This window comes from Ambystoma mexicanum, chromosome 1q, assembly GCF_040938575.1.
Source record: "Ambystoma mexicanum isolate Mex_15411 chromosome 1q, UKY_AmexF1_1, whole genome shotgun sequence".
NCBI classification, from domain to species: Eukaryota; Metazoa; Chordata; class Amphibia; order Caudata; family Ambystomatidae; genus Ambystoma; species Ambystoma mexicanum.
Window position 1 is genome coordinate 1527719124 of NC_090922.1, and position 1153433 is coordinate 1528872556.

At 48.2% G+C, this 1153433-nt stretch overlaps 3 protein-coding genes across 5 annotated transcripts; 2 read left to right on the forward strand and 1 right to left on the reverse strand.

The window, feature by feature from the left end:
• Positions 1–169711: 169711 nt before the first annotated feature.
• On the reverse strand, positions 169712–708203 carry TIE1 (tyrosine kinase with immunoglobulin like and EGF like domains 1). Its single transcript, XM_069642443.1, has 23 exons — positions 707705–708203; positions 554815–555105; positions 485371–485481; positions 460828–460983; positions 451450–451581; positions 443890–444027; positions 406781–406909; positions 406109–406254; positions 396148–396292; positions 380583–380741; positions 330020–330157; positions 323991–324278; positions 288403–288693; positions 276074–276267; positions 254541–254751; positions 243018–243128; positions 239539–239729; positions 232168–232281; positions 231393–231463; positions 210308–210348; positions 191828–191924; positions 191493–191592; positions 169712–175432 (listed from the first exon to the last, which is right to left on the reverse strand). The coding sequence occupies exons 1-23, from the start codon at positions 707757–707759 to the stop codon at positions 175361–175363; spliced, it is 3381 nt and encodes a 1126-aa protein (XP_069498544.1). The 5' UTR covers positions 707760–708203; the 3' UTR covers positions 169712–175360.
• On the forward strand, positions 390108–393484 carry LOC138523098 (glutamic acid-rich protein-like). Its single transcript, XM_069635413.1, has 6 exons — positions 390108–390206; positions 390288–390485; positions 391241–391720; positions 391869–392141; positions 392323–392614; positions 393312–393484. Exons 1-6 carry the CDS (start codon positions 390108–390110, stop codon positions 393482–393484), a joined length of 1515 nt encoding a protein of 504 aa, XP_069491514.1.
• A 163645-nt stretch (positions 708204–871848) lies between the features above and the next one.
• C1QH1orf210 (chromosome 1q C1orf210 homolog) lies at positions 871849–1092389 on the forward strand. Of its 3 annotated transcripts, none has more exons than XM_069642444.1 (4): positions 871849–871992; positions 939033–939143; positions 986386–986514; positions 1088461–1092389. In XM_069642444.1, exons 3-4 carry the CDS (start codon positions 986475–986477, stop codon positions 1088817–1088819), a joined length of 399 nt encoding a protein of 132 aa, XP_069498545.1. In that variant the 5' UTR covers positions 871849–871992; positions 939033–939143; positions 986386–986474; the 3' UTR covers positions 1088820–1092389. The 3 variants fall into 3 exon arrangements, with proteins under 3 accessions (XP_069498545.1, XP_069498547.1, XP_069498546.1); XM_069642446.1 differs by having other exon boundaries at positions 1088464–1092389; XM_069642445.1 differs by lacking the exon at positions 939033–939143 and having other exon boundaries at positions 871894–871992.
• Positions 1092390–1153433: the final 61044 nt, after the last annotated feature.

The window sequence follows — 1153433 nt, forward strand, 5'->3', positions numbered from 1 at the left end:
TCAAGAAACCAGTAGTGACCCACAGGAACGGAGACCTATCAATAGAAGTAGAGAAAACGAGAAATCACCACAACAAACCAGGCATTCCAGAGGAGAAGTAATGCTTCAAAAGACTGCAGCTAAAATACAGGAATCAAGATCGCCGAGAGGACCGTGGGACTGGTTTACATCTACCTGGTCAAAGAAATCCCAAAAATAGCAACAAATAGGGCGGAGCCTCGAGACATCGACATCGGCTTCATCCGTAGAGGAACGGCCCGATAAAAACCATTACAAGGTAGGCTCATGGAACACCAGAGGGCATAACCATTTAACAGTACCTGGGGATGTAAATTTGGGCATATTTGATATAGTATGCCTTCAAGAGACGTGGCTACTTGAGAAACCGACGTTGGACGGATTCTGCTTAGAAACCTCGGCAGCAATTAGAGGTCCTTTAGGAAGACCATCGTCTGGTTTGCTCACAGCCATTAAAAACGGCCTAGGACTGGAACCTCCGAAGAAATGGAGAGAAGCATACGAAATGCTGGTGACCCTTTCCACATGGTCTCCCCCCATGGGAAAGGGTAATGGCACCATAAGAAATACCCTAGCAATTATAAATTGCTATTGGAACCGTCAGCGGACGACAACAAAGGCTTTCTGTGCAATAATGAGCGCAACTATTGATCAGTTGTATGAAGATTTCGACGATATCGAGATCATTGTATGTGGCGATTTAAACGCCAATTGCAATGAAGAAACAGAGAAAACAGGGACAACTGCAACACAAGAACGGGGAAGAGCCTGGATGAAAGTAATAAGCTCCAGAAATTTACAAAACATAGCGACACTCTTCCCAAATCAACTGAATATCCCGACCTGGGAAAGGGGAGTGTCAAAAGCAACCCTAGACTACATCTTCGTATCATCCGGATTGGCAGCAAACACAGTGAGCTTTAAAGTGCTGAAAACAAATAACAGTGACCATAACTTACTCACTTGTAAGTGGAATGGTCGGAGACCAACGAAATTGGTATACAAAGCCACACTCGAAACAAATGTGCAACAAACTCGCCTATGCATAACGGAGGCAAATATCCAACAAATAAAATTAGCCTGGGATGAAAAAGTAACAGCAAATCAACAAGCAAAAATAACTGAGAAACCGGACTATTTACCACTTCTTGTACCATACCAGAAACCAATAGTCGCCAGAAAGAAGGCTGTATCACAGTCCGCCCATGCATACAATAAAGAATTGGTAGAACAAAGGAAACTAGGGCGGCGACTAAAAAGAAAGGCAAAAAAAACAAATCGGGCACAAGACTGGTCAAACTGGAAATTGGAAGTAAAAAGATATACTTCCTGGAGAAAACAAGCAAAAGCGACACAATACCAGTTGGACGCAGAAGAAATGATGAAAAAACTGATTACCAACAAATCTAGCGACTTCTGGTCCTTAATTAAAAAAAGCAACGTATCATATAATCTAATACCAACTAATGCCGTATCAGAAGCAAAATGGATGGAGTACATTTCGAAGGAATTTGAGGAACCCCAGAACTCGACAAAAGCCCTGAAACCGGCAATAAACACGTCTTGGGTGTCGATAGCTAATGTGGCAGACATTGAAAAAAAATAAGAAGTCTGAAAACATCCAGAGCACCCGGCCCAGACGGATTGACAAACAACATCCTAAAAGAATTCCCAAAAGACTGGGCAAAAGTGATTGGAAAGATTTTCGAGATCTGTGAACAATCCCATCAAATTCCAGAGACCTGGTTAAAAGCGGTCATCGTCCCGATCTATAAATAAGGTATTCGGGAGGACCCCGCTAATTATAGACCGATTGCTTTATTAGACATTTTAGGAAAGATCTTTTCCTCCCTCATCCTGGACCATCTGAGGATATGGGAAAGGTCAGCAAAATCCAAAGACATACTACAAACAGGCTTCCAGAAAAACGGAATGATAGCAATCAACATCTTGATAATAAACATTTTCAAAGCAAAAATCAAAGAAGGAGCACCAAAAATATATCTGGCCTTTGTGGACATGTCAAAAGCTTTCGACAAAGTGGACAGAAATATGCTATGGGAAAAATTGAATGGGTGGGGATGCCCAAGATCATTGCTGGATCCACTAATTGCCCTGCACTCAAATACAACGATAAGAGTGAAATTAAACCAACAGGGAATTCTCTCAGAGGAAATTCAAGTAAAAAGAGGCGTAAAACAGGGTTGTCCGCTTGCGCCTGCACTCTTCATCGCCTTCCTGGGAGATTTGCAATACTCGGAAAATGAGATCAGAACGTTCCCTCCGAAATTAGGGAAAACAACTATTCCCCGTCTCCTATATGCGGATGACGTGATTCTCATCGACCAGACCAAAGTGGGTTTACAACGAAAATTAACAAACCTGAAAAAATACACAGATGAAAACCTCCTGGAGATAAATAAAAACAAAACAAAAATCATGACCATTGAGAAACATCGAAAGAATCCAACAACAACGGAGTCATGGTATCTGGATGACATAAAAATTGAAAAAGTAAAAAACATCAGATATTTAGGGTTTGAATTAGACAACACTACAACTGACAAAGCTATGCAAATAGTACTCTGGGACAAAGTGAAGAGTCTGATAGCGCAAATGAGAACAATAGACAAGAAATTTGGCAAATTCACTCTAACTCCGGCAATTAACTTTTATAAAATGAAAGTAGTGCCCTCGCTGACAAGCGGAATGGAAGCCTCTCTTTGTATTCCGGAGAACATATGGAATAAAATAGAAGGTATGGTTTGGAGATCTGTTTTGGGATTGCCCAAATCAACTGCAATTGCGGCCATTAAAAGGGAACTTGGGCTAACTTCTCTGGCCTCGATAGTAGACGTCAGCGCAATGAGGTTATTTAGAAAAATCATTCTGGCAGACTCCCTCCCTATCTATGCTGTAGTCAAAGAGGAAATGGTAAACGGAAAGTGCATGGTATTCAAAAAGTGGGCTGAAACCAGAAAAGAAAGATTGTCGCAAATAATGTGCACGGAAACAGACTTAAAGGAAGATCCCGATAAAATCAAGCGGAAACTGCAGGAAATGGACTGGATTAGAACCATAGAGGTAGCAGCAGATAACAAATTGTTACAACATCTTCCGCCCACGTTCAATAAATTAAAGGTACCTATAAAATATGTCAGTAAATTCCCAGAAAAGGAAAAAAGACACCTGTTCATGAAAGCGAGACTAAATATACTTCATACAAAACAAACACTCGCCACCCGAGGTATGGTGGAAAATCAAGTATGTAGGTTATGCAAAAACGTGGACACTGTGGAAACGATCAGGCACCTAGTTTTAATCTGTCCATACACCAAACAGGACAGAATTACTTATCTATCGCCGCTGATCACAAATCCCTGGATGTTCGAAGAGGATAACATATGGAACAGACTAATCTCAGGTGAAGCTACGCGGTGGACCATGGCCATGGCAAACCTAATTGGATTGGCTTTCAAACAGATAAACGAAATTCTCCCCATTGAAGCCGCTGCATCATTACCAGCCTAAGGAGCTCCTGGACAATTGTATTTGAAACGTATCTACTGTTTGCAAAAGATGTACTTTGATCTGTAGAAAGCCAATTTTTCGGGGAATCTCGGAGGGTTAAATGTATAGACCTTTTTTTGATAAAATTACAGGTTTTGGCCTGAAATATAAATCAAATAAATAAATTAAAAAAAAATTAAAAAAAAAAATATTGGCCGATAAAACTTAAGTTGGAATCTTTTTTGATCTTCAGTCATCAAATGAGTGCCCTGTAGCATGAATATATCAGGCGTTCTTGAAACATCTCTCTCCATGTACTTGTTCCTCTAATCAGGGAAATGTGCCACTCTAATATTTCATGAAAAGATCATAACCACGGTCCATGTGTACTTTTCATATTCAGATGCCAAAGGGCGACCCTGAACCAAGGAAACCGAAAGATAAGAAACAGCTGCAAACATGTGCTGACATGATGTGTGATCCAGCAACCAATCTTAGCCCAGGATGGTAGGAGCCAAACCCGCAGGGTGAAAAACTAACCCCACGTTCCTTTCTAAAGAAACACCTACCACACATAGCGCCAGACATGTCACTGAAGACATGGACTCCACCAAGCCAGTTAGCCCGCAACATTGAATAGATCCCAAAGTCAAAATGAATAGCAGCGAGCGGTCCAATAGGCCACGCCCTACCGCGTCTGGCCAATCATAGCACTGGATCACACAGACACCCCTTTAGGGCCTCATGATGAGACTAGAAGTCGCAGAATGCCACGATGCCTTGTCGTTCCCTGTTGGTACTGTTTACCACCTCCAGTGCTTCGATTTCATACCTGGTTTAGGGTTAAACTACAAACCAGCATTCAAGTTGAGGATTTTGCAACCTTCCTCTAGTAAAGTGAAGGCATGGGTTAGTTATTGCAACTGAAATTCCAGACCGTATGTAGCCAATTGCATCCGATTTGTCAGGTCACCAGTTCTATATTGGTGAAAAGCATCACCTTTTTGCCAAAGTGGTCAATGCGAGAACTTCCTGAAGTTGATTTTTTTGAATAATGGAAGCAGAGTGTGGCCTGTTGCCCTGCACGTTTTTAAATACACTGTTTCACGGGAAGTCAAGGCAGACTAACCACAATGCCTCACGGTGATGGCTCAAAGCTTACCAGCTGCCCCGGCCGCCATGCTCTGTAGGCGCGTTCAACTCCTGTTTCCTTTGGTGCAAAGGGGGCTAAGATTTTTGTGAAGCGAGATTGCACCCACATACTAATATTATAATCTTCAATACCTAATGTATTTATTTATTTTTATTCCGATGCTATCGCTCCAGGAGTCGTTCTCCAAAACCTCACATTTAACCTGCATTGTGTGCGCCATCTTGTGTGGTCAACAGCTCCTTAATTTCTTTTTCCTCAGTGTCTACCCTTTCACCCAAAGTAACAATACCAGTCCTGAATTCTGTGGTATTTTTTAATGATTTCCTTCTTGAACACTTTAAAGTGGTATTGCAGGGTATGTGGGCGCTTTTTCTGAAAGGAATTCAAACATGGCATCAGGTGAGCCTTAGTCAATATTGGCGCTCTGCGTTGGCCACCGTTGGCCTCCTGGGTGGCCATACTCACCAGTGGGGAAGGTTGGGCCAATTCTCTATCCCCCGCGTTCTCGTTGGTTGGGAGCCTTTGCGCATCTCTTCATTCTTGCAATAAGCTATTAACATAGCCATAGCCTTATAGTGCCTCGTGTAAGGTTCCTGGGGAGAAGTATCTATTCAAAACATTATATGCTTTTCTATTGGAGGTGTGCTTAAACCAGCTTTTCTCACCCTTTTAATCATACGTTTTCATTTGTGATCGACCCTCTCTTTGTGGTCGGCAATGAAGACAAGACTCTTCACCATCAACTGCCAGATTTTGAGCGTTTCGGCGCAGCCCCTTCTCACTGACTTGCTCCTGTAACAGTCTCCAAACTGGAACATCACCAGCAGAAACAGCGGGCATCCCTTGATCGCAGTACGCAGCCTCTGCCACTCAAGGCCACACCTGACAGTACATGGCTCTACCTTGGGATCAGGAGCGGTTGCTGCCTGGCACCGGTCGATGGATGAGGATCAGCGGAGCCTTCATATGCTCCTTTCTAGTTGCGCAATGCCGGCGGCCATGTTGGAGGAACTGGGAGCGTTGCTCCGTAATAGCCACAAAGGTGCTGCACCTCATGATTCGACACTGACAACAGGTCAGTGGATGGTTCTGCAAGACAGGCAGTGCTGGGGATCAGTAGGGACCCTCTGTAAAATGGGGAGACAGGACCCCCGCATCGGAGACTCTAGAGCGCGCCTCTGTTTCAGACCATCGTTGGCCACATCCCCCAAACGTTGCATGAAACTATACGTTCTTTTTGCAGATTTATTTCTCTGGTTTGCTGTAGGGCATTTTGGGCCTGCTCATAAACTGTATTTCTCCTTTCTCTAAATTGCCACCCAGTCCCACTTGCGAAGCCTAGAAGGTCTTTTTATAGAAACACAGGCCGATTTCACGATCACATTCTCCATCGAATCACCACCAACACTCCGATTCTGTTTTAAAACATTGGTAACACATGTGTTTTTGGGAAGGCTGAGGCTACAGCAGGAAGTTTGATCTGATTCTTGCCCAATCCATCATGGCGCTCCTCATTTCACCAGCTAAATGGCCTACTCACTAACAGGAGGCATCTGTGCTCTAATGAACCCTAAAAAAACGGTAAACCTACTAAGATACAGCTGCTCTCGCTACAGTTTGTGACAACGGTCTTTTCATGACACAATCTGCCTTTTCCACCAACCTACATAGTGGCTAAACTCCACACCTCTGGAGGCTCTCGCACCTCATGCACTAAAACCATAAAAGGGTTGGTGTCTAAGCTGGCGCACAAAGAAAAGACTTGCAAGCGGTCCCGCTGCCACGTGGCGACCATCAGGAGCTCAATCCGGGCACAGACACGAAATGCCCATACCAACCTCCAGGTCGCAAATCACTAAAAGCGTCGTTCTTGCAACAATAACCCCTAGACGAATAAAAATGCAACCTCGTCCACAAATAGCACTGTGCTACTGTATACCGTGCCAGGCTCAATGCCGGCCAGTGACTATTTACAATAGGGGCACCTAGACTCTTGCCTAGGGCCGCAGATGGCCGCTGGAGCAGCATTTTATAGCAGTTTATTTCAATTAACTCAATGGGCCTCATTAGGAGTTTGCTGGTACGGAAACTAGGGTGTTGGTAAGTTCACCAGCACCCTTGTTTCTGGATCGGCACCCTCTGAGTCTGCCTGCCGGAGCAGGCAGACCCATCACGGTAGCACCGACACCATTAGGAACGGTGCCAGTGCTTCCGTGTCCTCACTCCCATATAGTTCCTTTGGAGTAAAGCACTCTATATATTTAATAAATACAAATACAAATAAATACAAATGGTCCCATGGGACACCATGGGAATGGGGACTTACAATTTACCAGCACCTGACTTCCCGGGCTGCCGGACTCATAATCAGCCGGTGGTGCCAGTAAAATATCACGGGTCTGGCAGCAGCCCGCCGTTAGCACCAGCAGGGTTACTGCCGGACTCGTAATGAGGACCAATGGCCTATTTTAAATGAAAGCTAATTTTGTTTGGCACAGTCCTGGTGACTACTATGTGGGAGGGATTTCGAGCTGGTAGTAGTCATGGGAACCTGCCAGCTAAAGTCTTTGGTGGCAAAACCACTATGTATATGCTTGATATTTTAAAAAGATTTATAATTAGGGTGACTTTTGTTTAATTAAAAAAAGGAAAAGTGTTCCAAACCCATTGTGCATTACATATTCAGGGACTCTGTCATCCAGCTCTTACAGTCATATATTACGGATATAAAGCTGTTTAGTCACTCACATATTCCCAAAATGCTGCTTAATATACAAACCAGCTAGAACCTCATTGGTTTTATTGGTGTCACTGCTCATTATCAATGGAGCTCTTTCTACACTCGCATAACTGTGTTAAGCAATCACTTTTATGTTCAAATACACAGAACATACAACCATTACAAAAAGGAAGATTTTACTTCCCGAAAAGTAAACGCTAAAAATGATGCATTATTTTGCAAAATTAAACGCATGCCAATCCTTAAGTCAAGCACAGGGTTTCCACAGGTAGGCACCAAAATGATTTTCAGAAGCAATTCATTTCTCTCCCCGGCCCCACCTTTCGGAGGTCTGCAGTGGCACAAAAGATGCACGCATGAAATAGATCATAGAGAAGTTAAAATGGCGAAGAGTAAATCTGAATGCGCCACAGCACCAAGAAGAGTGTGGAATGATACCCAAAGCCATACAAGGGAGAGAGAGTACAAGATCTGTGTGCCAAAGGCGCACACTGTTTCACAGCTGTAAAGTGGTGTCCCGTCAAGAGATCTGTTCTGCCAGTTTTACAGCATCTGCCCAGTGCTAAGCAGGCAAATGGCATCCCTGCTGGGCTTATCATGCGTCTTTGATGACATCCAGCTGCGCGCACAGTACTACCAGGAGAACAAGTGCAAACTATGCCTCACAGTGCAGAGCAGTTACATGTACATACATACACATTTTTACGTTAAGGGCATTTGGTTAAAAGATGCCACGTTTTGTGCTAACCATAGAGAAATGTATGCAAGCATTTATATAAATATCATGAAAAACAAGTCATCGTTAAATTCCATTATGCCAAAGAGTAATCACAGTAAGGAGGATAAAATAATTGCAAATTTAAAAATAGGCAGTCATCCAAGTATCATTAAAATAAAACAGGTAAAGTGGCGAGTGCTGGTCAATATCATTAAGTGCTAGGTTCCAATAGCTCCTTTGCAATTTTCGTTGTGCAGTAAACGGCTGAGTAATAAGCAGAGACCCAGCTCCATAAATGTATGAGTAACCTTTCCATGAACGACATTTTAAACACCGGGTAGGACTTTTACTGTGAAACAGTACCTCAAACGACAGCAGAAATCTATATCTATAACTCACAAATATCAAAACCTTCTCATGTGTTGTATAGTCCAACTAACTCCCAATAATGAATGAATATGCTGTGGCGTCCCGCCCCAGAATGTTCAAGTTCTCTCTTATTCATTACTCGACCATGAGAATGCTTAGCCAAAGGTGACAAGAACCATTGCCAAATCGCTTTACTCCACTGATTGGTTTGTGCCCAGGCAGAGTTTACATATTTCACTTGTTATGTTGCGTTCTTTGAATGGCGTCCAGTCTAAGCGATTGGAGGTACATGGGCTGCAGCAGGTGGTAACTACCCCCTGCTAACAACAGAGCAGTAATCATGAGAAGGATGGGTTAATCCAATCAGCAACATAAGAGAGTCTAATGACAAAACAAGGTGTGTCATTGTGATGAAAATTGTCTCGTCCTGATGAAGTTCATCAAAAACAAGAGCCATATGATAATCAGCTCTTAGAGGACCGAAACACAATAGTGTCAATGCACTATAAACGTATTGTCGGGGGGAAATTCTCCCGGGGTCGGCTGGGCCGTCCGCGGACCTCTGGGCAGGAATGCCCCAACTCCTCCCGTATATCCCAAAAAATGAGTATGAGACACACGCAAGAAGCAAGGTGATTCTGCTGTTTATTAAACAAAACGGCAGGGATGGGTCAAGGATCGTACGCGTCCGTCCTGACACTCTCTTCTTAATCGTGGGGCTCGCAGGCCCTTTTTACCTTAGTATGACGCGCTACTTGCGTCACCTGGGAAAGTTAGAAAAAAAACCTATCGCCACTCAGGATGGTTCCTCGAGTGGTAGGGTTAGTATAGCATACGTATAGAGAGCGTTGTTAGTGGTGGAAGGTCAGTCAGGTGGTATACTTGGGTTGTCCCTTCAATTTGATACATGAAAATTGTTACATGAAGACCCCTGAGGATTGGCTAATGTTAATGGCGTCAGTGATAAGAGCCCCATGTTTTGATTGGTCCATTCGCGAGCCCCCCAGTCTGGGACCATCGCTGTTCCCAACTCGCGGTGCACCTGTCATTTGCAACAATGTATCACTATGGGTATGTGCAGACAATGTGAGGATTTATTCATATGCTGGAAGGCAGGCTACTCCCACCGCCGCAGATGTCCATTGAGTCGCTTAATTGTATCTGCCTGTGTCTTGAAACGTGGGATCCAGTGCCTCCCTCCTCCTGGGCCTGGCACCCTGTCAGGTTCGGCTTGGTCACGTGAGGCGAGACCGTGGTTGAGGCAGAATTCTGCACAATTAATATTGCTTTTTCCACTGTGTGCCTGGCTTAATTTGCAGGTGTGACCTTGGCGTCGGCTTGCGGCATGCACGTTTGCAACATTGTGCCCTTGACTGTCTGCTCTCGCCGGGCTCATTCTGCAGGGTCAGCAACTGTACTTTTGCTCATTCAATGTTCATGGAAGCTTTTGCTTGCGGCCTACTTGGGCCTGGTGCATAGGTGGAAACGTTTGATACACAGCGCTTTAGGTTACGGTATCATATTGCTTTATCCCCAGTATCAGGTCTTCGTTATATTTCTCATTGCAATGCAAGGGTTTAGGAGAAGCATGAGCAAGCATTTTAGATGAGTTTGTTGTGCGTCTTGCATTTCTGCATTTTGAAAAGCCTATGTGAAAAATAATAAAGATGCGCGTCAGTGGGTGTGTCCATCACCTACGTCATAGCACTGAATATGTTCTTCGTGTGGATTGGTGTGGGAGTGTCCAGTGTGCATGCTTGCACGGGTGTGCTGACCGTTGGCTAGGTCGTCATGGCATCTCTAACGATGTGTTCATTTACTGCTGCATGGTTCAGTCGAGTTCATCCATGCCGCAGATGTCGGCATGGGCAGGGCAGGCTGGTGGGCAGGCTGGTGGGCACATCCGTATGTTCCTGTACCAGGGTATTTGGTCGTCTGGTAGATGGGCAAACTCCTCTCGTGGCGGGTGCCTGGGCCGTGATCCTCTAGGCCAGGGGTGCGAGGGGATTGGTGGGAGCCTTTTGTTCCATTCTCCCACTTCAGTCCCCCCTCTGGTCGACTTGTCGACCACAAACATATCCTTTTCCTTATCTCCTCTCACTCTCCATATTTTAGTTACTCCTCCCAAATGTCCATAGTGGTTGACATGGTCTTCAAATGACCAATACATATATACACAGGTTCCTCCAGGTGTGCAGTATACCCATTTCCCTATGTAGCTCCTTGGGTTCCTTGGGTTTTCGAGTTTCACAGATGGTGGGTCCAGGTAGTTGGTGATGATCTGGTTGCGCAATTTCTCTCTTTCTTTTATTATTGTGCCTGTGTGTTGGCCATCATCTGCCGGCATCAGGGGGTGCATGCCAACCATTTCGATCATTTTGTCTGTGGTGCGTGCCTTCCGGGCCTTCCAAAATCTTATTATGATCAGTGCAGCTCCAGCCAAAATAATGCATCCAACTATAATCTTCAGTCCGTCCGACAGCCAAGATGGCATCCATGACCATAATAGTGAAAACCAGCTGTCATCCTTTTTCACACCTTTACTTTCATCCATCATTTTGGAGTGCATCCGGGCCAATTGTGATACTGCTTCTATCAGTGTACCATTGTCAGCATCGTTAGCAGGAATGAATGTGCAGCATGATTGTCCTATATTTGCGCAAACTCCTCCTTCCATTGCTGTGAGGAGGTCCAGTACATATCTGTTCTGTAGTGCTACCATCCTCACTGCTCGCAGTTCCTCTTTTATTGCGTTGAATCCATTTTCTGTGGAATTAATTGTCATCATTAGTTCCCATCTAGTTATCTGGAGCCATTTTGCGTTTGCGTAAGCCTGTAGTCCCGGATGTGTTATTGAGGAGAAGAACATTGCTGCTCTGCTGAATAGTCTGTGTTCTGGTGGGATTGAAGTGAGTGCTGTTTCCGATCTTCCCCATAGGTAATTTCCTGTCAGAGGTTCTCCTTGTCTTTGCTTTCTATTCAGGATAGTGTTGTTGCTGTTGTTTCGGTTCTCTGGCCCCTTCTGAGGTTGTACAGATCTCTTCTTCCTCTTGTTTCCTTCATCCATTTTAGGGAAGTTCGCCACGTTCACATGTTTCTGGGGCACCACTAGTGATGGTACATTAACGTGTACCATTGTGCATATACCATTCCACAAAGGGGGCAGTGTGTGGTATGACTTGTCTCCGCAGGCCCAGTAATGGTCCATTAATACTGCTGTTCCTGCTACCCCCTCAGGTAACTCTGTCACGCTTGCACAGTTGGTGTTGTATCCCACGTCCACTTCTCCTTTATGTTGGTAGCATACCTTAGGTGCAGACAGCGGCAGTATTGTTATTGGGTCTTCATCCTTCTCTATCCACGTTAGCATGGGTACGTACTTGACCCAAGTCATCCAACATCTGTTGTTGTGTTCAGCAATAGTTGTAGTATCCTCTCTCGTTACCATGTTGCTGCCAAACACTCCTATCTCCCATTTGTTTTCCAGGTACACCTTCCCTGTTATTATTATCAGTGGTCTTTCCCAACATCCTTGTTTACCAGGAACTTCAGTGGCCTACCAATCACATGGTAGGTATTGTAGTGTAATATCTACAAAAAGAAGTTTAAGGTATTTTCTAAAAAAAGGGAAGAAAGTGCCACCACTTACATGGGTATCCTGTCTCACAGATAAGTTTTTAGGCAAAATTAGATATAAATTTTATTAGTCATACAAAATTCATTTTAAAAATATAAAATTCATCATAAAAAATGATCATATCACATAGAACAAATAATCAATTCTAAAACCACACAAGTAATTCAGCTTCAATCGGTTCTAGTCTCAAATTTGATCTTTTGGTCAACCCGTATGACCCAATCACACTGAGTCCCCTCGCCTCGAAATAAACTTTTGGCTAATTCAGTTCTTAGTTTCTCAAAAACCCAACTTGTACAAGTTTCTGTCCCATTATCACAACAATGTAGGACATTCTTCAGGGGTGTGTAGTGTCTTGTGTAGATCTTATTCAAGATGAAACCACATTTCCAAAATTCTATCTTCTTTTAGAAGTCGGTATACCCTGTTAATATAAAGGAGGCACTATATTACTCTCTCTTATCACAATGTTAGTCCATTGATTATGCTAACTTTTTAACCCTTATCCCCATAAGGGTGAAGAAAATGTTATTAATAACATACCTTCCTGACTCGAGGCTTCTCTATCCCGGAGTCTTCTTTCAACCTCAATTGGTTAAATTAAGGCAAATATCCAATTAATTAAGGACTTCATGCCTGTGTTCCTGTATCTTCTGTCCTAGTACACAATATACACACGTATTAGACTCTTATTACCCATAACTATGAGCTCAAAAGCCCTTGTTTTCCTCATGGAGGCATCTTACCATATAGTTCTAGACTTATGCCATCCAGGTTTACTCCATCAATACTGTATCCTTTCACTTGGTTCTGAAAACTTCATCTACCCTTCAGGCTATATATACCTGAAAGACATCAAAACGAAAACGAAAACACAAGAAACCTCAGTGGACTGTCCACGTGTTAAAATCTCCTACACATCTTGTTTGAGTAAGCAAAAAACATTACTTACTCATGACTCCCACTGGGGCTGGATGTCTTCAATATTGTCCTGCTGGCCCTATCCAGTGTGCTATCTACAGCACTCTAAATGCTCTTTCCCTTAATAGGAAAAATGCAGGCTTGGTAGTATTCAAATATCCTGCTCTTAACTTCGACCCAGCTTGTTCAAAAAACGAGCAACGAACAACTCAGGAGAAAATCTAGGTCCCATGTTTGTTCTCGCGGGCAACGCGATGACGTCATCACGCCCCACGTGGATCGGAAAACGCGTGTCGCGCAATGGTGACGTCACTACGTCCCGTGATATACATGCGCGAACCCATAGCTGGGAATTGAAGTCCCGGGTCGCCCACTAATCCGCCATACTGCTGCAGAATGCTAGTCTGGCCACCCAGATGCCCTTATGACTGTAATTTCATCCTGAAAAAGACCTCACAATAAATGTGAAACACAAAACCATTTCAATTCAAAACACATTGAATCGTTTCGAATCATTGCAGTAGAATCCTCCATACATTCTGAAAAACAGTCGGTATTATACATGTATTGCATACCCTCTGTAACAATTTCTTATATGTCATTAAGTACAATATGTGCACATATTCGGCGATCAACATGATCTCTTAGTTACATCAATCCAAATTCAAAGTGCCCAATGGAAAAAAAAAAAGGAAAACCGAGTCAGAGGTAGCTGCCTAGGTATTATGCCACTCCACGCCTTCATTCAGACCGTGGAGATGGCTTCTGGATAAAAAAATACGTTTTTGTTCCAACTGTAATAACTTTCTATTGATCAATAACTGTGACTCCCCTTTGACTTGTTTCAGAATCACCCATTCAAATTCATTACTAGTATGTTTCTTTTCAATAAAATGTTTTACCATTGGCGCTTGTTCAACTCTATTCCTAATGCAGCTCCTATGCTCGATCATCCTTGTTTTACATTTTCTGTTTGTCTTTCCTATGTACATAAGTTGACATGGGCATTTGATCAAATAAAAGACATTACTTGTTTCACAATTTGTGTGTTCTGTCATTTGCCATATTTTACCCAAACCTAAGTCAACTGATGTAGTTTTCCTCGTTTGCTGACACATATTACTGTTGCCACAGGGATAATGGCCCTGGACTGGTGAAAGGCCCCACAAATTCGTCTGTTGACCTATTCTCTTCTTAGTCTTAACATCATTCCTCATGACTAGCTCACGTACAGTAGTGCTCTTTTTGAAAGCTATAATTGGACTTCCCATTTCCTTAGTCATAATTTTCTTCCAATTCCTCTGAATGATACTCTTGATTTTATATGAAAGATTACTAAATGTATTCACAAATACTAGCGGGGTCTCTCTGGTATCTCTATCTCTACGTATTTGTTGGTCCAAGAGGGCTTCTCGGTTATTATTGAAAGCTCTCTTAGCCGCCTTCTTGACCAAAGAAGAGGGATATCCTCTGTCTACCAATTTGTCAATAAGCACATTTGCCTCATCTTCATACGAAGCATTAGTGCTACTGTTCTTCTTCAACCGAAAAAATTGCCCAAAGGGTAAATTGTTCTTCACATGGTGCGCGTGGTGGCTGTTGTAATGCAATAGTGCATTCCTATCCGTTTCCTTAGTAAAAGGTTTTGCCAGTAACACTCCTTGTTCATGATAGATACAGATGTCTAAATAATGTATTTGTCCATTGTTAATGTTGCTGGTGAATTTGAGATATCTATTCTGTAGATTCAGCCATAGTACGAAATTTCTAGACTCCTCTTCGTTCCCCTTCCAGATGACGAAAACGTCATCTATATAACGGAGCCAACATAATATGTTCTCTTGGAAAGGATTTCGGTCAGTGTACACCACCGTTTCTTCGAACATGTTTACATACAAGTTGGCCAAATTGGGTGCCATTGCCGCCACAATGGCCGTTCCTTCAATTTGTTTATAGAACTGGCCCATAAACTGAAAAAAATTGTTCGTGAGGGCCATTTCCGTACACCATTTTATAAAGGAATTCGAAACTGGAGCGTGATCTTGTCTGTTCAGCAAAGTCTCTTCCACTACCTCTAATGTTGCCAATTGTGGTATATTCGTGTATAAGGCTTGTATGTCTAAGCACATTAACAAATTCGTCCTTGGGTCAAAAGTGTTGCCCTCAATTCTATTGATGGCATCTGTTGTGTCCTTGACATAACTTTTCATACTAGGAATGAACGGTCTTAAGTAAAAATCCACAAATTTCGAGATCGGCTCTAAAAGGGAATTGACTCCCGAGACGATTGGTCTACCCGGGGGTTTCTCCAAATTTTTGTGAATTTTTGGGAGGATATAAAATATGGGAATTCTCCCATTCTCTCTGATTAAATACTCCCCCTCCTGTTTGCTAATCATCTCCTGTTCCACCGCTTTAGTGACTTTCTCTTTTATTTTCTTAATAAGATCATTGCTAGGGTCTCTATCTAGCTTTTTGTAATGGTCTGTATTGGAGAGGAGGTTTAAACACTCCTCAATGTAATCACTCTTGTTCATTACCACTATAGCACCACCTTTGTCGGCCTGGCGTATAACTATTTGCTCATTTGTCCCCAAGTTTTTTAGAGTAAGTTGTTCAGTTTTACTCAAATTGGAATGATGTGGTATCCCCTGTGATTCTAGGATGTCAATTTCCTCCAGAACCTTTCTCTCAAAGACCTTGGACTCCGGAGTATGCGAATTATGAGGAGCACAAAAAGTGGATGGGTTCCTCAAGCCACTACAATTTCCACCATTCTCGTGAGGGGTGTCTTTAAAAAACTCCCTCAGATGGACTTTGCGCATAAACTGATTAAATTCAGTCCTAAATTCAAAAGGATTGTGATATTTAGAAATCACAAAGTTTAGTCCTTTGTTAAGGACCTCTTCTTCTTTTTTGGACAGAATTACATTTGAGAGATTTACTACCAACCCCTGTTGCTGCGTGTTTGCATCCGCTCTGGTGCCCATTGTCTTTGATTTTCGCCCCTTCCTAAAAAAGACTGTCGTTGGTTGTCCCCTCTACGACTATTACCTCTAGAGCCTCTACCCCGACTCGGTCGGGTACCATTACTGTTATTAGGAGGATCATTATATTCGTCGTGCTCAGAGGCCCCATCACTAGAGCTATATGAGGTATTACGGAAACGTACTCTCCGATTCTGCCTCGGATTAGGTCTTGTTTCTCCAAATTTGTAATCTTTATTTGTATAACCAAAAGCTTTCTCATGGGTAAAGTTTTGTATATCTTTCTTCATCCTCTTGATGTGTTCAGATATAGTTTCAGTTTTAAATTCCTGCATCTCTTTTAGGTGTTTGTCTAAGCCTTTCTTAAATGCTTCTACATCAAACTTTTTCTTTATTGCTTCCTCTAGATCTTTTAGGTCTATATCAATCTTTTTTGCTGTTTCTTGTGCAGTCTCTATCCCGGCCGCACTTATTGGCAATATAGCTCCACTTTAATTTAAATTCCGGATTGTCTAGAAATAGACGAGGTTCATTTTTAACCATAAGCCCCTGGGGCAAAGCTAAATTTTTCACATATTCTATCATGATTATTGCATGTAATTCAGTGCGTATCAGTCTCTTTCTCATCTGCACGAGTTCGTCCCATTGGTCATCTTTGCCAAGGGTATCAAGATCTTTGTTGAGACCTATTACAGGCAAAGATTCCATGAGCTTTCGTACATAATCATCATTATAGGCTAGATATTTTTCTGAAGTCATTGTTAAGCTACTCATAAAATCCTCACAGTATATATATATGCTAAGACAGAATAGAACATGCTACTGACCACATTAACCACCGAGACCCTAATAGTCTCCAAAATACTCTATTCTCAAGACAGTGGAAAACCACAGTTGGGGATTGGTAAACCTCTTACTCTGTGGAGTGAAGTCTAATATCTACAAAAAGAAGTTTAAGGTATTTTCTAAAAAAAGGGAAGAAAGTGCCACCACTTACATGGGTATCCTGTCTTACAGATAAGTTTTTAGGCAAAATTAGATACTAGAACCGATTGAAGCTGAATTACTTGTGTGGTTTTAGAATTGATTGTTTGTTCTATGTGATATGATCATTTTTTATGATGAATTTTTTATTTTTAAAATTAATTTTGTATGACTAATAAAATTTATATCTAATTTTGCCTACAAACTTATCTGTGAGACAGGATACCCATGTAAGTGGTGGCACTTTCTTCCCTTTTTTTAGAAAATACCTTAAACTTCTTTTTGTAGATATTAGACTTCACTCCACGGAGTAAGAGGTTTACCAATCCCCAACTGTGGTTTTCCCCTGTCTTGAGAATAAGGTATTGTAGTGTTACTTTCTTTGTTTCTCCTTTGTCAGGGCCACTTGTCATGTATCTGAATGCTTCAGCATGCAAACTGGTCTTGTGGTAACTCAAATAAATCTTGAGGAAGTTATTTTCGTATGGATATGTGTCTCGCGTTTTCCATACCAGGTGCACCGTGTTCCCTTGAAATCTCCCTTTCGTTTGGAACAGTGCCAAGTATACTATACATCGTGCTGTCTTTTCATCTATTTCCGTGGCAACAAAAGTTCGAGAAGCGCTCATGGCGTATGGGATCAATGAGCAGACGTAGCAGCTGTCTTCTGTTGTCTGCTTGCCTATTTGGGTCATGTGTTGGTACCACATGTTGTTCGAGACGTGTGCTGAATCTTGTATGTAGTTGTCAATACCTTTATTACCTGAGTATGTGCTGCGTTTAACTCTATTTCCCTTGTGTGGAATTTTGCTAGTACCACCTGACGTAACACCTGTTGCAGCCGTGGGTGGGGGTATATTAGGTTTGGGTACAGCCAAAATATTGATAGCATAACTGTTCTGCCATACAGAGGCAGCCAAGAACCCGGTGATCATCAAAATCCCAATCATCTTTATTACAGAGGCTAGTCTCACCGGCATTTTTCTCTTACCTTGCTGCAGTCCGGCAGCTAATTCTTGCGACTTTAAATTTGCCCGCCTGGAAATTCTCAATATGCTTGTTATTAGTGTTAGTTGTTGTTTTCAAGCTCTCCCTATCAAGTAGTCGTTCAGTGCCCAGGCGAAGAGCTGTTCCCATGCCAATCTAAGTGATCTATCTCTTAGGACAGGCAAGTATGGGTGAAGGTGGGGCATTGATTGTTCTATGGCCAAGAGAAATGCTGTGTAGTAGACACGTACCCTCCTTCTTTTCAGGTACTTTGGCCTTTTTATGTGATAGACAAATTGGTGTGATAGCTCTTCAGGGTGTTATGGTCTGAGGGTAGCATCTACTCCTGGGCAGTGAACCTTGTTAGTTATCTGTTTTCTTAGCAGTACAATAATACGCGGTACCTGCATGTGCGAGAGAAAAAAAAAGAGAGCCTTGAAGTGTTTACATGTGTATATGTGCAAGATAATGTCCTTCAGTCGGGTGATTACTGCAGTGGGTAGGACGTCGATAGGCAGAGGGTTTAGAGCTCAACTGGCGGAAGTCTCTTTACTCTTTGATCGTGTGACCATGGGGTGGGCGGTATGGGAATTACCCTTCTCTATTTCAGTAGTTGTCTCTGGGGAATCTGGGGGGTGGTAGGGTAGGGAGACACTTAGGTCGTTGGCTGTGGTAGAAGTCTCTTCCTCCGTGGGTGACGCTGTTGCTGTTCTTCCAATGGCCCTGTCGGTTACGCTGGGGCGGGTCTGGAGTTTGCAGATCTTTACGTCGTGTAGGTGATTCAAGGCACGTTTGTCCTGTAACTTTACTGCTCTCGTGGATACTTCCTCTACCAGGTGAGGGCCAGTGAAGCGTGGGCTGTTCCACTTTCTGTTGAAATTGCGGAGTAGTACGTGGTCACCTTTAGCAATTTTGCACAGTTTTCCCTTTTCCAATTCTTTATCCGCGTCTTCTTGTTGATCACTCTTAGACCCGCCCCGCGTGCGCTCGAGCTGTTGAGACACAAACACTACACTAGTAATCAAGGAAGACACATATTGGTACATTTCATCACCAAGAACAGTTGCTGTATTTTCATAATCTGTGAATGCTCTTGATGTTGGCGTTAGAGGAAGGCGCATTTGATGTCCGGTCACCACCTCGTGAGGGGTGAGGTGGTGATCGGAGCCTGGTCTATTCCTTAGCTCAAATAGGGCTAGCGGAAGGCAATACAACCAACTCTTCTTTGTTGTTTGCTGTATCTTTGCAATTGCCTCCTTCAGTAGGCCATTCAGGCGTTCGCATATACCGTTGGCCTGCGGGTGATATGCACATGCAAATTTATGCTTGATGTTCAGTAAGGATGTGATGTGCTTTAGCGAAATGCGGGCCATTATCTGACTGCAGTACCTCGCACACTCCTCACCTGGGGAAAACCTCCCTCACTAGAAATTTAGCTGCTCTGAATGCATCTGGGTGTGAGCAGGGTCCTGCCTCAATCCACCTGGAGAATGGGCATACTACTACAATCATATACCTATTTCCTTGACATACGTTGATCATATCAACATAGTCAATATGGATGTGCAGGAAGGGTCCCTCTGGCCGGGGTATAGTACCTTTTATCACCTTCAGCGTGTGACCGGCCATGAACTGTTGACATGTGAGACAGTTGCTAATATAATTTGTCACGTGGGAATTTAACTCGGGACAGAACCAATCTTCCCTAATTCGTGCTGCAATAACTTCCTTGCCTGTGTGGGCTGGATGGTGTAGTTGGCTCAGGGCGGTGTTCAATAGTGCCAATGGCATTACCATCTTTCCAGTGTTACCCTGGCGCCATAGTGCATCAGTTGGTGACATTGTACATCCTCTTTTTACCCATATTTCTTTTTCTGCCATTGGTGCAGCCGCTTGTAGCTCCATTATCTGTGTGGCTGGGAGATGGATGTACCCTTCTCTTATCAACATCTCCTTAGCTATTCCCCTCCCTCTCCCTCTCTCTGACTCTGGGGGGTTCCATATCTCACCAAAATATGCAGCATAATTTGCATGTGCGTCTGCTGCTGCATTCCCTTTTGAGACATGATCTTCTCCATTAGTGTGTGCGGTACATTTGACCAAAGCTAATTCTTGGGGGTCATTTATTACTTCAATTAGTTCAGCTAACAAGAGAGCATGTTGCACTGGGGTGCTGTCAGCTCTCCTAAACCCTCTTCTCCTCCATTTGGACAAACATGAGTGGACAGTAGACGTGACATATGCGCTGTCAGAATATATAGTCACTCGTTTGTCAAAGCTTTCCTTCAACGCCAAGATCAGTGCAACCAATTCAGCTGCTTGAGCAGAGTAATGCTGTGGTAATTGTACGCATTTCATCGCCACACACACCGGTTCCTCTGTCATTTTTAGCACTGCTGCCCCAGTTCTCCTTATCCCATCACTTTGGTCTATTGTTGATGACCCATCAATGAACAAGAGCTCACCTCCATCTAGTGCGTTCTCTTCAACTTTTCTAGTACATGAGTACATTTCGGTAGTCTGCCTACAATCGTGTGCATAGTCTCCTTCCTCAATTACTTCTGCTATAAACCTTGCAGGGTTAACCGTGCTGCATCTAACAATTGATAGTTCTGGTCTAGATAAGATGATCTCATAACCTGACGCCCTCTGCGTGGTTAGTGTGGACTTAGGCTTGTTCAATATTGCAAATAGTTCATGTTCCACAAATAGTGTGGTTGGGCCCCCCATTGTGATTATTGATGCTTTCTCTACCACAAAGGCAGCTGCGGCGAGACCTTGTTCGCAAGGGAAATGTCCTAACATCACAGGATCCAAGTGACCACTGTAAAACGCTACTGGTTTGTAGCCCATGCTTGTTTTTTGAGCCAACCCTGCTTTCATTACTGCTGAGTCGCAATGTGAAAATATAAAGAATTGTCGTTCATAATCTGGGGTGGCCAGTACCGGAGCAGTTGATATTGCATCTTTCAGTTCATCAAAGGCCTCTTTCATTTCCATTGTCCACCCCAACTTTTTCTCCCCTTTGTTAGCTTCTTTTAACGCCTCAAGTAGGGGTCCTATGTATGAGCTGTAATCAAATACCCATGCTCTACAGTAGTTGCACAGTCCCAGGAACTGCTGCAGTTCCCTCACTGTTTGGGGCAGCGGCGTTTTTGAAATGGCCTGTGCTCTCTGTGGTGCAATCTTTCTTCCATGTTGGGATATGAGCTGACCAATGTAAAGTACCTGTTCCTGACAGTACTGTAACTTTTCCTTGTCTACCCTGTAACCCTTTTCAGCCAGTATTGTCAGCATCTTCAATGAGTCCTCTCTGCATCTTCTTTCGTTTGTGCTGCAAATTATTATGTCATCAACATACTGCAACACTGTGCTTTCCACTTTGATGTTACCCAAGTCCATCTGTATTACTCTGTTGAATATTGAGGGTGACTCGCAGTACCCTTGTGGCAATCTGGTGTGTTTCCACTTTGTGTTTCTGTACGTGAGGCTTGTCAGATCTTGTGAGTCTGGGTGCAGGGGTATTGAGAAGAAGGCATTTTTGAGGTCTATCACTGTAAGTCGTGATGCCTCTGCTGGAATGCCGCACAATATTGTGGCCGGGTTTGCTGCTATGGGGTATTCTGCTTCCACTATGTTGTTCAAGGGGCTGAGGTCCTCTATGAAGCGCCAAGACCCTCCTTTAGCTTTGCGCACTCGGTATACAGCTGTGTTACATGGTGATTCTGATGGTACCAATATGCCATTATTTATAAGGGCCGTTATTGTTTCATATATGCCCTTGTCTGCCTCTTTTGATAGTGGGTACTGTTTCACTCTGGGGAGTATTGCACCTTTTTTCAATTTTATTCTTACTCCCCCTATACTTTTTATGCACCCCACGTCATAGGGACTAGTAGTCCATAATGATGTTGGTACCTTTGCCATATCCTCCTCAAAGAAGGGAACTGGGGTGGATGTGGGTGTTTCAAGTGCCATTGCAATTTTCTGTGCCACTTGTTTGCACGTCACTCTTAGCCATGTTTCTACACTCATCATAAACACCATTTCACCTTCTTCCTTTTCTTCTGAGAAGAGCTCCTCATCTGACAGTGAGTGAGTCTACATCCCTCTGCTAGTGCTATCACTGCCCTCCATGCTCTTCCTTCTCTGTCTTGGGCATGTACTGCAATGTAATCAGCAGTTGCTATAATGCTCTCTATGTTCACTGAAATCACCTTTCCTTCTGGTTCATTGGCTGGTGTTTCTGGTCTAAACAAATAGGCTGCTGGCCTCCTCCAGATCTTTCCTTCTATTCCTGGCATCCATGCAAATGCCATGTCTGTCCCGTACTGGAACAGTTCACCATCTACTGGCTCAGCCCTAATCACTGTCTGTCCACAGTATGCTTGCATAATTTGTCGTGCAGTGAGCATGTTAATTCCTGGAGTGGAGCAAACTATGCCGTCCTCCGTAAAGGAGATCGTCATATTCAACCTACTCATTATGTCTCTCCCCAGTATATTTACTGGTGAGTCCCTAGAATACAAAAGCGGCACTGACATGTCATAATCTCCTATTGATAAGGGAACGTTATCAGTAAAGGGAATCAACCCCCTAGCCCCAGAGAATCCTTGGGTGTTCATGGCTTCACCTGACATCTTAAATTTACCTTCCCTTATGCAAGACCGGGTCGCCCCGGTGTCAACAAGGAATGATCATTTTTTGTCACCTGTCGTTACCTCTATGCGTGGTTCCTCCGCACTATTAGGTGTTACCGACAGGATGGGACACACCAAGGCCGTCTGTGGGCTATCCTATTGAGGGTATAATGATTGACCACTTCCTGTGTAAGGGTTGTGTCCCAGGCCCGTCACCCTTCCCAGTTGTGTTTGCTGTAGTTGTGTATTGGTAGAGGTTATGTTATGGTCTTGGATTTGGGCAGGTTGCTGTACTTGCTGTACTTGGGGTTGTTGTGTTATCGCTACCTGTTGTTGTGGCAGTGAATATGTCTGTGGCTGTTGTTGTGTTACTAGTTGTTGCTGCCCATTTCCCTGTTGCAATGTCTGCTGTTGCTGGATGCCCTGCTGTTCCTGTGTGGGCCCTTGTTGTCCCTGTTCACTCCATGATGGTGTGCCTGGTCTCACTCTACACGTGCGTGACATGTGCCCTACTAATCCACAAATCCAACACACCGGTGGTTCCCTGTTCTGCCATGGAAAGCTTCCTGGGTTGTCCTGGTATACTGGTTGCCCGGTGGGGTAGAAATTTCTAAGTCCTCCCCCCTGCTGTTGTGTGTTATATCCGTATCCTCTCCCCCTCATCATTCCTCCCCTTCCCCTATTGTAATTATAATACCCAGCTCCTGGCGTTGAGTATCCTCCTCCCATGTTGGTCGTGTATGGTTGGAGTGGCGGCAGCTGTTGTGTTACAGTCTGTGATGATTGTATTTGGGAGGGATCTTGTGCAGCCACTACTTGTGTGGGGCTTTGAGTCATTGTTGCAGGTGTAGTTATTAGTGCACCTTCCATCGTGTATTTAGTAAGTTTTTTCTGTACTAATTTAGCCTCTTCCGTTTTTCTATCCTCTTCCTTTTGTTTCATTTTTTCTTGCCATGTCCTACAATGATGCACTATTGTCAGTTGTATTTCTGGCCATGCTTTTGCTTCCATCCCCACTACTTTCTTCAGTTGCTTCTGAACTGCTTCTGGGAGCCCTTGTACTAGTATATGATAGAATATTGCTGGTGTCTTGTCCCATTGTTCTCTAGTTTCCATGCGCCACTTCTCTTGAATTTCCTGGATATAATCAACAGGATCTTCGTTCTCACGCATCTTGCGTGAGGTAATTGCTTCTATGTCTGATGTGTCTGGGTACTGTACCCTCAGTGCCTGCCATAATGCATGTCTGCAGTTTGCGAATGGTGCCCCATCGTGTGATGTGTTTGTTATTGTGACCCTGGGGAAGCCTGCTCTCTTCCAGATGTCATCTGCTGCATCCCCTAATATTGATATTAGAAGGCCCTTTACATCCCCCACTGCCAATTTCTGTCCTGCAGTGTGTTTTTCCATTTCATATATCCATTTTCCCGCACCTCCACTTAATGATGGGAGCCTGCACTTTATATTTTCTTTGTCTGCATGCTTCCAGGGGACGTATTGTGGTCTAACCCCTCCCCTCTCCAGAAGTGGCATTAGGTTGTGTCCTGGTTGGACCTTTGGGTCCCACACAATCGAATACGTACACCCCTCCTCTTCTTCCCTGTCTTCTACATCGTCAATGGGGTCCATATTTCCCCTGCTCGTAACTGTTTCTCCTCCATCTCTTCCCTTTCTTTTATCATTTCCTTTATTTAATGTGGGCGTGTGTATTCGTTCTCCCTGCCTGCGTCCAGGGAGGTCTCTAAGCCTGCCTGCATAGGGTGTCAGTTCGTGGGGGAAGGGTGCGTGTTTAGGTGGGCATGTTGCACGTAATGAGCGTGAGGTAGTGGAGCATGTGGGACGGGATGGTGACGGTGTGGCTGCACGTGTCTGCCTTTCCGCTATTCCTTGCTCTTCCTCCTCACTTCCCTCCAGTTCTTCCTTTCTCCTGCAGATCCATGGTGATTCTCCATTTGTCCGGGTTATGTATAATTTATCTAGGCTTTCCCTTTCACTGTCTCTCCCTTCCTTCTCTATCCCTTCTCCTTCCTCACTGCAAACGTCCTCCATTAATGGCAACCCCCAGTCTGTCTTTTTCCCTCTAATCGTTACTGATTTTAAGTCTATTAGATCCGTTCCTCCCTTGTCTTCTTTGCCAATTGCTCGCCTTTGTGCTGATGTTGTTGCTACTTCTGTGTCTCTGTAAACATACTTCCTTACTTCACACCCCCCTCTCCTTTCTTCTCTTTCCCCTTCATTTTTCTCCGCTATTTCTCTACCAATTTCCTCTCTGTTCTTTTTCAATTCCTCCATTACTTCAATACTCATCTTTTCCATTATCCTTTCTTCTTCTTTCTTCCTTTCCATCTCGCTCTTTCCCGCTCTAATATACCCTCTATCATCCTCCCTTCTTTGTATTTCCTTGTCGTTTCTGATAGTAATCTCCTTCTCCATATTTCTATTTCCTTTTCTTTCTCTTCTTCTTCCCTTTTCTTGTCACGCAGTGCTGCTCTGGATACCCTTTCTGCTACTGCCTTCACCCTTTCTGCTTCTCTCTTTTTCTCCTCAGTTCGTTCCCTCATTTTGTCCAACTCATTCTTGCTTTCTTTCCTTTCCCGTGCTATCTCTCTTTCCTCTCTCTCGAGCTGCTTGATCAGTGTATTCTGCTCATCCCTTAATTCTGCTAATCGTTCTTCCAAAATCTCTTCCTTCTGTCGTAACAGCTCTTCCCCCTTTCTTTTCCTCTCTTCCCCTTTCCTTTCACTCTTCCTGGTGTTGTCCTCGTCCATTTTCCTTACTACCTCCTCCTCTTCTTCTGTTAATGAACCTCGTAATTTTAATAATACCTGCGCAGCTACCCACTCATCCTGTCCTATTCCTGCGATCTGCTCTTCACCAATCCCCCCTTCCCCTGCGGGCATTTTTGTGCGAGCTGATCCCGTCGTGCTACTCTGCTCCCTTCCTGTGTGGCTACCTGTGGCTGTATATGGTGGCGGGCTGTATGCCGGGTTCGAGTACCCCTCAGCCGCCCTTAATTGAACCATGTCTCGTAGTTCTGTTAAAGGATACAACCCCCCTTCCTCCTTTTTCACTACCTTCGCTAGGGGTATATCGTCGCTCTGTTCCTTTTTTATTTCCTTTTTGTTTATGTTGTTACTCTTCTCTCCTCCTTCTTCTCCGTTCCCCGTGTTCTGTGTGCTTTCACTCTCTTTTTCCCCATTCTCTCCTTCCTCCTTAATCTTCTCTTCTTCCGTTGTCTCCCCCATAATAAACATTCCGTTTGGTCCTGGTCGGGACCCTTGGAACATCCTCCATAAGTTAAACACCTCCATGTGGTGCATCAACTTCTTCCCCTTGTATGTGTTATGCAGATGGTTTAATAGTGAATGTTGGGTATATGGATCGAAACTGCCATTAGGCGGCCATGGTGTCGTCATTTTGTTGTCCGTCCTCCGTGTCCATTCTATGCTATACTTGATCAGTTTCTCCCTATGGGGTGACAGTGTTTTACATATGTGTTGTAGCGGGGTAGTGAGGGTGTTCCCCCACCCTCCCGATCCTGCCCTGTATGACATAGTAGCGCTTCACTTGTTATCCTTCCCTTATTTGGTAGCGGTTATCTTACTAACAGTTTACACTATACAGCCTTAGATCTTTACCTGGCCCCGTAAGTTTGGGGACTTGCGATAGTCCGCTAAGGAAAATTAGTAAAATATAGCATTTGCATTGTATATTCTTTTCTTTCTTTTCTTCCTTTACCGAACACCTTTACGGCCCCCTGCGGCCGAAGCCACATAGCCCCCTGCGGCTGCATGCCCCTTGTGACGTTCTTACACATCCGTCCCACTTTCTCTTACTCCTCCTCCTCCCCTTTCTTCACTTGCCGTGGCCGGCGTTCTCCGTGCACAGCCACGTCCCCCTTTTCACCTTCCCCCCGATCAACTCGTTACCGTTTACCTCCGTTTCCACTCCCTTACCATAATTCTCTTCCCCACCACTCTCAGAAAGAAAGATGCCTTGTGTTCGAGATTATCCTATGAAAGCCCTACTGGTGACGTCACCGATCTCTTCAAACTACCGGTAAGTTCTTCATATGTTTTTAAAAGTTCAAAATACGCTTGCAATCTACCCCCGTTAGCCCCACAGCTGTCTTCCTGTCATGCCTGGAACAAGGTAATCAACAATATAATCGGACTGTGCACACTGCGTCGCCTCGCGTGTGATACGCCCCTCGACAGGAGGGCTTAACCAGCCAATTATCTTCCGTATTAGGCAACCAGCTAGCTACCGCCTACAGGGAAACGTCATCTATCTATCGAGTTTCCTGCTCGATCAATAGGGATCCTCATCTACTCATTGATCAATAATTACCAAATTGTAGGAAACCGCACACACACACACACCCTTACACGTGGATGCGACTTAGGCCAATCAGTGTCTACGAGCGGCCGCACGTGATGTTTTCGTGCTCCGCCCCCTCCTCTTCCGTAACGTAGTGGACTGCTCTCGCACTTGTCCAGCTACCATTCACTTTACCGTCAATACTAATTTATCAAACCTTCGCCGCGCACCTGTGTAACACCTCCCGCCTCCCGTATTCAGTTCCTCCCCCCTCCCTCACAATTTCACATTGCTTGTTGTGCGTGGCATACTCGCCAAGTTCTCTTGATGCAGGGCCGCTCGACTGCGTGCACCCCTCCAAGCGGCTTGCCACCTCCCCTCGTCTGGACCACGTCTGGACACTCGCCAACCGTGGGCGGGATACTTCTCAACCGGCTCCCGAAGGCCAATATCCGGATTGCGCTGTCCAGTCTTCTCGCAGTTCCGCGATGGTCCTGTAGTCCTCAAAAGGGGGCAGCGGCAGAGGGGGCCGCGCCGCCGGACCTCCTCGCAACGGGAGTACTCGGAAAAATAAAATAAAAAGCAGACCTCAAACAGATCTCAGTAGTGCCTCCAACTTGTCGGGGGGAAATTCTCCCGGGGTCGGCTGGGCTGTCCGCGGACCTCCAGGCAGGGAGGCCCCAACTCCTCCCGTATATCCCAAAAAATGAGTATGAGACACACGCAAGAAGCAAGGTGATTCTGCTGTTTATTAAACAAAACGGCAGGGATGGATCAAGGATCGTACGCGTCCGTCCTGACACTCTCTTCTTAATCGTGGGGCTCGCAGGCCCTTTTTACCTTAGTATGACGCGCTACTTGCGTCACCTGGGAAAGTTAGCAAAAAACCTATCGCCACTCAGGATTGGTTCCTCGAGTGGTAGGGTTAGTATAGCATACGTATAGAGAGCGTTGTTGGTGGTGGAGGGTCAGTCAGGTGGTATACTTGGGTTGTCCCTTCAATTTGATACATGAAAATTGTTACATGAAGACCCCTGAGGATTGGCTAATGTTAATGGCGTCAGTGATAAGAGCCCCATGTTCTGATTGGTCCATTCGCGAGCCCCCCAGTCTGGGACCATCGCTGTTCCCAGCTCGCGGTGCACCTGTCATTTGCAACAATGGCCCTCATTCTGACTCAGGCGTTAAGGGGTTTACGGCGCCTTAAACGGCGCCGACCCTTAATGCCTGATTACAAGGTTCCCTTTGCGGGATGGCTTTTAACGGCTGCTTTTTTGCAGCCGTTAAAATCCATGCCGCAAAGGAAACTTGGCGATAATTACGGCACCGTAATTTACGGTGCCGTAATTATCGCCTTTCCCCATTCCCATTATGCCCTATGGGGCGAAAATGGGAATGGGGAAGGGTAAAATGGGAAATGGGGATTTACCGCCCCACTCACCTTGGAATGGGGCGGTAAATCCGCCAACCACCATGGCGTAAACATAGTTTACGCCATGGTGGTAAGGGTACGACCCAGACGGTAACTTACCGCCTGGGTCGTAATGAGGGCCAATGTATCACTATGGGTATGTGCAGACAATGTGAGGATTTATTCATATGCTGGAAGGCAGGCTACTCCCACCGCCGCAGATGTCCATTGAGTCGCTTAATTGTATCTGCCTGTGTCTTGATACGTGGGATCCAGGCGCCTCCCTCCTCCTGGGCCTGGCACCCTGTCAGGTTCGGCTTGGTCACGTGAGGCGAGACCGTGGTTGAGGCAGAATTCTGCACAATTAATATTGCATTTTCCACTGTGTGCCTGGCTTAATTTGCAGGTGTGACCTTGGCGTCGGCTTGCGGCATGCGAGTTTGCAACATTGTGCCCTTGACTGTCTGTTCTCGCCGGGCTCATTCTGCAGGGTCAGCAATTGTACTCTTGCTCATTCAATGTTCATGGAGGCTCTTGCTTGCGGCCTACTTGGGCCTGGTGCATTGGTGGGGACATTTGAGGCACGGCGCTTTAGGTTATGGTATCATATTGCTTTATCCCCAGTATCATGTCTTCGTTATATTTCTCATTGTAATGCATGGGTTTAGGAGAAGCGTGAGCAAGCATTTTAGATGGGTTCATTGTGCGTCTTGCGTTTCTGCATTTTGAAAAGCCTATGTGAAAAATAATAAAGATGCGCGTCAGTGGGTGTGTCCGTCACCTACGTCATAGCACTGAATATGTTCTTCGTGTGGATTGGTGTGGGAGTGTCCAGTGTGCATGCTTGCACGGGTGTGCTGACCGTTGGCTAGGTCGTCATGGCATATCTAACAATGTGTTCATTTACTGCTGCATGGTTCAGTCGAGTTCATCCATGCCGCAGGTGTCGGCATGGGCCGGGCAGGCTGGTGGGCAGGCTGGTGGGCACATCCGTATGTTCCTGTACCAGGGTATTTGGTCGTCTGGTAGATGGGCAAACTCCTCTCGTGGCGGGTGCCTGGGCCGTGATCCTCTAGGCCAGGGGTGCGAGGGGATTGGTGGGAGCCTTTTGTTCCATTCTCCCACTTCAGTATGGTATGTGAACACTGACAGAATCTTGGATTAAGAGATTAAGCCACATTGAGGCTTGCGGCCAGGTTGTGAAAAACGCCAGGTGATGTTATATTGCTCTACCCGAGGGATTGAGATTAATTTGGTTGCTTTTAAGAGGGTCTATTATTATGACTTTTCATGACATTGTTGAATAAATGTTTTTTTAAGAAACCAAACAGTTGAGATGTGAAAGTGACAATGAACATTTTGGAATTGAATTTTAGTCCCGATATTGACCGCACTTTGGGCAACGATAAGTTAATTTGAGAAATATCAGGGTTTTGACACTTTCTTGTTTATTGTCTACGGTTTCTGTGAAGTCAGGTCAGGAGTGCAGGCCCCACACTTTTTCAACCATGAATCCTGTCCGCTCCAGGAGCCTTTTCAAGAAATGGAAAGTCTGTGGGAAGAGGACTGTGTCTTCTTCAAAACAGGACTAGCGACTGAAGTATGCCTGTGAAATGCGTGTATATCCTGGCAGAGGTAGTTACTAGGTGGGAATACCGGAGATGTGACTAATTCTGCTCCAGCCCTCTAGGGCTTCCAGGTGTGTCTGCCTGCCAGGAACTCCTACCATTTCCACATACGCCTGACCCCTCTTGCTTCAGCTGCACCTGCCTGCCAGGAACTCTCCCCATTCCCTCCCTCTTGTTTCAGCTGAACCTGCTGTAAGAGTGCAGAAGGAGGAGACTGACACACAGGTGGCATGGCATTAGCTATAGACTTATAATAGGTGTAGGGGTGCAGAAGGAGGAGGCTGACACACAGGTGCCATGCAGAAGGAGGAGACTGACAGACAGGTGGCATGGCATTGGCTATACAATTATATTAGGTGTAAGGGTGCAGAAGGAGGAGACTGACACACAGGTGGCATGGCATTAGCTATAGACTTATATTAGGTGTAGCTGTGCAGAAGGAGGAGACTGACACACAGGTGGCGTGGTGAATGGTATAGACTTTTATTAGTCAAGAAAATAAATAGAACATTGAACACTGTCCATCTCTAAGAGGGGTTTCCCTGCCTCAACTAAAGTTCTAATGGGTCTGTCAGGATGTGTTTGAAAACTAAAGATTCCACCATCATGTATCAACACTCTAATTCTTCTACCCCTTACACGTATCACTGAACTGGAGGAATGTGTTAAAGTTCTTGATCCAGGTGAATGACTCCCTCCTCATGGACTGAGTGGCACAGTTCTGGTTGAAAGTTCTCCACCAGGGGAATGACTCCCTTCCCCTGGTTTTAATGCTTCACAAACAAACATCAGGGTAGCAGATCCTTTAACACTGTGTCAGAAGGTTCACTCGTTCCGTATCCCGGGGGAATGAATCCCATGGATAACTGGCTTGCTTGCTGGCTCCTTCCTGGCTCCATTACCTTGGGAATGATGCCCTTCCCCTGGCTTTAATGCCTCACAAACAACAGGATAGCAGATCCTTTCACACTGTGTCAGAAAGTTCACTGGTTCCGTATACCAGGGCGAATGACTCTCTTCCCTTGAATAACTGACTTCCTGTTGGCTCCTTTCTGGCTCCATTACCAGGAGAATGACTCCCTCTTTCCCCTGGTTCTAATGCTTCACAAACAAACAACAGGGTAGCAGATCCTTCAACACTGTGTCAGAAGGTTCACTGGTTCAGTATCCCAGGGGGAATGACTCTCGTCCCCTGAATTACTGGCTTGCTTGCTGGTGCCTTTCTGGCTCCATTACCAGGAGAATGAGTCCCTTCTCCTGGCTTTTATGCTTCACAAACAACAGGGTAGCAGATCCTTTAACACTGTGTCAGAAAGTTCACTGGTTTCGTATCCCAGGGGGATTGATTCTCATCCCATGGATAACTGACTTGCTTGCTGGCTCCTTTCTGGCTCCATTACCAGGAGAATGAGTCTCTTCTCCTGGCTTTCTCTGACATTACTCTCATAGTTCACAGCACCAGGAGCAGTGGTCGAAGTGTGAATAAAGTAGTAGTGGAATTATGTTCCCTGCTGGCCTACCCCAGCTGCCCATAACCCCATCGCCACGCCGCCTCCGACGCGCAATACTAACCCCCAAAAACGTGCACCTGCTGTTTAAGGGCATGCTCAGTGCAATGCATTGAAGTGCAAGTTTAAACTTTTTCCTACACTTTTATTTTAAAACAAAACCCTTCCGGAAAAATGTCTTTTTAAAATAAAACTATAAGAATGGTAAAATGTAATTTTAAAAAGTAGAGGAGCACTGCTCCCAACTGCTCCCGCCCACTTTGACTACTGGCCAGCAGGCATGGCCTTCCCCAGGCTTTCTTTCACATTTCACAACATAAAGGGGGAATGTCTCCTTTCCCCAGCCATTCTCAGGCTTTCACAGTTCACAATACAGGGACGTCATTTTTGCCAAAGATACCAAGGGTATCGGAACTCACACCACATGACCCTTGACCTCTGATAACATCACAGGAAGTGATGTCATTTGACCCCACCCCCAAGTGACATTGCGAGAAGTGTTAGCACACAACCTTTCACCGCTTGACAAAACAAGTCGCAACATATAGCATTGTTCGTCAGTACACTATGAAAAATATGCTTACGATATCACTCTAATATCATATACATTTCATACGGGAATGGATCACCATATGTAGTGTTAAGATCAGTGTGTATAGGCCCATATTACCAAATTACTGTGAATGTAAGCAGACGTCCAACACAACAACTTGTACTATTGTACATCACTTGGGCTAAACTGTAAACAGACAGACCATCTCGAAGAGGCCTAAATCCCTAAGCTCAGACATCTAGTGCACACCAAGTGTCTGGTCACAGACTGGAAACAGCAACTGGCCAACACAAGTCCAACCAGAAGACAATCAGAGGCTCTACCACTTCATGCTTTTATACTTGGACAATACGTGCAGGGATTTCCTTGTCAATAGTGCACTTTGAAACATTGCACAGCAACACACTCCAGCCAGTCAGCCAGAGCCTAAATAGGCCCACCCATTTTCACCACGAGCACCCCACTATCCTCTGTGAGTCGCTAAGGGCCCTCCGTCACCAGCTTTCTATATCTGGCACCCACTCCCGCCCTCCCACACCTTACAACTCCAATGCTTTGCTCCAACACCTTCATGTTTACACAATGTCACCCTCCAGCAACGTACGTCTCCAGCATTCTCCAACACCATCAACCTCAAGCAAACTAGTAACCTAAGTCTCCAGTACCCTCCTTCAACACCCCAACAGTGTGAGTCTCAAGTATCCTCCTGAAACATCTGCTCTTGGCACGGACAGGTCTATTGGTAGAAGCTGCTGCCTCAGGCAGCTTCCTAATGACATCGCTGTCACAATACCAGGGGGAATGTCTCCCTTCCTCTGGTCTCTTTCAGGCTTTCACAGTTCACAATACTAGTGGGAATGTCTCCCCTCCCCTGGCCTCTCTCAGGTAGTCACAGTTCACAATACCAGGGGGAATGCTTCCCTTCCCCTGGCCTCTCTCAGGCTTTCACAGTTCACAATACCAGGGGGAATGTCTTCCCTCCCCTTGCCTCTCTCAGGTTTTCACAGTTCACAGTACCCGGGGGAATGTCTCCCTTCCCCTGGCCTCTCTCAGGCTTTCACAGTTCACAATACCAGGGGGAATGTCTCCCTTCCCTTTGCCTCACTTAGGCTTTCACAGTTCACAATACCAGAGGGAATGTCTCCCTTCCCATGGCCTCTCTCAGGCTTTCACAGTTCACAATACCAGGGGGAATGTGTCCCCTCCCCTGGCCTCTCTCAGGCTTTCACAGTTCACAATGCCAGGGGGAATGATCCCCTTCCCCTGGCCTCTCTCAGGCTTTCACAGTTCACAATACCAGGGGGAATGACTCCACTTCCCTGGTCTCTCTCAGGCTTTCACAGTTCACAATACTAGGGGGAATTACTCCCCTTCCCTGGCCTCTCAGGCTTTCACAGTTCACAATACCAGTACCAGGGGGCTACGTCCTTTCCACTGACCTCTCTCAGGCTTTCACAGTTCACAATACCAGGGCGATATCTCCCTTTACATGGCCTCTTCCAGGCTTTCACAGTTCACAATATCAGGGGGGTGTCTCCCTTCGCCTGTGCTCTCTCTCAAATTTTCACAGTTACCAGCGTGAATGTCTCCCTTCACCTGCTCTCTCCGGCTTTCACAGTTCACAATTCGCAGTTCACAGTTCCAAATAAGCCTGCTTATTTGACTGTTTTTTGGCCCTTCCAAGATGGCTGCCGTGATTTCCTTTCTTGTGTAGGCAGGCTGTGTTAAACCTCCTCTCCCTATGCTGCACTCCCATTGGTTGCTGAGTGTTTTCTTCCATCTAATCAGGGACCGGCAGGCTTTAGTCAGCCCTCTCAGCAAGGCACACTGGCTGGAACTGGTTTCTTTCATCTGCTTCGAGTGAGGTCCTGTTTCCACCCTTCTGGCCATCTGTTGTTTTCCTGCACATGTGGAGTTTGTGCCTGGTTAGGGTGACCTGATTTCCAAAATTAAAAATTGGGACGACCAACAAAATAAAAGAGGGACTAACCCATCGCAGCCCACCAATTACCCTCCCTCCCCAACACGCTCCCACAACCACCACCCAATCATATTTCCAGCACTTCGCCTATCTAAAAACTATATATAATCTCATTTGTGCAGTTTTGTCTGTGAATCTTGACATGTTAATTCAAAACAATTGTTTACTTTAATTGATATGACATGGCTTCCTGTAAACTCATTTCCAAGTCTGTCTCTGTGGCACAGTCAGTAAGTGTTGTGACTGGTACCTGAAAGGTTGGGGGCTCGAGCCAATCCTCCAACTTCACAATTGAGAAAAATGTGAACAAAAATTACAATTTTAATGTCTGTAGCCACCCAACCCTGCAAACCCTGGACGAGGTTTCTAAAATGAAAAAACTCCTGGGACCCCGGGATGGAGGGTGATTTCCCAGACTGTCCTGCGAAAACCCCGATGTTTGGGCCCTCGATGGCTGGCTGCTAACCATTCCATTAGGTAGGTGCACTGTCTGTGCATTACTGCACCTCCAGGGGAATTATTGAACCTAAAAAATTGAAATTGGAAAAAAAAGAGAAGAAAAAGAAAAAAATGAAATTTGCATAAAATTGTTGGAAAGGACTGTTTTATTTGGCATTCTAATCATGCTGCCATTTTTTGAGCTTTTTGATACCTGGAGCTGGCTTGCTATTTTGAAAACTCAAGATTTTCCCTCTATTGCCTGCTTATTTGACTGGTTTTTTTGGCCTTTCCAAGATGGCCGCCATGGTTTTCTTTGTTGTGTAGGCAGGCTCTGCTGAACCACATATCCCTGTGCCGCACTACCATTGGTTGCTGAGTGTTTTCTTCCATCCGATCAGGGACCGGCAGCCTTCAGCCGGCACTCTCAGCAAAGGCCCACTTCTAAGGCCCATGTCTGCTCCCTGTCTGCTTCCGTAATGCTAATTGGGGTCCTTCCTGCACGTTTACCACAATTATGCTGCCACCTCACTCCTCTAAGAAATCCAGACTGCCTTGACTTTGCCTCCTCCAGAACTCTGGGTTAGTTCCCTCCTTACGGACTCATTCCTACCGCCTTTGACTATCACTGTTCTTTCTGCTTGTTACTCCCATGTTGTCATCCTGATGCGCAGTGCTTCCTAAAACCCTTGCTAACATCTGATTCCAAGATTGAAAAGTAAAATCCTGCTGTTTTTGCTTTGTGCTAAAAAGTCAAATCCTGCTGTTTTTGCTTTGTGTTAAAAAGTCAAAAGTTGGTCTGATCTCTCGTGGCTCAGTTGTATCTGCTTGTCAGGAACTCTCCCCAGTTCCCCGTAGGTCTCATCTCTCATGGCTCAGTTGTACCTGCTTGTCAGGAATTCTCCCCATTTCCCCGTAGGTCTGATCTCTCATGGCTCAGCTGTACCTGCTTGTCAGGAATTCTCCCCATTTGCCCGTAGTTTTGATCTCTCATGGCTCAGCTGCATCTGCTTGTCAGGAACTCTCCCCATTTCCCAGTAGGTCTGATCTCTCCTGGCTCAGCTGTCCCTGTTTGTCAGGAAGTCTCCCCATTTCCACAGAGGTCTGATCTCTCGTGCTTCAGCTGTACCTGCTTGTCAGGAACTTTCCCCATTTTACTGTAGGTCGGATCTCTCGTGGCTTAGCTGCGCCTGTTTATCAGGAACTCTCCCCATTTCCCCATAGGTCTGATCTCTCGTGGCTCAGTTGTACCTGCTTGTCAGGAACTCTCCCCATTTCCCCAGAGGTCTGATCTCTCATGGCTCAGCTGTACATGCTTGTCGGGATCTATCCCCATTTTTCCATAGGTCTCATATCTCGTGGCTCAGTTATACCTGCTTATCAGGAACTCTCCCCATTTCCCTGTAGGTGTGATCTCTCGTGGCTCAGCTGTACCTGCTTTTCAGGAACTCTCCCCATTTCTCCAGGGGTCTGATCTCTCATGGCTCAGCTGTACCTGCTTGTCAGGATCGCTCCCCATTTCCCCGTAGGTCTGATCTCTCTTGGCTCAGCTGTACCTGCTGGTCAGGAACTCTCACCATTTACCCGTAGGTCTGATCTCTCATGGCTCAGCTGTACCTGCTTTTCAGGAACTCTCCCCGTTTCCCCAGAGGTCTGATCTCCCGTGTCTCAGCTGTACCTGCTTGTCAGGAACTCTTCCTATTTCCCCGTAGGTCTGATTTCTCGTGGCTCAGCTGTACCTGCTTGTCTTGAACTCTCCCTATTCCTCAGAGGTCAGATATCCCGTGTCTCAGCTGTCCCAGCTTGTCAGGAAACTCTCCCTATTTCCCCAGAAGTCTGATCTCTCGTGGCTCAGCTGTACCTGCTTGTCAGGAACTCGCCCCATGTCCTCATAGATCTGATATCTCGTGACTCAGCTGTACCTGCTTGTCAGGAACTCTCCCCATGTCCTCATAGGTCTGATCTCTCGTAACTCAGCTGTACCTGCTTGTCAGGAACTCTCCCCATTTGCCCGTAGGTCTGATATCACGTGACTCAGCTGTACCTGCTTATCAGGATCTCTCCCCATTTCCCAGTAGGTCTGATCCTTCGTGGCTCAGCTGTGCCTGCTTGTCAGGCACTCTCCCCATTTCCCCATATGTCTGATCTCTCATGGCTCAGCTGTGCCTGCTTGTCAGGAACTCTCCCCATTTCCCCGTAGGTCTGATCTCTCGTGGCTCAGCTGTACCTGCTTGTCAGAAACCCTCCTCATTTCCCCATAGGTCTGATCTCTCGTGGCTCAGCTATACCTGCTTGTCAGGAACTTTCCCCATTTTCCTGTCGGTCTGATCTCTTGTGGCTCAGCTGTACCTGCTTGTCAGCAACTATCTTCATTTCCCCATAGGTCTGATCTCTCGTGGCTCAGCTGTACCTGCTTGTCAGGAACGCTCCCCATTGCCTCGAAGTTCTGATCTCTCGTGGCTCAGCTGTACCTGCTTGTCAGGAACTCTTCCCATTTCCCCGAAGTTCTGATCTCTAGTGGCTCAGCTGTACCTGCTTGTCAGGAACTCTACCCATGTCCCCAGAGGTCTGATCTCTGGTGCCTCAGCTGTACCTGCTTGTCAGGAACTCTCCCTATTTCCCCTAGGTTTGATCTCTCGTGGCTCAGCTGTACCTGCTTGTCAGGAACTTTACCCATGTCCCCAGAAGTCTGATCTCCCGTTTCTCAGCTGTACCTGCTTGTCAGGAATTCTCCCTATTTCCCCTATGTCTGATCTCTGGTGCCTCAGCTGTACCTGCTTGTCAGGAACTCTCCACGATTCCCAGAGGTCTGATCTCCCGTGTCTCAGCTGTACCTGCTTGTTAGGAACTCTCCCTATTTCCCCTAGGTTTGATCTCTCGTGGCTCAGCTGTACCTGCTTGTCAGGAACTTTACCCATGTCCCCAGAAGTCTGATCTCCCGTTTCTCAGCTGTACCTGCTTGTCAGGAATTCTCCCTATTTCCCCTATGTCTGATCTCTGGTGCCTCAGCTGTACCTGCTTGTCAGGAACTCTCCACGATTCCCAGAGGTCTGATCTCCCGTGTCTCAGCTGTACCTGCTTGTTAGGAACTCTCCCTATTTCCCCTAGGTTTGATCTCTCGTGGCTCAGCTGTACCTGCTTGTCAGGAACTCTACCCATGTCCCCAGATGTCTGATCTCCCGTGTCTCAGCTGTACCTGCTTGTCAGGAACTCTCCCTATTTCCCCTAGGTCTGATCTCTCGTGGCTCAGATGTACCTGCTTGTCAGGAGCTTTCCCCATTTCCCCGTAGGACTTATCTCTCGTGGCTCAGCTGAGCTGTACCTGCTTGTCAGGAACTCTCCCCATTCCCCGTAGGTTTGATCTCTGGTGCCTCAGCTGCACCTGCTTGTCAGGAGCTCTCCCGATACCCCAGAGGTCTGATCTCTGGTGCCTCAGCTGTACCTGCTTGTCAGGAACTCTACCCATGTCCCCAGAGGTCTGATCTCTGGTGCCTCAGCTGTACCTGCTTGTCAGGAACTCTCCCCGATTCCACAGAGGTCTGATCTCCCGTGTCTCAGCTGTACCTGCTTGTCAGGAACTCTCCCTATTTCCCCTAGGTTTGATCTCTCGTGGCTCAGCTGTACCTGCTTGTCAGGAACTTTACCCATGTCCCCAGAAGTCTGATCTCCCGTTTCTCAGCTGTACCTGCTTGTCAGGAATTCTCCCTATTTCCCCTATGTCTGATCCCTGGTGCCTCAGCTGTACCTGCTTGTCAGGAACTCTCCACGATTCCCAGAGGTCTGATCTCCCGTGTCTCAGCTGTACCTGCTTGTCAGGAACTCTACCCATGTCCCCAGATGTCTGATCTCCCGTGTCTCAGCTGTACCTGCTTGTCAGGAACTCTCCCTATTTCCCCTAGGTCTGATCTCTCGTGGCTCAGATGTACCTGCTTGTCAGGAGCTTTCCCCATTTCCCCGTAGGACTTATCTCTCGTGGCTCAGCTGAGCTGTACCTGCTTGTCAGGAACTCTCCCCATTCCCCGTAGGTCTGATCTCTGGTGCCTCAGCTGTACCTGCTTGTCAGGAGCTCTCCCGATACCCCAGAGGTCTGGACTCCCGTGTCTCAGCTGTACCTGCTTGTGAGGAACTCTCACTATTTCGCCGTAGGTTTGATCTCTCGTGGCTCAGCTGTACCTGCTTTTCAGGAACTCTCCCCATTCCCCATAGGTCTGATCTCTCGTGGCTCAGCTGTACCTGCTTGTCAGGAGCTCTCCCCATTTCCCGTAGGACTTATCTCTCGTGGTTCAGCTGTACCTGCTTGTTAGGAACTCTCCCCATTCCCCGTAGGTCTGATCTCTGGTGCCTCAGCTGTACCTGCTTGTCAGGAACTCTCCCCGATTCCCCAGAGGTCTGATCTCCCCTGTCTCAGCTGTACCTGCTTGTCAGGAATGCTCCCTTTTGCCACGAAGTTCTGATCTCTAGCGGCTCAGCTGTACCTGCTTGTCAGGAACTCTCCCCATTTCCCCGTAGGTCGGATCTCTCATGGCTCAGCTGTACCTGCTTGTCAGGAACTCTCCCTATTTCCCCTAGGTCTGATTTCTCGTGGCTGAGCTGTACCTGCTTGTCAGGAACTCTCCCTATTTCCACTGAGGTCAGATCTCCCGTTTCTCAGCTGTCCCCGCTTGTCAGGAAACTCTCCCTATTTCCCCTAGGTCTGATCTCTGTGGCTCAGATGTACCTGCTTGTCAGGAGCTCTCCCCATTTCCCCGTAGGACTTATCTCTCATGGTTCAGCTGAGCTGTACCTGCTTGTCAGGAACTATCCCCATTCCCCGTAGGTCTGATCTCTGGTGCCTCAGCTGTACCTGCTTGTCAGCAGCTCTCCCCGATACCCCAGAGGTCTGATCTCCCGTGTCTCAGCTGTACCTGCTTGTCAGGAACTCTCCCTATTTCGCCATAGGTTTGATCTCTCGTGGCTCAGCTGTACCTGCTTGTCAGGAACTCTCCCCATTTCCCCATAGGTCTGATGTCTCGTGGCTCGGCTGTACCTGCTTGTCAGGAACTCTCCCTATTTCCCCTGAGGTCAGATCTCCCGTTCCTAAGCTGTCCCCGCTTGTCAGAAAACTCTCCCTATTTCCCCTAGGACTGATCTCTCGTGGCTCAGCTATACCTGCTTGTCAGTAATGCTCCCCATTTCCCCGAAGTTCTGATCTCTCGTGGCTCAGCCGTACCTCCTTGGCAAGGAACTCTCCCTATTTCCCCTAGGTCTGATCTCTCGTGGCTCAAATGTACCTGCTTGTCAGGAGCTCTCCCCATTTCCCAGTAGGACTTATCTCTCGTGGCTCAGCTGTACCTGCTTGTCAGGAACTTTACCCATGTCCCCAGAAGTCTGATCTCCCGTTTCTCAGCTGTACCTGCTTGTCAGGAATTCTCCCTATTTCCCCTATGTCTGATCTCTGGTGCCTCAGCTGTACCTGCTTGTCAGGAACTCTCCACGATTCCCAGAGGTCTGATCTCCCGTGTCTCAGCTGTACCTGCTTGTCAGGAACTCTACCCATGTCCCCAGATGTCTGATCTCCCGTGTCTCAGCTGTACCTGCTTGTCAGGAACTCTCCCTATTTCCCCTAGGTCTGATCTCTCGTGGCTCAGATGTACCTGCTTGTCAGGAGCTTTCCCCATTTCCCCGTAGGACTTATCTCTCGTGGCTCAGCTGAGCTGTACCTGCTTGTCAGGAACTCTCCCCATTCCCCGTAGGTCTGATGTCTGGTGCCTCAGCTGTACCTGCTTGTCAGGAGCTCTCCCGATACCCCAGAGGTCTGGACTCCCGTGTCTCAGCTGTACCTGCTTGTGAGGAACTCTCACTATTTCGCCGTAGGTTTGATCTCTCGTGGCTCAGCTGTACCTGCTTGTCAGGAACTCTCCCCATTCCCCATAGGTCTGATCTCTCGTGGCTCAGCTGTACCTGCTTGTCAGGAGCTCTCCCCATTTCCCGTAGGACTTATCTCTCGTGGTTCAGCTGTACCTGCTTGTTAGGAACTCTCCCCATTCCCCGTAGGTCTGATCTCTGGTGCCTCAGCTGTACCTGCTTGTCAGGAACTCTCCCCGATTCCCCAGAGGTCTGATCTCCCCTGTCTCAGCAGTACCTGCTTGTCAGGAATGCTCCCTTTTGCCACGAAGTTCTGATCTCTAGCTGCTCAGCTGTACCTGCTTGTCAGGAACTCTCCCCATTTCCCCGTAGGTCGGATCTCTCATGGCTCAGCTGTACCTGCTTGTCAGGAACTCTCCCTATTTCCCCTAGGTCTGATTTCTCGTGGCTGAGCTGTACCTGCTTGTCAGGAACTCTCCCTATTTCCACTGAGGTCAGATCTCCCGTTTCTCAGCTGTCCCCGCTTGTCAGGAAACTCTCCCTATTTCCCCTAGGTCTGATCTCTGTGGCTCAGATGTACCTGCTTGTCAGGAGCTCTCCCCATTTCCCCGTAGGACTTATCTCTCATGGTTCAGCTGAGCTGTACCTGCTTGTCAGGAACTATCCCCATTCCCCGTAGGTCTGATCTCTGGTGCCTCAGCTGTACCTGCTTGTCAGCAGCTCTCCCCGATACCCCAGAGGTCTGATCTCCCGTGTCTCAGCTGTACCTGCTTGTCAGGAACTCTCCCTATTTCGCCATAGGTTTGATCTCTCGTGGCTCAGCTGTACCTGCTTGTCAGGAACTCTCCCCATTTCCCCATAGGTCTGATGTCTCGTGGCTCGGCTGTACCTGCTTGTCAGGAACTCTCCCTATTTCCCCTGAGGTCAGATCTCCCGTTCCTAAGCTGTCCCCGCTTGTCAGAAAACTCTCCCTATTTCCCCTAGGACTGATCTCTCGTGGCTCAGCTATACCTGCTTGTCAGGAATGCTCCCCATTTCCCCGAAGTTCTGATCTCTCGTGGCTCAGCCGTACCTCCTTGGCAAGGAACTCTCCCTATTTCCCCTAGGTCTGATCTCTCGTGGCTCAAATGTACCTGCTTGTCAGGAGCTCTCCCCATTTCCCAGTAGGACTTATCTCTCGTGGCTCAGCTGTACCTGCTTGTCAGGAACTCTACCCATGTCCCCAGAGGTCTGATCTCCCGTGTCTCAGCTGTACCTGCTTGTCAGGAACTCTCCCCATTCCCCGTAGGTCTGATCTCTGGTGCCTCAGCTGTAGCTGCTTGTCAGTAACTCTCCACGATTCCCAGAGGTCTGATCTCCCGTGTCTCAGCTGTACCTGCTTGTCAGGAACTCTCCCTATTTCCCCTAGGTTTGATCTCTCGTGGCTCAGCTGTACCTGCTTGTCAGGAACTCTACCCATGTCCCCAGAGGTCTGATCTCCCGTGTCTCAGCTGTACCTGCTTGTCAGGAACTCTCCCTATTTCCCCAGGTCTGATCTCTCGTGGCTCAGATGTACCTGCTTGTCAGGAGCTTTGCCCATTTCCCCGTAGGACTTATCTCTCGTGGCTCAGCTGAGCTGTACCTGCTTGTCAGGAACTCTCCCCATTCCCCGTAGGTCTGATCTCTGGTACCCCAGCTGTACCTGCTTGTCAGGAGCTCTCCCACTACCCCAGAGGTCTGGACTCCCGTGTCTCAGCTGTACCTGCTTGTGAGGAACTCTCCCTATTTCGCCGTAGGTTTGATCTCTCGTGGCTCAGCTGTACCTGCTTGTCAGGAACTCTCCCCATTCCCCATAGGTCTGATCTCTGGTGCCTCAGCTGTACCTGCTTGTCAGGAACTCTCCCCGATTCCCCAGAGGTCTGATCTCCCCTGTCGCAGCTGTACCTGCTTGTCAGGAACTCTCCCTATTTCCCCTAGGTTTGATCTCTCGTGGCTCAGCTGTACCTGCTTGTCAGGAACTCTCCTCATTTCCCATAGGTCTGATTTCTCGTGGCTCAGCTGTACCTGCTTGTCAGGAATGCTCCCCATTGCCACGAACTTCTGATCTCTCGCGGCTCAGCTGTACCTGCTCATCAGGAACTCTCCCCATTTCCCGTAGGTCTGATCTCTCCTGGCTCAGCTGTACCTGCTTGTCAGGAACTCTCCCCATTTCCCCGTAGGTCTGATCTCTCGTGGTTCAGCTGCGCCTGCTTGTCAGGAACTCTCCCCATTTCCCTGTAGGTCTGATCTCTTGTGGCTCAGCTGCACCTGCTTGTCAGGAACTCTCCACATTTCCCCGTAGGTCTGATCTCTCGTGGCTCAGCTACGCCTGCTTGTCAGGAACTCTCCCCATTTCCCTGTAGGTCGGATCTCTCGTGGCTCAGCTATACCTGCTTGTCAGGAACTCTACCCATGTCCCCAGAGGTCTGATCTCCCGTGTCTCAGCTAAACCTGATTGTCAAGAACTCTCCCTATTTCCCCTAGGTCTGATCTCTCGTGGCTCATATGTACCTACTTGTCAGGAGCTCTCCCCATTTCCCCGTAGGACTTATCTCTCATGGCTCAGCTGAGCTGTACCTGCTTGTCAGGAACTCTCCCCATTCCCCGTAGGTCTGATCTCTGGTGCCTCAGCTGTACCTGCTTGTCAGGAGCTCTCCCGATACCCCAGAGGTCTGGACTCCCATGTCTCAGCTGTACCTGCTTGTGAGGAACTCTCCCTATTTCGCCGTAGGTTTGATCTCTCGTGGCTCAGCTGTACCTGCTTGTCAGGAACTCTCCCCTTTCCCCGTAGGTCTGATCTCTCGTGGCTCAGCTGTACCTGCTTGTCAGGAACTTTCCCCATTTTCCTGTAGGTCTGATCTCTCGTGCCTCAGCTGTACCTGCTTGTCAGGAACTCTCCCCATTTCCCCGTAGGTCTGATCTCTCATGGCTCAGCTGTGCCTGCTTGTCAGGAACTCTCCCCATTTCCCCGTAGGTCTGATCTCTCGTGGCTCAGCTGTACCTGCTTGTCAGGAACTCTCCCTATTTCCCCTAGGTCTGATCTCTGGTGCCTCAGCTGTAGCTGCTTGTCAGTAACTCTCCACGATTCCCAGAGGTCTGATTTCCCGTGTATCAGCTGTACCTGCTTGTCAGGAACTCTCCCTATTTCCCCTAGGTTTGATCTCTCGTGGCTCAGCTGTACCTGCTTGTCAGGAACTCTACCCATGTCCCCAGAGGTCTGATCTCCCGTGTCTCAGCTGTACCTGCTTGTCAGGAACTCTCCCTATTTCCCCTAGGTCTGATCTCTCGTCGCTCAGATGTACCTGCTTGTCAGGAACTCTCCCCATTCCCCGTAGGTCTGATCTCTGGTGCCTCAGCTGTACCTACTTGTCAGGAGCTCTCCCGATACCCCAGAGGTCTGGACTCCCATGTCTCAGCTGTACCTGCTTGTGAGGAACTCTCCCTATTTCGCCGTAGGTTTGATCTCTCGTGGCTCAGCTGTACCTGCTTGTCAGGAACTCTCCCCATTCCCCATAGGTCTGATCTCTCGTGGCTCAGCTGTACCTGCTTGTCAGGAACTGTCCCCATTCCCAGTAGGTCTGATCTCTGGTGCCTCAGCTGTACCTGCTTGTCAGGAGCTCTCCCCATTCCCCCGTAGGACTTATCTCTCATGGCCCAGCTGAGCTGTACCTGCTTGTCAGGAACTATCCCCATTCCTGGTAGGTGTGATCTCTGGTGCCTCAGCTGTACCTGCTTGTCAGCAGCTCTCCCCGATACCCCAGAGGTCTGATCTCCCGTGTCTCAGCTGTACCTGCTTGTCAGGAACTCTCCCTATTTCGCAGTAGGTTTGATCTCTCGTGGCTCAGCTGTACCTGCTTGTCAGGAACTCTCCCCATTTCCCCGTAGGTCTGATCTCTCGTGGCTCAGCCGCGCCTGCTTGTCAGGAACTCTCCCCATTTCCCTGTAGATCTGATCTCTCGTGGCTCAGCTGTACCTGCTTGTCAGGAACTCTCCCTATTTCCCCTGAGGTCAGATCTCCCGTTCCTAAGCTGTCCCCGCTTGTCAGGAAACTCTCCCTATTTCCCCTAGGACTGATCTCTCGTGGCTCAGCTATACCTGCTTGTCAGGAATGCTCCCCATTTCCCCGAAGTTCTGATCTCTCGTGGCTCAGCCGTACCTCCTTGTCAGGAACTCTCCCTATTTCCCCTAGGTCTGCTCTCTCGTGGCTCAAATGTACCTGCTTGTCAGGAGCTCTCCCCATTTCCCCATAGGACTTATCTCTCATGGCTCAGCTGAGCTGTACCTGCTTGTCAGGAACTATCCCCATTCCCCGTAGGTCTGATCTCTGGTGCCTCAGCTGTACCTGCTTGTCAGGAGCTCTCCCCGATACCCCAGAGGTCTGATCTCCCGTGTCTCAGCTGTACCTGCTAGTGAGGAACTCTCCCTATTTTGCCGTAGGTTTGATCTCTCGTGGCTCAGCTGTACCTGCTTGTCAGGAACTCTCCCCATTCCCCATAGGTCTGATCTCTCGTTGCACAGCTGTACCTGCTTGTCAGGAGCTCTCCCCATTTCCCCGTAGGACTTATCTCTCGTGGCTCAGCTGTACCTGTTTGTCAGGAACTCTCCCCATTCCCCGTAGGTCTGATCTCTGGTGCCTCAGCTGTAGCTGCTTGTCAGTAACTCTCCACGATTCCCAGAGGTCTGATCTCCCGTGTCTCAGCTGTACCTGCTTGTCAGGAACTTTCCCTATTTCCCCTAGGTTTGATCTCTCGTGGCTCAGCTGTGCATGCTTGTCAGGAACTCTACCCATGTCCCCAGAGGTCTGATCTCCCGTGTCTCAGCTGTACCTGCTTGTCAGGAACTCTCCCTATTTCCCCTAGGTCTGATCTCTCGTGGCTCAGATGTACCTGCTTGTCAGGAGCTTTCCCCATTTCCCCGTAGGACTTATCTCTCGTGGCTCAGCTGAGCTGTACCTGCTTGTCAGGAACTCTCCCCATTCCCCGTAGGTCTGATCTCTGGTGCCTCAGTTGTACCTGCTTGTCAGGAGCTCTCCCGATACGCCAGAGGTCTGGACTCCCGTGTCTCAGCTGTACCTGCTTGTGAGGAACTCTCCCTATTTCGCCGTAGGTTTGATCTCTCGTGGCTCAGCTGTACCTGCTTGTCAGGAGCTCTCCCCATTTCCCAGTAGGACTTATCTCTCCTGGCTCAGCTGTACCTGCTTGTCAGGAGCTCTCCCCATTTCACCGTAGGACTTATCTCTCGTGGCTCAGCTGTACCTGCTTGTCAGGAACTCTCCCCATTCCCCGTAGGTCTGATCTCTGGTGCCTCAGCTGTACCTGCTTGTCAGGAACTCTCCCCGATTCCCCAGAGGTCTGATCTCCCCTGTCTCAGCTGAACCTGCTTGTCAGGAACTCTCCCTATTTCGCCGTAGGTTTGATCTCTCGTGGCTCAGCTGTACCTGCTTGTCAGGAACTCTCCTCATTTCCCCATAGGTCTGATTTCTCGTGGCTCAGCTGTACCTGCTTGTCAGGAATGCTCCCCATTGCCACGAAGTTCTGATCTCTCGCGGCTCAGCTGTACCTCCTCATCAGGAACTCTCCCCATTTCCCTGTAGGTCTGATCTCTCGTGTCTAAGCTGTACTGCTTGTCAGGAACTCTCCCCATTTCCACGTAGGTCTGATCTCTCGTGGTTCAGCTGCGCCTGCTTGTCAGGAACTCTCCCCATTTCCCTGTAGGTCTGATCTCTCGTGGCTCAGCTGTACCTGCTTGTCAGGAACTCTCCCCATTTCCCCTAGGTCTGATCTCTCGTGGCTCAGATGTACCTGCTTGTCAGGAGCTCTCCCCATTTCCCCGTAGGACTTATCTCTCATGGCTCAGCTGAGCTGTACCTGCTTGTCAGGAACTATCCCCATTCCCCGAAGGTCTGATCTCTGGTGCCTCAGCTGTACCTGCTTGTCAGCAGCTCTCCCCGATACCCCAGAGGTCTGATCTCCCGTGTCTCAGCTGTACCTGCTTGTCAGGAACTCTCCCTATTTCGCCGTAGGTTTGACCTCTCATGGCTCAGCTGTACCTGCTTGTCAGGAACTCTCCCCATTCCCCGTAGGTCTGATCTCTCGTGGCTCAGCTGTACCTGCTTGTCAGGAACTTTCCCCATTTTCCTGTAGGTCTGATCTCTCGCGCCTCACCTGTACCTGCTTGTCAGGAACTCTCCCCATTTCCCCGTAGGTCTGATCTCTCGTGGCTCAGCTGTCCCTGTTTGTCAGGAACTCTCCCCATTTCCCCGTAGGTCTGATCTCTCGTGGCTCAGCTGTACCTGCTTCTCAGAAACTCCCCATTTCCCCGTAGGTCTGATCTCTCGTGGCTCAGCTGTGCCTGCTTGTCAGGAACTCTCCCCATTTCCCCGTAGGTCTGATCTCTCGTGGTTCAGCTGCGCCTGCTTGTCAGGAACTCTCCCCATTTCCCCGTAGGTCTGATCTCTCGTGGCTCAGCTGCACCTGCTTGTCAGGAACTCTCCCCATTTCCCCGTAGGTCTGATCTCTCGTGGTTCAGCTATACCCGCTTGTCAGGAACTCTCCCCATTTCCCCGTGGGACGTATCTCTCATGGCTCAGCTGAGCTGTACCTGCTTGTCAGGAACTCTCCCCATTTCCCCGTAGGTCTGATCCCTCGTGGCTCAGCTGCACCTGCTTGTCAGGAACTCTCCCCATTTCCCCGTAGGTCTGATCTCTCGTGGTTCAGCTGTACCCGCTTGTCAGGAACTCTCCCCATTTCCCCGTAGGTCTGATCTCTCGTGGCTCAGCTGCGCCTGCTTGTCAGGAACTCTCCCCATTTCCCTGTAGTTAGGATCGCTCGTGGCTCAGTTGTACCTGCTTGTCAGGAACTCTCCCTATTTCCCCTAGGTCTGATTTCTCGTGGCTCAGCTGTACCTGCTTGTCAGGAACTCTCCATGATTCCCATGAGGTCAGATCTCCCGTTTCTCAGCTGTCCCAGCTTGTCAGGAAACTCTCCCTATTTCCCCTAGGTCTGATCTCTCATGGCTCAGCTATACCTGCTTGTCAGGAACTCTACCCATGTCCCCAGAGGTCTGATCTCTCGTGGCTCAGATGTACCTGCATGTCAGGAGCTCTCCCCATTTCCCCATGGGACGTATCTCTCATGGCTCAGCTGAGCTGTACCTGCTTGTCAGGAACTCTCCCCATTTCCCCGTAGGTCTGATCTCTCGTGGCTCAGCTGTCCCTGCTTCTCAGAAACTCTCCCCATTTCCCGTAGGTCTGATCTCTCGTGGCTCAGCTGTGCCTGCTTGTCAGGAACTCTCCCCATTTCCCCGTAGGTCTGATCTCTCGTGGTTCAGCTGCGCCTGCTTGTCAGGAACTCTCCCCATTTCCCCGTAGGTCTGATCCCTCGTGGCTCAGCTGCACCTGCTTGTCAGGAACTCTCCCCATTTCCCCGTAGGTCTGATCTCTCGTGGTTCAGCTGTACCCGCTTGTCAGGAACTCTCCCTATTTCCCCTAGGTCTGATTTCTCATGGCTCAGCTGTACCTGCTTGTCAGGAACTCTCCACGATTCCCATGAGGTCAGATCTCCCGTTTCTCAGCTGTCCCAGCTTGTCAGGAAACTCTCCCTATTTCCCCAAGGTCTGATCTCTCATGGCTCAGCTATACCTGCTTGTCAGGAACTCTACCCATGTCCCCAGAGGTCTGATCTCTCGTGGCTCAGATGTACCTGCTTGTCAGGAACTCTCCCCATTTCCCCGTAGGTCTGATCTCTCGTGGTTCAGCTGTACCCGCTTGTTAGGAACTCTCCCCATTTCCCCGTAGGTCTGATCTCTCGTGGCTCAGCTGCGCCTGCTTGTCAGGAACTCTCCCCATTTCCCTGTAGGTAGGATCGCTCGTGGCTCAGTTGTACCTGCTTGTCAGGAACTCTCCCTATTTCCCCTAGGTCTGATTTCTCATGGCTCAGCTGTACCTGCTTGTCAGGAACTCTCCACGATTCCCATGAGGTCAGATCTCTCGTTTCTCAGCTGTCCCCGCTTGTCAGGAAACTCTCCCTATTTCCCCTAGGACTGATCTCTCGTGGCTCAGCTATACCTGCTTGTAAGGAATGCTTCCCATTTCCCCGAAGTTCTGATCTCTTGTGGCTCAGCCGTACCTCCTTGTCAGGAACTCTCCCTATTTCCCCTAGGTCTGATCTCTCGTGGCTCAAATGTACCTGCTTGTCAGGAGCTCTCCCCATTTCCCTGTAGGACTTATCTCTCGTGGCTCAGCTGAGCTGTACCTGCTTGTCAGGAACTTTACCCATTCCCCGTAGGTCTGTCCTCTGTTGCCTCAGCTGTACCTGCTTGTCAGGAGCTCTCCCCGATACCCCAGAGGTCTGATCTCCCGTGTCTCAGCTGTACCTGCTAGTGAGGAACTCTCCCTATTTCGCCGTAGGTTTGATCTCTCGTGACTCAGCTGTACCTGCTTGTCAGGAACTATCCCCATTCCCCGTAGGTCTGATCTCTCGTGGCTCAGTTGTACCTGCTTGTCAGGAACTCTCCCTATTTCCCCTAGGTCTGATCTCTCGTGGCTCAGCTGTACCTGCTTGTCAGGAAACTCTTCCTATTTCCCCTAGGACTGATCTCTCGTGGCTCAGCTATACCTGCTTGTAAGGAATGCTCCCCATTTCCCCGAAGTTCTGATCTCTCGTGGCTCAGCCGTACCTCCTTGTCAGGAACTCTCCCTATTTCCCCTAGGTCTGATCTCTCGTGGCTCAAATGTACCTGCTTGTCAGGAGCTCTCCCCATTTCCCTGTAGGACTTATCTCTCGTGGCTCAGCTGAGCTGTACCTGCTTGTCAGGAACGCTCCCCATTGCCCCGAAGTTCTGATCTCTCGTGGCTCAGCTGTACCTGCTTGTCAGGAACTCTCCCCATTTCCCCGTAGGTCTGATCTCTCGTGGTTCAGCTGTGCCTGCTTGTCAGGAACTCTCCCCATTTCCCCGTAGGTCTGATCTCTCATGGCTCAACTATACTTACTTGTCAGGAACGCTCCACATTTCCCCGAAGTTCTGATCTCTCATGGCTCAGCTGTACCTGCTTGTCAGGAACTCTACCCATGTCCCCAGAGGTCTGATCTCCCGTGCCCCAACTGAACCTGCTTGTCAGGAACTCTCCCCGATTCCCCAGAGGTCTGATCTCCCGTGTCCCAGCTGTACATGCTTGTCAGGAACTCTCCCCATTTCCTTGTAGGTCTGATCTCTCGTGTCTCAGCTGTACCTGCTTGTCAGGAACTCTCCCCATTTCCCTGTAGGTCTGTTCTCTCGTGGCTCAGCTGTACCTGCTTGTCAGGAACTCTCCCCATTTCCCCGTAGGTCTGATCTCTCGTGGCTCAACTACGCCTGCTTGTCAGGAACTCTCCCTATTTCCCATAGGTCTGATTTCTCGTGGTTCAGCTGTACCTGCTTGTCGGGAACTCTCCCTATTTCCCCTGAGGTCAGATCTCCCGTTTCTCAGCTGTCCCCGCTTGTCAGGAAACTCTCCCTATTTCCCCTAGGTCTGATCTCTCGTGGCTCAGCTATACCTGCTTGTCAGGAACTCTACCCATGCCCCCAGAGGTCTGATCTCCCGTGTCTCAGCTAAACCTGCATGTCAGGAACTCTCCCTATTTCCCCTAGGTCTGATCTCTCGTGGCTCAGATGTACCTGCTTGTCAGGAGCTCTCCCCATTTCCCCGTAGGACTTATCTCTCATGGCTCAGCTGAGCTGTACCTGCTTGTCAGGAACTATCCCCATTCCCCGTAGGTCTGATCTCTGGTGCCTCAGCTGTACCTGCTTGTCAGCAGCTCTCCCCGATACCCCAGAGGTCTGATCTCCCGTGTCTCAGCTGTACCTGCTTGTCAGGAACTCTCCCTATTTCGCTGTAGGTTTGATCTCTCGTGGCTCAGCTGTACCTGCTTGTCAGGAACTCTCCCCATTCCCCATAGGTCTGATCTCTCGTGGCTCAGCTGTGCCTGCTTCTCAGAAACTCTCCCCATTTCCCCGTAGGTCTGATCTCTCGTGGTTCAGCTGCGCCTGCTTGTCAGGAACTCTCCCCATTTCCCCGTAGGTCTGATCTCTCGTGGCTCAGCTGCACCTGCTTGTCAGGAACTCTCCCCATTTCCCCGTAGGTCTGATCTCTCGTGGTTCAGCTGTACCCGCTTGTCAGGAACTCTCCCCATTTCCCCGTAGGTCTGATCTCTCCTGGCTCAGCTGCGCCTGCTTGTCAGGAACTCTCCCCATTTCCCTGTAGGTAGGATCTCTCGTGGCTCAGTTGTACCTGCTTGTCAGGAACTCTCCCTATTTCCCCCAGGTCTGATTTCTCGTGGCTCAACTGTACCTGCTTGTCAGGAACTCTCCATGATTCACATGAGGTCAGATCTCCCGTTTCTCAGCTGTCCCAGCTTGTCAGGAAACTCTACCTATTTCCCCTAGGTCTGATCTCTCATGTCTCAGCTATACCTGCATGTCAGGAACTCTCCCTATTTCGCCGTAGGTTTGATCTCTCGTGGCTCAGCTGTACCTGCTTGTCAGGAACTGTCCCCATTCCCCCTAGGTCTGATCTCTGGTGCCTCAGCTGTACCTGCTTGTCAGCAGCTCTCCCCGATACCCCAGAGGTCTGATCTCCCGTGTCTCAGCTGTTCCTGCTTGTCAGGAACTCTCCCTATTTCGCCGTAGGTTTGATCTCTCGTGGCTCAGCTGTACCTGCTTGTCAGGAACTGTCCCCATTCCCCGTAGGTCTGATCTCTCGTGGCTCAGTTGTACCTGCTTGCGAGGAACTCTCCCTATTTCCCCTAGGTCTGATTTCTCGTGGCTCAGCTGTTCCTGCTTGTCAGGAACTCTCCCCGATTCCCCAGAGGTCTGATCTCCCGTTTCTCAGCTGTACCTGCTTGTCAGGAACTCTCCCTATTTCCCCTAGGTTTGATCTCTCGTGGCTCAGCTGTACCTGCTTGTCAGTATCTCTCCACGATTCTCAGAGGTCTGATTTCCCGTGTCTCAGCTGTACCTGCTTGTCAGGAACTCTCCCTATTTCCCCTAGGTTTGATCTCTCGTGGCTCAGCTGTACCTGCTTGTCAGGAACTCTACCCATGTCCCCAGAGGTCTGATCTCCCGTGTCTCAGCTGTACCTGCTTGTCAGGAACTCTCCCTATTTCCCCTAGGTCTGATCTCTCGTGGCTCAGATGTACCTGCTTGTCAGGAGCTTTCCCCATTTCCCCGTAGGACTTATCTCTCGTGGCTCAGCTGAGCTGTACCTGCTTGTCAGGAACTCTCCTCATTCCCCGTAGGTCTGATCTCTGGTGCCTCAGCTGTACCTGCTTGTCAGGAGCTCTCCCGATACCCCAGAGGTCTGGACTCCCATGTCTCAGCTGTACCTGCTTGTGAGGAACTCTCCCTATTTCGCCGTAGGTTTGATCTCTCGTGGCTCAGCTGTACCTGCTTGTCAGGAACCCTCCCCATTCCCCATAGGTCTGATCTCTCGTGGCTCAGCTGTACCTGCTTGTCAGGAGCTCTCCCCATTTCCCGTAGGACTTATCTCTCGTGGCTCAGCTGTACCTGCTTGTCAGGAACTCTCCCCATTCCCCGTAGGTCTGATCTCTGGTGCCTCAGCTGTACCTGCTTGTCAGGAGCTCTCCCCATTTCCGCGTAGGACTTATCTCTCGTGGCTCAGCTGTACCTGCTTGTCAGCAGCTCTCCCCGATACCCCAGAGGTCTGATCTCCCGTGTCTCAGCTGTACCTGCTTGTCAGGAACTCTCCCTATTTCGCCGTAGGTTTGATCTCTCGTGGCTCAGCTGTACCTGCTTGTCAGGAACGCTCCCCATTTCACCGTAGGTCTGATCTCTCGTGGCTCAGCTGCGCCGGCTTATCAGGAACTCTCCCCATTTCCCTGTAGATCTGATCTCTCGTGGCTCAGCTGTACCTGCTTGTCAGGAACTCTCCCCATTTCCCCGTAGGTCTGATCTCTCGTGGTTCAGCTGCGCCTGCTTGTCAGGAACTCTCCCCATTTCCCTGTAGGTCTGATCTCTCGTGGCTCAGCTGTACCTGCTTGTCAGGAACTCTCCCCATTTCCCCGTAGGTCTGATCTCTCGTGGCTCAGCTACGCCTGCTTGTCAGGAACTCTCCCTATTTCCCCTAGGTCTGATTTCTCGTGGTTCAGCTGTACCTGCTTGTCGGGAACTCTCCCTATTTCCCCTGAGGTCAGATCTCCCGTTTCTCAGCTGTCCCCGCTTGTCAGGAAACTCTCCCTATTTCCCCTAGGTCTGATCTCTCGTGGCTCAGCTATACCTGCTTGTCAGGAACTCTACCCATGCCCCCAGAGGTCTGATCTCCCATCTCTCAGCTAAACCTGCATGTCAGGAACTCTCCCTATTTCCCCTAGGTCTGCTCTCTCGTGGCTCAGATGTACCTGCTTGTCAGGAGCTCTCCCCATTTCCCCGTAGGACTTATCTCTCATGGCTCAGCTGAGCTGTACCTACTTGTCAGGAACTATCCCCATTCCCCGTAGGTCTGATCTCTGGTGCCTCAGCTGTACCTGCTTGTCAGGAACTCTCCCCATTCCCCATAGGTCTGATCTCTCGTTTCTCAGCTGTACCTGCTTGTCAGGAACTCTCCCTATTTCGCCGTAGGTTTGATCTCTCGTGGCTCAGCTGTACCTGCTTGTCAGGAACTCTCCCCATTTCACCGTAGGTCTGATCTCTCGTGGCTCAGCTGCGCCGGCTTGTCAGGAACTCTCCCCATTTCCCTGTAGATCTGATCTCTCGTGGCTCAGCTGTACCTGCTTGTCAGGAACTCTCCCTATTCCCCCTAGGTCTGATTTCTCGTGTCTCAGCTGTACCTGCTTGTCAGGAACTCTCCCCATTTCCCCGTAGGTCTGATCTCTCGTGGTTCAGCTGCGCCTGCTTGTCAGGAACTCTCCCCATTTCCCTGTAGGTCTGATCTCTCGTGGCTCAGCTGTACCTGCTTGTCAGGAACTCTCCCCATTTCCCCGTAGGTCTGATCTCTCGTGGCTCAGCTACGCCTGCTTGTCAGGAACTCTCCCTATTTCCCCTAGGTCTGATTTCTCGTGGTTCAGCTGTACCTGCTTGTCGGGAACTCTCCCTATTTCCCCTGAGGTCAGATCTCCCGTTTCTCAGCTGTCCCCGCTTGTCAGGAAACTCTCCCTATTTCCCCTAGGTCTGATCTCTCGTGGCTCAGCTATACCTGCTTGTCAGGAACTCTACCCATGCCCCCAGAGGTCTGATCTCCCGTGTCTCAGCTAAACCTGCATGTCAGGAACTCTCCCTATTTCCCCTAAATCTGCTCTCTCGTGGCTCAGATGTACCTGCTTGTCAGGAGCTCTCCCCATTTCCCCGTAGGACTTATCTCTCATGGCTCAGCTGAGCTGTACCTGCTTGTCAGGAACTATCCCCATTCCCCGTAGGTCTGATCTCTGGTGCCTCAGCTGTACCTGCTTGTCAGGAACTCTCCCCATTCCCCATAGGTCTGATCTCTCGTTTCTCAGCTGTACCTGCTTGTCAGGAACTCTCCCTATTTCGCCGTAGGTTTGATCTCTCGTGGCTCAGCTGTACCTGCTTGTCAGGAACTCTCCCCATTTCACCGTAGGTCTGATCTCTCGTGGCTCAGCTGCGCCGGCTTGTCAGGAACTCTCCCCATTTCCCTGTAGATCTGATCTCTCGTGGCTCAGCTGTACCTGCTTGTCAGGAACTCTCCCTATTCCCCCTAGGTCTGATTTCTCGTGTCTCAGCTGTACCTGCTTGTCAGGAACTCTCCCCATTTCCCCGTAGGTCTGATCTCTCGTGGTTCAGCTGCGCCTGCTTGTCAGGAACTCTCCCCATTTCCCTGTAGGTCTGATCTCTCGTGGCTCAGATGTACCTGCTTGTCAGGAACTCTCCCCATTTCCCCGTAGGTCTGATCTCTCGTGGCTCAGCTACGCCTGCTTGTCAGGAACTCTCCCTATTTCCCCTAGGTCTGATTTCTCGTGGTTCAGCTGTACCTGCTTGTCGGGAACTCTCCCTATTTCCCCTGAGGTCAGATATCCCGTTTCTCAGCTGTCCCCGCTTGTCAGGAAACTCTCCCTATTTCCCCTAGGTCTGATCTCTCGTGGCTCAGCTATACCTGCTTGTCAGGAACTCTACCCATGCCCCCAGAGGTCTGATCTCCCGTGTCTCAGCTAAACCTGCATGTCAGGAACTCTCCCTATTTCCCCTAAGTCTGCTCTCTCGTGGCTCAGATGTACCTGCTTGTCAGGAGCTCTCCCCATTTCCCCGTAGGACTTATCTCTCATGGCTCAGCTGACCTGTATCTGCTTGTCAGGAACTATCCCCATTCCCCGTAGGTCTGATCTCTGGTGCCTCAGCTGTACCTGCTTGTCAGGAACTCTCCCCATTCCCCATAGGTCTGATCTCTCGTGGCACAGCTGTACCTGCTTGTCAGGAGCTCTCCCCATTTCCCAGTAGGACTTATCTCTCGTGGCTCAGCTGTACCTGTTTGTCAGGAACTCTCCCCATTCCCCGTAGGTCTGATCTCTCGTGGTTCAGCTGCGCCTGCTTGTCAGGAACTCTCCCTATTTCCCCTAGGTCTGATTTCTCGTGGTTCAGCTGTACCTGCTTGTCGGGAACTCTCCCTATTTCCCCTGAGGTCAGATCTCCCGTTTCTCAGCTGTCCCCGCTTGTCAGGAAACTCTCCCTATTTCCCCTAGGTCTGATCTCTCGTGGCTCAGCTATACCTGCTTGTCAGGAACTCTACCCATGCCCCCAGAGGTCTGATCTCCCGTGTCTCAGCTAAACCTGCATGTCAGGAACTCTCCCTATTTCCCCTAAGTCTGCTCTCTCGTGGCTCAGATGCACCTGCTTGTCAGGAGCTCTCCCCATTTCCCCGTAGGACTTATCTCTCATGGCTCAGCTGAGCTGTACCTGCTTGTCAGGAACTATCCCCATTCCCCATAGGTCTGATCTCTCGTTTCTCAGCTGTACCTGCTTGTCAGGAACTCTCCCTATTTCGCCGTAGGTTTGATCTCTCGTGGCTCAGCTGTACCTGCTTGCCAGGAACTCTCCCCATTTCACCGTAGGTCTGATCTCTCGTGGCTCAGCTGCGCCGGCTTGTCAGGAACTCTCCCCATTTCCCTGTAGATCTGATCTCTCGTGGCTCAGCTGTACCTGCTTGTCAGGAACTCTCCCTATTCCCCCTAGGTCTGATTTCTCGTGTCTCAGCTGTACCTGCTTGTCAGGAACTCTCCCCATTTCCCCGTAGGTCTGATCTCTCGTGGTTCAGCTGCGCCTGCTTGTCAGGAACTCTCCCCATTTCCCTGTAGGTCTGATCTCTCGTGGCTCAGCTGTACCTGCTTGTCAGGAACTCTCCCCATTTCCCCGTAGGTCTGATCTCTCGTGGCTCAGCTACGCCTGCTTGTCAGGAACTCTCCCTATTTCCCCTAGGTCTGATTTCTCGTGGTTCAGCTGTACCTGCTTGTCGGGAACTCTCCCTATTTCCCCTGAGGTCAGATCTCCCGTTTCTCAGCTGTCCCCGCTTGTCAGGAAACTCTCCCTATTTCCCCTAGGTCTGATCTCTCGTGGCTCAGCTATACCTGCTTGTCAGGAACTCTACCCATGCCCCCAGAGGTCTGATCTCCCGTGTCTCAGCTAAACCTGCATGTCAGGAACTCTCCCTATTTCCCCTAAGTCTGCTCTCTCGTGGCTCAGATGTACCTGCTTGTCAGGAGCTCTCCCCATTTCCCCGTAGGACTTATCTCTCATGGCTCAGCTGACCTGTATCTGCTTGTCAGGAACTATCCCCATTCCCCGTAGGTCTGATCTCTGGTGCCTCAGCTGTACCTGCTTGTCAGGAACTCTCCCCATTCCCCATAGGTCTGATCTCTCGTGGCACAGCTGTACCTGCTTGTCAGGAGCTCTCCCCATTTCCCAGTAGGACTTATCTCTCGTGGCTCAGCTGTACCTGTTTGTCAGGAACTCTCCCCATTCCCCGTAGGTCTGATCTCTCGTGGTTCAGCTGCGCCTGCTTGTCAGGAACTCTCCCCATTTCCCTGTAGGTCTGATCTCTGGTGCCTCAGCTGTAGCTGCTTGTCAGTATCTCTCCACGATTCCCAGAGGTCTGATCTCCCGTTTCTCAGCTGTACATGCTTGTCAGGAACTCTCCCTATTTCCCCTAGGTTTGATCTCTCGTGGCCAGGGGCGTCGCTAGGGGGGGGCTAAGGGGGCTATAGCCCCTGATCTTTTGGTTGTAGCCCCGGATAGAATCTCAGGAGCTACAGCCAAAAGACTAGCTAGCCCCCAGTCCCAACAGTTCCGACATCAGCGTAGCCACGGGTCTTTTCCAGACCTAGCAACTCCCCTGCTCGTGGCTCAGCTGTGCCTGCTTGTCAGGAACTCTACCCATGTCCCCAGAGGTCTGATCTCCCGTGTCTCAGCTGTACCTGCTTGTCAGGAACTCTCCCTATTTCCCCTAGGTCTGATCTCTCGTGGCTCAGATGTACCTGCTTGTCAGGAGCTTTCCCCATTTCCCCGTAGGACTTATCTCTCGTGGCTCAGCTGAGCAGTACCTGCTTGTCAGGAACTCTCCCCATTCCCCGTAGGTCTGATCTCTGGTGCCTCAGCTGTACCTGCTTGTCAGGAGCTCTCCCGATACCCCAGAGGTCTGGAATCCCGTGTCTCAGCTGTACCTGCTTGTGAGGAACTCTCCCTATTTCTCTCGTGGCTCAGCTGTACCTGCTTGTCAGGAACTCTCCCCATTCCCCATAGGTCTGATCTCTCGTGGCTCAGCTGTACCTGCTTGTCAGGAGCTCTCCCCATTTCCCCGTAGGATTTATCTCTCGTGGCTCAGCTGTACCTGCTTGTCAGGAACTCTCCGCATTCCTAGTAGGTCTGATCTCTGGTGCCTCAGCTGTACCTGCTTGTCACGAACTCTCCCCGATTCCCCAGAGGTCTGATCTCCCCTTTCTCAGCTGTACCTGCTTGTCAGGAACTCTCCCTATTACCCCTAGGTTTGATCTCTCGTGGCTCAACTGTACCTGCTTGTCAGGAACCCTCCTCATTTCCCCATAGGTCTGATTTCTCGTGGCTCAGCTGTACCTGCTTGTCAGGAATGCTCCCCATTGCCACGAAGTTCTGATCTCTCGCGGCTCAGCTGTACCTGCTCATCAGGAACTCTCCCCATTTCCCCGTAGGTCTGATCTCTCGTGGCTCAGCTGTACCTGCTTGTCAGGAACTCTCCCCATTTCCCTGTAGGTCTGATCTCTCGTGGCTCAGCTGTACCTGCTTGTCAGGAACTCTCCCCATTTCCCTGTAGGTCGGATCTCTCGTGGCTCAGTTGTACCTGCTTGTCAGGAACTCTCACTATTTCCCCTAGGTCTGATTTCTCGTGGCTCAGCTGTACCTGCTTGTCAGGAACTCTCCCTATTTCCCCTGAGGTCAGATCTCCCGTTTCTCAGCTGTCCCCGCTTGTCAGGAAACTCTCCCTATTTCCCCTAGGTCTGATCTCTCGTGGCTCAGCTATACCTGCTTGTCAGGAACTCTACCCATGTCCCCAGAGGTCTGATCTCCCGTGTCTCAGCTAAACCTGATTTTCAGGAACTCTCCCTATTTCCCCTAGGTCTGATCTCTCGTGGCTCAGATGTACCTGCTTGTCAGGAGCTCTCCCCATTTCCCCTTAGGACTTATCTCTCATGGCTCAGCTGAGCTGTACCTGCTTGTCAGGAGCTTTCCCCATTTTCCTGTAGGTCTGATCTCTCGTGCCTCAGCTGTACCTGCTTGTCAGGAACTCTCCCCGATTCCCCAGAGGTATGATCTCCCGTGTCTCAGCTGTACCCGCTTGTCAGGAACTCTCCCTATTTCCCCGTAGGTCTGATCTCTCGTGGCTCAGCTGTACCTGCTTGTCAGGAACTCTCCCCATTCTCCGTAGGTCTGATCTCTGGTGCCTCAGCTGTACCTGTTTGTCAGGAACTCTCCCCGATTCCCCAGAGGTCTGATCTCCCGTGTCATAGCTGTACCTGCTTGTCAGGAACTCTCCCTATTTCACTCTAGGTTTGATCTCTCGTGGCTCAGCTGTACCTGCTTGTCAGGAACTCTCCGCATTTCCTCACAGGCCTGTTCTCTCGTGGCACAGCTGTACCCGCTTGTCAGGAACTCTCCCTATTTCCCCGTAGGTCTGATCTCTCGTGGCTCACCTGTACCTGCTTGTCAGGAACTCTCCCCATTCTCCGTAGGTCTGATCTCTGGTGCCTCAGCTGTACCTGCTTGTCAGGAACTGTCCCCGATTCCCCAGAGGTCTGATCTCTCGTGTCATAGCTGTACCTGCTTGTCAGGAACTCTCCCTATTTCACCGTAGGTTTGATCTCCCGTCGCTCAGCTGTACCTGCTTGTAAGGAACTCTCCCCATTTCCCCGTAGGACTGATCTTTCGTGGTTCAGCTGTACCCGCTTGTCAGGAACTCTCCCCAATACCCCAGAGGTCTGATCTCCCGTGTCTCAGCTGTTCCTGCTTGGCAGGAACTCTCCCTATTTCCCCTAGGTCTGATCTCTCGTGGCTCAGTTGTACCTGCTTGTCAGGAACTCTCCCTATTTCCCCTAGGTCTGATCTCTCGTGGCTCAGCTGTACCTGCTTGTCAGGAACTCTCCCTATTTCCCCTAGGACTGATCTCTCGCGGCTCAGCTATACCTGCTTGTAAGGAATGCTCCCCATTTCCCCGAAGTTCTGATCTCTCGTGGCTCAGCCGTACCTCCTTGTCATGAACTCTCCCTATTTCCCCTAGGTCTGATCTCTCGTGGCTTAAATGTACCTGCTTGTCAGGAGCTCTCCCCATTTCCCTGTAGGACTTATCTCTCGTGGCTCAGCTGAGCTGTACCTGCTTGTCAGGAACTTTACCCAATCCCTGTAGGTCTGTTCTCTGTTGCCTCAGCTGTACCTGCTTGTCAGGAACTCTCCCCGATACCCCAGAGGTCTGATCTCCCGTGTCTCAGCTGTACCTGCTAGTGAGGAACTCTCCCTATTTCGACGTAGGTTTGATCTCTCGTGGCTCAGCTGTACCTGCTTGTCAGGAACTCTCCCGATTCCCCGTAGGTCTGATCTCTGATGCCTCAGCTCTACCTGTTTGTCAGGAACTCTCCCCGATTCCCCAGAGGTCTGATCTCCCGTGTCTCAGCTGTACCCGCTTGTCAGGAACTCTCCCTTTTTCCCCTAGGTCTGATCTCTCGTGGCTCAGATATACCTGTTTGTCAGGAGCTCTCCCCATTTCCCCGTAGGTCTGATCTCTCATGGTTCAGCTGTGCCTGCTTGTCAGGAACGCTCCCCATTTCCCCATAGGTGTGATCTCTCGTGGCTCAGCTGTACCTGCTTGTGAGGGCCTCTCCCCATTTCCCAGTAGGTCTAATCTCACGTGGCTCAGCTGAACCTGCTTGTCAGGAATGCTCCTCATTTCCCCGAAGTTCTGATCTCTCGTGGCTCAGCTGTACCTGCTTGTCAGGAACTCTCCCTATTTCCCTGTAGGTCTGATCTCTCGTGGCTCAGCTGTGCCTGCTTGTCAGGAACTCTCCCCATTTCACCGTAGGTCTGATCTCTCGTGGCTCAGCTGTACCTGCTTGTCAGAAACTCTCCTCATTTCCCCATATGTCTGATCTCTCGAGGCTCAGCTGTACCTGCTTGTCAGGAACTTTCCCCATTTTCCTGTAGGTCTGATCTCGCCCCATTCCCCTTAGGCCTGATCTCTCGTGGCTCAGCTGTACCTGCTTGTCAGGAGCTCTCCCCATTTCCCCGTAGGACTTATCTCTCATGGCTCAGCTGTACCTGCTTGTCAGGAACTCTCCCCATTCACCGTGGGTCTGATCTCTGGTGCCTCAGCTGTACCTGCTTGTCAGGAACTATCCCCGATTCCCCAGAGGTATGATCTCCCGTGTCTCAGCTGTACTCGCTTGTCAGGAACTCTCCCTATTTCCCCGTAGGTCTGATCTCTCGTGGCTCAGCTATACCTGCTTGTCAGGAACTCTCCCCATTCTCCGTAGGTCTGATCTCTGGTGCCTCAGCTGTACCTGCTTGTCAGGAACTCACCCTGATTCCCCTGAGGTCTGATCTCCCGTGTCATAGCTGTACCTGCTTGTCAGGAACTCTCCCTATTTCACCGTAGGTTTGATCTCTCACCGCTCAGCTGTACCTGCTTGTCAGGAACTCTCCCCATTCCCCGTAGGTCTGATCTCTGGTGCTTCAGCTGTACCTGCTTGTAAGGAACTCTCCCCATTCCCCGTAGGTCTGATCTCTGGTGCCTCAGCTGTACCTGCTTGTCTGGAACTCTCCCCATTCCCCGTAGGTCTGATCTCTGGTGCTTCAGCTGTACCTGCTTGTAAGGAACTCTCCCCATTTCCTCATAGGCCTGTTCTCTCGTGGCACAGCTGTACCTGCTTGTCAGGAACTCTCCCCATTTCCCCGTAGGTCTGATCTTTCGTGGTTCAGCTGTACCCGCTTGTCAGGAACTCTCCCCATTTCCCCGTAGGTCTGATCTCTCGTGGCTCAGCTGCGCCTGCTTGTCAGGAACTCTCCCCATTTCCCTGTAGGTCAGATCTCTCGTGGCTCAGCTGTACCTGCTTTTCAGGAACTCTCCCTATTTCCCCTAGGTCTGGTTTCTCATGGCTGAGCTGTCCCCGCTTGTCAGGAAACTCTCCCTATTTCCCCTAGGTCTGATCTCTCGTGGCTCAGATGTACCTGCTTGTCAAGAAGTCTCCCCATTTCCCCGAAGTTCTGATCTCTCGTGGCTCAGACATACCTGCTTGTCAGGAACTCTCCCTATTTCCCCTAGGTCTGATCTCTCGTGGCTCAGATGTACCTGCTTGTCAGGAGCTCTCCCCATTTCCCCGTAGGACTCATCTCTCGTGGCTCAGCTGAGCTGTACCTGCTTGTCAGGAACTTTCCCCATTCCCCGTAGGTCTGTTCTCTGTTGCCTCAGCTGCACCTGCTTCTCAGGAGCTCCCCCCGATACCCCAGAGGTCTGATCTCCCGGGTCTCAGCTGTACCTGCTAGTGAGGAACTCTCCCTATTTCGCCGTAGGTTTGATCTCTCGTGGCTCAGCTATACCTGCTTGTCAGGAACTCTCCCCATTCCCCGTAGGTCTGATCTCTCGTGGCTCAGCTGTACCTGCTGGTCAGGAGCTCTCCCCATTTCCTCGTAGAACTTATCTCTTGTGGCTCAGCTGTACCTGCTTGTCAGGAACTCTCCCTATTTCGCCGTAGGTTTGATCTCTCGTGGCTCAGCTGTACCTGCTTGTCAGTAACTCTCCACGATTCCCAGAGGTCTGATCTCCCGTGTCTCAGCTGTACCTGCTTGTCAGGAACTCTCCCTATTTCCCCTAGGTTTGATCTCTCGTGGCTCAGCTGTACCTGCTTGTCAGGAACTCTACCCATGTCCCCAGAGGTCTGATCTCCCGTGTCTCAGTTGTATCTGCTTGTCAGGAACTCTCCCTATTTCCCCTAGGTCTGATCTCTCGTGGCTCAGATGTGCCTGCTTGTCAGGAGCTTTCCCCATTTCCCCGTAGGTCTGATCTCTCATGGCTCAGCTGCGCCTGCTTGTCAGGAACTCTCCCGATACTCCAGAGGTCTGGACTCCCGTGTCTCAGCTGTACCTGCTTGTCAGGAACTCTCCCCTTTCCCCGTAGGTCTGATCTCTCGTGGCTCAGCTGTACCTGCTTGTCAGGAGCTCTCCCCATTTCCCCGTAGGACTTATCTCTCGTGGCTCAGCTGTACCTGCTTGTCAGGAACTCTCCCCATTCCCCGTAGGTCTGATCTCTGGTGCCTCAGCTGTACCTGCTTGTCAGGAACTCTCCCCGATTCCCCAGCGGTCTGATATCCCGTGTCTCAGCTGTACCTACTTGTCAGGAACTCTCCCTATTTCCCCTAGTTTTGATCGCTCGTGGCTCAGCTGTACCTGGTTGTCAGGAACTCTTCCCATTCCCCGTAGGTCTGATCTCTCTCTGGTGCCTCAGCTGTACCTGCTTGTCAGGAACTCTCCCCGATTCCCCAGAGGTCTGACCTTCCGTGTCTCAGCTGCACCTGCTTGTCAGGAACTCTCCCTATTTCGCCGTAGGTTTGATCTCCTGTGTCTCAGCTGTACCTGCTTGTCAGGAACTCTCCCCATTCCCCGTAGGTCTGATCTCTGGTGCCTCAGCTGTACCTGCTTGTCAGGAACTCTCCCCGATTCCCCAGAGGTCTGATCTCCCGTGTCTCAGCTGTACCTGCTTGTCAGGAACTCTCCCTATTTCACCGTAGGTTTGATCTCTCGTGGCTCAGCTGTACCTGCTTGTCAGGAACTCTCCCCATTCCCCGTAGGTCTGATCTCTGGTGCCTCAGCTGTACCTGCTTGTCAGGAACTCTCCCCGATTCCCCAGCGGTCTGATATCCCGTGTCTCAGCTGTACCTGCTTGTCAGGAACTCTCCCTATTTCCCCTAGGTATGATCTCTCGTGGCTCAGCTGTACCTGCTTGTCAGGAACTCTTCCCATTCCCCGTAGGTCTGATATCTGGTGCCTCAGCTGTACCTGCTTGTCAGGAACTCTCCCCGATTCCCCAGAGGTCTGACCTTCCGTGTCTCAGCTGTACCTGCTTGTCAGGAACTCTCCCTATTTCGCCGTAGGTTTGATCTCCTGTGTCTCAGCTGTACCTTCTTGTTAGGATCTCTCCCCCTTTCCCCGTAGGTCTGATCTCTGGTGCCTCAGCTGTACCTGCTTGTCAGGAACTCTCCCTGATTCCCCAGAGGTCTGACCTTCCGTGTCTCAGCTGTACCTGCTTGTCAGGAACTCTCCCTATTTCGCCGTAGGTTTGATCTCCTGTGTCTCAGCTGTACCTGCTTGTTAGGACCTCTCCCCTTTCCCTGTAGGTCTGATCTCTGGTGCCTCAGCTGTACCTGCTTGTCAGGAACTCTCCCCGATTCCCCAGAGGTCTGATCTCCCGTGTCTCATCTGTACCTGCTTGTTAGGAACTCTCCCCATTTCCCCATAGGTGTGATCTCTGGTACCTCAGCTGTACCTGCTTGTCAGGAACTCTCCCCATTCCCTCTAGGCCTGATCCCACTTGTACACTCATGCGCCTTGAAACACTTGTGTACAGGCGCGTTATAAATGCCATATCATATCATAGCATACATCGGAGATGAGAAAGAGTTATCAAGCCTTGCACACAATTCAATGAAAGACATGGCAGCTGGCCAAGCTGATCCTCCCACTGCGTAAGTGACTTAAAAGCCACAAGCAGAAGGCTGTTCATGGCTACAAAAAATATTCTGCAGTCAAAGCAAGAATATGGAAGATTAAGAACTCGTGCCAAGCCTGTGTCAGCAGTACTGAGTACACCGCTATCATCAAACAGGACGAGATATAGATAGGACGCTAACACGCCGAAGTACTCCCCCCACCGACCCCCCCCCCGTCCCGCCCCGCCTCCGAGTTGATGAAGGGTGATTAGCACCAGCAGAGACAAAACATTTATTGACAAAATGGATGGACCTCACTGAAGGATCTGCTACCATAGGTCATTAGAACTTAAGGACCTCTGACGCGGGGCACTATGCTGTCCCCGGAACATTCACAATGTCTCTAATGGCTCCGGCCCCTCCAGTGTCATGCCGCCATGCTGCTTCTGGATGGAGTGGGTTAAGAGTAGTGGCCAGCGACCCAGTGAGGTGTAAAACCAGCACCATTGTTCTGGATTCAGCACATGTTCATGTTAATGTTATGGGGTCTTGTACTGGGGTCTTGTACCGCGCACCGTTGCCACTTTCGTGGTCTCTTGGCTCTCGAGTGGATCTACAATGGAAGTAGGGTTGCAGGGGGTTTTGTTAGTGGGATTGAGAGGGAGAAGAGTTTTCGGTTGGTAGCTGTGATGTGGTGTTGATGTATGATTGGTGTGATTGTGCACAATTTGCTTTCCTGTTGGGTTGGGTGTTGCGAAGTAGGTGCGGTTTGTGTTGTGATGGAGGTATGGTAGCGTTCCGTTCAGAGTTTCTTTTATTTATTTATTTCATCTTTTCATTTGTAAAGCACACAAACAGCCTGGGGGTGTTTGCAGAATGGTGTGTTTCTTAGTACGGTTACTTAGAAGCAACACATTTCCGACTGTAAGGAACTCATGGTACCAACAGTAAGGACAAACACAAGTGATCAAGATTCAAGGGAGTTTAATTTAAACAGTATGCAGGTTAGAAAAACACCTAATCTATACCCAAAGCTATGATGGGTACAAGCTACGACCATCAAATGAAAAATAAGGCAGTTCTAGTGGCGTCTTCTCAAATTAAAAAGGTCTATATTAAAAAAAATAATATTGCCAGTCCTTACACTAAAAACAAAATGAGTCTGGGAAAGTGTTCATAGGAAAGAAAAATGTTTTCACAAATAATAAGTCAGGATGAAGTAACCAGGGGTATCCCTTCCCCACAGTTTGTGCATGGGACAAGGTGGGCCTCCTGAGTACAGCACAGTCTCGAGCTTTCCCAGCATGAGGCGTTTCCGTTATCAGCTCTCAGGATCGCTGATAGTCAAGTCTCTTTTCCCTTAAAAGTCTCCTGCCTTTGAGATCCTGATGGATTCCAAAATAAAAAAAAGTAAAGTTCCTTTTTGTTTGCACTTCAGGTGATGGCTTTTTACTCCTGGATCTCCCCACTTCCGGGGTCAGATCGTACCAAGTTCTTAGCGATATCAGTACCTTTGGTAGTGCTTCCGGGGCTCTGATATGTTCAGAATAGCAAAGTTCAAAATGTCTCCCTTATGGCCCTTAGGATGAAGGTTCTTCAGCCTTGGGTCCCCCTCTTCCTGACACAGACCCCCCCTGTTTCTCAGCCTCCTTCCGTCGGGTTCACTTTGGCTTCTCAATACAACTTTAGGGTGATGGTTCTTCACCCCTATGTCCCCCTCTTCTGGGTGCAGACCCCTCTCGATTCTCAGCCTCCCTCCGGCGGGTTCACTCTGGCTATTCACAAAAACTTTTCACCTGTTGACTTTCACAAGTCTTAATGTCTTTTTAAACAACACTCAATGGACAGCCCTCTATCGGGTTCATTCTTGTCTTTCTAATGTTCTTTAGGGCATCATGCATCACCCCTCCTAGTCAGCATCCCTCCGTCGGGTTCACTCTTGCCAACTATGCCAAGTTCTTTCAACTTTTCACTTTAGCAGGATTCGCTCCCCTTTGCTTTTCAATTGTTTGTTCGTCAAATACTTTCGACTGTACAGAGGATTTTGCTGGACTCCTGTATCACCACTTTGACCTTCTGTTTTTCGCTTTCCTAATGCCTTCTGGTATCGGTAGTTTCAACAACCGCAGGGTTAACCAGAGTCTCTCAGAGTAAACACCCACGTGGTGCCGGAACCCTCTGCAGCTGTTTTTTCCCCTAATATCAATAGTTCTTTGAACTTCCCTTAAGTTGCTACTTCGCAGCTTTCATTCAACACAGTTCGTTTTTTATCGGCTCTCCCCTCAATCATCAGCTGTGATGAACGGCTTGGGCTTTCTTGTATCTGGTGTCAAGGACAATACCACGGTAGCAGGCGCCTCTCTCTGTCCTGCTTTTCAGCGTAGGCATGCTCCATGTACTGTTGGCATCTGCTGCAACACATGTTGGCTATCGTTCATGGTCTTACGATTCCTTCCACTGAGGTTTCGCAGGCCTGGGACGGAAAGGGCATGGTAGCTTCTTTCCTTGTCACCCTCTTGGTTCTTGCTGCCTTTCTCCTCCTCTTGAACTGCCGTGCTTGGATAGCTGTGTCGTCTTGCGATCTGCCCTGCTCTTACTGTGCTCTTGTGCTCCACCTTTTATCCCTGTGGGGAAAGGAAGGGCCATCAGGTGTGTGTGGTTCTGGTCAACTGCCTGACTTTGCCTGACTCTTGCATTGGGACATGTCAGGTGAACGGCTTAGGTGTTAGTCCATTGTCTGTGATGTGCGAAAGTGTCTGTGTCGGAAAATGGGGGGCAGTGTTTTTGAATATCCTACGTGGCATGATGGGGAAAATGTGTTGAAAGAAGGGGATACCGTGACTCACCCGTCAGTGCCCCACTTCCACTCCCTGAGGACCCCCCATCCACGTGATCCTCCGTCACTGGTCTACCCCCAGGAGCTGGATCCAATAGTGATGGCCATGTCCTACCACCTGGATGACAGACCCCCGGAGACTAGTCAGGGAGACACCTTCAGGTTTCTCACACTACCCTCAACAATCCAGTAAAAATGCAAGAGTTCAAACAGATTCAAGGCTTGCATTGTCTCAGAGCTCCCCCAATACTGTGCTCTGTAGGTAGGTGAGTTACTGTGCACCCCTCAATCTTGCCACGTACGGACAGTCCACGCAACTCTGACAAGGCAAAGTGGGGCCTGCCTACACCAGTACCCGGTTTGGCTGGAAGTCAGATATGTCCACCCCCTACAATAATTAGACCTTGATAGGGTTAATGACCTTTATAGCAAGTAGACCCCTGTTCCTAGCGTGCATATTTGAGAGGCCCCCTAGTTTGAACTTACATAGTGTACGGGTGCGCCCTGATTCTGTGAGTATAATTGATATGGGGCATTGCCCCTAACATAAGAGCATGCATAACATTTCCTGGTTCTGTGCGTAGTCCCTTATTTGGTAGGGTCACGTCTCTGTGTCTGCCGGCCCGAGTGTGGTCGCATTTCTGGCGGGTGTATCCTACTGGTTTTACATGGTATTGCTGTTTGGGTTGTGTTGATAAAATGTGGTTCCTCCGCTTGGTCTTGGTCCATGTTGGGTTTGTGACTGGGTTTGCCTCTGGTTTTGTGAGGTTCCTTTTTGTGTCTCTTGCTTACTTTGTGTTGCGTGTATGTCATGCACGTGTTGTCTTCAGCTTTGGAGTTGAAGAGCCATGTTTTAAGAGTTTTGTGAAATTTAGGTGGCCCTCTGTCGTATGTATTTCCTTCTGGAGGGAGCGCCAGAGTTTTACAGCTATGCACTAGACGGCTGATCCTCCAAGTTATTGTTTCAGGTATTGCTTAGGTATGAGGTGGATGTTGTTTCTGGATCTAAGTGTTCTTGCTTGTTTGTAGATGGTGATTTTCTTCTGCATTAATTTCGCTCCTTGGCCGTTGATTGCTCTGTGTGTTATGCACATTGTTTTGAAGGTCATTCGTTTTTTGACTGGGAGCCAATGTTGCATTCATAGCACTGATGTGATGTGGTCCCTACCGGAGAATTTGAGGAGAAGTCTGGCAGCTGCATTCGGTATCTGTTGTAGTTTCCTCAGCAAGTATTCACGCATTCTGAGGCATATAATGCTGGCGTAGTCTATTCTTGACATGATGCGGGAGATTAAGGCAAGTGTTTTGTGCTTGAAGGTAATGAAGGGTACAGATGGAAGAACCATTTCTTGATTATCACGTTGATTTGTGGTTCTAACGTTATCTCGCGCAGGTCTGTTATAAATTTGTCAATGGATCCTTCCGGCTTCTGTTTACACTGGTTAAGCACGTAACGTTCATAGTCACTGTTGGGCTCAATGACAAGTCTTCTGTTGAGGGCAATGATCAGGGCAGCAAAGTCAGTCTTCTCTTCAGGGGGTATTGTTTTCACAATGGTCTTGATTTCACTACCTACTCGGTTGATGAACATGTCGCTTAGTGTGGGGGATTTGTCTTCACTGGCCGCTTTAACGAAACAATTGAAGTCATCTACCCACTCAATCCACTGCAGCCCTTTGTCACTCTGAGGCATGAACGTGAATGGGAGTGGTTTCTTCAGCAAGGCTACTTTGGATGCAGGTGGTGTGGTGGGGGCTTGAGCAGGGCAGCTTGGGCTGCTCATTTCGGCTGTGACGCAGGTGTTGGCTCAGTAAATGGTGTTGGTGCTGCTCGACGAGTCACAGGGATTGCGCAGTACCTCTGTTTCTGGCTGCCTTGTAGTGTTACTGTGTCTGGCTGTGTGGGGTCGTCTCTCTCCCTGCAGGATGCAGGCAGGTACACTCTAGGTTGTGGCTATGTGTCCCTTTTGAGTCCTGGGTTCAGCTGTGAGGCAGTGACTGCTGCATGATCGTTCTTTAGAGCTGGCCTCGTCTGGCCGTGCCACAGAGGGCCTGCTGCAGGAACCGGTCTGTCGTTGTGTGCTGTTGCCTTGGAGCTGATGTTTGTTCCTCGCCGAGAGAAAGTTGCAGGGGGAATGCGTCTGTGTGGCAGGACGTTATTTGATTTTGTTTTGTTTGTTTTTTTCTTTTTCTGGTGCAGCGCGGGATCGCCTTGCCTGCCTCCGGCTGCCCTTGGCTGGGCTGGAACACTTTGTTGCTGCAGATTGATGGGGCGGGATCGCTCTGGAGCTGTGGCGGGCAGGATTGCCCTGGAGGTGCTTCGGGCGGGATTGCCGGACTGACATAGAGTTTTAGGGAGTAGGATGACCCTGAGGAGGAGCAATGTTGTAACGTGGGCAGGCTCGTCGTATGGAGGAGCGGGCCCGGTGGGATCACCGGCCCAGGGGACGAGCGGATGCCGGTGCGCGAGCAGGATGCTCGTCGCCAGTTGTTGCTCTAGTGCACAGAATGGAGGCGACACCGGTTATGCTGGATAGCCTTCACTTTATTCCTCCTCCCTTTACATGCACTCCGAAACCGAAACCCCTTTTGGAAAACCGCAGCTCCTCCCTTTCCTCCCGCTTCCCGCCTAGGGCCTCCGCTGTGTCTTAAAGGCACAGAGTACCGTAACAGATACCTGTTACCCCACAGGGCCTGTGTGTCAGAGCACGTGTCTGTAGTGACGTGACTGTCCAGGGCCCGTGTGGAGGAGTCCATCAATAGGAAACATGTCAGATGCCTGATACCCCCCAGGCCCTGCGCATGAGGGCACGCATCTGCTGCAACAGGGCTGTTCTGTACACTTCGCAGCCTCTTCAGGGGTTCGCGAAGCCTCCAACCGTATACAGATTATGGCAGTGAGCGAGACTCTACTGGCTATCTCTGTATATGGGTGAGGGCATTCGTTCTTTCTTGTCCCTGCGCCTTTCTAGAACTCATCTTTTAAGGTAAACAGTGAGATATACATGGACAGAATATTAATGTCAATTAGTCATTTTTAGATTTTTGCACCATGACAGCATTTGTGGAGGTACATTATGCGTGACCGTTTTGAATAGAGAACGCCTGTTTTTTCTGTTAAAGGAGGCGACTGAGGGTCATGAGGCCTTAAACCCCATTTTAATTTTGACTGTTGTCGGTTTTCTACCCAACCTCGTTAATGATCAGTTTGTCATTGTATTAAGTAGACGATGGTGGTTTGCTTCACCTGAAGTGCTTGGATAGTCCAGGGTAGGCAGGGATCTAAGGAGTTGGGACTTTACACCGTTGACAGTGTGACTGGGCCTTCTTCCTTGGGTTTTAAGCAGGCCATTAAGTAACGCTTAGCAGGAGGAGCAGACAGAGTTGAGTGAGCCTCCTAAGCCAGTTGGGGGTCCCCCTTATTCTGATACTTATGTTGCTAGCATTATCACATATGACATATTTGCTTCTTTTTTGTATAAACACTACATACTCCAAGCAACTTCCCTATGTACTTGTTGGTTGTGCCCTTCAGTCCAGTAAAAACTTCAGATCTGCTGTCCAAGCCTTGGTCCTCTTCCACCTGGATGGTGGTAATGACCTTCGGGAAGGCCTTCTAGTGAACAACCTGGCACCCCTGAGATGTGTCCTGCATGCTGCAGCAAAACTCAACAGAGGACTCCGCAAATTCACCCACATCACCCAACCCTCATTTAACCCGCTGCAAACATGTTTGACCTTCAAATCCTGCTGCATCATCCTCAGGACTGTCGGTGTCAATTCCCCAAGCTACCTCACTGGCAAGCTCTGCATTTGCGGAGACCTCCGATCCACAATAAGCAAAGACATGGGCAGACCCGAACTCCGCCTGTGCAGGGAGAAAAGAACCAGAATGGAGGCCTTCTGGGTCTATGCCCCAAGACTCTGGAACCAGTCCCCACCAGACATACCCCCTCCACCAACCACTTAAAGGAATGGCTCCTCACTAAACCCTAAGTCCACACATCCTCCACCCCCAATCTAACCAGAACTGGGTGCTTGTCTCACCTGATTTTCCCCCTGCTGGTTGCTTGTACAATCCTTGCTGCCAAATTACCCTCCATCCCCATCCCCTGCTTTTAGTTCCCTTCTACCTTGTATATCTGCTTTCCTCACTGTGTTCTTCCCCCTGTGACTTGTGAAGCTCTCCTTTGTTTCATGAGGCTAGGTCTGTGCTCAAAAATGCCATAATAGGAATAATAATAATAATACTCCAAGGAGGAAGGAATATCTTTTACCTTGTGGGTAACTCAATGGCTTAAGTAGGACCCTGGATGTATAGTAAGGCGGCGGGGAGGGGCTTGAAAATAAACCAGTCGGATGTTCCCCCTCACTCTGATATCAATGTTGCTGCTGTAATTGCTGTTTAAAATATGTGTGCATTTTTTGGCGTGTCTTATGAATTTGATGTTTTTAAGAATATAACACAAGCATGTGGTGGTCTTATGTTCCCTGAAGGGAGAATTTTATTTTTCAGTAATTGTATGAGGCGAAAATTGCAGAGGGTAGTTGCTGTTCCAGTCGGCGGGTGTTGGTTATTGTTTTATTGCATTGTAATGTATTGTTTTTGTGGGTGTGACAATAGATGGGGGTTGACTTAGAGGTTCTTCAGAAAGCACAATATGTTCAGGCGGTGTTGAGTAGTGGAAAGTAGAGCGTCCAAGGTTCACAGAGAGGGTCAAGCACCTATGATTATATGTCTGAATTGTAGATGGGTTGATAAAATGGCCTGCTGGAAGACTTTTTGAGGAACCCAGTGGGCGCAGAACATGTCCTGTCGCCTCTGAACCTGAATCTAGCAGAAGAAGAATTCTGGTAAGAAGAAGACATAGCGAGAGGTTTCATTGGCCAGATAGTGAGGAGAAGGACCGTGAAGGTATCTGAGGGCTGTACCCAGGATTTACATTGAGGACTGGAAGCCAATGATAAATCCGGCAAAGGTTGGAGACCTTACTCGACCTAGAGAGTTTAACGGCGAGTCGAATAGCTGGATTCTTGTCTGTATGCAAATCATGGATTTGATATGCGGGAAGGCGCACCAATTAGTCCAGTTTTGAATTGATGAGGGTTCCAACTACCGCTGCATGTTCATTTAAATCAATATGCGGTCAAACCCTTTTTAGAAGGAACGGTCTAAGTCTCACAAAGGTGAGAGTTTAATCCCAAATGAGCTTGCCAGAAAACACCAAGATTCTTAACTTGCTGGACATAAGACAAAGGTAACTCAAGCAGGGATGGACATCCCATAAGATTCAAAGGAACTTCAGGGACAGTTATTTTGCCGAGAAGCATTATTTCTGTTTTAGAAGTTTTTAGTTTAAGTCTGTTTTGAACCATCCAATCCTGGACCTCAGTTTATCACAGCACTCAGATAAATCTGTAATTCTAAAATAGACCTGAGTGTCATCCGCACAGAAATGGTAGCAGTGCTGACATTCCTTGGACGTGTCCGTAAGAGGCTGAATATACATATTGAACACCAGAGGAGATGAGTGTGAACCCTGAGGTACCCCACAAGGAACATGCCAGCACATGAACACAAAGAACCCTTTGAGATCTATCAGATAGAAAGCACTTCAACCATGCCAAGGAGTTATTTGACAGGCTGACCAAGGACTCAAGACCAATTAAAAGAACGACCATGTGCATTTGAATACAGTTGTGCTTATGTAACCCCCCCTAAAAGGAACAAAATATAAAGACATTTTAAAAAGGATCCTTGGTGTATGCAACCACATGGAAAGGAAAAGAAAAACAATCAGAGTAAAGGACCCCCGCACATGGCCGCGTGGGAAATCCTTTACTCTAATTAGGAAAACAACGGTTGCTCTCGGCACAAGCAGAGTGCCCGTGATAATGGTTTCAACCCAGCGCCTGGTGACCATTGCAGACCCGGTCATAAACGGTGGCACTCCCCTGAAAGGCAGGGGAGCACTGTAGTCACTGCTGCCTCTGCACTACCTCCTATCAATGCTAGTATTCTTGGCTGATTACTTTAGGCGCTTACCACTGGAGAAGTGCCCAATCTCAAAGGCGCCACCGGGTGTTAGGGAGAATTCTCATTTATGGCTAATTTCCCTCACCTAGTGAGTCCCCCAGCAGCTTTGCTGGATTCCTGGAGTTATTTCTTTCCACTTGGTAAGAGTGTGAGCCTTTCCCCCACTCTTACCCATGTTTTGCCATGTGTATTTCATCTGTTTCTGTGATTATGGACTCTGGAGTACACCACTTCAGTAGCCCCCTTCTTTTGTGTGTCACACAGCACCTTCAGTGCCATGGCACAGGGTTGTCTTTTAGACTTCCCACCGACTCCATTTTCTGAGGCTGACTACTGTCCCCCAGAAAAAGGGTAAAGTTGCCATTAACTTTACCTAGACATTTAACCACAGATCCAGTACACCCCATCTTCCATGGAGTACTGGAAAGGGTTAATCCTTAGCCCTTTTTATCTGTACCTCCTAGAGACATGTTTTGCTATTTAACATTTAGACTTGGCTGGCGGCAGTGGTATCTACCCTAACTTTTCTACCGCGATTATACTATATAGACGTAGTATTATTTTAGACTATTATATTAGCCTCGAACATAAACCCGCTTGACCAAATGTTCTTTCTTTTGGCTCCGGTCGGGTTTATTCGCCATTTCTTTTTGTTAAAGTCCTTCTTGTGTTTTACTTTGCGTGGCAAACCAGGTTTGCCTTCTTTGTTCACCGTCTTTTGGTGGGCTTCTGCGAAGAAGCCCTCCTCTGGGTGCCTGGGTGTCTAGGTGGGCTGAATGTGAGGGAGGGGTGTAGTCAGCCCCTGCACAGGGTATCCTAGGAAACCCAAGTCGCACTTTGCGATGATTGGCTGAGGTGATTGTTCGGGCTGGACAACCCCCCTGCTGCGTGATTGACAGCCAGGCTGTGTGAATGGGGGATTTTCGCATAAAAGGCAGGTCTCTTGGGCTAGAAGTCAGAGTCGCCACTGGCACTACAAGGAACAGAAAAGAAGCGGAGAAGACTTTGGCTGCTGCAACTACCCCATCCCGGGGAAGCCCTCCTGCAGTCCTGAGATATCTACCCTTCGACGACCAGAGAAGATCCAGTCCGGAGTCTTCTTCCCTTGAGCTTGGTGGGGATAACCAGCTCATCTTCCACAGCCAGAGGATCCTCTTCATGGTCGAAACCGCTGCACACTGCTGTAATGGTCCGGATAGCCATCTGTCTGAAGAGCCTCTCCTGCTTTTAAGGAGTGCACCTTTTATTCACCGTCTCTGCTGCTGGCTTCATCCCTGTGTAGTGCATACCCCTCCAGACGTCCTCCTTCTTGCCGAAGTTCCAGGAACTGTGGGTCTGCAGGAAACCAACAGGAACAACTGCCGCAGCACCAGCTTCTTCATTGAATAAGGTACTGTGTTCTGCTTGAGGAACTAGGGTGAATCCCTTTTCTCCTCTTCCAAGGCTTGCCCTTGTCATCCCTCCTTCTTATAACTTTTGCTTCCTCTATTGACAATATCCAAGTACTCCTGGCTACGTTGAATCTTGAACTATCCGGACTGTGTGATCCTCGACAACAGGAACCTGGTTCCACTTGACACTGGCTCCGGCCTATTGACTCTTGAATTTCTGTCAACGAGTGTTCTCTGATTCTGTCTGCCTTGACAAAAATATTGCCTATGATTTTTACCCCCAACTCTCTCTGGTTAACTCAGATACTAAGTGTGTTTTTGCCCCGGTAACTTTCTTGCCGCGGATACGCGTATCTTTAGTAAGACTGAACTGTCATTACTGTCAAAACGTTATCGCATATGTATTCCCGGTAACTTTGTTTGTTTCACAACATCGGTCCGTTAAAACATAGGGTACTTACCTTGAGTTAGAGTGTACCAAGTGAATTGGTTGGTTGTAGTATATTTTACATGTGATTTAGCATTTATAGAAGTGTTCTGTTTTACAGATGGTTTAAAAATAAATGTACTTATATTTTTTTACCTGAAACCTTGAGTCAGTGTTTGCTTGAGTCACAGTAATTGTGGTCCCTTTGTGTAATCTCTGCTACTGCTCATGTACTCTTGAGATAAGCCTGGCTGCTCCGCTACTGCTACCACTTTAACAGAGTACCAAAGGCTTGTACCAAAGGTAAAACCCGTATTACCACTTGTAGTCTTAATTGTGCGTAGTGGTCCCTAAGGGCACTGCACAGGATTCTGCCTAACACCGGGCAACATATCAATAAAATCAGGGCCAGCCCGCTGCCAGGTGGTCTCCATGGGCTGCTACTGTTAGACACGGCCTGGGTTGAGTGATGTCTGTGGAGCCCCCCAACTGGTGCATTCATCGCCGTTCTGCACCTTCCAGGCGCAGCCCGGCCAGAACAATTAAAGGCACTCTCCCAGGTTACAGGTGATTGCTGGGCTGCAACCAGCGAAAGCCGCCCGCCCCGCCACAAAATACTTTGAGGACCCCACCCACGCTGCTGCTGCTGTCTGCCTGCCTGAGACCATCCTGCCCACCACAGATATCAGAAAGAAGAAAGAGCATCAAGAATCGAAGCAGCAGCAAGGGTCATGAGACAGCCCTGGGCAAGCTGTCTCACAAGTAAGGTTTCTATGCATAGTTTTTACAGTGCACTTTTCCCGGGACATTTTGTATATTGATGGATTGATTGTGTTTTTTTTTATTATGTGCTTATACACAACTGTTTCAAAGAGAACCATTCATGGGAGAAGAATTCATAAGGAAGACAAGACAAACAATCTTACTATGCGTGGTACCATGGGTGTAATTTTAGGGGTGAACAGGGGTGTTTGTCCCCCCCAACTTTCATGGTAGAGCATTTTGTCCCCATTCATTTTGCTGGGGCACCTTTTCTTCAGATGTCATGTCCCCCCCAACTTTTTCAGCAAAGTTACTCCACTGCGTGGTTCATTCAGTCGTGCAGGTGCACAGAACAGGATGTGTGTGGGGGGGGGGGGGGGCAATGGGGACCAAATATGCCCAGTCCCGTAAAAGAAAATTGGTTAAGTGCAGAGAGATACCACTCTCATGGGTCGTAACCTAACTGCAGTAGTGCTGCGGCAAGGGCAAGGCCTGTGGGCAACTGCAGGAGACTGGCGAGGAAGCTTGGGACCTGTGAGGCTCTGAAGGTGCACCAGGCAGCCAGTCGGCGAAACTGAGCAGAGGAAGAGGAGAGAGAGCGATAAAAAGCAGAAAGAGGTGGTTAGCAGGGCATGGGGAGAGGGACGGAGGAGTTTTCGGAACTTAAGGAGAGCTGGCTCAAGACAGAGCGAGGCAGGGAGGCTGGTCCAGAGGGAGGCACCTGCAGTGGATATAGATCTCTCCCCAAGACTCTGCTTGGAGAAGCGGCTCACCCGCAGAGATTTGGAGGAAGACGAGCGAAGGGCTCGGGAAGGAGAGTATTTAGGAAACGAGCGTTGCAGATAGAGCGGGCCCAGGCCCCAGAAAGCCTTGTGGACAGTGTAAATGGTCTTGACCTTAATCCTTGCAGCCACAGGGAGCTAGTGAAGGGATTTCAGCGCTGGAGAGATGCAGTCCCGGGCTTAAGGCCAAGGATAAAACTTGCGATTCTGTTCTGGATGAGCTAAAGAGGATAGAGGGTAGAAGAAGGAAGGTTGAGAAAGAGGCTTTTGGAACAGTCCAGCCTAGAGAGGACCAGGGCTCTGAAGACAGCGAGCCTCTGGGGGAAAGTGAGAAAAGGTAGAATGCCTCTGAGAAGGTGCAGTAGGTAGTGGGACTTTTTAGAGGTATCCACGATGTGAGACGAGAACGAGAGAGTGGAGTCGAAGATGACCCCCACATGGGGGCCAATGGAAGCCGGCCAGAGAGAAAGAGGGAAGGCGGGTGCAGGGGTCCCAATGAAGACATCCTCTGTCTTACTGGCATTGAGGCAGAAGTCGTTTGCAGCACAGTCAGGTATGAGTCAGGAAGAGGAAGAGCTGAGGGTAGCCTGAAGGAGAGCTGTGTGTCATTCATGTAACACTGAAAGTTGGAGGTGAAAGCTATCATACGGCCAGGGGGGGCATGGAGCCATTGAAAAGCTAGGGGGATAGGTGAGATCCCTGGGTGACACTGCATGTAGAGAGAGTGATAGGGGACAGAAAGGACCCCAATTGCACCTGGGATGGGCAGTCAGAGAGAAAGGAGTTAAGCTGTGCCAGGGCCTGGCTATTGATGCCTAAGGTAGAACAGAGACGTTGGGTGTTGTGGTTTACCATTTGAAGGCAGAGGAGAGGTCGAGTAAAATGAGGACAGAGGGAGAGTTAGAGTCAAGATTTGAGAGCAGGTCTTCACGGGTGTTCAGAAGAGCAGTTTCCGTGCCTCTGGATGCTCTAAAGCCAGACTGGTGGTCATGGAAGAAACAAGCAGAATCTGTGTGGAGGGTAAGCTGAGAAATAGCCAACTTCTTTAGAAGTTTTCCCAGGAAAGGAGTGGTAGAGATCGGACGATAATTTGCCGGAATGGAAAGATCACCAGAAGGTTTTTGAGAAGAGGGTGCACAAGTGAGTGCTTAAGATCAGTGGGGAAAACTCCAGTGGCGAAGGAGAGGTTACAGAGGTCGGCCAAGGCTGGGGTGAGAGAGTCAATGTTGTCCTTGATGGTTTTGGAGGGACAGGGGAGGAGGCTTTAATAGACCGGTCTTGTCTAGTGACCTCCTCAGGTGTGACAGGGGAGACAGAAGGGAGAAGAAGGGGAGGGGTGGAGGTGGCCAAGGGGGGTACAAGAGACTTTGGTGCATGAGGTGGTGAGGCAGAGAGAGAGAGGATAGGATGTCCTGTGTTTTTGAGGTGAAGTGTGCAGCCAGGGCAGAGCAAAGGGCCGTGGTTGGTGCAATGGTGGAGGAGGCTGCAGCAGGATTGGCTAGTTCCTTCCAGACTTTGAAAAGTTTGTCTTTGTTATTGGATTGCGTGGAGATGTGGTCTCGAATAAAGACTCATATATTTTTTAAGACTTTATTTTTAACAAACATTTTATATATTTTTATAAGGACTCTGTTTATAGTTTTGAAATGCTTGTTAGTTACGCAGCTAATTAAGTTTATATATTATAAATAGTGTCTCGTGCTACCCTGTATTTATCCAAAATGTTTAAATCGCTACCGGTGTCCCGGCAGAAAAGCAAAAGCAATCAAAAGAACAACTAAAGAACCGTACACTAGCATCTTGTCGTCCGCCTTTCCTTTTGTGCGTCAAGTTATTATAACCAAGTGTTTCTTCCTTCGGGGTTTTGGGGAACCCTTTCCGGACCTTTGCCTTTCTATCCAACATCAAATTCCAAACGAGGAGCACCCGGTTGATCTTGAGCTCAGATAAGTGGGTGTTGGACACAGGTAGGAGGCGGGCTAAGTGTTGAAGGAAGTGGTCTAAACCTTATTTTGTGCCTCATATACATGCCTCCCAATTAGTGAGTGGTACCATCACCCCGCTACATGGAAATTACATAATATATATATATCAACACCAGGGCCTCATCACGAGTTTGGTGGTAACGCCGGCGGTATTACCGCCAGGGCTATTAGCCCTACCGCCAAAACCCCCAGGCCTATTAGCGCCAGATCACAGGTTTGGCGGAATGGTATGTCCCTATTCCCCATTGGGCCCATTCGGGAATTTCCCATTCCCCATTGGCCCAATGGGGAATGTTCGGTGCTATTACTACCGGCGGTATTAGCGTTGGTAATAGTGCCGAAAATCAGCAAAATCGTGGTGGATTTGATTCCAGCTCAGAGCCTGGGGTAAATCCGCTATGCCTGTGATTTCCCAGACCCTTAAATGCGGCAGTAATAGCGTTACCACCGCATTTAAGGGTTACCGCCAAACTCGTGATGTGGATTTGACCTACAAAGGGGAGCGATCAAATGATGGCAAAACGTTTGGGTTGGGTGTGGGTGATAGAAGGAAGGGCCTGCATCACAGCTAACCTAAATCACCCTAGCAAGGTCCAGGATCTTCTGTGGAGCGCAGCGCTTAGACGCCAGTCCATTTCTGACATGTTCGCACTAGGCTTTTTTATACCCCACGAGCGAACATGTTAAGGAGGCAGGAATAGTAATATATTTAACAAACAACATTAAGTCTTTGAACCGTGAAATCATAAACTATATTCTAGGAGGATGTGGCGGCAATATTTTGGGTCCACGCCTGGACTTTTCCACCAGCAATAGTTTTGACCCGCTTGATGCGCTGGAAGCGGTTGATTGTCAACCCAATGAACATCGGACAGGATTCAAAATGCTTTAGGAGTAAATGGCCAAGGAAGGAGTCATAACAGAATGAAAATGCTTGCATGGAACATAGCGGGCCTAAATATGACATTGTCACTAAATGATGGGTGGGAGCGTACACTCTTATTTCAGGAATGGAGCTAAAAACATTTGCAAACTTCTGTACTTTTTGCAGACTTGGCTGTGAGGAAAAAAAAGAAAAAAAAGGAGCCACTCGGCGATGGTCCTTGGGTGGCTGGCACAGCGGGAGGGGATTGTGTTCCAGCCGCCTGATTGCCTGAGCGCCCTTCCCCTGGTGCGAGTTTCGATTCTCAGATTTTTTTCAGGACCGTAAATCTAAACTCCAACCACCAGAAGTCTCCCAGCAACAATTCGTTGGCGAGATTGAAAGAGCCATGTTCACCAATTGGGACATTTTAAACGTCATTATGCTAGACGCCTCACTTTGAGAATACTTATCCAGCAGCGCCCTCTTTTGGGGAAAGCGAGAAGTCCCTGACCTTAGACACATGGCATGTTGCAGCTGTGGCTGTGTTTGCTCCACAGGGGACATCAATCAATTAGCTGCATAGTAAAGGGGGCTTCCCCCGGCAGGCTACTCACCCCAACACCTTCCGCCCCTCCCTACCCCCCCCTGTGATTCTGCTAATTGCTCTTTGCTTATTTTACTGGTCGTTACCCCCACAGGTGACCCACTCGGACGGCAGGAACGTCATTTCACCAAATTGCCAGGGGTAGCGGAAGTGACATCACACGACCCTTGACCCCCCCTGATGACATGATAGGAAGTGATGGCATTAGACCCCACCCCAAAATGATATCACAGGAAGTGATGGAACACGACCTTTCACCCTTTGACCATTCAGGAAGTGGCATCACATAGCATTGTTCACTACGAAAAATATGGTTACGATCGCCATATGTATCCTTAAGATCTGTGTGTATAGGCCCATATTACCACATTACTGTGATTGCAAGCAGACGTCCATGACCAAATGATAATGATGTGTTATTATATAGCACTGACGCTTAAGCGCTTTACATAGAAGAAATATACACCCAATATCACCCAACCTGTGTTGGTACTCATTTATCGACCTCAGAAGGATGAAAGGCTGAGTTGAGGCGTTTAAGAACAGACTAAATCAGAGACTCACCCCCTGAAGTGTGCCTGAAATAAACCTTTAATGAGTCTAGCAATTATTTTATAGAATTCCAGAGAGACATATTTTTTGACATTCCTATTCTTTCTTATTTAGGTTCAGTGCTGAAAGTGTTAGACTTGGGGCTCTCATGTTCTTATTTTTCTTCTTTTTTTAAGGGGCCTGAACAAGAAAGCCAGCCACTCCCGAATTAAAGAGCCACATGGTGCTAGCCACAGCCGGAGCTTGCATTGCACAAAACCCCCCCCAAAAAAAAAAAAAAAAAAAAAAAATTTTTTTTTTTTTGGAGGTCGCAAGGGAGACCTCAGGTGGCCCCCAAATGACATCCTTGTCGGACGGGCCTCTCCGAGACCTCTCGCCCCTCTCTTGTACATACGTTATATACGTTATACTCCCCTCAGATGAACAAACGAGCCCCTCGTGGTCTCTGCCCTGCCTTATGTGGCCAGATCGCCTGGTGGCCATATTTACACCCCACACACTGCCGCCATCATGTAAGCAGAACGCTTCATAACATGTCTCCCATCACCATGCTGTTTGCTCATTGCCCATACCTTTGCATATCAAGTGTAAAGGCGTACTTTCAGCAGGTCTCCTCCGGATCTCTTTACTCCTACCCGTCATCCCCATCCTTTCACTTCTGGCTCCCTCCTCCAGGATAAACTCTCCATCAAGAGTTCTCCCCGGGCCTCTCCATTCCTCTTCTCCACACACACATGTACTGGGGAGACCCCCGGCCGGCCTATAGAGTCAGGGTTTGCTCCGAAGTACTTTAAGATGAGATAGCTGCACCTTGAGATGGATGGGGGTGCAGATGTATTACTCCAACACCAATCAATAAGGACAACTCAATGGTTTGGCAAAGGGGAGTCCGTTTAATGACAAGTGCAAAAAACAGGGAGTCATGGAAATCTGCAGTGATGCAATAGCCCGTCTCGCTTCAACTCCCCCAAACTTCATACAAGTTGTAACATGTATACTCAAAACTCATCATAATTGACGTTTAACACTCAAAAGTTAACATGCAATTCTATTGGTTAGGAAAAGGTAACTTTGCTATAGGTACTATATCTGTATATGGTAACGGAGTGAGAGGATTGGATAAACAGTATCAGGTGGGCATCCAAGCCCTTCCTTCTAACATTACTCTAGCAGACGTCACTATGATTACGAAGTCCCATTGGTTCTACTATCTATTGGACCCTAGATTATTTGTTCCATTGTGATTGGTTTGGCTTCAACTCCATGCATAAATCTCCACTTTACTTAGCAGCATGCAGAATGGTCAGCCAGGTGCAGGGTGCCCCAAGATTCACCCGGCCTTCCCTCAAACCATCATTACTTTAGTGGCTATGTGTCAATTAGTTGGCTGTGGTCGGCCTCAAAACTGTGTCTTCTTGTCAAGAAAAGTTATGATATCTCTATCTGTGCGTCTGCCAAGCATAGGTAACCCGTGCCTCTTCTGACTTGTATGGTCATATGCTACTACACTGTGAATTTGCCTCGTTTCTCGCAATTTGTGTATTTGATTTTCGTTTCCCCCACCACCTGCCTTCGCCTTCTTATCTCGATCCTTCAGAGGCAGGATATTCTGTTCTTAGCTTCAATTAAGAGTAACTACTGTTCATAGCTTCTATTGATATGACCTTGGCTTCCCCGGCACAAGCTGCCTCTGCCGAGTTTCGATTCAGCCTTCTTTCCTCGTGTTGCTAGAATATGAAACTTCTTGCTTTTGGCACATAGTAACCTGGGTTCGTTCTGCTTTTCATGCAAAGTGGACTAGCACTTATATAACATGCTTCATTTTTTGAAGTAGATTGTGTACAATGGCACTTGCCACTCTATTCTTCTACTTAGCATAGCAAGCTGCACTGTTTTCTTAGCTTTATTGCGGTTACAAGCATATGTACAGGCATTAGCTGGTTGAATATCTTCATCCTGCTTACAGTTTAAGCTCCCTTGTCTTTCATCAACGTTCTCTTCTTTCAGTTTCACAATATCTTTATTCATGGCATTTCATCTCATTGTGTCATCCTTGGGTCGTCATATCTTCTATGGGTGTGTTAGTCCAGGCCCTCGTGACGTCACCATCCGTCTTCCATTAAGGACTTTTTCGTTTCTTCCTGGACAGTACTTAAGCAATCTTCATTTCGTTTCATTTGCTGGTAGGGTTTTCTCAATGGGTACCTTACTGTCCATGGTTGTCTAGTTATTGGTACTTCAATAGGTATTGTCCTTCTGATAGGCACTGGGAAGAACCCTACTGCGGCTCTCTGCTGGTTTATTTGCTCATCATACATCACATATTTTGGTGTAAATGTTCCTGGTACTTTAAAATGGACGACTGGAGTGCAGGCTTCATTTGGGACCTCCTCTACACTCCCCCCTCTGGGCGATTCATCAACCACTTTCACTTCCTCCTTTGGATTTATCTCACTTGGTTCCTCTGTATTCATCTTCACTTCATCTTCTGGGTTAATTCCTTCTTCATCTTCTAGGTTTGTACATGATGGTTTGAAGAAGTGTCTCTTTGGAGTCCATATTTTTATCACTGCTCTCAGGCTTCCTGCTGTCCTTAGATGTTCGTCTTTGTTCCATGTCATCAGCTGACATTGTCCATTTGGGCTGCAGTAAATCCATTTTCCTTCATAATGTCTGCGTTTTCTGGGATAAAGAAACTTTGTATCTTCTGGTGCGTGCCTGCTAGCCTTCACAAAGTCTCTTATTTCTTCATCAGTTAGGTCTCTGGGCTTCCATCCTAGTTTGACATCAATCATGATCTTCATCCCTATGGCTTTCTTCGCAGTTTTCTGGCACTGGGAGATTATTATCTTGATAACACAAAATCCTAGTAATAACATCACTAGCAGGGCTCCCAAGAACTTGAATGCATCTGCCATCCATTGTGAAACCCATGAAAACAGTGATCCAAACCAGCTGTCATCATCAACTTCATCGGTTTCATTGATCATCTGGTTCTGCAAATTTGTCAGCATACTTATGGCTTTTGTTAAAGTTCAATTTTCCTCTTCGTGAGAAGGTATAAACATGCAACATGATTCTCCTGTTTTTGCACAAACTCCTCCATCCATAGCTGTGATCATGTCAAGGACATATCTGTTCTGGAGAGTCCTCAGTTGGATGGCTCTTAACTCTTCCTTGATTGCATTGAATCCTTTTATTGTTGTGTTGATGGTTTGCAGTAACTCTCATCTGGTTATCTGCAACCATTTAGTATTTACTCCAACTTGGATTTGTGGCATGAAAATTGTTGTGAACACTGATGGGGTGAGGCTGAACAGCCTGTGTTCATATGGGATAGCATGAAATGCTTCTTCTGATTTAGCAAAGAAGTAATTCTCTCTCTTCATTTGGGTTATCAGTTCCACAGATCTCTTCTTCCTCAGGTGAGCATCTGCTTTCGGGAAACTGTCAATATTCAGGTCACTTTTCGGGATCACTAATGCTGGAACGTGAACGTTCACTATTGTGAAAATACCTCCCCAGTTTTTCGGCAGTTTGATGTATGCTTTGGGTCCACATGCCCAATAATGATCCATGATCACTGCAGTCCCATGAGTCATTCCTGGAGCCTCAAAAATGTATCCGCAGTTTTGATTCTCCCCATTTTTCTTGTGCCATTGTTCCTGAAGCACAATTTCAGACTTTCTAGTGGTACTATCTGCAAGGGTCCTCTTCTGTCTTCGACCCATGTTAGTAATTTTGTAAGTTTAGGCCATAGTGGTTTGCACAGTATTTGTGAGTTTTCAATTGCCTCCTTGCAGGCTCCGAGGACCATCCATGCTCTGCAGATCACTACTCTTTTTTTCCCAACCGTCTGGTGAAAGCACTGTCCCCCAAATCTGCATTTGGCCTCTGTTTTTCCAATTCTGAGCCTCTTCTGGAGTTTTTCCTTGGATATTTAGTCTCGGGTTCATTCCCATCTTATTCCTGCTCCTTTTACTCCAGGCTTCTCGTACCTGCTCACATGATTCCTAGTATGAGCTCTATTCCGTGTCTTGATGTCTTCGACATAATCATCTTCATCGGGATGGGCTATTTCAGTTGCCCATTAATGAGGCATCAGTTCCCATGAACTGGCCTCTGGTCTTGCACATTGCTACGTGTGAGAGACAGTGTGCTGTCGGGACATCGATTTCTACAGCCACAAAGATCTTGGACTTCCCCATGTTGTACGGTAGGTGTGCGCAAACGAAGCATTCCCCTTTGGATTTTCGTCTTCCAACTTCCTTCATGTGCTGGTACCAAATTTTGTTACATAGGTGTGCTGTGCTATCCAGGTAATCGTTCAGTTCATTGTCATCTTCATGCATGCTTCTCTTGATTCTTAAGGTCTTCATGTAGTTTGCTATAACTAGATCCCTGAATGCATCTGTGTGGCTTTTTCGTGCTGGAGTATTCTCAGGTATCCCGGTCCATGGTGCAGGTCTCCTCATCTGTGCCATTTGAGTGGACGAGAGCCTGGCAGCTCTTTCCTTTTCTTCATACATTTTTTCTCTGCTGCATGCAAATTCCCTTGCCAACCAGCCTGACACTGATCCGGAATATGGCTGTACTGTGGAACTGGTACTTGTCCCTTGTGTTGGAACATATATGCTGGGTAATGCAGTCTCTGCGGTTTTGTTTTTCAGTTCCTCATGCAGTTTCCTCGCTCTGGCTATGTGCGGGAATAGTAAGTCTACTAACATGTGCGTCCTTGCAGAGATTTTTCTGAGTTGGCCCTTGTTTTTTCAAGAGTTTCTGATATGACTGCTTCTGCTGGCTTTTCTCTTAACTCTTCTTGTTTTCTCATGTCAGTTTCTGTGAAGTTTCTTATGGCAGGCAGTCTCATCTTCTCTGCTGCTTTTGCTTGTGGTTCTGCGGTCAATGATACTAGGTCTGTTTCATGTGCATTCAGTGTTTGCATGCGTGTAGTTGTCAGGGATGTTACTCCTTTCATCTCTTACTGACCCTGTCTCTGGCTTTTCTCTTCATTCGTTACCACAAGTGTGTGTGCATCATTGCTAATTACATCCATTTCAAGTTCATTCACTCCACCATTAGATCTACTAGGGACTGGAATAACTATATACAGTCTGGGTGCTCTTGTGGGTTTCATGCGTTCATCATTAGGTGGGTCCACTGAAATTGGACCCCTTCGTGCAACAATAAAGAATGCAGTTCTGACAGTAAAATAATGATAAATACGATACATAGGTAAATGATAGTTTTGTATGTTAGGCGGCAGCATTTTCTTACAGAGAAGCGGGGGGTAGGACCAGGTTGCTGCTCTGGACCCCCATCTTTATCATTCACAAAAAGTCAATGTTATTATTCCCTTAACCAATATCGTCTTTAGAAGTGTCTGGTGCTTCAAAAATGTTCCCCCTCTTGCGAGTGACAATTGTCTCTTATTTCAGGATACAGTTCTTTTGCTAGACTATGGGAAAAATCAAATTAAGTAATACTTCAGTGAATACCTTTACTGTGCATGTTCAAAGTAGGTAAGCTCCCAGTCCACACCTCAAATCTGCTTCAGTCCTGAGGACATGTTGGACACTGATCAGTATGAAGAAATAGGAAGGAACAATAGCAACAGGCATAACAAGTGAAGTTCTTAACACTGCTTCCTCGATCTGTCCCTTGGCAGAAGGTTTCACTGTCTCCTCAGGAGGCTTCGATGGAGATTGGAGAGTTCAATTTGTGCTACAATACCATGTAGGAGCATGCTTAGCTGGGTATACTTCACTGGATCTCCGAGAAATGTGAGCACGTCAACATTGAATGGTCTTCCCTCTAGCTCTTGAAAGTCCTCAATTAGGTGAAAGAAGACATGGTACACCAATCTGCTGTCTTCTGGTGAGAGGGACATCTGTCCTGTCTTTTCTGAGGTTCAGGATCATATGTTTTTTCCTTGATGTAAACAATGTCTGCACTGTCCATTTGTGAGGAGTGCTACCAAAATGACGATCTTATTCCAAAGATGGCTTAAATGGTCAGTGTTTGCTGTGCCTCGAAGAAACATAAGTGTGTCTGTCGTTCTTCCAATAAGAGTTTGACAGTCTTCGATTATGCGAAAGAACAGTGTGTTGACAAGCTCATTTATTTCCGCCTGTGTTGGGAACATTTGATTCTTTCTCACTGTACTCAGGGAGTAGGATAAATTGTTCGGTAATGACAGTAAGCAGTTGTCTTATTATTTTTTCGTTTTCAGGATCTTGGAGAAAGTCTGTGACACTTGTGAGCCTTCCTACCAATGACGGGTATGATCTTAGCAATAGGTTGAAATATGTGAACACGTCCTTTGTGATGTCTCTACTGTGGGGCACCATGAGTGATTCCAAATAGGGTCTTGGTGTGGAAAGAATCTGGGTACTGTGTTTCCTTCCAATTTATGTGCCCTCGATCTAAATTTGACATATCATTTCTAATCAAAACTTCAGCGTGCCTCAGTCCAAAGTTCAAAGTCAACAGACTATGTTGTGGCTTACACGTGCAATTTTCCTCTTCATCCTGCAACTAGGATGCACAGAGTGTCTGTTTTTATGTCCTTATCCCCTTTTTTGCTTAGAGGAATGTCCAAAATGAAGCCACAACATTTTGCACAAAAGTTATTTGTCTTTGTCTAGCTGGTCATGCGTCCTTCTTCCTCGCCATGGATCTCGTCTGCACGTGCTGTGGTTCTTCCCCATTGCTCGTTGATTCCTCTTGTTGGGGTGCAGGCAGGGGGCCTTCTCCGATGTAGGGTTTTATATCACTGCGGAAAAAAAATCTCTCCTGCCCTGTAGCTTCACAGCGGACGGAGTGCAGTCCTCTATGATAAAAGGACCGTCTAATCTTGGCTCGTCCCACCTTTTCCTTGTATGGTTTCTCACAAGGACGGCATCTCCAGGGAAGACGAGTGGAACATGTAGACCTTGAACTGAGTCTGATGTAGTGTCTCCTTCTGTGTTCTGTGCTGCGCTGCACCCTTTTCGTCATCGCTGCAGGCAGTCTGAAATTACAGTAAGGAAAGATGTCATACAGTAAGGCAAGATGTCATACAGTTCAGATAGTTTTGCATTTCAGACCCTAAAACCTCTCCTGTTGACTGGGCATCACATCTAGCTCTATCTCGGGGTGTTAGGGGAGTTCTCATTCTTCTTCCTGTGGCATAAGATGATGGTTGGAACCAGGTTGGTTCCAAAGAGCATACAGTGCCAATGGAAGGCAGTGCAGTATTCCCTTCTTTAGAGTAAGCTTCAACTTGGGTATCATTTCCTTTAACAAGCTGTTGAGCTTCTCACAGATCCCATTACCTTGTGGATGATACGCCAACAAGAACTTGTGCTTTATACCAAGCAGCAAGCATATATGCTCAAATATCGAATTAACAAAGTGAGGGCCATTATCTAATCTCACGAATTTGCGCACCCCCCACCTGGGGAGCACTTCCCTCACTAAAAATGTGGCCGCACAGGTAGAGTTTGGGTGTGTACATGGACTTGCCTCTATCCATCTAGAGAATGGACACAACACAACAATTAAGTATCTGTGCACGTTACATACTTTAATCATGTCGATGTAATCAACGTGCAAGTTCTGAAAAGGCACATTTGGCCAGGGGATGACTCATCTAACTACTTTTAGTGTGTGCCGAGCTGTGAATTGCTGGCAGATTATTCAGTTCACCATGAAAAATGCAACATGCTCTGCTAAATTCGGTATGAACCAGTCTTCCGCGAGCGTTGCTGCTAGATTCTCCTTTGTCATATGGACTGGGTAATGTAGTTGTTCCAGCGCTATTTGTAATAGGGCTACATGCATTACTGTTTTACAAGTGCTGTCTTCTCACCACAAGCTGTCAGAGGGGTTTAAAGAACACCCTTGACATTTCCACAGGTTTTTCCCTTCCTGCGGTGCCTCCCCTTGGAGTTCCATTAACTGTGTTTGCCCCAAATTGCTATATCCCTCAGGTGCGGTTCGTGTAAGCATCATTAGTTAATTGGAATGGATAGCTTCCACTGCCATAACCGTCTCACTTTTTGATGCCATAAGCTTGGCTTCCTTGTCTGCTGCTTGATTTCCGCATGAAATAAAATCTGTCTTCCTTGGTGTGGGCTGCGCATTTCACGACCGCTATGCCCACTGGGAGCTGTAGTGCCTTAATCAGCCTGTCCAATAAGGCTGCGTACTGCACAGGCGTGCCGTCTGCTCGGAGGTAACCCCTCCTTTTCCAGCGCGCTAAGCCTGCATGCACTATTGACGTCACATAGGCGAAGTCACTGTACACCGTTACTTCCTGGTCTGTGTGATTCTCAATCACGAGTATCAACGCCAATAATTCTGCAGCCTGTGTTGAATAATGAGATGTTATTTGTGCACTAAGAAGCACTCGAAACTCTCCATTCACTATGTGCTTCATCACAGCAAAGCCTGTGTTTCTTTGCCCATCACTTTGGTCGATTCTAGAAGATCCGTCAATAAAGACGATCTCTCCTCCTGCAAAGGCATTTTCTTTTACCATGGGAATTTCATCATAGAATTCTTCATAATTTGTACAGTCCTGTATGGGCTCTCCCTCAGTGACTGGCTCTGCGATGAACATAGCTGGGTTTACTATCTTACATCGAACTATTTTTATCGAGGGATTCGATATGATCACTTCATAAGCAGAAGCTCTCTGAGATGTCAATGTGCCTTTTGGTTTCTCTAGAATAGCAAATAATGAGTGTTCAACGTACAATGTCATGGAGTATCCCATCACAATGGTTGTACCCTTCTCCATGGCGAACTCCGCGGCAGCTAAACGTTGTTCTCATGGGAAGTGGCCTCTCATTACTGGGTCCAGATTCCCACTGTAATAAGCTAGGGGCTTGTACCCCAATGAGGTTCTTTGAGCGAGCAATGCCATCATGACGCTGTCATTTGTGTGCAAAATCAAGTAAAATTCCTCTGCATAATTGGGAATCCCTAGAACTGGAGCTGTGCAAATAGCTCTTTTGAGTTCGGCAAACCCTTTCTCCATGGCCTCAGACCATTCTATCATTTCTTTCGTCACTTGGGCCTTCTTTAGGGCCTGAAGTAAAGGCTTAGTGTAAGAGCTGTAGTCGAAAACCCATGCCCTGACATAGTTGCATAGGCCTAAAAAGCTCTGCATTTGCTTTATCACGTGTGGCTTAGCCGTGTTCAGTATAGCATCAGCCCTTTCTGGTGTCACTCTCTTTCCTTCATGTGAGATCAGCTGGCATATGTACAGCACTTCCTGTTGACAATATTGTAACTTTTCCTTGTCAATCTTATATCCTTTCTCAGCCAGTATAGTCAATAGCTGAACAGAATTGTGCCTGCATTGCTCTTCTGTGGTGCTGCAAATTAGGATGTCATCTACATATTGTAAGATGACACTTTCTAGTGCAATATTGCTCAAGTCAATCTGCAGGACTTTGTTTAAAATAGAAGGAGACTCACAGTACCCCTGTGGCAGCCTCGTGCTTTTCAGACGCATCTGTCTGAACATGAATGATATCAGATCTTGTGAGTCACGGTGCAACGGGATTGAGAAAAAAGCATTTTTCAAGTCAATCACCGTGAAATATTTTGCCTCAACAGGTATATTACATAGAATTGCAGCCGGGTTAGAGACTAAAGGGAACTCGGCGTCAACAATATAATTTATTGGGCATAAATCCTGAATTAAACGCCAATACCCTCCCTTTGATTTTTTGACAGGATACACTGACGTATTACATGGTGACTCGGACATCACTAAAATGCCCTGGTCCATCATGGCGGAAATTGTCTTGAAAATCCCGTCATCTGCCTCTCTGGACATGGGATATTGTCAGGCTCTTGGTAAAATTGCTCCTGATTTCAGTTTAATCCTTACTTCTCCAACCCCTTCAAGAGACCCACGTCATAGGGTCCGGTAGTCCACACTGAGGCAGGCACCTTAGCTATATCTTCTTCAAAATATTCAGGACCTTTTAGTGCCAACATCATTCTATGTGTTACTTCTCTTTTAATTATCTTTACCAGAAAGGTGAGACTTACTTCTGCCATTGCCTCTCCCATTTCTGCTTGTTCTTCAAACAGATTGTCATCGGTGACATCAGTCACTCGGTATCCTTCTTCGATAGCGATTATCGCGCACCATTGTCTGCCCTCGTTATCGTAACCGTCAACCAAAACCACTTTCCCTCGCACTGCAGCTGTGTGTATCATCAAGGGAAATACGTGTCCCTTCTCCTCATGCATCGGTATTCTTGCTCTGAATAGGAGCTCATCAGGGGCTCTCAGGGTTATGTCTGTGGCCTGGCAATCCCGCTATATGCACACGCATGCCATATGCAAACATTTCTGTCTCTAATGGTTTGGCCCTCATGGCTATGTGTCCTGAGTATGCTCTAATCATTTCACATACATTTGAGTGGTGCATTCCTAGAATGGAGCATACTATGCCCTCCTCCGTAAACAAAATGGTCATGTTCAACTTTGTCATTAAATCTCAACCCAAAATGTTTACTGGGGTCTGACGTGAATATAATAAAAGTACATTCATTTCGCACTCTCCTATGGCGACTGGGTGTGCGTTTGTAAAGGGAACTCGACTGTGAGCTCCTGTAACACTCTGAGTATCTATGGCCTCGCCGGACAAGGAAAACTTGCCTTCACGTATGCACAAGCGTGTTACACCCGTGTCCACTAGGAAGGAATATTCTTTACCCCCTATAACGACATCCACCGTAGATTCCCTGTGAGGATCTGGTGTCACTGATAGGATAGAGCACATCAGGGTTCTCAGTGAGATGTCCTAGTTCATATACAAGTTTGGCCCACTGTGCACTTGTGGATTTTCCCCATTCCCATTGTTACTTCCCCTTCCAGGGTTTGGTGTCTGCCCTGTGCTCATTGCTTGTGACACTTGCAACGGTGCCTGTTGGGTTTGTCTTTGTGGAAAATTGATCATGCTCTGAGGTTGCACTCCTCGTTGTGCTCCTGGTGCTTGTTGTTGCACCGTGTGATTCTGTGCACCACCCTGCTGTAACACTGCAGGTGGATTTGCCATGCCTGCTCCCATTCCTTGGCCGCTCTGCATCATGCCTTGGTTTCTGCATGTGTGCGCCAAATGCCCTGTCATTCCACACAGCCAACATACTGGTGGTGGTTGGATCATTTGCCCATTTGACATATCTTGGTTACCATTTTGCATGTTTTGAAAGCCTCCTTGATTATTTTGGAAACCTCCCTGATTGCTCTGCCATCCTCTTCCCCTAAATCCCCTTCCCATGGGTAAAACCCTACGTTACCCTGATTATTTTGCTGTGGACTAGCCACCTGCTGCATGCTTGATTCAACTGTGCTAGTTATCATGGCTCCCTCAAGAGCATATTTTGACAATTTCCTTTGCACCAATTTTGCTTCCTCACCCTTTCGAGTTGCTTCCTTTCTGCGATTCTTTTCCGGCAGCAGTCTACAATAATGTGCGATAGTCAACTGTATTTCAGCCCAAGGTTTAGCCTCAACTCCTACCAATTTATTGAGTTGTTTCTGCACCGGTTCTGGCAACCCTTGGCACAATATATGGTAAAAGACAGTTATTGGTTTAGTCCACGATTCATGAGTCTCGAGTACCGGGTTGCCTCCTGTCATTTTTTGTAACTCATGTATCCACTTTCCGGCTCCCGATGTCAGCATTGGAATGTTGTTTTTCAAGTTTTCTCGATTCATGTGTGGCATTGGAATATATTGTGGTCTTACTCCCCCCTTCTCTAGTAGCGGAAATTGGAATGCGTAGCCCTCTTCTCTTCACTCATGTTCTCCTGTCCATTGCAAGTGTAATATTCCCGCATTGCTGTCTACCTGACAATGCCCTTAGTCTGTCCACATAGGGCAGCAAAGACACCCCCCTTGTGACCGTGAGATACTTCTTCATATCGGTCACGCTGCGTGGCGGACTCTGATGCTCTTGGTGCAGACTCACTAGCATCTGACCATCTTATTTCCCTTTCCCTCGGGAGTCTTTTCTCTCTCTGTCTCTCCCCCTCGTTTTCCTCATGCTCCACCCTTTCCGGGTCAGGCATTGTTTGACCCCAATTCACACAACTTCTTGTGTCTTCATTGTTCCTACTGGTTTCTAATCTATCCAGGGATAGTTCCCTATTGCCACTACTTCGGGTGACATCCTCAGTGTCATACAACTGAGTGCTTTCCAAGCGCTCATCGTCCCCCTCTCCTTGGGGTATTTGTTCTAGCCCCATTTCATCATATATTCTATCGATCGTTTCTCTGATGCTTCTGGTGTCGAAGTCATCATCAATATTTGTCCTGGATGTGCCTGGTACTGAATAGTATGCAGGAAAGAATTCTTCAATGTCTTCCCAATCTACAACTGGAGCGGGTTTTTTAACCTCTCTCCCCAGATATTCAAGATCGCGTGCTCTTTGTCTTCGCTTACGTTCTATATCGTCATCAAATTCTTTGCGCTTCCTCGCCTCTTCTCTGACTCAATCTTCTTCCTTTCCTCATTGCTTTGTCTCCTTATCCTTCTTTCATGTACCCTCTGCTCTTCTTCTAACCTTTGTTGTTTCTGTCTATCTTGGTCATTGGCTGGTCTTGGGGTGCGATAGAGCTATTTTTCTTGCTCTTCATGATATAGCTGTTCTCGCCTTTGCCTGTCTTTCCTTCTTATCTTTTCATCTCTTAACTCCTTCTCTTTCCCCTTTCTCTGTGTCTCATCTAACCTATCCTTTTGTTTCGAGTCATCAATGCCTTTGCCATCAAGTTTCAATAAGATTTGTCCTCCCATCCATTCATCCTTTGCAAATGCTATCTCATCAGTTCTACCTTTGCTTCCCTTCCATCGCTTCCCTTCCCTTTCCTTATCGAGAGACGCACTTGTATGTGCCTGATCTCTTCTTTCGTCATCACGTCTCTCCTTGTCCCTTGGGACTATGGAAGTAATATTTTTGTTCTTATCTCTCCCTTGATTCTCGTCACTACTATATGTAGGTGACTCATACGTGAGGTTGCTGTACCCTGTGGCTGCTTTAAGTTCTCTTAGTGGGTACAATCCCTCGTTCTTACTTTCTTCAACTCTCATTTCGGGTGGGGCAGGTGGTGCGGTAGGTGTCACACCCCCCTCTGTGCATACATTAAGTATCCAATCTGTTGGTGGCTCTTCCTCCTTTACCTGTTCATACATTTTCCACAACTCGAGAACAGCAAGGCGTTTTTCTAACTTCTTGCCTGTATAGGTGGCATGCAAATATGTCGTCATATGCTGTAAGATGGCTTTGGATAAAGACCCATTTTGTGGCCATGGCATAAACATCTTGTGGGCGGTACCTTTAACCCACTGAGTACTATATTTTTTTAGCTTGGGTGCGTGTTTTAGCAATTGCTTGCATAAGTGTGCCAATGGAGTTATATCTTCCATATCTGTTCCTTTTCCTCTCATATAACACTGTCGATGTTTTCATGTGGTTTAAACAACCTTTCCTCTTATATAACACTTGTCAATGTTTTCGTGTGGTTTAAACAACTTCTGACAATATGAGCGAGCACCAAACACAGCAAGCTCCAATCCAAATTTTCACAACATTTTATATATTCTAATCCGTTCAAAACCCAACAATTTGTGTGCGATTTTATCTCAGCTATTAAAATCGCAATTTTTTTTAAACAGTTCTCTTAAAAAATGTTCAATACATATGACTTCACAACAAAGAAACATGTAAGAAAGACGCTTGACAGACTAGACAGACACCGGCTAGATACAAATATCTCTGCCTCTAATCATTACCCATTCATGGAGTGTAAACGTACCCCTTTCATGACGTCTTTAAACGTTGTGGTAGCCTGTGGATTCCCCATTATGTGGGACTTTGGGTACACATTTCTTCTAGCCGCTATATTAAAGCGTAGGAATAAGGCGAATCCTCTCACTTCTCGGGCGTCTCCCCCAGTAACCTCCCCCTTCTCGGGTGTCCTCCCTGGTGACCTTTATTGATTTTATTATTCTCGAGTCATTATCCCCTTATATATATACAGTCTTCTCCACTACTGACTATTTTGGTTTTTCCCTCCTCCCTCTGTTACCTTTTCCCTTTACTTGTTCTAAAGCATGCACTCTTTGCCAAAGCATTACATGTTTTGCTTCACTCACCGTTCGCATGGTTCGTCTTCGGACCCTCGGGATCACTGCCTATGTTACTGCCTTCTTCAGCTCATCATCATTGACATTTTGACACTCAAAAGTTAACATGCAATTCTATTGGTTAGGAAAAGGTAACTTTACTATAGGTACTATTTCTGTATATGGTAACGGAGTGAGAGGATTGGATAAACACTATCAGATGGGCGTCTGAGCCCTTCCTTCTAACATTACTCTAGTATACGTCACTATGTGTACGACGTCCCATTGGTTCTACTATATATAGGACCCTAAATTATTTGTTCCAATGTGATTGGTTTGGCTTCAACTTCATACATAAATCTCCACTTTACTTAGCAGCATGCAGAATGGTCAGCCAGGTGCAGGGTGCCCCAAGATTCACCTGGCCTTCCTTCAATCCATCATTACTTTAGTGGCTATATGTCAATTAGTTGGCTGTGGTCAGCCTTGAAACTGTGTCTTATTGTCAGGAAACGTTATGATATCTCTGTCTGGGCGGCTGGCAAGTATAGGTGTGAACCCGTGCATCTTCTTGCTTGAATGGTCACTTGCCTCATTGTGAATTTGCCTCATTTCTCGCAAATTGTGGATTTGATTTTCGTTTCACCCGCCACCTGCCTTCGCTTTCTTATCTCGATCCTTCAGGGGCAGGATATTCTGTTCTTAGCCTCAATTAAAAGTAACTACTGTTCATAGCTTCTATTGATATGACCTTGGCTTCCCCGGCACAAGCTGCCTCTGCCGAGTTTTGATTCAACCTTCTTTCCTCGTGTTGCTAGAATATGAAACTTCTTGCTTTTGGCATATAGTAACCTGGGTTGGTTCTGCTTTTCATGCAAAGTGGACTAGCACTTATATAACATGCTTCGTTTTTTGAAGTAGATTGTGTACAATGGCGCTTGCCACTCTATTCTTCTACTTAGCATAGAAAGCTGCACTGTTTTCTTAGCTTTATTGCGGTTACAAGCATATGTACAGGCATTAGCTGGTTCAATATCTTCATCCTGCTTACAGTTTAAGCTCCCTTGTCTTTCATCAACATTCTCTTCTTTCAGTTTCAGGATATCTTTATTCATGGCATTTCATCTCTTTGTGTCATCCTTGGGTCGTCATATCTTCTATTGGTGCGTTAGTCCAGACCCTCGTGACATCACCATTCGTCTTCCATTGAGGACTTTTTGGTTTCTTCCTGGACAGTACTTAAGCAATCTTCATTTGCTGGTAGGGTTTTCTCAATGGGTACCTTACTGTCCATGGTTGTCTGGTTATTGGTACTTCAATAGGTATTGTCCTTCTGATAGGCACTGGGCAGAACCCTACTGCGGCACTCTGCTGGTTTATTTGCTCAACATACGTCACATATTTCGGAGTGAATGTTTCTGGTACTTCAACATGGGTGACTGGAGTGCAGGCTTTATTTGGGACCTCCTCTACACAGAGATATGTACTCACCGCCACTCCTTTTGATACTAATGCTGGCTGCAGTTCCCACCCTGGACTCATCCAATATAGGGACCCTCACATTGGACTCATGAGGTCGCCTATGGCCGAACCGTTCATGTCCCTCTAGTCCTGCTTTAGATGAAACACTGATCCAGCTGTCACCCGCTACATCTTTGCATCTTTGCTCCACCTCCTCCCCAGAAACTTTAGCATGGCCCGCACAATGCCACCGCCACCCCCTCCATCCTCACCAGACCTTGTGCATGTCCCTCAAGTGAAATTTGCTCTATTCAGAGAAGAGCCAGTGCCCTCCCCAGACATCGTAGCAATCAGTTGGATCTATGCCCTCTCTTAAAAGGAACTCTCTTGTTAAACTCTATTCTTCCCCTGGAAATGTTGCTTGCTCCAATGGCGGCCTGTCTAGCACTGAGCTAGCTGGGACTGAATCTTCTGCTGGGGTCAGAGTCTCCTCAGCCCAGGCTTCCTTCTCAAGGCCAGGCCTATGGGCAATCATACATATGAAACTCACGGCTCCCTTTAGGAACATGTGCCTACCTCCTTGCTGAAACATGGCACAAGGAGAGCTTCCTGCAAATGAAGCATGAAGCCGTCCCCTGGACAGTATAAGACACAGGTTAGAAGGATCAGGCACACAGCAACCAGTGCAGGATCCTCCCTGACATCGCGGCCACCACCTCTTTCTCAGTTTCATTTCCCCTCAGTTACAGGTTTCCAAGATCAGCAGCAAAACCAGAGAGAGTTTACCTGGCGTCATCTCTGGTAACCTTGCCTCTCACTTGAACCCCTGCATCCTCAGAGACTTAATATACACAGCAAAAATAACCACATAATAAATCATTAGAAACCTTAAACCCAAATTGGAAAACCTCTATCTCCACCAGATGGCCACAGAAGCCGCACCGACAGCTTGGGCGTGGAACTAGGAGAAGGCACCAGGAAGAGGGACTGGATAAGAGCATACCGGTCCTAGGATGAAGGAACTAGAACCTGGCCTAGCTGCTCGGCTGATTAATTCGGACTAGGACAAGGACTAAGAAAAGACATTAGGAAAGGACATAATGACAATAAACTAGAAGGAGGCACTATTTTAAGGGGGAAATATGAGGAGTTAGCATGAGGGACTGGACTAGGATGACATAATAGCACTAGGAAATGGCACTAGGATGAGGGAATAATACTGGCACTAAAACAAGATACTAGGAGGGACTAGGATAAGGGACTAGGATGATATTATAGCACTAGGAAATGGCCCTAGGATGAAGGAATAATACTGGGACTGAAAAAAAGATACTAGGAGGGACTACCATAAGGGACTAGGATGAAATTATAGCACTAGGAAATGGCCCTAAAATGAGGGAATAATATTGTGACTAACAAAATATACTAGGAGGGACTAGCATGAGGGACTAGGAAGACATACTGGCACTAAGAAATGACACTAGCACGAGGGAATAATATTGGGACTAAAACAAGATACTAGGAGGGACTAGCATAAGGGACTAGGATGAAATAATAGCACTAGGAAATGGCCCTAGGACGAGGGAATAATACTGGGACTAAAACAAGATACTAGGAGGGACTAGCATAAGGGAGTAGGATGAAATAATAGCACTAGGAAATGGCCCTAGTGTGAAAACAAAGAAATGGATATGAGGCCGGGAAGCCCAAAGGAAACACACCAACACAGGTTACAAAGAACATACAAAGTGCTTTATTCAAAAGCTACCACAGTTACTAAAAAGTCAATTGACAAACGGATAGCTATTCGGCTCTCAGAGTAACAGACAAACTTCAACGAGAGTTTACTGCGTTAGTGTGAGAGACCGTGCATTGGGATACTCGTGTTTTTATACTCTTTATCCTGCTCTGGCCAACCCCCTCGCGGGTTAACCATTCTTAGGACCAAGTCTAGGGTTCCTTGCCAGGTCAATCCCATAATGTATGCATTTTGATCAGTTTCGCTGATACAGTTGTTCATTTACACATAGGTCAGGGATAGGACAGGGTCTCAGTTTGTGACCCCAACAAGTGGCCTGCAGGCATATTATTTATTCATGTGTGCGGAGGTCACAACGGCCAGAATCCCACTCGAAATGTCATTCGGCCTCCATTTTTGGTGTTCAGGGTGACTTCCACATTACAAGAGAACCTAAAATGGCGGCTAAATCCAAGATGGCGACTTACACAGTATATTAAGGTCAAGACTTTGTTGCGGAATCTTTTTACACAATGTTTTAGACAACTTGGCGTAGGCCAACACACACTCAAACAATGCAATAGGAGGTATAATATTATTTCGATTCCGACAGACCCTCCTTTTGGCCTATGCCAAGTGCTAACATCATTCCTAATACTTTTGAAAATATCTCCATGTGTTATCATCCATAGATTCCGAATCATTGTCTGTAATGTCTATAGCCATTAGGTCGTTCATTAAAACCTCTTGTAACATGAATTCTTTAGGTGCTGTATCCGGGGCATATATTTTATGCCCTATTGCGCTCACTGCTTGGGCACAACATCCCCCTAGCATTCCACATATACTCGGGAGGCATTGAAAACAGCAACAAAGGAATAGCAGGATCCCTAAAATAACCAGAATAACGGAAAGCACCTTCCAACCCCAAGATCGTAAAGAATCCCAGAACCAAGTGCTAAGATTCCAGTCTCCTACAGGGATATGTACTTCAGAACTGAAAGTATGCAAGTTCTGTATTGCTTTAAAAATTGTTGGCGAGGAGTCTGGTACGAAAACACAGCAAGCGGACCCCACTAATTTGCATACTCCACCTCGTTCTGCCAAAATGACATCTAATGCCATCCGATTTTGGAGTGCTACCAATCTTATTGCTTTTTGCTCTAAGGTCATATTGTAGAGTATGTCCGTGGTCCGGTTGATCGTTCTCTCCAGTACCCTTGCTAATCCCCTAATGTTCTCTGAATTTGTTATTTGTCCCCAAAAGGGCACAACTGATTTCGCTATGTCTCCCAATACTTGCCCAGGGGTATCTCCGTTCTTGTCTCGCCGTGGGCGAGCCTTAGAAACCTCCAATGTACTAACTACAAATACCCCGGGTAAAAATATTCCTAAATAACAGGTTCCCTGCCAATCCTTGGGTAACCAGGGAAATGCTAAACTACCACAATCAAAATAAACAGGCCCCCTACATACAGAGGCCTGTTTTCCCCAGTCAAATTTACAATGTTTTTGTCATGATCTCTGCTTCCAAAAGGTCAGGGTTTTCCCAACTCCCTTGGAAGCAGATCCATAACCCAGGTTCCGAGTGCCAACCAGTCCCAATTGGGACCTTTTGGACCCAGTCCTGGCGCCAGTGGCACCAGGCTCATAAATATGCCCAGTCCCAGCGCTGGAAGCGCCGGGCTCATAATGCTTGGGTGGACTTACCTGCAGCAGACCATGCTGCTTACTTGCCTGCCAGTTGAGTCTCTGATCCTCTTCTGTTTGGAACTACTTTTCCTGTTGGGTGGGGCAGGAGCCACTCCCTAGATTCAGAACACTGGAACTCTTCTGGAAAGCAGGAACTCTTTTCTTACCTAGGCGTGGCTGTGGAAGGAGACACCTAAGCACTACAGGAGGCTATTTAAACCACACCCGATGGATGAATCTTGCTTTGCGTTATTCTGCATCCTCAGCAGCAGAACGCTCATCGTGTCTTCTGCATCTGATCCTGGGCCTAAGGACAAAGGCTTACCTACTCTTCGTGCGCTCCGGAAGTCTTCACACTGCATTCCGGCATCTGAAAGACAAAAGCTTACCAACTCTTCGCACGCTCCGGAGGCCTTCGGCGCTGCATCCCGCATCTGAAAGGCAAAACAAGGTGCGTTTAAAGACATTGGGGAACTTTAATACTCACGTGCCATTACCCCTTTCCACATCTAACCCAGTGGGTATTCCGGCACCCTGCAGCCGCCCCGAACTTGTACCTGCAAAATAAAAAGACAGTTAGAGCGCATCGTGAAGCAGGCAACAAGCGCTTACTTACGTGCTTCCAGGCGCTTCTATTCATCACACGGGCTCCATCTTCAACTCACTTCAGCCCGCCATCCGCCATCGCCGGAACCCTGCAAAACAAGAGACATCATTACTAAAGACTTTAAAGACATTAGAATTACTCGAAACTTACCGTTCGTGCAGTAAACGACGGACAGCAGTCCTCTGAAGTCAAGAGGCCTGCTCCCCTTATCCAGTGAAGAAACTGGTTACAGCACCCTGCCTCGAGGCAGATGGAGAGCACGGCGTTCACTTACCTAAGGTGAGAGCGTTAACCTTAGGGGTTCTACAGGAGAAGAGAAAGGGAAGAAGAGAGAGACATTCAATAACCCAGTTCATTAATCCCACATTGTCTATCTGCAGACATCTTACCCTTCAAGCCAGACATACAGTGCACAGAGGTCCAGCCCAAAGAGCCAGCCGTGTGTTACACATCACCTTTGAAGATACGGTATACGCCCAGTCAAGACCGGCGCCTCTACGGGAATCAGGTGAGCGTTACAGTTTTTACAACCTTCAAAATCTCCCATTGGCCTAGTGCCATTTCTCTGTACACAGAAGGGAATCGAGTCAGGACTATGATTTATAGAATAAGAAGGAAGTACAGCGTCCTTATTGCCTATCGGAGCCATTTTAAAGGAAATCAGAGTTTGAAAAGGAAGAGATAGTTTATCAGACGGCCTAATAGAAGCGACGTTAGGTTTACTTCTATTTGCGAAAAGCGAGCATCCCAGGGGAGTCAATTCACGTTTCTCGAAATCATTCAGATTAGTTCCATCAAAGTTCCCTGAGATGCTATCATTCCATCGGCCAAAGAATAGTGCTCTAAGAGAGGCATAGCAAGCAGTCGTTAAAGGTAGAGGATGTATACACCATCCCAGTCCCTTGTTCCCATGTTGCGGTAAATGAGTACAAATCCAACAATTACTCTTATTAAAAATGGCATGAGTAGCATTCATTACTATCATCAGAGTGTTATTATGATACTTTTGTCTATGTTGGGAGTCTCTAGGGGACAGAGTATGAAGGTGTACAGAGGGAGCCAAAACAGTTGGTACAATCTCGGTCGGTAGTAAAGGTTTCAGAGGATAGATTTCTTCAAAATACCAAAGTCCTACAGCAGCAGTTGCAAAAATAACAATTATCATTATCAACACACAGCAGTACGTTTTCGGGGCCCAGGCACATTGTTCATTGTCCAATTTGGTCACCCCCTTATTCACAAGTCCAATGCGGGGGGCAGCAGCGTAGGTGGCAGGCATCGTAGTTCCTCAATCGACGACCCCAATGTTCGTTGCTGGCGACGCCACGGTGGCGCGATTTCCTAGTCTTTCCCACCCCTAGCCAGCAGAATCCCTTTTGTTCAACAGAACTTTCTCATAAAAAGAGAATTTCCAATCACTTCCTTTTTCCAGATGCACGAAAAACTTGTGCCGTAGTTCTATTTCCTTCGTCGAAGGTTGTACCTGGTGGTACCCAAAATTGTCTGGTCCGGAAATAAGGTGTCGTCACTTCCTGAGGGAAGCGACGTATCGGAGGCGACGGAAGTCGCAGAGCTTGAAACAGTGTTTTCCGGAAGTGATTTTTCAAGAGGGTGCAGAGACGAAATGGACTGTTCCCCAAGCTCCTCAGGCTCAGAGAAATTCTCCGACACACTCACAGCGCTGTTTGCTACTCCAAGATCAGAGACTGTAGCATCAGCGAGGGGTTCTGCTTCTTCCGTAACGTGCGGCGTCGGGTGAGGAAGTTTCTTGACGTGCGTCGTGTGAATCCAGTTCTTCTTTCCAGCCACCCGCACTGCTGTCCTGGTGACCAATAACACCTGGTGGGGTCCCCGCCAGCGAGGCGCGAGACAGGAAGACCTCTCGTAGGCCTTAACTAGGACCCAACTTCCAGGCTGTATATCATGTCCTGGGACCGTGAACCGTACAGGTAAAGCCGAGTGTACCTGGTGATAAATGAAATACAGGTTTTTAGTTAACTGGTTACAGTAGTCTACAAGCAATACATTTTCCACCTCTCTCAGGGCTTTAGGTTTTGGGAGACCCCAAATGTTAGCAGGTCTCCCCATCACTACCTCAAATGGAGAAAGCCCAGTCTTAGTCTGTGGTGTGGTACGCATAGCTAATAACACGATAGGTAAGGCATCTGGCCATTTTAGTTTGGTATCAGCACATGTTTTTGCAAGCTTATTCTTTAAAATACCGTTGTGTCTTTCCACCAACCCAGCACTTTGAGGATGTCTAGCTGAGTGAAATCGTTTCTCAATACATAGGGCTGTGCATATCTGCAAAATTACTGCTGCAATAAAGTGGGGACCATTATCCGACCAAATTATCCTCGGGAGCCCAAATCGAGGAAAGAATTCTTTTACCATAATCTTTGCAGTGGTCATGGCGGTAGCATCTTTGACGGGGAAAGCCTCGACCCATTTACTGAAGGCACAAATAATTACAAGAACATATTTTAGATTATTACATCGTTCCATCTCAATAAAATCAAAGTGAATGACCTCGAAGGGAACAGAAGGGGGCCCAAAGCTTCCCCTTGGAGTCACTGTCCCCTTACCCACATTGTGCTGTAAGCAGATCATACAGTTCTGGACGTGCCTCTTTGCAGTCTCCAGAATCTTGTCATTTACCGAAACCTGTTCTAGCATTTTCGTGATCTGCTGGGCACACACATGCGTAGGACCGTGTGCCATCGTAACCATTGCCAATACATATGAATCAGGGAGCAACCATTTCCCTTTGGATGTATCCACCCAACACCCTTCATCATCCAGTTTCCCCATTCCTTCAGCCCACCTTTTAGATTCTTCTATTGTGGCATCAGTTTGAATATCTCGCACAGACCCAATACCTTCATCATTATGTAAGCATCTCTCATTTCCCTCGAGGCATACATGTCCGTTCTAAGGTCTGTGGCCGTTTGTCTGGCTATCAAGTCCGCAAAAGCGTTCCCTTTGCCCACATCATCTATGACCTTGCGATGTGCTGCACATTTCATGATCGCTAACTGTTTAGGGAGTGAGAGTGCCGAGAGTAATTGCACTATCAAGGGGCCATGCTGGATCTTGGTCCCATGTGAGGTCAGGAACCCTCTTTCCGACCAGAGCCTTCCAAAGTTGTGATCCACCCCAAATGCGTACTGACTATCAGTATATATATTTACTCTACGCCCTTGGGAAAGTTCACAAGCTCGGGTCAACGCTATAATCTCTGCGGCCTGCGCAGAGTTATGCAAAATTCTCTTAGTTTCGACAACTTTGCTCAATGTAGTAACTGCATAAGTAGCTGTAGATGTACCATCCGAAAGTTTGAAGCAGGAGCCATCGCAAAACAGCTCCCCTTCTGCCTTCTCCAAAGGAGTATCTATGAGATCTATCCTGCCCTTCATTTCTTGTTCAGTGGTATACAGGCAGTCATGTAATTCTTCGTCACCGCAAACAGTGTTTTACGGGAGAGGTAAGAGTTCAGCCGGATTAAGAACACAACACCTCTTAATTTGGATGTGAGGGGCAAACAGAATTAGTTCATACCTTGTTAACCGCGCAGAGGTGAGGTATTGCGTTTGGGTTTTGTTCAATAGAATATCAACAGAGTGAGGTACCATCAAAATCAAATCATGGCCTAGGACCATCCCCTCACTCTGTTTTACAGACGCGGCAGCAGCAGCGACAGCGCGCAAACATCTTGGCAAAGCGCATGCGACAGGATCAAGGGCGGAGGAGTAGTAGACGCACGGCCTATTCTTCCCTCCGTGTTCCTGTGTTAACACAGCCAAAGCACATCCATCACATTCATGCACAAAGAACACAAAGGCCTTGTCATAATTTGGAGTACCCAGAACCTGTGCAGAACATAGCGCGGTTTTGAGAAGCTCAAATGATCGTTGATGTTCCGATTCCTATGGCTGTGGCAGAGAAATGCCCTTCTTCGTCAGAGCCAACATCGGTTTTATCACTAGCGAGAAGTTCGGGATCCACAACCTACAGTAAGAAGCCATACCTATTAGGGCTCTGACTTCCTTCTGTGTATTTGGAATAGACATGCCAGAAATGTGTTTTATTCTTTCAGGTGTCAATCTTCTCCCCTCCTTTGACAGGAGGTAGCCTAAATAGGCAACCTCCTGACAACAATATTGAAATTTTTTAAGTGAAGCTTTGTGACCATTTTTAGCTAAATGAACAAGCAACAGTACAGTGCCTTCTTTACAAGCACTCTCAGAATCTGCAGCCAAAAGCAAATCATCAACATATTGGAGCAGCGTACAAGTAGGTGGCAATTCAAGGGTGTCGAGCTGCTCTTTCAAAGCTCTACTATAAATGCTGGGACTTTCAGTATACCCTTGAGGTGCCCTTGTAAATGTAAATGAGCGTCCCCCCAAGGTGAACGCAAACAGATATCTACTTTCCTCATGTATAGGAATGCTAAAGAAAGTGTTTTTTAAATCCACAATGCTGAAGTGCGTAGCCGTAGCAGGGATCATTGTTAATATCGTTGTCACATCGGGCACAATTGGAAATTGTGGGGCGACCACTCTGTTAATAGCACGAAGATCAATTATGAACCGGTATGGAATTGCATTGTCACCTTTCTTATATACAGGCAAGATCGGACTGTTACACAAACTACCTGTAATCTCCTCGATCACCCCACGATGCACAAAATCGGAGACAATGCATTTCAAAGCACGTTCGCCCTCAGCTGATATTTTATACTGCGCAATGTGTGGCAGTTTCACTCCATGTTTCAGAACTATTTTAACGGGCTCAATCTGTAACACCCCGACATCATTGTCGTCTACCGCCCATAAACATTCCGGGACAATGCTAAACTCAGGAGGTAAAGGTCGAATCAAGAACTGAGAATTAGGAAGTTGCTGTGGTGAAACCGTCAGCCATACTCCATCAGAAGAACAATGAATTACTGCGTTCAATTTCTTTAACAAATTCAACCCCAGCAAAATCTCTCCACAGTTTGAAGTGAGAAGAAAAGGGCAATGGTCCGTAAAGGGACCCAAAGAAACAGATACCGGTGCAGAAATAGGACAGGCAAGTGGTATACCAGAAAACCCTACGGAAACATTTGTTTGCCCTGACAGTGGGATGTTTGGAACCCGAGAATGGTCAATGGAGCACTTCTGTGCTCCAGTGTCAATCAAAAACTGGTGTTTCCCATTCCCTACTAATAGTTCAACGTAGGGGCCTTTCTGATTAACGGGAATAGGTGAAGGTTCCAAACCCTGCTTCGGGCAATCCTAATGAAATAGAGTATTGTCGAAAGGAAGCTCTTCAGAAAGGTAGGCAGCAGAAGGGTGATCAAATATGGTCCTCGAGTCCACACTCGAGGTCTGATTTTCCCGTGAAAAAGGTTGCTGAGGATCTTGTAAAAGCTGACCTCTATCAGGGCCCCCTGCTCCAGGGCGGCCCCTAGGTCGTCTACCCATACCCCCAAACGCACTGTTTTACCTCTGGCGAAGGACAGGGCACTGTGCTCGCCAATGACCTTCCTGGTGGCAATAAGCACATTGATTAATATTCACAGGACCCAAAGAAGCATTTCCTTTTGGGACATACTGACCTCTAGTCTGTGTCGTGCCTCCTCTGGGGTTTCTAACAATTTGCTGTAATAATACTTTGGTTTTCAAATCTCCTTTCCTCTTTTCAATTTTTTCCTTCTCATTGTTAACACGGTTCTCATAATACTGAGCCATGTTCAAAACCTCAGATTGAGATTTTGCCTGCAAAGCGCTCTCAGAGGACATAATCTGTGACTGGATGTCAGGCAACAGTCCACGTACAAATTTGTCCACGAACAACCTTTTCCCTGACTCTGTACCTAAATCCTGTCCACTGAAGTCAGAAAATACCTGCTCGAATCTATTAAAAAATTCGGTGGCGCCTTCAATTTTTCCTTGGACACAGGCCGTAAGCTTGTCCCAAATAATTCTTTTCTCTGGAATTATAGTTTTCAGTTTTGCGACAATTCTATCAGGCAAAGTAAGTATTACCTGAGGTGGTTTCTCACCAGCTGGTCTTTCCCCATCAATTCTAATCATATTAGCCCACGTATCTCCCAACCCCGGCACATCGTCTATTGTCCGAACCTGTTTCCACACATCTACGGGTAGGAGTACAGGAAATAACAAGTTAATGTCACTCAAGGTGAACACAGAAGACTGCAAGATGGACTCTATTTCTTTGTAAAACCCCGTCGGGTTTTTCCTGATATTGGGAACTGATTGTCTAATTGTGTTCACTTCCTGTCATGAAAACGGGATGTGAACGAATTGCGATACATAATGTGCAGGGATATCCACAGCGGGGGCACCAGTCCCAACGTTGGCGGGGATCTCAACTTTTGGGACAAAGGTCGGAGAAACCTCTCTCATAGGCAACTGAGATATAGGTACCTCCGGCCGCTTACTAAGCAACAGGGCCAGGTCGAGCGCTAAGGCAGCTGTAGAAGTATCGGGCGAAAAAGCCCTTTTACAAATCCCCAATAATTCTATGGGGCAACTAACCCTCTTTCTTACACATTCTTCTTGCAGGTGCTGTACCATCACCTGAATTACCTTTCTTTGCATTTCTACAGTATACTGACTATACGTGTCATAAACTTCATATGGCGGAATCGATGAATCCGAGATCCATCGAACTGCATCTTTAGTACAAATTCGTACTTCCTCAGGTGCCGATCTACGACACGGAAGGAACCGCTTCTGTACATATATTCTCTCGTCTTCGTCATCCTCATCTCGTGACCTTTCAAAGTCTTTCCTAAACTCAAACAATTTTTCAACATGCCCATATACTTTCTGTTCTGTGTCCCTTGAAAGTGCCAAAGCATTCAGATCTCTCACCCCTTGTGGAAGATCCGAATTTTGTAATCTACCCCGCATTACACACAAATGAGTCCCCAAACCTTCGATAAAAACATTTTTCGCGGGAAAACTATTCAAATTATATAATGTGGAAAAAACATTAACTTGATCACCTTTCTCTATGCAATGCTTAGCCCATGCAAACAATTCCTGTTTCTTATCTGCAGAAACAGTACTACGAATGACAATCTTTGATACTGCAGCTGGTTCGACTTCAGTCAATACGGGGCCACTCGGGAGCGGAGGTGTAGGCAAATTTAATAAAGGTGCAACTATCGGTGTAGAAGGAAGGGGCAATGCGATAGGTGGAGGAACAACAACTATGGGACTAGGAACAATAGGTTGTACAGGGGGAATAACAACAGGAGCGACAGCAGGAATGGGCAGAACGCCCAAAATAGGAGCATACGGAGGTGGCGCTGAGGCATCAGGCCTGCGTTCGTTTAATAACTTCTTGATAAATTCCTCAGAAACATGGAAATCTTTAGTGGGGTACATTTTCTGGATCCCGAGTGAAAAAGCTCTATCCATATTTTTGACTGATTCTGAACGCTTTTCTTTATCATATAATAATGCTTTTTCGGCGTTTGTTTTATGACGACGTGCAAGTTTATCCCTACTTTTAAGCTGCTGTAATGCTTCTTTTTTCCAATTCTGTAAAACATGAAAGGCTGCTGGTCTAGCCTTCTTCTTTAACAAGATCGATTCTAAGTATTCAATACGGGGGATCTCAAAACTACCGTTGATTGGCCACTGAAATTCGGAGGCATGTCTGGTCTGTCTGTGCCAAATATCATTAAATACTATACTTCCAATGCCATACTTACAGTACATAGTACATGCCGGCGACCCCTCCTGTGGTGCCGGGCGGCTAAATTCCAAGGATTGTCGATCGCTGCGGAACAGAGCCCTAAAGCAGCTAGACAATTTCCCAGGCATTTCACGAAAAATTGGTGTTACCTGGTCAATAATTGTGTCTGCAGATACAATACGCCAAATTCAAATTGTCAGGGTTAAATTAAGAGCCGGGTCACGACTACACCTGACCAAACCTAAGGAGGACCGTACGGTTTATCAAAGAACTTACCTAACAAATTTTACCTTGTGTTTGGTGGTTTCGGCAAATCTGCCCGCCTCAAAAATTGGACCCTCGTCAAGATGCCGTGTCAGATCACACGACTATCGTCCAAGGATCGGATCGTGCAGCGCTGCCGAGGTATCGCGTCTCGATCGGTCGGGCCTGCAGAATCACACCGTCTGATCCCGGTTCGATAGTCTGCGTCAACCTTCAATGATACGGCATCAATCTTGAGGGTCCCTATTCGGGCGCCAACTGTGAAAACAAAGAAATTGATATGAGGCCAGGAAGCCCAAAGGAAACACACTAACACAGGTTACAAAGAACATACAAAGTGCTTTATTCAAAAGCTACAACAGTTACCAAAAAGTCAATTGACAAACGGATAGCTATTCGGCTCTCAGAGTAACAGAACGAACTTCAACGAGAGTTCACTGCGTTAGTGTGAGAGACCGTACATTGGGATACTCGTGTTTTTATACTCTTTATCCTGCTCTGGCCAACCCCCTCGCGGGTTAACCATTCTTAGTACCAAGTCTAGGGTTCCTTGCCAGGTCAATCCCATAATGTATGCATTTTGATCAGTTTCGCTGATACAGTTGTTCATTTACACATAGGTCAGGGATAGGACAAGGTGTCAGTTCGTGACCCCAACAAGTGGCCTGCAGGCATATTATTTATTCATGTGTGCGGAGGTCACAACGGCCAGAATCTCACTCAGAATGTCATTCGGCCTCCATTTTTGGTGTTCAGGGTGACTTCCACATTACAAGAGAACCTAAAATGGCGGCTAAATCCAAGATGGCGATTTACACAGTATATTAAAGTCAGGACTTTGTCGCGGAATCTATTTACACAATGTTTTAGACAACTTGGCGTAGGCCAACACACACTCAAACAATGCAATAGGAGGTATAATATTATTTCGATTCCGACACTAGGATGAGGGAATAATATTGGGACTAAAGCAAGATACTAGGAGGGACTAGCATGAGGGACTAGGATGACATAATAGCACTAGGAAATGGCCCTAGGATGAGGCAATAATATTGGGACTAAAACAAGATACTAGGAAGGACTAGCATGAGGGACTAGGATGAAATAATAGCACTAGGAAATGGAATTAGGATGAGGGAATAATACTGGGACTAAAACAAGATACTAGGAGAGACTAGCATGAGGGACTAGGATGAAATAATAACACTAGGAAATGGCCCTAGGACGAAGGAATTATACTTGACTAAAACAAGATGCAAGGAGGGACTAGCATGAGGGACTAGGATGAAATAATAGCACTAGGAAATGGCCCTGGGATGAGGGAATAATCCTGGGACTAAAACAAGATACTGGGAGGGACAAGCATAAGGGACTAGGATGACATCACAGCACTATAGAAATGGTAATAGGATGAGGGAATAATACTGGGACTAAAACAAGATAGTAGGAGGGATTAGTATGAGGGACTAGGATGAAATAATAGCACTAGGAAATGGCCTTTGGATGAAGGAATAATACTGGATGTAAACAAGTTACTAGGAGGGACTATCCCAAGGGACTAGGATAAAATAATAGCACTAGGAAATGGCCCTATGACGAGGGAATAATACTGGGACTAAAACAAGATACTAAGAGGGACTAGCATGAAGGACTGGGATGAAATAATAGCACTAGGAAATGGCACTAGGATGAGGGAATAATACTGGGACTAAAACAAGATACTAGGAGAGACTAGCATGAGGGACTAGGATGAAATAATAACACTAGGAAATGGCCCTAGGATGAGTAAATACTATTGGGACTAAAACAAGATACTAGGAGGGTCTAGCATAAGGGACTAGGATGAAATAATAGCACTAGGAAATGGCCCTAGGACGACAGAATAATATTGGGACTAAAGCAAGATACTAGGAGGGACTAGTTTAAGGAACTAGGATGAAATAATAGCACTAGGAAATGGCACTAGGAGGAGGGAATAATATTGGACTAAAACAAGATACTAGGAGGGAATAGCATGAGGGACTAGGATGACATAATAGCACTAGGAAATGGCCCTAGTAAGAGGGAATAATATTGGGACTAAAGCAAGATACTAGGAGGGACTAGCAAAAGGGACTAGGATGAACAAATAGCACTAGGAAATGGCCCTAGGAGGAGGGAATAATATTGGGACTAAAGCAAGATACTAGGAGGGTCTAGCAAAAGGAACTAGGATGAAATAATAGCACTAGGAAATGTCACTAGGATGAATGTATTATACTGGGACTATAACAAGATGCTACGAGGGACTAGCATGAGGGACTAGGATGAAATAATAGCAGGAGAAAATGGCCCTAGGATGAAGGAATAATCCTGGGACTAAAATAAGATACTAGGAGGGACAAGCATAAGGGACTAGGATGACATAATAGCACTAGGAAATGGTACTAGGACGAGTGAATAATACTGGGACTAAAACAAGATAGTAGGAGGGACTAGCATGAGGGACTACGATGAAATAATAGCACTAGGAAATGACTTTAGGACGAGGGAAAAATACTGGGATTAAAACAAGATGCTAGGAGGGACTAGCATGAGGGACTAGGATGACATAATAGCACTAGGAAATGGCCCTAGGACGAGGGAATAATATTGGTACTATGTCAAGATACTAGGAGGGACTAGCATAAGGGACTACAATGGAATAATAGCACTGAGAAATGGCCCTAGGATGAGGGAATAATATTGGGACTAAAGCAAGATACTAGGAGGGACTAGCATGAGGGACTAGGATGACATAATAGCACTAGGAAATGGCCATAGGTTGAGGCAATAATATTTGCACTAAAACAAGATACTAGACGGGACTAGCATAAATGACTAGGATAAAATTATAGCACTAGGAAATGGCCCTAGGATGAGGGAATAATATTCGGACTAAAACAAGATACTAGGAAGGACTAGCATGAGGGACTAGGATGAAATAATAGCACTAGGAAATGGAATTAGGATGAGGGAATAATACTGGGACTAAAACAAGATACTAGGAGAGACTAGCATGAGGGACTAGGATGAAATAATAGCACTAGGAAATGGCCCTAGGACGAAGGAATTATAATGGACTAAAACAAGATGCTAGGAGGGACTAGCATGAGGGACTAGGATGAAATAATAGCACTAGGAAATGGCCCTAGGATGAGGGAATAATCCTGGGACTAAAACAAGATACTGGAAGGGACAAGCATAAGGGACTAGGATGACATCATAACACTATAGAAATGGTACTGGGATGAGGGAATAATACTGGGACTAAAACAAGATAGTAGGAGGGACTAGTATGAGGGACTAGCATGAAATAATAGCACTAGCAAATGTCCTTTGGATGAAGGAATAATACTGGATGTAAACAAGTTACTAGGAGGGACTATCTAACGGGACTAGGATAAAATAATAGCACTAGGAAATGGCCCTACGACGAGGGAATAATACTGGGACTAAAACAAGATACTAAGAGGGACTAGCATGAAGGACTGGGATGAAATAATAGCACTAGAAAATGGCACTAGGATGAGGGAATAATACTGGGACTAAAACAAGATACTAGGAGAGACGAGCATGAGGGACTAGGATGAAATAATAACACTAGGAAATGGCCCTAGGACGACAGAATAATATTGGGACTAAAGCAAGATACTAGGAGGGACTAGTTTAAGGCACTAGGATGAAATAATAGCACTAGGAAATGGCACTAGGAGGAGGGAATAATATTGGGACTAAAACAAGATACTAGGAGGGACTAGCATGAGGGACTAGGATGACATAATAGCACTAGGAAATGGCCCTAGTAAGAGGGAATAATATTGGGACTAAAGCAAGATACTAGGAGGGACTAGCAAAATGGAATAGGATGAAATAATAGCTCTAGGAAATGGCCCTAGGAGGAGGGAATAATATTGGGACTAAAGCAAGATACTAGGAGGGTCTAGCAAAAGTAACTAGGATGAAATAATAGCACTAGGAAATGGCCCTAGGATGAAGGTATTATACTGGGACTAAAACAAGATGCTAGGAGCGTCTAGCATGAGGGACTAGGATGAAATAATAGCAGTAGAAAATGGCCCTAGGACGAAGGAATAATCCTGGGTTTAAAATAAGATACTAGGAGGGACAAGCATAAGGGACTAGGATGACATAATAGCACTAGGAAATGGTACTAGGACGAGTGAATAATACTGGGACTAAAACAAGACAGTAGGAGGGACTAGCAGGAGGGACTACGATGAAATAATAGCACTAGGAAATGACTTTAGGATGAGGGAAAAATACTGGGATTAAAACAAGATGCTAGGAGGGACTAGCATGAGGGACTAGGATGACATAATAGCACTAGGAAATGGCCCTAGGACGAGGGAATACTATTGGGACTAAATCAAGATACTAGGAGGGACTAGCATAAGGGACTACAATGGAATAATAGCACTGAGAAATGGCCCTAGGACAAGGGAATACTATTGGGATTAAATCAAGATACTAGGAGGGAGTAGCATAAGGGACTAGGATGAAATAAAAGCACTATGAAATGGCCTTAGGACGAGGGAATAATATTGGGACTAAAACATTATACTAGGAAGGACTATCATAAGGGACTAGGATGAAATAATAGCACTAGGAAATTGCCCTAGGATGAAGGAATATTATTAGGACTAAAACAAGATTCTAGCAGGTCTAGCATGAGGGACTAGCATGACATAACAGAACTAGGAAATGATCCCTAGGACGAGGGAATAATATTGGGACTAAAACAAGATACTAGGAGAGACTAGCATAAGAGACTAGAAATACATAATAGCACTAAGAAATGGCCCTAGGACGAGGGAATAATATTGGGATTGAATCAAGATACTAGGAGGGACTAGCATAAGGGACTGGGATGGAATAATAGCACTAGGAAATGGGCCTAGGACGAGGGAATAATATTGAGACTAAAACAAGCCACTAGGAGGGACTAGTATGAGGGACTATGATAAAATAATAGCACTAGGAAATGGAATTAGGATGAGGGAATAATACTGGGACTAAAACAAGATACTAGGAGAGACTAACATGAGGGACTAGGATGACATAATAGCACTAGGAAATGGCCCTAGGATGAGGGAATAATCCTGGGACTAAAACAAGATACTAGGATGGACTAGCATAAGGGACTAGGATGAAGTAATAGCACTAGGAAATGGCCCTAGGACGAAGGAATTATACTGGACTAAAACAAGATGCTAGGGGGGACTAGCATGAGGGACTAGGATGAAATAATAGCACTAGGAAATGGCCCTAGAATGAGGGAATAATCCTGGGACTAAAACAAGATACTGGGAGGGACAAGCATAAGGGACTAGGATGACATCATAGCACTATAGAAATGGTACTAGGATGAGGGAATAATACTGGGACTAAAACATGATACTAGGAGAGACTAGCATGAGGGACTAGGATGACATAATAGCACTAGGAAATGGCCCTAGGATGAGGGAATAATCCTGGGACTAAAACAACATACTAGGAGAGATTAGCATGTGGGACTAGGATGACATAATAGCACTAGGAAATGGCCCTAGGATGAGGGAATAATCCTGGGACTAAAACAAGATGCTAGGAGGGACTAGCATGAGAGACTAGGATGAAATAATAGCACTAGGAAATGGCCCTAGGATGAGGGAATAATCCTGGGGCTAAAACAAGATACTGGGAGGGACAAGCATAAGGGACTAGGGTGACATCATAGCACTATAGAAATGGTACTAGGATAAGGGAATAATACTGGGACTAAAACAAGATAGTAGGAGGGACTAGCATGAGGGACTAGGATGAAATAATAACACTAGGAAATGGCCTTTGAATGAAGGAATAATACTGGATGTAAACAAGTTACTAGGAGGGACTATCTAAAGGGACTAGGATAAAATAATAGCACTAGGAAATGGCTCTACGATGAGGGAATAATACTGTACTAAAACAAGATACTAAGAGGGACTAGCATGAGGGACTAGGATGAAATAATAACACTAGGAAATGGCCCTAGGATGAGTAAATACTATTGGGACTAAAACAAGATACTAGGAGGGTCTAGCATAAGGGACTAGGATGAAATAATAGCACTAGGAAATGGCCCTAGGATGACAGAATAATATTGGGACTAAAGCAAGATACTAGGAGGGACTAGTTTAAGGCACTAGGATGAAATAATAGCACTAGGAAATGGCACTAGGAGGAGGGAATAATATTGGACTAAAACAAGATACTAGGAGGGACTAGCATGAGGGACTAGGATGACATAATAGCACTAGGAAATGGCCCTAGTAAGAGGGAATAATATTGGGACTAAAGCAAGATACTAGGAGGGACTAGCAAAAGGGACTAGGATGAACAAATAGCACTAGGAAATGGCCCTAGGAGGAGGGAATAATATTGGGACTAAAGCAAGATACTAGGAGGGTCTAGCAAAAGGAACTAGGATGAAATAATAGCACTAGGAAATGTCACTAGGATGAATGTATTATACTGGGACTATAACAAGATGCTACGAGGGACTAGCATGAGGGACTAGGATGAAATAATAGCAGGAGAAAATGGCCCTAGGATGAAGGAATAATCCTGGGACTAAAATAAGATACTAGGAGGGACAAGCATAAGGGACTAGGATGACATAATAGCACTAGGAAATGGTACTAGGACGAGTGAATAATACTGGGACTAAAACAAGATAGTAGGAGGGACTAGCATGAGGGACTACGATGAAATAATAGCACTAGGAAATGACTTTAGGACGAGGGAAAAATACTGGGATTAAAACAAGATGCTAGGAGGGACTAGCATGAGGGATTAGGATGACATAATAGCACTAGGAAATGGCCCTAGGACGAGGGAATAATATTGGTACTATGTCAAGATACTAGGAGGGACTAGCATAAGGGACTACAATGGAATAATAGCACTGAGAAATGGCCCTAGGATGAGGGAATAATATTGGGACTAAAGCAAGATACTAGGAGGGACTAGCATGAGGGACTAGGATGACATAATATCACTAGGAAATGGCCATAGGTTGAGGCAATAATATTTGCACTAAAACAAGATACTAGGAAGGACTAGCATGAGGGACTAGGATGAAATAATAGCACTAGGAAATGGAATTAGGATGAGGGAATAATACTGGGACTAAAACAAGATACTAGGAGAGACTAGCATGAGGGACTAGGATGAAATAATAGCACTAGGAAATGGCCCTAGGACGAAGGAATTATACTGGACTAAAACAAGATGCTAGGAGGGACTAGCATGAGGGACTAGGATGAAATAATAGCACTAGGAAATGGCCCTAGGATGAGGGAATAATCCTGGGACTAAAACAAGATACTGGAAGGGACAAGCATAAGGGACTAGGATGACATCATAACACTATAGAAATGGTACTGGGATGAGGGAATAATACTGGGACTAAAACAAGATAGTAGGAGGGACTAGTATGAGGGACTAGGATGAAATAATAGCACTAGCAAATGGCCTTTGGATGAAGGAATAATACTGGATGTAAACAAGTTACTAGGAGGGACTATCTAACGGGACTAGGATAAAATAATAGCACTAGGAAATGGCCCTACGACGAGGGAATAATACTGGGACTAAAACAAGATACTAAGAGGGACTAGCATGAAGGACTGGGATGAAATAATAGCACTAGAAAATGGCACTAGGATGAGGGAATAATACTGGGACTAAAACAAGATACTAGGAGAGACGAGCATGAGGGACTAGGATGAAATAATAACACTAGGAAATGGCCCTAGGACGACAGAATAATATTGGGACTAAAGCAAGATACTAGGAGGGACTAGTTTAAGGCACTAGGATGAAATAATAGCACTAGGAAATGGCACTAGGAGGAGGGAATAATATTGGGACTAAAACAAGATACTAGGAGGGACTAGCATGAGGGACTAGGATGACATAATAGCACTAGGAAATGGCCCTAGTAAGAGGGAATAATATTGGGACTAAAGCAAGATACTAGGAGGGACTAGCAAAATGGACTAGGATGAAATAATAGCTCTAGGAAATGGCCCTAGGAGGAGGGAATAATATTGGGACTAAAGCAAGATACTAGGAGGGTCTAGCAAAAGGAACTAGGATGAAATAATAGCACTAGGAAATGGCCCTAGGATGAAGGTATTATACTGGGACTAAAACAAGATGCTAGGAGCGTCTAGCATGAGGGACTAGGATGAAATAATAGCAGTAGAAAATGGCCCTAGGACGAAGGAATAATCCTGGGTTTAAAATAAGATACTAGGAGGGACAAGCATAAGGGACTAGGATGACATAATAGCACTAGGAAATGGTACTAGGACGAGTGAATAATACTGGGACTAAAACAAGACAGTAGGAGGGACTAGCAGGAGGGACTACGATGAAATAATAGCACTAGGAAATGACTTTAGGATGAGGGAAACATACTGGGATTAAAACAAGATGCTAGGAGGGACTAGCATGAGGGACTAGGATGACATAATAGCACTAGGAAATGGCCCTAGGACGAGGGAATACTATTGGGACTAAATCAAGATACTAGGAGGGACTAGCATAAGGGACTACAATGGAATAATAGCACTGAGAAATGGCCCTAGGACAAGGGAATACTATTGGGATTAAATCAAGATACTAGGAGGGAGTAGCATAAGGGACTAGGATGAAATAAAAGCACTATGAAATGGCCTTAGGACGAGTGAATAATATTGGGACTAAAACATTATACTAGGAAGGACTATCATAAGGGACTAGGATGAAATAATAGCACTAGGAAATTGCCCTAGGATGAAGGAATATTATTAGGACTAAAACAAGATTCTAGCAGGTCTAGCATGAGGGACTAGCATGACATAACAGAACTAGGAAATGGCCCTAGGACGAGGGAATAATATTGGGACTAAAACAAGATACTAGGAGAGACTAGCATAAGAGACTAGAAATACATAATAGCACTAAGAAATGGCCCTAGGACGAGGGAATAATATTGGGATTGAATCAAGATACTAGGAGGGACTAGCATAAGGGACTGGGATGGAATAATAGCACTAGGAAATGGGCCTAGGACGAGGGAATAATATTGAGACTAAAACAAGCCACTAGGAGGGACTAGTATGAGGGACTATGATAAAATAATAGCACTAGGAAATGGAATTAGGATGAGGGAATAATACTGGGACTAAAACAAGATACTAGGAGAGACTAACATGAGGGACTAGGATGAAGTAATAGCACTAGGAAATGGCCCTAGGACGAAGGAATTATACTGGACTAAAACAAGATGCTAGGAGGGACTAGCATGAGGGACTAGGATGAAATAATAGCACTAGGAAATGGCCCTAGGATGAGGGAATAATCCTGGGACTAAAACAAGATACTGGAAGGGACAAGCATAAGGGACTAGGATGACATCATAACACTATAGAAATGGTACTGGGATGAGGGAATAATACTGGGACTAAAACAAGATAGTAGGAGGGACTAGTATGAGGGACTAGGATGAAATAATAGCACTAGCAAATGGCCTTTGGATGAAGGAATAATACTGGATGTAAACAAGTTACTAGGAGGGACTATCTAACGGGACTAAGATAAAATAATAGCACTAGGAAATGGCCCTACGACGAGGGAATAATACTGGGACTAAAACAAGATACTAAGAGGGACTAGCATGAAGGACTGGGATGAAATAATAGCACTAGAAAATGGCACTAGGATGAGGGAATAATACTGGGACTAAAACAAGATACTAGGAGAGACGAGCATGAGGGACTAGGATGAAATAATAACACTAGGAAATGGCCCTAGGACGACAGAATAATATTGGGACTAAAGCAAGATACTAGGAGGGACTAGTTTAAGGCACTAGGATGAAATAATAGCACTAGGAAATGGCACTAGGAGGAGGGAATAATATTGGGACTAAAACAAGATACTAGGAGGGACTAGCATGAGGGACTAGGATGACATAATAGCACTAGGAAATGGCCCTAGTAAGAGGGAATAATATTGGGACTAAAGCAAGATACTAGGAGGGACTAGCAAAATGGACTAGGATGAAATAATAGCTCTAGGAAATGGCCCTAGGAGGAGGGAATAATATTGGGACTAAAGCAAGATACTAGGAGGGTCTAGCAAAAGGAACTAGGATGAAATAATAGCACTAGGAAATGGCCCTAGGATGAAGGTATTATACTGGGACTAAAACAAGATGCTAGGAGCGTCTAGCATGAGGGACTAGGATGAAATAATAGCAGTAGAAAATGGCCCTAGGACGAAGGAATAATCCTGGGTTTAAAATAGAATACTAGGAGGGACAAGCATAAGGGACTAGGATGACATAATAGCACTAGGAAATGGTACTAGGACGAGTGAATAATACTGGGACTAAAACAAGACAGTAGGAGGGACTAGCAGGAGGGACTACGATGAAATAATAGCACTAGGAAATGACTTTAGGATGAGGGAAAATACTGGGATTAAAACAAGATGCTAGGAGGGACTAGCATGAGGGACTAGGATGACATAATAGCACTAGGAAATGGCCCTAGGACGAGGGAATACTATTGGGACTAAATCAAGATACTAGGAGGGACTAGCATAAGGGACTACAATGGAATAATAGCACTGAGAAATGGCCCTAGGACAAGGGAATACTATTGGGATTAAATCAAGATACTAGGAGGGAGTAGCATAAGGGACTAGGATGAAATAAAAGCACTATGAAATGGCCTTAGGACGAGGGAATAATATTGGGACTAAAACATTATACTAGGAAGGACTATCATAAGGGACTAGGATGAAATAATAGCACTAGGAAATTGCCCTAGGATGAAGGAATATTATTAGGACTAAAACAAGATTCTAGCAGGTCTAGCATGAGGGACTAGCATGACATAACAGAACTAGGAAATGGCCCTAGGACGAGGGAATAATATTGGGACTAAAACAAGATACTAGGAGAGACTAGCATAAGAGACTAGAAATACATAATAGCACTAAGAAATGGCCCTAGGACGAGGGAATAATATTGGGATTGAATCAAGATACTAGGAGGGACTAGCATAAGGGACTGGGATGGAATAATAGCACTAGGAAATGGGCCTAGGACGAGGGAATAATATTGAGACTAAAACAAGCCACTAGGAGGGACTAGTATGAGGGACTATGATAAAATAATAGCACTAGGAAATGGAATTAGGATGAGGGAATAATACTGGGACTAAAACAAGATACTAGGAGAGACTAACATGAGGGACTAGGATGACATAATAGCACTAGGAAATGGCCCTAGGATGAGGGAATAATCCTGGGACTAAAACAAGATACTAGGATGGACTAGCATAAGGGACTAGGATGAAGTAATAGCACTAGGAAATGGCCCTTGGACGAAGGAATTATACTGGACTAAAACAAGATGCTAGGAGGGACTAGCATGAGGGACTAGGATGAAATAATAGCACTAGGAAATGGCCCTAGAATGAGGGAATAATCCTGGGACTAAAACAAGATACTGGGAGGGACAAGCATAAGGGACTAGGATGACATCATAGCACTATAGAAATGGTACTAGGATGAGGGAATAATACTGGGACTAAAACATGATACTAGGAGAGACTAGCATGAGGGACTAGGATAACATAATAGCACTAGGAAATGGCCCTAGGATGAGGGAATAATCCTGGGACTAAAACAACATACTAGGAGAGATTAGCATGAGGGACTAGGATGACATAATAGCACTAGGAAATGGCCCTAGGATGAGGGAATAATCCTGGGACTAAAACAAGATACTTGGATGGACTAGCATAAGGGACTAGGATGAAATAATAGCACTAGGAAATGGCTCTAGGATGAAGGAATTATACTGGACTAAAACAAGATGCTAGGAGGGACTAGCATGAGAGACTAGGATGAAATAATAGCACTAGGAAATGGCCCTAGGATGAGGGAATAATCCTGGGACTAAAACAAGATACTGGGAGGGACAAGCATAAGGGACTAGGGTGACATCATAGCACTATAGAAATGGTACTAGGATAAGGGAATAATACTGGGACTAAAACAAGATAGTAGGAGGGACTAGCATGAGGGACTAGGATGAAATAATAGCACTAGGAAATGGCCTTTGAATGAAGGAATAATACTGGATGTAAACAAGTTACTAGGAGGGACTATCTAAAGGGACTAGGATAAAATAATAGCACTAGGAAATGGCTCTACGATGAGGGAATAATACTGTACTAAAACAAGATACTAAGAGGGACTAGCATGAGGGACTAGGATGAAATAATAACACTAGGAAATGGCCCTAGGATGAGTAAATACTATTGGGACTAAAACAAGATACTAGGAGGGTCTAGCATAAGGGACTAGGATGAAATAATAGCACTAGGAAATGGCCCTAGGACGACAGAATAATATTGGGACTAAAGCAAGATACTAGGAGGGACTAGTTTAAGGCACTAGGATGAAATAATAGCACTAGGAAATGGCACTAGGAGGAAGGAATAATATTGGACTAAAACAAGATACTAGGAGGGACTAGCATGAGGGACTAGGATGACATAATAGCACTAGGAAATGGCCCTAGAAATAGGGAATAATATTGGGACTAAAGCAAGATACTAGGAGGGACTAGCAAAAGGGACTAGGATGAACAAATAGCACTAGGAAATGGCCCTAGGAGGAGGGAATAATATTGGGACTAAAGCAAGATACTAGGAGGGTCTAGCAAAAGGAACTAGGATGAAATAATAGCACTAGGAAATGTCACTAGGATGAATGTATTATACTGGGACTATAACAAGATGCTACGAGGGACTAGCATGAGGGACTAGGATGAAATAATAGCAGGAGAAAATGGCCCTAGGATGAAGGAATAATCCTGGGACTAAAATAAGATACTAGGAGGGACAAGCATAAGGGACTAGGATGACATAATAGCACTAGGAAATGGTACTAGGACGAGTGAATAATACTGGGACTAAAACAAGATAGTAGGAGGGATTAGCATGAGGGACTACGATGAAATAATAGCACTAGGAAATGACTTTAGGACGAGGGAAAAATACTGGGATTAAAACAAGATGCTAGGAGGGACTAGCATGAGGGACTAGGATGACATAATAGCACTAGGAAATGGCCCTAGGACGAGGGAATAATATTGGTACTATGTCAAGATACTAGGAGGGACTAGCATAAGGGACTACAATGGAATAATAGCACTGAGAAATGGCCCTAGGATGAGGGAATAATATTGGGACTAAAGCAAGATACTAGGAGGGACTAGCATGAGGGACTAGGATGACATAATAGCACTAGGAAATGGCCATAGGTTGAGGCAATAATATTTGCACTAAAACAAGATACTAGGCGGGACTAGCATAAATGACTAGGATAAAATTATAGCACTAGGAAATGGCCCTAGGATGAGGGAATAATATTCGGACTAAAACAAGATACTAGGAAGGACTAGCATGAGGGACTAGGATGAAATAATAGCACTAGGAAATGGAATTAGGATGAGGGAATAATACTGGGACTAAAACAAGATACTAGGAGAGACTAGCATGAGGGACTAGGATGAAATAATAGCACTAGGAAATGGCCCTAGGACGAAGGAATTATACTGGACTAAAACAAGATGCTAGGAGGGACTAGCATGAGGGACTAGGATGAAATAATAGCACTAGGAAATGGCCCTAGGATGAGGGAATAATCCTGGGACTAAAACAAGATACTGGAAGGGACAAGTATAAGGGACTAGGATGACATCATAACACTATAGAAATGGTACTGGGATGAGGGAATAATACTGGGACTAAAACAAGATAGTAGGAGGGACTAGTATGAGGGACTAGGATGAAATAATAGCACTAGCAAATGGCCTTTGGATGAAGGAATAATACTGGATGTAAACAAGTTACTAGGAGGGACTATCTAACGGGACTAGGATAAAATAATAGCACTAGGAAATGGCCCTACGACGAGGGAATAATACTGGGACTAAAACAAGATACTAAGAGGGACTAGCATGAAGGACTGGGATGAAATAATAGCACTAGAAAATGGCACTAGGATGAGGGACTAATACTGGGACTAAAACAAGATACTAGGAGAGACGAGCATGAGGGACTAGGATGAAATAATAACACTAGGAAATGGCCCTAGGACGACAGAATAATATTGGGACTAAAGCAAGATACTAGGAGGGACTAGTTTAAGGCACTAGGATGAAATAATAGCAGTAGGAAATGGCACTAGGAGGAGGGAATAATATTGGGACTAAAACAAGATACTAGGAGGGACTAGCATGAGGGACTAGGATAACATAATAGCACTAGGAAATGGCCCTAGTAAGAGGGAATAATATTGGGACTAAAGCAAGATACTAGTAGGGACTAGCAAAATGGACTAGGATGAAATAATAGCTCTAGGAAATGGCCCTAGGAGGAGGGAATAATATTGGGACTAAAGCAAGATACTAGGAGGGTCTAGCAAAAGGAACTAGGATGAAATAATAGCACTAGGAAATGGCCCTAGGATGAAGGTATTATACTGGGACTAAAACAAGATGCTAGGAGCGTCTAGCATGAGGGACTAGGATGAAATAATAGCAGTAGAAAATGGCCCTAGGACGAAGGAATAATCCTGGGTTTAAAATAAGATACTAGGAGGGACAAGCATAAGGGACTAGGATGACATAATAGCACTAGGAAATGGTACTAGGACGAGTGAATAATACTGGGACTAAAACAAGACAGTAGGAGGGACTAGCAGGAGGGACTACGATGAAATAATAGCACTAGGAAATGACTTTAGGATGAGGGAAAAATACTGGGATTAAAACAAGATGCTAGGAGGGACTAGCATAAGGGACTAGGATGACATAATAGCACTAGGAAATGGCCCTAGGACGAGGGAATACTATTGGGACTAAATCAAGATACTAGGAGGGACTAGCATAAGGGACTACAATGGAATAATAGCACTGAGAAATGGCCCTAGGACAAGGGAATACTATTGGGATTAAATCAAGATACTAGGAGGGAGTAGCATAAGGGACTAGGATGAAATAAAAGCACTATGAAATGGCCTTAGGACGAGGGAATAATATTGGGACTAAAACATTATACTAGGAAGGACTATCATAAGGGACTAGGATGAAATAATAGCACTAGGAAATTGCCCTAGGATGAAGGAATATTATTAGGACTAAAACAAGATTCTAGCAGGTCTAGCATGAGGGACTAGCATGACATAACAGAACTAGGAAATGGCCCTAGGACGAGGGAATAATATTGGGACTAAAACAAGATACTAGGAGAGACTAGCATAAGAGACTAGAAATACATAATAGCACTAAGAAATGGCCCTAGGACGAGGGAATAATATTGGGATTGAATCAAGATACTAGGAGGGACTAGCATAAGGGACTGGGATGGAATAATAGCACTAGGAAATGGGCCTAGGACGAGGGAATAATATTGAGACTAAAACAAGCCACTAGGAGGGACTAGTATGAGGGACTATGATAAAATAATAGCACTAGGAAATGGAATTAGGATGAGGGAATAATACTGGGACTAAAACAAGATACTAGGAGAGACTACCATGAGGGACTAGGATGACATAATAGCACTAGGAAATGGCCCTAGGATGAGGGAATAATCCTGGGACTAAAACAAGATACTAGGATGGACTAGCATAAGGGACTAGGATGAAGTAATAGCACTAGGAAATGGCCATAGGATGAAGGAATTATACTGGACTAAAACAAGATGCTAGGAGGGACTAGCATGAGGGACTAGGATGAAATAATAGCACTAGGAAATGGCCCTAGAATGAGGGAATAATCCTGGGACTAAAACAAGATACTGGGAGGGACAAGCATAAGGGACTAGGATGACATCATAGCACTATAGAAATGGTACTAGGATGAGGGAATAATACTGGGACTAAAACATGATACTAGGAGAGACTAGCATGAGGGACTAGGATGACATAATAGCACTAGGAAATGGCCCTAGGATGAGGGAATAATCCTGGGACTAAAACAACATACTAGGAGAGATTAGCATGAGGGACTAGGATGACATAATAGCACTAGGAAATGGCCCTAGGATGAGGGAATAATCCTGGGACTAAAACAAGATACTTGGATGGACTAGCATAAGGGACTAGGATGAAATAATAGCACTAGGAAATGGCTCTAGGATGAAGGAATTATACTGGACTAAAACAAGATGCTAGGAGGGACTAGCATGAGAGACTAGGATGAAATAATAGCACTAGGAAATGGCCCTAGGATGAGGGAATAATCCTGGGACTAAAACAAGATACTGGGAGGGACAAGCATAAGGGACTAGGGTGACATCATAGCACTATAGAAATGGTACTAGGATAAGGGAATAATACTGGGACTAAAACAAGATAGTAGGAGGGACTAGCATGAGGGACTAGGATGAAATAATAGCACTAGGAAATGGCCTTTGAATGAAGGAATAATACTGGATGTAAACAAGTTACTAGGAGGGACTATCTAACGGGACTAGGATAAAATAATAGCACTAGGAAATGGCTCTACGATGAGGGAATAATACTGTACTAAAACAAGATACTAAGAGGGACTAGCATGAAGGACTGGGATGAAATAATAGGACTAGGAAATGGCACTAGGATGAGGGAATAATACTGTGACTAAAACAAGATACTAGGAGAGACTAGCATGAGGGACTAGGATGAAATAATAACACTAGGAAAAGGCCCTAGGATGAGTAAATACTATTGGGACTAAAACAAGATACTAGGAGGGACTAGCATAGGGGAATAGGATGAAATAATAGCACTAGGAAATGGCCCTAGGACAACGGAATAATATTGGGACTAAAGCAAGATACTAGGAGGGACTAGCAAAAGGGACTAGGATGAAATAATAGCACTAGGAAATGGCACTAGGAGGAGGGAATAATATTGGGACTAAAACAAGATACTAGGAGGGACTAGCATGAGGGACTAAGATGACATAATAGCACTAGGAAATGGCCCTAGTAAGAGGGAATAATATTGGGACTAAAGCAAGATACTAGGAGGGACTAGCAAAAGGGACTAGGATGAAATATTAGCACTAGGAAATGGCCCTTGGAGAAGGGAATAATATTGGGACTAAAGCAAGATACTAGGAGGGTCTAGCAAAAGGAACTAGGTTGAAATAATAGCACTAAGAAATGGTACTAGGACGAGTGAATAATACTGGGACTAAAACAAGATAGTGGGAGGGACTAGCATGAGGGACTACAATGAAATAATAGCACTAGGAAATTACTTTAGGATGAGGGAAAAATACTGGGACTAAAACAAGATGCTAGGAGGGACTAGCATGAGGGAATAGGATGAAATAATAGCACTATGAAATGGCCCTAGGACGAGGGATTAATACTGGGACTAAAACAAAATAGTAGGAGAAAATAGCATGAGGTACTCGAATGAAATAATAGCACTAGGAAATGGCACTAGGGCGAGAGAATAATACTGGGACTAAAACAAGATACTAGGAGGGACTAGCATAAGGGACTAGGATGACATAATAGCACTAAGAATTGGCCCTACTACGGAATAATATTGGGACTAAAACAAGATACTAGGAGGGACTAGCATAAGGGACTAGGATGACAAAATAGCGCTAAGAAATGGCCCTAGGACGAGTGAATAATACTGGGACTAAAACAAGATACTAGAAGAGACTAGCAAGAGGGACTAGGAAAAAATAATAGCACTAGAAAATGGCCCTAGGACGTGGGAATAATATTGGGACTAAAACAAGATAATAGGAGGGACTAGCATAAGGGACTAGGATGACATAATTACTCTAGGAAACTGCCCTAGGATGAGGGAATAATATTGGGACTAAAACAAGATACTAGAAGAGACTAGCAAGAGGGACTAGGATGACATAATAGCATTTGGAAATGGCCCTAGGATGAGGGAATAATATTGGGACTAAAACAAGTTACTGGGAGAGACTAGCATGAGGGAATAGGATGACATAATAGCACTAGGAAATGGCCCTAGGATGAGGGAATACTATTGGGACTGAAACAAGATACTAGGAGGGACTAGCATAAGGGACTAGGATGACATAATAGCAGTAGGAAATGGCCCTAGGACGAGGGAATAATATTGGGACTAAAGCAAGATACTAGGAGGGACTAGCATGAGGGACTAGGATGGAATAATAGCACTATGAAATTGCCCTAGGATGAGGGAATAATATTAGGACTAAAACAAGATACTAGGAGGGACTAGCATGAGGGGCTAGGATATAATAATAGCACTAGGAAATGGCCCTAAAATGAGGGCATAATACTGGGACTAAAACAAGATACCAGGAGGGACAAGCATTAGGGACTAGGATTATATAATAGCACTAGGAAATGGCACTAGGATGAGGGAATAATATTGGGACTAAGACAAGATATTAGGAGGGACTAGCATAAGGGACTAGGATGAAATAGTAGCACTAGGAAATGGCCCTAAAATGAAGGAATTATACTGGACTAAAACAAGATGCTAGGAGGGACTAGCATGAGGGACTAGGATGAAATATTAGCACTAGGAAATGGTCCTAGGACAAGGGAATAATACTGGGACTAAAACAAGATAGTAGGAGTGACTAGCATGAGGGACTAGGATGAAATAATAGCACTAGGAAATGGCACTAGGGCAAGGGAATAATACTGGGACTAAAACAAGATACTAGGAGGGACTAGCATAAGGGACTATGATGACATAATAGCACTAGGAATTGGCACTACGACGAGGAAATAATATTGGGACTAAAACAAGATACTAGGAGGGACTAGCATGAGGGACTAGGATGACAAAATAGCACTAGGAAATGGCCGTAGGATGGGGGAATAATACTGGGACTAAAACAAGATACTAGAAGAGACTAGCATGAGGGACTAGGAAGACAAAATAGCACTAGTAAATGGCCCTAGGACGAGGGAATAATATTGGGCCTAAAACAAGATACTACGAGGGACTAGACAAACTGACTAGGGTGACATAATAGCACTAGGAAACTGCCCTAAGATGAGGTAATAATATTGGGACTAAAACAAGATACTAGGAGAGACTAGCATGATGGACTAGGATGACATAATAGCACTAGGAAATGGCCCTAGGATGAGGGAATAATATTGTGACAAAAACAAGTTACTAGGAGAGACTAGCATGAGGGACTAGGATGACATAATAGCACTAGGAAATGGCCCTAGAATGAGGGAATAATATTGGGACTAAAACAAGATACTAGGAGTGATTAGCATAAGGGACTAGGATGAAATAATAGCAGTAGGAAATGGGCCTAGGATGAGGGAATAATATTGGGACTAAAACAAGATACTAGGAGGGACTAGCATGAGGGAGGGCCAAGGATTAGGATAAGAGACTAGGAGACACTAGAGTCAGGAATTAGGATGAGTAATAGGTAGGTACGGGGACTAGGAGGAGGCACTTGGACTAGGATGATTGACTGGGAAAGATTACTATGACAAGACATGAGGTAGGAAGTCCACGAAAACGGTGTGACGCATTGCATATGTTGTGGAGTCATCGGCATAATGATGATGTCACAGAGCAGGCAGAGGAGACGCCACGGGCATGTAAACAATGTAGTGTATAGCGGAACGTCTCAAGGATGTAAAAAGCATAGTTTGTGTTAGGATAGTATAGAAGAATGATTTTCCTTACTAAAAGCCATATCACAGGCTTCAATGAAAGTAGTGAGTAGACATGTCTAATTCACTTCATACAGTTTATAGTGATAGCATCGAATGCAAAAGCATCGAAAAAAAGACATTTTTTTTCATTTTTGTTCATTTTCTTATGGGGGCCTCCTCAACCCCTGTTTTATTACCCCTTAAAAACCATTATAATAAAAATAAAACCTTTACCTTTAAAAAATGCATTTTTTCGCGTTTGCATTCAATGATTTTGCATTCAATGCTGTGTATTCGAGGGAATCACTGGATACTCTTTATACGTATATTTAAGAAGTTGTTATCTGACAGCCTGGCTTTTACTCCATAAATTAAACTCCCTATATGTTTACCGCGTGTGGTTGTATATTAATCACTTAATGAGGGTCCACTCACCTGTCAGCGCCACCGTGGACGAGCTGGTAGGAAACCAAATTACTCACCTCTTTATGATGACACACATTAAAATGATTTACCATGATATTAATAGCCTTAATCTTTTACTGAAAATAAAACAATACAGGCATACCTGGGAATCACACAGCCAGATATAGCTGGGATCAAACAGCCAGATATATCAAGGATCACACAGCCAGATACACCTGGGATCAGACACCCCAAAATAGCTGGGATTACACAGCCTGATATAGCTGGGATCACACAGCCAGATAGAGCTGGAATCACACAAACAAATATAGCTGGGATCACACAGTCAGATATAGCTACGATAACACCACCAGATAAACCTGATATCACACAGCCAAATACAGCTAGGATCACACAGTCAGATATAACTGGGATCACACCGCCAGGTATAGCTGGATCACAGCACCAGATATACCTGGGATCACACAAATAAATATAGCTAGGACCACACAGTCATATATAGCTAGGATAACACCACCAGATACACCTGGGATCACACTGCCAGATACAGCTGAGATCATACCACCCGATACAGCTGGGATCACACTGCCAGAAACAGCTGGGATCACACAGCCAGATATACCTGGCATCACACAGCCAGATACACCTGAGATCACACAGCCAGATACACCTGGGATCACACAGCCAGATACATCTGCGATCCCACAGACATACATTGCTGGGATCACACAGCCAGATATACTTGGGACCACACTGCCTAATATACCTGGGATCACACAGCCAGATACAGCTGGGATCACACAGCCAGGTACACCTGGGATCACACAACCAGATACACCTGGGATCACACAGCCAGATACAGCTGCAATCCCACAGACATATATAGCTGGGATCACACAGCCAAATATAGCTGGGATCACACAGCCAAATATAGCTGGGATCACACAGCCAGATATACCTGGGATCACACAGCCAGATACAACCGGGATCACACAACCAGATACACCTGGAATCACACAGCCAGATACAGCTGCAATCCCACAGACATATATAGCTGGGATCTGTTATGATTCATTGACACCTTGAATACCAGCTGTTATGAAACATCTTTGCTTTATTCTTTAAGTCAGATAGCCGACGACCCCCGGGAGGGCCTCAACCACCGTCCACAGTCTTATCCTCTCTCACTCTCCTCTTCCTTGGAACTTGGAACCCAGATGGACGATCCACGTTCCAAGTACATACAAACCATAACTCTGACACCTTGTATTGCAATATGTAACATTGACATCCTAACACCTCCTTCCTTTCTAACGATTGACAAGAAGAAAGAAAAAAAAAAAAAAAAAAAAACTGAACCTCACATGTGTGAACCAATCTTATACTTTAACTAAGAAAAAAAAAATTCTTGACAAGTAGTATATTTAAATTGCTGGTGAGTGGCCGGTAACTCAAAATGAGTCCACTCCAACCTCTTTTCCTTTTTTTTTAAATTTAGAATTTGTCCCAAACTTGCTAATGCCAGAGACCTTGTAAGTAAATATGTTACTCTCTTCCTTTGGAACACTTGATGATTGCTACTCTCTCCTTGTTCCAAATACTTCCACCTCTGACCAATACCGATGAGCCTAAATCCTTTACCACTTGTTTGGGCTCAGAATACAAAGATGTTCCCTTGCGTACTTTGATGGGCAGCTTAATTTTGATCCAATCACCTTCATTAATCTTAAATTCTTTACAACAGTTTTTTAGATCATACCTTACCTTGGATTTGACTCCTGCCTTAAACATTCTACTCCTCACTCTTCCCACATCCACTTCAACCATCCTGGATTTACCCATCCATCCAGGACATAGATGGGAATTGGGTTTCCTACCTCTCAACATCTCAAATGGCGTTAATCCTGTGACACTATGAGGTGTTATTCTATACTGGAATGTCCTTTCCATTGCTGTCCTGAACCAATCCCCACCAGTTGCTACTGCAATTCTTATGGCTTCCATCAACGTCCTATTGAAACGTTCAACACATCCATTACTTTGGGGATGATAGAGAGAAGTGTTTATCTGTTCAATACCATTCTTATCTAAAAATTCTCTAAATTCCTTAGATGTTAATTGAGATCCATTATCTGACAAACATCTCCTAGGAAAACCTTCTCTCCAAAACAATTGTTCTAGGAATCTAGTGACACTGCTGCTAGAAATGTCTCTAAGTAAACAAATCTCTGGCCATTTGGACAATAGATCTATGACCACCAATAAATAACTGTCTCGGGTCCCTCCTATATTAAATGGTCCTAATAAATCTATTGCAATCTCATCCCATGGTACTCTCGGTGTTTCCCTAATAACCATGGGTACTTTTTGTATTTTTAAACCTTTGTTACCCTCCAGACACTCGGTGCACTCCTTGACCTGTTCTTCAATCTCTTTATCAATACCAGGCCACCAGAACTCAGCTCTTATTATACCTTTGGTCCTAGCTATACCTAAATGTCCTTCATGGGCTAGTTCTATTACTTGTCTCCTCATTCCCTGAGGAACTATCATCTGATGCCCTCTATATAGATACTTGTCATTGTAGCATAAGTCTCCTTTAACTCTGGCAAATCCACCCATATCACCTTTGTATTTCTTTACTCCATTTTCTCTCACCAATGTTAGTATTTTCTGGTATATTGGATCTTCACTACACGCTTTATCCCACTGCTGTCCTTAGACAATGAAACAATAAGGCCTCTTTCCTTTCATTAGAATAATTGGGACCAAATACTGCTAATGCGTATTTATGGAAGCCTTCCTTCCAATCTGTCCATCGTACCCTAGGTTCCCCAGGTGAAGTCAAGAAAAATACAGGAGCTGGAACATTTGCCATTGTGTGCTGTTGTACTTGTACTTGCTATGCTGTGGCGTGGTTTCAAATTTCCCTCAAACAAACATGTATATAATTGCGTTATGTAACTCACCAGCCAACTTGTATAGTGTGGTGTAATCCGTTTGTTCCTTCAAGACCATTGAATCGTACGTTCGTCTAGTGTTGTTCGGGCCGCTACTCCGCCTTAATCACCTTGCCGACGTTGAATCGTACGCTCATCTAGTGTTGTTCGGGCCGCTACTCCGCCTTAATCACCTCGCCGACGTTGAATCGTACGCTCGTCTAGTGTTGTTCGGGCCGCTACTCCGCCTTAATCACCTCGCCGAGCTTCAGTTCGCACTGTCCGTGTTTGTTTACTTTATCACTGGTCCACTTATCTGTTTCCTTCCTTTGCGTGGGGACGTCTGTTGCGGCGTCCGTTACGCCGTAGGGTCCTTTTCTTAGTTGTTTCCGTTGCGTCGCTTGAACATGTAGTCCGAACGTTGTCAATGCGTGTGACAGAGTGGCGTTGGCTTGCGCATGCCGGTATTTTAAAAGTAAGCAACTTTGCACAATGTCACATTGCGTGTTTGAAAAATTATCGACGGTACCTGTGTTCAGCTAGTTGTTTCCTTATCTAGTACGCCAGGAAAGCATATCACGGCGTGATCGATTGTTTCCTCTTTTCCCGATTCGTAGACGTAATATCTTTAGTTCATGTTGTGCCGGGGGTCGTCTCTGAAAATCCCATATCCTCGTCGCCAGTTGTTATGATTCATTGACACCTTGAATACCAGCTGTTATGAAACATCTTTGCTTTATTCTTTAAGTCAGATAGCCGACGACCCCCGGGAGGGCCTCAACCACCGTCCACAGTCTTATCCTCTCTCACTCTCCTCTTCCTTGGAACTTGGAACCCAGATGGATGATCCACGTTCCAAGTACATACAAACCATAACTCTGACACCTTGTATTGCAATATGTAACATTGACATCCTAACAGGATCACACTGCCAAATACAGCTAGGATCACACAGTCAGATATAACTGGGATCACACCGCCAGGTATAGCTGGGATCACACAGCCAGATACACCTGGGATCACACAGCCAGACACAGCTGGGATCACACAGCCAGACACAGCTGGGATCACACAGCCAGACACAGCTGGGATCACACAGCCAGACACAGCTGGGATCACACAGCCAGACACAGCTGGGATCACACAGCCAGACACAGCTGGGATCACACAGCCAGATACACCTGGGATCACACAGCCAGACACAGCTGGGATCACACAGCCAGACACAGCTGGGATCACACAACCAGATACACCTGGGATCACACAGCCAGATACAGCTGGGATCACACAGCCAGATACATCTGCGATCCCACAGACATATATTGCTGGGATCACACAGCCAGATATACTTGGGACCACACTGCCTAATATACCTGGGATCACACAGCCAGATACAGCTGGGATCACACAGCCAGGTACACCTGGGATCACACAACCAGATACACCTGGGATCACACAGCCAGATACAGCTGCAATCCCACAGACATATATAGCTGGGATCACACAGCCAGATCAAACAGCCAAATATAGCTGGGATCACACAGCCAAATATAGCTGGGATCACACAGCCAGATATACCTGGGATCACACAGCCAGATACAACTGGGATCACTCAATCAGACACAGCTGGGATCACACCACAAGATATATCTATGATCTATTCTCAAGTCTGGAAGAGGCCCTCAGAAAGCTCATCTATTTAGCCCCAGGTGAATGTGAAATCACTGTGTGCAGCGTGGTGCCCGTGTGCATTTGATTCCTAAGGACCTGCCTGCTTCTAAGATGGGGGCGCATCACAGCGCCAAAACGAGGCTGGCTTACTCCGTTGCTAGGAGACCAGAAGCTTTTTCCTCGCTCCACATCCGCCGGCAGGCGGAAACGCCGGCACAGCAGAAGGCCAGCAAAAGGCCCCGTTTGCTCCTGTTCGCCACAGGGCGCTAGGAACGATCTCACCATACTCACTCAATACTGCATCCTGTACTGCTGAATGCCGCACCTGTTCAGCATCTGCGAGTAAGTCACCATTAAGAGTACTCCACCCACATCACTGTTTCCTCTGATCGTTGTTATAATAGCTCAGTGATTCAGTTCTGCTGCAGGCGGCACGCCTTAGTACTGTATAACACTCTGCTACAGTCAATGATTATTTGAATGTCATTTCAGTGTTGCCATAACCTGTTCCATCGCAAACCGTATTAGTAACCCAGTATAGCAGCTTGAAGCACAACTATTCACTTATAGGGCCCTAGACAATATGTTTTATACACCAATTGCCTTCCCTACTAGCCAAAGCACCTAGATTGTCGCACGGCACATTGCAAGTTGTCTATTTTCCTTTCTCCATGCGCTCCGATATCTACCACTTGGTATAGATATGGATATTTGTACCCTGACATCTACTGCTAGTTAACAATCTGTCTACATCTGCTAGTTAACTTGATCCTAAAGTATCTTTCTCCTGGAATACATACCCTATTGACTTACAGTGCCAAACACCATCACTAGGTCACAATTATGCGTGATTGGCTATCCCTCATCATGTTCCCTTTCACCATCATTGCAAACTATATACCTTGCACAGGGAACCATTATGTGAACTATAAATATGGCCTCACTAAAGTAGCTTGTTATCGCCACATCCCCATTGTAAAGACTGGTAGGGGGTGTCTGTACTTCCACTCTCTACATGGTAGAGGAGAGGCACAGAGGACCCCAGCCAAGATTCTCTATTATTGGTAACATAGTCGAGCAATCAAGGCCTAGCATCTCAGGAGGTGATGCAGGCTGGTTCTTAAGTACAGTGTAGTCCCCGAACCCCCACAAAGGAATGTCCACACACTGTATTACTGAAAACACAGTCTTTATATAATTAATAGTCAAAGGTATGTACATGATCACAATAACGCACTTTGTGCTCGGAAGTCAATAATGATAAATATATACAATTCTAAAGTGGTACCACCAATGTTATCAAATCTCATTAAAGTGCATCAACTGTACGGTGAAAATGTCACACAGATCAATAACGAGGAAACCAGCAATAGAGATAGGCAGGAACGTAAGATGGTTGAAACTATAGGCAGAATGCTGACCCCTACCAATAGGCACAGTTCTGTGTGGAGATCCCCCCACCTGGGCAACCTGTAAATAAAGATATATAGCACAAGCGCAGTCCATGTAATGTTCAATAGTCTTATTTCCTCCTACTAAGGTTTTACCCCCCCAATGTACTTGGTGGAGTAGAGTTCTCCGAAGATGCGTCGACCGATCCTTCTTGAGTGACTCCCTTTAAAGCAGGAGCCACGGATCGTCGAGAGGCATCGAGAGACTCGGCATTCGGTGTCAGGGAATCGACGGCCCTTCTTGAGTGCCCTCCCTTTAAGGCAGGAGTCACGGGTCGTCGAACGTCCGACGATGAACAGGTTGAACTTCGGCAGTGAAGTGGCAGCTTCGTTCCTAGCGGTGCATCCTGACAGAGCGTTGGTGTCCTGCAAGGAAGAGGCGTGCGGGGCACCTCGGTGACGATAGTTCTGGACCGCAAAGAGATGATGAAGAACTGTGGCCCAGCAAGAGCGTCGAGTCATCGGCGTCTCTGTGGTCTTTAGGTGGCAGGAAACCCACCGGCGGATGCTCCTCGGTGCATCGACGGTCGGGCCTTCTCCAGCGGAATAAAGCGGGCGACGATGCAGACGAGAGCGTCCGATGATCAAATGAAGTTCTTAGGCAAACGGGAGCACGGCAGCTCTGGTCGGCGACGGCGGTCATCGACAGTGGCGGACAACAGTCCGAGTGCTTCTCTTTGAGATTCTGCAGCAGTCCCCGTCTCGGGTCGGCAGCCTGTCGAAGGTCTGTTTACCAGGGAGCTTTGGCAAAGATCAGTTGGTGCACGATGGTCCCTCATAGCTCGGGAAGAGGGCGCCTTACCAGGTCCTCTCTGGGTCAGTCCTTGGAGACACAGCAGCTTTCAGATTGTGAAGGAGAGCAACAGCAATTCTTCTCCTCCAGCAGGACTTCAAGGTCAAGCTTCAGTTACTTCAGTTACTCGTCGTAGTGGACTTCAGCTTCTGAACACGATTCCTAGCAGTGAGAGGTCTCCAGATATACTGTTGATCTCCCATTCATTCCGCTGGGTCACACTCAGGCATCCAATCATGACTAAGGGCATTCATGCAGGCAGGTAGCCAATCAGGCACACAAGGTATTCAGGCCATTCACTTCTCTCCAGACACTCACAACAAGTTATGTGTATTGGGACAAGTACCGAGCCATTCAACACTCCAAGCTGCATTCATACCGGTTTCGGGCAGGGCTGTCTCAGTCATTGTGTCAACCACCAGATACTAGACATCCACAACACAGAATGCATATTCGTCACACACTCTATTCACCCAGGTCCGACCCACAGGAGGTACCCACAACATACATAACCGGGAAGGCTCCAGCTAGTCTGGCCGGGCCTTCACAACAACACCATATATGGCACTTCCATCCAACAGCCAGTTAGGGGGAAGGGACAGAGTCAGGGCTTCCCAGGACTTTGGGAAAACAAGGTAATGGGTAATAGAAAGTAAGAGGCCACAGGGGCTATTTTGTTTTCCATCCGGAACCAACTGATCCCAAGGTCAGGGCCGGGGTATCCCAAAATGGAGAATACTCCGCGCACCTGTCAAATTCAGCATGGAGCTGCCACCAGCCCATACCCTGCTCTGTGGGCCACCCACAGGTGCCCAACAACATACACTATGGGCACAGTGTTGCACCCCCACCCATGGGTGCCATCAGGGTATCCCACGGGTCCGTTCACCAAACCAAAAGAGAGAGAGCTGCACCGCCAGGAGTCCCACATGGACTCCTGCGCGGAAAACATGACAGAACACACGATAAAAAGCAGTAAAGGACAAGGATACGGAGACCCTGTCCCTCGGATGAATTTCCAGAATCACACCAATCCCTTGCCCTACCCCCTTCCTGCCCATGCAAACACCCTTCCCTCATCACACTAATGGCGAAAATACCAGAAGCGCCATCTCTCGGGGACTCTGCCAAATAAATCCTCTCGCACACCTCCAACAAGAATGCCCACAGATTCATGTCTCTGCAGTGCAAACCCCTTCCACTATTCCCATTCTGGGGATTACTAGAAATAATCGCCTAAGATCGCGTACTAGGTACCATGATCAGAGTCATTCACCTAACGTCAACACACTCAGCAAATTATCGCCTATGGTAATCACTTGCCCTAGAAAAATTATTACCAATGACCCACCATGCCCAGCTACAGCAGTTACTGTTACACCACCTACTCCCAGACAGAAACCTCTCTCGAACTATGATGGTGCTCTCATTAATGCACGGTCCCTAGGAGCACATGCCATTGAAATACACAACCTCATTATTGATCTTTATTTAGACTTCTTGGTAATCACAGAATCTTGGCTCTGCCAAGCCTCTGGACCATTACTATCTCTAGCAATCCCTCCAGACTACACCATACTTAGGACAGACAGATCCCACTCACATGGCGGCGGTGTAGCCATCATATCCAAAAAAAGACCTCAATTTCAGACACTGTCCTATCAAAGACATCACAGGCTACAAATTACTACTAGTCAAATTCGCCCCCAATGACAAAACTAACATTAACATTATAGCAACCTACAGAGCCCCTAACTCGAATTGCAGCCCAGAAATATTATTACTAACCCCAATGATTAAACCAAAAACCAAATGTATCCTCTTAGGAGACTTCAACTTAGGATTTATGGACCCTCTAGACACCAAAGCAGAAACGCTACACTCCGCATTAAAGGATATGAACTTTATGCAACTAGTGGATGCCCCGACTCACACCAAACGAAGAACTCTGGATTGGATCTTAACCTTGAACACTAACATAACCATAGATTCCATTTCTCTCCTTATCTGGACAAACCATCATAATATTAAATTTACAATTAATGCCAATGAACCCCCCCCCCGCCCACCACAATCGCTACTACTCATTCCTATGAAACTATGAACCGGCGTAAGCTTACACCGGAGAACCTTATGCCACTGCTTAATGAAGCCTTTAAGACTACATCAATTACCAGTGAAAATCCTTGCCACTTGGCTGTCACCTACCATAACTGCCTCACCTCCATGGTGAATGCAATAGCCCCCCTTACCACCAAAACCAAAAGAACAGAAAAACGATTGTGCTCTTGGTTTAATGATGACATAGCGACTCTCAGAAGAACCAAACGTGCATTAGAACATGCACACAGAAAACACCCTACCATAGAATCTGGAAATGCCTTCCAACTGGCTAACCCTACCTACAAAAAAGCCATTGTCGCACAGAAAGCTAATGCCTGCAGTACCCGAATCAGCAACGCTGCCTCTGATTCCAAAGAACTCTTTTCCATCTTGAGAGAATTGGAAAATACTGTACCCATCATAAATGCAACTGACTCCAGTAAAGAATGGTGCACCACCATTCAAGATGCACTGACCGCTAAGATCTCTCTTCTGCAAAACAAAATTACTACCAAAAGACAACTATTATCGGATAAACATCTACCCACCAACCATAATCCAACCGCTAAAACCAATTCCAATACCAAATTCCACTTCTCTCCTGTCTCCCAAGAGTCAGTGTTTAATACTATAACCAAACTCAAAGCATCTAATTGCAAAGGAGACTCTGTCCCAGCGCATGTAGTCAAGTCATGTGCCCTATCCCTCACACCTATCATAACCAATTTTGTTAACGCCTCATTTAAAATGAATATGGTACCGGCCAGTATCAAAGAAGCATGGATTACACCATTGTTAAAAAAAAAAAACATCCTTGAACCTATGGTACCCACTAACTACCGACCAATAACAAGGGTACCATTCTTGCTCAAAATTATAGATAAAATAGCCTATAAGCAAGTCCAAGCTCATCTAGAAGACAACCAACTTCTTGGAACTAGACAATCAGGCTTTAGACCAAACCACAGCACGGAAACAGCGCTCTTAGATTTAAAAATCCATATGGATACCATTAGAGACACAGGCAAACTTTGTATTCACCTGCTCTTGGACCCGCCTGCAGCGTTTGATCTTGTAGACCACGGCAAACTCTGTTCAACCTTATAAAAAGACTTACATTTTTCCTCTGATGCCACTATGTGGATTAAATCTTTCCTGGCAGAACAAACTCCTAGAGTCGCCATAGGTAAAGAAGCAGCAGACCCTATCCCAGTCCCCATCGAGTACCTCAAGGGTCATGCCTCTCGCCTACACTCTATAATGCTTATACTAAGCTCCTCTTTGCAGCTCTAGACGATATGGGTGTCTATACAAACTTTGCTGATGACACTCAGATCCTTATACCACTTTCAGGGAACTACTCTCAAGACACCTTAACCATCAACAATATCTATGCCATAATTCAGAACTGGATGGCATGAAACATCCTGTGCCTCAACGGTGACAAGACAGAGATTCTCCTTGTGGGCTCCCAATCTATATTAGGCACACTCCACCCAGACTACTCCGCCATCAACATCTATGGCACAATGATCCCTGTCTCTAAGCAGGTAAAAACATTAGGAGTGTACCTGGATGCCAACCTTACAATGACTAAACACACCAACACACTATCCTCATCATCCTCCTACACAGCCAAACAAATCCCTAAGCCGCCAATTCCTGACCCCAACTAACTGCATTACCTTGGCCAGAGCGTTAATATTATCCAAACTAGAGTACTGTAATGTACTGTTACTCGACCTCGACCACTAATCTTAACAAACTTCAACTAATCGAAAACAAAGCTTTAAGGGCTGCCCTAAGATTGAACAAATCTGATCATATCTCTAAAACTAGAAGAGATGCTCACTGGCTTCCCATCAAGGCCAGAATCCTCTTCAAGACTCCGTGTATCACATTCAAATGCCACCACAACAAAGCTCCCACTTATCTGAACAACTCCATTGCCAAAAAAAAATCGGTCGGAACCCTAAAATCAAATAACCAACTCCTACTAACTAGGGCTGCCCCGCTTCAAGAACACCAGAGCAGGAGAGAGCAGATTCCAATACCTAGCGCCGAAACATTGGAACATCATCCCGCTTAGTATCAAAAAAGAAGAAACACTCTCTGGTTTTAAAAAACTGTTCAAAACCTGGTTATTTAACCAGTATTGATAGATTAGATATAACCTGTTTCTCTGTACAGTGTGATTAATCTGTGATTAGTAATCTCTCCTCATGAATGCAATTGTACATATCTTATTTTAAAAAGTTGTCTGTAACCTCGCCGTGATACCTCAGGGTCCTGGGGGTGTAATACATGTAATAATTAATAAATAAATAACTGGGATAAGAGCCAGATATTGCTGGGATCACACAGCCAGATATAGCTGGTATCACACTGCCAGATGTAGCTGGCATCACATAGCCAGATGTACCTGGCATCACACAGACAGATATACCTGGCATCACAAAGCCAGATATACCTGGGATCACACAGCCACATATACCTCAGATCACATAGCCAAATATAGCTGGGATCACAAAGCCTGATACAACTGGGATCACATATCACATTGCTAGATATAGCTGGGATCACACACCGGATATAGCTAGGATCACACCGCCAGATACAGCTGGGATCACACAGCCAGCTATATCTGGCATCACACGACCAAATACACCTGGGATCACACAGCCAGATACACCTGGGATCACACAGCTAGATACATCTGGGATGACACAGCCAGATACAGCTGGCATCAAACATCCAGATACAGCTGGGATCACACAGCCAGATATACCTGGGATCACACAGCCAGATACACCTGGGATCACACAACCAGATATACCTGGGATCACACAGCCAGATACACCTGGGATCACACAACCAGATACAGGTGGGATCACACCACCAGATACACCTGGGATCAGACTGCCAGATACAGCTGGGATCACACAGCCAGATACAGGTGGGATCACACCGCCAGATACACCTGGGATCACACTGCCAGATACAGCTGGGACCACACAGCCAGATATACCTGGGGCCACACAGCCAATATATCAGGGATTATACAGCCAGATACATTTGGGATTACACAGTCAGATACATCTGGGATCACACAGCCCGATGATCTGGGATCAGACAGACAGATATATCTGGGATCACACAGCCAGATATACTTGGGGTCACACAGCCAATATATCTGGGATTATACAGCCAGATACATCTGGGATTACACAGTCAGATATATCTGGGATCACACAGCCAGATATAGCTGGGATCACACAGCCAGAAATGCCTGAGATCACTGTGACGAGTAAACTTTCAGGGCACAGTGGTCCAGGGATGAATATCAGTTTCTAAACCATCAATCAGCCCTACACCTCTAGTACACCAGAAGGGATCCGAACAGATTGGAATACAAGTTAATTATAAGACCTACTTGTCCAATTTTTGGTAATGTGGACAGACCGGCAGGCCTATCTCTGCAAGGTCGTGGATCGTTCGTTAGTTGCAACAAAGCGAAAAAACAATATTGCCCAATGATAAAAGGGACTGTCCAGTCAAGGTTGTATACAAATTTCTACTTTATCATTACAACAGACAATTCTAGCACACTATAATTACAACCCACATTGTAAAGGAGCACATAAGATAGTCTTACTGTTCAAGATTATTTGGTTTCACCACCAAAGAGGCAAAGGGTCGTAACTGTCTCTAGGGGCCTTTGGAGTAGGACCAGGGGGGCAGAACCACAATGTACATGGTGCTGAAGAAGTTATTGGTGCTCGACAGCATCGAGGTGATTCCAGGGCGCTTTGCAGCCTGTGAGACAGAGTTGGTGGTGGGAGACAGCTGCGGGTACCAGGCGTCAAGCAGTTTGGCAAGCGAGGCTGGACGGATGTCTGCAGGCTGTCTGGCGTGGCAGCTCGGGGCCAAGAATCACTGTCTCTGTGCTGGTTCGCGGATCTGGAATGCTGGTTGAGGCGTCTCGGATGGCTCTCGTGACTGCGGCGTGACAACAGTCAGCGGTGTAGCTTGATGTGGTTCGAGGACACGACTGTATCGAAATTGTCCTAAAAATGATGGACACTGGATGATGCTTGTGTGACACTCCTCCTAGCTTCTTCGCAGGGCTTGTGTCCTTTCAAGGCAGACAGCCCAAGTCTCAGGAGAGTGTTAGCAGGCAACAGCCTTGTCCTTTGTCCAGAGACACTCTGGCACTTCCCCCCTATGAAGCTTGCTGGCAGAACCTAGCAAGGCACGCAGTGTGCTGGCTGGGTACTGGTTCTGAGCGGCTGGACGGGTCCTCTGAGTCTGGTACCTCCCTCTCTTCCCTGGGAGATGTTTAGGGGAGGGTTCTTGCTTCCCTCTTGGAACTCCTGGCCTTCCTTCACTTGCAGAAGATGTAAGGTAGACTGTACCTTCAGATTGGCTCCAAATGAGTCCTTCTTCTTACTCCTTGTGAAGTCTTCAGATGATCTGATCAGTGAGGGCCTCATCCCTCTTTTAAAGCCAAACTGGACCCAGTGATTGTTGTAGGCCAAGCCCAACTTAAGTCTCCACCAACAATCTTCAGTGATGCTTCAGGTCAGAACCAGGGCGCTTGGCAACAGATAGGCGAAGGATAACAACATACACTTCTAAGTCACACCCATCTTCCTGTCTGCTGTACATCAGTGTCTCCCTAAATAACTGAGCCATGTGTGGCGCTTGATCACAACATGGGCCTCCTTTGAAGTAGGGGGTTGCAGGCAGACTTTCATCTCCTACAATTCACATACTTCCCTGCTCTGAAAGGAGTTGTTCCAGACAGGACATTCACTGCCCTTTCATACCAAGGAGGGGAGTTAGCACCAAGTTGACACATTGCATTAGAAAGAGGTGCTGGCGTCTGCTCTCCATTGTCACTTCCTGCACCCAGGCCTCCCTGAGGCCTGCTAATTAACATTCTTCGGTATTCGTTGCCACCAGCAAGGTTTGACAATGGAGATGCAAATCCATGGGGCGTTGAAATTCTACTCAGGCTGCCCATGGCCAGAGGCGTTTGATGTACCCACGGCTGTCAGGTGTAAGCTACACATGACAGGGGAGGGTGGTGCTGCTAAGCTGTGCCTTCCCAGAGTACATGACTATTTTTCTGCTGTGCAGTGAGCGTGGAAAATATGTGCAGGAATGGCCCCACATATTTTCAGAGGTTATTCTCCCATTATTCATTCTTTTAATTAAAAACAAAAGCCCAGCTGAGCACACTCTTCCCAGGTGGATGGTCGAATCCCTCACATGCTCCCCAGCCTCAACATGTGAACCATCACCCTACTTAGGGCAAAGTTCATCAACAAGGTGGAAGTACCGACTGAGGCCATCTGCATTTCCATGCTGGGAGCCTGGCTTGTGCTGGATGTCCATATCAAATCCCTGTAGGGATATGGCCCACCGCAAAAGCTTAGGGCTCTCCTCTTGCATGGCTATTAACCATCGCAGAGGCCGGTGGTCCGTCTGGATCATATCGTGAAACCCAAAGATGCAGGGTTGCAGCTTCTTTACAGCCCACATGACCGCATATGCCTCTTTTTCTATGACAGCCCAGTTCCTTTCCCCTATTGTCAACCACCTGCTAATGTAGGTGACAGGTTGCTCTACCACTTCAGTGTTCAGCTGTGCTGACACTGTTTCAATCCCAAAATCACAGGCGTCTGTCTGGATAATGAATTTCTGACCATAGTCTGGCCCTTTCAGAACTGGGGCCCTGCACAATCCATCCTTTAAATCCGGAAACGAGGTTTGACAATCAGGGGTCCAAGTTAGCTTCTTTGGCATCTTTTTGGAAGTTACATCCTTCAGGGGCCTGGCAATGGTCCCATACCTTGTGATGAACGACCGGTAGTACCCAGTGAGACCTAGAAAGGCTCTCACCTGCGTCTTGTGTGGAGGGGATGTCCCAATCCTTCACAGCCTGTACCGTTGCTTCGAGAGGTTGTTTCTTACCTCCACTGACCAGGTGGCCTATGTAAGTCACAGTGTCCTGTGCTATCTGGCCCTTCGTGGCCTTGATAGTCAGGCCTACATTCTGCAGCGCCTGGATCACTTGTTTCAGGTGGGATACATAATCCTGCTGGGTGTGGCTGAACACAGCAATGTCGTCTAGGTAGGCGACACTGATGTTTTACAGTCTGGACAAAACCTGGTTAACCATCCTCTGAAAAGTGGCAGGGTCATTGTTCAATCATTAGGACATCACAGTGGACTGATAATGTCCTTCCTGGGTTAAGAATGCCAACTACTCTTTCGATCCATCTGTAAAGCAGACCTGTCAATACCCCGCAGTGAGGTCAAAAGTACTCATGTACTTGGCAGCGCCGAGCTTGTCAATGAGCCCATCTGCCCGAGGAATGGGGTGAGCATCTGTCTTCGTGAAAGAATTGAGCCCCCTGTAGTCCACAAAAAAGCGAACCTCAGTCTTCCCACTGCAGGTCTTTTTAGGGACCAGTACCACTAGGCTAGCCCAGGGGCTATGAGATGGCTCTATCACTCCTAGGGACAACATCTTGGCAACTTCCTTCTTGACGGTGTCGGACATCCAGTGAATTCTACTCTTCAACAGCTTACTCTCGGGAGTCATGGAAAACACACCGGAAAACTGTCCCAGTAAATGGCGACAGTCTGTCAGTTGCTGTTCTGACAGGTCTACTTCAAGGGTGACACCTTCAACTGACCCATCTGTGGCTTCAGTGAGCAGGAGGTCTGGGAGGGTATCGGTCTCCTCCTCAGTCTCTCCATCAGTCACTAACGCCATGACCAAGTCATCCCGGCTATAATGGGGTTTTAGCCGGTTGACGTGAAAGACCCTGCACATCTGTTTAGGTTCTTTTACATCAATGAGATAATTCACCTCACTGACCTTTTCCAGCACACAGTAAGGCAAAGCCCACTTGCCCTGAAGGACACTGTGTTTGACAGGCTCCATAATCCACACCCACTGGCCTGGAGAATAGACTGTCACTGTGGCCTTTTGGTCATGCCAGTGCTTCATCAGCTCCTGAACGGCCTTTTGATTCTTTGTTGACTGTTCCATGTACTTTGCGATTTTAGATCGTAGGCCAAGTACATAGTCCACCACATCTTGTGACTGGGATGAGGGTTTGCTTTCCCATCCCTCCTTCACTAGACTGAGGGGACCTCGTACAGGGTATCCAAACAGATGCTCAAAGAGGCTAAACGTTACTCTGTTCTGTGGCACCTCCCTGTAGGCGAACAGAAGGCATGGCAGGAGAATATCCCATTTACTCCTCAGGTGCTCTTCGAAGCCACCTATCATGCCTTTCAGGGTCTTGTTGAACCGCTCAACAAGCCCATTGATTTGTGGATGAAGGAGGTAGAGAACCGGTAGGTGACTCTACACTCTTTCCACATAGTCTTCATAGATGCTGAAATTAAGTTTGATCCACTGTCAGAAACAACTTCCTTGGGGTATCTAACATGGGAGAATGTCCCAAACAGAGCCTTCACAACCACGGGGGCTTTGATGCTCCTCAGAGGGACAGCCTCAGGGTATCTTGTGGCGTGGTCTACCACCAGAAAGATATATGGGTTTCCTGAGCTGGTTTGAGGATCCAAAGGACCCACAATATCCATGCCTATTCCCTCGAAAGGCACCCAACCACGGGTAGTGGAATTAAAGGGGCCTTGTGTGGCACGCCTGACTTGCCAGAAGCTTGGCAATTTCGGGCAGGACCGGGCAAATTCCTTACCTTTTATGCCAAACTGCGGCCAGTAAAAGTGCGCAGACAACAGGTCCGATGTCTTAGTCACTCCTAAGTGACCTGCTAAAGGAATTTGGTGAGCCAACTCCAAAAGGAACTTTCTGTGGCATTGGGGAACCACCAACCTTTTGGTGTCCTCGCTGTCAGAATCCTTTAGCTCATTGTATAGGAGTCCATCCTCGCAGTACACTTTGAACAGTCCAGGGGTCTCGCCCTTAGCCTGCTCCTCCGCCATACGTCTCCTTTAACAGGCAAGCACACTTTGCTGTAACATCAGCAGATTACTGACATGGACTGGTGGCCTTCACTGTCTCTTTTGAACAGAACTCAGAGAAAAGCAGAGCCGGCACTCCATTCCTCTGTCTCCAGCAGTTTGCTGCATCGCTGTGTCTAGTCCTCAATTACAAGAAAGGCATGTTACCACTTACACCAAGTAGTTTAGTTAAATGCCACTGTCCCTGCATCCCCGGAGATGATACTGTGTGCCTAACAAAGATGGAACAGTCTGTAGTGGTCAAAGCCATATAATGTCTGTGTGTAAAGCAGACAAACAGTAAATGCTTGTTTTTAAATGACATGTATTAATGTGAAATGTAATTGGTTGTAATTGTTGTAAATTAATTTTGTAAAGATGCGTTTGCATCAAAAACAAAATAAAAAATTACAAAAAAAAAAAAAAAAAGCAGACAAACAGTTAGCTTGTTGCTTATACAATTGCACACCGTTCCACCAATCTGCAAAAAAAGTTTGCATAGTTACCTGCTAGGACCCTTGGACATTACTGGTTGAGATTTTGGCCCCCTGCCCCTTTCACTGGATTTCAGCCCCTTCACACATGAGACGGTTGCCTGAAATCCACAAAACATCAATGTGGACCGGACAAATCCCTGTTTCAAGGCCCTAGAACACACTGTTTCGAAGATATTTGCACTGCAACGTACTGCACTGCGCCAGAGTGAGGCGACGGGTGGTGAGAGTGCACAGGAGATCCCAGTATGCTGCAGCACGCCAACTCTCGCCACCCCTCCACGTCTGCTCTGGGGTATGTCAGCCAGCCACACATGCCCATTCTCAGTGCAGTTCACTTCAGAGTGGAAAGCACATGAAGCGATAAGCGACTCAGAACAGCGACCTACAGGATCAGTGTTATCATGTCTGTCTACAGAACCCGTGCGGAGTACCGGTACTTTTTGCTAGTTATATAAACAATGGATGTGTCCGGAAAGCCTCCTGAATGATTCTTCACCCCGCATTACATCCGTTTCCGAGAGAGCAGCTTTGCTAACAGATGAACCTCAAACATGAAAAATGCAACCTATTATTCACGTAGAAAGCACGCCCCCTGTGTGATGAAGGTGTGATGGACTGGCCCAGTCGCTTGACTTGGAACCTTCAAGCATGTCTTTCTATATATAAACACGGTTGTGTTATTTTATTAACTTCATCCTAAACTACACCATGCTTTCTAAAAGATCAGCCTTTGTGTCGTGTGCACTCACTGTGGAGGGGGGGGCAGGGGCTGTAGTCATTATTACGTGTATTTGTGTTTCTGTTGGTGTTGCTTTACCCTCAGTGAAGGAATGGGGTGTGTAGCAAGTGCATGCAGTGACGGCTTTAACGTTTAGGAAATCCCCAAGTTCCTGTAGCCTCGCTACCAAACGTGTCGTGCTATATCTTCGGATACACTTTATCTGTTTAGCCAACAGCTCCTTTTTTTCCTAAAACGTAGTTCTGGCAATAGGGCATGGTAAACTACAAGTCCCAGAAAGCAAAGCACAGCTGGCTAAATGCTCAAGACTGTCCGCAGATTATGACACTACATGTGGCTGTTTGGAAGGAAACACGGCAGCAGAGTTTTTGTTGAACATGGAAACGTGTGTATTATTCTAATATTTTATGCAAAGGCGAGCCAAGGGTATGCTGCGATTTCCCAAAGATCACACGGTGCGAACCAAGCCAGGCGCAACACAGCTCTTTTAGCCTTTGTGCTAACTCAGGGCTTTTAATCATCCCTCTCCTTCAGGGACTTTCAGACCGTGGGATCCGCCCTCCTTCGGGGAGGGGGTTTCAGGATCCAGCCTACAGCGGATTGTTTTGGCCCTGTTGCTGAGAGCACAGCCCCCTAACACGAGCCTCGAGGCAATGCTTTTTGTGAGTGGGAGATGTCCCCTTTTAGTAAATAAATACGGCAAGCAGGAAAGATAGCTGAACAAGTGCTATCCACTGCACTTTTTTTACATAATCTAAAAGTAGTTGTGCCGGTCAGTGTTAGGGAGAATTCTCATCTATGGCTAATTTCCCTCACCTAGTGAGTCCCCCAGCAGCTTTGCTGGACTTCTGGAGTTTATTTCTTTCCACTTGGTAAGAGTGAGAGCTTTTTCCCCACTCTTACCTGTGTTTTGCTATGTGTTTCTACTTGTTTTTGTTGATTGTGGACTCTGAAGTACACCACTTCAGTAGCCCCCTTCTTTGTGTGTGTCACACAGCACCTTTAGTGCCGTGGCACAGGGTTGTCTTTGAGACTTCCCTCGACTCCGTTTCTGAGGTGACTACCGTCCCCAGAAAAGGGTAAAGTTACCATTATCTTTACTTAGTCAATCTACCACAGACACAGTGCACCCCATCTTCCATGGAGTACTGGAAAGGGTTAATTTGTATCCCTTTTTATCTGTACCTCCTATAGCATTGTTTTGCTCTTTTAACATTTAGACTTGGCTGGTGGCAGTGGTATCTACCCTAACTTTTCTATCGCGATTAGATTAGATAAACGTGGTACTGTTCTTGGCTATTAGCCTCGAACATAAACCCGCTTGACCAAATCGTCTTTCTTTTGGCTCCGGTTGGGTTTATTTGCCATTTCTTTTTGTTAAAGTCCTTCTTGTGTCTTACTTTGCGCGGCAAACTAGGTTTGCCTTCTTTGTTCACTGTCTTTTGGCAGGCTTCTGCTCAGAAGCCCTCCTCAAGGCGCCTGGGTGTCTAGGTGGGCTGAATGTGAGGGAGGGGTGTAGTCACCCCCTGCACAGGGTATCCTAGGAAACCCAAGTCACCCTTTGTCATGATTGGCCAGGGTAGTTGTCCGGGCTGGACAACCCCCCTGCTGGATGATTGACAGCCACGAATGTGAATGGGGGTTTTTCGCATAAAAGGCAGGTCTCTTGGGCTAGAAGTCAGAGAGTCGCCACTGGAACTACAAGGAACCGAAGACAAGAGGAGAGAATGGCGGCTGCTGCAACTACCCCGTCCCGGTGAAGCCCTGCTGCATTTTATTTTATTTATTTTGGTGGTTTATTTGTATTGCGCCGAACTGCTCGCAAGCATCAGGGCGCACACGTGAAGACACGGACGATAGAAAACAAAAACAGTAGACGGAACAATTCAGTGCAAAGAGGGATTAAGGCAGCAGTAGACGGAGAATCTTATCTAGGATTACTTAAAGAGCATGGTTTTAAGTTTTTTGCGGAATGAGTATAGATTAGTTTCCAGTCTGAGACATGTTGGTAGTTTGTTCTAGAAAGCTGCCGCACGGGTGGGGAAGGCTCTTCCTAGACCTAGTTCTTTTTTGAATTTAGGAGTTGTTATCAAACCCTTGGCTTCAGATCTTAATGTTCTGGTTTGGTTGTAGGGTGTAAGTTTGGTCTTAAGGTAGGCAGGTGCTTTTCCATAAAGGCATTTATGGGTTAGGCACAAGAACTTGAATTGTACGCGGTCTTCCATTTCCAACCAATGTAGGTCGCGTCTAGCTTCACTAATATGATCTCTCCTTGATTTTTGTTTGATAACTCTTATCACCTGATTTTGAATCAGTTGGTACTTTTGTAAGCTTTGCTTGCTGGCGCCAGCAAGGAATGCGTTACCATAGTCCAAACGCGATAAAATGGTGGCTCTGGCAATAGTGGTGCAATTCTTTTAATTGAGAAGGGGTCTGATTGCTTTGAGGAGTCTAATGTAGTAGTTGCAGTTTTTGCTGACATACATAGCTTGAGCATCTGTGTTAAGTGTAGCTTCCAGTGTCATGCCAAGTGTTTTAACCTTACCAACTACTCCAATGCAAGATTCCTTGATTTGAAATGCCTTGTAGTCAGATGTCAGTTTAGCGCGCGCCTGGGTGAATCCAAATACCATTAACTCAGTCTTGTTGCTGTTAAGGCACATCCAATTATTGTTCATCCACTTTTGATATTCTTGTAGAGGGTGTTCAGTGTAATACTGTCCTTAACATAATCACCGCTCAATTCCATAACTAGCTGGGTGTCGTCAGCGTAGTTAGTAAAAAACACTTGAAGTTGTTCTAGTAATTCACACAGGAGACGTATGTAGATATTAAAGAGCAGAGGTGACAGGCTCGCTGCTTTGTTTGTGGGTTGTCTGGCCATGTGAAAGGAGATCCCAAGTGTAAGGGTAAACCTTCAGGGATCAACTCTGTCCCCTTAGCCTTCTCCCAGGTGGATGAAGTAACTATGACCAGTGGAAACTTTCAGCTACTAGCTGATGAGCCCATGAGAGTCTCAGCTAGTGTTTCTTTAGTGTCCTTGGGAACAACAGAACTTGGATATCTATAACTCAATCCCAGATAATTACTAATAAACATAATTTGGCACTTATATAGCGCTACGAACCCTCAGGTATCTGAGCACTGCTTATTATTACCCACGGTGTGTGGTGCTCATTTATTGACCTTGGAAAGATTAAAGGCTGAGTTTGGCCTCGCTGGGATTCGAACCTGCGTTAGCAGGCTCTGCACAGATGTCAAAGCGAGCGATGTGCCACTTGACCGGCACAGCGGCACTAAAGAGTATTATAAAGATAGTGTTCTTGTGAATGGTCAGGAGACCCCTGCCATCAGAGACACTGGAGCCAGCATAACTGTGGTTGATGAATGTTTTTTCAAAGTGGAGGATGTTGCTAAGGCACCCAAACACTTAACCAAGTTAGCTGGAGGCCCTGTGCAAATGGTTCCCCAGTTACCAGCTCGCATCCAGTGTAATGACATGACTGTCAGAATACCTGCAGGTGTGCAAAATAACGTACCTGGGAGGGTCCTGTTGGGTAATGAACTTAAAACTCTTGGAGTTGTGTCCAGCACCCCCAGGCCCCTCAGCAGAAGGAAGCAAGAGCTCACAAGGTCAGCAAGGGAGAGTACCTTAAGAGGCTATCCTGGGGACATGATAGAGGAAGCTATCACCCCAAGTCCACAGGACTTACTTACTGACATTGCAGGACAAGAAAAGACAAAGGGGAAACCCAAGTCTGCCAGCAAGAAAACAGCAAGCACTCCTGTGCCGAGAAGGACATCTCCGAGACTGTCCAAAGTCACACCTGTGACTCTCACACCAACTGAGGCTGAGTGTGAGGTTCAACCCTGTATGGTCAAACTAGACACTGAGGAATCAGATCTAGAAGAGGATCTTACCTTGGTAGAAGATCTTGACCTTGTTGACCATCCTGAGCTGCAGTCTTTACTGGCAGAAGGTGGACCCAACAGATAAGATTTCAGTAAGGGACAAAGAGAGTGTCCTACCTTGGAAGGTCTTCAGCAACAGGCAGCTTCTCAGCTCACTGGGACTGAGCCTGGGAAGTATAGGTTGCAGTGGGAAGATGGCCTCTTCTACAGTGAACCAACTGAGTCAACCCCTGGAGACTACAAAAGACTTGTAGTACCTCTAGTGAACCGACTCCAGTTTCTGCAGTTAGCCCATGAGGTACCTTTGGCAGGTCACTTAAGTTTTAAGAAGACCAAAGAAAGGCTATCTCTGCACTTCTACTGGCCTAAGATGGGTACAGAAGTAGACAAATTCTGCAGAAGCTGCCACACTTGGCAAACCTCTGGCAACAGTGGATCCAAGAATGTGGCACCCTAAGTGCCTCTCCCAGTGGTGGGAGTCCCTTTTGAGAGGGTTGGGATTGACATTGTTGTTCCTCTTGACCCTCCCACAACTTCAGGCAACAGGTTTATCCTAGTTGTAGTGGACCATGCCACTAGATTTCCTAAAGCCATTCCTATGAGGACTGTTACGGCTCCGGCTGTGGCTAAGGCCCTACTTGGTATTTCTACCAGAGTAGGTTTTCCTAAGGAGGTGATATCTGACAGGGGATCACATTTTATGTCCCACTACATGCAAACCATGTGGAAAACCTGTGGAGTCACCTACAAATTCTCAACTGCCTACCACCCCAAACCAATGGACTAGTAGAGAGATTTAACAGAACTATGAAGCGCATAATAGGTGCTTTAGAAGAACCCCTTAGAAGAAAGTGGAACCTTCTACTGCCATGCCTTCTCTTTGCATATAGAGAAGTCCCTCAGGAGGAGTAGGATTCAGTCCATTCGAACTTCTCTATGGCCATCCAGTCAGAGGTCCATTGGCCCTGATTAAGGAGGGGTTGGAGAGTCCTCCTTCCCCCAAGCCAGTCAGAGTGACTGACTATGTAATAGGTCTCCGGAGGAGAATGTCACACATGATGGCAAAAGCAAGTGATAACTTGAAGGCTAGTCAAGCTCTGGTCAAACATTGGCATGACCAGAAGGCTAACATGGTTGAGTTTACTCAAGACGAGCTTGTTCTTGTTATGGTCCCCACGAGGCAGAGTACCTTGCAGGAGAAATGGATAGTGCCCTTCAAGGTTGTGGGTAAACTTGGAGAGGTGAACTATCTGGTGGACTTAGGCAATCCTAAGGAGGCTCCCAGAGTCTTTCACACCAACCGTTTAAAGGCTTACGTCTCTAGACCTGACATAGGAGCTTTGCTTCTAGCTTCAGCTCAGGAGGAGGAGGAGAGTGAACCTCTGCCTGACCTCCTCAGAGGCTTACCTTTAGATGACCAAGTGGAAGGAGTTAATCTCTCTTCCAGTCTCACATCTGACCAGCAGGATGAGTGCAAGTTACTGTTAAATCAGTTTGCCTCCCGGTTCTCACTTTCACCAGGCTTGACCCCTTGGGGCCAGCATGACATACACACTGGTAACTGTTTGCCTGTCAAAATGTCAAAAGCAGGGTGTACAGATTGTCAGACAATGTCAGATCCCACATAAGGATGAGGTCAACAAGATGCTTGAACTCGGGGTAATAGAACCCTCTGCTAACCCATGGTCTAGCCCAGTTGTGCTTGTACCAAAGGCAGGATCCAAGGAGTTGAGATTCTGTGTGGACTATAGAGCTCTAAATGCAGTCACCACGACTGATGCCCATCCTTTGCCTAGGACAGATGAGCTGGTGGACAAACTTGGTGCAGCCAAGTACCTCAGCACATTTGACTTAACGTCAGGCTATTGGCAAATAGCCCTGACAGACCATGCCAAGGAGAAAGCTGCATTCTCCACCCCAGGATGGTCAATCAAGTTCTGAATGGGATGGAGGACTTCTGCATGGCATACTTGGATGGCATTGCAGTGTTCAGCCCTACATGGAAAGAACATGTTGAACACCTAAATTATGTATTGCAGGCTCTTGAACAGGCCCATCTGACCATAAAGGCAAGCAAATGTCAAATTGGTCAGAGTTCAGTGGTCTACCTTGGACATGAAGTAGGAGGAGGTGAAATAAGGCCATTGCCTAGCAAAGTACAAGCTGTACAAAACTGGGCCACCCCTTCTACTCAAACCCAGGTGAGAGCCTTCCTAGGTCTCACTGGGTATTATAGGAACTTCACAGAGAACTATGAGACCATAGCTTCTCCCTTGAATGTCCTCTCCTCTCCCAAATTTCCAAAAAAGGTCAGTTGGAATGAGGAGTGCAATCGAGCCTTTGAAGGTCTAAAGAAAGCCCTTTGTCAAGCTCCAGTCCTAAGAGCTCCTGACTATCACCAACCCTTCATTGTACCAACTGATGCTTCTAATGTAGGTATAGGTGCAGTCCTTAGTCAACTGGATGAGAAAGGTAGGGGACACCCCATTTGTTTCATCAGCAGGAATTTAAAGGATCCTGAGACAAGGTGGGCAACAATAGAAAGCAAATGCTTTGTTATTGTATGGGCACTGAAGAGGTTTAGACCATACTTGTATGGATGTACCTTCACTATTCAGACTGACCACCAACCCTTCAGATGGCTGATCCAAATTTAAGGGGGAACTCCCAAAATCACTCAAATGGTCAATATGCTTGCAAGGATTTGATTTTTCCATTGAGCACAGAGCAGGAAGTCACCACTAAAATGGTGATGGTCTCTCTAGGATGTTTGTAACCGACTAGAGGTATGAGGTCCATCCAGGAGTGGATTAAATTCTCCTGTCCCTTAGTCTCGGGCGGGGGGGGGTGAGGTTTAGTGAGAATTCTCATATATGGCTAATTTCCCTCACCTATTGAGTCCCCCAGCAGCTTTGCTGGACTTCTGGAGTTTATTTTTTTCCACTTGGTAAGAGAGCTTTTTCCCCACTCTTACCTATGGTTTGCTATGTGTTTCTACTTGTTTTTGTGATTATGGTCTCTGAAGTACACCACTTCAGTAGCCCCCTTCTTTTTGTGTGTCACACAGCACCTTCAGTGCCGTGACACAGGGTTGTCTTTGAGACTTCCCTTGACTCCATTTCTGAGGCGACTATCGTCCCCCAGAAAAGGGTAATGTTACCATTAACTTTACTTAGTTAATCTACCACAGATCCAATCCACCCCATCTTCCATGGAGTACTGGAAAGGGTTAATTCGTATCCCTTTTTATCTGTACCTCCTAGAGCATTGTTATTCTCTTTTAACATTTAGACTTGGCTGATGGCAGTGGTATCTACCCTAACTTTACTACTGCAATTATATTAGATAAACGTGGTACTGTTCTTGGCTATTATATTAGCCTCAAACATAAACCCGCTTGACCAAATCGCCTTTCTTTTGGCTCCAGTTTGGTTTATTTGCCATTTCTTTTTGTTGAAGTCCTTCTTGTGTCTTACTTTGTGCGGCAAACTAGGTTCGCCTTCTTTTTTCACTGTCTTTTGGCGGGCTTCTGCTCAGAAGCCCTCCTCAAGGCGCCTGGGTGTCTAGGTGGGCTGAATGTGAGGGAGGGGTGTAGTCACCCCCTGCACAGTGTATCCTAGGAAACCCAAGTCGCCCTTTGTCATGATTGGCCAGGGTAGTTGTCCGGTCTGGACAACCCCCCTGCTGGATGATTGACAGCCACGAATGTGAATGGGGGTTTTTCGCATAAAAGGCAGGTCTCTTGGGCGAGAAGTCAGAGAGTCGCCACTGGAACAACAAGTAACCGAAGACAAGAGGAGAATGACGGCTGCTGCAACTACCCCATCCCGGTGAACCCCAGTCTCTGAGTGTTTCTTGATTCTGCCTGCCTAACCAAACTATTGCCTGTGATTTTTGCCTCTAACTCCCTCAGGGTATCTCAGAAGTGTTTTTGCCCTGGTAGCATTTCATGTCACGATAGGCGTTTATTTTGTAGACCGAACTGGCAAAAAGAGATCGCAATCGTATTTGCAGTAACGTGTTTTGTTCGTAACACTGGTTCATTCAACACAGGGTACTTACCTTGAGACTTACTGTACAAAGTGAATTGGTTAGTTGTAGTATATTTAACGTGTGGTTTTTATTTGAGTTTAATAGAAGTGTTGTGTTTATAACGAATGGTTTAAAAATAAATGTACTTATATTTTTCTACCTGAAACCTGGAGTCAGTGTTTGTTTGAGTCACAGTAATTGTGGTCCCTTTGTGTAATCTCTGCTACTGCTCATATACTCTTGAAATAAGCCTGTGCTCTGCCACTGCTACCACTCTGACATAGTAGTACAGGCTTGTACCAAAGGTAAAAACTTGTATTGCCACCTGTGGTCTTAATTGTGTGTAGTGGTCACTAAGGGCACTGCACAGGATTCTGCCTAACAGTCAGTAAGTGTGAAAAAAAAGATGCCAGTTCTTCTTTGCAAAACTACCGGGATTTTAAAGTGGGGACCTCTGTAGTCCCATCAGTATTCGTGTGGGACAGTGTGCTACTGGTACATCCAACCCAAGTTTACTAAGTGCACGCGCCTGTGTGAATGTTTCTGCAGTGTACTGCATGTGTGGGTACTGAACTTTTCAGTAGCAGTGTGAGCTGCTGGCCTGTACATTCAAGGCCTGCCCATTATTGGCCCACATTGTTGCTGCCAGTATGAATATATTTTATTACTGTGGCATGACATTTTTGTCTGGCTTTTAAGGGCAAAGCTAACAGGATTATGTTGTTATTTGGGGATACTGGCATATATTGGCAAAGCCAGCATGGACATGTTTTCCAATAGTATCATTACTGGCATTATGGTCAGAGCAAACATGAGTATGTTCTCATGCATGAATACAGGCATTTACTGGTGCAGCCAGCATGGACCTCTCTGGGCACAGTCAGCATGGACATATTTTCAAGTAGTATCATTAATGACATTATTGGCAGGGCAAACATGAGTATGTTCTCATGTGTGAATACAGGCATATACTGGTGCAGGCAGCATGGTCCTCTCTGGGCACAGTCAGCATGGACATATTTTCAAGTAGTATCATTAATGACATTATTGGCAGGGCAAACATGAGTATGTTCTCATTTGTGAATACAGGCATATACTGGTGCGGGCAGCATGGACCTGTCTGGGCACAGTCAGCATGGACATATTTTTATACTGGGAGAATATTGCATTATAGTGGCAAAGGCATCTTGAAAATGCTCTTTAGCATTGTTGAGAACTTGGCATCTAATGCATTTGTTCAGGCCTGAAAAAACAATTGTAAACCATATTGTTTTTTACCAAAATGTTCAGAAAGAGTGCTGTAAAATGCATGATTTTACCCATTATTTAAACATCTTCTCAGAGGAGATCCCCCACCACAGGTGCCCGTTGGTTGATTCGGTCTCCCTTGCTATGCTCAGTTGCTCCCCCATATCAATGAAAATGTTTACGTCCACCCACGGCTGGCAACAACCTTTCTTTCCACGAAAATATACAGTTCCACTAATTCCCTTCTCCCCCACTTTGACCACTGCTCAGAACCCTCCCAGCTCCATACAACTTCCACACCCACCAATATGCAGATAACGCGCAGCTTTACTACAAGCTATCCTCCACTCAGGACATCCACACGCTCAAGATCGGCCTCACATTGATTCTTATTGGATGGCTCAACTCCTCCAGGTCTGAATTCCTACTGCTGACCAACAGCACCGAACAACACCCTGACACACAGATCTAGCTCTACGCTATGACCCTCAAGGGCTTCACACCTAAGTAGACCTCCTGGGCCAATTCCCTAGGATTCTACATCGACAGACAGTTCTCCTTCAAGGAGCACAAAGCAAGGACGACACAAATAGCTTGGGACCAACTTTCCTTTCTGCAGAAAAATGAAGCCCTTCATCCCAGAAAACACCTTCATATCCGCTGTCCAAGCCTTGGTCCTCTCCGACCGGGATGCCGGCAACACACTTCTGGAAGGCCTTGCGGCAAACACCCTAATGCCTCTGAGATGTGTCCTACGTGCTGCAGCATGACTTATCATCATCTCGGCCCTCCGAACTGCACTGGCCCTTATTGCAAGCACATGTAATCTTCAAATCCTGCGGAATCATCTGCAAGGCTGTCACCCTCAAGCCCCCAAGATAGATTGCTAAGAAGCTCAGCATCTCCAGAGGGCTATGATCTATCAGAAGCCAGGACATGTGCAGACTTGCACTCCGCTGTTGCAAGAAGGAAAGAACCAGAAGATAGACCTTCTCTTTCTACACCCCAAGACTCTGGAACATTTTCCCTGTCAATCCCAGACTCGGCTCCTTGCTTCTACATTTCAAGAAAGAGCTCAAGTCCCTCTTGTTCAAGGAATGGCTCCTCAAGAGCTAGTTCCACACGCCTTTCACTCACCACCTAACCTGAGACTGGGTGATCTGCACCCCTGGTTCCTCCCCTGGTTGTTTGCAGATCCTGTGCTGCCTAATTGCACTCCAGCCCAATGCCCTGTTAGCTCCCAAATGCCTTTTATCTCTGCTTTCATCACTGTGGACGTCCCTCAATGACTTCCTGAAGCTAGGTCTGGAGTCAATATATACCCTTTAAATAATAGTAAAATAGCACCTCTGCATACTCCAAACAAACACACTCACCTGGGAAAAAGCCCATCATCTGTTGAATATACACCCAGACCTGAATATGCAGAACACCTCACTCAGAATCCAAAACTGACCTCACTGCTTCCTGTAGCCATGTGGAGACTACAAGAAGTGTTCCGTGGTCGCAGCATGGGTATAGGACCAGGTGGAAAAGCAAGGTAAGTTAAAACAATAATTGTGAGTGCGTGAGTGTTGTGTGAATGGTTGTGCCTGGGAGAATGTTTGTATGACTCTGCTCCAGGCCCAATCAGTGCCCCGGATATGTCAACAAATACAGCTGGAGATGAGCTCCCATGAGGCACGTGCAATCCGAGCATTGGTCAAAGTCACACCCTTTCAAGTTAATCTCCTGCACTATGGAGGGCACCACTGCACTATGGAGGGCTACACTGCACTATGGAGGGCATCCCTGCACTAAGGAGGACAGCACTGCACTATGGAGGGCAACACTGCACTATGGAGGGCAACACTGCACTATGGAGGGCAACACTGCACTAAGGAGGACATCCCTGCACTAAGGAGGACATCACTGCACTATGGAGGGCACGACTGCACTATGGAGGGCAACACTGCACTATGGAGGACATCCCTGCACTAAGGAGGACAGCACTGCACTATGGATGGCACCACTGCACTATGGAGGGCGACACTGCACTATGGAAGACACCACTGCACTATGGAGGGCGACACTGCACTATGGAGGACATCCCTGCACTAAGGAGGACAGCACTGCACTAAGGACAGCACTGCACTATGGAGGGCAACACTGCACTATGGAGGACATCCCTGCACTAAGGAGGACATCCCTGCACTAAGGAGGACAGCACTGCACTAAGGAGGACAGCACTGCACTATGGAGGGCACCAATGCACTATGGAGGACATCCCTGCTCTATGGATGGCACCACTGCAATATGGAGGACATCCCTGCACTAAGGAGGACAGCACCGCTCTATGGAGGGCACCACTGCACTATGGAGGGCGACACTGCACTAAGGAGGGCACCACTACACTATGGAGGGCACCACTGCACTATGGAGGGCAACACTGCACTATGGAGGACATCCCTGCACTAAGGAGGACATCCCTGCACTAAGGAGGACAGCGCTGCACTAAGGAGGACAGCACTGCACTATGGAGGGCACCACTGCACTATGGAGGGCAACACTGCACTATGGAGGACATCCCTGCACTAAGGAGGACAGCACTGCACTAAGGAGGACAGCACTGCACTATGGAAGACACCACTGCACTATGGAGGGTGACACTGCACTATGGAAGACATCCCTGCACTAAGGAGGACAGTAGTGCACTATGGAGGGCACCACTGCACTATGGATGGCACCACTGCACTATGGAGGGCGACACTGCACTATGGAAAACACCACTGCACTATGGAGGGTGACACTGCACTATGGAGGACATCCCTGCACTAAGGAGGACAGCACTGAACTATGGAGGGCACCACTGCACTATGGAGGACATCCCTGCTCTATGGATGGCACCACTGAAATATGGAGGACATCCCTGCACTAAGGAGGACAGCACTGCTCTATGGAGGGCACCACTGCACTATGGAGGGCGACACGGCACTATGGAGGACATCCCTGCACTAAGAAGGACAGCACTGCACTATGGAGGGCACCACTGCACTATGGAGGGCGACACTGCACTATGGAGGACATCCCTGCACTAAGGAGAACAGCACTGCATTATGGAGGGCACCACTGCACTATGGAGGACATCCCTGCACTAAGGAGGACAACACTGCACTATGGAGGGCACCACTGCACTATGGAGGGCGATACTGCACCATGGAGGGCAACACTGCACCATGGAGGGTAATACTGTACTATGGAGGACATAACTGCACTATGGAGGCTGACACTGTAATGTGGAGGGCGACACTGCACTGTGGAGGGCAACACTGCACTATGGAGGACATCCCTGCACTATGGAGGACATCCCTGCACTAAGGAGGACAGCACTGCACTAAGGAGGACAGCACTGCACTATAGAGGGCACCACTGCACTATGGAGGGCACCACTGCACTATGGAGGGTGACACTGCACTATGGAGGACATCCCTGCACTAAGGAGGACAGCACTGCACTATGGAGGGCACCACTGCACTATGGAGGGTGACACTGCACTATGGAGGGCAACACTGCACTATGGAGGACATCCCTGCACTAAGGAGGACATCCCTGCACTAAGGAGGACAGCACTGCACTAAGGAGGACAGCACTGCACTATGGACGGCAACACTGCACTATGGAGGACATCCCTGCACTAAGGAGGACAGCACTGCACTAAGGAGGACAGCACTGCACTATGGAAGACACCACTGCACTATGGAGGGCGACACTGCACTATGGAGGACATCCCTGCACTAAGGAGGACAGTACTGCACTATGGAGGGCACCACTGCACTATGGATGGCACCACTGCACTATGGAGGGCGACACTGCACTATGGAAGACACCACTGCACTATGGAGGGTGACACTGCACTATGGAGGACATCCCTGCACTAAGGAGGACAGCACTGCACTAAGGAGGACAGCACTGAACTATGGAGGGCACCACTGCACTATGGAGGACATCCCTGCTCTATGGATGGCACCACTGAAATATGGAGGACATCCCTGCACTAAGGAGGACAGCACTGCTCTATGGAGGGCACCACTGCACTATGGAGGGCGACACTGCACTATGGAGGACATCCCTGCACTAAGGAGGACAGCACTGCACTATGGAGGGCACCACTGCACTATGGAGGGCGACACTGCACTATGGAGGACATCCCTGCACTAATGAGAACAGCACTGCATTATGGAGGGCAACACTGCACTATGGAGGACATCCCTGCACTATGGAGGCCGACACTGTAATGTGGAGGGCAATACTGCACCATGGAGGCCAACACTGCACCATGGAGGGCAACACTGCACCATGGAGGGTAATACTGTACTATGGAGGACATAACTGCACTATGGAGGCTGACACTGTAACGTGGAGGGCGACACTGCACTGTGGAGGGCAACACTGCACTATGGAGGACATCCCTGCACTATGGAGGACATCCCTGCACTAAGGAGGACAGCACTGCACTAAGGAGGACAGCACTGCATTATAGAGGGCACCACTGCACTATGGAGGGCGACACAGCACTAAGGAGGACAGCACTGCACTATGGAGGACACCACTGCACTATGGAGGGCACCACTGCACTATGGAGGGGGACACTGCACTATGGAGGGTGACACTGCACTAAGGAGGACATCCCTGCACTAAGGAGGACAGCACTGCACTATGGAGGGCACCACTGCACTATGGAGGGTGACACTGCACTATGGAGGACATCCCTGCACTAAGGAGGACAGCACTGCACTATGGAGGGCACCACTGCACTATGGAGGGTGACACTGCACTATGGAGGAAATCCCTGCACTAAGGAGGGCACCACTGCACTATGGAGGGAACCACTGCACTATGGAGGGCACCACTGCACTATGGAGGACATCCCTGCACCATGGAGGGCAACACCGCACCATGGAGGATAACACTGCACCCTGGAGGACAACACTGCACTATGGAGGACAACACTGTAACATAGAGGGCAACACTGTAACATGGAGGGCAACACTTTACCATGGAGGGCAACACTGTACCATGGAGGGCAACACAGCACTATGGAGCGCAACACTGCAACATGGAGGGCAATACTGCACCATGGAGGGCAATACTGCACCATGGAGGCCAACACTGCACCATGGAAGGTAATACTGTACTATGGAGGACATAACTGCACTATGGAGGCCGACACTGTAATGTGGAGGGCGACACTGCACTATGGAGGGCAACACTGCACTACGGAGGACATCCCTGCACTATGGAGGAGATCACTGAACTATGGAGGGCAACACTGTAACATGGAGGGCAACACTGTAACATGGAGGGTGACACTGCACTATGGAGGACATAACTGCACTATGGAGGCCGACACTGTAACATGGAGGGCAACACTAACATGGAGAATGACACTGCACTATTGAGGGTAACACTGTAACATGGAGGGTGACACTGCACTATGGAAGGCACCATTGTAACATGGAGAGCGACACTGCCCTATGGAAGGCAACACTGTAACATGGAGGGCGGTACTGCACGATGGAGGTCACAACTGCACTATGGAGGACATCACTGCACTATGGAGGGCATTACTGCACTATGGAGGCCGACACTGTAACCTGGAGGGCAACACTAACATGGAGAGTGACACTGCACTATGGAGGGCAACACTGTAACATGGAGGTCAACACTGTACTATGAAGAGCAACACTGCAACCAATGAGGATAACACAGTGCTATGGAGGGCAACACTGCATCATGGAGGGAAACACTGTACTATGGAGGGCAACACTGTACCATGGAGGGCAACACAGCACTATGGAGGGCAACACTGCAACATGGAGGGCAATACTGTACCATGGAGGCCAACACTGCCCCATGGAGGGCAACACTGTACCATGGAGGGCAACGCTGTACTATGGAGGGCAACGCTGCACCATGGAGGGCAAGACTGTAACATGTAAGGTAACACTATACTATGGCGAGCAACACTGCACCATGGAGGGCAACATAGCACCATGGAGGGCAACACTGCACCCTGGAGAGCAATACTGCACCCTGGAGGGCAACACAGCATTATGGAGGACAACACAGCACCAAGGAGGGCAACACGGCACCCTGGAGGGCAACACATCACTATGGGGGGCAACACTGTAACATGGAGGGCAACACTGTACCATGGAGGGCAACACAGCACTATGGAGCGTAACACTGCAACATGGAGGGCAATACTGCACCATGGAGGCCAACACTGCACCATGGAGGGCAACACTGCACCATGGAGGGTAACACTGTACTATGGAGGGCAACACTACACCATGGAGGGCAAGACTGTAACATGTAGGGTAACACTGTACTATGGAGAGCAACACTGCACCATGGAGGGCAACACAGCACCATGGAGGGCAACACAGCACCATGGAGGGCAACACTGCACTATGGAGGGCAACACTGTAACATGGAGGGCAACACTGTACCATGGAGGGTAACACTGTAACATGGGGGGCAAGACTGTAACATCAAGCATAACACTGCACTATGGAGGGCAACACTGCACTATGGAATCCTTTTGTTGTTAGTGGGGGCTCCTCTCCTGCACTCTTTTCCAGAGTAGCGGGGAGTCTTTACATGCACTGCCACCTCCCAAAAGCTCAAAACAAGCAACGCATGTCCTCATCGGGGTGTGCATGGAAGGCTTGCGTGTTTGGGCATAGCAAGCTTTGATGTGACTACTAACCTCGACCCACAGTGACCCTTGTATGCTGACCGCCTAACAGTGAGGGCATGCACAGTACTAAACTCGACCCACAATTACCCCCCACCCTTGTTGACCTAGTGAAAGTGCAAAGGGCCTGGGTTTGGTAGAATTGCACCGGAACCATTATAATTAGAACCAGTCGTTGAATACTTGCTTTCATATGGATTGTTATGGTATTTGAAAGTAACTATAGCACTTTAAATGCTATGAAAGGTACATAGTAATGACTCACCAGTTCAACATAAACCACAGCAACCAACATATATGAGCATAAAATCATTATAACCAAGAAGCGGAGTGTGAGCAGAGGATGAGCAGTCGTCTGTGGACTGCAGTCTTTCTACCGTGTTGCCAGTGGGAAGTACCTTTAACCAGCAGTCTCACCGCGGAGCGGTGAGCGGAGCGTGAGCAGAGGGTGAGCAGTCGTCTGCAGTCTGCTGCAGGAGCAGTAGGAGCAAATGGAACCTACCGGCACGACTGAGGCCCAGCCACTGCAGTCTGTGAACTCATCAGACACGCCGTCAGAGGCTTCTTTGCGAATACCGCGGAGTACCACAAAAATTCTCGACAGTAAGAAAACCAAACCAGCACCTTGTTCGAAAAAATCGAAGGAGGTAAGGCTACCCCCTAAGACAATCATTGACACAGCCTCGATCAATATGAACACTATGAGTGCTGCGTACCCGCTGAGTGCTAAGACCATCTCCATGCACAGAACGGAACAGAATATTGTGGATTCTCCCACTGTCGTGAATCAGTCATCCACTGGCTCCTTAACCTCTTCAAACACATCGGTGAATACTTCCACTAATGTTTTAGACAATTCTGGGCCAGCAAACGTAACAATGACCATTTGTGAGACAGAGCCCGCCGCTACCATGCTTCCTACCTTACCTGTATCTCTGGTGCCATGGATTTGCGGTTTGGCGATCTCCAATGCGCCCGCGCACCTAATTGGGCCCCACCTGGTCTCCTGGTCCTCTCGCTCCTCTTCACCTTGCAGCCCGTCCCCCGTACGGCAGTTTCTGCCTTCCCCTCTCGTAAATGAGACGAGGGGTGCCTTGGTTTCGGCCGTCGGAGGTAGGCCGGCCCAGGCTCCCGTGCTGACGGTCTCGGGCGGTGGATCTGGGGTCTGCTTCACCAGGAATGAGTCTGCCTTGACAGAGGCTGGGGCTCCAATGATCAGCGAGCGGCACCCCACTTTGATTCGGGCGCTTGTGATGCCGTCTCCAACGAGCACCCCCAGGGTGCAGGACTTCCTCACTCAGTCAATACTGAACACCGATTGGATGTTGCCTGAACTGGGGGGCCCCATGGAGGTCTTTCCAAAGGCCACAACTTCTACATTAACTTCAACGGCAGTTTTGATGGCAGCCCAATTTCATGCAGCGCTAGAATCATCAAGTAACAGTAACAATCACTCGGTCCACCTGGTTCTAACATCTAGATTTCGGGACAACGATCCCGCACAGGAGAATGCCGAAATAGCAGTTTCAGCACCCTGTTCATCCCTTAAGAGCCCCCTCCTGCAACCCTGAATCTGCAGCGCTCATGCGCCTACGGCTAATTTGACAGACTCCACCATTCTTCATTCAGAGCAAGGCTCTGTGTTTCAGTTGGAAACCCACGATTCCCAAGAGGTTATTAAGCATAACAATAAAAGGAAAAAAAAACAACAACTAATGTAAAACAAAAATCACTTAGATTAAAGAAAGCAGGGAAGCCAACTCTACCGGCGCCACATCTCTCCAGTGCACTTAAAGACTTTATAAACAAGCAGTACAAAAGAAAGCTGGATTAGACTAAAGAACTGTCAGATGCAGAAATCCTGGAGGCTATTCAGGACCTCCCACCTGACAGCAAAGCAAGGAAACTAACATCAGGGATCCTAAACCAGGCTCAGATTCAATCAGCTATCCAAAATCAACTAATAGGATCAAAAGAGGCGTCTATTGCGCCAAGAATCGATGCGGTACCCAAAGGTTTCTCAGCAAACTCAAATAACGAGGTGTCCTCGGGTAAAGAATCCAACAAAGAGTTGGAATCACCGGGAGGGATTCTCAATTTGGACGACCCTAATTTAACTGGTACTCAAAACAAACCAACATTGGAGTAAAGTACCTCTGAATCAAGCAAGTCGTCCAGCACTAAAAAACCCAGTCCAACACACGGAAAACAAACTCCTTCCACGCCCATACGTGGCCCTGAAACTAAAGCTTCCTCACCATTGATTCAACCTGTGAAATGGCCTTCTCCTGATCGCCTGAACATTGACGATGGCCAGACTCAAACAGACGATCACTCAGAAATACCATATTCACTGATCCAGCACACTCCACGACCTCGATCCCCTCCAAAAAACCGAAGATTTAGTGAAATAACAACTTTAGGAAACAAGGAGTCGCCTACTAAAAAAATAGATCTCCCAGCAATCATGTCAGCAATTACAATAGCTCTATCACCATTTGGGAAGCTGTATGAAGCCATCAATGACTCGTTGAAAGAAAGCACTGTCCTTACTGCAATGATGCATAGCAAATTGATCTTTGTTGAAGGTTACATTACAGCATTGGACCAAAGAAGTAAAGATCAGAGAGAGCTGTGGGACTCAAAGCTGAGCCTACTAGAAGACCTACTACATCGTCTCAAACCAGCTATGCCAGTTACTCTGGAAAAAGAAACTCAGACCGAAGTTCCATCAAACCCTCCCGAACTGGCTCCTGTTTTCAAAAGACAAACGGAAAGGCTCCCACAACCCGCTTTAGCATCTGCCAAACACCAGAGAGCAGCGGAAAATCAACAAAAAACAACACCAAGCTCTTAAAGTAAACCATTGTTGAAAATTACAACAATCAGTCAATCGGACTCCAATGGCTTACAAACAGTGTCGGCCCTTGACCCCTTGATGTCTGCGAGAACCAAACAAAAAGATTAATCAAAAGAAAAACCGACATCGTCTCAGCAAAAACAAAGTCTCAATAATTCAGTTATCTGCATTTCCACTTCTCCCAAGACTACAGAAGAATTCATAGCTCAAAGTTCTCTGATGGACTTAACCCAACGCTTGGATTCAACAGAGGCAAGAGCATTGCAACCAGAAATTTCAAATAAACCACCTGTTCAAACACTGACCCGGTCAACCTGCGTCTCAGTTGGGGAAAGCACTCTCTCTGCTACAACGACTCAAATGGAGCATAAAGTCACCAAACCAATATCTGACTCGGCAAAACATAACCAACAAAAAGTATCACCAGCTTCATCTAATCGAACTAATCGAAGACTTAGTCCACGAGACACCCAATGGATGACCAAGCAAAATCACAAGTCCTGTCTATACGATCGACTCGTCTCTTTAAAATTGAACAAAAAACTTCTAACGACCACTATATGATTCTAAACAGAAACACGGTTCTTAGAACACTAAAAAGGGTGAAAACTTTACAGAATTTAAAATCAGACGACTTCACCTTGATCGAACCGTATCACAGAAAGAATCAAGCGAAGGCCTATCTTCACATTAAAAAACGAGCACTTGATGAAATACCGCAAGAAATATATGCAGAGTTAGCCCATTTGGGATTTAACATCTACGAGATCCCATCTACTAACTCAAAAGAATCGCCAAGAGATAATTACAGAAAATCACCCAAAAAAATTACAGATTCAATTCACAAACAGAAGACCTTTACAGACCAGCGAGCAGGGGAAGAAGCCCATTATCAACAACCAACAACAGCTCGAGAACCAACGGATCAACATCAGATGGACATTTTACAACTGTCCGCCCAAGGCACACCAGAAGGAGTGACGAGAGAACAGTGCCTAGAGAAGACCTCAGAAAAAAATATGAACATGAACGGCGGAATCAATCCTACTCAACAACTTCCTGTATCCGCAACCAAGATTAGGGAGTATCTCCGCTAAATGAAAGGACCTCAAAAAAAATCCTGGAGCAGATCCCTATCGGCCCCGACAAATCAACCAAGAAAGACAAATGGAATTGGTTCTGTAGCGTCTTAACTCCAGGGCTCAAAAGATAGCAACCATCAGGGGGTGTTAAGTCGATGTCACTCACACCTCAACCAACCCAGCAAACAGCCTTGAAAGAAACCTTAAGTATATAGTCATTGAACACTAGAGGTCATGTTCATCTTACCAAGCCTGACAGTCACGACCTGGGCTCCTACGACATCATATGCCTCCAGGAAACGTGCCTGCGGGAAAAACGGCCCTAGATGGTTACTGCATTGAAATATCTCCAGCCTTCAACAGGCCTTTGGGATGTCCTTCCTCGGGCTTACTGATAGCCACCCGCATAGGATCCGGTATATCCATCACAAAGGTCATAACCCGTAGTTATGAAATTCTGGCCGTATTGACCACGTGGAATTCTCCAACCCAAACGGCCAAGTTTTCATTATCTGACTCGGTAGAAATTAAAAACGTCTACTGGAATCCGCAAAAGATTTCTACAGTGAACAGTGAAGCGACAAAGTGGCCAACACAATCGATGAGATTGCAATCAAATACAAATCTTCTAATATTTTGATCTGCGGGGACCTTAATGCGAATTGCATTACGCCCAACACGCTCAAAACAAAGCAACCTATTAACTCATCTGCAATAACTAGGGGAGCTCCATCATGAAATCTAGAAATCTTTTTATCTCTGCCACTACCACAGATCCAGACACCTTGATACCGACCTGGGAGCGTGACAGGTCATCAGCTACTCTCGACTACATCTTTGCTTCCGAACCTGTGTTTTTCAACATAGTGTCAATTGAAGTAATCAGAACGAAGCACAGCGGCCACAATCTACTGAATCTCATATGCAGAGGTAAAGGGAGCCAATTGCAATTCCACAAACCACTTATTGAGACAAACTCACAACAAACTCGTCTACGTATGATTGCTTCTGACGTTCGTAAGCTCACAGACCAATTCATCAACTTAATGTCTGAACCCGCATCGCAAGAAGGAATGGCCAGATCGAGCTATATTCCCCTTCTTCTTGCCTTCAAAAAACCTAGGAAGAACTTCAACAACCATAACCATGATTACAACACGGCCCTGGTCATCAAACTCAGAACTGAAAAGAGAGGCAGTAACCTTGAATATACCCATACTTTGGGAAAACCTCATGGCTGAAACAAGAAATTACAAGCAATGGCTGAGAAATTCGAGATGTCTCTTATACCAGTGGGACACAAAGATGTTGAAGGTTCTGTCCAACAAAAAAATTCCGTGATTTCTGGTCGCTTATCAACAAACCGAACAAGCTTCTAAACTCGCACATGATCAACCCAGTGTCGGAAGAAAAATAGGCCGCTCACTTCCTGAAGTTGTTTGAATCAGTAAAAGGCAACAATAACGAAATCAGTCGACCAGAGGACACAGTCTGGGTGGACCAGACAGAGATCGTCGAGATTAAAACTACAATCCTGAAATTGAAGTCGTCAAGAGCACCCGGGCCAGACGGACTCGCTAATTGCGATTTAAAACAACATCCGGATGACTGGTCAAATCTTATCAGCTCAATTTTTAAAGTCTGCAGAGAAAGAAAAACAGTCCCTGACTCTTGGACGAAAGCGGTGATCGTCCCGATCTTCAAAAAGGGAGCCAGAGAAGATCCCTTGAACTATCGGCCAATAGCCCTTCTTGATGTCATCAGAAAGGTTTTTGCTACAATTCTTCTGACACATTTCCGTAAATGGGCCTTCACCTCACTGTGCTTCGATCCCTTGCAAACAGGATTTCAGAAAAATGCTAGCACTAGTGCCAACATAATGTTCCTGAACCTACTTAAGGAAAGAGTCCTGACAGGAGCACCACAGATTTTTCTAGCATTTGTCGACCTGTCCCAAGCTTTCGACAGAGTGGACAGACTGAAACTGTGGTCCAAACTTAGGACTATGCATTGTCCAGAAGGCATTTTGGAACCCATAATTAACCTGCATTCAAACACCAGTATAAAAGTCTGCCTAAACAACCAAGGACTAATTTCGAATCCTATACCTACATTCCGTGGAGTGAAGCAAGGCTGCCCTCTGGCACCAGCCTTGTTCATATCTTTTCTCTGAGATTTCAAAGACAGCCAAATCAAGATCAGGTCAGTTCCATCAACTGGGTAGCACCAAGAAAGCCCGTAACATGCAAGACTCACTGTGGTCTAAGGCCAAGAACTTAGCCGCTCAATTGAGAGCAGTCGATCAGAAATACAGCAAATATTCACTCCAACCGGCGATCAGCCCCTCGTTGACATATGGTATGGATGCCACACACTCAATCCCTCCTCTACTTTGGCAAAACTTGAAGGTTTCATCTGGAGATCAGTGCGGGGCTTACCAAATTCCACAGCTGTAGCACCGATAAGACGGGTACTCAGTCTTGTCTCCCTGAAAGCAGTGGTGGACCACAGTACTTTACAGTTATATAGGAAAGTCATTCATCCTGAGATCCTGGAAATCTATCGCATGATAGCAGAAGAGATTGATAAAGGCAACAATCACTCTATGAATGAGTGGGCCACGGCCCAAAACCTAAAACTTCAGGAAATTGCTTGCACTGAAGAAGAACTAAAGAACAATCCGGTCAGGATATAAACAAAATTGGAGTGTTTGGATTGGATTACCACTATGGAAAAAGCAACATCTAAGAAACTACTAGCCCATCTCCCTATGACTATCAACAAACTGAAAGAACCAATGGCATCCTGCAAAAGATACCCAAGTAAATTACTGATGAGAACTTTTTTGAAAGCACATCTCAATGTCCTACCGACGCAGGAAATCCTAGCGATAAGATCCGGATCCAAGTTAAAAGCCTGTAGACTCTGTAAAAATCCCAAAGAGATTAAACCTATTAGACATCTGCTGATGCTTTGCCCAGCTCTGCACCAAGCCAGGGTAGCCTTTTTTAGTCCCCTGATGGTAAACTCATTCGCTGGCAACGAAGCAACTTGGTGGAATCGCCTTATTACAGGCGATAAGACTCGATGGCATACAGCGTCTGCCAAACTTTTGAATTTGGCAATGGAAAGGACAAATCTGAGCACTGCCGTCTGAACCTGGCCTATCTAAACACTGGCCGACTACAGACTGTCGTCAGCTTTGTGATGTCTTCGCGTGTCTTTTGGATTGGAATTGCTCTTGTAAAAATCTTTATGATTGTATACAAGTAAATAAAATTATAACCAAGAAGGCATCTTCACCGTATTTACATGTTATAGGGCACTGCCATCATTTCCACCATAGTCTATATCAAGAAAAACAGTTATAATACAGCTGTTCTCAGTGGCAATACTGGAGCATATTGGCACAGCAAGCATGACAATGAGTTCTTATACTGGCACTACTAGCACTATTGAGCACAGCAAACTTTAGTGTGCTCTTCCAGTTGCAATACTGGCACTTGTTGGCACAGCCAGCATGAAAATGTGTTCTTACAGTAGCAATATAGGCATTATTGGGCACAGCCAAACTGAGGGTATTATTACTGTGGCAATACTGGCATATATTGTGTGCAACTGCATCCTGAAAATGCACTGTACAATGATTCTGTGTTCTGCATCCTGGACCTGGCATCTATTACCAAAGAAAACTGATTTTAAATAGTGTGGCTTCTTACCCAATTGTTTCACAAAAACCGTGCTGTAATATGGACCATTTTAATTGATTCTTTCTCGACTCCCTAACTATGCTCAATCGCTTATGCCCAATACTGAGAATTATATACACTTCTCCAGTGAAAATATTCCCCAACCACCACTGGTAGCCGAGAGTAATCCTTACGATGAGCACTGGGCTGTTTGAGTAGAGGCAAAGGTCAGCAGGAAGAAGCAGTCACTCCCTTCAGACAATTATGAGTAAGGGGCAGAGCAGACAACCTAAAGCACCTAGTGACCTCCCCCTTGACAATGATGATTCCTGGAAGTGAAAGTGAACGAGCATCCAGACCACCAAGGGCTTTCCAAATCAACATCTGTTTATTCATTCAAATACAAACCCTTGCCAGAAGACACAATGCTACATTTATCTGGATAAATAAAACGTTCTCATGGCAGTGTTTAGCTGTAAAAGAAAAATAGACCTGGAATCGGAAGTGCTGTTTACTGTTAGTTGGAGAACTTTAGAGCCACCCTCTTCACCAGCTAGTCGGCTACTCAACAATAAAGCGGCATCGGCTGAGCCATGTAAACAGGGCACAGGTGAACAGGGCACAGGACACAGATAAACAGGACACAGGTGAACAGGGTACATGTGAACAAGGAGCAGGGCACAGATGAACAGGGCACAGGGCACAGGCTACAGATGAACAGGACACATGGTACAGATGAACAGGGCACAGGCTACAGATGAGCAGGGCGCAGAGTACATGTGAACAGGGCACAGGGTACAGGTGAACAGGGCACAGATGAACAGGGCACAGGGCACAAGCTACAGATGAACAGGGCACAGGGTACAGTGGAACAGAGCACAGGGCACAGGCTACAGATGAACAGGGCACATGGCACAGATAAACAGGGCACAGGCTGCAGATGAACAGGGCACAGGCTAGAGATGAACAGGGCACATGGTAGAGATGAATAGGTCCCAGGCTACAGATGAACAGGTCCCAGGCTACAGATGAACAGGTAACAGGCTACAGATGAACAGGGCACGTGGTACAGATGAACAGGGCACATGGTACAGATGAACAGGGCACAGGCTGCAGATGAACAGGGCACAGGCTACAAATGAACAGGACACATGGTGGAGATGAATAGGTCCCAGGCTACAGATGAATAGGTCCCAGGCTAAGGGAACAGGCTACAGATGAACAGGGCACATGGTACAGATGAACAGGACACAGGCTACAGATGAACAGGGCATATGGTACAGATGAACAGGGCACATGGTACAGATGAATAGGTCCCAGGCTACAGATGGACAGGGCACAGGTTACAGATGAACAGGGCACAGGCTGCAGATGAACAGGGCACATGCAACAGATGAACAAGGCACATGGTAGAGATGAACAGGACACAGGCTACAGATGAACAGGGCATATGGTACAGATGAACAGGGCACATGGTACATATGAATAGGTCCCAGGCTACAGATGGACAGGGCACAAGCTACAGATGAACAGGGCGCAGGCTGCTGATGAACAGGGCACATGGAACAGATGAACAGGGCACAAGGTAGAGATGAACAGGACACATGCTACAGATGATCAGGGAACAGGCTACAGATGAAGAGTGCACAGGCTACAGATAAACAGGGCACATGGTACAGATGAACAGGGCACAGGCTACAGATAAACAGTGCACAGGCTACAGATGAACAGGGCACAGGCTGCACCTGAACAGGGCACATGCTTCATATGAACAGGGCACATGGTACAGATGAACAGGGCACAGGCTGTAGATGAACAGGGCACAGGCTACAGATGAACAGGGCACAGGCTGCACCTGAACAGGGCACAGGCTACAGACGAACAGGGCACATGGTACAGATGAACAGGGCACAGGCTGCAGATGAACAGGGCACAGACTACAGATGAACAGGGCACAGGATACAGATGAACAGGGCACAGACTACAGATGAACAGGGCACAGGATACAGATGAACAGGGCACAGACTACAGATGAACAGGGCACAGGCTACAGACGAACAGGGCACAGACTACAGATGAACAGGGCACAGGCTACAGATGAACAGGGCACATGGTACAGATGTACATCACCGCAGCCCATACTGGCTGATGGTAGAGATGATACTTTGGCATATGAATGGGAAAGAGCAAATGAGATGGCTTGTATTAAAGCCCTTGCCAACTAATTTGCAAGTGACAGCGTGTGACTGTAAACTGAGAAAGGATTGGTCTAGTGCCCTCTGCTGGTGAGCATTTACCAATGCATGCTTTCTTTCCCTTTTTGATTAAGGATTTTGGAAGATTTCGAAACACTAGCTAATCGTTCCCCAGGTTGGTTATTTTGGAAGATCGCCTGCTCCTGCCCCACCAGCATTTCTGAAGCAGCAACCACTCAGGACATTACCCAACTGCAATCAAGTTCAGGCCCCTAGAGTAGGGGTCCAGATCAGGAAAGGGACAGCACTTGACATGCATGAGATAAGATCTTCTGCTCCCCCGGGTTCTTGCATCCCTATGTCCACTCACTAGAGATGGGGTCTGGAAAAGTAGAGGGGACTAAGACAAGTAGAGTGAAAGACTGAAAGTACAAATATCCCGAGGGAACCTGAACCTCCATGCATGTATTAACACCATTCTCATCTCACCTGCACTTGATGATCAATCGCCATATACACAAACCCACAAAGCAGTAGAATAAACAGTTTTACATCATGTGTCTATAACATAGAATGCACACAGCAACCCTCCGGTCTAGCCACTTCTGGTCTGCCACCTACGGTCTAGCCACCTCCTGTCTAGCCACCACACAGGAGCTAAGGTCCATCTCATCTCCTAATGCTTGATCAGAAGGAACGCATTTACAAGTCACACTACACAAACACTCTGTAGGATACATACACACAAAGGATAGTATTGTCCTGGAGAGTCTCTCAGTTTATCATCAGTGTAACAGCGGGATCAATGCACACACTGCCTGTAACCTTGACCGCTATTCTGGCAGGTGGAGCCCAAAGCATCTTAGGTTACATTGCTTAGCATTTTTATAGCACATCTCTACGTTGCTTAGCATTTATATAGCACATCTCTGACAGTTGTATGACTTTGTGCCGCTGACTACTTACAATAAAAAGGAAGCCTGTGGCAGAATAGGGAGTCTCAGAGGGGGCTACTTCAGCAGGTGAGTGTTGCACATGCCCTCTGCAATGTTTACAAGAGAGAGCCCGGCCTCTTCCCATCATGCACAGCAAGTAATCACCAGTCACCACTAGTCTGTTTGGGAAGCAATGCAGCTGAATTAAGAGGCATATCCTTGCTCGGGTAACCAGTTTAACATGTCCAATCCCTTTAGGCTTGGCCACTCACAGCTCATTGGAGTTCTATACTGAAAGACGCATCACCTCCAGTGCAGTCCAATTTACAAGGAAGGGGGGCCACTGCAGAGCAAGGCTGTGAAGACTGCAGATCCTCAGAGGTGTAGTAAAACATTCTTAGCACTTGCCTCCTGGAATGACTGGCACATCTTGGGTGATGAAAATATTAACTAACCATAATATATAGTTCTAATGTCATCCCCAAAAAAGATGTCAACAATATTATCTACAGCAATAATCTCAACATTTACCTACAATCTACAGACCATGATATAGACACGAACACAGGGGACCACTCCCACCCTCAAGCACTAGCGCCCACAAATCACTGATCAGGCTAAATTAACCCTGTCCTAGAATGTCTTCTGCAGCGATTGCTGTGTCTTTTGCATGTTTATTTTATGGCATTTAGACAATGGCAAGATTATTGCTTCAGATATTTCTAGCGGTTTCGGCAGAATATGTTGTGGTTGTCTCAATTAAGCCAGATAATATGATCCATATCGCCTTGAACGGTTGATGAATAATCACGTGTTGAAGGACTGGTCGAGTCTAAACCTTGATTTCTGGAAGGAATGTGCGGTACTTGTGTTTTCAAGGTATGATACCTGCTTATGTACTGGAAGAAATGGAAGATCCTCCTGTGAGGGAAGAGTTGATGAATCCTTGGGTACTGGAAGAAATGGAAGATCCTCCAGTGACAGAAGAGTTGATGAATCCTTTTCTACTGGACGAAATGGAAGATCCTCCTGTGAGGGAAGAGTTGATGAATTATTGTCCACTGGAAGAAATGGAACATCCTCCTGTGACAGAAGAGTTGATGAATCCGTGGGTACTGGAAGAATTGATTGCTCTCTTTTCAATAGAGAAATAAAGTGACTCTTAGAGATTTGAAAGATTGAGTTCTCTACATATGTTGAGTTGGTTGATTCATTGATACACAGTAAATTCATTGAAAGATCCTTGTGTGATGAGAGCATGTGATGAGTTCAATAGATATGCCTTCATGTGAGAGAACAACGTTACTCTTTTGTGATAGAAGAAAGGAAGGATCCCCATGTGAGAGAATACTCAATGACTCCTTTTACACCGTAGACTTGCGGATCCTTGTGTGAAGAACAATCGCTGTTTCCTTATGTCATGGAAGGATTGATGGATCCTCCTGTGAAAGATAAAGCACTGACTCCTTGCCTTACAAAAGAGTTGATGAATCCTCATCTGAAAGAACAATTTGTGGATCCTATTGTGTTAGAAGAATCAATGGCTTTTCGTGGCTTTTCGTGTTACGGAAGAATGATTTGATTGCCATGCTCTGAAAGAATCAACGGACCTTCATGTGATAGAAGGATCAGTGACTGCTCGTGCAACCAACAAATTGATCGATTCTCATGTTCCCATGTTGTAGAAACAAGAAAGAAGACACTTTGACGCCTGTTGTGCCTCAAGGATTGTAATGATGGATGTTTGTGTGATGAATAATTCATGGCTGGTTCGGAGATATAGAAGGCAACATACTCCTTGTGTTTTTTAAGGACTGATGTTTACACCCGTGCTACAGTAATTGATGGATTCTTCTCTGCTTAAAGGTTTGAGACGTCTTGATTGTTGTTTTGGTGATGGGGTATTTGATGGATATGGAAGGACTGATCATTGCTATTGTGAACGAATGCTTGATATCTTTTCTTAGGCATCAATGCTTGTTAGATGTTCTGTTGGCGAGAGTCTCGATGGATGGTTTTGCAACTAGCTGCATGCTACGTCTTGTTTGAGGATGAATGATAAATACCTGTTCTTGCGATAGAGCGCCTGATATAGGCTCTTTGGATGGAGTTTATAAAGATTTCAGGAACATCAGTGTTTTGCAGGCATTGGTGTAGGCTGTTGCGATGGATTCTTTGACCGCTACTTGGGTGGTGGAAAGAATGTTGCACCTGCAGCAAAATGCTCGGAGGATCTATTTGCACAAGTGACGTCTATGTTGCCGTGTGCTTGATTTTCATATATTGATGGCACTCCTTTTACACCGTAGACTTGCGGATCCTTGTGTGAAGAACAATCGCTGTTTCCTTATGTCATGGAAGGATTGATGGATCCTCCTGTGAAAGATAAAGCACTGACTCCTTGCCTTACAAAAGAGTTGATAAATCCTCATCTGAAAGAACAATTTGTGGATCCTATTGTGTTAGAAGAATCAATGGCTGCATAAACTGCTTTTCATGGGGTTGAATAATGTACAGGTAATCTCTTGGAATTGCTGAAGTGTTGGCAGATGTTTCTGATTTGGGGAGAACTGAAGACACGCTTGTGCTGCACCACTGGTGGGAGAGAAAGACCCGCTATCTCTGCAAAGTTCCAGGGATTTCATACGTTGAGCTCTGTGCAGCGGTGGAATCCCACTGAGCACATTTTCTAGGAGTTCTTCTCCTTTTCCTGAGTGGCGGCCCACACTGACTTGACACCATAGACAAAGAGCAAAAATGTGGATCCCTGTTCCACTATAATTACAAATAAATTCAGGGATATTGTCGCATAGCGAAGTTCTATATAGAAGAGGTTTGTTGCCCTCACTTCGAAGATGTGGAGTTCACTGCATCTTGGTTCACACTCAGGCTTCCTCAGCCGTGGCATCAATTCCTGCATAGGTAAAGTTCTCAAACAGAGCCATATTCACATAAGCCTGAAAACAACGAGAAAACAATTGTGAGAACCATACCAGAGGTTCTTGTGTTGCCTAGCACAAGAAGATTGCTCAATAGCAATAATTCTCTCAGGATCAAGGTAAAAAGGTCTTTCAATAGTTGATAAACAAGAGTCATTGCACAGAAAACGGTACTTATTTTCAGGCCTGGTTTAGCCAGGGTACATTCGTACATTACTTGTTACGTCTTAAATTAAGTTTGGCAATGTAATGTGTAGACAAACAGTTGTAAAGTGGTAAGTGTAAGCATAAGTGGAACAGTTGGAGATGTCTAGGCATTGATGTAATGTCTTTCAGTGGTTTGACCAGGGGGATTGCTCAAGCAAAATTTCTTTGGCTTGGTAGCAAGACAATGCAAAGCAACACAGGTTCGAACCTTGTTCCCGCGCTTAGAGACTGTTCTCCAGCATTAAGCACGTTATAAAGATTAATAATTTATTAGACTACTTCAAGTGTTTGCATATAACAGGACAAGGTAAATTGTAAGTGTACAAAAGAACAAGGTTAAGTGTGGACAACAGTACACTATGATTACGTGCATGAGTAGAGTTGAACAATTCTAAGTGTAGTAGTAAAGCTGACAACGTTAAGTTTAGGGATAGAAGTGAAGTTGAGAATGTGTGACAGATTGCCATCTGTTGAGGGTGTAGAAGTCCTAGCTTTTTTGATTTTTATCAAACTAATAAAATATTCTGGGTAATTCCAAAATATTCTGCTAATCAGCTGTCCCTTTCATAAACTCCATGCCAAAAACATAGTGTACATCTGTGCCCTGCTGGTTCAGTATCCTGATCTCCAGCGCCTGCTCTCCAGTGGCACATGGCAGGTTCATCAGACACAGGTGCTGCTCACTGGAGAACTGATCTGACAGCCAAGTCATGGAAAGCTACAGGGGTTACATTTAGGATATGCTCCAAAAAATACATATCTATGAGTGTTGCTATCCTGGTGGCACATTAAACTTTAACTATAAGCCATAACTGAGTTTGAGGCTTTCTCACTACATCTCTCATAACTGTACAAGCCACATTCATTTGATATCACACATGTGTTAGCCCTGTGACCCCAGCTCAGCTGTGGAAGGGTTATGTGTATTAACCCCCCCCCCCCCCCCAGCCAGACTTTTTCTGGTGCTTCCAGCCAGCAGTATTGTAGCACTGCGGTTTACCTCTCTTTGATCCTTTGTGAGGGCAGGTAACACCCTATCCAGTCAGACAGCCACTCCACAGGAAGCTGTCCTGCAAACAGGAATAATCAAACAGCACACCTGGGTGCGGTTGACCTTATTGAAAAGGGGAGGGTGGGAGTTAGTATTGGAAAAGGAAGCACATACTAGCTGAAGGAAGGTTCCACCATCTTGTTTTCTCTCTTTATCCTTTCTGCCCCCTACCTCTTTTAACATAGAGCACTGTGGCTGTGATGTCAGAAGGCAAAGGCCACCTGTTCCAGGAACAGGAAGCACTCTTAAGCAAGGCTTGCTTTCTTCCAATCACCTGTAGTCCTTTGCCTTTAAAAGGTGGCATCTGCCACTTTCAGAAAAACGCTAGCACTAGTGCCAACATAATGTTCCTGAACCTACTTAAGGAAAGAGTCCTGACAGGAGCACCACAGATTCACTCTAGAGCAAACACTTAAAGAAGAATTCATTGGACCTCTGTTGGTAGGTTGATTTTGCAAATCCATCTGCCGGAGGTGAAGACTGAGTGTCCAAGGATGAGGCAAGCTCTGCTGCATTACCATCTCCAGGACGCGTTGGGGGTTATATGCTGCTGGTGCAAGACCTACATCTCTGACAGCTACCCTGCTGCCCAGGGCCTCACTTCTTGAAAGACCCCTGGGAGGGTGTGCCAGAATCTCCCGTGGTGGGATCCTAAGAACAAGGACAACTCGTAACCTTGGATTCTGGCTTTGGGCTCACAGCAACCTGATAGTCAGGACAGCCAGAACACTGTCTTTTCACTGTTAAACTGCTGCAGCCATGATTCAAGTCATTTGACCCTGTTCGAACCAACAGGACCATCTATCTAGCTTTGGCACTTGACTGATCTTTGAGCCTCATTTCTGCACTCTTGAACTATATGACACTGTACAGTTTGCACAAATATGTATTGTACTGAATTATGAACATGTGTGTGCTATATTTATTTAAAATGAAATGTTCATATATGGTTATGCAGAAATGTACTTTACAGTGATTTTTTAACTTCACACCCTGCTTTCTCTATCTTTCTCTACAGCCCTTCTGCCTTTACCAGTCCACGCTAACCTCAAGCGCTTCACAATGCATTGTTGGGGGCTGCACAGCTGTGGGTGGGGAAGGAGCTGGAAATAAAGAATGGGGTACACAAGACAGATTTTAAGTAGCAGGATGCTGCACTATTTCAATATGATAGTGTACAACTGGCACGTGAATGGGGATAATAGTGCAAAATGTACACTTGTAGGAGTTGTGATTCTGCAAAGTCAGAATATGAGTGCAGTGAGATACTGTACAATCTGAATATCGGCTAGGGTTTGATAATGAACAACCTGCACCTGGCAGGGGGTTCACACTGTACAATATGCACCTGGCTGGGGTTTCACATTGTACAAACAGCACCAGACTGGGGTTTCACACTGAACAAGCTGAAAATGGCTGGGGTTTCACATTGTACAACCTGTACCTGGCTGGGGTTTTACAATATCCAAACGGCACCTAGCTGGGGCGTCACACCGTACAACCGGCACCAGGCTGGGATACACTGTACAACCTGAAAATGGCTGGGGTTTCACACTGTACAATATACACCTGGATGGGGTTTTACACTGTACAATCTCGCAAATGGCTGGGGTTTGACATTGACAACCCCAGCCATTGAGGTAGTCTGCCTACCTCCTGCATTATCCAAACCTGCTGCGCACATATTCTGATCTGCTCCACATGTATGCTACATCGCTCTTCAGGTGCAATGCCTGTTTGACGTGCCACACTTTTGAATGGTGCCTTGTGTACTCTGCACTGCTTCTTACTTGATGTAAGTGTAGTGTACTTGCATAACCTAACCTGCTGTGCCTCACTACTGATTGGTGCCCCATGTATGTTGCATTGCTCTTTGCCTGATATGCCCACATTTGCTGCAAGCCTGGTATCTGCTTTGCCTTTTGTACCTCTGCTATGAATGTTCCCACTCATTCACTCAGTACTGCCTAGACTGCCGCATTGCTACAACTGCACCCTGTGACCTTTTTGAGACCCTTTTGGTCGCCTACCATGGAACCCTGTGACCTATCCGAGACCCTTTTGGTCGCCTACCATTGCACCCTGTGACCTATCCTAGACCCTTTTGGTCACCTACCATTGCACCCAGTGACCTTTCCGAGACCCCTTGGTAGCTTGCCTCTGCATCCTGTTACCTATTTAAGACCCTTGGGTTGCCTGCCTTGCATGTTGCTAACTACTCTAAGTCATGCATTTTAGTTCATATTGTGATTCTTGAATATCATGATCCATATCACTAGATGAACCCCTGGCTATAACTAGCCACCCGCAATCTATATTGCGACACCCTAGCCAGACATCCTAGCGAAGTAAGGGAAGTAACTTGAACCATTTAACTACTCTAACTACCATGTGTAGAAACCTGACCTCCCTGACCCTCCTAACTACAATCATGGCCTTTGCTACCTACAGCACTACCCCCCCCACAGACAGAAACCTGAGACTTAGGGCAAGACTACCTTGCATTTATGAACCCAAAAGAAATAGCGCAAACAATACTGTTAGATCCCCAACTATACAGATGCACTTGGATAAGCAAACTCAAGCCACAAAACGCTCAACTCCGACCCCGAATCCTACTCACTTTCATAAAAAGAAACACCCGAGTCGAAACAAGCACAGAGATAAATCTGCAAGCTATCCTATTCCTAAGAATACTTTATCACTTACTGGATCCCTTATCAACGCCAGATCCATGGTAGCCCATGCAACTGAATTTGCTGACATACTAAACAACAGCAGCATCGACCTCCTTGCCGTAACAGAAACTTGGCTCCAGGAGGCAGAAGGACCCTCCCTGATGCTAGCCGTACCTGACAATTACCAGATCCACAGAGTAGATAGACCCAATGCTAAAGGCGGTGGGCTAGCCATCATCGCTAAAACTACTTTGCCTATCAGACTCACCACCTCACCTCCCTGTGCTTCCTGCAAAGTACTCTCAGCAAAATTGCAACTCTCTAATAACCGCACGCTAACTATTCACTTGATCTATAGGCCCCCAGGTCCCTTGGAAACCTTCGAAGATGACCTTACCACCCTCATAGCTAACAATACCCAAAACCACTCGCAAACGCTGTTGCTGGGCGACTTTAACATTGGCTTCAATGAGCCAGATAATAAAAATGCCCTCTCTATAACAGCTATCCTAAATGACCATGGCCTTACCCAAAAAGTCCTCACCCCCACACATGTTAAAGGTAGAACCCTTGACTGGGTATCTGAACTTAACTGCAACATAGTCATTACTGACATCATCCCTCAACCATGGACCGACCACTAGTATCTAATAAATTTCACTGCCACACTTGACCTCCTCAGCCCTAAAATTATCAAAATGATACCACCACTCCCCAGCAGAAGTAAAAAAGACATTACTACAGAAAAACTCACCCCCCTCCTCCTGCCTACTATCAATGGCCTGGGGAACAATACTGACCCAGACACCCTAGTAGACACCTTTAATAAAGCTATGTCTCATGCACTAGATACTATTGCACCTCCCAAACTACGCAAAGCTAAACAAGACGCCCACCTTAATGCTTGGTTCACACCCCAACTTAAGGACCTTAGAAAGCAGAAACGAAAACTCCAAACTAGCTGGCGCAATTTGCCTACTGACGACAACAAAGTTAACTTAACCCAATTCACCAAATATTACAAGACAGAAATTATCAATACAAAAAAAAATGTATTCAATGACAGAATTACTAATGCCAAACCTAATACCAAGGAACTTTTTGCCATCCTCCGGGAAATGGAATCCCCCATCCAACCAACTGACACGGTCCCCAAGGACAAGATATGGTGCACTAACATACAGAACGCCCTATCGAATAAAATGTCCACCCTCCAGCTTAAAATAACTAATAAAAAGGACGCCCTCTCTCCTACTGTTCAACAAGCACCTCTAGTGACTGAACCTAATACTATCCCCCCTTATAGCTTCAAACCTATCTCCATCATCGACACTGAAAAGGTTATCCTCTCACTGAAGCCTTGCAACTGTAAGGGCGACAGTTGCCCAGCTCAAATAATAAAGGACGCAGCCAGAGATTTAGCCCCGTTTATCTCGAAGCTCATTAACTCCTTTTTCAAATCCAACACAGTGCCAGCTAACCTAAAAGACTCCTGGGTCCTAGCCGTTCTTAAGAACCAAACCCTTGATCCATCCATCTCAACTAATTATAGGCCTATCACCACTGTACCTTTCCTACTAAAAATCATCAATAGAGTAGCCTATCTCCAAATTCAAGATTACTTAGAAGCTAACCATCTACTAGGCTCGCGCCAATCGGGCTTCCGCCCTCTCCATGGCACTGAAACAGCCTTGATAGATCTTAAAACTAAAATTGAGGAATTCAAGGATAGTGGGAAAACAGCGCTGCTACTCCTACTGGACTTGTAAGCAGCTTTTGATTTGGTGGATCATGCAGTTTTATGCAACCACCTCAAGCTCGCTGCCAATTTCACAGGGGAAGCTATAGCATGGGTCCAATCCTTTCTAGCCAACTGGACCATGAGAGTCTTTTCCACCTCTACCTGTGCCGATCCCATCCAAATTACATGTGGAGTCCCACAGGGCTCCTGTGTCTCACCCACTATGTACAGCATTTTCACCAAGCCATTGTTCGATAAGTTGGACAGACAGGGTGTCATCTACACAAATTATGCAGATGACACCCAGATCCTCATACCCCTTTCGGGCAACTATGAAGTGGACCTGGCTTTTGTGAATAAAATATAAATCCTCATTCAGGCATGGATGGCCACCCATGGCCTCTGCCTGAACGACGATAAAACTGAAATCCTGCTCCTCGGATCAGACCATAACCTAACCAAACTCACCCCGGATTATGCCTCATTTAACATCGACAATAATACTATTAAGGTTATGCGAGAGGTTAAAACTCTAGGTTTTTACCTCGACTCAGCTCTCACCCTTAAAAAGCAAGTGAACTCCCTCGCCTCTACAACCACTTACATGTGTAAACTCATCCGTGCTGCCAGACCATTCCTGTCCAGTGCCAGCTGCCTCACCTTGGCCAATGCCCTTGTCATGTCCAGACTGGACTATTGCAACGCCCTATACTCAGGTGCAAATAAGTCGGTCATTGACAAACTCCAGAGATTACAAAATAATGCCCTAAGAGCAGCTTTGAATATCCCACGTAGAGAGCATATTTCCAAACACCGGACTGAGGCCCACTGGCTAAAGATAAATAACAGAATCCTCCTTAAAACTATTTCTCTCACATCCAAATGCCTGAACAATCAAGCACCCCCCTACCTAGCTGAAAGAATCAACTGGAGACCCTCAAACCGACTGACAAGATCTGACAACACCTTTTTACTTGAAGTCCCGAGATTCAAACTTACCAAAGCGGGTGGATCTATCTTCCCTGTTAGAGCTGCACAATCATGGAACATACTCCCACCGGACCTCAGACGCCCATTAACCTACACTAGATTTAGATGTAACGCTCTCAAATGGCTGCACAACAATGTTATGTAACGATATTCACCTTTATCTAGCTGATCATGTTATACATATGTTAAGACGGTATTCTTCTACGCTTACCCATCTTGATCCTATATGTACTGTATCACTTGTATCATTTGTTGTATGTTACCTCTGTTTTGTAATAGCCTGTGTCAGGCACTGTAACTAAGTTTCGAGTCTACTTGTATTGTTGCGCCCAACTGCCCAAGGGCTTGGAGCGCATTATCAAATAAACAAACAAACAAACAAACAAACCTGTACCAGGCTGGGGTTTAACACTGTACAACGGGTGCCTGGCTGGGGTTTTACACTGTACAAAGGCAACTGACTGGGGTTTCACATTGTACAAAATGCACCAGGCAGAAAATCTGGCTGTGGTTTGAGAATGTGCTACCTGCACCTGGCTGGGGTTTGGCACTGTGCAGTCTTCATCTGGCTGTGGTTTGATAATGTGCTACCTGCACCTGGCTGGGGCTTGGCACTGTGCAGTCTTCATCTGGCTGTGATTTGATAATGTGCTACCTGCACCTTGCTGGTTTGCTTGCAAGTCTTCAGAGGATCTTGACAAGGAGTCTAAGGATAAACAGGGGGACATAAAATGTTCAGAACCAAGAAACAAGGATCCTGCTGCCCAGTTGATGTAGGGGTTACGCTTCCAGGGCATGCCTAGAACCATTGGGTAATGGGCAGATCTTATGATGTCGAATTTGGTTCTCTCTTGATGGTGGTTTATAGAAAGCAGGATCTCTTTAGTTTGAAGGGTTGTGGGTCCTGAAGAGAGATGTCTTCTATCAATTGCCTCTACAGGTTGCATGATCTCTCGAGTTTCATATGGAATATTATGAGTAGTGACCCAATCATGATCTATGAATATCCCCAAGGCCCCGCAATCCACTAATGCCAAAATGGGGTAAGATTCTTTCTTGGAAGGCGATAGAAAGGCCTGCAGAATAACAAGGTTGTTTTGTCCAGGAGAGTTCAAGGATGGAATAGATGTGGAGCAGACATCTCTCTCCCGAAACTGTGCTCCATCTAGGATCGGGAGCTGGCATTTCCCGAATGCCGTGGAGGAGCAATAGGACACTCTCTTAGGAGATGTTTATCAGAGGCACAATACATGCACAGACCGGTGTGAATCCGTCGCATCCTTTCTTGCGGGGTTATGGGTCTGTGGAAGGCCCCAAGTTGCATGGGTTCTGGGTCCGTGGTCGGAGAAGCTGAGGGCTCCGGTCTAGATGGATGGTCTGTAGTGGCCTTTTGGAAGGTTGACTTAAATTTCTTCTTCTCCGCCTTTCTTTCCTGGATACGAAAGTCAATTTGCAAAGAACGATCCATGGGAGCCTGGAAGGAACTTGGACGAGCTACCCTGGCTAGCTCGTCCTTTATCTCTTCATTCAGACCTCTTAGAAAGAGGGTGAAGCTGGCCTCTGGAGACCAGTCTGCTTCCTTGACGAGTTGTGTAAAGCGGGTCACATAGGTAAGCATATCCTGGGTTCCTTGTTGAAATTCGAGTAAACGTTCTTGAGCACTGTAAACCTGCTCTGGGCGATCAAACATGGCCTTTAGCGCGTCCACAAAGTCATTATAATCATCCAGGAGGGCGTCGCTCAAATTAACTAGGGGAGTTGCCCAGGTCAAGGCATTATCAGTGAGGTGTGAGATCATAAACCCCGCCTTTGCTCTGGGAGTGGAGAAGTAGTAGGGCTTAAAGGTGAAGTGCACTAAACATGAATCGAGAAAGGCACGAAGGGTCTTCGAAGAACCATCATATTTATCCACTACTCCTCCCAATAACACGCTTTCCTTGGTTGCAGTGTGACATGACAAGACCAGCTGTTTCAACGCAGCATTCTCAGCCTCAAGATTTTTGACTTCTGTTGTTAACTCCTGCATGCCTCGCATGAGGTCTTGAACTGCGGCCTCCATTTCTGTAACTTTATCAATTTGTTGGCGTCTCAATCTGTCACAAGTCTCTCCCCTTCTCACCTGTCTGTATTGTTTATTTGTGATCTTCGGAGGTATCTTCTTTCGTACAGTTCGGGATTTATATATGCTACCTGCACCTGACTGGGGTTTGCTAATGGGCAGTACTCATCTGGCTGTGGTTTCATAATGGGCTACCTGCACCTGGATGGGGTTTGGCAATGTGCAGTCCTCATATGGCAGCCATTTGATAATGTGGTACCTGCACCTGGCTGCAGTTTGGTAGTGTGCTGTCCTCATCTGGCTGTGGTTTGATAATGTGCTATCTGCACCTGGTTAGGGTTTGGTACTTTGCAGTCATCTGGATGAGGTTTGATAATGTACAACCTCCACCTGGTTGGGGTTTGGAAGTGTGCAGTCTTCATCTGGCTGTGGTTTGATAATGTCTTATCTGCACCTGACTGGGGTTTGCTAGTGTGCAGTCTTCATCTGGCTGTGGTTTCATAATGTGCTACCTGCACCTGGCTGGGGTTTGGAAGTGTGCAGTCCTCATCTGGCGGACATTTGATAATGTGCTACCTGCACCTAGCTGGGGTTTGGTAGTGTGCAGTCCTCATCTGGCTGTGGTTTCATAATGTGCTACCTGCACCTGGCTGGGGTTTGCTAGTGTGCAGTCTTCATCTGGCTGTGGTTTGATAATGTGTTATCTGCACCTGGCTGGGGTTTGCTAGTCTGCAATCTTCATTTGGCTGTGGTTTCATAATGTGCTACCTGCACCTGGCTGGGGTTTGCTAGTGTGCAGTCTTCATCTGGCTGTTGTTTCATAATGTGCTACCTGCACCTGGTTAGGATTTGGTACTTTGCAGTCATCTGGATGAGGTTTGATAATGTACAACCTACACCTGGTTGGGGTTTGGAGGTGTGCAGTCTTCATCTGGCTGTGGTTTGATAATGTGTTATCTGCACCTGGCTGGGGTTTGGAAGTGTGCAGTCCTCATCAGGCGGACATTTGATAATGTGCTACCTGCACCTGTCTGGGGTTTGGTAGTGTGCAGTCCTCATCTGGCTGTGGTTTGATAATGTGCTACCTGCACCTGGCTGGGGTTTGGAAGTGTGCAGTCTTCATCTGGCTGTGGTTTGTTAATGTGCTAACTGCACCTTTCTGGGGCTGGGTAGTGTGCAGTCTTCATCTGGCTGTGGTTTGATAAGTACTACCTGCACCTGGCTGGGCTTTGATACTGTACCCTACATGTGGAGTGCAGGGCTTTGATACTGTACCCTACATGTGGAGTGCTGGCGGTTTAGTACTACCTGCACCTGGCTGGGCTTTGATACTGTACCCTACATGTGGTGTGCTGGCGGTTTAGTACTACCTGCACCTGGCTGGGCTTTGGTACTGTACCCTACATGTGGAGTGCTGGCGGTTTAGTACTACCTGCACCTGGCTGGGCTTTGGTACTGTACCCTACATGTGGAGTGCTGGCGGTTTAGTACTACCTGCACCTGGCTGGGCTTTGGTACTGTACCCTACATGTGGAGTGCTGGCGGTTTAGTACTACCTGCACCTGGCTGGGCTTTGATACTGTACCCTACATGTGGAGTGCTGGCGGTTTAGTACTACCTGCACCTGGCTGGGCTTTGATACTGTACCCTACATGTGGAGTGCTGGCGGTTTAGTACTACCTGCACCTGGCTGGGCTTTGGTACTGTACCCTACATGTGGAGTGCTGGCGGTTTAGTGCTACCTGCACCCGGCTGGGCTTTGGTACTGCACCCTACATGTGGAGTGCTGGTGGTTTAGTGCTACCTGCACCCGGCTGGGCTTTGATAATGTACCCTACATGTGGAGTGCTGGCGGTTTAGTGCTACCTACACCCGGCTGGGCTTTGATACTGTACCCTACATGTGGAGTGCTGGCGGTTTAGTGCTACCTGCACCCGGCTGGGCTTTGGTACTGCACCCTACATGTGGAGTGCTGGTGGTTTAGTGCTACCTGCACCCGGCTGGGCTTTGATACTGCACCCTACATGTGGAGTGCTGGTGGTTTAGTGCTACCTGCACCCGGCTGGGCTTTGATACTGCGCCCTACATGTGGAGTGCTGGTGGTTTAGTGCTACCTGCACCCGGCTGGGCTTTGATACTGCGCCCTACATGTGGAGTGCTGGTGGTTTAGTGCTACCTGCACCCGGCTGGGCTTTGATACTGCGCCCTACATGTGGAGTGCTGGTGGTTTAGTGCTACCTGCACCCGGCTGGGCTTTGGTACTGCGCCCTACATGTGGAGTGCTGGTGGTTTAGTGCTACCTGCACCCGGCTGGGCTTTGGTACTGCGCCCTACATGTGGAGTGCTGGTGGTTTAGTGCTACCTGCACCCGGCCGGGCTTTGGTACTGCGCCCTACATGTGGAGTGCTGGTGGTTTAGTGCTACCTGCACCCGGCCGGGCTTTGGTACTGCGCCCTACATGTGGAGTGCTGGTGGTTTAGTGCTACCTGCACCCGGCCGGGCTTTGGTACTGCGCCCTACATGTGGAGTGCTGGTGGTTTAGTGCTACCTGCACCTGGCCGGGCTTTGGTACTGCGCCCTACATGTGGAGTGCTGGTGGTTTAGTGCTACCTGCACCTGGCCGGGCTTTGGTACTGCGCCCTACATGTGGAGTGCTGGTGGTTTAGTGCTACCTGCACCTGGCCGGGCTTTGGTACTGCGCCCTACATGTGGAGTGCTGGTGGTTTAGTGCTACCTGCACCTGGCCGGGCTTTGATACTGCGCCCTACATGTGGAGTGCTGGTGGTTTAGTGCTACCTGCACCTGGCCGGGCTTTGGTACTGCGCCCTACATGTGGAGTGCTGGTGGTTTAGTGCTACCTGCACCTGGCCGGGCTTTGATACTGCGCCCTACATGTGGAGTGCTGGTGGTTTAGTGCTACCTGCACCTGGCCGGGCTTTGGTACTGCGCCCTACATGTGGAGTGCTGGTGGTTTAGTGCTACCTGCACCTGGCTGGGCTTTGATACTGCGCCCTACATGTGGAGTGCTGGTGGTTTAGTGCTACCTGCACCTGGCTGGGCTTTGGTACTGCGCCCTACATGTGGAGTGCTGGTGGTTTAGTGCTACCTGCACCTGGCTGGGCTTTGGTACTGCGCCCTACATGTGGAGTGCTGGTGGTTTAGTGCTACCTGCACCTGGCTGGGCTTTGGTACTGCGCCCTACATGTGGAGTGCTGGTGGTTTAGTGCTACCTGCACCTGGCTGGGCTTTGGTACTGCACCCTACATGTGGAGTGCTGGTGGTTTAGTGCTACCTGCACCTGGCTGGGCTTTGGTACTGCACCCTACATGTGGAGTGCTGGTGGTTTAGTGCTACCTGCACCTGGCTGGGCTTTGGTACTGCACCCTACATGTGGAGTGCTGGTGGTTTTGTGCTACCTGCACCTGGCTGGGCTTTGGTACTGCACCCTACATGTGGAGTGCTGGTGGTTTTGTGCTACCTGCACCTGGCTGGGCTTTGGTACTGCACCCTACATGTGGAGTGCTGGTGGTTTAGTGCTACCTGCACCTGGCTGGGCTTTGGTACTGCACCCTACATGTGGAGTGCTGGTGGTTTAGTGCTACCTGCACCTGGCTGGGCTTTGGTACTGCACCCTACATGTGGAGTGCTGGTGGTTTAGTGCTACCTGCACCTGGCTGGGCTTTGGTACTGCACCCTACATGTGGAGTGCTGGTGGTTTAGAGCTACCTGCACCTGGCTGGGCTTTGGTACTGCACCCTACATGTGGAGTGCTGGTGGTTTAGTGCTACCTGCACCTGGCTGGGCTTTGGTACTGCACCCTACATGTGGAGTGCTGGTGGTTTAGTGCTACCTGCACCTGGCTGGGCTTTGGTACTGTACCCTACATGTGGAGTGCTGGTGGTTTAGTGCTACCTGCACCTGGCTGGGCTTTGGTACTGCACCCTACATGTGGAGTGCTGGTGGTTTAGTGCTACCTGCACCTGGCTGGGCTTTGGTACTGCACCTTACATGTGGAGTGCGGCTTTGGTACTGCACCCTACATGTGGAGTGCTGGTGGTTTAGTGCTACCTGCACCGGGCTGGGCTTTGGTACTGCACCCTACATGTGGAGTGCTGGTGGTTTAGTGCTACCTGCACCGGGCTGGGCTTTGGTACTGCACCCTACATGTGGAGTGCTGGTGGTTTAGTGCTACCTGCACCTGGCTGGGCTTTGGTACTGCACCCTACATGTGGAGTGCTGGTGGTTTAGTGCTACCTGCACCTGGCTGGGCTTTGGTACTGCACCCTACATGTGGAGTGCTGGTGGTTTAGTACTACCTGCACCTGGCTGGGCTTTGGTACTGCACCCTACATGTGGAGTGCTGGTGGTTTAGTACTACCTGCACCTGGCTGGGCTTTGGTACTGCACCCTACATCTGGAGTGCTGGTGGTTTAGTACTACCTGCACCTGGCTGGGCTTTGGTACTGCACCCTACATCTGGAGTGCTGGTGGTACTGTACGCTACACGTGGAGTGCTGGTGGTTTAGTACTACCTGCACCTGGCTGGGCTCTGGTACTGTACCCTACATGTGGAGTGGTTTAGTGTGGTTTAGTGCTACCTGCACCTGGCTGGGCTTTGATACTGTACCCTACATGTGGAGTGCTGGTGGTTAAGTACTACCTGCACCTGGCTGGGCTTTGGTACTGTACCCTACATGTGGAGTGCTGGTGGTTTAGTGCTACCTGCACCTGGCTGGGCTTTGGTACTGTACCCTATATGTGGAGTGCTGGTGGTTTAGTGCTACCTGCACCTGGCTGGGCTTTGATACTGTACCCTACATGTGGAGTGCTGGTGGTTTAGTGCTACCTGCACCTGGCTGGGCTTTGATACTGTACCCTACATGTGGAGTGCTGGTGGTTTAGTGCTACCTGCACCTGGCTGGGCTTTGATACTGTACCCTACATGTGGAGTGCTGGTGGTTTAGTGCTACCTGCACCTGGCTGGGCTTTGGTACTGTACGCTACACGTGGAGTGCTGTGGTTTAGTACTACCTGCACCTGGCTGGGCTCTGGTACTGTACCCTACATGTGGAGTGGTTTAGTGTGGTTTAGTGCTACCTGCACCTGGCTGGGCTTTGATACTTTACCCTACATGTGGAGTGCTGGTGGTTAAGTACTACCTGCACCTGGCTGGGCTTTGGTACTGTACCCTACATGTGGAGTGCTGGTGGTTTAGTGCTACCTGCACCTGGCTGGGCTTTGATACTGTACCCTACATGTGGAGTGCTGGTGGTTTAGTGCTACCTGCACCTGGCTGGGCTTTGATACTGTACCCTACATGTGGAGTGCTGGTGGTTTAGTGCTACCTGCACCTGGCTGGGCTTTGGTACTGTACCCTACATGTGGAGTGCTGGTGGTTTAGTGCTACCTGCACCTGGCTGGGCTTTGATACTGTACCCTACATGTGGAGTGCTGGTGGTTTAGTGCTACCTGCACCTGGCTGGGCTTTGATACTGTACCCTACATGTGGAGTGCTGGTGGTTTAGTGCTACCTGCACCTGGCTGGGCTTTGGTACTGTACCCTACATGTGGAGTGCTGGTGGTTTAGTGCTACCTGCACCTGGCTGGGCTTTGATACTGTACCCTACATGTGGAGTGCTGGTGGGTTAGTGCTACCTGCACCTGGCTGGGCTTTGGTACTGTACCCTACATGTGGAGTGCTGGTGGTTTAGTGCTACCTGCACCTGGCTGGGCTTTGATACTGTACCCTACATGTGGAGTGCTGGTGGTTTAGTGCTACCTGCACCTGGCTGGGCTTTGATACTGTACCCTACATGTGGAGTGCTGGTGGTTTAGTGCTACCTGCACCTGGCTGGGCTTTGATACTGTACCCTACATGTGGAGTGCTGGTGGTTTAGTGCTACCTGCACCTGGCTGGGCTTTGGTACTGTACCCTACATGTGGAGTGCTGGTGGTTTAGTGCTACCTGCACCTGGCTGGGCTTTGGTACTGTACCCTACATGTGGAGTGCTGGTGGTTTAGTGCTACCTGCACCTGGCTGGGCTTTGATACTGTACCCTACATGTGGAGTGCTGGTGGTTTAGTGCTACCTGCACCTGGCTGGGCTTTGGTACTGCATCCTACATGTGGAGTGTTGGTGGTTTAGTACTACCTGCACCTGGCTGGGCTTTGGTACTGCACCCTACATGTGGAGTGCTGGTGGTTTAGTACTACCTGCACCTGGCTGGGCTTTGGTACTGCACCCTACATGTGGAGTGCTGGTGGTTAAGTACTACCTGCACCTGGCTGGGCTTTGGTACTGCACCCTACATGTGGAGTTCTGGTGGTTTAGTACTACCTACACCTGGCTGGGCTTTGGTACTGTACCCTACATGTGGAGTGCTGGTGGTTCAGTACGTCCTGCACCTGGCTGGGCTTTGGTACTGTACCCTACATGTGGAGTGCTGGTGGTTCAGTACTACCTGCACCTGGCTAGGCTTTGATACTGTACCCTACATGTGGAGTGCTGGTGGTTCAGTACTACCTGCACCTGGCTGGGCTTTGGTACTGTACCCTACATGTGGAGTGCTGGTGGTTCAGTGGTACCTGCACCTGGCTGGGCTTTGGTACTGTACCCTACATGTGGAGTGCTGGTGGTTCAGTGCTACCTGCACCTGACTGGGCTTTGGTACTGTACCCTACATGTGGAGTGCTGGTGGTTCAGTACTACCTGCACCTGGCTGGGCTTTGGTACTGTACCCTACATGTGGAGTGCTGGTGGTTTAGTACTACCTGCACCTGGCTGGGCTTTGATACTGTACCCTACATGTGGAGTGCTGGTGGTTCAGTACTACCTGCACCTGGCTGGGCTTTGGTACTGTACCCTACATGTGGTGCTGGTGGTTTAGTGCTACCTGCAGAGGAATTGGCTTTTCCAAGGGATCCTAATTTACCTCTTATATTGTTTTTCAATCCTAATTAGCATATACAAACCTGGTGAACTACCTTGACCCTTTGAGAAAATGACCATTCTGACCAGACGAGGGGAGCTGTTCACAGGACACCTCGAACTTTAGTAGCTCTTCCCCTCACAGGGTTTTTGCCCCTATGGGGGGTTTTCCCTGGAGGTCTCACCGCCGGCTGAATCTTTATTTCCGGTCGGCGGAGGGGCTTTTAGGTATTTCCCCATTATAATCCTGTTCAGAAAAGAGCTGATCAGAAGAAGATTCAGGTGGGTGAATTCTATTCAGTGTTTGAGCCTTGTCAAGACGATTGTATTACTAATTATTACAGTGTTTGATGAACTGTTTTCTCATCACCCAGGTGTGATGGGAGACATGAACCTTTGCACATGGTTTTGTAGGACACCATACCTTACGAGCCTCCAACATTCGGACCAGCTGCACGGAAATCTGTGCAAATGGGGGACGTTCATAGGGCCTGTCTCGCCAGCATTGTCTCATCATGTCGTATCTGGAGTAAACACATAAATGACATATTTGTGACACTAAGTTTACCAACATTACCTACCAACATTATAAGACAAGAAGCACTCATGGTACACAACAGTGTACAAGTCCTGTACTAATGCTAGTGGGTCAGTTGGCAGAATGCGACAAAAAAGCTGTATGTGCCTGCTATAAGAACCAGTTTAAAAGTAACAGGGTAGCCGTGCAGACGTGCAAAGAGAACAGTCATTTGCACTTACACCTCATCGTCGCAGTTGAGTGGTTTATCCATCCTGTATCCCTGTGGGAGTTTCTCGTATAGCTCTGCACAGGTCATGCCGCAGTACGGGGTCCCACCTATGAGAGAAGAGTGAAAGATTCATATAGAGGAGAGCAAAGGAGGAATTTCTTACATACTTATAATATGGATATATGGGCTTAGAATAAGAATATATGAGCTGACATAAGAAATCAATGATAACTTTTCTCAAGACCTGAAGAAGGTTGCATTTTCTCAGAATTGACTGAAACCTTTCAATAGCTTTTGGATAATGTGACTTGTGGTGCCTTCATGTCCACTCCCTGCTGTAGGAGTTAGATTTAGTAGACCTTTGGCAACATCCCCATATAATATTTGCTAGTTCTAATCGCATACTTACACGTAGGCCTGACCTTGCACTGAGAGAGAGGGCAAACATAGCATGTCTTGGGTCTAACCTTTTGACTGAGTACTGGTCTTCCAAGGTGGATTGTAGCTATGAAAAGTATTTAGACCAATCAACACCTAGGTTTCTTCAGCTCTATATATCGAATTTCAGCTAGGCACTCTACCACTGTACAATAGGCTATTTGTATGGTGCAAGAGCAGTTTGGATCGTTGCCCTGTATGTCAGCTCCAGAGCGAGAACCCAACACATTGTTTTTGTTTCATGCCCTCTTTACAATGAATTTAGGGCACGCTTTCTCGTGCCTCTTTTGCAGACGATCACCGTAAGGATGGTTTGGCCCTATGCTAATCTACATCCCGCCTGTTGATTATTTTTGCAGTGTCTTCCTATTTACACAAGACCTGGTCCCTAAGAGCAAGGACTCTTCGGGTCTTCGCTCTAAGTACAGAGGACAATGTTGTTCCTAGTCTCTTGTAGGCAGTCGTTGTGACTGTTGGGTTACTGGAGCCTATCTAGTGTCACACATGGGAACCGCTATTCCATATTGTCTCCCAGCCTCCCTTTGGGATGTTTTTAAAATGTACTTTTTCATGAGTGGTTACTGGAATTATGCCTTCTTTAAAAGCTGGACAGATAGTAATATTGACATGCCATGTTGTACAGCTATAATGATTTCTTTTGTCTTTTCAGTGCTTTTTAATTCATGAGTTGGTTGTCCTCATGCATTTATGTGTAATGGCACGTGTGTACGATTATTTCAATCCTGGTATACATGAGGTGTTATATCCTAATTGAGTTTTATTCATTTTTTATGTATCTACTTTTATGGCGGCAGCCGAAATAACTTTTTTAATGACTGACTGATAATGTGACTTGTATAACTGTCAAGGAATTAGAATACAATTTATAATAGGTTAGTTGTTTTTTCCTATTTATTTATTTGTAAAGCAATCTTTAATAAATAGTTTTCATTTTGAAAACTATTGATTTGTTCCAATGTGTTTAAAGATAATCAGCATTGATCAAGAGATCAGGCTCTGCACTCTGAACTTCTTTATAACCTTTTTAATTAAACAACATTCAACTATTTAATAGAGAATTAAAAAAGGAGAATCAAATAGGATAGCTATGTGTCAAACTGAAAACAAAAATGGTGCTGGGTAGATCTCAATTTAATTTAATCTCCTGTTTGTGGCTTTGGTAAGAGAATTAGCGTGGACACATATGTCGATATCATCATTGGTTCTGATCCTTGAGTTAGTGTCCCGCATGAGGAGCATCCATGGGTGGGGGTAAATCAGGTTTCTATAAGTGCGCACTTTCTGCTTTGACATATGCATCAACAATATATTGTTGAAAATGTTTTGCACTCTAGTGTGGTACATTGAATGTACTGTATTGATAGTGTTTGTTAATACAATTGCAGTTCATTAGCTTGTGCTCATCATGCTGCTTTCAAGATGTTTAATGTGCAAAAGCCACATTGTTTCTCTTTAGGGAAATAATATAGGGTAAACAATAGAGCCTGACGCCTTCGACATAGTCCACCACGAAACACTCATCAAAAGACTCAAAGATATAGGAATCAGCAACACAGCGTTACTTTGGCTAAAATCATTCAAGACAGAAAGAACGGAAACAACTTGGATAACCCCCTACAACTCTCCCCTCCCGCAAATAACTTGCAGAGTCCCACAAGGCTCCTCCCTCTCATCCGTGCTATGCAACATCTACATGACCCTCTCATCCAAAGACACAGCCTCACCTGTTACAATTGCACTGGCAACACACAAATCATCTACAAATTCAACACTAGCGAAGAACGAAACCCAACCCTTGACAACTGCCTCACAGAAATAAACCATTGGAAGAATACCACTAGCCTTAAACTCAACTCGGACGAACCAAAAATCGTGATTACCCCCAATGACCCACCGACCAATCAGCACATTCCATGGCACACTGAATTGTGAAACCAACCAGAGCCATCCCAGTGCTCAAACATCTCTGAATATTAGTGTGCAATGTCTTAACCCTCGTACTGCAAGTCAACACAGTAGTAAATAAATGCTTCTTCCATCTACAGACAATCAAACGTATACTTCCCTTTTTCACCTTCCCACATAGAAGAGACACCGTAATTTTTTTGCCATGTCAAGAACAGACTACGCCAACAGCATCTATCTCAAACTGCCAGAGTACCTTTTAAAAAAACTACAACGAATGCAGAACGCATCAGCAAGAATCCTCTTCAGACTCACTAAAAGAGAATACATCACACCAGCACTGAGAACCCTACATCGGCTCCCAGTTCAAAAATGCATTTTCTTCACAACACTCTGCATAACACACAGGGCAATCCATGGCCAAGCAGCAGAATTCATAGAGGAAAGATATTCATCTACAAACCAAACTGAACACTAAGGTCCGGCAACGACTTTCACCTGGAGCCAAAACAGTACTCAGAGCGGCTATTTGGGGGAACAGCAGTCTCCTGCATAGTGGCAAGACTTTGGATCTCTCTCAAAAGAAATACGGATAACAGAAGATCACCTAAATTTCTGGAAATTGTTAAACACATGGCTCTTTCACTCAAAGAGCTAAATAGGAAACTTCATTAAGGGAAACTTGCAGCACAACTCAAAAGAAACACCAAAAACAACTGAAACCTGCTGAACCGAAACATGGCCACCCAAAGAAATAAAGCAGTGTACATCAAAACAGCACAGAATAATAATAACTCAACGGATCGACATAACTTCGCACAAGAGGTCTCATGCAATTCCCCGCACTACACTCGCTAATATTCTGCGTACTCACCCTCAAACACTGAACAAATCACACTCATGGCTCTGCTGAAGAGAAAAAAACTAATACCACCACAAACTCAACAACACCCAACAGTAAACAAAACCAATCACACACAAATCACCCCATACACACTCATGCACCAAACACCACTTACTGGATCACATTCAGGGAAACGATGAGTAATGGTTCAAAGTTTTTCCGAAGTGCTTTTTGAAACAATGTTTTAACACACATGAACACTTTTGGGGTGGTCCACCTTATTTCAGTGTGGAGGTTGATTCTTGCTCTAGTGCCGATTAGTGGATGACCTCAAAGAACAATATTCACAGAAAGTTACTCATATTATATGGGGGCTTCTGTCCTTAGGCATGGGGTGTATGGGGCTCCTGCCCATTTCTAGGGTGACTGTTTTGTTTCAGAGGAACTTGGGGCCACATTTCAAAGACGAACTGTTTTATCTTCTCTTAATGACCTTCATAGGAAGTGTGTCGTCCCCGAGTTACAAATCACTCGTTGATGGTTCAGGAAACAAACAGATTGTTCTTAAAAAGTGGTTAAAAACAAGGAACTTCATCCATAGTACAGTGTTTTTATGGTCTAGTTCACGGGGTATCCCTGGTTGGTTTCTGGGATATCCATGGTTAAAAGGTGGTCGACCGGTTTCGATGATATTTATCATCTTCTTCAGGACCATAATTTTCTTATGTCTCGAGGAGATCAAGGGCAGGTGAGGGGCACGCGGTCCGTTGGCCCATTCACCTAAGAGAAACAAAAACCAGAGTGGGTTTTGGGTCTTGAGGTCATTATAATTTCTTTTTCATCATCTAAATAAAGGAGTGCTTAAGTTATTTAGAACAAATTAATAGACATTAGGATTTTCTGAACAGTCTGATCATTCTGGCTATTTTGGACTCTTTTTTTGACACTTTTTTGACATTAATTGTTGGTGGTTACCTTCCAAAAACTCCGGCGTGTGCAAGATGTTGGCCAGGTTTTTTGGCTGTGGTGGTACGTCTCTCGAGTCCTGCAAGGTAACATGGGGCATATGTCAGAGATCCCTTACTGTCCTGTTTTCAAAAAATACCAATACCACAGGGGTAAGTTCATTGGGCTCTAGTTTTTAGCGTTATCTTTAAGGGATGGCATGAATCGTGTGCTCGCGCTCGCTTGGGGAGATGCACCGATTTTTCAAACATGGGAGCCGTGGCAACCCATTGTTTGCATTTGTGCGCGGGCCGTATGCATTTGGAGCGTCTCTTTTGAGTTAATGGGCGCCCTGTGTAGATCCCGATCATGTACGCGGCCATCAAGATGGCAGATCGAAGCACACGATCGAGAGTGCTTATTGTCACTTAGGGAGCTACGTGCCCTTTTGGGATGGCGTAAATCATCGTAGTGCTAGCAGTCACTTGGGGAGCTGCACTGATTTCAAACATGGGAGCCATGGCAACCCATTGCTTGCATTTGTGCGCGGGCCGTATGCATTGGGAGTGTCTCTTTGAGTTGACGCGTGAGAAATCGCATGGGCTCCACTCACCGTGTGTTTTCTCGAGCGGCCGCTTTTATCTGGCCTTGGGTCGCCGCAGTTCTGTTTAGACAACAGTTGCCCGGCAACGGGGACACATATAAGCAGTCCGTTGTTGATGTTGTTGGACATCATTGCCGTCGGCCATTTTGAAGTGGCCTGGGGCTAGGGGTTTTCTCATGAGATAGTGTTAAGTACCATAGGATTTACCAAGGATGCAGCATCACTCTGTCCCTAGATTTTACAGTACAAATACAGGTTGGTATTCCAAAACATCAAGTCAATCATCGTATCTCATACACATGTATCCGCCCACTTTTTCCGTCAATGGTGCTGTGTTTGAAGGCGAACTACATGTTTTGGTGTTTCTAATTGAGATATAATTTCAGGACTGTGAGTCTAGATATGATTCTGGTACATGATCTGATTGTTTTATATTTATAAGGGCACCAACACCGGTTGACTGCGGAAAGTTGGTTCCACATGTGCAGGAGATACATTGTTGTCAGGCTGTGGTACAAGCAGTGCTTCTTGGCAAACACATTATATTCATCTCATTAAGGCCAAATTGTTCCACTGGTTTTCTTCTTTCAATCCAGTTTTTACTTTGTCAAGTCTAAAAATCCAAAGTTGTTCTCGTCTGAGAATTATTTGGCCAAAATCCCCACCTCTTCTTGGTGGAGTTAGTTTTTCAAGAATGGTCCACGTGAAATCATCCTGTGTGTGTCCTTTTTCAACAAAGTGATTCACAAGAGGGGCTGTTAGTTTTTTAGTACGAATGCAGGATTTGTGTTAAATCAGTCTTTTTTTCACTTCCCTTGTGGTCATGCCCACATATCGAAGGGTACATGGGCATGTAATAAGATAGACTACCCTTTTTGATTTGCAGTTGTTGAAGCTTCTTTGTTGCCATGGTGTATGCCATCCAATCTCAATGGACTTGCTGCTTGATGTTTGTGCACACATTGAGCATCCTCCACAGGGTGTATGTCCCATCAGCTTGTTTGCTCCCCAAATTGTGTTCTCTGCCTCGTGGTCACTTGGTTCTTTCATAGTATGCACCAGAAAATCTCGTAGGTTTCGGCGTCTTTTTATAGCGAAGGTTGGTAAGGCCAGGGAACTGGAGCCTGTGTTAAGGATGGGCCAAAGTTTTTTAATTTCCCTTTTGATGTTGTTGAACATGTGGGAATAACTCATTACTGCCATTATTTCTCCTTTCTTTTCATCTTTTTTGTGATGTTGGAGCGTGATTTCCCTAGGTATATTCTTTGCCCGTTTGCATGTGTCGTTAATGTTCTTTTTGGGTAACCTCTTCTCCTCAATTGTTTTTTGAGACCCCAGATTGTTCTTTGTAGTCTTCCAGTCTTGTGCATGTTCTGCGGTAACGGAGAAATTGGCCGAAGGGGAGATTGTCCCTCAGGGCTCTTGGTTGGTAACTGTTATATTGCAACAATTTATTTCTATCAGTGTCTTTTTTGTAGACCCGTTCCAGCAGTTCATCCCCTTGGTTGGTGATATGGAGGTCTAGAAAGTGTGTATCTGTCCTGTTGGCCTCAATGGTGAATTTTAAATGGCCATTACAGTTGTTCAGCCACTGATGGAATGCTGTTAATTCCTCTTTTGTCCCTTGGTATATCATGAAGACATCGTCGATATATCTTTTCCATATCTTTATTTTATCCCGAAAGGGATTTGTATTTGCATACACGAATTCCTTTTCAAAATGTTCGACATAGAGATTCGCTAGACTGGGCACAAAGATTGCGCCCATTGCTGTTCCAGAGATCTGTTGGTAGAATGTATTTTCAACAATGAAAAAGTTTCTGATTAGTGCTATTTCGGCAAGTTCAGTGATGAAACCTGCATGTCCAAGTGTTATACTTTGGTCATTGTTCAGGGTTCTTCTTACCATTTTGACTGTCTCCCACTGGGGGATACTGGTATACAATGCCTCGATATCCATTGTTACTAACCATTGGTTAGTTCTGTCGAAGGAAAGTGCAGTGAGCAGATTTAATATTGCTGTGGAGTCTTTCACGTAAGATGTCATCTTTGGAATCCTATCGCGTAGAAATCTATCTACATATTGGGAAAGGGGCTCCAAAATTGAATTGATGCCTGATACTATGGGTCTTCCAGGTATAGGTGTTATCCCTTTGTGCACCTTTGGTAATGCGTAAAATGCTGGTAACCTTGGGTGTGTCGGTGTGAAGAAAGAGGCTTCTTTTTCATTAATGTATTCCTCATTAAGTGCCTCTTCCACTATTGGTGCAATGAGTCTTCTTAAGGATGGAGTGGGGTCACAGGGGAGAACCCTGTAGCTGGTCGGATCATGCACCAAGGTATTAACCATCTGCTGGTAATCATGTAGATCCATAAGGACCGTGGCTCCTCCCTTGTCAGCCGGCTTGATTATTATCGTGTCATCATTAGCCAGAGTTTTTAGAGCCTCTGCCTCCGCTTTACTGTAGTTGTTGTGAGTAAATTTGTCTTCTTTTTCCATTGTTTCTACTTTTTTTAGGAGCGCTTGTTCGAAGGTGTTGCACTCAGGGGTATTACTCTCGCTGGGCGGGAAGAATTGTGAGGCTGGTCGGAGATCCGTGAATTTCCCCGTTTCTGTTTCTGTGATGTCTTGAAAAAACTGTTTTAGTCTTATTTTTCTGATCAATTGCGTGATTTCAATTCGTGTTTGAAATGGGTCATACCGAGCAGTTGGCACAAATGAAAGTCCTTTTTCCAAGATGTTTCCTTCTGCTTCCGTGAGTGCGTGTGATGACAGATTCATGACTAAAGAAAGTTTGGTTGTTGGAATCCTTTTCTGCGGCTGCGGGTTGACATTGGGGAGAAAGCTTGCCAACGTGGTCTCCCTTGTTGGTTCCCTTGTTGACCTAAAAAACAGACATTGTTGGCGCCTCGCCCCTGGTTGTTCCGGGGTTGTCCTCCTGTGGTTGACTGTTGTTGTTGTGCCCTTAGGTCATCATCTGAGCTCATACTGGAGTTGTTGGATGAGCCTGATCTATTGCCTCTGTATTGTCTACCACCCTGTTGTTGGCTTTGTAGAAAGGCGTTTTTTCTTGCTAGTTTTGCCTCTTCGGTGTAGAAGTTCTCCATGGCGTATGGGTAGATTTTCTCATGTGAGAAGGCTGATAGATCTTTTTTCAGTTTATTGATATTCCTGGTGAGATTTAATTCGTGAAATTCCTTCAAGGATGTCTCTAGCGCTGTTAGTTTCGTGTTGTAGATCTTTAATGCGATATTGGCTTTGCTGGTGTCTAATTTAGTTTGAATGTCCTTCATTAGTTTTTCTGAGACCGTTTTTGCTGTGTTAATAATGAGGATCAGCCAATCTCTTGTGCACTTGTTAGCTATAAATGACCAGTCTTTCCTAGACTGTAGGTCATCTAGGAAGATTCTTGGTTCTATGTGTATGATGAGTCCGCTAGGGGCTGCGTGGGCTCTTAGGTATTCTACCATTAGCGCTCCATGTAATTCTGTCCGTATTAGTTTTTTTCTTAGGGCTTCGATTTCATTCCATTCGTCATTATTTTTCAGAGCTTGTATTGTTGCATTTGTTCCAAGTAGCGAAGGGTTCGCTAGGATGCCTTCCACAAGGTCTTCTGCAAACGCTAAGTAATTGTTTTCTGCAATTTCTCATAGTGTGGTGGTTTTTGTAGAACGTGTCCTTTTTGCCAAAATTCCTGCCAAAATTTCCAGACTGTTTCTTCTTGATGTCAGTCTTTTTTGGACCAGAGTGGTACTCCAGACCAGTTAGTATTTTATACTTCCCAGCAGTCAGATGGCTGCGCAAAGATATACTGGGAATCATATCTAGACGCACGGTCCTGAAATTATATCTCAACTAGAAACACCAAAACATGTAGTTTGCCTTCTAACACAGTACCATTGACGAAAAAAGTGGGCGGATACAGGTGTAAGAGATACGATGATTGACTCTGTTTTGGAATACCAACCTGTATTTGTACTGTAAAATCTAGGGACAGAATGATGCTGCATCCTTGGTAAATCCAACGGTACTTAACACTATCTCATGAGAAAACCCCTAGCACCAGGCCACTTCAAAATGGCCAACGGCAATGATGTCCAACAACATCAACAACGGACTGCTTATATGTGTCCCCGTTGCCGGGCAACTGTTGTCGAAACAGAACTGCGGCGCCCCGAGCCCAGATACAAGCGGCCGCTCGTGAAAACACATGGTGAGTGCCGCCCATGCGATTTCTCACGCGTCAACTCAAAGAGACGCTCCCAATGCATACGGCCCGCGCACGAATGCAAGCAATGGGTTGCCATGGCTCCCATGTTTGAAATCGGTGCAGCTCCCCAAGGGAGCGCTAGCACTAAGACGATTTAGGCCATCCCAAAAGGGCACGTAGCTCCCTAAGTGACAATAAGCACCCTCGATCGTGTGCTTCGGTCTGCCATCTTGACGGCCGCGTACACGATCGGGATCTACACAGGGTGCCCATTAACTTGAAAGAGACGCTCCAAATGCATACGGCCCGCGCACGAATGCTAGCAATGGGTTGCGTTGGCTCCCATGTTTGAAATCGGTGCAGCTCCCCAAGTGAGCGTGAGCACACGATTCATGCCATCCCTTAAAGATAACGCTAAAATCTAGAGCCCAATGAATTTACCCCTGTGGTATTGGTATTTTTAGAAAACAGACGGTAAGGGATCGCTGACATATGCCCCATGCTACCTTGCAGGACTCGAGAGACGTACCACCATAGCCAAAAAACCTGGCCAACAGCTTGCACACGCCAGAGTTTTTGGAAGGTAACCACCAACAATTAATGACAAAAAAGTGTCAAAAAAAGAGTCCAAAATAGCCAGAATGATCAGACTGTTCAGAAAATCCTAAGGTCTATTAATTTGTTCTAAATAATTTAAGCACTCTTTTATTTAGATGATGAAAAAGAAATTATAATGACCTCAAGACCCAAAACCCACTCTGGTTTTTGTTTCTCTTAGGTGAATGGGCCAACGGACCGCGTGCCCCTCACCTGCCCTTGATCTCCTTGAGACATAAGAAAATTATGGTCCTGAAGAAGATGATAAATAGCCATCATCGAAACCGGTCGACCACCTTTTAACCAAGGATATCCCAGAAACCAACCAGGGATACCCCGTGAACTAGACCATAAAAACACTGTACTATGGATGAAGTTCCTTGTTTTTAACCACTTTTTAAGAACAATCTGTTTGTTTCCTGAACCATCAACGAGTGATTTGTAACTCGGGGACCACACACTTCCTATGAAGGTCATTAAGAGAAGATAAAACAGTTTGTCTTTGAAATGTGGTCCCAAGTTCCTCTGAAACAAAACAGTTACCCTAGAAATGGGCAGGAGCCCCATACACCCCATGCCTAAGGACAGAAGCCCCCATATAATATGAGTAACTTTCTGTGAATATTGTTCTTTGAGGTCATCCACTAATCGGCACTAGTGCAAGAATCAACCTCCACACTGAACTAAGGTGGACCAAACACCACTTAACCACTACCAACTAAAAACAAACGAGCATACCGTGCCCGGTTTGACCGAACTGAAGCTACCAACCATCAACGCTCCTTTGCACAGTTCCCTCTCAATCCCACTAACTAAGCCCTTCCAACCCTCCTTCCTTTTCAGGTCCCCCTGGGCCCCTGGAGACCATGAAACTGGCAGCGGTGCGTGGTATAAATCACAATACCATGAAATAAAATATTTGTAGATACTCTATTTGAGCATCTCCTACCTTCAAGTTTAATATAAATGTCATGAACGTTGAGGCGGTACGCCATGTTCATTATAATGAAGCTTTTTAACGAGTAACTGTTTTACTGTAAAGCTTGGATCAGTTTGAGGAATGTGTATGAATGTTTTTGTAGGATTTCATCATTTCATTTGTTGTTCATAATATTTCTCATACTGTTAACCCTTTCACTACAACTTTAGCCTAGATGCCCCTAGGTTATGAGCGCTTCTTATAAATGTACAAAATAAAACTAAAATAAAAAATAAATTCAGCTGTATTAAAATATTTACAAATACATATGTCCTTGTATCCTTGTGTGCTCTTTGTATAATGTAGACACTGTGCGATAGACTCGTCTGTGTTTTCGAAAACAAAATAAAACCATGGAGGCCTATGGACTCCAGAATTGGGGCGTAATATGGCCCTACTACCACTTGTAATCCAGTGGTAAACCCAGAGGAGCAAGTGGCAATAATGTAACCGATGTTGCGGGTAATTTGGTGGAATTTCCACTGAATCACTGCCAGACTAGGAATGAGCCAATGTTTTATTTTGGCAGTCTTATATTTGATCTGACATTGCATCACTGGGAAGCACTTTCATCATCATCAATATCACTGTCATCAATATCACCATCATCATCAATAGCACTGTCATCATCATCATCAAAATCACCATCATCATCAATATCACTATCATCATCATCAATATCACTGTCATCATCATCATCAATATCACTGTCATCATCATCAGGCTCTTTATCAGTGGATGTGGGTGGTGGTGAAGGAGACCAGGAACATCCCATATTATGCCCAGGTTGTGGACAGCACATCAGTAGATATAGCCTGCAACTCCTTTCTTCTACTGCTTAAGACAGTGGGCTGCACCTCCCATGCATGTCTCCCTCTCTCTTTGGCACTTTTAGGTGCAGTGGGCCTGTTCTCAATGTAGTTACTTCTCTTATCTTATCACTTATCTTCTGATATTGATGATGATGACGGTGATATTGATGATGATTATGATGATGATGATTATGATGATGCAGTGGTATTAATGATGGCAGTGATATTGATGATGATGATGGTGATATTGATGATGATGATGATGATGACATTGATATTGATGATGATGATGATGATGACAGTGGTATTGATGATGGCAGTGATATTAATGATGATGACAGTGACATTGATGATGATGATGACAGTGGTATTGATGATGGCAGTGACATTGATGATGATGACAGTGGTATTGATGATGGCAGTGACATTGATGATGATGATGACATTGATGACATTGATATTGATGATGATGATGATTATGATGATGATTATGATGACGACAGTGGTATTGATGATGACGGTGATATTGATGATGATGATGGTGATATTGATGATGATGATGATGATGATGATGATGATGATGATGATGATGATGATGATTATGATTATGATGATGATGATGGCAGTGGTATTGATGATGGCAGTGATATTGATGATGATGATGGTGATATTGATGATGATGATGACATTGATATTGATGATGATGATGATGATGACAGTGACATTGATGATGATTATGATCAGGATGATGACCAATATTAAGTATGTGATGCATTTAAGCCCAGGTCGCAGCACAGGACTTTAGAAACCACGGACACAAAGGAAAAGCAGGAGAATGATAGGGCCACAGTTTTATAAATGGGGGCACGCGGGCAAAGGTATTTTTCCACATTTCTACATGGACTTTCATAGGCAGCATGTCAGATCTAAAGGTGATAAATGTAATTGTTTGGCAGCCAAAACACCAACTCTGCCACTAGCACCTTTACAGTCAGTACAGCTTAAGAGGACATGTCTCCTTAGTCCAGCACACGTCCAAATGGTATATGTTCTTCATACTGCATGGAAAAGAACAACATTTTACCACCCTCACCCTGTATGATAATAGCCTGCCAGGGAATTCTGGGACTGAGTTGCAGACCACATCTCTGCAGAGCCATGTGACGCGACACCATGCACTGGACAGCGATGACCACAGGAAAAATACACTGAAGTGCTCTCACTATTAGCCAGTCGTAATACCAACCTCAGTCTATATTGTCACCTGGAAACTGTTGCTTCTGTTGTGCCAATGCTATAGTGACCTACTTCAGGGGTGGAGGCTGACTATTTCCAGAAGCTGGTACGGCTTGTGAACCCACTGATCTTTTCTTGAATCCTGTTCCTGCTATTTTACAACCACAATAATGAGCACAAGTTGCTGTGGCCCATGTCCACGTTGCGTGGCAGTAACTATTTAGTGAGGTTTTCCAAAATTTCAAATAGTTAAACCATTGCTTCGGAAAACCCACTATTATCCCTTGGCCTCAGGAAGGATTGCTCATTTGTAGAATTGGCAAGTATGACGTTATTTATTTATTTATTGTTGACTTGCAAGGCACCTGCTGAAACACAAGCAATCTGAAGGGCCCCATATGAAGGAGGTAGTAAAAAAAAACAAGATGCTGAAGGGGGAAAGGGTCGGCCTGACCATAAAGAGCTTCCCTGCTGTCGGGGTCGGGTTGGGGGAGAGCAAGGGCCAAGTGTTGGTAGGAGCTGCGAAACATGATGCTTATGTGCGAAGTGCATTCTAGCTCAGGATGCTCAAGAACACAAGGCGAGGCTCCTGCAGGGATAGGCTCCTGCAGGGATAGGCTCCTGCAGGGATAGGCTCATGGCCCTACGCCAGGGAGGGACAGTGTCATCTCAGTCAAGAATAGGTTTCAAGAGCAGAGGTTCTAGTTGCCTCTGGAATCTGAAGTGCTTTGACTTACTTTAGAGGGAACTGGGTAGATAGCTCCAAAGTGTATTAATAGCTTCTTCCAAAGTCCTGCCACCAGGCCTCTTTTTCCTGACACTGGTCATCATGAGTGTCAGAGTGCTTGAACTCTGAGTAGCGAAGTTGAGGAGTGTATTTTATTTTTCAGTTTGAGGTAAGTGGGACTGCAATCCCAGAATGACTGTGAATGCAGTACAGGGGTTCAAAGAGGAACCTTGATTCTACAGGAAGCCTGGGGAGAGATTCTAGATTAAGGGTCATGGGATCTCTGGATTTGATTCTGAGCAAATGCTGAGCTGCTTTATTGTGCATTAGCTGAATGCTCAGGTTTCATTTGCTGTGGCTCATGTTCAGGGTTTGTGGAATGAACTTCTTAACTGGTGACCAAGAGCAGAGGAGCGATGGAGCAGCCGCAAGAATACCCTCAGCCTTGGAAGCACTCAGGCATAGACGGTTCTCGATCATCCAATCCCGGATAAGCCATACATAGGAGGAGTTGCGGTTTGGAATTTAGAAGTAACATGAGCTATATGTCACTGGCACAGGTGTAAAATGACACGAGAAAAGGGGGATACAGTCAGGTGATGGTTTCATGTAGTCTTTAAACAGCTAGGAGGACAGTACTGAATGAAAAGTCATTCTGCAATTGCTGACAGACGAAAGAGGCATAGATTTCACACTGGATGATTCCCTGTTGCCAGGAAACAAGGAGATCCATGTTGAGGCACATGCTGCTATACCCAGTTGTTTGAGTAGTGTAGAGCGACTCATGCTGTATGCAGCTGCAGACTGATCTAGTGGATTAAGAATAGCAGAGACATTTGTTGTATGGGAAATGTAGGCACTCATCCATCTTGTTCACATAGTCTTGCTAGCCTATATATTGTGTAATATCACTCCATATCCTCTTCAATTCTTACACGACTACTTTCTACTGTCTTGAGCCCTGGTAATATTGGCATTGAATGCAGTTGTGGCTTGAATAACTTTCACCGCCATGTCGAATACAGATTCTCTTTTCTTCCATCAATGACAGAATACGGAATAACACAAGGGGCACAGTCCAAGCTGGCAGATTTTTTTGCATTCTGCCGGTGAAAACTGCAAATATGTACAGTGCGACTGGTGTCATATAATTCATTGGCTTTCCGCACGTTTGCAAATCGCATCCATAAGCTATCCTGGGCAAACAAGGGTCCTCTCATTTGATACTGGTCTGCATTAGCTCCATTTCCTTCATTGAACTCCTTCCTCAACATTTTTGCTCCTCTTTTGGGGAGCTACAACCAAAATTATTGTGGACTATCCTCCCAGCTCTAAACCTAAAGGCATTAACCCCACCTGCCCTTTTCCTATCCTCTCGGCTATTGACTAGTCAGTCAACTAGAAAGAGGGTAGGTTGGTGTTGGATCATTCGCCGCTCCATGGCGTCCTGCACTGGCGCGGGTTCAAGTCCAGACGATTGATGGTCACCTTTCAATATATGCAGTGCTTTCCAGTACCAACTATCAATGGTGCCTCCATGTCTGCTCAAATAGAGGCAACCCCGCAGGGATCAACGAAACATCACACTGGGGTGGTGGGTATGGTGCCAGTGGTGCTAGTGAAGGAAACATGGCATGAGGGGCGGTGTTGCCACTGTGCCAGCATGCAAAGAGTGCAGAGCTGCTTAGGCAAGATCAGAGGGTGGGGGAGGCTTGGCTTGCTTTGTCTCCTTGCAACTCCCTGACAGTCCCTCATTGCAGGCCCCACTGCTAAAGGGTGCTATTGAAAAAAGCCACCGGAAGTTGACCAGTCCTCCGTTACATGTGCTTTTGCATTGCTACGGTCAACAAGAAGCAACCTTTCTTGGGTCTACACTGCTTCAGTGTTGACTAGCATAGTACATCCTGCATGCTCACAATATTTCCCTACAGCAGCATAACATGGACCCAGGCCTATAACAAGGTGGGCGATGTCGTGCCAGGAGGTTTCCTATCCCAAATTAAACTTATCAAGTGACACCTGCACCTGCATTGAACCCTCTGCATGGGCAGGGACAGAGATAGAGGCCTCAGTCTCTTACTCCTCTTGAGAACTCTCCCTCTTACCCACTTCTGAAATACTCCTATCACTTTTTAGTATCCTCCAGAAACATGGTCTACAACCTCTCCATGTCTGTTTCTTGGCAGCCATCCCTCTGCTACATTCTTCCCCTGTGCTACCATCATCTCCTCTCGGACTCCAAAGTTGATTATGGGGTTGTCCACCAACATTTAGTGAATATGCAGGAACTAGAAAGTCCATCTTCTGAACTAAACCAACTATTCCTACCCAGCCCTTCCCAGAAACAACCAGCACCCCTGGCACAAGGACTCCGGCTTCCCCTACCTCGCCTCCTCCGACTCCTCCTGTGGCAAACCCTGTGTTGTCAGCCTTGACGTCTTCACCCCTTCCAAAACCTATGACAGTGGCAAACACTCCCTTGCAAGCCGGCCTCCTCTCCCGGGCCGTCCCCCAATACTCTTCCATGTCAGATACCCCCTGCCGAGGGTCGCTGGCACCTACCACCACAACCAAAACAAACACACATTTCCTCCAAGATCTGGCCAATAAGATCCGTGTCATCTGAGAACTGGACCCCCTCCTTTTCCTCCTACACCTCTCCCTCCAACCACAAGACCCTCACCTTCTTGAACATGCCAATTCCTTTCTAAGAAAGTTCTAACACTAGACAAACACAACTAAGACAAGAGACTGACAAAGAGGAACAGCTGGATTTACATGTGGTTCTCAGCTCCTCAAAGGCAGGTAACTAAAGCGTGGGAGGGATTCTCTGGTTCTACACAACTGGGGAGCTGTTTTAGCTTCCATAAAAATAGAGTAATGGAAAAGGGATTTCTTTGATTGTTTTTCATTTTCTGGAGCTAAAGAAAAGGTAAGGGTTACTAATGGAAGAATGAGCGGCAAGCCGTGCTAGAGAAACACACAAATGGGATAAGGATTGGAAAAAAGAAATTGATTTTATTTGTTTATTTTTGGGATGACACAAAGTGCAATAGGGATAGGGGAAAGGATAGGGGAAAGGACAGGGGAGAATGTTTTTGTTGTTATTTATGATAACAAGGAAAAGGGACACAAAAGGGTCCTAATAAACACACAAACAAATGGGACACAACGCAGTAAATGTAATGCACTGGCCAAAAAGATCTAGGAACTCCTCAAACATCCATGTGAACACCTCTAAATCATTAGCAATATGCTTTCCATGCCCGCCACTGCTGTTACGACAAATCAAAGTGATCTTATCTGTCACATGGCTGTCAAACCTCTCAAAGCACATTAACACTCTCTGGGAGATACCAGGGATGGGGTTAAGATTCATAATTGGGTCCTGTGGAAACAAGCCAATGCTTCCACTCCCTCAGAAGGGCCAGGGTTTCTAGAATCTTCTTGTGTACTGTTCACCTGGACCGTCTCAGTTATAGAGTTCCAGCAAAGGCAGGATCTCCCCCTGAGAGGATCCCTTTGAGCCTTGATCTCCCGGGCAGCGTCCCTCAGGGAGAGATCCACTTCAGGTCCTGGGAGATGTGGGGCTTTCTCACTCAGGATTACAGTGCAGATACTCAGCCCAGTCTTCGTGAAGCTGCCGTGGCCCGGGGAGAGTGAACGCTGAAGTGGGGACTGGCCCGCTCTCCAGCACGGGGCAACTAGAGCCGCAGGATCCCAATGTGCTCAGCTTGGCAGACGAGAAGTGATAAGCAGATGACCCCTGGGAGCAAAACCAGGAGACACGTATTGGGATTTCTGAGGAAGAGACACACATGGTCTTGAAAGCTAGGACACAGAAAGATGAAGTGAGCCTAGGAAAGCATCATCTCGGAAGGTCTTGGAAGAAAAGACCTTATTTTTTTTTGTATGTTTATTTATTTGTAGCTCGCGCCAGACCCGAAGGTATACAGTCATGTATACACCAATCATGACCATTTTCTCTCTCTTTCCAGCATGGACCTATCTTTTTGTGCAGAGGGACAGCTTCATTGATAGACAGCGGAGTGCAGGAAAAGACAGCTATTTACAGACAAGAGCCAGCAGCGAAGAGGAAGAGACAACTATCAACTAATACACAGCTAGTGCAGTAGCAGAAGAGGCTGCTCTCCACTAATACACAGCTAGCGCAGTAGCAGAAGAGACCACTATCCACTAATACACAGCCTGTGCAGTAGCGGAAGAGGCCGCTGTCCACTAATACACAGACCGTGCAGTAGTGGAAGAGACCTATGTACACTAATACACAACCAGTGCAGAAGCGGAAGAGATTGCCATCCACTAATACACAACCAGTGCAGAAGCGGAAGAGATTGCTATCCACTAATACACAGCCAGTGAAGAAGTGGAAGAGACTGCTATCTACTAATACACAGCCAGTGCATTAGCGGAAGAGACCGCTATCTACTAATACACAGCCTGTGCAGTAGCGGAAGAGGCCGCTATTCACTGATACACAGCCTGTGCAGTAGTGGAAGAGACCACTGTACACAAATACACAACCAGTGCAGAAGCGGAAGAGATTGCTATCCACTAATACACAACCAGTGCAGAAGCGGAAGAGATTGCTATCCACTAATACACAGCCAGTGAAGTAGCGGAAGACACCACTATCTACTAATACACAGCCAGTGCAGTAGCGGTAGAGACCACTATCTACTAATACACAACCAGTGCAGAAGTGGAAGAGACCACTATCTACTAATACACAACCAGTGCAGAAGCGGAAGAGACTGCCATCCACTAATACACAGCCCGTGTAGTAGTAGAAGAGACCACGATCCACTAATACATGAATAATTCAGCAGCAGAAGAGAATTCTATCCACGAATGTACAGCCAGTGCAGCAGCGGGAGAGACCGCTATCCACTACTACACAGCCAGTACAGTAAAGGAAGAGGCAGCTAACCATTAGTACACAGCCAGTGGAGTATTTAGATTGACAGAGGCATCTCATCTCAAAAACAGAAAGCACCGGAGGAGACATTAGAAACTTAAGGGGAGACACAGCCCTTCAAAGTGTTTGTCAGGGTTGCAGCTATTTCATTTTTCCTGTTTCCCACATAGTAGCCCAACTCTCAGCTGGTCTCCTGTGTAATATATATTAGAAGGATGGGAAGACTACTCACCCAGACTCACGATCTCCCACATGAGGACACCAAAGGACCACCTGCAACAAAAGACAAAGATCATACTTCAAAAATCAAGTCTTGCCAAAGCCAACCGGCACTCCTCCTACTCCCTGCTCTTACCACCCCTTCCCCCACAGCACATCCTCCTCAGCTTCAATGATGGACTTTCCCCTTGCACCCCACTCCACTACAGTGCCGGGGCATGATAGGAGAGGGTAGCCTTGTTGCGTTCTCCTGACTCTATCCAGCTACCTTTCCCACTGCCATTGAAAGCGCGAGTGGGCAGAGAGACAAGGTCTGAGTAGAGCAGCAATGATGCAACTTGGTTTTCTGATCCTTCACTTGCTCCTTCCTCTGCCAATGGCAGTGGGTGATAGCAGGCTGGCCCAAAAGGTGGCCTCTCTTTCTCCCAATACCCATGTCCTCTTAGGTCATGGGTAGTGTGAGCAAACACTTCCCGGCATAAGTGGGTGCAATGTAAAAAGCTTGCAGTCGTCTTCCATTTCCAGGACATCATAGAAAGTGTCAACAGACTACAATGGTGGCCCATTACCATGCTGGGGAAGTGCACACAAAATTTCACGGTACGCGCTATTTCCTGCACCTCAGAACCCATATCTCTGAATAGCAATGCACTTGTCTTTCTCTGGGTGCTGCCTTCAGTACCAGCCAAAGGGGTAAAAACCACAAAGCATAATTATAAAGTGGGTAGTACATGGAGCTTTCAACAAATTCCTCAACTTTGTGATGGACAGGTTCATAGGGCAATGCCCAGAAAGCCTTGCACACAGCTGAGAAGGGTGAAGTCCCTGGCAGTGCTGGCCTTTTCATGACACACTTCTGTCACACATTACATAACTTACCTATCATTTGAACATTTCGAAATCCTTGGAAGTCACAATATACCTGGAGCACTCCTATTGCATTGTAAAGGGATGCATTTCACATATGTGGTTTCAAAACTATTGGCTCTGACACATTCTCATTTCAGGCATAATTGGAAATGTACAGAACATTCTTTGAACCTTTCAGATTGCATGTTAGGGTTAACCTGTTTGCACTGCAACCCATCAAAGCAATATGAGTTGAATTGTTTGTTTTCTTAAGTGCCTATAGGACAGAAAGAGGAGAACCATGCAAAGGCCCTCATTTTAACTTGTCCTATTTACAAACGAATGCCCGCTTTCCTTTCTGCCACAATGAGCTGGCATCCACATTGTATCCTGTTATTCTCTCATATAAGGAAAATACAGAATGGGGAGTGCTGCGATTCAAAGGAACACAATGGCTAATTGTTAAATTATTTTGACAAAGCTTTAAACACACTGGAGTAGAAATGCTAGCACAGCTTGGAATCATTTTAAAACACGTCCACTAAACTCGAAACTAGTAAAGCCACCATGTTGGAATGTGATGTCATGCAAAGAGAAAAGGCAATCTCATGCACTAGCAGTTAAAGGAAGTGGATGCTGACGGGTTGTAATTGTGAAAAGGGTTTGTACATGTCTGCATGCTTGTCCGTTTTATCATTGACTCAGGTGTTTCAAATCTAGTTGTCACTGCATTTACCATTGAGTCCCAAATTTTGGCGTTTCTCCATTCATCCAAGTATCCAAAATGTGAGCGTTTTATCACTGATTGCTGCGTTTCAAAGCTTCAAAGCTAGGTGTTACTGCATTTACCTACTAACTTACCCCCTCCCCCATTTTACCCTCCTGCATTACAGATCCGACAGAGTGCCAAGGGACAACGCAGGTGGTGACAGTGCACGGTATAAGCACATTTAACGTAACATTACCTCCAAAGATGTTTATGTAATAAAAAGACAGATGTCCATGTTAATGTCAATCCAAACTGAACCAGCTAGAATGCTTTACTGGGAGGCGCGGACACAGCTGAACAGGAGATGCTTGGAATTCTGCTCTTTGCCTGCATTGCTTGCGTCCGGCCCACGCGCATGTCTCACCCTCTCTCCATTCACTTGATTGCCTCTCTTTTCCCGTCCAACAACCATTCTGATTTTGTGGGCACTCTCTTCATATTTACCCCTGGTCTTGCTCCTTGTTATTACTCCTCGTGGATCCGACTCTGTGGTGCAGTTATTACACTTTGGTCTTCCTCTCTGATTCTTTTGATGGTTCCTCTTCCCCATTTTGCCCAATCTTCTTTTCCCCCTTTTTGCTGAACAAGAGCAGAATAGTTCTCCTTTCTTCTTCATTTTACTTCTACTATTTCATTATTTCCTTTTGAAGTTCTCCTTATTGTTGATAGGAATTGAAACACAGAAACGGAGCAACACAAGTGCCAGCCCTGGTCCGCGCGTTAGAAACCTCTGGGTATTAAGCGCGTTATAAATCATCTATTATAGCATATCATATCATGTTGATAATTATGCATGGTAGTTTATTTGTGTACCACTTTATTAAATTAGAGTGCTTTGGTCGGACAGAGGCTTTCATAATTCTCGTAAAACCAGATGGGCCCGATTGTAGATGCTACCAGTCAAACTTTAGACCGCACACCTCCCAAAACAAGGCTGTGTTCTCCGCGTTATAGACGAGCAATGGCTTCAGTTTTGACTCTTGTGCGTCCTCAGCTGATCAGAAATCTAATATTCTCAGCTACGACAGTTGCTGAGCTTGCAGTTGCAATGATATCAACTTTTAGGAGTATAAGGGCACATTTGAAAGCAGGGATAGTGGCAATATTTTTGATGTCAGAGAGGATCAGACACATGAGTGATTAGGGGGGCAGGGAAGACAGGTTGGGCACTCGAACGCAGAGACCAAGGTGGGGAGTAATGGGCAATGCATATGGGGGAGTCCGCAAATGGCTCTAAAGATTAGGAGGAGAATGTAAAACGTGACTGGTGGTATATGGAGAGCTATCCAGCTTGGAGTCGGTGGGCAGATGTGGAAGAGGACAAGGGGAGGATGTGAGATGCAAAGTTGAGATTTGTGTCAACAGGGGCAAAGGTCAGGAGAGATTCTCAGAGGAAGGATGGCAAAGTAGTTCACTGAGTGCCAGGGGAAACTCAGATTTTGGTGCAGCGGTGGGAAAGGGAGGGAATGATTTTGCAGATGTACAGAAAGTTTAACCTAACTGCGGTCACAGTGGATGCTAAAAATGTGTGTAGTTTTAAGTCACTGTAACTGAAAACCCCACACTGCGAGCTCTGTGGTGTCATGAGAGAGGGTGACTGGGAAAGGAGAGGTGGTACGATAGGATGGGTGTATTAAGATCTGCTGGGATATGAAAGGGATCTGCCTGGGGCCGCCTAACCCTCCACCAATGGGCAGATTTAGGTTAGAATGGCATTATCTCGAAAAGTAGGAACAGTCGGGCCATGGAAGTCTGATAATAAGGCATCACTACTGAAAAGTAGGAAGAGTCGGGGCACGGAAGCATCTCAAGAGATCAGTAGGCTCTGGGCTAGGCAGCTGTGGGCTCTCCGCACCCCGGCTCGACTACAATGGCTTAGCAGCCCCCCTGGCACCAACAAGTTTGGCCATGCCCCCCCCCAGTGCTCCAAATCCAATAGCCCACAACTCCAATCCTAAGACTTGACTTCACTATAATCGTATGCCATGACCAGGCAAGCTCTCTGCCACCCGACCAGACATGCCCCACACTCTAAGACCAGGAGATGTCTATCTGAACATATCAACCTGGAAACTAGAGCTCAACAGCACCCATAACTGGGCTTAATCACATCTTCCCATAGGGAAGCATAGAACTATCATTCCAGGAGATGCCAACCACTGTCATACAAACCTATCCAAAGACCCCTGCATACCACGCCATCCCCAGAACGTAATAGCCCCTCAGACAGCTAAATGTGACTGGACCCGCTCCAGTCAAACCTTACCCATCTGGGAACCAACACGCAAATCTACCATCGCAGGCCCCCCTGTCAGCAAATAACGTTAGGCCCTGTTTCCTGTTAACCCTGTGTCAAGCTCTACCCATCTGGGAATCAACACACAGAGCCCCTACTTCAGAGCCTCATAGCACATATGTTTCTAACATTATGGTTGTATCATATAATGTCACCTATCGGCTACACAAGGCGGTATATGCTGAAGTCAGGCAACCCTGGCCTACCCAGGAATGAGGCTAAGAACTCCCACACTCGAGGCGCTATAGCAACTATGCTTGGTTGCACTCTCCTGAGAATCATGCAGTAACTACAAACGTGTCAGGAATTTACCCAGCGTTCGCCATAAACTATGACCAGGGATCCGGAAAATGGGCCCTCTGACACATACAACAGAGCTTCTGGAAAAAGGACTGTCCAACCGGGCAAACACAACATACTCTGTACCAGCCAAAGAATCTCTCTCGGAGATCCACTACCGTGAACCACAAAGACAGACACGGCCAACTCATCGGGTTCCGGAAAGTAACAGGAAGAGGGGCCTCCTACCAATAAGCACAGACACTCACTCCTACCAAGTATGCTCATTCACCAACAATAGAACGCAGCTACACCCCTCGATCAATTTCGGCCTAGCCGCACACTTACCTACACTACTCCATGAGCACCTCAACACTCTGTTAGAACACAGTTGTATCCCATGAAAAAAATGGGCGTAGCTGCACACATAATGTCTTACACAGGCCCCATGAAGGCCAGAATGCAGACTCAGAGGCCAACTAGCTTGCCACTGATCTCTCACAGCCACTGCACTTAGCATTAGAATGCGGCCACCACCATGCAAACCACATTTTCTACACATACCGAGTGCACCCAAGCACTATATGCTACCCTACTCTCTCCACTGACCTGGACTACAGTCTACAAGGGTGTTCAACCCATAGTGCTTTGAGACCATACCAGTTGTATATATGGCGCAATACAAATGTACAATAACATATCATATAAACGGCTTCTGTCTGAGAGGAGTCGAGTTTAAGACAATGAAGAGCCATCCAGGGGTGGAAAGTGAGAGTAAAGCTGGAGACAGAAGAAGAGAGGTTCAGGGTTAAGGAGGGAAAGGAGAAGAATGTTTGGGCATAGTTAACAAGAAAGGAGGAGACGGGTTTACCCAGTGAGAGAGTAGGGCGTAAAGAGGAGTGGTCTGAGGATACAACATTGAGGAGCTGCGGGGAATCGGAGAAAGGGGTGTTGCAGGAGGTGGGGACTGAGCGGATGGAAAGTGAGAAGGCGCTCAAGGCAAGTGCAGAGTCTTGGACGCTGAGGTTAGACAGAGCAACAAGGAGAAAGAGGTGGTCATTGAAATCCTGGGGAAGTATTGAGCTAGAACAAGACAGAGCTGTGCTCTGGCAAAAACTGTTGAGTAAGCTCTCTGCCCCTTCTGCTGCCTGTCTCGTGAACGCTGCGTTCAAGAAACTGCCACAAGTCTCTCTGTGTCGCAGTGGTTAGGGACAGAGAGCTTCCTCAACTTGGTGGGGGGGCAGGGTTACGGTGCTTGTTGGCTTGTTCTATATCCCCACTCAGCTGCACGCATAGACACAGTGTTCCCACGCATGCAGCTGAGCGTCACAGACTGCATCTGAAAGTCGTCCTTTGCTCAGCAGCCCAAGCTCAAACAACAAAACCCTCCAAAGCTGGATAGATGCCTCATGCTCTGCACGCATTTTGACTATTCTGACAGAGCAAAGTGTGCATTGCGTGCTCAGAAGGAGTGCACCTTTGAATTACTCATATTTATACATGTTGTTATTCTTTGTTGGCAAATTGCCGAAAATAATGTTATTTGATTGAATTACTAGCACAGGCATGTTTCATAAATTGAGGGTCATTCATATGTTCCCAAAATGCACTTTGTATGCAAAGCAGCCAACATCCTGTATTCAGGGCATGCACATCATTCAACATTTAGCTCTGCCCCCCACAATCCCACCAACACCACTCACAAGGTGTGGTTGGGGAGGGGGGTTCTCCCAGTACATTTCGTCCATTTCCAGCACTGGTGATATCAAAGGCTGCTGAGTGGAGTGTCAGTCAATCAGTGTCATTTCCCATCACAATGTGCAACACTCCCCTGTGTCATTTCCCACCACCACAGCAGAATAACAGAGATAGGCCCGTTTCTGATGTATGGCTATAGTTGCTGCCAGGAGCACAGCGAGTCTGGTTCATCTGTGTCAGCGAGAAGGCATTTGTGCAGTAAAAGGCATGGGAGCCGTGGGCCCACCCTGGTTCCCATGTCTTTACTGCATGTATCGTGATGGGGACGTGCACAGGGGCGTGCCTCGGTTGTGGTCGCCATTGCAAACATGGCCGCCATCTTTGTTGTGTTCATTCCAGTGGAGTGCGGCAGGCATGGGCAGGTCCACCGTGCACGAGGAGTTCCGGCACACCGTGTGGGAATCCCAGGCAGATATTTCCACCACGCGGAAAGGGGGTGGATGGAGGAATGGGGGGGCTTCTGTGTAAAGTCGCTTTGTCAGTTTGCCCTCTGCATGCATTAGTAGACATGCAAACGACCCCAAACATTTTAATTTGCACTACTCCCTGCTGCTCATTGATATTGATATTTTATTTATATCATATTGCGCTCACACACAAGTGTTTCAGAGCGCGACCAGGCAAAAGGGAGGGGAACATGGGAGAACAGAAAATAAAAATAATAACAGCGATCTTACTAGGCCCAGTGACATTAAGAACGTGCAAGTGCATAGGAAAGGGAAACAAAGGGGAAAGTGCATGTAGGGGCAGGGGGTATGGAAAGGGCGGAGCCGAGGAGAGAAAAACAGAATCAATATTAAACTAAATAAACAAATAAGTAAAGGTAGTGCAGCCAGCAAGTGGCAGGTGAAGGTTGGTCAGATAAGGTATATCTGTTAAGTGCAGAAGAAAAGTGGGAGGGGGACTATATGGCTACAGATGCAGAACTCTAGTGCAAAGGGTGGCCTGGAGGCAGTGCCAGAGGGTGGCAGGGTATGCCGAAAAGCAGAGGGTGGCCAGGTGCACGATGCCAAGAGAAGAAACAGATCAGCAGGGGATAAGAGGGTTAAAGGCAGGGGCAAAGAGGATGGTCTTCAGATGTTTCCGGAACGAGAGATCGTTTTCCTCAAGTTTCAGGATGGCTGGGAGGCTGTTCCAAAAGGAGGCACCGGCAGAAGACAGAGATCTACCCCCAACTTGTTTCTTTGCAAAACGACAAACCCTGAGGGAGTTAGAAGTAGAGGAGCAAAGGGCTCGAGAGGGGAGATATTTACGGAGGGATAGTTGAAGCTATTTTGGACCCATGTGATGCATCCCTAAAAATACCTGGCTCCTGGGTATTTTCTGGGGCCCTACACTGATGCTACTAGCATTTTAGCCCTCCGCCTCCTTCCACACTATATAACTTCACATCTCCAGGGCTACAAAGACATCTGCAACACTAGCTCCTAGCCCCCCTGAGCCCTACTCTCGTGCTGTAATCAGTTATCGCTCTGGAAGCGTCACTGCCAGGCAGGAGGTGCAGAGTCAGCAAGAGAGACTCAAGGGTGGGGAGGGGAGGGGGAGATCGGAAGAGACGGGAGATAATGGGGGAAGCTGGAAGCTAGGGGCGATGAGGAGATGGAGAAAAAAGAAACAGAGAAGAAGCATCAGAAGAGGAAGGCTGAGAAGGAGAGATCAAGAGGCAGGAGGCAGAGGGAAATAGTGTGAAGGAAGAGAGCGAAAGAGAGAGCAAGAAAGAGCGAGAAAGAGAGTGAGAGAGGGGAGAGAGTGAGAGAGAAAGAGCGAGAGAGTGAGAGTGAGAGCAAAACACAGCAAGAGAGAGTGAGAAAGAGACAGAGAGGGGGAGAGAGGGAGTGAGTTAGAGAGAAAGAGGGAGAGAGGGAGAGCAAGAGCGAAAAGGAGCAAGAGAGAGCGAGAAAGTGTGACAGGGGGGAGAGAGGGAAAGAGTGGGAGAGAAAGCGCGAGAGAGGGAGAGCGAGAGTGAAAGAGAGCAAGATAGAGTGAGAAAGAGACAGAGAGGGGGAGAGAGGGAGTGAGTTAGAGAGAAAGAGGGAGAGAGGGAGAGCAAGAGCGAAAAGGAGCAAGAGAGATCGAGAAAGTGTGACGGGGGGAGAGAGGGAAAGAGTGGGAGAGAAAACGCGAGAGAGGGAGAGCGAGAGTGAAAGAGAGCAAGATAGAGTGAGAAAGAGACAGAGAGGGGGAGAGAGGGAGTGAGTTAGAGAGAAAGAGGGAGAGAGGGAGAGCAAGAGCGAAAAGGAGCAAGAGAGAGCGAGAAAGTGTGACGGGGGGAGAGAGGGAAAGAGTGGGAGAGAAAACGCGAGAGAGGGAGAGCGAGAGTGAAAGAGAGCAAGATAGAGTGAGAAAGAGACAGAGAGGGGGAGAGAGGGAGTGGGTTAGAGAGAAAGAGAGAGAGAGGAAGGGAGAGAGAGTGAGAGGGAGAGAGGGAGAGCAAGAGCGAAAATGAGCAAGAGAGAGCAAGAAAGACAGAGGTGGAGAGAGTGAGAAAGAGCGAGAGACGGAGAGCGAGGGCGACAGAGAGCAAGAGAGAGCGTAAAAGAGTGAGAGTGGGAGAGTGGAGAGATTGAGAAAGAGCGTGAGAGGGAGGCCAAGAGAGCGAGAGCGAAAAATAGCAAAGAGAGTGAGAGAGAAAGAGGGAGAGAGGGGGAGAAAATGCGTAAAAGAGTAAGAACGAGAGAGGCAGGGCGAGAGAGTGAGAGAGAAAGAGGGAGAGAGGGAGAGCAAATGCGCAAAAGAGTAAGAACGAGAGAGGCAGGGCGGGAGAGTGAGAGAGAAAGAGGGAGAGAGTGAGAGCAAGAGAGCAAGAGCTAAAAAGAGCAAGAGAGACTCAGAAAGAGTGAGAGAGGGGGAGAGAGGGAGAGAGTGAGACAGAAAGAGCGAGAGAGGGATGGCCAAATGAGCAAGAGAGTAAGAAAGAGAGGTGGGAGAGAGAGCAAGAGGAGAGAAAGAGCGAGAGATGGAGAGCGAGAGAGAGGCATTTAAAGGCAGCTGGTGAGATAGAGGAGCAGCGACTGGGTGATTGATTGTGGTAGAGGAGAGGGCTGTGGTGAGGTGTGATGGTCAGAGAAATGCATGGTGGAGGACAGAAAGTGGAAAATAGTGATATAAGGAGAATAACAGTGAACGAGAGAGAAAGACACTGTACAAGAGAAGGAAAGAGAGGGAGAAGGAGGTATAGTGAGTCGGGGAGAGGCAAGGCAAGGGAGGGCCCCTAGGAGGCCATTTGAGGATGGCAGCCTGGAAATAAGAGACCTTACTCAGCAACGGGAGGTACAGCAGATCGATACGCTCTGGTTTCCAAATTATGGAAAGTGCAAAACACCCCAAAGGAAACATGTTTCATTGTGAGTGTAAGGCTCCACAATTAAAAAAACGAGTGGCTCCCTACTCAAGACACAGCGGACCTCTCACGCATGACCAGCGTGACACTGATCATGGCAGAGTCAGAGCATGTACTGTGTGGCCTCCAAGCCTCCAGTCTAGAAGCACAGCTCTCTGAGAGTACTGCATCCCTCATACAATTCCTGGACATGCCGCTGTGTGGAATTCAACCATCCGCACGGGGAGTGTGCGCTCACCTGGGCTTTTTTAAGTTTTGTACTGAAATTTAATGATGGGAGATCAACCTCAGAAAATGCGAGGGGCTAATCTGCACACATTTTCCTCTGTTCACCGCACAACAAATACATGGTCTATTGTGCTCCAGGGGGGGGGGGACACAGCCTATAGGCACAGTCCTCCCTGTCACATTAAGCTGGAATGTGACAGCCATGGGTACATCAAAGCATCTCAAAATGGGCGAAGGCCACACCTTCCTCCGGCCATGGCCAGCCTAATTAAAATACCAAAGGCTTCATGGATCAACCATGTTCTAAAGTAGTTCTGTGTGGGGGCCGCGCATACTGATGAGAGTTAATTGAATGAAGCAGGCGTGCAAAGGGGCTTGTTCACAGAACACAAGAGACAGGAAACACCAGCACCTCTTTGATATGCAATGTGTCAGCTTGAAGCTAGCTCCCACCCCTCTGTATGAAGGGCAGTGAATGGCCTGTCTAGGACAACAGTTTACAGTATGCAACCCCGGCAGCGAGACTCCTTTCAAAGGGAAGAAGTATGTGAATTGATAAAGACAGAAAGTCTGTGCTTGCCGCAAACTTCAAGGGAGACTTGTGCTTTGATCAGGAGTCCCAGAAAGCTCAATTAACCAGAGAGACTCTTTTACCCACAACAGCCAGTAAGATGGGTGGGACTTAGTAGTACATGTTGTCACCCCTTACCTTTCCTGTTGCAAAGCACTCTGGTTATGAACAAAGGCATAACAGAAGATTGTTGGTGGGGACCCAGGACTGGTTCCATAAGGTAGTCTTAGCCTGCACCAATCACTGGAGCCCATTTGGCTTTACAAGAGGGTTGAGCCTTCATTTGGCAGATCATCTGACGACTTTGATAGGAGTAAGAAATACTCACTTGGACCCTGGCTGAAGGTACAGACTGCCCTACAGCTTCCACCAGTGAAGGAAGGCCAGGAATTCCAAGAGTGAAGCAAGAGCCCTCCCGTAAACATCTTCCAGGGAACAGGGGTAGATACGGGAATCAGAGGACGAGCCCGACATTTCCAGAACCGGTACCCAGCCAGCACACAGTGTGCCCTGCAAGGTTCTGCCAGCAAGTTTCCTAGGTGCGAATTGCCAGAGAGTCTCTGAACAAAGGACAAGGCCGTTGCCTGCTAGCACTCTCCTCAGCTTTAGGCCGTTCGCCTTAAAGGACGACAGAAGCCTTGTGACGAAGCTAGGAGGAGTGCCAGGACAAGCATCGACCAGCGTCTGTTTTTTAAGGACATTTTCGAGGAAGTCGAACCCTTGAATCGCGACCAGCTGCACCACTGACTGTTGGCATGCTGCAGTCACTAAAGCTGCCCAAAACACCTCGATCAGCGGTCCTGATCCACCAACCAGCACAGACACAGAGATTCTTGAGCCTGGACCGCTGTGTAGGCCAGCCTGCAGCTGTCCGTCCAGCCTCGCATGCTGAACTGCCTGCCAGCTGATACCCGCAGCTGTCTCCCGCCTTGACCGCTGCCAAAATTCAAACCCCTGGGCCTGATTCACAAAGATCTGAACTAGTGCAAATAAGGAGAGGTCTGTGAGTGTAACGCTCACCTGACTCCCAAGGAGGCGCTGGCCTGGTTCGCGCTGCTGTGACCTCTTCTAAGGTGATGCGCAGGGTTCAGAAGACGGACTGGACCGGGCCCCCAAATCTGGCTTGTCTGGCTCGCAGAAGTATCCTTCTGTAGGCAAAAATAGAGGATTAACTGTCTGCGGGGTAATGCAATCAGTCTCCCACTTTCCCCTCTCAACCTCCTAGAAACCCTTCTGTGATTCCTCGTAGCGTCTCACCTTAGGGTCTGGAAGGACGAGCTCCCCATCCTGCTTCTGATGCAGGGGCGCGCTGGTATCCAGTTACTTCACTGGATTTTCGGATTGGTGAGAACCAAACTTGCTTGGCTTCCAGGTAAGTTTTTTGATAAGAGGTTCCCCTTGTGTCCATGCATTAATGTGCTAATGCTAGTGTCTTTTTCCCCATAGGAGCCGGGGTACGGAATGCCGGGGAACAGGCACCGACCCGAGATGAGAGGTGAAATCCTTGTAGAAATCAGGTAAGTCTTTAATGAGCGTTTTTTGGTAATGTCTTTTCATTCGCTCATTAACGCTGATGTCTCTTTTTCCCCTTAGGGGCCGGGGTCCGGAAATGCCAGGATGCGGCGCGAACCCGAAATGAAGAGGGAATGAATCAACAGGTAAGTCTTAACATGGAGATTTAGCTTTCCTTATTCCCTTCTCTCTCTCACCTTTTGTTCTTGCCTTTTTCTCCCTAGGCGCTGGGGCGTGACTGCGAATCCGGATGATCGCTGCTGAACATGGAGGCGCCCTGTAAAGGTGAGTGGAATGCGGCGCTGCAGCGATCGACGCGATGAGCTTTTAAATAAAAGTCTTCCTTTTCAGGATTGTCGGCGAGATGTCTCCGGGATGCGGATTTAGCAGGTAAGGACTTTTCCTTCTTCTGTTCTCTTCTTCTATTCCTTTGCAGGTGATCCAGGATGCTGGCAGGCATGGCAGAAGTCAGGATGCAGGAGCTGACATGGTGAGTGTCCAGCTGCTAGATGCAGAACAATGCGAAGCACGTGTGGCTGTTCGGGTGGGGTTTAAATAGCCTTGGAAGAAGTTCCAGGTATGTATCCTTCCTCCAATCAGGTATGTATCCTTCCCTGACCACGCCCGGATGGTAAATTAGTCCCACAGGTAAAGTAGTTCCTTTCAGGCCTCAAGGAGACCGGGATCCTGCAGCATGGTCTGCATCAGGTAAGTGCAGCCAAGCACTTCCATAATGAGCCTGGCGCCTATGGCGCCAGGACTGATGTCTTTTATGAGCCTGGCGCCATAGGCGCCAGGACACTGTCCAAAGGGCCCCTATATGGGGTTGCTGGGTCCTTCCTTGGGGACTGGATGTCCGCTTTCGGGGACGCAGGGCTTGAACCGGCTCCCAGGGAGCGGGCATCATGACAGTGAGCATCTCAGATTTGCACTGCTACCTTACACCTGAATCACAAAGGGCACTACTGAAGTAAATGTCAAGATGCTGGAGCACCTCTGAAACACCGTTGAGCAAATCAGTGTTAAGTGGTGTTTGCACATGAGCATCTCAGACAGTCTCCAGGCATCCCATATTTGCCTCCTTTCTAGGCTTTGTGGATCAGGTAGGCAATAGCTTGTGCAAATCTGAGATGCTCAGTCCTTCCTGAATTTACCCCAATGCACATCTTTGTAAATCAGCACCACAGTCTTCAAAGAGGTTGGCTCCAGCCTCAACATATTGTTACAGCTTGGCTAAAATCCAGGATCAGAGACCGGAGAACAGCCTTTGCTTCAAAGACTCAAAATCCATTGCACTGCCATTTAGTGCTAAGAAACCCAGCGCCCTTCCCTGTTCTTCAATACTCTGTGGATTCATGGACACAGGGGGTTTTCATGTACATCCATAGACTGTCTCTGATTTTTGTCCATGGTCTGTAAATGAATCACACTCATTACACCCATGATCTGTGTCAATGTAAGGGAATAGTTTCTTGCCTGTAACTCCATTTCTCCAGCATTGGTATCTTTCATGGATTCACATGCCATAGGAAAAAATTCCGACACTTTTGTGTCCTATCCATGTTGTTTTGGGCCGCGCACGCTGGCGCCACTAGGACGTAGGGGTATATATAGCTCCGCCCCCGCGGCTCCCTCAGATTTCAGCCCCCAAAGTAGTAAGGGGGATCTCTGGTTTGCATGCTCAGGGGAGGCCGGCGGGCGCATGTGAATCCATGAAAGATACCAATGCTGGAGAAATGGAGTTACAGGTAAGAAACTATTCCCTTCTCCAGCACTGGATCTTTCATGGATTCAGATGCTTAGAATAGATTGTATAGCAGTATCCCCCAACATTGGAGGCGTGTATGCAACCAACATCACAACAAGCACAGTGCCCACTTACTATGGCAACACATTACATTACAGCATGTTCACTGTACACGCCCAGTGCCCACTTACTATGGCAACCCATTACATTACAGCATGTTCACTGTACACGCCCAGTGCCCACTTACTATGGCAACCCATTACATTACAGCATGTTCACTGTACACGCCCAGTGCCCACTTACTATGGCAACCCATTACATTACAGCATGTTCACTGTACACGCCCAGTGCCCACTTACTATGGCAACCCATTACATTACAGCATGTTCACTGTACACGCCCAGTGCCCACTTACTATGGCAACACATTACATTACAGCATGTTCACTGTACACGCCCAGTGCCCACTTACTATGGCAACACATTACATTACAGCATGTTCACTGTACAAGCACAGTGCCCACTTACTATGGCAACACATTACATTACAGCATGTTCACTGTACACGCCCAGTGCCCACTTACTATGGTAACACATTACATTATAGCATGCTCACTGAAAAAGACACGACACTTTAAAGCATAGTTGCCGAAGGATACAACCCCACTTGGGGCTTACCTTATTGAAACAGTTGACGTAGTACTGCCCGCCCCATCTGTGTATCTTCAGCATGTTGCTGTGCGAGACAGTAGTGTTGGGTAAACGTATGTGGTACCGACCAGGAGGCTGCCTGGCAGATATCCCCCAGCAGAATTCCAGACAACAAAGCCGTCGATGACGACGTAGATCTTGTCGAATGGGCCCTTGGGTGCTTTTCTAGCGGCTTTCCGGCCTTGGAATGACAATAAGAAATGGCCGAAGACACCCATCTGGATAGTCCTTGTTTTGAAATCCCTTTACCCCTAGCCGCAGGACCATCAGCCACGAAGAGTTGTCTCGTGTCTCTGAAGCTTTGAGTGCAATGGAGTTAAAATTTCAAAGCTCTTTTCACGTCCAATGTATGGAGAGTCTTCTCTGCCACTGAAGCCAGTGTTGGAAAGAATGTAGGCAACACTGTAGCAGCGTGTTTATGGAACATGGAAGGTACTTTAGGTATGAAATGCGGGTTAGTGGCCAGCACAACTTTATTACTGAAAAACCTCAAATACGGAGGGTCGATCACTAGAGCTTGTATTTCCGACAGGCGACGAGCAGAAGTAATGGCCACTAGGAAAGCCAATTTCCAAGACAAAAATTTTAATGATGTCGATGACATTGGTTCAAAAGGGGGTTTCATCAGGGCTGCCAGGACCAGGTTCAGACTCCAGATCGGAGGAAACTTTTTCCTGGGAGGAAAGGTTCGAAACAACCCTTTAAGGAAGTGTTTAACTAGGCGGTCACTGAACAGTGGAGTGGAATGTCTCTTCCGAGTAAATCTCGAGATGGCAGCTAGATGCACTTTTATGAATGAGACAGATAACCCGTTATTTGCCAGGAGCAACAAGTATGGTAGGAGTTGTTCCGGTGTGATTGCCCGCGGGACCAGACCTGGTTGACCTGCGCACCATATGCAGAACCTTTTCCATTTGTATGTGTATGAAGTGTTCGTGGAAGGTGCCCTTGCGGCTTGCAAAATACGACGGCAATCCGTTGGAATCGCTAACGCACCAAACTCGGCGAAATCAGGAGCCAGGCCGTCAGACTAAGGTTGTCCGGGTCGTGATGCCGAACGGTCCCTTTCTCCAGAAACAGAAGGTTGGGGATCTTCTGGAACCTCATTGGTTCTGCCGCTGAGAGGTGAAGTAGATCGGAGAACCACACTTGTCTGGCCCAATACGGGGCCACCAGGATCACCCGACAAGGATATCTGTGGATCCATTGCAGAGTCCGACGGATGAGAGGGAATGGGGGGAAGGCATACAGAAACTTGCCCGTCCACGGGAAGGAGAACGCATCCCCTAGCGAGTCTTGTTGTGGCCACCTGCTCGCGTATTGGGAGCATTTCTTGTCGTCTCTCGTCGCAAAGAGATTGAGGGCCGGATGACCCCATTCCGCGAAGACACGGTGCAGTTGCTGAGAGACAATTCATCTCTCTGCTGAGAGCGTCTGCTTGCACATTTTTCACTCCTGGTAAGTGGAACGCCAACAGATGTATGTCGTGTTGTAGGGCCCAATGGCAGATCTCCTGGGCTTCCGTCGACAGACTCCTTGAGCGAGTTCCTCCCTGCTTCCGTAGATAAAACATGGTTGTCGTGTTGTCTGTCATGATTCTCACCACTGAGCCCTTTATCTGTGGCAGAAAGGATTTTAGGGCCCAACGCACCGCCCTCAACTCTACCAGGTTGATGTGGAGGGAGGACTCTTCCGATGACCAACGACCCTGAACCTGTAAGGAGTCCAGATGTGCTCCCCACCCAGTTAGAGAAGCATCCGTGACCACTGTCTTCTGGAACGCAGGCTCCAGTAAGGGCATTCCCTTCGTTAGGTGTATGGAGATTCTCCACCATTGAAGCGCCTGCACTAACTGGCCGTTGATGGTCAACTTGTCCGACCAGCGTCCTCGACTCTGTGCCCATCGATCCGCCAAGAATTCCTGAAGAGGCCTCATGAAGAGGCGACAGTTGTCTATCAAGGGTATGCAGGACGACATGGTCCCCAGCAGGGACATGTACCTTCGTACTGACACTCTGCTGTCGACCTCCCATTCCGATGCCTTTTGCTGCAGTATGTGAATCCTTTCGAGGGATGGCTTCACCAGTCCCGACTGTGTGTGGAACTCCGCCCCCAAAAAGAGCAAGGTCCTTGAAGGTTTTAACGAGGACTTGACAAAGTTCACTGCGAAGCCTAAACGTTGCAGGAGGGACAGGGTGGCATCCAGGCTTTCCTGTGCCCTTTCTGGAGATAGATCCCTCACTAGCCAATCGTCCAAATAAGGGTACACATGGTGACCTTCCTTTCTTAACCAGGCTGCTATTGGAGCCAGACATTTGGTGAACGTCCTGGGGGACGATTTTAGGCCGAACGGGAGGACCTTGAACTGATAGTGGGTTCGTCCGACGACAAACTGCAGAAATCTTTTGTACCGTCGGGGCATCGGGATATGGAAGTATGCGTCCTGAAGGTCTAGCGATGACAAATAATCTCCGGGTTGTATCGATCGGATCACCTCCTGCAGCGTCAGCATTTTGAATATTAAACTCTTGAGCAGTCTGTTGAGCGCTGAGCTGTGAGTCTAGGATAGGACATGGCACCATGAGCTTTGAGCCTGGGATAGGAAGTGGTACTCTGAGCCGGGAGCCTGGGATAGGAAGTGATACTCTGAGCCGGGAGCCTGGGGTAGGAAGTGATACTCTGAGCTGGGAGCCTCGTAGATCCAGAATGGGACGCCATTTTCCATTTGGTTTCTTGACGATAAAAAGTACCGGGAGTACACTCCCTGTCCTTTTTCTGCCACCGGGACCAGTTCTATAGCCCCTTTCTGCAGCATAAGCGCCACCTCCTGTAGTAGTATTTGAAGGTGGGGCTGTGCCGAGAACACCGGTGGAATGTGTGGTGGCTTGCCCTTGAACTGTAGAGAATGTCCCAGATGAATCGTGTCCAAAACCCATCGGTCTGTTGTTATGCGCTCCCACTCATTGATGCGACGAGACACTCGGCTCCGCAGGATGCCCTGAAGCATGTCATTATTGGCTCTTGGTTTGTTTATCTTTCGTCGACGAAGGGTAGACACCCCGCCGTCTGGAGGTTTGGTAATCTCTGCCTCTACGAGAAGATTGGGCCGCATGCCTGTAGCCTTGGGACGAGTAGGAGGGTCTGCGGAACCCTCGGTCTCTAGATGACCCAAACTGGAAGTTACCAGAGGCCCCTCTGAAAGGACAAAAGGAACGAAAATTCCTACCACTCTGGAGGGCTCCGAGTGACCGTGCCGTGTCAGTATCCTCTTTCATGCCCTTCAAGGCTTCATCAACTTTTTCACCGAACAGTTGCTCCCCTTCACACAGCATATCCAAGACTTTATATTGCACCTCCAGTCTGAACGTAGTGCACTTGAGCCAGGCTTGTCTACGTAGAACTACGCCATTATTGATTTGCTTAAAACCGGACTCGGCTAGGTCGACGGCAATGTTTATAGCATGGTTGGAGGCCTCCTCTCCTTCCCGCACTAGCAACATTGTGGACTTTCTATGTTCCTCGGGCAAATGCTCCAAGATAGAAGCCAGTCGGTGCCACATTTCCCTGTCATACTTAGACATAATCGCCAAGGAGTTGGCTGCTTTAACTGTAGTCGTGCCGACGGACAGCACCTTCTTGCCGAAAGCGTCCTGTCTCCTGGCCTTGTTGTCTGGAGGGGTCGTGCATTTATGTTGAGATCTGGCCTTTCTCGCCGCCGCCGCCGATACCACCGACTTCGGCGAAGGCTGAGACGTCAGGCACTTGGGAGTTGATTCTGGAGCCTTGAACTTCTTCTCCAAACGACCTTTCACTGCCGGTTCAGAGAACGGGTGCCGCATGGTCTTCAGACCCTCTTGCCAGACATGATCCTAAATCGGGATGGCGAATATGGATTTCCTTCTCTTGCCCATATGATCAAAAAGAAAACAATCCTTTTTCTCCTCTTCAGGGACTAGGCTAAACTCCGAACACGCCTTACTCATCATGGCATGGAATGCATCACGTCGTCAGGTGGCTTCCATCTCCGCTTCAGAGTCCCAAGTTGGGTCCCTTGAGGGGGATAGTGAGATGTCTGAACCTGATCCCTCACGTCCTGTAGTTCTCCTTGTTCTTGCAGGGTAGGGCAATCTTCCGGCGCGTGGGAAGCGGCCGTAATCCTGGTCACCGAGTGAGGAGCCGGGCCCGGCTCGGCGACGAATGGCGTAGACTGTCTCCGTGTCGGGGCCCCAGGCTGGGGTCAGAACCGCCTGGGGGTTCAGTAATGATGAGGTAGTAGGGATGGAACCCACACCCAAGAGCGACATCGTGCTGGTCGGCTGCAGACCCAGATCGATTGGGCGCGCGACCGTGTCACGTTCCTTGTCAGCCGACGAGATGGAGAAAGTCGCCTCTGGTTGAAGCAGGGACTCCGGCGGGACGGGATCGAAAACCTCCGGTTGCCATCCCATCGACGGGACCACCGTCGACGATATGTTTCCTACCGCTGCAGTCTGACATGTGGGAGGAGCCGCCGATGACGCAGGCGTCGACGAGCGGGTGGTCGGCGAAGCCAGTGGCGCAGGGCCTTGAGGTGTTCCCACCGCTTTTGGGGCCGACTTGCTGGCCGCGGCCTCTCGTCTCAAGGTAGACTTATGACGGTCTCCTGAGGAGGATTTAGATGGTTCTTTTCTCTCCTTTTTAGATGAGGAGGAAGAAGACGACGCCTTGTGTGAAGAGGAGGAGGCCTTCGAATGTTTCTCTGAATGTTTCTCCGAGGGTTGTTTTTCGGCCGACTCCGAGGTTCGTTTTTCGTCAGCACGTGCCTTCTTCGTCGGGGGTTCCGACTTACTTTTTGAGGCCGTGGAGCCCACCTCCGATGCCGGGTACGCACCTGCTCCGTCATTGAGCTATATATACCCCTATGTCCTAGTGGCGCCGGCGTGCGCGGCCCAAAACGACGTGGATAGGACACAAAAGTGTCAGAATTTTTTCCTATGGAAAATGTCTATATAACTTACCGAGGATTCCCAGCCTGACGACGGGGAATATTCTAAGCATGTGAATCCATGAAAGATCCAATGCTGGAGAACAGGGGTGTCCATGGACAGGCAACCTTGGGTTCTCCACGATGTCATTAGTCATCGCTGTTCTGTCTGTCTGGGGTTATCTCTGTCCATTCTCTGTACATGTTACAGGGGTGTCCATGGACAGGCAAGTGTCGGTTCTCTACGATGTCATGGATAAATAGAGTAGTCAATGTTTATACATCAGTCATCACTGTTCTGTCTGTCTGGGGTTATCTCTGTCCATTCTCTGTACATGTTACAGGGGTGCCCATGGACATGCAACTGTCGGTTCTCTACGATGTCATGGATAAATAGAGTAGTCAATGTATATACATTAGTCATTGCTGTTTTGTCTGTATGGGGTTATCTCTGTTCATTCCCTGTCCATGTTACAGGGGTGTCCATGGACAGGCAACTGTCAGTTCTCTACGATGTCATGGATAAATAGAGTAGTCAATGTATATACATTAGTCATCACTGTTCTGTCTGTCTGGGCTAATATCTGTCCATTCTCTGCACATGTTACAGGAGTGTCCATGGACAGGCAAGTGTCGGTTATCTACGATGTCATGGATAAATCGAATAGTCATGGACATACATTTCTATTAAGAACTTATTGCTGTTTCTCAAAGGAATGCCAACCCTGAAACACCACACTTCCAAAACTCAAATTAATTTCAGGCTTCCATCAAGGATTCCCCTCTCCATCCGAACCCTAAGAACCTGTATCTGAATCATTTTATTAGCACAAATAGTGTGACACGTGAGCAGGCTGCATAACTACTATGCAATGCTTGGAAGACTGGGGCTCTCTATAAGCAGGATAAAGAGTTGTGTGTTCTGTCCTCCAGGGCTCACTCTACTTACATACCCACAATCCTATGCAAAATGAAAGTGAGCCGTTTTCATTTCCACACAAATGCATACATTCCTAAAATAGTGCATAGTTCACATATAAATGTTTATTCCTGCGTACTATTGTCAATATCTGTTCACTATACAACTTAATTAAGTCACCCTGGCATTGTTAGGGTCTGGAAAGCTCCACTAAGCAGCTGGTGGAGGTGGTTCAATGGCTTCACCTGATCCTTTATCACAGGTTTCCTTCCCAGTGGTAGTTTATCCTAAAGGAATGCTCTGGTGTTGCTGACAGGCACATGTTATGTTAGGTATTGCTGTCTCTGCCGTGCACCAGCTACGGTCATCACTGGTCACACATAGTATAACTTTACATGACCCATTGATGACAATTGACATGTAAATCAAGCGAGAAATGAACTAAAATGCCACATCATTTAAAGGGTCATGTCTATCCATGGGTATGCGTGGATATCCAAGTTCTTCAGGAGAAGGGCACACATGTATGCCTATGGATGACCATGGCCTGTTCCTGAGTCATTTACCATCCATGGTCATCATTGGTTAGCCATGATCAGAAGCATGGACAGGCCAGGGTTTGGATATTCACGTGAACATTGGATATTCCTCAGGAGAAGCCTAAGCATCCTACTTGAATCTACCCCCCGTCTTCCCGGCCAGGGGAACCCAGTCGCCAGCCAGGCTCATGATCTACTCAACCACTTCAAACAGATCTTGCGCATATTTGAAATTGGGAGTAAAGTAGAGCAGATCTCATGGTTACAGTATTGTAGTGTTTTTACAGTGACATCTCCAAAAAAGATATGCGAAAATGACAGCTTCTACAATCCTGTGCAACAGAAATTATATCGGGACTAAATACATATGAGGGTGACTTACCTGGACCTTACAAAGCCTCCTTTGGCCCACATTAAACAACAGATTAATTTTAAATGCCCCATGCTTTGCACCCCATGGCCACTGAGCTAGAGGGTCTGAATACCTAACTAAATGCTTGAAGCGCTATACTGAAAATGGACATAGTGAAAGCTGCCCCCACTCTTTCAAATGTGCAAACCCAGCCACACTACCTCTTCATGTGTCTGGTTTATGCCAGACTCTAAAGGAATACTTACACGTCACTTTTTGTGGTGTAAACGCTATAATTCAGAGATTCAATCGCCATCCATCGCACCGGGAGCCGGCCCTGCAAAACAAGGACATGAGCTGAGAACCAGAGCTGATGGAAGGACAGCAGAGACTGGTGGTGGGGCAAATGGAGGCTCAGTGATGAAAGGGGGTGCAGGTCTGGGTGGGGAGCTTTGATCTTAGAGCTGTAGATGCTCCATTGTATATCCAGTCAACCCTCTTCCTCTAGGGGACACAAGGAGGCCTTTTGCAAGGCGTGTGAGTTATTGTGATGGTTCTGTGTTGGACAATGGTGGTGCTGGTGTGAAGACTCGTGGTATAAGGAACAGTTCTGGTAAAAGGGTTGCACATATAACGGGACTCCTCTTCAGCTGGTGTCCAATCTTAACTCATAGGGTCGAATATAATAAAACCTTATTTAATATGACCTGTCACATGACACTCTGGGACCAGAACCTCATGAGAGTGGGCACAGGTGGTATAACTGTGACTAGTTTCGATGGGAGTCAAATGATAGCCCACCCTGTGGGTCACACATGTAGTCACATATTCTATGACCACAGTTCTCATGTTACTAGAGAATGTCAGAAGATGCGATCTATCAGTTAAAACTTATCTCGCTAGCAGAAAAAGTGTTAGGTTCTAACTTTCGCTCGATGACCGTGAGTGATGGCTTTTTTTCTTATATCTACAAGTGTTTGGATGAAAGCTCTAGATGCCTGGGATGAAGTGTGTTATTGGTAACGGCAGCCATGGACTCACCATGGTCTTCTTCACATAGACCTCCTCGCCGCGGGACAAGCCGAAGTCAGCAATCTTCGCCAGGAGGTTCTCACCAACCAGCACATTTCTTGCTGCCAAGTCTCTGTGAATGAACTTTAACAACAAAATGAGTTGAGGATTAGTTGAACTCCTCTCCTAGGAAGGACCTTGGACAAAATCCTGCTGCAAAGAAAGTGTCTTTAGTGGAGATTGTTTTATACAGAAGGAAGGATTCTCAAGTGCTTCATCCTAGACTCAGAAATGTGAATCTCAACTCAAGGCTCATGTTTAAGAAAAAATGTAATTCCAAATTGAATTGTACATATCACACACACAAAACACTAAAAAACATGTTGGGAATAATATAAAGTAAAAAGCCACACATTCCACAACGGTACACAAATCTTCGCTAGTGGAGAGGATCACAGAATCTAAATGACAACTGGTTTCTCATCACGCCAATGTGTATATTATGTGGACAAGTCTATTACAGTACCAAGCCCTAGATAGTGGAGATACCACTGATGACTGCGAATTTCGCATATGGGAGGATTTGCACAGGAGGTTCTTCCAATGGCCAAGGAAGGAGATATCAGCCATACTCTGTCGCTCGTGTAAGGGGAGGGCTATAAACCCAAGAGAGGACCGGGAGAAGAGACACCAGCAATGACTCTGCCGCTCGTGCAAGGGAAGGGCTATACACCCAAGAGAGGACCGGGAGAAGAGACACCAGCAATGACTCTGCCGCTCGTGTAAGGGGAGGGCTATACACCCAAGAGAGGACCGGGAGAAGAGACACCAGCAATGACTCTGCCGCTCGTGCAAGGGAAGGGCTATAAACCCAAGAGAGGACCGGGAGAAGAGACACCAGCAATGACTCTGCCGCTCGTGCAAGGGAAGGGCTATAAACCCAAGAGAGGACCGGGAGAAGAGACACCAGCAATGACTCTGCCGCTCGTGCAAGGGGAGGGCTATACTCCCAAGAGAAGACCAGGAGAAGAGACACCAGCAATGACTCTGCCGCTCGTGTAAGGGGAGGGCTATACTCCCAAGAGAGGATGGGGAGAAGAGACACCAGCAATGACTCTGCCGCTCGTGCAAGGGAAGGGCTATACACCCAAGAGAGGACCGGGAGAAGAGACACCAACAATGACTCTGCCGCTCGTGCAAGGGGAGGGCTATACACCCAAGAGAGGACCGGGAGAAGAGACACCAGCAATGACTCTGCCGCTCGTGTAAGGGAAGGGCTATACACCCAAGAGAGGACCGGGAGAAGAGACACCAGCAATGACTCTGCCGCTCGTGTAAGGGGAGGGCTATACTCCCAAGAGAGGACGGGGAGAAGAGACACCAGCAATGACTCTGCCGCTCATGTAAGGGAAGGGCTATAAACCCAAGAGAGGACCGGGAGAAGAGACACCAGCAATGACTCTGCCGCTCGTGCAAGGGAAGGGCTATAAACCCAAGAGAGGACCGGGAGAAGAGACACCAGCAATGACTCTGCCGCTCGTGCAAGGGAAGGGCTATAAACCCAAGAGAGGACCGGGAGAAGAGACACCAGCAATGACTCTGCCGCTCGTGCAAGGGAAGGGCTATAAACCCAAGAGAGGACCGGGAGAAGAGACACCAGCAATGACTCTGCCGCTCGTGCAAGGGGAGGGCTATACTCCCAAGAGAAGACCAGGAGAAGAGACACCAGCAATGACTCTGCCGCTCGTGTAAGGGGAGGGCTATACTCCCAAGAGAGGATGGGGAGAAGAGACACCAGCAATGACTCTGCCGCTCGTGCAAGGGAAGGGCTATACACCCAAGAGAGGACCGGGAGAAGAGACACCAGCAATGACTCTGCCGCTCGTGCAAGGGGAGGGCTATACACCCAAGAGAGGACCGGGAGAAGAGACACCAGCAATGACTCTGCCGCTCGTGTAAGGGAAGGGCTATACACCCAAGAGAGGACCGGGAGAAGAGACACCAGCAATGACTCTGCCGCTCGTGTAAGGGGAGGGCTATACTCCCAAGAGAGGACGGGGAGAAGAGACACCAGCAATGACTCTGCCGCTCGTGTAAGGGAAGGGCTATAAACCCAAGAGAGGACCGGGAGAAGAGACACCAGCAATGACTCTGCCGCTCGTGCAAGGGAAGGGCTATAAACCCAAGAGAGGACCGGGAGAAGAGACACCAGCAATGACTCTGCCGCTCGTGCAAGGGAAGGGCTATAAACCCAAGAGAGGACCGGGAGAAGAGACACCAGCAATGACTCTGCCGCTCGTGCAAGGGGAGGGCTATACTCCCAAGAGAAGACCAGGAGAAGAGACACCAGCAATGACTCTGCCGCTCGTGTAAGGGGAGGGCTATACTCCCAAGAGAGGATGGGGAGAAGAGACACCAGCAATGACTCTGCCGCTCGTGCAAGGGAAGGGCTATACACCCAAGAGAGGACCGGGAGAAGAGACACCAGCAATGACTCTGCCGCTCGTGCAAGGGGAGGGCTATACACCCAAGAGAGGACCGGGAGAAGAGACACCAGCAATGACTCTGCCGCTCGTGCAAGGGGAGGGCTATACACCCAAGAGAGGACCGGGAGAAGAGACACCAGCAATGACTCTGCCGCTCGTGTAAGGGAAGGGCTATACACCCAAGAGAGGACCGGGAGAAGAGACACCAGCAATGACTCTGCCGCTCGTGTAAGGGGAGGGCTATACACCCAAGAGAAGACCGGGAGAAGAGACACCAGCAATGACTCTGCCGCTCGTGTAAGGGGAGGGCTATACTCCCAAGAGAGGACCGGGAGAAGAGACACCAGCAATGACTCTGCCGCTCGTGTAAGGGGAGGGCTATACACCCAAGAGAGGACCGGGAGAAGAGACACCAGCAATGACTCTGCCGCTCGTGTAAGGGAAGGGCTATACACCCAAGAGAGGACCGGGAGAAGAGACACCAGCAATGACTCTGCCGCTCGTGCAAGGGAAGGGCTATAAACCCAAGAGAGGACCGGGAGAAGAGACACCAGCAATGACTCTGCCGCTCGTGCAAGGGGAGGGCTATACTCCCAAGAGAAGACCAGGAGAAGAGACACCAGCAATGACTCTGCCGCTCGTGTAAGGGGAGGGCTATACTCCCAAGAGAGGATGGGGAGAAGAGACACCAGCAATGACTCTGCCGCTCGTGCAAGGGAAGGGCTATACACCCAAGAGAGGACCGGGAGAAGAGACACCAACAATGACTCTGCCGCTCGTGCAAGGGGAGGGCTATACACCCAAGAGAGGACCGGGAGAAGAGACACCAGCAATGACTCTGCCGCTCGTGTAAGGGAAGGGCTATACACCCAAGAGAGGACCGGGAGAAGAGACACCAGCAATGACTCTGCCGCTCGTGTAAGGGGAGGGCTATACTCCCAAGAGAGGACGGGGAGAAGAGACACCAGCAATGACTCTGCCGCTCATGTAAGGGAAGGGCTATAAACCCAAGAGAGGACCGGGAGAAGAGACACCAGCAATGACTCTGCCGCTCGTGCAAGGGAAGGGCTATAAACCCAAGAGAGGACCGGGAGAAGAGACACCAGCAATGACTCTGCCGCTCGTGCAAGGGAAGGGCTATAAACCCAAGAGAGGACCGGGAGAAGAGACACCAGCAATGACTCTGCCGCTCGTGCAAGGGAAGGGCTATAAACCCAAGAGAGGACCGGGAGAAGAGACACCAGCAATGACTCTGCCGCTCGTGCAAGGGGAGGGCTATACTCCCAAGAGAAGACCAGGAGAAGAGACACCAGCAATGACTCTGCCGCTCGTGTAAGGGGAGGGCTATACTCCCAAGAGAGGATGGGGAGAAGAGACACCAGCAATGACTCTGCCGCTCGTGCAAGGGAAGGGCTATACACCCAAGAGAGGACCGGGAGAAGAGACACCAGCAATGACTCTGCCGCTCGTGCAAGGGGAGGGCTATACACCCAAGAGAGGACCGGGAGAAGAGACACCAGCAATGACTCTGCCGCTCGTGTAAGGGAAGGGCTATACACCCAAGAGAGGACCGGGAGAAGAGACACCAGCAATGACTCTGCCGCTCGTGTAAGGGGAGGGCTATACTCCCAAGAGAGGACGGGGAGAAGAGACACCAGCAATGACTCTGCCGCTCGTGTAAGGGAAGGGCTATAAACCCAAGAGAGGACCGGGAGAAGAGACACCAGCAATGACTCTGCCGCTCGTGCAAGGGAAGGGCTATAAACCCAAGAGAGGACCGGGAGAAGAGACACCAGCAATGACTCTGCCGCTCGTGCAAGGGAAGGGCTATAAACCCAAGAGAGGACCGGGAGAAGAGACACCAGCAATGACTCTGCCGCTCGTGCAAGGGGAGGGCTATACTCCCAAGAGAAGACCAGGAGAAGAGACACCAGCAATGACTCTGCCGCTCGTGTAAGGGGAGGGCTATACTCCCAAGAGAGGATGGGGAGAAGAGACACCAGCAATGACTCTGCCGCTCGTGCAAGGGAAGGGCTATACACCCAAGAGAGGACCGGGAGAAGAGACACCAGCAATGACTCTGCCGCTCGTGCAAGGGGAGGGCTATACACCCAAGAGAGGACCGGGAGAAGAGACACCAGCAATGACTCTGCCGCTCGTGCAAGGGGAGGGCTATACACCCAAGAGAGGACCGGGAGAAGAGACACCAGCAATGACTCTGCCGCTCGTGTAAGGGGAGGGCTATACTGCCAAGAGAGGACCGGGAGAAGAGACACCAGCAATGACTCTGCCGCTCGTGTAAGGGAAGGGCTATACACCCAAGAGAGGACCGGGAGAAGAGACACCAGCAATGACTCTGCCGCTCGTGTAAGGGGAGGGCTATACACCCAAGAGAAGACCGGGAGAAGAGACACCAGCAATGACTCTGCCGCTCGTGTAAGGGGAGGGCTATACTCCCAAGAGAGGACCGGGAGAAGAGACACCAGCAATGACTCTGCCGCTCGTGTAAGGGGAGGGCTATACTGCCAAGAGAGGACGGGGAGAAGAGACACCAGCAATGACTCTGCCGCTCGTGTAAGGGGAGGGCTATACACCCAAGAGAGGACCGGGAGAAGAGACACCAGCAATGACTCTGCCGCTCGTGTAAGGGGAGGGCTATACACCCAAGAGAGGACCGGGAGAAGAGACACCAGCAATGACTCTGCCGCTCGTGTAAGGGGAGGGCTATACACCCAAGAGAGGACCGGGAGAAGAGACACCAGCAATGACGCTGCCGCTCGTGTAAGGGGAGGGCTATACACCCAAGAGAGGACCGGGAGAAGAGACACCAGCAATGACTCTGCCGCTCGTGTAAGGGGAGGGCTATACACCCAAGAGAAGACCGGGAGAAGAGACACCAGCAATGACTCTGCCGCTCGTGTAAGGGGAGGGCTATACTCCGAAGAGAGGACCGGGAGAAGAGACACCAGCAATGACTCTGCCGCTCGTGTAAGGGGAGGGCTATACTGCCAAGAGAGGACGGGGAGAAGAGACACCAGCAATGACTCTGCCGCTCGTGTAAGGGAAGGGCTATACACCCAAGAGAGGACCGGGAGAAGAGACACCAGCAATGACTCTGCCGCTCGTGTAAGGGGAGGGCTATACTCCCAAGAGAGGACCGGGAGAAGAGACACCAGCAATGACTCTGCCGCTCGTGTAAGGGGAGGGCTATACTCCCAAGAGAGGACCGGGAGAAGAGACACCAGCAATGACTCTGCCGCTCGTGTAAGGGGAGGGCTATACTCCCAAGAGAGGACCGGGAGAAGAGACACCAGCAATGACTCTGCCGCTCGTGTAAGGGGAGGGCTATACTGCCAAGAGAGGACGGGGAGAAGAGACACCAGCAATGACTCTGCCGCTCGTGTAAGGGAAGGGCTATACACCCAAGAGAGGACCGGGAGAAGAGACACCAGCAATGACTCTGCCGCTCGTGTAAGGGGAGGGCTATACACCCAAGAGAGGACCGGGAGAAGAGACACCAGCAATGACGCTGCCGCTCGTGTAAGGGGAGGGCTATACACCCAAGAGAGGACCGGGAGAAGAGACACCAGCAATGACTCTGCCGCTCGTGTAAGGGGAGGGCTATACACCCAAGAGAGGACCGGGAGAAGAGACACCAGCAATGACCCTGCCGCTCGTGTAAGGGGAGGGCTATACACCCAAGAGAGGACCGGGAGAAGAGACACCAGCAATGACTCTGCCGCTCGTGCAAGGGAAGGGCTATAAACCCAAGAGAGGACCGGGAGAAGAGACACCAGCAATGACGCTGCCGCTCGTGTAAGGGGAGGGCTATACACCCAAGAGAGGACCGGGAGAAGAGACACCAGCAATGACTCTGCCGCTCGTGTAAGGGGAGGGCTATACACCCAAGAGAAGACCGGGAGAAGAGACACCAGCAATGAATCTGCCGCTCGTGTAAGGGAAGGGCTATACACCCAAGAGAGGACCGGGAGAAGAGACACCAGCAATGACTCTGCCGCTCGTGTAAGGGGAGGGCTATACTGCCAAGAGAGGACGGGGAGAAGAGACACCAGCAATGACTCTGCCGCTCGTGTAAGGGAAGGGCTATACACCCAAGAGAGGACCGGGAGAAGAGACACCAGCAATGACTGACTCTGACGCTCGTATAATGGCTCCTCCAATAACCCAAGAGAGGACCGGGAGAAGAGACACCAGCAATGACTCTGCCGCTCGAATAATGGCTCCTCCAATAACCCAAGGGAGGACCGGGAGAAGAGACACCAGCAATGACTCTGCCGCTCGTGTAAGGGAAGGGCTATACACCCAAGAGAGGACCGGGAGAGAAGAGACACCAGGAATGACTCTGCCGCTCATATAATGGCTCCTCCAATAACCCAAGAGAGGACCGGGAGAGAAGAGGCACCAGCAATCACTCTGCCACTCGTAAAAGGGACGGGCTGTACAGGAGGTCCCTCTAATGACTCACGCGAGGACTCAGAGAGAAGACACCAGCAATGGCTCTGCTGCTCGTTTAATGGAAGCGCTGTACACAAGGAGGTTCCTCCAATGACCCACGGGTGTGTGTCACGTGGTACTGACCTGCTTCTCACTCAGGTACTGCATGTTTTTAGCACTCATAGAGTATGTGCATAAACACACACACACACACACTGAGGCTCATGCTGTCTGCCATGTGGTACTGACCTGCTTCTCACTCAGGTACTGCATGTTTTTAGCACTCATAGACTATGCACATAAACACACACACACACACACACTGAGGCTCATGCTGTGTATCGTGTGGTACTGACCTGCTTCTCACTCAGGTACTGCATGTTTTTAGCACTCATAGAGTATGTGCATAAACACAAGACACACACATTGGGACTCATGCTGTCTGCCATGTGGTACTGACCTGCTTCTCACTCAAGTACTGCATGCCTTTAGCCACATCAAGTGCAAACTGTAGGAGTTGCTGTGAGGTCAGTGTTGATGCTGTCCCATGCTCCTTTGCAAACGCAGGATCCGTCTCGAGGACTCTACTTTTCCTTAGGAAGTCCAGGAGATTCCCGTAAGGGGCATACTCTATAGCAATGTACAGGTAACCTGGTAATGTAAGCAGATGTTAGGTTAGGCTAGTAGGTGTCTTTGGGGTTTGGGGAACACCATCAAAGGAATCAAAGCACCCCATAACACCCTGGAGTACAGACAATGGGGTATATCCGAGGTGTGTAATAAAGCACACCAGCAGCATAGCATATGTTGCCCTCTGGGCACTGTAGAGTGGGGACAATAGGACAGCAGTCAGAAAAAACCCCTACTATCTTGGAGGTGGTCAGGAAATGGGGCAAATCTGCAGTATAAGGGGCCGCAGCACTTTACACCCGAAATCTCTGCAGTGCAAGAAATAGGCCATGTTTATGAGACAGCCCCTCCGACAGTGCAGCACCAACTAGCATGATAGGGTGCAGGAGATGGGGTGCACCAAGGGTGTAAGGGACCGCATCACAGCTCTGATCACAGCACCCACTAACCCCGTGCTGTGCAGGAGGCTGAGAATTCCCAGGGTGTAAGGATCCGCATCACAGCCTGAGATAACACAGTGGGGGTCAGGAGATGGACGTGCTCAGGATGTAAGGATCCGCATCACAGCCTGAGATAACACAGTGGGGGTCAGGAGATGGGCGTGCTCAGGATGTAAGGGACCGCATCACAGCCTGAGATAACACATTGGGGGTCAGGAGATGGGCGTGCTCAGGATGTAAGGATCCGCATCACAGCCTGAGATAACACATTGGGGGTGCAGGAGATGGGCGTGCTCAGGGTGTAAGGATCCGCATCACAGCCCTGATCACAGCACCAACTAACACATTGGGGGTCAGGAGATGGGCGTGCTCAGGGTGTAAGGATCCGCATCACAGCCTGAGATAACACAGTGGGGGTCAGGAGATGGGCGTACTCAGGGTGTAAGGATCCGCATCACAGCCTGAGATAACACAGTGGGGGTCAGGAGATGGGCGTGCTCAGGGTGTAAGGATCCGCATCACAGCCTGAGATAACACAGTGGGGGTCAGGAGATGGGCGTGCTCAGGGTTTAAGGGACCGCATCACAGCACTTATCACAGCACCCACTAACACCGTGGGGTGCAGGAGGTGGGGCGTGCCCAGGGTGTAAGGGACCGCATCACAGCCCTGATCACAGCACCAACTAACACATTGGGGGTCAGGAGATGGGGCGTGCTCAGGGTGTAAGGATCCGCATCACAGCCTGAGATAACACATTGGGGGTCAGGAGATGGGCGTGCTCAGGGTTTAAGGGACCGCATCACAGCCCGAGATAACACAGTGGGGGTCAGGAGATGGGCGTGCTCAGGGTGTAAGGATCCGCATCACAGCCTGAGATAACACAGTGGGGGTCAGGAGATGGGCGTGCTCAGGGTGTAAGGATCCGCATCACAGCCTGAGATAACACAGTGGGGGTCAGGAGATGGGCGTGCTCAGGGTTTAAGGGACCGCATCACAGCTCTGCTCACAGCAGCCACTAAAACCGTTGGGTGCAGGAGGTGGGGCGTGCCCAGGGTGTAAGGGACCGCATCACAGCCCTGATCACAGCACCAACTAACACAGTGGGGTGCAGGAAATGGGCGTGCTCAGGGTGTAAGGATCCGCATCACAGCCTGAGATAACACCGTGGGGTGCAGGAGATGGGGCGTGCTCAGGGTGTAAGGGACCGCATCACAGCCCTGATCACAGCACCAACTAACACAGTGGGGTGCAGGAAATGGGCGTGCTCAGGGTGTAAGGATCCGCATCACAGCCTGAGATAACACCGTGGGGTGCAGGAGATGGGGCGTGCTCAGGGTGTAAGGGACCGCATCACAGCCCTGATCACAGCACCAACTAACACAGTGGGGTGCAGGAGAAGGGCGTGCTCAGGGTTTAAGGGACCACATCACAGCACTTATCACAGCACCCACTAACACCGTGGGGTGCAGGAGATGGGGCGTGCTCAGGGTGTAAGGGACCGCATCACAGCTCTGATCACAGCACCCACTAACACCGTGGGGTGCAGGAGGTGGGGCGTGCCCAGGGTGTAAGGGACCGCATCACAGCCCTGATCACAGCACCAACTAACACATTGGGGGTCAGGAGATGGGCGTGCTCAGGGTTTAAGGTACCGCATCACAGCACTTATCACAGCACCCACTAACACCGTGGGGTGCAGGAGATGGGCGTGCTCAGGGTTTAAGGGACCACATCACAGCACTTATCACAGCACCCACTAACACCGTGGGGTGCAGGAGATGGGGCGTGCTCAGGGTGTAAGAGTCCGCATCACAGCCCTGATCACAGCACCCACTAACATTGTGGGGTGCAGGAGGTGGGGCGTGCCCAGGGTGTAAGGGTCCGCATCACAGCCAAATCTAACACAGTGGGGTGGAGGAGATGCAGTACATGCAGAGTCTAAGGGGGCAGCTCCTCTGGCAGCATGGCACCCACTAATCCGGGACATGGGGTATAGTCAAGTGTTTTGAATGCTGCACCGCAGCAGAGCAGCACCTCTAATACTTAGGAATGTAAACTATTATACAAGTCCAAGTAATGGGGGGCCTCACACCAAAGCTAACAGGAGATTGCAAATGTCAAGGGTATGTCCACAACACCTTCAAGATCCCCCTGCCAGCAACACAGCACCCATGACGTCATACTGTGATCGGACATGTGCAGGGTTTGAAGGGCTGCACCCCTAGCAGCGCATCACATGTGACACCCTACACCGTACTGCAGGAGAACAGACGCATCACTGCACCCTTAACAGCCAATGGGATGCAGGGGATGCTTCAAGTCCCGGGTACGAGAGACGTCATCAGTATGGGATGCAGGGGGTGCTGCAAGCCCCGGGTACGAGAGACGGCATCAGTACAGCACCCTTAACAGCCAATGGGATGCAGGGGATGCTGCAAGCCCCGGGTACTGGAGACGCCATCAGTACAGCACCCTTAACAGCCAATGGGATGCAGAGGGTGCTGCAAGCCCCGCGTACGAGAGACGGCATCAGTACAGCACTCTTAACAGCCAATGGGATGCAGGGGATGCTGCAAGCCCCGCGTACGAGAGACGGCATCAGTACAGCACCCTTAACAGCCAATGAGATGCAGGGGATGCTGCAAGCCACGGGTACGAGAGACGGCATCAGTACAGCACCCTTAACAGCCAATGGGATGCAGGGGATGCTGCAAGCCACGGGTACGGGAGACGGCATCAGTACAGCACTCTTAACAGCCAATGGGATGCAGGGGATGCTGCAAGCCCCGGGTACGAGAGACGACATCAGTACAGCACTCATTCAACATTTCTGAGAGGTGGAAGATGGTGACATTATTCAAGCCTTACCTCTGTTTTCACAGGCACCCAGCAGGTTAATGATATTGGGGTGATGACCCAGCTTACAAAGAACCTCCAGTTCACCCTCGAAGTCCCTGTGGTCATTCTCTGAGGCGAATTCTGAAACACAATAAAGAACAACAGGCCTCTTACTCTGGAATTCAAGCTCATAGCTGTTGAAAGACACCGATTAATATCACTCATAACTATGGCCTCTCCCCCGGCTCAATATTGTAAAGGTGAGAAACGTTATTCTATAAGACAACCATATCACCCTCATCCCAGGCGGGTACAACACCGGATGAATAGGATGTAAGCTAAGGATGGCGAGAATAACGAAAAACTGATCATAAACCCACACATATGCATCCATTAGACATGAAGCACCGATGCCCTCACCACGAAGAGAATGAACTGGGTCACATTTGCGTTAATAATAAACGAAAGACCTCAAGATTTCCCAAGAGTTCAAACCGCTGAAATAACATCATGAGGATCCTTGCAGAGCTCAGACATTAGCTCGTAACTTGGGCCAAGGTTACTAAGAAATTAGGGAGGCCCCGAGCATCACAGAGAAGGTGTGAGGTAAGTATTCCCAGGATGAAAATTGAATACTCCCAAATCAATTAAATCTGGAAAAGCACAACCGACCATTGCGAGCCAGGAGCAGGATAATTACAAGTCAGAAGACCCCATGAAGAGTATGCTCAAGAGGGTCCGCAGAGATAGAGGAGACCATAACATGTGCATTAATATCAGCTAAAATACTCATGAATGCAGGGTGAAGGAATTCTAAACACAGTCCTCTCACATGTGACCTGTAATTGAAGAACAATGTCTATTCATTAGCAAGGAACACAGATAGGACACCTGCCTCCCTGCTTATGCATATTCCCAGACACAAGGCGTCGCACAAGGTTAACTATGAAGGCGATCACCTTGGCTCGTGGCCTAGAGATGGGGAATGGTATTTTCTTGAATTGAATACAAGCATCCCGTGGACCGTTCTCCCCTTACTCCCATTTGGCTCAGGTCTTGATGACCTGTCAGTGGCCCAAGGTTGGTCAGGATAAAGCCAACCAAGCAAAACCCCTGGTGATAAGCCACCCATTACACATTGCGCCAGCCAATAAAGTATTGAAATAGTGATGTATTTTTGTTATTGTCTATTTACAGGTGGGATTAGGAGGAGCCACCAGTTAAGCTTTATCCAATTAAAGGTTTAACACAAATAGACTGTATACAAAGTTTCTAATATCATTCAATCCCGAGGTTTTGTATTATACCAACGCCATTCTGACATGTTTTTGTATAAAAAGTATTGTTTTGAATGATAACTCTGAGAGCTATGACCCTTTTGCTTGTATGCTGGTCCCGCTTTTTTGTGTGTTAATAAAGCTGGGCTTTGCCTTTCACTTTGACTATTTCCATAATTGAGTCTACGTTTTTTGGCTCCTCCTCCCCCAGGCCGTCTAATCCCTGATGGCACCAGTGACACCCAATGGCAGTGCTGCCCTTAGGATGGGCTGATATATGGGAACGCAATGGGCAATCTGGGCACGGTGCAGTATGTACATTTGATGGAACGGGCACAGTGCAGTATGTACATGTGTTGGAATGGGTACAGTGCAGTATGTAGATATGATGGAATGGTACATTGCAGTATGTACATGTGATGGAACGGGCACAGTGCAGTATGTACATATGATGGAACGGGCACAGTGCAGTATGTACATGTGTTGGAATGGGTACAGTGCAGTATGTAGATATGATGGAATGGTACATTGCAGTATGTACATGTGATGGAACGGGCACAGTGCAGTATGTACATATGATGGAACGGGCACAGTTCAGTATGTACATGTGTTGGAATGGGTACAGTGCAGTATGTAGATATGATGGAATGGTACATTGCAGTATGTACATGTGATGGAACGGGCACAGTGCAGTATGTACATATGATGGAACGGGCACAGTTCAGTATGTACATGTGTTGGAATGGGTACAGTGCAGTATGTAGATATGATGGAATGGTACATTGCAGTATGTACATGTGATGGAACGGGCACAGTGCAGTATGTACATATGATGGAACGGGCACAGTGCAGTATGTACATGTGTTGGAATGGGTACAGTGCAGTATGTACATATGATGGAATGGTACATTGCAGTATGTACATGTGATGGAACGGGCACAGTGCAGTATGTACATGTGTTGGAATGGGTACGGTGCAGTATGTACATGTGATGGAACGGGCACAGTGCAGTATGTACATGTGATGGAACTGGCACGGTGCAGTATGTACATGTGAGGAATGGGCAAATGTGATGTAACGGATATGGTGGAGTATGTCGCACCTAGAAACACTTGTGCACAGGTGCGTTACAAATGCCACATCATATCAGATGATGTAACGGGTACAGTTCAGTATGTACATGTGATGGAGCAGATATGGTGCAGTATGTACATGTGATAGAATGAAAACAGTGCAGTACATACATGTGATGGAACAGGCACAGTGCAGTTTGCACATGTGATGGAAAGGCACTGTACAGTATGTACATTTGATGTAACGGCCATGGTGCAGTATGTACATGTGATGGAGCGGATATTTTGCAGTATGTACATGGAATGGTGCAGTACGTACATGTGATGTCATGATCATAGTGCAGTATGTACATGTGATGGAATGGATGTGGTGCAGTATGTACATGTGATGGAAAGGATATGGTGCTGTATGCACATTTGATGGAACCAGCACGGTGCAGTAAGTGCATGCGATGAAACAGGCTTGGTGCAGTAGGTACATGTGATGCGACGGGCACAGTGCAGTATGTGCATGTGATGGAACAGGCACAGTGCAGTATGCACAAGTGATGAAACGGATAGGGTGCAGTTCATGCCATCCTGTGTACTGTAAGGATCATCCTCTTGGATGTCGGGATCTCTGTGCTGGTTGTCCACGCTCCACCTTCTTGGTCTTGCACCTACATGCTCACTGGGGTGTATGGCATCCTGTGTACTGTAGGGCTCGTCTTCTTGGACCTTGGCCTCTCCATGCTGGTTGTCTACGTTCTCCCTTCTTGGTCCTGTGCCTAGTTGCTCACTGCGATTCATGTCCTCCTGTGTACTGTAGGGAACGTCCTCTTGGACCTCGGTATCTCCATGCTGGTTGTACACGCTATAACTTTTTGGACCTGAATCTAGTTGCTCACTGCAGTTCATGCCATCCTGTGTACTGTAGGGATCGTCCTCTTGGACCTCGGTATCTCCATGCTAGCTGTCCAATGGGTCCATCATTGAGGAAGCACTTCCCAATGGCTCTCCGTCTTTAAGAAGGTTCACCCTCAGGATTGTCTCTCTAATCTTTTTTTTCGTCATAGAGAAAACTCAGCCAATGCTCCACCTCTTTACCACTTCAATGGCCACAGTACACTGTGGATGTCCTGCAATGGGGGTGGGACACTGTGGCAAGACTCCATTTCACTATCCTTGTGGGTAAGCTTTACTTTCACCCAACGACCTATATGAAATTACTGTGTCTTACCGTCCTTCCTGCTGTCATACACTTCCTGTGTTAGAGGAACAGACCCTTCTAGTAGCCAGAATGTAGTGAGAGTTGTCCATGCCCTCTTTTCTGTCATCATGAAGAACAGAGTTACTACTGCAATTGTGTTTGGCGTGCTCCTGTGAGATTCAATTGCCTGGTTGATGAGTTCTTTGCAATCCATTTAGGCCAGTACTGATGTATGTAGCGTGCTTTTCATGAACCGGTTCATGCGTTTGCCCTGTCCATTTCACTGAGGGTTATAGAGTGCTACTCTGGTGTGCCGTTTCTCATATTGTCTGAGATATAGCTTCATTTCGTTTTGAAGGATCTGGATGCACTTATTCATCAACATCTCAGTGGTGGAGAGATACTCCTTCTCGGCTGAATACCTTCTTAAAGATTGAAATGTTACATTTAGTGGGTATGTGACCTAAAAATGTCAATTTGGTACACTTGTATGCGTAGTCGATGAGCATGAGGGCGAAACTCACTTCCGTTCCATGGACTGCACTGGCCCGATGAAGTCAATAGCTACTTTCTTCCACACCTAGCCTTTCGACTCTACGCTCTGTAGTGCTGCTGTCACTCTTGTGATAGACGTGGAACATTGGAACCATTTGGTGTACTTCTTAGTCCATGCTGGGCCACTAGTAGTGCAATCTTAAAGTGATGGTCTAGTAAAAATGTTTATTTAAAAATAGATAGGCAACATAAAAAAAAAATACTAGCATTCTCCGTTTTAAAACTTCCTATGTAAAATTTTGAGCTATTCAAGCTCAAAATTCGCAAAAGCAAGCACATGGGCGCATCCATTTTGTGAAATGGAGGCCCTCCTGTGCTGGCTTTTGCTTTTGCGGCACTAATGAAGGAAAAGCCAGCCAGCTGTAGTAAACAAAGGCTACCGCTGGGTGGCTTTCCCTTCATTAGTGCTGTAGGCGGAGGACGGGGACCGGAGACCAGAGCAGTAAAGCTGCAGCTGAATCTCGGTAAGTGCTATTTATTTTTTTTTAAAAAAATAAGCACTAGCTGCATTTTTTTTTCTAAGTTTTCCGGGCTGGAGGAGCCCGGAAAACTTAGAAATAAAACCGCAGCTTTAAACACGTATTTATGTTTGGGGTCACTTTTGAAGCGACCGCAAACATAAATACAACGTTATTGTGTTGGAAAACCCTGCGGTTTTTCTTTCCAAGTTTCTCAGGCTCCTCCGGCTCCCAGGGGAGCACCGGAGACCCAAAGTGAAAGCCACAGCAGGCAGAAACACACGCGGTTATGTTTACATGCCGCGTAGTGTTTCTACCTGCAGCTGATTTCCCATTTCGGGCTCTCGGGCTCCCCGTGGGGAGCCTGAGAGTCCCAAATGGGAAATGCGAAATGCTGCGTTGTCTGCCTAAATCGGCTTTCCCATTTGGGGCTCTCGGGCTCCCCGTGGGTAGCCCGAGAGCCCCAAATGGGAAAGCAGTTTCAGGCAGAAACAACGCGGTTGTGTTGGAAAACGCTGCGGTTTTTCTTTCCGAGTTTCTCAGGCTCCTCCGAGATGGAGGAGCCTGAGAAACTTGGAAAGAAAAACCGCAGCGTTTTCCAACACTATAACGTTGTATTTATGTTTGCGGTCGCTTCAAAAGCGACCGCAAACATAAATACGTTTTTAAAGCTGCGGTTTTATTTCTAAGTTTTCCGGGCTCCTCCAACTAGTGCTTATTTTTTTAAAAAAAATAAATAGCACTTACCGAGATTCAGCTGCAGCTTTACTGCTCTGGTCTCCGGTCCCCGTCCTCCGCGTACAGCACTAATGAAGGGAAAGCCACCCAGCGGTAGCCTTTGTTTACTACAGCTGGCTGCCTTTTCCTTCATTAGTGCCGCAAAAGCAAAAGCCAACACAGGATGGATGCGCCCATGTGCTTGCTTTTGCGAATTTTGAGCTTGAATAGCTCAAAATTTTACATAGGAAGTTTTAAAACGGAGAATGCTAGTATTTTTTTTTATGTTGCCTATCTATTTTTTAAATAAACATTTTTACTAGACCATCCCTTTAACCGTTAGTTTCTACATGATAGTTTTCCAAGGTGATCTTGTGAGTTCAACGTATTAAGGTGATTTCTGCTTTGGGCGGAGGTACCAGTCTACGTTTTCTGAGCAGCTCGCTCCCATTGGTGTGCAACTTGCTGGGGATATTTCTTTCTGATGGCCACCTGTATTACAATCTTCATAAGTATTGGTAAGATGTTGTTTCTTTATATCTGCAGGTCTCCCTTGATAAGTGAATGTGGTATAGATAGCATGAAGAATGCCAAATCATCATTCACGATGATGAGCTATGATTAGTGCCAGCAAAGACATGAAGATGTCTTTACAAAATTGATGAAACTATTCAACTCCGGAATCTGCTGCCGTAGAGGAGCTATAGAACAGAGGCTGAGAGAACAATTTACGAATCTCCAACAAGGGACACTATAGAGACCCCAGAACCATTGGTGCAATGGCCATTGTGCAACTTGGGCTTTAACCCCCTACTCATGATTTTGGGTTATGATATGATAGGTTATTTATAACGCGCTTAATACCCAGAGGTTTCCAAGCATGGACCAGGGGATTGAACCTGTGTTGCTCCGTGTCGTCTTGCTTCCAAGGCAAGCATGTTGCCCCTGAGCTGTCCTCCCGAGACTAATGTTGGATTATGTTGGATGGACTTGGCTGGCCTACAGAGCTGTGGCAGGGCAGAAAAAACAGTTCCAGGGGCTTCACTGTCAACAAAGGTGCAGCAATTATTAATGTAAAGCGCTTCATTGTTAGCACCTGCATTAGTATGCATACATTTTTAGGCAAATTAAATCGTGATGGGGTGTTGGTACTTGCATGTCAGGGGAGTGATTGGAAGGGTTGGGTGGACAGGAGACACAGCTCATCCACACAGCATCCTTAATTCAGTGGTTTGACACGTGAAGAAGAGAGCTAACTACTTGTAACATTGAAGCGGCAACGGAATAGTCTCATTGGAATGTGTAAAAAAGTTAGATGCGGTCACATCTAAGTAAGTTTGGTCCTTGCCCACAGTCTCGGAAGTTAGCCCCGCTCTCACCATCCGAAGGGTTTCGATTTAGCCCCCTACGCACACACCCCCACCGAAATGTTCATCTGGTTTCAGTCCCATGTAGAGATGGTTCTGACATCTTCAGTCGCATTCTACCATCCTGCTCTTCAAAGGGTTGGCCAAGAAACACCACTGTCAAGTTGATGGTTGGTGCCACATGAATGGTCTTATTCATTGTCATCCTCATCATCATCGTCATCACTGTGACTAATGACACAGTGAGCAGTAAATCCAGTTCTATTTTCCTGCTCTGTGATCAGGGGATAAGTAAAGGGAGGGAGAGAAGGGGGAATAGTGAGAAGGAAAACTGGCTGGTGTAGGGAGGCCCAATCCTCATAAACCAAAGAGGGAGTGGTGGGGAAGGAGCAGTGAGCACAAATGGAGTGATGGAGGTCCACTGCTGGTAGGATGAGGAGTTGGCTTCTCCCGCCACAGACCTCGACATGAAAATAAAAAGAATCAAAAGGCAAAAAATAAAGAATGGAAAAACGAAATGAAATAAAGGCAGACATATTTAAACAAAATTACATAAAAGTCAATGTAAGTAGAAAGTGAAAAGCATCACAGGTTAGTTTAGTTTAGTTTAGTTATTTATAATGCACGCCTCACTCAGAGGTATCTGGGCGCAGTACAAGGTGATGCAGTTTCTTAGTTACACATAGTAGAAAGGCAAAACAAGCTATTTAGCATATGTACATGTAAAGATGCAGGTTCTTCCCAGTTTACAGGATAAAGCAGTAAGTGGCTGATGCAGAACAAACACACCTATATGAATTCATCTCTATGCATTTGGGATAATCTATAAATAAACATTACGACACATCTACATAACATTTAAAGCACACAGGGTTATTGATAATAGACAAATATGATGTTGTTGCAGCTTATGTGGGAGTTAGATTTGCAGAACGCAATGTACTAGTTCCTTGTCCCACCATGGTAGATCCAGGTCGCTGGTTATTCTGGATACCCAGGAGCTGCTTTTAGCTCCTGCTTATCCGATCTTAATTTTGATCCCTGGATGGGCTCAGACCGCCAGGGGTCACTCAATTGTTGATTGCCTTAAGGAAACCTTTTGGAGCAGTGTCGGTGGCAACCTTAGCTAGGTGGGTTAAGTGGTGTGTGCTACAGGCGGGCATAGACAACACAGTTCATTCAATCAGGGGAGCAACGGCCTGTAAAACATATAGCGCAGGAGCTTGGTTAGAGATCATCCTAAAAGCAGCAGATTGGTTGAAGGAGTCAACTTTTAAAGGACTTTTACTTTAGACCAATATATCAAGTATCAGCGTTAGTGGTGAGTAAGCTTTGAACAAGCCTAATCCTAGCCTCCGGTCTTGACAGAATACTGATTTTCCATACTAGCGTTAAAGAAAGTCAAGATTCAATTAAAGACAGAGAAGGATTATCCCACCCAGTCAATCGCTGTATGAGTTATAGTTGGTTTATTGATGAAATGCATATGAAATAATGTGTTTGTGAAGAATGATGACGAAGCGATTACCCACCCTTTCCATAGCTAGCCTCAGCTTTGTTTATGTATTGAACAGGAACAGAGTCTAAGACAGCGGGATCCTGAGAAAGAGGTCATGATGTTTCAGTGTTTACCTGTTGGAGAGTGCAAGTTAAAGTTCGAGACAAAGAAAGAGGAAGGACAAGGAAAGACAGTTGGGGTTTTGGACTGGGAGGAAAGAGATTGGCTATAGAAATGTCACGTGTTCAAAACAAATAGAATAGAAACGAACCGAAATGTACAAAACATTGTTCACTAATGGTAAACACATGGCTCTGTTTTTTCCCTCTTCTTCCTTTAACAGCAATATAACCTACTTCCCCCAACTCTTCCTGCATCTTCTCCAGGAGCTTGTGATGGCTTCCTTTAGGGATGGCCACCACTTGCTGCAGACCTGAACCCATGCAGTAATCTGTATGTAACAGCACTAAGAGGAGCCTGCTTGTCCAGGGTGGCGCACCTATCCAGGGCATTCTGCTCTGTGAGGAAGTGCCTCCCACGAGCACTAGGAACACAGGGAATTATCAGTGTTTCCTCCATAGCCATCCTGCAGCCAAGGAGTTTAAAGTGGGAGAATCCCTCGACCCAGTCCAACAGTGATGCCGTTCCCATGGTGAAGGCCCTTCAGGCTGACCTAAGGACCTAGTGATGCTGTTCCCATGGTGAAGGCTCTTCTGGCTGCAGTAAGGCCCCAGTGATGCTCTTCTTATGGTGAAGGCCACTCAGGCTAACCTAAGGATCTTGTGATGCTGTTCTTATGGTGAAGGCCACTCAGGCTAACCTAAGGATCTTGTGATGCTGTTCTTATGGTGAAGGCCACTCAGGCTAACCTAAGGATCTTGTGATGCTGTTCTTATGGTGAAGGCCCTTCAGGCTGCAGTAAGGCCCCACTGATGCTGTTCTTATGGTGAAGGCCCTTCAGGCTGCAGTGAGGCCTCACTGATGCGGTTCTTATGTTGAAGGCCCTTCAGGCTGCAGTAAGGCCCCAGTGATGCTCTTTTTAAGACGAAGGCCCTCTAGGCTGCATAAAAGACCCATTGATGCTCTTCGTATGGAAGTTGTTCAGGATACCCTGAGGACCCCGATGTGCTGTTCCTATGGTGAAGGTCCATCAAGACTCAGCATCACACATCATGTTCCTTTGGTGATGGGTCGGCAGGCCTTTATAACAGCTGAGTCCTGCTGGTCCTTTTCAGTGGTCCTTTACACCTGCGTTGAATGCTAATCATAGTATTACTTGTGTAGAGTTCACTGGTATATACACGCTCATGGGACTAAGAACTCACCTATGTATGGTGTATTAGTTCCTCAGGCTGCAGTAAGGCACCAGTGATGCTCTTCTTATGGTGAAGGCCCCTCAGGCTAACCTAAGGATCCAGTGATGCTGTTCTTATGGTGAAGGCCCTTCAGGCTGCAGTAAGGCCCCAGTGATGCTCTTCTTATGGTGAAGGCCCCTCAGGCTAACCTAAGGATCCAGTGATGCTGTTCTTATGGTGAAGGCCCTTCAGGCTGCAGTAAGGCCCCAGTGATGCTCTTCCTAAGGTGAAGGCCCTTCAGGATAACCTAAGGATCCAGTGATGCAGTTCTTATGGTGAAGGCCCTTCAGGCTGTTGTAAGGCCACAGTGATGCTCTTCTTAAGGCGAAGGCCCTTCAGGCTAACCTAAGGATCCAGTGATGCTGTTCTTATGGTGACGGCCCTTCAGGCTGCAGTGAGGCCCCTGTGATGCTGTTCTTATGGTGAAGGCCCTTCAGGCTGCAGTAAGGCCCCTGTGATGCTGTTTATATGATGAAGGCGCCTCAGGCTAACCTAAGGATATTGTGATGCTGTTCTTATGGTGACGGCCCTTCAGGCTGCAGTGAGGCCCCACTGATGCTCTTCTTATGGTGAAGGCCTTTCAGGCTACAGTAAGGCCCCAGTGATGCTCTTCTTAAGGCGAAGGCCCTTCAGGATAACCTAAGGATCCAGTGATGCAGTTCTTATGGTGAAGGCCCTTCAGGCTGTTGTAAGGCCACAGTGATGCTCTTCTTAAGGCGAAGGCCCTTCAGGCTAACCTAAGGATCCAGTGATGCTGTTCTTATGGTGACGGCCCTTCAGGCTGCAGTGAGGCCCCACTGATGCTCTTCTTATGGTGAAGGCCCTCTAGGCTGCATAAAAGACCCATTGATGCTCTTCGTATGGAAGTTGTTCAGGATACCCTGAGGACCCCGATGTGCTGTTCCTATGGTGAAGGTCCATCAAGACTCAGCATCGCACATCATGTTCCTTTGGTGATGGGTCGGCAGGCCTTTATAACAGCTGAGTTATGCTGGTCCTTTTCAGTGGTCCTTTACAGCTGCGTTGAATGCTAATCATAGTATTACTTGTGTAGATTACACTGGTATATACACGCTCATGGGACTAAGAACTCACCTATGTATGGTGTATTAGTTCTCCCTATATAGGGTCTCCACATATAGGATTCTTTTAGTTAAGAGGCATCAGATACTCAAATGATTTGAGTGCAAGAATTTAGGTGAAGAAATGCGTGGCAGGTGTCACAGATGTGCAATAGGTCTTGAAATAGTGGGTACACATTTAAAATGCCTAATTGAGGTACAGCTGTCTCAACCTTAAGTGGGTTCTCCAAGGCTCCTGCAATCCCCCACATCATGCAGCAAAAACCTCACTCCTCAGCCCCGAGACTTCTAACAACTTCCCCAGGGTGTAGCCCCATCCTCACTCCTTGACCCCTGAGACTTCTGAGAGCCTCTATGTCGCATGGCTAAACCACACTCCTGAAAACCTGAGACTTCTGTCTTCACGTCACATGGCCAAATTGCACTCTTCACCCCCTGGTGCCTAATCCAGCCTCCACATCGAAATGTCCAACCCTCAATGCTTGGCTGCGGAGACTTCTGATAGTCTGTACCTGGTGATGTACTTCACTCTCAGCCCCTGAGACTTTTGGCGACCTCCACATCATGTAGCCCAAACCCTTGCTCCTCAGCCCCTGAGACTTCTGGCGGCTTCCACGTCACAGCGCCAGAATGTCAAGTCTTTGCTGTCATTGGAGAACTGGTTGATGTCCTAGACTTTGGTAAATTTAGTGGCTATCATTTAAAAGCCAGCCAAACCCAGCTGCACAGGCATAGCGCAAGTCGAGCCGATAAAATAGCTCAGGTGGCTGAGGATTAGCTGCAGATATCTTTGTTCATTTTGCTGCTCTTAGGTTTGATTTCTGGGAGAGGCAACTCAGACTTATCTTCTCTGAGGGATCCCTAATTTCTGCTTTTTTGAGTTCCCTTAAAAAACACAATAGAAAGCTAGGTTGCAGGTTCAGGCCACAGAACGTTCCCCCACCCACACCTCGCAGTGATAATACAGACACTCTTCCCTCACCTTTCAGCATCTTGATGGCGGCGTTGACTTTAACTCCATCCTTCTTGATCATGGCCCTCATGACCTGGCCAAAGTTCCCCTCCCCTATCATGTCTTCGAACCGGATATCCTCCCACTCCAGGATGGGGTATGTGAGTGGCTCGCTCTGCGTCTTCGGGCGGCGAGTGAGAGTCAGCGTCCCAGAGCTGAACTGCAGGATTGTTTCTTCCCCCTGAGGAAGGAGCAGAGAAAGAGAGAGTCAGACTCAGGACAGCAAGCTAGTGGGTGGGTCAGAGGCCAGGGGTCAATGTGGGGTCAATGTGTGAGAGCAAGCAATGGTTGCGTGGGAGAATGCAATACTTTGCATGAGAACAGTTTGCTGCCTGCATGCATAATACAGGAGTAGGGTCTGGGGTGAGCTGGTAAGGTTGCAATTCTCCTCAAGCTTGCAGGGTTGTTGCTCCCAGGACCAAGGCTGCAATTTGTAAAAAGAAAAACAAATATTGATTTCAATTTTGTTGCAAATGTGCCTGGGTAGCCCCAGGCATGGGCCTCCAGAGTGAGAGAGTCAGAAGGAAAATAGCCTGGTGGCGGGGCAGGCACATGTTCATACCTCCTACAAGCATATACATATTTCAATGACAGACTTTAGAACCTTAGATGGTAATGTTGGCACCAATGGTCTGTTACAATCCTTACCAGGAGAGCTTGTTGCCCAGGAAGGAAGTGCCCTCCTTTTAACAGTGGTTGCCCTCATTTTCGCCAGGTTGTGCTGAATTTCTTGATCACTGGTCGGTTCATTAGGAAAAGAGTAGCACCCATGTATTTTACTATATGGTTGCTATAGTGATGGCGTTTGGATTGAGCAGCTGACTAGTGGGTGGGGTTGGTAAACCTTTAGAAAGATGTCCAATTCAGGGTTTACTCATTAGTAGACTACAAAGTTGTTCATTATCTTGTCCGGAACACTTTTATGTGATCAACAAAAGACAAACACGCAAGTCAACAACATATACACATATATAGCTATAGAGTTGTATGAACACACAGATACATCTATCCCCAGGTACTTTCCCAAGACACAAATGCACGCTCAACATGTACACACATTCGCGTGGACCAACACCAGCTCCCAGGTAGACTCCGATACCAGATTCCTCTGACTCCATCTATGTATGTATGTATGTATGTATTTATGTGTTACGCACCAAAGCCCACAGGCATCAGGGCGCGGTTGAGTGACACGCTAGAAAGTCTAAGGGAGCTTAACCAGAGAAAAAGTTCCTTAGTAAAATAATAAGGTTTTAAATTTATTTTTCCGAAAGATAGAGAGATTCTCCTCAAGGCGCAAGTCTTTTGGAAGCTTATTCCAGGCCAGGGCTGCCTTCACTAGAAAGGAGCGATCCTTGCCCTTTATACGTTTGAGTTGACGTACACAGCCAACTTTCCAACTTGGGAGCACACTGAAAGCCATGTATCCTAGGTATGTTAAGGTCTGTCTTTAGGTCTGTGCAAGACCCCCAACCACAGCCCCTTGTTGTTTCAGACAGAGGTTGACTGGCAAACCAAGGTTGGTTATCATGTACATGTGAGTCATGGCAACAGTGGGTGGTGAGAGATCAGGATCAGTCTTGGTGTGACGGAAATGGAATGAGATGAGAGGCAAAGAATTGATCACTGGGCAAAGAAGTGGATTGAGTTGACGATTAGGGGATGGCACAAAAGAGGAACAGAGGCCTGAAAAGGTTAGGAAGGAGGGGGTGACGTCTAGGGGGAACTTGCAGACCAGTCTAGGCAGACATGCAGACCAGTCTAAAGAGACTTGCAGACCAGTCTAGGGAGACATGTATACCAGTCTAGGGAGACTTGGACACCAGTCTAGGGAGACTTGCAAGCCAGTCTAGGCAGAGTTGCAGACCAGTCCAGGGAGACTTGTAGGCCAGTCTAGGGAGACACAGAAACCCATATAGGGAGACTTGCAAACCAGTCTAGGGAGACTTACAGACCAGTCTATGGAGACTTGCAAACCAGTGTAGGGAGACTTGCAAACCAGTCTAGTGAGAACTGTAGACCAGTCTAGTGAGACCTGTAGACCAGTTTAGGGAGACTAGGAAACAAGTCTATGGAAAATTGGAAACCAGTGTAGGGAGAGTTGCAGACCAGACTAAGGAGACTTGGAAACCAGTCTAGGGAGACTTGGGAACCAGTCTGTGGATTCCTGTTGTCAGATTATTAGATTGTATGTGGGAGCAAGATGCTGGAGCCCTTTTCCTGAGCTAGAGAGAGAAGGCCATAGAGGGGTCTCCAAGTGGGAGGACAGTAATCTGGGGGCAGGGGCTGCGGCGTGGCACCCCTACCTGAATCCTGAGTCTAGCATTGGAAGGGCATTCTTGATCAGGCCGGGAACTCTCTTGGCGTGTCTTTGGAAGAGGCTGCTCTCTATGTCTTCCTAAATATATAGTTTTGCCTACATGCCATCTTCGCAAGGTAACCAGCCTCTGCCAGGATGTAACCTAAAGCAGACAGCTCCTTACCACAGTGTTCGCATTGCAGTAAATGGTGATTATGCCTTAGAAGGCCAAAGCTGGTACACATCCTCAAGATGTTCTGACCCATCTTGTTTTTAAGTTCAAGGAACATTGACATCCATGTACACCTCCATGGAGGAGCATGATTTGACCATGGTGTACCATTAACCCTGCGGTGGCAAATGGTCCTGGGAAAGGCGATGGATAACCATGGCGTCAAGGACATACATGGTCTCCTTGCCTGACGCGGAAGTGTTTGGATAGACATGGACATTTAGAGGGATCCCCCCCCTCAGCCTGCGGTGGGGGTTATTCAATGCCAGTCCTACCTCAGAGGGGGGCGGTGGCAGTTGAGAGTGCCCCAATCCCTGTGCCCCCCAGGTGCCGGCTTACATACCAGCGGCAACCATTTACATCACCCTATGCCTTTTAAGCTGAATGGCCACTGGGTTTTCTATTCTTCCCCTACATATGTCTTTCAGAACATGGATTGTTGGAAAAATCAGCAGAGAGACAGATGCCCTCCAGCACCCCACGCTGCCCGATTCATTAGACCACCAGTAGAGATGGGGCTGGGACAATTGCATGTCACAAAGCCTGAAACGTGAGGGAGTCTGCCCAAATCTTCTGCCTGTTGGGAAGTCCCCCAACCCCACCCCACAATCCAGCCACACTTCCATACCCTGACCGTATTCCTACAACATGCTGCCTGTTGGGAAGTGCCTCACTTACACCATATGCCAGCCACACTCCTATATCTTGACAATATTCCTACAGCATTCTGCCTGTTAGGAAATCCCCCCCTTAAACTCTGAACAAGCCACACTTCCTTACCCCTACAGTATTCTTACAGCATTCTGCCTGTTGGGAAGTCCCTCCTTACATCATACACCAGCCACACTCCCTTACCCCTATAGTTTTCCTACAGCATTCTGCCTATTAAGAAGTACCTCACTTATACTGTAAGCCAGCCACACTACCTTACCCCTACAGTATTCCTGCAGCATTCTTCCGATTTGGAAGACCCTCTGTTACACCATAAACCAGCCAAACTCCCGTACCCCTACAGTGTTCCTACAGCATTCTGCCTGTTGGGAAGTCCCCCCTTAGACCATAAAACAGTCACACTCCCTTATCCCTACAGCATTCCCACAGCATTCTGGCTGTTGGGAAGTCCTTCCCTTTGTCAAACGGGAAATTATATCGTACCTCCTGTTGCAACGAATATATTTATATTGGCCTACGCCAAGCTGCTTATGAGCCACTTGCGAAGAAATCTGTGTTGCAAGATCCTGACCTTAGAATCAATGTAAGCCACCATTTTAGGTCAATCTGCCATTTTAGGTTCTCTCTGTAAAGTCACCCTGTGAGTTAAAATGGTGGACGATGTCATTCTGAAATACAACATGGCCGTCTTGACCTCTGTGTGTAATCAATATGTAACTTGCCTGCAGGCCACTTGTTGTGGTCGTGAACTGAGACCTTGTCCTTCGCTGACCTGTGTATAAGGATTACTCGCACCAATTAAACTAATCCGCGAGCATATGTTAAGAACAATGTATCCAAATACTGAACTAAGAACACTTGTTTAACTACATTGTATTAATGTATGAAAAATCCTAAAATACACTGTTACCATATAGACTTGTTGGCGAATGTATTAAATGAACTCGGCATGAACCCTAGATCAGTTATGTATTAGAGGAATATTGACCCGCAGTAGGGTTGGACATCATGTTCGCAAATGGTATAAAAGAGCGACAAATTCTAATGTACATCGCCACTCACTGAGCACACTGAACCACGCTGGAGTTCGTTGTGTTGTACTGAGGGCCGATAGCTATCTGATTTTGCTCTGTTTTTGTAACTGGATTCAGTATAAAATAAAGATCTTTGTATGTTCATTTGTAAAACGTGTTTGGTGTATTTCCTTTTGGGGTACTCAGCCTCGACATTTTGATTTTGTTTTCACAGTTGGCGCCCGAATAGGGACCCTCAAGATTGATGCCGGATTGTCGAAGGTTGACACACGCTATCGGACCGGGATCGGACGGTGTGACAAAATAAGGGGCCCCTTCTGAACGAGACGCGACACCTCTGCAGCGCTGCACGACCTGCTCCCTGGACGATTAGCTTGTGGTCCGAGACGGCATCTTGACGAGGGTCCACTTATCGAAGCGGGCAGATTTGCCGTAATCACCAAACATGAGGTAAGATTAGTTAGGTAAGATTCTTTGTAATCCGATCAGACCTCCTTAGGATTGATCAGGTGAGTCGTGACCCGATTCTTAAATATCCTGATAATTTGATTTTGGCGTATTGTATCTGCAGACACAATTATTGACCAGGTAACACCAACAATTTGAAATGCCTGGGAAATTGTCTACCTGCTTCAGGGCGTTGTTCCGCAGCGATAGACAATCTTTGGAATTTAGCCATCCAGCACCACAGGAGGGGTCGCCGGCGTGTACTATGTACTGTAAGCATGGCATTGGAAGTATGGTGTTTAATGATATTTGGCACAGACATAACAGACATGCCTCTGGACTTCAGAGGCCAATCAATGGTAGTTTTGAAATCACTCGTATTGAGTATTTAGAGTCGATTCTATTAAAGAAAAAGGCTAGACCTGCAGCATTTGATGTTTTGCAGAATTGAAAAAAAGGAGCGTTACAGAAACTCAAGAGTACGAAAAAACATGCGCGCCGTCATAAAACGAACGCCGAAAAAGCATTGTTGTATGACCAAGATAAACAGTCTGAGTCAGCTAGGAATATGGATAGGGCTTTCTCGCTTGGCATTCAGAAAATCTATCCTTGTAAAGATCTTTATGTTTCCGATGAAGACATTGACAAATTGTTAAATGAGCGAAGGCCTGGTGCCTCTGTGCCACCTCTGTATGTTCCTCTTCCTGCTGCTTTGCCTCTTCCTGCTGTTATTCCTGCTCTACCTACTGTTGTTCCCGTTGTTCCTGCTCCTCCTAATGCTCCTCTTCCTCCAGTTGCTGTTCCTCCACCTATTCCTCCACCTCTTCCTATTGCACCAGTAACAGTACCTCCATTGAATTTGCCTGCTCCTCCTCTTCCAAGTAGTTCTATACCACATGTAGTCGATCAGGGTGCAGGGTCAAGGGTTGTCACTCGCAATACTGTACCGCCAGAGATGAAACGTGATTTGATTGCATGGGCTAAGCATTGTATGGAGAGAGATGATCAAGCTAATGTTTTTGCCACAATTTTTAATATGGATAATTTTCCTGAGAAAAATGTTTTTATTGAAGGTTTAGGGATTACTTTATGTGTAATGTGGGACAAATTAAATAATACAGATCTCCCGCAAGGGTTAAGGGATCTAAACACTTTAGCATTTTCAAGAGAAACTGTGGAGGAAGTAAATGAGCATGTCGGGAGGTTGAGTATAGAAAGGAGTTGGAAAGGTTACAGAATGAGGATGACGAGGGGAAAAGTATGTATGGACAGAAACGGTTCCTTCCTTGTCAAAAATCGATATCTGAGGAAGCACGAATTTGTACGAAAGACGCGCTTAGATGGATTTCAGACATATCGATAACTCCAGTAGAGGTATATGACACATATAGTCAGTATACGCCAGAAATACAGAGGAAAGTGATACAGGTAATGATAGAGTACCTACAGGATGATTGTGTAAAGAGAAAGATTTGTTGTCCCACAGAGTTATTGAGTATTTTTAAGAGAGCTTTTTCACTTGACACTTCTTCGACTGCTTTAGCGCTCGACTTAGCTCTGTTGCTCAGTAAGCGTTTGGAGTTGCCTACTTCTAAGTTGCCTATGAGAGAGGTTCCTCCGACATTTGTCCCGAAGGTTGAGATCCCCGCTAATGTTGCAGCAGGTACAGCTGCTATGGACATTCCTACACATTATGTATCACAGTTTGTTCACGTCCCGTTCTCAAGACAGGAAGTGAATACTATTATACAATCTATTCCTGATATTAGGAAAAATCTGACAGGATTCTATAAAGAAATAGAGTCTGTATTACAGTCCTCAGTATTCACCCTGGGTGATATTAATTTGTTATTTCCTGTACTCCTGCCCGTAGATTTGTGGAAACAAGTTAGGTCTATAGATGACGTAGCAGGGTTGGGAGATACATGGGATAACATTACTAGACTTGATGGAGAAAGGCCAGCTGGTGAAAGACCGCCCCAGGTGATACTAACTTTGCCTGATAGAATCATTGCAAAATTGAAAACCATAATTCCTGAGAAAATAATTATTTGGGACAAGCTTACGGCCTGTGTCCAAGGGAAGTCTGAAGGTGCTACCGAGTTCTTTAATCGGTTCGAACAGGTATTCTTGGATTTCAGCGGACAAGACTTAGGCACAGAGTCTGGGAAAATATTATTTGTGGACAAATTTGTGCGTGGATTGCTGCCTGACATCCAGTCACAAATTATGTCTTCTGAGAGCGCTTGGCAGGCGAACTCCCAATCAGAAGTACTGCACCTGGCTCAGTACTATGAGAATCGGGTCAACAATGAAAAAGATAGAATTGAAAAGCGAAACGGTGATTTAAAGGCTTAAGTACTATTACAGCAAATTGTTAGAGGCCCCAGAGGGGGTAGTTCGCAGATTAGAGGTCATTATGTTCCACAAGGGAATGTGCCCTTGGGTCCTGTGAACATTAACCAGTGTGCCTAGTATCGACAAGAGGGTTATTGGCGTGCACAATGCCCCGTCCTTCGACAGAGGTCGAATAACACATTTGGAAATATGGGTAGACGATCCAGAGGTCGCCCGGGTGCAGGGGGCCCTGGTAGAGATCAGTTTACACAGGATCCTCAGCAACCTTTTTCGCAGGATAATCAGACTCTGAGTGTGGATACTAGGAACATATTTGATCATCCTTCTGCTGCATATCTATCTGAAGAGCTTCCTTTTGATGATATTTTGTTTTTTTAGGATTGCCCGAAGCAGGGTTTGGAACCTACACCTATTCCCGTCAATCAGAAAGGTCCCTACGTTGAAATAGTGGTGGGAAATAGGAAACATCAGTTTTTGATAGATACTGGTGCACAGAAGTGTTCCATTGATCATTCATGGGTTCCAAACATTCCACTGTCAGGGCAAACCAATGTTTCTGTAGGGTTTTCTGGCACATCAGTTGTTTGTCCAGTTTCTTTGCCGATACCTATTTCTTTGGGTCGCTTTACGGGCCACTGTCCATTCCTGTTGACTTCAAATTGTGGAGAGAATTTGCTGGGGTTGAATCTATTGAAAGAATTAAATGCAGTAATTTATTGTTCTTCTGATGGAGTGCGTTTGACGATTTCACCACAGCAACTTTCTGTCTCTGAATTTTTGACCAGACCTTTGCCGCCAGAATTCAGTGATGTACCAGAGTGCTTATGGGCAGTTGACTACAATGATGTCGGTGTTCTACATATTGAGCCTGTTAAGATAGTCTTGAAACATGGAATTGAGCTGCCACGCATTCCACAGTATAAGATTTCAGTTGAGGGCGAGCGAGTTTTGAAATGCATTGTTTCTGATTTTGTGCATCGCGGGGTGATTGAAGAAATTTCAGGAAGCAATAGTCCGATTTTACCTGTGTACAAAAAAGGCGATAATGCAATTGCATTCCATTTCATAATTGATTTACGTGCCATTAATAAAGTCGTCGCTCTGATGTGACGACGATATTAACCATGATTCCAGCTACAGCTACTTACTTTAGTGTTGTGGATCTGAAGAATGCTTTCTTTAGTATTCCTAGACACAAGGACAGTAGATACTTGTTCGCGTTCACCTTAGGGGGACGCTCGTTCACATTTACTCGTGCACCTCAAGGTTACACAGAGAGTCCTAGCATCTACAGTAGGGCTTTGAAAGAACAGCTCGATACCCTTGAATTACCCTCTACTTGTACATTGCTTCTGTTGATGACCTGTTTTTAGCTGCTGACTCTGAGAGCGCCTGTAAGGAGAGCACTGTGTTATTGCTTATTCATCTAGCTAAACATGGACACAAAGCTTCGCTTAAAAAGTTTCAATATTGTTGCCAGGAGGTCACCTATTTAGGCTATCACCTGTCAAAGGAGAGAAGAAGATTGACACCTGAAAGAATAAAACACATTTCGGGCATGTCTGTCCCAAATACACAGAAGGAAGTTAGAGCCTTGATAGGTATGGATTCTTACTGTAGGTTGTGAATCCCAAACTTCTCACTATTGATTAAACCGATGTTGGCTTTGACAAAGAAGGGCATTTCTTCACCATTGCCGTGGAATACGGAGCACCAGCAATTGTTTGATTTGCTCAAGACTGCATTATGCTCGGCACCAGTTTTGGGCACACCAAACTATGAAAAGGCCTTTGTGTTGTTTGTGCATGAATGTGATGGATGTGCTTTGGCTGTATTAACACAGGAACATGGAGGGAAGAATTGGCCGTGCGGTTACTTTTCTTCCGCCCTTGATCCTGTGGCATTCGATTTGCCAAGATGTTTGCGAGCTGTCGCTGCTGCTGCGTCTGTAAAACAGAGTGAGGGAATGGTCCTAGGCCATGATCTAACCCTGATGGTGCCTCACTCTGCAGATGTTCTACTGAACAGAACTCAAACGAAACACCTCACTTCCGCACGGTTGACGAGATATGAATTGATCTTGTTTGCTCCTCACATCCAAATTAAGAGGTGTTGTGTTCTTAATCCGGCTGAACTCCTACCTTTCCCGCAAGATACTGCTTGCGGCGACGAAGAGTCACATGACTGTCTGTATACTACCGAACAAGGGACAAAGGGTAGAATTGATTTAAAAGACACTCCTTTGAACAATCCGCAAGGAGAGTTGTTTCGTAATGGCTCCTGCTTCAAACTTCCGGATGGTACATCCACAGCTGCTTATGCAATCACCACATTAAGCACGGTCATGGAAACCAAGAGAATCACGCATAACTCTGCGCAGGCCGCAGAGATTATAGCATTGACCCGAGCTTGTGAACTTTCCGAAGGCCTTACAGTAAACATATATACTGATAGTCAGTATGCCTTTGGGGTGGTTCACAACATTGGGAGACTTTGGTCAGAGAGAGGGTTCTTAACGTCACATGGTACCAAGATCCAACATGTCTCCCCAATGGTACAACTGCTCTCAGCACTTGCGCTCCCTATTCAGTTAGCTGTCATAAAATGTGCAGCACATCGAAAGATTATAGATGATATAGGAAAAGGGAATGCTTTCGCTGATCAGATAGCTAGACAAACTGCTACCGATCTCTTTATGGAGATGTACGTTTTAAGGGAGACTGTATATGTCTATGCAATGGATGAGGGTGTTGGGTCTGTACGGGATATCCAAGCCGATGCCACGTTAGAAGAATCCAAGAGGTGGGCTGGAGGCTTGGGGAAACTCGATGATGATGGGTGTTGGGTGGACATAGTCGAAGGGAAATGGCTACTCCCTGACGCTTATGTAATGATGATGGTCATCATGGCCCATGGTCCTACGCATATATGTGCCCAGAAAGTCACGAAAATGTTAGAGAAAGTTTGGGCAAATGACAAAATTTCAAAAATTGCCCAGCGCTATATTCAGGACTGCATGATTTGCCTACAACACAATGTGGGAAAGGGGACATCAACTCCAAGGGGAAGTTTTGGGCCACCTTCTGTCCCCTTTGAAGTCATCCACTTTGATTTTATTGAAATGGAACGGTGCAATAATATGAAGTATGTATTAGTTGTCATTTGTGCCTTTAGTAAATGGGTCGAGGTTTTCCCTGTCAAAGATGCTACAGCCATGACTACTGCGAAAACCATGTTAAAGGAGTATTTTCCATGGTTCGGGCTACCAAGAGTCATCTGGTCGGACAATGGTCCACATTTTGTCGCTGCTGTGATTCTGCAGATATGTGCGGCATTACAGATCGACAAACGGTTCCATTCGGCCAGACACGCTCAGAGCGCCGGACTAGTAGAAAGACACAATGGTATCAGCAAAAACAAGCTTGCTAAGACATGTTCCGGCACTAAATTAAAATGGCCGGACACCTTACCGATCGTGTTATTAGCCATGCGTACAACCCCTCAAACTAAGACTGGGCTCTCTCCATTTGAGGTGGTAATGGGGAGACCTGCCAATATCTGGAATCTTCCTGAATGTAGATCCTTGAAGAATGTTGAAAATGTACTTCTTTCAGATTATTGCAGCCAGTTGACTAAAAACCTGTATTTGATTTATCACCAGATGCGAGAGGCTTTACCTGTGTGATACAAGGGCCCGGGCCACAGCATACGGCCTGGGAACTGGGTACTCATCAAGGCATTTGAGCATTCTTCCTGCCTTGCACCCCGTTGGCGGGGCCCATTCCAGGTCCTGTTGGTCACACAGACGGCGGTGCGGGTCTCTGGCAGAAAAAACTGGATCCACGCTTTGCATGTCAAGTGACTTCCTCACCCAGTGCCACACGATACAGAAGAAACAGAACCCCTCGCTAACGCTGCAACCAACAATTCCAAAGCAGTAAATAGCACTGAGAGTGCATCAGAGAATCTTTCTGAGCCTGTGAGGCTTGGGAAACCTGCCATTCTGTCTCCACACTCTCCAAAAATTTTGCTTCTGGAAATTGTCGTTTCAAATTCAGCATCTTCACTTGCTCCTGATACGTTGCTTCCAACGGGAAGTGACGACACATAGTTTCTGGATCAATCAGTGCCGGGAAAAGCAAGGTACAAACTGAGTCCAAGAAGATAGACTTACGGCATGGTTTTTGTGTGCATCTGATATACTTACGGCACGGTTCGGCTGTGCATTTGAAGAAGGAAAAGGATCATTGATGGCTTGTTTTTGCCCAAATTTGAGAAATTTGTGGAAGGACTAAGAAGTCGCGCAGCCGGGAGGTCACCAGCAACAAACATTGGGGGTTTCCGTTTGAAGACTACAATGCCTGCCACCGCTACCGCTTGTAAATGATTGTGTGACTAGCCAGGATAATGGACAAAGCACTTGTGCCCCGAAAACGTATTGCTGTGTTTTTATAATAATATTTGGTTTTATAATAGTCACTGTCTTAGGCCTATGGTACCTCGAGGAAACTCATCCTTTAGAGTCCTTGTTACCAACTGAAAATGTCTTTTGGCATCAACCCTCTTGAATTACTTCATTGCTGATGTTGTGAAAAAATTTAGTAGAGTTTCTTCAGATGCGCCTCGCCTTGGTAAACATCCAATACCTTGGATGTTCTATGCTGACGATCTAGTCCTATTGGCAAAAACGATAAGGGGCTGCAAAACTTACTTGACCAACTGGGGGAATATGTACAAGAAAATGAACTGGTCATGAATGTTTCAAAAACCAAAATTTTGAAGAATGTACCCAACAAAAAAGTAGGAGCATCTCGTTTCTCATTGTTCTTAGGGGCAAAGATTTTGGAGAACGTTACCCAATATAAATATCTAGGAATTAATGTAAACACGTCTAGAGCAGACATACCGTACCTCAAGGATTTGAATAGAAAAAAATAGTACTTCTATTTCGCAAGCATCTATTATAAATTATAGATTTTGTAAATTTTCCTTGAAACCAATAATCTTATTTTACTGTCAAAAGGTAGTACCAACTGTACTTTATGGTGCTGAATGCAGGGTCTGGAGAAACGAGATGGTCTGGCAAAGATTGGAAGGACAATTTTGGAAAAAGGTCTTATATGTGCCAAAAGCTTCACAGATGTGTTTGTTGAGGTATGAATTGGGCATTTCATCGCTAAATTGCATGTATGTGTGGAGACTATGTAGTCTTAATCGAAAATGTATTATGGTACAACAGGATAATTCTTTATTGCAAGTCTTGTCCAGTTATATGAGAACGAGTGAACACAAAGCAATGGGCAAGTGGCGCCAACAAGTCAGAAATTTTCTGATAAAAACAGAGGTTTCAGAAGAAGTGCTAATGATGAATCCTGAGAAAGCAATAGAAAAAAATTATGATTTGGGACTGGACAAATACATATGAACAATGTCAAAAGACTAAACATGCTTTTTCTAATAAAATTGCTATTAAAAAAGTTAGGACTACTGAAAGCTATCTGGTAAAATTTCCTGGTGCAGAAGCAAGAAATGCGTTCTTAAGATTCAGAATGAACTGGTGGCATACAAGAAATAATCTAGCTAAGTGGAATGTCATCAGTGAAACGGAGAGCTTCTGCCGATTCTGTAAAAAAACCAAAAAATTCAGAAACTTTATATCATCTGGTAGCAGAATATCCAACACTATTGCCCATGAGAATTGAATGCTTTACGAAGCATTTTGAAACACATACTCCTCTTACAATCGAAAACTTCTGGCATCGAATCTATAATACTCAGATAACAACTATAAGATTAGCCGTTGTGAACTTTTTGAAAGCACTAAAATTAAAAGAAACCTTGATAGAAATGTGACAACACAAATAAAACCTACCTCATGCAAGTCTTTTAAAAATAACCTAATTATGACTTTACACATTTTAGAAAGTGTTTAAAGTGTAAAGGCAAAAATGTGGTTAATCACATGCAGTTCTTTTAATTTTTGATCATGATTTAATATGTTTTAGTGGGTTGTCAAAAGAAATGTTTTGTAATAGTTATGTATAATTGTCCAATTTTGTATGCAAAGTTGTATTTTATTTTTGTTTCATGTATTAATCTCTAGCATTGTATATGATTTTTGGCTTTTTTACAAATTTGTATTGAAAAGTTGATTTTTCAACTAAATCAATAAAACAAAAAAAATAGTTTTGAGAAATGTGTTCTGACTCCCCTGGGATGCTCGCTTTTCGCAAATAGGAGTAAGCTCAATGTTGCTTCTATTAGGCCTTCTGATAGACTGTCTTGTCCTTTTCAATCTTTGATTTCCTTTAAAATGGCTCCGATAGGCAATAAGGATGCCATGCCTCCCTCTTACACTGTTAACCATAGCCCCGATTCAGTTTCTTTCTGCATACAGAGGAATGGTACTCAGTCAGTGGGTGATTTTAGAGGTTGTGCCAACGTTGCAAATTTGTCTGGGGAAGACAGACCTTTATATGTAGGCGAACCTGTCTACTTTGTTTGCGGTAATGTAGCATTTCCATGGTTGCCCAGGGATTGGCAGGGAACCTGTTATTTAGGGATCCTGTTAGCTGGGGTGTTCATAGTTAGTACAGTAGAGATTTCAAAGGCTCGTCTACGGCGGGACGAGAATGGTGACACTTCAGCACAGGTCTTGGGAGATGTAGCAAAATCATTTGTGCCATTTTGGGGGCAGGTAGCGAATTCCGAAGATATCAGAAGACTAGCGAGAGTACTGGAGAGAACCATCAACCGGATCACGGACATACTCTATAATATGACATTGGAACAGAAAGCAATAAGCGTTAGTAGCGCTCCAAAACCGGATGGCATTAGATGTCATTCTGGCTGAACGTGGTGGAGTGTGTAAATTAGTGGGGTCCGCTTGCTGTGTTTTCGTGCCAGATTCCTCCCCAACTGTCTTCAAGGCAATACAGAATCTGCACGTCCTTAGTTCAGAAGTGCATGTTCCCGAGAGAAACTGGAATCTTAGCGCTTGGTTCTGGGACTTCTTGCGATCTTGGGGTTGGAAGGTACTTTCTGACTTACTGATCATTATGGGAATTCTGTTGTTCCTTTGTTGTTGTATCCAGTGTTTACCTAGTATATGTTCGATGCAAGGGGGATGTTGTGCACAAGCGATAGGTACAATAGGACGTAAAGTGTATGCCCCAGATAAAACCTCCAAAGAGTATGTGTTGAAAGAAATTTTAGTGAATGATCTGATGGCAATAGATATTTCTGACAGCGATTCAGGGTGCATGGACGATGATGCATGGAGTCATTTGCAAGGAGATCAGAAGTAGTTAAGCACTTGGCATAGGCCAAAAGGAGGGTTTGTCCAACGGGAAATTATATCGTACCTCCTATTGCAACGAATATATGTATATTGGCCTATGCCAAGCTGCTTATGAGCCACTTGCGAAGAAATCCGTGTTGCAAGGTCCTGACCTTAGAATTAATGTAAGCCGCCATTTTAGGTCAATCCGCCATTTTCTGTTCTCTCTGTAAAGTCACCCTGTGAGTTAAAATGATGTACAATGTCATTCTGAAATACAACATGGCCGTCGTGACCTCTGTGTATAATCAATATGTAACTTTCCTGCAGACCACTTGTTGGGGTCGTGAACTGAGATCTTGTCCTTCGCTGACCTGTGTGTAAAGGATTACTTGCGCCAATGAAACTAATCTGCGAGCATATGTTAAGAACAATGTATCCAAATACTGAACTAAGAACACTTGTTTAACTACATTGTATTAATGTTTGAGAAAACTTTATGAGAAATCCTAGAATACACTGTTACCATTTAGACTTGTTGGCAAATGTATTAAAGGCAATCCCTATGCATATAGTGGTATGAACTCGGCATGAACCCTAGATCAGTAATGTATTAGAGGAATCAAATGGTATAAAAGATCGATGAATTTTAATGTACATCGACACTCACTGAGCACACTGAACCACGCTGGAGTTTGTTGTGTTGTACTGAGGGCCGATAGCTATCCGTTACTTTGCTTTGTAACTGTTCAATATAAAATAAAGATCTTTGTATGTTCCTTTGTAACCCGTGTTCGGTGTATTTCCTTTTGGGGTACTCAGCCTCGATATTTTGATTTTGTTTTCACACCTTAGACCATAAGCCAGTCACACTCCCTTACCCCCACAGCATTCTGCCGGTTGGGAAGTCCTTCCCTTAGACCACAAGCCAGCCACATTCCTTTAGCCCTACAACATTCCCACAGTAATCTGTCTGTTGGGAAGTCCCTCACTTACACCATAAGGCAGTCACACTCCCTTTCCCCCCACAGCATTCTGCCTGTTGGGACATCCCTCCCTTAGACCATAAATCAGTCACACTCACTTACCCCCACAGCATTCTGCCTGTTGGTAAGTCCCTCCCTTAAACCGTAAGCCAGCCACTTTTCCCTTACCCCTACAGCATTCCCGCAGTAATCTGCCTGTTGGGAAGTCCCTCCCTAAGACCATAAACCAGTCACACTCCCTTACCCTTGCGGCCTTCCCACAGCATTCTGCCTGTTGGGAAGTCCCTCCCTTAGACCATAAGCCAGTCACACTCTCTTACCCTTACAGCATTCCCACAGCATTCTGCCTGTTGGGAAGTCCCTCCCTTTGACCATAAGCCAGTCACACTCCCTTACCCTTACAGCATTCCCAGAGCATTCTGCCTGTTGGGAAGTCCCTCCCTTACACCATAAACCAGTCACAATCCCTTGCCCTTACAGCATTCCCAGAGCATTCTGCCTGTTGGGAAGTCCCTCCCTTACACCATAAACCAGTCACACTCCCTTACCCTTACAGCATTCCCAGAGCATTCTGGCTGTTGGGAAGTCCCTCCCTTACACCATAAACCAGTCACAATCCCTTACCCTTACAGCATTCCCAGAGCATTCTGCCTGTTGGGAAGTCCCTCCCTTACACCATAAACCAGTCACACTCCCTTACCCTTACAGCATTCCCAGAGCATTATGCCTGTTGGGAAGTCCCTCCCTTACACCATAAGCCAGTCACACTCCCTTACCCTTGCGGCATTCCCACAGCATTCTGCCTGTTGGGAAGTCCCTCCCTTACACCATAAACCAGTCACACTCCCTTACCCTTGCGGCATTCCCACAGCATTCTGCTTGTTGGGAAGTCCCTTCCTTACACCATAAACCAGTCACACTCCCTTACCCTTACAGCATTCCCAGAGCATTCTGCCTTTTGGGAAGTCCCTCCCTTACACCATAAACCAGTCACACTCCCTTACCCTTACAGATTACTATCCCAGCAGAGAATGCAAGGCTTTATGGCTTTCTACATGCATCCCACTCTTCAACCCACTACGCCAAAATATCAGGAGAAATTGGGGTCTACATATCTCTCTGTCCATAGAGAACAGTGCTCCCACCACCCACGCCTTCCCCGTTGAGGCAGGCGGGTCTAAAATCTAATCGAGAGATTTTCTGATAAGCACATTTTCCGAAGAGGCCAATGAGAGTGGGAACATGGTGGCTACATCTTGCAACTATTGAATACCGCCAGAGGTATTAAAAGCTTGATTTTCCGAATGCAAATCCGCCGATTTAAAGTTCTGTAATGCTCAGAAGGAAAGCATAATAGATTTCTTTCAATATAAGAAAGAAACGTTTCTCATGGAGTCATGATAAGGTGGTGAAAAGGAGGGCATCTATGATACGGAACCTTTTGTGCAGTGTGTGCCACTCCTGTGCACTCACGTTTCCATCTACGTTGGCGCTCTGGAGCGGAATTCTGGTGTATAAAGCGCCCCCCAAATGATCAATATAATACATAAAATAAATCAATATGGTGGAGGAAAAGGATTCGAGTGTTTAAAGAAATATACACCTTTCTATTGCTGGGACAATACCAACACTGCTACCACTGTACCAGTGCTGAACTCTGCAATGGGCAGATATTCAGGAATCCCCCTGGAGATTGTGGCAATTACCTCTGGTGGTATTCCTAACACACAATCTACTCAGCTCGTATTATAAACCCAAAGTATTTGGTCAGAGCTGAATAGCTGTCTTTCAGCAGAAATTCACCCAGATATCCACTGTAAACCGAAGTACGGTGCCCCCTAATTTACAGTTTGTAATTATGATAGAGTGCTAACTTTTAATCACAGATCCAGTGTGTGAGGATGAAGGTGTAGTGAGGAGTACAGTGAGTGAAGCTAATAGCAGGATCCTTTCTACTCAGAGATCCAGTGTGTGAGGATGAAGGTATAGTGAGGCATACAGTGAGTGATGGCAATGACTGGATCCTTTCTACTCACAGGCCCTGTGTGTGAGGACGAAGGTGTAGTGAGGCTTGCAGTGAGTGATGGTAATGGCGTGATCCTTTCTACTCACATGCCTTGTGTGTGAGGATGAAGGTGTATTAAGGTTACCGTGAGTGATGGTAATGGCGGGATCCTTTCTACTCAAAGATCCTGTGTGTGAGGATGATGGTGTAGTGAGGTTACAGTGAATGGTGGTAATGGCGGGATCCTTTCTACTCACAGATCCTGTGTGTGAGGATGAAGGTGTAGTGAGCTGTACAGTGAGTGAAGCTAATAGCAGGATCCTTTCTACTCATAGATCCTGTGTGTGAGGATGAAGGTGTAGTGAGACATACAGTGAGTGATGGTAATGGCAGGATCCTTTCTACTCACAGATCCTGTGTGTGAGGATGAAGGTGCAGTGAACTGTACAGTGAGTGATGGGAATGGCCGGATCCTTTCTACTCACAGATCCTCGGTGTGAGGATAAAGGTGTAGCGAGGAGTACAGTAAGTGATGGTAATGGTGGGATCCATTCTACTCACAGATCCTGTGTGTGAGGATGAAGGTGTAGTGAGGCTTGAATTGAGTGATGCTAATGGCAGGATCCTTTCTACTCACAGGCCTTGTGTGTGAAGATGAAGGTGTATTGAGGTTACAGTGAGTGATGGTAATGGCGGGATCCTTTCTACTCAAAGATCCTGTGTGTGAGGATGAAGGTGTAGTGAGGTTACAGTGAATGATGGTAATGGCAGGATCCTTTCTATTCACAGATCCTTTGTGTGTGAGGATAAAGGTGTTGTGAGGATTAGTGAGTGGTGGTAATGTGGATCCTTTCTACTCACAGGCCCTGTGTGTGAGGATGAAGGTTTAGTGAGGCGTACAGTGAGTGATGGTAATGGCAGGATCCTTTCTACTCACAGGCCCTGTGTTTGAGGATGAAGGTGTAGTGAGGTTACAGTGAATGGTGGTAATGGCGGCATCCTTTCTACTCACAGATCCTGTGTGTGAGGATGAAGGTGTAGTGATCTGTACAGTGAGTGATGCTAGTGGCAGGATCCTTTCTACTCATAGATCATGTGTGTGAGGATGAAGGTGTAGTGAGGCATACAGTGAGTGATGGCAATGGCTGGATCCTTTCTACTCACAGATCCTGTGTGTGAGGATGAAGGTGTAGTGAGCTGTACAGTGAGTGAAGCTAATAGCAGGATCCTTTCTACTCATAGATCCTGTGTGTGAGGATGAAGGTGTAGTGAGGCGTACAGTGAGTGATGGCAATGGCTGGATCCTTTCTACTCACAGTTCCTGTGTGTGAGGATGAAGGTGTAGTGAGACATACAGTGAGTGATGGTAATGGCAGGATCCTTTCTACTCACAGATCCTGTGTGTGAGGATGAAGGTGCAGTGAGCTGTACAGTGAGTGATGGGAATGGCCGGATCCTTTCTACTCACAGATCCTCGGTGTGAGGATAAAGGTGTAGCGAGGAGTAAGTAAGTGATGGTAATGGTGGGATCCATTCTACTCACAGATCCTGTGTGTGAGGATGAAGGTGTAGTGAGGCTTGAATTGAGTGATGCTAATGGCAGGATCCTTTCTACTCACAGGCCTTGTGTGTGAAGATGAAGGTGTAGTGAGGTTACAGTGAATGGTGGTAATGGCGGGATCCTTTCTACTCACAGACCCTGTGTGTGAGGGTGAATGTGTAGTGAGGTGCACAGTGAGTGATGGCAAAGGTGGGATCTATTCTACTCACAGATCCTGTGTGTGAGGATGAAAGTGTAGTGAGGCGTACAGTGAGTGATGGCAACGGTGGGATCCTTTCTACTCACAGGCCGTGTGTGAGGATGAAAGTGTAGTGAGGCGTACAGTGAGTGATGGCAATGGTGGGATCCTTTCTACTCAGAGATCCAGTGTGTGAGGATGAAAGTGTAGTGAGGTGTACAGTGAGTGATGGCAACGGTGGGATCCATTCTACTTACAGATCTGTGAGATGGTGAAAGTGTGGTGAGGCGCCAGTGAGTGATGGCAATGGTGGGATCCTTTCTACTCAGAGATCCAGTATGTGAGGATGAAGGTGTAGTGAGGCATACAGTGAGTGATGGCAATGGTGGGATCCTTTCTACTCAGAGATCCAGTGTGTGAGGATGAAGGTGTAGTTAGGTTACAGTGAGTGGTGGTAACAGTGGGATCCTTTCTACTCACAGAATCTGTGTGTGAGGATGAAGGTGTAGTGAGGGGTACAGTGAGGGATGGTAATGGCAGGATCCTTTCTACTCACAGATCCTGTGTGTGAGGATGAAGGAGTAGTGAGGCTTACAGTGAGTGATGGCAATGGTGGGATCCTTTCTACTCACAGGCCCTATGTGTGAGGGTGAATGTGTAGTGAGGTGTACAGTGAGTGATGGTAATGGCAGGATCCTTTCTACTCACAGCCCCTGTATGTGAGGATGGAGGTTTAGTGAGGCATACAGTGACCGATGGCAAAGCTGGGATCCATTCTACTCACAGATCCTGTGTGTGAGGATAAAGGTGTAGTGATGCATATAGTGAGTGATGGTAATGGCGGGATCCTTTCTACTCATAGATCCTGTGTGTGAGGATGAAAGTGTAGTGAGGCGTACAGTGAGAGATGGTAATGGCGGGATCCTTTCTACTCATAGATCCTGTGTGTGAGGATGAAGGTTCAGTGAGATATAGTAGGGCGTACAATGAGTGATGGTAATAGCGGGACCCTTTCTACTCACAAATCCTGTGTGAGAGAATGAAGGTGTGGTGAGGCATATAGTGAGTCATGGTAATGTTGGATCCTTTCTACTCAAAGGCCCTGTGTGTGAGGGTGAATGTGTAGTGAGGCGTACAGTGAGTGATGGTAATGGCCGGATCCTTTCTACTCACAGGCCGTGTGTGAGGATAAAGGTGTAGTGAGGCATACAGTGAGTGATGGTAATGGCGGTATCCTTTCTACTCACAGGCCGTGTGTGAGGACAAAGGTGTAGTGAGGCGTACAGTGAGTGATGGTAATGGCCGGATCCTTTCTACTCACGGGCCGTGTGTGAAGATAAAGGTGTAGTGATGCATATAGTGAGTGATGGTAATGGCGGGATCCTTTCTACTCATAGATCCTGTGTGTGAGGATGAAGGTGCAGTGAGATGTAGTAGGGCGTACAGTGAGTGATGGTAATAGCGGGACCCTTTCTACTCACAGATCCTGTGTGAGAGAATGAATGTGTAGTGAGGCGTACAGTGAGTGATGGTAATGTTGGATCCTTTCTACTCACAGGCCGTGTGTGAGGACAAAGGTGTAGTGAGGCGTACAGTGAGTGAGGGTAATGGCGGTATCCTTTCTACTCACAGGCCGTGTGTGAGGACAAAGGTGTAGTGAGGCGTACAGTGAGTGAGGGTAATGGCAGGATCCTTTCTACTCACAGATCCTGTGTGTGAGGATGAAGGTGTAGTGAGGGGCACAGAGAGGGATGGTAATGGCAGGATCCTTTCTACTCACAGATCCTGTGTGTGAGGATGAAGGAGTAGTGAGGCGTACAGTGAGTGAGGTTAATGGCGGCATCCTTTCTACTCACGGGCCGTGTGTGAGGACAAAGGTGTAGTGAGGCATGCAGTGAGTGAGGGTAATGGCGGTATCCTTTCTACTCACAGGCCGTGTGTGAGGACAAAGGTGTAGTGAGGCGTACAGTGAGTGAGGGTAATGGCAGGATCCTTTCTACTCACAGATCCTGTGTGTGAGGATGAAGGTGTAGTGAGGGGCACAGAGAGGGATGGTAATGGCAGGATCCTTTCTACTCACAGATCCTGTGTGTGAGGATGAAGGAGTAGTGAGGCGTACAGTGAGTGAGGTTAATGGCGGTATCCTTTCTACTCACAGGCCGTGTGTGAGGACAAAGGTGTAGTGAGGAGTACAGTGAGTGAGGTTAATGGCGGCATCCTTTCTACTCACGGGCCGTGTGTGAGGACAAAGGTGTAGTGAGGCATGCAGTGAGTGAGGGTAATGGCGGTATCCTTTCTACTCACAGGACGTGTGTGAGGTTGAAGGTGTTGTGAGGCTTGCAGTCAGTGATGGTATATGCAGGATCCTTGCTATCACAGAGCTGGCAGGGGGAATGATGGCATAGTAACATGTATGGTGAGTGGCAGTGATGTTGTGCTGAGTTCTACTCACAGATCCGGTCTGGTAGGTGAAGGTTCTTGGTCGGTGGAAGAAGTTCTTTTTGATGCAGAATAGGGCCAGCAGAGCGGTGATGATGGTGACACAGGTGACGGACACAGAGCCAATGATGGCCAGGAGAAGCTTCTGGTTGCCTCGTGAAGCCTGGGGACTCCGGCTCTCCAAGCTGGGAATGAAGTTCTGCAGATCTGGAGAGAAAAGAGTGGGGAAATGAGATGTCAAAGGCCATAGAGCGGAGAATGATGAGATGAGGCAGCAGAACCCAAGCCCAGTATTACACATGAGCCTAGTGCTTTCCTGCCAACCTGGGAGCAACTGTGCTTTTAATTCAACTCTGTCTCCTATCTTATCCCCATCACTCTCTCAGTTACACTCCAGGGCTTTAACCTGGACCGGACCCTTCTTTTTATGGCCATCCTTCGCAGAGTCCTTCTGGGGTTTAAATAGATGCTGTCTTTGCTCTCATATTCCCACTCCGGAGTTCACACATGAACCATGCCTTCTCTCTATGGATGTCTCTTCCACACTCTCGTCTCAGGACAGGTGCATGCATGAACCAACCCTTTTAGTACAGAGCCATCTCTTTCTCACTTCGGGGCTAAAGTGTGGGCTGTGTCTGCCCTACATTCCTAGCGCTCTCAGTCTATTATTTACACATGGACCTACAGTCTCTTCTCTGCAGTCTCATCCATATTTTAAAGTTTTAATCTGGACAGTATCTGCATACAAAAGTGTGCCTTCCTTGTCAATACTGTCACACAAGCTGTCATAATGGTAAGTCTAGGGTCTCTCCTCTCCCACATCGCTTTGGCTGATGGTAGGACCAGGCTCTTTCTTCTCTCAAACTTCCATGTCTCTGGTTATTGGGCCAGACTCTTTCTTCCCTCACAACCTCTGTTTGTGACAGTATGATCTCCATGTCTGGTGCTAGACACAGCTTCTCTCTTCTCTCACACTTTCCTTTCCCCAGTGGTAGAGTTTGCATGGCTCTACCCTTGCTCCTTGTCTCTTGTGGTAGACCAAGGTCCTCTCTATCATCACACTCCCCTTTCTGCAGTTGTTGGGTTTGCACCGCTCTACCCTTGTTCCACGTCTCTTGTGGTAAACCCAGGTTGTCCCTTCTCTCGCACTTCCCTTTCTCCAGTGGTAGGTTTCCATCTCTCGCTCTACCCTTCCTCCCTGTCTCTTGTGGTAGACCTGTGACAAATGAACTTCTGAGGGAACGAGTGGTCCAGTGACGAATATCAGTTTCTAAACCATCAATCAGCCCCACACCTCTAGTACACCAGAAGGGATCCGAACAGATTGGAAAAAAAAGTCAATTATAAACCTCCTTGTTCAATTTTGGTAACGTGGACGGAATGGCAGGCTTATCTCGCAAGGTTGTGGATCGCTGGTTAGTTGCAACACAGCAAAAATACAATTATTACCCAATGATAAAAGGGACTGTCCAGTCAAGGATGTATACAAATATCTACTTTATTATTATTACAACAGACAGTTCTAGCACACTACAAAATTCAACCCACCCTGTAAAGGAACACAGAGGACAGACAGTTTCACGAAGGAAAGGGATGCACTCTGGATACTGACAGGAGGGTAGTCGGTCAAGCAATCAGCCTTAACTGTTTAGGGTTCTTTGGTTTCAGCACCAAGGGAGTAAGGGGTCGAAAATGTCACAAGGGGCCTTCGGAGAAGAACCACGGGGACAGAACCACAATGTACCTGGTGCTTGAGATGATCTCAATGCTCGACAGCGTTGAGTTGTTTCCAGGTGGCCTTGCAACTCCTGCAACAGAGTTCAAGACGGGAGACAGCTGCGGGCATCAGGCGGCAGGCAGCTTGGCAAATGAGGCTGGATGGACGGCTGCAGGCTGGCCTACAAGGCCGCTCAGGATCAAGAATAGTTGTCTCTGTGCTGGTTGGCGTATCAGGAATGCTGGTTGAGGCGTCTCAGATGTCTTTAGTGACTCCAGCGTCAGTCAGTCAGTCAGTGGGGCAGGCAGTCGCGGTTCAAGGGCTTGACTGCCTCGAAAATGGCCTTACAAGATGGATGCTGGTTGATGCTTGTCATGGCGCTCCTCCTAGCTTCTTCGCAGGGCTCATGTCGTCCTTTAAGGATGTTAGGGAGAATTCTCAGGAATGTGCACATTTTCCTTACCTTTTGAGACCCCCAGCAACTTTGCTGGATTTCTAGGATTTGATTTTCTTACCTGGGAAGAGTGTGAGCCTTTTCTCCCACTATTCCATGTATTTTGAGATGTGTTTTACTTTTGTGTTATTTTGTTATGGAGTTTTAAACCAACTCCCTAGGCATCATCTTTTTCTGTGTGTCACACAGCACCCTCAGTGCAGTGGCACAGGGATGTGTTTCAGACTTCCCAAGGTTTAAATACCTTCTCTGGGACTGACTACTGTCTCCCAGAGCATGTAAAGTTAAATTGACTTTACTAGTCTCTTCGAATTTACAGACCCAGCACACACTATCTTCCTATAGAGTGCTGGAGGGGTTGCCTAGCTTCCCCCGAGTCTAAACACTCATGTAACAGTAAAATGTTACCCTTTCCTACTTTAAATGGCTGGTGGCAGTGGTTTAGATCAAACTACCATGATTTTTCCCAACCGCTAACAACCGTAGCTAAAAATCGGGTCAGCCATGTTTTTCAAAATGGTGCCCAAGACCTATCTGTAAAAACAGACTCCGGTCGACCTTTTTCACTGTTTCTTTTTGGAAAGGTCCTTCTTGTGTTTGTCTCTGCGTGCCAAACTAGGTTTGGTCCCTTTGTTCGTTGCCCTTTGGGGGGCTTCAGTGCTGAAGCCCTCCTCTGGTGCCTGAGTGTCTGGGGTGGACAGGATGTGAGGGAGATGCCCGAATCTCCCTGTGCTTAGACTCCTAGGAGACCTGAATGCACTCTGGTTTGATTGGCTGGCAGGTCTCTGTGACTTGGAAAGCAGAGTCGACCACTGGAATGAAAGAACCGAAGACGAGCTGAATGAAGAGGACTGCTGCAACTCCTGGTCCACCGGTGAAGCCCTGCTGCAGGTCTGAATTGCCTGAACTCCATCGACAGAGAAGCCCTTCAAGGTTAACTTCTTCCCTTGATTTTGGTGGGAACAACCAACTCGTAAGACGCCTGGACACCGTCCCCTCCTGGTCGAATTTTCTGCAGAATGCTGTGGAAAACCGGATAGCCAGTGGGAAGGAAACCAGTTTGTGGTCTTTAAGGCACTCACACCAAAAACCAAAGATTTTTTTTTTTTTTCTTTTTGATTTGGCTGAAAAATTCAACCTTTCAATACAAAATACATCTACTTCATTTCTACTGTTATTCACAGATATAAAACATATATAAGAATATATGAGCAAAAAATGTAAACAAAAATGTTCATATTCCTTAAAAGCGATTAACATGTACATGCACATTCATTTGTGTCCTAAATAAAAATACTGATTAAAATAAATAAAAAAGATGACCTAAAAAGATGAAAATAAGCTAATGAGAACTGTAATCAACAGAATGCATGAAAATGAACCTCAAGCCTAACATAAGAGGCAACTTACACCGTAATTATACCATTGCAATTTCAGCTTTTTCCCTCTTGCTTATGGTCATTTTCCAGTTTTAGTTCATTCAAAAAATTCATAGTTGCATAACCTACTGTTCTCGAATACACATGAAATACATATTTTCTTAGATCTTTCGGCCCCCTGTGTATTAGATGTTTAAAGAGATTTTTAAAGTATTTAACTCTTAAGGGCTCCAATTCCGAGCAAACAGTAATGATATGTTCCAAAGATTCCTTGTGTATATTGCAGAACCGACAAATGGTATTTCCTTCATTATCAACAACCCATTTTGATGTAACTTCTCTAGTTTTCCACCGATTTAGCCTCAGGCGCAGGAGTCCTGCCCGATGCATGACATTTGGTGATTTTAAGAGATACGCATCAGGGGTTCCAAAAGACTTTGAGGCGAAAGGATTTTGTTTAAAGCATTTATAAAGATGACACAATTCCCTGGTCCTGATCCAGTCCATTTCCCACATTTTCTGCTTTGCTTTGACTGGATTTTGTAACAGCAGATCATCCTCTATGTCGGCCACCTGCATGAACTCCTGCAAGAACTCCTGCATGAACTCCTGCATGAACTCCTGCATGAACTCCTGCGCCTGCGACTTCCATTGCTTGATAAAGCTGTCCCTTGACTCGCTCACATAATTTGCTAGCTGCGTAACCAACCCATTCTGATGCTTTTCCAGAGCACATTTCCAATACAGCATGCATACTTTCCATTTATAAATGGCATATATTGATATGAGCCCTAGTTTGTGCCTTATAAGGGCCACTGGTGTAGATTTAGGGCGTTTCAGGAGGTTTCTCCAATAAGCCCCTTCTTTTTTATCCCAATAAATGCTCTTTTTTCAGCTCCGTTTAGCAGTACAGGGAGAGCCTTTTGCTTATAACATGTTATCAGAAGTGCAATGGTGAATTTACAATATTTACCACTAATAATTCTAGATTGTGATGTTAAACCATTCCATTTCAACATCATAGTGGTCTCATACGGGGGGTCATTTGGATTATTGTTAATGTTTACACCCAGACAGGTGTACTCACACACCGATTCTAGATGTTGGTTATCTAGTAGCCACCCATATTTTTTTTATTTCTTTGTTGACAATTTCCAAACTGAATCACCTTTGTTTTCGTGATGATTATGGTCATTCGATTAAGCTTGGCATATTTCTCCAATGCTTGAAGCATATTACGCAACCCCATCGGTGTCTTAGATAACAAAATGAGGTTGTCGGCATATAATAGCCATTATAAACCAACGTTTTGCCAAGCTTGTGTCCTCTTCCCTGGGCAGTGCAGGAACCTCCTGACATCCTCCCTCTTGCCCCCACGACTCATGCCAGGAACAACTGCCTCAGCTATAGCTCTTCTTCACTTTAAACGTACTGTGCAAACGTGGTCCAGAAATCTTTGCGGCCACGGTGAAAGTTTGTGAAACTTTCCCGACTTCGAAGGCTTGTCCTTCCCAAGGCCAACATATAACTTTTCGTCTGACCAAATTCTTCTAAGATCTGTGGCAAAGCCTTAACCGTTTACTACCAGAACTGTGCTATCCTATACAAGAGTCTAAACCATTGACTTTGGCCCGGGGCTATTGAATTCAATTGCTCGTTGTAGTGAATTGAAACCCTTTGCCCTGCCTATGAAAGTATTTGTGCCTTGATTTCTTTTAACCTTGTCTTTTTACCCCTTTTAAAAGTAACTGAAGTGCCATTTTTCTCCCACTTCAGGGGAACTGAACTGGTTCAGTAACTTATTGGTTGTATATTTGTAGCATATTAGTATATGATATTGAGCTGCTCTTGCTAGTGTAATGTTTTCCAAATGACTGTGTAATTAAATGTATATTCTTTTACCAAGAAACCTTGAGTAAGTGTTTGTTTGAATCACTGCATTTGTTGGTCCTTTGTATAACTTGTTCTACTGATCACGTTACTCTTGAGATAAGGCTGGCTGCTCAGCCACTGCTACGACTCTACTGTGTAGTAAAGGCTTGTACCAAAGGTGAAATTGTACTGACACGTGTAGTCTTAATTGCGTGTAGTGTTCCCAACGGGTACTGCATATGATTCTGCCTAACAATGGAGGACAGCCCAAAGCTGAGGAGAGTATTTGCAGGCAATGGCCTTGTCCTTTGTTCAGAGACTGTCTGGCACGTCCCACCTAGGAAGCTTGATGGCAGAACCTAGGAAGGCACGTTGTGTGTTCGCTCGCTTACTGGTTCTGGAGCTGCTGGACGGGTCCTCAGAGGTCGGTATATCCCTCTTTTCCCCAGGAGATATTTAGGGGAAGGACATTTCCCCTCTTGGAAATCCTGGCCTTACTTCACTGACAGAAGCTGTAAGGCAGACTGTAGCTTCAGCCAGTGTCCAAATTAGTCCTTTTTCTTACTCCTACCAAAGTCGTTGGATGATCTGCCAAAAGAGGGACTCAACCCTCTTTTGAAACCAAATGAGCCCGAGTGATTGGTGCAGGACAATCCTACCTTAATGAACCAATCCTGGGTCCTCACCAACAATCGTCTGTTATGCGTGAGGTCATGACCAGAGTACTTTGCAACAGAAAGGTAAGGGGTGACAAAATGTACTACTAAGTCCCACCCATCTTCCTCCTGTCTGTTGTGGGCCAAAGTGTATCTCTGGTTTATTGAGCTCTATGTGGTTCCTGATCAAAGCGCAGGTCTTGCTTGAAGTTTGTGGGGAGAACAGACTGTTTGTCTCCATCAAATCACATACTTCTTCCCTCTGAAAGGGGGTCCGCTTGCAGGGGTTGCATGTTGTAAACAGTTTTCCTAGACATGACATTCACCACCCTTCATACAGAAGGGTGAGAGCTAGCTTCAAACTGACGCATTGCAAATCAAAGAGGTGTTGGAGTTTCATGCCCTTTGTTAGTTCTGTGACCAGGCTTCTTGTCAGGCCTGCTTCAATTCACTCATCAATATATGCTGCCACCACACAGAGCTACAATGGGCAGGACGGATCCATTGAGCCGTTGATATTTAATTAGGCTGGCCATGGCAGGAGGAAGGTGTTGCCTTCCCCCTACAGGATATGCTTTCATGTACTCCTCGCTGCCACATTCCAGCTAAATGTGACAGGGAGAACTGTGCTCTTAGGCTGTGTCCCCCCAGAGTACACATGACTATGGGTTTTTTGTGCGGGGAGCATAGGAAAATGTGTGCGGATTAGCCCCACAAATTGTTCGAGATTGATCCCCCATCATTCCATTTCTTACAAAATTTCAAAAAAGCCCAGGCGAGCGCACACTCCCTGTGCGGATGGTGAAATCCTCATAACACCCAGGATGTCTCCTCTCTCACACTTCTCTTTCTCCAGTGGTAGGGTTTGCAACACTCTACCCTTGCTTCATGTCTCTTGTGGTAGACCCAGGTTCTCTCTTCCAGCACACGCCCCTTGAGTAAATGTTTGTTTGAATCACTGTATTTGTTGGTCCTTTGTGTAACTTGTTCTACTGCTCACGTTACTCTTGAGATAAGGCTGGCTGCTCAGCCACTGCTACTACACTACTGTGTAGTACAGGCTTGTACCAAAGGTGAAATTGTACTGACACTTGTAGTCTTAATTGTGTGTAGTGTTCCCAACGGGTACTGCATATGATTCTGCCTAACAAAGGAGGACAGCCCCAAGCTGAGGAGAGTATGTGCAGGCAATGGCCTTGTCCTTTGTTCAGAGACTGTCTGGCACTTCCCACCTAGGAAGCTTGCTGTCAGAACCTAGGAAGGCACGTTGTGTGTTGGCTGGCTTACTGGTTCTGGAGCTGCTGGACGGGTCCTCTGAGGTCGGTATATCCCTCTTTTCCCCAGGAGATATTTAGGGGAAGGACGTTTTCCCTCTTGGAAATCCTGGCCTTACTTCAGTGACAGAAGCTGTAAGGCAGACTGTACCTTCAGCCAGTGTCCAAATTAGTCCTTTTTCTTACTCCTATCAAAGTCGTTGGATGATCTGCCAAAAGAGGGACTCAACCCTCTTTTGAAGTCAATTTTGCCCCAGTGATTGGTGCAGGACAATCCTACCTTAATGAACCAATCCTGGGTCCTCACCAACAATCTACTGTTATGCGTGAGGTCATAACCAGAGTGCTTTGCAACAGAAAGGTAAGGGGTGACAACATGTACTAATAACTCCCACACATCTTCCTCCTGTCTGTTGTGGGCCAAGGTGTCTCTCTGGTTTATTGAGCTCTATGTGGCTCCTGGTCAAAGCGCAGGTCTCGCTTGAAGTTTGTGGCGAGAACAGACTGTTTGTCTCCATCAAATCACATACTTCTTCCCTCTGAAAGGGGTTCCCCTTGGAGGGGTTGCATATTGTAAACAGTTTTCCTAAACATGACATTCACCGCCCTTCATACAGAAGGGTGAGAGCTAGGTTCAAGCTGACACATTGCAAATCAAAGAGGTGTTGGAGTTTCCTGCCCTTTGTTAGTTCTGTGACCAGGCTTCTCCGCAGGCCTGCTTCAATTAACTCATCAGTATATGCTGCCACCACACAGAGCTACAATGGGCAGGACGGAACCATTGAGCCGTTGATATTTAATTAGGCTGGCCATGGCAGGAGGAAGGTGTTGCCTTCATGTACTCCTCGCTGCCACATTCCAGCTAAATGTGACAGGAAGGACTCTGCCCGTAGGCTGTGTCCCCCCAGAGTACACTTGACTATGGGTTTGTTGTGCGGGGAGCATAGGAAAATGTTTGCGGATTAGCCCCACAAATTGTTCGAGGTTGATCTCCCATAATTCCATTTCTTACAAAATTTCAAAAAAAGCCCAGGCGAGCGCACACTCCCTGTGCGGATGGTTGAAATCCTCATAACACCCAGGATGTCTCCTCTCTCACACTTCTCTTTCTCCAGTTGTAGGGTTTGCAACACTCTACCCTTGCTTCATGTATCTTGTGGTAGACCCTGGTTCTTTCTTCCAGCACACTCCCCTTTCTCCATGGGTAGGGTTTGCATCACTCTAGTTTTGCTCCCTGTCTCTTGTGGTAGACCCAGGTTGTCTTTTTCATCACACTTCCCTTTCTCCAGTGGTAGGGTTTCCATTGCTCTACCTTGCCCCCTGTCTATTCTGGTAGACCCAGATACTCTCTTCCATCACACTCCCCTTTCTCAATGGGTAGGGTTTGCATCGCTTTACCCTTGCTCCCTGTCTCTTGTGGTAGACCCAGGTGCTCTCTTTCATCACACTCCTCTTTCTCCAGAGGTAGGGTTTGCATTGCTCTACCCTTGCTCCCTGTCTATTGTGGTAGACCCAGGCTGTCTCTTTCATAATACTTCCATTTCTACAGTGGTAGGGCTTGCATCACTCTACCCTGTCTCTTGTGGTAGACCCAGCGTCTCTCATCACACTCTATTCTCTTCAGTGGTAGGGTTTGCATCACTCTAGCCTTGCTACCTGTCTCTTGTGATAGACCCAGGCTGTCTCTTCTCTCACACTTCTCTTTCTCCAGGGGTTGGGTTTGCATCCCACTACTCTTGGTCCATGTCTCTTGTGGCAGACCCAGGGTGTCTCTTCATCACACTCCCTTTTCCTCAGTGGTAGGGTTTGCATGGCTCTACCCTTGCACCCTATCTATTGTGGTAGGCACAGGTTATCTCTTCCATTACACTCCCTTTTCTCGACTGTTAGGGTTTACATCACTCTACCCTGTCTCTTGTGGTAGACAGAGGATCTCTGTTTCATCACACTCCCTTTTCTTCAGTGGTAGGGTTTGCATCGCTCTACACTTGCTCCCTGTCTCTTGTGTTAGACCCAGGTTCTCTCTTCCATCACACCTCCTTTTCTCCAGAGGTAGGGTTTGCATAACTCTACCCTGTCTCTTGTGGTAGACCCAAGGTCCTCTCTTTCATCACACTCCCTTTTCTGCAGTGCTAGGGTTTACTTGGCTCTACCCTTGCTCCCTGTCTCTTGTGGTACACACAAGTTATCTCTTTCATCACACTCCCTTTTCTTCACTGGTATGTTTTGCATCACTCTACCCTCTCTCTTGTAGACCCAGGTACTCTCTTCCATCACACTTCCCTTCCTCCAGTGGTAGGGTTTGCATCACTCTCCCCGGTCTTTTGTGGTAGACCCAGGTACTCTCTTCCATCACACTTCCCTTTCTCCACAGGTAGGGTTTGCATTGCTCAACGCTGTCTCTTGTGGTAGACCCAGGTACTCTCTTTGATAATACTTCCCTTTCTGTGCTGGTATGGTTTGCATCACTCTACCCTGTCTCTTGTGATAGACCCAGGTACTCTCTTCCATCACACTCCCTTTTCTTCACTGGTATGGTTTGAATCACGCTACCCTGTCTCTTCTGGTAGACCCAGGTTCTCTCTACAATCACACCTACCTTTCTTCACGGGTAGGGTTTGCATCACTCACTCTCCTCTGTCTCTTGTGGTAGACCCAGGTTCTCTCTACCATCACACATCCGTTTCTCCACTGGTGGGGTTTGCATAACTCTACCCTGTCTCTTGTGGTAGACCCAAGGTCCTCTCTTTCATCACACTCCCTTTTCTCCAGAGGTAGGGTTTGGATCACTCTGCCCTTGCTCCTGGAATCTTGTGGTAGACCCAGGTTCTCTCTTCCATCACAATTACCTTTCTTCACGGGTAGGGTTTGCATCACTCTACCCTGTCTCTTGTGTTAGACCCAGGTACTCTCTTTCATCACACTCCCTTCTCTGCAGTGGTAGGGCTTGCATGGCTCTACCCTTGCTCCCTGTCTCTTGTGGTACACACAAGTTATCTCTTTCATCACACTCCCTTTTCTTCACTGGTATGCTTTGCATCACTCTACCCTGTCTCTTATGGTAGACCCAGGTTCTCTCTTTCCTAATACTTCTCTTTCTCCACTGGAAGGGTTTGCTTAACTCTACCCTGTCTCATGTGGTAGACCCAGGTACTCTCTATCATCACACTTCCCTTTCTCCAGAGGTAGGGTTTGCATCACTCTCCTCTGTCTCCTGTGGAAGACCCAAGTTCCTATCTTTCATCACACTCCCTTGTCTCCAGAGGTAGTGTTTGCATCACTCTACCCTTGCTCCCTGTCTCTTGTGATAGACCCAGGGTCTCTCTTCCATCACACTTCCCTTTATGCACTGGTATGGTTTGCATCATTCTACCCTATCTTTTGTGATAGACCCAGGTCCTCTCTTTCATCACACTCCCTTTTCTTCAGGGTAGGGTTTGCATCACTCTACAATGTCTCTTATGGTAGACCCAGGTTCTCTCTTCCATCACACCTCCCTTCTCCAGAGGTAGGGTTTGCATTGCTCTACCCTTGCTCCCTGTCTATTGTGGCAGACCCAGGTTCTCCCTTTCATTACACTTACCTTTCTTCACAGGTAGCGTTTGCATAACTCTTACCCTGTCTCTTGTGGTAGACCCAGGGTCTCTCTTCCATCACACTTACCTTTCTTCAGGGGTAGCGTTTGCATAAATCTTACCCTGTCTCTTGTGGTAGACCCAGGGTCTCTCTTCCATCACACTTACCTTGCTTCACGGTAGGGTTTGCATCACTCTACCCTGTCTCTTGTGGTAGACCCAAGTACTCTCTTTCATCACACTCCCTTTTCTCTACTGGTAGGGTTTGCATCACTCTCCCCGGTCTCTTGTCGTAGACCCAGGGTCTCTCTTCCACCACACTTCTCTTTCACCAGACTTCCGTTTCTCCAGGGGTAGGGTTTGCATCACTCTCCCCTGTCTCTTGTGGTAGACCCAGGGTCTCTCTTCCATCACACTTACCTTTCTTCAGGGGTAGCGTTTGCATAAATCTTACCCTGTCTCTTGTGGTAGACCCAGGGTCTCTCTTCCATCACACTTACCTTGCTTCACGGGTAGGGTTTGCATCACTCTACCCTGTCTCTTGTGGTAGACCCAGGTACTCTCTTCCATCACACTCCCTTTTCTCTACTGGTAGGGTTTGCATCACTCTCCCCGGTCTCTTGTTGTAGACCCAGGGTCTCTCTTTCACCAGACTTCCGTTTCTCCAGGGGTAGGGTGTGCATCACTCTCCCCTGTCTCTTGTGGTAGACCCAGGTGTTCGCTTCCATCACACCTCCCTTTCTCCCGTGCTAGGGTTTGCATCACTCTACCCTCTTGTGGTAGACCCCTTTCCTCTCTTTCATCACACTCCCTTTCATTCAGTGGTAGGGCTTGCATTGCTCTACGCTTGCTCCCTGCCTCTTGTGTTAGACCCTGGTTCTCTCTTCCATCACACTTCCCTTTCTCCACTGGTATGGTTTGCATCACTCTCCCTGGTCTCTTGTGGTAGACCCAAGGTCTCTCTTTCATCACACTTCCCTTTCTACAGTGGTAGAGTTTGCATCACTCTCCCCTGTCTCTTGTGGTAGACGCAGAGTCTCTCTTCCATCACGTTTCCCTTTCTCCTGTGGTAGGGCTTGCCATTCTGTACTCTCATAGCCAGGTAGTAGGACGAGGTTCTCCCTTCACTTACTCTTGGGATTCTATACCATCAATCCCCTCACACCACAAGCTCTCAGTGGTGTGGGCAGGCTTTTTCTCCCCTCACAACTCCCTTTCCTCACTGGTGGGCTTTTGCATTCTTTACCCTCATGGCTATATGTTGGCAGTAAGGACAGGCCTCTCTTCTCTCTCTCCCTCTGTATGGCTTGTTCACCACTCTCTTCACACCCCACCCCCTTTTCAGTGGTATGGCTTCTTCAAGATGTCACGTCCACCTGCAATGCCCTGGTGGAAGAGACAGTCTGCGCGCTTACCTTCATGGTCAGTCTTGACTGTCACAGGCTGGCTCCAGTCTCCAGGGATCTTGGAATTGGCACGGACTCTGAATTGGTACTCGGTGCTGGCATTGAGACCCGTGATGAGCTTCCGGGTCTCGTTTTCACTGTCAGTGTCAATCCATTTCTGCTCGCTGGGCACTGCCAGGGCCTGGCGCTCAATCGTGTACTTTATGATGCCCCCGTTGGGGTCTTCTGGTGGCAGCCACTTCAGCTCGACTGTGTTTTCAGAAAGGACACTGCCTTCTAGGGACCTTGGTGGAGATGGGCCTGGCAAAGAGAAAGCAATAAAAGTCTATAAATTGGAAGGATGCATGTCTTGCAAATACTTACTGGCACCCTGAACCATGGCATCACATTGAATCACCAGTCCAATACCATTGGGCCCATTAGGTTATATTGCACATCAGACCTTCAAACACTTATTCAACCAATGCAAAGTGCTTTAGAGCAAAAACATCCAGAGTAAACATTGAATCCCAATGTACAAAAGCAGCGGCGTGCAGTAAACCTTATACAACAGAGTATAAAAACGATCAACATTAGTCCAAATATTTGGAGACTTTGCTTGAATCAGAAATGATCGCTCATTGATTAACTATGGAGATATTTTGATTTTATGAATTTTAGAAAGACACAGACTGATTGTGATTTTACAGTATTATTGTATGATGATTTGTTTCAATAAAATGATGATTTGTTCTAAAAGCATGTGTTAAAAGTTTAATTAAATATGGCACAATAATATATATATATATATATATATATAAATATAGCTGCATGAGATTCGGTGTCCAGAACTGTAAAACGTCTTCAACGGCGCAGAAGATTTGGGAAAGTCCATCAGTCTGTCCCTTTTGGGGGCAGCTATGAGCAGACAGGATCGGCTTTCAGCACCGCTGACATGGCAGCTTAAATATGCTTCCAGCCAGCATAGACACAAAGGAAAGACTGGCGCTGCTAGTGTAGCAACACGGAAAGCCTTTCCACAAACGATACCTCGACTTCCGTTTTTCATGATGGACTATCTCCCTTCCACTCCCGAATTAAAGATATTTTTACATGAGACGAAATTAAAAATGTAGAGCTGTTCTTGAGGGACTAATACATTTAACAGTTATTAATACAAATAATACTATCATTTTGAGTAATCCACTTTTTCAATCCTTACAGCAAGAGAAAAGAATAGCCATTTTAATGGGGGAAACGTTCCTACTTATTCTGCTTTTTGCTATATTAGGCTTTCGCTTGGCTACTTTAACAGACACCAAATGTCTCCATTCCTAGCTCATGCACAGCCTGGCCTATGGCTTGCTTCTAGAGGTCAGTATGCTGGTGGCATGGGGGTGAAGGGGCAGGGAGATCTACATTGTAATATTACAATCTTGTTATTTTATTTTTATTTTTTTATTAATAAACGTATTAGTTTGGAAACAAACTTTTATATTATGGTTCATGTGATCAGAAACATCTTAACATCAGTTTCTTTGTATGATTTGGATGTCTTTCCATTCATACAGAGTTGAATTAGTTCTTGTCCAGAATTGAACCATCCTGGTGATCAACTTGATATTTTTGCCAGATATTCTTTGCAGCCACATTTCCTCATCTCCAGAACCTGTTCTCTGATGTTTCATCGTACTGGCAAATTAAATCCTGCGCTCGATTAGCGTGGGACATTCCATGAAGATGTGGTATAGCGTCTCATCTTGGTTTCTTTATTCACAAAACCTGCAGATATTTTCTTCCGTGGGTATTTGCTTGGCATTTGCAAGATATTCTCTGGTGTGCAAGACATTGAGTCGGAGTCGTAAGTATGTGTCACGGATTGATTTGGAGGGACATTTTCCCAAGTGAGAAAGTAATTCGTTCACAGCCCTTGTTTCGAGTTCAGGGATTATGTTGATTTTGTACATTGCTTTTTCATCAATGGCTTGGATCCAGTCAATCTCCTTGATCCTCTTTTTTGCTTTCGTAGGTCTGTTAATCAGAGCTTCAAGCGGAATATCGTATTGAATAAGCAGAGCTTGACAGACTTCTTTCCAAGCTCCCAGAGTGGGAGAGATTAGGGTCTCTTTGGTTTGCGTCAGGATCCTCATTGCATCATCGTTGGTAATCTTGCAGTATACGTCAAGCTGTTCCCAATTTTGGATGGATTTAAGAGACTGTAGTGCCAGTTCGTACCGTATCCTCGATATCTTGCTATTTCTCTTGCAACATTTCCCCCAAATGTTGACCTTCTGAGCGCATGTGGCCAAGAGTCGCATTGCATGGTACAAATTGCATTCAGATGTGACACATATCTCTGAACTTCTTTAGAGAAACTTATTTTAAATTATGGTGGGTTTTAAAAAGAATAGATAAGAAATTCTGAAGGCATGGTCCCCGCTGCAACTACTCCCTATATTCAATGTAGTCCTTTTGGTTGGCCCTTTGCTGTGTCTGCAACTTTCCATGTTTTTATGAAGTTGTTTCTACTTTGACCTCTTCCTCAGGACAAGGTTTACCCAGTGCTCTTGCAGTTTGCCCAGACACTTTCGGCACAGTGAGGCATTCTAGATATCTGTTTGTCAAACTTATCTTCGTCTGAACTTTCTACGACAACTCCATTCTCTTAATGTATCACTTTTCAAGCTTCATTACTCGTACTTGATTTGTTAAGGCGACAAGACATCTGTTTTAAAACCACTATATTGATAACTAAAATATCACAATCTAAAAACAGCTTTGAAACAATATGCGACATCAGTGAAGACATCACATTTCCAGTTTTATTAATATGGATATCAGTTAATCATCTTCAGGTATTCAATGCAATTCTGTGCTATTTGGCACCTGGGCCAAGATTGACAGGGCCAGTCTGAACAGGTACGTCCAGTGGGAATTGTGTGAGGGTTGGCCTACATTAGTGAAAAATATATTGTTGATGGAATGGGATATGTGTGTTTGATTTTGCGAAATGAGATGGTGGGCAATAGAAGCTACAGCCCATGGCGACTGGCCACAGGAACAGGGGCATTCAGAGTCTAATCTCCCTTCCGATCATGTGGCGTTGTGGCCAGTGCAAGTACTGAAATCCTAATGTGAGTAGCAGGACTCTGTTTTAGCAGGTAAATAATGTCCAGGCAATGCCAGCATCTCTTGTTTGGCGCATTCATTGACAAAGGCTTAGTGTTGTTTGTTGAGGTTTCGCACATAGCGCGTGCCGCTTAACATTGTTGTACGTGTATACCCAACCAAGACTCGTGGAGGTCTCCAAAAAATTTTGCCAGATTGATTCTCTTAGTGTGAACATTTTAAAGCAGAAAGGAATGTGGCCAGCGGGACTGAAACCAGTTTATTCTTACCTCTGGATAAATGTGGCCTGCAGGAAAGGCCAAGAGGAAAGGATCAAGCAGATGTGAGAAAGAGAACACCTGGGGGGCTCAATGTAACCAGGCTAGGAACGAAGTTCCATGAAGACTGTCTAGGTAATATCAAACCTTTGCAGCCGCTTGTTGTGGGCAGGAGAATTAGTCCATTTGTTTGGGTGACACCAACCTACCTACCAAACGAAATTGCCTCTGAGTGCATCATTTTCTTTTTAAAAAAAGGCTTGAAGTAACGTTTAGTTGAAAACATTTGTTTGAAGGTCCCTCCAAACAGTGTCAAGCTAGGAAGCAAACGACTATGTAAAGGGAGGGCATTCCAAAACATAGGACCCTGTACAGAAAAGCTCCTGTCTCCCTAGTCTTACATTTAGTCAGGGAACCATTTGGAACTGGAGTCTAAAGGTCACAAGGTCCTCCGAGAGATGCAATTGACACTTTAGTTTGAAAGATAAGGTGGAGCAAACAGTGGAGGCATTTAAATACTAAACAGCCAATCTTAATTTCGATCCAACTGGGAACCCGTAGCCAATGCAGTTCCCTAACTGGGAACCCATGGGCAATGCAGTTCCCTAACTGGGAACCCATAGCCAATGTAGTTCAGTAACTGGGAACCCGTAGCCAATGCAGTTCCCTAACTGGGAACCCATAGGCAATGCAGTTCCCTAACTGGGAACCCATGGGCAATGCAGTTCCCTAACTGGGAACCCATGGGCAATGCAGTTCCCTAACTGGGAACCCATAGCCAATGCAGTTCAGTAACTGCGAACCCGTAGCCAATGCAGTTCCCTAACTGGGAACCCATGGGCAATGCAGTTCCCTAACTGGGAACCCATAGCCAATGCAGTTCAGTAACTGGGAACCCGTAGCCAATGCAGTTCCCTAACTGGGAACCCGTAGGCAATGCAGTTCCCTAACTGGGAACCCATAGCCAATGCAGTTCCCTAACTGGGAACCCATAGGCAATGCAGTTCCCTAACTGGGAACCCGTAGTTAGGGAACCCGTTGCCAATGCAATTCCCTAACTGGGAACCCATAGGCAATGCAGTTCCCTAACTGGGAACCCACAGCCAATGCAGTTCCCTAACTGGGAACCCATGGGCAATGCAGTTCCCTAACTGGGAACCCGTAGCCAATGCAGTTCCCTAACTGGAAAGCCATAGGCAATGCAGTTTGCCTAACTGGGAACCCGTTGCCAATGCAGTTCCCTAACTGGGAACCCATAGGCAATGCAGTTCCCTAACTGGGAACCCATAGCCAATGCAGTTCCGTAACTGGGAACCAATAGCCAATGCAGTTCCCCAACTTGGAACCCATAGGCAATGCAGTTCCCTAACTGGGAACCCATAGCCAATGCAGTTCCCTAACTGGAAACCCATAGGCAATGCAGTTCCCTAACTGGGAACCCGTAGCCAATGCAGTTCCCTAACTGGGAACCCGTAGCCAATGCAGTTCCCCAACTGGCAACCTGTAGCCAATGCAGTTCCCTAACTGGGAACCCGTAGCCAATGCAGTTCCCTGTGGAAAGAGGAGATGTGGTCACATTTGCTCAGGCAAAAGCTGAGCCACACTGGCGAGTGTTGGCCCATCTGGAAATGGTAGCGGTGGTGACTTCATCGCCCATAAGGACAGGAGTCAACCAAACCACAAAGCTAATACAAAAAGGGGTGCAGGATAGTTCTCAAGAAAAGAAAGAATTGTTCTCAAATAATATGTCAGGATGCGGTAGCTTGGGTCTCCCTTCCCCACGTTTTGAGCTTGAGCACAGGGTATGGTGGGATGTTGGAGCACAGCACACACTCGAGCTTCCTCGGCACGAGTCGACAGTTCTGTTGCATCTTATCAGGAGCCTTGGCCAAGTTTTGTTTCCTTAGAAAGTTTCTTGCCTTCAAGGGCCTGACGTGTTCAAATAACAAAATGAAAGGTCCTTCAGCGAAATAAGTTTGTTTCTTTGTTTCACTTAGGGTGAGGAGTCTTCACCCCTGGATCCCTCACTTCTGGGCGCAGATCCTTCTTTCACAAATCTTAATGTCTTTTTAAACAGTTCCAGTGGACATCCCTCGGCTGGGTTCACTCTTGTCAACACACTGTTTCTTGGGACTTTAGACTTGCCCCCTTCTCGTCGGCATCCCTCGGTCGACTTCACTCTTACCAACTTCACCTTCACAAATAGGTACAGGATTCACTTCCTTTGCTTTCTTTATAATTCGTAGATCAAAGGCTTTTGACTGTACGGGGATTCTACTTGACCTCCCCTATGACCACATTGACTTAACTTGGGGGCTCTCCTACAGCCTTCTGGGTACTGTAGTTTCATTCACACAGGGATCGAACAGAGTCACTCGAGTTAGCACCCACGTGGTTCTGGTCCCCTTTGCAGCTGGTTTCCCCTCAATACTTTTACAGTTCTTTTGAACTTAGTTCATTTTGCCACTTTGCGTCTTTCATCCACGACAGCCCAGCTCTTATCGGCTCTCCCCTCGACTCACCGGCTCTGATGAACCGCTTGGCTTTCTTCTTCCCTGGAGTCAAGGCGGCGCCACGATAGCAGGAGTGTCCCTCGGGCCCGCTAATCAGCGTTGATATGCTTCGTGTACCATTGACATTTGTTGCAGCACACTTGGGCTATTGTCCTAGGTCATACGATTCCGTCTGCGAAGGTTTCACAGATCTGCGTCGGAAAGGGCAAGATTGTGTCTCTCCTTGTCAGCCTCTCAATATTTGCTCCCTTTCTCCTCCTCTTCAACTGCCGGGTCTGGATAGCTGTCTCATCGTGCGGTCTGCCTTGCTCGTACTGTGCTCTCTTGCTCCACCTTTTATCCCTGTGAGGAAGGGAAAGGGCCGTCAGGTGTGTGTGATTCTGATCAATTACCTCTGCTCTGGTGTTAGTCCATTCTCTGGTGTGTCACGTGAAAGTGTTCGTGCCGGAAAAGGGGGGCAGTGGTTTTGAATAACCTACGTGGTAGGATGGGGTAAAGGTGTTGAAAGAAGGTGTATACTGCCTCTCACCCGTCGGTGTCCTGCTTCCACTCCCGAGGACCCCCATCCAGGTGATCCTCCCTTACTGGTCCACCACCAGGAACTGGCTCCAATACCGATGGCCGTGTCCTGGCCACCTGGATGATAGATCCCGGAGGATTAGCAAGCGAGACACCTTCAGGTTTATGAAACAAATCTAAAGGGTGGTATTTATCCCATGAAAATGACAAAACTCTGATTGAAAAACTTCCAGTGCTTAAGCTAAAACTACATAGTCTTGAAGCTGCCTGACCACTTCCTTCTCCAAAACTGTGAAGATCCAGGCAAGGCCTGCAATAGGGTGAACATTGTTAAAAACAAGCCTTTTTAAGTAATGAGTCAAAACTGAAGAGTTTCGAGTCAGTGGGCACAACGCCAGAGTGAAGGGCAAGACTAAAGTACTTAGACAGGCAGTGTGCTAGGACCGCAGCATGTTCTCTGGCGGGAAATGCAGGGGTAATATCAAGTCGATCAGAAGTAGACCGGAGATGGACCAATAAAGGATTTCTGTCCTCTAGAAGGGTTTTAAAAAAGGAGAACAAAGGGGGAAGTTGGATCCCCCACAATTATAATATCAGGTAGACAGCCTTCAAGTTCTATGATTATTTCATTGATGCTTCGGGGGCTGCCTAAACTGAGTCCAAATGTCAAACACAAGGGATATCACCAACCTCCCGTTAGTATGTTATTGATTCTGAATCTTAAATTCTTGCTTAAATGTACAGAATTTGCTATACCTCTAATTCTTTTTAGTTTTGACTAGTAGGTAGCGCTGAAATAGATGTCTATAAACCATAACCATTGTCATGGGAATCGAAGGTAGGAGAGAGAGAAGAGATGTGGGCATGGACACACTGTGTGGGTTCTGTTTGGTTACTAACCCACCCATTGGCTGCCCCTGGCAATGCTAATCCATATGGACATCTCCACCAACTTCCTTCCCATCCCCACCCAACAAACATCCCCCGGGGATCTCTTTGAGCTGTCTCTAAGAAGCAATGACATCAACGTTTGTTCTGCGAAGAACCTGCCAATGTTATTCCCAATCTTTGGAGAGTTAATGATTTAATATCAGCCATAAATGCACTACTGGTGTAATTTATTTATTTAGTTATTTAATGAAAATTAAAGGGGAAACAATGCATTTCTGGCACAAAAAATACTTACAAAACGTTTCAAGATTGATTTACAGAACAATGGGTGAGAAGATGAGGATATAAGACCAGATGACGCAGGGGAGGTAGCCACATGAACCACTGACAAGGATGCTCTACTGAGCATGATATAGGAACGCAATAGTGGAGGAAGTGCTAGGTTTTGAATGAAGGGTTGAGGGATAAGTGCTATGGGGTTGTCGTAGAGAGATAGGGGGAGAGCAGTACAGGGAGATGTGGTGGCATAGAATGCTATGCAAGTGGTTCCTCAGAAGGAGTAGAGCTAGGAGGTTGGATTTAAATACAGATAGAGTGGGAGTAGTGTGGAGAGGGAGGGGGAGAACATTCCAGACTAAGGGGGCCAGGAGAGGAAGAGAGAAGAAATAAGAGGGAGCACAAGGGGCACAGAAGGTGGCAAGTAGGCGAGCTGTGGACGGTCGTGGGGAGCGAGGGGGAGAGTATGGAGTGAGATGGGCCAATAGGTAGGGTGGGGCAAGTCTGTATATTATTTCTGTCACGTAGATACCCAGCCTAACTGATGGCTAGGTGGAGGTAAAGCAGGGATTGTTGAAGAGGGTACAGAAAGCAAATTGAGGACTAGGTGAAAAAGCATAGTTGGGAAGGCCATGGAGTAGACTGGCACAGTAGTCAGAAAGAGAGAGTATTGAAGAGGAGATTATGTGCTTAGCACTGTTGAAGGGAAGAAGATGTCTTATGTTCTGGATGTTGAGGGGATTGAGTCTTGCTGCAGGGGCAGATTTGGAGATCAAGATTGAGAAGTTATGAGATGGTTCGAAGATGACACCAAGGTTGCGAGCAGAGTAGGTACGGTAGTCAGGAGAGAAGCATAGAAGAGGGGGAGAGGTAGAGATAGCCTGTTGGATGGGAAGTAGAGGTCTTCAGTCTTAGTGGAGATGAGCATGTGCAAGTGAGATGCCATCCAGTATTTGATGGGGTAGAGACGAGCTGAGTGTCATGAGCAAACCAAGCAAGGGGCCATGTCCCTGACGCCTAGGAGTGATAGTGTTGAGAGAAGGTCAGAATAGTTGCCGGTATCAAAGGCAGCATGGAGGTCGAGAAGATTAAGAATAGATGAACAGTTAGCATGATGAGTGGAAGAGATGTAGTGGCTGACATTGAGGGGAATCGACACAGTAGAGTGCAGAGGTCAGAAGCCAAATTGAAGAGGATCACGGAGGATGTGTGTGTCAAGGAACTCAGTGAGTCGGATGAGAACTACACGCTCTAGTGCAACAGGGGAGATAGGAAGTTTGGAAGATGAGAACAGTCCTACACCACCACCCCCTACCAGTTGCTGGGTGAGTAGAGTGGGCACAGGTATCGGTAGGGTCGTGAAGGGCAGCATGAAAATATATTGACCAAGTGACTTGATGTATAAGTGGTACGTGTGTCCTTGCATCTGAAGTTCGGCGGCCGGGAAGTCGGAAAATAACCAATTATAATTATAGGACTCTATGGGAGTGGGGAGACGGAAGCGCTGGCACCGTTGTTAAAGGTGCCGGTGCTTCCGTGAACAGTATGCCTAACATGGCGGCTGCACCCGGCAGGGTCTGACCTGTCTGGCACAGCGGCCACGGCAATCAGACACGTAGTTTGCTGGTCCGGAAACAAGGGTCCATATTTATAGAATGAGACAAAGCTATAATATAGATGCCAGAAAACACAGAACTCCCAGGATTGGAGTACCACAAGGGGACCAGTCATAGTTAAAAGATAAGTATCAGTTTTATTAGGTCACAAAGGTAAAAACTAATTAAATAATGCAGTCCACAGTACAAACAATTTATAACAAAGAACAAACTCGAACAGAAGTTACGTGACAAGCTTGGCTAGCTAGTTAACAGTGTATCAAAATAAACACACAAAACAAAGAACAGTACATATCAAATCAAGGGTGTAGTACCCTACAATAGTTAGAGTCAATGTGTCATAAATTTATATCTCTGGTTAAAATACAGAGAGATATCTCGACATGTTTCTGTTCCTAGAATTAGTATGGAACATTCATCAGGAGGTAAATAGTTGACAACGTAACCAAGTTAACAGTGAAAGACAAATATTAACAATGAAGATTTCATAGCATCTGTAAAGTAAAAACACAAAAAGGGCAAAAAGTGAGCTCATGAATAGCAATTTGAATTGCAAGGTTCAAAATACATGAACTATGGCATTAAAAAAGAGGGGACAAGTACCTCCAATGATGCCTGTGGGTGCTCTCTACTGGAGGGTAGTAGGAGGTAGAAGACCGGGGGTCAATCCTACATGAGATAAAAATATCCATTAAGCGCCAGTGATCGCTGAGAGAAGCAGGAAATGTGCCCATAGCATAGCAGAGGGAGAGACAACAGGAGCGACCACCCTGTAGAAAACGTGCATAGAATGGCCTGTGAAGAGATAACCCAGTGTCGGTAAGAAACTCAGGGGGAACAGAAACAGAGAAAGCGAGTGTGCAGTAGGCTCTGGGAAAAGAACCCCAAAAGGCGAAATGTAGCAAGAATCCTAGCCCGGGTATAAAGAGCCCGGAGTGCGCATGGTAGGCACGACACGTAATAGCACTAGAGAGAATTGACCAAGTCTCTAAGAGGAGGTGGTAAACAATAAATACCAGGATAGTCCGACCCATATTAAACCCAACTAAGTGTCGCCAAGAAATGCACTGAGTCAAGCTGTGCCTACGGAGGCCGTCGATCCTACACGTCGGGTGGCAAATACTGGAGGAAATCCTTCGATCAGCGCTAATGCTGTAAACAGTCCGCTGGAGTGAGAAAGCTCCGTGTAAGTCAGGGACGGTACCGTGAATGGAATGGAAGGCTCTCCATGGCCGATGCTACATCGGTAGTCATGAAGACTCAGAAGTCCTTTTACTATGTCTGGTGGATGAAGAGCAGCCAAGGAGGAGGTAAACACGGTGGCCATCTTAGAATGACAGAAGACCGTCGTGAACACAGTCAATCAAAGATGTAAACACAGAGCAGGTTTGCCGCGGCAGAGGCCCGGAAGGGCAAATAGCGGTCCCTAAGAGTCTCTAATGTAGACAAAGGTTAGCTGGCCCGAAAAAATCGAAAGTGACGTGTCAGAGGCACAGATTCCTTCGGTCTATAAAACGGTGAGTCCGGAAACAAGGGTGCCAGTGAGCATACCTGCACCCTTGATTCCGGACCGGCAAACTTATAATGAGGCCCACTGTCTCTAGTTTCACCGTCTGCTAGCCTTGAATGGGTTACTGACAGTATCATAGGGTTGGGAGGCTCCCACAATCCCCTTTCTCCTGGTAATGCTTATTCGTATGCCCTTTATCTGCTCCTTTGATGGGGAAAGATTTGTAAATGTATTTTCAAAGATGCTTGGGACTCTCTGGAATAATCCCTGAAAAGCCATTCCTGCCTTGTGAGTTTACAGCCTTCGCTGAGCATTTCCTGAGATTATGTGTTGTCCTTTGTACTGGTGTACGAGGATATTGTTAGTTTGCCTGCCAGAGTTTAACAAATCTGTGGACAAGGCTCGAAATGTGCACCCACCACTAGTTAGTGGCTAGCGATCATTGACTCTGGGTGAATAGGAAACAATCTGCTGAGTGTGTGTGTTCAAATGAGGTGGCAAGTGACTTGTTATGCCTGACTACTAGCTTGCAACTCTAAATGGTGCCTCCTGCGGCGGATAAGGATGCCTACGCCAGGCCCTCTTACATCCACTAAGCCTTCATGTTCGTCAACACTCACCTGGATGGCTCTGTGTTAATCTTCCACTGCTTTACAGAGGTTCTTGCCTCCTGCGGTACTTGCCAGTCTTTTGTCATTCGTCTAACTCGCCTCAATGCCCACGCCCAGTTTTACTTCTCCTTCTCTTTTATTGGAGGACACTCTAGTCACTATAAATATACTCCTTTAATAGTCGAGGTATTTTCTCTTTCCAAATTACTAACTCCTTTTTCTTTTTACTGTGTGTCTTTCTCTGAGCTATCAATCTTCTTCTCTCTTCTCTATCGCTCCTTTTTCTTGTTACTCTGGTTCTTTCTCTGAGCTACCAATCCTCTTCGCCCGTCTGCTCTCTTCTTCTCTGTTCTTCTCTCTTGTTCTGTCTCCTACTCCCTTCTGCTCTCTTCTTCTCCCTTCTTCTCTCGTCCTCTCTCTTCTTCTTCCTTCTGCTCTCTTCTTCTCCCTTCTGCTATCTTCTTCTGACTTCTGCTCTCTTGTTCTCTCTTCTTCTCCCTTCTGCTCTCTTCTTCTCTCTTCTTCTCCGTTCTTCTCTCTTGTTCTCTCTTTTTCTCCTTTCTGCTCTCTTCTTCTCCCGTCATCTCTCTTCTTCTCCCTTCTGCTGTCTTCTTCTGACTTCTGCTCTCTTGTTCTCTCTTCTTCTCCCTTCTGCTCTCTTCTTCTCTCTTCTTCTCCGTTCTTCTCTCTTGTTCTCTCCTTTTCTCCTTTCTGCTCTCTTCTTCTCTCTTCTTCTCCCTTCATCTCTCTTCTTCTCCCTTCTGCTGTCTTCTTCTGACTTCTGCTCTCTTGTTCTCTCTTCATCTCCCTTCTGCTCTCTTCTTCTCCCTTCTTCTCTCTTTCTCTCTCTTCTTCTTCCTTTTGTGCTCGCTCTTCTTCTTCCTTCTGCTCTCTTCTTCTCTCTTCTTCTCTGTTCTTCTCTCTTGTTCTCTCCTACTCCCTTCTGCTCTCTTCTTCTCCCTTCTCTCTTCCTCTCTTCTTCTTCCTTTTGTGCTCGCTCTTCTTCTCCCTTCTGCTCTCTTCTTCTCTCTTCTTCTCTGTTCTTCTTTCTTGTTCTCTCTCCTACTCCCTTCTGCTCTCTTCTTCTCCCTTCTCTCTTCCTCTCTCTTCTTCTTCCTTTTGTGCTCACTCTTCATCTCCCTTCTGCTCTCTTCTTCTCCCTTCTGCTGTCTTCCTCTGAGTTCTGCTCTATTGTTCTCTCTTCTTCTCCCTTCTGCTCTCTTCTTCTCTCTTCTTCTCCCTTCTGCTGTATTCTTCTGACTTCTGCTCTCTTGTTCTCTCTTCTTCTCCCTTCTGCTCTCTTCTTCTCTCGTGTTCTCCGTTCTTCTCTCTTGTTCTCTCTTTTTCTCCTTTCTGCTCTCTTCTTCTCTCTTCTTCTCCCTTCATCTCTCTTCTTCTCGCTTCTGCTGTCTTCTTCTGACTTCTGTTCTCTTGTTCTCTCTTCTTCTCCCTTCTGCTCTCTCCTTCTCGATTCTGCTCTCTTCTTCTCCCTTCTTTTCTCTTCTTCTCCCTTCTGCTCTCTTGTTCTCCATTCTGCTCTCTTGTATGTCCCCACTTAGGAGTACTCAGACTGTTCATTGTGCTTCTTGTGTTTAACATGTGTCCCCCTTTGGGTCACCCCCATCTGTCTTACGCCTGGTATGTTTTATCAAGGTTATTATTTCCCCATTGTGTTCCTTGCCTGCACTGCCTTTTTCTCAATGGAGTTTGTGTTTGAGTTCAGGGGCCTCATCGTGAGTTATTCCCTGTCATTTCTTATTGATCATCCCCTTGTGTCTCTTCTGTGTCTTATAATATGGAGGTTATACCCTAGAATCCCTGTTATCCTGTCACATGCTTCCCTCCTTTAGGAGTGACAATGGATTCCTCCTAGATGTCCTCCTAAGTCCTGCAGGAATGTCTAATGGGCAAATGTCTGTCTCCTCTCCCTCCTCAGGAACTCTTTTCATTCCCCTCCCTTTTCCAACACTTTGTTGCAGCTGAGAGAACCCATCTAGGAGCCAAGACACGGGAAGAGAGCCGATGCCACTCGCCCAAATCCTTCCCAGATACAAGGGACCACGCTGGCAACTCTGAGCAGATGGGAGGGCTGCCGCGATGACCGGCCCCACCTCAGGGGCTTCCAGGCAGTAATGGACATACTAATGGTAGTGGGGGAGACCCACAGTATAGAGGCCCAGAGGTGTGTAAAGTGCAGCACTGCTTTATGGTACCTAAGGACGCTCGGTGAATGGGGGATACTTAATTGCTTCGTGCCTCCATCACGTAATCGGCAAGGTCCATCAGACAGATCGTAGGTTACCAGGAATTGTGTCAGCTCCACCAGCACTATGAGAAATATTTACCTGACTCTGTTTACTTTTATTACTGATTGACAGATCAGGCATCTTCATTCCTCCAATGCCTGCGGGGCTTCTCTATTTTAGGAAGACCTGGAGATGAAGGAGTATTGTTTGCACTCTTGAGTATGGGTAGCTAGCACCTAAAAAGGGTGCTTGCCACCCATACTCATTGTTCGGGATGTATCTCCCCACATTGCACGCCGCTCTTCCTCCAGAGAACACCAGAGGTGCAGGAGCTCAGGTCACTGTGTCTATCCGGCGGCCATCTTGGTTCTGTCCATTGGTCTCCTCTTGAAGACTGGAGACAGTGGGAGGCTTCCTCTGTGGAGAGGAGTTCCATGCTCTGCACTGTGCAGGCATTTCCTGGGATCCTGGTGTCTCCTTCTAGTGCCTGTGGAGGACTTCCCCTCACCCCATTGGAAGCTGTCCTTATGGTTAAGAGAAATGTTTTATAGATCCTTTCAAGCAGGTGAACGGCTGCTGCTTAATCGCAGCTCGCGAGGTGAATGTAAGCTGCACCTCACCTCATTTGGCCTCAGCCCTCTTTGCGTCCTGAGGTGACTTTTGCTGAAACACCATGAAGATCATCAAAAGCCCTACAAATACCCTATGCAAGTATTTAGACTGTAACTGATAGCCTGTAATCTAAGACAGCCCATCTGTCCAGACTAAGCGTTCACCCTGCAAAATGGAAAACCACCAATAGTTATTTATACTCTGCCAATTACTTGATCATTTTTTTAATGCAAGATTACGGTCATTTCGAACAGAAATAACTTACAATCTTGGCTATGACAATGAGCGGAAACAGCCCCTGGGTAAAATGCCTTTATACAAGGGCACCGTTTGATTGAGTGCCATGTGCCAGGTGGTGAAGGGGTGAGAGTGGGGACGTAACCAGGTACAGGGACCAGAGGTAATAATTATGTTTATACCATCGAGAGCTTGAGAAAAGTATTGACATATTTACAAATTGTAGAGAGTATTGCGTAAGAAAGAATGGAGTAGAGGTGGGTTGAGTTGCTAATAAGGATAGGAGGGTTGATGGGTTGAGGGTCTCCTTCCATTGGCAGCATGTGGCGTTTGAGTCTTGCTTCAAAGGGTTCAAGGGAAGAGACGGCTTTTATGGCCCGAGGGAGAGCACCCCAATGGAGTGGGGGAAGGAGGGAACCGGAACACAAGCAATGCGGTGGGCCTGATCGGTGGTGAAGAGACGAGGGGTGGAGTGTTCGAGAGGGACAGTGCAGTCAGACGCAGTCAACGAGGCAGTGGGGGGGGGTGGCAAGGTCATGGATGGATTGTTAGGCGAGAAGTGGGAATTTCAAGAGACTGATGTTACCTGGAGCGTGCTCCCTCATGGTGACAATAGGCAAAGGTGGGGGAGGAGCTGGGTAGGTGGAAAAGGGTGCCTGCCATCAAGCTGAGAGTTGCAAAGCATAGAGAGAGAGAGAGACAGAGAGAGAGAGAGGGAGAGGGAGAGAGAGAGAAAGAGAGAGAGAGAGAGAGAGAGAGAGAGAGACCAACGATAACACTGTTGCAGTGGAGCAACAGATTTTTTGTTGAGCGGTGTGTTGAGGATGGAAGAACCTTTTCAATGTTGAGGAGGTTGGGTCTGGCTACAGTAGCAGTGGCTGTGATGAACTGCTAAAGTCTCATGTTACTGCCAAAAAGAAACCCACGGTGGATTGGGCGGGAGGTGTTGTGAGTACCTACAACAGAACGTGAATTCACACTTATTTAATGGAGCAACACATATGTAAGGATGATAAGACCCTATTTTTTATGAGATTAAATCTGTGTTCTGTGCTGCAAACAGAGCCAGTCCATGAGCCGAGTACTGCAAAAGCATTCATCAATGCTGGCAGTCGGAGGAGCAGGTCTTCTCCTAAACTCTTTGACTTTCTTTAGATTAAGAGTCTCCTACGCAAAGGCATCAGGAAGTTTGAGAAGGACCACCTTTAAATCTCCCCAAATCTCTCTGGGTTTATAGACCTTCTTCTGTTGCAACAGACAAGGGCACATGATGTCAACATCTGGCAAATGGCATGAGTACTTGGGGACATGGTTGCAATACTTGATCAAGGATGCACTTACTCTGGCAAAGGATACCATTGCCAGGTAAAAGATATGCATGCTTCCTCATCTAAGTGCAAAGCCTGGCATGTGAGGTGAGTACCTGGCGGTTTCCATATGTGAGTGCCTACCATATGCTATGAGTTCCTTTTCATTCAATAGCGCAACAGGACTATAGCATGAATACATGGGTTCCACGGAGTACAAAGATCGGGAGGATAGCTCAGGGGCAACGTGCTCCCCTTCAAAGCAAGACAATACGAAGCAACACAGGTTCGATCTCCGCGTCCGTGCTTAGAAACCTGTAGGTATTAATCACGTTATAAATAACCAATTACAATTACAAAAGCTACGACCACCTTCTATATCTTCATGAAAGCTCTCAAGCATAAGCCCCCCCCTGACCCCGGCACAAGTAAGACCCCATGATAGATAGAACTAGCATTAACCAAACTCTGGACTACACGATAATCTTTCAAGCCAAGAAAGAGCTGTTTCCTTTAGGATTTGGATCATGGAAACAGAGAGAGCTTTTTAGAGTCATTTGTGACCTCATTTGACCCAATGATCTAGCAAGACGTTTGACCCCCTTGGATAAATTAAATTCTGAAGTTGTTTTTCGACACAAATGAGGAAAAAAAGGAGAACCCAATTCTTCCCATGGTTCTCCTGCCCGCTATTTGGCCACTCTATGTGAGTTTCTATAGATGAAGCGGGTTGTAGCGCCCGTTTAACTCTATTAAACCCTCTAATTCTTGGCTGATCCTCAATCAGAATTCTCCAATCTCAATAATCAGCTTGTCAGAGCATCAACAGCAGCATCACTGAGTCTCTTGTGTTGAGGAAGGTTTGCCGTCTTGTCATAAACATGCGTCAGATCACCCTATATAACTAAAACGAGCTTTCTTTACCCTCCAGTGCTGCCCACTATCAGCATGTTGCTATTGTGCCCTAGCCCTCTTTACCCGCCAGTGCTGCCTACTATCGGCATATTGCTTTTGTCCCCAAGCCTCTTTACCCGCCAGTGCTGCCTACAATCAGCATGTTGCTATTGTGCCCTAGCCCTCTTTACCCGCCAGTGCTGCCTACTATCGGCATATTGCTTTTGTGCCCTAGCCCTCTTTACCCACCAGTGCTGCCTACTATCAGAATATTGCTTTTGTGCCCTAGCCCTCTTTACCCGCCAGTGCTGCCTACTATCAGCATATTGCTATTGTCCCCTAGCCCTCTTTAGCCGCCAGTGCTGCCTACTATCAGAATATTGCTATTGTGCCCTAGCTCTCTTTACCCGCCAGTGCTGCCTACTATCAGAATATTGCTTTTGTGCCCTAACCCTCTTTACCCACAAGTGCTGCCTACTATCAGCATATTGCTTTTGTGCCCTAGCGCCCTATACCCGCCAGTGCTGCCTACTATCAGACAATTGCTATTGAGCCCTAGCCCTCTTTACCCGCCAGTGCTGCCTACTATCAGCATATTGCTTTTGTGCCCTAGCCCTCTTTACCCGCCAGTGCTGCCTACTATCAGCATATTGCTATTGTGCCCTAGCCCTCTTTACCCACCAGTGCTGCCTACAATCAGAATATTGCTATTGTGCCCTAGCCCTCTTTACCCGCCAGTGCTGCCTACAATCAGCATACTGCTATTGTGCCCTAGCCCTCTTTACCCGCCAGTGCTGCCTACTATCGGGATATTGCTATTGTACCCTAGCCCTCTTTACCCGCCAGTGCTGCCTACTATCGGCATATTGCTTTTGTGCCCTAGCCCTCTTTACCCGCCAGTGCTGCCTACTATCAGCATATTGCTTTTGTGCCCTAGCCCTCTTTACCCGCCAGGGCTGCCTACTATCAGAATATTGCTATTGTGCCGTAGCCCTCTTTACCCACCAGTGCTGCCTACTATCAGCATATTGCTTTTGTGCCCTAGCCCTCTTTACCCACCATGGCTGCCTATCAGAATATTGCTATTGTGCCCTAGCCCTCTTTACCCACCAGTGCTACCTACTATCAGCATATTGCTTTTGTGCCCTAGCCCTCTTTACCCACCAGGGCTGCCTACTATCAGCATATTGCTATTGTGCCCTAGCCCTCTTTACCCGCCAGTGCTGCCTACTATCAGCATATTGCTATTGTGCCCTAGCCCTCTTTACCCACCAGTGCTGCCTACAATCAGCATATTGCTATTGTGCCCTAGCCCTCTTTACCCACCAGTGCTGCCTACAATCAGCATATTGCTATTGTGCCCTAGCCCTCTTTACCCGCCAGTGCTGCCTACTATCGGCATATTGCTATTGTGCCCTAGACTCTTTACCCGCCAGTGCTGCCTACTATCGGCATATTGCTATTGTGCCCTAGCCCTCTTTACCCGCAAGTGCTGCCTACTATCAGCATATTGCTATTGCCCCCTAGCCCTCTTTACCCGCCGGTGCTGCCTACTATCAGCATATTGCTATTGTCCCCTAGCCCTCTTTACCCGCCAATGCTGCCTACTATCAGTATATTGCTATTGTGCCCTAGCCCTCTTTACCTGCCAATGTTGCCTACTATCAGCATATTGCTATTGTGCCATAGCCCTCTTTACCCGCAAGTGCTGCCTACTATCAGCATATAGCTATTGTGCCCTAGCCATCTTTACCTGCCAACGCTGCCTACTATCAGGATATTGCTATTGTCCCCTAGCCCTCTTTACCCATCAGTGCTGCCTACTATCAGCATATTGCTATTGTCCCCTAGCCCCCTTTACCCACCAATGCTGCCTACTATCAGCATATTGCTATTGTGCCATAGCCCTCTTTACCCGCCAATGCTGCCTACTATCAGCATATTGCTATTATCCTTAGCCCTCTTTACCTGCGAGTGCTGCCTACTATCAGCATATTGCTTTTGTGCCCTAGCGCCCTTTACCCGCCAGTGCTGCCTACTATCAGACAATTGCTATTGAGCCCTAGCCCTCTTTACCTGCCAGTGCTGCCTACTATCAGCATATTGCTTTTGTGCCCTAGCCCTCTTTACCCGCCAGTGCTGCCTACTATCAGCATATTGCTATTGTGCCCTAGCCCTCTTTACCCACCAGTGCTGCCTACAATCAGAATATTGCTATTGTGCCCTAGCCCTCTTTACCCGCCAGTGCTGCCTACAATCAGCATATTGCTATTGTGCCCTAGCCCTCTTTACCCGCCAGTGCTGCCTACTATCGGGATATTGCTATTGTACCCTAGCCCTCTTTACCCGCCAGTGCTGCCTACTATCGGCATATTGCTATTGTACCCTAGCCCTCTTTACCCGCCAGTGCTGCCTACTATCAGCATATTGCTTTTGTGCCCTAGCCCTCTTTACCCGCCAGGGCTGCCTACTATCAGAATATTGCTATTGTGCCGTAGCCCTCTTTACCCACCAGTGCTGCCTACTATCAGCATATTGCTTTTGTGCCCTAGCCCTCTTTACCCACCATGGCTGCCTATCAGAATATTGCTATTGTGCCCTAGCCCTCTTTACCCACCAGTGCTACCTACTATCAGCATATTGCTTTTGTGCCCTAGCCCTCTTTACCCACCAGGGCTGCCTACTATCAGCATATTGCTATTGTGCCCTAGCCCTCTTTACCCGCCAGTGCTGCCTACTATCAGCATATTGCTATTGTGCCCTAGCCCTCTTTACCCACCAGTGCTGCCTACAATCAGCATATTGCTATTGTGCCCTAGCCCTCTTTACCCACCAGTGCTGCCTACAATCAGCATATTGCTATTGTGCCCTAGCCCTCTTTACCCGCCAGTGCTGCCTACTATCAGCATATTGCTATTGTGCCCTAGCCCTCTTTACCCGCAAGTGCTGCCTACTTTCAGCATATAGCTATTGTGCCCTAGCCGTCTTTACCTGCCAACGCTGCCTACTATCAGGATATTGCTATTGTCCCCTAGCCCTCTTTACCCATCAGTGCTGCCTACTATCAGCATATTGCTATTGTCCCCTAGCCCTCTTTACCCGCCAATGCTGCCTACTATCAGCATATTGCTATTGTGCCATAGCCCTCTTTACCCGCCAATGCTGCCTACTATCAGCATATTGCTATTATCCTTAGCCCTCTTTACCTGCGAGTGCTGCCTACTATCAGCATATTACTATTGTCCCATAGCCCTCTAACTACTATCGGCAACAACATCCTCTAAGCTTCAGTCCTTTGTCTCCACTGGGAACATCCTTTTTTTTTTTTAATAACACGTTTTATTACATTTTGTGCGATAATACAAAAACATGCAAAACACAACCATATAACTTTGCATACAAATGGCAGAGTAGTACGAGCGGGTTTGATCTGGATCTAAGCAGACGTGGAAACACAGTTGCTGTGAGATATAGATGCGAACAAGTCAGCAAATGGCCTTTTACATACTGGTCTTTCTCAAGCAGCCACAAAAGGTGATATTATCGTTTGTGGCCTTGGCAGAGTTGCGCGACAAAGCTCGTTGTCCATGCTGGATCTGAGTTATAATGTCTGTTCCCATTTTCCCCAGATTTTGTCTGCTTTGCCCGGACAGCATCTAGCTTGGTAGACTCGGCGTTCCATTAGGTTGATGGCGTCCACATCTGACATCCTTTGGTCATATTTCGGGGTGATTTCTGAGCCCCACAATTGCGCAATGTTTCTTTTGGTGATTCCTGTGGCTGACGAGAGAAGTAGCTTTTCGAAGTGAGACATATCTACTGTATCTTCAACACCCAAAAGAAGGAGTTTAGGGTCTGTTGGGATCGGGCGGCACATGACTTTAGTGAGTCTTTCGCTACACTTACGCCAGAAATGTTGTATACGTGTACAATGCCAGATGATATGATAGAAGGTCCCTTCTTCCTGTTTGCAGCGTAGGCATTTGGGGTCGGTCGTTTTGCCCCAATTATACAAAGCTACTCTGGGATAATACATCCTATGAAGAATCTTCAATTGAACGAGCCTGATTCTTGTGGAGATTGCAGAGTCTCTAGGATACATCAGAGTCGAGATCCAGTCTTCGGGTAATATTGGGCCCACATCTCATTCCCATTTCATCTTCAGATTCAGCAGCTCTTTCGTGGCAAATGAGGAGATAGCGTTGTGCATAGTAGACGTGACCTTGTTATTTACACTGTCTATGACTATATTCCTTTCCATAGGCGTACATTCCGGCATGTCCGCCATTTGGGCCCTATGTAAGGTGAGGGCATGTTGTAATTGTCCATAGTGATAGTGTTCAGTGTTCGGGAGACCATATGATGCCACAAGCTCGGGAAACTATCAACTGATCATTCACGAATACCTGCTGAATGGTCTGTATGCCGGCTGTTACCCAGATTGGCCATTTCGGGAGATTGCTGAGGCTCGAGAGGTGAGCATTGTTCCAGATGGGTTGGACTGGGGTAATTTTGTTGTCCGATCCTAAGTGTTTGTGTACTTCCTTCCACACCAGGGCTGTATGTGCTACTATCGTGTCTTCAGGAGGGCGAGTCTGTTTACAGTAGAGACTTTCAATTGGGGACATGCCGTGTCGTGCAGCTAATTCGGCCTTTATATGGGGAATGGACGGATCACTGTGCAGTATATCATTGACTGTCGCCATCTGTGTCGCCCAGTAGTAGATCTGGATGTTCGGAAGTCCTATTCCCCCCTCCCAGACCGAGCGTTGGAGGGTTTTGAGGGCAATTCTCGGGTGTTTCCCACCCCAAAGGAGTTTACGTGTTCCATCTATTCTACGGAAATCTTCGGTGGGGACATGTAGAGGGGCGTTTTGAAGGATGTATAAGAACCTGGGTAGGGCCAGCATCTTAAAGAGCGCCGCCCTGCCTAGCAATGTCAGTGGCAGTGCTTGTCAGTGGGCTGTATCTTGCTCGTATCTTTTAACTAGTGGATGCAAGTTTTGTTTTACATAGCTATCCAGCCCATTGGTGATTAGAATGCCCAGGAAGCAGACTGAGTGGTTTCTACTTGATATGGGAAGCTCGATGCCGGTATGCGGTCTACCCCTTTCACAGGAAACAACACAGATTCGGACCAGTTTACTCTAAGTCCACTAAAGGCTCCATAGTTAATCAGTAGTTGCGTGACTTCAGGGCAGGAGGTCGCTGGGTCGCCCAGGTATACTAAGAGGTCATCTGCATAGAGGGATATCCAATCTTCCCAGTTTGACCCCCATCTGAAGCCAGTCCACGTGGTGGTGTCCCGCAGAAGGGCTGCCAGTGGTTCTTTTATTAGTGCAAACACCATTGCCGAGAGCGGGCAGCCTTGTCTGGTTCCTTTCTCCAGTCGGATATTACGCTAGGGCCACCCGTTTACTCTGACCTCCGCCAGTGGATTGTTGTAGAGGAGTTGTACCCATTTTATGAACGGCTCCCCAAATTGCATCTTGCGCATTATTGCCCATAAGGCCTCCCAGTGAACTGAGTCAAATGCTTTTTCGAAATCTATGGCCAACAATACAAGTGATTGTTGCAAGGCAGGCGCTCTCTCCGGCGCCAAGTGCAGCCTGCGAATGTTCATTCTTGTGGACCTTTGAGGCATGAAGCCGCATAGGTCAGGGTGGATCAGTGACGTAATGACCAATTGTAGCCTGTTGGCTAGTATTTTCACTAGTATTTTGGCTTCACTGTTGATTAGGGATATGGGTCGGTAGGAGGTGCATTCCTCTGGGGGTTTGCCCTTATTGGGGATCACTATAATGGTGGCCTTACGGAGGTCTGGTGGGAGTTCGCCCTTGGTTAGGGAGTGTTCAAACATGTTGAGCAAGTGAGTGGGTATATCTAGATGATTCAGCTTTATCCAGATGGCAAGTGGGAACCCATTGGGACCTGGGGTCTTGCCTGTTTGGAGTTGGGCAATGGCTGTTGATATTTCGTCAGCCGTAATTTTGTTGTCTAGAGTGGTGGCTTGTTCTGTGGTAAGTGTTGGGAGGTCGATGTCGTTCAATATGGTGCTGACTGCAGCGTTGATGGGGGGTTTGTTATGGTCCTTGTAGAATTCAGCAAAGCGTTCTGCAATCTATGCATCGGAGTAGACAAGATCTGCATTCGAGGTTCTGATGCACTTCACCTTCTGTTGTCCTTCGTCGCGCTTTTCCAGCCACGCTAGCATTTTGCCCGCTTTTTCCCCCGTTTCATACAGACGTGCCTTCATAGCAATGTGTGCCTTTTTGGCACAGTCTAAGGATAAATTGTGGAGCTTCTTCTGTGCCATTATAAGGGCTCTGTTCGTCTCTGGGGTGTCTCTGGCAATGTGATCTAATTCCTTGGACATGACTTCGCTTTCGGCTTCGGTGATTCTCTCGCATTGTACCTTCTTTTTTGCCGATGTCCATGAGATGATTTCACCGCGTAGGACTGGTTTGTATGCCTCCCATAGTGTATTGGGATCGTCAACCGAGCCTGCATTCAATTCAAAATAGTTGGAAGTAACTACCTCCATCTTTTCTTGAAGGTCCGGGAACCCCAAGTAGTAGGTGTTCAGCCGCCACAAGGGGGGCGGTCGTGGTCTTGCCTTTTCCAGTTCGAGTACCAGTGAGGAGTGGTCGGAGATTCCCCGCGAGAGTAAGGATGCGCTGCATACTTTATGAATATTTTGGCATGGTACGAAGAAGTAGTCTATTCTGGACATCGAGGCGTGGGCCCCAGAATGGAAGGAATACTGTTGAACCTCAGCGTGCAGGTCTCTGCACGCGTCACACAGGCCCAATGCTGACACGAAGGAAGCCAATTTGGTAGTGGTCCGGGGTCTCAAGTGCGTGCGATCGAGGATATTGTTCATGACTTCATTGAAGTCCCCTCCTAACAACCATGTGTCTGCGGGGTTTGCTGCCAGGATGGGGGTAATTTCGGTTAGCAGATCATTAAGGAGAAGTGGCGGGGAGTACACTGCCAAGAGTGCCAGGGTTTGGCTCCATAGCGTTGCTTGGATGTGTACATAGCGGCCTCCTCTGTCTTGTAGCATGTGCGTGATCACAAATGGGAGCCTTTTATGAATTAGTATGAGCACCCCTCTCGCACCCATGGAGAAACCAGCGTGCACCACTGTGCGGTAGTTTGATCTTTGGAAGAATTTGCACACATTTCCTGCTAGATGTGTTTTGGACAGAAAGGCTATATCCGGGGAGTGTCTATTTAGGTGCTGCAGTACCAGTCTTCTTTTGATGCTGGATCCCAGCCCCTTCACATTCCATGACAGAAGTTTGAGCCTTCTTTGGGTTGAATTAGTCTCAGGTGCCATTGGCTGTTTGGGGTATAGATCCACGCATGTGTTTCCTCGGTTGTATACGTGGCAGTTGTACCGCGTTTGATCTGTGCAGTGTACTCATCGTGTCTTTGCATGCTAAACATTGAAAACGGATAAAAACGTCATCCACAACTCCCCCCACCCCATACTCCACCCCCAACTGAAGCATCTGTCGACCCAATATAAACATTCAACCAATAAAACCTTAAACTTTTGATTCGTTGCCTTGGTTGGGGAGTGGCTGTTCGGTCGGCCGCCAGCCTAGAGCCAGCCTAGATATGTCTTACATTTTAATTTCCATTATGGAGCGTGAGCTCCGTTGCATTACTTATGCGATGTTTCAGGCATCTTCACTGGCTGTTGTAGCTCTTTATATGTTTTCTTGGTGCTGATTCTCAATTTGCTGCTGCTGCAAATCCATGTCAGGTGGGTGCACAGGATGTGGTCTATTGCGTTCTCTTCTCCCCCCTCCCCCAGAGCCCCAGTCTCCATCTATGTGCCTCTCGGCCCAGCTCCACGCCTCCTTGGGATCTGTGAAATGTACCCTTATGGTAAATCTTAAGTTGGGCCGGAAAGATTAGCCCGTATTTAACACCCAGTGAGTGCAGGCGCTTCTTGAGCAGATCGAATGACTGGCGTGCCTTTTGCACTTCCTTGGTAAAGTCAGGGAAGAAGGCGATTTTTGATAGATTATACGTGATTGTCCCCTTTGATCTCGCCAGCTGCAGCACCGTATCCCTATCTCTATAGTTTAGAAATATTGCAATAACTGTGCGCGGTGGTGCTCCCGGGGTGACCCTGCCGGTTGGGATGTGATAGGCCCGTTCGATGGAAAAAAATGTTGAGAAGGATTGCGCATCATATGTGTCCACAAGCCATTCCTCGAGGAATAGTTCCATACAGTCCCCCTCTGCCTTCTCGGGAAGGCCAAGTATGCGAACATTGTTTCGCCTGGATCTGCCTTCGCTATCGTCCACTCTCGCCTCCAGGAGCTTGATGCGTGCCATCATGCCGGACATATTGCGGTTTATCCCCCGTAGGCTGTCTTCGGTTTCTGAAATTCGTGCCTCCGCCTCCCCAGTGCTTGAAGTCAGCTTTTGCAGGCGTGTCTTAGTTGGGACACGTCCGCACCGATACTGTCCATCTTTTTTTCCATTGAAGTTCTGGAGCTAGCAATGGCACTCATTATATCTCTGAGGGAGATATCCTCTTCCATGGAGTCTGATTCAGATATTTGCAGCCTCTCCAGGGAGCGAGTCGATGGTGTGGTGGCGTATTGCTCAATTCTGCTCTGCGTAGAGGTCTTCCTGGGTTAATCTTTCCCCATTTCCGGGTATCTGTTCCGGTATTGGCAGGGGTTCGTCCCGGGCAGGACAGGAGGGAACAGCGACGGGGCAGAAGGCTGACAGTGCCGCTGGACCGTGAGTGTTGTCGCCGAGTCCAGGCGTTGTGTGGGCGGAGCATTCAGGGATCTGCGCCAGTTGTGGTGTTATCAGTCCAATGACACTTTGTGATCGAGGCGCCCACCGGTCACCGAGACCCACACAGGGTTGCCCTGGATATGAACCTGCACGCATGTGCGCTCAAGCAGTAATGGTTGCACCACACTGTACAGCAACACCTTACACTACGCCCTCGTTGAAGGTGCTTGCCTCGTTTAGCTGGAGGAGGTGACAGCAATTTGGGGCATCAGTTCTTTCCCGGGTGCAGGGGTCACCCACTCATCGGGACATCTCTCCCTGTGTCTAGCAGTCGTCTGAGTCCCCTGAAGCAGAGCACCAGTCTGTGCACTCATGCAGTCCAGGAGGTGATTGATAGCCGGTGGGTGCCTACCGGTTTCGTAATAGTTTCAAGCATGCAATTCTGTGCATTCTATTGAGGCTACCCAGTTCGTTCCGCACAGAGGTGAAGCACAGGCCCGTTTGGTCGCGTGCTCCCATGCTAAACTCTGACTGCAGGCAAAGTTCTCTGTGTTACAAGCCGTATAGTCACTTCAGGTGCATACAGTAGGTACACTAGTGTCCATCACTGTCAGGGGGAGGATTCTGCAGCCATTCCGGGATGTATGCACCGTGATCTGCGATATGTAGTGTTGGGGCAGCTCTGCACAGCAGAGTTTCGCTCCGTTGCCCACCGAACCTTTACTCAGTAATGCCGTGTACCACATTCATTCCATTTATTTGAGGGGCCAAAGAGCGCACCTTGTGCTCGTATCTTTTGTGTTGTGGTTCCTTTCACTGGATGGGGCAGGGTCGGGGTAGAAATGGTTCATGTGCGCTCAGTCCGTGTCCCAGTCCGTGCTCCTGGGACAGGGCTCGTGGGTTCTTCCACTCCTGAACCCCTGTCGCCCGTTGCGCAGTTGCCTGTTTGCCCCAGTCCACGATTCCCTCAAGCCCTCTCCGTAGATCCAGGGGGACACCAGGGATCCAGCCGGGCCGCCCCAGCGAGCAGGGGGGGTTTGGGGGGGGTCGACAGTGTCTTGAAACTCGAGCCCCCGCCCGCGGCCACCCCCCTCTTCTTACCGCACAGTTGGTCTCGAGCCCCCGCGCCGCTGCAGCGACCTGATGAGCAGGCCTCGACACGTCTCAGTGTGTGAGGGATGCCGCCGGAGGTGGGTCAGTGGCGCACAAACGTGTCTCTCAGTCGCAGAAGCCGGCTCAGCTCCGCACCACCCCTCGCCTCTCGCGGGAAACCTCCCGGCTCGCCTCGGCCTTACAGAGCAGCCAGGGCAGAGCTGGTCGTGCAGTGCCGCTTCAGGGGCAGGAGCGCCGGTACCGCAATACGTGCGCCAGCTCGCACAGGGGGTGGGGGCCGGCAGGCGCTCCATGCTCTCGCCCGTCCCCTGGGTCCACAGGCACCAGCAGGATCGGTGTCGCGCTGCTACAGGCGGTCCGCAGACACCGGGGCAGGATTGTTTACACCTCCCTGCAGCCTGCCCTCCGCTGCCTCGTCTTGATCCCTCCGTCCACTGCCTGCAACGGTCTCATGGCAGCCATCTTGGGAGCGTTGGTTGGCGCGGAGACCGTGGCCACAAAACTACAATTCTACAGGATCGCACAGCACCTCTGCTCCGCTTTTCGTCGGGGGTCAATGCAGCATATAATCACACAGCTGTCGGATGAATTTTAAACCATCTAGGGTAGATAGATGCGCAGGATGGATGCAGGATTCGGCTGGCGGCACAGGAGCAATGGAGGTTTACGTCTCCATCGTTTGGCAGTTAGCCACGCCCCTCCACTGGGAACATCCTTAATACATTTCAGTCGGGATTCTTCCAGAACAGGGGACTGCGACAGTCCTTCTTTCTGTTGGAAAGGCCTCCGCGTACGGCAGTGTGAATTTACCCTGCCTGATAGACCTCTCAACTGCCTTGATATGGTGCATCGTGGGGTCCCAGTGGAGAAACTCTTCTGTTCTGAGGTGGACCACCACCTTTCTTCTGAAAGTTCACAGCAGACATGGGTGTCCTGTGGGGCACCCTAGAGAACACCACTGCCCCCTCATAGCCATGCCTAGTCATACAGACCAGTATGTGTGATTTCTCTTTTTTTTTAACCAGTCCTGCAATTCCCTTCCTAAAAATGTAAGTTGTTAAAAAATGTATAATAACAGTATTTCGACACTGCATTGTCTACATGTTTTTCAGTAAAGTTATTGTATCTAAAGTTCATAGTGTCAGCTATGGTTCATTTTGTTGGGGAATGTGCATCATATGTACAATGTACATGATCACATGGCCAAATATTTTTGATCGAAAACCTCGTTTTTATGACCTGCAGGTGTCATAATCTGTGCAGCTGGTGCTGAACCCATGAGTTGACCGTACATTCCTTGTCTTCCTATTGTTTCAATATTCCACCTGGTTTGTCCAGTTCTCTGCCTGCTATGCCATCCACTTGTAGACGCATACTTTATTTCCTCTTACATAATGAATAGACAAAGCTAACTAGAGGTTTATGCAAATTAGTGATCAGTAGTTCCACCCAGTATGTACAGCTACAGATCTATTGTGCTAGGTGCTAATAGCGATACATATTGCTTTCATGAATGCGTAGGGCTAGAATGCTCTGCTTGCGCTTCCCTGACTCGGGCTTAAGAACTGTTAGTTGCCCTGCTCCTCCCACTGATATCAATGAGAGACAAGGCCATCTTGTCCACCTAAAGTTAACAATTGACCTCCCTGCTGCAAAACCATACTACGTCTCAGGCTATGACTTGACTTTAACATTATGAACTTTTTGGTGTTATGAAACTTCTGAACTTGTCCTTACAGAGCAAATGAAGGGTGAAGCGTGTAATTTGAAGGACACTGCCCTCTGCAGCACTGGCTGCACCCAGCCGCACAGAGCCTTGTTATCATATCTATATTTTTTTTGTCCATTTAAGCAGCTAACCTTTACTTTTTACAGACACTCATTGCACTAATGCATTACTTCAGAGGTACATGGAAATGTGATATTCTTCCTAATGGTATGTCTTGAGTACATAATTGCTAATCAAATATGTTTGTTTGCTAATCAACACAATTTTAATTAGCAAATTCTGCTAATCAATTTTCGAAAACTAATTTATACCTTGAATGTAATTCTATTTTTTTTGTTTTATTTTATACAAGAAACCCTGATAAATTTAACGAAATCTTCATTTCCTCGTTGCTTCATACAATATGGTAAAAATTCACATTTCCACCGACTTCTTTCGTCGCAGGTTTGTCGTTTAAAGATTTCTAGAGCGAACAGTAGTGAGTAAACTACTTCTTTTAAGGCTCAGCGGGGATTTCCGTTGTGAGGCGCGGAGTGCTCTTGTTTGTTTATCTCTTTGAAGGTTGCCTCAATCAGGTTTGCTGTAGCCATTGACCATCTTGTGGATTCGCCTGATATCAATCTGGACCATATTTCGTCTTCTTGGAACATCCACAGGTTTTCCATCAACGGTATTAAGTAGGTGGTTCTGTTTTGTTCGTTTTTTACGCAATTTAAAACTAAATGCCTTAAAGTTTCTTTTGTTAATTCTATTTTCCCTTGTTCCCTCCCTTGCCTTGAAGCGCTTTGAAACACATTGGCCCTCATTACGACCCTGGCGGAAAGTGACTGACCGGACCGCCACAGCGTAAATAGCGTTTCCGCCATTGCACGAAGGAGCAAAGTGCGGCCCATTCCGACCCATCGGGCATGAGCACCACGGCATGGCGGAAGTGCAAAGTCCGCGATGGCGGAAATGACCCCAAAACGGCCCACACCGCCGCCGTACGGCGCCCTAGGTGCAATACCGCCACCCATCACAGCGGACACCGCAGTGTGCGCCTACCGGAAAGTACGGTGACCGGAAATATACGGAAACGGAAGTAAAAACATGGGCCCGGAACGGGAAACATCCCGCCGTACACCTATAAAACCACTAAAACCACACAACCACCAAAAACACTACCCTGAGACACACCCCAACCCGTCATCCACCCTAGCGAAACCAAGAAAAATGGGAAAAGTAGCGAAGAAAGCGTGCGACCGCAAGCGGCAGGTCCACTTCTCCCGTGAGGAACTCACCGTGCTAACAGAGACCCTCCAGGAGAATGCAGCCGTCGTCTTCTCCACGCAAATGACCAGGACGGCACTTGCAAACAAGAAGGCCATATGGGCTCTGGTGGCACAGCGGGTAAGTGCGGTGGGGACCGCACCCCGCAACCCACAGCAATGCCGAAAGCGATGGGACGACCTGCGGATACGCGTCCGCAGCATACTCTCTGCCAACCGCAACATTGCCACAGCCACCGGGGGAGGTCCTGAATCACCCATCAAGTTGACCCCCTGGGAAGAAATCTGTGCCTCCACCATCGGAATGGAGAGCATAGAGGGAGTCGGAGGGATGGAGAAAGGAGTGCAGACATCCGAAGATTCAGGTAGGTGGGCCAGATAAAACAATGCCAAATCCACAAAGTCCATTCATGTGAAGTACCATGTGTCCACATAGTGCAACAGAAACACATGTCCAGGAGAACGTCCACACACATCGGCCTGATAGCGCACGTTAAAACCCACAATAAATACATAATTAATCAAAAACCCCTAAAACACGCACTACACGTGCAGCAGGCACACCCTAACTGCAGGCTGCCAAACAACTGCACCCTCACTCCACACACAAATGAAAGCACCTCCAAGGCCCGACCCAAATCACCCTCAGGTACCACCCCAATGCATGTGATACAATGCCATTCCAATTCCCACAGACCCATCAATAACCCTCGCCCTCCTTTACTCCACCACAGGGTCCGATCCAAACGACGAGCATCAGGACACCCCTACCAGCACACCTGCAAAGAGGGCCAAGACCAACGGCCAAAGACCCTCCACCTCAGCTGCACGCATCAAGACACGGCAGCAGCACAAATCAGGTGGCAGCACAGAGGAGGGAACATCAACAGGCACCCCAGCAGCCAGCATGCCCACAACACCACCACCACAGGTCCCCCCAACGGATGCCACAGAAGGCACTGCCTCTGGTGGCAGCAGCACCATAGGTGACACCCCATTGATGGCAGCATGCTCCGACACAGAAGACGGGGATGTCGAAGTCAGATCCATCCATGACCTGTCCCAATCCCCCTGTCTGTCCCATCCCGTACAACATGAGGATGCCACGCAGGGGCACCCACAAGACGACGACTGGCCATCCCCCACAAGCCCTGTGGCAAGGCAACATGAGGTCCACAGCCCCTCTGTGACACCCCCGCAAATGGCCATGGCCCAGCAGAGGCAACAGTCCCTCGACCAGTTAATCGTGCAACAGCAGCAACTGGCCACGCTCCTCAAGGACCATGCCGATGAATGTGGGGGCACTAAGGCAGACATAGAAACATCCACTGAGACACTTAGGGCAGAAATGGAGAGAGGTACAGAGACACTAAGGGCACAAATGGAGAGAAGCACCGAGAGCCTCAGGGGGGAACTGCATGCGACGTCCAAAGACGTATGTGCCGAACTTGCCGCAGTGCGCCGTGTGCTCACTGAGCTCTCGCAAACCCTCAGGGACATGCATGGACGTGAGCAGGCAGAGACATCATCCGTTGCAAGTTCCGTCCAGGGCAGCCCCCAACGTAGATCTGGGAGGAACCTGCGCTCCACAGGCAGGGGTGCCCCTGACACCCGCAGAGGGGGCTTGCAATAGCGACTGCCCACTGACAATGAGCATCTTTGGACACTGGTGTTCGGGGGGGAGGTAGGAGGGTGGAGGGGGTGTGTTGGGCTCACTTGGGTGGCGGGTCGATAGGGTGTTCAACATGATATCACATATGCCATAAACAGTGCACGATCAACCAATGAGATGTGTGGACATTGATCTTTGTGTACTAGGCCATCATAGGCGTACAGTCCATATTGTGCATGTCCCAGACACACACAGTGCCACGAGTCCCGTGTCCATGTATCAGCCACCAGGCGTGAGTGCTAGAAGCATGCATCTATGAGATGCTGACGAATGTCACGGCCCTCCGGTGCCTCGCAGACTCCTTGAGGTGCTGCCACATCCCCACCCTCATCATGACCATCATCAGGTGCTTGCAGTTCTGCGTCAGGGGGCATGGGCACATTTCTACGTACGCACATGTTGTGGAGCATGACACATGCCATGACCATCTTTGCAACCTTCTCATGGCGGTACAGGAGTGCCCCGCCAGACCTGCTGAGGCAGCGGAAACGACCCTTCAGTAGGCCGAATGCCTGTTCAATGACTACACGGGTACGTGAGTGGGCATGGTTGTAGTCCTCCTCATGCTGGTCCCGTGGGTTCCGGACTGGTGTGAGGAGCCATCTCTTCAGTGGATATCCAGCATCACCTGTATGTGGACGATAAACGTATGATGTGGAATGCCATTGCTACGTACGCACACCCCCCCGCCCCCTTCCTGCCAGGTCATTGCCGAATCACATACCCCACATTATCATGCATGTAATGAGACTCACCGAGTAGCCAGGATCTGTTCCCTGCGTGTCGCTCCATGTAGCGTGGTATTGTAGAGTTCCTCAAGACCATAGAATCATGGGTTGATCCAGGGAATCGGGCACAACAATGTGTAATGATCCTGTTGGAGTCACACACCATTTGTACATTCAGGGAATGAAATTGTTTTCGGTTGCGGTACTGGGCCTCCATGGCATGTGGGACGACCAATTCCACATGGGTGCAGTCGATGGCACCAATGCAACCCGGTATGCCGGCAAGTGCATGGAATCCCACTTTTGTGTTGGTAATTTCCTGCTCCGAGCGTGGTAGAGAGATGTAGTCGTCTGCGTGCTGCAGGAGGGCATCGAGCACTTGCAATAGTGTCCGTGAGAACAGTGGCTGAGAAATGCCATGCAACTGTTCGACTGTGTGCTGGTAGGTGCCTGTGGCCAGGAAGTGTAGTACAGACACCACCTTCAGTAGGGGTGGGATGGCGGTTGGGCTATCTATCATGCTGACAAGGTCAGCCTGTGTCATGTCCACAATGGCGGCTATGGTGTCCCGGTCCAGACGGTAGAGGGTGTGGATCTGCTCATCAGTGAGGTTGAACGGATGTGCTCGGAGGCGTGGGATTGCGGGCTGCCTGCGTGGTGGTAGTGGCTGTGCTGGCGGCCCTTGCTGGCCCTGCCTTGCCCTCCTCCTCCTCCTGCGTCTCCTCCGTGCGGCCGGTTGTAGTTGGTGTTCGTCTTCTTCTTGGAGTTGGAGTACTTGCAGTGCTATCAGGTCCCCCAGGGCCAACATCACGAGTCCTGCCGGTAGCATTTCGGAGTGGGTGTGGTTGTGGGAGGAGACTGGGTGTGCAATTTATGTGTTTTCAGGCTGTATGGCCTCCACCTGTGGTGATTCATTCCACCTGTGCAAACTGCTCTCCCCTTTGGCCGAGCACGTCCCGCACACAACGCTGCAATTCGAGGAATGGCATCTTGCTATTGCAATCATGTATTTGTACCCGATGGCCGTGTAACATTGGTTGATATGTTCATTCTGCTGTGGTCCCATTGTTTCACATACTATCTGTGCAGTCGCGAACAGACTTGTGAAGGGTCAGTGGTACGTAGTACTCGAGTAACGGTGGGCCCTCATGCATCACTGTACCGAGTTGCAACGACGGGCGGGGCGTCCCATTTGTGGGTGAAGGCAGTTGCCATTTTCACACACAGCCGCACTAGATGGATTAATTTGTGATTTCAAACGGCCACAGATGCCTCTTCGACGTGATGTTGCAAATGAGGAATTCGAAGGGCGGCGCTTTCGGTTTTCAGCTAGCGGCGAGGAAATGCCCACAGGTCTGACTGCAAATATAACGTTCTATTGTTCAATGTCCTTGAGACAGGGGCCATGGCGAGGATGCAATGATTGATATGAATGGTTTGGGATGCGCAATAGCGACGTGGGCGATGAGGCCGGACGTTCCCAAATACATGTTACTTCACTACACTGGAATTACGGGCTGGGGCACTGTGGATTTTGCAGGCTGCATAACGCACAGACTCAATGGATATTTCTAATGTTATGTGAGTAAATATTCAGGCGTTTTAATCCCGGGATGAGGGAATGATGAATGGATGCATGGGCAGGTGATTTGATACAGAGTTTGCCATGTACAGGGCTTCTTGGAATCTATCCGCCTCCCCTGCGCTATGTGATGCAGGGCTGCCATAGTGGGACCATCGTCTATCTGGCCTTGTTGAGCCCTCCCTGTCTCGACGCGCCCTCAGACACTTGTGTCCATGCACGTTACCAATCCCATCTGATGGATTCTGTTTTGACAGACGCATGCACAGGTACACTCGTTTGTGATGGTGTTTACACCTCGATATAGATAGTTATGAGTCGCAAGTGGTTTTTGGGTGGTGATGATCCTTTGGAGTGGGCTAGCATGCATATGGCTGTGGATTTAGTGTGATCATTGAAGTGAGTTGTTCGAATGTAGTTCTGATGGCCATTCTATTCTTTTTCTTTTCTTTTGGTTGACAGGTATCTCCTCCCCTTTTGCCACTGCCATCTGTATGCCACTCCTGCAGATGGCTTTTACTCCCGACACCTGCTGCTTCGTGTTAATCAGTGGAGCAGCATTACGATCTTATGGGACGATCGCCAATGGGCCACATGCCCTTACGCAGTACTGGTGGCTCGGAGCAACATTTCGGCCTTTCAGCTGGACTAGTGCCTCCCCATTGGGACGGCCCTGCGGTTCTGTGCGCTTCCATGTTGCCTTTTCGTACGTGAATGTGGCTCTGTGTACCATGATGGAACAGGGCGTCACACAAGTAGTGGCTGGTCATTTCTTGCGGATGCAGCCCACAATGGTGAAATGTGTTTTGGAGTTCATGGCCTAATGGCTGTATGGGCTTGGTGATTTTGTTGTGCATTAAATTTCTATTCTGATTTGGCCCGTGTAGCGTTCTTCTTTGCAAGTGATGTGGCATATTCCTATTTGGGGAGCGATGTATTGTGAGGAGATCTGCATTGGGTTCCAGCTTCGGAGTTTAGTTGCGTGGTACTGTACTGGGCGCGTTTGCCTACGAAGCCCAGTGAGGTCAGGGATGGGGGCTGCCAATATGACTGTTTGAATGTTGTCATGCTCAGGGGCGGGGGATTGGGTTTTGTGTAACAGATGCCGGTCAGCCAGGTGGACTGGTGGCATGATGTGATTTTCGGAATATTGCTGGTCACAGGTGCCTGTGTTTGCGTGCGTTTCGGGGGGGGGGGGGGACTGTGGTCATGTCCATTGGATTGGCTTCTGTATTCGTGCCATCTGTGCCCTGCAGCTCCCATTGGCCCCTCTTGTGTTTCTTTTGTTCGTTGGCATGCATGGGTGACTTGTACATTTCACTGGTTGCATTGTGACTTCATTGCACCTACGGGGAGTTGTACTTTGTGGGCAGGGAGCGGTGTACAGGCACTCAGTGGGGCCGTTTACGGTTGATTCGCGATGCCGTACTTCTCACCATGGCGGAATGGTACATTCCGCCATGCTTGATGGCGTTAGGTACATGTCCGCTAGGGTCGGAATTAGCGTACCCTTGCGCCATGGTGGTGTTTACGGTTTGGCATGGCGCGCGCGCGCGTGCTTGGTGCAGTTAGCGTTGGCGTTCACTACGGTGTCGCTAATGGCTTCGTACTTTGCGGTGACGGGTCATAGTCGCACCGAGCGCTATTCGATGGCGGTATTGCATTTCCGCCATCGTTTTCCGAATTCCGCCAGGGTCGTAATGAGGGCCATTGTGTATAGGCGCTATATAAATAAAGTATCATATCATATCATCAGACTTAAACCAAATCATCAACAGTTTGGAGCTCTTCTTAAAACTCAATGATTTACCTGTTAGTGTTTGGATTTTGACTTCATCTTCTCTGCATTGATGATCAGCGCCAAGAGGTGATACATTTTCACAGTGGGACCTATCTAAATGATCTCACTCACTCACTCACTCCCTCACTTGAGAAGGACCTGCAATGCTACCACCAGGCTGCAGCTCACCAGACACAGCCTAAGTACCCCCTGAGCCACTTGCCGAGACCCCAATGTTGTTTATGTATCACAAAGACAGTACCAACCACCTGCGTCTACCTGACACCCCAAAGGCGAGCTTCAGCAATGCACAGGGAGTCTTGTAAAGGAACTCCCTCAAAAAAAACAGAACACAGTACCTTTGCTGCTGATCTTGATCTTCAGTAGGTCGGAGGGGGGTCCCCGGCTGGTGCAGTGGTAGATGAGCACATCCAGCTGGTACTCCTTGTCGTACTCCAGGTTGGGGATGCGGGCGGAGTGCACGTACATGGACGGCACCTTCTCCTCGTGGATGAGGACCCTGTCAGCTTGGAAGAGGCGCACCAAGAAGCCAGTGCCGGTCGGCAGATACGGAAGGCGCCAAGCGACGTTCAACGTGTTCCGGCCCTCAACCGAGTGGCCCTCGATCACTGGCTTCACTGTCGGCTCTGCGTGAAGAGGTAAAGCCATAGCGTGAGTGGGTGAGGGAGTGAGCCCATGCTGTGAGCGAGAGGGTGGAAGGGAGGCAGGAGGACTGGGGTTATAAGTAATGAAGGTATTCTTTATACTCTGCTGGTACCACCCTACTGGTCTTCCAGTACAGAAGTATGCCTGTAAATTGGCAAATCGTTGCCCCACCCCAGAAATACAAAACTGAGTCTGAGGGGGAGAAGAGCTGGGAAGTGTGAAGTATGAGGGCCAAGTGAGAGCAACTGCACACAAACAGACCATGAATGAGTGGTGCAGCACTGAATAGGCAGGAAGGCAGTGAGTGCTTGTGCAAAGAGACTCAAATGTGCTGAGGCGAGCTGAGTGAGGGGAGCAAAGCAGGGCTACAGTGCATAATCATAAATACGAGGGGCAGAAAAGTGGACCTCAAATAGCAGGAACAGTCAGTAGGTGTGTGGTCGTGTGAAAGGCTTGAAATGTGCTCAAGCGTTTCCTTAAAGTGTGGAGGAAACGCAGTAGGTTAATCCAAAGCAGTGTTTAGAGGTGGCAGAGTACAAAGGTACGTCCAGTAGATGGGGAGGAAGAGGGTAGGACAGGTATGAGGTGGTGCAGGGGTCCAAACTCCATGCGTCACTATCGCAACATATGCTGTTCCATAGGAGTGGCCCTGTACAATTCACTGGGTCGCTGGAAAGTGAATGCTCTGTGTGGTGCCTTTAAAACTGTGTGCCAGGTGTAAAGCACCGAGTGAGTGAAATGAGATTAGTGAGTGTGCCAGTGAGTTAGTGAGCGCACTGAGTACAGTGGGTGTGTGAATGGATGAGTGAGCAAGTGGTGGGGATAATTGAGTGTGAGTAGGGGGGGTAAGTGGGTGAGCGAGTCAGTGAAGTGGCAAAGGGAGTGTGGGGAGCACCATGAGTGAGTGAGTAAGTGGTGGGTGGGTGAGTGAGGGTGATCAGGTGGATGAATGGGGGAGTGGCGGAGAAAGTGAGTGAGTAAGCAAGCAAAATGAAGTTTTACATTGCAAATGCTGGCATACGCATGGCATCAGCTCAGCGGTGCTATGATCTACTGTATTGCCCAAGTACACTTCCAGTGAGATTGCGAACACGCCCCATGGGTATTGTACATAACCTGCCTGTACAACAACCCCCTTCAACCATCTGCCCCGTACCTGCTCAGTTATCAATATAAATGTCTCTATTATCGCCCTCAGCATTCTTCGCCGAATCACTTACCTAATCCAGTTAATACATTCCGATTGCTACTGACATAGAGTAACCCTTTGATATGCCTTTGTCAGGAAGCAAGAGCTGCCAGGCGGGGATGCATGTCAACAGCAATAGAGCTTGGCATAGCCCATGGCATTTTCTGTAATTTGCAGCTGGTCTCTTTGGCCAATACCACTTCTCCAATGTTATTTAAAATGCAGAATTTCCCACAAACATTCCCTAAATTACACTCTTGGCTACTAAAAAACTGTGTGCCATTAAAAGTTATACATTACAATTTGGAATCTGGGAACTTTGTGCACGGGGGTATTGTTTCCGGTTCTGATGTGTGCTGGTCCCTGAGCCCAGGGCTCCTCAATTCGGCGTCACTAGGGGGAGGGTGCTTAGGGGGCTATAGCCCCGGGTCTTTTGGTTGTAGCCCCAGATAGAAGCTCAGGGGATACAATCAAAAGGCTTAGCTAACCCCGGGTCCCGACAGTTCTTACATTAGCGTAGCCCCGGATCTTTTCCAGACCTAGCAACACTCCTGCACGGCATAGAGTTTTCCTGCGGCTCCCAGAGAAAGGCCTTTTCCAGGTCCTATTATTTTCTCAGGTCTTGCTCCTATTTCCTGTCCTACCCCGGCACTTCCCGTGTCAGTGCCTTATGCCAGAACCAATTATTTTCTCAGGTCCGTTGTTAGGCAGAATCCAGTGCAGTTCCCTTAGGGAGCAATACACCAGATTAGGACTACAGGTGAGAGCAATAAATCCCCTTTGGTATCAGTCCGTACCACAAAGATTTAGTTGGTAGCTGTGGCTGAGCAGTCAGACTTATCTCAAGAGGGAGATGAGCAGTATTCAGGGTTTACACATTAGGCCCAGTAGACTATGGAACAAAGAAACACTGATCAAAGCTTGTAGTTAAAAAGTAGATATATATTTATTTTATACACTTCTAATCAGGGCTTCACCGGTGGTTCAGTCGTTGCAGATGTCTTTGGCTTCTCTCCTCTTCGGCTTCTTAGTTCCAGTGGCGATGTCTTGCTCTTCCAGTCCTCAGGAACCTGCTTTTATGCAAAAAGATCCCCATTCATACAGCCTAGCTGTCACTCTCACAGTGGAGTGGTCATATTGGCGGGAGACCCTCCAGCCTATCAGGAGAGAGTGCGACCTGGGTTGCGGAGGCAACCCTGTCCAGGGGTCCTACTCCCCCTCCCACACAATGGACCCACCCCAGACTCAGTGGCACCGGAAGGAGGGCTTCTGGGCAGAAGCTCGCCAAACGGACCAACAAAGTATCCCCGACCTGAGTTAGGATTGTAGAGAAAGGCACCAGAAAGAAGTTATATTAAAGTTCTGGCAATAAAAACCCACCGGAGCAAAGTTAATATTAAAATGCACTGGCGGTATGTTAGAGGCTGTCAGAAAAAGTGGTAGCCTCGAACAATGGGAAAATCCCATACAGAAATATTTGCGGTCGAAACTTTTGAGAGAGGAACTTTAGGTTACCCCCTCGAAAATGAACATAGGGGAAAAACTATTAACCCCTTCCAGTACCTCCATAGTAAGACGGGTTGTACTGGTTTAGTTCATAGGATTTGACTAGTAAAGTCAATGGGGACGTTACATGCCCTAGGAGACAGTAGTCGGTCCCAGGGTATGGAGTCTATGTTTGGGGGTCGCTACGACACCCCTGTGTCACTGCACTGAGGGTGCTGTGGGACACATGTGCATAAAGATGGTTCGTATGGGGTTGAGAAAGATCCCATAGGCATTAAACACAAAAATAGCCTAGAACACACATAGCAAAAATGCCTAAGAGTGGGAAAAAGAGTCTCACTCTTAGCAGGTAAAAATAAATAAACCCTTCAAATCCAGCAAAGCTGCTGGGGGACTCTATAGGGAAGGGAAATTAGCCAAAGAATGAGAATTCTCCCTAACATCCGTCTTCCAGTGCTACCCTGGCACTTCCCCTGTCAATGCCTTATGACAGAACCCATTATTTTCTCAGGTCTTGCTCTTCCTTCCAGTCCTACCCATGCACTTCCCATGACGAGGCCCTTTTCTGTTGGCAGTCTCCTGCCTCTCCTCGTTGCTTCCTGCAGGGACCCCCGTCTCAGCTTTATGTACAAGTCCGGGCAGTCTTGGCGCTATGTTCTTGAACTGCCCGCGTCAGTCTCCATATTTTCCAATCGACTTCTGATTCTGTCATTTGTACAATAATAATTTGGCATTTATATAGCGCTACAAACCCTCAGGTATCTGAGCGCTGCTTATTATTACCCACGGTGTGTGGTGCTCATTTATCGACCTCGGAAGGATAAAAGGCTGAGTTTGGCCCCGCCGGGATTCGAACCTGCGTTAGCAAGCTCTACTCGCTGTGCCACTTGACCGGCTTGACCTCGCTGTGCCAATTCCCCTTTCCTCCTCTTTAGTGTTTCTGTCCTCGTGGTGTCATTCTGCTGCCCTTTATCCTCATTTGCACTCTCGTTCACTATTTCTTGGGTCCCATTCCGGTAAGTTTTTCACGCCCTTGTTTCTTCTTTTCCCCACCTCACCTTTACCTCACCTTTACTAACTACCACTTGAATAATCCTCAGTCTAAGTGTAATGTTGGGTTTCACTTTGACAGTCTTTGTTACCCAGCATGCATGTCCAATAGAATATGCAAGCCTGAGGGCTTTTTGCCTCACCTGCCTTGCATTGCCCATTAGGCATGCAGGCTGGGCAACATTCAGACAGTCTAGGGATATGCGTAAGAAGCGCTCATGCTCCTGCACGATCGTGCAGAACCAGGATGCACAGTTTACTTCCTGGTTCCCATTTGTGTGTCACTGGAGCCGGAGGGCTTCAGAGGGGTTCTCTGGGAAGAGGTGTTTGGTAATGAGCTGAATGGACTGGGCTTAGGGCAATAAGAAAATGTTTTTATGTAAGCATGTGTGAATAAATGCATATGTGGATGATACATGGGTGGGTGTTGGTTGTGCGTTTGAATGAACGGGTATATGGTGTATGCATGTGTGAGTGAATGCTGTGTGCATAAGCCAGTGAATCTTGCATGAATGTGTGTGGTGTGCAATTGCATGTTTGAGCCGGCCCACTGATTTTGTGGGATGTGTGGTTTAGAAGGATACAAGCATGATCGGCATCTGATCAAGCAAGCATGATAAGTCTTATTATGTGGCTAGACTGGCCTTTTAGTGCAGCCAGCCCAGACATTTTTTAATGGACATCTTTGATAAAGCAAGCATGATAAGTGTTTTTACGTAGCTTTACTGGCATTTTGGTGCAGCCAGTCTAGCTAGGAATTTCTTACTGTGGCATGACATTTTTAACTGGGCATCTTTGCTAATACAAGCATGAAAAGCATTATCATGTGGCTAGACTGACATAGTCTCGGTATTTCTTTCACATGGAATGGTTTCCTGAACATCTATAATAAAAAATCATGTTGTATGTTAATAGATAGTTAGACTGGAATTTTGGTGCAGCCAGTCTAGCTATTTCTTTGGCATTCCATTTTTTGCTGGGCTTCTGAGATAAAGCAATTGGGATATGTGTTATTATGTGGCTAACCTGGCATGTTTGTGCAGCCAGTTTAGCTATTTCTTATTGCTCCTTGCCATTTTTTTTTTACTGTGCATCTATGATCAAGCAATCATGATGTTTTATTACGTGGCCAGGCTAGTATTTTGATGCAGCCAGTTTGGACATGTTTTTTTATTGTGGCATGGCATTTTTTCATTGCAAAACCAACAGGGGTATGCTCTTACAAGGGTATACTGCCATATATTGGCAGAACCAGCATTTACTTGATTTCTTATAGTATAATTACTGGCATTATGTGAAAGCAAACATAAGTATGCTTTTAAATGGAAATATTGCCATATATTGGTGCAGCCAGCAAGGATATATACGGGCACAGCCAGCGTGAACATGTATTTAAACTGGCACATATTGTGGTGAAAGTTATCATAAAAATGTGTTACTAAATGCTCCCATGCACTGTTGATGACTTGCATCTATTGGATGTTTTCCTGAGTTACCCTATAAAACCAATTACAAACTATCTGGTGTTTTACCAAATTGTTCACTTAGTGTGCTGAAAAGTTCACCATTTTAATCCATAATTCAAAATATTTTCTCATGGGGAGAGCGCACCCAACTCCTCCTTGGTTGCTTCTGGCTCTAACGCTTCACTCAGTTGCTCATGAATATTTCTGGGAAATACACCCGCCAATAAAAATTTCACCAGGCAGTGCCATTACTGAATGGATACCACATGCGGTAACAGTATTTGAGTTTGGAGGTATTTATAAAAGGAAATTACCACCTCATTCTAAATGAGTCCTAGGTCATTAAGGTTATTGTGCACAGCTTCAGTGAATGCCTATCAGTGCTCTTCCAGGTTGGCAAAGATTCTGGGAGACCCAGCACTTCCTACAGACCACATAAAGACCTCTGATTGGCCGAACATCGGAGCCCCTGTGGCGCTTTCACTCTGTAGAGGAGAAACCTTGCAGGTACCTGGACAATCCGTCTCCATGATGGCCACGGGTCCCAGTTGGCCCTCTCCCCCGAGGCCCGGTCGCATCAGCTGCACTTGCACCTGGTAGGCAGTTCTTGGTCTAAGGTTCATCAGCGTGATGTTTTCATTGTTTTCAACTAAGAAAAATAGAAGGCAAAAACATTCAGAGTCAGAAATCACACACACATGCAAGCTACAAAGAAATAGCCATGTCTATGGAGCACGTGAAGTAAACATGTCTAGGGAGCCCAAGGGGAAACACACCCCTCATAGAACATTGAGGGCTGAGATTACCAAAACACAGGGGTCGCATATTGAAAAATGAGGATGGTGGCACCAGCTGCAGGAGAGAGGGGGCACTTATGCATACTACTGCGGGAACACATATGCATACAAAAGTACATACACATCAACAGAACATACACATCAACAGAACAGTGGTGTGCATGTGCCCACCAACACACACACACACACCAGACCAGCAGCAGAGTCGCATCCACAGAACAGACGGAGGTGCTCATCTTTAGAACTGAGGTGTACACATATCTGCACAAAATATGGAGACACACATCTTCAGGCAAAGGGGAGACCACATCTACAGGCAGAGGTGGAGACACATCTATAGACAAAAGGGAGACCAAATCTACAGGCAGACGTGGAGAGTCATCTATAGACAAAATGGAGACCACATCTACAGGCAGAGGTGGAAACACATCTATAGACAAAAGGGAGACCACATCTACAGGCAGAGGTGGAGAGTCATCTATAGACAAAAGGGAGACCACATCTACAGGCAGAGGTGGAAACACATCTATAGACAAAAGGGAGACCACATCTACAGGCAGAGGTGAAGACTCATCTATAGACAAAAGAGAGACCACATCTACAAGCAGAGGTGGAGACACATCTATAGACAAAAGGGAGACCACATCTACAGGTAGAGGTGGAGAGTCATCTATAGACAAAAGGAAGACCACATCTACAGGCAGAGGTGGAGACACATCTATAGACAAAAGGGAGACCACATCTACAGGCAGAAGTGAAGACCCATCTATAGACAAAAGAGAGACCACATCTACAGGCAGAGGTGGAGACACATCTATAGACAAAAGGGAGACCACATCTACAGGCAGAGGTGGAGACCCATCTATAGACAAAAGGGAGACAACATCTACAGGTAGAGGTGGAGACACATCTATAGACAAAAGGGAGACTAAATCTACAGGCAGAGGTGGAGATCCATCTAAAGACAAAAGGGAGACCACATCTACAGGCAGAGGTGGAAACACATCTATACACAAAAGGGAGCCCACATCTACAGGCAGAGGTGGAGATCCATCTATAGACAAAAGGGAGACCACATCTACAGGCAGAGGTGGAAACACATCTGTAGACAAAAGGGAGACCACATCTACAGGCAGAGGTGGAGATCCATCTATAGACAAAAGGGAGACCACATCTACAGGCAGAGGTGGAAACACATCTATAGACAAAAGGGAGACCCCATCTACAGGCAGAGGTGGAGACCCATCTATAGACAAAAGGGAGACCACATCTACAGGCAGAGTGGAGACACATCTATAGACAAAAGGGAGGCCACATCTACAGGCAGAGGTGGAGACACATCTATAGACAAAAGGGAGACCACATCTACAGGCAGGGGTGGAGACACATATATAGACAGAGGTGGACTGTAAAACAGTGGGTGAACAAACACCTGCATAGAGACAAACATCTAATAAACAGAGAGAGGGAGTCACATACATCTACAAACCAGAAAGAGACAAACATTTACAGAATAGATGGAGGCAATCATCTATAGACCAGAGGGGAACGGAGACATAGATATACATCTGTTTTCCATTGTAACTAAGCTCTCAAGTATCCTTGTAATGCTTGCACCCGGCTACCTGCGGGTTTGGTTTTGCGCTATATCAAATAAACAAACAAACAAACAAACAAACATCTACAGGCCATGGGGGAGACACACATCTACATAAAAGGGGCAGAAACACATCTACAGACCAGGGGAGAGGCACACACATCTACAAACCAGTAAGAGACAAACATCTATCATCTATAGACCAGAGGAGAACAGAGACATAGATACACATCTACCGGCCATGGGGGAGACACAGATCTACAGAATGGAAGGAGACACTGATCTATAGACCAGTGGGGTACAGAGACAGAGATAAAGATCTACGGAATAGGGGGAAACACATATCTATAGGCCAGAGAGAGACACACATCTGCAAACCAGAAAGAGATGCACATCTACATAACAGATAAGAGTCAATCATTCATAGACCAGGGGGGGGACAGATACATAGATACACATCTGCAGACCATGGGGGGCGGGGGCACATATCTAAAGGCCAGAGGAAGACACACATCTACAGAATAGGGACACACACAAATCAATGGTTCAGAGGAAGACACACATCTACAGAATAGGGACACACACAAATCAATGGTTCAGAGGAAGACACACTTGTACAGAACAGAGAGAGTCACACACAGTCAGACTAGTGGCACACACAAACAGCTACAGATTACAGAAGACAAACATCTAGAGAACAGAGATACACACCTATACAATGGGGGGGGATACATATCTACAGATACACAAAATGGGGACACAGCTACAAAACCGAGGTACACATTTATAGAACCGTGGTTGTGGGGACATTTAAAGACAAGAGGGAGGCACAAATCTATAGAATGGAGTTGGGCACCCATCTACAGACAAGCATGATACTCACCTGTACAGAAATGAGGCCGAACAATTACCTACAGAACAGAGGGTTGACATGCTCTATATCCCAAGGAATGAGACTGCCAACAAGCAATCAGGGCGCTACATCCCTAGGACTCTGAGTGCCAAGAAGCAAGCAGGGCACTATATCCCTAAGACTGAGGCTGCCAAGAAGCATGCAGGGCACTATACCCCTAAGACTGAGACTGCCAAGAAGCAAGGAGGACACTACACCCCTAGGACTGAAACTGCCAAGAAGCAAGCAGGGCGCTACATCCCTAGGAATGAGACTGCCAAGAAGCCAGCAGGGCACTATATCCCTAGGACTGAGACTGCCAAGAAGCAAGCAATGCTCTATATATCTCTAGGACTGAGACTGCTGAGAAGAAAGCAGGGCGCTACATCCCTAGGACTGAGACTGCCAAGAAGCAAGCAGGGCGCTACATCCCTAGGAATGAGACTACCAAGAAGCAAGCAGGGTGCTACACCCCTAGGAATGAGACTACCAAGAAGCAAGCAAGGCACTATATCCCTAGGACTGAGACTGCCAAGAAGCAAGCAGGACACTACACCCCTAGGGCTGAAACTGCCAAGAAGCAAGCAGGGCGCTACATCCCTAGGAATGAGACTGCCAAGAAGCCAGCAGGGCACTATATCCCTAGGACTGAGACTGCCAAGAAGCAAGCAATGCTCTATATATATCTAGGACTGAGACTACCGAGAAGAAAGCAGGGCGCTACATCCATAGGACTGAGACTGCCAAGAAGCAAGCAGGGCGCTACACCCCTAGGAAGGAGACTACCAAGAAGCAAGCAGGGCACTATATCCCTAAGACTGAGACTGCCAAGAAGCAAGCAGGACACTACACCCCTAGGACTGAAACTGCCAAGAAGCAAGCAGGGCGCTACATCCCTAGGAATGAGACTGCCAAGAAGCCAGCAGGGCACTATATCCCTAGGACTGAGACTGCCAAGAAGCAATCAATGCTCTATATATCTCTAGGACTGAGACTGCCAAGAAGAAAGCAGGGCGCTACATCCCTAGGACTGAGACTGCCAAGAAGTAAGCAGGGCACTACATCCCTAGGAATGAGACTACCAAGAAGCAAGCAGGGCGCTACACCCCTAGGAAGGAGACTACCAAGAAGCAAGCAGGGCACTATATCCCTATGACTGAGACTACCAAGAAGCAAGCAATGCTCTATAAATCTCTAGGACTGCGACTGCCACGAAGCAAGCAGGGCACTACATCCCTGGGAATGAGACTGCAAAGAAGCAAGCAGGGCACTATATCCCTAGGACTGAGACTGCCAAGAAGCAAGCACAGCGCTACATCCCTAGGACTGAGACTGAAAAGAAGCAAGCAGGGCGCTACATCCTGACTGAGGACTGAGACTGCCAAGAAGCAAGCAGGGCGCTACATCCCTAGGACAGAGACTGCCAAGAAGCAAGCAGATTGCTACATCCCTAGGACTGAGACTGCCAAGAAGCAAGCAGAGCACTACATCCCTAGGACTGAGACTGAAAAGAAGCAAGCAGGGCGCTACATCCCTAGGACTGAGACTGCCAAGAAGCAAGCAATGCTCTATATATCTCTAGGACCGAGACTGCCAAGAAGCAAGCAGGGCGTAATATCCATAGGACTGAGACTGCCAAGAAGCAAGCAGGGTACTATATCCATAGGACTGAGACTGCCAAGAAGCAAGCAGGGCGCTACATCCCTAGAACTGAGACTGCCAAGAAGTAAGCAATGCTCTATATAAATCTATGACTGAGACTGCCAAGAAGCATGCAGGGTGCTACATCCCTGGGACTGAGACTGCCAAGAAGCAAGCACGGCGATACATCCATAGGACTGAGACTGCCAAGAAGCAAGCAGGGCGCTACACCCCTAGGAATGAGACTACCAAGGAGCAAGCAGTGCACTATATCCCTAGGACGGAGACTGCCAAGAAGCAAGAAGGGCGCTACATTCCTAGAACTGAGACTGCCAAGAAGTAAGCAATGCTCTATATATATCTATGACTGAGACTGCCAAGAAGCATGTAGGGTGCTACATCCCTGGGCCTGAGACTGCCAAGAAGCAAGCACGGCGCTACATCCCTAGGACTGAGACTGCCAAGAAGCAAGCAGGGTGCTACACCCCTAGGAATGAGACTACCAAGAAGCAAGCAGTGCACTATATCCCTAGGTCTGAGACTGCCAAGAAGCAAGCAGGACACTACACCCCTAGGACTGAAACTGCCAAGAAGCAAGCAGGGCGCTACATCCCTATGAATGAGACTGCCAAGAAGCCAGCAGGGAACTATATCCCTAGGACTGAGACTGCCAAGAAGCAAGCAATGCTCTATATATCTCTAGGACTGAGACTGCCAAAAAGCAAGCAGGGCGCTACATCCCTGGGAATGAGACTGCAAAGAAGCAAGCAGGGCACTAAATCCCTAGGACTGAGACTGCCAAGAAGCAAGCACAGCGCTACATCCCTAGGACTGAGACTGAAAAGAAGCAAGCAGGGCGCTACATCCCTAGGACTGAGACAGCCAAGAAGCAAGCAGGGCGCTACATCCCTAGGACAGAGACTGCCAAGAAGCAAGCAGAGTGCTACATCCCTAAGACTGAGACTGCCAAGAAGCAAGCAGAGCACTACATCCCTAGGACTGAGACTGAAAAGAAGCAAGCAGGGCGCTACATCCCTAGGACTGAGACTGCCAAGAAGCAAGCAATGCTCTATATATCTCTAGGACCGAGACTGCCAAGAAGCAAGCAGGGCGTAATATCCATAGGACTGAGACTGCCAAGAAGCAAGCAGGGTACTATATCCATAGGACTGAGACTGCCAAGAAGCAAGCAGGGCGCTATATCCCTAGGAATGAGACTGCTATGAAGCAAGCAATACTCCATATATCTCTAGAAATGAGACTGCCAAGATGCAAGTAGGGCACTACATCCCTAGGACGGAGACTGCCAAGAAGCAAGCAGGGCGCTACATCCCTAGAACTGAGACTGCCAAGAAGTAAGCAATGCTCTATATATATCTATGACTGAGACTGCCAAGAAGCATGCAGGGTGCTACATCCCTGGGACTGAGACTGCCAAGAAGCAAGCACGGCGCTACATCCCTAGGACTGAGACTGCCAAGAAGCAAGCAGGGCACTACACCCCTAGGAATGAGACTACCAAGAAGCAAGCAGTGCACTATATCCCTAGGACTGAGACTGCCAAGAAGCAAGCAGGGCACTACATCCCTAGGACTGATACTGCCAAGAAGCAAGCACAGTGCTACATCCTTAGGACGTAGAGAAGAAGCCAAGAAGCAAGCAATGCTCTATATATCTCTAGGACTGAGACTGCCACGAAGCATGCAGGGCGCTACAATCCTAGGGCTGAGACTGCCAAGAAGCAAGCAGGGCACTACATCCCTAGGACTGAGACTGCCAAGAAGCAAGCTGTGCGCTACATCCCTTTGACTGAGACTGCCAAGAAGCAAGCAATGCTCTATATATCTCTAGGACTGAGATTGCCAAGAAGCAAGCAGGGTGCTACATCCCTAGGACTGAGACTGCCAAGAAGCAAGCAGGGTGCTACATCCCTAGGACTGAGACTGCCAAGAAGCAAGCAGGGCGCTACATCCCTACGAATAAGACTACCAAGAAGCAAGCAGGGCACTACATCCCTAGGACTGAGACTGCCAAGAAGCAATCAATGATCTCTATATCTCTAGGACTGAGACTGCCAAGCAGCAAGCAGGGTGCAATATCCCTAGGACTGAGACTGCCAAGAAGCAAGCAGGGTGCTACATCCCTAGGACTGAGACTGCCAAGAAGCAAGCAATGCTCTATATGTCTCTAGGACTAAGACTGCCAAGAAGCAAGCAGGGTGCTACATCCCTAGGACTGAGACTGCCAAGAAGCATGCAGGGCGCTATATCTCTAGGACTGAGACTGCCAAGAAGCAAGCAATGATCTCTATATCTCTAGGACTGAGACTGCCAAGCAGCAAGCAGGGCGCAATATCCCTAGGACTGAGACTGCCAAGAATAAAGCAGGGCGCTACATCCCTAGGACTGAGACTGCCAAGAAGCAAGCACAGTGCTACATCCCTAGGACAGAGACTGCCAAGAAGCAAGCAGAGTGCTACATCCCTAAGACTGAGACTGCCAAGAAGCAAGCAGAGCACCATATCCCTAGGACTGAGACTGCCAAGAAGCAAGCAATGCTCTATATATCTCTAGGACCGAGACTGCCAAGAAGCAAGCAGGGCGTAATATCCATAGGACTGAGACTCCCAAGAAGCAAGCAGGGTACTATATCCATAGGACTGAGACTGCCAAGAAGCAAGCAGGGCGCTAAATCCCTAGGAATGAGACTGCCATGAAGCAAGCAATGCTCCATATATCTCTAGAAATGAGACTGCCAAGATGCAAGTAGGGCACTACATCCCTAGGACAGAGACTGCCAAGAAGCAAGCAGGGCGCTACATCCCTAGAACTGAGACTGCCAAGAAGTAAGCAATCCTCTATATATATCTATGACTGAGACTGCCAAGAAGCATGCAGGGTGCAAAATCCCTGGGACTGAGCCTGCCAAGAAGCAAGCACGGCACTACATCCCTAGGACTGAGACTGCCAAGAAGCAAGCACGGCACTACATCCCTAGGACTGAGACTGCCAAGAAGCAAGCAGGGAGCTACACCCCTAGGGATGAGACTACCAAGAAGCAAGCAGTGCGCTATATCCCTAGGACTGAGACTGCCAAGAGCCAAGAAGCAAGCAGGGCACTACATCCCTAGGACTGATACTGCCAAGAAGCAAGCAGGGCGCTACATCCTTAGGACTGAGACTGCCAAGAAGCAAGCAATGCTCTATATATCTCTAGGACTGAAACTGCCAAGAAGCATGCAGGGCGCTACAATCCTAGGGCTGAGACTGCCAAGAAGCAAGCAGGGCACTACATCCCTAGGACTGAGACTGCCAAGAAGCAAGCTGTGCACTACATCCCTTTGACTGAGACTGCCAAGAAGCAAGCAATGCTCTATATATCTCTAGGACTGAGACTGCCAAGAAACAAGCAATGATCTCTATATCTCTAGGACTGAGACTGCCAAGCAGCAAGCAGGGCGCAATATCCCTAGGACTGAGACTGAAAAGAAGCAAGCAGGGCGCTACATCCCTAGGACTGAGACTGCCAAGAAGCAAGCACAGTGCTACATCCCTAGGACTGAGACTGCCAAGAAGCAAGCAATGATCTCTATATCTCTAGGACTGAGACTGCCAAGAAGCAAGCAGGGCACAATATCCCTAGGACTGAGACTGCCAAGAAGCAAGCAATGCTCTATATATATCTAGGACTGAGACTGCCAAGAAGCAAGCAGGGCGCTACATCCCTAGGACTGAGACTGCCAAGAAGCAAGCAATGCTCTATATATCTCTAGGACTGAGACTGCCAAGAAGCAAGCAGGGCGCTACATCCCTGGGACTGAGACTGCCAAGAAGCAAGCAATGCTCTATATATCTCTAGGACTGAGACTGCCAAGAAGCAAGCAGGGCGCTACATCCCTAAGACTGAGACTGCCAAGAAGCAAGCAGGGTGCTACATCCCTAGGACGGAGACTGCCAAGAAGCAAGCAGGGCGCTACATCCCTAGGAATGAGACTACCAAGAAGCAAGCAATGATCTCTATATCTCTAGGACTGAGACTGCCAAGAAGCAAGCAGGGCGCAATATCCCTAGGACTGAGAATGCCAAGAAGCAAGCAGGGCGCTACATCTCTAGCACAGAGACTGCCAAGAAGCAAGCAATGCTCTATATGTCTCTAGGACTGAGACTGCTAAGAAGCAAGCAGGGCGCTACATCCCTAGGACTGAGACTGCCAAGAATCATGCAGGGCGCTACATCCATAGGACTGAGACTGCCAAGAAGCAAGCAGCGCACTACATCCCTAGGACTGAGACTGCCAAGAAGCAAGCAATGCTCTATATATCTCTAGGACTGAGACTGCCAAGAATCATGCAGGGCGCTACATCCCTAGGACTGAGACTGCCAAGAAGCAAGCACAGTGCTACATCCCTAGGACTGAGACTGCCAAGAAGCAAACAGGCAACTATATCCCTAGGACTGAGACTGCCAAGAAACAAGCAGGGCGCTATACCCCTAGGACTGAGATTGCAAAGGAGCAAGCAGGGCGCTATATCCATATGACTGAGACTGCCAAGATGCAAGCAGGGCATTATATCCCTAGTACTGAGACTGCCAAGAAGCAAGCAGGGCGCGATATCCCTAGGACTGAGATTGCCAAGAAACAAGCTGGGCACTACATCCCAAGGACTGAGACTGCCAAGAAGAAAGCAGGGCACTATACCCTTAGGACTGAAATTGCCAAGGAGCAAGCAGGGCGCTATATCCCCAGGATGGGGATTGCCAAGAAGCAAGAAGGGTGCTATACACATAGGACTAAAACTGCCACGGAGCAAGCAGATCTCTATATCCCAAGGACTGAGACTGCCAAGAAGCAAGAAAGGCACTATACCTTTGACTGAGACTCCCAAGAAGCAAGCAGTGCACTATATCCATAGGTCTGAGATTGCCAAGGAGCAAGCAGGGCAATACATACCTAGGACTGAGACTGCGAAGAAGCAAGCAGGGTGCTATATCCATGTGACTGAGACAGCCAAGAAGCAGGCAGGGCATTATATCCATAGGACTGAGATTGCCAAGGAGCAAGCAGGGCACTATATCCATATGACTGAGACAGCCAAGAAGCAAGTAAGGCGCTATACCCATAGGACTGAGACTGCCAAGAAGCAGGCAGGGCATTATATCCATAGGACTGAGATTGCCAAGAAGCAAGCAGGGGGCTATATCCCTAGGAATGAGACTGCCATGAAGCAAGCAATACTCCATATATCTCTAGAAATGAGACTGCCAAGATGCAAGTAGGGCACTACATCCCTAGGACGGAGACTGCCAAGAAGCAAGCAGGGTGCTACATCCCTAGAACTGAGACTGCCAAGAAGTAAGCAATGCTCTATATATATCTATGACTGAGACTGCCAAGAAGCATGCAGGGTGCTACATCCCTGGGACTGAGACTGCCAAGAAGCAAGCACGGCGCTACATCCCTAGGACTGAGACTGCCAAGAAGCAAGCAGGGCGCTACACCCCTAGGAATGAGACTACCAAGAAGCAAACAGTGCGCTATATCCCTAGGACTGAGACTGTCAAGAAGCAAGCAGGGCACTACATCCCTAGGACTGATACTGCCAAGAAGCCAGCAAGGCGCTACATCCTTAGGACTGAGACTGCCAAGAAGCAAGCAATGCTCTATATATCTCTAGGACTGAAACTGCCAAGAAGCATGCAGGGCGCTACAATCCTAGGGCTGAGACTGCCAAGAAGCAAGCAGGGCACTACATCCCTAGGACTGAGACTGCCAAGAAGCAAGCTTTGCGCTACATCCCTTTGACTGAGACTGCCAAGAAGCAAGCAATGCTCTATATATCTCTAGGACTGAGACTGCCAAGAAACAAGGAATGATCTCTATATCTCTAGGACTGAGACTGCCAAGCAGCAAGCAGGGCGCAATATCCCTAGGACTGAGACTGCCAAGCAGCAAGCAGGGCGCTACATCCCTAGGACTGAGACTGCCAAGAAGCAAGCAATGATCTCTATATCTCTATGACTGAGACTGCCAAGAAGCATGCAGGGTGCTACATCCCTGGGACTGAGACTGCCAAGAAGCAAGCACGGCGCTACATCCCTAGGACTGAGACTGCCAAGAAGCAAGCACAGTGCTACATCCCTAGGACTGAGACTGCCAAGAAGCAAGCAATGATCTCTATATCTCTAGGACTGAGACTGCCAAGAAGCAAGCAGGGCACAATATCCCTAGGACTGAGACTGCCAAGAAGCAAGCAATGCTCTATATATCTCTAGGACTGAGACTGCCAAGAAGCAAGCAGGGCGCTACATCCCTAGGACTGAGACTGCCAAGAAGCAAGCAATGCTCTATATATCTCTAGGACTGAGACTGCCAAGAAGCAAGCAGGGCGCTACATCCCTAGGACTGAGACTGCCAAGAAGCAAGCAATGCTCTATATATCTCTAGGACTGAGACTGCGAAGAAGCAAGCAGGGCGCTACATCCCTAAGACTGAGACTGCCAAGAAGCAAGCAGGGTGCTACATCCCTAGGACGGAGACTGCCAAGAAGCAAGCATGGGCGCTACATCCCTAGGAATTAGACTACCAAGAAGCATGCAGGACACTACACCCCTAGGACTGAGACTGCCAAGAAGCAAGCAATGATCTCTATATCTCTAGGACTGAGACTGCCAAGAAGCAAGCAGGGCGCAATATCCCTAGGACTGAGAATGCCAAGAAGCAAGCAGGGCGCTACATCCCTAGCACAGAGACTGCCAAGAAGCAAGCAATGCTCTATATGTCTCTAGGACTGAGACTGCTAAGAAGCAAGCAGGGCGCTACATCCCTAGGACTGAGACTGCCAAGAATCATGCAGGGCGCTACATCCCTAGGACTGAGACTGCCAAGAAGCAAGCAGCGCACTACATCCCTAGGACTGAGACTGCCAAGAAACAAGCAGGGCGCTATACCCCTAGGACTGAGATTGCAAAGGAGCAAGCAGGGCGCTATATCCATATGACTGAGACTGCCAAGATGCAAGCAGGGCATTATATCCCTAGTACTGAGACTGCCAAGAAGCAAGCAGGGCCCGATATCCCTAGGACTGAGATTGCCAAGAAACAAGCTGGGCACTACATCCCAAGGACTGAGACTGCCAAGAAGAAAGCAGGGCACTATACCCTTAAAACTGAAATTGCCAAGGAGCAAGCAGGGCGCTATATCCCTAGGATGGGGATTGCCAAGAAGCAAGAAGGGTGCTATACACATAGGACTAAAACTGCCACGGAGCAAGCAGATCTCTATATCCCAAGGACTGAGACTGCCAAGAAGCAAGAAAGGCACTATATCCATGTGACTGAGACTCCCAAGAAGCAAGCAGTGCACTATATCCATAGGTCTGAGATTGCCAAGGAGCAAGCAGGGCAATACATACCTAGGACTGAGACTGCCAAGAAGCAAGCAGGGTGCTATATCCATGTGACTGAGACTGCCAAGAAGCAGGCAGGGCATTATATCCATAGGACTGAGATTGCCAAGGAGCAAGCAGGGCACTATATCCATATGACTGAGACAGCCAAGAAGCAAGTAAGGCGCTATACCCATAGGACTGAGATTGCCAAGGAGCAAGCAGAGCACTATAGCCCTAGGACTGAGACCACCAAGAAGCAAGCAGGGTACTATATCCACATGACTGAGACTGCCAAGAAGCAAGTAGGGTGCTATACCCATAGGACTGATACTGCCAAAAAGTAAACAGGGTGCTTTATATCTCAAGGACTGAGATTGCCAAGGAGCAAGCAGAGCACTACAGCCCTAGGACTGAGATTGCCAAGGAGCAAGCAGAGCGCTATATAACTAGGATTAAGACTGACAAAAAAAAAAGGTGCTCTATAATATCTGTAGGACTGAGACTGCCAAAAAGTAAGCAACTTGCTACATTTGTAGGACTAGAATTGCCAAGGAGCAAACAGGGCACTTTATATCTCAAGGACTGAGATTGCCAAGGAGTGAGCAGGGTGCTATATCTCTAGGACTGAGACTGCCAAGGAGCAAGCAGTGCTCTATATATTTCTAGGACTGAGACTGCCAAGAAGTAAGCAAGGTGCTACATCGACAGGACTAAGATTGCCAAGTAGCAAGCAGGGTGGTGTATATCCCAAGGACTGAGATTGTCAAGGAGCAAGCAGGGTGCTATATCCCTAGGACTGAGACTGCCAAGGAGCAAGCAGGGTGTGATATCCCTAGGACTGAGATTGCCAAGGAGCAAGCAGGACGCCAAATCCCTAGGAATGAGACTGCCAAGGGGCAAGCACAGTGTTATATCCCTAGGACTGAGACTGCCAAGAGGCAAGCAGGGCACTATATCCAGAGGACTGGGATTGCCAAGGAGCAAGCAGGGCGCTACATACCTAGGACTGAGACTGCCAAGGAGCAAGCAGGGTGTTATATCCCTAGGACTGAAATTGCCAAGGAGCAAGCAGTGATCTATATATCTTTAGGGCTGAGATTGCCAAGGAGCAAGCAGGACGCTATATCCCTAGGACTGAGATTGCCAAGGTGCAAGCAGGGTGCTATAGCCTAGGACTGAGATTGCCAAGGGGCAAGCCGTGCTCTATATATCTTTAGGACTGAGACTGTCAAGAAGCAAGCAGAGTGCTACATCCCTAGGACTGAGAGTGCTATACCCACAGGATTAAGATTGCCAAGGAGAAAGCAGTGCTCTATTTATCCCTTGGACTGAAATCAACAAGAAGCAAGCAGGGCGCTATAGCCATATGGCTGAGACTGCCAAGAAACAAGCAGAGCTCTACTATATCCCTAGAATTCAGACTGCCAAATAGCCAAAACGGTGTCCAGACAAATGGTCGAATAAAAACTGGTCGAAATTAATTTGGTCGATTAAATATGGTCGAATTACAATTATCTCGAAATGCATTTTGGTCGTTTGTATTATTTTTTGGTCGAAAACTACATTTGTAATTATATATGCATTGTTCTTTTCTATTTGCTTTTTTTCTAATGTTCTTTATAAATGTTAATTGCTTTTTTCTATTGTTATTTAATCATTGTACACTAATACAGTTTGTATTTGTAACTTTTTATTTATTTTTATTTAATAATACAATTCTTTAGTGTTATTTGTTAAATAATTAAATATTTGCAATGTAATTTTAAACAGAACAAGTTATAACTGTGTTTCCAACTTTAGACGCTAGATGGTGATATTTCACTATTTTTCAATACTATTGTAAATCCAACTTTAATAAACTTTGTAACGCACAACGTCTTATGTACGTGACGTAGACGCCATTTTTGAAGTTCCTTCTTCCCTGTAGGATGCCTGTTGCTCTCGCTCTGGACCTGCTTATGGATTATTTTTTCCTGTATTTTTTTTTGATGGATTTTGCAACGTTTTTTTCTTTCTTCTGGATGGATTTTATTGCGTCGGAAAGTGTTTTTGATGGGTTTTTGTAACAGAACTGCTTTTTTCACCAACGGATGGTTTTTTTTGCAACTTCTGGATCACTGTCTTTCTTTGGATTTTAAATTGGATTTTCACTTTCTGGATGCATTTTTTCAGTTTGTTTCACGGATTGATGTTCAAAAGGATTTGGTGGATTTTACATTGGATTTCTGCTTTCTTCTTGCACTTTTTCATGGATTTTTTTTGGTGGAGGGATGCATCAGTGGATTCAGTGGATTCTTCATGGGTTTTTTGCTTTCTGGATGCATGTTTTCCTGCATGGAACCGGAGTTCTCAGTTTGGGGAGTTCATTCTATTTTCCTTTAACATTTTAGATTATATGCTACTGCTTCAAGATACTGTATTGGCTCCGTTTTTTCAAAATTCTGCACTATGCTTGATATCCTCTCTTCATGGTCTCTGTATTTTCTTTTTGCCATTTGTCGGTTTTACCAGTGACAGTGTCTGGGACAGTTTTATTTCTTGTATATTTTGTTCTTTTTTCAGACTTTTAAGGAAGTGACATAATGTTGGGTTGTGTGAATTGAATTCTTTGTTTATCCTGCTGTGCCATCCCTCCTGTATCTTGTTCGTTCTTGGGGTTTTCTTAATTACTGATGTGTAGCAATTCCAAATTTTAATTTCATATTTCCCTTTTCGTCTTGTTCCATGTCTCGTAAATTGCCCAATCCATGTGTTTTCCATGTAGTCTAGTAATGTGCTTAACTGTTCGTCATGATTAGTATAGTAACTAGAAGCAATCAAAGTGTCATAATACGTAGTAACCATGTCCTCTCTTACAAATGCTAATGCGTATAATCGTTTGATTTGGTGCTGAAATTCGGTATCTCCTATGTACAATGTTCTTAACCCTATTTTTTGAATTCTTTTCCACAGTGATTGACTAAAATGAAAAAAACACCCTTGAATATGTGTCTCATGATATATTTTAGAAAAAAGTGTTCATTTGTCCCTGTTCATAGTCCATGATCATAGTTTCTGGGTTTTTTTCAGGCAATGATTCTTGTATTATTTTATATATACAGCTGTACATTTCTTCTGTTTTTCCCGGCATTAAAACGTAGATTAGAGGTGTTACGGTTTCATTTACTGTGCCGTGAACGCTATAAAATTGTTGAAATGGAGTTGGGCAGGTTTTGAATGTTGCGTCCCCATGCCAAGTCTTCGAATTGCCTAAATGTGTTAAGTTTTGAAAAGTAGTAAAAAATAACATTTTTTCCTTTTTTATTTCCAAAGTTTTCCATAGAAAATGCTCTCCCTTTTCAGTTATCTGTAATACCTCTGGTATAACCATATTTTCATAACTTACTGGTGCCATGGGTAAGTTTTCTTTCTGTTGCTTTTGGCAATTAATATTGCGTTTTACAGTTGTCGTGTTTGGCGTCTGTGCCGTTATATGTAGTGGTAAACTTTCATACGCCTTGTTAACCTGAGAAGTCGATGCTTCATTCGTATTTTTCTCGACATTTTCCTTTAATATGTTCAGTGTTTTCTTTATGAAAACCTCTGTATTGTCCGGCATGTGGTTATGTTCGCACGTTAAATGTATGTTTTCGCCAACCGTAATCGCCCTTCCTTTGCATTTATTTTTGGTGTACTCTTTACATTTCCAGTAGTTTCTTTCCTGCTTTGTGCTTTCTTTATTGTATATGTAGCCTTCATACATCAACTGATCGGCTTGGTCGTCTCACTGCAGCTCTGAGACAGCCAATAGACAGCACTTTTGTGTCGGCCTGCCGCGACCAATAGCATGTGTGGTTGATATCTTTCCCCTTCAGTAAATCAGTCGTGGCTGACTTACTGCTTGGGAACGAAGCCAGGGAGCCGAAAAACAATGAGCAAAGCGGGAAAATGTTCACAGTGCTCCGATGAATGGTGAAGAAAGATTTATGTTCAATTAGGAAATATTTTTTCATGCGGTTTCCCTTGACAAAGTTGTAATTTGGATTGCAAAGGGAGACGAAAGCTTGCTCTATTTTGGCATGAGGGCAGAGAAAAGAAAAAAAAGTTGCAAGTATTTGACAGGCAAATTGTGACTAGTGTTTAAACATTGTGACTCAGCCCCAGTGTGCTAGCGAGTGGGGGGCTGTAATATAAGGAGGCGAAGGTGCACCTTTCTTATAATGTATGCTTTTGAAGTGTTTACATTTCTGAAGATAACGTGGGAATGAGCCGTGTTTAGGAGAAAGAGTAACATCAGTGTTGAAAGCCTAAAGGGTTTGTTTTTGGCAACTGTAAATTCCATGTGCTGGTGGTGCATTCTGTTTAAAGGAACACACTAAAATTGCCTGCATTGCATTTTAGCTGTGCCATGTTTGCAAGGGGTGCGAGACTCACTTGATTTAAAAAAAAGTGAGTGAATGGCATTTGAATTTTCGATTTCTTTGTATTGGTTTGAAATTGCAGAACCAGTTTGCAATGGTTTGGGGGGGAAAGACAATTTATATTTTCTAAATTGCCCCTAGAGTATTTTGACTGTTCCCACACTATGCCATGGGATTGTTGCCAATGGCAAAAGTACTGTTGCTATTAAGGGATGTATGTTTTACACAAGACAAGGATAAGTTGATTGTGATATATAATGATAATGTTATTGACACATTAACAGCCCACAAGCAATATAGAGTGTGGGTTGCTCTTGCAGAAAACGTGCAGGGAGCTGCACTACACATGACATGTTTTAAATGCACTGAAATAAGTGGTTACATTCTGGCAATGGTACAACAGAATGGAAAATCTGTGTGTGATAAGACAGCACAAAGATTCAGTGGGTTGAGGGTTATTTTTAAAGATCGCACATTGCATTGGAGTGTGTTTGTGAAGCCAAACTACGAGGTTACGAGGAAAAAGAAAAATGTATGCCTTTAAATGGGACATTGATCAGCAGCCTGCTTTTAAACAGGCTAAAAGACACTTTGCAGATTTGCAGAATTACATGGAGTTGAATCTGATGACAAGAAAAAGTGCCTCTTTTAAAAATAAGAGTCTTGCTGTGCAGAGCTTGTGCCTTGAAGATAACTTGCACTGTCTTGGGCGAGGTGCGCGAAAAAAAACAAAAAAAAAAACTGTTGGAGGAAAGCAGAATGCCACGCTCCGGTTCAGTAAAATGGTGTTTACAGAAGCTGACAGATATGGGAGCTTTTATGAGTTGCTGGAGCAGCGCGGAAAACAGTTAATCTGGGTGAACTGTCTGAAATGAGTGCCTTCCATTGAAGCCGTCCCAGCTTAAGAGTTATAGGCCTAAGAGCAAAGAGACAAGCTTGCTGCCTGCGTATGGTGCTGCCATGTGCACAGGAATAATAAACAATGATCAAGCAGTCACATTCCATCCTGTGAGAGACACTGTTAATGAGCAAAGGAAGAGGTGGAAGCCAGAATGCCGAAACTGAACTGAAGGCAATAATTGCCGTGAGTGAGAAGATGAACAAAGAGGGCAATCTATCGTACACATGCTGAAGTACGCATGCTTTCTGACACTGGCATGCAATAACAGAGCTGATCAGAAGCAAGGAATTCGGCCAGTATCAACAATGGAAGAAAAAAAAATGCTGCATGCAAAAGGTAGGCTGGGCGCATCGCGCATCTGAACATTTGGGGAACTGTGCACCTGTGAAAAGACAGCTGCCCATTTCAAGAGACATTGCCGTGCAAGCTGCATCTCAGCGCCCCATGTGATGTGAAGTGAAGTAAAGCGCTGTGCAGTGGAGAAGAAACCTCTAGGCGCTTTAAGAAGTGAAAATACACAGCCAGCAAAATGCAAGCTACATTGCCAGGGCTGGAGTAACTGACAAAGACATTATGGCGTTCCAGATGGAAGCAAAAAACTGACAAAGGAAGCCGTTTTGCAAGAGACAACATGCATAGCGGGCTTTAAGTACAACATGAACACTGCACATTAGCCATGATCCAGAAGCCTCACGGCTTAGTGCAAGAATGAATTGAAGCAACTAAAGGAACTGACTCAGACTATCGCTCTCAAAGGGGTGGCCCAAGAAATCAGCAGAAACCCTTTGGGAAACTAATAAGTGGAAAACCAGAGGCTTTACAGACACTGCCTGTATGGAGAACTGGAGAAAAGATAAACAAATCTGCTTGTGCAACTGCAGGCGGTATTGGACTGAAAGACTTTACCTTTGAAAAATGGAGTGATGTCAGCAGGGCAACCTAAATCAAGATCATGAAACACTGGCAGCAAGTTGGCGCCTGGCATTCGTGATCGCTTTGGTGACAAAGAAAAGCATTGATCCATTGAGAAGTACTTATTATATGGCTATTGTAAAATCACAGATCAGAGGTACCATTGACCAACTATGATCGCATTGCACAAATGAGTTTGTGACTAGGCAGTTACACCCTGTATGGTTGAGTGCAAATAAGCCCCCAGTAACATGCAGAAGGGTGACAAATAATTGCGGTAGCAATGATATGATAAAGTGTGTAGTTACCTGATGAGACTTCTGAAGGCGGGGGTGGTGTTAAGGGAAGGGGTGAACAACGCTGAAGTTTTGATGACATCCTAATGTGGATAACACTGATAGTGTACCTTTTGATGAAATTGTAACATTTCTGTTTGTATTTTTCCTAGGCAAATAACCAAGACAGTAGCGTGCCATGATTGGGGGGTAGACGTGTGCAATTTCCGGGTGACACTGATCAGTCAAGCAGACGCAATCTCAGAGAAAGCGGGTCACTGCGAGGTGCAATGTGAACTTTGAACCTGTCCTGTACCGCAGTCAATGCTACTAACGTGCGTGAAGCGTGAGGACATTTGTTCTCCAACCTGCGAGAAGTGTCCAACAAAGTAATAACTTTTCCAGAACTGTCACGGTGCAGACTTGGCATATTGTCAAACATTTGATGCTGCACATTCAAATGATTCAGTCGACGGTTGTAATGACCTTTTTGATATGTTTTGCCTTTCTTGTCTAAAGGACTGTGGACAATGGGTTGTGGACTGTGACATCATGCACCACAAACAGCTGTGTGAAACAGCACTTGAATGCCAACATGTTGAAACCTGATTCTTAAATGCATTTTGAGATTAATCTGTGAAAAAACGAAATGCTTTCCCCTTCCCACTGAATTGCTTTAACCAGAGATGTTTTGCCTTTTCCAAAATTACTACATTGCATGTAGCCAGGAAAATGATTCATGAATTGTTGGGGCAGCAGGGTTGGGCGAGCAGGAGCATAATATATTTTGAGATAAAAGGAATGCGCACACCAAAGTTAACTGTGCGTATGTTAAGGCCTCTGATTTGTAGTAATGCTGCCAAGCGTGTGAGCTCTAATTAGAGATGGTAGCATTTGAAACCGGATGGCTCTTTTCATGTGGTAACATTACATATACTTATATTCCAGCTAACATTCCCGGAGGTCCATGTGCTTTGACTCGATTAGGACTAATGATGTTTCCTTTACACTCAGCGATAACTCGAGGTAAAAGGTCAACCTTTGAATCTATGGGATTATCTCCCGACTGGGATTCACATGTACATTTGCTATCAGAAGCTGCAGTTTTAGCATTAACCCTTTCATTAGTAGGTGTTTGGGGTTTAGCTGCTGGAGGTTACAAATCTTTGATGAAATTAGCGTGTTTAGTAGTTAAGAGTCTTAATCATACTTTGCAGGCTTTAGAAGAGTTGCTCCTTGATAGTCAAGTTATTAGAAAAGCAACTTTGCAGAACAGAGCTGCTGTTGATTACCTATTGCTGAAACATAATTTAGGCTGTAATGCCTTTGAAGGTATGTGTTGCTTCAATTTGTGTGACCACTCACGATCCATTGAAAGTCATATTAGAGGTTTGAGGGATCTCATTTTCTCAAGTATCTCAAGATCAAAACAGAATCTGGTGGGATTGATTATTTTCATGGATACCTGATATTGGGGGTACACTACGTTATATTTTTGCTTGCGTTTTTATTATATTGTCTATTATAATTGCTTGTTGTTGTTGCCTTCAGTGTATTCCCAATTTAGTTTTAACATTTCGTAGGTTTCAGAGACCAGTTTCAGTGCCACCTGGCTACGAAAGATAAATATCCCAAGGGTGGAGATGTTCTGCTCAATTTATGCTTAGTTCAAAATGACGCGGGCGCAATGCATTCTGGGAGCGCTCGCAGCCATGTTGGATATTTACTTCACTCTGCATTTAAAGGCTGCACACATTTTGCTGAAGTGTTAGATTCACAGTGCTGAGACAAACATGCTTTTTCAAACTTGGTATGCAGTCAAGGCCATTTCTGCTGGGAAAAGCTAACGTTGTTATGACTTGCTACTGTTCTCCGTGGAGCATGTTTTTAGAGCAGGGAGGCCCTGCGCTCCTTGGGGGGAGCTCTCGATTGACCCAGCTGGCAACCGACGGCTGTTCCTCAACTGCGCAGGTGCAATTCCAGAAGGTTCGAGAATTAACTCCTTTTTTTGAAGTGCTTATATAGGCGGAAACCTGGAGGGGTCAGGTGAGACTTCTGCCAGAGAAGGACGCTCCATCTGGCCTTCCTGTGAGCTGTGGCACTCTCGTCCTGGCTGTCCCCGGGGTCTTCCAGCCGCTTCTGAACGAGATGAGGAATGATAATACGCTCACGGTGATGTATTCTTTTTTTGACTGCTATACTTTTTCTGTGATCTATGTCCATATTAGTTTTCTGAGTTATTTCTATGTACTTGTAATCTTTGAATAAATAGCCATATAGAGCGGATTATCTTCTAAAGCGTGCGTGGCTGTGAGTTATTGTGTCTGTCTGTTTTTGGGTTGAAGTATTTGCTCTATAATTGCATTGGTGATTTATGGTAGTTCTGTGCACTTTTCAGAGGAGAGCAATACAGACTGAAAACACCAAAAGCCTAGCTATGCGCTACATCCCTGAAATTGCACATTTTGACAAAAAGCATTTTTGGAGCTATGTCCCTAAGACTGTGATTTCAACAAGCATACTGGACACGATGTGCAGTCAATAATTCGAAAACATAAAGTCGAAAGTCTAGGTGGTAGGGATTTAACGTTACCGGTAATAGAATACCTGTAACGTTAAATCCCCATCCAAATTACGAGCTGGCTCACTGCTATTTGCGACACCGCTAAGTACGGTGCCACTAATAGTGGCCAGTCCGCGGGCGCGCGACCCTCGAGTCCGTAATTTACGCCATGCCGCTATTAGCACATCATCACAAGCCAGGCGGACGTGCCAATAGCGGCATGGAAAAGCACCCAAAACCCCTTACCGCCATGGCACTAATACCGCCATCACGAACCACCCGTTAAGAGAACTGAGCAGTGTTCCCACCTGCCACAGGTGGACACAATCAGCACAGGTGGAGGCAATGGAGACTCAGGCAGCACAAAAGGAGCACACCACACCCCTTCCCACACCAAGATCGTTCCAATACTAGCAGCATTACATGGGCTGGAGGACATGATCGCAGCGCAGCAGCAGCAGCAGCAGGCAACACAGAGGAGACGCAGGAGGAGGAGGGCAAGACAGGCACAGCAAGCACCACCACGGCACCTAATGATACCACAGAGGCACCCTCCAATCCCCAGGATCAGAGCCAGTCCATTTAACCTAACCCCAGAGCAGATACACACCCTGTACCGTCTGGACCGGGATACCATCACCAGCATTGTAGACATGATACACAACGACACTGTGAGCCTCATAGACATCCAAACTGCCATCCCCCCTCTACTCAAGGTGGTGACTGTGCTCCACTTCTTGGCCACAGGCACCTACCAGCATACGGTGGGGCAGATGCATGGCATCTCACAACCAGTATTCTCACGCACGCTGACCCAGGTACTAGATGCCCTCCTGAAGCATGGCTGAATACATATTCATGCCACGGACTGCCCAGGAGATTGCAAACACCAAAGTTGGCTTCTATGCACTGGCAGACATCCCAAGTTGCATCGGGGCAATCGACTGTACCCATGTGGAATTGGTGGTCCCACATCACAATGAAGTAGTGTACCGAAACACTCCATCAATGTCCAAATGGTATGTGACGCCAACAAGATAATCACTCATTGCTGTGCCCGATTTCCTGGATCAACCCATGATTCTATGGTCCTGCGGAACTCAACTATCCCACGCTACATGGAGCGACAAGCCGGACAACGTTCGTGGCTACTTGGTGAGTAGCAGGGCCAGCACATGGCAGTGTGATTGGGGGGGGGAGAGATACATACTCCGATTGGGTGTAGCTTGTTGTCCGTTGGACAAATGCACACACAGATGTATGCCAACATCCATCTGGGTAGGCCCAAAACGTACCAGACATGAATGGACATGCAAGTGTGAGCTACATAACATAGATGACAATCAAGGTCTAGAAAAATCAAACATCCATCCACATCCACATTGCACAACATTCCACACCACAAAATACACAAATCTCATACATGCCACCAGCATAGTCATACAAAATGAGTGCAGCACAACATCAATAATGCATTGTGGCCTTGAATGCATGCGAAGGGATCACCCCAAGCCATAGCATTACACCACGCACTTATAGCACAACTCAAGTGATGCCTCTCAGCATGGCAACATCAATGTTTGAATGGCAGTACACCAGCAGTTTGATACCAAATCTGCCTAGGACCAAGGAACCCCTAACACACGGCTTCAGCCAGGACATGTCCATTACTGTTGTAGGCATTGACGGGGCATGTGTACTTGCAGGGTCGCCCTTACCTTTGCACATTCCAGTCACACAGACAGTCTGCATGTATGCTGTTAATTGTGCACTTCAATCACAATGCAAATTAAAAAAGCCTGAAATGAACTGGCCGCACTTGTGCTGAACAGTAACAGGTACCCATTTGTTCCCCCATACAGGTGATGCTGGCTATCCCCTGAAGAGGTGGCTCCTTACCCCTGTACTGAAACCACAGAACAAGCACAAGGAGGAATACAATCGTGCACATACCCGTACACGCAACGTGATTGAGCAGACTTTTGGCCTATTGAAGTCACGGTTTAGGTGCATTATCAGGTCTGGTGGCGCTCTCCTGTATGGCCATGAGAAGGTGGCCAAGATCACCATGGCATGTGTCATGCTGCACAATGTGTGTATTAGACGGAATATGCCACTGCCCCCTGACGTTGAAATGGAAGTACCTGATGAGGATGATGATGGTGATGAGGACGGAGGTGAAGGGGATGCAGGACATGCAAGAGGGGATGGTCAGGAGGGACGTGCTGTGAGACAACATCTGATCAACCAAATATTCTGAGTTACGTGGTTTTTTACTGTCACATGGATATGGGTATGAATGCACTGGTGTATGTTTGGAAGCACGCAATGGACCCTGTCACCAATAAAGTACACAAACACATTACCGGTGACCGTTAACCCTTACCTCCTTCTGTGTAATATGAGTTCAAGAAGCACACTGGGCACTGTATCCCCGAGACTGTGAGTTCAAGAAGTGCACTGGGCATTGTATCCCTGAGACTGTGAGTTCAAGAAACTCACTGGACACTGTTTCCCTGATACTGTGAGTTAAAGAAGCAAACTGGGCACTGTATCCCTGAGGCTGTGATTTCAAGAAGCTCACTGGGCACTCTATGCCTACAACTGGTAGTTCCACGAGCTACTATACGTACTATATTCACTATATTCATGGGGAGCTCAAGAAACATACTGCCACCACATTCCTGAGGCTGTAAATTCAAGGAGTGTGCTGAGTGTCAACTCCAAGATACTAAGTTCAAGATGTGTAGTGGACACTATATCCCTGAAACTGTTAGTTGAAAAGGTGTACTGGGAACTATCTCCCTGACACTGCGAGTTCAAGATGCACACTGGTCACAATACCACTGAGACTGAATTCAAGAAGTGCACTGGGCACTGTATACCTGAGACTGGGTTCAAGAAGCACGCTAAGCACTAAATACATGAGACTGTGAGTTCAGGAAGCTCACTGGGCACACTATCCCAGAGACTGAGTTCAAGAAATGCACGTGGCACTGTATACCTGAGAATGAGTTCAAGAAGCACACTGGGCACTGTATAGGTGAGACTGTCAGTTCAAAAAGAGCACTGGACACTATACCTGAGACTGTGAGTTCATGAAGTGCACTGGGCACTATATGCCTACAAGTGGTAGTTCCACAAGCTACTATAAGTACTATATTCACTATATTCACTATATTCACGAGGAGCTCAAGAAACATACTGGCCACCACATTCCTGAGACTGTAAATTCAAGGAGTGTATAGAGTGTCAACTCCAACATACTGAGTTCAATATGTGTAGTGAGCACTATATCCCTGTGACTGAGTTCAATAAGCAGACTGGGCTCAATATTCCACAGACTGCAAGCTAAAGACTCATACTAGGCCCTATATTGCTCAGACTATGGGTTCAAGAAGCACACTGGGCACTATCTCACTGAGACTGTGAGTTTAAGAAGTGCACTGGGCACAGTATACCCGAGTCTGTGAGTTCAAGATGCACACTGGTCACAATACCCCTGAGACTGACTTCAAGGAGTGCACTGGGCACTGTATACCTGAGACTGAGTTCAAGAAGCCTAGGCACTAAATACATGAGACTGAGTTCAGGAAGCTCACTGGGCACAATATCCCCGAGACTGAGTTCAAGAAGTGTACGCCGCACTGTATACCTGAGAATGAGTTCAAGAAGCACACTGGGCCCTGTACAGCTGAGACTGTCAGTTCAAAAAGAGCACTGGACACTGTATACCTGAGACTGTGAGTTCAAGAAGCGCACTGGGCACTATATACCTGACACTGTGAGGTCAAGAAGTGCACAGGGCACTGTGTACCTGAGACTGTGAGTATAAGAAGAATAGTACTGGGCACTGTATACCTGACATTGTGAGTTCAAGAAGCTCACTTGGCAGTGTACCCAAGAGACTGTGAGTTCAGGGAGCGCACTGGGCACCGTATCCAAGAGACGGTGAGTTTAAGAAGCACACTGGGCACTGTATACCTGACACTGTGAGTTCAAGAAGCATGCTAAGTGTTATATCCCTGAGAGTGAATTCAAGAAGCTCGCTCTGCACTATATACCTAAGATTATGAGTTAAAGAAGCACACTGGCCACTGTATCCCTGAGACTGTGAGTTCAAGAAGTGCACTGGGCACTGTATCCCTGAGACTGTGAGTTCAAGAAGCGCTCTGGGCACTATATCCCTGAAACTGTGAGTTCGAGAAACACACTAGGCACTGTATCCCTGAAACTGTGAGTTCAACTATCACTGTATCCCTGAGACTGTCAGTTCAAGAAGTGCACTGGGCAGTGTATCCCTGAGACTGTGAAGTCATGAATCACTGAATCCCTAGGACTGTAAGTTCAGGAAGCACACGGGAACTGTATACCTGAGACTGTGAGTTCAAGAAGCACTGTATCCCTGAGACTGTGAGTTCAACAGGTGCACTGGGCACTGTATACATGAGACTGTGAGTTAAAGAAGCGCACTGGGCACTGTATCCCCGAGACTGTGAGTTCAAGAAGCACTGTATTCCTGGGGCTGTAAGTTCAGGAAGCACAATGGGCACTGTATACCTGAAACTGTGAGTCCAAGAAGCACTGTACCCCTCAGACTGTGAGTTCAAGAAGTGCACTGGGCGCACTGTATCCCTGAGACTGTGTGATCAAGAAGCAGACGAGGCGCACTGTATCCCTGAGACTGTGAGTTCAAGAAGCGCACTTGGCACTGAATCCCTGAGGCTGAGAGTTCAAGAAGCTCACTGGGCGCTGTATCCCTGTGACTGTGAGTTCAAGAGGCGCACTAGGCACTGTATCCCGAGACTGTCAGTTCAAAAAGTGCACTGGGCATTGTATATCTGAGACTGAGTTCTAGAAGCACACTTGGTGCACTTTATCCCTGAGACTGTGAGTTCAAAAAAACACTGTGCGCTGTATCCCTGAGACTGAGTTAAAAAAGCACACTAGGTGCACTGTATCCCTGAGGCTGAGAGTTCAAGAAGCGCACTGGGCACTGTATCCCTGAGACTGTGACTTCAAGAGGCACACTGGGCACTGTATCCCTGAGACTGTGAGTTCAAGAGGCGCACTGAGCACTGGATCCCGAGACTGTGAGTTCAAAAAGTGCACTGGGCATTGTATATCTGAGACTGAGTTCTAGAAGCACACTAGGTGCATTGTATCTCTGAGACTGTGAGTTCAAGAAGCGCATTGGAGACTGTATCCATGAGACTGTGAGTCCAAAAAGTGCCCTAGGCACTATATCCCTAAGACTATGAGTTCCAGAAGTGCCCTGGGCACAGCATACCTGACACTTTGATTACTAGAAGTGTGCTGGGTGTAACATAACTAAGACTATGAGTACAAGAAGCACACTGGGCACTGTATCCCCGAGACTGTGAGTTCAAGAAGTGCACTGGGGATTGTATCCCTGAGACTGTGAGTTCAAGAAGTGCACTGGGCACTATATCCCTAAGACTATGAGTTCAAGAAGCTCACTGGACACTGTTTCCCTGATACTGTGAGTTAAAGAAGCACACTGGGCACTGTATCCCTGAGGCTGTGAGTTCAAGAATCTCACTGGGCACTGTATCCCAGAGACTGAGTTCAAGAAACACTGTATCCCTGAAACTGTGAGTTCAAGAATCACTGTATCCCTGAGATTGTCAGTTTAAGAAGTGCACAGGCACTGTATCCCTGAGACTGTGAGTTCAAGAGGTGCACGGGGCATTGTATCCCTGAGACTGTGAGTTCAAGAAGCGCTCTGGGCACTATATCTCTGAAACTGTGAGTTCAAGAAGTACACTGAGCACAATCTACCTGAAGCTGTGAGTTCAAGAAGTGCACTGGGCAGTGTATCCCTGAGACTGTGAGTTCATGAATCACTGTATCACTGGGACTGTAAGTTCAGGAAGCACACGGGAACTTTATACCTGAGACTGTGAGTTCAAGAAGCACTGTATCCCTGAGACTGAGTTCAAGAAGTGCACTGAGAGCACTGTATCCCTGAGACTGTGTGTTCAAGAAGCACACTAGGCACACTGTATCCCTGAGACTGAGTTCAAGAAGCGCACTTGGCACTGTATCCCTGAGACTGAGTTCAAGAATTGCACTGGGCACTATATCCCTGAGACTGTGAGTTCAAGAAGCACTGTATCTCTGAGACTGTAAGTCCAGGAAGCACACTGGGCACTGTATACCTGAGACTGTGAGTTCAAGAAGCAGTGTATCCCTGATACTGTGAGTTCAAAAAGCGCTCTGGGCACTATATCCCTGAAACTGTGAGTTCAAGAAGTTCAACTATCACTGTATCCCTGAGACTGTCAGTTCAAGAAGCACACGGGAACTGTATACCTGAGACTGTGAGTTCAAGAAGCACTGTATCCCTGAGACTGTGAGTTCAAAAGGTGCACTGGGCACTGTGTACATGAGACCGTGAGTTAAAGAAGCGCACTGGGCACTGTATCCCCTAGACTGTGAGTTCAAGAAGCACTGTATCCCTGGGGCTGTAAGTTCAGGAAGCACAATGGGCACTGTATACCTGAAACTGTGAGTCCAAGAAGCACTGTACCCCTCAGACTGTGAGTTCAAGAAGTGCACTGGGCGCACTGTATCCCTGAGACTGTGTGTTCAAGAAGCAGACGAGGAGCACTGTATCCCTGAGACTGTGAGTTCAAGAAGCGCACTTGGCACTGAATCCTTGAGGCTGAGAGTTCAAGAAGCTCACTGGGCGCTGTATCCCTGTGACTGTGAGTTCAAGAGGCACACTGGGCACTGCATCCCTGAGACTGTGAGTTCAAGAGGCGCACTGGGCACTGTATCCCGAGACTGTCAGTTCAAAAAGTGCACTGGGCATTGTATATCTGAGACTGAGTTCTAGAAGCACACTTGGTGCACTTTATCCCTGAGACTGTGAGTTCAAGAAAACACTGTGCACTGTATCCCTGAGACTGAGTTAAAAAATCACACTAGGTGCACTGTATCCCTGAGGCTGAGAGTTCAAGAAGCGCACTGGGCACTGTATCCCTGAGACTGTGAGTTCAAGAGGCACACTGGGCACTGTATCCCTGAGACTGTGAGTTCAAGAGGCGCACTGAGCACTGGATCCCGAGACTGTGAGTTCAAAAAGTGCACTGGGCATTGTATATCTGAGACTGAGTTCTAGAAGCACACTAGGTGCACTGTATCCCTGAGACTGTGAGTTCAAGAAGCGCATTGGAGACTGTATCCATGAGACTGTGAGTTCAAGAAGTGCACTGGGCACTGTATACCTGAAAATGTGAGTCCAAAAAGTGCCCTAGGCACTATATCCCTAAGACCTTGAGTTCAAGAAGTGCCCTGGGCACAGCATACCTGACACTTTGATTACTAGAAGTGTGCTGGGTGTAACATATCTAAGACTATGAGTACAAGAAGCACACTGGGCACTGTATCCCCGAGACTGTGAGTTCAAGAAGTGCACTGGGCATTGTATCCCTGAGACTGTGAGTTCAAGAAGTGCACTGGGCACTATATCCCTAAGACTATGAGTTCAAGAAGCTCACTGGACATTGTTTCCCTGATACTGTGAGTTAAAGAAGCACACTGGGCACTGTATCCCCGAGACTGTGAGTTCAAGAAGTGCACTGGGCATTGTATCCCTGAGACTGTGAGTTCAAGAAGTGCACTGGGCACTATATCCCTAAGACTATGAGTTCAAGAAGCTCACTGGATACTTTATACCTGAATCTGTCAGTTCAAAAAGCACACTAGGCACTGTATCCCTGAAACTGTGAGTTCAAGAATCACTGTATCCCTGAGATTGTCAGTTTAAGAAGTGCACAGGCACTGTATCCCTGAGACTGTGAGTTAAAGAGGCGCACGGGGCATTGTATCCCTGAGACTGTGAGTTCAAGAAGCGCTCTGGGCACTATATCCCTGAAACTGTGAGTTCAAGAAGTACACTGAGCACCATCTACCTGAAGCTGTGAGTTCAAGAAGTGCACTGGGCAGTGTATCCCTGAGACTGTGAGTTCATGAATCACTGTATCACTGGGACTGTAAGTTCAGGAAGCACACGGGAACTGTATACCTGAGACTGTGAGTTCAAGAAGCACTGTATCCCTGAGACTGTGAGTGCAACAGGTGCACTGGGCACTGTATACCTGAGACTTTGAGTTAAAGAAACGCACTGGGCACTGTATCCCTGAGACTGTGAGTTCAATAAGCACTGTATCCCTGGGGCTGTAAATTCAGGAAGCGCACTGGGCACTGTATACCTGAGACTGTGAGTCCAAGAAGCACTGTACCGCTCAGACTGAGTTCAAGAAGTGCACTGAGAGCACTGTATCCCTGAGACTGTGTGTTCAAGAAGCACACTAGGCACACTGTATCCCAGAGACTGTGAGTTCAAAAAGTGCACTGGGCATTGTATACCTGATACTGCAAGTCCAAGAAGCACTGTACCCCTCAGACTGAGTTCAAGAAGTGCACTGAGAGCACTGTATCCCGGAGAATGTGTGTTCAAGAAGCACACTAGGCACACTTTATCCCTGAGACTGAGTTCAAGAAGCACACTTGGCACTGTATCCCTGAGACTGAGTTCAAGAATTGCACTGGGCACTATATCCCTGAGACTGTGAGTTCAAGAAGCACTGTATCTCTGAGACTGTAAGTCCAGGAAGCACACTGGGCACTGTATACCTGAGACTGTGAGTTCAAGAAGCAGTGTATCCCGAGACTGTGAGTTCAAAAAGTGCACTGGGCATTGTATATCTGAGACTGGTTTCTAGAAGCATACTAGGTGCACTGTATCCCTGAGACTGCGAGTTCAAGAAACACACTGGGCACTGTATCCCTGAGACTGAGTTAAAAAAGCACACTAGGTGCACTGTATCCCTGAGACTGAGAGTTCAAGAGACACACTGGGCACTGTATCCCTGAGACTGTGAGTTCAAGAGACACACTGGGCCCTGTATCCCGAGACTTGAGTTTAAAAAGTGCTCTGGGCATTATATATCTGAGACTGAGTTCTAGAAGCACAGTAGGCGTACTGTATCCCTGAGACTGTAAGTTCAAGAAAACACTGGGTACTGTATCCCTCAGACTGAGTTAAAAAAAGCACACTAGGTGCACTGTATCCCTGAGGCTGAGAGTTCAAGAAGCGCACTGGGCACGGTATCCCTGAGACTGTGAGTTCAAGAGGTGCACTGGGCACTGTATCCCTGAGACTGTGAGTTCAAGAGGCGCACTGAGCACTGTATCCCGAGACTGTGAGTTCAAAAAGTGCACTGGGTATTGTATATCTGAGACTGAGTTCTAGAAGCACACTAGGTGCACTGTATCTGTGAGACTGTGAGTTCAGGAAGCGCATTGGGCACTGTATCCTTGAGACTGTGAGTTGACGAAGCGCATTGGGCACTGTATCCCTGACACTATGAGTTGAAGAGGCGCACTGGACACTGTATCCCTGAGGCTGAGAGTTCAAGAAGCGAACTGGGCACTGTATCCCTGAGACTGTGAGTTCAAGAGGCGCACTGGGCACTGTATCCCTGAGACTGTGAGTTCAAGAGGCGCACTGAGCACTGTATCCCGAGACTGTGACTTCAAAAAGTGCACTGGGCATTGTATATCTGAGACGGAGTTCTAGAAGCACAATAGGTGCACTGTATCCCTGATACTGTGAGTTCAAGAAGCGCATTGGGCACTGCATCCCTGAGACTGTGAGTTCAAGAAGCGCATTGGGCACTGTATCCCTGAGACTGAGTTCTAGAAGCGCACTGGGCACTGTATCCCTGAGACTCTGAGTTCAAGAAGCACACTGGGCACTGTATCCCTGAGACTGTGAGTTCAAAAGGCGCACTGAACACTGTATCCCTGAGACTGTGAGTTCAAGAGGCGCACTGGGCCCTGTATCCCTGAGACTGAGTTCAAGAAGCACACTGGGCACTGTATCCCTGAGACTGTGAGTTCAAGAGGCACACTGGGCACTGTATCCCTGAGACTCTGAGTTCAAGAGGCGCAAAGGCGCACAGGGCACTGTATCCCTGAGACTGTGAGTTCAAGAGGCGCACTGGGCACTGTATCCCCGAGACTGTGAGTTGAAGATGTGCACTGGGCACTGTATCCCTGAGACTGTGAGTTCAAGAAGTGCACTGGGCACTGTAAACCTGAGACTGTGAGTTCAAGAGGCACACTGGGCACTGTATCCCTGAGACTGTGAGTTAAAGAAACACACTGGGCACTGTATCCCTGAGACTGAGTTAAAAAAGCACACTAGGTGCACTGTATCCCTGAGGCTGAGAGTTCAAGAAGCGCACTGAGCACTGTATCCGTGAGACTGTGAGTGCAAGAGGCGCACTGGGCACTGTATCCCTGAGACTGTGAGTTCAAGAAGCACACTGGGCACTGTATCCCTGAGACTGTGAGTTCAAGAGGCAGACTGGGCACTGTATCCCTGAGAATGTGAGTTGAAGAGGCGCACTGGCGCACTGGGCACTGTATCCCTGAGACTGTTAGTTTAAGAGCCACACTGGACACTGTATCCCTGAGACTGTGAGTTCAAGAGGCGCACTGGGCACTGTATCCCTGAGACTGTGAGTTCAAGAAGTGCACTGGGCACTGTAAACCTGAGACTGAGTTCAAGAGGCGCACTGGGCTCTGTGTCCCTGAGACTGTGAGTTCAAGAAACACTCTGGGCACTGTATCCCTGAGACTGAGTTAAAAAAGCACACTAGGTGCACTGTATCCCTGAGGCTGAGAGTTCAAGAAGAGCACTGGGACCTGTATCCCTGTGACTGAGTTCAAGAGACACACTGGGCACTGTAACCCGAGACTGAGTTCAAGCGGCGCACTGAGCACTGGATCCCGAGACTGTGAGTTCAAAAAGTGCACTGGGCATTGTATATCTGAGACTGAGTTCTAGAAGCACACTAGGTGCACTGTATCCCTGAGACTGAGTTCAAGAAGCGCATTGGAGACTGTATCCATGAGACTGTGAGTTCAAGAAGTGCACTGGGCACTGTATACCTGAAAATGTGAGTCCAAAAAGTGCCCTAGGCACTATATCCCTAAGACTATGAGTTCCAGAAGTGCCCTGGGCACAGCATACCTGACACTTTGATTACTAGAAGTGTGCTGGGTGTAACATAACTAAGACTATGAGTACAAGAAGCACACTGGGCACTGTATCCCCGAGACTGTGAGTTCAAGAAGTGCACAGGGCATTGTATCCCTGAGACTGTGAGTTCAAGAAGTGCACTGGGCACTATATCCCTAAGACTATGAGTTCAAGAAGCTCACTGGACACTGTTTCCCTGATACTGTGAGTTAAAGAAGCACACTGGGCACTGTATCCCTGAGGCTGTGAGTTCAAGAATCTCACTGGGCACTGTATCCCAGAGACTGAGTTCAAGAAACACTGTATCCCTGAAACTGTGAGTTCAAGAATCACTGTATCCCTGAGATTGTCAGTTTAAGAAGTGCACAGGCACTGTATCCCTGAGACTGTGAGTTCAAGAGGCGCACGGGGCATTGTATCCCTGAGACTGTGAGTTCAAGAAGCGCTCTGGGCACTATATCTCTGAAACTGTGAGTTCAAGAAGTACACTGAGCACCATCTACCTGAAGCTGTGAGTTCAAGAAGTGCACTGGGCAGTGTATCCCTGAGACTGTGAGTTCATGAATCACTGTATCACTGGGACTGTAAGTTCAGGAAGCACACAGGAACTTTATACCTGAGACTGTGAGTTCAAGAAGCACTGTATCCCTGAGACTGTGAGTGCAACAGGTGTACTGGGCACTGTATACCTGAGACTTTGAGTTAAAGAAGCGCACTGGGCACTGTATCCCTGAGACTGTGAGTTCAAGAAGCACTGTATCCCTGGGGCTGTAAATTCAGGAAGCGCACTGGGCACTGTATACCTGAGACTGTGAGTCCAAGAAGCACTGTACCGCTCAGACTGAGTTCAAGAAGTGCACTGAGAGCACTGTATCCCTGAGACTGTGTGTTCAAGAAGCACACTAGGCACACTGTATCCCTGAGACTGAGTTCAAGAAGCGCACTTGGCACTGTATCCCTGAGACTGAGTTCAAGAATTGCACTGGGCACTATATCCCTGAGACTGTGAGTTCAAGAAGCACTGTATCTCTGAGACTGTAAGTCCAGGAAGCACACTGGGCACTGTATACCTGAGACTGTGAGTTCAAGAAGCAGTGTATCCCTGATACTGTGAGTTCAAGAAGCGCTCTGGGCACTATATCCCTGAAACTGTGAGTTCAAGAAACACACTAGGCACTGTATCCCTGAAACTGTGAGTTCAACTATCACTGTATCCCTGAGACTGTCAGTTCAAGAAGCACACGGGAACTGTATACCTGAGACTGTGAGTTCAAGAAGCACTGTATCCCTGAGACTGTGAGTTCAACAGGTGCACTGGGCACTGTATACATGAGACTGTGAGTTAAAGAAGCGCACTGGGCACTGTATCCCCTAGACTGTGAGTTCAAGAAGCACTGTATCCCTGGGGCTGTAAGTTCAGGAAGCACAATGGGCACTGTATACCTGAAACTGTGAGTCCAAGAAGCACTGTACCCCTCAGACTGTGAGTTCAAGAAGCAGACGAGGAGCACTGTATCCCTGAGACTGTGAGTTCAAGAAGCGCACTTGACACTGAATCCTTGAGGCTGAGAGTTCAAGAAGCTCACTGGGCGCTGTATCCCTGTGACTGTGAGTTCAAGAGGCACACTGGGCACTGTATCCCTGAGACTGTGAGTTCAAGAGGCGCACTGGGCACTGTATCCCGAGACTGTCAGTTCAAAAAGTGCACTGGGCATTGTATATCTGAGACTGAGTTCTAGAAGCACACTTGGTGCACTTTATCCCTGAGACTGTGAGTTCAAGAAAACACTGTGCACTGTATCCCTGAGACTGAGTTAAAAAAGCACACTAGGTGCACTGTATCCCTGAGGCTGAGAGTTCAAGAAGCGCACTGGGCACTGTATCCCTGGGACTGTGAGTTCAAGAGGCACACTGGGCACTGTATCTGTGAGACTGTGAGTTCAAGAGGCGCACTGAGCACTGGATCCCGAGACTGTGAGTTCAAAAAGTGCACTGGGCATTGTATATCTGAGACTGAGTTCTAGAAGCACACTAGGTGCACTGTATCCCTGAGACTGTGAGTTCAAGAAACGCATTGGAGACTGTATCCATGAGACTGTGAGTTCAAGAAGTGCACTAGGCACTGTATACCTGAAAATGTGAGTCCAAAAAGTGCCCTAGGCACTATATCCCTAAGACTATGAGTTTGAGAAGTGCCCTGGGCACAGCATACCTGACACTTTGATTACTAGAAGTGTGCTGGGTGTAACATAACTAAGACTATGAGTACAAGAAGCACACTGGGCACTGTATCCCCGAGACTGTGAGATCAAGAAGTGCACTGGGCATTGTATCCCTGAGACTGTGAGTTCAAGAAGTGCACTGGGCACTATATCACTAAGACTATGAGTTCAAGAAGCTCACTGGACACTGTTTGCCTGATACTGTGAGTTAAAGAAGCACACTGGGCACTGTATCCCTGAGGCTGTGAGTTCAAGAATCTCACTGGGCACTGTATCCCAGAGACTGAGTTCAAGAAACACTGTATCCCTGAGACTGTGAGTTCAAGAAGCTCACTGGATACTTTATACCTGAATCTGTCAGTTCAAAAAGCACACTAGGCACTGTATCCCTGAAACTGTGAGTTCAAGAATCACTGTATCCCTGAGATTGTCAGTTTAAGAAGTGCACAGGCACTGTATCCCTGAGACTGTGAGTTCAAGAGGCGCACGGGGCATTGTATCCCTGAGACTGTGAGTTCAAGAAGCGCTCTGGGCACTATATCCCTGAAACTGTGAGTTCAAGAAGTACACTGAGCACCATCTACCTGAAGCTGTGAGTTCAAGTAGTGCACTGGGCAGTGTATCCCTGAGACTGTGAGTTCATGAATCACTGTATCACTGGGACTGTAAGTTCAGGAAGCACACGGGAACTGTATACCTGAGACTGTGAGTTCAAGAAGCACTGTATCCCTGAGACTGTGAGTGCAACAGGTGCACTGGGCACTGTATACCTGAGACTTTGAGTTAAAGAAGCGCACTGGGCACTGTATCCCTGAGACTGTGAGTTCAATAAGCACTGTATCCCTGGGGCTGTAAATTCAGGAAGCGCACTGGGCACTGTATACCTGAGACTGTGAGTCCAAGAAGCACTGTACCGCTCAGACTGAGTTCAAGAAGTGCACTGAGAGCACTGTATCCCTGAGACTGTGTGTTCAAGAAGCACACTAGGCACACTGTATCCCCGAAACTGTGAGTTCAAAAAGTGCACTGGGCATTGTATACCTGATACTGCGAGTCCAAGAAGCACTGTACCCCTCAGACTGAGTTCAAGAAGTGCACTGAGAGCACTGTATCCCGGAGAATGTGTGTTCAAGAAGCACACTAGGCACACTGTATCCCTGAGACTGAGTTCAAGAATTGCACTGGGCACTATATCCCTGAGACTGTGAGTTCAAGAAGCACTGTATCTCTGAGACTGTAAGTCCAGGAAGCACACTGGGCACTGTATACCCGAGACTGTGAGTTCAAGAAGCAGTGTATCCCGAGACTGTGAGTTCAAAAAGTGCACTGGGCATTGTATATCTGAGACTGGTTTCTAGAAGCATACTAGGTGCACGGTATCCCTGAGACTGCGAGTTCAAGAAACACACTGGGCACTGTATCCCTGAGACTGAGTTAAAAAAGCACACTAGGTGCACTGTATCCCTGAGACTGAGAGTTCAAGAGACACACTGGGCACTGTATCCCTGAGACTGTGAGTTCAAGAGACACACTGGGCCCTGTATCCCGAGACTGTGAGTTTAAAAAGTGCTCTGGGCATTATATATCTGAGACTGAGTTCTAGAAGCACAGTAGGCGTACTGTATCCCTGAGACTGTAAGTTCAAGAAAACACTGGGTACTGTATCCCTCAGACTGAGTTAAAAAAAAAAGCACACTAGGTGCACTGTATCCCTGAGGCTGAGAGTTCAAGAAGCGCACTGGGCATGGTATCCCTGTGACTGTGAGTTCAAGAGGTGCACTGGGCACTGTATCCCTGAGACTGTGAGTTCAAGAGGCGCACTGAGCACTGTATCCCGAGACTGTGAGTTCAAAAAGTGCACTGGGTATTGTATATCTGAGACTGAGTTCTAGAAGCACACTAGGTGCACTGTATCTGTGAGACTGTGAGTTCAAGAAGCGCATTGGGCACTGTATCCTTGAGACTGTGAGTTGACGAAGCGCATTGGGCACTGTATCCCTGACACTATGAGTTGAAGAGGCGCACTGGACACTGTATCCCGGAGGCTGAGAGTGCAAGAAGCGAACTGGGCACTGTATCCCTGAGACTGTGAGTTCAAGAGGCGCACTGGGCACTGTATCCCTGAGACTGTGAGTTCAAGAGGCGCACTGAGCACTGTATCCCGAGACTGACTTCAAAAAGTGCACTGGGCATTGTATATCTGAGACGGAGTTCTAGAAGCACACTAGGTGCACTGTATACCTGATACTGTGAGTTCAAGAAGTGCATTGGGCACTGCATCCCTGAGACTGTGAGTTCAAGAAGCGCATTGGGCACTGTATCCCTGAGACTGTGAGTTCTAGAAGCGCACTGGGCACTGTATCCCTGAGACTCTGAGTTCAAGAAGCGCACTGGGCACTGTATCCCTGAGACTGTGAGTTCAAAAGGCGCACTGAACACTGTATCCCTGAGACTGTGAGTTCAAGAGGCGCACTGGGCCATGTATCCCTGAGACTGAGTTAAAGAAGCACACTGGGCACTGTATCCCTTAGACTGTGAGTTCAAGAGGCACACTGGGCACTGTATCCCTGAGACTCTGAGTTCAAGAGGCGCAAAGGCGCACAGGGCACTGTATCCCTGAGACTGTGAGTTCAAGAGGCGCACTGGGCACTGTATCCCCGAGACTGTGAGTTGAAGATGTGCACTGGGCACTGTATCCCTGAGACTGTGAGTTCAAGAAGTGCACTGGGCACTGTAAACCTGAGACTGTGAGTTGAAGATGTGCACTGGGCACTGTATCCCTGAGACTGTGAGTTCAAGAAGCGCACTGGGCATTGTATCCGTGAGACTGTGAGTTGAAGATGTGCACTGGGCACTGTATCCCTGAGACTGTGAGTTCAAGAGGCGCACTGGGCACTGTATCCCCGAGACTGTGAGTTGAAGATGTGCACTGGGCACTGTATCCCTGAGACTGTGAGTTCAAGAAGCGCACTGGGCATTGTATCCGTGAGACTGTGAGTTCAAGAGGCACACTGGGCACTGTATCTCTGAGACTGTGAGTTAAAGAAACACACTGGGCACTGTATCCCTGAGACTGAGTTAAAAAAGCACACTAGGTGCACTGTATCCCTGAGGCTGAGAGTTCAAGAAGCGCACTGAGCACTGTATCCGTGAGACTGTGAGTGCAAGAGGCACACTGGGCACTGTATCCCTGAGACTGTGAGTTCAAGAAGCACACTGGGCACTGTATCCCTGAGACTGTGAGTTCAAGAGGCAGACTGGGCACTGTATCCATGAGAATGTGAGTTGAAGAGGTGCACTGGCGCACTGGGCACTGTATCCCTGAGACTGTTAGTTTAAGAGCCACACTGGACACTGTATCCCTGAGACTGAGTTCAAGAGGCGCACTGGGCACTGTATCCCTGAGACTGTGAGTTCAAGAAGTGCACTGGGCACTGTAAACCTGAGACTGAGTTCAAGAGGCGCACTGGGCTCTGTATCCCTGAGACTGTGAGTTCAAGAAACACTCTGGGCACTGTATCCCTGAGACTGAGTTAAAAAAGCACACTAGGTGCACTGTATCCCTGAGGCTGAGAGTTCAAGAAGAGCACTGGGCATTGTATCCCCGAGACTGTGAGTTCAAGAGGCACACTGGGCACTGTATCCCTGTGACTGACTTCAAGAGACACACTGGGCACTGTAACCCGAGACTGTGAGTTCAAAAAGTGCACTGGGCATTGTATCGCTGAGACTGAGTTCTAGAAGCACACTAGGTGCACTGTATCCCCGAGACTGTGAGTCAAGAAACACACTTGGCACTGTATCCCTGAGACTGAGTTAAAAAAGCACGCTAGGTGCACTGTATCCCTGAGGCTGAGAGTTCAAGAAGCGCACTGGGCACTGTATCCCTGAGATTGTGAGTTCAAGAGGCGCCCTGTGCACTGTCTGCCGAGACTGTGAGTTCAAAAAGTGCACTGGCATTGTATATCTGAGACTGAGTTCTAGAAGCACACTAGGTGCACTGTATGCCTGAGACTGTGAGTTCAAGAAAACACTGGGCACTGTATCCCTGAGACTGAGTTAAAAAAGCACACTAGGTGCACTGTATCCCTGAGGCTGAGAGTTCAAGAAGCGCACTGGGCATTGTATCCCCGAGACTGTGAGTTCAAGAGGCACACTGGGCACTGTATCCCTGAGACTGTGAGTTCAAGAGGCGCACTGAGCACTGTATCCCGAGACTGTAAGTTCAAAAAGTGCACTGGGCATTGTATATCTGAGACTGAGTTCTAGAAGCACTCTAGGTGCACTGTATCCCCGAGACTGTGAGTTCAAGAGGCACACTGGACACTGTATCCCTGAGACTGCGAGTTCAAGAGGCGCACTGGGCACTGTATCCCTGAGTCTGTGAGTTCAAGAAGTGCACTGGGCACTGTATCCCTGAGACTGTGAGTTCAAGAGGCGGACTGGGCACTGTATCCCTGAGACTGTGAGCTCAAGAGGCGCACTGGGCACTTTATCTCTGAGACTGTGAGTTCAAGTGGCGCACTGGGCACTGTATCCCTGAGACTGTAAGTTCAAGAAGTGCACTGGGCACTGTATCCCTGAGAAAGTGAGTTCAAGAGGCGCACTGGGCACTGTATCACACTATATCCCTGAGACTGAGTTCAAGAGGCGCACTGGGCACTGTATCCCTGAGACTGTGAGTTCAAGAAGTGCACTGGGCACTGTATCCCTGAGAAAGTGAGTTCAAGAGGCGCACTGGGCACTGTATCACACTATATCCCTGAGACTGTGAGTTCAAGAGGCGCACTGGGCACTGTATCCCTGAGACTGTGAGTTCAAGAAGTGCACTGGGCACTGTATGCCTGAGACTGAGTTCAAGAGGCACACTGGGCACTGGATCCCTGAGACTGTGAGTTCATGAGGTGCACTGGGCACTGTATCCCTGAGACTGTGAGTTCAAGAGGCGCACTGGGCACTGTATCCCTGAGACTGTGAGTTCAAGAGGCGCACGGGGCACTGTATCCCTGAGACTGTGAGTTCAAGAGGCGCACGGGGCACTGTATCCCTGAGACTGTTAGTTCAAGAGGCACACTGGGAACTGTATCCATGGGACTGTGAGTTCAAGAAGTGCACTGGGCACTGTATCCCTGAGACTGTGAGTTCAAAACGCGCACTGGGCACTGGATCCCTGAGACTCGAGCTCAAGAGGTGCACTCTATCCCTGAGACTTTGAGTTCAAGAGGTGCACTGGACACTGTATCCCTGAGACTGTGAGTTCAAGAGGCACACTGGGCACTGTATCCCTAAGACTGTGAGTTCAAGAGGCGCATTGGGCACTGTATCCCTGAGACTGTGAGTTCAAGAAATGCACTGGGCACTGTATCCCTGAGACTGTGAGTTCAAGAGGCGCACTGGGCACTGTATCCCTGAGACTGTGAGTTCAAGAGGTGCACTGTATCCCTGAGACTGTGAGTTCAAGAGGTGCACTGGGCACTGTATCCCTGAGACTGTGAGTTCAAGAGGTGCACTGGGCACTGTATCCCTGAGACTGTGAGTTCAAGAGGCGCACTGGACACTGTATCCCTGAGACTGTGAGGTCAAGAGGCACACTGGGCACTGTATCCCTGAGACTGTGAGTTCAAGAGGTGCACTGGGCACTGTATCCCTCAGACTGTGAGTTCAAGAGGCACACTGGGCACTGTATCCCTGAGACTGTGAGTTCAAGAGGCACACTGTATCCCTAGACTGTGAGTTCAAGAGGCGCACTGGACACTGTATCCCTGAGACTGTGAGTTCAAGAGGCGCACTGGGCACTGTATCCCTGAGACTGAGTTCAAGAGGCACACTGGGCACTGTATCCTTGAGACTGTCAGTTCAAGAGGCGCACTGTATCCCTGAGACTGTGAGTTCAAGAGTCGCACTGGGCACTGTATCCCTGGGAGTGTGAGTTCAAGAGGCGCACTGGGCACTGTATCCCCGAGTCGACCCTTTGAGTGGACCCACCCTGATAGCTTTAGGATCGTGGGCCTTATCATTTCAAGCGATAGGAATTAAACCCACACCTCCTGACAAGGTGAATAACGTTTATTTAACACTGTATTTATGACTCATGTACGTCCTGTGTATCCTGTGCCACACTGTTTGCTCACAACATATGACCAAAAGGCACTAAATAAAAGATCTTAAAGAAGATATTGTTGAGAAAGTCACCTTTAGTAGAAGCCGGCGATTGAGACAGATTCATGACAAGAGAGGAACAGGGGTAGACAACACCCTCTTTCAATGTAGCAATATTCTAATGAAATCTCGGATTATATCTAAAATAGTGCATTGTTTAACCCTTCCGGAGCTGTGCGAAGAATAAGACCACTGTGGTGCAGCCAGGCCTGAGTTGAGGCGTTTGCTGCTTTCTGGAGGCCTCAGCTAGACAAGACAAGGGAGGTAAGAAGCAGGTGGATCCAATGTGCCTGTTTCAGAAGATGGGTTTAGAGTAGCGCGTGAGTCAATCTCTGGCAGAATGCACATTGCAGAGCTGCACCTAAGAAAGTTCTCCTCTTTCTACCAGAGAATTGAGATGTTTGCGGTCCATCCTGGGTTAGTCCTGGGACATTAGGTACTGGGCACACAAGGTCAATATATGAGCTATCGTTAGCTAAGGCACTGTTGGAACCAATGGCTGCACTATAATGTCAGCCCAACATAATGTCAGTCTAGGATTAGGGTCACATGATCATGTCTTGGCTCCAAACACTCTGGATTGAATCTGAGTCAATCATCAGGTATTGGTCTCTGTGGAGCTGTGAATCAGGAAGGAATATCCGATGGGGGTAACTGAAGTCAGCACTTGCAGGCGGCTTCTGGACCGTAGTCCGTCTCTCCCGTCCCTTAAGCTCCGCCTCCTGCAGTCACTGGGGTTTGAAGTGCACCCTGCACTTCAAACATGGCTTGGATGATGTTTTTTTCTGTTCTTCAATTGGTCAGGATGCTGGGTTCCTAGGTGGTCCATTCCACCTGCCGGGCATGACAGGCAGAGGCTTGCCTGCATCCAGATGCCACCTCTATGCCAGGCTTTGGCCCAGGCCTGGGTCCTTCTGGCAGAAGCCATTGACTGCCCCAGTCGCTGCCAGTGATGAGTGCACAGGAGGTTCTTTCCCAGAGTACCTTGCTCTCCCTCCTTAGGCTACTGCTTTCTCATTTGCTCCCTCTAGTTTCCTCCTCGACGCCTCACAAAGGCCTGCCTCACTTCACCTCCCATTGGACCCCATTCAGTCCTCACTTATTTCTCCAACTCCTCCTCCATTGATGCCCTGTGCATCTTGGCCTCTCTGGCCTCCTTCACCGTGCCATGCCCTCCGTCCTCCTCAGCATTCACTTCTCTCCCTCTCTGGTTCCTCTGGTTCCTCTCAGGTGTTTCTCGCCCTTCCCCACTCTTTCATTCTCCATTTCTCCTTGTTCCATGTCTGCTCTTCCTCTTTTCTTTTCCTCTTCTACTCTCCATCTGAACTATCTCCACTGTCTACCTCCTCCACTGGGAAGCACTCGTGTCTAGTCAGGTCTTTTCACTTCCTCCTCCACTTTCTTTCCCCATCTTGGACTTTCTCTAATCTTCCCTTCCTAATTCTCACCCCCTACCTCCTTTGTCTGCTTCTTTTGCCCCTCTCCAGGTCTTCCTTCTCCGCTCCTATCACCACCCGGCAGCGACTGGAGGATGCGTATTAGTGCTGAACTTCCTTCCCGTGGCAGTACCGACGCTGATTACGAGGAAGGGTTGTCAGAAACTGAGTTGTCCGTCACAAGTGGTTTTCATGGTGGCAGTGCCAGGGACCCAATGATGCCACCTTGAATAGCATATTCTCCGTGTGCTTAAAGTTGTAGGTCCTCCCATCTGAAGCCACCAGTTGGATGCGCGTGCGCTCCATTTCCTGTCCTGCCACTGATCTCCCTCTAGACTAGTGGGACACCCGAGGTAAGTGCACCGTGGTCTTCCTCATGCCAAACCACAGCTGAACACTCAAGAGTCGTACACAGCAGGACCCACAGCCTCCAAACCCCTTGCGTGTCTCACGCATTTCATCTTGGGTTTCTAGAAATTATTTAATCGATGATCACTATTTGCCAAGGGGTGTTTAGCACACATTTGTTGTAGGTCTATCTCATAGAGGGGTAGTTTAACTAGAGTAAAACTTCCTGTGGAATGAAGTTTTGGGCACTGAAGGGTTTTCTGCATTGGCCCGCTTGTAAGATTGGTAGGTCATAAAACACAGGGGAAGGGTCATAGTGATGGAGGGAAAATCACATGTTACTGATTGACAATGGAGCCCGAGAACCCCCCTATCATTCTTCCGGGACCTACATCATACAACGGGTAGTGGCACTCGGCCTCTATAGCCTCCCAAGCCTTACTTACTAACCCCCAAAAGGTTCACAGTATTGTTTGAAATAAATTGATTTTGTCATGTTCCATGGTGGCCATCTTCTTTGTTTACTACGGGTGGCCATGGAAAGGGAGAACAGACTTTGTTTACCGATCCGTGGCAGCCATAGTTTTTGTTCCGTTTGCAAAACACCAGCGCTTCTCGCAACCAAAAAAACACAGTATTAGTACTATGGTATAATGGTCCGGGGTCCTATTACCAATAAGCCGCTTGATGGGGGGGCATTACCGCATCAGGTAATGCCTCAGGACCTTCGTTAAGTCCCTCGATTGGACCCAGGGTTTTATCTTACGCGGTAATGACCCCACCCCCAGTCTCAGGGCTTATTTCTTATTTAGTACCCACTGAGGGACAGTCAGATTTTTACAAACAATCTGATTGGCCCTCGCCGGTTCGTTACCAGGCCGGAAATTACTCACCTGTGGCGCTCCACTTGGAGCGCCAAGTCCAACAGAGTTATTTTCCTTTATCCCCCGGCTGCCATGGAAAGGGAAAAGGGAATAAAAGCCCTCGCAGGACAAGGCTGCACTGTTATGTGATGCATGTGTTTAGCGACAAAGGGATAGAGGTGAGAGTGCGAGCGTGGCACAGCCGTGGACTTGCAGCGACTGAAAAAAAGTACGAAAGGTGCGGGATGTGGGAGTAGCCACTGCTATCTATTAAACTTCCCGGCCTTTGCGCGTACTTCCACCTAACCGTCTGACATAACGTACTCTGTCTCTATGCAACCCTAGGCGCTCCCCTTAGCGGTTACCCATAATTTGTGTTTTTGTGTCCTTTCTCTAGGTCCCCTTCAATTGTGGTTACTGTTGTGCTGTGCACTGTGTCCCATTAGGCTCTCTCCCACGCTCTAGGGCCCCTTCATCTGAAGTTACTGTTGTGCTTTGATCTGGGTCCCATGAGGCTCTCTCCCACTCTCTAGGTCATTCATCTGGGGTTACTGTTGTGCTGTGTATTGGGTCCCATTAGGCTCTCTCCCACGCTCTAGGGCCCCTTCATCTGAAGTTACTGTTGTGCTTTGATCTGGGTCCCATGAGGCTCTCTCCCACTCTCTAGGTCATTCATCTGGGGTTACAGTTGTGCTGTGTACTGTGTCCCATTAGGCTCTCTCCCACACTCTAGGTCATTCATCAGTGGTTACTGTTGTGCTGTGTACTGTGTCCCATTAGGCTCTCTCCCACTCTCTAGGACCCCGTCATCTGTGGTTATTGTTGCGCTGTGTACTATGTCCCATTAGGCTCTCTCCCACTCTCTAGGACCCCGTCATCTGTGGTTACTGTTGTGCTGTGTACTGTGTCCCATTAGGCTCTCTCCCATGCTCTAGGGCCCCTTGATCTGAAGTGACTGTTGTGCTGTGTACTGTGTCCCATTAGGCTCTCTCCCACGCTCTAGGGCCCCTTCATCTGAAGTTACTGTTGTGCTTTGATCTGGGTCCCATGAGGCTCTCTCCCACTCTCTAGGTCATTCATCTGGGGTTACTGTTGTGCTGTGTACTGTGTCCCATTAGGCTCTCTCCCACTCTCTAGGACCCCGTCATCTGTGGTTACTGTTGCGCTGTGTACTGTGTCCCATTAGGCTCTCTCCCACTCTCTCTCCCATGCTCTAGGGCCCCTTGATCTGAAGTTACTGTTGTGCTGAGTACTGTGTCCCATTAGGCTCTCTCCCACGCTCTAGGGCCCCTTCATCTGAAGTTACTGTTGTGCTTTGATCTGGGTCCCATGAGGCTCTCTCCCACTCTCTAGGTCATTCATCTGGGGTTACTGTTGTGCTGTGTACTGTATCCCATTAGGCTCTCTCCCACTCTCTAGGACCCCGTCATCTGTGGTTACTGTTGCGCTGTGTACTGTGTCCCATTAGGCTCTCTCCCACTCTCTAGGACCCCGTCATCTGTGGTTACTGTTGCGCTGTGTACTGTGTCCCATTAGGCTCTCTCCCACTCTCTAGGACCCCGTCATCTGTGGTTACTGTTGTGCTGTGTACTGTGTCCCATTAGGCTCTCTCCCACGCTCTAGGTCATTCATAAGTGGTTACTGTTGTGCTGTGTACTGTGTCCCATTAGGCTCTCTCCCACTCTCTAGGACCCCTTCATCTGTGGTTACTGTTGCGCTGTGTACTGTGTCCCATTAGGCTCTCTCCCACTCTCTAGGTCCCCATTCATCAGTGGTTACTGTTGTGTTGTGTACTGTGTCCCATGAGGCTCTCTCCCACGCTCTAGGTCCCCATTCATCAGTGGTTACTGTTACGCTGTGTACTGTGTCCCATTAGGCTCTCACCCACGCTGTAGGTCCCCATTCATCTGTGGTTACTGTTGTGCTGTGTACTGTGTCCCATTAGGCTCTCTCCCACTCTCTAGGACCCCTTCATCTGTGGTTACTGTTGCGATGTGTACTGTGTCCCATTAGGCTCTCTCCCACTCTCTAGGACCCCTTCATCTGTGGTTACTGTTGCGCTGTGCACTGTGTCCCATGAGGCTCTCTCCCACGCTCTAGGTCCCCATTCATCAGTGGTTACTGTTGTGCTGTGTACTGTGTCCCATTAGGCTCTCTCCCACGCTCTAGGGCCCCTTCATCTGAAGTTACTGTTCTGCTGTGTACTGTGTCCCATGAGGCTCTCTCCCACGCTCTAGGTCATTCATCCGGGGTTACTGTTGTGCTGTGTACTGTGTCCCATTAGGCTCTCTCCCACTCTCTAGGACCCCTTCATCTGTGGTTACTGTTGTGCTGTGTACTGTGTCCCATTAGGCTCTCTCCCACTCTCTAGGACCCCTTCATCTGTGGTTACTGTTGTGCTGTGTACTGTGTCCCATTAGGCTCTCTCCCACGCTCTAGGTCCCCATTCATCTGTGGTTACTGTTGTGCTGTGTACTGTGTACTGTGTCCCATTAGGCTCTCTCCCACTCTCTAGGACTCCTTCATCTGTGGTTACTGTTGCGCTGTGTACTGTGTCCTATTAGGCTCTCTCCCACTCCCTAGGTCCCCATTCATCAGTGGTTACTGTTGCGCTGTGAACTGTGTCCCTTTAGGCTCTCTCCCACGCTCTAGGTCCCCATTCATCAGTGGTTACTGTTGCGCTGTGAACTGTGCCCCTTTAGGCTCTCTCCCACGCTCTAGGTCCCCATTCATCAGTGGTTACTGTTGCGCTGTGAACTGTGTCCCTTTAGGCTCTCTCCCACGCTCTAGGTCCCATTCATCAGTGGTTACTGTTGTGCTGTGTACTGTGTCCCATTAGGCTCTCTCCCACGCTCTAGGTCCCCATTCATCAGTGGTTACTGTTGTGCTGTGAACTGTGTCCCTTTAGGCTCCCAGCCTAGCTTGGGGTAACGTTTCTACTGTTGTGTGTCACCTGTATGCTCCTCCTGTGTGCTCCCTTCTGTGTGACCCCCCTCCCCCTGCGTTTCCTACTCTATGCGGCACTAGGTTGTCCATCTCTCCATTCTTTCTCTCACTCATTTCCTCCTCGACCTTCCTCCTTGCACCTCCTATGGTGCTCTCCGTTTCTCCCATCTTCTCTAACTGCTACTCTATCTCCTATCCTATCCCTCTCACTAAGTCTGCAAGGAAGAGGTTCAAGAGGGATATCCTGGTAATCAACCCAGGCCTCCTGATCACTGATCACATCAGTGCTTCCTCCAGACAGACTCTCACTGACATCCTCTTTGTCGTTCCCTCACCAGCCCTATTGACCCCTCACATGGTCTTGGCTCTCTGTCCTATCTTTTCCTCTCCCATTAACGGTTGCACTCGGTGGGAGGTCCTCTTGGCCTCCATCCACTCCTCAAAGAGCATCATTAATGTCTATCTGAACGGCACTGTCTTGGTCCAGGGCCCTCAGCTCCATCTCCTCCTTCTTGATAGATGCTTCCCGTGCCTTATAAACCTCCTTTCTTCTCAGGCTACTCCTTCTAACACCTCTTGAGCTCCTCTGCCACCTCCTTCTTCTGCCACCTCTCTGGCACCTTCCTCCTCCACTCTGGCTACTATGCCACCTTCTGCTACCACCTCTGACCGCTCCTCCTCCTCTGCTGGGTGTATCTCAAGCCTGTATCCCACCCCAGAAGGCTTTCATATGTGGCAACCTGCTCCACGTCGGTACTCTTAACCCTCGCTCGGCTGTCAAACACTCCTCTGACGTCTGCCACTTCTTCGAAGAACTTGACATGGATGTCCTCGCTCTCACTGAGACACGGTTCACTGCCAGCTCTGTCACACGTTTTGACACTCTCCTCGCTGATAATAATAATAATAATAATAATAATAATAATAATGATAATAATAATAATGATAATAATAATAATAATAATTTGGCACTTATACAGTGCTACGAACCCTCAGGTATCTGAGCGCTGCTTATTATTACCCACGGTGTGTGGTGCTCATTTATCGACCACGGAAGGATGAAAGGCTGAGTTTGGCCCTGCCGGGATTTGAACCTGCGTTAGCAGGCTCTGCACGGATGCAAAGCGAGCGCGCTACTCGCTGTGCCACTTGACCGGCTTATGATGCTACAAAGTCCTCTCTGAAACCAGAACCAACAGACCCAGAGGTGGAGTAGCCCCAATCTTTCCGGAGTGGGTTCCTGCTTCTGTCATTTCTACACAGGCTTACTCCTCCTTTGAATGCCTGGTCTGCAGGCTCTCTATCTTGCCTGGCCTCTCTCTGGCTGTGGTCACCATCTACAGGCCACCTGGCCAGGTTGCCTTCTTCGTCTCGGAGTGGGCTGACCTCTCCTCCTCTCTCCTTGCCTCTACCTCTCAACTTCTCCTCCTCAGAGACCTCAACATCCACCTGGATCCTTCTAATCCCTCCTCTGGCTCTTCTGCAACCTCTACAACACTCTTTCTCCTTCCATTCTACCCTCTGGTCCGACACACTCTGTCGGTCGCACCATGGATGTTCTCATCTCTTCAGACAACCCCCTCTCTAACCCTCTCACCACTCCTCTCACTTGGACTGACCACTTTCTGCTCTCCTCTCATCTGAAACTCTCTGCCCCGCAGGCTAGGCCTTCCCCAGCATTGCCACCTACCTTCTCTGTCATTTGGCTCATGAAGCGTGTGTCAGTGGATGCCTTTGCTGCTACTTTCTCTGCTTCTCCTACGCCTGCGGCTGACTCACACTCTGACACAGCCCTCTCTAACCTCCATTTTTCCATCTCCAACACTCTGGGTGTCCTTGCCCCTGTCATGAGAATCCGTCTGAAGCCTACCTCCTAGTGAAACTCTTGGTATGACTCCGACCTCGCCGCCCTGAAATGCAAGTGCAGGGTGGATGGGAGGAAGTGGAGGGCTTCGGGGGCATCCTCTGACAAACTGGCCTACCGCCTGGTCCAAAGGCAATACAGACTCTCTGTCCTATCCACAAAGAGAGTCCACATCCAAGCATGGATCTCTGTGGCCTCTAACAACATGGTCAAACTCTTTAAAATCTGCAAGGAGCAGGACAGTCCTTCTGCAGTCTCTTCCTCTCCTGTTCCCTCCAAGGCCCTCTGTACGGCTCTGGCTTCTGAATTCACCACTAAAGCTCAGGAGATCCTGTCCTCTCTCTCCTCTTCCTCTCCCTCTAACTCTATTGGCACCCCTCTGGCCGCCTCTCTCTCACCTCCTCCTTTCTCCTCTTTCTCTCCGACAACACCTGAGACCATTTCTAGACAAGTCAGATCTATGAAAGTGTCGTCCAAACAGGTGCTTCCCTGCTCCCCCAGAAACGTCAAGACCATATTGACACCCTTGCACCAACCTTGGTGATTTCTGCAATCACTCTTTCACCACTGGATCCTTCCCCTCTCTCGTCAAGCACTCCCTTGTGCACCACTTCCTTAAAAAGCCTTCTGCCGATCCTACCTTTCTGGCAAGCTATCGCCCGATCTGTAGCACTCCATTCCTGGGGAAACCTTTAGGAAAATCTGCCCATCTCCCAGCTTCCTCTCCACCCTGAATCTGTTGGTTATTTCCATGACCATCAGTCTGGCTTCAGAGCATCCAGAGGCACGGAAACTGCTCCCCTGAACACCTGTGAAGAGCTGATCACTAATCTTGACTCTAGACTTTCTTCTGACCTCCTCCTTGACCTTTCTTCTGCCTTTGACACGGTCAATCACCTCATCCTGATAAACACGACTCTGTGAGAACCGGGGCATCATGGATCAGGCCCTGGAGTGGTTGACCTCTTTCCTCCTGGACTGACCCTCACAGGTCCAATTTGGGTCCTTTCTCTCCACCACGTCCCTCTCTACATGCGGTGTTCCCCAGGGCTCTATCCTCTCACCCAGGCTCTTAAATGTCTACTTGGCCCCTTTGGCCCACCTGATCTCTACCTTATGCTCTAACTTTCAGCGTTATGCTAATGACACTGCTCTCTTTCAGGCTCCCATCAGCCTCCTCTTCTCTCTAGCTCATTGCTGACTGTCTATCCACAATTCAGGATTGGTGCACATCCAATGATCTCTGCCATAATGCCAGTAAGACGAGATCCTTCTCATTGGGACCCCTGATACCGCTTTCCCTTTCTCACTCCGCCTGCCCCCCTTGGGCCCTCCTCCTTTGCCTTCCTGTGAGGCTAAAAACCTTGGTGTCATCTTCAACTCCACTCTCTCCTTTCATCCTCACATAACGGACCTTGCCAAGAAGACCCATTACCAGCTGCTCCTCCTCAGAGGTATTCTTCCCTTTCTCACTTTCCCCCAGAAGCTCACTGTCTCCAGAGTCCTGGTTCTCTCTAAGCTGGACTACTGCAACAACCTCTTTCTCAATCCGCCTTCCTCTACTCTCTGCCCTCTGCAACTAATCCAGAACAGGACTGCGAGACTCGCTCCCTGCGGCTGCAAGTATCAAGATCAAGAGCATTTGCATCGTCCACAAGGCTTTCTGGGGCCAGGGTCTGCACTACATCCAACTTTCTCTTCCTAAATACATTCCTTCTCGAGCCCTTTGCTCAGCTACCTCAAACTCTCTGAGGGTCAGACGCTTCTCCAGGCAGATAGTTGGGGACAGATCTCTCTCCTCTGCAGGTGCAGCCCTCTGGTATGGCCTCCCTGCCCCTCTCAAACTTAAGTTGTAGCACCTGAGGTTCCGGAGCAGCTCAAGACCTTCCTTTTCTTCTCTGTTTTCTCTCTCTCCCTCCCCCACTGACCTACATGTCTCCTGCGCCGACTGGTTGCTTGGCTACCCTCAGAGTCTACTGGGTACCATGTACCTCCATGATCAGTCTCCCCTGCATTGCCTCTGGGCCTACCGCCGACAGTCCCGTACCTCCTTGCACTTGCCCAGAGCTGTGCTGACCTGATTGCACTTACTCAGAGCTGTGCTGCCCTGGCTGCACTTCCCCCTTTCCCTCTCCCTTTGCACTCCCACTCCTCCCTTCCCCCTGCACTTTACAACGTCACACTTGCACAATCAAAGTCTTGCCATCCCTCTTTCTTCTCTCGCTGTCTTATTGCACCTTGAAACACTTGGGTACAAGCGCGTTATAAATGACATAACAGATCATATCCCTTCTTCCCTTCCATGGTGGCCATTTTATTTGTTTACTTTTTTTCTATTTTTTTAATGGCTGCCCTGGAAAGGAAGAAGAGACCCTCCCCCATCCCTGGCAGAAATGTTTTTCCTTCTTTTTTCTCGAGTTTCAACGCCGTTCAACACCTCAAAGAAAAATGCTATTAGTACCCTACTACTACATTAGTAGAGGTAGGCCTTCACTCGGGCTTGTAACTATCGCCCCGGGGGCATTAACATAATGCTATACTTCCTATTGCTTCAGTATAGTGCTCAATGCATAATGTAATTGCTTCTTGGTGCTTTTGGCAGATTCCAGTGATTATTACTCCCATTTTTCTTATTGGAACAGAAGGCTGTTTCATTTGTACCCTGAAAAACATCTGGTTACTTAATTTAGGATGACTTCTATGGAAGTAGACTCCTTTTCACAGTAACTGAAAAGCCAGATTGAAAACATCACACATCCCATGACCTTAAATTCTCTGTGGCCATTCTTACACACTATCGTTGAAAAGGAGGCATCGGTGTCCCTTGGCTTGTAGCGAAGTTTGCCAGAGAGGATTGGTCCATCGCCAGAGAATCGATCCATCGGGGACACAACAAGCTGCCGGCTCTGCTTCAGAAGAAGTGTGGGCGGAGTCTGGGGCATCGGAGGCACTGTAGGGAAAGAGGCAGGTCAGTTATGGATTTACCCAGTAGCCCTCGATTTTCCCTCTAGCCCTCACACATCACAATCTCCTCTGTGCCCTCCACCACTCACTGCCATCATAACACCTATTGATGTGTTGCAGCCTTTGGATGGGTTCAAAGGAAACATACATTGCGTCTTCTGAGAGCAGAAGAAGTCAAGGAAAGCAATCACTGGTACATACCTACCTAGGTTCCCTGGGACCTAAGGACTCAACGGTGCAGGTAGGAAGGTCATATTGTGTGAAACTGACAGGAATATTGTATTAAGAGGAGCAGAGCTATAGATTTAACCATTCATTCATTAAGACCTGGCCCATCTTTCACTCCTTCACCTGCATCCCCTGCCCATAACCATGGTAACCCCTTGCTACTGGTCTTTGCAAGTGTACCCATAAAAGTCTTCCTTTGACTTGTATCAATATTATTATACCCTGTTATCCTATCCGCTTGTTGTACAGTGCTCTGCTGCTTCCCAGCGTCATATAAACCAGCCTACACGGCAAATACACGCATGCTGTTACTAACCCAACCTGAGGCGTGAAAGAACATACTGTGTAATCCACAACTTTAACAAAACATTGCTCATGTGCTAACCATGAGGGGAGAGTAGTACTGGCGGCACCCAGAGACAGGTAAAACTTATTGCATGCCCAACCACTCATTGGATCACCCCCTCACTCGTCTAACTATCCCTCTCTTCAGACACATCAACTTCCAGCAGGGGAGGAGCTATTTTCTATTAGTCAACCTTAGTATTTCTTCTTCCCTCATTCTTGGCGTATGTACATGGACTTACGACATCTTGTTTAACATCAGTACGCACGACAGCAAGCGATGCCCTGGGTCAGCCCATATTTTCCTGCATCTACGCTGGTCCTAGTTGTTTTATCTATGCATTATTTATATACTTGTCTTCACTACCACATCATTTTCGGTCTTTTCCTTCTTTCTTCATCTGTTTCCAGCACTGGATAACAAGTGGCAGGAAGGCAAAATACACTTGACAGTTCCACAAGCTACTTTCTTGATTGTCCTCTCAAACATGAGTCGTACCACCTGAAGTTCCAGAGAAACTGAAGACCTTCCTTTTCATTGTCTTCAACGATTGACGAAAGGTCACTTTGTATTTCTATCGGTGCATTCCGTCTTTGGAAGGCGTGGACGGTGCGGTGGATGGGTTTGGAGGGTTTGCACATCCCGCTGAGGCTGACACTTCAACTGAGGATGTAGATGTGATAGACGTGGGCGATGATGAAGGAGAAGGTTTCTTACCTGTAACTCCTGTTCTCCAGCATTGGTATCTTTCATAGATTCACATGCTGTGAATATTCCCTGTTGTCAGGCTCAGAATCCTTGGTTACATTTTGATTCCCCTTGCCCTAGGCAAGAATAACCTACATTTTGTAGCCTAGCACCCTTGTTATGGCTGTTTTTGGTCCCTACAAATGGGACCTTGAGTAGCCATAGACTAGATCCTCCTCTTCCTCTTCCCCTCATATTCGAACCCTGTGCTACCAGATGTCACTGGGTTTAAAGAGGGTTTACCTGACGGGGTGGAAGGAGGGCACATGTGAATCTACGAAAGATACCAATGCTGCAGAACAGCAGTTACAGGTAAGAAATGTTCTCCTTTTCCAGCATTGGATCTTTCATAGATTCACATTCTGTTACTACGTAACAGTATACATACATTGGAAGCACGGAAACTGCTCTTCTGAACACACGTGAAGCTCTGCTCTCTTACCTTTACTCCAGCTCTCCCTTTGTCCTCATCCTCCTCGACCTCTCCTATGCATTTGACACGGTCAATCACGAACATCCTGATTAAATGACTCCAGGTGAACTTTGGCATCACGTATCAGGCCCTGGCATGGCTAACCTTCTTCCTCCTGGACCGTCCCCACCAGGTCCAACTTGGGTCCTTTGTCTCCTCCACCTCTCTCCCCACATGCGGTGTCCCCCAGGGCTCTATCCTCTCAACTTGGTTCTCCAATGTTTACCTGGCCCCTTTGGCCCACCTGATCTCCACCTTCTCTTCTAACTTTTAGGGTTATGTGGATGACACTCAGCTCTCTTTCAGGCTTCCCTCCTCAGCCTCCTCTCCTCCCTCGCTCATTCCTGACTATCGCGATTCAGGATTGGTGCGCAAACGATCTTTGCCTTAATGCCAGTAAGACAGAGATCGATCCTTCCCATTGGGACCCCTGCTCCTACTTTCCCTCCCTCACTCTGGCCGCTCTCTTTGGGCCCTCCACCCTCGCCTTTCTATGAGGCAAAAAACCTTGGTGTCATCTTTGACTCCACTCTCTCCTTCTCTCCTCACATCACTGACCTTGCCAGAAAGGCCCATTTCCAGCTGCACCTCCTCAGAGGTATTCTACCCTTTCACACTAACCCCCAGAAGCTCACTTTCTCTAGATCCCTGGTTCTCTACAGGCTTGACTACTGCAGCAGCCTCTTTCTCAATCTGCCTACGTCTGCTATTCTCCCTCTGGAACTTAACCAGAACAGGGCAGTGAGACTTATCCTTGGCCTCAAGCCCAGGAACAGTATCTCTCCAGCCTTAAATCTCTCCACTGGATCCCAGTGGTTGCAAGGATCAAGATCAGGACCCTCTGCATCATCCACAAGGCTTTCTATGACCGGGGCCCTCACTATATCCAACTCTCTCTGCTTAAATACCTTCTGTCTCAAGCCCTTCACTCAGCCACCTCCAACTCTGTGAGGGTCAGACACTTCTCCAGGCAGAGAGTGGGGGGTAGATCTCTCTCCTGTGCAGGTGCTCCCTCTGGAACGGCCTCCCTGTCCCTTTCAGACTTGCGCTGGACCACATAAAGTTCCAGAAGCAGCTCAAGACCCTCCTTTTCTCCTCTGCCTTCTCTCTCTCACTCCCTTGCTATCTTACCTGTATGTGGCTCGACTGGTTTTGCTTGGTACCCTCATAGTCTCACTGGGTACCAGGCTCCTCCATGACCAGTCCTCATTTGCACTGCCTCCTGGGCTATCACGCACTTAGGGGCCGTAACTGTAGTAACCTCTACAGCTCCCCTGCCTCCTTGCACTTACCAGAGCGGCGCTGCCCTGCCCATACTTAAAAAATAGCACCTCTAAAACGATGAAAACCCAAACCTCGGGTGCACCTCATTTCCTGGTACACCCTTCACCTGAGATCACTATGAAAACTGAAAAGAAACATTGAAACGTTATGGAAATGTACCCCCACCACAGTCAACAAAGAAAACTTCTCAGTAGCATCCCACAACTATAAGGAAGCCATCTTCCAAGCAAAAAAAGACAACTATAATGACTGCTTCACCAATGCAAAAACAACCACTAAGGAACTGTTTAACATCTTGAAAGAACTAGAATCCCCTGCCCCACCTCCTGACACCTGTGCCAAGGATAACTCCTGGTGTTCTAACATCCAGAACACACTTCAAGATAGAATGACTGTGCTCCAAAGCAAAATAGAATCGAAAAGACTTCACGTATCCAATTCCACACATACCCGTACCCCCACCTTACCAGTTAAGACCACACACAACCAATGCAACTTCTCCCCCCTCTCGACCAACGAGGTTGAGAACATCATCCTGAAAGGTAAACCATCAAACTGTCAGGGGGATATTTGTCCTGCCCCTTTTATTAAAGGGGCGGCGAAGGAGCTTGCACCCTTTAACACATCTTTCATGAATGCTTCTTTTAAAACTAGTACTATAACAAAACCAATCCAAAAGATGCTTGGGTATTAGCTCTACTAAATAAGCCTACTCTAGACCCTAGTAACCCATCCAACTATAGACCTATCACCACAGTACCCTTCTTGCTGAAAATTCTGGGTCGAGCACCATATCTGCAGATTCAACACCACCTAGAATCTAACAATCTTCTGGGTCTCTGATAATCTGGGTTCAGACCCAAACATGGGACCGAAACAACATTGTTAGACCTTAAGACCCAAATCCAAATCCTCAAAGATAAAGGCAAACTGGCCTTGCTCCTTCTTCTTGACTTGTCGGCTGCTTTCGACCTTATTACTCACAAAGTCCTCTGCAATCAACTCACATCCGCGGCACACTTCTCAGATGAAGTCAACACCTGGATCAAGTGATTCCTCAACAATAGATCTATGAGAGTCTTTGCACCCGCAGCCTCTGCAGAACCAACACCAGTCACATGTGGGGGTCCTCAAGGCTGCTGTGTCTCACCAACACTATATAATGTGTTTACCAAACCGTTATTCGATGACCTTGATTATTTGTGTGTCACCTACACTAATTACGCGGATGACACCCAAATACACATCCCCATCACAGGCAACCATGCCCTAGACAGCCAAACACTTAACAACATCTATCTGACTGTACAAGCCTGGATGGCCAAGCATGGACTCTGTCTCAATGACAAGAAGTGAAGCTCCTCCTTCTTGGGTCATGTGCCAAATTGAATAAATTAAATGACCAATTCACTTCCTTCAATATCGATGGAAACATAATCAAAATTTCCAAAGATGTAAAAACTTTAGGTATTTACCCAGACTCTGCTCTGTCACTAAAAAGACCAACTAATGCCATTGCATCCTCTACTGCTTACACTTGCAAAGTTATTACTGCTGAAAATTGCATCACTTTAGCTAGAGCTTTAGTCTTATCAAAGCTTGACTACTGTAACGCGCTATACCTAGGAACTACACAACAGAATTTGAACAAAATGCAAGTGATTCAAAATAATGCTATCCGCTCTGCTCTAAATATTCCCAAGTCACAACACATCTCTGAAATCAGAGGGAAACTGAACTGGCTGTCCAAAGAATCACACTCAAAACCCTGTCACTTACCCATAAATGTCTTTCTAACCATGCTCCCCAATACCTGTCCAATAGCTTCCACCTTAGCATACCATCAAGACCAATGAGAACTGTTCAGTCACATTGCATCAAGATCCCTCGGTTAACCCTTCAAAGAGCAGGAGTCTCGAGTGTCCCTGTTTTGGCAGCGAAAAGCTGGAACGCGCTTCCCATTACTCATACCACCTATTTAGAAAAAACATTACGTTTTGGCTACTAGAGCAAGGACGCTGCTAGCTCCATTACACTGCACCACTGTACAGCTTTCCACGCCACTGTAAATATACTTTTCTATTTTTTTATTTGTATCTATGTAACCTGCAGACATGTTACCTCCTGTCCATACTTTATTTCCTGCTTCCTCTTTTCAATCTGGAAATGTATATATGTCACTGTGTAAAATGTAACTGTGTAACTTCAAGCCAAGCACCCAGATGCCCGAGGACTCGGAACGCTCTACAAATAAAATAAACTAAACACTTACTCAGAGCCATGGTGCTCTGATCGCGCTTCCCCCTTTCCTCTCCCTTGCGCTTCCCCCTCTCTCTCCCATTGCTCTTCTATTGTAGCACTTGCACAAACTGAATGAACAGTAGGATTGTTTGTCTTGTCCTCCCTATATCTCCCCCCCTGTCTTGTCGCACCTAGAAACGCTTGTGTACAGGCATGTTAAAAATGCGTTATCATATCATATCATATCATATCATATATCCCCCCATGATCGGGTGGTCTGCATCCAGTTCGCTACCAGGAACTCTTGTAGCACTCTCATATGAAGTCTGCAGTGCGGACCAGTGGTATGCATGACGCCATCGTCCCAAGTAGGTACAGGCATTGACACACGGTTTTTACTTTGCTCAGCCTGAACGTCTTTACCAAGGCCGCAAGTGTCTTCACTCTGTTTCTGGAGGGACGCATCCTGTTTTCCTGGGTGGATAATTCTGCCCCCAGGTATATGAGCCTCCTGGACAGCCGCAAGATGAATTTCTTGTAGCTGATGTTGAAGCCCACTGTTTGTAATAGGCTCACTGTCACCACTATAGAAGACTGTGCTCCCTGCCTGGATGGGGATCACACCAGCCAGTCGTCTAAATAAGGATATTCGTGATGTCCCTGTTGGCGCAGGCTAGCTGCCCTTTTGTGAAGGTGCGCGGAGCCGGCTTCAGGCCGATTGGTAGAATCTTGAACTGGTAGTGTCACTTTCTGATCACAAACCGGAGGTATTTCCGGTGTTCTGGATGGATGGGTACGTGAAAATATGCGTCCTGGTGACCCAGGGATGCAGGTTAGTCGTGGTGCTGCATTGCCTCTTTGACCTTCTGCAATGTGATCATAGTGAACCTTTGGCGTTTTATACATTTGTTTAACCTTCTTTGGTCTAGAATGGGCCTCCATTTTCTGTCTGGTTTGCAGACGATGACGTATCAGGAGTACACTCCCTTTCCCCTTTGGTTCCTGGGGACTTTTTCTATGGCCCTTTCTTGTAGCATGAGCTGCACTTCTCATAGGAGTGCGGTCTTGTGCGCCTGTGGTTGGTGGATTGGAGGTGTGGGAGAAGGTGTTTGATTGAACTCTAGTAGGTGCCTGTATACTAACACACCCAGCACCCATTTGTCCTTTGTTATTCCTCTCCAGTATCTGGCAAACCCGGCAGAATCATTCCAATCTTTGAGAGTCTTAGAGCTAAAACCACGACAGATGGTGCAGCTTTCAACGTGGTGGTGGGAGTAAATGCAGTATATGCTGTCGCAGTGCTTATCTCCTTCATATACATTTTTGAGACCACAAGTGGCACAGGGCTTAAATAGGAGTTTCCTTTTGCCCTCCATCCCAAGAAAACCTCCTTACCTTGAAGAGTGTACTTGATGTTGTGTTGGGGAAATTCTTCTTTTCTTTGAATCTGTTGTTTTGAAGAGTTTAACCCAGAAATCTGACTGTGGATAAACCAGAGGACTCCCTCAGATGAACACAGTTAGAATCTGAGGGGAAGAGGAGGGTCTAGTCTAGGGCTACACGAGGTCCCATTGGTGTGGACCAAAATGACCCATAACAAGGGTGTTAGGCTACAAAATGTAGGTTTCCTTGCCTAGGGCAAGGGGAATCAAAAAGTAACTGAGGATTCCCAGCCTGATGATGGGGAATATTCAGAGCATGTGAATCTAGGAAAGATCGAATGCTGGAGAAGGTGGAGCACCACCAGCACCTGCACGAGGAGGTGGTGAAAAACATGCATGAAATCAATGAACGTGGCTCCCTTAATGTAAGAAGGTGATGACAGCAATTGTGTGTTTTATGAAGGAGGTCTAGCTGTGGGGCAGAAAGAGATTGTGGCAGTCCCGGTGGAGCTGTTGTGGCAGGAAGCTAATGGTGAGGGGCAGCACAAGTAGGAAGGCAATAAGGCAGATGTGGGCCAAGGAAAGAGGTAGATATGATATATGACATGACATTTATAACGCGCTTATACACAAGTGTTTCAAGGCGCGGAGAGTGAGGGATGGGGGTGCAATACGAGGAGGCAGAGATGGCAGTAAGAGGTGGACCATGAGGGGATGGATGAAACGCAGGAGGAGGAACATGAGTAGATGGATGAGAAGCAGGAATAGGAGGGAAGGAGATGGATGAGAAGCAGGAGGGCGAACATGAAGAGCTGGATGAGAAGCAGGAGGAAGAACACGAGGAGATGGATGAGAAACAGGAGGAGGAACATGAGACGATGGATGAGAAGCAGGAGAAGGAACACGATGAGATGGATGAGAAGCAGGAGGTGTACCATGAGGTAATGGATTCGAAGCAGGATGTGGACAATGAGGAGATGGATGATAAGCAGGAGAGGAGCATGAGGGGGTGGATGAGAAGCAGGAGGAGGAACATGAGACGATGGATGAGAAGCAGGAGGAAGAACATGAGGAGATGGATGAGAAGCAGGAGGAGGAACATGAGGAGATGGATGAGAAGCAGGAGGAGGAGCATGAGGAGATAGATGAGAAGCAGGAGGAGGACCATGAGGAGATGGATGAGAAACAGGAGGAGGAACATGAGACGATGGATGAGAAGCAGGAGGAAGAACATGAGGAGATGGATGAGAAGCAGGAGGAGGAACATGAGGAGATGGATGAGAAGCAGGAGGAAGAACATGAGACGATGGATGAGAAGCAGGAGGAAGAACATGAGGAGATGGATGAGAAGCAGGAGGAGGAACATGAGGAGATGGATGAGAAGCAGGAGGTGTACCATGAGGTAATGGATTCGAAGCAGGATGTGGACAATGAGTAGATGGATGATAAGCAGGAGGAGGAGCATGAGGGGGTGGATGAGAAGCAGGAGGAAGAACATGAGGAGATGGATGAGAAGCAGGAGGAGGAACATGAGGAGATGGATGAGAAGCAGGAGGTGTACCATGAGGTAATGGATTCGAAGCAGGATGTGGACAATGAGGAGATGGATGAGAAGCAGGAGGAGGAACATGAGACGATGGATGAGAAGCAGGAGGAGGAACATGAGACGATGGATGAGAAGCAGGAGGAAGAACATGAGGAGATGGATGAGAAGCAGGAGGAGGAACATGAGGAGATGGATGAGAAGCAGGAGGTGTACCATGAGGTAATGGATTCGAAGCAGGAGGAGGAACATGAGGTGATGGGTGAGAAACAGGAGGAGGAACATGAGGAGAAGGATGAGAAGCAGAAGGAAGAACATGATGAGATGGATGAGAAGCAGGAGGAGAAGGGAAGGAGATGGATGAGAAGCAGGAGGAGAAGGGAAGGAGATGGATGAGAAGCAGGAGGAGAAGGGAAGGAGATGGATGAGAAGCAGGAGGTGGGCCATGAGACAATGGATGAGAAGCAGGATGTGGACAATGAGGAGATGGATGAGAAGCAGGAGGAGGAGCATGAGGGGGTGGATGAGAAGCAGGAGGAGGAGCATGAGGGGGTGGATGAGAAGCAGGAGGAGGAACATGAGGGGGTGGATGAGAAGCAGGAGGAGGAGCATGAGGGGGTGGATGAGAAGCAGGAGGAGGAACATGAGGGGATGGATGAGAAGCAGGAGGAGTAACATGAGGGGATGGATGAGAAGCAGGATGTGGACAATGAGGAGATGGATGAGAAGCAGGAATAGGAGGGAAGGAGATGGATGAGAAGCAGGAGGGCGAACATGAGGAGATGGATGAGAAGCAGGAGGTGTACCATGAGGTAATGGATTCGAAGCAGGATGTGGACAATGAGGAGATGGATGATAAGCAGGAGGAGGAGCATGAGGTGATGGGTGAGAAACAGGAGGAGGAACATGAGGAGAAGGATGAGAAGCAGAAGGAAGAACATGATGAGATGGATGAGAAGCAGGAGGAGAAGGGAAGGAGATGGATGAGAAGCAGGAGGAGAAGGGAAGGAGATGGATGAGAAGCAGGAGGAGAAGGGAAGGAGATGGATGAGAAGCAGGAGGTGGGCCATGAGGAGATGGATGAAAAGTAGGAGGTGGACCATGAGACAATGGATAAGAAGCAGGATGTGGACAATGAGGAGATGGATGAGAAGCAGGAGGAGGAGCATGAGGGGGTGGATGAGAAGCAGGAGGAGGAGCATGAGGGGGTGGATGAGAAGCAGGAGGAGGAACATGAGGGGGTGGATGAGAAGCAGGAGGAGGAGCATGAGGGGGTGGATGAGAAGCAGGAGGAGGAGCATGAGGGGGTGGATGAGAAGCAGGAGGAGGAACATGAGGGGATGGATGAGAAGCAGGATGTGGACAATGAGGAGATGCATGAGAAGCAGGAGGAGGAACATGAGGAGATGGATGAGAAGCAGGAGGAAGAACATGAGGAGATGGATGAGAAGCAGGAGGAGGACCATGAGGAGATGGATGAGAAGCAGGCGGAGGAAAATGAGGAGAAGGATGAGAAACAGGAGGAGGAACATGAGGAGATGGATGAGAAGCAGGAATAGGAACATGAGACGATGGATGAGAAGCAGGAAGAGGAACATGAGACGATGGATGAGAAGCAGGAGGAGGAACATGAGACGATGGATGAGAAGCAGGAGGAGGAGAATGAGGAGATGGATGAGAAGCAGGAGGAGGAACATGAGGAGATGGATGAGAAGCAGGAGGAAGAACATGAGGAGATGGATGAGAAGCAGGAGGAAGAACATGAGGAGATGGATGAGAAGCAGGAGGAGGACCATGAGGAGATGGATGAGAAGCAGGCGGAGGAAAATGAGGAGATAGATGAGAAACAGGAGGAGGAACATGAGGAGATGGATGAGAAACAGGAGGAGGTCCATGAGGAGATGGATGAGAAGCAGGAGGAGGACCATGAGGAGATGGATGAGAAGCAGGAATAGGAGGGAAGGAGATGGATGAGAAGCAGGAGGGCGAACATGAAGAGATGGATGAGAAGCAGGAGGAAGAACACGAGGAGATGGATGAGAAGCAGGAGGAGGACCATGAGGAGATGGATGAGAAGCAGGAGGAGGAACATGAGGTGATGGATGAGAAGCAGGCGGAGGAAAATGAGGAGATAGATGAGAAACAGGAGGAGGAACATGAGAAGATGGATGAGAAACAGGAGGAGGAACATGAGGAGATGGATGAGAAGCAGGAATAGGAACATGAGACGATGGATGAGAAGCAGGAGGAAGAACATGAGGAGATGGATGAGAAGCAGGAGGAGGAACATGTGACGATGGATGAGAAGCAGGAGGAAGAACATGAGGAGATGGATGAGAAGCAGGAGGAGGAACATGAGGAGATGGATGAGAAGCAGGAGGTGTACCATGAGGTAATGGATTCGAAGCAGGATGTGGACAATGAGGAGATGGATGAGAAGCAGGAGGAGGAACATGAGGAGATGGCTGAGAAGCAGGAGGTGTACCATGAGGTAATGGATTCGAAGCAGGATGTGGACAATGAGGAGATGAATGATAAGCAGGAGGAGGAGCATGAGGGGGTGGATGAGAAGCAGGAGGAGGAACATGAGACGATGGATGAGAAGCAGGAGGAAGAACATGAGGAGATGGATGAGAAGCAGGAGGAGGAACATGAGGAGATGGATTCGAAGCAGGAGGAGGACCATGAGGAGATGGATGAGAAGCAGGAGGAGGAACATGAGGTGATGGGTGAGAAACAGGAGGAGGAACATGAGGAGATGGATGAGAAGCAGGAGGAGAAGGGAAGGAGATGGATGAGAAGCAGGAGGAGAAGGGAAGGAGATGGATGAGAAGCAGGAGGTGGGCCATGAGGAGATGGATGAAAAGTAGGAGGTGGACCATGAGACAAAGAAGCAGGATGTGGACAATGAGGAGATGGATGAGAAGCAGGAGGAGGAGCATGAGTGGGTGGATGAGAAGCAGGAGGAGGAACATGAGACGATGGATGAGAAGCAGGAGGAAGAACATGAGGAGATGGATGAGAAGCAGGAGGAGGAACATGAGGAGATGGATGAGAAGCAGGAGGTGTACCATGAGGTAATGGATGAGAAGCAGGATGTGGACAATGAGGAGATGGATGAGAAGCAGGAGGAGGAACATGAGGTGATGGGTGAGAAACAGGAGGAGGAACATGAGGAGAAGGATGAGAAGCAGAAGGAAGAACATGATGAGATGGATGAGAAGCAGGAGGAGAAGGGAAGGAGATGGATGAGAAGCAGGAGGAGAAGGGAAGGAGATGGATGAGAAGCAGGAGGTGGGCCATGAGGAGATGGATGAAAAGTAGGAGGTGGACCATGAGACAATGGATGAGAAGCAGGATGTGGACAATGAGGAGATGGATGAGAAGCAGGAGGAGGAGCATGAGGGGGTGGATGAGAAGCAGGAGGAGGAACATGAGGTGATGGGTGAGAAGCAGGAGAATGAACATGAGGAGATGGATCAGAAGCAGGATGTGGACAATGAGGAGATGGATGAGAAGCAGGCGAAAGAACATGAGGAGATGGATCAGAAGCAGAAGGAGGAAAATGATGAGATGGATGAGAAACAGGAGGAGAAGGGAAGGAGATGGATGAGAAGCAGGAGGTGGGCCATGAGGAGATGGATGAGAAGCAGGAGGAGAAGGAAAAGAGATGGATGAGAAGCAGGAGGTGGGCCATGAGGAGATGGATGAGAAGCAGGAGGAGAAGGGAAGGAGATGGATGAGAAGCAGGAGGTGGGCCATGAGGAGATGGATGAAAAGTAGGAGGTGGAGGATGAGACAATGGATGAGAAGCAGGAGGAGGGAAGGAGATGGATGAGAGGCAAGAGGTGGTCATGAGGGGATGGATGAGAAGCAAGAGGTGGTCATGAGGAGATGGATGAGAAGCAGGAGGGGGAACATGATGAGATGGATGAGAATTGGAAAATGAGGAGATGGATGAGAAGCAAGAGGATAAGGGAAGGAGATGGATGAGAAGCAAGAGGATAAGGGAAGGAGATGGATGAGAAGCAGGAGGAGGAGGAGGAGGGAAGGAGATGGATGAGAAGCAGGTGGTGGACCATGAGGAGATGCATGAGAAGCAGGAGGAGGAGGAGGAGGAGGGAAGGAGATGGATGAGAAGCAAGAGGAGGAGCATGAGGGGTGGATGAGAAGCAGGAGGAGGAACATGAGGTGATGGATGAGAATCAGGAGGAGGAACATGATGAGATGGATGAGAAGCAGGAGGAGGAGGAGGAGGGAAGGAGATGGATGAGAAGCAGGTGGTGGACCATGAGGAGATGCATGAGAAGCAGGAGGAGGAGGAGGAGGGAAGGAGATGGATGAGAAGCAGGAGGAGGAGCATGAGGGGGTGGATGAGAACCAGGAGGAGGAACATGATGAGATGGATGAGAAGCAAGAGGAGGAGGAGGAGGGAAGGAGATGGATGAGAAGCAAGAGGAGGAGGAGGAGGGAAGGAGATGGATGAGAAGCAGGATGTGCACCACGAGGAGATGCATGTGAAGCAGGAGGAGGAGGGAAGGAGATGGATGAGAAGCAGGTGGTGGACCTTGAGGAGATGGATAAGAAGCAGGAGGAGGAGGGGCAGCAATAGGTGGAACACAAGGAAGCAGAAGAAAGGGGGAAGCAGAACTAGTGTGCACATGTGGGACTAGAGGAAGAGTGGCAGCAAGAAGAGGGGGGTGGCAGGCAAAAGAGAAGGAGGCTGACCATGCTGATGCTGATGGCTCACTTCCTAAGGATGGGACAAAGGACTTAAACAACCCCTACACTACCCTCCACCTGTATGTAGCATCACTTCCACCATCCCAAAGAGAGCACGCAGTCCTCAGTGGTGTGCAAGCTCTGCAACAAGATTGTGCAGCAGGGCAAATAGAGCATGCTTTTTAGATTGGGCTTGACTGCAATGTGTAACCACATTTGGGGGTGCTAGGAAGCCACATTTAAGAACCACATGGAATCCATTGTCCCCCACATCCACTATACTGGTCAGTAGTTGGAGGAAGCAAGTGTCAGCACATCAAGGTGGAGGGGGCGACCACCATCTGGTTGTTCTGGTGGTTGTTCCTCACCTTAATGTTAAGCACTGCAGCATGAGAAAGAGGACATGCCAGCTAATAGAACCAGCCACACATATTAGGCCTGGGGTGACTCCTGCTATACTGGCCCTCCTCACCCCTCATAGGAAGATGGCGTCTTCTGCTATCCTGACCCTCCTCACCCCTCATAGGCGCATGGAGTCTCCTGCTATCCTGGGCCTCCTCAACCCTCATAGGCAGATGGAGTCTCCTCCTGCTCCCTCGCCCCTCATAGGCAGATGGAATCTCCTGCTATCCTGGCCCTCCTCACCCCGTCACATGCACATGGAGCCTATCGCTGAACTGGCCTTCACCCTTCCCACATTCACATGGCACCTTCTCCACTACTGTGACTTCTGACCTCTCATATGCAATTTGAGCATCCTCTTGTTCTGCCCCCTCATATCCGACATATAGGTGGAGCCTCCTGCTATCCTGGCCCACCTCAACCCTCATAGGCAGATGGAGTATCCTGCTATCCTGGCCCACCTCAGCCCTCATAGGCAGATGGAGTCTCCTGCGATCCTGGCCCTCCTCTCCCCTAGCACATGCACATTGAGCCTATTGCTGACATGGCCCTCTCCCCTAATGCACATGGCAACGTCTCCAGTACTGACCTCTCATATGAAAGTTGAGCATCGTCCAGTTCTGCTCCCTCATATCTGACACATAGGTGGAGCCTCCTGCTGTCCTAGCCCCCCTGACCCTTCATAGGCAGATGGAGTCTCCTGCTACACTGGCCCTCCTCACCCTTCATAGGCAGATGGAGTCTCCGGCTATACTGGCCCGCCTCACCCCTCATAGGCAGATGGAGTCTCCTGCTACACTGGCCCTCCTCACCCTTCATAGGCAGATGGGGTCTCTGGCAGTGTCCAGTTAAAGTTTAGAAAACAAAAGGGTTGAATGCAAAAGGTGAGAGTGCATTCGACCGAAAACCAAAGGATCGAAAAAAAATGTCAAATATATATATATTTTCTATGCTCTAGTGTAGCTTTAAAGGGTTATTTTTACACCAGAAAGGGGGGTTTGGGGTGGGCCCCCCCAAAAAAAAAATAATACTTTCGATCCTTTTTTTCAGTCGAATTGACTCAACCCTTTTGTCATTCGGCCCTTTTTTCCATCCTTTGACCTACAACCGTCTCCGTCTATACTGGCCCACCTCACCCCTCATAGGGAGATGGAGTCTCCTGCTATACTGGCCCTCCTCGCCCCTCATAGGCAGAGTGAATCTCCTGCTATCCTGCCCCCTCACCCCTCATAGGCAGATGGAATCTCCTGCTATCCTGTTCCTCCTCACCCCCCACATGCACATGGAGCCTATTGCTGAACTGGCCCTCTCCCCTCCCACATGCACATGGCACAGTCTCCAGTACTGACCTCTCATATGCAAGTTGAGCATCGTCCTGTTTTGCTCCCTCATATCTAACATATAGGCGGAACCTCCTGCTATCCTGGCCCTCCTCACCTCTCATAGGCAGATGGAGTCTCCTGCTACACTGGACATCCTCACCCTTCATAGGCAAATTGAGTCTCCTGCTCTGCTGGCCCTCCTCACTGCTCATAGGGAGATGGAGACTCTTGCTATACTGGCCCTCCTCACCCCTCATAGACAAAAGGAGTCTCCTGCTATCCTACCCCTCCTCACCCCTTATAGGCAGATGGAGTCTCCTGCTATCCTGGCCCTTCTCACCCCTCATGGGCAGATGGAGTCACCTGCTATCCTGGCCCTCCTCACCCCTCATAGACAAAAGGAGTCTCCTGCTATCCTACCCCTCCTCACCCCTTATAGGCAGATGGAGTCTCCTGCTATCCTGGCCCCCTCCCCTTCCACATGCACATGGCACCTTCTCCAGTACTGTCCCTGCTGACCTCTCATATGCAAGTTGAGCATCTTCCTGTTCTGCCCCCTCATGTCTGACATATGGGTGGAGCCTCCTGCTGTCCTGATTCCACTCAGCTCTCAGATGCATCTCAAGCCGCCTCAGGCTCAGATGCACTCTCACCTTTCACATGCCCATAGACCCTTCACCGCCCACCTCCCCCTCCTCCTCACCTTTCACGTGCAGGTAGAACCTCCTGCTGTCCTGTCCTCCACTTGTGGAAACGCGACACTCCCAGTACCCTCGGTCGGACATGCTTAACCTTGGCAGGTTGAATTCTGAGGTGGTTTTATTTGACTCCATGATGGCTATGCTGGCCTGCGGAGAGGACATGGGGGGTGGAATGACACAGTTATTTTTGACAAATCGACATTAACACAGAAAAATACACATTCAAATCTGCCATTGAAATTCCTTTGGAAAGAACTCATACTGCCCAAACCTGTTCACCTTTTCACAAGAGCCTGAGGTCTGAACTCACCATCAGTATGATTCCTACTGGAGAAGCATGAGTCTCACCCTGTACTTTCTCTAACATTTCTCTCATTGTAATACTTCTGCTCTCTTGTACACCTCTACTCAATTTGCTCCTTACATTTTATCTTCTCACACTAGTCACACTTGCCCATTTCTCTCACGTTCTCCATCCCCCCCGTTGTTATGTTATGTTATGTTATGTTATCAACGTTTATAACGAGCACGGTCACCCAAGGGCATCATGGCACGAGGATAGCACATGGAAATACTAATGGGTAGCAGCACCCTAAAAGAGGCGAGTTTTCAGATAACGATGGGACTGGAAGTGATTCTCATCCCGTCTAAGGGCAACAGGCAAATCATTCCACGGTTTGGCAGCTGCAACAGAGAAAGCCCGACAACCAATCCTAGAGAAGTGGAACTTCAGAACAGTCACTAGGAGAGCGTTTCTAGAGCCAAGAGCACGGCCTGGAACGTAGGGTAGAAAACGATCACACAGGTAATCGGCTCCCTGATCATAAAATTCTCTGTGTACCAAACATAGGGCTTTAAAATCAATCCTCTTAGTGACAGCGCCAGTGCAGGGAGTGGAGTACTGGAGTAATAAGAGCACGGTAGGGAGTGGATGTTGCAACTCTAGCAGCAAGGATCTGAAGGAGCTGCAACCTGCGCACCAGCCCCACATGTGGTGCCAAAAACAAGGCATTACAGTAGTCGATATGACTAAGTCCAGCAGGAGCTACCACCAGCAGACGCAGCTGGGCAGGGAGAAAAGGCAGAATCCCTCAGAATACCCGTAGGAGGAAAGGGCCAGTTTTGCAAACAGCACTGACTTGAGCAGACATAGACAGTGTAGCAGCAGGTAGATAGACTACAAGACTTCTTACTAGAGACACAGGAGCAGGAACAGCACCCAGTGCAGTGGGCCATAGAGATGACGACCAAAGAGCAGTGTCAGTGGGTGCCCTACCACCAGGACCTCCGTCTTGTCCCTGTTGAGTATTAGCCAGTTTCTGCCCATCCACTCTTCTACGTCCGCCAGGCAGTCACACAGCCGTCCTGACACCTCAGAGTGGTCCAGATCTAAGCGGAGTAACATCTGGGTGTCGTCAGCATAGGTATAGCACCGGAAGACGTGGGAGTGGATGAGACCCAACAATGGCTCAACATAGATGTTGAACAACATTGGAGACAAGGCAGATTCTTGAGGAACACCACAGAAAAGTGCACGAGAAGAGTAATTAAATGGCGGGAGCAAAAGAGACCCATCTGTAAGAAAAGAAGAGTTCCAGGTCAGGACAGGGCCAGAAAGGTCGGCACAAATCATGTGGGACAACAGGGTGGTGTGCTCTACAGTGTCAAAGCTGAAGAGAGATCTAAGAAAATCAGAGCTCCCACTGCACCCCAGTCAACCAGCATGGTGAGGTCATCAACCACAGACACCAGGACACTCTCGGTCCTTCGACCTGGTCGGAAACCTGACTGAAATGAGTTAAAGAAATTGGAAGACTGAAGAAATGAGGATAGAAGTGAAGAAACAAGTGATTCTAGTAGTTTCATAAGAACTGGAAGAAGTGAGATAGGGCGATAGTTGGCCAGAGTGGCAGCATTAAGTGAGGGTTTCTTTCTAAAGTGGGATAACAGTGGCCTGGAATGGAGCCCTGCTGACAGGAGAGATTGACTGCTGTCATAAGCCAGGGAGTAATGTCCGGCAGGATACCCTTAAGAACGGCAAGGGGAATGGGATCAGAAGGAGAGGCCGAATTCAGTTTGCAACTGCTCCAGAAATATCTTCGTGTTCCTCTTCGTCGTGCCTTCCCTGTTTGTCCCTCTTTTCTTCTTGCTCCATAAGGACCACAATCTTTTACCAACCATTCAATGTCCAAACACATGCCTGGTCACCAGTAATGCTCTCCTATCCTTCTCTGGGTAATGCTGTAACCTAACGGCCCTTCATAGACCAGCTCCATGGCCTTCTTACTCAACTCTACAGATGCATTAAACACCCCCCCCCTCATTTCCAGGTCCCAATCTACAATGTCGGCTACATTTCCCTTAAAACCAGGCCACTCTTACCTCTCAGGTCTCCAGATTTCCTTCATTCTTTTGCAAACGCTGCACGCCTCTCCATCTTGCTTTATCCCTTCCAGCCACTTCTCCAGGGCCAGGGTTGAGGTTGCTACAGTGTACGTGTTCTCTTCAGCAGCGGCATGTTGCAGCTCCACTGCACCACACTCCGTCCCTTCAGTGGGTAATCTGGGAGGTAATCTGCCGCACTGTTCCTGCGGCGTGGGGCATAAACCCCTTTCACATTTCACTCTGTGGCGTGGGGCATAGACCCCTTTCAAATTTCACTCTGTTATGTTCAAAGCCCATCTGCATATTCTTGGTAGGGCTATTGACATGCCTTTGTGCCCACCATAATTATGTGAGGCTTGTGGTCTGTGTTTACTGTCAAGGGTCGGTGCCACGCAAGTGTCTTGAAGTGTATAAAACACTAGACCACCACCAGTTAGTGTTTATGGTGACCTCCTGATAGTTCTGTATTTGGATGAGACCACCTCTAAGTCCCTTTTCACTCCCATCAATGGTGATAAATGTGGTGCCCTCCATGTTGAATGCTCCCAGGCTGGGGGCACTCTTTACCTCCTCCTCGGGGGTCTGACTCTCAAATCCACAGTCCTCTGATCACGTGAGGTTAGTATTTTTCTTCAATAATGCATGCATGTTTTATATTTCCTTTTCAAAGCCTTTCACAAATTTGGCATAATATTCTATGAAGCTAGAAAAGTACCAGAGCGAAACCTTGAATTGTGGTTATGGTCCTCTCTTGCTGATGTGTTCTAGATCATTACCAGAGCTGAACCTTTAATTGTGGTTCATGTCCTCTATTGATGATGTGTTCTAGATCATTACCAGAGCTGAACCTTGAATTGTGGTTATGGTACTCTCATGATGATGTTTTCTAGATCAGTAATGGAGCTCCTCTTCCTACTCCTTTTCCCACTTCAATACGTGCATGCTGCTCCTCCCAGTAATCCTAATCGTCCTACTTCCCATCTCTTGTACTCCTATTCTCACTACCCCTTCCTGTTCCCCTTGTGTTCTGTATTCTCCTCCTCACACTCCTGCATACTATTCTCCCCTCCTCTTCTTACTCCTCCTCTTAGCCCCCTTCTCAGCCACCCTCTTGCTCTCTCTCCAGAAATTACCCTCAATCACTCTCTCAATCCCTACACCTTAGCTTCACTCTATCCAAAATGCCCAGTACTTCACTCCAACTCCTCTTACCACTGTTTCACACTCCTCTGTGGTCTCACTGTCCTCCTACACCTCCTCTGACCTCGCCCAAACGACTCTCCTCCTGGGTTTTATGGCCCTCGCCTTCCTGTCTGGAAACCCCCCCTAGGCTCCCATTGGGCACTTGAGTCAGCTGCCTCTCTGGACCACCCCATGCTTGTGTAAACCAAATCCTTCCTATGTCCTCACCTTGTGGGCTTTTCCTGTGAGGGGTCATAAGGGCATTTAACCCCACACCCTTTCAGCATCTGTGCCTTCCACTCAGCCAGGCAGTTCCTTTTTATAGGATGGTATTTGCCCTCTTTCTCCTTTTCCTGTGTAAGGCAAGTTACTGTCTTTAGAGTGTTTTGGGAGTGATCTCTGCACTCCCTCTCGGCTGCATAGCTGCCTCCTGGCTCTAGCTCTGCCATGGTTGTTCCATTGTCTCCTCGTAGCAGAGTTGGGGATACTTGGGAAAGTGTTGGATTTCCCATTGGGTTCCTCAATGGATGGAGAAAGTCCACAAAACTCAGCCCAACCATTTCTCACTTTCTGGACTAGACCGGAGTTTGGCCATTGGTCCCAGGTGTATTGTGGTACTTGTAGTTGTTTCCTATTCAAGGTTCTTTTCTCCTTTTGCTTATGGTGGCTGTATTGGTGAAACCTCTATTGGGACTGAAAGTCCTCAGTCTTTGCTGTTGGTCTGTGGAAGGTGGTGCTCCCTGTGTTTCACCGACCACTATGGCTGTATAAGGAATGTGGTGCATGCTGGTAGCTGTGGTCTCTGTGTCTAGCATCAGGATACCAGGCTGTTATGATTCCCACTGTCCTCTGGGACCATCTGAATCATTAGAGATAGAGGCATGGCTAGGTGATAGGGTAAAAGGCAAGGCACAGGAGCAGTGGTACCAATCAGAAACAAGCATTGGAGCTTTTGTGTAGTCATGGGAAAGACACTTGACAGACACTGATATAGTGATATTAATTGGCCATTGATGGTAGCAAATGCAAAATGGTGCCAGTATCTGGGCATATAATAGCAGTGCCTGGCAAATGCCTAATAATAATTATACACAAGCCAAAACTGTTGGCTTTGCCAATGCTTGTTTCCAGGCAGACTTCAGTGAAGGACACGCATAGTGCTTACAAATCGAGTGGCTGAAGGGAGACCTGGTTGAAATTGTTTTATCACACCAGTACTGGGGTTACAGCTCCAATTAAGTTATTAACTCTAAGAGGACCATTGGTTGAAGTGAGCGGGAGCTAATGGCAGCGGGGTACCACTACTTTTATTTTTTACTTTTAACGGTTCCACTACTTTTTTCAACCACTTTTACCAATCTAGAACTGTTTTTTTTAAAGTTAAAACATGCCTATTCATTTTACCACATGATAGCAGTTACTGCAAAACTGAAATCTGTGTGTCTTTACATTCACATAGCCTGGATGACATCTCAGCCTGGATGACATCTCAGCCTGAATGACATCTCAGTCTGAATGACTTCTGAGCCTGAATGACATCTCAGCCTGAATGACATCTCAATATGAATGACATCTCAACCTGAATGATATCTCACCCTGAATGACATTTCAATCTGAATGACTTCTCAACCTGAATGACATCTCAATCTGAATGACATCTCAGCCAGAATGACATCTCAGCCAGAATGACATCTCAGCCTGAATGAAGTCTATCTGGTGTCATCTTAACTATCGCGAACTGGAGGAGGTGTTTCTCACACTTATCTCTCACAACACCCCACCCACCCCTATTTTTTGGGAAACTTGTCAACCTGTTATCCCAGGTTAGATGCTTAGATGTTACAGTCTAGTAGGTTAACATTAGGTGGCTACATGGGATGTGCCCCTGCATGCCATTGGCCAAGTCTGCTGGTTAGGGACTAGCCACTTGGACTACTGTAATGTACTTCTGCGGGATACTTCAGGACCACTGTCTATTCGCACCAGGGAAAAGCAGACTGGCCAATCACAATCCATCTTTCCTGGGTGTGACTGTGGCTTCACCGCACTCTCCATTCGGGAAGAAAAGTGAAAAAAACGGCCAACGCTATTGCAAAAAAAAAATTACCAGGTCCCTTTTCTGATGACGGCAGGCATTTTTGAACATGTTTTACATGTCCGCCATCATCTGAAAAGGGAACTAGTCCCTTTTCTATTTCCGTGGAGGCTGCCAGTTTTTTGTTATTTTTTTCACTCCGATCAGAGATATTCTCGTGCTCAGCACATCTCCCAAAAAAGAAAACTTTCCACGCGCCAGGAATTCCCATGGGTGTGAATAGCTTTCACGCCCTGCCGCCTAGACAGACATGGCATTTAGTGGTCTGCAGCCCAAGCTTCCATCACCAAACAATTGATGGTCCCAGTGCCCAACACACTCCTCAGCATCATTAACACCTCCCTCAGTGAAGAGTCATTCCTGGACATCCTCACGACTGGTGTCATATGTGTAGCATCGAGTTTGCCATCATCGAGGTGGTGGACGATGCCCTCCAAATCATGTCTTCTCATCCTCCTTGCCCATTCGGCTGTGTTCAACACTGTCGCCTACTGCATCCTCCACTAACTCCACACTGACAGGATGGTATTCACAGGCACTGTCCTGAATTGGTTTACCTACTACCTCACGGGCAGACATTTGGCTGTGCAGATGAACATGTTGTAATCTAACCAACTCCCAGTCCCCCGTGGAGTCCCTCAAGGCTCCATCCTTTCAATAATCCTCCTTAACTTTTAGATGGAGCACCCGGACGCACTCCTCAAAGACCCGATATTGCCATCCACAAATATGAGGATGATATTCAGTTACATTTGAGAGTAAAAAGCCCTCAGGATATCAGTCCTCTGCAATTGCCTAGCCATAATCCAATCCTGGATGTCGACTACCTACCTCAAACTTAGCCCATTCAAGACGCAATTAGTCCTCATGGGTCCCCCCACTAAACAACACATTCTCCAACTGTGGCTCAATGATGTGCACCTAGAAGGGTTGAAATTACACAACTCTCGGATTGCGAAAAAGCCTTAGACGTTTACATGTCCTTCCAGGGGCCCATGGCCAAGAAGGACCAAACAGCCTGTATGCAAGTTTACACATTTGGCAAAATCAAACCCTTCATTCCACAGCAGGACTTCTGGACCATAGTGAAGGTCATGCATATCAACAGGGTAAATGCCCTCCTGATGAGGAGCCAGGCTGCTCCCGTAGCTTCCTGAAAAGTGCTCCACCATACCGCAGCATGCCTCACTGTGGGTGCAAACTATACTGGCTTTCTCTTCATGCTAGAATACTGTTCAAGACGGCATGTATTATCTATAAAGCAGTCACGAGTAGCACAGCAACATACCTGGCAGCTAAGCTCCACATATCTGGTGGCACACACTCGTCATGAAGCAAAACGATCAGCCAGCTCAAATCACAACTCGCTCGCAAAGAGAGGACCACCAAACAATGCTTTTCTTGTAACGCTCCAATCCCCTGGAGCTCATCACTGCATCTGCTTATAATGCCCCCAAAATCTCCAATTCCACAAAGCTGGCAAAACATGGCTTCAACAATACTTGACCGAGGACTAATCCCAATGAATTCACAGATGCCAACTCACAGCACAGCACTACTGTTAAAAGATGCTAGCCCAAACGCTGGCTAGCCGCACCATGTCCAGTACTATGCTTGAGCTAGGTCCATGATTTAAACAATAATCCAACAAAAAATACATTTTGCATAGATATCTCACTGACAATACCAACTCTATCATTCCGGCATCCTTCCTATGAGTTCATCCAGTGATTACCATGACAACGTCCTCATCGGATTACATTGTCCCCACAAGACATCATTTGGCACCATGCTCTAGAGGTCATCAAGGTATGTTTTAGATGCAACGATTGCTGCCCCAAAGTCTCAAGACTGGTCTGCCTTTCCTCCTACTTCCGTGCCCAGTGTTCCCCAAATAACCCACTTTGAGGAATTCAACCATCTGCACAGGGAGAGTGTGATCACCTGGCCTTTTTTGATTTTTTAATGATGAAAATGAATGACGCATAGTCACATGTACTCTGGGAAAACACAGCCTACAGGCGCTGTCATCGCCTGTCATATTCAGCTGGAATGTGACAGCCCTGGGTACATCAAAGCATCTCAAGGAGGGGGGAGGCACATCTTCCTCCAGCATGAGCAGCCTAATCTGAAAATCAAAGGCTCCATGGATCTGCATTTCTTTTGTCCTCCGCTGGTGGCAGTGCCTAATAACGAGATAAATGAGGCAAGCCTGCTGAGTGGACTTGGTTGCCGAAGAGACAACAGGGAGGCAGGACTGACACCCCTTGGGTATGCAATGTGTCAACTTGAAGCTAGTTCCACCTCTCTGTATGAAAGACAGTGAATGGCCTGTCTGGGTCCAGCAGTTACCACAGGTGTCCCTGCAGAGCAGACCCCTTTCAGAGTGGAGAAGTATGTGGTTTGGGGGGGGGGGACAGGAAGTCTGCTCCCAGCACAATCTTCAAGGGAACAGTGAGCTTTAATCAACAGTCACAGAGGGCCCAGTTAACCAGAGAGACACTTTGATCTACAACAGACAGGAAGATGGGTGGGCCTGAGGTATATGTTGTAATCCCCTTCTCTGTCCTGTTGCAGAATACTATAGTCCTGACCTCATGCATAACAGAAGATTGTTGATGTGTACCCAGGATTGGTTCTTTAAGGTAGGCTTAGCCTACACCCATCACTGGAGCTCATTTGTCTTTAAAAGAGGGCTGGGCTCCTCACATAGCAGATCATCTGTTGACTTCGAAAGAAGTAAGAAGAAGGACTCATTTGGACCCTGGCTGAAGGTACAGTCTACTTTACCTCTTCCACCAGTGAAAGAAGGCCAGGAGTTCCAAGAGGGAAGCAAGATCCCTTCCCTAAACATCTCCCAATGAACAGAGGGAGATACCGGACTCAGAGGACCCGTCTAGCAGCTCCAGAACCAGTACCCGGCCAGCACGCAGTGTGCCCTGGTAGGTTCTGCCAGTGTGATTCCTAGGTGGGAAGTGACGGAGCGTCTCTGACCAAAGGACAATGATGTTGCCTGCAAACACTCTCCTCAGCTTTGGGCCATCCTCCTTAAAGGACGACACGTGCCCAGCGAAGAAGCTAGGAGGAGTGCCACAACAAGGATCAACCAGCGTCCATCTTTTAAGGTCATTTTCGATGAAGTCGAGCCCTCGGACCGCGACCGGCTCCACCACTGACTGTTGTCACTGTGCAGTCAATAAAGCCGTCGACACGCCTCGACCAGCGTTCCAGATCCACTAACCAGGACAGAGACAATGATTCTTGACCCGAAGCCGCATTGTAGGCCAGCCTGCAGCCGTCCACCCAGCCTCACTTGCTGAACTGCCTGCCATGTGATACCCGCAGATGTCTCCCGTCTTGTACTCTGTCGCTGGAGCTACAAAGCGTCCTTGAATCGACTCGATACTGTTGTGCATCAAGATCATCTCAAGAACCAGGTACATGTTGGTTCTGTCCCCCTGGTCCTTCTCGGAAGGCCCTAGTGACATTCACAGCCCCTTTCTCCCTTTGGTGCTGAAACCAAAGAACCTTGACCAGTTAAGGCTGATTGCTTTACTTTACCCACCTGTCAGTATCCAGATTGCATCCCTTTCCTTCGTAAAACTGTCTGTCCTCTGCCATTCGGTCAACGTCACCAAAATTAAACAAGGAGGTTTATAATTGACTTATGTTTCCAATCTGTTCGTATCCCTTCTGGTGTACTAGAGGTGTGGGGCTGATTGATGGTTTAGATCGATATTCATCCCTGGGCCACTGGTGCCCCGGAAGAGTTTTCGTCACACGCTGACATGCGGAATTGTGTAGGAATGCCTCAAATACATCCTTGACTGGCTCACATCACTTTATCCGAAGAGCCTTCAGGATTCACCCAGTCAGCTCTTCACACTATGCACCACAAAGAACCATACACGATGCAGACAATGCCATTCAGTACACGCCCCACTTCCCTCCCATGTGCCATACCTGTCACTCTGCAGCACACTGCACACATGCCCCATACCAGCCCACACACACTGACTGCACCACACACCCTACAAACCCCACATTGCAGCTTATGCCCCAAACTTACCATATTACACAGGACAAACCACATGGCCCACGCTCAACCCCTCATATAGTGCACTACACAACCTGCATGCCCCATACTGCACCTCACACACACACTGTGCCACACAGCCTACATTGCCACACTGCAGCCTCCAATCAAACTGTACGATACAGTATGCAACACAGACTCCAGCCTTCGGGCACTGCGCCACACACCCAAATGCTTCACACTACACTGCACACCCTTTACGCACCGTGAGCACTGAGCCATCTGCCTTGCGGAGCTCCATGCTGTCTCGCACAGGTGGTGGGTTCCCCGTCGCGATGCACTGGACCACTGGGCTAGAATTCACATTAAATTCCACTTCCGGCATCAGGTCGATAATCTGTGGGATACGATCTGGAGGCAGAAGTGTGAAAGGGTGTAATCAGCAGAGCTCGCGAGAAGAGGAAACAGCAGCGAGAACATGTGAACAGAAAACCATGGTGAACTTGTACAAGTAAAACCACTTTTCATTGAGTGGTCATCCTCATGAGACCGTGATTTCATCCCACCTCTGCTGAGATCAATAGGATATCATCCCAATCAATCAATATGATACCATCTTGGATTCATGGGAGCCCACTGCCTTGCCTTGGCTTCATCAATTTCCGGATCAGATTAACTAAAAGAAACAATGTGACCTTCACATCACACCCATTCTCTAACAAACAGGGAAAAAGCAAACCACCATTGAGGTTCTCCACTGCTGCCTCTCTGATCAATATTAATCAACCATGGGACCTTCACATCACCCATATCATGATTAAACCACCCTCTGTATTTGCTATCACCCCAGCTCTTAGCAATACGACGTCCCCCACGTGGCCTCCAAAGAGAGAGACAGAAGATTGAGAGGAGGGCAGCTGTGGGGAGAGGTTCTCACCTGATTTCTCGCAGTGCTGGCCATGCCATCCGGTGGGGCACACACAGCCACTGAAGCGATTGCAGGTCCCTCCGTTCTGGCACTGGCACTGGAGGGCGCAGTCGGCACCGTAGTGGCTGCTGGGGCAGGCTTTGGGGAAGAAGAGAAAGGAGAACCATTAGTGGAGGATAGCGGTGGGAGGTGCACATGGACCTGGGGAGGACATGGAGTGCAGGCAATCAAGTGCCAAGAGACATCACGGCAGAGGTTGGGCAGCTGCCTGGTGTCGAGAACTGCATGGCCTACTGGAAAGAGACGGCTGGTGGACTCGTTGACTCTTTGACATGCACCCGTCGATCGCTGTGTCTGTTGTACACACACACACATACACACACACACATACACACACACACATTAGTCACTGGTGATGTATCCTTTTTGCATTCAGGTTCTTCACGCTTTAAACTCTAAATGCGGCCTTTATCAAAAAATCAAAGGTATCCATGCGAGTGCAGAAGAAGCAAAGTCTTGAGTAGATTTGACCAGTGAGGAGAAGCACACGGGTGCACCTATGCAAACTCTTCATCGTCATTAAACATGGGACAGCGTGGCCACACTTGGCAGCATGTGCAGAGAGGATTCCGGAGAAGAATACAATTCTACACATCATGTGTGAGGCCTCACATATCTCACTGAGTTCAGCTCCAGAGCGCTCATCGTTGGTATTGCTTCCTTTTCTAAAATCAACTTCTGGAGGAAAGTGTCCAGTAACGACCCACCATAAAGAAAGGGCACGCTTTAGCACAGCACTGATCACAAAACTGGCGTTAACTTGCACACGTGCAAACAAATCATTACATTGACAATCCTGAAACATGTGGTGTTAGAGTAGGCACATATTGCTGTGAAAACTCCAACATACCAAAATAAACACTGCTCATAAATGTTTTTTGTCTGTGCTGTAGTAAATATGGTATACATTACTCATCGTAATCATATTTCTGATGCTTGTATCTGCTTAGATTCACATGCTGTGTAGATATGTTTCCTTATAGGTTTTATAATTTGCCACATAGAATGACATCATAGATGAGGCATATTGGGGTATACGACCTCTATGGAATCAAGCTGCTGTGGGAGTGTGCATGCATCAGTCCGATGCCTGTCGGTTCTCCCTACTTTTTCAAATGAGAATAAAGTAGTACTTCGCCATATTCCTTGTCCGATTATTTGATCTGAGATCATTATATGTAATTCCATCTAGCACAAAAGATGCTTCAAGGTGCTAGAGCACACAATCCAGAACCATTCCCATGTCTGGATGTTGATGCATTGGGACTAGGACCTCTAGTTGCCTAGAACATTTTAATTCACTTTGGTGGGCCCTGCCTCTCTGTTTCTCCTCCCACAGAGCACCAACCTATCTTTCTGTGAGGGCAGGCTACTCCCCTATGAGGGCGGCATGATGTGCCCTTGCTCTGCCCTGGGAAGCGAATTCAGCGTCACACATCTTGGCATCTGCTCGGCCTCTTATATACGTACAGATACGGTAGAGAGGACGGGGTGGAAAGAGTTGGGGCCGCACTTCCATACACATCACCCCCCGCCCCCCAGAATTCAAAGGGGCAGAGGTAAGTTCCTGAAAGTCTGTAAAACAATTGCTCACCTGAGCTGGGCTGCCTGAGGCACCGAGGCCACCAGCAGGACCCAGATACTTACAATGTTGAGACTTAAGTTTGCTGTGAAGGTTGTGGGCTGGAGTGGATCAAAGGGGGATGTCTTTTGGCTGTACATGTATGTGCATATGTGTAAGGTGGGACCAACCACTGAAAGGTATCTCAGGCCATCACTTTCTCTGGTCGAGGGAAGCCATGAGACACATAGATGGGAGAGAGTGCAGTATGTAGTACGTGGGGTAACGGTTGATGAGAAGTGAAGAAAGATAGGAGGGTGGTGGCCTGAGTGGCCCGAGTGGCCTGAGTGGCAAATGCCGCCTAAAGAAGACCTGTGCAACTAAATAAGAAAGAGACGTCATTTACTTACCCCATGTCTGGGTGTCCTTACCAAGTCCAGGAGCACCAGGCTTCGTAATAGTTTCCATGTTTGTCCGTTATATGTTCCTTCGCTCACGGCACTTTACCGGATTTACTGGAACTGCGTGTCTCTTTAGATGGTCCTCTGTGGCAATAAACAGAGTCATTATACATGTACCCCACTCTGTTAGAGGGTGTTTCAGAGCCTTTATGAATGTAGGGTGGGACTCATTGACGGAATAGCAGTGCTTCGTCTTGTGGTAGATTGTGTGGGAAACTGTGGTCCCAGCGGCAGTCTTCCAGTGGCCCTCCGCAGCCTCTTGTGCTTCAAGTCCTTATCTCCAGTGGTAAGACTGGGGGACCAGAGGCCACCTATCAGGGGGCCTCCAACATTCAAACTTTGGGCAGCCTTGAAATCACGGACAGCCGGCTCAGGTACTGTCCTGGCTTTATACAAGGTCTTGGATGTATTTGGGGCTACTGCCTGTAGCCCCTCACCCAGCCTAAACCAGTTATATGACCCAGTCCTCGGGCAGAGCCAGCAAAAAGGTTCAACATACATGTTCACAACCTATCCTTGCCCAAGGGCGAGATACCCTAACACAATGAAGGACAAAGAAAGGCCTTAAACAACATGGCCTGACATTTTGAGCTCAGTAGTGACACAAAAGGCCGCCATGCAGTAAAATAATAAAATGTGTAGAGGAGTGAAGCCAAAAGGATAACAAATAAAGGTGGCGCTGCCGCACACCTGTCTGGGCTTCACTTAGAATGGGGAAAATACCTGCAGTCCAAAATGATTGCAATGGGACATCTCCCGCACTGGTATCCTTAAGGACTAAGCAGGTTCCACAATCCAAAATGAGGTAAGCCATGGAGTGAGGTTCAGTTCTCCACAGAGTCGCTGGTTCTGGTCTCTGGTCTTGACCCCCGGTGCAGGGTTCCTCCAGGCTTATGGAGAAGAAATGACTCTGCTGTGGTCCCCAAAATGAAGATGGACCACAGAGATGCAGCAGAGGAGGTAAGTTCTCTCATTGTCCCAGCAAGAGTCTGCAGGCAGTGGTGAGGAAGAACACAGGGCTGCATCTCCAGCAAAGTCCTCGGCCCTGGTGGGCAGCACCAGCAGTTGAGCCGCAGAGCCGAGGTCCCTGACGAAGTCGCCTTGCAAGTTCTACAGCCCTGGCAACTGTCCCAGGTCCCACGATAGAGGAGTGCCCAGATGTTGCAGAGGAGGTCCAGTGGCCTGCGGAACATAACCCAGGTGTTCCCTATAGTTTAAGGGAAGGAGAAATCAAGCAGGTGTTCCTTGGATGCTAAAGAGCACAGCTTTGCCACAGAGGAGGTGGTTTTGGAGCACGGGTTGCATTAACCGCTTCCGGGTCTCACTCGGTAGCCGCTGGGATTTAGATCCTCAGTCACAGCAGTCAACCTGTGGGATGGCTCCCAATCCCCTCCTGAAACCTGGGGCGAGGAGACCCCAAGCCACCTACCAGAGGACCTGCAACTTTCCAACCCTGATTGGCTATTACGTGCAGCTGGCCATCTGAAAAGAGGCGGTGGCACCACTCTGGCGTGCGTGCGGATTAGACTGTCTGGGGTTCCCTGCCCAGTCCAGACCAGATTACACCACACAAAGACCTCTCCCCGGGGTCTGGCTGGGCCGGAAATATTATGATCATATATGGTCATTTCCTACCTCTGCCCGGCAGGAAGGCGACCCAACAAGACAGTGAGCCACAAGGATGGGCTGAGCGAGATGTCCCATGATATAACTAACCCCTGTCACACAAGCCATCTGATCACAGCATCACACAAATGAACCTGTGTGCAACAGCATACACCCTGGCAGCGTGCACCAGCCCATAACCCAGCTGCTCACGCCAGCACACAACACGCCATGAGAGCACCAGCACACAGCCCATCTGCTCACACATGCACACAAGCCACAGTGTGAACAGCAACACAAATAGAATTTGCTGACACCAGCACACAATTCACCCTGTGAACAGCAGCACACGCCCCATCTGCTCACACCACCAGCACAAGTCAGGCTTGGAGGGTGACCTACCTCAGTGTTGTGAGATCCTGCCTCTACAAGGCCTAGAGTAAGATGGACGCCATGGCAGCCGGGAGTTCATAAAGCGGACAGGCCAGTTCTGAGGCAAGGCCAGTAGCTGCACGAGCCTCTGTGGAAGCGTAGCTATTGAGCCGGGCCTCCCCTGAGCTGCTACCAATGGGCAACGAGGTTGTCTGCGGGGCCAGGCTGGCGCGAGCTCAGCCTCTGAGCAAGTGGGGTGCGACGTCTAGTTCTGGGGCCTAAGCGGGTCACGTGGCGGCCAGGCTCGGCGCAGGAAGCTTCAACGCTGCACATGGCTGCTCCCAGCCTACTCCACTACGGGATGGTGTCGGAATATATGTACCACAATATATATGTCTCTGCCGCCCGTGCACCAAGGCACCAAGGGAAGCAGGCCCACGTCCTGATATCTGCCGAGCTGCTGCAGGTGAGGGGCTCACAAGGCCTGTGCAGGATCACTCTTCAAGGTTGGACCCCCTGGCGCCCGTGGCAGTGGCTCTGCCACGCACAGTGCTCGTGCAGCACGCAGACTCGTCATCCAACCATAATGTCCAGACAGAGGAGAGATGAGACTGGTGCTAGTAGAGAGGATGATGAGAATGAAGTAGCTTCATCTGCTGACCTATGGCATCAAGGCCGAAGGGCCACTTCTAGACATAAACAACCACCTTATCGGTTTCACAGCAGCCCGCTGCCAGAACTTGGCATGTCAGGCTTGCCAGCTATACAAGGCCCACTGTGGGCTCTCTGGTGTGCCAGCGCCCGGTGCCAGAACTTGGCATGTCAGTCACGCCAGCTATACAAGGCCCACTGTGGGCTCTCTGGTGTGCCACTGCCCAGTGCCAGAACTTGGCATGTCAGTCATGCCAGCTATACAAGGCCCACTGTGGGCTCTCTGGTGTGCCAGCGCCCGGTGCCAGAACTTGGCATGTCAGTCACGCCAGCTATACAAGGCCCACTGTGGGCTCTCTGGTGTGCCACTGCCCAGTGCCAGAACTTGGCATGTCAGTCATGCCAGCTATACAAGGCCCACTGTGGGCTCTCTGGTGTGCCAGCGCCCGGTGCCAGAACTTGACATGTCAGTCACGCCAGAAATACAAGGCCCACTGTGGGCTCTCTGGTGTGCCAGCGTCCGGTGCCAGAACTTGGCATGTCAGTCATGCCATCTGCACAAGGCCACTGTGGGCTCTCTGGTGTGCCCCTGCCCGGTGCCAGAACTTGGCATGTCACTCACGCCATCTGCACAAGGCCACTGTGGGCTCTCTGGTGTGCCAGCGCCCGGTGCCAGACCTTGGCATGTCAGTCACGCCATCTGCACAAGGCCACTGTGGGCTCTCTGGTGTGCCAGCGCCCGGTGCCAGACCTTGGCATGTCAGTCACGCCAGCTACACAAGGCCCACTGTGGGCTCCCTGGTGTGCCAGCGCCCGGTGCCAGAACTTGGCATGTCAGTTACGCCAGCTATACAAAGCCGACTGTGGGCTCTCTGGTGTGCCAGCGCCCGGTGCCAGAACTTAGCATGTCAGGCACGCCAGCTATACAATGCGCACGGCGGGCTCTCTGGTGTGCCAGCGCCCGGTGTCAGAACTTGGCATGTCAGTCATGCCAGCTATACAAGGCCCACTGTGGGCTCCCTGGTGTGCCAGCGCCCGGTGCCAGAACTTGGCATGTCAGTCACGCCAGCTATACAAGGCACACGGCGGGCTCTCTGGTGTGCCAGCGCCCGGTGCCAGAACTTGGCATGTCAGGCATGCCAGCTATACAAGGCCCACTGTGGGCTCTCTGGTGTGCCAGCGCCCATTGCCGGAACTTATGTCAGGCTTGCCAGCTATACAAGGCCCACTGTGGGCTCCCTGATGTGCCACTGCCCGGTGCCAGAACTTGGCATGTCAGTCACGCCAGCTATACAAGGCCCACTGTGGGCTCTCTGGTCTGCCAGTGCCCTGTGCCAGAACTTGGCATGTCAGGCATGCCAGCTATACAAAGCCCACTGTGGGCTCTCTGGTGTGCCAGCGCCCAGTGCCAGAACTTGGCATGTCTCTCACGCCAGATATACAAGGCACACGGCGGGGTCTCTGGTGTGCCAGCGCCCAGTGCCAGAACTTGGCATGTCAGGCATGCCAGCTATACAAGGCCCACTGTGGGCTCTCTGGTGTGCCAGCACCCGGTACCAGAACTTGGCTTGTCAGTCACGCCAGATATACAAGGCACACGGGGGTGTCTCTTGTGTGCCAGCGCCCGGTGCCAGAACATGGCATGTCAGGCTTGCCAGCTATACAAGGCCCACGGTGGGCTCTCTAATGTGCCAGCGCCTGGTGTCAGAACTTGGCATGTCAGTCACGCCAGATATACAAGGCACACAGGGGTGTCTCTGGTGTGCCAGCGCCCGGTGCCAGAACATGGCATGTCAGTCACGCCAGCTATACAAGGCCCACTCTGGGCTCTCTGGTCTGCCAGTGCCCGGTGCCAGAACTTGGCATGTCAGGCATGCCAGCTATACAAAGCCCACTGTGGGCTCTCTGGTGTGCCAGCGCCCAGTGCCAGAACTTGGCATGTCTCTCACGCCAGATATACAAGGCACACGGCGGGGTCTCTGGTGTGCCAGCGCCCAGTGCCAGAACTTGGCATGTCAGGCATGCCAGCTATACAAGGCCCACTGTGGGCTCTCTGGTGTGCCAGCACCCGGTGCCAGAACTTGGCTTGTCAGTCACGCCAGATATACAAGGCACACGGGGGTGTCTCTGGTGTGCCAGCGCCCGGTGCCAGAACATGGCATGTCAGGCTTGCCAGCTATACAAGGCCCACGGTGGGCTCTCTAATGTGCCAGCGCCTGGTGTCAGAACTTGGCATGTCAGTCACGCCAGATATACAAGGCACACAGGGGTGTCTCTGGTGTGCCAGCGCCCGGTGCCAGAACATGGCATGTCAGGCTTGCCAGCTATACAAGGCCCACGGTGGGCCCTCTGGTGTGCCAGCGCCTGGTGTCAGAACTTGGCATGTCAGTCATGCCAGCTATACAAGGCCCACTGTGGGCTCTCTGGTGTGCCAGCGCCCGGTGCCAGAACTTGACATGTCAGTCATGCCAGCTATACAAGGCCCACTGTGGGCTCTCTGGTGTGCCAGCGTCCGGTGCCAGAACTTGGCATGTCAGTCACGCCATCTGCACAAGGCCACTGTGGGCTCTCTGGTGTGCCAGCGCCCGGTGCCAGAACTTGGCATGTCAGGCATGCCAGCTATACAAGGCCCACTGTGGGCTCTCTGGTGTGCCAGCACCCGGTGCCAGAACTTGGCATGTCAGTCACGCCAGAAATACAAGGCCCACTGTGGGCTCTCTGGTGTGCCAGCGTCCGGTGCCAGAACTTGGCATGTCAGTCATGCCATCTGCACAAGGCCACTGTGGGCTCTCTGGTGTGCCCCTGCCCGGTGCCAGAACTTGGCATGTCACTCACGCCATCTGCACAAGGCCACTGTGGGCTCTCTGGTGTGCCAGCGCCCGGTGCCAGACCTTGGCATGTCAGTCACGCCATCTGCACAAGGCCACTGTGGGCTCTCTGGTGTGCCAGCGCCCGGTGCCAGACCTTGGCATGTCAGTCACGCCAGCTATACAAGGCCCACTGTGGGCTCCCTGGTGTGCCAGCGCCCGGTGCCAGAACTTGGCATGTCAGTTACGCCAGCTATACAAAGCCGACTGTGGGCTCTCTGGTGTGCCAGCGCCCGGTGCCAGAACTTAGCATGTCAGGCACGCCAGCTATACAATGCGCACGGCGGGCTCTCTGGTGTGCCAGCGCCCGGTGTCAGAACTTGGCATGTCAGTCATGCCAGCTATACAAGGCCCACTGTGGGCTCCCTGGTGTGCCAGCGCCCGGTGCCAGAACTTGGCATGTCAGTCACGCCAGCTATACAAGGCACACGGCGGGCTCTCTGGTGTGCCAGCGCCCGGTGCCAGAACTTGGCATGTCAGGCATGCCAGCTATACAAGGCCCACTGTGGGCTCTCTGGTGTGCCAGCGCCCATTGCCGGAACTTATGTCAGGCTTGCCAGCTATACAAGGCCCACTGTGGGCTCCCTGATGTGCCACTGCCCGGTGCCAGAACTTGGCATGTCAGTCACGCCAGCTATACAAGGCCCACTGTGGGCTCTCTGGTCTGCCAGTGCCCGGTGCCAGAACTTGGCATGTCAGGCATGCCAGCTATACAAAGCCCACTGTGGGCTCTCTGGTGTGCCAGCGCCCACTGCCAGAACTTGGCATGTCTCTCACGCCAGATATACAAGGCACACGGCGGGGTCTCTGGTGTGCCAGCGCCCAGTGCCAGAACTTGGCATGTCAGGCATGCCAGCTATACAAGGCCCACTGTGGGCTCTCTGGTGTGCCAGCACCCGGTGCCAGAACTTGGCTTGTCAGTCACGCCAGATATACAAGGCACACGGGGGTGTCTCTGGTGTGCCAGCGCCCGGTGCCAGAACATGGCATGTCAGGCTTGCCAGCTATACAAGGCCCACGGTGTGCTCTCTGGTCTGCCAGTGCCCGGTGCCAGAACTTGGCATGTCAGGCATGCCAGCTATACAAAGCCCACTGTGGGCTCTCTGGTGTGCCAGCGCCCAGTGCCAGAACTTGGCATGTCTCTCACGCCAGATATACAAGGCACACGGCGGGGTCTCTGGTGTGCCAGCGCCCAGTGCCAGAACTTGGCATGTCAGGCATGCCAGCTATACAAGGCCCACTGTGGGCTCTCTGGTGTGCCAGCACCCGGTGCCAGAACTTGGCTTGTCAGTCACGCCAGATATACAAGGCACACGGGGGTGTCTCTGGTGTGCCAGCGCCCGGTGCCAGAACATGGCATGTCAGGCTTGCCAGCTATACAAGGCCCACGGTGGGCTCTCTAATGTGCCAGCGCCTGGTGTCAGAACTTGGCATGTCAGTCACGCCAGATATACAAGGCACACAGGGGTGTCTCTGGTGTGCCAGCGCCCGGTGCCAGAACATGGCATGTCAGGCTTGCCAGCTATACAAGGCCCACGGTGGGCCCTCTGGTGTGCCAGCGCCTGGTGTCAGAACTTGGCATGTCAGTCATGCCAGCTATACAAGGCCCACTGTGGGCTCTCTGGTGTGCCAGCGCCCGGTGCCAGAACTTGACATGTCAGTCATGCCAGCTATACAAGGCCCACTGTGGGCTCTCTGGTGTGCCAGCGTCCGGTGCCAGAACTTGGCATGTCAGTCACGCCATCTGCACAAGGCCACTGTGGGCTCTCTGGTGTGCCAGCGCCCGGTGCCAGAACTTGGCATGTCAGGCATGCCAGCTATACAAGGCCCACTGTGGGCTCTCTGGTGTGCCAGCACCCGGTGCCAGAACTTGGCATGTCAGTCACGCCATGTGCACAAGGCCACTGTGGGCTCTCCGGTGTGCCAGCGCCCGGTGCCAGAACATGGCATGTCAGGCATGCCAGCTACACAAGGCACATGGCGGGCTCTCTGGTGTGCCAGCGCCCGAACTTGGCATGTCAGGCTTGCCAGCTATACAATGCGCACGGCGGGCTCTCTGGTGTGCCAGCGCCCGGTGCCAGAACTTGGCATGTCAGGCATGCCAGCTACACAAGGCACACGGCGGGCTCTCAGCGCCCGGTGCCAGAACTTGGCATGTTAGTCACGCCATCTATACAAGGCCCACTGTGGGCTCTCTGGTGTGCCAGCGCCCGGTGCCAGAACTTGACATGTCAGTCATGCCAGCTATACAAGGCTCACTGTGGGCTCTCTGGTGGGCCAGCGCCTGGTGCCAGAACTTGACATGTCAGTCACGCCAGCTATACAAGGCACACGGCGGGGTCTCTGGTGTGCCAGCGCCCGCTGCCAGAACTTGGCATGTCAGTCAAGTCACACCAGCTATACAAGGCCCACTGTGGGCTCTCTGGTGTGCCAGCGCCCGGTGCCAGAACTTGGCATGTCAGGCTTGCCAGCTATACAAGGCCCACTGTGGGCTCTCTGGTGTGTCAGCGTCCGGTGCCAGAACTTGGCATGTCAGGAATGCCAGCTATACAAGTCCCACTGTGGGCTCTCTGGTGTGCCAGCGCCCGGTGCCAGAACTTGGCATGTCAGTCAAGTCACGCCAGCTATACAAGGCCCACTGTGGGCTCTCTGGTGTGCCAGCGCCCGGTGCCAGAACTTGGCATGTCAGTCAAGTCATGCCAGCTATACAAGGCCCGCTGTGGGCTCCCTGGTGTGCCAGCGCCCGGTGCCAGAACTTGGCATGTCAGTCACGCCAGCTATACAAGGCCCACTGTGGGCTCTCTGGTGTGCTAGCGCCCGGTACCAGAACTTGGCATGTCAGTCACGCCAGCTATACAAGGCCCACTGTGGGCTCCCTGGTGTGCCAGCGCCCGGTGCCAGAACTTGACATGTCAGTCATGCCAGCTATACAAGGCCCACTGTGGGCTCTCTGGTGTGCCAGCGTCCGGTGCCAGAACTTGGCATGTCAGTCACGCCATCTGCACAAGGCCACTGTGGGCTCTCTGGTGTGCCAGCGCCCGGTGCCAGAACTTGGCATGTCAGGCATGCCAGCTATACAAGGCCCACTGTGGGCTCTCTGGTGTGCCAGCACCCGGTGCCAGAACTTGGCATGTCAGTCACGCCATGTGCACAAGGCCACTGTGGGCTCTCCGGTGTGCCAGCGCCCAGTGCCAGAACATGGCATGTCAGGCATGCCAGCTACACAAGGCACATGGCGGGCTCTCTGGTGTGCCAGCGCCCGAACTTGGCATGTCAGGCTTGCCAGCTATACAATGCGCACGGCGGGCTCTCTGGTGTGCCAGCGCCCGGTGCCAGAACTTGGCATGTCAGGCATGCCAGCTACACAAGGCACACGGCGGGCTCTCAGCGCCCGGTGCCAGAACTTGGCATGTTAGTCACGCCATCTATACAAGGCTCACTGTGGGCTCTCTGGTGTGCCAGCGCCCGGTGCCAGAACTTGACATGTCAGTCATGCCAGCTATACAAGGCTCACTGTGGGCTCTCTGGTGGGCCAGCGCCTGGTGCCAGAACTTGACATGTCAGTCACGCCAGCTATACAAGGCACACGGCGGGGTCTCTGGTGTGCCAGCGCCCGCTGCCAGAACTTGGCATGTCAGTCAAGTCACAGCAGCTATACAAGGCCCACTGTGGGCTCTCTGGTGTGCCAGCGCCCGGTGCCAGAACTTGGCATGTCAGGCTTGCCAGCTATACAAGGCCCACTGTGGGCTCTCTGGTGTGTCAGCGTCCGGTGCCAGAACTTGGCATGTCAGGAATGCCAGCTATACAAGGCCCACTGTGGGCTCTCTGGTGTGCCAGCGCCCGGTGCCAGAACTTGGCATGTCAGTCAAGTCACGCCAGCTATACAAGGCCCACTGTGGGCTCTCTGGTGTGCCAGCGCCCGGTGCCAGAACTTGGCATGTCAGTCAAGTCATGCCAGCTATACAAGGCCCGCTGTGGGCTCTCTGGTGTGCCAGCGCCCGGTGCCAGAACTTGGCATGTCAGTCACGCCAGCTATACAAGGCCCACTGTGGGCTCTCTGGTGTGCTACCGCCCGGTACCAGAACTTGGCATGTCAGTCACGCCAGCTATACAAGGCCCACTGTGGGCTCCCTGGTGTGCCAGCGCCCGGTGCCAGAACTTGGCATGTCAGTCACGCCAGCTATACAAGGCCCACTGTTGGCTCTCTGATGTGCCAGCGCCCGCTGCCAGAACTTGGCATGTCAGTCAAGTCACACCAGCTATACAAGGCCCACTGTGGGCTCTCTGGTGTGCCAGCGCCCGGTGCCAGAACTTGGCATATCAGGCATGCCAGCTAAACAAGGCCCACTGTGGGCTCTCTGGTGTGCCAGCGCCCGGTGCCAGAACTTGGCATGTCAGGCATGCCAGCTAAACAAGGCCCACTGTGGGCTCTCTGGTGTGCCAGCGCCCGGTGCCAGAACTTGGCATGTCAGGCATGCCAGCTATACCATGCCCACTGTGGGCTCTCTGGTGTAACAGCACCCGGTGCCAGAACTTGGCTTGTCAGTCACGCCAGATATACAAGGCACACGGGGGTGTCTCTGGTGTGCCAGCGCCCGGTGCCAGAACATGGCATGTCAGGCTTGCCAGCTATACAAGGCCAACTGTGGGCTCTATGGTGTGCCAGCGCCCGGTGCCAGAACTTGGCATGTCAGGCTTGCCAGCTATACAAGGCCCACTGTGGCTCTCTGGTGTGCCAGCGCCCGGTGCCAGAACTTGGCATGTCAGTCATGCCAGCTATACAAGGCCCATTGTGGGCTCTATGGTGTGCCAGCGCCCGGTGCCAGAACTTGGCATGTCAGTCACGCCAGCTATACAAAGCCCACTGTGGGCTCTCTGGTGTGCCAGCGCCCGGTGCCAGAACTTGACATGTCAGTCACGCCAGCTATACAAGGCCCTCGGTGGGCTCTCTGGTGTGCCAGCGCCCGGTGTCAGAACTTGGCATGTCAGTCATGCCAGCTATACAAGGCCCACTGTGGGCTCTCTGGTGTGCCAGCGCCCGGTGCCAGAACTTGGCATGTCAGGCTTGCCAGCTATACAATGCGCACGGCGGGCTCTCTGGTGTGCCAGCGCCCGGTGCCAGAACTTGGCATGCCAGCTACACAAGGCACACGGCGGGCTCTCTGGTGTGCCAGCGCCCGGTGCCAGAACTTGGAATGTTAGTCACGCCATCTATACAAGGCCCACTGTGGGCTCTCTGGTGTGCCAGCGCCCGGTGCCAGAACTTGACATGTCAGTCACGCCAGCTATACAAGGCACACGGCGGGGTCTCTGGTGTGCCAGCGCCCGGTGCCAGAACTTGGCATGTCAGGCTTGCCAGCTATACAAGGCCCACGGTGGGCTCTCTGGTGTGCCAGCGCCTGGTGTCAGAACCTGGCATGTCAGTCACACCAGCTATACAAGGCACACGGCGGGGTCTCTGGTGTGCCAGCGCCCGGTTCCAGAACTTGGCATGTCACGCTTGCCAGCTATACAAGGCCCACTGTGGGCTCTCTGGTGTGCCAGCGCCCGGTGCCAGAACTTGACTTGTCAGTCATGCCAGCTATACAAGGCTCACTGTGGGCTCTCTGGTGTGCCAGCGCCCACTGCCAGAACTTGGCATGTCTCTCACGCCAGATATACAAGGCACACGGCGGGGTCTCTGGTGTGCCAGCGCCCAGTGCCAGAACTTGGCATGTCAGGCATGCCAGCTATACAAGGCCCACTGTGGGCTCTCTGGTGTGCCAGCGCCCACTGCCAGAACTTGGCATGTCTCTCACGCCAGATATACAAGGCACACGGCGGGGTCTCTGGTGTGCCAGCGCCCAGTGCCAGAACTTGGCATGTCAGGCATGCCAGCTATACAAGGCCCACTGTGGGCTCTCTGGTGTGCCAGCACCCGGTGCCAGAACTTGGCTTGTCAGTCACGCCAGATATACAAGGCACACGGGGTTGTCTCTGGTGTGCCAGCGCCCGGTGCCAGAACATGGCATGTCAGGCTTGCCAGCTATACAAGGCCCACGGTGGGCTCTCTAATGTGCCAGCGCCTGGTGTCAGAACTTGGCATGTCAGTCACGCCAGATATACAAGGCACACAGGGGTGTCTCTGGTGTGCCAGCGCCCGGTGCCAGAACATGGCATGTCAGTCACGCCAGCTATACAAGGCCCACTGTGGGCTCTCTGGTCTGCCAGTGCCCGGTGCCAGAACTTGGCATGTCAGGCATGCCAGCTATACAAAGCCCACTGTGGGCTCTATGGTGTGCCAGCGCCCAGTGCCAGAACTTGGCATGTCTCTCACGCCAGATATACAAGGCACACGGCGGGGTCTCTGGTGTGCCAGCGCCCAGTGCCAGAACTTGGCATGTCAGGCATGCCAGCTATACAAGGCCCACTGTGGGCTCTCTGGTGTGCCAGCACCCGGTGCCAGAACTTGGCTTGTCAGTCACGCCAGATATACAAGGCACACGGGGGTGTCTCTGGTGTGCCAGCGCCCGGTGCCAGAACATGGCATGTCAGGCTTGCCAGCTATACAAGGCCCACGGTGGGCTCTCTAATGTGCCAGCGCCTGGTGTCAGAACTTGGCATGTCAGTCACGCCAGATATACAAGGCACACAGGGGTGTCTCTGGTGTGCCAGCGCCCGGTGCCAGAACATGGCATGTCAGTCACGCCAGCTATACAAGGCCCACTGTGGGCTCTCTGGTCTGCCAGTGCCCGGTGCCAGAACTTGGCATGTCAGGCATGCCAGCTATACAAAGCCCACTGTGGGCTCTCTGGTGTGCCAGCGCCCAGTGCCAGAACTTGGCATGTCTCTCACGCCAGATATACAAGGCACACGGCGGGGTCTCTGGTGTGCCAGCGCCCAGTGCCAGAACTTGGCATGTCAGGCATGCCAGCTATACAAGGCCCACTGTGGGCTCTCTGGTGTGCCAGCACCCGGTGCCAGAACTTGGCTTGTCAGTCACGCCAGATATACAAGGCACACGGGGGTGTCTCTGGTGTGCCAGCGCCCGGTGCCAGAACATGGCATGTCAGGCTTGCCAGCTATACAAGGCCCACGGTGGGCTCTCTAATGTGCCAGCGCCTGGTGTCAGAACTTGGCATGTCAGTCACGCCAGATATACAAGGCACACAGGGGTGTCTCTGGTGTGCCAGCGCCCGGTGCCAGAACATGGCATGTCAGGCTTGCCAGCTATACAAGGCCCACGGTGGGCCCTCTGGTGTGCCAGCGCCTGGTGTCAGAACTTGGCATGTCAGTCATGCCAGCTATACAAGGCCCACTGTGGGCTCTCTGGTGTGCCAGCGCCCGGTGCCAGAACTTGACATGTCAGTCATGCCAGCTATACAAGGCCCACTGTGGGCTCTCTGGTGTGCCAGCGTCCGGTGCCAGAACTTGGCATGTCAGTCACGCCATCTGCACAAGGCCACTGTGGGCTCTCTGGTGTGCCAGCGCCCGGTGCCAGAACTTGGCATGTCAGGCATGCCAGCTATACAAGGCCCACTGTGGGCTCTCTGGTGTGCCAGCACCCGGTGCCAGAACTTGGCATGTCAGTCACGCCAGAAATACAAGGCCCACTGTGGGCTCTCTGGTGTGCCAGCGTCCGGTGCCAGAACTTGGCATGTCAGTCATGCCATCTGCACAAGGCCACTGTGGGCTCTCTGGTGTGCCCCTGCCCGGTGCCAGAACTTGGCATGTCACTCACGCCATCTGCACAAGGCCACTGTGGGCTCTCTGGTGTGCCAGCGCCCGGTGCCAGACCTTGGCATGTCAGTCACGCCATCTGCACAAGGCCACTGTGGGCTCTCTGGTGTGCCAGCGCCCGGTGCCAGACCTTGGCATGTCAGTCACGCCAGCTATACAAGGCCCACTGTGGGCTCCCTGGTGTGCCAGCGCCCGGTGCCAGAACTTGGCATGTCAGTTACGCCAGCTATACAAAGCCGACTGTGGGCTCTCTGGTGTGCCAGCGCCCGGTGCCAGAACTTAGCATGTCAGGCACGCCAGCTATACAATGCGCACGGCGGGCTCTCTGGTGTGCCAGCGCCCGGTGTCAGAACTTGGCATGTCAGTCATGCCAGCTATACAAGGCCCACTGTGGGCTCCCTGGTGTGCCAGCGCCCGGTGCCAGAACTTGGCATGTCAGTCACGCCAGCTATACAAGGCACACGGCGGGCTCTCTGGTGTGCCAGCGCCCGGTGCCAGAACTTGGCATGTCAGGCATGCCAGCTATACAAGGCCCACTGTGGGCTCTCTGGTGTGCCAGCGCCCATTGCCGGAACTTATGTCAGGCTTGCCAGCTATACAAGGCCCACTGTGGGCTCCCTGATGTGCCACTGCCCGGTGCCAGAACTTGGCATGTCAGTCACGCCAGCTATACAAGGCCCACTGTGGGCTCTCTGGTCTGCCAGTGCCCGGTGCCAGAACTTGGCATGTCAGGCATGCCAGCTATACAAAGCCCACTGTGGGCTCTCTGGTGTGCCAGCGCCCACTGCCAGAACTTGGCATGTCTCTCACGCCAGATATACAAGGCACACGGCGGGGTCTCTGGTGTGCCAGCGCCCAGTGCCAGAACTTGGCATGTCAGGCATGCCAGCTATACAAGGCCCACTGTGGGCTCTCTGGTGTGCCAGCACCCGGTGCCAGAACTTGGCTTGTCAGTCACGCCAGATATACAAGGCACACGGGGGTGTCTCTGGTGTGCCAGCGCCCGGTGCCAGAACATGGCATGTCAGGCTTGCCAGCTATACAAGGCCCACGGTGGGCTCTCTGGTCTGCCAGTGCCCGGTGCCAGAACTTGGCATGTCAGGCATGCCAGCTATACAAAGCCCACTGTGGGCTCTCTGGTGTGCCAGCGCCCAGTGCCAGAACTTGGCATGTCTCTCACGCCAGATATACAAGGCACACGGCGGGGTCTCTGGTGTGCCAGAGCCCAGTGCCAGAACTTGGCATGTCAGGCATGCCAGCTATACAAGGCCCACTGTGGGCTCTCTGGTGTGCCAGCACCCGGTGCCAGAACTTGGCTTGTCAGTCACGCCAGATATACAAGGCACACGGGGGTGTCTCTGGTGTGCCAGCGCCCGGTGCCAGAACATGGCATGTCAGGCTTGCCAGCTATACAAGGCCCACGGTGGGCTCTCTAATGTGCCAGCGCCTGGTGTCAGAACTTGGCATGTCAGTCACGCCAGATATACAAGGCACACAGGGGTGTCTCTGGTGTGCCAGCGCCCGGTGCCAGAACATGGCATGTCAGGCTTGCCAGCTATACAAGGCCCACGGTGGGCCCTCTGGTGTGCCAGCGCCTGGTGTCAGAACTTGGCATGTCAGTCATGCCAGCTATACAAGGCCCACTGTGGGCTCTCTGGTGTGCCAGCGCCCGGTGCCAGAACTTGACATGTCAGTGTTGCCAGCTATACAAGGCCCACTGTGGGCTCTCTGGTGTGCCAGCGTCCGGTGCCAGAACTTGGCATGTCAGTCACGCCATCTGCACAAGGCCACTGTGGGCTCTCTGGTGTGCCAGCGCCCGGTGCCAGAACTTGGCATGTCAGGCATGCCAGCTATACAAGGCCCACTGTGGGCTCTCTGGTGTGCCAGCACCCGGTGCCAGAACTTGGCATGTCAGTCACGCCATGTGCACAAGGCCACTGTGGGCTCTCCGGTGTGCCAGCGCCCGGTGCCAGAACATGGCATGTCAGGCATGCCAGCTACACAAGGCACATGGCGGGCTCTCTGGTGTGCCAGCGCCCGAACTTGGCATGTCAGGCTTGCCAGCTATACAATGCGCACGGCGGGCTCTCTGGTGTGCCAGCGCCCGGTGCCAGAACTTGGCATGTCAGGCATGCCAGCTACACAAGGCACACGGCGGGCTCTCAGCGCCCGGTGCCAGAACTTGGCATGTTAGTCACGCCATCTATACAAGGCCCACTGTGGGCTCTCTGGTGTGCCAGCGCCCGGTGCCAGAACTTGACATGTCAGTCATGCCAGCTATACAAGGCTCACTGTGGGCTCTCTGGTGGGCCAGCGCCTGGTGCCAGAACTTGACATGTCAGTCACGCCAGCTATACAAGGCACACGGCGGGGTCTCTGGTGTGCCAGCGCCCGCTGCCAGAACTTGGCATGTCAGTCAAGTCACACCAGCTATACAAGGCCCACTGTGGGCTCTCTGGTGTGCCAGCGCCCGGTGCCAGAACTTGGCATGTCAGGCTTGCCAGCTATACAAGGCCCACTGTGGGCTCTCTGGTGTGTCAGCGTCCGGTGCCAGAACTTGGCATGTCAGGAATGCCAGCTATACAAGGCCCACTGTGGGCTCTCTGGTGTGCCAGCGCCCGGTGCCAGAACTTGGCATGTCAGTCAAGTCACGCCAGCTATACAAGGCCCACTGTGGGCTCTCTGGTGTGCCAGCGCCCGGTGCCAGAACTTGGCATGTCAGTCAAGTCATGCCAGCTATACAAGGCCCGCTGTGGGCTCCCTGGTGTGCCAGCGCCCGGTGCCAGAACTTGGCATGTCAGTCACGCCAGCTATACAAGGCCCACTGTGGGCTCTCTGGTGTGCTAGCGCCCGGTACCAGAACTTGGCATGTCAGTCACGCCAGCTATACAAGGCCCACTGTGGGCTCCCTGGTGTGCCAGCGCCCGGTGCCAGAACTTGACATGTCAGTCATGCCAGCTATACAAGGCCCACTGTGGGCTCTCTGGTGTGCCAGCGTCCGGTGCCAGAACTTGGCATGTCAGTCACGCCATCTGCACAAGGCCACTGTGGGCTCTCTGGTGTGCCAGCGCCCGGTGCCAGAACTTGGCATGTCAGGCATGCCAGCTATACAAGGCCCACTGTGGGCTCTCTGGTGTGCCAGCACCCGGTGCCAGAACTTGGCATGTCAGTCACGCCATGTGCACAAGGCCACTGTGGGCTCTCCGGTGTGCCAGCGCCCGGTGCCAGAACATGGCATGTCAGGCATGCCAGCTACACAAGGCACATGGCGGGCTCTCTGGTGTGCCAGCGCCCGAACTTGGCATGTCAGGCTTGCCAGCTATACAATGCGCACGGCGGGCTCTCTGGTGTGCCAGCGCCCGGTGCCAGAACTTGGCATGTCAGGCATGCCAGCTACACAAGGCACACGGCGGGCTCTCAGCGCCCGGTGCCAGAACTTGGCATGTTAGTCACGCCATCTATACAAGGCTCACTGTGGGCTCTCTGGTGTGCCAGCGCCCGGTGCCAGAACTTGACATGTCAGTCATGCCAGCTATACAAGGCTCACTGTGGGCTCTCTGGTGGGCCAGCGCCTGGTGCCAGAACTTGACATGTCAGTCACGCCAGCTATACAAGGCACACGGCGGGGTCTCTGGTGTGCCAGCGCCCGCTGCCAGAACTTGGCATGTCAGTCAAGTCACAGCAGCTATACAAGGCCCACTGTGGGCTCTCTGGTGTGCCAGCGCCCGGTGCCAGAACTTGGCATGTCAGGCTTGCCAGCTATACAAGGCCCACTGTGGGCTCTCTGGTGTGTCAGCGTCCGGTGCCAGAACTTGGCATGTCAGGAATGCCAGCTATACAAGGCCCACTGTGGGCTCTCTGGTGTGCCAGCGCCCGGTGCCAGAACTTGGCATGTCAGTCAAGTCACGCCAGCTATACAAGGCCCACTGTGGGCTCTCTGGTGTGCCAGCGCCCGGTGCCAGAACTTGGCATGTCAGTCAAGTCATGCCAGCTATACAAGGCCCGCTGTGGGCTCCCTGGTGTGCCAGCGCCCGGTGCCAGAACTTGGCATGTCAGTCACGCCAGCTATACAAGGCCCACTGTGGGCTCTCTGGTGTGCTAGCGCCCGGTACCAGAACTTGGCATGTCAGTCACGCCAGCTATACAAGGCCCACTGTGGGCTCCCTGGTGTGCCAGCGCCCGGTGCCAGAACTTGGCATGTCAGTCACGCCAGCTATACAAGGCCCACTGTTGGCTCTCTGATGTGCCAGCGCCCGCTGCCAGAACTTGGCATGTCAGTCAAGTCACACCAGCTATACAAGGCCCACTGTGGGCTCTCTGGTGTGCCAGCGCCCGGTGCCAGAACTTGGCATATCAGGCATGCCAGCTAAACAAGGCCCACTGTTGGCTCTCTGGTGTGCCAGCGCCCGGTGCCAGAACTTGGCATGTCAGGCATGCCAGCTAAACAAGGCCCACTGTGGGCTCTCTGGTGTGCCAGCGCCCGGTGCCAGAACTTGGCATGTCAGGCATGCCAGCTATACCATGCCCACTGTGGGCTCTCTGGTGTAACAGCACCCGGTGCCAGAACTTGGCTTGTCAGTCACGCCAGATATACAAGGCACACGGGGGTGTCTCTGGTGTGCCAGCGCCCGGTGCCAGAACATGGCATGTCAGGCTTGCCAGCTATACAAGGCCCACTGTGGGCTCTCTGGTGTGCCAGCGCCCGGTGCCAGAACTTGGCATGTCAGGCTTGCCAGCTATACAAGGCCCACTGTGGCTCTCTGGTGTGCCAGCGCCCGGTGCCAGAACTTGGCATGTCAGGCATGCCAGCTATACAAGGCCCATTGTGGGCTCTATGGTGTGCCAGCGCCCGGTGCCAGAACTTGGCATGTCAGTCACGCCAGCTATACAAAGCCCACTGTGGGCTCTCTGGTGTGCCAGCGCCCGGTGCCAGAACTTGACATGTCAGTCACGCCAGCTATACAAGGCCCTCGGTGGGCTCTCTGGTGTGCCAGCGCCCGGTGTCAGAACTTGGCATGTCAGTCATGCCAGCTATACAAGGCCCACTGTGGGCTCTCTGGTGTGCCAGCGCCCGGTGCCAGAACTTGGCATGTCAGGCTTGCCAGCTATACAATGCGCACAGCGGGCTCTCTGGTGTGCCAGCGCCCGGTGCCAGAACTTGGCATGCCAGCTACACAAGGCACACGGCGGGCTCTCTGGTGTGCCAGCGCCCGGTGCCAGAACTTGGAATGTTAGTCACGCCATCTATACAAGGCCCACTGTGGGCTCTCTGGTGTGCCAGCGCCCGGTGCCAGAACTTGACATGTCAGTCACGCCAGCTATACAAGGCACACGGCGGGGTCTCTGGTGTGCCAGCGCCCGGTGCCAGAACTTGGCATGTCAGGCTTGCCAGCTATACAAGGCCCACGGTGGGCTCTCTGGTGTGCCAGCGCCTGGTGTCAGAACTTGACTTGTCAGTCATGCCAGCTATACAAGGCTCACTGTGGGCTCTCTGGTGTGCCAGCGCCCGGTGCCAGAACTTGGCATGTTAATCACGCCATCTATACAAGGCCCACTGTGGGCTCTCTGGTGTGCCAGCGCCCGGTGCCAGAACTTGGCATGTCAGGCATGCCAGCTATACAATGCACACGGCGGGGTCTCTGGTGTGCCAGCGCCCGGTGCCAGAACTTGGCATGTCAGGCTTGCCAGCTATACAAGGCACACGGTGGGGTCTCTGGCGTGCCAGCGCCCGGTGCCAGAACTTGGCATGTCAGGCTTGCCAGCTATACAAGGCCCACTGTGGGCTCTCTGGTGTGCCAGCGCCCAGTGCCAGAACTTGACATGTCTGGCACGCCAGATATACAACGCACACGGCGGGGTCTCTGGTGTGCCAGCGCCTGGTGCCAGAACTTGACATGTCAGTCACGCCAGCTATACAAGGCACACGGCGGGGTCTCTGGTGTGCCAGCGCCCGCTGCCAGAACTTGGCATGTCAGTCAAGTCACACCAGCTATACAAGGCCCACTGTGGGCTCTCTGGTGTGCTAGCGCCCGGTGCCAGAACTTGGCATGTCAGGCTTGCCAGCTATACAAGGCCCACTGTGGGCTCTCTGGTGTGTCAGCGTCCGGTGCCAGAACTTGGCATGTCAGGAATGCCAGCTATACAAGGCCCACTGTGGGCTCTCTGGTGTGCCAGTGCCCGGTGCCAGAACTTGGCATGTCAGTTAAGTCATGCCAGCTATACAAGGCCCGCTGTGGGCTCCCTGGTGTGCCAGCGCCCGGTGCCAGAACTTGACATGTCAGTCATGCCAGCTATACAAGGCTCACTGTGGGCTCTCTGGTGGGCCAGCGCCTGGTGCCAGAACTTGACATGTCAGTCACGCCAGCTATACAAGGCACACGGCGGGGTCTCTGGTGTGCCAGCGCCCGCTGCCAGAACTTGGCATGTCAGTCAAGTCACACCAGCTATACAAGGCCCACTGTGGGCTCTCTGGTGTGCCAGCGCCCGGTGCCAGAACTTGGCATGTCAGGCTTGCCAGCTATACAAGGCCCACTGTGGGCTCTCTGGTGTGTCAGCGTCCGGTGCCAGAACTTGCCATATCAGGAATGCCAGCTATACAAGGCCCACTGTGGGCTCTCTGGTGTGCCAGCGCCCGGTGCCAGAACTTGGCATGTCAGTCAAGTCACGCCAGCTATACAAGGCCCACTGTGGGCTCTCTGGTGTGCCAGCGCCCGGTGCCAGAACTTGGCATGTCAGTCAAGTCATGCCAGCTATACAAGGCCCGCTGTGGGCTCCCTGGTGTGCCAGCGCCCGGTGCCAGAACTTGGCATGTCAGTCACGCCAGCTATACAAGGCCCACTGTGGGCTCTCTGGTGTGCTAGCGCCCGGTACCAGAACTTGGCATGTCAGTCACGCCAGCTATACAAGGCCCACTGTGGGCTCCCTGGTGTGCCAGCGCCCGGTGCCAGAACTTGGCATGTCAGTCACGCCAGCTATACAAGGCCCACTGTTGGCTCTCTGATGTGCCAGCGCCCGCTGCCAGAACTTGGCATGTCAGTCAAGTCACACCAGCTATACAAGGCCCACTGTGGGCTCTCTGGTGTGCCAGCGCCCGGTGCCAGAACTTGGCATGTCAGGCATGCCAGCTAAACAAGGCCCACTGTGGGCTCTCTGGTGTGCCAGCGCCCGGTGCCAGAACTTGGCATGTCAGGCATGCCAGCTAAACAAGGCCCACTGTGGGCTCTCTGGTGTGCCAGCGCCCGGTGCCAGAACTTGGCATGTCAGGCATGCCAGCTATACCATGCCCACTGTGGGCTCTCTGGTGTAACAGCACCCGGTGCCAGAACTTGGCATGTCAGGCTTGCCAGCTATACAAGGCCCACTGTGGCTCTCTGGTGTGCCAGCGCCCGGTGCCAGAACTTGGCATGTCAGGCTTGCCAGCTATACAAGGCCCACTGTGGGCTCTCTGTTGTGCCAGCGCCCGGTGCCAGAACTTGGCATGTCAGGCTTGCCAGCTATACAAGGCCCACTGTGGCTCTCTGGTGTGCCAGCGCCCGGTGCCAGAACTTGGCATGTCAGGCATGCCAGCTATACAAGGCCCACTGTGGGCTCTATGGTGTGCCAGCGCCCAGTGCCAGAACTTGGCATGTCAGTCACGCCAGCTATACAAAGCCCACTGTGGGCTCTCTGGTGTGCCAGCGCCCGGTGCCAGAACTTGACATGTCAGTCACGCCAGCTATACAAGGCCCTCGGTGGGCTCTCTGGTGTGCCAGCGCCCGGTGTCAGAACTTGGCACGTCAGTCACGCCAGCTATACAAGGCCCACTGTGGGCTCTCTGGTGTGCCAGCGCCCGGTGCCAGAACTTGGCATGTCAGGCTTGCCAGCTATACAATGCGCACGGCGGGCTCTCTGGTGTGCCAGCGCCCGGTGCCAGAACTTGACTTGTCAGTCATGCCAGCTATACAAGGCTCACTGTGGGCTCTCTGGTGTGCCAGCGCCCGGTGCCAGAACTTGGCATGTTAATCACGCCATCTATACAAGGCCCACTGTGGGCTCTCTGGTGTGCCAGCGCCCGGTGCCAGAACTTGGCATGTCAGGCATGCCAGCTATACAATGCACACGGCGGGGTCTCTGGTGTGCCAGCGCCCGGTGCCAGAACTTGGCATGTCAGGCTTGCCAGCTATACAAGGCTCACTGTGGGCTCTCTGGTGTGCCAGCGCCCGGTGCCAGAACTTGACATGTCAGTCACGCCAGATATACAAGGCACACGGTGGGGTCTCTGGCGTGCCAGCGCCCGGTGCCAGAACTTGGCATGTCAGGCTTGCCAGCTATACAAGGCCCACTGTGGGCTCTCTGGTGTGCCAGCGCCCAGTGCCAGAACTTGACATGTCTGGCACGCCAGATATACAACGCACACGGCGGGGTCTCTGGTGTGCCAGCGCCTGGTGCCAGAACTTGACATGTCAGTCACGCCAGCTATACAAGGCACACGGCGGGGTCTCTGGTGTGCCAGCGCCCGCTGCCAGAACTTGGCATGTCAGTCAAGTCACACCAGCTATACAAGGCCCACTGTGGGCTCTCTGGTGTGCCAGCGCCCGGTGCCAGAACTTGGCATGTCAGGCTTGCCAGCTATACAAGGCCCACTGTGGGCTCTCTGGTGTGTCAGCGTCCGGTGCCAGAACTTGGCATGTCAGGAATGCCAGCTATACAAGGCCCACTGTGGGCTCTCTGGTGTGCCAGCGCCCGGTGCCAGAACTTGGCATGTCAGTCAAGTCACGCCAGCTATACAAGGCCCACTGTGGGCTCTCTGATGTGCCAGCGCCCGGTGCCAGAACTTGGCATGTCAGTCAAGTCATGCCAGCTATACAAGGCCCGCTGTGGGCTCCCTGGTGTGCCAGCGCCCGGTGCCAGAACTTGACATGTCAGTCATGCCAGCTATACAAGGCTCACTGTGGGCTCTCTGGTGGGCCAGCGCCTGGTGCCAGAACTTGACATGTCAGTCACGCCAGCTATACAAGGCACACGGCGGGGTCTCTGGTGTGCCAGCGCCCGCTGCCAGAACTTGGCATGTCAGTCAAGTCACACCAGCTATACAAGGCCCACTGTGGGCTCTCTGGTGTGCCAGCGCCCGGTGCCAGAACTTGGCATGTCAGGCTTGCCAGCTATACAAGGCCCACTGTGGGCTCTCTGGTGTGCCAGCGCCCGGTGCCAGAACTTGGCATGTCAGTCAAGTCACGCCAGCTATACAAGGCCCACTGTGGGCTCTCTGGTGTGCCAGCGCCCGGTGCCAGAACTTGGCATGTCAGTCAAGTCATGCCAGCTATACAAGGCCCGCTGTGGGCTCCCTGGTGTGCCAGCGCCCGGTGCCAGAACTTGGCATGTCAGTCACGCCAGCTATACAAGGCCCATTGTGGGCTCTCTGGTGTGCTAGCGCCCGGTACCAGAACTTGGCATGTCAGTCACGCCAGCTATACAAGGCCCACTGTGGGCTCCCTGGTGTGCCAGCGCCCGGTACCAGAACTTGGCATGTCAGGCTTGCCAGCTATACAAGGCCCACTGTGGGCTCTCTGGTGTGTCAGCGTCCGGTGCCAGAACTTGCCATGTCAGGAATGCCAGCTATACAAGGCCCACTGTGGGCTCTCTGGTGTGCCAGCGCCCGGTGCCAGAACTTGGCATGTCAGTCAAGTCACGCCAGCTATACAAGGCCCACTGTGGGCTCTCTGGTGTGCCAGCGCCCGGTGCCAGAACTTGGCATGTCAGTCAAGTCATGCCAGCTATACAAGGCCCGCTGTGGGCTCCCTGGTGTGCCAGCGCCCGGTGCCAGAACTTGGCATGTCAGTCACGCCAGCTATACAAGGCCCACTGTGGGCTCTCTGGTGTGCTAGCGCCCGGTACCAGAACTTGGCATGTCAGTCACGCCAGCTATACAAGGCCCACTGTGGGCTCCCTGGTGTGCCAGCGCCCGGTGCCAGAACTTGGCATGTCAGTCACGCCAGCTATACAAGGCCCACTGTTGGCTCTCTGATGTGCCAGCGCCCGCTGCCAGAACTTGGCATGTGAGTCAAGTCACACCAGCTATACAAGGCCCACTGTGGGCTCTCTGGTGTGCCAGCGCCCGGTGCCAGAACTTGGCATGTCAGGCATGCCAGCTAAACAAGGCCCACTGTGGGCTCTCTGGTGTGCCAGCGCCCGGTGCCAGAACTTGGCATGTCAGGCATGCCAGCTAAACAAGGCCCACTGTGGGCTCTCTGGTGTGCCAGCGCCCGGTGCCAGAACTTGGCATGTCAGGCATGCCAGCTATACCATGCCCACTGTGGGCTCTCTGGTGTAACAGCACCCGGTGCCAGAACTTGGCTTGTCAGTCACGCCAGATATACAAGGCACACGGGGGTGTCTCTGGTGTGCCAGCGCCCGGTGCCAGAACATGGCATGTCAGGCTTGCTAGCTATACAAGGCCCACTGTGGGCTCTCTGGTGTGCCAGCGCCCGGTGCCAGAACTTGGCATGTCAGGCATGCCAGCTATACAAGGCCCACTGTGGGCTCTATGGTGTGCCAGCGCCCAGTGCCAGAACTTGGCATGTCAGTCACGCCAGCTATACAAAGCCCACTGTGGGCTCTCTGGTGTGCCAGCGCCCGGTGCCAGAACTTGACATGTCAGTCACGCCAGCTATACAAGGCCCTCGGTGGGCTCTCTGGTGTGCCAGCGCCCGGTGTCAGAACTTGGCATCTCAGTCATGCCAGCTATACAAGGCCCACTGTGGGCTCTCTGGTGTGCCAGCGCCCGGTGCCAGAACTTGGCATGTCAGGCTTGCCAGCTATACAATGCGCACGGCGGGCTCTCTGGTGTGCCAGCGCCCGGTGCCAGAACTTGGCATGCCAGCTACACAAGGCACACGGCGGGCTCTCTGGTGTGCCAGCGCCCGGTGCCAGAACTTGGAATGTTAGTCACGCCATCTATACAAGGCCCACTGTGGGCTCTCTGGTGGGCCAGCGCCTGGTGCCAGAACTTGACATGTCAGTCACGCCAGCTATACAAGGCACACGGCGGGGTCTCTGGTGTGCCAGCGCCCGGTGCCAGAACTTGGCATGTCAGGCTTGCCAGCTATACAAGGCCCACGGTGGGCTCTCTGGTGTGCCAGCGCCTGGTGTCAGAACCTGGCATGTCAGTCACACCAGCTATACAAGGCACACGGCGGGGTCTCTGGTGTGCCAGCGCCCGGTTCCAGAACTTGGCATGTCACGCTTGCCAGCTATACAAGGCCCACTGTGGGCTCTCTGGTGTGCCAGCGCCCGGTGCCAGAACTTGACTTGTCAGTCATGCCAGCTATACAAGGCTCACTGTGGGCTCTCTGGTGTGCCAGCGCCCGGTGCCAGAACTTGGCATGTTAATCACGCCATCTATACAAGGCCCACTGTGGGCTCTCTGGTGTGCCAGCGCCCGGTGCCAGAACTTGGCATGTCAGGCATGCCAGCTATACAATGCACACGGCGGGCTCTCTGGTGTGAAAGACGAGACATGGTATTCATGGCTGCAGGTGTATGGAGGGACGCTACCAAACTCTCAATGATGCTATTTTAGTTCAAAGACTATTAAATCCCCCCCCCCCCCCACCCACGCCCCCGTCCTTCCACATGGGGGTTGGGTCATATACTGCCGCCAGTGCTGTTTTCACAAACTATTTTACCCCCATGCTCAATGCTGACTGTGAATGAGAGATTGCAGTTAAGACGAGCACAGCAGGATCCAATGGAATGGTTGGATGCATTGTACACAATATTGCGACAACTTGCCTCCACGTGCGCATTCAAGGACGAGGAAGGGGAAATTACAGGACGAATAATCCGGAAATGTGTCTCTCCTCCCAGCTAAGGAACCGGAACTGCCACTGATCTCTTCACTAGGATTGGCTACGGCTCAGAGACTGGCATGCACAAGGACAAATCACATGGAGGATGGCATGAAAGAAGCATGCAGTCAAGGGGATGCCGTCGAAGAGCTCCAGGGGAAGCGGCAAGACAGGGCCACAGGCCCAGCAGTGAGCAGTCTGGAGGGTCCCTGCCACAGTCTCAGGAATGGCCACCAACTGGGTGATAGTGCGGACGGTGCAGCAAGATAACTCCCGCCATTCCAAAAAATAACACTTCAAGCTAGAGGACATTCGCCAGAGAGGGCGTCGCATCCCTGGACGCCCCGGAAGGAGAAGGGAACCTGGAAGAACGTGTTGAACCCCTGGATGTGTGCTTCACCTCAGCTCTATCAAATGAAACAACCGGTAAACGCAGACAGCCATTCCGTGCAGTAAAAATACTCTCCACCAAATGTCCCTATGCTCGTCGACAAAGGGGCATCCCCTAATGTGATGCCAATGGAGCCATTTGGAAAACTGGAACCCATGCCCACATTAGCGGTTCACAGAATTAGAATATTCAGATATGTGGGTACATTTTTCACGCAAGTACTGCCTGACTGCATTTCCATGCCAGCAACATGTTATGTCATGTCAACAGCTACAGACACATTGCTGATCTACAACACAGCTGAGGATTGGGGGTTGCTGTACTTAGCATATGCAACCAACATAGACAACCTCCGATTGGAATTTCAATACATCCCAAGGCATAGGGTGCCCACGAGGTCAAGAGTGGTGCGGTGGCGGCATAATGATACAATTCAACCTGTGGCCGAAGGCAACACTGCATTCACTTTCATTCACAGCAAAAGGTCGAAGAGGAGCTCAGAAGGCTGGAGCTGGAAGACATTATTGAGAGAATTGATTGCCCTGCACCATGGGTATCCCCAATAGCTGTAGCAGCTAAACGCAAACAACCTGGGGCCCTACGAATCTGCGTCAACATGCGAATACCAGATAGAGCAATCGGAAGAGAGCGTCACTCAACACAGACTCTTGATGACATTCTGGCGCAGCTGGACAAGGCTGAAATATTATCCACCATCGGTTACCATAAGATTTAGCTACAGCCAGTGGTCGTAGTGGGCCGGAGTGTTTGGGAGCAGTGCTCCTCATTTTTTTTCAATGTTTTATTGTTCCTATACTTTTATTTTAAAAATAAACCATTCCGAAAGCGTTTACTTTTAAAATAAAAGTGTAGGGAAAAGTTAAAACTTGCATTTCAGTGCACTACACTGAACATTCCCTTAAACAGCGTGTGTTTTGGCGGTTTTGGAATGCGCATGGTTGCAGGCGTGGCGATGAGGTTTGTGGGGAGCGGGGGTAAGCTAGCAAGGAGCATAGTTATGATATGATATGACATTTATAACACACCTGTACACAAGTGTTTCCACTACTTCTTTTCGTCCACTTCGACCATTCTCGACACCAGGACTCAAGATCCATAATTACAGTTTCGTTGCATGACAATTTAATCTGATAGAAGATATTGCGTATTGTTCTGCAGCCAGTGAGAGGAGTGCTAGATGGTCTGGAAGGCATGATTAAGGATGAGTGATGACATGGGGCTCAAATATGCAAAGACCAAACAGGAATATCTGAGATGATTGAAAGTAGTAGTCCTGAAATTACAACGTAAGCTTTGCACACTCGGAGAGTAAATGTGATTTCTGAAAAGAAAAAGTTCATTTTTTCAGCTTTGTCTTTCAGGACACTGGCACATCAGCTGACCTTCAAATGGTGGAAGTGTTTGAGTCCCCCAAATCTTCAACAGATGTGAGAAGTTTCTTGGGGATGATTAATTGTTGTGGGAGATTCGTTCCCAACCTTGCATCGATTATGGAACTTCAATCTAGACCGACGTTCAGTGGCAGTGGACATCAGCTGCACACAAAGCATTTGAAGATGCCAAGTCAGCATTAGCCAAGGACACTACAATGGCATTTTTCAATCCCCGTCAATCCCCATCACTACTCTGAAGTCCTGGGGGATGTGAGCCCAGCAGGGCTGCGAGCAGTTTTAGCCCAAGCGGATGCAGATAGTGTAAGACATCCCATCGCTCCAGCCAGCAAGGTTCTGATTGTCACCAAAAGGCAGTACTCACAGATTAGGTGAGAGGCTATGGTGGTATTGTGGGGCGCTGCCACTTCCACCTATATGTTTGTTTTGATGCCAAATCATGGTGGTCACTGATCACACGCCATTGCTGCCGATACTTCAAGGGTCGGCACTGTGACCTCCACTGCGATTGGAAAGATGGGTGCTGCAGCTGCAGGACTATGCGGTCACTCTTCTGTGGGGTTTAATCAACGGCCCCAAGAAACAGAACTGAAGGGCCCGCTTGAAAAATGGCCCGCCAGCCTTCATAAAAAAGCTTGACACTGAAAATGGGCCTCTTAGGGCATACTGTGGGGGTTTCTGCAATAACACAAGGAAGTGCTATGTGGAAAAGGGCTATCTGTCATTAAAAAAGGAAACACAGCCTTTTAATTCACAGTGGCAGGAGAAATGCAAAGGTCCTTTTGACATGAAAAGTAGGATTTTCAAACACTGACACTAAAACGGCTTTGCATGAGTGTTCACAGTTTTAAAGCAAGACGTGAGAATAATGTTCCCCTGCTAACATAAAGATGTCAAGGAAAAGACCTAGTGTGTGTTGACAAAATGGAATGTATAGTATGCTTCAAATGTGAAATACCAGAAACAATTGAAAAGGAAAATCCACTTTGTTTCCATGGGTCACATGAATATTTCACTTAGGCCTGAGGCAGACCCTTTTGCTTGTTGTTGGTTAGACTTCACAAAGGACTCCCCCACTGCAGGCCTATTGGCCCTCTGGTCTGGAAAGATAATTATTTTAAAGCTTCTGCAATCCAGCTATTCACGATCTGCAACCCACCCACTTCAAACAACAGAAGGGCAAATGGCCTAGCCAGTGGGTGACTGGAATGTGGGGAGGAGCTGTACAATCAAGGAAAGCTGAACTCTGAAAAAAATACAAGAAAAGAGAAGGTTTGCAGATCAAAATGTTAGTCAACTTTAGATAACAGGTCACATGCTGACCAGGAATGGCAAATGGCTCCGATTTGCAAACAAATTAAGATTTCCCATTAGTTTAAAGGGACTATCATAACTGATGCATTTTTCTCAGCAACCACAATTCATATTGCATTCATTTAAGTGTAATTTTTAAGATCATTTCCAGACGATTCTGTTGAAATGAAATTCATCCACCTGTGACTTAGGGAATTTTAAAGGCAAGCTAAAATGTGCTTCTGGCTCTGAAAATGTACTGAATTTAAGAGTTGGTGAACTGGTGAAGAATAAAATGAAATTATGAAAGCTCATACCCAGTGTAGCCTGTAATTTAATTGGGTATTCCTATTTTTCCTGTTGACCCCGACTTCTTTAAGGAAGATAAGTGTCCTTCTCCCTAAACTAAATAAATCCCTAAACTGCCAACTTCCCCAACACAGGCCTTTAAGTGGAGGGTGGGGTTCTGATAATCCAATATTCCTAAATCATCCCCATTTTACCATCCAACTTCCCCAAAACAGGACTTTCAGTGGAGGGTGGATGGGGGCCTAAACATCCAAAATTCTTAATCATTCCCCAGTTCACTGTCCAATTTCCCCAACAGGCCTTTAAGTGAGGGGTGTCTGAAATTAAACTGCTAAATCACCCTGTGTTTATTTTAAAGAAAAAGTGCAGGTGAAATAATAATTGCCATATGCATTTGTACAAATGTGTAAACCATACTGCTACTCCTTTTTAAGCACGCAGGAAAATCAAAATTATACAGCACTACATATGTAAATTGATTTTGTTCATTGATCAGTGTTGAGTATATGTTGAATTGAAATCGGGATAAAGTAAAGTATTGTGATTTCTGTTTTTCCCAACCAACGTGTGATTTATTTAGGTAAAACGAAGTTTAATTATGTGCCACAAAGAAGGTGTCGTGTGTAGTTTTAGTGCGATCTCCATTACTTATTATTCCAATAAATATATTTCCAGTACACCGGCCTGGTTTTTGGCTTATTGGTGGCACAGGGGGAGGGATCCAAGGGGCAAGAGATGAATCTGAAATAGGGCTGAACAAAGAATTGACATTAAACTGTTTGTTGCGTGACACCTTGATTGGGGAGGGAAGGAACTCCTTGTGTTGAGGGTGATCTCTCAATAAATGGTTACACTTCACTTTGAGACAGGGGTAATAAACCCTGCCGACTACTTATCCCGCCACCCAGCAACATCCAGACAAGAGATGGATAGGAAGTGGAGGAGAAACAGAAGGGCTTGTAAACATGGTCACCAGAGCGACAATGCCCAAATCCATGTCACTCGCAGACATAGCAAAGGCAACCAAACCAACCAGCTCTGGGGAATGCAATTGGTGGTCGATGAACTCAGAGGTGCTCAGTGGAAAATCTGTTGGTGAACCTTGGGCATTGCACAATAGACACACACGCATTCATTAATGGCAACATATTCCACATGTCCAGGCGTGAGCAAAACTAAAACCCGCCTTGGAGAAAAATTGTAGTTTCCCAAACTTGAGAAACAGGTGGACATCATGATAGCAAACTGCAAGTAGTGCCAGGCAGATGGAAACAGCCCAAAGCCACCACTGATATCTGGGCTGCATTTAAAGACCCCAAACAGAGGTCCCTTTCACATGAATGGCAGGATTTTAAACACTAAAAAAAACAGGCCAGCCTTTGTTTTGGTTTTTCAAGTACAATTAAAAGAGCCATGTGGAAAGGGGCCTACCTGTCATTACCAATAGACACGCAGCATTTTAATTTACAAAAGAAGGAGAACACAAAATTCCCTGTTACATGGAAAACAGGATTTTTAAACATTGAAAACAAAAACAGCCTGCACATGTGTGTGCAAATAAAAAAGGCTTGCAAAAGTGGGAAAAAAAATATCACAGCTCACAGAACAATGTCAGGAAAACAAAACATGATGTGTTTGTTGACAAAATCAATGCATATTATGTTTCACTTACAAACCCCAGTGACATTTGAAGAGCCACTTTGTTGTCATGGAAAATGAAAGCCCAAGGCAGACCCTGTTTCTGGCTGTGGGCAAAACTTCACAAAAAAAATCTCCCACGTCCAGCCTGGATGTCACTTCTCCCATCTAATGACCACCCGCAATAAAAAATGTCCTGCTAAAGGCATCAAAATTCAGTGTTCTCCAGACCTGCTGGCTATGAAACCAGGGACTTCAAGGAAAGTCACCCTTGGCTGGAGCACGACCAATATCTGTGAACATGGGGGCACCCACTTCAAAGAGCAAGCTTCCAACACAAAGCAGACTGATGAAGGTACCGGCGGACCCAGTTAAAACTAATGGCCAGAAGCAGAAATGGCCATTTGTCCCACAGGATGATTCACAATTAAGTTAAAAAGGACTATTATCATTTAGGCCTTTTCTTCAGCAACCATAATGTAGATTAATTTCATTTTTGTACTATTGTTTATATAATTTCTAGGCAATATTAGGGATATAAAATGCATCTAGTAGTCACTCTGGGAACAGTAATGGCCAATTAGACTAGGTTTCGGACTGATCTGAACATGTTCCAAATGTGGGAGTTGGTGAGTGGGTGGAAAATGAAATTAGGAATATACTTAATAACTTATATCTTCATAATTGTTGTACTTTTTATGGACATGACTGAAATGTGCCACATGGCCACGCTACATCGTACGGATTTGGTGATCGGCTTATCTAATTCTCCATGATTAGCTAAATCAGAACATTTGTTTGGTATGGCAGATGCTAGTAAAATTATGAAGTTCTGATACATAACTAGTTTTTGATAAAAAAAAGTTGAAAGGAGAACAATGGATTATGGCAAATGGGAATACACATATGTTGCTCTAGACACCTAAACCAATCCTGACTTGGAGGCTGGGTTTGGGCGGAGAGAGAAGGGTAACTGTCCAATCCTAGTGGCAGGAATTATTGCATGGTACATCCCCGAGATTGTAAAATTGGTGATGTCATTGCTGCTATATAAGGCGGACTGCACTAGTAGAGAGACAGAAAAAAGGAGAAAGCCAGGAGGACAGAGAGAAGTGACAAACCATCAGGAAGGCTGCTGAAACTTCCCATCTGACAGCTGTAAGGAGATACCAGAGGATATTGCTAATAGTGCATCTGGGTGGAGCTTTCTATTTCTAGGAAGGCCTCAAAGCTGTCTGGGTCTTGTGGTGGAGAGCGGGAGGCCATCTTTGAGAGTGGAGTGACCAGACCCCTGCCCTATCTTTCCAGAGAGTCCTGAGATGCAGCTGGCTATCCTGAACCTTAAACAGAGGCTTGCTTTGTAAGTAGAACTAAGCCCTGGAAATCCAAAAGGTGGAGGGAGTCTACTTGCCGTGAATCCTTTCCCTTTATAGTGAGTAGGGGGGGGCTGTGTAAATCCTTAAAGAAGAGGGGTGTATTTATTCTTAAATGTAAGAGGGATCTGAAATCCAAAATTACCCAAAGCATTCCTATTTTTTTGTCTGACTTCCCAACGTAGACCAAAGCAAGGGGGTGGTGGCCTGAAAAAAAAATGATGAATCAACCTGTGTTTCTTTTAATCCAAAGGGTTGGGCAGAATGATATTATTGATCAGTGTCATTGTGAAGTGACATTGGCAGAAAATGTACAATAGTGATTGTGTTCTTTTTAACTCACTTTTGGGATTTATTTATGCTGAGAGAAGTTGATTGTGTTGTGTCACGGATAAAGTGTTGTTTTTTACATTTTCATGCTAATTTCTATTACTTTTAATTCAAGTAAATACCAATATGTTTCCCGTACACTGGGCTGGTTCTTGGATCATTGTTAGCTTAGGGGCGAGGGATCCAAGGGGCATGAGATGTGTCTGAGAAAGGGCAAACAAAAAGAATCTGTTAAACAGTTTGTTGAATAACCACTTACGTGGGGAGGGAAGGAACTCCCTGGGTTGACGGTGGCTTCTCAATAAACCGTTACAGATAAAATCACCACAGTGAGCATGGACTTTGGAACAATACAGCAGAACAGGAGATTATGAATAGTTCTTGACATGTTTTCCAGGTATCATGTGCAACAGAGGTGGTAACATGAGACGTTGTGGACATATTCACCCCACAGGGCTTGCCACATTCTGTTTGAATGGACAACCGTCCTTCATTTCAGAGGGCTAATATTAAACATTGCTGCGTCACCCATGTTGGCCCAGAGTCAATGGGGTAAGGATCGGTTTTGCGTACACGGAATAAAATGTTCAGGGGTGCCACACACTTCCACCGGCGTGTTGCTGGTGGAAGCATTGCTAGAAAGTAAAGTCTGATCGACAATACCAGAATTGCCCATGAGAGAGACAGCAGATATAGATGTGTCTGAAGTGTGTGAAAGACAGAGAGCGGGCAATGAAAGTGAATGCAGGCGTAGACACCTTGTACCAACCCAAATACAAGTGGGAGGGAAGACCCTGTTAAGAATCAGAAGAATCGCTCAGAAATTGAGGTGGTCCATGGACAATAACAAGAAGAAAAGGGTCTATGGTCACGAGCTGGCGACAAGGTGAATAAGGGAGCCGCAAATACGCCGGGTTCAAATGGCTTTCCTCTGAGGGTCTAGATATCGAGCAGGATGGAGAAAGAGAACTTGGTGTCCCAGCAAGGGGGTGGAGGGTGACATCCAGGCACCTGATGAGGAGGTCAAAGAACGTGACATGAGAAGGGGCACACCTATCCGAGGACAGCTGAGGGACTATCACTGTGCAGAGCGATATGCCAAAACAGAACATCAGAGATTGCGTTCCAGATGTGACATGACTTTATAGTGGTCAATTAAAGCAATAGTGCACGGTTATCCAGAATAACTCTTCAGAAGGACGTTGCAAATAGAGTGATTCTTTGGGTTATTGATATGCGTTTTGCTTATGGTTGGTTTAGGGTGTTGTGACTCCCTTTGGAGTAACGTACTGCGGATGTGATGTCAGGCGAGTTAATAACACAACCATGCCAGTTTTGAGGCGTAGCGAATAGCACCAAAGACCTTCGTCCAAGTGTATCCCTTGAGCCGGCCCTTCCCTGAGCTCCTAACACTCTAGCAGGGCACCACTCCCAACTCCAAATCCCTTTAACCTAAGGGATCTGCAACCTTTGGCTCGCCAGATATTTTGAACTAGAACTCCCATCAGCCCTAACCAGCATAGTCAACAGCAAAGGGATCATGGGAGGCGTAGTCCAAACATATTTAGAGCCAACGATTAAAGACCCCTGAGCTAAGGGAACTAAACGCTTGACTTTATTTGGGGCTGACTGCTTTTAAAGACATTTAGTTGGCGTTTAGATGCTGTAGGCACTTGTGGTTGAACAAAGTTTTGTTGGGCAAGTAATGTGAGTGAACTCCATTTATGAAAGAACACAACTAGAAATACATTTAAAAAGGCATTCTTTTCTAAAGAGTAAGGAGCTGCGAATGTGCTTAAGATAAGCCTTGCGGAAGGCAGGAGCTCATTATTACTATATCAGTAAAATGAGTGAGTGTGGCTAAAAACATACACCTTACAATGATGAACAATGAGAGCAGGAGGTGTTATTGAATACTGTGCTAGTGGCCATGGTAAGTGTAGCACTGTCTAAATACAACATGTTAATGTTCACCTCATGCACGAATGATTCATGTATCATTAAGAGGCACATTTTACAATTGAACAATAAATTGTGTATTCAAACATTTTATACTTCACAAAATAATCTTCTAATTTGAGCAAAAAACTCCCTCTGTGAGTACATAGACTGCCTTCTTTCACGATGTTAAGCACTAGATCTAAGGGTATAACCAGCGAAGGCTCATAGTGAGATTTAGGAACATTGGACACCACTATTAATGATTACAGAAAGAAATCAGGCTATTCTCAAAATGGTGTTGGGTGTCCTGCAGAACTCTGTACACTTTGAAACGTTTGTGATACAGCATTAATGCTAGTGCCGAACTTGATGGAGGGGTTGCCCACCAAAACGTCGCAAACCCGGATGGGCACGCCGCTGGCATGAATCCAGGCCAGCACGCGAGCCTAGATGGTGGAACCCTTTCTTCATGGAATCTGGGTCCAGAGATCTTATCGCTGGCCTTCCCTACCCTCCGGGTCCACCTTTAGTTATCACATGTTTACAATCAGAACAAGCTCTCCAATGTTTACAGTGTGTAAACAGTGTACAGTTGTTTTGATACGGAAGCTTGTATAGCTCGCATTGCATGTGGTATTTGTGCAATCATTGGGAGAGCTCACCATCTGCTGATTGTTGAGTTGGCCTAAGTGTTAGCCATCCATTGCCTTTGAATGTCTTTTTTGAACATGTATGTGACACGTGTTTTGTGAAGATTTGGTAATATTTCAAAAGGACTGCAGTGTACTTGATTCTTTGCCGTTCTTAAAAAGTGTGCAATGCGTACAATGTGTGTTGAGTTTACAGTGTTTACAGTAGCCAGGGTGGTGTGCAAGGAACGGAGGAGTGCCGTTACGTGCAAAACAGACTGTGCCACCAGGGGGCTGCCTTCACCTGCTTCCGCAGAGGTGCTGCCCACAATGTTGGTATTAGAAATGGCCCGCCTCCTGGATTCAGGGCCCTACCAAGTTTCAAACTATTCCGTTCCGGATACAAGCTGTTTTGTTATTTGAGTTTTCCTTGATTGTATGTTGTTTATGTCATCCTAGTCATTTTACATTTTAAATGCTACTTATTCTTTTTGTAAATTGTATTTTTGCCCACTTACCTGGTGGTTCATTGCACTGTAACTCAATGAAATACAACTGACCATGAGCTGCAGGAATGCACCCCCCCTGCCCACCCAAGCCTCCGGAACCGCTATGAACACACTTCCGGGTCACAATTCCAGCAAGCAAGTATGAGGCCACTGGGGAGTAATGGGGTCCTACCTGTGTTGCACTGGAGTCCACTCCAGCCGGTCGCGCACGAGCACCCGTACGGGTCGGGGAGGCAGAAGTTCAGGCCTTGGCAGCTCTGGTCCTTGCAAACTTCCTGGCAGTTGGGTCCAAACCTCCCGTCACGGCAGGCTGCAAAGGAGTGGCAACATGTGTGAATCTTCCACTGTTGGTCAGTGACCAGGATCTCCTGCCACGGGTGCGCGCCTGCGAGGAGCATACCTGTGGCATACCTGTGGTGCATGGGGGTCCATATTATCCAGGACCACCCACCTCAGCCAGTCCAACAATCACATGGGCAGGGACCCTTATCTTGTATTAGACCACTTCTTACTTGGCATGATAGCACTGGGCATGGTGATGCCTGCCTGGCATAGCAAAGCTGACCTGGCACTGGGGTCCTTATCCCACTAGCGCAGACGGGAACTGGCCTGCACTAAAGAGGACCAGGATCATCAGCTTGATGGGCACACGCAGGCGCCATGCGATGTCATGTTAGAGGAGCGGGCAGGCGTGAGTATACAGGGCTGCGAGACGTGCAACCCGAGGATTGAGGAAGAACCCGAGGATTGAAGAAGAGTGTATGAGAGGGCAGTGAGGCGTGAAACCCGAGGATTGAGGAAGAGTGTATCACAGGGCTGCAAGGCAAGGGACCCAAGGATTGAGGAAGAGTGTATCAGAGGGCTGCGAGGCGTGGGAACCGAGGATTGAGGAAGAGTGTATCATAGGGCTGTGAGGCATGGGACCCGAGGATTGAAGAAGAGTGTATGAGAGGGCTGTGAGGCGTGAAACCCGAGGATTGTGGAAGAGTGTATCACAGGGCTGCGAGGAGTGCGACCCCAGGATCAAAGAAGAGTCTATCACAAGGCTGCAAGGTGTGAGACCCCAAGCTCAAAGAAGAGTGTATCACAGGGCTGCGAGGCGTGCAACCCGAGGATTGAGGAAGAGTGTATCACAGGGCTGCAAGGCAAGGGACCTAAGGATTGAGGAAGAGTGTATCACAGGGCTGCAAGGTGATGGACCCGAGGATTGAGGACGAGTGTATCACAGGGCTGCAAGGCGAGGGACCCGTGGATTGAGGAAGAGTGTATAACAGAGCTGCAAGGCGAGGGACCCGTGGATTGCAGAAGAGTGTATCACAGGGCTGCAAGGTGAGGGACCCGAGGATTGAGGAAGAGTGTATCACAGGGCTGCAAGGCGAGCGACCCGAGGATTGAGGAAGAGTATCACAGGGCTGCAAGGCGAGGGACCCAAGGATTGAGGAAGAGTGTATCACAGGGCTGCAAGGCGAGGGACCCGTGGATTGAGGAAGAGTGTATCACAGGGCTGCAAGGCGAGGAACCAGAGGATTGAGGAAGAGTGTATCACAGGGCTGCAATGCGAGGGACCCGAGGATTGTGGAAGAGTGTATCACAGGGCTGCGAGGAGTGCGACCCCAGGATCAAAGAAGAGTCTATCACAAGGCTGCAAGGTGTGAGACCCCAAGCTCAAAGAAGAGTGTATCACAGGGCTGCGAGGCGTGCAACCCGAGGATTGAGGAGGAGTGTATCACAGGGCTGCAAGGCAAGGGACCCAAGGATTGAGGAAGAGTGTATCACAGGGCTGCAAGGTGATGGACCCGAGGATTGAGGACGAGTGTATCACAGGGCTGCAAGGCGAGGGACCCGTGGATTGAGGAAGAGTGTATAACAGAGCTGCAAGGCGAGGGACCCGTGGATTGCAGAAGAGTGTATCACAGGGCTGCAAGGTGAGGGACCCGAGGATTGAGGAAGAGTGTATCACAGGGCTGCAAGGCGAGCGACCCGAGGATTGAGGAAGAGTATCACAGGGCTGCAAGGCGAGGGACCCAAGGATTGAGGAAGAGTGTATCACAGGGCTGCAAGGCGAGGGACCCGTGGATTGAGGAAGAGTGTATCACAGGGCTGCAAGGCGAGGAACCAGAGGATTGAGGAAGAGTGTATCACAGGGCTGCAATGCGAGGGACCCGAGGATTGAGGAAGAGTGTATCACAGGGCTGCGAGGCGAGGGACCCGAGGATTGCAGAAGAGTGTATCACAGGGCTGCGAGGCGTGCGACCGCAGGATCAAAGAAGAGTCTATCACAGGGGTGCGAGGTGGGAGACAGCAGCATCAAAGAAGAGTGTATCACAGGGCTGCGAGGCGTGCGACCCCAGGATCAAAGAAGAGTGTATCACAGGGCTGCGAGGCGTGCAACCCGAGGATTGAGGAAGAGTGTATCACAGGGCTGCAAGGCGAGGGACCCGAGGATTGAGGAAGAGTGTATCACAGGGCTGCAAGGCGATTACCCGAGGATTGAGGAAGAGTGTATCACAGGGCTGCAAGGCGAGGGACCTGAGGATTGAGGAAGAGTGTGTCACAGGGCTGTCAGACGTGCAACCCGAGGATTGAGTAAGAGTGTATTACAGGGCTGCAAGGCGAGGGACCCGAGGATTTCAGAAGAGTGTATCACAGGGCTGCGAGGCGTGCAACCCGAGGATTGAGTAAGAGTGTATCACAGGACTGCAAGGCGAGGGTCTGAGGATTGAGGAAGAGTGTATTATAGGGCTGCAAGGCGAGGGACCCGAGGTTTGAGGAAGAGTGCATCACATGGCTGTGAGGTGTTGGACCCCAGTTTCATGGAAGAGTGTATCACAGGGCTGTGAGGCATGGGACCCCAGGATCATGGAAGAGTATCACAGGGCTGCAAGGTGTGAGACCCGAGGTTTGAGGAAGAGTGTATCACAGGGCTGTGAGGCATGGGACCCCAGGTTCATGGAAGAGTGTATCACAGGGCTGCGATGAGCCATGAGACAAGCAGTGGGCTCTTTTCCTCCCTCTTCATAGAGCAGTGGAGAGTTCCCATACCTACTTTGGGAAGGCTGGCAGAAAAAGGATGGGAGGACCAGACCCTGCCCCAGCGATCATGGTCCTTCCAACCTCCTAGACCCATCCTCTGCACCCAGTGCCACTTGAAACCATGCCAAAGGGAGAGGAAGCTTAGGAACGGTCAGCACTTGTCATACATTGGCAGAACCTGGACACGGGTGGCTATATGTGGCATAGTGGCGTATGTTGTATGTACCGTGGCATTTGAGGCTCCACGTGGCATATTAAGTTAGCACCTGGACTTTTGGAGCTATATTTGAGATAAGAGCTTTTAGTTGGCATAAGATAGAAGCATTGGCACACTTCAGACTGTCCTTGGCATATAATGGACTACGCTATGCATACCAGGCTGTATATGGTAACTAAGTGGCGTGTGAGACTATAAATACATAACATGGCAGCCAGATGAGTGAGGCAGGCGTATGAAATCAGTGCCCCTGGGGTTTGTGGTTTCTACTGGCTGTACTTCGGGCCTATCATGGCTTCAGAAATGGAAAATGGGGCCAGCCCATTCCAAACATTATTAGGAACTAAAATAATGTTGAGCCTGATATAGTATTTTTAATCTTACACTTTATATTGTTTTGAAAACATCTCTGATGTCACTGGGTGTGGTGTTGTTAGGGTCATAGGTCATGTGACATCACTTTCTGTGACTTTCTGTGATGTCGACAGGGTTAAAGGTCTCAAAATGCCACTTGCTCTGATGTCATCAGTCATGAGGTGTTACATACATTATTGCTAACATTTTGGTGAATCAGTGTACGGGTGTGTGTACATTCAGGGTTCATGGTGATGTGTGGACAGAGGATAGACAGATAGAGGTGTTTTAACACAAGTATCAAGGTACAGGCGTTCAGCACGGCCAAGACTGCACTTGGGGTTGAGAATAAGTGCATTTGCCAATAAAAGCCCTTCAGGTGTTCATTGCCATTAAGACTGAAAGCAAATACTCTAAATCCCATGGAAAATCGGTATAAAAATAGGTTGACATTGTCATCTCTCTAATCTCAGTTTATATGGGTGACATCATCATCTCCCTAATCCTAGTTTATATGGATGACATTGTCATCTCTCTAATTTTAGTTTATAGGGATGACATCATTATCTCTCTAATCCCAGTTTATATGGATTACATCATCATCTCTCTAATCCCAGTTTATTTGTATGACATCATCTATCTAATCCTAGTTTATATTTAATCTAATCCTAGTTTATATTGATGACATCATCATCACTCTAGTCTTAGTTTATATGGTAGACATCATCTCTCCAATCCCAGTTTACATGGATGACATCATCCTCTCTCTAATCCTAGTTTATAAGAATGACATCATCATCTCTCTAATCCCAGTTTATTTGTATGACATCATCATCTCTCCAGTCCCATTTTATAGGGATGATTTCATCATCTCTCTAGTCCTAGTTTATATGGTAGACATCATCTCTCTAATCCTAGATTATATGGATGACATCATTATCTCTCTAATCCTAGTTTATATGGATGACATCACCATCTCTCTAATTCTAGTGTTTATGGGTGACATCATCATCTCTCTAATCCTAGTTTATATGGATGACATCATCATCATATCTTGAATCCCAGTTTATATGGTTGATATCATCATCTGACTAGTCCCAGTTTATATGAATGACATCATCATCTCTTCAATCCCAGTTTATATGGATGACATTATCATCTCTCTAGTCCTAGTTTATATGGTAGACATCATCATCTCTCCAATCACAGTTTACATGGATGACATCATCCTCTCTCTAATCCTTGTTTATAAGAATGACATCATCATCTCTCTAATCCCAGTTTATTTGTATGACATCATCATCTCTCCAATCCCATTTTATAGGGGTGATTTCATCATCTCTTTAATCCTAGTTTATATGGTAGACATCATCTCTCTAATCCTAGATTATATGGATGGCATCATTATCTCTCTAATACTAGTTTATATTGATGACCTCATCATCTCTCTAGTCCTAGTTTATATGGTAGACATCATCTCTCTAATCCTAGTTTATATTGATGACATCATCATCATCATATCTTTAATCCCAGTTTATATGGTTGATATCATCATCTGTCTAGTCCCAGTTTATATGAATTACATCATCATCTCTCTAATCCCAGTTTACTTGTATGACATCATCATCATCATGACATCATCATCTCTCCAATCCCATTTTATAGGGATGATTTCTAGTCCTAGTTTATATGGTAGACATCATCTCTCTAATCCTAGATTATATGGATGACATCATTATCTCTCTAATCCTAGTTTATATGGATGACATCACCATCTCTCTAATTCTAGTGTATATGGATGACATCATCATCTCTCTAATCCTAGTTTATATGGATGACATCATCATCATATCTTTAATCCCAGTTTATATGGTTGATATCATCATCTGTCTAGTCCCAGTTTATATGAATTACATCATCATCTCTCCAATCCCAGTTTATATGGATGACATTATCATCTCTCTTGTCCTAGTTTATAAGAATGACATCATCATCTCTCCAATCCCATTTTATAGGGATGATTTCATCATCTCTCTAATCCTAGATTATATGGATGACATCATTATCTCTCTAATCCTAGTTTATATTGATGACATCATCCTTTCTCTAATCCTAGTTTATAAGAATGGCATCATCATCTCTCTAATCCCAGTTTATTTGTATGACATCATCATCTCTCCAATCCCATTTTATAGGGATGATTTCATCATCTCTCTAGTCCTAGTTTATATGGTAGACATCATCTCTCTAATCCTAGATTATATGGATGACATCATTATCTCTCTAATCCTAGTTTATATTGATGACATCATCATCTCTCTAGTCCTAGTTTATATGGTAGACATCATCATCTCTCCAATCCAAGTTTACATGGATGACATCATCCTCTCTTTAATCCTAGTCTATAAGAATGACATCATCATCTCTCTAATCCCAGTTTATTTGTATGACATCATCATCTCTCCAATCCCAGTTTACATGAATGACATCACCCTCTCTCTAATCCTAGTTTATAAGAATGACATCATCATCTCTCTAATCCCAGTTTATTTGTATGACATCATCATCTCTCCAATCCCATTTTATAGGGATGATTTCATTATCTATCTAGTCCTAGTTTATATGGTAGACATCATCTCTCTAATCCTAGATTATATGGATGACATCATTATCTCTCTAATCCTAGTTTATATGGTTGACATCATCATCTCTCTAATTCTAGTGTATATGGATGACATCATCTCTCTAATCCTGGTTTATATAGATGACATCATCATCATATCTTTAATCCCAGTTTATATGGTTGATATCATCATCTGTCTAGTACCAGTTTATATAAATGACATCATCATCTCTTCAATCCCAGTTTATATGGATGACATTATCATCTCTCTAATCCTAGTTTATATGGATGACATCATCATCTCTCTAATTCTAGTGTATATGGATGACATCATCATCTCTCTAGTCCTAGTTTATATGGTAGACATCATCTCTTTAATCTTAGATTATATGGATGACATCATCATGACTCTGATCCCAGTTTATATGGTTGACATCATCATCACTCTAATCCCAGTTTATATGGTTGGATAATGGGGATCAACCTTACAAATATGATATGATATGATATTTCATTCATAGTGCGCCCATACACAAGTGTTTGAAGCGCGACGAGGCGGGGGGAACACGCGGGACAAGACAACGATCTTATTAGGCCCAGTGATATTGAGATTGCGCAAGTGCAGGGTAGAGGAAGGGGGAAAAGTGCTGGAAGAAGGGGAGGGGATGAAGTGCCAAGGGAAAGGGAGGAAGATAAGTGCAGGACATAGGACATACATATGAAACAAGAAGTGCAGCAACAGGTGGCAGTGCAAGTTAAGTGTAGTACGATAAGTTATGGATAGTGTAGGTAGGGAGGCGGTAGAGTTACAGATACAGGCCCAAGTGCAGGGTTGCCGGGGGCAGTGCAGGTGTGCAGCTGGGAGGACAGGGACCTGGGCCCATGGTTCAGAGGGTGGCCAGGTAAACCAGTGCAGTGACTGATAGGCGATCAGCAGAGAAGAGGAAGAGAGAAGACAGAAGCAAAGAGGAAGGTCTTGAGGTTCTTCTGGAGGTTCAAGTTTCAGGGAGGCAGAGAGGCTATTCCAGAGGGAGGCCCCAGCTGCGGAGATAGATCTGCCCCCAACTCTCTGCTTGGAGAAGCGTCTGACCCTAATGGAGTTGGAGGAGGAGGAGCAAAGGGAAATAAACTAAACGATGGAGTTGGACAACACTCCTACAGAAGTCCTGCAGGTCCAGTTCTGCAGACCGATACTCATTATGAATTGGGGTGCCCATCACTTTGCTTCTGAGTAGAAACGGGGTGCTTCCCACCGCTGATCAGTGTCAAAGAGTGCATTCTTGTAGCAAAGTGAACCAAATCCCACCTGTTGCCAAGATATTGAGTGGCAGGATGGCCCCACCCACTCTTAAAGACATATACACCCTTTGATGACCCCTGCAGTGTGGGGTCCCAATGCTTTGATAGGGCATCACATGATTAATGCACAGAGCACCAGTATTCTTGCCCCATGGGGTATTCTGGTCTTGTTGGCATTGGCCCCTGCCCGGGCCTATCGTACTCACCCTTCTCACAACGGGTGCCCATGAAGCCAGGGGGGCAGATGCACTCGCCAGTGATGTCATGACAGCGGCCCCCATTCAGACAGTCGGGGCATTCCTTCTCGCACGTGGACCCCCATTTCTTTGCGGCGCACCCTGTGCAAAAGAGAAGATGAACATTAGGGAGGGGGTCTCCAAACAGAAGCGGTTCCCTTCTGCAGGACTTCCAATATAAAGGCACTGCCTGGCTGTGATAGAGGGAGCTTAGCTGAAGCGTGTCCTCTCGTGCCCCCGGGGCACACTGCCTAGAGTTCCCGGGAGAAGGCTGGGGGCAGCCATGTCCAAATGAAGGAGGGAAAGGGAGCAAGATCCCTGCCTAGCATTGCCCAGGACCCCAAGTGGAATGAGGCCATCATTAGCCTGCAGTGCAGGCATGCACAGAAAATGCACGAATTCCAGGGTGCCAAATAATGCAGTGTTCGGTACCTTCGGGGGCTTAAGTTAGCCTTCCCCAAAGCCCGAGGGCTTGGATTCTGAAACTGGACCTAACGTGATGCTCCATAACTTGACAAAACAAACTAGTATAGCAGACCAACGCAACATAACATGTCCCAGTAGCTTAACACAAAGGGGCGTGTCATTATATAACATAGTGCCCCATACCAACCCTAACATAGCACAGCATGTCAAAGCAGGGCAGAGGATTTCATGTTATGGGGTTTTATCAATCATGTGTACCGACCGTATGGTACGATGCAAACACATGACAGCATAACACACATAGCATAAGTCAACATAGCAAATAAAATGGCGTAGCATACCCAAACGTAGTATACCACAACATTACATGACTGCGACTACAACGCACTCTCGCCCTCTCCCTCTCTCTCCCACTGTCTCTCTCCCTCTATCTCACCCCCTCTGTGTCTCTCTCTCACTCCCCCTCCCTCTGCATCTCTCTCTCCCTCACTGTCTCTATCCCTCTCTCTGTCTCTCTCCACCTCTCTCTCTTAACCCCTCCCTTCGTCTCTCTCTCACTCCCTCTCTCTCTGTCTCTCTCTAGCACCCCCTCGAATCCCTCTCTCTCTTTCTCTCTCTCTGCATCCCCCCTCTCTCTCACCACCTCTCCCTCTGTCTCTTTCTGTCTCCCTCTCACCACCCTCCTCTCTCGCTGCCTCTCTCTCCCCTCGCTCCATCTCACTCTGTCTCTCTCTCACCCCCTCCCTATCTCTCTCTCACCACCTCTCTCTCTGTCTCTCTCTCCCCTCGCCCCCTCTCTCTGTCTTTCACCCCCTCTCTTTCTCTCAGCCTTCTGTCTCTCCCCTCTCCCTCTCACCACCCTCCTCTCTCGCTGCCTCTCTCTCCCCTCGCTCCATCTCACTCTGTCTCTCTCTCACCCCCTCCCTCTCTGTCTCTCTCTCACCACCTCTCTCTCTGTCTCTCTCTCCCCTCGCCCACCTCTCTCTGTATTTCACCCCCTCTCTTTCTCTCAGCCTTCTGTCTCTCCCCTCTCTCTCTCATTCCCTCCCTCTCTGTCTCTCTCTCACTCCCTCTCTCTCACCCCCTCTCTCTCTTCTCAATCCCTCTCTCTCTCTCTCTCTCTCACCAACCCCTCTCTGTCTGTCTCTCCCCCCTCGCTCCCCCTCTCTCTGTCTCTCTCCTTCCCCTCTGTCTCTCCCCTCTCTCTCGCCCCCTCCCTCTCTGCCTCTCTCTCCCCTCGCTCCCTCTCGCTGTCTCTCTCTCCTCTCTGCCTGTCTTTCTCTCTCTCATCATCTCTCCCTCTGTATCTTTCTGTCTCCCCTCGCTCCCCCTCTCCCTGTCTCTCTCCCCTCTCTCTCGGTCTCTATCTCTCCCCACTGCCTCTTCCCGTCTTTCTCTAATTCCCTCTCTCTCTGTCTCGCCCCGCGCTCCCTTTCTCTAGGTCTCTCTCCCCCTCTCTCTCTGTCTCCCCTCTCTCTCTCTCTCTTCCCATCCCTCTCTTTCTTTCTCTCACTCTCTCTCTGCCTCTCTCTCCCCTCTCTGCCCGTCTTTCTCTCTCTAATCATCTCTCCCTCTGTATCTTTCTGTTTCCCCTCGCTCTCCCTCTCTCTGTCTCTCATTCCCTCTCTCTGTGCCTCTCTCTCACCCCCTCTCTCGCCCTTATCTCCTTCTGTCTCTCTCTCTCACACCCCTTCTCTCCCTCTCTCTCGCCCTCCTTTTCCCTAGAACAGAACTCAGATAGATGGCGCCTTCAGGGCACCGTCTACACAACCACAGAACAGGACATTAGGGATTGTAAGACTATCCTGTGCAGAGATCATGAAAGGGTGGACAAGAAAAGAATGGGGGCCACAAAGAGATGGGCAAGTTGCCTCCATTTGGCAAATAAATGGTCTTCTTGCAGGGACACCTGCCAGAGCAAAGGGTGGGCCAGTTGATATCTACGATTGCTTCTGTTGGAGCACCCCCAGGTCAGGATGGGGAGTGTGCTTGCATCACACATTTCCTATGAGCAGAAAGCCCAGGGATAACCTTACACTGACACCTTCTGGCTATCGCTTGCACTTGTGCCTAGCAAAATAGTAGCACAGCCCCTGGTCTCCAGCCCAAGGTCAGCCCTTATGCCACCCTACAGGACTTCCCAGGATGAGGTCAATCTAGATCCGGCTGAGGGTCAGCTGGTCGCACTGGACGAGGCAGAACTGAAGGTGGTTGGGGAGGCGGGGGTAGGTGGGCCAAAGGTGGTAGCCTGGAGGTGGTTGGGTAGAAGTTGTTGATCCTAAAGTGGTTGGGCTGGAGGCAGCAGCAAATAAGGCGCTTGGGACAGAATTGTTGGTTCAGAGGGGTTGCTGCATGTGAAGTGGTTGCGACAGAATTGTTGGTTCAGAGGGGTTGCTGCATGTGAAGTGGTTGCGACAGATTGTTGGTTCAGAGGGGTTGCTGCATGTGAAGTGGTTGCGACAGAATTGCTGGTTCAGAGGGGTTGCTGCATGTGAAGTGGTTGGGACAGATTGTTGGTTCAGAGGGGTTGCTGCATGTGAAGTGATTGGGACAGAATTGCTGGTTCAGAGGGGTTTCTGCATGTGAAGTGGTTGGGACAGAATTGTTGGTTCAGAGGGGTTGCTGCATGTGAAGTGGCTGGGACAGAATTGCTGGTTCAGAGGGGTTGCTGCATGTGAAGTGGCTGGGACAGAATTGCTGGTTCAGAGGGGTTGCTGCATGTGAAGTGGTTGCGACAGAATTGCTGGTTCAGAAGGGTTGCTGCATGTGAAGTGGTTGCGACAGAATTGTTGGTTCAGAGGGGTTGCTGCATGTGAAGTGGCTGGGACAGAATTGTTGGTTCAGAGGGAATGCTGCATGTGAAGTGGTTGGGACAGATTGTTGGTTCAGATGGGTTGCTGCATGTGAAGTGGTTGGGACAGAATTGCTGGTTCAGAGGGGTTGCTGCATGTGAAGTGGCTGGGACAGAATTGCTGGTTCAGAGGGGTTGCTGCATGTGAAGTGGCTGGGACAGAATTGCTGGTTCAGAGGGGTTGCTGCATGTGAAGTGGTTGCGACAGAATTGCTGGTTCAGAAGGGTTGCTGCATGTGAAGTGGTTGCGACAGAATTGTTGGTTCAGAGGGGTTGCTGCATGTGAAGTGGCTGGGACAGAATTGTTGGTTCAGAGGGAATGCTGCATGTGAAGTGGTTGGGACAGATTGTTGGTTCAGATGGGTTGCTGCATGTGAAGTGGTTGGGACAGAATTGCTGGTTCAGAGGGGTTGCTGCATGTGAAGTGGTTGGGACAGAATTGCTGGTTCAGAGGGGTTTCTGCATGTGAAGTGGTTGGGACAGAATTGTTGGTTCAGAGGGGTTGCTGCATGTGAAGTGGCTGGGACAGAATTGCTGGTTCAGAGGGGTTGCTGCATGTGAAGTGGCTGGGACAGAATTGCTGGTTCAGAGGGGTTGCTGCATGTGAAGTGGTTGCGACAGAATTGCTGGTTCAGAAGGGTTGCTGCATGTGAAGTGGTTGCGACAGAATTGTTGGTTCAGAGGGGTTGCTGCATGTGAAGTGGCTGGGACAGAATTGTTGGTTCAGAGGGAATGCTGCATGTGAAGTGGTTGGGACAGATTGTTGGTTCAGATGGGTTGCTGCATGTGAAGTGGTTGGGACAGAATTGCTGGTCCAGAGGGGTTGCTGCATGTGAAGTGGTTGGGACAGAATTGCTGGTTCAGAGGGGTTGCTGCATGTGAAGTGGTTGGGACAGAATTGCTGGTTCAGAGGGGTTGCTGCATGTGAAGTGGTTGGGACTGAATTGCTGGTTCAGAGGGGTTTCTGCATGTGAAGTGGTTGGGACAGAATTGCTGGTTCAGAGGGGTTGCTGCATGTGAAGTGGTTGGGACAGATTGTTGGTTCAGAGGGGTTGCTGCATGTGAAGTGGTTGGGACAGAATTGCAGGTTCTGAGGGGTTGCTGCATGTGAAGTGGTTGGGACAGAATTGCAGGTTCTGAGGGGTTGCTGCATGTGAAGTGGTTGGGACAGAATTGCTGGTTCAGAGGGGTTGCTGCATGTGAAGTGGTTGGGACAGAATTGATGGTTCAGGAGGGTTGCTGCATGTGAAGTGGTTGGGACAGAATTGCTGGTTCAGAGGGGTTGCTGCATGTGAAGTGGTTGGGACAGAATTGCTGGTTCAGAGGGGTTGCTGCATGTGAAGTGGTTGGGACAGAATTTCTGGTTCAGAGGGGTTGCTGCATGTGAAGTGGTTGGGACAGAATTGATGGTTCAGAGGGGTTGCTGCATGTGAAGTGGTTGGGACAGATTGTTGGTTCAGAGGGGTTGCTGCATGTGAAGTGGTTGGGACTGAATTGCTGGTTCAGAGGGGTTGCTGCATGTGAAGTGGCTGGGACAGAATTGTTGGTTCAGAGGGAATGCTGCATGTGAAGTGGTTGGGACAGATTGTTGGTTCAGATGGGTTGCTGCATGTGAAGTGGTTGGGACAGAATTGCTGGTTCAGAGGGGTTGCTGCATGTGAAGTGGTTGGGACAGAATTGCTGGTTCAGAGGGGTTGCTGCATGTGAAGTGGCTGGGACAGAATTGCTGGTTCAGAGGGGTTTCTGCATGTGAAGTGGTTGGGACAGAATTGTTGGTTCAGAGGGGTTGCTGCATGTGAAGTGGCTGGGACAGAATTGCTGGTTCAGAGGGGTTGCTGCATGTGAAGTGGCTGGGACAGAATTGCTGGTTCAGAGGGGTTGCTGCATGTGAAGTGGTTGCGACAGAATTGCTGGTTCAGAAGGGTTGCTGCATGTGAAGTGGTTGCGACAGAATTGTTGGTTCAGAGGGGTTGCTGCATGTGAAGTGGCTGGGACAGAATTGTTGGTTCAGAGGGAATGCTGCATGTGAAGTGGTTGGGACAGATTGTTGGTTCAGATGGGTTGCTGCATGTGAAGTGGTTGGGACAGAATTGCTGGTTCAGAGGGGTTGCTGCATGTGAAGTGGTTGGGACAGAATTGCTGGTTCAGAGGGGTTGCTGCATGTGAAGTGGTTGGGACAGAATTGCTGGTTCAGAGGGGTTGCTGCATGTGAAGTGGTTGGGACTGAATTGCTGGTTCAGAGGGGTTTCTGCATGTGAAGTGGTTGGGACAGAATTGCTGGTTCAGAGGGGTTGCTGCATGTGAAGTGGTTGGGACAGATTGTTGGTTCAGAGGGGTTGCTGCATGTGAAGTGGTTGGGACAGAATTGCAGGTTCTGAGGGGTTGCTGCATGTGAAGTGGTTGGGACAGAATTGCAGGTTCTGAGGGGTTGCTGCATGTGAAGTGGTTGGGACAGAATTGCTGGTTCAGAGGGGTTGCTGCATGTGAAGTGGTTGCGACAGATTGTTGGTTCAGAGGGGTTGCTGCATGTGAAGTGGTTGCGACAGAATTGCTGGTTCAGAGGGGTTGCTGCATGTGAAGTGGTTGGGACAGATTGTTGGTTCAGAGGGGTTGCTGCATGTGAAGTGATTGGGACAGAATTGCTGGTTCAGAGGGGTTTCTGCATGTGAAGTGGTTGGGACAGAATTGTTGGTTCAGAGGGGTTGCTGCATGTGAAGTGGCTGGGACAGAATTGCTGGTTCAGAGGGGTTGCTGCATGTGAAGTGGCTGGGACAGAATTGCTGGTTCAGAGGGGTTGCTGCATGTGAAGTGGTTGCGACAGAATTGCTGGTTCAGAAGGGTTGCTGCATGTGAAGTGGTTGCGACAGAATTGTTGGTTCAGAGGGGTTGCTGCATGTGAAGTGGCTGGGACAGAATTGTTGGTTCAGAGGGAATGCTGCATGTGAAGTGGTTGGGACAGATTGTTGGTTCAGATGGGTTGCTGCATGTGAAGTGGTTGGGACAGAATTGCTGGTTCAGAGGGGTTGCTGCATGTGAAGTGGCTGGGACAGAATTGCTGGTTCAGAGGGGTTGCTGCATGTGAAGTGGCTGGGACAGAATTGCTGGTTCAGAGGGGTTGCTGCATGTGAAGTGGTTGCGACAGAATTGCTGGTTCAGAAGGGTTGCTGCATGTGAAGTGGTTGCGACAGAATTGTTGGTTCAGAGGGGTTGCTGCATGTGAAGTGGCTGGGACAGAATTGTTGGTTCAGAGGGAATGCTGCATGTGAAGTGGTTGGGACAGATTGTTGGTTCAGATGGGTTGCTGCATGTGAAGTGGTTGGGACAGAATTGCTGGTTCAGAGGGGTTGCTGCATGTGAAGTGGTTGGGACAGAATTGCTGGTTCAGAGGGGTTTCTGCATGTGAAGTGGTTGGGACAGAATTGTTGGTTCAGAGGGGTTGCTGCATGTGAAGTGGCTGGGACAGAATTGCTGGTTCAGAGGGGTTGCTGCATGTGAAGTGGCTGGGACAGAATTGCTGGTTCAGAGGGGTTGCTGCATGTGAAGTGGTTGCGACAGAATTGCTGGTTCAGAAGGGTTGCTGCATGTGAAGTGGTTGCGACAGAATTGTTGGTTCAGAGGGGTTGCTGCATGTGAAGTGGCTGGGACAGAATTGTTGGTTCAGAGGGAATGCTGCATGTGAAGTGGTTGGGACAGATTGTTGGTTCAGATGGGTTGCTGCATGTGAAGTGGTTGGGACAGAATTGCTGGTCCAGAGGGGTTGCTGCATGTGAAGTGGTTGGGACAGAATTGCTGGTTCAGAGGGGTTGCTGCATGTGAAGTGGTTGGGACAGAATTGCTGGTTCAGAGGGGTTGCTGCATGTGAAGTGGTTGGGACTGAATTGCTGGTTCAGAGGGGTTTCTGCATGTGAAGTGGTTGGGACAGAATTGCTGGTTCAGAGGGGTTGCTGCATGTGAAGTGGTTGGGACAGATTGTTGGTTCAGAGGGGTTGCTGCATGTGAAGTGGTTGGGACAGAATTGCAGGTTCTGAGGGGTTGCTGCATGTGAAGTGGTTGGGACAGAATTGCAGGTTCTGAGGGGTTGCTGCATGTGAAGTGGTTGGGACAGAATTGCTGGTTCAGAGGGGTTGCTGCATGTGAAGTGGTTGGGACAGAATTGATGGTTCAGGAGGGTTGCTGCATGTGAAGTGGTTGGGACAGAATTGCTGGTTCAGAGGGGTTGCTGCATGTGAAGTGGTTGGGACAGAATTGCTGGTTCAGAGGGGTTGCTGCATGTGAAGTGGTTGGGACAGAATTTCTGGTTCAGAGGGGTTGCTGCATGTGAAGTGGTTGGGACAGAATTGATGGTTCAGAGGGGTTGCTGCATGTGAAGTGGTTGGGACAGATTGTTGGTTCAGAGGGGTTGCTGCATGTGAAGTGGTTGGGACTGAATTGCTGGTTCAGAGGGGTTGCTGCATGTGAAGTGGCTGGGACAGAATTGTTGGTTCAGAGGGAATGCTGCATGTGAAGTGGTTGGGACAGATTGTTGGTTCAGATGGGTTGCTGCATGTGAAGTGGTTGGGACAGAATTGCTGGTTCAGAGGGGTTGCTGCATGTGAAGTGGTTGGGACAGAATTGCTGGTTCAGAGGGGTTGCTGCATGTGAAGTGGCTGGGACAGAATTGCTGGTTCAGAGGGGTTTCTGCATGTGAAGTGGTTGGGACAGAATTGTTGGTTCAGAGGGGTTGCTGCATGTGAAGTGGCTGGGACAGAATTGCTGGTTCAGAGGGGTTGCTGCATGTGAAGTGGCTGGGACAGAATTGCTGGTTCAGAGGGGTTGCTGCATGTGAAGTGGTTGCGACAGAATTGCTGGTTCAGAAGGGTTGCTGCATGTGAAGTGGTTGCGACAGAATTGTTGGTTCAGAGGGGTTGCTGCATGTGAAGTGGCTGGGACAGAATTGTTGGTTCAGAGGGAATGCTGCATGTGAAGTGGTTGGGACAGATTGTTGGTTCAGATGGGTTGCTGCATGTGAAGTGGTTGGGACAGAATTGCTGGTTCAGAGGGGTTGCTGCATGTGAAGTGGTTGGGACAGAATTGCTGGTTCAGAGGGGTTGCTGCATGTGAAGTGGTTGGGACAGAATTGCTGGTTCAGAGGGGTTGCTGCATGTGAAGTGGTTGGGACTGAATTGCTGGTTCAGAGGGGTTTCTGCATGTGAAGTGGTTGGGACAGAATTGCTGGTTCAGAGGGGTTGCTGCATGTGAAGTGGTTGGGACAGATTGTTGGTTCAGAGGGGTTGCTGCATGTGAAGTGGTTGGGACAGAATTGCAGGTTCTGAGGGGTTGCTGCATGTGAAGTGGTTGGGACAGAATTGCAGGTTCTGAGGGGTTGCTGCATGTGAAGTGGTTGGGACAGAATTGCTGGTTCAGAGGGGTTGCTGCATGTGAAGTGGTTGGGACAGAATTGATGGTTCAGGAGGGTTGCTGCATGTGAAGTGGTTGGGACAGAATTGCTGGTTCAGAGGGGTTGCTGCATGTGAAGTGGTTGGGACAGAATTGCTGGTTCAGAGGGGTTGCTGCATGTGAAGTGGTTGGGACAGAATTTCTGGTTCAGAGGGGTTGCTGCATGTGAAGTGGTTGGGACAGAATTGATGGTTCAGAGGGGTTGCTGCATGTGAAGTGGTTGGGACAGATTGTTGGTTCAGAGGGGTTGCTGCATGTGAAGTGGTTGGGACTGAATTGCTGGTTCAGAGGGGTTGCTGCATGTGAAGTGGTTGGGACAGAATTGTTGGTTCAGAGGGGTTGCTGCATGTGAAGTGGCTGGGACAGTAGTTGTTTTTGGAGGGAGTTTGCCAAAGCATGTTCGTCATGTTTCTTTTGCACCAATGGTAGGATATAAGTCATTTATAACGCGCCTGTACTCATAGGCGCGACAAGACAAGGAAGGGGAAGTCAAAGGGGAACAAAACAAACCATCTTACTAGGCCTTACTAGACCAACCACAGAAAGCACTGTGAAATGAGGCATCTTAATGCTCACCAAGGTGTGTGATAGGCATGCCCATATCACAGCTCTAGAAGATGAGTGTGTTGACTTACCTCGCACGATGAGCCTGAAGAATGCGCTCACCAGGGGGCTCTCACCCAGGAACCCCGCACTGTAGACCCCGGCTTGACTCGTGCTGGCCATGGGGATGCGTAGGGTGGCGGTGCCGTCGTTCATGTCTGCCCTGTATGTAACCTGGTAGAAGGTACCTGAGGAGAGATGAAGGAAGTAGTGAGGTCCCTCAAATAAATGGCAGGGCAAGGACTTGGAGGTGTTGGGCCAGTGAAGGAGGCATGGCAGGAGGGGGAGGAAGGTTACAAAAGGATAGGAGAGGCATAAGGAAGCGCCTGAGGACTTCAGCACCTACATTGTGTGTGCTCCTACACCTCATGTGTTTAGTGGTGTAGTAAAGCTGCATTTGATCGCAGCCTCTGTTGAGTGTGGAGGCCAAGGATAGGATACGATGAAATCCAGCACAGACAGTGTCCCTTCAGAAGGCCACTCCTCAACCATGGACAGGGTATGATGTAATCCTTCACAGGCAATGCCCCTTCAGAATGTCACTCCTCAGCCATAGACATGATACAAAGTAATCCTGCACAGGCAATGTCCCTTCAGAAGGCCACTGCTCAGCCATGGATAGGTTACAATGTAATCCTGCACAGGCAATGTCCCTTCAGAAGGTCACTCCTCAGCCAGGGACAGCATACAATGTAATCCTGCACAGGCAAAGTCCCTTCAGACGGCACTCCTCGGCCATGGACAGGATACAATGTAATCCTGCACAGACAATGCCCCTTCAGAAGGCCACTCCTCAGCCATGGACAGGATACAATGTAATCCTGCACAGGAAATGTCCCTTCAGAAGGCCACTCCTCCGCCAGGGACAGCATATAATACAATCCTGCACAGGCAATGTCCCTCAGAAGGGCACTCCTCAGCCATGGACAGGATACAATGTAATCCTGCACAGGCAATGTCCCTTCAGAAGGCACTCCTCAGCCATGGACAGGATACAATGTAATCCTGCACAGGCAATGCCCCTTCAGAAGGCCACTCCTCAGCCATGGACAGGATAGAATGTAATCCTGCACAGGCAATGTCCCTTCAGAAGGGCACGCCTCAGCCAGGGACATCATACAATGTAAGGTCACTCCTCAACTATTGACAGGATACAATGTAATCCTGCACAGGCAATGTCCCTTCAGAAAGCCGCTCCTCAGCCATGGACAGGATACAATGTAATCCTGCATGGGCAATGTCCCTTCAGAAGGCCACTCCTCAGCCTGGACAGGATACAATTTAATCCTGCACAGGCAATGTCCCTTCAGAAAGCCGCTCCTCAGCCATGGACAGGATACAATGTAATCCTGCACGGGCAATGTTCCTTCAGAAGGCCACTCCTCAGCCATGGACAGGATACAATGTAATCCTGCATGGGCAATGTCCCTTCAGAAGGCCACTCCTCAGCCTGGACAGGATACAATTTAATCCTGCACAGGCAATGTCCCTTCAGAAGGCCACTCCTCAGCCATTGACAGGATACAATGTAATCCTGCACAGGCAATGTCCCTTCAGAACACCCGGGACATCTAAGGCATGTAGACTTGCTATAGTGTAGCCCGTACAGTCCTCTAATTAGAAGCTGCAGCCTAGTGTGATGCAGAGAAAGTAACCAGCATGTGTGTTTAACACAAAGACACAGTAACAAAGCGTCGCAAAATACACCTTATGAATTAATGTTTTGATCTTCATTGCTCAAATCTGTTCTATTTCTGAAAATCATATAATGACTCCACCTGACATAATAATGTGCAATATCAAAGGCCTGTGTAAATGCTAACTAACTCAACACTTACACAAGCTTCCGCAGTGAAACAAACATTATAATCACCACTAATGACTGATGCTGAGATTGCAGTGTTATGGGAGCCCCTCTACCGGGAATGTACATGGCTCAAATACCCGGCTTCATGGATCTCTTTCACCGGGCTTTAGCTCACTACACCCTTCACAGAGGAGAAACATCCATTTGCATATTAGTAAGCAAGTCTCTTCTGAATAATAGCACCGTCAGCAAACTCAGACATGTGACCGAAACATGTCTCTGGGTTGGCTGATGGTACTCTTGTTCAGAGCAGGTTTGCTTGGCATTTCCGTGCTGGGCTGCCCCATGTGGGTGGGAAAAGACTGATATGCACATGGATATTTCTCCTCTTTGAAGGGTTCAGTGACTTAAAACGTGGTTGTGGTCCCTCCTGAGTCGATGAAATTCCATAGAAGAGGGTATTTGCCCCATGTCGGTTCTCAGTAGAGGGGCTCGCACACTCTTGCATGATCTCTCTGCAGACCCTGTCAAGGGGACACTTGTCCAGCCTCCATCATCAAGGAAGGTGCAAAAAACCTAGGCCCCTTCATCACCACCCTGATAAATACTTCCTTCTCGACCAACCAGGTACCTAATAACCTCTAGGAAGCCTGGGTGATTCCCCTCCTAAAAAAAAACAACCTTGATTCAAATATCCCCACATCCCCACAAACTATAGGCCCATCACCACCATCTCATTTCTTCTAAAAATCTTGAACCGGGTGCCCTACTTGCAAATTCAGAAGCATTTATAGGAAAATGAACTTCTAGGCCTTAGACAATCGGGCTTCAGGCCGAGACACGGTACCAAGACAGCTCTCCTTGATCTAAAGATCCAAATGGACGAGGCGAAGGACAAAGGTAAGCTAGCAATCCTCCTACTCCTAGACCTATCAGCGGCCTTCGACCTCGTCGACCACCAAATTCTCACAAAGCACATTACTTCAGCTGCAGCATTCTCCACAAATGCATCTGAGTGGGTCAATTCCTTTCTCTCAAATAGGACCACTCGAGTCTTCTCCCCATCAGCCTCAGCAAACTCAACACCCATACTCTGTGGAGTCCCGCAAGCCTCATGTGTGTCACCCACACTATACAATATATTTATAAAGTTGCTATTCGATCTTTTGGACAAACTGGGTGTCATCTACACCAACTATGCGGATGACACCCAAGTCCTCACCCGCCTAACTGGCTGTTACGTCCAAGACTCTAAAATACTGAACGATATATATCTTGAAATCCAAGCGTGGATGGCCACCAATAATTTATGTCTTAATGACGATAAGACTAAGCTAATGATCGTGGGCACTCAGGCACGTTTGAATAAACTCGACTCTAGGTATTCATCGTTTGACATTGATGGTAACAACATCAAAGTATTTAAACAGATAACAACACTGGGGGTTTATCTGTACGCAGCACTATCCATTAAAAAACAAGTCAGCCATTTGGCGACCTCTACAGCCTACACCAATAAACTGATTTACAGCTGTAAATCATACCTATAGACAAGTAGCTGTAACACTCTATTCTTAGGCTCCTCCGAACTCAACCTAAACAGACTTCAGGTCCTCCAGAATAACTCATTAAGAGCAGCACTTAGTTTATCCAGATCCAGCCGAATCTCCACTCTCAGACACAAAGCTAATTGGTTGCCTATTCGTGACAGAATCATACTACGCACCTTGGCTATCACACATAAATGCCTCTCGAATACAGCCCCTAAATACCTGTCTGACAAAATATGCAAACTTCCAGCCTCACGCACCACCAGATCGACTTACTCATTCAATCTGGTGGTACCAAGGTACAACCCAAAGACAGCTGGAGGAGCTAGCTTCCCGGTGCAAGTTGCAAAACGATGGAACTCCATTCCCATCCAACTCAGACTAGAACCCTCCTTCCTTACCTTCAAAGCCAGAATTAAAAACGGGCTCAATAGTAAGCCTCTAGATTAACTTGACCCCTCCTTACCCCGCCACCTCACAGCACTTCTTCTTCACCACCTTTTGCACTTTCTCCTAATTGACCTCCTATTTCATTCTGTATAAGTGCCTTTTGCTGTCATCCCACCTGTTACCAATTTCCTCTTATCTGGACACTGTACAAACTACTATTTTCAGCAGACCCATCTGTAACCAGGGTCCCTCCGTATGCTTTACTATTTACCTGTTATTGTATGTCTATTGCCTCACATGTATGCAACTCATATGTTTCTCAAGTGCCCAGTTACCCCAAGATTCGGGGCGCGATATAAATAATAAACAAAGAAACAAATACAAATACAAATACCCTCCTGAGTGGACGAAGTTAAATATAACAGGGTATTTGATTCATGGTTGTTCTCAGTAGAGGGGCTCCCACACTCCTGCATGATCTCTGCAGACCTTCCTGAGTGGATGAAATTCCACAGAATAGGATATTTGACACACTTTCGTTCTCAGTCGAGGGGCTCCCTCACTCTTGCATGATCTCTCTGGAGACCTTCCTGAGTGGGAGAAATTCCATAGAACAGGGTTTTTGACCCATGTTCGTTCTTAGTCGAGGGGCTTGCCACTCTTCTTAATATAACAGTATCAATTGCATCATATTAAGGGCTTTGATCTCAATGTTAAAGGCTAATGATAGAGGGCGCCCATGGTATCTGGGGGATAATGGGTGTTCAGAGGCGTCCACTGTTGAACGGCCACAGTACTTAGAAAAACCGTCATATTTTGCCAGGGTGATATAAAGTCTTATGAAAATACACACACTTAGTACTTAAGGGTTTGAAATACAGCCCCCAAGTGACCTGGACTGAATCAGGCCACAGTGTACCCGTGCCACGCCTTGAAGCGCAGGGAGTCACCCTGGGTTGATAATTGACCATTTGTGGGGTGCCCAGTAGAACAGTTCTGTCTTGCTAGATCGAATGTCCTGGCACATATTTGAATACCACAGACCTAGACTCACCCCAACATCATCCCTATTTCTAAAGTCCTACCAAGTCAAGCAAAACCGTTGCCCTCATCAGAGGGCCCTTATAATCTGTTATCGAGTGATGATTAATGGGGCCAATCTCCGGAGCCATCACCAAGAGAGGATGCTTAAACCAAACAGAGCAGACCTCCCCGCGCTGAGCCGGTGAAACCAACTCTACCATAGCAAGATACAACAGATGAGGAAGCACTCCAAACGGTGACCACATGCAGAGAGAACCTTTACTAATGGAGCTCGGCCTGGCAATCCCAAACCATCACTGACAGAAAGGGTCAGTCGGAGATAGAAATGGAAAGGGGAGTTTGGACCACAATGTCCGCTCAGTGTGGGGGAAGCTCCCCCTTTGGTGGTGGCTCATCCGATTGATTAAGAATTCCAATCGCGCCATTACTGCTCATTCCTTCTAATTGTATCCCTGTTACTGTACTCAATCCCCGTTTCCATTCTTATGGAGGGTTCCCTTGCCTTAGAGCTTCCTTCACGCTGATATGTGGTGCAGTAGAACCCGGAGCATTCCACGTGCCAGATGGAATTACCAATAATGATCTCAGAGCCAAATAACCGCACACACTCAAAGAATATGTCAAACTACCTCTTTATTATCAGCTCAATATAGTAGGGTAATCCGGCGAACAACGATTCATAGTCCACACACTCACACTAATAATCTGATTATACAAAGGCTTTATACCTCAATGTATGTCAGCTATGATGTCATCCTACGTGGCAAACATTAAAAACCTATTGACGGGAGGGATTGGCTAAGGGAACATATGTACCGTTATATCATTTAGTTGTTAGTAACATTATTGGATGCCCCTTATCTAGTAGGCCTGCCTTGAACTACACCTCTAAATACGTATAATACAGATTACAGCAGAAAAATAACAACGGATTCGCTTCTGCAACAATGTATAACACACTGCTCAATAGACCCACAGGACTGGTTGGAATTCTCTCCCAACTTTGGACTTTTGCCTCATTAGCAGCAGGTAAGCAAAACGAAACCTAGGTGCAGCGAGCAACGTTAGACTACTACCCACTTGCCCAATTAGTCCATCATCTCTCATCGATCAGGCCCTCAGCCAAGGTCTCTTCTTTATAGTTGATCTTGCAGACTGTTCTTATCTCTGGGACTTTTAAGGGAGTGTCGGTACACCACTATCTTCGTCTGGAGCTTAATGAATAGACCTTGTTCTCTAGTTCTGAATCATGTGTGAGGAGACCACGATTTTGCCCATTTCAACCTTTTTTTTAGTGCTATTTAATTAAATTAGGATGGATGTCATTACTCCTCTTGGCCTCTGGAGACTTTTTTGCTCTACCTCACACATGCTTTCTGCATCCGTTACTGTCCAACACTTGGCACTTCCAGAGGTCTTAGTTTAATCTAAGAGAAATATGTCTTACGTCCATGGCTTAACCTCTTGTCTCCCTTTGTGCCTTGCACTTATTCCTGATTGTGGCATCCTTGATCCCAGGCTAAAGATTATTTGTTCCTCACACTAAGCTGTTTTCCAGCGTCTCTTAGCTCTGCAGCCCTTGTCTGTTTCTGAAGTAGATTGGTTTCAACATGAGTCCGGTGTCCATCTTTTCATCATGGCCGCACTAGTCACGTTATATTTTCTTCTGCAGCAAGCTTCTATATGTCTTACCTACTTTGTGGTTCTGCGTATGTACATTCACTTTGTCTCTTTTCACTTATTTCTTCGTATTTGATTACATGCTTCTCTTTTTGCTTCAGTTACATCGTCATTCTTTAAATATTCATATATTGTTTTAGTGCGTCCTCGCATCTTTCCTTCATGATATCGCTCTGTTCTTGTCAGGTTTCCCTTGTAGCTCTTCTATGTCCAATGGTGTGTGCCGACATTCTTCCACCAAGTCAGTGCGAGGGTACATTCAATACGGTTGTCTGAGTGCACAACGTCTCTGGTATCTTTAAAGCGGTATTGGGACAATACCTGGTGTCACGCATAATGCCAACTTACTGCTATTCAACTATGATGGAGGTGAGGGGCGGGAACTAGAGATGATGTGTACACCTGCCCCTCTACATTATACAGTCCATAAATAGATCTTCAGCTTGTTAAGGGGCTTGATACCCCCAAATGATAGAGATGTTAACTAAGAAAGGAGGTTCATTTCAAACAGAAGTGATTTAGACAGTAAGTAATAAGTGAGAGCTATCAGGCGTAATGGCTGACACCTCCAGCGTCTAAGGCAAGGGATCGAACCCTTGTTGCAGGGAACCGTCTTGTTTTCAAGATGAGCACGTTGCCCCCAAGCTATCCTCCCAGCGCTAGAGTTGGGGGGGTGTCTTTAAATAATAACAATGCTGCATTGAATGATGTATGCTGGGACGGGGAGGGGTACGAGGAACATAAACCCAGGACATGGACTGGGCAATATTTGATCACTGAGAGACTCAGGCCAGTATTTACATACTTAGAAATGAATAGTCTGAGGGTAGACTGCAGGAAAGCTAAGTTGGGTGGTTAGTTTGGATAAGAAGTGAATTCTCCCAATTTTAAATGTTTGATCTTAGTTTCTAAATGCTGATCTCTTTCTTTACATTCTCTCTAGAGCCTGAGTAGAAATATGGAAAAGGCACATGTCACTCTCCTGGTCTGACACAGTGGGCCTCATGACACGTTGTGCGGTAAAAATCGGAATTTTACGGCATGGCGCTATTAGCTTCTCCGCCCTCGCAAAAGACCGCTAATAGCGTCCCATTACGAGTTCGCGGACACGAGCATAGCGCCATGCCGTAAATGACATTACCGCCATGCCGCAATAGTCCACAAAATGCCCATTACCGGCCTCGACCAAAGTGCTGATAGCACCTCCTCCCTCACGCAACATGCAAATAGCGGTCACCGCTATTAGCGGACACCGTTAAAAAGCGGAACCGGAAATAGCGTCATCGCACAGGAACGGGAAAGAGAACGGCGGCCATCTTTAAAAACACAAACCATTGCCATCCTCTGCATCCAGGACATCTTTCCGGAGAACTCTGACTCCAGGACTGCCTGAAGATGTCAAAGGCCCTGAAAAAAAACCTATGATCTACAGCGGAAAGAGAAATTCACACCAGAGGAGCTCATAATGCTGACTAGCACACTTGCAGCCAATGCCGAAGTCGTCTTCGCCAATGATATGCGCCGGGAGGCGATCATCAAGAAAAAGGCCATCTGGGACGAAGTTGCCCGCAAAGTTAGTGCGGTGGGCACTACCACCCGCAGTGTGAAGGACTGCCGTAAGAGGTGGGACGACCTCCGGCTACGTGTGCGGAATATCCTATCAGTCAACCGCAACCTTGCAATGGCCACAGGAGGTGGCACAGAATCACCTCTGAAGATGAAGGAGTGGGAGGAGACATGCGCCTCCACAATAGGAGTCAAAGCCATAGAGGGGGTCGGAGACATGGAGCATGGTGTGGCCATCTCATCTGATGGAGGTGAATGTATACGTCAAACAATGCACAGTGAAGGGTGAGGGGGTACCCCAAGCATGTGTCGATGACCAGGCCATTGATCCTGCCACACACATACATGCATGCATCACCATATACACGTGCAATACTGACCCATCAATGCATGACCAACCCAACATCCCCATTACAAGAATCACTGATGAATAGGCCCCAATGCATAGAGCAGCGTGACGTGAACATTCTGCATGAGGCACCTAGACCGATTAACAATGATATACCCTATTTATGTCCTCCACAGGATCACCGACAGCCACTGGAGACACAAGCACTGCAGCACATACTCCCCCAGCAGCCAAAAAAGCCAGAATGCATGAGAGAGGTGACACCGCCACCACCTCCAGGGGAACTGGGAGGACAGTCCATCTGCAGAGGGCCAAGGGCAGCAGGAGCACCATTTCATCACAGCCTGAGGGCACGGCTCCTGTTGTAGCTGAACCCACGCAAGTGTGCCCCATCATTGCTGAGATGAGCACGGAGGGCATGCACTCCGCAGCCACCAGCTCCACTGGGGAGGCAGCAGCCACCGCACCGGCCACTGACGATGAGGACGCAATCGACGTCCTACAACTCATCCATAACCCCAGCCCAACATGGTCCATTGAGGGGAGTCCAAGGGCAACGTCCGGATCTGCTACCCAGGGAGCACATGACACCCACACTGTAGAAGGTGCATGGAGTCCTCAGCTGTCCTCACCGGATGCCGGAAGCACGGACCAGGGCGCACCATCCAGCCCAGCAGCACCTACCACCCTGGCACACCTTGCAACCATCACCCGGAGGCAGGAAGACATTACTGCGCTGGTCGCCCAGCATGTGGCCGAGACATGCCGTCTAAGGGATGACCTCAAAAAATATGCAGGGCAAACAAAGGAGGCCATTGAGGCCTGCACTGACAGGATATGCCAGGAGATGGGCCAACTCCGCCAGGCCATTCTACGTATTGGGGACATCATGGAGCAGCATCACCAACCTCCAACACAGGATCGAGCAGGAACCTCTTCCTCACCGAGTTCCCAGCAGACCAGCCCCCTGCTCCGCTCACTGCGCAACCTGAGGCGCCCCGCATCACAGCAACCCGATGTCGGTGGAGGCCCTGATGCTTAGCTCCACCAAGGCCCAGGTGGCACATGTGGTGCAGGAAACATTATAGACACCATGAGACTCACCTGGGTGTTTTGGGGGGAAGGGGGTAAGGGTGCATTTGGGTGTTTGGGGGGGGGTAAGGGTGCATTTGGGTGTGTTGGGGGGGAGGGGGGTAAGGGTGCATTTGGGTGTGTTGGGGGGAGGGGGGTAAGGGTGCATTTGGGTGTGTTGGGGGGGATGGGGGTAAGGGTGCATTTGGGTGTGTTGGGGGGGTAAGGGTGCATTTGGGTGTGTTGGGGGGAGGGGGGTAAGGGTGCTTTAGGGTTGTGTTGGGGTGTTGCACTTCTTATCACATTCAACAATATCCGTCTCCGTCCATGCTTTTTCACCTTTGTGCCTGATGGGATTTCAGATTCAGATGCTGACGCACATCGTGTGCCTCCTTGGCATTGCCTCTTGCATGTCCTGCCGGGGCATTCCACTCGTACTCATCCCCATCCACATCATGCTCTTCTGGTGGTTGCATGTCAATTTCAGGTGGCATTGGCACAGTCCATCATATGCACATTTTTTGATGCTCTACACATGCCTTGGTTATCTTTGCCACTTTGACACGGCTGTACAGGAGTGCCTCACACAGGCTGCTTAGGCAGCGGAGCACTGTCATTGGAAGGCTGACTGCCAGCTCTATCACGACGCAGGTACGGGGATGTGCAATATTGTTGTCCTCTTCCTGCTGGTTCTGTGGGTTCCGTACAGGGGTTGGGAGCCACCTCCTCAGTGGATAGCTGGCATCGCCTGTATGGTGTGAGGAATGGGTACCTGTTACGGGTCACCTCTGGTGCGGCCTGTTGTTGTTGGTGCTGCACTGCTATCATGTAGTCAAGCCCGTTATGTCATGCTGCTGCTATTGGGACCATCTTGGTGTGGGAAGGGGTGTGGGTAGGGGTGTGGTGTGCTCTTTTGTGCTGCATGTCTCCATTGCATGCACCTGTCCTGATTGTGTCTACCTGTGGTAGATGGGTACACTGCTCAGGTCTCTTAACGGGTGCTTTTCGATGCTGTTATTAGCGCCATGCCGGTAAGGGGTTTTTAGGTGTATTCCATGCCGCTAATGCCATGTCCGCATGGCTTGTGATGGCCTGGTATTAGCGCCATGGCGCTAATTACGGCCTGGGGGTCGCGCGCCCGCGGCCTTGCCGCTATTAGTGGCACCGTAATTAACGGGTGCGCTGATAGCGGTGGGTCCGGGTCGTGATTGGCTTAGGAAATTAACGGCACCGGTAAATCTTTACCGGTACCGGTATTCCATTACCGCACAACGTGTAATGAGGCCCAGTGTCCTAAACCTTGTTGTGTGGAAGAACTATGCAGGCTGCTATATTCATGTGGCCTCTAGAGGGCAGGCGCGCCACGTGTTTGAACACAAATGAGCATTGCTGGTATATTTCCTCCTTGGCTTTATGTCTGCAAAGGAGGGCAGTAGAAACAAAAGATGTAGGTGAAGAAAAATCAAGCAATGAAAAGAGACCAATAACAAAAACCATGAGAGCAAACCTGTTCACCAACTCAGCTCGGTGACAGCCACTGCAGCTCGGTGACAGCCACTACAGCTTGGTGACAGTGATTACAGCTGACTGACAGCCACTGCAGCTCGGTGACAGCCACTGCAGCTCGATGACAGCCACTGCAGCTTAGTGACAGCCACTGCAGCTCAGTGACAGCCACTGCATCTCGGCGACAGCCACTGCAGCTTGGTGACAGTGATTACAGCTGGCTGACAGCCACTGCAGCTCGGCTACAGCCATTGCAGCTCAGTAACAGCCACTACAGCTCGGTGACAGTGACTAAAGCTTGGTGACAACCTCTGCAGCTCGGTGACTGACACTGCAGCTCAGTGACTGCCACTGCAGCTCGGTGACAGCAACTACAGCTCGGTGACAGCCACTGCAGCTCGGTGACAGCCACTGCAGCTCGGTGACAGCCACTGCAGCTCGGTGACAGCCACTACAGCTCGGTGACAGCCACTGCAGCTCGGTGACAGTGACTAAAGCTCGGTGACAACCTCTGCAGCTCAGTGACTGACACTGCAGCTCAGTGACCACCACTGCAGCTCGGTGAATGCCACTACAGCCTGACGACAGCCACTGCAGCTCAGCGAATGCCACTGCAGCTTGTTGACAGCCACTGCAGCTCATTGACAGTGACTGCATCTGGGTGTCAGCCACTGCAGCTCAGCGACCTCCACTGCAGCTTGTTGACATCCACTGCAGCTCAGTGACAGTGACTACAGCTGGATGACAGCCACTGCAGCTCAGTGACTGCTACTGCAGCTTGTTGACAACCACTGCAGCTCAGTGACAGCTACTGCAGCTCAGTGACAGTGACTACAGCTGGGTGACAGCCACTGCAGCTCAGCGACTGCCACTGCAGCCTGTTGACAGCCACTGCAGCTTGGTGACAGCGACTGCAGCTCAGTGAAAGTGGCTAAAGCTCGGTGACAGCCTCTGCAGCTCAGCGACTGCCACTGCAGCTCGGTGACAGCTTCTGCAGCTCAGTGACTGCCACTACAGCCTGACGACAGCCACTGCAGCTCAGTGACTGAGAATGTAGCTTGTTGACAGCCACTGCAGCTCAGTGACAGTGACTACAGCTGGGTGACAGCCACTGCAGCTCGATGACTGCCACTGCAGCTTGTTGACAGCCACTACAGATTGGTGACAGTGACTAAAGCTCGGTGACAGCCTCTGCAGCTCGGCGACTGCCTCTGGAGCTCGGCGACTGCCTCTGCAGTTCGGTGACTGCCACTACAGCCTGACGAGAGCCACTGCAGCTCGGTGACTGACATTGCAGCTTGTTGACAGCCACTGCAGCTCAGTGACAGTGACTACAGCTGGGTGACAGCCACTGTAGCTCGGTGATTGACAATGTAGCTTGTTGACAGCCAATGCAGCTCAGTGAAAGCCACTGCAGCTCGATGACGGCCACTACAGCTCTGTGACAGCAACTACAGCTCGGTGACAGCCACTGCAGCTCGATGACAGCCACTGCAGCCCGATGACAGTCACTGCAGCCCGAGGACAGTCACTGCAGCTTAGCAACTGCCATTGCAGCTCGGTGACTGCCACTTCAACTCATCAACAGCAACTGCAGCTCAATGACAGCAACTGCAGTTCAGTGATAGCCACTGCAGCTTGGTGACAGCTGCTGAAGCTCAGCGACAGCCACTGCAGCTCAGCGACTGCCACTGCAGCTCAGTGACAGCCACTGCATCTCGGTGACAGCGACTGCAGCTCAGTGACAGTGACTACAGCTGGGTGACAGTGACTACAGCTGGGTGACAGTGACTACAGCTGGGTGCCAGCCACTGCAACTTGGCAACTTCCCTATTTATTTTAAAGCACATGCTTTAGAGTATTTTTTATTGTGAATTGCCCGAATGCTTTATTTTTTTTTCTGTATCAATTTTTCAATCATGGGGGCAGTTTGTTGACAGTCACTGCAGCTCAGTGACAGCGACTGCAGCTCAGTGACAGTGACTACAGTTTGTTGACAGTCACTGCAGCTCGGTGACAGTGACTGCAGCTCAGTGACAGTGACTACAACTGGGTGACAGCCACTGCAGCTCGGCAACTTCCACTGCAGTTTGTTGACAGTCACTGCAGCTCGGTGACAGCGACTGCAGCTCAGTGACAGTGACTACAACTGGGTGACAGCCACTGCAGCTCAGCGACTTCCACTGCAGCTTGTTCACAGCCACTGCAGCTCAGTGACAGCGACTGCAGCTCAGTGACAGTGACTACAACTGGGTGACAGCCACTGCAGCTCGGTGACTGCCACTGCAGCTCTGTGACAGCCACTGCAGCTTGTTGACAGCCACTGCGGATTGGTGACAGTGACTAAAGGATAAATCCTAAGGATCCTAAGGATAAATCCGCCACAACTTTAGCTAAAGAACTCGCAGACTTAGGTTTCTCCCAAAGAGTCCTCACCCCTACTCACTCCAAAGGCTGCACCCTTGACTGGGTCATGGATCACAACTGTGCGTCCAACATTACCTCAAACACTGCCCTTCCTTGGACGGACCACACATGCATCAAATTCCTCATCCCCACCTACCCTAAACCTAAGACTCTCACCCACGCACCACCTGCCACAATAAGAAGTTCTAAAAAACTCAACGCAGACAACTTGCATCCCCACCTTAAAAGCCCCTGCCTAGCACCACCTTTCTCTCAGGACCCAAATATACTATCAGCTATCTTCAATGATACTCTCACCAATGCCATAAACTCTATAGCCCAACTTGAAAGCAAGAAGGAAAAAAATAATTTCACTGAAGAACTCCAAACCCTCCGAGCTCAAAAGCGCCTGTCGCTTAAAAACTGGCAAACGGATCCGAGTGATCTAAATAAGAGCCTCTTCAAACAAATAGCCCTCCAATATAAAAAAGCCATTTTAGCAGCAAAATCCAACTCCTTCAATGATACGATCTCAAAGGCCAACTCCCAAGCTAAAGAACTATTCACAATCTTTAATGAATTAGTCACTTCTCCGGCTACAGCTGACGAGATAACTAAAGATAAAGCCTGGTGTGCCAGCATTCAGTCCGCCATGCTCAACAAAATAAAACTCCTCCAGAACAAAATCTAAAACCACTGCAAAGCCCTCCCAAACCAAAAAACCAACCGCCCTACACAAGACGAGCGTAGTAATCTGAATCACGCTCAATTCCCCTTCAGAAACGTCACTGAACCTGAGGTCCTTAATCTCATCAAAAACCTCAAACCATCCCTCTGCAAAGCAGACATTGCCCTCCCAAAATCATCAAGGAATGCGCCAATGACCTAGCACCCCCGATTACTGCCTTCATTAACGCATCTTTCCAAACAGGAACTGTCCCAAACAATCTCAAGGAAGCCTGGGTGAGGCCACTTCTAAAAAAGGCCACACTTGACCCAGCGCAACCCAACAACTACAGACCGATAACGACCGTCCCGTTCCTCCTAAAAATCCCGGACAAAGCAGCTCACATCCAGATCCAATCATACATAGAAGCTAACTCCATACTAGGCAAAAGACAATCTGGCTTCCGTGTCGGGCATGGAACAGAATCAGCCTTATTAGACCTAAAAAATCAAATCTCACAGATCATGGACAAAGGCAAACCTGCCTTACTCCTCCTCCTCGATCTATCAGCTGCTTTTGACCTGGTAGATCACCAAACACTCACCACCCACCTCACCCATGCAGCCCATTTCTCTAATCAAGCAGCATCCTGCATCACTTCCTTCCTTGAAGGAAGAGCCATGAAGGTCTACTCCGACACAGCTAACGCAGATCCTACCACTATAAACTGCGGTGTCCCCCAAGGATCTTGTACAGCCCCCACCCTCTATAACCTCTTCACAAAACCCCTCTTCGACCTACTTGACTCCATGGGTGTTGCATATACAAACTATGCAGACGACACTCAAGTACTTATACCCTATCTGGACTCTATCACCAAGACGCCACGGCCCTTCACAACATCTATGCCACTATCCAAGCTTGGATTGCAATCAATGGCCTCTGTTTTAACGGGGAGAAGACTGAAATTCTCATCCTGGGCCAGACAAACACATTATCGAAACTAAGCCCCCAATAAAACAACTTCAACATAGACAACTCAACCATCTCCGTATCATCCTTTGTCAAGACTCTAGGTGTTCACATTGATGCAAATCTATCGATGAACAAACAAGTCAGTGCCATAGCCTCTGCATCAGCATTCAGCACCAAACTCATCAATGCCATTAAACCCTACTTATCCCCCCCCAACCGCTTGGCCATAGCTATAGCAACTATAGGAGCCAAACTCGATTATTGCAACGCCCTTATTGCTGGCACCTCCGCCAAAAACATTCACAGACTGCAAACCACACAAAACAATGCCCTCAGAGCCGCCATGAGCATCCCTAGAAGAGACCATATATCCCAGGTCAGACGTGAAGCACGGTGGCTCTGGGTCAAAGACCGTATTACTCTGAAAATCCTCACCATCACTCAGAGGTGCATCAACAAAACCGCTCCAGCATATCTATCTGAACAATATCAAGGACCACATCCACTCGCCCCACCAGAGCTCAGTACACCAACCAGCTACACATACCACGCATAAAGAGAGCCACAGCGGGAGGTCTAGGCTTCTCCTATATTGCACCGAAACTCTGGAACTCACTCCCTGCCACCCTTGGAGCTGAAACTTCCATCTCTGTCTTCCGCAACAACCTCAAGGCCACTCTCCTCAACTAGCAAGTGGAGGACTGCCTCCTCCACTTCTGCCATGTATACTGTAATATAACACAAATGTAATATAACTATAGTGTAGCCTGTATATACACTGCTAATGACCATGTAACTATATTGCAACCTGTGTATATACTGCTAATGACTATGTAACTATATTGTAACCTGTGTATATACTGCTAATGACTATGTAACTAAGTAACTAAGCTTTGTACTGTAACAAGTGCCACGATGTCTTCGGGCTGTTGTGCGCTATATAAATACGAATAAAACAAAAAGACAAACAAAAGCTCGGTGACAGCCTCTGCAGCTCGGCGACTGCCACTGCAGCTCGGTGACAGCCTCTGCAGCTCGGTGACAGCCACTACAGCCTGCCGAAAGCCACTGCAGCTTGTGACTGAAAATGTAGCTTGTTGACAGCCACTGCAGCTCAGTGACAGTGACTACAGCTGGGTGGCAGCCACTGCAGCTCGGTGACTGACAGTGTAGCTCGGTGACAGCAACTACAGCTCGGTGACAGCCACTGCAGCTCGGTGACAGCCACTGCAGCTCGGTGACAGCAACTTCAGCTCAGTGACAGCCACTGCAGCTCAGTGACAGCCACTGCAGCTCGGTGACAGTAAAACTGCAGCTCAATGACAGCGACTGCAGCTCAGTGACAGCGACTGAAGCTCAGTGACAGTCACTGAAGCTCAGTGACAGCGACTGCAGCTCAGTGACAGCGACTGCAGCTCAGTGACAGTCACTGCAGCTATAGTCATGGTTAAGTTATAAGAAGAACACTTTTTTAGAGGCTTTCCAGATCGTATAACTTTGGTCTTGTTTGCAAAGTTTCAGAGAACATTAAAAAGCAAATGAACACCCTCAACAAAAAATGGAGAAAAGAAATGAGACATATAAGCCTGCCCCTGCTACCACTGGCACAGCTGCATTGATATGTTGGGCCACTGGCTGCAGTGGAGCAGTGCCACAGGAAGGAACTCTAATATTATTACTCCCTGATCTGAAGAGGAAAAACGGCATGACATGTTCCTTCAGTTTAAAATCCTAATCTGGCATAACATAACACGTGCAGCATACCATAGCAAACATAGCATTTCAAAGCAGCTAATTCCAAGTAAGGCCTGGAACCGCCCCGCCTGAACCCAAAATAAAGTCTAGAATCACATGCCATGGGCCAATCTCTCAGCAGTAACCAAGCTCGGAGTAGCTCATAGGGCAATAGGCCCATGGCTGAACCAAAAATGCAAAATGCTTCTGTGGGCCAGTTTTTTGGGTCAAAATGGGACACTTTTTTGGCCAATGTGGGCCACTTTTATGAGTTACTTCTCTATGGGGCTAAATGTTTTGACCAGTGTTGCTGAATAAATATTCTTTAAAATGTACAATTTGCATCACATTTTATCAAAAACCTCCCCCTTGGGGTGCAACTGTGGGCCACTTTTTCGTTGGTGCCCGAGATAATGTTATGCTCAAGTCTGACCCTGGCAGTAACGTTTTATGACATCAAGGGGCCAGGCTTCTACACGTTGCTCTGCCAGTTGCAGCGCCCTAGTCCTTTGGATTCTGTTGCCAATGAGATTCACCTTTCTGCCAGTCCATGACAGAAGAACTAACATTCTGGAATTTGCCCCCGGGTGGAGTAAAGGCTGGGTGCCAGGGGCAGAGCCGGGACCTTTGTTAGGGAGAATTTTCTGTTAAGGCTAATTTCCCAAACCTAGTGAGTCCCCCAGCAGCTTTGCTGGATTTTTGGGGTTTAATTTTTTCTCCTGCTAAGAGTGAGACTCTTTTTCTCCCACTCTTAAGCATGATTTAAGAATGTCCTTTGACTATGTAATGTGTTTTATGAGCTATAGGGTCTTTTACTCCATAGGGCTTCATGTGTTTTTGGTATATGTGTTACACAGCACCCTCAGTGCAGTAACACAGGGGTGTCATAGTGACACCCCAACATAGACTCCATACCCTGGGACTGACTACTGTCTCCCAGGGCATGTAAAGTCACCATTGGCTTTACTAGTCTTAAATTGGGAACAGAACCAGTACAAACCATCATATTGTGGATGTACTGGTAGGGGTAATTAGACTGCCCCTGGGTCTGTTTCCAAGGGGGTACTGTCCAGTCCCCCCTTGTCGAGTTTCTGGCTGGTGGCAGTGGATACCACGCAAAATATTCCACCAGAATATTTCCTGTGGGATTTTCCCATTCATTTTAAACGCACCACTTTTTGGTGCAATGTTAAAGATACTGCCGGGTTATTTATTTAATATTTATTACCCGGTTGGGTCTTTTTGCCAGGACTCAGTTTTAAAATGACGTTTGTGTTCGCCTCTGAAACTCCAAACCAAGTCGAGCCCTTTGTTCCACTTTTGGCGGGCTTCTGCACAGAAGCCTCCAAAAGTGGTGCCACTCTGTCTGGGTCTACAGGATGTGTGGGAGGGGGAATAGGCACCCTGGACTGAGTTGCCTTCGCAACTCAAGTCGCACTCTTGGGTGATTGGCCCAGTGGTGAGCCGCCCGGCTCACCACTTAGCATGTGTGAGTGACAGCTAGGACTGATGAATGGGGGTTTTGCTGCATAAAAGTAGGGCTTTGGGGACTAGAACTTCAGAAGTCACCACAGGGCCTAAAGAATCCGTAGAGGGGAGAAGCTGAGCCATCTACAACGACGACACCACTGGTGGAGCCCTGCTGTACGAAATTCATTCCTTTCCCGACAACAGAGAAGATCTTCTTCCAGGAGAGTCTTCTTCCCTTTGAGCTGGTGGGACCAACAAGTTTGCCTTTTTCACCTTCCTGGATCGTCTCATGGTCGAATCTCCCATGCCAAGCAACCCGGCGGGCGGATAGCCACGCTTCACCACTACCGCGATTAAAAGGGTAGTACCTTTTAACTGGGAAACTCTGCGGCTGGTTTCTTCCCTGGCAGTGCAACGACCTTCAGCTTTCCTCCACATCAAGATCTTCTCTTCCCCTGGACAAAGCCTTGACTTGCACCCTCTTCCAGGAACAACTGCCCCCGTTGGAGCTTTCTCACCATTTCAGGTACTGTGTCCCACCTGGTCTCCCTTGCAACAGACTGTCCAAGGTGTCTCGTAAATCCTTGACTCTCTATCCTGGGGTGACTTCGGACCCGTTAACATTACCTTTCTAACTTGATCGAACCTCTTTTTGACTTTCCTGCAAAGACTTTGAGTGCATTTTCCACTGTGTGATCTTGGGCACATTCCGCCTTGCTCTCTCCAAGAGTGGGCCGGGCCTATGAACTTTTTGCTCTACAGTAGACCCTGCCTTTCTTGACTTGCTGTGGTTCTTTAAAAGTGTTGGTACTGTGTGATTTTCCTATTCTGCCTTTTCTCTCCCTTTTTAAACAAATTATTGGAGTGTCATCTATGGTTACGCGCTCACCTCTGTTTTGCTAAATAAGTGGTGGCTTAACCTAGACTTGTCAAATAATTAATTAGGGAAGTGTATATATTTCTAGTGACTGTGTTTGAACTTGCTTGACATATTAGTGCCAGTGTATTTTTACAAGTGTGTTTTTAAATAAATAATTATATACTTTGATACCAAAGCTCTGGTCAGTGTTTGCTTGTGCTACTGTATTTTTAGCCCTATTGTGTATACTCTATATACTGCCTAACTCTTCTTGAGAGAAGTCTGACTGCTCAGCCACAGCTACCAGGTAAATCTGGGTGGTACAGACTGCTACCAACTGGGTTTACTGCTAACACCTGTAGTGTTAAACTTTTTGCAGTGGTCCCAGAGGGAACTGCACAGGTTTCTGCCTAACAACCTTGGCCCACCAAAGAGCAGCTTCTGACATCTTTACTGGTTAACCTTCATATCTGCTTGCTACTATGCTAACCTATAACACGTTTTGCCATGTGTCTTGTCTATGACATGCCATGTTTGCTTATGTTTGCAATGCTACACTGTATTATGTGATCATGTTTAAAGCTGTAGGAACATGTAATCTTTGTCTGTTAGAATCTATCCCTTTAGTTCCTAAATCTAAACCAATGGTCAATGGAATCACCCTGAGTTTTTTACTTCTTTTTCACTTTCCCATAATGAGGGTGGCTGTGCCGTTACCTAAATGGTCGACCTGGCACCTCAGGGCATATCACCATTACACCATGTAGTTTCCTACGTAGGTGCTAATGGTTATTTATTTTAAATGAAAAACAAATAAGAAACTCACCTATCCTGTGCAGTCCCAACCAGGCCACAAAGTGCTACTGGAAGCTGCAGTCTGTTTTCAATGTTGATTACTGTAACATCATCAACATGAAAACGGACTGAGGGACAGCAACATTATGCGGCCTGGTGCCGCGCAAGAAACGTACGATTCTTTGTGTATGTGTTTTGGAAAACAAGACACCATTAGCACCTGTGCAGGAAACCACACGGCTGCTAAGGGAAGTGGGAAGTGGGAGCAGGGAAGGAAGGGGCCGCTGGTTGCTCAGGCAGCTTGGAACGTGGGCTTGTACCATGCAGTGCAGCTCATGTTCCGAACCATCCTGATTGGCTGGCAGCCCCCTCCAGGGTGCTAATATGTGATGTGTGACAGTGTCAGGGTCATGACCCTGCCAGAGGGGGAAATTAAGAGTTTGGGGAACCCCACTCTCTGAGACCCCTTTATGTGCCATGTGTGTTGTTAATGGTGACTCCCAATGTTGCAAAATGCCCCCCTATACATTTTCTGGCCAGTGTTCTTTTTCAGGATAACAAGTCCCAGAAACCCCCTGGAAGCACCTCGGAAAACCCAGACCGGAAAAAAACGAGCAGAAAACCACAAATGCTGTGACTAATATGGACCATGAACCGACATAACAACCAGACAAGCAAACAACTGACATTCGCAGCAGAAAAATGAGCCTTATAACTCACAGAATGCCAGAAAAACAGCAGATCAGCCATTATAGAGTGTTCCAGAAACACATGCTGGAAAATGGGAGGGGCTTAGAGTCAGTGAGGAAAATATAGGCACAGATTGGATCTTAGAGTCAGGTGCGCGCTGCAGCCAATGGGACAGGGAGGCGGGGACAGGGAGGCGGAGACAGAACCAGCAGCAGCACTGTATAAAAGGAGACAGAAAGAAAGGAAGAGTGTGGATTGTTTAGGTGGGGTCGGAGGCAGACCAAGAGACCAGATGGAGGAAGTGCAGCGCAGAGGTGTGTTGAGGCAGATTGATCCTGCAGTGTGAGGTATTTGTGAGGGAGAGTGGCGCTAGCTTGGGAGAGTGAAGCAGTGTATGTGAGAGTGTTTGTGAAGATGAGGGTAGTAGTGAGGGGAGAATGAGAGATAGCAGTAGAGGGGTTAGGGTAGTAGGTCGAGGGAGTGGATGGATGACATAGATTGTTCCAAGATGGGAGTTTAGGTAGATAAGAAGTTTGCCCATCGGCCATCACAACAGAGATAGCCAGAATTGAGACAGTGAGTGATACCCACCCTAGAGACGATCCTGGAGTTGAGGGATCCCTGAACTAGGGAGGGGTCGGCCTGCACTAGAGGAGAGACAGAGGGACGGCCCTTAGCAAGTGTCCTCCCCTTTTCCAGCCCGGTGCGCTGCACTGAAGATAACGCCGATAGTTACATTAAACAGGTAGAAATTTCCACACAAATAAAAAATCCTGAATTTTCCATGAGTCTCTGCAAGTTATTAAAGCCACAGTGATGGATGTTTCGTTATGTGGTTTTGCATACTGACGTTTATTTAAAGCGCCTCGAAGCAGCCACAGGAGGCCGGTTGCACTCCCTAAAACACCAAATTAAATACAAGATCGAACATTATAATTGTAATTGGTTATTTATAACATGCAGTGGTTTCTAGCGTGGACCCAGGTATCGAACGTGTGTGGCACCACATCGTCTTGCTTCCAAGGTGAGCGCATTGCCCCTGAGCTATCTTCCCCGAGAAATTAGACCTGAAAATGGCTTAAGATTCACGTGCGTACCCTATATTAATAGGACAAAGTAACTCCAGCTGGCGTAAAATGGAGTCCTGAGTACCAGTTCCATAAGCAACGTCATGCGTCTGTTTCTTCAAGCACGTAGACCCGCTGTACCCTAGAGGCTAGTATGGAAGGGGCCTTAAACCCCTTCATGGTCCTGTGGTTCGACCCACGGGCAAAGGACCCTTGATTGCCTAGTATGTGTCCATGGAAGGATGGGCCACTACTCCGAAGCCATGGCAACATCCCAGCAGAGGAATGGCGTCCCTTCTCTTCTTGAAGAAACGTCTTACCCGTTCCACTGTAGCGCCAAGAGGCCCAAGTGTCAGCAAGGAACGGATGCAGGCTGGTAATACCATATAAGTATAATGTGAAATATATTTGATACAAGAATGGATCACCACATGTATCGGGAGAAAAAAACATGCTATAACTGCAACTTGCGAAAAGCAAAATACATAGTCCGAAATGGATGCTTATTCTACTCTAAATGATTTTTGGAGGATTTTGTCTGCATTGTGAATTTGAGGTGTTTAAGAACAGACTAAATCAGTGACTCACTCCCTGAAGTGTCCCTGAAAGAAACCTTGAATGAGTCTAGCAATTATTGTACAGAATTCCAGAAAGTCAAATTATTTGTTATTCCCATTCTTTCTTATTTGGGGTCACTGCTCAAAGTGTTCCACTTGTGGAACCCCCTGTTTTTTTAAAAAGCCTGCACAAGAAAGCCAGCCACTCTAGAAACAAAGAAGCACATGGCATTGGCCACAGCCCAGGAGCTTCAATTTGTAAATTTAGGGGACGACTTCTAAATGATGTCCCTGTAAAGGGGATTCTTGGGGGGCTCAGCACAAGGAGGGAGGGAGGCGTTCATCTCATCTGGTCAGCCACTGTGTGGTGGGCAACATGTTCTCTGCAGAGCACAGACCTCACCGTTGCTAGAGGCTGCATCGAACTTCACTTCACTCCCACATGACGTGTGTCGGAGAGTCCATCCCATGTGATTAGCATGAAGCGGCATGTGTGGGCGCTTAGAAGAGGCGGGACTGAACCCTAGCATGTGTTCCCTCACTCTAGTCTAGAGTCTTCCTTTAACAGAGTGAGAGCTGTGTAATACTCCTGTTTCCTCGAGTGCCTGGAAGCTTTTAAAAGCTCTTAAGAGGAAGGACCGTTTCAGTGTATCAGGTATGCATCTGTATTTGCATGTGACTGAACCATCCACATATTTCAGCTGCTGGTTTGTCTTTGTGCCATGCCCAGCAGAAGAACATAGGCATTCTCTATATCAGGGGTCTTCCATCTTTGGCTCTCCAGATGTTTTGGACTACGCCTCCCATGATCCCTTGTCATTGACTATGCTGGTTAGGGCTCATGGGCGTTGAAGTCCAGATTATTTGGCGATCCAAAGGTTGCCGGCACTATAAGAATGGCAATGATTGTGCCACAGACTTAGTTATGGTGAAACCACTGACTCGTGTTTACTAAAGGTCTGATATGGAAAGTGTGCCTGATTAGCAGGACACACTTTCCTGCATGGAAATCAAACAGAGCAAGCCCAGGTCAGCATTCTGTCACGTGTGCAGCAAGGCAGCACACAGACAGACACACTGATGGGCACACACACGTGTTTCGTACTCGACTGTGCCACAAGGCTGCAGCCAACCTGTTGGGTTCTGTTAAGTCTTGCAGAAAGGTTTTTTTGCTGGAGGGAATTCTTGGAGTTGGGGCGTTGCCTCCTGTTGCAGCTTCGTGCAAGGTTCTAGAATGAGGATTTGGGGTGCATGAGATGTATGGTCAGCTTTGGGAGCAGGAGGGGTACAATGCCATGCTTTAGGGTACCGGGAAGGGAGGTGCTCAACATCTCTGTGATGTTAAGTACTACCTTGATTTCTGAGGCTGGTCATTTGACTGTGGGAGGGCGTCTCTTCTGGATTCCCAGGTTGCTGTGCTCATTGGGCTACAGGAGGGGGTCTCCACTGGATTCCCAGGTTCCTGCGCTCATGGGACTGCAGGAGGGGGTCTCCTCTGGATTCCCAAGTTCCTGCGCTCATGAGACTGCAGGAGGGGGTCTCCACTGGATTCCCAGGTTCCTGCGCTCATTGGAATGCAGGAGGGTGTCTCTTCTGGATTCCCAGGTTCCTGCGCTCATTGGGCTAGAGGAGGGGTCTCTCAAGGATTCCCAGATTCCTGCTCTCGTTGGGCTACAGGAGAGGATCTCTTCTGGATTCCCAGGATCCTGCGCTCATTGGGCTACAGGAGGGGGTCTCTTCGGTATTCCCAGGTTCCTGCACTCATTGGACTGCAGGAGGGGGTCTCTTCTGGATTCCCAGGTTACTGTGCTCATGGGACTGCAGGAGGGGGTCTCCTCTGGATTCCCAGGTTCCTGTGCTCATTGGGCTACAGGAGGGTATCTCTTCTGGATTACCAGGTTCCTGCGCCCATTGGGCTACAGGAGGTGGTCGCCTCTGGATTCCCAGGTTCCTGTGCTCATTGGGCTACAGGAGGGTGTCTCTTCTGGTTTCCCAGGTTCCTGCACTCATTGGGCTACAAGAGGGGGTCTATTCTGGATTCCCAGGTTCATGCGCTCATTGGGCTAGAGGAGGGGATCTCTTCTGGATTCCCAGGTTCCTGCGCTCATTGGGCTAGAGGAGAGGGTCTCTTCTGGATTCCCAGGTTCCTGCGCTCATGGGACTGCAGGAGGGGGTCTCTTCTGGATTCCCAGGTTGCTGCGCTCATTGGGCTACAGGAAGGTATCTCTTCTGATTCCCAGGTTCCTGCACTCATGGGACTGCAGGAGGGGGTCTCTTCTGGATTCCCAGGTTCCTGCGCTCATTGGGCTAGAGGAGGAGGTCTCTTCTGGATTCCCAGGTTCCTGCGCTCATTGGGCTACAGGAGGGGGTCTCTGATTCCCAGGTCACTTACCGTTTGATTTCCACATGACGTCCACGTTTCTCTGGTTAATGACCTTAGCGGAGAGGACGGCGGTCTCATTGGCGTTAACAGTCACAGTCACTTTAACAGGAGACAGGTTGGCTGAAGAGACAGAGATGAGACAATAAGACACAACGTAAATACACTCACATCTGCCCTCAGTAGACCAAGAACAAACACATTGTGCAACTTTACAAACTGTGTAACTTCACAAACTGTGCAACTTTACAAACTTCTACAAACTGTGTAACTTTACAAATTGTGCCTCTTTACAAACTGTGTATGTTTACAAACTGTATAACTTTACTAAGTGTCTAAATATAGTAACTGCGTAACTTGCCTGTGTGAACGTACTGCAATTATAATGTTTAACTATCCCAAATGTGCAGCTATGCTGACTTCAATTATAGCGGGCAAAATATTCCCTCCCTGCTTCTCAGTGCTGTAAATTGCCTTTACTCTCCCTTCTGTGTCATGATGTGCTATCAGTCATGTGACACACACAGGCCCGTGCACAGGAACCCCACGCTGTGCAATGTCCACTATCTCAGGCTATATGTTAGCAGAAAGTCCCACTATCCCCCCTCTCTTTCTGAGTGCCACCAGGCTGGCAGCATTTCCTAGACTGTGCCCACAGGTCCATGGCGGTCTAGAGTAGCCCACACAGGCTACCCGAGGCCGGGCCACATCCGGCTTCCAGACTTGGCAATGCTGGACCAGTATTCTGGACTGTCCCTTGGAAAGATGACTATTTAAGTGGTGGCTGGACCGCCTCTTGAGCCCATCATGCAGCCAAACACTATGTAGCACTAAGTAAAGTTTGCCCCCCAAAAACCAGTAATGACCCAAAATGTCGCCCTCATAATTGCGATGTCCGAAATGCCCGACTTTTTGACCTGCTTCCATAGACCGTCAGTTTCAGGACAGGCCTTCCTTTCTGCAGTCCCGATCTATAGCCCACCTTAATGTGGCCTCGCGCACCAACGCCACCACAAACCATCCCTTTCCCCCTTCTGCATCCCTCACCCATGGGTTGGTGGCATCTCACCCACTTTCCCCCTTTCCTTCGCAGACTAACGTCGGATACCCCCAGGTGGGAGAGCAATACCCCAACCTTCAGAGAATCCCGGGGCTCTGAGACCACTCTGGTGGGGACTGAGCGCAGTATGAAAGTCGTGTAACATAACGTAACAACATACTGTGACGAACTGTGCCACTTCAGTAACTCTAATCGTGCCAACCTCGTGTCTATGCTAGCTGTGTGAGTTTACAGTGCCATTACCCTAAGTGCAGAACTTTACACATTGTGTAATTGCATTAGGATGTCATTGCACTAACTGCAGAACTTTACACATGTGTGACTGCATTAAGATGTAATTGCTCTAACTGCAGAACTTTACACATTGTGTAATTGCATTAGGATGTCATTGCACTAACTGCAGAACTTTACACATTGTGTAATTGCATTAGGATGTCATTGCATTAACTGCAGAACTTTACACATTGTGTAACTGCATTAAGATGTAATTGCTCTAACTGCAGAACTTTACACATTGTGTAATTGCATTAGGATGTCATTGCACTAACTGCAGAACTTTACACATTGTGTAATTGCATTAGGATGTCATTGCACTAACTGCAGAACTTTACACATTGTGTAATTGCATTAGGATGTCATTGCACTAACTGCAGAACCTTACACATTGTGTAACTGCATTAAGATGTAATTGCTCTAACTGCAGAACTTTACACATTGTGTAATTGCATTAGGATGTCATTGCACTAACTGCAGAACTTTACACATTGTGTAATTGCATTAGGATGTCATTGCACTAACTGCAGAACTTTACACATTGTGTAACTGCATTAAGATGTAATTGCTCTAACTGCAGAACTTTACACATTGTGTAACTGCATTAGGATGTCATTGCACTAACTGCAGAACTTTACACATTGTGTAATTGCATTAGGATGTCATTGCACTAACTGCAGAACTTTACACATTGTGTAATTGCATTAGGATGTCATTGCACTAACTGCAGAACTTTACACATTGTGTAATTGCATTAGGATGTCATTGCACTAAGTGCAGAACTTTACACATTGTGTAATTGCATTAGGATGTCATTGCACTAACTGCAGAACTTTACACATTGTGTAATTGCATTAAGATATCATTGCTCTAACTGCAGAACTTTACACATTGTGTAATTGCATTAGGATGTCATTGCACTAACTGCAGAACTTTACACATAGTGCAATGACATCTTAATGCAATTACACAAAGTGCAGAACTTTACACACTGTGTAACTGTATTAAGCGTGGACATTTATTGATAAACATTACCGGGTGCACAGAGATGGAGCTGCAGGTGGACGGGGCTGAGGCTGCATGTGGACGGGGGTGAGGCTGCCGGTGGAAGGGGTGAGGCTGCCGGTGGACGAGGGTGAGGCTGCAGGTGGACGAGGGTGAGGCTGCAGGTGGACGAGGGTGAGGTTGCAGGTGGTTAGGGTGAGGTTGCAGGTGGACGGAGGTGAGGTTGCAGGTGGACAGAGGTGAGGTTGCAGGTGTACAGAGGTGAGGCTGCAGGTGGACAGAGGTGAGGCTGCAGGTGGACAGAGGTGAGGCTGCAGGTGGACAGAGGTGAGGCTGCAGGTGGCTGGGGGTGAAGCTGCAGGTGGACGGGGGTGAGGCTGCAGCTGGACGGAGGTGAGGCTGCAGGTGGACGGAGGTGAGGCTGCAGGTGGACGGGGTTGAGGCTGCAGGTGGACGGGGGTGAGGCTGCAGGTGGACGGGGTGAGGCTGCAGGTGGACGGGGGTGAGGCTGCAGGTGGACGGGGTGAGGCTGCAGGTGGACAGGGTGAGGCTGCAGGTGGACGGGGTGAGGCTGCAGGTGGATCGGGGTGAGGCTGCAGGTGGATGGGGGTGAGGCTGCAGGTGGATGGGGGTGAGGCTGCAGGTGGATGGGGGTGAGGCTGCAGGGGGGTGGTGGTGAGGCTGCAGGTGGGTGGGGGTGAGGCTGCAGGTGGGTGGGGGTGAGGCTGCAGGTGGGTGGGGGTGAGGCTGCAGGTGGACGGGGCTGAGGCTGCAGGTGGACGGGGCTGAGGCTGCAGGTGGACGGGGCTGAGGCTGCAGGTGGACGGGGCTGAGGCTGCAGGTGGACGGGGCTGAGGCTGCAGGTGGACGGGGCTGAGGCTGCAGGGGCTGAGGCTGCAGGTGCACGGGGCTGAGGCTGCAGGTGCACGGGGCTGAGGCTGCAGGTGCACGGGGCTGAGGCTGCAGGTGCACGGGGGTGAGGCTGCAGGTGGACGGGAGTGAGGCTGCAGGTGGACGGGGGTGTGCTTGCATGTGGACGGGGATGAAGTTGCAGGTGGACAGGGATGAGGCTGGGGCTGAGGCTGCAGGTGGACCAGGGTGAGGTTGCAGGTGGATGGGTGTGAGGCTGCAGGTGGACTGAGGTGAGGCTGCAGGTGGACTGAGGTGAGGCTGCAGGTGGACGGGAGTGAGGCTGCAGGTGGACAGGGTGAGGCTGCAGGTGGACGGGGGTGAGGCTGCAGGTGGACGGGGGTGAGGCTGCAGGTGGACGGGGGTGAGGCTGCAGGTGGACGGGGGTGAGGCTGCAGGTGGACGGGGGTGAGGCTGCCGGTGGACGGGGGTGAGGCTGCCGGTGAACGAGGGTGAGGCTGCAGGTGGACGAGGTTGAGGCTGCAGGTGGACGGGGGCGAGGTTGCAGGTGGACGGGGCGAGGCTGCAGGTGGACGGGGGCGAGGCTACAGGTGGACGGGGCTGAGGCTGCAGGTGGACGGGGCTGTGTCACGACTCGCTCCCTTCGCTCCCGTTCCCGCCACTTGGGGGCATGTTTTGGGGCTTATTCCTTGCTGGACATTTCCTCCGAACCTAATGCCACAGTGCTGTAATGAATTGGGAGCGCTAAATCCCTATTTTCCAAACTACTTCCCTTCCGGATCCATTCCAGGTTTTTGGCAGCCAGCATGCTTCTTTAACCAAATGACTGTGCTTCCCAGAATGCCTGGCCCACTGCTCCACCTCCACCCTTGCAGGACAAGGTTGGGTGGAGGATAGGCAACACCTGTGGCTGCAGGTGCAGCAGTCAGCACACCTGAGGCGTGTGCTCGTTAAACAGCTTTAAAAGCCTCAGTCTCACTTCAGTCCAGCGCTGGTCATCGTTTGCAGTGTTCCTGTTTTTGACTAGTCCCTGGTTCCTGGTTCCTTGCCTTTGTACCTACTTCCTTGTTCCTGTTTTCTTGTTTCCTCCGCCCTGAATTTCGGATTCATGAGCTAATTGATTTCTGCTCCCTTGATTTCCCTTTTTGTCTTCCTCCGTTTGCAGGCAGCAATTCTCAGTGCTTTCCCCTTTTAGATGCAGCCCAGTTTGTCTGTGTTCTATATTTCTTTGACTCTGTCCTTTGCTGCTGTTACCCATTTGCCTTAGCCTTCCTCTTAGTTTAGTTTCCTGTCTTTTCCTTGGAGGGGTAGGGAGAAGTTTGCATAGGTTATTTCGTTTTTCCCTGCTCCTGATCCTTACTTTCTAGAGGATCCATTCCATGTTTTCCACTGCACTTCTGCATTTATTTTCCCTTTGATTATTAGGTGTGGTGTGCTGTAGTAGCTAGCTCCTGTGTGTATGCTTATGTTTTCCTCACTATTTTGTAGACACTATTCCCACTTAGGTATTTAGTTTTCCTTCCATTGCTGTTCTAGCCTTTCGGGGTCCCAGTTTCTTCAACAGGATTCGTGGGCTAGCTGACATTCAAGAGGTTTATCTCGTCCTCGTGAGTACAGTTCTTAAGTTCCCTTCTGTAATACCATCAAGAGTGTTAGTACACAGATCCTGTCATTGCTTGCCCTCCACGTGGGTTTAGCGCTGTCAGTACCTGTAACAGCAATTGGGGGTAAGGCGCTTGCCGACTTTCCTCGCGGTCAGGTGCTTACCCCACATCCCTTTTCATATATTGGTTTTGATGTCACACTCTATTTGCACTCCTGGGTTCTAGCATACCTGAGTCGTAGTTCCTGGGTGCACATTTCCCTTGCCATATTCGCTGCCTTTGTACTCGCCTGACTAATCCTGACAGTATGACCAGCCCAAAATTCCCATTGAATATGGCAAGTTTAAGAAAGAAAAGCAGCAAGGCCTCTAACAAGTTAGTACAGAAAGCTTCCCCTATATTTACCTGTGACAATCAAATCACTAGTCTTGGCTTAAATGAACTCCTTGTCACGAATGGGCATTTACGAGCAAAGTATTTTTCCCATAGGATGGCACATCCTACATTGCCTGATCCTAGTTCGATCTTTTGTTCTGATCCCGATTCTATGTCAGCACAAGCCTTAGCCGCAGAAAACAACACACTGTTAGACTTATTATACAAGAGTACCTCTGTTGTTGAACCCCATGATTCCAGTTGTGCTTCACCTCAGATAGAACAGTTTCATGGTACAAACATAACGAATGGAGGGGTTCCTTGCATAACTTCAGTTTTCTACCCTCAGTCCAAATACTTCTTTGCACAAGTACATACGGTAGTCCCTAATGTCAAGAGGTCTAAGGTCAATAGATTGCTTAAGGGTAATACAGACCAAGTTAGTATGAGAAAGTATAAATCTCAGAACCTGAATGCAGTTGAGGACAATGCACAATCGGTGCACATCCAGATTGCTAGTGCAGGATACAGCCCTGATGCCACTATGCCTCCCCCTGTGCCTACTGATAGTGATGTACAGTTAATGCAGGACATGCTAAGAGCTAAGCTTGAGGAGTTAACACAAGAATTCATTTCTTTACAAGAGGAGAATAAGATCTTGCACGCATTCCTGAATACACCTCAGACTTTATCCATTGATGTTGATGAAGTGAACACAGTTCAGCCCCTGAGTGCAGAGACTTTGGTAAACCATGATAATTGCCAATATGTTAGATCTATTGGAAGTGAAAGTCTTTCTTCTAGCACAGCGCTCAATCTGGGCACAGTTTCTAACAATTGTTCTGCTGATTGTCAGGGATTGCAGTTAGCTGAAGATTTACAAGCCACTCCTTTACCTAAAGTTTCCTGTGTAGCAGTCTGTCATAATTCTGAGCTAGCACACATACAAGCTTCTGATCTCCAAACACAATACACAAAGGTGGCATACACAGATTCCGTCACTACAGTAGGCTTAGATCCTGCTCTTGATACAGCTGCTGAGACTGAAGTAGATGTTAAAGCTGATGTGGAAGACGATCTTACCTCTGGGTTCACTCTTCCTTCTGCCAATTCTGATCAATACGAACAGTCAGAGACAGTACAGATTTCATGTTCTGATGAACTCATTCCACAGTATACAGAACCAAAAGACCAGCAGGCGATTCCTGAACTGTTGATTGTTAATCTGCCTCTTTCAGAAGCTAAGACAGAGGAATGGACAATTGACGAAATCCTGATTAACAGAGACTTTACTATGGTGATTCCACTGGTTGATTTTGACTTCCACAAAGAAAGAGACTCTGTGTCACCCACTAAAGAAAAGGACTGCAAGGGTACAGTTCAGTCCTTGGTTACTGGAGCCAAGGAGTCTAATGCCCTAAAGGTGCCCTCCATTCCTGAGCCACTAATGTGTCTATCAACTTCTGAGACTTCTGTGTGTCCTCCTACAACCATTGACTCTTCTATGATCCAATCCACAGCCCTGCAGTCATCTTTGGTACACGTGTCTTCAATCAATGAACCGCTGCCATGTCTGCCATTTAATCAAGAGCCTCCACCATGCACGGGGTTAGTCCCAAAGACCCTGACATGTTTGGATTCAGCTACCGAGATGGCTCCAACTCGCATGCCTTCAGCTTCAAAGTTTCCTCTAGCCTGCCTGTCTTCAGCTACAGTGACTCATCCAGAAGATCATCCTTCAGCCAGAGAGCCTCCGGTAGTCCATCATATGTGCATGTCTTCAGTTCCAGAGTTTATTGCTTGTTTGCCTTCAGTTCATGATACACCGGTATCCTGCTTAGCTTTGCTTCCAACATCAGAGGTATACCTGTCTACACCATCAGATCCTGCTATATTTTCTACTGCTCCAGACAGTCCTCCTGAATCCCAAACATTTACTGTCGATGAACGTTTAGATTGCCTTTCTTTTGCTTCAGGAGGAGCACCAGAATGCCTGCCTTTTCCACAAGACGATTCTCCCAACTGCTTCACTTTAGCATCAGAGCCTCCTAAAAATGCAGCATCAGAGTTTGAGACTTTTGCCAGCTCCCGCTTCAGAGTCATCAAGCTGGACCAAGTGGTGAGTCAGAACCACTCACCTGGGTGTGCACAGGGGGTGGTGCAGACCGGCGTATTACCTACAGAACTTGTGCAACAGAATTCCGCCAAGAAGCACCAGTTGGGTGCTAGTAGCCAAAGGAAGGGAATGACTGCTGCAGTTCAAGATGTGTCTGTTATTGCTCCTTCTGCGAGTGTGCCTGAAATACCAAGTACTGTGTCTATCACTCCTATCGGTATGCCAAACGTCCCTGCTGTTGTATCCAACGTGCAACAAAGTGGCTACACGACTGTCACCAGGAGTACCAGCCTCGTACAACCCATGGGACTTCCAGGCATCCAAGGCGTAGAATATGTGCAGTCAAACCTTAATCATTTTCAACCACAAGCCTTTTCCCAGATGGATGACAGAAAAAGATCTGAACCTCTACCTCAGCCGCCACCTTCTCTAATGGCTGAACATGAACATTTCCTGAAGCCAGCAACTTCCTCACCTCCCGCAGGTCCGCTCTCGGCAGAAAGGCTAACAGAACTTCTACCATCGTCTAAGGCAAGTTGCACCAGCCTGCCTCCCTCCTCAAAGACTTACAAGGGTCCACTCCCAGTGACTGAGCTTCCTGGACCTTCCAACTCTGCTCCAGGTCCTGCAAGTTCTTCATGCCTTTCTTCGAACCATGAGTCTCTTCCTCACCAGAAGTCACCGTTTCCATCAGTATCACCTCCAAAGACAACACACTCCTATCATGGAAGCCCATCTGCCTTTGCCCACAAGCCACCATTTCCATCAGTGCCACCTCCAAAGAAAAAGCACTCCCATCATGGAAAGAAGAAGTCTCGTACGGGTGGCGGGCACCCGAAGAGGGCCGTAGGAGGGGGTATACTGTCACGACTCGCTCCCTTCGCTCCCGTTCCCGCCACTTGGGGGCATGTTTTGGGGCTTATTCCTTGCTGGACATTTCCTCCGAACCTAATGCCACAGTGCTGTAATGAATTGGGAGCGCTAAATCCCTATTTTCCAAACTACTTCCCTTCCGGATCCATTCCAGGTTTTTGGCAGCCAGCATGCTTCTTTAACCAAATGACTGTGCTTCCCAGAATGCCTGGCCCACTGCTCCACCTCCACCCTTGCAGGACAAGGTTGGGTGGAGGATAGGCAACACCTGTGGCTGCAGGTGCAGCAGTCAGCACACCTGAGGCGTGTGCTCGTTAAACAGCTTTAAAAGCCTCAGTCTCACTTCAGTCCAGCGCTGGTCATCGTTTGCAGTGTTCCTGTTTTTGACTAGTCCCTGGTTCCTTGCCTTTGTACCTACTTCCTTGTTCCTGTTTTCTTGTTTCCTCCGCCCTGAATTTCGGATTCATGAGCTAATTGATTTCTGCTCCCTTGATTTCCCTTTTTGTCTTCCTCCGTTTGCAGGCAGCAATTCTCAGTGCTTTCCCCTTTTAGATGCAGCCCAGTTTGTCTGTGTTCTATATTTCTTTGACTCTGTCCTTTGCTGCTGTTACCCATTTGCCTTAGCCTTCCTCTTAGTTTAGTTTCCTGTCTTTTCCTTGGAGGGGTAGGGAGAAGTTTGCATAGGTTATTTCGTTTTTCCCTGCTCCTGATCCTTACTTTCTAGAGGATCCATTCCATGTTTTCCACTGCACTTCTGCATTTATTTTCCCTTTGATTATTAGGTGTGGTGTGCGGTAGTAGCTAGCTCCTGTGTGTATGCTTATGTTTTCCTCACTATTTTGTAGACACTATTCCCACTTAGGTATTTAGTTTTCCTTCCATTGCTGTTCTAGCCTTTCGGGGTCCCAGTTTCTTCAACAGGATTCGTGGGCTAGCTGACATTCAAGAGGTTTATCTCGTCCTCGTGAGTACAGTTCTTAAGTTCCCTTCTGTAATACCATCAAGAGTGTTAGTACACAGATCCTGTCATTGCTTGCCCTCCACGTGGGTTTAGCGCTGTCAGTACCTGTAACAGCAATTGGGGGTAAGGCGCTTGCCGACTTTCCTCGCGGTCAGGTGCTTACCCCACATCCCTTTTCATATATTGGTTTTGATGTCACACTCTATTTGCACTCCTGGGTTCTAGCATACCTGAGTCGTAGTTCCTGGGTGCACATTTCCCTTGCCATATTCGCTGCCTTTGTACTCGCCTGACTAATCCTGACAGGCTGAGGCTGCAGGTGGACGGGGCTGAGGCTGCAGGTGGACGGGGCTGAGGCTGCAGGTGGCTGGTGGTGAGGCTGCAGGTGGACGGGGATGAGGCTGCAGGTGGACGGGGATGAGGCTGGGGGTGAGTTTGCAGGTGGACGGGGGTGAGGTTGCAGGTAGACAGGGGTGAGGTTGCAGGTAGACAGGGGTGAGGCTGCAGGTGGACGGGGTGAGGCTGCAGGTGGACGGGGTGAGGCTGCAGGTGGACGGAGGTGAGGTTGCTGGTGGACGGAGGTGAGGTTGCTGGTGGACGGAGGTGAGGTTGCTGGTGGACGGAGGTGAGGTTGCTGGTGGACGGAGGTGAGGTTGCTGGTGGACGGAGGTGAGGTTGCAGGTGGACGGAGGTGATGCTGCAGGTGGACGGTGGTGAGGCTGCAGGTGGACGGGGGTGAGGCTGCAGGTGGACGGGGGTGAGGCTGCAAGTGGACGGGGCTGAGGCTGCAGGTGGACGGGGCTGAGGCTGCAGGTGGACGGGGCTGAGGCTGCAGGTGGATGGGGCTGAGGCTGCAGGTGGACGGGGCTGAGGCTGCAGGTGGACGAGGCTGAGGCTGCAGGTGGACGGGGTTGAGGCTGCAGGTGGACGGGGCTGAGGCTGCAGGTGGACGAAGCTGAGGCTGCAGGTGGACGGTGGTGAGGCTGGGGGTGGACGGGGATGAGGCTGGGGGTGAGGTTGCAGGTGGATGGGGTGAGGTTGCAGGTGGATGGGGTGAGGTTGCAGGTGGATGGGGGTGAGGTTGCAGGTGGACGTGGGTGAGGTTGCAGGTGGACGTGGGTGAGGTTGCAGGTGGACGGGGCTGAGGTTGCAGGTGGACGGGGCTGAGGCTGCAGGTGGACGGGGCTGAGGCTGCAGGTGGACGGGGCTGAGGCTGCAGGTGGACGGGGCTGAGGCTGCAGGTGGACGGGGCTGAGGCTGCAGGTGGACGGGGCTGAGGCTGCAGGTGGACGGGGGGTGAGGCTGCAGGTGGACGGGGGGGTGAAGCTGCAGGTGGACGGTGGTGAGGCTGCAGGTGGACGGTGGTGAGGCTGCAGGTGGACGGTGGTGAGGCTGCCGGTGGACAGGGGTGAGGCTGCAGGGTGACGGGGGTGAGGCTGCAGGGGGACGGGGTGAGGTTGCAGGTGGACGGGGGTCAGGTTGCAGGGGTGAGGTTGAAGGTGGACGGAAGTGAGGTTGCAGGTGGATGGGGTTGAGGGTGCAGGTGGACGGGGGTGAGGCTGCAGGTGGACGGGAGTGAGGCTGCATGTGGACGGGGGTGAGGCTGCAGGTGGACCTGGCTGACCTGCAGAAGGGTTCTTTCTAGAGAGACGCAGGGGTGCAGGAGCAACTTGCCCATGATATGTGGCGCGTCCTGGCCTGGTGAATATGGCAGCGCTTGCCGTCAGGTGTACACGCAGAGCACTGGCTCCTCCTGTGGTAAAAGGGTAGTGTGTGCAGAGGCTGAGCAGCACCCTATCCTCCCTGGCATGCTTGAGTGGATCCCGAGTGTGAGCCAGCACCCCCTCTGGGGGCTTACACTTAGTGAGAGTCTTCCCCACACCGGGACCATGTCTACTCGGTGTGGAGAATGGGCATTGCTTAAGCCTGATTAGTGCCCAACTGAAGTGAAGATGAGTTGTGAAGACCTTCTCATTCTCCCAGTAATTCATCTTCTGGGTGGCTTTGTGAATTTGCTCTGCAGTGGGAAGCCTTTGCAAGGTGTGTGTTTGCACTCTATGTCTTGTTACCATGCCATTCGCCTCAGCAAGAGAAGTCGTGGATATCAGTGATAACGGGGGGCAGTGCCTGTAATCACCTTGAAGCCTTCTTGAGGGCCAAAAATGTGGGTTAACACCCAGCACTCCAAAGTGATTCTTAGCTGATGTGAATGGTATAAGATTGTGTTTATAAAGTTGTTATGTGAGGTCTAGGTGCGGGGGAGAAAGATCACAACCCTGGCATATAGGTTGTGGACAAAGTGTGAACAAAATCAGTTCCCAGTTAGGGAACTCCCGCCCCCTCTACACTGTCTGGGGCTCTATAGCCAAATCTTTTCAAGTTGACGTAATTCAATTTTCGTTATATTTCTTGTAAACAATATTTAGACATTCAATTTATGAAGTAGGGTTTAGACGTTATAGAGCCTAATCATTAGGTAAAGTAATGAGGGCATTTTCATTTTTGTGAACAAACACAACTTATAACTTGGTTATTTGATTGGTACAGGATGTATTATTTCAAGACAAGTTGCCCAAAGCGTTTAGATAATCCTGGAGAATACAGAGAACATATCCATTTTCACTTTTTGGTCACCACTATGGAGGAAAAACGTCCTTCTTCCCATCCCTTAAAGAAAGAGGAACAGGGTAAGCACAATCCCCACTAAATCATTAATTATAGGTGATAGACCCTATTTTGTGTTCTTTTGTATTACCCTTCACAGGGTTGGCATAAAACATACACCTGCAGCCACCCATTGAAATATGTCATTTTCGAAAATCAATTCACTAACAGACAAATCCGCAACAACTTTTGCCTTTAGTGAAGAAGAGGCTGACCGGATACTAGGCCTCATTAAAGACACTGAGAAAGAATCATCATGTGATGAAAATCCAGACAGACTTATCTTTAAACTAGAGAAACTCATTAGGAGAGACATCTCCCAAAAGTTGCATGCACTACCCTTGAACAATACTATAACAGCAAAAAAATACCAAGAGGATTGAGAGTTTATCTGCGACCAACTTTATGCAAAGATAACCAACTTTTCGTAAAACGATGGGAACAAATTTTAAATAAATGTTCATTAGACCTTATACTCTTAACCATCGAGGAATTGGCAAAATCATTGTCATCTATTAAGGAAGAAATCGAAGACCTTACAGAACAACTATCTAAACTCAAATCTGCTGATGATCTAAATACCATCTTAGAGGACAACACCAGAAAACTAGACGGTTATAAAAGAGAGTTTGAACAGAGGAAAATCAGAAAATTCCGGAGGGATACGTTAGATTACGCATGGGATATTGTGTACTCGTGGCCGGATTTTTATAATAATCAAAGACCAGCACCCACAAGACCGCCAAGACCAACAGGACCAACAGAAAAAACAGATAATACGGAAAGTAGAAATTAGTGACATTACAAGTGGAGAAAACGAGAATATAAACCAGACACCACCAACAAGTCAAACAAGTACCGCCACGCCAAGTACCGCCACACCATAGGCAGATATACCAACAACAGCACACCCAAACACAGCACCTACAACAAGCTCTGAACCCCCTTTTTTAGGAGGAGGAAGGCCCGAAGAGGGCAAAAGAAAACAAAGAACGAAAACAAATAACGGATTCAATAGTCCTAAAGATTTCATCTAAACAGTTAACAAAAACACAAATTGACACTCTCAATTTGGGCCTGTCATTCATTCCAACTAACAACACCACAATGTTTGATGAAGAAGTGAACATGTTTAAACTAATAAGAAAAATGGAATTGAAAGTATTTTTTGATTCACTTCCAGAAATAACTGAAAAGAAGAAGTCATCAGATTACTTGCAATTAAGAAATAAAAGCTCATTCCATCCCCAAATCAACCATCCAACAATTAACCTTTTCAACTTAAAAACAATGAAAGATCTTAGACGTATTAAATATACATCCTCCAACAAAGTGAACATCAGAAAACACCAACTAAAAATAATCAAAGAATTAGCTGAGGACTCAACCATTACTCTGAAACCAGCAGATAAAGGGGGAGCTTTGGTACTAATGGACACTGAATTCTACAACAAAGGATGTTTAAACTTGTTAAATGACCAAGGTACCTTCTGGTTTTGGACTCTGACCCTATATTATCCATCAAAGAAGTAGTTAAGAAGACCGTTGACAAAGCCTTGGAAATGGAATGGATCACTGAGCGCACATGTGACTTTCTAACCAAAAAAAATACTGGTTACCCCGGTATTTTACTCATTACCCAAAATTCATAAAAACAAGACTAATCCTCTTTTCAGACCAATTGTAGCAGGCTCAGAAAGCATATTCCACCCTCTGGCAATTTATTTAGACCGAGCCCTACAACCGCTGGTACAAAAAACTTCCACATATCTAAAAGACACGGCCCACTTCTTCAGGCTACTTAAGGAAACAAAGATTGATAATCCCTCAGTGATTCTATTCACCCTTGATGTGAACAGCTTGTATACATCTATTCCCCATATTCAAGGAATAGAAGCACTTGAATGGTTCCTCCTGAATCATCATGACATCTTGATACATAAGGTATTTGCAATAGAGTTGATAAATATCATCCTCTACAACAACTACTTCCGTTACAAAGGGAAATTACAAACATCGGGAACATGAATGGGGTCTGTAGTCGCCCCTTCCTATGCTAATATCTTCATGTTCCATTTTGAATTAACACACGTGCATAACAAAGACCCATGGAAAAACAAAATTGTTTGTTGGAAACGTTTCATTAACGACATCTTTGGAATCTGGCAAGGGACCGAAGAAGAACTCCATCTATTCTTCGAATAACTCAACAAATGCCACAAAGGAATCACCTTTACCTTGGAAATAGGAAGACCTAACATCCATTTTTTGGATGTCAACATTAACAAAGAAGGCACTGACCTTATTACTAGTATCTACAGAAAACCCACAGATACCAACAAGACTCTCCACTTTGGGAGTTTTCACCCGTCACACTTAAAGGATAATCTTTCTTATAGTCAATTGTTACGACTAAAAAGGATCAACTCTGACACCACAAATCTTCATAATGAATATGAAGACATGAAACTAAGATTTAAAAAAAGAGGATTTCCTGATGAAGTACTTAACAAAGCAGTCCAACGGACAGAGACTCAAGCTCAAGCAAAACTTCTGGAAGAACAACCAAAGAAAACAACATCACGTCTGATTCATACCTTGAAATTCTCTAGTCAGAGCTTCCAGATAAAAAGAATCATCGACAAAAACTGGAATCTTATCAAATTTGACCCTAACCTAAACCGTCTCTTCCCTGAACCACCAATGTTGGCATTTAAGAGAGGTAAAAACTTCACAGACACACTCATCAGAGCTGAAAGACCCCAGAAACCAACTCAAACCACCGTAAGGAAACAGAAATAGGGGACATAACCTTGTTTGAATTGTCAACACTGCACGAATATTATAAAAGGAGATCATATAAGACATCCAAGCAGTGGCAAAAAGATATTCCTGAGGGACTTAGTGACTTGTCACAGCAAAAACTTAATTTACACACTCCGATGCTCCTGTGGGAAATACTATGTGGGAAAGACAATCCGTAAAGCAAAGGAACGCTGGACGGAACATAAATCAAACATCAGGACATGCAATGACAAATCGCCAGTATATAGACACTTCAAAGACAATGGACATAATATTACCCAATTGAGATGGGCAATACTGGAAGTGATCCACCCCCTCCCAAGGGGTGGAGATTTAGCCAAAAGATTATCTCAGAGAGAATTGTTCTGGATTCATAAACTCAACGCACTGGCACCACATGGCCTCAATGAAGAATACTACTTATGCCCTTTCTTGTGAACCTGACCTCCTCTGGGTCCACACATGCCTCATATCACTACACACATAGGCATAACCTCAAATTCCTTTGCTCTTGAAATCGGTGGCTATGAGGACCTTCTCAATTTAATTGTACACACCAATTGGTTTAGTATGATATGTACTTCATTTAAAATCCTAAGTTGGTCAGTAGACTACAGTTGACCAATTATTTTTCAAATAATTAGATTGTGAACTCCTCATGAGACAGGAATCGTGGTATACAAGGCAAAACTGTATGTACAGAGAGTGCTGTACTAGACTATATGAACTCTCAGCCATGTATTATGAGGTATGTACCTAATTTAATCACATCCTGTTGTCAAAAATCCTAAACAGAGTGTAAGAACTGCACTGAGAGGAACACTACCTAATGGATAACAAAATTGACTAACACTAGATGATCTATTACCACATAAGGGGAACAGGTATTAACTCTTATTTTAAACCTCTAATGTTCGAACCTGCCCAATGTTGACCAACATTAGATGATCTATCTCCATATGATGGGAACACCTTCTTAGGCTAAACCCTCTTTTCAAGTCTCTAATGTTGAAACCTTTGATGCCTCTCAAGATCAGGCCTGTTTAAAGCATTTTATTATTTCTGGTTAATAGTTAGTCTCATACAATTAGTCGACCAGTAAGGGCATTCCACCATAGTTCACCTTATGTTGACTGTGACAACACATAACCTATTGTACTTGAACAGGCGAGGAACATACCCTTCAGCTCCTCACAGCCTTATGTTTTCTTAACCTCATGTTGTGCATAATTGACATCGACTGTGGAAATAAGTAAGCACATTACTATCTAGAAGGAATGGCATCTATTTTGGCTCATCCACATCACTGAAACACTGACATTTTAGTTTGTCTGCTCACCGTAGTTTGTTTACATATTGACGTCATTCACGCACGTTACGTGATGGCGTCACGATTGAAACACCATATAACCGGCCATTTTGTTTAACATGACACACATCCGGCACTGAATCCTGGTTACGGAGTCTACTTCAGCAGAGTGACCTTGAGATTATTTAAACTTGCACTAGTAAGTATGAATTTAGAATTTAGGTAATTCTTCCTTATGGGGCAAGTCAAAACGAATGCGCATTCACCGTGGTTCTCTGCATCTCCAGGTGTTCATGCACTAGATCTTTGATATTTGGTGACCAGAACAGGAATGTCCTACTACGCTTGAAAAGTGGATTTAACCCTTGAGTTCCCTCTAGAACGCATTACTCCTCTCGAGTAAGTGTTGATGCACATTTAGACCTGACTTTCCTAAGTAGCATGTGATTGTCATGCTTAATGTTTTTTCATTGCATATATACAAAAGACTATTTTTTGGTAAAACTTCCTCTGACATACTAGAATAATACCTTGGAATTGATCATCCATATCAAGACTAGGCTAGCCATGAAATATATGTTAAAATAAGAACATGACCATCAATAGCTTATAAATGTGAGGCTAATTAGGCAACACATGTTTTAGATAATCCTGGAGAATACAGAGAACATATCCATGTTCACTTTTTGGTCACCACTATGGAGGAAAAACGTCCTTCTTCCCATCCCTTAAAGAAAGAGGAACAGGGTAAGCACAATGTCCACCAATTCATTAATTATCGGTGATGGACCCTAATTGGGAAGATCTACCCGAATGCAGTAGGACAACTATGAGTGTCTGAGCAAAAAGGTGTTTCTAAGGTTTTTTTTCCTTGATAACAAATAACCAGACTTACCTTAAATCTATTTCCCATATATGAAGAACCTTGTTTTTATACCACTTTTGTTGTTTAATCCACTACTGTGATGTATTTATATCTACTCACCCCATCAGAAGATTGCATGACCCTGAAATCTGGTTGTTCTTTTTCTTCTAATTTGATGACTTTGTTGGTCAAAACCTCTCTGTTGTATAAATGAAGGGAAATGTGTGCATCTTATGTTATAAGCAGCAAAAAATGTATTGTGACATTGAGTTCACTATCCTTATCTAATTGAGAATATTACTTAATTTGTTTTTCTACTAGATTGAAAGTTTGAATTGCATAATACAGCCCCTAAAGAAGAGAACTTATTCTCGAAACGCGTTGGGCAACTTGTCTTGAAATAAATCCTGTACCAATCAAATAATCAAGTTAGAAGCTGTGTTTGTTCACAAAAATGAAAATGCCTTCATTACTTTACCTAATGATTAGACTATGTTCTGCCTTCTTGAGGGCCCCCAACCAGCAGAGGTAAGTTCTCTGGACAGAGTGGGTAAACTTACCTGACACTCTGAACTGTCGTAAGTTACTTGCCCTTGTGCTTCTACTGTACTGGCCACTGTACACACCGGGCCTAGCCGCCATTTTGTGTTTCCCAAGTTATGCCCAATTTCCAAAGCGTGGTTCTCAAGGCGGGAGTCCATGCAGAAGCCATCGATTGGTCTATAGGCGCTCATCTCAGAGCTCTGTGACATACATACCTCTAGGGGGCGGGGCGGCAGGCCTAGAGGGCTGGGCTGCAGCAGCGGTGGCCTGGGAACCAAAAGCGGCCCTGGAAGTAATTTTCAAAGTGGCCCCATATTACACATTTTCATCACGTGCAACCCTTTTCCTATGAGGACATTTGGAAATGAAATAATTTACCACACAAAAGAGGCCCAGGGTGTAGAGGCCTACTGGGACATCTCCAGAGTTTCCTATAGGTTTGCTCCACCCTACCAAGGGTACAGAGGACTACCAGGAAATCGCCAGAGTTCTCTATAGGCCAGTCCACCCCTGCCCAGGGTGCAGAGGACTACCAGGAAATCTACAGAGTCCCCTAGAGGCCAGTCCACCCCACCCCAGGGTGCAGAGGACTACCAGGAAATCTCCAGAGTTCCCTAGAGGCCAGTCCACCCCTGCCCAGGGTGCAGAAGACTACCAGGAAATCTCCAGAGTTCTCTATAGGCCAGTCCACCCCTGCCCTGGGTGCAGAAGACTAGCAAGGAAATCTCCAGAGTTCTCTATAGGCCAGTCCACCCCTGCCCAGGGTACAGAGTATGGCCAGGAAATCTCCAAAGTTCGTCATAGGCCAGTCCACCACTGGGCTGCAGACATCCGGGGCGAGGGGGCGCATGCCTCAATGTGGCTCATGGGTCACCCCAATATCCTAGTGTGGAGGTGAGTGAAGCAACAAGTATCATCAAAATAGCGGAGAAATTGCACGCTTTGCCCCAGAGTCTGTGGGGCAGTATTTTTCAGCAGATTCGTATTATCTTTTAATCAAACCATTCGTTTTTTAAACAATTCATTTCATTTAACAGATCACGTTTAATTTAAAAGCTGTTTTTATCAGTCATTTGGTGCTGTCGTCATTTGATTCTTTTTTGTATTAAATGTAATTTTTGAGAGGGGCGAAAAATAAGGGGAAATTGAGAAACTTCTGCAAATCCCCCTTGATGAGGGCCTCATCTCAGCCCTCACCCCTAAAATGTCCTTCAAAGATACTACCCAGTGTGTGGGGATCTCCTGGAACCCACAGGGATCACTCTCGCTCATGGCTCTCCTAAACACAGAGATCACCCTCCCTCCTGGCTCTCCTAAACACAGAGTTCACCCTCCCTCCTGGGTCTCCTAAACACAGGAATCACCCTCCCTCCTGGCTCTCCTAAACACAGGGATCACTCTCCCTCGTGGCTCTCCTAAACACAGGGATCACCCTCCATCCTGGGTCTCCTAAACACAGGGATCACCATCCTCCTGGCTCTCCTAAACACAGGAATCACCCTCCCTCCTGGCTCTCCTAAACACGGGGATCACCCTTCCTCCTGGCTCTCCTAACCACAGAGATCACACTCCCTCCTGGCTCTCCTAAACACAGGGATAACCCGGGCTCTCCTAAACACAACGATTCACTCTCCCTCCTGGCTCTCCAAAACACAGGGATCACATTCCATCCTGTCTCTCCTAAACACGTGTATCACTCTCCCGCCTGGCTCTCCTAAACACAGGGATCACCCTCCTTCCTGGCTCTCCTACACACAGGGATCACCCACCATCCTGACTCTCCTAAACACAGAGATCATCCTCCCTCCTGGCTCTCCCAAACACAGGATCACCCTCCCCCTGGCTTTCCTAAACACATAAATCATTATCCCGCTTGGCTCTCCTAAACACGGCGATCACTCTCCTTCCTGGCTCTCCTAAACACAGGGGTCACCCTCCTTCCCGGCTCTCCTAAACACAGGGATCACCCTCCATCATGGCTTTCCTAAGCACAGGGATCACTCTCCCTCCTGGATCTCCTAAACACAAGGACACAGGTATCACCCTCCCTCCTGGCTCTCCTAAACACAGGGATCATCCTCCATCCTGGCTCTCCTAAACACAGGGATCACCCTCCCTCCTGGCTCTCCTAAACACAGAGATCACACTCCCTCCTGGGTCTGCTAAACAAAGGGCTGACCCTCCCTCCTGGGTCTCCTAAACACAGGGATCACCCTCCCTCCTGGCTCTCCTAAACACAGGGATCACCTTCCCTCCTGGCTCTCCTAAACACAGGGATCACCCTCAATCCTGGCTCTCCTAAATACAGGGATCACCCTCCCTAATGGCTCTCCTAAATACAGGGATCACCCTCCCTCCTGGCTTTCCTAAACACGGGGATCACCCTCCATCCTGGCTCTTCTAAACACAGGCATCACCCTCCCTCCTTGCCCTCCTAAACACAGGGATCACCCTCCCTCCTGGCTCTCCTTAACACAGGGATCACCCTCCCTCCTGGCTCTCCTAAACAGAGGGATCAGCCTCCCTCTTGGCTCTCCTAAACTCAGGGATCACCCTCCATCATGGCTCTCCTAAACACAGGAATCACCCTGCCTCCTGGCTCTCCTAAACACAGGGATCACCCTGCCTCCTGGCTCTCCTAAACAGAGGGATCACCCTCCCTCTTGGCTCTCCTAAACTCAGGGATCACCCTCCATCATGGCTCTCCTAAACACAGGGATCAGTCTCCCTCCTGGCTCTCCTAAACAAAAGAAAACAGGGATCCCCCTTCCTCTTGGCTCTCCTAAACACAGGGATCACCCTCCATTCTGGCGCTCCTAAACACAGGGATCACCCGCCCTCCTGGCTCTCCTAAACACCGGGATCATACTCCCTCCTGGGTCTCCTAAAAAAAGGGAACACCTTCCCTCCTGGCTCTCCTAAACACAGGGATCTCCCTCCCTCCTGGCTCTCCTAAACACAGGGATCAACCTTCCTCCTGGCTCTCCTAAACACAGGGCTCACCCTCCCTCCTGAATCTCCAAAACACAGGGATCACCCTCCCTCCTGGCTCTCCTAAACACAGGGATCACCCTCCCTCCTGGCTCTCCTAAACACAGGGTTCACCCTCCCTCCTGGCTCTCCTAAACACAGGGATCACCCTTCCTCCTGGCTCTCCTAAGCACAGGGATCACCCTCTCTCCTGGCTCTCCTAAACCCAGGGATCACCCTCCATCCTGGCTCCCCTAAACACAGGGATATCCCTGCATCCTGGCTCTCCTAAACACAGGGATCACCCTCCCTCCTGGGTCTCCTAAACACAGGGATCACCTTCCCTCCTGGCTGTCCTAGGCACAGGGTTCACCCCCCCCCTCCTGGCTCTCTTAAACACAAGGATCACCCTCCCTCCCGGCTCTCCTAAACACAGGGTTCACCGTCCCTCCGGGCTCTCCTAAGCACAGGGATCACCCTCCCTCCTGGCTCTCCTAAACCCAATGATCACTCTCCCTCCTGGCTCTCCTAAACTCAGGGATCACCCACCCTCCAGCTTCTCCTAAACACAGGGCTCACCCTCCCTCCTGGGTCTCCTAAACACAGGGATCACTCTCCCTCTTGGCTCTCCTAAACACAAGGATCACCCTCCCTCCTGGCTCTCCTAAACAAAGGAATCACCATCCTCCTGGCTCTACTAAACAGAGGGATCATCCTCCCTCCTGGCTCTCCTTAACACATGGATAACCCTCCCTCTTGGCTCTCCTAAACACAGGGATCACCCTCCATCATGGCTCTCCTAAACACAGGGATCACTCTCCCTCCTGGCTCTCCTAAACACATGTATCAGTTCTCCCACCCGGTTCTCCTAAACACGGGGATCATCCTCCCTCCTGGCTCTCCTAAACAGGGGGATCACTCTCCCTCCTGGCTCTCCTAAACACATGTATCAGTTCTCCCACCCGGTTCTCCTAAACACGGGGATCATCCTCCCTCCTGGCTCTCCTAAACACGGGGATCACCCTCCATCCTGGCTCTCCTAAACACAGGCATCACCCTCCCTCCTCGCCCTCCTAAACATAGGGATCACCCTCCCTCCTGGCTCTCCTTAAAACAGGGATCACCCTCCCTCCTGGCTCTCCTAAACACAAGGACACAGATATCACCCTCCCTCCTGGCTCTCCTAAACACAGGGATCATCCTCCATCCTGGCTCTCCTAAACACAGGGATCACCCTCCCTCCTGGCTCTCCTAAACACAGAGATCACACTCCCTCCTGGGTCTGCTAAACAAAGGGCTGACCCTCCCTCCTGGGTCTCCTAAACACAGGGATCACCCTCCCTCCTGGCTCTCCTAAACACAGGGATCACCTTCCCTCCTGGCTCTCCTAAACACAGGGATCACCCTCAATCCTGGCTCTCCTAAATACAGGGATCACCCTCCCTAATGGCTCTCCTAAATACAGGGATCACCCTCCCTCCTGGCTTTCCTAAACACGGGGATCACCCTCCATCCTGGCTCTTCTAAACACAGGCATCACCCTCCCTCCTTGCCCTCCTAAACACAGGGATCACCCTCCCTCCTGGCTCTCCTTAACACAGGGATCACCCTCCCTCCTGGCTCTCCTAAACAGAGGGATCACCCTCCATCATGGCTCTCCTAAACACAGGAATCACCCTGCCTCCTGGCTCTCCTAAACACAGGGATCACCCTGCCTCCTGGCTCTCCTAAACAGAGGGATCACCCTCCCTCTTGGCTCTCCTAAACTCAGGGATCACCCTCCCTCTTGGCTCTCCTAAACTCAGGGATCACCCTCCATCATGGCTCTCCTAAACACAGGGATCAGTCTCCCTCCTGGCTCTCCTAAACAAAAGAAAACAGGGATCCCCCTTCCTCTTGGCTCTCCTAAACACAGGGATCACCCTCCATCCTGGCGCTCCTAAACACAGGGATCACCCGCCCTCCTGGCTCTCCTAAACACCGGGATCATACTCCCTCCTGGGTCTCCTAAAAAAAGGGAACACCTTCCCTCCTGGCTCTCCTAAACACAGGGATCTCCCTCCCTCCTGGCTCTCCTAAACACAGGGATCAACCTTCCTCCTGGCTCTCCTAAACACAGGGCTCACCCTCCCTCCTGAATCTCCAAAACACAGGGATCACCCTCCCTCCTGGCTCTCCTAAACACAGGGATCACCCTCCCTCCTGGCTATCCTAAACACAGGGTTCACCCTCCCTCCTGGCTCTCCTAAACACAGGGATCACCCTTCCTCCTGGCTCTCCTAAGCACAGGGATCACCCTCTCTCCTGGCTCTCCTAAACCCAGGGATCACCCTCCATCCTGGCTCCCCTAAACACAGGGATATCCCTGCATCCTGGCTCTCCTAAACACAGGGATCACCCTCCCTCCTGGGTCTCCTAAACACAGGGATCACCTTCCCTCCTGGCTGTCCTAGGCACAGGGTTCACCCCCCCCCTCCTGGCTCTCCTAAACACAAGGATCACCCTCCCTCCCGGCTCTCCTAAACACAGGGTTCACCGTCCCTCCGGGCTCTCCTAAGCACAGGGATCACCCTCCCTCCTGGCTCTCCTAAACCCAATGATCACTCTCCCTCCTGGCTCTCCTAAACTCAGGGATCACCCACCCTCCAGCTTCTCCTAAACACAGGGCTCACCCTCCCTCCTGGGTCTCCTAAACACAGGGATCACCCTCCCTCTTGGCTCTCCTAAACACAAGGATCACCCTCCCTCCTGGCTCTCCTAAACAAAGGAATCACCATCCTCCTGGCTCTACTAAACAGAGGGATCATCCTCCCTCCTGGCTCTCCTTAACACATGGATAACCCTCCCTCTTGGCTCTCCTAAACACAGGGATCACCCTCCATCATGGCTCTCCTAAACACAGGGATCACTCTCCCTCCTGGCTCTCCTAAACACATGTATCAGTTCTCCCACCCGGTTCTCCTAAACACGGGGATCATCCTCCCTCCTGGCTCTCCTAAACACAGGGATCACCCTCCCTCCTGGGTCTCCTAAACACAGGGATCACCCTGCCTCCTGGCTCTCCTAAATACAGGGATCACCCTCCCTCCTGGCTCTCCTAAACACGGGGATCACCCTCCATCCTGGCTCTCCTAAACACAGGCATCACCCTCCCTCCTCGCCCTCCTAAACATAGGGATCACCCTCCCTCCTGGCTCTCCTTAAAACAGGGATCACCCTCCCTCCTGGCTCTCCTAAACACAGAGATCGCTCTTCCTTCCGGCTAAACACATGGATCACCCTCCCTCCTGGCTCTCCTAAACACAGGGTTCACCCTGCCTCCTGGCTCTCCTAAACAGAGGGATCACCCTCCATCTTGGCTCTCCTAAACTCAGGGATCACCCTCCCTACTGGCTCTCCTAAAGACAAGGATCGCCCTCACTCTTGGCTCTCCTAAACACAGGGATCACCCTCCATTATGTCTCTCCTAAACACAGGGATCACCCTCCATCCTGGCGCTCATAAACACAGGGATCACCCCCCCTCATGGCTCTCCTAAACACCGGGATCACACTCCCTCCTGGGTCACCTAAAAAAAGGGAACACCTTCCCTCCTGGCTCTCCTAAACACAGGGATCTTCCTCCCTCCTGGCTCTCCTAAACACAGGGATCACCCTCCCTCCTGGCTCTCCTAAATACAGGGATCACCCTCCATCCTGGCTCTCCTAAACACAGGTATCACCCTCCCTCCTCGCCTTCCTAAACACAGGGATCACCTTCCCTCCTGGCTCTCCTTAACACAGGGATCACCCTCCCTCCTGGCTCTCCTAAACACAGGGATCACCCTGCCTCCTGGCTCTCCTAAACAGAGGGATCACCCTCCCTCTTGGCTCTCCTAAACTCAGGGATCACCCTCCCTACTGGCTCTCCTAAAGACAAGGATCACCCTCCCTCTTGGCTCTCTTAAACACAGGGATCACCCTCCATCATGGCTCTCCTAAACACAGGGATCACTCTCCCTCCTGGCTCTCCTAAACAAAAGAAAACAGGGATCCTCCTCCCTCTTGGCTCTCCTAAACACAGGGATCACCCTCCAGCATGGCTCTCCTAAACACAGGGCTCACCCTCCCTCCTGGCTCTCCTAAACACAGGGCTCACCCTCCCTCCTGGCTCTCCTAAACACAGGGATCATCTTCCCTCCTGGCACTCCTAAACACAGGGATCACCCTCCCTCCCGGCTCTCCTAAACACAGGTATCACCCTCCCTCCTCACCCTCCTAAACACAGGGATCTCCCTCCCTCCTGGCTCTCCTTAACACAGGGATCACCCTCCCTCCTGGCTCTCCTAAACAGAGAGATCGCTCTTCCTTCCTGCTATCCTAAACACAGGGATCACCCTCCCTCCTGGCTCTCCTAAACGCAGGGATCACCCTCCCTCCTGGGTCTCCTAAAAAAAGGGAACGCCTTCCCTACTGGCTCTCCTAAACACAGGGATCTCCCTCCCTCCTGGCTCTCCTAAACACAGGGATCACCCTCCCTCCTGGCTCTCCTAAACACAGGGCTCACCCTCCCTCCTCGCTCTCCTAAACACAGGGATCATCTTCCCTCCTGGCTCTCCTAAACACAGGGATTACCCTCCCACCTGGCTCTCCTAAACACAGGCATCTCCCTCCATCCTGGCTCTCCTAAACACCGGGATGCCATTTCAATCTCGTCTCTCCTAAACACATGTATCAGTCTCCCACCCGGCTCTCCTAAATACAGGGATCACCCTCATTCCTGGGTCTCCTAAACACAGGGATCACCTTCCCTCCTGGCTCTCCTAAACACAGGGTTCACCCTCCCTCCTGGCTCTCCTAAACAAAGGGATCACCCTCCCTCCTGGCTCTCCTAAACACAGGGTTCACCCCCCCTCCTGGCTCTCCTAAACACAGGGATCACCCTCCCTCCCAGCTCTCCTAAACAAATGGTTCACCGTCCCTCCGGGCTCTCCTAAGCACAGGGATCACCCTCCCTCCTGGCTCTCCTAAACTCAGGGATCACCCTCCCCCCGGCTCTCTTAAACACAGGGATCACCCTCCATTCTGGCTCTCCTAAACCCAACGATCACTCTCCCTCCTGGCTCTCCTAAACTCAGGGATCACCCACCCTCCAGCCTCACCTAAACACAGGGCTCACCCTCCCTCCTGGGTCTCCTAAACACAGGGATCACCCTCCTTCTTGGCTCTCCTAAATACAGGGATCACCCTCCCTCCTGGATCTTCTAAACAAAGGGATCACCATCCTCCTGGCTCTACTAAAAAGATGGATCACCGTCCTCTTGTCTCTACTAAACAGAGGGATCACCCTCCATCCTGGCTCTCCTAAACACAGGCATCTCCCTCCATCCTGGCTCTCCTAAACACAGGGATGCCATTTCAATCTCGTCTCTCCTAAACACATGTATCAGTCTCCCACCCGGCTCTCCTAAACACAGGGATCACCCTCCCTCCTGGGTCTCCTAAACCAGGGTTCACCCCCCCTCCTGGCTCTCCTAGGCACAGGGTTCACCCCCCCCTCCTGGCTCTCCTAAACACAGGGATCACCCTCCCTCCTGGCTCTCCTAAACACAGGGATCACCCTCCCTCCCGGCTCTCCTAAACACATGGTTCACCGTCCCTCCGGGCTCTCCTAAGCACAGGGATCACCCTCCCTCCTGGCTCTCCTAAACTCAGGGATCACCCTCCCTCCTGGCTCTTAAACACAGGGATCACCCTCCACTCTGGCTCTCCTAAACCCAACGATCACTCTCCCTCCTGGTTCCCCTAAACTCAGGGATCTCCCACCCTCCAGCCTCTCCTAAACACAGGGCTCACCCTCCCTCCTGGGTCTCATAAATACAGGGATCACCCTCCCTCCTAGCTCTCCTAAACAAAGGGATCACCATCCTCCTGGCTCTACTAAAAAGATGGATCACCGTCCTCTTGTCTCTACTAAACAGAGGGATCACCCTCCATCCTGGCTCTCATAAACACAGGTATCACCCTCCCTCCTCGACCTCCTAAACACAGGGATCATCCTCCCTCCTGGCTCTCCTTAACACAGGGATCACCCTCCCTCTTGGCTCTCCTAAAAACAGGGATCACCCTCCATCATGGCGCTCCTAAACACAGGGATCACCCTCCCTCCTGGCGCTCCTAAACACAGGGATCACCCTCCCTCCTGGCTCTCCTTAAGACAGGGATCACCCTCCCTCCTGGCTCTCCTAAACACAGAGATCGCTCTTTCTTCCGGCTATCCTAAACACATGGATCACCCTCCCGGCTCTGCTAAACACAGGGTTCACCCTGCCTCCTGGCTCTCCTAAACAGAGGGATCACCCTCCCTCTTGGCTCTCCTAAACACAGGGATAACCCTCCATCATGGCTCTCCTAAACACAGGGATCACACTCCCTCCTGGGTCTCCTAAAAAAAGGGAACACCTTCCCTCCTGGCTCTCCTAAACACAGGGATCTTCCTCCCTCCTGGCACTCATAAACACAGGATTCACCCTCCCTCCTGGCTCTACTAAACACCGGGATCACACTCCCTCCTGGGTCTCCTAAAAAAATGAAACACCTTCCCTCCTGGCTCTCCTAAACACAGGGATCTTCCTCCATCGTGGCTCTCCTAAACACAGGGATCACCCTCCCTCCTGGCTCTCCTTAATAAAGGGATCACCCTCCATCCTGGCTCTCCTAAACACAGGTATCACCCTCCCTCATCGCCCTCCTAAACACAGGGATCACCCTCCCTCCTGGCTCTCCTTAACACAGGGATCACCCTCCCTCCTGGCTCTCCTAAACACAGAGATCGCTCTTCCTTCCGGCTATCCTAAACACAGGGATCACCCTCCCTCCTGGCTCTCCTAAACACAGGGATCACCCTGCCTCCTGGCTCTCCTAAACAGAGGGATCACCCTCCCTCTTGGCTCTACTAAACTCAGGGATCACCCTCCCTCTTGGCTCTCCTAAACTCAGGGATCACCCTCCCTACTGGCTCTCCTAAAGACAAGGATCACCCTCCCTCTTGGCTCTCCTAAACACAGGGATCACCCTCCAACATGGCTCTCCTAAACACAGGGATCACTCTCCCTCCTGGCTCTCCTAAACAAAAGAAAACAGGGATCCTCCTCCCTCTTGGCTCTCCTAAACACAGGGATCACCCTCCATCCTGGCTCTCCTAAACACAGGGATCACCCTCCCTCCTGGCTCTCCTAAATACAGGGCTCACCCTCCCTCCTGGCTCTCCTAAACACAGGGCTCACCCTCCCTCCTGGCTCTCCTTAACACAGGGATCACCCTCCCTCCTGGCTCTCCTTAACACAGGGATCACCCTCCCTCCTGGCTCTCCTTAACACAGGGACCACCCTCCCTCCTGGCTCTCCTAAACACAGGGATCACCCTGCCTCCTGGCTCTCCTAAACCGAGGTATCACCCTCCCTCTTGGCTCTCCTAAACTCAGGGATCACCCTCCCTACTGGCTCTCCTAAAGACAAGGATCACCCTCCCTCTTGGCTCTCCTAAACACAAGGATCACCCTCCATCATGGCTCTCCTAAACACAGGGAGCACCCTCCCCCTTGGCTCTCCTAAACACAGGGATCACCCTCCGTCCTGGCTCTCCTAAACACCGGGATCACACTCCCTCCTGGGTCTCCTAAACACTGGGATCTCCCTCCCTCCTGGCTCTCCTAAACACAGGGCTCACCCTCCCTCCTGGCACTCCTAAACACAGGGATCATCTTACCTCCTGGCTCTCCTAAACACAGGGATCACCCTCCCGCCTGGCTCTCCTAAACACAGGCATCTCCCTCCATCCTGGCTCTCCTAAACACAGGGATGCCATTTCAATCTTGTCTCTCCTAAACACATGTATCAGTCTCCCACCCGGCTCTCCTAAATACAGGGATCACCCTCATTCCTGGGTCTCCTAAACACAGGGATCACCTTCCCTCCTGGCTCTCCTAAACACAGGGTTCACCCTCCCTCCTGGCTCTCCTAAACACAGGGATCACCCCCCCTCCTGGCTCTCCTAAACACAGGGTTCACCCTTCCTCCTGGCTCTCCTAAGCACAGGGATCACCCTCCCTCCTGGCTTTCCTAAACTCAGGGATCACCCTCCATCCTGGCTCCCCTAAACACAGGGATATCCCTGCATCCTGGCTCTCCTAAACACAGGGTTCACCCTCCCTCCTGGCTCTTCTAAACACAGGGATCACCTTCCCTCCTGGCTGTCCTAGGCACAGGGTTCACCCCCCTCCTGGCTCTCCTAAACACAGGGATCACCCTCCCTCCCGGCTCTCCTAAACACATGGTTCACCGTCCCTCCGGGCTCTCCTAAGCACAGGGATCACCCTCCCTCCTGGCTCTCCTAAACTCAGGGATCACCCGCCCTCCCGCCTCTCCTAAACACAGGGCTCACCCTCCCTCCTGTGTCTCCTAAACACAGGAATCACCCTCCCTCTTGGCTCTCCTGAATACAGGGATCACCCTCCCTCCTGGCTCTCCTAAACAAAGGGATCACCATCCTCCTGGCTCTACTAAAAAGATGGATCACCCTCCATCCTGGCTCTCCTAAACACAGGGATCACCCTCCCTCGTCGAACTCCTAAACACAGCGATCATCCTCCCTCCTGGCTCTCCTTAACACAGGTATCACCCTCCCTCTTGGCTCTCCTAAAAACAGGGATCACCCTCCATCATGGCTCTCCTAAACACAGGGATCACTCTCCCTTATGGCTCTCCTAAACACATGTATCAGTTGTCCCACCTGGCTCTCCTAAATACAGGGATCACCCTCCCTCCTGTCTCTCCTAAACACATGTATCACTCTCCCACCCGGTTCTCCTAAATACGGGGATCACCCTCCCTCCTGGCTCTCCTAAATACAGGGATCACCCTCCCTCCTGGCTCTCCTAAACACGGGGATCACCCTCCCTCCTGGCTCTCCTAAACACAGAGATCGCTCTTCCTTCCGGCTATCCTAAACACAGTGATCACCCTCCATCATGGCTCTCCTAAACACAGGGATCAATCTCCCTCCTGGCTCTCCTAAACAAAAGAAAACAGGTATCCCCCTCCCTCTTGGCTCTCCTAAACACAGGGATCACCCTCCATCCTGGCGCTCCTAAACACAGGGATCACCCTCCCTCCTGGCTCTCCTAAACACAGGGCTCACCCTCCCTCCTGCCTCTCCTAAATACAGGGATCATCTTCCCTCCTGGCTCTCCTAAACACACGGATCACCCTCCCTCCTGGCGCTCCTAAACACAGGGATCTCCCTCCATCCTGGCTCTCCTAAACACAGGGATCATCTTCCCTCTTGGCTCTCCTAAACACAGGGTTCACCCCCCCCCTCCTGGCTCTCCTAAACACAGGGATCACCCTCCCTCCTGGCTATCCTAAACACATGGTTCACCGTCCCTCCGGGCTCTCCTCAGCACAGGGATCACCCTCCCTCTTGGCTCTCCTAAACTCAGGGATCACCCTCCCTCCTGGCTCTCCTAAACAAAGGGATCACCATCCTCCTGGCTCTACTAAAAAGATGGATCACCGTCCTCTTGTCTCTACTAAACAGAGGGATCACCCTACATCCTGGCTCTCCTAAACACAGGGATCACCCTCCCTCGTCGAACTCCTAAACACAGGGATCATCCTCCCTCCTGGCTCTCCTTAACACAGGGATCACCCTCCCTCTTGGCTCTCCTAAAAACAGGGATCACCCTCCATCATGGCTCTCCTAAACACAGGGATCACTCTCACTCCTGGCTCTCCTAAACACATGTATCAGTTCTCCCACCCGGCTCTCCTAAATACAGGGATCACCCTCCCTCCTGTCTCTCCTAAACACATGTATCACTCTCCCACCCGTTTCTCCTAAACACGGGGATCACCCTCCCTCCTGGGTCTCCTAAACACAGGGATCACCCTCCCTCCTGGCTCTCGTAAATACAGGGATCACCCTCCCTCCTGGCTCTCCTAATCACGGGGATCACCCTCCATCCTGGCTCTCCTAAACACGGGCATCACCCTCCCTCCTCGCCCTTCTAAACACAGGGATCACCATCCCTCCTGGCTCTCCTTAACACAGGGATTACCCTCCCTCCTGGCTCTCCTAAACACAGAGATCACTCTTCCTTCCGGCTATCCTAAACACAGGGATCACCCTCCCTCCTGGCTCTCCTAAACACAGGGATCACCCTGCCTCCTGGCTCTCCTAAACAGAGGGATCACCCTCCCTCTAGGCTCTCCTAAACTCAGGGATCACCCTCCATACTGGCTCTCCTAAACACAAGGATCACCCTCCCTCTTGGCTCTCCTAAACACAGGTATCAATCCCCCTCCTGGCTCTCCTAAACAAAAGAAAACAGGTATCCCCCTCCCTCTTGGCTCTCCTAAACACAGGGATCACCCTCCATCCTGGCGCTCCTAAACACAGGGATCACCTTCCCTCCTGGCTCTCCTAAACACAGGGCTCACCCTCCCTCCTGCCTCTCCTAAACACAGGGATCATCTTCCCTCCTGGCTCTCCTAAACACACGGATCACCCTCCCTCCTGGCGCTCCTAAACACAGGGATCTCCCTCCATCCTGGCTCTCCTAAACACAGGGATCATCTTCCCTCCTGGCTCTCCTAAACACAGGGTTCACCCTCCATCCTGGCTCTCCTAAACACGGGCATCACCCTCCCTCCTCGCCCTTCTAAACACAGGGATCACCATCCCTCCTGGCTCTCCTTAACACAGGGATCACCCTCCCTCCTGGCTCTCCTAAACACAGAGATCACTCTTCCTTCCGGCTATCCTAAACACAGGGATCACCCTCCCTCCTGGCTCTCCTAAACACAGGGATCACCCTGCCTCCTGGCTCTCCTAAACAGAGGGATCACCCTCCCTCTAGGCTCTCCTAAACTCAGGGATCACCCTCCATACTGGCTCTCCTAAACACAAGGATCACCCTCCCTCTTGGCTCTCCTAAACACAGGGATCACCCTCCATCATGGCTCTCCTAAACACAGGGATCAATCCCCCTCCTGGCTCTCCTAAACAAAAGAAAACAGGTATCCCCCTCCCTCTTGGCTCTCCTAAACACAGGGATCACCCTCCATCCTGGCGCTCCTAAACACAGGGATCACCTTCCCTCCTGGATCTCCTAAACACAGGGCTCACCCTCCCTCCTGCCTCTCCTAAACACAGGGATCATCTTCCCTCCTGGCTCTCCTAAACACACGGATCACCCTCCCTCCTGGCGCTCCTAAACACAGGGATCTCCCTCCATCCTGGCTCTCCTAAACACAGGGATCATCTTCCCTCCTGGCTCTCCTAAACACAGGGTTCACCCCCCCCCTCCTGGCTCTCCTAAACAGAGGGATCACCCTCCCTCCTGGCTATCCTAAACACATGGTTCACCGTCCCTCCGGGGCTCTCCTAAGCACAGGGATCACCCTCCCTCCTGGCTCTCCTAAACTCAGGGATCACCCGCCCTCCTGCCTCTCCTAAACACAGGGCTCACCCTCCCTCCTGGGTCTCCTAAACACAGGGATCACCCTCCCTCTTGGCTCTCCTAAATACAGGGATCACCCTCCCTCCTGGCTCTCCTAAACAAAGGGATCACCATCCTCCTGGCTCTACTAAAAAGATGGATCACCGTCCTCTTGTCTCTACTAAACAGAGGGATCACCCTACATCCTGGCTCTCCTAAACACAGGGATCACCCTCCCTCGTCGAACTCCTAAACACAGGGATCATCCTCCCTCCTGGCTCTCCTTAACACAGGGATCACCCTCCCTCTTGGCTCTCCTAAAAACAGGGATCACCCTCCATCATGGCTCTCCTAAACACAGGGATCACTCTCCCTCCTGGCTCTCCTAAACACATGTATCAGTTCTCCCACCCGGCTCTCCTAAATACAGGGATCACCCTCCCTCCTGTCTCTCCTAAACACATGTATCACTCTCCCACCCGTTTCTCCTAAACACGGGGATCACCCTCCCTCCTGGGTCTCCTAAACACAGGGATCACCCTCCCTCCTGGCTCTCCTAAATACAGGGATCACCCTCCCTCCTGGCTCTCCTAATCACGGGGATCACCCTCCATCCTGGCTCTCCTAAACACGGGCATCACCCTCCCTCCTCGCCCTTCTAAACACAGGGATCACCCTCCCTCCTGGCTCTCCTTAACACAGGGATCACCCTCCCTCCTGGCTCTCCTAAACACAGAGATCACTCTTCCTTCCGGCTATCCTAAACACAGGGATCACCCTCCCTCCTGGCTCTCCTAAACACAGGGATCACCCTGCCTCCTGGCTCTCCTAAACAGAGGGATCACCCTCCCTCTAGGCTCTCCTAAACTCAGGGATCACCCTCCATACTGGCTCTCCTAAACACAAGGATCACCCTCCCTCTTGGCTCTCCTAAACACAGGGATCACCCTCCATCATGGCTCTCCTAAACACAGGGATCAATCCCCCTCCTGGCTCTCCTAAACAAAAGAAAACAGGTATCCCCCTCCCTCTTGGCTCTCCTAAACACAGGGATCACCCTCCATCCTGGCGCTCCTAAACACAGGGATCACCTTCCCTCCTGGCTCTCCTAAACACAGGGCTCACCCTCCCTCCTGGCTCTCCTAAACACAGGGATCATCTTCCCTCCTGGCTCTCCTAAACACAGGGATCACCCTCCCTCCTTGCTCTCCTAAACACAGGGATCACCCTGCCTCCTGGCTCTCCTAAACAGATGGGTCACCCTCCCTCTTGGCTCTCCTAAACTTAGGGATCACCCTCCCTACTGGCTCTCCTAAACACAAGGATCACCCTCCCTCTTGGCTCTCCTAAACACAGTGATCACCCTCCATCATGGCTCTCCTAAACACAGGGATCAATCTCCCTCCTGGCTCTCCTAAACAAAAGAAAACAGGTATCCCCCTCCCTCTTGGCTCTCCTAAACACAGAGATCACCCTCCATCCTGGCGCTCCTAAACACAGGGATCACCCTCCCTCCTGGCTCTCCTAAACACAGGGCTCACCCTCCGTCCTGGCGCTCCTAAACACAGGGATCTCCCTCCATCCTGGCTCTCCTAAACACAGGGATCATCTTCCCTCCTGGCTCTCCTAAACAGAGTTCACCCCCCCCCTCCTGGCTCTCCTAAACACAGGGATCACCCTCCCTCCTGGCTCTCCTAAACACATGGTTCACCGTCCCTCAGGGCTCTCCTAAGCACAGGGATCACCCTCCCTCCTGGCTCTCCTAAACTCAGGGATCACCCGCCCTCTCGCCTCTCCTAAACACAGGGCTCACCCTCCGTCCTGGGTCTCCTAAACACAGGGATCACCCTCCCTCTTGGCTCTCCTAAATACAGGGATCACCCTCCCTCCTTGCTCTCCTAAACAAAGGGATCACCATCCTCCTGGCTCTACTAAAAAGATGGATCACCGTCCTCTTGTCTCTACTAAACAGAGGGATCACCCTCCCTCGTCGAACTCCTAAACACAGGGATCATCCTCCATCCTGGCTCTCCTTAACACAGGGATCACCCTCCCTCTTGGCTCTCCTAAAAACAGGGATCACCCTCCATCATGGCTCTCCTAAACACAGGGATCACTCTCCCTCCTGGCTCTCCTAAACGCATGTATCAGTTCTCCCACCCGGCTCTCCTAAATACAGGGATCACCCTCCCTCCTGTCTCTCCTAAACACATGTATCACTCTCCCACCCAGTTCTCCTAAACACGGGGATCACCCTCCCTCCTGGGTCTCCTAAACACAGGGTTCACCCTCCCTCCTGGCTCTCCTAAATACAGGGATCACCCTCCCTCCTGGCTCTCCTAAACACGGGGATCACCCTCCATCCTGGCTTCCTAAACACGGGCATCACCCTCCCTCCTCGCCCTCCTAAACACAGGGATCACCCTCCCTCCTGGCTCTCCTTAACACAGGGATCACCCTCCCTCCGGGCTCACCTAAACACAGAGATCACTCTTCCTTCCGGCTATCCTAAACACAGGGATCACCCTCCCTCCTGTCTCTCCTAAACACAAGGATCACCCTGCCTCCTGGCTCTCCTAAACAGAGGGATCACCCTCCCTCTAGGCTCTCCTAAACTCAGGGATCACCCTCCCTACTGGCTCTCCTAAACACAAGGATCACCCTCCCTCTTGGCTCTCCTAAACACAGGGATCACCCTCCCTCCTGGCTCTCCTAAACAAAAGAAAACAGGTATCCCCCTCCCTCTTGGCTCTCCTAAACACAGGGATCACCCTCCATCCTGGCGCTCCTAAACACAGGGATCACCTTCCCTCCTGGCTCTTCTAAACACAGGGCTCACCCTCCCTCCTGGCTCTCCTAAACACAGGGATCATCTTCCCTCCTGGCTCTCCTAAACACAGGGCTCACCCTCCCTCCTGGCTCTCCTAAACACAGGGCTCACCCTCCCTCCTGGCTCTCCTTAACACAGGGATCACCCTCCCTCCTGGCTCTCCTTAACACAGGGATCACCCTCCCTCCTGGCTCTCCTAAACACCGGGATCACACTCCCTCCTGGGTCTCCTAAACACTGGGATCTCCCTCCCTCCTGGCTCTCCTAAACACAGGGCTCACCCTCCCTCCTGGCACTCCTAAACACAGGGATCATCTTCCCTCCTGGCTCTCCTAAACACAGGGATCACCCTCCCGCCTGGCTCTCCTAAACACAGGCATCTCCCTCCATCCTGGCTCTCCTAAACACAGGGATGCCATTTCAATCTTGTCTCTCCTAAACACATGTATCAGTCTCCCACCCGGCTCTCCTAAATACAGGGATCACCCTCATTCCTGGGTCTCCTAAACACAGGGATCACCTTCCCTCCTGGCTCTCCTAAACACAGGGTTCACCCTCCGACCTGGCTCTCCTAAACACAGGGATCACCCTCCCTCCTGGCTCTCCTAAACACAGGGTTCACCCTTCCTCCTGGCTCTCCTAAGCACAGGGATCACCCTCCCTCCTGGCTTTCCTAAACTCGGGGATCACCCTCCATCCTGGCTCCCCTAAACACAGGGATATCCCTGCATCCTGGCTCTCCTAAACACAGGGTTCACCCTCCCTCCTGGCTCTCCTAAACACAGGGATCACCTTCCCTCCTGGCTGTCCTAGGCACAGGGTTCACCCCCCTCCTGGTTCTCCTAAACACAGGGATCACCCTCCCTCCCGGCTCTCTTAAACACATGGTTCACCGTCCCTCCGGGCTCTCCTAAGCACAGGGATCACCCTCCCTCCTGGCTCTCCTAAACTCAGGGATCACCCGCCCTCCCGCCTCTCCTAAACACAGGGCTCACCCTCCCTCCTGTGTCTCCTAAACACAGGGATCACCCTCCCTCTTGGCTCTCCTAAATACAGGGATCACCCTCCCTCCTGGCTCTCCTAAACAAAGGGATCACCATCCTCCTGGCTCTACTAAAAAGATGGATCACCGTCCTCTTGTCTCTACTAAACAGAGGGATCACCCTCCATCCTGGCTCTCCTAAACACAGGGATCACCCTCCCTCGTCGAACTCCTAAACACAGCGATCATCCTCCCTCCTGGCTCTCCTTAACACAGGTATCACCCTCCCTCTTAGCTCTCCTAAAAACAGGGATCACCCTCCATCATGGCTCTCCTAAACACAGGGATCACTCTCCCTCATGGCTCTCCTAAACACATGTATCAGTTGTCCCACCCGGCTCTCCTAAATACAGGGATCACCCTCCCTCCTGTCTCTCCTAAACACATGTATCACTCTCCCACCCGGTTCTCCTAAACACGGGGATCACCCTCCCTCCTGGCTCTCCTAAATACAGGGATCACCCTCCCTCCTGGCTCTCCTAAACACGGGGATCACCCTCCATCCTGGCTCTCCTAAACACGGGCATCACCCTCCCTCCTCGTACTCCTAAACACAGGGATCACCCTCCCTCCTGGCTTTCCTTAACACAGGGATCACCCTCCCTCCTGGCTCTCCTAAACACAGAGATCGCTCTTCCTTCCAGCTATCCTAAACACAGTGATCACCCTCCATCATGGCTCTCCTAAACACAGGGATCAATCTCCCTCCTGGCTCTCCTAAACAAAAGAAAACAGGTATCCCCCTCCCTCTTGGCTCTCCTAAACACAGGGATATCCCTCCATCCTGGCGCTCCTAAACACAGGGATCACCCTCCCTCCTGGCTCTCCTAAACACAGGGCTCACCCTCCCTCCTGGCTCTCCTAAACACAGGGATCTCCCTCCATCCTGGCTCTCCTAAACACAGGGATCATCTTCCCTCCTGGCTCTCCTAAACACAGGGTTCACCCCCCCCCCCTCCTGGCTCTCCTAAACACAGGGATCACCCTCCCTCCTGGCTATCCTAAACACATGGTTCACCGTCCCTCCGGGCTCTCCTAAGCACAGGGATCACCCTCCCTCCTGGCTCTCCTAAACTCAGGGATCACCCGCCCTCCTGCCTCTCCTAAACACAGGGCTCACCCTCCCTCCTGGGTCTCCTAAACACAGGGATCACCCTCCCTCTTGGCTCTCCTAAATACAGGGATCACCCTCCCTCCTGGCTCTCCTAAACAAAGGGATCACCATCCTCCTGGCTCTACTAAAAAGATGGATCACCGTCCTCTTGTCTCTACTAAACAGAGGGATCACCCTACATCCTGGCTCTCCTAAACACAGGGATCACCCTCCCTCGTCGAACTCCTAAACACAGGGATCATCCTCACTCCTGGCTCTCCTTAACACAGGGATCACCCTCCCTCTTGGCTCTCCTAAAAACAGGGATCACCCTCCATCTTGGCTCTCCTAAACTCAGGGATCACCCTCCCTACTGGCTCTCCTAAAGACAAGGATCGCCCTCACTCTTGGCTCTCCTAAACACAGGGATCACCCTCCATTATGTCTCTCCTAAACACAGGGATCACCCTCCATCCTGGCGCTCATAAACACAGGGATCACCCCCCCTCATGGCTCTCCTAAACACCGGGATCACACTCCCTCCTGGGTCACCTAAAAAAAGGGAACACCTTCCCTCCTGGCTCTCCTAAACACAGGGATCTTCCTCCCTCCTGGCTCTCCTAAACACAGGGATCACCCTCCCTCCTGGCTCTCCTAAATACAGGGATCACCCTCCATCCTGGCTCTCCTAAACACAGGTATCACCCTCCCTCCTCGCCTTCCTAAACACAGGGATCACCTTCCCTCCTGGCTCTCCTTAACACAGGGATCACCCTCCCTCCTGGCTCTCCTAAACACAGGGATCACCCTGCCTCCTGGCTCTCCTAAACAGAGGGATCACCCTCCCTCTTGGCTCTCCTAAACTCAGGGATCACCCTCCCTACTGGCTCTCCTAAAGACAAGGATCACCCTCCCTCTTGGCTCTCTTAAACACAGGGATCACCCTCCATCATGGCTCTCCTAAACACAGGGATCACTCTCCCTCCTGGCTCTCCTAAACAAAAGAAAACAGGGATCCTCCTCCCTCTTGGCTCTCCTAAACACAGGGATCACCCTCCAGCATGGCTCTCCTAAACACAGGGCTCACCCTCCCTCCTGGCTCTCCTAAACACAGGGCTCACCCTCCCTCCTGGCTCTCCTAAACACAGGGATCATCTTCCCTCCTGGCACTCCTAAACACAGGGATCACCCTCCCTCCCGGCTCTCCTAAACACAGGTATCACCCTCCCTCCTCACCCTCCTAAACACAGGGATCTCCCTCCCTCCTGGCTCTCCTTAACACAGGGATCACCCTCCCTCCTGGCTCTCCTAAACAGAGAGATCGCTCTTCCTTCCTGCTATCCTAAACACAGGGATCACCCTCCCTCCTGGCTCTCCTAAACGCAGGGATCACCCTCCCTCCTGGGTCTCCTAAAAAAAGGGAACGCCTTCCCTACTGGCTCTCCTAAACACAGGGATCTCCCTCCCTCCTGGCTCTCCTAAACACAGGGATCACCCTCCCTCCTGGCTCTCCTAAACACAGGGCTCACCCTCCCTCCTCGCTCTCCTAAACACAGGGATCATCTTCCCTCCTGGCTCTCCTAAACACAGGGATTACCCTCCCACCTGGCTCTCCTAAACACAGGCATCTCCCTCCATCCTGGCTCTCCTAAACACCGGGATGCCATTTCAATCTCGTCTCTCCTAAACACATGTATCAGTCTCCCACCCGGCTCTCCTAAATACAGGGATCACCCTCATTCCTGGGTCTCCTAAACACAGGGATCACCTTCCCTCCTGGCTCTCCTAAACACAGGGTTCACCCTCCCTCCTGGCTCTCCTAAACAAAGGGATCACCCTCCCTCCTGGCTCTCCTAAACACAGGGTTCACCCCCCCTCCTGGCTCTCCTAAACACAGGGATCACCCTCCCTCCCAGCTCTCCTAAACAAATGGTTCACCGTCCCTCCGGGCTCTCCTAAGCACAGGGATCACCCTCCCTCCTGGCTCTCCTAAACTCAGGGATCACCCTCCCCCCGGCTCTCTTAAACACAGGGATCACCCTCCATTCTGGCTCTCCTAAACCCAACGATCACTCTCCCTCCTGGCTCTCCTAAACTCAGGGATCACCCACCCTCCAGCCTCACCTAAACACAGGGCTCACCCTCCCTCCTGGATCTTCTAAACAAAGGGATCACCATCCTCCTGGCTCTACTAAAAAGATGGATCACCGTCCTCTTGTCTCTACTAAACAGAGGGATCACCCTCCATCCTGGCTCTCCTAAACACAGGCATCTCCCTCCATCCTGGCTCTCCTAAACACAGGGATGCCATTTCAATCTCGTCTCTCCTAAACACATGTATCAGTCTCCCACCCGGCTCTCCTAAACACAGGGATCACCCTCCCTCCTGGGTCTCCTAAACCAGGGTTCACCCCCCCTCCTGGCTCTCCTAGGCACAGGGTTCACCCCCCCCCTCCTGGCTCTCCTAAACACAGGGATCACCCTCCCTCCTGGCTCTCCTAAACACAGGGATCACCCTCCCTCCCGGCTCTCCTAAACACATGGTTCACCGTCCCTCCGGGCTCTCCTAAGCACAGGGATCACCCTCCCTCCTGGCTCTCCTAAACTCAGGGATCACCCTCCCTCCTGGCTCTTAAACACAGGGATCACCCTCCACTCTGGCTCTCCTAAACCCAACGATCACTCTCCCTCCTGGTTCCCCTAAACTCAGGGATCACCCACCCTCCAGCCTCTCCTAAACACAGGGCTCACCCTCCCTCCTGGGTCTCATAAATACAGGGATCACCCTCCCTCCTAGCTCTCCTAAACAAAGGGATCACCATCCTCCTGGCTCTACTAAAAAGATGGATCACCGTCCTCTTGTCTCTACTAAACAGAGGGATCACCCTCCATCCTGGCTCTCATAAACACAGGTATCACCCTCCCTCCTCGACCTCCTAAACACAGGGATCATCCTCCCTCCTGGCTCTCCTTAACACAGGGATCACCCTCCCTCTTGGCTCTCCTAAAAACAGGGATCACCCTCCATCATGGCGCTCCTAAACACAGGGATCACCCTCCCTCCTGGCGCTCCTAAACACAGGGATCACCCTCCCTCCTGGCTCTCCTTAAGACAGGGATCACCCTCCCTCCTGGCTCTCCTAAACACAGAGATCGCTCTTTCTTCCGGCTATCCTAAACACATGGATCACCCTCCCGGCTCTGCTAAACACAGGGTTCACCCTGCCTCCTGGCTCTCCTAAACAGAGGGATCACCCTCCCTCTTGGCTCTCCTAAACACAGGGATAACCCTCCATCATGGCTCTCCTAAACACAGGGATCACACTCCCTCCTGGGTCTCCTAAAAAAAGGGAACACCTTCCCTCCTGGCTCTCCTAAACACAGGGATCTTCCTCCCTCCTGGCACTCATAAACACAGGATTCACCCTCCCTCCTGGCTCTCCTAAACACCGGGATCACACTCCCTCCTGGGTCTCCTAAAAAAATGAAACACCTTCCCTCCTGGCTCTCCTAAACACAGGGATCTTCCTCCATCGTGGCTCTCCTAAACACAGGGATCACCCTCCCTCCTGGCTCTCCTTAATAAAGGGATCACCCTCCATCCTGGCTCTCCTAAACACAGGTATCACCCTCCCTCCTCGCCCTCCTAAACACAGGGATCACCCTCCCTCCTGGCTCTCCTTAACACAGGGATCACCCTCCCTCCTGGCTCTCCTAAACACAGAGATCGCTCTTCCTTCCGGCTATCCTAAACACAGGGATCACCCTCCCTCCTGGCTCTCCTAAACACAGGGATCACCCTGCCTCCTGGCTCTCCTAAACAGAGGGATCACCCTCCCTCTTGGCTCTACTAAACTCAGGGATCACCCTCCCTCTTGGCTCTCCTAAACTCAGGGATCACCCTCCCTACTGGCTCTCCTAAAGACAAGGATCACCCTCCCTCTTGGCTCTCCTAAACACAGGGATCACCCTCCAACATGGCTCTCCTAAACACAGGGATCACTCTCCCTCCTGGCTCTCCTAAACAAAAGAAAACAGGGATCCTCCTCCCTCTTGGCTCTCCTAAACACAGGGATCACCCTCCATCCTGCCTCTCCTAAACACCGGGATCACCCTCTCTCCTGGGTCTCCTAAAAAAAGGGAACACCTTCCCTCCTGGCTCTCCTAAACATAGGGATCTCCCGCCCTCCTGGCTCTCCTAAACACAGGGATCACCCTCCCTCCTGGCTCTCCTAAATACAGGGCTCACCCTCCCTCCTGGCTCTCCTAAACACAGGGCTCACCCTCCCTCCTGGCTCTCCTTAACACAGGGATCACCCTCCCTCCTGGCTCTCCTTAACACAGGGATCACCCTCCCTCCTGGCTCTCCTTAACACAGGGACCACCCTCCCTCCTGGCTCTCCTAAACACAGGGATCACCCTGCCTCCTGGCTCTCCTAAACCGAGGTATCACCCTCCCTCTTGGCTCTCCTAAACTCAGGGATCACCCTCCCTACTGGCTCTCCTAAAGACAAGGATCACCCTCCCTCTTGGCTCTCCTAAACACAAGGATCACCCTCCATCATGGCTCTCCTAAACACAGGGAGCACCCTCCCCCTTGGCTCTCCTAAACACAGGGATCACCCTCCGTCCTGGCTCTCCTAAACACCGGGATCACACTCCCTCCTGGGTCTCCTAAACACTGGGATCTCCCTCCCTCCTGGCTCTCCTAAACACAGGGCTCACCCTCCCTCCTGGCACTCCTAAACACAGGGATCATCTTACCTCCTGGCTCTCCTAAACACAGGGATCACCCTCCCGCCTGGCTCTCCTAAACACAGGCATCTCCCTCCATCCTGGCTCTCCTAAACACAGGGATGCCATTTCAATCTTGTCTCTCCTAAACACATGTATCAGTCTCCCACCCGGCTCTCCTAAATACAGGGATCACCCTCATTCCTGGGTCTCCTAAACACAGGGATCACCTTCCCTCCTGGCTCTCCTAAACACAGGGTTCACCCTCCCTCCTGGCTCTCCTAAACACAGGGATCACCCCCCCTCCTGGCTCTCCTAAACACAGGGTTCACCCTTCCTCCTGGCTCTCCTAAGCACAGGGATCACCCTCCCTCCTGGCTTTCCTAAACTCAGGGATCACCCTCCATCCTGGCTCCCCTAAACACAGGGATATCCCTGCATCCTGGCTCTCCTAAACACAGGGTTCACCCTCCCTCCTGGCTCTTCTAAACACAGGGATCACCTTCCCTCCTGGCTGTCCTAGGCACAGGGTTCACCCCCCTCCTGGCTCTCCTAAACACAGGGATCACCCTCCCTCCCGGCTCTCCTAAACACATGGTTCACCGTCCCTCCGGGCTCTCCTAAGCACAGGGATCACCCTCCCTCCTGGCTCTCCTAAACTCAGGGATCACCCGCCCTCCCGCCTCTCCTAAACACAGGGCTCACCCTCCCTCCTGTGTCTCCTAAACACAGGAATCACCCTCCCTCTTGGCTCTCCTGAATACAGGGATCACCCTCCCTCCTGGCTCTCCTAAACAAAGGGATCACCATCCTCCTGGCTCTACTAAAAAGATGGATCACCCTCCATCCTGGCTCTCCTAAACACAGGGATCACCCTCCCTCGTCGAACTCCTAAACACAGCGATCATCCTCCCTCCTGGCTCTCCTTAACACAGGTATCACCCTCCCTCTTGGCTCTCCTAAAAACAGGGATCACCCTCCATCATGGCTCTCCTAAACACAGGGATCACTCTCCCTTATGGCTCTCCTAAACACATGTATCAGTTGTCCCACCTGGCTCTCCTAAATACAGGGATCACCCTCCCTCCTGTCTCTCCTAAACACATGTATCACTCTCCCACCCGGTTCTCCTAAATACGGGGATCACCCTCCCTCCTGGCTCTCCTAAATACAGGGATCACCCTCCCTCCTGGCTCTCCTAAACACGGGGATCACCCTCCCTCCTGGCTCTCCTAAACACAGAGATCGCTCTTCCTTCCGGCTATCCTAAACACAGTGATCACCCTCCATCATGGCTCTCCTAAACACAGGGATCAATCTCCCTCCTGGCTCTCCTAAACAAAAGAAAACAGGTATCCCCCTCCCTCTTGGCTCTCCTAAACACAGGGATCACCCTCCATCCTGGCGCTCCTAAACACAGGGATCACCCTCCCTCCTGGCTCTCCTAAACACAGGGCTCACCCTCCCTCCTGCCTCTCCTAAATACAGGGATCATCTTCCCTCCTGGCTCTCCTAAACACACGGATCACCCTCCCTCCTGGCGCTCCTAAACACAGGGATCTCCCTCCATCCTGGCTCTCCTAAACACAGGGATCATCTTCCCTCTTGGCTCTCCTAAACACAGGGTTCACCCCCCCCTCCTGGCTCTCCTAAACAAAGGGATCACCATCCTCCTGGCTCTACTAAAAAGATGGATCACCGTCCTCTTGTCTCTACTAAACAGAGGGATCACCCTACATCCTGGCTCTCCTAAACACAGGGATCACCCTCCCTCGTCGAACTCCTAAACACAGGGATCATCCTCCCTCCTGGCTCTCCTTAACACAGGGATCACCCTCCCTCTTGGCTCTCCTAAAAACAGGGATCACCCTCCATCATGGCTCTCCTAAACACAGGGATCACTCTCACTCCTGGCTCTCCTAAACACATGTATCAGTTCTCCCACCCGGCTCTCCTAAATACAGGGATCACCCTCCCTCCTGTCTCTCCTAAACACATGTATCACTCTCCCACCCGTTTCTCCTAAACACGGGGATCACCCTCCCTCCTGGGTCTCCTAAACACAGGGATCACCCTCCCTCCTGGCTCTCGTAAATACAGGGATCACCCTCCCTCCTGGCTCTCCTAATCACGGGGATCACCCTCCATCCTGGCTCTCCTAAACACGGGCATCACCCTCCCTCCTCGCCCTTCTAAACACAGGGATCACCATCCCTCCTGGCTCTCCTTAACACAGGGATTACCCTCCCTCCTGGCTCTCCTAAACACAGAGATCACTCTTCCTTCCGGCTATCCTAAACACAGGGATCACCCTCCCTCCTGGCTCTCCTAAACACAGGGATCACCCTGCCTCCTGGCTCTCCTAAACAGAGGGATCACCCTCCCTCTAGGCTCTCCTAAACTCAGGGATCACCCTCCATACTGGCTCTCCTAAACACAAGGATCACCCTCCCTCTTGGCTCTCCTAAACACAGGGATCACCCTCCATCATGGCTCTCCTAAACACAGGTATCAATCCCCCTCCTGGCTCTCCTAAACAAAAGAAAACAGGTATCCCCCTCCCTCTTGGCTCTCCTAAACACAGGGATCACCCTCCATCCTGGCGCTCCTAAACACAGGGATCACCTTCCCTCCTGGCTCTCCTAAACACAGGGCTCACCCTCCCTCCTGCCTCTCCTAAACACAGGGATCATCTTCCCTCCTGGCTCTCCTAAACACACGGATCACCCTCCCTCCTGGCGCTCCTAAACACAGGGATCTCCCTCCATCCTGGCTCTCCTAAACACAGGGATCATCTTCCCTCCTGGCTCTCCTAAACACAGGGTTCACCCTCCATCCTGGCTCTCCTAAACACGGGCATCACCCTCCCTCCTCGCCCTTCTAAACACAGGGATCACCATCCCTCCTGGCTCTCCTTAACACAGGGATCACCCTCCCTCCTGGCTCTCCTAAACACAGAGATCACTCTTCCTTCCGGCTATCCTAAACACAGGGATCACCCTCCCTCCTGGCTCTCCTAAACACAGGGATCACCCTGCCTCCTGGCTCTCCTAAACAGAGGGATCACCCTCCCTCTAGGCTCTCCTAAACTCAGGGATCACCCTCCATACTGGCTCTCCTAAACACAAGGATCACCCTCCCTCTTGGCTCTCCTAAACACAGGGATCACCCTCCATCATGGCTCTCCTAAACACAGGGATCAATCCCCCTCCTGGCTCTCCTAAACAAAAGAAAACAGGTATCCCCCTCCCTCTTGGCTCTCCTAAACACAGGGATCACCCTCCATCCTGGCGCTCCTAAACACAGGGATCACCTTCCCTCCTGGATCTCCTAAACACAGGGCTCACCCTCCCTCCTGCCTCTCCTAAACACAGGGATCATCTTCCCTCCTGGCTCTCCTAAACACACGGATCACCCTCCCTCCTGGCGCTCCTAAACACAGGGATCTCCCTCCATCCTGGCTCTCCTAAACACAGGGATCATCTTCCCTCCTGGCTCTCCTAAACACAGGGTTCACCCCCCCCCTCCTGGCTCTCCTAAACACAGGGATCACCCTCCCTCCTGGCTATCCTAAACACATGGTTCACCGTCCCTCCGGGGCTCTCCTAAGCACAGGGATCACCCTCCCTCCTGGCTCTCCTAAACTCAGGGATCACCCGCCCTCCTGCCTCTCCTAAACACAGGGCTCACCCTCCCTCCTGGGTCTCCTAAACACAGGGATCACCCTCCCTCTTGGCTCTCCTAAATACAGGGATCACCCTCCCTCCTGGCTCTCCTAAACAAAGGGATCACCATCCTCCTGGCTCTACTAAAAAGATGGATCACCGTCCTCTTGTCTCTACTAAACAGAGGGATCACCCTACATCCTGGCTCTCCTAAACACAGGGATCACCCTCCCTCGTCGAACTCCTAAACACAGGGATCATCCTCCCTCCTGGCTCTCCTTAACACAGGGATCACCCTCCCTCTTGGCTCTCCTAAAAACAGGGATCACCCTCCATCATGGCTCTCCTAAACACAGGGATCACTCTCCCTCCTGGCTCTCCTAAACACATGTATCAGTTCTCCCACCCGGCTCTCCTAAATACAGGGATCACCCTCCCTCCTGTCTCTCCTAAACACATGTATCACTCTCCCACCCGTTTCTCCTAAACACGGGGATCACCCTCCCTCCTGGGTCTCCTAAACACAGGGATCACCCTCCCTCCTGGCTCTCCTAAATACAGGGATCACCCTCCCTCCTGGCTCTCCTAATCACAGGGATCACCCTCCATCCTGGCTCTCCTAAACACGGGCATCACCCTCCCTCCTCGCCCTTCTAAACACAGGGATCACCCTCCCTCCTGGCTCTCCTTAACACAGGGATCACCCTCCCTCCTGGCTCTCCTAAACACAGAGATCACTCTTCCTTCCGGCTATCCTAAACACAGGGATCACCCTCCCTCCTGGCTCTCCTAAACACAGGGATCACCCTGCCTCCTGGCTCTCCTAAACAGAGGGATCACCCTCCCTCTAGGCTCTCCTAAACTCAGGGATCACCCTCCATACTGGCTCTCCTAAACACAAGGATCACCCTCCCTCTTGGCTCTCCTAAACACAGGGATCACCCTCCATCATGGCTCTCCTAAACACAGGGATCAATCCCCCTCCTGGCTCTCCTAAACAAAAGAAAACAGGTATCCCCCTCCCTCTTGGCTCTCCTAAACACAGGGATCACCCTCCATCCTGGCGCTCCTAAACACAGGGATCACCTTCCCTCCTGGCTCTCCTAAACACAGGGCTCACCCTCCCTCCTGGCTCTCCTAAACACAGGGATCATCTTCCCTCCTGGCTCTCCTAAACACAGGGATCACCCTCCCTCCTTGCTCTCCTAAACACAGGGATCACCCTGCCTCCTGGCTCTCCTAAACAGATGGGTCACCCTCCCTCTTGGCTCTCCTAAACTTAGGGATCACCCTCCCTACTGGCTCTCCTAAACACAAGGATCACCCTCCCTCTTGGCTCTCCTAAACACAGTGATCACCCTCCATCATGGCTCTCCTAAACACAGGGATCAATCTCCCTCCTGGCTCTCCTAAACAAAAGAAAACAGGTATCCCCCTCCCTCTTGGCTCTCCTAAACACAGAGATCACCCTCCATCCTGGCGCTCCTAAACACAGGGATCACCCTCCCTCCTGGCTCTCCTAAACACAGGGCTCACCCTCCGTCCTGGCGCTCCTAAACACAGGGATCTCCCTCCATCCTGGCTCTCCTAAACACAGGGATCATCTTCCCTCCTGGCTCTCCTAAACAGAGTTCACCCCCCCCCCTCCTGGCTCTCCTAAACACAGGGATCACCCTCCCTCCTGGCTCTCCTAAACACATGGTTCACCGTCCCTCAGGGCTCTCCTAAGCACAGGGATCACCCTCCCTCCTGGCTCTCCTAAACTCAGGGATCACCCGCCCTCCCGCCTCTCCTAAACACAGGGCTCACCCTCCGTCCTGGGTCTCCTAAACACAGGGATCACCCTCCCTCTTGGCTCTCCTAAATACAGGGATCACCCTCCCTCCTTGCTCTCCTAAACAAAGGGATCACCATCCTCCTGGCTCTACTAAAAAGATGGATCACCGTCCTCTTGCCTCTACTAAACAGAGGGATCACCCTCCCTCGTCGAACTCCTAAACACAGGGATCATCCTCCCTCCTGGCTCTCCTTAACACAGGGATCACCCTCCCTCTTGGCTCTCCTAAAAACAGGGATCACCCTCCATCATGGCTCTCCTAAACACAGGGATCACTCTCCCTCCTGGCTCTCCTAAACGCATGTATCAGTTCTCCCACCCGGCTCTCCTAAATACAGGGATCACCCTCCCTCCTGTCTCTCCTAAACACATGTATCACTCTCCCACCCAGTTCTCCTAAACACGGGGATCACCCTCCCTCCTGGGTCTCCTAAACACAGGGTTCACCCTCCCTCCTGGCTCTCCTAAATACAGGGATCACCCTCCCTCCTGGCTCTCCTAAACACGGGGATCACCCTCCATCCTGGCTCTCCTAAACACGGGCATCACCCTCCCTCCTCGCCCTCCTAAACACAGGGATCACCCTCCCTCCTGGCTCTCCTTAACACAGGGATCACCCTCCCTCCGGGCTCACCTAAACACAGAGATCACTCTTCCTTCCGGCTATCCTAAACACAGGGATCACCCTCCCTCCTGTCTCTCCTAAACACAAGGATCACCCTGCCTCCTGGCTCTCCTAAACAGAGGGATCACCCTCCCTCTAGGCTCTCCTAAACTCAGGGATCACCCTCCCTACTGGCTCTCCTAAACACAAGGATCACCCTCCCTCTTGGCTCTCCTAAACACAGGGATCACCCTCCCTCCTGGCTCTCCTAAACAAAAGAAAACAGGTATCCCCCTCCCTCTTGGCTCTCCTAAACACAGGGATCACCCTCCATCCTGGCGCTCCTAAACACAGGGATCACCTTCCCTCCTGGCTCTTCTAAACACAGGGCTCACCCTCCCTCCTGGCTCTCCTAAACACAGGGATCATCTTCCCTCCTGGCTCTCCTAAACACAGGGCTCACCCTCCCTCCTGGCTCTCCTAAACACAGGGCTCACCCTCCCTCCTGGCTCTCCTTAACACAGGGATCACCCTCCCTCCTGGCTCTCCTTAACACAGGGATCACCCTCCCTCCTGGCTCTCCTAAACACCGGGATCACACTCCCTCCTGGGTCTCCTAAACACTGGGATCTCCCTCCCTCCTGGCTCTCCTAAACACAGGGCTCACCCTCCCTCCTGGCACTCCTAAACACAGGGATCATCTTCCCTCCTGGCTCTCCTAAACACAGGGATCACCCTCCCGCCTGGCTCTCCTAAACACAGGCATCTCCCTCCATCCTGGCTCTCCTAAACACAGGGTTCACCCTTCCTCCTGGCTCTCCTAAGCACAGGGATCACCCTCCCTCCTGGCTTTCCTAAACTCGGGGATCACCCTCCATCCTGGCTCCCCTAAACACAGGGATATCCCTGCATCCTGGCTCTCCTAAACACAGGGTTCACCCTCCCTCCTGGCTCTCCTAAACACAGGGATCACCTTCCCTCCTGGCTGTCCTAGGCACAGGGTTCACCCCCCTCCTGGTTCTCCTAAACACAGGGATCACCCTCCCTCCCGGCTCTCTTAAACACATGGTTCACCGTCCCTCCGGGCTCTCCTAAGCACAGGGATCACCCTCCCTCCTGGCTCTCCTAAACTCAGGGATCACCCGCCCTCCCGCCTCTCCTAAACACAGGGCTCACCCTCCCTCCTGTGTCTCCTAAACACAGGGATCACCCTCCCTCTTGGCTCTCCTAAATACAGGGATCACCCTCCCTCCTGGCTCTCCTAAACAAAGGGATCACCATCCTCCTGGCTCTACTAAAAAGGTGGATCACCGTCCTCTTGTCTCTACTAAACAGAGGGATCACCCTCCATCCTGGCTCTCCTAAACACAGGGATCACCCTCCCTCGTCGAACTCCTAAACACAGCGATCATCCTCCCTCCTGGCTCTCCTTAACACAGGTATCACCCTCCCTCTTAGCTCTCCTAAAAACAGGGATCACCCTCCATCATGGCTCTCCTAAACACAGGGATCACTCTCCCTCATGGCTCTCCTAAACACATGTATCAGTTGTCCCACCCGGCTCTCCTAAATACAGGGATCACCCTCCCTCCTGTCTCTCCTAAACACATGTATCACTCTCCCACCCGGTTCTCCTAAACACGGGGATCACCCTCCCTCCTGGCTCTCCTAAATACAGGGATCACCCTCCCTCCTGGCTCTCCTAAACACGGGGATCACCCTCCATCCTGGCTCTCCTAAACACGGGCATCACCCTCCCTCCTCGTACTCCTAAACACAGGGATCACCCTCCCTCCTGGCTTTCCTTAACACAGGGATCACCCTCCCTCCTGGCTCTCCTAAACACAGAGATCGCTCTTCCTTCCAGCTATCCTAAACACAGTGATCACCCTCCATCATGGCTCTCCTAAACACAGGGATCAATCTCCCTCCTGGCTCTCCTAAACAAAAGAAAACAGGTATCCCCCTCCCTCTTGGCTCTCCTAAACACAGGGATATCCCTCCATCCTGGCGCTCCTAAACACAGGGATCACCCTCCCTCCTGGCTCTCCTAAACACAGGGCTCACCCTCCCTCCTGGCTCTCCTAAACACAGGGATCTCCCTCCATCCTGGCTCTCCTAAACACAGGGATCATCTTCCCTCCTGGCTCTCCTAAACACAGGGTTCACCCCCCCCTCCTGGCTCTCCTAAACACAGGGATCACCCTCCCTCCTGGCTATCCTAAACACATGGTTCACCGTCCCTCCGGGCTCTCCTAAGCACAGGGATCACCCTCCCTCCTGGCTCTCCTAAACTCAGGGATCACCCGCCCTCCTGCCTCTCCTAAACACAGGGCTCACCCTCCCTCCTGGGTCTCCTAAACACAGGGATCACCCTCCCTCTTGGCTCTCCTAAATACAGGGATCACCCTCCCTCCTGGCTCTCCTAAACAAAGGGATCACCATCCTCCTGGCTCTACTAAAAAGATGGATCACCGTCCTCTTGTCTCTACTAAACAGAGGGATCACCCTACATCCTGGCTCTCCTAAACACAGGGATCACCCTCCCTCGTCGAACTCCTAAACACAGGGATCATCCTCACTCCTGGCTCTCCTTAACACAGGGATCACCCTCCCTCTTGGCTCTCCTAAAAACAGGGATCACCCTCCATCATGGCTCTCCTAAACACGGGCATCACCCTCCCTCCTCGCCCTCCTAAACACAGGGATCACCCTCCCTCCTGGCTCTCCTTAACACAGGGATCACCCTCCCTCCGGGCTCACCTAAACACAGAGATCACTCTTCCTTCCGGCTATCCTAAACACAGGGATCACCCTCCCTCCTGTCTCTCCTAAACACAAGGATCACCCTGCCTCCTGGCTCTCCTAAACAGAGGGATCACCCTCCCTCTAGGCTCTCCTAAACTCAGGGATCACCCTCCCTACTGGCTCTCCTAAACACAAGGATCACCCTCCCTCTTGGCTCTCCTAAACACAGGGATCACCCTCCCTCCTGGCTCTCCTAAACAAAAGAAAACAGGTATCCCCCTCCCTCTTGGCTCTCCTAAACACAGGGATCACCCTCCATCCTGGCGCTCCTAAACACAGGGATCACCTTCCCTCCTGGCTCTTCTAAACACAGGGCTCACCCTCCCTCCTGGCTCTCCTAAACACAGGGATCATCTTCCCTCCTGGCTCTCCTAAACACAGGGCTCACCCTCCCTCCTGGCTCTCCTAAACACAGGGCTCACCCTCCCTCCTGGCTCTCCTTAACACAGGGATCACCCTCCCTCCTGGCTCTCCTTAACACAGGGATCACCCTCCCTCCTGGCTCTCCTAAACACCGGGATCACACTCCCTCCTGGGTCTCCTAAACACTGGGATCTCCCTCCCTCCTGGCTCTCCTAAACACAGGGCTCACCCTCCCTCCTGGCACTCCTAAACACAGGGATCACCTCCCCTCCTGGCTCTTCTAAACACAGGGCTCACCCTCCCTCCTGGCTCTCCTAAACACAGGGATCATCTTCCCTCCTGGCTCTCCTAAACACAGGGCTCACCCTCCCTCCTGGCTCTCCTAAACACAGGGCTCACCCTCCCTCCTGGCTCTCCTTAACACAGGGATCACCCTCCCTCCTGGCTCTCCTTAACACAGGGATCACCCTCCCTCCTGGCTCTCCTAAACACCGGGATCACACTCCCTCCTGGGTCTCCTAAACACTGGGATCTCCCTCCCTCCTGGCTCTCCTAAACACAGGGCTCACCCTCCCTCCTGGCACTCCTAAACACAGGGATCATCTTCCCTCCTGGCTCTCCTAAACACAGGGATCACCCTCCCGCCTGGCTCTCCTAAACACAGGCATCTCCCTCCATCCTGGCTCTCCTAAACACAGGGATGCCATTTCAATCTTGTCTCTCCTAAACACATGTATCAGTCTCCCACCCGGCTCTCCTAAATACAGGGATCACCCTCATTCCTGGGTCTCCTAAACACAGGGATCACCTTCCCTCCTGGCTCTCCTAAACACAGGGTTCACCCTCCCACCTGGCTCTCCTAAACACAGGGATCACCCTCCCTCCTGGCTCTCCTAAACACAGGGTTCACCCTTCCTCCTGGCTCTCCTAAGCACAGGGATCACCCTCCCTCCTGGCTTTCCTAAACTCAGGGATCACCCTCCATCCTGGCTCCCCTAAACACAGGGATATCCCTGCATCCTGGCTCTCCTAAACACAGGGTTCACCCTCCCTCCTGGCTCTCCTAAACACAGGGATCACCTTCCCTCCTGGCTGTCCTAGGCACAGGGTTCACCCCCCTCCTGGCTCTCCTAAACACAGGGATCACCCTCCCTCCCGGCTCTCTTAAACACATGGTTCACCGTCCCTCCGGGCTCTCCTAAGCACAGGGATCACCCTCCCTCCTGGCTCTCCTAAACTCAGGGATCACCCGCCCTCCCGCCTCTCCTAAACACAGGGCTCACCCTCCCTCCTGTGTCTCCTAAACACAGGGATCACCCTCCCTCTTGGCTCTCCTAAATACAGGGATCACCCTCCCTCCTGGCTCTCCTAAACAAAGGGATCACCATCCTCCTGGCTCTACTAAAAAGATGGATCACCGTCCTCGTGTCTCTACTAAACAGAGGGATCACCCTCCATCCTGGCTCTCCTAAACACAGGGATCACCCTCCCTCGTCGAACTCCTAAACACAGCGATCATCCTCCCTCCTGGCTCTCCTTAACACAGGTATCACCCTCCCTCTTGGCTCTCCTAAAAACAGGGATCACCCTCCATCATGGCTCTCCTAAACACAGGGATCACTCTCCCTCATGGCTCTCCTAAACACATGTATCAGTTGTCCCACCCGGCTCTCCTAAATACAGGGATCACCCTCCCTCCTGTCTCTCCTAAACACATGTATCACTCTCCCACCCGGTTCTCCTAAACACGGGGATCACCCTCCCTCCTGGCTCTCCTAAATACAGGGATCACCCTCCCTCCTGGCTCTCCTAAACACGGGGATCACCCTCCATCCTGGCTCTCCTAAACACGGGCATCACCCTCCCTCCTCGTACTCCTAAACACAGGGATCACCCTCCCTCCTGGCTTTCCTTAACACAGGGATCACCCTCCCTCCTGGCTCTCCTAAACACAGAGATCGCTCTTCCTTCCGGCTATCCTAAACACAGTGATCACCCTCCATCATGGCTCTCCTAAACACAGGGATCAATCTCCCTCCTGGCTCTCCTAAACAAAAGAAAACAGGTATCCCCCTCCCTCTTGGCTCTCCTAAACACAGGGATCACCCTCCATCCTGGCGCTCCTAAACACAGGGATCACCCTCCCTCCTGGCTCTCCTAAACACAGGGCTCACCCTCCCTCCTGGCTCTCCTAAACACAGGGATCTCCCTCCATCCTGGCTCTCCTAAACACAGGGATCATCTTCCCTCCTGGCTCTCCTAAACACAGGGTTCACCCCCCCCCCCTCCTGGCTCTCCTAAACACAGGGATCACCCTCCCTCCTGGCTATCCTAAACACATGGTTCACCGTCCCTCCGGGCTCTCCTAAGCACAGGGATCACCCTCCCTCCTGGCTCTCCTAAACTCAGGGATCACCCGCCCTCCTGCCTCTCCTAAACACAGGGCTCACCCTCCCTCCTGGGTCTCCTAAACACAGGGATCACCCTCCCTCTTGGCTCTGCTAAATACAGGGATCACCCTCCCTCCTGGCTCTCCTAAACAAAGGGATCACCATCCTCCTGGCTCTACTAAAAAGATGGATCACCGTCCTCTTGTCTCTACTAAACAGAGGGATCACCCTACATCCTGGCTCTCCTAAACACAGGGATCACCCTCCCTCGTCGAACTCCTAAATACAGGGATCATCCTCCCTCCTGGCTCTCCTTAACACAGGGATCACCCTCCCTCTTGGCTCTCCTAAAAACAGGGATCACCCTCCATCATGGCTCTCCTAAACACAGGGATCACTCTCCCTCCTGGCTCTCCTAAACATATGTATCACTCTCCCTCCTGGGTCTCCTAAACACGGGGATCACCCTCCCTCCTGGGTCTCCTAAACACAGGGATAGCCCTCCCTCCTGGCTCTCCTAAATACAGGGATCACCCTCCCTCCTGTCTCTCCTAAACACATGTATCACTCTCCCTCCTGGGTCTCCTAAACACGGGGATCACCCTCCCTCCTGGGTCTCCTAAACACAGGGATCGCCCTCCCTCCTGGCTCTCCTAAATACAGGGATCACCCTCCCTCCTCGCCCTCCTAAACACAGGGATCACCCTCCCTCCTGGCTCTCCTTAACACAGGGATCACCCTCCCTCCTGGCTCTCCTAAACACAGAGATCACTCTTCCTTCCGGCTATCCTAAACACAGGGATCACCCTCCCTCCTGGCTCTCCTAAACACAGGGATCACCCTGCCTCCTGGCTCTCCTAAACAGAGGGATCACCCTCCCTCTAGGCTCTCCTAAACTCAGGGATCACCCTCCATACTGGCTCTCCTAAACACAAGGATCACCCTCCGTCTTGGCTCTCCTAAACACAGGGATCACCCTCCATCATGGCTCTCCTAAACACAGGGATCAATCTCCCTCCTGGCTCTCCTAAACAAAAGAAAACAGGTATCCCCCTCCCTCTTGGCTCTCCTAAACACAGGGATCACCCTCCATCCTGGCGCTCCTAAACACAGGGATCACCTTCCCTCCTGGCTCTCCTAAACACAGGGCTCACCCTCCCTCCTGGCTCTCCTAAACACAGGGATCATCTTCCCTCCTGGCTCTCCTAAACACAGGGATCACCCTCCCTCCTTGCTCTCCTAAACACAGGGATCACCCTGCCTCCTGGCTCTCCTAAACAGATGGGTCACCCTCCCTCTTGGCTCTCCTAAACTTAGGGATCACCCTCCCTACTGGCTCTCCTAAACACAAGGATCACCCTCCCTCTTGGCTCTCCTAAACACAGTGATCACCCTCCATCATGGCTCTCCTAAACACAGGGATCACCCTCCCTCCTGGCTCTCCTAAACACAGGGCTCACCCTCCGTCCTGGCGCTCCTAAACACAGGGATCTCCCTCCATCCTGGCTCTCCTAAACACAGGGATCATCTTCCCTCCTGGCTCTCCTAAACACAGGGATCACCCTCCCTCCTGGCTCTCCTAAACACATGGTTCACCGTCCCTCCGGGCTCTCCTAAGCACAGGGATCACCCTCCCTCCTGGCTCTCCTAAACTCAGGGATCACCCGCCCTCCCGCCTCTCCTAAACACAGGGTTCACCCTCCGTCCTGGGTCTCCTAAACACAGGGATCACCCTCCCTCTTGGCTCTCCTAAATACATGGATCACCCTCCCTCCTTGCTCTCCTAAACAAAGGGATCACCATCCTCCTGGCTCTACTAAAAAGATGGATCACCGTCCTCTTGTCTCTACTAAACAGAGGGATCACCCTACATCCTGGCTCTCCTAAACACAGGGATCACCCTCCCTCGTCGAACTCCTAAACACAGGGATCATCCTCCCCCCTGGCTCTCCTTAACACAGGGATCACCCTCCCTCTTGGCTCTCCTAAAAACAGGGATCACCCTCCCTCCTGTCTCTCCTAAACACATGTATCACTCTCCCTCCTGGCTCTCCTAAACACGGGGATCACCCTCCCTCCTGGGTCTCCTAAACACAGGGTTCACCCTCCCTCCTGGCTCTCCTAAATACAGGGATCACCCTCCCTCCTGGCTCTCCTAAACACGGGGATCACCCTCCATCCTGGCTCTCCTAAACACGGGCATCACCCTCCCTCCTCGCCCTCCTAAACACAGGGATCACCCTCCCTCCTGGCTCTCCTTAACACAGGGATCACCCTCCCTCCGGGCTCACCTAAACACAGAGATCACTCTTCCTTCCGGCTATCCTAAACACAGGGATCACCCTCCCTCCTGTCTCTCCTAAACACAAGGATCACCCTGCCTCCTGGCTCTCCTAAACAGAGGGATCACCCTCCCTCTAGGCTCTCCTAAACTCAGGGATCACCCTCCCTACTGGCTCTCCTAAACACAAGGATCACCCTCCCTCTTGGCTCTCCTAAACACAGGGATCACCCTCCCTCCTGGCTCTCCTAAACAAAAGAAAACAGGTATCCCCCTCCCTCTTGGCTCTCCTAAACACAGGGATCACCCTCCATCCTGGCGCTCCTAAACACAGGGATCACCTTCCCTCCTGGCTCTTCTAAACACAGGGCTCACCCTCCCTCCTGGCTCTCCTAAACACAGGGATCATCTTCCCTCCTGGCTCTCCTAAACACAGGGATCACCCTCCCTCCTGGCGCTCCTAAACACAGGGATCTCCCTCCATCCTGGCTCTCCTAAACACAGGGATCATCTTCCCTCCTGGCTCTCCTAAACACAGGGATCCCCCTCCCTCTTGGCTCTCCTAAACGCAGGGATCACCCTCCATCCTGGCGCTCCTAAACACAGGGATCACCCTCCCTCCTGGCGCTCCTAAACACAGGGATCACCCGCCCTCCTGGCTCTCCTAAACACAGGGATCACCCTCCCTCCTGGCTCTCCTAAACACAGGGATCACCCTCCCTCCTGGCTCTCCTAAACACAGGGTTCACCCTCCCTCCTGGCTCTCCTAAACACAGGGTTCACCCTCCCTCCTGGCTCTCCTAAACACAGGGTTCACCCTTCCTCCTGGCTCTCCTAAGCACAGGGATCACCCTCCATCCTTGCTCCCCTAAACACAGGCATATCCCTCCATCCTGGCTCTCCTAAACACAGGGATCACCTTCCATCCTGTCTATCCATCAGCCTCCCAACCGGCTCTCCTAAACACAGGGATCACCCTCCCTCATGGGTCTCCTAAACACAGGGATCACCTTCCCTCCTGGCTGTCCTAGGCACAGGGTTCACCCCCCCTCCTGGCTCTCCTAAACACAGGGATCACCCTCCCTCCCGGCTCTCCTAAACACAGGGATCACCCTCTATTCTGGCTCTCCTAAACCCAACGATCACTCTCCCTCCTGGCTCTCCTAAACTCAGGGATTACCCGCCCTCCAGCCTCTCCTAAACACAGGGCTCACCCTCCCTCCTGGGTCTCCTAAACACAGGGATCACCCTCCCTCTTGGCTCTCCTAAATACAGGGATCACCCTCCCTCCTGGGTCTCCTAAACACAAGGATCACCCTCCCTCCTGGCTCTCCTAAACAAAGGGATCGCCATCCTCCTGGCTCTACTAAACAGATGGATCACTTTCCATCCTGGCTCTCCTAAACACAGGTATCACCCTCCCTCCTCGACCTCCTAAACACAGGGATCATCCTCCCTCCTGGCTCTCCTTAACACAGGGATCACCCTCCCTCTTGGCTCTCCTAAACACAGGGATCACCCTCCATCATGGCTCTCCTAAACACAGGGATCACTCGCCCTCCTGGCTCTCCTAAACAAAAGAAAACAGGGATCCTCCTCCGTCTTGGCTCTCCTAAATACAGGGATCACCCTCCATCCTGGCTCTCCTAAACACCGGGATCACACTCCCTCCTGGGTCTCCTAAACACAGGGATCACTCTCCCTCCTGGCTCTCCTAAACCCATGTATCAGTTCTCCCACCCGGCTCTCCTAAATACAGGGATCACCCTCCCTCCTGGGTCTCCTAAGCACAGGGCTCACCTTCCGTCCTGGCTCTCCTAAACACAGGGATCACCTTCCCTCCAGGCTCTCCTAAACACAGGGCTCACCCTCTGTTAGGCAGAAACCTGTGCAGTTCCCTTAGTGACCACTGCAAAAGATTTAGGACTACAGTTGGTTGGCAGTAAACCCAATTGGTAGCAGTCTGTACCACCCAGATTTACCTAAACACAAGGACATAGGGATCACCCTCCCTCCTGGCTCTCCTAAACACAGGGATCACCCTCTATCCTGGCTCTCCTAAACACAGGGATCACCCTCCCGCCAGGCTCTCCTAAACACAGGGCTCACCCTCCCTCCTGGCTCTCAACACAGGGATCACCCTCCACCATGGCTCTCCTAAACACAGGGATCACTCTCCCTCCTGGCTTTCCTAAACACAAGGACACAGGGAACACCCTCCCTCCTGGCTCTCCTAAACACAGGGATCTCCCTCCCTCCTGTCTCTACTAAACACAGGGCTCACCCTCTGTTAGGCAGAAACCTGTGCAGTTCCCTTAGGGACCACTGCAAAAGATTTAGGACTAGAGGTGGTTGGCAGTAAACCCAATTGGTAGAAGTCTGTACCACCCAGATTTACCTGGTAGCTGTGGCTGAGCAATCAGACTTCTCTCAAGATGAGTTAGGCAGTATATAGAGTATACATAATAGGTACAGATACACAGTAGCACAAGCAAACACTGACCAGAGATTTGGTGTAAAAGTATATAATTATTTATTTAAAGACACACTAGCACAATGAGGTAAATAAATTCAACACACAGTCACTATTATATATATATACAACCCTAATTACTTATTAGACAAGTCTTAATGAGAAACACCACTTATTTTCAGACAGAGGTGAGCGCTTAACATAAAATGGCACTCTAATAAGTTGTTAAAAAGGGAGAGAAAAAGGCAGAGTTATGAAAGCACACAAATTTCAATACTTTTGAAAGAACCACAGTGAGGCAGGTTAGGCAAAGTCTACTGGGGAACAAGGAGGTTCAAATGCCAGACCCACTTTAGAGAGAGCAAACGAAATGTGTCCAGGATCACACAGTGGGGTTATGCCCAAAGAGTCTTTGTAGAAAGTTTGCAAAAGATTGAAATCAAGTCAGGAAATTTTAGTTAACAGGCCCCAGGCTAGCCCAGGTTAGAAAGTCGAGGATTTACTGTCACCCCGAACGATCTGTCGCAAGGGAAGCCACGTGGGCACGGTACCTGAAAGTGGGAAGAACGCTCCAGCGGTTGCAGTTGTTCCTGGCAGCGGGTGCAAGTCGGTGTTTCGTCCAGAGGAAGAGGTGGTCTCAACGTGGAGGAAAGCTGAAGGTCGTTGCGCTGCCAGGGAAGAAACCAGCCGCAGAGTTTCCCGGTTACAAGGTACCACCCTTTTCTTGTTCTTCGCGGTAGTGGTGATCCGTGGTATTCCGGTTGCCGGGGTGCTTGGCACGGGCAAGGCAGCCACGAGATGGTCCAGGAAGATGAAAAGACGGGCAAACTGGTTATCCCCACCAGTCAAAGGAATAAGACTCTCCGGACTGGAGATCTCCTCTGTTGTCGGGAAAAGTGGTGAGAGGGTTCCGCAGGGCTCCACCGGTGGTGTCGTTGTTGCAGGTCGGCTCGACTTCTCCCTCCTCGGATTCTTTAGGTCCTGTGGCGACTTCTGAAGTTCCAGTCCCCAAAGCCCTGCCTTTATGCAGAAAAACCCCATTCATTCAGCCTAGCTGTCAATCAAACATGCTTGGGCCAATCACACAAGAGTGCGATTTGAGTTGCTGAGGCAACTCAGTCCAGGGTGCCTAAACCCCCTCCCACACTCCCTGTGGTACCCAGACAGAGTGGCACCACCTTTGGAGGCTTCTGTGGAGAAGCCCGCCAAAAAGTGGAACAAAGGGCTCGACTTGGGTTGGAGTCACAGAAGCGAACACAAACGCCATTTTGGAACCAAGTTTCGGCAAAAATTACCAACTGGTGAATTAATATTAATTTAATAAACTGCCAGTATGTTTGAGGCTATATTAAAAAGTGGTAGCCTCGAACAATGGGAAAATCCCATAGGAAAATATTCGCGGTCGAATATAAAAAGTAGTATCCACTGCCACCAGCCAAAACTCAAACAGGGGGAACAGAGACGTGCCCCCTCGAACAACAGACCCGGGGCAATCGAATTGCCCCGACCAGTACGTCCACAATATGATGGTTTGTACTGGTTTCTGTTCATAATTTGGGACTAGTAAAGCCAATGGTGACTTTACATGCCCTGGGAGACAGTAGTCAGTTCCAGGGTATGGAGTCTATGTTTGGGAGTCGCTACGACACCCCTGGGTTATAGCACAGAGGGTGCTGTGTAACCCACATACCAAAAACACATGAAGCCCTATGGGGTTAAGGACCCCATAGCCCATAAAACACATACAAAGTCAAAGGAACACCTCAAATCATGTCTAAGAGTGGGAGGAAAAGAGTCTCACACTTAGCAGGAGAAATAAATAATCCCCAGAAATCCAGCAAAGCTGCTGGGGGACTCACTAGGTTTGAGAAATTAGCCTTTACAGAGAATTGTCCCTAACACTCGCCCCCACACCTCGCCAGACTAAGGGACAGGAGGATTTAATCCACTCCTGGATGAATCTCATACCTCTAGTCGGTTACAAACACCCTAGAGAGACCATCACCATTTTGGTGGAGACATCCTAATTTATATTCAGTCGTAGAGTCAAAGGTTTTCCTTTGTAAGCTATACGACCTACAAACCCTTTGAGGAACATCAGCCTTTCTAAAGTTATAGTGGATCTGATTGACCAGTCCCTCAGAAGTTGGTACAACTTCTGAACCTGTGAAGGCTTTTTCAAGGGGTCCTTATAAAGCACTCCCTTAGATCTAGAGGGGCCTCCAGAGGTCCTCACCATCTCTCTGTTGGGAGATGGTTGGGATTTAGGCCTCTTGGTTGGAGGGGATGGAGATAAGCAAGGTACATGCTTCTCCTTCCTCTTAGATCTACCGTTACCTACTTTAGGAGTTTCCCCCTTAAGACTAGGAATTGGGTTGGAGTCTTCGGTGGAAGGTCGAACAGTCTGAAGGTTTTTGGCCTTAGACTTTTCTTTTCTGGTTTTCCACCAGCACTGAGAATTACCAGTTCTCTTAGGCCTAGTTAGGGTTCCAGTAGGTCTATCCACCTCTTCCTCGGAAGCAGGGGGAGTCACCGACTCTGTAACTGGGGGAACAATGATGGAGCTTGGTTGGGGCTCCCATTTCCCTAACATTTTAGCCTGAAATTTGCCTGGGTCAGAGGTCAACTTACCAACACGAGGGCTTGTAGTAGAGTTCTCAGTAGAGGGTCCCACAGGCTTAGAGTGGTTCCTTAAGGTGGCCTCTCTAGCGAATTTGGTTTGGTTCCGGGTCTCCATACTGGGAGGCCTGGGGGTACTGGATACTACTCCTAACGTTCTTAGATCATTCCCCAGCAGGACTCTCCCAGGCACCTCAGTCGGAACACTGACAGGGATCAACACTGTCATGTCATTACACTGAATGAGGGCTGGTAGAATTGGAACCATTTGGACAGGGCCTCCAGACATCTTAGTGGGACCTTTGGGTGCCTTAGCAACATCCTCCGGACTGAAAAAGCTTTCATCACTACTGTTCTGCTGGCCCCAGAGTCTCGCCTGTCAGGGGTATCCTGGCCATTGACAAGAACACTGTCCATATAATAAACTTTAGAGTTTTCTGGTATGGAGTTGTACACACTCCTATTCTGATCACTAACCAGACCCATGGACTCTACTGCTACACTTGCTTGAAGACCCAACGGTTCTTCAGCAAAGACTTCCGAATGAGCACTAGCCATTTGGACTTCCTCCTCAGGAGTGAAAGCTAAGGAGACTGTGCTGATCCCTGTAGGTTTACTCTTACATCTGGGATCTCCTTTGATGTGGTCAGTTGCCCCACAGAGATAGCATGTTCCAGATTTTCTCTGAAAGGGTGGCTTGGCCTGACCTCCTTCTGGTTTGTGACCAGAAGGTACACTAGCCTGTTGTGGTTTACCCTGGGGCTTACCCTGGTTATTTTGTTGTTTGGGGCCCTCTTTGGTTTGGGAGGTATTAGAAATCTCTGGGTTCCCTTTTGGTGGCTGCTTTCCCTCATCCTTTTTCTGAGTGACCCCTGAATCCTTGTGAGTAGCCCTGTTGGCCGCCCACAAGTCAGCAGCCTTAGCTAGCTTTCTAGGATCTAATTCCTTTGAATCAGCCAAGTGCTGTCTGAACTCAGGAGAGCAGGAATCATAAATTGACTCCAACATTACAAGATTTATCATTCCCTCATAAGTGTTCACCTTGTAACCCTTAATCCATCCCTCTAAGTTTTCCAAACACTCACTCACCCAGGTAGCCCAAGGGGTACCATCATTCTTTTTGAGGGTCCTAAACCTCTTAAGGTACTGGGAAGGGGTCTTCCCAAATCTATCTATCAAAGCTAGCTTCACACATTCACAATCCTTCTTATCCTCCTCCCCCAACTCCATTACCACATCAGTTGCAACAGGGGGGAGCCTAGAGAACAACCAGGAAAGTAACTCATTTCCTGTAATGTTCTGGAGCCCATGATTATATTCAAACAAACTCAACCAGTCCAACACATCCATCTTAGGCTCATACATACCCACCAACTCCTTAGGCATCCGGGGTCTTTTGGGACTGGAACACCTAGAGGATTCGGAGAGAGAAGCACTTTCTACAGACAATTTTTTCATTTCTAGCTCATGGTTGAGCTCCATTTCTCTGAGCCTTAGTTTTTGGTGTTGTTGTTCTGTTTGAGCATTAATTCTTTTGAATTCTAATTCAAGCTTCATTTTTTCTAGTTCCATATATTGAGGATTTAGTGTGGGACTTGGTAAAGGTCCAGTAGGTACAGCTGGCAGGGCAGATAGAGGCCCAGGGGAGACAACTCTAACATCTTCTCCCTCCTCTTCTGCTTCTGACTCAAAGTTATCAATACTAACATTCATATCAATATCATTGCTGTTATCTACAGTTGCTGGAGTGGTAGGTTCCTTTGAACCACCATCCAGACTTTGGTTTGCTAACAACCTTTCTATTAGCTCCATTTTCTTGCCTTTAGTCAGGGGATTCTTATGCTTACAGAGAACACTTAAACAATAAGCAGTTTTTGTAGCAAGGGACTCTTGACTATAACTTTCCATAGTTGACATGTTTTTAGAAAATATCTTCTTTAGTGCTAAGCTTTGTGGTTAGTTGCACTAAGGTATCTATAAGCACACTAAAAGGTATACTCAATACAAATCCCACCGCTGTACACCAGTGTTAGGCAGAAACCTGTGCAGTTCCCTTAGGGGACCACTGCAAACGATTTAGGACTACAGGTGGTTGGCAGTAAACCCAATTGGTAGCAGTCTGTACCGCCCAGATTTAACTGGTAGCTGTGGCTGAGCAGTCAGACTTCTCTCAAAATGAGTTAGGCAGTATATAGAGTATACACAATAGGTACAGAGACACAGTAGTACAAGCAAACACTGACCAGAGCTTTGGTGTGAAAGTATATAATTATTTATTTAAAGACACACTTGTAAATTACACTAGCACAAAGAGGTAAATAAATTCAACACACAGTCACTATTATATATATACAACCCTAATTACTTATTAGACAAGTCTTAATGAGAAACACCACTTATTTTCAGACAGAGGTGAGCGCTTAACATAAGATGGCAGTCTAATAAGTTGTTAAAAAGGGAAGGAAAAAGGCAGAGTTATTAAAGCACACACATTTCATTACTTTTCAAAGACCCACAGTGAGGCAGGTTAGGCAAAGTCTACTGGGGAACAAGGAGGTTCAAATGCCAGGCCCACTCTTAGAGAGAGCAAGCGAAATGTGTCCAGGATCACACAGTGGGGTTATGCCCAAAGAGTCTTTGTAGAAAGTTTGCAAAAGATTGAAATCAAGTCAGGAAAAGTTAGTTAACAGGCCCCAGGCTAGCCCAGGTTAGAAAGTCGAGGATTTACTGTCACCCCGAACGATCTGTCGCAAGGGAAGCCAGGTGGGACACAGTACCTGAAAGTGGGAAGAACGCTCCAGCGGGGGCAGTTGTTCCTGGCAGCGGGTGCAAGTCAGTGTTTCGTCCAGAGGAAGAGGAGGTCTCGACGTGGAGGAAAGCTGAAGGTTGTTGCGCTGCTAGGGAAGAAACCAGCCGCGGAGTTTCCCGGTTACAAGGTACCACCCTGTTCTTCGCTGTAGAGGTGATCCGTGGTATTCCGGTTGCCGGGGTGCTTGGCACGGGCAAGGCGGCCACGAGATGGTCCAGGAAGGCAAAAAGACGGGCAAACTGGTTATCCCCACCAGTCAAAGGAAGAAGACTCTCCGGACTGGAGATCTCCTCTGTCGTCGGGAAAAGTGGTGAGATGGTTCTGCAGGGCTCCACCGGTGGTGTCGTCGTTGCAGGTCAGCTCAGCTTATCCCTCCCCGGATTCTTTAGGTCCTGTGGCGACTTCTGAAGTTCCAGTCCCCAAAGCCCTGCTTTTATGCAGAAAACCCCCATTCATTCAGCCTAGCTGTCAATCAAACATGCTAAGTGGTGAGCCGGGTGGCTCACCACTTGGGCCAATCACACAAGAGTGCGACTTGAGTTGCTGAGGCAACTCAGTCCATGGTGCCTAAACCCCCTCCCACACCACCTGTGGTACCCAGACAGAGTGGCACCACTTTTGGAGGCTTCTGTGGAGAAGCCCGCCAAAAAGTGGAACAAAGGGCTCGACTTGGGTTGGAGTCACAGAAGCGAACACAAACGCCATTTTGGAACCAAGTTTCGGCAAAAATTACCAACTGGTGAATTAATATTAATTTAATAAACTGGCAGTATGTTTGAGGCTATATTAAAAAGTGGTAGCCTCGAACAATGGGAAAATCCCATAGGAAAATATTTGCAGTCGAATATAAAAAGTAGTATCCACTGCCACCAGCCAAAACTCGATCAGGGGGGACGGAGACCTGCCCCCTCGAACAACAGACCCCGGTGCAATCGAATTGCCCAGACCAGTACGTCCACAATATGATGGTTTGTACTGGTTTCGGTTCATAATTTGGGACTAGTAAAGCCAATGGTGACTTTACATGCCCTGGGAGACAGTAGTCAGTCCCAGGGAATGGAGTCTATGTTTGGGGGTCACCACGACACCCCTGGGTTACGGCACGGAGGGTGCTGTGTAACCCACATACCAAAAACACATGAAGCCCTATGGGGTAAAGGACCCCATCGCCCTAAAACACATACAAAGTCAAAGGAACACCTCAAATCATGTCTCGTAGTGGGAGGAAAAGAGTCTCACTCTTAGCAGGAGAAAAAAATAAACCCCAAAAATCCAGCAAAGCTGCTGGGGGACTCACTAGGTTTGGGAAATTAGCCTTTACAGAGAATTCTCCCTAACACCCTCCCTCCTGGCTCTCCTAAACACAGGGATCACCTTCCCTACTGGCTCTCCTAAACACAGGGATCACCCTCCCTCCTGGCTCTCCTAAACAGAGGGAACACCTTCCTCCTGGCTCTCCTAAACAGAGGGATCACCCTCCCTCCTGGCTCTCCTAAACACAGGGATCTCCCTCCATCCTGGCTCTCCTAAACACAGGGATCACCCTCCATCTTGGCTCTCCAAAACACAGGGATCACCCTCCACCCGGGCTCTCCTAAATAGAACGATTCACTCTCCCTCCTGGCTCTCCTAAACACAGAGATCACCCTCCCTCCTGGCTCTCCAAAACACAGGGATCACCCTCCCTCCTGGCTCTCCTAAACACAGGGATCACTCTCCCTCCTGGCTCTCCTAAACACAGGGATCACCCTCCATCATGGCTCTCCTAAACACAGGGATCACTCTCCCTCCTGGCTCTCCTAAACACAAGGACACAGGGATCACCCTCCCTCCTGGATCTCCTAAACACAGGGATCACCCTCTATCCTGGCTCTCCTAAACACAGGGATCACCCTCCCTCCTGGCTCTCCTAAACATAGAGATCAAACTCCTTCTTGGGTCTCCTTAACAAAGGGAACACCTTCCCTCCTAGCTCTCCTAAACACAGGGATCTCCCTCCCTCCTGGCTCTCCTAAACACAGGGATCACCCTCCCTCCTGGCTCTCCTAAACACAGCGATCACCTTCCCTCCTGGCTCTCCTAAACACAGGGATCACCCTCCCTCCTGGCTCTCCTAAACAGAGGGAACACCTTCCTCCTGGCTCTCCTAAACACAGGGATCTCCCTCCATCCTGGCTCTCCTAAACACAGGGATCACCATCCATCCTGGCTCTCCTAAACACAGGGATCACCTTGCCTCCTGGCTCTCCTAAACACAGGGATCACCTTCCCTCCTGGCTCTCCTAAACAGAGGGATCACCCTCCCTCCTGGCTCTCCTAAACAGAGGGAACACCTTCCTCCTGGCTCTCCTAAACACAGGGATCACCCTCCCTCCTGGCTCTCCTAAACACAGGGATCTCCCTCCCTCCTGGCTCTCCTAAACACAGGGATCTCCCTCCATCCTGGCTCTCCTAAACACAGGGATCTCCCTCCATCCTGGCCCTCCTAAACACAGGGATCACCCTCCCTCCTGGCCCTCCTAAACACAGGGATCACCCTCCCTCCTGGCTCTCCTAAACACAGGGATCACCCTCCCTCCTGGCTCTCCTAAACACAGGGATCACCGTCAATCCTGTCTCTCCTAAACACATGCATCACTCTCCCACCTGGCTCTCCTAAACACGGGGATCACCCTCCCTCCTGGGTCTCCTAAACACGGGGATCACCCTCCCTCCTGGGTCTCCTAAACACAGCGATCACCCTCCCTCCTGGCTCTCCTAAACACAGGGATCACCCTCCCTCCTGGCTCTCCTAAACACAGGGATCACCCTCCTTCTTGGCTCTCCTAAACACAAGGATCACCGTCAATCCTGTCTCTCCTAAACACATGTATCACTCTCCCACCTGGCTCTCCTAAACACGGGGATCACTCTCCCTCCTGGGTCTCCTAAACACGGGGATCACTCTCCCTCCTGGCTCTCCTAAACACAGGGATCACTCTCCCTCCTGGCTCTCCTAAACACAGGGATCACTTTTTAACTCCTGGCTCTCCTAAACACAGGGATCACCTTCCCTCTTGGCTCTCCTAAGCACAGGGATCACCCTCCTCCTGGCTCTGCTGAACACAGGGATCACTCTCCCTCCTGGCTCTCCTAAACACACGGATCACTCTCCCTCCTGGGTCTCCTAAACACAGGGATCACTCTCCCTCCTGGCTCTTCAAAACTCCGGGATCACTCACCCTCCTGGCTCTCCTAAATATATGGATCACCCTCCCGCCTGGCTCTCCTAAACACAGTTATCTCCCTCCATCCTGGCTCTCCTAAACACAGAGATCACCCTCACCTCCTGGCTCTCCTAAACACAGGGATCACCCTCCCGCCTGACTCTCCTAAACAGAGGGATCACCTTCCTCCTGGCTCTCCTAAACACAGGGATCACCCTCCCCCTGGCTCTCCTAAACACAGGGATCTCCCTCCATCCTGGCTCTCCTAAACACAGGGATCACCTTCCTCCTAGCTCTCCTAAACGCAGGGCTCACCCTCCCTACTGGCTCTCCTAAACACAGGGATCACCCTCCCTCCTGTCTCTTCTAAACACAGGGATCAGCCTCCCTCCTGGCTCTCTTAAACACAGGGATCACCTTCCTCCTAGCTCTCCTAAACACAGGGCTCACCCTCCCTCCTGGCTCTCCTAAACACAGGGATCTCCCTCCATCATGGCTCTCCTAAACACAGGGATCACCCTCCCTCCTGTCTCTCCTAAACACAGGGATCAGCCTCCCTCCTGGCTCTCCTAAACACAGGAATCAGGGAATTTTAAATACTGGGCTAACTTGGAGAATGGTTACCCGCCGCTCCACACATGTAAAACCCCATCACAGAATATGGATTTCCTGTCACGTGCATGACTTTAATGCAGGCATTCCTAAGGGGTTTGCAACTCTGCCTAAGGGTACGCAGCAATAACATGCACTCATATTACGACCATAGTTCTTGTTCTGAGACCCTGGGCTCGGATTGTTTCAAATTCCCGAGACTTTTGGCTGAAACCCTGAGAGTTCCCATGTCGCCGCCACACTCCCTCCCCCAGTCTCCTTACTCGCCCCAGCTCTCCCCCTCGGATTTCCTCTCCCTCTATCTCACATCCTGCACCCTGCAGACAAACCCCTGTCCTGGCTTCCCACCAAGTCTTCAATCTAGGAGTGAAAGAATGACGGGAGGTAGGCTGGCAACAACAAGGACATTCTCAGCAGGAGAGGATATTGGTGTGTGTTGGAGGACGCTTCTCACACGCAAAGAACCGCCCAGCAGCAGAGGCTGGTGCAGTGTGTGTGTGCAAGCTCAGTGGGATAGCGCTTATCAAACACTAACAACCACCCAGCGCTAGAGGCTGCTATGGGGTGTGTGTGATAACACTGGAGGGGACGCTTCTTACACACTAACAACTGCCCAGAGGGGGGGGGGTGAGGTACACATCAGAAGGAGGGAGCATTTAACACACTGACAACCACCTGGCTTCATAGTCTCAGGGACTCAGGCCCCAAGGTCCCTTCTTGGCCTCATAGTCTCAGGGACTCAGGCCCCAAGCAACCTTCTTGGCCTCATAGTCTCAGGGACTCAGGCCCCAAGGTCCCTTCTTGGCCTCATAGTCTCAGGGACTCAGGCCCCAAGGTCCCTTCTTGGCCTCATAGTCTCAGGGACTCAGGCCCCAAGGTCCCTTCTTGGCCTCATAGTCTCAGGGACTCAGGCCCCAAGCAACCTTCTTGGCCTCATAGTCTCAGGGACTCAGGCCCCAAGCAACCTTCTTGGCCTCATAGTCTCAGGGACTCAGGCCCCAAGGTCCCTTCTTGGCCTCATAGTCTCAGGGACTCAGGCACCCAGTGTGCTTCTTGGCCTCATAGTCTCAGGGACTCAGGCCCCAAGGTCCCTTCTTGGCCTCATAGTCTCAGGGACTCAGGCCCCAAGGTCCCTTCTTGGCCTCATAGTCTCAGGGACTCAGGCCCCAAGCAACCTTCTTGGCCTCATAGTCTCAGGGACTCAGGCCCCAAGGTCCCTTCTTGGCCTCATAGTCTCAGGGACTCAGGCACCCAGTGTGCTTCTTGGCCTCATAGTCTCAGAGACGAGGAAGGTCTAAGCATGCCCAACACAACCTTCCATAATAACCTGAAAAGGATAGTCAGGAAATCGGCAAGGGTAGTGGGGAGGCGTTGCTAGGGGGGGCTGAGGGGGCTATAGCCCTGGGTATTTTGGTTGTAGCCCCAGATAGAAGCTCAGGGGCTACAACCAAAATGTTAGCTAGCCCAGAGTCCCAGCAGTCCTGACATTTGCGTAGCCCTGGCTCTTTTCCAGACCTAGCAACACCCCTGGTGGGGACCAAGGTTATTTAGGGGCTTTTTGAGTGCAGGGGGATCGATCCCTGATCTACGCCCCCCGTTGACCAAAGGAGCCATGATTTCGGCAAAGAAACCTGGGTGTTGAACAAGATGTCACCTTGGGACTAGACCTGCGAGCGAATCAGTGAAATTCACTTGGAAATCAACTCTGGGTTGGCCTGTGTAAGGGCGGAAGGAGGGTCTAAGGCATCCTGAGTAGCATTGGGCAGCCAATCACCTGACTAGAACTCAGGTAGCATCAGTGGGCTCCGAGTATGATAGTGGGGGAGGGGTAGGAAGGCAATACTCAAGTGTAGGGCCTTGATCCGATGCTACATGTCTCTCAGAGGTCCAGAGAGTCTACTAAACACATCAGCCTTCAAATAAGAGACAGCCACTATTTTTGGAAGGGACACCTCCTCTGTGGTGAAGTAGGAGGCAGTGTGTGCATTTCTCCTATAACAAAAAATTAAAAATGATAATCTCCCTCACTCGTTTTCTACATCTGTTTTGTTTGCTCCCTGAAAATGAGCAACATGGGTTTAACTGCAGAAGATGATAATTCATAAACATGTAAAGACATGTCAACAAGAGGGAGTAAGGGGTAAAGAACTTAACACAATAAACAGGCAGAGTGTGACACCAAAACCCAAGTGATATCCTCACATTGGGGTATGGACCATTTGGGGTTCTTGGCACCTATGTACCCATATCCTGAGCCCAGCCTGATGTGTGTGTGTGTGTGTGGTGGGGGGTATGGGGGGTTCAGGTGTGCAGACTCACCGTGCTTGCTGTTGTGCGCGTACAGCACCTTGGTCGCCTCGGTGGGGCTCTGCCCCGTACAGAAGAAGACCCCCACCAGATCCATGTGGCTCAGGCCTTTCGCCCGGACTCGGTTGCCGTCCCGGTGATTTTTGATTCGAGGGTCCGTGGACATGCGCACGATCTTGTTGTCTCTCTCGATCTGGAGGTGCGTGTCCTTGCTGTCCCGCTCGCCGGTCACGCACACCAGGTAGATGTCGTTTTTTGGCGGCGCGGGCACGTGGGAGATCAGCACGAGGTTCAGCACAGCTCCTGGTGATGAAGAAGAGAGAAGAAAGACTGAGATGGAGTAGAGTCATTGCCCAGAGGCAACATTCACATACATATGGACCAGCAAAGTGTGGGGTGGGGGGTGATCCATCAGCACCAAGCAGATCTTCTGGTGACCATAAACATGATCTCTAAGCATTCATTCCTGAGAGCACCATCCATCACACAGATCCACCAGGGCTGCCACCTACACAGAACCCTGCCAATGGCACACAAGCCTGCCCACCGGCACTGCATGTACTCACTCTGAGGACAGTTTACAGCACTGTGAGGCCATAGCAAGGACAGGACACTACTAAACTAAGAGCAATTGCACCGTAGAACTTGCAAGTCTTGGGGGACACACCCTCTGGGACCTCCCTAGAGCTCCCTTGCAGGTAGCAGCTCCCTCCAGTTTATGCAGAGCTCTGCATTATCAAGACCAGTGTAAAAAAAGTGGTGTTATTGTCTACAAAAGTTTATCCTTACCAACAGGGGAGCCGACTTATGAATTTCCCTGGGGGTGCCCAAATATAGGAAGTGACATCACTGGCAGTTATATGACCGCATTTGCCCATAGTCGCCAACTTTTGCAAGGGGGGGGAGGGGCACAGTACAGCGGAAACATTGGCTGGCATGCACTGCATATACTAAAGTCAAGTAGGAAGGAGATTTAAGCCTACTAGTCGCATTCCAATGTGCCATGACTGCCCCGACTCCACCCCTCTATAATCATCCAGGGTGGAGCAGCCCTCAAAAGGCAGAGCAACACAACTAGGATGGGAGAACGAGATGTTTGCTAAATAGAAGGTACAGCTGCAAGGTGGAGTACCAACACCAAAGTTCCCAATGCAAGGGAAAACAAGAAGTAAAGACTCTATGGGACAGTATTATGGTAGGTCTTGGCACCCAAAACTTCAATATTTGTTCCAGGTAAAGCGTGGAAGAATGTGGCCGTGCCCAAATTGCAGAGTGGATTAAAATCCCTGCTTCTGTGTTTAGTGTGTGATCCTGGGCAAATAATGTAATGCCACCCTGACTTCAACTGCAAACATTGGAGTGCTTATATGTGACTACATTTACACTTTTACAATAGGACAATTTTAATAAGTGTAGGGACACATTGGTGAACCCTGGTGCTCCTCTGCTAGTGGCTCTAATACTGTCACATAGAAGTGCATTATTGCTGCACTGGGCCTCCCCATTTCTCGTAACACTTGATTTGACAGACAGATATACCCTCGCCAGCCAGTCAGTGCACCAGAGATTCTAGTATAGCGGACTAACTGTGGTAGAACCAACATTACATGATCTTCCCTGTTGCTCCCAGCCACTGAAGTTGCTTGGGCCATCTAGAGTGCTGCCCCACACTCTGCTATGTCCTGTTATGTTATGATATTGAGTTTTTCATTGCACACCATCTGCCATTTTCACACTTTCCAGGGCCTTCAGGCTGCACACTGTGATTTTTCTATTGGGATACGCTACAAAATAGTGATTGCTGACCAAAGATTTGAACATAAAGAAAGATGAAGTTGAAGTGTTAGCAGCCTGTGGCTCCACCATGCATAACTTCTAAGCAGAGACGGTGGCTGTTAGGAAAGATTTCATATTTGAATGTAATTTTCCCTCCATGTGTCATCCCTCAAACAATTTGCTGCTGTTTTACGCTCTGAACTAAACTTTGCCAGAGAAGCACAGCCCTCAGCCGCACTCCTCTGGGCTTTCGCTCACTTCTTATGGGGAAACTGACATGCCCTTAAGACAGTCAGTACTGGGAGACTTAGTTTCCCTTAGTCCTCTCCTCATGTTGCAACGTTTGTGCAACATGTAACAAGTGTGCAATGTAACTTACCTTAGTCTTTCCAAAGCCCCTAGAAACTCTTGCTAGACTTTTCTCGAACTGTGCAGATGTGTCACAGACAGGACTGGTGGCAGCTATCGTTTTCTTATGTTTTTAACCTTTTCTTGCCATGTTAACTGCGCTTACCGCGCTTGGCACGAATAGGTGGCCAGGCTTCAAAATGGCCATGCCACGAGGTTCTTTGTCCTGTCCTTTGGCCATCTTGCCCCTTCACCTTCCCCAGGTCGAGTCGACCCGGGTCAGTCCTTATTTGGTCATGCACTTTCCCGCAAATCCCAAAGCTTTCATGGGCTTCTGCATGCCTTGTGTGTGTGCCTCCAGGATGTGGGCTGGGATGTCTGTTCCCAATACACATCCTGGGTGCAGAGAGTCTGGAGTGTCCTGAATGCCTGGGACCACTGTGGTCCACGATTGGTCCACGTATGGAGTGAGTGTTTGTGAGCAGATCTCCCATTGGGTCCTCTCCGTTTTGGCGCGAAGGGAACTCTGGATAAGTGGAGGCTGAAAACACCACTACCATGTTGATCTCCTCAGTTCACACGAACAAAGTATAAGGAGCCAAGTATCCTGCAACAAGAAGCCGAGTCAAGGAACTGCTGGTGACCCACTGGAAGGTTTGGCACCCTGCACCCGCTGTCGTCCCGTGGGACCCCACTGCATCTGATCGTCCTAGAGGTCTGTGAAGACGCTTCAACCCATTGGAATAGTGGGATCAACTATTCTCGGCACCTTCACCAAACCCTGCAAGTAAGCCTCTTCGGAAGTGTCCCTGGGCCAACCAGTGGGCTGACCAGCTTACATGGGATGTTTGCTCTGTTAAGTTACCGCCGCTGTTTTGAGGAGGCCCTTGAAACTTGGTATACTGCTTGCTCTGTGTCGACGGCACCCTCACACTGAATTTCGTACACTTGGCGTTCCCAAGTCTGAAGTGAGACGAGTGCGCCCGGACCGGAGTAAACATGGTTACGTGTTGCCCTGCTGTAGCAACAACCTGTGCAAGTTTGCTGCGTTTGTGACCCCCTTGACCCTGAAGCCTGCTGCAGTGGAACTGGGCCAATTCCTCCACCCGGAGCGGAGAAATCGCCACTGTCCCATTTGGGAATCCTCGCTGTATCTCGGAAACTACACAGTGTTGAGACATCCTGATTGTCGCATTTGAACCTGCCAGCGAAGTGGACTGTACTGGCGAAGTTTGGGTCTGTCTGCGTCGGGGCCCGGTGAGTAGTCCTTACCCCCAACCAGTGGCTCCTAGCGCAGGAGCCCATTTTTATGCACGAAGTGGCCCCTGAGGGCCCTTCTCCTTTCCACAGCTATTGCGAAATAGCGACTCCATCCCGCACTCTCAAACTGCCTCTGCCCTCAAGTGGAGCTTCTGTTTGAATAGTGGGAACTTGTTCTTCATCACCTTATCCACCTTCCTGAGCTGCTAGAGACCCTTGAGGAGACCCTATTTTGTCCACTGGCACCAGCGCGTGCAGGTACTATTGAGCATAAGGCTCCTCTCTTCGTAGGGCTTGGACTGCTTCTTAGTTAGGTGCATTCTTGATGTTGAACTGGGTCTAAAGATTACTTGCACTGCCTGTTTTCCTCCCCATCTAGGTGGTCTACATATTTTGTGCTTTTTACCCCTTAGACCCCATCGCTCTTGTATATATATTGTATTGATATTTTGGTTTACTTTTACCCATTATCGCTGCAACACACTGCGGAGGAGGGCAGGAGCCCCAGCCCCTCCGGAGACCAGGTGCTGCACCAACAACACACGGACCAGCCATGCACCGCATCTCCTCAACACCCAGGAAATATCAGGGGTGAGGAATAATCATTTGATTCCTATATGTATGCGCTTTGAGCATACCAGCACCTTCAATACAACAGCCGCACACTGTGCATCTCATTTAAATCGAAGTGTACCGCATTGTTTGAATTACCTGACTCTGGCAGATTCTTCCGCCTGACTTCAAAATGGCGGGCGCATCGCGGCACCAGAGTGAGGCTCTGGCCGCGTGACCTTGTTGCTGAGCAACCGAAGCTCTTTTCACCGATCCACATCTGCCGGCAGGTGGAAACGCCAGCCACACGACCAAGGCCCATAAAAAAAAGCCCCTGTTTGCCCCCTTTACCCCCCATTATCGCTGCAACACACCGCGGAGGAGGGCAGGAGCCCCAGTCCCTCCGGAGACCAGGAGCTGCACCAACAACACACGGACCAGCCGCGCACCGCATCTCCTCGACACCCAGGAAATATCAGGGGTGAGGAATAATCATTTGATTCCTATATGTATGCGCTTTGAGCATACCAGCACCTTCAATACAACAGCTGCATGCTGTGCATCTCATTTAAATCGAAGTGTACCGCATTGTTTGAATTGCCTGACTCTGTCAGATTCTTCCGCCTGACTTCAAAATGGCGGGCACATCGCGGCACCAAAGTGAGGCTCTGGCCGCGTGACCTCGTTGCTGAGCAACCAAAGCTCTTTTCACCGATCCACATCCGCCGGCAGGCGGAAACGCTGGCCACACGACCAAGGCCCATACAAAGGCCCTTGTTTGCCCCCTGTTCGCGACATGGAGCGTCAAGGAGCAGATTAGGAGTCCCCCCTTGCATGCTACTGGCGCCTCTGCCTTCCCGCCTATGAGCCCGCTAGTGCCACCCTCTACCAGTAAGACTCTGTATAACTGTGAATATTCGAGCTCAAACCCGTACTACTGTATGTGTGCTCTTCTATAAGTAGCTCAAACAAACTCTTGCCTTTTTCAATCTGCATTCGGTGCATGCATCAGCTCCCTGAAACTGCACCCCGCACTATCAGGCAGTCATCCCTTACCCGCCGCAACCCTGGTCATGTTACTACCCTACCCCTCGTTGCTCCGTCATTGCTGATGGCCATTCATACGCCTGATATTTAGATGTATGTCTTGTATTTTTGCGCCACCTGCATCCATGACCCTATTTGGCCCATTGTGACGCCATCAACCCGCAGGCACCTAATGTGCTAATGTAACTAATGTGCCGCCATTGCACCTGTGACACCATTTTACTTGCAATTTAGGCTGCCTATCTGTAATTACTCCCTGCAGCCTAACCCCGAAATCTAGGGGCTCACACGAGCGTACTGTCTATCATTGACACTCTAGCCCAGTATTCTAACCTGCCAGCCTATGCCTTAAAGATTTGCGCTCCGACACACCTCTACTGTCCATGCACATGACACTTTAGCTTTGTAGCTCTAGGTATTCAGTTGCCGCCCTACGGCTTATTGGCCTAAGTGTCCTACCCGAACCTAGGCGTTACCTAATTCAGCCGATGTACTATTCTGGACCTAGATGCTGCCACACTGCATCATGTGCTGCACTTCATTTGTGTTGTGCCTCATGGTCGCTAATAGACCACATTTGATTTGTGCTGTGCCTTATGGCCACTAATAGACCACATTTGATTTGTGCTGTGCCTCATGGTCGCTAATAGACCACATTTGATTTATGTTGTGCCTCATGGTCGCTAATAGACCACATTTGATTTGTGTTGTGCCTCATGGTCGCTAATAGACCACATTTGATTTATGTTGTGCCTCATGGTCGCTAATAGACCACATTTGATTTGTGTTGTGCCTCATGGTCGCTAATAGACCACATTTGATTTGTGCTGTGCCTCATGGTCGCTAATAGACCACATTTGATTTGTGCTGTGCCTCATGGTCGCTAATAGACCACATCTGATTTGTGTTGTGCCTCATGGTCGCTAATAGACCACATTTGATTTGTGTTGTGCCTCATGGTCGCTAATAGACCACATTTGATTTATGTTGTGCCTCATGGTCGCTAATAGACCACATTTGATTTGTGTTGTGCCTCATGGTTGCTAATAGACCACATTTGATTTGTGTGGTGCCTCATGGTCGCTAATAGACCACATTTGATTTGTGCTGTGCCTCATGGTCGCTAATAGACCACATTTGATTTGTGTGGTGCCTTATGGTCGCTAATAGACCACATTTGATTTGTGTTGTGCCTCATGGTCGCTAATAGACCACATTTGATTTGTGTTGTGCCTCATGGTCACCAATAGACCACATTTGATTTGTGTTGTGCCTCATGGTCGCTAATAGACCACATTTGATTTGTGTTGTGCCTCATGGTCGCTAATAGACCACATTTGATTTGTGTTGTGCCTCATGGTCACCAATAGACCACATTTGATTTGTGTGGTGCCTCATGGTCGCTAATAGACCACATTTGATTTGTGCTGTGCCTTATGGTCGCTAACAGACCACATTTGATTTGTGTGGTGCCTCATGGTCGCTAATAGACCACATTTGATTTGTGTGGTGCCTTATGGTCGCTAATAGACCACATTTGATTTGTGCTGTGCCTCATGGTCGCTAATAGACCACATCTGATTTGTGTTGTGCCTTATGGTCGCTAATAGACCACATCTGATTTGTGCTGTACCTTATGGTCGCTAATAGACCACATTTGATTTGTGCTGTGCCTTATGGCCACTAATAGACCACATTTGATTTGTGCTGTGCCTCATGGTCGCTAATAGACCACATTTGATTTGTGTTGTGCCTCATGGTCGCTAATAGACCACATTTGATTTGTGTTGTGCCTTATGGTCGCTAATAGACCTCATTTGATTTGTGCTGTGCCTCATGGTCGCTAATAGACCACATTTGATTTGTGTTGTGCCTCATGGTCGCTAATAGACCACATTTGATTTGTGTTGTGCCTCATGGTCGCTAATAGACCACATTTGATTTGTGTTGTGCCTCATGGTCGCTAATAGACCACATTTGATTTATGTTGTGCCTCATGGTCGCTAATAGACCACATTTGATTTGTGTTGTGCCTCATGGTTGCTAATAGACCACATTTGATTTGTGTGGTGCCTTATGGTCGCTAATAGACCTTATTTGATTTGTGTTGTACCTCATGGTCACTAATAGACCACATTTGATTTGTGTCGTGCCCTATGGTCGCAAATAGACCTCATTTGATTTGTGTTGTGCCTTATCTGTAGTTACTACTGCACTTTTGCTAATAACTTATGAACTTCACTGCCCCCATCATCAGAGCCAAGCCACCCACAATGGCCACATTTAGAGGCGCCACTCTAACTATGGCTACCCTCCTCCCGTTGCTCCGTGCCCACACAACCACACCACTTTACCCAGACCTACTATCTCCAATAGAATGGATAAACAGATTTGCTCGCCCACCTTTACCATGCATACCCTGTCCCACACCCCTTAGAAACACAAGACTAGGTTCTCGCCTTGTTGCACCCACTAGGACATGCCTAAACGCAGCCCCACGACCACGACTAGAAACGATAGACTCAGCTATCGTACTAATCTTGCCACAAAGCTCAATAGAATGCTCACCAATCAGACTAGGCACCCTAAGCAGCCTACCTCACCTTCTGAACTCCCACCGAGTCACAACCCTTCTATACCGCACTCGCCACCACACACGAAAACTAACCCTCCACAGACCTCTATCAAGGGAGCCCTTATCAACGCTCGCTCACTGGTTGCCCACGCTACTGATGTTGCCGACATTATTTCCACTAACCACCTAGACTTTATCGCCATCACGGAGACATGGCTCCACCCAGCAGCCGGTCCCACAATAGCTCTAGCCACTCCAGTCAACTACAACATCATCCGAGCTGACAGAAAAGATGGAATAGGCGGAGGAATAGCAATTATTGCAAAATCCACACTAACATCAGAGAAGTAACCAGCACAACCCTACCTTCAGCCGAACTTTTATCCGTCAAACTCCCATTATCTGACACACAAACCATCCAGCTCCATATTATATACAGACCCCCAGGCCCCCCTTCCACCTTTGAAGAGGATATCTCTCTCCTACTCACTACCAATTTGAAACCGAAATCCCAAATCATCATTCTGGGGGATTTCAACTTGGGACTCAATGACCCCAATGACAACCAAGCCACTTCCCTTAATGACACGATTACTCATCTAGGCTTCACCCAACACATTAATCAACCTACACATACAAAAGGAAGATCCTTGGATTGGCTTGCAGATGCCAATTGCAACCTCTCACTGACTGACATCACTCCCTGTGCTTGGACTGACCATCACCTTATTACCTTCTCTTTACCTAGATCCTTACCATCTACCACACGACCCACAAAGTTACCTCAAATAATCTCCAGAAATATCCGCAACTTCACTATAGAGAACCTCAAACCTCTTCTCGCGCCTATCAGTAAAGCTAATCTACCCACGGAAAAAAACAACCCAGCAGCCATAGTAGACCTATATAACAATACTTTAGAACTAGCCCTCAACCAGATAGCTCCTCTCAAACAACGAAAGCCAAACCTATTGCCCACTCCAACAAATGGTTCTCAGCAGAATTAAAAGTTCTCCGTAATATTAAAAGAACTGCAGAAACCAGCTGGAGAAAAGCCCCCTCTCTCTCCACTAAAGACACATTTGCTTCAGCTGCCTCCACCTACAAATCCGCCATCTTAAATGCTAAGAAAGAGACCTATAACTTGAGAATACAAAATGCCAAATCTGGCACCAAAGAACTCTTCTCTATACTAAGAGAACTTGAATCACCATTGCCTCCTACAGAGGACTGCATCAAAGACAAGGCCTGGTGTAACAATATCCAGCACGCCCTCGCTAACAAAATTGCCCTACTACAAACTAAGATAGAAGCAAAAAAAGCTAGCCTTGCCTCCAAGCAGAACCCCAGCAGCAAAATTAACCACACTATCCCTATCTGCCCATCCTTCCACTTCTCACCATTCACAGAAGAGGAAGTAATCAAGATAATCGCCAGCCTCAAACCATCCAACTGCAAAGGTGACATTTGCCCAGCATCTGTCATCAAAGATGGTGCTAATGAGTTAGCCCCTCTCATCACCTCGCTGATCAACTCCTCTTTCAAAAACTCAGTGGTCCCCAACAACCTTAAAGAAGCGTGGGTCCTACCCCTGCTCAAAAAACCCAACCTAGATCCCAACATCCCCACAAATTACAGACCCATCACCACAGTCCCATTTCTTCTCAAAATCTTGGACAGGGAAGCCTATCTCCAAATACAACAACATTTGGAAGACAACAACCTCCTAGGCCTGCGACAATCCGGCTTCAGACCAAGGCACGGGACTGAAACTGCCCTCTTGGATCTAAAAATCCAAATGGATGACGCCAAAGACAAGGGCAAACTGGCCATCCTGCTCTTGTTGGATCTCTCTGCTGCCTTTGATCTGGTTGACCACCAGATCCTCACTGTAACGCACACCTGGTTCCCACGGAGGCGCGGCGTCGATGGCGCAGAACTCTGAAGATGGACAGGAAGGGTCCCTCTATTCAGGCTTCCCTGGCTCGTTGGATACCCTCCTGTGCGTGAAAAGGGAGTATTACCCACTGTGGAACAATGCTCAAGCCTCCCACTCCCTTCCAAACCTCCACGATACCTCCTCCACGATTTCCCGTGAAGCCTCACCTTAGGGTTTGGAAGGATGAGTTCTCCATCCTGCTTCTGATGCAGGGGCGCGTTGAAACCCAGTTACTTCACTGGATTGAGGATTGATGGGAGTTCAGGTAAGCTTGACTGTTCAGGTAAGGCGCTGTAAAGGTTCTGTTCAAAAGTTCAAGCTTAATAATAATGTTTGTTGTCTAATTGCAGCAAGCGCTAATGCTTATGTCTTTTTCCCCTTAGGGGCCGGGGTTCGGAGTGCCGGAGATATGGCGCCGACCCGAAGTGAAACAGTTCTGGATGAGCCCTCAGGTAATGTCTTTGCGTTCGCTCATTCAATGTCTGTCTTTTTTCCCCATAGGGGCCGGGGTCCGGAGATGCCAGGAAGCGGCAGGACCCGAAATGCAGTGGGAATAATCCAACAGGTAAGACTTAAAAGGAAACTGAGCTTTCCTTATTCCCTTTCTCCCTCTCACCTTTGTTCTTGTCTTTTTTCCTCTAGGCGCCGGGGCGTAGCTGAATCCGGAAGATCGCTGCTGAAGATGGAAGCGCCTTGCAAAGGTGAGTAAAATGCAGCGCTGCAGCGATCGAAACGAAATGCCTTTAAAATGATGTCTTCCTTTTCAGGGCCGTTGGAGAAATGACTCCGGGATGCAGATTTAGCAGGTAAGGGCTTTTCTTCTCCTATTCTCTTCCCTTCTCCCCTTGCAGGTGTTCCAGGGTGCTGGCAGGCGTGGCAGAAGTCAGGATGCAGGAGCTGACACGGTGAGCGTCCAGCTGCTAGGTGCAGAACAACGCGAAGCACGTGTGGCTATTCGGGTGGGGTTTAAATAGCCTTGGAAGAAGTTCCTGGTATGTATCCTTCCACCAATCAGGTATGTATCCTTCCCCGACCACACCCGGGTGGTGAAGTAGTCCTACAGGTAAAGTAGTCCCATTCAGGCCTCAAGAGGGCCTGGATGAAGCAGCAAGGTCTGCATCAGGTAAGTGTGCACCCAAGCACTTAAACACATATCCTCTTCTATGAGCCTGGCGCCTAAGGCGCCAGGACTGGGGTCCGCTATGAGCCTGGCGCCTAAGGCGCCAGGACTGAGTCCAAAGGGCCCCGACTTGGGCCCGCTGAGACTTCCCTGGGGAAAATGATGTCTGCCTCTGGGGTTGCTGGGCCCGGCCTGGCTCCTTGGAGGTAGGCATCATGACACTCACTCAACACCTCTCCTCGGCTGCTGCATTCTCTCAGAATGCCACTAAGTGGATCCAGTCATTTCTGTCTGACAGGTCGACTAGAGTCTTCGCCCCCACTGCGGCTGCGGACCCTGTCCCAATCACATGTGGAGTGCCGCAAGGCTCCTGCATTTCTCCCACACTTTACAACATCTTCACGAAGCTCCTGTGACGATCTGGGTGTCAGCTACACTAATTATGCAGACGACACCCAGGTCCTCATCAAGCTCACTGGTAGCTATGAAGAAGATGTTGCAAAGCTTAATGATATCTATTTAGAAATCCAAGCCTGGATGGCCACACATAGTCTTTGCCTTAACGACGATAAAACAGAATTGCTTATCGTAGGCTCCCAGGGTCGCCTCAACAAACTGGACCAAAGGTACCAATCCTTTACCATTGATGGCAACATCATAAAAGTTTCCAAAGAGGTTAAAACATTAGGTGTATACCTCGACTCTACCTTATCACTAAAGAAACAAATAAACACTACCATCTCAGCTACCTCATACACCAATAAATTGATCAATGCCTGTAGGCCTTTTCTCTCCACCTCTAGCTGCCTCACCCTATCTAGAGCGCTGATATTGTCTAAATTCGAATATTGCAACACACTCTACTTAGGCACTACCACTAAGAACTTGAATAGACTCCAGATCCTGCAAAATAATGCACTTAGATGTGCCCTCAACCTCCCGCGCAAGGCACACATATCCACGGTTAGAAAAGAAGTCCACTGGCTCCCGATCCGTGACAGAATTAAGCTAAGAACAGTGGTCATCACCCACAAGTGCCTATCACGTACTGCCCCACGTTACCTTTCTGACAAATTCTCTAGACACTGCCCCATTAGACCCACCAGAACACCTTACCTCCTTACCTGCACCAACTAAAGAGCCCTAATTATAACCTAAAAACAGCAGGAGGCTCCAGTTTTCCAGTGCTCGCAGCACAATGTTGGAACACCCTCCCCACTACAATTAGATCGGAAGCCGCATTCTGGCCATTCAGAGCCATGGTAAAATCATGGCTACTAGCCTAAACATCCAGACTCTCACTGACACGACCGGCCAGCCGCCGCTCTCTACCTGTAGTAATGTTTACTCTATCTACAGCCTATTCAGGACAAACCTGTAACCCGGTCCGCATTAGCCACTGTAACTTTTTTTGTGCCTATTCTCTGTACATACTTTTCTCGGTATATTCTACTCTTGTATGTAAACATTCAGAGCCTGGACTAATGTATGCTCTGTCTGTTGTATTATGATGTTTGTGTAACGATATGTAACTCTGCTGTGCACATGATTATGCGTCCAGCTACTTGAGGGTTCAGACGCGCTTTATAAATAAACAAACTAAACTAAACTAAACTAAACTTTAGTGTTACTGTGATTCTTTACTATGGTCTATGTTAAAAAAGGCCTTATAATAAATGTGTCTATATTTTTAATATAACACCTGTCTGGAGTCATTTGTAAGTGTCCTTGCTTCGTGTGCTCATTGAGGTCTTTCAGTCACCCTCACCCCTCTTGAGACTTAGTCTTGACCACCTGCCATAGCTACCCTGATTGGTCTGGCTTGTCCAGAGATTACCCTGTTCCAAGAAACTAGGCCCTCCAGGTCAGAGTTCAGAAATCCTTCTTAACAAATTGGTGGCAGAAGTGGGATAGGACTGAAGGTATCAGGTGTTGCACACTAGTGAAGGCATTTCAAGTTATTTCTACCAGGACACATAGTGAATTGTTGTAGTATAACATTTTAAAGGCCATAGTCCAATCTAACAGTATGGAAACAAGTACCTTGTTAAATTTAAATGCTTCTAAATCTGACACATTGAGGCACAAAAGTAGAAATGATCCAAAGAATCATGGACTGGCAAGAAGAGAAGCTCAGTTTAGAGCTATAGCTTCTGAGGACAGAGCAGAAGGAGGTGGGGCTGCTCTCACTGGTAGAACTGATGGTTCTGCCGCTACACAGATCCACAGCGACCATGAGGACATGGAGGATGTAATGTCTAATGTTTCCTCTCCCGGTGCTGATGGGGAGGCCATACTTAAATTCAAGAAACAAGAACTGCTGTTTAGGCAGAAAGAGCTTGAGTTCAATATGGCCAAACTAAAGATAGAGCAGGCAGAAAAACAGAAAGACAGGGATCACCAGTTGGAACTGGCCAAGCTTCAAGTTGGCAATGGATCCAAGGGTCCTGGACCTGGGTCTGGGGCCTTCTCTCATCCAAGGTTTCCGAAAGATCTGCTCAGTGTGTATGAGGAAAAGAATGACATTATGGACTGGCTGAATACATTTGAGTATGCATGTGAACTTCAACAAGTTGACAATGCTGATAAAATTGCCTGGTTACTTAGCAGACCGCCCCATTCTGGCCGCAGTTCCATTATGGAAATGTCAAAAGCTGAGAGAGCAGATTTTGCAATGTTGAAGCAAACTCTTATCTTAAAGTTTGGAAAGACTCCTGCCCAATACTAAAAAAGATTCAGAGAGTACAAGAAGAAAGAAGGTGGTACTTGGGTATCTTATGTAACCGAATCCTTAAAAAACTTGACTGGCTGGGTCGAAGGTTATAAGGTTTCTACCTTTGAAGGTATGATAAGTCTTATCATTCTGGAACACATTTTTGCATCTTCTTCCCCGGAGCTTAAGCAGCATTTGACAGATTCAAAGGAGCTAGATCCCAAGAAGCTGGCCATAGCAGCAGACATGTGGGTTTCACTTAGAGTGTCCCATAAGGACAAGACTCATCCTGGTAAGTAGGAAGATGGGGAAAAAGTCCAAAGATAAAGACGGTGGGGAAACTGATAAATCTACCTCCCATAAGGGCCACGAAAAGAAACATAAGGGTAAGACACAAGAGAACTCACAGGGTAGTGGAGGTCAGCCTCCAAAACAGAACTCAGGTTATAATAAGCCTCCCTATGTAAACAGACCCAATGGATCTTGTTTTGCTTGTGGTGCAACTGACCACATGAAGGGGGATCCCAGATGTAAGGTGAAAACCTTGGGGGTCCACTCTGCTAATTTGGCCTTCTCCTATGAGGAAGAAGAGATTACAGGAGCATCCTTCTCCTCACACTCCTTCCCCAGTGGGATAGAAGCTGAGGTAGTTTTAGTTTCCCTGGGTTCATGGGAGCCTAAAGTCTCAGAGGCTTATGCTAGGATTCCAGATAACACCAAGCACTACTTTAAAGACAGTTTGCTGATCAATGGAGTAGATACTCCAGCTCTTAGGGATTGTGGGTGCAGTCGAACTGTATTGGATTCTACCTTGGTAGAACCAAAAGAAGTTGCCAGAGCTACTCTGATGCCCACTAAGTTAGCTGATGGCCCACCTCTCATGTCCCCAGTAATACCTGTAAATCTTGCTATCAATGGTACAGCAGCCAGGATTCCAGTGAGCATTCAGAGGAGTGTCCTAGGAAAGGTCTTGTTGGGCAATGATCTCAGAGCATTAGGGCTTTTAGGAGACACTGCTGACAGATCCTGCACAAGGTGTCAAACAAGGGCAGCACTGGCCAAGACCAATGCCCTGCCCCAGCCAAAGGGGAAACCCAAGGCTAAAGGAGTCAGAAAATCAAAAAGAGGGAAAGAAAATATTCCCCCTAACTCACCTACCACTGAGGTAGTTGGTCAATCACCAGGACCTGACGAGGAGGTGGCGATGCCTGAAGTAATTGATCCCAACGACCATCCTGAACTAAAAGACTTGTTAGTAGAAGGTGGTCCTGACAGGGAAGAATTCAGTAAAGGCCAACGTGAGTGCCCATCTCTGGAAGGCCTAAGGAGACAGGCCTGCTCCCAGCTTGAGGGTGAACCTCCTGGAAAGCATCAGATTTATTGGGAAGGTGGACTCCTGTATAGCGAGCCTACAGAGTCTACAGAAGGAGACCATAGGAGGTTGATGGTTCCCCTTGCTGTAAGACCCTTCCTCCTGCAGCTGGCATATGAAGTGCCCCTTTCTGGTAACCTTGGAATTAAGAGGACCAAGCAAAGGTTATCCATGCACTTCTACTGGCCCAAGATGGGGGTGCAAGTAGAAAGTCACTGCAGGAGTTGTGCCTCCTGCCAGTTATCTGGTAAGAGTGGCTCAACAATCCAAGCTCCATTGGTACCACTCCCAGTTGTGGGGGCACCATTTGAGAGGGTAGGGATCGACATTGTTGGTCCTCTTGACCCCAAACATCCTCAGGCAATAGGTTTATCCTGGTGCTGGTCGACCATGCTGCCAGCTATCATGAGGCCATCCCATTGAAAACTGTGACTGCCAAGTCAGTTGCAAAAGCGTTACTTGGCATCTTTACTAGGGTTGGCTTCCCTAAAGAAGTTGTGTCTGACAGAGGCAGCAACTTTATGTCAAAGTATATGCAGGCTATGTGGAAGGTATGTGGGGTCACTGTGATGCTGGAGATACATCGGAGGGACAGGGCCTCCTTGTCCTTGTCCTTTACTGCTTTTTATCTTGTGTTATGTCGTGTTTTCCGTGCAGGAGTTCATGTGGGACTCCTGGCTGTGCAGCTCTCTCTCTTTTGGTTTGGCGAACAGACTCGTGGGATACCATTATGGCACCCATGGGTAGAGGTACAACCCTGTGCCCCTAGTGTATGTTTTAGGGCACCTGTGTGTGACCCACAGAGCAGGGTACGGGCTGGTGACAGCTCCGTGCTGAAATGACTGGTGCTTCTGTCCCTTCCCCCTGACTGGCTGTTGGGTGGAAGTTCAGTATATGGTAGTGTGGGGAAGTGCCAACTAGACTGGATGGAGCCTTCTCAATGACCACATGTTTTGGGTACGCCTGTGGGTGGGACCTGGGTGAATGGAGTGTGTGACGAATATGCATTCTATGTTGTGGCTGTCTAGTATCTGGTGTTTGACACAATGGTTGAGACAGCCCTGCCCGAAACCAGTATGAATGCAGCTTGGAGTGTTGAATGGCTCGGTACTTGTCCCAATACACATAACTTGTTGTGAGTGTCTGGAGAGACGTCAATGGCCTGAATACCTTGTGTGCCCGATTGGCTGCCTGCCTGCATGAATGCCCGTAGTCGTGATTGGATGCTTGAGTGTGACGCAGCGGAAGGAATGGGAGATCAACAGTATATCTGGGGACCTCTGACTGCTAGGAATCATGTTCGGAAGCTGAAGTCCACTACAAAGAGTAACTGGAGTAACTGAAGCTTAACCTTGAGCCCTGCTGGACGAGAAGAATTGCTGTTGCTCTCCTTCGCAATCTGAAAGCTGCTGTGCCTCAAGAACTGACCCAGAGAGGACCTGGTAAGGCGCCCTCTTCCCGAGCTATGAGGGACCATCATGCACAGCCAATCTTTGCCTAAGCTCCCTGGTATACAGACCTTCGACAGGCTGCCGACCCGATACGGGGATGCTGCGGAACTCCAAGGAGAAGCGCCCGGACTGTTGTCCACCACTGTCGCCGACCACCGTCGCCGACTGGAGCCGCCATGCTCCCGTTGCCTAAGAACTTCATTGATCCAAGGATGCTCTCGTCTGCATCATCGCTGCTGTATCCTGCCGGAGAAGGCCTGACCGTCGACGCGCCGAGGAGCATCCACCAGTGGGTTTCCCGCCACCCGAAGACGACAGAGACGCTGATGACTTGACGCCCTTGCTGGGCCACAGTTCTTCAAACTCTTTGCGGTCCAGAACGATCGACACCGTGGAGTCCCGCACGCCTCTTCCTTGCAGACGTTTACGCTTCCCCCGTCAACGAGCACCGCTAGGAATGACGTGGCCTGTTCACCATCGTAGCTCGACCTGTTCTCCGTCGGACGTTCGACGAATCGTGACTCCTGCCTTAAAGGGAGGGCACTCAAGAAGGGTTGTCGATTTCCCCGACAAGGAACGCCACAACGCCAGGTACTTTGGGGTTGCAGAACTATTGGAAAGTCTAGTGTGAACAAAATATGGACTGGGCTTGTATCTTTCTTCTACAGGTTGCCCAGGTGGGGGGATCTCCATACAGAACTGTGTCTAGTGGTACGGGGCCAGTACTCTGCCAATTGTAGAACCATCTTGCTTTCCTTCCTCTCTCTACTGTTGGTTTCCTCTTTATTTTCATCTGTGTGCCATTTTGACCGTATGCACTTTAATAAGATCTAATAATGTTACTGGTACCGCTTTAGAATTGTACATATTTACCATTGTTGATTTTCGGAGAACAAAGTGAGTTATCGTGATCGTGTATATGACCTTGAATATTAATTAAATAAAGACTGTGTTTTAACCGATACGGTGTGCGGACATTCCTTCGTGGGTGCTTGGGGACTACACTGTACTTAAGAACCAGCTTGCATCACCTCCTGAGAAACTAGGCCTTGATTGCTCGACCACGTACCAATAATAGAGAATCTTGGCAGGGGTTTCTGTGCCTCCCCTCTACCATATAGAGAGCGGAAGTGCAGATCCCCCCCCCCCTCCGGTCTTTACAGTCACCTATAAGTTTTCTTCTGCATACCACCCCCAAACCAATGGTCTGGTGGAAAGGTTTACCAGGACCTTGAAAAGTAGGATTGGGGCTCTGAAAGAACCTCAAAGAAGAAAATGGGATCTTCTTTTACCATGCTTACTGTTTGCCTACAGAGAGGTACCACAAGAGGGTGTTGGCTTCAGCCCCTTTGAACTTCTGTTTGGTCACCCTGTACGGGGACCCTTAGCCATAGTCAAGGAGGGATGGGAGGTGCCCACTCCCCCCATTACTACCAACGTAGTAGACTATGTGCTCGGGCTCAGAAAAAGGATGGTACTCCTGATGGGTCTGGCTAGTGACAAGTTGAAGGCAGGACACGCTCTGGCGAAACATTAGTATGACCAGAATGCTTCCCTCATCAACTTCACACATGGTCAGAAAGTCCTGATCATGAATCCCATAAGACCTAGAGCTTTACAGGATAAATGGTCAGGCCCTTACACAGTGGTGGAGTCACTGGGTGAGGTCAACTATTTGGTGGACCTTGGAAGGCCTGGGCAGGCTCCAAAAGTGTTCCATGTAAATAGGCTGAAGGCTTTCATCTCAAGAGTTGAAATCGCAGCACTGCTATTGGCTTCAGATGTTGAGGAAGAGGAGTCTGAACCTCTTCCTGACCTATTCCAAAGCAGTCCTTCAGATAGCTCCTTTGAGGGTGTCCGAGTGGCCCCTCACCTGACTTCTGATCAGCAGGCTGAGGTGATAAGTTTGCTTATGCAATCTTCCCCCCTGTTTTCACAGACCCCAGGTTTGACACCTTGGTGCAAACATAACATAGATTACTTGCACTGCCTGTTTTCCTCCCCATCTAGGTGGTCTACATATTTTGTGCTTTTTACTCCGTAGACCCCATCGGTCTTGTATATATATTGTATTGATATTGATGTTTTGGTTTACTTTAGTGTTACTGTGATTCTTTTCTATGGTCTATGTTGCAAAGGCCTTGTAATAAATGTGTCTATAATTTTAATATAACACCTGTCTGGAGTAATTTGTAAGTGTCCTTGCTCCATGTGCTCATTCAGGTCTTTAAGTCACCCTCACCCCTCTTGAGACTTAGTCTTGACCGCCTGCCATAGCTACCCTGATTGGTCTGGCTTGTCCAGAGGTTACCCTGTTCCAAGAAACTAGGCTGGCCTTCTGAACCTCCAGGTCAGAGTTCAGAAATCCTTCTTAACAGTGGCCCCTTGCATACTTTCAACAGCAGGCCTGTATAGTTTAAAACCTCATTACCTTGCGATGTGGAAGCAACTCGGGTGGATAGCTCAGGGGCAACACGCTCACCTTGGGAGCAAGATGGCGCAGAACAACACAGGTCCGATCCATGGGACCACGCTTAGAAACCTCTGGGTATTAAGGCGTGTTGTAAATAACCAATTACAACTATGCCCAGCAGACTTTGCCAACCATCTAGGTAGACCCTTTTGGGGAGCTGGTCTTGGTTTTGGGGTTGTTTACTGTTTGTTGAATGCTGGCAATGGAGCAGGACCTTTGTTAGTCAAGGCTATGCTAGGGCAATACTAGCTCTTGTTCCACTGGGAACTTTAAGGCCCAGGGCATTCTGAATGTGCTAGAGTGGAGTGCAGGGGTTGGAAGATTTCATACATGGAGGCACCAGATCAACAGAAGTGATACAAAAAGGAAGGAGGAGCCCCTATTGGGCAGCTGCCGATGGGAACATCAAACTAAGAACATAATGATGAGTTCCACGCTACTCTAAATGTTTTCATAATTGTTTCATTTTTTTAAAATTGGGGCATGTATCTAAACCGATATCATGCATTGAAATGTACCATTCTCATTCTAGATGCAATCATGTCAGTCACATGAGTGTGAAAAAAGGGTTCTGATTTATTTTAAATACATATACTTGAAAAAGTTTTGAAAGATAAAAAGACTTTTGAACAACTTATAAGCACTTGAAATGTTTAAGAACAAAAAGGGTTTTTATGAAAAACTTAAGTTAATGTATTTATAAAAAAGAAAACAAATACTAAATAAATGACAATTTCAACAAAAAAACATCAAAAATAGGCAGTTTCGAATACAAAGCAATGAAATTAACTGAAATTATAATGCACAACGAAGAGGAAGAAGACACAAATTCTATAGTACTAACCAAAGCATCAGTTTTTCTAATTTTAAATTGGTTTATTTGATTGGATGCAGATCAACAGAGGCCCTGTCCCTAGATGGCTGCTTGCCAATGGCTATCCTCGCCAGAACCTTTGCGGCCAGATCAGGATTGAGTAGGGCATTCAGTACCAAGGAAAAGCCGGTCTATAAACTGAAGGCTTACTCTTCTGTCAGGGTAGCTCCCCCTAAATAGGACAAATGTTGAGAAATTATCTGCCAATGTTCAATGTGATCCTCCCAAACTGGGGAAAGAAATAATCTCGCTTTTACTTTATGCTGACAACCTGTTTCTGCTATCCCAAACTCCATCAGGGCTACAGATGTTGCCCAATAAGTTGAATGAATTTGTGGTAAGTAACAACTTAGTCATCAATCTGCCTAAAACACAGATTATGGTGTGTCGTCCCCACGCGAATACTAAAGTTAAAAACCATAAATGGCAGCTACAAAACAGAAGTCTTTCTAAAGTATCACAGTATAGATACTTGGGATTAATATTTGCAGTACCCTTGTCTAACAAACTGAATGAACTCGACAGAGGTAACAAACTTCAAACATTAATACGTCAAGCGAAAATTCTAAAAGGAAAATTTGGGAAGTTCACGCTAAACCATATAATGACCTTCTACCAACAAAAGGTCATTCCTACCTTATTGTATGGAACTGATTGCCTTCGTCCGTCAAATACAATCTGGCTAAAACTAGAATCGCGGTTCTGGAAAGAACTTTAGATGTTATCCAAATCTGTCCCGTTGCCTCTCATTAAGCATAATCTGGGCCTGCTATCACTAGAAGTTCAAGTGAAGTGGAAAATGGCTGCCACACTGAGATAAAGCATTTTAGGCTTACAAAGCAGGAATCTTTTGGGAATTATGGCAAAAAATCTCCTAGCTCGGGATCAAGTTTTTAAGAAAGAGTGGTGCGATTATATTTCCAATGCACTGGCTGATGCATCCATAACTCTGGAATTATTGTTAGAGAAACCTGATCGAGCAAAAGCAAAATTATACCAACATGACTGGATAATAAATCGGAACTTATGTTTTGGGTATACTGACTTTAAGTCAAATCCGTTTTTACATAAGCAATTTCGAAGTATGGCAGACTACCTTTGCAAATGTCCAAAACCCCAACTGCGTAACCTATATTTTAGGTTTAGGATGAACCTATGGCCAACTCGTGAAATTTTGGTGAGAAGAAGAGTCATTCCAAAAGAGTTATTTTTTTGTCGCTTCTTTGAAAACAAGTCTATAAAAGAAAACTTAGAGCATTGTCTAACAGGGTGCCCGAAATTTAAAAAGCTGAGGAGCATACATTTCAAAAATGAATTGGTAGTATTATATAGTATTATGGAACCAGAATTAGTCTGGCAGCATTTATTTAACAATGTCAAGCTAACGGTTCGCATAGCGATCATTCATTTTTTGTCAGCCATTTTTCCGGATATGCTTGGTTTTTGGCTGATGTATGCTTTGATGTCTTGAAGTCTAGATGTTTTATTTGTGATGGTAAAAATGTGTACATTGTGTTTTTATGATGATATGTTAAATAATTTGAAAGGATGATTTTATTATCCAATACAAATTAATAAAAAATAAAATAAATAAATAAACTGCCCTACGTGGCCACTCACACAGACACGTAAACTGATGCCGAATGTACCCCTCGTGGGGCAATGTACCCCTCGCGGGGGTAATATACCCCTCGCGGGGGCAATGTACCCCTCGCGGGGCAATGAACCGCGTCTTGAGCACTGGGACAGGATAGAAAATGCAGGGAGCTATTCAGGTTATTCCTCTAGCCTAGTAGAGCCTGGTGGGCCTACCAACAGCTTCCAGGAGCTACATTTCACCCCCTTGGCCAACTAGGGACATACAAACAAACCTAGGGGATGTTAACTGTGTGTGTTTGAAATCACTATTACGATCCATTTGGAAGATATTTAAGCCATAAAAGGTGGGTTGCCTGACCCCTTACCAAGGAACGGTGGGCACTCTGCCACACATAAAAGCCATCCTGGTAGGGTCTCAATGCCACAGCCATGTCCTAGGTGGAGGAGCGCATCCTGGAAGGTCGCAGTGCCTTTGGCAGTCCTCCCCCCCCTCTGTGTCCAGTGATCTAGACTCTGAAGCTCTAGATTATAGGGCGATAATCGTGACCCATTTCCAAAGACCTATTCCGTGCATGCCTGGTAAAGTGTATAAAGCGCTATTGGGTTCCATTTGGAAGATATTTAAGGCTTAATGGGTGTAGATGCATTTAGGAGTCTGACCACTCCCTCTGTGATACAGAAAATCTGGCTTCCGAGGGCCCCCGTGCCCGGGCCATCCTCTACCTGGAAGCGGTAGAGCGGGCGAGTTGCACAGTGCTCCGTCTAGTCCATGCCCCCCTCTCCATCCGTTTTGGTTTGGGTGTATTTCTAGATCTGTGCCCACCTCTTGCCAGTGCACAGATGTGTACATACACCCAACCCAAAGAATGTTACCTTTACATCTGTGCACCCCTCTTGCTTTGCATCTGTGCCTCCATTTCTAAAAATCGTTTTGGGTTGGGTGTAGCAGGTGCACAGATGCAGAAGTATACCCAAGACAAGACAATTTTTAGAAATGGAGGCACAGATGTAGAAGAAGAGAAAGGGAGTGTTGGGGAAATAAAATAACGGTGGTCGTGGGATAATGAAAAAGAGGACAAAACTGCTAAAGAAAAAACGTATTTGATGCTGCTTCCCGAACGGGCTGCTCGCTGCTTTGGCTGGTGGCGTTGGGTCCCGTGTACCTGCCTGACGTTCCTTCGAACCGGAAGCAAAACAACAGAAGCTGCTTCCGGTAGCCCCTAAGCCCTCCCCTCCAGGAGCATCCCAGGTGAGGGCCAGAAAGACTCACACTATGGATGGAACAAGGGCCATCCATACTGCGTCTCTTCTCTCTAGTCAGGGGGCTTGGGGGCTCAGCCCTGACTTTGTTCAGCCGGCCGGGGCCCGGGCCCGGAGCACCCGGGTCCTCAGCGCCCCTGCTTACCACACTGGGCAGTGAGTGGTTTCCCTTCAAAAAGATATTAGACTACAAAGGATTATTTAATACTCTTGAAAACCGAAACTTAGATTCCACCTGAGGAAACTAATAAAAAATCAAACTGTGTAAAAAAGAGGTGGCCGCCCGGTCGCTGAAGGCAAGAGTCCATGGAGCCAATCCCTGCCCAGAAGCCAGAATTCTACTCAATTCATTGTGGATGCCGCGATAACACATAGTCCTAAACATCGAGTCTTTATTAGGGTAAATATATGCTGGTGGTGAATAGATTTGCTATTTTAAGGAAGCACGAATGCCATAAAGGTAATGGTTTTGTGCCATAATGGCTAAAATGAAATGAAATGATAGGTTATTTATAACGCGCTCAATACCCAGAGGTTTCTAAACGCAGAGCCGGGGATCGAACCTGTGTTGCTCTGTGTCATCTTGCTTCCAAGGCGAGCACATTGCCCCTTAGCTATCCTCCCGAGGATGCCCCACATCCTGCCGGAACAGACCACGGGGCAGTCCCTGAATGCGACAGTTCCAGTGTTTCCTCATGCAGACTGTGGAAACATATATCCTGTGATGGGGAACTAAGGTTCAGCCCATACGTGGACCGGCTCTTTCCCATGTGTTGAAATCTAGCTATCCAGTTAACCAAAAAAGCATCAGAATTAACTCTGAGTCACTCCTGGGGAGAGACTATCCAATTCTCATAGAAAAGGGACCAGGACTAACTCTGAGTCACTCCTGGAGAGGAACTATCCAATTCTCACAAAAAGGGACCAGGATTAACACTGAGTCACTCCTGGAGAGGAACTATCCAATTAACGAAGAAGGCACCAGGATTAACTCTGAGTCACTCCTGGAGAGAGACTATTCAATTAACGAAGAAGGCACCAGGATTAACTCTGAGTCACTCCTGGAGAGAGACTATTCAATTCATAGAAAATGGACCGGGATTAACTCTGAGTCACTCCTGGAGAGGAACTATCCAATTCTCACAAAAAAGGGACCAGGATTAACACTGAGTCACTCCTAGAGAGTCTAGCCCATTCTCACAAAAAGGCACAAAGATTAACTCTGAGTCACTCCTGGAGAGAGACTATTCAATTCATAGAAAAGGGACCAGGATTAACTCTGAGTCACTCCTGAAGAGAGACTATTCAATTCATAAGGCGGGGGTGTAAATGGGGGGGGGGTGTCTGCGTGTGCGTTTATGTGTGCGCGCGCGCAAAGGCTTTTTTGGGCCATGCTGGCATATATTGCGAGCAGGGGGGTCATGAGCATGAACTTCTTTGCAGGATTCCTTTGTATATTGTGGACACCAGAATTAAAGGGTTTTACAGTAGCAACAATTCCATACAGTGGAGCACAACCAGCCGGTGCAAGGGTTTTACAGTATCATACTGGCATATATTGTGGACAGAGACATCATGAACCTGTTCTTTACAGTGGCATGCTCGCATACACAACCATGTCAATGCTTTACAGTGGCAACGTGGGCATACTTTTAAACACAATCAGCATGGGCACGTGTTTCACATGGTTATTCTGGCAGATATTGTGCATAGGGGGATCATGCACAGGTGCTGCACAGTCACTATGCAGCCTTCTATAAAAGGCATCATTAAAACGTTTTAGGAAGCACACTGCCGATGACCTGGAATGCGTCTTTCAGGCTTTTTTCATGCGTTACTTTCGAGAATCAATTTTAAATGGCGTGTATTTGTATCCAGATTTTGAAACAATTGTGGTGTAAAATGCACCCTTTCAACTCATTTTCGGGGGGAATAACCACTGGTAGCCTCTTAAACCATTGTGAAATCTTGCTACTCTAAGTCCCTTTCAGTCGTTCTATAGAAATATGAAACCACCAATGACAACAGCACCATCCAGCTTGAATCATTTATAGTGGAGGTGCTCCCTCAGGACCCCCCCACCTCCCTTGCGCCAAACCGTGCCTCCACAATTGAAGGGCGATTCCTTGTTCTGTGGATGAGTGCAGACAGGATTGGAAGACGTGGGCAAGGCCAGGCTGTCCTTTCATGGCGTTGGAGACATTTCTCGGGGGATTCTGTCTGCATTGGCAGTGGTCCTGAGCTCGGGGTGTTGTGGACGCTCCCTGGGTTCTAGGGCCTGCTCTGGTAGGCTGAGTATTGCGATGCTGTGCTCCTTGGCCAGAGAGTCTTGAATCTGTACGATTGGATCAGGGAAGTGGGGGGCTATGCAGTCTCGCATAATGTACCCACTACAGGAATCCGTGTTTGACCTCCTGGTCACAGGTTCGAATTCCAGAAGGTCATCTCAGCCCTTCACCCTTCTGAAGTTGATAAAATGGTACCTTTCACTTGGTTTACAATAATGCTCCGTTAGCTCACCTGTCTATATTGCCACTGCACCGCTGAGGCTACATCAGCGCTCTACAAATTAACTTCTTATGCTTTGTTGTTTCAGGCTTATGGAGCTCTTCAAAGCTTTAGTAGAGCCTCTACTCACCTTTACTGTTTGCAATCCATCGCCTGGTAGAGACTGGTTCATATACAACCTCAATATAATATATATTTATTTGTCATGTGTATAGCGCACACACAACCCGGGGGCATCTAGGCGCTTAATTTTCATGTTTTGCTTTTTGGTTTAGTGATGTTAGTGTAAATCTGAGACCCCCCTGTCAGTCGGATGAGAAATCAAGGCGGGCCTCTTATAAGTAGCCATGGGCTGAGTGCCCCGCCTGGCCTAAAGTCTGCTGTGCATGGCATAACGCGGGGCAGGAGGCTTGGGCAAGGGTCAGCGGACCCAATCAATACACTAGGAGACTCTGCAACCCTGCATGTTGTGTCACTCAGCAGTACCCCGTGTGCATTCACTCTGCACATGTTATGCTTTTGAACTGCCCCAAAGCCCTCGCATAGTGTGTGAAACCTCTGCGTTCTTGTCCCGGGCATAGTGTGCCCCTGCCCAGGTCACTGGACGATTCTCTGCTGGGAATACTTACATGCGGGAGGGAGTGAGAGTGGGGTAGGTGCTTTTAGACACAGGACGGAGTTAATCAGGGCTAAGGGCTTCTTTCAATTTAGACATTTGTGTGTCAAATATATGGACTTTCGAGGCAACACAGAGCAGTATGTGTTGAGATAATAGACGTACTCGGATTCAAAGGAAGTGTTGACGTTTCATGAAGATCCAGCAGTGTATGGTGTGTGGGTTTGTCTCGGGAGGATAGCTCAGCAGCAACATACCTGCCTTGGAAGCAAGACGACTTGAAGCAACGCAGGTTCGATCCCGGGGTCCGCACTTAGAAACATCTGGCATTATAAATACGCAACTAAGGCAGCAACTAAAAAACAAACAATCTCTCTAACAGCGCCTCGATGTCGGCAGTCCTGTGTGAGGCTTTACAAATGTAAAATAAATAATGGGTATCTTCCTTAATCATAAATCTGGAGCTGCCAATCAAATCCAAGAGTAGGAGGAGAGATGAATGTTAATGGTGGTTACAAAAGGTCCTGAAGTGGGAAGGAGAGTAATCGGGCTGGAAGCTGGAGGGATTTAGGGAGGCTAGGAGCAGCTTCTGGAAATTGCAGGTGTTGGGTGTCCTGACCCACGTTTAAGCTATCATGCCACAACATTTGGTGCTGTGGGCTTAGAAAATTCAAGATGGCGGAAAACCCACATGTGCGCCGAAATCCAGGAAAGCTGCGCAGTTTGTGCGCACACTAAAATGGTTGCCTCACTTGCCACCCACCAGTGCGAGAATGAAAGGCCGGGTTGCCATGAGGGAAATGGGTTGCCAAAGGAAAAACAGTAGCGCCGGTTAGCTTCAAAGCGCTTTAAAACCACCATTGGACTACCCGCACAGTAGTCTGAAACCATTGGGAATGGAAATGCTGATTGCCAAATGCAACCTAGAATTGTGGGGAATTCATTTCTTAAATCCCAAAAATGGGTGCAGTACCAGTACTCACCACTATCCAAAAGCCGGCGTTTTAAAACCACTCTGTTTCCCTGAAGGCAAGTCAAAATGCCTATTTTCAAACATTGCAATATGTGCAAAATATTTACTGAACACCAGCAGACATTTGGCAGAATGGAATTTTGTGTGCCTACAAAATCTGGGAAATGAAGATCATAAGACAAGGTTTATAACAAGACTGGCTGAGCTGTGGATTGCAGCAGTTTAAGTTGCACTGGATTTAAAGACACTAAAATCGAAAATGTTTAGATTAAATGAGTGACCTATGTTTGGTATCACATGCCTTTGTAACTGTTGAAATGTCATAGTTTTGCACTTAGACTCAGCATCCTAGCTGCATGTGTAAAATTGCAAGTTAAGTTAAAAAGCAACAAAAAACCTGCCAGTTAGCTGAAGGTCTGGCTTAAGGAACTTGATTTTGCTTGGCAGCTACCCCCATCAGGAGTGAAACTTGAGTCACCACTGTGTTCCCAGGCCAACCTTCCTTTTGCTGCCCACACTAAGGATATGCCATCTATCTGATAATTGAATTACCTGTGCTCTGCAGGAGAGTGAACAAAGCCCTCTTCACTCAGGCAAAGGTTTTATTACGCAGTCGTAAAATGTAGCTTCCTCTTGGCAGGAGCTGGGAGGGGCACTGCCTGTGAGAGCAAGCTGGCTTGGCAGAACTGGATTAACCAGTATTTCTACCTTGTGCTGAGAGAAAACCACACCCCTTTGTAGCCAGAATATTGTTTAGAAAAAGATTAATAACTCATGGTGCGGACATGTGAAAATTTTATAAATGATACCATAATTCTTGTGATTTTTCTGCCCACAGTTTAAGAGGTTTTTAGAACCGGTGGTATGTATAGGGGGGTGTCAGCGGAAAAGTGGATATTACTCTAAATGTGTGCATGTTAAAAATCTGAAACTTCATCAGTTAATGTCCCTACTCCCTGCGCACATGTATGTAAAGTTGGGTCCATGTCAGAAATTGAAAAATCAGTTACAAAGTCCATTAGGTGCCATCTCTGAATGCAAGCTCCTAGAAAGAGCAGATTTGGACAGAGACATGGCTAAATTCAGCCACACCATGTATATGTAATTTCAAGCAACTGTGTAACTGTGAAATATGTCTTTTATTATCAAATATAGAATGTGTGCAATCTGACAAGGGAGTGCCCTCTTGGCAAGCCATAAAATGACATCACTCTGACTCACAGTTCATTCCCCAATCAAGGGGGGGAATGAAAGCTGGACCAATGACAAGTGAGAGGGGCAAGTCTAGTGATGCAACACACACACCCACTCTCAAAAACACATAAAAGCAGAGAGTCAGGACAGATAGGGACCTTCCATTCCATTTGCTGCAACGCACTCTGCCGGACCATACAACATCCAGAGATCCAGACTTCAAATTCATCAAACCTCCAGAGAGCCAAACTAGAGACTTCAATCTATCCAGAACTAGAGACCCAGACCAGAGAACCAGAGAGAGCTGACCCAGATCACTGTAAAGTGCAGAGACCAGAGGCGAGTTTAAAACCCTGACCAGATCCGTGATGAGGCCATTTCACTCAAGAATATAGTGCGAGTACCTAGAAAACTGTGCAGAACCAATCTCTTAGTTAAAATAATATAATTCAATCCTATTTTAATCTAAGTAGAACTGTCTCCTAACTGTCACCTGTCACTTGTAAAGCTGTCACCTGTGATTTGCTAGTTGCAAGCTGCACTTGTCTTTTTGAACTTTAAAATTTCAAATCTGAAAAACGACCTTCACAAAATCGCTCATATCTCCGCAACCGTTTGTGCTAGAGACTTGCAATAACTTTTATTTGAAAGCTTAGAATCTTAGCTTTGAATCGCACCTAGAAACGCATTCCTACCCCTTATAGTTTTACCGCAATCGCGGAACACGCATTCGCGAATTTTACCACGATTTGCAAATTTCTTCACATGTAAAAACTGCTGCTGCTTGCCTTCCATTTGCCAGAAATTCGTTTAACCTGCTAACTATCCCTGCCTCATTGCTAGTGTGAGCCTGGACTAATATTAACTAGATACCACTCACCCTGAACCTCTGAAAGGGAATTAAAAGCATTTCCAGCATATTTCTCATCCATTGCTAGCACATATCAAAGCATTTGGGCCTGTGTTTTCAAAACTCCTATCGGTTTTCTGTAAGCTTGCTGGGGTGAACTGATTTACATTGATTGCATTTCTAAGAACTGTGTGTTTTCCTTCCATTTCCTTGCCTTGCATCAAGGGGGGGAGGGGATTGCCAGAGAAAAGTGATTACATTGTTTTGTTGAAATCCTATTGAGTATTTTCTATACTGCATTTCATTCATTCAACCTTGCATTTCCTTGAACCCTATAAAGCATTCTCTACCACATTATACTTCTGTACCTATTTACCAGTGTGCTACCTTATCCATTTCATGTCAACTCCTTAGTGATTATCAAGAAGCGTGTTAGTGCCAGATTCTCCGTTGTTAATATTTATCATATTAGATTAAGTGTGATATTCAATTATTAATTTATTATAGAGTGGGATATATATATATATTTTAAATTATCAAATAAACCTTTTAAACTTGCAAAACAGAACTACTTCTTGGCTCAGTGGGGTCAGGGGGATTCCAAGAGAGGGGTGTTATACAGGGGTAGTCATCCAGAACGCATGAACTGGACCTAAAGATATATCAATAAGGGTTTTCATTCAGTATTCTAGACTAGGCGTTAACTTAGCTGTAGTGCTGAATTGAATCCTCTTACACAGGATTGTTTTCAAAGCTAGCCCCGGCCCACTTAAAGCCCTGATACTTCGGGAGGCTATAACAACAGGAGTAGAACAAACTACAAGGTATGTCAGGTAATGGAGCATACCATTACCTTAGAAAGGTATAATTTGAATCCCAAGGATAGTGAGTGAGTACCGCATACACTTCCCCAACGAGGTTCTCTGCGATGGAATGGATTGGAGAAACAATTATTAGCATTATTTGAACTCAAAGGAGCTGACATTGTTTTCAGGGTGTAGGAGGCTTAGGTTTGGGGGGGAGGAAGTGTAGAGTGGATGAGTAGTGGTAGTGGGGGCAAAGGAGCATTTAAAGCAGAGCTGGCGCAAACCGTGCGCTATGTGTGGTTTGAGTCCACACGAGGCAGCTGTACGAATGCCCCACTTATCTGATGAGTGTGTCCTTCAAGTGTTCGGTTTATAGCATGGAGTGAATATGATGAGACCTCAGAGAATGACTGAGGGCTCCATGAATGACTACCAAGCACAATCAAACAGATCATCAGGAACCCCATGCAGTTAGTGCATATTCCATGATCCCAGAGTGAACACAGTTCAATCAGCACCAAACTCTAGGAGCACATGGTCAGCACCTATAGATTGAAAATGTCATTCAAGCCCATACAGTATAAATATCATAAACACCAACAGAAGAAGCCTATTATAAACACCCACCGAAGGAGAACAACATAAACACCTATAGAAGAAGCATATTTTAAACACCCGCCGAGGGAGAACAGCATGAACACCCATAGAAGAAGCCTATTTTTAACACCAGCAGAAGCAGCTAACCATAAGCACCAGCAGGAGAAGCCTATTAAAAAAACCCATCGAAGGACCACACCATGAACACCAACAGTAGAAGCATATTATAAACACTCATTGAAGGAGAACAGCATGAACACCCATAGAAGAAGCCTATTTTTAACACCAGCAGAAGCAGCTAACCATAAACACCAACAGGAGAAGCCTATCATAAACACCCACCAAATGAGAACAGCATGAACACCCATAGAAGAAGCATATTGTAAACACTCATTGAAGGAGAACAGCAAAAAACACCTATAGGAGGAGCCTATTATAAACACCAGCAGAAGCAGCACACCATAAACACCAACAGAAGAAGCCTATTATAAATACCCATCAAAGGACCACACCAAAAACACGAACAGAAGAAGCATATTGTAAACACTCACTGAAGGAGAACAGCATAAACACCTATAGAAGAAGCCTATTATAAACACCAGCAGAAACAACACACCATAAGCACTAACAGAAGAAACCTATTATAAACAACCACAGAAAAAACATATTATAAACACTGACAGAAGCAGCACACCATAAACACCCACAGAAGAAGCCAACAGAAAACACCCACGTAAGAAGCACATCATAAACACCCACAGAAGAACCCTATTCTAAACACCCATCGAAGGACCACACCAACAGAAAAAGCCTATTATAAACACCCACTGAAGGAAAACAGAATGAACACCCATAGAAGAATCCTATTATAAACACCAGCAGATGCAGCACACCATAAACACCAATAGAATAAGCCTATAAAAACCCATCGAAGGACCACACCATGAACACCAACAGTAGAAGCATATTATAAACACTCACTGAAGGAGAACAGCATGAACACCCATAGAAGAAACCTATTATAAACACCAGCAGAAGCAGCTAACCATAAACACCAACGGAAGAAGCCTGTTATAAACTGTGGGATGAAATAGCCCTGAACGCCATAAGTCAAGGCCGGAGTCAGTATGAGGGCTCCCTAAAATGAAAGGCCTGTTGTGAATTAGTATGGAAATAAGGCCTTGCAATTTCACAGTGAAAAGGAGCAAAGTTAGGCGTCAAAACTTGGTGATGCCTAAAAATGATCATTGCCGTGCCAAAGGGAAAGTCACGAGAAAACATTTGCAAAAATTCTGAGCAAGCTGAGGCCATATCGTCAGAAACAGCAGCATCCAGCATGTAAATAAAAAAGGCCAAGATTGTGTGCAAGGCTGCACAGCAGAATGGAGCTATGTGCTGTGACAGAAATCATTGTGTGCAACAATCAGTTTTTCCCTTTATATTAAAGACATGCTCATCAATATGTGCGCAAAAATTTAATAAAAGGAACTGTACATTTTGTCCATCATAAGCCCATCACGAGAAGACACAATCATTTGCAATATCTACATGGAGATTTTGAATTTCTGCAGCGTGAAAGCCATTCACGGCTGCAATTGACAAAGGACATTTCAATTATGCATTAAAGGGATTCTTTATGTACAGCTAAAGTCTTTAAATATATACCATGTTTGTCTGCCTCAAATCAGGACTCTCCCTACCATATCTTGAGGTGTGCAGCTGACCAAATTTAGAACCGCCCTTGCAGAGTTGGGCCTACACCTTGGAGTGAAGCCAGGAGCTGGAGTAGCTGACTTGGGACAGAGAGAATCCTTGAATGACCCTGGGCTGACCCAGCAGTGTTGCCCGGATGCTCCTTGGTGCTTAGTTCAGCCCTCTCTTGCAAGTATAGACATCCCCAGCAATAGATTAAACACGCCCCTATATTCCTCAGCATTGCCATAAAGATTCCCCCTGGTAAAATCCCCTATTTTCTTTGTTTGTGTCATTCTGTCATTTTCCCATTGAAAGATATTTCACTTGTCTAAGCATTGTAGTATTCGTTCCCATTGAAAGTCTGTTGTGTTTGCTTGTACAATTCAATGATTTTCCCATTGAATGGTATTTCATTTATCTGTGCATTGTACTAATTGTTCCCTTTGAAAATCTGCTGTGTTTTCCTGTGCTTTTCAGTCATTTCCCATTGAACAATCTCCAGTTGTTTGTGTAGATCCCTAGTATATTGTTTTCAGTAAATCAATTAATTCCCACATTCATTTCACGGGATTGGAATAGTTGGCCTTCCAAACTAACTATTCCTTCCCAGTGTCTTCTGAGCCATTATAAGTATAAAGTGTTTCCCAAAGAATCAAATCCTTTGCGAGCTAAAAACAAATGTGTCTGTGTGTTTAAAAGGTGTTTTACAAAACAAAGTCCTGGTGTGAGTAATCCCTTTGCCCAGAAACTACCTGTTATGTACCTCTGTCATGTTAATTGAAAACCGATTTTCCTATGTGAGTTCCCCATTGTGTAAAAGCGTGTCAGTCATTTGCAGCCTTAGTAAAAACGAGTGTCATTTGCATTTTCGTTTTCCTGGAAATGTAGCTTAACCTGTCTAAAACCGTTTTTTCTAGTCTATCCCTCTTCCCCTACTATCTTCTGATAACAGATTTACAATTGCATTCCCTTTTTATGTTTTCATGGGTTGCATATACTGAAATTGAGTTTCCTATTGTATGCTAGCTAGTCTGTTCTGAAGTCCTATTTGTCTTCTAGTCTAAGCAGCATGAAGTAAGTACCCTTGTGTGCTGTCCCATAGCAGAAGAACCTTTATGTGCTGTCCCATAGCAGAAGAACCTTTGTGTGCTGTCCCATAGCAGAAGAACCTTTGTGTGCTGTCCCATAGCAAAAGAACCTTTGTGTGCTGTCCCACGGCAGATGAACCTGTGTGTGCTGTCCCATGGCAGATGAACCTGTGTGTGCTGTCCCATGGCAGATGAACCTGTGTGTGCTGTCCCATAGCAAAAGAACCTTTGTGTGCTGTCCCATGGCAGATGAACCTGTGTGTGCTGTCCCATGGCAGATGAACCTGTGTGTGCTGTCCCATGGCAGATGAACCTGTGTGTGCTGTCCCATAGCAAAAGAACCTTTGTGTGCTGTCCCATGGCAGATGAACCTGTGTGTGCTGTCCCATGGCAGATGAACATTTGTGTGCTGTCCCATAGCAGAAGAACATTTGTGTGCTATCCCATAGCAATTTTTCCAATAAAGTGAAAACCCATTTTACCTGGTACAGAAAAACAAATTGTCCCATTCATTGCTGGCTCCCGAGTGTTTCTGGAAACTTCATTTAAAATCCGAGTTTAATCTGGTGTTCCCAGTCCTTGCCACTGCCTTCCATCCCAAGCTGACAAGCCTAGTGGAGGTCTCAGGGGCAGGGGGGTGAGGGTTTCTGGGACTCAAGAATCCTTAGTGTGCTCGTGCACTATCTTGTGGATTGCATTCATTTTCATGGTGTTTTGAACTGTTCATTGTAGTGGTGAAACAGTAAAGGAAATCCGTGTGCCATCCATGTATGAGTTGTATTAGTGTGCCATTTGACTAAGAATTCTCTGAAGTTGTGTTGCCGCCCCCTGGTGGCCATTTTAACTGTTTATAACATTTTCCATTAAATAATAAATTAAACATTATTCATTGACAACACACCGGCCTGGTTCCTGGTCTATTGTGGAAAGGTTTGCTGGTGGATGTTGGGTGTGAGACAGGTTGGAGGCCTCCTTAAAACGAAGTGGGAGTGTAAAAATTAAAAGCGGTTTATCGTGTGCCACATTCATTTGCAAGGAAAGCAATCCCTGACTTGCTTGGGCTGCATAAAATATTGTGCAAAACCCCCATCGAAGGACCACACCATAAACACCAACAGAAGAAGCATATTATAAAAACCCACCGAAGGAGAACAGCATAAACACCCATAGAAGAAGCCTATTATAAACAACCAGAAGCATCAGAAGCAGCACACAATAAACACCAACAGAAGAAACCTATTATAATCACCCATCGAAGGACCACACCATTAACAACAACAGACGAAGCACATTATAAGCACCCACCTAAGAAGAACAGCATAAACGCCCATAGAAGAAGTCTATTATAAACAACCACAGAAGAAGCATATTATAAACACCAATAGCCTATTATTAACACCCATCGAAGGACAACGCCATAAACACCAACAGAAGAAGCATATTATAAACACCCACTGAAGGAGAGCAGCATACACACACATAGAAGAAGCCTATTATAAACACCAGCAGAAGCCGCACACCATAAACACCCAAAGAAGAAGCCTGTTTTAAAAAAACACAGAAGATGCAAATTATAAACACCCACATATGAAGTCTATTATAAACACCCATCAAAGGACCACACCATAAACACCAACAGAAAAAAGCATATTATAAGCACCCACCAAAGGAGAAGAGCATAAACACCTATAAAAGAAGCCAATTATAAACACCAGCAGAAGCAGCGCACCATAAGCACTAACAGAAGAAGCCTATTATAAACACCCAATCAAAGAACAACATCATAAACACCAACAGAAGAATCATATTATAAACACCCACTGAAGGAGAACAACATAAACACCCATAGAAGAAGCCTATTATAAACACCAGCAGAAACCACACACCATAATCACCAACAGAAGAAACCTATTATAAACAACCACAGAAAAAACATATTATAAACACTGACAGAAGCAGCACACCATAAACACCCACAGAAGAAGCCAACAGAAAACACCCACGTAAGAAGCACATCATAAACACCCACAGAAGAAGCCTATTATAAACAACTGCAGAAGAAGCCTATTATAAACACAAGCAGAAGAAGCATATTATAAACACAAGCATAAGCAGCACACCATAAACACCCATAGAATAAGCCTAATATAAACAACCACAGAAGAAGCATATTAAAAACACTGGCAGAAGCAGCACACCATAAACACCCACAGAAGAAGCCTATTATAAACAACCACAGAAGAAGCATATTATAAACACAAGCAGAAGCAGCACCCCATAAACACCCATAGAAGAAGCCCATTATTAACAACCACAGAAGAAGCATATTAAAAACACTGGCAGAAGCAGCACACCATCAACACCCACAGAAGAAGCATATTATAAACACCAGCAGAATCAGCACACCATAAACACCCATAGAAGAGGCCTAGTGTAAACACCCATAGAAAAAGCCTATTATAAACACTAACAGAAGCAGCGCACCTTAAACACCAACAGAAGAAACCTATTATAAACACCCACCAGAGGAGAACAGCATAAGCACCCATAGAAGAAGCCTATTATAAACACCAGCAGAAACAGCACACAATAAACACCAACAGACAAAGCCTATTATAAACACCAGCAGAAACATCACACAATAAACACCAACAGAAGAAGCCTATTATAAACACCCATCGATGGACCACACCATAAACACCAACAGAAGAAGCATATCATAAGCACCCACCGAAGGAGAACAGCATAAACACGCGTAGAAGAAGCCTATTATAAACACCAGCAGAAGCAGCACACCATAAAAACCAAAAGAAGAAGCCTATTAGAAACACCCATCGAAAGACCACACCACAAACACCCACAGACGTAAGCCCATTATAAACAACTAGAGAAGCATATTATAAACACCAACAGAAGAAGCCTATTATAAACACCCACTGAAGGAGAGCAGCATAAACACACATAGAAGAAGCCTATTATAAACACCAGCAGAAGCCGAACACCATAAACACCCAAAGAAGAAGCCTGTTTTAAAAAAACACAGAAGATGCAAATTATAAACACCCACATTTGAAATCTATTATAAACACCCATCAAAGGACCACACCATAAACACCAACAGAAAAAGCATATTATAAACACCCACCAAAGGAGAAGAGCATAAACACCTATAAAAGAAGCCAATTATAAACACCAGCAGAAGCAGCGCACCATAAGCACTAACAGTAGAAGCCTATTATAAACACCCAATCAAAGAACCACATCATAAAAACCAACAGAAGAATCATATTATAAACACCCACTGAAGGAGAACAACATAAACACCCATAGAAGAAGCCTATTATAAACACCAGCAGAAACCACACACCATAATCACCAACAGAAGAAACCTATTATAAACAACCACAGAAAAAACATATTATAAACACTGACAGAAGCAGCACACCATAAACACCCACAGACGAAGCCAACAGAAAACACCCACGTAAGAAGCACATCATAAACACCCACAGAAGAAGCCTATTATAAACAACTGCAGAAGAAGCCTATTATAAACACAAGCAGAAGAAGCATATTATAAACACAAGCATAAGCAGCACACCATAAACACCCATAGAATAAGCCTAATATAAACAACCACAGAAGAAGCATATTAAAAACACTGGCAGAAGCAGCACACCATAAACACCCACAGAGGAAGCCTATTATAAACAACCACAGAAGAAGCATATTATAAACACAAGCAGAAGCAGCACCCCATAAACACCCATAGAAGAAGCCTAGTGTAAACACCCATAGAAAAATCCTATTATAAACACTAACAGAAGCAGCACACCTTAAACACCAACAGAAGAATCCTATTATAAACACCCACCAAAGGAGAACAGCATAAGCACCCATAGGAGAAGCCCATTATAAACACCAGCAGAAACAGCACACAATAAACACCAACAGACAAAGCCTATTATAAACACCAGCAGAAACATCACACAATAAACACCAACAGAAGAAGCCTATTATAAACACCCATCGATGGACCACACCATAAACACCAACAGAAGAAGCATATCATAAGCACCCACCGAAGGAGAACAGCATAAACACACGTAGAAGAAGCCTATTATAAACACCAGCAGAAGCAGCACACCATAAAAACCAAAAGAAGAAGCCTATTAGAAACACCCATCGAAAGACCACACCACAAACACCCACAGACGTAAGCCCATTATAAACAACTAGAGAAGCATATTATAAACACCTACAGAAGAAGCATATTAATAGCACAGAAGCAGCGCACCATGAAGACCCACAAAATAAGCCTATAATAAACACCCCCAGAAGAATCATATTATAAACACTCACAGAAGAAGCCTATTATAAACACCAGCAGAAGCATATTTTGTGTCCACCCGTTCCTGGCCTCACACACCCAATCACCTTCAGTCCCAGCCCCCGTTCCTAGTACTTGCCTTGACACCCACTGGCCTGTGCTATCACAGGCCTGCACCTATTTATTAGCAGTTCACCACTCCCACCAAGTTACTTAACAGCTGCTTACACACTAGCACTTCCCCTGTGGTACTCCTAGCATTTACCCCCCCCCCGCCCCTCCCTCTTCCTTTCTCTCTATGCACTTGAACATTCTGAATTCTCACAGGGCCTTGTAGAACCGCCTCTATCTGTCATTGTTATATTTCCATTTCATTCCCATGTTCCCTCCCTGTGTCTTGTGAGCCTTTATAAGTACTTGCTGGAAAGTAACCCAACAAATAACCGAGGTGGGTGATAAGCGCCTTACAAATGCACAATAAATAAATAAATAGGTTAGACTGCTGCCCATTCCCTGTGCCCATTCAGTGCCACACCTCTTAATGATTGCAGGTAGGTTACACTGCTGCCCAGATCTCATGCCCATTCAGTTCCTCTCACTGCTTCTTTTGTTAGCTGATGCAGTGAGAGGAAGGGACATGCGGTATGACAGACTTACCTCCCACCCCGCCTCTCCGCCCTCTCCGCACGATAGCTCAGCGGGTTGAGCGCTCACTGCTGCAATCTGTGTGTAATCTACAGGTCGCAGGTTTGAATCCCGGCCACGCAACTTAGCCTTTCATCCTTTCGAGGATAAATGAGTACCAACTTTGGTTGGGTGATATTGTAACAGATTTTATGACATGGCGCACTCGAGTCAGAGACTTCTTCCACTGACACTGAAGGTGGCACACAACAAAGCATGCCTGTTTATTTTTATTTGAACCCTGGATTCTTTCTTGAAGAGGCACCCAAACCGTCTCACACCCACCTTAACAAACACCCCGTGTCGCAATGGACCATGAACCAGGCCGGTGTGTAACAAAAAAATATTTATTTATTTTTTAAATTCAAATGAAAAGTCAGAGCAATACAAATTTTAGGGAAACAATCACCAGTGTGGTGACAATATAATGCAAAATGTTATAATACAATTAATTCAACTTTCTGACATCATCTACATTAACCTTACATAGAAATGGAAATAAAATAACTTTTTTCACAATCATAGATGGCACAAAGGTTATGCACTCCACCTGCAACACTCCCTCAAACACCTGATAACTAAATTCTGTGTGGATGGAAAGCAGTGGCAAGGAGTCAGCAAGAAGAGGGAACGATTGTTTTTTAAATTCGACCACTTCAGAATGGGAGGCAAAAAAGAGAAAAATGAAAACCTTCAAAATGAGCAAAATAGTATACTCGGATTTCAGGGGTTACTTAGAGAACAGTTTATATTTGCGGTAGGAAAGTTAGGGCAGAATTTTGTGTGGCTGCACCAAAGAGACAAGGAAGCTTACAGACTACTGAACCGGACTCTAAAGCAATGTGAACAAAGGTGAGAAGATCGATTTTGGGAGAAAACAATGCACCAAAAATCACAGGCTGCAGAATTGCAATTTCTTATCTAACACAGGCTTTAAATTGGCAAACAGCTAAGAAAATGGGCTTAGCAGGAAAAATCGGAGCTCGGTTTTTGGGATGGGAACAAAGACACAGAACAGAAAGGATGCTTAGGGGAAGGGATGACTCTTACAGGATGATGTTATGGGTTTTTATTCTGTGAAATACAAGTCCGATTTTAAAGAAAGCAAAATACACGGGTAAAATTGGTTTTGTTAGCACAATGTTGTTCTACTGAGACTATATTTTAAAGACTATAATTGTTAAAGAAAGGGACTTGTCATGATGAGGTTGATTTTGAATTACAACCACCTCACCGTGAATCTCTTTATAGGGAAATTAATTGAGTTATTCCAAATGATACTAGTGACTTTCAAAGGTAACTGAAGGAAATAGAAACGACATATGCTAACAGATATGGATGTACACAGATTCTTGGAATGAAAGGGTGAACAGAGGATACTGGCAATATGGGAAATGACATGGGTTTTTATGGGATTTATATAGGTTTTGAACAGGAAGCAAGATAAAAGTGCGGGATATGCAGTTTTGGGTACTGGGTGATGGGATACTTACAAGGCAAGCTTGGGTTTGGTAATTTGGAAGCCAGCCGGGTCTCTAGATGGCGGGGCCAAGAATCTGGTCACAGGCAGCAGGGTCAAGAGATCTGGTTACTGGGTCAGCTGGGATCTCCTGGATAGGAACAGCTGGGCAAAGTCTGGTCACTGTGGACAGCGGGATGGGTCCACTGGGCAAAGAGTCTGGTCACTGGATTCTCCTAAAGGGATCAGCTGCCTTTCCTCCTTTCTCCCTGGATTATTGGGATGAATGGGGTTCTGGATAGGTGGTTCTGCCTAGATGGGATCAGCTTCCGCTGGACCCGGTTCTGGAGTCTTGGAATCTTGCAAGGTGAATTTGGAAGGTTGAATATATCTCTGTGTCTCCCTGTCTACCACTTATATAGGCAGAGTGACATCATAGAATTTTATAATCTGGCCGGAAATATTCTGATCTACCCCTTGCATGGGATAGGCCAGGCTACAGGTGTCCTCTCCTCCCTGCGGGCTGATTGGTTCCAGGGAAGTGACCTCACCTTATGTGTGTGTAATTTTATGACTCCCTTTGTCTCACAAGCCTATTTTTCCCAAAAGTGGGTTATGGAACAAAACTTCATATTTACAATAGTCCCCATCATAAAAATCAGATAGGCAGATCCCATATTTCACAAGGAATATGCCGGTTCGAGCGCCAATTCTGTGTGATGTTGCCTCGTCCTTGGGCACAAATTCTCCATTTTCAAGAGACACATACTATCTAAAATTCTGAAAATGGCTACACATATTCATGATAGTATTTGGCATGGTTCCCCCAGAGAGATGCACCTGGTCTTATTGTGCTTGTCCAAAAATCACATGAAATTGTCATAATATCACATTACTGCTTATTCAGATTGCGAGGAAAAATGTCTTAAAGTATAAATGTCCGGCATTGTCAATGAGGTGGATTTGCCAAAGATGAGGGGGTGCTGCCACCCCCATAATCCAAATTGTCTCCCCTAGGTCAGCTTGCACAAGGGTTTGCATGACTCCCCTTTGAAGTCCTCCAGTGGATACTGGGAATGAATGTAAAGGAAAGCACGCCTCTGAGGCAAAACACAGGGTTTCACCCCCATCCTTTGTCCTTGGGAGCAGTCTGGGAGTACCTGTAATTATCACACTGTCAGGTTCATAAGAATAGGGCACATGCCCTTGCAGTATCAGTTCACTGGGAGGTGCTACATTGGCCTTGCCGCCAAACTGGGTTGCCAGAAATTTCTGGGCCTCAGCCAGGATGATTTGTCTTTTTGGGGGCAAAACAGAGCACAATATCCATATCTTTGCAGTCCCTCTCTCCACATGTACAAGTGTGTTTCTGTGCGAACTACAGTATTATTTCACATTTAGGTTTCCCAATGTCATTTTCTGCTTTTCAAAAGCAGATTTACACGTGTTCATTTTTTTTACATGTTGATTTCACCAGTTTCGATTTTTTCCGCACACAGCTTCCTATGCATTTATTTTCTTAAAGGTTTTTTATAGATCTGGTCAGTTCTGGACACACAGATATGCTTGAAAATGGTTTCTTGGTAATTGACACGAGGCAAGAGAGAGAGCATCTTTCCTTTGAAGTACTTTGCGTGTGTTGGATTATTTCAAAAGGTAACTCCAAGTCGTGCAGACTTGAAGCAGAATTATTTTGCTTTGTATGGACTTAACCGATGAAAGAATGCTGTTCTGGGAGGGATTGCATTATTTGATGGTGTTCAAAATTAAATACACGGAAGGGCTGTGTTTTAGTAGAACAAAACATATGTGATGTTTGAAATTATTTGTTCCTTAATATTCTAATTTTTTCACCAGGATGACTGTACATATTATGGGCTAGCTGCTCATGATTCTGACACAGAGATATTTTCATTATATATTCTTTTAGAATACATACCTGATTGTAATTAGGCACCTGGACATTTGGAGCACCTACCTTCTTGTCTTTGGAATTCTGTAGAACACAGATTAACGGCATCACATGTTAAGATGAAGACATTCATCCATTTGGTGAGTGTTTCCACTACTTTTTGCTAATATTGTGCCGCCACTTTGTGCCCATATTAGTATAGAGTCCGAGCCTTGCAATGCTCACGCACTCTTATGTTAACCCCTCCACCCCTTGATCAAGCCTTTATCCGGGTACTAGCCTTCTGTTGTTGTTTTTTATAAGTATTTGCAACTGCAATTCAAATCATGTCCTTGGAACTTGATTCAATACACTCTACTTGTTCCATTTGTTAGAGTAGTACGGGAATGTATCAACGCGATGCATGTTTTCTTTTGAGTTAGTGATACGCTGTAATTGATACATTCATTCAACCATGAGCCTAATCATAGGTAGATACCAGGGAGCGTGGATACATATGACCTCAAACTTTATATATTGGTTTTTGTTAAAAGTGATCTATGAAAGGTGAACACGCATGGACATTGACTTGGTATCATATGCATTATTTCTGATGTACTGTCTTGATGTCATGACCCTCGCCCAAAACCCCTTCTGGCACACCCATTGGCCAGGTGGAGTCAGGACTCTGGCCTCTAGAGCCTGGCATCCTCTTCAAAAGCCCTCATGGGGCCAGTCCTGGCGCCTATGGCGCCAGGCTCATACACCATGAAAAACAATGTGCTTGGGAACTACTTTATTGTATTGTCAGCCAACATGGAGGCATCCACATAGCTTGGTTCCTAAGAACCAAGCTATGCGGTCTAGTGTTTTTGGTGTGGTATCCTAGGGACTACTTTACCTAAACTATTTTGTTGGGGCTATTTAAACCACACCCGAGCAAGACAATACGCTTCGCGTTACTTTGCAGCGTGCAACGTGACACTCACCGTGTCCAGCTATTCCCTCGAACCTCGGAGAAGCAGAACCTGCAAGGAGACAAAAGGAACATCATTAGCAGCAGCATCTTACCTGCAGTCTTCATCTTTAACCACTCGCAGCTACTGAGAACAGCTTCCTCGAATCTGCACGCCTCCCGGACAGAACGACCTGAAAGAGGAAGATATAGGCAACATTAAAGAAAGCAGTAGAGACATTTACAAATTACGAACTGCTCAAAAGGCTTACCTGGCTGGTCGCCTCTCGGCTGGCACCACTCCGGACATTCCACTCGCGCTGAAGAACACTGCGACCTACAAGGAAGGAAAACACAGGTTAGCAAAGGCAAGACTTCGCAGCGCTGCGCATATCGCTTACTTCCAGCCTTGTTACCACGATTACGGCGACGGCGCCCGAGCCGCACACTCACCCCAAATTTCACAGGGTCATTCACCAGGCACCCGGATCCATACAAGGCTGCCCATTATAACCATAATTTACACTGGATATCCCCAGAATTCTCTGGTGGAACACCGGACCCCCATCTACCTCTGAAGCCACAGGAGGTTCCACACTCCTCTACGGTACAGGGTACAGGGAGACCTGAATATACAAAGGCCCCAGATGAAGATTGAAACTTTCTATCAATCGAAACGTCACTGTTTCTAGTGGCAGTTTGTTGTAAGACCACACCTCAGGAACACACAGAACTCTCTTTATTTTACTAACAAACGTCGGACTAGTCTTTCTCGGTCTCGGACCAGCTTTAGCCGGCCACCACTACTACTTCTGTACTACCTCAATACAGAAAATGTCTATCATTTGAAAAAAAAGTGTTATATGCTAAGAAACTGAATTCTAATATAATGCTACTAGGAGGCTTTGTTTTGCTATGAAATAATAAGGTACACACGTCCTGCCGTCTCCTTCTAAAAAATACAAGGAGTTGGCACACACTGTGTATACCGATCTATGTAAGGTTGAATTTGGAAAATTTATATCTCCTTTTTGTTCTAAAAACACAGTCCCAGACCAGCATTTTGACTGAATTATGTAAATGTTAAATCCTGGTTCTTCACTGTGCATTTCCATGCCTTTGCATGCTTTTTCACTTTGATTTTTGAGTTGAATTGAATGTTTGTTTTCTCTATTTAAAGAAAATTGCAAAAAAAGCCACCTGAGAAATAAAAAAGGCTACTTTTACAAAAACCTAATAATTGTTTAAGGTTGTTTTCTCAACTCATGTTAGGGATCCAATGAGCCTGACATAAGAAACCTAGGAAGGTTAAAGAATTTACTGCCCTAAAATATGTGCAGTACCCTAAACTTCAGAGGACAGGACCACCCATTGTGTATATATATTCTGAACCCCAGCCCACTATATCCTGTCCAATACCAGGGCTGTCCCTCCAGTTACAAAAATTGAATGTTTAAATGACAGAACAACAATGGACAGCCATTCTGTTTTGAGTTTATTTCTCTGGATTCACGTAATGAAAAAAAATGCAGCCATTCTTGGGGTGGCTGTGTTCAACTCTCGCCCCATATGTGTTCAGCAGTCCATAGCACAGCCATTTTTGGGTGACTGCTGAAATGCAGTTTTTGTTGTAGGGGGGTTCTGCCTTAGGCCTTAAATGTACCCCACAATATTGTATGTAAATCGGTTCTAGGTAAAGCACTTTGCTGAACGCGCTATCTAAATAAAACATCATTCTTTATCAGGCAGAATCTGGCACTATATTAAAACCCTCAATATTTCCCCAGTTCCAGTCCCCTGTCACTGATGACCAGTTAATTATGAAGCCTTGCTTCATATGTGTGCTAACTTTATGGCTTCTAATAATGAGGCAGGCACCGTGTATTTTACACGTCCAGTCTGATATGAAGCGGAGAAGGCTAGAACCTGCCTCCTGCAGGGGTTTCATTGTCAATCAGCGAAGGAATTGGATAATTGGAATACCTCGACACATGGAACGATTTAAGATAGAAATAGTCGATGTTTGGCATAATTACAACACTATGTTACAGGCGTGGGGTGTTGCAAGTGGATTTATTCTCCTGCTTTCCAATTCGCAACATAGCAGAGGTGGGTGATAACACTGTCTGCAGCACACCGCCTACACGTCCTCATAACCTTAACGAAAGCAGAAGGAACAAACTAGAAGGCAGACCTTCAGGGAAGGGCATGCTGGGAGCCAAGGTCTTGCATTGAAAATCAGCTCAATTAAAAAAGAAAAGCAAAGCTATAAAAACTGTATGAAAGCACTCAGGTATTTAATGGCAGGAAGAGATGGTGAGTATCTTCTTGGGGCCACCCGACAGCATCATGGGAACAATTCCAGTCTCTAGTGAATAGTAAGGGCCTCGCTAAAGCGCTATCTGGACAGCAATGGCAAATTAATTTCACAGAGATATAAGAATGTTACCCGGGACTCCGGGGGCCCTGGCACCAGGAAATTTCCCCCAGACAAATTCAGCCTATCATGGCAACCTCCTCCAATTGGTGTGCCTGTGGACCACTGGCTTGAGTAATGGAATCCTGAAGTTGGCTCGTCCAGGATGGGCGGGTAATGGAATCCTGAAGTAGGCTCCTCCGGGGTGGTGTTAGGCAGAATCCTATGCAGTTCCCTTAGGTAGCACTACAGATTATTAGGACTACAAGTATATGCAATAAATCCCCTTTGGTATTAGTCTGTACCACAAAGATTTAGTTGGTGGCTGTGGCTGAGCAGTCAGACGTATCTCAAGAGGGAGATGAGCAGTATTCAGGGTTTACACAATAGGACCACAGTACTTTAGAACAAGGAAACGCTGACCAAAGCTTTGTAACAAAAAGAATATATATATATTTATTTTACACACTCTTAACTCTACACACAGATCACTATCACTAAGCAAGTTAAAACAGTCAAGAAAAGTATACACAACTCCCTATTTAAATTGTAGACAAGTTTGAGCAAGAGTAAAAACTGAGCAAAATGGCACAGTCTAAACCAAGCAGAAATGGCACTCTAACAATTTCTTCAGAGGGAGGGAAAGGTCAAGTTATACAGTGTTAGACTCCTAAACACACCAGCAACACTTCCCAATTGGATTGTGAACAAGTTAGGCAAGGTAGTACATTAGCACAAGCAAAATGGCACTTCAACAATATATAAAGGTGAAGGAAAGGTGGTTATAAGAGTTTAGGTGCACCAACACATTTCTTGATGAAAAACAATCTAGAGAAGGCAGTTGTAACATAATTAGGCAGAGTCAATAGGCCTCTGCCAGAGTCAGTGGTACAAGGCAAAGTACGCAGGTTCAAACGGTTCTAGTAGCTGCAGGCAAGCCTTTGTTTAATGGTTAAAAAAGGAGGGTGCAGAAGGTAAAAAGACAATGTTAGACGATAGGGACGGCCAGCCCAGAAGGTAAGTAAAGGATTTAAAACACCTTTAGAAGTACTGTTTAAAGATGTGAAGGCAGGCGCTCTGTTACCAGTCTTTAGCTTTTCCTCCTAACGCACGTTTTCATGACTTCATCAATCTTCAGGGAGGCTGAGTTTCTGTGTTTTTTCAGGCAGGTCTGCATTTCTGTTTCAGGTGTAACAAATTAATTAGCTCTGAGGATTCTGGTACTTGTATTTTTCACACTTGATTTTGCTGGCAGGTGACTGGAAACAACTCCCTCCATAGCACAAATCTTCCCCTTGATGGGGGGAGGGGGAAAGCCATGGTTGTGGCTCTCCAATGTAAGGCATGATGGCCCTGCTGCACTGCCTTGTGAGCCCGGGACTCCTGTAACAATGTTTAAAGATGTGAAGGCAGGCGCTCTGTTACCAGTCTTTAGCTTCTCCTCCTAACGCACGTTTTCATGACTTCATCAATCTTCAGGGAGGCTGAGTTTCTGTGTTTTTTCAGGCAGGTCTGCATTTCTGTTTCAGGTGTAACAAATTAATTAGCTCTGAGGATTCTGGTACTTGTATTTTCCACACTTGATTTTGCTGGCAGGTGACTGGAAACAACTCCCTCCATAGCACAAATCTTCCCCTTGATGGGGGGAGGGGGAAAGCCATGGTTGTGGCTCTCCAATGTAAGGCATGATGGCCCTGCTGCACTGCCTTGTGAGCCCGGGACTCCTGTAACAATGTTTAAAGATGTGAAGGCAGGCGCTCTGTTACCAGTCTTTAGCTTCTCCTCCTAACGCACGTTTTCATGACTTCATCAATCTTCAGGGAGGCTGAGTTTCTGTGTTTTTTCAGGCAGGTCTGCATTTCTGTTTCAGGTGTAACAAATTAATTAGCTCTGAGGATTCTGGTACTTGTATTTTTCACACTTGATTTTGCTGGCAGGTGACTGGAAACAACTCCCTCCATAGCACAAATCTTCCCCTTGATGGGGGGGAGGGGGAAAGCCATGGTTGTGGCTCTCCAATGTAAGGCATGATGGCCCTGCTGCACTGCCTTGTGAGCCCGGGACTCCTGTAACAATGTTTAAAGATGTGAAGGCAGGCGCTCTGTTACCAGTCTTTAGCTTCTCCTCCTAACGCACGTTTTCATGACTTCATCAATCTTCAGGGAGGCTGAGTTTCTGTGTTTTTTCAGGCAGGTCTGCATTTCTGTTTCAGGTGTAACAAATTAATTAGCTCTGAGGATTCTGGTACTTGTATTTTTCACACTTGATTTTGCTGGCAGGTGACTGGAAACAACTCCCTCCATAGCACAAATCTTCCCCTTGATGGGGGGAGGGGGAAAGCCATGGTTGTGGCTCTCCAATGTAAGGCATGATGGCCCTGCTGCACTGCCTTGTGAGCCCGGGACTCCTGTAACAATGTTTAAAGATGTGAAGGCAGGCGCTCTGTTACCAGTCTTTAGCTTCTCCTCCTAACGCACGTTTTCATGACTTCATCAATCTTCAGGGAGGCTGAGTTTCTGTGTTTTTTCAGGCAGGTCTGCATTTCTGTTTCAGGTGTAACAAATTAATTAGCTCTGAGGATTCTGGTACTTGTATTTTTCACACTTGATTTTGCTGGCAGGTGACTGGAAACAACTCCCTCCATAGCACAAATCTTCCCCTTGATGGGGGGAGGGGGAAAGCCATGGTTGTGGCTCTCCAATGTAAGGCATGATGGCCCTGCTGCACTGCCTTGTGAGCCCGGGACTCCTGTAACAATGTTTAAAGATGTGAAGGCAGGCGCTCTGTTACCAGTCTTTAGCTTCTCCTCCTAACGCACGTTTTCATGACTTCATCAATCTTCAGGGAGGCTGAGTTTCTGTGTTTTTTCAGGCAGGTCTGCATTTCTGTTTCAGGTGTAACAAATTAATTAGCTCTGAGGATTCTGGTACTTGTATTTTTCACACTTGATTTTGCTGGCAGGTGACTGGAAACAACTCCCTCCATAGCACAAATCTTCCCCTTTATGGGGGGAGGGGGAAAGCCATGGTTGTGGCTCTCCAATGTAAGGCATGATGGCCCTGCTGCACTGCCTTGTGAGCCCGGGACTCCTGTAACAATGTTTAAAGATGTGAAGGCAGGCGCTCTGTTACCAGTCTTTAGCTTCTCCTCCTAACGCACGTTTTCATGACTTCATCAATCTTCAGGGAGGCTGAGTTTCTGTGTTTTTTCAGGCAGGTCTGCATTTCTGTTTCAGGTGTAACAAATTAATTAGCTCTGAGGATTCTGGTACTTGTATTTTTCACACTTGATTTTGCTGGCAGGTGACTGGAAACAACTCCCTCCATAGCACAAATCTTCCCCTTGATGGGGGGAGGGGGAAAGCCATGGTTGTGGCTCTCCAATGTAAGGCATGATGGCCCTGCTGCACTGCCTTGTGAGCCCGGGACTCCTGTAACAATGTTTAAAGATGTGAAGGCAGGCGCTCTGTTACCAGTCTTTAGCTTCTCCTCCTAACGCACGTTTTCATGACTTCATCAATCTTCAGGGAGGCTGAGTTTCTGTGTTTTTTCAGGCAGGTCTGCATTTCTGTTTCAGGTGTAACAAATTAATTAGCTCTGAGGATTCTGGTACTTGTATTTTTCACACTTGATTTTGCTGGCAGGTGACTGGAAACAACTCCCTCCATAGCACAAATCTTCCCCTTGATGGGGGGAGGGGGAAAGCCATGGTTGTGGCTCTCCAATGTAAGGCATGATGGCCCTGCTGCACTGCCTTGTGAGCGTTAGGAGGAGAAGCTAAAGACTGGTAACAGAGCGCCTGCCTTTACATCTTTAAACATTGTTACAGAAATCCCGGGAAAGGCAGTGCAGCAGGGCCATCATGCCTTACATTGGAGAGCCACAACCATGGCTTTCCCCCTCCCCCCATCAAGGGGAAGATTTGTGCTATGGAGGGAGTTGTTTCCAGTCACCTGCCAGCAAAATCAAATGCGAAAAATACAAGTACCAGAATCCTCAGAGCTAATTAACTTGTTACACCTGAAACAGAAATGCAGACCTGCTTGAAAGAACAAAGTAACTCAGCCTCCCTGAAGATTGATGAAGTCATGAAAACGTGCGTTAGGAGGAGAAGCTAAAGACTGGTAACAGAGCGCCTGCCGTTACATCTTTAAACATTGTTACAGAAATCCCGGGAAAGGCAGTGCAGCAGGGCCATCATGCCTTACATTGGAGAGCCACAACCATGGCTTTCCCCCTCCCCCCATCAAGGGGAAGATCTGTGCTATGGAGGGAGTTGTTTCCAGTCACCTGCCAGCAAAATCAAATGCGAAAAATACAAGTACCAGAATCCTCAGAGCTAATTAACTTGTTACACCTGAAACAGAAATGCAGACCTGCTTGAAAGAACAAAGTAACTCAGCCTCCCTGAAGATTGATGAAGTCATGAAAACGTGCGTTAGGAGGAGAAGCTAAAGACTGGTAACAGAGCGCCTGCCTTTACATCTTTAAACATTGTTACAGAAATCCCGGGAAAGGCAGTGCAGCAGGGCCATCATGCCTTACATTGGAGAGCCACAACCATGGCTTTCCCCCTCCCCCCATCAAGGGGAAGATTTGTGCTATGGAGGGAGTTGTTTCCAGTCACCTGCCAGCAAAATCAAATGCGAAAAATACAAGTACCAGAATCCTCAGAGCTAATTAACTTGTTACACCTGAAACAGAAATGCAGACCTGCTTGAAAGAACAAAGTAACTCAGCCTCCCTGAAGATTGATGAAGTCATGAAAACGTGCGTTAGGAGGAGAAGCTAAAGACTGGTAACAGAGCGCCTGCCTTTACATCTTTAAACATTGTTACAGAAATCCCGGGAAAGGCAGTGCAGCAGGGCCATCATGCCTTACATTGGAGAGCCACAACCATGGCTTTCCCCCTCCCCCCATCAAGGGGAAGATTTGTGCTATGGAGGGAGTTGTTTCCAGTCACCTGCCAGCAAAATCAAATGCGAAAAATACAAGTACCAGAATCCTCAGAGCTAATTAACTTGTTACACCTGAAACAGAAATGCAGACCTGCTTGAAAGAACAAAGTAACTCAGCCTCCCTGAAGATTGATGAAGTCATGAAAACGTGCGTTAGGAGGAGAAGCTAAAGACTGGTAACAGAGCGCCTGCCTTTACATCTTTAAACATTGTTACAGAAATCCCGGGAAAGGCAGTGCAGCAGGGCCATCATGCCTTACATTGGAGAGCCACAACCATGGCTTTCCCCCTCCCCCCATCAAGGGGAAGATTTGTGCTATGGAGGGAGTTGTTTCCAGTCACCTGCCAGCAAAATCAAATGCGAAAAATACAAGTACCAGAATCCTCAGAGCTAATTAACTTGTTACACCTGAAACAGAAATGCAGACCTGCTTGAAAGAACAAAGTAACTCAGCCTCCCTGAAGATTGATGAAGTCATGAAAACGTGCGTTAGGAGGAGAAGCTAAAGACTGGTAACAGAGCGCCTGCCTTTACATCTTTAAACATTGTTACAGAAATCCCGGGAAAGGCAGTGCAGCAGGGCCATCATGCCTTACATTGGAGAGCCACAACCATGGCTTTCCCCCTCCCCCCATCAAGGGGAAGATTTGTGCTATGGAGGGAGTTGTTTCCAGTCACCTGCCAGCAAAATCAAATGCGAAAAATACAAGTACCAGAATCCTCAGAGCTAATTAACTTGTTACACCTGAAACAGAAATGCAGACCTGCTTGAAAGAACAAAGTAACTCAGCCTCCCTGAAGATTGATGAAGTCATGAAAACGTGCGTTAGGAGGAGAAGCTAAAGACTGGTAACAGAGCGCCTGCCTTTACATCTTTAAACACCTTTAGAAGTACCCAACGAAACGGGAGGCCTGGCGGAACAATTTACCTGAAAAGTGGAAGAGGCTCCTGCGGTGGCGGTAGTTCCTGCAGTTTGGGAAATCCAGCAGAGGAAGAGAGGATCTCGTCGTGGAGGAAGGTTCGAGTCACTGCACTGCCCAGGGAAGAAGCCAGCCGCGGTGATGCCAAAACAGAATAAAAGGTACGCTCCTTTAAATCGCAGTCGTGGTGGCAGGTGCCTGGCTATCCGGTCTCCTAGTGCTGGGCACTGGCAATTCGACCAAGGCAGGTCCTGGAAGGCGATTGGAGAACTGGTTGGTCCCACCAGTTCAAGGGAAGAAGGCTCTTGCAGGTGAATATCTTCTCTTGTCGTTGGAGAAAAGTGGTGAGGATCTGCAGCAGGGCTTCTCCAGTGGTTCAGTCGTTGCAGATGTCTTTGGCTTCTTTCCTCCTTGGATTTCTCAGGTCCAGCGGCGACGTCTATCTTCCAGTCCGCAGGTCCCTGCTTTTATGCAGGAAAACCCCCATTCATACAGCCTAGCTGTCACTCACACAGTGGGGTTGCTATCCTGGTGGGATAACCCCCCAGCCTATCAGGGCAGAGTGTGACTTGGGTTGCTAAGGCAACCCTGTCCAGGGTGCCTATTCCCCCTCCCACACATCCTGTCTACCCCAGGCTCACTGTTGCCTAAAGGAGGGCTTCTGCCCTGAAGCCCGCCAAAAGGACGAACAAAGGGCCCCGACCTCGGTTTGGATTACAGAGAGCGACACGAGAAAGAAATATTATTAAAGATCTGGTAAAAAAAAACACCGGAGTAAAGTTAATATTAAAATAACCCGGCGGTACATTAGAGGCTGTCAGTAAAAGTGGTAGCCTCGAGCAATCGGAAAATCCCATAGGAAAATATTTGCGGTCGAATATTTATGGTAGTAACCACTGCCACCAGCCAGAAACTTTGGAGAGAGGGACTGGACAGTACCCTCTCGAAAATGAACACCAATGAAAACCTATTAACCCTTCCCAGTACCTCCATAGTAAGATGGGTTGTATTGGTTTTGTTCATAATTATTGACTAGCAAAGTCAATGGTAACTTTGCATGCCTTGGGAGACAGTAGTCAGTCCCAGGGTATGGGGTCTATGTTTGGGGGTCACTATGACACACCGTGTTACTGCACTGAGGGTGCTGTGTAACACACATGTAAAAAGATGATACCTAGGGAGTGAGAAAAACTCCATAGCCCATAAGCACAGAAATATCCTGAAACACACATCATACATATGCCTAAGAGTGGGAAAAGAGTCTCACTCTTAGCAGGAGTAAAAGATAAACCCTGGATATCCAGCAAAGCTGCTGGGGGACTTTATAGGTAAGGGAAATTAGCCTTTTAAGAGATTTCTCCCTAACAGGTGGCCATGTAATGGAATCCTGTAGTTGACTCCTCATGGAGTGGGCGTGTAATGGAATCCTGTAGTTGGCTCCTCAGGGGTGGGTGTGTAATGGAATCCTGTAGCTGGCTCCTCGGGGGTGGGCGTGTAATGGAATCCTGTAGTTGGCTCCTCGGGGGTGGGTGTGTAATGGAATCCTGTAGCTGGCTCCTCAGGGGTGGTGTGTAATGGAATCCTGTAGCTGGCTCCTCGGGGGTCGGTGTGTAATGGAATCCTGTAGTTGGCTCCTCAGGGGTGGGTGTGTAATGGAATCCCGTAGTGTGCTCCTCAGGGGTGGGTGTGTAATGGAATCCTGAAGTTGGCTCCTTAGGGGTGGGCATTTAATGGAATCCTGAAGTTGGCTCCTCAGAAGTGGCCGTGAAATGGAATCGTGAAGTTGGCTCCTCCGAGGTCTGCGTGTAATGAAATCCTGTAGTTGGCTCATCTGGGGTGGGTGTGTAATGGAATCAGGTAGTGGACTTCTCAGGGGTGGGCGTGTAATGGAATACTGTAGTTGGCTCCTCAGGGGTGGGTGTGTAATGGAATTCTGTAGCAGGCTCCTCAGGGATGGATGTGTAATGGAATCCTGTAGTTGGCTCCTCAGGGGTGGGCATGTAATGGAATCCTGTAGTTGGCTCCTCAGATGTGGGTGTGTAATGGAATCCTGTAGCTGGCTCCTCAGGGGTGGGTGTGTAATGGAATCCTGTAGTTGGCTCCTCAGGGGTGGGTGTGTAATGGAATCCTGTAGCTGGCTCCTCTGGGGTGGGCGTGTAATGGAATCCTAAAGTTGGCTACTCAGGGGTGGGCGTGTAATGGAATCCTGAAGTTGGCTTCTCAGGGGTGGGTGTGTAATGGAATCCTGAGGCTGACTCCTCAGGGGTGGGTGTGTAATGGAATCCAGAAGCTGGCTCCTCAGGGGTGGGTGTGTAATAGAATCCTGAAGTAGGCTCCTCAGGGGTGGGTGTGTAATGGAATCCCGTAGTGTGCTCCTCAGGGGTGGGTGTGTAATGGAATCTGTAGCTGGCTCCTCAGGGTTGGGTGTGTAATGGAATCCTGTAGCTGGCTCCTCGGGGGTGGGTGTGTAATGGAATCCTGTAGCTGGCTCCTCAGGGGTGGGTGTGTAATGGAATCCCGTAGTGTGCTCCTCAGGGGTGGGTGTGTAATGGAATCCTGTAGCTGGCTCCTCAGGGGTGGGTGTGTAATGGAATCCTGTAGCTGGCTCCTCGGGGGTGGGTGTGTAATGGGATCCTGTAGCTGGCTCCTCGGGGGTGGGTTTATAATGGAATCCTATAGCTGGCTCCTCGGGGGCGGGCATATAATGGAATCCTGTAGTTGACTGCTCAGGGGTGGGTATGTAATGGAATCCTGTAGCTGGCTCCTCAGGGGTGGGCGTGTAATGGAATCCTGTAGTTGGCTCCTCCTGGGTGGGTGTGTAATGGAATCCTGTAGCTGGCTCCTCGGGGGTGGGTGTGTAATGGAATCCTGTAGTTGGCTCCTCAGGGGTGGGTGTGTAATGGAATCCCGTAGTGTGCTCCTCAGGGGTGGGTGTGTAATGGAATCCTGAAGTTGGCTCCTTAGGGGTGGGCATTTAATGGAATCCTGAAGTTGGCTCCTCAGAAGTGGCCGTGAAATGGAATCGTGAAGTTGGCTCCTCCGAGGTCTGCGTGTAATGAAATCCTGTAGTTGGCTCATCTGGGGTGGGTGTGTAATGGAATCAGGTAGTTGACTTCTCAGGGGTGGGCATGTAATGGAATACTGTAGTTGGCTCCTCAGGGGTGGGTGTGTAATGGAATTCTGTAGCAGGCTCCTCAGGGATGGATGTGTAATGGAATCCTGTAGTTGGCTCCTCAGGGGTGGGCATGTAATGGAATCCTGTAGTTGGCTCCTCAGGTGTGGGTGTGTAATGGATTCCTGTAGCTGGCTCCTCAGGGGTGGGTGTGTAATGGAATCCTGTAGTTGGCTCCTCAGGGATGGGTGTGTAATGGAATCCTGTAGCTGGCTCCTCTGGGGTGGGCGTGTAATAGAATGCTGAAGTTGGCTTCTCAGGGGTGGGTGTGTAATGGAATCCTGAGGCTGACGCCTCAGGGGTGGGTGTGTAATTGAATCCTGAAGCTGGCTCCTCAGGGGTGGCCGTGTAATGGAATCCTGAGACTGGCTCCTCAAGGGTGTGCGCGTAATGGAATCCTGAAGTTGGCTCCTCAGGGGTGGGTGTGTCATGGAATCCTGAAGTTGGCCCCTCAGGGGTGGGTATGTAATGGAACCCTGAAGCTGGCTCATCAGAGGTGGGCGTGTAATGGAATCCTGTAGCTGGCTCCTCTGGGGGGGGGGGCAAAAGGGGCACTTGCCCAGGGCCCCTGCCTTGGAGGGGGCCCCACAAGGCTAGCTGATCTGAAGAAGTAAGATTCCATTGTTCACCAATCTTAAATAGCACATCTCAGGATATTTTATGGGCTGCTGCTGAGGCTCTAAACCCATTGCCTTTCTGTTTTGGCAAGTGCATTCTGCCTTGATCAATTCATCATGTATTGCTTTCTGTGTGCACTGTGGTATACATAGTTTGAGTGTTCCTTACAGCACAACTCTGTAGCATTCTTTCCTTCATGTGGGAATTATGCTGATCATGTGCAATAGGCAACAGTGAAATGCTTATTGATAAATAGAGTGCTACAATGGTTCAGAAGTTAGCTCAGTGTGTGAAGCACCCATTGCAGAGATATTTGTTCATATGCAAAATCAGAATATCACATTCCAGCAAGGCTGACTGAGCCTTTTCTTTGTCTAAAGCTTATAACCCTACCTGCATATGTACTTGGTTTGCAAAACAGGATCTGCTATTATCAGCAATGTTCCTGTACCAGAGAGGGGTTGCTATAAAAAGTAACATATCATCCGTATGGTGAAGGTCTTGAAATTGGTTTCTTCAGATGCGGTGTTGTAAAACCTAGGTGTTCTCTTTTTGTTTACTCCATACTTTGTACGGTTATGTGGTCCTCTTTGATGATTTTTGATTCTTGGTTATTTTGTTTGCTGTGGGTTTGATTATGGTAGGAACATGGAATGTGAAGGGGTTGAATTGTCCAATAAAGAGGAAGAATGTGTTGTCTAAGCTTTGGAGGGAGAGAATTGATGTGATATTTCTTCAAGAAACTCATCTTGTGGAAGGTGCGGAGAGGCTCCTTACTAATTCCAGATATACTAAAGTGTGGCTGAATTGCTTTTCTTCTAAGTCGAGGGGCGTCGGGCTCTTAATTCGGAGGGGGCTCGGTGCAAGTGTGGAAGGGGTGACAATTAATGACATGGGTCGTGTGATTCTGGTTGATTTGAAATTTGAAGATAGGGTTTTTACCATAGGTTCTATATATGGCCCATGTGTTGGTGGTGATTTTTTGGTTCTCTAACTATGGTATGAAAGGGGAGCTTATTATCTTAGGAGGGGATTTTTATTGTGTTCCTGATTATAAATTGGATTGATCTTCGAAATGTCAATTCACTAGCCAGAAGTCGAGTAAGGAATTCCAGGATGTTCTTGATACTTTAATCGGATTGACTCATGGAGGACTTTACATCATGGGAGAGGGGCTTTTCATTCTACTCTCCAGTGCATGATTCTTTTTCCAGGCTTGATTGTGTGCTCATCTCTGACACTTTGGTTGACTCTGTGGTGGAGGCTCTGATTTGTGAAAGGTTTCTCTGAGACCATTCATTAGTCAAAATCAAACTTCATTTTGGGATCTTAAAACGAGACTCCGGTAGGTGGAGATTAAAACCTTTTGTTTTGAAAGAGGATGATGTTCTAACTTCATTGACTAGTTCTATTGTGAATTTCTTTATTGAACATACTGGTTCTGCTGATAGTCTTATAGTTTGGGGCTCTTTTAAGGCCTTGATGAGAGGAGAGCTGATGAACTGGACTGCTCGGATTAGCCATAAAGGGGAAAATACATTGAAAGATTTAGAGTTGGATTTAAGTATACTTCAGTCTAAGTTTCCCCGTACCAAAGCTAGTGTGGATTATATTAACATGGATAAGGCAAGAGAGGTGTTAAAATGAGAAGTAGAGGCTCAAGCTGATCGTGGGGTCTTCTATTCGAAACAATGTTTTTGGGAGAGTGGAGACTGTATTGGTAGGTTACTGGCGAGAAGATTGAAAGGTCTTACGGAACACTTTTTTATTCGTAAATTAGAGGATGGTTCAGGTAATATGCTGTTTAGGAGGGAAGCCATTGGTGAGTGTTTTCGTTCCTTTTATTCTACTCTTTATGCTGAGGGATATAGCCCGTCAGTGGATGAACTTGCGGAGTTCTTTGATAAAATTGAAGTTCTCTGTCTGTACAATGATGCTAGAGACTTTATTGATTCTCCGGTAATGGTTGATGAGGTACTACTGGCTATTCATGATTTCAAAATTGGAAAGTCTCGGGGACCAGATGGCCCGTCAACTGAATTTTATCAATCTTTTAGTGAACTGCCTGCTCCTCAACTTTGTGGCCTTTATAATAGATTTTTGATGGAAGGTACACTATGTCCTTCAATGAGAGAGGCTGTTGTTTCTGTAGTTCCAAAGGTAGGGAAAGATGCTTCAAAGTGTGGTAATTATCGTCCTATTTCCCTTCTAAATGTAGACATGAAGATTTTTACTAAAATCCTAACTTATAGACTTGATAAACATGTTGGTGCGCTGATAGATAGTACTCAAGTAGGGTTTTGGAAACAGTGCTTTGGCTATGATAATATTAGAACGCTATTAGATGTTTTAAATCTCTCTGGTGCGGGGGCTGAAAAGTTACTTTTTATTTTTTTTTATGCCGAAAAGGCTTTTGACAGCGTAAATTGGACCTTTTTGAACTTTACGCTGATGAAGATGGGTTTTGGTCCTTTGTTCATTAATGCTGTTGGGGCGTTACAACTAGATATTAGTGCTAGAGTTTGGGTGATTGGGTTATTGTCGGCTCCTTTCAAATTATTCAAAAGGTACTCGTCAAGGATGTCCTTTATTGCCTTACCTTTTTAACTTGGCTTTGAAACCGTTTTTGCTTTATATTAGACAATCTCTGTGTCTTTCGGGTTTTAGGATGGGTGATCTTGAAGTTAAAGTGTTGGCTTATGCTGATGATGTTACGATACTCCTTGGTGATTCTGAAATTTGTGGTAATATACTTCAAGATATGGTCGAGGAGGTGGGTAGGCTCTCGGGATACAGAGTCAATTGGGAAAAAAACTGTAGTATTCCCTGTCCGTGACACGCCTGTGCTGGATCCATTTTTTATTTTTTTAATAAAACGTTTGCTTTGCATTCAAACCTTTCATCTTAATTTTCTTGTGATCTTTACTCAATTTACAAAGCGAGTGCTATGGGAGATTTGTTCTTTTTCTTACTTCTTGTTTTCTTTCCTCGTATATCTGTGTTGTCATACTCATCTATTGTTCATGATGTTGTGCCAGAATGATATTAGGACAAACACCAGTTTTTTCTCATTCCCGGATATCATCCTCGCCAAGCGATCCTCAGGTGTTAGTACAGTCTCGGTGTTCATGAACCATTCTCTCGATTGTTGTCTTTTTTCATTCAATGCCGGGCATATCATGATTATGTGATGTAAACTCTTGGTCATCTTGGGATTCTTGCAGAATCGACAGTGTTTTTTGCTTATAGGAATTTGTTTTCTGGCTGCCATTATTTCTCGTGTTGGGAGGATGTTCAACCGAAGTCTCATAAATGTATCTCTGATTTTTGAGGACGGAAATATTTGCAGGTATGAAAGTAGTTGGTTAATTCTTCTGTTATCAGATGGGTTGTGTATGTTATGCAGGTATTTGTTTTTCTCTTCTTGGTTTGTCTTCATCCAGTCATTTTCTTTTAGTTTTATTTTCGCTTTTTGCGGTCTCTCTAATAACATTTCCATAGATATATCTTGCTCTTCTCTTTTCTCTTCTGTTGCTGTTTTCCATTTTTCTAAGGCATGTTCTCTGTTGTAATTTTTCCAGGAGTGGGGTATTGGTTTTGGTCATAATTTTCCTGTATAAATCAAGTTGTTTCCATGCGGCAATGGATTTGAGCGATTGAAGTGCAAGTTCTGCTCTAATTCGTGTGATGGGTAGTGAATTCGGCAGGTTTAGTACTTTTTTCCAGAAGCACCCTTCTAGTCTGTCCCAGATGTTGATGTTGGTGTTTATCATGGTTTCTGCTCCGTATGTTAGTATGGCCATTACTTTTTGTTTGTAGAATGTAACTACTGGGGTCATTGAGAATTTTCCGTACTTTCGATGGATTATTTTCGCTTGCCGGGCTAAGGATAAGGTTTTTTCTTTGAGTTGTACTACCCATTCTTCTTCTGTTGGTGATTGGGAGATCCATATTCCAAGATATTTTATGGTTTTTACTGTTTCCATTTTTTCCATTCCTATATGGAAAGACGGGAGCTGGTGATTGATCTTATGTTCTTTAATAATAATAATAATAATAATAATAATAATAATAATTAGGCTTTTATGTAGCGCTACAAACCCTCAGGTATCTGAGCGCTGCTTATTATTACCCACGGTGTGTGGTGCTCATTTATCGACCTCGGAAGGATGAAAGGCTGAGATTGGCCCCGCCGGGATTCGAACCTGCGTTAGCAGGCTCTGCACGGATGTCAAAGCGAGCGCTCTACTCGCTGTGCCACTTGACCGGCGACCCACTTTAGTGACATGACTTTCGTTTTCTTCGTGTTTATTTCCAGTTTATTCTTTGTCATGTATGTTTCTAGTTTTTCTAGTGCAATCTGCAATCCTCTCAGTGTTTTTGCCAGAAGCACTATATCATCAGCATACATGATGCAGGGTATCGCTGTATTGTTTATTTTTGGAGGATTTATTTGCGGTGTGTAAATACTTGTTTCCAGATCGGCCATGTAGAGGTGGAATAGAGTAGCTGCTAATGGGCATCCCTGTTTTAGACCATTCCATGTTCTGATTTGTTCTGTGAGTGAGCCGTCTCTCGATAGTCTGACTCTCACGCTGGTGTCCCCATATAAGAGTTTAATCTGTTCAATGATGTCAGTTGGGCATTTCCATGCAATCAGTTTTTTCCATAGAATGTCTCTGATCACAGAGTCAAAGGCTAGCTGTAGGTCTACAAAGGCGGCGTAAATTTGTTTTTTATGGCTTCATGTTTTAATACATTTAATAAAAATAGATTGATATTAGTGCCCAGTGTTTTGATGAATCCAGTTTGTCTCGTTGCATATTTCTTTTCTTTATTTGCCCATCTGTCCAGTTTTCTTAGTAGTATTTTTGCGAAAATCTTACCCAAAGGGTCTAAAAGTGCCAGAGGTCGATAGTTTCGTGGTTCTTTTGTGTCTCCATGCTTGAATATGGGTATTATAATGGCTTGTGTCCATGTGTTTGGATTTTTTTTGTGTTTTGTATCATCTTGAAGATGCACTCGCATATCGCTGTCCAGACTGCTGCATTCTGCTTGATTATCGAGTTGGAAAGGCCGTCTGGACCTGGGGCTCTGGAGGAGTTTTGGGTACTTATTGCCTTTTCTAGATCTTCATGGTCCCATTCCCATTGCCACGCTTTTTGTTGTGTGTTATTTTCTTCTTTCGTTGAATCATTGTTTCCATAAATCTCTTTAAAATATTCCGTCCCTCTTGCTTCTGGTACACCAGTGACCATGCTGTTCTGTGTTTGTGTTTGCTCGTGTAATAACGACCATAGTGGTCTCATGTTTCTATTCTTTAGTGTCAGGAGCATTTTCTCCGCGTCATCTTGTATTATCATAGCTTTGTTGTTCTTTATCCTCTCAATTCTCTTTTCTTTGTTATTATTTTCTCGTTATATGCGTGGGTGTGTTTCTTTGTTATTTGCTTTCCATTTGATGTATTTTGGCATCTGTATGGTAAAAGTAGCCATCCATAGTTGATTTTTTCTAATTCATCTAGTGTTGAGTTATGCATTATTTTTGGCAGTTCTTCCATTATTTTTTTCCAATTCTTAATCTGTTTTTTCCATTGTTTATGTCACGACTCGCTCCCTTCGCTCCCGTTCCCGCCACTTGGGGGCATGCTTTGGGGTTTATTCCCTACTGAACATTTCCTCCGAACCTAATGCTACAGTGCTGTGATGAATTGGGAGCGCTAAAACCTTATTTTCCAAGTTACTTCCCTTCCGGATCCATTCCAGGTTTTTGGCAGCCAGCATGCTACTTTACTCAAATGACTATGCTTCCCAGAATGCCTGGCTCACTGCTTCACCTCCTCCCTTGCAGAACAAGGTTGGGTGGAGGATAGGCAACACCTGTGGCTGCAGGTGCAGCAGGCGGCACACCTGAGGGGTGTGCTCGTTAAGCAGCTTTAAAAGCCTCAGTTTGCTTCAGTCCAGCGCTGGTCATCGTTGCAGTGTTCCTGTTGTGACTATTCCCTTGTTCCTTGTTCCTAGCTTTTGTGCCTAGTTCCTAGTTCCTGTTTCTTGTTCCTCCGCCCTGGGTTTCGGATTCATGTGCTAAATTGATTTCTGCTTTCTGGATTTCCCTTTCTGTCTTCCTCTGTCTGCAGGCAGCCTTTCTCTGTGCTTTACCCTTTGATGCAGCCCAATTTGTCTGTGTTTTCTGTTTCTTTGATGCTGCCCTTTGCTACTGAAAAACTTGATGCATTAGTCTTCCCTTTTTTAGATTTAGCTTCCTGCCTTTTCTCCTTGGATGGGTGGGAAAGGTTTCCTTTTGTGATATCATTTTCCCTGCTCCTGATCCTTACTTTCTATTGGGATCCATTCCATGTTTTCCATTTTACTTCTGCATTTATTTCCCATTTGATATTTTGGTGTGGGGTGCTGTTGTAACTAGTCCCTGTGTGAATGCCTTTTGTTTTCCTCACTATTTCTTTAATCACAATTCCTACTTGCTCCTTGACTTAGGTCTTAGGTATTTAGTTATCCTCCCCCATTGCTGTTATAGCCTTCAGGGTCCCTGTTTGATCAACTGGGTTTGTGGGTTTACTGACATTCAAGTGGTCTTTCCGGTTCTCGTGAGTACTGTTTCTAAGTTCCTTATTCAGTATCATCCAGAGTGTCAGCTCACAGATCCTGTCCTTGCGTGCCCTCTACGTGGGCTTAGCGCTGTCAGTATCTGTAAGAGCATAGTGGGTAAGGAGTTTGCCGACTTTCCTTTCAGTCATAAGGAGGTTCTAAGTGCTTACCCCACATCCCTTTTCATATATTGGTATTTTTGTTTCACTCTATCTGCACTCCTGGGTTTTAGTATATATGAGTCGTGGTTCTTGTGTGCACGTTGTTTGATTCAAGGTTATACACTGTGCGAATTTGTGCACATTTCCCTTGCCATATTCGCTGCCTTTGTACTCACCTGATTAATCCTGACAGTTTATTTCGGGTTGTCCAGTTTGTTTTTTGCGATGTTTCCACTGTTCCACAATCTGTTTATTATGTAGTGGTCGCTTGCTTCTGTTTTAATATTTCTGGATTCCCTCAGTTCTTCATGTATGTTTTCAGTCATGTAGCTGTAATCAATTATGGCGATGGACTTGCCTCTTGCCCGGGTTTCCTTTTGCCTTCCAGTTATTGTATCGATGCTATCCGATCTTCGTAAGTTCCTGCAGTGTAGTTCTTTGGTCCAGCATTTGGCTCGGGGTGACAGATGAGATTTTTCTATTTCTTCTCCTTTTTCATTAAATATGTGGATATTTAGATCTCCACATAATATAAATTCTGTCTCATTATATTGTCCTTTGGTGTTGTCTATCGCTGATGTTACCATATCTATACATTTCTCATCCGTTATTCCTGCCGGGTTCCAATATAGGTTCATTATCGCCCATATGCGGTCCTTCTTGTGATTCACAGTTGGAGGTTCTTTTTCTTTGTTTCCCATTTTGTGCTTAACTATTGTAATTTGTATCCACGGGTTTAAGTTTTCATATTCTAATATATCGATGTTTCGTCCATTTTTGATTAGAGTTAGAAGTACAGAGGACGGTCTGCCTTTTTGCTTTTGGATTGCGGGGTTCATTAGTATGGTGTAGCTGTCAGCTATTGGTTGTTGCGTAATCCATGATTCTTGGATGCATATTATGTCAGCCGATATGAGATTCGAGTTCGCTGTGTTTAATAAATGGCTATGTCCCCGGGTGTTCCATGAGCATAACGTGGTGGTTTGCAGATTGTCATCTTTTAATTGTTATCTTTTTTGGTTGTATCTTTCTTCTGTATTTATAGGTGAATCGTCTTGTTGCCTCCATTTTCCGTATTTTCTGTAGAGGTCATGACAATCTTAATGGTCTTTCTTGTCGTTTGTTTTATTCTCATACTTGTCATCTTTTCTCTTATGTTCAGATAGTGTCTTCTCATTGGCGTCATCCATTTCGCAACTACTTTCATTCATCCCAGACTGGCTCCAACTTCGTATTTTTCGTTTTTTCCTCCACTCTGTATTTTGCAATTCTTCGATCAAGGTCACTTCGAAGACTATCTGCTTGCAGATATGTTTATTGTCTAGCAGTCTGTTCAGTGTTTTTTCAGATTCAAAGGTGATCTTCACTTGGTCCGTTGTTATTTCATCACAAAATTCTACTGTTTGTATATCTTTCGTTGTAATTTCTGTCATATTTGGGATAGCTTGTATCAGTCTTAGCACATTGGAGCGGTTCATGATTAAGTTGTCACTTTTTGTTGTTGTTCTCTTTATTTTTATTTTCTTGTCTATTTTTTCTGTCTGCTGATTTTGTGGGAGTACAAAGATTGGTAGTTTTATTACTTTTCCTGTTTGGTCTTCAGTTGTTTCACCCTTGTCATTGTTATTTTTGTATTCGCTTGTTGGTGTGAATTCATTATTTGCATACACTGTTGTTTCGTTGTCATCTTCCCATTCAATTTTTGATATTTCATCAAGTGTCATTTCATATCCGGATTATTCCAGGTTTTGGTCTTCTTCTGGATGCTCTTCTTCATATTTATCTATCGTAATCAAAGATGTCTCTGCCATTTCTATTTGGGCTTCTTCAGATTGATCAATTTCATCTTCCGTATAAGTTGATAGGTTGATTAGTTCATCTATTTGTAGGACTTCATCGTTGTGGTTTAGACCTATCTTGTTCTCTTTGGGTTCGATGTTTTTTTTGTTTGTTCTGCTGTGATAATTTGTTCATTTTTGGATGCAGTTCTTTTGAGGGATTCGTCAGGTTTCTTAAGAAAGCGCGTGATCCTCTTTGCCTTTTTTTTTATTGGGTGTTATTCCTTTTTTATCTTGCTCTCTGTTGAGTTGAGTCTTGTTTCCTTTCGCAAAGATTTCATACGTTTCTTTTCCTTTCCGATCGATTATAGGTTTCTTGTCATCGAATGGTTTGCTTTCCTTTTTTCCTTTGTCTCTATCTATGCGGTTGTTTGTATTCATCACTTTAAGGGGTTCCCCAGTAAGGTCGATTAAGTTTATTTCTACGGAGGTGAAATTGCTTTTTGCTTCTTGTCTTTCTGCAATCTTTGGGGGATCGCTGTTATCTACCCCTTTTTGCCATATCGACGTGTCGCTTAAACTGTGGGGATTTGAAGAAGGCATCTGCTTTGGTTTTTCTTGGTTTCCTTGTGTCATCATTATAATTAGTGCGTGAGTCAGTTCTGTTTTTTCGGCTCTGTCGCTGCGTGCGATGTCAAATAGCCTAGTTTGCCATAGGTGGCTGTTTTGTGCTTCGATATCTAGTCGCTCCAGTATTTTAATCATACATTGTTCTAAGTAGCTTTGTTTTGAATGGATCAATGCAATGAGTGTTGTTTGGTCTTTTATTGAATCTACTAGTGCCTCTTGCAGCTTCATGTATGGCAATAATGAGTGTGTTATAGTTGGGATCAGCATATTTTGTAGGTCTAGCATTGAAGTCGGTATAGATGCTAATTCTTGTTCAGTATGTTGATCGCATCTGCATTTGTCTGATAATTCTTGGTTTGGATTTTGTGTTTCTTCATATTCGATTTGCCAATCATTTTTGTTTTGTGATCTTCTGTCATTGTTGTGGGTTTCTTGTTCTTTTGGTGTTAGTACTTTTCCTTTTTGTTGCTTTTGTATCCAAGTGTCTGTCTCTTTTTTCTTTGCGAGTGATGGTGGGCTGCCAAAGACCACTTTTCTTCTTTCATGATTCTTCATTAGGTTTTCAATTTCTGTTATATCAAGGAATAATCGTGCGGTTCTAGGATTTGTCTGCTCGTTTTTTTTTTAGTCCAGCTGTTGCGAGTGTCGACGGCTTTCGTATAGGGCCTGCCATTTCTTTTGTGCTTTGGCAGCCTTTTCCTGCTGGGTTATGATTTTTCTTTCTTTTTCCTCCTTTCCTTCTTGTAGGGCCGGCAGCTTTGGGATCTTCTCGATTTCCTTTATCCCATCCTCCTTCTTTATTTTGATTTGGTTCTTTTGAGCAGGGGTAGTATTGTCGCTTCGTTCCACATTCATGGACTCTTTTTTTTCCAATTTCATGTCTCCTATTACTAAGTTCTCGTTTTCGCTTTTTGTTACAGGCTTCTCTTTTAGTTCGGATGTGTTTTGTATCTTTTTAAATTGGGGAGATCAACTTCATATCTGCTTTCGAGATTGGAGGAGAAGGTTCTCTGGTGTTTCCGTCGCATTCATTTGTTGGTGCTATTATTTGAATTCTTTCTGTTGCTCCGCTTGTATTGGTATCGCTTTTGGTAATTGTTGGTGATTCTTCGGTATTACATTCTCTAGGGCTAGTATTTTTGTTGCTACCGCAGTGTTTGCTCATTACATGTTGTAGTTCTGGCGTCTCCATTGTCTTTCTTCTGAGATTCATGTGCGGGGGTGTTAGTTCAACGGGTTTCCCGTGCTTTGTTGTGCGTGTCATTCGAAGAGGGAGTTTTAGAGATGCACACTTTTTTGCCCGTTCGGGCACTGTAGGGTATGTTTTTCTCTTGTATGTAGTTTTTAGTTACTGTTTTGTGGCTTATATTTTACTTGTCGTGGGCGTTTGTTAAAAAAAAACAAAAAAAAAATAAGAGTTGAGTTCCTGAATGCCAATTTCCGGGGCTTTCCCCTGCATGTGCCTCCTGGATCATTGTTGCGTCTAGTGGATCAAAGGCCAATTGCCCGCAGTCTCCACTAAATATTTTCTGTCTTCCCTTCTAGATTTGGGGGCAGTTCAATGTGGCTCAGACTGTATTGATTTCAGCGTCTTATCGTCTTGCCAACGCCGCCAAACACCCACACAACAGCCGGCGCCCTTTACCCCTGTAGGGCTTAACGCCACAAGGGTGACTCGGGCGCAGTAATGAGGGCTTGGTCCAATCACGTGACCGCACACGTGAGCAGCGCTAGCTCCGCCTCCTCCAGGAAGCGGGTCGCGGCAGTGCAACTCCCGGCAAGAGCTTTTTTCTCTCACTCGTAGTGCCGGGAACAGGAACAGAGTCTAAAGTGCAGCGTGCCACAATTACTGCTGCTTCAGAATTTCACACATACGCCGCTCGGGCAACTCGGGCGCAGTAATGAGGGCTTGGTCCAATCATGTGACCGCACACGTGAGCAGCGCTAGCTCCGCCTCCTCCAGGAAGCGGGTCGCGGCAGTGCAACTCCCAGCAAGAGCTTTTTTCTCTCACTTGCAGTGCCAGGAACAGGAACAGAGTCTAAAGTGCAGCGTGCCACAATTACTGCTGCTTCAGAATTTCACACAAACGCCGCTCGGGCAACTCGGGCGCAGTAATGAGGGCTTGGTCCAATCACATGACCGCACACGTGAGCAGCGCTAGCTCCGCCTCTTCCAGGAAGCGGGTCACGGCAGTGCAACTCCCGGCAAGAGCTTTTTTCTCTCACTCGCAGTGCCGGGAACAGGAACAGAGTCTAAGTGCAGCGTGCCACAATTACTGCTGCTTCAGAATTCCACACATACGCTGCTCGGGCGACTTGGGCGCAGTAATGAGGGCTTGGTCCAATCACGTGACCGCACACGTGAGCAGCGCTAGCTCCGCCTCCTCCAGGAAGCGGGTTGCGGCAGTGCAATTCCCGGCAAGAGCTTTTTTCTCTCACTCGCAGTGCCGGGAACAGGAACAGAGTCTAAAGTGCAGCATGCCACAATTACTGCTGCTTCAGAATTCCACACATTCCACAATCTATTATTAAACTGGAATTGTAAATGGGAAAATAGTTCTGTGAATTATTTGGGTGTATACCTCCCTAGAGATATGAAGAGGTTGGCTGGGTTTAATGTTGATAAAATAATTGAAATTCTCAGGAAGGACATTCGTAAATGGGACCGACTATCATTGTCGGTTTGGGCTAAAGTCAATGCCATCAAGATGGTGCTCTTACCTAAGGTTTTGTATGTTATCCAATCTCTTCCATTGAAGTTTTTGAAAAAAACTATTGGTCGGGTGGATAAAGTATTTCAGGAATTCTTATGGGGTGCTAGGAAAAGGCCCAAGATACCGAGATATTTGATGATTCGAGGGACTGCAGAAGGTGGTTTTGGTTTTCCTGTTCTTGAGAATTATTTCAATGTGTTTTTATTAAAGAAATCTTCCGTTTACTTCTCTACGAATAGACCTGTTGTTCCGCTTTGGGCTAGAATTGAGGAAAATATGTTGAGTCCTTTTCAGGCGAAAAGTTTACACTCCTTTGGTAGGTTACCTCAGCAAGTGGCTAAATTGCAATCTGTGGTGATCACTAAAGATGCTATTGTCTCTTTGCTTTCTGGTGGTGGACAAGGATCATATTTATATGAGGAAGCTTCCATCTGGCAGAACCCAGGCTTGCAAATTAATAATAGGATGTTGTATTGGAGGAGCTGGATTAACAGGGGCATATTATTATTGAGAGACATCTGGTATGATGGGGGTATGAAGCCTTTTGAGGATTTGATGGTTGTATTTGATTTACATCGGAGGGAGTTGCGAAGGTATAATTTGTTGGCTGCTTTGATGTTGGAGAGGAGTCAGATTATTGACCTGCCTTTGTTGCAAAGACCTGAGAGGTGTGATCTTCTCTCTTCTGTGCCTCATAAGGTGTCTAGTTTGTTGAAACCCTTTCCGTCTGATGATCGGTCCTTGGTATCATGGGATAAATTGAGGTGTGCATAGTCCGATGAACTTGGGGAAGCCATTCCGCTGAAAGATTGGGAGAATATGTGGAAGGTTCCAATTAGGGCAAGGGCTGATTTGAGTTTGCGCTTTATTCATCAGAGAATTTTAGGACGTCTTTATTGGACGCAGGATAAGTTGTTTAAATTGGGACTTGGTGATACGGATAGATGCTGGGGTTGTTTGAAAGAGAAGGGAACTTTGCTACACATGTTATGGGATTGTGACAAGGTAGTGGGGTTTTGGAATGATGTCTTGGACAGAGCTGATATGGTGTGTAAGATCGCTTTTCCTAGAAATCCATTAGCAATGATTTTGAAATCTTCGAGTAGTGTGAAACATTTTAAATATCTGATGTTGTGTTGGATTGCTAAGGTCTCCTTGGTTGCTGTCCGCCTGATATTGAGGGTCTTGAAGACTAGGAAAAAGCTGTGTGTGTATGATTGGGTGGTTCAACTGCAAGTACGTTCTCGTTTTGAGAAATTGAAAGTGAGTAGGCTTCACAAAGAGGATATTTATGATGTGCAGTGGGGTAAATTCAATGGATTTTATGCCTGATGCTCTATCAGATGCTTTTGTTTTTTATGTTTTGCTTATCTTTTTCCTTAGTTGATAAGGGAGGGTCGATGTTTGTGTTGTCTTTGTTATGTATTCTTGGTGGTTAGGTGTATGAATTATATTTAAGATAATTAATGACGAATGGTCAATTAAGGATTATAGTGTTTTCTTTCCAATGTTGTTGACTTGTTATGTTTATTGCATTTTATAGTTGCTTATACTTTGAGTGTTTAATTTATGGTTGTCTGTTCTAAATTGTAATTCTTTTGGAATTATCTAAATAAAATGTTTTTTTTTTTAATTTAAAAAAACCTAGGCAATCGCCTCCATAAACTGTTAGTCCAAGAGGTGAATAAGTATCCAAATTCAAGACTATGGAACAACAGTGTTCATGTTTGTATCCTGGATTTGCCAGCAGATGATACAGTGATTCTGGTCAAATCATCTAATATATCTTACATGACTGTGCTGTCTCCTGTGAGGTTTGCCTTCTGGCATGCTGCTTGTATCATTTAGGCCATTACTTGATCTTTCTTCTTATGTAGGCCATTTAGGTGGAGGGGTTGGTAGACAGAAGAGAGCGGACCATATGCTGCAGGCCTCAGGCAAGCATATGTTAAGGTCTACTTGTTTGACACAAAAAACGGTTTGCTTTTTGGTAAACGTCAAACGTTTTTATGCTCGTTTATAAATGAAAGTGTCACAAGCCATTGTTTTGGAAGTATTTAAAGCTTTAAAATACAAAAGAAAAACCAAGATTAAATTTGTTAAATCACATCGTTTGTTATTCTAGTTATTATATGCTTCACTTGATGATGGAGAGAATTAAGCTGGAATCATTCCCATTTTGCATAACCCCCGTCTATAATATTTTGTTTACAAATGGTCATGTTTGTTAATGTGATTTGTGTATTTTCCAAGTCTGCTTTTTTTTCAAATAAAATAAGATTGTTTTAGTTCATGGTAAGAACTGGAAAAGAAAGTGTTCAAATGTGGAAATTGCAGAGCTGCAACAAATCCCAGCTTCAGCCCTTCACCCCTTAACCAAGGTGTGACCCTGGGCATCTCATTTAATCTTGTATTGCCTAACCTCTCAATATTGCCAGTCCCTAAACCTTTCAAAATTGTCAGCCCTTCAGAGTGATTTCCTTCTCATGGTATGATCTTCATAAAAGCCTTATTCATGGGTTCGCTGTGTTAATAGTGAGCATATTTATATCGCACACCACAGGCATTTGTTCCTTTGATATCTAATGGCAACACTATTTCAAAAGCATATCCCACTTCTAATCTCAGTCTGTCTGGATGAAGACACCTTCCTGGTAGGTTCTAATCTGCCTCCACTATCCATGCTACGGTATGTGTAGCGTTCTCCTTCCTTCCAATTGGGGGTCTCTATCCATGCATGAGCACTTTTGCATTCTGCGAGGCAGCTAATGTGAGTTCTCTGTCTATTATGGGTTACATGTACCTTTTACATACGGTCCTGCATTAATACTACATCTACCTTCCTGGATGCTATTGATAAAAAGTATCATGTATGTACTAGAACAGTGACCCCTTTGTAGACTGCTAATGTTGGTCTTCAAATGCTACTTGTTTATCATTGTGATTAGAGCAAGAATGACGAGTGCAAGGGGAGTTAAAGGGAGTCAACATGCTTATTATGCTGCAAGACAGCATAACAACCTGTAGGTTGTGAGCATGACGGATAGGGGCTGGGGGGCGCTATCAATATTCTTGCACGCTTAAATACTTTGGTTTGGTGGAAGGGAGCCCCAAAGATGTCTGTGCCCAGGGCCCCAAAAGAGCTTAAGATGGCCCGGCTCAGGGGTAGTCATGTAATGGAATCCTGTAGTTGTCTCCTCAGGGGTGGGCGTGTAATTGAATCCTGTAGCTGGCTCCCCAGGGTTAGGCGTGTAATGGAATCCTGAGTTGGCTCCTCAGGGGTGGGCGTGTAATGGAATCCTGTAGCTGGCTCCCCAGGGGTGGGTGTATAATGGAATCCTGAGTTGGCTCCTCAGGGGTGGGTGTGTAATGGAATCCTGGAGTTGGCTACGCAGGGGTGGGCGTGTAATGGAATCCTGGAGTTGGCTCCTCAGGGGTGGGCGTGTAATGGAATCCTGGAGTTGGCTACTCAGGGGTGGGCGTGTAATGGAATCCTGGAGTTGGCTCCTCAGGGGTGGGCGTGTAATGGAATCCTGTAGTTGGCTCCTCAGGGGTGGGCGTGTAATGGAATCCTGACGTGGCTCCTCAGGGGTGGGCGTGTAATCGAATCCTGTAGTTTGCTCTTCAAGGGTGGGCGTGTAATGTAATCTTGAATGTGGCTCCTCATGGGTGGGCACCGTTTCTTTACCTCTGCTTTAGTAGCATTTTGAGAATCACAACTTTGCCAGCTTCGTGGAAAATCTGGCTGATCGTACCGATCTATAAAAAGGTTATCGTCTTCAGCGACTTGGCTACCGCCCGATCGCCCTCTTGGATGTTGAGAGTAACATTTTCTCAGAGCGATAGAGCAATAGATTGTTAAAACCAATAAAATATCTAAATTCCAAGAAGGAGGATTAGGATGGACGCGAACAGATGGGTCATTAACACCTTGGTCGCGCATGTTAGAGGAAAGGGGGCCGATCCATTGTTTTTGACGTGTGTGGATTTGAGTCTTGTGTTTGACATGCTTGACAGGACGAGACAATAGAATAAACGTAACTTTTAGATATCCTGATCCATGTTCATACGTTCGGGGAGAGGTAACAGAGCCGATACCCACTGGCAGAGGATTGAGGGAGGGGTGCGTGCTGGCCCCCTGCCTCCATACTTTATATGTGGCTGACCTGGGCATCTCCAGCTATTGGTAGTGAAAGCTTCTTTTGGTTGGGATGTGCAGAGCATGTCCTGTTGATGGACAAGACTCCGATAGGATTATAGCGACTCCTAAGAAGGTTTGATGAAGATGTGGGGCAGAACATGCTGAAGATTAACCCTTCAAAGACAAAGGTTTCATGCTTTAATGGGAGAAGGTCTAAGCCACCAAGCTTTAAATCGGGATTGTCTCGGATCCTGACGGGTTTTCAAGATATCCCTCATTAATATTCATGAGGACAAACTTGCATACATTTAGTCATTGTATGCAAATGTACTGCATGAATATTAATGAGGGGTAGCCTGAAAACCCGACATGGTTCCTGTTCTCGAGGCATGGAGATGTACAACCCAATTTTAAATAGTCCTTGGGTTTGAGTAGATTGTCAGTGGTGCAGACAGTGAAATATTTGGGTCTAACTTGAGTTTGATGGATTAGAAGGTATGTCCCAAGGTGCTATCCCTGATGAATTGATATGGCCCAAGGCGCTATCCCTGCTGAATTGATATGGCCCAAGGCGCTATCCCTGCTGAAATGATATGGCCCAAGGCGCTTTCCCTGCTGAATTGCGTCCCGGGTGTAATTCTCTGACTTAAACTGGGCCCGTCACCAATGACCTGCGTACTTTGATGGAAATGCTTCTGTTATCAAGGAAACCCATTATAGCCAAGCCTGGTACATTATATCATATAATTCAGAAATAGATGGAGGGACCAGATGCAGAGTGTATGGCGATATTTAAAAGGTGTTGGCCAATACCCCTGGTTTGGTGAAAGGGAACATATTTGACTTGGACTGGATGGATACGTGTGACCGAAGAAGCACATATAAATGGTGCACAGACTGAAATCTTGAGAGTAACAGAACAGGAGACATTCATTAAGTTATGTCCGGAGTGCAGAATCCTGGCTTCCTTTCTAAGGTCTCGATTAATCGAAACTCGAAAATCGTCTGTGCTGGAGCAGGAGCTCCTAGCCACTGCTGGAGCAGTGACCCATTGCTGCTGCACCTTGTGCTGGACTGCACCAAGGTATGTCACCTAGCCCTAGCAATTGTGACTCCGTAGGGTTATTCTTAGCGCGTTAGGCGCGGTAACCATTTCAAATCGATTCTTGGTTTGTTTGTGCACTACAATTCAAACGCTTGCGTTTGCTGCACATTGCATATTTTGTAAAGTTATGACTGTCCTCCTGACTGAGCCTCAACCACTCGACCACCATTACAGCACACGAGGCTGAATCCATTCCAAGATGGCCGCCCGTGCCTTCTGAAGCCTCCCCTCCTCTGTGCTTCCTTCACCTGACCTGAGAAGCCGGATGATTGGCTCTCCCACCCTACTTCTCCACCCATCAGTCGCCGGGAGGCGCAAGCCAGCCCTTCCGGGAAAGGCCAACAACTGTCCAGAGACTGTCCTGAGCTGACCAGAGCCCAGGGCCATACCCCCTGCTCGTTTCTTATGAGGTTGTGAGTAATCCATATTTGTCTTACCTACTCCACCTGCGCCCCTTACCTTGTCCACTCAATCTGCTCCCTTTATTACCTTACTGGCATCTGCTATGTGTCCCAGTCACTGCATTGGACGTTAAGGTTGCTTAAAACACTCGTAACAGTGCGCCACCTTTAGTCGGACCTATGTACTCTACATTCTGGTAGACATCTCTACTATCCCCTCTCCTCATAGACAAATCACATATATGTGTTGGTTACTAATGCATTTGAACTTGTGCCTCTCTGCACTTTAATCGACTGCCTTTTTGGCTCCCTCTGCTAAAATCGAATCTAGCTATCTGTACCCTAATACACTGCTACCGCGGTTACTGCTGCCTTACTTTCTGTGCACGCCACTGCATCCACGGTGGTCATTGTTATTATTGTTTAACATTGTGTGCAATTGCCTACGACAACACCTCTACCTCAAGCACCCTTTTTGTAGATCTGGTAGGCATCTGCTTTTAGACTGCATTAGGCCAACATGCCCTCCACCCTCACTACTCTATTTGCAAGAATACTGCCCACCCTACTCTACCTCACATGGCACATCGGTGAGATAGTACCCAATTACACCACTGCCTCCCTCCACTACCCCAATCTTCACAACACCATGACTATGCCGTCCATTGCTCACCACACCAACCCTTACCTCAACAACCCAGCATTATGGCTCCAACACTTTGCTTCCAGACCTTCACCAGACATACCATGTTCCATCACCCTGAGAAATGCCAGACTTGGCTCGCGACTCACGCACGCCTCCCATCACTCAGTACATCTTAACAAACAGCCTCCGACCTCCACCGCATCCACACACTTGAAAAACCCATCATCACCTCACCCCAACCTCCCTAACCCTAGCAATATTAAGGGTGCATTAATCAATGTCAGATCACTCGCAGCTCACGCTCTAGAAGTGGCTGACCTTATTCTTACCCTCGACCTCAACTTTATGGCTATCACCGAAACTTGGCTTCATGCAGCCTCTGGCCCACTACTCTCCCTTGCCATCGTTCCAGGTTACAACATTATCAGACATGATCGTAACTCTAACCAGTCCAAAGGTGGTGGCATTGCCATCATCCATAAAAATGCTCTAAACTTCCACCTCTCCTCTGTGCATCACTTTTCCTCTATGGAAGCACTGACAGCCAAACTAGCCGTCACTCCTGACCACTCTATCACCTTCCATCTACTTTACCGGCCACCTGGGCCGCTATCCACCTTCGCTGAGGACCTCTCCAACATCATCACTCATAACACCAAAACCAAATCCCAAGCCTCGATATTAGGGGACTTTAACCTGGGCCTCACTGATCCCAATGACACTGCTGCCACTACTATTGATAATATGCTTATGAATGCAGGATTCATACAGCTTATCAACCAACCTACCCACGTTAAGGGAAGAACCCTCGACTGGCTAGCCTCCCACAATTGCCCCATCCATATTATCTCTAACCAACAGTATGCATGGACAAACCACAACTTAATTACGTTTAACATTCAGTCCAAACCTGCCAGCCTCTCTCCTACCATTGCACCGGCTACTGTCACCCACAATAAAAGTGACATTACTTGCGACAGACTCCTCCCGACTCTCAATGACCAGGTTCGCTCATGCTCCGACCCCACGGCTACGGTCGACACCTTTAACCTCGCTTTGCAAAAAGCCTTGGATATCATCGTCTCATCCAAACTGAGAAAACCCAAACCTCGAGCCCACCTGGACTCTTGGTTCACACCCCAGCTCAGAGCCCTGCGCAAAGAAAAACGAATTGCGGAATTACATTGGAAAAGCAACCAGTCCGCAGCCAACAAATCGTGCCTCCTCCTGGCCACCCTTAACTACAAGGAAGCCATATTCCAGGCTAAAAAAAGACACTTATAATAAACGTATCGAACAAGCCAAATCCAACACCAAAGAATTGTTTAGAATCCTAAAAGAACTTGAAACCCCTGTCACTGCACCAGACACTTGCATCAAAGATAGCACTTGGTGTACCAAAATCCAAGAGGCTCTCCTCGGCAAGATTGCCACCTGCCAAATTAAAATCAATAACAAACAATCAAGTGTACAATTCAACCCACAACCCAACCCTATCCCCACCCTAAACCACCCCATCCCAGACTCTCTGACTCCTTTTAGCTTCTCTCCACTCTCCATTTCCGAAGTGGAAAAGCTCATCACCAGCCTTAAACCGACCAATTGCCAAGGCGACCTCTGCCCTGCACCTATAATCAAGGAAGCAGCTCATGACCTAGTGCCATTAATTACTATGCTCATCAACTCTTCCTTTAGCTCTGGGATCGTACCTGACAATCTAAAGGACGTGTGGGTCATCCCCCTATTGAAAAAACCTACCCTGGATGCTAGTATACCCACAAACTACAGGCCAATCACCACGGTCCCGTTTTTACTAAAAATCCTCGACCGTGCAGCATATCTCCAAATTCAAAATTACCTTGAATCTAACACACTCTTGGGACTTAGGCAATCTGGATTCCGGCCACGTCACGGCACTGAAACTGCCCTCATAGATTTAAAAACACAGATTGAAGATCTAAAAGACAAAGGCAAACTTGCTCTCTTACTCCTCTTGGACCTCTCGGCGGCCTTTCATCTCGTCAATCATGAAATCCTCTACCACCACCTTAAATAAGCTGCACACTTCTCCGATAAAGCTACAACCTGGATTAGCTACTTTTTAGACAATAGATCAATGCGCTTGTTCTCTCCACTAGCAGCTTCCCCACCTGCACCTGTCTCCTGTGGTGTGCCACAAGGATCTTGTGTTTCACCCACGTTGTATAACATGTTCACCAAACCTCTCTTCGATATCTTGGACTATCTGGGTGTCACTTACACCAACTACGCTGACGACACCCAGATACTAATCCCTATCTCAGGTGACTACACGGCTGACTCCCTCGCTATCAATGTCATCTACCAGGTCATCCAGGCGTGGATGGCTCAAGACGGACTCTGTCTTAATGATGAAAAGACTGAGCTCCTTATTCTTGGTTCGCCACAAAAACTTACCAAACTCGACCCTGCGTTCAAGTCCTTCATCATCGATGGAATACTATCCCAACCGCCAAGGACACAAAAACCCTAGGGATCTACATTGACTCGACCCTATCCCTGACCAGCCAAACTAACTCAGTCTTTTCCGCAGCAGCATATACCTCCAAGCTTATTACAGCCGGTCGCCCTTTCCTCTCCGCAACCAATTGTGTTACTCCAGCCAGGACTCTCGTATTATCCAAGATTGATTACTGCAATGCACTGTACCTAGGCACCTATTGCTGCAACCTAAGCAAGTTGCAAATTGTCCAAAACAATGCGATTAGAGCTGCCCTCAACATTCCCAGGCGCCAACACATATCCGACACCAGACGCAATATTCGCTGGCTCTCAGTCCCACACCGGATCTCCCTGAAAACCCTGGCTCTTACCCACAAATGCCTTCATAACCAAGCTCCCTGCTACCTGGCCAACCGATTTGCCCTCCACAACTCCATTAGACCCCGCAGAATGGTTCATTTAAACAGCCTTGTCGTTCCACGTTTCAATCTCCAAAGATCAGGTGGAATTAGCTTCCCTCTCTTGGCAGCCAAACTCTGGAACACGCTTCCTAATGAGCTTAGAGCAGAACCCTCATTCCCGAGATTCAAACACCTCACGAAAACCTGGCTGGCCGCCCAGGACATTCAGCTCTGGGTTCTCTGCTTAATTTGTACATGTATATATAATCTGCTTGTCCTCTCCTTGCTATTATTATACCTGTAAATTCTGTATTATACTTGTAAACTTTGTAATTATGGTTCTGTCTGTTTTTCTTATGTTGTAACTAAGTGATGCGCCCGGTTGCCCCTGGGCCTGGTGCGCTATACAAATAAAACAAATACAAAATACAAATACAAATTAAACCCCACTCACACCGGTGACATGCTTGAGGTTAGAGGAGGGTGCTCCAGTCCTCTAGGGGGACTTTGGCAGCAAGCCCCCTAAGCACTGAAACTCGTAATGCTTGGTTGCTGCTACTTTCAGAACAAAAGGGAGCGCGATACAGTGTGTGTGTCTGTGGGTTGTCTTTTCTGGTAGGCTATTTTAGGGGGACAACCTACGTCGTTATTAATTAGGGCAGCAACATGTTTAAAAGGCATGAAGTGAAACCATGCATTTTAATCATGTTTGTATTAATTAGCAATTGAATATGTATGTTAGTATTGTAACATAATCTAATCTCTGAATTTCGATTATAAGGAATTGTAATTTTGTATTCTGTATTTTGCAATGTATTTGTAGAAGGTTTGTAATAAGCCACATACAATTAAAAAAAACAGTTAAAAATCCAAATGTAAAGTGTTTCTGAGATTGAATGTTCAATAAATAGAAGCGGGTGCTTCCCAGGTGCCTGGGGGTTTCTGCTCCAGGGTGTTGGAACTTGTATGCCTGGAAAACGCCTGCATGATTTTTTTAGTGTGGACAATAAACCTTGAAAGCACTTGCAGCATTGCAAAGAAAAGTACATTTACCATCCAAAAGGCACTGAAGGGTTTCCTGTGATGGCTGATTACCCCCAAGAGAAAACACTTACTGCCCCCCTCTGCTCCCACCCCACAGGCCATTAGAACCACAACCCAGCCATTGTTCCCTCTGGGGGCGTGGGGGGGGGCGTCAGAGAGCCAAGATAACGCGAAAGGGAAGCTTGTTTACATCTCATAAACCGATAAGCAGTGCCTGCTGCTTCTTGGAGGGCAAGCGATGACCCCAACCCTAGTGCGGAGGCACACACAGAAAGTGTCAATTTACGCAGTAGGTAGTCACCGGCATGCCACTCCCGCGCCATAAAGCACCAGACAACCGCCAAAGCTAAAAGGGAACCCAAGCCGAGCCACCCATCACCTCTTATACCCCCTCACATCACCGCAGCATAGAAATCACAGCGCCCTGTGTGTGTCCTTCGACGTGCTAAGTAGTCCCATGCGGACACATACACACAGCGTGCAGTTCCATGAGTGCATGCTGCATGAGGCCAAGGTCCCTCCATGAGGCTTGTTGAAGTGCAGGTACTCCGCACCCAAGGCAGTTTCTGGGCAACATTGCACCCAGGGCAAAACACCAGAATACACCCCTCCACCCCCCGCCCAGGTTGCTCCACCGCTGCTCCACCACTCTGCACCGCCTCACAACATCCTTACACCACTGCCATCTAAATAACGTTTTATTCAGCAATGGGGTGAGTACCTGGCCATATGATGCTGACTTCTACCAAATAGTAGCGTGCCGGGCGGACAGCTCATGTGCAACGTGCTGGGTTCAGGAAAAGGTCGATGCTATGCAACAAGTTTGAAGCCCTGGTCGGCCCCACTGGGCTCTTCCCCCTCTTGAGGGTCAAGAATCAAGTACCATCAGTGAGTAATACATGTTATATGTTGTATGTGAACATACCCTGGCAAAGCCTCGCGAATGATGGTATCTTGGACATGCGATTGGAACACCTGGCACCTCGTGAGGGTACAGGGCATGTGGTCTCGATTCTTACAGTGGAAACGAGACAAACAAGTGGAAATTGTTGGCTTTGTTAATGCTTGTTGTCCACCTTTGTGCATACAAGTGTTCCACAGGAAATAGCACACACAGGAAATTGAGGCATGCAACCCCAAACAAAAAGTTATCTGCTGAACCCCAATCCACTCACCCTTCAAAGCATGCACTGCGTTAAGCCATTGCCCCCCAACTTTCCAAATACCTGCCCTTTGCCTAAACCTTAAAGGTCAGCAACACACACAATGGGTAACCGCGCTGCTTTTTCACTTGACAAGCTTTTAGTTGGCTCCACGTCACCTGATCACATGTTCCCCAGTCGTGGGCTTTGTCATGCAACAGAGCAATGCATTCTGGAAGTTGAAGTACTTGATTAACATACCAAAAAAGACGGATTTTTAAAAGAAACTAATGATTGTCAAGATGACACAGAGTCCCTTATTTGCTCACCCTAAAACATCACATATCCAAGAAATGGAGGCCACCCCCCCCCCTGCTACAGGACAATATCGGACTTCAAGTCCCTCCCTGGCTCCATATCGTGCCTTCCTTGGGTCAGTTACTTCTGTCTCCCCCCCCTGGCCCCACGCGCTCCTATTCCTGCAGGTAGCCTCTGACCCTTCCAGTTAAGCCATCAGAAGAAAGCAAAGGTCTCTTTAATAACTATGGCCCCTCAGACCCTCCCCACATAGCCAGCGCCCCTCTGCCCTCAAGGTAGTGGGGCAGTGTGAGGACGTTTAGTGTCGCAAAGAGATGTTTATTTTTGGGAGGTGCGAGTCTTCTTAAAACAACCTTTGATGAAGGTATTAAGCCTTGTCTGTTTCGTGGGTGGGGTATTGATATGGGTGGGGGGTACTGAGTGAAGTACTTCTTTTATTTCTTCTTCCCGCATAATTATCGATTTAGAAAGGCACTTAAATTCGGTTATTCGGACTTCCTGAAATGATCATTAATGCGGGGCGGGACCCCACCATAGAAACCCGCCTGACCAGCTCTGTCGCACACCTTAACCCCCTTCACTGGCCCAAAAGCACCCTTCCACTTTCAACCCCCTCTCCCCCCTCACTCATCCTTTTCTCTCCTCAGGTGGCAGCCGCTCTCTGCGCAGGGGTGTGTGTTTCCGTGCTCGAGGAGGGGGAAGGGATTGGGCTGGGAAGGTGAGAGGCGAGGGATGAAAGAGGGGATGAGGTGAAACCCCACAATTTCCTTGAAAAGCCACAAGCATGGAAGAGGGTGGGGGTGCAACCACCTACCCAGAGTATTCGGGGGGGGGAGGGGGTGACTCCATTACCTCAGAAAGCAGTCTTTTTTGTGTTCAGACTTCATAATTCAAGAATAACCAGTGCGTTGCTGGTTGCTGGTGTCTGTTTATGGCAGTCAACATGCAAAGGCTTCCTGCTGTCCCAGGAGGCAGATTTTAAGAGTGTGCCTGCTGCACCCCTTCTCCTAACTGTGCCCCGGTGTTAGGGAGAATTCTCTGTTTAGGCTGAATTTCCTAACCTAGTGAGTCCCCCAGCAGCTTTGCTGGATTTCTGGAGTTTGTTTTTTTCCATCCTGCCAAGAATGAGACTCTTTTCTCCCACTCTTGGACATGTATGTGTATAATTCCTTTGAAATGTCAATGTGTTCTATGGGCTATGGGGTCTTTTACTCCATAGGGTCTCATATGTTTTACTATGTGTGTTACAACGCACCCTCCGTGCCGTAACATCGGGGCGTCCTAGAGGACCCCACCATAGACTCCATACCCGGGGACTGACTACTGTCTCCCCGGGCATGTAAAGTCACCATTGGCTTTACTAGACCTAAATTTACTAACAGAACTAGTACAAACCATCCTATTTTGGACGTACTAGTAGGGGTAATTCGATTACCCCTGGATCTGTTATTCGAGGGGGCACTGTCCCGTCCCCCCTCGTCGAGTTTTGGCTGGTGGCAGTGGAAACTACTCGTTATATTCGACCCCGAATATAACCCTATGGGATTCTTCCCATTGTTGGAAGTTAATACTTTTTCTCGTTAATCTCTAACATACCACCGGTTTATTTGTCTTAAACAAATCTATCGGTTGGTATTTTCTGCCAGAACTCGGTTTTTAAAATGGCATCTGTGTTCGTCTCTGTGACTCCTAAACCAAAGTTTGAGCCCTTTGTTCCACTTTTGGCGGGCTTCTGCACAGAGACCCTCCAAAGTGGTGCCGTTCTGTCTGGGTTACCACAGGGGTATGGGAGGGGGTTTAGGCACCCTGGACTGAGTTGCCTTGCCAACTCAAGTCGCACTCTGGTGTGATTGGCCCAAGTGGTGAGCCACCCCGCTCACCATTTAGCGTGTTTTGATTGCCAGCTAGGCTGAATGAATGGGGGCTTTCTGCATAAAAGCAGGGCTTTTGGGACTGGATCTTCAGAAATCGCCACAGGACCTAAGAATCCGACGAGGGTAAAGCTGAGCCGACCTGCAACGATGACACCTCCAGTGGAGCCCTGCTGAACCGACTCACCACTTCCCGACGACAGAGGACATCTCCCCGCCGGAGAGTCTTCTTCCCCTGACTGGTGGGCACAACCAGTCCCCTTTGCTTTTTCTTCGCTTCCAGGGCGTAGTGGTCAAATTGCCCATGCTGAGCACCCCAGCAACCGGATAGCCGCTAGCCCCTACCACGACCAAAAGGTGGTGCCTTGTGACGGAGCACTCCGCGGCTGGTCTCTTCCCTGGTGGTGCAACGATCTTCAACTTTCCTTCGACGACGAGAGCATCTCTTCTCTTGGCAAAGCCCCGACTTGCATCCACCACCAGGAACAACTGCCCCCGCCGGAGCTGTCTCTCCACATACAAGGTACCGTGTCCGCCTGGCTTCCCTCATGACGGGTAGCGTGAGGTGTCTTAATCCTCGCCTCTTCACTGGGTCGCCTCCAAGCTTTCTTAACTTTCTGTTCTGAACTGGTCCAATCTTTTATAACAATTTGCGACAAAGACTCGAAGTGCATTTCCACTGTGATACTTTTTGGAACATATCGCCTTGCCTCTCTCCGAGTGGGCCTGGCCTCTGAACTTTGCGATCTACAGTAGACCCTGTCTTACTTGCCTTGCATTTGTTCGTAAAAGTGTTGGTACCGAGTTGATTTCATACCCTGCCTTTTCTCTCCCATCCTAACGAATATTAGAGTGCCATCTAGGTTAAAGCATTCACCTCTGTCTGCAAATAAGTGGTGCCGTTGAACCTAGACTTGTCGAACTATTGTTAGGGGGATTCATTTACTTATAGTAATTGTAATTGAAGTTGTTTGCCGTATTAGTGCCAGAGTGTTTTTTATAGATGTGTTGTTATAAATAAATACCTATATGTCTTTACACCCAAGCTCTGTTCAGTGTTTGCTTGTTCTACTGTGTACATTGCCCTATTTTGTATACTCCACATACTGCCTAACTTTTCTTGAGAGAGGTCTGACTGCTCAGCCACAGCTACCAGGTGAATCTGTGTGGTACAGACAGCTACCAAGTGGGTTTACTGCCAACACCTGTAAGCCTACATCTTTTGCAGTGGTCCCAGAGGGAACTGCACAGGTTTTCCGCTTAACACCCGGTACCCGGTTTACCCATCCCTACAAACAGCGTTGGCATACCCCTCTCTCACTGAAAGTGGCACGAGAGGTGGACGGTGCCCCCACTCACCCCCGGACCTGTGGAATGAGCCTGGCTGTGAAATCTGAGGGTGGCATTGCAAGAGCCAAGACGAGGGCATAGGACACAATTCAAAGATGGCTGCCATGAGGAAGGTGTCGTCTTTGATGCAGGAGACAGGTCAGTAGCCGTATGAAGGCGGTGCACATACCCCAGCACAGACAGAGGGCTTATATTTTAGCGGAATGTAAACGTGCTCAAGTGTCTGCAGACAGATTGCACACAGTCGAAGGTGCACACACCACCGCATAGAAGAGATAGTGGGCAGAAGTGGCACGCTACCAGAAAGGGGCATCTACAATAACATAGAGCGAGGTTAGAAGAGAGATATGGCCTTCCAGCGGCACTGATAGCAGTCAGCGAAGGAACACATGGCTTTGTGATGTGCAGTATATCAAGGCCGCTATTATTATACATTAAGCAGCACTAGAGCGAGTTAAACCACGAGTGAGACTTTTCATGAGCATACCCTGAGAACTAAACCACTCCTAGGGACTGACAATGCAAATCCATCCCACCCCCTCGGGCGCTTTAGGGTGAGGTGAGTCTGATTGGAAGAACTTTGATGCACCAGAAGGGGGCGGGGGGCTGGTGCTCTAAAGGTTCCCACACAAATATAATATGTCACTCAATTTAAACGCGTAGACATACTGCGCGCATATAAACAGATGCCATTTTGCAGATATTAAGTAGCCATAGTCAACCATGAGGCCTGCAGGGCCATGCAGTATTTAGTACGTTAGACACAGGCCGCGACCCTGAAGGGGAAATCTGAACAGGCCTCAGCGCTGGTGAGGGAAGCCCACGCTGCCAACGTCCACAGAAACTCTTCTTTTTTCTGAAGTTCTGAAAGATTGTGCTCTGCAAGGCCACAAGACATTGCCAAGTGCCTTGGTGCATGTGTTATCACAAACAGGCTAGAGCAGGTCTCCATCCCCCATCCAGCCAACTACGAGGTATAGCCCTTACAACTGTTCTAGTCCCCAGTCCCCTGAATCCCGAGATACCAGTTGACCCCAGACCACTGACCATAAACCAATTCATGATAAAAGATCTGAGAGCATGGTCGTCCCACCTTTATTTCACACTGACATGATTTGCAATGCAAGGTACAGGAAGGGTTAAATTAGAGTTCAAAAGCGAGGGTGGAAGCCTTGGAAGCCGAAAGACGTGACTGGGAGGCGTGAAATGTGTGCGGGTCAGTGAGACCTTGACTCCCCCTGTGCCAGTCTGTGCACATGCCAGGTGCACTGTATAACGATAGAGTAGCACTGTTAGCAATTGTATCTAATTGTTCCTTCGACCTTAGTTCCCTGGAGACGATGAGCCCAGCAGACCCCATGTGATGCAAGACGGACGGACGGGGCTGGGACCAATGGCCTGGCTATGGAGTAGACCGACCACGTAGAGGGTTGCACCAACCAGCCACCTGAGTTTCCACTGTATACAAATTAAGCTGTGTCCTCTTTTATGCTTCTGATTCCACCCTATTTGCTCACAACGTTCTTGACAGCAGAGCTCTTTGCTGACACACCCATTTCTGTAGAATAATACTTGTTATCCTTGCAAGAGTTTTGTGGGCCTTTTTCCCTAGCGGCTTGTATTTTTCTGGTGTGAGAGTTTAGGGACGTGCCTTCAATTGGTGACCCCGATGTGATCCCAGCACCCCCAGTACTTGCGAAGGTGTCCAGCTTGCTTCTCCGTAGCAGCGGCACCCACCTACAGTGACCTGTCCCCGAAAAATGCGTATTCCCAAGTGGTTTTACAGGAGCCGTCTTTGCAGATTCCCTGTCTGCTCTTTAAAGCGGGCCGTGGCTCCGAGGAGAGTGCAGGCTAGTGTTATTGGGGACCCTGTGATGGAGGAGTTCAGGTGAACACGCGCACGTGAGTATATGCTTGCAAGTGATAACAAGTAGGGGTCGAGTATATGGGAAAGTGTGAAGGGCGTGAATACGTGGATACTGAAATTGTTTGTGTGGTATCAGTGTGGTTTGGTTTATTTGTGGTATTATTTATTGATTAAGGAGAATATTAAGGAAAGGAAAATGGAATGGTAGAAAGCCTTCTCAAGTGAGGGGAGAAGGTGGTACCACAGATAATTTAAAAGACTCTCATCGCTATAAAAAAAAGCTACATTCAAAGCTAAATCTGAATCCTTCAACCTACACATCTCCGCAGCGAACTCTAAATCCAAGGAAATGTTCTCCATCTTCAAAGATCTCATCACCCCGCCACCAGTCCAGACAAGATCATTAAAGACGAAGCTCAAGCATTCAGGCAGCCCTCCTAAACAAAATCAAACTACTCCAAGATAAAATTCAATCAAAACGCGAAGCACTACCAAAACCTGACGGCCAGCCCTTGGCCATCCTCCACCCACAAAATCCTTCCACCCCCCTCTTCTCCTTCAGAGAAGTCACAGAATCAGAAGTCTCAGATCTCCTCTAGCACCTCAAACCCTCCATGTGTAAAGGAGACATCTGCCCTCCTGTCATCATTAAAGAGTGCGCTGACGCACTGACCCTGATCATCACGGCTTTCATCAATGCCTCCTACTCCACAGGAAATGTACCACAAAGTCTAAAAGAAGCGTGGGTCTGCCCCCTTATAAAAACTCCCTCCCTAGATCGCTCATGCCCCAAAAACTACCGGCCCATCACCACCGTCCCTTTCCATCTTAAAATCTTAGATAAAACAGCCCACTGCCAGAGCCAACATTACCTGGAATCTAACGCCATCCTAGGTAAAAGGCAATCAGGCTTCCGCAAAGGCCATGGCCCAGAAACCGCCCTCTTGGACCTAAAAAAACGAATCACTAAGATAATGGACAAGGACAAACCAGTCCTCCTGCCACTCCTGGATCTCTCCGCTGCGTTTGATCTCGTGAATCACAACATCCACCTCTCCAACGCAGCTCACTTCTCCAAACAGGCCTCATCCTGGATAGCATCCTTCCTAAAGGGCCGAGCCATGAAGGTTTACTCCGACCAGGCTAACGCAGCTCCCACCACCATCAATTGCGGAGTTCCCCAGGGATCCTGCACTGCACCTACCCTCTACAACCTGTTTTTTAAGACAATCTTCAACAACGTGACTCCCTCGGCATATCTTCCACAAACTATGCCGAACATACGCAAGTACTCCTACCTCTCACTGGTTCCTATGATCAAGACGCAGCAGCCCTCCTTCAAATGTATGCTACCGTCCAAGCCTGGATGGCAGCCAATGGGGTGGTCGGTCAAAATACCGAAAATAAAATTACAAAAAGCACGAATTAAAAATCTCGGAAAAAAAAATATTGAATTTTTTATTTATTTATTTATATGTTTTTGGGGTCAGGTAAGTAAAAAAAAGGGGTAAAATAAAAAAAATTGAAAAAAGGGGGGGTGGGGGGCACCCCCCCATTTTGAAAAAAAACACATTGAAAAAAAAATTTGATATTTTTTTTTTCAAGATTTTTAATTCGTGCTTTTTTTCGAGATTTTAATTTTCGAGATTTTGACTATAAACCAGCCAATGGACTCTGTTTAAATGGGGACAAAGCAGAGATCATCCTCCTTGGCCCCAAAGAAATACTAACCAAACTCGACCAAAAATACGGCAACTTTACCATCGATAACACCATCATCCCTGTCTCCTCCTCTGTGAAGACCCTTGGAGTTTTCCTTGACTTTACCCTCTCGATGACTCGACAGGTCAGTGCCATTGCCTCCGACTCTGCCCACACCACCAAACTTATGAATGCCAAAAAACCTTTTCTGACTAGCCAAAACTGCCTTTCCATCGCCCGAGCCATTATAGAAGCCAGATTGAATTATTGTAATGCTCTCCTTGCTGGCACTTCAGCCAAAAATCTAAACAGGCTCCAAACAGTCCAAAACAACGTGCTTCGAGCTGCCCGTAGCATCACTAAAAAAGACCACGTCACACAGGCTAGGCGGGCCGCCCACTGGCACATTGTTAAAGAGAGGATTAACTTTAAGACCCTCACTTTAATGCACAAATGCCTCAGCTTCACTGCCCCACCATACCTATCTGAAATTATCATTAGAGGCACCTCCTCACATCCCAGTAGAAGTCACTACGTCAACCAACTTACGTACCTCCCATCAAAAGAGCAAATTCAGGAGGTATCGGTTTTCCTCATCTTGCACCTAAACCCTGGAATGCCCTACACGATGCTCTCGGAGCCGAAACCTCTCTTGCAGCCTTCGGCAAAACCCTCAGAACTACACTGTTCAACTAACTCTGCCCTTCTTCCTTGCTCCACCCTGCCAACCCCCTCTATACTTGTGTTCCTTCCGTTTTCCACTGCATATCATGTAACTAAGTATTGTTCCTCTGTAACCAGCATTTATCCTCTGTAACAGCACCACAATACCTCATGGCTGATGCACGCTTTTAAAATGTTACTAAATAAATAAAAATACTTGACCGAGCTGCATACCTACGGATTCAGGACTATCTCGAATCTAATAAACTCCTGGGTCTAAGGCAATCTGGGTTTCGGCCTCGACACGGAACCGAAACTGCCCTTATCGACCTCAAAACACAGATCGAAGATTTAAGAGACAAGGGTAAACTTGCTTTACTACTTCTTCTCGATCTCTCTGCGGCTTTTGATCTTGTCAATCATCAAATACTGTCCCGACACCTTAAACTAGCTGCTCATTTTTCTGATAAAGCCATGGCCTGGATCAGTTCTTTCCTGGACAAGAGATCGATGCATGTCTTCTCCCCCCTAGCAGCAGCTTCACCTGCACCCGTCACCTGTGGGGTAACCCAAGGGTCTTGTGTCTCTCCCACGTTGTACAACGTGTTCACAAAACCACTATTTGATATTTTGGACTATCTGGGTGTCGCATATACCAATTATGCTGATGACACCCAGATACTCATTCCAATCTCAGGAGACTACGCCTCCGACTCTCTCTCTGTGAATGCCATCTACCAAGTCATCCAAGCCTGGATGATGCATGCAGCACGGACTCTGTCTGAATGATGAGAAGACAGAGCTCCTCATTCTCGGCTCTCCTCAAAAACTATCCAAACTGGCCCCTGAGTTCAAATCCTTCACCATCAAGGCCTCCAAGGACACTAAAACGTTAGGGATTTACATTGACTCTACCTTATCCTTGGCCAGACAAACCAATGCAGTATCCTCTGCAGCGGCTTACACCTGTAAACTCATTACAGCTAGTCGCCCTTTCCTATGTCCAGCCAACTGTGTCTCACTTGCCAGGACTCTCGTTCTGTCAAAAATTGACTATTATAATGCCCTCTATCTGGGCACTAACAGATGTAACCTAAATAAGATACAAATCATCCAAAATAATGCCATTAAAGCAGCACTCAACATCCCCAGGAACCTTCACATCTCAGACACCAGACGTAATTTACGCTGGCTCTCGGTCCCTCAACGAATTACACAGAAAACACTTGCCCTCACTCACAAATGCCTAGCCAACCAGGCACCCTGCTACTTAGCCAACAGATTTGCCCTCCACAACACCAAAAGACCCTGCAGAACTGCTCAGACCAACTGCCTCTCTATACCACGTTTCAACCTTCAAAGATCTGGCGGAGCCAGCTTCCCAATAATGGCGGCAAAACTCTGGAATTCGCTCCCTAACTTGCTAAGAGCTGAACCCTCCTTCCACAGATTCGAAAACATGGCCAAAGCCTGGCTAACCTCCCAAGACCCTGCATCTACAAGCCAACCACCCCCCATGCGTTAGCCACCCGCTGCATCTCATGTACATAGGTTATGACTCTCTGCTCACCCGGTAACTGCATTATGTATATATGTTTATAACTGTAACTGTAATTTAAACTGTCATTTGTAATGATTGCCTTATCATGTTGTACGTAAATTACACGCCCGGATGCCCAAGGGCCTGGTGCGCTCTATAAATACAAATAAATACAAATAAATAATAATAATGTGTAACAGAGGAAAAAAGAAAATAAATAGGAGTGGGCTCGGAAATAGTAGTTGTTCTTATTTTAGCTTGTTTTGTTCATGTTTTTATTATGTAGGGTGGAGGCCCGAGGAGGGGTGTTGTGTAAGTAGTAGCGTGTTTTGAGTTTGTGGAGTGTGAGAGCGGGGGTGTGGGGAGAAGGAGGGTGTGGGAGAAATTGATTTTTGATTTATTGATGGGAGGGGATGACGGACTGACTTTTTTGAAGGGCAGCAGCAGTGTGCGCAGTGTGTTAACAGAGGCGTAGAGATAGTGAGGTGCAAGGATCATTACAATGGGAGGAGAAAACCCATAGAGTATATTTATATATAAGGCCCTACCACTATATCATGACAGAATCGAGGAATATCATCAGCAATGGGGGGCGGAAACAAGAGGAGGGGTGATGCCCCACTTGTGGTGTCCCATAATAAGGGAATTTTAGAACACGTGTGTACATTTTCAACAGCTAAATATAAGGGGAAACAGTTGCAAAAGAAGAAGGAGATATTAGATTTCTGGAAAAGGTTTGAAGATATAGAAGCTTTTGAGGGAGGAAGATTGCTGGGGCGACTGTCCATGAAAGGAGGGTGGGGCACCAGCAGAGCAGGGGGAATGTACCCATTGGCAGCTGCCCCGCAGTAGGTTACAATAACTTGACCTCCGTGTCTACTACAGCGAAAGCCCCACCACCCCCGTAGGCATCCCCTCCGGATGTTCCAGCACATGCGGATGTTAAGAAAAGAGACCTAGAAGTGGCACTGGCAGTGGCGCAAACAGAGTTGAATCGATTTCAAGCAGCGCAGAGTGAAGTGAAGCCCAACAAACCAGCAGAGCAAGGGTTAGATGGGTGGAAGGCAGGGGACCTTTGGTTCAGGATGGATAGCACAGCTATAAAGAACATGCACATAGAAAAGAAGGGAGAACAGGACGAGCGGGGCGACAGTTTAGGGTACGAAAATCTAGGATATCGTTGAGGAGAGGAAGACGGGTGGAGTACATTTGATGAGTATGAGGAGGAGGCAGAGGAGGAGGCAGAGCAGGCCCCTGAACAAACTCCCCGGGTAGAGAGTTTGGGCGAAGGCAGGTGAAAGAGCAGATTTGGCCAAATGGCAGTAGCAAGGCAGTAGCAAGGCATCCACTCATGTGTCCCCATCTACCTCAACCACGCCATCACCAAAAAAGTATCAAAGAGGCCCCTCAGATCTAACAGTCAACTACTCCTAGCTATCCCCCGCTACAAGACAACCAAGGCAGGAGGCAGTAGTTTCCAATATCTCGCACCCACATATTGGAACACTCTTCCCCTCCCCATCAAAAATGAGCAAACGTTCTCAGGCTTCAAGAAATCTCTGAAAACGTGGCTATTTAACCAAGACTAAAATCCCCTTCCATGCTCCAGGAAATATCACTGTACTTAAGCCCTGCATTTAAAGTTGTCATGTATGATTATTTTGTATTCTCATGTACTGCGCCCGATTGGCAATTTCCAAGTAATGTTTTTAACCAAGCTGTCTGTAACATCGCCGTGGTACCCAAGGGTTTGGGCGAGTAACAAATGCAATAAAATAAATAAAATAAATAAATAAAAAGGAAGTGGGAAAAGGGGCGAGGGGGCAGAGCGAGGATGCAGATGCCCCTTATACATAAAGCGTCCGGCAGACCGCACTATGTGCGATGGGAGCAGATGAATAAAAACTATTTGATAAGGGCACTCCCACCCTTGCGGCGGGGCAAGTAAATTGATTAATGCATTCTAGAAGCAGACAGCCGGAGTGCCCCTGAAGTCGGTGATGTAAAAAGCTTATCAGTAGTGACTATGGGAGACCAAGCTAGGGATGTGTGGGTAAAAGCAGGATACCCGGGAGTGACTTTTGGGAATGATACACACGATGAAGTATCGTTCAAAAAGATCCGGACAAATGTATGGGACGCGCTGCAGCGGGCATTCCCTGCTCACCCGACCTACAGTCAATAATATATTGTACTATGGGTGATGAAGAAGACACCCTCAGTTCATTATTAAAATCCAGGAGATGTGGAGAGCAGAGACGGGTAGCTCATGGGACCAATCAATACACTTTTTCTATTTTATCATTAGAAAGGGCCTACCCAAAGAAGTGTAAAAGGCACTAGACTAAATCGTGGGCATGGAAGCGAAGGGGTGGGCCGAAATACAGAGCATAATAATATACCATTCAAAGAGAATAAAGGAGCATGACAGGGAAATGACTCAGAGGCAACAAGCAGAGGAAGCAAAACTAGTACAAAACAAATTACCTAAAACTGTAAGTGCCAGAATAGCTACATTTTTGTCAGAATGAGGGCAAGGACAGTTGTCGTGACTTGCCGCGTAGTGAAGAGTAATGGACCTCTGTCCACAAATCACCCACAGGGATGAGTAAAGAAACTCCCTGTGCGAGCTTTGAGGCCACAGGTGTTGTGTTTCTTCGTCGGATCTGATGACGTCCTGGACCCCGGAGGCTGTTAAAGGGAAGGTAAGATTAGCACAGGCAGACACAATACGGGGATATGCAGAAACGTGTATAAATCTCTTACCTAAACCCAACCAGGATGATTCTGGGGTGCCGGGGGCCTGGTGCGAGGGAGAGTCGTAGGTCTGGACAGCCGTGTCAACCGTAACCCAGATGGTAGAGGCTGGTTGTGACTAGGTGAGCACCTGAGTTTGCCACTCAGCGTCAGTGGCCAAAATCGTAGAGTCAAGAAAGGGTGATCCGTAAGCAATCCGTTAACCAAAAGCCGAGGGTCAAAAGTAACAATATCCGTGCAACAAGATCCGAGGAGTCAGCAAGCCAATCCGTAATCCGTAAGCCAAGGTCCAAAAAATCCGTTGTATCCAGGTATCGTGAATGCTGCAAAAGCCGAACAGAGTCGTGGAACAGCTGTGAAGCGGTGATGGAACTCAAACTTCCCGGTTTTATGCGTGCCGGCTCTTGATCACGTGAGCGGGATTCTGGGCACGTGATCGGGAGAGCGCCGCGGAACCAGGAAGTAAACGCAGTCGGGTGTTCCAGCTTGAACGTAGTCTCCATGGGAGTTGCCAATGGTAACGAGGCAACAAACCGGGTCGGACCTTCCGCACTGCCCGCCCTCGTTGACCATGGCGACTCCCTCGCACCCTAGGTATGGAAACGTCCCGGGAGGTGGTCTGCAACCCAGGGACAGTACCTGTGTGTGCTGGTGTGACGGTGCATGGTGGCGGGACTGGTTTGTGTATGACAGAGCCCCCCCTCAATGGCCCACGACCACGTGGGCAGGAAGGGTGATCCCGGTGGAAACGTGAAACAAGCCTCGGGGCATGGACGTCCCCAGCAGGAACCCAACAACGCTCCTCGGGGCCAAAACCCACCCAGTCAACAAGATACTGGAGCCCACCCCTGACAAAGCGAGAACTCAAGACAGCAGAAACCTCATATTCCACGGAGTCACCCACCGCCACCGGGCCAGGCGTAGACCGGAGACGAGTAGGTGCCGGACAGGACTTCAACAAAGAGGTGTGGAATACGGGGTGTATGCGCCAGGAAGCAGGGACTGAGAGTCGGTAGGCTACAGGGTTGATCACAGCAGTAATCTTATACGGGCCCACAAAACGGGGTAAAAGTTTGCGACACCCAGGTAGCCTAAGATGACGAGAAGAGAGCCAAACCCTGTCCCCCACAACATAGGAAGGTGCTACCGCCCTCCTTCTATCCGCCATGGCCTTCATGGATTCCCGGGCCTCCTGGAGATGAGTAAGGGTCCGAGCCTGAACAGCCGATAGGTCGCGGGCACAGGCGACAGCAGCAGGGTTGTCAGAGGGAGCTAGGTCCGGGATGGGTAAGGTGCGGGGATGCTGGCCATATAATACAAAAAAGGGGGAAGAGCCAGTGGAGGAATGTGTGGAGTTGTTATACGAAAACTCAGCAAGATGTAGTAAGCCGAGCCAGGATTGCTGGTGTTGCAGAATCAAACAACGTAGATATTGTTCCATGGCCTGGTTCACCCTCTCAGTCTGGCCGTCCGTCTCCGGGTGGTAAGCGGAGGAAAAGCGGGAATCTATACCCAGGAGAGCCGTAAGAGCTCGCCAGAACCGAGAAGTGAACTGGGGCCCCCTATCCGATATAATAATCGTGGGCAACCCAAAGAAACAAAAGACCGATTTAAAGAAGAGATCGGCCAAAGCTGGGGCAGAAGGGATGCCAGAACAAGGAATGAAGCGAGCCATTTTGGAAAATGAATCGACCACCACCCATATGGTGTCGAAACCCTTTGTCCGGGGCAGGTCGGTTACGAAATCCATGGAAACCGTGTGCCAAGGCCTGGGGGGTACAGGTAACGGAAGTAGAAGCCCCAGTGGACGCCCCCTACGATGCTTACACTGGGCACATATAGCACAGGTGTTAACATACCCTTCAACGTCGTGTTTCATGGAGGGCCACCAACACCAACGCCTGAGCATGTCCAACGTGCGTTTCTGTCCTGGATGACCATTGATGGCGCTATCGTGGGACCATTTCAGAGCAAGGTTACGAGTGTCGGTAGAAGGCAACCACAACCTGTTTCGGATATAGGGCAACCCTTCATGAAACTCTGGATCCCACTCGGTGACCTGATCGGGATGTTGTGAAACCCATGTGCGAAGTGAGTCCAATAGAGATAAAGGAGGGGTGCAAAGGCAAATAACATGTTGGTTTAACAGGGTTTCTGGAAACACAGGTAAGGATACCCCACCCGGAGAGCGAGACAATGCGTCCGCTTTCCCATGGGACAGACCGGAACGATGTTTGACCTGGAAGTCAAAGGCCGCAAAGAATAAATGCCACCGCACCTGCCGACTGTTAATACATTTGAGCGAGGCCAGATCCTGGAGGTTGCGGTGGTCGGTGAACACCATGACTGTGTGCTTCGCTCCCAACAAATGATGCCGCCAGACCAAGAATGCATCTTTGATGGCGAGCAATTCTTTCTCCGTGACAGTGTAATGTAGTTCCGTAACAGAGAATTTCCGAGAATGAAATGCCACTGGATGCAATTGACCCGAATGAGGGCAACGTTGGGACAGGACTGCCCCGAGAGCAAAAGAGGACGCATCGGCCTCCACAATAAACGGGAGTTCTGGGTCGGGATGTTTCAGGACAGGGGCAGTAGTAAATGCAGACTTTAAGGCGTCAAAAGCAGCCTGGTGTCCATCCAACCAAACAAAAGGCGATTTGGGGCTGGTTAGGGCTGTAAGAGGAGCTACCAGAGATGAGAAGTCTTGGATGAAACGCCTATAGAAATTCGAGAACCCAAGGAATGATTGCAAGGACTTGAGATTGCCGGGTTTTGGCCAGTCCAAAACCGCACGGACTTTGGACTGGTTCATGGCCAAACCCCCAGGTGTAATGTGGAATCCCAAGAAATCAACGCTTTCAGTATGAAACAGGCATTTCTCAGGTTTGGCGTAGAGTGAGTGTTGGCGGAGACGGGACAGTACTTCGCGGACGTGTACTATATGTTCTTTTATGTCCTGTGAGTATATGAGAATGTCGTCAAGGTATACTGCCACGCATACGTCCAACAGATCATGAAATACCTCGTTCATGAAACGTTGGAAGGTAGCAGGGGCGTTACAAAGCCCAAAGGGCATGACCACGTATTCGAATAATCCGTAACGTGTACAGAAAGCCGTCTTCCACTCGTCCCCGGAGCGGATCCTAACCAGGTTGTAGGCTCCGCGGAGATCGAGTTTTGTAAATATGGTAGCGTGGCTTAACCTGTCCAGTAAGGGAGTGATCAAGGGTATTGGGTATCGATTTTTTACGGTGATGGAATTAAGTCGGCGGTAGTCCACACAAGGACGCAGATCGCCCTCCTTTTTTGGGACAAAGAATATTGGGCTAGCAGCCGGAGAGGTGGAGGGACGTATATGACCGACCTTCAATGCAACCTGTATATAATCCTTTAATGCCTGTTCTTCTGATGGAGATAAGGAGTAGATGCGGCCTGAGGGAATCACGGAATCAGGAATTAGATCTATGGGGCAGTCATAAGGCCGGTGTGGTGGTAGCACCTCCGAGGAACCCTTGTCGAATACCTCACGAAAACCGTTGTAATCCGCAGGGAAACCAACGGCAACAGCCCCCACTACATGGGGTTCGAGAGCCATAGGGATATCCTCTTGCAGAGTGAGCTGTGCTATGCCCCCTAGGGCCCGTGGGGGGAATTCAGCGTCATCAGGTGCGGTGAGACAAAAATTCTGGCATGTCTCTGATTCGAAATGGACTTGCCCCGACTTCCAGTCAATCAAGGGGTTATGTAGATGTAACCAAGGAAGACCCAAGATGATACCAAACTGTGGCATCGTAATCAAATCGAAGGTGATGATTTCCTGATGCGTGTCTTGTATTGTGAGTGTGATGGGGGCGGTTTGTTGCTTTATAGGGCCTGATATCAGTGCTGTACCATCTACTGCTTGTACCGGCTCAGGATGTTGCTTGGAGATCAGAGGCAAGTTTAAGGATCTGGCCAAAGTTATATCAATATAATTGCCCGTGGCGCCTGAATCGATGTAAATCGAGATGGCATGAGATATGTCGGGTGTAGGGTTAAGCATGGCCTGTACCAACACTGGTCTGATTCTGCCAAAAGCGGGGTTCCTATCCGGGGTAATGGGAACATTGCTCGATCCGGTCCCCGGATCTAGGGTCGAGCATTCGGAAAAACCGGATTCTTGAGTTTAGAGCGTCGGGGACATGATTTTACAAAATGGCCAAGTAGACCGCAGTAAAAACAGGCATGGTCAGTTCTTCTGCGTTCCCTTTCTGATTGGGACTGCGAATGCCACCTATTTGCATGGGTTCAACGCCTGTACCAGAGAAAGAGGAGGGTGGAGTGGCAAGGGGGATTCCCGTTACAGACCGACGTTCGGAACGTCTTGCGTCGATTTGTAATGCGAGATCCACTAACTCAGTGTGGGTCGTGGGCAAAGATGGAACCACAGCCATAGCGTCCTTCATGGTGTTATTAAGCCCCCTATAGAAAACGACCGCCCTCTTTGGTTCAGGCCAGGATGTCTCAGCGACTAATTGATTAAAACGAGCTATGTATTCGAGGAGGGTATTCTTCCCTTGGGTCAGATCTAACAGCTCGAGGTCCCGAGACTGGGCTTTGTGACGCGTGTCAAACACACGGGACAATTCTGTGACTAGTAGGTCAAAATCGTATAGGACGGGGTTGTCGTTCTCCAACAAAGGGTTGGCCCATTCTGCCGCGGTGCCGGCCAGGTGGGACAAGGTGAACGCTGCTTTAGTGGTGGCGTCAGGGAAAGCCTGAGGTCTACAGAGGAAATGCAGTTTACACTGGTTCACGAATGTGCGAAACTTTCTGGGGTCACCGTGGAACCTCTCTGGGGCAGCCAAAGGAAAGGGCGTGGACATGAGTATTGGAACCTGAGGTGCGGCAGGAGCAGTGGGAGGCTGTTGAGTAGTTGGGGGTTGCGCTGCAGCAGCAGCTTCCCCGAACTCAGCATCAGCGGGCAAGGGGTGTTGTGTGCTCTGTATCAGATCTAATCTCTGGTGTATCGTAGCAGTAGCGGCAACCATATCTGCTCTTAGCATTGTGAGTGCCTGTACCAAGGCAGCCACGGGGTCCTCCGGTTCCATACTCTCCACGACGCAACGGCTTCACAGTCTGTCGTGACTTGCCGCGTAGTGAAGAGTAATGGACCTCTGTCCACAAATCACCCACAGGGATGAGTAAAGAAACTCCCTGTGCGAGCTTTGAGGCCACAGGTGTTGTGTTTCTTCGTCGGATCTGATGACGTCCTGGACCCCGGAGGCTGTTAAAGGGAAGGTAAGATTAGCACAGGCAGACACAATACGGGGATATGCAGAAACGTGTATAAATCTCTTACCTAAACCCAACCAGGATGATTCTGGGGTGCCGGGGGCCTGGTGCGAGGGAGAGTCGTAGGTCTGGACAGCCGTGTCAACCGTAACCCAGATGGTAGAGGCTGGTTGTGACTAGGTGAGCACCTGAGTTTGCCACTCAGCGTCAGTGGCCAAAATCGTAGAGTCAAGAAAGGGTGATCCGTAAGCAATCCGTTAACCAAAAGCCGAGGGTCAAAAGTAACAATATCCGTGCAACAAGATCCGAGGAGTCAGCAAGCCAATCCGTAATCCGTAAGCCAAGGTCCAAAAAATCCGTTGTATCCAGGTATCGTGAATGCTGCAAAAGCCGAACAGAGTCGTGGAACAGCTGTGAAGCGGTGATGGAACTCAAACTTCCCGGTTTTATGCGTGCCGGCTCTTGATCACGTGAGCGGGATTCTGGGCACGTGATCGGGAGAGCGCCGCGGAACCAGGAAGTAAACGCAGTCGGGTGTTCCAGCTTGAACGTAGTCTCCATGGGAGTTGCCAATGGTAACGAGGCAACAAACCGGGTCGGACCTTCCGCACTGCCCGCCCTCGTTGACCATGGCGACTCCCTCGCACCCTAGGTATGGAAACGTCCCGGGAGGTGGTCTGCAACCCAGGGACAGTACCTGTGTGTGCTGGTGTGACGGTGCATGGTGGCGGGACTGGTTTGTGTATGACAACAGTGGAGTGGGGGTCTACAGTACTCCAGCCCACAGTGGCACCAAGGGGAACAGCAGCGAGGAAGAGGTGGGTCTTGGTGAGGAAGGGAGGGGGCTTTAAAGGAATGTGAGCCATAGGGGGAGGGATGGGGTCTTCACAATGTTGGAACAGTTGGAAGTGGGGGCATTTTGCAAGGGAGTGTAGGAGCAGACAAGGGTTGGGGTATAATTACGGCCGGCTGAATTATGGGCCGCCACCCCAGAGGCCCCCACAAGTGCCGGCACCCAGAATGACTTCTATACCCTATGAGGTACCAGGCCTACACACAGTTGCTCCCACAGATTCCCCGTCTCCCTGGTCCACCTGCGTGACAGCAGCAGCAGCAGGCAGTCCAACATTCGACCCCCCACACACATTTCAACAGGGAGGTGGTGCAAACCCATTCAGTGGACCACCAAATGGTGCAGTCGCCCCATTCCAAGGTGCAGCTGTGGTGGGGGAAGCCCCTGTATGTTTCCTGGAGCAAATACATATTCTGACTAGGACAGCCCACAGAGAACTCTTGTGAGTCCGGTCCTGTCAATGAGCCTTAAACCTGAAGAGGAACCCTTGGTGGGGGCAGAGATAGGAAACAAGCAATTCATCTTTATGGTGGATTCTGGCACTGAGAAATCATGCAATAGTGAAGGTGAGTCCACGTCATCTGGCAAAACTCTTGACACGCATGGCTTCTCTGGGGCTATTTCTACAGTTCCATACAGTAAAGAGCTGGATGCAAAGGTGGGTGGGAAGGTGGTGCATGCTGCCTTATTGTATTCTGAGACTTCTCCTGTCAAGCTGCTGGCCAGGCATCTGCTAAGTAAGTTGAACATGACAATCTCTTTTACTGATCATGACACTGTTTGCACCATGCCAGGAATGTGCGCAATGATGGCAATGGTAACAATACATGCAATGGCAGGAGAGGTGGTGGCCCGAGGGATACCCGGAGACCCAGACATGTTCATTTATGGGATAACAGTGCTTGTGGAGGCGGTGCCACAAACTGGCAAAGGTTGTTGGAGAGTGCCAGATTTGATCTTTCGCCCTGTGGTGTCCCCGGAATTGTCTCTAAACCTGCAAGGATTGTTGGTTTCAGCAAAGAGAGTGGTTGTACTAGGAACAGACAAGCATGGGTGTGAGTGGCACACAGTGCTAAGCATTGACCCAGATGTTCCTCTTAGAGTGGTGACAGATGCAGAATTGTTTCAAAACAATGACAGGGATTGAGAAATATTTTTGGAGATGTGCATCCTCTGTGAGACCATGGTGCTGTACTGAAAAGTGCAGTGCCCCCTGATGGCCATTGTGGCATCACCCCCTTCATTGAAGCAGACTTAATAGTTGTGGACCACCAACCCACATGATACTGGGATTTTAAAGGAAGTAACACCAGTACATATCACACTAAAGGCAGTAGCAGAATTACCTGGGTGTAACAGTACCCACTATCCAGAGAAGCAGAGGAGGGAATAAGAAACATGATATAGGCTCTGCTCAGTCAAGGGATAATAGTGCCATCCACATCCCCATGCAACACAGTGATCTACCCTGTCAAAAAGGCGACAGGGGCAATTGGAGAATGATCCAGGATTTACACCCCCTAAATGATGTGGTGCAGAAACAATTTCCAGTGGTTCCAAACTCTGCCACCATTTTGTACAGTATCCCCACAGAGGTGACCCACTTCACGGTGGTAGATTTAAAAAATGCCTTCTTTTCAATACCTCTGCACCCCGATTCACAGTATCTCACAGCCTTTACCCATGGCGGAAAGCACTACAAACACACTCATCTGCCTCAGGATTACTGCGAGAGCCCACAGATATTTAACAGAATATTGCATGCCTACTTAGGAAACATTTAAGTGCCCAGCACGATCATCCAGTACGTGGACGACTTGCTTGTATGTAGCGACAGTGAGCTGCACTGCCGAAGATATTCTATCACACTCTTACAACTCCCGGTCTAGAAGGGGTACAAGGTTGACAAGGCCAAACTACAGTACTGCCAGCAGGATGTGTTGTATCAGTTAATATCAGCAAACTGCAAATAAAACATACCAGACAGAGCAGCATCTGTGTGCACCACCCCCAGACCCATGACAGTGAAAGACATGCAGAAATACGTAGTGCTATTCAACCACTGCAGAGCATGCATTTTAGGCTATGCAGCAAACACCAGGATGCTCCTGCAGGCCATCAAGGAAGCACAAAAAGGCAATCACAAAACTTGAATTGACAGCAGACATGAACAAAAATGTCAATGACTTAAAGGAAGTAATATCAACAGCCCCACTGCTCCCCACGCCAGACAATACACAGGAGTTCTACATATTCTGACATTCTAACAGTAAACTCATGATTGCAGTACTGACCGAGAAAAGTACAATGGGGGCCACAAGGCATTAGCCTATTGCAGTGGCACGCTTGATTCAGTTATGCAGGCCCAGTTCGCGTGCAAGCGAGCACTTGCTGCAGCTGCATTCGCGATTGAGAAATGTTCCACAATCGTGATGGGATGTGTCGTGACTTTGTATGTGGAGCATTCAGTGTTTGCCATGTTGGAGGGATAGAAATCTACCCTGGCCACACACACACAGACATCCTTAGCATATGAGATTCCTATCAGTCCCAAACATCCATGCTGTCCGATGTAAAACAGTGAACCCTGCCACCTTTTTGACAGAAATGTGTATAGACCAAGACTTAGCAATGCTTGGCTGTGCCACATACGAGGGTGAGGAGGATGACATCCCCAAGGCAAAAGATAGCCCATTCGAGGAGAAGAAGTTTCTTTTTGTTGATGGATCAGTGACAATTGATGAAGAGACAGGACAGAGACATACGGGAGCCACTGTAGTACGCCTCAAGGGCGGTAAATATGAAACACTGGTTATGAAAAGGCCGATCCATTATTCAGCGCAAGCAACAGAGCATATTGTGCTCATTGAAGCGCTGCAGGTGTCACAAGGGTGCCACGTAACCATTTATTCTGACTCGGCATATGTCACTACAACAGTGCTTGGGCAAGAGCAGGGGTTCCCAAGAGAGCAGACGGTTCCCCAGTACAACAAGCCGCGCTGCTAGACATATTGATCTCCACATTGTCCCAAGCCTGTGTAGTGGCTGTGATTAATTGTGCCACCCGTACCAACAACAGAGATGACATTTCACTGGGAAACGCTGCTGCAGACACGGTGACCAAAATGGTGCTTTACCAACCAGTACCCACACTTGCCGAGTACGTTGTGACCGGTTCTACGTTATTTCGCCGCAGTATTTTTCATCGCAGGTTTTTTCATCGCTCTTTATTTTACCCCCCCAAAACCTCCCTATTTTTTTTTTTATTCCCTTACACCCACAACCATATATTTCATTTTTTAACCCCCCCCCAAAAAAAAACGATGAGTTTTTTTTCTAAATAAAAACGGCGATAAAAAACCTGCGATGAAAAATACTGCAGTGAAATGCATGGATACCGTTGTGACCACGCCTCCAAATAAGCAGAATGCCCCATATACAGCTGTGCCTATTGCACAGCTTATTGAACTACAAGACAAAGCATCAAATGAGGAGAAATAACTGTGGACAAAGAGGGGGTGCAAACAATCCTCAACTGATTGCACTGGTAAAGTAGTTATGCCCTAGGAACTGTTAGCATTAGCTTTCAACAAACTTCACTGCACTGTCCACAGCTAAAAGCAACACATTGCAGGAGACATACATTTGTGCCCAATCTTCAAGAACACCTCACACACATGATCATACATTGGACCACGTGTCAAGGTTTTAGCACGAGCATGATGCTCCAAACCTTATGGGGAACTCTGCCCGCCACATTGGGCTGTTCCGCGAGCAACACATAGACTGTGCAGACATGTGAAAAAGGTGCAATGGGTCACAGTACCTGATTGTCGTGGGCAGCCCCTTCTCATGGTGGGTCATGGCAAGTCCCTGTGCACACGCGGATGCCAAATGCGCTGCCAAATTCCTTGTCCGTAAAGTATTTCCACCGTGGGGTGTGTGCGATATACTAAGGTCCGATAATGGCACACATTTTTTCAATGAGCTCTTTAAAGAGATCATATCACTACTTGGCATTAGACACCAGATGGGTTAAATGTATCACCCAGGCCAACGGATCAACAGGATTCTCAAGAGCAACCTATCTAAGCTTTGCACCACTTTAAAGAAGAACTGGGTGCACTGCTTACTGTTGGCCCTCATCAGTTTTCGCACACAACCCAGTAAGGACCACCATTTATCACCCCATGAGGCGGTCACTGGTCGGCGCATAAGAATGCCCATATCGCCTGTCAGAAGGGCATCAGATACCCACAGGGCGGCAGCGGTCTTAGATGTCGAATTTAAAGAGTACCTGACAACCCTGACACGTGCAATTAAAAGTGTCTCCCAACAGATTGCACCGCCCCGAAAAAGGACACACCAAACACTGAAACCACGACAGTCAAAGACTGCCTGCCCTCCCATACCGTTTTGATGTTTGGACTAGGAATTTATTGGGGAGCTTTTTTTATATGGGGAGCTCATATAACAGAAGGAGTGAGTGGGTATATCCACAATAATAATGATGAACGTAATAACAATAACAATATGTCAACAAATACCCCTGTATATATGAGTATGACTGTGAGCACAATATTAGGATTTTTTTGCCATTTGCTTTTTAAAACATTTTTTATAACACAACCATTCTTGATGATATTAGCACTAGAAGTGTTGTAAGTAAATCCATTGGCCCACATAGAAGAATGAGACGCCAAGTATGAAGAGTCAAGTACGACGCATGCCATGGGCTAGGCCTGGATGCGATTGAAGTTGTACGACACCCTGAGATGACCAATAGCTTATACATGGATATGAGTGCGGTAGCGAGACAAACAGCAAATGTCAGCTGCTCTGTGTGCTCATTAATCCCACACGCGTCAGGGGCACCCAAGGTATTAGTACCACAGGAGGTATCAATCATAGAGGCACAGTGCCTGGTTCATCTTGCACTATGTAGGGTCAAAGGTACCTTCCAGGCACACAGAGTGTGACTAAAGCTCATCGATCCAGATCCCCTGCAATGTAACGATAAACTGAGAGACATTAAATGTCTGTAGCAGCCATATTTTGTGATTCAAGGACTTAAATATATGAACAGCAAATGGCAAGAGACAACACTCAGCTGCTTAGCAGAGGGTCTCCTAGGATATGAAAAGTAACTCCTGGCTCGAGTGGTAGCGACTTGTGCACAGATCTGGACTGAACACATTACAAAGTTGACATGGATTGCAGCAATGCAAAAGTCAGTGAAAGTGTAATGGGAAGAAACATATGAACTTTGCTTCCACAGTGAAGGAATGAAGGAACTATTTTTATTGGCTCCAATGACCCTCCTGATTCCAGACCTGAAGAAAGGAACGGCAGATATGATGGATTACTACTGGGTTTGTGGCAAACAAGTGTACTTGGACTTCCTACCATCATGAAGGGGCTAATTTCTGCTGGCCACGCTACACTAGCACTATTAGTAATGCCAGAAGAACACTTGCAAGGTGGGGCAGTACCCAACACAGCCCCAATTATCTCTCCCACATTTGAAGAATAGAACCCGTTAACATCAACAGAGTTTTTCATCCTATCTGGGAAAGGGCAATGCGAGAATCTGCAAAGGGGGAAGAGGTCAAACTATCTATCTAGAGACTCAGCTGCATTGCTCACTGATATCCCAGAAGAATGCACACTGTTCAGCTCAGCAGAGACCTTCTTCACCTCCCTACTGTTACCCGGCATGCAGGCAGCAGCATGTGCAAAATGGCTGCAAATTGTATGCTGGGAGCTAGTCCAACTGGCAAAGGACACAGAGCATGGGTTCAATGTCCTAAAGGTCGAGCTACTTACCCTAAGGCTGATGATGATGCAGAACAGGTACGTGTTCGATATGCTGACAGCGATGGAAGGAGGCGTGTGCCGAAATAAAGAGGATTCCTGTTGGACATTTGTGCCTCCCGAAGACGCAGAGAACGGGTCATTGTCTCACATAATTGCAGAAAGAAGGTGTAATACAAGGAAATGACTGGTCCAATGTCACATTCAATTGGACCCTGTCCTGGTTAGGAGCCATTGTGAAGATGCTGGTAGCTGCCATCATGTTTGTCTTGGTTATCTTCGCACCTGCCAATTGGGCCTCCGTGTTGTGGCAAAGCAGTGCCTTGTAGCGCAATGATGAAATTGGGGTTTCAAAAGTACCTTGCAATACAAAAGATGGTGAAATACAAACTGACCACGCCATCCTCAAATATGGGGACAAAGTGGACCACCTGTATCATACCATTATTGTTACACCCCCTGACCCTGAGAATTATGAGGAGTTATGGGCTGATCCGGCGGGAGATGGGGAATGTATTTACATGACATGAACTCCTGAGGAATATGCATGATCAGGGGAAAGCATACGGTCCATGTGTAGGACCTGGCGACCATAATAAGGGAACTCCACCATAGGAAGAGGCAGTGAGAAGGGAGATGAGCGCATGCGTGGGGGGGGGAGTTTGGTACTGTAGAAGTAAAAAAAGCAGGGAATGTTTGGAAGGGAGTGAATCCATCCCACCCCCCTAGGGATTCCGGGTGAGGCCCTTCCCATTAGAGAACTGTGATACACCAGAGGGAAGGGAGTGCTCTAAAGGTCCCCACACAAGTGTAATCTTGTACTCAATTTAGAACATGTAGAAATAGGGCGCGTATTTAAGCAGATGCCATTTTGCAAATATGAAGTATCCATAGTGGAGAATGAGGCCTGCACGGCCATGCAGTCTTTAGTGTGTTAGACACTGGCCGCGAGCTTGAAGGGAAAATCTGAACAGACCCAAGCGCTGATGGGAGAGGCCCACGCTGCCAACTCCCACAGAAACTCTCCTTTGTTCTAAAGTAGTTGCCAATATGTGTGTTCTAAAAAGAATGTGCCCTGCAAGGCCACGAGACAGAGCTGGGCGCCATGTTGTACGAGTTATCACAAACAGGCCAAAGCAGGCCTCAACCCCCCACCCAGCCAACTACATGTTATAGCCCCTACAACTGTTCTAGTCCCAAGACCCCTGAATTCCAAGATACCAGGTGACCCCAGACCACCAATCATCATAAACCAATCGACCATAAATATCTAAGAGCATGGTCGCCCCACCTTTATTTTACAAAGACATGATTTGTAATGCGAGTTGCAGGGAGGGTTAAAATTGGAGTTCCAAAAAGCAAAGGTGGAAGTCTTGGAAGGCAAAAAGACACTACTTGGATGAGTGAAAGGTGTGCGGGTTAGTGAGACCTCGGGACTCCCCACGTGCCGGTCTGTGAGTATGCCAGGTGCACTGTATAATGATAGAGTAGAACTGTTAGCAAAATGTAGCTAATTGATTCTTCAACCTTGGTTCCCTGGAGACAATGAGCCCAGCAGACCCCATGTGATGGAAGACGGACAGACGGGGTTGGGACTAATGGCCTGGCATCCCCTATGGAGCAGGCCAGCCATATATAGGGTTGCACCAACCAGCAACGTGGGCTTTCACCATATGTAATGAGGGAGCCTAAGATGCTGTATTGCCTTTTAAGCTTCTGCTTAAACCCCTTTTCCTCAGAACATTCCAATGCAGAAGAGTTCTTTGCTGATGCACCTTTTTCTGTAGAAATGAAACTTTGCTATCATTGCAAGAGTTTCTTGGCCCTTTTTCCCTAGCGGGTTGTATTTTTACTGGTGTGAACATTTAGGGGCGTGCCTTCAGAGGCAAAAGGAAAATGGTTCCATTTCATGTTCTCCATCATCAAGCCAAGTGTGCAAGTACCAGAATAGACTAAAATATTACAGATGAAGGAAATGTGCAGAAGTGAACCTATCATGCAGTGGGCCTCCCCCGTGCCTGCTCCAAACAGGTGCAGAGGAAGCACTTTTATTTCTGCACATTTGATAGTGCATTTGATAGTGCATCCATTGGTGGATTCTGGAATGTGCATTGAAATGAACAAACATGCCCCTTTACTTTTTTTTTATATTGCATTTTATTGAATTTAAACAACAACACAATCAACGAAAACTACAAGAAAAACAAAATCAAAACATACGCATTCAAGGAACGAATCAATAAGTGAGGGCACGATACGAGTCAAATGATCTCCATTTGTCGCCCTTTCCATCTACAGTTCAGTGTAGCATCTTAGGGCCTCATGAGGTTACTGGGATTCTCTCTCCTCCCATTTGTCCCAAATCTTAGAAGCTTTGGTCGGGCGGCCTCTTGCTTTATAAACTCTGCACTCTAACATTGCAAGCGTGTCCATATCGTCTGTCCATTGTTCCAGTGTTGGGGACTCTGGGGCTCCCCATTTTTGTGCAATGTTCCGCTTCATCAGTCCTGCGGCCGTAGATAGGAGCAATCCTTCCCATTTATCAGTAGTGTTCTCATCGGGAGAGCCCAACAGCAACACCTTCGGGGCCATTGTTATATTGCGGCCTAGCACCACGGATAGTTCATTGCAGCTTTTCCCCCAGAAAGTCTGGATCCGCGGACATTCCCAGAGGATGTGTATGAATGTACCAACCTCCCCCCCGCAACGGAGGCAGTTCAGGTTTGGGGCACGTTTCCAGCCATGCATCATGGTTCTTGGGTAATATATTCTGTGAAGGATTTTAAGTTGGACCAAGCGGAGTCTGGAGGAGATAGCAATCTCCCTGGGATGCATTAGGATCTGGATCCAGTCCTCCGGGTCTATGGCTCCCACATCGTCCTCCCATTTGGATTTAAGACGAGGGAGTTCCGGAGTAGCAAAGGAGGACATAGCATTATACAGTATAGAGGTGACTCTAGTAGGGATATGTGCTGGGAGTATATTGCGTTCTATGGGTGTGTACTCGGGAATAGCGGGGTCCATCTGGATATGTGTTCGTAGGGCGTGAGTCAGTTGGGTATGGTGATAGCATTCGGTCGTTGGGAGGTGGAATGTCTGCTGCAATGCTACAAAGGAGGCGATTTCCCCATCTATCAAGACACCCCCAATCCGTGTGATTCCGGCCTCCACCCATTTGGGCCATGGTCTGAGTTTCCCCAGTTCGGCCAGGTTACTGTTGAGCCACAGGGGTTGTGCAGGGTGATCTTGTCTTTCCATCCCACATAGGCGTGGGCCGTCTCCAGACCCTTGAGACATGTGTTGCCATTGTCTGGGGTAGGGGTCTGTGGAGGGGCTGGTAGAGCAGGGGCAATGGGTCAGTGTCGTGGATGGCTGCAATTTCTGCCTTTATGTGCGGGAGTTCCCTATCCCCATGCAATAGGTCGGCCCAGTAGTAAGCTCGGAGACAGGGGATGCCGATACCCCCCTCCCAAACCGATCTCTGGAGTGTAGCCAGTGCAATACAAGGCTGTCCCCCTCCCCATATGAGGTCTCTAAGGAGGGAGTCAAGGCGGTCAAATTCGGCGTCCTGAATCTCCAGTGGTGCATTTTGTAATACATAGAGGAATCTGGGCAGGGTGATCATCTTAAAAAGGGCAGCTCTACCCATTAGTGTCAGGGGGAGAAGCCTCCAGTGGCGGACATCGTCTTTAAAACGGTCCATGATCGGCTGGAGGTTATGGGCTGCGTAGCGCGTCAGGTCCTCCGATATCCAAATCCCAAGATACCGGAAGCAACTTGGTTCCACCTTATATGGGCATTCCTGGGGGACGGCCAGTGTACCGCCCTTTACCGGGAACAGGATGGATTTGTCCCAGTTGATTCTCAGCCCAGTAAATTCTCCGTATCGGATGAGCATTTGCGTTACTATGGGGCAGGTTCGTATCGGGTCACCCAAGTATATAAAGAGGTCGTCTGCGTACAGAGATGCCCTGTCTTCGTGTCCCTCCGGCCACCTGAATCCCAACCAGTCCCTGCTCTGGCGGAGCCACAGGGCGAGTCTCTCTATAGCGAGGGCGAAGAGAAGGGGGGACAGGGGGCATCCCTGCCGTGTGCCCTTGCCCAGGGGGAAAGGTTCAGAAGGCCACCCATTTACCTTCACCTCTGCTTGTGGGTCTGTGTAGAGAAGTTGTACCCATCCCAGGAAGTTGTCCCCAAATCCCATTCTTCGCATAGTTTCCCAGAGGCTGTCCCAGAGAACCGAGTCGAACGCCTTTTCAAAATCTATGGCAAGTAGTGCAAGTGGTATGTCTATGATAGGGGCCCTTTCCAGCAGTAGGTGGAGGCGCCGCAAGTTCATACGTGTCGATTTATGTGGCATAAATCCACATTGGTCCGGGTGGACCAGGGAGGTAATTATCGCTTGCAACCGGTTGGCCAGGATCTTGGCAAGAATTTTGGTTTCGCTATTGAGTAATGAGATAGGCCTATAGGAGGCACATTGCTCGGGTGGTTTACCTGGTTTGGGAATAACGACTATCGTGGCTTTACGCAGATCCGGCAGGAGAGCACCCTGGTCGCGGGCCCCGAGAAACATTTTGTGAAGGTATGGTGCCAGTTTCTCCCCACCCAATTTCTTCCAAGTCTCGACCGGGAACCCGTTGCGGCCTGGTGTTTTCCCCGACTGCAATTGAGCTACAGCCTCAGCGATCTCCGCATCGGTGAGAGCCGAGTCCAGTTGTGCCCTCTGTTGTTCCGATAGGAATGGCAGGGTGATATTGTCTAGTAGGGAGGGATCCAGAGGGGACACTGGGGCGGCGTACAAAGTAGCATAGAAGTCAGCAAAAGCTTGTGCTATATCCCTGTCTGAGTGGCATTTCCCCTTCTGCGGGGTTATGATCTCTCTAACGTGGCGTTGACCCTCATCTCTTCTCTCGAGCCAGGCCAACATTTTCCCAGCTTTGTCCCCGTGTTCATATACCCGTGCCCTGGAATCTTGGTGGGCTTGCCTGGCATTGTCTAGTTCGATGTGTCGAAGGCGTTCTCTAGCACCCTTAAGGGATCTGAGAGACTCCGGGCTTGCGTCGCGAATATATTTGGCTTCCCAGTTGCTCACATCAGTTTCTGCCTCCAGCAGCTTCCGAAGTTGCTCCCTTTTGTTACCCGCTACCCACGAAATTGCCTCCCCCCTCAATACCGTTTTGTATGCTTCCCATATCGTGACTGGGTCAATGACCATAGGGGTATTCATTTCAAAATATTCATTAGTTACTTCCGTGAGGTGGTCAACAATAACAGGGGAGCCCAGATAGTAGCTATTCAGCCTCCATGATCGGGGTGGGATTTGCCTTTGTATGCGCAGTACCGCCATGAGGGGTGAGTGGTCTGAGATGCCTCGAGAGAGTAGGTCTGCAGTGGTCACCCTGTGTATGTCGGTGTTTGGGAGGAAGAGGTAGTCTAGTCTGGACATGGACCCGTGTGCTCCCGAGTGGAACGAGTAGGCCTCGTCCACAGGGTGGAGAGGCCGCCACCCGTCCCGAAGGCCCAGGGCCGACACAAATTTTGCTAGTTTGGTGGGAGTGTTCGGGTTACAGTCCCTGATGTGAGTGCGATCTTTTATATTACACATGATGTCATTAAAATCGCCCCCCAAAATCCACGTATCAGGTTGGTGTTTTGCCATAAGGTTGACCAACTCCTCCAGGAATTCCTCTCCCAGTCCTGGCGGGGAGTACAGTGACGCAATGGCCAGTGTTTCTTGTCCCAGTGTTCCTATAACCACCACATAGTGACCCCAGGGGTCTTGTTCAACTATTAGCGATCTGAATGGGACGCGTTTATATATCAGGATAAGAGTCCCTCTGGATCCCATAGTGTATCCTGCATGTAGGGCCAGGCGGTAGTTGGTTCTGCGAAAGAAGATGCAGCTGGTCCCAGCTAAGTGTGTCTCATTTATCAGGGCGACGTCGGGAGAATGTCTGTTCAAGAACTGCAGAACAAGACGTCGCTTGATTCCGGACCCCAGCCCGTTCACGTTCCATGTGATTATTTTGAGAGGCCTGGGACGCTCAGGTGTTGATGCGTGGGTCAGTGTGGTCACCATTTATTGTGTACGGTGTCAGGTTCGCAAACATTATGGGCTGTTTCATGGAGTTGCCATATTTTGGGTGTGTTGGGTGGCGTGATCCATTAGTTTCGTGAATGCGTAATAAATGTGTATTAATACTATAACAAAACAACATAAACTCACCCATCCCCCCTCCCTATACTCCACCCCAACACGAAGTACCTGTCGCCCGAACATCGTTGGCACTCGGAACTAGAGTGTCAGCTCAAACTTGGGGTCCTGGCTGGCAGGCGAACAGAGGGGGCCCCCTCTGGTCCGCAGCTCCTACCGCCTTTGAGCATTCTGTAGTTCTTAGGGTCCACTTATGAGGTCGGCCTCTCTTCGGTTCGATATTCCATCGCTTCATAGTGTTTGTTGGTTTCCCTCGCTTTAGTTGGCGGGGTTTGCCGCTTGTTCCAGGGTTGCTGGTTCCTGGGCCTCCGGGTGCCCCCTGGGAGAAGGGCGATCCGCCCAGGCCGGGGTCTCCTTCCCCGTTCTGTTGGTCTTGCCGTCCAGTCCCCTTCAATGTGCGTTTCTGCCCATCTCCAGGCCTCCTTCGGATCCCTGAAGTGAACTGTGGTTCCCCTGTGGTGGATCTTGAGTTGGGCCGGAAACAGCAGTCCGTATCTTACTTTCATGTGGAATAGTTGCCTGCCTCTTGAGTGGTTCAAACGACTGTCTTGCCCTCTGCACCTCCCGGGTGTAGTCAGGGAAAAAGGCGATTTGGGAGCCGTTATGGGTGATTGTACCCTTAGAGCGGGCCATTTGAAGGAGTGCATCTCTGTCCCGATAGTTAAGGAATCTGGCTATGATCGTTCTGGGTGGTGCGCCTGGTATAGGCCTGCCCGATGGCATTCTGTGAGCTCTTTCCACCGAGAAGAATTTAGAGAAGGGGTGAGGCGCATAGATGTCCGCCAACCATTGTTCCAGGAAGAGCTCCATACTGGGCCCTTTCTCCCCCTCCGGAAGGCTGAGGATGCGTATATTGTTGCGGCGCGATCTTCCTTCCCCCTCATCCACACGGGCCTCTAACATTTTCAGACGATTTAGTGTCTGGGAGAGTTGTTAATTAAATGAATGCCTCTAATGTTGTCTTCAGTCCCCGAGATGCGCTGTTCCGCCTCCCCCGTACGAGCGGAGAGTTTCTGCAAGTCGTGGCGCAGAAAGGAGTCCTCCACCGCTATACTGTCAATTTTTATCTCCATCGAGGAGCAGGAGCTGGCGATGGCGGCCATCACGTCTCTCAGGGAGAGGGCAGTCTCGTCCTCGGGGGGAGTGTCTGTGGTGTGTGAGACTGCGAGGCCTGGGCCTGTGCCACCGCAAATTGGTCCATCTTGCTTTGCGTAGAGGCTTTTTTCAATTTGTCTTTGCCCATCCTTGGAGAGAGGCAGTTTCGCGGGGTTAGGTGCGCCCAGGAGGGACCGAGGCCTGCTGTGGGTCGGGTAGGACAGCGTGTGCGACGGTGGTCCCGGTCAGGCGAGTTTTCCAGCCGAGGTCTCTCGCAAGTGTGGCACGGAGAGGGCCTTCCACCTTGGGTTTACCAATGCGTGGGTTTGGGCTGGTGATTCGGGCCACCCACCGGCCTCGCTGGATGTCGCGGTAAGAGAGTCTTCCCGGTTCGGCCGTCGAGCTCCTCGTGGGCCAGAGATGGTCCGGCGATATCCGTCAGGTCTGCTTGCAGTACCGTCGCTCCCCGCAGCCCGACAGGCCCCGAATTGCATCATGCGCCAGCGGCGGCCATCTTGGGAGCGCGGGAGCTCTCTCCTTTTCGCTCTTCACTCAGCTCGGGTTCGCTCTTGGGGCTACGGTTTTCCCCGAAATTTGCATCCGGTGGTGCCCAAGTGTGTCGGCTATCGATACAGGCGTCAGAAGTATAGAGAACTCTCGGGAATCAGGCTATAAAAGACAGGATATTTGCGGCGGTCACGGAGCCGATCAAACTCACGTCCGCTCCATTGCGCTGCTGGCCACGCCCCCCAACATGCCCCTTTACTTGGGCAAATGAGCAACATGAAATAGGGCCTTGCATCTTTAGTTACACCTTTTTTTGTGCCAGTGACGAGATGCACTAGCGTGTTTCACTACTTTCACCAGGAAAAGGTTTAAGAATCTGCCCCACTGTGTGTTCCACAGGGAACGCAGAAAGCGGTACAGGATTAATTGATCAGAACAGAAAGTGCTTGTGAACAACATCTCGGCAGCAGGCCTAGAGCTTCAGCAGCGCCATATAAAACATCCTGGCATGGTTTGTAAAAAATGGGCACTTACTTCTTTGAATCAGGCAGTCATGTGTGGCCTCCCCATGGTGGGGGCTGGGCACCAAGCATCTTTGCCCTCCCAAAACCACATCACTGGGCACGAGTCGCAGAAAGAGGTTACGGGCACCGTGCTGAGGCCACGACAGTCATCGGCATGCCAACTCCACAGCATACATGAGCGTGATTACTATTGAATGACGGGATTTATCTGAGTCATAAACAGCTAGTATGTTTACTTGTCAAAACTTTTCTGCAGCATGTGAGTGCCTTCCCTATTAAAACTGCACCTTTCTAGAGAATATTGATGGAGATGGCCCAGGACGGGGGACATGTGGGGGTAGGCTGGGGGGATGGATGCCAACCGATGACGGGACAGTACACTAGAAGGAATGGGGAGGCACCCCCAAAATGTGTCCCTTCAGGTGACCACCATTCACGTGGCAGGTGAAAGTAAGTGCACTCTTCTATGGGTTCCTTCCCCCCTATTAATGTGGCCCCTACTAGGCTGGTGCAGCCTATGGTAAGCACCAGCCAGGTCGCAGTGTCTTTCTTTGCCAATTAGTCTGTTTTCTATGTCTGCATTACTGTGTTGGCTATGAGTGGACGGACTCTGGGGGGTGGTGTGCCTGCTCTCTGCCTACACTCACAATTAGGACACAGGTGCTGTAACAGCCACATATAGCATGCAACTTCATTTTTGGAAAACACAGCTGAGGTGAGGGGGCAGTTTACGTTTACACTTACGTGCAAACAGGGCCCCTCTGGGCAGTTTTCCTCTTGAGCACTGTGGCGAGCAAATCAAGGCGGTGTAGAAAGGAGTGGAAGCCTTGCTAGACATCTCTATTTGCACGCTTACAGTCGTTTCCTATGGAAACCGTGCAAACAGCAGGCGGTTTCCAGGGGAAATCATGGAAGCCAGCATGGAATGGAAGCAAGTTGTTTTTGAAGGCGGGCGCATAACGCCCCCCTTGCCACGCCCTCTGTAGCGTGAATGGAGGCGTTAAGACGTAACAGTTACTCCTGCCTGTACCCGCTGCATTTTCCCGGGACATGTACAATGATCGCCAGAGCATTCTTTTCAAGGTGACCAGAACAGCGTTAATGACCGGGCGTTAATTTCAATCTAGCCGGTTTCCAATGTCTCTCACTTCCTGCACAGCCTCTAAGCAGCTCCCTCGAAAACTGCCTTTGACAAGAGCAAGAACAACAAAAATGGGTTTCCGTGTTATAAATATTTAGTTTCTAAGTGGAATTTGTTTATTCAAATTAAAAGTACATTAGAAAATGCTAAGTGAATTAATCACATAGTTCATCATATGCATGGTACACGTATGATGTATACATGTGTATGAACTCAATACAACACAGTGTAATAAAAAAGAGGAAAGGAAGTTATGTTCTTTTTTTATTTTATGTGAAATACCATGAAGTAAATGTACAAACCTTTCAATGTAACAATGAAAAAGCAGTCAAAAAACAATCAAAAAACAGTATTCACAGACTCTATTGCAATACAATAAATGACCAGAGGGCTGGTAACATCAACACTCTGCTAAAAGGGAACAGCAACAGAGAAGTGATTAGTAGAAAAACACTGACATTTGTCTAGAAAACAAATTCAGACACATGCATTTAACTTTGTGAACTTCTTAAAACATGAAGTAACATACAAGGGCCAAAGCACAGCTTAGCTCTCTGCCTGGCCCTGGCTAAGTCATCGTGGCCCAAAAGGCATCCACATTTAAATATTGGAGGAAAAGTACAATCAAAACATCATGAAATGTAAACCTGGCAACTGAGTGCCATACAGAGGCTGATAGAGTCTGCGCCTACCGCTCTTGTTGAACCGTAAAGCAACGTTATAAGGTTAGCATGATGCGCCGACCGCTGTTGCCATAACGATAAATACTGTACATAAATAGTACACAAGCGTGAGCGGCGCCGCTGGCGTTTCGGCGCAGAATAAAATATACAGCGCCTTCATCAGGAGGATCTGTCTCTGTTCAGCCACTGATACTAAGGATTTAATGGGCTTTTGGGGGAGGTGCTTGTAGACGAGTGGCGAGCCCCGCAGGGGACGGTGCGGGGGTCAGATTGAAGTTAAAGGATTGTGCCCAAGGACGACTGCTCTTGTTGGAAACGAGAGTGACCCGGTTTGGTGCTTTCGTAAGTCTTGTTCTTAAAGAGACAGTCCAGAATGGAATGTTCTGGTGCTTGGCTGTTCGAGTTCCTCAGTTATGGTGACTCATGTGCGTTTGGGTGTTTAAGCTTCAGGCTTCTGCCCTCATTTCGGGGTCTTGTTGTGTTGGAGCCCTGCCTTCCTCTGGCGTCCGCGATGTTACCAGCCCTCTGTCATTTATTGTATTGCAATAGAGTCTGGGAATACTGTTTTTTGATTGTTACATTGAAAGGTTTGTACATTTACTTTATAGTTTACACATAAAATAAAAAAAGAACATAACTTCCTTTCCTCTTTTTTATTACACTGTGTTGTATTGAGTTCATATACATTTACCATGTATATGGTGAGCTATGTGATTAAATCTATTCATTTGAATAAACACATTCCACTTGGAAACAAAGCATTTATAACACGGGAACCCATTCTTGTTGTTCTTGTTGTAATGCTCCTGTTTGTTCCGTCATTTACGGAACTCCCCTCAGTTTGCCTCGTGAGTCACGTGACAAGAGCAAAACAGCACCTTCGAGGGGAACTCAGACTTCAAAAGGCCAAGAGCAGAGCAGGAGAACATTATAATATAGACTCATGCAAAAATCACGGGTGACGGCCACGCACGGGCTCTGATGAAAGAACTAGTCACAACCGTTATGATGACAGCATGACTCATAGGAGGAGCATGAGTTGGGATAAAAAAAGCAAACAGGATAAAGGGCGCCTGTGTAGCCCATGAGGCTAGTGAAGGGTTTTCCCGCTCACGTCCCCTCCAGGAAGCCACAGGGTGGCACTCCAGACATCCCCTTCCTGCCCGCTACGATGTTCACACCGATTCGGGGAGGGAAGTCAATATTCCATGCCCCCTCCCCGGCACATGCTGAGTCCAGGTCTGGTAGTAAATAAAGTGCTCTCTCCCTGCCTGACGTGGTCTCTCCCAGTCTCACGTGGTCTCTCCCTGCCCCACGTGGTCTCTCCCAGTCTCACGTGGTCTCTCCCTGCCCCACGTGGTCTCTCCCAGTCCCACGTGGTCTCTCCCTGCCCCACGTGGTCTCTCCCTGCCCCACGTGGTCACTCCCTGCCCCACGTGGTCTCGCCCAGTCCCACGTGGCCTCTCCCTTCCCCACGCGGTCTCTCCCAGTCCCACGTGGTCACTCCCATCTCTGGTCCACTCCATTCAACCTTGCCCTCACTTTCCCTCCTCTCGCCACCCGCGTGCGATCTGCTGATCAGGAGTGTGAAAGAAAGACAATCCAGAGGGATGCCCACCCGGGAGCTGGATGGGCAGTGGGGGAGCCCAGTGCCGCTCTAGGGCTTGGTCACACTGGCCCATCTTGTAGGCTGTCCATCCTTGGCTCACAGAGCGGTGGAACGGGTTCCATTTTGTCAGCCTGGAGAAGGCGGTCCTTGGTTTGGGGGTGAAACCCCACTATTCTTGTTATGATACCAGTTTGACGGCCTCGACTAGGCTTGTCACAAGTTCTGGGCCTGTGCCAACCTTGTTCACGTGGGTCAATTCTCTGACCTGGGGAGACATGTGACATGAGATTTCAATGAGGCCGGAGCGCTTGGCGGCCATGAAACCAAGTAGGCAGAAATTAAATGTAGCTGTCTTGAGCATATGAAAAGCAGCGGGTACCATAGTGTCATGATGGCTAAGGGCATGAGTAAATTGGCCAATGCAGTGGAGCAGTCGTGCCCCACAGAAAGACGCGTGCTGTGGAAGCAGACACCTTCAGGGTGTTGTCACGGAGAGAGAATTGTTCATTCAGGATGCAGACAGTGGCTCCTATGTAAATTAATATTCTGACCTACGTCATTCAAGGTTGCCTTGTGAGAGGAGTTCTGTGCTCTAGCGCCTTGAAGCATCTCTTGTGCTAGAGGGGATTAAGAAGCTCTCCAACCAAATAACCGGACAGACTCAAAGAATATGGCAAAGTACTACAAAGCAGGGCAAGCTGGCAGACATCAGACTGATGCTTGCACCCTCACACACAGATTACACAGACATCCTATACCCCAATATGTGTCATCTATGATGTCATTCTACGTGGCAAACTGTCAAACCTATTGAAGGGAGGGATTGGTTAGGGGAACATATGTACCTATGTATCATAGAAGTGTTAGTACATCATTGGCTGTCTCTTATCTGTAAGACACACCTCAAACTACCTCTAAATACATACAATCCTTATTATAGCAGACTTAATGGCAGCAGATTGGTCTATGCAACATTGTATAGCAGGTCGCCCCATAGATCCACTGATTGGTTGGCATCTTGGACTTGGACTTTCGGCTCGGCTAGCAGCATGTAAGCGAAATGAAACCCAGGTTCTAGTCACGTCAGATTACTCTCCACTTTCCCAATTAGTCCATCATCTCTCATCGGTCTGGCCATGAGCCAAAGATTCCAGTTTATGGTTGGCCTTGTAGCCTGCTCTCTGTTCTGGGACATTTGAGGGAGTGTAAGCACGTCACTATCTTCATCCGAAGCTTAATAAATAGCCTTTGTTTTGACATCCGAATCAATTGTGAAGAGATCACAAATATGTCCATTTCAACCTCTTGTTTACTGTTATTTGACTCAATTATACTGGGTGTCGTTGCTTCTCTTGGCCTCTGGAGACTTGCTCACTCCATCTTATATAGACGTTACACTCTTTTAATTTATTCTTCAATACTTGTTCTTGCAGATGTGTTCTTCTTCTTTCATCCAAGAGAAATATGTCTCACTTCTGCCTCCCTTTGTGCTTTGCAGCTATTCCTCAAATAGCATCCTTGATCGCAGGCCAACTCAGACTCTTCTTTATTTTGCACACAAAGCTAATTCTCCAACGTCTCCTGACTCTGCAGCCCGGGTCTGTTTCTGAGGTAGTTGGATTGAGTCTTAACATGAGCCGGCGTCCATTTTCCAAGTATGGCTGTCCGTGCCACGTTATATATGCCTTTGTAGCAAGCTTGTATATGTCTCATCTACATTGCGTTACTGCGTATTTATGTTAATTGGTCAGAAAGTTACTTTGTCTTCTTTGTATATGATTACTTTATCATTTCGTACATGTTTCTCTTGTTGTTTCAGTTACATTGTCACTCTGAAGTATTTTCATATCATTTCAGTATTTCTTGATACATCATCTTGATGACATCACTCTCCCCTCATCAGATTTCACTCAGCGCTCCATGATGTCCAGTGGTGCGTGCTGACATCCTTCCACTCTCTCAGAGTGAGGATACACTCAATACAGCTGTCTGAGTGCATATCGTCTCTTGTACACTCAATGCGGTACAGGGACAACACATGGAGTCTCATATAGGGCTCTTTGCCTACTGTTCCAATATGACAAAGATTGCATCCTTGACTGGTTGGCAGATCTAAACTGCAACATCGACATCCTATCCAATGAGCCATACCCTTGGTCAGACCCCAATGTCATCTCCTTCACCGTAACCATCATTAAACAATCGTCGGCCTCACCAAAACTAGCCCCGGCCACCCTCACCACAACTACAAGAAATATCACACCGGCACTCATCCTTCCTTTGTTGAAACCACTCACTGACTTCCAAACTACAATTAAAGAACCTTCCATCATGGTTGAATCGTAAAACCAAACGCTGCTACTCGCCATCATCACTCGCACCCTTAGGCCCCCCGTAAACAAAAGCCTTTGGCTCACCTCAACACTTAATTTACCCCAAGTCTCAAATCCCTATGCTCAACCAAGCGAGTGGTGGAGAATGCTTGGAAAAAGGACCTGTGTTCACCTAATAAAGATCACTTCTCCACTCTCTCCTAATCCTACAAACAGGCCATACTACTAGCCAAAAGTTCTACTTACAATGAAAGAATCGATAGAGCCAATTCTGGGACCCGAGAGCGCTTTGCTATACTGCAAGAGCTGGAATCTCCAGCCCCACAGCCAGTAAACTGCCCCAAAGATCTTGCTCGGTGCTCCAACGTTCAAAATGCCTTGCTATCTAAAAGCACTGGACACCAACTAAAAATCATCCTAGCCAAGAAAAACAATCTTTACTCCTTGGAAGATCCACCTGGCATGAGTGCATCATCACTGTCACCAACCACCTCGCACGTCAAGCAGTTTGAGTTCAACCCAATCACCGAACGGGAAATAATCAGACTCATCCAAGGCCTAAAACCATCCAGATGTCAAGGGGATATTTGCCCAGCCCAAGTCATTAAAGACTGTGCACAGGATCTAGCACATTTCTTTCCCTCAGTCATTAAGGCCTCCTTTGCCTCTTGTACTGTACCCACTAACTTAAAAGACGCCTGGGTATTACCACTCCTTAAGAAACCCACTCCCGACCCAGACACACCTATCAATTACTACCAATCACAACCGTGCCTTTTCTTCTCAAACTCCTGGACAGAGCTGCCTCTCTACAAATACAAAAGCACCTAGAATCTAACAACCTCCTAGGGCTGTGCCAATCCGGGTCCCACCCCGGCCACAGCAGTGAATCTGCCCTCATAGACCTAACGATCCAAAGAGAGGAATTCAAAGACAAGGGCAAACTTGCCCTTCTCCTCCTTTTGGATCTTTCAGCGGCCTTTGACCTGGTAGATCGCAAAATCCTCTGCCAACACCTTTCCTCAGGAGGACATTTCTCCCCTGAAGCCATAGCCTGGATCTCATCTTTCCTTTCAAACAGAACAATGACTATGTTCTCCACCTCTGCCTCAGACCCCCCCCAGCCTCTGTCACCTGTGGGTCCTTCAAGGCTCTTGCGTCTCTCCAACATTATACAATATTTTCATTTATCCTCTCTTGAACCTCCTCGACTCATTGTGTATCTCCGACACTAACTATGCCGACGATGTCTGAATCCTCCTACCTTTATCAGGCTCCTATGACACTGACTCCAACACATTGAATTCGATCTATCAAACTATTCAGACCTGGATGGCCATGCATTAATTGTGCCTGAACGATGACAAGAGTGATATGCTCGTGATCGGTTTTCAACCACTCCTAACTAAACCTGACAGAGTTTACATTACTGACGGCAACACTAACCCAGTCTCAAAAGAAGTCAAAACCCTTGGGGGTGTATCTAGAAGCTTCACTATCCTTAACGAGACAGGTGAATGCTATCGCCTCCGCTCCAGCATATGCCACCAATCTAATTAATGCCCGTAGACCTTTACTTTCAACTGAGAGGTGTGTCACAGTAGCAAGCGCACTCATAATCTCCAGAGTGGACTACTGTAATGCGCTCTTCACCAGAACTTCCACCAGTAATATCAAAAAGCTTAAAATCATAGAAACAAATGCAATAAGAGCGGCCCTAAACATTACGAAGAAAGAACACATCTCTCCAGCCAGAAGACACCTGCACTGGCTACCCATTCGAGAGCGCATTTTGTTTAAACAATTTCTATAACCCATAAATGCATCTCTAACACATGCGCCCAGATACCTTTCACATAAATTCACCATAAAGCTAGACCCACACAGTCAACTCACGCTCATCTCCTCTCGACACCAAGATTACGATCGCAAAGAGCATGGGGCTGCAGCTTCACGGTAGTCACGGCGAAGCGTTGGAATGCACTACCGCTCTCTCTAAGAGCAGAACCCTCATACTGGACATTTCACAAACATCTCAAACCTGGCTCTTCTCACTAGACCTCCAATCTCCCGCAATCCGTGTTACCAACTACATGACCAGTCAAAGTAACTAAGTCCCTCCTCTACTTTTTACTATCACGGATATTGACTGGCAAGTATGGTCAACTGTAACCACTCTAACCAGCGCCTGGATTGGAACCCAAATTACCTGCACAGACTGATTTTGCTTAGTCAGTTGAGCATTGTTCTGCCCTAATAGTACAAAGGTTGCTCAATTGCCCCTGTGGGGTTATTTGTTTCTTAAAGTATAAAATGTAAATATTATATGATACCATAGTTCAGTTGACTAATTGTAGAACTTATTTCGAATTCCTACATACTGCAGACTGATGTAGGCACGCCATAAGGTAATGTAATCAATGAACAGATTGACAAAATTAAAAAATAACCAGCACCTGATGCTCTTGGGCTTGGTGTGCTCTACAAATGCCAAATAAATACATAAATGACGGCGGCGAGGGGGTGGGAGTTGAGTTAGGGAAAATGCGTCCATCTGCTCCTCTACTGTGCTCTTGGGCTTCCTGTTTGTTGTGTGGTTCTTGGAGTGACAGTGGACCAATGTCCATGTCTGGCCTCTCTTCAGGAGGCCCTGCGAGGGCCATATGTCACACTATCCTGGCGGGGCGTCTGTTGTTGTGGGAAAGGTCATATGTTTAATATTCAGAGGGCAGAAAAAAGGATTTGCTCCTAGATACAAAAGAGGGAGATCCACAAGACTATTGATGTTCAATCATCAGCCTGCATTTGTTCAGGGGTGGGGGTATGTCACCTACCTCTCTCCAAAGTCTTTGCCATGTCAAGCACTCGTCTCTGCCGCTAAGCCTGCAAGAGCCCCACGTGGGCATTTGGACTGCCTTTCGGGTGCAAGTTAGGATCTTGCACGCAGGGTATGGGGAAATCATGACAGCATTAATTATGCAAAATAATCATCACTATAGTCTAAAATCTAGAACCTGTAATACGTGCATTTTACTTTTCTCCATCGATAAAGAAATAAAAAGAGGAATACACCTAGTAGGCAGCTATTAGAATGAATACCCACCATAGCAAATTGACGTTGCAATGCCCACTGAATGCCAACGAGCAGCGAATAAGAGGCTCATGGGCAGAGACCCCACAAGTCCTACCTCTGCATTCACTGTGGCACAACTAGGAGGACTGTTCAGGTAAATACTTTTCACATTCATGAAAACACCTGCTGCAAGTGAAACCTATGACAGGACATAGACCAGGGTCTGCAACCTGTGGCATGCCAGATGTGTTTGACTGCGACCCCCATGATCCCTCGCCATTGACTATGATGGGTAGGGATGATGGGAGATGTAGTAAAAAACAAAGAGTGCAGACGCCTGATATTTACCAAGTAGCATTCACACCTGATAGGTATTCTGAATTCGCATTAGGGCACAGAGAGCCTCTAGGTGGGCTCGGAAAGAGACATTTCTCCCTCTATGCACAGGTCCAATGGGAACAAGGGAGCAGAGGGTACAGATACAAGTGGTGCCAGAATGCAATATACTCCTGCTGATATGAACAGCTCAAAGAACCACAAAAGATGCAGAGTCGAAGATTATAGCTCTTTTCTCCCACATACAGGCCAGACACAGAACTCAGCATTTAAGGGAGAGCAGAAACCTGTGTGAAGGCAAGGCGAGGGGGGGGAGAAAGAGCAGACTCCTCTACAATCAACAAGCAATGGAAAAGCTGCAGACGCACAGGACACTCCCAGTAAACAGAGACCCCCGAGACTCTACAATCAACAAGCAATGGAAACGCTGCAGACGCACAGGACAATCCCGAGACTGGATAGAAGCCATGTTAGAGTCCAGTACAGACCTTTCCGTATTTGGGGGAAAACACAAACATCTTTTAATTAATACAGCTACACAACAAGACGTAGGAATAATTACTCTGACAGGACAAGTGGTAGAAAACAAAGAAATGAAATCAGCCAACAACAATGACGGTCATTGAGTTAAATCGCCAAGAGGAGGCTCCCTCAGAAGATATTGAGGTGCTTTTGTGTCCTATGCACATTTTAAACAAGATGACCTTCTGGCAGCTGAAGGCGGGAAGCAACATTATGTCAGAGCGCCCTGGGGAGAAGGCGGGCGGATGAGGAATAATTAATAAAGGCACACACAGCACCCTGGGCTGTTCTAGGAGCAGTTAAACTATTAAAAAACCAGGCAGATTTCCACTACTCAAAATTCCAGTGTACTAAACACCTAGTTCCTATACAACATATCCCATTAAAGTACAAGTGACCTATTACATAAAAGCAATAGTAGACCAATAGTTGGTCTACTATCAGGATAGCAGGGTGCAATAATACACCTATGCAATAATACAACAGGCACGTCCATGAAATACACCTATGCAATAATACAACAGTCACGTCCATGCAATGCACCTATGCACTAATACAACAAGCACGTCCATTCAATGCACCTATGCAATAATACAACAGTCACGTCCATGCAATGCACCTATGCACTAATACAACAAGCACGTCCATTCAATGCACCTTTGTAATAATACAACAGGCACGTCCATGCCATGCACCTATGCAATAATACAACAGACACGTCCATACCATGCACCTATGCACTAATACAACAGGCAGGTCCATGCAATGCACCTATGCAATACTACAACAGGCACGTCCATGCAATACACCTATGCAATAATACATCAGGCACAGCCGTACAATGCACCTATGCAATAATACAACAGGCACGTCCATGCAATACACCTATGCAATAATACAACAGGCACGTCCATGCAATGCAGCTATGCAATAATACAACAGGCACGTCCATGCAATACACCTATGCAATAATACATCAGGCACAGCCGTACAATGCACCTATGCAATAATACAACATGCATGTCCATGCAATGCACCTATGCAATAATACAACAGGCACGTCTATGCAATGCACCTATGCAATAATACAACAGGCACGTCCATGCAATACACCTATGCAATAATACAACAGGCACGTCCATGCAATGCACCTATGCAATAATACAACAGGCACGTCCATGCAAAACACCTATGCAATAATACAAGCACGTCCATACAATGCACCTATACAATAATACAACAGGCACAGCCATACAATGCACCTATGCAATAATACAACAGACACGTCCATGCAAAGCACCTATGCAATAATGTAACAGGCACGTCCATACAATGCACCTATGCAATAATACAACAGGCACGTCCATACAATACACCTATGCAAGAATACAACAGGCACGTCCATGCAATGCACCTATACAATAATACAACAGGCATATCTATACAATAATACATCAGGCACAGCCGTACAATGCCCTTATTACCCAAGTGGGGATACCTGATGACACACGCACGTACGTACGCACGCACGCACGCACACACACACACACACACACACACACCTCTCTCTCTAGCAGCCAACACAACTATACACCATAATTGCCTGGAGTGGAGGCAGATGTGCCATCTCCACTGGCCCTTGCACACACAATCAGAAGTAGCACTAGAGAACCTTCTGCTCGTTATGTTTGCTGAAGTAACTTACTCTGACGCCTCAGCAATACCAGCCAATGACAAGATCCATACACTTAAAAGCCAATTCAGCCATAAGAACATCATTCAATGCATGGACATAAAAAAGCATCAAACAGCAGAGTTACAAAGGATTCTGCTAACACACATATTGTCTCTGATTCAGACTACATGGTTCTACAATGGTGGGTACGAAAAGAATGGACAGATTCTTAAGGGAAACCAATGTATCTATACAGCTTTGGCTCAGAACATGAAATAGATACATCCTCTAGTTTGGGTAACACACAGTAATGCACACAGAAAAGATTCTGTGTACAGCGCTGGCAATGCACAAGCAGACCTGTCGCTAGAAAGCAGACTAAAGGATCTGTGATGGTAGCTTTGACACGCTCTACTACACACATTAATCAAGACATACAAGCCTGCATTTCAGCAACCTTTCCTAACCTGAAAGCATTCTCTAGGATATAAACCTATTGTCTGAAAGAAAATACATTAATAGTCGCAATTCCCAAAATGCTTGGGGACCCTGTAGAAAGGGTACTTCAAACAAGCAGGACAGATTAAAATGAATAGTTGCTGCTCGGGCAGGAAAGGCTACTGGCCACTTTGGAATATTCACTCAGCTTTTGATGGACAGATATTGGTGGCCCAAGCTGAGAAAAGATGCAAAACAGTACATGTCGTATTGCTCAACAAGCTTGCAAACCACTGTGCATCAAACCAGCAGAACAAAAGAAGCTCCGCTACTGAGGGCAAAGGTGTCATTTCGAACCATGTTCATGGATTACATTGGTCCCTTCATAGCAGTTAACAAATACAAATACTTGTTGACTGGAGTCGACTCATATACTAGATTCACCTGGATCATTACCCAGAGGAAGGCTGCCTGTAAAGAAATCATAAAGGATTTGCCATCTATAGTAGCTATGAGAGCACCTAATACACTCCAAGCCTTACGGGAAGCCATGCCATTCTGGGGAAGTACCTTGCAATTCTCAAACCCGATATGTCCAGAGTCAAATGGGTTTATAAAACAGACCCGGATGAAAAGCATCCTTGCCTCTTGGGGTACCTAGATAGATCACTTAACTCTAGCAGTGAAAAGTATACATTCTTTACCATGGCCATCATAATGTGATGCTAAAAAGCCTTGTGTGGCGCTCTGTGGCACTGCAGTGTGCATGCCTGGCGTGTACAGCCCTTCCCGTTTCCTTACCATCCCACACCACTGAGAGACTCCTTAAAGCTGCAGAAAGAGCTCCTGGCTCAAAATAACACACGTAAGGAAAGTGCATGGGTTTTTGAGAAGCTGCATGAAGCAGAAACCTTTGTGCCTAAATACAGACAACCATTGTAGGTTATCATGCTTGTGGGTACAGGAACAGCAGTCGCCCCAGCTCTGCCCCCAAAAAAGAAACACACCATGTTTCAGTTGACCACCTAAAACTATCTCCAGGTGGTTACTCCCCCGTACCGAAAGGAGAAGACCTTGAGCAGCCTGGACAGCAGGCATGAGTGGGGGGGGGAGGGGATTAATGATGAAATAGAGCAAAAGAAGAGTCATTTAATTGACACACGAGCAGAGACGTTTCCTGAAATAAACAAATCGCGTGATTTCCACATCGCACCAGCAGCCAGTTCTGGGCAGAGCATCGACAATCGTTTCTGGGGCTTTATCTGTGTTTCATTATTTGTTTTTAGGAGAGAGTTTCTAGACCTTGTGCGGTTGAACCTGGGGATGGGAGTTGGTGCTGAAACCATTCTGACATTTCCTTTTGAGACACTGTTTTTATTTTGTATTCCCTTAACACATTTGGTACTCCAAGAAGGAGGGCAAGGTTAGGTTTTCTTAGAATAGACCTTTTTAGTTTGACCAGACTGACTTGGATGTATGTGTTATTGTTTAATGGTCGAGATTACTCCCATTTTCGAGTTAGGGCGAGTTAGGAATTCTACCATCCCAATCAAAAGTGTAAATAAAGGTTTTCAAAACTTGTATGATATGATATGGCATTTCGAATGCACCTGTGCACAAGTGTTTTTCTAGGCGTGTAGCCATTGTGTCCGTGTCTACTGCTTCATCCCATGCCTTCTTCACAGTCCTCATCAAAAGGGTGCATACAATTATAACAATGAATCTGATTTGCCTGTACCCCTCGACGGGGACACCTGCTATTGGTCTACACACACTGTACTCTTGGATCGAATCTGTTATGCTAACATGACAGCAGATTCATGGTGAGAATCAGTCCCTTTGAGCACATCAAAGGAGGGTGATTCTTGACACGTGCCACAGCATGAGCAAGACATCCCTTTATCGAGACTGGGAATCCCAAGAAGGAAAGTCTGTGATGGAAAGAGAGTAAAGGAAGCGGGGCTTAGAGGATAAAGCCACCTGATAGATGCACCTCAGCTATGTCAACATCATGAGCGATATAATCAAGAGTGTAATAAAATGTGTCCTGAATCCAGTGTAGCTCCTTACAGAGCGTGGGCTTCACACAACACCTCAGAAACCTTTGTAATCTCTTGGGAAGCGTCGCCAGGCGATGGTTAAGCAAGCAAGGTCAAGCTCAGCCATAGATAACGTTGACACATGAGCTTCATCCAGCAATTGGAGTACAATCACACAAATATGTATACCACTAAGGAAGCCTAGGCATAATCACTCCAGGGAACAGATGTGGTTACAGTCCTGAAAGAGGCTGCCTCAGGAATACCGGGTGTGGAAGTTCTTACCCTAGAGAGAGGCGTCTGGCCAATAGATGATGTCACAGATGGTACAAGAATCACTCCAAGTCTCAGAGGTGATTCCTGGGTTTTTATTGAAAGTACTGTGGGCCCACGGACCTTGCCCTTCTCTCTCTCATCTTGTTCTCTGCCTCCTTCCTAAAACAGGTGTCCCTGACCCCAGGTTAGTAAAGACAGTAGATTGACAGCTACTGCCTTGTACAAGGTGCGAAGAACTAAAGGCAGTTTGCCTTCTCTAGATAAAACTCCCCCAGAGACTTCCTAACCGGCCCTTCACAATCCAGTTGTTAGTATTCTACAGGGATTTGGGGAATTGTGCCTTACAGACACCTTGGTGGATGCAATCATCCTTCTGCTATGCTCCCTCTCCCTCTCCCTCTCACCTCTCTCTTGCCTGCTGTCTCTTCCACTCCCCGTCCATCCTTAACTCTAGCCCCTTCTTCTCCGTCCAATCTTCTTTCTCTCTGATCCCTCTGACACCTTCTAGGCCTTACCTCCGCCCTTTGATGTTTCCTCTCCCTCCAATGCACTCCTAATCCCTCCTTCACACTACTACTCCTTCCTCCACACCACTACTCCCTTCTCCACACCAATACTCCCTCCTCCACACCACTACTCCTTCCTCCATACCACTACTCTGTCCTCCACCCCAATACTCCCTTCTCCACACCACTACTACTTCCTCCATACCACGTCTTCCTCCTCTGCAGCACTACTCTGTCCTCACAATGATACTCCTTCCTCCACACCACTACTCCCACCTCCACACCCCTATTCCCTCCTCCACACCAATACTCCCTTCTCCACATCACTACCCCTTCCTCCACACCATTACACCTTCCTCCACACCACTACTCCCACCTCCACACCCCTATTCCCTTCTCCACACCAATACTCCCTTCTCCACATCACTACCCCTTCCTCCACACCATTACACCTTCCTCCACACCACTACTCCCACCTCCACACCCCTATTCCCTTCTCCACACCAATACTCCCTTCTCCACACCACTACTCCTTCCTCCACACCACTACTTCCTCCTCCACACTACTACTCAAACACCATCTTTTTGCTCAGTACCTTACATTTCACAGTCACTCCCTACGCTAACTGTTTTAACTACAATTGCCACCCCACCACACACACTCACACTGAAGTATCACGTTCATTTGCTAGCCAATACCTCCCCTATCCAGAAATCACATCCACAGTCCGCTCTTCCTTCCTTCCTCCTGCTGGTCTTTTGGTCCACGACCTCCGCCACCTCTGACCTCACCCGAACAACACACACCTTCATGCTTCCTGCTTGTGCTTTATATTCACCATGATCTATCCATAATTAGATTTGGCAAGCAGGCCTCTGCAAATCTATGGAAGGTTACTGCCTTGCTAGACACATTCTCAAAGAGCATTCCAGATTGGAACTCAATGACCTTTTCCATTCAAATCAGGGAGCGTAATCTGTCTACTCAAGCAGGAAGCCAGGTCCTATCAGGCACTACATACATACTGTTCAGTGTAGGGAGAAAACACTATTCGGCAGCATCGCCCAGGGCTACAAATGTTGAACAATCAATTGGATCTTGAACATTCCAGTACCTGCAAAAACCAACCCTGTTTTGCTAAGCACTGCAATCCTGGAGTATGCGACATCAAGTAGAGCGACCCTTGATAAAGACTTCCTTTGGAGTTCTACACACACAGGCCTGTGTGGCTGAAGGGGTTCAAGAATCGGCCAGTGTACGCACAAAGAGTGTGATGGCATGCTCTATCACATGCTACGTTTTGCATCATGTGCTCAGTTAGGGTCCAGAAATGAGTGAGCAGGTCTTATCTCCAACCCAAGGGTTCCTACATCATCCAGTTCAATGCCACGTGCTGGGGTGCGCCTGACAGAATTGCCTGCCTGATAATTGTCATGGTTCTATGTTCATTTACCGACTAGCATTTTTCAATGGGTTTTTACCGAAATTCAGTAAAAAACCCATCGAAAAAAACTGTCGGCAAATGAACGTCGTACCAATTCTCACACATGTGCAGGGTTCAAAATTCAGACGAGCTTGGAGCTATTCCGCTACTGCTTGTAGCCCAAAAGTGGCTGGTTAGCTTGGCACCAACAGCTACCAGGAGCTAGTATTGGCTCGCCAGGCCACCTGATGCTAAACAAACAGACCTATGTTACATTCAGTCTATGCATTTGGGATGCTCTATGAACGAGCATTAGGACACATATGTGGTCATACAGAATGCGCATAACATTAAGTTAGACCTGTGGGCCCCACGCACTCCTTGTTCTCCAGTAGCAGCTCCTCCTCACTGGTTAATGCCGGATACCCAAGAGCTTCTTTTAGCTCCTACTTATCACATTTTAATTTCGATCCCTACACGCGGTACCTGCTTAACCACTGCAACTGGAATGGCATGAAACCAACATCAGACATCTCCAGTGACTGATGTGGTCAGACACCAAGAGCGTCGGGATGACAATTGCCAGGACAATTCAGACATGCCAGGAAGCAGCATCCAAGGCAAGCCCCCTGCCCATATCACAATGTGAAGCCAGGCTCTATGTTCTCTGAAAGAACGCATACTTGAGAACGTGGCTCGTTAGTTGAATATTTCCCATTTTACAGAATCCGTTTTAACCTGAATTTTGACAATCTACCATCTTGTAGATCTAATGGGATGGAAGAAAAAAGTGTTTCGTCACGTGTCAGTCTTTTAAAAAAGATACTACTTGGCTGTAATTATATAGCAAATGGCATCTGTGGCCTTTAGCCAAGATATAAACAGACCATTTCTCAAAATCAATGTTATTCTATGAGAAGCAGAGGCTCGTGTTTAGGGAAGCTTTTTTGAGATGGGATGATAATAGCATGTTGAAGGCTTCAGGGAGCTACAGACATTGTTGACAAAATGTACAGGATATATGTTGCGAAAAACTCATGTTATCCAATGAGAAGCAGATGCTCCCATTTAGGACAGCTGAACACAATTAGATATTAGGGCAAAACCTACAAATGTCAGTATAGGCTGGCAAGGATAAGGAAATAAATGCCCACAAGTCAGGATTGGCTGGCACGGAAATGTGGGTGTTATGGGTGGGTCGGATGGATTGATCTATGCAATATGCAATTCGCTGCAGAGAAGGGCAGAGTACACAGACCACGGAAGGACACGGAGGCAGACGGAGGCTACGTTCCTGATGATGTCCAGTCATAATATCGAATAAAAAAATGTGAATGTCAAAAAAGTAGAATCAAAAATGTCGAAAATAAAAATGTCGAATTTTTTTTTTTTTTGCAAATTTTTTTTATGGCTCTAGTTTATATAAAAAAATAGGTAACAAAAAAAAAGAGGGGTTGGGGTTGGAACCCCCCCATTTCGAAAAAAAAACGTCATAAAAAATAAATTCGACATTATTTTTTTCGACATTTTTTTCGACTTTTTGACTTTCGAAATTTTTGATTTCGAAATTTTGTCTATAAACCGTTCCTGATACTCCAGGTGGGCCAGAGTTGTGAGGCGTTGATGATTCACGAGGCTGGACCGCCTGGGTACAAGAAAGCAAGCAGGTGATTTAATGCATGGCAAGTGGCAACACAGATCTGCCTGTTACTTAAAGATTGCACTTTATCCAAATTCTAATTTTTATGCTTCATTCAATAATTTGGAGGCAGAACTAAACCACTTTGATGAGAAGTAGCAAACGGCTTTCAAATGCTACGTCTGCTCATGGGCCTAAAAACGGACACCTTTTTTGCTTTTTCAATAATTTAGGAGCTGCAGTTAATTTACCCATTTTTGCAACATATTTTTCCTTTGCATGGTTGCACAATTAATAGACTCGATGATATATTGTAATCAGTTAGCCTTTGAACTATCCCTCTGCTGGTGAAACACTGACTGAGTGTATACTGCTACTGCGTTTCAGAGCTGCATATAACATCAGACTGTGCCGACTCCTGTATTATATCAGCCAGAATACATCGATCCACCAAAGCAAACAGAGAGAAAGCCTCTCTCAGGGGGCGTTAGCACGCTTTACCAGTATTTAGCCCTCTCTATTTAATGGGATATAGAGGTTCATGTAACATGTAACCTCAGCTGTCCCACGGTTTAGCAATCACAACAGAAGCACTGTGTGTAAACCTGTAGGATTTCCAGTGCCACAATGTTGGATGGATGCACACGATGCTGATTGGTTCTATGTCTTCTTAAACATTCTAGAAATGAATTGTAGAAGCTTGGGGTGTGGGGGATCTATCCAACCATTTATTTTATTACATTTGTTACATGCCCAGACCCTCAGGTATCACAGCGAGGTTGCAAGAGAACTTGTTCATGATTACAAACTGAATATTCACATTGTTACAGAAAGGGAATAACTGCTTAGTTCTAGGCAGTCATGCTCGCAATATGGCAATCAAAACATAGTTACAAGTTAAAAGCATAAGGAGAAAAGTTACAGTTATATTTACAGTCACGCAGGGCTATTGCCCTACATATTATTTAAAAAGCCATGTTTTGAGTGATTTTTTGAAGCCTGAAAAGGAGCCCTCTTCTTTGATGCTATTGGGAAGGGAGTTCCAATGTTTGGGGGCTAAGTATTTGAAGCTACCGCCACCCGCTTTGGTATCTTGTAGTGAGGAATCTCAAGTAGTCGATGGTTGTAGGATCTAAGTGTTTTTAAGAAGATTTCTTTTTGCAGTTCTTTGTTAAGGTATTTGGGAGCTGAGCCCTGTTGGCATTTGTAGGATATGCACAGGGTTTTGAAGATGATCCTATCTCCAACTGGTAGCCAGTGGTGATCCCTTCTGATCTTAGAGATGTGATCTGATTTCCTGATGCCGAGGGCTGCTCTAAGGGCTTTATTTTGTATTAGTTGTAGTTTTTTTAGATTGGATTTGGAGGTGCCTAATAGTAATACTTACAATAGTCAAGTCGTGACAGTATTAGGGCTCTGGCCAGAGTGACGCAGTTTGCAGGGGTGAGAAATTGTCTACTTAGTGCAATTAGTTTCGCTGTGTAGGATGCGGTCGATGAAAGGCTACTGATGTGTTTATTCATGGACAGATTACCATCCAAGTAGACTCCTAAAGTTTTTACTTGTTTCAGGACAGGTATCATGGTTTCATCGATGTTGATCGCGACATAGTCAGAGTGAAGGGCGCTGATTTTGGGCTGCGAGCCCACGATGAGAATGTCAGTCTTCTCATCGTTGAGACAAAGACTATTTAGGGCCAACCAGTTTTGGATGATCACATACATTCTGTTGATGAGTAAGGTATCTTGGGTGTAGTTTCCTGAGAGTGGGATGAGGATCTGGGTGTCATCCGCAAAGTTGGTATAGATGACACCAATATTTTCTAACGCTGCGAAGAGGAGCTCCGTGTATGCATTGTAAAGTATGGGAGAGAGACAAGAGCCTTGGGGAACTCCAATGGGGACCGGGATGGGGTCAGAGGCTTCCTTGCCTATGGAGACGCTAGAGGTTTGGTCAGCTAGGAAGGATTTAATCCACAAGGTGGCAACCATGGAAAAGTTAGTCTTTGGCTAGCGTGTTGCAGAGTTTATCATGGTCTACTAGGTCGAACGCTGCAGAAAGGTCTAGTAATAGGAGGATACATAGTTTGCCTGAATCTCTAATGGTATCCATCTGGATTTTGAGGTCCAATAGAGCTGTTCCCGTGCTATGGTTTGGCCTGAACCCAGATTGTCTTGAGCCAAGAAGTTGGTAATTTCCTAAATGAGATTGGACTTGGTTATAAGCTATTTTGTCAATGATTTTAAGTAAGAAGGGAACTGTCGTTATTGGACGGTAATTTGTAGGTACAGTCGGATCTAACATGTTTTTTTTAGTAATGGGGTGACCCATGCCTCTTTAATACTAGCTGGGACCAGATTAGCTTTGAAGGAGGCATTCACGAAATGAGTGATGATAGGTGTGAGAGTGTGGGCGCATGATTTAACTATTTGTGCTGGGATGGAGGCGCCTTTGCAATTTTATGCTTTAAGTTTGGAGATGGAGTCACAGACTAGTTCTTGGGAGACTGGACTGAAGGCAAAAGGAGGGCTGGTGATAACAGCGGTGTTAAGAGGATGTTTGTCACAAAGGAGTTTACTTGCTAGCACATCCTTTTTGGTGGTGATTTTAGATTGTAGCAACTTAATTTTGGTAGCTAAGGCATTTTGTATGGTGGTACACCAATCTTTGCTCGATTTGGTAGGGTTAATGATAGGGATCGGATTTTCTATTTCCCTCAAGATGGAGAATAGTTCTTTAGCGCCGGAAGCCGCATTGTTGATCCGTGTATTGTAGGCATTCGCTTTGGTTGAGATTATGGCTGGTTTATAACTTTTATTTGACAAGAGATAGGCGCTTTTTGATTCAGGCTTGGGGTTTTTCCTATAGGCATGTTCTCGAGCACGTTTATTTCTTCTAAGAGCAACCAAGTCATCATTAAACCAAAAGCATGACCGTTTGTCTGTGCATTTTGTTTTGGTGGTTAATGGTGCTACTGGGTTGATTGGGGAGGCGAGACAGTTTTTGTAAATATCCGCCAGGAGGCATGGGTTATCACTAGTGATTGTCGCAGTATTTAGAGCTTTGCAGAGTAGGGGACTGATGTTGTCAGGTGTGATCTTGCGGAGGTTTCTAACTTCGTAAGTGAGTATAGGTTTTTGTTCATCAGGGAGGGGTTCATCAGTGGTAATGGTGAACTGGATGTTGAAATGGTCCGTCCAGCTGAGTGTAACTATGTTACTGCTAACATTGGCAACTGCATATTTCCTGAATATATTATTTGTAATGCTTGTATGCTGTCTCCTTATAAGAGAATAAACATATATAAATGATAAACAAGAGAGTGAGGCATTCTTAAGTGATTTCTATTCATGAATATAGACGCCACCGGATGGCAGGTCTAAATACTTGTTGGTTTAGTGATATAATAGTCTGGGGAAGATTTTGACATTGACACTGTCTAATGTTCATCACAAACACATGGGTAATTAGAGTTGCTTCCTAGAGGCTCTGGAGGTAAACCCATAAGAATATTGCTGTCTAATAGTACGCCTGTCAGGTGCACTGGGGTACTGGTTTCTCCTGCACTAAGTGCAGCGGCGCAACCTTCGCCAGAGCCTCGCTTCAGGTACAGCACTATACACTGCCACAGCCCAGGTGGGCATTTAGACCACCTCAGGGGTGGATGTTAGGCTTTGGAATTCGGGGTATGGTGGAAATCATAGCAAAAGAGCCCCCATCAAAACAGTGATTCCTCTTATCACAACCAAAGGCCTACTTACTAAGCACTTGCTCAGCTGGGAAGAGTAGACGCAGGGCCTCACTTTCTGAAACATCATACATTGTCCACAGCGGAACTTCTTCCGTTTAATTTGCATCATTTATACTGCTAAATGCAAAGCGGAAGGCGTAAAGTCACCTTTACTCCTTTTTGCCTTTTGTAGTAGAAATCGTGTAAATGCCATCTGGTATTCGCTCGCGGCTGCAACGTTTATGATGGATTTCAATAAAATCCCACTTCTGTTTAGCAGGTTTGGAAAACCAATGGATGCCGTTCAATGCATTACCGCATTCAGCAAAATCAGATGCTGGCGGTAATTAAGTACTTGTGTGTAGGAGCATTATGAACACCCAATTATTAAAACAATACATCAAATAATGTATGTAGATGCATATGGAGGGTCAGATTAGATTAGAGGGTGCAGAAGGGGTCATTCCGTTCCGAGCCCCCGCTCGGCCGTGCAAATCAATGAAAGCCTGTCGGAAGAGAAACACATGTGTAAACGTGTTAGGCATGCTTTTTACACATGCTTTTTCACTTTACACCAGAATGAATATTAGACCCCACATGTAGGCAAAGATGTCATTGGTTTCACCAGAGCATTAATATGTTGGCTGAAAGGTTTTGAATGAATCATAACCACAGGCATTGCTCCGAGCAAACCCTCCAGACCATTGTTCTTCAGTTGCCAACCATTACAGGAAAAGGAAAGACCATATCCAAATCAGGCTTGGCCCCACCCCAAAAGGGGCAGTCCAGCCCGAATTGCTTAGTCACATCCCTTCTGCACGAGACCGCAAGCATCCCCAGACATGTTACAGCCTCATGGGCCTCATCGGGAGGTGTAGCTTGGGTCTCTAGGCCCAGCAGGCACGGGACCCACGTCTGGGCATACCCATCCCACTCGGGGTGAGATAGCAAAAACAAAGAGGTAATGGCTGGAAGGTTTAGAATTAATCTTAACCACTGGCGTTGCTCTGGGCACCCCTCCAGACCATCGTTCTTCGTCTGCCAAGCCATTACAGGAAAAGGAAAGACCATATGCAAATCAGGCTTGGCCCCACCCCAAAAGGGGCAGTCCAGACCAAATTGCTTGGTCACATCCCTTCTGCACGAGACCACAAGCATCCCCAGACATGTTACAGCCTCATGGGCCTCATCGGGAGGTGTAGCTCGTGTCTGTAGATCGGGCTTGGCCTGGGGCATAACATTGGCTTGAGCATCAATGAAAAAGTGGCACGCAGTCGCAAATGGCAGTTTGTTTCTTTTATTACAAATGTATGAGTAGTACCCAATGGAGAGGTTTTGGTAAAATAAGTTGCAGACTGACCAGTGGTACTGAACAAATATTATTTCAAACGAACAGACTACTAGGTGCACAGTAAAGTAACTCAGCACACTGACCAATTACGGACCAATAATCGGGCCCAATTTGACCAAATAAACTGAATCACACTAGGCTATTGGGCCTGCAGTTCGGGCATTGTCCGATTTCTGAAAAAACAGTCTGATCCTGCTCCGGACATGGCAAGCAGCCGAGCCAGGTCTGGACATACCCTTCCTCCTCGGGGTGACTTTAGCAAGAAAGAAACGTGACGGCGGCAACGTTTTATTTGAATCATAACCCATGGCTCTACTCTGGTTGAGCTGCCCGACCATCGTCTTTCAGTCTGCTTGCCAGTACAGAAGGGAACGGAAGACCATATGCAAATTAGGATTGGTCCCACCCCCAAAAGGGGCAGTCCAGCCCAAACAGATAGGTTTAGTTAGGGCTGGACTCTATCTGGACTCTATCTTCAAAGCTTCCTGACCAAATACTCCCCTTCTAGACCCTGCCGTTCCTCTGGCACCAACTCCCTGAGTGTGAAAAGGTTTGCTTAACAGAGAGCTGGTGGTCGATCGCTTTCCTCAGCGGGCTCCCTTCTTTGGAATTGCCTGCCTCCCCCTCTGCGACTTGAGCAGGACCTCCTTAAATTATGAAAAAGCCTCAAGACCTTTCTCTTTACCTCTTCGTTCTCCTCCTCTCTTCCTTGCTAATCATACAGTAGCGTGACTGATGTGCAGGGCCCTTATGTATCCTCGGGGCCCTGACCCCCCACATCTCTCATCCCAGCCACTGTCTATTTACTGCACTTATTTACTCCCACGGGAGGTTGCGCTTACGTTCTTTTCTTCTTAAGCACTTCACACCGAGCACTTCTCAATGAGCACCACAGCCCCTATCCATTATCCACCCCTCCCCTCTGCACTTGCACGTTCTGAACACTCACAAGGCATAGTAGGTTTCTCTCCCCTCCCTGTTACTCTCAATATTTGTTTGTACTAATAATTCAATTATTTGTCTTTGTTGTAACATATTGTCTACCTTCCCCTGTCCACACCCTGTTGCCCTATGGGTGGTTTGAAACAGTTTTTGCTAATTGTGTAAGCGCTTATAAATGCCCAATAAATAAATAGGTCACATCCATTCTGCTGGAAACCATCAGCACACCCAGCCATGTTTCAGCCTCATTGGGCATCGCCCGTGGGGTGTCACTTCGGTCTCTAGGCATGGCAAGATCTGGGCCCACGCCTGGATATACCCGACCTTCTCTGCAATGACGCAGATGAGTTATACATTTTCCATTTATGTTTATTTGGAGAGCAGCGATGTCAATTTCGATAAGAAATGACTTACAATAATACATTTACAGATGGCAGAGGCATTCCCACGAAGCCTGCCTGTACAGTAGCACAAAGATGTGAACAAGTGGCGAGACAGTTTATGAGGGTATAAAAAAGTGCAACATATACCAGTGATAAAACAAAACTTACAGAAAAGACAGCCAGGCCGTCCCATGAACCGCACATACTGCACCCTACAAGGTCAATCTTTAGCCAGCAGAGCTATCTCCCTAAATCGCACATACTGCACTCTACAGGGTCAATCTTTAGCCAGCAGAGCTATCCCCCTAAATCGCACATACTGCACTCTACAGGGTCAATCTTTAGTCAGCAGATCTATCCCTCTAAATCGCACATACTGCACTCTACAGGGTCAATCTTTAGTCAGCAGATCTATCCCTCTAAATCGCACATACTGCACTCTACAGGGTCAATCTTTACACAGCAGGTCTATCCCCTAAATCGCACATACTGCACTCTACAGGGTCAATCTTTAGTCAGCAGATCTATCCTCCTAAATCACACATACTGCACTCTACAGGGTCAATCTTTCATCAGCAGAGCTATGCCCCCTAAATCGCACATACTGCACTCTACAGGGTCAATCTTTACACAGCAGATCTATTCCCCTAAATCGCACATACTGCACTCTACAGGGTCAATCTTTAGTAAGCAGATCTATCCCTCTAAATCGCACATACCGCACTCTACAGGGTCAATCTTTAGTCAGCAGATCTATCCCTCTAAATCGCACATACTGCACTCTACAGGGTCAATCTTTAGTCAGCAGAGCTATGCCCCCTAAATTGCACATACTGCACTCTATAGGGTCAATCTTTAGACAGCAGAGCTATCCCCCTAAATCGCACATACTTCACTCTACCGGGTAAATCTTTAGTCGGCAGATCTATCCCCCTAAATTACAACACTGCACTCTACAGGTCAATCTTTAGACAGCAGAGCTATGCCCCCTAAGTCCATATTCCCCGACTGCAGGCCCAGCGATGTGCCTGGCTTTCCTGGTAGAAGGAGTGGGGTATATTCATGTCAGCAGGACTGGAATGTATAGACTTTCCAAGTAAACAATGCAGCCAGAGATTGCTTTTTAATGACGGCACTCAGGAACCCGAGCACTCAAATGCGAGCACATCTAGGAGGGTCCTCTTTGCCAATAGGAACAAGATGTCCTCTTTTAAATGGCCAATAGAAGGCATCAGAATCGAACAAGCTCTTGCATTAAGGCATTTAGATTCTAATGGATGGGATATCTCTTCAGTAGTCATGTGGAGGACTGCTCCAAACCAAAATATTAGACCGCTCCGTTCTCAGATGAAAATGAGTTATAGGAAATCCTGTACATTTTCGGTGAAGCCGATGACTGAATTTTATAATCTCAAGGTCGAATCAATGATACTATGTGGCCTTGATATGTGTTCGGAGAATCGGGAAACAATTCTGGACCAACGTCAGGGGCGCGGCGTATGGGAATAGACTCTACGGTTACCCAGCTCATCACCCAATTCTACATCGAGACACGAGCTTGGTCTGTCTACCCTACCTTCAAAACTACCCAAAAAAAACGATCCCTCCTCGCAAATCACAGTATGAAGATGTACCCCAGATGCTCAAGGTTCAAATCCTGCATCAGGTTCATCATTTGATGCTAAAATGAAAAAACTCTTGATAAACATAGGCCCTCATTACAACACTGGCGGTAACCAATGGCGCTATTAGCACCATGGTTGCTGCCGGTATTGTAACGAGTCCGCCATGGTGCAATGGGGAATTACCACCCCATTCCAAGGTTGGTGGGGGGTAATTCCCCATGCACCATTGGCCCTTCCCATTCCCATTTTTGCCCCATAGGGCTCAATGGGAATGGGGAAGGCGGTAATTACGGTACTGCAAATTGCGGTACCGTAATTACCTTCAAGGTCCCTTTGCGGGTCCCTACTTTAACGGGTCCCTACGGCGGGTCCAGACCAGCCATTAAGGTCGGGAGCCACAAAGGGACCTCGTAATAAGGCGCTAAGGGGTTAACGGTGCTGCAGCCTTTTACGGCGCCGTTTAACCCTTAGCGCCAGGGTCGTAATGAGGCCCATAGATGCTGAAATTGAAGGTCTACACGTCCGGCCCATGTGAAGAAAAAACATAATGAATGGGATGGGACATGTACCATTGAGGTTCCAAGCAGTTACAGAGTTCATCGAGGGTTGTGTCTACTTTGCTTTCCTTGTGAGGAGGCTGGATCAGCGTTTATGAGATGCAAACTGAACCAATTTCTCACTAATGATAGAATTATACACTGGCAATCAAACACAGCTGTTCAGTCCAGTGGTGCACGTCGTTATTGTCTGTCTACTAATCACCAGAAATGTTACAACATCTTGCCACCTTTTGTTCGTACTTTGAAATTACTAGAGCGCTGGCCTTTGAAGATTAATGATTTAATTTCATATGTAATTATCTTAACTTGCACATTTGCCTTTTTGCATAATGAAATAGAAAAAGTGTGACTTATTTATGTATATAGGAGTTTTTATTGTGAATCAATAATTTCGATTATGCGGATAGAATTGTTAAGAAATTATGTTTGTAAAGGTTTTTGTACAAACTGAATACAAATGTTATGTTATGTTATAGGTACCTGTATAGCGCACCGTCACCAACGGAATTGGTCCCCAGGCGCTCTGGCGGATCTGTAAACAGGAAGGACGGGTAGGGTTGGTCAGGAGGGGAGAAGGAGAGTGGGAGAAGTGGTGTGCTGTTGGCAGCTTCAGCTCGGTATACACCGAGTGCTGGGCTTTGGCGCTAGTGTCGGATCGGGCGAGGCCTTGAGTTCTGTGGGTGAAGTTTATGTGTTGTTGATGCAGTGTGGTAAAGTGCGTGCGGATTGCTGGGAGAGAGATGGTTGTGTGGCTTTGTGTGGGTTTAAGTATGCAGAAGATTGAGAGTTGGGTTAGTGATAAAATTAGGATCCGTGTACTTCCGACTTCGGACCCATCAACGCCACAGGTTTTGCATCTGCCTCTCCCAGCGCCCCACTAATGACTCTCCCCGTATTTTTATTACAGAAACATGTGCAGCGAGGCCCCCCGCCGTGGCCGAAGGGATCATCCGTCTGCCCCTATTAAGACCACTTTGCTGGCCTGGGATCAGAGACCCGCCCTAATATCTTTAGGGCAAATTCATAGATGGCCTCCAGGCCAGGTCGCTTGAATCTGAAGCCCAGGGTCGGCTAACAGCCCCCAACTGCAGCTCTACCACATGGGGAGGTGGGGTGTGTTCACTGCAAGCAGCCCCTTTGTGGAATGGAATTCCCCCCAAAAAATCTTATTTCTGAGAATCTCATATCAAATCTCTGGTACCTCTCTCAGAGATTCTCTGCGCCCCCCTCGAACAGACCCACTCGTTCCAGTTACTCCAACCCCCTCGCCATCCTCAAAAGCCTCAAAGCCCGGGCAGGCGGCTCAAGCTTCCCGGTGCTAGCAGCCACCAACTGAAACCTACTCCCCCCCCCCAATCAGAAGCATCGAATCCCACACTGCCTTCGGAAAAGCAATCAAAACTAAACTGTTTGTATAACCTCACCCAGGATCTCACTGTTAGGCACTCGCTACCTGTAACCCCGGCAGTGCCTTCTACTTCTTGTAATTAAGGGCCCCATTACACGGACGGCGGTCGACCAAGGTGCTATTAGCACCTTGGTCCATGCCGGTAAAATACCGGCACTGCCTTGGAGGAAAGGGGAATTACCGCCCTATTCCAAGGTTGGTGGGGCGGTAATTCCCCCTTCCCCCATTGCCCTTCCCCATTCTCATTTTTGCCCCATAGAGCATAATGGGAATGGGGAAGGTGCTAATTACTGCACCGCAAATTGCGGTACCGTAATTAGCTCCCTGGTGCCGTTGCGGGTTGGTTTTTGAACACCTGCAAAAAGCAGGCGTTAAATTCTGCAACCCGCAAAGGGACCTCGTAGTAAGGCGGTACCATTAACGGTGACCGTTAACCCTTACCGCGGTCGTGTAATGAGGCCCTGAGTCACCTTCTTGAAACAGCACCTCGATGCCTCTGGGCTGCCAGACGCTTTACAAATACAAACATAAAATAAATATCACGAACTAATTCAAGAGCTTTCTCCTTCCCGGAGATTCACTCTTATCCGGCATTTTCCTTGGTTCTGTCAATTGCTCGTAGCGCCAAGTTATCTATTTGAGGTGTACGCTGTGCGCTATACATATATATTTCCCATTCCAGTCCAATAAAGAGGCGTTTTGTCATTTCTGGACCAGGGCTGTGTGGTACCTTATATAGCACCGATGTAGCGTCATTGGAACGCTTTACAGAGAACACTTACTGCCCCAGAACCATAACCTCGGACGAGGGTGGCGTGCGGGGTCCAACTGGGACTGGGTGGCAGAAAACAGGATGTGATGGGGAGGGGCGGCAGCATGCGGTAGGTGAAAAAGATAAGAATGGACACGAGCAACTTCAGAAACAGGAAGACAATGCGATCTGCCGAAGATCACATGCCTTCCGCTCACTTTCCAAAGCCGGGATTAGAATCCAGGCCCCAGATTCCAGAGTTACCAATGCAGTGCCTTGAGCGCGTGCACATGCTCACCCCGAACCCTGCAAGGATATCAAAGCCTCGCCGTACCCGTCAGTGTGGCAGCTGCACCTGGGTACTGGTGTGCATTAACCGATGATCCCGGATAAGTCAGGTCTTGGAAGGCTGAGGAGCGGAGGGAAATGAGGGCACGAGTGGGTGCGCCTCACTCACAGGTTCACACTTCCCTGTGCGATGCCCGCGCTGCTTCCCCGCGGCAATGGGGCGATGCCCGTGCTGCTTCTCTGCGGGAATGGGACGATGCCCGCGCTGCTTTCCTGCGGCAATGAGGAGATGCCCACGCTGCTTCCCTGCGGCATTGGGCCGATGCCCGCGCTGCTTCCCTGCGGCAATGGGGCGATGCCCGCGCTGCTTCCCTGCGGCAATGGGGCGATGCCCACGCTGCTTCCCTGCGGCAATGGGGCGATGCCCACGCTGCTTTCCTGTGGCAATGGGGCGATGCCCGCGCTGCTTCCGTGCGGCAATGGAGCGATGCCCGCGCTGCTTCCCTGCGGCAATGGGGCGATGCCCACGCTGCTTTCCTGTGGCAATGGGGCGATGCCCACGCTGCTTTCCTGTGGCAATGGGGCGATGCCCACGCTGCTTTCCTGTGGCAATGCGGGCACTCCCTGCGGCAATGGGGCGATGCCCGCGCTGCTTCCCTGCGGCAATGGGGCGAAGCCCACGCTGCTTCCCTGCGGCAATGGGGTGATGCCCACGCTGCTTCCCTGCATCAACAAGGCCATGCCCGCGCCGCCTCCCTGCGGCAATGGGGCGATGCCCACGCTGCTTCCCTGCGGCAATGGGGCGAAGCCCGCGCTGCTTCCCTGCGGCAATGGGGCGATGCCCGCGCTGCTTCCCTGCGGCAATGGGGCGAAGCCCGCGCTGCTTCCCTGCGGCAATGGGGCGAAGCCCACGCTGCTTCCCTGCGGCAATGGGGCGATGCCCGCGCTGCTTCCCTGCGGCAATGGGGCGATGCCCACGCTGCTTTCCTGTGGCAATGGGGCGATGCCCGCGCTGCTTCCGTGCGGCAATGGGGCGATGCCCGCGCTGCTTCTCTGCGGCAATGCGGCGATGCCCGCGCTGCTTCCCTGCGGCAATGGGGCGAAGCCCGCGCTGCTTCCCTGCGGCATTGCCCACGCTGCTTCCCTGCGGCAATGGGGCGATGCCCGCGCTGCTTCCCTGCGGCAATGGGGCGATGCCCACGCTGCTTCTCTGCGGAAATGGGGCGATGCCCGCGCTGCTTCCCTGCGGCAGTGGGGCGATGTCCACGCTGCTTCCCTGTGGCAATGGGGCGATGCCCGTGCTGCTTCTCTGCGGGAATGGGACGATGCCCGCGCTGCTTTCCTGCGGCAATGAGGAGATGCCCACGCTGCTTCCCTGCGGCATTGGGCCAATGCCCACGCTGCTTCTCTGCGGAAATGGGGCGATGCCCGCGCTGCTTCTCTGCGGCAATGGGTCGATGCCCACGCCGCTTCCCTGCGGCAATGGGGCGTTGTCCACGCTGCTTCCCTGTGGCAATGGGGTGATGCCTGCGCTGCTTCTCTGCGGCAATGGGGTGATGCCTGCGCTGCTTCTCTGCGGCAATGGGTCGATGCCCACGCCGCTTCCCTGCGGCAATGGGGCGATGCCCACGCTGCTTCCCTGTGGCAATGGGGCGATGCCCACGCTGTTTCTCTGTGGCAATGGGGTGATGCCCGCGCTGTTTCCATGCAGCAATATGGCGATGCCCACGCTGGTTCCCTGCGGCAATGGGGCGATGCCCGCCCTGCTTCCCTGCGGCATTGGGGCGATGCCCACACTGCTTCCGCGATGCCCACGCTGCTTCCCTGCAGTAATGGGGCGATGCCCGCACTGCTTCTCTGCGGCAATGGGACGATGCCCACGCTGCTTCCCTGCAGCAATAGGGCCATGCCCGTGCCACCTCCCTGCGGCATTGGGGCGATGCCCACGCTGCTTCTCTGCGGGAATGGGACGATGCCCACGCTGCTTTCCTGCGGCAATGAGGAGATGCCCACGCTGCTTCCCTGCGGCATTGGGGCGATGCCCACGCTGCTTCTCTGCGGAAATGGGGCGATGCCTGCGCTGCTTCTCTGCGGCAATGGGTCGATGCCCACGCCGCTTCCCTGCGGCAATGGGGCGATGTCCACGCTGCTTCCCTGTGGCAATGGGGCGATGCCTGCGCTGCTTCTCTGCGGCAATGGGTCGATGCCCACGCCGCTTCCCTGCGGCAATGGGGCGATGCCCACGCTGCTTCCCTGTGGCAATGGGGCGATGCCCACTCTGTTTCTCTGTGGCAATGGGGTGATGCCCGCGCTGTTTCCCTGCAGCAATATGGCGATGCCCACACTGCTTCCCTGCGGCAATGGGGCGATGCCCGCCCTGCTTCCCTGCGGCATTGGGGCGATGCCCACACTGCTTCCGCGATGCCCATGCTGCTTCCCTGCAGTAATGGGGCGATGCCCGCACTGCTTCTCTGCGGCAATGGGTCGATGCCCACGCCGCTTCCCTGCGGCAATGTGGCGATGCCCACGCTGCTTCCCTGTGGCAATGGGGCGATGCCCGTGCTGTTTCTCTGTGGCAATATGGCGATGCCCACGCTGCTTCTCTGCGGCAATGGGGCGATGCCCATGCTGCTTCCCTGCAGTAATGGGGTGATGCCCGCGCCGCTTCCCTGCGGCAATGGGGTGATGCCCGCGCCGCTTCCCTGCGGCAATGGGGCGATGCCCACGCTGCTTACCTGTGACATTGGGGCAATGCCTATGCTGCTTCTCTGTGGCAATGGGGTGATGCCCCCGCTGCTTCCCTGCGGCAATGGAGCGATGTCCGCGCTGCTTCCCTGTGGCTTTGGGACGATGCCCACGCTGCTTCTCTGCAGCAATGGGACGATGCCCGCGCTGCTTCCCATGGTCAGTAGAGCCAAAAACAAAGCATTCACCAAATGCTTTCTGGAATGGTGGCTTGTTCTAGCCTCCTTCTGGTTTGGCACCAGGAGGTACACTAGCCTGATTTGGTTTCCCTGGTGGCTTACCCTTATTGTTTTGTTTGGGGCCCCCTTTGGAATTTGCAGTATTAGAATTCTCTTTGGAGTCCTTTTCTGGCTGTTTTCCCTCATCCTTTTTCTGAGTAGCCCCAGAATCCTTGTGAGTAGCCTTGTTGGCCACCCACAAGCCAGCAGCCTTAGCTAACTTCCTGGAATCTAATTCCTTTGAATCAGCCAAGTGCTGTCTGAGCTCAGGAGAGCAGGCATCATAAATTGGCTCCAACATTACAAGATTCTTCATTCCCTCATAAGTGTTCACCTTGTAACCCTTAATCCATCCCTCTAAGTTTTTCAGACTTTCACTCACCCAGGTAGCCCAAGGGGTACCATCATGCTTTTTGAGGGTCCTAAACCTCTTAAGGTACTGGGAAGGGGTCTTCCCGAATCTAGCTATCAAAGCTAGTTTCACACCTTCACAATCCTTCTTATCCTCCTCCCCCAACTCCATTACCACATCAGTTGCAACAGGGGGAAGCCTAGAGAACAACCAGGGAAGTAACTCATTCCCTGTGATGTCCTGGAGCCCATGATTATATTCAAACAGTTTCAACCAATCCAACACATCCAATCTAGGTTCATAAATACCCACTAATTCCTTAGGCATCCGGGGTCTTTTGGGACTGGAACTTCTAGAGGAACCAGAGGAGAAAGAAGCAGTTTCCACAGACAACTTTTTCATTTCTAACTCATGATTAAGCTCTATTTCTCTGAGTCTTAACTCAGCCTGCTTCTGCTCATCCTGGGCATTCATTCTTCTGAACTCTAGCTCTTGATTCCGTTCAGATTGAGCAATAAAACCTTTGTACTCTAATTCGAGCTTCATTTTTTCAAGTTCAAAATAAGCAGGGTTACATGTAGGACCTGGTATAGACCCAGTAGGTACAGTAGGTAAGGCAGCAGAGGCTCAGAGTGGCTAACTTCATTAGGTTCACTTTCCTCTTCTGACTCATTATCAAGACTTTGATTCAGATCAATACCATCACTGTTTTTTACATTTGCTGGGGCAGGGGGGGGGTCGATTCCTCTGTACCACCCAGACTTTGGTTTTCTAACAATCTTTCTATAAGTTCCATTTTCTTGCCCTTCTCAGAGAGATTCTTATGCCTACACAATACTTTCAAGCAATCAGCAGTTTTGGCAGACAATGATTCTAGGGTATAACTTTCCATAGTAGACAGGTTTAGAAAATCAGCTTTTTAGTGCTAAGCTTTGTGGTTAGTTGTCCTAAAGTATCTACAAGCACAATCAAGTGTATACTCAATACAAATCCCACCGCTGTACACCAGTGTTAGGCGGAAACCTGTGCAGTTCCCTTAGGGACCACTGCAAAAAGTTTAGGACTACAGGAGTTAGCAGTAAACCCAATTGGTAGCAGTCTGTACCACCCAGATTTACCTGGTAGCTGTGGCTGAGCAGTCAGACTTCTCTCAAGACAGTATACAGAGCATACACAATAGGGCAGGGAAGCACAGTAGAACAAGCAAACACTGACCAGAGCTTTGGTGTAAAAGATATATAATTATTTATTTAAAAACACATCTATGAAAACACACTGGCACTAATATCAAGCAAGTTCAAAAACACAGTCACTAAAGTATATACACTCCCTTAAAAGAATATTAGACAAGTCTTAAGTAAAGCACCACTTATTTTCAGACAACGGTGAGCACTTAACGCAGATAGCACTCTAATAATTTGGTTTAAACGGGAGAGGAAGGCAGAGCATACATTGAAACAGATCCCAACACTTTCAAAAGAAAAACAACAAGAGAGCAAGGCAGAATCAAAACCGTGAAGTTAGAGTTATGAAAGCCGGATCCACTTTAAGAGGATCAGGACTAAATGTGTCCAAGGTCACACGGTTGAAAAGTGCACAAAAGTCTCAAAAAGGTCCAGAAAGAAGTTGGACCAAAAGAAAGGGACCAGTTAGATGGTCAAGAGGCCAGCCCAGTCTAGAAGGTTAAGGATTTACTGTCACCTTGTAGCAATCTATAGAAAGGGAGGCCAGGCGGACACAGTACCTTGAAATGGTAAGAATATGCGAGCGGGGGCAGTTGTTCCTGGCAGCGGTTGCGAGTCGGTGCTTCGTCCGGCAGAAGAGAAGGTCTCGTCGGGGAGGAAAGCAGGAGGTCGTTGTGCTGCCAGGGAAGAAACCAGCCGCTGAGTTTCTCGATTCAAAGGAGCGGTCCTATCTTTCGCGGTTCAGTGGTAAGTGGCTATCCGGTTGCCGGAGTGCTTGGCACGGGCAATTCGACCACTAGACATCCTGGTAGGCGAAAAGGAAAGCAAACTGGTTGTCCCCACCAGCTCAAGGGGAAGAAGATCTTCTCTGTCGTCGGGAAGTGGTGAGTCGGTTCCGCAGGGCTCCACCGGTGGTGTCGTCGTGGTAGGTCGGCTCAGCTTCTCCCTCGTCAGATTCTCAGGTCCTGTGGCGACTTCTGAAGTTCCAGTCCCCAAAGCCCTGCTTTTATGCAGCATACCCCCATTCACTCAGCCTAGCTGTCAATCAAACATGCTAAGTGGTGAGCCGGCCGGCTCACCACTTGGGCCAATCACACATGAGTGCGACTTGAGTTACCAAGGTAACTCAGTCCAGGGTGCCTAAACCCCCTCACACACCCCCTGTGGTACCCAGACAGAGTGGCACCACTTTTGGAGGCTTCTGTGGAGAAGTCTCCCAAAAAGTGGAACAAAGGGCTCGACTTGGGTTGGAGTCACAGAAGATAACACAAACACCATATTAGAATCGAGTTCTGGCAAAAAATACCAACCGGTGAATTAATATTAAATAAATAACCCGGTGGTATGTTTGAGGCTATAGGAATTAAATAATTAAAGTTGGTAGCCTCGAACAATGGGAATATCCCATAGAGATATATTTGCCGTCGAATATAAAAAGTAGTATCCACTGCCACCAGCCAAAACTCGATCAGGGGGGATGGAGACGTGCCTCCTCGACTAACAGACCCCCGGGCAATCGAATTGCCCCGACCAGTACGTCCACAATATGATGGTTTGTACTGGTTTCTGTTCATAATTTGGGACTAGTAAAGCCAATGGTGACTTTACATGCCCTGGGAGACAGTAGTCAGTCCCAGGGTATGGAGTCTATGGTGGGGATCCTCTAGGAAACCCCAGTGTTACGGCACGGAGGGTGCGGCTTAACACACATAGTAAAAAAACACAAAGACCCTATGGACCCCATAGCCCATAAAACACATTAGCAGTCAAAGGAACACCATAAATCATGTCCAAGAGTGGGAGAAAAAGAGTCTCACTCTTGGCAGGAGAAAAAAACAAACTCCAGAAATCCAGCAAAGCTGCTGGGGGACGCACTAGGTTAGGAAATTCAGCCTAAACAGAGAATTCTCCCAAACAAATGGGACGATGCCCACGCTGCTTCCCTGCAGCAAAGGGGCAATGCCCGCGCTGCTTACCTGCAGCAATGGGGCCATGGCAGCGCCGCCTCCCTGCGGCAATGGGACGATGCCCACGCTGCTTTCCTGCGGCAATGGGGTGATGCCCACGCTGCTTCCCTGCATCAACAAGGCCATGCCCGCGCTGCCTCCCTGCGGCAATGGGGCGATGCCCGCGCTGCTTCCCTGCAGCATTGGGGCGATGCCCACGCTGCTTCTCTGCGGGAATGGGATGATGCCTACGCTGCTTTCCTGTGGCAATGGGGCGATGCCCACGCTGCTTCCCTGCGGCATTGGGGCAATGCCCACGCTGCTTCTCTGCGGAAATGGGGCGATGCCCATGCTGCTTCCCTGCGGCATTGGGGTGATGCCCACACTGCTTCCGTGATGCCCACGCTGCTTCCCTGCAGTAATGGGGCAATGCCCGTGCCGCTTCTCTGCGGCAATGGGTCGATGCCCACGCCGCTTCCCTGCGGCAATGGGGCGATGCCCACGCTGCTTCCCTGTGGCAATGGGGTGATGCCCGTGCTGTTTCTCTGTGGCAATGGGGTGATGCCCGCGCTGCTTGCCTGTAGCAATATGGCGATGCCCACGCTGCTTCCCTGCAGCAATGGGGCGATGCCTGCCCTGCTTCCCTGCGGCAATGGGGCGATGCCCGCGCTGCTTCCCTGCAGCAATATGGCAATGCCCATGCTGCTTCCCTGCGGCAATGGGGCGATGCCCGCGCTGCTTCCCTGCAGCAATGGGGCGATGCCCGCGCTGCTTCTCTGCAGCAATGGGGCCATGCCCGCGCCGCTTCCCTGCGGCAATGGAGCGATGTCCGCGCTGCTTCCCTGCGGCATTGTGGCGATGCCCACGCTGCTTCCCTGCGGAAATGGGATGATGCCCACGCTGCTTTCCTGTGGCAATGGGACGATGCCCGCGCTGCTTCTCTGCGGCAATGGGGTGATGCCTGCGCTGCTTCCCTGCGGCAATGGGGCGATGCCCACGCTGCTTCCCTGTGGCATTGGGGCAATGCCTACGCTGCTTCTCTGTTGCAATGGGGTGATGCCCGCGCTGCTTCCCTGCAGCAATGGGGCGATGCCCGCCCTGCTTCCCTGCGGCAATGGGGCGATGCCCGCACTGCTTCTCTGCGGCAATGCAGCAATGTCCGCGCTGCTTCCCTGTGGCAATGGGGCGATGCCCGCGCTGCTTCCCTGCGGCAATGGGTCGATGCCCACGCCGCTTCCCTGCGGCAATGGGGCGATGCCCACGCTGCTTCCCTGTGGCAATGGGGCGATGCCCGCGCCACTTCTCTGCGGCAATGGGGCGATGCCCCGCTGCTTCTCTACGGCAATGGACGATGCCCATGCTGCTTCTCTGCAGCAATGGGGCGATGCCCGCGCCACTTCTCTGCGGCAATGGGGCGATGCCCCGCTGCTTCTCTACGGCAATGGAGCGATGCCCATGCTGCTTCTCTGCGGCAATGGGGCGATGCCCGCGCTGCTTCCCTGCGGCAATGGGGCGATGCCCACGCTGCTTCTCTGCGGCAATGGGGCGATGCCCGCGCTGCTTCCCTGCGGCAATGGGGCGATGCCCCGCTGCTTCTCTACGGCAATGGTCGATGCCCATGCTGCTTCTCTGCAGCAATGGGGCGATGCCCGCGCCACTTCTCTGCGGCAAAGGGCGATGCCCGCGCTGCTTTAATGTGCCCCACTGTTTCCAAGCAGACAGAAAACCAGGATGTTTAGTTCAGGGCTGCGAATACAGGGACTCTTCTGAAAGAAATGAGGTCCTAAACCTCATGGAATTGACAAAGCCATGGACACGTGAATCTCTAAGGGGGCTCGTCTCTTTCTGGGGAAGTGCACACACCTGCCTGTTGCTCTTCTGAAAGACCACAGGGCAAGAATCAGTAAAGCACCAGATGCCACAGGCCGTGTACCCTTACATCTAAGCCCTCAGACCGTCCCAGGGTGTATATATGGTTCATGATTACAAACACCTTACTGCGGCGAGTGAGGGCTCTGAAACGTTACATGAGCACCAAGCCCAGTGTGCATAATGTAATCAGGGATTCACGTAGGCAACCCCTTTTTTCTCAGATATATGTGTCAAATATAACGAGCTGTGGTTGTTTTCGTGCTCCCTAAAGGTGCTTTGATGTTATGTAAATGAGCCAGGAACCCTCAGTGGTGCTAGTCGACCCTTCACCTACCTCATGTGGGCATTTTGAAAGGGTGCAGCATTGTTGCAAGAGACTATCCATCTTGAAATATTAGCTTTCAGTCAGAAAATAATGTATCTGTTCTATGTTTTGAGAATGTGAGTTGCTCAGTAAAACAAGTATACACTTCTTAATTGTCTCCCTCTCCTCACCTTCCAGCAGAAACTCACTATCCCCAGAGCTCTGGTCCTCACAGCATCTTCTGCAATCTTCCATCATCCTCCTATTGCCTCCAACTCATCCAGAACAGGACTGCAAGACTTATTTTTTGTGTCAAGCCCAGGGGCTGTATCTCTCCAGTCCTAAAATCCCTCCACTGGCTCCCAGTGGCTGCAAGGATCAAATTCAAGACCCTTTGCATTGTTCACAAGGCTTTCTGGGGCCAGGGAGGATGCTACATCCAACTCTCCCTCTCTAAATACTTCCCTGCTAGAGTCCAGTGCTGGACTGGCCCACCGGGACAGCAGGACTTTCCCCGGGAGGCCTCGGGGCATAGGGCCTCTTTGCTTGCTTCACCTCTTGGGCGGAAGGATACATGAATTGTTAACGTTGCAGGAATCACCCTGGCTGCTGCATTTCTCTTTTCTGCATGGGGTCGACGGGCACAGCCCGGGGAACCACACGTGCCCTGCCCTGAAGCCGTACTGTCTGCTGTGCTCACATCACAAGATACACAGATTGGGCAGGTTCAGCGCAGCCCAGGCCATGTCATTGCTGCCGACTGTACTGCTGCTGTGTGCTTCGAGTACGAGGCGAGCAGGGCAGTGTATTCAGGCCAAGGCCCACTGGCGCTACCACTTCTTCACTGATTTCAGGTGCGCTGCAAAACGATTACTACTAAATACATGGTTGTATTTTTTGGGCTCTGTTTTCTTTGCCCGTGACATCTCGAGCAGCTCCAAGAAAGTCTCAGCTGAGAGCCATACTTAGAACCTGTCCACTGTGTTCATTGCATAGCTACCTAACGGCCATTGTACTCCCCTGCACCCCTCAAAAGGATAAGTGCCCCGGGGAAGCTACTATGCTGGGAATGTGGCAGAGAAGGGAATTTGTGTCCAGGACGCGCTGGCAATAAAATGCAAATGCAGTCTTCACAAGACAAACGGGACCCCCGTCATGAAAAAGCAATCTCTGGCTGCATTGTTTGCTTGGAAAGTCTCTACATTCCAGTCCGGCTGACATGAATATACCCCACTCCTTCCGCCAGGAGAGCCAGGCACATCACTGGGTCTTCAGACGGGGATTATGGCGAAAAAGAACATTGCTCTGCGTGCATATGGACAGCACCTAGAATGGGAAAGGTAAATCTTCAGTGCCACAAAACCCACAAAATAAGTATGTCTGAGCAAACACTACAGGGCAGCTGTTTGTTTCCTGTAATTGTGCAGAGGTGCTCCTTTAAACTTGGTAACTTTGCATTTTTCTTTTTCATTTATTTGCTGTTTATTTTAGCGCTCACTGCGGTAATGTTCTGCTTTCAGTCGCCACATTGCATGGAGGGACAAGGAAAAACGGGGTGCAAAATAGGGTAATGATTCCCACTGATTTGATGTCTTAACACCCCTTACATGAGTTGGGGGGGGGGGACTTTTTTACAATGGCAGGTTGAATGGCAGCCAGTGGCATCACTACCACACATAACTAGATTTACGGACCCCCCTTCTGCGTACCTCTGCATATACACTGAGCACCCACTGGCCCTACTTCTGTCCCCGTCTGTCTTGTCACCTCTAGCCTGGCGAGGCTAAGGGATGGGCGACCACTGAGGCGCCAGGAGAAGAACAGTTAACGGTTAGGGCTCTGATTGGCTGAGAGACAGGTCTCCGGGCCTTGGTTCAGTGTGAGACTTATTAGTTTATGGATCTCATCCTTTCTGGCCAGGTCAGTGAAGGATGCCACACTGCAGTGGTAGCTCCCTCCATATACAGTCTGCCATGTTTATCAGAAGGTACCATGCCAAGCGGGACAGTATGCATTGTATAGAGAACTCACTATTGTACAGCAACTTCCTCTCTTACCATCAGTAAATCTGTGCATACCCAAATGGCGCCATTCCTTCCAGAATCTGCCATGCAGTAAATACTCCAAATACCCTTACTACATTTTCAATAGCTTCATTAAGACTGCTCACCTAATGGACAAGTATCGACTCCAGGGCAGTGTTGCACTGCTGTGCTCCAGCAAGGCCCCTATTCTCCTGTGCTGCCTGCTCACACATCCGACAGGCCTGTAAGCCAGAGCAGCTGTCTCACTTCTTCCGTCGTGGAAGTGCTTCCTCTACCTAGTCGATCCTCCAAGGATTGCTTTAAGAAAGAGCGGTCGCCTCCCTGCCCACCCTTCCAATCATTCCCCCGTAAATGTTCCAGTGAATTGGCCTAAAGGGGAGTCAGATGTGGTGGAATTCAGGGAAGGCGAGGGATTGACAGGCAGTCTTGATTTTGTAATCACTGCATTTCTGACTTTCCTTCATTCAGTGCTAAATGTATCTTAAGAAGTAGATGATCGTTCCAAGAATGTACTTATCACGCCTTTAAACAGTACATGCACATGCAGTGAGTGAATGGGTTTTAGGGCGGGAGGTATGGGTTGCAGGGCATATGCATGAGATGAAGGAGTGTGTCAGGCAGGGGAAGAGGTGCGAGTATTGGAGGGCAAGTGAAGTGAACCTGGGCAAGATTGAAGTTATTCAGACCGATATTGCACGCATGGTTTGTAACCTCTATCATTGAAGATCTTCTTTGTGAGATCATGAACTTATTTAAAACATAGCCTTTTACCACATACATGTTTGGAACATGCTTTAAATGCACTCATTGGGACTAACTTTATTAAATGTCCAGGGCCACTTTAAAAAAAATGTCCAGGGCCACTTTAAAAAAAATGTCCAGGGCCACTTTTGGTTCCCAGTCCAGCTCTGCTAGAGTCCTTCGGTCTTCTAGCTCCAACTCTCTGCAGATCAGACGTTCCTCCAAGCAGACAGTGGGGGGTGGATGTCTCTCCTCTGCAGGTTCCCCCTCTTGATCCAGATCTCCTTAAGATCTTCCTTTTCTCTTCCTCCTTCCCTCTCCTCCTCCTCCCCTGCTAACACCCCCATTTGCCGCAGTGACCGACTCCCTGGTTCCCTCTGAGTACTACAGGACACAAGGCCCCCCACGCCATGCACCTACCTCCTCCAAATGGACAACAAGAAAAGCATAAGTGCAAAATAAAAGAAAAGCATACATTTTGTATACAGGGGTCTGGTCAGTGTAGGTAGGGGTCTTGGTTCAGGTTAGTATTGGTTGAATAACCAAGTTTTCAAGGATTTTTTGAAGAGTAGGTTGGATGTTTCGTTCTTGATCGTGGAAGGTAGGGCATTCCAATGTCTAGGGGTGAGGAATTTAAAGCTGCTGCCTCCTGCTTTCTCTCTTTTGGATCTTGGGATTTCAAGGCGAGCGTTGTTGTTGGATCTAAGGAGTCTGGTGTGATGTTTCTTCATGACTGTATTGATGAGATATTTGGGGGCTGTTTGCAATGCATTTATGTGCGATGCTTAGGGTTTTGAATAGTATCCTGGCTTAGATGAGGAGCCAGTGGTGTCTCTCCTGATGTTGGTGATGTGTTCAGACTTTTTTTTATGCCTAATGCAGCTCGGGGGGCTTTAGCCTGCATAAGTTGGAGTTTGGCGATGTTGGTTTTGGAGGTGCCAAGGAAGAGGATATTACAGTAGTCAAGCCTGGAAAGTATGAGTGCTCTTGCTAGCGTGACGTAGGTTTCAGGTGTGAGGAATTTGCGACTTAGGGAGATGAGTTTGGATGTATAGGAGGTGGAAGTGGCTAGGGTGTTGACTTGTTTGGACATAGTTAGGGTGGCATCTACATAGACACCTAGTGCCTTGACTTGTTTGAGCACTGGGATGGCGGTGCCGTCAATGATGAAGGAAGTATAAACAGGCTGTAGAGAGTCCATTTTGGAGGAGGATCCCAATACGAGTAGCTCGGTTTTGTCATCGTTAAGGCATAAACTATTGTTGGCCATCAGTTTTGGATTAGGGAATACATTTGGTTGATGAGCAGTGAGTCTTGCTCATGGTTGCCTGATAGTGGAATGAGGATCTGGGGGTCATCTGCAAAATTAGTGTAGATGACGCCCATGGCATCCAGCGCTGCAAAAAGCAGCTTGGTGTATGCGCTGTAGAGAGTGGGAGAACGGCAACATCCTTGTAGGACGCCTACGGGAACTGGTATGGGGTCGGCTGATTCTTTACCAATGGACACTCTTGAGGTTCTATCGGCTAGGAAAGACCCTCAGTGTGACGGCATCAATTACAGCGTGCAGAAAAGGAGCACGCGTGAAATGACCTGCACCCTCAGGGTGACGGCATCAGTTACAGCGTGCAGAAAAGGAGCACGCGTGAAATGACCTGCACCCTCAGTGTGACGGCATCAGTTACAGCGTGCAGAAAAGGAGCACGCGTGACATGGCCTGCACCCTCAGAGTGACGGCATCAGTTACAGCGTGCAGAAAAGGAGCACGCGTGACATGACCTGCACCCTCAGAGTGACGGCATCAGTTACAGCGTGCAGAAAAGGAGCACGCGTGAAATGACCTGCACCCTCAGTGTGACGGCATCAGTTACAGCGTGCAGAAAAGGAGCACGCGTGAAATGACCTGCACCCTCAGTGTGACGGCATCAGTTACAGCGTGCAGAAAAGGAGCACGCGTGAAATGACCTGCACCCTCAGTGTGACGGCATCAGTTACAGCATGCAGAAAAGGAGCACGCGTGACATGACCTGCACCCTCAGAGTGACGGCATCAGTTACAGCAGAAAAGGAGCACGCGGGAAATGACCTGCACGCTGCACCCACAGTGTGACGGCATCAGTTACAGCATGCAGAAAACGCGGCTTCTTTCGATGCCGCTCACGTTATACTTTTAATCATATAAAATCACCCCCCCCCCCCTGCTGCTCTCCCTGCCCCCCTCAGGATAACTTTGTTTTTCTCTGAGTGCTCTTCTGTCAGCAACAGCTGAGAAGGCTGGAGCCAAGGTGCACTAGACAAAGCAACTCTTGCCCACAGCGGTGAAATACAGGCGTGGGGTGAGAATGAGCGAGGGAGAGGAGAGAGTGAGTGTGAGGGAGGAGAGGGAGCGAGAGAGAGAGAGAAAGTGCACACCGGGAGACATAGAGAGAGAAAGAGAAGAGAACAGAGAGGAAGACAGGGACAGAAGAGAGTGAGAGAGAAACAGAGTGCGAGAGAGGAGAGAGCGAGGAGAGGAGAGAAACAGAGAGATAGAGTGCGAGAGAGAATAAGTGCACCTACGGAGAAATAGAGAGAGAAAGAGGGGGAACGCACAGAGAAGGAGAGAGAGAGAGCGAGTAAGAGCACAGAAAAGAGAGCGAGCGAAAAGATTTGGTGAAAGAGGGGGCGGGGAGAGACAGAGAAGGCTAGATGGCAGAAAGCTGACAGGTACAGTTTGTATGAAGTATTTACCAAAATGAAAAAAGGCGCTAGCTCAAGACGTCCGTTTACAGAGCTCCTGGGATAACTTTGCATCGTGGCCATAACCTCGATGATTCGTGGAATTATTTGCGCGTAAAACGGGGATTTGCGCGCCATTCTGCCCGCAAATCCCTGTGTGACGAATGGAGCTTAAAGACCCTGCGCTCGTCCTCTCGCGACCCTCCCGGGAAAGGAGTGAACACCCGCTGGTTCTCCTGAGGAGCGCTCAGTCTCACTCTGCCAACGGTGGGCACTCTCACTCATCTCCCCAATTCCTGGAGCCCAGCCACAGGCCGGGCCCATAACAGACCCCCATTGCTGCCAGCCTTACCTGCCAGTGGCCCCAGCGCAAGGGCCCCCAACCAGCCAGTCCAGCCGAGGGCCATGGTCTCCGTCACACTCCTTGAGGCCTGTTCCACTCTCGAGCCCGCCTCAGGCCCTCCCCGGAAGAATCATCTCTGGGTGGGCGAGGGGTCGGCAAGGTCTGCTGGTTTTCAAGGCTGCCTGGCCAGGTCCCTGCTCCTGGTGGGTCAGTCCAGGGTCCTCAGTCCATGAGGCAGGACTCCACTCCTGGCTCAGCCACACACACCCTCGCGAGTTTGGGCCTCACTCAGTGGGTCTCCTGGGACCTCAGCCCCACTGCGGGTTCTCTTGCACACTCTCTGCTTTAATCTCAGGCCCTCACTCCCTCTCTCAGCCTGTAGTGGCTCCGTTCTGCAAGGCCCTCAGTCGCAGGCCCTCACTCGGTAGCTCAGTCACACACTCTCCGGTCTGATCCCAGCTCCTGGCCCTCACTGTGGCCGTATCGTGCACTCTGGTGCTGCTGCCCCCCCCCCTCGCTTCCTTTTCTCCCCAAGCCCTTTTTCTGGGCTGGAAGAGCAGAGAGGAAAGGGCGTCGCTGCCTCTCGCAGACTCACAGGAAACATGTTCCGGGACCCCGATGCGCTGCAAAACATCCCCTGCTTGTGATTGTCCAGCCCCAGGACACGCTTTCCTGAAGGCCAGGGACTCGGCAAGGCGACGGGGCTGGGGAAGAGTCAGTCACACGTTGAGCACGCCCCTGAAAGGCCAGAAGGTGGACGCGGGCTGGCCCATAGGGCAATGCCCAGAGGGCAGCCACTTTATCACGACAAGGCGCCCATGGTCATTACTGACTGAGGGCCATGTTTATGTGATGCCGTGGGCATTATCTTGACACTGCCAGTAGGTATGGGGCAGAGTCACTCACTGTGAGCAGGCTGCAGAAATGACGGTAGGACAGAGGACTCCTTCAATGCCATTAGCCAATCCCCGAGCTGTCCGAACCGATATTGCCTGGAGATTCACCCAGGGCCACGCCCCTTCAGCTTCAGCGTCCCTTCTTCAGCGGAGGGGGGGGGGGCGCTCGGTCATTGTGGGAGCGGTGCTGTGAACCCCACTGCCAACTCTGCCCCTTCACCTGGACCGCCTAGGGCCCCCACGCTGCCCAGTCCTCGGCCCTAACTTCTCCCAGGACGGTGGAAATTCTCAAACCAATTCCCTGCAACCCCCCCAGGCAGCCCGTGGATTCCTCTGTTCATCCTTTCTTATCTCTCACACCCAAATTCGAGATCTAAAAGCTTTGCAGGCCATGCCCTCGGGCCGTACCTGGAGTTATTGCCCGTACACCTCTTTAAATGCCCTGACAGGGGCGCAATGAAAACAACATTTCTGGGGGGTGGGTGGAGTTAAGTGGCGATGAGAGGGGCCACTTCAGAAAATTGCCAGGGCTAACCTGGAGCCCCCCCCCCACCATTCTACCCCCCAACCCTCCCATGGTCTGGTGTGCGGACCAACTATCAAACAGTACATTTTAAAGCCCAACATGCAGAGAGGCCATGGACGTCTTGCTTGGAAGTAGCAGTTTTACTGTGTTCGTTCAGGTATGTTTTTCTGCGCAGACACAGTAACACTTGAACACCAGCTGTTTTGGGAAAGGCTTCCCTCACCACTCTGCTTAACAAAATGCAGGTGTGCACATCCAGGGCTGCACCTACGCTACGGGGAGGAGGTGGGGGGGTGGATAGGGGGCTAAGCCTTCAAATGTTGGGAGAGGTGCTAACGTGAGAGACGGCATCTAACTTCTTTACGCATTCTAATAAGACTGTTCTAGTGCAGCTTCAATGTTACAAGCAGTTAACGCTCTCTCCTTTAAGTCTGACAACACCCACTTAAGCACTGCTGTGAGAATGAGCTGTCTGCTGGCCACCTTACCCTTCCAATCACTCTCATGGCATGCAAGTACCAACCCCACATCACGATTCCAATTGCCTAAAAATGTGTGCACATGAATGCAAGTGCTAACAGTGAAATGCTTAACGTAACTAAGGTTTCCACAAAGCGCTTCAAGGGGTCAGACCTCGGGTTCTCTACGGTTCATAACATACCCCCAAACCCATCTAAGAAGATGAACACTCAAGACTCGGGTGCTTCTGGCCTGCACCCGCCTGTCAGCACTGTCACTCCTGGTGCACGTCACAACGCCTTTAGATTCCATACAGAGCTTACCTTGGATTGCAAAACCGCACCTTTTGTCGTAAAAAAACTGCCATGACAGTGGCTTATCTGTGTTAAACCTGCTGTATTCAGGACAGCGGTGAACGTGGAAAAAAGGAACTAGTGGTACTCTGCATCCGAAAAAGGAGGGAGTGGGATGGTGGGAGATGGGGGAGGGTCGGACTGTGCCATCTACAATGTCTCTTGTTGCTTTGTGGCTAGAATAGACACTGCCTGGAATAATAAACAAGCACTGGCAAAGCCGAAAGTTTGGACTCTTGAGCAAGTATGCGATAGGCACTGATATAATGGCATTATCTAGATGTCAACAGCTGAACAATTAAGTGATTACCCAGGACTATGAGGGCATTAACTGGCAAATGCCTTTCTAATACATCAACCCACACTATTGGCTGTGTGATTGCTTGTTTGTAAAAGGAGTTCAGTGCATGGACCAGATCTAAATCCTTTGGCTGAAGGCACACTTGGTTGACGCTTTTTTATTACACCATAAGCCCTGTATAGCTGCAAATAAGCCACTGACTCTCAACAGACTGCTTAACTTGGAAAGCTAATGGTTGATGCTAATGCTTGATAAAGCTAGCTCAAAGAGATCCCATGAGGGTGTGTTTTGGGAGGGACAGGTAGTGGGTGGGATTGGCCATAGTAATTAGGATGGCCATGGGCAGTCAGTGGACTGGTAAATAACAAAACACCCCCAAGCTGTGCATCCCTCCACACTAGTCGCCTCCCTCCTTATTGTACTCCAGTTCAATAGTTTCAACTGACAGACAAACTTAAAAATAGAATGAAGTAAAACTGAGGTAAAAGTGAACCTCTCTGGTCAGTTGCCCCTCTGCTCCTTGGCTTCTCTGTTGAACTCTCCTCTGGTCTGTGGCTCCCTTGCGAGTTGGACTTTTGGTCCATCCCTCCTTTGATCTTTGGCTCGCTGGTGAGTCGGTGGCAAAAACAAGAAGCAAAACGCTTCCATTTTCTGTCAATCACTCAAACAAGTACCTTGGAAACGCACATAACTATTCCTCCACACAGCTGACAAAATATCGAAACGTTCAGCGTACAGAGCCATATCTTTTAAGATCTGCACACATCAATGTTGTAACAAAGCAATCTTGGCCTGATCCCTCTGCTACGGCATTAGCCCCCTACCCTAATGCAGTCTTGGCCTGATCCCTCTGCTACGGCATTAGCCCCCTACCCTAATGCAGTCTTGGCCTGATCCCTCTGCTACGGCATTAGCCCCCTACCCTTTTTCTTGCAGATCCGAACGCTCCTAGAAAGTGTGACCATGGCAGATGGAGTGCAATGAAAGACTTGATATCATAACATAACAGGACATAGCACAGTGTGGAGCAGTACACTGGACGGCACAAACAAGGCTTGGAGCTACAAGGGAGAAAATGTAATGTTGGTTCATCCACAGTTAGTCTGCCATACTAGAATCTCTGGTGCACTGACTGGCTGGTGAGAGTATGTCTGTCTGTCAAATCAAGTGTTACGAGACTGGGGAGGGCCAGTGCAGAAATAATGCAATTGTATGTGACAGTATTGGAGCCACTAACAGAGGAGCCCCAGGGTACACCAATTTGTCCCTACAGATATTAAAACTGTCCTATTGTAAGGGTGTAAACGTAATCACTTATAAGCACTCCCATTTCTGCAGATAAAGTCAAGGTGAGATTACATTATTTGCCCAGGATCACACACTTACGCTAAACAGAAAAGCCGGAATGTTAAACATTCTGTAATTTGGGCATGGACACCTTCTTCCATGCTTTACTTGGAACACATATTTAAGTTTTGGGTGTCAGGGCCTACAATAATACTGTTCTATAGAGTTTACTTGCAAAATACACAAATTGCACAGTAAAGCATCATGACAACATGTAAGTCCTTATAGCAGCAGCATGTTGGGCCAAAATAATATCAGTGCACCTTTATTTTCCTCATCCTGAGTAGAAAACTATAAGATGCAAAAGGCAAATGATCTCTTTACCCACTTTATTTTCAGCGCTTTAAGACACACAATAAATCAATGTGTGGAATAAACTCACATATGTTTGGAGATTTGTCACAGACCTTCTGCGTGTTATTCTGTGTGGCTTTAAGAACAACTAAGGACATGAAAGCAAACTTTACTTTTTAGCATATCAAGCTATCAGACATTGTGGGTATGGACACATTTCCAAAGGGTGCTTTATTGTGTTGCTCGCTTTAACTGTCACAGATTTGCAGGGTGACTGGTGGTCTTTCAGTTGGAAATTTCCCATAATGCATAAGAAAGGCTTTGCTGCTAATGACAGAGGTCCTTAAGGCACTGGCTGCAGAGTCAGGGGCCAGGGACGCAGCCTGTGTGTCTCAGGGGGGCTCTGACTGGGGGGAGGGGAGGTACGGCCAGAGCTTGATCATCCCCCCTCGTTTCTACCTATCACCCCATCCCATTCCATTGACCACGACCCAATACAATACCCTGGACACTAATATTATCAACAAGCCTGTGATGAGCACAGCCATCCCCAGAAAAACCTTACGCAAGGTAAAGTGCCATCCCACACCTAACAACATTGTAGACTTGCCGACCACATCAAGATCCAAACCACTACCACCATCCTCCATCAGCACGTGCCCTAGCCAGAGAACCACCACCAGGCTAAACAGATTACGAGCATGTACCTACCACCTAGATCATGCTAGCCCCACCTCAAAGGTTTCCAGTCACACCCGAAAGCAAATACAAAGTACTCCTAGTCCTACTAAAAAACAAATCCCAACACCCCACCTACCACCCTCCAGCAAATTAATACTGCAACCCAACATGGCGCCTGAACAACGCACCCTGATTAAGACCATCCAGCCTCAGCCTACCATTCCCACTCCGCCCCTCCCAGAAGCAATTCAGAGCTTTACAGGCACACTACTGTGGGATGTTTTTACCCATGCATCCGAGCCCTACCTCAAAAACTGTGCAGTACTGACATGGAAAACATCATGATGGCCAGAGCTTCCCAGAAAATGCACAGGGAAATGCATTAAGAATAGGCTGCCACTCATTTTTGCCGATGTTATGGGCACAGAAGGGCACTGCCTAAAACCACCATTGGACTACCCACACAGTAGCCTGAAACCATTGGGAATGGCAATGCTGATTGCCAAAAGCAACCTAGAATTGTGGGGAATTCATTTTCTTAAATCCCAAAAATGGGTGCATTACCAGTACTCACCATTATCAGAAAGCCGGCGTTTTAAAACAACACCAGATTTTTTTTTTGTGTAAAACTGAATAAATGAACCCAAAGCAGGCCAAAGAAAGACTTACTGAGGGGTGGATACAATGTAAAGTTATATTCTGAAGTGACTTGAAGGTTTATAACAAGACTGGCTGAGCTGTGGATTTCGGCAGTTTAAGTAAATTTGGACTGAAAGACACTAAAAATCTAAATGTTTAAAAGAAATGAGTGACCTACTTTTGAGTGTCACATAGGTTGCAATTGTTTTAATGTCATAGTTTTAAACTTAGAATCAGCATTCTAGCTGCATATGTAAAAATGGTTAGTTTTATTTGAATGCAGAAAACTGGGTAACTAAAAGTGACATTAGCTGGGGCCTGGCTTAAGGAACTGGATTCTGCTTGACAACTTCCCCCCAATTGGAGTGAAACTGGATCCACAGCAGTTCCCAGGCCTAGCTGCCTTTTGCTGTTCCCACCAAAAGGGATATGACACTTCTCTGATTGAATTACCAAGGGACTGCTAGAGACTAAACATAGGACCCAGGCAGAGGGTTTATTGAAGTGGCCATAAATGGCTTCCTCTTGAACAATGGGCCTTCCAGGGCCCAGGCAGATGGTTTATTGGGGGACCGTAAAACAGCTTCCTCTTGGCAGAAGCTGGGAGGGGCAGGGCCTCTGAGCCTGGCAGAACTGGACAAACTGGTTACTACACCATGTGACTTGGGAAACCACACCCCTGTAGCCAGAATATGGTTTTAGAAAAAGATGAATAACTCATAGTACGGACTTGTCATAATTATTTAAATGATACCATAATTCTTGTGATTTTTCTGCCCACATTTTAAGAGGTTTTTAGAACCAGTGGCATGATCTGGGGGCAAACTAGCAGTTAAGAGGGTATTACTTAAAATGTCTGCATGTGAAAAGTCTGATACTTCATCAATTAATGCCTGCATGCCTTGCACACATTTGAGTAAATTTGAGTAAGAATCTGATATTGGTAACCTGTCCAAAAAGTGAAATATGTTGCCATTTCTCAATGCAAGCTCTCAGGAAGAGCAGATTTGAACAGGGTATATCTCATGTGATATGTGATGGGTGCATGTAATTTCAAACCACTGTGTAGCTATGAAATATGTCTTTTTGATCAAATATAGATTGTGTGTAAAGTTGACAGGGGTGGGTTCTCTGTATCATAAACAGACCTCATCATGATGACACTTCATTTCATTCCCCCAATCAAGGGGAAGAGGAGGAAGTGGCCAATGACAAGTGGAGAGGGGCTGGCTAGTGATGCTGCTCACACACCCACTTTCAAAACACATAAAAGCAGACAGACAGGACAGATAGAGACATTCTTTTCCATCTGCTGCGGGACGCTCTGCCGGGAAAATCCATACTTTACCTCCATCAACCTCCAGAGAGCCAACATAGAGACTTCAATCTATCCACCTTCAGAGACCAAGACTTTACTTCAGAATTTGTAGCAGAGAGGTCAACTACAAGCTAAATCCCTCTTTAGCAGGCCTCAAATCATTGCCATTATCACAGCCAGGCGAGCTGTTTGAATTCTTTGCAAGAACTCTTGCCATTTGCCAGAGAGCAGTGTTGTATCCAGAGAGAGACCAGCTGAACCGGAGACCGCTGTATCCGGACCCACAGACCTGATCAGAACCAGAGACCCAGACCAGACCAGCAGAGTAGAGCTGACCCCGACGCTGTGCGCAGAAACCGTCCGTGGTGAGGCCCATTCTATTTCTAAATATATTGTGAGTACCTAGCAGAACTGTGCAGAACCAATCTCTTGGTTAAAATAATATAATTCAATCTATTTTAATCTAAGTAGAACTGCCTCCTAACTGTCACCTGTCATTTTGTAAAGCTGTCACCTGTCATTTCTAGCTGCTAGCTGTCACTTGTCACTTTGAACTTTTAAAATTTCAAATCTGAAAAACGACCTTTACCATATCGCTCATATCTCCGTGACCGTTTGTCTTAGAGACTTGCAGTAACTTTCCTCTGAATGCTGGGAATCTTGGCTTTTCAACGAACCTAGAACCGCATTCCTATTCTCTATACTTCTGCCGCAATCGCGAAAAACGCACTTGCGAATTTTACCGCGATTTGCAAATTTCTCCACGTGTGAAAACAGCAGTTTCCTTGCTTTCCTTGCTAAAAATTTGTTTGCCTCTTAAGAACCATCCCTGAATCATTGCTAGAGTGAGCCTGGACTAATATTAACTTGATACCACTCACCCTGAACCTCTAGAGGGAATTAAAAGCATTTTAGCATATTTTTCACTTCATTGCCAGCACATATAAAAGCATTGTGTTTCAAACTTCTGTAGTCTAAGCTTGCTGGGGTGAACTGAATTACATTTGATTGCATTTCTGAGAACTGTGTGCTTTCCTTCCATTTCCTTGCATTGCATGAAGGGGGGAGGGGATTGCCAGAGAAAAGTGATTACATTGTTTTGTTGAAATCATATTGAGTATTTTCTGTATTGTATTTTCATTCAACATTACATCCATCTGAACTTATCTAAAGTATTCTCTACCACCTTATTCTTCTGTTCCTATTCACAAGTGTGCTGGTGCCAGACTATCCATTATTGATTACTGCTCAGATTAAGTGTGATATTCAATTATTAATTTATTATAAAGTGTGATATATATATATCTATTGTTTAAATTATCAAATAAACCTTTTAAACTTGCAAAACAGAACTACTTCTTGGCTCAGCGGGGTCAGGGGGATTCCAAGAGAGGGGTGTTATATAGGGGTAGTCATCCAGAACGCATGAACTGGACATAAGGATATATCAATAAGGGTTTTCATTCAGTATTCTAGACTAGGCGTTGACTTAGCTGTAGTGTTGAATTGAATCCTCTTACAAATTGGGGGCTCGTAGCCGGGGATTCCGGATTAGATCTATCACTTGTGCAGATTAATACAGTGTGCCAGCTGACCAGATACACATATCCGGTCGGATCACCACGCTGTGTTACGCTGTAAAGCACTCCTCAAAGGAACGCTCTAAGGAAAAGGTCTGTTTTGCAAAAATAAAATACAAACTTCTGTAAGTCAGGAAGGAACTCAAAGTCCAGAATGACGACCTTAGTAGACATGAAAATAGCCAGAGAGCACTTCTTATATAAGTTATTTGTGAGAGGTGAGTGGACTCACCAGGACCGCATGGTCTGGTTGCAGGCCATCACGCAACAGGTCACGGAAACAGGGTCAGATATATGGAGAGATCAGGGTCCCTTACATGTGGCCCTGAGTGAACTATACATGGCTCCTAAAGCTAAGGATGAACAAGACAAGATGGTTAGGATAGCGGCATACCTGTACCTATATATGGGAGACATGCAGGATAAATGTACTGAAAGCCAAGATCTGGCGAATAAGCGACAGATGGCATTAGATTAGGTCCAATCTGACCTGGTCTCTTCTGAGCAGAGGCTGCAGGGGAGCCAGGAGTCAGAAAATGAGAGTAGACAGCACATCATTAAAATAAAGAGGGATATGGACATCCTGCAACAGGAAAAGGCTGACCAGGATACCAGATTTCTGGCCTTGCAGAAGGAGTACCAAGAAGGTTTGGACTCCCTACTGCAGAGCCAGAAAAAGCTGGAGCAACAGTTAGACTTCAATAGGGCATGTGCTGAACAGGTAGTCACCCTGCAAAGCCACCTAGATAGGGAGAAGGCAGAGAGCAATAAACTGATTTTGAAAGACCTGGATACCCAGGCAGAGTTTGACCAGGAGCGCCAGAAAGCGGGTGCCTTCCAAAGGCAAAGGGACGACCTGGCGGCACAGATGCAGGCTCTTAGTCAGGAAAGGGATACCTTAGGCCAGGAAGTCTGCCACTTAAAAAGGAACATGGAAGAAAATCACCTGGCCCTCCAGGGACTGGGTGACCTCCAAAAAGAACACCATAACTTGTTAGAGCACACCAGGAAGGTGGAGGATGCTCTGGCAAGAAAGGAGCAGGCCAATAGGGACACAGCTCAGGAGGTAACCCTCCTGCAGCAAAGACTGGCCCAGTGCTCCAGGACCAATCAGGAAACGCAGAGAGAGAATGAGGCTCTCTGCCAGCACAATGATAGGCTCCAACAACAGGTAGCGATGCAGGAGAGACTGATAGAGTCTAGTAAGGCCTTAACTGAGGAACTGAAGGCGCAGGCTCTTGCATTGCAACAGGGAGCAGGGGCGGATAGAGACCAGGTTCGCTGGGAAAGGGAAACTCCTGAGTATAACCTCAGGAGCCCTAGTACCAGAGGCCTTTATCTCTCTCAGTCCCTGGACTCTGCCACCCCCATGTCCCCTGGCGCACATGAGCACCGGGCCACAGGGATGGCAGATTACTATCCAGCCAGAAGCATGGGGCTCATAGGCCAGTACCTCCCAGGAATGGATGGGCGGGCATCCGGGTATGGGCACCCAAGCACAGTGCAATTTAGTGGGGAACCCCAGGAGAGTAGGCCCATTAAGGGCATCCTGAAAACCTCTGCCCAGTTAGGTCAGTGGGGGGGTACCCATCAAATCCTGGCAGCAAAGAGGAATCTGAAGACTCCTCTGAACGGTACAGGACACAGGAGACCAGGTCCCCACATTCTGCCAGCCATTCCCAGGCTCGCAGAATCCGGGAAAACCTGGAAGAACCTGGGAACCTCTGGGAGCAGTGCCTCTGATTCAGAAGATGAATGGATCAGGGTTACCCGGACCAAAAGGGCCAATAAGACAAAAAGGGCCTTGCTTAAGGACCCCTTAAAGCAGATTAAGGCAATCAGGAGCGTCATCACACCTTATCATAAGAACGCCAAGTATTCTGTTTGGGAGCACTTAGAGTTGTTTGAGCAAATGATGGAGACTTTCCATTTGAAGGACAGCCAAAGCTGTATTCAATATGTAAAGTGGACCTTCTCCCCGGAATACTCCAGTTTCTTTGCGGGGCTGGAGGACCAAAATCATTTAAGATGGTCCACCTAAAAGGCGGCATCTTGAAACATTTTTCTACTCATAGAAATCCTCAAGAGGCTCGCAAGGCAGCCTACAATTTACAATGTGGGGAGGATCAGGCCCCACAAGAATTTGTGCAGGAGTTAAAGCGTGCTTTTGCACAGACCACAAGAAGGGTGCGCACGGATAGCAGAGAATTTATTAATACGTTTTTCCATGCCTTGCCCAAATACATAATGACCCAGCTCGTGAGGGATTTTCACGAGAAAAGATCTTTAGACTGGGTCATTGAACAGGCGACCCGGATCTATGAGGTGCAGAAGCCAATAGAAAATAAAAATAATGCGCCCAAAAACCCCAAAGCCAACAACACCCCTGCTGCTGCCAAGGTGGCAGAGGTAAAGGTCACCCCCGTTTTAGATTTGGAGATGGGGGGGCCTAAAAACCTACTTGCACCTAATAATGCTAGGCCCAGAAGGTCCTCGGGCCAGTCACAGACAGGGAGCCAGGGAGGCAGCCCCACACATGGGGTCCCTCGCTCTCCTGATTATGTAAGCCCCCGGTACAAGGGAAACAGACCCATCCTGGGTTATGTGTGGACTCCTCCAGCCCAAGGGGGTGGATCCAGCCAAGCACCTAACCCAGAGAACTTCCCTCCCAACTTCTCACAGGAGGGAAGAAACTCACCAAACCCTGGGCAGAACTTCTTCCCCAGGTATCCACCCAACTTCCAGCCCCAAAATCCTCCACCCTTCTTTCCCCAATTCCCTGAGCCCAGAAAACCGAATCCGGGAGAGGGGAGGCCAAGGGTGGAGGGGTATCCAAATCTTCCCAACCAGGGGTACTACCAAAGAAGGGATAGCTACCCTTCCCGGGATCAGCCCAGGGGAGAAAACAGGGCCCCGTATCAGCCTGAGCGGGTTTACCAGTTAGAGCGCCAGGTTCAAAACATGGCGCGGGATCTGGGTCACATGCTGAGGGCTCAGCAGAACCCTCAGATCGGCATGCCAGCGCAGAACGCACCCAACTCTGGACCTGGTGCTCCAGAACAATGACGGGGGCAGCACCCCGATAACTCACCGGTTCCCAGGGAGGAGGCACAAAGGGAAGGGGGTGTAAAGCCTTGGAGGAAGCTTCCTTCCTCACTTGTAAACAGCCCCTGGAAACTCAGGAACAGGAAACAAAATCTCTTGCCCCTGAAAGTCTGCCTCCAAAGGAGCAGAGGGGGGGTAGGAGAAACAAAAGACCCAAACAGACTCAGTTTGAGGAGGAGGTACAGATCTTCCAATTTGAGGGAGAGGGATCCTCAGAAGATCCTGGGAAAAGGATCTTCTCCTTCAGAGATGGGGGAACTCCTCACAAGGAAAAATGGGTCCCAAAAGATTCCAATATAGACTGGGGAGATATGGAGACTCAGCTACCGCCGCCCATCATCTCATCCCAGAACCCACAATACCAAAATCCCCTGGTTCAAACCCATCCTGATGACTGCCTCCAAAAAGAGGGGGGCGGCCCAGAACCGGAACCCGGGGAACCCACAATGGCTCTGATCTCCAGTTGCCAACTTTTTCTTTCAGATTCCCAAGGCTCTCCACAGAATTCTGCCCAAATCTCTTCGCTAGCGATGTCCAAAACCAGAAAGTTAGCCCACCAGTTGTCCAAAAATGTGCATTATCTGTGCCCCCTTGAGGAGAAGGAGGGAAGATATTATGCCCCGGTACAAGTACAGGGGCAGGGTACGATTTCAGCGCTGGTGGACACGGGATCTCAAGCTACCCTTCTGTCCAGAAGGGCCTTTGACGAACTGAATGCAGGAAGGGGAGAGAATTACCAAATTCCTCTCACCTCTCTTCCTGGACAACTGCAGAACTTTGACGGGAAGGAAATTCCCGTTGAGGGGACTGCAGACTTGGACATTAAGATCGGGCGACACAAGGTGAAACACCCGGTCATAGTAGTGACTCCAGAGGGCACCCCTTGTTTACTGGGGAATGACCTCCTGAGAAGGTTTTCACCCCTAATAGATTGCGTAAACAAGGTCCTCTGGACCCAGACTAGCCGACCAATAAAATTAAAACAGAGTGTCAACCATGTTAGTTTAAACGGCACCTGCCACATGGTTGAACAAAAATCTGAGGAAGTAGAATTCCACTTCCAGAATAGCCAAATTCCAGACGTGACAGTAATAGCAGTAGGACAACAGACTGGTGATGGAGGGTCCTCTCTATTTCTGAAAATCAACCTTTCTTCCAGTCTAAAGTGGTATTCCGCACTGGAAGGAAACACCCTGAAATTCTTTACTAATCCACAATCAGAAACTCCCACTCCTATAGTCCAGAAAGATGTGAAATCAGCTCAGAGCCTGGCTGATATTCAGCAAATTGGAGAGCAGGTGTTCATCCCTGTTCAGTTAAATGATGGGAAGGACTCTGTTCTTGCTCGAGTGTGCGTGAACAATGGTAAGAGCTTCATCAGCAAAGCCATGTTCCGCCAACTCCCAAAAGATCCAGCCATTCCCACATTCAAACTGATAGACAAATGGGAAATGGACCTGGAAGCACCCAATTCCAAACATCTCCTGCCAAGCAGGTGTATGATCAAAATCTCCATTGGCAACAAGAGCATAGTCCATAATTGTTGGGTCGTGCGAGACGTCACTGCCGCCTTTTACTTAGTCAGTGACATTCTCAATCGCTTTGCCATTAGTTTGGACCTAATAAACTTCAAAGCTTGGTCCCGATTAGCGGATAATCCCATGGGCTTTGATGATCCAGAAAAAGCATTTAGGTCAGCTCAATTGCTACCTTATGCAGTTGAAATTCAGATCAAAGAGGAAGTCACCATCCCAGAAAGGACCCGACAATTCTCCCTGGAAGTGAAAGCTAAAAGAGGACAACATTTGAAAAACCCTGATGCTTACATACATCTAAACGCTTCTCTCCAACAGCAAGGGTTGGGGGTAAACCCAACTCCATTAGTCAACATAGAACATGACACCATTCTAATAGAGGTGGATAACAGCGACTTAAAGAGAATTACTCTAGCCGCAGGCACCATTATTGGAATGGCGGTTGATGACCGTCATTTTTCCATCGATTTAGGTAATGAACTGTTAGGGCCAATCCCCAAGGACTGCTTTGACAGTGACAGTGATGACAATACAACACCAGACAGGATTTTTACCCGGCATGGGGGGAACTTCCTGGTGTACACCTCTTGCCCTTATGGTAAGGAAGATGTGACTTGTGACTTCAGGAGGGATGAGGTGATTTTCCAGGTCCATGAGGGCTGCCTTTCCCACCTGAAGCCTCCAGTCCAAATCAGCACTCTGACCAGGGATTTCTCCCACCAGCTGGAGGAGGCCGCTGAAATAGCCAAACCAGAAGTCTTTCCCGGCTTCAGGCAGATCATGGAAGAGAGAGTCAACCTAGCTGATGCCTGTGTGACTCTGGAACAAAAGCAAAAGTTGAAACAAGTTTTCTTGGATTTCCAAGATCTCTTGCGGTAGACTCGTATGACTGTGGTCGCACTGACATCCACACAACAACAATCCCCACGGACCCTGGCATGACTCCAGTGTTTGTGAAGCAATATCGTTTGCCTCTCGCATCCATGGAGTCCCTTACTGAAATAATTAAGAACCTTGAGTCCAGGGGAATAATCCGTCCCGTCCACAGCACCTTCAATAATCCGGTGCTGGGAATATTGAAGCCAAACGGCCAGTGGAGACTCTGCGCCGACCTCAGGGAGTTCAACAAACGGGTCCATACTTCCCGATGGCCTCTTCCCTAAATTGACCAAGGGCTGGCCCAGATTCAGGGGTCACAGGTATTCACTGCAATATACCTGACCAATGGATACTGGACCGTGCCGGTCAGTAGGGAGGACCAATACAAGCTGGCTTTTACCTTTGGGGGCCAGCAATACACATGGACCCGGACTCCCTTCGGATACCTCAACTCCGGCAATGAATTCAACATTTTCCTACACAAAGCCATGCCCGACCTGGGTGCAAGGGGTAACCTGGCTTATGTAGATGATGTCCTCATCAAAAGTTCATCTGTGGAGGAGCACATAGCGGAGATCCGTTATGTTCTGACGCAGTTGAGGGCCGCCGGAGCAGAACTTTCCTTTCAGAAAGCACAGTGGTGTAGAACCCGTGTTAATTTCTTGGGGCATGAGATTACTGCTCAGGGCCTCTGTCCCCAGGAAAAGAAAGTGGAAGCACTTCAGAAACTGAAAGACCCCACAACTCTGCGGGAACTAAGGAGCCTCGTTGGACTGACTAATTACAGCAGAAAGTTCATTGAGGGCTACGCAGAAATCACCAGACCCCTGATTCATCTCCTGAAGGGGGGGGTCAAGTGGGAATGGGGTCCATAACAAGCCGAGGCAGTAAAACAACTCAAAAGAAGCCTCTCACAAGCGCCCTGCCTAGCTTACCCTGTCAGAAACAAGGAGTTCTTCCTGGAGACGGGGTTCTCTAATACGTGCTTGACGGCAGTATTATACCAAAAGCATGACAAGGTCAATAAAGTAATCTCCTATGCGAGCAAAACTTTATCCTCTGTGGAGGAAAAATTCAACGATTGTGAGAAGGCACTCCTGGCAACGGTGTGGGCATTGAAGAATTACCGCCCGTTTATCCATGGGGAACACATCATAGTGGAGACTCCACACCAGCCTCTGCAATATCTCCAAAGTGACAGAATCCGGGCCGGAAATGTGAGTAATTCCCGAATTAATTCCTGGATTCTATCAATGCAAGGCTTTCCTGTGGAGGTCCGATATGGCCAAAACAAGAAGAGTCCCCTCGCACAAGGTCTGGCTGACTTGCATGATTGTGCCAGAGAAAACTGTCTCGAGGACGAAAGTCTACAAATCAAGGACAACATGGAGGCATACTTTAATTCCCCACACAAAGTCTTTGAAGAGGACAAGTGTGAGGGAATGCCCACTGTGTATGTGGATGGATGCTCTTACCATGTTCACAACGACGGGGAGAAAGAACTGGTGGCCGGCGTAGGGAATGCATGGGTGAATGAGTCCCCAGAACCCTCCGCTGGATACAAAATTGGTCCCCGAAGTAGTCAGGTGGCAGAATTGATGGCTGTGCATCAGGCCATCCTCACTGCTGTCCAGCATCAACTCCACGAACTGGTCATAATCACAGATTCGGATTATGTACGGAACAGGTTCGTGGAGCACCTGGTTAATTGGAAAACCAGAGGCATGTTATGTGCTAACAACAAACCCTTGAAACATGGGAAGTTGATCCAAAACATTGATGATCTGGTCACCTCGAATGAGATGACCATCTATTGGAAAAAGATCAAGGGTCATTCCAAAGTAGAGGGACCAGACAAAACTGGAAATGACTTAGCTGATCAGCTGGCCAAAACCGGGGCCATCCAAGGGGATCTAATCGAAATAGAGTCCCTATTGGGGGAAATCCAGGTCACTGCTATCACTAGGTCCCAGACAAATGCTCACCATGATCTGTCAACAGCCCAATGGAGCAAGGAGACCCCTGATGCTGATTTAATTACAGCTCAGAAAGGGGATCCAATAATTGGTAAATTTTACCAGCACATTGAGGAACCTGAGAACTTTCCCCTGACGGATACCGATTACATTGGGAAAGAGGACCTAAGAGTGTTGATGAAATGTCCAAAAATGTTCCGAATCCAAGACGGTTTGCTGGTAAGGAAATCCAAAGCTGGCCACGATCAGTGGGTGGTTCCTACCTCATTCCGAAGCCTGATGTTAAGTCACGCCCATGATGCGGCCACCGCCGGTCATAGGGGGTTTCACACAACATTGGAAATCTTAAGAGAGGTTGCATACTGGCCACACATGGGCCAGGACCTCGACCAATACTTGAAGGGGTGTCTTGTGTGTGCACAATTTCAGCCATCATCCCTCACGCACCGTGTGCCTCTCCAAAAGAGGGGGATGACACTGCCATGGTCAGATTTACAAATCGACTTTGTAGGCCCCGTGATTCGCTCTGCTAGGGGGAATAAGTACATGTTGACTGTGACATGCTTGTTTACCAAGTGGGCGGAATGTCTCCCAGCCCCAAATTGCAAGGCAGAAACTGCAGCTGCCCTGATGATTAACCACATCTTTTCCCGTTTCGGTCTACCTCAAAGGATTGAGTCAGACAGGGGTAGCCACTTCACCAGTGAAGTAATGACAAAGATGTGGGAGATACTGGGGGTCAAAAGGAAGTTGCATATTGCTTACCGGCCAGCTTCTTCTGGGGCAGTAGAGAGATATAACCGAACCATTGTGAGCATATTAAAGAAGTTCGTGGCAGATTCTGGGCCAAGTTGGGATATCCGATTACCTCTGGTCCTAATGGCCATCAGATCTACCCCTTCATCTGCAACCAAAATGTCACCATTTGAGTTGATGACTGGGCACAAGATGGTGCTTCCACAGCATTTGCTCTACAGGACCCAAGAGCAGACACTGATAAATGCCTCCACAACTCATGAGTATGTGGAGAATTTAAGGAAACACCTTCAACATGCTTTTGCCTATGCTCAGCGGAATCTAGAAAGATCAGCTGATAGCATGAAGACCCACTATGAACTGAAGACTTCCAGGAAGGAATATCAGGTGGGGGACCGGGTCTATTTATACAACTTCCAAAGAAACCAGGCAAAACAGCGAAAATTCTTGCCTACATAGAAGGGACCCCTTGAGATTATAGACAAAATCTCCCCTGTGGCCTACAAGATCCGCATCCCCAAAGGCGGTTTGGCAGAGGGGGAAGACAAGTGTGTCCACATTAACCAGTTGAAGTGTTGCCATCCCAGGCACACTCTGCAACAACTGGAGGAATCCTCTGGAATCCTAGAGGGTACTGTCTCAGATTAATTCAGTTCTAACTTAAAATATCCTACATATCGCCTATCAAATTCTGAGTTTCTCAATGTGGGTGTTTTCGTTTTTGAATGCAAAAAGAAATGTGCATGTTCATATGTTTTGACTATAAATTTATATGCCACCCCACTATATCAATGGTGGGGGAGAAATGTCCATGAATAGGTATTGCCGCTCTTCCTTTGTCGTCCTAGGAGAAAGAAAACCTGGAGACGGGCCAAGGAGGACAATCCGGAGACCGGGAGCAGAGACGCAAGGGGCCCGGTGCACCGCCCAATATTCCCATCAGGACCGGCGAGGAGAACCGATCGATCAGTACCGGATGGAGGAAATGATGCTGAACTGTGCCATCTATTGGAAGAAGATGAGGAAACATCCCAGGTCTTGCGAGTTCCATCAGTGAAACAGAATGGCCATCGCAAGAGGGGGGCTTGTGGGATGTTTTTACCCATGCATCCGAGCCCTACCTCAAAAACTGTGCAGTACTGACATGGAAAACATCATGATGGCCAGAGCTTCCCAGAAAATGCACAGGGAAATGAATGAAGAATAGGCTGCCACTCATTTTTGCCGATGTTATGGGCACAGAAGGGCACTGCCTAAAACCACCATTGGACTACATTACCAGTACTCACCACTATCAGAAAGCCGGCGTTTTAAAACAACACCAGATTTTTTATTTGTGTAAAACTGAATAAATGAACCCAAAGCAGGCCAAAGAAAGACTTACTGAGGGGTGGATACAATGTAAAGTTATATTCTGAAGTGACCTGAAGGTTTATAACAAGACTGGCTGAGCTGTGGATTTCGGCAGTTTAAGTAAATTTGGACTGAAAGACACTAAAAATCTAAATGTTTAAAAGAAATGAGTGACCTACTTTTGAGTGTCACATAGGTTGCAATTGTTTTAATGTCATAGTTTTAAACTTAGAATCAGCATTCTAGCTGCATATGTAAAAATGGTTAGTTTTATTTGAATGCAGAAAACTGGGTAACTAAAAGTGACATTAGCTGGGGCCTGGCTTAAGGAACTGGATTCTGCTTGACAACTTCCCCCCAATTGGAGTGAAACTGGATCCACAGCAGTCCCCAGGCCTAGCTGCCTTTTGCTGTTCCCACCAAAAGGGATATGACACTTCTCTGATTGAATTACCAAGGGACTGCTAGAGACTAAACATAGGACCCAGGCAGAGGGTTTATTGAAGTGGCCATAAATGGCTTCCTCTTGAACAATGGGCCTTCCAGGGCCCAGGCAGATGGTTTATTGGGGGACCGTAAAACAGCTTCCTCTTGGCAGAAGCTGGGAGGGGCAGGGCCTCTGAGCCTGGCAGAAACTGGACAAACTGGTTTCTACACCATGTGACTTGGGAAACCACAACCCTGTAGCCAGAATATGGTTTTAGAAAAAGATGAATAACTCATAGTACAGACTTGTCATAATTATTTAAATGATAACATAATTCTTGTGATTTTTCTGCCCACATTTTAAGAGGTTTTTAGAACTGGTGGCATGATCTGGGGGCAAACTAGCAGTTAAGAGGGTATTACTTAAAATGTCTGCATGTGAAAAGTCTGATACTTCATCAATTAATGCCTGCATGCCTTGCACACATTTGGGTAAATTTGAGTAAGAATCTGATATTGGTAACCTGACCAAAAAGTGAAATATGTTGCCATTTCTCAATGCAAGCTCTCAGGAAGAGCAGATTTGAACTGGGTATATCTCATGTGATATGTGATGGGTGCATGTAATTTCAAACCACTGTGTAGCTATGAAATATGTCTTTTTGATCAAATATAGATTGTGTGTAAAGTTGACAGGGGTGGGTTCTCTGTATCATAAACAGACCTCATCATGATGACACTTCATTTCATTCCCCCAATCAAGGGGAAGAGGAGGAAGTGGCCAATGACAAGTGGAGAGGGGCTGGCTAGTGATGCTGCTCACACACCCACTTTCAAAACACATAAAAGCAGACAGACAGGACAGATAGAGACATTCTATTCCATCTGCTGCGGGACGCTCTGCCGGGAAAATCCATACTTTACCTCCATCAACCTCCAGAGAGCCAACATGGAGACTTCAATCTATCCACCTTCAGAGACCAAGACTTTACTTCAGAATTTGTAGCAGAGAGGTCAACTACAAGCTAAATCCCTCTTTAGCAGGCCTCAAATCATTGCCATTATCACAGCCAGGCGAGCTGTTTGAATTCTTTGCAAGAACTCTTGCCATTTGCCAGAGAGCAGTGTTGTATCCAGAGAGAGACCAGCTGAACCGGAGACCGCTGTACCCGGACCCACAGACGTGATCAGAACCAGAGACCCAGACCAGACCAGCAGAGAAGAGCTGACCCCGACGCTGTGCGCAGAAACCGTCCGTGGCGAGGCCCATTCTATTTCTAAATATATTGTGAGTACCTAGCAGAACTGTGCAGAACCAATCTCTTAGTTAAAATAATATAATTCAATCTATTTTAATCTAAGTAGAACTGCCTCCTAACTGTCACCTGTCATTTTGTAAAGCTGTCACCTGTCATTTCTAGCTGCTAGCTGTCACTTGTGACTTTGAACTTTTAAAATTTCAAATCTGAAAAACGACCTTTACCATATCGCTCATATCTACGTGACCGTTTGTCTTAGAGACTTGCACTGGACTAATATTAACTTGGTACCACTCACCCTGAACCTCTAGAGGGAATTAAAAGCATTTTAGCATATTTTTCACTTCATTGCCAGCACATATAAAAGCATTTTGGGCCTGTGTTTCAAACTTCTGTAGTCTAAGCTTGCTGGGGTGAACTGAATTACATTTGATTGCATTTCTGAGAACTGTGTGCTTTCCTTCCATTTCCTTGCATTGCATGAAGGGGGGAGGGGATTGCCAGAGAAAAGTGATTACATTGTTTTGTTGAAATCATATTGAGTATTTTCTGTATTGCATTTTCATTCAACATTACATCCATCTGAACTTATCTAAAGTATTCTCTACCACCTTATTCTTCTGTTCCTATTCACAAGTGTGCTGGTGCCAGACTATCTATTATTGATTACTGCTCAGATTAAGTGTGATATTCAATTATTAATTTATTATAAAGTGTGATATATATATCTATTGTTTAAATTATCAAATAAACCTTTTAAACTTGCAAAACAGAACTACTTCTTGGCTCAGCGGGGTCAGGGGGATTCCAAGAGAGGGGTGTTATATAGGGGTAGTCATCCAGAACGCATGAACTGGACATAAGGATATATCAATAAGGGTTTTCATTCAGTATTCTAGACTAGGCGTTGACTTAGCTGTAGTGTTGAATTGAATCCTCTTACACTACTAAATGTTTGCTCACTTGGGGCTCATGCTATTGAAACCCACAACATTATACGAGACCATAACTTGACTTCCCAGCCGATTTCAACTTCTTAAGGGCTGATAGACCCAATGCCCAGGGAGGCGGAGTCGCCATAACAGCCAAATCTAATCTGAGACTCAGAATTTGCCCACTTGACCCCAGAGGAGGATACGAATGACTCCTCGTGAAATTCATGACTAACCAGAAAACGACCATTAACATCTTGGTCATCTATAGAGCACCCAATGATAACACCCAGGCTGAATTGGACATTCCACTCCTCCTTACCCCACACCTTAAACCAAACGCCAAGATTATTATCCTTGGAGATCTTAACCTAGGTTTTAACAACAAACAAGACCAAAAAGCCATTGCCTTCCACGCCTCACTCATAGATATGAACTTCTCACAGTTAGTCAACGCCCCCACTCACAACAAAGGTAGAGTATTACACTGGATACTTACTCTAAATACTCATATCTCAATAGACTCTTTCATAGCTGATGATTGGACAGACCACCACCTTGTTAGCTTTACACTAACTAATAATGAGAAGTTGCGTTATACACTGATCCCATTGGACACGGTGGAAACAAGAAACACCCGAAATTGACAGTAGATAGCCTCACCCCTATCCTACAGGAAGCCCTCGCCACTAATTCTCTGTCGAGCGATAACCCCAGTGGTGCTGCAGAATTCTATCATCACTGTCCATTAACCACCATTGATTCTATAGCCCCACTCACAACTAAAACGTGATGCCCAGACAAAAGCAGAAACTTCTGGTTTAATGATGAACTAGTACTACTTAGGTGCAGTAAAAGGTCTCTGGTACATATCCACACAAAAAACACAATGTACACCACAAAGGCATTCCTAAAAGTGAACCAAACCTATAAAGCAGCCATCCTAGCACATAAAGCCATGCCCTGAATACTCGTATCAGCAATGCCGCCTCCAACTCCAAAGAGCTCTTAGCAATACTTAGAGAATTGGAAAACCCCATGCCATCATCCACTCCGGTTAACTTGAACAAAATTTGGTGCACAACCATGCAGAATGCTCTTGCTTCCACAATTCAAGTGCTTCAAACTAAAATTGCCACCAAAAGAAAGCTACTGGCCAACAAAATCTCTCCCCCTCCAACTATCGATAGAACCAATTACAACGCTAACATCCAAGTCAAATTCTCACCAGTAAGCCAAAACCAAGTGTTAGATACCATATCCAAACTTAAACCTTCTAATTGGAAAGGAGACGGGCTTCCCAGCTCACCTAGTTAAACTATGCGCCCCTACACTCGCCCCTATCATTACCAAATTTGTTAATGCCTCTTTTAGCACTAACACCGTCCTTGCCAGAATTAAGGAAGCATGGGTGACCCCACTCCGTAAAAACCTTTGTTGGACATAACAATCCCCACGAACTGCCGTCCCATGACCACAGTCCCATTTTTACTAAATATAATTGAAAAAATAGCCTACTCACAAATTAAATCTCACCTCGGACAAAATAACCTCCTCTGAGCCAGACAATCTGGTTTTAGGCCCAACTATAGTACCAAAATGGCACAATTGGACCTAACAATCAAAATGGCCGCCATAAGAGACACTGGAAAACTATGCATACTGTTGCTATTAGATATGTCCGCTGCATTCGACCTAGTCGACCATGACAAACTATGTGCCACTCCTAGCACAGGACTTTTAGTTTTCGCAAGAAGCTACCTCTTGGGTCAAATCCTTCATTGCGGATCGAACCACTTGAGTTTGCATTGGTAAAGAAGCTGCAGACCCTATCCCAGTAGCACTAGGAGTCCCTCAAGGATCTTGCCTTTCGCCAACGCTATACAATGCGTACACAAAGCTCTTCTTTGCTGCCTTGGAGTCCATAGGTGTCATCTATATGAATTTTGCGGATGACACTCAGATCCTCATCTCCATCACGGGCAACTATGACCAGGATACAACCATGATTAATAAAATCTATGCTATAATTCAGAACTTGATGGCTATCCATGGTTTCTGCCTCAGTGATGAGAACACTGAGGTACTCATTGTGGGCTCCCCAGCTAAAAATTAATGCTCTCCACCTCGATGATTCAGTGATTAATATGGATGGTTCTCCCATCCCAGTCCTAAAGCACGTTAAAACTCTAGGTGTGTACCTAGATGCGAACCTGACAATGCCCAAACATGGGAACACCCTATCATCGTCCACATCCTATACATCTAAATTGATTGCATTAAGTCGACAATTTCTCACGCCAAATAATTGTACCACCCTAGCCCAAGCGTTTATCTTATCAAAGCTCTATTATTATAATGTACTTCTGCTAGGTCCCTCAAACGTCAACTTGGCTAAACTCCAATTGCTGCAAAATGAAGCTCCGCGTGCAGCCCTCGGACTCAAAAAATCAGATCATATATCCACTACCAGGAGGGAAGCGCATTGGCTACTTATGAAGGCTAGAATCCTATTTAAAACACTCTGCGTCACTCACAAATGCCTAGCTAAAAAGGCACCCACCTACCTAAACAACACTGTCACCCTGAATAAGACATTGAGAGCACTCAGATCTAGTAAGCACAAACATCTCTCTATCCCTCGTTTCAAATGCTCTAGAGCAGTGGGAAGTAGTTTCCCAGTAATGGCTCCTGAAACCTGGAATATACCAGAATGGAACCCTCTCACCAGTGCTCCAAGAGATGATTGAAAACCTGGCTATTTAATAAATACTAACCAGCCTACCACTATTCTCAGAGCTCGCCATCCTGGCCAGCGACTGCCTATAACTGATTATGTATAGTTAACCCTATACTTCGAGTGCTAATATTGTATCATGCCTTGTAAGTGCATGCGTGCGTAATGTATCCAACGCACATGTATTGATTGCAACTATTCCCACTTAGGCAAAGATGTCTGTAGCTACGCTGCGACACCCCCGGCTTTGGGCGTGCTATATATGCAATAAATAATTAAAAAATGAAAAATAAATCCACGGACGAGCAGATTGTAGATTTTGCTCAGAAGAATCAAAATGCATCCAGGGCCATGTTCCTCCTGATCCTTTGAACTGGGAAAGGCTCAGCACGGAAGCCCGGCCCCTCAGCTCACATTTCGGGTGTGCGGGTGGGTGCGCCTCTTGCCTGAATACTGAAAGCACCGAGCACAGGGAGGGCCCTGTGCTCACTCCTTCAACCCGGCCTTCAGGGCCCATAACTCCCAGTACGGCCCTCTAGGTCTATAAAGGTTCATTATATCATTGGAATGTTGGCAGGATTTTATAAACAGTGGGTCAGCAGAGGGCCTTAAGCTCAGTAACAAAGACATATGTTATGTTTCTCTCCCAATATTCTGCCTCAATGATCAGTGTCCCCCTGAGCCAACATACCACCAGGACAGAGCTCACTGCACGGCTCACTGCACGGCTAACTGCACAGTTCAGGGCAAATTCTCCAGCTGTTTTCCTTTGTGTGTAACCTATTTTTAAATTGCTTTTGTGGGTTATCCATATTATAATGGCGTTATAGCCCCAGGGGTAGGGCTTTAACAGCTGTCATCACCCCTTACTCTGGTTTATGAGCACTCAGCTTTTCTTCAGACCAAAAGTCGGGTGTGGGCCGGTAACACCTGTTAGAGCACTCCCCCAGAGGAAAACCTTTTCCCTTACCCAGGTAATAAGCAGCTGGCTCTTCCTCAGGGCCGCAACTCGGCCGTGGGCCAATAACACCTGTTGCAGCACTCCCTCCAGGGCTGCAATGCCTCGTTAATATATGTTATGTCACGTTAAGTTACATTACATAACGTTCGGTCTATAAAGCTCATTTTCCACCCTATAGAGGTATCCAGCCACTGAAATCATTTAAAACCACATCACAGAGATCTTTCCCTGAAAAGAAGAGTTTGTATTTGCTCTCTAAGGCTGAGATGAGGGACGCTCTTTGTTTATATTCAGAACTGTTAGAAGTGCCTCATTGGGTGCGAGTGATTTAAGGACATAGGTTTGAATATTTCAGTTAGGAAACAGGGGATCCTGATCACAGAGGAACATGAAACTTCAAAGCTCTCATTACAGGTTTGGGGTAATGGTAAGGTAGGCGCTGTTTGTAAATACCACCTGTTTTACTGTCCATCACAATCCAGTTAAGGGACATTCACCACTGATGCCATTCTAAAGGAATAGGTAAGTACTGTCTAACTACCGGTGGAATACCACTATGAAACCCCTCCAATGTGTACTTCCTCCAATGAATGAGGAAAGGGCCCGAGAAGGGCCCTTGAGGGTCTTCAAGGGTTTTTGTCTAGAGCTTCCCATCACTGCAGGAGAAACATTTCTGCATGAAGACCCCCAACTGGATAGAAAAGTAGGCACCTCTGGGGCCCACCCAGTCACCCACTTTCAATGTAATGACCAGAAGGGTCAAGAGTATGTATTAAAGAACAGCTGTGGTGATTCAGACCCCCAGGATGCTCCACAGGTCAGAGAAGCTGGGAATATGTGGTTAGTAAGGAAAGAGACCACATGAAAGCACAGTCTAGAAACACGGCTTCATCCAGTGGGTGAGGCGAGGATCCTGACAATACATATATATATATGAAAGAAGAGCTGTGATGATGCCAACCCTCGGGGTGCTCCACAGGTCAAACGCTGCAGGGAATATGTGGTTAGTAAGGAGAGAGACTACGCTAAGGTGCACTCTAGAATCCCTGATTCATTCAGCGGGAATGGGGAGGAGCCTGACTGTACATGTATAGTTAAGAAGGGCTGTGATATTGCAGGCCCTCAGGGTGCTCCACAGGTCAGAGCTGCTGGGAATGTGTGGTTAGTAAGGACAGAGACTACACTAAGGTGCACTCTAGAATCCCTGCTCTATCCAGTGATATGGGGAGGAGCCTGACTGTACATGTATAGTTAAGAAGAGCTGTGATGATGCAGACCCTCGGGGTGCTCCACAAGTCAGAGCTTCTAGGAATATCCGATTGATTAGGACGAAGACCACTATACGGCACACTCTACAATCCCCTCCAGATCCAGCGGATCAAGGGAGACTGTTGGGTGACAGTGGAGAGTTGTTAAAGATCTAGGGCTCGTGCCCACCTTTTCTCCACTGTAGACTGATGCCATCGGGCCATGTTCCATTCCCAGAGGAAAGTCGGCCGTGGTGAACCCGGCCTTTGGTGATCTGCTAGGAAGGGCTGCATATGGCTTGGAACTGCTCTCACCACCATACCGGCTATATAGCTGCCATCGGACATAGCCTGGAAGTTGGTGCGTCACATCCAGGGCATGCCTTCTAGCAGGGATTGAGTACTGCATTGCTCACTCACTGCGGAAGCATCCCACATGGCAGGGACCTCTTCTCTTTGGCTTTGGCTGATTGAGCTGCCAATGGGTGCTAGAGGATTAGCGTGAAAGCTTGTGAGGGGCACGGCTCGAGAGGGGATAACAAGAGACCACTCATAGACACTCCACTTACTTTTATGATCTTGGGGATTGCAGGCAAAATGTTTATTTATCCCCCCACCCCCCCAGGAATGCGCAGCTCATTGACACTTACGGACCAGATTCGCTAAACATTTTTTGGCACTAGTGAGGAGATGTTGCGCCAAAGGTGGAGCAGCCCAATTCACAAAGGGCATTCCTGCAGACTACCCTGCACCGCTGACCATCTGATAAGCAAAGTTTGTTTGCTAAATACACGGGCGTGTTGTCATACTCCCAGCAAAGCTTTCAATGGCAGCAAAGCGAGTCTTGGGCCCCTGGGCGAGCGACCGCCATTTAAATATGATAATACCAAGGCTGGAATTGGTCACCAACGTGATTCCCTGGGATAAAGGCCATGCCTGCTGCAATTCCTAAACTGCCACCATGCCATCTGCCGCAATCCCTAAACTGCCACCATGCCATCTGCTGCAATCACTAAACTGCCACCATGCCATCTGCCGCAATCCCTAAATTGCCACCATGCCATCTGCCGCAATCCCTAAACTGCCACCATGCCATCTGCTGCAACCACTAAACTGCCACCATGACATCTGCCGCAATCCCTAAAATGCCACCATGCCATCTGCCGCAATCCCTAAATTGCCACCATGTCATCTGCCGCACTCCCTAAACTGCCACCATGCCATCTGCTGCAATCCCTAAACTGCCACCATACCATCTGCCCCAATCCCTAAATTGCCACCATGCCATCTGCCGCAATCCCTAAACTGCCACCATGCCATCTGCCCCAATCCCTAAATTGCCACCATGCCATCTACTGCAATCCCTAAACTGCCACCATGCCATCTGCGGCAATCCCTAAACTGCCACCATGCCATCTGCCGCAATCCCTAAATTGCCACCATGCCATCTGCTGCAATCCCTAAAGTGCCACTATGCCATCTGCTGCAATCCCTAAACTGCCACCATGCCATCTGCCGCAATCCCTAAATTGGCACCATGCCATCTGCTGCAATCCCTAAACTGCCACCATGCCATCTGCCGCAATCACTAAAATGCCACCATGCCATCTGCCGCAATCCCTAAACTGCCACCATGCCATCTGCCGCAATCCCTAAATTACCACCATGCCATCTGCTGCAATCCCTAGGATGCCACCAAGCCATCTGCCCCAATCCCTAAACTGCCACCATGCCATCTGCTGCAATCCCTAAACTGCCACCACGCTATCTGCTACAATCCCTAAAATGCCACCATTCCATCTGCTGCGCTCCCTAAACTGCCACCATGCCATCTGCTGCATTCCCTAAACTGCCACCACGCCATCTGATGCAATCCCTAAACTGCCACCACGCCATCTGCTGCAATCCCTAACCTGCCAGCATGCCATCTGCTGAAAACCCTAAACTGCCACCATGCCATCTGCTGCTATCCATAATATGCCAACATGCCATCTGCTGCAATCCCTAACCTGCCCCCATGCCATTTGCTGCAATCCCTAAACTGCCACCATGCCATCTGCTGCAATCCCTAACTGCCACCATGCCATCTGCTGCAATCCCTAAACTGCCACCATGACATCTGCTGCAATCCATAAATTGCACCATGCCATCTGCTGAAATCCCTAAGATGCCACCATGCCATCTGCCGCAATTCCTAAACTGCCACCATGCCATCTGCTGCAATCCCTAAACCATAACCAAGCCATCTGCTGCACTCCCTAAACTGCCACCATGCCAGCTGCTGCACTCCCTAAACTGCCACCATGCAATCTGATGCAATCCCTAAGCCGCCACCATGCCATCTGCTGCACTCCCTAAGCGGCCACCATGCCATCTGCTGCAATACCTAAACTGCCACCATGCCATCTGCTGCAAACCCTAAACTGCCACAGTGCCATCTGCTGCAATCCCTAAACTGCCACCGTGCCATCTGCTGCAATCCCTAACCTGCCACCATGCCATCTGCTGCAATACCTAAACTGCCACAATGCCATCAGCTGCAATCCCTAAAATGACACCATGTCAACTGCTGCAATCCCTAAAGTGCCACCATGCTATCTGCTGCAATCCCTAAGCAGCCACCATGCCATCTGGTGCAATCTCTAAACTGCCAACATGCCATCTGCTGCAATCCCTAACCAGCCACCATGCCATCTGCTGCAATCCCTAAACTGCCACCATGCCATCTGCTGCAATCCCTAAAATACCACCACACCATCTGCTGCAATCCCTAAACTGCCACCATGCCACCTGCTGCAAACCCTAAGCTGCCACCATGCCAGCTGCTGCTATCCCTGCCAACATGCCGCCTGCTGCAATCCCTAAACTGCCACCATGCCATCTGCTGCAATCCCGAACCTGCCACCATGCCATCTGCTGCAAACCCTAAGCTGCCACCATGCCAGCTGCTGCTATCCCTAAACTGTCAACATGCCATCTGCTGCAATCCCTAACCTGCCACCATGCCAGCTGCTGCAATCCCTAAACTGCCACCATGCCATCTGCCGCAATCCCTAAACTGCCACCATGACATCTGCTGCACTCCATAAACTGCACCATGCCATCTGCTGCAATCCCTAAACTGCCACCATGCCATCTGATGCAATCTCTAAACTGCCTCAATGACGTCTTCTGCAATCCATATACTGCCACCATGCCATCTGCTGCAATCCCTAAACTGCCACCATGCCATCTGCTGCACTCCCATAGCTGCCACCATGCCATCTGCTGCAATAACTAAGCTGTCACCATGCTATCTGCCGCAATCCCTAAACTGCCACCATGCCATCTGCCGCAATTCCTAAACTGCCACCATACCATCTGCCGCAATTCCTAAACTGCCACCATGCCATCTGCTGCAATCCCATAATCTGCCACTTGCCATCTGCTGCAATCCCTAAACCGCCACCAAGCCATCTGCTGCACTCCCTAAACTGCCACCATGCCATTTGCTGCACTCCCTAAGCCGCCAACATGCCATCTGATGCAATCCCTAAACCGCCACCATGCCAGCTGCTGCACTCCCTAAACTGCCACCGTGCCATCTGCTGCAATAACTAAACTGCCACCGTGCAATCTGCTGCAATCCCTAAACTGCCACTGTGCCATCTGCTGCAATCCCTAAAATGCCACTGTGCCATCTGCTGTAATCCCTAAACTGCCACTGTGCCATCTGCTGCAATCCCTAACCTGCCACCACGCCATCTGCTGCAATCCCTAAACTGCCACTGTGCCATCTGCTGCAATCCCTAAAATGCCACTGTTCCATCTGCTGCAATCCCTAAACTGCCACCGCGCCATCTGCTGCAATCCCTAAAATGCCACTGTGCCATCTGCTGCAATCCCTAAACTGCCGCTGTGCCATCTGCTGCAATCCCTAAAACTGCCACCGTGCCATCTGCTACAATAACTAAACTGCCACCGTGCCATCTGCTGAAATCCCTAAACTGCCACTGTGCCATCTGCTGCAATCCCTAAAATGCCACTGTGCCATCTGCTGTAATACCTAAACTGCCACCGTGCCATCTGCTGCAATCCCTAACCTGCCACCACGCCATCTGCTGGAATCCCTAAACTGCCACCACGCCATCTGCTGCAATCCCTAAAATGCCACCATGCCATCTGCTGCAATCCCTAAACTGCCACCATGTTATCTGCTGCAATCCCTAACCAGCCACCATGCCATCTGCTGCAATCCCTAAACTGCCACAATGCCATCTGCTGCAATCCCTAACCAGCCACCATGCCATCTGCTGCAATCCCTAAACTGCCACCACGGCATGTGCTGCAATCACTAAGCTGCCACCATGCCATCTGCTGCAATCCCTAAACTGCCACCATGCCATCTGCTGCAATCCCTAACCAGCCACCATGCCATCTGCTGCAATCCCTAAACTGCCACCACGGCATGTGCTGCAATCACTAAGCTGCCACCGTGCCATCTGCTGCAATCCCTAACCTGCCACCACGCCATCTGCTGCAATCCCTAAACTGCCACCACGCCATCTGCTGCAATCCCTAAAATGCCACCATGCCATCTGCTGCAATCCCTAAACTGCCACCATGTTATCTGCTGCAATCCCTAACCAGCCACCATGCCATCTGCTGCAATCCCTAAACTGCCACAATGCCATCTGCTGCAATCCCTAACCAGCCACCATGCCATCTGCTGCAATCCCTAAACTGCCACCACGGCATGTGCTGCAATCACTAAGCTGCCACCATGCCATCTGCTGCAATCCCTAAACTGCCACCATGCCATCTGCTGCAATCCCTAAACTGCCACAATGCCATCTGCTGCAATCCCTAACCAGCCACCATGCCATCTGCTGCAATCCCTAACCACCACGGCATGTGCTGCAATCACTAAACTGCCACCATGCCATCTGCTGCAATCCCTAAACTGCCACCATGCAATCTGCTGCAATCCCTAAAATGCCAACATGCCATCTGCTGCAATCCCTAAGCCGCTAGTAGCAATCACTCCACCTGGGTATGACACCTTGACCATTTGGAGGTACGGATTTGGAGTTGCCCAGGCTGTAATCTGCCACTGCTTGTAATTTGTAATGGCTACTAATAATCCTGACGATGGTCTACCAGGGAGTGAAGCTTTTGCTGGAAGTAGAATCACTGTGGGGTCTTTCTGTCAGCCATGTTTCCTGTAACATTCTGATGTCATATCCTGACAGGAATGCTGCACTAGAACCTAATAAATGTGAGAAACCACACGTATTCCAACATGCTATCAATATGTCTCTTGATGCACTGGGGGAGGAGAGTTATGAAGCTCTGTCGCGAGAGCTGCTAGGGGGAGGCGCAAGTAGAAATGTGGGCCATTGTTGAGAGCCCCCCTTTTTCCTGCATTGCACTTTGTTTCTCTGCAAGAGCTAGGGCTGATTCCTCGTGTATTCTTGATTAGTATCAACTTTAGTAGCTGTGGGATCTTGTGCTAACTCAAATCCTAGCGCAAAGATGGCCACGTCGCGTGTTGGACTGCGTTGGACTGCGTTGGACTGGAGTCATAAACGTGTAACCGACAAATCAGCATCATTTAGAAATTCAACTCCCTCAAAGTCGATCGAGCTAATCTCATTCAATCTTCTTATTTCTTGACAGATTGCCATTAATCACATACGTGCTACAGGGTCTGGTCCATTAATCACATACGTGGTACAGGGCTCTGGTCTACATTGTAAAATGAAGTGGTGATATGTATTCATTTTTTGGTTGGATTTCATTGCACTTGTTTCTGAGGACTGATTATTTCGGCCATGGAAGTTGCCCTTGATATTATTAATCAGCATCTGTACATTTTTCGGTGAACAAGAGGCCCATTTGGATTGGCCCATTTGGACTGGCTGCTGACCTTGCTCTCGAGTCATGGAAGGATTTAAACTTGCATTGATATAAGTCTCTACTGCTTTCTTAATTTGAAACTCAATATCTTGTCTTGTAACACCACATACTACCTGATCGATGCTTTTTGTCCATATGGGATCATTTGTATGTGTTTTTATGGCCCCTGTTCTGGCTGGCTGAAAAGATTGTCGGAAGGTCACACTTGACTCATTCACCAAATTATGTTCCATTTCACCTAAACGTGGAGAGCTTCTTTGCCCTTCATCCGGAACGCCCGGTTGTTTTGTGGCCGAGGTAGTAACCATTCTAGCCGCAAAATCACCGGCTTCCAAATTGTACAATGCTTATTCTTTGTCTGAATGGGCAAGGGCATGATTGATTGGTACTGAGCTACTCGCTCGTGACCCGGTCCTTCCAATTTGGACCAACTCAACTCTTCCTTGCACATCAAGGGCAGACCTCCCACCACTACACCTGTAGTGGATTTCAAGATATTTGTTGAGCTTATGATTACATCACGAGTCAATCTTTGTAATTTAATATAATTTTGAATGGATTTATCAATTAGAGCTCGTATATCTAGGAGAATTCTCTCATGATCATTGGGACCACTATCACACCCAGGCTTCAATTCTATGCTTTATTCTGCTTGATATTTATATTTGGAGCAGCAAGAGCCTCAACCAGATCATTCAACGGAGCAGTCTCCATTCCCTGGTGGGCTGCCTGTGCTGTCGGAGTAACCATTGTCTGTGTTACTTGTGCAGTTAGAAAATCACTCTCCTTGGATGTTACCTCTTTGAATTTGGAAAGCAAAGCACAAGTTATAGCCACAGGATTGGTTCTTGACGCTATTCGTTTCACAAATTGCTTAATGCGTACTCTTGCCTCTGGTGCAGGTCTCTTTTGATTTTTAGTTTTATTTCAGTGTGGTGTTATTGATAAGTACATACTCTCCTTTTGCTTTTGTCTCTTTAGTCATATTATCAAACCAGTTATACACTGATTTTGCCTTCAACTGCGCTCCTTCAACACAGGGATGTCAATAAGGGGTCGCCAGAGATCGCAAGAGTGACCTCTGCTGATTGGCTGGCGACCGCTGCCAATTTCTTGCGACCTCTGAGGGGGTGTGGCCATCTCCGGAGGGGGCGTGGCAACCACAGCAAGCACGGTGCCGCATGTGGGTTCCTCCACTTCACCTCGCCTCGCGCACATCAGCAGCACGTGTGACTTGTGTGCTTCACTGCTGGTTTTCAGCCCTCGCGAGCTATCTATGAAAGAAGGTAGAGTGAGAGCAGAACGGCGCAGGAGTGGGTAGTGTGCTCTGCTGGGTGGGTCCTCCTCTCCTTGTCGCGTGGCATGCTGCCTGCCACAGGCCAGTGCGCCTGCCTGTGGCCAGCAGGGCCGTGGCCATCCAGGCATAACTCGCACTGACACCAGCCTTGCACCTTTCTGATTTTGGGGGCTGTCACTCAGGGGTGCAGAGTATGTGGGGGCTCCAGGGCCCGGCCCCAGGAACCCATCAGAAGAATTCATTCAGGGCTGAGCCCCATCTGGGGCCGGCCTGGAGAGAAGATGCATTATGTGTCCCTCTCTCCGGCCCAGTCGAGTGTCAGACTCAGCTGAACAACCGTTACCTTGTTGGAACGGTGGGGGCAGGGTGGGCTACTCTGCAAGGTGACTTTGCAATGCGAGTGCAAGGGTGGTATAGGGATGGCTTCTGTTGCAGTTAGCGACGGGCCTGGGACTGCAGGTGGAGTTTGCCCAGGCCCAGACTGCTACAATATTGCAGAGTCCCTCCTTGACCTGACACACGTTTGAAGTCGAGAGATAGTTAGCGCCCAGCCAGGCCAGCCTCAACTATCATCACGGTCCGGATTATTTATAAATTAACTGTCTGGAGCTCTTGAGTCCTCCTCTGAGACGCGGGTGTTGGTAACCTGGCTCCAACGATCGGCCTTTGCCACTTCTGACATTAGTGCCACTGCTGCCCTAGACTCTTTATCCGGAATCGGATGTAGTAGCAGGCGGCGGCGCAAGAACAAAAAGAAAGGTATGTTTTTTTTGCAATAGCCTCCAAATATGTCTGAAATTGGGCTTGCCACTGAGCCCAAAGCATTGAATGCTCTTCGGGTGGCCTGTAAAAAGGTTGGTGGGGGATCACCAATTACATGGTGCTGTGCCAAGGTTAACACAGGAATAACATGGTCACGGATCAGTTGTACAGATGGTACACAGGTTCCGTTGAGATGTGGCTTCATTCACTAGCACCTGATGGGACCTTCTCCGACACTACATAGGTTCAGTTCTCCAGCTTTGCACTCTCACCTTTCTCTCGTCCCCGCTCCCATGACACGTCTCCTTGTGCGTGGCCGGTGGTACCATTAATGTGTGCAGGCAGATTGACATCAATCCCGCTCACTCTCTGCAACACACCCACCAGCTAGCTGTCCAGCCAGAAATGGCTCAGAAAACCTTTTAACAGCTTTGTTACAGTTAGTATTCACGGCGGCATTCAGAAGATGAAATCTGTAGTGCAGACTCGAAAGTGCGATATAAGAAATCATTAGTGTGCCATAGTTTGCTCAAAAAATGGGTCCCTAGCGCTTCCTCCTTCTTCTGAGCCAAATATAGAATTGGCTCAGGCTGTGCATTCACAAGAGGAGTATTTTCCTTTTGCATTGATTGTGCTGCCAGTTTCCCAAGTCACAGCCTCTTGACATAGACAGAGACACGTGCATACTCCAGTGTCCGGCGCAGAACCTAGATATATTCGCCTTGATGATATATTGTGTATTTCATTTCTATATCATTAGGCAGATTAAATGAGAGTACGCATATTACTGTCAAACAGCCCAACAACACCTTTGAAATAGTGTACAGCAGTTTGTCAGCCTAAATGGAGGTGTGCAGATTAGGCATGCGTGGGCACTCGCTCCTTTTGTATTATGTTTATTAAAGAAAACACTGAACGTGATTTCAAGGAGACGCATTCATTTCCATTCCTGGCTGTGAGAATACTCTGCTTTGGTCATGCAGCAGGCCGGGAAGGTGCTCAGGAAGTCAGGTTGCATTTGCAATTGCAAACGCATTTCTTTTATGGCAGTCAGAGGAGCCTTTCACATGCATGATGGAACGTTTCCAGTTTCCAACTGAAAGAGCTTGCAACGCACCAGTTACCTTGCAAACCTGTGATAGTTAAACTAGTGAGCAACACAAATCATACATTTAAAGACTATCTTGAGATGCGAAAAAATAATGTCGCTTTATGTCACTAATGAAATGTTTTCAACATCATAATTAACAACAAGCCGCAGGTTTATTGCACAGAATCTGCATATCTGTTTGTTTATTACACAACTTCTTTTATTACATGTCTTAAAACACTGAAAGTACAGGGGGTTTACATAGATTTTTCAGGTTGAAATGATCCTGCATTCTGGGACTTATAGTTACCTACCATTCGTGATGTAAAAATTATGCAAGCACTTTGAAGAATTAGAGGAAGGTGATCAGGAAGCAGTATTTGCCAATGCACCAATCAAACCCATTTTAAACTTAGCTCGGAGACGCCTGGATGTATTGTGAAGAAGTAATGATGTCCATGAAACAATTGCAAACAGTACAACACAACACTGAAGGTAACTTGTCGAATCAGAAGAAAATGGGGTAAGTGCTAAAATCATTGAAAACTGAGGATGCCATCGACTAGAAATATTCTCCCTTTCCCCTTTTATCCTGGCTTTCTCCTATCTGTATACCCGCCTATCCGACCCTGTCCCCCCAGAATGTGATTTCGCTCTGTAGTCCTGTTGAAATAACAGGGCAGATCCGCATAAAGAGGGGATTTGGGTTCAAACACTTCCCATGGCAAAATGTGCCTTGACACACTGCTACATATGATGATCCATTCTTGTATGAAATGTCACAATACAGTGAAGTCGTAACCATATTTTTCTTAGTGTACTGAGGGATAATGCTTTATGATGCCACTTCCTTTGATGTCACATGCGGGTGTGGTCAAATGATATCACTTCCTGTGATGTCACACAGGGTGGGCTTGCATGACCACTTCCTGTGATGTCACTCTTGGGGGTGTGGCATTGTGATGTCACTTCCGCTACCCCTGGCATTTTGGTGAAATGACATCCCTGCTTCAACATATTTTTGTTGAATTGTGTCCACACTAGAAACCATGGGGTTGGTTACCAATTGGCTTATTTGCACAGGGCATATGATGGGAACAATCTCAGGAACTGCACTTGCATCCTCCAGTCGCACATCCATACATTCATGCACTACCACTTTAACCCCATTATTTGACCTTTTCGTGGGGTAATTCACACCATTCTCCTTTTTTTCCAAGTCTTTGATGATCGATAAATTCATTCATCCTTGTTACTATCTCATCAATTTGATTGTTCTGCCTAGTTATTTTGCCATCTAAAGTCTCAATCAATTTAGTAAGAGATACGATGGCCATCTGCATAGCATTCAATGTTATTTCTAATAAATTGTTTGTCGGCTGGATGGATGACTCTTTTGGCACATACTGTAGTGGGAATTTCCTTGTGGGGTAGGATGGATCTACAAACAAGGGTGAAGAATGTGTAGACACTATCTGTACAGGTTCCTCAAAAAGACTAGGGGACCGATGCAAGCTATTAGAATCTGATTCTATTAAAGACCACGATGCTATGGTAGAGATGTTGCCCACATGAAATTCGTCAAGGTCCGGATCTGGGTGAATACTTACTGGTAATGCCATCACATGCCAACCTGTATCAGAAGCTTTCAGGATAACTGAGTTAATTAGAGCCACTGGGTGAGGAGTGTTTCTCACATGAAGGTGCTCCTTAGGTGCTGGTCCCGATGTTAGAATTTTAGCCTTGGTCAGTACATTCTCCGCAATTGACATCATCTGAGTATCAGTGATCGATTCATTCAGTTCTTTACCCTTCCTTGATTGTATTTTCTGATTAGGATTATCATCTCTACACACTAGCTCCACTTGAGCACTTGTGACTACTTCACTACATGGCCTACTAAAGTCTCTATTATCTCCAGGGCAGATTTTCTACCCTTGCGCCATATGATACAAGCTAAGCATTTTCCGTTCAATAGCATTAGCCAGTGACGGTCACGCTGGAGTTGTTTTTAGTACCACAGAGGTGCTTGAAGTTTTTAACTCAGAGGGCATGTCCGTTTCTAACGAATGACACCCGCGCTCCATGTATAAATGACTGAGCAAGAATAGCGCCATTTTACCCATTCTGTAGCATGGGAATATTTATAATATGTAAGTGTTAACAGCGCTATATAATATCAGATTTCAATGTAAAAGGGGCCGGAGAGACAAAAGGAAAAAAAGAAAGAGCAAACAGACAACAACACAGAGGAGAGAGAAAGAAGGCTGACACACAGGAGACCCCTGGGACACTTGCTGGGGACGTTTTCCTGGAAGCTGAGAGAGAGGCCTAAAATCTGCCTGGAGGGACCTTGCTGTCTCCCTATTCCTGTAAGAGGGTCTGAAATCCGTCTGGCCTCTTGAGCTGAGGACAGAGATCTCCAGTGTAGGTAGACATATCCCAAAGCTATCAATTGTGTGGGGAGCTGCCTGCCCCAATCCCTTTCCATTAGTGGGAGGGGGGCAACACTGGCTATACCCTGACCACATTTGACTAAACAGATAACTCAATTACCCGGGAGGATAGCTCAGCAGCAATGTGCTCGCCTTGGAAACAAGACGGCACGAAGCAACAAAGGTTCGATCCCCGGGTCCGTGCTTAGAAACCTCTGGGTATTAAGCACGTTATAAATACGCAACTAAGACATATTCTTGTAACAGCGACTCGATGCCCCTGGGCTGTGTGAGCGCTTTAAAAATGCAAATAAAATAAAATAAATGAATTACTCATAGGAAAACCCCTTATCCATTTAAATCAAATTGTGTTGGGAACTACCTGCTGTAATTCTGTCCATTTAATTGTGGGTGAGGTGGGAAAAACCGCTTAGACTCTTAGCACATTTAATTAAAGTTAATTCAATTAATTTCCATATAGAAAAGATCACGGGATGAGTTTTGTTAGAATACAAAACAAACACATCTCATACCCAGTGTGTTGTAGCCATCATAGCCAATAAAGTCCTTGGGTGACTCTACCGGTCTGAAACCCCGACTTTAAGTAACCCTAAAACTCTGCCATTCAAGTGAATGTAGAGTGTGCAAAACGAAATTTCCCATTTATTCACTTGCATACCAAATCAGAATCCTAAAGCCCTGCATTTTATTCAAATAAAAAGCCCAAAACGATGTTCCCATTGTGTTCCTTTCCCAAACTTCTCTTTTCAATTAAAAAGCCCAAAACGATTTTCCCATTGAGTTCCTTTCCCAAACCCTGCCTTTCTTTGAAAAAGCCAAAAACGATGTTCCTACTGTATCCCCACTCCCTGTACCTTGCTTTCCAACTAAGGGGTCATATATAACTGCTGCCTGTTGCCTGGCGGTCGCTGGGAGAGAAGAGCATTGTGATAAGCAATCAGTGTTTTTTTTTAAATTTCCTATTTGTTAATATTCAAAGAAATCCTATGTGTGTTTTGATTTCAAGTCTTCAAATTCAACCTGTGTTTGTTGTGGTAACTGAAATACATGCCAGTGAAATGATGCCGGTAATTTGCATGTGTGATTATTGTGTTATGTCACGTTGGTGGCTGCTGTTCTGGTGCTTTGGTTTCTGATTCATTGTAGAAATGTAAATAAATATACACCGGCCTGGTTCCTCGCTTATTGGTGATACCGAGGGTATCCGCTAGATGGTGTTATACAGGTTGGAGGCCTAACCAAATTTGAATCTGCTAAGCGCTTTGTTATGCGACACCGTCATTGAGGGGGGGCATAGGAACTCCCTGAGTTGAGAGTGACCGTCCAATAAACCGTGAGAGGTTGGGCTGGGCCGCGGTCTCTCATGATGAAGATGGGAGACAAATCTCCTATTTTGCTTGGAGGCCGGTCCGCCCTCATTAGCCCCCGCTCCTGCAACTGTGTGGTGCTCTTCCTGCTCCATGCAGAGGGGTGTGGAAACTTCCATTCGCACCCATCTCTAAGCCTGTGTGAGAGTCGAAACGCTATTTTTACAGGGTGTGCTCACAACATGAGGACTCTGGGTGGAAATTCCATTGGATGGTTTATTTATTTTTCCTACTTTACTGGAACCAGCGCCCACATATGTCTTTTTTTTTTTTTTTAGAAATTACTGCTATGGAAAGAAATGTCACTTGATTGCAGAAGTTGCCACTGGTGCCTAATGGTGTTTACTGGTTTCACTTTTATTTTGTTATTTAACCAGCAGTATTTCCCTAAGTACCTGCACTGGATGTTTTGGATATATAACGCCATGTGTCCAAACCCCACATGCACCCTATAGAGGCCATAAGTAACTGGTGAAGTGGAGTTTCCAGCAAGGAGCCGAGTACCAGGGAAAGCAGCAGGTGGGCTCATGGGAAGTGTGCACAGAGGACTCTAGTGCTGATGCCAGTGGGTGAGGGGCTCCCATTGTGCCACGGCCTCCTCACCCATGGGATGCTGGGTAAGGGGTAAGCATGGTCTAGCAGTCCTACTTAGCTGGCTATAGGGCAAGATAGAGGTGGGCTCTGGGGGATTCTGATGTTTTGACTCTATTGGGATCTGATTCCGGGCCCATGGACACTCAGCGCACTGTGCATTCCCAACTGAGGGGGTCACCAAAGTGAGTGTGCACAGGGAGTAGTGCACGCAGTGCATAGCCAAGAGCTTGATAGCCCACATAATCAATTCAATTGAGCTTGGGTAAAGGCGTGTAGCTTTAGCTTCCCCAAAGAGTGCCAGGTGGGTGCTAGAAGGGTCATTCCACTGTGCCGCCACCCACCCCGTCCTCCATCGCTATAAGAGGGGCATTCCCTTTCTGAGTAATGAGCTCGGGAGAGAACCTCAGAATCACTATGGGCCACTTGCATCCTGTAGATCAGGCACTTCCTGTCTGGCTAATGAGCTCGGGAGAGAACCTCAGAATCACTATGGGCCACTTGCATCCGGTAGATCAGGCACTTCCTGTCTGGCTAATGAGCTCCGGAGAGAACCTCAGAATCACTATGGGCCACTTGCATCCTGTAGTTCAGGCACTTCCTGTCTGGCTAATGAGCTCGGGAGAGAACCTCAGAATCACTATGGGCCTTTTGCATCCTGTAGATCAGGCACTTCCTGTCTGGCTAATGAGCTCCGGAGAGAACCTCAGAATCACTATGGGCCACTTGCATCCTGTAGTTCAGGCACTTCCTGTCTGGCTAATGAGCTCGGGAGAGAACCTCAGAATCACTATGGGCCTTTTGCATCCTGTAGATCAGGCACTTCCTGTCTGGCTAATGAGCTCAGGAGAGAACCTCAGAATCACTATGGGCCTTTTGCATCCTGTAGATCAGGCACTTCCTGTCTGGCTAATGAGCTCAGGAGAGAACCTCAGAATCACTATGGGCCACTTGCATCCAGTAGATCAGGCACTTCCTGCCTGGCTAATGAGCTCAGGAGAGAACCTCAGAATCACTATGGGCCACTTGCATCCTGTAGATCAGGCACTTCCTGTCTGGCTAATGAGCTCCGGAGAGAACCTCAGAATCACTATGGGCCACTTGCATCCTGTAGATCAGGCACTTCCTGTCTGGCTAATGAGCTCCGGAGAGAACCTCAGAATCACTATTGGCCACTTGCATCCTGTAGATCAGGCACTTCCTGTCTGGCTAATGAGCTCCGGAGAGAACCTCAGAATCACTATTGGCCACTTGCATCCTGTAGATCAGGCACTTCCTGTCTGGCTAATGAGCTCCGGAGAGAACCTCAGAATCACTATGGGCCTTTGAGAACCTCAGAATCACTATGGGCCACTTGCATCCTGTAGATCAGGCACTTCCTGTCTGGCTAATGAGCTCAGGAGAGAACCTCAGAATCACTATGGGCCACTTGCATCCAATAGCACTTCCTGTCTGGCTAATGAGCTCAGGAGAGAACCTCAGAATCACTATGGGCCTTTTGCATCCTGTAGATCAGGCACTTCCTGTCTGGCTAATGAGCTCAGGAGAGAACCTCAGAATCACTATGGGCCACTTGCATCCTGTAGATCAGGCACTTCCTGTCTGGCTAATGAGCTCAGGAGAGAACCTCAGAATCACTATGGGTCACTTGCATCCTGTAGATCAGGCACTTCCTGTCTGGCTAATGAGCTCCGGAGAGAACCTCAGAATCACTATTGGCCACTTGCATCCTGTAGATCAGGCACTTCCTGTCTGGCTAATGAGCTCCGGAGAGAACCTCAGAATCACTATTGGCCACTTGCATCCTGTAGATCAGGCACTTCCTGTCTGGCTAATGAGCTCGGGAGAGAACCTCAGAATCACTATGGGCCACTTGCATCCTGTAGATCAGGCACTTCCTGTCTGGCTAATGAGCTCCGGAGAGAACCTCAGAATCACTATGGGCCACTTGCATCCTGTAGATCAGGCACTTCCTGTCTGGCTAATGAGCTCCGGAGAGAACCTCAGAATCACTATTGGCCACTTGCATCCTGTAGATCAGGCACTTCCTGTCTGGCTAATGAGCTCGGGAGAGAACCTCAGAATCACTATGGGCCACTTGCATCCTGTAGATCAGGCACTTCCTGTCTGGCTAATGAGCTCGGGAGAGAACCTCAGAATCACTATGGGCCACTTGCATCCTGTAGATCAGGCACTTCCTGTCTGGCTAATGAGCTCCGGAGAGAACCTCAGAATCACTATGGGCCACTTGCATCCTGTAGATCAGGCACTTCCTGTCTGGCTAATGAGCTCCGGAGAGAACCTCAGAATCACTATTGGCCACTTGCATCCTGTAGATCAGGCACTTCCTGTCTGGCTAATGAGCTCGGGAGAGAACCTCAGAATCACTATGGGCCACTTGCATCCTGTAGATCAGGCACTTCCTGTCTGGCTAATGAGCTCCGGAGAGAACCTCAGAATCACTATTGGCCACTTGCATCCTGTAGATCAGGCACTTCCTGTCTGGCTAATGAGCTCCGGAGAGAACCTCAGAATCACTATGGGCCTTTTGCATCCTGTAGATCAGGCACTTCCTGTCTGGCTAATGAGCTCGGGAGAGAACCTCAGAATCACTATGGGCCTTTTGCATCCTGTAGATCAGGCACTTCCTGTCTGGCTAATGAGCTCCGGAGAGAACCTCAGAATCACTATTGGCCATTTGCATCCTGTAGATCAGGCACTTCCTGTCTGGCTAATGAGCTCACTATGGGCCTTTTGCATCCTGTAGATCAGGCACTTCCTGTCTGGCTAATGAGCTCCGGAGAGAACCTCAGAATCACTATGGGCCACTAGCATCCAGTAGATAAGGCACTTCCTGTCTGGCTAATGAGCTCCGGAGAGAACCTCAGAATCACTATGGGCCACTTGCATCCTGTAGATCAGGCACTTCCTGTCTGGCTAATGAGCTCGGGAGAGAACCTCAGAATCACTATGGGCCACTTGCATCCTGTAGATCAGGCACTTCCTGTCTGGCTAATGAGCTCCGGAGAGAACCTCAGAATCACTATTGGCCACTTGCATCCTGTAGTTCAGGCACTTCCTGTCTGGCTAATGAGCTCCGGAGAGAACCTCAGAATCACTATGGGCCTTTTGCATCCTGTAGATCAGGCACTTCCTGTCTGGCTAATGAGCTCCGGAGAGAACCTCAGAATCACTATGGGCCACTTGCATCCTGTAGATCAGGCACTTCCTGTCTGGCTAATGAGCTCCGGAGAGAACCTCAGAATCACTATGGGCCTTTTGCATCCTGTAGATCAGGCACTTCCTGTCTGGCTAATGAGCTCGGGAGAGAACCTCAGAATCACTATGGGCCTTTTGCATCCTGTAGATCAGGCACTTCCTGTCTGGCTAATGAGCTCCGGAGAGAACCTCAGAATCACTATGGGCCATTTGCATCCTGTAGATCAGGCACTTCCTGTCTGGCTAATGAGCTCCGGAGAGAACCTCAGAATCACTATGGGCCTTTTGCATCCTGTAGATCAGGGACTTCCTGTCTGGCTAATGAGCTCAGGAGAGAACCTCAGAATCACTATGGGCCACTTGCATCCAGTAGATCAGGCACCTGTCTGGCTAATGAGCTCAGGAGAGAACCTCAGAATCACTATGGGCCTTTTGCATCCTGTAGATCAGGCACTTCCTGTCTGGCTAATGAGCTCGGGAGAGAACCTCAGAATCACTATGGGCCACTTGCATCCGGTAGATCAGGCACTTCCTGTCTGGCTAATGAGCTCCGGAGAGAACCTCAGAATCACTATGGGCCACTTGCATCCGGTAGATCAGGCACTTCCTGTCTGGCTAATGAGCTCCGGAGAGAACCTCAGAATCACTATGGGCCTTTTGCATCCTGTAGATCAGGGACTTCCTGTCTGGCTAATGAGCTCAGGAGAGAACCTCAGAATCACTATGGGCCACTTGCATCCAGTAGATCAGGCACTTCCTGTCTGGCTAATGAGCTCAGGAGAGAACCTCAGAATCACTATTGGCCACTTGCATCCTGTAGTTCAGGCACTTCCTGTCTGGCTAATGAGCTCTGGAGAGAACCTCAGAATCACTATTGGCCATTTGCATCCAGTAGATCAGGGACTTCCTGTCTGGCTAATGAGCAGATCAGGGACTTCCTGTCTGGCTAATGAGCTCAGGAGAGAACCTTAGAATCACTATAGGCCAGCATCACTATAGGCCATTTGCATCGAGAAGATCAGGCCACATGGGGAAGTGGGGACTAACCCACTCTCTTTCTAATATCAAAAATAATTGCCATTCTCCTCAGAACAGACGTTGTAGTGCACTAACGTTCTCTCCTTTTTCTCATGGTGCTTTAGGTGGGCTGGGACTAGATGGGATGGAGCCCTGGCAGTCCCCAAACAATGCTGCCGAGTCAGCTCCCCGTAATTGTAATGTCAAGACACACAATTGTAATTTGGAAAAGAGATTAACATGCTGTGAAGTCGATATTGAAGCAGTTTAGCCACCACCTGACTTCAAAAGGGTGGGTCTTTCCAAAAGAGTAAATATGACTCTTACTTTGCCATCAGTCTACTGTTAGGGTGGTATCATAAATGTAATAATGAGGAAGGCCACTGTGTGCTATAAACTCAGGGGGGTTTCATGCTTGAAAAACGGGAACAGATGTGTCAGATATAAAAATATATGTGGTTATTCTTATGCTCCCAGAATGCTCTTTGATTGGAAGCAAAGCAGCAGGTAGCTTACATTGATGCTATTTGCCCAGCTCACTTCTCTCACAGGTGCTCTTGTGTGCTTTCAGGGCCGTCTACAGATGCATGGGAGCTCCTACTGGCCACCCATGCCCACCCTCCCTTGAGGCAGCTGTATGCTGCATACATTATAATGGGAATGCTTCCTAATTCAAACTCCAATGGGTGATCTTTCTGGGTTCATCATTTATGAGGGTGCATATCATGGGCCCCACACTGTAGCCTAACCCATGCTCGACACCAAAGAGAGGAAAGGAGGCAGACATGTCCGGGATGAGTTAACACTTTGAGGTCCGTCTCCAAAGGAAAAGGCACAATTAAAGTGACACAGCCGTTAGTTTGAGAAGACTGATGCCCCCCTCTGGGGAGAGTGTGCATACTACTAGCCCTTCCTCTACATGCCGAGGGTTAATAGGTACAGACTATCACAGGGCAGGCAGACAGCAGGGGAAATGAAACCCCAAAGAAGTACTTAAGGAAAACTATTAGGACCTGGTCATTTCTGAATGAAGGCGACTTGCTCACTGATTGAATTCCTCACATCCCGAGTAAGAAAGCGCCTTTTTTAGACAGAAGATGGCTTAGAAACTGGACCAGAGTGAGCTTTATTTGCAGTATGTTATATTATGTTAAATTGATTTATTCCGCGTGCCATTGCCATGGTCTGAAGGCGCTTTTGTGGCTCTTTTAGGTAAAATGGTGTGGGTTGGTTAGGGTGGATAAGACAAGCGTTGTGCTCAGCTGTTGATGTGTGTAGAATCAGGAGCAACTGGCGTGTGTGCGTGGGTGCTTTCTGGGTCTGCTCTCGTTGGTATAGTGGATGCTTATTGTTTCCGGATGGGGGGCTTCCATTCTTTGTGTTGTCAGGGGATGCGTTGGGGTTTTTGAGTTGGTTTGAGAGAGATGTGGGGTTTGGCTGGTTAGCGGGGGAGGGGTTTCGCTAGCCATCTAATGCATGTTTGGTAAGTGTGTGGTGGGCGAGGCTAGTTTGAGAAAAGGAAATGTTTAGTAGGTTTTTGGGTAGTTCCTTGATGTTTTGCAGCTAGGCGACAGCTTTCTTTCTCTCTTTGTGGGGCACTCGCCTTTGCATTTGCGTGGGGTTAGGTGGCTGGGGCAAAGTTGTGTTTGTCCACGTTTGGCAAACAAAATAAAAATTATTTTCATAGTGATTTTTGTGTTGGTGAATGTAAGATGACTATGGAGAGAGCATTATTTAGAGGGGCCGGCCTATGGGCTGGGGGTTATTGGGTTGCGTAAGTCTTCTTGATCCATTAAACAAACTTGTGTGCATATTTATAGAAACATCGGTAGGATAGGGGGAAGCATTCGGTTGTCAGGGTCTTCGCAGTTCATTCATACGGGGCTCTCATTTCCGTGCCTTTGTTGATGTGTTTTGGGCATTGTGTGGGGTTGATGTGACATCCTCGTAAGGATGATTGTTGTTTAGTTGTTGTTGACCAGTTTTTATCCCAGGGAGTTGTATAACCATGTTTTTAGTCATGTCAGAAGTATTAGGTGACTTTACTCCATCCTAATTTCCTCCGGGATCGAGTTCCATAGTTTGGCTATGAGCCATGAGAAGGCTGTTCCTCTAAGCTTAGTTTTCTTGTAGTGTCTGGTGTCTATTTGGAGGTCGTTGCTAGATCGCAATGTTCTTTTGGGTTGGTAGCAGGTAGGTTTTGCTCGGTGGAATTCAGCTCCTTGCCTGTGTAGTGATCTGTGGACAATGCAGAGGTCTTTGAAATTGATTTATTTCTCGACTGGTGGTAACCAATGTAGACGTTGCAGGGCTGGGGTATCTTCTATTTACTCTTTGAAGTGGTGTTCCTTGTATGTTTTCGATGTGTTGTAGCGTTTTGGTGTGCTGTTCCGGCATTCCTAGGTGTATGCTATCTACATTCTTCTTTTCCTCTCCTTCCCCCAGAAGCTCACTGTTTCCAGAGCTCTGGTTCTCTCTAGTCTGGACTACTGCAACAGCCTCTTTCTCAATCTGCCTGCCATTACTCTCCGCCCTCTGCAACTTATCCAAAACCGGACTTTCGAAACTTGTCCTTGGCCTCAAGCGCAAGGATCGTATCTCTCCAGGACTGAAATCTCTGCACTGGCTCCCAGTGGCTGCGAGGATTAAGTTCAAAACCCTCTGCATTGTCCACAAGGCTTTCTGGGGCCTGGGGCCGCATTACCTTCAACTATCTCTTCCCAAATATCTTCCTTCTCGAGCTCTTCGCTCATCTGCCTCCAACTCCCTCAGGGTCTGTCGCTTCACCAAGCAACGAGTTGGTGGTAGATCTTTCTTTGGCTGGGGCCTCCCTCTGAAACAGCCTTCCTGCCTCCCTGAAACTTGAGGAGAACCATCTCTGGTTCCGGAGGCACCTCAAAACCCTCCTCTTTGCCTCCGCTTTCTCTCCCTCTCTCCCCTGCTGAACTCCTAGTTGAAACTGCACTGGTTTACCGGGCCACCCCTTTCTGTTCTTGGGCCCAGGCCCTGCCAGCTGCACACCTGCACTGCCTCCCTGGCAACCCCATGGACTGTTTTCTGCATCCATACAGTCCCCCTAACAGCACTTATGTCTGCACTTACCACGGACTTGCCACCAGCTGGCCGTTTTATTATCTATTTATTCTACTATCCTTGTACTGCACTTTCCTCTCTGCCCTTCCCCACTCACTTTCCCTCTCCCTCCTTCCCTGCACTTGCGCGATTTGAATGACACCTGGCCTAGTAAGATCGTTGTCTGTCTTCCCTTTGTTCCCCCTCCCTTGCCTCGTCGCGCCTTGAAACACTTGGGTATAGGCGCGTTATAAATGCCATATCATATCTTATCATATATCATATCATATCATATCATAGTGTATTTTTGATAATAGCAAAGAAATGAAAGCGCAGGCTCGTGTGGGAAGTTCCCCTTCATTAGTGGAAGATGATAGAATTCGTTGTTTGCATTGACCTGTGTGAGAGCACCATCCATGAGTAATCCCAAGTTTTTTTTATCACTGTTGAGGATACACGTTTGGGTTGCGATTGTAGGGGGCCAGGCAAGAGATGCCTATGTTGGGTTGTCGCTTCTTGGGGTTCAAATTATTTGTGTTTTGGCTGGGTTTAGTTTAAGGTTATTGTTTAACATCTAGATGTTTATGTCCATGAGGTATTTGTTGAGGAGATTGTCGGGGTCGTTCTTAGTAGTCATCTTGATAGATGAGCTGGGTGTCCTCTATTGTAGGATGTAGGTCTGTCAGTTTGTAGGATCCTCATTAGGGGGCCTTGTAAATGATGAAGAGAAGTGGAAAAAGGCTTTGTCCTTGTGGTTTGCTGCGGTGATATTTCTGTGTTTGATGTGAACAGTGTTAGGTGGCCCTTTCGGTTCTGTCCGTGAGGAATGATTTCAGCCGTTGTAGTGCAGATATTTGAATTCCGGATTCTTCCAGTCTTTTGCTAAGGGTTATATGTTTGATCACATCAAAAGTGGCTGATATGTCCAGTAGTATGAGTGCAGACTGGGTGTTGCTGTCCACGTTCATGTTTAGGTCATCCAATATGGAAAGGAGTGCTGATTCGGTTCCTCTAATGGGTCTAAAATCAACCAGGGCTTGGTCAAGCAGTACACACGGTTTTCCAAGTTGTGTACAGGGTAAGGTAGGGTTGATATAGGTCTGTAGCTGGCGGGGGTTATCCGTTTTTCTGGGCTTGTGGATGACTGCAAGGCCTCTACCTGTCTTGCTCAGTCGGTCTGTTTGTTGGATGCCGTAGCCATTGGGGACAAGGACGTCTAGAATGTGTGTGGAGGTGGGTGTCAGCCAGGTCTCAGTGTTGAAGATGGCATCATGCTCGTGTACGGTGATGAGGTTGGTGATGTCTGTTGCATGGGTGATAGCTTAGGAGGACTTTGGTAAGCAAATACATCTGTATTGTGGACGGTGAGGGGGTGCTGATGGAAATGGGGCTGATGTGGGTGAGGTTGCTGCACTGCAGAGTCCAGACATTAAAGGAGGGGTGATGTTGTTGATGTTGGCCTGATTATGTGGGAGATGGCCTGTAGGGATGGAGGGAGAAAAACATGTCAGAGCATGCTTACCTGTTGTCTGAGTTGAGATTCAGGCCCTAGGTCCTCCCGGTCCAAACAGGTCCAAACAAGAATTGCCCTTTTTTCATCTGCCCTTCACTTCGGACACCCGGGTGAGAGGCTCTCTTGATCTAACGGGAAGAAAGGAAGTGGCAGGGATAAGAAGGTGGGTGGAGCTTAGTCCAGGTTTTGAAACACTTGCACCTTCTCACAAACTGCAAAGTAAAAGAGGCTGGAGGGCTGCTTAAGTCAGAAAAAAGAGTGGCAACCAGGAAGGCACCAACAGTTTAAAATGATTGACAGGGGGGCAGGGCTAAGGCCAGGTGACCTAGATCCACTTGCCACCTGCCCAACAACTGCAAAGGAAAAGAGGCTGGGTGGCTGCTTAAGTAGGGGGGAAAGGGCCGGTAAACAGGAAGGTGCCAACAGTTTAGGGTGATTGACAGGTCGGTGGGGCTTAGGCCATGTGACCTAGATCCACTTGCACCTGCACACCATTTAATGCACTTCTCTACACTTGAAGGAGGCAAAGGTCATCCTGGGAAGACCTGAATTTTGCAACATTTGATCAACAACGTTTTCTCTTTCATGGAGAACATTTCATCTCACTTGTTCATAACACTGAGGGTTCAGATTCTCTTCTCGTTCTTCCAGGCACTACAAATACCTCTTCCCTCGTAGTTCATGGGATGCACAGTGAACTTTGCGGAACCGCACATACATTAGTGACCTCTCAAATGCTGATTATTCAGAGCGGGAAGAACAGATTCGGCAATGCGGAAACACTATCAAATTAACTTGCAAGGTCCATTCTATCTACCAGTACAATTCTGGGTGGCTTACCATGGCCAGCCACGTAGAGGTGTTCTCTCTTCAAATTCCTGCTACATGTCTATACATTCATTCATGGTCATACCATCCACCCCCACAACCTTGCTGAATGCATCTCACTGGACAATCCCTCTAAATCTCTCTGTCCCTTGTCTCTTCACAACCTATTTACGCCCACACACCTATGGCTCATTCCGCTTTTGCTTCTTTTCCCTGCATACTGCACCCCGCTGGAATGCTCTGCACTGGATCACCAATCCATGGATTAATCAGAATGCTACTAAACAAAGCTCAAACTGGCAGGCAATGTAAGGAGCACCTGACACCCCCTCGCCCTCCTTTCACAGCAAAAGAGTATACCCACCTCCCTGGCATTCTGCCCTCAATACTATGTAAACATTTAAATACTGGCTTCACGTTCTCAATGTTGAAAATATTGTTGTCCTTCAATTTCTGGCATATGTTCTTATCCCCTCACCAACCAGTGTACGGTAACTTCCCAATTTAAGTAAACACTTTTTGTGAATGGAGGCCTGTTAGGAATGAGCCCTGCTTACCGGTGCACGGTTCCATCGCTGATGATGAGTGCAGGTTTGTTTCCTGTCCTCATGACAAGTGTGTGTATCTTCCCATTGAAAGGATCAGACGTGATCATGAGTGCGTTTATCTTCCCACTGAAAGGATCAGCCTTGATCATTAGTGCAGGTATCTTTCCATTGAAAGAATCAGCCTCGATTATGAGTGTGGGTATCTTCCCATTAAAGGATCAGCCTTGATCATGAGTGCAGGTATCTTCCCATTGAAAGGATCAGACGTGATCATGAGTGTGTGTATCTTCCCACTGAAAGGATCAGCCTTGATCAGGAGTGCAGGTATCTTTCCATTGAAAGAATCAGCCTCGATCATGAGTGTGGGTATCTTCCCATTGAAAGGATCAGCCAAGATCATGAGTGCGTGTATCTTCCCACTGAAAGGATCAGCCTTGATCAGGAGTGCAGGTATCTTCCCATTGAAAGGATCAGACGTGATCATGAGTGCGTGTATCTTCCCACTGAAAGGATCAGCCTTGATCATGAGTGCAGGTATCTTCCCACTGAAAGTATCAGCCTCGATCATGAGTGTGGGTATCTTCCCATTGAAAGGATCAGCCAAGATCACGAGTGCGTGTATCTTCCCACTGAAAGGATCAGCCTTGATCAGGAGTGCAGGTATCTTTCCGTTGAAAGGATCAGACATGATCATGAGTGCGGGTATCTTCCCACTGAAAGGATCAGCCTTGATCATGAGTGCGAGTATCTGCCCATTGTTGGAATCATCCTGGATCATGAATGCAGGTACCGTCCCATTGAAAGAACCAGCTTTGATCATGAGTGCACGTATCTTCCCATTGAAAAGATCAGCCTTGATCATGAATGCAGATACCTTTGCATTGAAAGTATCAGCCTTGAACATGAGTGCAGGTATCTTCCCAACAAAAGGATCAGCCTTGATCACGAGAGCGGGTATCTTCCCATTGAAAGAATCAGCCTTGATCATGAATGCAGGTCTCTTCTCATTGAAAGAATCAGCCTTGAACATGAGTGTGGGTGTCATCCCATTGAAAGGTTTGGTATCTCCCCAACAAACGTATCCGCCATGATCATGAGTGCGGGTATCTTCCCATTGAAAGGATCAGCCTTGATCATGAGTGTGGGTATCTTCCCATTGAAAGGCTCAGCCTTGATCATGAGTGTGGGTATCTTCCCATTGAAAGGATCAGCCTTGATCATGAGTGTGGGTATCTTCCCATTGAAAGGCTCAGCCTTGATCATGAGTGTGGGTATCTTCCCATTGAAAGAATCAGGCTTGATCATGAATGTGGCCATCTTCCCATTGAAAGGATCAGCCTTGATCATCAGTGCGGGAATCTTCCCATTAAAAGGATCAGCCTTCATCATGAGTGTGGCTATCTTCCCATTGAAAGGATCAGCCTTGATCATCAGTGCGGGAATCTTCCCATTAAAAGGATCAGCCTTCATCATGAGTGTGGGAATCTTCCCATTAAGAGGATCAGCCTTGATCATGAGTGCAGGTATTTTCCCATTGAAAGGATCAGCCTGGATCACGAGTGTGCGTATCTTCCCATTGAAAGGATCTGTCTTGATCAAGAGTCTGGGTATCTTCCTATTGAAATAATCAGGCTTGATCATGAATGCGGGTATTTTCCCATTGAAAGGATCAGCCTCGATCACGAGTGTGGGTATCTTTTCAAAGACTGCATCAGTCTTGATCATGAGTGTGGGTAACTTCCCATTGAATGAATCAGCTTTGATCATTCCTTCTAGCCTTCTAATTCAAATCTTTTTTATATCAAGACCCTGGGCAGATTGAACTGGTACCCTAAGAGGCACAGGACTTGTACCAATCAGGTCGGAGAGGACCACAGACCCTGGAGTTCCACCAGATCTAGACGAGCCAGCCGTCTTCTGGGAGGGTTCAATCAACTCCGCACTAGCTGCTCCACGGGGGTGCTGCAGGAGCAGTAGAACCCACCCCCTTGTTATCTTTTCAAATAGCAAGTAGTCAATGGGCCTCATTAGGACCCTGGCGGAGAGGGTTTTACGCCAGCGTAGTGCATGGCGTACCTCTCCGCCATACTACGAGTTCCCGTAGCGCCATGGCGGCCTTTTCCGCCTGGTTTTACCAGGCGGAGAAAACCATGGCGCTACGGGACCTCGTTGTTAATTACGCCACCGTATTTTACGGTGGCGTAATTAACTCCTTCCCCACTCCCATTATACCCTATGGGGCAAAAATGGGAATGGGGAAGGGCAGAATGGGGATTGGGGATTTACCGCCCCGCCAAGGTCGGAATGGGGCGGTAAATCCGCCAACCCCCATGGCGCTATCGGCGGCTTTCCGCCATGCTTCGCGGTGCATTTAGCACCGCGAAATCCGCCTGGGTCGTAATGAGGCCCAATGTGCCTGCACTGAGTTGAAGACGCTTCTTCTTGCGGGCGACCCTTTTCTTTCCTGTTTCGTTGATTTTACTGCTTGCCACTGTCACGATTGTAGAATTAAGTGGTTGATTGGCTCGTTGCCCGATATCACCTCTCGAGCTGCATTTCTAGCGGCAAGCCTGTTTTACTTCTCCGTCCAGCAAATGTGTTTATGAGTTAAATAACAAAAGGGAGATTGTGCAGTAATGTCCAGATTTTCGCAGCCAGCTTTGTGACGGAATTAAAATAGGTGGGGGGTCAGATGCCCTAACAGGCAGCACATTTGGTACCTCTCCTTCGCTTGCCATAACAACACATTGGCCCAACTCATGGCAAGACACCTTTGAGGAGCCTAGCAACTGTAAAATGTAATAATTTTGTTTTGTTACTTCTACATGAATACGGCCACATAATTTCAATAAGATTTTTATGGCGAAATCTGACAAATCCGATGAATGGTCACCCAAAGGAAGGTTTAATGACCCTGGCATGGGGGCAACCCCTCCTCTTGATCCTGATCTACCCCCTGCGCCTCCTCTCGCATCCCCGATGAGGCTGAGGTGGAAAACAAGTTTGGCGTCGCCGATAGCCGCTGTGACGAAAAGGGATCCACCAAGGGAGCAGAGATGTTCAGATAGGCCTCCAGACACATTCACATTGCACATAGTCATAACTCCGGTGGGGTCCGAGAAACAGCCACCATTACACAGGGAGTAACATAACTGTAACAGAGAGTTATTGTCAATATCCCCAAACATGGCATTCGACATCGCCCCCAATAACAGCGCCTCCATTGATGAATTCAAATTCTCAGCCGGTGCGACTAACTCGCAAGGGGCTGGCAGGGCATTTACGCTGTTTGATTTAAAGTATTTTGTATTCTGGCCCGCAGAGGACCAGGCCTCTACTGCTGCGTGGGCAAACTTGCTTCTCATTGGACCGCCCCCTACCGCCACAGACGCTGCGGGCAACAGAGCACAAATTCTACCAGTCACATCACGTTTAAAGCCAATGGATTTGCTGTTAGTCTTGCTCCTGATTTTACGCCAGTTGCAAGTCCTTTGTTTAATGGGCGCCTTGCCTGGCATAACGAGAAGAGCACAGCAAAAGCACTGAGGAGCACGGCAACTACCGGCTTGCTAACGCTAGGGGTCAAGGAACCCCCGGTCTCTTCGCCTTATTAGAGAGACCACGTCCTGTGGGTAGCGTCTGCCCAAAAGCACACAGCCACACTAAACGCCGGTAAGACACTCCACTGTACTCCAATCCTTTTATAACCACTTAGAACTAGCAGTTGAATCCAACAAACCCGTACAATCCTGGAAGCTATACATTTCCTCACTTCTGAAATCTATTGAGTGTGATGAAGACGACCTTGTTATGCTGTGCTTGGCTGAGTCTGCTGTAGCTGGTCATGTGCTTAGTGATGTCATTCAAGTGTCAAGTGGAATGTTGATGTATCTGTGTGAGAATCCTGTGTTGAGTGTTCTGTAGAGTGTGAGTTGGTCCCTCCCTCCCTGGGTGATGGGTGCCGGTAATCTGTCTTATACCTGATGTCTCAGTGTCATGTAACTTGTATCTTAAGAACTGGAAGTAAACTTATTAAGAAGCTATCTAAAGCAAGTGTGGACATCATCTTTATATTACATTGGCGACGAGGATCTCTGGAAAGAAGAACCCTGGTGCAAGGAAAGCAGGAAACGAAGGTGACTGTAGAAAACTGCTGCGGGGGGTGCAGGAATCATCAGGACGAAGGAAAGAAATGGACATCACCGCCCCCAAGTAAGGAAACCCATCACCCAGGGCGGATAAGGGAGGAGGAGGACCTTAGCAGATTGGACCAGCAGCCCATAGCTTTGGGAATGCTGGGTCCTGGGGCATAAGAAGTGGAAGGGGTCCCTAGAGGGCTGGATTTTGGGACATAAGAAGAGGAAGTGATCCATGTGAGAAAAGGCTCCTGAACTTGTTTGGACGATCAGCCTGTTTTTCTAAGGGAGTGCTGTGTCTGGGGCCACAAGGGACTTCTAAACCCAGCAGGAGTGACGAGAGACTTGCCAATAAGGTGGAATGGTTCTGTGCCCCTGCATGATTCAGCGCATGGATAATTAGAGCAAGGAGAAGGTTTACAAACATGCGCGTGAAGAAAATGTTTATATTCCAGCTCGGGCGTATTTTGTGAGCATTTGGTAATGACACAGAGCTTTATTTGGCTGAGTGAATCTATGCATACATAGATAAGCACAGTTGCCAATTAGACCTTTGGTCATCGGGCTGCGCTGGAGTTCTTTAGGCTTTTATTGCCAGTTTGAAAGTGATGACGTCCGCCTTCTGGCAGAGGGTTTCGGCGATACGTTGGAACTTGGAGCTTTTTCCTTCCCACTGTTCTGGAGCGTCACGGTCCGTACTTGGGTGATTGTGCTATGAGCGTAATCCAGTCTGAAGGAGATCCTCAAGTAAAGGACCTGTTGGGAGGCACGCATTGCGGCACGTATTCGTGACGCCATCACGTCTCGGCACCCGGAATAGGAAGCGTCAGTGCCGAGGGAGCTGTGGCAGCTGTGCTGGGAATGCCTGATTACTCCAATGCAAGGATGCAACGCAAACTTTCTTTGTTAAGGAAGGTGATAAGCAAGCTCCAAGTTAGTGAAGCGTCCGGCAGCTCTTCCGGGGAAGAGTTGCTGCTACCATGCATTTCGCTTTACGATAATGCCGCTCCGCCTTGGAGCGAGGCGTTAGCCAGCGGCTAACGTTTAGTGTGAGAATCTCATTCTCACGCTCCAAGTGAAGGAGATGCTCCGCCTAGGAGATTGAGGCGACCATTGGCGACTGATGGAGAGGACGAGGAGGACAGTTGCCAGATTCTATGCGTTTCTCGTCTGTATGAGGCTGAGAAGCACAATGCCTTATGGTAGAGTGAGCCTAGCCAATGTGGTTTGCAAAAATGGCTGTTTTCTGGATTTTGTGTATAGTGCAATGTGTCATTAGCGTTTTGGGCAAGTTAAGTTTTCAGTAGAACTTAATTTCTACGGTAGAAAAGAGAAACGTTGTGAATCCAATGTTGGTTATTGCTGTATTGGTAAGGTGACTTTGAGCATCATTATGGGTTTTAGTGAAATCTACCGTGTTTGAAAGGCTGGTTTGATGAGTGTGTGTAAGGCAAAGGTTAAGACATTGCTGTTAGAATTTAACCATTTCTTTAGCATTTGCAGGTTCATGGACTTATTAGGCATTCTAGCGAAAAGTGCATGTTAAATGCAATGAGATATGGTGTGGAGCTTCTTTCTGTGCGGAGGAGCTAGTTTAACCTATTGAGGATTTTTAGGTTAAGGTTTTTAAGCATCAACTGGGACTTATAGGCATTTAGAGCTAATGCAAGCCACGGACAAGGAAATGAACTATGCTGGAGATGTTTCAGTTTAAAGTTGTAAATTCTGAAGAAGTGTCATTTGTGGTACTCACACTGGTTCTAAGTTTGGGAGTGAATATGAGGCTTAATGGAATTGATATGATGAGTATCACAGGTATGACTGATGTGTGCAAAGTTCTTATTTAGTGGTGCGAGGTGACTTTGCGTGCAGTATGTGTATGTCATAATGAGTGAAGGGTAGGTTAGGAGGTAGCACCTCTGTTAGCGCCTTTGTGTAGTGAAACAGAGGTAGTGTCACTGTAAATTAACCATAATGAGGTAGAGCCTCTTTTGGTTGTTCATTGGTTTTTGAAGTAAGGGATGAAGGTAATGTCTCCTTTGAGAGTGACAGGAGATGAGTGTTTTTTTTAGGTGTTTAAGTGCGGCACCCACAGTAGTTTTGGGTTTTGGTATATTGTATGTGGAGGTAGCGCCTTTGTATGAGTTAACTGTTGTAAGTTAGCTCCTCTTTTGGTTATAGTGTCAAATTAGGTAAATCCTGGGGGTAGCGCCCCGTCAGGAGTATTAGTGAGTGGTATGTGAGAAGTGCACTAAGGATAGTGGGAGTTGTAAGTCTGGTGATTGTAGGATTGGCAGTAGTGCACAGTTAGGAGAAGTCGACTCTTATCTTAATGGACAGTTGGTTGAGGTAGATGAAGTGTGATATTGGTAGGGGACGCCCCCCAGTAAGTATAATGGTGAAAGCTAAAGATGCTGTTTAAGATGAAGAGTCGCATGGTGTTTTCTTTATCTTGTGTGTTATTTGTCAACCCTGGCCACAAATCTTTTAGGTCACAGTTTGATCATGGGACTTGTTTAGTTCTGCGATTGAGATGAGTGTTTAGGCCAAGCCTTTGTTTTGTCGGTGGTCTTGGAGATGGCTGGCCAGCATTTTCAAGTTGTTGCAGGATCTGTATATCTTGGTGTGGTTGGGTGGGCTCGATTGGCTTTGTATCTGTTTATATGTTAGTGGTGCAGGCATAGTTGGTGATATCTCGTGGCAGTGGTTTTAGCGGTTTTATGAGTTCTCTTACTAGGTATGGTGATTCTGTTGTCATCCTGGATGTCTAGTATTGTGTCAGGATGGCAAGCTGTGCTTCAGGGTGGCAGCCTGGAGGCTCGCCTGTGGCGGGAGCGGGCGGAAGGATAAATGTTATTTTAGTGGGTGTTTGGTTTGTAGGGTAGTCTTAGCTTTGTGTATGGGCTGTCATGTGTCTACACTGTGAGTCTAGAGTCTGTTCGTGGCAGGGACAGACAGAAGGTGATTTGTGATAGTATTGAGGGAGACCTGGATATGTGTAGGTGAAGTTTGGAATCGCATAGCTGTGAGAGTACCTGTGAAGTTTGTATGGTGGATGGTGGTGTGCCTTGTCTGTATGTGAAGTGCTTGTTGTTTGTGTAGGTGTTTCGGTAAGGAGGGAGATGTGTTATGATGTGCTTGTCTGAGTCTGCTGTAGCTGGTCATGTGCTTAGTGATGTCATGCAAGTGTCAAGTGGAATGTTGATGTATCTGTGTGAGAATCCTGTGTTGAGTGTTCTGTAGAGTGTGAGTTGGTCCCTCCCTCCCTGGGTGATGGGTGCCGGTGATCTGTCTTATAACTGATGTCTCAGTGTCATGTAACTTGTATCTTAAGAACTGGAAGTAAACTTATTAAGAAGCTATCTAAACCAAGTGTGGACAATATCTTTATATTACAGACCTGATTCAAAACCCAGTAAAAATCATGAAAAAAATCAAAGAGTTAGATTGGATCACGACTCTTGCAAAAGCCACGGAAAACAGGCTAACGCTACACTTGCCACCAAACACAAAAAAACTAAATGAACTGCAGGGATATATCAAACAATTCCCTAACAGAAAAGCAAGAAACTATCTTCTAAGAGCGAGACTGAACCTGTTACCGACAAATGAAATCAAAGCCATAAGGGGACTTTCCAACTCAACACACTGCAGATTATGTCGCAACATAAATGAAAAAGAGACAGTCCGCCACCTGCTTTTAGGTTGCTCAGAAACAAAATCAATCAGGACAGCTTACATGCGGCACTTTTCGTCTGATCCCTCACTAAATAGCGAATCCTATTGGTGGTCAAGAATGATCAGCGGGGACAAACCAACTTGGCTAACGGCGACTTCTCAACTTGTGCAACAAATCATGGCCAAGCTGGATACCTTGGAACTTCTGGAAAGGACCTCAGAAAGCCAAGGTCTTACACTGGCACTTCCACACTACATGATTCCAGGTGAGCCGATACTTCGTGTGACCCCTTCTTCTTAGTTTCCGTTTGAAAAGGCTGAAAAAGGCTGAAAAAACCAGTTGAACTCATTTTCTTAAACTTACACAAACAAATTAAAAAAAATAATAAAAAAATAACCGCTTAGTTCCTGCAAAGCTCTGTACAAGACACTTTACAAATCCACCACGTCTAAGCCCATCAGCAAGGAACGCACTCCTCCTATGATCAGTGATAAAATAATCTAAATCGAGCAGTGTTACGAGTATAGCTGACAAGCTTACAATTACTTACAAGTGCACTGCAAGTGTACGTGCACCAACAAAGTTGCCAGATATATAAGGAGTGCCTTACTGCGTGTCTGCTACTTGTTTCCTGCTTACTGCTTGCTTGCTTAGTTGCTTACAGTAGGGCGCTGAATTGTACAGGATGCAGGGCGCTGCCAGAATACAGCCAAGTCCTGCAGCTCGCCGCTGCCATGTAACGCTCACCTGATTCCCGTAGAGGCGCCGGTCTTGACTGGGCGTATACCGTATCTTCAAAGGTGATGTGTAACACACGGCTGGCTCCTTGGGCTGGACCTCTGTGCACTGTATGTCTGACTCGAAGGGTAAGATGTCTGTAGATAGAAAATATGGGATTAATGAACTGGGTTATTAAATGTCTCTCTCTTCTTCCCTTTCTCTTCTCCTGTAGAACCCCGAAGATTAACGCTCTCACCTTAGGTAAGTGAACGCTGTGCTCTCCATCTGCCTCGGGGCAGGGTGCTGTAACCAGTTTCTTCACTGGATAAGGGGAGCAGGCCTCTTGACTTCAGAGGACTGCTGTCCGTCGTTTACTGCACGAACGGTAAGTTTCGAGTAATTCTAATGTCTTTAAAGTCTTTAGTAATGATGTCTCTTGTTTTGCAGGGTTCCGGTGATGGTGGATGACGGGCTGAAGTGAGTTGAAGATGGAGCCCGTGTGATGAATAGAAGCGCCTGGAAGCACGTAAGTAAGCGCTTGTTGCCTGCTTCACGATGCGCTCTAACTGTCTTTTTATTTTGCAGGTACAAGTTCGGAGCGGCTGCAGGGTGCCGGAATACCCACTGGGTTAGATGTGGAAAGGAGTAATGGCACGTGAGTATTAAAGTTCCCCAATGTCTTTAAACGCACCTTGTTTTGTCTTTCAGATGCGGGATGCAGCGCCGAAGGCCTCCGGAGCGTGCGAAGAGTTGGTAAGCTTTTGTCTTTCAGATGCCGGAATGCAGTGTGAAGACCTCCGGAGCGCACGAAGAGTAGGTAAGCCTTTGTCTTTCAGATGTCGGAATGCAGCGCGAGGTGTTGGTGACAGCCGATGGACCAGGTAAGTGAAGAGCTGTCACTGAAGACCGTAATGCTAACCTGTTCTTTCTTGTCTTTATAGGTGTTGCTGAAGACTGGATTCAGGATGGTAAGCCTTTTTCCTTAGGCCCAGGATCAGATGCAGAAGACACGATGAGCGTTCTGCTGCAGAGGATGCAGAATAACGCAAAGCAAGATTCATCCATCAGGTGTGGTTTAAATAGCCTCCTGTAGTGCTTAGGTGTCTCCTTCCACAGCCACGCCTAGGTAAGAAAAGAGTTCCTGCTTTCCAGAAGAGTTCCAGTGTTCTGAACCTAGGGAGTGGCTCCTGCCCCACCCAACAGGAAAAGTAGTTCCAAACAGAAGAGGATCAGAGGCTCAACTGGCAGGCAAGTAAGCAGCATGGTCTGCTGCAGGTAAGTCCACCCAAGCATTATGAGCCCGGCGCTTCCAGCGCTGGGACTGGGCATATTTATGAGCCTGGTGCCACTGGCGCCAGGACTGGGTCCAAAAGGTCCCAATTGGGACTGGTTGGCACTCGGAACCTGGGTTATGGATCTGCTACCAAGGGAGTTGGGAAAACCCTGACCTTTTGGAAGCAGAGATCATGACAGTACCCCCCCTCAAGGCCCCTCCCAAACCGGGCTTCTCCGGGGGTTTTGGCTTGTCAGGAAATGTTCGGTGAAATCTTTTGATTAGGCGAGGAGCGTGGACATATTCAGCAGGTTCCCAGGATCTCTCTTGGGGGCCGTAGCCTTTCCAGTCAATTAGGTAAAATAGTTTAGATTTGGAGATCTTGGAGTCCAGAATGCTTTTGACTTCAAACTCGAGTTCTCCATCAACTAGGATAGGTTTTGGAGATTTAGTTAGTCGGGTTTGAGGTTGCACGGGTTTTAGTAGAGAGACGTGGAAGACCGGATGTATCTTCATGTGCGGGGGCAAGTCCATCTTGACCGCTACTGGGTTTACTATGGTAGTGATGGAATAGGGACCAAGGTATCTTGGGTTGAATGTGCGTGGCCCTTTTAGAGGTAGATATTTGGTGGATAACCAGACTTGATCCCCTACTTGATATTGAGGGGCTTCCTTCCGATGTTGATCTGCTCCTTTCTTGTATTGTTCTTTAGCCCTTTGAAGGTGAGAAGCAGCTTCCTTAAAGGCTTGGGTGATTGTAGAATGCAGGTAGTCTACTGCTGGTGTTTCAAGATCTTGGAGAGGATCCAACTCCGAGGTTCGAGGGTGACTGCCGTACAAAAGAAAAAACGGGGTTTTCCCAGTTCCCGAATGGACAGAGTTATTGTAGGCATATTCGGCTATCCAAAGGATGTCTTTCTAAGTTTTTTCAGTTTGTTGCAGCATGCAGCGTAAATACTGTTCCAGAGTTTGATTGGTCCTCTCGGTTTGTCCGTCGGTCTGAGGGTGGTGACTGGTCGATAGTCTCACATCAATTTGAGCCGACCGACAGCAACTTCGCCACAAATGAGAAATAAATTGACTACCTCGATCCGAAATTAGAACCGAAGGAAAACCGTGCAGTCGGACGATGTTTTCGAGAAACTCTCGGGCCAGAGTTGCTGCTGTTGGCAAGCCTTTGAGCGGAATGAAATGCGCCATCTTGGAGAATAAGTCCACAATTACTAGAATCGTATTGTATCCGGAGCATGGAGGTAGATCGGTGATGAAGTCCATAGAAAGCGTATGCCAAGGGCGAGGTGGGATGTCAATAGGGCGTAAGAGGCCTGCTGGTCTTTCCTTTTGACTCTTGTTTTGGGCGCATACTCCACAGGACATTATAAAGTCTCTGATATCTTTTTTCCAAGACGGCCACCAGAAGTAGCGCTTGATCTTTTCTGAGGTCTTGGCTATACCGGGATGTCCTTCCATTAAAGAATCGTGATAACAAGAGATTACTTTTTTCTGTAAATCTGTGCTGGGTAGGTATAATCGTTCTTGGAAATACAATAAGTTGTCCTTTACTGCAAAGTCCTTTCCCTGCAGATGCCAATTCTGTATGTCTGCTGGAGTTACAAGTTGCCTGGCTTTATCCTTAACTTCCTCTATGGATTGTGTGGCGATTACACCCAGAATTCTTTGTTTGGGAATGGTTGGTACAGGTTTAGGGTTGATCAAGTGTTCTTCCACTCCCATCCGAGAAAGGGCATCAGCTTTACCGTTTTTTGTACCAGGTCGATAGGTAATTATGAAGTCAAACTCGGCAAAGAATAATGACCAACGGAGTTGTCTAGAGGATTGGGCTTTTGCGGTTTTCAAATATTGCAGGTTTCGGTGATCCGTAATCACAGTCACGGTGTGTCGGGCCCCCAGCAGATAATGCCGCCAAGCCTTAAAGGCAGACTTGATAGCCAGAAGTTCCTTGTCAGTAATCGTGTAATTGATTTCAGAAGGCGAGAATTTGCGGGACCAGAATGCCACGGGATGCAACTGATTGGTTATCGGGTCCTTTTGTGATAGAACTGCCCCCATGGCAAGGCTTGAAGCATCAGTTTCCACGATGTAGGGGAGTTCGGGGCGAGGGTGTTTTAAGATTGGTGCAGAGATAAATTTAGTCTTCAAATCCTGGAAAGCTTGCTCCGCCTCGGTAGACCATTCAAAACGTTTGTTTTTCTTTAACAAGGCAGTGATGGGCTGGACTATTCGAGAGAATTCGGGGATAAACCTGCGGTAAAAGTTAGCGAAGCCTAACATGCTTTGCACACCTTTTACGGAGGATGGTGATGGCCATTTGAGAACTGCATCGACCTTCTTTGAATCCATACGCACTCCGCCAGGTGATAATATGAATCCCAAGAATTCAACTTCAGTCACGTTGAAAACACATTTTTCCAACTTAGCGAAAAGTTTGTGTTGACACAATCTTTCGAGGACCATTTTCACGTGTTTCCGATGTTCAGATTACGATGAAGAATAAACGAGGATGTCGTCAATGTAAACAACAACACACACATCTATGAGCTCTCTGAGGACATCGTTCATAAAATATTGAAAGGCGGCCGGGGCATTGCAAAGTCCGAAGGGCATGACCTGATATTCAAATAGCCCATACTTGGTGCGGAAGGCCGTCTTCCATTCATCGCCCTCTTTTACTCGTACCAAGTGGTAAGCTCCTCTAAGATCCAGCTTTGTATATATGCATGCTTTTCTGACTTGGTCCAGGAGTTCAGGGATCAAAGGTAACGGATATCTATTCTTAACGGTGATCTGGTTCAGGGAGCGATAATCTATACAAGTTCTAAGGTCTCCTTCCTTTTTTGGAACGAAGAACAAAGCTGAAGAAGCAGGGGACTTGGAAGGACGAATAAACCCATTTGCCAGGAATTGATCCAGGTATTGTCGAAGGTGAAGGTTCTCAGGCTCGGTGAGGGCATAGATTCTACTACAAGGAGGAGTAGATCCAGGTATCAGGTCTATCTGGCAGTCATAAGACCTATGAGGAGGTAGAGAGTTAGCCTGATCCTTCCGGAAAACATCTTGGTATTCTAGGTATTCGGGAGGTAACTGGGGAGTCTCTGAAGAAATTGCTGCCAGTGCAACACCAGGTGGAGGGTGACAAGTAGAGACACATTCTGGAAACTGGACCGTTCTTGCTCGCCAATCGATCAGAGGATTGTGTTTCTCTAACCAAGGTATTCCTAGAATAATCTGAAACTGAGGGGCCTTGATCACATCGAACACGATCTTCTCATGGTGTCCATCTTGACTTACTAGCGTCACTTCTTGAGTGGTATGCGTTACTGGGCCGGAGGCTATCTCCGTACCATCCACCGTAGTAATGACGTCCTTTACAGCCTTGGGACAAAGAGTTAGATTCATCCTCAAAACCATTTCAAGATCCACATAATTGCCGATGGCACCGCTGTCGACGTAAGCTTCAATTGCATGTAATCGATCCGGATTATCAGGGCTAATGAGGACCATAGGTATCACGAAATGCGAGGTCACGGAACTGGTTTTTAAGCTCGGCAAGAGGACCTCTATTCTTGTCGGGCGAGGTCGTTTCCCTGCTCAGAGTTTGTAACTTTGGTAACTGCAGCTCCTACTGCCTTCTTGGCAGGTTTCACCGGACAGTCTCGAAGAAAGTGCCCTGAGTTTCCGCAATAGAGGCATAATTGCAACTGTTTTCTCCTTTCCCGCTCCTTTTGTGTTAGAGGACCTTTCAGACCCCCTATTTGCATGGGTTCCCCGGAGTCTACTCCTTTGGAAGGAGTTGGCGGTTTGGAAAATACTCGAGCATCAAACTTGGAACGATCGGCCTTCCTGTTCTGCAGTCTGTGATCTATTTGAACGACTAAGTCTATATAGTCCGAACAATCTTGTGGGGGATTCACTACTTGGGCTAACACATCTTTGAGCTCTCCACGTAGACCTCTATAAAACAGCGTAATCCTTTTGTCCTCAGGCCATTGAGTTTCCACTATCAGTCTGTTGAAAGACGCAATATAAGCCAAAAGGTCTTGATTACCTTGTCGCAACGAAAGAAGCTCATTGTCCAAGGCCTGCCCCTGTGAATGTCTTGCGAACAGTTTTTCCATACTGAGCTGAAAAGCTTGAAAATCATGGAGGACCGGATCATCTTGATTTATTAAAGGGATCGACCAGTCTGGCGCATTGCCACTAAGATACGAAAGCACGAAAGCTACTTTAGCTTGATCAGTTGGAAAGGCTGCTGGCCGGCATAAGAAATGCAACCGGCACTGATTGATAAATACTGCAAACCTCTTTGGGTCACCAGAAAATCGTTCGGGCGGAGCCAGAGGTACATTCCCAGGTAGGTTGATCTGCACTGGATTTATAGAGGATGTAGAAGGAAGATTTCCCCCAGATGCGGGTAACGGGGTCTGTCCGGCTTGTGACTGTAGCAATTGTCTAGCGAGATCATCTGTTCGCTCCTTGGACATAATCGGTTCCCTTCTTAGAGCGTTCGTTTCCTGACGGGCTGCATGCACTTCTGCCCTTAGTTCCCCAAGTAACTGGGCTAGTTGGTCGGTATCCGAGGTTTCCATAGTGCCTGGACGGGAGTTTTGTGGTAGGCTTTGCTTTCTGTAACGCTCACCTGATTCCTGTAGAGGCGCCGGTCTTGACTGGGCGTATACCGTATCTTCAAAGGTGATGTGTAACACACGGCTGGCTCCTTGGGCTGGACCTCTGTGCACTGTATGTCTGACTCGAAGGGTAAGATGTCTGCAGATAGAAAATATGGGATTAATGAACTGGGTTATTAAGTGTCTCTCTCTTCTTCCCTTTCTCTTCTCCTGTAGAACCCCGAAGATTAACGCTCTCACCTTAGGTAAGTGAACGCCGTGCTCTCCATCTGCTTCGGGGCAGGGTGCTGTAACCAGTTTCTTCACTGGATAAGGGGAGCAGGCCTCTTGACTTCAGAGGACTGCTGTCCGTCGTTTACTGCACGAACGGTAAGTTTCGAGTATTTCTAATGTCTTTAAAGTCTTTAGTAATGATGTCTCTTGTTTTGCAGGGTTCCGGTGATGGTGGATGACGGGCTGAAATGAGTTGAAGATGGAGCCCGTGTGATGAATAGAAGCGCCTGGAAGCACGTAAGTAAGCGCTTGTTGCCTGCTTCACGATGCGCTCTAACTGTCTTTTTATTTTGCAGGTACAAGTTCGGAGCGGCTGCAGGGTGCCGGAATACCCACTGGGTTAGATGTGGAAAGGAGTAATGGCACGTGAGTATTAAAGTTCCCCAATGTCTTTAAACGCACCTTGTTTTGTCTTTCAGATGCGGGATGCAGCGCCGAAGGCCTCCGGAGCGTGCAAAGAGTTGGTAAGCTTTTGTCTTTCAGATGCCGGAATGCAGTGTGAAGACCTCCGGAGCGCACGAAGAGTAGGTAAGCCTTTGTCTTTCAGATGTTGGAATGCAGCGCGAGGCGTTGGTGACAGCCGATGGACCAGGTAAGTGAAGAGCTGTCACTGAAGACCGTAATGCTAACCTGTTCTTTCTTGTCTTTACAGGTGCTGCTGAAGACTGGATTCCAGGATGGTAAGCCTTTTTCCTTAGGCCCAGGATCAGATGCAGAAGACACGATGAGCGTTCTGTTGCAGAGGAAGCAGAATAAGGCAAAGCAAAATTCATCCGTCGGGTGTGGTTTAAATAGCCTCCTGTAGTGCTTAGGTGTCTCCTTCCACAGCCACGCCTAGGTAAGAAAAGAGTTCCTGCTTTCCAGAAGAGTTCCAGTGTTCTGAATCTAGGGAGTGGCTCCTGCCCCACCCAACAGGAAAAGTAGTCCCAAACAGAAGAGGATCAGGGGTTCAACTGGCAGGCAAGTAAGCAGCATGGTCTGCTGAAGGTAAGTCCACCCAAGCATTATGAGCCCGGCGCTTCCAGCGCTGGGACTGGGCATATTTATGAGCCTGGTGCCACTGGCGCCAGGACTGGGTCCAAAAGGTCCCAATTGGGACTGGTTGGCACTCGGAACCTGGGTTATGAATCTGCTTCCAAGGGAGTTGGGAAAACGCTGACCTTTTGGAAGCAGAGATCATGACAGGTGCAGTCCTTCACTTCTCTCTCCTGCGGGCACAGTCCCTCACTTCTCTCTCCTGCGGGTGCAGTCCCTCACTTCTTTCTCCTGTGGACGCAGTCCCTCACTTCTCTCTCCTGTGGGTGCAGTCCCTCACTTCTCTCTCCTGTGGGTGCAGTCCCTCACTTCTCTCTCCTGTGGGTGCAGTCCCTCACTTCTCTCTCCTGTGGCCGCAGTCGTTCACTAATCTCTCCTGTGGGCGCAGTCACTCACTTCTCTCTCCTGCGGGCGCAGTCCCTCACTTCTCTCATCTGTGGTGCAGTCCCTCACTTACAGTTGGTAAGCTTTTGTCTTTCAGATGCCGGAATGCAGTGTGAAAACTTCCGGAGCGCACGAAGAGTAGGTAAGCCTTTGTCCTTAGGCCCAGGATCAGATGCAGAAGACACGATGAGCGTTCTGCTGCAGAGGTTGCAGAATAACGCAAAGCAAGATTCATCCACCGGGTGTGGTTTAAATAGCCTCCTGTAGTGCTTAGGTGTCTCCTTCCACAGCCACGCCTAAGTAAGAAAAGAGTTCCTGGTAAGAAAAGAGTTCCTGCCTTCCAGAACAGTTCCAGTGTTCTGAATCTAGGGAGTGGCTCCAGCCCCACCCAACAGGAAAAGTAGTTCCAAACAGAAAAGGGTCAGAGGCTCAACTGGCAGGCAAGTAAGCAGCATGGTCTGCTGCAGGTAAGTCCACCCAAGCATTATGAGCCCGGCGCTTCCAGCGCTGGGACTGGGCATATTTATGAGCCTGGTGCCACTGGCGCCAGGACTGGGTCCAAAAGGTCCCAATTGGGACTGGTTGGCACTCGGAACCTGGGTTATGGATCTGCTTCCAAGGGAGTTGGGAAAACCCTGACCTTTTGGAAGCAGAGATCATGACATGCCACCGCCGCCGCTTACAGCCACTTACAGCTGCTCACAGCCACAGCTCTGAGCACTCCGCTCCACTCTCAGGTATCAGTGATCACCTCAAAGTGTTGGCCGCATTTTTCATCAAAACGCTTCTCCAGAAGCTCGAGGAAAGGACCTCTCAGCGTCAAGCTGCACCGTTAACCACAATTCCCTCTGGAGAACAAACAACGGCTGCTTCCTACACTCTGCTCCTGCAATTTCTAAGTGTGCATTTTAACTTTGAGCTTTGACAAGTAACAATGTATTATAGTGAATGAGAACATTTTTGCTTACAGATTTCTTTTGCAGGATAGTGCAATTCAGTGGTGCACGACACATGGCCACCCGTCAGGTGAAGCCCTTCACGCCATGATTCATCACCCTCAAAGTCACCGAATACTCATCATGGATCATCACCAAACTTTAGAGAGCAACCAAAGCAAGACGGGGATTAAAACAGTTGACACTTTGTCTTTCTGCGCGTGTTTATTTTCATGCATTGCAGAAGAAGATGTAATGCAATGTAATGAGCATTTGTATAGCGCCTTTCACCATTGGTATGGACTCAATGCGCTGTAGGTTGAATGCCCTTGGGGACCGAAGTTCAAGTATGGGACTTTTGTCAGAGAGTTATAGACTGCGTATGTGCATTTTAGCCAATACAAAGGTAGGTAGTGGAGACCAAATCACAGCTAGTCACGCATGTTGAGCAGGCATGTGGGCGGGTGCAGATAGGTAGTCTGGAGAGTATGCGAGTGAGATATTGTATGTGCAGCTAAACTGAATTTCTATCATGATATGATACGATATGTCATTTATAACGATACGATATGTAATTTATAACGCGCCTGTACACAATTGGTTCAAGGCCCGACAAGACAATGGAGGGAGACAGAGGGAGGTCAAGACAAACAATCTTACTAGGCCTTGTGTCAGTCAGATCATGCAAGTGCGATGACGTAAAGTGCAGGGGAAGGGAAGCGGGGAGGTGCATTGCTCTGAGTAAGTGCAGCCAGAACAGCGCATCTCTGGGTACGTGCAAGGAGGCAGGGGACAGTGGGAGTTACAGCCCCTAAGTGCACGGTCGGGCCGGAGGCAATGCAGGGGCGACTGATTATGGAGGAGCCTGTTACCCAGTAAGAGTCTGAGGGTAGCCTAGCAACCAGTCGGTGCAGCAGACAGGGATGTCAGCAGGGAGAGAGAGAGAGAAAGCAGAGGAGAAAAAGGAAGGTCTTGAACTGCTTCCGGAACTATCATGTAGTTGCTGTGCAAAATATGGGAAGCAGCAGAGACATTATGTGTGCAGCTACATGGAATTGTATCGTGTGGGATAGCTGCAATGGCAGAGGTGTTTTCCAGAAATATGTGAAACGAGGGGTGCATTGTGTGTGCAGCTAGGCGAAATTAGATTGTGGGGGATAGGAGTATTCTAATGGCAGAGGTGTTGTGCAAAGTGTCTTAGAGTGGTGCATGTGTGCTGAGGGTAATCTGGAAAATATGCAAGAGAGACACATGTGTGCAACTAGACTGAATGTTGTTGTGGGGGTTAGCTGCAGTCTAATGGTCGAGGTGATTCCCTTGATATAATACAGTATTGCTTACCTTCATGGCTTCATCTGGATTCGTCTAGATGCAGTGGACACCCTATAAATGTTTCTTAGTGCCATACATGTGTTCCCCTCAAGATTTATCAAAGTGCAAAACATTGGCATCCTTTGAAATCCATCCAAAATGCAATACATGGTATATTCTCAAATTCATTAGATTGGAATTAAATGCAGTACATTAGCTATCCTGACAATTCAGCCAGTTGTAGCACCTGGGCCACCCCTGGAATGCAATCCACCAGCCACCACCAGCACTCACCCAGATGCACCACACTGACTGCCCTCACAGTTCATCCAAATGCAATACACAGGCTACCTGCACACGTCATCTGAATACAACACATTGGCTCACTGTTCTTTCCTGGGATTAAGTAGATGGTTCAGGGGGTGAGGGCAAGGTTAATCATGGTGCTGAGGGGAATAGCCATGTCTTGAGGGCCCTCCAGAAGGTCAAGTGGTCCTCTATGTGGCGTACGTTAAGTGGCAAGGAGTTCCAGATAGTGGGGGCTTCGAAGGAGATAATTGTGCTGCCTATTCTAGGTGATTTGAATGGGGGAATCGCCAGGAGGAGAGCAGTGCCAGATCGCTGATCTCGAATGGGGATAGTGGGTGTTTTTCTGTTGCAGGTATTTTGGGCCTGTCTTGTGTAGTGCTCGGTGAGTGATGCACATGGCTCTGATAGTGAATCGTCCGATCGGGTGCCAGTGGAGGACACTGAGTGCGGCGGTGATGTAGCTGCGGAGTCCTGGACTCTTTGGAACTTTTTGAGTTGGTAGGCAGCGACGCACAGGTAGCAAGAGTTGGCGTAGTCTTTTCAGGAGAGGACAATGGACGTGATTGCCGTCACTCGGTGGAGGTAGGAGAGGTAAGGGAAGATGCGTCTGAGTATGCAAAGCTGTAGGTAGCAGGATTTTGACACAGTGTTAATGTGTTGTGATAGAGTAAGGTCAGTGTCCATTGTGCAGCCCAGGTTTTCTACTGTGATGGATGCAGCGGGGAAAGAGCAGGGCCTGGGTAGGGAGGCCAGTGGATGGGTTTCGTGAAGAGGGCTGTCTTTCTGCAGATCATGATCTCCGTTTTTCTGGTATTGAGCAGGAGGTGGTTGACCATCATCCAATGATCAATGTCTGTGAGGCAGGATGCAAGGTCTGGGTGGGGGTTGGAGACAGACTTAGATATTCTGAAGATTTGTGTGTCATCAGCGTAGTTGTAATAGGTGAGGTTATCTGCGCAGATAAGTGTGGTGAGAGGGCCCATGTAGAGGGTGAAGATGAGAGGGGACAGGCAGGATCCTCGAGGGAATTCGTCACTGACGAGTCGAGTGGATGAAGTGGAAGGAGGGAGGGAAGTGATTTTGTGTCTGTTTGCAAGGAATGACGAGCTCCACTTCAATGCTGTGTCCCTAATGCCAAGGGAGTGGAGCCTATCCATGAGGATGCTGTCATTAATGGTGTCAAATGCTGCTTAGAGGTCAAGTAGTATGAGTGTGGCACAGCCCTCACTGTATTCAGAGTTTTTGAGGTCATCCCATATGGAGACTAGGGATGATTCAGTTCTGTGAAGGGGTCTGAAGCCGGACTGGGCGGGGCAGAAGAGGTGGTTGATTTCTGTGGAAGTACTTAGCTGGGAGTAGGCTGTACGGTCAGTGAGTTTAGCAAGGAAACGGGGATTAGAAATCAGTCTGTACTTTGCTGGTCAGAGGGGGTCAAGAGATGGGGGGGTCATTCCGAGTAGGGCGGTAAGGGTTAACGGTCACCGTTAACGAGACCGGTGCCGTTAAACCCATACTGCCCTATTCCGAGTTCCCTTTGCGGGTTGGTACTTAACGCCTGCTTTTTGCAGGCGTTAAAAAACCAACCCGCAAAGGGACCTAAGAGCTAATTACGCCACCTTAATTTATGGTGCCATAATTAGCGCCTTCCCCATTCCCATTGAGCCCTATGGGGCATAAATGGGAATGGGGAAGGGCCCTTGGTGAATGGAGAATTACCGACCCCGCCAACCTTGGAATGGGGCGGTAATTCCACCATTCACCATGGCGGAGTCGGAAAAATAACGGCGTCAACCAAGGCGCTAATAGCGCCTTGGTTAACGCCAGGGTCGGAATGAGGCCCATGATCTTTTTAGGAGGGGTTTGACGTGGGATGTTTTCAAAGCTTCTAGGAAAATACCTGAGGTCAGGGGGGAGTTAAGGATATATCTAGCTGTGCTGTAGCACCTTGAAGCATCGCATGGGGTAGATGGAATTGCCAATAATGATCTTCGACCCAAATAACCGGACAAACTCAAAGAATATGGCAAAGTACTACTTTATTATCAGCATAAAATAAAGTAGGGAAATTGGCAAGTAATAAGCAGTTCTTCACGGACTTACACCCAAAAGTGATTATACAAAGGTTTTATACCTCGATGTGCATCATCTATGACCTCATCCTATGTGGCAAACTAAAACCTATCGAAGGGAGGGATTGGTTAGGGGAACATATGTAACTATAGTATACATAAGTGTTAACTTCATTTGCCGGTCCTTATCTGATGAGCATGCCTCGAACAACCTCTAAATATGTATAATACTAATTTTAGCAGAATAAATGGCACCAGGGTTCTCTTTGCAACATTGTATAGCATGTTGCTAAATAGACCCTCTGATTAGTAGGCTTGCTTTCCCAAACTTGGACTTTCGGCTCATTAGCAGCACGTAAGCAAAACGAAACTCGGGTTCCAAGAGCAACGTCAGACTACTCCCCACTTTCCCAATTAACCAGACCTCAAAGTCTGCTCTCTGCTCTAGAACATTCAAGGTAGTGTAGGCACACTGTTATTTAATTTGGGCTTAATGATAGCCATTGTTTTCAACTTCTGAATTACGTGTGAGGAGACCACAAATTTTGACCTTCTATTTACTGCTATTTGATTCCATTTCTTGGCCTCTAGATAGTTGCTCACTCCAATTTACATTGGTTTTCTGCATCTTTAATTGCCAATGCTTAGCTCTTGCAGATGTGCTCTCCTTCGCTTAATCTAAGAGAAATATGTCTTGCTTACATAGCTTATCCTTTTGACTCCACTTGTGCTTCGCAATTATTCCTTGAAATAATATCCTTGATCCCAGCCCCATATATTCCTCTTTATTCCTCACACAAAGCTGTTTTACCAGCGTCTGCTGACTCTGCATCCCTGGTCTGTCTTCGAGGTACCTTGAATGGTTTTAATACGAGTCCAACATCCATCTTTCCATGATGGCCGCTCTAGCCATGTTATGCTTTCCTCTGCAGCAAACTTCAATATGTCTCATCTACCTTGGGGGTCTCTGTATATACATTTATTAATTTGCAATTTACTTTATCTTCTTTGCATATGCGATTTCTTCATATTCGATCACATGTTTCTCTTGTTACTTCAACTACATTTTTATTCTTAAGTATTTGCATATCGTGTCAGTGGCTCTCAGTATCTCCCCTCTATGACGTCACTCTGCTCTTATCAGATTTTACTTATTGCTCAATGGGCCTTCTTTATGAGGTCGGCGGTAAGGGGTTAACAGCGCCGGTAAGGATGCCGGTGCCGTTAACCCCTTACCGTCGCATTACAAGGTCCTTTAGCAGGTCCCGCTAAGGGCGGCTGGTTTACCGGGTGGCCTTAGTGGGAGCGCTAAAGGACCAGGGAGCTAATAACAGGCCTGTTATTAACGGGCCCGTTATTAGCTCCCTCCCATTCCCATTGAGCCCTATGGGGGCTCGAATGGGAATGGGGATGGGTATTTTGAATGAGGAATTACCGGGTCCTCCAAGGTTGGAATGACCTGGTAATTCCTCATTCAAGGAACCCGGACCGGGTATGCGGTATGGGGTAGCCATTGTGCTAATAGCACCATGGCTACCTCCATACTCATAATGAGGCCCTATGATGTCCAATGGTGTGCGCAGACATCCTCCACCCTTTCAATGCGAGGGTACATTCAATACGGTTGTCTTAGTGCATATCATCTCTCATACACTCAATGCAGTATTGGGATGTTACCTGGTGTCTCACATAGGGCTATTCTCCTATTGTTCCAATATGATGGAGGTGAGGGGACGGGAGCTAGGGATAACATGTCCACCTGCTCTGCTACATTTCCCCTCTGGTTGAGTCCACGACCACCTCCTCCTCTTCAATCTTTATCATCTCTTCACATCTAGGTTTCTTTGGGATCTATATCTTTGTCACCCCCTCAGGTGACCTGCACTCTTTATATGCTCATCCACACTCCAGGTCATGTGACAGCATTCTCCGGTTGGTCAACAAAATACCCAATGCCCTACATATTTCTTGTGATCCTTAGGGTATTAGAACCCCATCCCTGGGTGTGCCAGCAAGCTCTTCTTTATGTTCTCATGGGTTGTATACTTGGTCTGTGGTGTATGATCCCCTTTCAAATCAATAATTATCTTATCCCAATAGAGTTCTTGCAATTTTCTGGCGCTGTCCCAAAATGATACTTATGAGACAGAATCCTAGCAATACCAACACTAATATTGCTCCAAGTAATTTTAAGGCATTTGTCAGCCAGGTTGGAATACACAAAAACAGAGATGAAAACCAGTCATCGCCTGCTGTCTCGTCAGCTTCCTCCTCCATCTTCATATGCAGGATCGTCAGCAGAGTTATTGCTTCTATCAGGGTTCCATTTTCTCCATCATGGAAAGATGTGAATGTAAAGCAAGAAGGACCCACCTTGGCACACACGCCTCCTTCCATTGATGTAATTATGTCCAGAACATACCTATTCTGAAGAGACATAAGCCTGGTGGCTCTCAATTCTTCTCTAATTGCATTGAATCCTTGTATTATTGCAGTGATCGTCTGTAACAGCTTCCATCTGGTGATGTGCAGCCACTTGAAGTTCACTGAAGTCTGGAGTCCTGGCAGGAATATAGACATCATTATCATTGCTGTCTTGCTGAATAATGTATGCTCATCTGGAATGTCATTATAGGATTCTATTGACTTTGGTGAGAAATAGTTCCCCCTCTTCAGTCGGCTGAGGATGAACGACCTCTTCCTTCTAAGGTGCTCATCCATTTTTGGAAATTCGTCAATGTGAAGGTCACTTTGAGGAATCACTAATTCAGAAACCTGTACGACCACAAGGGAGAATACTCCTCCCCAAAGTTTAGGCAGCTGCATGTAAGCTGATGTCCACAGGCCCAATATCGATCCGTCAGCACGGCAGTTCCTCCATTCATTCTTGGCACTTCGAGCACCTGCTCACATCCCTTATTTACTACAACCAGGACCAGGCCTTTATTCATTGGAACATGTTGTTGCCTGTTTTAGTGGTATTATAGATATGGGTTCTGCTTTGTTGTCAACCCATGTTAGTAGCTTAGAGTACTTGGCCCTTGACTCTAAACACATGTCATTCACTATTTGCACTATTCTTACTGGTTCCTTCTTCAATAAGTGTGCGTGGCAAGATAACATTCCGTCTTCCCATCTTGTGCTGGTAGCAACTCGTCCATACACCAATAGCTGAGGTCTCTATCAACATCCCTGTACTCCTGATCTTTCCACTATGTCTGAACATTCCATCCCCCTCATTTCAACAACCTTTATTCGTCTCCAATCTGAGATGGATACATATGTTTTTTACTTGCCCAACCCATCTCTTTCTCCATCTTTTTTGTTTTCACATAAGTATCTTAATGCAGAAAAGTTCTTCTTGATCGCCATCGTAGAGTTGCCCATGTTCCTTCATATTGTCCTCTGGTTGTGCATGCTGCCAGATGACTGAGGCAATTTGCATCACGTGCAGACATCTCTTTGGCAATAAATGTTCTGGCTGCGTTAATGGCGTGAGGGATGACAACACACGTAGCAGCATTCATCTGACGTTCTCCTCCCACCTCCTTCATAGGTCATTCTTTACGTGAGCTGAATTGTTAAGATATGTATTTATGCCTCCATGATCTTCTGCAACATCTCTTTTAAGTCCAACAATTGTTTAGTAAAATTAAGGAAGATGTTGCTCGTGCTTTTGTTGGGGATTATAAAAAACTTTTCATTGTCCCGCACAGTGTCTGCATTTTGAATCATTATGTGTTTGAATGCCATAATGGATGCTTCCTGTCCTTTCTCTGGACTCTTTCGCAACCTCTGCGATTCTCTCTCTCTCTATTCTTCCCTCTGATCCAACTCACTCTGCAGGGCACCCCTGGATGTTCCCATCTCCTCAGAACTCCCCTTCTCTAACCCGCTCACCACTCCTCGCTCGTTGAGTGATCACTTTCTCCTTTCTTACCACCTCTCTCTCTCTTCCCCACCGGTCAGGCCATCTCTAGCACTGCCACCTGCCTTCTCGGTCATCCAACCCATGAAGCGTGTGTCAGTTGAGGCTTTCACTGCTACTTTCTCTCCTCCTGCTGCACCTTCGGATGGCTCACACCCTGGCACACCCCTCTCTAACCTTCATCTCTCTATGTCTAACACTCTGGATATCCTTTCCCCTGTGATGAGAATCCGCTTGAAGCCCACTTCCAAGTGCAGCTCTTGGTACAATTTTGACCTTGCAGCCCTTAAACGCAAGTGTAGGGCGGTGGAGAGGAAGTGGAGGGCCTCGGGTGCATCCACTGACAAACTGGCCTGCTGCCTGCTCCAAAGACAGTAGAGACTCTCTGTTCTCTCCAAGACGAAAGCCTACAACCACGCACACATCTCTGAATCATCTAACAACTCGGCCGAATATTTTACAAAATCTGCAAGGAGCTGGCCAATCCTGCTGCAGACTCTACCTCTCCTGTTCCCTCCCCTGCCCTCTGCACAGCCTTAGCCTCTCATTTCACTACTAAAGCTCAGGACATCCTGTCTACCCTCTCTCCCTCTACCTCCTCTTCCTCCTCCTCTACCACTCCTGGCCAGTCTGAGACCGTCTCTCCTCCTCCTTTCTCCTCCTTTCCCCTGTTCTCCCCTGGCGATGTTTCTAGACAAGTCTGATCTGTGAAAATCTCATCAAAGCAGGTTCTCCCCTGCTCATCCAGAACAATCAAGGATCACATTGACACCCTTGCTCCAGCCTTGGCCGATTTCTGAAATCACCCTTTTGGCACTGGATCTTTCCCTCCCCTTCAGCACTCTCTTGTGCACCCCCTTCTAAAGAAGCCCTCGGCCGATCCTTCCTCTCCGGCTAACTATCACCAGATCTCAATCACTCCTTTCATGGGAAAACTCTTGGAAAGCCTGGTCATCTCCCAGCTTAATCTACACACTGAATCTTTTGGTTGCCTCCATGGCCACCAGTCTGGTCTCAGAGCTGCCAGAAGCACGGAAGCTGCACTCCTGAACACCTGTGAAGACTTTCTCTCCAATCTTGACTCCAATCTCCTTTCTGTCCTCATTCTCCGCAATCTATCCTCTGCTTTTGACACAGTCAACCATGCCTTCCTGCTCAATCGTCTCCGCGACAACCTTGGTATTACTGATCAGGCCCTGGTCTGGTAGACCTCCTTTCTCACCGACCGACCCGCTCAGGTCCAATTGGGGTCTTTCCTCTCTTCTGTCTCTCTCTCTCTACTTGTGGTGTTGCCCAGGTATCTGACCTCTCTTCCTGGCTCTTCAACCACTACCTGGCACCTCTTGTCCACCATATTGCTACTTTCTGCTCCAATGTTCAATGTTATGTGGATGACATTCAGCTCTCTTTCAGGCTCCCTTCAGCCACCTCTGCTTCTTCTCTCATACTACACTGTCTGGCCCCAATTCAGGAGTGCTGTGAAGCCAATGATCTCTGCCTTAATGCCAATAAAGCTGAGATCCTTCTCATTGGGACACCCGCTCCCCCCTTTCCTCTCTCTCTCTGGCTGCCCACTCTGGGCCCTCTTCCTGCTCTTTCCTGTGATGCTACGAACCTGAGTGTGATCTTCAACGCCAGCCTTTCCTTCTCTCCTCACATCTCTGACATCTCTAACATGTCAAACTATCAGCTGCACCTCCTTAGAGGTATTCTTCCTTTTCTCACTTTCCCCCAGAAGCTCACTGTCTACAGAGCTCTGGTCCTCTCTAATCTGGACTTTTGCACCAGCCTCTTTCTAATTCTTCCTGCGTCTACTCTTTGACCTTTACAACTTATCCAGAAGAGGACCCCAAGACTTTTCCTTGGCCTCAAGCTCAGGGATCGTATCTCTCCAGCTCTGAAATCTCTCCACTGGCTCCCTGTGACTGCTAGGATCAAATACAAGACCCTTTCCATTGTCCACACGGATTTCTGGGGCCAGGGACCACAATACATCCAACGTTCTCTTCCTAAGCATCTTCGTTCTTGAGCCCTCTGCTTATCCACCTCCAACTCTCTGAGGGTCAGACGCTTCTCCAAACAGAGAGTTTTGGGCAGAACTATCTCCTCGGCTGGGGCCTCCCTATGAAAAAGCCTCCCTGCCTCTCTCAAACTTGAGCAGGACCACCTCTGGTTCTAGAAACAACTCAAGACCTTCCTTTTTGCTTCTGCTTTCTCTCTTCTTCTCCCCTGCTGATGCACCAGACTGCTTCACACACTGGTCACCTGGTCAACTTCTGAACTCGGGCCCAGGCTCCTGCATGTCCAGTTGCACTGGCACTGCCTCCAGGCTCCCCAGGCTCCCCAGCACTTAAGGGTCTGTATCTGTAACCCTACAGAACCTTCTCTCTGCACGTATGAGCCACCCGATGGCTGCACTTGTGAATTAACTGCACTTCCCGCTTCTCCCCCTGACACTTCTCCCCTTCCCTCTTCCACGCACTTGTGCGGTCTGAATGACACCAGGCCTAGTAAGATTGTTATTTTGTTCTCCCTTTGTTTCCCCCTCCTTGTCTTGTCGCGCCTAGAAACACTTGTGTACAGGCACGTTATAAATGCCACATCATATCATATTAATAAGGAACAAAAGACAAAGCGTAAGACAAAATTAAATCACAATTACCATTACCAAAAAACATATTGACTTTCTTGATAGTAGTATCTCATAATCTGTAACCTTCCCATTTTATTTAATTCAATATGTAATTGTGTTAGCTTCTGTAACTTGTGCTTTTATATCAAGAACTGCAAGATAATTCCTACAATAATTCCAAGATAATGTGATTATTTCTAGGATTGCCAAAAAATGTCACAATGTACACATGTTGTCTTATCAGAGCTGGGTCAGACTGTAATATGTAGTTGAAAACAGCATACAGGAATGTGTGCAATGTTATCATGATGGGTAGCATAGAAGATGCAGTGTATTTGTCCTCTGGCTCCAGTCCATTAAGGCACTGTTCCTTTAGCTTATCTAAAAAGTTCCAGGATTTCTGCAAGTCCATTCCTTACTTTTAACATTTAAGAAATGTCAATCTCTATTTTCTTTGCTCTTGATTGCCGATCTTGTCTGCATCTGCAGAACTTCTTCTCTTGCTTCACTGTCAGTAGATGCAGGCGAGGTCAAAGTTTCTCCTTTATACGGTTGGATGCAGATGCAGCCAGGCTCGTCTTCCTTGTAGTTTAACAGCCATGGGGGTAACTACTTCATCTCATAGGGTCCTTCCTAGCTGGGCTTATTCCAGGTGCAGACAAATGTTCGCACCAGCTCCTGGTCCCTGGGATAAAAGATTTGCTGTTTCAATAAACAGTCTGGATCAGTTGGCTGTCTTTCTTCTTCAGTCCTCTTTGAACCTCCCTTCGGTTCTTGATCTGTTGAGACATGAAAGAAACACTAACAGTCATTGTTGCTAGGTAATCATGCATCTCATCACCTAATGTCGTTACTATACTGTGGGCATCAGATTCTACCCTAGTTGGAGGAACAAGGGGTATTCTCATTCGTTGTCCAGTTGCCAACTCATGAGGAGTAAGGTAGTGATATGAGCCAGGCTGATATGCATATAGCGCAAAGGGCAAACAGTGTAGCCACCCCTTCTTCAAAGTTATCTTAATCTTTGCTATCCTCTCTTTAAGGAGTCCATTTAATCTCTCACAATCCCATTCGCTTGTGGGTGATATGCAGAAACGAACTTGTGTGGTATACCTAATAAAATAGTTACTTGTGCAAATAGTTCATTTGCACAATTATAATTATAGATGCAGTCCATTGTCAGACAGCAGCACTTCGCACACACCTCATCCTGGGAACACCTCACACACAAGGTACTTGGTAACGCATGTGGCATCGGGGTTCGTACTTGGACCTGCATCGATCCATATAGAAAAGGGACATACCACTACCAGAATGTACCTATAACCTTTGCAACATATCCACATAATCTCTATGTAGATGCTGAAATGGGCCCTTTGGTCTAGGGATTGCTCCTCTCACTGTTCACAAGGTATGCCCTCCAGTAGATTTCTAGCACACGATGAAATTCACAATAAACTGTGCCACATGTACTAACAAATTTGGTGAAAACCAATCTTCTGCAATTGTAGCAGCAAGTCTCTCTTGAGTCACATGCGCTAGGTAGTGAAGCTGCTCCAGCACTACTCTCAATAGTGCTAGAGGCATAACTGGCTTTCCAGTGCTATCCTGCCTCCAGATTGCCTCAGTGGGGATAAATAACACCCTCACTTTCTCCATAAATCTTGCTCCTCCTGTGAGGCTCAACCTTGTATTTCAATTACCTGACCAATGGACAGCATGTTAAAGCCCTCATTTACCAACATGCATCATCCTGTCATTTGCTTAACACTTCTTACTTCAAAATGAAAAATATTTGGGAAATATGCTGCCTTTTTGGCTTTTAAATCTGCAGCTTTGTTTCCGCAGGAAATCATTTCTCTTCTTTAAGTATGCGCTGCACATTTTATAACTGCGATAGTCAATGGGAGCCTTGGTGCCTCAATAAGCTCATCCAATAGGGCTGCATGTTTCACTGGAGTGTCGTCTGCGCAGAGGAAGTGCCTCCTTTTCCAGCATGACAAACCTGCATGCACAGTTGACGTCACATAGGGGGAGTCAGAGAACACCATCACTTCCTCATCCTCACATCTTTGGAGTGCAGTGATAAGCGCCACTAAATCTGCAGCCTGTGCTGAGCAATGTGAAGGCAATCTCACGCTTATGACTAATTCAAATTCACCCTCTCATTTCAGCTTTACTACTGCTGGCCCAGTATGCCTTTCGCCAGTAGTTTGATCAATTTCTGGGGAACTATCAATAAAAAGAACTTCTCCCTTTGAGAGCGTTTTCTCTAACACAAGGAATGTCATCATAAAATTCAATATACTTTGTGCAGTCATGTACATAATCATCCTCTCCTATTGGTTTCGCTATGAATGTTGCTGTATTCACAATTCTGCATCTAATTATTTTGATCACAGGGTTCAAGATATTTACCTCGTACCCTGGTACTCTTTTTGTGGTCAATGTACTTTTGGGTTTCTCTAGAATGTCAAACAATGCGTGCTCAACGAATAATGTTACTGAACACCCCATTGGAATACTTGAAGCCTTTTTAATTGCAAATGCAACAGCAGCTAAGCTTGTTTGCAAGGGTAGTGCCCTTTGATAACTGGATCTAAAATCCCACTGTAATAAGCCAATGGTTTGTGTACATGTCCTGTCCTTTTCTGTGTGAGAATTTCTGTCATGACTTCTCCATTTGAATGAGAAAATAAGTAAAATTCTTCATGATAGTCTGGAATTCCTAGCACAGAGGCTGTACTAATTGCCTTTTTTATTTCCTCAACTCTTTCCGTCATTTCATCTATTCATGTTATCTTAATCCTGTCTAACTGTGCTTCTTTAAGACCTTTTAAAAGTGGTTGAATAGAGGTGCTGTAATCGAAACCCCAAGCCCTACCATAGTTACAAAAGCCTAAAACATGTTGCATTTCACTCACTTTTTTAGGTTCTGAAGTCTTCATAATTGCTTCTGCTCTTTCAGGTGTCACTTTTCTCCCTCCTTGAGAGATTAGTTGTCCTTTGTACTGGACCTCTTCCTGACAATATTGTACTTTTCTTTGTCCACTTAGTATCCTTTCTCTGCTAATATGCTCATGAGTCGTACTGAGTCTTCCCAACCCCTTTCCTCTGTCTCACTGCACACCAAGATGTCATCTACGTACTGTATTATTGCACTCTCGAGCAGTACATTACCCAGGTCATCTGAAGGACTGTGTTAAAGATCGGAGGGACTCACAATTCCCTCGGGGCAAACAAGTACATTTCAGAAGAATATGTCTATATGAAAAGGAAGTCAAATCTTATGAGTCCTTATTGATGGGGATTGAAAAGAACGTGTTTCTTAAATTTATAACTGAATGCTTGTGAAATGTCTCCTAATCTTACATGCTCACTCTCTCTGTCACCCACATGCTCCTCGGTTTTTCTGTGGTGATTTTGTGCACAACTAAACTATGTGCATCTATATCTGTGGCTTCTTACTTCTCATAATTATGTCTGTATGTGTCTGTGTGGCCCTGTCTTTCTACCTAATGTTCGGGCACATCCAGGGACTCTTGAAGTAATTACTGTATCCCTGTGTGTGGGGAAAACATTTGGCAAGGCATCTCCCTTTTCCGAATTATCATTCCACAATGCACCTAAATGCCAAAAGTGGTTTCCCTTCATTAATCAAACTATCTCCCCCTCCCCTAGTGCGTGACTGCCATCTAAACATTGCAGTGTGCCCTTCAAAGTGTCCCGCTCATTGCTGATGAAGATACTTGCAATGGTAACATGATATAAATAAACTCACGGGGGTCTCTAATGTGTCCTAATGCAGTGCTCGAAAGCAATGCTTGAACAATGTCTGGCACAGTCCCAAATACCAAACAGCAGATCTATTGTGTGGTCTGAAAACCGAAAAACCGACCTGTGTGATTGAATGGGTTGTCTGATGGGGTAAATCTAATTTGTGTGTGTATGCAATAAAAGGGAATGAACACTAGTTTGAGAAAATGTGTTAACAATGTCATAAATGTGTACAACCCATTTTAACCCACATAAACATATCCAAATGTGAACCACTCACCAAACCAAAAGGGGGCTGTGTCCCATACAATCTTAAAAACAAACCCATTATACTCACATACCAATTAAAAACCCTCTAATGTCACCACCTTAATACACTATGTGATCACATCCGCTAATGTGCTTACTTGATTGAAAATCACTCAATCTCAAATTCCTTCTACTGATGTTTCCAAAGCAACTGTCCCCAAAAGTGCCCTCCACTGTCAAAAAACAACATTATTATCCATATGTTTTGTGAATTGTTCATAAGAATAGTCAGTACAATGGGTTGTGGCTTTCTGTGGCAGCATTAGACACTGTTGGGGCTGGGGCTAGGCCCACTTAAAGCCATACATCAATAATACAATTTCCAAAACATGTCAACACAATCATTTTGGAACACTCTCCACTGGCAATGCCAGTCAAAAATTCTTTGTTTACCACATACAATATTTAGCTTCATCCTGATATAGATAAAAATTGTAAATCGTAAAAACCTGTCTTATTCAACAATCTGCATTAGTCATATACATGCACACACATATATAATCTCTAGCCTTACTCATTCCTGTATATTCAAGTCAGAATCTCATGCTTTCCTAATCTATTATTCAAGCGCGCTCACTTTATGCGCCTCAGATCACACCACTAAAAGGGATTTGTCCTCTTTAATTACCCTACTTCATAGTCCTCTTCTCTTCTGCTCCCTAAAATCACATCTTATTAGCACGCTACACTTTATGCCAACTGTTCCCTATCTTGTCAAAGGTCCAAAAAATACCACCCTTTTCCATGGCCTCCCTTCTCCCCTTCTCTGTGCCATTGCCATTTATATTTTTCTTTCTTCCCCAAACCACCTTTCCAAACTTGCCATCCCACCTTCGCATGTAAGTTAACAACCAATGATTGCCAGCAAAAATGCATCTCCTTTACCTTGCATCCAACATTGGTCAATACAGTGCCTGGGTCTCACGCTCTTTCCCTAATGCATAAATACTTGCATTGCTGTGATTGTCATGATCAAAATTGACATTTACAAAACAAAAAAACTCTGCTCTTCCTATATTGAAATGTCTGTGTGTGTTGCTCCTCCAATACCTTTGCTACTCCAAAACGTTGCTTCTCAGGCCTTTGGCCCCATATATCATACTTCAATTACCCACCAAAATGCTCAATATCTTGTCCTTTTGCTACTTAAATATGTCTTATGTTACTCCAAGACACATGTTGAAAAGTCAAGTCGCATGTACAATCATCCAATGAGCTGGGCCCAGCTCGCCTGCTCCACTCCCTCTTCCCCATGATGCTGCTGCAAATACTGCCTGCCTTCTCCAGAAATGTTCCCCTTGCCCATTGGCCCTCTCCTATATACGTACCACACACTGCATATGGCCAGGCAGACGATTGGTTCCCAGGTCATTGTATCAATCCCCTTACATGTGGTCTTTGGCCTTGCCACCCTAGGTTCCTGCGATATGATTGGATCTCCAATTACAAGCACTTCTCTCCCCACGATCACCTCACGTGATGTGCACCTGTTAGTTGGACTAGAGGTCAGTGGATACTGTTGAGGTAAAATGTGCTCTCTCAAACGCGAGGCACTTCTTTTGATCCCAGGCACACAGGTTCCACCACCATGCCTCCCCGGCAATAACCTAGATGTGTTATCCTCACCCTGTGCACCTCGAGGTTCAAATCACAAGACATTCTGCTCTGTGCTCCCCCTTGGCAGGAGCCCCCTCCCTGGGCTTTCACCTGGGCTCTACCAGGACCAGACTAATCAGTCACCGTGTGAGGGATATAAGAGTTCTAATGGTAGCCATGTGGTAGTTCAAACAAGGTGACCAGTATCATGGGGGCACTAGGGCCCTACATCTAAATGGAGCTGTTTTGGCAGTGCATGGCCTCTGCCCGGGCTCCCAGGAGATTGTCCTTCAGGGACTGGCAATGGGATGGTTGTGTTTGTGTGGTGTGAAGGCCTTTTTGTGTGCAGCCTGGGCTGGGAGCGGGGATAGGAACGAGTATGATGCTGCATTATTACATGTGCTACTGTTAGGGGCTGTTCATCTTGGACCTTAATCTTAATATGGTGACAGTTTAGTGCTTATAGCCGCAAAGCTGAAATGGCTCGCCTCCCCTTTATAAGTGCATACTACAATATTCTATAGCCCCTACAGTGAACCCCCGACAGCCCTACAACCACCCTCCTACGTTCCTGTGTATCTTTAATAAGTCTTCTTCAGCCTGAACTACTTTGTGGGGCAGGGGACCTGGATTTGCATCTGAAAACATCTCCCACTGCAAACACAGCACACTTTCAACATCATGCACTACCAGCTCCATCCACGGCAACCACAGCACACTGCAAACACCAAGAGCTGCAAGCACCACCACTGACAAAAACAGCACACTGCGACACCACTGCCAACATCATGCACTGCAACCACCACCTACGGCAAACACAGCACACTGCAAACACCATGATCTGCAAGCACCAGCCACTGCAAACACCGCACACTGCCAACATCACGCACTGCAGGCACCACTCACAGAAAACACAGCACACTGCCAGAATGATGCATTGCAAGCACCACCCACGGCAAACACAGCACACTGCCAACATCATGCACTGCAAGCACCCCCCACAACAAACACAGCACACTGCAAACACCAAGAACTGCAAGCACCACCACTGACGAATACAGCACACTGCGACACCCCTCCAACATCATGCACTGCAAGCACCACCCACTGCAAACACTGCACACTGCCAACATCACGCACTGTAAGCACCACTCACAGAAAACACAGCACACTGCCAAAATGATGCACTGCTAGCACCACCCACGGCAAACACAGCACACTGCAATATCATGCAGTGCACGCACCGCCCACTGCAAACACAGCACACTGCCAACATCATGCACTGCAAGCAGCCCCTACGGCAACCACAGCACACTGCAAACACCATGAGCTGCAAGCACCACCATTGACAAATACAGCACACTGCGACACCACGGCTAACATCATGCACTGCTAGCACCACCCACGGCAAACACAGCACACTGCAAACAACATGCACTGCAAGGGCCACCCACGGCAAACAGAGCACACTGCAAACGACATGCACTGCAAGCACCACTTACTATACACACAGTTAAGTACACTGCAAAGTCTGCAAACAGCATGCACTGCAAGCACCGGATGCTAATGATGCAGCGTTTGCAGTAAACATGTCTTGGCATAAGGCACACACAAGCCAATAATGCTCTGTGCTTTACTCTTCCGTTTTAGAGAGGGTGTCCGGTGGTTGGGGGAGGGGAGAAGGGGTTAGACGGGCTCTTAAGGGGCCTCTGTGAGTTGTGTTGCGCCCTTGAATGTTGCAGCGTCTTAAGTGGCGCTAGAAACAAAAAGGGCAGGAGGAAGGAAGCGGCGCACGGGCAGCTTCCGGGAATTCACGTCTCAGCTCCTTGCAGGCTGCTGGGATGTCTGGGGGTGAGAACACGCACACCCCGCTCTCCCACGGCACGGCGGCTCGAGCCTCGCAGCTCTCAGGGGCCGGCACTGAGCTCAGGGGCTGCAGGCAAAGGGGCAAGACAGCCTTCTCAGGCCACTCACTCACTTCCCCTTCCAAAGGCATCTCTCCAAATCCATGTTAGGGGGTGCACAATCATACGGGTGGGGTGTCCTAGGGGCGACGACGCATCAAACAAGGGTCAACAGGTCAAGCAGGTGTCAGAACCTTTATAGTTTACCCTACTGGTTAAACACCTATTGACCATATGGAAGCTCAGAGGAGGCTTAAGACAATGCACATATTATAAACCCGTAAAAAGTGTATAATAAAACAAGTTAACTTATTTTTAACAGCTGCAAAAAGGCCCTCAACAAGTATCCAACGGCATCTAGTCTTACAAGTATTTACTGTGTGTTTTTAATAAACACATGTTATCATCAGTTGTTGCTTTATCTTTAAAACAGCGATGAAATGCAAAACTAAACAAACGAACAGTCTGCAAGCATTTCACCATGCTCCCCCTTTCATCAAGTACCTTCAATGTACTGAAACACTTGTGGACGAGCGCGATAGTAATAAAATATCAATCAATCAATCAATGTCCAACCCATAGGACCACGAGTAACACCCTGGCCACACTTACCCATAGGACCCTGAGTAATACCCTGGCCAAATATATCCATAGGACCCTGAGTAACACCCTGGCCAAACTTACCCATAAGACCCTGAGTAACACCCTGGCCACACTTACCCATGGGATGCTGAGTAACACCCTGGCCACACTTACCCATAGGACCCTGAGTAATACCCTGGCCAAATATATCCATAGGACCCTGAGTAACACCCTGGCCAAACTTACCCATAGGACCCTGAGTAACACCCTGGCCACACTTACCCATGGGATGCTGAGTAACACCCTGGCCACACTTACCCATAGGACCCTGAGTAACACCTTGGCCACACTTACCCATATGACCCCGAGTAACACCCTGGCCACACTTACCCATAGGACCCTGAGTAATACCCTGGCCAAATATATCCATAGGACCCTGAGTAACACCCTGGCCACACTTACCCATAGGACCCTGAGTAATACCCTGGGCAAATATATCCATATGACCCCGAGTAACACCCTGGTCACACTTACCCATAGGACCCTGAGTAATACCCTGGCCAAATATATCCATAGGACCCTGAGTAACACCCTGGCCACACTTACCCATGGGATGCTGAGTAACACCCTGGCCACACTTACCCATAGGACCCTAAGTAACACCCTGGCCACACTTACCCATATGACCCCGAGTAACACCCTGGCCACACTTACCCATAGGACCCTGAGTAATACCCTGGCCAAATATATCCATAGGACCCTGAGTAACACCCTGGCCACACTTACCCATAGGACCCTGAGTAATACCCTGGCCAAATATATCCATATGACCCCGAGTAACACCCTGGTCACACTTACCCATAGGACCCTGAGTAATACCCTGGCCAAATATATCCATAGGACCCTGAGTAACACCCTGGCCACACTTACCCATAGGACCCTGAGTAATACCCTGGCCAAATATATCCATATGACCCCGAGTAACACCCTGGTCACACTTACCCATAGGACCCTGAGTAACACCCTGGCCACACTTACCCATGGGATGCTGAGTAACACCCTGGCCACACTTACCCATAGGACCCTGAGCAATACCCTGGCCAAACTTACCCATAGGACCCTGAGTAACACCCTGGCCACACTTACCCATGGGATGCTGAGTAACACCCTGGCCACACTTACCCATAGGACCCTGAGTAATACCCTGGCCAAATATATCCATAGGACCCTGAGTAACACCCTGGCCAAACTTACCCATAGGACCCTGAGTAACACCCTGGCCACACTTACCCATGGGATGCTGAGTAACACCCTGGCCACACTTACCCATAGGACCCTGAGTAATACCCTGGCCAAATATATCCATAGGACCCTGAGTAACACCCTGGCCAAACTTACCCATAGGACCCTGAGTAACACCCTGGCCACACTTACCCATGGGATGCTGAGTAACACCCTGGCCACACTTACCCATATGACCCTTAGTAACACCCTGGCCAAACTTACCCATAGGACCCTGAGTAACACCCTGGCCACACTTACCCATAGGATCCTGAGTAACACCCTGGCCACACTTACCGATAGGACCCTGAGTAACACCCTGGCCACACTTACCCATAGGACCCTGAGTAACACCCTGGCCACACTTACCCATATGACCCCGAGTAACACCCTGGCCACACTTACCCATAGGACCCTGAGTAACACCCTGGTCACACTTACACATAGGACCCTGAGTAACACCCTGGCCACACTTACCCATATGACCCTGAGTAACACCCTGGCTACACTTACCCATAGAACCCTGAGTGACACCCTGGCCAAACTTACCCATAGGACCCTGAGTAACACCCTGGCCAAACTTACCCATAGGACCCTGAGTAACACCCTGCCACACTCACCCATAGGACCCTGAGTACTGACCCATAGGACCCTGAGTAACACCCTGGCCACACTTACTCATAGGACCCTGAGTAACACCCTGGCCACACTTACCCATAGGACCCTGAGTAATACCCTGGCCAAATATATCCATAGGACCCTGAGTAACACCCTGGCCAAACTTACCCATAGGACCCTGAGTAACACCCTGGCCACACGTACCCATATGACCCTGAGTAACACCCTGGCCAAACTTACCCATAGGACCCTGAGTAACACCCTGGCCAAACTTACCCATAGGACCCTGAGTAACACCCTAGCCGCACTTACCCATAGGACCCTGAGTAACACCCTGGCCAAACTTACCCATAGGACCCTGAGTAACACCCTGGCCACAATTACCCATATGACCCCGAGTAACACCCTGGCCACACTTACCCATAGGACCCTGAGTAACACCCTGGCCACACTTACACATAGGACCCTGAGTAACACCCTGGCCACACTTACCCATTTGACCCTGAGTAATACCCTGGCTACACTTACCCATAGAACCCTGAGTAACACCCTGGCCAAACTTACCCATAGGACCCTGAGTAACACCCTGGCCAAACTTACCCATAGGACCCTGAGTAACACCCTGGCCACACTCACCCATAGGACCCTGAGTACTTACCCATAGGACCCTGAGTAACACCCTGGCCACACTTACTCATAGGACCCTGAGTAACACCCTGGCCACACTTACTCATAGGACCCTGAGTACTTACCCATAGGACCCTGAGTAACACCCTGGCCACACTTACCCATAGGACCCTGAGTAACACCCTGGCCAAACTTACCCATAGGACCCTGAGTAACACCCTGGCCACACTTACCCATATGACCCTGAGTAACACCCTTGCCACACTTACCCATAGGACCCTGAGTAACACCCTGGCCACACTTACCCATAGGACCCTGAGTAACACCCTGGCCACACTCACCCATAGGACCCTGAGTACTTACCCATAGGACCCTGAGTAACACCCTGGCCACACTTACTCATAGGACCCTGAGTAACACCCTGGCCACACTTACTCATAGGACCCTGAGTACTTACCCATAGGACCCTGAGTAACACCCTGGCCACACTTACCCATAGGACCCTGAGTAACACCCTGGCCAAACTTACCCATAGGACCCTGAGTAACACCCTGGCCACACTTACCCATATGACCCTGAGTAACACCCTTGCCACACTTACCCATAGGACCCTGAGTAACACCCTGGCCACACTTACCCATAGGACCCTGAGTAACACCCTGGCCACACTTACCCATAGGACCCTGAGTAACACCCTGGCCACACTTACCCATAGGATGCTGAGTAACACCCTGGCCACACTTACCCATAGGACCCTGAGTAACACTCTGGCTAAACGTACTCATAGGACCAAGAGTAACTCCCTGGCCACACTTACCCATAGGACCCTGAGTAACACCCAGGCCAAACTTACCCATAGGACCATGAGTAACACTATGGCTAAACGTACTCATGGGACCCAGAGTAACTCCCTGGCCAAACTTACTCATAGGACCCTGAGTAACACCCTGGCCAAACTTACCCATGGGATGCTGAGTAAAGCCGAGGCCACACTTACCAATAGGACCCTGAGTAACACCCTGGCCAAATATATCCATAGGACCCTGAGTAACACCCTGGCAAAACTTACTCATGGGACCCCGAATATCACCCTGGACAAACGTACCCATAGCCCCCTGAATAACACCCTGGCCACACTTACCCATATGACCCTGAGTAACACCCTGGCCAAATGTACTCATAGGACCCAGAGTAACTCCCAGGCCACCCTTACCCATAGGACCCTGAGTAACACCCAGGCCAAACTTACCCATAGGACCCTGAGTAACACTCTGGCTAAATGTACTCATAGGACCCAGAGTAACTCCCTGGCCACACTTACCCACAGGACCTGAGTAACACCCTGGCCAAACTTATCCATAGGACCCTGATTAACACCCTGGCCACACTTACCCATAGGACCCTGAGTAACACTCTGGCTAAACATACTCATAGGACCCAGAGTAACTCCCTGGCCAAACTTACCCATAGGACCCTGAGTAACACTCTGGCTAAACTTACCCATACCCTGACCACACTAACCCATAGGATGCCGAGTAACACCCTGGCCACACTTGTCCATATGACCCTGAGTAGCACCTTGGCCACACTTACCCATAGGACCCTGAGTAACACCCTGGCCAAACTTACCAATAGGACCCTGAGTAACACCCTGGCCACACTTACCCATATGACCCTGAGTAACACCCTGGCCACACTTACCCATAGGACCCTGAGTAAAACCCTGGCCACAATTACCCATAGGACCCTGAGTAACACCCTGGCCACACTTACCCATAGGACCCTGAGTAACACCCTGGCCACACTTACCCATAGGACCCTGAGTAACACCCTGGCCACACTTACCCATAGGACCCTGAGTAACACCCTGGCCACACTTACCCATAGGACCCTGAGTAACACCCTGGTCAAACTTACCCATAGGACCCTTAGTAACACCCTGGCCACACTTACCCATATGACCCTGAGTAACACCCTGGCCACACTTACCCATAGGACCCTGAGTAACACCCTGGCCACACTTACCCATAGGACCCTGAGTAACACCCTGGCCAAACTTACCCATAGGACCCTGAGTAACACCCTGCCAAACTTACCCATAGGACCCTGAGTAACACCCTGGCCACAATTACCCATAGGACCCTGAGTAACACCCTGGCCACACTTACCCATAGGGCCCTGAGTAACACCCTGGCCAAACTTACCCATAGGACCCTGAGTAACACCCTGGCCACACTTACCCATATGACCCTGAGTAACACCCTGGCCAAACTTACCCATAGGACCCTGAGTAACACCCTGGCCACACTTACCCATAGGACCCTGAGTAACACCCTGGCCACACTTACCCATAGGACTCTGAGTAACACCCTGGCCAAACTTACCCATAGGACCCTGAGTAACTCCCTGGCCAAACTTACCCATAGGACCCAGAGTAACACCCTAGCCACACTTACCCATAGGACCCTTGTTAAACGGGAAATCATATTGTGTCTTATTCTAGTATATATTGGCCTAAGCCTAGTCGCTGTGCGAAGAAAACCGCATTGCAAAGTTCCGATTTTAGATCGACTTCGCCGCCATTTTAGGATCATCCACCATTTTGATTTCTGTCCATATGTAATTCTGTTCTAAAATGGTGGACTGTATTTCCAACTTGTAACCCAGCCTCCCCGACCTTTGTGCCTAGTTAATGGTTAGACTGTCCAAGGGACGAATGTTTAGACTGGGTAATGAGACCTTGTCCAATACATGGCTTGTGGTCTAAGGATTGTCTGCACTAACAAGCCTCATCCGCGAACATACATCGAGGACAATGTAATGCAAATTTCGAGCATTGACACTGGCAGAACTGCATTGTAAAGGGATATGTACTAAGGCTTACTGCTAAATCCAGGAATACACTTTGCCATTGTAACTTATTCAAAATGCAAACAGAAGTAATCCATGTGCATATTATTGTACGAGCCATAAGTGAACTCGGCACAAACTCTAGATCACGGATTATTAACCTGTAGAGGGGCTGGACATTATTACTGAATTGTATAAATATGCGAATGTCTAGATGTCCAGTACCTCTCACGCCTCACTCTGAAGGGCTGGTACTCATTGTGATGTATTGAGAGCCAGATAGCTATCTGTATCAGATCTGTGTTTCTTTGTAACTGCGCAGTATTAAAGATCTGTGAATCTTTATAGCCTGTGTTTGGTGTATTTCCTTTTGTGGTACTCAGCCTCGATATTTCCCTTGGTTTTACAGATGGCGCCCGAATAGGGACCCTCAAGATTGAGGCATTCTCGTTGAAGGTTGACGCACTTATCGGACCGGGATCGGACGGTGAAAAAGGGGGCCCCTTTCTTGGATGAGACGCAAAACCTCAACAGTACTGCACAACCCGATCCCTGGACGGTGAGCCCGCAGTCCGAGACGGCATCTTGACGAGGGTCCATATATCGAGGCAGGCAGTTTTGCCGAAATCACCAACCATGTGTGTCCTTAGTTATCCTTAGTTATCCGATCGGACCTCCTTTGTCCTTTGATAAGTTGAGTCGTGACCCGATTCTTAAGTATCCTGATAATTTGTTTTGGCGCATTGTTCTCGCGAGTACAATTATTGACCAGGTAACACCAGGAATCTGATATGCCTGAGAAATTGTCTGCCTGCTTTAGGACATTATTCCACAGAGACAGCCAATCTTTGGAATTTAGCCGTCCGGCGCCACAGGAAGGGTCGCCGGCTTGTACTATGTACTGTAAGCATGGCATTGGTAGTTTAGTGTTTAATGATATTTGGCACAGACAAACTAGACATGCTTCCGAACTTCAGTGGCCAACCAATGGTAGTTTTGAAATTCCTCGTATAGAATATTTAGAGTCTATATTATTAAAGAAAAAGGCTAGACCTGCAGGATTTGATGTATTACAGAATTAGAAGGAAGAATCTATGCAGCAACTTAAAAGTAGAAAGAAACATGCGCGCCGTCACAAGTCCAATGCCGAAAAAGCATTGCTGCATGATCAAAATAAACAGTTAGGAATATGGATAGGGCTTTTCAACTTAGTATTCAGAAAATGTATCCGTCTAAAGACTTTCTGATGAGTTAATTGACAAACTTCTAAATGAACAAAGACCTGGTGCCACTGCGCCACCTCCGTATGTACCTATTCCTGCTGCTTTACCACTTCCTGTTACAAAATACTCGAGTCTAGGTCTAGGTTCAATGGATCTTTAAGAACCCCCGATAAATAGGTCTGGAGGTCTTACCTGAGCAGACTGATGTGTTCAACGGGAAGCAAATGCTGAACTCAAGAATCTCCCCGACCCATGCGTCAACCTCTCAACTGGTAGGGAAACCCAGAGTAAGAGGTACGCATCAGTCAGGGAAACCCTCTGGGGAAGAAAACCCTGGTCGAGCGCCGGATCCGAAGATTGGAGCGTGGTTTGCAGGTTGATGACGCCTATTCGATCGTGGTGTAGCGTATTGGAAGACTGCTTCTGGAGAGGGAAGAAATGAGAAGCGAAGTAAGGAATAGCAGAGCTATAGGAAGAGGATAAGAAACAGGAAAGAGACTAATTTCCCTGACCTCTTAACCAGCCGGAATGTAAATACCAGAAGAGAAGCTGAGAATATGAGGAACGGAGAGGGCGACTGGAACACAAGTCTGTCAGAAGAAAGTAAAGGTGAGTAAGCCCGTAAAGGCAATTCCTACAATACCTGAAGACAGATTCAGAAAGGGACTGGGACGGGAGTATTTAATGTTACCCAGAATGTAGTGACTCGAGAACTCAAAGGCAGCGTTTCCGAATGAGACGCGAGATGAATCCGGGGGATTTGTGTAAACAAAGAATGCTGAAAGGAGAATCTGGAATATTAAGAGGAGAGGGGTTAGTATTGATCAGAGGTAAGAGAGTTATGCTGAAGATTTGAGATTGCCTGGTTGCGAACTCACGGAGCATCCACTAGTACAGTAGCGACGCGAAGAGCTGGAAGTCTCTGTGTCCTATGAAGAGTCACGTGAGCGGTACGCCGTACCTCTGGCGAACGTGAGAGGACTGGAACGGTGATAGCGGAATCGTCCGTGCTGCGATCCACCATCTTGAAGGTACCTTTCCGAATGGAGCCACAGAGCCGGCTTCTAGACCAAAGGGACCAGCGCTTCGTGAGTGTAACACTTCCTGCTGTCTTTCTTATTCCCGTAGTAATTCCTGCTCCTCCTATTGCTCCTCTTCCTCTGGTTATTGTTCCTCCTCCTATAGTTTCTCCTCCATTTGCACTTCTGCAGTTGCCTACTGTTGTAAGAGATTTTTCTACTCTTCCTCTTCTGAGTGATTCTGTCCCACTTGTAGTTGATAAGGGAGCAAATCAAAGATTGTAACTCGTAATACTGTGTCTAAAGAGAGCAAGCATGATTTGACTGCATGGGCTAAACAGTGCATGGGTGAGCAAGCTGATGTTTTTGCCACACTCTCTAATCTAGAAAGTTTTCCTGAGAAAAATCTGTTTATCGAAGGGTTCGGAATTCATTTATGTGTAATGTGGAACAGATTAGATGATATAGGTCTCCCAGAAGGGTTGAGGGATCTGAATGTTTTAGCATATTCAAGAGATACTGCGGAGAAAGTATATGAGCACGTCAAGAGGGTTTTTGAGTATAGAAGGGAGTTGGAAAGGTTACGGAATGAAGAATTTGATGGTGATAGTTTGAAAGCTATTTTTGTACAGAAAAGGTTCCTTCCTCTTTATAAGTCGATGAGTGAGGAAACACGAATGTCCACGAAAGATGTGATTAGATGGATTTCAGACATATCAATATCTCCCGTAGAAGTATATGACACGTATAGTCAGTATACGTGTCACGTCTCCCGTTGCTCGCCCTACCAGGAATCACACGATCACACGCCCCGCACCACACCTACCCGCAAGAGCAGTCCCTGTACACAGAGTTAACCGGCAGTTCGCTCAGCGTGGGAGGACACCAGCCTGCAGCCCCGGCGTCTACCGTCCTTTGTTTCGCTGGCAGTTGCCATGGAAGTGCACTCACGGCTCCCACAGCAACCCCGAACATCCGGCGTCTCGTGACCATGTGATCACGTCACGCCTCGCACGTCCGTGGGACACATCACGTGACTGCCTAACGAGTTCACTGGAAGGTTTTTCTCCTCTGCTACTAAGAAGTCGGAAGCGGCCTCAGCGTGATCCCTACGTACGCTGGAGAGGTGCGGCTTGACTTCCGGACTTACGACGCTCGAAGTGTTGGAGCTGCGACGGAGCTGCGAGTGAGAGGGAGCCGTGAGCCGCGAGCCGGGTGTGAGCTGCTGTGTCACGGCGGGCTGGCTTGACACGTTTTTAACGGGCTCGAAAGTGCGTGGCGCCCGGAGTGTTCTGGCTCTGCTGGAAGCTCGCTGGCCCGACACGGATTAGCACTCGCAACTCCTGACTCCTGACGACTGCAATCGCGGCACCTGGAGTTTTATGGCTCCGTTAGAGGCTTGAACCGTGTGTGAGCTGCTGTGTTGCGGCGGGCTGATTTGACACGTCTCACCCCTCAGCAACACCTGACAGCTGTAGCCGGGGCTCGAACGTGTGTGGCACCCGGAGTGATCTGGGCTTGCTGGAAGCCTGCTGGAGGCGAGCAAAAGAGGTATTGCCACAGGAACCTGATCTCAGGGTGGGCCTTTGACCCGGACACGGCCGACTAACATACAGGTATCGTGTTTCTCCTCACGCTAAGCCGTTTGCTGAGTGGCCAGCCCCATGGTTGATCCAATGTACATTGCATTGCAATATTTAGATTAAGGTGACTGCTGACACCATAATATATGCCAGTACAATTGTAACATCCATAGGGAACTCGGCAAGCTGGTCTGGGGACACTTATGTGACTAAGTAGGGCGGTAAAAGCACTACTGAGGACCCTATTTTTAATTTTTGGATCTACAGCAGCACATTACAAGTTATATTCACTTTACTCTTAAGATAAGAGCATTAGGGTCTGAATTTTGGTGATAGCGAGCACTGAAAGACAAGCGCACCTACTGTGACCCTGAAGCTATTATTGTGCCGCTGAACTCATAGCGTCTATAGTGGATCAATTTTCAGACAGCACAGCTTTATATATTAATAAAGACTTAAAACAGATTAACCCTATGCCTCCACGTAAGAAGCTCCAAGCACCCTACAATCTGCGACAGCGGAAAATAGGGAATAGCCCAACGAAAGGTGAGAGAGCGATGGACAATGTGAAGCCAACAAAGCTAGCACCGGTTACCAAAGGTGCAATAACAGATTTTTTTCCAGTGAACCTACACCCTGAAAACAACTCTACCATTATGGATGAGGGGGGGGCGAATAATACGGACCTGCAGGATCAAGAGAGCTTTGGAGATATTGATAACAACTCTCTACTGGAGCTATGCCTCTCTATGCAAAGATCGATGATACCTGCGGTGATCAAACCATTACAACCGGCTCCGAGAGATCAAATCGAGGGAGCTACTCAATCACTGAAAGCCGGCCTTGTGAGATTATCAACAACACCTAATTTAGAAATCCACAACGACTCCGAGCTGGAACTTAGAGAGGAGGACGCAAGCTGTATTACACCACCCAGCCCCATAGACCTGGCTGAATTACAATCGTCAGTTGCATCTGTACAATTTGCACTTAAGATCCTGCTAAAAATGTGTGGACGCATATTGGAAACCACATTAAGTATACATACACAAATCCCTGCTGCAGAAACAACTACTGTCAGACCTTCAGAGGTGAGCTTGGTCTCAATTCCAACAGTAACCGAGACAGTGGAAAACCCGGAAAGGCCTCCTAATATAGTTAACACATTTGAAGTATTTCTCTCCCGTAAACAGCGGAGACTTGCTAAAAGAGCTGCAATGAGAAAGAAGGCTGGTGAGGTGATACCCCCGGTAATGGAGATCGAGACACCAGGGAAGAACAAGAAAAAACCGAGGAAACCAATCACAGGAGGGGGTAAACGCAAGAAGAAGCAAGCTGGCTATCTAACAAGCTGGGTACTGTCAGATGATGAAGGGGACCACGATATAGAAGGTGGAACTAACCCGTACCTGTTAATATAGCTGATACAGAACAGCCAGAGGAGTTTTATGTAATAGATGGTGAAGGTAACATACCAGCTGACAGCGATCAAAGCTATACGGAACCTGTGGTCAACCCTAAGAATAAGGAGGTTCTTCCTAAAGAGAACAGGATATGCCTCATTAAAAATTTGTACCAACAAAGTGAAAACTGCTGGCTTGCTAAAACTGAGCTAATGACTAGATTCCACGCTGTCCCACAACTACGAGTACTAAGATCAGATGACTTTGAATTTGTTAAGCCGCTGCAAGTGCCCAATGCCAATGTCTCCGCCATCCATTGTAAATTTATTTCTTCTGCCCAATTGATACGAAGCTACAAAGAAAGTCTTCGAGAAGTCGACATCGAAGTAGATACCGATCCTGACCAGGAGGATCCAAATTGGCCACGTAAAATTCCTTTAGTGGTAAAAGAACCTACCGAAAGTCTGCCTAAACTGAAAAGCGACCAGGTAGCGATAGCTGATGTCCAAAATGTGTTAACTTGGCTAATATCAGCATTACCGAAGGTGGTGAACTCAAATTGAACTCCCTCACTTGTATCATGGAATTGCAGAGTTTTTAAGCATCTATTTGCCTCGACAGGTTCTCTCCAGCTCTTAACTGAAAACACTTGTATATGTCTGCAAGAGACCTGGTTGAGGACATCTATTATCCTTAACGGTTATTCAATTTACCAATCTCTTGCGATGAAGGGAAGGAGAGGGAGACCTTATGGAGGACTGATCATAGGTATTAGAAACACTGTTAAATCTAGACAGCTGGAGACATTATCCAGCGATAAAGTGATTGCAGTGGAAATGGAGAGCATAAGTGATGGAGGCAAAGAAAACATACTCATCATTAATCTATATAGCCCACCTTATGGAAATGGAACCGAACCTCTTCAAGAAGCAATTCATGAATTACTAGCAGCATGGGTGATTGATCCGACTAATAAATCGGTAATTATCGCTGGGGACTTTAATTGTCATATGTCAGGCGTAGCTGGTTCTACGAATAATCCCCTGCTGAATCCAACAAATAATATGAAGCATAAAATTAAAGATCCAATTGGTACCTCTTGGCAGACATTTTTTAATGAATGGGAAATGGAGATGATAAACGGTAGAACCCCAAGCGACAATCCTGGAAACTATACCTGGCATAGTAGGAAAGCAAAAAGTGCCTTGGACTATATATTTGTGAGCCCTCAGATGGCCCTGAAAGTAAGAGATTTAAAGATCACCACAAATGATTGGAGCGACCACTCTACTCTCGTGTTAATGTGTAATATAGGCGTGACAGCTACATATACTAAACCCCTGGGGGACATGTCATCTAATCACTCGGGCACTCGAATACGCTGGTCGGATAAAAACATTAACGCGGCTGGAAATTCGGTACAAACTATGGACGATAACATACTGTCCCAGCTCCAAAACATGTCCTTAAATGAGGTGGAACAATGGGCCACCACTTTTTCCTCTCTACATGCGACATCTGCAGTAAACCAAATAGCGACAGATGATAAAATGTCAGTAACATACGACAAAAGTATAAGAGATGCCAAACGCAAGTTGAGAGCTGAAATTCGACAGGCTAAATGGACTAGCAAATCCTTTGGAGACTACCATGGAGTATGCAGAACCCTAAAAAACAAATACAGAGGGTGGATTAAAACCAAAAGAAATGAGCAAAAACTTAAGCAATGGCAGTCAATGGTTCAAATCATATGCTCCAAAAACTCGAGAAGCATATGGTCTTTACTTGGCCAAGCAAGGGGCAATGGCTGTAGGGATCTGATCAACCCGATAAGTGCAAATGAATGGTCAGACTTCCTTATGTGCCGAAATATCCCCAATGAAGAGGTGGGTAAGCCGGTAGAAAAGATGACACCAAGGTCCGTCCCATTCAACTTAACAAATGAACATTTAATTTGTATAATTAAAAAGCTTAAGTCATCTAGGGCTCCTGGGCCCAATGGTCTTTCAAATGCTGTACTGAGGAGCCAGCCGGAATTTTGGGCTAAATTTGTAAGCATATTATTTGGCAAAGTACTAGCAGTCGGGAGGATTCCTAAATCATGGCAACATGCCTATTTAATTCCAATCTTTAAGAAAGGAGCCAAGAAAGATCCCTGCAACTACAGACTACTTTCAATGTTAGACTACACAGGGAAACTCTTTGCAGCACTTCTATTGGAGAAATTAGAAGAATGGGCGTCCAAAACTGAAATATTCAATACATTTCAAAGTGGCTTCCGGAGAGGATATTCAACAACCCATAATATTATTATCTTGGATACCCTGCACACAAAAGCAATGAGGAAAGGAAATCCACCTTTATATGCTATGTTTGTAGACTTTAAAGCAGCCTTTGACTCGGTTCGTCGTGAAAAACTATGGGCAAAACTTGAACTATTAGGTTGCCCCGAGATCCTCCTGTACTATCTAAAATTACTGCATGAGGACAACACAGTGGCCTGCAGACTTAGTAATCAGGGGGACTTCACAGCGAAGATCCCACAAAACCGAGGCGTCAAGCAGGGTTGTGTGACGGCCCCATTCTTGTACAATTTGTTCACATATGATCTACCAGGTGTCATTTTAAGTGAACATAATTGTCCTCCTGTTGTCGGTACCATCCACTGTGCGGTACTAGCGTATGCCGACGATCTGATTATTATGGATCACACATTTAGTGGCTTATGGAGGTCCGCACTGAAGCTGTGGGAATATGCTACAAACAACGACCTAATCATCAACCAGGAGAAAACTCAGGTGATGGCTTTTTCAAATAAGAAGATAGCACGACCCAGATTAATTTTGCATGAAATAGAAATTAAATATACCCAACAATATAAATATCTAGGGGTCGAAATAGAGGCCAAGTTGGGTTATAACATCTGCATTCAAACAAGAAAACATCGGGCAGCACAAGTAACGTCATTGATCAGCCAATTTGCAAGGCAGAACTGTGGAATGTCACTATATGGAATCCGTCAAATCTACACCCAGGTACTAACCCCAATGGTGGTCTATGGATTGGAAGCGCTATTACAGATGGATTTAAGCTGGCTGCAAGTGATAGAGGGGAAGTTCTGGAGAAGAATCCTAGGTCTCCCTCAATCTATCCCAATGGCATTGCTAAGATTGGAAGTTGGGGTTTCCTCACTGAGGTCTATTGTCCTGAAAAGGAGAGCAGAACTGTATTTAAAGATGGCTAATCAACCAGAGTCTCGACTATTAAAAGAATTTAGCATGGAAAGTACAAAGGAATCCACCAAATGCCATCTGAAAAAGGAGATCGAAGCCCTTCTGAGGACAATATGTTGGACTATGAGTGGAGGGAAACTTACTGATCCTCAAAAAAAAGCACTATCTAAAAAAAATCGACCTTTGGGACTGGCTAGAAAATTATGCACACCTTGACAAGCTTCCAAAATACAAATTTATTCATCACATGCTCTATACATTTAAACAAATGCAGCCATACTTATCCCTCAGTCCCTCTAGTAGACTTAGACGATTTCTACTCTTACTGAGGGTTGATAACCTACCGCTGCTGACTAACAAAAGCAAACATAACGGTTTGACTTCTACAGAGAGATATTGTAGAATTTGTAAGAATAAAGGATGCAAAGAAACAGCTTATCATGTACTCTCCAGATGTGTAAATATGATGGATACTTATATAGTAAATTTTGGCAACTTTGTCCATGATACGGAGTTCATAAGGGAACCTGCCTTCTGGCAACGCCTCATGAACACTCAGAGTATGCAGTTGCAGATCGCCACCTTTAGAGTATGGTCGGAAATTGAAAGAACTTTGAAGATCTCTATATGAATTAGTTAAACAGCAGGTTATTGATTATGGTAGTGGTTCATGATCTCTGTTATATGTGTTTTAGTATTCTCAGTATGTGCAATCGCTATTAAGTTTGAATGATCTGAAGAATTGTAAGTGTAATAAGTCCAAACTATGCTGTGTTTAATGGTATTTTAAACATTTTTATTTTTATTTTTATCTCTTATAATTGATTAGTTGACTAGCTGATTAGAAACAATATGTAATATGTAATAAGTAATATGATGAACTTATATAATTTATCAGTATGTGTAAAGTTTAAATATAAACTGTAACACATTATTAATAAATAAAACTAACGAGTTCAAAAGCATCCTGACAACACGGGTGCAGCGCTTCACAGCTGATCTCTTGAGGATTGTTTAGCGCTTCTGGTTTACCTTTTTTGATCACGGACCTTGCGACCTCGGACTGCTCAACGGACTTGTCTTGCCTGCTCCTTGGATTTCTGCCTCTTGGATCCCCGCCTTGTTTCCCCCGGCTCCTCGACCTTGGAACACTCTCTCTCAGACTGCCTTTGATCAACCCCCTTGAACCTTGAATCTTGGAACTTGTTTTCGACTTCCTTTGCCTTGCTGGTCCATCACATCAGACCCAGGTGTGACACACCCACGAGCCGTGCAGAACGTCTCTTCTACCACCATCAGCAGACTGTTGTCCTCGCCACGCTTAGGGTACTGCCTACAGCACACTTGGGTAAGCCTTGTTACTACCGATTGTTACCTGTACCATCCGCACTGCTCCTATTTAACCCTCACCCATTGCCTTACAGTGGTCAGGGGGTCCTTCCGGTGTTCCTGCTACCTGATTGACGGCTCACCATACCTGTGGCCTCAAAGATTGCACAGGCAGTGTATCATTTCTGCCTGTGCGGTACTTGGGGACGGAGGTACATTAATCTGCACGACCATCAAGATCAGAACAGACTGTGAAGCCTTCCTGGTCGTCCAGATTATGGATACCTCTCCCGGGGACCCTGTGGCTCTCTAATGCAAGCGGTTGCGGCCCTTAGGACCGACATGGCCGCAGCCACAACGGCCATCCACCATAGACTCGATGCCCTGTAGAGTACGCGTGTCCCTTTACCCGCAGATGCCGAGTTTGGCGAGCCCAACCCCCCAGCTCCACCTCCACCTCCGCCCACAGCGCCCACAGTCCCCACTCCAGTGGTTCTTCCAACCTCCTTTCCTCTTGCTGCCCCCGAGCGCTATCAGGGGGATCCCAGGAAGTATCGCACCTTCCTCAACCAGTGCAAACTTCACTTCTTGTGTAGACCTCAGCTTTTTCCTGACTCCGCTACCAAGGCAGCTTTCGTTCTTTCTCACCTATCGGGTGTAGCGGCCATTTGAGCGAACCCATTATTAGAGAGTGATCACCCTGCCCTGCACAATTTTGACCTACTAGTGACAGACATGGCAAAGGTTTTTGACACCAGGTACAAGGCGCAATCTCGAGACCTGGAACTGCTTGATCTTACACAGGGAAAGCAAACACTGATTGATTACATCACCCGTTTCAACCAACTGGCTGCAGAGACCTCGCGGCCTGAAGAAAAGAAAGCCATAGTGTTCTATCGCGGTCTCTGTAGCCACATGAAAGACGCTCTTTCTGTGGTTCCGGCTTTTCCCTCCATCTTCTCTGAACTAGTGGACCTGGCTCTACAGGTGGACGCTCGTAGGTCTGAGCGTAGGGCGGAGACGGCTTTCTCCAACCAGGCACTCCCAGTCACACCCGTCTCTGCTCCGGAACCCATGCAAATTGGCGGGATCCGGAGTCCCATCACCCAGGCTGAGCGGGAGCGTCGGAGAACCGACAACGCCTGTTTTTACTGTGGCACACTAGGGCACTACGTTAAGGAATGTCCCCGCCGCCCGCAGAACAAAGCATCGGGTTTTCAGAAGGCTCCCCCCTAAGAATGGGGGTACGGGCGAGTCCTTCTCTGACCCCCACTGAACCCGTATTTGGTCCCATCAGACCGATTGCGGTCCAGGCCCAGCTGAAACCAACCAGAGATCTGGCACACTCAGTACAGATCGTGATCGACTCCGGGGCCACTGGCTGCTTCATTGATATCTCACTGGCTCACGGCCTCAACCTAGCCTTGATCAAGAAGAAGTATCCGGAGCTGGTACAAGCAGTCGATGGCACCTCCCTTGCCTCTGGTCCCATTGAGTATCAAACCGCTCCCATGTTAGTGGTGATTCATGGCACGCACCAGCCGTGCAGAACGTCTCTTCTACCACCATCAGCAGACTGTTGTCCTCGCCACGCTTAGGGTACTGCCTACAGCACACTTGGGTAAGCCTTGTTACTACTGATTATTACCTGTACCATCCGCACTGCTCCTATTTAACCCTCACCTATTGCCTTACAGTGGTCAGGGGGTCCTTCCGGCGTTCCTGCTACCTGATTGACGGCTCACCACACCTGTGGCCTCAAAGATTGCACAGGCAGTGTATCATTTCTGCCTGTGCGGTACTTGGGGACGGAGGTAAATTAATCTGCACGACCATCAAGATCAGAACAATACGCCAGAAATGCAGAGGAAAGTGATACAGGTAATGGTAGAATACCTGCAGGATGAATGTATAAAAAGAAAGATTTGTTGTCCCGCAGAATTATTGAATATCTATAAGAGAGCCTTTTCGTCTGACACTTCTTCAGCTGCTTTAGTGCTCGATTTAGCTCTGTTGCTCAGAAAGCGTTTGGAGTTTCCAATCTCTCAGTTGCCTATGAGAGAGGTTCCACCGACATTTATCCCAAAAATCGAGGTTCCAGCTGATGCCAGAACAGGTGCAGCTGCCTATGACATTCCTGCACATTATGTATCGCAGTTTATTCACGTCCTGTTCTCAAGACAGGAAGTGAACACCATTAAACAATCCATCCCTGATATTAGAAAGAATCCGACAGGGTTCTATAAAGAGAGAGAATCTGTCCTGCAGTCGTCAGTATTTACACTGAGTGATATAGATTTGTTATTTTCCGTGCTCCTACCCATTGATTTGTGGAAACAGATTAGGACTGTAGACGATGTCCCAGGGTTAGGGGACACATGGGATAATATGGTAATATGATAATATGGCAAGATAGGGATAAACCAGCTGGCGAGAGACCGCCACAGGTAATACTGACTTTGCCTAATAGAATAGTGACAAAACTAAAAGCCATAATTCCTGAAAGAAGGATTATTTGGGACAAACTTACTGCTTGTGTCCAAGGGAAGTCTGAGGGTGCTACCGAATTCATTAATCGGTTTGAACAAGTATTTTCAGATTTCAGTGGACAAGATTTGAGCACAGAGTCTGGAAAACGACTATTTGTAGACAAATTTGTGTGTGGATTGTTGCCTGACATCCAGTCGCAAATTATGTCTTCTGAGAGCGCTTTGGCAAGCTAAGTCTCCAGTCTGAAGTGTTGCATATGGCTCAGTACTATGAAAACCGAGTCAATAATGAAAAAGAGAGAATCGAAAAGAGAAAGGGAGACCTGAAAACTAAAGTTCTATTGCAACAAATTGTTAGAGGCCCTAGAGGGGGTAATTCACAATTTAGGGGACAATATGCTCCACAGGGTAATGTGCCTTTGGGCCCTGTACATGCGAACCAATGATTGCAGACAAGAGGTTCATTGGTGAGCACAATGCCCGATCCTCCAGCAGAGGTCGAATAACACATTTGGTAACATGGGTAGACGATCCAGAGGCCGCCCTCTGGGGGTCCTGGTAGAAGTCAGTTTTCTCAAAATTCACAAGCTTTTTCACAGGATAATCAGTCTCTGAGTGTGGATAATGGAAACATTTTTGATCATCCTTCTACTGCATATCTCTCTGAAGGGCTTCCTTTTGATGACATTTTGTTTCGCTAGGATTTCCCAAAGCAGGGTTTGGAACCAACGCCTATTCCCGTTAATCAGAAAGGTCCCTACGTTGAAATGATAGGGGGAAATAGGAAACATCTATTCTTGATAGATACAGGAGCACAGAAGTGTTCCTTTGATCATTCATGGGTTCCAAACATTCCACTGTCAGGGCAAACCAATGTTTCTTTAGGGTTTTCTGGTACACCAGTAGTTTGTCCAGTTTCTTCTCCAGTCACGGACCACTGTCCGTTTCTTCTGACAACGAACTGTGGAGAGAATTTATTGGGGTTGAATCTGTTGAAAGAATTAAATGCGGTAATTCATTGTTCTTCGGATGGAGTGCATTTGATGATTTCACCACAGCAAATGTCCGTCTCTCAGTTCTTGACTAGACCTCTGCCTTTGGAATTTTGTGATGTTCCGAAGTGTTTATGGGTGATTGATGACAATGATGTCGGTGTTCTACAAATTGAGCCTGTTAAAATCATTTTAAAACACGGAGTAAAGTTGCCACATATTCCTCAGTATAGGATTTCGGTTGATGGTGAGCAAGCTTTGAAGTGCATAGTCTCTGATTTTCTACATCGTGGGGTAATTGAGAAAATTGCAGGTAGTTTGTGCAATAGTCCGATTTTGCCTGTGTTTAAGAAAGGCGATAATGCAATTCCTTTTCATTTTATCATTGACTTACGCGCTATCAATAAGATTATTGCTCCACAATTTCCTACTGTGCCTGATGTGACGACGATACTAACCATGATCCCGGCTTCTGCTACTCACTTTAGTGTTGTAGACCTTAAGAATGCTTTCTTTAGCATTCGTATACATAAGGATAGCAGATACCTGTTAACGTTCACCTTAGGGGGACGCTCGTTTACATTCACCCGTGCGCCACAGGGTTACATGGAAAGTCTGAGAATTTATAGTAGGGCTTGGAAAGAGCAGCTTTATAAACTCGAGTTGCCTACCACTCGTACATTGCTTTAGTATGTAGACGATCTTCTTTTAGCTGCTGACCCAGAAAGTGCCTGTAAGGAGGGCACCGTGTTGTTGCTTATTCACCTAGCAAAACATGGGCACAAAGCTTCACTTAAAAAGTTTCAATATTATCAACAGGAGGTCGCCTATTTAGGCTATCTCCTGTCAAAGGAGGGAAGAAGGTTGACGCCTGAATGGATTAAAATAATTTCTAGCATGTCTGTTCCAAATACACAGAAGGAAGTCAGAGACTTGATAGGAATGGCTTCTTACTGTAGGCAGTGGATTCCAAACTTTTCCTTAGTGATTAAACCAATGTTGGCTTTGACAAAGAAGGGCATTTCTTTACCATTGCCGTGGAACTTTATACCATGAGGCCTTTCTTACTCTGTAGCACCCATGCAGTAGAAATATATTCGATGCACCACGAGGCCGTTCTTACTCTGTTGCACCCATGTAATAGATATATACTCAATCCACCACGAGACCTGTTTTACTCGATTGCAACAATGCAGTAGACATATACTCAATGCATCATGAGTCCTGTCTTACTCATTTGCAACAATACAGTAGATATATACTCAATGCACCATGAGTCCTGTCTTACTCTGTTGCAACAATGCAGCAGATATATACTCAATGCACCGCAGGCCTTTCTTACTCTGTTGCACCCATTCAGTAGATATATACTAAATGCACCATGAGTCCTGTCTTACTCTGTTGCAACAATGTAGTAGCTATATACTCAATGCACCACACGTTCATCCTGTCTCTCTTGCGCCCATGCAGTATATACTCAATCCACTATGTGGCCTTTCTTACTCTGTTGCACCCATGCAGTAGATATATATTCTCAATGCACCATGAGGTCTTTCTTACTCTGTTGCACTCATGCAGTAGATATATACTCAATGCACCATGAGGCCTTTCCTACTTTGTTGCACCCACGCAGTAGATATATACTCAATGCACCATGAGGGCTTTCTTACTCTGTTGCACTCATGCAGTAGATATATACTCAATGCACCATGAGGCCTTTCCTACTTTGTTGCACCCACGCAGTAGATATATACTCAATGCACCATGAGGCCTTTCTTACTCTGTTGCACCCATGCAGTAGATATTAACACACTGCACCATGAGGCATTTCTTACTCTGCTGCACTCACCATCATAGATATATACACAGTGCATCATGAGGCTCTTCTTATTCTGTTGCACCCATGCACCCATGCAGTAGATATATACTCAATGCATCATGAGTCATCATGAGAAGCTGTAGCTGAGGCGGACGTTCCTGTCAGTTCCTGCAGGTTCACGGTTCCTGAAGCGACTGTCGGACTGACACGAAGAAGGAAGACTGGAGAGTCGTGCACTGCCCAGGGAAGAAACCAGCAGCAGAGCAAAGCAACAAATAAAAGGTGAGCTCCTTAAAACCCAAGCAGGGTCCGACCTTCCTGGCTATCCAGCCCACTGTAGCTCTGTACAGCAAATTCGACCAGAGGAGGGAGTCCTGGCTTGCAGTTTCAGCGAACTGGTTGGTCCCACCAGCTCAGGGGAAGAAGATTACTGGAGAATCTTCTCTGTCGTTGGAGTACGAGGAGTCGGACCTGCAGTGGGGCTTCACTGGGCGGTTCAGTCGTGGTAGGAGACCGGTATACGAATAGAGCGTAGAAAGGCAAGGGGTGAGGCAGAGAGAGGTTCTGATCAAACCGAGAAGGAAGGAGGAGGCGAAAATCCCTCCGGGGCAAAAACACAGCAGGAAAGCAAGGGAGAGTCACCAAGAAACTGATACAACGCTCAGAGCAAGGGAAACACACACAGGAAATAGAACTGACGGCCATATTGGAAAAACACTAGACCGTCAAAGCAGAACATATACCACCATATTACAAGTATTTCCATCTTTGCCATACTTTCCACGAGCGTGGCATGACAGTATGCCCCCTCTTATGGTGTTCGCCACCTGGCTTGCCTGGGTGTAGGCGATGGAATCGTCTGATCAGTCTGGGTGCATGTATATGAGAGTAAGGTTCCCATGTCCTCTCGGAACAAGGGTAACCTTTCCAATGCACCAAGTATTGAAGTACACCTCTCCTATATCTGGAGTGCACCAAATAAGACATTTCATATTCCTCAGGTATATTCGGTAAAGTGGTGGGGTGTTTTTTGAAGGGCCTGTTGTATTGGTCTTCTAAGTAGGGCTTGAGTAGCGAGGAATGGAACACGGGGTGTACTCTTCTGAGGTTGTGTGGTAATTTCAACTTGAAAGCTACCAGGTTGATCTTGGAGACGATCTCAAAAGGACCAATGAATCTGGGGGAGAATTTTCCCACATGAGTCCATCTAGGTAGAAATTTGGTGGCTAGCCACACTCAAGTCCCTTCCTTCCAGTCTGGATTAGATCCCCTCTGCAGATCGGCATACTTCTTATACCCCTTACGACTTTCTTCCAGGGATTGTATGGCATCCTTGTGGACCCGTCTAAGGGTGGTCAAAGTATCGTCGATGGCAGGAGTGCATGAGGAGGATGATCCTAACCAGGGTAGATGTTGAGGATGATAGCCGTAGGAACACATAAAGGGACTCATGTTGATGGCAGTATGATGGGTGTTATTGTAGGCGAATTCTGCAAGATGTATGAAGTCCACCCAATTGTCCTGTTCTCTATTACAAACACAGCAGAGATACTGCTCGACAGTGGCGTTCAAGCATTCAGTCTGGCCGTTGGATTGTGGGTGGTAACCAGATGACATGGCTCGTTGGACTCCTAACTGATCACACAAGGAAGACCAAAACTTGGAAGTGAATTGGGTACCACGGTCACTGACTATGGTTTGGGGAATTCCATGTAGTCGCACAACCTCTTTCAGAAACACTGCTGCAGTCTCTGAAGCTGAAGGAGTACCAGCTAAAGCCGAAAAATGAGCCAACTTGCTGTAAGTGTCGACTACAACAAGTATGGAAGTCATACCCTTTGAAGGGGGCAAGTCCACGATAAAATCCATTGAGTTATCTTCCCAGGGCCTGGAAGGTAACTCCTTCTGTTGGAGTAAACCTAGAGGTCTCTGTCTAGGGGTCACGTTAGCTGCACAAGTGGGGCAGGATGCTACATATGACTTGACATCTTGCTGTCTGGAAGGCCACCAGAAACTTCTGGATAGTAGATCCATGGTCCGCTTTTGGCCTCTATGACCTGCTAGTGGGAGGCCATGACACCACTTTAATGCTTGAGTCTGTAGGCTTCTGGTCGGGAGAAAGAGAGCCTGATCATGAAACAATAATCCTTCCTTTTCTGTAAGATTATACCGTTGGAGATCCGTAACCTTATTATACTTGGTGCAATCTCGGACCTCCTGAAGGAAAGAGTTGATAGTAGATATGAATCTCTTTCCTAAGAGTATCCTCTCTTGTCCTTGATATGTTCCAGTATCGTCTCCCCAACTGCGGGAGAGGGTGTCTGCCACATTATTCTGTGATCCTGGGATGTAGGTGATTATAAAATCGAAATGAGAAAAGTAATATGCCCACCTGGTGTGTCTGGAGTTTTTTCATTCCATCTGTTGCAAGACCTTGAGATTGCGGTGGTCGGAACACACTATAAATGGATGTAAAGCCCCTTGTGGCAAGTAACTCCACCCTTCACAGGCCGGACGGATCGCTAATAGTTCCTTTTCTAGGACGGAGTAGTTCCTCTCGCTGGATGCAAGGGTCCTAGAAAAGTACGCCACTGGGTGTTCCAGCTGATCAGATCCCTTCTGTAGAAGAACAGCCCCCAGAGCACCTCCTGAAGCGTCAGCTTCGAGAATGAACTGTGAAGTTTGATCTGGTTGCATAAGTATGGAGCAGTAGTGAACATGGCCTTAAGCTTACAAAAGGCTTCCTGAGCCTCGGCCTTCCATTGGAAAGGAACACCCTGTTTAAGTAGAGAGGTGATGGGCAAAACTATGTCGGAGGAATTGTGTATAAAACGGCCATAAAAATTGGCTGGACCCAGAAATCTTTGTATATCCTTAACTGTTGTGGGTTCTTGCCAACGTAGAATGGCCCTGACCTCTGGATCCATACGGACCCCTTCCTTGGAAAGGATGAACCCTATGGCCTCAAATACACATTTCTCGGGTTTGGCATAGAGTTGATGAACCTTGAGACGTTGAAGTACTTCGTAGACATGTTTGCGATGTTCCTTCAAGGTGGGAGAGAACATTAGGATATCATCTAGATAAACCACAACTGAAATGTATAATAGGTCAGAGAATATCTTGTCTATGAATCTCTGAAAGACAGCAGGGGCATTGACTAGCCCAAAGGGCATGACGTGGTATTCAAATAACCCCAAGGGCGTACGAAAGGTGGTCTTCCACTCATCACCCTTTCTGATTCTTAGCAAGTGACATGCCCCACGAAGATCCAGTTTGGTTAAAAAAAAGTAAAGCCTTGTACTGCCTCTAAAATGTCTCTGATTAAGGGCATTGGGTATCTGTCCCATACCGTCAACTGGTTGAGACCCCTGTAATCGATACAGGGGCGTAACTCCAAGGATCCCTTCTTAGAGACGAGGAAGAGAGAAGCCCCTCCCGGAGACATGGACTCTTTAATCAAACCATTCTTCATATTGGTGTCTAAGTACTCCTTCAACACCTTCTTCTCATGGAGGGATAGAGGGTACATTCTTCCGAGGGGAATCAGTGAATCACACTTGAGGTCAATTCCACAGTCTTCTGGATGATGAGGAGGCAGGAGTTTGGGAACCTTATCTTCAAATACCTCAGAAAACCGTTGGTAATGGATGGGAACTGTAGATACGGTGGTCTGTGGTAGGCTAACCGATTCGCCCGCCTGAGTCTGACCTTCAAGCATACCAGCGTTGTGCTCACTGCAGAAAGTCATATCAAATCTCAAATTGTTGGCTCTCCAATCAATCAGTGGATTGTGCAGTCGTAGCCAAGGTATCCCAAGAATCACAGGGAAATGGGCTGCTCTTATCACGTCAAATTGTATGGTCTCCAAGTATTCTCCCATCAATAACTGAATGGGCTTGGTCTCCATCACAATGGGTCCTGATGACAAAGGTTTACCATCAACTCCTTCCACTGGAATGGGTCTTGATCTTTCTTGCAGTGGAATGAGATGTTCGTTGGCCCAAGTCCCATCTATAAAATTGCTGGCAGCACCACAATCTAACATGGCGAGGAGGTTTAAGGTAGAACCGGAAGGAATAATGAAGGTTATGGGAAATACCATTAATCGGCTGTCTTCTTCATTTCTTGGTTGGGTGTTGTTACAAGGAATAGAGCTGGTCTCCCCATTATCTCCCCTGCATAGGAACGGGGTCTGGCGTTTACCTGATGCTGTGACGGAACCTCAGGGCAGGCTCTCAGAAGATGTTTAGACGAACCACAGTACATACATAAGTTCAAGTCACGTCATCTCTGACGTTCTTCCGAAGTAAGTGTACCTCTCATAGTGCCGATTTGCATGGGTTTGTCAGTCTGCTCCTTTTCCCTTGGGGTGGGATGTATGTTTAATTGACTAGGCGTACCCCAGCCTCTTTTCTTTTCATGGCGTCTCTAAGACATCCGGAACTTAATCTGTAGCGCCAAAGTAGCAAGTTCTTGAAAGGTATTAGGTTGTGCCACCCAAGCCAATTCATCCTTAATCTCCTCGTGGAGACCTCTACGAAATATGGTTAATTGGGCAGAGTCTGGCCACCCTGCTTCTAAGGAAAGGTGCTGGAACTTGGAAATGTAAGTCTGAACGTCTTGTGTGCCTTGACGTACATCCAACATAGCTTCATAGGTGGAATATTGAACTTCTGGACTTTCAAATCTTATCTTGAAATTCTGTTTAAATAGGTCAAAGTCATTCACAGAAGGATCGGCACCGGTGACGAGAGGTGTAACCCAAGCAAGGGCGCTTCCGGTTAGGTTGGACACCAAGAATTCAACCTTGGCTCGACCTGTCTCAAAGGTCTTGGGTCTAAAGGTGAAATATATGGAGCAGGCATCAAGAAATTCCTTTAAGAGCTTGGGATTGCCATCAAACTTGCCAAAGGAGAATGGCATGGGGGGCAAATCTCCTCGACCTTCATCACGGACTGCTACATGCTGGCGCAAAGCCACATTCTCGGATCGTAAATTCTGTACTTCTAAAGTTAATCCTTGAATGGCATTACAAAGTTCCTGGTTTTGTTCTACGGTGGCCATTGGTTGCGTTTGGCATTGTATGCTGTCAAATCCCGATGAACCCTCCCGGTCCTCCTCCTCACCTGTGTCTTCAATCGTGCTGTCGTATGTCTCTGACTCCTTTTTGCGACGTGGTCTTCGTAGTTCCTTGGACCCTTTGTCTTCTTTGTGATGTAGTTAGGGACAAGCTCCTTCGGAGGCCACCTTGACCTGAATGATAACCAGGACCAGGGGAACCCCGAGGAGCAAGCTCCCAAAATTCAGGGAAAAAGCCGCATAGGTGTAAACAACCCTGAGAGGCCGAGTTCAGAGAATTCCCAGTTGTGGTTTGCAGATGAGTAATGATTCTTGCACTTGGTGTCCTTGTAGATCAGAACAAATGTCTGTGAGGTAAATGGAGAAGGAAGAATTATAATTCTGTCGAAGTGTAGCAGGCTGGACACTGAGCTTGACTGCAAAGGAAGGAAGAAGGCTTCCCGAAAACCAGGTGGTGGCTGAGTACTGATTGTCGGAATTCCTGAAAAGGTAAGGTCCTTGGAGATGGAGCGGAGAAAAACAGGATTCCGGAAAGCCACTGAGAGTACGGGAAAGGAAGGGACGAAGAAGAAGAGTGCAGCCAAACGGCAGGTAGGTCAGAGGAAAGAAGTACCGGAAAAGATTGCAGCCGAAGTACGGATGTAAAGCAGATAGGGAAAGACAGAGGAAAATAGATGGAAACGAAGGCAGCGAGAGAAATAAGGCGGAGTCACAGAGTGAGAAAGGCAAGAATGGATACACCGAATGAGAAGGCTGTGAAAGAAAAGGAAATATAAATGCGTGCAAAACATTTACTCTGCACCGTAGAAAATAGAGCAGTAGCGGAAAGGACGGGAGCACCTATGGGAAAAAAATAGAAGGAAAGGGTAAAGGGAATACCGGGCGAGACCGGTATACGAACAGAGCATAGAAAGGCAAGGGGAGAGGCAGAGAGAGGTTCTGATCAAACCGAGAAGGAAGGAGGAGGCAAAAACCCTCCGGGGCAAAAACACAGCAGGAAAGCAAGGGAGCGTCACCAAGAAACGGATACAACGCTCAGAGCAAGGGAAACACATACAGGAAATAGAACTGACGGCCATATTGGAAAAACACTAGACCGTCAAAGCGGAACATAAACCACCATATTACAAGTATTTTCATCTTTGCCATACTTTCCACGAGCGTGGCATGACAACTATGCACTGAGTACAGACTGGATGGACTGCAATTTGTTCATATCTCAGGTACACTATGCACTGAGGGCAGACTGAGTGAATTGCGTATCCCTCCTGTCTGCCATACACTATGCACTGAATAGAGACTGGCTGGACTACAATTCCCTCATATCTCATGTAAACTATGCACCGAGGGCAGACTGAGTGAATCACGAGGCCCTCCGCTCTGCCATTCACTATGCACTGAGTGCGGACTGGAAAGACCACAGTTCGATCATATCGCATGTACACTATGCACTGAGCATAGACTGAATGAATCACATGTCCCTCCTCTCTGCCATATACTATGCACTGAGTACAGACTGGATGGACTACAATTCCCTCATATCTCATGTAAGCAATGCACTGATGGCAGAATGGGTGAATCATGAGTCCCTCCTCTCTGCCATAAACTATGCACTGAGCACAGACTGGATGGACCACAGTGCGCTTAGATCTCTTGTACACTATGCACTGAGGGCAGACTGGATAGACTACAATTCACTCATATCTCATGTAAGATATGCACTGTGGGCAGACTGAGCGAATTACAAGTCCCTCCTCTCTGCCGAACACTGTGCACTGAGTAGAGACTGGATGGACTAAAATTCACTCATATCTTTTCTAACTATGCACTGAGGGCAGACTGAGTGAATCAAAAATCTCTCCTCTCTGCAAAAATTATGCACTGAGTGCAGACTGGAGCAACTAGAATTCACTCATACTTCATGTAGACTATGCACTGGGGCAGACTGGATGAACCACAAGTCCCTCCTCTCTGTATATATTATGCACCGAGTACAGAGTGGATGGACTGCAATTCATTCATATCTCATGTACACTATGCACTGAGGACAGTCTGAATGAATCACAAGTCTCTCCTCTCTGCCGTACACTATGGACTAAGTGCAGACTGGATGGACCACAGTTTGCTCATATCTCATGTACACTATGCAATGAGGTCAGACTAAGTGAATTACTAAGTGAATTGCCTATCCCTCTTCTCTTCCATACACTTTGCACTGAATAGAGACTGGCTGGACTACAATTCCCTCATATCTCATGTAAACTATGCACGGGGGGCAGACTGAGTGAATCACAAGTCCCTCCTCTCTGCCGTACACCATACACTGAGTCCAGACTGGATGGACCACAATTCACCCATATCCCATGTACACTATGCACTGAGGGCAGACTGAGTGAATCACGAGTCTCTCCACTCTGCCATACACTATGCACTAAACTGAGGGCAGACTGAGTGAATCACAAGTCTCTACTCTCTGCCATACACTCTGCACTGAGTACAGATTGGATGGACTGCAATTCCCTCATATCTCATGTACACTATGCACGGGGGCAGACTGGGTGAATCATAAACCCCTCCACTCTGCCATGCACTATGCACTGAGTGCAGACAGGAAAGACCACAGTTCGCTCATATCTCATGTGCACCATGCACAGGGGCAGACTAGGTGAATCACAAATCCCTCCTCTATGCCATACACTATGCACTGAGTACAGGCTGGATGGACCACAATTCCCTCATATCTAATGTAAACTATGCACTGAGGGCAGAATGGGTGAATCATGAGTCCCTCCTCTCTGCCATTCCCCATGCACTGAGTACAGACTGGAATGACCACAATTCGCTCATATCTCCTGTACACTATGCACAGAAGGCAAACTGAGTGAATCACAAGGCCCTCCTCTCTGCCATACACTATGCACTGAATACAGACTTGATGGACCACAGTTCACTTATATCTCCTGTACACTATGCACTGTGGGCAGACTGAGTGAATCACGAGTCCCTCCACTCTGCCATACACTATGCACCGAGTGCAGACTGGAAAGACCACAGTTAGCTCATATTGCATGTACACTATGCACTGAGCATAGACTGAGTGAATCACATGTCCCTCCTCTCTGCCATACACTGTGCACTGAGTACAGGCTGGATGGACTACAATTCTCTCATATCTAATGTAAACTATGCACAGAAGGCAGACTGAGTGAATCACGAGGCGCTCCTCTCTGCCATACACTATGCACTGAATACAGACTTGATGGACCACAGTTCGCTTATATCTCCTGTACACTATGCACTGAGGGCAGACTGAGTGAATCACAACTCTCTCCTCTCTGCCATACACTATGCACTGAGTACAGACTGGATGGACCACAGTTCGCTCATATCTCATGTACACTATGCACTGAGGGTAGACTGAGCGAATCACAAGTCTCTCCTCTCTGCCATACATTATGCACTGAGTGCAGACTGGCTGGACTACAATTAACTCATATCTCTTGTACACTATGCACAGAGGGTGGACTGAGTGAATCGCGAGTCCCTCCTCTCTGCCATACACTGTGCACTGAGTACAAGCTGGATGGACTACAATTCTCTCATATCTAATGTAAACTATGCACAGAAGGCAGACTGAGTGAATCACGAGGCGCTCCTCTCTGCCATACACTATGCACTGAATACAGACTTGATGGACCACAGTTCGCTTATATCTCCTGTACACTATGCACTGAGGGCAGACTGAGTGAATCACAAGTCTCTACTCTCTGCCATACACTCTGCACTGAGTACAGATTGGATGGACTGCAATTCCCTCATATCTCATGTACACTATGCACGGGGGCAGACTGGGTGAATCATAAACCCCTCCACTCTGCCATGCACTATGCACTGAGTGCAGACAGGAAAGACCACAGTTCGCTCATATCTCATGTGCACCATGCACAGGGGCAGACTAGGTGAATCACAAATCCCTCCTCTATGCCATACACTATGCACTGAGTACAGGCTGGATGGACCACAATTCCCTCATATCTAATGTAAACTATGCACTGAGGGCAGAATGGGTGAATCATGAGTCCCTCCTCTCTGCCATTCCCCATGCACTGAGTACAGACTTGATGGACCACAGTTCACTTATATCTCCTGTACACTATGCACTGTGGGCAGACTGAGTGAATCACGAGTCCCTCCACTCTGCCATACACTATGCACCGAGTGCAGACTGGAAAGACCACAGTTAGCTCATATTGCATGTACACTATGCACTGAGCATAGACTGAGTGAATCACATGTCCCTCCTCTCTGCCATACACTGTGCACTGAGTACAGGCTGGATGGACTACAATTCTCTCGTATCTAATGTAAACTATGCACAGAAGGCAGACTGAGTGAATCACGAGGCGCTCCTCTCTGCCATACACTATGCACTGAATACAGACTTGATGGACCACAGTTCGCTTATATCTCCTGTACACTATGCACTGAGGGCAGACTGAGTGAATCACAACTCTCTCCTCTCTGCCATACACTATGCACTGAGTACAGACTGGATGGACCACAGTTCGCTCATATCTCATGTACACTATGCACTGAGGGTAGACTGAGCGAATCACAAGTCTCTCCTCTCTGCCATACATTATGCACTGAGTGCAGACTGGCTGGACTACAATTAACTCATATCTCTTGTACACTATGCACAGAGGGTGGACTGAGTGAATCGCGAGTCCCTCCTCTCTGCCATACACTGTGCACTGAGTACAAGCTGGATGGACTACAATTCTCTCATATCTAATGTAAACTATGCACAGAAGGCAGACTGAGTGAATCACGAGGCGCTCCTCTCTGCCATACACTATGCACTGAATACAGACTTGATGGACCACAGTTCGCTTATATCTCCTGTACACTATGCACTGAGGGCAGACTGAGTGAATCACAAGTCTCTACTCTCTGCCATACACTCTGCACTGAGTACAGATTGGATGGACTGCAATTCCCTCATATCTCATGTACACTATGCACGGGGGCAGACTGGGTGAATCATAAACCCCTCCACTCTGCCATGCACTATGCACTGAGTGCAGACAGGAAAGACCACAGTTCGCTCATATCTCATGTGCACCATGCACAGGGGCAGACTAGGTGAATCACAAATCCCTCCTCTATGCCATACACTATGCACTGAGTACAGGCTGGATGGACCACAATTCCCTCATATCTAATGTAAACTATGCACTGAGGGCAGAATGGGTGAATCATGAGTCCCTCCTCTCTGCCATTCCCCATGCACTGAGTACAGACTTGATGGACCACAGTTCACTTATATCTCCTGTACACTATGCACTGTGGGCAGACTGAGTGAATCACGAGTCCCTCCACTCTGCCATACACTATGCACCGAGTGCAGACTGGAAAGACCACAGTTAGCTCATATTGCATGTACACTATGCACTGAGCATAGACTGAGTGAATCACATGTCCCTCCTCTCTGCCATACACTGTGCACTGAGTACAGGCTGGATGGACTACAATTCTCTCGTATCTAATGTAAACTATGCACAGAAGGCAGACTGAGTGAATCACGAGGCGCTCCTCTCTGCCATACACTATGCACTGAATACAGACTTGATGGACCACAGTTCGCTTATATCTCCTGTACACTATGCACTGAGGGCAGACTGAGTGAATCACAACTCTCTCCTCTCTGCCATACACTATGCACTGAGTACAGACTGGATGGACCACAGTTCGCTCATATCTCATGTACACTATGCACTGAGGGTAGACTGAGCGAATCACAAGTCTCTCCTCTCTGCCATACATTATGCACTGAGTGCAGACTGGCTGGACTACAATTAACTCATATCTCTTGTACACTATGCACAGAGGGTGGACTGAGTGAATCGCGAGTCCCTCCTCTCTGCCATACACTGTGCACTGAGTACAGGCTGGATGGACTACAATTCTCTCATATCTAATGTAAACTATGCACAGAAGGCAGACTGAGTGAATCACGAGGCGCTCCTCTCTGCCATACACTATGCACTGAGTACAGACTGGATGGACCACAGTTCGCTCATATCTCATGTACACTATGCACTGAGGGTAGACTGAGCGAATCACAAGTCTCTCCTCTCTGCCATACATTACGCACTGAGTGCAGACTGGCTGGACTACAATTAACTCATATTGCATGTACACTATGCACAGAGCATAGACTGAGTGATTCACATGTCCCTCCTCTCTGCCATATACTGTGCACTGAGTACAGGCTGGATGGACTACAATTCTCTCATATCTAATGTAAACTATGCACAGAAGGCAGACTGAGTGAATCACGAGGCGCTCCTCTCTGCCATACACTATGCACTGAATACAGACTTGATGGACCACAGTTCGCTTATATCTCCTGTACACTATGCACTGAGGGCAGACTGAGTGAATCACAACTCTCTCCTCTCTGCCATACACTATGCACTGAGTACAGACTGGATGGACCACAGTTCGCTCATATCTCATGTACACTATGCACTGAGGGTAGACTGAGCGAATCACAAGTCTCTCCTCTCTGCCATACATTATGCACTGAGTGCAGACTGGCTGGACTACAATTAACTCATATCTCTTGTACACTATGCACAGAGGGTGGACTGAGTGAATCGCGAGTCCCTCCTATCTCTCATACACTATGCACGGCACTTAGGGCAACTGATTGAATCACAAATCCCACTTCTCTGCCATACACTATGCACATAGTACAGACTGGATGGACTGCAATTCGCTCAAATCTCATGTACACTATGCACGTGGGGCACACTGGGTGAATCACTAGCCCCTCCTCTCTGCCATACACTATGCACTAAATACTTACTGGATGGACCACAGTTCACTTATATCTCCTGTACACTATGCACTGAGGGCAGACTAAATGAATCACAAGTCTCTCCTCTCTGCCTTACACTATGCACTGAGTACAGACTGGATGGACCACAGTTCGCTTATATCTCCTGTACACTATGCACTGAGGGCAGACTGAGTGAATCACAAGGCCCTCCTCTCTGCCATACACTATGCACTGTGGGCAGACTGAGTGAATCACGAGTCCCTCCACTCTGCCATACACTATGCACCGAGTGCAGACTGGAAAGACCACAGTTAGCTCATATTGCATGTACAATATGCACTAAGCATAGACTGAGTGAATCACATGTCCCTCCTATCTGCCATACACTGTGCACTGAGTACCGGCTGGATGGACTACAATTCCCTCATATCTCATGTACACTATGCACAGGGGCAGACTGAGGGAATCACAAGTCTCTCCTCTCTGCCATACACTATGCACTGAGGACCACAGTTCGCTTATATCTCCTGTACACTATGCACTGAGGGCAGACTGAGTGAATCACAACTCTCTCCTCTCTGCCATACATTATGCACTGAGTGCAGACTGGATGGACTACAATTCACTCATATCTCATGTACACTATGCACTGAGGGCAGACTGAGTGAATCACGTGTCTCTCCTCTCTGCCATACATTATGCACTGAGTGCAGACTGCCTGGACTACAATTCACTCATATCTCTTGTACGCTATGCACAGAGGGTGGACTGAGTGAATCACGAGTCCCTCCTATCTCTCATACACTATGCACGGCACTTAGGGCAACTGATTGAATCACAAGTCTCTCCTCTCTGCCTTACACTATGCACTGAGTACAGAGTGGATGGACTACAATTCACTCATATCTCATGTACACTATGCACTGAGGGCAACTGAGTGAACCAGAAGTCTGTTCTCTCTGCCATACACTATGCACTGCAATGAGGGCATACTGAGTGAATCACAAGTCCCTCCTCTGTGTCATACACTGAGCTCCTCCTATCTCTGGCACACTATGCATTGAGGCCGCACTGTTTGTGCCATGAGCCCCGTTTGCTTCTGGCACACTATGCATTGAGGCCGCACTGGACAGGCCATGAGCCCTGTCTGTCTCTGGCACACTATGCATTGAGTATGCACTGGATGGGTCATGAGCCCCTCCTGTCTCTGGCACACTATGCATTGAGTATGCACTGGATGGGTCATGAGCCCCTCCTGTCTCTGGTGCACTATGCATTGAGGCCGCACTGGATGGGCCATGAGCCCTGTCTGTCTCTGGCACACTATGCATTGAGTCTGCACTGGATGGGTCATGAGCCCCGCCTGTCTCTGGCACACTATGCACTGAGTCCGCGCTGGATGGGCCATGAGCCCCTCCTGTCTCTGGCACACTATGCATTGAGTCCACACTGGATTGGCCATGCCCCATCCTGTTATTGGCACACTATGCATTGAGTCCACATTGGATGGTCCTCTCCTGTCTCTGGCACACTATGCATTGAGTCACACTGGATGGGCCCCTCCTGTCTCTGGCACACTATACATTGAGTCCACACTGGATGGGCCCCTCCTGTCTCTGGCACACTATGCATTGAGTCCACACTGAATGGTCCCCTGATGTCTCTGGCACACTATGCATTTTGTCCACACTGAATGGTCCCCTGATGTCTCTGGCACTCTATGCATTGAGTCCACACTGGAGAGACCACCATCGCGTCCCGGTTATCCATGCAAAGGAAATAGACTCCTATACTCGGGGTGTCCATTGTGTCTTTGATGACACTGCCGCCAGCTGGGCGTGGGCGCGATGGCACTCTGCCCGGTGCCCTGTCAGGGTTGCAGTGCTACTCTGGAGTGTGGGTGGGCGGAGCCTGAAGGACCCCTGTCTCCCTCCCCCCTCTTTCTCTGCTCATTGTTGCGCCATTTCTGGCGCCTCCTTAATGATGATGTGTCGTCCTTGGAGGGCACTGCTTTGTTAGCTGTGGCTGTAGGTTAAGGAGGCCGGAAGTGGCTCCATTGTCTTGAGATCAGCATTCACTTCCTGTAAGACAGCCAACAAATCCTGCCAGATGGGGAGGAAAGCTCCTAGTAAACACTAGTTTCTGGGCCACGGGGTTTCCTCGCCCTGGGGGCAGCATCTGGGCACACGGCGCCAGTGGGCTGGTGCGTCACGTAGGACCCTGCGGCGTGGCCGCCCTCACCCCGCACTCACTACTATACACCACCGGGCCTCTGTATGTATTCTAGGATACTGGAACATGTTCTGCCCATCGCCACATTATGCAGGCCTGCCACATCACTATGCCTGTGTAGCCAGAGCTGGAGGCGGAAGCACAGTTTTAAAAGCGGGCCTGAGAAAAACCGAGGGAAAACGTCGATGCTTAGGATCGTGTTCAGATGTTACTTTCGCTCGGAAAAACAGGGCACCATCTTGTTGCATACTTGCCAACCTTACCGATTTCAGTGACAGATCCTACTGCTTCTACCGATTTCAGTGACATATCCTACTGCTTCTTAAGCAGTCCTCAGTCCTACCGATTTCAGTGACATATCCTACTGCTTCTTAAGCAGTCCTGACATATCCTACTGCTTCTTAAGCAGTCCTACCGATTTCAGTGACAGATCCTACTGCTTCTTAAGCAGTTCTACCGATTTCAGTGACATATCCTACTGCTTCTTAAGCAGTCCTACCGATTTCAGTGACATATCCTACTGCTTCTTAAGCAGTCCCACCGATTTCAGTGACATATCCTACTGCTTCTTAAGCAGTCCCACCGATTTCAGTGACATATCCTACTGCTTCTTAAGCAGTCCCACCGATTTCAGTGACATATCCTACTGCTTCTTAAGCAGTTCTACCGATTTCAATGACATATCCTACTGCTTCTTAAGCAGTCCTACCGATTTCAGTGACATATCCTACTGCTTCTTAAGCAGTTCTACCGATTTCAGTGACAGATCCTACTGCTTCTTAAGCAGTTCTACCGATTTCAGTGACAGATCCTACTGCTTCTTAAGCAGTCCTACCGATTTCAGTGACAGATCCTACTGCTTCTTAAGCAGTCCTACCGATTTCAGTGACAGATCCTACTGCTTCTTAAGCAGTTCTACCGATTTCAGTGACATATCCTACTGCTTCTTAAGCAGTCCTACCTACCGATTTCAGTGACAGATCCTTACAGTGGCAAGTCATGTATGTGACTCTAGGGCAGGCTGCAGGACAGAGCATGCAATACATTCATTAGTCTGTCTGTGCAGTGGGCTGGTAGCTGATTACTTTGATTGGGCTCAGACCAAGCCACTGACCTGACAGCTTCTTGGGACAACCCTTAGATGAACCACCAGTGAATTTCATTGACAGATCCTACTGCTTCTTAAGCAGTCCTACCGATTTCAGTGACATATCCTACTGCTTCTTAAGCAGTCCTACCGATTTCAGTGACATATCCTACTGCTTCTTAAGCAGTGCTTCCTACCGATTTCAGTGACAGATCCTTACAGTGGCAAGTCATGTATGTGACTCTAGGGCAGGCTGCAGGACAGAGCATGCAATACATTCATTAGTCTGTCTGTGCAGTGGGCTGGTAGCTGATTACTTTGATTGGGCTCAGACCAAGCCACTGACCTGACAGCTTCTTGGGACAACCCTTAGATGAACCACCAGTGAAGGCAAGTGGCATAGCTCTCAACTCACACGCATTTGGCGGGCGTGACCCGCCTTGTAAACAGCGGACTCACCCGCCAAGCCGCCAGCACACCCATTCGTTTCAATGGGCCTCTCACATGCCAAAAATAAAATCGGGTGTTTTCACCCGCTGTTGCGACATAAATCGTTGAGAGCTATGCAAGTGGCAGCGTGTAACACCTTCACACAGCATCTGCCTATCAGACTAAGGGGGTATCAGTCGCCATGTCATTCAGTGTTCAACTTGCAATAAATGTGCACTGCCCGGGCTGCTGCTACTGAGCAGTGGCACACGTTGCCTACCAGCTCTGTGTAATTACCTTCTGTGAAGTTAGGTCATTGAATTTGGTGTTAAGTTACCGTTCAGAATTATACATTTTTAACATTTGAACATCTTTCCATATTGTGCTGATCGATGGGTTGTGTATTTTAGAATGCTTCAATGGTGCCAACAATGTATGTTTTGTATTTTCCTGTGATGTCATCGTTATGGGAATTATTATTTTTGAAACTTCAAAAATCCTTCCTCTTTTTGGTCACAGAATGTTGGCAAGTATGCTTGATGTAATATGAGATGAGTGTTGGACCCAGACGAGTGGGCAATCAAACACGTTGCTGCTTCTCACTAGAAACGAAATGAGTGGCTGCAAGGAGGTTACTGCCAGTAGTAGGTGCATTAACCCACTGAGTGTTCTGACCACTTTCCAGCAGGGGGCTGTCTATTTGTATTGAGCCACATAAAAGAGCGATGGGAAGATTGTTCCAGTGCTTTGCAGCAGCGACAGGAAAGTTTGATCCTCCTGCGGTCTTTCAAGTGAAGTTAGGTACTCTGAGAAAGTGGCAGTTCGTGGATCTTAGTAGTCATTGTAGGGTGTATTTTTCCACACGATTTGAGAGATAAGCCGGGGCAGTGTTGGTGGTGCACCTGTGTGAGGTGGAGGGGGTCTTGCATTTGACCCACTCGTGGATCGGAAGCCAGTGGGCATCTTTTCTGGCTTCTGAGACATGGTCGTGCTTGGACAAGCCTAGGGCAGACCGGAGGGAATTGTTTTGAATAGTTTATAGCTTGCAAAAGTTACTCTTAGAAGTGCCTGCAAAGAGGGCATTGCAGAAGTCCATGGCTCTGGCTATTGTGAGGCGGTTTGTTGTGGTGAGGAAGGGCTTGCTGGCATTAAGACGTTTGTCGGTGTGGGCAGCAGAGGGTGCAATGGCATTGCTCTAGCGTGACAGGTCAAGGGTGGCGTCTGTGATGTCATCTTCTCAGCTGTGCATTTACTTCAGTTCTTTTCAATGGGACATATGAGTACATCCTAGGTTAGCAGACCGGTAATCGGTGAGCCCAGAGGTCAAGCAACAATTCAGGCCATGATGTTAGCGGTGTATCTGACCGGCACTGGTATATGCACCAGGGGTTAGGGAGCTCCTGATCTGGTGTGGGGTTAGAGGGTTGATGACAGACGGCCGCACCTCGATGTCACTTGCAGGAGCTTGCCTTACCAGATTCCTCGCCTGATTCAGAACGTTTTCCCATGAGGCGGCACACAGACATTTCTGAAGCTCGGATATTAGTGCTGCTGGGCCCATTTTCCGGGTACCCGGTAATGGTTAATAACGAGAGGATGGGTATTCCTGTCGTAGTTTATGGTTTGAATTGTGGAATTATATTGCATCATTTTCCCTTCCAAGAGCTAAGCGTGCTAAGGAGCTCCTCCGATTGGAGAGCGTAGTGCATATCTATAAGAGACAGAAGAGCGAGTCCAACCAAAGCATGGTTGATACTGTACCCCGGGTGAAGGAGTTCATGGCATCAGTTCTGTGCCAGATCAGGGTAACCAGACTAGATCCGAGACTCCCTTGCATTCCCGGTGGATGGCAAGATCTGGCCCAGTCGGATTGTTTGTACCATAAGTGCTGTTAGCTCAGGGATTGTAGTACCTCGCACTAATTCCCAGATAAGTAAGATTGACACAGGTTAACAAGAGGAGGCTCAATCGTGTTGTTTAAACATAAGCGCTATTACGCTCTGTGTTTGTAGTTCTGCACATTAATTCCCAGACAAGTAAGATTGACAGCTTTGTGCATTAATTCCCAGATAAGTAAGATTGACAGCTCTTTGCATTAATTCCCAGATAAGTAAGATTGACAGCTCTGTGCATTAATTCCCAGATAAGTAAGATTGGCAGAGGTTGTCATGTCCTGGACTGATACACAGTGCATGCTTGGAGGAGGATAGTGATGAAGCAGAGTCGTGCTGAAGGACATAGATGCTATCATTCTCGGGTTTGGAGGAATGGGTATTCGATTATAGATAGAAGGTCAGAGATAAAGATCTCCTGGTCTTCGAGCGTCGTGCATGTCTGGTCGAGGACAATAGACGAGACCAGTCATCATGTCAGAGCATACATGTTGTTATGTCTCTAGTTTGGGGTCGTGGGCATTAAGATTGTAGCCTGGTAAGGGTGGCACGGTCAGCTTGTTGGCAGAACGGAGCAGCTAGGCCATTGTTGCCGAGCCAGCAGCTTCCTAGCATTGACACGCACTGATCACGAGCGCCAGCTTCCGTGTCCCGACTGTTCGTACCTCCCAGTGTTGATGCTGTTCCGGTCAACCATAACCATTGGTGGTGGGTCAAGTGCCCGAAAGCAGCGAGGGAAACAATTATCTGAGGACAGAATTAAGCACAGTGAGGAATTTAGCCGAGAATCGACTGACCAATCGTATCACACCCAGAAATGCCTTGATTGGTTCCGTGCAATACTGGTCGCTATGAGCTGCCATCCTGGAATCGCACAGAACCCCAGATACACTCTCCAATGTCAGTGGTAAGTTCCCCGCTGAGACAGGTTATAGACATGGTGGGTGCTCACACATCCATTTAGACATCTCTTCCAGAGAGAGTGCCTGGGGCCTCTCACTCATCTACTCGTTAGCTACCCTAGACCGTACCACAGGTGCGTCCTGGCAGACTTGCAACGCAGCCAGGGTAAAGAGAGAGCTAAGTTTGGTCCAAGCCTAAAACTCCACTGCCTTAATCTACACACATCAATGGCCAAAAGAAGTGGAAGACAACATTGCAGTCGGGTTCATCCCTTGGAGGATGTATGGAGAATCAGGGCTTTAAGTGGCCTGGGGCTAGCTAAAGCTCAACCCTAGTAGTTCGCCAAATGTTGTACTTGAGGCGGGCGCTGCCAGGGATCTCACAAGTGACTTCCCTGACCAGATTACTTTCCCACAGAAGATGAGTGGGTACTGCTGGTAGACAGTAGGTGTCGCTATCAGTCACATTTCCAATCACTTTTCACAACAAAGACGTGTGAGGGAAATTTCGCATTTACCTGTTTTGTGAGCATCAACCCTCAAAAAGTTTATTAGCCTTTAACAAAATGCACAAAAGGTTCATTAATAGGAATCTAATTCAGGAAGGAGCACCACACCTTCAGAAATCCTTGAAAACAAGGGATTCCAAACACAAAATGCTACCAACCTAAAGACCATCACAACAAAATCGAAAAAATGTTTTTTTATTTGTACACAAAATTTAAAATACAGTTGTTCAGGAGCAAATACACTGATTTGTCAAAAAAGTACATCTACGTGCAACAGACAAAAAACCAGTACATATAAAAATATAAATAAACAAGGAGGTAAAAACTTACTTCCTCTTTACACAAAGCTCGAAATATGGTGACCAGTCGGGCCTCGCTAACAGAAGACAAATTTCAAACACCAATCCACTTACACAATTCACAATTGATCAATGCAACACCAAAATAATTCATACCCACTCATCCCAACATGTTTCATTCCTCACACGCACATCATTCCATAAAAACAAGGGAAATTCATCAGGGGAAATCAATGTCTGGGGTACATGGACAATATACAACAGGAAAAAATGTGTAAATCGCGATAGATAGCAATCTAGTCAAAACTAGAATAGGGGATCTTCAGCTACTTATTACACTGTGGAGCCCTCAAGTCTCGGTTGCAGCTTCAAGTGTGCTGCCTTGTGAAAGAAGGTAGTGGTGGTTCTCATCTGAAAGAGAAAAGGAACATCGGTGTAACTAAGCCTTTTGTTCTTAATGTTAATTCACATTCACTATTGGATTCACGGGAGGATAGGTCAGCGGCAACGTGCTCGCCTTGGAAGCAAGACGACATGCAGCAACACAGGTTCGATCCCCAGGTCCACGCTTAGAAACCTCTGGGTAAGCAACTAAGACAAAAAAATTACGCAACTAAAAAATAAATAAAAATAAAAATAAAAAAATACAATTCCTGTAACCGCACCTCGATGCCCACGGGCTGTGTGAGTGCTTTAAAAATGCTAAAAATAAATAAATAAGTCAATACGTGTACCATAGCTGTCTTTTAACTGGAACCACATTACACAATTATTAATGTGTTGCCTATAGGCTGGCTCTGGATATTAAAACGTAACGCGCTGTCACATTGGCTCTATTCGTCGTCGTCAACTGACCGAAGGAAGAGTCGGATAAAATCGGACTCTTATTAAAATTGTACAATTTAGACTCCTCAACGTTACAACTCTAGCTAACATCATATTCTAAATACCAGACCACACAACTGTCCACCCCAAAATGGGTACTCAGCCAAAGAAATAGAGGCATGGTGGTTGATGCCATAAAGCAGATCGTCAGTCACAGAAAATGTAGGCAACAAAATGGGTTAGTGCTCCCATGTTATCATTTTTATTATTTTGTTTTTTTATTTTGGTTGTCTGACAGAATCAACCTTTCAAAAATTCATATCATACAAATCAAATTATCATACAATTTCATCTCAGTTTAAAACATTCACATAAACATTTAAAAACTAAATTATGTTATAACAACAAATAGCATGAATTCATAAAGAGGCAGATAGAAGCAGAATGGAATAGCCCCACTGGTTGCCATCTATATAAATAACTTGTCACTGACTGCGCTCTTCTGACAATTATTTTTTTCGTAGCTGCTGTGCCTTGCTACAATGGAGGTCAAAGAAACACAGAAGAAAGAAAACAAAACAAAACAAGGAGACTAAACACATGCGTGACCCACAGAGACGGAGGCAACATCCCAGCCAATTCTTACCATCCCCAACCGCCGTATAGCTACAACTAGGTACCACTGGGTTGGAGAACTAGCGAGATACCACCAATCACGGCACTAATTAAGATATGGACACTGGCAGGTGCACTGGCCATGTGGGTGGGGGTGGGGAGCATGCAACGCTGTTGACAGAACGGGCGGAAGAGGCAGTAAGATGCTCAAGGGGCCTTGTATACAAAACGAGCACGAGCCTCCAGAGGCACATGATGCCCAAGCACCCCATCGAGCGAGATTACGCGAGCACAACTGGTCAACCAGGATATAGATGCCAACTAACCGAGACCACTAACAATTTCCTCCTCCGCTTACACCTCTCAAACTCCAAACCAAACACAACCATAAACCTCCAGCACAACAAACCGCACAAACCTCAACACACTGCAACAACAAAACATTAAATGCACATAGACCCGCACATTAGTACACGATGACTACCGGCCGCATACACCCCAGGCCCAGCCGACGAACCCACCGGGCTGAGACTGCCAACAGTACATCACTGCTCTCTTGCACTTTTCCAACCTCCACCCACTAACTCACCCGCCCTCCCTCCCTCAGAGCCGCCAGAGCACCAGGGGACCACTCTGGTGGTGATAATGCGCGGTACAAATGTCCTTTAACATTAACATTAATGTGAATCGCTGGACCGCGAGAAAGACGGATGTAATCGGAATCTATGCGGGTTAGCCCAACTAGATAGGACATGGAACATCACCTTAAGTGTCTAGCTGGTACACTTGTCTATAGGAGTCCCGGCTCTTATTTTCACCTCAGTTCACAAAGGTACTACTTTTTTCTTATTACATGGCCTGCACACCCTGCACAGCCTCCAGAGTCAAACATATATCAGACCGTGGCAATCAATACGGGGTGGCATGAAAAGCTATATTTCACCAAAGAAGGCAACGTGAGGCTGACAATCACCTGGAAATAGGAAGTTGTGGGCGACCGTTGGAGACCCTTGAGTCAAACCCGGATGTCTGAAGGTTGGCAGTAACCTGGGCCCCTCCATCAAAACATGGCTGTCTTGTCCTCTTAGTTGCTGTAGGAACAACCAGGTGTCTCAGTGGGAATCGTACCAAAATGTCGACCTGACAATTGCGACGGCCGAAAAAGCTGACTTTATTTTATATATGTGGGGGGAGTATAGATTATAATATTAATGGGGGGACTGTGGGTGGTCTCCCTCCGCAAATATATGTGGTGTAATGGGTAAAAAAAAGAAATGTTGGCATTTTCGGCCATCGCAATAATCACATACATCCCCTCAGTGTAGGATTCACTGCGAATGCCTGTCAGTGTGAAAGACGTAGAGGGAATCCCTGTTATTCTTCTCTGCAGAAGGTCACTCTAGTGTCATGGTTTGCCTCTGGGTCCACCTGCAAGGTTGTTGGCCAAACAGGCCTCTCGCGACACGGCAGCGAAACGCACAAAAAAATACTCATGTCACCCAAAAACGTTGACCCATATGCAGCCCACGAATTATCTGTACCTGGTCTCCAGTACATCGCAACTACAGGGAAGAAAGAGCTCGAGTCCAATCACAGCATCAGAAAAACACATGAGGAATTGGGCCGTTTTTATCTGGAGGTGAACGTTTAGTGACCGCCACTGGGTGGCGCTGTGGCATGTCCGACCTGCCTGAAATGGCCTATTCTACTTTCACACATGCGGGGGGGGGCTTATCAGAGAATGCATTCTGGGAGTTTTGCAACACATTGTATTAACGTTTTGTCATTGGTATGATTTTAATGAGCGGATAATGGATTTATTTCAAAAGATCTGTGGAGCTGCGTGATGTCCTGGGCTGTTTTGATATCATTTTCTTGGAACAGCCCCTGGGTGCTGCCTATGGGTGGGGGGGGCCTTAGTTCCTTGAGTCTCTATAAACCAGTGGTCTTCAAAATGTGGGGATACCCGGGGGAGGAGGGGCGAAGCTCTTTAGAACGCCATTACAAGTGATTGTTTTAATTAGAAAATATAAGCATTCATGTTTTGTGTGGTGGGGGTGGAGGGGGCTGATTTTTTTTCATTATATGAGGGCTCAGCATACAAAGGTTTGAAGACCACTGCTATAAAAACACCAGGCAGCACTGCCAAAGCTATTTACAAGAGATGCTGTGAAGCTGGGCATTCTCTGCGAAGCCGGGTGGACACAGTCGAGGCGCTATATCGAGATGGGATAGTCTTCCTGCAGAGTGGTCTGACGTGAGATAAGTGGGGAGCTCGTTGCGAGGGCGATGAGTCCTGTAGATAAAAGATTTCCGCCCACGTAGTGGGGTCCCCCCCAATCCTTCGCTGCCACTGAGGCGCACCTTCACGGCGCTACAGTCTGGGCCGGTACGCCAGGCATGTAAAAAGCAGCAATTTACGCATGATACTGTGTACTCGATCGCAAGCTGTACACAGCTGAGGGGCGAGTGGGAGTGGGGTGGAGGGGGTGGGCGTACTGGCGGAGGAGGCCATTGTCTAGTTTAATCAGCTCCTGGCTGCCTTCTGGGCTAGTTCTTATAAGAAGCTATCTGAGCAGCGTAGCCCCCCTTCTTGCTGCCGTGAAGGGCGGTGCAGGCACTGATTGCCCCCCCCAACACCCACCCCACAGCACAGCATCCTGGGCAGGCGGCCGAGACTTCGAGGCCTGAAGCAAGCTGTGGCGACGCTGCCGCCCTGTGGCCATGAAGATCCCTGCAGCTAAGAGCCCCTGCTCTATCTTCAATTACGCTCACCAAGTCCCACTGCACCCCAAACCCTACAGTGCCCCCCTTTCCCACGGCACCGCGGTCCTGCAAACAAAAACACACAGTGCATCACACATCTTGCCACCAAGAAGTCCTGCTGCACCGCAAGGCCTACCGCCAAGAGCTCGAACTACACCCCAAACTGAGCAGCCAAGAACAGCACACCCCAAAGTGTACCCTCAAAAAGCAACCTGCAACCCAAACTTAAAAACCAAGATCAGTACACCCCAACCCCTGCCAACAAGCACGGTAATTACAATCTAAACTAAACAGCCAAGTACAATGCAACCCTGGCCCCACCACCAAAAAGCCCCACTGCACCCCCAATAGAGACTTAGTCCTACTACCAAGAACTCCTACCACACTCCAGGTCCTACTACAAAACCAACTGACCATTCAAAAACAATGCCACCAAGACAACCCCCTGCACCCCAGCTCATGAGCTGACACTGCACCCCACATTCTAGCACCAAGAACTCTCAGCACACAACGCATCTTCCCATCCGCAGCTCCCAACAAGCCCCCAAGATCCTACCACCAAGCAGTCCCACGGACCCACAGATACCACCAGCAGGAGCTCCCAACAAACCCAAGATCCTACTACCAAGCAGTCCCACTGACCCGCAGATACCACCAGCAGGAGCTCCCAACAAACCAAGATCCTACCACCAAGCAGTCCCACTGACCCGCAGATACCACCAGCAGGAGCTCCCAACAAGCCCAAGATCCTACCACCAAGCAGTCCCACTGACCTGCAGATACCACCAGCAGGAGCTCCCAACAAACCCAAGATCCTACCACCAAGCAGTCCCACTGACCCGCAGATACCACCAGCAGGAGCTCCCAACAAACCAAGATCCTACCACCAAGCAGTCCCACTGACCCGCAGATATCACCAGCAGGAGCTCCCAACAAAACAAGATCCTACCACCAAGCAGTCCCACTGACCCGCAGATATCACCAGCAGGAGCTCCCAACAAAACAAGATCCTACCACCAAGCTCTCACTGCACCCCAAACTGAACAGCCAAGAAATCCCATTGCAACTCAACTGAACTGCCAAGAAATCCCATTGCAACTCCAACTGAACAACCAAGAAATCCAATTGAACTCCAACTGAACTGCCAAGAAATCCCATTTCAACTCCAACTGAACTGCCAAGAAATCCCATTGCAACCCCAACTGAACAACCAAGAAATCCCATTGCAACTCCAACTGAACAACCAAGAAATTCCATTGCAACTCCAACTGAACTGCCAAGAAATTCCATTGCAACTCCAACTGAACTGCCAAGAAATCTCATTGCAACTCCAACTGAACTGCCAAGAAATTCCATTGCAACTCCAACTGAACAACCAAGAAATTCCATTGCAATTCCAACTGAACTGCCAAGAAATTCCATTGCAACTCCAACTGAACAACCAAGAAATTCCATTGCAACTCCAACTGAACAATCAAGATCAGTACACCCCAAGTCCTGCCAACAAGAACTTCCACTACAGACTAGGCCCTACCATTAAGAACCGAGGAGTCATGTAGAGTCACCCCAAGTGCTTCCACCAGCCCAAACAAGGCCACCCCATATTCTACCACCAATAACCAGCGGCGCTGGGTACACAAGTCCCCCGGGGACCATTCAAGCCTGGGAAATCCAATCTCTAACAAAGTTAATACAGTTTCACTACCACCGCCCCCAAATCTGGACAGCGGCACCCCAAGGAAAATCTTAAATTGGCTCTCCTGCCAATAACTCACAATCTCTCAGTATACCCCAAATCCTACTTCCCACAGCCCCAATATACCTAAAATCTTAACACTCAAATCTCAGGAGCACCTCTGGTGGTGATGAGCTATAGGCAGAGTGTTGACTGTACATTCCACCTTTAAGAGTGAAATGCTCCCCATCAGCTCTGTACGTTTGTGCCCCTGAGCATATTCAATTTTAAGTCGTAAAATATGGCTGGTTGATCTGTCTCTGAAAGTCAGGTCTGCTAATCAGACCCCCCCCTTTCATAATGATCCACTTTGAAGAACATAGTGCAGCTATATAACTCTGCTGTGCCTATATACAGGCACATCTAATCAGCTGCTGTGTAGTCTCGCCATGTGACAATGCAGAGTGGCATGTGAATTCCTGGCAGCAGACTGATGGACCGTAAAGCTCCAGTAGCATCAGCCTCCCACTACCTGATGGCAGATTAACATCTAAATATAACCATTTCTGTTTATGACATACATGGTGGTGTTTGGGAATGCACAATTATACAGACCAAAACCTTTTGGTGTCTTTTTATTGTCAGCTTAGTTTCTAGTGACCTTCCTGTTGTGTTGTGCTTGTAATGTATGCATGAGCTGGAAGAATGTTGATGTGCTGCAGTGGAATGTTTGGGTGTGAGTGTCTGTCAAGGTTTCCAACCAGTGTCAGTTGGGAGAAGCTAGCCTGGGTGATGGGACCCAGTGGTTCACTCTGTAACATCTTGAAGTAACTTATAATAAAGCTTAATTTAAGGAACCTACCTGAGTGTCCAAGAAGGCTGCTTTGTTACACTTCCAATCAGGGCCTCCTTTGTAAACACTGTCTGGGACTGAGTTTCAAACAAAACAGTCCATTTGGCTCTGCCCCATAAAAAGCCTTTGTCTTCGTTGAGAAAGGTTTGGCACTATGATAACATGATTACTGCTCAACAGAAGTACAGAGATGAGAAATGGATGATTTGCAGAGGGCAGGCTATACACTTCAGGATCGGCATGAGCTGCTACTGAGGCAAACCAAACAACAATAGTACTGGGATGCCCGAATAAGGTTTTATGCAAATATATAATGCACTTTAGTTAAACTAGAATATACACATAGCTAATAAAAACAGGAATGACCCACCCCGGTAAGGGACAACACAGAGAATGCAGACTTTGGTGTAAAGGGAGTACTTTGGGTTTAAAGACAGGGGTGCACAGGCAATTATTCTATCAGCAATTGTCAAACTTATTGATAATGTCTTTGAAAAGGTAGACAGTGGGGTCTTACAAGTCAAGTTTACTAGTAGTGTGGAGCTGAGTAGGAGTTTTAGCCTTATTCATCCCTGCAATCCGGCAGAGCAGCAGTCATTTTACCACAGTCCTCTCTAACCTAGATTATTGCAACAGTCTAGGTCTTTACCACCTTCCCAAGGAAATGTCTTGTTTCCTCTTGTTTTCTCCTTGCTGTCACAGCCAACTTGGTGCACTATCCTGCCAGGTACCAGGACTACGAAGAGTGATTTAGCTCTCTCTACATATGTGACTGAGTCCCAGACTTTGCCTTCTCTGTACTTTCCAATTGTGTGTTTTCTTGCTTGACTACTACTGCTTTGCTGGTCAAAGTCAACCTGGTATACTCTCCTGCCAGGTGCTGTGCGTATGAAGATTGCTTTGGCTCTCTCATCATGTGAGTGCAAATCCCAAAATTGCCTTTTCTTTAAATTTGTTCTTCTTGCTTGACTACTACTCCTCCTTTGGTCCCAGACAACCTAGTTTACTCTCCTACCAGGTGCTGTGAATATGAAGATAGCTTTGGCTCTCTCTTCAAGTGGGTGCGAATCCCACACTTGCCTTTGTTCGACTACTTCTATGTCATGGGCCGCTTGCCCCCACAAACCCTTGTTCCCTCCATGCTAAACCACCCCAACAATGGCATTTTCCTTGGCGTTTAAGGCAACGCACGGCACGCCGTTTACTCCAAACTACAGGTCCCTGGAATCCCGGGACTTCACTCACGTGACCTGTCATGTGTTAGGGCCGCCTGTACTTTAGTAATGGTAACCTGCCGGCAGTGCTCCTTAACCATTGCGTTCCGCCCGGCAAGCAGCCTTCTGTGGTTTTTTGTTCTGCGTTTGTTTGTCTTCCTGGTTTCCTGACCTCCTTGGCCCCGCTTCCCTGGACTTTGCTTTTGCTCTGCTCTTGTCTGTTTCTGGTGCATCAATCCCTTTGACTGATCACCTGGCTCCCAATGAACTCGACTCTTCACCTTGGACTGCCTGCTCTCTTCCTGGTTGGTGGGGACCGCCTTGCCTCGCTCCTCTCGGATTCTCCACTCATCTGACCCAAGGATCTTCAAGTTCTCTCTCGCCCTGGATAGCATTTGTTTTCTGGATTTTTGTGCTTGAACGGGTTTCATTTGAACTTAGATGTTCTTGGTTTTCTTTTGACTTTGCTTTTCATCGTCCTTAGCTCTGAGACTCTTTTCTTTTGGACCTTCTGTGGATTCTGGACTACAATCTTGCTCCCCAGATTGTGCCCTCATGCTGTTTGGGTCTGGTATCCCTGTGGTGCATAGACCTTGTCAGAGTTCTTCCCAGCGCTTTATTCTTTGGGACACCTTACACTCTGGACTTCTTTGACAGGAGCTCGTCAAGTAGGTTCATCGTCTTCATCTTCACCAAAACAGGTAGGAGTTGGATACTATCTGAGGGATGTGTTTCGTACCAGCATACGGCTACTGAATGGGTACATTAATGTAATGTATGTGTCTTTTCCCTCATTTTAGCTCTGCTGTTGCTCCTGCGTTTTCACCTGAGCCCCTAGCCTGTCAGTTGCTTTACTGCTCTCTGCAAGCTGTGCTCTCGGGAGGAAAGTCTCCCTGTGAAAGGAGACCTTGGTTGTCTTGTTCGACTGGGGTTACTAGAGACGGACCTGATCCTGACCTGCTACTACTACTTTGTTGGTCACAGCCAACCTGGTATACTCTCCTGCCAGATATTGTGACTATGAGGATTGGTGTGGAGGCTTTGATTAGGTATATGGGTGCAGGTCCCAGAATCACTTCTGTGTTCCTCCCTTCTCTGAGCCATCCCACCAACTGTCCCGGTCTCCCCGACCTCTCTGGAGAGCTTACTGGTGCTTTGCAATTTTCTGTGAGTGTTTCAGACTTTCACGGCTTCCCATTGCTACTTCCATTGCCTGCGGGGCATCCGTGCTGAATCCAAGTCTATGAGCTGCACGCCTCGACTTCCCCATGTGTGCCTGAACCTAAATATTCTCATTTTGTCTTTGGAATTACAGGAAATGCACAATTTCCTTTTAAAATGTCTTTTCGTTTTCTTCAGTATGTTAAAATCTGCAGAAAACCATTTTGCTTCTAAAGGGTAACGGAATTGTGTTCTATTTTTCCAGCTAAAGATACATTTTAAAGTCTGGATCAGCCAGTTGTTAAATTCTGGAAGCCGTGTTCCGTTGCTGGTCTGGCTTCACCAGTTCTAGGTTAGGCCTTTCCATTTCCCCCCAATTCTGTTAGCCATGTTCCCCAGCTGGTCTGACTTCACCAGTTCTAGGTTAGGCCTTTCCATTTCCGGCCAATTCTGGTAGCCATCTTCTCCACCTGGTGTGGCTTCACCAGTCTAGGTTAGGACTTAAGATTTCCTGCTAATTCTGGTCGCTGTGTTCTCCATCTGATCTAGCTTCACCGGTACTAGGTTAGGCCTTTACATTTCCTGCCAATTCTGGTAGCCATGTTCCCCAGCTAGTCTGACTTCACCGGTTCTAGGTTAGGCCTTTCCATTTCCTGCCAATTTTGGCAGCCATTTTCTCCACCTGGTGTGGCTTCACCGGACAAGGTTAGGCCTTTTTATTTCCTGCTAATTCTGGTAGCCGTGTACTCCATCTGGTCTGGCTTCACCAGTTCTAGGTTAGGCCTTTCCATTTCCTGCCCATTCTGGTAGTCCTGTTCCCCAGCTGGTCTGGCTTCACCGGTTCTAGGTTAGGCCTTTGCATTTCCTGGCAATTCTGGTAGCCATTATCTCCATCTGGTGTGGCTTCACCGGTCTAGGTTAGGCCTTTTTATTTCCTGCTCATTCTGGAAGCCGTGTTCTCCATCTGGTTTGGCTTCACCAGTTCTAGGTTAGGCCTTTCCATTTCCTGCTCATTCTGGTAGCCATGTTCCACAGCTGGTCTGGCTTTACCGGTTCTAGGTTAGGCCTTTTCATTTCCTGCTAATTCTGGAAGCTGTGTTCTCCATCTGGTCTAGCTTCACCGGTACTAGGTTAGGCCTTTTAATTCCCTTCAAATTCTGGTAGCCATATTCTCCACCTGGTGTGGCTTCACCGGTCTAGGTTAGGCCTTTCCATTTCCTGCCAATTCTGGTAGCCATGTTCTGCAGCTGGTCTGGCTTCACTGGTTCAAGGTTAGGCCTTTCTATTTTCTGCCAATTATATTTATTCTCATTGACACTACCCTGTCCCGAGGCTTAAATAAAACAATGCCAGTGCACAGGATGGGTTGACAAAGGATGGATTGGCAAAATGGAGGAAAGGTGCCCATTTGGATGTGCTGGTGGTAGTGAATAGTCATGCCGGGGACACTATGGGGTTGTTTATGGGGACTAGGGAGGAGGACAGAAAAAAGGGGTGCAGTTTTGATGTTTCTTATTTCAACTCATGCCCAGAGGCGATGGAGCAGGGACGGGAGAGGCTCGGCATGGCCACGAGAGTCAAGAGTAGCCCGGTGGTATTATCCTACCCTGGCAGACCTTGTATTTCTGCCCCCAGGCCAGGGAGAGGCCACTCTATGCCCACCTCACCACAGTCCCGCTGTAATGGAAGGGGAGTGCTGGGAAACCTGCACAAAATAACCACTAACATGGCATAACATGGCATACCATGGCATAACAGGAGAGTGGCTACACACCTGAGTTCCTACATTCAACACCCCAGTATATACAGTCCTTCGTGGTGCCACACACTCTCTGTAAATGATACCAGGAACCAGAGGATGGACTGTTTGGGTGCCTAAGGGGACCTATATTCTTTTTAGCAACAACTTAACATCACTAAACTTTCGATTTCCGTATTTAACCCCTTCAATGTATCTTACCCTGGTGTAATTCTCCTTTCTGCAACTGCTTGGCCTTCCCCATTCTCAAAGGGCTCAATGGAAACCCCCTAAGACGAACAGTCAAAGCAGACCCCCCTTAAAGCCGTTTCCTTAGCCACTCGAATTCAAGAGCAGGGGGCAGAGCAAAAGGTGTGGGGCAGATTAATCTGTCATCTGTGTTTATGGAGTCACGTGGCAGTTCTCCGCTTCCAGATCAGTGGCGAAAAGGGGAAATGAAAGAGCAAGCAACATAGTGGTTTTCGAAGTGAGAGGCTACAGGTAATTTGAAATGAAGGAAGGCCTGCTCCATAGCTGCAGCAAGGGGCAGAACACGAGCTTGGACGGAAGAGATGGAAGGAAGAGCGTAGAGTGAAAGGAAGAGAGAGAGAGAGAGAGAGTCAGAGAGAGCACGAGACATAGAGAGAGAGAGAGACGGACAGAGAAAGAGAAGAGAGAAAGACAGAAAGAGAGAGACAACGAGAGAAAAAGAGAGCGAGAGAGAACGAGTGGGGGAAAAGAGAGAGACAAAGAGAGAGAGACAAAGAGAGGGAGAGAGAAATAGAGCAAGGTGGGAAATAGAAAAAGGGAGAGAGAGAGAGGGAGAGAGAAAGACTGAGAGAAAGAAAGAGAGGCAAAGAGAGACACAGAGAGAGAAAGAGAGTGAGAGAGAGGGGGGTGGAGAGATAGATAAATATGGACATATCCGTATTTCATTTTTTTTATATTGAAAGAAGTACATTTTTGTTTGGGCTGAAAAGCTACCTTTAAGCTGAAACTATTATCATTAAAATAAGAGCTATAACATAAGACCTTCTAACATGGGCTTTGAATGAGTGCCTGTAATGCTTTTCAATGGAGATGACATTTGAGAATGGATACACAGAGTATTTGCTGTTGTTTTGTTATGGATCTCCTCCCATTCCCTGCCCCTAGCCATACCAATCCCTATGGCTATCCCACCCATTCCTGCCCATCTCGCAATTCTTTGAACTCTGAGCTCTTCCATGGAGGCAGCCATCTTGGATGACTGTCTCTATGGAAGCTCTCTGGAAACAAACCAAATCTAGCAGCCATCTTTGAATGGAATCTTAAAATGTTTGAACCAGTCATGGCCATTTAGGTCAGTAGTTGCTTTTTGGATTGTCTATTCGAAAACTATTTCCTTCAGCTGAAAAATCTTAAAATAGTACCAAACTATAAACGTATAAGATGTTGGTGCTTCATTGAATACGACTGCTTATTGTTTATGGCATACAATGCAAAATTCTGTAGTTGGTTACACACCTCACACTGGAACTAAATATAAGGTGCGTTCAGTGTTCCCTTTTTAAAGCTCCAAATGGCTGGACTGCGAAAGGGTTTTGTGCTGTGCGCGGCCACAGCAACTGACAGCTGGATGCCTCGCATACAGTCAGTTATTGATATTGATGTTGATATTTTATTTCTATCGCGCTCATACACAAGTGTTTCAGAGCGCGACAAGACAAGGGAAGGGGAACATGGGAGAACAAAAACAACTATTTTACTAGGCCCAGTGACATTGAGAACGTGCAAGTGCATGGAAGAGGGGTAGGGGGAGAAGTGCATGGAAGGGGGGAGAAAAGGAGAGTGTGGAGCAAGGAGAAAAAACACGAATAAATAATAAATTAATACATTAAAAGGCAACAAGGTTAGTGCAGCCAGCAAGTGGCAAGTGCTGGGTTTAAGGCAGCAGGCTGGTTAGGTCTGATAAGTGCAGGAAGAAAAAGGGAGGGTGACTGTATGGGAACAGATACAGACCCCAGTGCGAGGGGTGGCTCGGAGGCAGTCCGTGAGGCTGGCAGGATGAGCAGGTACCTGGCCTGAAGGACAGAGGGTGGCCAGGTGCATGGTGCTGAGGGAGAGCAGAATCAGAAGGGGAGGGGGAGCGAAGGCAGAAGCAAAGAGGAAGGTCTTGAGGTGCTTCTAGAACCAGAGATGGTTCTCCTCAAGTTTTAGAGTGGCAGGGAGGCTGTTCCAGAGGGAGGCCCCAGTCGAAGACAGAGATCTACCCCCAGCACGTTTCTTTGAGAAACAACTGACCCTGAGGGAGTTAGAGGTAGAGGATCGGCGTGCTCGAGAGGGGAGGTATTTGAGGGGAGATAGCTGAAGGTATGTTGGACCCAGGCCCCAGTAAGCCTTGTGGACAATGTAGAAGTTAATAAAGGTGAGGCCCGCCGTGCTTGGGCCTGCCCTCCTCCTGCCTGCAGCTGTCACTGACCTCTCACTCTTGCTATCGGGTCTCCACACGGCCTGGCCCCACTGCACCCCACCCCAGGGCCTGCCCTGGGGTCTCCAGCCCCTCTGCACGGAGGAGCAGCTGCCAACGAGAGCTCCGTACCTGGGATCCCCACAGCCGCCGGGTGCGACCACCGCTCAACCAGGCTCGTGCTACAGGTAGTCCCATCACCTGAAGAAACTCCTGAATGCACCAATGGTCACCCCTACCTCCTGGACATTCCGGACGGTGCTGAGCCAGCAGAACTTCATGGACCTGGACAGCTCCACCCTGGCACCGCCCTCAGAGGAGCGGCTCCAGTGCTTGGGTTGGCACGATGGCGGCAAGATCCAGCGGAGTCACAAGCCTATCCATCTCGCCATGGCCAGGAAGAAGAACCAAAGTTTCCGGTACACCCCCTTTTGGCGCGGCCGTTTCGCCGCAGGCTGGTTCGGCGCGGCCAGTTGGCCACAGCGGCCAGTTTGCCGCAACCATTTCGGTGCGGGAGCCTTTCTGACACCGCCGATTTGGCGCGAGGGACGTTTGGACGTGGCTGACATTGCAGCCACATCCAAACTCCCTCACGCCAAATTTAAAAGCATAATTATTTTCAAATGCAGCACGTTGACAGGAACTGTGCCTGACAACGTGTTGCATTTGAAAATAATTTGGGGTGAAGTGTAGTATTTTTTATTGTGAATTGCCCAAATGCTTTATTATTATTTATTTTTTATTAGACTGTTCAATTATGCGAGTTAAATATGCAACTTTTGCTGCCCCAGACACAAGGCCAGTTTGGTCTTGGGGTTGAGTTCCAAGCCTCACAATCTTGCAGGCCATGGTTCGTGGCTGGGCTACAGCTTTTAATTTTATTCTAGTTGAAAAAAAAATAATGTGATATTTTGCAAATAGAATAAAATTAAAAGCTGTAGCCCAGCCACGACCCATGGCCTACAACATTGTGAGGCTTGGAACTCAACCACAAGACCAAACTGGCCTTCTGCCTGGGGCTGCAAAAGTTACATATTTAACCCCCATGATTGAACAGTCTAATAAAAAAATAATAATACTAAAGCATTTGGGCAATTCACAATAAAAAAGAACCCTCTGCCCACTACCACCCCTCTCCTCCCACCACCTGCCCACCACCACCTCTCTCCTCCACCCCCTGCCCACTACTGCCTCCCGGCTACCACCTCGAAGGTAGTGGCCTTGCGTTAAGTTCTCTACCCCAGAGTCTTGCAGGCCATGGTTTGTGGATAAACAGAACCTTTCATTAATTCCCCCTTTTAAATAAAAATAATGTGATATTTTGCAAATAGAATAAAATTAAAAGCTGTAGCCCAGCCACGACCCATGGCCTACAAGATTGTGAGGCTTTGAACTTAACCACAAGACCAAACTGGCCATATGCTTGGGCAGCAAAAGTTTTATATTTAAGTCCCATGATTGAACAATTGATAAAGGAAAAAGAATAACAAAGTATTCGGGCAATTCACAATAAAAAATACTTTAAAGCATGTGCTTTAAAATAAATACTGTAAAAAAATACTGTAACCCCCCTCCCCGCGCCAAAACATCATTTGCGCAAATCACATAAAAAAATACTGTAACCCCCACCCCGCGCCAAAACATCCCCGCGGCCAAACGTAGCAGCGCCGAATTGGGCGTGCCAAAATGGGCGCGCCCAATTGGCTCCCGCGCCGAATCGGTTGCGGCGAATAAGCCCGCGCCGAACTGGCCGCGCCTAATCGTCCTGCTCTGAAAGTTTCTTCCTATCAAGCAGTGAGTGCTGGAAAGAACCCCTCCCCACCCCCATGCTTGCATGGATGACACCTGGCCACCTACTGCCTGTAACCCCTCTTCTCTAACTATCCCATCACTCCCCCCGAAAGAAATCCCTGTTAGCTTGTGTACATGGTCCACTGGCTGCAAGGCCACCACAAAGTTGAAGTCCAATTTGTGAAGTAGAATTTAACAATTGTTGCCATTGATAGAAGTGTACCAAAAAAGTAGTGAAACACCGCTGCCGACCGTTCCCGCTCACTTCGACCACTGATTGTTGCTAATCTGGCACGGATGTCTTAGACATTGTTATAACATTTTACAGTAGTTATTCCTAAACTGTGTGGTCCTGCCTTTATCGTGAAAGTTGACTTGGCACATGTGTGTGATTCGTGGGCTGCATCCTCGGTGCAGACAGGATAGAAATGACACCTGTGTAGGTGTTAATTATCTGAACCATGACGTGTCAAACGCTGTAACTTACTTTTCGCGTGTGTACTAATGCAAAGCACACATGTGGCGTGCTCTGCAACTGCCAGACGCCTGCAAATCACGACAACTGTGACCTGGTTAGTTGGCATTCAGTTTGCTATGTCGCTTTCCTTATGTTTTCCCAGCCAGGAGTTGCACAGCACGTATTTTATGTCATAATTAGCTGGAGAAATGAGTTTTTACTGACGTGTTTCATAACCGAGGGAGAAACTGCAGCTATGAGGAGCCGTGTTTTGACACCTTGTGCTGAAAGAGTGCCTGCACGTCTATAGGTGCTGAAAGAGTGCCTGCACGTCTATAGGTGCTGTTTGAAGTACAGGTAGGGAAACATGCACGCGAGGAGGGACACAAAGTGTGTATTGTGTTTATGTGCCCACCCATTGACTGGGCATGCTAATCCCTACAGCCATTCCCACCCAGTTCCTACCCCGCCCCACCCAAAACACCTCCTCGTGGGAAGTCCTTGAGATCGCTTTAATCCAGCCTTACCATCAAACTTTGGTCTCGAGTGCCTGCCAGTGTTTATTCAAAGCGGCCATGTGAGAGTTAATGGCTTAATGTGGAGCTGTAAACCCGCTATTGGTGTAACTAAAGCAGGTCTGCCTCAGCCACTCAGTTTATGAGCACTGCGTGTCCTTCTCTGGAGTCTCGTTACAAGCATTGCCAAACGCCAGTAGTTCTGGCTAGTGTAGAAGTATTAGGCATTTGGCAGGGAACAAAAGACCAAACTGTGGGCATTTTCTGGTCTGTTATCATTATTGGCTGCAGCCAGTCGGGGGCGCCAGGACCCCATTATTACTGATACAGCAGAACGTTCAGAGACCTTCCCTGTAGAGCACACTATGAACCTAAGACAGAACTCCTGGTTCCAGAATGCACTTTTGTATCGCATTCAATGTCATGGTTCAGTTACCCTACCCATACCAAGAGGTCAAAACATGGCTGAACCGACCCAAAAGCAACTAGTGGGCTCTAGTAAAATAAAAAGAAAACTCGAAGGCCAGCTCACTTCGGTGTTGGAAGCATGTCATGCGTTCCTGCAAAGCCCTAAATGGCAGAAGCCAATAGCAGCAATGGCGTATTTGTTACCACTGAACTGCCTATTTAGCTCAGAAGATTGAGCTTCCCTATGTCAGCCCAAGGCACTCTTCTCAGTGGTTCGATCTCTGTCCTCTTCTGAGAAGTTTCTCCTACAATCAGTCCCTCTCAGGATCGCTGTGACTCTTTGGCCCAGTTCCTTATATCAAAGATTGAGGCTATTCACACTACGATCCAAGTTTCCTCCTTGGCTACTGCTCCGGAAGTAGGACTATCTGTCATAGGTGGCCCGAGTGAAGCGAGAGAGTGGTCTACTTTTCCACCTTTCACTGACGAAATGGTTATGGGGGCCATACAGCGCATTAAATATGGCTCCCCCTGATGTGATTCCGTTAGCAGTCATGAAAAAGATCTCTGTTGACGTACTTATGGAACTTACTATGGCGGTAAAAATCTCCTGCCAGACGGGGGTCATTCCGGCAATACTTAAGATTGCCACAGTGATTCCCCTTCTGAAAAAACCCTCACTGGACCCTTCTCTTCTTTCTAATTTCTGTCCCATCTCTCTTCTTCCTTTTTCTATGAAGCTGTTGGAGTCTTTGGTATCTCCTCTTCTTTCTTCTTTCTTGAAATCTTCTACACTGCTTGACCCTGTCCAATCAGGCTTTAGGCCTGGTCGGGGCACGGAAAGTGTACTGGTGTCAGTTCAGGATGACATGGCCAGGCTGGTTGATGCTGGTGGGGTGGGGGCCCTGATTCTTTTAGATCGTTCATCGGCCTTCGACACCGTTGACCACCCCACCCTGCTGACCCGTTTGTCTCAGATTGGGATTGCGGGTCAGGTCCTAGCCTAGTTCTCGTCATTCCTGGCTGATCGCACTCAGGTGCTTTTTCTTCCTCCCTTCTTTTCGCACTCCTGCCACCTCACCTGTGTCGTTCCACAGGGCTCTGCCTTGTCGCACAATTTCTTCAACATATACATCTGGCTCCTAATTTGTCTCATCCGCTCCTTCGGCGTCAGGTGCTACTCCTATGCCGACGACACCCAGTTTTTGATCCGCCTTGATCTTGATGCGGTGGAGCTGTCGTCGCGCCTCCATCAGTGCCTGGCTGCCATAGGTGAGTGGATGGGCCAAAACTGGTTGAAGTTGAAGGGGGTCAAGACAGAAGTGATGGTGGTAGGTGCCCCCCCTGAACCTTCACTCTGGGTGTCCTCTTTCTGGCCCTCCTTCATGGGTCCTCTTCATGTCCCAGTGATGAAGGTGAAGAACCTCGGTGTGACCCTCTCGGCTTCTCTGTCTATGAATGACCAAGTCTATGCGGTGTGCAAAATGGGTCACTTCCATCTTAAAGGCTTGGTCTAGTAAAAAATGTTATTTAAAAAATAGATAGGCAACATAAAAAAAAAATACTAGCATTCTCTTTTTTAAAACTTCCTATGTAAAATTTTGAGCTATTCAAGCTCAAAATTTGCAAAAGCAAGCACATGGGCGCATCCATTTTGTGAAATGGATGCCCGCCTGTGCTGGCTTTTGCTTTTGCGGCACTAATGAAGGAAAAGCCAGCCAGCTGTAGTAAACAAAAGCTACCGCTGGGTGGCTTTCCCTTCATTAGTGCTGTACGCGGAGGACAGGGACCGGAGACCAGAGCAGGAAAGCTGCAGCTGAATCTCGGTAAGTGCTATTTATTTTTTTTTAAAAATAAGCACTAGCTGCGGTTTTTTTCCTACGTTTTCCAGGCTGGAGGAGCCCGGAAAACCTAGAAATAAAACCGCAGCTTTAAAAACGTTGTATTTATGTTTGCGGTCGCTTTTGAAGCGACCGCAAACATAAATACAACGTTATTGTGTTGGAAAACGCTGCGGTTTTTCTTTCCAAGTTTCTCAGGCTCCTCCAACTCGGAGGAGCCTGAGAAACTCGGAAAGAAAAACTGCTGCGTTTTCCAACACAACCGCGTTGTGTTTCTGCCTGCTGTGGCTATCACTTTCGGTCTCAGGTGCTACTAGGGGAGCACCAGAGACCCAAAGTGAAAGCCACAGCAGGCAGACACACAACGCGGTTGTGTTTACATGCCGTGTAGTGTTTCTGCCTACAGCTGATTTCCCATTTGGGGCTCTCGGGCTCCACTTGGGGAGCCCGAGAGCCCCAAATGGGAAAGCAGATTCAGACAGAAACAACGCGGTTGTTTTCCGCAATGCCGCGTTGTTTCTGCCTGAATCTGCTTTCCCATTTGGGGCTCTCGGGCTCGGCCCGAGAGCCCCAAATGGGAAAGCAGATTCAGGGAGAAACACAACGCGGTTGTGTTGGAAAACACTGCGGTTTTTCTTTCCGAGTTTCTCAGGCTCCTCCGAGCCAGAGGAGCCTGAGAAACTTGGAAAGAAAAACCACAGCGTTTTCGAACACAATAACGTTGTATTTATGTTTGCGGTCGCTTCAAAAGTGACCGCAAACATAAATACAACGTTTTTAAAACTGCGGTTTTATTTTTAAGTTTTCCGGGCTCCTCCAGCCCGGAAAACTTAGAAAAAAAACCGCAGCTAGTGCTTATTTAAAAAATAAATAAATAGCACTTACCGAGATTCAGCTGCAGCTTTCCTGCTCTGGTCTCCGGTCCCCGTCCTCCGCGTACAGCACTAATGAAGGGAAAGCCACCCAGCGGTAGCTTTTGTTTACTACAGCTGGCTGCCTTTTCCTTCATTAGTGCCGCAAAAGCAAAAGCCAGCACAGGAGGGCATCCATTTCACAAAATGGATGCGCCCATGTGCTTGCTTTTTCGAATTTTGAGCTTGAATAGCTCAAAATTTTACATAGGAAGTTTTAAAAAAGAGAATGCTAGTATTTTTTTTTTTTATGTTGCCTATCTATTTTTTAAATAACATTTTTTACTAGACCATCCCTTTAAGACATTGAAGAAGATTCTTCCGTTCTTGCCGGCTTCTCTCCATCCACCAGTGGTTGGTGCCTTGGTGCTCAGCGGTTGGATTATTGCAACTCGCTATATCGTGCACAGCCTAAAGGTCTGATCCAACGGCTTCAGCGCCTACAGGTCTCTGTATGAGCTCATATCTCCCCGGTGCTGCGTGCTCTGCTCTGGCTCCCTGTGAGACGGAGAATTGATTTTACGACACTCTGTATCATGCTTTGGGCGCTGCATGGATTAGGGGCAGAATACCTTCAGTCTAAGTTTGTCCGCTACTGCCCGCCCCGCTCGTTGCCTTCGGCATTGGCGGGCCTGCTGGTAGTGCCCCCCTATCGCCGTGAGCGCATTGGAGGCCGGGCTTTCTCGGTGGCCACTGCCCGAATGTGGAGCAATCTTCCCCTATCTCTTCCCCTATCAGTTAAGGCCTTGTCACATCATTTGGCCTTTAGAAGGGCCCTAAAGACTTTTTTATTTTAACAAACGGTGGCAGATAGTTGGTGATCCTCTTTCTCTCTCCCTTAGCGCCAAGATACCTTTGGTGAACATGCGCTGTAGAAGTTCAAATAACATAGCATATCTGAACCCTTCTGGGGGAGCAGTCTCTTCCAGTCCATGAAGTCCATGCCCTTGGAGTCCCAAGTTGATACAGCCGTGCACCACCAGGATAGGAGGCGAGCTCAGACACCGTTCTGATAGCATATGAGGTAGAAAGCCGGCTCACAGGAGTGCTGCAGGCAGCCCTTGCCCTCTGGCTCCAAGTACCATTGCGTTCTCACACAGGCAGACTGATGAAAGGAGCCGGCTGCTCTCTCCAAGGAGTGATGTGATCAGCAAGGAGCTGCGGGACTCACCTCATTAAAGGTCACCTGAGGGTCGCAGCAGTGATGCCAATTGAAGATCCTGTTTCCTAGCGCTCTACGTTTCTTTGTCACCCGGTTTTCCACTTTCCCGGCCCTCGTGGACAAACCTACAGCATCCCATGTCTGTCATTCTGTCCTGTCCTCATCCCTGGTTCATATACCCCCCTTTCCCTGCAGCATCTGGTCTGGTCTTCCAGTCACATTCTATCACCCCATTGCAAAGGGCCCATGTCCTGCGCTCTGTTATAAATGGTAAATTGTGTGTGCGTGTTTGAGCCAAAAATGCGATGCTTTCCTGTGATTGATTTAAATAAATAAATAAATACATAAAATAATTAAATTCCTTCAAAAGACACCCCAGTAGTGTTCCTGTATCTCTAGAGCGGAATGTTGGTTGCATCACTGCTGCCTACTTACATGCCTGTATATAATAGGTGCGGAGCACACACCTGCCCATGTCCTAAACATGTATATCAACATACGACGTTTAGGACATAGCATGCCATCAATAACATAAATGATCATGATCGTGTGTTTGAATAGAAACACTGTACAGTTTAATCCACCATAGCTTTCTTGTACACACAAGGTACCTAAACACATCAAGTACATATGTCTCAAGTGTGCGTTCATCCATGTCACAGCCACACTGCCGTGCCCAACTGGCAACCTTTGAATTTACCGCAGGGCTGTAGCCGTGATCACGGCTCGCGTGAAACCCACGAGAAATGGGGGTCACAGGTGTTACAGGTGTGGGCGCTGCTGTCCGAAGGGCGGCGCCTCGAGGTGGGCAGGGAGAATGCAGCCCACAAAATACCATTTCCTAAGAAAAACAGAGGCGTGGTCGTGCTTCGTCCTGAGGGAAGTAAAGAGCGCTGGGGTGATGGGAGTGCCCCTCTGCCTGTCACCAGGAGACACGCAGAGGAAGAGTTCCAGAACTTTCCATCAAAGGCCTGGAAACTGGCAGGCGCGAGTATGTCCCGCCTGCATGGTGTCGTGCTATTTAAAAGCTGCTCGTCCCGCCAGCAGAGACCTTTGCCTCCCACAAGCCGGCCAGCGGTGCCACGCCTCAGACAGTGGCCCTAGTCAGGGGCGCCGAGTACGGGGGGCTCTGGGGCCCGAGCCCTCCCCACAAAATCAAGTCGGGGCTGAGCCCCCCCCCCCCCCGGTCCCCCGGGCCGGAGAGAAGTGATGCAGCATGGATGGCCCTTTCCATCGATACTGCAGCACTTCTCTCCGGCCGGGTAAGCCCTCCTCATTGGTGTATGGTCCTGGAGGGGAGGGTTTAGGCGCAGCGGTATTCAAACTGTGGGGCGCGCCCCTCTGGCGGGCCGCAGCCTCATGCCCAGGGGGGGGGCGCATCCACAGTTGGAAACAAAAAAAGAGGTTAAATGACCAAAGGGCCGGGCTGTTGCTTCATTAACAAGCAGCCGAACCACGGCCCCTGCCACACATGCTTAGTGCGACAGGGGCCGGGCATTTGTGAGGTCTCAGGCCCCATTAACAGCCTATTTATGAAGACAAAAGAAAAAGCGCACACCTTCTTTTACCTTGATGATGGTCATCACAGCAAAAGAAGGTGTGTGCTTTTTTTTGTCTTCATGAATAGGCTCATAATGGAGCCCGAGGCCCCACAAAGGCCCGGCCTCTGTGGCAGTATGGGTGGTGGCAGCAGGTTCGGATTGGCCCCTGGCCAGGCTGAAATCGTCCCTGGGGAGTAAGGGCCGGTTTCAGGCCATGCTTAGGCCGGCTTGGAAAAAAAAATCGGAAAAATTCATTTTTTTCAAATTTATTTTTTCAATATTTATTCTTCAAAAACCTTTCATCCTTCTTGGGTCGATATAAGTACCACCACAGGTTGGGTGATATTGTATGCATATTTGTTCTATAAAAAGAGCTTAAGGGTAAGTGCTGTATAATACCATATTATCATGTGGCCTTGGACGTCTGCTTGGAGTCACAGTAATTTGACAATATGGATCTATACACACAGATATTAATGATACGTATGGTGATCCATTCTTGTATGAAATGTATATCACCTTAGTGAAATCATAACCATAAATTTCGTAGTGTAGTTTACTTGGGAACAATGCTATTTGATGCCACTTCCTATTTTGTCAAGGGGTGAAAGGTTGTGTTTCATAGCTTCCCGGGATGTCACTTTGGTGTGGGGTCAAATTACATCACTTGCAGTGATATCATCAGAGGTCAAGTGTCGTGAGGCGAGGGGTGGGCCACTTTTTTGAGGCGAGGGGTGGGCCACTTTTTTTTGGGTGACCGGGCCTATTTCTTGTCCCAGTCCGACCCTGGGTGGCAGCAGTGCTGTGGAACTGCCCAAGTGTCACAGAAGTGCTAGAACATATTTGGGCACAGGCACCTACTGTTTTACAAATTAAGCACTTGGTATACACATGCAGTTGCAATTAAATGTTCATTAAAAAAGTATGCCCTCAAGAGTATGCTATCACAGACAAACAGGGACCCCAAAGCCAGTTGAACTACCCACTGCCTGGTGTGCTACTGAACAGGTAGATGTAAGTCGAGAGCCAACCAACCTCTTTCTCCTATCTGTGCTACTGTACAACACAAATAAGGGGGAATCGCTCTCCTGCAGCCTCTCTCCCAGTCATCGATTCTTGATGATTTACTGGTGCAGTCACAAAAAAAAGATTTTTTGGGGGTTCATTTTGTTTACAAAAAGAAGCGCATTGCTAAAGCCCCTTGGCTGCCAGTTCATTGTCCTTAGAGCGTCCCAGGCTCCGTACCCCCTGAGAGCCACCAACCTTGGGTGCTGTTCTATAACAAATGAAAGACGCAGGCAGAACAATAACTGCGTGAGTCAACTGAGAGATGAATGCACTCATGCTCCATTCAGAGAGAAGCTTTGAAAATGTAGCTCTGACAAATCAGAGAATCAGGGGGCAAAGAAGCACTGCACATCTCCGCTCCCTCTTCATGGGTTTACGGTTGCCACCTGAAAGGTTGCCAGCAGCTAACCTGCCATCCTGTCCCAACACCATGCCTCATGTGCTATTCCCTGGTCAACCAAACCCTGTGAACTCATAGGCCGCATAAGACCCACAGAAGTCTTTTTACCGCCCGCCCTGAACGTTTCTTGCACTAGTGCTATTAACGCGTGCAGCTCCAAGGTATAATATTAACAACCAGTGTTACTAGATATTCCCTCCAACACTCGGCTGTAAGGCAGTGTGTTCTGGGTCTAGCAATTTAAAATGACTAGCAAAGTCAATTTAACTTTACATTCACTGGGAAACTGTAGTCAGTCCCAGATAAGGTATTTAAACCTTGGGAAGTCTGAGAGACAACCCCTTGCCCCTGCACTGAGGGTGCTGTGTGACACACAAGAAAAAGATGATGCCTATGGAGTTGTCTAAAACTCCATATCCAAAGAACACAAAAGAAAAACACACATCAAAATACATGAAAGAGTGGGAAAAAAAAGGCTCACACTCTTTCCAGGTAAAAATGAAAGTCCTAGAAATCCAGCAAAGTTGCTGGGGGTCTCAAAATGTAAGGGAAATTACAGTGAAGGGCTTGCTCTGTAAACAATATCTACTAACTTGGGGCATCACTGCAATCGCTTCATTACCAGTCATAAACAGAACTCAGATGACACGTAGTGCGTGGTACTATAGTAGATTCGATAACCGTATCCATTGTTCAATGGTTGTTTGATTAGTACCAGTTGATTGTGGTGAAAGGAGTGGAACCCCACCCCGGCCACAATCTTTGCAAGCTAATGCGAGGCAGCCCCACACCTGCTTCCTTGGACCCCTGGACCGTTTACTCTGTGAGTCCCCACCACCGGGTGAGCTTTACACCACTATACTTGCAAGATTCCTCTGCACCTATCCTGGTGGATTTGGACAACCAATCTACTGAACTGCTCTGTCCTGTTCGCGGGCACCCTCACTGTGAACACTGAGGATCGGGCCTGATCGCCTCCGATCTCCGCCTCACCTGCTACACCACCCCCTAATTGAGGGCCCTACCGTAGTCGCATATATATCCGAGTGCGGTCATGGCTAAAGGGGCCAGTAAGAAGCAGAGATCTATTAATATGTTTGCTAAATCAACACCAAAGCCAGGTGAGGCCCAGCCAGAAGCAGAAGCCCCCCGCCCCTGAAGCATTCACAGAACCTACAGAACTCCAAAAGATGATGGAGTATATGCAGGAGGGATTTAGCACACTACACACAAAACTGGACGATATGAGCGGGTCTATCAACTCTATCAAAGCCAATATGGAGAAGACAGATACGCGGGTGATGGAGGTAAAGTTTAGGATCAGCCTAGCAGAAGATGGTATCATGACACTCTGATCTGAGGTGGCCTCATTGTCCAGGCAAGTCCAGGTAGACAGTAAAAAGAATGAAGATTTGGAGTCAAGGGCCAGACGCAACAACCTGCGCATTGTTGGCGTTCCTGAAGAGAAAATCGACGGCCCTATGGAGGACTATGTGGAACAAAACTATTCTCTTTACTCGATACCCCTAAGCTCTCACCACAGTTTACGAATGAACGGGCCCACCGATCACTGGCCGCGAAGCCCAAGACCAGGGCTCCTCATCCTACCATAGCCAGAGTGCTAAACTATCATGACAGAGACGCATTGTTACGTGCAGCCAGAGCTGAGGGCGAGCTGCTACTTGGTTCCGCCAGGATTCACTTGTATCCAGACTTTTCCATTGCGATTCAACAGGAGTGAAAACCCTTCCTAGCCACTAAGAAATGGCTCAGTGACTTGGGTATCAAATATTCCATGATGTACCCGGCAAAATTGAGAATCGAACATGTTGACAGGGTCTTCTTCTTCACTATCCCGGAGGAGGCCTCCAAGTTCATTGATGAACATTTTCCTGGCTAGTAGCTGTCTCCCACCCCCCTTGCAGACCCTTGCTGATTTTTATTTGATGCAAGGTCCTGCCATGCAACCTGGCGAGGTCAGTGCTAGGTCCGCCTGTGTGAGCTCTTCCTACCTCTACTTGATACTAATCCATGCTCTTAGGACGGCTGGAGGGCCGTAGTGACTTTGCTTTAGTCCTATACAATTCTTCTTTAGCAATCTCCAAATAGCGCACCACATTATGCTTTATCAAGCCCTATGGAAGTTTGGACATTGTTCCTGGTCAGCGCACAGCCCCCGTGCAGTGCTGCGATTGTTTTTGTTCTGGTTTGATGTTCTATTGGGGTTTCACCCGTCTAATTGGGAGGGGTTGGGGGTGGTGATGGTGGTTGGAGTGGAGTGACAAAAGTTAGAAAAATTGCTTCAATTGCCACTGTGTGGACGAGTTGTAGTGTTCCCTCGAGCTGAATGTACCATGATCAGGCCCTTTTCAGCCTGGCTAGAATTTTGTTGGGAATGTGGACATCGGGCTATCCTTCTATTAATGCAAGCCTACCGACTGGATGGCGGATGAAAACATTGCATGTATGAGCTGGAACATTAGAGGACTGGGTAACCCTGTCAAAATGCGCAAACTGCAACAACGACACAAGGTTAAGGACCTTTTGCTACAGGAAACTCATGCATTAGCCAAGGGGTGTGGCAGGTTTGCCAGGTCAAGGGGCCCCTAGTGCCATTATAGCACCTATTCCACCCAAGGTCATGGAGTTATGACCCTTATCCATAAATCCCTCAAAGTCACCCACAGGATCACACACATCGATCCCTTGGATGCTATGTCTTAATGTTTGGCTCACTTCTTGGACGGGAGGTGGTTTTACTCAATGTAAATGGTCCTAATATTGATGATCCCGATTTTTGCCTCCTTCTCTCTTCCCTGTTGTCTGGGTTCCCCCTCATCCCTATACTGTGGGGAGGTGATTTTAACACCATAGTAGACACTAATTTGGATAGGTCTGGCACAAACCTTGCCAACTCTCCAGGGCTGCTAAAACCATTATAGAAGTGCAGGCCTTGCTTGGAGTGGTTGACGCATGGAGACTGATACACCCCAATTCCTGTACCTTCTCCTTTTATTCATCGGTACACGACTCTCACTCTCGTATCGACAGATGGCTAGTATCCAATATACTTGTCAGAACGATAAATCAAATATCCATCCTACCTAGGACCTTCTCAGATCACTCCCCGGTCACTGTCTCGCTGCGGCGGAGTGACACGTACGTGGAGACTGAAACCTAACGCCTTGTTAGATCCGGTATTTCAATCTGAACTTGGTGTCAATATTGACGACTTCTTAGCGATCAATACCGGGTCAGTAGAAACCCAAGCCACTCTGTGGGATACTTTCAAGGTTTACATTCGTGGAGTTGCCTTGGCAAAGGAGGCAGTGATCCTCAGGGTGATCCGTAAATCCATCGGGAGAGTGAGCTCATACTTGCCGGACTAGAAGTCCAGTATGCCTCATCCCCAACCCCTGCTATACTATCTGATATAGGGGTGGCACTGGATTCCTTCTGAGTCCAGGAGGACTGGGAGCTCAAGTCTTTTGACGACCCCCAGGCTTCCAGGAAATATGACGAGGGTGAACGTCCCGGACGTCTATTAGCTAGATTGATCCAGCAAGAGAAAGGGGCTCCCCATATACCAGCAATTGAGAGGGCAGGCGGCAGTTTTGCCCTCTCGGCTCAAGAAATGAACGACAAGTTTCGCTCCTTCTATGAAACGCTTTGACATGGGGAAGGAATTGGCACTGGCCTCTCCTGAGCACAACTGGTGGTTTGGGAGGATTGCAATGGATTGTGTTTTTAAAGATGGCTGCCGGCACATTTCCCGCTCCGACGCAATGACGTTACTTCCGGGTCCGGTATTACGAGCCCGGTATTAGCATGATGTTATTACCGGGTTGGTATTAAGGGGTGCCTCCTAGGCGGAGGCGGTATTGGCAGGTCCCGTGATTGCGCTATGTGGGGGTTGGAGGGCTTTTAGCGCCATGGCGGTATGGCCATTACCGGCCATGGACCCGCTAGTTCCTCCATGCCGTTAATCACCCCGCTTTTACCGCGCTTCTCGTAATGAGGCCCAAGGTGTCTTAAAATAAAGACTAGAATGATAACGAGCGACATTATTAGCTCTAAGGTCCCTTTGCGGGTCCTGCCCTTAACGCCTGGTAAAACCAGGCGTTAAGGGTGGACCCGCCAAGGGAACTCGTAGTAGGGTGGTAAGAGATTACCGGCACCGGTGCCCTTACCGGTGCCGGTAATCCCTTACCACCCACCTTGTAATGAGGCCCACAGTTCCTTCAAGAGTGTAACGATTTTTCCCAAGATAGGTGCAATCAGGTGTGCCGAGAGTAGCGAATAGATGAAAGCATGGCCACACCAGACAAATGCAGAAAACAGAAGTCAAATTGGAGGTGGGTAAACATTTTTGTATTCATGGGATGCCAAAGGGGGTTGACCTGGCGAGTGTATAAAAATCTTTTAGAATAGGCAAACAATGTAGTTTTATGATACAAATAAAGGCATGTAGTAAGAATTGGTGCCATAGTATAGAAAAACAGGGGTAGAGTAGATTAAGTATAGTGGCATAAGGAGGAGATGTTGTGCAGGGAAACGCTTCTGTTTGTCTTTACAGGATGAAAGCAAAGCACAGAAGAAAAAGACCATGGTCCAACGCAATTGGGAGAAAAATGGTGAAGCGAAGGCATGAAGCATGTACAGCTGAGCAGGAAGCATGTACAGCTGAGCAGGGAGCATTTACAGCTGAGCAGGAAGCATGTACAGCTGAGCGGGAAGCATGTACAGCTGAGCAGGAAGCATTTACAGCTGAGCAGGAAGCATTTACAACTGAGCAGGAAGCATGTACAGCTGAGCAGGGAGCATTTACAGCTGAGCAGGAAGCATGTACAGCTGAGCAGGAAGCATGTACAGCTGAGTAGGAAGCATGTACAGCTGAGCAGGAAACATGTACAGCTGAGCAGGAAGCATTTACAGCATAGCGGCAATCACATGCAGCAAAGCAGAAGGAAGAAAAGAGTTTGGGTTAGGAAGTAACGTGACCTCCTTGCCAGTACCCAGATGACTTTTGTCTCTATTTGGATTCTCTACAGAGAGCAGGGATCCCTGCAGATGGCGTCCTCGTCTGCTACAAATGTGCCTAGAAGACTGAGAAGACAACAATATATATCTTTTTTGAATTTATTTTTTATCATGTATCATTTCAAATGTCTCTTTATAAAGGGACAGTAATTGTATATATATAAAAAGAAAGCCCAGATAACATAAGGGCAGAGAGAATCAGATAGGCAACAGCATTTATTGTCTAAATATATTAGACAGACTGAATGTTTATTGTAAACAAATCAGGTTGCTGCAGGCTGGCCATATACAGTAAGATAAAAGACAATGTATACACAAAAGGGCGAGAATTAGTAGCTTTGATACGCAAAGAACGACAATGTCGGATATAGTTTGTCTAGGAGAAAGGGATGTCCAGAACATGTTTAAATGTAGATTGTTTAGAAGGCAGGTACATTTTGAAAGAACACACAAAAAAGGGATTTAAGGGGATGGGTTGACAGGAAATGAACTGATAATAGAGACATATGTATTTATCAATATTACAGGTGGACAATGGGGAACCTATGTGGCTCAGAGAATTGGCAGAATATTCACGAGAGGAGAGAGAAGTTATTGAGGAACACAATTACATGCCCAATTTCAAATCACATGCGTTCACATTTGTTTTCTGCAAAAGACTCCCCATCCTTGTGTTCCTTTGCTAAAATGCCCCCTCTTTTGGACTTATTTGGACAATGAATATGAGTGCTCTATGGAAAAAGAGAAACTCAAAAGCGAAAGAACTGGCCTGTTAAAGTAAAGGGCCTAAGGACTTGCTGCAAGGCAGCTTAAAAATCGACAGGACACAGACGGTCTGTGGATGCCAAACCGAGATGAGTCGGGTGTAAGACATACAAGGAGAAGATGTATTGATGAGAAGAAAAATACATCTTGAACACTAATAATATGCCTGGGCAAGAGAATGGGAGCAAGGAAAAGAAAATGTTGTGAGGTGGGAGTATTAGAAAGGATGTGGAATATGAGCCATATGGGATATGAGGATATGGACAAAATGTATGAAAATAATGGGCTAATGGGTTACTTCAAAGCTTGAACCAAACCCTTGAGTCTCACAGTGGTTGTTAAATTATCTGAGGCATATAGTTAGTTTAACGTAATACTGGGGAATGGAGGTAGGGCTTAAATAATAGAAAATAAAAGTAGGTTTAGGGACACATACATGTTCATACTAGGAGTGTATAATGTGTTAGCACTGACGTTGTAGAAATGTGTTAGGTTATCTCTTAGATTAAAGTAAATTGTTTATAGAAAAAGGTGATTAGGTCAGAAATGTGTAGGTACATTGAAAATTAACGAGGGTGGACATGGGTGTAGTCGTAAGTATTTAGTAGATGACTAAATACTATACAGAGGGGGAGTGTAAAGGAATGACTATCCCCTCCCCCTCAACCTGAATGTAGTGGAGATAGACCCACTCCCCCTCAACACGAACGCAGATAACTTGGTGGGGTGATCAATGACTTTGAATGTTGTAGAAATCAGAATTGTAGTGCCTTATAGAGAAGCGCTTTAAAGGATGATCCATGTTTATGAGGTCAGAATGTCTTGAATGATGGAAGGCTTGTTAAGTAGTACATGCTAATTATATTTTACTAAAAAACAAGACTTGAATCAGATCAGGTATCAAAATATGACCGTAAATATGGTTATCCACCATTTTGTGAAAGGTTATGCATTGTCAGGCGATTCCTAAAATGTTGGATTGCTGTGAGTGATGATGACACCAGTGGAGATCTTTTTTATAAAGAGTGCATGCAGGGGACAAAGGTGGGGGGAATGAGTGGGTAGAACCGGTCTAGACTAGGTTTGAGAGGCAGATATGCCAGCGAATCACAAGTAGAAAGAGGAACAACACATTGATCATGCCATATAAGTCAAGGAATCACAGATAGAAAGGGGTTTTACTTGTGACCAGACCATTAACTCACCTCTCTAGATGTGTATATAAGGATGGGTGAGCCTAGTAATTTTAGCAGAGTCCAAGAGATGTTTCTGATGATGTATCCTGTGTTTTGCCTGATGGAAGAAATAAACTGCTGACTTTGAAACTCCTGCCTCAGCCTGCAGCTTGCTCCAGAGAGTTTTCCTGACCCCAGAGATGCCAAGTCCCAGAGAGGGTGGGCGTGGTTGGACCCTCCTGAACATTTGGCAAGCTGCAGCAAGGAGGCTTAGGATGGCATCTCTTCAAGTCCAAAGCTCCTGGAGATACAGGTAAGCCATGCTATGAGGCCTGGAAGAAGGGGAGTGAGAGAATGAGACAGGAGGACCGATTGGGGGGCAAACTGCAGCTGCGCGCCCACCGGTAGAAGAGAAGGGTCTTGCAGGCCTGATAGCATGACAGAGGGCTTTGGTGCCAGGGGAGTGAAGTGGACTATTTTATTTTTGGCATTGGGGGTGGTTGTACCCTCCTGAACACATTCGTACCTCACGAAGACGCAGAACATGGATCATTGGCCCACATAGTAGTGGCAGTGCATTGCCTGGGGGTTCACATGAAAAAAGAAGCTGGTATCCAGGGAGGTGATTGGTTCGATGTTGCTTTTGACTGGGCACCATCCTGGCTAAGAGCCCTTGTGAAGATGCTGGTTCCTGTCATCGTGTTCATCCTGGTTCTTTTCTGCACGTGCCAAATAGGACTCTGATGTTGTGCCAAAGGGGTGCCTAGTAGCGCAATGATGATGGTTTCAATTGGCGTTTCAAAAGTACCTCAAAATACAAAAGAGATAGAAATACAAAATGACCACCCTATCCCCTGCATGGTCCCCATACCCTATGGAGATGAGGTAGATAGACTGTAGCACACGATTATTGCCCCCCCGCCCCGGATCTTGAAAATTATAAAGAACTGTGGGGTAGATTTAGCAAGGGATGGGGGATGTATCTACATAACATGCACTCCCGAAAGAATATGCGTGAGCAGGAGAAAGCATGTCCTGGCTCCCTGCAGACTCTTCTAACCAATTGATTTTAGTACTAAATGTCCCTTATAGGTGGTACATTGGTTTTTAACTAGTATTGCTGGAAAAGATTTAATATAGACTTCATTGGGGGATTTAAAAGTACTCAAATGCTCTGAGAAACTGTTAACTTTTTTCCTTCCCATAACCTTTTCTGTTTTACCAACCTCAGAATGTACCAAGTGCAAAAGTGATATACAAATGCCAATACAGTCCTAGTTAGTGAAGTCACCTCAGGGTGGAGGAAGTGTGTATGAAGCATGTCTAATGAGTATCTACTTTCTTGTCTTCATTCTGAGAACCTATTTTGAAGTGTATTTTTATTGTTGCACATTGCCCTTTAATAGCATGTGTATTTAAAACTGACCGTTAAATAAATAAATAATTATTGTACTAGAAAACCTTGAGTGTAGGTGTTATTTGGATCCTTTTATGTCTGGAATTCAATGCTACAGCTCACATTTACCCCTCTTGAGATAAGTCTGGCTGCTCAGTCACTCTACCAACTTTTAGAGTATAGGCAGTGGAGGAAGGTAGGGAGAATGATATGTTGGTCACGTCGAGGTGAAAGGATGAGGGCTCGTGCTATAGTCAGGCAGTACTGGGGCTGAGTGAGATCTGTTTCATAGTATAGGCAGTGCAGGAAGTTAGGGAGAATGATATGTTGGTCACGTCGAGGTGAAAGGATGAGGGCTCGTGCTATAGTCAGGCAGTACTGGGGCTGAGTGAGATCTGTTTCATAGTATAGGCAGTGGAGGAAATTAGGGAGAATGATATGTTGGTCATGTCGAGGTGAAAGGATGAGGGCTCGTGACAATGTTATGACAATGTGTTTCCTTATAACTTTCTGCTTGTACAGTTTTACAGCAGAGCGTTCTCAAGCAGCACGGTTTTTGCTGGCATCTTTATTTTGGTGCTATTAAAACTTGTTATCTTTGCAAGAAATCTCTTGGCCTTTTTTCCTTATCGGGTAGTTTTTTTACTGGCGTGAGCGTTCAGGGGCGTGCCTTCCGCGGCTACCATCTGTTCTCTGGTTTACTGTTGGATGTGAGAACATATCATGTACTGTCTCATTACAAGCAATGTTTTCTGGGCCAATTTTGGAGGGGTCAAAGTTTGCTCATGCCATTGAATTTATTTCAGACAAATGAATTAATGAGCACAAGAAGTGGGCTGTAACGAAGGTTGAGAAGTTGTAGGTGCTTTCAGAGGGAATGCGTGGTGGAAACTATCTACCATGTGGTGCTGGAATGCTTGCGCCTAACATCACAACGTGAATTGTGCTTTGCGCACTTGATTAAGAATTGCAACATACTGGATGTGGGTATTGTGTGGCAACTTATATATATAGGAAAAGCGAATAAATGGAGGTTAGCTGCCTTGCAGTTTTTAAACAAAATATTCCCTTCAGAGTTTGGGAATAATATTACAAATGAGTGGGACTGTTTTTAATCAATGGTTGCAAATGAAATGTAAGGAGGGACTACACCAGGATCGAATTGGGAGTTGGCAATTAAATATTGTTTTGTGTTTTATGCTCCTTTTTCTTTTTCTTTTCTTTACTTTTCTTTTTGTTTGTCCTCTCTCTTTTTAACAGATTTTAATTGTATTTTAGGTATTTATGTTTTATTAATGAAGTATGTGAATGAAATTGTAATTGAAAAATGTAAATTGTAATGTAATGTAATAAAATGTAAGTGAAAGGTTGTTAATGCACCGTAACACTAAATAAATAAAACGATAACAATGGGATAAAAGAGCAACAAAGGTGCAGTTCTCCTTTCCTCAGACACCAGTTTGTGGAAATCTGTAACCCGTAATGCCATTAACAGAAGAGACCAACTGTAGTACTCAGAGTTTTTCTTCCTGGCAGGAGAGTGAACCTGGAAAGGGACCACTTGTATTTAGTCTTGGCAGGCGAATAGACCAGGAAGGAAACAGTTGATTTTAAGATATGTGGTTGTGGTAAAAATGTGATGAGCAAGAGAGGAGGGGAGGCCGGGAGGCGCCTCAAAGAGAGCTGAGTGTCGTCTGCATAACAATGAAACTTAGAGGAGAAGGTGGATATTAGGTGGGCCTAAGGGACCAGATAGATCTTGAAGAGCCAGGTTGAGAAGATAGAGCTCGGAGGGACACCACAAGTGGAGAGAGAGGTTGTTGAGAGAAAAGAGCCAATTTGGACCTGGGAAGGTCAGTCCCAGAGAAAGGATGTCAACTAGGCCAGAGCCTGATCCGTGATGCCAAGGTTCTCGCTGAGTTGATTAATCAGGTTGGCATGACTAACCATATCAAAAGCAGCGGAAAGGTCAAAGAGGATGAGGGAAGAGGAAGAGCTGGAATCAAGGTTAGGGAGCAGATCTTCACGGGTGTTCAAGAGTGCATTTGGCATTCCTTTGGTTGCTCTGAAGCCAGACTAATGGTCACAGAGACAACCAACAGATTCAGTGCGGAGGGTTAGCTGGGAGATGGCCAGCCTCTCCAAGAGTTAGCCCAGTAAAGAAGTGATAGAGTTCGGGCGACAGTTAGCCAGGCAGGAGGGATCGGAAGAAGGCTTTTCTAAGGAAAGGGTGCACAAGAGAGTGCTTGAGGAGAGAGTGGGAGGATCCAGTGGCAAAAGGGTGATTGCAGAAATTGGCCAAGGCTGGAGTGAGGGTGACAATGTGGTCCTTGATGGTTCTGGAGGAGCAGGGACCCACCTGCTTGGATGAAACTTTCATAGGTCAACCTTGTCTACAAACATCACCAGGTGTTATAGGCGAGAGTGAGGAGAGAATGAGGGGAGGGGGGATTGAGGCCAAGTGGGACTGAGCGAGGTAGAGGGAGAAAGAGGAGGAGCTGTGGAAAGTGAGGACAGGATGTCATGGGTTTTAGCAGTATAATGTGAAGCCAGAGCCATGCAGAGTGCCTGGGAGCATATAGGAGGCAGAGTCTACAGGAGGATTGGCCAGCTCCTTGCAGATTTTGAAAAGCTCTGCCGTGTTGTTAGTGGCCACAGAGGTGCAGGCTTGAATATGGACCCAGTTCTTAGAGAAGATGGAGAGTTTGTATTGCCTTTGGAGCAGGCGGCAGACAAGTTTCAGAGGATGTGCCGAAGCCCTCTAATTTCGCTCAGCTACTCTGCACTTGCGTTTCAGAGTTGCCAGGTTGGAGTCAAACCAAGAGATGCATTTGGAGGGAGGCTTCAGATGGATCCTCATAACAGGGGAAAGGATGTCCAGAGTGTTGGATATAGAGAGATGAAGGTTAGAAAGGGCTGAGTCTGAGTGGGAGTCAGCTGAAGAGGTTGGAGTGGGAGAGAAAGTGGAGGTAAAAGCAGCCACTGACACTCGGTTCATATGTCAAGTTACTACAAAGGAAGGTGGCAGTCCCAGGACAGGGGGCTTTGCCAGGGGCACAGGAAGTTTCAAGCGAGAAGAAAGAAGAACGTGATCAGTCCAAGAGAGTGCAGTAGTGAGGGGGATGCAGAGGGGGTGGGGAGGGGGATGGAGAGGGGGATGTCTGAAGAGATGAGAACATTCAAAGTGTGTCCGGCTGAGTGTGTTGGACCAGAGGGTAGAATGGAGAGGGAGAGAGAGTCACATATGTTGCGGAAAAGCCCTGAGGAGGGTGCAGGGGAGTCCACATGGATGTTGAAATCCATGAGGAGGAGAAGCTTAGAGTAGAGGTAAGGAGAGAAGAGGTGAGGTCCGCCCATTCAGAGAGGAAGAGGGTGACCTTTCCTTGGTACTGTTATATTGTTGCCTGTCTCTTCTGCTGCCTCTGTGCTGTTGCTTGGTCCTGCCATTTTGTGGCCTGTCTCTTCTGCTGCCTGTCTGCTGTTGTTTGGCCCTCCTGTGCTATTGCTGGCTCACAGTTGCCTGTCTCGTCTGCTGCCTCTATGCTGTTGTTTATTGCTGCTGTGTTGTTGCCTTCTGTTCTGCTTCCTATCTGCACTGTTGCTTTGTCCTGCTGCCTTGTAGCCTGTTTCAGCTGTTGCCTGTCTCTTATGCTGTCCCTTTGCTGTTGTTTGGTCCTTCTTACCTGTTGACTGTCTCGTCTGCTGCCTCTGTGCTGTTGCTTGATCCTTCTGTGCTGCTGTCTGTCTCTTCTGCTGCCCATCTCTGTTGTTGCTTGACCCAGCTTTGCTGTTGCCTGCCTCTTCTGCTGCCTGTCTGTGCTGTCAATTGGTCCAGCTGTGCTGTAGTCTGTCTCTACTGTGAACCATCTCTGCTGTTGCCTGTCTCTTCTGCTGCTCGTCTGTGCTGTTGCTTGGACTTTCTGTGCTGCTGCCTCGCTACAGTTTCCTGTCTCTTCTGTTGCGTGTATGTGCTGTTGCTCAGTCCAGCTGTGCTGTAGTATGTCTGTTATGCTGCCTGTCTCTTCTGGTACCTGGCTGTGCTGTTGCTTGGATCTACATTGCTTCTACCTGTCTCTACTGTTGCCTTTCTCTTCTTCTTCCTATTATGCTGATGTCTGTCTCTGTTGGTATGTGTTCCTGCTGCTACCTGTCTCTTCTGTTACCCGTCTCTTCTTCTGCCTATTATGCTGTTGTCTGTCTCTGTGGGTATGTGTTCCTGCTGCTGCCTGCCTCTACTGTTGCCTGTCTCTTCTTCTGCCTATTATGCTATTGTCTGTCTTTGTGGATATGTGTCTCTACTGCCGCCTGTCTCTGCGTCTGCCTGTCTCTTCTGTTGCCTGTCTGTGTGTGGTACTGAGGAGCTCGTGCCTGTCTCTGTGGATATGTATCGGGGATATGTGTCATTGCTGTTGCCTGTCTCATCTGCTGCTTGTCTGTGCTGTTGCTCGGTCCAGCTGTGCTGTAGTATGTCTCTTCTGCTGCCTGTCTCTTCTGGTACCTGTCTGTGCTGTTGCTTGGATCTACATTGCTTCTACCTGTCTCTACTGTTGCCTTTCTCTTCTTCTTCCTATTATGCTGATGTCTGTCTCTGTTGGTATGTGTTCCTGCTGCTACCTGTCTCTACTGTTACCCGTCTCTTCTTCTGCCTATTATGCTGTTGTCTGTCTCTGTGGGTATGTGTTCCTGCTGCTGCCTGCCTCTACTGTTGCCTGTCTCTTATTCTGCCTATTATGCTGTTGTCTGTCTTTGTGGATATGTGTCTCTACTGCCGCCTGTCTCTGCGTCTGCCTGTCTCTTCTGTTGCCTGTCTGTGTGTGGTACTGAGGAGCTCGTGCCTGTCTCTGTGGATATGTATCGGGGATATGTGTCATTGCTGTTGCCTGTCTCATCTGCTGCTTGTCTGTGCTGTTGCTCGGTCCAGCTGTGCTGTAGTATGTCTCTTCTGCTGCCTGTCTCTTCTGGTACCTGTCTGTGCTGTTGCATGGATCTACATTGCTTCTACCTGTCTCTACTGTTGCCTTTCTCTTCTTCTTCCTATTATGCTGATGTCTGTCTCTGTTGGTATGTGTCCCTGCTGGTGCCTGTTTCTTCTGCTGCCTGTCTCAGCATGGTACTGAGGAGCTCGTGGCTGTCTCGGAGATGTGTGCCCCTGCTGGTGCCTGTCTCTTCAGCTGCCTGTCTCTGCTGGTGCCTGTCTCTTCTGCTGCCTGTCTCGGCACGCTGAGGAGCTTGTGCCTGTCTCTGCTGCTGCCTGTCTCGGCATGCTAGTGAGGAGCTCGTGCCTGTGTCTGTGGATATGTCTCCGGGATGTGTGTCCCTGCCTGTGCCTGTCTCTTCAGCTGCCTGTCTGTGCACGCTGAGGAGCTTGTGTCTGTCTCTGTGGTTATGTCCCTGCTGCTGTCTGTCTCTGCTGCTGCCTGTCTCTGCTGCTGCCTGTCTCTTCTGCTGCCTGTCTCGGCATGCTGAGGAGCTCGTGCCTGTCTCTGCTGCTGCCTGTCTCTGCTGCTGCCTGTCTCTGCTGCTCTCTGTCTCGGCATGCTAGTGAGGAGCTCGTGCCTGTGTCTGTGGATATGTCTCCGGGATGTGTGTCCCTGCTGGTGCCTGTCTCTTCTGCTGCCTGTCTCTTCTGCTGCCTGTCTCAGCATGGTACTGAGGAGCTCGTGGCTGTCTCGGGGATGTGTGCCCCTGCTGGTGCCTGTCTCTTCAGCTGCCTGTCTGTGCTGCTGCATGTCTCTTCAGCTGCCTGTCTGTGCACGCTGAGGAGCTTGTGTCTGTCTCTGTGGTTATGTCCCTGCTGGTGCCTGTCTCTGCTGCTGCCTGTCTCTTCTGCTGCCTGTCTCGGCATGCTGAGGAGCTCGTGCCTGTCTCTGCTGCTGCCTGTCTCTGCTGCTGCCTGTCTCTTCTGCTGCCTGTCTCGGCACGCTGAGGAGCTTGTGCCTGTCTCTGCTGCTGCCTGTCTCGGCATGCTAGTGAGGAGCTCGTGCCTGCGTCTGTGGATATGTCTCCGGGATGTGTGTCCCTGCCTGTGCCTGTCTCTTCAGCTGCCTGTCTGTGCACGCTGAGGAGCTTGTGTCTGTCTCTGTGGTTATGTCCCTGCTGCTGTCTGTCTCTGCTGCTGCCTGTCTCTGCTGCTGCCTGTCTCTTCTGCTGCCTGTCTCGGCATGCTGAGGAGCTCGTGCCTGTCTCTGCTGCTGCCTGTCTCTGCTGCTGCCTGTCTCTGCTGCTCTCTGTCTCGGCATGCTAGTGAGGAGCTCGTGCCTGTGTCTGTGGATATGTCTCCGGGATGTGTGTCCCTGCTGGTGCCTGTCTCTTCTGCTGCCTGTCTCTTCTGCTGCCTGTCTCAGCATGGTACTGAGGAGCTCGTGGCTGTCTCGGGGATGTGTGCCCCTGCTGGTGCCTGTCTCTTCAGCTGCCTGTCTGTGCTGCTGCATGTCTCTTCAGCTGCCTGTCTGTGCACGCTGAGGAGCTTGTGTCTGTCTCTGTGGTTATGTCCCTGCTGGTGCCTGTCTCTGCTGCTGCCTGTCTCTTCTGCTGCCTGTCTCGGCATGCTGAGGAGCTCGTGCCTGTCTCTGCTGCTGCCTGTCTCTGCTGCTGCCTGTCTCGGCATGCTAGTGAGGAGCTCGTGTCTGTGTCTGTGGATATGTCTCGGGGATGTGTGTCCCTGCTGGTCCCTGTCTCTGCTGCTGCATGTCTCTTCTGCTGCCTGTCTCGACATGCTGAGGAGCTTGTGCCTGTCTCTGTGGATAGGTCTCATGGATGTGTGCCCCTTCTGGTACCTGTCTCTGCTGCTGCCCGTCTCTTCTGCTGCCTGCCTGTACATGGTACTGAGGAGCTCGTGTCTGTCTTTGTGGATATGTCTCAGGGATATGTGTCCCTGCTGGTGCCTGTCTCTGCTGCTGCCTGTCTCTGCTGGCGCCTGTCTCTGCCGCTGCCCGTCTCTGCTGCTGCCCGTCTCTGCGGCCTGAGTCTTCTGCTGCCTGTCTCAGCTGCTGCCTGTCTGTGCATGGTACTGAGGGGCTCCTGTCTCTGTGGATATGTCTCGGGGATGTGTGTCCCTGCTGGTGCCTGTCTCTGCTGCTGCCTGTCTTTCCTGCTGCCTGTATCAGCATGGTAGTGAGGAGCTCGTGCCTTTGTCTGTGGATGTGTCTCGGGATGTGTGCCCCTGCTGCTGCCTATCTCTTCTGCTGCCTGCCTGTACATGGTACTGAGGAGCTCGTGTCTGTCTTTGTGGATATGTCTCAGGGATGTGTGTCCCTGCTGCTGCCTGTCTCTGCTGCTGCCTGTCTCTGCTGCTGCCTGTCTCTGCTGCTGCCCGTCTCTGCTGCCTGTGTCTTCTGCTGCCTGTCTCAGCTGCTGCCTGTCTGTGCATTGTACTGAGGAGCTCCTGTCTCTGTGGATATGTCTCGGGGATGTGTGTCCCTGCTGGTGCCTGTCTCTGCTGCTGCCTGTCTTTTCTGCTGCCTGTATCGGCATGGTAGTGAGGAGCTCGTGCCTTTGTCTGTGGATGTGTCTGTGGATGTGTGCCCCTGCTGCTGCCTATCTCTTCTGCTGCCTGCCTGTACATGGTACTGAGGAGCTCGTGTCTGTCTTTGTGGATATGTCTCAGGGATGTGTGTCCCTGCTGCTGCCTGTCTCTGCTGCTGCCTGTCTCTGCTGCTGCCCGTCTCTGCTGCCTGTGTCTTCTGCTGCCTGTCTCAGCTGCTGCCTGTCTGTGCATTGTACTGAGGAGCTCCTGTCTCTGTGGATATGTCTCGGGGATGTGTGTCCCTGCTGGTGCCTGTCTCTTCTGCTGCCTGTCTCGGCATGGTAGGGAGGAGCTCGTGCCTGTGTCTGTGGATATGTCTCGGGGATGTGTGTCCCTGCTGGTGCCTGTCTCTACTGCTGATGTATTTTCCTGGCACTCTCATGCCTTTGGAAGTTACTCAATAACCAGCACTGCAGGCCCTGCCTCCCACCTTTGCACCTCACACAGGCCCCACCCCCAGCTCTCAGGAGAGGAAGTGAGAGAGAGTGCAGGGGAGAGCGCAGGGAAGGAGCCGGACACCTCAGTGAACTTCGGGGGGAGCACAGGTGAGAACTCCATGAGCCCTCAGCACTGCACCCCGGGCGGTGAGGGGGTTTAGAGGCAACGACAGCACCCTCAGGGGGAGAGCGGGGTCATCGTGATTATGCCTGGAGGACAGTGAGTGACATTGGAAAGCCTTAAAGGGTGTCAGGAAGTGTGTGAGGGCAGCGGCCTAAGAACACAAACTCGAGATAAGGCGCCTCAACACCATTAACTCAATACAGTGAGTGCTGCAGTGAGACTGTTCCCCAGTACAAGACTGGCATAGCATTGTCCCCAGGCACAGGACTGGCACAGCATTGTCCCCAGGCACAGGACTGGCATAGCACTTCCCCCAGATATAGGACTGGTACAGCATTGTCCCCAGGCACAGGGCTGGCATAGCGTTGTCCCCATGCACAGGACTGGCATAGCACTTCCCCCAGATATAGGACTGGTACAGCATTGTCCCCAGGCACAGGACTGGCATAGCATTGTCCCCAAGTACAGGACTGGCATAGCATTGTCCCCAGATACAGTTCCAGTATATCACTGTCTGAGTATGCACTGCTGGTATTGAATTCAAGCCCAGATATGGTGCCAGTGTATCACCACCCTAGGTCCACTCTTTTTACAGCAATCGCACCTTGGATGGTGATACACTAGCACAATATCTCAGATAGAATTCAATACCAGCTGTGCATACTCAGACAGTGATATACCTGAACTGTATCTGGGGACAATGCTATACCAACCCTGTATCTGGGGGAAATGCTGTAAAGAGAGTTGAGCTTGGGTGGTGATACACTGGCACCATATCTGGGCTTGAATTCAATACCAGCAGTGCATCCTCAGACAGTGGTATACTGGAACTGCATCTGGGGACAATGCTATACCAGTCCTGTACCTGGGGACAATACTTTAAAGAGAGTGGACCTTGGGTGGTGATACACTGGCACCATATATGGGCTAGAATTCAATACCAGCAGTGCATCCTCAGACAGTGGTATACTGGAACTGTATCTGGGGACAATGCTATACCAGTCCTGTACCTGGGGACAATGCTGTAAAGAGAGTGGACCTTGGGTGGTGATACACTGGCACCATATATGGGCTAGAATTCAATACCAGCAGTGCATCCTCAGACAGTGGTATACTGGAACTGTATCTGGGGACAATGCTATACCAGTCCTGTACCTGGGGACAATGCTGTAAAGAGAGTGGACCTTGGGTGGTGATACACTGGCACCATATATGGGCTAGAATTCAATACCAGCAGTGCATCCTCAGACAGTGGTATACTGGAACTGTATCTGTATCCCTAATATTGAGCAAAGTGGTTTTCAGATGCCTGTCCTCTCATGGAACACTAGGGGGGCACTGTGTGTTGCTTTATAATCCCGAGATTGGAAGAATGTTGAAAAATCCGTTTGTGATTGCCATGCAAGGGACATGGCTGTTACAACGCCCCACTCTGGATGGTTATGGAATTATTTCCCAATTGGCAAAATTGGGGCGGCCATATGGGGGACTGTTGACAATGGTCAAAATTTCTAGCCCTATATCCATAATGTTCTGAATATTGGCCACTCACATCAGGTTAAGGTTAGATGTCTCTTGGGACATACTGGGGTGAAATATATACTGGGGCGCAATGGTTTCAGGCTTCCGGACACCGTAATTAGAGAGAGTCATCTTGGTTAATAATCAGCTGCAACTGAATACGGATGGTCAACTAATCCTATTGGGAGATCTAAATGCTACTTGCATATCAGAACAGCCAGTTACACATGTGTTTCAGACTCTCTGGGGAAGAAGCAATATGGTAACATTTGGGTACAACACCTAAAGGGGTTAGGTTTGACAATGCTGAATGGTGGCGTGAAGGGTGACCAACCTAGTAAGTTCACATGGAGCAATGGGAGGGTCCACTCAACCATTGGCTAAATCTATGTGAGGAAATCACTGCTCGAGGGTGGTCTTCATTTGTCTATTTGTGCAAATAACTTTAATCAAAGTTATTTATAAGATATATTGTCCTTTGACTCTGCTGTCTGTGATATCCCTGGAAAAATTGTTTTTCCATGCAGTGTTAACTCTGCGGGTAATCGTATTAATTGGAACTCTAGTCTGGTTGATAGAGTAAATGCGTCCGCCTTTCAAGTTTGGCCAATACCTCTTTGGACTGGCAATTTGATTCCTTTGGAGTCCAGATTTTTTGAGGGTTTTGTGAAAGCCATTTTAAGTAACAAAACTAGGTCTAGTACTTCTGGCAAAAAATCGAATATGAACCAATTGCATACCTAGGTCTATGCCATACTCCAAATAAAGAGGACTATGCGTGCAGAGGTTAGGACTGCGAAGAGCTTGCAGTTAATAAGTGTTGAAGTGATGCATTCTTTGAGTAAGAAAATCCAACATACATATAGATCGTGGTTGAGGGGTAACCAGGCTTCACTTCGACAGTTTGATGCAGAATCAATACTCAACACCTTCAGAAACAAAGAGACTCAAGCGTTTTGGAGTTTAATAAGTGACACTCAAGGCTCTCAGGCCTATCATAGAACTGCATCTATCTCTCAGGCCTATCATAGAACTGCATCTATCTCTCAGGCCTATCATAGAACAGGCCTATCATAGAACTGCATCTATCTCTCAGGCCTATCATAGAACTGCATCTATCTCTCAGGCCTATCATAGAACTGCATCTGTCTCTCAGGCCTATCATAGAACTGCATCTATCTCTCAGGCCTATCATAGAACTGCATCTATCTCTCAGGCCTATCATAGAACTGTATCTATCTCTCAGGCCTATCATAGAACTGCATCTGTCTCTCAGGCCTATCATAGAACTGCATCTATCTCCCAGGCCTATCATAGAACTGCATCTATCTCCCAGGCCTATCATAGAACTGCATCTATCTCCCAGGCCTATCATAGAACTGCATCTATCTCCCAGGCCTATCATAGAACTGCATCTATCTCTCAAGCCTATAATAGAACTGCATCTATCTCTCAGGCCTATCATAGAACTGCATCCATCTCTCAGGCCTATCATAGAACAGGCCTATCATAGAACTGCATCTATCTCTCAGGCCTATCATAGAACTGCATCTATCTCTCAGGCCTATCATAGAACTGCATCTGTCTCTCAGGCCTATCATAGAACTGCATCTATCTCCCAGGCCTATCATAGAACTGCATCTATCTCTCAAGCCTATCATAGAACTGCATCTATCTCTCAGGCCTATCATAGAACTGCATCTATCTCTCAGGCCTATCATAGAACTGCATCTATCTCTCAGGCCTATCATAGAACTGCATCTGTCTCTCAGGCCTATCATAGAACTGCATCTATCTCCCAGGCCTATCATAGAACTGCATCTATCTCCCAGGCCTATCATAGAACTGCATCTATCTCTCAAGCCTATCATAGAACTGCATCTATCTCTCAGGCCTATCATAGAACTGCATCTATCTCTCAGGCCTATCATAGAACTGCATCTATCTCCCAGGCCTATCATAGAACTGCATCTATCTCTCAGGCCTATCATAGAACTACATCTATCTCTCAGGCCTATCATAGAACTGCATCTGTCTCTCAGGCCTATCATAGAACTGCATCTATCTCTCAAGCCTATCATAGAACTGCATCTATCTCTCAGGCCTATCATAGAACTGCATCTATCTCTCAGGCCTATCATAGAACAGGCCTATCATAGAACTGCATCTATCTCTCAGGCCTATCATAGAACTGCATCTATCTCCCAGGCCTATCATAGAACTGCATCTATCTCTCAAGCCTATCATAGAACTGCATCTATCTCTCAGGCCTATCATAGAACTGCATCTATCCCTCAGGCCTATCATAGAACAGGCCTATCATAGAACTGCATATATCTCCCAGGCCTATCATAGAACTGCATCTATCTCCCAGGCCTATCATAGAACTGCATCTGTCTCTCAGGCCTATCATAGAACTGCATCTATCTCCCAGGCCTATCATAGAACTGCATCTATCTCTCAAGCCTATCATAGAACTGCATCTATCTCTCAGGCCTATCATAGGACAGGCCTATCATAGAACTGCATATATCTCCCAGGCCTATCATAGAACTGCATCTATCTCTCAGGCCTATCATAGAACTGCATCTATCTCTCAGGCCTATCATAGAACTGCATCTATCTCTCAGGGCTATCATAGAACTGCATCTATCTCCCAGGCCTATCATAGAACTGCATCTATCTCTCAGGCCTATCATAGAACTGCATCTATCTCTCAGGCCTATCATAGACTGCATCTATCTCTCAGGCCTATCATAGAACTGCATCTATCTCTCAGGCCTATCATAGAACTGCATCTATCTCTCAGGCCTATCATAGAACAGGCCTATCATAGAACTGCATATATCTCCCAGGCCTATCATAGAACTGCATCTATCTCTCGGAACTATCATAGAACTGCATATATCTCTCAGGCTTATCATAGAACTGCATCTATCTCTCAGGCCTATCATAGAACAGGCCTATCATAGAACTGCATCTATCTCTCAGGGCTATCATAGAACTGCATCTATCTCTCAGGCCTATCATAGAACTGGATCTATCTCTCAGGCCTATCATAGAACAGGCCTATCATAGAACTGCATATATCTCTCAGGCCTATCACAGAACTGCATCTATCTCTCAGGCCTATCATAGAACTGCATCTATCTCTCAGGGCTATCATAGACTGCATCTATCTCTCAGGCCTATCATAGAACTGCATCTATCTCTCAGGCCTATCATAGAACAGGCCTATCATAGAACTGCATATATCTCTCAGGCCTATCACAGAACTGCATCTATCTCTCAGGCCTATCATAGAACTGCATCTATCTCTCAGGCCTATCATAGAACTGCATCTATCTCTCAGGGCTATCATAGAACTGCATCTATCTCTCAGGCCTATCATAGAACTGCATCTATCTCTCAAGCCTATCATAGAACTGCATCTATCTCTCAGGCCTATCATAGAACTGCATCTATCTCTCAGGCCTATCATAGAACTGCATCTATCTCCCAGGCCTATCATAGAACTGCATCTATCTCCCAGGCCTATCATAGAACTGCATCTATCTCTCAAGCCTATCATAGAACTGCATCTATCTCTCAGGCCTATCATAGAACTGCATCTATCTCTCAGGCCTATCATAGAACTGCATCTATCTCCCAGGCCTATCATAGAACTGCATCTATCTCTCAGGCCTATCATAGAACTACATCTATCTCTCAGGCCTATCATAGAACTGCATCTGTCTCTCAGGCCTATCATAGAACTGCATCTATCTCTCAAGCCTATCATAGAACTGCATCTATCTCTCAGGCCTATCATAGAACTGCATCTATCTCTCAGGCCTATCATAGAACAGGCCTATCATAGAACTGCATCTATCTCTCAGGCCTATCATAGAACTGCATCTATCTCCCAGGCCTATCATAGAACTGCATCTATCTCTCAAGCCTATCATAGAACTGCATCTATCTCTCAGGCCTATCATAGAACTGCATCTATCCCTCAGGCCTATCATAGAACAGGCCTATCATAGAACTGCATATATCTCCCAGGCCTATCATAGAACTGCATCTATCTCCCAGGCCTATCGTAGAACTGCATCTGTCTCTCAGGCCTATCATAGAACTGCATCTATCTCCCAGGCCTATCATAGAACTGCATCTATCTCTCAAGCCTATCATAGAACTGCATCTATCTCTCAGGCCTATCATAGAACTGCATCTATCTCTCAGGCCTATCATAGAACAGGCCTATCATAGAACTGCATATATCTCCCAGGCCTATCATAGAACTGCATCTATCTCTCAGGCCTATCATAGAACTGCATCTATCTCTCAGGCCTATCATAGAACTGCATCTATCTCTCAGGGCTATCATAGAACTGCATCTATCTCCCAGGCCTATCATAGAACTGCATCTATCTCTCAGGCCTATCATAGAACTGCATCTATCTCTCAGGCATATCATAGACTGCATCTATCTCTCAGGCCTATCATAGAACTGCATCTATCTCTCAGGCCTATCATAGAACAGGCCTATCATAGAACTGCATATATCTCCCAGGCCTATCATAGAACTGCATCTATCTCTCAGGACTATCATAGAACTGCATATATCTCTCAGGCTTATCATAGAACTGCATCTATCTCTCAGGCCTATCATAGAACAGGCCTATCATAGAACTGCATCTATCTCTCAGGGCTATCATAGAACTGCATCTATCTCTCAGGCCTATCATAGAACTGGATCTATCTCTCAGGCCTATCATAGAACAGGCCTATCATAGAACTGCATATATCTCTCAGGCCTATCACAGAACTGCATCTATCTCTCAGGCCTATCATAGAACTGCATCTATCTCTCAGGGCTATCATAGACTGCATCTATCTCTCAGGCCTATCATAGAACTGCATCTATCTCTCAGGCCTATCATAGAACAGGCCTATCATAGAACTGCATATATCTCTCAGGCCTATCACAGAACTGCATCTATCTCTCAGGCCTATCATAGAACTGCATCTATCTCTCAGGGCTATCATAGACTGCATCTATCTCTCAGGCCTATCATAGAACTGCATCTATCTCTCAGGACTATCATAGAACTGCATCTATCTCTCAGGCCTATCATAGAACTGCATCTATCTCTCAGGCCTATCATAGAACTGCATCTATCTCTCAGGCCTATCATAGAACTGCATCTATCTCTCAGGGCTATCATAGACTGCATCTATCTCTCAGGCCTATCATAGAACAGGCCTATCATAGAACTGCATCTATCTCTCAGGGCTATCATAGAACTGCATCTATCTCTCAAGCCTATCATAGAACTGCATGTTATCTCTCAGGCCTATAATAGAACTGCATCTATCTCTCAGGCTTATCATAGAACTGCATATATCTCCCAGGCCTATCATAGAACTGCATCTATCTCTCAGGCCTATCATAGAACTGCATCTATCTCCCAGGCCTATCGTAGAACTGCATCTATCTCTCAGGACTATCATAGAACTGCATCTATCTCTCAGGCCTATCATAGAACTGCATCTATCCCTCAGGCTTGTCATAGAACTGCATCTATCTCTCAGGCCTATCATAGAACTGCATCTATCTCTCAGGACTATCATAGAACTGCATCTATCTCTCAGGCCTATCATAGAACTGCATCTACCTCTCAGGACTATCATAGAACTGCATCTATCCCTCAGGCTTGTCATAGAACTGCATCTATCTCTCAGGCCTATCATAGAACTGCATCTATCTCTCAGGCCTATCATAGAACAGGCCTATCATAGAACTGCATCTATCTCTCAGGCCTATCATAGAACAGGCCTATCATAGAACTGCATCTATCCCTCAGGCTTGTCATAGAACTGCATCTATCTCTCAGGCCTACCATAGAACTGCATCTATCTCCCAGGCCTATCATAGAACTGCATCTATCTCTCAGGCCTATCATAGAACTTCATCTATCTCTCAGGCCTATCATAGACTGCATCTATCTCTCAGGCCTATCATAGAACTGCATCTATCTCCCAGGACTATCATAGAACTGCATCTATCTCTCAGGCCTATCACAGAACTGCATCTATCTCTCAGGCCTATCATAGAACTGCATCTATCTCCCAGGCCTATCATAGAACTGCATCTATCTCTCAGGCCTATCATAGAACTGCATCTATCTCTCAGGCCTATCATAGAACTGCATCTATCTCTCAGGCCTATCATAGAACTGCATCTATCTCCCAGGACTATCATAGAACTGCATCTATCTCTCAGGCCTATCACAGAACTGCATCTATCTCTCAGGCCTATCATAGAACTGCATCTATCTCTCAGGGCTATCATAGACTGCATCAATCTCTCAGGCCTATCATAGAACTGCATCTATCTCTCAGGGCTATCATAGAACTGCATCTATCTCTCAGGCCTATCATAGAACTGCATCTATCTCTCAGGCTTATCATAGAACTGCATCTATCTCTCAGGGCTATCATAGACTGCATCTATCTCTCAGGCCTATCATAGAACTGCATCTATCTCTCAGGCCTATCATAGAACTGCATCTATCTCTCAGGCCTATCATAGAACTGCATCTATCTCTCAGGCCTATCATAGAACAGGCCTATCATAGAACTGCATCTATCTCTCAGGGCTATCATAGAACTGCATCTATCTCTCAGGACTATCATAGAACTGCATCTATCTCTCAGGCCTATCATAGAACTGCATCTATCTCTCAGGACTATCATAGAACTGCGTCTATCTCTCAGGCCTATCATAGAACAGGCCTATCATAGAACTGCATCTATCTCCCAGGCCTATCATAGAACTGCATCTATCTCTCAGGCCTATCATAGAACTGCATCTATCTCTCAGGGCTATCATAGAACTGCATCTATCTCTCAGGGCTATCATAGAACTGCATCTATCTCTCAGGGCTATCATAGAACTGCATCTATCTCTCATGACTATCATAGAACTGCATCTATCTCTCAGGCCTATCATAGAACTGCATCTTTCTCTCAGGCCTATCATAGAACTGCATCTATCTCTCAGGCCTATCGTAGAACTGCATCTTTCTCTCAGGCCTATCATAGAACTGCATCTTTCTTTCAGGCCTATCATATCACTGCATCTATTGCTCAGGCCTATCATATCACTGCATCTATTGCTCAGGCCTATCATAGAACTGCATCTATCTCTCATGCCTATCATAGAACAGGCCTATCATAGAACTGCATCTATCTCTCAGGGCTATCATAGAACTGCATCTATCTCTCAGGCCTATCATAGAACTGCATCTATCTCTCAGGACTATCATAGAACTGCATCTATCCCTCAGGCTTGTCATAGAACTGCATCTATCTCTCAGGCCTATCATAGAACTGCATCTATCTCTCAGGCCTATCATAGAACAGGCCTATCATAGAACTGCATCTATCTCTCAGGCCTATCATAGAACAGGCCTATCATAGAACTGCATCTATCCCTCAGGCTTGTCATAGAACTGCATCTATCTCTCAGGCCTACCATAGAACTGCATCTATCTCCCAGGCCTATCATAGAACTACATCTTTCTCTCAGGCCTATCATAGAACAGGCCTATCATAGAACTGCATCTATCTCTCAGGCCTATCATAGAACTTCATCTATCTCTCAGGCCTATCATATAACTGGATCTATCTCCCAGGCCTATCATAGAACTGCATCTATCTCTCAGGCCTATCATAGAACTGCATCTATCTCTCAGGCCTATCATAGAACTACATCTATCTCCCAGGACTATCATAGAACTGCATCTATCTCTCAGGCCTATCATAGAACTGCATCTATCTCCCAGGACTATCATAGAACTGCATCTATCTCTCAGGCCTATCATAGAACTGGATCTATCTCTTAGAGCTACCATAGAACTGCATCTATCTCTCAGGCCTATCATAGAACTGCATCTATCTCCCAGGACTATCATAGAACTGCATCTATCTCTCAGGCCTATCATAGAACTGGATCTATCTCTTAGAGCTACCATAGAACTGCATCTATCTCTCAGGCCTATCATAGAACTGCATCTATCTCCCAGGACTATCATAGAACTGCATCTATCTCTCGGGCCTATCATAGAACTGGATCTATCTCTTAGAGCTACCATAGAACTGCATCTATCTCTCAGGCCTATCATAGAACTGCATCTATCTCTCAGGCCTATCATAGAACTGCATCTATCTCTCAGGCCTATCATAGAACTGCATCTATCTCCCAGGCCTATCATAGAACTGCATCTATCTCTCAGGCCTATCATAGAACTGCATCTATCTCTCAGGCCTATCATAGAACTGCATCTATCTCTCAGGCCTATCATAGAACTGCATCTATCTCTCAGGCCTATCATAGAACTGCATCTGTCTCTCAGGCCTATCATAGAACTGCATCTATCTCCCAGGCCTATCATAGAACTGCATCTATCTCTCAGGCCTATCATAGAACTGCATCTATCTCCCAGGCCTATCATAGAACTGCATCTATCTCTCAGGCCTATCATAGAACTACATCTATCTCCCAGGACTATCATAGAACTGCATCTATCTCTCAGGCCTATCATAGAACTGGATCTATCTCTTAGAGCTACCATAGAACTGCATCTATCTCCCAGGCCTATCATAGAACTGCATCTATCTCTGAGCATCAATAGGTGGCACATTTTGAAAAAGTATTTGCTTGCCCTAGTGCAGAGATGAGTGGTCCTGTACTGACACATTGCATTGGGCAAGAGGATTGGTCTTTTTATTTTGATACTGACTCATCTGTAAAATGATCAAAGATATCAGTTCATCGAGGGCGCCTGGGCCGAATAATCTTTCCAATATTCCTTTCAAAGGGGATCCGGTGACTTGGGCGGCCATCTTAACTACTCTCTTCAATGATACTGTAGGAACCCTGACACTAGCAGCAAAATGGTCAACCGCACATGTGGTTTCTATTTACAAAAAAGGCTCTCGCTCAGATCCAGTAAACTACCGCCCAATCGCCATTCTCAATGCAGATAGCTAAGTAGTTTCTGTGATATTGCTACAACACCTGAAGTCCTGGCAAAAGTCGGATGGCGCGATTCCACAGTGACAAACAGGTTTCCGCAAAAAATCACAACACAGTATTGAACGGCTTGATTTTGATGGCAATCCTGAGCCAAGTCTGGAATTATAGGTACGATTCTGCGTTTTTGGCAACTATCGATTTGTCTGCCGCCTTTGATGCAGTAGACCTTAAGTTGGTTTTGGTAAAGTTGTAGGGGTGGGAAATTTCTGGTGGGCTCCTCCGACTAATAGCCCTGCACTCAAAATGGAATTTTAGGATTCAATTGGACCGTGATGGCTCTATCTCCAGGAGTATGGAAACTGTAAGAGGGGTTAGGCGGGGCTGCGTTCTTGCACCCTGCCTGCTCAACCTCTATTTGTGCAATATTGGTGATCATCTTATGAAGGCCCCATTGGCTACACCTAAAGTGCATCATTTGAAGATCACCTGGCTTGCATACGCAGACGATTTCTTGATTTTTGACATTACACCAACGGGCCTTCAACGTCTGATCAACGCTTTTTCAGCTTTTGCTTTAGCTCACAGCCTGAAAATGAATTCCATTAAAACAGAGGTTGTGGCTTGTGCAAAGAAAAAAAAAAGCTTAGGAAGACGTTTAGATGGTGTGTCAGATCCGTGGCATTAGAAAGCTAGAAAGCGTGTAAAATATTTAAGGCATTTGGGATTCCCCGTTTTCACTAGAGAGTCCAAGTTGTTGGTAAAGTAGTGACAGTGTTCTCGTGCAATTGCCATGGGTAATCAGATACTCTAAGTTGACTCTCAGTATGGTACGTTTTCTATTCTTCCGTACATTAAGTATTATGAGGGGAAGATCGTCACGAAGATCTTGTTTGGAATTGAAATTTTACCAATTCGGGTTCTCGGCTTATTCTCAGCTATTGAGGGGAAATTATGGAAGAGAAGATTAAAGGTTCCAAATAGCGTTCCACAAGTTGTAGTGTGTCATGACTTGGGTCTTTTTTCCCTTAGTAGCAGAGCACAGTGGAAGTTCTAAGCACTTCTAAAATTATTATAGATCAAATAATATAAATCATTATTATAAAATCATGAGCTCAACAACTGACTCCTATCTTCATAGAGATTTGAAGTGTATAATTGAGGAGGGAGGGGATACATCTCTATATTCTCTCTCAAACCTTTGTCTCGGAATTGTTTTCTCGGTCTGAATTTGTCCTCGAAGGACTTAATTGAAAATCCTGACAGAGTCAAAAAGACCCTGTTTAATCTGGACTGGGCACTAACGCTCGATTTTTTCCATTTCTAGGACTTAATGTACCACCTAAGATCTGATTTTAAGGCTGCTAAGATAATTACACCATTTTTTATTATTTACCCACACCCTTGGTTGAGGTGACTCTTCGTTCGATTTAGATAAACAAGGGAGATCCTAACCCCTTAAAACTGTAAATCTCCCCTGACCCTGACATGTCACTTCTGTAACTCTCCATCACGGGCTTCCGAGCAATTAGTGGTTAAAAGGGAGGTGTATTTCAAGAGCTTCCCCTCGCTGTCTGCCATTGGTTGCTTGAACTCTTTGTGGCACCTCTGCTTAGCTGGGCATACGACTTCTGTTGTTTTAGCGGTTGTTGGTTTTTTTAAAATCTTTGAACTTTCAATGAGTTTTTAAAAATATATATATAGTGTTATGATGTTATGAATTTGACTAACTGATGTACTTGATGCATTTCATTAGAATTATAACTCGTGCTGAACTATTGATTGTAAATGTATCTTTATTATCTATGAACTGTTGTTTGAAAATGTGTAATACTTTAATTCTGTTTTAGTTTTCATTGTCAAAGGTTAGTTTATAACCATAAGACAATAAAATAAAAAAGTTCCAGTATATCACTGTCTGAGGATGCACTGCTGGTATGAATTCTAGCCCAGATATGGTGCCAGTGTATCACCAGCCAAGCTCCACTCTCTTTACAGCATTGTCCCCAGGCACAGGACTGGTATAGCATTGTCCCCAGATACAGTTCCAGTATATCACTGTCTGAGGATGCACTGATGGTATTGAATTCTAGCCCATATATCGTTCCCGTATGTCACCACCCAAGGCCCACTCTCTTTACAGCATTGTCCCCAGGTACAGGACTGGTATAGCATTGTCCCCAGATACAGTTCCAGTATACCACTGTCTGAGGATGCACTGATGGTATTGAATTCTAGCCCAGATATGGTGCCAGTGTATCACCGCCCAAGGTCCACTCTCTTTACAGCATTGTCCCCAGGTACAGGACTGGTATAGCATTGTCCCCAGGTACAGGACTGCCATAGCATTGTCCCCAGGTACAGGACTGGTATAGCATTGTCCCCATATACAGCTCCAGTATATCCCTGTCTGAGGTTGCACTGATGGTATGGAATTCTAGTCCAGATAAGGTGCCAGTGTATCACCACCCAAGGTCCACTCTCTTTACGGCATTGTCCCCAGATACAGGACTGGTATAGCATTGTCCCCAGGTACAGGACTGGTATAGCATTGTCCCCATATACAGCTCCAGTATATCCCTGTCTGAGGTTGCACTGATGGTATGGAATTCTAGTCCAGATAAGGTGCCAGTGTATCACCACCCAAGCTCCACTCTCTTTACAGCATTGTCCCCAGGTACAGGACTGGTATAGCATTGTCCCCAGGTACAGGACTGGTATAGCATTGTCCCCATATACAGCTCCAGTATACCACTGTCTGAGGATGCACTGCTGGTATTGAATTCTAGCCCAGATATGGTGCCAGTGTATCACCACCCAAGCTCCACTCTCTTTACAGCATTGTCCCCAGGTACAGGACTGCCATAGCATTGTCCCCAGGTACAGGACTGGTATAGCATTGTCCCCAGGTACAGGACTGGTATAGCATTGTCCCCAGATACAGTTCCAGTATATCACTGTCTGAGGATGCACTGCTGGTATTGAATTCTAGCCCAGATATGGTGCCAGTGTATCACCACCCAAGGTCCACTCTCTTTACAGCATTGTCCCCAGGTACAGGACTGGTATAGCATTGTCCCCATATACAGCTCCAGTATATCACTGTCTGAGGTTGCACTGCTGGTATTGAATTCTATCCCAGCTATTTATTTAATTTATTTGGATATTTATAATGCGGCTAACGTGTTTTTGAGGCGCAACAAGACAAGAGGGTGGGGAAAAGGGAGGACAAAACAAAAATTATCCTACTAGGCCTTGTGCCATTCGGATCATGCAGGTGTAGTAATGAGAAGTGCAGGGGAAAGGGCAGGGGCGGAAGTGCCGGTCGGAGCGCAAGGGCCTGTGAGAAAGAGAGTGGCAGAGGAGGCCAGCTGGGCAGAGCTCAGGGAAAGCAGAGAGTGCAGGGGAAGGAAGGTCCACGAGCTAAGTGGGAGGTTAGGGGCTGGAAGGGCTACAAGGGTGCAGGCCCAGCCAGGCTAGTGCAGGGTGAGGGGCCCCGGAGAGCAAGTGCAGTTTGAGGGGAGGGTCAGGGGAGATCAAGTGCAGGGGTAGACTGGACTAGGGGGAACTAGGCAGCCAGTCAAGGGCAGACAGGCACAGTAGCAGGGGAGTGATAGGGGGAAGGTGAGAGGGAAGGAGGAAGACAAAAGGAAGGTCTTGAGAAGCTTCCAGAAATTAAGGAGTTCCAGCTCAGATCTGGGAGGGGCACGGAGGCAATTCCAGTGGGAGGGGCCTGGAGAGTAGAGAGTTCTATCCCCCCACTCTCTGCTTGGAAAAGCGTCTACTCTGCAGAGAGTTAGAGCTAGAAGACCGACGAACTTTAGCAAGGAGGAATTTAGGGAGAGAGATTTAGATGTTGCAGGGTCCCAGGCCCCAGAAAGCCTTGTGGATGATGCAGGGGGTCTTGAACCTGATGCTTGCAGCAACCGAGAGCCAGTGGAGAGATTTTAGGGTTGGAGAGATGCAGTCCCTGGGCTTGAGGCCAAGGATTAGTCTTGCAGTCCTGTTCCGGATTAGTTGAAGGGGGCGAAAGGAGGCGTTAGGTAGGATGAGGAAGAGTCTGTTGCCGTAGTCCCCAGCATGGAGAGAACCAGAGCTCTGTAGAGGTTGAGTTTCTGGAGGAAGGTGAGGAAAGGGAGCGTGCCCTAGCACCTTTGAGTGTATCTCTTGTGCTGAATGGAATTACCATAAGAAACGATCTCATACCCAAATAACCGGACTGACTGAAAGAATATGGCAAAGTACTACTTTTTGGCAGCTCAAACACAGTAGGGAAATCTGGTGACCATACAAATTGCAGCTCACTCACTCTCAGTTACTTTTCCATTATACAAAGACTTCATACTATTAAGGGGAGGGATTGGTTAAGGGAACACATATAACTAGAGTATAGATAAGTGTTAATAACATAATTGGCTGGTTCTTGTGTGTCAGGCACACCTGGAACTACCTCTAAATATGTATAATACAGATTATAAAGAAACAATACCAGCAGATTGGCTTCTGCAACATTGTATAGCTTGCTGCTACATAGCCCCTTGTGATTGGTTGACATACTCTCCTAACCTTGGACATTCAGCTCATTAGCAGCACGCAAGCAAAACAAAACCCAGGTGCGGGGACCAATGTCAGACCGCTGCCAACTTTGGTCAATTAGCCTACCAACTCTCATCAGTTAGACCATGAGCCAAGGCATCTCCTTTGTAGCTGACCTTGCTGACTGTTCCCTTCTCTGGAACCTTTAAGGGAGTGTAGGTACATCGATATCTTCAATTGGAACTTACTGAATAGGCCTTATTTCCAAGTCTTGCACCATGTGCCAGCAGACTACAAATTTGTCAATTTTGACCTTTTTTATACTGCTATTTGATTCCATTATACTGGGGATTATTACTCCTCTTGGCCTCTGGAGACTTGGCAGTTCCATCTTACATGTGCTTTCTGCATCCTTAATTGTTCAATACTTGGCACTTGCAAATGTTTTTGCTTCTGCTTAATCTAAGAGAAATGTGTCCTTTGTTCATAGCTTATCCATGTTAACTCACTTTGTACCTTCCACTTATTTCTTGACGAGTCTTCCTCAGTCTCTGCCAAACAGATATCCTTTGTGTCTCGGTTGAAACTCTTTCTTTAGTGTCTTTCAGTCTTGCAGCCTCTGTTGTTTCTGAAGTCGTTTTAACACGATCCGACGTCCCTCTTTCCATCATCGCAGCTTTACTCACATTATAGTTTCTACAGGAAATAGCTTCTATATGTCTCATCTAACTTGAGCTTCTGCGTATATACATTTGCTACTTCTCTTCTCACTTATCGTCTTAGTGTAAAGGATTTCTTCGTCTCTGCGTACATGTTTCTCTTGTTACTTCAGTTACATTAATATTCTTTAAGTATTCGCCCATCGTTTCATTGCATCTTAGTATCTTCTCTTCATGACACCACTTTTCTCTGGCCTGATTTCATTTACAGCTCTTTTATGTCCAATGGTGTAGGAGGATATCCTTCCACCACATCATTGTGAGAGTACATCTGGTACAGTTGTCTGAGTGCATAAAGTCTCTCATATCTTTAATGTAGCATTGGGATAATACTTGGTGTTATGCACAGAGTCTCCCTGCTATTCTTCCAGTATGACAGGGGTGAGGGGGTGGGCACTAGGGATTATGTCATCTGCTTCTCTACATTCCCCTCTCAAGTCCTCGACCACCTCCTCAATTTTCCCCATCTTCTCTCCACACTGTGGTTTCTTTGGGATCCATATCTTCCTCACCCCCCTCAGGTGATCTGCATTTTTTATGTGTTCATCCACACTCCAAGTCACCACTCCCCAGATGGTTGACAGAATACCCAACGTCCTATATATTTCTTATGTTGCTTAGGGTAGTAGAACTTTGTTCCAGGGTTGTGCAAGGGGACTTTCCTTTATATTTTCATTGATGGTCCTTTCCTTTTGCATTTAGGCTTGTCTTGGGAGGATAGTTTAGGAGCAACATGCTTGCCTTGTAAGCAAGACGACACAGTGCAACACAGTTTCGATCCCCGGGTCTGCGCTTTGAAACCTCTAGGTATTAAGCGCGTTATAAATAACTTATCATGTATTCATCAGTTTCAGCATTATGTCAATTATTATCTTCATCCCAATAACTTTCTTTGCTGTCTTCTGACACTGTCCAGTGATGATTCTCACAATACAGAATCCCAGCATCCCCAATACTAGTACTGCTCCTAGAAGCTTGAAGGCATTCGCCATCCACGTTGGATTCCACGAAAACAGGAACGAGAACCAGTCATCTCCTTCATTTCCGTCTACTTCTACTTCCATTTTCATAGGTAGGTTTTACAGAGGCGTTATTGCCTCTGTCAGGGTTCCACTTTCTCCATCATGGGGACGTATGTACATACAGCAAGAAGGCCCAATCTCGGCGCAAATGCCTCCTTCCATTGCTGTAATAAAGTCCAAGACATACCTATTCAGGAGGGTCATCAATCAAGTGGCCCTTAATTCTTCTTGAATCGCATACAGTCCTTTTATAGCTGTGTTAATTGTTTGTAGCAGCTCCCATCTGGTGATTTGTAACCACTTGGTATTCACCACAGTCTGAATAATATAGATGTAAATATTACTGCCGGATTGCCAAATTGTTTATGCTCAACTGAATATTGTCATAAGTTTTTATCATTTCTGCTGAGAAATAGTTCTCTCTTTTCAATTAGAGAAGGGTAAGTGAGCTCTTCTTTCTCTGGTGTGCATCCAATTACAGAAAGCTTTCAATCTGGGGATCACTTTGGAGAATTACCAACGCAGGAACATGTATGATTACTATAGAACATATTCCTCCTAGTTCTTATGCAGCTGCATATTCGGGATGCCCATTTTCCTTCACATTGCTCTCTTGTAGTGCACTCTGCGAAATGGCTGAGACACTTTGCATCATGTAAAAGTATTTCTCTTGCAATTAATATTCTGGCTGTGCTCATGGCATGAGGGATGAGATAACACATATTGCAGCGTTCATCTGACGTTCTCCTCCCCACCTTCCTCATCTGCTGATACCACATTTTATTCTTTAAATGGGCAAAAATATCAGTATATGAGTTTATATCCTCATGATCTTCTGCAGCATATCTCTTACCTCGACAAATTTGTTCAGAAACATTAAGGAAAACATTGTTTGTACTTTTGTAGGGATAACCATAGAAGCATCATCACTTAATATTTCATCAGTATTATTAAGAATTAACTGTTGAAAAGCCGTAATAATGAGGAAGAAAAGACAAATTAACCTATTGGTCATCTCACTGGCTTGGTATTTCTAGTTCTCATTCTCTATTTTCTCAATCTTTATAGTTAGGTCAACTTGAATTATTCCTTTCTACAACAAGAATTACAAAATAATCACAATAATAATTCTAAAAATAATAGGACTGTTTTTAGGATTCCCCAAAAATATTACTGCATCCACGTGCCATCTTACTAAAGCTGGGTAAGAATGAATAATATAGGTAAAAACAGCATACAGAAATGTTTGCAACATTACAATTATAGGTAACATGAAGTGTCATGTATGTATGTTTTGTTGCTTCGTTTCTAGCACATTGTTCCTTTTTCCTAACTAGAATTGTCCTGGAATTGTTGCACTGTTAATTTCCCTTTGAACTTGGGAATGGCTGAAAAGTTCAGAAATGTTCTTTATTCTAATAAATCTTTGGTTTTGCCCTTGGTAGTCGATCTTGTTGTCATCCACAGAACTTCTTCTCTTGCTTCACTGTCATCGGTTGTCAGAGGGGTGGGTTCTCTCCTTTGTAGAGCTTTACATCATTAAGATGCAGCCAGGCTCTTCTGTTTTTTATTTAATTGCTGTAGGTGTGACCTCCTCTACTAGGTATCGTCCTTCAAAGTGAGGCTTATTCCAAGTGCGGACAAAACTTTGTTCTAACACCTGGTCCCCTGGGTACCAGGTAGGCTGTTTTAACAATTTGCTGAGATCACTGGTTTGGCTGTCTTCTTCAATCTTCTTTGACCCTTCCCTCTGATGTTTGATCTGTTGTGAAATGAAAGAAACACTAGCAACCATATGTGTTAAATAATAATGCATTTCATCACCTAAAGCCTTCGCTACACTTTGGGCATCAGTTTCTGTTCGAGTGGGAGGAGCAAGGGGTATTCTTATGCAATGTCCAGTCAGCAACTCATGGGGAGTCCGGTTGTGATCTGAATCAGGTTGATTTATCAGTGCAAACAAAGCAAGGGGCAGACAGTGCATCCACCTCTTCTTCAAAGTCATTTTTAATTTGGCTATCCTTTCCTTGAGAAGTCTGTTTAATCTCTCACTGATACCATTGGCCTGTGGGTGATAAGCAGATGAGAACGTGTGTTCTATACCTAATAGAAGAACTATTTGCTCAAACAACTCATTTACAAAATGCGGTCCATTATCAGACCGCAGGACTTCGCACACGCCCCATCTAGGGAAAACATCATGCACAAGGAACTTGGCAGCACATGTAGCAATGGGGTGTGTGCATGGACCTGCCTCGATCCATCTGGAAAAGGGACAAACTACTACTAAAATGTACCTGTATCCATTTCATGCTTGCAACATATCCACATAATCTAAATGTAGATGCTGAAAAGGACTATTAGGACTTGGGATTGCTCCTCTCACTGTCCTCAAGTTGTGTCCTGCTGTGAACTTCTGGCATACAATACAGTTCACAATAAAGTTTGCAAGTGTTCTAATAAATCTGGTGAGAACCAGTCTTCTGCAATCATGGCAACAAGACTCTCTCTGGTTGTGTGCGTGGGGTAGTGAAGCTGCACTAGCGCCACCTTCAATAATGCTATAGACATAGCTGGCTTTCCAGTGCTTTCCTGTCTCCATAAATCCTCAGTGGGGGACAAAGAACACCCACATATTTTTCATAAGTCTTGCTCGTCATGTGTGTCTCGAACTTGCAGTTTGATTAATTGTACAATGGATAACATATTAAACCCTTCCATCATTACCATGCACCGTCCTGACAATTGTTTAACACTCTCCACATCAAAATCAGAAATATTTTGAAAAAATATGCTGTCCTTTTGGCTTCTATGTCTGTGGCTTTGTTACCACGAGAAATCAAATCTGCCCTTTTCGTATGGGCTGCACACTTCACGACTGCGATAGCCAATGGAAGCTTCAATACTTCAATAAGCTTTTCCAATAGCGGCGCATGTTGCACTGGTGAGCTGTCTGCATGGAGGAAACCCCTCCTTTTCCAACGTGACAATCCTGCATGTAAGGTTGACGTTGCATAGGTGGAGTCAGAGTACATTGTCAACTCCTCATCCTCATATCTCTGAAGTGTGGCGATAAAGGGCACTAATTCTGCAGCCTGTGCTGAGAAATGCAAAGGTGATCTTGCAGTCGTCGCTCGCTCAAATTCACCATTCTTTTTTAACTTCACTACAGCCGTCCCAGTATGCCTTTTGCCAGTTGTTTGATAAATATTTGAAGAACCATCAATAAAGAGAACTATCCCCCCCGAGGGCATTTTCTCTAACATGGGGAATATCATCATAGAACTCAGTATACGTTGTGCAATCATGTACATAATCCTCTTTCTATACCAACTCTGCTAGAAATTGCGTTGGGTTCCCTATTCTACCCTTAACAATTGTATTAGCTGGATTTGAGATGATTACCTTGTCGCGCCTAGAAACACTTGTCTACAGGCACGTTATAAATGCCATATTATGTCATATATCATACCTCATATCTTGATTGCTCTTTGTGTAGTCTAAGTACCTTTAGGTTTCTCTAAAATAGCAAACAGGGAGTGCTCGACAAATAACGTCATTGAACACCCCATTGTAATACTTATAGCTTTTTCAATCGCAAGAGCAGCATCAACTAAAGCTTGTTCGCAAGGGTAATGCCCTTTGATTACTGGGTCTACAATCCCACTGAAATAAGCTAATGGTTTGCGTCCATTTGCTAAAATCATTTTCTGTGTAAGGACTGCGGTCATTACCTCTACCCTTGAGTGTGAAAACAAATACAACTCTTATTATAGTCTGGATTCCTAGTACAGGGGCTGAGAAGATTGCTCTTTTTAATTCTTCAAACGCCTCATTCATATCCTATGTCCATTGTATCTTGTTCTTGCCCACCTATGCTTCCTTGGGTCCTTTTGAAAGTGGTCAAATATATGTACTGTGATCAAAAACCCAGGCCCTACCATAGTTACATAGGCCTAGACATTTCTGCATTTTCCTTACTGTCTCTGGTTCAGGAGCCTTCTGAATTGTCTCTGCTCTCTCAGGTGTTACTTTTCTCCCGTCTTGAGAAATTAACTGCCCTATGTACAGGACTTCTTCCTGACAATATTGTAGCTTCTCCTTGTCTATCTTATATCCTTTCTATGCCGGTATGGTCATGAGTTCAACTGAGTCTTTTCTGCATCTTTCCTCTGTCTCGCTGCACACTAATATATCATCTACGTATTGAATTATTGTACTCCAAAGTTGAACATTACCCAGGTCCATCTGGATGACCCTATTAAAGATCGAGGGGGACTCACATTACCCCTGAGGATGTCTAGTATATTTTAGGTGCTGGTTTCTATACGAAAATGGGGTCAAATTCTGTGAGTCCTCATGAAAGGGAATTGAGAAGAACACATTTTTTAAAATCTATTACTGTAAAATATTTAGCTGGGACTGGAATATCGCATAATATCATAGCTGGATTTAGAACTAGAGGAAATTCTGCTTTGACAATATTATTAAGAGGGCGGAGGTCCTGAATAAATCTCCATGACCCTCCTTTCTCTTTCTTCACAGGGTACACAGCCTTGTTACATAAAGATTCTGATGGCTCCAATATGCCTTGCTGCATTAAAGTGGCAACGCTTTCAAATATTCCTGCATCTACTTCTATCGACATGGGATCATTTTTCTCATGGCAAGATAGCTCCAGGCTTAAGCTTAATTTGAACTGTTCCTACTCCACTCAATAGTCCTACATCATAAGGACTCCTAGTCCACAAGATGCTTGGCACCTTTACTATGTCTTCCTAATGCCATTCTCTGTGATATTTCTCTACTCTCTATTTTAATCCAATAAGTGAGACTAATGAAAAATACTAATTCTTCGTCTAAATAATAATCTCTGAACAGCTCCTCGTCTGTCAAGTCTGTCAATCTATATCCTTCACCGAGAGCTATCCCTGCTCTCCATCCTCTCCCCTCATCATCTGTTCCATGGACAACCAGCCTTTCATCTCTGACCACTGCTGCTTTCAACTCTATGTGAATTACCTGTCCTTCTTCACCCTCCATAGGAATTTCTGGACTAAACAAAAATTCATCAGGTATTCTCAATATTCTACCTACTAGTCAGGTGAGCCATGTGAACAGAACAGTTACTCCATATAAAAATACTTCTGGGTCTAGGGGAACCCCTCGTAATGCTTTTTGTCCTGCAAATGCCAATATTAACTCTCTTACATTCAGAAGATGTACTCCGGGAGTGGAACATTCAATCCCTTTGTCAGTGAAAGATATTGCCATGTGTAGTTTTGTCATGAAATCACTGTTAGAATGGATTTCTAAACTCTGGCATGATGGAGAGAAGTTTAGGTGCCCACCCTAGTTTAGTGAAACAGGGAACCTTCTATGCAAGCCAGACCAATTACGGTCACTTGACAGGCGGTCAAGACTAAGTCTCAGAAGGGGTGAGAGTGATCAGAAGCCCACAATTAGCACACACAGTAAAGATTTGATTTGATTTGATTTTATTTTATTTATAAAGCGCAAAAAACCAGGCCCAGGGGCAACCGGGCGCATACTCTTAAACATGTTACAAAAAGCAGTAGTTACATTGAGTTACAAAAATATACAGCATATATACATGTACCGAAGAGTACCATTAACAGCGTATAATACAGGGACAGAGCAGAGAGAAAATGTATATTCAGTTCTGTACCCCACATGGAGTCTGGACTGTGTCAAGATCTCATGAGTCTTGGGAGAGCAGCCATGTTTTAGCATTGTTCTTGAAGGAGTGGAATAATGGTTCAATTCTGATAGGTGTGGGCAAAGTGTTCCAGAGTTTGGAGGCCAGGACGGGGAAGCTCACCCCACCAGCTCTTTGGAGTTTGCATCTAGGCACGATGAGGCTGTGAGTTTGGGCTGCTCTGGTAGGTCGAGTGGAGGTGTGGCATGAGAAGCGAGTGGACAGGTAAGGTGGGGCGTTGTTGTTCAGACATTTGTGAGTCAAAGCTAGGGTTTTCAGGGCAATTCTCTGTTTTACCGGGAGCCAGCGTAAGTCCAATCTGACGGAGGAGATATGAGAGCGTCTCGGGATGTTTAAGGCTGCCCTTAAGGCATTATTTTGTACAGTTTGCAATTTATTAAGGTTAGACTGGCTGGTCCCTAGGTAGAGAGCACTACAATAGTCGATTTTGGCCATAACAAGAGTTCTGGCGAGTGTGATACAGTTGGTGGAGTTTAGGAAGGGTCTACAGGCAGTGATAAGTTTGCAGGTATAGGCCGAAGCTGACCTAACTGCATTTATTTGTCTGTTCAGAGAAAGCGAGGAGTCAAGATAGACCCCTAGCGTCTTAGTATCTTTGGAGACTTTAATGTCATTGCCGTCAATAATGAAGGACTTGTAGGTTTGGTCTAGTTTGTTGAGCCGATGATTTGATCCTAAAAGTAAGAGCTCAGTCTTATCATCGTTAAGGCAAAGTTCGTGCTGTGCCATCCAGGCCTGGATGACCGAGTAAACATCGTTAAGGGCTTTGGTGTCAGCTGTGTAGTCTCCTGTGATAGGGATGAGTATCTGGGTGTCGTCCACGTAGTTAGTGTAGGAGACACCCAGATAGTCAAGCACATCGAAGAGGGGCTTGGTGAATACGTTATACAACGTAGGGGATACACACGAGCCTTGAGGAACGCCACAGTGAATGGGGGAGGGATCCGCTGATGCCAGCGGTGAGAAGACCTCATGGATCTATTGCTCAGGAATGAGTGAATCCAGGCATTGGCAGAGTCGGAGAAGTGGGCTGCGGATTTGAGATGCTGGCAGAGTATTTGGTGGTTGACCAGATCAAAAGCCGCGGAGAGATCAAGGAGAAGGAGAAGAGCTAGCTTCCCATTGTCCTTCAGTGACTCCATCTGAGTTTTCAAGCCGATCAGAGCTGACTCCGTGCCATGTTTAGGGCAGAACCCTGATTGTCTTAAGCCCAGGAGATTGTTTAGTTCGAGGTAATCCTGAATCTGCAGGTAGGCTGCGCGGTCCAGGATCTTGAGCAGGAATGGGACTGTAGTGATAGGTCTGAAGTTAGTTGGGATATTAGGGTCAAGGGAGGGTTTTTTGAGGAGTGGGATAACCCATGCATCCTTTAGGTTGTCGGGGACAATACCCGTCTTGAAAGAAGCATTTATGAAAGATGTAATGAACGGGACTAGCTCATGAGATGCTTCTTTGATAATAGGTGCTGGGCAGGGGTCGCCTTGGCAATTGGAAGGTTTTACATTGTGTATGATGTTTTCTACTTCGAGAGTAGTGAGTGGGGAGAAGGGGAAAGGTTTATGCGGATAGGTTAAATGTGTATTAAGTGTAGGTGTGGTCGGTGGTTGGTCAAGCTGTAGGGATTTCTGTTTGTCCCTGATTTTAGATTGGAGGGTAGCAATTTTACCCAGGAGTGCTGACTGAATATTGGTGCACCAAGTGTTGTCTTTGGAGCAAGAGTCAGGGGGGGCTGCAGGTGTCTCGAGTTCCTTAAGGATATTAAAGAGTTCCTTAGTATTGGACTGGGCTGACATAATGCGGTTATTATAAGAATCTTTTTTTGCGTGGAGTACAGCTTCTTTATAGTTAAGGGTGGCGATCAGAAGACTGTCCTTGTGGGCGTCGGAGTGGTGACTTCTCCAGCGTGACTCTGCTGAGCGTTTCTCTTTGCGTAACACTCTAAGCTGGGGAGTAAACCATGAGTTAAGGTGTGCTCGTTGTTTGGGTTTCCTCAGTTTGAGCGGGGCGATAGAGTTGATGGATGCAAGCAGTGACTGGTTATACATGTCGGCTAGGTTGGTGGGGTCTGAGCAAGTGTCAGGAGCGTTATTTAGTGTGGGAAGGATAAGGGGGAGTATTTTTTCTGTCGTAATGTTCTTTTTATTTCTAGTGAGGGTGGCTGGGGCGACCAAAGGCCTGGGTGGTGGGGCTGCTTCAATGCTGAAAGTGATGACATGGTGGTCAGACCACAAGCAAGGGGCGTTGGAGATTACGCTAATATTGCAATTGGTGTCACTAAGCCAGTCAAGGGATCGCCCTTTAATGTGGGTGGGTTCCTGTATGTGGTGAGTGAAACCTAAATCTGTTAAGGTATTAGCTAGGTCGAGGGCCGCAGGATCATTAGGGTCTTGGTGTCCTAGATTGAGGTCGCCAAGAATGATGGTTTGGGAGTTGGATTTAGCATTGTTGAGTACTAACGTAGAGATATCATCCACAAAGGATGTGGGTGGACCAGGGGGTCTGTATATTAGGTGGATGGTAGCCGTTTGGTTAGCTGAGAGTCCAAGCTTGACAGAGAGTAACTCTGCAGTTTCCACCTTCGTGCTTGGGATGGTTCTAAGTCCTAATGAGTTTCTAGCGATGAAAGCAATTCCTCCACCTCTCGAGGTGCGATCACATCTGATGATGGAGTAATCAGTGGGGATGGCCAATGAGAGTGCCGGGCCGGAAGCCGCGTGCAGCCAGGTCTCGGTGATGGCGACGAAGTCGAGTTCCTGAGTTTTGATAAGATCAGCAATGTCCAGAGCGTGCGCAGCTAGGGATCTTGCGTTAATCAGGTCAGCTTTAATTAAACCAACGTTGCTTGATGAAGCTGTGATGGATTGAGTGTGATGGGGCGTGGGTGAGGTGGCCGTTTGTGGAGGCGGGCTGTGCGTATGAGTTTTGAGGTATGGGCTCAGGTACATGGGGTGTCCCTTCTTACCCATAAGTCTAGATCCTAATGTTAGGTTTCTAAGAGTGATAGGACATGGTTGGTTAGGTGAGGGTTTTTTGGCGAAATGGTCGAGCCATAGGGCCGGATCGTTGAGGTAGATGTTGTGGTATTGAGGTGCAGTACTTTGGTAGGTATCAGGAGATCTGTGAGAGGTGGCCATGGATGAGGTGTGCAAGGAGCTAGGTGCAGCTAAATCGGGAGGTGGTAGGTGTGATGTCCTGGTAATTGACCACACTGAGAGTAGTACTTGTAATGAGGAGAGCAGTGACCTTAGGACGGACCAGCGTGGTAGCATGTTACTGAGATTAGAGAGGAAGGGCCCTGGGTCTGTGAGGCAGTTATAGGTAAGCGTTACATGCACTATTTGGCTAGGCAGTGCTGCTCTGTACGAGCAATGCAGGCTAATGAGTTTAAGACAGGTTAAGTCTACTTATTCAGAGTCAAGCAATGGGGGTGCATCAGATCAGGGTACACAGGCAAAGCAAATACCAAAGCTTGCATATACATTAGCATGTTAGGCAGGGAACAATGCAGAATGCAAGAGGCGTGATCTAATTGTAACGGTGCAACAATTCAGGCAGAGAAGACATTCTAGTGTTGGCAGCAAGTATTGGCAGATCAGGTAAATGTCAAGTTGAAAGGCACGGCAGAGTAAGGCAGGTACCCTGGAGTTAGCTTAGATCATGTGGACATGCCTTATGCGGAGCGGTGCAACATATGCAGGCATAGATCAAAGTGTGGCGCAGCAAATTAGGGAATACACAATGAGCGTATCAGGCAGGCAGAGTAGCAGATATCATGGAGCTAACAAGTGGGTCCAAGTTGCGGTTCTGAGCAAGAGCTCAATTATTTCAAAAGCGAGCATGGGGTTGGCAGCATAGTAGTTTCAAGGCAAGCACAGGCGAACAGAGACGCAAATGAAAGCGGTGCCGTGGTCATGAAATGGGAAGGTATGGGCTGGGCGGCAATGAGAACAGACATAGGCAATGCAAGCAAACCACAGAATACGATTCCATAAATACGATAAGGATACCACAGAATGCTTTTAGAGAGGTGTATATCAAAAATACATATAGATATATTTTAGGCCCAATAAAACAACACAAATAACCAAACTAATAATGCAACGGTTACCACACAAGGATTTCACTATTTAACATATATACAACTACTGTAGCCTAATGTGATAAAGTGGGTAACCGAAGGTGGGTTAACACGAATTAGGCATTAGTCAGTCTTCAGGATGGAAACCCTAACTTATTCAGTACAACTCTAAGAAGTGGGGAGCCTTGTGCTGAAAGTACAGCAGTGCGCAAAAACGTGCAGTCGTGCGTAAAGCGAAGACAGTACCTTTTCAAAATGCTGGGACAGTTAAGTAAGGGATCTGAAGGGGCTAGAAGGAGTTCCAATTGCCAGGGAAGGGACTGCCCTCGTTGACAGAGCAGTTTCCTACTTTCAGAACAGGCCAGAGAGCGCCGACTATCCCAGCCAAAGACAGGATCCAAAGGAACCCTTGTGCGTAAAGACAAATGGATGAGAAAAAGCCACTCTCTTTACAGCCTTGTCCCCAGATATAGGACTGATATAGCATTCTCCCCAGATACAGTTCCAGTAGGTCACTGTCTGAGGAGGCACTGCTGGTATTGAATTCTAGCCTAGATATGGTGCCAGTGTATCACCACCAAGGCCCACTCTCTTTACAGCATTGTCTTCAGATACAGGACTGGTATAGCATTGTCCCCAGATACAGCTCGAGTATATCACTGTATAAGGATGTATTGCTGGTATTGAATTCAAGCCCAGATATGGTAACAGTGTATCACCAGCCAAGGTCCACTCTATTTACAGCATTGTCCCCAGATATAGGATTGGTGTAGCATTGTCCCCAGATGCAGTTCCAGCATATGACTGTCTGAGGATGCACTGCTGGTATTCAATTCAAGCCCAGATATGGTACCAGTGTATCACCACCCAAGGTCTACTCTCTTTACAGCATTGTCCACAGTTACAACGCTGATATAGCATTTCTTTGCAGGTTCATTGCCAGGATAGCATTGTCCCCAAATGCATCATTATTCATGGATGTGCAACCAGTGTAGCATTGTTCCTGAAACACATTGCTAGAATATCTGTGTTCCTAAATGCATTGCCTGTATAACATTGCCCCCGGGTATAGAGCCGGTATAGCATTATTCCGAGTTACAACAATGATATAGCTTTGTCCTCAGATACATTGCGGGTCTAGTATCTCTCTAGAGAGTATAGTGTTCTCTGCAGGTACATTGCCAGTATAGTATTGTGTTCAATGTATTTGTAGAGAGGTATAGAATTCTCTACAAATACATTGCTGGTGCACTAACTATTGTTTCCATTTACATTGCTAAATAGTATTCTCTGCAGATACATTGCCAGGACAGTATTGCCATCAGGTACATTGCCGGTATAGTGTTGTCCACAGCCACATTGCTAGTATAGTATTCTTTGCAGATACAGTGCCAGTACAGTACGGTCTGCAGTACCTTGCTGGTATAGTATTCTATGCAGATGTACTGCCGGTAGAGTATTGTCTGTAGGTACATTACCAGTACAGTATTCTCTGGTGATACATTGATTCTATGTCATTGTCTTCGGGTGCATTGCTAGTATACTGTTCTCTGTAGATGCATTGCCAGGTTAGTATTGTCTCCAGGTATTAATTGATGGCGCATTCCGGGTCTAGCATTCTCAGCAAAAACATTGCCAGTATAGTAGTCTGCAGATACATTACTGGTATGGTATTCTCTCAGATACGTTGTTGGTATACTATTCTCTGCAGGTACATTGCCAGCACAGTATTCTCTGCAGGTGCATTGCCGGTACAATATTCTCTGCAGGTACATTGTTGGTACAGGATTCTCTGCAGGTACATTGCTGGTTTAGGATTCTCTGCAGGTACATTGCCGGTACAGTATTTTCTGCAGGTACATTGCCAGTACAGTATTGTCCACATATGCTTTGCCGGTATAATATTCTCAGTTGATACATTGATGGTATTGTATTCTCTGCGGGTACAATGCCAGTACTGTATTGTCTGCTGATATATTGCCAGGACAGTATTCTCTGCAGGTACGTTGTTAGTAGAGTTTTGTCCGCAGGTAGATTGCCAGTACAGTATTCTCAGCAGGCACATTGCCAGTACAGTATTCTCTTCAGGTACATAGACAGTACTGCATTGTCCACTGATACATTGCCAGTGCAGTATTCTCTGCAGGTACGTTGCCAGTACTGTATTGTCCGCTGATACATTGCCAGTACAGTATTCTCTGCAGGTACGTTGCCAGTAGAGTATTGTCCGCAGGTACATTTCCAGTACAGTATTCTCAGCAGGTACATTGCCAGTACAGTATTCTAGGCAGGCACATTGCCAGTACAGTATTGTCTGAAGATACATTGCCTGTAAAGTATTCTCTGCAGATACATTGCCAGTACAGTATTCTCTGCAGGTACATTGCCAGTACAGTATTCTCTGCAGGTACGTTGCCAGTACAGTATTGTCTGCAGATACATTGCCTGTAAAGTATTCTTTGCAGATACATTGCCAGTACCTGCTGGTGCTCTGCCAGCCTGGTATTGTCCACAGATACATTGCCAGTCCAGTATTATCTGCAGGCCAGTGCAGTATTTTCCGCAGATACATTGCTGGTATAGTAATCTACGAGGCACATTGCCAGTGCCTGCAGGTACTCTACTGGCACAGATATATTGCTGGCAGAGCATTGTGCCTAGTAATCATGTTTACATTCATTCAGATGTGAGTGACGCATTGGCATCCTAGAGCTTTAGAGGAGTAAAGGAACATGCATTCAAGTTCTGACAAATTGAAAACCCAAAATCCAATATTTCTGAAAATTCTCAGTCAAGCTTTAGACACGGCTGGCAGAGCTGCAACGCAATCCACAGCAGATGACACCTATTCAGTGAGCCCTGCTCCAGGCATCCGGCCCTGGCCTAACAGGTGTCTGCAAACGGCAACTCTCTGTAGCTCTCATGATCCCTCACCATTGACTATGCGGGCTAGTGCTGATGGGAGTTGTAGTCCAAAACACTGGGTGAGTCAAAAACCTCTCGTGCTCCAAACACATGCGCCCGAGGGAACTGCCTTAGAACACATGTCCTTCTGTGACCCGCCCTTTGTTAACCGCCCAGAGTCTAGTGTGGGCTGTTTCAGGGCCACGTGGCCGTCTTCACAGTTGCTCATCCTTCTGTGTTTGACAGTGGAATCGCTGTACCTCATTCCAAGCTTCAGAATTGTAAAAAGGATTGATGGAGTTATAGTTATTTCTCAAACATTAGCATGGTATGCCTGGGTACTCCCACCATTCTCCCGGGCATTGCCATGAAATGCGCTGGTACTCACAGCATGCGGCAGATATTGCCATGAAATGCGCTGGTACTCACATCATGCGGCAGACATTGCCATGAAATGCTCTGGTACTCACAGCATGCGGCAGACATTGCCATCAAATGCGCTGGTACTCAAATCATGTGGCAGACAGACATTGCCATGAAATGCACTGGTACTCAATTCATGCGGCAGACTGCCATGAAATGCGCTGGTACTCACAGCATGCGGCAGACATTGCCATGAAAAGCGCTGGTGCTCAAATCATGCGGCAGACAGACATTGCCATGAAAAGCGCTGGTGCTCAAATCATGCGGCAGACATTGCCATGAAATGCGCTGGTACTCACAGCATTCGGCAGACATTGCCATGAAAAGCGCTGATGCTCAAATCATGCGGCAGACATTGCCATGAAAAGCGCTGGTACTCACAGCATGCGGCAGACATTGCCATGAAAAGCGCTGGTTCTCACATCATGTGGCATCCATTGCCATGAAATGCGCTGGTACTCACAGCATGCGGCAGACATTGCCATCAAATGCGCTGGTACTCAAATCATGCGGCAGACAGACATTGCCATGAAAAGCGCTGGTGCTCAAATCATGCGGCAGACATTGCCATGAAATGCGCTGGTACTCACAGCATGCGGCAGACATTGCCATGAAAAGCGCTGGTGCTCAAATCATGCGGCAGACATTGCCATGAAATGCGCTGGTACTCACAGCATGCGGCAGACATTGCCATGAAATGCGCTGGTACTCCAATCATGCGGCAGACATTGCCATGAAATGCGCTGGTACTCACAGCATGCGGCAGACATTGCCATGAAAAGCGCTGGTGCTCACAGCATGCGGCAGACATTGCCATGAAAAGCGCTGGTGCTCACATCATGTGGCATCCATTGCCATGAAATGCGCTGGTACTCACAGCATGCGGGAGACATTGCCATCAAATGCGCTGGTACTCAAATCATGCGGCAGACAGACATTGCCATGAAATGCACTGGTACTCAAATCATGCGGCAGACTGCCATGAAATGCGCTGGTACTCACAGCATGCGGCAGACATTGCCATGAAAAGCGCTGGTGCTCAAATCATGCGGCAGACATTCCCATGAAATGCGCTGGTACTCACAGCATGCGGCAGACATTGCCATGAAATGCGCTGGTACTCAAATCATGCGGCAGACATTGCCATGAAATGCGCTGGTACTCACAGCATGCGGCAGACATTGCCATGAAAAGCGCTGGTGCTCACAGCATGCGGCAGACATTGCCATGAAAAGCGCTGGTGCTCACATCATGTGGCATCCATTGCACTCATATCCTGTAGCAGGGATTGCCATACAATGCTCTAGTGCTGACATCATATGGCAGGCATTGCTCTTGTGCTGACATCATGCCACAGGCATTGCCAGGAAATGCTCTGATCCTAACATCATTGTAACAGTTTATTGAGAAGCCACCCTCAACACGGGGGGTGTCATCACTCCCAACACAAGGTGTGATGCAACAAACTGTTTAACAGATTTTTTTTTTAGCCCTAATTCAGACACATATCATGCCCCTTGGATCCCACTCCCCTGACTTATCAATGAGCCAAGAACCAGGCTCCTGTACGGGAAACATGTTTGTATTTGTTTAAATTAAATGTAATAGAAATGGGCACGAAAATGTCAAACACCACTTTATCCATGGCACAACACAATCAACCTCTCTCAGCATAAATACATCACAAAAGAAAGTTGAAAAGAACACAAATCACAATTCTTTACTTTCTACAAATTTGACTTTAAGAAATAATTAGAGCTGGTCACTGAACACATTTATGGATGTAGTGCTGCACAATTTCAATTTTCCTGCGCATTTAAGATTTCAAGTAGGATTTCAAGATTGGTATGAATACATATGGCAATTATGATTTTGTCCACAGTTTTGGTTTAAAATAAACACAGGTTGATTTAGCGGTTTGTTTTTCAGCTCCCCAGCTACTTTAGTCTGTGTTTTTGGGGAAGTCAGACATAAAAATTGGAATGATTTGGGGAATTATGGATATCAGACCCCCCCCACCTCCACTGAAAGGCCTGTGTTAGGGCAACGTTAGACAAAAAGGTTGGACTGATATAAGAACAAAGACACCCCTCTTCCTTAAAGGAGTCAGGGTCAAGACAAGAAAAAGGATTACACAATTAAATTACAGGCTATAGTTTTTCAGCGCACACTGGGAACTGAGCTTTGTTCATTTCAAATTTTAATAAAAATTACCCCTAGTTTTCCACCAAATGGGAAATTAATAAAATTAATATTTTTAGTTAAATAGGCTAAGGATCTACACAGTTGTGTCCCCCTCTACCCTATATAAAAGGAAAGGATCTAAGGACAGCAGACTCCCCACATTCTGGTTTCCCAGCCTCTTGGGAGGATAGCTCAGCGGCAACATGCTCGCCTTGAAAGCTAATATCATGTGGCAGGCTTGACATTAAATGCTCTGGTGCTGACATTATGCAGCAGACATTGCCAGGAAATGCTCTGGTGATGACATCGTGCAGCAGACATTGCCATGAAATGCTCTGGTGCTCACATCATGCCGCAGGCATTGACAGGGAATGCTCTGGTGCTCACATCATGCCGCAGGCATTGACAGGGAATGCTCTGGATCTGACATCCTGTGGCAGACATTGTTATGAAATGCTCTCATTCTGACATCATGCAGCAGGCTTTGCCATGAAATGGACTGGGCAGGCATTGCCAGAAAATGTCATCCCTCTGTTGCTTTATGGTGGCTAATATCTGGCATTCTTGGTCAAATTCTGTTTGGGAATGGACTGCTTCAATGATTAACTTATTATTCTCCTTGTCCAATTTCTCAATTTGTTTTTGTAGAGCATCCATGTCCTCTAAGCAGACTCTGTTGTATGTTATTTGTTGCTTTAATTTTTGTTGACTCTCTTTCAGGGAATCAACCCTTTCCTGACACTCTTCTTTTAATGTAGCTAGTTGGGCCTCCAGTTCTGAATTAGTTGCTGCACTGCCAACTCCTCTTTTAACTGTTTTATGAGATTTCTCAACTCTGACTCAGAATTCTGGTTCTCTTGCATTTTTCTTCTGCCTGCTTTAATTCACTTTGGGTTTGATTTAAGAGGTCAGATTGGTTTTATGCAGAGGTTACCCTTTCTTGGTATTTTTCTTCCATAACAATCATATGTAGGATTATATAGGCAGTGAGTTGGACCATGGTAGTCTGCCCCACCTTGTTGTTCTGAGTCATATACAACTCAGTCAGGGCTTGATGTAACAGGCCACTGTCCTGCCACACACCCATGCTTGTGGGGGTGACCTGTTGCATCATCCTAGCTAGCCAGGCCTCCTGTTCCTGCTCTGCCCATTCCCCTCTGATGAATAGTTTGTACAGAAGGTGCTGCCTAGCTATGTTAATCTCCACAGTGCTCATTATGAAGAGTTTTCTTCCTTTATTTAGTTATCTATGCAAGGACAAATTTGTACCCTGCTTTTGTCTAGTTTAGGGTTAACTTTACTTTATTTTTAAACACAGGCCTGATACCTAGGGTATACATTTTGGGCTGGCGCTTTTACAGTGTAATAGTTTTCTAGCCACTAAAAATATCACTACCATCACTGGGTTAGCCTGCTGTGTTAGACTGTCATGGGTGGAAACACTTAGCTCAATCATGTGTAACAGTTTATAACACGGCCCACTCCAGCCAGGGACTTCTTCCACTGACAATGAATGTGGCACACAATAAAAAAGCTTTAAATTTTTATTTGAACACTGGGTTTTTCACAATGGTCTATGAACCAGGCCGATGTGTAACAAACAATTAAATATTTATAAATGTCATGGTTCAAAGAACAATCAGAGCAAAATCAAATAATAGGGCAGCAGCCACCACTGTGTGGCAGTACAAATGCAAAAATCCCACAATACAGTTACTTCAAACTCCTAACATAAACTACATAAAGCTTTAATAGAAAACAGAAGCAAAATCGTTTTTCAGAAAAACAGATGGCATTCAAGTTCAGCACTCCCCCTGCAACATTTCCCCCAAACACCTGCTAACTAAATTTTTAGTGGATGGAAAGTAGTGGCAAGGAGTCAGTATGAAGAGGAAAAATTCGAATTTTTAATCCAGCCAACCACCTCAAAATGGGAGGCTAGAAATAAAAATGAAAACCTTATTTAGGAGCAAGATGGCATACTCAGATTTGACTGGTTACTTGTGCATCATTTTACAATTGCGATGGGATAGCTAGGACAGAAATTCATGTCGCTGCACTTTAAGAGGCAAGGAAGCTTACAGACTACTGAGTAGGGCACGAAGGCAATGTGAACACAGGTGAGAAAATCGATTTTGAGAAGAAAACAATGCAAAAGAAAAGACACGCGGCAGAATGGCAATTCCTTTCTACACAGAAAGTGTGATGACAGGCAGCCACAGAGGAGGGCTGAGCTGTCAAAATCGGAAATTGTTTTTTAGGATCAGAAACACAGGCACCTAACGGACAGGATTCTGAGGGAAAGGGATTACTCTTAATGGGATGATAGTTTGGGTTTTTCTATGCGAAGATTACAAATCGGAATTTATAGAAACGCACAATGCACATGCAAATTCGATTTTTGTTGCACTAGACTATTTCTGTTGAGACTATATTTTAATGGCTATAATTAGTAAAAACACTCGACAAAATTGTTGCATTCGAAGGCCAACAATGATGAACGTGAATTTTCAATGGGGAAATTAATTGATTTACTTCAAATGATACTAGGGACTTACACAGATAACTGAAAGAAGTGTGATAGGAATATGCTAGCAGACATAGACTAACGCAGGTTCTTCTATGGAAAAGCAAACAGATGATACTGGCAATTTGGGATTTGACTGGGATTTCAATGGGATTTGAATAGGGTACAAGGGTCAAAAGAGTGGGATATGCAGTTTGGGGACTGGGTGATGTGATACTTACATTGTAAGCTTGTGTTTGGGAATCTGGACAGCCAGTGAGGTCTTCAGACAGCGGGGCCAAGGGCTCTGGTCACTGGGACAGCTGGGCTCTACTGGATGGGATCAGCTGGGCAAAGGATCAGGTCACTGGGCTCTCCTGGATGGGAACAGTTGGACAACGGATTTGGTCACTGGGCTCTCCTAGATGGGATCAGCTGCCTTTCCTCCTTTCTCCCTGGATTCTTGTGTATGTCTGGATCTGGATGGGTGGTTCTGCCTGGATGGATGGATGGTTCTGCTTGGATGGGATCAGTTGCCTCTGGATCTTGTTTTGAGTCTGAATATGAATGGCTTGTCAGTGTATTGTCCATTGTGTCTCCCTGTCTCCTCCGTATATAGCTAAAATGACAGCATTCGATTTACAACCTGGGGGGAAGTACTCTGGACTTACCCCTCTGCTGGGACAGCGGAGTCTCCCAGTGTCCCCTCCTTTCCCTGGACTGATTGGTTCATGGGAAATGACATAATTTATAGGAGTACATTCATGACCTTTCTTTATCTCACAAAGCTACTTTTTATTAAAAATGAGTTATGGAGCCAAACTTCACATTTATACTAGTCACCATTATAAGAAGCAGATACATGGATTCCATAAGTCACAGAGAAGTGGAAAGTCTGATTGCCAACTCTGTGCGATGTCGCTCCCCCCTTTGGCACAATTTTGCACTTTTTATGCACAGCGTAATACTTAAAATTCTGCAAATGGCTACACATATGCTCACTAATATTTCACATCTTTTCACCAGGTTTCAGGTCTGTGCCATTTATAATTCACATGCATTTTTCCTGCCATTCCAGTTCACCAAGTGCTAGAAACATGTACTTGGTTTCTTTGTGTTTGTTCACAACGCACATGAAATACTGGCATAACATTACATTACTGATTATTCAGGGTATTGGGAGAAATGTCATTATATAAAAAGTTATTTAAAGTCAATGGGCTGGATTAGTCACATGTGTGGGCGGTCCTGCAAACCCCCATAGCCAAATTGTCTCCTCCTGGGTCAGTCTGCACAAAGGACTTTCATGACACCCTTTGAAGCTCTGCAGTTTGTCCTGGGAAGGGGTGAAGGAGGAAATCACACCTCTTGATGAAATAGTAGTTCCACTTGGGTCCTTTGTTCCTTTCTGCAGGGATGCTGGACAGTCTGGCGAGGTAGTGAATTTTCACACTCTTGAGCCTGTTCCCTTGTGGCCTGCTTCCCTTATGGATGCACCTTTTTCCCTGGGAGGCAGGACATTCTTGAAGTCAGTACCTGGGCCAAACCAGTTCTGCTGGTTTCTGAGGTTTTTTCCTTCAAAGGAAACCAAATCTATACATATATATATATATATATAGCAAAACCCCACCCACCGATTCAATCACATTTCTGTGCGAGCATAGGATGCCTTTTGACATTTCCCTTTTAAACGGCATTCTCCTGTTTTGCAAAAGCACAGTTTTAAACGTGTGTTCATTTTCTTCCATTTCACGTTGACAAATGCAGTTTCTGCCGGCCAGTTTCACTTCAAGTAATCTTCTGGGACTTTAGCACATACAGTGGATTTATGGACACAAAACAATGCTGCACAGGATTTCCTTGAAATTCAACATAGGAAAAAGAAACAGCATGTAATTTCTTTAATTTGCTGCAATTTGAGCGCGGTGGACCATAGTAAAAGGAAACAGAAGCCGTGTGGAGAGGAAAACAGAATTCTTTGCTCTTTAAACACTTTGGGGGTAATTCATAGATTTCATAACAGAGGCAGCGCACGCGAGCAGCGCAGAGAGGGATCATGCGCCAGCGTGCGCCAGCCGTGTGCGCTAAACAGCATTCTGGCGCACCGCGTATTCATGGAATTCCCAAGGCAAAAAGAGCCCTGGTGCAGAGAATATCCCGCAGCGCCAGTTACGCACCCAAGAACGCCCCTCGCAAGAGGAAACGCCATCAAAATCCCCAATCCAGCGCAAAGGGCTGCGCTAACCCTGGACTAGCTTACAGGGCCGCTACACAGCAAACGCAGAGTGGGGAACGTGTATTCGTGGGGTGCGCTGGAATTATCACACGTGGTAGGGCCTGTGCTAGCGGGGTACGTGTATTACTGGGGTTTGCGGAGAGTTTCACACGTGATTGGGCCTGTGCAAGCAGGCCACGTGTATTTTGGGGGTACGTGGGGAGTTTCAATGCGGTAGGCCCTGTGCGAGCGTGGTACGTGGATTTTGGGGGTGCGCAGGAAGTTTCACACGCGATTGTCCCTGTGCGAGCGGGGTACATGTATTACTGGGGTTCGCGGAGAGTTCCTCACGTGATTGGGCCTGTGTGAGCAGGCTGCGTGTATTTGGGGGGTACGCTGGGAGTTTCACACACGTAGTCCCTGTGCGAGTGGGGTATGTGGATTTCGGGGGTACGCGGGAAGTTTCACCCACGATTGGCCCTGTGTGAGTGGGGTACGTGTATTTCGGGGGTGTGCGGGAAGTTTCACACGTGATTGGCCCTGTGCGAGTGGGGTACGTGTATTTCGGGGGTGCGCGGGAAGTTTCACACGCGATTGGCCCTGTGCGAGCGGGATACGTGTATTTGTGGGGGGCCCGGGAAGTTTCACACGCAATTTCGCTGTCAGAGCGGGGTACGTGTATCCAGTGGGGTGCACGGTGAGACCCACATGTGAATTGGCAGTGTGGGTCCTCCCAGGTGTGTCCTCTACCCCCTCCATGGGCCCTGCAGGCAGCTCACACCACAGGGGACTACTCTGCACCCCTGGTCATGTCCCGCAGGCAGCCTATGCACCATGGGCATGCCTGAAGCCAGGCCACATGTCACCTTGCACTAGTGATCACCAACTCATGTCCCCCTGCACCCCCACCCCCCAGCAGTGAGGGGCACCTGCCAGCAGGCCCACACTCATGTCCCACTCATGTCCCCCTGCACCCCCACCTGCCAGCAGTGAGGGGCACCTGCCAGCAGGCCCCCACTCATGTCCCCCTGCACCCCCACCCACCAGCATTGAGGGGCACTTGCCAGCAGGCCCCCACTCATGTCCCCCTGCACCCCCACCCCCCAGCATTGAGGGGCACCTGCCAGCAGGCCCCCACTCATGTCCCACTCATGTCCCCCTGCACCCCCAGCAGTGAGGGGCACCTGCCAGCAGGCCCCCACTCATGTCCCCCTGCACCCCCACCCCCCAGCATTGAGGAGCACCTGCCGGCAGGCCCCCACTCATGTCCCCCTGCACCCCCACCCCCCAGCAGTGAGGGGCACCTGCCAGCAGGCCCCACTTATGTCCCCCTGGACCCCACCCCCAGCATTGAGGGGCACCTGCCAGCAGGCCCCCACTCATGTCCCCCTGCACCCCCCCCCAGCAGTGAGGGGTACCTGCCAGCAGGCCCCCACTCATGTCCCCCTTCGCACTCACCCCCAGCATTGAGGGGCACCTGCCAGCAGGCCCCCACTCATGTCCCACTCATGTCCCCCTGCACCCCCACCCCCCAGCAGTGAGGGGCACCTGCCAGCAGGCCCCCACTCATGTCCCCCTGCACCCCCAGCATTGAGGAGCACCTGCCAGCAGGCCCCCTCTCATGTCCACCTGCACACCCACCCCCCAGCAGTGAGATGCACATGCCAGCAGGCCCCCACTTATGTCCCCCTGCACCCCCACCCCCAGCATTGAGGGGTCAGCAGGCCCCCACTCATGTCCCCCTGCACCCCCACCCCCCAGCAGTGTCGGGCACCTGCCAGCAGGCCCCCACTCATGTCTCCCTGCACCCCACCCCCCAGCATTGAGGGGCACCTGCCAGCAGGCCCCACCTCATTTCCCCCTGCACCCCCACCCCCCAGCAGTGAGGGGCACCTGCCAGCAGGCCCCCACTCATGTCCCCCTTCGCACTCACCCCCAGCATTGAGGGGCACCTGCCAGCAGGCCCCCACTCATGTCCCACTCATGTCCCCCTGCACCCCTACCCCCCAGCAGTGAGGGCTACCTGCCAGCAGGCCTCCACTAATGTCCCACTCATGTCCTACTGCACCCCCAGCAGTGAGGGGCACCTGCCAGCAGGCCCCCACGCATGCCCCCCTGCACCCCCACCCCCCAGCATTGAGGAGCACCTGCCAGCAGGCCCACACTCATGTCCCCCTGCACCGCCACCCCCCAGCAGTGAGGGGCACCTGCCAGCAGGCCCCACTTATGTCCCCCTGGACCCCCACCCCCAGCATAGAGGGGCACCTGCCAGCATGCCCCCACTCATGTCCCCCTGCACCCCCACCCCCCAGCAGTGAGGGGCACCTGCCAGCAGGCCCACACTCATGTCCCACTCATGTCCCCCTGCACCCCCACCTGCCAGCAGTGAGGGGCACCTGCCAGCAGGCCCCCACTCATGTCCCCCTGCACCCCCACCCACCAGCATTGAGGGGCACTTACCAGCAGGCCCCCACTCATGTCCCCCTGCACCCCCACCCCCCAGCATTGAGGGGCACCTGCCAGCAGGCCCCCACTCATGTCCCACTCATGTCCCCCTGCACCCCCAGCAGTGAGGGGCACCTGCCAGCAGGCCCCCACTCATGTCCCCCTGCACCCCCACCCCCCAGCATTGAGGAGCACCTGCCGGCAGGCCCCCACTCATGTCCCCCTGCACCCCCAGCCCCCAGCAGTGAGGGGCACCTGCCAGCAGGCCCCACTTATGTCCCCCTGGACCCCACCCCCAGCATTGAGGGGCACCTGCCAGCAGGCCCCCACTCATGTCCCCCTGCAACCCCACCCCCAGCAGTGAGGGGTACCTGCCAGCAGGCCCCCACTCATGTCCCACTCATGTCCCCCTGCACCCCCACCCCCCAGCAGTGAGGGGCACCTGCCAGCAGGCCCCCACTCATGTCCCCCTGCACCCCCACCCCCAGCATTGAGGAGCACCTGCCAGCAGGCCCCCTCTCATGTCCACCTGCACACCCACCCCCCAGCAGTGAGATGCACCTGCCAGCAGGCCCCCACTTATGTCCCCCTGCACCCCCACCCCCAGCATTGAGGGGTCAGCAGGCCCCCACTCATGTCCCCCTGCACCCCCACCCCCCAGCAGTGTCGGGCACCTGCCAGCAGGCCCCCACTCATGTCTCCCTGCACCCCACCCCCCAGCATTGAGGGGCACCTGCCAGCAGGCCCCCACTCATTTCCCCCAGCACCCCCACCCCCCAGCAGTGAGGGGCACCTGCCAGCAGGCCCCCACTCATGTCCCCCTTCACACTCACCCCCAGCATTGAGGGGCACCTGCCAGCAGGCCCCCACTCATGTCCCACTCATGTCCCCCTGCACCCCTACCCCCCAGCAGTGAGGGCTACCTGCCAGCAGGCCTCCACTAATGTCCCACTCATGTCCCACTGCACCCCCAGCAGTGAGGGGCACCTGCCAGCAGGCCCCCACGCATGTCCCCCTGCACCCCCACCCCCCAGCATTGAGGAGCACCTGCCAGCAGGCCCACACTCATGTCCCCCTGCACCGCCACCCCCCAGCAGTGAGGGGCACCTGCCAGCAGGCCCCACTTATGTCCCCCTGGACCCCCACCCCCAGCATTGAGGGGCACCTGCCAGCATGCCCCCACTCATGTCCCCCTGCACCCCCACCCCCAGCAGTGAGGGTTACCTGCAAGCAGGCCCCCACTCATGTCCCCCTGCACCCCCACCCCCAGCAGTGAGGGGAACTTGCCAGCAGCCCCCCACTCATGTCCCCCTGCACCTCCACCCCCCAGCATTGAGGAGCACCTGCCAGCAGGCCCCCTCTCATGTCCACCTGCACGCCCACCCCCCAGCAGTGAGGTGCACCTGCCAGCAGGCCCCCACTTATGTCCCCCTGCACTCCCACCCCCAGCATTGAGGGGTCAGCAGGCCCCCACTCATGTCCCCCTGCACCCCCACCCCCCAGCAGTGAGGGGCACCTGCCAGCAGGTTTCCACTCATGTCCCCCTGCACCCCACCCCCAGCATTGAGGGGCACCTGCCAGCAGGGTCCCGCTCATGTCCCCCTGCACCCCCACCCCCCAGCAGTGAGGGGCACCTGCCAGCAGGCCCCCACTCATGTCCCCTTCACACCCACCCCCCAGCATTGAGGGGCACCTGCCAGCAGGCCCCCACTCATGTCCCACTCATGTCCTCCTTCACCCCCACCCCCCAGCAGTGAGGGGCACCTGCCAGCAGGCCCCCACTCATGTCCCCCAGCATTGAGGGGCACCTGCCAGCAGGCCCCCACTCATGTCCCCTGGCACCCCCACCCCCCAGCATTGAGAGGCACCTGCCAGCAGGCCCCCACTCATGTCCCACTCATGTCCCCCTGAACCCCCACCCCCCAGCAGTGAGGGGCACCTGCCAACAGGCCCCACTCATGTCACCCGGCACCCCCACGCCCCAGCAGTGAGAGGCACCTGCCAGCAGGCCCCCACTTATGTCCCATTTATGTCCCCCTGCAGCCCCACCCCCCAGCAGTGAGGGTCACCTGCCAGCAGGCCCCCACTCATGTCCCCCTGCACCCCCACCCCCAGCATTGAGGGGCACCTGCCAGCAGGCCCCCACTCATGTCCCCCTGCACCCCCATCCCCCAGCAGTGAGAGGCACCTGTCATCGGGCCCCACTCATGTCCCCCTGCACCCCCACCCCCCAGCATTGAGGTGCACATGCCAGCAGGCCCCCATCCATGTCCCACTCATGTCCCCCTGCACCCCCACCCCACCAGCAGTGAGGGGCACCTGCCAGCAGGCCCCCACTCATGTCCCCCTGCACCCCACCCCCCAGCATTGAGGGGCACCTGCCAGCAGGACCCCACTCATGTCCCCCTGCACCCCCACCCCCCAGCAGTGAGGGGTACCTGCCAACAGGCCCCCACTCATGTCCCCCTGCACCCCCACCCCCCAGCATTGAGGGGCACCTGCCAGCAGGCCCCCACTCATGGCCTACTCATGTCCCCCTGCACCCCCACCCCCTAGAATTGAGGGGTACCTGCCAGCAGGCCCCCACTCATGTCCCACTCATGTCCCCCTGCACCCCCACCCCCAAGCATTGAGTGGCACCTGCCAGCAGGCCCCTACTCATGTCCCATTCATGCCCCCCTGCACCCCTACCCCCCCAGCAGTGAGGGGCACCTGCCAGCAGGCCCCCACTCATGTCCCACTCATGTCCCCCTGCACCCCCACCCCCCAGCATTGAGGGGCACCTGCCAGCAGGCCCCCACTCATGGCCTACTCATGTCCCCCTGCACCCCCACCCCCTAGCATTGAGGGGCACCTGCCAGCAGGCCCCCACTCATGTCCCACTCATGTCCCACTCATGTCCCCCTGCACCCCCACCCCCAAGCATTGAGTGGCACCTGCCAGCAGGCCCCCACTCATGTCCCATTCATGCCCCCCTGCAACCCCCCCAGCAGTGAGGGGCACCTGCCAGCGGGCCCCCACTCATGTCCCACTCATGTCCCCCTGCACCCCCACCCCCCAGCAGTGAGGGGCACCTGCCAGCAGGACCCCACTCGTGTCCCCCCCCACATGACATAAAGATGCACAATCATGGCCCACTTCTACACCAAAATACCACAGCACGCCACCCCAGTCTTGAGACGCAATGATTTCCCAATCCACCCCACACCGACATGCCTATCTCAAGACACAAACCAAGAGTCAACTATGTACATCAACACATGTCCGTCACACACACACACTGGTTGGTATTGATTGCGTAAACCCACATTTTCACATGCATGAACCCAATGAGCGAATCACACACATGGAAGTAAAATATCAAAATGTATTATGGACAAAAATAAAGCAATGAAATGAAAGCATAAAAAAATAGCAAACATGAAAGGAAAAGTATGTCCAAAAGATGAGTAAATGAAAAGTATAACCAATCCAAAGAAATCCAAAAGAAAAATAGTCCAAACTCTCCCTCCACCAAAGCAAATCCAAAGGAAACGTAAAAAGAAAAATCCATTGATCCATGGTGAAATCCAAAGAAAAAGTTCAAATTAACCAATAGTCCAACTATGTACAATCCATTGTCAAAAAGAAAAATCCATTAATCCATGTTCAAATCCAAATGAAAAGTTCAAATAAATACATTGTCCAACTATGTACAATCCATTGTCAAGGGTCCATGAGCCCAACAAAAGAAATGAAACCTACCTAAGAAACTACCTAAAAAAAACTATATACAAATGTGTGGGGCATAGTCTAATCACCCCAAATCAAAGGAAAATGAAAATGAAACCTAACACTAAAAACTATTTACAATGGCAGCGGGCTAGTCCGACGGCTCACTTTTTGATGTCCCGGGCCAGGGCATCATCGAACTCCCGCTCAATGTCCTGGAGGCGGTCCTCTTCCATGGCCCGAGGGTTCACAGGGACGATGACATGTTGACCTCCAACTCCCTGCGAATTGCCTCGAGGCACTCGACCCGCCTCAGTGCCCTTCGCATGGAGTTCTCCGCCCTGACCATTGTGAGCCGTGCCTCTTCAGCCCGCTGCCGCTCCGCATCTATGGCGTGGCCCAACCGCTGCCACACGGAAGACACTTGTAATCCTGGGTCCTCCTGCCCTCTGGCCGATGCCTGCCCCTCGGATGTTGAAGGCCCCGAGCCATCATGGCTCCCACCTTGTTGCTGCTGCTGCTGTGCCTGTGCCTGTGCCCTGGCTCTTGCTGCCTGTACGTCCTCCTCCGGCTGGTATTCAGTTGTTGAGGTGGCCACCCCTGCTGGACGTCCGACTCCCGACTGTGGCAGGGATGTGTCCCCCACCAGCCTGGCCGCTGCGTCAGAGGCAGCTCCACAGGGTACCCAGGTGTTACATGGGTGGGAAGATGGCATGGAGGACGACTGGCATGTAGGGTGTTCAGGTGAGGAGGGGGTCGGAACAAGGTCCGGCAAACAGAGGAATCCAGCCCTGGTGACCAGTCCCAGTAGGTCAATGCGGTCAATGAGGCATTCGAGATGACGTGCAGTGTCTTCATGAAAACACTGCAGGTCACCTTGTGGAAACAGAGAAATTGATATGAGGCCGGGAAGCCCAAAAGGAAACACACCAACACAGGTTACAAAGGACACACAAAGCGCTTTATTTCAAAGTTACAAAGTTACCAAAGTCAATTGACATGCGAATAGCTATTCGGCCCTCTGACTTACACACGAACCTTCAACGTTAGGTTCGCACTGAAAGTGGGAGAGACCGATCATCGGGATGCTCGGGTTTTTATACATTTTGTGCTGCATTGGCCAGCCCTCTTGCAAGTTAACCATTCTTGGAACAACGGCTAGGGTTCGTAGCCAGGTCGAACACGCAATTTCCATGTATTAGATCAGTTCCGCTGATACAGTTACATATTTACACCTAGGTTAAACAGAGGACAGGGTCTTAGTTCATGACCCTAACAGGTAGCCTGCGGACATATCATTCATTCACGTGTGCGGAGGTCACCATAGCCAAAGTCTTACTCAAAATGTCATTCGGCCTCCATTTTGTGATTCGAGGTGACTTCCACACTGCAAGAGTACCTAAAATGGCGGCTAAATCCAAGATGGCGGCTTTCACGATACATTAAGGTCAAGACCTTGCCGCGGAACCTATGTACATAGTATTCTTTTTGGCGGCTTGGCGTAGGCCAACATATATTCAAACAATGCGATTGGGGTCACAATACTATATCGATTTCCACAGACCCTCCTTTTGGCCTATGCCAAGTGCTAAAACATAATTTCCTAATACTTTTGAAAATACTTGAAGGCATTATCATCCATAGGTTCCGCATCATTGTCTGAAATGTCAATAGCCATAAAGTTATTCATAAGAACTTCTTGCAACATGAACTCTTTAGATGCTGTCTTCGGGGTGTATATTTTACGCCCTACTGTGCTCATTACCTGGGCACAACATCCCCCCATCATTCCGCATATACTCGGGAGGCATTGAAAACAACAGCAAAGAAATAACAGAGTCCCTAAAATACCTAAAATAACAGAAAGCACCTTCCACCCCCAAGATCGTAGAGAATCCCAAAACCAAGTACTAAGGCTCCAGTCTCCTACAGGGATATGGACTTCAGAACTAAGAGTGTGTAAATTCTGAATTGCTTTAAATATTGTTGGTGAAGAATCTGGTACGAAAACACAGCAAGCGGACCCCACTAATTTACATACTCCACCTCGTTCAGCTAAAATGACATCTAATGCCATTCGATTTTGAAGTGCTACCAATCTTATCGCCTTTTCCTCTAAGGTCATATTGTAAAGTATGTCCGTGGTCCGGTTGATCGTTTTCTCCAATACCCTCGCTAATCCCCTAATGTTTTCTGAATTTGCTATTTGTCCCCAGAAGGGGACAACTGATTTGGCTATATCCCCGAATACTTGTCCAGGGGTATCTCCATCATTATCCCGTTGCGGGCGAGCCTTAGATACCTCTAAGGTACTGGCTATAAACACACCTGGTAACAATATCCCTAAATAACAAGTCCCCTGCCAATCCTTGGGCAACCAGGGAAAAGCTAAACTACCACAAACAAAATAAACGGGTCCCCCTACATACAAAGGCCTATTTTCCCCAGTTAAATTTACAATATTTACACAAGGCTCAAAATCTCCCATTGGCCTAGTGCCATTTCTTTGTACACAGAAAGGGACAGAATCAGGACTGTGATTTACAGAATAAGAAGGAGGCATGGCATCCTTATTGCCTATCGGAGCCATCTTAAAAGAAACTAGATTTTGAAAAGGAAAAGAAAGTTTATCAGACGGCCTAATAGAAGCGATATTAGGTCTACTCCTATTTGCGAAAAGCGAGCATCCCAGGGGAGTCAATTCACGTTTTTCAAATTCATTCAAATTAGTGCCATCGAAGTTCCCTGAGATGCTATCATTCCATCGGCCAAAGAAGAGTGCTCTAAGAGAGGCATAGCAGGAAGTTGTTAGAGTTAGGGGATGTATATACCATCCCAGTCCCTTGTTCCCATGTTGTGGTAAGTGAGTGCAAATCCAACAATTACTCCTATTAAAAATAGCATGCGTAGCATTCATCACTATCATAAAAGTGTTATTATGATATTTCTGTCTATGCCGAGAGTCCCTAGGGGACAGAGTGTGAAGGTGTACAGAGGGAGTCAAAACAGTTGGTACAATTTTGGTCGGTAACAGAGGCTTCAAAGGATAGATTTCTTCAAAATACCAAAGTCCCACGGCAGCAGTTGCAAAACTAACAATAATCAAAACAAGAACACAACAGTACGTTTTCAGGGCCCAGGCACATTGTCCATTGTTCGATTTGGTCACCTCCTTATCTAATAGTTCAATACGAGGAGCAGCGGTGAAGGCGGCAGGCATCATGGTTATCCCGATCGTCGGCCCCAATGTTCGTTGCTGGCGGCACTTCGGCCGCGCGACTTCTTAGTCCTTCCCAACCCTAGCCAACAGAACCCTCCTTTTCTTTGTTCCAAAAAAGGGAAAGACAATAGTATTTCAATCACTCCTTTTTCTTCCAGATGCACAATACTCGTGCGGCGATTCTATTTTCGTGGTCGAAGGTTGTACCTGATGGTACCCAAGTTTGCTGAATCCAAAAGCAAAGTATCGTCGCTCCCTGAGGGGAGCGTCGCGTCGGTGGCGACGGAAGTCGCAGAACTTGAAACAAGAGTTTCCGGAAGTGATCGATCAAGAGAGTGCGGAGACAAGATGGACGGCTCCCCGAGCTCCTCGGGCTCAGAGAACTTCTCCGACGCACTCACAGCGCTGCCTGCTACTCCGAGATCAGAGATCGTAGCATCAGCAAGGGGTTCTGTTTCTTCTGTAACGTGTGGCGTCGGGTGAGGGATCTTCTTCACATGCGTTGCATGTACCCAGTTCTTCTTTCCTGCCACCCGCACTGCCGTCCTGGTGACCAATAAAACCTGGTAGGGTCCCCTCCAGCGAGGCGCGAGACAGGAAGACCTTTCGTAGGCCTTTACCAGGATCCAGCTGCCGGGCAATATATCGTGTCCTGGGCCCGTAAACCGTACAGGTAAGGCGGCATTCACCTGGTGGTAAATGAAATACAGGTTTTTAGTCAATTGATTACAATAGTCTATGAGCAATACATTCTCCACATCCCTCAGGGCTTTAGGTTTAGGGAGACCCCAAATATTAGCCGGCCTTCCCATTGCTACCTCGAATGGAGAAAGCCCAGTTCTAGTCTGGGGTGTGGTGCGCATAGCTAACAACACAATAGGTAAAGCATCTGGCCATTTTAATTTAGTGTCGGCACATGTTTTTGCAAGTTTGTTTTTCAAAATACCGTTGTGTCTTTCTACCAACCCCGCACTTTGAGGGTGCCTAGCTGAATGAAAACGTTTCTCAATCCCTAAGGCAACACATATTTGCAACATTACAGCTGCGATGAAGTGTGGGCCGTTGTCCGACCAGATTATCCTCGGGAGCCCAAATCGAGGAAAATATTCTTTCACCAAGATCTTTGCGGTAGTCATGGTGGTAGCATCTTTGACAGGGAAAGCCTCGACCCATTTGCTAAAAGCACAAATGATAACAAGAACATATTTCAAGTTATTACATCGTTCCATTTCAATGAAATCAAGGTGAATGGTTTCAAAGGGGACAGAGGGGGGCCCGAAACTTCCCCTTGAAGTCACTGTCCCTTTACCCACATTATGTTGCAGGCAAATCATACAATTCTGAACATATCTTTTTGCTGTTTCCAAAATTTTGTCATTCACCCAAACCTGCTGTAATATCTTCGCAATTTGCTGGGCACACACATGTGTTGGACCGTGTGCCATTGTGACCATTGCTAATACATAAGAATCAGGAAGCAACCATTTCCCGTCAGATGTGTCCACCCAACACCCTTCGTCATCCAATTTCCCCATGCCTTCAGCCCATTTCCTAGATTCTTCAACAGAGGCATCAGTCTGAATATCTCGCACAGACCCAATGCCTTCATCTATTATACAACCATCTCTCACTTCCCTCGAGGTATACATGTCTGTGCTAAGGTCTGTGGCTGTTTGTCTAGCTATCGAATCTGCAAAAGCATTTCCTTTGCCCACATCGTCTATGACCTTCCGATGTGCTGCACATTTCATGATCGCTAGTTGTTCAGGGAGTGAGAGTGCTGAGAGTAGTTGTACTATTAAGGGGCCATGCTGAATCTTGGTCCCGTGTGAGGTCAGAAACCCTCTTTCCGACCACAGTTTTCCGAAGTTGTGAGCCACCCCAAAGGCGTACTGACTATCCGTATAAATGTTAACTCTATGCCCTTGGGAGAGCTCACAAGCACGGGTCAACGCTATAATCTCTGCGGCCTGCGCGGAGTTATGCGGAATCCTTTTAGTTTCTACAATCTTGTTCAAAGTAGTAACTGCATAAGCAGCTGTAGATGTGCCATTCGGAAGTTTAAAACAGGAGCCATCACAAAACAGCTCCCCTTCCGCATTCTCCAAAGGAGTATCTGAGAGGTCTATTCTGCCCTTTGTTTATTGTTCGGTGGCATACAGGCAGTCATGTGATCCATCATCGCCGCAAGCAGTAGTTTGCGGGAGAGGCAAAAGTTCAGCCGGATCGAGAACACAACACCTTTTAATTTGGATATGAGGAGCAAATAGAACTAATTCATACCTGGTCAACCGGGCAGAAGTAAGGTGTTGTGTTTGAGTTTTATTCAATAGAATATCAACAGAGTGAGGTACCATCAGAATCAAATCGTGGCCTAGGACCATCCCCTCACTCTGTTTTACAGACGCAGCAGCAGCAGCAACAGCGCGCAGACATCGCGGCAAAGCGCATGCAACAGGATCGAGGGCGGAGGAATAATAGCCGCACGGCCTATTCTTCCCTCCATGTTCCTGCGTTAACACAGACAAAGCACATCCATTACATTCATGCACAAACAACACAAAGGCCTTATCGTAATTTGGTGTACCCAGAACCGGTGCTGAACACAGCGCGGCTTTGAGAAGCTCAAATGATCGTTGATGTTCCGATTCCCATGGCAGTGGCAGAGAAATGCCCTTCTTCGTCAAAGCCAACATCGGTTTTACCACTAGGGCAAAGTTCGGGATCCACAGTCTACAGTAGGACGCCATCCCTATCAGGGCTCTGACTTCCTTCTGTGTTTTTGGGACAGACATGCCAGAAATGTGTTTTATTCGTTCAGGTGTCAATCTTCTCCCCTCCTTTGACAGGAGGTAGCCTAAATAGGCAACCTCCTGGCAACAATATTGAAATTTCTTAAGTGAAGCTTTGTGACCATGTTCGGCTAAATGAACAAGCAACAATATAGTGCCTTCTTTACAAGTTTTCTCAGAGTCTGCAGCTAGGAGCAAATCGTCTACATATTGAAGCAGCGTGCAAGTAGGTGGCAATTCAAGGGTGTCGAGCTGCTCTTTTAAGGCTCTACTATAGATACTAGGACTTTCAGTATACCCTTGAGGTGCCCTTGTGAATGTAAATGAGCGTCCCCCCAAGGTGAACGCGAACAAATACCTGCTCTCCTCATGTATCGGAATACTAAAGAAGGCGTTTTTCAAATCTACGACACTAAAGTGTGTAGCCGTAGCAGGGATCATTGTTAAGATTGTTGTTACATCAGGCACGATTGGAAATTGTGGGGCCACTACCCGGTTAATAGCACGAAGATCTATTATAAACCGGTACGGAATTGTATTGTCGCCTTTCTTATATACCGGCAAGATCGGACTATTACATAAGCTACCTGTAATCTCTTCGATCACTCCACGATGTACAAAATCGGAGACAATGCATTTCAGAGCGCGCTCACCTTCAACTGAAATTTTATATTGCGGGATGCGCGGTAGCTTAACCCCATGTTTCAATACTATCTTAACAGGGTCGATGTGCAATATCCCGACATCATTGTCGTCTATTGCCCACAAACATTCTGGGACAATGTCAAATTCGGGAGGTAGAGGTCGGGTCAAGTATTGGGAGTTAAAGGGTTGCTGTGGTGAAACTGTTAATCTTATTTCGTCAGGGGAACAATGAATCACTGCGTTCAATTTCTTCAACAAATTCAACCCCAGCAAATTTTCTCCACAGTTTGAAGTAAGAAGAAAAGGGCACTGGTCTGTAAAAGGGCCCAAAGAAATGGATACCGGCGCAGAAACCGGACAAACAGTTGGTATACCAGAGAACCCTATAGAAACATTTGTTTGCCCTGACAGGGGGATGTTTGGAACCCGAGAATGGTCGATGGAGCACTTCTGTGCTCCAGTGTCGATCAAGAACTGATGTTTCCTATTCCCCACCAATAATTCAACGTAGGGGCCCTTCTGAATAACGGGAATAGGAAAAGGTTCCAAACGCTGCTTCGGGCAATCCTAATAAGGCAGAACTTCATCAAAGGGAACTTCCTCAGAAAGATAGGCGGCGGAAGGTTGATCAAATATATTTCTCGAGTCCATACCCAGAGTCTGATTTTCCCGTGAAAAAGGTTGCTGTGAATCTTGTAGAAGCTGACCCCTACCCATACCTCCGAATGTGCCTCCTGACCTCTGACGGAGGGCAGGGCACTGTGCTCGCCAGTGAACTTCCTGGCGGCAATAAGCACACTGATTAATATTTATAGAATTTGGAGGAGTATTTCCTCTTGGAATGTACTGACCTCTAGTTTGTGTCGTACCTCCTCTGGGGTTTCTGACAATTTGCTGCAACAATACCTTAGTCTTTAGGTCACCCCTTCTTTTTTCGATTTTCTCTTTTTCTAATAACTCTGTGGGGCAACCAACCTTCTTCCTTATACATTCCTCCTGTAAACCATCACTTGGATTACCTTCCTTTGCATCTCTACCGTGTATTGACTATATGTGTCATATACCTCATCTGGCGGCATCGATGAATCCGAGATCCACCGAATCGCATCTCTGGTACAAATCCGTACTTCCTCAGGTGCTGATCTTCGGCACGAAAGGAACCGTTTCTGCACATATATCCTATCGTCCTCATCATCCTCGTTTTGTAACCTTTCAAAATCCCTTCTAAACTCAAACAACCTATCGACATGCCCATATACTTTCTGCTCTGTATCCCTCGAGAGTGCCAAGGCATTCAGATCTCTCACCCCTTGTGGGAGATCCGAAGTCTGCAATCTACCCCACATTACACATAAGTGAATCCCCAGTCCTTCAATAAAAACGTTTTTCTCGGGAAAATCGTGCAAATTAGATAATGTTGAAAATACATCAGTTTGATCACCTTTTTCCATGCAATGTTTAGCCCAAGCAAATAGTTCCTGTTTCCTGCCTGCAGGAACAGTACTACGAGTCACTATTCTCGACCCTGCACCGGGATCTGATTTAGTGAACACAGGACTCCCCGGAATCGAAAGTGTAGGTGAACCTAACAAGGGTGCAGGGGAAAGAGGTAATGTAACAGACGAAATAGACGGAGGAGCGACAACTAAAGAACTAGGGGCAGTAGGCTGCGCAGGAGGAGTAGGAATAGCGATAGGAGCAATAGCAGGAATGGGCAAAGCGCCCACAACGGGAGCATACGGAGGTGGCGCTGAAGAATCAGGCCTCCGTTCGTTTAATATTTTCTCGATAAACTCCTCGGAAACATGGAAATCTTTAGAGGGGTAAATTTTCTGGACTCCGAGCGAGAAAGCTCTGTCCATTTTCTGGGTTTCATCTAATCGTTTTTCCTTGTCATATAACAATGCCTTTTCGGCATTCGTTTTATGACGTCGTGCATGTTTATCCCTACTTTTAAGCTGCTGTAATGCTTCCTTTTTCCAATTTTGTAACACATCAAAGGCTGCTGGCCTAGCCTTTTTCTTAAGCAAGATCGACTCTAAGTATTCAATACGGGGGATCTCAAAACTACCATTGATTGGCCACTGAAATTCGGAGGCATTTCTGGTCTGTCTGTGCCAAATGTCATTAAATACAATACTACCAATGCCATACTTACAGTACATAGTACACGCCGGCGACCCCTCCTGTGGTGCCGGACGGCTAAATTCCAAAGATTGTCGATCGCTGCGGAACAGGGCCCTAAAACAGCTAGACAATTTCCCAGGCATTTCTCAAAGAATTGGTGTTACCTGGTCCAATAATTGTGTCTGCAGATACAATACGCCAAATTCAAATTGTCAGGGTTAAATTAAGAGCCGGGTCACGACTGCACCTGACCAAACCTAAGGAGGACCGTACGGTTTACAAAGGACTTCAACTAACGAATTTTACCTGCGTTCGGTGGTTTCGGCAAATCTGCCCGCCTCGGAATTGGACCCTCGTCAAGATGCCGTGTCAGACCGCACGACTATCGCCCAAGGATCGGATCGTGCAGCGCTGCCGAGGTATCGCGTCTCGATCGGTCGGGCCCGCAGAATCACACCGTCCGATCCCGATTCGATAGTCTGCGTCAACCTTCAATGATCCGGCATCGATCTTGAGGGTCCCTATTCAGGCGCCAACTGTGGAAACAGAGAAATTGATATGAGGCCGGGAAGCCCAAAAGGAAACACACCAACACAGGTTACAAAGGACACACAAAGCGCTTTATTTCAAAGTTACAAAGTTACCAAAGTCAATTGACATGCGAATAGCTATTCGGCCCTCTGACTTACACACGAACCTTCAACGTTAGGTTCGCACTGAAAGTGGGAGAGACCGATCATCGGGATGCTCAGGTTTTTATACATTTTGTGCTGCATTGGCCAGCCCTCTTGCAAGTTAACCATTCTTGGAACAACGGCTAGGGTTCGTAGCCAGGTCGAACACGCAATTTCCATGTATTAGATCAGTTCCGCTGATACAGTTACATATTTACACCTAGGTTAAACAGAGGACAGGGTCTTAGTTCATGACCCTAACAGGTAGCCTGCGGACATATCATTCATTCACGTGTGCGGAGGTCACCATAGCCGAAGTCTTACTCGAAATGTCATTCGGCCTCCATTATGTGATTCGAGGTGACTTCCACACTGCAAGAGTACCTAAAATGGCGGCTAAATCCAAGATGGCGGCTTTCACGATACATTAAGGTCAAGACCTTGCCGCGGAACCTATGTACATAGTATTCTTTTTGGCGGCTTGGCGTAGGCCAACATATATTCAAACAATGCGATTGGGGTCACAATACTATATCGATTTCCACAACCTCGCATGCCCTGTTGACGCAACGCCACCCTGCTCAGGACAGGCTCAACCCGGTCCCGGATAGCCACGTCCGCAGGGAGAGGAAGGCCAGTTGTTGTAAGCGGATCCCCTCCCTGAAAACGGGTCTGGGCGTAGGCATCCCTTCTGGTGCGGGATGATGCAGTCACAGGATTGGGGACAGGATTACACACAGGCACCTCTGCGGCGGCCTTTGCTGCCTCCTGTCCCTGCCCCTGCACTGCACCACTAGCACCAGTGGAATCCTTACCTCCAGACCCCTTGTGTGTCCCTTCCATGGCCGCCTCCTCCACCAAAGTCCCCACCAACCTGGTTGACTCTGTGCCATCTTCCTCCATCGGACCCTGTGGTGTCTCAGCTGCCCCTTCTGCTGCTGAGGAGTCCACCTCCAACCTCCGCCTCTTGGACCTACCCTCGGCAGATGTGGCCTGGGATGCGGCACCAGACTCCTCACTCCCTGACAAGATGGCAACCTGGGAGGGGAGCCGGGCCTTGCATCTCCGGCTGGTGGAGCGATCCGTGCCGCCCTGCTCCACAGCACCCTCTCCGCCATCTTCATCAGTTGACGCTGCAGACAGGTAGAGATAGAACACAGACATCAGGGCACTGGACAATGGACTGATACACACATGACAGTTGTGCATGAGTGTCAGTGTCAAACTTCAGACATGGCATCACACTCCCCAACAAACATGTCATTTCATATCACGCACATGAGCAATTCAACAGCATTATTCCACCAGGTAGCACCATCCATACACAAACAACAGCACGAGCAGCCGAAGGTGAGCCTGATGTCACATGAAACACGGGGAGTGCACAACACATGCACACAGGCCATCACACTTACATGCATGTGTACATCTCCACCAACTGTCGCAGTGATAAGATCGCCATCCATGGCACATCTGCCATTCAGCCTTCTACATGTCAGTGTCACATGCATCCATGTTGCATCACAGTTGCACACTTGTCAAATACACACACATGCACATGTACACAGTACAGATACTTGCAGCTGGAACCACCATCCATGTGTGACACCACAACCATGCCAACATACATACACAGTAATTCAAACATGTGTGCTCCCACACCTGCATTTGGCCTGCATGCTTACCAACACATACACCATCCATGTGTCTCACACATGAGAGGACTCACATGTGTCAGCCTCACTCCCCTGTACATACACATCCATACATGGCCCTAAAAAAACCCATGTGCAACCTGCAAACTACTGGCACACCACAAAATGCACAGCGTCCAATCAGTATGCATGTAACCTTACCGCTCGACTCCAGACGGGTCTGCCTCTCAAGGACCTGGACGTGGAGCGCTGGGCGTGTGCGTTCCAGGACCCTCATTTGGTGGTCCGACAGCTGTCCCCGGCGCCCCTTGGCATCCGCTGCCTTCCAGAGGCGCTGGGCCTTGTCGAGGGTCCTGGACCTGAAGTCCTCCCAGCGCTTCCAGACATGGTTGATGTCGCGGAATGCCACCCCCTCCTCGTTGATGGCAGTCACGATGTCCATCCAGATCCTGGTCTGTCCTTCATTGTCGGCGCGCAAACTTCCAAAGAGGACATCATACTGCCCCAGGACTTGCTCCACCAGGACACCAACTTCCCTGGCACTGAAGCTGGTGCCCCTCTGCCTCTCTGGCTGGGGGTTGCCAGTGGTGTCAGATGGTGTTGTGCCCGACATTTCAACCCCAGAGGCAGGTGTGGGTGGGCAACTGGGTCCTGGGGCTGGGCTGTGGAGTGATGGTATCCCAGTCGGGAGTCTTCAGTTCCAGCAGGGGTGGTCACAGCAACTGCACCCCTGGCTGACGTGCAGGCAGCAAATAGCAGGGCACGTGGGCAGCAGGCAATCAGGCAGCAGCAGATGGCAGGTGGGAGCGTGCTCGGGGCTCTGGGGGCAGGAAAATTGCCTTTTGGCAGGAGCGTGGTCTTCCGTGTGTATTTGCGTGGCCAGCTTGATACAGAGTGATTTGGCATGTGAAAAAATTGCACGTCAGCGTGTAATTCGAGGAAAGGCCTTAGCGCGTAAGCGCGTCAGTGACGTTAGGCACACAGGCGTTGCCCACAACATGGGTGCATAGTGAACCAGCACGTGAGAAAACTGCACGTCACTGTGCTATTGGAGGAAAGGGCCTTAGCGCGTACACATTTCACGTGTGGGCTGGCTTAAAAGGTACGAGTATCATGCTATTTCCTTGTACGTGCTTTTTGTGGAGAGCGAGCGGGTGTATCTTGTACTTCTTGTCAGATCACACGCGATTACTTCACAACGTTTCCAGTTCATACTTCCTGTTTCCTCAGACTGTGTTCTTTTCTTCTTTTGGCGGGGGTGTTGCCTACGCACACATGCACGTCTTTTTCACGTTCTTTTTCAAGGCAGACGGTGAGTCGCGCACGTATTTTCCAACTGTGGTTGCCCCCGTGTGTCGCATACCCCTTCAGAGGTCATTGTAGGCTGCGTGTAACACATGTACGCTTATTTTTGTGTTTCTGGGTGCCACAGCGTAGTGCGAGTTTCTTTTTCCACGCACGTGCTCTACCAGGGGTTGCGTGCACGTGTGCTTTTGTTTTTGGGGTGCCTGTGCGTTGCGTGACCCGTCATCTTCCCCCAGGGGTCACATACAGCTTTGCTAGAGCACTAGGGTACGAATTCCATCCAGTACCCTACCCCTTTCACCCCAATTTCCCAGGACAATTGTTTACTGCAACTCCCATACGCACAACAACATCAGTGCCATGGTTGGGAGGTGACCAAGCAGTAAGCGAGGCAAAGGTGGCCGACCTCCAGAAGTTGGGTGTGGTGGGCATGGTAGGGGACGTGGCCAGGATTTGCAGGGTGCCCCTAGACCCCCATGTGTGGAGGACCAATCAGGGACACCCATGCCCCCCCCCATGGTTGTGGGAAACGTAGCTGACACCACCCCAGCTCAGCCCTTGTTGTACCGGCCCATTTTGGCACCTGAACCAGCACAGGATGACTCCCAGGCTGAGTTCCAGGTCAGCATGTCTAAGCCACATGTGGCGGTGCAATTTGCTGTCACCAGGCCACATGGATCTGGGGCAGCAATGTCATCTGCTGCCCCAAGTAGGCATGGTGGGGAGGCTGCAGGGGCAACTGCAGCTCTATCCACCCCAGCTCTGAGTCTCCCAGCCGGGACAGTGTCGGTCCAGGTCCATCAAACCGACGTTGGCCCTGCCAACTTCACCCTGCAGCCAATGCCTGCACCAAGACCTATGGTCAGTGTGCCTTTACAGGCTTCTAGTACCCAGTCCACCTGCGCTTCTGCCCCTACTGACCAGAGCGGCGTAAGCCACTCAGGATCCGCACCACCTTTGAAAAAGAAGAAGGGTGCTCTGGCACTACAGGCTGAGACCCCAGACACGGCTACACATTCTGGCACGTCAAGAAAGCCTAGCTTTAATGACGACGAACTTGATGCACTTGTGGCCTATGTGTCGGCACATAGCCGCGAAATGGTGGTGACTGCAGGGTGCAAGACCACACCTGGTCAATGTAGGGCACACTGGCAAACCATCGCGGACAACATTAGTGCCCTTGGATTTGTGAGGCGCACAGCTGATGATTGCTACAAGCGGTGGAATGACCTGAAACGCAGAGCAAAGAACAAGCTGGCCTCAAATCATGCCTCTACTCTGGTGACTGGTGGTGGGTCTCCACCAGAGGACAACCAACTCACTGAACATGCGTCTGTTGCTGGAACCTTTGTCACAGAGGAACAGATCCAAGGTGTGGGAGACCTACCAGATTACGACGCATTGTCCGGTGAGTGCCCATGCATGTGTGTGTAATCCATGTGTATGTTGTTTGGGTGATGGGTTCTGATTGAGTGCCAGGTGAGGGTGTGTACTCCTGAGTGGTATGGGTCACCCATGTGCTTCCTCCAAAACATTCACCGGCCTTGGATTTGGGTATGACAGTATCCCTTCTGCCCACAGTAGCCAATTAGCGCCACATTACTTCAGTAGCCCTTGAACTGTCATCTTGCTACAACATTGTTCTGAATTTTTCAGTGTTCATTCAGGCTGATTGTTTCAATTCTCCCATTTTTGCAATGCATTTTTCAGCCCTAATGCCACATATGTGACATGCTTCTGTCATTGGCCCACATTTGTTGCCTTGTTATGTGAATGATTAGACCATTCAGGCTGATTGAGTATTGGCCTGCTCACATTAATTTTTGGGGGCTGTTTGAATGTGGAACTTGATAGTTGTTTCCTGTCATGTTGAAGTGACCAACCATTGATGTGTACATCTGCCTGCAATCACTGCATTTTTGCACTGGATGTGTTGCAGTGTGTGGCACATGCATCTTTTGTCACACTATTTAGCATTTTTCATCTCATCATGTCCATCTCACATGGATGGATGACAGTACTCATTCACTGACATATGGCTGTACTTGTCAATTGTACCATGGCTATGCTACATGCCATCTGTGTGCTGGCATGTGTCATGTATGTGTATTGGACATGCCACTCATAGGCTAATGTGTGATGCCAGTGCTACCCAGCATGCAGCAAATGTGTTTCTTTTCCATCTTGATGTCCTCAGTGTCTGCTTTTTGCCTCCCCTTCCAACTCATTGACAGTGCATGCATGCCAGGGTTATTGTCATGTGGGACATGTGTAAATCATGTACTGGATCTCTGGCTTGTCAGGCCTATGTGTGTGCTATGGTGCTCATGCCTGTTTCCAATTGTTGTCTTTCATGTTTTTGCAGGTGATGACGCACTTGACGCTGTTGAGGTTGAGGAGATGGTGCAGACCCAGGAGGAATCTCAGCCACAACCGGGCACCAGTGGAGGACGTGGTGTGGTGGTGGGTGAAAACCCTATACTCCTGCTGACCATACTGTCCACAGGTGTCTCTGGGTGCACCTTCCCAGACCTCTCTGATTCAGGTGCTGAATCGGATGATGAGACTAATGTGCTGTCGCAGGTGAGTGATTCTGGCAAGGATTCTGTTCTGTCCAACCCACCTGCACCAGGGGTAGAACCCTCTATGGGGATGTCAGTGTTGGTAACTCCGCCTTTGGCGGTTACGGATTCAGGGTCACACTCCACAACATCTGATCCTGTTCCTGGGCCAGAAGATCAGAGGGGGAATGCAGCCCTGCAGCTTCAGGCAGTGCCGGCACAGCAAGGTGCAGATCACCTTGCCCCAAACAGGTGTGGTACCCGCCGACCCGGTGGCCGTGCGCCACCAGGCAATACTGTATGGGAAAACTCCATGTACGGTATAGCAGCACAACAGGGAGCATCAGTTGAAATGATGGCTCAGGCAATGGAGAGGGTGGCCACTTCCATTCTCCCCCCTGAAAGGCAGATGGAGCAACAACAGCAGGCAACAGACTCCATTTGCCAATTACACAGGGAAGACATGTTGGCGTCCAACAGGGACCGATGGGCGGCACTGTAGACTCTGCGGGAAGCCATTTCTGTGGAGTCACAGAGCCACAGGGAAGCCCTGAGGTTAGAACTCCAGTTCCTCAGGCAGACTCTAAGTGAACTTGAGGCTTCCCGAAATTTAAGGTCAGAACAGCAGCTGGAGCAGCTCACACGTTCGCTCTCAGCTGAGCTGCAGGCAACTCGGGAGGAGATCTGGGCATCATGTGAGGCCATGCGTGCAGAAATGCAGGCAACCCGTGAGGTGCTGCATGGGGATCTCTGCACTATCATCCTCCAGAATCAGACCTTCAACACCCGCATGCTTGCTGCCATGGAGGACCATACCAGGGCTTTGCGTGGGCTGCCTCCCGTAGCACCACCACCTCCTGATGCAGAAGCAGAGGGTGAAGAGAGCAACAACAGCAGTTCTCCCACAATAGCATAGCCATGCAGGCCATGAACCCATGGAGGTATTTTTTTTCCCACAATATCCACGCAGGTGAGTGTTGGTGTGCACCCTGTCCTCCAACCTCCTGGGTTGCCTCCCCCCCTGGCCCCCACATGGCCTTTTTTCTATTTTTTTTTATTTTTTTTTACAGTGAGTTGCCTTGTGTGGCTCCAGTGGGCATTCACTGTGTATTCCAGCTGGGCACATGCAGGCTTGTCCTGTGTTTGGGTTAGATGCTTGGGTTCCTGACACACACACCCCCCCTGCATCCCTTTCCATGGGCTTGCAAAGGGTGTGACCAAGTGACAGTGATTTACACAGTGACATTGGGCTCCCATGAGCTGTGTGGGCAATCTGTAGTCAAAACTGTGTGTACATCCCTAGTGGGGATTGTTGTTGTATTGAACACTGCATGGTGTATTGATATGTGCTTGTGCATCCATGTCGTCCTCCTTATTCACAGGTACCTTCTTCATGTCTTCACAAGGCCGTCTCTTTTGCAGATGCAGTTCATGTTGTATGCAGTACACTGACACATTTGCCTAAGGTCAACACTCTGCAGTTGGAAGGGGTGGAAGTGCTGGCTTATTCAGGTTGTAAAACTTGCACTACTTTGATTTGGTGCTGTCATATTTTGGCAATGCTTCATCCTGTGTTGCTGTATTGTGTTGCTGGTAAGTATTTGGTCATGTGTTCTGTTTATTATTGATTACTGGGAGCATATTGTCTGCGGCCTGTTTCCATTTGCGACAGTGCACTTTGTGACACTTGTGTCATGTGTTGTGCATTCCTTTGTTTGCTTTCACATTGCATGACATGCCATGGTGTGTTGGGTAGCGGAGATGGGGAGGGGTTGGGTGACATGGTGCTGTTTTCATGTTGTATTTTGCAAGGGGGTAGTCATTCATGCAGCATAAATGTGTGTCTTTTTGTGACACAGCATTGGTTGTCTTTCGGTAGGTAGGGATGCACACAATGTAACACTTCCAGGTGACCAATCTCAGGCTGGTATGGTTGTGACAGTTGACTGTCCCTTATGTTATCATCATTAATTGTCAGCTGGTATGTACCAGGGCTGTGTGCACTCCACAGGGGTGTGAATTTAGGTGAAGTAATTAGCCACCAGCTGCGTACGGGCTGCCTCACCACGGGCCCTTTCCCCTCCCATGCGCAGTGGCTGTGCATGTGGTTGAGGATGTGGGGGCACCACCATGTCCACCGACAGGCCCCGGCGGGTTGCAACATTGTGCAGGACAAATGCTGCCACTATGAACCTGCACACTACTGGGGACGTGTATAGCAGCTGCCCACCAGAGCGGTCAAGGGAGCGAAAGCGTGACTTCAGCACTCCGAATGTGCGCTCCACTATGCCCCGGGTTGCAATATGGGCTGTGTTGTATCTTACCTCGAGTGGTGTGGTGGGGTTCAGAATTGGCGTCATCATGTGGGTGCTCAGAAGGTAGGCACTGTCCCATGGGGAGGTGATGATGGGTATCATTAGTGGGGTTGTGACATTACCCAGTATCTGACATGCATGCATGTGCTGTGGCATTTATACTCACCAAGCAGCCATGCATCGCCATGCCGCCCAGCTTCTAGGTCCCGGTTTAGGGTTGACATTCTGTAAATGAAACTGTCATGGGTGGACTCTGGATAGTTGGCATATACTGAGGTGATGATTCCCTTGGCATCACATACTACCTGGAGTTGATGGAATGCTAGTGCTTGCGGTTTCTGTAGATGTGCTCTGATGCCCTGGGGGGACGTAGAGCCACATGGGTGCAATCAATGGCACCTAGCACTTTGGGGAAGTGTGCCACCCCGTAAAAATCCTGGACGGCAGCCTGCCTTTCTGCAGGTGTTCTGGGCAGGTATATGTGCCTGCGGACTGATGAGCGTGCAGTCATGATGGCCAACATCTGGTGTAGGCAGCGTGACTGCGTGGCCTGTGACACCCCTCCTCACTATGGCACTTGTCCGCTGAAATGAACCAGTGGCCAAGAAGTGCAGTACATTGAGCACCTTTTCCAAGGGGCTCAGTGCTTGGGAGCACAGGGTGGGTGATGTGAGGTCATCCTCCCACTCACTCACTCACCAGGTCGAGTATTATGTGAAGTGGAAACCTGTACGTCCCATATATGGTCATCAGGCAGCCCAAAAAGGCTGGTCCTTGGTGTAAAAATTCTGGCCCTGACTATCCTCCTCCTCCTGCAGTGTCCCACAACCACTGCTGCGAGGAACGGTATATTCATCGTAGCGTCTGAGCTTGTTTGTTGTTTGCGTGCACTTTTATGCTGTGCGGGTCCGCGTACGCCTGCTTCCTGCTGGCGTACGTGTTTCCGGATTAGCGCGTCTTTTTTGGCGCACATGTTTCCCCTGTTCGATTCCATGAATATGTGTTGTAGGCGCGCGTGTGGGCGTTCCGCGCATTTGCCTCCTGTACTTCCCCCGTAACGCCCACATTTTCACGCGTTGTTCCCCATTCCGCGTGTTACGCCCCGTGTTACACCAACTTTTCTTGTGTGTGGCACGCTATGTACGCTTTTGCTTTGAGTGTAGCGCACACCGTTTGATGACTTGTGCTTCCGCGTGCGTCAGGCAGGATTTTAGCGCACATCCCAGTATTTACACGCGCACAGACTTCCATGAATCGATGTGCGCGGCTTTCGCATGCTTGCACTGCGATTTTCGCACTTGCGCTGTGATTCGCACGCTTTCGCACGCTTGCGCTGAGATTTTCGGTGCACATTAATTCCATGAATCGGCCTGATAATCAGCATAGCAATGCGGTTCTTGAAATGTTTTGCCTCACGTCTTGTCAATTAGAAGAAAATAAGGCATGCAGTTGTGTTTTCATGAAGCACACACTTTGTGATGTTTAAAAGGAAATCCAGAACAATTCCAACTGTCTTGGATGTCATGTGTGCAGCTGCCTATTTCTTTTTCTGTGTTGCCCTTGGTGCTTTAATTGGCAGTCGTTAACCATGCTAGCATTTGTGCAAATGGGTGATCGTTCCTTGGTTACAACATTTTCCATGATCTGGGATACGTTTAAAATGTATTCCCTTGGCATATGTGTGTTTAAAGAGGTCAGGGTTTTAAAAATGAATTCACAAAGATGTGGCCATCTGTGGGACCCAGTCGCAGAAGCTGGAGGCTGAATGCCTGAATACTGAAGCAGAATCAACAGTGATTCAAATTAGGGAATCTCTGGGGAAATTCCCAGATTTAGGGATTAGGGAGAGGAGATCTGCTTTGTGACCGACTACACAGTGTGCTGAAGGCTGTTATCCAGGACTATTCAGAGGGAGACGGGTTCAAGTGAGATAAAAGGACTTGAAGCCGAAGGTGGCACTCTGTGTAGCGCCTCGACAGAACTTCATTGAGTATTCCTTGAATATTATCAAACTCTCTTCTCCTCCGGCTCTCATGAAACTGAACTGTCTCAATACTTTACTCGCTGAGTGGAGTCTTTAGTGCCCCTATTAAAATTGATGAAATCCATGAGACCATTGTAGAATTTCATTCAGGTAAATCACCCAGACCTGATGGCCTCTCTACTAGGCTAGATACCCCTAAACTCTGGGAATTAAACCATGACTCAGTACAGGATGGACCCCCCCCACACTCCACGCTGGGAAGCACTTAAAATAGTGCTTCAAAGGCTAGACTGATTGAAGACGCCGCGGCCCTTTCAGCCCTCATCAATGCTAAACGGCGATAAAAAAGACCATGGAGAAATTCTAGCTCTTTGCCTTTTCCTAGTTTTGCCATCAATGGTTCTGACACAAGAACCAGGGTTCCTACCTGGGAGGTCTACAGATTTCAGTCAGTTTGAGGGCAGGATTTGAAGTGACTTCAATACTGGACGCCAGAGGCAGAGAAGTCGTTCAAGTCCTTGGACTGGAACTGAATGTTTCCTTTTTTGAGTCGTTTGCGGGCGGCACCTTCTTTCTCTCATTGGTCAAAATGTTGTACACTTAGCCAGTGGCACCGGTATGTACACACGGTATTACATCATTCCTGTTCGATTTGAGCAGAGGCACCAGACAGAGTTGCCCCTTAAGCCCCATCTCATTGGTTCCCATTAGATGGAGGTCTTTCCACCTCTTTATTTATGGGACTGGTCTGGGGGCTGCATCACGCCAGATTCAAATGGGATGGATTTACACTCCCCTATGGGTTCGTTGGACTGGGAATTCTGTCTGGGCTGCTTCCTCTCAGGATCCTGTTTCATGGAGCACTTCTACTTCTGCGTCCCAAAATGCATGGTTAGAGTAAATGATGGCTCTGCAGGGCTCCCTACAATCTACCATTTTAACGTCTTTCAGGCTCACACACCAAGCTAGACACAGTAGATCCGGTTTGCCAGGCTACCTATGCTCTTCATGACACATCCTACACACCCAGGACTTTTCTCTGCCTACCATTTACACATCATGCCTGTCTCTTTAAGGAGTGGCATGAAGTAGGAGGGTCTGTATGTCAATGGAGCATGTATCTCTCTTTCTAGATGTGAGGAGACGTGGGCTCCTCTTTTACTCCCATGTTGCTTTCTTTTAGAATAATGGGTGAAATGGCCTCTAAGTTGCAAGGATTTCCTAAAATAACAGTAGTTAACTCCCTAATGTTTGACATTGCTTGCAGTGACGGTCCTTTTTCTGCCATTCCTGCTTTGTACAAGGTGATAATGGGATGGAGGAAAGATGGACCCATGTCTCCGAAGCGTCGTCGGGAAAACACCCTTGATATGAAAGGTTTTGAGGAGACGGGGAAAGGCTATGCGTCCAAGCTAGGATAGTCCACCTAAATCATTAACACTGCCCTTGATATCACAGGTCCTGAGGAGATGGGGAAAGGATATACCTCCAAGCTAGGATAGTCCACCTAAATCAATAACACTGCCCTCAATATCACAGGTCCTGAGAAGACGGGGAAAGGATATGCGTCCAAGCTAGGATAGTCCACCTAAATCAATAACACTGCCCTCAATATCACAGGTCCTGAGAAGACGGGGAAAGATATGCGTCCAAGCTAGGATAGTCCACCTAAATCAGTAACACTGCCCGCAATATCACAGGTCCTGAGGAGAGGGGAAAGGATATGCCTCCAAGCTAGGATAGTCCACCTAAATCAGTAACACTGCCCTCAATATCACAGGTCCTGAGAAGACGGGGAAAGATATGCGTCCAAGCTAGGATAGTCCACCTAAATCAGTAACACTGCCCTCAATATCACAGGTCCTGAGAAGACGGGGAAAGATATGCGTCCAAGCTAGGATAGTCCACCTAAATCAATAACACTGCCCTCAATATCACAGGTCCTGAGAAGACGGGGAAAGATATGCGTCCAAGCTAGGATAGTCCACCTAAATCAGTAACACTGCCTTCAATATCACAGGTCCTGAGGAGAGGGGAAAGGATATGCCTCCAAGCTAGGATAGTGCACCTTAATCATTAACACTCCCCTTGATATCACAGGTCCTGAGAAGACGGGGAAAGATATGCGTCCAAGCTAGGATAGTCCACCTAAATCAGTAACACTGCCCTCAATATCACAGGTCCTGAGGAGAGGGGAAAGGATATGCCTCCAAGCTAGGATAGTGCACCTTAATCATTAACACTCCCCTTGATATCACAGGTCCTGAGAAGACGGGGAAAGATATGCGTCCAAGCTAGGATAGTCCACCTAATCATGAACACTGCCCTCAATATAACAGGTCCTGAGGAGATGGGGAAAAGGATATGTGTCAAAGCTAGGATAGTACACCTAAATTATTAACACTGCCCTTGATATCACAGGTCCTGAGGAGACGGGGCAAGGATATGCGTCAAGCTAGGATAGTCCACCTAAATCATTAACACTGCCCTTGATATCACAGGTCCTGATGAGACGAGGAAAAGGTATGTGTCCAAGGTAAGATAGTACACCTATGAGATGGGAGAAATGATATGTGGCCAAGCGAGGATAGTCCACCTAAATCATTAACACTGCCCTTGATATCACAGTTCCTGATGAGACGGGGGAAAGGATATGCGTCCAAGCTAAGCTAGTACACCTAAATCATTAATATTGCTTTGCTATCACAAATCCTGAGGAGACAGGGGAAAGGATATGCGTCCAAGCTAGGATAGTACGCCTAAATCATTAACACTGCACCTTCAATACAAATTGTGGTCAAGTGGATGTGTCCTTGTGTTCCACTTTCTCACTTTGGTTTTGTGACCTGTTTTGAACCACTAACTTAGAACTTGTATCAGAAAATAGCTCCCAATATATCACGCTCTAGAGACCTTTGGGCACCTTTTCTGCGATTAAAAGAAAAGGTCGCCTATATCTACCCGTCATGGATAAAACACTGTAGCAAGTATAGCAGTTGGCTTTTGCACGGAATACTTAGGCATGGCGTAAACTTCTTTGCAAACGCCCTCCAATCATTCTCTCGACTTGTTTAATCTAGTGGTGTACCAAACTTTGGCTTCAAGTCACTATTCGGCCAAAGTTCGGCTGAAAAACAGAAATTCGCTTTGGCAGAATAGTTTTTGCCATAGTGACTCGAAGCCTAAGTCCACTTTCTATGATTAGCTGTCTTTCGGAGATGACAGCCAATCATTGAAAGTGTGGCAGTGTCTAGGCTGCAGAAGTCAAACAAGCTGTTTGCTTATTGGTGACTGACGCCTGCCCACAAAGAAAGCAGCCTCTGCACGCGTTGAAATAGGAAGTGAGAGAAGGAAACAGTTCTTCCCTTCCCCGCTTCCTATGCCAACGGACCAGCAGATGCAAGCACCCAGAGATACCACTCCACTACCCAGGTAAGTGCCCCACCATCAACACGGTGGGGCCGGTGGGGTGTCCTGCACCCCAAGGCCTCACCGAAATGGCCATTATTTGAGTCGGGCCACCGGTGCAAAGCTGGTGGCCCGATCCTCATTGCAGTATTTGGGGGAAGCTCCATTATCCGAGAGTGGCCCCCAAACTTACGAGGCCATTGGGGCACTTGGTCCACCCCTTCGGCCTCGACATGTGTTAAGGCCCCCCCGCCCCATCAACATGGGATCGATGCCCGCATTCTCCAGCAAGAGACTTTTCTTCTATTTTCACTATTTTATTCAGAACTCATCAATCCTCGCAAATAAGGCATGTGCTTGCTTCAGGGTTTTTACTATCATCGTCAAAGTCTTCTGTCCACTTTCTGCTCTCTCAAAGAGTCACACGGTTTTCTCCACGAGGGCCGGCAACTGGCGTGATACTATGCAGAAGGCGCATAGCATGGCATTATTGACATATTCATGAAATTCCACTTTGATGCCACTCAGCACTCTTAACCTTTTATTTCATTGCTATACAATGCTTCAAATAATTGGTACAAAGTGCACCGCCTTTGGGGCAGGTCAGAGCTGGCAGAAGAGAGAGTCCTGTCTGCAGGAGCTCATATTCCAGAAAACATATTTTACCTGTCTTTCTTCTCACTCATCTGTGTCTCTTCGCTGACATGAGGGGTTGCTGCACTTTGCAGTCTCCCGGCATTTAAAGTCTTGGTTCAGGCATTTGCTCTTTTGTCCATTCCAAAACCGTGGCTCACAGATGCAAATGGCTATTCATTCCTTTTCTGACACTGTTTGACTAGTCCCCAAGGGGGTGCTTTTGGATCAAATGTGATGCAGTAGATATTGTGCATTTTAAATAATATTCTTTCAGCAACACCGGGCAAAACTATTAGCCACATAGCAAAGGAAATCATCAAACTGGCCGACCACATTGCCCCAAAAAGTGCCCAGCTATGATGCCAGACAACTGGACCACACTAGCTTTTTCTGACACTGTTTGACTAGTACCCAAGCGGGTGTTTTGGGAGAAAATTGATGCAATAGAATTTGTGATTTGTGAAGGAGGGATTTGCAAGGTGGGGTGGGGTGTGACAGGGGACAGCATTGGCCTCTGATCAGTGCTGGGGGCTTTCTGTGCTGGGTGCTTGGGGTCTAGCATAGGAGTATAAGGGTGGGTGCTGCGGGATCCTCTGTGTGAAGTATTAGTTGGTAAGTAAGTATTGGTGCATCCTGTTCTCAGCCACTCCCACATGACATAATCCTTTATTTTTAGTCGTACAACTGGTCAGAAAAGACACAGCACCAACCAAGGACGCTCATCCCCGAGACCGGCCTGCCATTCCGCCACCTTGATGCAAATCCCTGCTTAGTGCCTACAACCCTGGTGAGTAGCCTTCCCCTTACTGGTTACTCTTATAAGTGAGTGACATAAGAGGAAAGTAGACTTAGGCTTTTTCCAGATCGGTTTGATTTATTTTTGTCTTTGTTATAAGCTTACAGAGATATGTGTCCAATGAATAGCGATGCAATAGAATGCCTCCTTAGTTTATTCATTGAAATGTTGTTTATTAAGCCCTAGAACATGTTTGCCTAAAAAAAGAAAAAATATTCAGCCCCGGCCGAATAGCTAGACCAACTATTTGGTATTCAGCCAAATAGTAAACAAACTATTAGGTACACCCCTAGTTTAATCCTCTATTGTATGATGTTGCATCTGACTGAGTGAGCCATCCTGACACCTGTGTATAATTAACTGTGTTTTGCTCATTTTTTTGTTTGTCTTTCTTATTTACTCATTTAGTTGTATGACTATTTGCTTCTTGTACGAAAGTTCATTAACAAATGAATGCTCATGAATCATGAGCCTGGATGGTGGGAGTTTTTATTGTGGATTGTAGTTCGGCGCATGAGGCATGAGGTTCAGTGTGTGCTTGTGTCAGGAATTGTGTCGACTCTTTCCTGGATTTGTGGTGACGTTGTGTGCCTATTTTAAGGAATCAGAAATTAGACTGGAAACCATTGTGTAGTCAGGAATTGTGAAGACGGAATGTGTGCTGTAATGTAGATCAGTCTCTACCATTTTGAGGGCTTTGTTGCACGTGGCCATGCAAGGGGTGGTGGTGGTTCGTTGTTAGTGGGATGGCGGGACAATGAGAGTTGAGCTGACGACGGAAAATCAGCTCAAAATGGAGGAGGCAGCAGGGTAACCCCTGCGGGGTCATGCCGCCAGGACCTGGGACCCTCCCCTGGGGGTCAAAAGGCAAGGGGCGGAACGGCGCCAAAGGCCTAATGGCCCAAAAAGCCCGCGAAGGGCTGAACAAAGGAAAAGGGGCGGGGCCATCAGGATTTAAGCAGGCGGGACCGGGGTGCCAAGCATCTCGCTCCTGCACTGGGACCCAGTCGCCGCCTCGCAGGTGGAAGAAATTTCGTTGGGGCAGAAGGATTTCATTTTCTGGTTCGTGTGCTGCAGTGATGTTCGTGATGGGTTCCAGTTAAAGAGGTGTTCCAGTGAAGGACGGGTCGTTGTTCCAGTGAGGAAGGAGCATCAAGGGCAGGAATAAATGTGCGGTGGAGGTAAGTGTGGGGGAGGGGCAAGGAATAAGCTTGTTCCTGGGCGGGGCGGGCCCGTAGGCCCTGTTTGTTAGCACCCATCCCTCCCTCCACTTATTTCGCCTAGGGCACATCGTGGGTAATAATAGAGCCGGTCTGGTTGCACAGCGAGTAGAGCGCGGCACAAATTAATTCTGTCTTATTGTATCATTATAATGAAGGCTCTGTCGTTAAATGTGACTGGTTTGGATTAAGTCATAGTGCAATGGTTAAACGGCTCACCGTGTGTTGATTCGGTGTAATACGGCACTGACAGAGTACAGCCTTTTTCTTCTTACTGAATGCTTGTTAAAAAATGGGTTGTGAAGCCGATGAGCACTAGACTGCTGCGCTTTCAGAAGACTTGGATGAGTCGGCCTTAAGGCACTATGTTTTCAGAGCGTGAGGGAGAGCGCCCGCGCCTCGCAGCCTGTGGTTTGTTTCCCCGCCAGGCTGCACCAATAAGGACCCCCCGGGCTGCTGAGTGGAGGCTCCTAGTGGGCAAAGGAGGCCTTGGTGTTTTTGCCCATGTTGAACGGCGGAGCTGGTGCTCATGGTTTTGGGGTACAGTGCATGCGTTCATTGAAGGGTAAATGTATGCTAGTTGTGTGGGGCGTTTTTTGGATCGTGCTACAGGATCCCATTTTTCACTCTCCTCCTTGTAGCTCGGCCTCGAGCTCAGTGCTTTCGCCAAATGGAGCTTACGACCTCCGCTCTCCCCTGCTCGCTCGCGGTTGGTGCATGGGCGGGTCAGCAGAGGGTCCACGGAGTGAATGGGGATAGCAGGGGACGCTGGTTGCCTGTCTGCGGGCACTCGCCGTGTGAGTCAAGGGAGGATGGAGTTGCGAACAAAGAACGCGGGCAGGGGTCGAAACAGGTGGTTTCGCTGACCTTTGTCGAAGTCGGATTGTGCCCTTGTCTGTTGCGGGGGAGCTGCATCAGATTTGGGGTTTCTGGGCACCTGAGTACACAGCGTGGCTTTGAGGGGAGGCTTGGGTGAAGGCAATAAAAAGGTTTTGATTTACGTTGCTGTATTTCGATGTCTCGGCAGCGTAGGTAGGAACGTGTGTAGCCATGGCGTGGCACCACACGCCATTATGATGCACACTACAGTGAGGGCTTATGGTGTTAATGTTAATTAGAGCCTTAGGTGTTTACGGTCGTGTCGCTGCGGGTGCAGTACTATACAAGTGGTAAGGGAATGTTGCTGCCGATATTTGTGTCTGGCAGGACAAAGGGTTCTAAGAGGATCCCATGGCACGCTCTGTGCTGCACCTAATAATGCTAGCCGCACACGAGGCAGCAGGCAGATCACTGGCCTGCCATTCTGGCTGCCGGACACGAAGCTCAGCCTTCACTGGCCTTGATAACACGAAGCAGGAATACAATTTTCAGTCTGCCTTAAAATCTTGAAACACGGCAGTGGGTATTTGCATTTCCACTCTCACCCAGTTCGTAGGTGATTGTGGGAGGGTTTTGCTGGGAGATTTACTTAAAAATGTATCAATTGCAAGTCTCCCTGAACGTATAATAGTGCCCCTGCTATGTCTTCAGGCAAGGGATAAATCGGGATTCAAAATACCTCCCTAACCACGACATTCTTTCTTCAGCTAAACCTAGGCAGCACCGTTTTCTTCCCGTGGGGGCGTACTAACGTTCGTGATGTGGGACCACCAGTGCCCGTTCTGACATAAACAAGTTTGTGGTGGGTTTAAGTTTGGATGGCCCGAGCGGTTACACTTACATAGGGACACAGGTGTGTTAAATCCAGCGGGGGGAAGCGGACGGTTGTTGGGATGCCACGTTTATTCAAAATGTCAGCTTCACCTGGCGGGGCAGTTATGGTGCTGCAACCTGCGTGGTGGGCCAGGCAATGTCTTTCGCCACGTTTGGGGTGGATGCGCATAGCATGTTCGTACGAGGGGGTTAGTGTGGCCATGGGGGAGTTAGGACCGTAAAAACCGAAGGTTCAGTACGTTGCACGTGGCGGTTAAGGGTTCTTGCGATGGGGTTAATCAAGGCCGTTTCAAGGGAGTCCCGCTTGAGCAGGGCGGTTGCGCAGAAATATGGGGGGAAATAGGGGACTCTGCAATCAGTAATTATGGGTAAAGTTGCTCGGGATTGGCTGATGAATGATGGCTGGCTGGCGAGGCTCGGGGTGATAAGCTGGCTGCATTACAAATGCGATACGGGGTCACGTTCTTTCGCAGGAGGCCAGCACCTAAGTAGAGCTGCATGACAGGAGCGAGTACTCACTTTGCATCTGGGCAGAACCTGGGGACACAGGTTCGAAGCCCGGCAGGTCCAAACCCAACGTTTCAATAATAATAAGCAGCGCACAGATACCGAAGGGTTCATAGCACTATGTAAAGGCAGAATTAGGGTCATCTCGTTTGGAGAGCAGGACGACTCGAAGCAGATCAGGTTCGAGCACTGGGTCCGCCCGGAGAAACTTCTGGCCATTAAGCATGTTATATAATATTTAACAGACAGGCGGGTCCACGCCAGGGACTGCATTTGGGCTCCAGGGTCGCTATGTTAAGGTGTGCACAATGGTTTTGTACTTAAGATGTAGAAGCGCGCCGATTAACATAACCCGATCGGGTATGGCCTTTACAACAGATTAGGGGACACGTGCTACAGTTATTAGGAAGGCACCAGGTGTGCTTAATTGTCTTAGGTCTGAGCCAGAAATTTCAAAGGAGGGCCCATTGGCAAGGTGCAAGCACGGACAGCTTTTGCATGTGTGATCTTAGCAGACTTATGTGGGGTAGGGCCTGGGCGTAGGACCGGGGGTACATGCATGTCTTATGTCGGATACATAGTCCCCAGAACAGACAGGAGCGGCTGTGGGATTACATGGTACGACAGCCAGGTCGCTTGAGGCTAGGGGCCTGGGGGTTGAATTAAAAATGCTCAATGGAAACACGGAGTGGGAGTGTTCTTGGGTCAAAAAATGTTATCGCTAAAACATTGAGGATATTATGGAATAAAGGCCTCAGTGGACAAGGAAGGCGCGAGGTGTTCAGCGGGTATAATACACATATTCTCACTACTAATACAGTATTGTGCAACAGGGGAAGCACGCAGACTCCCACGAGGGCCAAAGTTGATTTGGTGTGCAAGTACATTGGATGACGATTGATCGGGCGCAGGTGCCGCTTGAAATAGAACAACATAGCGCCAAGGGTTGAGGACAAAAGGTTGGAGGAGGAGGAGTTTCGATTGATAGTAGCAGCGAAAATTACTTAACGGGCCATGCTTTGCACACAGTGGCTCGCTATTTGGAGCAATATAACGCCATGGAGATAGGACAGTAGGTTGGATACGATTAATAAAAGGGGTTAAGCCGGGTGCAAGGGAACAGGGGTTGAGATTAGGTCAGCAGGCTGTGGGGGTTGTATAGCGTTAATAATATCAACCCGCTGCTAAAGTAAAACAAGGGTTTTTGGCCTGGCGCTGGGGGCAGCAAGATTTTGGAAGGTATGATTGGGGTCATTTAGCAGGCGTTACAAGCTACAGGGAGAAACAGGAGAGGTCCCACTCGCTAAAACAAGGGTTAAGCAAGGCGCCGGCGACAGGGTTGGCAGTGGTATCGGGGTTTTTGAACAGCTCAGCAAGGCCAAGTCACCCTTCATCCTTCCGGGGCGGGGATCAAGTAACAGGGGGACTGATGCTGGAGAGAGGTAACGGGTCTGCTAACTTTTGGGTCCACGGCAGGGGAGCTCTGTCGTGCTAGAGGGACAGAAGAGGGGAAGGTGGCCTAGAAAAAAGGAGAATGACTCAGCCCCTTTCGGTCATGATGAGAGCTCAGCGAATTTCTGCAAGGGCAAGCAATCCGCAGAGGATTTCATGGGGGTGATGGACAGCTAAAGGGTAACAAAGGGTACAGTTCAACTTCACTCGGCAGGAACGGCGCTCTCCGAACATGGTAAATCCTGCAGGGGCAGGCAGAGCAAGGATAAATTGGGTGGGAAGCCCTGGCCCTCGGCCCAGGAACACCTGCAGATTTGAAGGGTTGGGGGAGTGGTGAGACTCGAAGAGTGGTTTACTAAGGTGGTTCCAAAGCAAGATCATTCCAAAGCGAGAATGAAAGGTTGCAGGGACAAAAGTGGTTACACAGCATGCACGCCCTGGTTAAAAGGGAGCAAGATGGAAAGGTGACAGGGGCAGAAGTGTCCCAGAGCAGGCCCGCCCTGGTTAAGGTGGAGCAAGGTGGAAAGGTGGCAGGGGCAGAAGTGTCCCAGAGCTGGCCCACCCTGGTAAGGTGGAGCAAGATGGAAAGGTGGTAGGGGCAGAAGTGTCCCAGAGCAGGCCCACCCTGGTCAAGGCGGAGCAAGGTGGAAAGGTGGCAGGGGCAGAAGTGTCCCAGAGCTGGCCCACCCTGGTTAAGGTGGAGCAAGGTGGAAAGGTGGTAGGGGCAGAAGTGTCCCAGAGCAGGCCCACCCTGGACAAGGCGGAGCAAGGTGGAAAGGTGGCAGGGGCAGAAGTGTCCCAGAGCTGGCCCACCCTGGTTAAGGTGGAGCAAGAGGGAAAGGTGGTAGGGGCAGAAGTGGCCCAGAGCAGGCATGGCCGGAAGACATCAAAAAATTGGGGAGATGGTCTTCAGGATGTTACAAAAGATATATCAGGCCCGCAAAAATATAAGTTAACCATGCCGTTCCCTCCTTTTTGTCATTTCCCAGCAGCACAAGGAAGGAGGAAACGTACCGTGTAGGTAGTGGGGCACTCAGGCAGCTCAATGGCTAATGCGAGCTGGACTCAGCAGCAGGAGGCGCTGACGGCCGGCGAGTTCAAGAGTGAGGGGCACGGTGGCACGGGGTGCCAGGGATGAAGTGGGCTCAGCTAGAGGGGCAACTATGGAAATTGCTGAGTAGGCGGCAGAAGCCAGAGGTGTTGGTAATACACTTGGGAGGGAATGACCTGACCAGCCTGGGGAGGGGTGTCCGGCTGAGGGACATTCGAGCTCATTTCTGGAAATATCAGCACAGTTGGGCGAAACTGAAATTGGATGGTCGGAAGGTATTCCCCGGGCGCAATGGTGGGGGGCAGAGAGCCATGCAGCAGTTGAGAAGTCAAGGAGGAAGCTGAACGGGGCCGTTGCAAAATTCTGCAGGGGCAGGGGTTTCCATCAGACCAGGCATGGCTTGATTGATGGGAAAACACCCGAGTACTTCCTAACGGACGGAGGAAAACCTGTCCACGAAGGAAACGGAGCTCTTTTTCTGGGACATCTCTACCAAATTACTGGAATGGGAGAAGGAGACAGGAAGAAGGGGAGCCACAGTGGGCGAGAACCCACTCAGTGGCGTGGCGGTGTTTGGGCAACCAAGCACAAATGATAGACTCCGGACGAGCCAGAAGGAAACGGAATGGGTCTTCGCTCTTCCGGACCAGCGCCTCTTGGGGGCCTAAACGGCGGGGGCGTCTGGTAGGGACAAATAAGGCTCAGCTTCCCCCAAAAACAAACGGCGCTCTCCCCACCCACGGACACCTGCACGGGCAGGATTGGAACAGGTACAATGGGTCGGGGGAGTTGGGGGCCTACTATACCAAGTATAGGGGGAAGCAAAGGAAATCCGGCAAGCAAGCGCCACACGGACAGAATGAAGTTCACAAATGTGTGCAAATAATTCTGTTGTCATGGAAATAAAACTGCGGCCAAGTTTGCCATTTGAAATTCTGTGTCAGGCCAATTTTTGGGGATAAGGAGTAATGCATTGGGGTGCATGCACAAAGAATAATTGGCAGTAAAGGCAAATGGACGGCTGCAGGGGTTATGGAGCTGACGACGGAAAATCAGCTCAAAATGGAGGAGGCAGCAGGGTAACCCCTGCGGGGTCATGCCGCCAGGACCTGGGACCCTCCCCTGGGGGTCAAAAGGCAAGGGGCGGAACGGCGCCAAAGGCCTAATGGCCCAAAAAGCCCGCGAAGGGCTGAACAAAGGAAAAGGGGCGGGGCCATCAGGATTTAAGCAGGCGGGACCGGGGTGCCAAGCATCTCGCTCCTGCACTGGGACCCAGTCGACGCCTCGCAGGTGGAAGAAATTTCGTTTTCCACCCACCCACCCACGAAATACAAGCAAGGAGCAGGAGACCTGGGGCGTTGCTGTCGCAGGACACCCAGGCCAGGATATGACAAGTTGGCGGTGTTTGGGCAACCAAGCACAAATGATAGACTCCGGACGAGCCAGAAGGAAACGGAATGGGTCTTCGCTCTTCCGGACCAGCGCCTCTTGGGGGCCTAAACGGCGGGGGCGTCTGGTAGGGACAAATAAGGCTCAGCTTCCCCCAAAAACAAACGGCGCTCTCCCCACCCAAGGACACCTGCACGGGCAGGATTGGAACAGGTACAATGGGTCGGGGGAGTTGGGGGCCTACTATACCAAGTATAGGGGGAAGCAAAGGAAATCCGGCAAGCAAGCGCCACACGGACAGAATGAAGTTCACAAATGTGTGCAAATAATTCTGTTGTCATGGAAATAAAACTGCGGCCAAGTTTGCCATTTGAAATTCTGTGTCAGGCCAATTTTTGGGGATAAGGAGTAATGCATTGGGGTGCATGCACAAAGAATAATTGGCAGTAAAGGCAAATGGACGGCTGCAGGGGTTATAAATGCTTAGGTGTTGGTGCATGCAGTCCAGGAGTACTGGAGTCCTGAGGGTCTGTGTGAGGCTAAGTGTTCAGTGGTGGAGATACTCGGTGCGTGGTGCATCAGAAGGAGACAGGAAGGAGTTGTCGTGTTAGTGTGGTATGTTTGTATGTAGTAGTTGTCATGTGTAAGGGTTGTGTGCAGATTAGTGAGGGAAAAGGTAGGGGATTTAGTTAGCGAAAATGAGTCTCTTGTTGCATGATTCTTGTTCAAATCGTTCTAAAAGAAATTTGAATTGCTTCCGCGTAATGAGTTCTTCCCGAATGGGTCTGATCCCCGACTTTGCTTGATTGAAGCATTGTGTGTGACTCGGGGGTGCGGGGTGAGGGACCCAAAAAAGGTCTGCACTCCAGCATCCCTTGGCTGAGACTTTGTGCTTGGGTACGTAGTGTCTTGTTGAGAGTAAGCAGAGAAGGTTCTGATTGGATGAAGTTCCGGGGATTGGGAGGGCTGTTGGAGTCGGTCCGTGGTGCATTGTCAGGACTCGCAGTGTGTCAGGAATTGTGATGATGAATTTTGTGCTCATGTCAGGAATTGTGGGGTTGGATGGTGTGTTGCTGTCTGTAATCATGAGATAGGACTGTGTGCTGTCGTTAGGAATCCTAGGTTTCAGTGTGTGCATGCATGAGCTTCCACTGTGTGCTTGTGTCTGCATTGGTGAGGTGGGATTGTGTACTGGTGTCATGAAACGAGGTAATTATCTGCTGAGCCAGCCCACTGACGCGGGCATTCTTGCTCAAGCACATTCCATGGTGTGGGTCAGAGAGCAGGCCAAAGTCCTTTTAAATGTTGGCATGCTCGCAATTTTGATAGTTTGTACCTTGCCCCAAGTGAAGGTTTCGACGTACCCCGTTGCACCAACTCGCTGTCATTTTTCAGGAGATGTCATGTCAGCGTTCACCTGGCAGAGCCATGTGAAATTGACTCATTCTACGCTAGCTTGTCATGTCAGTGTTGACTTGGCGGATCCATGTGAAATTGACTCATTCTAAGCTAGCTTGTCATGTCAGCGTTGACTTGGCGGATCCATGTGAAATTGACTCATTCTACGCTAGCTTGTCATGTCAGCGTTGACTTGGCGGAACCATGTGAAATTGACTCATTCTACGCTAGCTTGTCATGTCAGCGTTGACTTGGCGGAGCCATGTGAAATTGATTCATTCTACGCTAGCTTGTCATGTCAGCGTTGACTTGGCGGAGCCATGTGAAATTGACTCATTCTACGCTAGCTTGTCATGTCAGCGTTGACTTGGCGGAGCCATGTGAAATTGACTCATTCTACGCTAGCTTGTCATGTCAGCGTTGACTTGGCGGATCCATGTGGAATTGACTCATTCTACGCTAGCTTGTCATGTCAGCGTTGACTTGGTGGAGCCATGTGAAATTGACTCATTCTACGCTAGCTTGTCATGTCAGTGTTGACTTGGCGGATCCATGTGAAATTGACTCATTCTACGCTAGCTTGTCAGAGCCATGTGAAATTGACTCATTCTACGCTAGCTTGTCATGTCAGCGTTGACTTGGCGGATCCATGGGAAATTGACTCATTCTATGCGAGCTTGTCATGTCAGCGTTGACTTGGCAGATCCATGTGAAGTTGACTCATTCTATTGCTAGCTTGTCATGTCAGCGTTGACTTCGTGGAGCCATGTGAAATTGACTCATTCTACGCTAGCTTGTCATGTCAGCGTTGACCTGGCGGATCCATGTGAAATTGACTCATTCTACGCTAGCTTGTCATGTCAGCGTTGACTTGGCAGAGCCATGTGAAATTGACTCATTCTACGCTAGCTTGTCATGTCAGTGTTGACTTGGCGGATCCATGGGAAATTGACTCATTCTATGCGAGCTTGTCATGTCAGCGTTGACTTGGCAGATCCATGTGAAGTTGACTCATTCTATTGCTAGCTTGTCATGTCAGCGTTGACTTCGTGGAGCCATGTGAAATTGACTCATTCTATGTGAGCTTGTCATGTCAGCGTTGACTTGGCAGATCCATGTGAAGTTGACTCATTCTATTGCTAGCTTGTCATGTCAGCGTTGACTTCGTGGAGCCATGTGAAATTGACTGATTCTACGCTAGCTTGTCATGTCAGCGTTGACCTGGCGGATCCATGTGAAATTGACTCATTCTACGCTAGCTTGTCATGTCAGCGTTGACTTGGCAGAGCCATGTGAAATTGACTCATTCTACGCTAGCTTGTCATGTCAGTGTTGACTTGGCGGATCCATGGGAAATTGACTCATTCTACGCTAGCTTGTCATGTCAGCATTGACTTGGCGGATCCATGTGAAATTGACTCATTCTACGCTAGCTTGTCATGTCAGCGTTGACTTGGCAGATCCATGTGAAATTGACTCATTCTACGCGAGCTTGTCATGTCAGCGTTGACTTGGCAGATCCATGTGAAATTGACTCATTCTACGCGAGCTTGTCATGTCAGCGTTGACTTGGCAGATCCATGTGAAATTGACTCATTCTACGCTAGCTTGCCATGTCAGCGTTGACTTGGCATTATTTCAGTTTTTCTCCAGTTTGCTTGGAGTCCATAGGATCAGCGCTCTGCATTGCAATGCATAGGGTGCTAGGATTAATAGTGTCACCATCATGCTTCCCATATACAATGGGATCTCCGTGAATGCTGATCTGGAACTGCCCTCCTCTATTCTTTGATATGATGAGCAATAGCAGGGGGTGCGGATAATAGGGCGCCAAAAAGAGGATGGGGGCACACTGGGCATCAGGGGGCAGCCAGGGGGGGACAGCCACCCTCCCCTGGTTCTGCCACTGATGATGAGGTGGGTTCAGAAGTTGTGGAAACTGCCCATGTTCAATCAGCCACTCACGCACCATCCACAGCTCCACAGATACCGCCATGTTCTTTTCGGTGCCTCTGCCCCTGGCCCACCATGTCCCCTCCCCCACCCGACCACTTTGCCATCACAAAATACTGCACCCCCCACTCTTTGCCCACTGACTCCCCTCCAGTCCATTGCTTCCTGCTTTAGCTGCCATGCTCCCTAACCATTCGTCGCCAGCTACCATAGACATAGAAAAGGGACTTAGATCCCTTTCTATGTACTATGGCATTGGGCATCTCTTTTTGTTTTAACAGGCTACTGGACACATTCAATACATGCTGAGCTTATCTCCCTGCCAAATAAACATTTAAAATGTGTGCACTCCATAGGGAGCACCGGGAAGCGGATAGCAATCACCCTTTGCCCAGTGGCATGCTGGGACAGTAATTGCCCTGAACCCTGGCCAATGTCCTAACTTCACTTGGGCTTGCCTATGCTTGGGCTGGTGAGCTGCCACTGGCCCTGGGCACCCCAGGAGGGCATGCTGGTAGGTATATTATTCACCCTTTTCCAATCAGACAAATAATCTTTTGCCTGCTATGAGGATGGGATTGGCATGGCTGATAGTGAAGGTGGAATGAGGATGGGTGGTGAAGAGACACTAAGGAGTGGGGCAGCAGGCAGAGCTGGCACAGCAGGAGGCACTGAATCCATGAAGGGGGTAAGCAGGCAAACGAGATCTGGAAGGCGTGGAGTGATGAAGGTTGGCAGGAATCCTCCCTGCCCCCATTCACCACCATCCTCTGGGTGCTTGAGAGACTTACAGGGATTAATCGCTGTGGCATCAAGACTGCAGGAAAGGCAGGGTATCTGCCAATCTTTCACTGGAACACCTGCCAAGCTAGAACAGGGCAGTGTATACCACCCTCAGTCCTCCCTACCGTCCCAGATCTCTGGTGGTTATAGCAGCCAGGATAAGGAGAATGGTGCTGCCGCCCCCCGAGGACCCAGGAGTCTGGAGTATGACAGAAGCAGACACTCACCACCCTGCTGCCACCATGTTCTGCACATGGAGTAAATGTGCCGTGGAACTATGCTCTAGCTGTAGATTCTGCATATAAAGGGACATGAACACCAGCAGGGACTACTTAATGTGCAACCAAACTTCTAGAACCTACTGCACACAGCATATGGATCTAGGGAGAACCTAATGTGCAACCAAACCCCTAGAACCCGCTGCACGCAGCATAGGGAGCTAGGGAGAACCTAATGTGCAACTAAACCCCTAGAACCCGCTGCACGCAGCATAGGGACCTAGGGAGAACCTAATGTGCAACCAAACCCCTAGAACCCGCTGCACGCAGCATAAGGAGCGAGGGAGAACCTAATGTGCAACCAAACCCCTAGAACCCGCTGCACGCAGCATAAGGAGCGAGGGAGAACCTAATGTGCAACCAAACCCCTAGAACCCGCTGCACGCAGAATAGGGACCTAGGGAGAACCTAATGTGCGACCAAACCCCTAGAACCTGCTGCACGCAGCATAGGGACCTAGGGAGAACCTAATGTGCGACCAAACCCCTAGAACCTGCTGCACCCAGCATAGGGAGCTAGGGAGAACCTAATGTGCGACCAAACCTCCCTAGAACCTGCTGCACGCTGCATAGGGACCTAGGGAGAACCTAATGTGCAACCAAACCCCTAGAACCTGCTGCACACAGCATAGGGACCTAGGGAGAACCTAATGTGCAACCAAACCCCTAGAACCTGCTGCACGCTGCATAGGGAGCTAGGGAGAACCTAATGTGCAACCAAACTCCTAGAACCTGCTGCACACAGCATAGGGACTTAGGGAGAACCTAATGTGCAACCAAACCCCTAGCACCTGCTGCACGCAGCATTGGGAGCTAGGGAGAACCTAATGTGCAACCAAACCTCTAGAACCTGCTGCACGCTGCATAGGGAGCTAGGGAGAACCTAATGTGCAACCAAACCCCTAGATCCTGCTGCACGCAGCATAGGGAGCTAGGGAGAACCTATTGTGAAACCAAACCCCTAGAACCTGCTGCACGCAGCATAGGGAGCTAGGGAGAACCTAATGTGCAACCAAACCCCTAGAACCTGCAGCACGCTGCATGGGGACCTAGGGAGAACTTAATGTGCAACCAAACCCCTAGAACCTGCTGCACGCTGCATGGGGAGCTAGGGAGAACCTAATGTGCAACCAAACCCCTAGAACCTGCTGCACGCAGCATAGGGACCTAGGGAGAACCTAATGTGCAACCAAACCCCTAGAACCTGCTGCACGCTGCATAGGGAGCTAGGGAGAACCTAATGTGCAACCAAACCCCTAGAACCTGCTACACGCTGCATAGGGAGCTAGGGAGAACCTAATGTGCAACCAAACCCCTAGAACCTGCTGCACGCAGCATAGGGACTTAGGGAGAGCCTAATGTGCAACCAAACCCCTAGAACCTGCTGCACGCAGCATTGGGAGCTAGGGAGAACCTAATGTGCAACCAAACCTCTAGAACCTGCTGCACGCTGCATAGGGAGCTAGGGAGAACCTAATGTGCAACCAAACCCCTAGATCCTGCTGCACGCAGCATAGGGAGCTAGGGAGAATCTAATGTGCAACCAAACCCCTAGAACCTGCTGCACGCAGCATAGGGACCTAGGGAGAACCTAATGTGCAACCAAACCCCTAGATCCTGCTGCACGCAGCATAGGGAGCTAGGGAGAACCTAATGTGCAACCAAACCCCTAGAACCTGCTGCACACTGCATAGGGAGCTAGGGAGAATCTAATGTGCAACCAAACCCCTAGATCCTGCTGCACACAGCATAGGGACCTAGGGAGAACCTAATGTGCACCCAAACCCCTAGATCCTGCTGCACACTGCATAGGGAGCTAGGGAGAACCTAATGTGCAACCAAACCCCTAGAACCTGCTGCACCCAGCATAGGGAGCTAGGGAGAACCTAATGTGCAACCAAACCCCCTAGAACCTGCTGCACACAGCATAGGGAGCTTGGGAGAACCTAATGTGCGACCAGACCCCTAGAACCTGCTGCACACAGCATAGGGACCTAGGGAGAACCTAATGTGCAACCAAACCCCTAGATCCTGCTGCACACAGCATAGGGAGCTAGGGAGAATCTAATGTGCAACCAAACCCCTAGAACCTGCTGCACACAGCACAGGGAGATAGGGAGAACCTAATGTGCAACCAAACCCCTAGAACCTGCTGCACACAGCATAAGGAATGAGGGAGAACCTAATGTGCAACCAAACCCCTAGAACCTGCTGCACACAGCATAAGGAGCGAGGGAGAACCTAATGTGCAACCAAACCCCTAGAACCTGCTGCACACAGCATAAGGAGCGAGGGAGAACCTAATGTGCTACCAAAACCCCTAGATCCTGCTGCACACAGCATAGTGAGCTAGGGAGAAGCTAATGTGCAACCAAACCCCTAGAATGCTGCACACAGCATAAGGAGCGAGGGAGAACCTAATGTGCAACCAAACCCCTAGAACCTGCTGCACACAGCATAGGGAGCTAGGGAGAACCTAATGTGCAACCAAACCCCTTGATCCTGCTGCACACAGCATAAGGAGCGAAGGAGAACCTAATGTGCAACCAAACCCCTAGAACCTGCTGCACACAGCATAAGGAGCGAGGGAGAACCTAATGTGCAACCAAACCCCTAGAACCTGCTGCACACAGCATAAGGAGCGAGGGAGAACCTAATGTGCAACCAAACCCCTAGAACCTGCTGCACACAGCATAGGGAGCGAGGGAGAACCTAATGTGCTACCAAAACCCCTAGATCCTGCTGCACACAGCATAGGGAGCGAGGGAGAACCTAATGTGGAACCAAACCCCTAGAACCTGCTGCACACAGCATAGGGCGCTAGGGAGAACCTAATGTGCAACCAAACCCCTAGAACCTGCTGCACACAGCATAAGGAGCGAGGGAGAACCTAATGTGCAACCAAACCCCTAGAACCTGCTGCACACAGCATAGGGAGCTAGGGAGAACCTAATGTGCGACCAAACCCCTAGAACCTGCTACACACAGCATAGGGAGCTAGAGAGAACCTAATGTGCGACCAAGCCCCTAGAACCTGCTGCACACAGCATAGGGAGCTAGGGAGAACCTAATGTGCGACCAAACCCCTAGAACCTGGTGCACACAGCATAGGGAGCTAGGGAGAACCTATTGTGAAACCAAACCCGTAGAACCTGCTGCACACAGCATAGCGAGCTAGGGAGAACCTAATGTGCAACCAAACCCCTAGAACCCGCTGCACACAGCATAGGGAGCTAGGGAGAACCTAATGTGCAACCAAACCCCTAGAACCTGCTGCACACAGCATAGGGACCTAGGGAGAACCTAATGTGCAACCAAACCACTAGAACCTGCTGCACACAGCATAAGGAGCGAGGGAGAACCTAATGTGCAACCAAATCCCTAGAACCTGCTGCACACAGCATAAGGAGCGAGGGACAACCTGATGTGCTACCAAACCCCTAGATCCTGCGGCACACAGCAGAGGGAGCTAGGGAGAACCTAATGTGCAACCAAACCCGTAGAACCTGCTGCCCAAAGCATAGAGCGCTAGGGAGAACCTAATGTGCAACAAAACCCCTAGAACCTGCTGCACACAGCATTGGGAGCTAGGGAGAACCTAATGTGTAACCAACCCCTCAAACCTGCTGCACACAGCATAAGGAGCGAGGGAGAACCTAATGTGCAACCAAATCCCTAGAACCTGCTGCACACAGCATAAGGAGCGAGGGACAACCTAATGTGCTACCAAACCCCTAGATCCTACTGCACGCAGCATAGGGAGCTAAGGAGAACCTAATGTGCAACCAAACCCCTAGAACCTGCTGCACGCAGCATAGGGAGCTAGGGAGAACCTAATATGCAGCCAAATCCCTAGAACCTGCTGCACGCAGCATAAGGAGCGAGGGAGAACCTAATGTGCAACCAAACCCCTAGAACCTGCTGCACACAGCATAGGGAGCTAGGGAGAACCTAATATGCAACCAAACCCCTAGAACCTGCTGCACACAGCATTGGGAGCTAGGGAGAACCTAATGTGCAACCAAACCCCTAGAACCTGCTGCACGCAGCATAAGGAGCGAGGGAGAACCTAATGTGCAATCAAACCCCTAGAACCTGCTGCACACAGCATAGGGAGCTAGGGAGAACCTAATGTGCAACCAAACCCCTAGAACCTGCTGCACACAGCATTGGGAGCTAGGGAGAACCTAATGTGCAACCAAATCCCTAGAACCTGCTGCACACAGCATAAGGAGCGAGGGAGAACCTAATATGCTACCAAACCCCTAGATCCTGCTGCACACAGCATGGGGAGCTAGGGAGAACCTGATGTGCAAGCAAACCCTTATAATCCACTGCACACAGCATAGGGAGCTAGGGAGAACCTAATGTGCAACCAAACCCCTAGAACCTGCTGCACACAGCATTGGGAGCTAGGGAGAACCTAATGTGCAACCAAACCCCTAGAACCTGCTGCACGCAGCATAAGGAGCTAGGGAGAACCTAATGTGCTACCAAACCCCTAGATCCTACTGCACGCAGCATAGGGAGCTAGGGAGAACCTAATGTGCAACCAAACCCCTAGAACCTGCTGCACGCAGCATAGGGAGCTAGGGAGAACCTAATATGCAGCCAAATCCCTAGAACCTGCTGCACGCAGCATAAGGAGCGAGGGAGAACCTAATATGCAACCAAACCCCTAGAACCTGCTGCACACAGCATTGGGAGCTAGGGAGAACCTAATGTGCAACCAAACCCCTAGAACCTGCTGCACGCAGCATAAGGAGCGAGGGAGAACCTAATGTGCAATCAAACCCCTAGAACCTGCTGCACACAGCATAGGGAGCTAGGGAGAACCTAATGTGCAACCAAACCCCTAGGACCTGCTGCACACAGCATTGGGAGCTAGGGAGAACCTAATGTGCAACCAAATCCCTAGAACCTGCTGCACACAGCATAAGGAGCGAGGGAGAACCTAATATGCTACCAAACCCCTAGATCCTGCTGCACACAGCATGGGGAGCTAGGGAGAACCTGATGTGCAAGCAAACCCTTATAATCCACTGCACACAGCATAGGGAGCTCCGGAGAACCTGATGTGCAAGCAAACCCCTAGAATCCGCTGCACACAGCATGGGGAGTTAGGGAGAACCTAATGTGCAACCAAACCCCTAGATCCTGCTGCACACAGCATAGGGACCTAGGGAGAACCTAATGTGCAACCAAACCCCTAGAACCTGCTGCACACAGCATTGGGAGCTAGGGAGAACCTAATGTGCAACCAAACCCCTAGAACCTGCTGCACACAGCATAGGGACCTAGGGAGAACCTAATGTGCAACCAAACCCCTATAGCCTGCTGCACACAGCATAGGGAGCTAGGGAGAACCTAATGTGCAACCAAACCCCTAGAACCTGCTGCACACAGCATAGGGAGCTAGGGAGAACCTAATGTGCAACCAAACCCCTAGAACCTGCTGCACACAGCATAAGGAGCGAGGGACAACCTGATGTGCTACCAAACCCCTAGATCCTGCGGCACACAGCAGAGGGAGCTAGGGAGAACCTAATGTGCAACCAAACCCGTAGAACCTGCTGCCCAAAGCATAGAGCGCTAGGGAGAACCTAATGTGCAACAAAACCCCTAGAACCTGCTGCACACAGCATTGGGAGCTAGGGAGAACCTAATGTGTAACCAACCCCTCAAACCTGCTGCACACAGCATAAGGAGCGAGGGAGAACCTAATGTGCAACCAAATCCCTAGAACCTGCTGCACACAGCATAAGGAGCGAGGGACAACCTAATGTGCTACCAAACCCCTAGATCCTACTGCACGCAGCATAGGGAGCTAAGGAGAACCTAATGTGCAACCAAACCCCTAGAACCTGCTGCACGCAGCATAGGGAGCTAGGGAGAACCTAATATGCAGCCAAATCCCTAGAACCTGCTGCACGCAGCATAAGGAGCGAGGGAGAACCTAATGTGCAACCAAACCCCTAGAACCTGCTGCACACAGCATAGGGAGCTAGGGAGAACCTAATATGCAACCAAACCCCTAGAACCTGCTGCACACAGCATTGGGAGCTAGGGAGAACCTAATGTGCAACCAAACCCCTAGAACCTGCTGCACGCAGCATAAGGAGCGAGGGAGAACCTAATGTGCAATCAAACCCCTAGAACCTGCTGCACACAGCATAGGGAGCTAGGGAGAACCTAATGTGCAACCAAACCCCTAGAACCTGCTGCACACAGCATTGGGAGCTAGGGAGAACCTAATGTGCAACCAAATCCCTAGAACCTGCTGCACACAGCATAAGGAGCGAGGGAGAACCTAATATGCTACCAAACCCCTAGATCCTGCTGCACACAGCATGGGGAGCTAGGGAGAACCTGATGTGCAAGCAAACCCTTATAATCCACTGCACACAGCATAGGGAGCTAGGGAGAACCTAATGTGCAACCAAACCCCTAGAACCTGCTGCACACAGCATTGGGAGCTAGGGAGAACCTAATGTGCAACCAAACCCCTAGAACCTGCTGCACGCAGCATAAGGAGCTAGGGAGAACCTAATGTGCTACCAAACCCCTAGATCCTACTGCACGCAGCATAGGGAGCTAGGGAGAACCTAATGTGCAACCAAACCCCTAGAACCTGCTGCACGCAGCATAGGGAGCTAGGGAGAACCTAATATGCAGCCAAATCCCTAGAACCTGCTGCACGCAGCATAAGGAGCGAGGGAGAACCTAATATGCAACCAAACCCCTAGAACCTGCTGCACACAGCATTGGGAGCTAGGGAGAACCTAATGTGCAACCAAACCCCTAGAACCTGCTGCACGCAGCATAAGGAGCGAGGGAGAACCTAATGTGCAATCAAACCCCTAGAACCTGCTGCACACAGCATAGGGAGCTAGGGAGAACCTAATGTGCAACCAAACCCCTAGGACCTGCTGCACACAGCATTGGGAGCTAGGGAGAACCTAATGTGCAACCAAATCCCTAGAACCTGCTGCACACAGCATAAGGAGCGAGGGAGAACCTAATATGCTACCAAACCCCTAGATCCTGCTGCACACAGCATGGGGAGCTAGGGAGAACCTGATGTGCAAGCAAACCCTTATAATCCACTGCACACAGCATAGGGAGCTCCGGAGAACCTGATGTGCAAGCAAACCCCTAGAATCCGCTGCACACAGCATGGGGAGTTAGGGAGAACCTAATGTGCAACCAAACCCCTAGATCCTGCTGCACACAGCATAGGGACCTAGGGAGAACCTAATGTGCAACCAAACCCCTAGAACCTGCTGCACACAGCATTGGGAGCTAGGGAGAACCTAATGTGCAACCAAACCCCTAGAACCTGCTGCACACAGCATAGGGACCTAGGGAGAACCTAATGTGCAACCAAACCCCTATAGCCTGCTGCACACAGCATAGGGAGCTAGGGAGAACCTAATGTGCAACCAAACCCCTAGAACCTGCTGCACACAGCATAGGGAGCTAGGGAGAACCTAATGTGCAACCAAACCCCTAGAACCTGCTGCACACAGCATTGGGAGCTAGGGAGAACCTAATGTGCAACCAAACCCCTAGAACCTGCTGCACACAGCATAGGGACCTAGGAAGAACCTAATGTGCAACCAAACCCCTAGAACCTGCTGCACACAGCATAGGGAGCTAGGGAGAACCTAATGTGCAACCAAACCCCTAGAACCTGCTGCACACAGCATAAGGAGCGAGGGAGAACCTAATATGCAACCTAACCCCTAGAACCTGCTCCACACAGCATAAGGAGTGAGGGAGAACATATTGTGCTACCAAACCCCTAGATCCTGCTGCACACAGCATAGGGAGCTAGGGAGAACCTAATGTGCAACCAAACCCCTAGAACCTGCTGCACACAGCATAGGGAGCTAGGGAGAACCTAATGTGCAACCAAACCCCTTGATCCTGCTGCACACAGCATAATGAGCGAGGGAGAACCTAATATGTAACCAACCCCTCGAACCTGCTGCACACATCATAAGGAGCGAGGGAGAACCTAATGTGCTACCAAACCCCTAGATCCAGCTGCGCACAGCATTGGGAGCTAGGGAGAACCTAATGTGCAACCAAACCCCTAAAACCTGCTGCACGCAGCATAGGGAGCTAGGGAGAACCTAATGTGCAACCAAACCCCTAGAACCTGCTGCACGCAGCATAAGGAGCGAGGGAGAACCTAATGTGCAACCAAACCCCTAGAACCTGCTGCACACAGCATAAGGAGCGAGGGAGAACCTAATGTGCTACCAAACCCCTAAATCCTGCTGCACACAGCATTGGGAGCTAGGGAGAACCTAATGTGCAACCAAACCCCTAGAACCTGCTGCACGCAGCATAGGGAGCTAGGGAGAACCTAATGTGCAACCAAACCCCTAGAACCTGCTGCACACAGCATAAGGAGCGAGGGAGAACCTAATGTGCAACCAAACCCCTAGAACCTGCTGCACGCAGCATAAGGAGCGAGGGAGAACCTAATGTGCAACCAAACCCCTAGAACCTGCTGCACACAGCATAAGGAGCGAGGGAGAACCTAATATGCTACCAAACCCCTAGATCCTGCTGCACACAGCATGGGGAGCTAGGGAGAACCTGATGTGCAAGCAAACCCCTAGAATCCACTGTACACAGCATAGGGAGCTACGGAGAACCTGATGTGCAAGCAAACCCCTAGAATCCGCTGCACACAGCATAGGGAGCTAGGGAGAACCTGATGTGCAAGCAAACCCCTAGAATCCGCTGCACACAGCATTGGGAGCTAGGGAGAACCTAATGTGCAACTAAACCCCTAGAACCTGCTGCACACAGCATAGGGACCTAGGGAGAACCTAAAGTGCAACCAAACCCCTATATCCTGCTGCACACAGCATAGGGAGATAGGGAGAACCTAATGTGTAACCAAACCCCTAGAACCTGCTGCGCACAGCATAGGGAGCTAGGGAGAACCTAATGTGCAACCAAACCCCTAGAACCTGCTGCACACAGCATTGGGAGCTAGGGAGAACCTAATGTGCAACCAAACCCCTAGAACCTGCTGCACACAGCATAGGGAGCTAGGGAGAACCTAATGTGCAACCAAACCCCTAGAACCTGCTGCACACAGCATAAGGAGCGAGGGAGAACCTAATGTGCAAACTAACCCCTAGATCCTGCTGCACACAGCATAGGGAGCTAGGGAGAACCTAATGTCCAACCAAACCCCTAGAACCTGCTGCACACAGCATAGGGAGCTAGGGAGAACCTAATGTGCAACCAAACCCCTTGATCCTGTTTCACACAGCAGAATGAGCGAGGGAGAACCTAATGTGTAACCAACCCCTTTGAACCTGCTGCACACAGCATAAGGAGCGAGGGAGAACCTAATGTGCAACCAAATCCCTAGAACCTGCTGCACACAGCATAAGGAGCGAGGGAGAACCTAATGTGCTACCAAACCCCTAGATCCTGCTGCACACAGCATTGGGAGCTAGGGAGAACCTAATGTGCAACCAAACCCCTAGAACCTGCTGCACACAGCATAGGGAGCTAGGGAGAACCTAATGTGCAACCAAACCCCTAGAACCTGCTGCACACAGCATAAGGAGCGAGGGAGAACTTAATGTGCAACCTAACCCCTAGAACCTGCTCCACACAGCATAAGGAGCGAGGGAGAACATATTGTGCTACCAAACCCCTAGATCCTGCTGCACACAGCATAGGGAGCTAGGGAGAACCTAATGTCCAACCAAACCCCTAGAACCTGCTGCACACAGCATAGGGAGCTAGGGAGAACCTAATGTGCAACCAAACCCCTTGATCCTGTTGCACACAGCAGAATGAGCGAGGGAGAACCTAATGTGTAACCAACCCCTCGAACCTGCTGCACACAGCATAAGGAGCGAGGGAGAACCTAATGTGCAACCAAATCCCTAGAACCTGCTGCACACAGCATAAGGAGCGAGGGAGAACCTAATGTGCTACCAAACCCCTAGATCCTGCTGCACACAGCATTGGGAGCTAGGGAGAACCGAATGTGCAACCAAACCCCTAGAACCTGCTGCACGCAGCATAGGGAGCTAGGGAGAACCTAATGTGCAACCAAACCCCTAGAACCTGCTGCACGCAGCATAAGGAGCGAGGGAGAACCTAATGTGCAACCAAACCCCTAGAACCTGCTGCACACAGCATAAGGAGTGAGGGAGAACCTAATATGCTACCAAACCCCTAGATCCTGCTGCACACAGCATGGGGAGCTAGGGAGAACCTGATGTGTAAGCAAACCCCTAGAATCCACTGTACACAGCATAGGGAGCTACGGAGAACCTGATGTGCAAGCAAACCCCTAGAATTCGCTGCACACAGCATAGGGAGCTAGAGAGAACCTGATGTGCAAGCAAACCCCTAGAACCTGCTGCACGCAGCATAAGGAGCGAGGGAGAACCTAATGTGCAACCAAACCCCTAGAACCTGCTGCACACAGCATAGGGAGCTAGGGAGAACCTAATGTGCAACCAAACCCCTAGAACCTGCTGCACACAGCATAGGGAGCTAGGGAGAACCTGGTGCTCAGAAGAGACAGAAAAATTATGCAACTATAAGAAAACATGTCCGTACTGGCTGCACCAATATAGGCCACTATCTCCACGTAACTACACTCCTGTTGGCTTTACCTATAATGCCAGTAAAAACTCCATGCCGTTGTAAGTAAACATGTTGCTATTGTTTGCACCAATATAGGCCAGTATCCCAGAGCAAGCACAGTCACCATATTGGCTTTGCACATAATGGCAGTAAAATGGCATGCATTGGTAAGGAAACATATCATGCTAACTTCACCAATGTAGGATAGTAACCCGATATAGGAACACCCCTAATGTTTGCTCTGCCTATATTTCCAATGCAAATAACATTGAAAACATGTTTGTGCCTGCTGCACCAATTTAGGACAGCATCCCATGTTAGAATGCTCATGCTGACTTTCTCTATAATGCCAGTATAAATGCCATGCCAGGGTAAGTAAACATGTCCATACTGGTTGCAGCAGTATCTCCTCATAAGACCGCTAGGCCCATAATACCAGTAACAATTCCATGAAACTAAGAGACAACATGCTCATTTTGGCTGCACTAGTGCAGACCATTAGAGATATTCGGGTTTGGAGACATCACACACCCCAATCAGTTATGTATGCACATATATACATACACATTCACTTGACATACACCTCCATACGAACAACATTCACACGTCACTCTCATGCACAGGCACATGCAAACATACATCTCTACATACTGAGACTAAGTCCCCTGCTATCATTCCTTTGGCATGTCAGGGGTTGGCCACATTTACTCCCACCCCAGGCATAGAGTTCAAGATCTCCTGAGCCCACACATCTGAGTGAGTGCAACATGGTCTGCAGACCAATCCAAGCCCATGCACTCGTGCAGGGGATCTATGGATCTGTCTGGATCCGCTGATCCACTTGAAAAGACCACGAACCTGTGAACATGTGAAACATATGGCAATAGCTGTAAATGTCTGGTAATAGGATTTGGGGCCCCCAAAATGCCAACTTAACTAGGCATGCATGCCCAGTCCCTCCTTCCACAGAAAGCCCTTTCTAGTCCTCCAAAGACATATCTGAAATCCAGGAAGCCTCCCAGGCCTCATATATCTTTAGTATGCTCCTTCAATCCCACCCATGTGATCACAGAGTCCTCAGCCAGTCACAGGACAGCCCTTTCCTCAGAACCCAGGTGTAGACCATCATACTAAGGTCAACCCCAGAGAGGTGTATCCATGCTGTATACAGTTTGACTCTTGGAGAAAGGAGCATTAGAGCAGCCATTTGAAGAGAACCAGGTGAGTTTGTAGCCAGAAGATGAGCGAATCCTGGATTACAGAGATTCTGGCAAAGACCAATCCTCGGGAGACGGAGGGGCGTGGCTACATGGCCACAGACTGAGACGTGCATTTCTGAATGCTACTGGTGATCCGACAGTGATCCGGCTGAAAATAGGTCTTTTCCGTTGGCAGTGAGAGGTGAACCTGTAGCTCCTGCATTGTGAATGGTGCGGGCATGCAGCGGTATAAAGCCCGATACGAAACGGGAATGCAGGAAAGAATTCGGAGCCGAAGAAGTTTGTAGGAACCTGTGGACAAAGGAATTAAAATGGCGCCCACCAGTCGCACAACAAAGGCTTGTAACAGGACTGGAGGACCGTCTCACACAGAAAGCAGACCGGGAGGGAGCTCAGCCGCGCAAAGGTGCAGCGACCTGAGGGAGCCAGGGAATAGCAGGCTGCGATGCCCAATCTCAATAAGAAGGAACACATGGGAGAAGCTTGAGGAGACTGTGGACACACATGTCACATGCCTTAGGCAGTGCAACCGGATAACAAAGGCAGAACTCATCTGCGCAGTGGAGTGAGAAGCGCGGCTGCCGGCAGCGCAACTGGACCAGCAACACCGCTGTGCTCCTCCGGTGGGTACAGAGATGGTGAACGTGCAACCAGGGCCGGACGACATACAGGCGAAGATACCCAAGTGGCACATGGGGGACACAGGCTGCAGCAGGCGGTTTTAGTGTCCCACAAGGACTGCAAAGCAATCAGAGGGAAAGCGGGACAGAGGGGAGGTGGTAGACGCTTTCTGTAGAGGACTAAACGAGCCACAGGCGCACGCATAACACATTAACGGCAGGCTGAAGGGTATGCTACCAGGGGTCAGCGAAGGAGCAGGGGAGAGCTGACCGTCCTGGATTGGGAGGCGTGCAGCAAGCCCCTCCTTTACAAGAGAGTAAGCCTGCATAGTGGCGCACTACCAATATCGCCCAACAGGCACCTGGACACAGTTCTCCGGACACCCCCGCACCCGGGGAGTGCAGGATACTAGAAGCGGAAGCAATGGGGGCCGAGAGGCGCAGAAGCTAGCCGAACCCAAAAGACCTAAAGGACCACACGCGCATGAGAGGGACTAAAGGGACTGGTGGAGACAGATCTCTGACACCTCCCCCCCTAGAAGTGCATTATACTGGAAGCAGAAGCAATGGGGGGCCAGTAGAACAAAGGCTAAATGGGGGGCATACATCCGCTAGCAGCCAACAGACATTTAAGACACAGGTCTCCGGGCGTCCCCGCAATGGGTGAGAAACTAGGATGAACAACAATTGGTGGCGAGAAGCTCAGAGAATAGTAACAGAGATAACTAATAGGTACTGCGGGAGATGTGTGGACCCCGGTAGACTGCTCAGAAGGTCCTCAATCCAAGACAGTACTTGCACTAAGAGAGGTAGGTGGATGGACCGGCATACTGTGGAGGACAGACAACGTTTTGATATGGTAGCACACTTCTGGCCACAACTGAGCAGAGGGAGAACAGGAAGGAAGTCACGGTGAGCAAGACACAGAGGGGGCATAAGAAGCAGGCCCCAAGCCACACAAATAATGGTTAAGGGCATGGCAACTTGAAGAAGGCCAATGAGCTGAGGAAAAGATACTGTAAAGGAGATGCACGAAAGGCACTTACGCTAGAACGGCTGGGAGTATTCCCCCACGGGGCACATAGCCAGTAGCCAGCATCACCACGGATGCCAGGAATAAAAAAGAGCACCAGAGAAAAGGCAAAAGCCATGACAACCAAGGCGAGCAACAGTAAGGTGAAGCAGTCGTCCGAAGACACGTTTGCCAGGCCTACTCAAACGATGGAGGGAACAAAGGCACAGCCACAAGAATGAAGTGACGGAGACACACAAGGACAAATGGACGATCACATATTGGTCGCCAGAGCTGAACTGAAAGTGTCCTTGGAGTTCAAAATTGATGCAATGCAGACAGACATGAACCTCCTGAGGCAAGACGTCAGAGCACTGTCAGAGCAAACTGGGGTGCTAGAAAAAGAGGTGAAGGCCAACAGCAGTAGCTGCAAAGACAGCTCTCTGGATGTCTCTACCTTGAAACAGCAAGTGCAAAAACTGGAAAGTAGAGCAGAGGAGGCAGAGGGGCGAGCCAGACGAAACAACGTGCACATCATCAGACTACCGAAAGGCAAAGAAGGTCAGGACCCAACGAACTATATTGAGGACATGTTCCTGCAAGAGATTGGAGCAGGCATGCTCACCCAAGGTTTCACTGTGGAAAGGGCACATAGAGCACTGACGAGGAGACCACAACCCGGCGCCCCGCCAAGGCCAATAATCGCCAAGATACTGAACTATAAGGACAGGGAGAAGATACTGGAACATTTTCAGAAAGGTGGTACCATCAATAGGGCGTTGGCATCCATCACGGCATATCCAGACTACACCTTCCTGTTACAAAGGCAAAGAATGAACTACGGGGCGGTGAAAAGGAGACTACAAGCGGCGAAACTAAAGTTTATGCTACTGTACTCGGCCAAGATGAAGGTGCTGCACAAAGACCAAGCCCTGTTTTTTGAAACCCCAGAAGATGTCGACAACGGATTGGATGCACAGAATATGCCGTTGGAGCAGCAGGACCAGAACGAGGAAGAAAGTGATTTGTGATACGTCGGTGGGGCCCCTAGGGCACTTCTCGGGGGGAGGCGACAATGACAATAGCAGTGGCGATAGAGACACTTGGACTATTAAGTATTTATGTTTTGAGACCTATTACTATAACGTAAAGAAGGAGTAATCCGTGCTGCATAAGAAAGGGCAGTGCAGGAATCACTCCTACCCCAGTAGGTTAGTTAGTAGGGATGCTGCTCACACAGTATCCGCCTGCCACGTTCCGAGTACTGGCATTGGGCCAGGAAAGGAAGGAGAAGCAGGGATGCCTGAAATTTAGTTTTGGAGCTGGGCAATTGTTGGGGTTAGTTCAGGGGGGAGGGGAAGGAGAAGTTTGGGGTTTTATTAGGGGATTGGCCTACAGACATGCACCATGAAACAAAGGTAGGAGATAAAGAGCTGGGAAGATGGGGGTAAGATAAGGGTAAAATGGGTGAATTTAAGATTATAACCTGGAACGTGAGGGAGACGAATAACAACATTAAACATAACAGGGTCATAACGTACCTAAAATGACAAGAAAAAGACACAGCACTGTTGCAGGAAACCCACCTGACCAGGGAGAAGCAGGACATCATCATGAGGAAATGGAAGGGGATGACCCTAGGAGCGACCTACTCAGCGTATGCCAGAGGAGTCATGATATGGATAGCGCCTCATGTCCCGTTTAAGCTATTACAGTCCACTATAGACAAGGATGACAAGATGACAAGATGGTTATTATTAGGGTGTTAGTGGAAAGCACAGAAATGTGTATCATCAACGTGTACGCCCCAAACCAGGACACTACAGCCTACTTCCGAACCTTGTATACTAAAATCAGTCCTTATATAGACGGGGTGGTAGTGTGGGGGGGAGACTTTAACTGTACTCTGGACCCAAGGATGGACAGGTCAGACGAGAAGTTAATGCATCCAACCCCAGCAGCCAAAGCTTTGAGCACCCTGTTACAGGCCTTTCAGTTAGTAGATGTCGGGACAGAGCGACACCCACAATGCAGAGAATACTTGCATTATTCTGCCCCACAGAACCTATAAACAAGGCTGGACTATGTGTTCACCGGAAGGGAGTCTGTAAGCAAGCAGAATACAAAGCTATGGTCATATCAGACCACACCCTGCTGATGGTAACGCGGCAGATGCTGCCTCCCCGAGCCCACATCCCGAAATGGAGACTCATGGCAGAAGCTCTAAAAGACACAGGGTTCCGGGAGGACCTGGGGGTGGAGGTGGCAGAGTATTTCAAACAAAACACAGGCAGTGTAGATTCAGCTGGGACACTATGGAAAGCGTTTAAGGTGGTGGTGAGAGGGGCGACTATGGATAAATCTGAAGGATTACAAGACGTCATAACAAGATAATTACGAAGGGCAGAACAGAAGTTAGAAATGGTTATGTGGGAGGGCATGAGGTCCCCGGAAGAGGCCACGACCATGGCCCTATTACAACAAGAATGTACAGAACATTGGGAAAGGCTAGGCAACCTCAGTTATAGGCAATATATCGAGAGGCAGCATGCAGAAGGGGACAAACCAGGCAGACAACTAGCCTGGTTATACAAAAGAGAGACCCCCAGGCAAACTATCAGAGCAATGCAGGGGAAGGATGGACAAGTACGAGAAACCCAAGACGGGGTGAATGAACAGAAATCACATTACCCAAACTGGAGGAAGCAGAAAGAGAGAGCCTATAAATCCCTATAACACTAGAAGAGATAGGGCAGGTAAATAAGCAACTGCTCACTAGCAAAGCCCAGGAGCAGACAGACTCCCAAGCCAATTTTATAAAGCTTAAAAGACAGAAACACTTCACCCACTACTAGCGATGTTTAATGAGGCGCTCAGTACGAGCATACTGCCTGAGACCCTAAGAGAGGCGATTATCATCCTACTTCTTAAACCCAATAATTCGGACACAGAATGCGGATCCTATAGACCCCTCTCACTACTCAATCAGGACGGGAAAATCCTGACGGCGGTCATGGCTAACATGTTAAGGCCAATCATAAGCAAACTTATACACTTAGACCAGACGGGCTATGTTCCACACAGGAATATAACTAATAATTTGAGAAGACTACATCAGATCATTGATCACACCAAGGGAGCTCGCAGGAGATGGCGATTTGTTCACTCGATGCAGTGAAAGCATTCAATTCCGTCAAATGGCCATGGCTGCTAGCGGTCCTGGGAAAGTACGGGATTGGGCCCACATACCTGAAATGGGTGCAATTATTGTATAGTGAGTCAGTGGCAAGGGTCAAACCGGGTTCCACTATTGCAAAACAATGGCAACTAAGTATGGGTAGCAGACAAGGGTGCCTGTGGTCCCCGATGCAATTTATCTTGGCGTTAGAACCCTTAACGGCGTATTTGAGGATGCAGTATGGGGAATTCGGAATTAGCACCAAGGGAGGGCAACACTTGATATCAATGTACGCTGATGATGTGCTCCTGTACCTGCAATATCCAGAGGAGAACCTACAATATATTAGTGGCACATTACGTGATCTTGTCAGGTAACTGTTAACCCGCAAAAATCAAGTGTATAACCCGGGAAGGTACGTAGGAAAGTCTGAGGACAAATTGCTGGTACTGCTGGTTGGCTGGGAAGCTGAAATGTTATACCTGGGTATAGACATATATCGGGATCCCGAAACAGAACATAGACAGAACATGGAAAAGGCGTTGTATAAAATTGAGAAAAGCATGGGTTTTAGGACTAAACTACCACTGTCCATGATGGGGAGAGCAGCACTACTGAAGATGGTAGTGGTGCCCAGACTATTACATTATTTTGTAAATATCCCATACACAATACCCACAAGGTTCTTCGTGACACTACATAGAATATGCAGGGGCTTTCTCTGGCATAATACAAGAATTAGAATAGCGCTGTGGAAACTACAAAACCCATACGAACAAAGAGCCACATTTTGAAGTATACTTTCTGGCCAGTCGGCTTCAATATGTAGCAAAATGGCTATCAGAGGAACAGAGACCCGAGTCCAAGTTGTTGTGCACAGAGAACACCCCTTATTTCCTGAATGAAATAATGTGGCTACTGAAAAAAAGCAGAGTCGGAGAAGGCAGGTTGCTAATGATGGGAGGGGAGATCTGGCATAGAGCATGTCAAATGATAAACAACCCCACCCCGTGGTGCTCGCAGATACCACTAGTGGCGCTAGAAGGAGTGAATGAACAAATCAGGTTGAATATCAGACGGAAGTGGGAACCGGTGGGGATAGCGATGGTGGGTGACGGATGGATAGACGGGGAGCCCAGGGATTTTGAAAGGTTGGTGAAAGACACAGGATTACATCGTGGGCAGTATATTACATGTACACAGCCCTTAGAGATTATAAGGAGCACGTGGCCTGCAGCCGCACTAGCCCTACAGCCAGATGCTGTAATAGAAACGTTTTATGACGTAACGGAAGGGGGAAATGAGGTCTCACGCATATATGAGCTGTTGATGACTAAAATAGGGAAAGAGATGGCCCAAACGAGAGTAAACTGGGAGGGGCATATGGGGGACCCAATGGAAGATGGGCTGTGGAGCAGAGCGCAAGGTTACCATAAGAAGGTATCGAGAAATGTGCGGTTGCAACAGATTCAGTTGTACGTAATCCACAGAGCATACTTGACCCCTAGGAACATAGCAAGTTCGACCACACAAGCATACAGAAATGCCTAAAATGTGGGGAAGTGGATGCAGGAATGGTACATATGTTTTGGTCATGTGCAGAGTAGGGGTGTCACGTTATTGGTTTTATGGGGGTATGATAACCTTTTTTGCCAAATGACGGCATAACATGGTTATCACAGTATAGCAGGTGGAGTTAACTAATTTTAAATATTTTCTTAAAGGTCATACATTGTCAGCATTTTGAAACTTGTCTCTGCACATATTTAGCTGATCCTCCAGGAATCTAAGGCGGCTGCAGATTTGGTCTTTCATGGCGCTCACTCGTTGATCGCCTTGAATGAAAGAGTGACCAGTGGAAGTGTAAAAATGCACATTTTGAGCAATGAGCTTGCTGCTCAGTCAAATGTCATCGCTTTGAAAATCAGCCTCGAGGTGCATTATTTTGGAACCACATGGAATGGGCATTAAGACACCTCGCTGCGATCAGTCATAAAAGTTTGTTTTGATAACACTTTATCCCATTAAAGGGAGAGAAATCACTCATGTGAGGTCTGAAAGCCCATGTCCTTATGTTTCTTTTGTAAAAATGTCATAGCCAACACACACTCACTGAAAGGTTGCATATTGATCAAATCACTATAGCTTGTTTACCATCTGCCTGGTGTACTATAAAGGTCTGATGTTGGAGTCACCACTGACCATGTAATCCTTACAGGACAGCGTTCAGTGGGCGCTGTTGATTTCTTTCTTAATTCTTGCAATACATGTTCATTTACCTTCTTAAAGATAGTGGCACAAAAACCTTTTGAAAATGACAGTTATAATACATATCGGCACAAATATGGCCTAGACCACCACATCACCACAGCCTCATCATTACCATTTCCCCAGGTCTGAGCGCATTAGGACCCTTGTCATGTCAGTTGAGAGGGAGGAATGCTTTCATGGGTGGTGTTTATAAATCAAGGATACACCTGAGAAATATCTCACCACCATTGCTCTGGGTACTTCAAATTGAATGTATAATCAGTCCTGCCTGCTTGAGTCCAGTGCCATATGCAGAAGGCAGGTGAAGGATCAAGCGAAGCAACAACTCTAGTGCCAATGTGTAAATCTACACAGAGGACAGTTGGGGGGGGCAGTTTATATACTAGCACAAAGCACCATAGTCTACAGAGCTAACGCTTTTGTGGACATGCATCCGAAGGGCATCCAGTTCATTCCCCTCCTTTGAATTCTGGGATGTGTAGTTCCCCATCTTGCAAATTGGTAGAAAACTACAAATCGGCTGATCTTTAACCCAACTCTACTGATCACAGAGGAAGAGCGGTCACAGCATCAAAGCTGCATTTACTAATGTGGTCTCACTTTGCCTGTGCTATTGTCTGCCAAACGCCACATCCCACAGTGCAAGATCCAGAAGGCGCAGCACTTGCTTACTCCAGCCTTTCCAAATGAGATTGAAAAGCTCACTTAATAGCTGCAGGCCCTAAAACGGTATACCGGTATAAACAACGTGACGGTTATAATAGTTAAATTACGCTCTTCACGGTATCTATCACGGTATACCGTTATACCGTTACACTCCTAGTGCGGAGACAGGTAGATTTTGGGGAGAAGTAGCCCAAATCATGGCTAAAGCGGAGATTAACCTGGACGCGAGTACCCCCTGGGCATACCTTTTGGGGGGGTACCCAAGACCTTGCAAGGCTAGGCATATAAGCAAACTAAAAGACCTAGCGTACATATTGGCAAACGTAGAATAGCAATGAGCTGGAAAGCGAACCTAAGACCATTGGTGCAAGTGTGGTGGTGGGATCTAAAGAAATGGGAGAATGCTGAAACAGTGGCGTGGCAAGAAGCTAAGGGAAGGAATGAGGATTCAGAGGATGGGGGACTAGACGCTTGGCGGCAATTGGTGGCTGCACTGCTTATATCGGACCAAGATAGCCTGGGGAGTTGCAGACTCGGAGGTGAGATGTAATTGTGCATAGAGCTGGGCTGAGTAGGAAGTGGATGGGTGCTGAGCGGAGTAGGCTGGGGAGGTAGGCGGGAGTTATGGGCAGAGGAGGGGAGCAAATGGAACATACAACTGTATGTGTACATTATCTTGTACAATGGTTATTAAGCTGTATGGTTGGTTATATGTTGAAAAACCAATACATTTGTTTTAAAAAAAACAATGCCCGGGAGACATTTGGGAAAGGTGGAAAGCTACTGGTAAAGTATGGCTCAGAAAAGGATGGAAATAGGAAGGAAAGTGGTGGGAGAAGGTGCAAGAGAAGGCAAAGGAGTGTAGCATGACAGTTGGTCATCAGAAACATAAGAGGAGGAGGGAAAGGGCAAGAAGGAGGTTAATGGACAGAGACATCCCAGGTTGGAGGTGAAGTGTCGAGAGGGGATTAGCGTGCAAGAGGAGTCTGGTGGGGAACGATATCAAAGGGAAATGAAGAGAGTGAGAAAGAGAGAGAGCTCAGAGAAGAGAGAGCAGACAGAAAGAGGATTTACACAGATAGAAGTTTGAAGCAAAGGTATATCAGAAGTGGAAGGTTAGCCAGATAAAGCAGGGAGGTTCAGTTCAGCCCAGTTTCCCCCAGGCAGGCGATTGGGGCAGGAGGGGGAAGAAGCAGGGCATTTTTGGGCATTCCCCTGTGCCTTTTGAAACAGGCCTAGTGGAGGCGCACATCATGGCAGGGTCATTTCTGACAGTGTCATTGTTTTTGAAGTGAGACCTTACTCTCTGTCACACTAGCATCCCCCCCACCCCCAAACGGGGATGGAAATGCTTTTATCTTTTTTAAGTCATTTCCCTGGAACCGGACCCATAACCCCCATCTCTGTGAAATGCGCCTGCTGGCAGCCACGCATGCATTATTGCGCTCCTGACATTAATGCATGCAAGAGGGCTGGCCAGCACAGTTTTTTGCCACTGTCCAGCCCCTCTTGAAATGCCCAGGTCATCCTTCTGAATGATATGACCTGAGCATTTCTATTAATAGTGCAAATGATTGGTGTGCATTCCCTGCACTCCTCTCATTAGCGCATTTTTTTTATAGAATCAGGCCCTATGCATCTCTCGGTATATGCTGCCTGGGCAGCCTTTTACTTGGAGACTGAGGGCCTGATTCATGGAATTAACTGTGTGGTTAATCTGGACTTTGCGGGCTAAACTGCGCGCATAATCCTATTTGTCTATTCATGGAATCGATGGTGCGACACTTTTTCGTACTTTGTGGGGACTTCGCGCAGGCTAGGCATGTCTCTGCGAGCATCCGAGGGCCTTGCGCGAGACACCGTGCAGAGCATGGGCGTAGCTTGCGCAGAAGCAGGGAAGGGGGCTGAACTCAGAAAGTGATGAAGAACAAGGGCAAAATGTGGGCGTCCATCACACGCCCACTATTGCACATAACGATACGTATTCATGGATCCGACCATGCAACCTCTCGGCTGGGAAATGGCCACGCAAAGCCCTCATACTATGCGCCACCCGAAGGCAGGGGTAAACGCACTTGCGCATAGGATTCACCACACAGAGGTAAGATCGGATGTCGGATTTAGTGGTGCGTATATGCAGATGGGGTTCCCATCTAACTTAGGGGTGCACGTACGCAGTGTAGCGGGGTACAGGAACGGTTTATAGGTGATCACACGCAGATTTTCAGAGTTTTACCCGAGTTATGATAAATTGTACGCATGTTGTCGATGTGCCGGTAACAGTTTTGGGGGACTCGGCACCGGGTCCCTGAAATGCAGCCTTGCTTTCAGGAGTTCCCACACACAGTTTTGAAGGTGCATGTATTTGCGCCCAGGGAGCACGCAAAGGTAGCTGTTTCTGGATGTTGTTGCTTTGTGTGGAGGCTTGTCGGCGGCATTCCAGCAGCGACTTGCGTATACAGTTACTTTGCACAAACAATTCCATGAATACATGGAGCACGCAGAAAAACGTATTTGCGCAGAGGCGTTCTCTGCATGCTTCCTTTGCAGGATTTCTGGGCACCATTCCATGAATCGGGCCCTGTGTGTCGGATCCATAGCATAAACCAACTCACTCCTCATCGTGGAGTGGTGTAATGCGGTGGAAAGTCCCACGCACACACACACTGCAGGTCGCTTTCTCTGAACCCCTCATCAGGAGCTTGCTGAATAACCTCTTCACACTGCATAACTTTCCGGAGGTATGCAGAAAAACCTCCTAAGACGTGTGCTGTGTGTCTGGTCTCATTCGGAGTTCCCTGGTCTGGAGAAAATGCCTTCCTTCACGCCCCCACTGCTCACGCTCCCTTTATATAGAGTAATATTTGATGTTTTGAGTTTGGCCCTCCTGCTTTTCACATCTGCATACAGATATGGATGGGAGAGGGGCTTCTGTCCCTCTTTGACACTAATGGTGTAACATGTGTTTTCTATCAGTTTCTCAGAACTGCTGTATAAATCAGAGATGGTGGTTGCCGCACAGGGACTTGCCATTAGTTGGAACTTTGTTTAGGGTCGAGAGGGTGTTGATGTTTTCATTTTCACCATCTCTTTCTTATATTTTTTTTATTTACCAACAATGTATCAAAAGAACAAAACAGAAGAATGGTAAACATTGGTCAGGTGGTTTGTTTGAACTTTCTGCATGCTGAAATAAGGAAGTCTTTACGTTGGAGCAGCTGTTTCCCCTCACGTGACCCTTTACCCTCACGCGAGTCCGCGCGCCGCGCGGAAGTACGCGCCGTTCCTATTGTGTACACGCTACCCCAGAGGTGCGGCTTCATGGAAACAATGTTTCCCCATAAGCTTTATTGTGACCCACGTGATAGACCCACCTGTTGTGTAAACTCTCTCCCCAGGTGCTAGGACCTACTCGTATTGCCCATCATTCCTATTGGATGAGGGTTTTAATATTCCCGAAGGGCCCTGTGACCGTATACCGCTGTTTTATGGAAGAAAATGACTTTGAGGTAATTCACTTCAACAAAATAAATTTGTGGGTAAGAAAAGGTATGTATATGTGTTGAGGGTTAGGAATTATTGGGCGCTGGGAATGCTGGGATACAGAGGGGTGGTAGGGTCCAAAGAGCGTAGGGCAGGGAACTCCCCCATTATTTTTTTTAATTTATTTTTTTAAACAACCCACAAAGTAGCCAGAGATAGAACATCTTTGGGGGGTGCAGCTGAAAAGTCGCCCCTGCCTCTGGTAGTTCCTACCTCCTGTTCTATTCATAAGGAACAGGCGGGGGGCTCCCGCTGGAGTAAAGGGGCCACACTATGATACCGGAGAGGTTCTCGACACCCCGTCCATCTGACCGCCTGCTCCTTCATTATATGGAGAAGGGGATTGGAAAAAACAATGCATTTTCCAACTGTTGCAAAGTGAAACCTCTGGTAAACAGGGTCTGTGGGATGGGCTAGACAGCACAGCCCATTGAAGTCAATGCACGGCATAATGGCTGCCCACAGGAACCCGTGCAATTTATAAGGTCATTTTGCATAAACTTTCCCCTTTCATCCCAAGCAGTCCTATAGTGCCTATGTCCCCAGTCATTTCTGTACTAGGAGTTGACCTGCCCCTGGACAGCTACACGAGGGCCTCCTCCATCTACAAGTTACATGGTGCAGATGGCCAACTGCCCAATGGGGCACTCCCGCGTAGCCCGAGGGATCATAGACCACTGCCCTGGGCACCTGGTGCAAGTCTTAGTACCAGCCCCTATCTGGGGGGCAATTACTAGTTACTGAGAGTAGATGCAAGACATGTTTGTGGGTGAGTCCCGTCCTGCAGGGAGCGCTGCAGGAAATTGTCGTAGCGTGTGACTCACTGACTATAAACTTTGCGTTAAACTCAGATCATTAACCGGTGAAAAGCGGCGTGCTGGGACTTTCCAGAAACAGCAGGCATCATTAAAGTGAAGATAGCATCGCCACCAGCACCGCTTGATATCGAAATAAGTATGAACGGTCGGAATAATTAATATATGCAGGAAGAGTACTTTATCTGATTCCAGCATTGTGAAATTGTACAGAATTCCATTGTGTGTTTTCTTCCATGCCAACTCCTCCTGCTCTGCCGCTCCGCTCCTGGCTCTGAGGTGGCACCAGGCACCAGTCATGAGGTTACCAAGCTTCCCCAGTCTTCTCTTACAATGGGTTTGGGGGACGTACCCAATGTCTTGGCCATCAGTGTCATCACTGCCATCATCCTTATGAAAGTCCTCAGGCCCGGCAGGAGGGGAAGATACAATGGGTTTGCCAGGCATTAGTCTGCTCCAACACGGATGACTGACCCTGAGAGCTGCAACTCTAAACCCTATCGGGGCAAACTCGGTAGAGTGCTCCCCCAAAAGCCCTTGTGTCACCCCAACCTGGAAACTTGGGCTACAAGGCTGTCATGCCTGCCCCATGGGCGCATATATTGGCGATCAATATGGACAAATTGTTATTCATGTATCTACAGAAAACTCTTGGATCAACCGCTATTCACTATTTGGACCTTATTTCCCATTTGCAAGACTTTGGTGCTTTTTTATTTTTCCCAAAACACTACACTTACCACAATGCACTTGGCTATAAACATCTATTTCTGGCTATTCCTATTTTTCTTCATCAGAACTACAATCCCCAGAAGCCCTAGGGATTTGCTCTGCTTTCACCAGCTCAGGAACAGAGAGGGAGGTGGCCGATTGTCTGCAGGTGTGCTGAGCCAGGTGCAACCAATTAGCCTGCCTCTGTGCTGTGCTGGGCTGTACAAAAGCTGCTGCCTGCAGGAGCTCAGTCTCTTGCATTGAGAGTCCTTCCGGCACCGTTTTGCTTCGAGCTACAAACTTTGTATGCTGTTTCCTGCTTTCTCCTGCTTTTTGTTCCAGTGCCCTGGTGGGCTCCTGCCTTGCAGTCTGCTACACCCTGCTGCCTACAGCCCTAGCCTTTTGGGCTCCCTGCCTCAGCCCTGCTCTTCCAGGCTCCTGCCTTGCAGCCGATCACGCTCTGCTGCCTTCCAGCCTCCGCCCTTGCCTTGCCGGGCTCTCTACATTGGAGCTGATCACGCTCTGCTGCTTTCCAGCCTCAGCCCTTGTCCTCTGGGCTCCCTGCTCTGCAGCCTGCCTCACTCCGGCTGCCTACAGCCCTTGTCCTCTGGGCTCCCTGCTCTGCAGCCTGCCTCACTCCGGCTCCCTACAGCCCTTGTCCTCTGGGCTCCCTGCTCTGCAGCCTGCCTCACTCCGGCTGCCTACAGCCCTTGTCCTCTGGGCTTCCTACTTTGCAGCTTATCACGCTCCGCTGCCTACTACCTACCTTTTTCCGCTGGGTTCTCGGCCTAGCAGCCCTCTACAGTCCTCTGCCACCTTCTACGGTCAGCGGCCCTGCCCCTCACCTTGCTGCCCGGCCCTTCTGGGTTCCTTGGCCTGCAGCCTGCTTTACTCTGCTGCCCTAAACCCTTTCCCTCTGGGCTCTCTACCTTACAGCCCTGCTCCTGTGGGCTTGCTCATTGCTTTCCTGCTCCTCTAAGCTCTCAACCTTGTTCCTTACTGTCCTCTGCTATCCTATCCTGTTACACGACTTTCCCTTCATTTCCTTCTGCTAGTTTGCTATCAACCCCCTTTTCCTGGATTTGTCTGTAAGTATCTTCTCTTGTACTGTTTGTAGACCCTTTTGTACAGAGCTTGTCTGTTGGTTCCCATCAGGCAACCTCTGCCCTTTCCCTTGTCTCGTTTCTACATTACAGACACCCAGAGCTGCTGTTCCAAGCCATGAGCAAACAGCGTGGGCCTCTGTTATAGCAAACTGTGCAGAAGGCTAGAGTATTTCCTAAGGTTCGTGGAATACTCTTTTCCTATATCTGCATACACCCCAAGAGGGAATTCATTCTGTACCTTTTCCTTGCTACTCTTGCCTACTCTTCGTTCTCTTTCCTTTCAGCTGTGTGTGTACTTATCTGTCCACTTTACTTTGGCACAACCACCCAAACCCTTTCTGGGTGTCCTGTGCCACTCTTAATAGAGTGCCATCCTTGACAAAGGCAACCTTTGTGAGAGTCTGATCTTAAGAGGGGTAGGCTAAGAACGGGCTGCAGCAAAGTAACAGGATGCTCTGCAGAGCAAGTGAGGCCAGGCCAAACTCCACTCCATCCCCAGATGTGAGCAGGGCCAGCTCAGTAAGTCTCTGATCTCAGAGCCGGTGGTCCTAGAGCTGGCTGCGATGAAGTGTCAGGCTATAACCTCCACCCTCATGCTCCGCAACTCAACAACTGCTCACGCCTACTCCTAGGCCTTATTCTCTTCTCCTACCACCCTCAAGCCCAGAGGTTTGGAACTTGCATTTCTTGGGAGGTTTCCCTCGTCCGTTACTATTCTGTCTAGGGCTAATAGTAGGAGTTGCCCAAAACCTCTGGAGAGCCACAGGTTGAAGACACCTGCTCTAGAGAAAGTACTCATCTTTGCCATCCACACTTTCTACAAACTATCCAGATCCTTGCCCACCTCAACCTCTCGACCGCATGCTGGTTGGCTCTTAATGGGCAACCCCTTCCGTTTCATGTCCCTTCCCCAAGTCTACAAAGCTACCAATCAGCTTGCCCCTCAGTGCCGTTCGGATTGTATCTCAATTTACTCATCTCGTTTCTTTCGTTCCTCCTCTGCTCTCACTCTCAATGTCCCATGCCCCCACGCTCCCTCTCACTGCCGCTCTTTCTCCCTACTCACCCAGCTCCATTAGAACCCAGCGCCCATCACAATCAAAGCCAGCCTGACTGTGGATCTCTTCAAAGCATGGCTTAAACTTCACTTCCTTGCTAAAGAGGGAGTTGCCTGCTCTCTCTCCGTCCTCGCCACCCTCCCCCCACAGCCGCCGCATCACTGTGGTAATGTCATTGTGTAGATCTGCCGACGTCTTCTCTAGTTTGACACACTTGCCTTCCTAGGTTAGTGTTATATTTGTAGGTCACTTTGTAGGTCACTTGTTTCTCATACTTTTGTTGTTAGTTTTGTTTGTATTTTCTCCCTGGTGTATGTCCCACTGTGTTTTCACCCTCATAAACTGGCTTATCACTCGTTCCCATCTTTCACTGTTTTGCAGGGTCCCTTCTGAGAATGCGTCCCCCATCTGTAAATGTTTTATTGTAAGTCATTTCTGATTGAAATTGATGTCTCTGTTCTTCAAATAAATACAATTACGAAAGCCAGGAATCCACAGAAAATGAGTGCCAGAAGTCTTCTTCTATTCAAGCAGCGGGGATTCAACACGCGACTGGACCCCAGTCCTGAGCAGGAGGCGCAGTAGCAACCCCCAGACTGTCCAGCCATTCAGTCAGGAGAGGACCATACGGATGTGCTCCAAGCACCTCTCAGTTTATAAGCCAGTCTATTATACCTGCCCAGGTGGATTGAGAACCGGCAACCAGAAACAGAAGAGGGTAGGATGCTGCCTGCAAGATGGGAGATAATACTCACCACGTGCCACTAACGAAGTGATGCCCGTCCGTCCTAACTGCGAGGTATAATCTACAGTTTATTCCATGGCACAAAGGCTTCCCTAACCTGCAAGGTGAAAGTCGGGCAAAATACACAGGTGAAGCCTGCAAAATATGTTTAAAATAACATGCATGAAACACAGAATAATTAGACTAATCAACATACCTGAAGACTTCTTCCAAATGAGCACTGGCCCAAACCTCCTGACAGGCCTTAGTACCCCATGGAGGGATGAGCACCTAGAGACTGGCAACCACCAACCTCCTAAACTAGGCTCACATGTCCATTTTCACTGATTTTTACACATACATGCAGATGGTAAGCAGCCTGTTCCCCATCTGTGATCTTTTGGTCTCCGCGTGGTCCGGTATGCAGGGTAGCCCCGCGGCTGCACAGTCTGGCATGGTGGAGAGTTTCTCCGCCTTCAGACTTCCTGCATGGATGCAGAGATAAGCGTCAGGTGAGCTGCACTCACAGGAGCAGTCGATTGAGTGGATGGCTGTGCAAGCATCATTGTATGTGTTTGCATGTTTAGCAAAGACATAACTCCATGCGTGTTGGAGGGAAGGATGCAGCTTTGCTGGACTCCCAGAGACCATCTCCATCTCCATCCCTACGGTTTTGCAATAAAGGAGTCGCTCTCTGCCAATGTCGCTTTTGATGACTTTTATTGGACCAAATCCAAAAATGATGTAGACAGCACAATGCATTAGCTTGCGAAGTCTCTTGGACTGCCTCATCAGATGGCGCAGAAGGGCATGATGAAGGAAACTCCCACATTACCGTTCATTCTCAATTTCAACATCATTGGCTGAAACGCATGTGTTTCCAGTGTTTTCATGTTATAAGTAGTTCCCTTGAAATGTGCAAATGGATCTTCACTGGAACTGCAATGTGAATTCACCTTTCTGACATCTTCTGCCTTCCTTTCCTATCCCCTCTTATCCCCCCCTGCTCCCTCTCTTCCTCTTCTACCTTTTCCTGGCACAATTTGCGGGACTTAATCATTTCTCAGCTAATTTCTCCTCCGTCCTCTACGGGGACTTCTTCTTCTGGAGTCTCTCTTCTTTCTGCTGATGTCTCTCTGTTCTCCCTTGATTCCAGAGTTCTTTCTCCTCGAGATCACCACTATCCTGCTCATTGTCATCTTTCCGGTAAACCTCCTCAACCATGGCTTACTGCTGTACTTCTATCTCTTCAATATTTCCTTGTCCGAGCGGAGGATCGCTGGAAGAAATTCCCATCTTCGCTTGACCTTCTACACTCGTCTTAGGACTCATCTCTGCTTCCTGCTAAAAAACTGTTTTTCTTTGATCTTAATGTTTATCTCTCTCCCCATCTCAATCGACTGTTCCTACTTCTCAACTACACCGGACCTCTTCCTTCCCCTGTACCCTCCTTTTTATCTACTCTCTCTCCACTGGACTTAGCATAGCACTTCTCGACTAATGTCTCTCATCTACGCTCTTCTCGTCCTTCAAAGTCCCCCACTATTCTCTACCTCTCACTCCTCTTTCTCTTTCATGTCATTTCTCTCTGAATCTGATGCTGCTCTTCCCTTATCCCACGTGCATCCCCCTGTTTCCCTTTTTGTTCCCCTAACATCTGCTTTTATCCCAAAATCTTTACCCACCCACTTCCCTTAGGGACCACTCAAAGCAATCCTTCCCTTTCTACATCTGTCTCCCCCCCACACCGATCTTAAGCACGCCACTATCCTACTTATTTTAAAATCATACGAAAAGGAGGTTTTGATTCCTTTTACTGGACTAAATTCAAATAATATGTAGAGGCAGAAGAACGCATTAGCTTTTGAATTCCCTTGGACCTCTTCATCAGATGGTGCAGAGGGAAATGACCTGCAAGGAAACTCCCACATTACAGTTCATTCTTAATGTCAACATCATCGGCTGAAAAGGAAATTATGCATGAAATGATGGCCTGGTGTGGCTGTCTTATCTAAAAGGCAATACAACTCTGGGAAGCTGGGAACACATAAAGGTTTACTCAGAAAAACAGTCCACATTTGTAGCGGAGAGTTGCATCTTAAAATGTATCTTATTTCACACATAACCGGTGAATGTAACATGTTTTAAAAGTTAGGCACTGGCAGTCTTAAAGTGGGCCTGGCATGGTTTATTGGACAGTCACTCTCAACTCAGGCAGGTCCTCTCCCCCCCCCATTCAAGGGATGCACAACAAAGCGCTTAGAAGATTCAAATTTGATTAGGCCTCCAACCTGTATAACGCCATTCAGCAGATACCCTCTGGATCACCAATAAGCTAGAAACCAGCTGGTGTATAGAAATAACAGTGTATATTTTTTTCATTTTATACAATGAATAATAAACAAATTACAATAACACCAGCCACCAGTGGTACAACGCAATAATCACACATGCAAATTACCTGCATCAATTGACTGACATGTATTTCTTAATAGACTTTCAGTTACCACAACAAGCACAGGTTTAATTTTTAGTCAAAACACATTGGATTTCTTTGCATATTAAAAGAGAGGAAACTTTAAAAACACACAGTGATTGCTTGGTTTATTGCAATGCTCTTTTCTCCCAGTAGCCCCCACCTCCAGGCGTCAGTTATATATGTCCCAGCAGCCCCTACCCCAGGCATCAGTTATATACGTCCCAGCAGCACCCACCCCAGGCATCAGTTATATACGTCCCAGTAGCCCCCACCTCAGGCATAAGTTATATATGTCCCAGCAGCCCCCACCCCAGGCAGCAGTTATATACGTCCCAGCAACCCCCACCCCACGCATCAGTTATATACGTCCCAGCAGCCCCAACCCCAGGCATCAGTTATATACGACCACTTAGTTTGAAGGCAAGGTACAGAGAGTGAGAATATAATGGGAGTTTCACTTTGGATTTTATTTGAAAGTTAAGGTTTGGGAAATTAACTCAATGGGAACATTGTTTGGGGAACACATTCAAATGAAATGCAGGGCTTTGGGATTTTTTGCACACACTGCATTCACTTGAAAGGCTGAGTTTTAGGGATTCCTATTTTGGGATTAAGGATACCCCTCTTCTGTAAGGAAATCAGGAGTTATGGGAAAATAGGGTTACCCAATTACTTTATTGACTATTATGTCTGTAACACACTCTGCGTGAAATTTGCTAGTTTCGAATTTTAACAAAAATCCTCCTGTGATCTTTTTTTATGGCAATTAATTGAATTAAGTTTAATTACATGTGCTAAGGGTCTGCACAGTTTCACCCTTCATCCACAATTAAATGGAAAGTATTAGGGCAGGTAGTTCCCAATAAAATGGATATATTTGGGGATAGATCTACTTACATCTGAGATCTCTATTCTCAGCTCAGGAAGTCATTCAGATTGCAGACTCTCTTTTGGTAATATGTCAGCAGCTCACACCTCAGCTCTCTGTTGTTGTCAGTCTTAGTTTATCTGTCTGATCTCTTCTTTTGTCCTTCTGTCCCTCTTTAGATTGAAAACTGATATTATACAGTGCTAATGACACTTACATATTATGAATACTCCCGCGCTACTGGTTGGACACCTCTCTTGCTCCCCCTTACACCAATCCTCCCACTGCCAAGCCGATAGCACAAGGAGTTTTAGGAGGTCTGGATTATGGATAATGGGAAGAGAACTGCAACATTTCAAATGACATTTTCTTTTACATATTTGGTTTTCTTAAAATCTCACTACATAGCAACTATCTTTTCCATTCAGATAATGGCATAAACATTTATATTTTTGAATTCTACAATGTATGACTAATCGGGGAACACTAATGTTATTGTGGCATGACCTTCCGGGGAGGAGCTATAATTTTTTGTTGTTTATTCATGAGCCGAAATAGTGATCAATATCAAACTTTACAAAACACACATTCATTTTTCTTTCTATCATTTAAATCTCTTAAAATGAAGATATACGTAGAACTGACGGGCTTCCTATGATCTTTAATATGAGCCCTGGATGAGCTCATTGCAAAATGCACATTCTCCTATTATTAAGGAAAAAGGAGTCCAATGTTAATCAAATTGCAAGACATAATATGGAGATTCATACTTTCATATTCCAAGCAAATCCATACAGGTTTGTTTTCCTCAGAAGCATGTGACCTGAACATCTGCTTATCAGTAATGCCTGTTTCTACACAGTCTTTGAAGATCCATTAGTGGCTCTGAGAGGCAATTTATTGGGGTCAAGGCAGCCCTAAAAGGTTATTCCTGTTGGCTGCCTTATCTGAGCATTCCACAATTTTGATCTAACTCTTTGTATTTCTTTGCATTTCAACATGAAAACCAGACCGATTTTCTTGGTGGGCCCAGCCCAGAGGTCTTGAGGTCATGGTTTCAGAGGCAAAGACCTTTCAGTTCAGTGGGGAAAAACAAGCTACATATATAATTCTAAAGGAATAGCATTTTAAATGGAAAAAAAACTATTTACACATGACATTTTGTATGGCATCTGGGCCGGCTGTCATTGGGTAAAGGCTTTCTTTAATATACTAATTGAAAAGCATGAGTGTCCCTTTCTGTATTGTTCACACAAAGGCCACAGTTAACAATGGAAACCAGTGTTCACTTTTACAACAAGTAGGTCTCTCCTTTTAAATTATGTCACTTTGAATGTTGAAAAATACACTTTTTTATCCGTGACAAATGCAAAGTGCTTGGCTTCACTTTAGATTTCTGGATCACACTCTTATGCTGCATTGAAGTCAATGTAACATGCTGATATCTGTCTCCTTTAGTGAAAATGTAGCTTTTCATATTTTATGAAAACAGCATTTTCGCCACACATGTCTTTTGTAATGCATTGGGCACATCCAGCAGTTTTAAGTTCTCAGGCACATTTTCCCTTCACTTGAGCGCCTGTTCTTTAAGGTGAAGTTGAAAGAAGCCAATTTATGTTAATTCACTAGGCCTTGTGTTGGAAAACAATGTTTTGAATAGGCCTGCAGATTCCAATTGGTCTCAACCTCTGCCAGCTTCACTCTCAGAATAGGGCCTTGCATGGCCTCTCAGCCTCTGTCACTCTGGGGCTGAACTTGCACCCCACAGGCCCCAGTACATTCCCAGAAGTTCTGGTATAATGTTTTGAAGCATATTGAAGTGAAAGGTTTAAAACCACATAATAGGAGAGCAGAATGTGAATTGTTTTATCTCACACAGAATCTGAAGGTATGGTATGCAGCCTCTTTGTAGTGTCAGGACTATATAGTGGTTTTAGTACAGCTGCTAAGATGTACAACCTGGTTTACAAGGTCACTTTACAGAATATGTTCACCAGTTTTAACTAGTGCAGTCTCTAATGTTACCTCAGTACGCCTGAAGCTTCAAGGCTTAAAGCTTGGGGAAGCTCAAGTATCAAGGAGCTCAATTGTATCCAAGCCAGGAAGCATCAAGGCCTCAAGACTTCCTGGCTTAGATATGTCCACTGTTATGCCCACTGTTATCTCTGTGTATCTCATGCTCGATAGTGGGTGCCAACCATTGAAGCTTAGGCAACCATGATTTTAGCCGATGAAGTCCTGTGTCCTCGGACACATTCTATGTTCTGAGCTGTATTGTCCAATTCCTGTAGGGTTGTCATTGTGCTGTGTTTATGTGATAGCCATGTTAGCCCCGGGTTTAAAGTTGACCATAAAACCTATATCTATGCTTAGTCCTCTGTTTTTTAGGTTACAAATCTTCAGGTACTTAAGCTCCCATGTTCTTCAGTGTGTTGTAGGCGACAGGTTACCTTTCAAAATCATCACTGATGGATCCTGCTGTGCGTGACCATTTTAGTGAGACTTAGATCCAGTTATGTTTCAGTTTTGTGGTTCGAGATAGTGTATCTACATAGGCTCATCCTTTCACTCAGCTCTTTTCAGGTCTCGCCCCTATTGTTCGCTTGCATGCATTTTTTGCATTCGGGGAGCTATACAGCATTGCTTGATCTGTAGTTGTATGTCACTTGCATCTGTATTGTTCAGTTTTGTGGGCTTATGTCAGATCTGACACATAGGTTTTGCCATGTTTTTCATCTTCTTGACATTGCATAGGTACGTTCAAGGCCTTCCTTGTTCTTGATCTAGAGAAAATGCACTCCTGCTCAGAGACCGTGAGAGGCTAATCAGTTGCTTGAATATAATTAGGGGAACTTCTTTGAAAATGTCTCTCAGAACATCATCCTTGCTAAATATTGATTGTTGGTCCTTCACAATCCTGTTCAGTTGCGCTAGAGTCGGATGATGTGTGTCAGCTCCATCCACCTTGTCTGTATTGAAGCACATTTAACTGGCCCTTACAGTTCCCAGAGTCACAGGAAGAAGAATTCTATATCCCCAAAAACACCTGTAAATAACATTGATAAATGGTACATTGATGAAACCCATCCGTCTTATGATAGCTGAGAAAAAGGCCTAAATGATAATAGTCCTTTAAAATAAATTGTGAATGTTCATGTGGGACAAATGGTCCTGCCTCTGCTTCTGGCTGTTTGTTTTCACTGGGTAAGCCTGTACCTTTATTAGTCTTCTTTGTGTTGGAAGATTGCTCTTTGAAGTGGGTGCCCCCTTTTCACACATATTAGTCATGCTCCAGCCAAGGATGACTTTTCTTGAAGTTCCTGTTTCAGAGCAGGCAAATCTGGAGAACACTGATTTGTCAATGCCTTTAGTAAGACATTTTGATTGCGGTTGGTCATTAGACGGGAGATGTGACATCCAGGCTGGGAGTAGGAGATATCCTTTTGAAGTTTTGCCCAAAGCCAGCAAAATAGTCTGCCTGGGGCAGACATTTTCAATGAAGACAAAGTGGCTCTTCAAATGTCACTGGAGTTTTGTATGTGAAACATAACATACATTGCTTTTTGTCAACCCGCCCATCATGTTTTGTTTTCCTGTCATTTTTCTGTGAGCATTGATACTTTTTCACTTTTTAAAACTGCTTTTATTTGCACACACCTGTGAAGGGCATTTTTGTTTTCAATGTTTAAAAATCCTGTTTTCCATGTGACAGGGATCTTTGGTTCCTCCTTCTTTTCTAAATTAAAATGCTGCTTGTCCATTGGTCATGACAGGTAGGCCCCTTTCCACATGGCTCTTTAACTTTACTTAAAAACAAAAACAAATGCCAGGTGGTTTTTGTTTCAGTGTTTAAAATCTGAGTGTTCATGTGAAAGGGACTTCTGTTTGGGGACTTTAAATGCACCCTACAGAGTTGAGTGCGACCGCCTAATAAACTGCAAAAGTAATAATGTGGGTAGAGTTTGTGTGTGTGAGTAATAATGTGGGTGGGTTATTTATTTTTGTCAGTAGTGAGGGTGGATTGTGTGTGATCAGTAATACTGAGGGTGGATTTCTGCCTGTGTCAGTCATACTGAGGGTGGGTTTTGTGTGTAAGTGATGAGGGTGGATTTTGTGTGTGTGAGTAATAATGTGGGTGGGTTATTTATTTGTGTCAGTACTGAGGCTGGATTGTGGGCGTGCATCAGTCATACTGAGGGTGGGTTTCTGTCTGTGTCAGTCATACTGAGGGTGGGTTTCTGTGTGTGTCAGTCATACTGAGGGTGGGTTTCTGTCTGTGTCAGTCATACTGAGGGTGGGTTTCTGTCTGTGTCAGTCATATTGAGGGTGGGTTTCTGTCTGTGTCAGTCATACTGAGGGTGGGTTTCTGTCTGTGTCAGTCATACTGAGGGTGGGTTTCATGTGTAAGTGATGATGAGGGTGGATTTTGTGTGCGCGCGTGTTAGTGATAGATTGGGTGGGTGTTGAGTTTGTCAGAGGAGCACTGAGCCAGCATTGTGTACTCGTGTCAGGAAAGGTGGGTCTGTATCGTGTGTCTGGTTTTTGGACTGTTTTGCACATCAAGCTCTCTTTTCTTTTTAGACTGCAAAGGACATCCCCATTTGGCCACGGTCTTCTTGATCACTTCTGCCCATAAGGATCGTGGGCGTAAATGACGCGACACCGGTGAAATGACAACGGAGGTGATGTTCACCAGCCATGGCAATAGCAGTAAGTCACTTACCCCAATTTACCTCTGCCATCTGGGTTCTATCACCGCTTGACACTGATGGCTGCAAGATTTGGTCTCCTGGGTGCACATTTTCTTTGGGGGTGTCTGGGGGTATGGAGTGCCTGAGTTCCTTTGTGAGTCACTTCGGGGTCCAGCTTTCCAAAATGGGGGTGTAATTGTGTGGCCTTCAGTAATTGGTTGGTAATTCCGATGCGCCTGTGAATGTTTGTTTCAAGATTACAACAGATCCCATATTCCTTTAGTAATCGCGTAATCTGCCATAGCATAGCGCCTCGCGTTCAGGGATTGTGAGCAGCGCTACATACAGAGCAGGTTGAAGATTACCTCACTGTTATTCGACGGACAATCAAGCGTCTAAACCAAGTGAGAGTGGGCCATCAAACTGCAAAATATTAACAATGAACCACACAAGTGTGGCGCCTTCCAGAGAAACGATAAAAGTGCAGGAGACACTCTGACAATCATTGACATGTGAGGCAACACATACAAGACACAAGAACCTACCACGCATGCGTGTGACCTCCGGGCATCTGGGGACCCGGTTATGACGTCACCGTGCGATAGAAAGAACTCCGGAGGGGACTGGCCTCGGAAAGGCAGGCAGGGTGGTGACTGAGTGGGTTACTTGCAGGGATCAGGGGGGGCGGGGGCAACTCGCCCCAGCTCTTCCACTAGCAAGGGCCTCACAGAGGGACCCATTGTCACGCCCTTGCACACATTGGGGGGTAAAGGGGAGCAGGGGCTTGCATTCGCCATCACCCTCCAGCAGTGGGAGGGAGTGCGTGCGATGCAGGCAGGAGCCGCTGACTGTGGTGCCAGGACAATGAAAACGCGGTTGCTGTTATTAGTCCCAGTTCTGAGGCAGGAGCAAATGTGGTTTCTTCACGAGGGCTCAAAAGCACCAATCTTCGGCCATTGTATTGGGGCACGCATTGCAGTGCAACCCCAGGGACTGGACGTGTGCTGCCCCAGTGCTGGCGCAAATGCATGACAAGTCTGGGCGTTAGGGCAGCACAGTGGCCAGAGTTCTGCTGCTGTGAGCATCCGTAGAAAGAACCGCTCACATGTGGTTATTGTGCAGGTGCTTAAACCGGTACAAAGAAGAGGCACATTAAGTTATTGTAAGGAATGGCAACTCGCCCCATTAGCTCCTTGAGATCAGACTAACTCTGGGTGCCTTGGAATGTGACAGAATCACCCCCATCTAGAAACACTTTCATTGTCTTTCCTTAAAGGCAAGAATTTCCTTCAAACTGACCTGCATTAGATGTAAGCTACCCACGTGTCTAGCCCAAATATATGCACCTGTGAATTTATTGGAGCTCTCGGGGGGCTAGAAGTCTAGCAGCGGGGCGCTTTACGCCTTGAGGTGCCCAGGTTTCGAGGATCCGTCTTTCCCGGGGGAACCTTTTCTGCTGCTGCATTCCCTGTGGAATGTCCTCCCTCCGGAATACGTACCATTCCTGATTATTAGAAATTTAGAAAAGTTTTGGAATTCAGTATTTTAGGTTTTTATTGTCTTTTTATTCTGATATTGTCCTAGCTCGGGAAACGGATTCTCGTGGTTTTTGAAAGGATATGCATTTCGCTACTTTTATCCTGTTTTGCTGTATGCTCATGTAGAGCGCTCAGGTGCATTCGTGTGCCTTGTCCGCGGTTTATAAAAATGTGCAGTATATCAGTAAATAAATAAATACTGTCCCTACCACTGCACACATCTGGTCATAGCTCCAGGAGTAAGATCAGCAAAGATAGGACTGTTACCTTGGGCCTATGACAATAACCTGGGAAAACTTACATCACCTTTGCTCATTCATTTTTGCCCCTTCCTTTTCCCTCCAGTAAGGTGCAGAATGAGACATGTTTTCTTTTTGGCATAAAAAGTCTGCAGATTTATTTTCACCAAACAATAGTGAAAATAGCTCCGAAGGTGCGGCGACTGCTCCGTATCCAAAACCTGCTTCCCCCTTTTTCCCAAAGTCCATAATAGGCACAAATCCCCCAAGGCCTTCATGTCTGAGACCCGCCTGCCCCTGCAGGTGTTCCTGGGCTGGGAGAGCGCCGTTTGTTGAGGGGAAGCTGAGCCCTCATTGCTACCACCAGAGGCCCCCGTTGTTTTAGGCTCCCAGGAGGCGCTGGTCCGCAAGAGCGAAGACCCTTCCGCCTTAGCAATGGCTCATTCGGAGTATGTTTCTTATCACTGGTCGCCAAAACACTGGCTGCCGTCCCACGACGTCAACGGCCAGGCCTCGCCATAGCTTTTCCTCATGCAGGGTGGGTGAGTGTAAAACGAAATCCTCTCCTCCAGTGGCGGGAGTCCTGCTGAAAGCTGCAAGTCCTTTCCTGCGGGACGCCCGCCGCTTATATGGGGGTTGCCCTGCCCCTTTCTTTTGTTGCCCTTCGCAGGCTTTCCGAGCGCTTGGGCGCTCTTTGGACTAACACCTCCTCCTACCCAGAGGGGGAGGGGAAGAGGAGTGAGGCCCCTGCCCCAGTTATCGGGGTGCCTCCTCCATTTTGGTGGCTCTTTTTCCATCGTCACCTTCATAAGGTGTGCCGGGAAGAGTTGCTGCATAGCTTGTCTGGGTGGGGTTTAGTTTAGCAATAGTCCTACGACGGCATTGTGATTGTTGCGATGGGATGCCTCTTTTTCCCTCTTCCCCTTTGATGCTTCCCGTCCCCACTTGCTGTTGTTTCTTCACCCCGATTCTTCTCCTTCTATTTTTCCTCATCTCCGTCCTCCAGGCTAGGCTATCTTTCTCCCCACTGAAACTCTGTTTCCTTTGAAAGCGCCTTACCCATGGCCCCCCTCATCCCTGCAATGCACCCGGAGGCTTTCCCGCAATCTGGAAAGCTGCTGGAAAGGATATCCTTCTCCTGGTGATCTTGTGGCTCTCTCCTCCCCTCACGCTTCTTATTAGCTTGATGTATTTGAAATACTGTGTTGTGCTGGTCATTGGGCCGGCTCTCGCGGATCTGAGATCTGGCACCAGATGTGCAGCCGGATTTCGGGATCTGGCCAGAGTCAGCCGCCCCAAACCCCAAACCCATGCACTGCGCTGGGTTACATGGAAAAAAGAATTTGATTAAAAAAAAAAACTTTGATCCAGGTCACAGCTGCAGGACAAGCAAACTGTAACTTCCTCTGCTGACCCCGTGCGAGGGGTCACCAGTGGAAGTTACAGTCCTCGGCCACGACCCGGTTTATTTATTTATTTTATGTAATGTTTGTCGGATCCAACGTCCCCGATTATTTATTTATGCACGGATTGTCGGAAGCTTGTATCCGACAAACCGTGCATAAATAAATATACAGTTATCCACAAACATCGCATGAATAAATAAATAGCCCTATTAACATTGGAACGATGCAGCCACCCAACTGCTCTCAGAGGGGAGCTGCAGGAGCTGTGCGGATGCGGTTCATGTAAAATAAAACGTTGCTTCTGGTGAACAGAAATCACCCCGTTTGAAAAGTACCCAATGGGGAGTTTTTTAAAAATAAAATGGAATGCAAATTGTGTATTTTAAATAATATTTACTCAGCAACACTGGTCAAAACTCCTCCCCGCAGAGTGAAGTAACTCATCACCAGTGCCATGGAAGTGGTTTAAAGTGGAATTCATATATAAAGAAATTGCGCTGTTTTAAACTATTACTTTGGACATTTCCTTTGATCGTAGGTCAACTGCCAGCTCCGCTCCCCAACCCCGCCTCCTCAGGCACCGCCCCCCCAAACTCCACGCCTCACCCGGACCTTGAGGGATCCCCCACCACATTTTTTCCATTTCCACCACTGTACAGTATTTCTTGCTAAATGACTTCACTATTGATCTCTCATGACCCCTCTTTCTCCTCATGCCTGTCACTCTTCTCTCTTCTTCTGACAGTCTCGGGACCCCTCGTCCTCGTTGTTCTGATATCATAAGTAGGCCCATGATACTGAGCGGGCCCGTTCCATTCATAGGCCCGCGTGGGCCGCAAGTTTACGGCACGCAAAGAAAATCACTGCAACCACCTCGTTTGGCTTACAGCCCTGAACTGACATAGTTCCTCCCACATCACATGACTCGGGTCTCCCCACTATGGCTACACAACATTCCTCCCAAACTTAGAATGCTAAATACTACAACTTTATGTAAACGGATGGTCTCTTACTGCTGCTCCTCCACCTCGCTTCTCCGGTGGTACACCCCTTGTAGCACATACCCGTGGAGACGGGTTGATGGTTTAGGTCTCTCCCTCAGCTGGTATCACGGGTGGGCCCTGGGGGGGCTTGGAGTTGTTGTGTCTTGCTGGGGGAATTGTTCATTCACCATGTGAGGTGTGTAATCGTCCTCGGTCTGTTCAGGTGCCTCATGCCGTGAGGGAGGGCGTATGCCACTTGGTTGGTGTTCCAGTTGTTCCCGCCACATTGTTTCTGGGACTTTCCGAAAATTAGACACATTCCGTGTCACCACTTCGGTTGCTCATGTGGCGGTTATCAGGCTTGTGGTTGGTGTCTCGTACTATCCATGGGTGAGACTCATAGTTCATTGTCATTTTCTTTTGGGGTGCTCTGTTGTTTACCAGCACTGCGTCTCCAGGTTAAAGTTCCCTATGTCGAGCATGACGTGCTTGGCTCTCCTGATCGTTCCACCTTACTCGCCTTTCTTCGATTAGTGGTTTGTCGGGATCAGGGCTCACCCAGCTCGGGTGTACGGGGAGTTCTGCTTGGATCGGCACTCTAAACATGAGCACTACTGGGCTCACTCCTGCTGACACGTGGGGTGTTTGTCGATGGGTTCGCAAGAATCTGTATATTGCTGTGAGCCATGGTTGGTGATGTGTTATGGCAATCCATATGACCTTATTCAGAGACCCCAAGAACCGTTCTGCCTCGCCATTGGCCTGCAGACAGTATGGGTGATCTTCTTGTGTTTGATGCTCAGGTCTTGAAGGAATTGTTTGAGGTCTTGACTCCTGAACGGTGAGCCGTTGTCGCTGTTCAGTATGGTGGGTATTCCATGTACTGCAATTTTTTTTTAAAGTGCCGTGTTCACTAAATCTGTGTTTTTAGACGTCACATGTTGTACCTCTGGGTAGCGGCTGAACGCATTGACTAGGACTAGGAGATACCCCTCTCTGGCGATGGTGCAGAAGTCCATGCTTACCGTCTCCCACCGGGTGTGACTTCGCGGTGCGCTGATGATGGGTTCAGGTGGTGCCAGCCTCCTTGCCAAATTGGCACGCTGCGCATGATTCAATTAGCTCTATCACATGGTGCATTCGTGGCATCAACATTCTGGATTTTAGGTATGATTGAGTCTTTACAATCCCTTGGTGGCCTCCATGCGCTAGCTTCACGGCTCTTTCTTCCATCGTGCTTGGCAGGATGATCCTGTGCCTCTTTAGCAACACGCCTTCACCCAGCAGTGTGAGTTTGTGGCGAATCCCAAACAGGCCTGGTAGTGTTTTTGGGCTGTTGGCGTGCGCTGGGCCACTGCCACCAGGTAGTTCTTCCAGTCTCCTGATTGGACTGCTTGGATGGTTCTCAGCAGGCATGCATCCGTCTTTGTTTCGTCTGCTATCTCCTGCAGCATGAGTGCTCATGGCCGCACGCATGCGTTAATGTGGCATACATGCTCTTCCATTTCTGCTGCGTGTTGTTCCTGGAGATTTGTGGCAGAGCGCGGGTGGCGGGAGAGGTAATCTGCCGGACTGTCAGCTCCGGCCCTGTATTCTACATGAATGTTAAATGGTTGTAGCTGCAGCATCCACTTTTCTAGCCTTGCTGGGGGATGTGGCGCAGACCCCTTGAAGATGGGGATCAGTGGCTTATGATCGGTGAACTCCTTGGCCAGTTGGCTCAAGAGGTATACTCCGAAATGGCGACAGCCCCAGAGGATCGCTAGTGCCTCTTTCTCGATGTGCACATATTTTTGCTTTGTTTTTGTTAGTGGTCAGCTGGCGAATGCGATTGGATGTATGCCACCGTCCCTGTCTACTTGTGCCAGGACTGCACCTAGCCCTACCGGCCTGGCATCCACCAGGAGCTTGTTTTTCCACTCTACCTTAAAGAATGCCATTCTTGTGGTGCTGGACAGTGAGTCTTTATCTGCTGGAATGCTTGCTGGTGCTGTGTTGTCCATTGCCACTGTGTGCCCTTCTTTGCCAGTTCCCTTAGGGGTGCTGCGATGGTAGCAAGGTCAGGTATGAAACTGGCAGAGTAGGTCACCATGCCCATGAAGCTTCTCACCTCTGTGGCTGATATTGGGGCTCTTGTGCTCTTTATGCCACTCACTTTTGCTGGGTCTGGTGACACCCCGTTGGAGTTGAAGTCATATCCGGAGAAACTGAGTTCCTCCTTGTTGAACTCACATTTTTCTGCGTTGAGGGTGAGCCCCGCCTCCTCCAGGCGTTGCAGAACTGCTGCGAGTTGCTCATGGTGTTCGCTGGCGGTGGTGCCATAAACGAGTATGTCGTAGCTTATATTGATGGTTACTCTGAGATCATGAAGAACTTGCCTAATTTCATTTTGAAACACCTCTGCTGCGGAGGATATTGTAGGGAAAGTAAACACGCCAGTTATGTTTACTGTGGGTTGTATTAAGTTACCTGAAGTACATCTGACAAAGACCCCCAACATATCAATTGACCCAGGCTAAACTGCCAACACTTGAGAAACAACAAACCAAGAGCATTCTAACATTAACACTTGAGAAACAACAAACCAAGAGCATTCTAACATTAACACTTGAGAAACAACAAACCAAGAGCATTCTAACATTCTGGAATGAGCCTGCCCCACAAGCTCAATAAAGAACACTCTGATGCAGGCACATTCCAGATGGACAGAAACCACCACCTGATGACATATTTATTATTATACAAAGCATAACATAGCTAGTCATTTACATAACACACCATATTGTGACACTGGAACACTCATACTGTTATCATTTGATTTCACTTTTTTACCTTTGCTACTCTAGACATATTCCACACTTGACCACTTTCCAATCTCACAGCAGCTTCAACCACTTGGGCAACCCTAACAGGATCAGAATAAAACAGCTCACCTTTCTTAGAAATCACAGCTCTTCTAATTCTAATAAGGTCTCCTACTTGAACAATGGTTCTTTTCCTTGGGAATTTTTCATTGATTTTCTTCGCCCATTTGCCCCTGCGTGCATCCACCCTTTTTCTCACATCATCTACAACAATGTCTGTCTCCCTCGCCTTACTTAGCCAAGAGGGTGATACCAAATTGTTCCCTTTTCGGCCACTCATAAATTCAAATGGACTTACACCCGTTCCATGACATGGTGCCATTCGCAGCGCATACAAGCATTCTCTGACAGCCACCTTTCTGTCCATGCCACAGGCATTCGTCCCTCTGATCGCTTCCATGATGCACCGGTTGACTCTCTCCATCATACCGTTCCCTTGTGGGTAATACAATGCGGTCTTTTTGTGTTTAACCCCACACCTGTCAAGGTATTCTTGAAATAGTTTACCCATAAACTGTAGACCATTGTCCGTAAGAATACTTCTGGGCAGGCCTTCCCTCTCAAAAATACTCTAAAAAAATTCTACAAAATGTTGACATGTTATTTCTCTTACAACTTTGAATTCTGTCCACCTCGAAAATGTGTCTACTAATGCAAGAATAAACTTTCTTCGTCCCATGCCCATGTCAACGGGGCCCAAAACATCCATTGCCAAATCCTGCCATACTCCCTTGGGTGCATATACCATCTCCATGGGCTGGGATACAGCTGATAAATTCTTCCCTGATTTGATACAGTCAGCACATGCTCCAATCACACTCTCAATTTCACGGTCAAATCCAGGCCATAAGTAATCAGGCTTTAATACTTCTTTGGTCTTGTATATACCAATATGCCCTTGATGTGCAGATCTTATCAATCTTGCCCTCAGACATCCAGGGACAACCAACTTGTCCCACCGGTACAACAACCCATCTTTCACTGACAGCTCCAATCTCACTTCCCACATTGACCTCTCTTCACCACACAATAATCTCTTCTCTGGCCATTCCCCTTTGACAAAAGAAACAATGCGTTTCCATACATCATCAGACTCTAACACCCGAGTCCATTCTTCCTTTCGTATAACTCCTTCCACTGTTGCAAAAACCATATTGCCCTCTTCACAAGCGTTGACATTCCCATCACCTTGCACATCCTTTATCCTTACTCTAGAGGCATGGTCGGCCTACACATTCTCCTTACCAGAAACTACCTCTATGGTAAATTTGTGGCAATGTACTCTGGTGACCCAGCAGGCAACTCTTCTAGACACTTTGTCAAGCCCTTTGCTCTCATATACTGACTTAAGAGGCTTATGATCAGTCCTTAGTATAAAGTCCTGACCCCACACAACATTTTTCAATTTCTCTATGGCCCAGTGGCACGCCAACGCTTCTTTTTCCAGAACGGAATAATTCAACTCCGCACCCTTCAGCATGCAAGATGCATGCATCACAACTGCCTCAGTCCCATCTACACCTGGTTGAGACATCACAACTCCTATACCTGTATCACTGGCATCAACCAAAAGAATAGTCCGCAAAGCTAAAGGCTTTGCCACGTCTATTTTTCTTTTAATGTCTTCAAATTCTCTCTCACAATCACTGTTCCAATCGAATTCCACACCCTTCCTCAACAATGCCCTTAAAACAGTTACATTCTTTGGTGCCTTCGTTTTTAGAATAGCATCCACCAAGTCCCTTTTTGGCCTCAATTCATCCTCCGATATTTCATGGCCCAGATATTCTACAGCCCGAGTCATAAAAACACACTTCTCCCCTCGTAATGTTATACCTCTTCCCTTGAAAATATCCAAAACCGCATCAACCCTTTCACTTAACTCTTCCTCACTCCTTCCACAAATGAGGACATCATCTTGAAAGCACCATACTCTGCTTACATTCTTTAGTAACTTGTCCATCACTTTTTGAAATACCGAAGATGCTGATATCAAACCAAAAGGCATGTGCCGAAATTGGTATATCCCTTCGTACGTAATAAAAGCCGTAATTTTCCTAGAATCATCATCCAGATTGATCTGATGATAAGCACTCGCCATATCTAGTTTTGCAAAGAACTTAGCATTCCCAATTCGACTCAAAAGTTCTCCCATATTAGCTGCATATTAGCTTAGCTGCAACCGGCCTACTACCGTCTTTCACAACTATCTTGTGCACCATCCTTTTGAGGCATCCTACCCTATTGTTAAAAACTTTTGGGTATTTCGCAATTGTATCATGACCATTAGAAATATTTTTATTTAATTCTGAGACATTAGCAACATTTAAAACTTGCTCCTCGCTATTGGGATCTAGTCTAATGCACAACCCCCTCTGTTCTTTCCACCCAAGCAAAGTTTAACTTTCCTTAGTGACATAGATCTTCCCATATGTCATTCTTCCTTTAAACTTGAAATGCGCATGACAACATCCCAGAATGTCTATTTTACTTCGATTGTATCCACCGGGATTCTTATCAGAAGGACTCAAATCTTTCACACAACCACCAATCACATTTTCATACACTGTTCTGGACATCAATGTGATTTTTGAACACGAGTCCGCCAACATTTTTACTGGATAACCATTCACTTCCACCCAAGCAGAAGGGTGTTCACATTCATCAGAACCAGTGCAACGTACCATGTGCACAGTAACAATTTCGTTCTCTGACACATCACCTTCCTCCAACGACACACCGTCATACTCTCCAATTAGAAGAGTCCCTTTCCCACCACCAATCCGATAATTCTTACAACAATTTTTGAAATGGCCCCGCTTCTTGCAAATACTACAATTTGCACACCTTCCAGGACATATGGGAGAGGTCGACAAGTGACGTGCACTACCACATCGAAAGCACAACCTATCCTCTCTCTTTATGTTCACTTACGTGTTATCCTTCTGGATACGTCTATTTCGTTGCTCACCACCCCCACTTTTGCTCTGATTAGTCTCATAACGTTTATTAGCCATGACTTTCTGTTTCTTCTTTTCTTTTAGGTTAATCCTTTTTTTATCATCCACCCTTAAGACCTCAGTAATTTGAGATGGCTTACTCTCCTTAACTTACAATTTGGCTACACACTGTGAAGTGTGCTCAATCCTTTTTGCAATACTTATAACCTCCTCTAAATTGGGATCATTTTTCAACCAAATCTCCTCGCAAATTTTATCATTGGAACAGTGAAGCATAAATTGATCCCTTATATGTTCATCTAAACCAATACCAAATTTACAATTTAGAGACAAGTTTCTTAGAGCTGTAATATAATCTTCAACAGATTCTCCTTCGTGTTGGAACCTCATGCCAAAATGGTACCGTTCCAGCACAGTACTTGTTTTTGATTCAAAATGTTTGTATAATTTAGCCAAGGCTTCATCAACATCATTAGATCCCCCTTCCAAGTCTAATTCAGCAATGTCTGGGAGGGTGTCATATATCCTTTGACCCCCATAGCCAAGGAAATGCATCAACATTGCCACTTTACGTTCCACAGACATCCCATTCCCACAGGTGGCTTTGACATAGTGTAAGAAACCCTTTTTCCAGGGAGCCCACTTGATCCTGGGTGGATCTGGGGTGGGCATAAATACTTGTGGACCAGGAACTCCGGAAAGTGCCACAACTTCTGTTCAGGAAAGCAGAGCTTCACTCTGAAAAGAAGATGCAGTACGTGTCAGATACTTCCTTTCATGTGACTCAGTTACTACTGAACAAGATGCAGTATGTGTCAGAGACTTCCTCTTCTGTGACACATTTACTTTCCCTCCACTCCGCTAGTGTCAAATTCCAGTTATTTTTTTTTTTCAGATGGTTCACTTTCCCCAGCTGAATAATGAACAGAGGATTTCACCACTTCTTGTATATAGGAATCCCCGCAACATGCAAATCCATATCACCTTGCAGTACACAGTGAGGTTGGAGATGAGCACTTTCACCCGTAAACAAGCTCTCCTGCAAACTCAGCGGAAACAACCTCTGAAAACCGCCTTCCCGATTGGGCCCTGGGCGGATTATCATGCTCACCTGCTTTCTATCACTATCCGGAACAGCTGATGAGCAACACGGTGTCCACACATGGAGCGCAGGGTCGCTGCTACTTCCGCGGCGCTTGCCTGACTTAGGCGCACGTGACTTGACCACGTGACAGGCGTGCGCAGCGTCACGCGCTGCTCTGATCGGACGAACAAAAAGGAGGAAGGGCTCCGATCTTCAGGCAACGGAGCACCCCTCCAAATGGATAATAAGCACCCCAAGGCGCTCCTGTCATAGGACGGCATGCCAAGTATCGTGCTCCCGTGCACGACACAACGCCGCGTTCGGAGCAGATAAAACGCTGTATCCAAAGTTTCAGATCCGATGCTCTGTGGGAAATCTGGATTAGCTGGGGTCACAGCTAAAACAGCACGACTGCTGCCTGGGTGCCAGTTACATCTTCAGCGCAGCACTGGAAGTAAATGCCGTCCTCTCCCGATCTGCTGGCGTTGGGTTCTGGTCGTTGTAAAAGCATCCAGGGAAGCAGGGCTCACTTCACAGGAATTTCCATCCCATCCTCGTCGCCATTGTAGGGAAAGTAAACATGCTAGTTATGTTTACTGTGGGTTTTATTAAGTTACATTAAGTACATCTGACAAAGACCCCCAACATATCAATTGACCCAGGCTAAACTGCCAACACTTGAGAAATAACAAACCAAGAGCATTCTAACATTCTGGAATGAGCCCGCCCCACAAGCTCAATAAAGAACACTCTGATGCAGGCACATTCCAGATGGACAGAAACCACCACCTGATGACATATTTATTATTATACAAAGCATAACATAGCTAGTCATTTACATAACACATATGCCGAAGTTTAGTCGTTTATATCTCCGCAGGCCTAGGTGGGATGAGAACATCGTTATGTATCTTGATTCTTTGGCAAGCCGTAGTTGATGATACCTGTACCTGAGATCTAACTTGCTAAAAACCTTGGCTCCGGTCAGGTCTACAATTAGTTTATCGATGGTTGGCGTGACGTGGCGTTCTTGTCCGATGGCTGCATTGATGAGTCTAATGTCTATACATGTCCTTACGGCATTTGGATGTTTCAGTTTTTGTGCAACAACCATCGGTGACACCCATGGGGTGGGCCCGGAGGTCTTTTTAATGATCCCTGATTTCTCCAGTCTTTCAAGTTCTCTCTCAATGGCCTTTCTCATGTGGAAAGTAATGCGGCAGTGCCGTACCCCTCTCGGCTCTTTCATTGGATCGATATGTAGTTTAATCATCCTGCCTCGGAGGCACCCAATGCCTTGGAATACTCAGTGGTGTTTTCTGAAAAGGCTGTCTATCTCTGTCGGATTGATGCTGAATGCAAACTGTATCAGGTGCAGCTTCTCCACTGTTTGGCAACTCAGGAGCTTTTCCAGGCTGGCATCCACCACATATATTCTCGCCCGGCTTGCGTTTTTGTCATAGGCCAGGCTTGACTGGAATGACCCTTGTACGGGTAGTGGCTTTCGGCTGCCATTGGCGAATAGTTCCATGCGCCTGTCTTGAAGCGCTGACTTCAGGTCGAGTTTGTTATATGTGTGCGCTGGCATGACATTGACCGTCTGTCCCGTGTTGATGACCACCTTGCTGGGGCATCCATTTGACATGATTGTGCAGGACAGTCGATTGATCTGTCTTCTTCTCTTTCCATGTTTCGTTCTGGACGGCTTTATGGCTGAGATCATATGCACGTGATTTCATTGCTACTAGGTGACCTCTGTGAGCTAGCGACTGCTCTGGCTCTCCCTCTTCCTCTTGATTGGCGAGATGATTTGTGTTGGTTAGGGTCCCTTTGGCGTTCTTGTTGTTAGTTTGTCTCTCTCGGGCTTGATGGGTTTAAACATACCGCTGCAAAAATGGTTAAATCGTTTGCATTTTCTGCATGTTACGCCCCATGCGGGGCACAGTTCCCCTCTGTGCCATGGGCCGCCACACCACTTGCAGGTATCGCTACGTCCTTGTGGGAATCCAGACTTTGTGTAGTTGGGGCGCCTCTCCTTCTGTGGCTGGCTATCTTGACCCCTTTTTATGGCCGCAACTTCTTCTCTTTTCCGGGGGCTATCCAGTGGTAAACATTGAATTGCGGCTTCCATCACCACAACCTGGTCGTCCGTTCATTCCAGGAGCCTCCCCATTTCTAGAATGTGAGTCAGTGGAACGTTTTTCTCAGACAAAATGGACCTCCGCAGCTTTTCAGATGATAGGCCATTTATGATTTGCAAGCGGATTGCAAACTCTTCATTGGGAAACTCACACCCCACAGCTAGCTCCCTCGCCTGGCGTGGAAACCATTTATTGTCTCCTTTTCCTTTTGGCGGGTCATACAGAAGTGGAACCTTTCGTAGACGGGGTTCAGTTCTGGCTTAAACTTGTTAGTGCCACTTTGGCTATGTTATAGTCATCCGCTGCTCCGTTGTTGGGAAGTGTATTGAACAAGCGTAGTGCTGCAGCACCGATATTCAGTAGTTTGAGTGTGCGTCTTCACTTATCCTCAGTAACAACTTTTGCTTCCAAATGTAGTACACATTGCTGCAGCCATATGCCCCATCGGAGTGCTGCGCCTGTCGAGTATGGGTCGAATGGCTGCCTGAGCGTTGTCTGTGAAGTCTCTTGGTTGTTACTCCTCCTATCTGCAGTACTCCCCCCTGCCCTGGATGGGCTGGCATTTGGGCTTGACATGCTTGCTGTCTGTTCTGAGTCAGCGGGTAGCGCGATGTGCCTGGGACTTGTGCTTCCCGTGTGATTATGGCACGTGTTCCCACTTCTTTTCCAGGTCGTTCTGAGTTGCTATGATGGGTTGTGCGTAGGGTTACATCTGTCCCTTCCCCATAGCAATGGGTAAGTATCTTAGTTATAATTGCTGTAGCCTTGCAGTGTGGGATGCCCAGTGATGAAAGATCTGTGGGCTGAGTGTATCGTTAATGAGCCCGTCTTTGTAACGTTGCCGTTGGACTTGGGCAGCAGATTTGCAGGTTGTAGAACGTTGCAGTGATAGTAGTGCTTACCTGCGTGTTCGAAAGGTCGGGTGGAACATCCTTTATACCTTGTTTCAATGCGATTCTCAATCGTGTCGTTTCTGTTCTCTTTCGGAATTTTGGAACGCACGTGTGGAACGTCGCGTACCACACTGCGGCATTCATGTTCTTTTGTTTGTTTTCTCTCAATCCGTGAACAATAAAGTAAAAAAGTAAAAAGAAAAAAAAGGACCCTGCGGCGCCAGTTCTGACCCAGGTTAGTGGAAGAGAAGTGCTCCTGCAGGGAGAGAGGAGCGATGGCGGCATGCATAGAAGTGTGCTGCTGAAATGGTACGTGGGTAGGGGGGAGGTGGGTGGGGAGGTGCGGGGCACAGTGATCAATGTGATCACTGCTCCGTAATGGAAGACAGCATTTTGAAAGTCAACATTATGGGCGTTGCAGTGATCACATAGATCCATGAAAATGCATGGCAGGGGAAGCACTGGGCAGGTGTGCCTTGTCTATAATGGGGGAGGGGCATAGACCCAGTGGCCCCCTCAGCCATTATGGAGGAGCTAAGGAACCAGCCCTGTGAAACAGTGCTCAGTCAGCTGCTTTTTCCAGCTGAGAGGGGGCTGCTGGGCTGGCTGAACTGTCAAAGGAAATCACGGTTTCCATTTGACAGTTCAGTTCTGTTCCCCAACTGCACATGCTCAAAGAGCCATGCAAGGCTTGGGGTGGTTTGCTTCACCAGCCTTGCATAGCTCATTGGAAATGCTGGCTGGGGAACTGCATGTCTGTATGTGCGAGGGAAGCTCCTACGTCTCCTTGCACATGCAGACAGAGCAGGCTGGAGCGGGGCGTTTCAGCACCCACATTTGGGCCCCTGCATTCAGGAACCAGGAAGCTCTTGCTTCCCGATTCCTGTACAAGATGGAAGAGCTGGAGGGCTCAGGTGGAAACTCCAGGATCGGGACAGAAGGTACGTTTATGTTCATTTATTTTTTATTTATTTATGTGTATGGATGCATGTATGCTTGTGTCATGAGTTAGTGTATGATGTTAGGTGCTAGTGTGAATGATAGAGTTCTTGCTGTGTGAATGTGTGTGTGTTTGTGTTGGTCCATGGAGCTGATTTTGGCAAGTGGGGGAGGGCTATTCAACAAAGGCAATTTAAAAATGCCTTTGTTGTGCAATCCCCCTACCCACCTGCCAAATTCGGCTCTTTCTCAGGCTCTGTGGAGCCCAGGGGACAGGTATGGTATTTATTTACTGGACATCTATTGTAGATGTCCAGTACAAAATACCATTCCTGCCTCCTGGGCCCCAATTGCAAACTGTTTGGCTTTTTAAACAATGTATTTTTTAAGTATGCTCTAAAATGCAACATTTAACACTATTATTTTAAAAAATATCCTGGGGGCAGAACCCCCTTCGAACCTCTGTTGATTGGCTCTGGGTCCCTCGCTACGCTCGGTTGCTATGGCATATCTGGGAGAAATATATATGCCCCTCAACTTAAAAAATTCACTGGTCGCGACTGGCCCTGCGACTATGCGGGAAGTGGGGTGGGGTGAGCCCATGGACTGTGGTGCGAGCAGGATGGGGGAACCATGGCATAGTGGTGGGAGCAGGGTGGGGAGAGCGCTGGGACATTGGTGGGAGTAGGTTGGGGAGAGCCCAGGCTCTGTGGTGCAGTGTGGAGGGCCAATGCTCTGGCTAGGAGTGGGATGAGGGAGTCCAGAGACTGTGATGGAGCAGATGGGGGAGCCCAGGCACGATACTGGAAGTAGGGTGCGATGACAGTGTGCGATAGTTCATAGCCATTTGGACTTACTATTCATTTGGTATTGTTTTGGGGGGGCAGCCTAGCCACATTTTGTTCAGGGGGGGGCCCAGGTTCAAAAGGTTTGAAGACCACTGCCTTACAACGTGGGGAACAGTGGCATCCATTCATTCCAGCGCAGGATTGCAGGTAGACGAGGGCTGGCATTGCAGGGTTACCTGCACATGACGCTCGTGGGGCATATCAGAATCTAGTATCTGTGTGCAAAGGTGGCATAATGTAAATAAGTAGGATGGGCTAAGTCTGTACACTGCAAACTAGATATGTAGTGCTGACTGGTTATAATGGAACGATCATGGAGCAGTGACCAGAAGTATGGTGCAGCAAAACAAAGCTTACCTGGGCTCACCCAAACCAGATGAAACTGCACGCTTCAAACATACAGTCCATACTCTTCACTAAACTACAAGGCAACACCATCTGTGCCATCCTGGTGGTAGCACATGTGCTATAGCAACACACAACTACTGGTCCTTCTCCCAGCATGATGAAGAGTTGTAAGAGGTCCCTCATCACACAGTGGCTTCACCAGCGAGGATCACCTCTGATTCCCATGTTAAATAATGAATGATAGATCTGCAGTAATGATAATAGCAATTTGGTGATTTACTTAGAGCTGTATGCCAGATTCCTCCAGCTTCAGGCACCACAATAATCGATTTCACCATAATTACACACTCGCGGTGCTTGATTTATCAACCTGGGGGTGAGGGGGAGGTGATGAGGAAGGATTGAGTAGGGTCTGCAAGGGTATAAGCCCCATGGTGGCACACAGACTCTTTCTGTTCCCAAGAAGCCCATGTTATGCTTGAGCTATCCCTCCCGGCTAAGAGTGAAAGATGCGCTTGAGCTATCCCGCCCAGCTAAGAGTGAAAGATGTGCTTGAACTATCCCTCCTGGCTAAGAGTGAAAGATGTGCTTGAACTATCCCTCCTGGCTAAGAGTGAAAGATGTGCCTGAGCTATCCCTCCCGGCTAAGAGTGAAAGATGCGCTCGAGCTATCCCTCCCAGCTAAGAGTGAAAGATGTGCTTGAGCTATCCCTCCTGGCTAGGAGTGAAAGATTCGCTTGAGCTATCCCTCCCGGCTAAGAGTGAAAGATGTGCTTGAGCTATCCCTCCTGGCTAAGAATGAAAGATGTGCTTGAGCTATCCCTCCCGGCTAAGAGTGAAAGATGAGCTTCAGCTATCCCTCCCAGCTAAGAGTGACAGATGTGCTTGAGCTATCCCTCCTGGCTAAGAGTGAAAGATGTGCTTGAGCTATCCCTCCCAGCTAAGAGTGAAAGATGTGCTTGAGCTATTCCTCCTGGCTAAGAGTGAAAGATGTGCTTGAGCTATCCCTCCCGGCAAAGAGTGAAAGATGTGCTTGAGCTATCCCTCCTGGCTAAGAATGAAAGATGTGCTTGAGCTATCCCTCCCGGCTAAGAGTGAAAGATGTGCTTGAGCTATCCCTCCCGGCAAAGAGTGAAAGATGTGCTTGAGCTATCCCTCCTGGCTAAGAGTGAAAGATGTGCTTGAGCTATCCCTCCTGGCTAAGAGTGAAAGATGTGCTTGAACTATCCCTCCTGGCTAAGAATGAAAGATGTGCTTGAGCTATCCCTCCCAGCTAAGAGTGAAAGATGAACTTGAGCTATCCCTCCCAGCTAAGAGTGAAAGATGCGGTTACGCTATCCCTCCCGGCTAAGAGTGAAAGATGTGCTTGAGCTATTCCTCCCGGCTAAGAATGAAAGATGTGCTTGAGCTATCCCTCCCGGCTAAGAGTGAAATGTGTGCTTGAGTTATCCCTCCCGGCTAAGAGTGAAAGATGCGCTTGAGCTATCCCTCCTGGCTAAGAGTGAAAGATATCCTGGAGCTAACCCTCCTGGCTAAGAGTGAAAGATGCGCTTGAGCTATCCTTCACGGTTAAGAGTGAAAGATGTGCTTGAGCTATCCCTCCCTGCTAAGAGTGAAAGATGCGCTTGAGCTATCCCTCCCTGCTAAGAGTGAAAGATGTGCTTGAGCTATCCCTCCTGGCTAAGAGTGAAAGATGTGCTTGTGCTATTCCTCCCGGCTAAGAGTGAAAGATGCGCTTGAGCTATCCTTCCTGGCTAAGAGTGAAAGATGCGCTTGAGCTATCCCTTCCGGCTAAGAGTGAAAGATGTGTTTGAGCTATCCCTCCAGGCTAAGAGTGAAAGATGTGCTTGAGCTATCCATCCTGGCTAAGAGTGAAAGATGTGCTTGAGCTATCCCCCCTAGCTAAGAGTGAAAGATGTGCTTGAGCTATCCCTCCCAGCTAAGAGTGAAAGATGCGCTTGAGCTATCCCTCCTGGCTAAGAGTGAAAGATATCCTTGAGCTATCCCTCCTGGCTAAGAGTGAAAGATGTGCTTCAGCTATTCCTCCCGGCTAAGAGTAAAAGATGCGCTTGAGCAATCCTTCACGGTTAAGAGTGAAAGATGCGCTTGAGCTATCCCTCCTGGCTAAGAGTGAAAGATGTGCTTGAGCTATTCCTCCCGGCTAGGAGTGAAAGATGCACTTGAGCTATCCGTCATGGTTAAGATTGAAAGATGTGCTTGAGCTATTCCTCCCTGCTAAGAGTGAAAGAGGCGCTTGAGCTATCCCTTCTGGCTAAGAGTGAAAGATGCGCTTGAGCTATCCCTTCCGGCTAAGAGTGAAAGATGTGTTTGAGCTATCCACCCTGGCTAAGAGTGAACGATGTGCTTGAGCTATCCATCCTGGCTAAGAGTGAATGATGTGCTTGAGCTATCCCTCCTGGCTAAGAGTGAAAGATGTGCTTGAGCTATCCCTCCCAGCTAAGAGTGAAAGATGAGCTTGAGCTTTCCCTCCCAGCTAAGAGTGAAAGATGTGCTTGAGTTATCTCTCCTGGCTAAGAGTGAAAGATGTGCTTGAGCTATCCCTCCCAGCTAAGAGTGAAAGATGAGCTTCAGCTATCCCTCCCAGCTAAGAGTGAAAGATGTGCTTGAGCTATCCCTCCTGGCTAAGAGTGAAAGATGTGCTTCAGCTATCCCTCCCTGCTAAGAGTGACAGATGCGCTTGAGCTATTCCTCCCGGCTAAGAGTGAAAGATGCGCTTGAGCTATCCCTCCTGGCTAAGAGTGAAAGATGCGCTTGAGCTATCCCTCCTGGCTAAGAGTGAAAGATGCGCTTGAGCTATCCCTCCTGGCTAAGAGTGAAAGATGCGCTTGAGCTATCCATCCTGGCTAAGAGTGAAAGATGCGCTTGAGCTATCCATCCTGGCTAAGAGTGAAAGATGAGCTTGAGCTATCCCTCCCGGCTAAGAGTGAAAGATGCGCTTGAGCTATCCCCCCTGGCTAAGAGTGAAAGATGAGCTTAAGCTATCCCTCCCAGCTAAGAGTGAAAGATGCGCTTGAGCTATCCCTCCCAGCTAAGAGTGAAAGATGCGCTTGAGCTATCCCATCCGGCTAAGAGAGAAAGATGCGCTTGAGCTATCCTTCACGGTTAAGAGTGAAAGATGTGCTTGAGCTATCCCTCCCTACTAAGAGTGAACTATGCGCTTGAGCTATCCCTCCCGACTAAGAGTGAAAGATGTGCTTGAGCTATCCCTCCCGGCTAAGAGTGAAAGAGGTGCTTGAGCTATCCCTCCCGGCTAAGAGTGAAAGATGCGCTTGAGCTATCCTTCACGGTTAAGAGTGAAAGATGTGTTTGACCTATCCCTCCAGGCTAAGAGTGAAAGAGGTGCTTGAGCTATCCCTCCCGGCTAAGACTGAAAGATGCGCTTCAGCTATCCCTCACAGTTAAGAGTGAAAGATGTGCTTGAGCTATTCCTCCCGGCTAAGAGTGAAAGATGCACTTGAGCTATCCCTCCTGGCTAAGAGTGAAAGATATCCTTGAGCTATCCCTCTTGGCAAATAGTGAAAGATGTCCTTGAGCTATCCCTCCCTGCTAAGAGTGAAAGATGTGCTTGAGCTATTCCTCCCGGCTAAGAGTGAAAGGTGTGCTAGAGCTATCCCTCGAGTGAAAGATGCGCTTGAGCTTTCCCTCCCGGTTGAGAGTGAAAGATGCGCTTGAGCAATCCTTCACGGTTAAGAGAGAAATATGTGCTTGAGCTATCCCTCCCTGCTAAGAATGAAAGATGCACTTATGCTATCCTCCTGGGTAAGAGTAAACGTCATGCTTGAGGTATCCTCCTCGGTAAGAGTGAAAGATCCGCTTGCGCTATCCTCCCGGGTAAGAGTGAACGTTGCACCTGAGGTATCCTCTCGTATATGAATGAAAGATGTGCTTGAGCTATCCCACAAGGGTAAGAGTGAACATTGCGCTCAATGTATCCTTCCCAGTAAGAGTGAAAGATGCGCTTGAGCTATCGCTCCCGACTAAGATTGAAAGATGCGATTGAGCTCTCTTCCCGGGTAAGACTAAATGCTGTGCTTGAGCTATCCCCCCTAGCTAAGAGTGAAAGATGTGCTTGAGCTATCCTCCCAGCTAAGAGTGAAAGATGTGCTTGAGCTATCCTCACAGCTAAGAGTGAAAGATGTGCTTGAGCTATTCCTCCCGGCTAAGAGTGAAAGATGTGCTTGAGCTATCCCTCCCGGCTAAGAGTGAAAGATGAGCTTGAGCTTTCCCTCCCAGCTAAGAGTGAAAGATGTGCTTGAGTTATCTCTCCTGGCTAAGAGTGAAAGATGTGCTTGAGCTATCCCTCCCGGCTAAGAGTGAAAGATGTGCTTGAGCTATCCCTCCCGGCTAAGAGTGAAAGATGTGCTTGAGCCATCCCTCCCGGCTAAGAGTGAAAGATGTGCTTGAGCTATCTCTCCTGGCTAAGAGTGAAAGATGTGCTTGAGCTATCCCTCCCAGCTAAGAGTGAAAGATGTGCTTGAGCTATTCCTCCCGGCTAAGAGTGAAAGATGCGCTTGAGCTATCCCTCCTGGCTAAGAGTGAAAGATATCCTTGAGCTATCCCTCTTGGCAAATAGTGAAAGATGTCCTTGAGCTATCCCTCCCTGCTAAGAGTGAAAGATGTGCTTGAGCTATTCCTCCCGGCTAAGAGTGAAAGGTGTGCTAGAGCTATCCCTCGAGTGAAAGATGCGCTTGAGCTTTCCCTCCCGGTTGAGAGTGAAAGATGCGCTTGAGCAATCCTTCACGGTTAAGAGAGAAATATGTGCTTGAGCTATCCCTCCCTGCTAAGAATGAAAGATGCACTTATGCTATCCTCCTGGGTAAGAGTAAACGTCATGCTTGAGGTATCCTCCTCGGTAAGAGTGAAAGATCCGCTTGCGCTATCCTCCCGGGTAAGAGTGAACGTTGCACCTGAGGTATCCTCTCGTATATGAATGAAAGATGTGCTTGAGCTATCCCACAAGGGTAAGAGTGAACATTGCGCTCAATGTATCCTTCCCAGTAAGAGTGAAAGATGCGCTTGAGCTATCGCTCCCGACTAAGATTGAAAGATGCGATTGAGCTCTCTTCCCGGGTAAGACTAAATGCTGTGCTTGAGCTATCCCCCCTAGCTAAGAGTGAAAGATGTGCTTGAGCTATCCTCACAGCTAAGAGTGAAAGATGTGCTTGAGCTATCCCTCCCGGCTAAGAGTGAAAGATGTGCTTGAGCTATCCCTCCCGGCTAAGAGTGAAAGATGAGCTTGAGCTTTCCCTCCCAGCTAAGAGTGAAAGATGTGCTTGAGTTATCTCTCCTGGCTAAGAGTGAAAGATGTGCTTGAGCTATCCCTCCCGGCTAAGAGTGAATGATGTGCTTGAGCTATCCCTCCCGGCTAAGAGTGAAAGATGTGCTTGAGCTATCCCTCCCGGCTAAGAGTGAAAGATGTGCTTGAGCTATCTCTCCTGGCTAAGAGTGAAAGATGTGCTTGGGCTATCTCTCCTGGCTAAGAGTGAAAGATGTGCTTGAGCTATCCCTCCCGGCTAAGAGTGAAAGATGTGCTTGAGCTATCCCTCCCGGCTAAGAGTGAAAGATGTGCTTGAGCTATCCCTCCCGGCTAAGAGTGAAAGATGTGCTTGAGCTATCTCTCCTGGCTAAGAGTGAAAGATATCCTTGAGCTATTCCTCCCGGCTAAGAGTGAAAGATGTGCTTGAGCTATCCCTCCTGGCTAAGAGTGAAAGATGTGCTTGAGCTATCCTTCCTGGCTAAGAGGGAAAGATGTGCTTGAGCTATCCTTCCTGGCTAAGAGTGAAAGATGTGCTTGAGCTATCCTTCCTGGCTAAGAGTGAAAGATGTGCTTGAGCTATCCCTCCCGGCTAAGAGTGAAAGATGTGCTTGAGCTATCTCTCCTGGCTAAGAGTGAAAGATATCCTTGAGCTATTCCTCCCGGCTAAGAGTGAAAGATGTGCTTGAGCTATCTCTCCTGGCTAAGAGTGAAAGATGTGCTTGAGCTATCCCTCCCGGCTAAGAGTGAAAGATGTGCTTGAGCTATCCCTCCCGGCTAAGAGTGAAAGATGTGCTTGAGCTATCCCTCCCGGCTAAGAGTGAAAGATGTGCTTGAGCTATCCCTCCCGGCTAAGAGTGAAAGATGTGCTTGAGCTATCTCTCCTGGCTAAGAGTGAAAGATGTGCTTGAGCTATCCCTCCCGGCTAAGAGTGAAAGATGTGCTTGAGTTATCTCTCCTGGCTAAGAGTGAAAGATGTGCTTGAGCTATCCCTCCCGGCTAAGAGTGAAAGATGTGCTTGAGCTATCCCTCCCGGCTAAGAGTGAAAGATGTGCTTGAGCTATCCCTCCCGGCTAAGAGTGAAAGATGTGCTTGAGCTATCCCTCCTGGCTAAGAGTGGAAGATGCGCTTGAGCTATCCCTCCAGGCTAAGAGTGAAAGATGTGCTTGAACTATCCCTCCTGGCTAAGAGTGAAAGATATCCTTGAGCTATCCCTCCTGGCTAAGAGTGAAAGATGTGCTTGAGCTATCTCTCCTGGCTAAGAGTGAAAGATGCGCTTGAGCTATCCCTCCCAGCTAAGAGTGGTAGATGCGCTTGAGCTATCCCTCCCAGCTAAGAGTGGTAGATGTGCTTGAGCTATCCCTCATGGGCAAGAGTCAACAAAAAATGTCAACCGGATCATAAACATGGTTTAACGAGAACTACCAGGTGACCCACCTGAACCATGTCCCACCAGCACCTAACATAACCAAATGTTGAAATAATCATTTAGCATTTATATAGCGCTGCAAACCCTCAGGTATCTGAGCGCTGCTTATTATTACCCACGGTGTGTGGTGTTCATTTATCGACCTCGGAAGGATGAAAGGCTGAGTTTGGCCCTGCCGGGATTCGAATCTGCATCTGCAGACTCTGCACTGGATGTCAAAGCGAGTTGTGCCACTTGGCCGGCTGAGCTGGAGTCTCTTATGCAACATTTAAATGCAGTCATAATTAAAGATCCTCACAAGCACCGTCCACACCTCAGAATCCTTGATAATAATTCCATCCACATCATTCTCACCACTTTTCCAGAAAATTCTTCATCCTACTCCAACATGCATCTCAGTCGCTGAGTTATCACTGATAGCCCATCACCACTTGAAGGCCCTCCCTTCCCTGGGGGAATGCCCCCATCACCACTTGAAGCCAATCACTTTCCTGGGGGAGTGCGCCCATCATCTGGTGGCCCATCACCACTTGAAGCCCCTCCCTTCCCTGGGGGAATGCCCCCATCACCACTTAAAGCCCCTCCCTTCCCTGGGGGAGTGCGCCCATCATCTGGTGGCCCATCACCACTTGAAGCCTGTCCCTTCCCTGGGGGAGTGCGCCCATCATCTGGTGGCCCATCACCACTTGAAGCCCCTCCCTTCCCTGGGGGAATGCCCCCATCACCACTTGAAGGCCCTCTCTTCCCTGGGGGAGTGCGTCCATCATCTGGTGGCCCATCACCACTTAAAGCCCCTCCCTTCCCTGGGGGAGTGCGCCCATCATCTGGTGGCCCATCACCACTTGAAGCCCCTCCCTTCCCTGGGGGAAAGCGCCCATCAGCTGGTGGCCTATTTAACCACTTAAAGCCCCTCCCTTCCCTGGGGGAATGCCCCATCACCACTTGAAGCCCCTCCCTTCTCTGGGGGAATGCGCCCATCATCTGGTGGCCCATCACCACTTGAAGCCCCTCCCTTCCCTGGGGGAATGCCCCCATCACCACTTGAAGGCCCTCCCTTCCCTGGGGGAGTGCGCCCATCATCTGGTGGCCCATCACCACTTGAAGCCCCTCCCTTCCCTGGGGGAATGCCCCCATCACCACTTGAAGGCCCTCCCTTCCCTGGGGGAGTGCGCCCATTATCTGGTGGCCCATCACCACTTGAAGCCCCTCCCTTCCCTGGGGGAATGCGCCCATCATATGGTGGCCTATTTAACCACTTAAAGCCTGTCCCTTCCCTGGGGGAATGCCCCCATCACCACTTGAAGGCCCTCCCTTCCCTGGGGGAGTGCGCCCATCATCTGGTGGCCCATCACCACTTGAAGCCCCTCCCTTCCCTGGGGGAGTGCGCCCATCATCTGGTGGCCCATCACCACTTGAAGCCCCTCCCTTTCCTGGGGGAATGCCCCCATCACCACTTGAAGCCCCTCCCTTCCCTGTGGGAATATGCCCATCATCTGGTGGTGTATTTAACCACTTAAAGCCCCTCCCTTCCCTGGGGGAATGCGCCCATCATCTGGTGGCCCATCACCACTTAAAGCCCCTCCCTTCCCTGGGGGAAAGCGCCCATCAGCTGGTGGCCTATTTAACCACTTAAAGCCTGTCCCTTCCCTGGGGGAATGCCCCCATCACCACTTGAAGCCCCTCCCTTCCCTGGGGGAATGCGCCCATCATCTGGTGGCCCATCACCACTTGAAGCCCCTCCCTTCCCTGGGGGAATGTGCCCATCATCTGGTGGCCTATTTAACCACTTAAAGCCTGTCCCTTCCCTGGGGGAATGCCCCCATCACCACTTGAAGGCCCTCCCTTCCCTGGGGGAGTGCGCCCATCATCTGGTGGCCCATCACCACTTGAAGCCCCTCCCTTCCCTGGGGGAAAGCGCCCATCAGCTGGTGGCCTATTTAACCACTTAAAGCCCCTCCCTTCCCTGGGGGAATGCGCCCATCATCTGGTGGCCTATTTAACCTCTCAGGTCCAACTTGGGTCCTTCCTCTCTGATATCTTTTTCTCTACCTGTGGTGTCCCCCAGGGGTCTAACCTCTCTCCCTGGCTGTTCACCCAATATCTGGCACTCTTGGCTCACCGCATCGCCGCTCTCTGCCCAACTTTCAGTCTTATGCAGATGACCCCCAGCTCATTTTCAGGCTACCCTTGGCCTCCTCCTCTACTTCCCTCATCTCTGACTGCCTGTCTACTATCCAGGAGTGGTGTGCCGCCAATGACCTCTGCCTTAATGCCAGTAAGACTGAGGTTCCCCTCATTGGCACACCCACTCCCTCCTTTCCTGTAGCCATCTGGCCGGCCTCTCTTGGCCCTCTACCTGCTCCCACCTGTGTGGCTAAAATCCTCTGGGTCATCTTTGACTCTACACTCTCCTTCTCTCCTCACATCTCTGACATCTCTAAGAAGTCACACTACCAACTGCACCTCCACAGAGGTATTCTTCCTTTCCTCTCCTTCCCCCAGAAGCTCACTGTCTCCAGAGCTCTGGTTCTCTCTAAGCTGGACTACTGCAACAGCCTCTTTCTGAATCTGCCTGATTCTACTCTCTGCCCCCTGCAACCTATCCAGAACAGGACTGCAAGACTTGTACTTGGCCTCAAGCCCAGGGATCTTATCTCCCCAGGACTGAAATCTCTACACGGGCTCCCTGTGGCTGCGAGGATTAAGTTCAAAACCCTCTGCATCGTCCACAAGGCCTTCTGGGGCCTGGGACCTCAATACCTTCAACTCTCTCTTCATAAATACCTTCCTTCTCGAGCTCTTCGCTCATCTGCCTCAAACTACCTCATGGTCAGTCGCTTCTCCAAGCAACGAGTTGGTGGTAGATATCTTTCTTCGGCTGGGGCCTCCCTCTGGAAAAGCCTCCCTGGCTCCCAGAAACTTGAGGAGAATCATCTTCGGTTCCAGAAGCACCTCAAAACCTTTCTCTTTGCTTCTGCTTTTTCTCCTCCTCTCCTTTGCTGACTTCGTGGCTGACACTGACTTTGCACTGGTTGCCTGGCCGCCCTCTGATCTCGGGTCCAGGTCCACTCCCCCCGCCAGTCGCACTCCTGCACTGCCCTCCTGGCAACCCTGCACTTGGGGACTGTTCTGTATCCCAACAGTCCCACTACCGGCACTTGACACCTGTTGTCTTCACTTACCCTTGCACTTGCCACCTGCTGGCCGTACCTTAACTATTGTTATTATTTCTTATCCCATGTGCTGCACTGTCCTCTCCCACTTCCCACGCCCATGCCCTTGCATGATCTGAATGACACCTGGCCTAGTAGAATCGCTGTCTGTCTCCCCTTGTTCCCCCCCTTGCCTCTTCGCGCCTTGAAACACTTGTGTATAGGCGTATAAAAATGCCATATCGTATCATATCATATCACTTCTAGGGCAGTCGCCTACTTCACCAGTGCCACGGTACCCGGCATCACTTGTAGGGCAGTCGCCTACTTCACCAGTGCCACGGTACCCGGCATCACTTGTAGGGCAGTCGCCTACTTCACACGGTGCCCGGCATCACTTCTAGGGCAGTCGCCTACTTCACCCGTCACACGGTGCCCGGCATCACTTCTAGGGCAGTCGCCTACTTCACCAGTGCCACGTTGCCCGGCATCACTTGTAGGGCAGTCGCCTACTTCACCCGTCACACGGTGCCCGGCATCACTTGTAGGGCAGTCGCCTACTTCACCCGTCACACGGTGCCCGGCATCACTTGTAGGGCAGTCGCCTACTTCACCAGTGCCACGGTGCCCGGCATCCCTTCTGGGGAGTCGCCTACTTCACCAGTGCCATGGTGCCCGGCATCACTTCTGGGGAGTCGCCTACTTCACCAGTGCCATGGTGCCTGGCATCACTTCCTGGGCAGTCGCCTACTTCACCAGTGCAACGGTGCCCGGCATCACTTCTTGGACAGTCGCCTACTTCACCAGTGCCACGGTGCCCGGCATCACGTCTAGGGCAGTTGCCTACTTCACCAGTGCCACGGTGCCCGGCATCACTTCTGGGGAGTCGCCTACTTCACCAGTGCCATGGTGCCCGGCTTCACTTCTGGGGAGTCGCCTACTTCACCAGTGCCACGGTGCCCGGCATCACTTCTGGGGAGTCGCCTACTTCACCAGTGCCACGGTGCCCGGCATCACTTCTAGGGCAGTCGCCTACTTCACCAGTGCCACGGTGCCCGGCATCACTTGGGCAGTCGCCTACTTCACCAGTGCCACAGTGCCCGGCATCACTTCTAGGGCAGTCGCCTACTTCACCAGTGCCACGGTGCCCGGCATCACTTGTAGGGCAGTCGCCTACTTCACCAGTGCCATGGTGCCCGGCATCACTTGTAGGGCAGTCACCTACTTCACCAGTCACACGGTGCCCGGCATCACTTCTAGGGCAGTTGCATACTTCACCAGTGCCACGTTGCCCGGCATCACTTCTTGGGCAGTTGCCTACTTCACCCGTCACACGGTGCCCGGCATCACTTCTTGGGAAGTTGCCTACTTCACCAGTGCCACGGTGCCTGGCATCACTTCTTGGGCAGTCGCCTACTTCACCCGTCCCACGGTGCCCGGCATCACTTGGGCAGTCGCCTACTCTACCAGTCCCACGGTGCCCGGCATCACTTCTAGGGCAGTCGCCTACTTCACCAGTGCCACGTTGCCCGGCATCACTTCTTGGGCAGTTGCCTACTTCACCCGTCACACGGTGCCCGGCATCACTTCTTGGGAAGTTGCCTACTTCACCAGTGCCACGGTGCCTGGCATCACTTCTTGGGCAGTCGCCTACTTCACCCGTCCCACGGTGCCCGGCATCACTTGGGCAGTCGCCTACTCTACCAGTCCCACGGTGCCCGGCATCACTTCTAGGGCAGTCGCCTACTTCACCAGTGCCACGGTGCCCGACATCACTTCCTGGGCAGTCACCTACTTCACCAGTGCCACGGTGCCCGGCATCACTTCTTGGGCAGTCGCCTACTTCACCAGTGCCACGGTGCAAGATTTGGCCTCATTAGTTATCTGGTCTCCTGACCCAACAATCCTGCATTATCAAGCTTGGGCCAGGGCCCCCTCTCAGAGCACTAGTCTACCCATGTGTCACTTGGCATCTGGTCTTCTATACCACCAGTGCAGCGGCACTGGCCTTGCTCAGGCTGTTCTCTGTGTCCAACCCTAGCCCAAATACTGGTAGTGTCAGGCGCTGGCCTCCACGTGGGAAGAAATCCACCTGGCAAGACAAGACGTCCCAGCATATCCAAATTCCCACTAATCAAAGCATTCTGCACCTGTGCGCCTATCCCCAGCCCCCCCCCCCTCAACACAGCACCCCCACATGAGAGGAGAGGCCAGCAAACAAGTCCCTCCCCATTAGGACTGCAGTGCCACCTGGACTCTGAAAAGTCAGCCATGGCACATTGCCGGAAGTATGCCACACCGTTGCAAGTGTTGTAGGTGTCTGGGTCACCAGGCCTCCACCCGCTCGGCCTCCAGGCAGCGGGCGGACTCGAGGGAGCACCCTCCAGCATCCCGGCGCCACTCTCGCCGTGGTCACACAGCATCCCCCATCAACATAGGCGGTGTTGCCCAGCAGAGGCACCGTCTTAGTGCGGGCCACGTGGCGAGCCTTAGGCACACTGCGCTGCACCAGCAGGTTGCACAAAGACACAGGAGTCAGGTTGTAGATCGACTGGCGAGCCAGAAGTGGCGTCTCTCCCTACCAGCGCCTTGAGATCATACCAATGGTACATAAGCCGCTATATAAATGCAAAATAACATAACATAATACAACATTAACATGGTCACATGGTTATCCCATGTGACCATGACACCAACCCCAGAAGGTACCATGTCCCCCAGAAGGGGTGACATGCAACAGCAAGCAACGAGGAGAATCGCCAGAGGTTAAGAGGCGTCACACACCAGCACAGGCAGGGCGTTGATTCCGAGCAGGAGTACTCAGCACAGGCAAGGCACTCATTATACCACCAGCGCAGGCAGGAAATGCACTCTGAACAAGCACACATCTGCACACACGCCGCATTCATTGAGAGCAGGAAAACAGCTGCACAGGCAGGAAACCCGGGTTTGCCAAACGTTATCAATATTATAAAAACAGACTTAAGAATGTCACCTCTGGGTCGTTGCGCAGCCCTAGTCAAGTAGTCAAAAACACATTAAAACTGTGTTTGTAACAGATAAACAAGTACAATTTAACAAGTAGTACAGAACAGTAAATTCGTCAGCCAAAATGCTATTTGAACAAATTTTATGAATTAGTGCAAGAACAGAACTGCCGACACCAGGACAACGGGTCTTTTTCAAGGCAAAACTGTTATATTGGCAAATGTCTTTGTGATGTTATGTAATATCAATACTTATTTGTGTTTGCCAATATAACAGTTTTGCCTTGAAAAAGACCCGTTGTCCTGGGTCGAAACACGTGTCGGCAGTTCTGTTCTTGCACTAATTCATAAAATGTGTTCAAATAGCATTTTGGCTGACGAATTTACTGTTCTGTACTACTTGTTAAATTGTACTTGGTTATCTGTTACAAACATAGTTTTAATGTGTTTTTGACTACTTGACTAGGGCTGCACAACGACTCAGAGGTGACATTCTTACGTCTGTATTTATACGCAACCAGCAGATTTGAGGTACCTGCTAGTCCTTCGTACGTGCTGCAACCATCTTTCCAATTGTGTTTTAAGGTATCACTCATTGGATTTTGTCTCTTGAATTTTGGTTAAACCCAGCGCCTCACAACCACAGCACACCGCAACTTTGTTTACCAGTTATAAATATTATGGCTTGAGTATGTATAAGGCGCCTATACAACGATTACTGTTTCCAGGCGCCTCAAGGCAAAAGTGGGCAGGGCGCAGGGCAGTAAATAAGTAGTAACAGTAATAATAAATAAACAAAACGCGGTCCTACGAGGCTTGGGACATTCGAATCGTGCAAGTGACTGGAGACTGGGGTCGCAGGCACAGAGCAGCACAGGCACCGTGAGCAGGCACACGGCAGACCGTGCATGCGCAGCTGCACGTGCTTTATGCGCTGTGCAGTGTTGGAAGTATTGAGGCGATGCCCGGCTGTTGGTAAACATTAGCAGGGCTCACCTCTGTGTACATTGGCACCCGTGCACCCAGGCGCTCTACACCCTCGGAAGGTCCTTGGACAGGACAAGGCAGGCCTGTGTGTGCTGCCTGCACACGGGCACAAGACGTGTCGCTCTGGTAAACATTTACTTAACACTAACAGGGCCAGCGAGTTTCTTCCCCGAGGAAGCGACATGGAGAACTGGTCGGGCCGGTTCTGCTCCCCTGTGCATTGCAGGCCAATAACAGGATGACCACCCCACCATAAACCCCAAGATTCCAGGGCCCTGCAGAGTCTGGGGCTTGCCCACCCCACCCCACCATAAACCCCAGGAGTCCAGGGCCCTGCCCACCCCATCATAAACCCCAAGAGTCCAGGGGCTTGCCCAACCCACCATAAACCCCAAGATTCCAGGGCCTTGCAGAGTCTGGGGCTTGCCCACCGCACCCCACCATAAACCCCAGGAGTCCAGGGCCCTGCCCACCCCATCATAAACCCCAGGAGTCCAGGGCCTTGCCCACCCCACCATAAACCCCAAGATTCCAGGGCCTTGCAGAGTCTGGGGCTTGCCCACCCCCCCACCATAAACCCCAGGAGTCCAGGGCCCTGCCCACCCCACCATAAACCACAATAGGGCCTTGCAGAGTCTGGGGCTTGCCCACCCCACCATAAAACCCAGGGGTCCAGGGCCTTGCCCACCCCACCATAAACCCCAAGATTCCAGGGCCTTGCAGAGTCTGGGGCTTGCCCACCCCACCCCACCATAAACCCCAGGAGTCCAGGGCCCTGCCCACCCCACCATAAACCCCAAGAGTCCAGGGCCTTGCAGAGTCTGGGGCTTGCCCACCCCACTCCACCATAAACCCCAGGAGTCCAGGACCCTGACCACCCCACCATAAACTCCAAGAGTGCAGGGCCTTGCCCACCCCACCCCACCATAAACCCCAAGAGTCCACAGACTTGCCCACCCCACCATAAACACCAAGAGTCCATGGCCTTGCCCACCCCACCATAAACCCCAAGAGTCCAGGGTCTTGCCCACCCCACCATAAACACCAAGAGTCCAGGGCCTTGCCCACCCCACCATAAACCCCAAGAGTCCAGGTCCTTGAGGAGTCTGGGGCTTGCCCACACCACCACACCATAAACCCCAGGAGTCCAGGGCCTTGCCCACCCCACCATAAACCCCAAGAGTCCAGGGCCTAGCCCACCCAACCATAAACACCAAGAGTCCAGGGCCTTGCCCACCCCACCATAAACACCAAGAGTCCAGGGCCTTGCCCACCCCACCACAAACCCCAAGAGTCCAGGTCCTTGAGGAGTCTGGGGCTTGCCCACACCACCACACCATAAACCCCAAGAGTCCAGGTCCTTGAGGAGTCTGGGGCTTGCCCACACCACCACACCATAAACCCCAGGAGTCCAGGGCCTTGCCCACCCCACCATAAACCCCAAGAGTCCAGGGACTTGCCCACCCCACCATAAACCCCAAGAGTCCAGGGCCTTGCCGACCCCACCGTAAACCCCAAGAGTCCAGGTCCTTGAGGAGTCTGGGGCTTGCCCGCACCACCACACCATAAAACCCAGGAGTCCAGGGCCTTGCCCACCCCACCATAAACTCCAAGAGTCCAGGGCCTTGCCCACCCCACCATAAACACCAAGAGTCCAGGGCCTTGCCCACCCCACCATAAACTCCAAGAGTCCAGGGCCTTGCCCAACCCACCATAAACACCAAGAGTCTAGGGCCTTGCCCACCCCACCATAAACCCCAAGAGTCCAGGGACTTGCCCACCCCACCATAAACACCAAGCGTCCAGGGCCTTGCTCACCCCACCATAAACATCAAGAGTCCAGGGCCTTGAGGAGTCTGGGGCTTGGGTGAGGCTCACCCCCAATAAGTGACACTCTGAACCAAAGTTCAAGGAGGAATCTGCCACCCAGTGACTGAGTCTGTGCTTCCAGTAGCAGGACTCACACCCTGCAAGTGAGGCTGGGCTTCCAGTAGCAGGACTCACACTCTGCAAGTGAGGCTGGGCTTCCAGTAGCAGAACTCACACCCTGCAAGTAAGGCTGGGCTTCAAGGAGCAGGACTCACACCCTGCAAGTGAGGCTGGGCTTCCAGTAGCAGAACTCACACCCTGCAAGTAAGGCTGGGCTTCAAGGAGCAGGACTCACACCCTGCAAGTAAGGCTGGGCTTCAAGGAGAAGTACTCACACCCTGCAAGTGAGGCTAGGCTTCCAGTAGCAGGACACACACCCTGCAAGTAAGGCTGGGCTTCAAGGAGCAGGACTCACACCCTGCAAGTAAGGCTGGGCTTCAAGGAGAATAACTCACACCCTGCAAGTGAGGCTGGGCTTCCAGTAGCAGAACTCACACCCTTCTAGAGAGGCTGGGCTACAAAGAGCGGGACTCACACCCTGCAGTTGAGGCTGGCCTCAAGGAGGAGGATTCACACCCTGCAAGTGAGGCTGGGCTTCCAGTAGCAGGACTCACACCCTGCAAGTAAGGCTGGGCTTCAAGGAGCAGGACTCACACCCTGCAAGTGAGGCTGGGCTTCCAGTAGAAGGACTCACATCCTGTAAGTAAGGCTGGGCTTCAAGGAGCAGGACTCACATCCTGCTAGAGAGGCTGGGATTCAAGGAGCAGGACTCACACCCTGCTCGAGAGGCTGGGCTACAAGGAGCAGAACTTCCACCCTGCAAGTAATGCCGGGCTTCAAGGAGCAGGACTCACACCCTGCAAGTGAGGCTGGACTTCCAGTAGAAGGACTCACACCCTGCAAGTAAGGCTGGGCTTCAAGGAGCAGGACTCACACCCTGCTAGAGAGGCTGGGATTCAAGGAGCAGGACTCACACCCTGCTAGAGAGGCTGGGCTACAAGGAGCAGGACTTCCACCCTGCAAGTAAGGATGGGCTTCAAGGAGCAGGACGTACACCCTGCAAGTAAGGCTGGGCTTCAAGGAGCAGGACTCACACCCTGCTAGAGAGGCTGGGCTTCCAGTAGTAGGATTCACACCCTGATAGAGAAGCTGGGCTACAAGGAGCAGGACTCACACCCTGCTAGGGAGGCTGGGCTTCAAGGAGTAGGACTCACACCCTGCAAGTGAGACTGGGCTTCAAGGAGCAGGACTCACACCCTGCAAGTGAGGCTGGGCTTCATGGAGCAAGACTCGCACCCTGCAAGTGAGACTGGGCTTCAAGTAGCAGGACTCACACCCTGCAGGTGAGGCTGGGCTTCAAGAAGCAGGACTCACACCCTGCAAGTGAGAGACTAGACTGGGCTTCAAGGAGCAGGATTCACACCCCGCATGTGAGGCTGGGCTTCAAGGAGCAGGACTCACACCCTGCAAGTGAGACTGAACTGGGCTTCAAGGAGCAGGACTCACACCCTGCTAGAGAGGCTGGGCTTCAAGGAGCAGGACTCACACCCTGCAATGGAGGCTGAGCTTCAAGGAGCAGGACTCACACCTTGCAAGTGAAGCTGGGCTTCAAGAAGCAGGACTCACACGCTGCTAGAGAGGCTGGGCTTCAAGGAGCAGGACTCACACCCTGCAAGTGAGGCTGGGCTTCAAGGAGTAGGACTCACACCCTGCAAATGAGGCAGGGCTTCTAAGAGCTGGACTCACACCCTGCAAGTGAGAGACTAGACTGGGCTTCAAGGAGCAGGACTCACATAAATATGGAACTCTTTATGCTTCTTCTTCTGTGGCTTGGTTTCCGCATGAAATAAAATCTGCTCTCTTAGTGTGCGCTGCACACTTAACTATTGCGATGGCTACTGTGAGTTGAAGTGCCTTAATAGGTCTGTCAAATAAAGCAGCGTGTTGCACTGGAATGCCGTCCAGTCGGGTGTAGCCCCTCCTTTTTCAATGTGCTAATCGTGCGTGCACTGTTGAATTAACATAGGCGGAGTCACTGTACACGGTTACTTCCTGGTCTGCATGTTTCTCAAGCGCGACAATCAGTTCCACTAATTCTGCAGCCTTTGCTGAAAAGTGAGACGGTAGTCATGCACTCGTCATTACTTCATATTCCCCAGTAGCCTTGTGCCTTACCACAGCAGCACATGAATATCTTTGCCCATCAGTTTGATCGATCCTTGAAGAACCATTAATAAAGAGAATCTCCCCAGCTGCCAAAATATTTTTCTTTACCCTCGGGATCTCATAATAGAATTCCTCGTATTTTGAACAATCATGTACATGGTCGTCCTATGCCAGAGGTTCAGCTACAAACGTGGCAGGATTTAATGTTTTACATCTTATTATTTTAATCGCTGGATTCAATATAACTGCCTCTTAAACAGAAGCTCTTTGAGACGTCAGTGTACCTTTAGGTTTATCCAAAACAGTAAATAATGCATGCCCATCAAATAACATCATGGAACATCCCATTACTATGCTAGCAGTTTTCTCAATAGCGAACGATGCGGCTGCCAAAGATTGTTCGCAAGGGAATTGACCCCTCATTACTGGGTCCAGAATCCCACTGTAATATGCTGAGGGCTTGTACCCCAACGTAGTTCTCTGCGTGAGTGCAACCGTCATAACTGTTTCATTTGTGTGCGAGAATAAAAACAATTCCTCCAAATAATTAGGAATCCCTAAGACTAGAGCTGTTCAAATTGCCTTTTTATTTAATTCATCAAACCCTTCCTCCATTTCCTCAGTCCATACAATCTTTTCCTGGCTTTGTTGTGCCTTTTTCAGGGCCTACAAGTGACACTCTGAACCAAAGGTCAAGGAGGAATCTGCCACCAAGTGACTGAGTCTGTGCTTCCAGTAGAAGGACTCAGACCCTGCAAGTGAGGCTGGGCTTCCAGTAGCAGGACTCACACCCTGCAAGTGAGGCTGGGCTTCAAGGAGGAGGATTCACACTCTGCAAGTGAGGCTGGGCTTCCAGTAGCAGGACTCACACCCTGCAAGTAAGGCTGGGCTTCAAGGAGCAGGACACACACCCTGCAAGTAAGGCTGGGCTTCAAGGAGAAGTACTCACACCCTGCAAGTGAGGCTGGGCTTCCAGTAGCAGGACGCACACGCTGCAAGTAAGGCTGGTCTTCAAGGAGCAGGACTCACACCCTGCAAGTAAGGCTGGGCTTCAAGGAGCAGGACCCACACCCTGCAAGTAAGGCTGGGCTTCAAGGAGAAGAACTCACACCCTGCAAGTGAGGCTGGGCTTCCAGTAGCAGAACGCACACCCTTATAGAGAGGCTGGGCTACAAAGAGCAGGACTCACACCCTGCAAGTGAGGTTGGGCCTCAAGGAGGAGGATTCACACCCTGCAAGTGAGACTGGGCTTCCAGTAGCAGGACTCACACCCTGCAAGTAAGGCTGGGCTTCAAGGAGCAGGACTCACACCCTGCAAGTGAGGCTGGACTTCCAGTAGAAGGACTCGCACCCTGCAAGTAAGGCTGGGCTTCAAGGAGCAGGACTCACACCCTGCTAGAGAGGCTGGGATTCAAGGAGCAGGACTCACACCCTGCTAGAGAGGCTGGGCTACAGGGAGCAGGACTTCCACCCTGCAAGTAAGGCTGGGCTTCAAGGAGCAGGACTCACACCCTGCAAGTGAGGCTGGACTTCCAGTAGAAGGACTCACACCCTGCAAGTAAGGCTGGGCTTCAAGGAGCAGGACTCACACCCTGCTAGAGAGGCTGGGATTCAAGGAGCAGGACTCACACTCTGCTAGAGAGGCTGGGCTACAAGGAGCAGGACTTCCACCCTGCAAGTAAGGATGGGCTTCAAGGAGCATGACGTACACCCTGCAAGTAAGGCTGGACTGCAAGGGGCAGGACTCACACCCTGCTAGAGAGGCTGGGCTTCCAGTAGCAGGACTCACAACCTGCTAGAGATGCTGGGCTACAAGGAGCAGGACTCAAACCCTGCTAGGGAGGCTGGGCTTCAAGGAGCAGGACTCATACCCTGCAAGTGAGGCTGGGCTTCCAGTAGCAGAACTCACACCCTTCTAGAGAGGCTGGGCTACAAAGAGCAGGACTCACACCCTGCAAGTGAGGCTGGGCCTCAAGGAGGAGGATTCACACCCTGCAAGTGAGGCTGGGCTTCCAGTAGCAGGACTCACACCCTGCAAGTAAGGCTGGGCTTCAAGGAGCAGGACTCACACCCTGCAAGTGAGGCTGGACTTCCAGTAGAAGGACTCACACCCTGCAAGTAAGGCTGGGCTTCAAGGAGCAGGACTCACACCCTGCTAGAGAGGCTGGGATTCAAGGAGCAGGACTCACACCCTGCTAGAGAGGCTGGGCTACAAGGAGCAGGACTTCGACCCTGCAAGTAAGGCTGGGCTTCAAGGAGCAGGACTCACACCCAGTAAGTGAGGCTGGACTTCCAGTAGAAGGACTCACACCCTGCAAGTAAGGCTGGGCTTCAAGGAGCAGGACTCACACCCTGCTAGAGAGGCTGGGATTCAAGGAGCAGGATTCACACTCTGCTAGAGAGGCTGGGCTACAAGGAGCAGGACTTCCACCCTGCAAGTAAGGATGGGCTTCAAGGAGCAGGACGTACACCCTGCAAGTAAGGCTGGACTGCAAGGAGCAGGACTCACACCCTGCTAGAGAGGCTGGGCTTCCAGTAGCAGGACTCACAACCTGCTAGAGATGCTGGGCTACAAGGAGCAGGACTCAAACCCTGCTAGGGAGGCCAGGCTTCAAGGAGCAGGACTCATACCCTGCAAGTGAGACTGGGCTTCAAGGAGCAGGACTCACACCCTGCAAGTGAGGCTGGGCTTCATGGAGCAGGACTCACACCCTGCAAGTGAGACTGGGCTTCAAGGAGCAGGACTCACACCCTGCAGGTGAGCCTGGGGTTCAAGAAGCAGGACTCACACCCTGCAAGTGAGAGACTAGACTGGGCTTCAAGGAGCAGGATTCACACCCCGCAAGTGAGGCTGGGCTTTAAGGAGCAGGACTCACATCCTGCAGGGGAGACTGAACTGGGCTTCAAGGAGCAGGACTCACACCCTGCAAGTGAAAGAATAGACTGGGCTTCAAGGAGCAGGACTCACACTCTGCTAGAGAGGCTGGGCTTCAAGGAGCAGGACTCACACCCTGCAAGTGAGGCTGGGCTTCATGGAGCAGGACTCACACCCTGCAAGTGAGACTGGGCTTCAAGGAGCAGGACTCACACCCTGTAGGTGAGGCTGGGGTTCAAGAAGCAGGACTCACACCCTGCAAGTGAGAGACTAGACTGGGTTTCAAGGAGCAGGATTCACACCCCGCAAGTGAGGCTGGGCTTTAAGGAGCAGGACTCACATCCTGCAGGTGAGACTGAACTGGGCTTCAAGGAGCAGGACTCACACCCTGCAAGTGAAAGAATAGACTGGGCTTCAAGGAGCAGGACTCACACTCTGCTAGAGAGGCTGGGCTTCAAGGAGCAGGACTCACACCCTGCAATGGAGGCTGAGCTTCAAGGAGCAGGACTCACACCCTGCAAGTGAAGCTGGGCTTCAAGAAGCAGGACTCACACCCTGCTAGAGAGGCTGGGCTTCAGGGAGCAGGACTCACATCCTGCAAGTGAGGCTGGGCTTTAAGGAGCAGGACTCACACCCTGCAAGTGAGGCTGGGCTTCAAGGAGTAGGACTCACACCCTGCAAATGAGGTGGGGCTTCTAAGAGCTGGACTCACAGCCTGCAAGTGAGAGACTAGACTGGGTTTCAAGGAGCAGGACTCACATGAATATGCAACGCTTTTTGCTTCTTCTTCTGTGGCTTGGTTTCCGCATGAAATAAAATCTGCTCTCTTAGTGTGCTCTGCACACTTGACTATTGCTATGGCTACTGTGAGTTGTAGTGCCTTAATAGGTCTGTCAAATAAAGCAGTGTGTTGCACTGGAATGCCGTCCAGTCGGGTGTAGCCCCTCCTTTTTCAATGTGCTTATCCTGCGTGCACTGTTGAATTAACATAGGCGGAGTCACTGTACACGGTTACTTCCTGGTCTGCATGTTTCTCAAGCGCGACAATCAGTGCCACTTATTCTGCAGCCTTTGCTGAAAAGTGAGACGGTAGTCATGCACTCGTCATTACTTCAAATTCCCCAGTAGCCTTGTGCCTTACCACAGCAGCACATGAATATCTTTGCCCATCAGTTTGATCGATCCTTGAAGAACCATCAATAAAGAGAATCTCCCCAGCTGCCAAAACATTTTTCTTTACCCTCGGGATCTCATAATAGAATTCCTCGTATTTTGAACAATCATGTACATGGTCGTCCTATGCCAGAGGTTCAGCTACAAACGTGGCAGGATTTAATGTTTTACATCTTATTATTTTAATCGCTGGATTCAATATAACTACCTCTTAAACAGAAGCTCTTTGAGACGTCAGTGTACCTTTAGGTTTATCCAAAACAGTAAATAATGCATGCCCATCAAATAACATCATAGAACATCCCATTACTATGCTAGCAGTTTTCTCAATAGCGAACGATGCGGCTGCCAAAGAATATTTGCAAGGGAAGTGATCCCTCATTACTGGGTCCAGAATCCCACTGTAATATGCTGAGGGCTTGTACCCCAACATAGTTCTCTGCGTGAGTACAACCGTCATAACTGTTTCATTCGTGTGCGACAATAAAAACAATTCCTCCAAATAATTAGGAATCCCTAAGACTGGAGCTGTTCAAATTGCCTTTTTTTAATTCATCAAACCCTTCCTCCATTTCCTCAGTCCATACAATCTTTTCCTGGCTTTGTTGTGCCTTTTTCAGGGCCTACAACAATGGCCTTGTGTATGAACTATAATCAAATATTCATGCCTCTTACATAATTGCACAGTCCCAGAAATTGCTGCATGTGCTTTATCGTGTGTGGTTTTGCCGTTTTCAAAATTGCCTTGGCCCTTTCAGTTGTGGCTTTCTTTCCTTCATGCGAAATTAACTGACCTATGTACAACACCTCTTCTTGGCAATCCTGCAATATTTCTTTGTCCACTTTGTATCCTTTTTCGGCTAAAATAACCAATAGCTCAACTGAGTCATGTCTACACTCTTCCTCTGACATGCTGCAGACCAAAATATCATCTACATATTGCAAAACAACACTCAGCAAATCAATATTGCTTAAGTCCATCTGCAGGACTCTATTGAAAAACGATGAAGACTCACAATACCCTTGAGGTAATCTTGTGCTTTTCAATTTACGCTGACAAAACGTTAATAACGTCAGATCCTGCGAAACTTTATGCAACAGGATTGAGAAAAATACATTTTTCAAGTCAATCACAGTGAAATATCATGCCTCATCAGGGATACTACATAATATCGTCGCTTGATTAGGAACTAGAGGAAACTCGGCCTCTACAATCTGATTAATTAGGTGCATGTCTTGTGCTAAACGCCACAACCGTCCCTTAGATTTTTTTACCGGATACACTGCGGTATTGCAAGGTGACTCTGACGTCACTAAAATGCCTTGATCCATCATGGCGGATATCGTCTTAAAAATACCCTTGTCTGCTTCTCGAGACATAGGATACTCCCATGCTCGAGGTAAAACTGCTCCTGGCTTCAATTTAATCTTGACTTCTCCAACCCCTTTTAATAGGCCTACGTCATAAGGGCCTGTAGTCCATAGTGAAACTGGCACTTTTGCCATGTCCTCATCAAAAAATGTAGGACAATGTGGCACTATCATCATCCTCTGGGAAATCTTGTGTTTTTCTGCCCTAACCCAGTATGTAATGCTCATTTAGGACACTATCTCATCATCAGAGGGGTCATCCTTAAATATGTCCTCATCAGTGAAGTCAGTTAATCTGTAACCCTCTCCATTAGCTATTACTGTGCTCCATGATCTGCAATTGTCATCAAATCCTATGAGCATGGCCAAGACCTCTCGTACTACAGCTGCTTGTAACTCCAAGGGAAGAATCCGTCCCCCCTCTTCATCCATGGGAATTGCTCGCCTAAAGAGAAATTCATCAGGTATTCTCATAGACTTCCCCACTAAACCAGGCAGCCATGTTAACAAAATGCGTACCCCATAACGAAATACTTCTGGTTCTAACGGTACTCCTCTATGGCTAGTTGCCCTGTAAATGCCATAATGAATTCACTCACATTTAAATAATGTATTCCTGGCGTTGAACACACTATGCCTTCATCAGTAAAAGATGGTGTCATGTTTAACTTTGTCATTAAATCTCAACCCAGTATATTAAGTGGTGTTTGTCTTGAATACAACAATGGGACTGACATATCACATTCTCCTATAGGGACTGGCAATTTTTCTGTAAAAGGAACTCTACTTGTAGCTCCTGTGAAAGCTTGTGCATTCATGGCATTAATTCAACAAAGGTAGCAGGCGCCCCTCTTCCGGAAGAACAAGGCATGATAACCTGTTCCGTGGTTGTTAACCACATTGAGAGTTCGAAGCCAACTGCTTTTTGCTCATTGTACCTTTCACAGATGGGAAATATCCATTTGTATATCAGTCTTTGTCCCGCCCAAGCACCGAAGTGCTATGGCAATTCCTCTCTGAACAAGAGTACCAACAGCAACCCCATACACGTGTTTCAGCCTTGTTGGGCATCATCAGTGAGGTGAAGCTGAGCCTCTCTAAGCACAGTGAGCAGAGAGTCCACATCTGGTTGCCCCCAGGTGACCTAGGGTGACCAACCCCAAGTTCCTTCAAAGAATTCAACAAAGGTAGCAGGCGCCCCTCTCTGGGAAGAACAAGGCATGATAACCTGTTCCGTGGTTGTTAACCACATTGAGAGTTCGCAGCCAACTGCTTTTGGCTCACTGTACCTTTCACAGATGGGAAATATCCATTTGCATATCAGTCCTTATCCCGCCAACATCAGTAGTCCAGCACCGAAATGCTATGGCAATTCCTCTCTGAACAAGAGTATCAACAGCAACCCCATACACGTGTTTCAGCCTTGTTGGGCATCATCATTCATGGAATGGCATTACCCGATAATAAAAATGTTCCCTCCCGTATACAAGAGCGAGTTGCACCCGTGTCTACCAAAAAAGAAAAAGATTTACTTCCTCTTGTGATGTCAACCCTTGGTTCATAGTGAGGATTTGGCGTTACTGATAGTACTGAACACATCAAGTCACCCAGTGAGCTGTCGTATTGTGGGTACATACTTATTCCTGTGCCCGTGAAAGGATTCCCACTCTCGATAGTGACACCCCCTATCCTAGGAGTCAGTAACTGTCCTGTGTTTGTTCTCTGTTGTATCTGCATGGGTTTATGTCGCAACTGCCCTTGTGGCAGATTCAAAGGTGCTTGCCGTGGTTGCAAAGCCTGTTGCATCCTCAGCGCTTGTGCTTGATACACTGTTTGATCTTGGGCAAACCTGTCCCTACTTTGTGAGCCGTGCAGGTGGATAAGAGTTCCCCCCTCTTGAGAATTGCCCATTCCGCACATGCCCTTGGTTCCCACATGGTTGTGCTATATGCCCTGTCATTCCACATGTCCAACATACAGGAGGGAGTCTTCTGACTTGTCCTCCCTGCATTCCATGGTTATCTGCATAGGCTGAAACCCACCTTGGTTACTCTGGAAGTTTCCCTGATTATTCTGGAAGCCTCCTCTTCCTTCTACCTTGTGGTATAAATCCATACCCTCCTTGATCGACCTGCCTTTGGTTATTCACCTTCGGCATACCTGTTGCTTGCTGAGATCCTGCCCATTCTCCACTAGTTAACATTGCCCCTTCTATAGCATACTTTGATAGCTTTTTCTGTACTAACATAGCCTCCTCAATCTTCCTACCATCATCTCTCTTTTGATCTTTCCCCTGCAACAATCGTCAATGATGCGCTATGGTCAGCTGTATTTCTGGCCATGGTTTTGCTTCCATACCCACCAGTTTCTTGAGCTGTCTCTGCACATTGTCTGGTAGCCCTTGACATAATATATGATAGAACACCGTTATAGATTTTCCCCATGGGTTTCAAAGCTCCATTGCTCTTGGAAATTCTGAAAGTAAACAAGCAGATCCTCCCCTTCCTGCATCTTACGTGCCATTACAGCGCCCATATCCAACGTATCAGAATATTGTACTTGAAGCGCTTTCCAATCTGCCGCTCTACGATTATTAAATGGTGCTCAGTCATGAACTGTGTTCTGGGCAGTGACACGTGCGTATTCTGCTCTCGACCAAATGTCACCAGCTCTCTCCCCAAGTACAGCTGCTAGACGTTCCTTAATGTCCCCTATAGCTAGCGTATTACTTTTTGTCATTTTCTCTAATTCATAGATCCATTTTCCGACACCCGACGTCAGACTCAGGAGTTTACACCTTGGATTATCCTTATCCATTTGGGGCCATGGTATATACTGTGGTCTGGCTCCTCCTTTTTCTAACAACGGGAACTGTGAGATTTCAAAATCACACTCGTCTCCCATCGTCTGCCTATCTATAGCAGGGACAATGGTTCCACACGTCTTCTTCCCAGTAGTGACCTTAGCCTGCTTGCATAAGGTGGCGAGTCCCCCCTTACACTATGGGATCACCCTTTAGGTAGGGCTGGATGCGCCAGGTGCTCTGCTGTCCTTGGTTTAGGTAGGTCCAGATCTGACCAACAAACTTCTCTGTCTGTTGGAGAACATCCTTCAGGGCCACATGCACTAGCTTCCTCCTCCTCATGTAAAGTTTCTCTGTCTTCGTCTGACATATCGTGTCCCCAACTAGTGTGGCGCCCCTCTTTCTCATTTCTGTTTAACGTTAGTTTGCCCAAAGACAATGCTCTGTGCTGGAGGCTAAACAAACCTCCCTCTTTGCTTCTTGTCTGAGCACCTTCAAATCAATCATTTTTACCTTTTTTTTAATTTACTTTTGATCCTCATTTCATGATAAACCTTATTGATTTTTTTCTCCAATGCTTCTTATATCAAAATGATCCTCTAGATCTGCTCTGGATTGCCCAGGCATTGGTTCATGTGTCGGGATGAATTGTTCTATGTCCTCCGAAGCTACTACTGGGTTTGGTTCCATTAACTATTTCTCAATGCGATCAATGTCGCGTGCCCTTTGCCTTCTCTTGAGTTCCATCTCTTCGTCAAACTGTCTTTGTTTCTTTGCTTCCTCCCTGACCCTTTCCTCTTCTTGTCTTTTTATCTCTCTTCTCTCATTTACCCTACGCACTTCTTCATCTCTGCATCTTTGCATTCATTTATATCTTAATTTCTGTTCCTCCTCTTCTTCTCTTTTCTTTTCTAACTTATCTCATTCTTCGATTGCTCTCTGCCTGTTATCATATTTTCTTTGCTCTTCTGCTCTTTCCTCTTTTCTTAACTGTTCATCTTGATACAGTTGTTCCGTCTTTGTCTATTCTTTCTTTTGGTCTCGTCTTCTTTCAATCGTCTCTCTCTTTAATTATCTTTGTTATCTTGTTCGTCCTGATCTTCCTTTTGCCTTACTTCCTCAATGCTCTTGCCATCAAGTATAAGCAATATCTGACCTCCCATTTCTTAGCTCTGTATGAGCGCTACCTCATCAGCTTTGACTTTCTCTGCTTTGCATCTCTTTATTTCTCTCGCTATATCTAGAGACAAACCTGGACGATCACTTATTTCCTTGTCCCGTGGGACTTCAGGGATGACATCTCTTTCTGGAATCTTCTCTGGACCCTCGTTGCTGCTACATGCAGGTGACTTAATTGTCGGGTTTCTATATCCTGTCGCTGCTTTAAGCTCTCTTAGAGGATATAATCCTTCATCCTTCAGACTGTCTCCATTTACTTCAGGTGCAGTAGAGGGAGCAGAAGGCTCAACACCCTCCTCTTTACAATGGTTAAGCATCCATACTTCAGGAGGCGGGTCTTCCCGTTCCTCCTGGCACATCTTCCAAAGCTCTAAGCTGGCTAAGCTTTTTTCTAACTTTTTTCCTGTGTATGCTGCATGTACATATGTTGCAAAACAGCTTTAGCAGTTGATCCCCCTTGTGGCCATGGCATGAACATTTTATCTGACATGCCCATAACCTCTTCTGCACTGTACTGCTTGAGCTTAGGTGTGTATTTTGAAAACTGTCTGCACAAGTGTATAAGTGGAGCAATGTCCTCCATCACAATCGACTATCGCTACTTACTGTTATTTTACACAAATAAATACTTTCCATAAAAATAATACAATATAAGCGTGCACCAATTGTCGCAGCTCCAAGCCTCTGTCACGTTTCACTTCAATATACCTATTCAATGGACATCATTGGTCAGCCAATAAATAAATAATTAAATTTAAACTCTCAACATTCTCTACCTTAGTCTATTTCTTCCTTGTTTCTCAATATTTAATTTCTTCACCACATACATCATATACAATATATAAACAGACAGAGAAACTGACAGAATGGCTGGCCCACATAAATTTCTGTCAACGCTCCTCGTGATTTTTATTCCAGTCCCTAATAATCACTCTGATCAGAGTATGAACTGTCCTCTTTAACGATCCTTGATCGTTCGTAGCCTAGGTACGTCCACTTGGAATCTTGGACAAGTTCCGTCTAAACGTCCTTGACGGAGGGTTCCGGGCTCCTCCTCTATATGCCTTAAACTATGATGCTCTTTATCTTAACCATGATGCTCTTCGTCTTAAACCAAAAATAAAATACCACAACCAACCCTCCTTTACTCTTTCCCCGTTATCACTCTTCCCAACTCAGTGCTCATTCAGTTCACCTCACTCAGCCTACTCACCATTTGCTTTTTCTACTTCCAACCCTCTGGATCATCTCCTCCTCAACCAGCCTTTTGAACCTTCGGTCGCTCAGCTTCCTGGAGAAGTCGAGAGGAGATTCCGCTTGAAAACGAGGGACCCGTCCCACCTATACTTGCAAGATTTTTTAACTTATGACCGCTATCCACTGGGAGCTTCACGTTCCTCCAGTTAAATGGCAGAGGACATCCGCTATTTCTGGGACTCCAAAACTTACTAGATAGATGGATTTTTAACCATCGTCTTTCTGCTACCACGTGAACTTATGTACCTACACACAAGCCCTTTAAGACGAGGTAACAATACTTTGAGATGCTGATGCAGAATATACTCAAATATCAATAATCAAACTGACTCAGGAAGTTGGCAAAGTGCATCTGTTTTAATATCAATGATCTAAAACAGGGAGTATAACAAACATCAACGAACTCGCGCGATATTCTTACTCAATGCATTTCATAAAAAACATAGTTTATAAACTAAAAAACTTGTCATCATAGACATCAATCTATGTTGCAAACTACAAAAACCTACTTGGGGATGTGATAGGATTACAGTAAACCTCTGGGTATACGTTCCATACTTGTTGGGAAGGTGATTGGGTGTCTCATCAGGTGGGGCAACTAAGCCCTCCTGTAGTGCAGGTCACTATGAACGTCATCAAATACACGATGAATGTCTATAGGGCTCTCTACTACGTGACCCTTTATAATTGGTTGGCACCCTTGTACCCCTCTGTAATATTCCACCTACGCAAACAGCACACAGGCTAACATCCTGGTGGGCTGGTCATAACCATAGCTTCCCACCAATTAGCCTAGTGTCAATCATCACTCTTGCAGTCTGCCAGTCAATTAAGGCTCTGAACTTGGCCTTGGAAACATTCTCTGTTCTTGAGAATAAGAGGGAGTATTAGCATACTCAGTCTCTTGGTTTCAATACAGCTCAATTCAGTGGGCCACAGAATGAACGGTGCCAGTAAGGGAATGGCACCGTTCATTCCGGGCCGCCTCATTACGAGGTCTGATGCGGGTCCCACTCAGGACGCCTGGCTAGACCAGGTGTCTCTAGCGGGACCTGCTAGCAGACCAGGATGCTAACAGGCCCGTAATTAACGGGCCCGTTGTTAGCATCCTCCCCATTCCCATTGAGCCCCATGGGGCTCAAATGGGAATGGGGATTAATTTTTACAGGAGCCCAGAAAGAGCAATTACCGAGTCCACCAAGGTCGGCATGACCCGGTTATTGCCCTTTTCTGGGCTCCGGTAAAAAATCATTACCGGCGGCAGCCGTGCCCTTAATAAGGGCACGGCTACCGCCAGGGTCGTAATGAGGCCCAGAATCTATTTTCATCCATCCACATGACTATGTTTCAGAGTCTTTCTGTATTTTAAATATTATTAAATGATGAACCTCTGACGTCTACAATGTTCTCACTCCTCATCCAAGACAGGAGTTTGTTCTTTTCACACATTCTGTAACTACTGCATGAACATTCAGGTTCACAGTGGCCTTAACTTCCTGGTGCTGGGCCAACCAAGCCTTTCTTTGATTCACCTCTGAATGTCTACTGCTTTTCCAACTGCGACACACTGAAAGCCTTTCTTTTCACTGGATCCAGCTCTGCTAAAATGCGTTGTGGAATCATCCATAGTCCATACATTCCTATGCATATACGTTGGCGCATCGCCGCAATCTATTCACTACATAGCCAGCCCTTAAGAATACTTTGTCTACTTGCGTTACTGCTTCTGTACACTTGAAAAATGACTTGGCATCTTCTTCATTATTTCTGTAGCATGAGCAGCTTCATCTCGAGCCCGAAATGTTGCTCATCTTTATCACCTCCTCCTTGTTTCTATAGAATGTCTATATTCGTCAGCCTCTTCTTCTGGGTGTGTCAGCTCTGCTCTGTATGACGTCACCAGGTTTCTCCTTTGCTCAGTGTTCACACTTCTTCCGGGATTTCATTCAAATGGCCATTATACTGTCATGAATGCTTGTATGGCTTCATCAATAGCAATCTTACTTCCAGGATCCTTTTCAGTATCAGTATTTTCACTGGTACTGCACGTGTCTCACACTCTGGCTCCCAACATATAGGCAGCATGGGGGAGGACCTTTAGGTGGGGGTACTTGGCTCCACCTCTACACTACAACGCCCAACCTTTTCTGTAACTTCTTCCCCTTATATATAGCATTCAAGTATGTTGTAATATGTTGCAGTATTGTTTTTGTTAATGAGCCTTCTTGCAGCCACGGCATGAGTGTTTTATTGGTCGTGCCTTTGGCCCACTCAGCGTGATACTGTCTAATTTTGGGTGTATATCTCGGCAGTGTCCTGCATAGAAGTAAAAGTGGATGTAAAAGGGGAGTGTCCTGCATGGTGACAAGTCAATTTCGGCTGTCAATACTTACCAGATCTGATTGATTTGAGCAAGCACCATCAATCGCCGCGCATTACCTGAAAACCACATTTTTTACCAATTATGAAAGTCTATGCAGTGATGTTCTTTTTATTCCCTTGTTTACAATTTCTATCAATTGTTGCTGTCTTGTTTTTTATTGACACTTTAAGAATCTCTTCTTTATTTATTTATTACTCTCCTTTGGTTTCTATCCTCCTGATTGACGTCAATCTCATGATTTAAAAATCTGATGATCACCTTAATTTTTTACTATCGTTTTATATCTCTTAATCTAGACACAATAAAAGTTTTACACTGACATATTTAATACCCCATACACATTTGCACTTTACATTTTTGCGTATGCCTTCCTTTACTATCTCTAGTAAATGTATCTCATCTCACTTTTTACAACATTTCAGAGTTTTATACCCACTCTTCTTTTTGGCGTTGCCTCAGGAATCCTTAAATAATACCTCCACTTGGAGCTTTAGTGCGTACCCTTTCTGCCCCTCTTGGAACCAGGAATCGAGGTATCTATTTCCTTTCTTTTTTAACCCCAAAAATGCCCTTATTTATGTACATATATTTATAATACAACCCCTCCATTCATGTTTGCCACTTTCGATGCTCTACTTACATCCGTGGCTCAGCTCGAATCCCTCGGCACCGCCTCTTCCCCAATCGGCTAGTTCTCCTTCAGTCCATGGGGCACCTGCTGGAACTAGATAGGAATTTCTTCAAAGGGCCACCTGCCAACCAATTCTTTTCATGCGTGTTAATTGTGCACCACTCTCCACAGGAAGTTCCACAATCCTCTGGCTAATGACGAAGTCGTCAATAGTCTGAGAGTCTATATCTGGTCCCAGAACCATTCAAACGCTAACAAAATGTGCAGTAGCACCTTGGAGCGTCTCGTGTGCTCGATGGAATTACCAATAATGATCTCAGACACAAAGAATATGGCAAAATACTACTTTATTATTAGCTCAAAAAAAGTAGGGCAACCTGGCAAACAACTATGTAGTCCATGCACTAACACTTACGTTTCGATTACACAAAGGTTTTATACCTCAACATGCGTCAGCTATGATGTCATCCTACGTGGCAAACTGTAAAACGTATTGAAGGGAGGAATTGGGTAAGGGAACATATGTCCCTATATATCATATGAGTATTAGTAATATCACTGGATGCCCCTTAGCTAGTAGGCACGCCTTGGACCACCTCTTAATAAGTATAATAGAGAGTATAGCAGAGTAACAGCAGCGGATTGGCCTGTGCATCATTGTATGGCATGCCACTACATAACCACTCTTGATTGGTTGGCATACCTTCTCAATTTTGGACATTCGGCTCGCTAGCAGCATGTGAATAGGAGAGAAACCCAGGTGCGGGGAACAACGTCAGACCACTGCTCACATTGGCCAATTAGCCTACCATCTGTCATCAGTTAGACCATGAGCCAAGGCTTCTCCTTTGTAGTTGACCTTGCTGACTGTTTTCGTCTCTGGGACTTTGAAGAGAGTCAGGAAACTCTACTATCTTTACCTGAGGCTTAATGAATACACCACCAGAGAGCTCGACTGGATTAAGACCATCGAAACGGCAAACAAATATAAACTTACCAGCCATCTTCCTCTGTTCTCCAAGAAATTGGATTCTTTACAACCCTACCTAAAACTTTTTCCAAGTAGGTCGGCGCGTAACTACTTCTTAAAAACCCGCCTGAACCTATTGGAAACAAATGAAGTTCTGGCTATCAGACAACTATCTTCAACCAACTGAATCTGCAAATCCACTGCAAAGGAAACTATTCGTCCTCTCCTCCTGAACTGTCCAGCGACGCAAGATATTCGCTCTACATACCTGAAAGACAGGTTATCTAACTTCACCCTTCAAGATGAGGAAAACTGTTGGAACAAATTGATAGGAGGTGACAAACAGAAATGGCAGTTAGCCACAGTGAACATCATGCAACAAATTCCTTAAAGTGATGCTCCCCTCACAGATCCTAACTACCGTCCCACCTTCATCAACGATCAAACTTTCCTCATCTTTCGTCTTTTAGTACACTGGCTAGACTACTTGTAACAACTACTACTTTCTTTGTTAAAAAATCTGTAGAGATTAAAAACAAATAAATTAAAAAAAAATAAAAACAAGAATACACCTTGTTTTTTGGTATTTTATCATGTGTTAGTGGACCATATATTAGTCAATTTTTACCTGTTATTTGCTGCTTTTGGATATAATTATTCTGGGTGCTATTACTCCTCTTAGCCCCTGGAGAATTGGTTTCTCCGTTTTACGGGTGCTTTCTGCAGCATTGATTGTCCAATACTTGGCCCTTGCAGATGTTTTTGCTTCTGCTTAATCTAAGAGAAATGTGCCCTTTGTTCATAGCTTATCCTGGTTAACTCCCCTTGTACTTTCCAATGATATCTTGCTGCGTCATCCTTAGTCTCAGCAAAACACATATTCTTTGATTCTCACAGGAAGCTGTTTTCTGCAGCATTTCAGATCTGCAGCCCTGGTGTGTGTCTGAGGTCGTTTTGACACGATTCGACATTCGTTGAGTTTCATTTCACTCGTCTTCTCAGCATAGATGATTTTTTCATCTCTTTATACTTGATCACTTTGTTACTTGGATTACACCTTCATTCTTTAAGTATTCTTATAGCGTTTCTTTGCATCCTTGTGTCCTTCTTCTATGACGTCTCTTTACTCTAAATGTTTCGCACTTAGAGCCCTTCCATGTCCAATGGTATATGCCGACATCCTTCAACCACTTCAGTGCGAGGGTACATTCAATACGGTTGTCTGAATGCATAACATCTCTCATGTCTTCGGTGCGGTATTGGTGTGGCATGCACAGAGTCTTCCTGCTTTGCTTCCAGTATGACAGAGGTGAGGGGTGAACACTAGAGATGACACATCTGCTCCTCTACGCTACTTCCAGCGGCACACCCAACTCTATGCCTTGGTACTTGAACTTAGTGAATGACTCTGCCTCTACTCTTCAGCCAGAGGCACACCCAATTCTATGGGCCTCATAGGGTGGTAAGGGATACCGGGCACCGGTAAGGAGACGGGTGCCGGTAATCCCTTACCGCCCTACTACTAGGTCCCTTAGCGGGTCCCTTCCTTAACGTCTGGTCTGACCAGGTGTTAAGGACGGGACCTGTTAAGGGACCTGGGCACAAATAACAGGCTTGGCATACGCCGGCCCGTCATTTGCACCCTCCCCATTCCCATTGAGCCTACAGGGGCTCAAATGGGAATGGGGAATGGTTTGGTAAATGGGGACTTACCGGTCCTTCCAAGGTTGGAATGGACCAGTAAGTCCCCATTGTACCAAACCGGAGTCGGTACCGATATGAGAGGCAGTCATGGCGCAAATAGCGCCATGACTACCACCATACTCGGAATGAGGCCCTATGTCTCCTTACATGAACTTAGTGCACGGCTCTGCCTCTTCGCTTCCTCCAGTGCACCCCCAATTCTTTGGCCATTCTAAGAAACCTGCTCAGTAAGTACAGACACTCCTCGGTCCCTTTAGTCTCGATGAACAAAAGTTCATCCCGGTAGTGTGCGTTCCCCCTTTCAGTGAGCATCTCCTTCAGAACCCATTGCAGGAACCAACGTAAGGCCTTGACATATGCGCAAGATACAAAGCATTCCATCAGCACTCATGACATATGCGTAAGGGACAAAGCATTCCATAGGCACGCATGACAAAGGCGCAAGAGACAAAGCATTCCCTAGGCACTCATGACATATGCGTAAGGGACAAAGCATTCCATAGGCACGCATGACAAAGGCGCAAGAGACAAAGCATTCCCTAGGCACTCATGACATATGCGTAAGGGACAAAGCATTCCATAGGCACGCATGACAAAGGCGCAAGAGACAAAGCATTCCCTAGGCACTCATGACATATGCGTAAGGGACAAAGCATTCCATAGGCACGCATGACAAAGGCGCAAGAGACAAAGCATTCCCTAGGCACTCATGACATATGCGCAAGAGTCAAAGCATTCCATCGGCACTCAAGACATATGCGCAAGCGACAAAGCATTCTCTAGGCACTCATGACATATAGTAGGATGTTGGCATGTGCCACACTTAAATGGAATTCTTAACTTTAGCCTGCATCGCATCTAGACAGAAATGTGAATGTTAGCATACGCCACACTTAAATGAAACTGTGAATGTTACCAAGTGCCACACTTGGAGGGAATCGTGATCACTAGCCTGCCTCACATCTAGATAGGATGTTGACGATTAGCAAGTGCCACACCCGGATGGAATAGTGAGTGATAGCAAGCATCACACCTAGACATAACTACAAGGACAGCAATGCCAATTCAATGATCCACTAACAATTTCACCCCTCGGCATACACCTCTGAAACTCTAACCAAACACAACCACAAGCCTACAACAGAGCAACCTGCACAAACCTCACTACACTGCAACAACAAAACAAACCACACATAGACTCGCACAACAGCACACAACGACTACCGACCGTAAAACACCCCAAGCCCAGTCAACGGACCCACCGGGCTGAGGCTGCCAACAGCACATCACTGCTCTCTTGTACTTTCCCAGCTTATAACCTCTAACTCCCCCCCTTTCTTTTTTTAGAGCAGCCAGGGCGCCAGGGGAACACTCCTGTGGTGATAGTGCATGGTACAAATATCCTTTAACATTAAAATTAACATATGCGCAAGAGACAAAGCATTCCATCAGCACTCATGCAATATTCGCAATAGGCAAGAGACTTCATCCCGATCGCCAGACCGGGCAAGAGCCCATCTCTCTTCCTCCTGCTACCTCCCAGGAAGCTGCACTGATGCCTGCGCCGAGGTCCATGCTGCCGGAGCAGCTTCGCACTGGTTAATATTGCTGCTGGAGCAGCTGTGCCTCCACGTGCGTTGCCCCCAGCCCTGTGGCTTTTTGTGTATATCACTACATCCATGTTTGGCCAATCTCGAGGCCACCTCTTCTGATCGACAGAAGCTGCCCTTTCCAAAATGGCAGATCCATGCATTGTTCTTTTGTTGCCTAGCAACGCTTCCTTTTTGATCTAGCGTCCATCCGCCGGCAGGCGGAAGTCGGCCCTCATGCGCGAAGGCCCGTCAGAGCTAAGGCCCTGTTTGCCACAGGGAGCCAGGAGCCATTGCCCACAACCTTGTTTCCAAATCATTGGCGCTGCTTGCTGCCCCGCGTCATCCTGCAGGTAACGTGTATCTCTATAACATTGGAATATCGACTGCGAACGATTACTCTACACGTAAGCTAGCAATACTAGCCCCGGACTCTGCAATTATTAGAATTGACTGCCTTCCGAACTTTACTGTAGCCACACCATCTGCATTGCCCAACTTACCGGTACAGGTCCTTGCTTATGCTATTAGATCACGTGTAGTGCCAACAATGTTCCCGGCCTACCACTAGGGATGCCGTCATAGCAATTTGCAGTGCAAAGTAAATCTAACTGTATTGCACCTAGTGTTACCGTTATCGTTCAGAAGCCAAATAAGTGTATCACCATAGCGGTTTCCTAGCTCATATTTTGCCCTATTGTTATCGTTCTGAACTACTCTGAAAGCTCGACTAGCATATCGTTGTAATAGGGACCCATATGCAGCACCTTCGCATGATTCTAAACCAGCTCTGCTACACTATAGAGCATCCAACCGGATGTTAGCAACTTGATCCGATCAGCATCCTGTTTTTAGATATCATCTGTCTTATCCTCAATGCCTGAAATTGACTGTATCCCCACTCTACAGCTAGATTGTTGACATTTGTATTTGCCTATGCTCCTTCTTGCCACCCATATTGTGATCGCTACTGTTAACTGCATACACAAAACACATGTGACCAATATTGTGACCCTCTATCGTTCAATAATCTGAGATGACACATTTGTACCCTGCCTGCTGCCCTACTTCCTCCTGATGTACAGATACCGTATGCGGTATAATTATCTAGTTCTGCTCTTGCTTATTGTATCACAGAATTATCTGCAAATATTCAGATAGGCGACTGATGAGGAACTGCCTTTGGCTGCAGTATGCTGTGTATATTACACTGCATAGCTGCACAGTACTGCGAATGATTTGTGTACCAATTTACATGATGATGTCTGAATGAGCGACCGCTGTATAACTATACACCGATGTCAATGACCAATTCACCACTGCTCAATTGTATTTGCATATCATGGCCCTGGCTTTTTATAGCTTCACTTGCTGTACTACTTAGAAAGTAGTCACCTTAACGGCCCACTCTTGAGCCCACCAGCTAACATGAACAGCCAATCCCCAACTGATGCCCAGTACTGTACAGTAACAACAGGATACTTCGTAAGGCGCCTCTGCCTCAACCCCAGCTACATACAGCCTGCTAGGATGGTTAATCATCACCATGTTCCCATTTTGTATTATTCAGAATGGCATACCCTGCACAGGAAGTAATTATGTCAGCTATAAAAATGGACTATTCAAACTGGCCTGCCCCTGGCATCACCCCATCCCCTGCTCCACCCCTTTCTTGCCCTCTATGTCCCCTTTTCCGCCCATCCTAGAACAGTCCAATTCCACTAGCTCCAACAACAATACTCATGGCACAGAACCCCTCACCCACATTATGGAGCACCTACAGACCCACGACATCTCAAAGGAACCCCTCTCCCATCCCATTGTAACGCTCACCTGATTCTCGCAGAGGCGCCGGTCTTGACTGGGCGACTACCGTATCTTCAAAGGTGATGTGTAGCACCCGGTTGGCTCTTTGGGCTGGACCTCTGTGCACTGTATGCCTGACGTGTAGAGTAAGATGTCTGCAGATAGAAAATATGGGGTTAATGAACTGGGGTTATTGGGGTGTCCCTATCTCTTTCCTCTTCTCCTCTCCTGTAGACCCCCAAAGGTTAACGCTCTCACCTTAGGTAAGTGAATGCCGAGCTCTCCATCTGCCTCGGGGCAGGGTGCTGTAACCAGTTTCTTCACTGGATAGGTAGCGCAGGCCTCTTGACTTCAGAGGACTGCTGTCCGTCGTTTACTGCACGAACGGTAAGTTTCGAGTCATTCAAATGTCTTTAAAGTCTTTAGTAATGATGTCTCTTGTTTTGCAGGGTTCCGGCCATGGCGGATGACGGGCTGAAGTGAGTTGAAGATGGAGCCCGTGTGATGAATAGAAGCGCCTGGAAGCACGTAAGTAAGCGCTTGTTGCCTGCTTCACTATGCGCTCTAACTGTCTTTTTATTTTGCAGGTACGAGCTCGGAGCGGCTGCAGGGTGCCGGAATACCCACTGGATTAGATGTGGAAAGGAGTAATGGCACGTGAGTATTAAAGTTCCCCAATGTCTTTAAACGCACCTTGTTTTGTCTTTCAGATGCGGGATGCAGCGCCGAAGGCCTCCGGAGCGTGCAAAGAGTTGGTAAACTTTTGTCTTTCAGATGCCGGAATGCTAACCTGTTCTTTCTTGTCTTTATAGGTGTTGCTGAAGACTGGATTCAGGATGGTAAGCCTTTGCCTTTCAGATGCCGGAATGCTAACCTGTTCTTTCTTGTCTTTATAGGTGTTGCTGAAGACTGGATTCAGGATGTTAAGCCTTTTTCCTTAGGCCCAGGACCGGATGCAGAAGACACGATGAGCGTTCTGCTGCAGAGGTTGCAGAATAACGCAAAGCAAGATTCATCCACCGGGTGTGGTTTAAATAGCCTCCTGTAGTGCTTAGGTGTCTCCTTCCACAGCCACGCCTAAGTAAGAAAAGAGTTCCTGGTAAGAAAAGAGTTCCTGCCTTCCAGAAGAGTTCCAGTGTTCTGAATCTAGGGAGTGGCTCCAGCCCCACCCAACAGGAAAAGTAGTTCCAAACAGAAGAGGATCAGAGGCTCAACTGGCAGGCAAGTAAGCAGCATGGTCTGCTGAAGGTAAGTCCACCCAAGCATTATGAGCCCGGCGCTTCCAGCGCTGGGACTGGGCATATTTATGAGCCTGGTGCCACTGGCGCCAGGACTGGGTCCAAAAGGTCCCAATTGGGACTGGTTGGCACTCGGAACCTGGGTTATGGATCTGCTTCCAAGGGAGTTGGGAAAACCCTGACCTTTTGGAAGCAGAGATCATGACAGTACCCCCCCTCAAGGCCCCTCCCAAACCGGGCTTCTCCGGGGGTTTTGGCTTGTCAGGAAATGTTCGGTGAAATCTTTTGATTAGGCGAGGAGCGTGGACATATTCAGCAGGTTCCCAGGATCTCTCTTGGGGGCCGTAGCCTTTCCAGTCAATTAGGTAGAATAGTTTAGATTTGGAGATCTTGGAGTCCAGAATGCTTTTGACTTCAAACTCGAGTTCTCCATCCACTAGGATAGGTTTTGGAGATTTGGTTAGTCGGGTTTGAGGTTGCACGGGTTTTAATAGAGAGACGTGGAAAACCGGATGTATCTTCATGTGCGGGGGCAAGTCCAACTTGACCGCTACTGGGTTTACTATGGTAGTGATGGAATAGGGACCAAGGTATCTTGGGTTGAATGTGCGTGGCCCTTTTAGAGATAGATATTTGGTGGATAACCAGACTTGATCCCCTACTTGATAGTGAGGGGCTTCCTTCCGATGTTGATCTGCTCCTTTCTTGTATTGTTCTTTAGCCCTTTGAAGGTGAGAAACAGCTTCCTTAAAGGCTTGGGTGATTGTAGAATGCAGGTAGTCTACTGCTGGTGTTTCAAGATCTTGGAGGGGATCCAACTCCGAGGTTCGAGGGTGACTGCCGTACAAAAGAAAAATCGGGGTTTTCCCAGTTCCCGAATGGACAGAGTTATTGTAGGCATACTCGGCTATCCAAAGGATATCTTTCCAAGTTTTTTCAGTTTGTTGCAGCATGCAGCGTAAATACTGTTCCAGAGTTTGATTGGTCCTCTCGGTTTGTCCGTCGGTCTGAGGGTGGTGACTGGTCGATAGTCTCACATCAATTTGAGCCGACCGACAGCAACTTCGCCAAAAATGAGAAATAAATTGACTACCTCGATCCGAAATTAGAACCGAAGGAAAACCGTGCAGTCGGACGATGTTTTCGAGAAATTCTCGGGCCAGAGTTGCTGCTGTTGGCAAGCCTTTGAGCGGAATGAAATGCGCCATCTTGGAGAATAAGTCCACGATTACTAGAATCGTATTGTATCCGGAGCATGGAGGTAGATCGGTGATGAAGTCCATAGAAAGCGTATGCCAAGGGCGAGGTGGGATGTCAATAGGGCGTAAGAGGCCTGCTGGTCTTTCCTTTTGACTCTTGTTTTGGGCGCATACTCCACAGGACATTATAAAGTCTCTGATATCTTTTTTCCAAGACGGCCACCAGAAGTAGCGCTTGATCTTTTCTGAGGTCTTGGCTATACCGGGATGACCTTCCATTAAAGAGTCGTGATAACAAGAGATTACTTTTTTCTGTAAATCTGTGCTGGGTAGGTATAATCGTTCTTGGAAATACAATAAGTTGTCCTTTACTGCAAAGTCCTTTCCCTGCAGATGCCAATTCTGTATGTCTGCTGGAGTTACAAGTTGCCTGGCTTTATCCTTAACTTCCTCTATGGATTCTGTGGCGATTACACCCAGAATTCTTTGTTCGGGAATGATTGGTACAGGTTTAGGGTTGACCAAGTGTTCTTCCACTCCCATCTGAGAAAGGGCATCGGCTTTACCGTTCTTTGTACCAGGTCGATAGGTAATTATGAAGTCAAACTCGGCAAAGAATAATGCCCAACGGAGTTGTCTAGAGGATTGGGCTTTTGCGGTCTTCAAATATTGCAGGTTTCGGTGATCCGTAATCACAGTAACGGTGTGTCGGGCCCCCAGCAGATAATGCCGCCAAGTCTTAAAGGCAGACTTGATAGCCAGAAGTTCCTTGTCAGTAATCGTGTAATTGATTTCAGGAGGCGAGAATTTGCGGGACCAAAATGCCACGGGATGCAACTGATTGGTTACCGGGTCCTTTTGTGATAGAACTGCCCCCATGGCAAGGCTTGAAGCATCAGTTTCCACGATGTAGGGGAGTTCGGGGCGAGGGTGTTTTAAGATTGGTGCAGAGATAAATTTAGTCTTCAAATCCTGGAAAGCTTGTTCCGCCTCGGTAGACCATTCAAAACGTTTGTTTTTCTTTAACAAGGCAGTGATGGGCTGGACTATTCGAGAGAATTCGGGGATAAACCTGCGGTAAAAGTTAGCGAAGCCTAACATGCTTTGCACACCTTTTACGGAGGATGGTGATGGCCATTTGAGAACTGCATCGACCTTCTTTGAATCCATACGCACTCCGCCAGGTGATAATATGAATCCCAAGAATTCAACTTCAGTCATGTTGAAAACACATTTTTCCAACTTAGCGAAAAGTTTGTGTTGACGCAATCTTTCGAGGACCATTTTCACGTGTTTCCGATGTTCAGATTCCGATGAAGAATAAACGAGGATGTCGTCAATGTAAACAACAACACATACATCTATGAGCTCTCTGAGGACATCGTTCATAAAACATTGAAAGGCGGCCGGGGCATTGCAAAGTCCGAAGGGCATGACCTGATATTCAAATAGCCCATACTAGGTGCGGAAGGCCGTCTTCCATTCATCGCCCTCTTTTACTCGTACCAAGTGGTAAGCTCCTCTAAGATCCAGCTTTGTATATATGCATGCTTTTCTGACTTGGTCCAGGAGTTCAGGGATCAAAGGTAACGGATATCTATTCTTAACGGTGATCTGGTTCAGGGAGCGATAATCGATACAAGTTCTAAGGTCTCCTTCCTTTTTTGGAACGAAGAACAAAGCTGAAGAAGCAGGGGACTTGGAAGGACGAATAAACCCATTTGCCAGGTATTGATCCAGGTATTGTCGAAGGTGAAGGTTCTCAGGCTCGGTGAGGGCATAAATTCTACTACAAGGAGGAGTAGATCCAGGTATCAGGTCTATCTGGCAGTCATAAGACCTATGAGGAGGTAGAGAGTTAGCCTGATCCTTCCGGAAAACATCTTGGTATTCTAGGTATTCGGGAGGTAACTGGGGAGTCTCTGAAGAAATTGCGGCCAGTGCAACACCAGGTGGAGGGTGACAAGTAGAGACACATTCTGGAAACTGGACCGTTCTTGCTCGCCAATCGATCAGAGGATTGTGTTTCTCTAACCAAGGTATTCCTAGAATAATCTGAAACTGAGGGGCCTTGATCACATCGAACACGATCTTCTCATGGTGTCCATCTTGACTTACTAGCGTCACCTCTTGAGTGGTATGCGTTACTGGCCCGGAGGCTATCTCCGTACCATCCACTGTAGTAATGACGTCCTTTACAGCCTTGGGACAAAGAGTTAGATTCATCCTCAAAACCATTTCATGATCCACATAATTGCCGATGGCACCGCTGTCGACGTAAGCTTCAATTGCATGTAATCGATCCGGATTATCAGGGCTAATGAGGACCATAGGTATCACGAAATGCGAGGTCACGGAACTGGTTTTCACGCTCGGCAAGAGGACCTCTATTCTTGTCGGGCGAGGTCGTTTCCCTGCTCAGAGTTTGTAACTTTGGTAACTGCAGCTCCTACTGCCTTCCTGGCAGGTTTCACCGGACAGTCTCGAAGAAAGTGCCCTGAGTTTCCGCAATATAGGCATAATTGCAACTGTTTCCTCCTTTCCCGCTCCCTTTGTGTTAGAGGACCTTTCAGACCCCCTATTTGCATGGGTTCCCCAGAGTCTACTCCTTTGGAAGGAGTTGGCGGTTTGGAAAATACTCGAGCATCAAACTTGGAACGATCGGCCTTCCTGTTCTGCAGCCTGTGATCTATTTGAACGACCAAGTCTATATAATCCGAACAGTCTTGTGGGGGATTCACTACTTGGGCTAAAACGTCTTTGAGCTCTCCACGTAGACCTCTATAAAACAGCGTAATCCTTTTGTCCTCAGGCCATTGAGTTTCCACTATTAGTCTATTGAAAGATGCAATATAAGCCAAAAGGTCTTGATTACCCTGTCGCAACGAAAGAAGCTCATTGTCCAAGGCCTGCCCCTGTGAATGTCTTGCGAACAGTTTTTCCATACTAAGCTGAAAGGCTTGAAAATCATGGAGAAGCGGATCATCTTGATTAACTAGAGGGATCGACCAGTCTGCTGCATTGCCACTAAGGTACGAAAGTACAAAAGCTACTTTTGCTTGATCAGTTGGAAAGGCTGCTGGCCGGCATAAGAAGTGCAACCGGCACTGATTGATAAATACTGCAAACCTCTTTGGGTCACCAGAAAATCGTTCGGGCGGAGCCAGAGGTACATTCCCAGGTAGGTTGATCTGCACTGGATTCATAGAGGATGTTGAAGGAAGATTTGCCCCTGATGCGGGTAACGGGGTCTGTCCGGCTTGTGACTGTAGCACTTGTCTAGCAAGATTGTCTGTTCTCTCCTTGGAAATAATTAGTTCCATTCTTAGAGCATTCGTTTCCTGACGAGCTGCATGCACTTCTGCCCTTAGTTCCCCAAGTAACCGGGCTAGGGGGTCAGTATCCGAGGTTTCCATAGCGCCTGGGCGAGAGTTTTGCGGTAGGCTTTGCGTTCTGTAACGCTCACCTGATTCTCGCAGAGGCGCCGGTCTTGACTGGGCGACTACCGTATCTTCAAAGGTGATGTGTAGCACCCGGTTGGCTCTTTGGGCTGGATCTCTGTGCACTGTATGCCTGACGTGTAGAGTAAGATGTCTGCAGATAGAAAATATGGGGTTAATGAACTGGGGTTATTGGGGTGTCCCTATCTCTTTCCTCTTCTCCTCTCCTGTAGACCCCCAAAGGTTAACGCTCTCACCTTAGGTAAGTGAATGCCGAGCTCTCCATCTGCCTCGGGGCAGGGTGCTGTAACCAGTTTCTTCACTGGATAGGTAGCGCAGGCCTCTTGACTTCAGAGGACTGCTGTCCGTCGTTTACTGCACGAACGGTAAGTTTCGAGTCATTCAAATGTCTTTAAAGTCTTTAGTAATGATGTCTCTTGTTTTGCAGGGTTCCGGCCATGGCGGATGACGGGCTGAAGTGAGTTGAAGATGGAGCCCGTGTGATGAATAGAAGCGCCTGGAAGCACGTAAGTAAGCGCTTGTTGCCTGCTTCACTATGCGCTCTAACTGTCTTTTTATTTTGCAGGTACGAGTTCGGAGCGGCTGCAGGGTGCCGGAATACCCACTGGATTAGATGTGGAAAGGAGTAATGGCACGTGAGTATTAAAGTTCCCCAATGTCTTTAAACGCACCTTGTTTTGTCTTTCAGATGCGGGATGCAGCGCCGAAGGCCTCCGGAGCGTGCAAAGAGTTGGTAAACTTTTGTCTTTCAGATGCCGGAATGCTAACCTGTTCTTTCTTGTCTTTATAGGTGTTGCTGAAGACTGGATTCAGGATGGTAAGCCTTTGCCTTTCAGATGCCGGAATGCTAACCTGTTCTTTCTTGTCTTTATAGGTGTTGCTGAAGACTGGATTCAGGATGTTAAGCCTTTTTCCTTAGGCCCAGGACCGGATGCAGAAGACACGATGAGCGTTCTGCTGCAGAGGGTGCAGAATAACGCAAAGCAAGATTCATCCACCGGGTGTGGTTTAAATAGCCTCCTGTAGTGCTTAGGTGTCTCCTTCCACAGCCACGCCTAAGTAAGAAAAGAGTTCCTGGTAAGAAAAGAGTTCCTGCCTTCCAGAAGAGTTCCAGTGTTCTGAATCTAGGGAGTGGCTCCAGCCCCACCCAACAGGAAAAGTAGTTCCAAACAGAAGAGGATCAGAGGCTCAACTGGCAGGCAAGTAAGCAGCATGGTCTGCTGAAGGTAAGTCCACCCAAGCATTATGAGCCCGGCGCTTCCAGCGCTGGGACTGGGCATATTTATGAGCCTGGTGCCACTGGCGCCAGGACTGGGTCCAAAAGGTCCCAATTGGGACTGGTTGGCACTCGGAACCTGGGTTATGGATCTGCTTCCAAGGGAGTTGGGAAAACCCTGACCTTTTGGAAGCAGAGATCATGACACCCATCCTGGGCAAGACCAGACGCTACCGCCTAAGATCACGAACCATGCTTTGCTCTCACGGCCTCACATTAGCCACTAAAACACCCAGGCAGACACTGCCTCAAGTGCACCCATGCTATTACAAGCCCAAAACAGACTCCAAAAAAGCACCCTCCACACCACCCTTAGAGTCGCCCACGACTGCAGCTAATCCCAATCACGAACCCCGACACTGGTTTCCAAGGTGCGCTCATCAACGCCCGATCTCTAGGAGCTCACGCCATTGAAATACATGATCTCATCACTGAACAACAACTAGACCACCTAATAGTCACAGAATCCTGGCTCCACCAGGCTTCAGGACCTCTACTGACACTCGCCATTCCACCAGACTATACCATCTTTAGAACCGATAGATACCACTATCATGGAGGCGGTGTAGCTATCATAGCTAAACAATTCTGCAATTAAGAGCCTGTCCCATTGAAAACATTGCAGGGTATGAATTACTACTAGTTAAATTTGCTACCAATGAAAAAACCACGATTAACCTCGTGGTGGTCTACAGATCACCCAACTCCAACAGCCATCCTGAAGTAGACATTCCTTGGTTACTAGCTCCACTCATCAAACCCAAAACCAAATGCATTATCCTTGGTGACATGAATCTAGGATTTAATGACAACCAAGACCCCAAAGCAGAAGCCCTACACTCTTCGCTTAAGGACATGAATTTCACACAATTGGTGAATGCTCCCACCCACATTAAACGGAGAACACTAGATGGCTCCTCTTCCTAAACACGGCCATAACCATCGATTCAATCTCACCCCGAGACTGGACCGACCGCCACAGCATTAAGTTCACCCTCTTCACTGAAGAACCAAGCCCCCTCAGAACTAATGTATCAAACACTTACAAAACCAGAAAGATGTGTTAGCATACACCTGATCATTTTGCCCCCATACTTAGCAAATCGCTAGACACCATGTCAATCTCCAGTGACAACCCCTCTACCCTTGCAGACTCCTACCATAAGAGCCTCACCTCCACCATCAATGCCGTAGTGCCACTAACCACCAAAAAGCGACGCGCCGATAAACAAACCTGCTTCTGGTTCAACGAAGACCTAGTATTACTAAGGAGAACCAAACCTGCTCTTGAATATGCCCATATGAGACATCCCACCACTGAGTCTGAAATTGCCTTCCAGGCGGCAAACAAAATTTATAAAACTGCCATCATCACCCATCAAGCCAATGCGTACAATACTTAAATCAGTAACGCTGCGTCGGACTCCAAAGAACTTTTCTCGATCCTGAGAGAACTGAAAAATCCCACCCCAGCCTCAGCCCCGGCCAATTCCAGTAAAGAATGATGTAGTACCTGACCAAATTGCTCTTCTGCCAAACAAAATAATATCGAAAAGGCAATTATTAGCTGATAAACCTGCTTCCAGCAACCCCCTCACAACTTCTAATGAGAATACCAACCCACTATTTTACTTCACTCCAGTCACCCAAGAACTAGTGCTTGTCACTATCACTAAACTCAAAGCCTCAAATTGTAAGGGAGACACTGTCCCAGCACAAGTAGTCAAATCTAGCACCCATACCTTCACACCTATTGTAACCAATTTTGTTAATGCTTCCTTCTACTCTAATTTGGTCCCAGCCAGTATTAAAGAAGCCTGGGTCACCCCTCTCGTACAAAATCCTACTTTAGATCCTACCGTGCCCACAAACTATCGGCCAATAACGACAGTCCCGTTTTTGCTCAAAATCTTAGACAAAATAGACTATTCTCAAGTCCAAGCCCATTTGGAACATAATCAGCTCCTTGGAACCAGACAATCTGGTTTCAGGCCTACCCACAGCACGGAAGCGGCCCTCCTTGATTTGAAAATCCAGATGGATACCATCAGGGACACAGGTAAACTCTGCATTCTCCTTCTGTTGGACCTATCCGCTGCCTTCGACCTTGTGGATCACAACAAATGTGCTCTACCTTAGCTAAAGATTTCAATTTCTCCAATGGTGCCACCAAATGGGTGAAATCTTTTCTAGCCAAACGAACATCCAGAGTCTCTATAGGCAAAGAAGCTGCAGACCCCATCCCAGTCCCCATTGGAGTACCCCAGGGTTCATGCCTCTCGCCCACACTTTACAAAGCTTACACAAAGCTTCTCTTCTCGGCTTTAGACGACATGGGTGTCACCTACACCAGCTTTGCAGATGACACCCAGATCCTCATACCTCTCACAGGCGATTACGCCCAAGACACACTGACCATCAATAAAATCTCTGCCATAATACAAAATTGGATGGCCCTGAATAGCCTCTGCCTCAACGATGAGCAGACAGAGATTTTCATTGTGGGCTCCCAAGCCAAAATAGGTGCTCTCCACCCAGATTACTCAGCCATTAACACTGACGGCACAATAATACCCGTCCTAAAGCAAGTAAAAACCTTAGGAGTTTACCTTGACGCCAACCTCACTATGTCCAAACATATATAAAAACACTTTCTTCATCCACCTCCTACACTGCCAAATTAATTGCCCTAAGCCGCCAATTCCTGACACCGGCCAACTGCGTCACCCTGGCACGAGCTCTGACTTTATTGTGCTGTTACTCGGTAACTCCAATACCAACCTCAATAAATTACAACTAATACAAAACAAAGCACTACGGGCCGCATTAGGAATAAGAACATTCAATCGTATCTCCAAGACTAGGCGAGATTCCCGCTAGCTGCCCATCAAAGCCAGAATTATCTTTAAAACACTATGCATCGCCTTCAAATGCCGTCGCAAAAAAGCACCCGTCTACCTGAACAGTGCCATAGCTAAAAAAGGATCCACCAGATCCGTAAGATCTATTAACCACCTACTTATGGCAACTCCTCACTTTAGGAATACCAGAGCTGGGGGTAGTAGCTTCCAATGCCGAGCCCCTAAACATTGGAATTCCCTCCCGCTCAACATCAAAAAAGAGGAATCCTTCATTGCCTTTAAAAAACGGCTAAAAACGTGGTTATTTAACCAATACCAATGAAGTCGCACTCCCAGAACCTGCAAATAATGCTGTACTTTTTGCTGTATAATTGATCCTTGTAATCTTTCTGTATTCAATGTTTTAAATGTTGTAATTCTGTCCTGACCATTTAATACCAAGCTGACTGTAACCACGCCGTGATACCCCACGGCCTGGGCATGTAATAAATGTAATAAATAAATAAATAAATAAAGCATTCTATTGACACTCATGACATATGCGCAAGGGACAAAGCATTCCCTAGGCACTCATGCCATATGCGCAAGAGACAGGCACTCATGACATATGCGCAACAAACAAAGCATTACCTAAGCACTCATGCCATATGCGCAAGAGTCAAAGCATTCCCTCGGCACTCATGAGACAAAGCATTCCCTCGGCACTCATGACATATGCGCAAGAAACAGGCACTCATGACATATGCGCAAGAGGCAAACCATTCCCTCGGCACTCATGACATATGCGCAAGAGGCAATGCATTCCATAGGCACTGATGACATATGCGCAAGAGGCAAAGCATTCCCTAGGCACTCATGACATATGCGCAAGAGGCAAAGCATTCCCTAGGCACTCATGACATATGCGCAAGAGGCAAAGCATTCCACAGGCACTCATGACATATGCGCAAGAGACAAAGCATTCCATAGGCACTCATGACATATGCACAAGAGACAAAGCATTCCCTAGGCACTGATGACATATGCACAAGAGGCAAAGCATTCCCTCGGCACTGATGACATGCGCAAGAGGCAAAGCATTCCCTCGGCACTCATGAGACAAAGCATTCCCTCGGCACTCATGACATATGCGCAAGAGGCAAAGCATTCCCTCGGCACTCATGACATATGCGCAAGAAACAGGCACTCATGACATATGCGCAAGAGGCAAAGCATTCCCTAGGCACTGATGACATATGCGCAAGAGGCAAAGCATTCCCTAGGCACTGATGACATATGCACAAGAGACAAAGCATTCCCTAGGCACTGATGACATATGCGCAAGAGGCAAAGCATTCCCTAGGCACTGATGACATGCGCAAGAGGCAAAGCATTCCCTAGGCACTGATGACATATGCACAAGAGACAAAGCATTCCCTAGGCACTGATGACATATGCGCAAGAGGCAAAGCATTCCATAGGCACGCATGACATATGCGCAAGAGGCAAAGCATTCCCTCGGCACTCATGACATATGCGCAAGAGGCAAAGCATTCCCTCGGCACTCATGACATATGCGCAAGAAACAGGCACTCATGACATATGCGCAAGAGGCAAAGCATTCCCTAGGCACTGATGACATATGCGCAAGAGGCAAAGCATTCCCTAGGCACTGATGACATATGCACAAGAGACAAAGCATTCCCTAGGCACTGATGACATATGCACAAGAGACAAAGCATTCCCTAGGCACTGATGACATATGCGCAAGAGGCAAAGCATTCCATAGGCACGCATGACATATGCGCAAGAGGCAAAGCATTCCCTCGGCACTCATGACATATGCGCAAGAAACAGGCACTCATGACATATGCGCAAGAGGCAAAGCATTCCCTAGGCACTGATGACATATGCGCAAGAGGCAAAGCATTCCCTAGGCACTGATGACATATGCACAAGAGACAAAGCATTCCCTAGGCACTGATGACATATGCACAAGAGACAAAGCATTCCCTAGGCACTGATGACATGCGCAAGAGGCAAAGCATTCCCTAGGCACTGATGACATGCACAAGAGGCAAAGCATTCCCTCGGCACTCATGAGACAAAGCATTCCCTCGGCACTCATGACATATGCGCAAGAGGCAAAGCATTCCCTCGGCACTCATGACATATGCGCAAGAAACAGGCACTCATGACATATGCGCAAGAGGCAAAGCATTCCCTAGGCACTGATGACATATGCGCAAGAGGCAAAGCATTCCCTAGGCACTCATGACATATGCACAAGAGACAAAGCATTCCCTAGGCACTGATGACATATGCACAAGAGGCAAAGCATTCCCTCGGCACTGATGACATGCGCAAGAGGCAAAGCATTCCCTCGGCACTCATGAGACAAAGCATTCCCTCGGCACTCATGACATATGCGCAAGAGGCAAAGCATTCCCTCGGCACTCATGACATATGCGCAAGAAACAGGCACTCATGACATATGCGCAAGAGGCAAAGCATTCCCTAGGCACTGATGACATATGCGCAAGAGGCAAAGCATTCCCTAGGCACTGATGACATATGCACAAGAGACAAAGCATTCCCTAGGCACTGATGACATATGCGCAAGAGGCAAAGCATTCCCTAGGCACTGATGACATGCGCAAGAAGCAAAGCATTCCCTAGGCACTGATGACATATGCACAAGAGACAAAGCATTCCCTAGGCACTGATGACATATGCGCAAGAGGCAAAGCATTCCATAGGCACGCATGACATATGCGCAAGAGGCAAAGCATTCCCTCGGCACTCATGACATATGCGCAAGAGGCAAAGCATTCCCTCGGCACTCATGACATATGCGCAAGAAACAGGCACTCATGACATATGCGCAAGAGGCAAAGCATTCCCTAGGCACTGATGACATATGCGCAAGAGGCAAAGCATTCCCTAGGCACTGATGACATATGCACAAGAGACAAAGCATTCCCTAGGCACTGATGACATATGCGCAAGAGGCAAAGCATTCCATAGGCACGCATGACATATGCGCAAGAGGCAAAGCATTCCCTCGGCACTCATGACATATGCGCAAGAGGCAAAGCATTCCCTAGGCACTCATGACATATGCGCAAGAGGCAAAGCATTCCCTAGGCACTGATGACATATGCGCAAGAGGCAAAGCATTCCCTAGGCACTGATGACATATGCGCAAGAGGCAAAGCATTCCCTAGACACTGATGACATATGCGCAAGAGGCAAAGCATTCCCTAGGCACTGATGACATATGCGCAAGAGGCAAAGCATTCCCTCGGCACTCATGACATATGCGCAAGAAACAGGCACTCATGACATATGCGCAAGAGGCAAAGCATTCCCTAGGCACTGATGACATATGCGCAAGAGGCAAAGCATTCCCTAGGCACTCATGACATATGCACAAGAGACAAAGCATTCCCTAGGCACTCATGACATATGCACAAGAGACAAAGCATTCCCTAGGCACTGATGACATATGCGCAAGAAACAGGCACTCATGACATATGCGCAAGAGGCAAAGCATTCCCTAGGCACTGATGACATATGCGCAAGAGGCAAAGCATTCCCTAGGCACTGATGACATATGCACAAGAGACAAAGCATTCCCTAGGCACTCATGACATATGCGCAAGAGGCAAAGCATTCCCTCGGCACTCATGACATATGCGCAAGAAACAGGCACTCATGACATATGCGCAAGAGGCAAAGCATTCCCTAGGCACTGATGACATATGCGCAAGAGGCAAAGCATTCCCTAGGCACTGATGACATATGCACAAGAGACAAAGCATTCCCTAGGCACTGATGACATATGCGCAAGAGGCAAAGCATTCCCTAGGCACTGATGACATGCGCAAGAGGCAAAGCATTCCCTAGGCACTGATGACATATGCGCAAGAGGCAAAGCATTCCATCGGCACTCATTTATCGATGAAGATCGTGGATAAACGATGCAAACCCAGAAGCTCAAAAGCGGATGGGTGCACCGGTGGTACCCCAAATCCTGACTTGATATCAACCTTCGCCAACAAATACTTGCTTCCCAGCCATGCGCACCAGAACCCCCAGCTTCATTGAAGGTTGCATACTGTACCGAGCACCAAACACTGTCCTGTAAGTCATGAGAAGAACTGCCTCTGGGGTACAGGAGGATATGGAGTAATCTGAGTTTCTGCAGTACTGCTCCTCAAGGAGACATTGCTAGATGTTCTGGTAGGGTGGGTTCTGCTCAGAGTAGAGCCGCCATGCCAAGCCTCCTCTCCTTCTGCATCGTCACAGTCACCGCATCTGGGCGTTCTAATACTGACCATTGATTTCTAGCCCCTCTTTCCAAGAAAGGACCTTTGTAAGGGATCTCAAATCCCATCATAAACCCTTCCAACAGCATATCCCTGAGTTTTAACAATGAGTCATCGAGTAGCCATGGCAACAGCCTGTTGATATGAATGGGCAAGGCGCGTTCTCTTGCCATTACCGTGTCCATCATGAACACGTCCTGTTCTCCAGTGGCTACCTGTGGATGGCTCCTAAAGTGACACTCCGCTAAAGGGGAGAGGTGGGAAGACTGGGGGCACGCAGGGTCTACCCCTGTAATGACAAAGTGAATGCAGAAGTCAGGGTCGGATTGGCCCCTCTGCCTCTCGGCCCGTGGATGTGATAAGATTTATTTAAACAAAATATAACACCTGCAACAACCTAATTCATCAAAGCAAGTTGCATGATGTGTGCATCATAGATTATGATGCATGCGTCATTCACATGCTGCTGCATCACGCAAAGTTGAGGGGCCGGGGCCACCGCCGGGCTGGCGACTGTCACTGTGCCGCCACTCCAGGGGGCACGGTGCCCCCTGGAGTTGCTGTGCTGTTGTATTAGTGCTAAATATGTATTAGTGATATTAGTGATAAACAACCAATTTTAGAGTAGAATAAGCATCCATTTTGGACTATGTATTTTTCTTTTCGCAAGTTGCAGTAATAGCATGTTTTTTTTATGCCGTTGGTCTCTCTTCATGATCATCACATTCCATCTCGGCGTCCTCAGTCACTTGACAAAAATCTTGTGCCTAAAAGCTTCTGTACTGTGTAGGAATATTTGACCATAGCACATCAAGTGGCCATTGACTTCATTGTGCCACAATAAATGCTTTGTTGTAATGTGTCTATCTTTCCCATCTACCTGGCATGCTGTTCAGGATGTTTGTTTGCATGTCTGAGGTAACGAGTGCTCAGAGTATGGTATGTCCTGTGAGTGCACTGCTTTGCCTATTTTTCCAACCAACCTCTGAAGCCTGAAAGTAGATGCATGCAGGCTTGACATGCGGCCAACTTTGCACCAGACCTGCAGATTAATTTAACTGGTCTGCTGTTAAATCTCAGTTACCAGTTTAATGGTATCCACTACAGAATAATTGCTCATTTTACAATAGCTGATATGACAGCTCAGTGGGTTGAGCACTCACTGCTGCGACTTGTGTGTGATGTTCAGGTTCGATTCCCAGCAAGGTCATCTATGCCTTTCATCCTTCTTCGATCGATAAATGAGTACCAACACAGGTTGGGTGATACTGGATGCATATTTGTTCTATAAAAAAGAGCTTAAGCGTAAGTGCTATACAATAACATATCATTTGGCCTTGGACGTCTGCTTGCATTCACAGTAATTTGACAATATGGATCTATACACACAGATATTAATGATACATATGGTGATCCATTCTTGTATGAAATGTATATCACATTAGTAAAATCATAACCATATTTTTCATAGTGTACTTAGGAACAATGCTATTTGATGCCACTTCCTGTTTTGTCAAGGGGTGAAAGGTCGTGTTTCATCGCTTCCCGGGATGTCCCTTTGGGGTGGGGTCAAATTACATCACTTCTGGTGATGTCATCAGAGGTCAAGGGTCATGAGGCGAGGGGTGGGACACTTTTTTATGGGTGTAGTCCGAGCTAGTACAAGCTTGGAATAAGTAAAGAAGTACATCCCGACACTTGTCACACAGCTGGGTGGTACCCGCTGACAGACCACACAATATACTTGGCAATGATAGTGTCCTACCCCCACTCAGTCATCTGTCCATTGGGCTGAGGCATCCATGCCAGCCGCATCAGGATGTCCTAGAAGAGGGCATGTGACTGTACAACCGCTGAGTTGCCCTTGGGCCTGTCGGGTATTTGTATTTGTATTTTATTTATTTATAATGCGCATCTAACCCAGGGGTAGCCAGGCGCAGGATCATCAAGAGGATTGCAAAACTTAGTTACATACAGTGGGGTGAGGTCCAGCTGTGGTTACAATGCTGGACGTATCACGCCGAATAGGATAGGTAAAGCATATACACTATAGGCAATACTATATACATATTTACATTCGTTGAGGTAAAGAGCAACATGGTGGTTGCGCAGCCGGGCAGCGGAAGGTCATTATGAGTGCCATGGGACCCCTTATTATTAAACAAACTAAAAGGGGTGCCCTAATGGACTGGGACCAGAAGGGCCGAAAGTACTAAGAAACACAAAAAGGGGACTGCTGCCGGCATTGGTACTTGTTTGGTTTTTGATTTTTAACCTTGTTGTATCAACATATGATCACAAATGATTCATTACAATAGTATTCGTGTCCAGACAATATCAGGCAGGCCTCTGGAACGTATGAAATAGCTCGTACATTTTAATTAATTACATTTTTAAACCAGAAATGTTGATTTTAATTCAGTAAGAAACATGAACATAACTAATACATTTAAAACCTACTCGTAAGTAGGAAGCATAATTACAGTGAAAAGATATAGAGTGATGTTAGAGAAAGCAAGAAAAAGAAGAAGACCCAGTGAGAGTATTGTACAAACAGACCCAAAGCTGTAGGTGGGTGATACAAAAACTAAGAAACAGAAAATGTTCTAAACAGAAACATGTCATAAAATGTTGATCCAAAAATTGATATATCAGAACTATCCGAGTGTTTTCTTCATTGCGAAACACATTCTAAAATTATACAGAGAGAACAACAATTATGACTTTGCAATTTAATCAAATCATTTTGCCTCTCATGTTTACCCTCTCCATCCTGTCGCTTTATATACGCCTGCCGCTATGTACGCCGCCTGTCCTGCTCTCGTGCTTGGTCGCAGGCGCTTTACTGATAAGCACCATATCACACTACTACGCTTGCTCTCTCCTACACACCATCATTCAGGTAGAACACAGCGGTACTATGACACATTCGGTAAAGCTGTTCTCATACTAACACGACTCACCAAACTACCCATCATCCTAATAAAACACTGCTAGCTAGCACATAGCGGCTAGCTCAGGCGTCGCCTCAGGCCTAACGCAGCCAGACCTCAGTCTGGATGTCCCCTCCAGACTAAACACATTCAACTGATCTCCTCAGCACCACACCTGCCTCTAAGAAACAGCTATCATGCAACAACCATACCAGCTGCACACATACCTGGTGCGCCCACGCACTTTACGGCTCTCTCTCTCTCAAATGACTCGAACTACAGTTCCCGAGGGGGTTCAACCTACCAGCGAATTGAGATCATACCAATGATACAAAAGGTGCTATATAAATGCCAAGTAACATAACATAAAATGAAACAATAATGGTGTTTGACAGATAATTCGTGTTTGTTTCAGCTGATGGAAGCTTAATTACTTCGATCTACATTTCGAGGACTGCCCTTTCCAGGTTTCAGAGGGAATTTTGACAACCTGAAAAGGGCGAGCAAGGTACACACTTTTGGTTGGAGCCATCCATGCTCCAATGAGTGCCAGAATCAGCACGCTGGGGCCCAGATGCACATGGCGTTGATTATCAATGCCCGGAGGGCACCCTTTGCCCGTGGGTGCTACGGAGGCAACTCCTCTGCATTGTCTAACAGCTCGCGTCCCTGATGGAACCGGTCCTGGGTTTAGTTGTTGTATGAGAGGCACCCAATGAGCACTAGTTCCCGTTTGGGGCGACCTCAAAATCCCAGCAGAAGACAAAATCACCTCAACATTCATACTCCGACATCTCTCAGCCTTCGACGCGATTAACCACAGTACACTCATGTGAAGGCTGGCAGAAACCGGACTCCATGACACAACTCTGCAGTGGGAGGGATGGTTGCTGCCCTGTTTTCATGTTGAACCCCAGAGACGTTGCTAGAGGGGGTTCAGGGGCTATAGCCCCGGATCTTTTGGTTGTAGCCCCGGATAGAAGCTCAGGGGTTACATACAAAAAGGCTACAGCTAGCCCCGAGTCCTGACAATCCCAAAAGTAGCCTAGCTCCGGATCCTTTCCAGACCTAGCAACACCCCTGTTGAACCCACAACCTGTGCAGTCCCCCAAGGAACAAGTCTCTTGATTTCTTTGCAACATCTGTATGGCCTCTTTGACGAAGATCGTGAAATCTGTTTGGTTCTCCAGTTTCAACTCTGCGGATTACAGTCACATTCAAAATCACAGACGGCGGATACTCCAGCACCGCCCTCAGCAACTGCACACATGAATACATTAATGGATGATGGATGGCCAACTACCTAAAAGTAACCCTGGCAAAAACAGAAATAGTAATAGTCTTAGTTTGCACTGCAGCTAAAACTCCCCTACCACAGCCTTCATAATGGGTAAAGGTCCCAAGCCATCGAGAACCGTAGTCTATTAATGGGCAATGTACTCACGCTGGAACCCCAACGCAACACACAAGTCGAACATTGCATCTTATGTCTACACGCTATCTGATGGATATTAACGTACCTCTCCTTCGCACCCTGAACGCGCACCGTAATCTCCCTGATTCTTGCAACAATCGACATACGTAGACGATCTCACTAAACAATGTCAACAAATCCAAAACACAGAAGCCAGACTCCTTCTGGGACTCGACGTGAGGGCACCCGCCGAGCACTTGATGGCCACTAGAAGAATTCCTCTAAAGCAAAATCTCATTCTACCAACCAACCAGAGGCCTAAGATCAAGAAACCACAGACGAGTGGAAACCAGGAGATTCTGCAGAGAAAGTCACAGAGGCTCCCCCGCCTGTTCCACGACGGTGGCCAATCGCTGGCACGCACCACCAAGGTAAAGCCGCATCCTATGGGGCCACCTAAGGTTCTTCAATACTTAAGAGAATAAAAGTTTAACATGCACCCATGTAGCAGAGAACGCTATACTTCTTATATGCGCAGCCACAAGCGCGGGAATGGCGTACATGCTCCCGCACTACTGCCCACCTTCCCAGCACTGAAGAGACTAGAATAACTGGAAGAGAACACATCAAGGACAAACAAGAAGAGAATACCTGGTATCGTGGCAAAATATCGAAAACAAAATGGCGAATGCGCTTGTACTGCCCATCAGGCACGAACGAAAATGCCAAATCCCTTTAAACCAGTCAGGGGTTGCGGGGGTGTCTCCTGTGCCCCATGTTCGGTATAATGGATTCAGGGGCTGCAGGAGTGTCCCCCGCTTCCGAAGGAAGGAGGGCGGCGCTGGGAAATAATAAAGAAAAAAAGGACCCTGTCCCGGAAGTCCGTCCCCACTTTAGGGGCAGGAGACTTATGGAAGATCAGTCGGGAGGGAAGGTAAGTACTAAGAGGCAAAGGTAAGTAGGGAACAGGGGTCTCAGGTAGGGGGAATGTAGGCGGTGTGATTTATGTGATCACTGCACACCTCCGTTTTCAGATTCAGCATTTTCGGATTCGGAAAAAAACGGGGCCTCCGAACGCCTTCCTGGGCTTCCAGAATATCTGCACCTCAACACTGGGCATCTTCACGTATAAACCAGTAAGGTGGCCGCGGGGGTCAAAATGTCATGTTATAAGCTACTGGACAGCCACAAAGTCACTTGCCACATCAACTGTGCACATACATTTACTCGGCAAGAGTCAATCACCGCTAGCGGGGAGTGCAAATTGTGATCCCTGACTTAACCCCAACACTTCGCACTATAGCATAAGCGACAGCGACAGCACCATTTGAAAGCCTCTGTAAACTCCAAGAACACTTCCCACCTTTTGGCTAACCCTCTGGTTCTCTCCACCTTACTCACCTCACACAAACGGAAACCAGCCTCTTGCTTCAAACATCACAAAGTTGCACCTCCAACTACAACTGACATACTCAACCCTCGGTCAACACACACCCTCACTACAGGCACTGTCTTCTAAGAGCTTCTAGGAAGTTGAGTCAGTGAGCGACCAACATCAGAAATCCGTGTTCTTGGAAGGTGAGGGAGCGACTTTGGAAATCCCTGTTTCTTGAAAGGTGAGCGAGTGAGCAACTTGGAAATCGCTCTTTCTTGGAGAGTGAGTGAGTGAGTGAGTGAGTGAGTGAGTGAGTGAGTGAGTGAGTAAGTGAGTGAGCGACTTTGGAAATGCCTTTTTCTTGGAAGGTGAGTGAGTGAGTGAGCGACATTGGAAATCCCTGTTCTTGGAAGGTGAGTGAGTGAGTGAGTGACATTGGAAATCCGTGTTTCTTGGAAGGTGAGTGAGTTGGTGAGTGACATTGGACATGTGACATGTGCTGCTCTACAACCTCCACACAAAGCAGCGCAATCTTCCCTTTCCCTCGCCTCCTAAGCAGCCAAAGACGCCCAGTCTCTTCCAGGCCCTGCACATCCCCGGGAGACCAAGCAAATGGCCGGGGTGCAGGGCACAAGTCCTGCTAGCATGGCATAACCGAGCATAACATGCCCTGGCATCATTCCTCTCCTTCCTGCCAGGGTCGGTGTACTATGAGAGGGGTTTGCGGCTGGTCTTGTTGCCTGGACTCTATCTCTTGAGGGAACAACTTCTTTTGGCTAATTCAAACTGGGGCCCCCCTCCTCCCCTGGGAGGGAGGGAAGCTGCAAGTGAAACACCAGCCAGCACCCCCCCCCCTTCTCTCATCAGCCTGGCCCCCAGGAGTCACCTGTAATCCTCCAGCCCCACCTTCTCTACTGGGAACTTAGCAGACTGGAGGCTTAGAGAAAGCCCGGCTCCCTGAATACCTGCCAGGCAGGTCCTGTCATAAGGCGCCACCTGTAAAGTCTGCAGAATTATGAACAGCGAGATAAGAGTGATTAAAGGACGTGCGTGAAATGCACGGTGCGTGGGTGCCGGGTGGAGCGCGCCAAGTGGTGGCACGGCAGGTGGCTTGAAGCTCTCAACCTTTTCTGCCCCGCGGGCGGGTGAAAACACCCACTTTTGTATTTGGCGACTGAGAGACCATTGAAGTGAATGGGCGTGTAGGGGGCTTGGCGGGCGAGGGGGCTGTTTACAGGGCGGCTGACACCCGCCAAAAGCCTGGGTGTTGAGACGTGCGTTTTACACTTTATCCCGCACTGGCCAACACAGTCCTGCAGGTGTCATCGGTCCAGGAAACAGGGCCGACTTAAGGCACGACCGACCGGTGCACCCGCACAGGGCGGCACAAAGTAAAGGGCGCCGCGCCCCTTAAGCTGTCCCTGCTCTGCGTTCCACTCCTGGAGGGCTCGCAGGGAGCAGCAGGGGCCCTTCTCAGGGGGCGGGATTTCAGGTGTGTTCACATTGCGAATGAAGCTGGGGGCGGGGAGGAGGGGCAGAAAAGTGTCGCAATCTAAGCCTTCCTCATGCAGGGCCACACACAGCTTCCTGCACTGGGATGCCCCCCCCTCCTGGCCCCCCTCCTTTCATCACCAGCACGCCCTTTATCTGTCACTGATGGGCTCATTACTTTAGCAAGAAGGTGTGCACTTAAAACAAAGCTCCACTTTTAGAGGTTTGCCATGATGTCTGGCACGTAAAAAAAGGGTTGCTTTACAGGGATAGACAAATGCTCTCAATATCTCGCACAGCAGCCTGCTGGAAGTGTGTGCCAAAAGTAACCTTTATCCAAGTAGGGCTCTAACAATTAAGATTTATTTCAGGCTTGTAATATTTTGCTTTGTGGACCTTCAAGTTTTCCATTCAGGATATGGAAAATAAAGCAACAACACTATTCTTGTGCTTTAACATGTGTCTCTAAGGGTTAACTTATTGTAATGTTGCTATAACATGATATATGACTATTTTATAAGTAAACTGTCTGAGCTCTGAAGTTTCACAGGGCCACGTGTCAGAAGGCCATGAAGTTCCTGTTGTTTTCCATTTGGATTCTGGGACTTGTAGTTTTTTCTCCTTAACTTAATTCCTAGAATTCCAGGCGAAATCAGGACTGGGTGGCATTGTTTACATAGCCACGCGAAACTTCAGAACTCTGCTCCACAAGACATTCTTGCAGGCTTTGAAATTCAAACTTTAACTATTTGTGCCAAGTGGAGCTTGGAAGGTATGTGTTCAAGTGGTTAAACTGTGCATGGGTTAGAACCCCAGCTTCACTGTTTATTTATTTTATTTTTTATTTATTTATTTAATACATTTGTTACTCGCCCAGACCCTGGGGTATCACGGCGAATGGATACAGAAGGTAGTCAAATTAATACACAGTGTTACAGTTTCAAGACAGTAATATTTTTACAGACGTTACAATGGAAAATAAGGTCCTAAATCAGATTACAATTGGTGAGATAGTTCAATATTTATTGAATAACCAGGTTTTCAGAGCTTTTTTAAAGTTTTGTAAAGATTCCTCCTTTTTGATGCTTAGTGGAAGGGCGTTCCAATGCGAGGGGCTAGAACTTTGAAACTACTTCCTCCTGCTCTGCTATATTTGAATGTGGGAACTTCTAAGAGGGCCAGATTGTTGGATCTCAGTGATCTGCAAGCCATTTTGTTTTTGATAGAGTTGTTGAGGTAGCTGGGCGCTTTGTTAGTGGTGCATTTGTAGACAATGCTAAGGGTTTTGAATATGATCCTTGCTTCAATAGGCAACCAGTGATTTTCTCTTCTAATGTTAGAGATATGTTCTGATTTCTTTATCCCTAGAGCCGCTCTAAGGGCTTTATTCTGCAGTAGTTGGATTTTGTTTATATTGGTTTTGGATGTTCCCAGGAAGAGGATGTTACAGTAATCTAGTTTTGTTAGGATTAGGGCTCTAGCCAGAGTGATACAATTTACAGGGGTGAGAAATTGGCGACTAAGAGCAATAAGTTTTGCTGTGTAAGCTGTGGATGAGGAGAGGGCTGCTATTTGTTTGTGCATGGAGAGGTTGGCATCGATGTAGACACCTAACGTTTTGACTTGTTTAAGTACTGGGATCTGGGTACCGTCGATGTTAATGTGGGAGTAGTCCGGCTGGAGGGTGCTTAATCTTTTTTGGGAGCCCACGATGAGGATCTCCGTTTTCTCATCATTTAAACAAAGACTGTTCAGGGCCATCCAGTTTTGGATTATGGAATAAACTTTATTGATGGTGAGGGTGTCTTGGGTGTAGTCGCCTGAGATAGGGATGAGGATCTGTGTGTCATCTGCGAAATTGGTGTAGATGACACCCATATCGTCTAGGGCTGAGAATAAGAGTTTGGTGTATGCATTATAGAGTGTGGGGGATAGGCAGGATCCCTGGGGGACCCCTAAGGGCACTAATATGTTAGTTTAACACAACGTGTGATCCTGGGCACATAATGTAACCCTTGTAGTATAGGTGACTGGCATTAGCAGAGCCTTCATTAACTGTGTTCTCATTTTGCTGCCAATCACCAAAGTGGCATGGGCCATCCAGAGGACTGCCCAACAGGAGAACTAGCACACAACACACGGTATACCAGGCATACACAGAACATGCTGCACAACACAACACGTGCAGCCGAGTGCACTGGACTTGGCAACTGCAAGAGGCCACACATATGCTGAACAGTGCAAATGGCGCAGGGAGGCCATGCTTCGCAAGGCACACAACACACACTTGAAGTAACTGACACTGATTGAAGTAACTGACACTACTTGAAGTAACTGACAGGGCAATCGCAACTTGAGAATAAACTGCAAGTCTGTAACACATTTTGAATATGGATTTTTTCTTCCACACCGAGGCCATTAAAGTAGACACTTGTCCCAATAGCTGTGTTGTGAATATAAACAATACATTTGAACTGCCTGGGTCCTCTAAATGGACTAGAGAGAGATTCGAAGGGTATATGGATCGGCTGGAGAAGAATATCAGTTTTTCTGATCATCCATCCCCTAAAAGGTCTCGGGGAGAGTTTAGCCTCCATTTTCCATCTAATTTTCAAGAAGATCGGTCTTCTGTCCCCGTCCAGCAGGAAAATATTGTCCACGTGGACACATATAGGGACATTTATAATGAAGAGGAAGAAGCTTCATTTCTGGAGAACTATGAAGAGGAACAGCAGGGTACCACAGACAACTAGGAAGAAACCCAGCAGGAAGGAACAGACCCATGGACACAGAAAGATCAGAAGACTCAGATCAGAAGACTCTCTTCCTGTCTTTCCGCCATAAAAAACTGGATGTCTTCCTGCTTTCTCTCTCTCAACACTGACAAGACTAAAGTCCTATTCTTCCCCTCCAACTTTATTCCCCTCCCTCTCCTCCACATTTCATTCACTTTCCTCCTTCTAATCTCCCTATCTCTGCCCATGCTCGCAATGTAGGAAGTCACTTTTACTCCTCTTTTTTCCACCATATCTCTCTCACCTCTCGTGCCTGTCGCTACCACCTCTTTAACATTCGCAAAGTCTGCCCCTATCTCACCTTCCATGCTACTAAACTTCTAATCTCCTCTCTTATCTTCTCTCGCCTCTTCTACTGCTCCTCCTTACTCGTTGGACTACCAAATTCCCATCTCGCCCCCGCCCTCAAATCTATCTACCATTCTGACATCCGTACCCTCTGTCTCCTCACTTCCTGTGACTCCATCTCTGCTTCCCTTTCCTCCCTTGGCTGGCTCCTCTATCACTCCCATGTTAAATGTCATTTCCTCTGCTTAGTCTTTAAATATCTCCACGGTCTTGCTCCCCCATATCTCTCGTCCCTCCTCTCTTTCTACACTCCCTCCCGCTCCCTTGGTTTTGCAGACCACTTCCTTCTCACCGTTCCTCCATCCCCGTGTGCCCCCTCCCGCTGCCGTTCCTTCCAGCTCCTTGCCCCCCAGCTCTGGAACTCCTTACCTCTACATCCCTTAAATCTCTCCTTTTCCATTCACTGCCATGAAACCCCTTCCGCCTCCTTGCTCCCCCTCCTTCCTTCCTCTTTCCCCCTGATAATCTCCTTCCCCTCTCCCTCCTCCCCACTCTCAGCCTTTCCCCTTCCCTTCCCTCCCCCTCAGTTCTACTGCTCAGCTCTCTTGCTTCCCTCCAGTTTAATTGCTCTTCTCACTGTTTTGTTGGACTGATACATTATTGTAATTTTGCTTCTACTGTTATTGTTTTATGTATCATAATGTTCAGCATTTTGGTGTAAGGCGCTATATAAAGAAAATAAATACAAATACAAGATCAGGACACTGATGTTTTGTGCCTAGATGCTCCTCCCTCCACTCCGGCTCGCCAGGCCTCACCTGTAGACGACCAAATGGCCTTCAACTCCATGTTGAAAAAAGCAGCTGAATACTTTCAAATCTCCACTCAAGAGGCTGTGCCTGAACAGGATTTTGTAGAGGATGTCCTTAAGGAGAAACCTCCCTCTAGCCAGGCCATCCCCCTCCTTAATTCTATTAAGAAGAGGTTAGCCCCCCTCATTGGTATCACCAGCTGAAACTTGGACAGTGAACCCAAGAGTGGAAAAACTAGTTCGTCCTTCCCCCTCCGACCCTCCATACTTTAGAGAGCACGCCATCCCAGATTCATTGGGAGTGACTACCACCCGGAAAAGGGCAGGAGTACCCCTTGCCAAGGGGGAAACACCTCCGGACAAGGAATCCAAAAGACTGTATGCTCTAGGCAAACTAGTCACTTCGGCTGTCACATACACTACGCGTATTGCTAATAACACCACACTATTGGCAAGCTATGCTGACGCTCAGTGGAACCTGCTTCAGGAAGGTCTCCAAGAGGTTCCTGAACCCGCCAAATCCAAGCTTCTCTCCATTGTGAATATTAGCATGTCCACACTTAGATAGAATTGTGAGTATTAGCATGTCCACACTTTGCTAGAATTGGGACCATTAGCCTGTGTCGCATCTAGATAGGTTTTGATTGAAGGATAGCATGCCCGTGCCCAGATGAAACTTGAAGATTAGCATGTGCCACACTTAGAATTCTGAACCCTAGCTTGCGTCGCATCTAGACAGAAATGCGATTGTTAGCATGTGCCTCACTCAGGATTCTTAACTTTAGCTCGCGTTGCATCTAGATAGAAATGTGACTCTTAACATGCAGCACACTTAGAATTCTGAACCCTAGCTTGCGTCGCATCTAGACAGAAATGTGATTGTTAGCATGTGCCTCACTCAGGATTCTTAACTTTAGCCTGTATCGCATCTAGATAGAAATATGAATGTCAGCAGGTACCGCACCTAGATGGAATCCCATAATTGCAAGACAGCAATGCCAACTAACCAACCAACTAACAATTCCATCCCTCGGCATACACCTCTCAAACTCTAACCAAACACAACCACAAGCCTAAAATGCAGCAATCCGCACAAACTTCACAACAATGCAACAACAAAACAAACCACACATAGACTTGGACAACAGCACACGATGACTACGGACCGTAAAACACCCCCAAGCCCAGCCAACGGACCCACCGGGCTGAGGTTGCCAACAGCACATCATTGCTCTCAAGCACTTTTCCAGCTTGCTCCCACTAACCCACCCCGTCTCCTCCCCTTTTTCAGAGCCGCCAGAGCGCCAGGGGACCACTTCGGTGGTGATAGTGCGCGGTACAAATGTCCTTTAACATTAACATTAACATTATTATTAAAGGTTTGGTGGGTGTAACCTTTGTATTGTGGTGGGAATGTCTGAACGTGCCTCTTGAGTGCACACTGCGTGGTGTCTCTGTGAAGCGGCGACCACGCTGGGACTCTGCAGTTACTTGCTGGGTGGCACTCACTGCGAGGGCAAATGCCCAGGTCCTTTAGGTCCACGGGCTGGACAACACCCAGATAAATGATCAATGTTATGGGTTTGGGTGAGGGCAGCCACCCACCTTGTGAGTTGTGTTGGTTTTGCTGCCCACCGAGATGCCCCGGACCCCACCATTGAGAGGGGGGCAGGGGCCCACAAAGCTGCCTGAGCTAAAGACGTCAGTTCCCATTGTCCATGAAACTTAGTGCACGTCAGGATAGTTGATGTCTTGCTGTTGTCTGTCTGTTGTTGACAAACACATTCTGCTCTGATCAATTCATCCTGCCGTGCCTTCTGTGCGCACTGTGGTATATATCGATTGTGCGTTCACTGCGGCACAACTCCTGCAGCTTTCTCGCCTTTCTGCGGCGACTATATTGATCATGTGCAATAGCCATAGTTGAAATGCATATTGAGACATTTGAGCACTGGTTCAGAAGATAGCTCAGTTTGTTGAGCGCTCTTTGCAGAGATCTGCGTTCATATACAAGATGACAATACCAAATTCCAGCAAGGCCGACTCAGTCTTTTCTATGGTTTACCTTCTCGCATGCTAGTGGCATTGTTTAGCCCATTACCTCATCTTTCTTGTTATGTAGGCCATTTGGGTGAAAGGGGTTCTGGACAGAAGAGAGCAGACCAAATATTGCAGGCCTCTGGCGAGCATATTTTAAGAATTCCTAATTTGGCACAAAAACCAGTTTGCTTTTTTTTGGAGAATTCAGAATTTATTCTTCATGTTTATAAATCATAATTTCACACGTTTGTGGTTTGGGGCGTATTTAAAGTTTTCACATGCAAAAGAGAAACCCAGATAAAATCTTTTAAGATGACATTACTTTGCAATCTGATACTTATCTGCTTCCCTTGATGATGGAGACAGCGACGATAGACTCATTCCTCTTTTGCCTAATGCGCTCCTATAACATTTTCTTTTTAAAAATGTTCAGGCTGCATTATATTATTTTGGTATTTTCCGAGTCAGTTCTATAAAATGGGATTATATTAGTGGAAAAGGAAGAGTCTAAGTGCATAAAATACTATAAAGGTCAATTGTGCAGAAGGTCAATTGTAAAAGGTCAATTTGGGTAATACCAGAAATTGCAGAGTGGGTGATTTTGGGCATCTCATTTAATCTCACGTTGCCTAATCTGCCAGTAGCTAGAATTGACGCCCTTCAGAGCATTTTCGTTCTCAGGGTATGATCTTCAAAAAGCCCTGGCTCCTGGTTTCGCCGGCGATAGTGTTCTTTCTCTATTGCAATAGTGAGCATTGAGATATTGCTCGCCAGAGCCACTGTGCCCTGGCACTATTGCCCGCCAGAGCCACTGTGCCCTGGCACTATTGCCCGTCAGAGCCACTGTGCCCTGGCACTATTGCCCGTCAGAGCCGCTGTGGCCTGGCACTATTGCCCGCCAGAGCCACTGTGCCCTGGCACTATTGCCCGTCAGAGCCACTGTGCCCTGGCACTATTGCCCGTCAGAGCCACTGTGCCCTGGCACTCTAATGGCCACACGACTTGAAGACAGTGTCCCTCTTCTAATCAGTCCGTTTACATACGGACATCTTCCTGATAGCTTCTTACATCCATCCAATATCTGCGCTATGGTAGGTGTAGCTCTCCCCTTGCTTCGAGTTGGTCTTCTGGCACCATGGTTGAACACTTGTACATTCTGCGAGGCGGCTAATCTGTGTCGTCTGTCTATCCTAGAGTATGTGCAGCTTTGTCATATGATCTGTGTCCTACATGTATACTATGGCCGGTGTACCTTCCTCGTGGCTATTCATGATGTGTTCGGTACCTATAATATGATATGATAGGTTATTTATAACGTGCTTAATACCCAGAGGTTTCTAAGCGCGGTCCCGAGGATCGAACCTGTGTTGCTCCGTGTCGCCTTGCTTCCAAGGCGAGCACATTGCCCCTGAGCTATCCTCCTGAGACAATGGGATGCTGGACCACTAGGACCCTTGCTTTGGACTGCAACGGTTGCCCTTGAAATGCTACTTGTTTATCATTCTGTTTACAGCAAGAATAGGGTAAGGGGGCTGGGAGGGAGTACTCATGCAAGGCTGCATATCAAGCTATGCGTTGTGATAGCGATGATGGCAGCACAACCAGATATCCTGGATCCCTTCATTCATTTGGTTCAGTGGATGGGGCCCCAAAGAGGTCTGTGTTCCAGGCCCGAAAAGTGCTTAAGATGACCCTGGCTACCCCCAGGGGTGTGAACCATATAGCCCGAGATGGAAGTGTTGGGTGCTGCTGGAAGAACACTCATGCACCGGTTCATATATTGACCTTTGTTGCGGAAAGGGCACAGGTGTCACTTCAGCTTTCTATAATGAGTGTGTGAGTGAGTGATTCAGTGAGCGTAAGAGAGTGAGTGAATGTGTGATTGTGCGAGTGAGTGTGCTAGTATATGAGGGACTGTCTAAGTGAGTGAGCGGGTGAGTGATTGATCAACATTTGAAATCCCTGTTTCTTGGAAGGTGAAGTGAATGAGTGAGCAAACAACTTGGAAATCCCTTTTTCTTGGAAGTGAGTGAGTGAGTGACTAGGTGACATTGTAAATCCTTGTTTCTTGGAAGGTGAATGAGTGACTGAACAAGCAACATTGGAATCTCTGTTTCTTGGAAGGTGAATGACTGAATGAGTGAGCGTATGACATTGTAAATCCGTGTTTCTTGGAAGGTGAGTGAGTTAGTGTGTGACATTGGAAATCCCCGTTTCTTGGAAGGTGGGTAAGTGAGTGAGTGAGTGAGCGTATGACATTGTAAATCCGTGTTTCTTGGAAGGTGAGTGAGTTAGTGTGTGACATTGGAAATCCCTGTTTCTTGGAAGATGAGCAAGTGAGAGACTGAGTGAGAGTGTGAACAGCTTTGGAAATCCCTGTTTATTGGAAGTTAAGTAAGTGAGTGAATGAGTAAGTAAGTGAGCGACTTTGTAAATCTCTCTTTCTTGGAAGGTGAGTGATTGAGTGAGCGAGTGAACGACATCAGAAAACCCTATAGTTGGAAGGTGAATGAGTGAGCAACATTGAAAATCCCTGTTTCTTGGAAGGTGAATGAGTGAGTGAGTGAGTGAGTGATTGAGTGAATGAGTAAGCGAGTGACATTGGAAATGCCTGTTTCTTGGAAGGTGAGTGCGTGAGTGAGCAACATTGGAAATCCCTGTTTCTTGGAAGGTGAGTGAGTGAGTTAGTGAGTGAGTGAACGAGGGACATTGGAAATCCCTGTTTCTTGAAAGGTGAGTGAGGGAGCAACATTGGAAATCCCTGTTTCTTGGAAGGTGAGTGAGTGAGTGAGTGAGTGAGTGAGTGAGTGAGTGAGTGAGTGATTGAGTGAATGAGTAAGCGAGTGACATTGGAAATGCCTGTTTCTTGGAAGGTGAGTGAGTGAGTGAGTGAGTGAATGAGTAAGCGAGTGACATTGGAAATCCATGTTTCTTGGAAGGTGAGTGAGTGAGTGAGTGAGTGAGTGAGTGAATGAGTAAGCGAGTGACATTGGAAATCCATGTTTCTTGGAAGGTGAGTGAGTTAGTGAGAGAGCGGATGAGCGACATTGCAACTCCCTGTTTCGTAGAAGATGAGTGAGTGAGTGAGCGATCGACATTGGAAAACACTGTTTCTTGGAAGGTGAGTGAGTGAGTTAGTGAGTGAGCGAGCGAGCGACATTGGAAATCCCTGTTTCTCGGAAGGTAAGTGCGTGAGTGAGCAACATTGGAAATCGCTGCTTCTTGGAAGTGAGTGAGTGTGTGAGTGAGTGAGTGAGTGAGTGAGTGAGTGAGTGACATGGGAAATTCTTGTCTATTTTTAAGAAGGGTTTGAGGTCATGTCCAAGAGTCCAGTGGCCCGTTTCCCACCTGGGCTGAGTTATTTGGCCAGACCGCCCTGGAAGGCCCCCTGGAGTGGGTGAGTGATGTCTCTCCCAGCCAGTAAAGTTTCCAAAGGTACTGTGGCTCCAGGCCTGGCTGTACTATTTTTGGCTTTTCTTGACGTTCAAACATCGTTTGACTTGATGAACAGGAATAAACAGCAAATGTTATGCCGATTGGGGACCCCCTCTCAGTCTGGTAGTGCAGTGATGCAGTGTGACCCCTAACAGTCTGGTAGAGCAATTATGCAGTGTGACCCCTAACAGCCTGGCAGTGCAGTGATACAGTGTGACCCTCTATCAGTCTGGTAGAGCAATTATGCAGTGTGACCCCTAACAGCCTGGCAGTGCAGTGATACAGCGTGACTCCTATCAGTCTGGTAGTGCAGTGATGCAGTGTGACCCCTAACAGTCTGGCAGTCTGGCAGTGTAGTGATGCAGTGTGACCCCTATCAGTGTGATAGGGGACACACTGTATCACTGCACTATCAGCCTGGCAGTGCAGTGATACAGTGGGGCCCCTCTCAGTCTGGTAATGCAGTGATACAGTGTGGTCCCTCTCGTTCTGGTAGTGCTGTGATGCAGTGTGACCCCTATCAGCCTGGCAGAGCAGTGATGCAGTGTGACCCCTATCAATCTGGTAGTGCAGTGATGCAGTGTGACCCCTATCAGTCTGCTAGTGCAGTGATGCAGTGTAGTCCCTCTCAGTCTGGTTGTGCAGTGATGCAGCGTGACCCCTAACAGTCTGGCAGTGGCAACCCACCCCCCGTGCATTCTATGATATATTTTTGTGATAGTTTAAATGATCAAGTGTTTGCAAAGGGAAGACACCCCGTTATCCAGATGTTGGGGTGCTCTTGGTAGCTGAGCCACCTAGGATGGGAATTCGGCCAGAGGCTGCTTGGGGCGCAGGCGGATGCCGTTTGTTGTGTGTCACTTGGTTTTCGCTGTAAGTCCTTTGCACTGGAGGTTTTGGGTAAACATGGGCTCTAAACCGCCTTCTGAGCTGCTCCAGGCGGCAGATCTGGTTGGTCCAGTTTCCGGGGTACAGGGTGGATAAGCCCGGAAGTGGCATAGCACAGTGCCTCCAACACGCAGCCATCCAACACCCAGCCATCCGCCTGAGTGACGTGCTATCTGCCTCCAACACCCAGCCACCCAACTCCCAGCCATCTGCCTGCCTCCACCACGCAGCCATCCAACACCCAGCTATCCACCTGAGTGACGTGCTGTCTGCCTCTAGCACCCAGCCATCCGCCCGAGTGAAGTGCTGTCTGCCTCGAACACCCAGCCATCCGCCCTGCCTCCAACACCCAGCCATCCAACACCCAGCCATCCAACACGCAGCCACCCAACACCCAGCCATACGCCCGAATGAAGTGCTGTCTGCCTCCAACACCCAGCATTCCGCCTGAGTGAAGCGATGTCTGCCTCCAACACCCAGCCATCGCCTGAGTAAAGCGCTGTCTGCCTCCAACACCCAGCCATCCGCCCGAGTGAAGCGGTGTCTGCCTCCAACACCAAGCCACCTGCCCGAGTGAAGCGATGTCTGCCTCCAACACCCAGCCATCCACCTGCCTCCAACACCCAGCCATCCGCTCGAGTGAAGCGCTGTCTGCCTCCAACACCCAGCCATCCGCCCAAGTGAAGCGGTGTCTGCCTCCAACACCAAGCCACCTGCCCGAGTGAAGTGCTGTCTGCCTCCAACACCCAGCCATCCACCTGCCTCCAACACCCAGCCATCCACCTGCCTCCTACACCCAGCCACCCACCCAGTGAAGCGCTGTCTGCCTCCAACACCCAGCCATCCGCCTGAGTGAAATGCTGTCTGCCTCCTACACCCAGCCATCCGCCCGAGTGAAGCGATGTCTGCCTCCAACACCAAGCCACCCGCCCGAGTGAAGTGCTGTCTGCCTCCAACACCCAGCCATCGCCTGAGTGAAGCGATGTCTGCCTCCAACACCTAGCCATCCGCCTGAGTAAAGCGCTGTCTGCCTCCAACACCCAGCCATCCGCCCGAGTGAAGCGGTGTCTGCCTCCAACACCAAGCCACCTGCCCGAGTGAAGCGATGTCTGCCTCCAACACCCAGCCATCCACCTGCCTCCAACACCCAGCCATCCGCTCGAGTGAAGTGCTGTCTGCCTCCTACACCCAGCCACCCACCCAGTGAAGCGCTGTCTGCCTCCAACACCCAGCCATCCGCCTGAGTGAAATGCTGTCTGCCTCCTACACCCAGCCATCCGCCCGAGTGAAGCGATGTCTGCCTCCAACACCAAGCCACCCGCCCGAGTGAAGTGCTGTCTGCCTCCAACACCCAGCCATCGCCTGAGTGAAGCGATGTCTGCCTCCAACACCCAGCCATCCGCCTGAGTAAAGCGCTGTCTGCCTCCAACACCCAGCCATCCACCCGAGTGAAGCGGTGTCTGCCTCCAACACCAAGCCACCTGCCCGAGTGAAGCGATGTCTGCCTCCAACACCCAGCCATCCACCTGCCTCCAACACCCAGCCATCCGCTCGAGTGAAGTGCTGTCTGCCTCCTACACCCAGCCACCCACCCAGTGAAGCGCTGTCTGCCTCCAACACCCAGCCATCCGCCTGAGTGAAATGCTGTCTGCCTCCTACACCCAGCCATCTGCCCGAGTGAAGCAATGTCTGCCTCCAACACCAAGCCACCCGCCCGAGTGAAGTGCTGTCTGCCTCCAACACCCAGCCATCCGCCTGATTGAAATGCTGTCTGCCTCCTACACCCAGCCATCCGCCCGAGTGAAGCGATGTCTGCCTCCAACACCAAGCCACCCGCCCGAGTGAAGCGGTGTCTGCCTCCAACACTCAACCATCCGCCCGAGTGAAGTGCTGTCTGCCTCCAACACCCAGCCATCCGCCCGAGTGAAGTGCTGTCTGCCTCCAACACCCAGCCATCCGCCTGCCTCCAACACCCAGCCATCGACCTGCCTCCAACACCCAGCCATCCGCCTGCCTCCAACACCCAGCCATCCGCCCGAGTGAAGTGCTGTCTGCCTCCAACACCCAGCCATCCGCCCGAGTGAAGTGCTGTCTGCCTCCAACACCCAGCCATCCGCCTGCCTCCAACACCCAGCCATCCGCCTGCCTCCAACACCCAGCCATCCGCCTGCCTCCAACACCCAGCCATCAACCTGCCTCCAACACCCAGCCATCCGCCCGAGTGAAGTGCTGTCTGCCTCCAACACCCAGCCATCCGCCCGAGTGAAGTGCTGTCTGCCTCCAACAGCCAGCCATCCGCCTGCCTCCAACACCCAGCCATCCGCCTGCCTCCAACACCCAGCCATCCACCTGCCTCCAACACCCAGCCATCCGCCCGAGTGAAGTGCTGTCTGCCTCCAACACCCAGCTATCCGCCCGAGTGAAGTGCTGTCTGCCTCCAACACCCAGCCATCCGCCTGCCTCCAAAACCCAGCCATCCACCTGCCTCCAACACCCAGCCACGCGCCTGAGTGAAGTGCTGTCTGCCTCCAACACCTAGCCATCCACCTGCCTCCAACACCCAGCCATCCACCTGCCTCCAACACCCAGCCACCCACCTGCCTCCAACACCCAGCCATCCGCCCAAGTGAAGTGCTGTCTGCCTCCAACACCCAGCCATCCGCCTGCTTCCAACACCCAGCCATCCACCTGCCTCCAACACCCAGCCAGCCACCTGCCTCCAACACCCAGCCATCCGCCCGAGTGAAGTGCTGTCTGCCTCCAACACCCAGCCATCCAGCTGCCTCCAACACCCAGCCATCCACTTGCCTCCAACACCCAGCCACCCGCCTGAGTGAAGTGCTGTCTGCCCCTTTGGGGGTGGGACCAAGCCTGATTTGCATATGGTTTTTCCCCTTTTGTAATGGCTTGGCAGGCGAAGAACGATGGTCTGGAGGGTTGCCCAGAGCAATGCCAGAGGTCAAGATTTATTCTAAACCTTCCAGCCATCAACTCTTTTGTTTTGCCATTGTCACCCCGAGTGGGAAGGGTATGCCCAGACGTGGGTCCCTTGCCTGCTGGGCCTAGAGACCCAAGCTACTCCTCACTGATGACGCCCAACAAGGCTGAAACATGTCTGGGGATGCTTGTGGTCTCGTGCAAAAGGGATGTGACCTAGCAGTTCGGGCTGGACTACCCCTTTGGGGGTGGGACCAAGCCTGATTTGCATATGGTTTTTCCCCTTTTGTAATGGCTTGGCAGGCGAAGAACGATGGTCTGGAGGGTTGCCCAGAGCAATGCCAGAGGTCAAGATTTATTCTAAACCTTCCAGCCATCAACTCTTTTGTTTTGCCATTGTCACCCCGAGTGGGAAGGGTATGCCCAGACGTGGGTCCCTTGCCTGCTGGGCCTAGAGACCCAAGCTACTCCTCACTGATGACGCCCAACAAGGCTGAAACATGTCTGGGGATGCTTGTGGTCTCGTGCAAAAGGGATGTGACCTAGCAGTTCGGGCTGGACTACACCTTTGGGGGTGGGACCAAGCCTGATTTGCATATGGTTTTTCCCCTTTTGTAATGGCTTGGCAGGCGAAGAACGATGGTCTGGAGGGTTGCCCAGAGCAATGCCAGAGGTCAAGATTTATTCTAAACCTTCCAGCCATCAACTCTTTTGTTTTGCCATTGTCACCCCGAGTGGGAAGGGTATGCCCAGACGTGGGTCCCTTGCCTGCTGGGCCTAGAGACCCAAGCTACTCCTCACTGATGACGCCCAACAAGGCTGAAACATGTCTGGGGATGCTTGTGGTCTCGTGCAAAAGGGATGTGACCTAGCAGTTCGGGCTGGACTACCCCTTTGGGGGTGGGACCAAGCCTGATTTGCATATGGTTTTTCCCCTTTTGTAATGGCTTGGCAGGCGAAGAACGATGGTCTGGAGGGTTGCCCAGAGCAATGCCAGAGGTCAAGATTTATTCTAAACCTTCCAGCCATCAACTCTTTTGTTTTGCCATTGTCACCCCGAGTGGGAAGGGTATGCCCAGACGTGGGTCCCTTGCCTGCTGGGCCTAGAGACCCAAGCTACTCCTCACTGATGACGCCCAACAAGGCTGAAACATGTCTGGGGATGCTTGTGGTCTCGTGCAAAAGGGATGTGACCTAGCAGTTCGGGCTGGACTACCCCTTTGGGGGTGGGACCAAGCCTGATTTGCATATGGTTTTTCCCCTTTTGTAATGGCTTGGCAGGCGAAGAACGATGGTCTGGAGGGTTGCCCAGAGCAATGCCAGAGGTCAAGATTTATTCTAAACCTTCCAGCCATCAACTCTTTTGTTTTGCCTCCAACACCCAGCTATCCGCCCGAGTGAAGTGCTGTCTGCCTCCAACACCCAGCCATCCGCCTGCCTCCAAAACCCAGCCATCCACCTGCCTCCAACACCCAGCCACGCGCCTGAGTGAAGTGCTGTCTGCCTCCAACACCTAGCCATCCACCTGCCTCCAACACCCAGCCATCCACCTGCCTCCAACACCCAGCCACCCACCTGCCTCCAACACCCAGCCATCCGCCCAAGTGAAGTGCTGTCTGCCTCCAACACCCAGCCATCCGCCTGCTTCCAACACCCAGCCATCCACCTGCCTCCAACACCCAGCCAGCCACCTGCCTCCAACACCCAGCCATCCGCCCGAGTGAAGTGCTGTCTGCCTCCAACACCCAGCCATCCAGCTGCCTCCAACACCCAGCCATCCACTTGCCTCCAACACCCAGCCACCCGCCTGAGTGAAGTGCTGTCTGCCTCCAACACCCAGCCATCCGCCTGCCTCCAACACCCAGCCATCCACCTGCCTCAAACACCCAGCCATCCGCCTGCCTCCAACACCCAGCCATCCACCTGCCTCCAACACCCAGCCATCCAGCTGCCTCCAACTCCCAGCCATCCACTTGCTTCCAACACCCAGCCATCCGCCTGAGTGACGTGCTGTCTGCCTCCAACACCCAGCCACCCAACACCCAGCCATCTGCCTGCCTCCAAAACGCAGCCATCCAACACCCAGCTATCCATCTGAGTGACGTGCTGTCTGCCTCTAGCACCCAGCCATCCGCCCGAGTGAAGTGCTGTCTGCCTCGAACACCCAGCCATCCACCCTGCCTCCAACACCCAGCCATCCAACACCCAGCCATCCAACCAACACGCAGCCACCCAACACCCAGCCCAATGTCCGATAGAAGTGCTGTCTGCCTCCAACACCCAGCCATCCGCCTGAGTGAAGCGATGTCTGCCTCCAACACCCAGCCATCGCCTGAGTGAAGCGATGTCTGCCTCCTACACCCAGCCATCCGCCTGAGTGAAGCGCTGTCTGCCTCCAACACCCAGCCATCCGCCCGAGTGAAGTGCTGTCTGCCTCCTACACCCAGCCACCCACCCAGTGAAGCGCTGTCTGCCCCAACACCCAGCCATCCGCCCGAGTGAAGCGGTGTCTGCCTCCAACACCAAGCCACCTGCCCGAGTGAAGCGATGTCTGCCTCCAACACCCAGCCATCCACCTGCCTCCAACACCCAGCCATCCCCCCGAGTGAAATGCTGTCTGCCTCCTACACCCAGCCACCCACCCAGTGAAGCGCTGTCTGCCTCCAACACCCAGCCATCCGCCTGAGTGAAATGCTGTCTGCCTCCTACACCCAGCCATCCGCCCGAGTGAAGCAATGTCTGCCTCCAACACCAAGCCACCCGCCCGAGTGAAGTGCTGTCTGCCTCCAACACCCAGCCATCCGCCTGATTGAAATGCTGTCTGCCTCCTACACCCAGCCATCCGCCCGAGTGAAGCGATGTCTGCCACCAACACCAAGCCACCCGCCCGAGTGAAGCGGTGTCTGCCTCCAACACTCAGCCACCCGCCTGAGTGAAGTGCTGTCTGCCTCCAACACCCAGCCATCCGCCCGAGTGAAGTGCTGTCTGCCTCCAACACCCAGCCATCTTCCTGCCTACAACACCCAGCCATCCACCAGCCTCTAATACCCAGCAATCCGCCTGCCTCCAACACCCAGCCATCCGCCCGAGTGAAGTGCTGTCTGCCTCCAACACCCAGCCATCCGCCTGCCTCTAACACCCAGCCATCCGCCTGCCTCCAACACCCAGCCATCCGCCTGCCTCCAACACCCAGCCATCCACCTGCCTCCAACACCCAGCCATCCGCCTGAGTGAAGTGCTGTCTGCCTCCAACACCCAGCCATCCGCCCGAGTGAAGTGCTGTCTGCCTCCAACACCCAGCCGTCCGCCTGCCTCCAACACCCAGCCATCCACCTGCCTCCAACACCCAGCCATCCGCCTGCCTCCAACACCCAGCCATCAACCTGCCTCCAACACCCAGCCATCGCCTGAGTGAAGCGATGTCTGCCTCCAACACCCAGCCATCCGCCTGAGTGAAGCGCTGTCTGCCTCCAACACCCAGCCATCCGCCCGAGTGAAGTGCTGTCTGCCTCCTACACCCAGCCACCCACCCAGTGAAGCGCTGTCTGCCCCAACACCCAGCCATCCGCCCGAGTGAAGCGGTGTCTGCCTCCAACACCAAGCCACCTGCCCGAGTGAAGCGATGTCTGCCTCCAACACCCAGCCATCCACCTGCCTCCAACACCCAGCCATCCGCCCGAGTGAAGTGCTGTCTGCCTCCTACACCCAGCCACCCACCCAGTGAAGCGCTGTCTGTCTCCAACACCCAGCCATGCGCCTGAGTGAAATGCTGTCTGCCTCCTACACCCAGCCATCCGCCCGAGTGAAGCAATGTCTGCCTCCAACACCCAGCCATCCGCCTGAGTGAAATGCTGTCTGCCTCCTACACCCAGCCATCCGCCCGAGTGAAGCGATGTCTGCCTCCAACACCAAGCCACCCGCCCGAGTGAAGCGGTGTCTGCCTCCAACACTCAGCCACCCGCCTGAGTGAAGTGCTGTCTGCCTCCAACACCCAGCCATCCGCCCGAGTGAAGTGCTGCCTGCCTCCAACACCCAGCCATCCGCCTGCCTCCAACACCCAGCCATCCACCTGCCTCCAACACCCAGCCAGCCACCTGCCTCCAACACCTAGCCACCCGCCCGAGTGAAGTGCTGTCTGCCTCCAACACCCAGCCATCCAGCTGCCTCCAACACCCAGCCATCCACTTGCCTCCAACACCCAGCCACCCGCCTGAGTGAAGTACTGTCTGCCTCCAACACCCAGCCATCCGCCTGCCTCCAACACCCAGCCATCCACCTGCCTCCAACACCCAGCCATCCGCCTGCCTCCAACACCCAGCCATCCACCTGCCTCCAACACCCAGCCATCCGCATGCCTCCAACACCCAGCCATCCACCTGCCTCCAACACCCAGCCATCCGCCCGAGTGAAGTGCTGTCTGCCTCCAACACCCAGCCATCCGCCCGAGTGAAGTGCTGTCTGCCTCCAACACCCAGCCATCCGCCTGCCTCCAACACCCAGCCATCCGCCTGCCTCCAACACCCAGCCATCCGCCTGCCTCGAACACCCAGCCATCCGCCTGCCTCCAACACCCAGCTATCCACCTGCCTCCAACACCCAGCCATCCGCATGCCTCCAACACCCAGCCATCCACCTGCCTCCAACACCCAGCCATCCACCTGCCTCCAACACCCAGCCATCCACCTGCCTCCAACACCCAGCCATCCACCTGCCTCCAACACCCAGCCATCCGCCCGAGTGAAGTGCTGTCTGCCTCCAACACCCAGCCATCCGCCTGCCTCTAACACCCAGCCATCCGCCTGCCTCCAACACCCAGCCATCCGCCTGCCTCCAACACCCAGCCATCCGCCTGCCTCCAACACCCAGCCATCCACCTGCCTCCAACACCAAGCCATCCGCCTGAGTGAAGTGCTGTCTGCCTCCAACACCCAGCCATCCGCCCGAGTGAAGTGCTGTCTGCCTCCAACACCCGGCCATCCGCCTGCCTCCAACACCTAGCCATCCACCTGCCTCCAACACCCAGCCATCCGCCTGCCTCCAACACCCAGCCATCAACCTGCCTCCAACACCCAGCCATCCGCCCGAGTGAAGTGCTGTCTGCCTCCAACACCCAGCCATCCGCCCAAGTGAAGTGCTGTCTGCCTCCAACACGCAGCCATCCGCCTGCCTCCAACACCCAGCCATCCACCTGCCTCCAACACCCTGCCACCCGCCTGAGTGAAGTGCTGTCTGCCTCAAACACCCAGCCATCCACCTGCCTCCAACACCCAGCCATCCACCTGCCTCCAACACCCAGCCATCCACTTGCCTCCAACACCCAGCCACCCGCCTGAGTGAAGTACTGTCTGCCTCCAACACCCAGCCATCCGCCTGCCTCCAACACCCAGCCATCCACCTGCCTCCAACACCCAGCCATCCGCCTGCCTCCAACACCCAGCCATCCGCCTGCCTCCAACACCCAGCCATCCACCTGCCTCCAACACCCAGCCATCCGCATGCCTCCAACACCCAGCCATCCACCTGCCTCCAACACCCAGCCATCCGCCCGAGTGAAGTGCTGTCTGCCTCCAACACCCAGCCATCCGCCCGAGTGAAGTGCTGTCTGCCTCCAACACCCAGCCATCCGCCTGCCTCCAACACCCAGCCATCCGCCTGCCTCCAACACCCAGCCATCCGCCTGCCTCCAACACCCAGCCATCCGCCTGCCTCCAACACCCAGCCATCCACCTGCCTCCAACACCCAGCCATCCGCCTGCCTCCAACACCCAGCCATCCACCTGCCTCCAACACCCAGCCATCCGCATGCCTCCAACACCCAGCCATCCACCTGCCTCCAACACCCAGCCATCCACCTGCCTCCAACACCCAGCCATCCGCCCGAGTGAAGTGCTGTCTGCCTCCAACACCCAGCCATCAGCTGCCTCCAACACCCAGCCATCAGCTGCCTCCAACACCCAGCCATCCGCCTGCCTCCAACACCCAGCCATCAGCCTGCCTCCAACACCCAGCCATCCGCCTGCCTCCAACACCCAGCCATCCGCCTGCCTCCAACACCCAGCCATCCACCTGCCTCCAACACCCAGCCATCCACCTGCCTCCAACACCCAGCCATCCGCCCGAGTGAAGTGCTGTCTGCCTCCAACACCCAGCCATCAGCTGCCTCCAACACCCAGCCATCCACTTGCCTCCAACACCCAGCCACCCGCCTGAGTGAAGTGCTGTCTGCCTCCAACACCCAGCCATCCGCCTGCCTCCAACACCCAGCCATCCGCCTGCCTCCAACACCCAGCCATCCACCTGCCTCCAACACCCAGCCATCCACCTGCCTCCAACACCCAGCCATCCGCCCGAGTGATGTGCACATTTCAGCCAAGAGCTCCCCACTTCCCAGCTCTGGCAACTCATTGCCACCTAAGTGTATTATCCAAAATTCTGGGGGAGGGGGACTAAGAAATCCCCTAATCTGTCATGCAGCTCGCCCCCACTTCTTTCCTGGCGTTCCCCACCAAGATGTGATTGTGTTCTGAACATGTAGGCCCTCCTGGGTGTCCTCTAACCACCTGCCCACAATCCAAGCTGACCTGAGGCGGGGAGGCCTGTAAGGAAAGAGGCCGTGGTTAAATCAAGTCTTTCCTGGGGTATTTCTTCTTACACACCTGCGATTTCCATCCCCCAATCCCTTGAATGGCTTTCTCATCCATCCCCCCCATCCGAGCCGAGGTGGCCCCCCCAATGCAAACAGAATGGGACCCAAACTGAGCAGGAGCCCAACCTGCCGACCTGATGCCTTTTCGAGGACTGTTTGCAACTGAAGCCTGCCATCTTTGTGCTTAAAGGGTTGCCCGTCTGTGCAGAACTTCTCTGGTGGTGCAAGTGGGCCAGTACCTCTTCTCACCCATGCACTAGATGCATTATTCTCCCCTTGCCCCACTGGTCGGCTTAATGGCCAGGCACTCCTTGCCCAGATGACTGGCACCTAAGATAGACCTTCCTCCTATAGTGGTTCTGCCCCGGTCTCGCTGATCCTAAAAGCCCCAAAATAGTTCTGCGTTTAGCATAGAGCTTGGCCGTCTTTTGGCCAATGCAGCTCTTGCCAGTTCACCCTTGGGGGCTGCCTTGGTGCCGCTGGTTGTTCCATTACCCGTCCTGCAGCACTCGTGCTCTGGGTGCATTTGCGTGCAGTTTTGCGCTTGATCCACTCCTTCTCTAGTCCGGTGTGTGGTTCCTTACTACGCTTCTTCCAGTATTCTCCGCACTTCCTCTGGAACACATGTCCCCAGCGACTCTTCCTGTGGTTTTATTGTTCTGAAGGTTTTTAGCTGAAAACGAGACAATGCGTCAGCGGCGTCATTATTTTTGCCAGCGATGTTTGCCTGGCTTTTAGTGCCGTGTGGTGTTTTAGTGCATGCTTAGTTATTTCCCGCAGCACTGTAAGTATCGACTGGCATGAAGTAGATCCTTTGCTTATGACATGCGCCACCGCCATGTTGACTGGCCATGTGGTTAACTCAGTAAGTTTTAACATTGTGCCCCGTATGTAGATCTTCATCCGTATGGCAAAGATCTCTAACAACGTGACATGGTTTGTCCAACCTCTGCCCTGCCAGGGCGTGGGCCATGGCCCTGAGCACCATTTGTTGCCAAAAGAAACACCACAGCCCTTGCCTCCTGAAGCGTCAGTAAATAAGACTCTCCTGTCGCTGTTATTTATAGGCGTGCTCAAAATGACAGTCCCATGAAAGGTTTCCAGCTACCTGTCCTCATGCGATGGTGCTTCTTGGCTGCACCTCTCATATTCTTATCAAGTCTTGTACGGAAGACCTTTCCATGTGGAATTCCTTTTGTGGCAGAAGTGAACTTGCCTGCCAGGGATTGGATTTCTTTTAAGGTTGCCTTGTCTCTGCTTGTAAGTGTCCTAATTGTGTTTAATAAACCGCACCTTTCTCCAGTGGCACGTGGCATGGGCCTTTGCCGGAGTCCAAACCGAGCCAGGGGTATGCACTCTTGTGACCGGCAACAATCTGAAAGCGGGTTGTATGTCAGCTTATGCCATTTGTGCATTTCTTCCTGCCAACTTGACTATGCCCAGTGCCTCCTGAAACCTGCTGTAGGACACGGCTGCCTCTGTGGCAAAAGTCCCGTCACTGAGCGAGCTACCGTGGGGGTAGCAAAAGTCCCGTCACTGAGCGAGGTACCGTGGGGGTAGCAAAAGTCCCGTCACTGAGCGAGCTACCGTGGGGGTAGGAGAAGTGGTGGATTAGTCTAAATTGCCCTACCTCTTTCTTGGGTACCACCCCCTAGGGAGAGTATACACATTCTCTAAAAGGGAGTTTAATAAACGGTCCCCTGCACGGTGTTATCTCTTTCCTGATTTTCTCCCTCACAATTTCTGCATGGGCTTTTGTGAGCTGAGAACCCTGTCTCCTGAAAGGGATTTTGAAATCCAGCTTGAAACCTTCCTTATTAAAATGACCAGTTGTGACATCAGGGAAATGTGGGAGCCACTGTGCCAGTCTGTCAACATCGACCAGGGAGGCCCCCAAAGTAACCTCAATAGCTGTTTTCCCCTCTGTGTTTTTGCGTGTGGTTTGGGGAGAGGGTTCTTGGTACACTTGTCACTGCTGTGTTCCCCCTGCATGTGCTGCATTGGTGCTTGAGTTTGCAATCTTCTCCACAGCCACAAAACCCCTTCTCATAATTCCAACAATATGGTGTGATGGTAACCCGTGTAGACCCTTGTCCCTGTGACTGGGCTTTGTATAGCTGTGCTGGTTATTTTTCGGCCCCCCTGGGGGGATGTTTCCGAAAAGGCTGTTTGGTCCTGTTCTGGACTGTGGTACCTTCTTGTTTTTTTGTTGTTGTGTGTTGTGGTATCGCACGGCACCCAGTTTGTTACCGTAGTTACCTTTGTGTTTTGGGAAGTGGTGCTGTCTTTTAACACATGGAACCGATATAACTTGGAGTCCTCCTCTTCCCAGCATAGGGCAGGGAATTTCTGCCTCTCTTTCCTAAATTCTTTGTCATAGTTCAGCCAGGCTTCGCCTCCAACTGTGTGGCAAGTCTGGAGGATCCTGGGGTGCTGAGCTATACGTGCTGTTCCCTCCTCTGGATACTTCGCGAGTATGATAGTGGACAGGCTGTGGAAGGCTGCTTCCCAGTTTTTAAGGGTTCTCTCTACCTTTGCTCGCTCCTTTTCATCCTCTTTCCTGTCCTTTTTTTTAATTAATGTCATATCCCATCTCCTCGTATTCTAGAAGAGAAAATATCTCGATAAATTGTTTATTCCTAATCCTTTTCTTAGTTTTTGACTCTATGTGCCATTCCCTGCTGACCTCCACCCAAACTTGGTTTGTGCTGGCCGTTGATTATCCTTACCCCCTACTGGCCCTGTCCAAACTGTTCAATGATCCTGCTCTTCGTGGCTCCTTGGACTAGATTCGGAATCTGAACTCTCTTCTTCGCTGCTGGAGATGTCATTGTTTTAGGCAGGCCACAGAGGCCACTTAAGTTTTGGGCCCAGCATGTCTCAGTTGTGTTCCACTTCAGTTGACGGTATGGTGGGATGGCAAAGGGTACAACAATGGAAGATTACCGTGCAAATACCATGGCCTCAGCAGAATCTAGCGCCGAACTTTGCAGACTTGATAATGTTCTCTTTGTGAAATTGGAGGGAAATAAATTGTTGTAGCAATCCATTCATGTTCCCACTTATGGATGGCAAGGCATGGGCCCAGTGGGGACTAGGTCTTACCACTAGGCCCAATGGGAAATAGGTCTTATCCTTGTTCACAGTAGGTGCTAGCTTTTATCTCTGGGCCCAGGGGGTGGTAGGTCATATCCCTATTCTCAGCAGGTCCTAGGTCTTATCTATGGGCTCGGTGGTCACTAGGTCCTCTCAATGGGCCCAGTGAGTGCTAGACCTTATCTCTGGGCCCAATTGGTGCTAGGTCTTATCAGTGGGCCCAGTGGGAGCTAGGTCTTATCCTTGTTTCCAGTGGGTGCTCTGTCTTATCCATGGGCTCAGTCGTCACTAGCTCATATCAATGGGCCCAGTGAATGCTAGGTCATATCTCTGAGCCCTATGGGTGCTAGGTCTTACCAGTGGGCACCAGGTCTTATCAGTGGGCTCAGTGTGTGCTAGGTCTTAACTCTTTGTCCAGTGGGTGCTAGGTCTCACAACTGGGCCCAGTGGATGCTGGGTCTTACCACTTCACCCACTGAGTGCTAGGTCTTATCTCTGGGCCCAGTGGGTGCTAGGTATTATCCTTGGACCCAGTAGGTTCTAGGTGTTATGTATAGTCCTAATGGGCTCTATGTCTTATCAATGAGCTGAGTGGGTGCTAGGTCTTATCCTTGTTTCCAGTGGGTGCTAGGTCTTATCCGTGTTCCCAGAAGGTGCTGGGTCTTATCCTTGGACCTAGAGGGTGCTAGGTCTTATCCGTGTTCCCAGAAGGTGCTAGGTCTTATCCTTGGACCTAGAGGGTGCTAGGTCTTATCAATGGACCCAGTGGTTGCTAGATCTTATCTGTGTTCCCAGTAGGTGCTAGGCCTTACCCTTCGACCCAGTGGGTTCTTGGTCTTATCAATGGACCCAGTCTTCTGTTCGGTCTTATCCATGTTCCCAGTGGATGCTAGGTCTTATCTTTGGACCCAGTGGATTCTAGGTCTTATCTCTTGGCCCAGTGGATGCTAGGTCTTACCGCTTCACCCAGTGGGTGCTAGGTCTTATCTTTAGGCCCTGGGGGTGCTAGGTCTTATCCTTGTTCCCAGGGGGTGCTAGGTCTTATCTCTGGGCCCAATGGGTGAAAGGTCTTATCAAGCTGCCCAGTTGGTGCTAGGTCTTATCCTTGGACCCAGAGGGTGCTAGGTCTTATCCCTGGGCCCAAAGATGGCTAGGTCTTATCAGTGGGCTCAGTGTGTGCTAGGTCTTAACTCTTTGTCCAGTGGGTGCTAGGTCTCACAACTGGGCCCAGTGGTTGCTAGGTCTTACCACTTCACCCACTGAGTGCTAGCTCTTATCTCTGGGCCCAGTGGGTGCTAGGTATTATCCTTGGACCCAGTAGGTTCTAGGTGTTATGTATAGTCCTAGTGGGCTCTATGTCTTATCAATGAGCTGAGTGGGTGCTAGGTCTTATCCTTGTTTTCAGTGGGTGCTAGGTCTTATCCTTGGACCTAGAGGGTGCTAGGTCATATCAATGGACCCAGTGGGTGCTAGATCTTATCTGTGTTCCCAGTAGGTGCTAGGTCTTACCCTTCGACCCACTGGGTTCTTGGTCTTATCAATGGGCCCAGTCTTCTGTTCGGTCTTATCCATGTTCCCAGTGGATGCTAGGTCTTATCTTTGGACCCAGTGGGTGCTAGGTCTTACCATTGGGCCCAGTGGGTGCTAGTTCTTACCCTACGACCCAGAGGGTGCTATGTCTTTTCTCTTGGCCCAATGGGTGCTAGGTCTTTTCAATGGGCCCAGTGGCTGCTAGGTCTTATCCATGTTCCCAATGGGTGCTAGGACATATCCTGGGCCCAGAGGGTTCTAGGTCTTATCCTTGCTCACAGTGACTGCTAGTTCTTTTCTCTGGGCCCAGTGGGTGCTAGGTCATATCCTTGGATCGAGTGGGTGCTAGGTCTTGTCCTTGAACCCAGCAGTTGCTAGGTCTTATCAATAAGCCAAGAGTGAGGGAGGCCTTATCCATGTTCCCAGTGGGTGCTATGTCTTATCAATGGGCCCAGTAGCTGCTAGATCTTATACTTGTTCCCTATGGGTGCTGGGTCATATCCTGGGCCCAGCGGTTGCTAGGTCTCACCCTTGTTCCCAGTGGCTGCCAGGTCTTATCTCTTGCCCCAGTGGGTTCTAGGTCTTATCCTTGGATGACGAGGGTGCTAGGTCTTATCAATGAACCAAGCGGGAGGGAGGTCCTATCTTTGTTCCCAGTGGGTGCTGGGTCTTATCTGTGGGCCCAGTGGGTGCTAGGCCTTATCCTTAGACCCAGTGTATGCTAGGTCTCATGCTTGTTTTCAGTGGCTGTGAGGTCTTATCTCTGGTCCCAGTGGGTGCTAGGCTTTATCCTTGGAACCAGAGGATGCTAGGTCTCATCTGTGGGCACAACGGCTGCTCGGTCTGTCACCTTGGAACCAGAGGGTGCTAGGTCTCATCTGTGGGCCCAGTGGGTGCTAGGTCTTATCCTTGGAAACAGAGGGTGCTAGGTCTTATCTTTGGGCACAATGGCTGCTCGGTCTGTCACCTTGGAACCAGTGGGTACTAGGTCTTATCCTTGGAACCAGTGGCTGTGATGTCTTATCTCTGGTCCCAGTGGGTGCTAGGCTTTATCCTTGGAACCAGAGGGTGCTAGGTTTCATCTGTGGGCACAACGGCTGCTCGGTCTGTCACCTTGGAACCAGAGGGTGCTAGGTCTCATCTGTGGGCCCAGTGGGTGCTAGGTCTTATCCTTGGACCACGAGGGTGTTAGGTCTCATGCTTGTTTACAGTGGTGCTAAGTCTTACACTTGTAACCAGAGGGTTCTAGGTCACACCTCCCAGGTGGGAAGTTCTGGGGTAAAGTCAGCTCTATGTAAGGCTCACACCTCAAAGGGTGGAAGGCCTGAGGTGAAGTCAGCTCTTTCTAAGACTCACACCTCAAAGGGTGCAATGCCTGGGGTGAAATCATCTCTATGTAAGACTGACACCTCAAAGGGTGGAATGCCTGGGTGAAGTCAGCTCTCTGTAAGGCTCACACCTGAAGGGTGGAATGCCTGGGTGAAGTCAGCTCTATGTAAGGCTCACACCTGAAGGGTGGAAGGCCTGGGTGAAGTCAGGTCTATATAAGGCTCACACCTGAAGAGTGGAATGCCTGGGTGAAGTCAGCTCTATATAAGGCTCACACCTGAAGGGTGGAAGGCCTGGGTGAAGTCAGGTCTATATAAGGCTCACACCTGAAGAGTGGAATGCCTGGGTGAAGTCAGCTCTATATAAGGCTCACACCTGAAGGGTGGAATGCCTGGGTGAAGTCAGCTCTATGTAAGGCTCACACCTGAAGGGTGGAAGGCCTGGGTGAAGTCAGCTCTATGTAAGGCTCACACCTGAAGGGTGGAAGGTTTTGGGTACAGTCAGCCCTAGGTCAGGCTGATCTCTGGAAAGCCAGTAGGTGTGCGGCAGAGTTGGTAAGTGACATGAACCTCTGTTGTGTGAATGGCGCGAGCCAGTGCTGCAGACTTTAGATCACTTGCTGCTCCTATGAAGACATCTCCACTTTGGTTCTGGAGGAGTCTTGATTGCCTTCCAACATTCCTGCTCCTGTGTCTTCATCTCACACGTGTCCCTTGTCCATGTCTCCTGGCAGCTTCTAACCATTCTGTATTTCTTTTCTCAGCAGGCCTGCCATCCACTGCTGAGGTCCCACTGCCTACGGGTGGGAGCAGCTGGCCCTACCTGGTGGGCTTCATCGCTGCGGCCATCTGCATCTCCCTCCTCATTGCCATAGTGGCCAAGTGCAAGGTCTTCCGCCGCTACTTTGCCAGCTACCAGCACCAGCCGCTACCTGAGACTGATTCCATGCACCAGTCTGAGGGCGATCTCTCCAATGCCAGTATGGCCAGGCGGCAAGCGGACGGGCGCCACCAGGCCTTCCCCCAGTCGGAGGATGATGATGGCTTCATAGAAGACAACTACATCCAGCCAGGGGACAGGCTGCAGGAGGAAGAGGATGGGGACGACCTGTTCAGAGTCTGAGGAACTACAGAGACCCGCTGCTTCACTGCCCACAGACCTGTTCAACATGTGTTCCTGGGGCCTACACTGCTCGCGACCAGTTCACTGCTGAGGCGCCACTGAGTCCCACCACCGCAAAGCCCACAGGCTGTTCAACATGCGGGGCGCCAGTGTGCCCTGAGGCCTCCACTGCTCCAGACCCATTCCCTGTCTGAGGCGCAAATGAGACCCAGCACCTCAACTCCCACGGACATGTTCAGCTTGTGGGGACCAAATGCATCCTGACATCTCCAGTGCTCCAGAAACGTTCTCTGTCTGAGGCACAACAGAACCCACTGCCTGAACTCCCACAGAACAGCCCTGCATCTACAGGATCAGTGTGTCCTGACACCTCCACTGCCCTGGACCCGTTCATGGCCTGAGGCACCACAGAGTCCCACCGCCTCAACAGCAACTGAAACCTTCGGAATCTGAGGCAATGAGGATTCCTGACCCCCACAACACCCCTTCACTGTCTGAGCTTCACCGCTGGCACTAATCCCTGCATCTCTAGGGTCTAACATCTGACCGTCCTGCTAGCCTTGACGCGAAGTACACTTAATACTCTTTACATTACTCCGGTACTCAGGTACTCAGGTACTCAGGTACCCATTGACGTGCCAAACCCCCCAAAAACCTGCTCACTAAACCCTGACACCCAGATGTGGACTGGCCCTAAGGGATAGTGGCTACTGGCCTCAGGGAATGGGATGGGATGGGATGGTCGCAGTGTCATGGGGCTGAGAGAACATCATCCCCACATATTCAAGCCGCCACGTCTGCTGTGGGCATTATTTTTCCTTTGTGCAGACTGGCTCAGAGTGTGTTGATAAGGTGGGGGTAGGGTGTTAGTCATAAGGGTTGTGTTTGATTTTGGTTAATAGGTGTTGTTGTTGTTCCTAGGATGGATCACCCTAAGGAAGGAAAGCACACTGCATAAGGACAAGTTCATGTTGAGTGCTCCAGGATGAAATCCATCAGGGATTGCTAGGACAGGACACAGGGATGCGATGTGCAGGAGGCGGGGTGGGCCGGTGGGGAGGTGCGGGCCCATTTCTAGGGTTTCATGTAGGCCTGTAGGCTGATGGCTGGGGAGTTGCCTTGGGGGAGGGGAAGAGATAAGGCCCACCACCCAAAGAATGTCAACCTGTCATTTCACGTTTGAAACATCTCCCACTCGAAGGCACCTGAGGAAGCTGGTGTAGGAAGGGCAAGCAGGGTGGCCACCTCTCCATGACGATGAGGAACCTCCCCGTTCCTGCATCCTTTAGGTCTACAGAAGGAAGATCCTATTGGCCAAGGATCACACACGACAAGTGGTAGAGTTTCACACCACTGGATCTTCCTTAGCTGCCCCCAGTGCAGGTTCCGTATCCCAGTTCCGAGCCCTTGGCCTCGTACCGCTGGATCCAGGTCTTTCAGCACTGGACTTTTAATTGTTTCTTTTTTTGAGTCTTTTTTCTATTTTTATTTTGTATTTTTATTAGTGTTATATATGGTGAGAAAATCATACCTTCCTTAGTTTCTTCCCCTTCCCTCTTGTCATGCATGTTTTCTATTTTCTTTTTCTGAAATATTCTTTGAGAAACGGTAGAGGTGAAAACACAAATCTAAGAGCAGAGAGCAGAGCAAAGCTGTCCCCCCCATGCTGAGCTGTTCTCTTTCCAGGTCTGCTTCTTAAGTCAGTCCTGTTTTGGGGACCACCAGCTGCACCACTGAAAACATCTGCATGGAGACCCCCCCCCCCCTTGGTGGGATCCTACAGGTGTTCACTGATGTTGCATAATTTGTCAAAAGCCCTCCAGAGAATCCTGGGGAAGGAAATGTCTCCAAAATATGGGGGGGTTGGGGACCGGGGGGGGGGGGGGGGTAGGATCTCCTGCAGATGTATACAGCTGCTGCTCTGCAATGTCAGACTGGGAGGCATGAGTGAGGATGTTAGACTACAGATGATTTTAGAATGAAAATATGTGATTTTCAAAACAATGACCTGTACAGAAAGTTATTTCAAAACAATTCAGAATGAGATTTAAAAATCACAGAATGGACATCACTGCTATGTAGGGATCACCAAAGCCTTTAACTTTAAAAGCAAAGTGTTATCAATATTTAACTATTTGTATTTCTTAGATGGCAAGAAAAATCCATCTGTGTCTCTCACCCTCATGAAATTAAATAGAGGGTCCCCTTTAATTGGCTAATACTGTCTTGTGTTACTATCTGGTAATCTTTCACGCATCCTTGAATTCCCTATTCCTGTTTCCCAGGATAAAAAAAACATGGATATTTACATCATAGTGTTTTTAGGACTCGATTTGTATTGTTTTTCAAAAATTAAAAAAGAGTAGCAAAATCTTAAGGCAAAATCTTTGAAAATGCACCAATTATCTTGAGATAAAAAATAGAACTTTTCCAGGGACATCGCCACCTGTGAGCAGCTTTGGGGTATCCAACTATGAGCAACAAATCTCAACCGACTCCTGGGTAACCTCCACCTGTTCAGTGATTGCACTTATAGAGAAAACAACTAAAGATTTCTGTGTTGTAATCTGTCGCTGCTCTTCTTGTTACTAAGGTGATAAATACACAACTTTGGAAACTGTGTTCCCTCAACAAATTTCAACCTTCACTTCCCAGTAGGCCAGACTGCTAAATGTCGGGGGTGATTATTACAAATGATCCTTTTTCCTTATTATATTCAAATGAGATCCTCCTTCCACACACGGCTACTCAAAACTAGCCCCCCCCATTGGCTGAGACGGATACTTTCTTGGTGAGCACTGACTTTGGACGCTCTTAAGATGTTCGAAGGAGTCCTGCCTGAGCTAATCTCACAGGAAACATTTGCAATAAACTCGAGAAATGTAACACTTCTAGCCTATAATCCAGACTGCAGGTGTGGGAATTATGAAAGATCATGTATAATTGTTTGGTGTTCTGCTGCTGCTGATTGTGAGGCTGGCCACATTAAAGTAACTGCCCAACCTTCCTAGGAAGATCTTTGCCTCCTTTCCAGCCAGCTTTGAACCCTTGTAAATATTAACAAATGGTTTCTGTTACCCAGCAAAAGGGGTCATGTTGAGATGTAACCAGTGGGAGCTGTTTCTTCCATTATGTCTCCTTCCAAAATAGTTTAGAAAAAATTCTACAATGAACCTCTTCTTCTGCTGGAAATCTCCCGGGAAATGTATGCTGCATACAACAAATGTCTATTGATTGATAGAGAAATGTTCATCAAACGTTAGTAAAATTGTACGATATGTCTTTGATCCTAACAAAAATGGATTGTTATTCAAAGAATTTTGAAAATAAGTCATTGTATCGCCCAAATATTTGGCATCTTGGTGTTTTGTCCGTTCTTGGAGCGACCACGGATTGGATTTCTTGTAAAAGCTTGTGGGTTTTCATTGCATTGGACAATTATTCCACAAATGAGCATAGGAAAAGTTACTTTCTTAAGAAATCTCTCTCTGTAAATATGCATTTTGGTGAAAAATCTTTTAAATTATGATCTAAAAGCTCTGCCAAATTAAAAATAAACATTGTAAAATACCTTTGACTTTTCTAAACTGTTGACGCTGTATTAGTTTCAGCGTGCTCGCTGCAATGCAGAAAAGCACACTCCCGTAGGACTCGGGACCCGCCACAGCTGCGCGATGCCTCTGTAGGTTTATGCACCAAATGTGGGTGGAAATTGTGAGTCATTGGAATGAGTAGTAAGGTTGCGTCTTGGCGCTATCAGCCACGTAATACAATCCAAGGTGGCAAAGTGAAATGCAAGCAAAACTGAACCTTGGCTAGGACCTCTGATCACCAATTTCTGGGACTTATCGCTGGGCAGGTGTCTTGTCGCCAGGTCTACTGTGGGTAACTTGCTGTTCTTCAAGGGGATTAAATACATGTAATTGCCTCTGGAAAACTAGTTCTGTATCTAATGAAATAGGGTGTGTTCTCTGTTATTGCTCTTGCCATTGGGCCCTGATTGACATCCTCTGAACATTTGCTACCAAGCTTCGTTTAGCTTGTGGCCCCCCTAGAATACGTTTCTCAGTGGCCCACCGGAACTAACTAACGCATCTATCAGTGTAGGCCAGTGGTATCCAAACCTGTCTGTGCTGAGGCTCAATTGGGTAAAAATATGTTTTCCAGGCCCACCAGCCATAACTGCTTATGTGTTCAAGTAAATGCAGCCACCCTGCTCCCATTTAAAGAGCCTGGCCCCTCTCCGACATTCTTTAGGGCCCCATAAAAGGGGCCAACCCCACAGTTTGAAGACCACTGGTGTAGATGTACCCCAGGCAAGAATCCATCTGAAAGTCGTGATTATGTTTTCCCTTAAAATATAACAAAGATGGTTATAAACTCCCGAACCCCACAAAGGTGTCATAACCCCCACCATGGTTTCCCTAGTCATGCATGCGAGCGTCCCTACTTCCATACCCTCGGCAGATTCAGACGGATGTATGTGATTTCTATACTCCCCAACCCCACAAAGGTGTTATAACCTCCACCGTGGTTTCCCTCATCATGCATGCCAGCTTCCCTACTTCCATACCCTCAGCAGATTCAGAAGGATGTATGTGATTTCCATACCCACAACCCCACAAAGGTGTCATAACCTCCGCCATGGTTTCCCTAATCATGCATGCCAGCTTCCCTACCTCCATACCCTCAGCAGATTCAGATGGATGTATGTGATTTCTATACCCCCCAACCCCACAAAGGTGTCATAACCTCTGCCGTGGTTTCCCTAGTCATGCATGCCAGTTTCCCTACTTCCATACCCTCGGCAGATTCAGACGGATGTATGTGATTTCTATACTCCCCAACCCCACAAAGGTGTTATAACCTCCACTATGGTTTCCCTAGTCATGCATGCCAGCTTCCCTACTTCCATACCCTCAGCAGATTCACATGGATGTATGTGTTTTCTATACCAACAACCCCACAAAGGTGTCATAAACTACACCATGGTTTCCCTAGTCATGCGTGCCAGCTTCCCTACTTCCATACCCTTAGCAGATTCAGAAGGATGCATGTAATTTCTATACCCCCCAACCCACAAAGGTGTCATAACCTCTGCCGTGGTTTCCCTAGTCATGCATGCCAACTTCCCTACTTCCATACCCTCGGCAGATTCAGATGGATGTATGTGATTTCTATACCCCCCCAACCCCACAAAGGTGTCATAACCTCCACTGTGGTTTCCCTAGTCATGCATGCCAGTTTCCCTACTTCCATACCCTCGGCAGATTCAGACGGATGTATGTGATTTCTATACTCCCCAACCCCACAAAGGTGTTATAACCTCCACTATGGTTTCCCTAGTCATGCATGCCAGCTTCCCTACTTCCATACCCTCAGCAGATTCACATGGATGTATGTGTTTTCTATACCCGCCAACCCCACAAAGGTATCATAACCTCCGCCATGGTTTCCCTAATCATGCATGCCAGCTTCCCTATCTCCATACCCTCAGCAGATTCAGATGGATGTATGTGATTTCTATACCCCCAAACCCCACAAAGGTGTTATAACCTCCACCATGGTTTCCCTAGTCATGCATGCCAGCGTCCCTACTTCAATACCCTCGGCACATTCAGAAGGATGTATGTGATTTCTATACCCCGAACCCCACAAAGGTGTCATAACCTCCGCCATGGTTTCCCTAGTCATGCATGCCAGCGTCCCTACTTCCATACCCTCGGCAGATTCAGACGGATGTATGTGATTTCTATACTCCCCAACCCCACAAAGGTGTTATAACCTCCACCGTGGTTTCCCTCATCATGCATGCCAGCTTCCCTACTTCCATACCCTCAGCAGATTCAGAAGGATGTATGTGATTTCCATACCCACAACCCCACAAAGGTGTCATAACCTCCACCATGGTTTCCCTAATCATGCATGCCAGCTTCCCTACCTCCATACCCTCAGCAGATTCAGATGGATGTATGTGATTTCTATACCCCCCAACCCCACAAAGGTGTCATAACCTCCACCATGGTTTCCCTAGTCATGCATGCAAGCGTCCCTACTTCCATACCCTCGGCAGATTCAGACGGATGTATGTGATTTCTATTCCCCCCCACCCCACAAAGGTGTCATAACCTCTGCCGTGGTTTCCCTAGTCATGCATGCCAGTTTCCCTACTTCCATACCCTCGGCAGATTCAGACGGATGTATGTGATTTCTATACTCCCCAACCCCACAAAGGTGTTATAACCTCCACTATGGTTTCCCTAGTCATGCATGCCAGCTTCCCTACTTCCATACCCTCAGCAGATTCACATGGATGTATGTGTTTTCTATACCAACAACCCCACAAAGGTGTCATAAACTCCACCATGGTTTCCCTAGTCATGCGTGCCAGCTTCCCTACTTCCATACCCTTAGCAGATTCAGAAGGATGCATGTAATTTCTATACCCCCCAACCCACAAAGGTGTCATAACCTCTGCCGTGGTTTCCCTAGTCATGCATGCCAGCTTCCCTACTTCCATACCCTCGGCAGATTCAGACGGATTTATGTGATTTCTATACCCCGAACCCCACAAAGGTGTTATAACCTCCACCGTGGTTTCCCTAGTCATGCATGCCAGCTTCCCTACTTCCATACCCTCAGCAGATTCACATGGATGTATGTGTTTTCTATACCCGCCAACCCCACAAAGGTGTCATAACCTCCACCGTGGTTTCCCTAGTCATGAATGCCACCATCCCTACTTCAATGCCCTCGGCAGATTCAGAAGGATGTATGTGATTTCTATACCCCAAACCGCACAAAGGTATCATAACCTCCGCCATGGTTTCCCTAATCATGCATGCCAGCTTCCCTATCTCCATACCCTCAGCAGATTCAGATGGATGTATGTGATTTCTATACCCCCAAACCCCACAAAGGTGTTATAACCTCCACCGTGGTTTCCCTAGTCATGCATGCCAGCTTCCCTACTTCCATACCCTCGGCAGATTCAGAAGGATGCATGTGATTTCTATACCCACAAAGGTGTTATAACCTCTACCGTGGTTTCCCTAGTCATGCGTGCCAGCTTCCCTACTTCCATACCCTCGGCAGATTCAGAAGGATGTATGTGATTTCTATACCCCCCAATCCCACAAAGGTGTTATAACTTCCACAAAGGTTTCCCTAGTCATGCATGCCAGCTTCCCTACTTCCATACCCTCTGCAGATTCAGAAGGATGTATGTGATTTCTATACCCCCCAACCCCACAAAGGTGTTATAACCTCCACAAAGGTTTCCCTAGTCATGCATGCCAGCTTCCCAAATGCCATACCCTCAGCAGATTCAGAAGGATGTTTGTGATTTCTATACCCCCAACCCCACAAATGTTTCATAACTTCCACCGTGGTTTCCCTAGTCAGGCATGGCAGCTTCTATAACCCCCAAACCTCCAAACGTGTTATAACTAGCTTCTATACCCCCAACCCCACAAAGGTGTCATAAACTCCACCGTGGTTTCCCTAGTCATGCATGCTAACTTCCCTACTTCCATACCCTGTACAGATTCAGACGGATGTATGTGATTTTTTCAAAAATATTTCACCTAATTAGTATTAAGTTTATTTGATATACTTACAGCAAAAGCTTTGTATAACATTTGATATAAAACATTAAAAGAGTTCATTCAAGATACAAGCTGCATATGATAAAACAAATTGTTAAAACCAATTTAAAACAAGAGAATTATGTTAAACCGTTAAAAATCTCAGATAGGTGCATGTAAATATTTCACCTAATGGAGGTTTACGAAATCCATTTCAGCGAAAAACTAAATCTACTTTTGACTTTTTCTACTTTTTTTTTCAATAATGCAGGGGGAAACCAACCCTTCCCCGCAGCCCACCCTTACCCCTCCTGACCATAACTTCTACCCTTACCCCACACCCCACCTTTTATGCATTACACATATACCATTTCCCCTACCATTTTCGGTGTAATAAATTGGGTGAAATCTCATTAGGTGAAATGGTATTTGAAGATATCTACAGTAACGGATTCAGAATATGCCAAACTACCAGAGGCCTGAAGGCATCTTACTCAACCTTGCCCGCCTGCCATGGCCTCCTAGAGGCATTGTCCAAAGTGTTCCATGTCACTAGCGTCCCACTTCTCTCTAGCATCCTAGGGAGCTGTTCACTGTGTGCATGGCCCGACCGGTGGATCAGCCGAACAAGTGCGGGAGCATGGGTGGCGATGGCAGTGGTGTGTGTTTAGTTTATTTATTTATAGTTTCGTTTATTTATTTATAAAGCGCAGCCAGGCCCAAGGGCAACCGTGCGCATAGTCTTGCATACACAGTGACAGTACATTACAGCAAGGGTCAGTGACAAGAAGTTCAAGCTCCCCCAGTTTAATGGAAGGTGTGGGTGAGCAAAATTCTCGTAGAGGAATCATGCATAGAATAGTGTACAGGCAGAGGCAGTAGAGGTGAGCAGGTACCTGTACCAGACATATAGGCAGAATCAATAACGTAAGTAAGTAAATAGGGGACATGTACAAGAAAGCAGGGTGACCCTGAGGTAGGCCAGGCCTTGTGTGAAGTGCTTCATGCATTCTGCGTGAGGAGCCAGGATTTGGTTTTCTTCTTGAAGGTATGAAAGAGGGCTCAGTTCTGATGGGAGCAGGCAGGGAGTTCCAGAGCTTTGAGGCTAGGACAGGGAAACTCACACCTCCGGCTTTTTGGAGTTTAAATCTGGGCAAAATGAGGCTGTAAATTTGTGGAGTTCTGGTAGGGTGTGTGGAGGTATGGAGAGTGAGGCGGGTGGAGCGGTATGGTGGGGCTTTGTTGTCCAGGCATTTATGAGTCAAGGCTAATGTATTCAAGGCTATTCTTTGTTTTACTGGGAGCCAGTGAAGATCGGATCGGATGTTGGAAATATGGGAATGCCTAGGGATGTTGAGAGCCGTCCTGATGGCATTGTTCTGGATTGTTTGCCGTTTGTTGAGGTTGGATTGACTAATCCCCAGGTAGAGGGCACTACAGTAATTGATCTTCGACATAATGAGTGTGCTTGCCAAGGTAATGCAGTTGTGGGAGTTCACAAAAGGTCTGCAGGCCATGATGAGTTTGCAGGTATAGGCGATGCCGACCTTACTGCATTCGTTTGTCTGTTCAGTGAGAGAGCAGATTCCAGATATATACCTAGAGTTTTGGTGTTCTTAGAGACCTTAATATCATTGCCATCGATGTTGAAGGACTTGAAGGCTTGGTCTAGTTTATTGAGGCGTTGAGGTGAGCCTAGTAATAGGAGCTCCGTCTTGTCGTCATTGAGACATAGTTCATGTTGTGCCATCCAGGCCCGAATGACCAGATAGACGTCATTCAAGGATTTGGTATCGGCTGTGTGGTCACCAGTGATGGGGATGAGTATCTGGGTGTCATCCACATAGTTAGTGTAGGAGACACACAGATAATCAAGCACATCGAAGAGGGGTTTGGTGAACACGTTATAAAGCATAGGCGATACACAAGAACCTTGAGGGTCACTGCAGTGTATCAGAGAGGGGTCCGCGGAGGCTGTGGGAGAGAAGACCCTCATGGATCTGTTACTTAGGAAGGAGTGGATCCACTCATTGGGGGAGTCCGAAAAATGGGCCGAAGATTTAAGATGTTGGCAGAGTATTTGGTGGTTGACCAGATCGAATGCCGCTGAGAGATCAAGAAGTAGGAGTAAGGCTAGCTTCCCATTATCTTTTAGAATCTCCATTTGGGTTTTCAGATCGATCAAGGCTGTTTCAGTTCTGTGTTTAGGATGGAAGCCAGATTGTTTTAGCCCAAAGAGATTGTTAGATTCAAGATATTCTTGGATATGTAGATAGGCTGCATGATCGAGAATCTTGAGTAGGAAAGGGACCGTAGTGATAGGTCTAAAGTTAGTCGGTATGTTAGGGTCAAGGGATGGTTTTTTAAGTAGTGGGATCACCCAGGCGTCCTTGAGGTTGTCAGGGACAGTGCCTGCTTTGAATGAGGCGTTTATGAAGGCCGTGATGAAGGGGGCTAGGTCGTGAGAGGCTTCCTTGATGATAGGGGCCGGACACGGGTCACCTTGACAGTTGGATGGCTTGAGGTTGTTTATGATTGCTTCTACTTCAGGAATAGTAAGAGGGGAGAAGGTGAACGGTTTACTGTTCAGGTTGGCTTGACAGGTAACAGACATGGGAATGGTCAGAGGTTGGTCAGACTGTAGGGAGTTTTGTTTACCTCTAATTTTAGATTGGAGGGATGTAATTTGTCCCAGAAGTGCTGTCTGTATGTTGGTACACCAGTTACTATCTTTGGTGCAGGAGTCAGGAGGTACTGCAGGAGTCTCAAGTTCCTTGAGAATTTTGACTAATTCCTTAGTATTGGATTGTGCTGACAAGATGTGATTATTGTAGGACTCTTTTTTGGCCTGGAGTATGGCTTCTTTGTAGTTGAGAGTAGCTATGAAGAGACCGTCCTTGTGGGCCTCGGAGGGGTGACTTTTCCAGCGTGATTCTGCGCTACGTTTCTCTTTACGACGCACTCTAAGCTGTGGTGTGAACCACGAGTTGAGGTGTGCATGCTGCTTGGGTCTCCTGGGTTTGAGCTAGAGTTTATAGCTGAGAGCACCGCCTGGTTGTAGGTGTCAACTAAGGTGGTGGGGTCCGAACAAGAATCAATGACATTGTTGAGGGTGGGAAGGATGAGGGGTAGTAGCTTTTCGGATGTTATGTCCTTTTTGTTTCTGGTGGGGATGGCAGGTGCGATGGAAGGCGTGGGTAAGTGGGCTGCTTCAATGTTGAAGGTGATGATGTGATGATCCGACCAAGCACATGGTGAGTTCCAGAGAAGACTGATGTTGCAGTTGGTGTCGCTTAGCTAGTCTAAGGACCTCCCTTTAATGTGGGTAGGTTCTTGTATATGATGGGAGAATCCTAGATCAGTTGGGGTGTTGGCGAGGTCACGGCTGTGGGGTCATTGGGGTCTTGGTAACCTAAATTGAGGTCACCAAGAATGATAGTTTGAGAGTTAGTTTTAGCTTTGTCAAGTACTAAGGAGGTAATGTCATCCACAAACGATGTGGGGGGACCGGGTGGTCTGTAGATTAAGTGTACAGTAGCTGTTTGGTTAGGAGAGAGTGGAAGTTTGGCAGATAGTAGCTCGGCAGATTCCAAATTAGTACTATGTAGTGTTCTGAGTCCTAGTGAGTTTTTATAGATGAAGGCAACACCTGAGTGTTGTCATGCCATCTCCTTTGTTGCCTCTGCGTTCCTCTGTTCTTGGTGGGGCTGATCTCTGCCACCATGCACTCGAGCATCTCCTGCATCCATGGCCCTGGGAATCTCTTCCATGTTGCACACCCCTACAGAGGGCCACATTGGGACCCCAAGCCCCAGCATGCTTGTCCTGCAGCAGCTGCATGAGGCAGAGTTGGACCGCTCAATCCACATCTGCCCCTCATGAGATCGATGCACAGATTGGTTCATTTTCCCCATGCCCTTACCTCACTCGCTGCTCTGCGATTCTGATTGGTAACTTTTGGGTACTGCTCCCGGATATTTACCGCTGACTCTGGGCCTCATCACGAGTTGGGCCGGTGCTATTAGCCGTACCACCAAACGCCCCAGCGCTATTAGCACCAGATCATGGGTTTGGCGGAATGGTTAGTGCCCATTCCCCATTGGGCCCATTCGGGAACTCCTCATTCCCCACTGGGCCCAATGGGGAACTTTTGCGCCATTACCGCCGGTGGATTTCCTGCTGGCATTAATAGCACCAAAAATCGGCAAATTTGCCGCAGATTTCCCCCCAGCTCAGAGCTGGATAAATGCAAATAAATAAAGGCCATGATCTGGCAGACCCTTAAATGCGGCAGTAATAGCGCTGCCACTGCTTTTAAGGGTTACCGCCAGACTCGTGATGAGGCCCTCTGTTTTTATTTTCAAACAATGATTGCCTGTTTAGTTTCTATTATTTGTCCAGCAGCCTTGTCGTATTAAGGGCTACCTGCTAGCATTACTCAAACCAGGGGCAATAGGCCCATGGCCGAACCAAAAACGCAAAATGTTTGTGTGGGCCAGTTTTTTGGGTCAAAGCGAGACACTTTATTGGCCAATGTGGGCCAGTTTGATGAGTTACTTCACAATGCGGCTAATAGTTTTGACCAATGTTGCTGAATAAATATTCTTTAAAATGTACAATTTGCATCACATTTTTATCAAAAACCTCCCCCTTGGGTACTATTCAAAAAACGTCACAAAAGGAATGAATTCCCATTTGCAACTGTAGGCCACTTTTTTTGGTTGGTGCCCGACACAATTTAATGCCCCAGTCTGACCCTGGCAGTTTCCGGGTGGGTTGGACCCACCTGCTGAAATTCCAAGAGGTCTAACCCAAAATCAGATTCCATCCTATGCCTCAAGGTGGGGTTCAGGTATACCGTCTAATCACAAGTCCTGAAACTAGAGGGGAGAGTTCAACTAACCAATCAGAAGCCTTGAGACATTCAAAAACAGGAAACAATTCCATGTCTGCTGTAGATTTTGATTTCCAAGAGTGGCGCTGTCCTGATGAAGAACAGCATGTGCGCAACGTTCCCCCAGAAGACTTGCAGTCTGGATGAAGGGCAAGAGCAAGCATACATGCAATGACGTCTGCCACAAGCATGCACTGACGTCCTGGATGAAAGAATTGGGAATCAACATGACCCCGAAGAAGGGTCCACCGACGTACTGTTGACTGCCACTTGAGTGGGTTGGTTCCCCCCCTCTCTGGCTGAGAAGTGTTAATTAGCAGGCTACCTCAGAAGATCTAAAAAGCGAAAGTTCACCTGCCATTTTATAGTCTATGCACATTTCGTCTCATCCTGATGATGTCATTCAGTGGGCTTAGCCGTATGATGTCTTCGGAGGCACTGCTGCGTGCAGGCTTCCATTTCACCCCTGTAACTATCCCAAAAGCTATCAGACTGACAGTACTATCATTACTGCACCACTGAATGGCAGTGGTGTCACCAGGAATCAAATTAAGAGGGGACAGCAGCTGAAGGTAGGGGGCCACAGACAAATGTAGGGGGGCCGCCTATAAAAGGGCAATGTTTGAAGTCAGAAGCACTCCTGCAGAGAATCTTTGTGCACACCAACTATCACACCCCACTGCACCTCCCCTCCCGTCAGGATGTAGACACTAAACTATTAAGTCACTAATGACCCATCATTGCCGGTTTCGTGCGCTACATTCTGATTGGAGGGGCTTGCCTGGGCTGCAGCATTGATTGCAGCCCTGTGTGTGCGCTGTGCTGGCAGTCAGAGCGCTGCAGACAGTGCAGAGAAAGTATCCCAGCTGAGGTAAGATGGGTGCATGGGGACCCAGGATATCAGAGGAGTGGCCCGGGTCCCCCCAGCCCCCCCTAGTGACGCCACTGCTGACTGGTTCTGAAGTCCGGAAAGATCTCCATATTGGTATCTTCCAAAAGTGTTTTGTCATTGGTATGCATGGTCTATTGAAACAGGGAGTACCTGGGAGAACAACAGTCAAAACAGAAAAAATAAAATGAGGAGATCAATAAAAAAATTCACGTACAAAAATCAAAATGATTATTACGGACGAGAGACAAGTGGCAAGAAAATCAGTAACAGAATATAGAAGTCCCGACGTGGACGCGGAGAAACCAGAGTCGGAATGGCCTGGTTTTACTACAAAAATACGCTTGAACATCCCAACCAGCACCAAGACCAACATTGAAAGACCAAAGAGCCAGAACCTAATGAATCCCGCCGGGAAAACAACTAATATCTTCAATAAAGCTGAGAGCCGTAAAACGTTGGCTGAAAACTGCCACGACTTTGACTCAAGCTACTCTCTCCCACCAGTGAAGTGGGAAATGTCGCAAAAACAGAAAGCGATAGTAGCAAAACAAAGATAGCAATTAAGACAGGATTATTTAACGAAATCTGAAGGGATAAATATTTCCACGCCTCATACATAGTGCACGTGTAACAAGACTCTCACTCGACATACACACAGTGCACGTGTAACAAGACTCTCACTCGACATACACACAGTGCACGTGTAACAAGACTCTCACTCGACATACACACAGTGCACGTGTAACAAGACTCTCACTCGACATACACACAGTGCACGTGTAACAAGAATCTCACTCGACATACACACAGTGCACGTGTAACAAGACTCTCACTCGACATACACACAGTGCACGTGTAACAAGACTCTCACTCGACATACACACAGTGCACGTGTAACAAGACTCTCACTCGACATACACACAGTGCACGTGCAACAAGACTCTCACTCGACATACACACAGTGCACGTGTAACAAGACTCTCACTCGACATTACCGAAATCGAGTTACTTATGTCAAACCATGAAAAAAGAAAGAATGTCTTTGCTTGAACTAAAAAGGTGGACATGAGAAAACAACAATCAACATCTACACCGGTGACGTCCATCCCGGAAGTTAAACTGCCAGGACAGCAGCAGTCTCCACTGATGCCAAACAATGACCTTCGATCAGCTTAGAGTAAAATAAAGATCGAACCTCTAAAGAATCAATCCATGGTCTCTCAACCAATAGCTGAAAAGCCTCATAATAAATGTACCTGCACCCTGCCGAGGGGATGTACAAATGGCCCAATTCCGACAACTATGATGGGTCTGCAAAATATGCTGATAGTAACGACATCACAAGCAATGATGCCGTTATGGAATCTCTACGAAACTAATGTAGAGACAATGAAAGATCAAGCTACACTCCTACCATTAATCCACTCCAAGCAGCTCTACACAGAAGCTTTTCTGGACAGACTACAGGCACAGATAAACATTGAAGCAGAAATAAGCTTACGATGGCAGAACAGACTATTTGAGCTGGCCAGACAGGACAGAGCTGACAAAAATGGCCTAAACAAACTCTTAATAACCATACTAAACCCCAATAGCATAACCACAGAGTTGGTGCTGATAAAAGAAAATATTAACCAACTGAAGCAACAGCTTACCACCAGAATCTGTAATGGCCTGGTACCATCAAACATGAACCCAATGGAGGGAAACACACTTGCAAAACAAACCAGGAACGCTCGACCAAACAAGTCTAACCCTACGACCTTTATACCATCTAGCCAATTGGAGGAGAATAATATGACGGGCAGAACAGAGGAGTTACCATCATGCCCTGTTATCCCCCCACAATCAGAACAACAAAGACAGAAAATGAAAGATACATATGACATCTTTTTGGGGAAAAAACTCAAAACAAGAAAAAACAGCAGAATGAATCCAAGACAAAAATGAAAAAAAGAAAGGCTCGAGAGCATTTCTACGACAACTATCCTTGCCTCAGAATGACAAAAAGGTAAAGATAACAAAACAACTCAAATCAAAAAAGAAAGTCTCCAGTGGAACAAAAATCTACTGCAACTTCCACGTTAACAAATGCAAATGGACTTGCCTGTACTCCACAGGCAAATGAGGATAATACAAAAAAGACACAGTCGCAACAATAGTTGGACACTAAAGCTGCCGCTAGTATAGAGACATCCCAACCTTCTAGATACGACACCAACTCATCCATGAATTCCGTGATAATCATCGACCAATATGATGAGAACGACTCCGAAGTAGAAGAGCATTCATACCTCTCATATGAGGACATAACTGACAATGACCTCAGGGACTACACAATGGATCTCTCATGTGACGATGTGTCGAGCAGCAATCTAGAAAGCACTCATCGACAGGAGACAGAAAATGTTGACCCAACATCTACCTCAAGAAACGCAAGAGTTGATACCTCCCATGAGACAACTACAAATCGGACAAATGCGGAAATGAAAGCAGAGAATACTCGTCTGATGCAACCAAAGTTTATGGATCCTACAAAGAAACAGGTAGTGGTATATGAGCAAAAGGGAGACCACTTTTTTGTTAGGGGCTTGTGGGGTGTGATCAGTAATACATAAGCAGCACAGGAGTGTCCCAAAACAAGCTACCTATTGATGTCACAAGTGTAGGCAGGAAATTTAGATTAATATGAGGCACCAATAGGTCAAAATCTTGTGTAGCAACAAATATCACAAGATATGCGCAAAGGCAGATTTTTGCAAAAATATATTTTTTGTTTTATTATTTTGATGTGTGCTAAAATGCAAGGACCACCAAAGAGTCCAGTTATTTAAAAAGACAATATATCACAACATACAACGACAATCAGCTGAACACTGTATACAAAAACATTCAAATATTAGCAATTGTCAAAGTTCATTTAGGTGGTGTTAGTAAAACAAAGTGACTCCCAATAGCAGGCATTTGTTTGTAATTTCGCACAAAGCCCCCCTGGGGAAAGTGTCGACAGAAATGACTCTGTTTCCAGCCTTATATACGTCAAACCGCAAGAAGATATGAGTAAGCTTGTCGCATGGACGTCTAGTCATCCAACTAAGGCTTTCGTTAGGACACCCAAAAGACAACTGGTGTTTGATGTCATGTATTTCACAAGGAATGCTTTATATTAGCCAGTGTATCTAAACAGAAAAACAAATATATCATTTTTTAAAAACCAAATCCATTACGGATGATCATTTAAAAATACTGCCTCATCTTTCTTAATATTTCCAACCATTTCACTCTTTGTTACATGTGCATCATAGATATATCGATATTCAATGATAGATATACCACTTGGTGTTATTTGGACCCGATTTGCTTGTCCTAATCTATTTATCTTCTTTAGTTCAGACAAAAGTAAAATCATTATATGACATCAATAGGTAGCTTGTTTTGGGACACTCCTGTGCTGCTCCTACATAGAAACAGACAGAGTATAGATTACAGATACAAAGAATAGCAAAATCTAAAGAAACATTAATACTAAATCGAACTAATATACTATGTTTGCTACATGCCATCCCACAACTGAAAAGTCTACGTTCATGCGACATAAAACTAGTACAGTTTTGGGAAGAAGGCTTCTTAGATGATGTATGGGTAGATTTCTATGACAAAGCAAAAATGGAAATTGTGCTGACTCATAGGAATGTACTTACCCAATTGGGATTCCACTGCATTAAATATAATAACGCGCAATCATAAGAAAAGATCTTCAACCAAACATTACGTGAAGAAGGATCCGGCATGCACAAGCTATACTCTGAAGTGGAAAGCAGAAATCGAAGCAGCTTCTACTATGAGGAAAAGAGAAGTATACAACAGTGGAAAAACCCAATATGGAGAGACACAGACTATATGGAAGCCACACAGACAGGCAATTATTAACCACCAGTAGCTGAGAGCGAGTGAGAGATCTCCCTGTGCTCATGGAACTCATGAGGTCACAGCCATCTTGAACAGATTAACCATCAGCTTTACACTTTCCATATTATTTGTCTACAAGAGACTTGGATGACTCAGCAGCCGATATGCGAACGATACATCTCCTTTATGAACTCGGCGCTTAAAGGGCCGAGAAGTCATCCGGCAGCGGGTCTCTGGATGCTAATAAAAGTGGTTGCAAATCTGGAAGTCGTTAATACAATAAACGTGAATCCACGGATCCAATTCGTCACATTGAAGTACTATCCATCGGCTGATAAGACAAGAGAACATGAGAGCCGACCCCAGGAGAAAAAATCCTGACAATCGTGAACTTGTATTGGAATCCAGTAGCAATAAACGATGCTGTATTCATCGATGCTGTATTCTCAGAAATTGATAGTGCTACAGAACAATTCCATCAAATAGACTTCATTATTTGTGGTGATCTGAACTTACAACTCTATGACCAAGTTGGCAAGAGACAGGAGGATGTACATCTTCCCTACAGAGCGAGACGTTGGAATAGAGAAATGGATGATTGTAATTTGCTAATCACTCACAATCCCTTAAACAACAAAGATGAGATTCAACCAACCTGGTCAAGAGGTACCTCCATGGCTATCATTGACTATATTTATACATCGGTAGGTATTTTTGACAAAATTATTAAAACCGAAACAATCTACTCTAATTTGATCGACCACTGGATGTTACAAATGGTCTGGCTCATAAGCAACCAAAAAAAAAGAAAATATGTCTTCCACAACTTGAACTTGATTGAGGCCACAAGAGACTACGGATTCAAAAGAACCAAATAGATGGACTGGCAGAAACTTTCTTGTCAACCCCGCGAACAGGAATAGACAAACTAAATTACCAGTGGCTCCCAAGACCTTATCAGCAAAAAATAATCCCAAAAAACAAACCTAAACCACAACATACGCACTGCTTCAATATCGAAAGAAAGGAGAAGAAAGCAGAATTGCGCAGGAATATCAAAAATCTCATGAAAAGCCAAGATACATATAAACTAGTGCTGATAAGGAAAGAAAAACAGAGATACACCAACTGGAGCAAGAATAGAAAAGTGCAGACACTACAACAAGATGCCGAAAAGATGCTTGAAGCAGTAGCAACTAAAAATACCAGAAATCTGTGGAACTTCCTAAATCAATTTGAAAACTCGAGGGACAGACTGATTTCAGACTTTCCAGAAGCCGCCTGAATTGTTAATTTCACCGACTTATATAAAGCACGAGACTCGACTCAGAATACGATGCCTGACAAATTATCGTCAAGATGGTTGCTGAAATATAACATCTCAGATATACAGGATGCCATTGCTAGACTGAACATCTCTCGTGTGCCAGTACCGGATGGTCTGACCAATTCAGTTATCAAGCAGAATCCAAATCATTGAAAAAATTTTGTCTCCAGCTTTTTGAAATGATCGGAGAACTCAACACAGTCCCACAAACCTGGAAATCTGCCTTACGCGTTCCTATCTTCAACCAGGGCGACAGAAAGCAGCCAAACAACTACCGTCTCATTGCTCTGCTTAATCCGCTAGGAAAAATATTCACCTCCCACTAGCTACAACAATTGAAGAGCTGTGGGGCAGAAAATGAACGGCAAGCGAAAAGACAAACTGGCTTTGTGAAAAAGGCAGGTACTAACATCAATCTGATGTTATTGAATGTGCTAAAACAAGAGGCCATTCGAGACAAAATCCAGGTATTCACAGGATTTATTGACTTAAAACCTGCATTCGACATGATAAACAGACAAACACTTTGGAGAAAATTAGAACTTTGGAGGTGTCCCATGGAAATTCTGGAACCCATCAAACTATTGTACAGCAACACCATTATACGAATTCGGATGACATCTGATGGCATAGTATCTGCGCCAATGCGCACCTATAACGGATTGAAGCAGGGCTGCCCATTTCAGCATTCATTGCATCAATATTGGGTTAACAACGGGAGCCTAAGGAATAAAAGTAACCCACGTTTGCCTTACAAACCCAATGGCACAGCAGCACCCCCTATCCCATGATTTACTGCCCATTGGCAGCAACACTCTTCAAACTGTTCACATCAGATTTTGATGAGTAGTTGAATATTCCATCATGCAATCCGCCTAAAGTTAATGCGATCCCCCCTACCTTAGATGTTGTATGCTGATGATATTGTGGTGTTTGACAAAACGCAGCAAGGCCTACAAATATGTCTGGATCGAATTGAAAGCGACATGACACTGAACAAATTGAAAATGAACACAAAGAAAACACAAATTATGCCATTAACGAAGAAACGGATGAACTCGTAATTTACCTGGTTCTTACAGAACAATGAATTAACTGAGGTCAACACAGTCAAATACCTAGATGTCTGGGTGAATCAATCCAAAGTCGAAACTGAATGGAATATCCACCTTAAATCCAAAGCCCAAGCACTAGCCAGACAAGGAGACTTTAACCATAGAAAATATGGGAAATATTCACTGCAACCGGCTATAACCTTCTTTCATCAAAAGGTTGCAGCAATCCTAGCTTATCTTGCTGAAATGATGCTAAACCTAAACACAGAGGTATGGCAACAGATAGAAGCCGTTTCTTGGCGTAAGGTTTTAGCCTTACCACAGTTGTTCCCCATGGCTAGGATCCGATGCGAAATCGCAACACAATCACTGCAATCCATTGTGTTGTGGAAACAGCTTGACCTATACTGGAAAATCATAAGTGACAAATATAATCCATTTATTGAGATACTTCGTACTAATCCTGCACCAGTTAACAAACAAACATTAAACAATTGGAAAAACAAAATGGAAGATCACCTTGAGAAGAAAGACATTTCAACGGAAATGCTGCTTCAGCGTCCACAGCACGCGAAGAAAAGAATGATGCAAAATGACTGGATCCTTACAATCCAATTAAAGATGCAATATCACATCAACTGTGATATGGAGATAAGGCCTGTCAATCATTTGGCGAACTATCTGAAACTCTTTCCTGACAAGCATATCAGAGACTTGTTTTTGCAACTATGCCTCAACTTGCTCCCAACACGTGAACGCCTGCTAAAAATCAAGCAAATCTCTAGTGCACAAGCTTTCTGTAGATTCTGCAAGAAACAAACACAAGTTGAAACGCTTTTCCATGTCCTAATGGAATGTGAAGATCTGATGGAAAAAAGAAAACTCTACAGTGGAATGTTTTTGCGGTCCACATTACAGCTGAACGTAAAGGAAAGATGGGCTCAATTACTGTTAGGAAATAACAAGAAATTGACTTATACGATAATTCAATTTTGGAGAAATATTAACAAAGAGGATGAAATGAACTAAAATAAAATTTGGGGTTTTTTTGTGTGTGTTTTTTTTCTTCTTTTATATGTACAGATCTATAATTATGAATGTAATGCAGAGAAATGGAAAGTTTAGAAATATACTAAATCATTTTTTAAATTAAAAAAATGATTATTATTTTAGTATTTTTTTTTAGTTTATTACAACCTTTTAAAAATAGAACACATCATCGTTTCCATATAAATAAAAATGCTTTACATTAGTCGTGGATAAAGAAAAAATAAAACGTTGGCATTCATCCTCTTCCCAGTCTCCTTAATCATCATTTTTCTAGACTCTTTATATTTTTTTGGAACTACTTCTCCACAGTTTCATTTCATCGCACTCTCATTGCACTGTGATTTCCTTTAGGCAGTTCCTTGATCTCATTCACATGAAACACCAGTGCTACTTTTCAGACTGCATTGCCGATTATCCAAGAATGGTGATAGTGCAAATATCAGTTTGTTATTTTCGCCTTCATGCATTATTTTCCACCATTCATCTGCTTTACGAGCAGGATATGTGTCCCACTCTTGACCAATGCATCTCGTTCTTTCGTCTCTCATCTTGGGGCAAGACAGCACCAGGTGTTTCAATGTTTCTACGGAATCGTTGCAAAATCGACAAGATTGATCTTTTACTCCGATGTCCTTCTTCTAGTATATAGTTTCTATTGTATCCCATACATTTAATCTGAAATTTAGAAAAGTTGTTCTTCTCCTTTTATAAGGGAATTTCATCATATACTTAAGGAGAACATTTAGTTTTTTGCTTCCGCTGGAGCGTTCTTCATTCTTGCTTGTTGCATTCTTTTATTGTAAGTTTCTATCCAATCTTGTTCAGATATTTTTTCTTTTACTGCATTCGGGTTATTCATAAGGGATTCCTCATCTGTGTTCAGTTTCTTTAAAATGGTTTCACAGGAGCATCTCCAATTACTTTAGAGGTCCTCTGTGTTGGATTTGTTGGAGTTAGTTAGGATCCTAAATGGTGATATGTTATCAACTCCAGCCACCTTCCTATATAGGGATAGTGTATTCCATATCACAATCGCGTTGACAGAGGTTAGGCTCATCTCGTACCTCATGCACGAAGTTGGAAAACCTTTAGGTAATTGGAGAATCTTTCTCCAGATCACATGTTCACATTGCGACCAAAGCTCGTGGCCACGACCAAGCAGGGTCTCAGCTCCATACGTGAGGGCCGGGATGATTTTATTCCTGTAGAAGCGTACAACAGGTACCAAAGAATATTTTCCGTATTTTATATGTAACTTGTCAGCTTGGGCAGCTAGTTGTTTGCACTTGAAAGCAATCTTTTTAACCACAGGTTCATTGTTAGTGCTTGAGTTCATTGTAATACCTAAATGTTTTGCCTAACCTCCATTTGAAGTTTTTGCAGCTTTTTTTCTTGTTAGATCCTTGTAGGTTCTTTAGAATCAGGATCTCGGTTTTCTTTACGTTGATCTCTAGTCCGTTCTCTTCAGTGACGTCTTTCAAGGCTGTGATCTTCCTCTGCAAACCTATGGACGTCATGTCTAGGATCGCAATGTCATCCGCATATATAATCATATTAATAGGATTTTCATTGATCGTGGGTGGAAAAGAGTGTACATCCTCCAGGGCTTTACTGACTACTGAAATAAAGACATTAAAGATTGTGTCTCCTAATGTGCAGACCTGCTTAGCGCCACAAGTTGTTATTATGGGCGATATTACAAGCCCAATCTGGTCCAGGCGAATTTGTATTGTCGTTTCTGTATACAACGCCTTTATTGCGGTGATTAGGCTTATAGGAAAACCTTTACATTGCATTTTGTTCCGCGACAGCTCCCTGTCGACACCAGCTAAGGCGTGAGCCAGATCAATGAATGTGATATGTATGGGCGTCTTTTTCCTGATCGCTTTCATGTTCAGTATATTTAAGATGAACGGATTAAGACTGCTTGAAGAAAGCGCGTTTGCCTCATGTAAGCCATACCAGCCTGCTTAATCCAAGTTGTTAGTTGATTAAGCAGTTCGGTGGCAAAGATTTTCCCCACTACATCTAGTAGCGCTATGGGTCTATAGTTTTTCAGTTCCAGTCTTGTACCTTTTTTGAAAATGGGTACGATTATTGCACGTTTCCACGTCCTTGGTATTCTGCCTTCATTTATGATCATCATGAAAAGTTTATAGCAGCAATCTGCCATTCTTCTGGATTTTTATTTAGAATGTAGTTATTTAGACCGTCATGCCCTGGTGCGCGAGATGAGCTCAGTTTCTTGGTGTTGTTATATATATATATCCCCTCTCTTGATAATGATGTCCCATGAAATTTCCTTCATCTGGTCGTAGATTGTGGCGCACTGCTGTTTCTGGAAAAGCTCTGCGTAGTGATTAATCCACTTTTCTTCTGTCACTACATTACATAGACTCGTATTCTGAGGTCTTTCTATTTCATAGATAGCTGCCCTAAAGTCACTGGAATGTCTTTATGCAAGACGAGACAGCATACTTTCTGCGTCGTTTTGTTCCATAGTAGCTTTGTGCCACTTTAGCCACTTATTATACTGCATTTTGCTTTTCCCTTTTCCCTTATCTTTCTCTTGCAGGTCTCTCGGGATCTTTCGTAGCCCTCTTTTTTTACTCACCACTTCAAGATGATAGGCATGCTTCTTTACCAATGCTTTTGTACTGCTTTGACTTTGAGTTTTATATATTTGCAATAGATCATTGCATTCTATCATGTTGTGGGCTTGTTCTGTTCGTTGCTCTTCTAGTGTCGATGTCAAGTTTTTTTATTTTGTTGCAATCAAAAATCAAAATTGAAAAAAGAACAAGAGGATAAACAAAAAATGTGGAGGAGAAAATTCACTACAAACGGGACCTCTATTTGCCCCCCTGTCTCTGTGTGAAGTGTGAAGCCCTTGCCAATTGATCTACAAAAGTCAGACTGTCTTTCCTGCTCCTGCAGCCTTGGGCTAAGGAGAAGCACAGCCCCCTTAAGAAGCCCGGTGGCTGTGTGGAGGGATAATGAAAAATTAAATGCGCAATACAAAAAACGAGTAGAATTTAATGCATTGCTGTGGATTAAAAATGTGCCAAACCAGACAAACTAAAAGAAAAGACGCGAGGAGAAACCTAAAAAAGCGACAATGAAAATTAATCTACAGCTTTCACCTACAAAACTAAAAAGCAAAAAATGAGCAAGAGGCGAAACATTAAAAAGCATCAGAGAAACACAGAGAAAATTCCCTGCCATGATTTACCTACTCAAGCCTTACACATTCATATTGCGCCGAAGACTTTGTTGGTGCCAATCACCTGGCTAACAACCTGCACGTGTGCCCAGTGTTGCTTTGGCATACTCCCACACGTGTGCTCAAGACTGACTTGGGGTCCTCCCAGCATTCAGAGGTCATGTGTGTCTAGCAACGTGTTGATAGACGCCCACATTTACAAAATGAATGTGTGCCGAAACACTGAATTATTCTACTCCACACCTACACAATTCATATGAACAACACTCCTTTCACACACCGCACATCCCTACAACAAGCATGTGTGTATCTCACTGCTATGGCCTTCTCCTAGTTCAGTGCGGTACCCCACCTACCCCCCCACCTCTACCCACAAAAAATCGGCCCAAACTCCTCCAAAATCGCACTGAATTTTCTTTACTATTTATAAACCCTATACTGTAACCCTAACGTAATCTACAACTAATCCTAACCACCCTTTGGTTTAAATCACACAAATACCGTTCTCTAACCAGAAGTGGAGTGCCTTCGTATAGCAGCATTTGACACAGGGCCCTCGGTGGGCGGGTAATGAATGCAGAGTTAATTGCTGTCACAAGTGCACAATGGCAAACTTTAGGGGCAAAACCTTTTTTTATTGAGTTGTCTTTATTACAGTTACACGTGTCTAAGGGTCTGACTAAATGGAAACAGCTGGGCCTCCTCAGCAGGCGTTGCTATCAATGTACAGTTACCTGTGTCAAGGGGTCTGATTAACTGGAAACAGCTGGGCCTCCTAGTAGGCGTTGCCATCAATGTTCAGTTACCTGGGTCTTGGGGTCTGACTAACTGGAAACAGCTGGGCCTCCTCAGCAGGCATTGCTATCAATGTTCAGTTACCTGTGTCTAGGGGTCTGACTAACTGGAAACAGCTGGGCCTCCTCAGCAGGCGTTGCTATCAATGTACAGTTACCTGTGTCAAGGGGTCTGATTAACTGGAAACAGCTGGGCCTCCTAGTAGGCGTTGCCATCAATGTTCAGTTACCTGGGTCTTGGAGTTTGATTAACAGGAAAAAGCTGGACTTCCTCAGCAGGCATTGCTATCAATGTTCAGTTACCTGTGTCTAAGGGTCTGACTAACTGGACACAGCTGGGCCTCCTCAGCAGGCTTTGCTATCAATGTAGTTACCCGTGTCTAGGGGTCTGACTAACTGGAAACAGCTGGGCCTCCTCAGCAGGCGTTGCTATCAATGTTCAGTTACCTGTGTCTAGGGGTCTGACTAACTGGAAACAGCTGGGCCTCCTCAGCAGGCGTTGCTATCAATGTACAGTTACCTGTGTCAAGGGGTCTGATTAACTGGAAACAGCTGGGCCTCCTCAGCAGGCGTTGCTATCAATGTACAGTTACCTGTGTCAAGGGGTCTGATTAACTGGAAACAGCTGGGCCTCCTAGTAGGCGTTGCCATCAATGTTCAGTTACCTGGGTCTTGGGGTCTGACTAACTGGAAACAGCTGGTCCTCCTCAGCAGGCGTTGCTATCAATGTTCAGTTACCTGTGTCTAGGGGTCTGACTAACTGGAAACAGCTGGGCCTCCTCAGCAGGCGTTGCTATCAATGTACAGTTACCTGTGTCAAGGGGTCTGATTAACTGGAAACAGCTGGGCCTCCTAGTAGGCGTTGCCATCAATGTTCAGTTACCTGGATCTTGGGGTCTGACTAACTGGAAACAGCTGGTCCTCCTCAGCAGGCATTGCTATCAATGTTCAGTTACCTGTGTCTAAGGGTCTGACTAACTGGACACAGCTGGGCCTCCTCAGCAGGCTTTGCTATCAATGTAGTTACCCGTGTCTAGGGGTCTGACTAACTGGAAACAGCTGGGCCTCCTCAGCAGGCGTTGCTATCAATGTTCAGTTACCTGTGTCTAGGGGTCTGACTAACTGGAAACAGCTGGGCCTCCTCAGCAGGCGTTGCTATCAATGTACAGTTACCTGTGTCAAGGGGTCTGATTAACTGGAAACAGCTGGGCCTCCTAGTAGGCGTTGCCATCAATGTTCAGTTACCTGGGTCTTGGGGTCTGACTAACTGGAAACAGCTGGTCCTCCTCAGCAGGCATTGCTATCAATGTTCAGTTACCTGTGTCTAAGGGTCTGACTAACTGGACACAGCTGGGCCTCCTCAGCAGGCTTTGCTATCAATGTAGTTACCCGTGTCTAGGGGTCTGACTAACTGGAAACAGCTGGGCCTCCTCAGCAGGCGTTGCTATCAATGTTCAGTTACCTGTGTCTATGGGTCTGACTAACTGGAAACCGCTGGGCTTCCTCAGCAGGCGTTGCTATCAATGTAGAGGTACCTATGTCTAAGGGTCTGACTAACTGGAAACAGCTGGCCCTCCTCAGCAGGTGTTGCTATCAACGTTCAGTTACCTGTGTCTAGGGGTCTGACTAACTGGACACAGCTGGGCCTCCTCAGCAGGATTTGCTATCAATGTACAGTTAGGTACCTGTGTCTAGGTGTCTGACTAACTGGAAACAGCTGGGCCTCCTCAGCAGGCGTTGCTGTCAATGGTCAGTTACCTGTGTCTAGGGGTCTAACTAACGAGACACAGCTGGGCCTCCTCAGCAGGCGTTGCTATCAATGTTCAGTTACCTGTGTCTAAGGGTCTGACTAACTGCAAACAGCTGGGCCTCCTCAGCAGGCGTTGCTATTAATGGTCAGTTACCTGTGTCTAGGGGTCTGACTAACTGGACACAGCTGGGCTTCCTCAGCAGGCTTTGCTATCAATGTTCAGTTACCTGTGTCTAGGGGTCTGACTAACTGGACACAGCTGGGCCTCCTCCGCAGGCGTTGCTATCAATGTACAGTTACCTGTGTCTAGGGGTCTGACTAACTGGACACAGCTGGGCCTCCTCAGCAGGCTTTGCTATTAATGTAGTTACCTGTGTCTAGGGGTCTGACTAACTGGAAACAGCTGGGCCTCCTCAGCAGGCGTTGCTATCAATGTTCAGTTACCTGTTTTTAGGGGTCTGACTAACTGGAAACAGCTGGGCCTCCTCAGCAGGCGTTGCTATCAATGTTCAGTTACCTGTGTCTAGGGGTCTGACTAACTGGAAACAGCTGGGCCTCCTCAGCAGGTTTTGCTATCAATGTAGTTACCTGTGTCTAGGGGTCTGACTAACTGGAGACAACTGGGCCTCCTCAGCAGGCGTTGCTATCAATGTTCAGTTACCTGTGTCTAGGGGTCTGACTAACTGGAAACACCTGGGCCTCCTCAGCAGGCGTTGCTATCAATGTAGAGTTACCTGTGTCTAAGGGTCTGACTAACTGGAAACAGCTGGGCCTCCTCAGCAGGCGTTGCTATAAATGTTCAGTTACCTGTGTCTAGGGGTCTGACTAACTGGAAACAGCTGGGCCTCCTCAGCAGGTGTTGCTATCAATGTTCAGTTATCTGTGTCTAGGGGTCTGACTAACTGGACACAGCTGGGCCTCCTCAGCAGGCTTTGCTATCAATGTACAGTTAGTTACCTGTGTCTAGGGGTCTGACTAACTGGAAACAGCTAGGCCTCCTCAGCAGACGTTGCTATCAATGTTCAGTTACCTGTGACTAGGGGTCTGACTAACTGGAAACAGCTGGGCCTCCTCAGCAGGCGTTGCTTTCAATGTTCAGTTACCTGTGTCTAGGGGTCTGACTAATTGGAAACAGCTGGGCCTCCTCAGCAGGCATTGCTATCAATGTTCAGTTACTTGTGTCTAGGGGTGTGACTAACTGGAAGCAGCTTGGCATCCTCAGCAGGCTTTGCTTTCAATGTTCAGTTACCTGTGTCTAGGGGTCTGACTAACTGGAAGCAGCTGGGCCTCCCGAGCAGGCGTTGCTATCAATGGTCAGTTACCTGTGTCTAGGGGTCTGACTAACTGGAAACAGCTGGGCCTCCTCAGCAGGCGTTGCTATCAATGGTCAGTTACCTGTGTCTAGGGGTCTGACTAACTGGACACAGCTGGGCCTCCTCAGCAGGCGTTGCTATCAATGGTCAGTTACGTTACCTGTGTCTAGGCGTCTGACTAACTGGACACAGCTCGGCTTCCTCAGCAGGCTTAGCTATCAATGTTCAGTTACCTGTGTCTAGTGGTCTGACTAATTGGAAACAGCTGGGCCTCCTCAGCAGGCGTTGCTATCAATGGTCAGTTACCTGTGTCTAGGGGTCTGACTAACTGGACACAGCTCGGCCTCCTCAGCAGGCGTTGCTATCAATGGTCCGTTACCTGTGTCTAGGGGTCTGACTAACTGGACACAGCTGGGCTTCATCAGCAGGCTTTGCTATCAATGTTCAGTTACCTGTGTCTAGGGGTCTGACTAAATGGATGTTAAGAAGGATTTCTGAACTCTGTCCTGGAGGGGAAGAGGTTCAGAAGGCCAGCCTAGTTTCTTGGAACAGGGTAACCTCTGGACAAGCCAGACCAATCAGGGTAGCGATCGCGGCGGTTAAGACTAGGTCTCAAGAGGGGTAAGGGTGACTGAAAGCCCGCAATGAGCACACAAAGCAAAGACACTTACAAATTACTCCAAGCAGGTGTTATATTAAAAATATATACACATTTATTACAAGGCCTTTGTAACATTGCCCGTAGCGAGAAATCACAATAAAACTCAAGTAAACCAACACATACCAAACCAATACAATATATATACAAATACAAACGAGTCTAACGAGTTAGACGCACAAAATGTGTAGACCACCTAGATGGGGAGGAAAACAGGCAGTGCGAATAATAATTAGACCCAGTCCGCCTTCAGAGGCACCTAACTAAAAGGAAGTCCAAGCCCTACGAAGAGTGGAGCCTTGTGCTCAAAAGTACCTGCACACGCTGGTGCCAACGGGCAAAAAGGGGAGTCTCTTCGAGGGAATCAGGCAGTTTAGTTCGGTGAACAAATGAAGATGAACAGAGCTCCGCGACTCAAGCGCAGCCTCCACTGTGGGCAGAAGCAGAGCGCGAGTACGGAAAGGCGTGCTGTTAGACACAGCGGGGAAAAGCAATGGGCTCCTGCAGGAGGGGGACCAGTTCCTAGCGATGCTACTCACCGGTCCCCGATGCAAGCAGACCCAGGCTTCTCCGCATCAGTTTCAGTGCTAGCAGGTTCAGATAGGAGCAGGGGACGTCTCGTTGTCGTGTAGATTCCACAGCAGCAGAAGTTGAGTTGAGGACGTCCCAAACGCAGTGAACCTGCACAGTTTGTTATCACAGCAGGGCAACGGAGCGGCCGTGTGTATTTCAGCCCAATGTACACTACTCACTTCAGACCTGGCAATGCCAAGTGTACATATCGTGTGAGAGTGACAAGGACTCATAATACAACACAACCTGACGGCGGATACAGAGCAAGGCTCCTGGGTAGGCTGGTCAGTCTGCTGTATGGCCCAGAGACACTTCCAAAGGCTTACGTGCAGGAGATGGTGAAGATGCCGAGAATAGTTGTCCCCACTATTCCAATGGTCGAAGTACCGGTACAGGCCTTCTCGTTTGATCCGGGGTAGAAAAGGTTTCACAAGGCGACAGCAGTGCAGAGAAGCAGTCCTTCAGCGGGTCACCAGTGATTCCTCGGTTCAGCGTCGTGGTTGCAGGATACTTGGCTCCTGTATTCCTTTGTTCGTGAGAACTCAGGAGATCGACCTGGTAGTGGCGTTTCCATCCCCCTCTTATCCACGCTTTCCTTCGTGCCAAAATGGAGGGGACCCAATGGGAGATCCGCTCATAAAACACTCACACCATATGTGGACCTATCACGGACCAAGGGGGTCCCAGGCATTCACACCACCCTAGACTCTCTGGCGCCCAGGATGTCTATTGGGACCAGACATCCCAGCCCCGCATCCGGAAGGCACACACAAGGCCTGTAGAAGCCCGCAAAAGCATCAGTGTTTCGCGGGAAAGTACATGCCCAAATAAGGAAGGCCCCGGGTCGGCTCGACCTGGGGGAGGCGAAGGGGGCAAGGCGGTCAGCGGACAGGACAAAGAGCCTCGTGGTCTGGCCATTTTGGGAGCCAGGCCACCATTTTTGGGCTAAGCACGAGAAACACGCTTAAAACGCCAAAAGGAGCTCAAAAACACAAGAAACGATCGCTGCCACCAATCCCCTCCGTGATTCACTTGCAACGTTCATTTACAATCCAAAGAGAGTATCTAGAGCCTGTAGAATACTAGAGACCCAGGAGAGCAGTAATTTAGCTTACAGTGCCCTCTTGTGCAATGTTGCGCGAAAGCTGCAACATGATAAAGAAACTACGGAAAACAACGTTTCCCGGTACTGACTGTCTTAAGGGCATGTCAATTTCCCCGTAAGAATGGAGCGAAAGCCCAGAGGAGTGCGGCTGAAGGCTGTACTTCTCTGGCAAAGTCTAGATCAGGGTGAAGACAACAGCAAAAGGTTTAGGGGTTGCCACATGGAAGGAAAATTACCCACAATAAGAAATCTTTCCCAACACTCGCCCCTCCCAGACTATCGACAGAGGGAACTAATCCAGGCCTGGATGAGTCTCTTGTTCAGGTCGGTTAAACATTCTGGACAACCCATCAGCATTGCTATGTTGGACACCTGGCCTATGCTCAATAGTGAAGTCGAAGCCTTGTAGACTTATGGACCACCTAAGCAACTTTGGATTCTCTCCCTTCATGTTCATCAGCCACTTTAAGGGCTTATGGTCAGTTTGCACAGTGAAGTGGGTCCCATAGAGGTAGGGCCTCAGCTTCCGTAGGGCCCACACAACAGAGAAACATTCTTTCTCTACCGTGGACCATCTGAGATCTCTGTCCTTAAGCTGGCGACTAAAAAACCAATAGGGTGTTCCTTACCCTTCTCATCTACTTGCGATAGTACAGCTCCGATCCCAGTGTCAGAGGCGTCCGTCTGCACGATAAAAGGTCTTTGATAATCAGGGGCCCTGAGGACAGGGGCCTGGCACAAGGAGTCTTTTAAGCCGTTGAAGGCCTTCTCACACTCGTCGGTCCAAGTTACCTTCTTGGGTTTCTTCGGAGTGGTGAGGGCAGTCAGAGGGGCAGCTATGGTGCCATAGTCTGCCACAAAGTTGCGGTAATACCCCGTGAGTCCTAAGAAGGCTCACACTTGGGTCTGTGTAGTGGGGGTAGGCCAGTCTTGCACTGCTTGTACTTTACTGGGAAGAGGCTGTATCCTCCCTCCACCTACTTCATGTCCAAGGTAAACCACTGAGCCTTGTCCAATCTGGCATTTACTAGCCTTTACGGTCAGGTGTGCTTTCTGAAGAGCCTGGAGCACAATCCCGAGGTGTTTCACATGGTCTTCCCAGGTGGCACTGAAAACTGCTATATCATCCAGATATGCAAGACAGAATTCGTCCAACCCATTCAACACAGGATTCACAAGCCTCTGGAAAGTGGCAGGTGCATTTTTCAACCCGAACGGCATTACCCTGAATTGGTAAAGGCCGTCTGGAGTAGAAAACGCTGTCTTCTCCTTGGCATGTTCTGCTAAAGCTATTTTCCAATAGCCAGCAGTGAGGTCAAACGTGCTGAGGTACTTGGAGGCACCCAAAGTATCCACCAGCTCATCTGTTCGAGGCAAGGGGTGTGCATCTGTCTTGGTGACAGCATTCAGAGCCCTGTAATCCACGCAGAACCTCAATTCAGAAGTGCCTGCCTTTGGAACCAAAACCACAGGGCTGGGCCAAGGACTACTAGAGGGTTCAATCACCCCAAGGTCTAACATCTTGTTGACCTCGGTCTTAATGTAAGACCGTACTTTGTCTGACATCCTGTATCCCCTATTTTTGGTAGGTACACTGTCTCCTGTGTCTATGTTATGTTTGCACCAAGGTGTCAAATCAGGCGACTGTGAAAACAGGGGGGAAAACTGCCTAAGCAAACTTTTCACCTCACCCTGCTGATTAGAAGTCAGGTGAGGGGCCACTCGGACACCCTCAAAGGAGCTATCTGAAGGACCGCTTTGGAACAGGTCGGGGAGAGGTTCAGACTCCTCTTCCTCAACATCTGAAGCCAGTATCAGTGCTGCGATTTCGACTCTTGTGACGAAAGCCTTCAGCCTATTTACGTGGAACACTTTTGGAGCCTGTCCAGGGCTTCCAAGGTCCACTAAATAGTTAACCTCACCCAGTGTCATGATGCCTAACCCCGGAGCACTGGGCCCAGCACCCCCGGGAGCAGGCACCACGCCCCCGGGTAAAAGCCCAGCGGCCCTTTATAGGGGCTCTTTGGACTCTGTCCTGGCGCCGTTGGCGCCAGGCTCATGTTGGGCATCAGTCCTGGCGCCATAGGCGCCAGGTTCATAAGGGGAAGTGTTTGGTGCACTTACCTGAAGCAGACCATGCTGCACACTCACCTGATGCAGACCATGCTGCAGGTAGAACCAAGCCAAATGAAGCTTAGGAGGGACTATTTTTCTGAAGGAACTACTTTGTTACTTGGGTGGGGCTGTGGAAGAATACTCACCTGGAACTTCTCCCAAAGCTATTTAAGCCACGCCCGGACAGCCACACGTGCTTTGCGTTGTTCTGCATCCCAGCAGCTGAACGCTCACCGTGTCTGCTCCTGCACCTGGACTCCAGCCACGCCCGCCTCGAACATGGAACACCTGTAAGGGAATAAGAGAAGAGAAAGGTGAAAACCAAGAACTTATTCAACCTTCTTACCTGCATCCGGAATCTTCACGCCAGCATTCCTGAAGGAAGACTTCCATTTAAAAGCACCGCGTTGCTCGCTGCAGCGCCGCGCTTCACTCACATATTCCCGAGACGCTACCCGGCTCCATCGCGGCTCTCAGCACCGGTCGCCACATCTCTGCACCTAGGGGAGAGAAGAAGAGACAAAAGGTGAGCAAGGGAACAAAAGAGGAAAGCCGAATTTTCAGCCATATTACTTACCGGCTTTTCTTGGTGAACCATTCCACATCTCGGGTCGGCGCCGCATCTTTGGCAGGTACCGCACCCCAGCCCCTATGGGGAAAGGACATTTTCAGCCATAATACTTACCGGCTTTTCTTGGTGAACCATTCCACATCTCGGGTCGGCGCCGCCTCTTTGGCAGGTACCGCACCCCGGCCCCTATGGGGAAAGGACAAAAGACATTACTGGGGAATTATAAAGACATTTAGAGGGGTCGCCCTCATCACTAACTCACCTGATTTTACCACTGGCAATTTAACCCCTCAACGCATCGCCTTTGTTCTTCACCTGAAATAAAGGACAGAAAAGACAACATAGAAGGAGGCTCACACTTGAACCTTTGCATGTTCATACTTACAGCGTATCGCTCAGAAAAGTCAAGTGGATGTGCCAGCGCCATTCTGAAAACCAGTGAAGTAACTGGATGAACGCGCGCCCCTGCACCAGAAGCAGGATGGAGAGTTCATCCTTCCAAACCATAAGGTGAGCTTAAACCGGGGGTTTTGGAGGAACCAGAGAAGAACGAAGGGGGAAGGGGGGAGCAAGCACACTATTCAGCAGACAGTTAATCCCCTTTATCATCTGCAGAAGGATATTCCTACGGGCCAGACAAGCAAGATTTGGGGGTCCTGTTCAATCGGTGGTCCGAATTCTGAGCATCACGCTTGAAGAGGCCACAGCAACCCAGACCAGACCAGCGCCTCTGTGGGAGCCAGGTGAGCGTTACACCCAGGGGCTCCACCACTGTGTAAGGGCCTGACCATTTGTCCTGTAAAGCTCGAGGCCTTATGGGATTCATGATCAGGACTTGCTGACCAGGTGTAAAGTTGATGAGGGAAGCTTTCTGGTCGTACCAATGTTTCACCAGCGCTTGTCCTGCCTTCAATTTATCACTAGCCAAGCCCATCAGGAGTACCATCCATTTTCTGAGCCCCAGCACATAATCTACTACGTTGGTAGTAACAGGGGGAGTGGGCATCTCCCATCCCTCTTTTACTATGGCTAAGGGTCCCCGTACAGGATGACCGAACAGAAGTTTGAAGGGGCTGAAGCCAACACCCTCCTGTGGTACCTCTCGGTAGGCAAACAGTAAGCATGGTAAAAGAAGATCCCATTTTCTTCTCTGAGGTTCTTCCAGAGCCCCAATCATGCTCTTTAACGTTCTGTTGAAAAGTTCCACCAGACCATTGGTCTGGGGGTGGTATGCAGAAGAGAACTTGTAGGTGACCCCACATTCTTTCCACATAGCCTGCATATACTTTGACATAAAGTTGCTGCCTCTGTCAGACACAACTTCTTTAGGGAAGCCAACCCTAGTAAAGATGCCAAGTAACGCTTTTGCAACTGACTTGGCAGTTACAGTTTTCAATGGGATGGCCACAGGATATCTTGTAGCATAGTCGACTAGCACCAAGATAAACCTATTGCCTGAGGATGTCTGCGGGTCAAGGGGACCAACGATGTCGATCCCTACCCTTTCGAATGGTATTCCCACAACTGGGAGTGGTACCAATGGAGCTTGGATTGTTGAGCCACTCTTACCAGATAACTGGCAGGAGGCACAACTCCTGCAGTGACATTCTACTTTCACCCCCATCTTGGGCCAGTAGAAGTGCATGGATAACCTTTGCTTGGTCCTCTTAATACCAAGGTGACCAGCAAGGGGTACTTCATGCGCCAACTGCAGAAGGAAGGGTCTTACAGCAAGGGGAACCACCAACCTCCTATGGTCTCCTTCCCTAGACTCTATGGGCTCACTATACAGGAGTCCACCTTCCCAATAAATCCGATGCGTCCCAGGAGGTTCACCCTCAAGCTGGGAGCAGGCCTGACTCCTTAGGCCTTCCAGAGATGGGCACTCACGTTGGCCTTTACTGAATTCTTCCCTGTCAGGACCACCTTCTACTAACAAGTCTTTTAGTTCCGGATGGTCGTTGGGGTCAAATACTTCAGGCATCGCCACCTCCTCGTCAGGCCCGGGCGATCGACCAACTTCCTCCACCGCAGTGGTAGGCGAGTTCGGGGGAAGGTTCTCTTTCCCTCGTCTTGACTTGCTTACTCCTTTCGCCTTGGGTTTCCCCTTCAGCTGGGGCGGTGTATTGGTCTTGGCCAATGCTGCCCGTGTTTGAGACCGTGTGCAGGGTCTGTCGGCAGTGTCTCCTACGAGCCCTAAAGCTCTGTGATCATTGCCTAGCAAGACCTTTCCTGGGACGTTTCTCTGAATGCTCACTGGAATCCTGACTGCTGTACCATTTAAAGTAAGATTTACAGGTATTACTGGAAACATGCGAGGTGGGCCGTCAGCCAACTTAATGGGCATCAGAGTAGCTCTGGCAACGTCCTCTGAGTCTACCAAGGTAGAATCCACTACAGTTCGACTGCACCCACTATCCCTAAGAGCTGGAGTATCCACTCCATTGATCAGCACACTGTCTTTAAAGTAGTGCTTGGTATTATCTGGAATCCCAGCATAAGCCTCTGCGACTTTAGGCTCCCAGGAACCCAGGGAAACTAAAACTACCTCAGCCTCTATTCCGCTGGGGAAGGAGTCTGAGGAGAAGGATGCTCCTGTAATCTCTTCTTCCTCGTAGGAGGAGAAGGCCAGATTAGCGGAGTGGACCCCCAAAAGTTTAACCTTACACCGGGGATCCCCCTTCACGTGGTCAGTTGCTCCACAATCAAAACAAGATCCATTGGGTCTGTTTACATAGGGAGGCTTATTGTAACCAAAGTTCTGTTTCGGAGGCTGACCTCCACTACCCTGTGAGTTCTCTTGTGTCTTACCCTTATTTTTCTTTTTGTGGCCCTTTTGAGAAGAATATTTATCAGATTCTCCACCCTCCTTATCTCTGGACTTTTTCCCTTCCTCCTGCTTATCAGGATGAGTTTTGTCCCTATTGGACACTCAATGTGACACCCATAAATCGGCGGCAATGGCCAGCTTCTTAGGATCTATCTCCTTCGAATCGGCCAAATGCTGCTTAAGCTCCGGGGAAGAAGATGCAAAAATATGTTCCAGCATGACAAGACTTATCATGCCTTCAAAGGTAGAAACCTTATAACGTTCGACCAAGCCATTCAAGTTTTTTAAGGATTCGGTTACATAAGATACCCAAGTACCACCTTCTTTTTTCTTATACTCTCGGAATCGTTTTAAATATTGGGCAGGAGTCTTTCCAAACTTTAAAATGAGAGTTTGCTTTAATATTGCGAAATCCGCTCGCTCAGCCTTCGACATTTCCATAATGGCACTGCAGCCAGAATGGGGCAGTCTGCTGAGTAACCAGGCAATCTTATCAGCATTGTCAACTTGTTGAACTTCACATGCATACTCAAACGTATTCAGCCAGTCCATAATGTCATTCTTTTCCTCATACACACTGAGCAGATCTTTTGGAAACCGTGGATGAGAGGAGGCCCCAGACCCATGACCAGGACCCTTGGATCCATTTGCAACCTGAAGCTTGGCCAGTTCCAACTGGTGATCCCTGTCTTTCTGTTTTTCTGCCTTTTCGATTCTTAGTTTGGTTATGTTGGAATCTAGAATCTTCTGCCTAAACAGCAGCTCTTGCTTCTTGAATTCAAGCATGGCCTCCCCATCGACACTGGCAGAGGAAACATTAGACATCTCATCCTCCCTGTCCTCGTGGTCGCGGTGGATCAGTGCAGCGGCAGAACCGTCGGTTCTACCAGTGAGAGTAGCCCCACTTCCTTCCGCACTGTCCTCAGAAGTTATAGCGTCAAGCTGCGCTTCTTACCACGCCACGATTCTTTGGATCATATCTAATTTGGTGCCTTGAGAGGAGACACCTCTCTCCGCACACATCTTTTTCAATGTTTCGGATTTAGAAGCATTTAAAGTTAACAAGGTATTTGTTTCCATACTGTTAGATAGGACTATGGCCTTTTAAAAGTTATACTACGACAATTCACTACGTGTCCTGGTAGGAATAACTTGAAATGCCTTCGCTCGTGCGCAACACTGGATACCTTCAGTCGTATCCCACCGCTGTACACCAATTTGTTAAGACGGATTTCTGAACTCTGTCCTGGCGGGCCTTGCTGCAGCCATGCATTGCAAAACCGCAGAATTTCATAGTGTTAAGCTTTTGCTGCACGGGTTGGAGAGTGAAAACCTTGGATCTGTATAACGGTGTACTGTAGAGTATGGAATTACAGAGCCCTGTACAATATTTTTTATCTGTTTGTACTTTAGATGCAAAACAGATCAATGTGGACGGTGTTAAAAAGCAAACAAGAAGATCATTGATGTTTGTGACAACAGTCTGATGAGCTGCTTGTGATCGCCGCAGGACCAGAGGCGGTATCTATTAGTTTATTAATTTGCTTTCTTTCGAAAGATGATAGAATGCTGTGGAGTACAGTTGCAGCCTTGAGCCTACATAGAACAGAAAAGGGAGTGCGACATGGAAAAATGCTCTGATAAATTCAATAACACAAGCAAAACACATACATCACACACAGACACACACACACGTTGAGCAAATCAGCCAGCTAGCAGATTGCCACACTGCTCTCCGCTGCACTTATAACAGTGCCTCAGAGAAACAAGACCCTGCTGACAGTCAGGCAATGGTCTATAAAACTGCTGAGCCGCAACTACAACAATACACATTCCTTGAGGAACTCTCTATAAAAAGAAGCGCCGAAGCAGCAGCGAATCACAGCCCTTTCAATATGTCTGCAAATTGAAGTTTGATCAGAGGGAACACGTCCAGGCAGCGGTTCCTAGCCCGCCCATTCCCTCTGAACTGTCCTTCTCCCGCTCATGGTGACCTTTTTGCCAACACATGGTTTATAGTTTCGGGGAAGAAGAAGCCACACGCTGAGCAGCGGGCTCCTGATAGACGAGACACGGAGCAGCGGGCACCTGAAAGACGAGACATGGAGCAGCGGGCACCTGAAAGACGAGACACGGAGCAGCGGGCACCTGACAGACGAGACACAGAGCAGTGGGCACCTGATACAGTGGTGAAAACATTTCCGGACGTACAGAGACTATCCTAAAATGCAATTGTGAACGAAGGGCAGAACAAACGCACACCCTGAACATTTAAAGCGACGGGTGAACGGAAGAGACATTTCATCACTTTCTCACTGCCTGGCCATGCAGAAGTGGAATCGCTCATAATCAGGATTGAGGTCAGGCCTGAAGTTGTTGGTGAGTGCATTCTTGGCGGCATCGTAGTTGTCTGCGTCTCCGTTGTCTGGGATGGCGTTGAATAGGCGTAACGCCGCTGCCCCGATGTTAAGCAGCAGGAAAGTGCGTTTCCTTTTTGGTGCCGTGATTTCCCTTGCATCGAGGTGCATCTTGAATTGTTATAGCCAGATTTCCCATCGAATGGCTGCTCCAATAGTGAAAGGGTCAAAAGGTGACATGAGGGTGGTGAGTGCTGGGTCAGGGGGTTCTGGATTGGTGCTCCTCCTTGCCGACGGGTTTGCGCTGCCCTCGAGGGTCTCGTGTTTGCACTGGACTTGGCTGACGCTGTGGGGTAGGCGGGTGCAGGGAGCAGGTTCCTACTCCACTGTATTTGTGACCACGTTTTCTGGGGGTTATGCTAGTGGTTGCAGGGGTGGTACACCTCCCTGGGTGAGGGAGTTGCAATAGAGTCCAGGCCGTGTCCTTGCCCCTGGGATGTCACTCACCAGTGTCTTGTGGTTGTTGTCCTGGATGCTTGATGTCAGAGCTTGGTTGATGTCTGCCTCTGCGGAGCGTTAGAACGATGTGTGTGCTGGTATCCGGCGTGTGTTGAAAAACCCTCAGAACTTTGGGGGCCGAAAACGAGGCTCTGCTTCCTCGTTTGTTCACAGAAATCCCTCAGAACGTTGGGGGGCCAGAACGAGGATCCCGCTGCCGCCAGTGTTCATACGCGGTCCGGATGGAATCTAGGCAGGCCTTCCGGAATGTTGGGGGCCTGAGAGCGAGGCTTTCACTTCACCCGCACACAGCTTGCAGATTGTTTAATGGGCGTGTGGGGTTTTATTACCTCGTCGCCAGTGTGAAGTCGGGCCGTCCGTGGTTGCGGAGGCCCGACGTATGATGTGGGCCCAACAAGCCTTGTGGTGCAGCGCTTCTCTGCGCGTTAATAATACATGTCACCTCGGTATGCTGCATAAACCCAGACTGGCGCTCACACGCCAGTTCCAGTGATTCCTTTATTTTCATTGCCCCGCCCCTGACACGTGACCGGGCTCTTCCAGCACGTGACACCACACTTCAAGCTAAAACTGGCCTAAACGCGGGATAATGCATATCAGTCAAACTAAAACAGTATTAAAACAGTATTAAAATAGTATTATCAGAGAAAATTGAAATGGGGAGCCGGCACTTATAGCTTACTGTCATTTAAGTTGGCAGCAGCAGCAGACAATGCTCGACAGCCTCGACTCGACTGTGTACTCAACCAGCACGCAGCACCCTCCCTGCTACAGCTAGGATCGGGCAATGGTGACTCTTTCTTCTTCTTCATGGCACTAGCACATAACACAGCAGATGACGACTGTGACGTAGACACGTCTCATTCGTACAGTCACCCAGGATTGAGAGGAAGTAAAACATGGAGACTGGTGGAGAGTGAGTGAATCATTGATTCAACATAATGATAGGAGCTGGACTGGAGTGACGTCACATCAGAAAGGGCCCTGTGCTGTGTGGAAGCACTCCATGGCCATGACGCACGGCATGGTGCAGACCACATTCTGCTCAGTGTTGGCCCAGGTGTTTCAAGCCCTCCTGCGGCAAGTGCAACACCACATCCCGCTGCCTACCAGCCCAGGTCAATGCCATGAAGGCACAGTTCTATGCCGTTAGCCAAATGCCAAATGTGATTGCTGCCCTGGACTGCACCCATGTTGCGCTGGTGACCCCCCAGGCCCACGAAGCAGTGTACAGTAACCAGAAGCACTACCATTCCCTGAATGTGCAGATGACCTGCGATCCCAACCTGTACATCACCCACTGCTGTGCCAACTACTCTGGTTCCACCCACGATTCCATGGTCCTACGGAACAGCACACTGCCAGGATACCTGGAGAGGTCACAGAGGACAATGGACGTGGACAGTGGGTGAGGAAAATTGCCTGCACGCATGCAATGCAAATTACCTGACCAAATGGGGGGGTGGGCACTGACTACACAAAGCATGGCATGACAAGTGAATGAAAAAGTTGTATCAGACACCCTCCTGCACCAACGTCACACTACAGCCCGGGGAGCATGAACATGTTGGACATACCTGGATGGAGAAGCTGATGCACACATACATTAGCAACTCCTAATACAAACATAATTACAGGTACCACAATGCAACATGCACAATCCAATGCAATGCTGACAAATGGCCACACAGCATCACACAATAGCAACCCTGACAGTACCACAGCCATGCACCCATGTGCGCCCAGCCCACAATACTGAACCGGTGACCCCAGAAGCATAGTGAGGGCTGATGGCAAACACAGCATGAAGCATGCACGGGAGAAATACACTGCCACAAGACAGCCACCATTTCAGCTGCACATGAGACTGATAGAACCCTTACGTAGCATCTGCTGCAATGGAACAGGGTGCATAAGTAGGAAAAATGAAACATGATAAGAGTGACACTGCATGCACAGCCATAATACAGACACATGCCATGAAATTAAGCCCCAAATGCATGCACGTGATGTCCATTGCCCTGATACTGTGTAGTGCCACCCCCACACATTCCACTGTGACTAATGGCTGTGGCTCCCCCATGCAGGTGACTCTGGATACCCGCAGCTGCCCTGGTTAATGACCCCTGTGCGTGATCCACAATCACTGCAGAATATTGCCTACAACCAAGCTCACAGCAGGACCCATGTGTGCCCCGATTGGTGGAGCCCTGATTTATGCCACAGAGAAAGTAGGTAAAATTGTACTTGTGTGGGACATGCTGCACAATATCTGCCTGGAGAAAAAAATTCTGCTAACCCCTGACGCGGACATGCCACCCCCAGAGGAAGAGGATGCAGATATGGCGTGAGGGATGGGAGATTTGCTCGCCAAGGACTGAAAGACATTTCCTTCTGACAAATTCACATGGCACAAGCCATGCACGACTGTGTGACACTCGCCTCCGTTAACAAACACAACATTGAAACAATCAGGAATGTCCACAGATTGATGAAGTTTTAATGGAATAATGTGGCCCAATGATCCCTCCTAACCCCCCAAAAAACATCAACTCCCCAGCACATTATGTCCCCTCCTCCCACCCATCACCAACTCCCCAGGACACTTGCCCCACACCAACCACCAGCTCCCCAAAACTCTAGCCGCCTTTCCACCATTGCCATTCCCCAGCATGCTATCCCCCCTCGCCCAAACCAACTCCCCTGGACAATATCCCTCCTCCCCCACCCAGCACCAACTCCCCGGGATAATATCCCACTTCTCCGCCACCCATCCCCACCTCCCCGGCACCCTATCCCCCTCCCAACTCTCACCACCAACTCCCCAAAACACTATCCCCCATGCCCCCAGCCACCACCAACTCCCCAGCACACTATCTCCCTCCCCTATGTACCACCAACTCCCCAGCACACTATGCCCCCTCCCACCACCAACTACCCTGGACAATATCCCACCTCTCCCCACCCATCCCCAACTCCCCAGAACACTATCCCCAATCCCCCAGCCACCACCATCTCCCAGCACACTATCCCTCCTACCCCCATGCACCACCAACTCACCAGCACACTATCCCCCAGCCCACCACCACCTCCCCAGCACACTATCCCCAATCCCCCAGCCACCACCATCTCCCAGCACACTATCCCCCCTACCCCCATGCACCACCAACTCACCAGCACACTATCCCCCAGCCCACCACCACCTCCCCAGCACACTATCCCCAATCCCCCAGCCACCACCATCGCCCAGCACACTATCCCTCCTACCCCCATGCACCACCAACTCACCAGCACACTATCCCTCCTACCCCCATGCACCACCAACTCCCCAGCACACTATCCCCCTACCCACCACCAACTCACCAGCACACTATCCCCCCTACCTCCATGCACCACCAACTCACCAGCACACTATCCCCCAGCCCACCACCAACTCACCAGCACACTATCCCCCCTACCTCCATGCACCACCAACTCACCAGCACACTATCCCCCTACCCACCACCAACTCACCAGCACACTATCCCCCCTACCTCCATGCACCACGAACTCACCAGCACACTATCCCCCAGCCCACCACCACCTCCCCAGCACACTATCCCCAATCCCCCAGCCACCACCATCTCCCAGCACACTATCCCTCCTACCCCCATGCACCACCAACTCACCAGCACACTATCCCTCCTACCCCCATGCACCACCAACTCCCCAGCACACTATCCCCAGCCCACCACCACCTCCCCAGCACACTATGCCCCCTTCCCCCAGCCATCAACAACTCCCCAGAACACTATCCCCAATCCCCCCAGCCACCACCAACTCCCTGGCACACTATCCCTCCTGCCCCCATGCACCACCAACTCCCCAGCACACTATCCCCCCTGCCGCCATGCACCACCAACTCACCAGCACACTATCCCCCTACCCACCACCAACTCCCCAGCACACTATGCCCCCTTCCCCCAGCCATCAACAACTCCCCAGAACACTATCCCTAATCCCCCCAGCCACAACCAACTCCCGGCACACTATCCCCCCTACCTCCATGCACCACCAACTCACCAGCACACTATCCCCCTATCCAACACCAACTCCCCAGCACATTATGCCCTCTTCCCCCAGCCATCAACAACTCCCCAGAACACTATCCTCAATCCCCCCACCCACCAACCAACTCCCCAGCACGACAAGTCAGGGCAAAAAGTTTCTCAATGTTATTTACATCCATGGCCTCTTACCACCCATGCCAGCCCTCGGTGATCTTGAGCCCAAATGCCACTGGGACCGGCACCTGGGCGTACTCTGCTGCGACTCCTCTGTGGGTGTCGTTGAACTAAAGACTATCGAGAATTGCCCCTGAATGTGCTGGAGTGTGACCTCTGTGCTCTGGTGGATGGCCTCTGCAAGTGCCGAGACCCCTTCTGTCAGTCCGCCCATAAAAAGTGAGTGAGGCAGTACTGCAGCTGCCTCCGCATGGTTCATTGACATGGCTTGCACAATCCTGTGGGTGGTCCCTTGCATGCAGTCACGGATCGCCTGCAGGTAGTCAGAATTGTGCCCAATTGCCACCTTCTCGCTCTGTTGCCTCTCCATCTCCTCCAGCCTCTGAAGCACCTTGTTGCTTGATGGTGTGTGATGGTGTGTGCTGAATGGGAGGGGGACTGTGGATTGGCTATGTGCTGTAGGCTGGGGAACCATAGGATGGCGTGTCGATGTCCGGCTCAGGTGTATGTGCACTCTGGCGGCAGTGAGAGCTCCTGTGGGTTTGGGGCTCTTCTGCAGGCGGTGTCATAGGGCTGATGTCCCCTGGTACCCTCTTTGTCAGTCACTTCAGCTGCGGGAGTGGATGCAGTGGGCTTTGGGGTGCTCCTGGTGGCCTGTGGTGATCCTGTGGGCTTTGCCTTGCTGTTTTGTGGCATCTCACAGCAGTTCATCTACCTACGCGTAACCTGTGTGCGCCTTTGTGGGGTGGTGGTGGTGGCAGACCTTGTGGGTCAGGAGGTGCTTTTTCCAGATGGGCCTGCCCCCTCATCCTCCTACAAAGCCTCTGGCGATGCGTGAGTGCCTGTAGGGGACTTATGCATTTTTGTCAAGTATGGTTCTTTCATGTATTGGCATGCAATACACATTTGATATGGTGCAGAGTGGGACCCCATCCATTTAGGCAGATGGGCATGGTTGGTCATAGAAGATTACATTTGGGCACAGCCTTGTGGGGATGGTTGCAGCAATGTGTGTGTGTGATACATGGGCAGTTTATTTTTTATAATTTTATAATTGGCTATTTATGATGCGCTGAATACCCAGAGATTTCTAAGTGCGGACCCTGGGATCGAACCTGTGTTGCTCCGTGTCGGCTTGCTTCCAAGACGAGCATGTTGCCCCTGAGCTATCCCCCTGAGTTGGTCTTTGGCCTGTGTGTGTGGGGAGGACAGAGTGTCCATGCTGGGGCAGCTGAGGTATAGCTTGCATGTGTGTGGTCCTCCATGCCCTCTCATCCCCTCCCCAGGTGGCACACACCTTGTGGGAGTGGGTGTGGTGGCTTTCTCTATTGCACTGGCATGGCTCTATGCGGCACTGCTGTGCAGCCAGCAGTTTTGTGCTGTGTTTGACAATGATTGTCAAGCTGCGCCCATGTTTGTGTAGGAGGCGCGTACTTTCATGCGGCTTGTCTGGCATGCTAGCGTTAGGCAGGCCAACTGGGCCCGCAACATGCTGGTGTGACTGCTGTAAGGTGTTGTGGGTGCACACACACCACAATCCCACTGGCACAGGGTGCACCGGCATGTGTGTGGTGTGCATGGCACTTGGATGGGTCACTTGTCACCCCGTCCCACTGCTGTCATGCTCAGCGGTGCCCTCAGTGCCCTGCCCCATGGCTGCTGTAGAGGGTGGATGATGTGCCACCCCGTCACTTCACGCTGATTGACCTCCCCAGCTTCTGGGTCTGTTGACATGTGTCCCTGTCCACTGGGGTGTCTTTTGTGCTTGCACTCATACTGGGGGTGGGGGTTGACTCACTTCCTCCCTCCTGGCTGCTGGCACCCACCTTTGCACCTCTGACTTCCTCTATGCCATCCATGTCCAGGACCGTGCTGCACTTCTCCTCCAAGGCAGTGAGGACCAGTGGTTCCACAGTACCACCGCCAGTCACCATGGACTCATGGCGGTGTTGGGACAGGAGTCCACGCACCCTGACACTGAGGTCATTCCATCGCTTTCTGCAGTCCTCTTCATCATATGGTAGGCCACACCAGTCACCTACTGGCTGATGGTATGCCAGATGCCTGCCCTGCTCTGTCCAGAGGTTTTACACTGCCTACTGCCATACAGCTCCTCATAGAGGGTAACAACCTCATCAGTGAGGACAAGCAGCTCTCCCTCACTGAACATTTGTTTCCTCAAGTGATTTTCAGGCACCTTGCCTCTGGTCCTCTCCTGTGACATTTGTGCTTGTTTCCAAGTCAGAATTGCTGCAGGCAGTAGAGATTCTGGATGGATTGAGTTTTTCCAGATGGCCGCTGTCATGCTTCCCATTCTGGCAGTGAAGCAATTTCCACAGGCGCTAACAGTGCCAGGATCACAGATATTTCTGTGGAAACCCTTGTTTCGATGCAGTTTCTGCCAGGCGGTAATAGCACTACCGCCAGAGTGGGGCACGCATTCATGCCAGGTTGTGATGCAGTGCAAATACTGATGCACGACCGGAGGTATTACTATTTCCTCTCAGTGGAAATTGCACCTGAATACCGACGGACTCATGATGAGGCCCACAGTCTCTCTGAGCTGGCAGTTGAGGAGTTATTGAGAAATTTGTAGAGCATGATCAAAGGAGAGCACCTTGAGCCCAGAAGAGGGGTGTTCTTCAGTAATGGGGAAATACGAAACCTAAACCCCAGTAGAGGCGTGTGCTCCTGTGTGGAGGAGAAGACCCACCCTGAACTCCAGAAGAGGTGTCTGCTCTGTTAAAATGGCCTGGAAAGTCCCAAATTACACAGAGGTTCTCGAGGCAGTTCAAGCCGGACTCAATAACGTAAATAGACAAAGTGCAAGTCAAAACCTGGCTTAATTATCATCAAAATAAAGCCGGGACAGCAGATAAGCATGGAGGTCTTGGCGCTCTCGCCAGTTACTTAAAAGACAATGGTTTATGTATTCAACATGTGTCATAGCTGACATCATACTGTAAACGTAGCTACCAAAACCTACGGGGAACAGGGATTGGATAATAATGGTGATTACATATGCCTTCTATAGGAGTTACATTTCTAATTGGGTAACACCTCCTGCAACCACCTCTAAATTAATAAAGGTAAAGCCGGCATCACATCTGCAATATGTGATTGGCTGGCAGCTTCCTTCATGGGCAGCGTAACATTGGGGGTTTTCATTGGTTGGCTTCGTACTAACTAATCTTGGGCAACTGACAGGTCGTCAAGACATGAGCCAGGCAGGAGTGGGGAAGGAGAGGTCCACGCACTGCTTTCCCGTCAATTAAAGAAGATCCCACCCCTCATTGTTTTGCTGTGCATGTGTGACAATTCCATGTACCATGGGTGTCGCATTCAGAAACATTAAAAGGGGTTTGTGCAAAAGCACCCCAATGCAGACAGGTGAAGACCATGTGGTGGACAGTGTGAGTGGGAGAAGAGACCCGGGAGACCCACAGGTTTCAGGTAACGGGAATGAGAGACGCCCAGGAGATGGAGAGACTGCTGATGAGGAGCAGGTGTCTTGAATACGAGGAATGCATCAGGACCTTGCATTGTCCCTGCTCCAAAACCTGTCATGTGTGTGCCATGTTCCTTGCCTTGGCTTGATGGAATGCAGATGACTATAGTAAAATGTGTGAGTGTCACGCAATATGTGTGAATATTATCAGGACTGAAGATGTAAGAGCGCACACACCTGGTCCCCTTAAAGCCCCAGAGGGAAACTGATCAGCCTCACCGCACCTCAGTGCCCAAGCTTCGATACATGGCTGCTTCAATGCGCACGTTGTGTACGTGCGTCATTTCAGGAACCACTCTGTTTACGTTACTAATGGATTTGACATCCGTTATATGTATTTGCATGACACCGACTCGGCTCAATGTAAAAAAAGCTGTTCAACTATAAAAATGAATCCCTCCTGCGTCAACGCAACAGGCTGTAAACATTTGCAAATACGCAAATGTGTATGAACTCAAAGGGCATTGTTCGACTTGTGTGCTACTTAGAAACTACTGAACTGCTTGTCTAATCTTCTTGACTTTGGCGCCGAGGTGCAGGACCTGTGCAGAGGTATTTTGCATTTATTCTGTTCCTGCTTCCCTGCGACAGAGAAAAATAGAAACTTCAGTAAATACTCGATTCCACATTTCAGAAAGAAGAAAGCAGGTTGTTACATGAACAAAGGGCCATGACCCAACCACACTTATCCCCATGTCCTTGATTCTATGAATATGGCTGCATGTTTCTTTTTCTGAAGCGCCCCTAAACATTCCCCCCCAAGAAAGCAAACCAGAAAGTCATCCCATCCCTGCTTTTATCCTGTCAGAGGTTACCTGCAAGACACATCAGAAAGGGGAAGTGGGAGGGAGAATACTCACAAGCATATGTTTAATAGAATCTAAACCTCCTCTCATGATGTGTACAGGCAGATAACCCACAGCATAGCATAGTGAAGGGCAGTCATTCGAAATTCTATTGGAAGTCCAAGAAGCCTCCTATTGTGTAAGGCCCAGGCATGTATATCGCTTTACACGAAACATGCTGTATGCCACATGATCCTGAGACCAAATAGATGCTTTCATAAAGCCCTCAACTCTCCAACCCAAGAACGTTGACTGAAATGCCACCAATGCCCAGCTCTTTGAAGCCCCTAAAGGCCCCAATGACTCGGGTTGAAGAAAAGCCCGGGAGGCGGGGCTTCCTATATGGAATCAGGAGCTTGGAGGTCAAGGACGTGTGAATGTACATGCAGTTCAGTCCACCCCATGGAGAACCCAGTTGACAAGGGCCCTCATTACGACCCTGGCGGTAAGGGGTTTGCGCCAGCGTTAGCTGCGCCGACCCCTTACCGCCAACTACGAGTTCCCATAGCGCCATGGTCACTTTTCCGCCCGCTTTTTGCGGGCGTAAAAATCCATGGCGCTATGGGACCTTGGTGTTAATTACGCCACCGTAATGTACGGTGGCGTAATTAACGCCTTCCCCACTCCCATTGAGCCCTATGGGGCCGAAATGGGAATGGGGAAGGGTAAATGGGTCAATGGGGACTTACCGCCCCGCCGACCTCGGAATGGGGCGGTAAGTCCGCCATCCGCCATGGCGTAAACGGACTTTACGCCATGGCGGAAAAGTCCGCCGATGGCGGAAAAAATCCGCCAGGGTCGTAATGAGGGCCAAGCACTCCTTGAACGTCATAGGCAAAGAAGTGTATATGACACCCAGGACATATATGTGCATAGCAAGAAACACAATGGCATTCGAAAGAGGACTTGGCCTCCGTAGGAATGACAGAGGTTGGAATCCGCTCAGGGAAGATCAAGGCTACACCCCCTATGGGCCAGGTGGATCTGGGTCCAGAGAGGATCTTGTAGCCATCAGGAAGAGAGTGTCAAAGCTTGTGACAGGGCTGGCAGTGAACCATGTCTCGTTGAGATCAAGGACATCGAGGTCAAGTTCTTCAAGGATGCAGCAGATGTCAGAGGAGTGTTTGACAGCTCAGCGAGAGTTTAGAGTGGCAATATGGAGAAGGTTGCCATCCTTGAAAGACTTCCGGGGAGGGGTACAAATCAGAGGTATGCCCTGCGGAGCTGTAGAAGAAACCAGGGGTGGGGTAGAAGAGGAAGGAGGAGAGAGCAAGGTAGCTAAGGAGGAGACAGCAGGAGGAGGCAAGGAAGCCGTGGAGGGAAGAGAGGGAACAGCAGGAAAAGAAAGGAAATTGATGAGGCATTGGAAGCATCTATCAAAGAGGAGAAGGTTGGCCTGAGGGCCTTGGACCAAGACGGTACTATTTAGGTAAACATTAATGATGACCTTAGAGGAGTGGAAGGAGGCAAGGAGGGCCTCCCACCGAGTGCCACCATTAATGGGAGAAGAAGAGAAAGGAGAAAGCACAGAGACCATATGAAGAGTCCATAGATCTGGCGAGGGAATGACAAAGAGGATGTCGGTGAGGGTTTGCCTGGATTAGGCTCTGCTATAGGTGTCAGCGATAGGGAGGCCTGGGTTGGAGACCAGGATATACTTTTTAAACTTCTTCCTACCAGATTTAGTTAGGAGAGCAGGATAGTCAATAGAGAATCAGTTAGAAAAGAAAGGAGAGACAGAGAGCACCACAGAATAGGTAGGGAGAGAAGAGGAAGGCGGGAGGGAGGAAGAGGGGCCCGGGCGGGGGAAATTAGAAGCTCTCCTTATTTCATACCTGGTCCCGGGGCTGGCTAGCACCTGATTGCAGGAGGAGCAGGACAGACTTCTTTCCTGAGTGGCATGGCCCACGGGTACACGTCTGAAGCCGTCAGATGTTCAGGAATCAACAGAAGAAGCAGCCGCAGCGGTTCCAGCGGACGCGTGTAGAGAGACCAGTGAGTTGGTCGTATCAGGTAATCCCAGAACACTTGGTATTCCAACGCTAACCACTAACAAATGTTTTTAATACCGAACTAATGCAAAAAAGTCTCATTGGCGTAATACTCACTTTAAAGGAAGACCAAAGACGAAAGGTAACAACTATTATTGCCAAGACAAAAAGGTGTAACATTGAAGCAAGATAAAAACCCACATTGCCAAAGTAAAGAGATAGGCAATAATTCAGAAATCATATAACCCATATTGACAAAGTAACAAGAGAACATTATTGCAGAAGGAGTGTAACCATTACTACCGGAGTGAGGAAGAGGTAATAGTTAATCAATACACAAAGAAACATTGCTTAAGCCAAAACAAAAAAAACACGTGTAATAAAGAGAGATTGTCAGGAGTTGTTTGATGTGAAATTAGGAAATCAAGAGTGGCAGAAGAAAAGCTCTCCTTGTAAGAGGTATCAAGGATTTGCATGTGGCAAATAAATCAGTTGAACACACAGTGTGTATTGTGTCCTCACAGAAGAAGTTGTGAATCTCAAGGTTGTTGAAAGTCAAAGACGTTTCTAAAAAGTGTGAAGTAAGCCTCACCACAGAGTACTTATAGCAGTGTTAGGTGTGTTTATCCTGGCAGGAGAGTATACCAGGAAAGGGATTGTTAGTGGCAGTCCTGGCAGCTTAGTGGATCAGGAAGAAGACATTGAAGTACTGCATTGTGGTTGAAGGTTGTGAAGGAATGAAAGTGACAGTGCCAATGTTGTGTCTAATGAACTGTGGTAAACATCATCCTGACAAAAACTGTGTGAATCAAGAAGAATTGTGTAAGTGTTTGTTTTCCTAGAAGGTGAATTGATATTGAGATATTGACTATCATTTTGAAGATAAAGATTTTTCTTTTTGTTTTGTGGAAACATTGTCAAATGCCTAGTGAAATACATTTTGAGTAAGAAGAATTTATGAGCAGAACTTGGCTACTAAAAAGAACTTTCTTATTTTCAACTTTGATTGGAAATCCTGCTTTGGACCTGGGGAAGGGGATCTGACCCAGGTTACAAGGATGCATAGTTACCAGGTTCATGTTGAGCATAACTGTTATTTTTGTTAAACCTACATTTTCATATTCTACATTTATGAGTTTAATGTATGTATAATTGTGAGGGACAGATTCCTTTCATTAGAGTCTTTTCCTTACTTTTATTTTGATAGTCAGGGAAATCCTCTTTAGGTTAGGCATAGCAAAGTGTTTATCACACCCTTTGTGTCACGCCACTTCTGGGGAGACCGAGGTCCAGTGCGATCGCTCTCCCTTCTCCTTCCTGACGGATCTACCCGCGCTTTCGCGTCTGGGGAGCCGCCAGGAGGAGAGCTTCAGGAACCGCTGTTGGTGGGCTGCGGCGCATGCGCGGCAGACCGCTGTCTCGGTTCCGCGCATGCGCCGTAGATTGGGCCTGTACACTGGGAAGGGCTTGCCTTCCAAGCCTCGTTTTGGGTCCGCCGGCGCTCGGAGATGAAACGGCTTGCGTTTCAGGCCTCGCGGGTGCTGGCGGCCCATAAAAGGAAACCGCAACAGAAGCTAATCGCGTCTCAACGCGGAAGCTTCGTTCGTGTTGCTCGCTCCTGGTTTCCTGAGATTCCAGCTTCCTATTACCCTGCCTTGCCCTCTGCCTGCCTGGGCACCCTTCCCTACCTTGGGTCCCTTGTCCTACTTGCCCTGCTTTCAGCCTGCCTGGGTATCCTGTTCTACTTGCCCTGCCTTCAGCCTGCCTGGGTATCCTGATCTACTTGCCCTGCATTCAGCCTGCCTGGGTATCCTGTTCTACTTGCCCTGCATTCAGCCTGCCTGGGTATCCTGTTCTACTTACCCTGCCTTCAGTCTACCGGGGTACCCTGTTCTACCTAGGGTCCTGTTGCCTGCTTACCCTTTTGTCTGCTTGGGAGTCTAGTTAGCTCAGGGTCTTTTGGGTCCCTCTTGTTCTGATTTCAGTCTCCTTGGTTCCTTGTTCTTGCCCTGTGTTTCCCTGGTTCAAGGGTTCCCCGCTGATGCCCCTGGGACCTATTGGGCCCTTTCCAGTTTGTTCCCTTCCAATCTGGTTCCCCTTTTTTCAGTCTGATTCCGCCTGGTGCTTGGTGTCCCATCTTCAACCAGCTATCCGAAGTTCGCCTGCAGCTTGGTGCATCGACCTTCACCTTGGACTTCGCCTTGTTTCAACTCTTCAAACTGACTGTTGCCTCTCCTGTCTGTGCTTGCACAGTCCCACCATCACGTTAATCAGGAGAGTGCCTTCCGTGACGCTGGGAGTCTGTCCATCCTCCACCCTGTACCATTTGGGTGGTGGAGAGGCGGGTTCCCCGAATCACACACTCATCATTCAGCTGACTGCAGTCTGGCGGCCCCAACAAGATCCACATCAAGGAAAACAGGTACGCAGTCTTCACTAACATCTCAGCTTGACACTTTGTGAGTTAATAAAATGGCTAATTGTGAAAAACCTTTATCGAGTTGTCTACCTCCTACTTCTGACCCCTCACAATGGCAAAAGCATTCAAACTAATGTAACAGTAACAACACATGCATTAGACACGAAGCAAACATGCACTACACATGAAGAACATGTACAATAGCTAATATATGCATTTTACATGAAGAATATTAACACAGCATCCATAGACGTGAAGAACACTAACATGACCAATATATAAGGTGAATGCAACATGAACGACACGCAAATATAGCTCGCTAACATACAAACAAGAGTGCAATGTACTCCCAGATGAATTTAGGTTTTGTAAGAATACAAGCAGCCTTCATTTGCCAGATGCAGTGAAGCAGTGAGCCAAAAGACTCCATGAAGAATAACTCAAGAGTGTCCCCGGTGGCAACAGAAAACACGACACAGACTTAATATTAGCTAAACCTCAATAAATAGAGGGTAATTCAATTTCATACAAAGCCTTTCAGCATGTGACCCATAATTGGAGAACACTGACTATTCATTAGAAGCAAACAGAGATCGGACACCTGCGTACTCCCTCATTGCACACATAGAGACAGGATGATACACAAGGCCAATTCCGGTCTCATGGCCTGAGAATGAGCGATGGCAACTTTTAATTGTAGAAAGAACTAGCCTCCCTCCCCCTACTCCCATTTGGCGCATATCGTGATGGCCTTTCAAGGGTCCAAGGTTGGTTAGCAGAGAGCAAAGCCATCAGAACCCCTACTGTCATGATACCCATTAAGTAGTATGCCGACCAATCACTTATTGTAGAGATGATGTCTTTTTTACCGTTATCAATAAAAGGATGGTCCCAGGTGGAGCCATCAGATACATGTGACTCAATGAGATGTTTAACCCCTATAAAACCTATATGTAGCCAAACACCACTAACCTTTCCCCATTCCCCATAGGTTTTGAAAACGGAGATTATGTTATGATGTCATTGATGACACGTTTGAAGTATGTAAACAATTGTTTCTAATTAACATGCAAGAGCGACGAGATTTGAATGCTCGTAAGCTGTCCTGGCTTTGTGACAGTACAGCTGTATTTTGCCTTGCACTGTGTCTATTCTGTCATTGAGTCTGGTTTAGACTGACTCCAATACCTCTGGGTCTGTTTGGGATTTTGGGACCACCTTAACATATGGTGGCAGAGGCGGTCAGCTAAGCATCGTCAGACTGTTGAGGGGTCCCTGCCATGTCCCAGAGCACTGCGGAGGGATCCTGTGGAGAGTGCAACAGAGAAGGGTTGATAGGAGCCCCCTTTGAAGAGATGTCCTGTCCGGACCCGCAGGCCACCCAGTATGGCGTGAAGGATAGCAGCCTAATAGGGGAGACTCAACGCTGAATACCTTCAGCAGGTCTGTGGATGTAAGTATGACAAAGGCATGGCAAAACTGTGAGGGGATCTTCTCAATATTATGGGTTGTGAAGAATTAAGAGATTGAAAAAAGAGATATAAGAGATATCCGACAAGGGTTCCATCCGACAAGGGTTGGAAAAGATCGTATGGTAAGCCTCCTTACGGGGCAGTAATACAAGAGATGGATACCTCAAAGAGAGTGAGAAGACAACTGTATTGTAATTTATTTCTGGTGCCCACCTCCTGTTGTGAGATAACGTAGGCCTTTTACAAGGGTTTTTTGTGTATTTAACGAGGATGTAAAGTGGTGGTGTGGACCAAAGAGAGTTGTCTGTTGTGGGAGCAGCAAGGTGGGCCTGCTCGGAGAATGAGTGGGATTTGCGGTGCCGCGCAGAAGGATTGAGTGACGCAGGAGGCATGATCTCAGAGAGAGACACAGATGTGTTAATTTGTTGGGAAGTATTGCTGTGAAGGGGTGTGTAAAGGAGGAAAAAAGGTGAACGAGAATTGAAATAGAGTTCAGTGATTATTGGTAAGTTCTGTTGTGAATTATTATAATGGGGCACTCCAATCATTCAACTATTTAAGTCATTACCCCGATATAAGGTCAAAATTGTCAAGTTTCACATGGAATGGATTAAAGATACAGCAGGCAAGATGTTTATGCCCTGGCCAGAGGAAGGTACTCGAATTGAAGACGGTACTGCAACACATGTACACCTATTTACATGCCACTTTTAAGGGAAAACAGATACGGAATAGGTTAGGCATACTGGAACTATGAAAAATCTTAGCAGAAAATGTGGTGGCGCCAAAATAGAAGAATTGGATGCTTAACCAGCATGATGAAGGGTGTGTGACATCCACGGCTCTCCCTCCTCTTCCGAAGAGCAACGACTGTACAATGAGTATATCCTTTAAAGGCCGCCTCAGGGTATTTCAACCCCATTTTTCCGTCCCCAGCATATAGTGCGAGAGGCAAAATGACAAGTGGGCTAAGGCCAACATTATTATTGCAAGAATATGACATGCGGCGAAACCAACAGAGGAGGATGAAGAGTGTCAGAGAGCTATGGGACACTGGGCGGAAATTAGGAGACAGGAATTGTATCAGGTACATTAATAGGAGGACAGATAATATTGAAACTTGATGAGAAGAGCAGTGATGAATGTCATGAGAGGGGTAGAGAAGGTCAAGATGGACAGGAGGTGGAGATGAGGTGGAGAATGAGAAATGGCTACAGGGAAACAGATAAAGAGGGAGACAAAGGGAAGAAAAAAGAAAAGAAAAGGGAGGGCGGACGTGAGGAAGACAGAGAAAGAGAAAGAAAGGGTAAGGAAAAGAGGGGAAGAGAAAGAAAAAACTGTGAGGTGAAGAAAGGGAAAGAGAAAGGAGCGTAGAGAGGCTCCACAAGGAAGTCGATGACATTATGAGCAGAGACATATGATGTCAGATAGAGGTGACGAAGGCGTTATGCGAAGGAGAAGTTACAGTCTAGACAGGAACAGAAGGGATGGCACTGGTGCAAGAGGAAGTTGGAGAGCAGACAAGCAAGAGGAAGACAGGGACATAATGGAAGAAGTGATGAGTGGGACATACAGAACAGATCCTCTTAGGAGACTAGATTTTGAGGAAAGAGAGGATGAGAAAGATGACAAAATATCAACAGAAGAGGAAGATGATGAGAGTGGGGAAGAGGAAGCTACACAAGCACTGTCTATGGGTACGTGTGGGGAGAGAGGTAGTTTGGTTGGACTTAGAGAAACCAGCGGTAAGGCAAGAGTCCATTAAATACCTGCAGCTCCCAGAGTTGAGGATGAGGGGGGAAGAGAGAAAGACTCCATATGTAAGCCAGCTGAGAGACTTACCAGGGCAGAAGAATGTTAGCATAACATATGTATCAAGAAAAATGACAGGTGCAGCTACACCATTGCACAGAAAGGAACTGACACCATTTCTGCTACTACAGAAAGGTAAAGGATTATCACAATATATGCCATGGCCACAGACAGATGAAAATAACTTGATTTATAAATTAACATGGCTCACAGCAGGGGCAGGGAAGTGGATCTATGAGTTAGAATGAGAGACTGCTGGTATGACGTTAGCTGTGGGAGACATGAAAATCCTGTTTGCTGCCATATTGGGTGAGCAATCAGAGGTCATTTGGAAATGGGCAGGATATCCTGCAGTGACAGCCCAAACCAAAACATGATGGGCACCATTTAATAATTGTTGGGCAGACGTTTGGGCAGACGTTTGGAGTACAATACCCAGACCCATCAGAAATGGGTACAATATGACATGGATATGAGGCCAGGTGAAGACCCAGCAGCATATATACAGGACATTGAAGAGAAGTAGCTTTTAGTGACAAGAGAATCATCAGACAAAAATATCACAATTTACTATCACATTTTAAAGAAGGCACTCCCCGAAGAGGGTCAGAGGCAATTAAAGACAATTGAGGGATTGAGGCATATATTGTTCATCATTGCAGATTGAATAGGAGAAGGACAGAAATAAAATGAGGAAAGAAAGATAGAGGAAGCAACGTTGGTGCAAAAGAAATTATTGAAATTGACAATGGTAAGAGCTATGTCAATGAGTGCTTGAGAAAGAAATGTTGTGCGGGAAACATAGCAGATGCATCCAGAGCCAAATTAAAATTTTGCAGGAAGAGGGGAGTATAACTAGGATTGCAGAGATGAGGGTTGGCACCCAGAGGTAGAGGATTTGGATTTCAAACTCCACAAGGAGGAGGGTTTAATGGAGGGCAAACTACAGTTAGGAGGACCGCCACAACAGTGTTGGACATGTGGGAAAATGTGGCACATTTCACATGTATGCAGAGGAAGGGGAGGAATACAACAGAGTTGGCAACCAGTAGACACAAGAGGGGGGCCAGCATACCCCCATCATATAGTGCAGACCACGAACATATTATGCCCAACATCACATGCAGTATCAGACCTCAGTGCCACAAATACCGCAGAAGCAACAGGAGACACAGCCTCAGACACAGCAAGCCCCAATGCAGGCACAGGCACCAGCACAAAAGAATGCAGTGATGCCATGGAACACCAACATATTGCCACATGCACAACACTTAGAATAGGGCGTATGACAGTAGTGGGAGGGAATCCTTTCACCGGTACTGGACAATGTACCCATAACATGGCAGCCCACAGAAAGACTTGATGTGTCCAATCATGTCTATTAGACCAGACCCACAAGAGGAAGCAAGGGTTAGGTGACCATAGGTGACAAAACATTTTCCTTTTTGATGGATACAGGAGCTACGCAATCCTGTGTTAGAGGTGGAAAATTCCCAATGTCATTTATTTCCATGGACGTGCAAGGATTTTCTGGGGCCACAGCAAAGCTTTCATTTACAGATTACTTACCCATAACCATAGGAGAACACGGCATGGCTATGCTGTTGTTATATTCCCGCAAGACGCCAGTTAACATATGTCATTGTCTGGCAAATGCCTGTGTAATACTTATACACATGTCCACACAGTTGGCTTGCCACTGCTTGTTTTAGGATACCAGTGCAAGGAACAGATGTGAGGACACCCATATTGCTTTTAAATCTACTGGCTGAAAACACATGTTAAGAGATGTTTTATTACAACAATATCTTATTTACAGAGGCTATTAAATCATTAAACACTCAAAAAAATGCTTGGATATAACACAAGCAGGCCCAGTACAACACAGCGATTGATGTTACTTTGTGACAGAGCTAGCTCAAATAAAAACCTAGAGGGTATGTTTCAGCGGGGAGCGGGCAGATAGTTGGTGAGCATACCATACGGATTAACATGGCAATGGATGGGTAAACAACCAAACGCGTCCATTGAATGTGTGTCCCTCCTAACATCCCTTCTCCATCGTATCTGTGGTCCAATGCAATTGTTCTGGTTTACACCTAATAGCCTAATTCAAAGCCTTACATCAAATCTCTTTGATTTTACTACACTCTCCCCTACAGAAAAACATTTTTCTTACTACCAACCTTATTGTTTCACTTATACTGAAGTAGTTCATGCAGCAGAATATATACTTTGAATGTAATTATAAGGGCCCTCAGTCTGACGGATGCAAGTCTCTGAATCAATCATAACCACTGGCATTGCTTTTGTCAGGTTGCCATACCATTGTTTGCAAATCAGCCCTGGCTTCCCTGCCACTAATGTGAGCAGCCCTGACCAAACTGCTGGACCACAAGGCCCAAAAATGCTTTCAGTAGCTTGTGTTTCAGTGCATGTAACTTGTCGGGGTTCTCTGCCGTTTATGCACCTGCTAGATAGTTGTAGGCTGTATGCTAACACAGGATCTTGCTAGATAGTTGTAGGCTGTGTGCTAACACAGGATCTTGCTAGATAGTTGTCGGCTGTGTGCTAACACAGGATCTTGCTAGATAGTTGTAGGCTGTGTGCTATATTGCCTAGAGTTGTGAATGACACTCTGTCTCCCTGGTCAGTTCTCCTTTCATGGCCGTGGGTCATAAATCATTGTCCAAGGCAAGCAAGCAAAGCCTGACCGGGCCTCCTGCAGTGCTGCCCCTCAGAATGCTAATCACCAAATCCCCCCTGCCTGCAACCCACCTAGTTCCTCCCCACCACACCTGGCTCCGCCAACCAGGTGGTGAACGTTTAATTTATTTTAATTTTTTATTGTATATGGTTAAAATACATTCAAGCTTTTGCAAAAAAAGGAAAGAAAAGGAAGGAAAGAAAACACTGACAAGGCTGCCTTTTTAGGGGCTGCAGGGGTTGGCCTTGGGAGGGCCTGGCCTCCTGGCCCCCTGCTGGAGCCAGGCCTGTTTACTGGACACGCTGGCTTTTTCTGTACTTTTCTTCCTTCCTTTTCTTCCGGGTGGCTCCTCTTTGCCCCTCGTGTTTCTCCCCTGACACGGCCTCTACTCCTCTTTAAGTCTGCGCTCCCTATGAGGCATCCTTTCCTACCCCTTCCTTGTGAACCACCGGTATTCAGTGATCTTTTTCCACTATGTCCAAGCCCGCGCTTCCCATGGTCCCCTTCTCTTCTTGGGTGCCTCCTGTCTCTCCCCAAATGCACTTGGACTCCTCCATTTGTTCCTGTTAACACTCTCTCTTGCGCCCTGTTCACATCATGACACATCATATCATGTCTGTTCCCAGGCAACACACCTCTATTTATTGTCTGCCGGGGGTGAAATGCAAGCATCATGCCCCAGTTTGATGGCACCAGGCCTGGACACATTCTATAATCACACCCTTATGCCCCATCTCTGACAACAGCCATTTTGGAGTCAATCAGTCAATTTGAGGAACGCTGAGCAATTCGCAACCGCACCGTGGTCCAGTGCCGTGGTCTGTCAGGTCCCTCTCCGCCCTTTCCTCCAGCAGGGCCCTCAGGTAGACATCCCTTTCCCAAGACATGAGACATACAGCTTTCCCCAAGTTCAACGTCAGCAGGTCTGGCTGCTAGGGATTTGGTGTTGGCTTGTGACTTCGCCAGACACTCTTGTTGGTTAGACTCCAGCTGGGACACATCTGAACATTCAACATGGTCACATACTAGATCCTCTTCATCGAGTGGATCAGCGAGAGGCCAAGGGGACTCATTCTGCTGTATAACACACACAATGGTGGTGCTGGTGCGTGCAGTGAAGCACATGAGTCCATTGAGCCGCCAACTGAATAAGATGTGTTAAAATATCCGGTGTATAAATGAGGAGGATGAACCATGGGAGAACGGTGAGTCGTTATTTGGCACAAATGCAGAGCGCAGGGGGAACCCTTGCAATCAGGGGAACCGTGGCTCTCAGTATAAAAAATGCATTTCCAGAGTTCTGTCTGAGCTCTGGAACTAGAACATACCATATCTTCCCCCTTATAAGGAGACCAAAGAGAAACGGGGAAAAGTGTGGGAAAGTAACCAAACTACAAAAGCAGCAACCAGGCAAATGGAAAGGTGGGGTACATTAGACAAGCATAAAATACCACGGCGAAGGAGAAAGAGAACTCACTTTATAAGGAAAATTAAAACAATGGTATTAGCAGTGTTACTCGTACACACATTCTCTGAACTCGGTGGGCATCCGCTTCACCCTCTCACTCACTCTGACCCCTTGGACAAGCACAGGAACCCTTACAGCAGACCTCTCAGCGTTCCCACTTTCAGCACCATGACCACCACTTCTGCTAGCCCTCTCTGCGGTCCCAGCACCATGACCACCACCAGGACTTCCAGCACCACCGCACTTCCACCAATCACACCGGAGACAACACTGGCATCAGATTCTCCAGATGCACCCCTGAACATAGTCAATCTTCCCTTTGACCACAACTCTCCTCCTTCTAAAACCACCACGCTGTCGCTCACTGCCGATAACCTTTTGAGACCAAGGAATTCACTTTCCAAACATTTTAAGCCATAATCAAAACCCAATCACCAACAGCCCACTCCTGGTCCTTCACTCTATGGCTCTCGTCGCACACCCTTTTATTATCCCTCTGTGCCTCCTCCACCACCCTCATTACTTCCACCCAGTCCACTGCCACTGTGCAAGCCAGACCCATCCATTCTGGACACAATTTAGTAGCAGGTTGGTGGCCATTCAAAGAGACGAAAGGTGAAACCTTTGTCATCGAGTGGGGTGTGATATTGTAACACCAGACCATCTGCCTCAACACCATTCTACGAGACAAACCTAAGCACATTGCCAACTGGACGCCTCTGATAAGGTATCTGTTAACACGTTCCACAAGGCCACTGGCCCTGGGGTGGTACAGAGCTGTCTGTCCATGTTGAATGGAACTCTGCAACAGGACAATTCTCATGACGTCAGAGAAGAATTGAACATCATTATCAGTGACAAGGTCAGTGGAAAACTCTTCTCTGAAGAACATTTCTTCAAACAACCAGATCAGCTCCACAGTGATGGCTTCTCTGACCACCTTCCATTCTACCCATTTGCAATGGTAATCAACCATAACAGATATGAATTTGAAACCCTCGCCTAGACCCTGAATGGGACACATAACATCAACGGCCACTTTCTGCTATGGCTGATCCAGAACACGGACGGGGGGGAGCAGTGTCTTCCACACCACCTTACTCTTGCCACTGGCCAAGCATTCACTACAAGTCCTAACTACCTTCTCAATGTACCCATCCATCATTGGCCACCAATAGCTCTGACACAACAATCTCTTATTGCCATTCGTACCCAAGTGCCCAATTTCCACCAGCATTCCTCTGACACCATTGGGGGCAATAAACTTGTTCCCTCTACTAAGTTTTTGCCCCAAGGACAACTCATCCTTTACTTAAAAAAAGGCTCCAACCTCCTCTCCAACACATTTCTGCTGGGCCAAGCCACCTTCCGCTACCATCCCAAGAACTTCATCCTCAGAATCTAAGAGTTCCCACTCTCACTCACTCAGAGCACATTGCTCGACACAAGCTACTATCATCATCAGGGAGGCGAGACAGGCAATCAGCCATTGCCGTTTTAACTCCAGGATATAGCAAACTTGGAAGTCATAATGTTGTAAACCCAGCAACCATTTAAAGATCCTAGGTGATCCATTTGACCAACTGCCACATGACAACATCAGAACAAGGGATTTATGATCAGTCTTTACAATGAAACACTAACCCCACAAAAAGAAGTTTAAATGTAGGACAGCCCAAAATACGACTAAGGCCTCCCACTCCACAACCAAGTAGTTCACCTCGGCACCTGAGCGGTCGGGAAGCGAATGCCACCACATGCTCCTACTTCCCATTATCACATTGAGAAAGTGACACCCCTCCAACCCCAACAAACTAGTGTCCACTGTCAGAGAGTTTTTGTTCCCTCTATCAACTCTTCGAACGGAGGGTGCATGGGCGACCCCTTCTTTAATTGTCTCAAACGTACTCTTGTACTCCTCTGACCATAGAATCTTGACGCCCTTCTTGAGCAATGATCTCAGGGGTGATGGAATAACAGCGAAAGTATGGACACATTTATGATAGAATCTTGCCATCCCCATGAATGATCTCAATTGATCCTTGTCCCTTGGTTCTGGAGTGTGGCTGATAGCCTCCACTAAGCTGTGCTTGGGGGATGCTCCTTGCTCCGAAATCTCATGGCCAATATATTCCACCTTGGGCACCCCAATCCTACATTTACTGTATTGTACAGTCATACCGGTCTCATTCAATCTTCTCAACACATCTCTCAGCACCATGTCATGCTGCTCAGGACAAGCTGCATGTATCAGAATACCATCCTGGAAAACAAACACATTCTTTACATCTTGTAACAACTTTTCCATGATGCGCTATACGGCCACCACCACTGATGCAAGGGCAAATGGCATCCTACAGAATTTTAAGTGTCCCTTCCGTGGTGTTGAAAGCCATTACAACCCGCCACTCCTCAGTCAGAGGCACTTGATAGTATGCCCCCGACAAACCGATGACAGATTTTCCCAGCATGGCCAAAACTTCAAAATGATTGGCAAAGGATGTTGTTCAACAAAGATGCTCCTGTTCAAATCCCTCAGGTCGTCATACAAACCAAGTTTGCCATTGCTTTTCGACACCAGTACTACAGGGGATACCCAATCCATGCTTTCAACCCTCTCTGGCCCATGGGTAGCAGCACAGAACAATAATCACAGTGGGCCATCGGGGGCCATGGGTAGCAGCGCAGAGCAATAATCACAGTGGGCCAGCGGGGGCCATGGGTAGCAGCACAGAGCAATAATCACAGTGGGCCAGCGGGGGCCATGGGTAGCAGCTTATTGCTCTGTGCTGCTACCCATGGCCCCCACTGGCCCACTGTGATTATTGCTTTGTGCTGCTACTCATGTCCTCGGCCATTTTAGATTGCTGCCACGCCTGACCCAAATTCAGTGTTAGCTGATCAGACTGATTTCTAGCGCTTGCCACTTCCTCCCACCTCCCACCCACCCGAGCCCACAATGTTAACTAGGTTAACTACTATAATGTTCCCTTTCTGTATACTGTCCCACTCTGTGCCCTGCACAAGAGGTCACTTCATCAAGGTCAACAACGGCCTAGCCAGGCTAGGATGCCAGCGCCATTACCCTGTACCATGCCCCACACCCTTCCGCCCCTCCCACCCCCCATTCCCCATAATTGCACACTACAACAGTGCAATGCCCACAATCACCACTCCAGCCAACCCGACCATTCCCACCCCCTACCCCACCTCCACTCCCATTGATACCATGACCAATAATAAAACAATACCCATTCTGGGCATCAACAGACTCAGAGCCAGAACCAGAGCTAACCAGCAAACACTGAGATCCACTAGGACCGCACGCACCCCCATCTCTCCAACAACCTCACCTAATAACCACCGACGTAAAATCTCCCCTAAAAAACACAGTAAAGCAACCACCAAAACAGAACATTACACCCAGATTGCCAACCCAAAGAATATTCCACCTCTTGACTCCGACCTCAAGGTCAAAGGCACACTTATTAATGCTCGCTCCCTCAGAGCACATGCCATAGAAATACACGACCTGATCATGGATCAACAACTTGATATGCTAGTTATAACTGAAACCTGGCTTCACCCGGCCGCAGGCCCGCTACTTATCATTGCCATCCAACAAGGATACAGCATTCTCAGAACAGATAGAAATAACCTCCAAGGAGGAGGAGTGGCAATTATAGCCAGAACATCATTACAACTCAGAGCCTGCCCACTGGAACAACTAGACGGTTATGAACTTCTACTAGTCAAATTCATGCCCAACCCAAAAACCACTACTAACTTTTTAATTGTCTATAGATCACCCAACAAAAACACCCATCCAAATCTAGACATGCCACTACTGCTTACGCCCATTATCAAACCTAAAACTAAATGCATCATTCTAGGAGATCTCCACCTAGGATATGGCGACCCTTCTGATTCAGACGCACCTGCCTTCCACTCAGCTATGTCAGATATGAACTTTGCCCAAATGATTAATGAACCTACGCACTCCAAAGGTAGAACATTGGACTGGATCCTCTCCCTGAACTCACATATCACTATCGACTCCATTCTCCCTGTAGCACGGACTGACCACCGAGTCATCAACTTTACCCTGCAATATAGCAGTATCAACCTTACCAGTCTGAAACCATTTGACACATTTGAAACTAGAAATATCAAAAAGCTTTCGGCAGATAATCTATCCCCTGTCCTAAGCTCAGCTTTAGCCAAAGTCACACCAAACAGTAACAATCCTGACTATCTAGCAGATTGCTACCAACAATGCCTTACCCACACCATTGACTCTCTTGCCCCTGTTACCACTAAAACGAGGAAACCTGACAAACGCTCCAGCTTCTGGTTTGATGATAAACTAGTTTCCCTCAGACGCACGAAAAGATCGCTGGAACACACACATAGGAAAACAAACAGCCCTGAATCAGAAAAAGCCTTCGAAATAGCTAATAATAAATACAAGTCAGCGATAATATCTCACAAAGCCAATGGCCCTCATTACGACCCTGGCGGAAATCGAAAAACGATGGCGGAAATGCAATACCGCCATCGAATAGCGCTCGGTGCGATTATGACCCGTCACCGTAAAGTACGATGCCATTAGCGACACCGTAGTGAACGCCAACGCTAACTGCACCAAGTACGCGCACGCGCGCCATGCCAAACCGTAATTACCACCATGGCGCAACGGTACGCGAATTCTGACCCTAGCGGACATGTACCTAACGCCATCAAGCATGGCGGAAAGTACCATTCCGCCATGGTGAGAAGTACGGCATCGCGAACCAACCGTAAACGGCCCTACTGAGTGCCTGTACACCACTCCCTGGCCACATTGCACAACTCCTCGTAGGTGCAATGAAGTCACACAATGCAACCAGTGAAATGTACAAGTCACCCATGCATGCCAACGAACAAATGAATCTAGGGGCTCCAAGTGCCTTGTGAGTGGCCATCCATATTTGCCATGGCACCATTGCCGCACTGATGCAGCACAGGCATGTGAAGGGTCAAGTCCAGCAACATGAACAGAAAAATGAGACAAACAAAAACAGGCCCCCCCATCGACTGACACCAGTGTAAGGCAACATTCAAAGCAGTATCCTGAGTGAGACTGCACCAGCCCTGTACTCCTGCCAGTAAACAAACCAACCATCAGCATAAGCATGTACCACACAAGTTGGCAGAGTGACTGAGCAGCCAGGCTCATCTCAAGAGGGGCCAATGGGAGCTGCAGGGCACAGATGGCACGAATACAGAAGCTATTCAAATGGACATGACCTCAGTCTCCCTCCAAGAAACGCACGCAAACACAGGCACCTGTGACCAGCCATATTCTGATAATCACATCATTCCACCAATCCACCTGGCTGACCGGCATCTGTTACACAAAAGCTAATCCCCCGCCCCTGAGCATGACATCATTAAAACAGTCATAATGGCAGCCCCTATCCCTGACCTCACTGGGCTTCGTAGGCAAACGCGCCCAGTACAGTACCACGCAACTATACTCCGAAGCTGGAACCCAATGCAGATCTCCTCACAATACATCGCTCCACAAATAGGAATATGCTACATCACTTGCAAAGAAGAACGCTACACGGTTAATATCAGAATAGAAATTTAATGCACAACAAAAT

Bases quoted from the DNA above. Each gene is read 5' to 3' on its own strand.
- LOC138523098 (XM_069635413.1), top strand. From the start codon at position 390,108: ATGGATAAGAAGCAGGATGTGGACAATGAGGAGATGGATGAGAAGCAG. The intron at 390,207-390,287 runs GTGGATGAGAAG...GATGAGAAGCAG, and splicing joins AGGAGGAGGAGCATGAGGGG to GAGGAGGAGCATGAGGGGGT. The intron at 391,721-391,868 runs GTGATGGGTGAG...GATGAAAAGTAG, and splicing joins AGCAGGAGGAGGAACATGAG to GAGGTGGACCATGAGACAAA.
- TIE1 (XM_069642443.1), bottom strand. From the start codon at position 707,759: ATGGCCCTCGGCTGGACTGGCTGGTTGGGGGCCCTTGCGCTGGGGCCA. The intron at 276,268-288,402 runs GTAAGCGCGCAG...TTTTCTCTCCAG, and splicing joins AGTCAAGACTGACCATGAAG to ATCTGCAGAACTTCATTCCC. The intron at 175,433-191,492 runs GTATGGTGTCCT...CGTTGTTTTCAG, and splicing joins GAATGTTGGAGGCTCGTAAG to GCTTATGTGAATATGGCTCT.
- C1QH1orf210 (XM_069642444.1), top strand. From the start codon at position 986,475: ATGACAACGGAGGTGATGTTCACCAGCCATGGCAATAGCA. The intron at 986,515-1,088,460 runs GTAAGTCACTTA...TTCTTTTCTCAG, and splicing joins CACCAGCCATGGCAATAGCA to CAGGCCTGCCATCCACTGCT.